Genomic DNA, 1,091,192 nt, shown 5'->3' with positions numbered 1-1,091,192 from the left:
CTAAACAAATTCATCACAGATCTCGCCACTATAGCTGAACCGTTGAGAGATCTGACGAAAAAGGCAGTGAAATTTGTTTGGAGCGACGAACATGACCGAGCTTTCCAGCAAATCAAAAATAAGCTAGCTGCAGCCACTAAACTTGGATTTTTTGACGTCAGAGATAAAACCACAGTCATGGCGGATGCTAGCCCCACCGGACTTGGTGCAGTGTTGATTCAAACTAACAGCTTGGATGTTTCTCGAGTGATTTGTTATGCATCAAAATCACTAACGGATACCGAGCGGCGCTATTGCCAAACGGAAAAGGAGGCTTTGGCACTAGTGTGGAGCGTGGAACGTTTTCACATGTATCTATATGGAAGACCATTTGAACTAATGACAGACTGCAAGGCTTTGGAATATCTGTTCACTCCTCGCTCAAAGCCTTGTGCCCGAATAGAACGCTGGGTATTACGGCTTCAATCGTTTGATTATCAAATAGTACATATTCCCGGAAGCCAGAATATAGCCGATAGTCTTTGTAGTAGGCGGTAGAAACATACTTATAATCGTAGGAACCTTGATTGTATAATAAAGACACTTTGATACAAACCATCAACCAGAACGGAAGTGTTTCAGTGGCGACGACAGGAGAAGCGAACCACCAGGAGAATACCAAAGGAAATCGGCCGGGACAAAATTTGAAAGAAAGAGGAAAGGAAAATCAAGATTGGAAGTAGGAAAACTCGAAGTGGCAAAGTACGGAGGGGAAATTCTCGACTGCGAAATTCTGCAATCAGAAGCCAGCAAGTCAAAAACAAATCTATCGCAAACTCTACAATGTCTAAGGTAAAAAGTGCAACAATATCTAATTTGGCAAAAATTGATTGGTGTTTGGCTGACTTTGAAGTTGTGTTAATGTGTGATTGGGGCTATTATGGATAGTTATGGGAATTTTAAGACGTAGACTAAAGCGAAGGAGACTACGTGTCTTAGACCGCTGAGAAATAAGACTTTCTCTTTGGAAAGTCAAGAATTTCCAAATACAGGAGATTTTATGTCTCAGCCTATTTGGAAAAAGAAAGGAATAGGAATGTAGGGAACACTACGAGTGATTCCAGACCACTTCCAATCCAAATACAGGGGATACAGAGATATCTTAGTCTATTTGGATGAAGAAATGTAGGAGACGCTACGGGTGGTCTCAGTCCATTTCATATTCAAATATAGGAAAACATTATTTCAGTCTATTTGGATGATTTAAACGATGAAGAAATGTAGGGATTTGCAAGGAAAAATCCAGTCCATTTCTGTACGTTGGGAAAAGATTGACGTAGAGGAAAATTTTCACTGTTTGTTACCATAGTAACCTAAAAGAAAGAAATCACCAGAGCCTTCAATTCAGCTGAATGACCAATCAATTGGAAAAACAGTTAAACTGAGAGAAACTAAATCAAGGAAAAATGATTTCATTTCTAGCTGAACTTCAATATTTCTCCATTTGTTGAGGCCGGTGATGGATCCGTGAGCTCTCGATGGGAAGAGTGGAAGGAGCAATTTGTGGCATATCTTTTGCTAAAAGAAGTTGATAACCACAATGAGATGTACAAGGCTCTCATGTGCTTCGGAGGTGCAGATGTACGGAAAATCGCGAAAACGGTTTCAGTGAAAGATGACAGCGTGATGGATAACCCATACCGGGCAGCGATTGATGCTCTCGATAATTATTATTCACCCCGCATGTCGCTACGGTATGAGCGATTTAAATTCCGGCAGCTGCAATTCAATCCAAAAGAGAAGCTCGACCAGTTCCTAATTCGGTTGCGGACGCAAGCGGAGCTTTGCAACTTTGGAGAGCAAACGGAGAATATGATCATGGATCAAATTGTGTGTGCTACGCAGCACGATGACAAGCTCAGGGCGAAGTACCTTGAAGCTGATACTTCTCTTGACGATATGCTAAAGATTGGTCGAACATACGAATCAGTCAACAAACAGGTAATACTTTGGAAAACAGATTAAATGTTATTCTAAATAAGCTAATAATAATAAAAAAAAAACAGGTGCAAGAATTCCGAAACACATCCAGCGAACCTTCAGAACTAAACATCATGAATCGTGCGTCCAGTGTATCAACCAAATCCTCAAGTCAGAACTGCTCAAGATGTCTCCGAAACCACCATTCAACCGATCCGTCCTGTCCTGCGAAAACATCGAGGTGCAACAAGTGCAACAGAATTGGACATTTCGCACGCTGTTGTAAAGGAACTTGGAAAAGCCGTGTTACCAAAGTGAAGACCGTCAACAACGATAGAGGCCTGGAGTTGGAGAGGAAGCCAAAGTTCATACGGGAGATCGACGATATCACGAAGGATGTAGAAATACGCGAATTGTTCCACTTGGAGGGTAAACGTACTGTAGCTGCTGTTGTTGGTGGCGTCAATCTCCGTTTCATCGTCGATACCGGAGCAGATGAAGATGTTCTGGGTATTCAGGATTGGAATACATTGAAACGAACGGGATTCAAGGCTTTCGCTATCAAGAAGGGCAGCGATAAAATCTTCCGAGCATATGGCACAAGGACTCCGTTGGTCGTACTTGGTGAAGTTGAAGCAGAAGTGGAAATCGGTGGAACATCGTGTATTACAAGTCTGAGATCCAGGGTATTACAAATAGCTCATGAAGGTCATCCAGGAGTAAGAATGATGAAGAGCCATCTGAGAACCAACGTGTGGTGGCCTCGAATGGATCAAGACGTCGAGAATTTCGTGAAACAGTGTAAAGGATGTACGTTGGTATCGGCTCCAAACCCACCAGAACCTATGATTCGACGGGAACTCCCAGATCAGCCATGGAAAGATATTGCAGCTGATTTCCTTGGTCCGTTACCGGAGGGGCAATATTTGTTGGTTGTAGTAGACTATTACAGCCGCTTTATAGAAGTTTGCGAGATGAATGTGATAACAGCTGCTGAGACCATCAAAGAACTTGCCATCATATTCAGTCGGTATGGGCTTCCTTCAACTTTGCGTGTTGACAATGGCCCACAATTCAGCTCAAAATGTGAAGAATTCAAGGATTTTTGTGAAAGTAACGGGATTGCCTTAGTAAATACAATACCGTTTTGGCCTGCCATGAACGGCGAAGTGGAACGCCAAAACAGGTCGTTGCTGAAAAGGATGCGAATTGCTCAAGAATTGGGAAAGGACTGGAGAGCAGAAATGCGGAAGTATCTGCTCACATATCATGCAACGAGTCATAGTACCACCGGAAAGTCTCCTGCTGAATTGATGTTTGGCAGAAAAAATTCGTAGCAAGCTACCCCAAGTTGAATCTGTCAACTTAAACGACGAAGAAGTACGTGATCGAGATGCAGTATCCAAGGAAAAAGGAAGAGTTTATGCAGATTCAAAACGGAGAGCAAAGGAAAGTGATATTAGCATAGGAGACCGCGTTGTAAGCAAAAGAATGAAGAAGAATAACAAGTTAGAAGCAGATTTTTCTGCAGAGGAATTTGAAGTTATTAAAAAGGTAGGAGGGGATGTAACAGTTAAGTCGTTGGAAACAGGAAAAGAATACAGACGAAATGTAGCTCATTTGAAAAGGATCGAAAATAACACAGGGCCACATGAGCGCGAAGGAATCCGTGAAAAACGTGTTAGGGTAGAACCTGCAAGATTCAAAGATTTCATCCCACATTAACGAAATAGAAGCTAAGGGGGGTTGTAGGGTCTACCCTATAGCATTAAGAGACAGCATCGAAGTAGGCACAGTTGGGAAGAGAGAGGATTGATGGTCAGCGACCGACAGAGTGTAGACGTGTGAAGTAGAGCTCGAAAGTAAAGTGGTGGAAAATATATTGAAGTATTATTCAAGAAGTTTGGACATTAATAAAGAATAAGTGTGATATCCGAATATCCTACAAGAATATCTCAAGAACCACTGGAGCAATTCTTAAGTTCTAAGTGGTTTGCGTCACCTCGCAATCTGGGAGGACATGGTGAACCTTCTTAGCTACAAATTCTAATATTGTTTAAGAATATCTCAAGAACCACTGGAGCAATTCTTAAGTTCTAAGTGGTTTGCGTCACCTCGCAACCTGAGAGGACATGGTGAACGTTTTGATCTGATCGAACGAAAGTACATTTTTTTCGCGACATAACTTTGTAGCTTAATATGGAATACGCTGGCACCACTTTGTATGTATTAAGACGTCTTGAATATCTTGTTCAGGAGCCCGACCAATTTTCGGATGGATTATAGAGACCATAGAAACACCCCACCCACCGCAGTATTTTATTAATATGTGAACAAATGTAAAAAGAAATATTACAAAGCATTGATTAGATCATATCGGTAAAGGATGCTCCAGCTAAGGGTTGCTAGTATTTCTAGTAATTGATTGACGTACATAGATTTGTTGACTAACCATGGTTGACGGGAATACCTAGAACAAGTTTAAAAATGAATAAACGGATGCTCAGTTAACAAATTTAGTTGTAACTAACTATTTATCACATCAAAGCTTGGATTTAATTTTCTAATCAATGCCAAATGGCCAAATATTTGACACTCTTGGCAAAGTGTACCGGGCATAGGCGCCAACTTAGGGGGGGGCAAGCATCGTTTTGCCCCCCCCCCCCAATAATTGACGATTTCTCGATATTCCCATACAAAAAATCAGAAAAACCAGGTTTCGCCCCCCCAATAATTTGACCAAGTTGGCGCGTCTGGTACCGGGCAAACATAAATATTTGTCACTCTCGAAAAACGAACAGAGCCCACACAAAGCCAAACAATAAACCAAAATTTATATGTCAATAGTGGTCAAATATTTGCCGTTCAGGCAAATCGTGTACTCGCACCTAAAGTTACATAAAGCTTTTTCAGCATTTGCAAAAGCATTCCACTGAAATTGAAAATAATCAGTTTCACCCTGAAAGCAGAATTGTGGTTGTTCATTTCAAATATTTATTGCCTTAAAACGACTTGCAGCAAGGCTTTCAACGTTGCTGACTGTTGACATGCGTACTTAGGGGTTATACACAAATTATGTCACGCAAAAATCGACCTTTTGAAACCCTCCTTTTTCACCTATGTCACACTTTTTGTATGGGACCTCACCATTTTTTGCATGGTTCGTTACGTTTTATAACCCCCCCCCTCCTATTAAAGGGTGACGTAATTTGTGAACGATCCCTTATAATGTAGTATTGAGTTCATTATTTAATATCAACTAAATACTATAGATAGTAGAGTAAACATAGATCCGCTAAGATGAATCCGTTGTATCCAAACGAACTGTCAAAATCTGTATCCAAACGAGCATGACGTCACGATTTGGACAACATCAATGGAACGCATGACGTCATATTCAATTATCTACTACTATTACTACTTACACGCTTGAAACATTTTAGTCAGCGGTGTCCACGGATCTATGTTTACTCTACTATCTATACTAAATACTATTCAAAAGTTTGACGCAAAAAAATCTTAGATACCTAAGTGATCAAATTTCACTTACGTTTTTTTAGAACTTTTGAAATACTTCGAAGTAGGGATTAAATCCAAATGATCATTACCTCCAACGAAAAGTTTTAGGTAGTTGGTGTTTAAGAAAAGATGACATAGTTTAAAGAAGGTCCACCAACAGCGGTTGATCCGGTTTCTGCTCCTGCTTGGTGAATCGTAAGCGAATATTGATTCACATTTGTTGGCTATTGACCGGCTGGGTAAGTCGTTCCTGCTCCTCCCTGGTAATGGCCCGTACCGGTACCGATGCCACCCGGGTGTTGTCCAAATCCATTGCTTGTAGGTCCACCAGGGAAATTACTTCCAATTCCTACACTACCACCTGGAAGTTTTCCTCCAGGGTAGTGTCCTGTTCCAACATCTAAATATTGATCTCTATCGGTACCTGCTCCTCCTGGATACTGTCCCGTTCCAGCACCAACGTCCGCGGTGGAATATTGAACTGTATCGGTGCGGTGTGCGGTGCCTACTCCTGGCTGGCAGCAGTACTAGCTCCAGAGGATATCGGCCTATACCCGTACCAACACCTGTTCCTGGGACATGTTATTGATCGATACCCGCACTAGCACCGCTTCCTGCTACAGGGTGTTGACCGACACCGGTTGCTGCTCCTGGATATTGACCCGCACTGGTACCAGCACCTGTTCCTGCTCTTGGCCTGCACCTGTTGTACCTGTTTCACCAGGATATTGTCCAACGCCCGTATCGATGCCACCACCTGGTTATTGTGCAATTTCAGTTCCCTAATCTCCATCTGGACATTGTCCTGCACTAGTTCCTGGATACTGACCTGCTCCTCCACTAGGGAAATGACCAGCACTAACCTTAACACCTGTTCCTGGGTAATGTCCTGTACCGATACTACCCGGACGTTGTCCAATTCCATTGATTGTAACTCTCCCGGGGGGAAATTACTTCAAATCCTACACTACTGTTGTTTTTCCTTGACCTGAAAAAAGGGTTCAATAAAAATTACAGTTACAAAACTTACAATTTCAAAAATTACCACCTGGAAGTTGACCAGCGCCTGCACCTCCTGGATATTTAATTGTTTCTATACCGGCACCTCCAGGGTACTGCCCTGTATCTGCACCGCCACCTCCGGGATACGGTACTTGCGCCAACTCCTGCCGGGTATTGCCCAGTTCCAGTACCTACATCTCCTGGTAGTTCTCCTGAGCCAACATCCAGTCCTGTGCCAACACTTCCTGAATATTGACAAGCACCTACACCGGATCCTCCTACAGGCTACTGATTACCAGGCCCGCCAGCCGCACCAGTTCCGCTTGGGTAATGTCCTACTCCAATGCCTGCTTCTCCAGTTGGAAACTGAGCACTGCTACTCATTCCCGTTTCATTTAGTTTTTGAAGTTTGATCCTGGAAGTTTGTTCCAACTGCTTCTCGCGGATATTGCCCACCAGCTGTGATACCTGGGTATTGTCCCCTACAGTCTGTTTATTGTCCCCCAGGGAAATGTCCGCTCCACTGGGATATGGGATACTGTCCTGCGCCCGTTGTTTACACGGATTGGTTTGGCCGAAAAGCAAAAAAAAAAAAACGATCAAAACATAACAACCGTCTGACAGTTCGCTAATCAGAAACTCACCACATCGTTGCTGCCGCGACATAGCGGAGAAAGGGGTACGACGGAAATCGGGGTGAAATAATATATAGGAGACGGTAGGGTTAAGTGCTACTTCGCAGGTTTTTCATTGTTTTTCAATAGTTAGAGCCTTCAAAACATATGGGTTCCTTGGAAAAGTTTGCTCAGTAAATTGTCGGAAAGCCGTAGAGCACATAAAAAAAAATCACGGGAATGGTCTATTGGTGTGCATTGTGCAAAAATCTGTATGGCATCACTAATTTTCACCCCTCTTTCATCTAACCAATCACGTGCGAGAGGGGAATTTGAACTTCTTTGCCATACAGCCGTCTAGTATGTAAGTTATTGTCTTCTTCTCATCTTCCATCATTCTTTCGTGATACCTTGAAAGGAACGCATCGGAGGACAGCTAGCTAGTTTCTCCGTTTGCTTTTCCCTTCAGTATGCTTTGGCAAGCCAAGCGCGGTGGTTGTCGGTTGGTGGTTGCGCTCTCGTGTGTTCACTTTCGCATCGTCGTCGTGCACGGTGCTACTGGAGCCACCACCAACCGGTTCACACTGGTGCACGGCAAAACTGACACGACACGACAACAGCGAGGGCTTGCTGCCCGACGTTTTACACAGCATCGTCACGCAAAATAAACGCTGCCGTTCTGGATTTGATTATCAAAACTACCGGATTTCGCCTCATGTACGCAATAATTGAATTATTATAATAACCATCAAGCCGTAAAAATGGCATTAAGTCGGCTCTATAGTCGAATGTAGAACCTGGCTAACAGAGCTTATTGGTTCTATATCCTCTTATAGAGCTGCTGAAAAGCCACTTTTGGCGAATTATTCGGCTGATATACGGCCAACTTTAAAATATCGTACCTAGTCTCTGGAGCGAAAGTTGTCAAAAGTGAGACAAAGAAAAAAGAAAAAATATTTTGTTTATCTCCTGTTCTTTTCTAACTTCCTTCGCTTCCATTGAAGTTGCTTTTTTGCTACTTCATCCAGATTCTAGCTGTTGTCCTCCGGGTTCCTGATCAAGTCCAAGTCCGTTGCCTTTCTCATCTGCTCCACCAATGCACCATGAGAATGGTGTGATCAAACTAGTATTTAAACCATGAAAAACAAAATAGTTTGGGCATTTCCAAGGTTGAAAATGATATGGGATGAGGATGATTCAGTGGTAAGCTTGGTGCTGATGAACGTAGGAATTGATGCAGGAGAAGAAATGTTTATATAAATTGTCGGGAAACGTTTCAGAAGAAGAGGGAAACGAGCTGGAGTTTGTCTTGATTAAAAAAAAAATGGAATAATCAACATAACCAGATTCCATTATCTATTTAACAACACCATTCCGATAAATATTCCAACAACAAAAATAATCCCGTTCCGCCAATCCCGTCCGACATGGATGTTTAAAATGTATTGATCATGACCGACTCGAGTCTGTTTTGGTCGAAATCTATTTTGATTGATATAAACGTCATGTGCTCCAAGCCCTGTGACAGCACTGACAAACTTCTTTACAGCTTGTAGGCTTTATATAGGCTTACAGGGCTTATTTTAGTTCTTACTGGTTATAGTGCCTATAAGCATTAGGAATGCTTATATAGAGCTATTTAGCATTGAAAAGCTGTTTAATGGCCGTTATAATGCTCAGAACAGTGCTTAGTGGTTACCTGGGTATTGTTCAGCATATAGATTTAAACAGCCCTTCTAAGGGCTTCGAAAATGTTTTCCACAAAAGAGAACCGAATAATTTTCCAAGAAAGACGCCGGGTCACACAAACTTCTAATCTTTCATCATTCTTTCACACCTCGAGGGGAACGCATCGGAAGACTTCTCCGTTTGCTTCTCCCTACAGTATGCTTTGGTTAGCCGGGCGCGGTGGTCGTTGGCTGTTGCTAGTCGTCTTCGCATCGCTGTACGCTGTACCAGTGGGGCTGCTAACCAGTTCACACCGGATCAGATCTCTGATGGTGCGGCAGGAGCGGAAACTTTCTTCATTCTGGCTTCATCGGGCGTCCTGTTGCCCGGGTAGCTTTGCAGAAGCCAACAAAATTACACCGCTGAATCGCGCTTGTAGTAAAACAGCCCTTGTAAGGGCTACGAAAATGTCCCACAGGAGTGAAAGAATAATTTTCTTAGGACGAAATCCCGGGACACAAGTGCCAATCACTGTGAGCGCTGTGTGAAAATTGAATAGCGCTCCGTCGCAACCATGAGATATTCAATACAAATTTGTTTAAACTGTGCTAGTTGATTGGTAATTTCGAAAACATTTTCTTCTTTTCAGATGATGAAGAAAATTTCATTTTGATGAAATGTATTACTTAGTGTTGCCATATTGTGCATCCTAGCTTAATCACTCAGATCCTGCTGATCTGAGTCAGCCGCCATAAGATTGCGCCCGTTTGATTTGTACACGGCGGCTGACAGCTCCACCCGGCGGCTGCAAAACAGTTTTAGCCAAGGTGCACACCGTGTACAAATCATACGTGCGCGGTCTGGCGCGATCTGAGGCTGCGCGTTTCGAACGCAGCTTGCTGAGAATCTAAGATAAGCGCGACAATATTTCAATGTGTGTAAGTTTTCGCAAAATTAGTAAGTCTTTACAATTTTGCCTAAACATTTGCATGATTTATCGAAATTATACAAATATTCAATGAGATAATTATTCGAAAGCATTTGGTGTTTTGTCGTATAGAAGCTCAATTTTCTGTAAAATTGGTTCGAACAGTTTTTTAGAGGGCCAACAATTTTGACGTAAACTACGTCTTACGGGAAGTACTGGGTGTAAAATGAAAATCTAAAATTTTGCGACCGTCACGAAAAATTGATAGGTTTTGAGCGCTAATAACTCAGCCGTTTCACGACCGATTTTCAAAATGTTTGCACCGATCGATCAGAAATTTATCTACGCGTTGAAATAATTATAGCTAACTATTGAATTTCAACAGCAAACTATTGAAAATTTGGGAAAAGTGAACCCATGTTTTATCCAGCCAATCACGTGCGAGCACAGGTTTGCGATTTTTCGTCGAGCATCACCCAGTATAAAAGATTACTGCTTCTTCCCATCTTCCTCCATTCTGCATCGACTCTTCGAGGGGAACGCATCGGAGGAGAACAGCCCAGTGCCTCCGTTTGCATTTTTGCTGCTCTCAGTTTACTTCCACATGCCGAGCACGGTGGTTGCCGACGGTCGTGCGTCGTCGTGCCTGACACGGTACGAGTGGAGCTGCTGACCAGTCCAGAGGGGAACGCATCGGAGGAGAGTCAAGTTTCTCCGTTTGCGCTCAGTATTCTTTGACATGCCGAGCGCGGTGGTAGCTGTCGGCGGTTGTGCCGCAACTTGTGTTGTGCGTGCGTCTTCGCGTCGGAGTGCGCGGTGGCACGAGTGGACCTGACGACCACATCAGAGTTGGACAAACAGAGCAGTTTCTCCGTTTGCATGTTCGCTCAGTATTCTGCGACATGCGGAGCGCGGTGGCTGTCGACGGTTGTGCGTCGTCGTGCGCGGCGTACGGTGGTAAAATTGGAGCGGCCAGCCGCATGAGGACCATCGTCGGATGGGAATGATGTAAATCAAAACAGCCCTTCTGAGGGCTATAAAACTGCCCCACCACAAGAGAGAACGGATAATTTTCCAGGTTACGGTTTCAAGTGAAATTACTATGAGATAGCTGTTATAAATGAAATGAACAAAATTTGTACGACTTGATTGAAAATTTGTTCAATTTCTTCAACCTAGAAAAATGGTTACTTTGATGAAGAAAATGAGCATTGTTAAACAGTGTTGCCAAATTTGATTGAATAAGTATTTTAATCGTTTAAAATGTGCAATACTTAACCATGATATTAAATTATTATCTATAAGTATTAAACTTTTAATAAATCTAGTCCACCAATTTGCAAAAGTATGATTTGCATATTAAAATGAATTTGATGAACATTAATCAAACCAATATTGCAAATAAATCCTATGGCATCACTGATTCTTACCCCTCTCTCATCGAACCAACCACGTTCGAGAGGGGAAACCGAACCGCCTTGCCGTATAAAAGCAAACTGCTTCTTCCCATTTTCTCTTATTCTTTGCCAACTCTTTGACGGGAACGCATCAGCGGAGCGCTCAGTTCACTTCCTTCAGTATGCTTTGGCAAGCCGATCGCGATGGTCGAAGGCGGTAGCGCGCGCGTGCGTCCGCTTTTGCATCGTCACGTATTGCACAGCATCGCCTCGCAAACCCACCATCGGAGTCAACGCCACCGTCGCCGTTCTGGATTTCATAACTACCGAATTTCACCTTTAGTAAGCAATTAAATTTAAACAGCCCTTATGAGGGCTACAATTCTATATTTTGTGCAAGAGTTGATTCCGAATTAAGTGAAGACATGCAAATGCCGACATTTTAAAACCATCTACTACGCGAGTGCCGTAAAATTGCATGAAATGGGGTGCTGGAAATCTAAAATTTTACGACGGTCACGAAATTATGTCAGACTTTGCACGCTAATAACTCAGCCATTAATAGTATTATTTCCAAATATTTCATATTAATCGATTGGAAATGTATGTACGTACCATTTATGACAAATAATCAAATTTATTGATTTTCAACAGCAAACTATTGAAAATTTGGGAAAAGTAAGCCGATGTTTTAACCAGCCGATTGCGTGCGAGCACATTTTTGCGTTTTGCCGTCCAGTTAAATTCTTCTCATCTTCCATCATTCGTTCATGACCTTTCTAGGAGATTGCATTGAAGAAAGGCTAGCCAAGCCAGTTTCTCCGTTTGCGTTTTCCAATGTTCCTCCACAAAAATAAACCGAATAATTTTCTAAGGAAGACGAAGCCCTGGGTCACAAATAATGTCAAAATCGGCACAGTCTCAAAGCCGGGGTAGCGGAGTAGTGGAAATATAATTGCTTCTTGTAGCATCCATGACACACTCCATATAAATTTACAAATGCGAGTTGATCGGAAATTTCCAATAATTTTCTTAAACTTAGAGAAATTGCAAGTTTAATGAAGAAATGAAGATTATTTCTCAACCAAATTTCAATTAGTATTATATGTATCTTTAAAATCACAACTATCTGTGCCCATTTTTGCCGAAAAATCTGGAAGAAAGCTACTACGATTAAAAGAAATTCTTTGATAAATAATAATATATAGGCAATTCCAGTCATCAAATTAGCAAAGGCTTAATGATTTGCATGTTTGATTGATCTGTTTGATTGCAAAGTAAGCTGTATGGCATTACTGATTCTTACCCCTTTCTCGTCAAACTAATTCTTCTTCTATCTATCATACCAATTCTTCTACTTCTTCTTCTTCTTTTTCTTCTTATGGACGTCCTAAGACAAAGCCTCGTCGCTGTTCTGACTTTTGCTGCCAAAACAATGAAATTGGTTGAACTCACGTGCAATAATTTGACTAAATTCTGGTTCGAACAGCCTTTTCAAGGGCTTTATCAATTTTCTGAAAGAGTAAATGGCAGATTTTCCGATAAAGTGACGCTGGTCACATAAGTGTCAAAACTGCCGAATTTTGAAACCTACTATGTATAGTATACTAAACAAAATGCAACAGCATTGTGCGGAAATTAAACCGTGTCTTTTCATCTGGTCGTGTCTTTGAATCTAGCGAGTGCGCTTTCTTCTTGCGCTACCATTGACGCAGTGTATAAGGGATTTCCGCTGGCTTCGCTTAGGCTTCAAACTGTGGATAACTGACACTGAGGAAGATTACAAGTGGTAGTCGATACGCGTATCTGTCAATGGATAAGCAAAATAGGGCGTAATTAAAAGGTACAAAACTTATTACACTCATTTGAAGAGGGTATTTCTACTTAGAGAGTTCGAAAAGTCGGTACAAGTTCAAACACTATTTTGTAATTATTTCCAATACCGGAATTCTCAAACTTGTAGAAGTTACCTTGTTTCTTATGATATGATTATTTTTATTGATTCAAACTATTGATTCAACCAATAACAAACTGCTTTACGTAGTTTACGTCATGCGGTTGTGTCTTGTACACGCCCCTCTAATTTTTTTGCATTTTATTACCGTGTGTCGTGTAGTTTCAGGTTAGCGTGTATCATAGCTGTCGGAGTATGCAATTTTATGGCGCGAGTTACTAGACTGCATAACTGCAGGGGATTTAAAATTTGAAATCAGTAACAAGTTTTGAAAACGACGTATAATCAATGCTACACCATTGATGATACGTCGTTTTCAAAATTTGTTACTGAAATGTCGGTTTGGCTGAGAAGATGGTGACATCGGTGACATGCGACCTTTACAGGAACCAAATCTAGCGAACAATTTTGCTAAGTGCTTCGCAGACGACGCAATTTCTGGTTCATTTAAAAATCCCAGCATGGCACTGATGTCAGCTGAGCGCATTTTACAGCCAGAAAAATAAAGAAACCTAAATATCAAAGTGCATTTTTGGACGCATTTCACAGTCGATGCCATCATAACGCTGCAGCAGGCAGGCAGCCACATCCTTGGTAATGGGACGTACAACAGTGCAGTTCGGTCGGTGCAGTGGCACTTTATCTTGGAAGTTGGAAGTCCAGCAGCCACACAGAGTGCAGATGCTGATGTTGCCATTCCATTGCTCTCTACATCATGCCCGCTCATACTTACATATCGAGATGAAATTATTCAAATTTATCTGGGTTATAAATTTTGATTCTCTATGCTCGGCTCGGAGACCTCCATTGATATAAGGAGAAGCTGCATGAGAACCGGAGTTCGTCTCCAACGGCTCTTGGCGACCAAAGTAAGAGATTCTACCCCATTATGAGACGATATTTGTATTAGGGTGTCTATGTGTGCGAGCAGAGCCCCAAGCCTTCCGAAGGATGATATAATGCGATTATTTATCCTTGCCCCTTTTGCCGCATTATGCAGATTGACTAGAAATCGGAAGCTGTTTCTTCCATCCGAGAGCGCTGGAACCGTCTTTATAACAATGCTATAATGCGTCCCAAAAATCATATCAGGACAGACAAAATATTTACAACATAACCGGACCATATTTTTATGATGTTTTCAGGAAATTTCAAGAGCTTTCCTGAATTTAGAAAATAACACGAGTTGAATTTACAAATTGAAATAATTTTGAAATTATGTGAACTCTTGTAGTATTATTACTATACTTGGTCGGCGTTAAGTCAGACCGGACCATCTGTTTTTCAATGATTTGGGAAAAATGTCCTGAAAGAACCCCAAGGAACAATTGAAAGTCATAAATAAGCATGCATGTCGAATTCTCAGCTGAACAAAACCAAATGCTGAATAATAAACTGAAATAAAGTTAATGCAACATTTGACACTTATGTGAACAACGATTTAATTTCAAGCTTAACAAACGTCAGCATTTTTTGTTTGTTCGATTTGTTCCTACTAAATACCTTTAATATAAGCTGAAGAAGAACTTTTTTCTACACGTTAAAAACTTATGTTCCAGAGTGTCCAGTAGCTGATTATTGTAGTTTAAATAAGTCGAACAAATGCTTTTGATTTTGAATACTTCAGCTATTGTGGATACGTTCAATAATGGTTAACAGTAAGCTATATAATAGTTATTTATGTAATGAGTTGCAAAAAGATGATTTTTTCAGCACGAGTTGTACATTTATCCAACGAGGCTTGCCGAGTTGGATAAATACTACGAGTGCTGAAAAAATCGAGTTTTGCAACGAGTCGCATACAAAATTTTATGCAATGTGTTTTTTTCATAATGCAACCCATTTGAGTTGGATAATGTTCATAATGCAACCCAAATGAGTTGCATTATGAACATTATGCAACTATTTTTCATTATGCAACTCATTTCAGTTGCATAATGAGCCTGTACGGAAAAGTAGGTCATTATTATACTGAAATGAGTCAGATAAAACTGAAATTATAATACTGAATTGCATAAAAGGATTTATGCAATTCAGTATCATAATTTCTATTTTATACTACTCATTTTAGTATCATAATGACCAACTTTTCCGTACCGGTTCATTATGCAACTGAAATGAGTTGCATAATGAAAAATAATTGCATAATGTTCATTATGCAACTCATTTGAGTTGCATTATGAACATTATTCAACTCAAATGAGTTGTATAATGAAAAAAATCATTGCATAAAATTTTGTATGGAACTCGTTGCAAAACTCGATTTTTTCAGCACTCTTCGTATTTATCCAACTCGGCAAGCCTCGTTGGATAAATGTACGACTCGTACTGGAAAAATCAACTTTTTGCAACTCGTTACATAAATAACTATTATGATTTGTTTGCTCGATTATGACTCTTCAATTCAACAACATATTCAAGTGATGATATGAGAGCAGTTCTTCAGTAGGTATTAAATGTGTATTGCTCCCAAGGAACAATCACTCATTTAACCAACATTGCATGCTGTGATGACTCTTCTCATGCTCATGCTAAATAGTGTAATTTTAGTAAGTTTTAGGAATGCACTTATTAAATACACTAAACTATAACAGAATTTGCACATCCTGACGCTAAATGTTCAGAAACAACTTCCTAGCTCCAAAAAAGGAAAACAAACAAAGGTCAAAGGCTGTTACTCTTGAATAAAACGAAAGTTTCATTTAAGACGAACAAATCTGCCCTAAGATCATCACTAGTAAAACAATCTTCAATGAAGGCTGTAGATTTCATGCAAGGCTACTTGGTTCCATCATTGCTTCGAGGTGGTTTGGATTAAAGGTAATAACAATTGATGGCGGCTGCATGAGTTTTGTTCGCTTGGAACGGCAGCCATGTTTAGAATGCATTGAAAAAGTGGCGTAGCCTTTTGTTTTTATAGGAATTTTTTCGTATATTCTTCGTATATTAATGATTGATATTACTTTTGAGACACTTTGTAATTTTCGTATGTTTTGGGTGGCATGTCAACGAAAAAGTAAGTATGGCACGAAAAATTTTGATTACCTGTCATCAATGATCTGTCAAGCAATTTAAATGTTTTAGCCATTTCAATTTGACGAAAATTAATTCGCAATTGGAGCGGACCTGGTGTGATGTTTAGAACACTTACTATCACGCCGTGGACCTGGGATCGAATCCCACTCCCGACAAACTCACAAAAATGTGAGTATACTTCCTTCGGAAGGGAAGTAAAGCGTGGGTCCCGAGACAAACTAGCCTAGGGCTAAAAATCACGTTAATACAGATAAAAAAAATCGCAATTCAATTAACATTTCATCCATGAAACAAAACTAGTTCGCATCTACATAAAGTTTAGGTAAAAGATTTCATTTATCATGCACTATTAGCACTTTTGAGAAAGACAGCTAAAAGATCAACATGCCTCAAGCTATTCTTGATAAAGCTTTATACACGGACAGAAATATCGTCTGATTGATATAACTTTTTTGATAGTTCGCCTAAGCTTCGTTGATATTCTTGGTATAATTAGGCTGACACAAATTTCGATTATCTCTTATGTCACCCCCCCTCGGAATTTTTTTGTTGGAATTCGACATATTGAGGGGGGAAACAAATAAATTATTTAAGCAATTAAAAAAATTTCAAGTGAAATTAGTGTCGTCGAGAAAATTTCTTAACAAATCCAAAGAGTTTGACGATTTTGCCTAATTGTTTAGGTAATTTTCCAACAAATACATTTATTATTTATCATCCCCCCTCGATGAGTCAACGAGGAAAGTGACAAAAGAAGAAAATGAGATTTGTTCCGGCCTTATTTCAAATGGTTGTTTCACAACGATTTGATGATTATAGTCAGGGCCGGATCTAAGGGGGGGCCGAGGGGGCCCGGGCTCCGGGCCCCCACATTTTAGGGGCCCCCACAAAAACCTTTTTTGGTTGCTAACATTAGCTTTATTTTGCATATTGCTCAAGTACTGTTCGAAAATAAGGAAAAACATTTTTGGTCATCTCTCCGAGGGGCCTCCACATCCGCTCGGGCCCCGGCCCCCCACAATCCTTAATCCGGGCCTGATTATAGTAAGCATATTTTTCGTTTGAAGCAACAATTGTGAATACCAACCATAATAAAATTAAACCAAGCATATACAGGGGATGGCCAAAATGTTTGGGATAGGCAACTTTTTTTCTCCCTCAAAAAAATTCAACATGCTGTAACTTTTCATAGAGTGCATCAAAAAATCTCTAATTTTGACTGTTCGTCAACCTATTATGTGTGTATCATTGGTACAAATTTGGGCTCGATTGATGAATTTTTCGCGAAGTTAGAACCGTTCGCGTAAAACACTTTTTTTTAGACAACTATTTTTTGAACTGTCATATCTCGGAAACCAGTGAACCGAATTGAATGATTTTTTTAACGTTTATCAACAATATATTGATACTTAATACGACGTTATAAAATGTAATATTTTCTCACGGCGAATTAAGTTATATCGGGTTGAAATTTTTACCCATATAGAGGAAAATAAGTCAAATTTACAATACCACACAAAAATTATTAAATGTGTTCTTCCTTCAATCTAAATAGGCTCTAATATATCTGATTAGAGATAATTTGAGAACATAAGTGGAAAATCTTTGGATATCAATACTAAAATTTATTGACATTGATGTAAAAAAATTACATTTTTTCGAGAAAAGTCCAAAAAGTGTCAATCCATGATAACTTTTTTCAACGTTCAAAAAGTACCTATGTTTAAATAGTTTGTGAAGCATTAACATATTGTTAGCATTCGTTCAAAATTTCATTCAATTCGGTTCACTGGTTTCCGAGATATGACAGCTCAAAAATGAGTTGTCTAAAAAAAAGGTGTTTTGCCCAAACGGTTCTAATTTTGCGAAATATTAATCAATCGAGCCCAAATTTGTACCAAGGAAGCACATATAATAGGTTGACAAACGGTCAAAATTTGAGATTTTTTGATGCGCTCTATAAAAAGTTATAGCATGTTGAACTTTTTTGTCAGAGAAAAAAAGGTTGCCTATCCCAAACATTTTGGCCATCCCCTGTATGTCATTACTTTGGCTGCTATCTACTCAGCCACAAGCAGGCTTGTCATTTGCTCCCGTAATGTGCCTCAAATGCATGTTTTTGTTCTCTTGATCTTTGTACGCTCCCATCGCTTTCATTTGTGCGGGAGCGTAGCGCGAGGAGGAAGCATGCGAAAACAAAGAGAAACGTCGAACTACAAAAATCAGCATAAAGAGAAACATTTTTGTGCATCATTTTTGAGGCTCCCACAAGGTTGTTCGACTATTTCCCCGGCGTTTGGCGCGGTATGATCGTTCCGTTCGCATTGAATGACACAATTGCATACATAAATACTTGTACGCTTGTTAATTATTGATTTTATGAGCATAAGCATATTTATGTTAACTCCCGGAGCACAAAGTGCCTCAATTTTGAGCAAACGCACTTTTTTGTGCAAACAAATCCGCACTTGTTTCGGTGTCACAAGCTGCAAGCAGGAAGGTGAAAGAAACCGAGAGAAGCCGCTCTGGCATTGGATGCGGGAGCGTGGTGCAGATTTTTTGTTCTCTTGTTTTGCTCTGAGGAGGATTCCATCTCTGGCCACAAGGATTAATCATGGCGGAGTTAATTAAAAGTATCGACAACGATGTTCTCCAAGGCTTGCTCCAAGGAAAAAAATGTGCTAATTGTGTAAACGTTTCTCTAATATGGAATTTTAATGCAATATGATTATTTTATTATGTGAATTAGGATACGCCTGCATTGTAAAAAAGGGTAGGTACCCAAAATCGAATTTTAATTTTTCATTCCTAAAATGAATTCCAGTTTTGCTCCAATTTGTTTTCAAGTACCTATCGGATCCAAGCACATCTAGAAGAAATTTTACTTTTCTCTCAAGTAATGGATTGTTTGATCCTCTGAGGTGCATATTTCGACAAGAAAAGTGAGAAAAGGGGTCTTTGCAACGGAGAAAGGAAATTTTTGTCGAAGTCATTCTTTGAACAAGATTCTCCCATTTTCCTGCTACCAGTTGTTGAATTGAGCGTAGGCTTTCGTTAAATACTGAAACTCTTTGGTTAAATAGAGTTATTAGAACATATTGCACACACATACTACTATTATTGAAACGTTTTTGCAAAAAATTGAAGATTTCCATTATTGTTTAAATGAAATAACAGCGATTTTTTATGTATGCTTGAAACACCTTCAGTCAATCATCCGGTATAGTTAGTTCAAGCCTCAAGTTAAGGGTCAAGTTAAACATAAACATGCTTGAATTAACCATGAAAATAAATGAACTGTCAAATCATCAACCATAAATATTGTTGATGTAAGCATATTATGATTGATTCAACCATACTTCATGTTCTAAAGAGATCATCAATTCTGCTTAATTCAAGCTTCCATTATTCTTCGACCTATTATATTATGCGCAATACAATCTCGAAATAGGATTATATAAAAGTCAGTGCACAAATATGCTTGTTTGGGACCGAAATATGATTGACTTGACTTTATTTTTTTCTCCGTGTAAAGTTCTTATAATCAATCATCAGTGTAAGTACATAAATACAACTAGTTTCAAAGCAGTCTTCAAAAGCAGCCTTGAAGATCTCCTGAAGTGTGGGCCAGATTAGTCTTATAGATATTTTATGCCTATTTTATCTCGGATTTGCAGAACAAAGAGCTTCATTGCTAAGCTTTATTATTCTATCTTAGAAATTACTTCAGGATTGCCATAAAAGTACTTGGGCAGCGAAACCAAGCAGCTGAACGAACTTCGTGAAAATCGTTCCACTCGTGTTTATCTCCGCTCTCCTAATTACACCCTCTGAAGCAATGTTGAACAGCAAGCACGAAAGACCATCACCTTGCCGTAACCCTCTGCGAGATTCGAAGGGACTCGAGAGTGTCCCTGATACTCGAACTACGCACATCACTCGATCCACCGTCGCCTTGATCAACCGTGTCAGTTTATCCGGGAATCCGTATTCGTGCATAATCTGCCATAGCAGTTCTCGATCGATTGTATCATACGCCGATTTGAAATCGATCATGAAATCGATGAAGTGATATGTGGGCACGTTGTATTCCCGGCATTTCTGCAACACCTGGCGGATGGCGAACATCTTGTCCGTTGTAGCGCGTTCACCCATAAATCCAGCCTGATATTGCCCCAAGAACTGTCTTGCAATCGGTGATAGACGGCGGCATAAAATTTGAGAGAGTATCTTGTAGGCAGCGCTCAGTAGTGTGATCGCGCGGTAGTTCCCGCAATCCAACTTGTCGCCTTTTTTGTAGATGGGACATACGATACCTTCCATCCATTCCTCCGGTAATACTTCCTCCTCCCAAATCTTGGTAATGACCCAGTGTAGGGCTCTCATCAGTGCTTCTCCACCGTATTTTAGAAGCTCACTTGGTAGTTGATCTGCTCCAGCGGCTTTGTTGTTTTTCAACCGGCCAACCTCCTCCTCAATCTCTTGGAGGTCAGGGGCCGGAAGTCTTTCGTCCTGTGCACATACTCCTAGATCTGTTACCACGCCACCTTCAGTGCTTGCATCGGTGCCATTGAGGAGCTCATCGTAATGCTGTCGTTACCTCTCGCCCACCTCACGCTCACTCGTGAGAATATTCCCGTGATTATCTCAGCACATGTCGGCTTGTGACACAAAGCCTTCGCGAGCGGTTCAGCTTCTCGTAGAACTTTCATGTGTCCTTAGCACGACACAGCTCTTCCATCGCTCCGCAATCTCGTTCTTCCTGCTGGTACTTCTTCCTCCGGTAGGCTGAGTTCTGTCTGTTCCGCGCCTGTCTATAACGTGCCTCATTTGCTCTCGTAAGGTGTTGCAGCATTCTCGCCTATGCTGCATTCTTCTCGACTTTCAACTGTTCACATTCGCTGTCGTTCCAGTCGTTTCTGTGATTCGGAGTCGCGAAGTCTAGTGCTGTAGCCGAGGTACTACCTATAGCGGATCGGATGTCCCCCCAGCCATCTTCAAGTGTAGCTGCGCCAAGCTGCCCTTCCTTTGGTTGGGCCACTGCAAGCTGCTGCGCGTAGTCTTGAACCACTTCTACGTTGCGCAGCTGCTCGATGTTGAGCCGCGGCGTTCGACTTCGACGCGTGGTGATAACTGTCGAAAGTTCTGAGCGCATGCATACAGCGACTAAGTAGTGATCCGAATCCAGAGTGTAAAAAAATCGAAGATTGAATGTGAAGATTGACATTCTCATTTTTTCATTCGTGTTTGTTCACATTCATTGTCAGCTGAATGCCTCTCTTTTTTCATTCAATTCGCTGTCACGAATATTTTTTCGCACGTCGTAAAATGTCCAATTTCTGGTAACAGACGCATAATCCGACTTGATGGACAAATAGAGCAGATAGTTAGCATTCTAATTAACTACTATACACAAGTTTTAAGGTGATTGGAAGTATAATCGGGAGTTACGGTCTAGTTAAATTCCTCAGTGAAAATTGTCAGTGACAGAAAAATGAATAAATAAGTGAGAAAATTCATTCATCAAAATGAATTTTATTTGGATCCCTCAGTTGAGAATTTTCAAAACTCACGTGGAATTTCATTCATTGAAAATGAAAATTTTAAACTGTCACACTGCGGTAAGTGTGGACATTGGTTATATCCGAGAAGAATTTACCGTCGATTAGAACGTGGTCGGTCGATTTGGTTTTCTGTTTTTTTTTTGTCTGTATTAACGAGATTTTTAACCCTAGGCTAGTTCATCTCGGGACCCACGCTTTACTTCCCTTCCGAAGGAAGAACCCACATTTTGTGAGTATGTCGGGAGTGGGATTCGATCCCAGGTCCTCGGCGTGATAGTCTTGTGTTCTAACCACCACACCAGGTCCGCTCCACACATTTTTTTCTGTTTGATGGTCGGGTGATCTCCAGGTGGCTTTGTGGATATCTCTGCGGGGGAAGAAGGTGCTTCGGACTACCATACCACGGGAGGCTGCAAAGTTTACGCATCGCTGGCCGTTATCATTCGATACGGCGTGCAGGCTGTTTCGCCCGATTACCGGTCTGTACATTTCCTCCCTTCCTACCTGCGCGTTCATGTTGCCGACAACGATTTTCACGTCACGCGGCAAGCAACCATCGTATGTTTGCTCTAACTGCGCGTAGAACGCTTCTTTCTCGTCATCAGGTCTCCCTTCGTGTGGGGTCGGTTCACGTGTGGGCAGTGGACGTTGATGATGCTGTAGTTGAAGAAACGGCCCTTAACTCTTAACATGCACATCCTTGCGTTGATCGGTTGCCACCCGATCACACGTTGCCAACACTATAAATCCGGTTCCCAGTTCATTGGTGGTGCCACAGCTTTGGTAGAAGGAAGCCGCTCGATGCCCGCTTTTCCACACTTTCTGTCCAGTCCAACAAATTTCCTGCAACGCCACGATGTCGAAGTTGCTGGGATGTAGTTCCTCGTCCTGTGACATCCTGCGAAACCTAGTGACTTGCAATTCCATGTTTCAAGTTTCCAATCGTAGTCCTTATTTCGTCGCGTGGGTCATTGCCGATTGTATCTAGTCGTATTTTCTCCTATGTTATTCGAAATGGGGATTTTTACGGGTGGCTTATTGGGCCCACGCCAACACTCCTGTCTCGCCGGAGGGCCATCGTGCCAGTTCTGTTTAACGTCCCAACAAACACTAGGACGACCACGCTGATGGAGCTACCACCTTGGATCTAGCTGGGCGTGGTGCAGCGTTTCTTACTCAGCCGCTGGATGCCAGAACAGACGCTGTTTGAGCCGCACCTCCTTGATGAACAGACGCTTGGGTCATACCTCTTCAATCTAGCTGAAGTCAGAAGGACAACAATGTCCAGGCTGCACTACCAGCTAAGCACACAACTCTTAGCTGGCGGTCTTTGTCATCGCTTGACCCGTGGAAGCATGAGGTAGGAACTTGTGAGGACCAGAGACCGTTTTGCAGCCCAAGTCTTTAATGTTGTAGTGCAATAAATGAGCCTAATTATTAACAGCCTTCATAAATAAATCGCGTACCAGAACAAAATCATTTGAACTACAACAATTGGTAGAAACGTGACAAACAAAAAGTAAACTGTAAGCCAACTAGGGTGCGTGTACCAATTATCGCACTACCTAAGGAAAACAATTTCTATAAAAGTAAGAAGAAGGCCGACGAATGTCGTCGACATTTCAAATGATAGATTAGTTTTCATACTTTACAGGAAAAATATAGAAACGGAGCCAAAACTACTGTTAGTATTTATTACAGCGTGTGCCAATGATAGGAACCCTGTCCCAGTTATGGATACATTTTTCAACTTCGGTTCCTTTTCGCACTTTTTGCATGCATTCCTTATGCGATTAGCCAAAACTGGTACACTATGGCGAAAAAGGGTGCAAGGAAGCCGAAATTTTAAGGAAAATGATTTATTTCTACCATAATTTGAGCAAAATATGGATTTTAAATGAATGCAACCATCTTTTGTGTACGTGATCTGTTGTTCATATTTTTTTTTCATGTTGATTTACATCGTTTTGGGGTGAAAATCAACTATGACGAATAATTGGTACTATAGCCATAATTGATACACTTACCCTACATCACAGAGAACAGACATCCAGGCTAGAACAAATTTCATTCGGAAAGTTGTGTAAGGATTTGAATCTTTACTTGAGTAAGGTTGCAAGCCAATACACGATGACAACACAACGCCACCAAACACCATATTGCCACAGTCAGTGGTGAATTGAAACATTTCAAGTGGTGAATTCAATTAGTATAGGAAATTAACCGATTGCAGCGCCACGCTATTGCCACTTGTGTTGCCGATTTCAAATGGCCGTTAAATTCCTTACACAGTTTCAGAACTGGACTTGGATGTCTGTTCTCTGTGCCTACATCTACTTACTTACAACTTCTTACAACTGACAGAGCACCCTGAAGTGGTTCACAAGAAATAAGAAACAAAACCCATCCAGCACTGCATTATTTGTTTGCAACATCACCCTCACTTTGTTCAACATACAATAGAGGTAATGACAGCACAGCAGAGCGATGCGCCAGGTGAGCAGCAGATACCTCTGCCATGAAAAGAAAACCCCAAGACAAAGCATGAAAAGTTAATGATGCAGAATTTAAGACATTTTTCTTTTCCCTGCAATATCCCTCAACGAGCACGACGCAGCAGCGTCATCCAGTCAGGCAGGATGCCTACCTACAGTGAAAACTCATCCGCTTTTCTCACTTCATTATTCTAAATCAGCTGTCTGCACGTTTCGGAGGAAACCCAGCCAAGCCAGCCCCGCCGTTAAACACCTTCGTCGGACGACGGGTTTCCTGGATGCGACTGCGGCTGGTGGCGCGTGGAGCCCTGAAATTTATGGGTTACCGTGCAAGATAGCCGTTCCTACAAACAACCTATTGTTCGTTCGTTCCTACAACAATCCCCGTGTTTGCTGTGGTGGAAAATACTACGCGGGAAAAGCGGGCAGGTACGGTACGATACTGAACTTGAGTGTCGGGAAGTCGTAAAAAGCTTAAAAGCTTAGCCGAACTCAGTCCCGGTGTCGGTTGTGTTTGGTATTTAGGTGTAGGTTCGCTCTGCGGAGTGCGGCGATAATTATCAATAGACTGCAGGAAGTGTAATGATGGCATAAAATTTCTCCAAAAGAATACAGTTGCCACTTTTCTTGCTATCTGGAGGTGTTCGTTCATTGACGCAAGAAACTGTAATGGTTTCTGGAGAAAATTGAATAGGTATTCGCGATTGATGGATGATAGCATCTGATGGTCTTGGGTACAAGTTATAGCGTTCGCATAATGGAGAAAATACTCATGAAGCAAATAGAATGACATTGTAAATATAAGCAGCGTAGTTTTTCTAGCGTAAATTGTAAGCTTATTAAACTGAAATTGCTGTGAATACGCGTTAGGAATGCTTTTCTGGTGAAGGCGGAATATTTGCATCGTGTTTTTATCCTTGGAATCTTCCTTAGCTTAGTCATTAGCAGAGTATTGTGCCTTGCAAGATAAATCCGCAAAACGCGTTAGTCTTCTTCTTTTCCATCAAGTTGCAAAAATATGACCGCACCACTATGAGCGACCTGATGGTCAGAAAATCTGCATGCGGCGCTTATATCAAATCCACATGAGGCTGCGGCGATATAGCCGCGAGGAGATGCACGCGATACAGACGCAATGTGGAAATGCAAAAGATGCAGCCGCATCCCCCTGCAGCATCACTAAATAACATCCCGATTATTAAACACAAAGCCGACGAGGTGATGCGTATGCGTATATTGAATCAATGTTGCGATAAATATTTATTATTAAATACGATTTCTGGCCACCTGAGTTGCCATTGTGTTAACTTTTGTTTTGATATGAACGGCCTGAAGGCTGCTGCGATGCTGCTGGGTGGGTGACAGTATCTGTTCGATTTTGACATTGCGTCTGTATCGCGGGAATCTCCTCGCGGGCATATCGCCGCCGCCCAATGTGGATTTATTATGAGCGCCGCAATATTGCTTCTCCTGCATCTCTTCTTGCAATCGCCCCCACCAAGGTTAGATTAGAATGGAAGCATGTATGTTGTTTTAACTATTTTGCTTTGCATGGTATAAATACTAGTTTGATCACACTTAGGGGCCGTTTATAAACCACGTAGACTTCTTGGGGGGAGGGGGGTTTGGCCAAAGTCTACGCTCCATACAAATGTCAAAATTTGTTTATGGACAAAAGTCTACATGGGCTAGGGGAAGTCTGAGATGGCCAAATTTTGGTCTACGTGGTTTATGAACAGCCCCTTAGTTAGAAAAAGAAACAGGAGATACGGTAAACAACGTAAACACCTTTTTTTTTTCTTTTTCTCACTGTTGACAATTCTCGCTCCAGAGACTCGGTACAAAATTTTGAAGCCAAAAGTGGCATTTGAGCAGCTCTGTTAGAGGATATAGAACCAATTAGCTCTGTTAACCAGGTTCTATATTCGACTATAGAGTTGACATAATGCCATGTTTACGGCTTAATGATTACTTTGGTAACTTTTATTGTCTGAAGAATTGGGGGGTGGGGTGTGTCGTTTTACCCTAAGCACGCATACTCCCATTTTACACAGTGTAAACTAACAGACGTTGCTTCAGATTTACTGTTATACCGTTTTAACAAAGTTCTTTCAAAGTTGGTTTGTTCATTTCTTCGGCACGGTAAAGGCTGTGTATGCTGCCCAATACAGATATTATTGTGATCCACTAGCCTCTGCCCAGCAACTCCTATCCCTACCTCCTCGTGGTACCGGAAGGAAACTACGAGCACCCTTAGGGAAGATCGGGTAACCAACCAAGGTTAGAACTTTGGTCGTTGGAAACTTTGGTCGTAGGCTGACAGGGAAGGGGGGAGTTGCTTCTGCATACCTGAGCGTCTGATCTCCAGGAGGAGCGGTTCACAACAGCATCTGATCCTCATGTTAGGGGTGCCTGATCAACGTCCGAGTGCCAAGGAAGGACTCTAAGCTCAACTGTGCACTATGGTCCTCCGGAAAGTAGGGGGTTGGTGTCAGGCCCTACGAGCCAGCCGTAACGGAAAATCAGACACAGAATAATACGAACCAAAACCAACGGCAACGACTCCAGCGAACAAAAACGACTTGCGATTGGAAACTCGGTACGTGGAGCTGCCGATCTCTTAACTTCATCGAGAACACTCGTATACTCGCCAATCTGCTTAAGGACCGCGGGTTCGGTATCGTAGCGCTGCAGGAGGTGTGTTGGACAGGATCCATGGTACGAACGTTAAGAGGTAATCTTACCATCTATTACCAGTGTTGCGACAACACACGCGAGCTGGGAACAGCTTTTATCGTGATGGGGGATATGCAGAGGCGCGTGATCGGTTGGTGGCCGATCGACGAACGAATGTGCAGGTTGAGGATCAAGGGCCGATTCTTCAACATCAGCATAATAAACGTGCACAGCCCATACTCCGGAAGCGCTGATGATGACAAGGTCGCATTTTACGCGCAGCTCGAACGCGAGTACAACCGCTGCCCAAGCCATGACGTCAAGATCATCATAGGAGAGTTAAACGCTCAGGTAGGCCAGGAGGAGGAATTCAGACCGACGATTGGAAAGCTCAGCCACTCAGCGCCCACGAGCAGACGAACGAAAACGGCCTACGACTCATTGATTTCGCTGCCTCCAAAAACATGGCCATACGTAGCACCTTTTTCCAACACAGCCTCCCTTATCGTTACACCTGGAGATCACCACAGCAGTCTAAATTTCAAATCGTCCACGTTCTGATTGACTTCTTCTGCTGCTTCTTCTTTTTTCTGGCCAACTAGCACCGTTCGGCGCCAGTTGTGTTTAACGTCGGCAGGGTCTAGGAGCTAAGCCTTAAATTCCGACGCCCCAGGGAGACAGCCACCACACCTGTTGGCGTTGGCACCGGGGCGCAATCTTCCAATTTGCAGCACGATCGGGGTGTGGTGTTCCTCTTGCGGTGGGACTAGACCAGATACTTACTGAATCCAGCAGAACTCTTGTCCACAGCTATCGCGATGATGAATCGACGATGATCAGGATGACAAAACCCACAATCGTTTCACGGTACCGTTGCGAAGGGATACGGTATTACATTCCGTGCGTGCCAACCAACAGACTAGACGGAACGCGTTACTTTCGAACACCGATACTACTCACTCAGGGTAGGAGGTTCAAGAAGGAAAATAGTTAAAATCGAACGTCCAAATCGTGTGTGATAGGATTTAGGCCTTTCTAGACTCATGCCAACGTTACTCGCATTCGGAACCTTGGCGTACCAGAGTGAGAAATAAATGCCTTCACACTTGAATCTAAATCGAACTGGCCTTTTCTAGACTCATGCTAACGTTCTCGCATTCGGAACCCTAGCTTACCAGAGTGAGAAAAAGTTCGATAGATTCAATGATTTGGGACTCGTCTAAAATCGTGTGTAGAGCACTTAGGCCTTTCTAGACTCATGCCAACGTTACTCGCATTCGGAACCTTGGCGTACCAGAGTGAGAAATAAGTGCCTCTACACTTGGATCAAAATCAAACTGGCCTTTTCTAGACTCATGCCAACGTTTCTCGCATTCGGAACCTTGGCTTACCAGAGTGAGAAAAAGTTTGACCGATCCAATGACTTAGACTTCCGCGATTCTAAATATCAACACTTTAGAAGGATTGAATTATCCAATCAAGTGATCAGAATAATTTAAGCTTCGCAAGTGCAAGTTCAGGATCAAAGGAATTTGAGTAGCAAAATACTTATCCGGGAGGTATCCAGTGTGGAGTCCAAAAACAAAACTGACTGTCGTCTTTATTGATCTTCCTCTTTTATAGCCGCAGGGCCTACCAAAAATTACACATGATCTTTCCTGAAAGGATGATGAAATAGCGGCTCTCGTTACGATCTATACATTTGCACTTTCAGTACGTGTTTTAACATGAATATATGAGCGGCCAGATTTCTAGAATGATCTTTCGCGGGTACATGGTTTTCCGTGTTTTCACAGGAAAAATATTTTCTTCTCCGAAGAGAGAATTTTCCTGAATTTGAGCAATCTCTCTAGCTACATGATTTGATTGTATTTGTACAGAATTAGATCTACCATTCATATTTTGCACGATCCCGATGCTCAGCTGGCCTAATTTTCAAGATCAAGTTCAATGATGGATTTTGATTACATTTAGAATGCTGCCGATCTGCTAGGCTATTGGTATGGTTTCCATCGGGTGTCGCTTCAGATTGTTTATTTTATCATGCTGCTCAAAGTCAGTCGAGTCCCTCAGCCGCATAGCTTTTGCCTCGTTATGCTGATAAACATTGCCGCTCTGCTCTACGTTTATAATCGCGGGCCCTATTATATTGTGGTAGGTCATGATTGTTCGAATTTGATTGGGGTTTTATGATGCGGCTCGCTTGGTTAGTTGTAGGAAATGGTTGGAAAGGAATTCGTTCCGAATTGTGTGGATTCAAATGTACTTCACGCTTCACGTTCGTAACAACACCTGAGGACCCTACATATCGAACCCATCAACACATGGGCCGGGACCTACGGCTTTACTTCTTATCCGAGGGAAGGCGTGATTACGGATTTTATGTCTCAGAAAATCCCATGAGAGGCAACCACGCTTACCACTACACCACCGACGCCGACGTTCTGATTGACAGACGGCACTTCTCCGACATTAACGGCGTAAGGACCTATCGTGGATCGAACATCGACTCCGACCAATATCTGGTGATGGTCAAACTGCGCTCAAAACTCTCCGTCATCAATAATGTACGGTACCGGCGACTGCCACGGTACAACCTACAGTATGCGGCAGGAAAAAATGCGAAAGTGTTTTTCAACTTCAAACCTCATTTTCGTCCATTTGACGTTAACCAATCTATGTTTCAACGTTCCATGATCTCTAATAGGCTAGTTTTCTGAAAAGTAAATTAAAAAAAATCCATTTTGGTCACTAACCTTTACAGGGCGGCGCCTGAAGCTGAAGACAATCAAAATTTTCAAACCGCAGAAAAGTATACAGGTTGCTAAATTCCGTATCTGGTAAAACAAAATTTTTAATTTGCTCTACAATATCATCAAACATATGTACTTATTTCATCTAGTATGTGAAACTACATGGCTCTGGTTCAGTTTGGTCTGGTTGTTTATCGAATTTAAGCAAATTTTATTACTGTTATAGTCATTTTGTAGAACTGCTGTGCCTTTCCCTAGAAACACGGAAGTTCTACCAGAAGCTCAACGCATCCTGCAACGGCTTCGAGCCGCGAGCCGATATGTGCAGGGATAAGGACGGAGGCCTCTTGACGGCCGAACGTGAAGTGGTCGAAAGGTGGAAGCAGCACTTCGAACAGCACTTGAATGGCACGGGAGACCACGGCAAAGGAGGAAACGACGACACCAGTGCAGCGGAGGACGGCAACCAACTCCCACGCTGAGGGAAGTTAAGGATGCCATTCATCAGCTCAAAACCAACAAAGCAGCTGGTAAGGATGGTATCGCAGCTGAACTCATCAAGATGGGCCCAGAAAAGTTGGCCACCTGTCTGCATCGGCTGATAGTCAGGATCTGGGAAACCGAACAGCTAGCGAAGGAGTGGAAGGAAGGGGTAATCTGCCTCATTCACAAGAAAGGCGACCATTAGGAATGTGAGAACTTAAGAGCGATCACTATGTATTTTGAATACTGCCTACGAAGTGCTATCCCAGAACATCTTCCGTCGTCTGTCACCTAACACGAATGAGTTCGTTGGAAGTTATCAAGCTGGCTTCATCGACAGCCGGTCGACAACGGACCAGATCTTCACCGTACGGCAAATCCTCCAGAAATGCCGTGAATACCAGGTCCCAATGCATCACCTGTTCATCGACTTCAAAGCGGCATACGACAGTATCGACCGCGCAGAGCTATGGAGAATCATGGACGAAAACGGCTTTCCTGGGAAGCTGACTAGACTGATTTAGGGTTACCATATTGTTCACACATGAAAAGAGTACATTCAAGAATTCTCATAAAAGAGTACAAAAGAGTACAGTAATCGAAAAAAATGGATTTTTTTTAATTTTCTTTCGATTAAATACGGTTTGACACTCTTGAAGTTTTTGATATTCAAATTCTAGGTAAATTTTCTAACGAAGTGAAAAACTAAAGTTGTGGCTACTTAATACATCACTGGATAGTTATTACAGCAGTTTCTACTCTCACATTTTTTTTTCAGTATTCATGCCAACTATTGACCAATCGAAAGACTTTTTTATTTATTTTTTTTTTGTGAAACAAACTCGCAAAATGTGAGTTCTTTTTCCGAAAGGGCTAAAGTCTCGTTAATACAGATTACAAACTTCTTTTAAGAACTCAATGGAATATGTAATTCACTGCTTTGTTCAAGACAGTTTAAAAAATTGAGCCTGCTTTCAAAAGCTAACATATTACAAAAACGAAATACTTTCGTTATTTCTTACCCTTCCGATTATTATGTTGGGAGGTATGGCGTTCAGTCTTTGGAGGAATAACTCAAAAATGGATTCTTAAGCTTCTCATTATTGCACGTCGAAGTGATGCCATTTTTGCAAAACAAATTAATAAACGACAGTTTTAACAACATTTTTCAGCAAGGAGCAAATCATAATCTGAATGAATTTGTGTGATTTCGATGAAAGAAAGAGAAAATAAAGATGGCCTTTACTCAGCAGATAAGACCTATCGTTAAGTGATTCTAATTTGTAGCATACTGATTTTTCACTACTTGGAAGGTTATTTTTATTGATTTGCATATTTTATCAGAAAAATTTATTTTTGCAAAAAAGAGTACAATTGGGCTCATTTTATCAAAAAGAATAGTACGCCCAATTTTTTGCTGAAAAAGAGTACATGTACTCTAAAAAGAGTACGTCTGGTAACCCTAGACTGATTAAAGCAAAGATGGACGATGTGCAAAACTGCGTAGGGGTTTCGGGGGAACTATCCAGTTCATTCGAATCTCGCCGGGGACTGCGACAAGGTGACGGACTCTTATGCCTACTCTTCAACATCGCTCTGGAAGGTGTGATGCGACGAGCCGGTCTCAACAGCCGGGGTACGATTTTCACAAAATCTGGTCAATTTGTGTGCTTTGCGGACGACATGGACATTATCGCCAGAACATTTGGAACGGCGCAGAGCTGTACATCCGCCTGAAACGCGAAGCAGCAAAGGTCAGACTGGTGGTGAATGCTTCAAAAACAAAGTACATGCTGGTAGGTGGAACCGAATACGACCTGATCCGTCTGGGTTGTAATGTTACGATAGACGGCGATACCTTCGAGGTGGTGGAGGAATTCGTCTACCTCGGATCCTTACTGACGGCTAACAACAACGTGAGTCGTGAAATTCGAAAGCGCATCGTCAGAAGCTGCGGTCTAAGAAGGTTCACCAAATGCACCATGTACAAAACGCTAATAAGACCGGTGGTCCTCCATGGACACGAGACGAGGAGGACTTGCAAGCACTCAGAGTTTTCGAGCGACGCGTGCTAAGGACGAAACCGAGTATTGTGGCGTACTATTGTTATATATGTCTTGTCTTGAAGGTGGTGTTGAGCAAATAAATGTGTGTATGTATGTTGCTCAAATTTGAAGGTTTCAGGAAAATTACCTCCTTCTCGTCCGTTACCAAAGCATAGAGATTTGGGCCTAACCGCTGCCTCTAAGATAAGATTGACGCAATCTTCCAACGGTCCAAAGTTTCCAACTAACAATCATTCATTTAAATGTTATTTAACAAGCAACTTTGTGACGAATTAATTCAGCATGATGCTTGAATAATTTTCAGATACACCCTTTGTTCGGGTTTTGTTCACACAAATTTAGAGAAATTATAAAGCATAGTGTTGTGTACCAACTGAACTGATTGTTGTTAAAATCGTTACACAAATATATAGTAAAGCTGTTATCCAGCTTTAGCAAAACTGTTTAAAAATAAAATAAATGCAATTTTTTTTTTTCAATTCCCATGAGGGTTTAAATTGGTACTGAAATACTAACTACACATAAATATACCTAAATCAAGAATCGGACTCGAGACCCGTCGATTGCCAGCCGCATGCCTTCGTATCTGCGCTATCCTAGAGATGATGAATTGAAGCACTTAAACCAAAACGTAATCTTCCCGTGGTTTAATAATGATCACACTTCGACTCCTATTAAGCAGTTGTGAATTAGCACAGAACATTATAGTTAACAACTGATCAACGCATTATTCAGCTGCTGTTCAGTTAAAAACACGTCTTTTTATCCTGAAGTATGATGAAAGCGCTTATACATGCTTGTTTGGATTTGGGCATGTTAGTGCTTGTTTGGATTTGGGCCTGTTAGTTGTTAGTTGAGGTTTTTTTTTTGATTTGTTTATCAAAGTTTATCACTATATATGTATATGGTTTCGCGTTAAGCGTTTAACACAGTACATTTTGTGCATTTTCGCCTCTTGCGTTCCTCAGTTAAGGAGAAACTTCAGAGAATACAAATATGTCTGCCACAATGGCCGACTTGGACCCCTACTCACGTTTTCAAGAGCACCAATCTTAAAAAATTGTAAACAAACGCGCTCGATTTGGAAAAGCTTCCTCTTTTTGCAAGTGAGCAAAGCCAGGATAAACAAGTGCGGCTTGATTCGATGCTTCGTTCTTCAGATTGGTGCCTCTAAAGTTTGAATGCAAAATTGCAATGGGATTTCTTGATGTTTCACCTTAATACCGATTTGGTTTTATAGCTGATGTTTTTGAACTGTGATTGCAAAGAGTCCAGTCCAGTTTGAGAAGTGGATGGATAACATAGTTCAATATTCAGCATAAATAAACAGCAACTATCAATTATGCAGACTTGCTACTATCACTAAAAAACATAATGGCAAACTCGCGTGCCATACCTCGAGCAAGTGTGCTTGTCAACAACGCAATCGAAGTGTAGAATTAGCATAATGTTAAAATACATGTTAATAAAAACAAAACAAAAAAACGCAATCGTCGTAATACTCGCCTCTGGGTTGTTGGAAAGCTCAACAGGAAATACATAGTCCTCGAGCCGTTATCATTGATAGCGCAGACCCTAGTAATAGAACTAGTTGAATAGCAGTTTTATAAGCTAAAGTTGCTTAAGAGCGGTTTGTTCTACTCATATCATTGGCGTATCTAGGATTTTTTCCTAGGGGGTGCCCAGGGGGTGCCAGATTTAGTGGCTTTTCAGCCACTCAAACCGATTGATCTAATTTGCAAAATTGTGGAACTCAGCCTTCTAGATAAATGTGAAGTGTTTAAAATGTCTACTAGACAAATGCTGTATTATTGTGAACTAAAACCGCAGAAACTAAAAAATCTTAAAAAAATAAGGTTAATATAGGAAATTTGTATTTTCATTCTAAATTTAACGTTTACTACGGCAAGCTCTGCGTTTTATCGCATGTAAGCAATCATTTGAATATAAACATAACTTTCCAGAGCAACTGTAATACTTAACATCAAAAAATAGGATACTTATTTGCATTTTCGGTTTGAACTCAACATAAATAGTGACTGTCTTTATCTTTTATAAGTTGAAAACTACTACGTGAGTATGAACTTATTTTTGAAGAACAATTGATAGTATGATTCATAAAAACTACCATTTTTTTAAAAAAAGAAGTACGTTAAAATACAAGAAGTTTGTATTTTCGGAAATATTACTTCAGCATTCCTCAGAAATTTGTCCGACAATTTATTAGAAAATTGTTTTGCGATTTGTTGCACAATTCAAATTTCTTTTGGTAATCCCTCAGTTATTTCTTTGGCATTGACAAATTCCTTCGGCAACTGCTTTGTATCCTCTTCGATAATTTCTTTGAGAATTTCTTTGGGAATAAGTTTGGAATTTGTTACACAAAAAAAACTTTTCAGCATATCCTTTAATAATTTCATTTGTAAGTCCATGGAGTTTAAGTGGCTTATTGTTAAATATCATTTCAAATCGTTCGGAATTTTGGGCGTTCGTTTTACAATCGTTTTAGAAGTTTCTCAAGTATTTTTCTTTAATTATGTCACCAACCCATTTGATATTTTATTCAATTTCTCCAGCAACTCTCGGTATCTCGGTATCAACATCGTTCGGTAAAGTCTTTCAACTCCCACTGTTTTTTTCGGGATTTTCTTCGGTACGTTTTACTTTGAAAACTTTTTCGGTAATTCTTTTATAATTCACGTCTATAATTCCAGTGAATGTTATCAGACAAATAATTCATCGAGATTTCTTCATTAATAAATTGAGGAATTCCTGCAACAGTTTCTTTCGGGATACTTCGGTAATTCCAATGAAACTTGCTTTGAAAATGTTATCAGGCAAATCAGGAATCGTCTTTCGTTATTCCTTTGGAAAGTTATACAGTATTTCTTTTGAAAATTCCTCTGACAAATTTCTTAGAGATTTCCTTCGGTTTTTTTTTTTGAAAAAATCTTCGCCAATCAATCATTGAAACCAACTTTTCCGCCACTCATCGCATCAAAACAAAAGCGCCACCGTATATGAACTGTAACACGGTGACAGCAGTCGACTTACGTCAAATCTACTATGGTGCTATCTGTTCATTTCATAGCGGCCGATTTAGTTATTCTAGTGATCCATTCTTTTGAACACTTCTTCACAATTTCGTTCAGAAATTCCTTCGATGGTTTTTTTTTCAACAAGTCATTTGAAAATTTCGCGAGCATGGTTTTTGGAAAAGATTTCCTCTGAAACTCCTTTTGCATAATATTGAAAATTCCTTCGTAAATTGCTTCGGCAACTCCTATGGAATATTTTTCACCAATATATTTGGGGTAGGATTTGGCCAATTGTTTTCATAATTTCATCTTTCATCTTTCATAATTTATTCATAAATTCTTTTGGCTATTATTATAGGAATTACTTTGGAAACACCATTGGAAACGTAATTTTTATAGTAAATGATCTGGGATTTTTTTCTGAAATTCCTCAGCAAGTTTTGAGGGTATTTCTTCGAATTTTCTTTTGAGATTTTCATCGAAAACTCCTTTGCGATTAAGCATTTATTTCAATATTCTTTTGAAAATCGAACTTCCTTTTTAAAACTCCTTCAATTTATTCGAGAATTTCTGAGTTTCCGAAGGAATTATGTGAGAAACTGCCAAAAGAATGCCCCACGAAATTCACACGGGTGAACCACAAAAGAATATGCCAAAGCAATTGTGAAAATAATTCCTAAAGAAACCGTCCGAGGAATTTCCCAAATTAATGGCTTAAGGAATTACTAGAGAAATGATCGAAAAAGCTACCAATGAAATTTACTAATAATATTTAAAGGGTGTTTTCCAAACAAATTACCGGAGGAACTTCCAAAGGAAGTGCTGAACACCGAAGTAGCTCACAAAAGAATCGCCGAAGAAATTCTCGATTAAATAGCCAAAACAATTCTCAAAGAAATTTTGGAATATTTTTTTAAGAGAAATACCGACAAAATTTTCAAGTAAATTTTCGAGGCAGTTTACGAGTAATGAAAATAAATATAAAGAATTCATGAGTAATGACAGAACAAATCACAATAAAACTGCCAAGGAAATTTACAAAACAATTGCAAAAAGAAATGACAAAGGAATCATCGTTGTTTCAAAACAAATTATTTCAAATTTCAAAACGAATTTTCATTTAAATTGCTCATCAAATTTCAATGGAACTACCGCAGATATTCTTAAAAAAACTATGAAAAAGGTCGAAGGGATCCCCAAAGAATTTGCAATATAAATAAAAAAATTTACGCAGAACTTTTCAAAAAATAAAAAATAAAAAACAACGAAGAAGTTAAAAAGGAGTTTCCAAAAACATTTCCTTATATATTAGCATTAGCATTAGCATTAGCATTAAGCGAGTCGCACAAATTCGTAGGTGGTACAGTCCTAGACCGCTGTTATGAGGGTTGCCTCCTTCCCGTCTGAACCAAAGCACAAAGATTTGGGACTAATCTCTGACTCTTAGACAAGACTGGCGCAATCCTCCAATGGTCGAGCACTGTCCTGGCCACGTCCTTGCGACTGCTGAGGAATGGGAAAGGATGGTTAGTTTTGGACACCTATGAAAAATGTAGACAACTCTACGATCTCTCAGGCCTAGGTGTCACGGGAATTTGGGTGTTGTTAGTGGAAGGGTAAACTCCAAAGAATACGCTTGGTTAACGTTCAGGCACACCATTGTTAGACTGCTTCGAATCAGTTGTCTGCCTAATTCATCCTGTTTTCCTCGTCATCTTGTTGGCATTTGGTTGAATTACTAGATTCTTCGGTTGATAATCTGAAATATAAAATAATATTAACATCGTACGTCAAATAAGTTACATATTAGTGATACGCTCGCCACAGTTACATATTTTTAAAATATTAATTATATCGTACGATACATTTACCTGAATCCTGCTGAAATAAAATGTTAATTAGCAGTACATTGAAACACAAATACTACAAAACACAAGGAAAAGAGCATCAAACTTTGATCTTGGAATATTTAAAAATACGGTAAATATCAAGATCAAAATTTGATTTGGTAGATCTTACACCGCAACGCACCATTCTAAGGTGATCTACCCACGTAACGGGACTCCAAAAACATTTCCTTATATATTTTCGCAAAATATCCCAAAGAAATTGAACAACAATTTTCAAAAACATTACTTCAGAAATTCACAAAGCAATACAGGAATAACCGAATCCCAAATGAATTGTCGACAAAATTTATAAATTTGTTACTGATGGAAATACCGAATGAATTGTTAAAGAAGTTAACAATGGTTGCAATAATTGCCCATCCTGTGTCTAAAGAAATGCTTAGTTCCATTTAATTAATAAAATGTTGATATAAATGTTCATCTCCATCATTGATGGTCCACCAAAACACCAACTTCCTGTATTATACGTATCTCCATAAAATTACTTGTTACACAAGAAATTGGTTCAAAATTACAAAATAACAGCGTTGATTCAATGAATATTGAGTTGGAACTGTACATATGAGTTTGCTGTATTGTGTGTAATTTTATGAATTTTGCAATTTTCAGAGTTCAAACTTCTAACAATTATTCTGGTAAATTATTCACATGATTGTTTTCAAGCTAAAAATCAAACGGGTTGTCACGATAAATATTTAAATTTCTTGTATTATGCGTGATTTTTTGAAGATTTCATAGTTTTTGAATAGAGCATCTGCAAGTATTTCGGTGTAACATTTCTGCCCTAAAAATAATAAATTTGAAGGAATGACATGTAACTTCAATAATAAACCCCAAAAAAGACTATGTTACCTCAAAAATTGGAAAAGCATTGTGGGAGTATTAAATGAGGCGTATTGAATGATAAATAATGAGTTTCAGTTTGCTATATTTGAACAAGGCTCTGCAATGCAGCTTATGGAGCTAGACAATTTATAATAAGCCAACTGGAAGGAAATCATATAGAAATTTGGTTTGAGAAAGTGTCTATTGTCTATTAAATTAGTCAACTGTGAGAGGTCCATATGTAACCAAGCAAATTTTAAGCAAATGGCTGACACCAGGGAACTCTACCCAGAGCAGTCACAAAAATCATTCTGGATCTACCGTGAATTGAACCTAAATAGCACCAGATCGATCCAAATTAACTGTACATTTACCAGATTAGCCCAAATTGCTAATCTGGTAATAATTTTCTGTTGCCTGCCTTGATCAATTTGCGTAACTGTTAAGAGATGAACCAGCCTAGGGCTGAAAACCTCTTTGATAAAGAAAAATAAAATAAAAAATTGTGTAGCACACGTAACGCATTAGTGTTAATTAACCCGTAATCATTACTGTATTGTTTGATTGTTCAAAATTAAAATGTTATTTTTGGTCATACACCACACTTCATTTTCCCAAAAGATAATGTTTAACTTATCGTTGTTCTAAACAAAATAATAAGCTATTATTAAACTAGCTTCACTTTGGTGCTTAATTTGAAGAATATGAGTCTGTTGATTGTTCTCACAGTATCCACAGTAATCCCGGGTATAGCTTGAGTTTTTTTCAAAGCGCCATTAACACAAAGTTGATTTATCGTGCGAAGTTTGTAATTTTAGGTCATTGTTAACGGAAAAAATCTAGGGGGTGCCAAATTTATTCTAGGGGGTGCCAGGCACCCCTGGAACCCCCCCTAGCTACGCCAATGTCATATACAGCAAAAATGTTGGTTGGCGGTTCTTTAGGGGTATCCAGATTATTTCACAATCGGATTCTCCGTCCAAAAATTAGTCGAAATCCAAAATAATTTTTGGTGGCCGGGAACTATTTTTGAAATGCATTTAAAGTTTGTATGGGGAAATGTTTTTGTTCGGGGTGAACTGTCATTTTATCGAATGAACTGTCATTCTCACCACAGAAATTAAATTTGATTTGTTTATTCAAACATCAAAACAGAGGGATTGGATCGCAATAAAATCACGTTATACTCAGAAAAATGAGCTCTTTCGATTAGTATATAGAAAATAGCAATATTTTATTTATTAAACAACTCAATTGGTAAAAAAAATATAACATCATAACATTTATTATCAGAAGATATTACGGTGGGTCGTTTTACCTCAAGCATGCATATTGCCTAATATGTGACACATATCCATTAGAAATAGGATATGCCACAAGCATAAGATTTTCACCATGAAACCTCCCCGAAGCGCAAACCATTATCACACCCCAATCTCCATCAAACAATTTTCATCTTCGGTTAACAGGAATATTTCATACCCGACCAGGTTTCCGCTCAGTTCGCAGTTGGAATTTTCAGATCGAAAATGCATCAACATCCGAGCAGCAACGAATAACTGACACATAAATGCAGCATACCAAAGCCAGGTATCATAACAAGACAGGGAATTGATCGGTTACCCAGGTATTGAAAATAACTTATTTTGTTATTGTGTAGGTATTGATAAAATACCTCAACGAGTAATTGGTTTGGTGTTGAGGACTGCTTGAGGTATTATTCAATTAATAACTTAGAACAAAGTGCGATTAAAATTAGGGGCTGTTCATAAACCACGTAGACCAAAATTTGGCAATCTCAAACCCCCCCCCCCCCCCCTCGTAGACTTTCGTCCATACAAAATTTTTGAAATTTGTATGGAGCGTAGACTTTGGCCAGACCCCCCCCTCCCCCCAAAAAGTCTACGTGGTTTATGAACGGCCCCTTACCGTTACAAAAGTATAACCGCCAATGCTAATTACGCTGTGTTTCGCAAATCCACTGAGTAGATGGCGGTAGCGAGCAAACGTCAAACAGGAGTAAAAACGTTGCGAGCGCCAAGAGCGAGAGATTTGCGAACTACAGAATATTTGAATTGTCCGCTGAAAACGGAAACGATGGGAGGTGAGTAGAGTGAGACGTCTGCTTGTCTGTGGTATTACCATACCTGAGAGTTATTATTTTAGGTATTTTAATTCATATGCAGGGTTTATTAATACCTCATTCAGGTTGTAGGCATTCGGTTTTCCATACCTGAGCTTGGTATTCTTCAGCTATTTTCTCCTGCTCGGGCACCACACCACACTGTGAGTGCCTTGTGTTGTCGATTGACGCGCCACAGTCGTCACAACGTGATACGAATTCGAGCAAAGCTGGCATTTACTTTTCCAGAGTTTTTCTCCTATTCATCGGTATGGCGGCGTGGCGGGAAATTTCCATTTCCTCCATTGAATGCACATGTACCGTGAAGGGGAACGAGCTGAATTTATGATACACACAGGTCCTTGATTTTGCTCAGACGTAAGCGCATAACGTCATAGATGAAGACGTTGAATGGTTCTATTGATGATGGGTACTGGCAAATGCAATTTGAAACAGTTTGTTACGAATCTTACTCTTGCTAAAAGGATTCATGAATCATGATGCGCGCGTAGCGGAAACTTAGACACATTTGAAAGAACGAGGTCTCGTCTGGGAAAATAGAGAAGATGTATTTGGAAAACTATAAAGTGTGCTCAGGAAAAAGTGTTTCACTACCTGCCTAAACATGCATAGGTTATTGATTTTTACTATAACTGTATTGACAGATTCGATTTAATATTATTATCTTGCTTAATCATCTGCTTCTGTGATATAAGTTAATATAGAAATATGTAAATGTAAGCTACCATATAATTTTGACAATGTTCCGAAAAACTATCTAAAACTTACAAGTCGATTTAATTTGGAAAAAAACTGCTCTCCCATAAACATAAAACATACCTTCATGGACTAACAAAAAGTAAATTTCAATAACCGCATCTGGCAGTGAGCCAGTCAGTATGTAACACAATAAAAAGCTGAGCACTGACTCAATCGCGCTCGCGCTCGTCTAGTTTGAAACTTTTCTTATAAATTAGTTCAATTCCCTCTTGGCTATGGAGGAACATTTCCTCTATAACAATGCACCAAGCACCCATCCATCCTACGATCGCGAAAGCCTGAAGTCTCCTTTTTCATGGAGACTTCATTTTTCTCTATAGCGAGAAAAATCTGCGCTCAGCTCAGCAAGAAAAAAAAAACGATTTCGAATATGCCCTGTAGGGCGAAAAGTCATGCAAAGAACAATTTTGCATCCTCCCTCAGCTCACCCTGTCTGTGCACAACTCATCAGTCCTATACCTACTGTGAACATAACTACCTTCGTAGAACGCTGAAAGAGCATCCGGATGTGTGATGGGGAGATGGAAAAGTCGAACAATATGTTTAATTGATTAGATTAAAAGTTTTGCGCCAGATTTAAGATGTACTTAACGTAATCTATTTGAACTTTTCATGATGGTGTTTGTTCCTACCACAGAAGTCTGATGGGGAGCAAAGTTTTTGTTCCTGTTTTTCTCGATGAGTGATTCATAGTGCAACAATAGAGCATTTCTAACCCAAAATGAGAAAAAAAGTAAAAAAAAAACTCTAACGGTAATATTCATCGCGGATCTATGTTAGATGCCAAATTTTATTTTGCAAAATCCTCACCCAATTTTTCAGAAACAAGCTGGCTTTCAGCCTCAAAGCTTAGGAGGTCCTTTTGAGATTTCTCCAGGAGTTTCTTGCAGAATTCATCCACGAATTCTTTCAGGGATGCTTTCCGAAAATGCTTCAGGAATGCTTTCGTAGATTACCGCAAAAGCTTTTTCCGGGAATCTTTAAGGAACTTCCTCCACAGATATTTCCCAGAATTTGTTCTAGGATTCCTCCAGAAGTTCCGGGATTCCTCCAGGAATACGTCATGAGATTCATTCAAGAATTCTTGCTAGGATTCCTCGACGGATTTATTTAGAAATCTTTCAGAAGTTCTGTGACTCGTCTAGATGTTTCACCTGAGATACTTTCCAGGATTCCTCCAGGAACTCTTTTCGGGATTCCTCCATGAATTTCTTCTGGGATCCCTCAAGGCATTCGTTCCGAGATTTCTCCAGGTTCTGAGGGACTTTCTCCCGAGATTCCTCCAGGAGTTCATTTTGAGATTCTTCCAAGAATTCTTTCTGAGATTCATGCAAGATTTCGTCCCAAGATTCTTCCAGAAGTTCCTTCCGGGATTACTTATGAACATGAACATGAGCATAAGCATAGATAACTTTCTGGGATTGCTTATGGAGTCATTACTAACATTCCCAAGTAACAATGAATGCTGAATAGTGATAGTATTTGCTGAACATTGGCTGGTTAATGGTGGCAGTGGCTGAATACAATGACAGACGAATATTGGTCTGAAGTATTGCTTGTTCAAACTCTTTAATCAGCAATACATAGATAGATGAATATCAAGTCGAATAGAATATTATTTATCTTTGTAACCAGCGTTGAAACGTACACCAATATGCAGAATTAATCATTCAAATGTTTTTTGACAGCTGATCCAAGCAGTGTTTTTATGGAGTCCACATAGCTTTTTCAGCCTCAATACAGCTAAAGTTCAACTTAAGTTCTTGATTATTCAGATACAACAAGCATAGCTCTCGTTTTCGAGGATATGTATGCGTTTGTGTGTGGTGTAGGTGATAAGGTGAATGACTAAAAATCCGGAGTTTCGAGTTAAACTCCCAGTTTTCCCATTAAATTAAACATTTCGATGCACCTCTTCTGGAAATAAACAGCCGCATAGGGGTAGGCGGGGCATTATGGACACCCGGGGCAGAATGGACACCCTCAATATTTTGCAATATGCGAACTTTTTTGAACTTTTAATGAATGGAGAATATAGTCCATTTGTCTAAAACGTAGTTTCAGGAAATAAACATTCGAAATTAAAATTATGCTTGATTTTACACGAAAAAGTTGCGTCCTCCGTTTTTTGAGCATGGAAATTATAATTTTCACACCATCTAAAATAAGATTTAGCGATTAATTTATTGCAGGTCGATTAAAACCTGATATTTCTAGAACACATGCAAGTAGTTTTGCTGTATCTGCATGCTTAACATGTTGAAATTTTCTTCTTTATTATATCAAAAAATCAAGTTTGCAAATATCTTCTGCTGCCGGGGCAAAATGGACACTCACCTTTTTGAAAGAAGTGGCAAGGGAAAAATATAACCTAAATCACAAACCAACCAAATTCTTCGATTTCAGTATATTTCCGGTTAAATGTTCACTATAGTAGACACAGGGTGAAACAAATTGGTCAAAAAACGACAGAAGTGGAAAATAGTTGTTCTAGGCATAGCTGTACATGCTGACAAAAACGAAGCTTTATCCAAAACAGCCTGAATTTAAATTAACTGAACAAAAATTAACTACTTCGGCGTATTATTCATCCATAATAGTTGTTTTGTAATGAAATGACTTCATAGGTGTAGATAATGTACGAAATTCGTAAAAGTCTCATGGTGTCCATATTGCCCCATGGGGGTGTCCATTCTGCCCCGTATGCTTGAAGACGGTCATGAAAAACTAACATTTTTCAAAACATTTTTTGAAGTGGATAAATCATTTTTCTTCGTGAGAATTCTTATGCAATAGATGCTAATTAGACTTAAAAAGGATACATGTATAAAAAAACTAAACTTTTTTGACATCTTGCCAGGTAAAGTTGGCAAAAACCTTAGGGTGTCCATATTGCCCCGCCTACCCCTATGGTGGAAATAAGTTTAAAAATTGATTGATTTGTCTTTATTTAAGAGACTTTCAGCCCTTAGCTAGTTCGTCTCTTCGTTTAAAAATGTTTTTGCCTTTCTCGTACACCAAGGTGTACCGAAAGGCTATATGTTCACTCCAAAAACCGAAGGGGTCAAGTCTTATATACCAATCGACTCAGCTCGACGAATTGAGGTGATGTCTGTGTGTGTGTGTGTGTGTGTGTATGTGTGTGTACAAAAAAACTCACATCACTTTTTGGCAGTAAACCTCATCCGATTTCAATGACCGACGGTTCATTCGACGCGGAATCTGGTCCCATTGTTTCCTATTGAAAATGGTTCGGATCGGTTCAGCCGTTCCGGAGATATGGCCATTTAGGTGTTCCGGAACGGTACCCCAGCCCCAGGAAGGGACCAGATATGAAAATGCATCAAACCTATGCATGCGACACATCAAACCACGGCATTTTCGATAACCTGATGAGCGGTAAGCAGAAAAATAGTCTAAGACCATATCTGAACCGGTAGTGTTCCGGAACCGGTTCCGGGTGACCCGCCGGAAGTGGCAAATATCAAAGTGAACCAAACCCATGCATGCGACACATTAAACCACGACATTTTCGATAACCTGATGAGCGGTAAGCAGGAAAATAGTCTCAGACCATATCTGAACCGGTAGTGCTCCCGAACCGGTTCTGGGCGTCCCGTTGTAAGTGGCCAAATATACAATTGTACCAAACCCATGCAAGTGACACATCAATCCACGGCATTTTAGATGACCTGATGGACAATGAGCAGGAAAATCATCTCAGACCATATCTGAACCGGTAGTGTTCCGGAACCGGTTCTAGTCGTCCCGCTGGAAGTGGCCAAATATACAAGTGAACCAAACCCATGCATGCGACACATCAAACCACGGCATTTTCGATAACCTGATGAGCGGTAAGCAGAAAAATAGTCTCAGATCATATCTGAACCGGTAGTGTTCCGAAACCGGTTCTAGGCGTCCCGCTGGAAGTGGCCAAATATACAATTGAACCAAACCCATGCATGCGGCACATCAAACCACGGCATTTTCGATGACCTGATGGATAATGAGCAGGAAAATTATCTCAGACCATACCTGAACCGGTAGTGTTCCGGAACCGATTCTAGGCGTCCCGCTGGAAGTGGCCAAATATACAAGTGAACCAAACCCATACATGCGACACATCAAACCACGGCATTTTCGATGACCTGATGGACAATGAGCAGGAAAACCATCTCAGATCATATCTGAACCAGTAGTGTTCCGGAACCCGTTCCGGGGTTCCCGCCGAAGTGGTTAAATCTGAAAGAGAAACAAACCCGTACATGCGTCACATCAAATAGCGGCTTTTTAGATTACCTAATGAACGGTCAGCAAGTGTTTCGGAATCGGTTTTGAGTGGCCAGAAGAGGCCAAATGTAAAAGTGAACCAAATCCAGGCATGTGACACATCAAATCGTGGCTTTTGCGATAACCTGATGAAGAGTTAGCTAGAAAATAGCCTTACGTCACTGGTAGTGGTCCGGAATTGGTTCAGAGAGTCCCGTCGAAATTGTCAAACCCTGCATGTGACACCTTCAATTTGCAGCGTTTTTGGTTAACCGATGAGCAGTTAACAAGACAATAATGTTAGACCATATTTGGTTTAGCCGGTGGTTACCCGGAATCAGATCCGGGTAGTAAAATGTAAAATTTAACCAAACCCATGGTTGCGGTACATCAAATCACGACCAGCCTTGTAAACATTCGACACTTTTTACTACCTTCATTTCGTTGCCGCAGTCGGGTGTCAATCGGCTTTGTTACATTCGTGCGCTATCGTTACCTCTTACCTACACACAACACGAGCAGTAGAACGAAGACTGATCACGACTTATCGACAACCTGATAGAAAAGTGGTTAGAAGTAAAACAGAAGCAAACCCATTCATGCGATATATCAAATCGCGGTGATTAGGTAAAGGTGAATAAATAGCAATAAAATATTCTCAGACCATAATTGGGACAACCGGTAGTGTCATGGTCCATGACTCATGGAATCAGATCTGGCTATCCCACCGGAAATTACCAAGTATAAAAATGAACCAAACCCATACATACGACACATCAGATCGCAGATTTTTTGATAATCTAATGAACGGTTAGCAAAAAAATAGCCTTAGATCACATTAGAGACTAGCTGTTGTGTAGCAGAACCAACGTTCATGTGAAAAATTAAATCGTGGCTTTGTTTAATGGCCTGATAAACATTAGGTATGAACAACAGTGACGAATAGGTCTAAGTTCGCATATATGTATGAGAACAAAATATTGACAAAACTAAAGCGATCTCATCAAATCGTACCATTTCAGATTCCAAAGGTGTAAAGTTATAGCAGGATTGGTCAACGTTGAATGGAAAAATAAGAATTTGATCGCGTAAACAGAAGATGGTGGCTGTTTTAATGAATTTTGAGCTCTAAAACTATGTAAAATAAGTGTATTTGGTATGGGAAATTTGTTTGGAGTCCACCAGAGTATCCAAAATAGGTCCAAAGTCCAAGATAATGGCCCAGTATTCAAGTTAGTGCCTATTTTATAGGATTTATAATTCTTGCATTATGGGCATATTTTGTATGAAAATATGTCCAGAATTCAAAATTTGTAATCAGAAAACCCAAGCTGTGCGCTGTTTCACAAGGTCTGCAATATGACTATAGTTTGAATGGGGAAGCAGGAACTTTGTTGGACTGGACAGAAAGTGTGGAAAAGCGGGCATCGAGCGGCTACCTTCTACCAAAGCTGTGGCACCACCAATGAACTGGGAACAGGATTTATAGTGTTGGGCAAGATGCGACAACGTGTGATCGGGTGGCAGCCGATCAACGCAAGGATGTGCATGTTGAGAGTTAAGGGCCGTTTCTTCAACTACAGCATCATCAACGTCCACTGCCCACACGAAGGGAGACCCGATGACGAGAAAGAAGCGTTCTACGCGCAGTTAGAGCAAACATACGATGGTTGCTCGCCGCGTGACGTGAAAATCGTTGTCGGCGACATGAACGCGCAGGTAGGAAGGGAGGAAATGTACAGACCGGTAATCGGGCGAAACAGCCTGCACGCCGTATCGAATGATAACGGCCAGCGATGCGTAAACTTTGCAGCCTCCCGTGGAATGGTAGTCCGAAGCACCTTCTTCCCCCGCAAAGATATCCACAAAGCCACCTGGAGATCACCCGACCATCAAACAGAAAACCAAATCGACCACGTTCTAATCGACGGTAAATTCTTCTCAGATATAACCAACGTCCGCACATACCGCAGTGCGAATATAGATTCGGATCACTACTTAGTCGCTGTATGCATGCGCTCAAAACTTTCGACAGTTATCACCACGCGTCGAAGTCGAACGCCGCGGCTCAACATCGAGCAACTTCGTAACGTAGAAGTGGCTCAAGACTACGCGCAGCAGTTAGCAGTGGCCCTACCAACGGAAGAGCAGCTTGGCGCAGCTACACTTGAAGATGGCTGGAGGGACATCCGATCCGCCATAGGTAGTACCTCGGCTGCAGCTCTAGGCTTCGCGACTCCGAATCACAGAAACGACTGGTACGACGGCGAATGTGAACAGTTGAAAAACGAGAAGAATGCAGCATGGGCGAGAATGCTGCAACACCGTACGAGAGCGAATGAGGCACGTTACAAACAGGCGCGGAACAGGCAGAACTCAGTCTTCCGGATGAAGAAGCGCCAGCAGGAAGAACGAGATCGCGAAGCGATGGAAGAGCTGTACCGCGCTAAGGATACACGAAAGTTCTACGAGAAGCTGAATCGCTCGCGCAGAGGCTTTGTGCCACAAGCCGACATGTGCCGAGATAATCACGGGAATATTCTCACGAGCGAGCGTGAGGTGGTCGAGAGGTGGCGGCAGCATTACGATGAGCACCTCAATGGCGACGTTGCAAGTACCGAAGGTGGCGTGGTAACAGATCTAGGAGTATGTGCACAGGACGAAAGACTTCCGGCCCCTGACCTTCAAGAGATTGAGGAGGAGGTTGGCCGGTTGAAAAACAACAAAGCCGCTGGAGCAGATCAACTACCAAGCGAGCTTCTAAAATACGGTGGAGAAGCACTGGTGAGAGCACTACACTGGGTCATTACCAAGATTTGGGAGGAGGAAGTATTACCGTAGGAATGGATGGAAGGTATCGTTTGTCCCATCTACAAAAAGGGCGACAAGTTGGATTGCACGAACTACCGCGCGATCACACTACTGAGCGCTGCCTACAAGATACTCTCTCAAATTTTATGCCGCCGTCTATCACCGATTGCAAGAGAGTTCGTGGGGCAATATCAGGCTGGATTCATGGGTGAACGCGCTACAACGGACCAGATGTTCGCCATCCGCCAGGTGTTGCAGAAATGCCGCGAATACAACGTGCCCACACATCACTTGTTCATCGATTTCAAATCGGCGTATGATACAATCGATCGAGAACAGCTATGGCAGATTATGCACGAATACGGATTCCCGGATAAACTGATACGGTTGATCAAGGCGACGATGGATCGAGTGATGTGCGTAGTTCGAGTATCAGGGACACTCTCGAGTCCCTTCGAATCTTGCAAAGGGTTACGGCCAGAGATGGCATGCTCCTCAGTGCGAAACGTGAGAAGAGAAAACATACACTCTACACACGACTTTCAACGAGAGCGAGGGTGAACTACGCAACTTTTTTCACACACAAACCAGCCGCTCACTCTCTGACATCGATCAGCGGCACACTCAACATGAGTGCTCAAACAAATGATAGAACAAGCATGTTTTTCAGTTTCTGCGTGCACATTTTGTGCGCACAGAAAATGTGTACACAAAAATTCGTTGAGTGCGCACTCAGTCGTGCTTCCAGTGCAATACTGTGTGTACCACAGGGAGTATGAAAGTACTATTACGCCGTCTAGTAGCAAATGCATCTGCTTGTCTAAGATATCACATAAATCACAGACAAATAGATACACGCTAAAACTGCTCAGCACTAAAATGTGTAAGACCTACTCATAAGTGCATAATTTCCAGACCACACAAAAATGTGTAGCAGTTACACATTCTCAAAAAACAGCTCGTACGCTCTCCTAGATGCGAAATGTTGATTTTTTTTTTGTTTTCCAAGGTCACTAGTAATCCTACCTAGATTGGCGTACAACAATTTTTGCGATTTTAACAATTTTGCGGATACTGGAGCTGATTTTGTAAATGTGCAAGGGTTACACATTTTTGGTGTACACGCTAACGCCACTCAGCACTAAAGTGCATAATTTCCAGACTACACCAAAAATGTGTAACCCTTGCACATTTACAAAATCAGCTCCAGTGTCCGCAAAATTGTTAAAATCGCAAAAATTGTTGTACGCCAATCTAGGTAGGATTACTAGTGACCTTGGAAAACAAAAAAAAAATCAACATTTCGCATCTAGAAGAGCGTACGAGCTGTTTTTTGAGAATGTGTAACTGCTACACATTTTTGTGTGGTCTGGAAATTATGCACTTATGAGTAGGTCTTACACATTTTAGTGCTGAGCAGTTTTAGCGTGTAGTCTGGAAATTATGCACTTTAGTGCTGAGTGGCGTTAGCGTGTATGTGACACTAACGAAATTTCAATCTCATATATCTCATGATCCTGATTACTTAGAGAGTTGGTGTCTTCGGCAAAGTTGTTTGGCTGTTCAAGGACTAACCGATAATAAAATTTAAGATTCAAAATTCCACCGCTAGGCGGTGCTAGTGAGTTAACAAATTTTATTTTTCATATATATCAGGAAAATTTGCAAAAAACTGCAACTAGCGCCGCCTAGCTGCAGAAACTTGAACCAAACGGTAATTATTCTGAAAGCCCATGATCTACTAAACAATATTGCCGAAGACACCATCTTTCTACAAAATCAGGATGCTGAGATATGCGAAATTTAAAATTTGTTTGCTCTCTAGCGCCGCCTAGCGGTAGAGTTTTGAATCTCAAGCCTTATTATCGGTTAGTCCTTGACCAGCCAAACAACTTTGCCGAAGACACCAACTCTCTAAGTAATCAGGATCATGAGATATATGAGATTGAAATTTCGTTAGTGTCACATATCCATTTGTCTGTGATTTATGTGATATCTTAGACAAGCAGATGCAACACTGACAAAATTTCCATCCAATATATCTCAGGATCCTGATTACTTAGAGAGTTGGTTTCTTCGGCAAAATAGTTCAGCTGGTCATGGGCTTTCACAATATGGGCCGTATGATTCGTGATTTCACCGCTAGGTGGCGCAAGAGAGCGTACAAATTTTACATTTCACATATCTCAGAATTCTGATTCTTTAGAAAGATGGTGTCTTCGGCAAAATTGTTTGGTAGATCAAGGGCTTTCAGAATAATTACCGTTTGGTTCAAGTTTCTGCAGCTAGGCGGCGCTAGTTGCATTTTTTTGCAAATTTTCTTGATATATATGAAAAACAAAATTTGCTAACTCACTAGCACCGCCTAGCGGTGGAATTTTGAATATTAAGTTTTATTATCGGTTAGCCCTTGACCAGCCAAACAACTTTGCCAAAGACACCAACTCTCTAAGTAATCAGGATCATGAGATATATGAGATTGAAATTTCGTTGCAATATTTGCAAATTTCCCTGACATATTTGAAAAACAAAATTTGTTAGCTTGCTAGCACAGCCTTTTGGTGGAATTTGGAACCAAAATGTCCATCAACTGTAAGTTCTTCACCAGCTTAAGACGTCTGCTTGTCTCTGATATCACAGGATTTGAGACCCCTTAGCGGGTTTTGGACTCACTGGCATGCTTTTGGTTAACCAAATGCTCAAACAATACTGACCCCTTTGAACACACTGAGTGTGCACTGAGTTCTGTTTTTTTCTGCGTGCGCGCAGAAATTGCGCACTGGGATTATGATCTGCGGGCTTCCATTGCTCTCACGCAGCACTCTAATCACCCGCACAAAAACTCTGCGTGAGAGAAATTATGTACATTTTATTGTGCGTTTTTTCTCTTTCTCTTTTGGAAGAAAAATGAAACTGAGAAGTTCAGTGAAAGATGAGCGTAAATGGGCACAGTTTCTGCGTGACATGCCATCCCTGGTTACGGCAAGGTGATGGTCTTTCGTGCTTGCTGTTCAACATTGCTTTGGAGGGTGTAATACGAAGAGCGGGGATAAACACGAGTGGGACGATTTTCACGAAGTCCGTTCAGCTGCTTGGTTTCGCCGATGATATTGATATTATTGCTCGTAAATTTGAGACGATGGCGGAAACGTACATCCGACTAAAGAGTGAAGCCAGGCGAATCGGATTAGTCATTAATGTGTCGAAGACAAAGTACATGATGGCAAAGGGCTCCAGGGAGGAATCACCGCGCCCGCCACCCCGAATTCATATCGACGGTGATGAAATCGAGGCGGTTGAAGAATTCGTGTACTTGGGCTCACTGGTGACCGACGACAACGACACCAGCAGAGACATTCAGAGGCGCATTGTGGCAGGAAATCGTGCCTACTTTGGACTCCGCAGAACTCTACGATCGAATAAAGTTCGCCGTAACACGAAGTTAACCATCTACAAAACGTTGATTAGACCGGTCGTCCTCTATGGGCACGAAACATGGACCCTACGTGCAGAGGACCAACGCGCCCTTGGAGTTTTCGAACGGAAGGTGTTGCGTACCATCTACGGCGAAGTGCAGATGGAAGACGGGACGTGGAGAAGGCGAATGAACCACGAGCTGCATAAGCTGCTGGGAGAACCAACCATCGTCCATACCGCGAAAATCGGGAGGCTACGGTGGGCGGGTCACGTCATCAGGATGTCGGATAGAAACCCGACTAAAATGGTTCTCGAGAGTCATCCGACCGGTACAAGAAGACGTGGAGCGCAGCGAGCTAGGTGGGTCGACCAAGTAGAGGACGATCTGCGGACCCTACGCAGAGTGCGGAACTGGAGACAAACAGCCATGGACCGAGTGGAATGGAGGCGGCTACTATGTACAGCAGAGGCCACCCCGGCCTTAGCCTGACCGGTAAGGTAAGTTGAATGGGGAAGAATGCCGGTCTTCGTCCAAAACTGGTAACCAGAAAATCATAAACGACATGCCAAAATTCAATACGGCGACTATTTTATGTAATTTTAGGTGCAGAGTCCAAAAATGAATACCAGAACATCCAAGATGGTGTCTCAATATTCAAGATGGCGGTTAGTTTAGTTGAGGTAGATATCCGGAGTCATAAAATGATGACTGGAAAATCTGAAATGACGTTTCAAAATTTTGCGGCTTCATGACACTTGTTTGGTTTGAGTTTTGGATCGTTGTCTTATATTTCCTGAATATTGGATATCATGCTAATATAAAATGTATCCATATTGAGTAGATTTAGCCAGCAGTTTTCATTTTGTATTTATGTCAATGCCATCAACATGTCGCTCGAGTTTTGTTGAAAGGATATTTTAAAGCACGAGAAAGGCACCATCACCGCTAGGTGGATTAATTAGGGTTTTTTTTTACTTTTTAAACCAAATTCAATAAATTTAATTGATTGCTGACTAAGTATATGTATATTAAGCTTTTAGTCAGCCTTTTAATAAACCTGACACCAGTTTAAGGTTGGATAAAATCACCAAAATTAGATGTTTAGGGGCTGAATAAAGAATTGTACATCTTGTGCTCAGCTTTTGTTCAAATGAAGGCTGCTTTAAAATGGTTGTTGAAACGAACTTTTGTTTGGATTATGTTTAAACACCTGACCTGGAAGATTCTCAGAAGGAGCTCCTGCTGCAATCCCATTATGCCCGGGAGAATCTCAATAGAACCTTCTTCTCAGAAGAATCTCAAGACAAATTCCTGGAGGGATATCGGAAGAAATTCCTGGTGAAAACACGGAACCCGGACACGAGGGTGGCTGTGGGGAGGAAGACGTCTAGTTCCTCGTCTCTTCCTAATCGGTACATATCTCGCTGATCAAAATCTACTACTGTTTGGACGAAAAGACAAGAAAGAGAAGTCGACAACGAAAAAAGGAGAATGAGGAAGGAGGAAAAAAGAAGAAGGAAGAAGGAGGAAAGAAGGAAAAAGATTTGGAACGGAAGACATAAGAGTAAAGAACGAACAAAGAACAAAGAAAGTGGTGAAAGAAAGTGTAACGAGTGCTAAAGTAAAGACAAAGAAAACAACGGACCGTGCTTGAAGCAGAAGGAAATAGTGGCCAATAAAAGGAAGAAGCAAGTGCAAAGAATGGCGAATATCGAAGAATGTAGCCATACAATAAAGAGCCAGAAACGATTTACAGATAAGTAACTTTAGAACCCCTGGCCGACATAGTTTTTTCTTTGATTTGAGCCTACTCAAGATTATCAGAGTACCAGAAAAATTAGCTCAAAACAGGAACTATTTTATTCTAGATTTTATTAATTTAGGATTATATCAATAATTATTAAATCAAAATTTCTGAATTTTCTCCTGAATTTTTGAATTACTCTTCACGGACGTTTGTGGGGTTCCGTGATTGTTTCAGAGCTTGTTCCAAAAAAAATGTTCATGAATTTCTTTTTGCTGCATTTTATTCAGCAATTTTTACTAATCCTTCTGCAGGAATACATCGAAGAATTCCTCCAGGAAATTTCCCATTGCTTCGTTCAGCGATTCCTTCGAAAATTACTCTCTAGATATTCCTCCGGGAATTTCTCATGGGATATTTTTAGAGGTTCCTCTAGTGATTGTTCCGGTGCTTTCTTCGACGATGCTTTATAAATTTCTTCAAGGATTCCCATAGGAATTTGGCCAAAGATTCTTTAAAATATTTTCACAGGTAGGTAGGGTGGGGCGGGGCAAGATGGGTCACTGCCATTTTCGGGCGCATTAGATTGTTAGATGACCAGCATGAATACACAAAAGTTTGGGGCATTGATTGAAAAATTATTCACTCTCATTGGAAATGAAAAATAAAATGGTTTGTAGCCATTTTTCTTATGCGATACATTCCATATAATCTCCATATAAATGGCCGCGGGGCAAGATGGGTCACCTTTAATTTTGAACGTATTTTTGGAGCGTTCAAAAGTTATTTATTTTTTATTTACAAGACTATTTCATAAATGACTTCAATCAAGCGGAATGAACGCTCAAAATTATAACATAAAATTATGATAATTTTTTAGTGAAAACACCGATTTTCAAGTCGCTTTAGGACCACTCAAATCGTTAAGTTTTTTATATTCCAAATAAATTTATAAAATGTTTACTAGTAGCTCTTGTTTACTCAGTATGGATATGGAGCATATACACTCCCGTTCAAAAGTTTGGGGTCACCCCCTCAAAAACATGTCATTTTTTTAGGCCCATATCTTCGCCAATTTGTGTCCGATTTCAAAACCCTAGGTTTCATTCAAAAGATAATAAGTCAAAGAAACTTTGAACATGATTTAAAAGAAACTTTTTCAAAAAATTTTGTATGTAAACTTAACCCAAAGTTGCCAAATTTTCTAAAAAATGAATATAAACTTACGGCAGTGTCGCTGGAAATGGGGTCGACCAAATTTTAATATGAGAGCGGTAATATAACCCATTTTCTATTAGCTTTCAACTGCTTTTTACAGAAATTAGCTAAAAAATCTAGAAAAAAAAGTTATTAAGTAAATTAACTTTTCATGTCATCGACCAAAAGTTTGGGGTCACTATCGTAAAACATGGAAAAGTGATTTGTTGATATCTTTGTCATCTTTCATTCAATTTTAATTCTTCTTGGCTTATTTGAAACAAAATGAATGATACTTACTTCATAGACATTGAACCACACATATTTGTTGAAATTTACATACTAAAACTTTACGTAAAGTTGCCTCATTTTTTGAAGCGTGGTGAAATGTGCTAACTTTACATAACATTTTTATATACAAAAATCGTTAAATACGTTAAGTTGAAGACATCAAACGTAAATTTAGTTAATTATGTTTGAAATGAGCCAAAAATAATTAAAATTGAACTATAGATGACGAAGATATCACCAAATCACTTTTCCATGTTTTACGAAAGTGACCCCAAACTTTTGGCCGATACATCATATTGAGGGGTGACCCCAAACTTTTGGTCGATGACATCAAGGATTAATTTACTTAATAACTTTTTTTCTAGATTGTTTAGCTAAGTTCTGTAAAAAGCAGTTGAAAGCTAATAGAAAATGGGTCATATTACCGCTCTCATCTTAAAATTTGGTCGACCCAACTTCCAGCGACACTGCCGTAAGTATATATTCATTTTTTAGAAAATTTGGCAACTTTGGGTTAAGTTTACATACAAATTTTTTGAAAAAGTTTCTTTTAAATCATGTTCAAAGTTTCTTTGACTTATTATCTTTTGAATGAAACCTAGGGTTTCGAAATCGGACGCAAATTGGCGGAGATATGGGCCTAAAAAAATGACATGTTTTTGAGGGGGTGACCCCAAACTTTTGAACGGGAGTGTATGAATGCGGAACAAATCTTATATTTTGGCGTTTTTCGTTGAGAAAATGTGAATTACTTACATCTTGCCCCGCACTTTTTTCACGGCACAAATTCGATCACTTTTTAAAACTGCTTATTTAACATCATATTTCGTATTTAATGAACTTTTTATCGACTTTTAGCATAGCTAACTAGTGTATTAAAGAATAGCGGACGAATACAAACCAATACGATTTGTATTTACAAAGTTATGGTGATCCATCCTAAGGTGACCCATCTTGCCCCGCCCCACCTTATTCTTTCAGAGATTTCTTCAGAAATTTTTCCGTATAATTCTTCAAAAAATCTTCTAGAGATTGTTCCAATAATTTCATCTGGAATCCCTTTAATTTCTGTAGGATTTTTTTTAAGAGTTCTTTCAGGAATTTTACTAGAGATTATTTTAAAATTGTTCCAAGAATTCCTTAAATTTTATACCGTGAGGTCGCCATTTACCGCTCATGCAATTTGAATTCAAATCGTATGACACGAGCGGTGAATGGCAACTTTACGGTACTAAAAATTCTGTAGGAGTCCATCCAAGGATTATTTCAATATTTCGTCCAAAAATTACTGCAGACATGGATTCTTTCAGACTTTTTCTAGGGGTCCCTACAGAAACTATTCCAGGAGTTGGTTAAAATAGCTCTCCTGGGATTTCACTGAGGAATCCCTCATGGGATTGTTTCCTTGACTCCTCTTAGGGGTTTCTTGAGGAATTCCTCCAGGTATTCCTACAAGAATTCTTTCGGTGAGACTTTCAGAAACAACTCCAGAGGTAATTCTAAAAAATCCTCCAATGATTCCTTCGTCAACTCTTCTTGCGCGATTTTTTCAGGAATTCCTCCAGTTAGTCTATCAAAAACTTTTCCAAAAATTAATCAAGGGCTTCCTTCAGGAACTGTTTAGGGATTGCCTTGGGAATTCTTCTTGGAATTGCTTCCCGGATTCTTCCTGAGGATTCTCCAGAGATAACAACAGGGATTTGTCCAGGTGTTCCTCCACGAACTCGTTTTTAGATTCCTTCAGGATTTCCGCAAGAACTCTTTCTGCAATTTCTCCAGTACTTCCTCCTGGGATTTCTTCAGACATTTTTCCTAGGGATTCCTCGTCTAAGGATTCCTTTAGGAATTCATCAAAGGAATCCTCCAGAGATTCCTTCGGGAATTATTTCGAGGATTTCTCAGGGAATACCTGCAGGGATTCCTTTATGATACTCCCAGGAATTTCTGCAGGGGTTCCTTCAGAAATTCCTCTAGAGATTCCTCTAGGAATTCCAATAAAGATTCCTCCAGGAGATCCTCTAGAGATTCATCTGGCTTCAAGGAATTTCTCCTAAAATACTTTCAGAATTTCCTTCAGGGATTTCTCCAAAAATTCCTCTGGATATTCCTCCAGAGATTCCTCCAGGGTTCCCTCCAGAGATTTCTCCAGGAATTCCTCCAGGGATTCCTTCAGGATTTCTCTCAAGGATTCCTCCAGGAATTCCTCCAGAAATTATTCTCTGGATTCCACCAGCAATTTCTCCAGAAATTCCTCTAATAGCTCCTCCAGGAATTTCTTTAGCAATTTCTTCCGAAATTTTTCCTGGGATTCCTTCCATAACTCTTTTAGGGATTCCTCCAAGAATTCCTCCCAGAATTCTTCCAGGAATTGCATCAGGAATTTTAACAGGGATTCCACCAGGAATGTGTCCAGAAGTTCTTCCAGCCATTCCTCCAGGATTTCCTCCAAAGATTCCTCCAGGAATTCCTTTAGAGATTTCTCCATTATATTCTCCAGAGATTTCTCAAAGAAGTCCCCCAGGGATCCCTCCAGAAATTCCTCCAGGAAGTCGATCAGAAATTCCTCTAGGAATTCTTCAAGGAATTTCCCATGAAATTCAACCGATAATTCTCCGGGGATTCCTTCCACAATTCTCCTAGGGATTCCTCCAGTAATTTCTTCAGGACTTCCTGTAGCGGCCGATCATGCCCCATTCGCCGCTCGTTTCACATGCTTTGAATTCAAATCGTATGAAACAAGCGGTGTATGGCCACCTTACGGTACTAACAATTCTGTAGGAATCCATCCAAGGATTATTTCAATAATTCGTCCAGAAATTAATGCAGACATGGACTTTTTTCAGACTTTTTATAGGGATCCCTACAGAAACTTTCCCAGAAGTTCGTTAAAATAGCTCTCATTGGATTTCCTAAGGAATTCCTCATGGGATTGTTTCCATGATTCCTCATAGGTATTTCTTCAGGAATTCCTCCAGGTATTCCTCCAAGAATTCCTTCTGTTAGACTTTCAGGAACAACTCCAGAGGTAATTAAAAAAAAATCCTCCAATGATTCCTTCAGCAACTCTTCTTGGGGTTTCTTCAGGAATTCCTCCTGTAATTCTATCAAAAAATTCTCCGAAAATTAATCCAGGGGTTCCTCCATGAATCGTTTAGGGATTACCTCCGGAATTCTTCTTGGAATTGCTTCCCGGATTCTTGCTGAGGTTTCTCCAGAGATTCCTTCAGGAATTGCTACAGGGATTCCTTCAGGCATTCCTCCGCGAACTCGTTTTAAGAATTCTTCAGGATTTCCCCAAGAATTCTTTCTGCGATTTCTCCAGTACTTCCTCCTGGGATTTCTTCAGACATTTTTTCGTTCCTCGTCTAGGGATTCCTTTAGGAATTCATCAAAGGAATTCTGCAGAGATTCTTTCGGGAGTTATTCCAAGGATTTTTCAGGGAATTCCCGCAGGGATTCCTTGATGATTCTCCCAGGAATTTCTGCAAGGGGTTCCTCTAGGAATTCCAATAAAGATTCCTCCAGGAGATCCTCTAGAGATTCCTCTGGCTTCAAGGAATTCCTCCTGAAATACCTCCAGATATTCCTCCAGGGGTTCCTCCAGAAATTCCTCCAGGGATTCCTCCAGAGATTCCTCCAGAAATTTCTCCAAAAAATCCTCCAGATATTCCTCCAGAGATTTCTCCAGGGATTTCTCCAGGAATTTCTCCAGAGATTCCTCCAGGAATTCCTCCAGGTATCTCTTCAGGATTTCTCCAAAGGATTCCTTCAGGAATTCCTCCTAAAATTTCTCTAAGAATATCTCCAAAAATTTCTTTAGCAATTATTTCCAGAACTCTTCTAGCGATTCCTTCAAGAATTCCTCCCAGAATTCCTCCTGAAATTGATCCAGGGATTCCTCCAGGAATTCTTCCAGGAGTTGCACCAGGAATTTGTCCAGAAGTTCCTCCGGCCATTCTTCTAGAACTTCTTCCAAAGATTCCTCCAGGAATTGCTTTTAGGGTTCCTCCATTATATTCTCTAGGAATTACTCCAGAAATTCCTCCAGGAAGTCGTTCAGAAATTCCTCTAGGAATTCTTCGAGGAATTCCTCACGAGATTTCTACCCTAATATCTCCAGGGATTCCTTCCACAATTATCCTAGGGATTATTCCAGTTATTCCTTCAGAACTTCCTGTAGGGATTGCTCCAAGAATTTATCCAGGAATTTCTCACGGGATTCCTTCAGGAATTCCTTTAGGTATACTTTCAGATATTCCTCCAGAGATCCTTCCAGGAATTCATCCGAAAATTCCTCCAGAATTGTTTCCTCCAGGCATTTCTGCAGGAATTCCTACAGTAATTTCTTCAGGAAGTCCTCCACAGGTTCATCCAGGAATTCAAAAATTTATTCAGGGGTTCCATTAGAAATTTCAGAAATCCTACCATTATCTTTTCCAGAGATGCACCCAAGAATTTCTCCAGGGTTACCAGAAGCTTTTTCTAAATTACTTCAAAGATTTCTAGATGTATTCCACCAGTGATTTGTATTGGAAATCCTTAAGATAATTTTAGTGGGATGCATATGGAAGCCAGGCACTTCTCCAAAAAGTCATCCAGGATTTTTTTTTTCACAATTATCATGGAGATATATTTTAGGAGTTCATCTACGGATTTGTTCAGGCAGGAATGAATTTCTCCGCGAATACCCTCTGCAGCTCCTGTCCTCTGCAGCTCCTGCAAAGGAATTCCTTCTGAAATTTGTCCGGCGATTGTTTCAGGTATAGGTATATGCTGATCTGTTTTCTCCAAGAATTGCTTCAAGAAGTTATCCATTGATTTTTTCAAGAATCCCTGCAGAAATTCCTCTCGGAATTTGTTCAGGGATGTTTTGAGAGTTTACCTCTAAAAAGTCCTTCAGGGATTCTTCCAAAAGTTTGTCAAGGGACTGTTTCAGAATTTCACTCAAGAATACCTGAAGGGTTTCCTCCAACGGTTGTTGTAGGACTTATCCTAGGATTTCTTCAAGAACTCCACCAAGGGTCTCCTTCCAAGTTTTGTGTAGAAATTTCTACAGAAATTTCTCTTGGAATTTCTCAAACAAGTTTCCTATAAAATTTCCAGTCATGGAAAACTTTTTCGCAGTTCTCCTGCTGCTCCCTCCCTTCTCTAGCAAATGCACCAGGAACTTTTCTAGAAATTGCTTCAAAAATTCCTCCTGACATTTCTTTTTGGATTCGTCAAAAAATTCCTTCAGGTGAATTCCAGGATTTTAACAAGAATTCCATTATTTGTGAATTATTTTCTTTACTTCAATGAGTTGAAGTGTTAAAGTGTGTCTTCGTTACCTTGCATTGAATCTCTGAAAATATGCTAGAAATCGCCTAATCCGGAAACTGCCAAAACTGAACGATTGCGAGCACAGCCTTGCCATAGAATTGCCGTGAATGCAGCAACTCGCTCTCCTCGCAGTTGAGCTACCTACCAGTCTCGTCTTCATACCCCCAAAGAACACAAATTTTCATTCTAATACTTTTTGACTGTCAGCGCGTTCAGACTTTTATGCAGCAGATAAACGAAATCAGAGCAAATAGGTATATAATCTCATCCTTCACATCTGGAATAGGGTCGGGCAATAAAAGGATTTCGCACTGCTGCTGGCTGGCTGCAGCAGTCCTAATGTATAGAAAGTTCAACGGCAGATACTGTGTCCGTGTGGCGCAGGGAAACGCAGGGATCCGCTCGGCTGAGGCTGTGAGCCATCATGATGGAAACCAAGAAAAGCGACCCGCCGGGGGAGCTTAACTTTTAGCACCCAAAATTGAATTAGAGAGCAATGAGGTACTGATCTAGATGCGGAACGAAAGATTTATGGGGGGCACTTGGGGACGGGGCGGAAGGGTGCTATGCTATTGAATGAATTTTATGGCCGAAGTTCTGTTCGAGCATTTTTGTGTGGTAGTAGGTTTTGTCGAAAGGAGGATTGCCAGCTTTCGCACATCTAGAATGTAGGACGACGTGGTGGGATCAGTAGGATTTCGTTTATTCGTGGTGATGAATATATATCGGAGTGGGGAAGCTTCTGCCGGATTTATTGATATTTGTATTTGGGTTAGCAGCACAATTGCTTTGCATTGGAATAAAGTAATCAATTTTCTTTTCGTTTCGAATGCAAAATTGTTCGATAATGTGATAATTGAGAATATATTCCTAGACGAATTGGTATAATAAAAACGATTATGTCAGTAAATTGTGTTGAAATATTGATACATTTTTTCACGTGAGAAGGTATTATAATTACAATAACACGATCTGAATACTGGTGGATTAATACTTACGTAGGGGGATTAGGGGCATAATGGACACCCTAAGCAAATGAGTATGTTAGGCCTGTATAACAGACAAAAACTTAACATATTATCAGTTGGCTTACAAGTTTAACTTGTTTCCTACGTATTTCAATAATTTGCAGCAGGTAGAATGTCATTATTGTGAAGAAATAGTGAATTGTAAACCGTGTGTTTTTGGGGCTGGCAGGAAAGGTACGGGGCGAAATGGACACCTGTAATGTAATACTTCATCCATTGCTAAATCTGCGTATACATGTAGATAAGCTAACAATTCACTTGTTTTTATGGTGGACACACTAAAACACTCACAATACCTTATTTGCTGCTGCTTCGAAATTATAAGAAATCCACCATATGAAAAGCATACTTCAATTTCAATGATATTTTGGTTATTTTGAAGGAATATAAATGGTACTTTTGAAAAATAGAACAATGACTTATTCCTTTAGACTTATGCATTAAAAGTTTTACATAAAAGTCAACGGTTTCGGCAAAAACAGGGGTGTCCATTTCGCCCCGGGTGTCCATTATGCCCCTAATCCCCCTATCTTGATATAGCTACATCGTAGCTACAGAATCACTTATCCAGCATTGCATGTGGCAGCCTCATTAGTTTCACCGGAAAACCATGTTCTAACATTATCTGCCAAAACTCATTCTGTACACTGAATCGTATGCAGTTTTATAATCAATGAACAGATAAGTTGTTTTTGGTTCCCCTGCTCAACCGTCATCAAGTATGCTAATCTTGTTCAGGGCACACCTTCGTTGTTACCATTCAACAAATTTTCGAAGTGACCATTTCAACTGACTGCCACCATTATTGATTGTTAGACTGCGTGCAAATGTAGGCAAGGGTGCGGTATTGTGCCACGCATTATTGATAGCTGCATGAAACCTCCGCATATCATTCTGATCCATGCTTCTCAGTCCTTTTGCGATCACACATTTTCTATTGACCTAGGAGCAAGTTTCACCGCTTGGGTGTAGGGATTAGCACTTACATAATAACATATGAAACATCCGGTCTTGAATACATCTATACAATATACTTTTATTGGGCATATTTTCTACAGGTAAAAGAAATCAATAAATTACAGTACTGATAGTCTTAACCTCAAGACACAGAAGAAAAGAGTATTTAATTTTGAGTATTTTGGAAGAAGAAACTGAAATTTGGCAGTGTTACTTATTACTCCTCTTCATCTTCCAGTTTCGGTCGCTTGGAAGGTCGGCGACGTGACACCTTCGATGGCCCCTTCGAGGCGGGAGCCTTAGTCGTTGGTGGGTTTTCCAGCTCATCCAGCTGGGCGTCCGTCAGTCTATCCTTATACCAATCAGCACTAATGGAAAAGAAAACACCCTTTTAAGAAAACAATGTTTTTCAGAATTAAAAAAAAAAGAATTACCATTCCGGAACCTTGCGAGCCCATTCGCAGTGTTTGGCAGCATCATCGAAAGCCTGCCCCAATTTGCAACCATTGCGACGGGGTGTTTCCCCATTGATGCACACGTAGAAGAATTGGCAATCGTCGGGATCGGCATACCTGGGGTGGGTCACGGCAACGGTTTCGTTCACTTTCGGGCAGGTGAATTTGAACACATCCTCCGATGAGCATCCGCTCTTGCCAGCCTCATCGGGCCACGTGCAGATGCCGGTCTTTGGGTTGAACACTAGCCCGGCCGGGCAGGTAATCATGTTGAACTTACCATCCACACAGTAGAAAAATTTGTCGCATGCTCCCGTTTCGCTGGCAAAGTATCCATTCAACCGGGGACAGTGCAGGGATGGGATGGGCGTTTCTGAAATTGACGAGCAATTATTTCAACCATATGGTCAACTAATTAGCGGCTGGACGACTTACGCAATTTCGGTCGTTTGCTACAATCGATATTGAACGGCAGATCACACTTCTCCTGGTCGATGTCGTAATCGTTGAACACCATGCCATCGGGGCACAGCTTTTCGGTGATTTGCCCGTCACGACAAGCGTAGTATTTGTCGCACTGCTCGGCATCGGCAAAGTATCCATTGGGCTCCGGACAATTTTCCGACAGTTCCGGATCAATTTCTTCCGATGCTACTGGGGCGGCTCGAACTGGTTCCCGTGGCGGGAGAACCCTCTGGGGGCCTTCCCTGTCACGAGTGGCTACTACCGAGGTGCGACGGTTGGTCTCATACTGGCGTCTGAGCTGGCTTTGTGCCGCGGAAAACCCTATGGAGAGCAATGAGAAGCGCCAATGTTAGAAATCATAATTAATAATAAAAAACGATTACAGAAAACGATATTGATAAACTTTCTTGTTTTCATCATATTCTTTACAACCTTTGGAACTTATTACAGGTGAAATGTTTTTGAATATTATTTGCCTACCAACTTCTGGATTTACTCTAATTACTTTACTTATTGAAAGGTAGAAGCTGTACTTTGGTAACCACCTCAGTTTTACTATGCTGGTGAATGATGGAAATCAACCACTGTCGAATATTGAGGATCTTTACTGCTTAAGATCAACAAGACAGCAGCTAGGATCATATTCTACGATAAAAACTAAATCGAAAATGGATATTGGAAAGTTGATTTCTTTTACTATTTTAAATTGGTAGATGTACTACCAATACGGTAGATGATCAGCCTCATTGAAGCACAGTATAAGGCATTTTCGTGCAGAGTACTGCTCAACGGTGTCTTGTCCGATCCCATCCGTATTGCTGGAGTGAGGCAATGAAGTATATTATCACCAATACTGTCCTGATCCTGATTCTGATAGGTGCGAACCATCGTGGATTGTTGTGGCAGCCCATTACCATCGAGCACCTAAATGACTTCTCTCAGCTCAACGGCGCTCTGATGTGCAGAGTAAGCTCGATGGTTTTGCCGATCGCTCCTCGGTGACATGTCTTACCATCTACGTCGTCAACAAGAACAAATCCTTGGATGGAAACATGGTCAACGCTTCCAGCTTCACAGTAGCTGGGCAAGCAGTAAAGAATGTTGAAAGCTTCCAATATCTTGGTAGTCAAATAGCGGCCGATGGCGGCACCAAGATCGAGAAAGGTGTACGGAACAAGAAGGCGAGGGCTGCTTTAGCAGGTTTGAGAAATGTATAGAAAACCAAGCAGATTAGTCGACGCATCAAAATCAAAATTTTGAACTCGCACATGAAATCTGTGCTTCAGCGCCCACCAGCTGACAAACAATAATAGTCTACACCTTATCGATTTCGCCGCCTTCAAGAACATGGCTATTCGTAGCACCTTCTTCCAGCACTGCCTCCCGTATCGTTACACCTGGAGTTCACCACAACACGGAATCGCAAATCGACCACGTTCTGATTGATGGACGACCCTTCTCCGACATTATTAACGTCAGGACATCTGGTGATGGTCAAACTGCGCCCAAAACATTCCGTCATTAATAATGTACGGTACCGGCGACCACCACGGTACAACATAGAGTGGCTAAAGCAACCGAATGCCGCCTCAGCATACGCGCAGAATCTCGAGACAGCGTTGCCAGACGAGGATGAGCTCGATGTGGCCCCTCTAAACTCTAGCTAGAGGACTGCTGGAGTACAGTCAAAGCAGCCATCAACAACGCAACCGAGAGCACCATCGGGTACGTAGAAAGTAGTCGACGGAACGATTGGTTCGACGAGGAGTGCAGAGCGGTTCTGGTGGAGAAGGACGCAGCGCGGGAGGTAATGCTGCTGCATGGAACCCGACAGAATGTGGAGCGATAAAAACAGAAGCGGAAGCAGCAGACCCGTCTCTTCCGGGGGAAAAAGCGCCGCCTGGAAGAAGCGGAGTGCGAGGAAATGGAACTGCTGTGCCGTTCTGGTGCCGGCCGCAAGCCGAAATCTGCAGGAATAAGGACGGGAGCTTCCTGACGGATAAACGTGAGGTGATCAAAAGGTGGAAGCAGCACTTCGAAGAAAAGGTAGGAACGGGGAATCAAGGCAGCGGAAGAAATGACTATGTTGGAGCAGCAGAGGACGGGAACGAACCAACTCCCATGCTGAGAGAAGTTGAGGATGCCATCCACCAGCTCAAAAACAAAAAAGCGGCTGGTAAGGACGGTATCGCAGCAGAGCTCATCAAGATGGACCCGGAAAAGTTGGCCACCTGTCCGCACCGGTTAGTAGTCAAGATCTGGGAAACCGAACAGCTGCCGGAGGAGTGGAAGGAAGGGATAATCTGTCCCATCCACAAGAAGAGCGACAAATTAATGTGTGAGAACTTTCGAGCGATCACAATTTGGAATGCCGCTTACGAAGTGCTATCTAATATCATCTTCCGTCGTCTTTCACCTAAAGTAAATGAGTTCGTGGGAAGTTAGCAAGCCGGTTTCATCGACGGCTGGTCGACAACGGACCAGATCTTCACCGTACGTTAAATCCTCCAGAAATGCCGTGAAAACCAGGTCCCCACGCACCACCTGTTCAGTTCATCGGCTTTAAGGCGGCATACGACAGTATCGACCGCACAGAGCTATGGAAAATCATGGACGAGAGCAGCTTTACCGGGAAGCTTACCAGAATGATAAGAGCATCAAAGGACGGCATGCAGCACAGCGTAAGGATTTGGGGTGAACTATCCAGTTCATTCGAATCTCGGTGGGGAGTACGACAGGGGAATGGACTTTCCTGCCTACTATTCAGCATCGCCCTGGAAGGCGTTATGCGACAAGCCGAGCTCAACAGCCGGGATGCGATCTTCACGAAATCCTGTCAATTTGTCTGTTTTGCGGATGATATGGATATTATTGCTAGAACATTTGGAATGGTGGCAGAACTGTACACCCACCTGATACGTGAAGCAGCAAAGGTCGGACTGGTGGTTAATGCGGCTAAGATAAAGTACATGCTGCTAGATGGGACTGAGCTTTGGCAGCGATGTTACGATAGACGGGGATATTTCCCAGGTGCTAGAAGAATTCGTCTACCTCGGTTCCTTGCTAACGGCTGACAATAACGTGAGCCGTGAAATACGAAGGCGCATCATCAGTGTAAGTCGTGCCTACTACGAGCTCCAGAAGAAATTGCGATCAAAAAAGGTTCACCCCCGCACCAAATGCACCATGTACAAGACGCTAATAAGACCGGTGGTTCCCTACGGACACGAGACATGGACGATGCTCGAGGAGGACCTGCAAGCACTTTCACTTTTCGAGCGACGCGTGCTAAGGAAGATCTTCGGCGGCGTGCAGTAAAACGGTGTGTGGCGGAGAAGGATGAACTACGAGCTCGCTGCACTCTACGGTGAACCAAACATTCTGGAAGTGGTTAAAGCTCGACGGATGGACTGTGCATGTTGCAAGAATGCCGGACAACAACCCTGCAAAGTTGGCGTTTGCTAACCATCTGGTTGGTACAAGAAAGCACGGAGCGCAGAGAGCACGATGAGCGGACCATGTGGAGTGTGCAGCTGCAAATCGAGTATTATGGCGACAAACTGTTGATTCAGTGTTATGTACATATTATGAATTTGATGTTGAACTAAATAAATGAATGAACGAAACCTGTGCTGTTGTACGCCATTGAAACTTGGTGTGTATCAGTGGAGAACACTCAACGACTGCAGGTCGTCTGCAATAGATGCCTGCGGTAAATAATTCATGAATGGCGGCATCGCAATTGAATCTCCAACGTGTAGTTCCATCGTCGATGTCATCAAACGCCGATAGCAACAGACATTCGGGAGCGAAAGTGGAGGTGGGTCGGCCACACTCTACGCAGGGGCGGGAACGAAATCTGCAAGCAAGCGTTAGATTGGAACCCAGCAGGACATCGTAGCAGACAAATACCATAAGCTCATGGCTACGCTACCCCAACAAAGAAATAGAGGTAGTCGAGAGAAATTTGACCTGGCCACAGGTCAAGGCAATGGCTGGTAATCGCCCAGGATTAAGATCTTTTAATTCGGCCCTCTGCACCACCATGGGTGCTCAAGATTAAAAGTAAAAAAGTATATGTAATGCCTGAAGTAGTATGGAATGAAAAATAATACTATAACTTGTAACACTTTATCATCCTAAGCAAAGCTATTCAAGTTCAAGGATATGTAATTCATATTTATCAGTAAACATTCCTGAATGAAAACTCTAGTGTTGACAACGAATAAATATTTACGCTGCATTATAAAGTCTAACAAAAACAACGCAAAACGACGAATCAAATGTGCAAATAGCAATGAAAAAATTTGAAGTGTGATGTATTGTGACACATTCACTGAATCCGGACTGAGCGCAAATATACTACATTCAAGCCCTTCAGTTGCTCCTAAAATGTATAATAAGCACCATTCATGCAAGTGCACGTATGAACTTTTCCACTGCCATATTTCCCTAGCTCAAATCCGACCCAAACGATTTGCGGAAAACCCCTCCTCATCGCATCGGTATCCCGCACTATTGTTTGCAATGAATTACACAATGTACAAAAGGCTCTCTACAACGACACCGCAACAAACCAGCAGACGACTGACATGGGAACGTGCACTATCAAAGCATAAAAAGCATCCCGCTTGACAGCACTTTCCACGAACATGTGACATCCATGCATACTACTAGTGTTGAGGAGCTTATGACTGAAAAGAACGCCCATAAATCACTCATCATGCTCTGGTTTATGTTCTAGCCCATAAATCTATACCGCTAACGCGAGGACGAGACGCATTCAAGCTCAAGCATCATTCTGCGGTTTGGGGATTCCTGCGGCAGGAATGCTCTATATAATGTGTCTCAAATCACGAGCCGGAACTTATATTTCCCATTGGGAGCGATGAGGACCGGCAGAACTGTACGCGTACAAGCTGCCTCCTGCCTTGGCTTTGTACGTGTGCTAGAAGTTGCTTAACATTTGGATTATCTAGTACAGACAACTCTTCTCGGTGTATGATGCTGCTCTTCCACTCTCGCTTCGTCGCGTCGTCAAACAGTCGTCAAAGGCGTTGCATATTTTGACAATTTCACAAATAAATACATAAACCGTCGTCACTTCGCGTCTGAAGGGAATCCAGATGAATCTCATTCCAAAATGTTCTGTTGCATCAGTCGGTAGGAAGAACGCTTTGCACCACGTGGAAAAGGATGCTAATGTACATACCAACTAACAAAGTTAGGCAGTCATCTGTGGAGCAATAAGTAGGAAAACCGCTATCACTGAATTGCTACAAATAGCGTACGAGATTATAAGGGCCCATATAGCCGATTCCGAGCAGGAGAAAATAGCTGAAGAATAACAAACTCAGGTAAGGAAAACCGAATACCTACAACCTGAATAAGGTATTAAGAAGCCCTGAGGTAAAATACCAAAAATAATAACTGGTGTGTATTCTGTGCATAACACACAAATATCGATTTTTCCATAATTGAATAATACCTCAAGCATTCCTCAACACCAAACCAATCACTCGTTGAGCTATTTTATCAATACCTACAAAATACTAAATTAAGTTATTTTCAGTACTTGAATAACCAACCAATAACTATACTTGGTATGTACCTGACTTTGGTATGCTGCAGTTATGTGTCAGTTATTCGTTTCTGCTCAGGATGCGGCAAGCGTCCGGGCATTCAGCATGATCATGCTGAGAATGACGGGTTCGATGCTCGGTTGGTTCAGTTTTCAATGGTATGCATAATAATACTCACAAAAAACACCCTAATATACTATGTTATTTTTTTTCACGATGATCTAAATCATCCAAACTATCCTGGAGTTATAATACTGGAAGATTCAAATAAATACATGAATTCTCAACGTTTCTCTTAGCAGGACATGTAGTAAGACTCAATAAATTACAAAAAAACTAACTTTTATCGATTCAGAAGTGTTTCAGGTATTGAGGACACTCCAAATTGTTCCGAAATGAAATAACATGATCTACCAGAACAACAAACATTTGAAAGATGTTCTGTCGTACCAATATATTCAATTGCTACTGCATCAACGTATTACATATATTCAAAGACTTCCAAAAATACGTTAATTTGGACTATTCATTCTTCCAAATCAACAAAGACTTCAAATGCGTCTATTTGTTCTAAAATATATCCAAATAGATCCTTTAAACTAAAATATTATCCTCAGTTACTGTATCAATGCCTTAGAAGTATACTAGGTCCCCTAAAATGTACGTGAATATGGAAGATTCTTTCTACTAAATCATCGTTTCCCAAACATGGCTTTCGTGACCCTCCAGTCTGTCGTCACTCCGTTTTTCGTTGACAATCGATGCGTGCCTTCATGCAGTTGAGGGGTCACGAAGTAAAGTTTAGGAAGTTATGTAATAAATCTACCAAGGCAACAAAATCCATCGATTTATATCCTCCTGAAGTAAAAATACTCACTTTTGATAATTAATGAACATGTAAAGGCGTTTTTAGGTTCTCGCAAATATATATAACTTTTGAGTTTTTAGAATAATTATTTAAGATTTTCGGATTCACTTTAAACTTTAAAAGATTCGTCTTTACTTGCGAACAGTCTACAATCGACAGAGCTCCAGTCTCAGCTTTATTTCGGTTTCACCTCATTACATTTGGCTTTGCTATAAAAACGTCAGTGTGTGTGTATCTCACAGATCGGGGTTCTGATCACTTGTTCGAACAGTACAATTCTTCCCCCTAAAGTATTTACTATACATAACAGAAATCAGACATCTTAGTTAAGACAACTGTTTAATCGAACTCATGCTTTATATGAAACAATTCAGAAATGTTTTAAGAACAATAACTTTTAGTTTGTGCTTTGATTTCGATAATTCAATTGAACTTCATAAACACTTGTAACCTTATTACTTATCAACCTTAACTTTAACAAATCATTCAAATTTATCTTTCATTTCGACACTTTTAAGACGTTTTTTCTTTTTCGGGCGGTTTACAGGACTCAGTGAACATACTGAATGTACTGCACTGCTACTGAAAACACTGTCTGTTCGTCGTTGACTAGACATGGTCACGTTTTGATCGGGTCGAGCTGCGAGTAGCGATAGGACTGCGTCTTGTATACTTGACTCGTTTACCCAAATTTTCCGTCTGAGCATCGTGTGGTACAACTGGTACATCCGGGATGTCTGGTTCGTCTGGGAATCCGTAAAATTCTTCTTCTGAGTCACTCTCACTGCGGCGTCGTTTGTCTCTCTGGATAGGTATGCGTATCGTAGTACTTGTTGGTCGAGGTGGAATTATCCGTAATTGATTCCGATGAGCTTTGCATGTATTCCTGCCAAAAGAGATTTCAAAAACGTTTAGCGATACTCTTTTGACAAATTGGGCTTCTATCCATTTCTCAATTGCATGTTTCTCATGATTCTTATATAGTACTTTGTCCCCTAAAGCCAGCTTGAGAAATGGATCTGTGTTAGGCATGCTGTTATCATCTACCAAAGCATCTCCCCTTTCAGGACGAGTTTCAAGATGTTCCTTATACTGATTTTTTGGATGCAGAAGATCAATTAAAATTTTAGGTTTAAAACTAAACATTCTTTCCGACGGGAATCGTTCGTCAGAGGAACAAGTATTTCTATAATTAGCTAAAAATAAAGTTAATCGATCTTCAATATCAAGGGATCTCGTCATCGGGTCTAACATAAATTTTTTTAAAACTTCCTTAACTACCCTCACCATTCTCTCCGCCTGCCCATTACTACTGGGATTGTATGGCGGGCTTTTCATGACCTTTATTCCTTGACGTTCCATGAATGAACAGAAATGCGTAGAGTTGAATGGCGGCCCCCCATCAGTTACTAAAACGTCTGGAAGTCCGAATCTGGCAAAAATCGCCGTAAATTTCTTTATCACTTTATGAGCATCCGTTCCGTACTTCATAATCTCTACTTCTAACCATTTAGTGTAACTATCCACCACTAGCAAATAAGTTTTGGATTCCAGGAAAAAGAAATCGGCATGAATACGACTGAATGGACGCGTTGTTGGTATCCATGAACTATTGCAAACCGGCTTTGGCACCACAGCAGTTTTCATGCAAGTTTGACATTGTTTTACAAAGTTCTCTATATCGTTATTTAAGCCAAGCCAAAATAAACAACGTCGTGCCGTCTGTTTCATCTTGACTATGCCAATATGGTTTGAATGGAGTAATTTCAAAACTGCTGCACGAAGCGATAATGGAATAAAAACTCTATCATTGTATAGAATACAATTTTCTGTTATTTCTAAGTCGAAACGTAAGGAATATATAGCTTGCCAGGCTTCTTCTATTTTTCTTGGCCATCCATCCATTATGAAACTTAAAAGTTTTTGAAGAAAAGGGTCAGATTTTGTTTCTTTTGCTATTAATGAATAATCCAAAGGAAAATCAGACAAAAAATTTATGGTTTTAATGCCCCCACTATCTAATTTCCTTGGTACTTCTTGTTCCAAAGGAAATCTGGAACAAAAATCCGCGTTGGCCATTTGAGATGATGGTCGATAACATATGTCAAATTCATAAATTGACAATTCCATAGCATATCTTTGTAATCTTGTCACACATATTTGATTTTTACCATCCTTTCCAAATATCCCTAAAAGTGGTTTGTGGTCCGTATATATAGTAAACTTCTGCCCAAATAAATATTTATGGAATTTCTTTACAGTACATATTAAAGCTAAAGCTTCTAGGTGCAAGATTGGGTACGATTTCTGTGCGGAGTTGAGTGAGAATGAAACAAAACTTACAGGTTTCTCTTGGCCATTAACTACGTGAGCTAAAACTCCACCGAGTCCGTAGCTGCAAGCATCAGATATAACTACGATGGGTTTATTTGGGTCGTAAAATTCAAGAATGTTGGCATTCAGCAATTCAGTTTTGCTTTCTTCAAAAGTTTTGTGACATTTTTCATCCCAAATGAATTTTGTATCCTTTCTCAGCAAATTGTATAAACATCTCAACTTCGAGGACAAATTTGGAACAAACTTCCCATAATAGTTAATTAGCCCTAAAAAGGCTTTTAACTCCGTGACATCTCTTGGTACTTTAGCTTCCTTTATGGTCAGTAGCTTATCTGGCGATGGGAGAAGTCCATCCTCTGTTACTAAATGGCTCAAATAGATCAGCGATTAAACGAAAAATTTACATTTTTTTAAATTCACCTTGATATTAGCTTTTTGAAGTCTAGATAGAACCAGGTAAAGATTTTTCTCACACTCCTCTTTTGTTTTACCTGCAATAAGTACGTCGTCTAAATAACATCGCACATGTTTTATGCCAACCAGTACCTGATCCATGACCTTCTGAAATATAGAAGCACTGGAAGTCGCTCCTTGGGGCAAACGGTTGTATGAGTAAAGGCCTTTCACTGTGTTTACAACTACAAATTTCCTTGATCTTTTCGACAATTGAAGCTGCGTGTATGCTCCTGCTAAATCCAGACAACAAAACCATTTGCAACCGGACAGAGAGGCAAAAATATCCTGGGCTGTTGGGAGGGGATACGTATCGGGAATGATAGCTTTGTTAATGGACACACGACAATCAATAACCATTCTAATATCCTTATCCTTCTTCATCACCACGATTATCGGAGATGCCCATTCACTAACCTTAATCGGAGTTATAACGTTCTGCTTCTCCAATGAATCCAAATGTTCAATGACCTTGTCCTTCAGTTTGAAGGGCACCTCATACGCCTTCCGAAATACCGGTCTTTCCTCTTTAAGTACGAGATCCGCTTCATACCCTATTATAGGATGTGAAAAGTCGCCATCAAAAATTTTCGGAAACCGTGTTTTTAAATCTGATTCAATATTACCCAATGCTGGTATCTGCTGGTTCTCATTCAAATTGTTGACCTTGAGGTTACTTCCAAAATTGTCTCTCCAGTTAGGATAGAAAATGTCTAACCAGTTTCTACCTAACAGAGGAACAAAATTGATTTGACCGTCTAAAATAATTAGGGAGACACGGTGTTGAATGCTATTTGCAGTTACGTCAACTTCAATTTTTCCATATATACTCAGTTGTTGCCCGTTCACGACGACTAAACGACTGCTGCAATTATGTGCCCTGATATGAACAAAATGCTTTTTGTATGTCGTTAAACTGATCACCGATACTGCCGCACCACAATCGATTTCCATCTTTAGGTGGACTTTTTCTACAAAAGCGCTAACTAGACAAGGTTCGCTGAATCTTTGTTTAGCCGATATCATCATACACGGGTATTCCATTTCTTCATCTTCCGAATCCCTAACACTCAATCTCTTGAAATCATAGCTCTCTATTTGTTGTTCTCCTACAAAATTCACAGTTTTTCTATTCTTGAGCTTAAAGCAATTTCGTTTCACGTGTCCTCGCTTTTTGCAATAGTTGCATATGACATTAGCATGTGGATTGTCGTCTCCGTAGCTGCGGCGTTCTGGAAACCTTTTAGGCTCTACGTCACGATAATATCTGCGTTCATATCTGTTGTTATTGTTTGTCTGATCTCGCTCTCTACTCTTGCTTCTACTACGACTACGATACCGATTACTAAACGAGCGCGGCGGCCTACCATCCCTACTCATATCATCATATTCGTTTCTATTGCCCAACCGATACTTTACCGAATTCACACTTCTAACGATATCATCTCTTTCTTTGCACTCCTTTGCCCTTAGCTTTGCCAATTCAGTACGTACTACAAGCTCTTCAACCTCCTCCAGCTTCATATTATCTTTCATTAACAGTGTGTGCTTCAATTCTTCATCCCGTAAACCGAAAATAATCTTGTCCTTAACCGCCTCATCTTTGTATGCACCAAAACCACACTGACTCGCTAACAATTTCAATGCCAACACATAGTTTTCAGCCGGTTCATCAACACCTTGTGTGCGAGCATTGAATTTGTGTCTGTATAGCATGTTAGGCTTTACCTTATCCAACCGTTCTTTCAATTTAAGTATCATTTGTTGATATTCAATGGATGCAATGGGAGAACCCGGAAATATTAACTTCACTTCTTCGAAAATTACAGGACCACTCAAAGTAATAAAAAGGTTTTTCTTACTAGCTTCTGGAATGTTGTTTAAAGAATATAAGATTTCCATCCGCTCCATATAATCATTAAAACTGGAGCCACGTACGTAATGGTCCACAGTGCCGATCAAAGACGACATGATTGCAACACTATAGCTTTTCTGTGTGTTGGTACGTGCCCTTGAAACAGAACGTAATAGAGAAAATAAATAGAGAGACTTACTTCAATTCCAAAATGCTTACTGGTCGTAGTAGTTACCCGGCTGACAGCGTGAACAGTGCCTTATCCAACGACGCACTAGTGTTGATAAGCCAGCTCCAATACAGCTACGTCTCCAGACCTGCTTACCGGCGTCCGCTCTCCTCTAACAGACCTTGAAATTCACCGCCGTTACTAACACGATTATTCCGCGCTCACCGTACTCACACCTTCGGATATATTCTTCACTCGCTGATATACTCTCATTTACCAAGCTTCGCTCTCTGACAGTTACACGGTTACACTTTCCGCTTACTGGCACTCAATCTCTTCGCTTCCTGATGCTCAATACCTTTGTTCACTGATCTGTACTTTCTTCGCTCACAACCTTTCCGCTTTTGATGCTCACTGATCGCTCACCGATGGATTATCTTTGCCCACTGATGCTTAACTCGCAGATGCTCCTCTTTTTCGCTAACTGATCCTCGCTTTCGGATATCTTCTCTCACTTGTCACACTTTTACTTTTCGGCGGCTCACTCCAACGAATCGCACGTCTCACTCTCGTGCCGTCTGTGCCTCACTGTACCACCTTCCTCACACTTCGCTCGCTGACTCCCCAACCGCTACTGAAACTGCTCTCGATGTTGAACCTATTCACTCCACACAAAAGCCAATTGTTGCTTTTAAAAGAAATAATGCCGCTTTGTTAAAACTTCATCGGCGGATTGAATTGCACAATTTAATAAAACGGACGCCAAAATGGCATTCTATGGAGCTTATCAGTAGCTGAATATTCACTAACTTACAGCAAAAAAAACGTATCAGTTTTACCAAATTCTGGTGTTATGCATCCACGCATCAGATGCTAGACCTTAGCTCACTGACCACGCTATGCAAATCGCACCAAGCACTAAAATTCTGGATGATCTCTCACAGGGCTACTAATGTTGCACGCTTCCTTGCACCGCTGCTGAGATAAAATATAAAAAAAAACACTTTTTGAAGCTACAATAGTTTTTTAAATCCTTTTCCTTGCGTCGCCACTTTTGAGTTTTTAGAATAATTATTTAAGATTTTCGGATTCACTTTAAACTTTAAAAGATTCGTCTTTACTTGCGAACAGTCTACAATCGACAGAGCTCCAGTCTCAGCTTTATTTCGGTTTCACCTCATTACATTTGGCTTTGCTATAAAAACGTCAGTGTGTGTGTATCTCACAGATCGGGGTTCTGATCACTTGTTCGAACAGTACAATAACTAATATGCAATCAATCCATCTACATGACTATCAAGGCATCAAATTACATCACTCTGAAAGCGATAAGTGATTTATGAAAAAAAAAAATAATAAAGAGCAAGAACTCCATGAGGAATACTAGAAGAATCTCGAGGAGAAACCCTAGAAAAAATAATGAGCGATTCAGAGGAATCGCAAAAGAAATTTCTGGAAAGATTTTTGAAGAAATTTCTGAGACACTATGCTCAGTGCTTTTCTGGGGATCCTTCTGGAGCTCCTCAAGTGGTTCTTTGTGCATTTTTCAGGAATTGCTTCTGGTATTCCTTCAGATATTTATCCTGGGATTCTTCAAGAATCTTCTTCTGAGATTTTCCGAAACTTTTCCTATGCTATTCCTTCTTGGTTTTGTTCTTGGAGATTTTCAGGAATTTGTCCTGTAATTCTGGGATTCATGGAATTCTTTTGGAATCCTCGAGAAGTTCCTCCTCAGATTATTTAACGAATTCCTTCGATCCTTCAAAAAGTTCCTTTGCAAATTTTCAACGGAAGATCCTTCTGAAATCCCTTCAGTAGTGCCTTTTTATATTTCTCAAGAAGTTACTTTTGGAATCTTGGAAGGACCTACAATAAGAACACCGGAAGGATCTACTGGAGGAATCCCAAAATATAGTTCAATAATTTCTGAAATTCCAGAAGAAAATCCAGTAGAATCCTTGAAAAAAAAATCAGAATCAAGATCAGGGCGTGTACCACAAGACACTACTGGAAAATTCCAGTCGGACCAGAAGCTCTCTGAATAAACTTCTTGAAGGATTCCAGAAAAAAACGCTTTAAAGATTCGGAGGAAGATTTTTTGCAGAGATCACTAAATAAATATCTGGAGGTAGGGTATGAGTGCCATCAGTAATCTCACGCTCCCATATTCATCCTATTCGAAAACAAGCGATTACGGCACCGATTGATTCCGTTCTTTTTGTTTTCATGGGTGCTCACTTCTAACAAAAAATACAAAAATAAGAAACAAAACAAACAGCGGATCAATCCTTTGTTTTTGTAGCACGAAAATGAGACCCACATGCTTAATAAGGGAACCAATACACTAGTTCGAGCTGAGACGTTCCATGGTGGAATAAAACTTTTGAGAAGCTTAGGAAAACTGCGCGTAGGGAATTCAACCGCGCCATTCGAACCGGCGATTGGAGCCTATACAGAAAGGCCTTGACGAACTATAACAAAGAAATAAGGTCAGCCAAACGGAAATCGTGGATTCTAATGTGTGAAAACACAGAGAATACACCCGTTGTGGCCAGACTCCAAAAAAAATCTGTTAAAAGACCATTCTAATGGTGTGGGTAGTCTCCGAAAAACGGAAGGTTCACTCACTGTAGAGCCTACCTAGTGATACATTGAGCGAATTGTTAAAGATCCACTTCCCTGATTAAATGCCTGAGTCGAGCATCGTCAACCATGACACTATAATTGTTGTCTCAGATTCAAAAGAGATCCAATCATGGGTTTCAGGATCTAAAAAAGACGCAACAAAGGTTGCACAGGAAACTTTCACTCGGACCAGGGTTCAGAGGGCTGTGAGATCTATCGAGCCATTTAAGTTTCCTGGCATGGATGGACTATTCCCAGCGTTGATCCAATTAGAGGAGAAAACACTGGTTCCACCCTTGGTAGAGATTATTAGAGAGAGTCTGATTTTGGGGCATATACCTAACGATTGACGTCAAATCCAGGCTGTCTTCATTGCGAAGGCAGGGAAGAGAGACAAAACTAGTCCCAAAGCATTCAGGCCGAGTACATGATGTGCTAGCGAATCGAAAAATCTCTTCTGAGCTTAACGGTTCATACATCACTGTTAAAGCAACAAGGGGGTGTCCGCAAGACGGAGGGCTTTCTCCTTAGTTGTGGTCATTGGTGATGGATGACCTTCAAGACAGATGAGAGAGAAGATCTCCTCGAGGCTTCAAAGAGGTTGGATATGCTGCAGACGTTGTCATTATTGTACAAGGCAAATTCGAAAGTATTATCGTGGAAACACTGCAATCTGCCCTAAATCACACTTTTTCCTGGTGTCAAAAGGAACAACTAGGCATAAATCTTACAAAATCTCCATTACTCCTTACACCAAACGGAGGAAGGTCCTACTAAAACCCCTTTTCTTGAACCAAACACAATTATTTCATGTAAGTAAAATAAAATAACTATGTATCATACTCGACACAAAATTGAAGTGGAACTCTTATCTCCAATCAGTTGTGCAGAAAGGTCTCAATACACTTTGGGTTTGCTCAAAAACCCTTGGTAAAATATGAGGCCTAAAACCAAGTATGATCATGTGGATATATAAAACCATTGTTCGTCCCAGGACTACTTACGCTTCCTTTGGCTGGTGGCCCAAAACTAATGAGGCTGCTGCAAGGCCTAAGCTCAACAAAATTTAACGCACCGCTTGCACAGCCATCACTGGTGCAGTTCTTAATACACCCACTTTAGCCCTTGACGCAATGCTTCACCTGCCCCGGTTAGATCAATTCATAAGGCTGGAAGCGGATGAAAGTGCTCTAAGCTAGCAGTATACTAAATCAGTTTGCCGTAAATCCCGCAATAGGAATTTGTAGTGTCGGGATGAAAATGGTAGTCAATTATGACTTACCTTACGGTGTGCTCCTACCTTCCCGCCAGGAGTGGGAAGAAGGTGAACCCAGCGTTGCAACACACATTTCTTCACAGATGGTTCGAAAATGAATAATCTGACAGGCTCCGGAATCTATGGCCCTAGAACAAAAATCTCTGTTCACTTAGGACAGTGGCCCACAGCATTTCAGGAGGAAGTATATGCAATATTAGAATACGTGTTATTATGCCTGAGAAGAAAGTATAGTTTTGTAAAAATATGTATTTTTTCTGACAGCCATGCGGCACTTAAGTCGCTTAATTACTACACTTGAAACTCAAAGTTAGTGTGGGAATTAATTCTGGCTTTGAAAAATTTATTCATATGCAATCGAGTCTAAATTATATATTGGATCCCAGGACATAAAAGTCTAGACGGAAACGAGATTGCTGATGAGCTAGCCCTGAGCCCTTCTGCGGGATTTCAGACTGCTCTGTAAAAATGGAACTGAACAAATATATGGTCAGTCAAATCACATTAAACTGGAATGCTTTTCCCCATACGAGTCAATCCAAACGGCTCGTAAGGATAAACCCCAAGAAAATCCATCAATTATTAGGTCTCAACCCAAGCAACACACATGTTACATAAAAGTTATGACAGCGCAAGATTTGGTTGTATAGAAGTTAATTTTACGTAATTTCAACATTGAATTGGAATAACGTCAAATAAACTTCTATACAACCAAAACTTGCGCTGTCGTAGCTAATATATAACATGTGGTTGCTTGGGAACGAAAGGGATCTCAAAATCTACACCGGTACAATAACTGGACACTGCTCCTGCAGATACCATCTACAAAACATCGGAGCAAGCCAAACCTCAAATTGTCGCTTATGTGACGAGAAGAGAGAAACATCAGAACACATCCTCTGTTATTGCAGTACAATCACCCAACGTAGGTTCAAAGTTCTCAGTATGCCCTTCTTAGGGCTTGCTGACATATGGATCCTATCCCTCAAGGACGTAGCTGGCTTTATACTGCTAGTCTCGCCAGAATGGGGGAGTCACATACTGTAACTCAGAATCTCTATTCATCAATAGGTGGTCTTGAGTACAGTCGATACCGAGGTATCTCAGTGACAAACATTTTACTGAGATAACTTGCGTATCTCACAACGAAAGGGTATATCACAATAGTTCTAAAATCTGGACACAATGATCTTCACCCGACAAACGAGAGAAAGATAGTCCATGTGTTCACGTGGACCAAAGAATTAGATTTTCATCCTCGAGGATAAGTTTAGGGATTGGTATTGATAATGTTGCAGGCAGACATGGCTGGATATCAAATTGATGCTGATCAGTAATCCTCAACTTGAACATTAGTTCACTGATCGTTTAATAACTTTAAACGTTATTTCCAGCTTTAACGTGTTGCCCATAAATCTCGTAAACGTTCGCACCATTAGTCAGCTTGTGTAAATTTGAAGATTATTAATTAATCCTACAATCAGCAACATCAGCAACAATAAATACACCAAACGGACTTGATGTGATGCGTGAAGGAGAATTGTGAATCGAAGCCCACAAACTGTGGATTCTTGTTTCAATAGTTAGTTCGGTAGTTAGCACAGCCGTTCCAAGAAGCCAGGCAAAATCATGCGTTGGACGGTTAGTTCATTCAACGCGCTACAGGAAAGATTGCTGTAGTTGGTTATCAGTTTCAAAGGTCAGTTCTTCCCTCAGAGATGCGATCAACCCGATGCGAGCGAACCGGTTAACCTTTGGGGGGATAATATGCCGGAGCATCGCAACCTATCTCTGTGGAAATTGATACGCTTGCTTAAGGACAAACGTCTTGAAATCCCGCTTCAACAATGCATCAGAACTTCCGATGCACAAATCTCAAGATGCAAGCTGCAAACAACAGTGCATTTTATTATTCTGTTCTTGCTCACTTGTAATTAGCTTCAAATAAAAAGATCAGGTGCGCTGGTTTTGTTTACGATGAGATTTGTGCGCTCGAAATCGTGAGTAGGTGCCAAAGTCGGCCATTGTGGCGGCCATTTTGGGACTCTAACAAGTCTGTCCTTAAAAGAGGGACCATTCCCTGTCAGATGCTGCCCATTGATTGTGTGCGGCACGATCATTATGGGTCGTTCATCGCTTGTCATAATGCTTGTTGACGAACTGGTTTCGAACACCTAGTCTTGTAGATCGCCACGTTCCGGTCTGTGGGTTTGTTCCCCGTCACTGACTGGAAGACGATGGAGCTGGGGAGGTTCTACTCGTTCGCATTATCATATTTTTTTTTCAACTGATGAGAGGTAGTCTCTTCGATTACGTCCGTGAACTCGACTCAGCAGCCCTAAGTCAGTGGCAAGGAAGCAAAACCGGGTAAACTGGCTTCGTCGGTTTTGACTTTGCTGCCGGAGTGGCGTGGATAATAAAAGCGAAAGTGAACGGCGATTGAACGTACCAGGCGACGCCAGCCAGCACGAGTGTCGGGTGGTTGCGCCTTTTTACGATATTGATCTTACCATCTATGGCACACACTAATCCGATCGGTGCATGCCGGCGGAATGCCATGAAAATATGCGACCATTGTATCATTTTTGCGCATTGTATTATCGTGACGGAAATAATTACCAGCCATATGGACAATTATGGAGCGGAACATGTCGAGAAATTTTCCCGTTTGTCAGTAGAACAATGTCAAGCGATTCAGATTAGTTCGTCAAAACCAACACGAAGGTTGTCTAGCAAGTCCGGATTGCATTAATATAGCTATCCAGTTCAACCGCAACAGTTGTTGGATAACATTCTCATTAGTTTTCCCGCACTTAGAAACCATTATTCCTAACCGCATGTTTACTCAAACATATCCTTCCCGAACATCTTCCATAATGCACAAGCGCTCAAGAACTGGCAGCCGTGCCCCAGCACCAAAGTACAAAGATGGAATGGATGCAGCTTGTTATCCAAATATTAACTTCCGCCCTTTGCCATGTGCATAGTTTATGACACGTTTCCGGCATTGGGTTCCCCGTGGTTCCCCGTTATCCTGTTAGTGGAAAGTGTCACGGAGAATCCTTTCACACTCTGTGCACATTTCGCTCCACATATCCACCGCACCAACAACGCTGAACGCTAGCTATTCATCAGATTAAGTACCTAGCTAGAGTAACATATTTCGGTATACGGGCGACGACGGCGACAATGACACACCAAATAGCTCCATTCGTCCAAGGAAATGCTTGTTATACATCGTGCTACCTTTGGAGTATGATGGTACCTGAGCTGAGACGAAACCTTGCGTCTGACGGCGACTGTGGCGGTAGCGTATCAGTGAAGCGTTCAAGATTTTGCGAAAGCTTCGTGACTTTGAATTCATTTATAGATCAATCGATTGAAAGCTTCTTATTAACAAGGCTTGAAGTTAGTGGAAAAGTATAGTACATAAAACAGAATGATGCTGTAGCTGTAAGGCCAAGTTGGCTAAGAACGATTCAAGTCCAGAAGATACAAAGATACTACAGCATCCGCTCGATAACTGACTGTTGTTTAACTGGATAGCTTTTTTACTGAGCGCTCGATAACTAGGCCGAGGTCCAGTTAAAAGCAGTTGTCAGTCAAAACTAAACGAAACTTACCTCAGATTTTGCAAATCAATAAACAAAACACAATATCTATAATAATAGGCTCCGGCTCCGCAATCTTAGTCCAGTTATCGGGCGTCAAAACCCAGTTATCACTGGATACTTACTGATCTGCAAAATAAAACGCAGATTCGGTATTGCTGTGTGCGTTCAAGATGCAAAAGGTGCCCAAATGCGCTCCAAACGCGGTAACACATGTTACCAAAGGCAACGTAGCAACCATAGCCAATATCACCGCCAACCTAGGATTCGAAAGCTCCCACTGACATCGGGTTACTTATTAGAAAATCTTACCGCATTTGGTGCTCCCGCGTTTGATATTTGCATTTTGAATGCACACAGCAATATCACCCATGCCCCGACGTCATAAAAAGACGCTACACCGTTTTCATTTTCAACCAGAGGTTACACGGACTGAAAGATCACTAACATTAGACAACACACGAAACACCCAGTGGTCCAGTGGAGAATTTTCCGTTTGACGAAAAGTTTTCACATACTGGAGCGGAAATCGAACCCACACTCCGAGGTTTGTGGAACGTCCAGACGCCTGATGCCCCTAACCGCACGGCCACGCAGTCCACGAATCAAGATCGTCTTAAGAGACCTTAACGGTCAGGAGATTTAATATTTTTTAAGCTAATATGTTTAAGTCGCATAAGATGTTTTTTTTTATCTGTATTAACGAGATTTTTAGCTCTTGGCTAGTTCATCTCGGGACCCACGCTTTACTTCCCTTCCGAAGGAAGAACTCACATTTTGCGAGTTTGTCGGGAGTGGGATTCGATCCCAGGTCCTCGGCGTGATAGTCAGGTGCTTTAACCATCACACCAGGTCCGCTCCCGCATAAGATGTTATATTACATCGCAATAAAGCACACCGTGAATCGCATAAGATATCGCTGCAAGTCATAAAGCGTTATTATTGTCCGGCCAATACACGTATATCGCCTCCACTTTTGTACGCATAAAGCACTACTGCTGTATCTTTATATAACTTTACCGCATAAGAGTACGTATATCACGGTAATAAACCTCATTATTCCTGCAAACTGATACAAATGATTAGCAGGAGCCAGATTTACAAGGAAAGGCGCATTTAGCGGCTTAAAATGATTTCTTATATGGTTTAAAAAAAATCCAGACTAGACAACGGACAATACACAGAACACCCAGTGGCCCAGTGATGAATTTTTCGTTTGACGAAAAGTTTTCACCAACTGGAGTGGGAATCGAACCCACATCTCGAGGCTTACGATACGCCTAGACGACTGACGCCGCTAACCGCACGGCCACGAAGCCCATCTTAGACAAAGTTGTTCATAATAAGGTCCTCTTTCCAATGTACATGGAAATTAGGGTAGTCCGTATTTTCAAAGAAATTGAAAAACATTTTTTTTTTATTTGCAGTCGTTTACAGTTTGTACGGGAGCGATTTGTCGAATTACCCCTCGTCGCATTTTGTACTGGGCGGAGCTGTCAGGCAGTTGCCCAGCTGTCAAAAACTGATTTCAAAAAATCTCTTTGAAATTGATTTAAAGTACCACAATAAAGTTCTAAAAATCTGAAAAGTGGCTCAGAAATAGGTGCTCTTTCGTATGAAATTAAAAAAATCAATACATTTTTCAAAATTTTAAAACCCAATTCGCCTCGCGTTTTTTTAGATAAACATTTCTATATCTATTGTACAGAAGAGGCTGAAAAACGAACATCATAAGCACTGCAAGTGCAAAATTATATGTTATAGTTCCATCTGAGATAACCATATTAATATCTACAGTGAAAACCCGGATATTTCCGTTATATCTTCATTGAAATAGGATGAATCATTTAAAGGATTGATAAGGATACTTTTAACCTATAAAATATGATTAAGAGCCATGTAAAATTTAAATGCAATCTTGATGTTGACAAACAAAAAAACGACGCAAATGAAAGTATAAATAAATGACTTCAAAAATTAAAAAATTGAGGAAATCATTTACTTTCGAAGGATGGAAAGAATGCATCGTATCAACTACATTCATTTTAGAAGCTAAACTACTTATTTAATACCCTGAACGTTTGATGTTACAACTACCCCTGTAGCCAGTGCTTGATTTAGGGGAAGGGGGGTGCAGAGATCCCCAAAAAATTTCACTTCACAAAAAAATGTGAAACAAGAAAAAATAAGTAGTGTGAGAAACATCTCTTGATTTGAGTTTTGTCATAAGAACTTCAAATTACTGTCTACTGGCAAGACGTATGTGATAAAGCCTGTATCCGCAATAATCGGGACACAAAAGTACGGCAGTAACTCTGTACTGAATCAATAAAAATTGGCCAAAAATTAACTGAGAATTCTTTGATGTATGTTTATTATTTGTGCAAAATTTCATAGAAATCGATGCATTACTTTTAACTGTGGATGAGACACAAACAGGCGTGGTTTTTAAGATTTTGTACAATCAACACCATTTTTCATTCGCATACTAGATGGCTCTTTTCCGCTACAATTCAAAGTTCTGTGAAGATAATTATGAAACTTCGTGAGCAGTTATGATACTTTCTTGCAAAATTTCATCAACTTTTATCAATTGGATTGACAGTTACTGGTGTTGATAGGAGATAGTGTTAGTGAAAATGTTTCATGATTTTTCTGTGCGATGTTTGCCCATTCATAACTTTTGAATGTTTTTGACAATTTTCATGAAATTTTCACAGAAGGTAGTTGATTATGTTTATATTATGACTGCAAAATTTGATGATTATTGGTGTAGTACTTTCAACAATACAATCAAAACAATAAGAGGTACTCACTAATTGTTGTCTGAGGGGCTAAAATCACGGTCAGCCCCAATATATGTTTCGACTATAAAATTGTTGATAGTGCATCGATTTTTTTGAAATTTTGCCTATGCAAGTAAAGTAGATTGAGAGGTTTGTGTTCAAAATTTCAGTCATTTTCTTTATCAAATTCAAAAGTTACAGCGCTGACAAGCTAAACCAGGGGCTGTAAAAAATTCAATTGCTCGCGTTCTACTGTTGCATTGCTACAACAAAAGGTACTTCACCGATTCACATGAAATTTTGCAGGTGAAATGAACACATCTTGAGATATTATCAGGCAAAATTTGAGCAATTTTAATGTATCTATTGCAGAGTTGCAGCCATATTTCTGTGTCCCGATTATTGCGGATACAGGCTTTATATTGTGGTTCTTTTGAGAAAGACTACAACTATTTGTCTATCTGTTCATTAAATTTTAAATTTTATCTCTAAAACATTTTAATATTATTTTTTTCGTGCAATTTCTCGAGAAAACTTAACAGAAATCGACTGAAGTTTATGAAGTTCCTGAAGAATTTGTTTGTTTTTTTCTGTCTAGTTTTTGAAAACATTATGAAGAATTTTTGACAGAACTTAAATCAAAGTATCAAAGGATTTTTTTTTCGAAATTTTGGCATTTTTGGATCTCTTGAATTTGATTTTACTCAGACAGCTTACGATGAGGGCCCATATAGTCGAGGCGGTAAACGCACGGGTATTCAGCATGACCATGCTGAGGGTGACGGGTTCGATTCCCGGTCGGTCCAGGATCTTTTCGTAAGGGAAATTTCCTTGACTTCCTTGAGCATAGAGTATCTTCGTGCCTGCCACACGATATACACATGCAAAATGGTCATTGGCAGAGGAAGCTCTCAGTTAATAACTGTGGAAGTGCTCATAGAACACTAAGCTGAGAAGCAGGCTTTGTCCCAGTTAGGACGTTACGCCAAGAAGAGGAGAGAGGAGAGGAGAGAGGAGCTTACGACTAACTCAAATCGAAGGACACCAAAACTGTTGAATTCTAGCATGAATTTCAAGAAGATTATTTTGATGAGTTTGAGCCCGTTTTTTTAGTTGAGATATTTGCTTAGGGTTTGTCCATAAACTACATAGACTCTTAGACAGACTCGTATAGACAAAGGTCGACGAGAGGAGACGGAGGAGGGGGGGGGGGGGGTCTGAGATGGCCTTAAACGGACAACGCCTTACTAAAATAAAGAAGTATCATTGGCGAGCTTTTGATAAACTCAATAGAATCTTTGAGAAAATTTCAAAAGAAATGAAGGCTAAAAACAAGCTAAAAATGTGTTTCCCACAAAAGATTTTCAAGAAATTTAATAAGGAATTGTATTGTAACTTAAGTCAGAAATTCCATCAAAAACTTATCATGGATTCCCTCTAAAAAAATCAGCATTTTCCATCAGAATTTCCTCTTTGATGCCCCGTAAAATGCAATAAATGAAGATCTGCTATACTTTTCATTATGTGCCTAATATATGAAATTCAAATACTTTGAAACAGTTTTAATGTAAGGTCATATGCAGAAATACACCAAAAACGTCTTTTTGATCCATTGGAATTATTTTTGGCATGACAAAACCAAATTTGCACTTTTTTAGGTCCCACTTGCCCCGAGGTACCTTATGTGGAAAAATAAATCCTCTGTGTCTATATAAAGGGCCACCACAACACTGTGGCCCCGGGCCCCCACATTTGTAAATCCGGCCCTGCCTGTAGCTCAAATCTTTTTCCAAGTATTGTGAAACCGTATCGACTAGGGTGAAATATTTCGAGTTAACTAACAGTTCGGTATATAAGTAAATACCGTCAAACGGGGTTACTTGCAACAGCGGTGTAACTTGCAACACGATGACATACACTAAATGTGAAGCATTTTCTAATAATAATAAAAAACTAGTATGCCCTACTATTTCGGTTATAGAGATTATGTGTATCAAAGATCGATTTAGTATAAAAATTAGATTTGTTTCTTTGTTTATGGTTTAGCTACACTGTTAAAACGGATTGCTCATTTTATGCCATAAAAACAAGTATGAAAATCGTGCTTGACCTCTCCCTTATGGTAAGTGCGATAAGTCTGATGACCTTGCTTGCAGTTAGGGTACCTAATAGTAAGCTTAGCTAAACGATAAAAGTTTGATAAACTTATCGACTAAGTAATGCAAAAAAACATTATTATATTCGACAACCACTATGGGGTAACTTGCAACAGTTGAATTTGACGAAACCTTTTATTATTTATCTTCATTTCACGATATACTTGACAGAAATAACCGAAATGGATCATTTATTGATTACGTAACGCGTTCATTTTCAAATGACAATTCATTTTTTACATTTTTTTGCACGTGACCTTCAAACATTGTTAGGAAATACCATATTTTGAAGTTTCATTCATGTTTCATCATGTTAAAAGTTCATTTTTTGTTTATGAACGCTGTGAAGCAATCACCAATATCAATTCTGAAGCTAGATGTAGTAAACTATTTCAGTTTAATACCCAAATTAGCGGGTTTGACATTTACAAAGTAGAATAGGTGTGTTTCAATCATGTTAATTTAGCTGAAATTGCCAAACACCACTTCAAACTGAAAACTACTTGAAAATGATTCACTCTACCTTTTCAAGAAATGACAATAAGCATTGTTGACATTTTGTAATGAGTGCTAAGTCACGAGAATCATATTTGTTTTGTGTTTGACGGACGTGAGACCTGTTGCTAAACGATATGCTCTCGCTTGCAATAACTATCAATCCTTTCATGAAAAATTATATGTCAATTGGTTAGTGTACATCTTTTCATGGTATGTTTCATGCATAACATCAAAAATTTACAATACGACTAAATACTAGAATGTTAGTGCTGTTTAATGATAGCTAACTTAGCTTCATGTTCTATGTTGCAAGTTACCCCACAGATGGGGAAACTTGCAACAAGCATGTATTTCGCACCTCCTGATTAGGTGGCAACGTATTTTAGTAAACCAAGTGCTGCATAGTATTCTACTCGGGGTAATTAGCGTACACGATGCTTCACAGGATGTTTGAAATGTTTAGATTTTCAATGATATTGCTTCAAAATCTAAAAGTGTTGCAAGTTACCCCATTTGACGGTAATCATCTTGTTTAACACGTACCTTTTATGTTTTTGGCAAACTTGTAGACGCATTTTGTGATAAAAACACCATAAATTTTAAAATATGAAGAAGTTTGTAGAATTCTCTAGCATTTAATTTTCGAAAATTTTTGGGAAACTAAATTTCCTAACGATTGAACAATTTTCCTCAAGGCTCAACTTTGTGTATTTAGAGAAGTTGTAAATGTCATTGGAAAACAACTTACCGAACAAACTGTTATTGTGTTTGCTCAACTTTTAGAGATGAACGTCATTTTTAGTAAACGAACTCTGAACTTAAGTTTTACCTGTCAAGCCTTTTCGATATTTTCAAAATAAGTACATAAATTCAAACCTCTTCTATGTTCAATTTAAGGAATCATGCGATATTTGGCCTCTGTAAATGTTACTAAGATGGGAAAATGTTTTTGTATTCAATTTGATCCTATATATGTATCTCGAAATATATTTAAACTACTATGTGCCAGTTTTGAAAAGAAACATATATTTTGACAGAACAACTTAAAAATTCTTAAAAAATGTCTAAAAAATGAAACAAACTTACTCATTTTTAGGAACCACTACAACTTTGTTATATCCCAACTTAGGGGATAGTTCACATTAGGACTTCTTTGAAAAAAAAAACTGCTCAAGTTCATCAAACAACTTCTTTGAAGACAGTATCTCTCTGAAAGCCCCAAATATCTTTGATCACACATTTGAGTCTTTAGGAAAAAAATATATAGATTGTAAGAAAGTATGCCAATGAAAGTTTTTCACGATTTCATATTTGATATTTTTGAATTGAAAAATTGAGTAAAATGTATCTAAATTCGTTGTATGTAGATATTGATGCGCTGTGACATTTTTGAAAATTTTACATTTGAAAATGTGTGATTTTATGACTGTGGATTCTACAGTTGATAGGAATTTCTCGGCTCTGGCAGTCTGAGTGGGTAGCAAAAGGCTGTTTTGCTCCTACATCCGACGTTTCGGTTATATTTATTTAACCTTCTTCAGGGAGCTAACTCCTATTCCCTGAAGAAGGTTAAATAAATATAACCGTAACGTCGGATGTAGGAGCAAAACAGCCTTTTGCTACCCACTCAGACTGCCAGAGCCGAGAAATTCCTATCAACATTTAAAATATGACAGCAAAAAAAATGGGAACGCTTCGTGAAGAATTATCATTTAAGTTCAAATTCACGAATAAGAAGCATTTTAAAAATGGAAACCTGTGCTTTAAGCTCAAGCCGTAATAAAACTAACTGAAGTAACCATCATTTACCGGACAAAACCATATGTAGTCACGTGTACTTGTTTAATAAACATTCCAGAAAACTGAAAAGCATTACTGTATAGTCGTCCTTTGGATCGAATGTTTGATTCTTTTGTCGAGAATCGATAATTAAAATTTTCCACCAAGAACCACCTTCATGCCTTTTTATTCATCATTACCATATTTTAAAACCGTAAGCGATCTCTCACCGAGTTTATAAAGGCCATCAAAACGCAAGAAGAAAAAGGAAACGATAAATAAAAGAAACCGCCACCGTTTCAAACCATGTCAATGTGAAATGTTAAGCAATCGATTATCTAAACACCGGCAAACGTAAAGCAAGTCCGTCAGATAAGAAAACGGGTTTCGATGAATTCACTATCATCTGTATTTTTGGATTTCGGTTCAGTGTTCTAGGGATGTACAAAAAATAAACTTGAATCAATCGTCATAAGTCCAACACACCATTGTACCCTATTTCATCACTTGTTCATTTTCATCTTCATAATGTACTTTCTACATTACACTGACGGCAGCCAGTACCGTAAAAGCATCGCTGTAACTGCTCCCCTACGTGGATGCGGTTTGTTATGCTTGCAACCGTGCAAACCAATCATTCGAGTTGCCGTGCACCATCTGCATCCACCTCTCGCTCTCACTGACCATCTACAACGTAGATACTCGATTGTTTTCAACTGTATCTGATCTGCATAGAGTGGGTCTGCGTTGAAGTAGTAAAAGTTTCAAGTTCATCCACTCCATCCATGCATCGTTGCCAGCCAGCCAGACAACAGAAGCCACGATGCAGAAAACACTTCACAGATGAAATGCAGCGCACATTGATTTCCTGTACACGTACTCACAACCGTCGCGAAATCAGATGGGGCCACTTTGTCACACCCGTATGTGCCTCAATAACGGCTGTTCTCCCCCTTTTTCGATGCAAATGTGTCCGCACCCGACGACCAGCAAAGGTTGCCAATTGCTCAATTAGGTCAAAGCGCCAGCCGACTTTGGCGCAGAGTTTATGAACACTATGAACTAGAGAAGACACACACAAACTCACCACACACGACACTGAAGAGCACTAGGAAACTGAGACCGAACTTGGCAGCTGCTTTCATCTTGACGACCGTCTCACGACTGAACATTTAAACAATTTGTTTAAAATATCAACGACTCCGAAGAACCCGATCGGGCTGAGAGCGTGGCAGATCGTAGCCACCAACAACCACCAGAGGTTCGTCGCCTGGTGTCGTTCGGGAACAAGAAGTCGCGCGCACGCTTGTATAGCACCCTTCCTTGCGCAGTCAGCACCGCACCGATCACCGCAGCAACAGCAACACAGTTTTAGTCGTCGATCACATTCACGATAGCTAGCACACTTCAAAGCTGCTTGGTCGATTCCTCCTACACACCGTTCCACTCAAGTTCAGCAGGCAGTGAGGATTTTACAGCCAGCCCTGCTCGCAGCCAACAAGTTTGCTAGACCTGAAGCTTTCGCTTCGCTCGGAAATAAAACGACCGTCACCTATACCCAGTCAATGCTCACAGCATGCTGGCAAAAATTTCGTTTTTATCGATTGGCGAAAGTGCAGCACAGCAGCCACTTGTCATCCAAATACTACCCCACAGTAAAAAAGCGAGCCAACATCTCTGACCCCCATTGTGCGTTGAACCCCATTTTGACAGCAAAATTTGTAAACAGTAATCTTTTCTGGACCAACACTTGAAAAGCGCGTAATATTTTCCTCAACAAAAAAGAAAATTTTCGAAAATACTAGAAGAATTATGAAAAAATCTAATTCTCTTAGCTGAAATATGTTACAATAAATTAAAACGTGTTCAAATTAGGCCGCAATTGGGGATGTAAAGAGCTTTTTTTTTGTTAAAGAAAAAATATCACTCGTAAACTACGCCTAAATCAAATGTTTGACCTGAAACAGATGATGACTTCAAAAACATGGCCGCATCGCAGCCGGTTGGTGCAGCATGAGTCAAAAGAAAAGCGGAAAATTATATATAAATATAATAGATCAATTGTTTCTTCGCTTAAAGTCATCTAGGGACGTTTGCATTGCAACTTGGCTTGCCTCTCTTCAACTTAGTGTTCTTAGAGCACTTCCACAATTATTAATTGAAGGGCTTTCTTTGCCTGCCATTGGATGAATTAGTACATTCTGTGGCAAGTACAATGATACTCTATTGGCCATGGGCGACTACCGTTCTTCTTCATGGCTCGACGTTCGCATTGGAACTTGGCCTGCCTCTCTTCAACTTAGTGTTCCTAGACTGCCGTGAATCATAAGTCAATCCCATATGTAAAAAGTAGGCATTGAGAAAATGGCCTCTGAAGTTTTCAAATTCGATTTCTATGGGAAACTCTTAAAAATCGCCATGAATTGAAAACTCCTGCAATTATCATGAAATTTTCACACATTGTTTCAAACGTGATAACGTAACAGTGAAAAATATAAAACTGGCTTAATATAGTGTCAGGTTTTGCACTGGAGGGTGCACAAGTTCGTAATGGGACTGATATGCGATTACATTTCATTATGGGACAATCTGACTTGGTGTTGTTTTTCAATTTTACTGAACAAACTATGTATTATTTTGCACGCAGCTGAAAGATCATCCGAAGAAAGCTCGAAAACGGTCATTAACTCATTTTTGCACAAAATGCAGATGGGACTGACTTGCGATTCACGGCAGTAGAGCACTTCCACAGTTATTGATTGAAGGGCTTCCTTTGCTTCCATTGCATGAATACAATACAGTACATTGTGTGGCAAGTACAATGATACACTATGCCCAGGGAGTCGAGAAAAATTTCCCGACTGGAACGGAATCGAACCCGCCGTCTCCGGATTGGCTATCCATAGCCTTAACCACAAGGCTAACTAAAGACCCCAGGCCCTGCAGGGAGTCGAGAAAATTTTTTCGACCGGAACGGGAATCGAACCCGCCGTCTTCGGATTGGTGATTCATAGCCTTAACCACTAGGCTATTTAGTGACCCTAGTTTCGTAGGCTACAATTGTTATATTCTTCTTGAACAGTATACGCCTAGCATCCTAGATAGTTCTTTCGTGGTGAATATTTTGAAAACGGGTCCGTTCAAAAAAAAAAAAGGCGACAAGGATGAAGTTTCTCCTAATTTTGACAAAGGGCGGAGGGGCGCCTTCGGAAATGGGAGAGATCACCACCCCCCCCTTAAATACGGCATTTGTTGACTATCATTCATGTGATATTGAACTATTTTACTTGGTCCACTGTGACGGAACAGAAAAATTGAAAAATGTAATCTTCAGTATCTACAGGGGATGGCCAAAATGTTTGAGATAGGCAACTTTTTTTCTCCAACAAAAAAATTCAACATGCTGTAACTTTTCATAGAGTGCTTCAAAAAATCTCAAATTTTGACTGTTTGTCAACCTATTATGTGTGCATCTTTGGTACAAATTTGGGCTCGATTGAATAATTTTTCGCGAAGTAAGAACCGTTTGGGTAAAAAACTACTATTGAGACAACTAATTTTTCAACTGTCATATCTCGGAAACCAGTGAACCAAATTGAATCAACAATATATTGATACTTAATACGACGTTATAAAATGTAATATTTTCTTACGGCGAAATTACATTTTTTTCGAAAAAAAAATCCAAAAATTGTCAATCTATGATAACTTTTTTCAACGTTCAAAAAGTACCTATGTTTTAATAGTTCGTGAAGCATTCACATAGTGTTAGTGTACGTTCAAAATTTCATTCAATTCGGTTCACTGGTTTCCGAGATATGACAGCTCAAAAGTGAGTTGTCTAAAAAATTGTGTTTTACCCAACGGTTCTAACTTTGCGAAACATTAATCAATCGAGCCCAAATTTGTACCAATGATGCACATATAATAGATTGACAAACAGTCAAAATTTGAGATTTTTTGATGCACTCTATGAAAAGTTAAAGCATGTTGTACTTTTTTGTGAGAGAAAAAAAAGTTGCCTATCCCAAAAAATTTGGCCACCTTCTGTATGTATATAAAACTCATTCCGTTCCAAAACTCCAAGGGCGTGTTGGTCCTCTGCACGTGGTAGGGTCCATGTTTCGTGCCCATGAAGAACTACCTGTCTAATCAGTGTTTTGTAGATAGTTAACTTCGTTTAACGGCGAACTTTATTCGATCGTAGAGTTCTGCGGAGTCCAAAGTAAGCACGATTTCCTGCCACAATGCGCCTCTGAATTCCTCTGGTGGTGTCGATATAAATTCGGGGTGACGGGCGTGGTGATTCCTCCCTGGAGCCCTTTGCCATCATGTACTTTGTCTTCGACACATTATTGACTAATTCGATTCCCCTGGCTTCACTCTTTAGTCGGATGTACGTTTCCGCCATCGTCTCAAATTTACCAGCAATAATATCAATATCATCAGCGAAAGCAAGCAGCTGAACGGACTTCGTGAAAATCGTTCCTCTCGTGTTTATCTCCGCTCTCCTAATTACACCCTCTAAAACTATGTTGAACAGCAAGCACGAAGGACCATAGCCCTCTGCGAGATTCGAAGGGACTCGAGAGTGTCCCTGATACTCGAACTACGCACATCACTCGATCCATCGTCGCCTTGATCAACCGTATCAGTTTATCCTGAAATCTGTATTCGTGCATAATCTGCCATAGCTGTTCTTGATCTATTGTATCATACGCCGATTTGAAATCGATGAACAAGTGATGTGTGGGCACGTTGTATTTGCGGAATTTCTGCAACACCTGGAGGATGGCGAACATCTGGTCCGTTGCAGCGCGTTCACTCATCATAAATCCAGCTTGATATTGCCCCACGAACTCTCTTGCAATCGGTGATAGACGGCGGCATAAAATTTGAGAGAGTATCTTGTAGGCAGCGCTCAGTAGTGTGATCGCGCGGTAGTTCCCACAATCCAACTTGTCGCCCTTTTTGTAGATGGGACACACGATACCTTCCATCCATTCCTCCGGTAATGCTTCCTCCTCCCAAATATTGGTAATGATCCAGTGTAGTGCTCTCACCAGTGCTTCTCCACCGTATTTTAGAAGCTCGCTTGGTAGTTGATCTGCTCCAGCGGCTTTGTTGTTTTCAACCGGCCAACCTCCTCCTTAATCTTTTGGAGGTCAGGACCTGGAAGTCTTTCGTCCTGTGCACATACTCCAAGATCTGTTACAACGCCACCTTCCAGCTCTTCCATCGCTTCGCGATCTCGTTCTTCCTGCTGGCGCTTCTTCGGAAGACTGAGTTCTGTCTGTTCCGCGCCTGTCTATAACGTGCCTCATTTGCTCTCGTACGGTGTTGCAGCATTCTGGCCCATGCTGCATTCTTCTCGTTTTTCAACTGTTCATATTCGCCGTCGTACCAGTCGTTTCTATGATTTGGAGTCGCTGCAGCCGAGGTACTACCTATGGCGGATCGGATGTCCCTCCAGCCATCTTCAAGTGTAGCTGCGCCAAGTTGCTCTTCCGTTGGTAGGGCCACTGCTAGCTGCTGCGAGTAATCCTGAGCCGCGGCGTTCGACTTCGACGCGTGGTAATAACCGTCGAAAGTTTTGAGCGCATGCATACAGCTTCTAAATAGTGATCCGAATCTGTATTCGCACTGCGGTATGTGCGGGCATTGGTTATATCCGAGAAGAATTTACCGTCGATTAGAACGTGGTCGATTTGGTTTTCTGTTTGATGGTCGGGTGATCTCCAGGTGGCATTGTGGATATCTTTGCGGGGGAAGAAGGTGCTTTGGACTACCATACTACGGAAGGCTGCAAAGTTTACGCATCGCAGGCCGTTATCATTCGATACGGCGTGCAGGCTGTTTTGCACGATTACCAGTCTGTACATTTCCTGCCTTCCTACCTGTGCGTTCGTGTCGCCGACAACGATTTTCATGTCACGCGGCGAGCAACCATCGTATGTTTGCTCCAACTGAAGCGTAGAACGCTACTTTCTCGTCATCAGGTCTTCCTTCGTGTGGGCAGTGGACGTTGATGATGCTGTAGTTTTAGAAACGACCTTTAACTCTCAACATGCACATCCTTGCGTTGATCGGTTGCCACCCGATCACACGTTGTCGCATCTTGCTCAATACACCTTGTCCTTTTTTACGTCCATGCTTGGCTGAGCGACAAAAAATTCTACCGCTAAGACAATGAGCAAACTCAACAGTTTTATATTTTTTAAAACATCTTCGTGATTAGGAGAAGTGTACAAAAATATAAAAATGTGTATTTTGATCATTATTTGGTCGGTAGAATTTTTTTTCGCTAAGCCAATAGTGGACGTAAATCAAGGTTTAGGTGTACTATAAATCCTGTTCCCAGTTCATTGGTGGTGCCACAGCTTTGGTAGAAGGTAGCCGCTCGATGCCCGCTTTTCCACACTTTCTGTCCAGTTCAACAAAGTTCCTACAACGCCACGATATCGAAGTTGCGGGGATGTAGTTCATCGTAGATTATCCTGTCACATCCTGCAAAACCGAGTGACTTGCAATTCCATGTTCCAAGTTTCCAATCATAGTCCTTATTGCGTTGCGTGGGTCTTTGTCGATTGTATCGAGTCGTATTTTCTCCTATGTTAATCGCAATGAGGGTTTTTACGGGTGGCTTTTTGCGCCTACGCCAACACCCCTGTCTCGCCGCGGGGGGCATCGTGCCAGTTCTGTTTAACGTCCCAACCAACACTGGGACGATTAGGCTGATGGGGCTAGCACCATGGATCTAGCTGGGCGTGATGCAGCATTTCTTACTCAGCCGCTGGATGCCAGCACAGACGCTGTTTGAGCCGCATCTCCTTGTTGGACAGACGCTCGGGTCGTACCTTCTCAATCTAGCTGAAATCAGAAGGACAACAGTGCCCAGGCTGCACTACCAGCTAAGCACACAACTCTTAGCTGGCGGTCTTTGTCATCGCTTGACCCGTGGAAGCATGAGGTAGGAACTTATGAGGACCAGAGCTATGTTGGACGCCCTCCTTATCGTTTTGCAGCGTTGGTCCTTAGTAAGCTCAATTTCCTGCCACAATGTGTCTCTGAATTTCTCTGCTGTTGTCGTTGTCGGCGGTCACCAGTGAGTCCAAGTGCTCGAATTCTTCAACCGCCTCGATTTCATCACCGTCGTTCTTCCGTCATTCCTCCTTAGAGCCCTTTGCCATCGTGTACTTTATCTTCGACACATTATTGACTAACTCCCGAGAATCCTGTGGGGATTTCTGTTGAAAATTTCTGCCAGAATTCCACTCAAGATTCTTTTTGAGATACCTTTAAGTATTTTTTTTTCAAAGAATTAACCCCCCCCCCCACACGGGATTCCTTCAGAATTTTTTTTCCAGAAATTTCTTTTAAATTGTCTCCTTAGTTTCCGTCAAATATTCCTCCCGGAATTCGTTCAGAAATACTTCCCGGAATTCTTTTCGGTATTCCTCCATTGATCCATCATGGGTTTCGTTTTGGGATTTCTTCTGGGGTTGCTTTATAGATTCCTCCTAGAATTTTTGCATTAATTCGTCCTGATTCGATCCGAAATCATGGTTTATTTCAGATATTCTACCAAAGATTCCTTCTAGATTTTGGGCTTCCTTCGAAAATTTCTCCCAGGAAAATGAAATTATTCCTGGTTTCTTTAAGGGATTCCTCCCAAGATTCATTTAGGGATTATTTCAATGATTTTATCAGGGATGCCATAAAAAAAGTTATGAGTACCGTCTTCATCCATTGGCTGTAAAGACTAAATGAAAATCAATACAAGAAAAAACACACAGAGCATACAACAGTGGACACGGGAAAACCATGTTTTTTGTCAGATATGTAAGAAAATTGTTTTCCGAATCATGTTGTTGGAACTTTATTAAATTTGAGGCATTTGAAAATATTTGAAAAAAAAAAACACAAACGTTCGACATACTTTGTAATACAACTGCTCGTTGCGAATTTGTTAGAATTCTGTGGATCGTCCGCTTTGAAAATTGTGATTTCGATTGAAATGCCATGAAACCACATATATTTTATTATCGAAATTCACTGTTATCTCGTACCCCAAAATGCAGCTCAGATTATCATTTTACTTTTAATGACTTTCAATGGAAATAATAGCAATTACTCACAATAATCTGAACCAATTTACCTGTTATAGCACCATCGCCACTTAGTGTCTGCAAAAAATGGTTTCCAACGAACCACCAAATGACCGCCAAATCAATTACAGGCACTATTGTTTCCACCAGCAATGCATTTAATTACGCCCTAACTTTGTTAAACTAACCCACCAACTGCGGTGGTGTGGATACCATTGATACCATGCTTGACTCTATTTGATAGTCAAATGATTATAATATTGTAGTTGGTAGTAATTTCACATGACTCTTACTCTCTCTCTCTCTCATGAACAACTCCGAACTTATGCACCAGTTGCAGGCAGGCACTCGTTCGTTCACTAACTCCAAATTTTATGTCCTCAAACAATCACGGTTATGATAACATCAATTATCATAACGCCGCCACTCAACAAACATCGAATTGCATCCTCTCTACTGCCTGCATGCACCCAAGTTGGGATCAGCCAGCGCCAGCGCAGCGTCGTGCGTGCGGATGAAAATCTATCTGCTGCAGCATGCAAACGAACAACACGAATGGCGTGGCGTGGCGTGGAAAACCAACAAACAAGCGTCACGACAGGATATCATGTTTCTGGTGCTCGCTCGGCAAGGTTGATTCGAGTGCTGTTGGTGAGTGTCTGGTGAGTCACATTCTGGGCTATGATTGAGATTCTGTTGCATTATGGAATGCTTCCAATTAATGATAATTTATCAATGTTGTTTCCATTCGCTGATGTTAGGTATCTGAAAAAAAGTCAAGCATTCATCCAGTGCTGAAAATGTCATTTGGACATATCCAATTTCAAACCCACCCACCCTTGTTCTTTTAACATAGTTTTTCAATACTTTGTCAATGAACATGAGCTGGAGAATAGATGACCGCACAATATGTACTTGCTACTCCGTGATTGACCAGAGTAGGGGAACGAAACCCAAAATGCCAAGATGGGGTGAAATGGCCCAACTCATAAAATCATTCCTCGGTGTGATTTGACCATTACTATAGGTGAATGGTGTCAAGAAATGTTTACATAAAACTAGGCCGCCACACCCGTGGAAAATCTTACGATTTCCCAATGAAAACTGGCAACTTCCGATTTTTCGTACTTACAATTAGGGTTTTATGGTGATTTTATTACCAGCCAAGTGTTTCCAGATTGAGACCACATGGAGGCGCATGGTTGTTGATGTCCACGCTTTTCATGTTAGGGGTCATTGAAATATGACGACCATCGTTTAGTATGCTCCATGTATTGAGCATACGAAAAAAGCGGAACAGAGGAGCAAAGGGAGAGAAATTCAGGCCAAACATTTCAATAGGTCCTATCTGCATTTGAGAGGCTCTCTTTGCTCGCTTACTCTTTCAATTATTGCAATGTAATGGAACACTTTTCAACTACTTTTGCAGTACAAATCATAAGAAGATTGTTTTGACCATCGTTCTATACAAGGAGATAATCATAATTCAAATAAACAGCTGAGATATGAACGAAAGAGAGAGAAACCAAAGAGAGCCTCTCTTCTTCAGATAGGACCTTTAGATATGTTCGGCCTGAAATTCCCGAAAAATGATGGACGTAATTTTTGAACGTTTTCATGAAGTGGCATCTTACCTCATGGCAGATGGCCTTTTTGCACCACTTCCGTTTTACGAACCAGTTTTTGAAATCGATGGAAATACATTGGTTTACACAGCTATTCCTGATTACCGACTTCGGTAATTTTTTACTGGGTTTCTAGTAAATGAAGCTATTTATCATTGAAAACGATGAAAGTTTGAAAAATGGCATCGTACCCCACTTTCCCCAATAATATAAATTTTACAGAGAACCAATGGATATGACTTGGGGGGACTAGCTAAGTGTAACCATGGCCAGGTTAATAACAGCGCTGATCACATCACCACAAGTCATCGAGAAAGGGAAGGAATGTTTTTCCAAAGAATCCCCTAGCATTTATTCCAGGTATTTCTTCACGGATTATTTCAAAAACTCAAATTCGGAAATTTTCTTCGAGGATTGCTTAAGAAATTCATCTAGTAATTGTTTTCTAAAATTTAACCTGAAATATCTTTAAAACCATCCTCTTAATATTCTACGGAGTATGACTGGGTTTACGTAAAACTTGCTATTTTTCGGCTTTCAGTCACAGAAAAGCGTTGATTAAGGACTGTATCGGAAATTAACTATAAACGTTCACAGTTGCCTGGAAAATAATCTGTTCGAAATAAACATAACTTTATTTTTGGAGATACTATATAAATCTCTTAAATAAAGAATGGCAGTTCTGATTTTCGAAAAATAATCATTTAACTTGGACTTTTATCTCAAAGATTGTACATATGTTTTTAAAATTTTGGACACCTCCTAAAAATTTAAAATTGCGAAAACTGTGGGAAAATATTCAATTTTTTCTCTCATTTTTGCACAAATATATTCTTTTCCACAATGCTCATGATATAGGAAAATTATTTTTATCAAGACAAAATACCTCCGCAGTTTAGGGCAATTCTTAAAAATGAAAAAAGGCCATTTTTCGAGGAACTCTTTGTTTGTGCGTCTTCAAAGAACGATTACGCAAATAAAAAAATACATAAAGTTGGAAATTTGCATTTTTTTTCGATTGGGTATGTATTTAAATCTATTGAAGAGGTAGTTTTACTAGAGAACGGAATTTTATAACCTCTGAAGATATTTAAAACAGAGCGTCAAAGTTCGACCAAAAAGTAGGTGTTTTTTGGGATAGACCGTATTCTTAATGTTGGAGGTTTTTCTATCCAAAATAAGAATTTTTAAAGCCGGTTTTAAGTGATATGTTATGTGTACATAACTGCCAGTAATAATCATTATTTTCCGGATTTTTCCCCGTACAATTTTTTTTCGCTACAAATGATTGACATGTTACAAATATTTCAAAAAAATGCAGTTTGTACAGATTGTTATTTTGTGTGGCATACTTATAAAACCATATTTTCAACCAGGCTTGTCCGCACTGAACGCATGAAAATTCTGCTCTTTTGATTTACACCACCAAAACCATCGTAGTTATGTAATCTTCCTATTTTGCCTGATAGAAGGATGTTTGAATATCCTAAATGTCATTTCGAACTGTCAAAAAACCACACCGCAGTGCCACACTGTGCGCGCAAAGAGAATTTCACCCGGGTGAATTCACCCCAGTGAATTTCTCTTTGCACGCTCAGTGCGGCACTGCGGTGCGATATTTTGACAGTTCAAAGTGACATTTAGGATATTCAAACATCCTTCTATCAGGTAAAATAGGAAGATTACATAAATACAATGGTTTTGATGATGTAAATCAAAAGAGTAGAATTTTCATGCGCTCAGTGCGGACAAGCCTGTTTTCAACAATACTAAATATTTTCCAAATTTCTTCAAGCTGTTCTAAACTTAACTATATTCTGAGGATTTCATAGAAGAACCGGAATAAAAAGACCAACCGTGCTTCGAGATACAGCATTTTGAATGTTTATAGTTAATTTCCGATACAGTCCTTATTTTAGATCATTGCCAACGTTTCGATCCTTTGGTTGGGATCTTCATCAGGGCTCGATGTGAATCAACTTGTTTTCGATTCGTGTTGATCACACGGCGGAATGTTGTTTTCTTCTCTGCACCGCACTTGTTTCATTGGACCCTAGCACCTCGATTGAAATGGTGGGTGGGTTCACAGTTCGAGTCATAACACTTGGCACTTTGGGAACACTTCTGTTCGTGCTGGCCGGGATGGAATTACTCTTAATATTTATTCAGAATTTTCTCCACGGGATTACTCAAAGATTGCTTAAGAAATTCCTCCGATGGGGTTCCAGAAAATCTTTGAAATATTCCTCCGGGGATTTCTTCGAAAATTTTAACAAGATTTCTGAAAGAATTCTTTCTCGTTTTATTTAATCTCCTAAGAATGCATTCGTAAAATTTCACCAGGGATTCCTTCAGAAATTCGCCTAGGGATTCTTCCAAAAATTTCCAAAATATGTTTTTTTTTTAAATTCTTTAGAGATCCTTTTATAAAATTTCTCCAGAAATACCCTTATAAATTCCTTTACGGATGCATTCGGAAATATTCTCTAAGTAGTGTCTTTAGGAATGCCTCCAGTGGTTGATTTCAATACTTTCAAAAAAGCATTCGTATAGATAGGAAATTTTGCACTGATTGTTCCAGAAATTCCTCCATGGGTTCTTTTAGAAATTGGGCAGAAACATTGCTCTAGATATTTATTTGGAAATTTCTTCAGAGATTTCTCTTTAAAGTCAATATTGTTTCCTCCAGAAATGTCGGGAAAGATTCTTTATGAAAGTGTTGCATGGATTGCTTCAGAAATTTCTCCATGAATTTCTACAGAAATTTCTCCAAGGATTTCCTCAAAATTCCTCCAGAAGGTTCTTCCAGGATTCCTTTTGAAAACCTTGCATGGATGTTTTCCAGCAATTCTTTCATAGAAAACCGAACAGGAATTTCATCAGAAATTCTTGTAGGGTGGCTTTTTGTAAGTTTTCAGTGATTAGCCTAAATCAGTCAAACTAATCGAAAAATTGTTCTGGATATTTTTCAAAGAAATTTAAAAAAATCTTTCATGAATTCGTTTAAACACTCTTTTAGTAGTTATTGAGGGGTTTCTTTAGGCATTTTGAAGGGGTTTTTTTTTCGAAAATCTTTCATGGGTTACCTCAGAAATTTCTCTATAGATATTTCTAGAAATACCGCTATAGATATCTCTTGATAATCATTTAAAGATTTTACCAGAAGTAAACTTCCAAAGATTCCTCATTTTTTTTTTTGAGAGATTCCAAAGAGGGTTTTCTCCAAAGTTTATTTCAAAATATTCTAGGGAGTTCTTTAGAGTTTTTTAGAAACTAGAGCTTAATAACTCCAGAGATTCCTCACAAAAATCTTTCCCTGCAAAACTTTTCTAGAATGAAAATGTATCTGCAGAAATTTTTCCAGAGTTTTCTTCTGAAATTCTTCAAAAGATTTTTCTAGAAATTACTACAAATATTCCTCTAGAATACATAATATAGACTTCATTAGAAATTTCAATATACATTCTCCCAGAAATTCCTCCGGTAGTTCTATAAAATCTTCCACAGATTCCTTCAGAAATTCCTCCAACAATTTCTCCAAGAAAATCAGAAACTTCTTCCAAAATTTCTTAATGGATCCTTAACAGATTTCTTTAAAACTTTTTCCAGGAATTCTTCCATAAAACCTTCCAACATTTATTTAAGAAAATGTTCTAGAAATTTCTTTAGAAAATCCTTCGAAAATTGCTTCAGAATTTTTTCCAGAGATCTTTGAATTTTATTTCAGAAATTCTTACATGGATTGTAATTTAATTCGCTTTCTTTCAGTGATTCATATAGGGTTGTTTCCAGGAATTTGTCCAGGAATTCATGCACAGATTTCATCAGGAATTCCTTCGGATGCTCTTCTATGTATTTTCTCAGATTCGTTCAGCATTTTTTCCTTAGAATCCATTTAAAAGTTTCTCTTTGAACTGATTGATTTTGAGATTGCTGAACAAGACTGAAGACTTCTTTTAAAATTGATTAGGAGGTTCTTCTAGAAGCATTTACAAATTTTCTCCAAATATTCCTCCGTCCGGGAATCAGATTATAGGAATTCTGAATGAATTCTTAAAAAAAATATCTCAAGAAAAATTGAAATTCCACCAGGGGTTACGCAGGGTTTTTTTTTATATATATCGTCAATAAATTTCTCCGCAAATCATCCTTTGGTATCGTCGAGACTTCTGGATTCCTTCCTGGATTCCTTCAGATATTCTTACATGGATTAATCTATTCTTCTAGAGATTTTTACAGGAATTTGACTAGAGATGTATTCGTAAATTCCTTCAGAAATTTATATAAAATTTCTCCACGAATTCTATCTGTAATTTAATCAAGGATTCTTTCTAAATTTTTATCAGAGGTTTGTTTTGTTTTGAAACCAGTTGTCGCATTAATTTGCTTTTTGCTCTTGAAATCGAGTATTACCTTGTCAGCCTTATGCACTCAGTATTTAAAAAAAAAAACAGTGCAAAAATTGACTGGCAAGCTATAATGATAATGAATGCAAATTGGTAATATGTAACACAAATTCATTATGTATGAAAATAATGGTATTTTACTCATATTTTATTTTCAACCACCCATATTATGCTCCCATGTGCATGTGAGAGTAATTTTAGAGTTAACTTTTCGAGACACTATTGCAAAAAAATCGTAAGCTTACGATTGAATTACAGTTGCAATTGCGCGCTTTTTCTTAAAAAAACAAAGATTCAATTGGGAGAAAAAAGTTTTGCGGGAAATTTCCTAGGTTGCACAAATTACGTAATGCTCTAGGGGAAGGGACGGCCGAGCGTTACGGACCATACACAAATTTTAGGGTTTTTATACAAGATAGCGATACGGAGGGTGGAGGAAGTGGTCGAAAAATGTCGATTTTAGCGTTACGTAATAAATAGATGCTGCATTATACCAAAGATGGTTAGAATGAAATTCTAACCATCTTTGATTATACTAAAAATATTATTGAGGGTAGTACTTTAATTTAGGATAATTAAATTTGACTAAAGTGATAATACAACATATGTACAAAAGTTGTTTTGTCAATCAATCAGAGGCGTCCCAGATGTGCTCCAGATGGTTTTATGCGATTTCGGGGGCGTTCCAGGGGTACTCAAAGGAAATGTATAGGGTTTCAAGGGCATTCAAACGTTGTTTCGGGGGAGCTTCAGGGGGATTCCGGAGGGTTTCACTCTTACAAGTATTTTCAGGTTCTTGCGTTAGCGCAGTTCTAATTTATTGAATGGTTTCAAAGTGTTGTTCATGGGGTGTTCAGGAGATCCAGAGGGTTTCAAAAGCGATTCAAAGTGTTTGAGGAAAGCTCTCTGAATCCCTTTGTAACGCTCCTAGAGGTCCCATATTGCACATGTTGGAGGATGTGAAACAGATATTCCAGATACAGCATTTCTAGGGCACTAACACAACACTGGCTAGCATTTTTATCACTAAACCCTCACAACGTTTCGAGACCAGTATACGACTCACCATATCACCCGCAAAACATTTCCCGAGTGACGCAATCCGTATTCAATGCCTTGTTGGCAAATAAAATATAACATGCTATTATGAATAAATTACAATTTAAACATCGAGAATGCAATATTAATGGCAGAGAATTGTACTGTTGCACAATTATCGAACTAATTTTCACGCAACCACTTGAAACTGGCATCCGGATCGTGTCCATATGATATGGGAATGGGTTCGCATTAAATGGCAATTTCTGAGGTTTTTAATTGTATTGTTTGCATTCGGTCGAAGCAGATGTATTGAAAATTTTGATAAAATATATACCTAGTCATTCTACGATGGGAGGAAAAATGGAAACTAAAAAAACAAACAATCAACCGAGTGTAATCAGAACAATTTTACGCCCAGTTGAAATCTTCTTCGATGTATTTTTCTCCCACGGAGCATTGCACGGTATAACGTATCTAGGGAAATCTCTGCTTCATTTGTTCGAAAAGTTAGCTGTAAAATATAACAAGTGGAACGTAAAAAATTCTTTAAAACGTTAATTTTTATTTTTCAGGATATTATGGATGGTTCTAATCGTTATATCGTTGTACTTTTGCGTAACTTTGAGTTTGCAGTCCTGGGAAAGATTTCTCACCAAGAGTACGGTAGTGGCAATCGAGAAAGATCACTACTATTGGAATATTTCTCTGCCGAGTTTAACTATTTGCCCAATGGATCGGATTGATCGGGACCTGTTCGACCAGTTTGCTACGTAAGTATATTCGTGTTTGGACTTTTATGTCTAAAGCTACCTTCCGGTTAAATTGACCAGGAGAGGTTTTGCACTCTGTAGCAATAAAACTGTTTTAAAGTATGCATAGAAGCAAGCAAAAGACCACTACCGCAGAAAAAGTTGCAGTTATAATGCAATAGTGAAAAAGTTTACGACATTAATTCAACTGCGTTCTGATGTATTTCCGCCATCTACGTAGCCACCAATAAAAATATGGGTCACTAACTGACCCATCCAACCGACAACGGACGGTGGCGGTCTGGACTCTGGAATGGAGGCTACTTAAGCTATGTACACTCCCGTTTCCTCCCTGGCTGGGGAGATTTGTGAAAGATTTACGACATTGCTCTGCTGAAGTTATGAACCAACCGTTCGGCCAAATGAGCGGAAAATCGGGCAATAACCATCCAGAAGTGGCTCGAAGTAGAGAAAAAAACAATTGAAACAACATTATGGTTGCTTCTGTTGGTTTTCCGTTTAGGGTGGGGCGGGGCAAGATGGGTCGCCTAAGGTTGAATCGTTATAACTTTGTAAATACAAATCGTATTGGTTCGTATTCGTCCGCTACTCTTTAATACACTAGTTAGCTATGCTAAAATGCTAAAGTTGTTCATTAAAAAGTGATCAATTTTGCGCCGTGAAAAAAGATCGGGGCAATATGGGTCACTTTTTAAGTAATTCACATTTTCTCAACGAAAAACGTCAAAATATAAGATTTGCTCCGCATTCATATATGCTCCATATTCATACTGAGTAAACAAGAGCTACTAGTAAAAGTTTTATAGATTTATTTGGAATATGAAAAACTTTACGATTTGAGTGGTCCTAAGGCGATTTGAAAATCGATGTTTTCACTAAAAATTTATCATAATTTTATGTTATAATTTTGAGTGTTCATTCCGATTAAAGTCAATTATGAGATAGTCTTGAGATAAAAAATAAATAACTTTAAATGCTATAAAAATACGTTCAAAATTGAAGGTGACCCATCTTGCCCCGCGGCCGTTTATATGGAGATTATATGGAATGTATCGCATAAGAAAAATGGCTAAAAACCATTTTATTTTTCATTTCCAATTAGAGTGAATAATTTTTCAATCAATGCCCCAAACTTTTGTATATTTATGCTGATCATCTAACAACATTATTAGCATAAACAAAACATAAGTAATGTGGCCAAAAATGGCACTGACCCATCTTGCCCCGCCCCACCCTATATATAAACGTATACTTTAGAGGGGATGAGCTTCTAATTTATTCTACCTGGTTGAAAATCAGGAGAGATAATTCGATTTGAGGTTACACAATAAATTAAAAACAGTCAGAAAAGCTAAAGAATCATTCGTATTTGCAAAGTTAATGCAAATTGAATGATTAATTGAACCTTGCCTCTAGTTAAATATAAGCAGAAATATATCATGTGTAGTCAGCAAAACAAGTATCGCTCACATTAGCCATGTTGTGAATGTTAAGGTAATTGAGGTATTTGAACAAAACCCTAATAAATTAAATTGGAGAACAGGATAATTTTACAGGCCATTAAACATTTTTTGGTCTCAAAAGCGAACTTATGTATCTCTGACATATTTTGGGTCGCTGAATCCGAGTCCGGGCTTAGATTTGCTCCAGCACATCACAATTTTAAGTTATGCCTCAACTTATAGGGTAAAATTTTGGACTTTTTTTAACTGCAAACCATGAAGCATAGAAATATTTTTTAAAGCAATCAAAGTGTTAATTGGTTAGTTAACATCTAAAGTAATGAATTATGCCAAATATTTCGTTTTACCAAAACAAATTTGATCATTTTTAGCATTTTATGGTGAGTACAATATTTGCCGTACAATTAAGTTTCCAAAACTTGCATACATGTTTACTGTTCAGTACCTAACTTGAAATGCTTAAAACTATAAAATTTGATTTGGTAAAATGAAATATTTGACTTAAACCGTTAATTTACATAGGTGTTGATTGGTCAATTCATACTTTGATTGCTTTAAAAAATAATTGCTTGCAGTAAAAAAGCAGAAAATCACACATTTTACCCTATAAATTGAGGTACAGCCCAAGTAACAATGGTAGCTGAATAACAGCTAAAAATTTTAAAACCAAGCTTAAGAGCGGTTTATTCATTAATTGTACAGCAATAATGTTTGTTGGGAGGTCGGACTCGATTATCCGGAGCCGGGCCCTGGTGCTTCCTAAAATAATATGATCCGAAACAAGTCGGCGAAAACCGTAAAATAAATTTCGAAGAAGAATACAAAGCGGGCGATAATGCTGCAGCATGGAACCAAACAGAGTGTTTAACAATACAAACAGAAGCCAAAACTGCATGAAAAAAGCGGAGTACAGGTATACCATGATTTAGTGGACATTTCAATTTTCAAAATATTTTTTTAATGTCTTTATTTATGAGATTTACAGCCCGGTTCATCTCAGTTTTTAAAATATCCATAAAATCGAATTTTACATTAAATTGAAGCTTTTTTTTTAATGTTGTCCTTATTTAAATTGTACACCAAAACATATAAAAACTGCATGAAATCTGAGTTTTCGATAAAAGGAGTTTTTAGCATATATAAGTAATTCCCGCTAAATAACGAATAAACCACTATCTCGCTAGCTTGTTACGATCGAAATAAAATATTTTGTCTCCAAAAATATGTATGGTTGGTCCAAAAGACAATATTTTTAGCAATGGACGGACATACACAATAACGTAAATTGTACAGGGGGTGGCCAAAATGTTTGAGAATGGCAACTTTTTTTTTTCTCTCACAAAAAAAATCAACATGCTGTAATTTCTCATAAAGTGCATAAAAAAATCTCAAATTTTGACTGTTTGTCAACGTATTATATGTGCATCATTGGTACAACTTTAAGCTCTTTTAGTTAATCTTTCGCAAAGCTAGAATCGTTCTCGTAAAACATTATTTTTAAACAACTAATGTTTGAACTGTCATATCTTAGAAACCAGTGAACCGAATTGAATGAAATTTTGAACGTTTATCAACAATATATTAATGTTTTAAAAGTTATTAAAACATGGGTACTTCTTGAAGGTTGAAAAAGTTATCATCAATAGACACTTTTTGGATATTTCTCGAAAAAATATTACATTTTATAACGTCGTATCAAATATCAATAATTATTGATGAATGTTAATAATTTCATTCAATTTGGTTCACTGGTTTCCGAGATATGACGGTTCAAAATTAGTTGTCAAAAAATAGTGTTTTACCAGAACGTTTCTAACTTCGCGAAAGGTTAACCAATCGAGCTCAAATTTGTACCATTATTGATGCACATATAATAGGTTGACAAACAGTAAAAATTCAAAAATGTTTGATGCAATCTATAAAAAGTTACAGCATGTTGAATTTTTTTGTGAGAGAAAAAAAAAGCTGCCTATCCCAAACATTTTGGCCACCCCCTGTATAATGCACCAAAACATTAAAAAAGTTCAGAAATTCATTCAGGGATTCCTTTGAAAATGTCTCCGAGGATTTATTTACCCTGCAATTTCTTTACGAATTGCTCCGGAAATTCTTCCAGGGTTCCTTCTGAAATTCCTCAAGGAGTTCCTTCGGGAATTAAGAGATGACAAGCTGATCTTTCTGTACGAGTATAGTAGGTAATAACCACTATTTGCTCGGACGCCTTTTGTTGCAATTATGCGGTGTTAAATAAATGTAAGTGAACTCAGGTCTCCGAAGAAAACTTCTCAAATCAAAGAATAATGTTTCAGATTATTTCAGAAAATCTTCCTTGTGTTCCTCTAGAAGTGTCACAAAGAATTCTTTTAGTGAATCTGACATGAATTGCTTCACCAGATTCTCCAGAACTTTTCACAAATCATTTCTTTTTTAATTCATATATTTCGTCAACCGTTCGTAGACTACATACAATTATGTATATACATAATTATTACTATATTCTATTGTATCGTACAGAGTTGAAATATTGTTTTAACTTCACGAGAGAGTTGAAATATTGTTTTAACTTCAAATTTCAGAGATTGTTTGACAAATTTGCCAAGGGATTACTACAGAAATTCTTCTGGATGTTTATTCAGAAATTTCACCAGGCATTCGATTGGAGAATTATTTAGAGATTCTTTTAGAACATCTACCAAAAATTTCTTAAGATTTTTTTTTTAAATCTTTCTAACAATATTTTTATTGAAATGTTTCATATATTCATTCGCAAATTTTCTTGTTTAGAAATTCATTTTATTCTACAAATTCCACAAAGAATTCTTTCAAAGCATCTTGCATGATTTACTTCTAAAATTCCTCCATTTTGTTTCCAAACCCTATCCATGAATTTGAGAAAAAAATCCACCAGGAATTCAAACATTCATTTAGAGATTCAATCAGAATTTTTTTAGACATTCGTTCAGAAACTCTCCAGAGATTCCTTAAAAAAAAACTTTCAACGATGCCTTCAGAAACTATTTCAGAATTTTCAGAAAATATTTCAAAAATTCCTTCAAAAATTTATACTGGGATTACTTTGAAAATTCTTTAAAAGATTTCACCAGAAATTCCCACAGCAACTTCCAATTGCTCCAGAAATTTTACTAGGTATGCTTCCCCAGAAGTTTTACAAAGAGTTGTGTGAGAATGTCGTGCATGCGTTTCTGCAGAAAATCCTCCCGGGATTTCTTTAGAAAATCCTTTACAAATGTTCCCTATTTTTCTATTTTTTCGGGACTTTTCTAGATTTTTTTCCCCGAAAAATACTTCGGAATATCCTTCAAGAATACTCTCAAACGATCTTCCAAGGATTTATTCCGAAACTTTCTCCGAGATTTGCTTTGGAAATTGCTCCAGGGATTTATTGTTTTGAAACGCTGAATGTATGCCAGATAATCTTTCTGGGATTTCTTTGGAAAAAAATGTGTGAAATTCATTCGAGAATTTTCTGCAGAGATTCCTATAGAAACTGCACTAACGGTTCTATCACAATTTTTTTGAGGAATTCTTTCAGAAAATCTCCCTTGGCTCGACTAATATTTTTTTCACAAACATCTCCAGATTTTCCTCCAGTGTTTTGTTTACAAATTTCTCCAAGGATTACTTAATAAACTTCCACTGATTTTTCGATTAGTCTTTCATGGTCCCTGGCTGAAATCCATCCTAAATAAATTTCTCCAATAATTGCTTTAGAAATTCTACAAGAGATTATTAAAGACATTTTGGGAGCATCCATTTAGTACGTCACGCTAAAAATAGGAATTTTTAAACCCCCCTCCCCCCTCGTACGGGGTTTTCCTATACTTAATACATTGCTTGTCACACTTTTCAGAACCCCCCTCCCCCCTCTAAGCGTGACGTACTTTATGGATGTCCCCTTTCAAGCTTTCTTCAGATTTTTTTAAAAAAAATCTTGGAAAATCCTCCCTCCTTCTTAAGAAATTCTTAGAAAATCCTCCAAGGATTCCTTCAGAAATTTTTATACAGATTCTGTCAGATATTCTTAAAAGGATTCTTAAAAAAAGGCTGGAATACATTCTTACAGAGATTCCTGCAGAAATTCACACAGAGATTTCATCAGAAATTCTGCAGGATATTCCTCTACGTATTCTCTCAGAAATTCTTCAAGGATTTCCTCCAAACGTATCTCTAGAAATTTCTCTACGGATTCCTCCAGGAGTTCATTTAAAAAATTGTTTAGGATTTTTATTAGGGAATTTCTCCAGAACTTTTTTCCCAAAAATATCTCAAGAGGTTTTGTTATGTTATTCCACCAGGGGTTTCCAGGTGTTTCTTCGGGTATTCCTTCTGGATTTTTTTTTTATCAGGAAATCCATTTATGGATTCTTAAAATATTCCTGTTTTTTTTCAGAAATTCTTTTTGAATTTTCTTCAGATTTTTCCAATTCCTTTTAAACTTTCTTCAGTGATACTTTCGGAAATACAGGTCAGACTCTATTATCCGGAGTCGTGTTCTGGTGCTTCTTAAATATATATTTCGGAAACGCAATGCTCTAGAAAGCTGAAATTTTGACATGTTGTCAAGCTAACTTTAATTAAACATCACTCAAAATTTCGGATGTTGACGTTTCCAAGATATTATTTTTGGAAGCGTAAGAACCCGACTCCGGCCTATATCTTTCAAGATTTTTTTCAAAATTCCTGGAATTACTTCAGAAATTTCAGCAGAGACATCTTCAGAAATTGGTTCTTAAAGTATCCATTTACAGAAGTTCCTTCTGGAATTGCTCAAGCGGTTCACTCACTCACTTTTCGCGCAAATAGTGCATTCACTTTATCCGAATTCATTTAAATATAAAACAATTGATTACTTTATTGATAATAACATTATAATTTTATCAAATTTATAATTGATTCATTATACTATTTCTCTATTTTAATTCCAGTCGATCTTTATTGAATGATGAAGAAAAAGTGGAAATGTTTGAGTTTATCGAATCATTGGCAAACTCAACCTATATAAACTTTGAAGACATCAAAGGTTCCGACAACGTGGATGTAAGTAAAAATAATTAAACATGCATATTGATTCGAAATCCCATGCCGCAGCCCAAAAAAAATGGGCTAAGGAATTATTATTGAAATAGTGAAAAGAAACATGCTTTTTCGGCATGCTAGATATGCAGTTTCCGCTGCTTGGTTTTACTTGGAAGAGTGCTGCATCCAACGCTATTCATCTTTTTTGTTTCATTCATTACAATTTTCATTTTGAACACAAAATAACTGATCCATAACACAATCCATCCGGTTTTCCTGCAGCGCATCCTTCAAATGCTTCGAATAACGCCAAAGGATTACATGCTACTTATCGCCAACCTAACACAGGACCTTACCCGGCGGGATGATCACGAGCTGCGGGTACGAAGCCAGAACAATCTCGAGTACATCCGCTCGGATCAGACGCTAACCGAGTACGGCATTTGCTACACGACCAATAGCTTCATTGCACGCAATTTAACGACGAGGTAATTTGTTTGCGCTTTATAACCCGGCGCGGTCGGTGTACTGTATACTATCCACTTCATCAACATCCAACTACAGTAGGTGCGGTGAAGCTCCTCCATGAGCTCCATGGAGGCGGGCAATCTATCCGACAACGATGAAAGCTCACCACAACACCGAGGCGAGGTGGTACAATATAGATGGAATACCATTTCTCTTCAGCTTTGCACCTCATAAAGTTAAATTAGCGCCAAACATCACAAGTAACAAGTAAATTTTTGTTATTGGAAGCAAAAATTTCTTGAATACCAAACTTGTCCAATTGTAGGTTGAACTAGGATTTATCATATTTTCCGTAGTTTAAACGAAGGTTTGTTTGAATTTTCATTCAAGCATTTTATCATGTGACAAAAGCTCGAAACAATTTTTAGAACAATCACTGGAATAACTGGCCCAATTCTCCACCCCTAAAGGAGCTGGGTATTCTCTAGAGTCTAGAATTCTATTGGCCATTCCTAAAAATTTCCCACAATATACATTCCGACGCGTAGGGCCGACCTGCCATACAAAACAAAAAAATTTACATTTATTTCCGACATAACCTGTCAGAAATGACTAAAAGATGCATGTTTATTTGAAACATGGATTGCATTTTGAAGCAGACGTTGGATTTGTAGAAAAAGTTTTATTTTTGTGGCCTGAACAAATTGACAATATGTTTGAATTTACCTCAAATATTTTTGATTTTACCATATTTTTTTCAAGGTGAAGATTGTAATTTTGTTCAATGATTATTTCCAACATTGTGAATTCTTGTGATTTTTTTTTCGGAATATTCTTTTCGTTCCTTTGATAATTTATTTACACATTTTTTGTTTACGAATTGCTTCGGTTATTTCAGTAAAAAAAATCCCTTAATAATTCCTTTCGAGATTTCTTCGGCAATTTGTAAAAGATTTTTTTAAAAAGAAATTAACAAACTTTTTCGAAAATGACAATTTTTCGGTAGTTTTTATTTGAATTTGTTCAGTAACTAGCAAATAAATTAAATTTTACAAAAAGAAAGAAATTTTCAACGGCAACTTCTTTGACAATATTTTTAGTTACTCCATTGCAAAATCATGTGGAAGTTGTTTTGGGAATTATTTTTGCAACGCCATTGAGATTTTTCTTGGCAATTTTATTGAGATTCCTTGTGTAATGCCATTGAATTTTATTATTTTTATGTTCATTGCTCCGAAAACTTCAGTAATTCATTGAGGGATTTTTTTTTAACTGTTTGGAAACTTCTTCAAATATTTGATGGTTAATTGTTTCCGATATATTTTTTTTTAATTCCTCCGGTAATTCCTTTATTTTTTTAAATTCCATAGGGGTCATTCCATATGAAGTGACCGAGAAAATGTGAAAACTTGCAACCGACCATCACGGATTTGAACCAAATTTGGCTGAAACATTTGTTTAGATGGAAAAAGAAAGAATCCAAATTTTGGTGCCGATCGGATCACCCCTCGGCCCGTGGCAGCACCCCTCGTTTTGGCCGATATGAAAATTATCCTCTCTTTCTTTTAATTTTATCATTGAAACGATTGCACCTACATATTTTTGACCTTCGGCTTTTTTAAAGGAAATCGTTCAGGAAATCCAGAAAAAATATTATTTTTTTGGTACAGTGTTGCCAGATATAATATTTTTCAATTTTAAAACTAAAAATCGATTTTTCTCAAAATACGTATATTTTGATTTTAAAAATTTTGATTCCATCGTGTTTATCAGACATTTTTCTATCGAAAAAGCTTAACTCCCCAAAGTGCGTCGTTCCTGAGATATAGCGTTTTTAAGAAAAAATATTCATTTTTTTCATATAGAGTATCATATTAAATCAGGTGCAGTTTATGAATTTCGCAAAAAAAAATGTTCGATGCCATACAAAGACGTTTTGTGTTGATTTGAAAAATATCAAGTATAAAAAGGATTAAAAAATGTTACAGTGTTGCCAGTTCATCAATTATGAGTCTATCGTAATGGACCAGCATAACCTGTTGAACTAAAAAAATATATCTGAGATTGAGATCATCAATTCTAAACAAATTTCATATATTTTAACATTATCTGAACAGAAGTGCTGCCAAATTTGTAATATTTATTGTAGAAATCTTAATTTTACTAGAACATTAGTATAAAATCTAGTTAACAAGCTGTGGTAGCCGCGTCTGGCAAGCGCGAGTGTGTATATTAGACTGACTAATCTTCTGTTGTGCTGCGCACAGTCGGTCGGCTGATGTGTATCCACGAAGGAGCATGAATGCGCGCGAGTGCATTGTATTAAGGTGAACGAGTGAAGACACTCGTCACCACATCCCCCTTTCTATAATCTGAATTTGCGCATTGGCTTAGAGTTCTCTAAAGTCCGAATGAACCTTGAAACGTCGAGTGTCAGAATCGTCTTAACGCCATATGGGATAATCATGAATTTAATGTAGTGATTCGATGCCACACTCCATGAATAAAGTACACCTACTAGTACTCCATGAATTTCCTATGATTCCCTTGATCCGCACGCCACCATCCTTCAGGTAATCATGACGCTGCTGCCAGACCAATGCTTTCAAGTTTCTGCAGACCGGCTCCGTCTCTCCCCCCATATAATGAAGTGTGTCCCCTAATCAAGGACACAATCGGCCGGCCTTGTACGACTTATCAAAATGTGGCACCGTGGCACTCTCCTGTCTAAACACCAATCAGCATCTGACCAATGATTACGCAAATAACCATGACCACATAGTGTTAAACTACTCTAAAGGTATTTTACCATGGCAGAGCAGTTGCTCCCCTTACTCATCATAGGTTCACTATACTTTAACACACGCATATTATCTATAAGTTCGACTTCCTCGAAAGTCTTCTCCTTTCAACGAACAATTACTTATTATTAGTTATCTTTGAATTGTGAGTCTGTTCTTCATTTGTCCTAGTCAAACGCTTTCAGTTGCACTGAATGTTCTCTTGTATATGCAAAAACATCAACACGTAAATCGAACCCAACCGTACGACCATGATACTTCGAATATTCTTTGCAATCGCAAAAATCTTTCATGTGAGCAGCCTGGCATGAAAATAACGTCATATTTTGCTTTCCCATTGAACACCTCTTCCGATAGTCACTCTTCTAATATGTGACCACTGCAGTGCAGCTCTCATGTTGATCACCCAAAGTATGCTGCTAGATCTCATTTCAGCACAACTCTGCAGCACCACCATGCACTTTGTAACCCGACCTTCCGAAACACACCTTCTCGCAGTAGAACCAATCCAATTATCTCGCTTTACTGTATTTCTTCCTCAAGACATCCTTAGGTAGAACGGATGTTCATCCCTGTAAATTTAATTACCACATTTACCATCCTCCATAATGGATTCTTGTAATCGAATCCACTGCTTCTTGAACACCCTCAGTGAATTTAATCACAACAGCACGCTTCCAGTGAATTTAATCACAAGTCCTCACCATGTTGCACCGACCTACACCTGAACGTCTCAAATCCTCCTCAAGGCGCAACGCACCAACTAGGACATCGTCTGCTTCTCAGTCAAGTAAGTGCTCGACCACCTTTACACCACCTGAGATCTCCCTAAAATGACAAACTTGCAACTGAATGCGGAGACACTCCACACTTAAGAAGTCCAAGGAAACTACGATTAAGTCTTGCCGAACACTCGCTCATCCACTGCTTCGATCATAGGACCGGTACAACTAATCACATTCCTAACAGAGTCCTGGACACTGTTTGGTACAACAACTCCAAACAACGCGGCTTCAAGCAAAAACTCACTCCACTTAATCAAATCACTCCTTGCATTCAAACTTGGAACACTTGTCTAATATGTAACAATATTGCGCATCAAACCTAACAGACCCATTGAATACCTTAGGCTACAAACGGACATCTCCCAGGGGCAGAGCTCACTTTGTGTGAACACATCCTTGATCAGACCGCTGTCAAATTCGTTTCAACTGCAGAACAATATCACTTAACTCCATCAGCTCTCACTCTGACTGAAGCAATTGTCAAGCAGAGTACTTCATCAATAAAGATGTGAGCCTGTACCATCATATTGAGTTGTTCAGAAAAGTCTCACGAAACCTAATGCAAGAAATCTATATATGGGAGAACAAAACAAAATGTTTTGAAAGTACTCATAAATTCTTAACACATGGAATATGGAAACAAGTCACTACAACACATGCATTTGGATTGAGCAATATCCTAGGATCCTATATCAACACTCATAGAAGATCACAAGACATGCAGTACTATGTACACACAAATTCCCGACGTAAACATGTCGTCGTTCTTATCGTCCTTTTACGTTGATCAAATTGATGTATTAGATCATTTTGTTCACGTCTTTCAACGATTTGATTTATGTCATCAAGAAGTGTCAGCCTTTCGGAATTTTTTTTCACCTTCTAAATGTTGTACACCGTGGTACCAGTCTGGAACAAAATACGCGTTCTTGGACTTGACACTAATTTCACATTTGAAGCAATCATATATCCAGTTTGATCCATGGAACTGTTTAATCCTTTTCTCGTTAAACCGTCGAAACGAAGCAACTACCAGGACAATACATGGGAGAAACAATGTATACCCAAAACTCTGTCCGGCTACCTACGTAGCAAAGGAACAAACTACGCTAATTTCATTACAAGTGGCCCCTTAATGGTATGGTTATCCTGATAACATCCTCTATCAAAAAAGCACCACCTAAAATTCAAACCAAGATATGATATGAAAAACAATTCTGCCCTTTTCCTGATGCCAGCCTGTGAAATCACTATCTTCCATGTTTATTTCTCCCTTTGACGCTGGCCACCTCAGTGTTTCGCTTTACCATTTACACTCGCGTAGCAGATATCAAGAAATAATGCATGTCTCAGGTGAGCGAAAAAATAAAAAGATCTTCCATGGGACCAAAACTTGAACCAAGACTCTCTCGGCAGGATCTCGCTGAACAGCCCCTCTCCCAGCCTCATAGCTTATATGTGTTCCCTCATCCTCCGTGAACTCAAATATCTCTGTTGTACTCTTTATTCAATACACTTCTTTCTCCTTCTGCATGTAAGTGAATTTAATCACAATTCTTTATGTACTCAGGCGGTCAGTCAGTGAATTTAATCACAGTTGGTCCCATGAGCTCTCTCAGTGACTCAATTAGCCGATTTCACCACATTGTTAGTGAATTTAATCACATGACTGTTACCTATCCGTGGTTTTCAAGTGAGCTTAATCACAACATCGTCTTGCTCTTAGTGAATTTAATCACAGTCCTCTCAATGTGTCACGTTCTTCTCATTATCTTAATCACAAATACCTTCCATATGTGTTCAGTGAATCCAATCACAATATCCTTCACGCACTTCTCGTGAATCTACTCACAAACCAACTATGTACTTACGATAAACTCCATCAAAATGTTTAAATACATGACATGGACAACATTCGGAAGGTGAGGAAAATTCATCAGAAATATCGCGATTACTTGGTGAGGTCTATTGAAATCCGTTGATGCAATCAACCTCTACATACAACCTCTAGCTTTGAACAAACTGCATAAAAAAACCGCTGGTCACTTGAACTAAATTATGGACTTTATGGAGTATTTGTTGAATTAAGTTCAACATCAAAATAGTGTCATGAAACGTTGAAAGTTTATTAAACTGGGTACGATTGTCTTAAAGTCTGGGCCTTTTTTATATTTGTGGATGGCATGATAATTTTCAACCGTATGTGTGCATTGGTAGCTAGAATGCACCATCCGCAACAAACCGAAAGCGTCAAACCCAACGGCAGATATCGAAATTAGTTGTTTTTTTTTCTACCATCAGTGGAATTTATGCATTCTATGGATTGTAAAATAAACTGCGGCTTATAAGAAACTCATTCTACATCAAATGTACTACGCACATGCTTATCCAATTGGTGTTTTCAATAAACAAGCGACTAAATCCCTGCGAGTTAGAAGAAAAAGAAAAAGAAACGTTGTGTACATTTCGTTATTCTTGAACTATACAGAGAACAACACGGTTCAATAGGTGCTGGAAACTTGAAGAATGGCATTTTTTTTATATTAACATAGCAGCACTCAATAAAAAGATTTTATAATACCAGAAGTGAATTTAATCACAATATTTCAAAGTACTATCTTTTATCAGTAGTGAATTTAATCACGATGTCTTCAAAGATTTTGGTGCAATAATGGGCGTTCACAAAATTAGATTGTTTTCCATTGCACCTTTCTATCACTTTAGATACGAGATCAACCAAATTGATAATACCTACATACCTCTCAGTAACAAAAACAGCACACATCCTTCATCGCGCCAGTGCATCTGGAGCAACGCCGATGCTACAATGCATATACTCACTGTGTTCTTCCACGGCATCACCGTACCACAACATCACCGCATTTTGCAGTAATTCCAATTTCCACCTTCATCCAGCAGAAACAGACACACATTTGCACGATCTGTGTTACATTGATCCCCCGTGGTTGCTCACTAGCACATTCACTGTAAAACACTCCTCCATGCCGCGCGCATCGAACAATGACTCAAGGTCAACACTTTTTTCCTGCACAAAGCACCCACGCTACAAGCGGCGTCACATCGTTGCTTTCATTTTTCGCCTGCTGGAAAATCAAAACTCTTCACACTATTAGCCTTCTTTCTTCACTTTTCACGATTGATTTTTTTTTAAATTATTATATTTTTTTCATTTCTTTCCGATCTATTTGCATTTTTCACCAATAAATACCATTTTTTTTCTCGATTGTATTCCAATCACATGTTTTTTTTTCGCTCCAATGCAACAAAATTGCTCAGTCACTTTGCGATATACTAACACAAAATATAAGCACATATCATATCAATCAAAAACGAATAAAAAACGCGAACCTTACGCGGTAGAACTTGATTTTACTTTTCATCCTCGTCGCCACTTGTGGTAGCCGCGTCTGGCAAGCGCGAGTGTGTATATTAGACTGACTAATCTTCTGTTGTGCTGCGCACAGTCGGTCGGCTGATGTGTATCCACGAAGGAGCATGAATGCGCGCGAGTGCATTGTATTAAGGTGAACGAGTGAAGACACTCGTCACCACACAAGCCAAAAGTATTTTTTTATTTAGGTTTAGTACATTTGGCAACATCGACGTAAAATATATTCAGGAAACATTTGATGAGTATATTTATAAGCAACAGTGCTGAAAATGTAATTTCGATATAACTACATTCAATGACCCACAGCTAATTTCAGAAGCTGAACCTGATAATATGGAATATGATAAAATATAAAGTATGATATCCTTTGGAATTAGATAATATTAGAAACTACGCATCGTCGCGCAACTGGTAGCTCAGACTTCAGTATTTTTAGTTTATATTCGAAGGTCCAACTCCTTATAAAAATCCCTGTAAAAATATCTTTTGATTGATTTTTACGGCAGTGTTGCCAAGTATGCTAGTATTTAGCGGAAACGCAAACAATAGGTGCGGGTATTGCGTTTACTCTTACTGGATTGCCGAATAATAGATCATGTCTTTTATTGTCCCAGGCAGAGAAGTGAAGAACAGTGTTGGGTATTGTGTTGTCTATTGATGTGATTGCATATGGTATGAGTTTTTGTTTGTTCTTCGTGGCGAAGAATGAACAAAAATTTCTGAGTGAAATGGATTAGTGGCGTTTGCTCCCTAGAGCCTACTTTTCTTAGGCTTTTTTTGCATGGAAAAGAGATTGGTTGTACGCGAATGTTAATTCCGATAAATCAAATCGATTGTTCGATCAATTATAGATGACTCCCAGATCGACAATGTATAGTATCATATTAAGGATCGGTATATTCGCCTCACTCCATTCATATTCACTCCTTTTTGCTGGATCGAATCGAGAAAGATGCAGCAAACGGATTGTCGTGATCAAGCACGTAACTCCATCACCAGTGGAAAGCCATGCGCAAGTTGCTTGACATGGATATTCGTTGCCGTTCGTCGCAGTTTTGATCGCAAGCGAATGAATGAATGGCGAATGGTGAAGAATGCTGGTGAGTGATCGAAGTGGCTGCTGTCGTCGCTGATAAGCAAACACACAAACTAAAGCGACAATCGTTCGCTGCGATTAACCATGGAGTAGCAATTATGAATTGTGTTGCCATCTATGCTCATACTCATGCAGTGTTGCCAAATGTGCTCGTTATGCATAAAAACAGAAATCATTTGTTTTTATTTGGTGTTATCTATTTACGAAAGCTTTCGTGTAAATTAGATGTTTACAATAAAAATGACATGTGTGGCAACACTTCCATTTACAACATCGTGGAAATGAATAAAATGACAATTGAAATGAATTTCACAATAGATACATTTTATATTTTAACAATTTATCCTCATCTTTTCCAATAAACCATTTTTTTTATTGCTAACTATCAAACTAACAATGACTGTCAATTATCGGGTCATTTTGTCAGATAGGACCATAAACAAGAAAACACAGACAAACAGACGTAACATTGGAAAAAAATCCAACGACCACGGTTTTAACGATCTTTTAAAACCTTTATAGTTGTAGCTTTCACAACCAGAGGTGCGCACATCATTTTTCTAAGCGTTAGACGTTTCACCTAGTGTGAACTAGGCGATGGATTTTCGCGAAAATTTTTCTAGGTGTTACGTCTGTTTATCTGTGAAGAAAAGGTCAACAGCAGGGTCGTTAGAGAAGATGTGTATTGTTTTTATCCTGTTCACACATCTCTCAACACACATGGTGCGCATTTTCAGAATAACCTGTACATTGTCAAACACTTGAAGGTTAGGTTTCATGGTATAATAAAAAAGGTAAACTGGCAACACTGTCACAATTTTTTTAATCTTTTTTATACTCGATATTGTTCAAATCAGCACAAAACGTGATTATATGGCATCGAACAATGTTTTTTTTTACGGAATTTATAAACTGCATCTGATTTTATATGATACCTTATATGAAAAAAATGAATATGTTTTCTTAAAAACGCTATATCTCAGGAACGACGCAAATTACTTTGGGGAGTTAAGCTTTTTCGATAGAAAAACGTCTGATAAACACGATGGAATCAAAATTTTTAAAATCAAAATATACGTATTTTGAGAAAAATCGATTTTAAGTTTTAAAATTGAAAAATATTATATCTGGCAACACTGTACAAAAAAAAATTTTTTTCTGGATTCCCTGAACGATTTCCTTTAAAAATGCCAAACGTCGAAAATGTGTAGGTGCAATCGTTTCAATGATAAAAATAAAAGAAAGAGAGGATAATTTTCATATCGGCCAAAACGAGGGGTGCTGCCACGGGCCGAGGGGTGATCCGATCGGCACCAAAATTTGGATTTTTTCTTTTTCCATCTAAACAAATGTTTCAGCCAAATTTGGTTCAAATCCGTGATGGTCGATTGCAAGCGGTCGGTCACTTGGCGTGGAATGACCCATAGGCAACTTTTACGACAATTTAACTTAACTTTAAGAAAGATTTTTTCTTCCAAGCAGAAAGGAATCTGAAAATGGAATTGCCAGAATAATTTTCCATGGATTTTTGCTTTTCTCGTAAACGAAAGTGTACTGAAAGTCTATACCTACATATGTTTTGTTTACTCAAGAATGAATTGACAGAAGGCTCAGAGGATCAAGTTGCATATTCCAATCAACTCAGTTCCACGAATTGAGGTATGTATGTCTGGGTACAAAAAAGGTCAATCACTCTCAAGGCATTTCCTATTGGCCGATTTCACCTCGAATAGAACCGGAATTTTACCGCATTGTTTGCCATTGTAAATGATCCGCATCGTTCAAGGCGGCCAAGTTGATGGCCAAAAATCTAAAATGACGGCTGAAAATTCAAGATGGCAGCTGGTTTGAGGAGTTTAAGCCTTTAAAACCATACAATTTATTGGTAAGGGAAAATTGTCTTGAGTCCAAAAATTGAGACTAGAATAAATACTCAATATAGCGATCCAACCAGTCTTGCGAATAATCGCGACCATCACGAGACAATCACTTGAACCGCTTTCTGAAGTCACCCTTCCCAAGGTGATATGAACCAGCTAGCATGTTATGCCTGGAATGACAAACATGTTGTTGGTTCCACCCTTCGCAGCTTTGCAGCGATAGCAGTTGCTGAGTATGCTTCAGGCGGGTTGCTAGAGAATCAATCTCTCTGAGCAACGATGCATAACGGGCGAAGTGAGAGCGTTTGCCGTAGCCAGGGCGAACTGCGTGGTGCGCTCAATGTGTGCGTTTAAACTGAGCTATGCAGAACGAATAGGATTTATGACGTAGTACCGTGCATGTGATAATACACATGCATAGTTTTACATACTGTTGCGCGTGCATCTGCTTGAGGCGACGGAGAGAGTCATGACACTCACATGAGCCGTATCCAAGTCAGGATGATTGTAGCAAAACAAGGGTGACCGGGTGACTATGATGGGATTCTGTCTTTTCTGGTGTTAGTGACTGTAGAGAGAGCGAATCAGAAACCGCAGAGACAGGGTGACACAAGTTTGGTGTTTATCAGCTTTTTTGTGACTTGTACGCTGATGCCTCGCGACACTGGATCCAACATTCAAGATGGCGATAGTTTTAAGCGGTTTCAGATCCTAAAGCAATGAAATATGAGTATTTGCTAAGGAGAAAATGTCCAGAGTCCAAATATGGAAAAATACGGAGACCAAAATATCTAAGATGGCGGCTCAAAACACAAGATGGCTGCTGTGGTAAAGAAATTTGACCTCTAAAACCATTCGGAGTCCAAAAATGGTGACCAGAATATTCAAGATGACGGTCCATAATCCAGGATGGCGGCCAACAATTCGTAATAAAGAGTTTTGAGCCCTTAAATCATTAATTATGGGTATATTTGGTATGGGGGTGATGTCCGAAGTCCAATATCGTACACATTGGTACGAAGGTTCTCAGAATTTAATGTATTTTTTTACACAGGTAGGGTTCACATAAGGTCTGGGACCATTTGGGTAGGGGGACCTATTTTGGGCACTTGCTGCTATAACTCAGTCAATTCCAAACCGATTGACATTAATTTTTGAACATTGCTAGATACTGTACGTATCTGATCGTGTCCCAAACATTAAGTCAATCGGTGTGAAATTGACTGAGTTATAGCAGCAAGTACCCAAAATAGGTCCCGCTGCCCAAGTGGTCCCAGAACCTATGAACAAATACTAAATTGAAAAAATTAGGGTCGCCTAATTTTCCGGTAAACTCCAGTGGAAATCAAACATTTTTCACAGACACAATCTACTTTGAAAAATCATAACACAAGAACGAAGCATCGTAGACACATTTTTTTATGAATTCATAAGCAAATTTTCTCAGCAATTGAAAAAAAAAAATATAAAATGTAAATTGTTTTCCACAGATGAGAAAAATCGGTTGGAAAAGTCGAAAAACTATTTAGAAAGTCCGGAAAATTAAAAAAAAAAATTGAAAAGGAAATTGTTCAGATGTGCTATATGAGCCGTTTTCTTTGAAAAATCATAACTCAAGAACGAAGCATCGTGGACGCATTTTTTTTTTGTGAAATCGTTAGCAAAAAAATACAAAATGAAAATTATTTTTCCACACAATTTTCCACCGTTGAGGAAAATTGGTTGGAAGTCGGAAAAATTATTTAGGAAGTCCGAAAAAATTCTCAAAACAAATATTTTTGAAGGGAGTTAAAAAAGCTTTATTCAGTGAAATTTTCAAGATGTGTTTTTTTTTTTTCGTTCCTAAGTAATAAACAATGTTGTGGAAATTGTCAAGATGTTGATTTTTGACCGTCTTGATTAATATTAATTTGCGCAAAAATGATCATTACTCGGAAACGAAAAAAAAACACATCTTGAAAATTTCACAGAATATAGCTTATCAAAAATTCCTTCCAAAAATATTTTTTGGGAATTTTTCCGGACTTCCTAAATATTTTTTCCGAGTTTTCCAAACGATTTTCCTTAACTGTGGAAAATTTTGTGGAAAACAATTTTCATTTTGTATTTTTTCTTGATAGCTGAGAAAATTTGCTCACGATTTCACAAAAAAAACATTGTGTCTACGTTGCTTCATTCTTAAGTTATGATTTTTGAAACAAACGGCTCATTTGGACAATTTCCACAAAATTGGTCATAACTCAGGAACAGAGAAAAACCCAATCTTGAAAATTTCACAGAATATAGCTTATTCAATTTACTTCCAAAAATATGTTTTTGAGAATTTTTGCGGATTTCCTAAATAGTTTTTCCGACTTTTCCAACCAATTGCCTCAACTGTGGAAAACAATTTTTATTTTGTATTTTTTCCATTGCTGAGAAAATTTGCTTATGATTTCACAAAAAAAATGTGTCTACGATGCTTCGTTCTTGAATTATGATTTTTCAAAGTACGTGGTGTCTGTGGAAAATGTTTGTTTCCACTGGAGTTTTCCGGAAAAAAATTAGGCGACCCTGATTTTTTTCATTTTAGTTTTTGGTGATATATATGTAAACACTACCAACCTGTGAAAAAAATTTCTTTAAATTCTGAGAACCTTCGTACCAATTTGTACGATATTGAAAAAAAAAATCCTCAGCTCTAAAAGTATTGAAAACGTATAAATTCCCAGAATGACTGGCAAAAAACTCCCAAAAAGAATTTCCGAAAGGTCTGCTCATGGAATTGTGCAAGCAACTTCGAAATGAACTACCGAAGAACTTTTTAACGGATGTGCTGAAAGATTCTTTAAGGAAGAAAGACATTTCATAAGGGGATCCAAAGAAAATGCCAAAGAAATGTCCAAAGTCATCGCCATTGAAATTTCTAAAGGCGCTACTGAGGGAACTCCTCAACGAATTGCCAGAGAAATTCCTAAACAAATTGTATAACTAATTGCAAAACAATTAGTAGAAAACAGGAATTTCCGAAGAAATGCACGGAACATTTTTGAAGAGATTCTCTAAATTGTTCAAAATAATTGAATCGAATAATAAATATTGTTTACTACAGAAAATTTTACGAATATTTCATTGTCCTTTGAATTAATTATAAATTGTTACAAATGGATGGCTTTAGTAAAAGTAGTGTTCAAAATATGTGTTAAGATTGATTTGAAAAACCAGATTTTCAGTTTTGTATATCTGTTACGTGAAGTTCAAACCGAAAGTACAAATTTCCTGTATTATACGTAATTTTATGAAGACTTTGTAGTTTTAAGACTCATACATCTCATAATAGCTTTGGAAAGGTATGCTTATTACTCTTGTTCATTTTCAAGCAATAAAACACAGAGGTTGTCGCGATGTGGACAACTTTGATCAAATCGATATTTCAAACATGTTGTGTTCATGTAGAAGGCTGGGAAAATTTATTAGTTCAAAAATGTTGCAAATTGGATGAAAATGGTTGAGTTATAGTAAGTTAAAATTACCGTTCCCAGTGTTTGGGAGACATGGCAGTGAAAGTGGAGTAGTTTCCGAACAAATTCCTGATAACACCCTTGAGAAGTTTATGAATCCCTGGCAAAATTTCATAAGGGGTAACATACCTTGAGAGTGATAAAAAGTCATACTTTTCTATTGTATAATCTGAAAGTAGGGTCTTGTACCATTTGGGCAGGTGTACCTATTTTGGGCACTTGCCGCTATAACTAAGTTAATTTCAAACCGATTGATTTGAATTTTTGTGCAGAGTTAGATATTGTACGTGCCTAACTCTACAAAAATTCAAATCAATCGGTTTGAAATTGACTCAGTAATAGCGGCAAGTGCCCAAAAAAGGTACAGCTGCCCAAATGGTACAAGACCCTATATGTACTAGGTAGACAATACACGGATTGAAGCACTAGAACCAAAGTTACACCCTATTGTAGCGCACACTCTCCATAAGGATAAGATAAAGTACGACACTTTAAGGTAAAACTGGAAGCATTTCCTCATTTTTTTGGTTTTTGGTTTTTTTTTATTAAATAACGAAACAATATTTTCAAAATCGGTTTTCGTACACATGTTGAGTATAGATCAAGGTGCCGCTAGAGCCGACCTACTGATAGATCAAGGTATCTTCTGAGTTTTTTGAGGTGGAAAATGTTTTCCATTTTTGCAGAAATTATTTTTTGTGAAATTTTGTTCAAAAATGGTTTCTGCAAAAACGAAAAGTTTGTTCCACTGCGAAAAAAAAATCAGAAACCCTGATGACTCTATATGTGCACGAAAACCAATTTTGAAAATATTGCTTCGTTATTTTATAATAAATAAAAAAAATAGGAAATGAATCCAGTTTCGCCTTGAACGCGATTATCTCAAAATTGTGTTTTTAAAAGTGCCGTTGCGATGATCTTAAAAACTAGTTGACCGATTCAAAAGCTTTCAGTACCCTGAGAATTGAAATAGAGCAATTCAAAAAAGTATAAGGAGAGCTGAAATTTGGAAAGCATGAGTAAACAGCTTTGATTTTACTATGAAAACACTGCTTCAATCCTTCGTTTTGAGTAGGATGAAAATGGGAGCTCTATGCATAAATAAGTGAACCATATCCCTAAAGTGCCCCACACAATGCATACGTTTGCGTGTGCGTGACAGTAGTTTGACACATTTCCCATGGGAAAACTGTAAAAAAACGCAACGCAAACCTCGACGGAACGGACGCTATGTGCTCCAGGCTTAACTATTAAACTCTGAATAATTGTCTCGTTCACCATCAAATGACCACACTTCAATGTTTCACTTTCAACAATCCTTTCTTCCTGTTCATAATGGGCCAATCAAAACACATCCACTCATCGATGTTGACCGCTGCATTGTGTCCAATCGCACCACCAACAACGGCAACGTTCATTATCACCGGGTTACCGGGCATTTGATGTGTTCCCGAATGGTCATTTGGCTGGCTGCCGCCCACTGGACGCTTGGGCGACCTGACCCCGGCCCTCAGTCAGCTGCTAAAAGGACACCCACCGGATGAAAATGATTTCTACCGAAATCAAAAACTGCACGACGTACGCTATGGCAACCTTTTCGATGGCGACGTAACCTACAGTTTCATCGGCTTCAACGGGGCCATTTCGGTAATTAATTAATTGAACAGTGTTTGCACGATTGATGATTCGGGTTTCGCACAAGTAACAACGTTTCGTGGTACCTAGTGTTACGCCATCAAAGCACCTTCACAAAATCAAAATATGCTTTTAAATTTAATTCTTAAATAACTCAAAAAAATATTTAAGATACAATGTTACCATCGTGTTTAGAAAACAAAAACAAGTATTTTGTCAAGTAAAACCACTTTGCAAAACAAAAACAAGTATTTTGTCTAGTTAGTAAAACTACTTTGAATGATGATCTGGTCGAATATGTGTACATTGCCATAAACATATTTCAAATGTTTGATACAGCCAACTTTCGCTCGTTGCACTAAGCTCTTAGCCCAGTTAGTGAAAGACTTTTACTAGGTGGGCTGAGTTTTAAGCTGTCAAATAATCTTTAACAATAGAGATTCAGGGCTACCAACCTTGACAAATCGTGCTTCACGTCAAAAAGTGACGTTTGACTTCGTTTTAACTGGGCTATAGCCCACATAACGGGCGCCCAGTTAAAACGTAGCCCACCTAAACGTAGCCCAACGACCGAAAGTTGACTGTATTTTTATCTGTGCTGAAAGTGTTCTGTTCAACTGCACTGAGACAAAAATTTGATATCACTAAAAATAAGCGATACTACAGACAAACAAACGTAACACTTCGGCCATTCCTCTATTCAAATCATAGTCACGGAAGCATGTTCGCCCCTTGCTAAAACTACTGTATTTAGTCAACCATCAACTAGGTGGCAGTAGTGGGCAAACGTCAAACTTGAACAAAAACGGGGCAGTTGACGAACTATCAAATTTTAAAATGTTACATCTGTTTGACTGTGGCTGTACGTTTTCAACTCTGTATGTGTATATAATAGCAATGTTTTCCTCTCAAAAACCTACGTTCTGTCGACCAGCAGCAAACTCGTTAATTAATTTAATTCTCCCATTACCTACTACCTACTCATTTAATTTCTCAACCAGGCTTTCTACCACAGCCCGTACGATACAATCAACATTGCCCGGTACCTGCCGTACAGCATGGAAGCGTACGAGTTTGAAGCGTACTCGATCGAAAGTGTTACCAGCGAGGACTTCCGAGAGTAAGTGCAAAGTGAATCTGGAAAATCGTTTGTGCCAATTAATTACCCTGTTGCATTATATACACATTGGGGCACAAGAGATGCAGCAATATAGTCATTTTTCCATACAAAATGGTCAGCTTTCAAAGGGTACATATAATTGAATTAACTTGGATGAAACTTACACAAGAGAGCAGATAGGGGAAAAGTAAATTAGGAATTAGACCATTTACATCTGAAGCCAAAATAATCTGATAACAATAATGTTTTCTGTGATTCCTATGCAGATTCGACCTATTCAAACCTAACGCCAGATTATTTTTGATTCCCAGCATCTATTATAATTCCAGACGTGCACATATTTAGCCACAGCTTTAATGTTGTTTAATTGCATTTGACTTACACAAACAGAGCGTAACTCCAAATATACTTTGGCGAACCTAGAAAACACACTCAACTCAAACATATGGACTGCACTTTACTCGAGCAACCGCCACATCAACAATGCAGCAAATATTTGCCGAATTCATTACTGCACTTTCCACCAACCACCTACCTATGTATGCTATATGTACTTACGCCAAATTTCAACACACATTTCGAAACCGGAGAGTCAAGTACCAATTGTTTATCCCCGCACATGAACTTTTGTAGTCATATTAAATTAAACCGCCCATAATTCAGTCTACCAGTTCTAGCGTCCCCTCCCTGTGCTAAAACGTGAATCCCAATGAAACACAGCCAGTGCGAAAGAGGTTCACAATCTATATATTCTCATGGAACAAATCCTTTTAAATACGAGATTATCGTAAAATACTGAACCGAAGGATGACAATATTGCTAGGTTTGTAAAAAAAAATCGGGTTAAGTACTGTTCTATGCGAAGGATCTACCCTGCAACATCCCGTTGCTGCGTAGAAGTGAAATTCTTGAATTCCTCCAAGAGTTCCTCAAGAATTACTCCAGGAACCTTCAAATAATCCTGCAGGAGTTCCTCGGGAATTCCTCCGGAAGTTTTTCGGGAATTCCTCCGGGATTTCCACGAGAGATCCCCGAGGATTCCTTGGAAGTCCCTCAAGGATTTCTCCAGTAGTTCCCTGAACACTCCTCCAGATAATTTTACCAAGAGTTCCTCCACAAATTTCTCCTGAGATTCCTCCAGGAAGTTTTCCTGGGATTACTCCGAAGATCCCTTCAGCGATTCCACCAGAAGTTCCCCGAGATTTCCTCGGGAGTCCTCCAAAGACTTCTCCAGGAGTTCCCCGAAAACTCCTTCAAGTAATTTTCCCAGAAGTTTCTCCAGAAATTTCTCCTGGGATTATTCCAGGAAGTTTTCCAGGGATTCGCTTAAGAATGCCTCCAGGAAATTTCTCCAGATTTCTCAAAAAAAAAATCCTCCAGGAATATCTCCAGGTCTTCTCCAGGAATAACTGCTAATTCGCCTAAGAATTCATTAAAAGATTCCTTTAGAAATTCCTCCACGGTGTCCTTCAGGAATTCCTCCACAAATTCATCCCGGAATTCTTCCAGCAATTCCTACAGGGGTCCTTCCAGGAATTCTTCACAGGGATGCTTCCTGAAATTCCTTAAGGGATTCCTTTTGGAATTTCTCCAGGAATTGTCCAAGAGATTCCACCACGAACCCTTACCAGGGAGGACTCCAGAGATTCCTTTAGGATTCAATCAACAATTCATCCAAGGATTCCTCCTGGAATTTCTCCAGGGATTTCTCTATGAAATCTTGCAGGGATTCATCCCGGAATTCCGCCAGGAAATCCTACAGGGATTCCACCAAGAATTCCTCCTAGGATTCCAGCAGCAATTCCTGCAAGGGTTAAAAAAAGACACGGACACGTTTAATGCTTCCAGAGAGCTACTCGCTCTTTGAAGGAAGCACGACACTAGACAACGGACTAACATGCAACACTCAGTGGAATAGCCGAAAACTTCTCCTGACAGCTTCGGCGGGAATCAAACCTATGCTCCTCAGCACGATGCGACTAAGTGCTTGGTGACACTAGCCGCATGACCACGAAGCCACACAAGAGGGTACCTCCCTGAATTTCTAAGTTTCCTAAAGGGATTCTTCCGGGGAATCCTCCAGTGATTCCCCTAGAAATTCCTCCAGGAGTTCCGCACCAGATACAACCAGAAATTTCTCTAGGAATTACATAACAAATTCATTCAGAAATTCTTTCAGGGACTTCTCAAGAAATATATCAAGGGATTCTTCCATGGTTTCCGATAGGAATTCTTCATGGAATACCTTCAGGAATTCCTCAACTAATTCCTCCAAATATTCCTCCATAAATTCTTCTCGTAACAGCTCCAAGAAATTCTCTAGAGATTCCTCCAAAGATTCCTCCTGAACTCCTTAATGAAATCCTTTACGCAATCTTCCAGGATATACTCTAGGAATTATTCCGGGAAATACTCCAGGAATTTTTAAAGAAATATTCCAGAAATTCCTTCAGGAATTATTCCAGGAATAACTGCAGAAATTCCTACTGGAATTGTTATAGGAATTACTACAGGATTTCCTCTAGAAACTTCACCAGGAATTGCTTCAGGAATTGCTCCATGAATTATTTCAGGAAATCCTCCAGGAATTACTCTAGGAAATCCTACAGGAATTCCTCTAGAAATTGTTTCGGGAAATACTTTGGGAATTCCTCCCGCAAATATTCCAGAAATTATTTCAGAAATTTCACCAGATATTATGTTTAGAATTCTTGGAGATATTCCAAAACCAATTCTTCAAGGAAATCCTGGAGAAATTCCTAGTGAGATTCTTGGTGGAATTCTTGAAAGAAATTCTTGAAAGGGTATTCTGGAGAGGATTGTTGGTGGAATTCTTGGAGAATGAAGGAATTTCTGGAGGATATTTTTGGATGCATCTCTTGAAAAAAAAAAAACACTGGAGTATTTTTGGCAAAATTCCTGAACGTTGGAGGAATTCGTGGCAGAAGTCTTAGAGGGACCCCTGGTGAAATTCTTGGGGAAATTTCTGTAGAAATTTTTGGAGTGATTCTTGGAGCAATGCTAGGCAGATGTCTTGGGGGGAAGTTTTGGAACAAGTCCTTGAGGAATTTTGGTGGAATTTCTGGAAGAATGCTTGGTGGAATTCCTGGAGAAATTGCTGGTGGAACTCGTGGAGAAATTATTGGTGGAATTCCTGGTGATATAACAAAAGAAATTCCTGAAATATTTTTTGCAGGACTTCCTGAAGGTATTTCCAGAGTAATTTCTGGGGGAATTTGTAGAGGATTTCCGGGTGGAATTCCAAGAAGCATTTTTATTAAGTACCTCAATCCTGGAGAAATTCCTAAAGAAGTCCTTGGAGGAATTCCTGGAGTAATTTCGGGAGAAATTTTTGGCGTAATTACTTAAGAAATTTTTGGAGGAATTTCTGAGGAAATCCCTGAAAGAATTCTTGGACGTTTGCTTAGAGTAATCCTAGGTGTATTTTCTTGCAGAAGAACGTTTCCTGAAGGATCCTGGAGGTTTTCATGAAGAAATTTCTGGAGGAATTCTTGAAAAAAAAAATCTTTGAAAATCCCTGGGAGAATTCCTGGAACAATTCATCGAGGACTACCTGAAGCAGTTTCTGCAGAAATTTCTAAAGTAATTTCTAAAGTAATTTCTGAAGTAATTTCTGTGAGAAATCCTTGAAAAATTTCTTGACGAAGTCATGGACGAACTTCAGGAGAAATGCCGAGAGAATTCTCGGAGGAATCGCTGGAGTAACTTTTAGAAGATTTCCTGCAGGTTTTTGGAAGAATTGCTCGTGGAATTTCTGGAGAAATTCCTAGAGGGATTCTTGGAGATTCTTAGGGCAACTCTTGGAGGAATTCCTGAAGAAATTCTTGGAGAAATATCTAGAGGGATTCTTAGAGGAATTCTTGACAGAAGTTTTAGAGGTATATCTAGACGTCGGGCGTAAGAAAGATACTTTCGTTTCAATCGCTTGATATACTGAAAGCCGAAAAAATCCCCTGTGTATCTGGAGAAATTCTTGGAGAAATTCCATGAGAAATCTTGAAAGAATTTTTAGAGAAATTCCTGGAGGAGTTCTTGAAAGAATTTCTGGAGAAATTCCTGGAGGGATTCTTGTAGGATTTTTTGGCAGAATTCTTGGAGGAATACCTGGAGGGATTCTCTGAGAAATTCTCGACAAAAAACGTGGAGGAATTCTTGAAGGATTTTTTGGCATCACTTTTAGATGAATTCTTGGATAACTACTTGGTGTAATTCCTGGGGGAATTCCTGGAAGATTTTTTGAAGGAATACTTGTAGCAATACCTGAAGGAATTCTTTATGGAATTCCAGGAGGGACTCCTGTAGGCATTTCTGGAGGATTTCCTGGCGAATTTTCTTCAAAAAAAATCCGAAAAAATCCCCGGATGAATTCTCGGAGCAATCCCGAGATAAATTCCCTGGTGTAATTGCTGAAGTATTTCTTGAGGGTTTTTTTTGTATATATTTAGGTATAAAGGAATTCCTGGTGGAACTTTTAAAGAATTCCCGCAGGAATGTTTTGGAATAATGCCAGGAATAATTTGTAGAGGGTTTCCGGATGGATCCCGGAGAAATTCATGGAGGAATTTTTGGAGGTATTCCTGAAGAAATTACTGGAGGGATTCTTGGAAAAAATTCTTGGCAGAAGTCTTGAAGGAGTTCCTGACTCTATTCGTGTTTTTTCACGAATAAGTGTCTTGTAGCTCATAATATTATGAATTCCTTTTTGTATACTCTTTGGCCATCCAACATACATGACATCCAATGCGCCCGTTTAGCGAATTGGGAGTTGTGAGTTCGAGTCTCACCGGAGTACTTGGTTTTTTTTTCATAATTCAAATCTCAATTTGTTCATCGAGCTTTTGTTTCTGTTGTGCACATGGATGTCAAAGCATTTTCAACAGTGTAATTTCCACTTTGCTTGATCAGCCAAAGCTAAATAATAAAAAAAAATATTACATTATCCGAAAAATTGAGAACTCCTGAACCGGAGTAAGTGTGTACACTAGGGTGGCCCACACTTATATGAAAAACAAAAATTTCGAAAAATACCAAGTCTTACCTCCTAAATCAGTTGTTTTGGACTCCCAGAAGCTACGTTCAAAATTTGAGCAAAATCGGTTGAGCCTAAGGGGGCGCTCAAAACGCTTGAAGTTTGTATGGGAAAACTTGGCCAAATATATGCAGAAATTTTAAGTTTTCGAATTTTGCCGCTAGGTGGCGCAGTAAGCGTTCAATGATCAAACCCTTTGGTATTGTTGTAGGTGACTATATGCCAGAGAATTTTGTCGAAGACCGCGAAGTGATCCGACGGCTGTGAAAAAAGTTATACCCTAGGCAAAGTGAGGCAAAGTATTGAGATTTCATTATTGATATTCTTCCTTTACATGTATTGGAAAAATAACAATAAAGTTTGTCCTCACTTTTCCTAGGGTATAACTTTTTTCACAGACGTTGGATCACTTTGCGGTCTTCGACAAAATTGTTTGGCATATAGTCACCTACAATAATACCAAAGGGTTTGATCATTGAACGCTTACAGCGCCACCTAGCGGCAAAATTCGAAAACTTAAAATTTCTGCATACATTTGGCCAAGTTTTCCCTTACAAACTTCAAGCGTTTTGAGCGCCCCCTTAGGATCAACCGATTTCGCTCAAATTTTAAACGTAGCTTCTGGGAGTCCAAAACAACTGATTGAGGAGGTAAGACTTGGTATTTTTTGAAATTTTTGTTTTTCATATAAGTGTGGGCCACCTTAGTGTACACCCTTAAACACCGACAGCGTAAACGAAACCAGGCGAGAGTGCAGTGTTATGCCACTACTTTGAGGTTTTAACCTGCTTTGCAAAATGTGTTTGTGCAAAACGCACAAAGCAAAAAGCGTTTGCCTTTATGCCCTTTGGCTCCTGCACGTCTGTCTGTGCGCGGAGCTTTCTCGCGAAACCTTTTCACATCAAAAAATCCTGCTCTCTGTCGCCTCTGTAACCTCTCTGCCCCTAATCTTTCCATCCATCCTACCAACGGAAAACCCGTGGAGTGCAATTAGCGCGCGTATTGTGCATTCTGAACGCGAGAACTCAAAAATGAAGCTTCATTTTAAGAGCGCTGCCACAATCCACCGCGACGAAATCGGGCACTTCATGGAGCCAAAGTGGCAGCCGTGGAAAATGAAAAAGCTGGATTATAATTCACCGCCGAGCACCAACCGGAGAGATGCAGTAATAAGCCATTAGTCCCTCCTGTCAGAGTCTATCATCATGCTTAATGTAATTTGGAAATATGAAAGCTAGAGTTGGAAATGAAGTAATTGGAGCTCGTTGGCGAGCAGTGCAATAAATATTCAAGCGAAATACTTGTAAAGTTGCAAATCAATCATACTGCTGCTGAATTCATCATCTTCCTTGGTTTGCTTTTGCAGGCACACGACGGTTTCACAACGCGGTTGTCGGTTCTTCTCCGAATCGAACCTCACCCACTTCAATATCTACACGAAGGGAATCTGCCTTCAGGAGTGCCGATTGAAGATTGCCATGGACAAATGTAAATGCATACCGCACTTCTACCCCAACAACGGTAGGTTGATAATTGGATGAATCAGAAACCATGCGTCTCCATTACAACTTTAGAATGTGTATAGGAATGCATTCGAATTGAGATTCCAAGATGTTTCCTCTAAATCACCGTTAAGCAACGGAACAATTGATTTAGTTTTGTCGTCCACCTAGTTGGTTTTGGTTATTTCTTTGCTCTATCTTTCAAACCTTTGAGTTCTGTATCTATATGAATCTATCTGTGATTTTAGCAAATTATTTCATACTAGCTGACCCGGCAAACTTTTTCTTGCCATGATGTGGTGGTTTGACAACTGCTGAAGTCATCGCTGCACCGCCATCTATATTGGCTCATTTTTGATCGCATTGATTTTCTTCCCAGCATATTAGAAATCAGCATTTTATCAATTTTCTTACTTGTTTAGTTGTTTTTTTTTATAACTTTTTTACATATAAACACAGCCACCACGAATACGAATCAAACCCAGCAAGATTCATCCCGATCGGTTCAGCCGTTCGTGAGTTTTGTTGCCTCAAAGGGACTTCAAACTCATTTATATATATATATAGATATAGATAGATTCCTTAATTTTTTATTGTTCGAAAATCGAGAAGTATAAAAACCTACAATAGAAAAAAAAAATATATGAAGTTCAAAGAAAATGTGTTCTAAATACGCCGTCAATAAACTTTGGCGTGGTACACGAATTAAGTAACGCTAAAATGGACCATTTTAGGCCCCTACCCTTTTGTAAAGCTTTTTGTATGAAAACCTGAAAATGCTTATATTGGTCGTAACGCTTCACTGGACTCCCTCCTTCCCCTATAGCGTTACAAAATTTGTGTGCAATGCCTTCCAGATTCCGAAAACACTGGACACTGAAAAAATTTCCGAACCGTACTATTGAATTCCAATTTTTATTTTCAGTGAGACCACCAAAAACCGTGTGCAGCTATAAGCAACTTAAGGAGTGCTTTCCGCCATTAAAAGAACTGTTTCTAGAATTTCGAGGCGGCCCTGAACACGACTCGATCAACTGCTACTGTGAACAAAACTGCGTTGACTCAAAGGTCATTATCGAGAGAACGCAGGTGAGAAGATGTGGTTGATGACATAAAGAGTCTCGTAAGCTCGTTATTTAATTAACGAACAAAGAATTCAACCAAAATCAATAAGGGATTGTCCATAAACAACGCAGATTCTTAGGGGGTTGGGGGTGTCTGGCCAAAGTCTACGCTCTATACAAAATCCGAAATTTTTGTATGGTCAAAAGTTTACGAGGGAGGAGGGGGTGGTATCAGTAGGTCGGCTCAAGAGGCACGTTCTCCTCCATTTGGGAAATTTGTGCCATCGCCATGAATACGAGCCTATTCATCATTTACCTGAGGGAGAGCGAAGGGAGGAATAAGGGATGGGATAGGGAAAGGGAAGGTAAGGGAATAGGGTCAATATAATCGCATAAGCGTACCACAATGGGTTCAAACAGCGCCCTGAAAAGGGCACTGTAGAAAACGCATAAAGCGTAAAGTAAGCCTATAGCTACTTGCCACAACGGGTTCAGAACAACAGAACATCCTGAAGATTCAGGCTTGTTAGGTCAGTTTCACTTAATCAAGTGTTTACCGAGTACTCGGAAACGCAGTTGCGTAAAAACTGGGTAGTTACATATCAAATGATTCAAAGTTCCACAATCGGATTCTCAGCTAAGATATACAAATGAAGCAGCCTGTTGAGGCTTGTGATGGACAAAATCATAAGTAGGAAAACCACATTGAGTTATCTCAATTGCGTTTCTGCTACGAGATTCCTCAAAAGTCATGGCAAGACTCCCGCATAGGGGCATCCACAAACACTCAATTTCCTAATCGCTGCTTGACGTAATGCCGAGAAGAGATGTTGGTTGTTGAGCATTTCCAATTGGAAATCATTGAAAGATAAATAGGACAATCCATGCGGCTTCCAATATGGAATCGAAAGGTTCGTGTTCAAAAGTATCCTGGAAATTCGAGAAAACACCTAAACAAAATTATTTTTGAATGAATGCGTTGCCGATATCGTAAACAACATTGTGTAAACAAATCACAGTGGACTTTCCATTTTGGTAAGCATGTTGGTTCCCATGGAGAGGCATGTTTGCTAGAAAAACATCACGGGTGTGATGCTCGACAAAGCGTGCTAATCATTTCAAAAGAAAGAGGTCAAATTGATAGATTTGATCTTCATACGAAGACATTATCCACTTACGGAATAAACTTGTCAGTATAATCCTACCAAGATTTGGGAATGGCAAGGCTGCAAACAAGTAGTTTTATCAAAACATTTTGGGGCTCGAGGCATGACACTCAAGACTGTCATTTCAATTTTACTGAAAGTAGCAAACATCGGGTCAAACGCAAAATGCGAAACCATATTGGTGTTAATTAAAACATTACATCTACATAGAAATCCTCCCTACAAAAGTAAGGTTCTTGGACCAAAGCTGTTCCTTTATGCTGAAGATTGATCTGAGCTGTCATAACCATAGCCACTACCCAAACTAGGCACGATCAAACTCTTACAATCACAACACAAGAAAAAAAGAGCAGCGATAAAAACCAATTCGGTATCGATTGAAGAGCGCCAAAGACGAACATACACAGACGACACTGTGAAGAACGCATAATGCGAAGAGCCATATAGGTTATAATTAAAACTAATAAACAACATACTAATAATCCCACCCTTATTGAGCCTCGCGGTTGAGGCTTAAGAAGGATAGCAGATTATCTCGGAGAAACACAAGGTCAACTGCACCATTGCTCCGGTTAGCGCAGTAAGGGCAGAATACTGTGGAGGGCGCCCTAGTACTCCACAGGCTCCGTTTGTAGTTAGGTTTTTATTAGACCCCCCTAACCATGCATTCTTTGGCACGGTAAGCATGAAGCCGCATAACACCATGAATTAGGGGTCACCTGTTTAGTGGACTCTTACCACTGGATCAGGCGATCCGTAGTGTTATTCTTAGCCAATTGAGAAAACCGCTACCGACACTACACAGCTATCTAGGCTGATCGGGAAAAGAAGTTAACATTGATGATCAACTTCCAAACGAGCCCGAACAGCCCAGCGATTCGAGGCGGCCCTGAACACGACTCGATCAACTGCTACTGTGAACAAAACTGCGTTGACTCAAAGGTCATTATCGAGAGAACGCAGGTGAGAAGATGTGGTTGATGACATAAAGAGTCTCGTAAGCTCGTTATTTAATTAACGAACAAAGAATTCAACCAAAATCAATAAGGGATTGTCCATAAACAACGCAGATTCTTAGGGGGTTGGGGGTGTCTGGCCAAAGTCTACGCTCTATACAAAATCCGAAATTTTTGTATGGTCAAAAGTTTACGAGGGAGGAGGGGGTGGGGTCTGAGATTGCCAAAAATGAGTCTACGTAGTTTATGGACAGCGCCTAACTAAATGTTTGATGTTTCTCAAATTTCAGGTCCTCGTTGGCACTCGAAAACTTCTTGGCAGTAATGGCGGTCTTGTTCTGATGAAGAAATATCCACTGATTCGCTTCAGTCGACAAGTGCTGTTCACCTTCACTGATCTGTTGGGTATGATGGCATAGGAAAGCAAACGCGATTGATATGTTGCTGTAATTTTGATTGCTACGGTCTACATATCATTTGCGTTTGAAGTCTGCACACCAAAAAAAGAACATAAACGAAAGCAACCCATAATGGTTGCCTCATATTGTCATCCTCATTATTACGCATCAACCTTAAACTCATTATTTCCGTTTCGTACGGTAACAATAATGAACACACGATATTTTCTTCCATTTCAACAACAGTGTCCATCGGTGGAACGGCCGGCCTATTCCTTGGATTCAGCGTTCTGGGAGTTGTGGAAATTGTCTACTTTTTTACGCTTCGACTTGTGTGGTATTGCTTGGGCCATCGCTAATGGGGACGTTACCCCAGATATCTGCTCCATTATTTGAATGTGTCCCGCGTATTGTTGTGCATATCGGCATTGATGGTCAGTCAGAAAGATAACGAACGCTGACATACAACGCAACATGCTCATTATATTGTATCCTTGTGGCATCGAAGCACAGCCAGCCCATCACGTTCGCATCGCATCGACGACGCGAATAAGGTCATCCCATTTGGATGTGATCCCAAAATAATCACTTGGACATTGCACTCAGCGAATAATGCGGAATTAATGATATTGAGCAGCATCCTAGACATAGGATTACTATGAAATGCAATAACATGTTACATATCTACTTATTATCAAATACCCATATTCAATAGAGTGATTAAAACATAGCATATAGAACTTCTTTACATTAGATAGGTTGATGGTCTAATTGCTATCACTTTCCAAGTAACATTTTTACGTTGAACAGACTAGAAGAGGTTCTAATTCTGTTTGCCTCCAGTTCGTCGAAAATCGATGGTGCATTAGAGCAACCATGGTAAGTAGGGGAACAAAGCCCAAAATGCCAAGATGGGGTAAAATGGCCCAACTGATAAAATCATTCCTGAAAGGGACTTGATCATTACTATAGGTGAATAGTGTCAAGATATGTTTGCATCGAACACTCCTCTAGAAGCTAGGCCACCAAACTCACGAAAAATCTTTTGATTTCCCGATGAAAATTGGCAACTTCCTGTTTTTCGTGCTTGCAATTAAGGATTTCTGGTGATTTTATTACCAGCCAAGTGTTTCCAACGAGATTGAGGCACACATGGAGACGCATGGTTGTTGATGTCTGCGCTTTCTATGTTAGGGGTCACTCAAATATTACGATCATCGTTTTGCGGGGAGAGGGGTAACACTCCATTTATTGAGTATACCAAACAAGCGGGACAGAGGGGGGAAAAGGAGTCGGAAATGCTCGAAAACTGATGGACGTAATTTTTGAATGTTTTCATGAAGTGGCATCTTACCCCATGGCAGATGGTCGTTTTGCACCACTTCCGTTTTACGAATCAGTTTTTGAAACCGCTAAAAATCGATGAAAATGCAATAGTTCAGTGAATAGTTTTGACGAAGTATCATTTTCATTTTCATTTTGCAGCATTTGGTGGGGCAATGAGAGCGCAAATCAGTCCAAAGCCGATGATAAGGAGGGGTAATGGCTGAATAGTCTTTGCTGACCACATAAACGCCATGGGATAGGAAAAGGGTATTTTGGTGTGGGATTAGGGTGTTGGTACAGACTTGACAATATCAATGCTATTCAGGTGCAAAATAATTTTAAGGCTCAATAGTGAATCGCATACCGTGTGCGCATCTAACTTTGCGCAGGTCCAAACTTTGCGCATTCTTGTAAAATAACGAAACAAATAACTAAATGTCAACATATTTACCAGTTTAATCATTGCACTAGCATTGTGTAAACATAAACATTATTTGACAAATATTTAATTGCCATAAAATCATTGTTTATGTTGAATAATAAACAAAAAATACACAAAAATGTCAAAATTTGCCTCGCCTTAACACGGTTGCCAAGAAGTAACTCTACTAAAAATCAACATTTTCCTCGATAAAACTGTGCAACGATGATTAATTTTGCAGTTAATTGACAAAAAAGGTGATATTCTAGTAATATTAATCACAGTTCGTAATAAATTTTTCAATTTAATTAGTAAATAGTGGTGCGCAATGTTTGGAACCATTATTTGCCCTGTGTTCCTAATTTTTGCGCATTTTCAGTAAATGCATGTTGAACGTTAATACATGACATATGAACCATTCAAATATTATGTATCACCAGTACTGATAATTTCAGGCCTGTCTCTCCACCATGTAGCAGATTTTGTATAGAAATTAGTAGAAAATTGTATGAACCGTAGCACTACGGCACTCTCCATCTGTCTACAATGAGACGTGATTTGTGAACAGTCCTTCATTTGAATTTTCCGGCGGTCAATGTTAGGGACGATTCAAATATGACGTCGACCATTTTTTTAGATTTTAAGAACCCCCTCTTCCCCTGGGCCACCCCGTCACGCTTCATAGTATACCTAATACATGGCATGTCACACTTTTTCAGACAAGTCCAGCCCCCTCCCCCAAAGATGGACGTCATATTTAAATAACCCCTTATTGTTCCTATCCGTAACGGTCACTTCATTTAGCAGGAAGTTTTTACCTTTGATCTTTAGCCACAGGAAACAACCCCTCATGAAGTTTGGATTGTTCACACGGTAGGTGCCTAGTTCGAACAGCAGACGAAATTAAGAACTCCAGAGGCCTCCGTTCCCCCTCTCTCGTAGGACAAAGTTTTTCAACAAAGATCAATTAAGGGCACACTACCTGATCTGAATTACTTTAGTTTCATGGGCAAATATTAAATAATAGCATTTTTGATTACTTTTTTTAACAATTCATAGCATGCGCAAAGTTAGGCACACTATGCGCAAAGTTAGGAACAATCGAAGATTTTGTGCGCAAAGTTAGGAACAAGGCAATGAAATATTTTTTCTATTTTAAGTATTTTTTGGTTATTATTATATTTTTTTAATATTTCAGACTCAAAGAAGGATCATTAGTCTATCGTATAAGCATGTTGTTCATGATATATTTTGTTTGTTTGTATTTTTTATAACGACTAGAAATTTGATTTTTCTTAACTGCGCAAAGTTTGGTACATAAACGGTACCTTCCAAAACCAAAAAACAATAATCCACAAAATACCAAGCAAGTCATAGAAAGAAAAGCGCCCGATTGTTTATTTTGTCAATTATAACAAACGGAAACTTCTACCCTCTCCGACTCGCCAGTCACCCCGGAAAAAATGTCCCTTCAGTTCTGGAAAATATATTATCCCCAATTAAGCCTTTAATCGAATTGTCCGCGTGGTCTTGTAGTACCCCTGCTAGGTAAGAATCAGTCATTGCCATACATATTAAATGCTAGACATGACCCCATGGATAGCATTTGCATATGTAAATAAGCTTCGCTGATGTGACTTTCCTATTAGGCAATTCTCTCATCTCATGTTTGACTTCAAAACCTTATCAAGCTTAGAAAATTGAAGTTGATAAACAATACATTACAAGGTTCGAATTCCCATAGAATGAGATCATTCATTCGCACTACAACACCATAGGAGATAATACCACATTGGCTGATTACAGTACAAATGTGAAAAATCTCCCTTTTCCCCCTATCCGCAACCCGGGGACGCGCCCTGTTGGATTTCGAAAGCCTCGGAGAATATTACAAACCTTCAATGGCATTCCCATAAACTAACCCACATTACCCATTCAGGGGTCTGACTGGGCCTATTACCCTCCCTCAGTTTGTAATATTCTCTCCAACTTGGAATTATATTTTCCCGGCACATAAATGACTTCGACAAACGTTCGATATACTATGCAGCGTCATGATCAGTATAACTATTTCAGATGACTTGGAGATCTGATTCTTACAGAATTGTTTGCCATTGATTATACATTCAGCTATTCTAATCATTACTGCAAAGGCCATCGACCACATGCCTGAAATCAAAGCTTCCTGGAAGATATAATCCAAGCCCAGGGAAATCAACGAAAAAATTGTAAATCAATATTGTTTTGATTGTTTAGCTATATGTAGTTTCACTATTAAAACAAGAAGTTGAGTTATTCTAATGAGATTACAATCATATTCTAAAAACTTTTGCATTATATTCATCTAATTCTGCTTGCCTAGAGTTCGTCGAAAATCGATGATGCTCTAGAGCAATCATGGTAAGTAGAGGATTAAACTAGCGTCAAGGGAAGCATATCGATTATGATTATCACCCGCACTGCGGATGCAAACGACCATGAATGAGTAGTTGACGTAAGTTTGTGAGCTTTGGCAGCAATGTTGCGATCAACGGAGATACCTTCGAGATGGTGCAGGAATTCGTCAACCACGGTTTCTTGCTAATAACCTTTTCAATTATTTGTAGCGCAAGAAAAAAAAAACTAGGGATGTGATAATCACCTACGGAGTCCTCAAATCCTCATGCACAGCACGACTCATATTCAGGTTTTTTGTTCAATGTCTATACACATTTTTTATTTATTTTCCGCATCATCGATGAAGATGCTTGCACAAAGAAGTTTCAAAACTCATCTTTTTTGTCTACTCAATTAAATATGTTCATTGCAACTTCTGTTTATCAGTACAGGGATGATTTTGAGCCTACTTCAGCAAAATAGTCATCCTGGATCAAATTGTTTCTTTTTTTTCGTCAAACTAGAAAGCAGGATGGAATAATTCTTGAATCGTTTGTTGCATTTTTTTAATAAGTTTGTACGGTACCCCTTGTAATATGTGATGAAAAATAATACCCATCTAAAAATGCCAAACGACGCATGGATCGATATTTCTGAAAAATGTTGCGAGGGTGTCTCGCTAATTATGTTCAGTAATTTGAGAAGTCGATCACGGTTAAGGGGATTCACATTTTTTGCAGTTCTCATTTATTTTAGTTAGTTTCTATTTGTAGATTCTTTCATGTTTGCCTAATGCATGGATATCTGCTGCAGTAGAGGACTCTACAACCTTAAAAAGCAGAAAATGATACTTCAGCCGTAATTCCCCATCTACTTGAAGTTGCATCGGGACCTTCAAAATTATTCAATAACCACCCAAATAATTGTAGAACTTAATTACAATTTGAATATGTGTTCTAATTTATTCACTCAATTTGTTGCAACTATTAAAACAAATTAAAATAAATTATAAATACAATAATAGTGTGGCTGTGTCTAGTGGATGTCAATATAACCAGTTATAGATGTTTGTTGCTGTATTATCATTTCACCTAGTGTGCCATTTTTTAATGTTTGTATCATTGTTAGCATATTTAACTTATCTGTTTATCTGCGATATCAGGTTCTGTTGGGATGATGCTGAATTTTACGATCCTTCTACCTCCTCATGGTCCAACATTTCGAAATCTTTCCCAGTGGATGACCGTTGTGAACTCTCCGATTCACTCTCCGAAGGTGTGCTGCAAAGTTTTTTGTTCGACAAAGCGTTAGTGTTTGTGGTAGCTTTATTTGTCTGTCCAAGATGAATATTTATATAAAAAAATGTTCTGCTTCTCGATCGTTTAAAAAGCAAAATCCGTACCATGCCCTAATATGGTGTACCTCTTGATGTACCGCCTACTATCGTATGTTTGGACAAACAACTCAAATATTAATTATTCTAGCTGTTCCTGACCTATCATCATTCCGACGCTATCCAGATCAATTCAAAAAGCAAAATCGAAACTTTGATGCCGATGTTCACAATTTCATTGTTTCTCCCGATACGGGACAAACTTTCAACGGCCCTTTAGCAATGTTGGAATTACATTTCGCTCTAACCAAAGCCAAGGGAAAATCAGCTGGGCCAAATGATATCGGATATCCTTCACTAAAGAATCTGGAAAACAAAAGCTGTTGGATTTTATAAATAAGGAAAGGATATCCGGCTGCCTAACCAATAGTTGGAAGCAAAATGACGTCAAAAAGCGCCGGAGCATACCAGAAGGTAACAAACTACAGACGTATAGCTTTAACAAGTTGCTTGGTAAAGATGATGGAGAGACTTGCAAAACGTAGACTGGCGTTCTCGTTAACCGTTATGTGGCCGGCAAACTTTTTGTTTTTTTCTACATCGCGTATTTTAAATGGGTGCTGGGTACCCGAGTACCCTGCCGGCCACATAAGGGTTAACATACAACGTGGGCGAGCACGATAATACTAATGGGGGAATAATAATATCTCAGTGAATAGTTTTAGGCATAGCGTAAAAAAATGACGTTTGGAACTCGTTACAAAAATCGATTTTTACAGCACTCGTAATAATTATCCAACTCGGCAAGCCTCGCTGGATAAACGTACGACTCGTGCATTAAAAATCTTCATTTTGCGACTTGTTGTACAAATAACTATTATGCAATGATTTTTTTTTTTTTCATTATAAAACTCTCAAAACGCCTTGAAATTTTAGAAATTATTCCGAAACTTCATAAAAGCCCTCTAAACTCTTGAAATACCCTGAAACCCTCTGATATCCCCTTTCTGAAATTCCCATGAATACCCCGAAAAGCTACTGAAAGCTCCTGAAACATCTTGAAATACCCCTCAAACCCATTGAAACACCCTAAAACTTCTGAATGGCCAAAAATAAGCACTCGAAACTCCGTATAAGCCTTATAACGTCTATGAAACAACTAAACCCTTGAAACAACTCCCTGAAACCAGGCTTGGCATTGATCACCGTAGGCAATAACTGTCACGTAACAGAAAACATTCATTCGCATTCATATTCGCATAATCGCAATAGGTTCATCAAATCGTCTACGCCGTTGCTCAGGAGCTTTTCGGGTTGCGAACGTCCATCCGACGAAAGGTTCGAGTAACCATAAAAAAAATCCACCAAATATTTATTTACATAGACATATTTTAGTTCAATATTGTTCACTTCATTATGTCCGCTAGGATACTGTCAAATTTTCCCGACAGTATCTGAAACGATGTGAGCCGAGGGATGGGGATGACCATGCAGTAAAAAAACCAATCAAATTTGTTATTCTCCCGAACTAAGGTCCTGGAGAGAACTCATCAGTTGAAATCCTGTGGTCTGGAGGGAACTTGGCAAACTAATCTCGCAAGCTTACGTTCCGGCGATATCCAGGAACGTTTGGTTGATCGATATGAACAGGGAAACGTCATCAGTCCTCATGTATCCAGGGGTTCTTTCGCTAGAATAAAACGGCAAATGTGACCTTCCATTGACAAAAAACTCTGCAAATAATTTAACAAACCTGTACCAACTGCAGCTGTACGCCAAGCGATGTGCGGATGATGACGGAGTCGGTAACATGATTCGAAGTGCACGGACGATTGACTTGCCACAAGAGTATGACAATAATAGGTCTAGGGCTATTGATCAGCTAAGAAGATGCTATTGATGCATTTACGTACTCAATTTTTTTCTGGTACCTAGTTAATTTGCAGTTTGTATGAGTACGCGAATGAACCGTGAGTGACGGTTAGCTAACTGAAGGTCGGATTCTGTGATGGTCAAGCTAACAAACAAATCGTAACGGTCAAGAATGGTTTCTTGGTTACGATTTTTCCACCAGCGTATGCGATCTATGGTTGCTAACATCGCAGTTGCTCACGAAGGTCGATGCGAGCAAAACCGTAGCATACTTGTGAACTTCGCGACTCAAGCCTGCCTGAAACTACCTAGAACGCTCCTAAACTCTCTGAAGTGCTCCCGGAATCCCTGAATGTAAACTGAATTCCTCTAAAGCCTAAATCGCTTCTAAAAATCTGCTTTGCGGAAGCGCTCCAGAAACCCATTAAATCACCACTGAAACTGTTTGAAATTATCCTGAATCTGTCTACAACGTTTCTTAAAACGCTCTTCAAACCCTCTGACACGCTCCCGAAAAAAAATCCGTGAAGGACCTAAAAAGGATGTTAAAACGCCCCTGATATCGTTTTAAATTCTCCGAAAATCTCACACAAGCCCCCAAAACCCAAAGGTGAAATGGATTGTGTAGTGATTCAAATATTGCTGAATACTTTTCGTAGTTGAAGCGAAAGAGCTAATTTTTTAAAGTACCGTGCATACCTAATTTCATACACTTTTTTCGGTTCTTATATTCACGCCTTTTGTTTTGCATGGTGTGAACGAAATTAGGAACCGAAAAAAGGGATTGAAATTAGGTGATGCTACGGTATAACAAAATTTTATTATGATCTAATGCTTTTGTTTTGATAGGTAGTCAAATAAAACAGCATAAATGGTCGTGGTCAGAGTGAAATAGGCGTTTTTTTGAACAGATAATTATAAGCGAAAAAAAAGCAACTTGTGATACAAATGTTCGATTATATTAGAATTACAGAAAATGATGCAGTTGATTTGATATTTGGAAGTGTTTGCAGGATATTTTCCAAAAACTATCGAAAAACAGATGGTCTGGTCTGACATAACGCCGACCAAATGACAGTCCAGTAGATTCTGTCATTCAATCGATTGTGCAAAAACTTTTTTCCATACAAATGAATAAAAATAATGGATTTCGAATAATTTTGGGATTGGGATTCAGATTATGCGATCATCTAGATACCATTGAAGAACTTAATTACAAGTTATGGCAAGACATCGCATCATTTGCATACAGTGCATTTTCTGGTTTTAAGTAACAAACTATGTTTTATTTCCAACAAAACTACAAGTACTCACTGTTTATCATCGGCACCGTTTTCCTCGTCATCCTCATGGCCATCGCTGGCATTTGTAGTGTCTTCCACCTTTTCAGAGGTCTCGACGACTGCCTTAGCCTTTCCCCGATGTCGTAATTTTGTTTCTTCGGATCCTTGCTTCTTCTGTTCAGCATCCGGTTCCTTGGTTTCTTCTATCTTTTGCGGAACATTAACCGCAGTTGTGCCTTCATCTTCGGCATCGCTGTCCTTGTCTCGCTTTCGTTTCTTGTTCTTCTTGTTTTTGTCCTTTTCTGAGCTTCCGTCTTTGTACTCATGCTGGAAAAGGAAAAGAAAAATTATGAAAATCATATGAAAAATACCCATGAAGTATTTTTTTTTTGCTATCCTTACATCATAGAGAGGCCAGAATGAAGCGAAGAATCCAACGTCCTCGGTCAAGTTCGGCAGAAGCCAGAAATGATGTTTTCCGCCGGTCAGGATCCATACGATACAGAAAAGGACAAAACGCAACACGGCCAATCCAAGAATAAACACCAAAAAGCCGGCGGCTGCTATACTGAGATAATAGACACCCTTCCGTAACATGGGCGGCCAAAGCGGGAACAGACATATAACGATGGCTCCGACCACCAGAAGGGCACCGAAGATCCAGTAGTGCATCGGAATCGGATCGTACAACCAGACGTACGCTTCGTGGCCATCGACGAACAACTGTTCCGGATGCATCTCCAAGCGGATCTTGCGCTTACGTTTCTCCTTATCCGCAGCGGCTTTGTCTGCTTTGCCGCCTTCGGCATGGCTACTCTCGCCTCCATCGGTTACCTTTTCATCCTTCTTAGATTTCTCCTTCTCGGGTTCCTTATCGGAGGATTTCTTGCTCTTGCCGCGTAGTTCCTGCTCGCTGACCGGAACCTTCTTGGCCCGATGGAAAAACTTGTGATGAAGCATTTCGTCCATGAAGTCCAGCACCGCCTGCCGGTGGGGAAACAGACAGTTGTCACCCTGGGCGAACTTTGATCCCATCAGGGCGTCGACGGCTCGCACCGCCGAAAAGTATTCCACGTTGTGGTTCAAAAATTTGGTCTTCTTGGTGGACACGTTCGATTTGAGCCATTTGGCCACCTTATACTCTTCTTTGGTGGCTTTGTCGAGTTCCTGGTCGGCACCGCCGGGGCCAGTGTATTCCTGGAATTTGGGGGAAAAGGTGAAAATGTTGTTTAAATAACCGGCCCCTCTATAAAATAAAGTGAACAAGTTATAGATTGATTTATTTTTTCATGTTGAAGAAGCTAAAATAAGGTCATTTTTGATACAAGACGTCGTGCGGGGTGACTTGCAACACTCAATGTAAATCCCTTTTCAAACACGCAGATATTTATTTTTAGTTTCAAACATAGGGTAAATGTTCCAATAGTGGTGCTATTAGTAGCTCCTTGTAGAAAAATAAATGAATAAAATTGATAATACCACAAAATAAAAAGTCTGAAAACGTTAATCGGTAGTTTTTCACTTAAATTTGCTAGGAAAAATGTAACAAACATTTTTTATTTAAGTTTTTGCTAATAAATCACTTGCACCAACTATAGGTACACGGTTCCTATTATGGAGGTAAAATTTAACATTGGTTCCTATAGTGGCGCATCCCATTGAATTCTTATGGGACCCACCACTATAGGAACACTACCACCACTATAGGTGCAAAGGAGCAAAAAATTTAAGGAAAATAATTGTTTAAAATAGGTTTTTCGGCAAATCCTGAACACAAAACTGAATTAATGTTATTAATTAGTTATGATACATCTATTAAAAATGTCATTTGCAAGCTTTTTGTTCAAAATAGTGCTAAATTGGCACTACCACCACTATTAGTACTACCTCCACTAAGGGAGCTTTTACCCTATTTGATTTCTTGCTGCTATTGTGAATCGTTTGGGTTGACATTCATATTCATATTCTTGTTTTTACATAGGAAACTGAATTGTGATTTTTTTATATGGAAATATTGGGCTCAAAAACACCAAGTTACTAATTGGTAATTTAGCATAATTTTAATGTATTTTTTTAGTTCTTATGATGATCCTCTAGACTGTTGCTGGTTAGTTAAACAACAATATTTCGTTTATCTGGACTTTGAATTGTTAATAAAATGAGTGTTGCAAGTCACCCCGTCTAGGTACCATATTTTAAAACATATAATTATAACAAAGATATTTATATAGTTATAGAAATTTATATAGTTCATTATATGAAGATTCCGCATATGGAATGTTATTTTTGGGAAATTACCGTCAGTGTACCAGTAGCCGCTCATGACCCAATAGCCGCTCACTGTTGCAAAAATCAAGTTTTCACGCATAAATACCTCCTTTTCGTCGCTGATATTCTTGGACAATATAAATTATATGAGAGCAAAGCTATTTTATGCAATATTTACCAAATAACATAAATTTTAAAAACAAAACAGTAGAATTTTTTGAGCGGCTATTGGACCCAAAAAAGTTGTAGGAAATTTTATGTGTTCCAATAACCGCTCACGCCAAGGGCTGAAAGTCTCGTTAATAAAGACAATAATAATAATAATAACCGCTCACGCAAAAAAATACGTGAAAATCGTAAGAACTGTCGATTTTAGTACACAGTGTATTTAATCACTATTATACACTCCCGCTGAACAGGAAAAAATAATTGTAAAAACATAGAGTTGCAAAAATAATTCATTTTTCCGCAAAAGTCTATTTAAAAGATGGCATACATTTATCCGTGAGCGGAATTAGGACCACTTTGGTCTCACACAAATTGTTATAAAATCATACTTTTATGAAAAGTTCTACATAAGTCTTGTTTTGTATCTGATTGTACTTAGATTAAACTAACATAAAATGCAAAAACATTACAAATTAGCTTACCAGTCATTTAACAGATGATGTTTTTCTGCAAAACTGGCCTTAGATGAGCGGAATCTGGTACCCTGATGGTATGTTTTCATTCTTTTGCAGGCAACGATTAACCCTCTACTTCCCATGGTTGCTCTAGAGCACCATCGATTATCGACGAATTCCAGACAAACGGAATTAGATGAATATGATGCAATAATTTTTAGAATATGGTTATAACCTCATAAGGTTAATCCAACTACTTACTACTTGTTTCAATAGTTGAACTATTGATAAACAATCAAAAACCTATTGATTTACAACAAATTTTTTTTCATTGATTTCGAAAAATTTAGCCAATTTGCAATAACTTTTGTTCTACCACTTTTTTCGGAAACGCTTTTTTGACATAGATATAGTCGTTCAAAGTCGTGGCGGGAAGGAAAGGGTTAAGGGCTCACATGTTTGTTACTTTTTCATACTAATGTTAAATTTATGAATATTTTGTTGAAACTATTTAAATAAAAGTAAAAATCGTGGCTACTACTACGATAGTATGTAAACTTTTTAGTTCAACTGAGTTTTGGTAGGTAAACGCCCGTTATTTATGTTTTTTTAAAGATATAGACAGAAGACATCAAGTGTTGCAAGTCATCCACATCCTGCCGTTGCAAGTCACCCCGTTTGATGATAATAAACATTATTTTTAAATACAAAAAGAAGTCAAGGGCGGGATAGGGTTAAATTTTTTTTGCAACACTTTCCGGTGTTCCTCCCGGGATTTTTCCCAGAAGTTCTGCAGCAGTAATTCCTGGGATTTCTACTAAAGTTCTTCCTAGGATTTTTAAGAAGTTTATCAGGAGATTACCCTGCAATTTCGTCTTGAGGTTTTGCGGTATTACAATCAATTTCTCTCACAGAATTTCTCCCAAAGTCCTGCAATTTATTTATCGGCAACTTTCGTCTAATGTTTCTTAAAGGTTCTCGCGGGATTTCTCTCCAAAATTTCCTTAGATTGCCTCTGGAGTTTTCGCCGGATTTTAGGGAATTTCAAGTGTGGGGTTCAAAAAGCTCTTTCAGATGCGTTTTAAAAGCTTTAAGGGCGTTTCACGCCCCATGCAAGCTCCATAAGCCCCTGAATTTCCCTGGAGCTAAAACATCTATGACACCCCTTAAAATCCTCCAAAGCCCCTTTGAGTTCTGCTGAAACGCCTTTGAGCCTCCCCTAAGACACTTCTGATATCCTCTAAAACTTCCAGAAACGCCCCTGAAACACCCTTGAAAACCTTCTGAATCCTTCTGACACTCCCGGAAATGCCCCTGAGCCCATTTGAAACCACCATGTCCGAGACACCTTGAGACCACCTGAAATGCTCTCGATCTTTTCTGAAACCACCACGAAACCTATGCAATAGCCTCTTTCCGACCCTGATTGCTTCTCCGCAAAACCCCCTATATCGCCATTTTACTCCTACCTGCTTAGATCTTCCGAGAACTTCTTTTGCTCTTTTCTGATTGATTGATTGATTGATTTGTCTTTATTAAAGAGACTTTCAGCTCTTGGCTGGTTCGTCTCTATCCTAAACACTGCTCTTTTCTTTAAACGCACCCCGTCAGCCTAGAACTCCTAGACGTACTATTGGATAAATAATGAGAGGCACTTCGGAAAAAAATCTGGCGAGAAACTTCGAAATAAACCCGCAAAATTATTTCAAGAAATCCTTGGAAGAAGTTCAACAAAAGTATCACAAAAATCCCAGAGGAAATTGTTGGAGTTTTCCCGAAAAACCATAAAGAAAAATCCCCGAATGAACTTTGGGAGGATTTTGTTAGGGTCTCCGGGAAGAATTTTCCGAGATCCTCTGGAAGAAGTCCCGGAAGTGCTCTTGCAGAAACTTGGCAAAAAACTCATGCATAAATCCTAGAAAAAACTCTGGTAGAAATCCTAGGACTAACTCTCAGAAGATATAAACATCAAATTGATTTTTAATAGATTTCCAGGCACCGAAATTCACAAAAAAAAAATAGATTTCGGCTCAATTTGGCGTCCAGAATCAGAATATTTAATTATCTCAGCATTGATAAAGAATATTACAAGTTTTGTTTCTGTATTAAATGTGCTATTTTAACTTGTAAATATTCTCCTAGAATTAATGCACATTTATAGGGCTCTGGCAGAATAGAGGCCTGCAATCCTATTTCGATTGCCAACATTCAGGCCATTTCGGGCCGTGATTAAGTACTAAAGGTATAAACCTTTCCCTGGCACAGACTTCAAGTTATAGAACTCTAGTGATGAAACCAGAATCGGGGTGCCCCCTTAGGATTAGAAATTCCTAGACAAAACTCAAGCTATGAAAGCAACTAATGCTGCGAACAAAAGGCAACCTGCCATATAAAAAACGATTACAGGATTGACTGATGGACCAACAACATTAATGAAACCTCGTCATCCTGTCATCGGGAATTGTTATTTGTCCAATTGTGATGTCCTAATTTATTACGCATTTGTAAGGTTCCACTACATAATGTCATCTTCTAATGTGCATTTGTAATGCTTCATTATTTTTCGTAATAAGAAGCCAATTGAGGGATCCAGATTTAAAGGGGTGTAAGTGACCATTTTGTCGATTTTAAGAGCATATGAAAAAAAAAACTTCAAATTTTAAGCTTTTAGCACTGTTGTATTTGGCACAACACGTTGAAAAAAATCTCGGTTTTTGTACTCAGCATTGGCATGGTGCTGCTGAAGGTTAAGATTATTTATATGATTAGAAACATTATACCCCATTGCTTTTAATTGAGGCCTTACACAGGGTTAAATATTTAACAAGAAAAGAACTCCAGAAATAACATCTGTTTGACACTAACGAAAAATCGATCGAGTCAAACAAGATGTTTGAACATTGGTTTCTTTTTGGTCAAATATTGGACCATTGTACTGGAATCTTAAGAACCTCAATTTTAAGTTAGGTCGAATATTGAAAAACGCTTACTATATACGTATAAGTCATGGACGCTACAAATTTCATTTCAATCGGTACATCTAATTCGGAGGTACATATAACACTTTGGAGTTGGCTATCGGATAATTATTCCTTTTACTATTTCCTTGACCAAATGCCAAGCCAAATGTGTCCTAAAATTAGCTTTTCGGGGGCAATCACGCTTTGGCGCGCAGAAAGTTGAATCACGTCAGCACTGATATTGATGGCCAACACGCTTGTTTGTTGACACCCGCGATAGAAGGTAGCCAAGGCAAACTACAAAGAAGCTAAGCTAGTAGCTAGTTAGTAGAAAGCTAATATTAGGGACACATTTGGCTTTCAAGAATTCAAATAATTTTTGCTTAACTCCGTATGCCGTTTTAAATATCTAATGTATTTATACGTATATTAGGGTGTTCCAGAACAAATTCTTTCGAAAATTAAATTTTCAAGGTTCTTCTGATTACAAATATAATAATAACATTTGTTTCCTTTTATTATGTTGGCATACGTTGTTTGGAGAACTTGTAGCAAACAAGTATGTCTTTCACTTTTTGCCGTAATAATTATTTTTTGACAAGCTGTAGTGTAGTTCTAATTGTTTAAAGTTCGAAAATAGTCGAAAAACACAAAATTGATTTGATATTGATGCACCTCTTAATTTCAATGGATTTGGCTGAAATTTTGACCAGTTTCTTTTAGGATGCCAATCAAAATATGGGGGTGGACTTGAGAATCAGAGAACATTTTTGAAAAAGTAGACAGGCCTATTGACCATTTTTTGAAAAATGAAAATAATTTTACCTTTCCCTTGTAATCTACATCTATGTAGCAACACTGCACATTAACACTCATCGACCCTCCTTGACTGATGAGAGCGCGTAGAACGCGAGAACGAGCACCGACGATGGTGTTTTTCTCTGCCTGCTGTTCCGTTATGTCTCTGCGTTGATTTTGATCACCCGTAGGGAAAAACTCCACCCATTCGCTGAGGGGGGTTGGGTGGAAAAATCTCATAACAAAATAACAATCACAATCAATGGTCGGTAAATTTCCAAATCAAACTTCACGCAACAATGCAGAATGTTTGAATAATGACAGCATTAGTCACACCTCCGCAAAGCGCACCAGACATAGAAGAAAATCAGCAAAACTTTCACCTCCGTAACTAACGCAAAAGCAGGTTTGAGAGCTTCAGCTCTTCCTGTTGATTGACGTGTTTTCGGAATCCATGTTATCAACCACTCGAGTTTGCTGCAGGCAAAATCGAAAACCCAGCATGAATATCGGAGGAATGTACTTACATCTTTGCGCTTCTTGGGTCGCCGCTTATCAGCCATCGGGACAGATCTTTCTAATTGCTTATTTTTTCCAGCTGGGGCTAATCGTTTTAACTTTCCTTTTGCACTCTCTTGGTCTCCTCCGCTCCAGAAAATACTACGCGTGAAGTCGTCGTGTAGGAAAATGCGACGACAGCAAAACCGAAAACTACAAGGGGGTGGTGGTTGAGCGGTGCGTTTGCGGTTGGTTGCCCTTCCCCACCAACCCCTGATGAACCCACAAACGTTTGACGTTTCTACTTCTGGTTTGTTGATTTCAAACCGGTTGCAGATGAGGGGAAAGACAAATAAATCCGGAGCGATTTGCAATTAGGACGTCACTAATCGTCACTAATGCAACAGGCTCCTAAAGGCCTATCTCGATTTCTGCATAAATCGATCAAGCATTGATTATTGCCCGTTGCGAAGATTTATAGATTCCGACGCAAATACATTATTAGGCTCATTTTCAGCGTAGGTGCATTATAAATGTTTGTTTAGAATGCAAAACTATAATCAAATGTGTATTTAACAACGCAGCGTAAAATATTCACCAGGACGCGGTCTGTTTTTAAATCTGTGGGCCCACGCAAGAAAAATTCACGCAACTAATTTTCGCGCAGGAGTCTAAACAGGTGGAATCTCCGCAATAAACCAGTGAAGAAATTTATCAGGCAAGAGAGGCACTAAATATTATGGATTCGGTTGGGAATCGAAAAACTTTTTTTTAGAACAATTGAAATAACATCTGGCGTTCTATTTGAATAAGTCGAATCTGTTCAGAAATTACAAAAAAACTTACCACCTTTTTAAATCGAGCGCCAGAACTGTTTCCATGAGCAAACCATTTTTAATTGGTCTCCCGAGATGAACTAGCCTAGGGCTAAAAATCTCGTTAATACGGATAAAAAAAAATTAATTGATTGATTGATTTATCTTTATAGGGCACTGCACAAAGTTCTTTCCTTCTCTTTCACTCTTACAGAAATTTTGTAAACAACAAGGCCAAGAAACGTCAAAATCCCATACAAATTCAAAACAATGCAGTGCCCTATTTAAAAGCCCTTGGTTGGTTCGTCTCTACTACATATTTTTAAAGCTAATATAGAAAATTAACACCTTGAATTTTCAAAAGCACAAATCTGAAGAACCAAATGTCGCAAAGCGCTGAAAATTTGATCGATTCGTCAGCCACTGGTGGTGACCAATCGATCAACTTTTCAGTGCAATCCGTCATTTGATTCTTCAGATTTGTGCTCTTGAGAATTCGAGGTATGGCTTCGTCATATCTTCACCGAGTTAAATACTCAAGCTGGCTAGGCTAAATGAATATTTCAGGCCAATAGTAATGTAATAGTACACTTTTCAACTATTTTTGCAGTACAAATCAAAAGACGATTGTTTTGATCATCGTTCAATGCAAGGAGACAATTATAATACAAATAAACAGCTGAGATATCAACGAAAGAGAAGGAAACCAAAGAGAGCCTCTCTTCTGCAGATAGGACCTTTAGACATGTTTGGCCTGATTTGCAGTTTTTGCAGTGTAGAATACTTCTGGCGTTTGATTTGTATAGGTCGAATCTGTTCAGAAATCACAGGAAACTTACGACCTTTTCAAATCGAGCACCAGACTTTCACATGAACGTGTACAATAAAGACACATATGCAAAGACACGAAATGTTCCAAATGGAATTCCAAATTTGCTGTCAATGTCATTCCAATAGAGAAGGAAACCTGTCAAACGCGCTTTAAAAGCATTGCTCGACAGCATCATCGTCATGACGCGATAATCATCATCAACAGCAACAATCATCAGATTTCGTGTCAAATTTATCTAAATTTCAGGCCAAACATTTCAATAGGGCACTGCATGGAATTCTCTCTTCTCTTTCACTCTTACAGAAATTTTGTAAAGATCAAGGCCAAGAAACGTCAAAATCCCATACAAAATCAAAACAATGCAGTGCCCTATAGGTCCTATCTGCATTTGAGAGCTCTCTTTGTTCACTTTCTCTTCCAATTATTGCAATGTAATAGTACACTTTTCAACTATTTTTGCAGTACAAATCAAAAGACGATTGTTTCGATCATCGTTCAATGCAAGGAGACAATCATAATACAAATAAACAGCTGAGACACAGACAAACAGACGTAACAGCTTCAACGATTTTCATGGAAATCCATCGCTCAGTTCACACTACCATCATCTGGTGGAAAAGTTGCACGAATCACTGTGTTGTGCCATATCGTCAACAGAAGGCGCTAGTGTGAAACGTCAAACGCATAGAAAAACGATGCGCGCGCCTCTGGTCGTGAAATCCACAACTATAAAAAATTAAAATGATCGTTAAAAGCGTGGTCGATGGAAATTTCGCAAGTGTTACGTCTGTTTGTCTGTGGCTGAGATATAGCGCATTTAGTTCACCACTGGACTATCGCACTAGTTTTCACGAGTGCGAAAACGCTAATAAAAGTGCGCGATTGCATCAAATCAACTTGGTGTCTTCAGAGCACTTGTTCACCATAGATTGAAGAAATAGTGCGCCGAAGACATCAACCTGATTTTATGCAATCGCGCACTTTTATTAACGTTTTCGCACTTATGAAGTCGCAGTTCGCAGTCCAGTGGTGAACTAAATGCGGTATATTATTAACAAAAGAGAGGGAAACCAAAGAGAGCCTCTCTTCTGCAGATAGGACCTTTAGACATGTTTGACCTGATTTAGCACAGTGTCTTTAGTGTACACCAGTAACCTTCCTTCCCCTCGATAACCGGTTCACAAACGTCAAATTTGACATCCTTCTCGTGGTTTGCTTGCGTCAGGCCAGACAAAACGTCAACATCAGTCAACACCGCCGCAGCCGCTCGCTCGTTCATCATCGCAGAAAAAAGTGCCGTGTGTGGACGTTCCGCATTTTTTTTCGATGTTGTTGCTTTTAGTCTGGTGAAAATCCTGAGCAAATTTGATCCTATTATCCTTGTGAAGTGCTGTTCGAGTTTACCGATTCGTAATGCCTCCGAAGAAAGCGCCAGCCGGCGGTGCCTCAAAGAAGGCTGAGACCAAGAAAAAGGAGAAAATCATTGAGGTACGTCTGCCCTTCTCTTTTGCAACTCGAAGGAATACAACGTCCTTTAATGCTAGAAAAAGTGAAATTTCTAAATACCTTTAATTATTCTTTAAAACAGGACAAAACTTTTGGTCTGAAAAACAAGAAAGGAGCCAAACAGCAAAAGTTTATCACTCAAGTGGAGAAACAAGTCAAAAGCGGAGGTCAACATAACCTGCTGAATAATCCGAATGCCAAGAAGGAGGAGAAGGAAAAGAAGCTGAAGGAGCAGAAGGAATTGGCTCAGCTGTTCAAGCCGGTTCCAACGCAAAAGATCGAGAAGGGCGCTGACCCCAAATCGATCCTGTGTGCGTTCTTCAAGCAGGGAACCTGTACCAAGGGTGACAAGTGTAAATTTTCCCATGATCTGGCCATTGAGCGGAAGGCCGAGAAGCGGTCCATTCATGTGGATATGCGCGATGCCGAGAACGATACGATTGAAAATTGGACCGAGGAAAAACTGGCCGAAGTCGTTGCCAAGAAGCACGGCAAGGAGAAAACTATGCCCACCACCACGATTGTAAGTAAAATTTGGAGGTGTTTGGTTGTTGTGAATAGTATTTAGTAGCTATTATGATATGTCAGTAAGAAAAGCAGATCAATGTCCAGTCCAAGTGGCTTTAGGACAAAGTTCTAGAGTACAATAATCTTACTTTCAATTGGGAATTTTCTAGATAGCGTTGTGAATTCATAGCTACTTTCAGTAAAAAAGAAATGGCAAACTCGCGTGTCATGCCTCGAGCATGTGTGCTTGTCAACAACGCAATTGTTGCCACACTCGTCTTCGTACAAACTACCAGAAATCTGTGCTGTGACAGTAAATGAATCCGTTGGACACTTCAACGGAAAATATAGGTATTTATTGTACAGTTAACGAATCATTTACGGATGCCTTCAAAAAAGTCATCGCATACTGCATTTCAAAAGGTCTTCCATTAATAATCGTTGATTGATTGATTTGTCTTTATTAAAGAGACTCTCAGCCCTTGGCTGGTTCGTCTCTCGCATTAATAATCGTTGTCAACTCAACACATCGACATCTTGACGGCAGCTCAGACATTAACTTTAGCCCCCAAGTGGCCTTAGTCCAAGAATCTTATTTTTGCAAGGGGAATTTCTATCTAGGAAACCTTGTGAACCCGGTATTGGCTACTTTGAGTAAAAATGAAATGGTAAACTCTCGTGTCACACTCGTTTCTCGTAAACTCTCGTGCTACACTCGTCTCTGAGTTAACCACCAGATATGTATGTGCTGTCACAATTGATTTATCTGTTGGAAACTTCAACGTTTATTTTTCGGCTTATTTACCGCATGATGAATAATCCTCTACGGATGCTTTCAAATAAACTACTCATTCGAGTGACAATTTATTCAATTGACAAGGATTCGCTTCTCATTTGATAGGTGCTCTGATTAAATGAAATCGTTTTGAACATGACTAGAAGGAAAAATGACCGAAAAGAATTCAGGCCAAACATTTCAATAGGTCCTATCTGCATTTGAGAGGCTCTCTTTGTCGACTTTCTCTTTCAATTATTGCAATGTAATGGTACTCTTTTCAACTACTTTTGCAGTACAAATCAAAAGATGATTGTTTTGACCATCGTTCAATGCCAGGAGGCAATCATAATTCAAATAAACAGCTGAGATATTAACGAAAGAGAGGGAAACCAAAGAGAGCCTTTCTTCTGCAGATAGGACCTTTAGATATGTTTGGCTTGAATTGTTAGTTAGTGTTCAAATGAATGAGATGATGTTTTGCAACACTGGCTATTACTCACCATCAGTGCTGAAAATTACATTTCGTTATATCTAAATTTAACCACCTACAGCTCATTTTAGAAGCTGAACCTGACAATATGGTATATGAAAAACTTGTGCGGCTAGACCAGTTCTGCAAGAAAGTCATGGAAAAACTACTATTTTTCGAATATTTAAGGTAAATGTTACGGACTATTTTTAAAAAATGCCAAATGATATTCACCGTGAATATCATTGGCATTTTTTGAACGTTGTCCGTGACATTTACCTTAAGTATTCGAAAAATAGCGGTTTTTCTGTGACTTTCTTGCAGAACTGGCCTAGCCGTACAAGTTTTTCATATATCATATTCTCGGGTTCAGCTTCTAAAATGAGCTGTAAGTGATTGAATTTAGATACGACGAAATTAATTTTTCAGCACTGCTCACCATATCATCAGGGGCAGCTAAGAGGCTCTGGTTTGATGGAGTAAATAGTACAGACTACCTACTTAACATAGGCAATCGCCCAACCTCCATGGTATCTACCTGCTGAAGTGTTAAACATAACGCTTTGCTCTAGTAGAATTGGTCACGAGCTGACCAATTAGCATGTGTCAGATGAAGAATCTTTATCTGACCATCGCAACATCTTTCTTGAACATGTGAATGTTACTTCTCTCTCGTTTGTCGGGTGAAGATCACTGCGTCCAGATTTTAGAACTATTGTGATATACCCTATTGCTGTGAGGTACGCAAGTTATCTCAGTAGCATATTTGTCACTGATGTCGTTTTCGTTTTTGCGGCGGTGCTACACCGCTTCGTGCTACACTTTTCGCTGAATAAACGAACATTGTTAGTGCTGTTGCATTGGTGTGTGTGTATAAACACCAAAATATTGACAACTTTGCAAACGCTGATTGGTGGACACGGTGTGCACCAGCTACACTCCCGATTTTTTGAGTGCTACACTATCATGCGCGGTGCAGAAAAAGTGCTGCACCGGTGTAGCACGAAAATCAAAAACGAACATTTTCGGTGCAAAAGTGCTACACCGGTGTAGCTCCACCGCAAAAACGAAAACGACATGAGATACCTTGGTATCGCCTGAACTCAAGACCATCTACATATGTTACTTCGCAAACTTTGCGTTTCCGGAATCCCCGGTCAACCAACTGGGATTTCTTCACCGATTTGATTGCAGCTAAATTTCATGGATACTCGTCATCCTTTGACACTCTAAGTGATTTAGATGAAGCCGTTGATATGTAGTATCATCCTTCATCATGGAAGGACGTGAGAAGGAGCTTGCTCTATATGGTCTGTGAAAATCAAAAGGAGGAACCCCTTGGTAGAACTCTGATGTGACCAAGCTCAGGAAACAATGTAGAAAGAGCTGGAACAGACAACGTTCGGTTGGATCAGAGACTTTCAGGTCGGCTCGCAAGGCCTAGCAAAAAGCTCTACCGTTTGCTGAACGATCCGGCTGGAAAAACCTTTGTACAAATGTTTTCAGTTTGAGTGAAGTCAGTCGGTTAAACAAAATCCTTGCGAAATCTAAGGATTTCCGAGTGAACGAACTTCGTTTGTCAAATGGCGATCTGACTTCCTCTGGTGATAAAGTTCTGGAATGCTTATTCAGCACACACTTCCCTGGATGTGTGGATATTACCTCGGATATTACATCTTCGGAAGAACCTGATGTCTTTTCTTGTAGTTATGATTCCCTGGTCTCGGCTCGGAGTATTGTAAATACAGAATTGATTGAGTGGGCTAAATAGCTTTGCTCCTTTCAAAACTCCTGGGGCAGATGGGGTTTATCATAATCTGCTTCAGAAGGGATCTGATTATTTCAAACATGTTTTGAAAAAAAAAATACTTGTTTGCAGTTTTGCTACAGGGTATTCCCAAATCTTGGCGGGATATTACTGTGAAGTTCATTCCAAAACTGGGTCGTGCGTCGTATGAAGAAGCAAAGAGTTTCAGACCTATCAGTTTGACCTCTTTTCTTCTGAAATGCCTAGAACGCATTGTGGATCAACACATCCGTGATGTTCATCTGGCCAACGTGCCTCTTCATGTGAACCAACAAGCCTACCAATCTGGTAAGTCAACTGTGACTCTTTTACGCAAGGTTGTTTTTTAGGATATCGAGAAAGCATCCGCTTAAAAACAATCCTGCTTGGGTGTTTTCTTATATATCTAGGATACTTTGGCAACGTGCCTTACGATGCCATATTGGAAGCCGCACGGGGTCATGGTATATCTTCAATGATTTCCAATTGGATTCACCAAATGCTCAAAAACCGACATCTCTTCTCGACATAAGGCATTTTATGAGACGTTTCAAATCAGCTGCTTTTTGAATGTTTACCAGTTTTGAAGTCCAACCGGTGGGCCCATTTATTTACGTTTTCGCTAGCATAACATGTGGTACAGGCCCATCCAATAAATGGGATTCATATATCTGCAAAAATGCGTCAATCCGCCCACTATAATTAATATCCGTAGACTGTGGTGATGTTTTTTTCATCTGCTAGTGACATCATGCAGCTCGGGGGATTGGTTCATGTCACATTAGAAACCGAAACATCTCTGCCAGCAAAAATCTGATTGGCGCTCACCACACGTTATGCTACTTTTCGCGAAAACAAAAACATCAAATGTAAACAATAACAATGAGCAGCCCACCGGTAGAACGTCTCGTAAAATAGCTTATTGCGTTAAACGGCGATTAGGAAATTGAGTGTTTGTGGATGCCCCCAAGGGGGAGTCTTATCACCACTTTTGTGGAATCTCGTAGCAGATACGCTATTGAGGCTAGTTTCCTACTTATGGTTTTGCCGACAACTATCTAACATTGCTAGTCGGTATGTGCATCAGCACCCTTTTCGACCTGATGCAAAGCGCCCTTCAGGTAGTTGAGGGTTGGGGTGCTATTACACTCTTTGCCCAGACGCCAAATATTTGACCACTTTTGACAGATAAATTTTGGCAGGCTGTTTGGCTCTGTTTGTCCCTATTCGTTTTTCGAGAGTGACAAATATTTTTATTTTCCAGGTACACCTTGGTCAAAATTTAACTGTCAAAAGTGGTCAAATATTTGGCATTGGTCAAAGAGTGTCATACTAGCTTTGGTGTCGCCAATATGGCCTTTCGGTTAATCCGAGTAAAACATCTATTGTTCTTTTTACGGAAAGGCGAAACCGTAATGGCGTTCGACCTTTGCGTCTCTTTGATTCTGAAATTGATGAGACTGAACAGGTAAAGTACGTTGGAGGTATTCTTGATTCCAAGCTTTCCTGGACACCTCACATTGAGTTCAGAATCAAGTAAGCTTGTATGGCCTTCGGGCAATGGCGGCGAACCTTTGGTACAACTTGGGGTGCCAGATATCGCTTGTCGAACTCAAATCGAGGAGCTGAATTCAGCTAATCCTGTTCACTTTGTATGGATACCTGGCCATTCTTCCGTCGCTGGAAATGAAATGGCTGATGAGTTAGCTCGCACTGGAGCATCACATGACTTCATTATACCTGAGGTATTTTATTCCGGTATCGAAATTTTGAGTAAAGCTTCAGATTATTTAACATCTGGACTGCAACTCAGCACAAACAATATTGGAATAGTTTGGGGTCATGTCCAAAGACTTTGGTCATATCGTCAAACAAAATTGTATTGTATTGAGCCATCTCTAGGGGTGATGAAGTAACTAACTAATCTGCCTTAGCAGAATTGTAGCAAGCTGGTCAAAGCATTGACTGACTACTGCCGACTCAGCTACCACATGGCAAATATAAAGCAAGCTGATTCATTTGTATATGTGATGATAGCAGTAAATCCGATTATGGAACTCCGTATCATTTGCGTAACTGGGTTTCCGAGTACTCGGTAAACACTTATTAATTGAACTTCAGAAACCTGATTCTCCGGTATATTCTATTGTTCTTAACCCACTGTGATAAGGGGGTCTGGTACGTTTGGCGTAAAGGGGAAAGTATTCTAAAGAAGGATGAAGCATTATAATGCATTAATATATGTAATATGCAGACAAGGATGATTTGCTTGAAAGAACCATTACCGGAATACAAAAGAGGGAACATTCTCCTTCCGAAACAAAAAAAAAAACAAATTCATGGAAGCAAAAGGTTATTTTGAAAACAAGAGATCCAATAATGCACCACTAACAAGTTTGCCTTCTTTCTATTGAAGGCTGTTCTTTAATTTTTCCTACGAGGTTGATTCACGAATATGTGCAATGCCAGTAATGTTGCTAGCAAAAATAAACTCATTACTTCTTCATCACTTTCAGATTTGCAAGTACTTCCTGGATGCTGTGGAAAAGTCCCTCTACGGTTGGTTCTGGGAATGTCCGAACGGTGAAAAGTGTATCTACCGGCACGCTCTTCCGCCGGGCTATGTGCTCAAGAAGGACAAGAAGAAAATGGACGCCCAAAAGGAGGAAATTTCGCTGGTAGATTTGATCGAACGGGAACGCGCTGCACTGGGATCGAACCAAACGCGCGTCACGCTGGAGACCTTCCTCGCGTGGAAGAAACGCAAAATACAGGAGAAGAAGAAGCGCGAACAGGAGGAAGAGGACCGCAAGCGCAAGGACTTCAAGGCCGGTCGCCAGAATGGACTGTCCGGAAGGGAAATGTTCAGCTTTAACCCCGACATGGTCGACTTCGGAATGGATGACGGCGAGGAAGCTATCGAATCTTATGGACGGAATGAAGACGATGATGACGCTACTGAATATAAGGAACTGGATTTGAATATGCTGTCGCTTTCCATCAAGGAGGTGAGTTATTAAGTATTTTTTATAAAGATTTGTTATAAAACTAATCTCCTTCACAGGTGGATAATACTGGTACCGTGGCCGAGGAGGACCGATGGCAGAAAATGAAAGCAAACCTACCGGATGAGCCCGCCGAGAATGGAGAAGTGGAGGGTGCCGCAGCGGTACCTGCCAGCTCCTCGGATGCCGCACCTATCAACGAGAACCTATTCCTCGACGAAGACCTGGAAGGAATCGACGACGAGCTGAGCGATGACGACGATGATGATGATGACGGCGACGATGGAGAAGCAAATGAAAACAGCGAAAAGTCGTGATAAGGAATGATCCAGTGTAGGTGGAAGAAAGTTTTAAGGAATGCTCTTTTGTTAGCGAAACCATTTAGATTGCTATCGTGCAAATGGTTCACACTTGAATGTTCGATATGGCTACAATTAAACACGTACAGTCAAATTATCATAGTTTGTGTATTCCAGCATTTATTTATCCGAAATTGCATTTCAAGAAACGTTTACCTACAATAACTTAGGGCTTGAAACGGAAAGAGCATCATCTAGTTTCAGCCCTAGTAGGATGTGACGGTCAATATAACCTAGACAGGCACGCTAAACGTGTACTACACCATCGTGGTGCGAAAAAACTATCATCCTAGAAAAAGCATAGGTGCTTCATACTGCACGGGTCCGTCGACGACATTGCGCCAGCTAAGCCTTCCGTATTAAGTTAGCTAGACACGGCTGTCTTTCTGAAAGTCCAGATTGAGGGAGCGTCCCGACCATCATGATTTTTTTTACGAACTATTCCCAAGATTTTCTATCAGGAGTTCCTCCAGGATTCTTTCTGGATTTTTCTCGGGATACCTACAGATATACTTCTTCCGGAATCTCTTCAGGATTTTCTTTAGGATTGATAGGATTGGACAGGATTGATTCTTCCTGGAATTCCTTCTGGGGTATTTCTCCCAATATTACTTTATTATTTTCCCTTGGAAATCTTCAGGGATAGAATAGAGACGAACAAGCTCTTTAATAAAGACAAATCAAAATTCAGGGATATTTAATTTCCTCCGAGATTTCGCTAGGATTTTTTTCGGGGATTTCTTTATGCATCGCCCCTGGGATTCATTCAGGGAAATCTTCAGGGTTTTTAAGCATTCAAAACAGAACTCCTCCCTGGAGATGAACCAGCCTCGGGCTGAAAATCTCCCTAATAAAGCTAATAATAAGAACTCCTCTCGGGATTCCATAAGGGAATTCTTCCGAGATATTTCCTGGTATTTTCGGGATTCCTTCAGGAAATTCTTCCGAAATTTTTTCAAGGTATTCCATCGGAGATTCCCCACGGGACCATTTTATCGATTCCTCCCAGGATTCCCCCTCATCTATCCCGTCTGAGATTCTTCCCGCGATTTTTTCAAGGAATTCTCCCTTGATTCTTTTAGGGGTTTACCCGAGATCTTTCCGGGCTTCCTTCAGAAATTCTTTCCGTGATTTCTTTACGGTTTAGTCCTGGCATTCCATCAGGAATTCTTCCAGGCATTTCTCCATTGTTTTATCCAAGTTTCCTTTAGAGATTCCTACCAAAATTCATGCAGGGATTTTTTGAAGGATTCATCCCGGGATTCCTTTAAGGTTTTCTTCCGGGATTCCCTCATTTTTTTTCTCCATTCCTTCCGAAATTCCTTCAGAATTTTTTTTCCGAAATTTCATTAGGGATACCCACAGAGAAACAGACGTAAAACTTGGAATTCAATAAAAAACCTCGTCACGAAAACGTAATCGCCCAATGCTAAATTAATTTTGTTTGGTCGGGCCATCACTAGGTAGCCCAATCGACCTACTACCGAATATTTGAATCAGCCGTTAAAAAGGTGATCGATGGAAGGCGAGCAGAGTGAGACGTCTGTTTCTCTGTGCTATGGGTATTCTTTTCAAACCCGTTCAATGTTTCTTTCGGAAATTTCTTTCGTGTTTCGTTCTTATTTTAATATGTACTTCAAATGTGTTAAAGGCGAATAAGTCTGTTCGCTATAAAAAAAAACATTATAGCGAACGGTATACTTCCGAGACTATTTAATGAGCCGGAAGTTGTTGGCCTCTTTCAACTCGAACTGTCTTGCGATTCAGACTGATTCATCAAACAGATCCGAAAATTTAACAGCGTGGTAATTGGATAATTCTAGTCGGTTCTCCGGTACCTTTGAGTCCACCTAAGTTAAACCCTACACTGAGGATACTACCGTTATGATATTCATAGTTTTCGTCTTATGAATCAGTTATTTTTATTTTTTATTGGTTTAATGGTTCTCGTATGCTTTTCATAAACGGGGCAACAAAATCCATAATACTTGTTGTATGAAAAACCTCATAAAAAGATTATTATGAAAATCATAAGATACATTATGAAACGCCATTGCTAAAAACAATAAAACCTTTTATTGGCTTCTAACCACTTTAACTTTCGAAGCGTAGATGAGCGCATGAGTAAAGCACGCAGTCGTTAATCTAATCGTCCCTGGTTCGATTCCAGGTTGCGATTTTTTGGAATTTTGCCCAAAATATTTTATAAACGTATGGCTGATAATCACAAGACATATTTTCTACTTTCGTACGTTACTGGTATGATTTTCATACGAGAGTGTTATGAAATTTATGCAGTGACTGTATGAAAATAATAGTTGGTGATTTAAATCCAAAATCATAGTATGTAACTACATATGATTTCCGCGAGAAATGCTTATGGTAAAAATCATAGTATATTCGTATACGTATATCATATATGATTTGCAGTATCCTCAGTGTATTCACGGATATTAAAGATTAAACCCAGTATTCCTTCGGGATTCTTTCTACAATTCTTTTAATTCTTCCTTCGGGAATCCCTACAGCGATTTCTACCAGAACGTTTGTAGTTCCCTTGTGATTTCTTCCGAGACTCCTTCAGGTGTTCCTCACGGAAATTCCTTCGGCATTACTCCTGTTATTTCTTCAGATATTGCTCCCGAGCTCTCTACAAGGATTTCTTCCTGGATGCCTTCAGAGATTGTTTGTGAGATTCATCTAGCAATTTCTTTCGGGTTATTTATATTAAATCCTCTCAGGCTTAAGCGGCTCCCTCCTTCAATGATTCCTTCCGGGATTTCTCCAGGATATTCAAGGGGATATCTTATAAGATTCTTCCGAAGATTACTACAACATTTACATTTTTAAAGAATTCATTCAGTGACTTCTCCCAGGCTTCCTCCATGGATTTATTCCAGGATTCCTCCCAAGATTTCTTCATTGAGTCCTTGAGTCCGGAATTCATTCATTGGTTCTTTGCGATTTCGATTTCGTTTGGGAATTTTACTCAGGATTTTTCTGGCATTATTACAGGTATTCCTACTAAGTTTCATTCAGTGATTCCTTCGGGAATTCATCCTGCATTCCTTTTGGGATTCCTTCAGAAGTTTCTTCGGTGATTCCTTTCAATGGTTTCTCCACTGAAACCTCTTGGGATTTCTTCAGTGCTTCCTTAATGGATTCCTCTCGGGATTCCTTCCGGGATTCTTTTAGGCATTCCTCTCGGATGCTCTTGAAGAGTTTTTTTTAATTTTTTAGGAATTACTGCAGGATTCCTTCATAGATTGGTTCTGGGATTCTCGCAAGGCTCTTTGCAAGAATTCCTTCTGAGTTCTACAAGGAATTTTGCAAGGGATACCTCCCGGAGTTTCATCCGGGATTCCTCCACGGATTTCTTCTGAGATTCCATCTAGGATTTTTCTCGGGATTTTTCCTGAAACTGGATTTCTACAGACCTTGCTCCAGACAATATTTCCAAGGGGAAAAGGATTTTTTTCGATTGTGTAACAAGTGTGACTGTATTAAAAGTTTGAATTTGATCAAATAAAAATGGGAGCGTAATATGAATATGAGAAAAAAAAATTGCGACATTTTTGTAGTTACCTAATGGGCTGTTTGCAGTCCAGAAGGAATTTCTAAGCCTATCTTGATACATGGGAAATTCCTTCTCCGAATCCCTCAAGAAACCGTTCTTTTCTTCGATCGTAGTACATACGCAGTTGCGAAGAAATGACAGCTCAAATGCAGGAATCGCTCCAGAAGTTTCTTGAGCGATTCCTTCCGAACACGGAACTGAGCTTAAGCCGTAATTAAATCTGAAAGTCCTTTTTCTATTATTTGTCCCTGGCCAAGTTCGCAGGGGTTGACGGTATTAAAGTGAAGGAGTTTCATTTTGATTATTGTAATGTAGTGTTCTTTAGTGAAACATATCACCTTTTTAACACTTTAATGCGCCTCCAACGGTTCATCACGAACCGGCTGCTGCAGATGGAGTATATGCATCAGACATGCTCGATAAACATGGAGGATCCGCCAGGGCTCATTAGAGTCTATTCCCAAGCAATAGTTCCAAGTCGGTTGGATTTAAGAAGGTTTTGATGATCGTTACAAATCCTAATAAAAGTAGTGTAGGATTTGTGACAGGTTTTGGAACCTTTTACAGCCAGCTGACTTCAGCTTGAATGTTGTTTGGGCTCTATTTCCCACGTTTCTCGGTTGATTTTGATTAGTAATTTATTAATGTCATAGTCGCTTTTTAGAATTTTTAGAATGTTAGTTGGTCATATTTTCTTTAAATAAAGCAATAGGACAGATCGGTGAAGTACTAGATTTGTAGTAATGAGCTGAATTTTAGTATGGTGAGAAGGTTAACTCTCCGTTTCTGCAATGAAATGGTGCGAAAAGCGTGGGTATTATGATTCCTTGCCTAATTTGATGCTGTTGGAGCAAAACTTTGGATAACTATGTTGTTTATGTTGCAAGAAATGGAGAAAACAACAACTCTGTTGTCCAAAGTTTTGCTCAAACAGCATCAAATTAGACAAGGAATCATAATACCCACGCTTTTTGCACCATTTCATTGCAGAAACGGAGAATTGACCTTCTCACCATACAAAAATTCAGCTCATTACTACAAATCTAGTACTACACCGAACATGCCCCATTAAAATCGACCGAAGAATTAATGGGAAGGAGATTTGCGGCACTTAATTGTGCTGATAGATTCGAAGCTAACGTGCGAACACTCAAACGCATTGTTGACGTCAATGCGTTCGACGTGACATTTTGGACAAAAACTGACTGCTTTTTATTAACTGAACAACGTTACTTGTGTATGACTAGGTTGACATTTCTAGGCTACGCTTGAGAAAATGACATGGTTTATCTAGGTAGGACCGATAGGACAATTGAACGAATTTGAATATTTTTCATAGTATTTGTAGGGAGATAAATACATAATAGTTGGCAAGCAATCTTTATTATTATTTTTTTTAAATTATATTGCAATCATCTGACTGGCGTATTTTTGTTTATCTCTTTGGTGGTATTATGACACCAACAGAAATTCAGTTACATGTTTCTGTGGGTTTTGGACCGATGACAATTTAAGGACACAAGAGATGAACACAGAGAAGTAGAAAACGATTAGCGAAATCAAGAAATCAATTTGACACAGGGTCGACTATATTTTAGCATACGGGGTTCGATTGATTCGATGAAAAAAAAAACAAACATACTACAACTGACTTAACGAGGAGAAATACATATTGAACGGAACCATACCACAAACACAAATCACTACATAGGCAAATTCTGACTGACTGACCAATTGAAAACTTTCCAATCTTCTACCGTAACTTTTTGAGTCAGTTTGCAACAGTGTCTTAATGGATATCATTTTCCGCGTACGGCTGGCAAACTGCTTCTGGAAGATTACGTACTCTTTTCTATCTTCGGGTCTAGTGTAGAGGTTTCAACTCTATTCAGAGTGCAGCTAGAAACCTAGCAAAAAAAAAAAGTCCTTTTTCTATTATTTGTGAGTAGATATCTTCACTGTCACTCGCTTAGAGCTGTATTGTATCTGTAAGGATCAGAATGTACTCACCTGCTAGATGCGATTTTGATCGAGCAAAACAGTTTAATCCTACCATCAATGTACCCGTATCCGGTAGGGCATAATGAATTTTCGGACCAATAACTACAACGTAACCTACCCGAAGGCGCGCGTTAATTTTTCATTGTTTAAATTTATTCTCTTATACTTTTCATTCTCGCAATAGCTTAAGTTACATATAAATTGGTACGATATTCCATTCATCTCTCAATAATCCTTTAATCCTGCTTGTTCAGCTCTTTTGCTTGTTGCACACCAATTTCCTTCTTCACGTTATAACACATACCTACAGTTCCGGGTTCGTTCCTCGTCTTTTACTTCACCCAACTTCATTTTTTTTTTTTCAATTTTATTTCCATGCTCGTTTCATGATTTTTGATTCGACTAAAAGACATAAAAGATGGAAAATACACATGACTTGTCTGCTCTTTCGGGTTCGCTTACGTTCCTATCGTCCTACGACCTATTGATTAGAGTTTATGCTTCTGTTATTTTCTTGTTAAGGATCTTTTTAATTTCATGTTTTGGAAACGACGTGTGTCAAATGTTGGTAAACTAAACGGGGGCAAAAATACAAAGCAGACTTATGATTCGTGGCTCTTAAATTCTAACGAAAAATGAATGAAACTACACATGACTTGGTTTGTTGGTTCCTAATTGTAAGTTTTTCCTCCTAGGTTAGTACTTTACACGACTTATTTTTCCTGGTACTCTCTAACGTTAAGTCGATCCGATTCCTTAACATATCTAGATGATTTCTGTTTTGCGTTTCTAATTACGGGGTTTCTAGATGGTATGCGACGCCTTCTACCACATGAGTCTTTAATATGATCATTTTGTTTTACTTTATCTGCATTCTATGTTATATACCGCTTGATCGGTTTAAAAGTTTCGTTACGGTGCTAGATTTAGCTAGTGACGGCATTGTAATTACTTTCGGTTTGCTGATGCTAGGCGCAGCTTTCGAATTCTATCAAATAGTGCAATTTGCTTTGTGTGATTAATAGTTTCTTTTGTGTAGCAAAGGTTTGTCTCCTGGTAGTAGGGTGAAACATTTACGGGGAGGGAATACTGGTTACGATATGAGCGGTGCCAAAAATGGTTGTTTAGAGGCTGGAAAATAATATCATGGGATAAGTACTACATGGGTTATAATCCAGAGCGACTACACTAATGGAAGCATATGATATTTTAATAAAAGAGAAATATAGAGCGTAGAAATTAAAGCAAATAGTAATTCTCTTCAGGTTCGCTGCAACAAAAACAGAGCAGCTCATATCGCTGTTCCAGATCTAATTTTGATTTCATTTAGATTTCATTTAGATGACATTTTACCTAATACTTCGTCTAATACGAATTGACACATGGTTTTCCGGTGTTTAGCCATCCTCGTGCTAAACCTTTGGGATGGTGGTTTATTTTGAATCTCGAGGGCCCGAAGCGTATGCTTGATAGCGACGAAGTTTGATAGGAAGCTCTGAACAAAAAAACTGGTTAAAGATCAAGTTAAAAAAAAAACAATATCATTTCATACAAATAATGATCATTAAGAAATTTTCCAGAAAAAAATAAACATCAATTCAACAATTATAAAGTATAGATGCTCCTGAATAAACCTATTGCATCATTACTCACTGGAAGAATCCCTGAATGTATAACGGAAAGAAATCATACAGAGGGTTTTTTTCTTATTATTGGCGTAACGTCCTAATTGGGACAAAGCCTGCTTTTCAGTTTAGTGTTCGTTCTATTTTTGATGAAAACTCAATGATAAATAATTTGAAACTAGCTACTCAACGTGCATATGTACAGATGGGTAAATTATTGGTAAAATTGGGGAAAAATCCACAGCTCAGGTGAGATTTGAACTCACGACCCTTATTCGCTAGACAAGTGCTTTACCAACTAAGCTACCGAGCCAATTAATGACCCGGCAACCTAGTTGTCATAAGGTTCAATTCTAATCTCATCGATCTATATCATCTTCCCCTAAACCGCAAATATAACCATCTCTGTTGTACATATGTACGAAGAGCGAAAGCGATTTGTTTATTGTTTGAAACTGTTTGCCTATCGTACAGGCAACGCTTCCTCAACCACTTGTAGAGGAAGAACAATGCTACCTGGAAGGCGATCAAACGCGTCGTTCGCATTCTGTTTGATACGACGGGTAACTACGTAGAGGTAGATGCTCGAAAACGACTCACTCAAAGTGCAAATTTTCGGTAATACCAAGCCGTGTGGTCAATTATGAATTTCAAATAACCCAACGTACATATGTACAGATGGGGAAATTATTGGTTAAATTGGGAAAAAAATCCACAGCTCAGGTACATATGTACGTTGAGTAATTTGAAATTCATAATTGACCACACGGATTGGTATTACCGAAAATTTGCACTTTGAGTGAGTCGTTTTCGAGCATCTACCTCTACGTAGTTACCCGTCGTATCAAACAGAATGCGAACGACGCGTTTGATCGCCTTCCAGGTAGCATTGTTCTTCCTCTACAAGTGGTTGAGGAAGCGTTGCCTGTACGATAGGCAAACAGTTTCAAACAATAAACAAACGCTTTCGCTCTTCGTACATATGTACAACAGAGATGGTTATATTTGCGGTTTAGGGGAAGATGATATACACGGAACTACAAATGAACCCAAATTTAAGTTATTTTGACGCAATCCCGGTCTTCCGTGGAATTACTCAAATTTGCGTCAAACAGCGATAGTGGCGAGTGAGTAGTTCTCGTTTGAGAGCGGCAAAAAAATTAACCCAGTGGTAAGTTATTTTCACCCAACGGAGGCCTCAATTGACGCAAATTTGGGTTAACTCAAGAAAACCCAAATTTGGCTTCTTCCACGGAAGAGCAGCGGATGCGTCGGTGCTTCTCTCTTTGTTTTCGAAAACATTGCGGTGGGGCGAGAGAGAAAACAACCCAACTTTGAGTTAAAACTTTAAGCAGTTTAGTCAAATTTGAGTTTTTAAAACTTATTCTTTGGGTTATAATATTTTTCCGTGTAGATCGATGAGATTAGAATTGAACCTTATGACAACTAGGTTGCCGGGTCATTAATTGGCTCGGTAGCTTAGTTGGTAAAGCACTTGTCTAGCGAATAAGGGTCGTGAGTTCAAATCTCACCTGAGCTGTGGATTTTTTTTCCCAATTTAACCAATAATTTACCCATCTGTACATATGTACGTTGAGTTATTTGAAATTCATAATTGACCACACGGATTGCTATTACCGAAAATTTGCACTTTGAGTGAGTTGAAACTAGCTGCAAATAAATATTTATTTCCGCAATTGTTGCGTTGATTATAACAAAGTATTAACAATCAATGAACTGCTAAAAATGACCTGTTATCCACAGTCATTGATTGGGGCTCTACTCTGACCAAGTAAACAATCAGATTTTCGCATTATATAATGTTTCAGATAGTTTCAGATGAACAAATATTCCTATCAAACCTTCTCGCTATTAATCTTTTTGGTGACGGCTCAAACATATGGTAAGAAATAATGGTTTAAAAAGTATTTCTTTAAAATGGAACATCTAGGGAGTTTCATACAAACATGTATGAACTACATACAAGATTTCATCTCCAATGCAATTTCACTGCCACTACGAATCATTTTTGTCATTACTCTCCAGAATACTAAAAAAATCTCACACAAAGTTGCACTCATGCCAACGGAACTTCCGTTTCTCAAACATTTATTGGTTCAATCCTAACACAAACACGTTTCCCACTCGTTGCAGCTGAGGTTGGCCGAACATAGAGCTATAAATAGTGAACATTACACCAAAAACGCGCAAGCACCACCGTTGGTCATCAGCTTCCCCCAGTGGAATCACGACAGAATGGCAACGCTCCGCCTCACGTTACCCTGCTGGTGGATGTTGTCGATGGAGGACCACTTCTTCATGCCGTTCTTCAGCGCTTCGGCCGTTGCCTTGTCCTGCATCACCCGGGACATGGCCTCCAGCTTTTGGGCCCGCTCCTTGGACAGCGGTTCCGTCGGGAATGATAGATCGTTGGCCTCGGCCAGCGTTCGCAGATCGAAGTAATACTTGGCGTACACGGACGACGGCACGTTGATGTTGAATTGGAGCAGTTCGAGGAATTGCCTTTCGAGTTCGTTCATATCTTCGACGGTGATGTCCTTCAGGATCTGGCAGTAGTCCACGTTCCAGACCGCTTGGTCATCCCACACTTTGGACGCGAGTAGGATTGCACCGAGGACTATTCGCTTCCAGTTGTACGGTCCGATGTCCAGCTCGGCGTACGTTAGTAACCGTTCCAGGTAGATTAGGGTAATGATGGCACATTCCGCCGTCAGCTGAGCGGCATTGAACAGCGTCCGGACAAACTTGTAGATCTGTCGATGCTCCGGGTTGTGCAGATCGTAATCATCCGGCACTGGATCTCGTGTCAGCGGGTGCAGTTTTTCATCGAATATGTCTATCCTTCGTTCACTGGTTCGAGTTTTGATGTGGTAATAGATTGCTAACGAGACACATTTGACCGTATTCTTCAGGTTTGGTTGAGATACAGTCGAATCGTCCAAATAGATGGTCGAGCATGAACTGCTCTTTTTTAGTACTGCTCCACCTTGGGGTGCTATTTGATGTTGGGATTTTTTCCTGGTCATTCCATTTTCTAAGCTTTGCTTCGATCGCTCAAGGAACATTGTGCCCGCCGAGGGATCCACCGACGGATCGTGTTCTCCATCGTCACCTTCCCGCTCGGAGATGTGCTGCAGGTTGTTCGTCGAAAGTTCACCTTCCGGCAGATGTTCCTCGAACACTGGAACATCCTTGGCTTTACGCGTCGGAGGAGGGCTCGAGTACGAGCAGCATGAGTTTTTATTACCCATTTCGGTCTAGTCGGGGGACGTTTGAGTTCACGCACACTTACCACCTTAGTCTGAATGGGACTGCAGCATGGTTTGGAGATAATCACCCCAGAAGCAAACCCATTCGGAGTCAACCCTACTGAAAGTGTTATCGCACTCGTTACTGATTCATGCAAACAATTTTGCCCGAAAACAGAAGCTTATCTCCGTCTCTCGTTTTATCTCTATGTGGCTTCCTCTGTGCTGAACGCCGATAAAAAATGCCAAAATCTAAGCTGCACTAGCCGTTTGGTAGTCGTGACTAATATCAATATGAATTGGGAACTTTTCTTACGCCGAGATTGCCGTTCTTCGAATTTCTATATGACTAGTACCTTGTGTTGATGTGACTTACTTGATTCTAAAATTTGCTTGCTAGTTTCACTTTTGTTTTGTATATTTTTTCTGATTTATTCCTTAGCGATAAAATTTGGCACTGGATCCGTTATGGCCTAGACAGCGGATTTACTTAAATTTTTGTTTCCCTAGTAGATGTGAGTATATTACGAAGCTTAATGCCGTTGTGCGTGTCGGAACAAATAGATAGAGAGAAAAAGAATACCGGGAAAGCTGGTTGATCCGTCTACCTTGTTATCGGAAATTACAAGTTGTTTCGTTGAAGGCAGATCTACTGTGCTGGATTTTTATTTCGTTGACTCTTGCCTAAGCAATAACTATTGTGGACGATTATAATCCGGAGGAAAGCCTGGAAGGAAGAGAAATAAAAAAAAATAATTAATCCAATAAAAAAATGTAAGCAATTCAAAAAAATCGTACGTGTTGGGCCCACTAAAAGCAAAATTAAAAAAAAATTAACCATACATTATTTTTTTAAATCTTGTTCATTATTCGTTGTTTTTTTTTTTAAGTTTTAATGTTGTCGGCAATGTAGGAATAAACAATGTCACACAACTGTTTTGATCATAAAAATATTTTTTTTTTTCAGTTGCAGTTTTATTATTTGGAATATTCATAAAAAGTGTACTACCTTTTCCAATGCAGTTCTTTTACGTTTCGGCAGATTATTGTTTCCGAAATGTGAATTAACTGGTACGTGGATGTTATTTTATTATTTTATAAAGAAGCGCGGCACAGTTCATTTGATTGTATAACTCGTAGGCGTTATCTGATAGAGTTGGAAGGATAGAAAACGGATTTTTCAACCCGTTTCTGCTCTAGCGATGGGTATGAACATTTAAATATACATTAGTTGTAGGGTAGAAGCTTCAGTTTTGGCCAGCCCGGAGTTTTGGCCATAGTGCGGTATTCAGCCTGTTACGAGCTAATTCGGCATAAATCTATTTTTCACTAGTAGATTCTAATATAATATGATGATTACAGCTGTGAAAACCATACATTTTGATTAAAAACTGGAAGAAAAAAATAATTTTCCTTAAAAAATCATATATCTATTTTGGCCAGGGTGCTTCTAATTTGGCCACTTCACATTGGTCGGGCTCCATACTAAGGGGCGGCCAAAACTCTCAAAAAACGGAATTGATATTTTTAAACTTTTTTCGCCTTATAACAAAGATAATGTATTGTAGTTTTATGATTCTTAATTAAAAGCATACCAGTTTTTGTATTTGAATGACATTTTCACTGCCAAAGTGGCCTAAGTCATAAAATTGAAAAATGAATTATTCGAAAAAAGTAAAACAATAATATTTTGAGAATGGAATATATGTTTTATGTTATCCAGCATATGAAAGCTTGTTATTGAACTGTTTGAATGCACGTATGGAGCAAAATTAATATGTCACAAAACTTTTCAAGTTTTCATATTTTGTACCTTAGGAATTTTGGTAATTTTTAAGTTAAAAAACGGTTCGTGTCGTCACGTGTCGCCGCAATTTCGAACAGTACATCTTAAACATCATGCTTAGGGCTGCATAAAAACGTTTAAACTTTTTGCAGAAATTTGCAGTTTTTCAAATTAGAGCTATTTAAAAAAGTCATGTTTTTTCATATGTTTTACGTTATTTTTCCATTTTTGACTGAAATAAAATTTATCTTCCCACATTTTTCACACGTTTTGAACAACCTTGATTGGGTTTGATCGAAAGATGACCATTTAATTAAATTCAAATTGATTTTCTAACAAAAAAACGAAAAATGTGGGGTTTGCCGATTTTTACCGTTTTTTGAAATTATTGAAGTTACGTAATTTTTGAATACCCCTTTTTAAACACTAAAAATGCTACACAACATATCTAGACAACCTATAACTTCGATTAAACACATAAAAAGAGTTTTGGCCGAACTTTATCTTTTTCCGACCATTGTGCACTCCCATAAGAAATACACGTGATTGGCCAAAATAGAAACCAAAGCTGAGAATATGGCCAAAACTGCGGCAATGCTTCTATTATGGCCAGTGGCACTTTTAATACAAAAATCAAGTATAAGCTTGATTTCTGCATTGTTCTAATAAAGTATAGATCGAAATCTTTCATTTAACACATTGGTAGTTTTCATTTGATTATTGGTTATTTTTATAAAAATGATTTCCTTTAGACTGGCCAAAACCGGTGCCCGCACCGTATATCAAGAGAGGAGGGAGAAATAATACTATAGCCACTTCACCACTAAGCTTAAATCCTTACAAAAGTCCTCCTTTAAATTCAATTCCAGTTTCTCGCTGTGTTTTTATGTTTTCTCCAGTTTTCCCAAGAATATCCAGAAGTTCTTACGTATTTGCTTCCATAAAGGGCTCATTCTGAGATTTTTCACGATTCCATGTTTTTTTGAGATTTCTCTCTCGAGGTTCTCTGCTACATGTACTTCCGGACTTTTTTCCAGAGTTTTTCGCTGGATTCCTTCCGGAGATCTTCCAAATTTCTTCCAGGACTTTCTCTTAGTGGTTTCGGGATAGTTTTCCAAGAGTTCCTCTAGGGATTTTTGCAGAAGTTCTTCCAGGGATTTCTTCTAGAGACAGTTTACAGATATTTTTTGTGAATTTCCTTGCGGAATTTCACACGTAGTTTCTGCCGGGATTACTTTTAGAGGTATTCAGAGTTCCTCCCTAAATTTTCTTAATATTTCCTCCTGGGATTAGCCCCAGTACTTTTTTTCCGAGATGTCCCAGTTTCTCTCAGGATTTCTTTCGTAGTTCCTATCGAGATTTCTCTAATAAGTCTTTGCGGAGATTTTCGCAAAATTGACCTGGTTTCCTTCAGATATTTCCCCGGGCAGTTATCACAAGAAATCTCGTAAGTTATCCCAGGAGAAAAACTATCTGAAAAAATCCTGCAAGAACTCAGGGAGAAATTTTTAAAGAAATCCGAAAGAGGAACATTCAGATTCTCGGGATAAATTCTGGTAGAGTTTCCGGGAAGAGCTCTGGGAATAATCCCGAAAAAATCTGCAAGAAAATAGTCTCAGGTGGATCACTGCAACAATAGACAATCAACTATAAGGAATAGCCTTGAAAAATATAAAAAAATACGGAACTAACTCCATAAGAAATACCAGCAGTAGTTCCTGCAGAAATTCCGGAAGACTCTCTAAAACATCTTAGGAGAAAGTCCAGGATAAATTTTGAAAAACTCTTAGACATTTCAGGATTAACACCGGGAAGGAATCTTTCTCTCAGAAGCTCCGAGAGAAATCTCAAAATATATCCCATGAGCACCTTTGGACAAATATATCAGCTGAAACTTCTGAAGAAATACAAGGAGAAACTCTAGAAGAAACCTAAGTTTCTTGTAGAAATCACAGAAAATACTTCGGAAGAAGCCCTAGAAGGAATTTATGCAGAAAAGTAATGAAAAACTCCTTAAAACCGTTGGAGGAGCTTTAGTAGAAATCCCAGGAATAACACCTTCAGAGGAATCCCGAGAGAAACACAAACAGGAATTCCGTAACAACATCTGCGGTAGGTATATTCTGAGAGAAACTCTACCAGAGATAAATCCTGGTAGAAATTCTGTATGATCTGTATGATATGAAATACTGTATGTGAAAATTCCAGAAGAAATCCATCGGAATTCCGGAATCAAGAAACCCGGAAAAATGTTCGAATCTTGGAAAAATGCTGGTAGGAATCCACAAGAATCACCGGAAAGAATGCAAAAAGGAATACCAAGACAAATGGCGGGAAAACTACGGAAGGAATCGTGTGAAAAACCCTGGGTGGAATTTCAAGAAGTATTTCCAAATAAATTCCAGAAAGAAACCCTGACAGAGTTTCTGGAAAAATCGTTGTAGCCAATTTTCTAGATGGATACACTTTTTTTTATTCTGACCCATGGAATAGTAAACTCTGTGGACTATATTTTTGAGTAGATCTACAAGTAATGAAATTTGTTGTTTTTTGTTCATACGACCAAATGTTTTATTGTTTTTTCATCGGAATCGATACTCCCTGAGTAATCCAGATTTTTCCCTATTGAATAAAATTCCCTGAGGTTTCCCGGGTTTCCAGGTTTTTTTTTCAGGTAGTAGACACCCTGCGGAAGGAAACACGAGTGAAATCCCTGCAAAATCCCGGGAAGAATGAATCAAATAATACTAGTAGGAAATCCGGAACGTAAACTAAGAATAATTCCACTAGGATTCTCTAAAAGATATCTCGGCAGAAATCTTTGAAATAATACCAGGAGGAATTTGTGAAGTATTACCAGCAAGAATCCCTGAAGGAATGCCAGCTAGAATACCTGGAAGAATCCTTTCCGGATTTTCTAAAGCAACAGAAATCCTTGTACCGTCTACCCCCGTTGATTTGACCTCATCTAATCTGAACACTTTTTAATTTGACCCCCTCTAATCTGCACATCGTTCAAACTAAAAACGGTTCAAACGTCAGTCTGCTCATGGAACGGGGTGAAACGGAACGCAGAATCAAAACAAAACAACAAAAAGAGTTACCATCAGTGTGTTTTTCGACGTCCACAGGGTTACTAGAAGTTCAAATTAAAAAATGAACCCCGTTGGTTTGCATGAGGTGTCGTTCAAACCAACGGGGGTAGACGGTAGTAATTCCTGAAGGAATCCCCTTAGCGAATACCTGATGGAATTTTTGGTGAACTAACAAATAGAATCCCGGCTGGAAACTGAGTAGGAATCCTTGAAAGCATCGTAGAAGAATTCCCCGAAAAAGCTGAAAAACATTTTTTTAATAAATCCCATGAGGAATTCCAGCAAACAATCTCTTTGGGATTGTCTAGAGAAACCTCGGCAGAAATCTATATTCTTTCATATTGCTTTTCTGATGAAATCCCAGCAGGAATCTCTGAAGGGATTCTTCACGAAATCCCAAAAAGAATCTTTGGAGGAATCCCAGCAGACATCCCTAGAGGAATGCCGACAAGAATACCAAAAAGAATCATTTTAGGATTTTCCAAAGCAATCCCTGCAAAAATCCCAAGAGGGATCCTAGGAGGACTCCCTACGGGAAATCCGTAAGGAATATCTGGCTGGAGGAATGCTGGGAAGAGTCTCGAGGAATGCCTGAAGATATTCCAGAAAAATACTGAATGCATTCGAACCCTCTACCATACCTCATACCCTAATCCTGTACTTGAATTCTCTATTGAAGACAAAAACAACATACCATTAAGGAGAAACTTCAGAGAATTCAAATATGGCTGCCACAATGGCCGACTTGGTCCCCTACTCACGTTTACAAAAGTACCAATCTTGACAATTCGTAAACAAATGCGCTCGATTTGGAAAAGCTGCCTCTATTTGCAAGTGAGCAAAGCCAGGATAAACAAGTGCGGCTTGGTTCGATGCTCCGTTCGTCAGATTTGTGCCTCTAAAGTTTGTATGCAAAATTGCGAAGGGATTACTTGATGTTTCACCTTAACCATTATTGTTAAGATTTCATGGAAATACATTTACTTCACATTTGAAATAAGGCTAATAAATTGTGAATGTAATATTTGCAGCAATATTTGCGCCACCTAATGAACAGTCGGAACCATAAAATCCCACCATTCTACATTTTACTGGTGTGGGTGAGTTCGGGATGGAAGCAAGTGCTTTCTGTCACGGGATAAAATGAAATAATACCCCATAATCCAGTGAAGTTGTTGTTGATGTTGTTGACACTACTGGTCTGGCTCGTCCTCCCTGATGGTTAATCCTGGAACTCGGTGAGTGGAACAGCCAGTGGTAGAACAACCCAAATGCAAAGTGATAATTTTACCATTCGCCCAGTCACGCTCTTTGGCGCCGCGCCGCTTCAGGTTACTGGCGAGACGATGAACGGAAGTCGGTGGTAACGTGGTTGATACCTACCAGTCAGTGTCCTATTTTTGTTTCATTGCGACTCAATGTAGGTATACAACGAAACTGGAGAACTTTAAATGTCGTCTCAAATGACCTATTTGGCACGAGTGTTGCATAATTTTCAACTTGATCACCATTGTTTAAGAATACCAGTGCCAGAATAGTAATGAAGACGTGATTTTTTTATGCATTGGACCGTTTCTTAGAATGTTCTGCACGAAATATCCAATGAATGCAACTTAATTGACACTCGACTTATTTATATCTATTATCGATTTAGCAGTCGGTTCATATATTAGCTTGTCTGTAGACATGAAACCTAGAACAATTTACGATTTGAATTATCGTCACGAAAACAAAATCACCCTAATACATGTAAGGAGACTGTCCATCTGTTAATCAGGCTGCTCCTAATTTTATCATACTCAAAACAAAGTATTGAAGCGCTGTTAGTATTGTCCCTTATTTATGTATTTTTGTCAGGAGTGAATACGTATGATAACAAAAGTGGAATCAATCGGTGCCGTAATCTTTTAGTTTTCGAATAGGATGAATTTGAGAGCATAGGATTACTAAGGGAACGTCCATAAATTACGTCACGCTTTGAGGGGGGAGTGGGGGTTCAGAAAAGTGTGACAACCCATACAAAAATTTTAGAGGTCCCATACAAAAAGTGTGACATAGGGGGGAGGGGGGGTTGAAAATGGTCGATTTTTGCGTGACGTAATTTATGGACGTTCCCTAATAGCACTATGACCCTATTTCTCTATACTTAGACCATGATTACATTTACATGGCATTGCATATGAATCTAATGATATTTCATGGACACTTTCATTATGTATCAGAGTGACGTATTTTTATCCTTGCTTTTTTTTTATTTATATTAACGTGTATTTTAACATGAGCTAATACTACACTCATTTATTCTTGCTTTCCCTTCCCATCCATAGTGTTCAAATAGTTGAAGCACTAGACAATATTATTTCCGTCATTATGCTTCGAATATAAAAAAAAAACTTCCATTTGTTGTCATAAATGTTTTCAACTTTATAGTTTACAAAGATTGCTCAAAATGGATAATAAGAACCGGAGCCGGTTGAAAAAGTATGGTATCTGCTCCCGTGGGGCGCCAATGGGTCCGGAAGATAAGGACGATTTTCGGATCGCTATCTTCATCCACCAGATAGATACCTAGTTTGCATATATTGATTGTTGATTATGCTTGGAAAAGTGTGCCACATGCAGCAGGCTGCGGCACAGTTTTGCGGATGTCCGTTTTTATTTGGATGAAGCTGCAGTAGCACATCTTGCTACAATCAATATAAACACATCGTAACTGACAACAGCAAAGGGGTTCTCTTCATCTCGCTAATGCCTGCTATTTTGCGGCATCTGTATTTGATGGTTGATGTCATGCGGAAGACAACACGATATTTCATTCAATGCAATTAAATGCAACAGAAAAAATAATGAATCTTTTACTTTCCGAAGCACACATTTCTCTCGTTAAGATCAATTCCGAGCTATATTTGTATTGTTTAATAAATGCAAAGTAATGGGTCTTGAATGAAAGACTGTAATCCTGAAAACATCCCAGAGTGTGTATGTTATTCGTACTAATTTTCTGTATTTTACTAGGGTAAACGCAAGCTGAAACAAAATAGTAAAGGGTAGATAAAAAAGCTTCGATGCTCTGTGAAAAAAGTGGCGGATTCAGAGCTCGAATAGGAAAACTGTGTCGGTAAATGCAAATAATCGAATCCAATATCTACAGTTCACACCATTCTGCGCTAAACAAACTCCGAACGTATTCATCTGTTGTCTCTAGTGAGTGCTTAGCCTCTGTTAGGCCTTGGTTTCTGCAAACAGTGAAGTTAATTACAAGATGGAATTTGCGGTGGTAATGAAAAGGTTTTTTATGATTTACACATTATAAAGATTTAGCTTAGTATTTTGAATCAGAGCTGTTTTTGCTGGAGTGTTCGTTCTTGCTACATAAAATGACAGTAGCATAGCGACGAATTGATTGTAAAATAGGTTCAACTGAAACATTTTTATAAATAAAAAACCTTATTCGTTAACCTTAATACACTATCACATATTCCACCGTGACGTTACACTTTTTTTATTTATGACATTTACACTAAGTGACGTTACAGTGTTTTGACGCCTTTTCGGTCAGATTCTCAATTATAACTCATAAATGCGACTGTAAACCCAAAATATTTTTCCATATTCAGATTCTTTGTAAAATTTGCAATAAATATGGTCTGTTGAACATTTAAAAACTAGTTTAAAAATGGTAATTAGTAGCGTGACGTTACAGCGTTGTACAGACGTTTCACTCTACCTACTTATCACCGTTTCCTTTTTTAACGGACTATTCAAATATTCTGTAGGTCACAAATCTCTCACGTTTGTTCAGTGTTGTATTCATTATACTTTTGTGCCGATGATTTTAATCGCACTTTGATCCAAGTGATACGTCTGTTTGTCTGTGGTTGTATGTTGAGCTTACGGTATCAGGTATCAGAAGGCCGACTCCAGAGGCACGTTATCCTCCATTTGGGACATTTGTGCCATCGCCATACTGCCGTAATTCTGCAAAGTGACGTAAGCGCCATTCAAAATTTCGAAATTTTTTGGTATATTATATATAACATCTAGTGTAAAAATAACAATGTGCAATGCCTGCTGTATTTGAATGCAAGATCTAGCCGTAATCTATCATCTATGGAAAGAAACTTAGAGGATGACCAAGACTTTTATGGATAATAACTGAAAAATGGGCCAAAACTATCAATGTCGCTTACGTCACTTTGCAGAATTACGGCAGCATACATATAAGCCTATTTCATCATTTACCTGAGGGAGAAAGGGACAAGGGATAGGAATTAGGATAGGGAAAGGTGATGAAATAGAAAGGGGTACCCTAGAAGAGGGAATGAACGCATAAGCGCAACGAGAGCTCATAGCCCATACCATAACGGGTTTAATCAGTGCCCTGAAAAGGACACTGTAAACCGCATAAGCGTAAAGAGAGCCTATAGCTCATTGGAGGTAGCTTGTGACTTTCAATATGACATTGAAAGGCACGTCATCGAAAGCATCATTAATATTCAAGAAATCACCCAAGCAAAAACTACGTTTGAGCGAGTACTTTCTTGAAAAAGTATTGTATGTTGCTTTCAAAACAAAACGCGCTGCCAACTTCCAGTCGGTATGTCTGAATCATCGCAACAAATCAAGCTCCACCTCTGCTGCACGGTGTCAAAATTTCGATTATTATCGAACTTTCATGTACCTCGGATTTTTCTTCATAGAATGTTAGAATTTCGGCTATAATGTATGAATGCAAAATTTGAAAATATTCTATCGGGGAAAATTTGAGTTAGATGAGTTTTTGGGTATTTTCCATACTAAAAATCAATAATTACTCATTTAGCCCAAAAAACGTCCCATACAAAATGTATGGAAAAATTTTCGCCGATGAAATATTTTCTAGTTTTCCGATTATGAATATATAACCGAAATACTATTCATTTTCGAAGAAAAATCCGAGGTACATGAATGTTCGATAATAATCGAAATTTTGACACCGTGTGCTGCTGTTTGTGTTAGTGAGATCGGAGACTCCCGCCTGCTGATTGGCTGCGACGACTCTGGCGACGGTTTCATCCGCGACGGATTCAAATCGTCGCGTTCGATAAGGGGGAAACCGTCAATATATAAGTATTTTATGTAAAAGAGTCACTGTGGACATACCAGATTGGGAGGCATGTGAGTTCACATGAATAGGCATGTTAGCCAGACGAACATCACAGATGTGATAATCGACAATGCGTTTCAAGCATTTCAGAGAAAAAACGACGTAACCAGATAAATCTGGTACTCATTTTTTCTTTATACACACAACGCACTGACCCTTTCGGGATAAAACTATGGAGTAATTTCACGCCAAGAAAATACGCAATAGAAAAGTACAAGAGATCAAAACATGTTTGAAATACTCAAATTCCTCTGGAGGAAAATAGGACAAACCCCCATTTGCTCCTGGAGATTTGAAGTAAGCAGAGCTTTTTCGGGCCCACTAAGTCGATTATATAGCAACAATTCTCGGGACGAAAGCTAGAGATTCGTAATTATACAAAATAATGGTTTATCCGGAGACATTTTGAACTTGAACAGATCAGAGTTCCATTCAGGAATACCTCTTGCGGTCCGCACAGAACGCAGAGGACAAGCTTCTTTCAAAGCAATAGTTATGGTATACCACAATGCGAAGGAACACTCAAAAGTGCAAAGAAGATCAAATGGAGACTCCTCATCTGACACATGCCAATCAGTCAACTCATGACAAATTCTGCTCATGAGAGTTGGGTTAGGTGCAATTCTAAGTTAAGGTAACCATGAACTGTACTACCTAAGTAATCCATCAAACTAAAGCATTTCAAATTAATGTTTGAGCTACTTCAGATGATGTAATCATCGTAGCAATACTGCCAAATATCAGCGAAAAGATGCTGAATACAAGAGCTTGCTTGAAGGCATCCATAAAGAAAGGTTAAAACATACTGTTAAAGTTAGTATAAGATATAGCATGCTCGAGGCACGACACTTCATTTATAATGAAAGAAGCAAAAATGGGTTCACAAGGCAACCTATACAGAAGTTATCCTACGGAAGTAGAGCCACTTGGGCTATGCACGCTTTTTAGGCTGAAAATTGATCTGAGGTTTCCTAGCCGTATTTTATTATACAAAGTTGTGAATTGTATGCCATCTGCTTCCTATTGCATTAAGTCGAGAACAGTTCGCTGACGTAGTGTACGGTTTGGGTAAAAAAGGAAAAATGCAAAAGGATGGTCGATGGTCCCAAACAGTACCTACTAATAAAAAGATAAAACAAAGGCCCTACATGACACTGAGTTGATTTTCGCTAAAGAATATCTTTGTGCCTGAAAAATGGTCATTGACAGAGAAGGCTTTCACTCAAAAGCTGAAGATGTGCTCATTGAACACTAGGTTAAGAAGGTCAATTGTGATGTTGAGCAGATCTATATATATATATATAAATGCAGTGGCATACGTGGGACCGCGCATAACTTGCGAACGGATGATCCGATTTGGGTCGTCTAAGTTTTGTTCTGTTAGTTTTCACCCAAGGAAGGTTTATGAGGCTTAAAACATGGGAAAATTGAGAGTTTTTGAAAATCGGGTTTTCATACATTTTGAACGGGGACTTGGGCGTTTGGCTAGGGACTTGAAACGTCAAAAAATGCAGTAGGCAAGACAAAGTTTGCCGGGGACAGCTAGTTTTGTATATATTTTTTTTATCTCTTCTGTTTTTGTTTATACGGTGTGAACTAGTTTTATAACTAAATCATTACTTATATTTACATGAGTGTTTGCATTGCATATGAGAGTTACAACAGGTTTAAAAAAAAATGAGGCGCCCAAATGTAATGAAGTGTAAGTGACTACATATTTGATTTAACGTGTGTTGAGCCTACCCAAAAATTGGTCAGACTTCACGCTTTGCATAACTTTTTTAAGATTATTTTTACGTTAACTACAATAGTTCGAAGAAAGTCTGTTTGATTTTGATGCTCGATGCATGTTGATTGAAAAATTATTGAAAAACTTTGAGCTCAATTTACTAGAAAATAGGGTTTAACACCTTTTACACCACTTGAAATAAACAAAAATCATGGCAGGTAAAAAGATTGATTTTTGTTTTTCATTTATTGAGAGAGACAAAGCTCCAAATCGAGAGATGATGCTGAAAAAAGTGTTACTTTAATAAACTTGTTAAATATTCTAGAGAGTCAAAATTAAGCAATTTCTCAAGAGATACTCCATTTTTAAGCTCCCTCTCGAAAGGCGCTCTCCATAAACTACAAAGATTTATTTCTGGTCATCTCAGACCCCCTTCCCCCTCGTAGACTTTTTTTTCATACAAAATTTTTGAAATTTGTATGGAGCATAGACTTTGGGCACAAACCACCCCCTACCTCCTTCCTATTAGTCTACGTCTACGTCTCTCTCTCTCGTTTGTCGGGTGAAGATCACTGCGTCCAGATTTTAGAACTATTGTGATATACCCTTTTGCTGTGAGGTACGCAAGTTATCTCAGTAACATATTTGTCACTGAGATACCTTGGTATCGACTGAACTCAAGACCATCTATTATTGATGAATAGAGATCCTGAGTTACAGTGTGTGACTCCCCCATTCTGGCGAGACTAGCTTTATGAAGCCAACCACGTCCTTGGGAGATAAGACCCATATGTCAGCAGGCCCTAAAAAGGGCTTGCTGAGAACTTTGAACCTACGTTGAGTGAGTGCACTGCAATAGCAGAGGATGTGTTCTGATGTTTCCCTCTCCTCGTCACAGAAGCGGCAATTTGAGGTTTGGATTGCTCCGATCTTTTGTAGATGGTATCTGCAGGGGCAGTGTTCAGTTATTAGACCGGTGTAGATGTTGAGATCCCTTTTGTTGAGACCTAATAGTTGTTGGGCTTTCTTGGGGTTTATCGTTACGAGCCTTTTGGATTGGCTCGTATGGGGAAGTGCATTCCAGATTGATGTGATTTGACTGACCATATATTTGTTCAGTTCCATTTTTACAGAGCAGTCTGAGATCCCGCAGAAGGGCTCAGGGCCAATGAACCTTTCATTAGATCCATTCCTGGCTAGCTCATCAGCAATCTCGTTTCCCTCTAGACCCGTATGTCCTGGGATCCAATATAGGTAGACTCGATTGCGTATGGATAAGTTTTTCAAAGCCAGAATGCATTCCCACACTAGCTTTGAGTGTAGTTATTAAGCGACTTAAGTGCCGCTTGGCTGTCAGAGAAAATACATATTTTTGCAAACCTATACTTTCTCCTCAGGCATAATAACACGCATTCTAATATTGCATATATTTCCGCCTGAAATACTGTGGGCCACTGTCCTAAGTGGACAGAGATTCTTGTTCTAGGGCCATAGATTCCGGAGCCTGTCAGATTATTCATTTTCGAACCATCTGTGAAGAAATTTATAGAGCCTGTTGGAACGCTGGGTCCACCTCCTTCCCACTCCTGGCGGGAAGGAATGAACACATCGTAAGGTAAGTCATAATTGACTACCGTTTCCATCCAGTCACTACAAATTCCTATTGCGGAATTTATGGCAAATTCATTTAATATGCTGAGGTGACCCGTAAGTCTCCCGACAGCAGTGTTTTTGTTCTCTTTAACCTTAGAGCACTTTTTTCCGCTTCCAGCTTTATGAATTGATCTAACCGGGCCGGGGCAGGTGAAGCATTGCGTCTAGGGCCAAAGTGGGTGTACTACGAACTGCACCAGTGATCGCTATGCAAGCGGTGCGTTGGATACGTCTACGTAGTTTATGAACAGGTACAAAGGGATGAATAGCACTCGTAGTCGAATGCTACATAATCTATGATTTCTGTTGCTCTATTTCGCATCAAAGAAATTCCTTACGGGCTTGGTGGTCTAGTGGCTACCGCTTCTGATTCGTATGCAGAAGGTCATGGGTTCAATCCCTGGCCCGTCCCTGTCATCCTACTTTGCATCTTTCTATCCACTTTCTCTCTCTCTCTCTCTCTCTCTCTCTCTCTCATCTCTCTCTCTCTCTCTCTCTCTCTCTCTCTCTCTCTCTCTCTCTCTCTCTCTCTCTCTCTCTCTCTCTCTCTCTCTCTCTCTCTCTCTCTCTCTCTCTCTCTCTCTCTCTCTCTTCTCTACATATACAACTCATGTATATTCATATGTTCATAGCCATCGCTAGAACCAGAAACGAATTGAAAAAAGTCGTTTCCCTCCCTTCCAACTTCCACTCACAGCACAGTGTCTATAACGCCTACAAGTTATGCAACCAAAGCATGCTGTGCCGCTTGACCTTATTCACCTTATTCACCACACAATGTATCACCTTACGAACACTATAAATAACCCCCTACCCATGGATCGCATCACCGACCCAACGGTGACTACCAGATCTCCCATCCTTTCCGTCTAACAAACACCCCAGTCCGTGCTGATTGTGGGGATGCAGAGGTGATCTCGATCTTTAGTAGCAACAACCAGCACACTCTAACATTCCTTTCCCTTCCCAACGGACTATAAGGACGTGGCCGGCGCCGTCATTGATCCAAAATGTATGAGCTGCTAAAATTGCACTTTGAGAATAAGTGGAGTGTCCCAGCCCTTATTCATTTGGATCTCAGTGCAATTGGTACCAGCTCAGATCAATCACGGAGTAGCAACCATTGACATGTATAGTCAGATTTGATCGTTTTGATCGATTTCGCATCAAAGGAATTATTCCAAAAGTTTTGAACGTAAATTGCTTTTCAAAAAGCATCAACAAAAAGAAACAAAACATAAAACTTGGGTTTTTAGTTAGCCTAGTGGATAACGCTTTGGATCGTCAATCCAGCGGGTTCGATTCCCGTATCGGTCGGGAATTGATTGATTGATTGATTTGTCTTTATTAGAGAGACTTTCAGCCCTTGGTCGGTCGGGAATATTTTCTCAACTCCCTGGGCATAGTGAATTATTGTGCTTGCCTCACGATATCGGAATTAAAAGACACGGACACGTTCAATGCTTCCAGTGAGCTTTTCGCTCTTTGAAGGAAGCACGACACTAGACAACGGACTAGCATGCAACGCCCAGTGGCACAGCCGAAAACTTTTCCTGGCAGCTGCGGCGGGAATCGAACCCGCGCTCCTCAGCACGATGCGACTAAGAGCTTGGTGACCCTAGCCGCACGACCACGGAGCCACTGCAATGGCAGTCGAAGAAAGTCTATCAATTAATAACTGCGGAAGCGCTCAATGAACACTAAGTTGAAGAGAGGCATGCCAAGTTCCAGCGGGAACCCAGAGCCATTGGAAAGAAGAAAAAATACAAAAGATTAGTTTTGATAAGCAGTTAAAAAAGGAAAAAGCGATATTTAAATTTACTAGTACCATAGTTTGGCGATTCTTAGAATTCTTTTTTTTTTTTTTCATAGTGATTACGGCGGTAGCACACTGTGCTTATGTTCTAACACCGCACCCTTTCCCTACGTTTGCTTCTATGAGCCTCTATTTTTGTTTCAACACACAGAAGTACGTAGGCATATCGTGGCCCAAGTCGACACTGTTTTGGCCTGCGTTGAACAAAAATAGTTTTAATAAAAGTTTCCCCTTTTTTCTTTTTGTCAATTGTTTTTTTTTTGTAGTATGGTCCATGTATTTAGTTAGGTTCTTGTCAATTTGTCAGTTATTCGAAGTAGATCTCCAAATGTAGTCAATAAGTCAATTAAGTCATTCTGATCTGTTCTATCATAGCAGCTTTAGTCTTTGCTTTATTGAAGTGTAGTTTTATTGGAAATATGCTGAATATCGTTATTAAAAAGAGACATCTGGAACTGTATCCTGCTAGTTGTTCCGTCATGCACATACGTCATGTCTTAATAATGCCTAGGAGATTAACGAAAACACGTGTGTTCGGTCAGATGTCCATTGCGTAGAAAGTCAAGGAAAATAGGTTTCTTTATTGTCAGTTGTTATGTAAGCCTCGCTTGAAGCAGAGCGTTAATGATTAATCATAAATTTAATCATGATTAATGCTTAATGATTAAGATTAATCAAAAATCATTAATCATAATCACAAAAAAATCTCATTCAATCATTAATCATTAATCTTAATCACACTGATTTCACAATTTAATCATTAATCAGTAATCATAATCATAAGAAAAAACATTAATCAATCATTAATCATTCATCACCATAAATGATTCACCATATAAAATACATGATCCAATTTGAATTGGTTCAAATGCTGTTCCAAATAATATATTATATGATTCTTTTCATAAAAATCTCTCAGACAGAGTTACCTTTTACTTTTGGAACTTCAAAATTATTTTAAACAACAAATATATTTTAATCATTTCCAGTTTTTTGTGATTGATTAATCATGATTAATCATGATTTTTAATCAATGAGCCATTTTTAATCATTAATCATAATCAATAATCACAGTTAAAATTAGTTTTAATCATTAATCATAATCATTAATCATCCCAAAAATCAAATTAATCATTAATCATAATCAATAATCACCGAAATTGGAATTTTAATCATCAATGATTAATCATGATTAAAATTTTTATTAATCATGAACGCTCTGGCTTGAAGCACTTCCCGTGAGAACCCTGTCATCTGTACACCAACTAATCCGTATCTTCGTACACAGCTAAATACTATACTGCCAACCGGCGAAAAGCCTATGGGTAAATATTAAAAAAAATGAATAATAATGCTGTCTAGCGCGTTGTTTTCTATCGGCCACTATTTTAGTCTAGTTCCCAACTGCAAGCTTTTTTCCAATCTTATCGTCAATTGTCTTCTAGATACCCCACGGAATTGATGAGTAGTGAGTTCAATGCAGAGACCCCCCCCCCCCCTCACACTCCCAAATTGTGGTAGGCCCCCGCTAAACCTGCAAACCAGACCCACCCCCAGCCAAAAGCTCTAGCAGATGTGGACAAACCGGTGCTCAACGTGCTCTCCCATAGTGGCAACATCAAATATGTGGACTGTACAACAATAGTAGTTTTAATGAAATGAATACTAAGAATTTAGGCCGACACTCGAAGTGACGAACTTTGCAGTGCTAGTTGAGTAAATACACGAAAGATGGGTAACAACAAATGTGCACAAACAGATGCATAACAATATGCATGTAAAAAAAGGCCGCAACTATCCATGGTGAATTTAAAATAATGACAGCGTAAATATAATGGAACAGACTCACCGAATTTAGCTCCAAAATCACTTCTAGACGATGGTATTGTTCACTCTTTGTAGCCACGCGTTGTAGAAAATGAACCTGAAATGACAAGAAGACAGTGGGCCGCCAAACTCCACAAAATGGCGGCCCGGAAATTTTAGTATTCTGTTTATAGCATTGTTGAGCATCATAGAGAGCATAATTTATATTCAGTTTTAAATATAGTTTCATGTTACTATGCTAAGAAATAGAGAGATTCAAAAGTTTTTTTTTTCTACCTGCACCAGTGAACTTCTTGAGTGAATAGCATTCAACATCTAAAATTTAGATTCTAAATTGTTCAGTCACTAATGCGATTTTCTTATCACCCTGCCCTGTCTTAATTAGAAGATATAAGTAATGCAGAGACATCCCATATGCACTCTTGCATTACATAATAAGGTTGGACCCTGCTGCAATCAATGTCGTTATGCTATCCACTCCTGAGTTTATAGTTGCTATAAAAATAATTTCGAAGAAGTGAAAAAGAATAGTACGAATCAACTTGTTAATAAAACGCTGCTACTATTACTATTACTACTACTCTTACTACTACTACTAACTACTACTACTAATACTACTATCAAAAGTGCAATGAGTGATCGTTGGCTTCCCAGTCTTGTTAGTAGTTAGAGGGTTAGTATAGACTGGTAATAAGCCCTGTCGGTCCCCCCAGCACTGCGCGTAATCAACTGTTGTTAGATCATGCGACAGCGATTAAGCGTATGCTGGAGGCATGACAAATCAAGCGTTTAAATTAAAGTCAATAAAGCAATGGTATGATTATTCAGATTCTATTTTAGTTTAATTTTGTAAAGAAATGCTTTAATTCAAAACCTAGTTACTTTCAAATACTATTCCATTTACTATTTCACTAATTTTCGTTACTATATTTAATTTAACTAATCTATAATTATAAAAGACTAAAATTGAAATTATTTTAACACATTTTCACTATATGACGACGCTTGATAAGCCATCGTCAAACCCATCACTCTTGGACAGGGATTCCATAGAATATTTCTCGAATCCCTTGCTCAAAGATTCTACAAATTGTTTGTCAATCGTTTAAAATGTTGGCGCCTCGCTCAAGCGTGATGTCCTTACAAAAAAATCTAGGATTCTTTCATCTATTGATCATCCTACGTGGATATAAGAGATCGCGCTTTGAAATACACAGTTACCTAATAATACACAAAAAAAACAGTTACCTAATACATAACCTAAAATTGCATAACAAAAAAAAACCGAAGGCATCTCTGGCCACGCTGTAAGAAACCGCACCTGTGACTCTATAAGTGTTAGGCGCCAAATCAAGCCGATAAAAAGATTAGACACCACTTGAGCATTGTTTCGATGTTGAAGCAATATAACGAAAGGAAGCCTTACCAGCTATTCCAGCTTTATGGCCACCGCCGCAATGATTCACTTTAAGGATGTATGAATTAAGGCTTCTCGAGACGTCATAGGAATCATTCGACATTGCCCAGCCATTTCTGTAAAACGAATCGACTCAAGTACGAGACACTGAAGGCGACCTTACAGTTGAGGTCGAAATACGTATCTGTCATAGGATGCAAATACTTAGCTGAAATTAAAAGAAACAGATCTTAACCCGAATTCCTTTGACTTGTTTTTACAGTTCGAATTAGTGCTGCAAAATTACATGAATTTCATGTGGGTTTGACATTGGTACAAATTTTCCAAACAGATGAGAACGTGCCTCTGGAGCCGACCTACTGTTGCTTTAAAGTGAACAACTTAGGACTGATATAGGCTAAATGATTACATATTGAACTTTGGGATAGTTTAACTTGCACTCTGAAGCATTACATTGTAATACACAGGCTCGATTTTTTTTAATATTTGATGTTACTGCTGAATGTGCTTTAGTGTAGTTAATTTTTACTATAAAAGCTTTACTACCTTACTACAAGTATCATTTGCTTCCGAAGCACAACCTGTACCAACTGGTAATGCCATGGGAGAAACTGCCATGTGATGGCATAAATTTGCGATTTTATTGCCCATGCTCGACGTATCTTTACAATGGGCCACAATAGTAAAAGGTAGGAACTGCACACAATACGACTACGATAACTGGAACGACGAATGGAATGTTTGTTCGGGGCTTGCTTTACACCATTTGTATTACTAACCAACAGTCATTGCGAAGATATGTCTTTCTAGCTATCGATCGATTGGATATCGGGGTGGCGCTGGAGACCCTCGATGACACTACTGCGGGAAGCAAAGGTGGTCCGAGCAAGCAGGTGCACAGCACAGACACAGAGTGATATCTTGTTTCACCGCTATCTCACGTGGTTCGGCGATAAAGTTATCGTGTGGTCGTTCGGCCGGGCGTCGACCTGGCTCTGAGTAGGGCAGCGTTATTTTTGCGCACGGAATGCATGTATTACAACATCTTGATCAGGCACATTGATGGAATGTCATGTCACGGGGAAGAAAATGCTACCAATACTGATTAAATTTTTGAGGTCACCCCTTTTCAGCACACAATCACAGTAACGAACGAACGGTGATATGAGAGCGATTCTTATCAAAACCGGTGGCAATGAATGTCCCGCCAAAACAAAATGCATTACAATTGTGCCAATTTAAACGCATCGCGAAGTTTAAATTTGTTTTCCTTTTCATTGCATTTTAAATGCGTTTGCATTTGTGACTGCTATTGTTGTCGAGTGGAGGCAACATTTGTGGAACTTTTTGGGGCCACCTGTTGTCGATTTAATTGCGTCAGTCACCGTCATAAAATTATATGGAACCGGTTGACGTGTTGAACACTCACAATAATGCTGTCTGCTTCTATTTTTAAGCGGTGTTCTTTAACAACTCACTGTTTGGTAAGTTATATTTATGTTACATTATTGCTTGGCTCAGCGATAAACTTAGCTTAGCTTAAACGCTTTTACCCTCTACCCCCAATAATTTGTACACAACATATAAAGCAAAGGAGTTCATTTTTAATATGCACTTCTAGTTACATTAGAAGTGAACGTAATTTCCCTCTCTCTTCTTGGCGTAACGTTCTCACTGGGACAAAGCCTGCTTCTCAGCTTAGTGTTCTATGAGCACTTCCACAGTTAGAGTAAGGTGGGGCAAATGTTCGACCTTAGTTGAAAATTAATGTTTTTCCAAAAAATCGAAGCAGATAAAAATAAATGAATACCGTGTGGTGATTCTACCATCCATGAGCTAAAATTTTGCTGAACAAAGCTACGCCAAATGTCTTTTCAATTTTGAGTTACAACACTTTTTGTATGTGTGAGTTTTATTCGAACTCTTGACCCACCATTGGGGCAAAAGTTCGAATCTACACACTTATTTCTGAATTGCCTGTTCGGTACTTTTTTGACGAGATTATAACAGCAGTACGATCTCGGTAGTTTCGGTAATCGATTTTACTGAGGTTCATTAAAACAACTGTCAAAATCGTATGGAAAAGGTAAACAATGCATTTTTGCTGAACGAGCTCGGTGCTCAGCAGTTTTAATCTCGTCAAAAAGTTACCGAACTCGGTAATACAAATTAAGTGTGTAGTGTTTGGGGAATTTCGCTAATCGTAGCACACTATTTTGACACTTTGGTAATACGAATATCTGAAACCCATTAATATTTGATGTTGGAACTGGAATACACTTTAAAGTGCGATCTGGATTTTACCCAAATCAGGGTTAAATTTATTACACCAAAACTTAGTAGTTTTCCGCCAAATTCAGATAAAACAACTTTTTTTTTTCAAACTTTGATCGAATTTTCTCACTAATTCCATCATTTTTAGAGATAATATGCACATTTTGCAGAATTTTAGGTTTTTACCTAAAGTTGCCACATGACTCGAACTCTTGCCCCACAATTCGAACTTTTGCCCCAGTATGTGTAAAATATGATTTCTAAATCTTTTTTGCAAAAAGTTATACATGCTAAAGCATCTTCAAAATGTACCTAGTTACGCCACAAAATAAAAAACCGAATTCGATTTCATTACAATTCCAATCCATGCGTTGGATGGACCAATGCATATTACATTTTTTTAATCAAAAACCAATATTTTGTCATAACTTTTCGAAATATTGATCAATTTTCATAATTTTTGGAGTGAAGGTCTCTTATTCAAAAAGGCTTCGAACAACTTTGACACCCGAAAGAAATAATTTAAGTTGTGCTCAAAAACTTCAAAAGAAACTCTTGCCCCACTCGAACTTTTGCCCCACTTTACTCTATTAACTGAGAGCTTCCTCTGCCAATGACCATTTTGCATGTGTATATCGTGTGGCAGGCACGAAGATACTCTATGCCCAAGGAAGTCAAGGAAATTTCCTTTACGAAAAGAACCTGGACCGACCGGGAATCGAACACGTCACCCTCAGCATGGTCATGCTGAATACCCGTGCGTTTACCGCTTCGGCTATATGGGCCCGTGAACGTAATTTGTGATACCTCATTTGTTGTTTTGTTTTGATTTTGCCTTCCGCTGCTCAGAATTCAATAACAAATTTTGAAAACGACGTATAATCAATGCTACACCATTGATTAAAGGGTGTACCGAATCAAATTGCGCCACGGAAAATAGTGTACAACTTTTGATTACATGCACCAAAATGGCTGATTTTTTAACCACTAACAGTATATTATGTGCAGATGATATCATAAAATTTTCAGAGGAATCGGTGAAGTATTGGCGGAGATATCTCCGACGTTGGAAAATTAGACTTTGGGATTCTTGCGCAAACAAAGAATTAAAATAAAATTTATATTTTATAGATCTATTTCAAGGAACAGAAATAATAAGCCGATTGCAATGATTTTTTTCTGTAAGTGGAATATGTATGTAGGAATATTGTTTGAAAATTTCATTTGATTTGGTCTAGCCATTAAAAAGTTGTGGTCGTATATGTGTTCATAAATCACAATACGCAAATCGATTGAACTGTTTTGAGACATTCAAAGTTGTCTAACTTCCAAAGTTTTCAGTCAAAATGGCTCAAAATTTTACTGTAAATATGTTATTATGATAGTTTAGGACTGTCAAATTTTATTTAGAATCGGAGAAATATAGACTGTTCTACAGTCAAAATGGTGCACACGGACCTTAAAATTTTTATGAAGGACTTAAAATTCACTCTGAAGCGGTTTGTGTTTTGAATTCTAGAAAATTCAGTACTAAACCAATCTTGATGAAATTTTCACCACTTCATTTTTATTATGATGTTAATTTATAGTCAAATTTTCAAATGTTTTGAAAAAGTAACAATAAAGTTATAGCCTAAACCATTTTCACAATGAGTGTACAAGAATTCCAAAACCTCGCTCTCTCGTGTGGAAGATATCTCCGCCAATCATTTACCGATTCCGATGAAAATTTTACAGTATCGTCTGCGCACTATTAGCTATCATTGGTGAAAAAATCAGCCAGTTTGATGCATGCAATCAAAAGTTATACACTATTTTCAGTGGCGAAATTTGATTCCGTACACCCTTTATACGTCGTTTTCAAAACGTGTTACTGAATTAGTCAGTATTAGGTACATATTACTCACTATTGTGTGAGCAACCGCACCATTTCAGGAATGATTTATTACATTTTGATGAAATCATGGCAAAGATCAGTATTTCAAAAAATAATAGTTCTAACGCGACGACGAGTAACACCACCGTTGGTCAGAATTATTTCGCTCGGTCACGATTTGGTAATTTATACACGACGTTGTTTCGCTCATAAACATTCATATGATTGGAAACTTCTGTCTGTTTCGAAATGAAATCTTGGACCAACTGGCTACCACTTTCAAGTCATGTCAGTTCTGTATCTGTATTGCAGTATGGTGGTAGAATCTACCACCAAAACGATACGAATTGGATTGATGGCTGGATGTTGCGTGATGTGGAGCCACTAAACTAACTACGCTAAGGAAAGACATCGAACCGAACGGAGTTAGCTTTCGCAGCCGTTCAGCTGGAACGAACGCTAGTTGATAAAGTTGTTTACGGATTTCACTTGTTGTACCACATCATTTTTCGTGATTCATGATGTCCGCTTGGGAGCTATTTATTTTGTACCAAGAGACGGCGCTAAACCGTGCTTACTGAATTGGATAGAGAGTTCAAATTGAGATAATTCGTCGACGAACAACCTTTCATACGATGTCGAGTATAGAAATCGAACCACATAAAGGAACATATGGTTTCTCACTTCCAAATGCGGAATTTGTGGTAGGACAGACGAATAATACAAGGCTGGTAGCAAGCACTTATGGTTGACCAGGGCAGAAAAATTCATTTCGTCATATCTAAATTCAATCACTAACAGCTCATTTAAGAAGCTGAACCTGAGAATATGGTATATGAAAAACTTGGGCGGCTAGACCAGTTCTGCAAGAAAGTCACGGAAAAACCGCTATTTTTAGAAAATTTAAGGTAAATGTCACGGACTACCTTAGAAAAATGCCAATGATATTCACGGTGAATATCATTTGGCATTTTTCAAAGGTAGTCCGTGACATTTACCTTAAATATTCGAAAAATGGCGGTTTTTCCGTGACTTTCTTGCAGAATTGGTCTAGCCGCACAAGTTTTTTATATACCATATTCTCAGGTTCAGCTTCTAAAATAAGCTGTAGGTTTTTGAATTTAGATATGACGAAATGAAATTTTCAGCACTGTGGTTGACATAGTTATTTTAGTGATCAATTTTACGAGAATGTGACTTAATACAGATTGTAAAAAAATGACTAAACAGTGGCTTTTAACACAAACAAATATGCTTAGTGGAAAAAAAATGTGTGTCAAATTTGATTCAGAGAGCCTTAGGCTACCGCATAACGAACATTTTCAGGAACGCGTTATACACGTCATGCCAAAATTAGATTTATCTACAATTGTTAGCAGATATAGTGCAGAAAAAAATGGACATTAAGTCAATGAACGAAAATGGACGTGAACGCCTACGATTACTCTTTTGTTTGTTCCGGTAGAATCTCATAGAAGGCACATCAATGGAAGTTTTTGGTAAACTATTGACGAAGTTTGTAGAAAAAGTTAAAACGGATGTCCTAAAAGCAGAAAAATAAATTGTAAACACAATAAAATTATAGTTCAAATCAACTTTTTTCAGTTTACTATTAGCTACAATCTGTTTTCTAGTTTTGTCTGTATCTGTTTTATTGCTTGACAATACAAATATTTTCATTTGACGAATTTTTTGATAGTTTGTTAGAACAAACAGATATTTGGTAGTTTCGACATAAAATAACGGATTATTTCAAACGACTGCACTTTTTCCACTAACAAAGCCGGAATGTGATTGTGTTGGTGACGGCAACTCCATCGGCAGCTCGGAAATCTATTTTTAGACACTCGGCAAGCGGATGGAAAGGAGAACAAACCAAAAAAAGACAAAAAAGGCGAAACCGACCAACTTTTTGTGGATGCTGTCTAGAGTAACTGTGCGTTATCCATCACGGCCAAAGCTGCACTTGGAAGTGAGGGTAATGGATTCGATACACTATGGATTTCTACTAAAATTATTGCAAATGTTCCTTACGAAACTCGTAGGAAGTTGTTTGCTAGAATTGCTGGAGAAAGTTTTGTAAGAAATATAAAAAAACAATTACAGTTTCCTGATAGTACGATGATGATTACGACGCACTTAATACTTAATCACTGGTGAAATTCCTGAAGAATTTACTGGATGATTTTTTTTAAATTCACGTAGAAAGCATAGGTAGACAAGTAGACAAATGTGTGGGTAAATTTAATAAGGAATTTCTCACATTTCTTCGACATTTTTCGAATAGAATCCCTTCAAAACTAATAACAAACGTAATAACAGCAATAAATTAGACAAATATCACATAACTCTTATAATATTTGTTTGGCATATCCGCTTCGAAAATTTATGAAGGTTTACATACAACGCTCATTTGGAATATTTAATGACGAAAAATTTAAATGAAATTCTAACAGAATTTCTCATTTATTTGAAAACTCTCATGTTTAATCACTTTTTGAGGAGATTCCTTACATATTTTCAGGCATGATCTCTTATTTCTTTTCGAGCTTTTTCTCCATGAAACTCCAGAAGAAGTTGTTAGAAAGTGCAAAGTTTCTGTTTCAGCAGTGTCAGCTGGGGTATAGACTGTTTTCGATGAAATTTGGACATAATATAACTAAGTTATATTAACTTTTGTTGGCGTTCACAAAAATGACTAATTTTTTGATCACGAACAATATATTATGCTAAGCTAATACCATATAATTTTCATCAAAATCGGTTGAGTATTGGCGAAGATACAAGAAACTTGCCATTTGAGAATCTTGGGCAAACAAAAATTTTGAAAAATTTCATTATTGTGCCGTTTTGACCCAAAAATACTGAACCGATTTCAATGAAAATTAATCTGTATGTAAAGTATACATGTAGAAATATTGTGTGAAAATTTCATTCGATGCAATCTAGCCGTATAAAAGTTATAGCCGTATACTGCCCATGATCGCATATCAGTCCCATCTTGGCTGGGTTTCCTATTCATATGGGACAATTATGCGATCATAGGCAGTATATGTGGCACAAAGTCGTAATTAGCAAAAATGTTATTTTCGTACTGTGACATTCAAACAGTTTTAACTTCGGAAGTTTTCAAGCGATATGGCTCAAAAATTGGCTAAAATCAGTATTTATAAAGGTTTTACAGTAACACATTTTGATAAGAATCCCGACAGTCATGCCAGTTGTACAGTCAAAATAGTGTACACGGAACTAAAAATTGTTAAACCTACCTGTATCTAAAATTTATCTTGAAGCGATTTGAGCTTTAAATATTCACTAGAAACAGTACTGAACCGATTTTGATCAATTTTTACCACTTAATTGATACTTAAGAATATTGAGTGAAATTTTCAAACGTTTTGACAAAGTAACAAAAAAGCTATAGCCTAAGATATTTTTTTCAAATGGGTGCCCACATTTTGTAATATCTTATTTTATGATATCGACAATATCTGCGCCAATACTGAACCGATTTTAATGAACATTTTATGGTATTAGCTACACGTAATATACTGTTCTTGGTAAAAAAATAAGCTACTTTTGCGAACGTAATCGAATCGAAAGTCAAAACAGTAGTCCTCTTCAACAACGTACAGTATCGGACAATAAAAATGCACCAAAGCCGTTTTCCCATACAAAATAGTCAACTTTAGATTGCCATATCTCAGTTATCTCTCAACCGATTGTTTTCATTTTTCTGTGACGAATTCTCAAAAACTATCCAAAAAGTTCGGTGATAACTATTGATACAAAAGTTACAGATAGGTTGAATTTTGACACTAAAAATGCACCAAGTCAAAAAGTTTTATAGCCAAAAATATTTACGTCATATCATTATGGTATCTTCGACAAATATGTTTATTGTGTAATGACGAATACATTTGCTGAAAAGACGAACATGATATGACTTCAGCATTTTTTGCTATACAACTTTTTGTCTTGGTGCATTTTTATTTTCAAAATTCAACCTATCTGTAACTTTTGTATCAATAATTTTCACTGAACTTTTTCAATTGTTTTTGAGAATTGAAATGTTTTGTAGTTCGTCATAGAAGAATGAAAACAATCGGTTGAGAGATAACTGAGATATGGCAATCTAAAGTTGACTATTTTGTATGGGGAAACGGCTTTGGTGCATTTTTATTGTCCGATACTGTAGGTTGACCTTCCTTGAAGTTGTTGCATCCTGTTCTTACCCATTTATCATCAAACGGTAAGAGCAGGATGCAGCAAGTTCAAACAAGTCGATGAACAGGACTAGTATTTTGAGATATTCCTAAACAATTCTTGTCAATAGTGCACTTTTTTTAAGAGTACTGTTAGATATCATCTCGAAAATATCTCAAGCAGTTTTCTTATAAATTGTTCTGAAATGCTTTTAGAAAATTCTGCAGAATTTTCACCAACAAATGTTCTTTAAATGCGAAGAATTATTTATTCAAGAACTTTGAGAAGTACTGTCAGAAATTATCCCAGACATTCAAAAGAGTTTCAACCGCAAGTTTTCCAGAATTACGTTTGCCAGATATTCGACAAAAAATTTGTTACAACATACCTAACCCATCAGAAATCAACCAAAAGCTTTTGCTAGTCGGTTAAATTCCACAAGTTATTTATACATTTATTATCCAGGAAGCTATACAGGAGAATATCCCGAGGTATTGATGTCCGACAAAAATTGAGCTTTAGCTTGATTGACCGCCCGTGGATGCTATTCCAGTATCCTTGATGTCCACAAAAAAAATCTAACATTAACTCCACCGAAATTTTCCTCAAAAGCTCTGCAAATATGATCCACAATAAGTTTACCAGCAATTTTGCCGAAAACCTTTTAGTTGCTACTTATAATAGGTCAAAGATACTACTTTTCATTTCCTAGAATACCATTACAAATTCCTTCAAGTTATTCACAAATATGTATGTAGGTATCATTAGGAATAATAAATACAAGATTTGTTGAATATGTTCCTTTTCAAGAAACTACATGAACACATAAATTAAGGAGTAGGTAGATACACTGTGGTGCATAATTGATCGGACAAACGCCGATTTTCATACAAAATGGCCAAGTTTAAGATGCTGTAACTATGGTTTGCTTTGATGGATTGAGCTCAATTTTTGACACGGAACTACAAATATGCTGAATTTTGTGTATACAAAGTATAAAATGTTTTCGTTCACAGGTCTGGGCGTGGCAAGGCGTTGAAAAAATTGCAAAAGTGATCGGACAGCGACACGCGTGTAAATCAAAGGGGTACCGCTGTCCGATCACTTTTGCAATATTTTCAACGCCTTGCCACGCCCAGACCTGTGAACGAAAACATTTTATACTTTGTATACACAAAATTCAGCATATTTGTAGGAGAGATCGAAGTAGGCTTCGCCGCGACCGCACGCGTCTTGCTTTACTTTTGAGGTTTTTTTTTTCGCGTCCTCGTTTTATGTGATTTGCAAGAAAAAATTTGACTGGTACTACGCCATCCGGAAGCAGAACGCGAGTGATTCACGGAGTTCGCTGGATGTAACCTTCGCAATTTATCGTCACTAACATTACAATTATAATTTGCGTTTTCGTGTTCCTCGTTTCCGCGGATTCGATGGTGATTTTGCTTGCGCTACGCCACCCAGATTACATGTTTTTCACGGATGGCAAACGTAAAAAGTGAAATAGCAAAAACTGAATGTGTAAACCGACCGAAAAATAAGTGTCACCGCAGCGAAACCAAGTGAAATTAACAAGGAAAAAGTTGAATCCGCGCCGGGAAGCGCATTTTTCGCTTGCGCAATCATCGGCTGTGCGGGAGTGATCAGTGGCGGTGGGTGGTAGCAGTTTCATCGATTCTTCGTAGTGCACAGTTTTCCGTCGAATGTTTTCATATGTTGTGAGGCGCGTCTCTCGTGAATTGCCTTCCCCTTCCGCTTCTTGCTGTAGAGTTCGTTAGAGGTCAAGAACACGGCGACGATTCACGAGTGAGTGATGAAGCGGCGTATTGTTCCAATGATGACTGACTGCGTGCGTGACGGTGGTGAAACGAGGAGAAAACCTGACTACGCTGTAATGACGTCCCCCTTAACACCGAGCAACAGCAGTTTCCAGATAAATCGGTGAGACCGTTTCAAACTACATCTTCTTTTTTCCTTTAAGGGGGCATTCATAAACTTCGAAAACTAATTTTTAATTACGCAACGTTTCCCTCGCATCCAGTTTCTTTCATTTCAGAGAGCGAGTAAAGGCGCTTAAGCCTAGGCATAAGGGCCAGGACACGGACCAAATACCTGTGTTCCATCCCAGGAAGCGAAGGACCAAGGGGTGACATTAACCTTCTTAGCATCGTCACCCCCATCGATTTTCACTTATTTTGCTTTCTCAAAGCTGAGTGGTTGGTACGAGATGTCCCCACTTAATGGCTTTATTGTAAAAACAATAACGCTGCACAGTAGGCCTGGCCGCTTTAATGCTTGTAATGCATTTCCAATGTACTGCAAACATTAATAATGACAAGAAAAATGGTAGAATTAGTCAACTCTACCATTTTCCAGGATTCTTTCAATGAATGGCTGTGTATGTGTAGACTAGACTAGACTAGACAAAATTCAGCATATTTGTAGTTCCGTGTCAAAAATTGAGCTCAATCCAACAAAGCAAACTATAGTTACAGCATCTTAAACTTGGCCATTTTGTATTAAAATCGGCGTTTGTCAGATCAATTATGCACCACAGTGTATGTGAATGGCACAGCACGCCGGTTTAGGAAAAATTCAACCATAGTAGGCGTTCAGTCGAGATTTAAAATGTTAACGTCAGTTTGTTGAAAAATGAAAAGAAAATGGAAAATAATGGCTTTGTATATTTATATCTTACTGTTAAGTCTATGGTGTGTCCTTTGAGATGGTAGCTGTAACAAAGCGAGTCCCCTGAGGAGGTATGCGAAAACAATGAGTCCCCTGAGAGAATAGCTGTAACAAAGCGAGTTCCCCGAGGGGGCAAGCAAAACAGTGAGTCCCCTGAGAGGGTAGCTGTAAAAGAGCGAGTCCCCCGAGAAAGTAAGCGAAAACAGTAAGTCTTCTGAGAGAGTAGCTGTAACAATGCGAGTTCCCTATGAGGGTAAGCGAAAACAATGAGTCCCCTGAGAGGGTAACTGTAAAAAAGCGAGTTCCCCGAGAGGGTAAGCGAAAACAATAATCCCCTGAGAGGGAAGTTTTAATCAATGTAGTTAAAAGAGTCCCATGAGAGAGTTAGCGAAAACATTGAATCTGAAAGATCTTAGAACCACGCATACAACAGAAGGTTTTAGATCGCTTATGTTTCCTTCGATTTTCTGAGTCTGGAAAACTCAATTAAAAGGAGTATTTTGAGAACAGATAAGTAACTGTTCAAAATACACCCACCATCTTCTGTTGTTTTTGTGTATATGTGATTGATTTTAAATCGCATTATGAAAACTAGGGTGAAAATGTGATGTTTTTCATCGGTTTGCGTGTTTAGCCCCGAACGGATGGAAAAGCTGTTAAGGACAAACGTCTTGAAATCCCGCTTCAACAGCGCATCAGAACTTCAAACACACAAAACTCAAGAAGCAAGCTTCACACAACAGTACATTTTATTATTCTGTTCTTGCTCACGTAGTTAGAATGTTAAATTAAGATCAGGTGCGCTGGTTTTGTTTACGAAGGGATATGTGCCCTCGAAATCGTGAGTAGGCCATTGTGGCGGCCATTTTTGAGATTCTTACAAGTCTGTCGTAAATGGCATGCCAGATATCCAAGGGAGTATCAGAGTGCTGCTGGCAGAGTTTCAAAAAGTTGCATCCAAAACATGAATTATTGAGTAAGAACTGCTAAATTTAAGATTAGAGAATCACGAACGTGTAAAATAAGCGTGATGTTAACACTTTTCTTCTTCTTTTTTATGGCTCTACGTTCCCGCTGGGACTTGCCCTGCCTCTCTTCAACTTAGAGTTCTTTTTTGAACATTTTCAAAGTTATTAATTGAAGGGCTTCTGTTGCCTGCCATTGCATGAATTTGTCTCTCTCTCTTCTTGGCGTAACATCCTCACTGGGACAAAGCCTGCTTCTCAGCTTAGTGTTCTATGAGCACTTCCACAGTTATTAACTGAGAGCTTCCTCTGCCAATGACCATTTTGCATGTGTATATCGTGTGGCAGGCACGAAGATACTCTATGCCCAAGGAAGTCAAGGAAATTTCCTTTACGAAAAGATCCAGGACCGACCGGAAATCGAACCCGTCACCCTCAGCATGGTCATGCTGAATACCCGTGCGTTTACCGCCTCGGCTATATGGGCCCTTTGCATGAATTTGTATACAGTCCGGATTCGCTGGTTGGGTCACTACTGCGCCCCGATTAACGAATCGTGTTCGTTTGTTGGGGCAACTGACAACTAATCCAGATGCTGTAGACTCACGCAACTGACGCGAAATTCGTCACGAAACACTCGCATACTTACACAAACGTTTTGTATATAGTAGCTGCGATGAATCAATCGGTTTGAAATTGACTTAGTTATAGCGGCAAGTGCCCAAAATAGGTACACCTGCCCAAATGGTACAAGACCCTATGTATGACTTTTATGAATTGCTGTTAATCTAATACTCGTTTACTGAGCAACGAACATTGAATTCAATCGAAGTGAAGATGGGCAAAAGGGAAACTAATGACGTCAATTGTCAATTCTCTCAGCACTCGAAGAAACTGAAAGTAAAGTGTGATTTTCCAAGTAGGTATAACAACCTTCGATAGCACTATCAAGCCAAATGTAATACATACGAGCCGTAAGGGCGTACTTTATGATGATATAAAGGTGGTAAGCGGGAGCGCTCAGCTATGTAAGATAATTAAATATTAAAATTTACATCTAAGCAAAAACCGTACAGCTTCGCTCTTCCGATGTCGTTGAAAATGTAAGAGATGAAAATAGGGGATGATGGTAGAATAAAGTTATTACGAAGTGTTTTGCTTGTATTGTAGTTTATAATTCTACCCTGTTTGTACGTAGTTTTGATAGCCCCCTAAATTGTTAGTTTCATTGCGACTACCAAATGAGCTACAAGCTAAAAGTTTTAGGAATGAGAAGACACTGCACTGGCTAAAATTTATGAATATGAATTGAATAATAAAAACAAAAAGATTGGGATTGCTGGTGGTTTACACGACAAAGGGAAAAGATAAATATGTAATCGATGTACAAACGCTGTTTGTTCCACTCTGACTCACCTTCCCCTACAAACATACATCATCGAAAGGTTTTCATTCATAAGCCACCCACGACGGTATCAATTTCCACTTACATCGAGTTTTTCTCCCATCATCGCAGCCGCGCAGTGGGCTAGACACTCCATCATCATGTGCTCGTGTGCAATATGAAGTGCTTTTTTGGCACTCGCGTGTGCTGGTGGTGAGTTGATGCTGGGGATCGAGTCGGTATGAAATTGGCACGCGTCACCGATACGCTTCAACAGCAATAGCCGGCCCAGGGCCCTTCTTCATGTGAGCGTCGTCCAACTGCACTGGCTGCCTGCCTGCTTGCCTCTACTATCAATCCAATGTATTGCACACACTGACTTAAGTAGGGTATTTGCATGTTGATTACAAGCGGCGAGGCGAGCTTAAGTCCACTCAGATGGTGTGTGGCTAAAAAGTAGCGCATCAACAGCGGGGAAGGCTAGCGTTGTGAGCATTTAAACCAGCTTGCGTAGCATCAAAGGCAACGAAACCGGCTTCCGATAAGGAGGGAATGTACACCGGTGTGCAAATGTTTGGGGGCTATATATCTGTAAGAGATGTGGTAATGTTGAACATATTGGAAAATTTAAACTTTTATTCATTATTCATCAAACTTTAAGAGAAATTTTCTTTCAACCCAAGCTAAGGATGTGATCAATCAATAAAACATGTTTATAGAAAAATTAAAAAAAGCAATACGTTTCCAAAACAAATCGCACTACACTAACTCTGTTCAAAATTGCAAGAATTGACTTGCTAATTTCTTTTCTCATTGTTGACCAAAACTACTGCACGACACTGTATGTCTGCATATAGGCAGCTGGTTAAACATGTTTATGGAAACACACGCTCGCTAAAAGCGGCGCGATTTTAATGTGGGGATTTAAATAACCTTGTCGATGGCAAGATAAGTTACAGTAAGCTTTTATTAACTAGCAGTAGAATTAACAATAAAATATCCCAATTTTTTTTAGATCTTTTTCAACTTTCTAAAATTAATTTCAGGTACAAAACATTAAAACACACAGCAACCATTTCCTATAGAACATTAGTTACATATGTCTAGCAGTCTCTTAGATTCAATAGATTGTAAAACAAAGGGCCATAGCGTCAAAGTGGCTGACAATGGGTCTGAGGGGTGAGCTTGGGTCAAAACTATCTCATCATAATCGTGAATTATAATTGAAAACTTTAAATAATTTTCAAAAGGGCATATTTTTACATGTCATGGAATGGAACAGTATAAGATTTTTAGCAATAACAGTTTTTTTTTGTTAAATACATAACTAAACTTAGTTGAGGAAACTATAGGTGAATTAGTCTAGTTTAGCCTAGTCTACACTGACACAGCCATCTCTTGGAAGAATCCTGGACAAAGATAAAATTAACTACTTTTATATTTTTTCTTGTCAGTGTTAATACTTGCAAGATATCAGATATGCATTACAAGTATTGAAGCGGCCAGGCCTACTGTGCAGCATCATTGAATACAATTGAACAAAATCATAGGACGGCTATATCTCGTCAACCGCACCTTATATGATAAAGATATGAATCAAAAACGTTGGGAGTGTCACTACATTGAAGCTCTTTTTCCTGGGATGGTACATAGCCATTTTCGCCTAATACCCTGGTTCAAAAGCCTATGTTTAAGCGCTCTCTGAAAAGAGAAAGTTGCCGCCGTCCTCTTGTACGCTTACGAATTGAGTGATAACTTGCAAAGACTTACATGGAAGATAAATAAGAAACATCCTCACCAAATCTATTGGTACTTGGTAGATTCAGCGCATCTCGAATACTGTCATGGGCACCTGGAAATTCTTCCAGGTTATTGTTAGCCGAAGAGTGGCGGTACCTCCCAGCTGTTTCTTCACATTTTTTTTCGCCGAAATGAAATGAAGGGGGTTAGAAGCAAATGGGTATAAGTGACAAAAACACACTTTCGAGTAAATGAGGTTTAAAGTTTTTCACCAACTTTTTATCCCATACAAAATATATAGAGCTTCAAAATGGACCTAATTTTCTCTCATTTATTGTAATTTTTCTATTCATCGTAAAAACAATCTTAAAAAAGTTCCTTAAAGCTTGAAATCTGAAGAATTTTTTGATATGCTCAGCTCCAAATCGACAAGATGGTCACTTAAACCCCTTTGAATCTGGGTCCCTCAAATACACTTTTACCTTTGCACACACTCCAGTTGAAAATTAGAGAAAGGCATGTGCCGTGAATTCAGCTAGCAGCACTGTGATAGTCCCTTGAATATCTGACAGGGCATTACCAGTTTTCCATCCGTTCGGGGCCTAATATGCACGGTTTCCACCGTAGTTTTCACAATTCGGATTACAATCAATCACCCATTTACAACATCAAGTATCGGCAGTTTATCACACTCCGGAAATCGGCCGAAGCAGTGAATCTCGAGGAAACTACAAATACAGTGGTACAAATTCGTTTAAACGCACCTACTTCTCAAAACATTTTCTTTATGTTGCTGTATATTAAAATTTATGATAATAGCGCTCTGAGTATCACTAGTGATAGTACTTGTAGAAATGCATATTGATATTAAAAATTGTGAAATAGTTTGTCAATAACAATTATGTAAAAAACGAAAAAAGTGCGTTTAAACGAATTTTCCATCAAAAACGAGACAGTTATACCCTGATAAAAATAAAACAAATCAAAAACAATACTTCGTTACTCTTGCAGATACTGTATTGCGTGATTGTCTATCAAAATATATACCAATAAAATACGGATGACCTTTAAGCAAAATTTACCGTTCAAAAATCTAGTGCGTTTAAACGAATTTGTACCACTGTATCTTACTATAAATTTTCTTGTAAATAGGAAACTAAATGATGATTATGGAATTCTGGAGATACGCTTGTTCAGAATCAACTAGAATCATTGTTGCAAATTCTAAGCCCGGGTAAAGAAGGAAGATGTGTGGAGATGACTGTAGCCACACGAATGCTTAACGGTCTAACCCCGAATCTACTGTGAGATGCGACCCGTGCCTATGGATTCATGGCTGGGGGATGAAACAAAAACCCAGTCGCCAAAACGGAACCTGTTGGGCACCATGAAGAACCCCACAGTATTCTATCATTGCTGCGTTAATGCAAGGCTCTGACTCATTCGACCTTTACTTCTCGGGCTCTCAAGTGCTACAGTAACAAATTCCTGGGCCAAGTCCGGTGAATATTTAAATTCTCGTAAGACTGAATCCTAATACAGAACTTCTAAAGCGAACCCTAAAAACGATAGCAACCGTGATGAGAACGACGTAGTTCACTGAGAATGCAAAAGAAGATACCAATAGAATCCACCACGAAACGCACAGAAAGCTGAAAGTTGAAACATTTTTCGCGATTAATTCCAGTGTTTCTCTTGGGATCATCAAAGTGTCTACTGAAGTTCTTTCTTAGAGATCCTCCAATGATTTCTTCAGCATTTTTTCCTGAATTTTCTGCAGCAGTTCCTCTAGGGAATTCTCTCAAAGGTTTTCCTTGTATTGCTGCCAGAGTCCCTCACGAGATTTCTTCCGGAGTCTTTCCTGTAATTTCTTTCGTGAGCTTTCTTCTAGCAATTCCCCTGGGATTACTACATTGTTTTCTCTCGGAACTTCTCTTAGAAGATTCTCCTGGTGCTGCTCCCAGAAGCCTTCTGCTGCTCGCAGAGTTTTTCGCGATTCAATCTGATCTTTCTCTCAAGTTTATTTCCAGGGTTGGCTTCGGAGTTTCTTTTGGGATTTCTACAGGAGCTATTCTCCCAGGAAGACCTATTGGATAAATGTGAAGAGGAAATTCGGAAGAAATCCAGAGAAAAACTCACACGTCTGGATAACAATCTGGAAGTAATTATTCTTCTTCTTCTTTATGGCTCTACGTCCCCACTGGGACTTGGCCTGCCTCGCTTCAACTTAGTGTTCTTTGAGCATTTCCACAGTTATTAATTGAAAGATTTCCTTTGCCTGCCATTGCATGAATTTGTATATTGTGAGGCAAGTACAATGATACACTATGCCCAGGGAGTCGAAAAAAATTTCAGAGCCATAAAGAAGAAGAAGAAGGCAATATCGCAACCTGCATTTGTTGTCTCAACTTGAACATAATATGATAAAGATCGTACACCACAAGTTTAGAGTTTTTTGAGCCCTGCATTGCGTTTCTCGAGAAATTATTTCGAGTTGGTAAACATGGCATCACTCTTGAAGAACCACCATCAAAGTTTGATGATCAAACAGTTTTGATTTTGGGATTAAATTGATTATTCACTAGTTCAAAAGCAAGCAACAAATTTGGCATCTGTTTTGTCGCCAACAAACATTTTTGAGAACAAGTCATTATCTTTAAAAATTGAGACAAATAGGATAAACTCCGTACCTTCCTTGTCGTTTATTTTGAGTCTCTTTTTTATCCGACAATTCTCTTCTCTGATTCAAAGTAATCGTAGATGATCTACACACTTAAAACTGATTCTCGAGCTCGGCAGAAATATTTGCTGGTTCATAACGGCAATTCAAAATTTTGCTGACATTTCGGCAAACAAAATGTTTTTGCCGAGATTGTTCAAAATATTTTACCGAAATAACAGCAAACTGCTTGAATAATTGTAAAAGTGACAGCATTTTTGCCTGAATCTGGCAGTGATCACGGATTTTGCCGAAATCAGTAAACGAGATTACCGAGATATCAGCAATCAAGTCATCCTTTGCTGAGTTTCAGTAATACAACTGTCATTTTTGCAGCCGCCATGTTTTGGCAAAAAAAAACAAATCAGTGGTGGTGTGTGGTCTGTGTGGTGCTGAAGGCACATGAAGTGCATTTTTTTAAAACGAAGTCCAAATGTGTAAGAATTAAAGACACTCTGTAAGTAAACTATTGCTAATTTGCTTCATATTCAATTTATTCTAGAATCGCAGTAACGCCTATGTGTAGCTGTTCGTCAAGGAGCCGTCTTTGAGGAGTAACCAATCTCGAAATGAAAGGAGGAATCCTGAGATGAATGATTGTTTGCGGCAACAAATTCTATATTTCTAATAATTTTATGGACCAATAAATGTTCGAGAATACGATTTCTTTATTGTGTTTTCATACGGAATAAGACTTGGGCTAAGAACTCAGAATTTTATTTTTATTTTTTTATTTATTTCAAAAGAAAACAAAAAAATAAGCCGAGATTCAGCAAATCCATTTATGCTGGCAAATGATTTTGCCGAGCTTCAGCAAATGTATTTGCTGAGAATCTCGGTAAAATATCACTAGCTGTCAATTTTGTGATTGCCGAAGTCCCGGCAAATCCAATTTTTGCCGAGCTGTTTGCCGAGCAGTCGGCGGTGCCAATCTCGGCAATTGGTTTGCCGAGATTCGGCAAAAAAAACTTAGTGTGTAGGCGTCAGCAGCAATAATAACAATGAGTTCATAATACATACATAATTTTCGAATAGGATGAATTTGGGGATGTGAGATTACTTATGGTACACATTACCCTAATTTGTTTAGACTGTACTTGTGTCAGTAGTAATGTTTGAAGCATTCGTCATCAGTTTCCAAAAATTGTATAGCAATTTTGCTAATCAGAACAATGATCATGATTGCATGTACTCACTGTGTTCCATTTTCCATTGAGAATACAGTGCATTTCTATTGAACAATTTAAAGGTCAAAACAACTGAACTGTTTTTGAGTAGTTGATGATGACGATGATTTAATGGCGAATCGTTCAACGTTGTCATACAACCATATTTATTGTACTACACCATCTAACTACTAATAATTCAGAACGCACAGACTTCAAGTGCCCTCTTGCTCAATCTGTTCAATCATTTATTGAGTAGTTGTTGACTCATATTCAATTCATAATAACTCAGTAAGAAGAGTACACTCCAAACCGTGTTGAGCTTCAGCTCAGAAACATTGTTTGCTGAATCAGACAGAATTGTGGTTTCATATCACCTACCTAGGGTAAACAGGTATAATATGCCCCCCTAAGCAGAAATGGCAATATATCTAAAACCGGCGCCTTATTCCATCTATTGTCCACTGCAAATCGTTGTTCCTAAAGTCAGTGAAGTGTTGCATGCAAACTTTGCCTTTGGAGTTGCGGCTATGGAAGCTTTGAAACGTTTTTCGAAAACGTTCCAAAATTGGCCTTATCAAAACAAACGGGGCAATACGCCCCATCAAAAAAAAAAACGTCCAGCCCCGTTCCACTACATGCTTATCCTAGGAGGATCTTTTAACAAGTGTTTAACTGCGTAAAAGTTGCAAAATAACACAAGCGAACAGAGCTAGCTTCGTTTACAATGAAGTCAGTTTACAAGAGGTAAAATATTACGCCAAAAACCTCGATTTCAGACTTTTTGTTATTTTTGTTGCTTTTCTGTACTAATTAACTAACGGATCAGCTTGATGGCAATTATTCTTCAATATTCAAGATTTCTAATCGATCACGCATGCGAAAAGCGCTTGAATGGCTAGAAAATGAAGGGGGGCGTTTTGCCCCGGTGGGGCGCATTATACCCTATTACCCTACCTACGTAGAAGTGGTACATCACCGTCGAAAAGCGGACGACAATTTATTGAACCACCACTAAGTCAGTCAGTCGCACGCACGTCACACAATTTAATTGCAAACGAAACCATTGATCGGTATCGCCGTGAAGGTGAATCTAGCTATTCATTCGCGGTAGGTACCCGGATAAAAACTAACCATAGGGTGTATGGTGAAAACCATTCCTGCACCATACAGTGTACCAGCTACAATAAAGTGTATTGTAATGATATGGTTCGCTATACTATACATTTACATTGGATTTTTATGTAACAATATATTATACTGTTTTTCTTACGTTTGAACCATTCACTTTTCCGAAACATTATTTTTCCGTGAATTTTTAATTATATCTGGGGCCTGTAGCATAATGAAAATTTTACTAATAATATTAGTCTTGTAGCTTGTAACTTGTTTTTTCCTGTTGCATAAAAAACCTACAAGTACAAGTTACAAGTCCAAAACTACAAGTCGGTTGGACTAATATTATTAGTAGAAATTACAAGTGTCTGTTGCATAAACAAACTACAAGTATAAAATATTAGCTATGACTTGTACTTTTTACTACAAGTCTCGAACGTCTTGTAAAATAATTTACAAGTTAATTTAAATTCTTTCCGAAGTCATATTTAGCTTAAAATATGTATATGTATCGATTTTCCATTTTCATGAACTCAAGAAATAATATTTATCAAACATTTCAACCTTCATTCCAGTTTTTGACGATTAAGTTTAGCAATATGTATCCATCGGTTTTGTATTTAAAACTTATTGAGAGATGATTGTGTTGATGTACACGTCATTTTGTACACAAAAATCATTTCTGCCGAGTTTCTCAAGTCCTCCAAGGTTTCTACAATGCCCATCTTGAACTAGTGGTTCTTGGGAAAGTTATTATGGTTACTGCACCAAAACGAAGTCGCGACTTAAAACACACGTGAAGTTGCAGATACGAAATAAATTTGAATCAATAGTGTATATGGCGCATCATTAAGCTAATTAAGATCTGCAATATGCACTAATCCGAATCGAGTTGCGATATATAACAATAAGTAAAAACTCATTTTTTGCATCCCAGATCACTTCGGATTTAACTAAATACTACCTGTTACTATTTTTTTTCAATTGTTTGTCTACCAGTTCCATTGAATCTTTGGGACATTTTAATAACAATCTAGGTACTTGGTTTAACATATTGACCGATGTTGATCTATGTTTTGTGTGTGTATATTTGTCATTTGTGTGTTTATCGTCTTTGACGCTTCGGTCGTCTATTTGTCTATGAAAATGACATAAGAAAACCACTCACCAAAAGAATAAAAGTACAACATAAAAATGTGTTTTTAATTAATGTTTAATAAATTACTTTATTTTGGTAATTGGAATATCATAGTTTTTAATAACTTTATTTTGTTAGAGTGGTCAAAAATGATCCGAATAGCACATGCTTTTCTTCATGTATCATATCAAGAATGGAAAACTTCGGATTCTATGAAGTTATTTTTAACGAACATCCTTTTTTAATTTTTTTTGGATGTTACTCGAAAAATACAGAAAGTAAAAAACAGCAACTGCCATTTCAAATTAATAGTGAACTGTCGGATGAACTTTGACAGGTAAATGAACCAAAACAACTTGTATTTTCATGGTCTCTAATATTACAAGTGCTAATAATATTAGTGGAAAATCGAGCCTTTATGCAACACAAATTATTAGCACTTGTAATATTAGTACTAGTAACTTGTAACTTGTAGCTAATATTATTAGCCCGATTATGCTACAGGCCCCTGGTGTTCGATTTGAACAGGGGCCTGTAGCATAATGAAAATTTTACTAATTATATTAGTCTTGTAGCTTGTAGTTTGTAATTTCCTGTTGCATAAAAATCCTACAAGTACAAATTACAAGTCTAATATTACAAGTCGGACTAATATTGGACTAATATTATTAGTAGAATTTACAAGTCTAGCGTAACATTTGAAAAGGGCCTATCTGCAAAATGTAAACAAACCCGATTTTTCACTATTCCTATCAATTTCTAGCTAAGCTATCCCATAACACCTTAAACAATGAGAAAAGAGCTATTTTACCCGTATTTTGAATAAATTTTAAAAGGGCCTATCTGAAATTGAATAATCTTTTAGGGCCTAACTGCATTCAAAAGGGCCTAACTGAAAATTACCTTTTGAATCAGATAGGCCCTCTTGTAAATTTTGATTATTTTTCATATTTTCCAATAATTTTAAGTATTTCTCTAACTTTTCTGGAATTACAGATTAAAATAAATCCAAAATATTTCAAATTAGCTAAAATTAAGAAAAAATAAAAGGGCCTAACTGAAATTTTTTCTTCAAATCAGATAGTCCCTTTTGTAAATTTGGGTTATTTTTCATGTTTTCCAATAATTTTGAGTAGCTCTTTAACTTTCCTTGAATTATCGATAATAATAATCCAGAATAACTAAAATTAGCTAAAAATAAGGAAAACATAAAAGGGCCTAACTGAAATTACCGACGATAAAAGGGCCTAACTGATAGGGCCTAACTGATTTTTAGATTGTAAAAAGGGCCTATCTGCCGTTCATGTTCAAAATACATTATTTATGGAATTTTTGCTATAGTATGATGCAAATAATGCACATAAACCATAAAGTAGATTCCCATACAGGGGTTACCCAAAATAACTAGGACAGGTAAAATTTTTATTTTTCGAAAAATGTTCAACTCGCTGTAACTTTTCGAAAAGTGCATCAAATATTCTCAAATTTTTACTGTAAGTTCATCAACTAGATGTGTATCAGTGAACAAAATTTGGAAATGATCGAGCCATTTTACACGAAGTTATAAAGGTTCTAGAAAAAGGCATAATTATCCGATAGCCAAGTTTGAGCTGTTATATCTCCGGATTCAATGAACCGAATGCAATGAAATTTTGATCATTTATGACTTATATAATGAGCTATTAAAAACTTTTGACTAAACTTAAAATTCTTTACACGAAAGAAAATTATAACGATTGGATTATTTTTCTAATATAACACCAATTATTTCAAAACTTCATCATTGTTTTAAAATTCGAGATATTAATTATAGTTCATTAAAATTCCCTCTAATTGACTTGAATATATTTATGTTTTAAAGGAAAGCAACCAAATAGCCGGCATTAAATTGAAAAAGTAATGGGATGCATATGAAAAATAGATAAATTTACTAAAAAAAACATAGAATAAATTAAATCGCCTTAACTTTTTTTCTTACTAATAATTTCAAATTATGTAAACTGTTTTTCAAAGTTCATTATATTAGTCATAAATTATCAAAATTTCATTGCATTCGGTTCATTGAATCCGGAGATATAACAGCTCAAACTTGGCTGTCGGATAATTATACCTTTTTCTGGAACCTTTATAACTTCGTGTAGAATATCTCGTTCTTTTCCAAATTTTGTTCACTGATACACAAATAGTTGATGAACTTACAGTAAAAATTTGAGAATATTTGATGCCCTTTTCGAAAAGTTACAGCCAGTTGAACATTTTTCGAAAAATGAAAATTTTACCTGTCCCAGTTATTTTGAGTATCCCCTGTATGTGTCAATAGATGGAATAAAACACCTAAAAAAGTCTTTCGTTTTTAAATAGGAATAACTAATCTGGGAGGTAATCTTCTCATGCGATTTTCTCAATGTTTACGTTTTACAGATAGGCCCTTTTCAAATGTTACGCTAGAAGTGTATGTTGCATAAACAAACTATAAGAATAAAATATTAGCTATGACTTGTACTTTTGATTACAAGTCTCAAAGGTCTTGTAAAATAATTTACAAGTTAATTTTAATTACTGTAGAAGTTATATTTAGTTTGAAATGCATTAATTTATCATTTTGATGAGCTCAAAAGATATTATTTATCTAACATTTCAACCTTAATTCCAGTTTTCGACGATTAAGTTTAGCAATATGTATTAGACATTTATTGATAGTAAATTGCGTTGATGTGCACGTCATTTTTTAAACAAAATATTTCTGCTGAGGATTCTCCAAAGTTTCTACAATACCAATCTTTGATTGGTGGTCCTTGGTAAAGTTATGTATTATGGTCACTGCATCAAATCGAAAGCGCGAATATACACTAACCCGAATCGAGTTGTGACATATAAATAAGAGTAGGTAAAACCTTAATTTTGCATCCCAGATAACTTCGGATTTTAACAAGAATCATAATACCTGTTGCTAAATCTTTATCCATTGCTTTTCAACAAGTACTATTGAATCTTTGGGACATTTTACTAAAAATCTAGGTACTTGCATCATATTCACTAATTGTTGTTTGTGTGTGTATATTTGTAATTTGCATGTTTATTGTCGTTGACGCTTTGGTCGTCCATTAGTCTATGAAAATACCATTATAAAAAAAAACTCATGATAAACAATAATAGTAAAATTTTCAAAATGTGTCACTTAATTTTGGTAATTGGAATTGTTCCATACATTGTAAAAAAAAAATATTTCGTTAGAGCGGCCGAAAATGATACAAACAGCACATGTTTTTCTTCATGTATCGTATAGAGAATGCAAAACTTCGGAATCAATAAAGTTATTTTTTACCGAAAATTCTGTTAACTTTTTTTTATTTTTTTCACGATGTTACTCGGAAAATGCAGAAAATAATCAAACAACAACTGCCATTTTAAATTAATAGTGAACTGTTGGATGATTTTTGACAGGTAAATGAACCAAAACAACTTGTATTTTCATGGACACTAATATTACAAGTGCTAATAATATTAGTTGAAAATGGAGCCTTTATGCAACACAAATTATTAGCACTTGTAATATTAGTACTTGTAGCTTGTAACTTGTAGCTAATATTATAAGCCCGATTATGCTACAGGGCCCAGGTTGTATGTTCGCTGTGATTCCTATATGCAGATTCAACCTATTCAAATCGAACACCAGGGCCCTGTAGCATAATCGGGCTAATAATATTAGCTACAAGTTACAAGTTACAGGGTGCGGCAGGAAAAAATGCGAAAAGTTCAAGGCACTGTTACACGCTAAATATGGGATATATATGACTATTTTTTCATGACAGTGTATCAGTCAATGTCTATATTCTAGCACTGCAAAATAAAAATGAACATATTTGATGTTTAACATGTGATAGTGTAAGCCTAAAAAGCGGGTATCAATAAACTGCGCGCCCAGTGGTCATTAAACAAAATGACAATAACAGTAAAAAAATAGCTTTAATTCGATGAACAACTAGACCACACTGATCCAGAGCCATAAAGTTTCACATACTAGATGAAATAAGTACATATATTTGATGATATTGTAGAGAAAATTAGAAATATTGTTTTATCAGATACTAAATTTAGCGAGCTGTGTACTTTTCTGCGGTTTGAAAATTCTGATTGTCTTCAGCTTCAGGCATCGCCCTGTAAAGGTTAGTGACCAAAATGGGAAAATGTTTGATTAACTTTTCAGAAAACTAGCCTATTAGAGATCATGGAACGTTGAAACATAGATTGGTTAACGTCAAATGGACGAAAACGAGGTTCGAAGTTGAAAAACACTTTCGCATTTTTTCCTGCCGCATACTGTACAAGTACTAATATTATAAGTGCTAATAATTTGTGTTGCATAAAGGCTCAATTTTCCACTAATATTATTAGCACTTGTAATATTAGTGACCATGAAAATACAAGTTGTTTTGGTTCATTTACCTGTCAAAATTCATCCGACAGTTCACTATTAATTTGAAATGGCAGTTGATGTTTGTTTATATTTTGCATTTTCCGCGTAACATCCGGAAATAACTTTATTTATTCCGAAGTTTTGCATCCTCTATACAATAGATGAAGAAAAGCATGTGCTGTTTGGATAATTTTCGGCCGCTCTGACGAAATATTTTTTTACAAAGTATGGCACTGCAAGTACCTAGATTTTTAGTAAAATGTCCCAAAGATTTAATAGTACTGGTTGAAAAACAATGTATAAAGATTTAGCATAATACATGTTATGCTTCTTGTTAAAATCCGAATTGATCTGGGATGCAAAAAATGAGCTTTTACCTACTTTTATATGTCGCAACTCGATTCGAGTTAGTGTATGTATATTGTAGCTCTTGATTAGCTTAATGATGCGCAATACAAGCAATTGAATCAAATTTATTTCGCATCTGCAACTTTACCTGTGCTTATGCAGTGTCCATAACATATAACTTTACCAAGAACCTCCAATCAAAGACGGGTATTGTAGAAACTTTGGAGAACTTGAGAGACTCAGCAGAAATTATATTTTGGATACAAAGTGTACATCAACGCAATTTTCTCTTCAATGAGTTTCGAATACATACTGCCAAATTTAATCGTCGAAAACTGGAATTAAGGTTGACATATTAGATAAATAACATCTTTTGAGTTCATCAAAATGGTAAACCGATATATTCAAAACTAAATATGACTTCTGCAATACTTTAAATCTAACTTGTAAATTATTTTACAAGACCTTTGAGACTTGTAATCAAAAGTACAAGTCATAGCTAATATGTTATACTTGTAGTTTGTTTATGCAACATACACTTGTAAATTCTACTAATAATATTAGTCCAAGCGACTTGTAGTATTGGACTTGTACTTGTAGTATTTTTATGCAACAGAAAATTATAAGTTACAAGCTACAAGACTAATATTATTAGTGAAATTTTCATTATGCTACAGGCCCCAGATTTATTCAGTTTAAGATTTTTTCCGTGCTTTGTTTTGTTGATGTTTGTGACTTTTTTGATGCAAAGGAAAGGAAAGAGAAAAAAGTGAATAAGTTGAAACATCAATTTAAAGTCAATAACATATTCAAATCAGTGGGAAACCAGATGTCCTAAGAACTGCAGGTCCAAGCAGGGGTCCAAGAGATATGGCAGGCTAGGTGTGTAGAGTGCGATGAGAGAAATACGAATGTAGGCCAACCCGGAAAGATGCAGGTCAGATTACCGTAAATCAGTGGATGAGTTCAACACTATTCTTGCTGTATTTGCATTTAGGGGAGTTTTCTCTTCTCTCATGTGAACTTGCCTTGGACCACAATCGAATCAAATGCGATTGACAAACTTTATCTTTGACGTAGAGCCATCTTTAACATATGGACTGGACTGAACACTGAAATGACTTTTATTCTCCGTGCAGTTGAAACCAGGAGTTTTCGACTAGCGAAGTTGAATTTTTCTCCAAATCCGTGCGTCGGACCTAACTTCGGAAGTGGTGCGCTGTATAGCGGACCAGGTTTACTATACAGCGCACCACTTCCGAAGTTAGGTCCGACGCACGGATTTGGAGAAAAAATCAACTTCGCTAGTCGAAAACTCCGATTTTCAACTAATTTGATAATAATAAAGGTTCGTCTGCGGGTTCGCTTTTTAACCTAACTCCTAACTTATATTTGAATCGAACTTGACAGTTATCTCATGAGTTGTTATGTATTTCAAACTTTAGTCAAACTAGTGCCTCAATATTGCAATAACAGTTAAGCACGCTGTAATGATACTCGTGTACCTCGTCACCCACTTCATGCAACTACATTAGTGGTCTAATAACACTTAGCGCGCTCGGCATAGTTCCATCATGCCGCTCAAAGTGTTGCCACAAATAATGCTAAGTTTGCAAAACCCAGTTATCTGGCTGGTGGGTAAGGTGGCCCACACTTATATGAAAAACAAAAATTTCGAAAAATGCCCAGTCTTACCTCCTAAATTAGTTGTTTTCGACTCCCAGAAGCTACGTTCAAAATTTAAGCAAAATCGGTTGAGCCTAAGGGGGCGCTCAAAACGCTTGAAGTTTGTATGGGAAAATTTGGCCAAATGTATGCAGAAATTTTAAGTTTTCGAATTTTGCCACTAGGTGGCGCTGTAAACGTTCAATAATCAAACCCCTTGGTATTATTGTAGGTGACTATATGCCAAACAACTTTGTCGAAGACCGCAAAGTGATCCAACGTTTGCGAAAAAAGTTACACCCTAGGTAAAGTGAGGATAAACTTTTTTGTTGTTTTTCCAATACATGTAAAGGAATAATATCAATAATGAAATCTCAATATTTTGCCTCACTTTGCCTAGGGTATATCTTTTTTCACAGCCGTCGGATCACTTCGCGGTCTTCGACAATGTTCTTTGGCATACAGTCACCTACAATAATGCCAAAGGGTTTATTTATTGAACGCTTACAGCGCCACCTAGCGGCAAAATTCGAAAACTTAAAATTTCTGCATACATTTGGCCAAGTTTTCCCATACAAACTTCAAGCGTTTTGAGCGCCCCCTTAGGCTCAACCGATTTTGCTTAAATTTTGAATGTAGCTTCTGGGAGTCGAAAACAACTAATTTAGGAGGTAAGACTTGGCATTTTTCGAAATTTTTGTTTTTCATATAAGTGTGGGCCACCCCATGGTGGGGCATGGAGCCTAAGCTTCAACTGTTAATGCAATCAGAGACTACTCAGACTTAGACGTGGGCAATCCTATATATGAAGGGTTATTCAAAACGCTCTGGAGAATTCCCAAAGCGCATTCTAATAAATCTAATAAGCCTAAGATGCCATTAACAGGAGGAAAATGGCAAGATAATATAACAATATATGGTTTATGTAATGTAAAACAATACAACATAACAAAAGAAAACCATTCCAAAACCATTTGATTAAATGTATAACCAGTAGTGAAATTACAATTAAAAACAATTTATTTACGGTACATTTTATTGTTTGAAACCATTCATGTACCATACAATGTACGGTATATTTAAACCCACGTATCAGTATTTTGAACAATTCATTAACAATAAAATGTATGGTTTTGCAAAAAAATATATATGGAGAAAAATATTTTTTTATATTGTTACGATACTTAACAACCTGTATAATATATTGTAAAAATCTTATTTACAATTCACGGTATGGTGTTTACATTACATCTAATTGTTTTTGTATTTTTTATTTTTACAGTGGTGTCTATTGTAAAAATATGGTTTTAAATAGTACTGTTACAATACAACGTTCGGTTTTTCTACTGTATTTTTTATTCGGGTAGGTATGTCGATAATCCAATCGACTTTGCCGGTTCGCTAGAGATAGCTCGCACGGGTTTGACGATGTCGCGAGAAGTGTATCTCGGATTGGAAGTTGATTTAGAAAAATCATAGGCTTGGCTCTGTTTTTAATGTTTTGACAATTTGAACTTGGTCGTATACCCCCCATGACGAAGAGAACAAAACGACCAAAAATACGTAAGTTCTCTAGGTAATTTGGTTACTATTTTTACATTAGTAGTATGTCGTTAGTTGTGGCAAGATTGGCTAACAAACCCTTAGTTATTTTTTTATGATGTTACTCACCAAATAGTTCTGTTAGTTATCATTCCTTTGTATTATCTGCGTCTCAGGATCTCCTCCAAAGCAATAATTATCCAAGTATCGGTCTGCAGCAACAGCTACTGTGGAATTTCTCTCCAAACAGGCTATCTTTATTATTTGAACGCTGCAACGCCCAACACTGCCCCACTAATTCGTCGCACTTGCAGCAAAAGCAATCTTATCTTCCATCATCATTATTCGCATTCCAGCATCATGATCATTTTTCCCTTTCAGCTTAGCCACTCTCAATCTACACTATGGACGTGCCCACTAGCTGGAGACTTTCTTCGCTCATTTAATGGAACTATTTCTCTGCTTCACCACCGTAAGGGTAGGTAGTAAGATAGAGTTGCTTATCCACACAAACTCCTTTCTCCTTTTTCACTGATTCCACAAACCTATCCACCATTTAACCTGGATTAATTGCTCCGCTGGCAAACGCAATCTGTGCACAACACACTACTTTCTGCAATGATGATGACGGACGACAACACGGTTGCAGCAGCGGCGGCGAGTCCTATACGAGATGAGATGAGGTGTTACACGAAATGATGCATTTGCACTGCCCTTCAAACGCGCCAACTGCATTTAGGTTGCCGCGCCGTCCAACAGCGGATGAAATAGGCATGGGGAGGTTTGACCAGTTGTTGGGCAGTTTATGCGACGAGCAGAAGAAACTGGAAATTGGGTGAATCTATCTGTAGGCTGAAGCGCGTACTTTTGGAACTTTTGGTATGTTTTTGTAGGAAGAGGTTTTTTTTTGAAACAATGATTTAGTCTATTAGTAATGATTGAATCGTTTGATCAAAGACAATCCATGAGGAAGGGCTTCGTTCTTATTTGTTATTCTAATTTTTCATAGGATTTCAAAAGCAATTATTAGACAACGTGGCAACAATGAAAAGTTATACACATCCCTCGCAACGTGGTGCTGAACCCACTAGCCAGTTTTGAAACACCACTATCACGTCGGTGCTGATTTTTTTTGAAGAAATCACTGTTGTGATTTCTGGAGTTATTCACGGAGAAATTTCTGGAAAAGTGCTTTTTTTTTTTTTGAAAGGTTCCTAGCGGCACGCCGACGGACGTAGAAACCTCTCCCATCAATGTGCGCACAATCGTCTCGCGTTTGCGCGGGCAACGACAGTTCACTAGGCCTTTGGATAGGACAGAGAACGTAATCCTTCAGAAGCAGTTCACCAGCCGTGCACAGAACATGTCGTCCAGTAAGACACTGTTGCGTACTGACTCAGAAGGTTGCGGTAGAAGGTGTGAAAGTTTCGGTTTTGTCATATGGTCGATTTCGTATTTGTTTTTTTTTTGTCATGTCAAGGCTTAAAGAATGTTATTGTTCAAATTTATGATGTGCCCTATATTTAATTCAGTAATCTTTGGTGTGCCTATGATCTGTTAGATGGTCGATGTGTTCGTTATGTCCATTTTTGTTGATCCTCATTTTAGTACTGTTTTTATTATCTTTGAAGTTGTTTTTCGTCCACATCCCAAGCACTATCAGCATCTCTCCAAATAAGTCCAAATAAAAAAAAACCTTTAATATGCTCAGTTGAAAAATGTAAACATATCTAATTTGTCATAAATAGTATGCGTTAGTCAAAGTCGAAGTAGTCAGTTTTTGTCGATTTCGTCTTGATCACACGTTAGCTTCGAATCTATAAGCATGCACTATTAAATGCTGCACTTCCCACTATTAGTTTCTTAGTTATTTTTAATAAATATTGCAAGAAAATATGATTAAGCATTAGGCATTCGAAACATATTAGGGTTTACTCACAAAACTATTAGATATAAAAATAATGATAGAGAAAATTAAATCACGAAAGCACATCAAATGTTGAGAACTATGTCGCACAGCAAATGGATACTACTAATTATTTCATATTTGAATTGAATTTGTATTTGTTAAAATTAACCGAATAGTGGGAAGCCCAGGCAACAGTTTAAAGTCTGCCGACTCAAAAAAGATTCCGAGACTCGTCACAAAACACAAATATTTTCATTATGATTCTCAACGACTCTCGAAACCTTCCCAGACTCAATCGACCGGAACTGTTTCCTGGGTATAGAAACTACTGGGCCCTAGCAGGTTCGTCCTGTTTATCGAGCATTTCTGATAAATCAGCCATACTCCATCTGTAGCAGCCGGTTCGCAATGAACCGGTGGAGGCGCATTAAAGTGTTAAAGGTGATATTTTCAATACAAGAATTACAATTAACATCCTTCACTTTAATACCGTCGAACCCTGTGATCTTGGCCAGGGAATTTCTGGAAAAGTGCTGGGCTAATATTTGGAGCAATTCCTGGAGGAATCCCAGCAGAATTGGCTCGAGAAATTCTAGCATGAATCTCGGGAGAATTCCAAGCAATAAATTCTAGATGAATCTAAAGGAATTCCGAAAAAAAAACAAGAGAATTTTATAAAGCAATACCTAGCGATATTCCTGTATAAATTTAGCAACAAAATCCTGGATGATCCCTCAGAGAAACACACAGGAAATTAATAGAGAAAACCAGAAGAAATTCTCTGAGAGATTCCTGGATTTGCCGAAAAAATTCTGAAGAAATGACTGCAGGTATCCATGTTTTTTTTTTTCTCACGAAATCCCTAGAAGGATCCCTGATCAAATATGTGGAAGAATCAAAGCAGGAATTCCTGAAGGAATCATTGAAGAAAATTCTGAAATACCTAGAGGAGCTCTTGCAGAAATTCCTTGGAAAAGTCCTGCATGAATGCCAGCAAGAATATCCAAGAAAAACTTCTGAAAGTACCGCAGAAGGGATAGGGGAACAAAGCCCAATATGCCAAGATGGGGTAAAATGGCCCAACTCATAAAATCATTCCTAAATGGGACTTGATCATTACTATAGGTGAATGGTGTCAAGATATGTTTGCATCGAACATTCTTCTAGAAGCTAGGCCACCAAACCCACGAAAAATCTTTTGATTTCCCAATGAAAATTGGCAACTTCCGGTTGTTCGTGCTTGCAATTAAGGTTTTCTGGTGATGTTATTACCAGCCAAGTGTTTCCAACGAGATTGAGGCACACATGGAGACGCATGGTTGTTGATGTCTACGCTTTTCATGTTAGGGGTCATTCAAATATTACGATCATCGTTTTGCGGGGAGGGGGGTAACACTCCATTTATTGAGTATACGAAAAAAGCGGACAGAGGGGGGAAAGGGAGTCGGAAATGCCCAAAAAATGTTGGACGTAATTTTTGAATGTTTTCATGATGTGGCATCTTACCCCATGGCAGATGGTCGTTTTGCACCACTTCCGTTTTACGAATCAGTTTTTAAAATCGCTAAAAATCGATAAAAATGCAATAGTTTAGAGAAAAGTTTGCTGAAGTATCGAGCAAATATTGTCTAGTTGCTGTTATCACTTTGAAAGCCTAACAAATGAGGCTAATTATCATTGAAAACGATGAAAGTTTGAAAAATGGCATTTTACCCCACTTGACCCTACTTGGAAAAAATCTTAGGAACACATCTGAAGACATTCTTCTAGAAATTCACGGAAGAACACCAGCTGAAATTCCTGAAAGAAGACCAGTAAAAATTCCTTGGGATATTGCAGCAAAAACTTCACGAATTCCTGAAGGATTTCCGAAGATAATTCTGGAAGAAACCATAAGAATTTATTGCAAAATTTCCGAGAAAAAAAATCCAGCGAGAAGTTTTTGATGGAAATTTTAAATAAATCCCTGGAAGAATGCCGACATCAATTCCTAAAGCAATCGCAGCAGGAAATCTACCTACAGCTTAAACTTTATCATGAACTCCTTTAACGATCCTAGCAAAAGACATAAACCACGTGAAACAAATTTCATTCGAAAGGGTATTAGCATGCGCGTAAGTGTAACTACAGCAAATTTGGTCCCTCAGCTCCAATGTGGCGCTCGCTTGTTATGCACTACAGCCAGCGTATATAAAATCGCAGCTGAGGGGCCAAATGCGCTATAGTTACGCGCAAGGGTATTAGAACAGGCTTGCTGCTCGTGTATGAATAAAAGTTTCATAAATACTCCAGGTTCTTCCCGGATTTTTGAAAATAATTTCAGGTAATGATTAGAAAAACTCATTTTAATGCAATTCATAAAAAAACACGAGAAGTATTCGTCGCGATAATTCCAGTACAATTGAGAGGCCCGGCCCAAATACAAAGGGGTGTAAGTGACCTTTCTGTCGAATTTGAATTGAGCATATCAGACAAATTTTCAGACCTCAAGCTTTTCAGGACTTTTTAAAGGTTATTTTTATCTTGTTTAGAAAAAATACAATAAATTTGAGAAAAGTGAGTTGGTTTTGAAACTTTATACATTTTGTATGGGATGTAAAATTGGTGGAAAATTGTGAGCCTTATTTACTCGAAAGTGGGTATTTCTCACTTACACACCCCCTCAATTCGGAAGAAAATATGAATATGGTTTTCATAAAAGTTATGCAAAGTGGACACAGTAAAACCGCTCAGCACTAAAATGTTTAAGTCTTACTCATAAGTGCATAATTTCCAGACCACACAAAAATGTGTTACAGTTACACATTCTCAAAAACAGCTCGTACACTCGTCTAGATGCGAAATGTCGATATTTTCTTTTGTTTTCCAAGGTCACTAGTAAACCTAGCTAGATAGCTGTACAAATTTTTTTTGCGAATTTAACGATTTTGCGGACACATGAGCTGATTTTGTGAATGTGCAAGGGTTACACATTTTTGGTGTAGTCTGGAAATTATGCACTTTAGTGCTGAGCGGCGTTAGCGTAGATACTTAGCTAAATTTGTGAATTAGGGAAGTGGAACCATCTCGACAGGGGTCCTATTTTGGGCACTTTTCTGCTATAACTCAGCCAATTTTGAACCAATTGACTTTGAAACGCGATGAGATACGAATGTATCTAGCCGTGTACAAAATTTCAAGTCAATTGGTTTGGAATTGACTGAGTTATAGCGAAGAGTGCCCAAACTACCGGCCGCTGCCCAAGAGGTTCGCTACCCAATTCAATTTGAACTCCCATCCAGAAATATTGATTAATTGACACTTTTGAGAAAACTCTCCATTGAATGCAATGCAAAATTGCAATTTTTCAGTAGATTTCAAAAAATCTTATAAGTAATGATTTCTTCATAAAACCATTTTTTATTATTTAACGGGATGAATGACCCATAAAATGTTAAAATCTCCGAAAATAAACAAACAAAAATAAAACATTATTCTTTATCGAAGAAATTGTCATTAAAATAAGTTTTTACCAAAGCTGCCTTTAGATTAATGCCGAAGTGCTACAAATATTTTTCCTGGAAAACCTCTGCAGGATTTGATTAAATGAAGAAAAACTAGAGGAATATTTGGAAAATTTTCAGAAAATCGATGGAGTATTCTTTTGAGGAATTCTTGGAAAACTATCCTTAGGAATCCCTAGGAAAATATCCCTAGAGAAATACCTTGATAATTCCCTGGATAGAATTTCTGGAAGAATCTTTGCCTACAAAAATTCCTAGATAAATCCTTAATGGAAGTCCTAAAGGAATCCTCCAGAGAAATTTCTGGAAGAATTCCAGCAGACATTCTTGAAAAGTCATCGAGAAATTTCTGAGAAGAATTCCTGGTGGAAACTCTTATGAAATATCTAGAGAAATTGTTGGAAAAATCACAAGAAAAATGACTGTAAGAATCACGGTATGAGTACAAACAGGAACTCATATTTCAATTCTAGCAGGAATAACTGGAAGAATAGAGGAATCATAGGAAACATCCTTGGGCTGCATGAATCGACAAAGAGGGAAATTTCAAGAGTATATAATTAAAAAAAAAATAAACTTTATAAAATTTAAACTTTCAAGAAATTATACTGAAATATCCTTAAAATTTCAAGAGTTCTTTTGGACCAATTGCAATAAAATGCTTTGGTAATTCCACCGAAAAGTTCTTTTAAAAAGAATTGATATCCACATCCTCCAAAAAATCAGGAAAAAAATATTCAGGAGTCAAATAAGTAATTCCACTAACCATATTCTACTGACAGATGATATCTGGAGGAAGATAGAGGAGCGAAGGAACGCCAAAGCCGCGATAGAGCGAGCGAAAACACGAAGAGCCAAAGCCGTAGCCCGTCAGCGCTATTCGGCTCTCGAGAAGGAAGTGAAACGCTCATGTAGACGGGACAAAAGGGCGTGGGCGGACTCCCTATCCGACGAAGGCAAGAAAGCCGCAAACACCGGCGACATCCGTCTCCTCTACGATGTTTCACGTCGCCTTAGTGGGACTAAGATGAATGATACGATGCCCGTGAAAGACATGCCTGGATAGTTACTGATCGACCCGGCTGACCAGTTGAAACACTGGTTCGAGCACTTTGGGAACCTTTTTCAAGTGTCGGTCACTCCATCAACACCTCAGCATAATCCGCCAAGAGTTCGACGCATTACCCGTGTCAACACCGAAGCTCCATCAGTGCTGGAGATAGAAACAGCCATCCGTAGCATGAACTCGAACAGAGCCCCAGGGGTCGATCGCATATCAGCTGAGATTCTCAAAGCTGACCCCGTAGTATCCACACAACTACTGCATCAATTATTCCGCAACATATGGGAAACCGCGACATTTCCGGCCGACTGGATGCAATGCGTCTTAGTAAAGATACCCAAAAGGGGTGACCTAACTGTATGCGATAATTGGCGGGGCACCATGTTACTGTATATCGTTCTCAAAGTCCTCTGCAAAGTGATCCTAAACCGGATAGAAGAGTAGATTGATTGACGCAACTCTCCGACGGCAGCAAGCAGGATTCCGTGCCGGACGATCCTGTGTGGACCATATTGTCCCGCTCCGTATCATTCTGGAGCAAATTAATGAATTCTAAGAGTTCTCTACCTGGTGTTCATTGATTACGGAAAAGCTTTCGACCGTCTCAATCATAGAAACATGTGGCCATGTGGGAAGCCCTCAGGCGCAAGGGTCTCCCTGAGAAAATCATCGGCCTCATTGAAGCACAACGATGTTTTGTCCGATCCCATCCGGGTCGTTGCTGAAGTGAGGCAAGGATGTATACTAGGTGCGATTTCCCGTGAACCAAGTCGTATATTGCTGTGGCAGCCCATTATCATGGAGCACCTAAATGACTTCGAATTGGCTGATGACGTTGTTCTCCTAGCTCAACGGCGCTCTGATAATATCAGAGCATAATGCAGAACAAGCTCGATGATCTTGCCAATCGCCTCTCAGCGGCAGGTCTTACCATCAACGTCAACAAGACCAAATCGTTGGATGTAAACACGTTCAACTTTTTCAGCTTTACGGTAGCTGGGCAATCAGTGGATAATGTTGAAAGCTTTTAATATCTTGGTAGCCAAATAACGGCCGATGGCGACACCAAGATCGACATAAGTGCACGGATCAAGGAGGCGAGGGCTGCTTTTGCGAGTTTAAGAAACGTATGGAAAAACAACTAGATTAGTCGACGCACCAAAATACGAATTTTCAACTCGAACGTGAAATCTGTGCTGCTTTACGCCAGTGAAACCTGGTGTGTATCAGTGGAGAATACGCAACGGCTGCAGGTCTTCATCAATAGATGCCTACGGTATATAATTCGTCCATGGTGGCCTCACAATTGGATCTGGAGCTCCATCGTCGATGTCATCAAGAGCCGATAGCGACAGAAATTCGGGAGCAAAAGTGGAGGTGGGTCGGCCACACTCTACGCAGGGGCGGAAACGAAATCTGCAAAAAAGCGTTAGACTGGAACCCAGCAGGACATCGCAGCAGAGGCAGACCCAGAGGCTCATGGCGGCGCAGCCTCAATAACGAAATCAAGCAAGTCGACAGAAATTTGACCTGGCCACAGGTCAAGGCGATGGTCGGCAATCGCCCAGGACGGAGATCTTTCAATTCGGCCCTCTGCACCACAGTGTGTGCCCAGGACTGAAAGTAAGTAACTGTTATCTCTTGAAATACGAGAGTTTTTCGAAAACAATGTTTCTTACCCCTTGCATTTCTTCACGAGTTCCTTCTCGGATTATCCAGGATCTCGCATTTAAAATTCTTTTTGAAGTTTCTTCAAGGATTCTTCCTCCAGGAATGGGAATTGTTGAAGAAAATCTTTTTGGGTTTTAACCAGGACATCATCTTGAAATTCAAAAGAGTTGCTTTTGAGATTTCCTTTCCGAAATTCCTACAGGAGTTCCTGCGAATTTTTAAGAATTTCCTTCCTGATATTCATTCAAGAGTTCAAAGAGTTTTGTCTGCTATTTTACTAGGCAATCATTCTCAGACTCATCCTTCATTTTTTTGTAGAAATCCTGCAGGATTTTTTTTGGCATTTGTTCAGCAAGAATTTCTCCTGGAAATTTGTTTTTAAATATGTACTACACCTCGTCCTCTTTTCACGTCCATGCTTGGCTGAGCGACAAAAAATTCTACCGCTAAGACAATGAGCAAACTCAACAGTTTTATATTTTTTAAAACATCTTCGTGATTAGGAGAAGTGTACAAAAATATAAAAATGTGTATTTTGATCATTATTTTGTCGGCAGAAATTTTTTTCGCAAAGCCAATAGGGGTAGGCGGGGCAATATGGACACCCTAAGGTTTTTGCCAACTTTACCTGGCAAGATGTCAAAAAAGTTTAGTTTTTTGATACATGTATCCTTTTAAAGTCTATTTAGCATCTATTGCATAAGAATGCTCACGAAGAAAAATGATTTATCCACTTCAAAAAATGTTTAAAAAACCCGATTCAATCCACCTATGGTGAACAGAACCCTTCTTACACTTATTAAAACTATAGTTGTATTATTTGTATTTAACATATTTATTTTGTGTGATGGACCAAAAGTTCTAGAAAATATTGTGTATTTGGCATTTAGTGGATTGGTTTCCAAAATAGCATCATGGACCATGGACTAAACTAGCAGAAATGCCAGACACCTCCTAGAAACTTGTATGCAATGTTTAAAAATAGCTTACATATTCTGGAATATTGTATCTTTTTTTAACTGCTAAAAGATCTTGAATCGATTAACAATAGGGTAAGAAAATCAGCGGGATACACTTTGTCTAATATCTCTTAATCAGTCGATTAAATTAGCTCCGAAGTACTTGGTATTCGTGGTCGTAATGTAAAAAGGACAAAAATGATATAGGGTCTGGGACCATTTGGGCAGGAGCACCTATTTTGGGCACTTGCTGCTACAACTCAGTCAATTTTCAACCGATTGACTTGATTTTTGAGACACGATCAGCTAGGCACAGTATCTAGACATGTACAAAAATTCAAGTCAATCGGTTTGAAATTGACTGAGTTGTAGCAGCAAGTGCCCAAAATAGGTGCTCCTGCCCAAATGGTCACAGACCCTATCTATTAAGTTAAACAGTTTTCGCATTAGCTAGTTATTTTGGCTGTCCGGTTCTTGCTTTTTTCCCACAATATATAAATTCAAAGCTTTCATTTAACATATTGTTAGTTTTCATAAAATTCCTGTGTATTTGTTATTTGTTATTTAAAACTTTGTTGAAAACAATTACCTGCTACACTTTGTATGAGGACAGCATTATTTATTGAAAAATAATTTCCCATAGACTGGTCAAAAACTAATGCAAAATAACAAGTGAATATAATAATAAAAAAATAATTTATTGAAATACTCTTCGTAAGATATCTCAGTAATCAAATGTCGAATCGAAATAAAATTTCAGGGCCTTATACAAGGATATTGTAGGTTTCATTTGGTGCTTAGAGAACGCAAATCAGATGACAGACGGCTGAGATATTTATTATGGTACCCTTGGTCAAAAATCTCTCAAAAAATTAACCTGTATTACTCCCAAGTACTCTTTGAAAGATATCTCGGTAACCAAATGTCCAATCCTAATGAAATTGTATAGGGTTCTACTAGAATGTTGTAGCTTTCATTTGGTGTCAGGATAACCAAAATCGGTTGACAGACGGCTAAGATATTTATTATGATACACTTGGTCAAAAATCTCAAAAAGTTTAGTTGTATAAATCCTAAGTACTCTTCGAAAGATATCTCTGTAACCAAATGTCCAATCGAAATAAAATTTCTGGGCGACCTACTAGGATGCTGTAGCTTTCATTTGGTGCCGAAAGAACTCAAATCGATTGACAAACGGCCGAAATATTCATTATGATACACTTGGTCAAAAATCTTAAAAAGTTTAGATGTATGACTCAAAAGTACTCTTCGAAAGATATCTCGGTAACCAAACATCCAATCGAAAAAAAATTCAATAGCGTTCTACTAGGATGTAGTAGCTTTCATTTGCTTCCAAGAGAACTCAAATCGGTTGACAGACGGCTGAGAAACGTGCGTGACTTTTTTTTGTAACGCACATACACACACACACATACACACACACACATACACACATACACACACACACACACACACACACACACACACACACACACACATACAGACATTTGCTCAGTTCGTCGAGCTGAGTTCATTGGTATATGAGACTCGGCCCTCCGGGCCTCGGATCGAAAGTCGGTTTTTCGAGCGATATTTATACCCTTCTTATGGGTGTAAAAAGGGTAAAAAGGCTTTTCCTACATACATTCCGTGATATTTTTGCTACTGTTTATTAAGCTCAAATATTACAAAGAGATAGTAGCTTTTATATATTTGATGCAATTGCATTTTCATGCAGAGCTCCTTGAGAAACCAAATTTGATCATAAAAAAAGGCTTTCCCTACATACATTCCGTGATATTTTTGCTACTGTTTATTAAGCTCAAATATTACAAAGAGATAGTAGCTTTTATGTATTTGATGCAATTGCATTTTCAAGTATAACTAATTTGTGTAACCAAATATGATCATAAAAAATCTGTTGACAAACGGCTGAGAAATGTATTATGATACATTTTATCAAAAATCTCTCAAAAGCGTAAATTTCATTACTCCTTAGTACTCGTGGAAAGATATCTCGGAAACAAAATGTCCAAACGGCATGAAATTTAATAGCATACTACTTGGATGCTGTAGCTTTCATTTGATGCTGAGAGAACTCAAATCGATTGACACACGGCTGATTCATTTATTATGAAGCATTTTGTCAAAGACCTCTTAAAAAGTTAAGTTGTATTACTCCAAAGTACTCCCCGAAAGATATCTCGGTTACAAAATGTCCAATCGGAATGAAATTCAAAAGCGTTCTTCTAGGGTGCAGTAGCTTTCGTTTCGGGCCTTAAGAACCCGAATCGGTTGATAGACGGCTGAGAAATTTATGGTGATACACTTTGTCAAAAATATCTAAAATAATTAAGTTGTACTACTCCCTAGCACTCTTTGAAAGATATCTCGGTAACCGAACGTCCAATCAAAAAAAAAAATCAATAGCGTTCTACTAGGATGTAGTAGCTTTCGTTTGGGGCCTTAAGAACCCAAATCGGTTGATAGACGGCTGAGAAATTTATGGTGATACACTTTGTCAAAAATATCTAAAATAATTAAGTTGTACTACTCCCTAGCACTCTTTGAAAGATATCTCGGTAACCGAACGTCCAATCAAAAAAAAATTCAATAGCGTTCTACTAGGATGTAGTAGCTTTCATTTGCTTCCAAGAGAACTCAAATCGGTCAACAGACGGCTGAGAACCGTGAGTGACATTTTTTTGTAACATACATACACACACACACACACACACACACACATACACACACACGCACATACAGACATTTGCTCAATTCGTCGAGCTGAGTTGATTGGTATATGTGACTCGGCCCTGCGGGCCTCGGATCGAAAGTCGGTTTTCCAAGCGGTATTTATACCCTTCTTATGGGCGTAAGAAGGGTAAAAAGGCTTTTCCTACATACATTCCGTGATATTTTTGCTACTGTTTATTAAGCTCAAATATTACAAAGAGATAGTAGCTTTTATGTATTTGATGCAATTGCATTTCCATGCAGAGCTCCTTGAGAAACCAAATTTGATCATAAAAAAAGGCTTTTCCTACATACATTCCGTGATATTTTTGCTACTGTTTATTAAGCTCAAATATTACAAAGAGATAGTAGCTTTTATGTATTTGATGCAGTTGCATTTTCATGCAGAGCTCCTTGAGAAACCAAATATGATCATAAAAAATCTGTTGACAAACGTCTGAGAAATGTATTATGATACATTTTATCAAAAATCTCTCAAAAGCGTAAATTTCATTACTCCTTAGTACTCGTGGAAAGATATCTCGGAAACAAAATGTCCAAACGGCATGAAATTTAATAGCATACTACTTGGATGCTGTAGCTTTCATTTGATGCTGAGAGAACTCAAATCGATTGCACACGGCTGATTCATTTATTATGAAGCATTTTGTCAAAGACCTCTTAAAAAGTTAAGTTGTATTACTCCAAAGTACTCCCCGAAAGATATCTCGATTACAAAATGTCCAATCGGAATGAAATTCAAAAGCGTTCTTCTAGGGTGCAGTAGCTTTCGTTTCGGGCCTTAAGAACCCGAATCGGTTGATAGACGGCTGAGAAATTTATGGTGATACACTTTGTCAAAAATATCTAAAATAATTAAGTTGTACTACTCCCTAGCACTCTTTGAAAGATATCTCGGTAACCGAACGTCCAATCAAAAAAAAAAATCAATAGCGTTCTACTAGAATGTAGTAGCTTTCGTTTGGGGCCTTAAGAACCCAAATCGGTTGATAGACGGCTGAGAAATTTATGGTGATACACTTTGTCAAAAATATCTAAAATAATTAAGTTGTACTACTCCCTAGCACTCTTTGAAAGATATCTCGGTAACCGAACGTCCAATCAAAAAAAAAAATCAATAGCGTTCTACTAGGATGTAGTAGCTTTCATTTGCTTCCAAGAGAACTCAAATCGGTCAACAGACGGCTGAGAACCGTGAGTGACATTTTTTTGTAACATACATACACACACACACACACACACATACACACACACGCACATACAGACATTTGCTCAATTCGTCGAGCTGAGTTGATTGGTATATGTGACTCGGCCCTGCGGGCCTCGGATCGAAAGTCGGTTTTCCAAGCGGTATTTATACCCTTCTTATGGGTGTAAGAAGGGTAAAAAGGCTTTTCCTACATACATTCCGTGATATTTTTGCTACTGTTTATTAAGCTCAAATATTACAAAGAGATAGTAGCTTTTATGTATTTGATGCAATTGCATTTCCATGCAGAGCTCCTTGAGAAACCAAATTTGATCATAAAAAAAGGCTTTTCCTACATACATTCCGTGATATTTTTGCTACTGTTTATTAAGCTCAAATATTACAAAGAGATAGTAGCTTTTATGTATTTGATGCAATTGCATTTTCATGTAGAGCTAACTTGGGAAACCAGATTTGGTCATAAAATAGGCTTTTCCTACATACATTCCGTGATATTTTTGCTACTGTTTATTAAGCTCAAATATTACAAAGAGATAATAGCTTTTATGTATTTGATGCAGTTGCATTTTCATGTAGAGCTAGCTTGAGAAACCAAATTTGATCATAAATAAAAAAGGCTTTTCCTACATACATTCCGTGATATTTTTGCTACTGTTTATTAAGCTCAAATATTACAAAGAGATAGTAGCTTTTATACATTTGATGCAATTGCATTTTCATGCAGAGCTCCTTGAGAAACCAAATTTGATCATAAAAAAAGGCTTTTCCTACATACATTCCGTGATATTTTTGCTACTGTTTATTAAGCTCAAATATTACAAAGAGATAGTAGCTTTTATGTATTTGATGCAATTGCATTTTCATGCAGAGCTCCTTGAGAAACCAAATATGATCATAAAAAATCTGTTGACAAACGTCTGAGAAATGTATTATGATACATTTTATCAAAAATCTCTCAAAAGCGTAAATTTCATTACTCCTTAGTACTCGTGGAAAGATATCTCGGAAACAAAATGTCCAAACGGCATGAAATTTAATAGCATACTACTTGGATGCTGTAGCTTTCATTTGATGCTGAGAGAACTCAAATCGATTGCACACGGCTGATTCATTTATTATGAAGCATTTTGTCAAAGACCTCTTAAAAAGTTAAGTTGTATTACTCCAAAGTACTCCCCGAAAGATATCTCGATTACAAAATGTCCAATCGGAATGAAATTCAAAAGCGTTCTTCTAGGGTGCAGTAGCTTTCGTTTCGGGCCTTAAGAACCCGAATCGGTTGATAGACGGCTGAGAAATTTATGGTGATACACTTTGTCAAAAATATCTAAAATAATTAAGTTGTACTACTCCCTAGCACTCTTTGAAAGATATCTCGGTAACCGAACGTCCAATCAAAAAAAAAATCAATAGCGTTCTACTAGAATGTAGTAGCTTTCGTTTGGGGCCTTAAGAACCCAAATCGGTTGATAGACGGCTGAGAAATTTATGGTGATACACTTTGTCAAAAATATCTAAAATAATTAAGTTGTACTACTCCCTAGCACTCTTTGAAAGATATCTCGGTAACCGAACGTCCAATCAAAATAAAATTCAATAGCGTTCTACTAGGATGTAGTAGCTTTCATTTGCTTCCAAGAGAACTCAAATCGGTCAACAGATGGCTGAGAACCGTGAGTGACATTTTTTTGTAACATACATACACACACACATACACACACACACACACATACACACACACGCACATACAGACATTTGCTCAATTCGTCGAGCTGAGTTGATTGGTATATGTGACTCGGCCCTGCGGGCCTCGGATCGAAAGTCGGTTTTCCAAGCGGTATTTATACCCTTCTTATGGGTGTAAGAAGGGTAAAAAAATGTTAGTTTTTCATGACCGGCTTCAAGCATACGGGGCAGAATGGACACCCCCATGGGGCAATATGGACACCATGAGACTTTTACGAATTTCGTACATTATTTACACCCATAAAGTCATTTCATTACAAAACAACTATTCTGGATGAATAATACGCCGAAGTAGATCATTTTGTTCAGTTAATTTAAATTCAGGCTGTTTTGGATAAAGCTTCGTTTTTATCGGCATGTACAGCTGTGCCTAGAACAACTGTTTTCCACTGCTGTCGTTTTTTGACCAATTTGTTTCACCCTATGTCTACTATAGTGAACATTTAACCGAAAATATACTGAAATCGAAGAATTTGGTTTGTGTTTTAGGTTATATTTTTCCCTTGCTGCTTCTTTCAAAAAGGTGAGTGTCCATTTTGCCCCGGCAGCAGAAGATATTTCCAAACTTGATTTGTGATATAATAAAGAAGAAAATATAAACATGTTAAGCATGTAGATACAGCAAAACTACTTGCATGTGTTCTAGAAATATCAGGTTTTAATCAACCTGCAATAAATTAATCACTAAATCTTATTTGTGATGGTGTGAAAATTATAATTCCCATGCACAAAAAACGGAGGACGCAACTTTTTCGTGTAAAATCAAGTATAATTTTAATTTCGAATGTTTATTTCCTGAAACTACGTTTTAGACAAATGGACTATATTCTCAATTCATTAAAAGTTCAAAAAAGTTCGCATATTTCAAAATACTGAGGGTGTCCATTCTGCCCCGGGTGTCCATAATGCCCCGCCTACCCCTAGTGGACGTAAACTAAGGTTGAGGTGTACTAAGAGATTTTGCTGGAATCTATAATTATTTATCTTTGTAATTTCTACAGAATTTCTTACTAAGTTTTCTTGAAGAGTTCTTTCTGGGAGTCCTCCAGGAGTTTCTTCTGTAAATCCTCCAGAAGTTCCGTAACTTCCTTAACCCCTTCTGGTGTTTCTTATAAAAATCTTCCAATGCTATTTCTGTGAACTTTCTTAAAATTCTCCAGGAGATCCTTATGGAATCCTTAAGAAATGCCATCTAGAAATCCTGCAGGAGTTCCTCCAAGGAATCGTCCAAGAGTTCCTAGAGGAAAACCTTCAAGATTGATGAGATTCTTTTAAGATTTTTTTTCTGGAAATCCTTTAGAGTTACTGGAAAAACCCATAGATCGAATTCCTGGATTCCAGAAAAAATTCATGTTCTCTCAAGAAACTGATTTTCAACAGACTAAACCCCTAAATTCCTCGACGGAACATCTGAAGTATTTCATGAGGAAATTATCAGATAATATCTATTAAGGAATCTTCAGGAATTCTCAGAAGACAAACACGGTGGAATCCTTAGCAGAAGTTACTGCAAGAATCCAGGATTGCATTTTTTGAAGTAATCGGAAGAAGAAACGCCTTGATGGAATAAAATATAAATTCTCTCGTTAAGTACTGTTCCTTTGAATTCCACTAAGAATTTGCATCCTTTGACAGATACGTATTTCGACCTCAACTGTAAGGTCGCCGTCAGTGTCTTGTACTTGACTCGACTTGACAAGACACTGAAGACGACCTTACAGTTGAGGTCGAAATACGTATCTGTCAAAGGATGCAAATTCTTAGTGGAATTCAAAGGAACAGTACTTAACGCGATTTTCTTTTATTTACAGATATTCCCCTAACAAGCCCAGGTTAATCATCATAAATTCTCTAAAAATCTCCAGAAGGAAGTTTTTGGAAGAATGTCTATCTTTCTCTAGGAAGCACAAAACCTCTTTATCTTATCGAAAACAACGTTAGGTACAATAACTTAAAACTAAAGGCTCAAACAGCAACACTATTTTGATTGATTAAAGTGTTTATAATGCAATATAGGGGAAATTGTGTATTTTCGGCCTTTTTGTGAAACATATAAAGTAGGTACTCATTTTACGTATGGAGATTAGGGCAGCTTCTGACTAAAAGCCTTCATACAAAGAATAGTGATAAATTCTCATAGCCTTGTCAGAGTTACAACCAAATTGACCGATGCAATTACAAGTAGATTTTATGGCGCAAACAATCTGACCTCCAATTGAATCTTGATGACTAGCGATGACAGCGAAAATAGCAAACAAAGTAAATTAATACAAATTACTTACTTTACCTACTAAATTAGTATACACAAGGAAATACTGCATCAATCAGCTATACAGGAAACAAAAAATGGGCAATCGGAAACACACTGTCGAATAAAGGGGTGGGGAGGACAGCATCACCGCGACACGGCACAGCAAAAGTGCAACTTCGAGGATTTGGATAGGAAATTTTCATTTGGAACCATCAAGCAGCAAACCATCTTCATCCAGAAACCCACGAGCCGGTTTTCTAGTTACGCACCATTTACTGGCACCTGATGTCACCACACATTAGAATGCACTGCATCCATCCGTCCGTCAGTCAGATAGATCTTGCAAATTTCCAGTCTCTTCTGCTTCCCACCGCTCCACACAGAAAGATAAAAAAATCACTGCCAATCCAATCTGAATTTTTCACCTTCAGCTTCAACCAATCCACACGATAGACACCAATTGCATGCACTGATTTTAATCCCCCGGAGGTTTGAATTATTGCACTATCGAGTTTTCACTATTGTCTATCGTAACCGGACGACAGGAGCATCGAATCTATTATATTTTTCTCGTCACAAACGGTGTGCAGCGGCCGATGATGATGCTTTGTTGTTCCAAAGGCAAGACATTTTGCTCAAACACGACACTGCTGCTCAAAGCTGATGGCTACACGACTGATGTTGCCTGATGGCTGACGAACCGCCGCGATTTGCGAAGGAGCAGAAGAGAAAAAAGATTTTGCTGATGGCGCCGCACCAGTGTGTGCGTGTGTTGATCTGTCAACAAACGACGACAGATTTTGCCAGGAGGTGATTACATGCGATTACAATAGGGTGGCACTCAATCGTTTGTTAAAAAAAATTAGAGGGGCGTGTACAAGACACAACCGCATGACGTAAACTACGTAAGGGGCTGTTCATTAATTACGTTTCGCGATTTTCTGACACCCCCTCCCCCCCTTGTAAGATTTTTTGTATGAGAACCCAAAAATTTGTGTATGGCGCGTAAGATTTCTCAAACCCCCCCTCCCCCCATAAACCCTTACGTAATTAATGGACAACCCCTAAAGCAGTTTGTTATTGGTTGAATCAATAGTTTGAATCAATAAAAATAATCATATCATAAGAAACAAGGTAAATTCTGCAAGTTTGAGAATTCCGGTATTGGAAATAATTACAAAATAGTTTGAACTTGTACTGACTTTTCGAACTCTCTAAGCAGAATACCCTCTTCAAATGAGTGTAATAAGTTTTGTACCTTTTAATTCCGCCCTATTTTGCTTATCCTTTGACAGATACGCGTATCGACTACCACTTGTAATCTTCCTCGTGTCAGTTATCCACACTGAGACGATTTTCCGTATACCTTTTATAAGTGAAACTACATAGATTTTTGCAATTTGTATTCACAAATAAATATTATATAAGAGAGAAATAAAAATTATACCGTATATCACTTATGACAGTTATGTTTCAAATCTAATAGAAACTATCAATGACGATTCATGAAATTTATGTGTGAGGTTTATGATTTATATTAGCCATGTGAACATAATATTTATACGTTTTGTTCAGATAAAAGTTATAAATAGTTATTTAATAATGTTTCTTCAATCTTGTTTTGATTCAAACAATCTGATGTAAATTAAAAACTTTATTTATATTTTATTAGGCAAACGATATACAGTTTGAAGACCGTGACGGACGCAACACCCGAGGCAACACCTTGTTGAAAACAGCTTCTTACAGGGATCGGTCGCGGCAGGTCGTGTCGTGGTGAAGATGCTGACGTTGGTTTCGTTGGCGATCAAACATCCCGTCCATATCTTCGCCGTCCCGTTGCTCATGCTGGTGCTTGGGTTGGCGGAGACGGAATTGATGGCTTTCACTGGATATCCGTAGGTCCAAACATTCCAGTTATTTAGCCGCTAATTTCGGACTGTGGTCCGGAAACCGATTGAGGTTGGATCGCCAGAAGCATGAAGCACGAAAATATCGGTGTCGAAGGGGTTTGGCGCAGTCTCAAACGGTGGCACTAACGTTTTTGATGGCTTTTCCTGCTGGCTTTTGTGACCGCTCCTGTTTCCCACAGTCCTTACGATGCTTTCCTGTAAATAAAGCAAAACTATGATTGCAAATTATGCACTTTTATTGCAGTTACTTACCGACAGCCTCCGAAGCTTCTTGAATGAGGCGTTTGTCTTCCTACTGCAAATCAACATGGAGAGCTGTTGCCAACCATTGCAAATCTGTTTCAATTCGTGTCTGGAAACCAAACATTATAATTATAAGTGAACCTCTATAATTTTTAACTATAACAGAGAACCTTATAACTTTAATGTTTGCTCAAACATAAAGATCAAAACGACCGTATACACTTCTTATTGATCGTCTGATGAAATGTAAAAAGCTTGACATAGCGTTTATATTCGCACACATAAAAATAATTCTCGAGGAGTCTTATGAACTGTAAAGGTGCTGACTTTATAAATTTTAAGTTTGGATTTTTTTCAGTGTAGAAGAAGAATTAGTTTGACGAGAGAGGGGTAACAATCAGTAATGCCATACAGCTTACTTTGCAATCAAACAGATCAATCAAAAATGCAAATCATTAAGCTTTTGCTAATTGGGTTGTTTAGTGAATAAAAAATGCTATTTTCTGTAGCCTAATCGATAGATCTCATTTTTCTGAGTATAACATGATTTTATTGGATTCCAATAGCTTTGTTCTGATGGTTAAAAGATCAAAACAGTTTTTATTTTCGTGGATAGAATGACAGTTCAATCGATAAAATGACAGTTCGACCCGAACAAAAAAAAATCCCATACAAACTTTAAATGCATTTTAAAAATAGTTCGCGCACTCCAAAAATTATGAAATTTTGGATTTAAATCGTAGCAGCTTTCTTCCAGATTTTGCGGCAAAAATGGGCACAGAGAATTTTGATTTTTGCAGACATAATCCAGCTTTTTACGCTGTGGTGAGGGGTGATTCATTTTTGACAATTCTTGCCGACAGCCCTTGCAGCATCACAGTTGCCGAAAATTTCAGTTCACTGCTCCAGATCTGTCAAAAATTTTCACCTGTTGTTACCATTGCTACCACCACAACAAACATTATAAATACATCAAAGAGATTGCCTCGTAAACATCTCCGGAAGTGATCGCCAGCAGATTTTTGGATGGATCTGATAGAAGATTGACCAAAAGATACTGCTTAAGGAGAAATTGCTCGAGGATTCCCCAGAAGCAATTTCTGGCGGATACTCCAGTAAGAAAGATTCTCCGAAATGACTTGTTATATGATTTTTGGTTCATTCGTAGTGGGTGAAATTTTCGGAAGAAACTACTGTAGAATTCAGTGAGAATTTTTCCTCCAGGAGTTCCCTTTGGAGATTACTCCAGGAATTCCTAAAGGAATTCCAACTCGGGATTCCTCTAAGTTTTTTTCACCGGAGATTCCACCGGGAATTCCCAGCGGGGAATTCTCCAGGAATTCCTACCGATGATTTAATCAGGGAGTCAAACCAACGATTACTGCAGGAATTTCTACCGATGATTACTCCGGGAATTCCCACCGGATTCCCCCGGTGGAAGTTCCCAGAACAACGTCGGAAATTCTTGGATCATTACTAAAATTACTAAAGAAATCTTATACGGACGGCGAGGTTAAACACTTCTGAGTTGAGTTCGGAGACTCAGACTACACACCCACAACCTCAGACGGAAACTGAAGCAAAAATGTCCCGTATCCGTACACTGCAAAAACTGCAAACATTTATTTTATGTGAAAATACACATCGATCCAATTGGTCTTTCCACACATAAATTTTATTACCTAAAATATAACTAAGATATTTGTTGTTTATTGTCTAGATTAGTTTCACACATACTTGGTATGTGTTAACACCCATAGCAAAAAAATATGTGAGTTCACACATAATACCAATGCTTAGCGTCTGTGTCAGCCGCCGAAGATGCGCAAAGTGAAAAAATGGCGACTCAGTGTAAACATGTGCTGCAGGAGTTGTTCAGATATTTTACTTAAATCTTCGCAGCTACCTTCCTTGGAGTACGGAAAAATCATAACCAGTTGCTTTACATCGATAAACACTTAGAAACTCGGGTGAAGAGCGCAGTTTTGATCATTATTCGGAGCTGCAAAGTTGATCAATTAGTAACTCACTGGTCGAAAATAATCAACCAACCTTCCAGCGCAATATAGTGTTTGGCTCTTTCTACATGAGCTTTCGACTTGTTAATTTGTTAATAAATCATATCAACTGCATCCATAAATGTTTCATCATTGGTAAAACTTTTTTTTTCAAAAAAAAAAACATTAAGCGCATATATTGATTTTATTTGTCATTCGGTATTGTTTTTATGTGTAATCACACATCAAAACGATAAATACCAAAAATAATTGGTTATGTGTGATTACACATAAACATCATTTGTCCAGACAAATTGCAAAAATATATGTGTACAAAACATAAAATAAATATTTGCAGTTTTTGCAGTGTATGTGAGCCCGGTGGACAAATCGTGCCAGGAAAGCCACGTCGACAGCCGAGAGCCTCTCGTTCAACTCCGGTCGGTGAAACCACTCCACGAGGGCTCAACGGAAGTTTGGACGACCGGGCGGAAGGGCACCAGGCATTATCATCAGGGCTCCACATTGATACCATACACGAATTACCCGTAATTAAAGGTGTAATAGCGCGGACATGGGCCCGTAGCGACGATAGAATTCTCCCAATATAAGCCATCAATCGTCATTCATTGTTTTTCTTCTTCTCGCGAAGCCTCGGTGGAATGTTTGCGCCTGGGAGTTCATGGGACTGAGCGGGCGTATCAAAGAATAATTGCAGTTCCTCGGTATCAACTGGTTCTACGATTGAATGTGGTAGATAACGATCACAATCCTAAAAAGAAATATGTTTTTATTCATTACAAACGTTATTATTATCCCTAGCTGAAATAGTTCATAGTGAAAATTTTTGACAATTCGGGAGCAGTGAACTGAAATTTTTGGCTATTGTGTTGCTGCATGGGCTGTCGGCAACATCCGTCAAAAAATAATCACCCCTCATCAAGCGTAAAAAGCTGCCCAAGTAACCACTAAGCACTAGCGTAAGCGGTCTAAAGGTCATACAGCAGCTTCTTCGTGTCAATAGGCTCAGTAGGAAATTTTCAAATGCTCTCAGGCATTATAAATAGTAAGCACTGAAATGAGCCGTATATTAGTATATGACGCTATGCTATAGTGCTTGTAAACCCAGTGTCTATCAGCCGAATAAGAAGCCTGACAGTGCTGTTAAAAGGCTTGGCGTGCATGACGTTTACATCAATCAAAGCTGATTTCAAGCAAAACAAAACTGAACCGAAGCAAAACAATAAAATCTCCTCGGAAATTTCGTACGATCGATAGGGCGGTGGAAGCTTGTCGTCGGACACTTCAAGCATTAAATGGAAACAGAAAATGTATAGCTGCTTCCTCGATTATGATATAAATGCATCGGATGTCTCGTCGGATGTTTACCTGTGGAGTTTCAATCGTTTTTCCTACAGACGAACACCAACACTAATCGATGGGCCCCATTTTTATTCCTCTTGTTACGGAACCTCGTCAACCTCCCAAACTTCCCTATAGCTGCATCTCCTGCAGATCTCTCCACCCTCCATAAAACCATTTTATACATTTCCAATGCGGCCACATTGTGCCCGATTTCAGATCCGAACATCGGATCATTCGGAACATTCGGATCGAAACATCATGATGTTGCAATGCTGTCCCAACTTGTTGCCTTCTTTTCCTTAAATACGGTGCTGAGCAAACCGATCTCTTGGTGCATCGATGGAGCAGATGAGAAACGTGACGACATCCACTTAAGACTAACAACCCCGAGGACATCAGATCGAATCTGGATCAGGCCGTAAAAATCGAAGAAAAGTAGACTTCGATGGAAAACATTCGGAGAAAAAAATAAAGAAAGTAAACAACTTTTTTTTCTTTTTTATTGACCCATTTTTGACAACTCTTTCACCAGAGACTCGGTACGCAGATTGAAGCTGGCCGTATATCAGCCGAATATTTCGCCAAAATTGGCTTTTAAGCAGATCTATTATAGGATGTAGTTCTAATGAGCTCTGTTAACATTGCTCTTCATGTGGATATAGAACCAACTTGGTGCCAATTTTTACGGCTTAGTGGTTACTTGGGTGGATACTAATTGAAATTTGGTTGAGAAATACCCAACTAACAATCGCCAGCCGCAAACAAGCATGCATGCTGAATTGTTGCTTTATAATAGTAATTATAGCTGAACTAAAAATATGCTGTACATATTACTGTACAAATGCTTTTTCAATTGAAAAAGTAGCCAATGTTCAACTTTTCGTATTGGTATTAATAATGATAATTTAAAACACTTTTCAAGCGTTTAATAAGATTTTTATTCGACTCGCAGTAATTCCTTTACAACATAGTTTAACAAGACTTTTTTCTGCTTCTTGTTAAGTTCGTGTAAAAATTAGGACATGTATCTGAATAATGTGTTTTTCACAAGTCAAATAAGCGCTTTCGTTTCATCATACTTCGACTCAGAGTACATGATGAAAAACACGTGTTTTTTACCGAACAACAGCTGAATAATTCTGTTGTTCAGTCGTTAACCATAATGTTGTGCTAATTCACCACTGCTGTATAGAAGTCAGAGTCTGATCATTATAAAACCACGGGAAGTTTATGTTTTGATTTGAGCGCTGCAATTCATCATCTCTAGGATGGCGCAGATAGGAAGGCATGCGGCTGGCAATCGACGGGTCTCGAGTTCGATCCTGGATTTAGGTAAATTTATGTGTAGTTATTATTTCACAATATTTGTTCACAGCATTAAGCTCCAATCATAAACTCTCGTGGAAATTGAAAAATTTTGCATTTTTTTATTTTTAATCATTTTTGCTGAAGCTGAATAACAGCTTTACTATATATTTGTAAAACGATTTAACAACAAACATTTCAGTTGGTACACAACACTATGCTTTACAGTTTCTCCAAATTTGTGTGAACAAAACCCGAACAAAGGTTGAAAATTGTCCAAATGTTATTCAGCATCATGCTGAATCAATTCGTCGTAAAGGTGCTTGTAAAATGAGTGATTGTTAGTTGGAATCTTCATTTCTTCATTAAACTTGCAATTAAGTTAAGAAAAGTTAAGAAAATTATTGAAAATTTTCGATCAACTCGCTTTTGTAAATTTATATGGAGTGTATCATGGATGCTACAAGAAGCTTGTTGTTAAAAATCAATAATTTTGATTATTTGTCATAAATGGTACGTACACAGACAAACAGACGTAACACTTCGAACATTTTTCGATTCACATCATAGTCACGGCAACATGTTCGCCCAATGCTAAAAGGACTGAGTTTGGCCGACCATCAAATAGATGGCGGTAGTGGGCAAACGTCAAACTCGAGCAAAAATGATGCGAGCGCCACGGATGGTCAGTTGGCCAACTATCAAATTTTTAAATAGACCGTTAAATTGATGTACGATGGGAATCATCAGAGTGTTACGTCTGTTTGTCTGTGGTACGTACATACATTTCCAATCGGTTAATATGAACTATTTGGAAATAATACTATTAATGGCTGAGTTATTATCGTGCAAAATCTGACAGAATTTCGTGACCGTCGTAAAATTTTAGATTTCCAGTGCCATGGTAGCGTAAGTACCTGATTTCATGCAATTTTATCGCACTCGCATAGTAGATGGTTTTAAAATGTCGGCATTTGCATGTCTTCACTTAATTCGGAATCATCTCTTGCAGAAAATATAGAATTGTAGCCCTCATTAGGGCTGTTTAAATTTAATTGCTTATTAAAGGTGAAATTCGGTAGTTATGATTGCGAAATCCCGAACGGCGACGGTGGCGTTGACTCCGATGGTGGGTTTGCGAGGCGATGCTGTGCAAAACGTGACGATGCGAAAGCGGACGCACTCGCGCGCAACCGCCGTCGACCATCGCGATCGGCTTGCCAAAGCATACTGAAGGAAGTGAAGTGAGCGCTCCGCTGAAGCGTTCCCGTCAAAGAGTTGGCAAAGAATAAGAGAAAATGGGAAGAAGCAGTTTGCTTTTATACGGCAAGGCGGTTCGTTTTCCCCTCTCGAACGTGGTTGGTTCGATGAGAGAGGGGTAAGAATCAGTGATGCCATAGGATTTATTTGCAATATTGGTTTGATTAATATTCATCAAATTCATTTTAATATGCAAATCATACTTTTGCAAATTGGTAGACTAGATTTATTAAAAGTTTAATACTTATAAATAATAATTTAATATCATGGTTAAGTATTGCACATTTTAAACGGTTAAAGTACTTATTCAATTAAATTTGGCAACACTGTTTAACAATGCTCATTTTCTTCATCAAAGTAACCATTTTTCTAAGTTGAAGAAATTGAACAAATTTTCAATCAAATCGTACAAATTTTGCTGATTTTGTTCCTTCCATTTATAACAGCCATCTCATAGTAATTTCACTTGAAACCGTAACCTGGAAAATTATCCGTTCTCTCTTGTGCGACAGTTTTATAGCCCTCAGAAGGGCTGTTTTAATTTACATCATTTCCATCCGACGATGAAAAGTCCTCATCCGGCTGGCTACTCCAATTTTACCACCGCATGTTGAAAAATGTGAGTTAGTTAGTGGATGCCCGGACCGTCCGACCTAAACTTCTTGTAATTATTACTGTGGAAATCTCCACCAGACGTAATCATTACAAGTGCCTTTCTAGGCAACCAAGGCGGACGTCAACGATACAAGAATGGAACAAATAATGTGGAAATCTCAGCCGGAAATATTTGTCCCAGGACCCTTTCAGAGAAGACGAGAGTTCTTTCAGAGAGGAAACTCTCAATACAAAAAGTGTTCTTTCAGAACGTTTATTATAACTTACCAAAGTAAGCTGGTATATCAGCGTGAGCGCCTGAATGAATTTTTCCAGTCAATCGATCTGAAAGCTACATGAGCCATGCCCTGCCACTAAATGCATGGCGACCTAACTACTCTATCGATGCATAAGCCTGGTCGCACATCAGTGCATTTGTGTGCGTGAGTACTCCCAACACTCCCGCCACCTCTCTGACAGTTGGCTCTTTAACTCCTGTAAACAACTTGGGCCACGTGGTCACTGCCAGCATGGCACTGACAGCCTCGCTGACAGCATTTTCCTACACTGAGAATAAAACGGTTTTGAAATTAAGAAATGCTAATTTCAACACCGCACGCCGCGCATGACGACGCACAACCGTTGACATCCACCGCGCTCCGCATGTCACAGAAACTGCTCTGTGTGGTCGTCAGATCCACTCGTGCTGCCACGCACTCCGACGCGAAGACGCACGCACAACCGCCGACAGCTACCACCGCGCTCGGAATGACTATGGCTGTTCTCCTCCGGTGCGTTCCCCTCTGGTCTGGTCAGCAGCTCCACTTGTACCGCATCAGGCCAGGCACGACGACGCGACGACGCGCGACCGTCGGCAGCCACCGTGCTCGGCATGTGGAAGTATACTGAGCAGTGAAAATGCAAACGGAGGTCGTACTGGACTGTTCTCCGATGCGTTCCCCTCGAGGAGTCGATGCAGAATGGAGGAAGATGGGAAGAAGCAGTAATCTTTTATACTGGGTGGTGCTCGACGAAAAATCGCAAACTTGTGCTCGCACGTGATTGGCTGGATAAAACATGGGTCAACTTTTCCCAGATTTTCAATAGTTTGCTGTTGAAAATCAAAAGTAAGCTATAATTATTTCAACGCGTAGATAAATTTGTGATCTATCGGTGCAAAAATTTTGAAAATCGGTCGTGAAACGGCTGAGTTATTAGCGCTCAAAACCTATCAATTTTTCGTGACGGTCGCAAAATTTTAGATTTTCATTTGACACCCAGTACTTCCCGTAAGACGTAGTTTACGTCAAAAAATGGATTTACTCCTCGAAAAGCTGCATGAAATTCTCTCCTTCTCGTTCACCCTCACAGAAATTTTGTAAACAACAAGGCCAAGAAACGTCAAAATCACATACAAAATCAAAGCAATGCAGTGCCCTCACTACCCAAGTAACCACTAAGCACTAGCGTAAGCGGTCTAAAGGTCATACAGCAGCTTCTTCGTGTCAATAGGCTCAGTAGGAAATTTTCAAATGCTCTCAGGCATTATAAATAGTAAGCACTGAAATGAGCCGTATATTAGTATATGACGCTATGCTATAGTGCTTGTAAACCCAGTGTCTATCAGCCGAATAAGAAGCCTGACAGTGCTGTTAAAAGGCTTGGCGTGCATGACGTTTACATCAATCAAAGCTGATTTCAAGCAAAACAAAACTGAACCGAAGCAAAACAATAAAATCTCCTCGGAAATTTCGTACGATCGATAGGGCGGTGGAAGCTTGTCGTCGGACACTTCAAGCATTAAATGGAAACAGAAAATGTATAGCTGCTTCCTCGATTATGATATAAATGCATCGGATGTCTCGTCGGATGTTTACCTGTGGAGTTTCAATCGTTTTTCCTACAGACGAACACCAACACTAATCGATGGGCCCCATTTTTATTCCTCTTGTTACGGAACCTCGTCAACCTCCCAAACTTCCCTATAGCTGCATCTCCTGCAGATCTCTCCACCCTCCATAAAACCATTTTATACATTTCCAATGCGGCCACATTGTGCCCGATTTCAGATCCGAACATCGGATCATTCGGAACATTCGGATCGAAACATCATGATGTTGCAATGCTGTCCCAACTTGTTGCCTTCTTTTCCTTAAATACGGTGCTGAGCAAACCGATCTCTTGGTGCATCGATGGAGCAGATGAGAAACGTGACGACATCCACTTAAGACTAACAACCCCGAGGACATCAGATCGAATCTGGATCAGGCCGTAAAAATCGAAGAAAAGTAGACTTCGATGGAAAACATTCGGAGAAAAAAATAAAGAAAGTAAACAACTTTTTTTTCTTTTTTATTGACCCATTTTTGACAACTCTTTCACCAGAGACTCGGTACGCAGATTGAAGCTGGCCGTATATCAGCCGAATATTTCGCCAAAATTGGCTTTTAAGCAGATCTATTATAGGATGTAGTTCTAATGAGCTCTGTTAACATTGCTCTTCATGTGGATATAGAACCAACTTGGTGCCAATTTTTACGGCTTAGTGGTTACTTGGGTACACGAATTTATGCTGGCCTGCTTACGCGACCTCTTGTTTTATTTTCATTAATGAAATCTGCGATCAGCTGATCCAAAACGTCTCGTAAAATGGATCATCCAATGATTAATAAAAACACATTTTTTCAAAAAATTGGTTCGTCTGTGGCTCGACCTGAGCCAAAACCTGAGCAAAAAAATTTCCCCATGTAAATTTAAAATGCATTTCAAAAATAGTTCTCCGGGCATCAACAATGATGAAATTTAGGATTTAGACTATGTTTTGGACGGACATTCCGATTCCTTGCCCTGAGCAAAAGTTTTGTTAGTAGCAAGGCCATTGTTCTTACACAAATTACAATTACAATAAAAAATACAATTTAATACTATAATGAAGTAGTCTGGATACCTCTCATTGGTCATTTTTTAGGGTAAAAAGCCATTCGGGTAAATGGCATTCGGAGAAATCCAGCTCAACGTTTGTCGTGCAATGTAATCAAAACGCATTGCTCGACCCCCCGGCGGTCAATCGTTTGACGTTTTGCGAACAACGCGAAAACGCAACTCATCGCTTTCCGACAGGGAGTCAATCAGTAGTGTTTATATTTCGTATCGCGATTGTGTTTAGATATTTTTCTTCTGGTGATTTTTGGAAAGAAAAACTAATAAAATTAATAATTATTTGCAGTGTTCACTTTCTTTCGCGTAAAAAGATCATCGAGAAGTTAACTAGTGCTGCCGGTTCTATGAAAATCGTGTATTTATCGATGTTTGAGATCGTTTTGTTGGGTCAGTTTTAGGGGCAATAAAAGTGGTGTACGTGATTGCTGCCGTTCGCAGCCAGGAAAAAGTGCAAAAGCAAACAAAATCTCTCGACGAAGAAACAAAATAAATCAACATCGATTACATCCATCGGAGGACGCCGTTGATGCCGGCAATCGTGAGTAGTTTATCGCTGAATTCGATCGCCGCAACCGGCAAAACTAAACAATGTTTTATTCTTGATTTTAGGGAGGCGTCCGGAAGAAGTATCGATTTTGCCCATACCCACACCAATATCCAAGAGAAAGGTTAGTAAAGTGGCTAGGGATTCTTCATCTGGATACTTTACTCATGCATGGCTACAAACCGTACTGTCTACACTCCGATCAATGAGTTATTTCACTTTGCGCACTGCGTTCAGGGTCTCCCTAATCTCAGCATCTAAGAATTCCTTTAATGCTTTCTTAAGAAGCTTATTCCAGAATTCACAAGAAGCTCTAGGAGATTCTAGGAGGATTCTCGGAAGGAACTTTTGGATGGTCACTGGTCAGAAGGTATTTGTGTTGGTGATGAAAAAAAAATGCCAGAGAAATCTCGCATCCTACGGAATCTCCTAAAGGAGTTCCTGGTGGAATATCCAGAAGGAGTTCCTGGCAAAATCCCAAGAAGCAACTCCCAGCGAAATTCTATGAATGAAATCTCGATGGAATCCCCAAAATAAATCCTCAGCAGAATTGCCAAATGGAATTCCTGGCCCAGAGAGAACTTCGGCGGAATCTCAAGAGGAAATCCCTGATGGAACCTCCAGACAGAATTCCCGGCAAAACCTGCAGTTAGAATGCCAGGCGGAATCCCAAGAGAGTATTTTCGGTAGAATCTTCAAAGGGAACTACCGAATGAATCCCAATATGAAATTCCTGTCGGAATCCCCGGAGGAAACTCCTAGCAAAATCTCCAGATGTATATATGAACAAAAACTGCATTAAAAAATCAGGGTCGTCTAATTTTCCGGAGAAATTCAGTGGAAAACGACATCCACAGACATCACCTATTTTAAAAACTTTATAATGCAAAAACGAAGCATCGTAGACACTTTTTTTTGTAAATTTTCTCTGCAAATAAAAAAAAATACAAAATGAAAAATGTTTTCCAAAAAATTGTTAACTGATGAGCAAAATCGGTTGGAAATGTCGGATAAACAAATTAGGAAGTCCGAAAAACCATTTTTTTTGGAAAGGAATTACATAAGCTAAAGTGTGTGATATTTTCAAGATGTGGGTTTTCTCCGTTCCTGAGTTATGATTTTTTTTCCTCCCCTGTTGGGGAAATTAAGCCACTGCGTCCAATAAGTTGAACTTTTGTGGCATGTTCCGTTTTGATATCCGCATCTAGCTAGCTAATTACCATGTGTCAGTAATCAGCTTCTGCCACGACGCGTCGTCTTCCAGTCAGGTGCATTGGTATTTATAAACTCCAAGACCTTCTCAGGTTCTGCAGACCACATCTCACTGGGTTGCAAGCAACCGCTATTTAGAAATATTTGCCTGCGCGTGTATAAAGCACCAAAACTGCAAAGCAGATGTTCCGAGGTTTCACGTTACGTAATACAGAAACGACAGATATCACTCTGAATCTGGCCAATATTTTTCAAGTGATACCTGCTCGGGCAGTGTCCAGTTACTAGGCCAGTGTATGTACATAGGGTTCTCTTGTTGAGTTCTAAGAGCTTCTTGGTTTTATAAGCATTTGGTGTTATAAATCGTTTTGACTGATTGCAATTTTTGACATCTTGGACAATTGGATATCACCCTCTGCTCAGCCCAGCATTCCAGGTCTATTTTTATTGTACAGTTTGATATACCACAGAATGGTTCTGGGCCAGCAAACTGTAAATTGGAACCACTTTTAGCAAGCTCGTCTCCCATATCATTCCCTTCAATGCCACAGTGACTTGGAACCTAGTATAAGTTTACTGAGTTCCCTTGGCACAACCTGTTCCGTGAAAGAATGCATTCCCAGACAAGCTTTGAAGTACATTTGTAAGCGCACAATGCTTTTAGTGCAGCTGACTATTTGAGAAAATACAAATATTTGCATAATACAAATATCTGTATTTTCTTTCAAGGCAGATATTTGCGCATTCCAAAATAGCAAGAATCTGTGCTTGAAACACCGTAGGATATTGTCCCATCGCCACTGAAATTTGTATTCCAGGGCCGTAGATTCCTGCTCCCGTTTTAATTCCAACTTTTGAGCCATCTGTATAGAATTTGATTGATCCTTGACGAACAGTGGGACCTCCGACTTCCCAATCTGCGCGAGTAGTTTCATGCAACTTGTAGGGAACATCATGGTTTTCCACAGGTTTCATGCAGTCTTTAATCATTTTCATTACTGGCCTATTTTGGAAGTATTGTGAAATGCTCAGATGATCAACAAGATCACCTGGCATAAACTTTTGAACTCGTTTAAGTCTCAGCAATTATTTTTCTTCTTCTAATTGCACATACTAGTGCAAAGGTAGCAGATTGAGAATCGCAAAGCTTTTGATGGTGAGCTGCGCATAGCTCCTGAAACAGCAAGACAGGATGCCAAACGTTGAATTTTCGCAAGCTTTGATTGCGTGGTAGCCTCTTTTGTTTTTCGCCACCAAACAAACGAACATATGTCACTTTTGGGCAGATTATGGCAGTATAAATCCACATTATCATTTTTGGTTTCAAGCCCCACTTTTGCCAATAGTTTTAGAGCATAACCAAAGCGCACTTGTTGCCTTACCGATCACAGACTCAGTTTGAGCATTCCAGCTCAGTTTAGCATCCAGAATCAAACCTAAGTATTTGACTCGATCACTAGGATGAATTTGTATCCCTCCAAGCCGAAAAGCTGTTAGGTTGATCTTCCTTCTCCTAATGAAAGGGACAATTACGACTTTTGACGGGTTGATGCTAAGGCCCTCCTTAATACAACTTGAATGTGTATAATTTAAGGCCCTCTGCATTCTCTCCGAAACAGTTTCGTCATACTTTCCTCTCATTATTACGACTATATCGTCTGTAAATCCCACAACTTCAAAACCTCTTTCCTTCAAGCTTCTCAGAATATCGTCTACAACTAAGGACCACTAAGAGAGGACTCCTCCTTGAGGGCAACCCTTTGTTGCCCTTAGGGCCGATTTCTTTGCCTTGGCTTAACCGGTAAGCCAGGCTTACCTATATAGTTAAACCTTGTTTAACGCTTAAGCCAGGGTGAAGAAATCGGCCCTTACTGTTATAGAACAACTTCCTAGCTCAGAGGTGATTTCTCTTTTTGCAAGCACTGTATAAATTCAATGTATGATACACAGGTCGAAGTTTTTATTCTCCATGGCACGTTTGATAGATGAATAGGGGGTATTATCAAATGCTAAAAAAGGCTATAAAAGGCGCATACAGCTATTTCTTTTGCTAAACACGTTTTTTCCACCTTTGTTACTAGCGAATGAAGTGCCGTAACCGTTGACTTACCAGATTGACAAGCAAACTGGAAGTCAGATAGGGGATGCTCTTTTATGTAAGAAGAATAGATAAAATCCCTCAAAACCTTTTCCATAGTCTTCAACAAAACTGCAGAAAGACTAATTGGTAAGCTTTCGGATGCGTCTTGTCTCGCTTCCCCTTTTTTGGTATAAAAATAACTTTTACAAGTCTCCATTTTGATGGAACGTAATTCAAATAAATGATCAATTTTGTGGAAATTGTCGGCCACACTAGAGTTAATACTAATAACCTAATAACTAGAAAGAATATCAGATACATTTTTGATCACATTGGCAGTTAGAATGCCAAAAAGTTCCATTTGGACCCCAGCCAACTTTAGAGTAGTGGCAAACAGGTTTGGTATAATATATTAACTTTGTTTTAACCTTCCAACCTTTCAAACCTTCAATGTAGACCAAAATCTATTATTTAAGCAATACTAGATAATTTTGTATACCAGGTTCCATGTGGACGCTGGTCCCCAAATTAAATTCGCTATAACTTCTGCATTTCATGTTTTGGAATATTCATGTCTTTGGCAAATTTATTAAGTAAAACGCAGTCTAGCTGTGTATTGGTAAACTTTTGCCTTAAAGCGAAATAATCTTTTAAGTTGCTCAGTAACTCAAGCGCTTACATATAATCAACTGTTTGATTTAAATTTCAACGCCAGGTGGTGCTATTGTGCATCTGAATTTTGTATCTCATACATCGCACGATCATGATTACTTAACCCTCTAATTCCCAAATTTTTGATTTTCATCTAAACATCATTTTTCGTCGTCTAAAATCGATTTAAACATGTTTTGGAAGATGATTCTTTTTTATTCTCGATTTTGTGATTTTCGGTTTTTTATTTTTCTAATTTTTATTTTTGAACATCCCCACACTTTTATATTTTTCCTAGAAGCCTCTTTGGGATACAGTCTTTTTGAGACGTTAACATTTCGAGATTTTAGGATTATTGTTGAAATATTTTTATTTTAAATTTTTTTCACAGAAAATTTTATGTTTCGTGTAATTTTTAGGAAAATAATTTTAGAGTGTATTCGACTCCCTTAAACTATTCTACTATGATAGAATGATTTGGAAAAAATCTAAAATATGTTAATTTAAGCGATTCAATACAAAATAATCAATGATTTCTTAAAGGTGACTAAAATATCAATTTTTCAATGATTTAAAAAAAATGTAAATACGCTTTAAAAGACACCAAAAACCATTTATGATATTCAAAACAGTCCTAAATATTACCCAAAAATATAAAAATTTTGATTGTCCACGAAACAAAAATTACAAAAATGTTCAAACTATTCCCCGTCTAAAGGCGGGGTTGGGTATTAGAGAGTTAAAAACATGGCACCTTCGAGAACGTTGTTGTGTAGGTCAAGTACTTACAAATGGTAGGATGTTTGATAGTAACTCCACATAATATATTATATTTCAGAATCCTTATCACATAGAAAGATGTTGTTTTCGGCAAAGTTGTTTGATAGATCAAGGACTTACAGATGATGTAAAATTAGATTCCGAACTCTACACATATTTAGAGGCGCTACTGAGTATGCAAATTTTATATTTAATATATCTCAAGATTCTGGTTATTTAGGGACGGTGTCTTCAGCAAAGTTGTTTTGGTATATCAAGAATTTACTAATGATGGATCGTTTGATTCGGACCTCTGTCGCTACTGACATTTATTGATATACGAATTTTACATTATTTGTACATGCCTCAGGATTCTGTTTATTCAGAAACATTGAATGTTCTGCGAAGTTGTTTGGTAGGTCAAAACGTTATAAGTGATGCATTGTTTTATTTTGTTTTGTTTATAGGTGACGTCAGTGAGCAAGAAAATTATTTATCTCATATACTGCCGTGTGTAGCATTAGTTGTCCCATGTGTTTAGGAATTCCTATAGAACATGGGGCCACCATGCTGCACACGAATATTTATCATGATTATTATGATAATTTGGAAATATGGTGCCTTCGACAAACCTGTTCGGTACACCAAGAACTTACAAATGATAGACCATTCATTTATTTAGTATTACATCAAATTGAAGATAAAACTAAATCAACAATATAAGGTATTGGTTTCCTTATTAAGCATGTGGCTCCCATTTTCATCCCATGAAAAACAAAGGATTGAAGCGCTGTTTGTTTTGTTACTTATTTTTGTATTTTTTTTTATTAGAAGTGAGCACCCATGCAAATAAAAAGAAGGGAGCCAATCGGTGCCATAATCGCTTGTTTTCGAATAGGATGAAATTGGGAGCATGAGATTACTGATGGCACACATACCCTATCTCCATAATACACGGTTCGTGGCTTCCGTTCTCCATCCTCGGTCACGCCCGATGCTCGCCAAGTCACGCTTCACCTGAACCGCCCATCGTGTTCTCTGCGCTCCATGCCTTCTTGTGCCAACCCGGCTCTGTCGCGAACACCAACTTTGCATAGTTGTTGTCCGGCATTCTAGTAACATGCCCTGCCCATCGTATCCTTCCGGTTTTGGTCACCTTCTGCATACTGGGTTCGCTGTAAAGTGTAGCGAGCTCGTAGTGCTCCTGCACACCGCCGAAGATCGTCCTTAGCACGCGTCGCTCGAAAACTTCGAGTGCTTGCAGGTTCTCCTCGAGCATGGTCCATGTCTCGTATCCGTAGAGGACCACTGGTCTTACTACCGTTTTGTACATAGTGCATTTGGTGCGTGGGTGAATCTTTTTAGACCGCAGCTTCTTCTGGAGCCCGTAGTAGGCCGGACTTCCACTGATGATGCGCCTTCGAAGTTCACGATAACATTGTTGTCAGTCGTCAGAAAGGATCCGAGGTAGACAAATTCATCCACCACCTCAAAGCCATTCCCGTCTATTGTAACATTACTACCCAGACGGATCCGGTCGTGTTCGGTTACGCCTACCAGCAGGTACAGGGGATAGGCAAAATTATCGGGACAGGCAAAACATTCCCTTCTCAAAAAAAAAAAATTCAAATAGCTGTAACTTTTCGAAAAGTGCATCACATAATCTCAAATTTTCTCTGTAAGTTGATCAACTAGTTGTGGGCAAAATTTGGAAAAGATCGGACTATTCTGTACGAAGTTATAAAGATTCTAGAAAAAGGTATAATTATCCTATAGCCAAATTTGAGCTCTTATATCTCCGGATTCAATGAACCGAATGCAATGAAATTTTGACCATTTATGACTTACATAATGAGCTTTAAAAAACTTTTGACTTAACTTAAAATTTTTAACATGGAAGAAAATTCAAACGATTAGATTATTCTTCTAATAAAACACCAAATTTTCTTAAATTTCAACATCGTTTCAAAATTCAAGATGCTAATAATAGTTTATTTAAATTCCTTCTAATTGTTGTGAATACAGATATGTTTTGAAAGCAAGTAACAACATAGGCGGCAATTCATTGAAAAAGTAGTAAGATGCATATTAAATATAGACCAATTTACTAAAAAATCATAAAATTAATGAAATCGCTATAACTTTTCCTCTTGTTAATAATTTCAAGTTAAGCCAAACGTTTTTTAGAGCTCATTATATAAGTCATAAATGGACAAAATTTCATTGCATTTGGTTCATTGAATCCGGAGAGATAACAGCTCATATTTGGCTATCGCATAATTCCACCTTTTTCTAAAATGCTTATAACTTCGTGCAGATTAGCCCGATATTTTCCAAATTTTGTCCACTGATACACAACTAGTTGATCAACTTACAGTGAAAATTTGAGAATATTTGATGCACTTTTCGAAAAGTTACATCTAATTGGACATTTTTAGAAAAGTGAAAATTTTGCCTGTCCCGATCATTTTGTCTATCCTCTGTACTTTGTTTTTGAGGCATTCACCACCAGTCCGACCTTTGCTGCTTCGCGTTACAAATGTTCTGGCGATAATGTCCATGTCGTCCACAAAGCACACAAATTGGCCGAATTTTTTGAAGATCGTTCCCCGGCTTTTGAGCCCGGCTCGTCGCACCACACCTTCCAGAGCGATGTTGGAGAGTAGGCATGAAAGTCCATCACCTTGTTGCAGCCCCCGGCGAGATTCGAATGAACTGGATAGTTCACCCGAAACCCTTACGCGGTTTTGTACACCGTCCATCGTTGCCTAATCAGTCTAGTCAGCTTCCCAGGAAAGCCGTTTTCGTCCATGATTTGCCATAGCTCTGCGCGGTCGATACTGTCGTATGTCGCCCAAACAAATGATAGACCGTGAGATTCAAAACTCCACACATTTCATATATTTCATATATCCATGGATCTTGAACCAGAACATTAACTTCAAAACTAATTCATTGATTAACCGAAAATTACATGTCTAAATGATCAGAATTCAGATATATGGGATACATAATTTGCATACTCACTACTATAGTGGAGTTCCGAATTTAAAAGTAAATCATTTGTAAGTCACAACCATGGGATATATGGCAGTATTCCGAATTAAATGCCTTCATTTATAAATACTAGGCCTACCATATTTCTAGGTGATCAGGAACTATAATCGTGAGATTTATGAAGCATAAAATTTTCACACTCAGTTGCACCATCTATGGGCGAAATTTCCAATCTGATATATACAATAAATGATATGACTTTCCAACCAACTGAATTTCTAGCAAATCAGGATCATGAAATGCACTTCTTTTTTTAAGACTCGCACACTTTCATTGCTTCCTGTGAGTTCTATTCGCTCTTTGAAGAAATCAGACATTTAGATATCCAAGGTATCCGAAATGGATCATCATTAAAGGTTGCCTGTAGAGCAGTGATTCTCAGCCAAACTGTCATTTGTGGGCCAACATTGATTTTTAGCAAGAGACTGCGAGCCGCAAGTATTTTATTCATAACAATTTTCAGGATTCAAGGCTGCATTTCTAGAATTAATTTTGGGAAATTTTTGAAAAGATTTTTTTACCGCACCTTTGAAAATTTCCCTTTTTTTGTGGTGAATCTATCAAATTTCATGAGAAATCTCTGTTTCGCTAAACCAACTTTCATATAATTTTCTGTAAGTGAGTACTCAAAGAGGAGTTTATTGTCCAAAATCTGGAATTTTTGGCTAGGTTCCGAAAGTAATTTTTGGCAACACATCCTCTTAAGAGTATGGTAGGTGGAAATTGAAAGGGTTAGAAGCAAAGGGATATAAGTGACAAAAACCCACTTCAGAGTACCTAAATGAATTTTAAAGTTTTTCACCATTTTTTCCCATACAAAATGTATGGAGTTTAAAAATCGACCCAATTTTCTACGATTTATTATTAGCAATTGTAAAAACAATCTTGAAAAAGTTCCTAAAAGCTTGACATTTAAAGAATTTTTTGATGTACATACTCAACTCTGAATCGACAAAATGGTCACTTACAGCTCTTTGCATATGGACCCCTCAACTGTTGAAAAAATCCTACTAGATTTTCTGAATATATCCTTGCGTTTTATGAAAAAACTTCGGAGAAAAATAACAAACATATGTTTGATTAGGAGCGGGACATTTGGCATAAAATCATTTGGCATAAGGTAATTTGGCATAAGGTCACTTGGCATAAAGACAGTTGGCATAATGGGCATTTGGCATAATCGAAATGCACCCTTCTTTATTATGCCAAATGGCCATTATGCCAAATGATCGTTTTGCCAGATGTCTTTATGCCAAATGACATAGACCCTGTTTTATTTAAGAGTATATCGAGTGCAAATAATTTCTCCAAAAATGCCGATAGAAATGAAATAAAAATTCGTTTGATTATTTTTCAAACAACTTTTCTGTAAATTAAGCCTACATTCGTTATTTTTGGGAAAATGCCAACTTTGAAAAAAATATCAACAAGTAGTAAATTTGTAATACTTGGATTCTTGAAGTTTTCTACAATTTAAAGAACTTTCAAAATTGTGGACCTCTGAGAGAATTCATAAGCATATGAAAATAAACAAAATTCGTTATTCATATGATATCAAGCATTTCAAGGCTTGACGTGTGTTGTGCAAAGTTTCGTGAACAAATAAACAGTGGTCCACGAACCAGATTTACGAGGAAAGATACATTCAGCGCCTTCAAATGATTTTTTAGACAAACATGGTCTTCTAAAAAGTTGTTCCTAATAACGAGGCCCTCTTTCCAATGTACATGGAAATGAGGATGGCCCATATTTTCAAAGAAATTCGAAGGGAAACTTTTTTATTTGCAAGAATAGTTATATACATTCTTCGGAAAAGTTGTAGATCTTGCGGGGTCAAATTGATCAACGGGGTGAAATTGATCATTCAGGTACTACATTGTAATTCCATATTAGGAACTCTTAAGCGCCGTAATGATCTTAAACTATTTACGTCATCTGATTCGTAGATGTCTAGAGATGAGTGTAGACTTTTATTTTTTTTTAGAAAAAAGTTAGTTTTGCCTTATTTTTTGTTCGAATTTGCAATGTATTTCTCATTTAGCTGAAATCATTGCTAATGGAACTTCCCGTAAATTCTCTGTTTTAACATTTTTGTGGAGCCTTGGTTGGGAAGTTATGTAGCTATTCTGAACTTGAAATAGTTAAAAAAAAGTTCATTTTATGATGAAATAGTCATTATTATTATTATTATTATTATTATTATTATTATTATTATTATTATTATTATTATTATTATTATTATTATTATTTTTATTATTATTATTCTTATTCTTATTATTATTATTATTATTATTATTATTATTATTATTATTATCATTTTTATTATTATTATTATTATTATTATTATTATTATTAAAGAAATCACTTATTTCAAACGAAATTGCCTACCTTTAGGCGTTTGAAGGGAAATTTTAAAATTTTATTTTGCATTTCAAGTATTAAATTCACTAGTTATAAGATTTTAAACGCTTTATTCGGTTTTAGAAGAGAAAAAAAATTAAGCGGAGAAGGAAATTTTCCTTTCCAACCGATGCTTGATTGTATACTGATCAATTTCGCCCCAAAGTGGTGATTTTTTTTATTTTTGGAGTTATTTAACTTAAAGTTTAAATTTGTTGAACAAAATTCTAATACATGGTTCCATGGAGATCCACTGGGTACTGGTTTTACAGAAATTCTTTTGGCAATACATATTTGAATTGCCATTGATGTTATGCGCAAAAGTTGTTTTAAAGTGATCAATTTGACCCCGGATTACGGTATATCAAGCAAGTCGACAGAAATATGACCTGGCCACAGGTCAAGGCGTAAGCTGGCCAGGCAATCGCCCAGGATGGAAATCTTCCAATTCGGCCCTCTGCACCACCGTGGGTGCCCAGGACTTAAAATAAGTAGTAAGTAATATTAAGTTATAATTTACGCAGAAAATTGGAAGTCTTTTAAAACTTGGTCCGGGTTTTTTTTTAATCTTATACATTAGGCACAGTTTACAAATTAACGCTCTTCTAGGGGGAGGGGGAGAGTACGGTCGAGTGTTCCATACACAAAATTCAAAGATTTTCATACAAAAAAAGCCTTACGGAGGGAGACAGGGGGGGGGGGGGGGCGGAGGTTAAAAAATCCGTGCCCCTTGTGCCGCTCTGCTGAAACGTCAAATTTTCTTATGAGGTTGAGCAGGCCAGAATAAATTTGTTTCATAAGAAGTTAACGCTGCCTTAGGGGGGTCCCACAAAAACCTAAAACATAAAAAAAGCAAAGTGTTATCCTCGAATCAGTTGTTTTGTATTCCCAGAAGCTACGATCAACACTTGAGCGAAATCGATGAAGTCTACGGGGGCGCTCAACTAGCTTTAAGTTAGTATGAGAAAACTTGACCACATGTATGCAGCAATAATATGTTTCTGGTTTTTACTTCTAGGTGGCACTGTAAACGACATCTAGAGACAAATATCGAAAACTGATTTAAGCATACATTTGACCAAGTTTCTTCTTACTAACTTCGCGCTTGTTAGGCGCCTCCTTAGACTCAATCTATTTCACTCAAATAAAGCCTGCGCACTTAAGAATCGGTACACTTTCAACCGGCTGCCGCTCAAAAACGGTGTCACTTGGAAAAAAGTGTTGTTAGAAGCAATTGAAGCTTATCTATTGTAGTTTGTAGGAAAAATATAAAATTTGCTGTTTTTATATTTTTAGATGAACTATTGATCTGAATTCGTAAATAGTGCCAGTTTTTTCTGCACACATTGAGCAAAAACCAATCATTGTCAGATTCAAGATTTGTGTAGGAATAAATAATTACCAAACCCACCAATTACGCAGTATAGATTAGTTGTTGGTATTATAATTGTTGATTAAGGGAGGGAAAAATATTCCATGAGTGTTTTAAAATTTCCAATAGAGCTATGGTAAGCCTGTGAAGGGTTTTATGGAAAATGAAAGGCTTGCATAGATATTTAAGGTCAAAAAAGTTGTTTTCGCATAAACTTTAGTTCGGCAAATACGCATACGGGAAGGATACTATACGAATAGTATTGGTATACAAGAAACCAATGATTTGATGCAGAACAATATGAATAATCGTGGCTCGAAAGCTGTATGGACTATTGCTGACGAAATTCATAGGATGTGTTTTGATGGCGTGAAATATCTAACGATTTTTTAAATAAAACTGAATCTACTCAAATGTTTTTATTTGTGATCATAGAATCACACTATAGTTCCATAACCTATATGGTTTTAAGTGTTTTATCTATGAAAACTATCTTATTTTAGGCTTATTATGAGGAGATCGCCTTATGACTGTTAATTTCCGACTACTGTGAGGAAAAACTGCTAATAATTCCAAAAATAATCCGATATGAATTAAGTTGGGCCACTTGAATTGGGGAATTGTAGATCCGAAAAACGATGCCAGGAAATATTTTTTCCTAAAAAATTACTTTGGAGTAAAATAATGTTTTGAATATAGCGTGAATGGACAATAAGGCTATAAGTTTGTTATGGTCTTGTGAACCATATTTGTCAGGAGTTTAATGTCGTAACTTGTTTTGAGCATATATTTGATGAATATAATTTTGTTTCTTGTGGAAATATCAGCCCGTCAGCTGTAAAATTTGCAAATGTTGACGATCATTGGTTTGTGCAGAATAAAATGGCATGAATTTCACAATCAGGTCAAAATTTTATCTCGAAGAAATAAAAACTGAATTTTTCATATTTTTCCTACAAAATACAATAAATAAGCTTCATTTGCTTCTTACAACATTTTTTTCTGGCACGGTAAAGGCTGGGTATGCTGCGCAATTCAGATCCCATTGTGATCCACTAGCCTCTGCCCAGCAACTCCTATCCCTACCTCCACGCGGTACCGGCCGGAAACTATGAGCAACCTTAGGGAAGATCGGGTAACCAACCCCGGTGGGAACTTTGGTCGTAGGCTGACAGGGAAGGGGGGGGTTTGCTTCGGCAAACCTGAGCGTCTGTTCTCCAGGAGGAGCGGCTCACAACAGCGTCTGATCCCCATGTTAGGGGCGGCTGATCTACGTCCGAGTGCCAGGGAAGGACCTAAGCTCAACTGTGCACTATGGTCCTCCGGAAAGTAGGGGGTTGGTGTCAGGCCCTACGAGCCAGCCGTAAAAAACCATTGTAACGGAAAATCAGCAACAGAATAATACGAACCGAGACCAACGGCAACGACCCCAGCGAACAAAAAGGACTTGCGATTGGAAACTCGGTACGTGGAACTGCCGATCTCTCAACTTCATTGGGAGCACCCGCATACTCGCCGATCTACTGAAGGACCGCGGGTTCGGCATCGTAGCGCTGCAGGAGGTGTGTTGGACAGGATCCATGGTGCGAACGTTTAGAGGTAATCATACCATCTACCAGAGCTGCGGCAACACACGCGAGCTGGGAACAGCTTTCATCGTGATGGGTGATATGCAGAGGCGCGTGATCGGTTGGTGGCCGATCGACGAAAGAATGTGCAGGTTGAGGATTAAGGGCCGATTCTTCAACTTCAGCATAATAAACGTGCACAGCCCACACTCCGGAAGTACTGATGATGACAAGGACGCATTTTACGCGCAGCTCGAACGCGAGTACGATCGCTGCCCAAGCCACGACGTCAAAATCATCATAGGAGATTTGAACGCTCAGGTAGGCCAGGAGGAGGAATTCAGACCGACGATTGGTAAGTTCAGCGCCCACCAGCAAACGAACGAAAACGGCCTACGACTCATTGATTTCGCCGCCTCCAAAAATATGGCCATACGTAGCACCTTTTTTCAACACAGCCTCCCTTATCGTTACATCTGGAGATCACCACAGCAGATGGAATCTCAAATCGACCAGGTTCTGATTGACGGACGGCACTTCTCCGACATTATCGACGTCAGGACCTATCGTGGCGCCAACATCGACTCCGACCACTATCTGGTGATGGTCAAACTGCGCCCAAAACTCTCCGTCATCAACAATGTACGGCATGTACCGGCGACCGCCACGGAACAATCTAGAGCGACTGAAGCAACCGGATGTCGCCTCAGCATACGCGCAGAACCTCGAAGCCGCGTTGCCAGACGAGGGCGAGCTCGATGAGGCCCCTCTAGAGGACTGCTGGAGTACAGTGAAAGCAGCCATCAACGACGCAGCCGAGAGCACCATCGGGTACGTGGAACGGAATCGACGGAACGAATGGTTCGACGAAGAGTGCAGAACGGTTTTGGAGGAGAAGAACGCAGCGAGGGCGGTAATGCTGCAGCAAGGGACTCGACAGAACGTGGAACGTTACAAACAGAAGCGGAAACAGCAGACCCGCCTCTTTCGGGAGAAAAAGCGCCGCCTGGAAGAAGCGGAGTGTGAAGAAATGGAACTGCTGTGCCGTTCCCAAGAAACACGGAAGTTCTATCAGAAGCTCAACGCATCCCGCAACGGCTTCGTGCCGCGAGCCGAAATATGCAGGGATAAAGACGGAGGCCTCTTGACGGACGGACGTGAGGTGATCGAAAGGTGGAAGCAGCACTTCGATCAGCACCTGAACGGCGTGGAGAACGTAGGCACGGGAGCCCACGGCAACGGAAGGAACGACGACGTCAGTGCAGCGGAGGACGGAAATGAACCAACTCCCACGCTGAGAGAAGTTAAGGATGCCATTTACCAGCTCAAAACTAACAAAGCAGCTGGTATGGATGGTATCGCAGCTGAACTCATCAAGATGGGCCCAGAAAAGTTGGCCACCTGTCTGCATCGGCTGATAGTCAGGATCTGGGAAACCGAACAGCTACCGGAGGAGTGGATGGAAGGGGTAATCTGCCCCATTCACAAGAAAGGCGACCATTTGGAATGTGAGAACTTCAGGGCGATCACTATTTTGAATGCTGCCTACAAAGTGCTATCCCAGATCATCTTCCGTCGTCTGTCACCTAAAACAAATGAGTTCGTGGGAAGTTATCAAGCCGGCTTCATCGACGGCCGGTCGACAACGGACCAGATCTTTACCGTACGGCAAATCCTCCAGAAATGCCGTGAATACCAGGTCCCAACGCACCACCTGTTCATCGACTTCCAAGCGGCATACGATAGTATCGACCGCGCAGAGCTATGGAGAATCATGGACGAAAACGGCTTTCCTGGGAAGCTGACTAGACTGATTAAAGCAACGATGGACGGTGTGCAAAACTGCGTAAGGGTTTCGGGTGAACTATCCAGTTCATTCGTATCTCGCCGGGGACTGCGACAAGGTGACGGACTCTCATGTCTACTCTTCAACATCGCGCTGGAAGGTGTGATGCGACGAGCCGGGCTCAACAGCCGGGGAACGATTTTCACAAAATCCGGTCAATTTGTGTGCTCTGCGGACGACATGGACATTATCGCCAGAACATTTGGAACGGTGGCAGAACTGTACACCCGCCTGAAACGCGAAGCAGCAAAGGTCGGACTGGTGGTGAATGCCTCAAAAACAAAGTACATGCTGGTAGGCGGAACCGAAAACGACCGGATCCTTGCAATGTTACGATAGACGGGGATACTTTCGAGGTGGTGGAGGAATTCGTCTACATCGGATCCTTACTGACGGCTGACAACAACGTGAGCCGTGAAATTCGGAGGCGCATCATCAGCGGAAGTCGGGCCTACTACGGGCTTCAGAAAAAACTGCGGTCGAAAAAGATTCACCCACGCACCAAATGCACCATGTACAAAACGCTAATAAGACCGGTGATCCTCTACGGGCACGAGACATGGACCATGCTCGAGGAGGACCTACAAGCACTCGGAGTTTTCGAGCGACGCGTGCTAAGAAAGATCTTCGGCGGTGTGCAGGAGAACGGTGTGTGGCGGAGAAGGATGAACCACGAGCTCGCTGCACTTTACGGCGAACCCAGCATCCAGAAGATGGCCAAAGCCGGAAGGATACGTTGGGCAGGGCATGTTGCAAGAATGCCGGACAACAACCCTGCAAAGCTGGTGTTTGCAACGGATCCGGTTGGCACAAGAAGGCGTGGAGCGCAGAGAGCACGATGGGCGGACCAGGTGGAGCGTGGCTTGGCGAGCATTGGGCGCGATCGAGGATGGAGAGCGGCAGCCACGAACCGAGTATTGTGGCGTACTATTGTTGATTATGTCTTGTCTTAATGATGTTGAACAAATAAATGTATGTATGTATGTACAGTATCGGACAATAAAAATGCACCAAAGCTGATTTTCCATACAAACTAGTCATCTTTGGATTGCCATATCTCAGTTATGTCTCAACCGATTGTTTTCATTTTTCTGTGACGAACTACAAATCATTTCAATTTTCAAAAACTATTGAAAAAAATCAGTGATAACTATTGATACAAAAGTTACAGATAGGTTGAATTTTGACAATAAAAATGCTCCAAGACAAAAAATTATGTAGCCAAAAATGCTTAAGTCAAATCACTATGGTGTCTTCGGCAAATATGTTTCTTGTGTGATGACCAATAAATTTGCTGAAGACATCATAGCTATCTGACTGCAGCATTTAAGGCTACACAATTTTTTGTCTTGGTGCATTTTTATTGTCAAAATTCAACCTATCTGTAACTTTTGTATCAATAGTTATCATCGAACTTTTTCAATAGTTTTTGAAAATTGAAATGTTTTGTAGTTCGTCACAGAAAAATGAAAACAATCGGTTGAGACATAACTGAGATATGGCAATCCAAAGTTGACTAGTTTGTATGGGAAAACGGCTTTGGTGCATTTTTATTGTCCGATACTGTATGTATGTAACATTTTTTTCTAGGTTAAACCGTTTTTGACCTGCAGCCGGTTGAAAGTGTACCGATTCTAAAGTGCGCAGGCTTTATTGACCGTAGCTTCTAGGAATCCAAAACATCTGATTCAGGGATAAGATTTTGCATTTTTTTTTAAATTATAGGATATTTATATAAGTGTGGGCCACTCTATTATACATTGATGGCCCAAAATCATAATTATAAAACCATAAGATGAAAAATAGATGTATGGTAGGCACCATGCGGCAATCGGATTTATGCGCTTCATTGAATTAAACGGTATATTTGACTTTAATATCCTGGTCCCGATTGCTCCTGCCAATTGATTTCGCTGGACGTTCTTTGATATCATTGAAACTGCCACTGCAATCTGATTGAAATAGAAGTTTTATTCATCATCTTTCCTTTATCAAATATACAGAAGAGTGAGTGTTCATTGCAGTTGACGAAACAGCGTAAATATAGGTACATAGTTGGAAAAATATATAAAGATAAAAGAGCGGTAGTAGATTACGGATACCATAACGGAGGACCGTCTTGTTTGCTACTGTTTTTTTTGCTTGTGTTTTTTTTTTCTTTGTCTGACTTGTTTTCACTTCATTACGATTTATTATTTATTCTGAAGAGTTGTACAAACCTTTTTCATGCTTCTGTCGATTCAATTGGTTGTCCTGTCTTCTCGCTAGTTGTTTTTCTCATCTTATTAGTTGTAGCTTGCGGATGCATAAAACTAGTTATGATTTTCTTTTTCCTGCGGGATGGTGCGATGATCAGAGTGAGCTTGAATGATGAAAGGGTTTTATATTTCTTCACTTTCAGCACAAAGGAATGGCAGTAGGGTCACTGTAGGAAGGAGATACCCTTGGCCCGTGCACACGCAGTTCTGCTACAGTGTTACATTTAAGGTGAGTCTTTTAGTTGGTTTTAGTTCATTTTTGTTTGCTGTTTGTCACTTGATCCATCTCATTCGTATATGAACAGGTTACCATTTCTATAAAAGTACCTTGTGCTTTCAAATCTCAAATTTCAATCCGGTGCATATTTGGTGTACTGTTTGCTTCAATCTCGTAATGGTCCTACTGACTTCCTATGACATTGTCCAACTTCAATAGTTCAGCTAAATTTATTATTTCTTTTTTAGACATGCTCATCCCTACCAGAGGGTGAAACTTCTTTTACATTATTATTATTAACTAGTAATATGTACACATTCTACTGACATCGCTTGTTCACTACTTCTAGCACAATAGCCTCCGCTCGTTTCTTACCGGAGCAGCTGCATTATTTCGATACTACTGTAGGAATATCCAAAGCTAAACACGGTCACGATCTCCTCTTGTCTTACGTCTAATTCTGAAACTGTTATTTATAGGTAGTTCCCTTAATTTGTATTTTTCATTTTTTGCGCAAACACCGAATTTATCCGGTCGTATTGCATCTACCTCAATTCAACTTCAGTAGTAGTGTTCGTTAAACCTATCTTAATAAAGCTATGATCCCAAATTCAGCTGATAATGGCACCTTACTGCTAAGCTACGCCGCCATTGCTCGTTTTTTCCGGATTTCTATATTACCAGTAGGTGGTGGGGCATCGAAAATTTTGCATCGTATGTTTGGGTGGGGCAAATGGTTTGCTATGTAGGCTCTATTCAGTAGAGTTCAACTTCGTTTGTTTTTTGGTTTGAGCAATGGCGAAACTTAAAAGACTGGTCCCTTAATCAGACATGTTTGAAAAATGGTGGTAGAGGAGTGATTTTATCTACGTCAATATTTGGGTGACCATAATTGTGCACTGTTTTGCAACTAAACTAATTCTTTGCTCTTATCACACACAGTTCGAAAAAAACCTGTAAAATTATGACGGATCGAATGTAACAAAAGGACCCCGTCATATATGATGGAAATTTTTGTGCGATCTTAAAATTACATTGCAGATATCTGTTAGAAAATATATAGAAAAATTGAGATCCGAGTGAGAATTGAACTCAGATCCTTGGGGTGTGAGTAGCACGCCCGAGCTCTCTCGGCTGTCTCAGCTTGTTGAATAGCAGCAAGTCAAAGTTAAACTGCTTCTACCATAATGCACGCATTCCCGACATGCTCCGACTGCTGCAAAGAGTACTGAGAGAGACAACGGAGAAACCGCCACAGCTGCGAGCAGCCGTTCTTTAGCTGACGACGGAGAGTGGCTGGCATGGTTTATAGCAGATGCATGTAAATTTAAAGCGAATATGCTTTAAAATCTGTAAACAAGCCGCCTGACCAGCAGCGGACTGCTCGGCTGACGTTGAATGTTAGCGATTTACATTTTTCTGTCGCAAATTTCAGTTGATCTTCAATTTACGTGCTGTTTAACTTTCATATTTTTTTGCTGTGCAATGAAAAATCACTTATGCTTCAATTCTCAATGTGATTTGGAACATTAAGAAGTTTCGTGACAAAAGAGTTCATTTTTGGTCACCCAAGTTCATATTTGTATTGACGGTTGCACTTTAGATAGGTTATGTAAGAAAATGAAGGCAACACGTTGTTCAAACATAAGAAAAGTGTTAGACACATTTAGGTTCAGACACACTCGCATGGAGAATCTTTGATTCACTTTTCATGCATGTTTAGTAGGTAGTAACGATGCTGGTATCCCGATTGATTGTAGCATTGTGTTTTGTTTTATTCTGTTCGGTATTTCATTCGTATGCTAATTATTTTGGGGGTATTTTTAATGGGATAGACGAGTTCACATTGAAGAACTGAAGAAACAAAATCGAGGAATGATCGACACGGATTAAAAAGAAATCGAAAATTACCTTGCAAAGCAAAACGTGACAGAAGCCCGTCGAGTCACCCAAGATGGTAATGTGGAGAACATTGGAATTATAATACTGACATGCAAAGGGACCGTTCCCCCGAAGCACAACAAACTTGGTCTGCAACGCATCCCGAAGAGGCCTTTCTACACTTCAACTGTCTTGAAAATGCTTTGAAGTGAAATGCAGAAAAGGAGTGGCCTCTGGTCACCGTATATAAAAGAGAAGTGGAAATCATTGGAATCATAGTAGATGAAGGACTATCGTATCCGGAAGCCAGAGAAGCGTATCAAAAAAGGGTGGCAGCATCTAAGGGCACATGTACCGAGACAATCACGGGAATCTGGTCGAGGGGTGGCGGCAGCATTACGATGAGCACTTCAATGGCGACGTTGCAACGCGTTGTAAGCGCCGAAGGTGATATGGTTACAGATCTAGGAGTTCTTGCGCAGAACGAAAGACTTCCGGCTCCCAACCTCTAAATGATAAGAAGGAGGTTGGCAAGTTAAAGAATAACAAAGCCGCTGCAGCAGATCTACCAAGCGAGCTTCTAAAATACGGTGGAAAAGCACTGGTGAGAGCACTACACTGGGTCATTACCAAGATATGGGAAGATGAAGTATTACCGGAGAAATGGATAAAGGTATCGTGTGTCCCATCTACAAAAGCGGCGACAATCTGGATTGTGGGGACTATTGCGTGATCACACTACTGAGCGCTGCCTACAAGAGACTCTCTCAAATTTTATGCCGCCGTCTATGACCAATTGCAAGAGAGTTCGTGGTGCTATATCAGGCTGGATTCGTGGATGAACGCGTTACAACGGACCAGATGTTCGCCATCCGCCAGGTGTTGCAGAAATGCCGCGAATGCAACGTGCCCACACATCACTTGTTCATTGATTTTAAATCGGCGTATGATACAATCGATCGAGACGTCAGTAGGAGCAGATAACATCGGCTATCAAATGCTACGACGACGATTATCGTATTGTATCAAGTTGCAAGTACTAGACGCCATTACCGAAATATGGAGCTCCGGTTCAATAGAATAGAATAGAATTCCGGGGCAACCGTCACTATATGGAAACCTTTTTTTTCGTCTTTTAGTTTCTTTTTAAGCTGTCTTTGTGTAGTCCATAACCATACTCTGTTAACGATACTCTGTTCGAATAACGTCATATGAAGTAGTTTTAAGAATCACCTCTGTAGCTTTCCCAGGCGAACCCCTCTGGCTCGTCCTGTTTTTCACGACCCGGGATGAACCTGCCTACGGCAGAAAATCCCAGAAAAAAAAAAGAAAAAAAAAGAATCTCCGGGGAAAATCTTTAAATTTAAATTTACTCTATGCCCAAGGAAGCCACGGAAATTTATTTTAGGAAAAGTTCCTGAACCGACCGAAAATCGAACCTGTCACCCTCGGCATGGTCACGCTGAATACCCACGCTTTTACAGCAGTGTTTATATGGGCCCTTCTGTCATGAACATGTGGAGTTTCAATGACGATCCAACACATCCCCCTTAAATTGCAGACAATTAGAGGATCAATGTAATAAGTGTGAGTCAACATTTGTTCTCAAAATTATCAACAACAATACTTACAAGCTTTGGATCTTTGGAATGACATATGTATGACCAAAAGTAAATGACATATGTATGACCAAAAGTAAAACTAGAGTATTGTTTTTTAAAACAGTTTTAAAAGCACTCACATGATTGACTGGACACATGTCATCAGAATGGGTATATGCTATCATATACTTATAGTCCTTTAAGAGAGTATCACTCGTCTCACAACTTTTTAGCCACTTCTAATGGGTTCCACAAATATACTTGTCGGGTCGAGCCTAACTCCGACCCTGTATAAAAGGAATTGTAGAAGTGGCACAGTTGGATACCCTTATATACGAGACGACGAGTGGATGGGTTTCCATTTAGCGAGACAGAAGAGTGTTGATCGCCGGACACCGAGGTTGTACGAATTAACGTGGCAATAAATATCTTTGAAATCGAGTGCGGAATTCTTGTTTAATCTAGTGCTATTTTCCTTTCGAGATCCGACAATACTTACCCAATCTATCGTAATACACCAGCATTTTATCATTAGGATTTATTTATCATATATAGTTCGTTTGAAATCTTAGTCCATCTATGAATGAATCATGTGATAAAATACTAAAAAACAAAAATTCAACAATGCGTGAAATTCGAATTTCGATTCAGGTCTACTTCTTCTCTGTGCGTGAAACTAGCCCACATCTTTCTCGATCAAATATGAGGTTGGGGTGTGATGTGTACTACAGATTTAAGTTTTCAATCATTTAAAATATGCTTAATCTTAAAACCTGGCCGATTTTATCCAATTATGTTTCGAATAGAGCTATCGAATACTGTGAGAGAACGAGAACTGCTTCGATTAGCGTTAGTTTAGAACGCTGATAAGAATAGTTTTCTTGGTAACCGAAACTTTATAACAATAACTATCTGAAAAGGCTGGATGGGTTTAACATCTTCGAGATTTGGGACTAGATTCATGAGATGAAGGCCATTTAGGTTAATGTCATGTTTGTGTGTGATTTTTACGGATCATGCGAATCCCTTTTTTACAAAATTAAAATCTGCAGGAAAGTATCGAATCATTTCGTTGCCTACTTTTTAAAATTTCTTCGCTTAAGTCGTGCATTCAATGCAGTGAAAAGGCTTATTAATTATACTTATTTCACTTTCAAGTAAAAGATCCTTGCAATGTCGAATGTTTTTGACTATTGTTTTCGTATGGGGTATACTTCGCGAGTATGGATGCATTCAGTTCCGTCAGTTGAGTTCAATGGTTCGGTCGGTAGCGCGTTGGAAATGTGTTTATTCCATCTGAAATTAAAACCATAGGGAGCCTTCGTTTCGTTAATATGAATGCTTGTTCAATGGCTGACAGTATCCAATGAATAATCGTAAATTGATCCGTCAATAAGGGATAGTTTATGAATGAATTCTCTGGATGCAATAATATCCGAATACATCATTCTGTATGCAATATAGACAATGGTCTATAATGATGACTCTTTGCTTCAAGCTTTTAACAATTCCTGAATAAATTAAAGATATTAAACATTTAGTTATTTTTGCCTGCTTCTCAGCTAAGTAATCTGTTAGCGCTTCCAAAGTTATTAAGTGAGGTCTTCCTCTGCAAAGAACCATTTTACATTTGTATATCTTGTGGCAGGTGGCAGGTAGCAACAACAAACATACATAACTTCTTCTAACTTTCTTCTAAGATGAAAATTATAAAGAATTTCGTGATGAAATTTCAATTCAATTCATTTATTGTTATCTATGTTACAGTTCAGAATATTTTGCCCAAATCTCTTGCGGGAAATTTTGCAGAAAATTTTTGGTAACATCGCAGAAAATTCGGAACTAATGTTTGATTGAAAATTGGAAACCATTTTTGGGCTGTTGTTTTATTTTATACACTCAGCGAAGTAAACTACCGAAATTTATCAAAATCCCTTATGAAATTTAGCCATTACTGTAAAGTATGGATGCCATAAGAATGCCTTATGAAAATTGAACATGCTTATTATGACCTAATTACATAAGATAAACTTATGAAAAGAGCAGAAAAATTGTAAAATGATGCAGACTGGAATCGATCCATGAACGTCGAGATCACTGAGCTCGTGCCCAACCCACGCGGCTATCGAAGCTTGAAAATTTCGTGTTGCTAAATGTGTATAAAAGCCAAACTGTGAGTCGATTATGCGCCATAAACCGACATTATGAAATTTATTCTAGCCGTTATGAATTGTTTAAAGGCCGTTTCATAAGTTAGACCTTATGATAATCTTAGGTTTATTTGCCTGAGTGTACAATTTAATCAATTTTCAAATCCTTTACCTGGGGATATTTCTAAGAACATTGATAAAATATGTAAAAATCAGAGTAGCCTTATCGGAAGATTCAAATTGTGAGATAAATTGAGCGTTAACAGATTAAGATGACAAGTTTATGAACTTGTCCACGATGACGTCACACGCCAACAAACAGCCAAGATGTGAAGCCGTAACTGCAGGTCGTGTTGACAAAAATCACTGCTCGCATCCTGCATCCGGTGAACATCCAGTGAACTTTCGGTCGCTGGATGATCATGAATGTGTCATTTTGTGTAAACAATGCCAACATTTGCAGATGAAAAGATTGATTGATTTAGCCCTTGGCTGGTTCGTCTCAGAAGAAAAGAAGAACAAAGTCGGGAAAAAAGAAGATCGTGGATAAGCAGGCCCGGATTTAAGGGGGGGCAAAGGGGGCAAGTGCCCCGGGCCCCCCAATTAGGGGGTCCCCCAAGAATCCATAAGCACTATATATTATGTTTAACGAATTCATAAAAATGCACATAAAAGGCGATTGTATTTATTGTATGTCCTAGAGTTGTTATAATTGGGTTCTTTAAGGGTATCCAGATTATTTCATAATCTGAAATCGAAATACAATATTTCATAATTTAGAAGCCTTGGAACTATTTGCAGATTGGATTCAAAGTTTTTTGTGGGATTTTTTTATTTTTCGATATGAGCTGCAATTCTGTTTGTCTGTTTTGTCAATTTATGTTTTGAAACAATAATTTTTATCTTTCGATTAAGCTGAAAAAAAATATTTTAATTACTTAACAATTCAAATGTTTAGAGTTTCAGTGTGTTTTCCAGAATTATGATTTTGAGGGATTGATTTAAATGCTTGATTGCAGCAAATTCAGCTCTAGAGAGATATGACAGTATTCAACAATTAAGAAATACGAAGTTTTTGTTTTATTTTGCTATACGCGAGTTTTTGTAAAACTTCTAGAAAGTTTTTATTAAGTTTAGAAGAAAAACTTATTTATGTGAAAATTACTGCACAAAAGCGTCTCTAAACAGAGTGCGTTGAAAGATTAAGTTTTTCGGCGTAATGTAAACAAAACTTATTGATCGGTCTGTTGATTACGATCATATTCTGAAAACAACTTTTTAATATACATCAGCACAAGCTCATTGAGGACAGATGTTATCATGGGAAATAGAAGATAATGATTCCTGATAAATTTGGGTTAGTTTTGAAAATCTAGTTTCCTGAAACATCTCAGAACAGTGGATTCACACATCTGTTTCACTGTCATTTTTTTATTAATTTATTGCCAAAGTTGCTCCCTGGGATACTAACTTTGTTCAACCTGAATCTTCAAATACACGAAGAATATTGCAATTGTAATGAAAATTTCTCCACATTCCTATGTGTTAAAATGAACGCTTAGTCCTAAAATGTGCAAAAAATGAATGAATTCGAATAAATGTTTAATGTTAAATGCCTATCTCAATAAGATGACATTTATGCTGCAAATTTGAATGCAGCATCTTGATGTTTTTTGGAAAAATATTAAAATAAGTGTTTGTAACTTGTTTCTTTATTTGAATAATATGTCGACATATTTGAGAACTGCATTGTTAGAAGTACACTTTTTATAGGACAACAACAAAACTATATCGTTGAAAACAATGCAAAATACATAATACAATAATAGTTTGAATGAACAAAATAGTTGTGTGGCTTAGTTTTTTTCCTGAATCTCAAAAAAAAAACATTAAAAATATAAAAATACGAATAATACACAACATTGAAAAAAAAAACGTTTTAAATCTTCAAAATCTTGCTCTTGGGGGCCCACTTTATAGGGTTTGCCCCGGGCCCCCCGAAGCCTAAATCTGGCACTGTGGATAAGTCCATTGTTAGTATGAATAGGAATGTAATGGATTTATCCACAGTCTTCGTTTTTCGCCGAAATGATTATTCTTTTCTTTTCCAAATGCGGACACTGTTTACATAAAAAGATACATTCATGAACATCTAGTGACCGAAAGTTTACTGGATGTTCACATGATTTCGCCTGATGCAAGATGTGAGAGGGTATTTTAGTAAACATGGACCGCAGTTACCGTTTCGCATCTTGCTGTTAATTAGCGTGTGCCGCCATCGTGAACAAGGTCATGCTGAAGGTTCTTCAGGAAAGCTAGTGGTTCCGTGAAAAAGTCGAAGATTCCTTTGGATGGTTATTCGAAGAGCAACTCAATCCAGAAGTAATCTGGATAATCGTGCTACAATAACAAAAGCAGGGCTCCTAGATCAAGCAGTTTTTTCTTGGGAGTCCTAAAGAATTTCGTTCAAGAGTTTCTTACATAGGGTATCGCGCCACTTGGGCGGTGGCTTCTATATTCGTCTGTTTTCCACAATAACTCAGTCATTTTTGAACCAATTGACTTGAAATGTTGTACACGGGTAGATACTATACCTATCTTACCGCATTCCAAAAGTTGTGTCAATTGGTTCAAATTTGACTGAGTTATAGTGGAAAACAGACGAATACAGAAGCCACCGCCCAAGTGGCGCGATTCCCTAGGTTTTCCCGATATTGAACCCAGAGGTCTACGCAAGATTTTCACGTACGTTTTACACAAAGTCATTTTCGTGGGATTATTCCCAGGATTTATTCCGGGATCTCCACAGGATTTTATCTCAGGATTCCTCAGTTGTTGTCGCGTAATTTCTCCTAGACTTTCTCTTGGGATTCCTCTTGAATGATTTTCCGCGATTCCTTCCGGCGTTCATCTTGAAATTTAACCTGGAATCTTCCCGAATTTTTTCCCAGTTTTTCTACAACAGTTATTCCTTGGATTTCTACTTGAACTTTTCCAAGAATTTCTTTCGGGGTTTTTCATGAATTTTCTGCTGGAGTTCTTTCCGGGATTTGTTCCGAAGTTGCTTCTGCAATTTCTTCCAGACATTTCTGTGAGATTTCTCCTACAGTTTCTCCCGGGATTTCTACAGGAGCTTGTATAGGGATATTTTTTAAAGGTTCTCGTGGCATTTCTTTTAAAGTTCCTTGTTGATGTTTCTTCCGGAGTTCCTTTTGGATTCGGACAGTTTTCCAGGATTTGTCTTGGTTGTTTTCCTACGATATCTTTTACAGATTTTCCAGTCTTTTCTTCGTAGTTGCTTACAGGATTTCTTGTAGTGGTCCTTTTGAGATTACATTTAAAAGGTTATCCCTAGATTACTCCCAGAGCTCTTCCCCAAACCCAACCTGGAAATTGTCCCGATATTATGAGTATTCCTTTTGGGATTTCTTAAAATAATTACTCCCAGATTTCTTGCAGGGATTTTCCATTAGTTTTTTTTCGGAATATATCCTGCCATATCCTATAAACGTCTTTGCAAGAAATTCTCGGAGAAATATCAAAATGTGAAATGTTGCGAGAAACTCCGCAAAGACCTATTGGAGAAATCTCTAGAAGAACATCGGGAGAAAGCCTGAAAAAAAAAACTGATCATCTCGCACAAAAATCTAGGAGTTATTTTGCTATGGAATATGTATTAGGAAAATTCAAGAAGAAACTCTTAAAACCTTAAAGAGAAATACCAAGAAAAAACCAAGATAAATCCCGCAAAATTCTCTGAAACTTTGGACAAGAGTGTAAAAAAAATCGAAGCTTGAAAGTGAAGATTGACATTTTCATTTTTTTATTCGTGTTTGCCCACATTCATTGACAGCTGAATGCCTCTCTTTTTTCATTCAATTCTCTGTCACGAATATTTTTTCGCGCGTCGTAAAATGTCCAATTTCTGTTAACAGATGCATAATCCGACTTAATGGACAAATAGAGCAGATAATTAGTACATATTCTAATTAACTGCTATACACAAGTTTTGAGGTGATTGGAAGTATAATCGGGAGTTACGGTCTAGTTATATTCCTCAGTGAAAATTGTCACTGTCAGAAAAATGAATGAATAAGTGAGAAAATTCATTCACCAAAATGAATTTTATTTTGATCCCTCGGTTGAGAGTTTTCAAAATTCACGTCGAATTTCACTAATTGAAAATGAAAATTTAAAACACTGTTTGGATAAATTTAGCTGAGAAGAGCTATTGCTGTTATTTATCATGGAGTTCTTCTCACGATTTCTTTTAGGGCTTTTTCCAGGCTTCAACCTCATAGTGGTTTCCACAATTTCTTGCAATTATCATCCTGAGATTATATTCTATAGATTTTCCTGGGAGTTCTTCACACTGCTGGAAATTGTTCTGAGATTCTGGGTGTTCCTTTTGGGATTTCATCAAAAAACCTATTGAATAAATCTCGAAATTCAAGAAGAAACTCTGAAAACCTCTACGAGAAATCCCGAGGAAAAATCCAAAATCAATTCCAAAAAACTCTCTGGAAGCAATGCTTGAAGAAACTAAATAAATTTTGCAAGGATCTCCGGAAGAAACACAAAGAAAAACGCTGGAAACATATCGGGAAAACCTCTGGATGAAATCCCGGGAGACATTCCTGCTGAGACCCCGTGAAAATATCCTGCTTCGGAGGAGCTACTGTTGATATTTATCGTGGAGTTCTTCTCGCGATTTCTTTTTACAGGCTACTCCTCGTAGTTGTTTACAGGATTTCTTGCAGTGATGCTGCTGAGATTGTATTTAAGAGATTTTTCCAAAACTACTCCTAGAGTTTTTACCTAAATCTTTCTCGGAAATTGTCCCGAGATTCTAGGTGTTTCTTTAGGGATTCTTTAAGTGGTTGCTCCCGAAGTTTTGCAGGGATTTTCAGGAGTTTTTTCTCGGAATACTCAAGAGAAACTTAGGAAGGAATCCTGAGGAAAACTGGGATATCTCGGAAAAAGAATCTGGGAGTAATCCTGGAATGGAAATACTAGGGGGATTTAACCCTTAGGGGGATTAAACCCTTAAAACGTCTATGGCAGAAATTCCTTAGGAAATTTTGGATAAATTTTGCAAGGATCTCCGGAAGGAATCCAGTGAAAAATACAGGAGGTGTATCGGCAAAACCTCTGGAACAATTCCCGGGAATTACTCCTGCTTAGACTCCGTGAAAATCTTCTGCAGAAATCCTGGAATAAGCTATTGCTGATATTTGGTGATAGAGTTCTTCCTGTGATTTCTTTCAGAAGGATTCCAGGCTTTTCCTCGTAGTTGTTTACATGATTTCTCGCAGTGATCCTCCTGAGATTATATTTTAGAGATTTTCATTGATTAACTTCCAGATTCGTCCCCAAGTCCTTACCGGAAATTGTCCCGAAATTCTGGGTGTTCCTTTAGGGATTTCTTCAATTGCTGCTCCAGGATTTCTTGAATGAATTTTTCAGGAGGTTTAGTTTTTAGCTTCGAAAGATGTGCTGGAGCGAAACAAACACTTCGAAAACATTTCAAGGAAATAACATCGCAGAAAGAAATGAGTCAAAATAAATTTCCACAAGTAAGTTGGTCCAAATGTTGTACAAGATCTTATGTTGAATGCCAAGAGAATGCTTCATGCATTTGGGTATGGCACACACTTCGAAAAACTCTTGTAATTTTGTGTCATTTTACTCCGACATATAGCAGCGAGTTAAATGACACAAAATTATGTTTGATTTTACTTTTACAAGAGGCGGTTTCTAAATAGCTTGTTTGTAATTTTACTGCATTGGTCTTTTTGGCAGTAACATAACCTCAATTCCCCCATTCTTTTATCTGAACTCCAACCCCAGGTTTTTCTGCTTATAAAACACAATAAAGACCAGGTATCTTATTTCAGTATATTTTATTAAATTATCGTTACTTTGGGCATAAAATTTTAATTACAACATGCTGTTTTGCACTCTCCCAGACCAAAATCTCGAGCCGAAAGTTCTCTTCCTGTTTTTGGAGACAGCACACTTCCTATCGTTGCCCGCTGGAACAGTACACACCGTATATCCACGCATGTACACTGCATGCCGCTCCTTCTGCATGTTTATTCACTTAAACCACTGCACAAATCTAGGTACAAATAGATAGTAAATTTGTTTATTATATTTAAAAAACGTAGCGCGGAAAATAAAATCGAGAATCACAGCCAGCCACGACGTCGGTTGATGTTTTATTGTAAACAAACATTGGCGGGTTGGTTTGCGGTATGGATCATGTAAAATTTTGGCACAGGAAACTTAAAAATAAGTGTAATGTTCCAATGCTGCTGGCACACGCTTAAAATTATGTCAATCAAATCCTAAACGAATTTGACGATGATAGTTTTTGTGTTCACGTGTTCAAAGACGTAAAAATAAATCATATGTTTGTGTCATGATCGATTACGTCAATTTCCTCCATTACGTCTCCATCAAAATTGAGAATTTTTAAGTGTGCAGTAAATATGGGAATAGCAACATATTTTTGCTTTTTCCCAGGAAGTTTGAAGATGATAAGATGGTTTAGTAGAAAATCTTCGTGCGAATCTACTTTTGGAATGCAATTTGATTCCATACACCTTTTACTGTAAATAGAGCTTTGAAGCTACTGTACTACTATAATTTCAATTGTAGCGCAACTGTAGCATTTGGTGACAATTTTCTTTGAATTATACCACGCTCTTCAAGCTTACCATAGCTTCGTGCTACTGACCGCTCTAGAACGACCAAACACCGTAATCGGCCGGTAGGTAAAATGATATAGTTCTCAGTACACTTAACCACAAGCTGCATTTAATGAGTGTATAATTGAAAGTTTTATTTGCATTTTTAAATTGAGATGAAATGCTGTTTTTGAAATGACGCTCTTAAGGATCATTGGCGTGAAACATTATAACGGTCAGATAGTCATACTCCATAAATTTAGTTCATTTGTAATAAATTTCACTCCTTGAGTACAATTTAAGAGCATATCCTCAACTTCTCCAGTGAAACATTCTCCATGGAACAAACAAATTCCCTAAAAATAAACTAATTCCAGTTCCAGCTCCCAAAGACCCTCCTGATCAATTTCCCTCCCGGTTTACCCAGACCTTCCGAGAACCCTTTTGCATACAGAAAATTCATTCATTTCCCGCTTTTTTATTTTCGGACGGACTGACACCATTCGAACCATCCGAAATGCCGGAGAGCGTGTGATGATGATGATGATGGACAAAGGATAATAAAAAACACAATTGTGAGCCATTAAAAGGAGAATTCCATTTGCAGTAGTACATGTGTGCGGCTTGAAGTTTGCTTTTATTCAACTAATCTGCTTATCTTTTATCATTCTTCATGTAGGTTGTATAGTATTAAGTGGGATTTGTTTTCCCTTTGCTGCAGCTGCTACTGTCACGGAAAACTAGGGTGGAAAATAATATTTCATTCCTGGTGTCATGCCTTCTTTGAGAATTGAGAAAAGAGAGGTTCAGTTATCGTGGTTTTTCAGTGCACATGGAGTAAAATATTTGCTAACGTTTGTCGTACAAAAAGTTTGCTGGTTTTAGGTTGAAAATAGACGGCATGCACTTTCAAAGTTGCCATTTTCTTGTCTTCTTTCCTATAATTTATATGAATATGTGTTATGACGTGTGTTTTTGTGTTGGTGGATTTGAGTTAGTGTTATTTTTCGAGTGTAAGCTGTATGGATAGAGATTGTAAATACTTTGTCATTTCTTTCATCTTTGCTCTATTCTTTGTATTATGCTATTAGACTCTTTGTTTAGATTGTTCTCTCCTAATAACATTTATCGAAATATGAGTGTTTTTTTTCTTTTTTTTTAGTATTTCTTCTTTCTTGTTTTGTAATAAGTTTTGCCTACTATTTAGCTGGTTTTAGACTACTGGTTTCCTTGTGAAAGAGTTCGACAACGGCGGCCCCGGCTGGCGGACGACACCGTTGGCTTGATTTTCATACGCGCACAAAAATACCATCAAAAGACGACTACTTGTTTGTGTGGGTGGTTTACTGATCTATCTGCGGTTGCGGTTTATTTGATCCAGGGGTTCTTACAGGGCTTGTTTTTTTTTTTGTTTTGCAATAGAAAAGTGTCTCTGGCTATGTGGGTTCGTGTTCAGTACTAACACTCTAGTAGTTGCTGTAGTAGTAGTTGTTACAGTAGTTAGATGTAGTTGTCCTCTCGTATCGTGACTTAGGATGCTGTAGAAAACAATTTATTCTTTGCCGGCTTCTTGTGACTCCAGGTCATCAGTCTCCGGGGCACCCTCGGCAGCCTGCTCTGTTTCTTCGGCGTTTGCAGCGGCTTCCGCTGCAGCAGCAGCTGCAGCACGAGCTTCCGCATCTGAAAAAAAAAAGGAAGAATAGAAATTGTTATGTATATCACAGTAAGAAAACACTGAAATTTGTTGCGCACTGCACTCAGAACTCACCTCTTTGGGCCTGTTCCTTCCAAATCTTCTTGTTTTCCGCCAGACAGGTGATCCACGGTTTCTTAATTTCGAACCGGTTCGGTTTTGCGCCATTCTTAACGTCAGGCTTCGGTTTATCTCCGGTTCCCGCTTCTCCGCTACCACCCCCGCTGCCGCCACCTGCAGTGCCTCCGTTATTGGTTATTGCTTCATTGCTTGTATTATTGTGGCTGCTACTGTTGTTGTTGTTGTTGTTCGGTACACTTAGAGTATTGTTTCCTTTAATGCTAGTATTATTGTTATTGTTATTCTTGCTATTACTACTATTCATTGCGATTGGTGCTATCGGTGCTAAGACTATCTCTAACATATCGGCACACACAGCCATACTGGGCTCGACGATAAATTCGATAAAACCGATCTGAGACTCCGCCACAAGCGTATTGTTTCGATCGCACAGCGGACTAAAGGGGAGCCCGAGTTCCTGCTCGAGATCGCCCTGCCGGAAGAACTCCTCGAGCAGTAGCATTGTCCACTTGTGATGGATGTCCCAGCGTTTGGCCGGATGAGAAATATCACAACAATGCAGCACCAGCGAGAGCGCCTTGGACTTGTCCACCTGCGGCTCGGCCAGCGTTAGCAGGTTGCGCATGTTCTTCAGTTGCTGAAAGTGGAACGACATATCGGTCGCTAGTACCATATCAATGATCAGTGAGCGCAGCTCGCGGTATTCCTCCTTCGAGAGATTCTGCAGCACATTGCAGTCGTCCTCTTTCAGCACCCGAAACGCTGCACTGATGTGATGGTTCTCTAACACGGCACGATCGTTGTACAGCATCGCTGTATCCGATCCGGACATCACGTGGAAATTGTTGGTCGTCCCCGTGTGCTCGTAGTCGTGAATTAAGGCCGCTAGCAGCGTGGCGAAGATCTCGAGATCGGTCAGCCAGTGCATCATCCCCGTCTGGCAGAGGATGTGGTGTACGGTTTGTGCGACATCGGCGGCATGCAGGTTGTTGTGGTACGGATTGCGGAAGCGACAGTAGCCCTCCTCGATGCGCGATAGGAACGTTTCCAGCGTGGCCGGCGGAATCTTGAACTTGTGGATGCTGCCGTAGCGGTTGAGCAGGTCGTAGCCCAAGTACTTGACCGGTTGGCAGTTGCCGGCGTCGGCCAGGGCGAACACGTCGAACGACCAGTCGTCCAGACACTGTTGGAGAAAAATACAAGGGGAAAGAAAAGTATTGTTAGTGAAAGTCTTAACAATAAGCTAATGATCTGAATCGTTTCGTCTTGACATGACAGGTTTGCTGATCTAACGGCACCCACAATGTAAGTGCAATCTTTTACATTACAGTCCGCGTATTAATGTGGTCGTCTGTCGATTGCCTCACCAGTTCCTGTCCCTTCCCCATATTATCACCTAAAAGGAAAAGATCATCAACATTCACACACTGGAGATGCTTGTAAGGCATGAGCAGGCATCTCACTAGTTCCTTGTATAAGTGTTGTTGATATGGCAATTCAGGAGTAGGTGGCAACTTCGGGCGGTCAACCAAGCTCTAGCTCAAGCTGATACACTTGAAGGCCGTATAGAACCTCGACAAACTGCAACAGCTTATTAGTGTATTCATCTGCGGTGGATGCCGTCAAGACGGCGTTGAGGTTATGGACGCACACGCAAAGAGACGGTTCATCGTCTCACACTCCCGTAAACTCCAAAATATAAAAAAAAAAACGCTTAGATGCAAAATTTGAAGAACCAAATGTTCATATCGTGGATCAATATTGGTAAGTTTCAGTTAACACAGTACGTGTAGAGGAATCGACCCACAAGGCTAGTTAGTCATTTGCAGCTTGCCTATCTCCGAAATTTTGAATTGTCATAAAAATCTGTCCGATTCCCATTTTTACGTTTCAAAATGGTTTTAGAGGGGTTCCCGCAGGTTCCTGGGAGATTTCAAGGGGTTCAAGGCTTTATAGAAGAGTTTCAAGTCGTACCAATATGTTTCAGGAGGTTTCAGAATTCAGGAGGTTTTAGGAGACTTTCAAGAAATTTTCAGGGGGTTTCAAAGGGGCACCAAGATGTTCAAGAGTTTCAGGTTATATCAGGAGGTTTAAGAGTAGTTTCCGGAGGTTTTAGGATGCTTTCAAGGAGGTTTCAGGGTTGTATCAGAGAAATTTCAAAGCTTTTTTTGATGATTTATAGAAGGTTTTAGAGGGATTTGGAAGATGTTTACGGAGGGCGCTCCCAAGGAGGTTTCTGAGATGTTTCAAAGGAGTTGAAAAGCGTTTCAAGACGTATCAGCCCTTTTAACAGGGTTTAAAGAAGCTGTCAAAAGAATTTGAAGTGGTTTTCATTGGAGTATATCCCTTTCGAGGAGCTTTAGAGGATTCCATGTAGTTTCAGGATATTTAGAAGTGATTTTCGGAGTTTTCAGGGATGTTTCGGAGAAGTTGCAAAGCGTTTCTGAGGTGGAATTGGTGATTTCAGGAGGCTTGTGATAAATTTTCTGGGTTTCAGTCTGCTTTCAAGGCATTTGAGAGTTTGTATTAAGGCTTGTTAAAACGTTTCAGGTAGTTTCCGAGTAGTTTTTCGGGGTTCAGATGATTATTGAGAGGTTCTTCGGGAATTTCATGAGGTTTCCAAAATAATTTTAAGGGGTTTAAGAAGGAGTACATATCAAGACGTTTCTTGGTGTTTCATATGGTTTAAATGATTTGGAGGTTGTTTCCGGACAGGTTGTCTACCAGCTGGAAAAAACTGGAAAACCGGGAATCCTCAGGTATCTTTGTTTCAACTGGGAAAAACCTGGAATACTCAGAAAATATCTGACATACTCAGGGAAATTCAGCTGATAAAAAATAAAACATTGGGTCGCAGGGATAAAAGGTGACGAACTTTACTATTTGTAGATATACTCAGATTGCAAAGAGTTAGTTTACTACATTGTATGAATAAAAACGTTTTAGAATATGTAGTATTTACTGCATAAGCTTTTACTACATTGTGGAATCTAGAAGTTTGAATCCATCTAGAAACTCCGCTACAAGGATTTTTCCTGAAATTCCGTCAGGGTTTCTCTGTGGAACTTCTCTAGAAATACCTCTGGAATGTCTCCCAGGATTTCTCGCAAGATTCTGTATTTTTTCACGTAATTTTGCGTGGCATTCCACATTTCTACCAACCGTTTTCCAAGATTTGAACAGTTCTTTCCGAGATTCTTCCGTGTAAGTCTTCCATGATTCTTGAATTCCGACCGCTATCTCCTATATAAAGTTTTCACGGAATACTACTCTTCCAGAATCCCTTCCAGAGAATTTTCCGGTATTGCCACCAGAGGCCCTCTCAACAAGAGTTTCGCGATTCCTTTCGACGTTCTTCTTGGGACTTCCCCAGGGGACATTCCCGGAATTACTCCCAGAGTTGCTACGGTGATCCTTATTCCTGGAATTTCTAATAGGGCTCCTTCCAGAGTTTCTTAAAGAGTTTTTCACGAATCTACTGCAGAACTTCACCCCGGGATTTCTTCCGAAGTTTCCCCTGTATTTCTTTTTCAAGAGATTTCCGTGAGTTTTCTTCCAGAGTTTGTCCCTGGATTTCTACTGGAGTTTCATCTGGGATATATCCAAAAGTTTCTTGCGAGAATTGTTTCGAAGTGTCACAAGCGATTTCTCTCGGAGTTTCTCCTGGGACTTCTCTCAGAAGATTTCTTCCGGTGTTGGTCAAGGGATATCTCTTGGAGATTTTCTGAATTCGTCCATGATGCTTTTTGCCACATACTGTCTCTTCTTTTTCTCTTCTTGATTTACCCAGAGTTGCTTCTGAGATTCCTGCAGGAGTTATTGCTGATGTTTCTCAAGGAGTTCTTCTGTGTTTTCTTGCAGAGCTTTTCCCAGGCTTTTCCTCGTAGTTGTTTACCGGATTTCTTGCCTGAGATTTTTTAACAGATTTTATCGGGATTGCTTACTTTTACTCTCAGAGCTCTTCCGTGAACCCCCAGAAATTTTTCCGAGATTTGGGATGATTCTTTTGGTATTTATTGATAGTTGCTCCCGGAGTTCTTACAGGGATTTTTCTTCCGAATGTCTTATAGGATAGCTGAAGGAATCCAGGTTAGTGTAGCGAGAAACTTCGCAAAGACTTATTGAAGAAATTTTAGGAAAAACTGCGGAAAAAATCATTTTAGAAACAAGTTCTGGGAGTTATTACGGGAGGAAATGTTAAGGAAATTGAAGAAGGGATCTCTAAGAAAAATCCCGGGAAGAACTACGGGCGAAATTCCGCGATGAAATCTAAGGAAAACATCAGAAAACGCTAGTAGAAATCCCTGGAAGAGCTTCTACAAAAATCACTACAAAAACTGTTGGATAGATTCCACTAAGAGAAATTCTTGAAGGAACTTTGGATAAAATTTGGAAGGATCTCCAACAGAAAACCGCTGGATGAAATCCCAGGATGTACTCCAACAGAGACCCCGAGAAAAACATCTGCTGAAATCCTGTGAAGATCTCTGGTAGAAATCCCTGGAACAACTCTCGAAATCCCAAATCATTTCTTTTCAAAAGAAGCAATTTCTTGGAATTGATCAAAAAAACCTCTGCTAGAAATCTAGAAATATTATTTGACCTAGGTTTGTTTTATTTTCGAGAGAGTTTTGAAGAATTCAGTAATAATTTTGTAAAATTAGGACTAATTCAGGGAATTTTGCTTTGACTAATGAGTAGATAGAAGGACACCCTGCTGGAAGTTTCAGGATGCTTTCAAGGCGGTTTCTGGAATGTGACAGAGGGACTTCCAGCCGTTACGAGATGTTTCAGCGAGTTTCTGAGGGCTTTTAGTGTTTTATTAGGCTTCCAAGAGAGTTTCAAGGAGCATTCAAAAGGAATATAGAGCGTTTTGAGATGAAATTTTCGGAAGTTTCAGGATGCTTCAGAGATGTTTACGATGTGTTAAGGCTTTACATGACGTGTTAGGGGGTTTCTGAATGATGTTTTGGGAATTTCAGGGGCTTTCCAAGATACTTTCAAGGGTTCAAGGTTTAAGAAGGGTATCAAGGCGTTTTAGTGTGTCTTGAAGGGTTTCAAATGCTTCCAGGAAACTTCAGGAGACCATCAGTGTGTTTCAGATGAAATTTCCCTGACGTTTTAGAGAGAAATTGGAGCCGATTCCATTAACTCATGGGAAATATTGGATACCCTTAGACAGTTTAATAAAAACCCAAATAGCCACAACAGTGAAAGCGTTGGTATTCAGCATGACCATGATGAGTGGTTCTGGAACTTTTCGTAACGGCAAATATCCTTGACTTCCTCGGGCATAGAGTATCTTCGTTTCTTTTACACTATAGAAAGCTCTCAGTTAATAACTGTGGAAGTGCTCATAGAACACTAAGCTGAGAAACAGGCTTTGTCTCAGTGGGGATGTTCCGCCAAGAAGAAAAAGAAGTGTTTTCTTTCGATCGTATCACCACGATTATTCAATAGCCTTCAGTTCATAGCATTGAAATATATCATCCACCTAAGATAACCTAAGCTCATCATTACCAATCTCGTATCATCGGAAACTATGTTTCTTTTCCCATATTACAGAACCTCATTGTTAACAACGATGCCTAGTGAAGAAGTACAACAACAGCAATCTCAACAGCAGCAACCTCAGACGACCCAGGCGGACCAAGCGATACTGTCGAGGGCACCACCGCCCGACGAGGAGGAAGATGACGACGACGAGGACGATGACGAAGCGGGAACCGGCGGCGACCCCACGGACGGAGCCCGTAGCTATTCCAGCACACAGGTGGCTTCGGCCGGCGGAGGGTTCTACGAGGAGGACGAAGAGGAGGAAGAGGACGAGGGCGAGGAGATGCCGGGGTTGAGGCAACTTTTTGCGCCAATTGGTAAGATGGTGTTCTCGCACTTCTAGCTACTGACTGGCTGGAAGTCTCGATAATAAAGCTAATAATAAAAACTTGGCTCGCACAATTCTTCCCCAGCGGACACACAAGCCCAGAGCGAAGACGAAGAGGACGGGGACTACATTCCGGACGAGGAAGTCAAAAAGACCATCATGGTGGGTAGCGACTTCCAAGCGGTGATACCGGAGGGTCTCTGCCGGTACGATGACGCGCTGCCTTACGAGAACGAAGACAAACTGCTGTGGAATCCGACGGTGCTCGGCGAGGACCTCATCGAGGAGTATCTGAAAAAGATTGCCTCCGGAGCGAGTAGCAATACAGGGACCCCGCACACGAATAGTGTTTTCTCGATACCACTGGGGAGGCACCTACGAGATGACGAACAGGGGCTGTATCTGTTGCAGCAGTGTGGGCATAATATTGATGAAGCGCTACGGCGGAAACGGATAAATGCGGTCCCGGTTGCGGAACAGCAGATGAGCATCTGGTCCGAGGAGGAGTGTAGGAATTTTGAAAATGGTTTGCGGATACACGGGAAGGACTTTCATATGATACAGCAATCGAAGGTGAGTAGTGAGATGGGTAAAACATTTGATATAAGTGGGCTTTTTGGGAAGCTTAAACGTTCATTTTTATCATTCTGTCGTTGTGTCTTTCTCTTTATTATGATGATCATGATGAATTTATAAAAAAAAACTACTAAAGTTCAATAATTTGTGTTGCTTTTAAAGAGAAACTATTGATCCCCTAAGCAAACATGGCCGCCTCAATTACTCACTCGAACCGCTACTTAAGTACAAACGTATTGAAATCCCGCTTTAACAGTGCATCAGAACTTCAGACGCACAAATCTCAAGAAGCAAACTTCAAACAACAGTGCATTTTATTATTCTGTTCTTGCTCACTTGTAATAAGCTTAAAACAAGAAGATCAGGTGCGCTGCTTTTTTTTTACGAAGAGATTTGTGCGCTCGATATCGTGAGTAGGTGCCTAAGTCGGCCATTGTGGCGGCCATTTTGGGATTCTAACAAGTCTTTTGTGTGATCTTTAAACACATCTCAGAAAGCCGTAGACAAACGAAGTAGATTTTGTGAATCGGAATTCTTTTGCAAGTATCCAAAGCCAGATAGTTGAGAAGCAGACTCTGTTCCTATTGGGAAGCAATGCCAGAAAGAGGAGAGGCACAGCGGAAAGATTGCAAATCATTTCGTCTACTATCTGGAAGTTTTTGCTTTCTTGTGAAACTTTTCCGAAGGCAGTATGGTTTCAAATGATTTAAACCTTGAGATGTCTTGCGTTATCTCACCACTGGAGACTTCAACGATGCAGAAGGATGTAGAAGACGAACCTTACTGATCGTTAAGGCGTACACATAATGTTCACATTGCTCGTAGTTCTGGCCTGTGTTATCAAAGGTTTGATAACGGCACCAGGACACGGTAAAGACTTGGTAATTCGCGCTATACAGATCCTATTGAGATCACTAGCCTCTACCTAGCAACTGACATCCCTATCTCCGCGTGGCACCGGCAGGGCTGCGAGCAACCTTAGGGAAGATCGGGTAACCAACTTCGGTGGGATCTTTGGTCGTAAAAAGATAGGTAAGGGGAGTTTACTTCTGCAAAACTGAGTGTCTGTTTCCCAAGAGGGGCGGCTCACAACAGCGTCTAATTCCCATGTTAAGGACTGTTCATTTTATAAAGAGGACACCTTATTTGTGTGATATCTTTTTTATTTTTCAATAAAATCATTATCAGTTTTTTTTCATAAATTTCCATAAATTTCCATAGCTATTCTACAGTGTAGGAAAAATATAACATTATACAAATTGTCCTTAGTTATGGAACAGAAGCGGTTTTCGTTAAAACTCAATAAAACCCCATTTCTCAAAATTCTACACAACTTTCCACATACATAACATTAAAATTTTCATGAACTTTTCAATGTGTTGGGATCTAATACTATTCTTCTAAAGGTAGAGTGTAATAGTTGGTCAGTAATAATGCGCCAAGCATTATACATCTTGATATAGTGAGTTGCCTTGTTATCAACGAAATTGATAGAAAATACTTATTTAAGTCCAGTGATGCAATAACACTACGGAATCAGTTCAAAATTTGTCCAGTATAGAAGAGAATCGCATTCTAAATGATACCGAAGAAAAATATGCTTTTAGGTACATTCTTCATCATAAATTTAATACTTAATGATGGCCATAATGAAAAATTGCATACTTTTTGCTCCATAAATGCAAGCTTTTGATTCTAGAGAAGCTTATTATTATTTATTTTCAGCAAGGTCTGACCCTATGTGATTATATACCTTATTTGAAAATAACTACATGTTAATTTTTATTTTCGACATCATAGTTAAGTTGTATTTGCAATAGAGTACATCGTTATTCAGAAGAACCTTCAAAGAACGAAGCGGTTTTATCTCCGGTAACTGCCATAAAGCACAGTAACCAAGCCAACAATGCTATCAAAAAGCGGTTTTCTGCATTTGAAATTGCATTATTAGTACTTTCGACTAGATCCATTGAAAAAATTCAAAATTTATTATTTTTATACATTTTTGTTCAATAAATAAATTTTATTCTGAAAATCGAGTCCTTCTTGTAACTTTAATATCTCAACAACCATTATTCCGATCAGGTTTATATTTTGCCAGAATATGTATCACTCAAACTTCTGCAGCATGGCAAACACTTTTATGCAATTAAAAACGATACACCGATGTTTTACAGAAATTTTGTGTTTATCTTTAGTTTTTGGGAATTGAAAAATTGATCTCTCGAAACACTTTGTTACATTTCTATGAAGTTCAATAATTTTAACCCAATTTATTTATGGTTATTATCTGCTAATATAATGTACTGAACAACTAACCAAGGCTGCTCAAATTTGAACTACGCGTTTTCTTTTTATAGCCTTGCAAAGTTGTCCTCTTTATAAAATGAACAGTCCTTAAAGGTGGCTGATCAACGACAGGAAAAGATTCTAAGCTCAACTGTGCACTGTGGTTCTCCAGAAAGTAGGGGGTTTGTGTCAGGTCGTAAAAGAAAAACATTGTAACGGAAAATCAGCAACAGAATAATACGAACCAAGACCAACGGCAACGACCCCAGCGAACAAAAAATGACTTGCGATTGGAAACTCAGCGCGTGGAACTGCCATTCTCTCAACTTCATTGGGAGCAGCCGCATATTCGTCGATCTACTGTAGGACCGCGGGTTCGGCATCGTAGCGCTGTAGGAGGTATGTTTGACAGGGTCCATGGTACGAACGTTTAGAGGTATCCATACCATCTACCAGAGTTACGGCAACACACGCGAACTGGCAACAGCTTTTATCGTGATATGCGACATGTAGAGGCGCGTGATCGATTGGTGATCAATCGATGAAAGGATGTGCAGGTTGAAGATCAAAAGCCGATTCTTCAACTTTAGCATAATCATTGTGCACAGCCCTTACTCCGCAAGCATTCATGATGACAAGGGGGGGACAAACGGGCAGCTCGAACGCGAGTACGAGTACGAAGCTACGGCGTCAATATCACCATAGGAGACATAAACTCTCAGGTAGCCCAGGAGGAGGAATTCCGACCGACGATTGGATAGTTCAGCGGCCACAAGCTGACGAACGAAAACGGCCTACGACTCATCGATTCCGTCGCCTCCAAGAACTTGGCCATTCGTAAAACTTTTTCCAATACAGTCTTATCGTTATACCTGGAGGTCACCACAGCAGACGGAATCGCAAATCGATCACGTTCTGATTGATGGACTGTACTTCTCCGACATTATCGACGTCAGGACCTTTCGTGGCGCTAACATCGACGAGACGGCGCTAACATGCTGAGACGATATACGCGCAGAATCTCGAGGCTGCGTTGCCAGGCGAGGGTGAGCTCGATGTGGCCCCTCTAGAGGACTGCTGGAGAACAATAGAAGTAGCCATCAACAACGCAGCCGAGAGCACTATCGGGTACATGGAAACAAGTGGTTCGACGAGTGCAGAGCGATTTTGGAGGAGAAGAACGCAGTACTTACGGTAATGCTGCAGCAATGAACCCAGCAGAACGTGGAACGATATAAACAGACCCGCCTCTTTCGGAAAAAAAGCGCCGCATGGAAGAAGCGGAGTGCGAAGAAATGGAACTGCTGTGCCGTTCCAATGCATCACGGTAGTTCTACCAGAAGCTCAACGCATCCTGCAACGGCTTTGTGCCGCGAGCCGAAATATGCATGGATAAGTATGGAGGCCTCTTGACGGACGGATGTAAGGTGATCGAAAGGTGGAAGCAGCACTTCGATGAGCACCTGAATGGCGTGAAGATCTTAGGAACGGAAGACCACGATAACGGAGGGAACAACTACGCCAGTGTAGCAGAGAACAGAAATGAGCCAACTCCCACGCTGAGTGAAGTTAAGGATGCCATTCATCAGCTCAAAGCCAACAAAGCAGCTGGAAAGGATGGTATCGCAACTGAACTCATTAAAATGGGCACAAAAAAGTTGGCCACATGTCTGCACCGGTTGGTACCTAGTCAGGATCTGGCAAACTGAACAGAACAGATGCCGGTTAATCTACCCTATCCACAAGAAAGGCGATCATTTTGAATGTGAGAAGTTCATAGCGATCGTCATTTTCAATGCCGCCTACAAAGTGCTATCCCAGATCTTCCGTCGTCAGACACGAACCAACCTAGGGCTGAAAGTCTTAAAAAATCTTCCGTCGTCTATCTCCTTAAAGGGACGAGTTCGTGGAATGTTATCAAGCCGGCTTCATCGACGGCCGGTCGACAACGGACCAGATCTTAACCGTACGGAAAATCCTTCAGAAATGCCGTAAATACCAGGTCCCAACGTATCACCTGTTCATCGACTTCAAAGCGGCATACGACAGTATCGATCGCGCATAGCTATGGAAAATCATATTCGAAAACGGCTTTCCTGGGAAGCTGACTAGACTGAATAAAGCAACGGTGGACGGTGTGCAAAACTGCTATAGGGTTTTGGTTGAACTATCTTATCCAGTTCATTCGAATCTCGCCAGGGACTGCGGCAAGGAAAAAGACTTTCATGCTTGCTCTTCAACACCATTTTGGAAGGTGAAATGCGGCGAGCCGAACTGAAAGCCGTAGTGCGATTTTCACGTAATCCGGCCAATTAGTGTGCTCTGCAGACAACAAGGACATTATAATCGGAATGAAAAGCAAGATCTTAAATATTCTTAAAATATTCACATCATCAGTGAAGCTTTTGTGGGCTTTCTAGAAATAAGATGATATTTGCATATTTTTAAATACTCTAATCTCCTAATCTCCTATAGTAATGGGTCCATGGGTCGTATAGGGCACTTGCTGGCTTTGTTTAGTGTGCCCAACAGACCCATTTGATTTTGCTGTGAAACGTTTCGTAACGCGATTCTCATTACAAAGCGTTATCAGAAAAATCAAAGGGTCTGTTGGGCACACTAAACAAAGCCAGCAAGTGCCCTATTGTTTCTTCCTGCAAGTGGTTATTTTAGGTTTAATGTCTTGACTTAAAATTTACTGTCACAAACTCGATATTTCCCAGGTCCGCACCCGCTCCGTCGGCGAGCTGGTCCAGTTCTACTACCTGTGGAAGAAAACCGAACGGCATGACCTGTTCGCCAACAAGGCCCGACTCGAGAAGAAGAAGTACAACCTCCACCCGGGACTAACCGATCACATGGACCGGTTCCTGGAGGAGCAGGAAAATAGCACCGGCTTCGGCGACCGGAGTTCGTCACCGGGGTTCGCCAGTTTGTACGGTGGCAATCCGGAAGCCAAGCGACAACGTCTGATGGACTCGAAAGGTGAGTTTGATAGCGGGAGTTTTTAATCGTGTGTCCTGTGTCAACAGCGTACTGTTATTGTTGCTGAGCATGGATACGGACAAGGATATCATCATTTTATCATTATCATCGCTGCACCGTGAATCCACTTGCGTCTCAAGTGTGTTTCCTGAAGGTACGGGAAAGCACGCTCCATTATGGCCATGAACATCCTCATACACTTTGGAAGCACTACATTACCGCTTATTTACCGGCGAAGGCTGGTCCCTACCCACAAGGATAAGTAATTGGCAAACAAGGTGATAGAATTATGTAAACTTCTTACTGTTTAGTTTTATGTGAAATTAAGACAAGACTTGAAAAATGGGACCATCCTGACCCCAATTGCACAGTTGCTAATACTTATTTTTTTTCGATTACTGAAAAATATGGGCTGTAGAGTTTTCGAATTGTTTTTTCTTCAATGCTTAGAATCATGAATTGAAACTTTTTTCTTATTAAAACGGGAGTTTAAAAAAATAGTGCACTGCAAATAAAGTTTCTCCGAGAAATCCACAATCTGAAATTCATAACAAATTTAATCAAGTTGATCACAAAAACATCAAGAACATATTTTTATTGAACTCGGAAACTTTTCAGCCCATTTTGTCCAAATAAAAAAAAAGTCTCCATAATACACATGTATATATCATCCTGTGTGTTCTGTGCTGTCCTCTCAAGATTCCGTCCATTTGAAAAATATTCCTTTCTTTCCAATCCGCGATTACGCAAACCGACAAAAAATAAACTATGCAACCCCCTACAACTAACTGCAGACCATTCAACCAGCACAGGATCTTCGAAAAGGTCTTCGTCAGCGCTGTGACTTGGTCCGACGGTGTTTCCCTCCGGGAGGGCACCACTAGCTAAGTAAACATATACCGCAGCATTCACACGGGGGCAGAGACAGCTACAGAGTGGTGTACAGCAAAGGCAAAAGGCAAGCACTAGCAAGGGAGTATGTTGAGGTGGCTGGAAGAAAGCCATCGCATCGCACGGGTCGGAAGTATAAGAAAAACGAAAAAGAAAAGGAAAACCTAGCGCATGCAGCACCGCGTATATTGCACTCTTAAAGCTGAGGAAGACTTGGCACTAGAAGCGAGAGGGCCCTTTGGGGCGATGAAAAAAAAGTGGAGAAAAGGACAACCGAACTTCTAAGAAAGTATAGGTATAGGAAGGCGCATCCTACGTTGCAAAAACTGACGGACAGCTCTTTGTTCTGGGATAGATTTTCGTTTTCTTCGTCGCTTGGGCACAAACACACAAACACCGGAGAGACGCATTGTGTGAAAAGATTGCTATTTAACTGTATTAAGTTGTAAAAGTGATTCAGTTTTATTGACACATTTTTGAAATGGAAAGTATTTGTTGACAGAGTCGTCGAACGAATTCGTTGAGGGTTGAGCAATCACTACGGTATAAGCACAACGTAGAAGATTATATAAGATTCTATTTGGACACAGATATTACCTCTATCTATCTCTCTCTTTCGTAAATTATTACTCAGATCTTTAGGAATCGAATCGAAATTGGATACATATTCGGTCTTCGGAATAGTGAACGAAATAAAAACTACTTGATATGAATGTAACAAATTGTGCAGAAAAATCTATCAAAATTACACTAAACATGCAGCAACAGCTGCATGGAAAATATAGTCCAAAATCAAAAGGTAATCTTTGTTGTAACTTATTAATCAATGTCCGAAACATCCTTTGCCTACACTTAACACTTGTAGTGATATTAACACATTTTAGGTTTAGCATTGAATTAAATACAACTCAAGCGATTAATGGATTTTAAGCAAGAGCCTGGCACAAATCTTACACGGTCCGCTAGAGTATCCTTTTGTGTAACCATCCTCAACGTGCGCATTTACCCAACTTCTACACCGCAAGCGGATGGTGATAGTGGTAGATTTTTTAGAACTTGGAAGTCTTAGATTCCAGGATATTTGGAAAACTTTACAATATCGAACAACCGTTAAAAGGCAGTTGGGTTGGGGAGCATCATAGATATCAGAGGACAATAGCAGCAAACGTAGATTGAATAGCGATTGTGATAGATTTAGTAGAATTAGTAAGTCCTGAATTTCAGGATGTTTGGAAAATTTTACAATATCGAACAACCGTAAAAAGGCTGTTGGGTTGTGGAGCATCATGGATATCAGAAGACAACAACTGCAAACGTAGATTAAATGGCAATTTAGATAAAACTTCAAAGTTCTGATTTCCCTACTATGTTGTTATTATTATTAGCTTTATTAATGAGGCTTTCAGCCCTTGGTTGGTTCACCTCAGAGATCTTACAATGTCTTACAATTTCAAAAAGATTTTTTTTCTCGTAGCATTGTGGAGTATCATGGATAACTATGACCGTAAGCCATAAGCGCAGTTTGAACGTTGATTGCGGTAGATTTTGAACGACTTAAAAATCCTGAACTTTGGGACATTCTGTAAACCTTAAAATCGTAAAAATAACTTCTCGTTCAATTACAAAGCAACTCGGATTGTAACGGTCAAAAGCAGCAAAGTTATATTGAATTGCAATTACGATAGATCCTGCTGATCAAGTAAGTCTGAACTGCATGATAATTTGGATATCCTAGAACATCCAAACAAAACGAATACAGCTGCCTGTCACAATTGTCCCATGAATTTATTTCATTGATTACATTCAGACGCGTACAGAGCATATTTATGACTTGAATTCCATAACGTATTGAAGCTCTTAAGCAAGGTGTTCGAGGTTATTTGGTCATGTTCACCGAAATAAATTGGACATCAAGGATCTCTGAAACCTATTTTTCAATGACGAAAGTCTTGATCGCAATACGCAGTTGCGTAGAAATTACAGTTAAATAGTCACTGTAGAAAGTTTCTGCCAGGAATCGCTCAAGAAATTTCTTAAGTGATTTCTTTCGAACTCGAAACTGGGCTTAAGAGTTAAAGGCTGTCAGTCACAACATACCATTCGTCAAACGTAGGCATTGGAGAAAATGAAACCCAAAGTTGCAACTTTCAATAGTATGGGAATAAAGTGATATTTTAAAAATTTCCCATAAATTCGTAACCAATCAAAGAAGCTCTGCCTTTGCAGCTCTCTCACGACTTCGGTATGCGTGTGCGACCCCTACTCTATTCGGCAAAGTTTTAGACAAAACCACAAGGCAAAAGTCGTCCATACATCATTTGACTGCACGCTTCTGAGCCGAGTAAATAGCAAGTGAGTGTAACTCTTTGCAAGTGAGTGTTCTCATCCTTGCTGCGCGGTTGTCACCTTAGACGTGAAGAACGCGTTCAACAGCGTCAGCTGCGCCGTCATCGAGAGCGCCATAATCCCTGATAGCGTATGCCCAATACTGGAAAGCTATTTCCAGAACAGGATACGCCCTTGAGGAAGGAGACAGGAGTTACAACATCAACGCGGGGGTACCTCAGGGGTTAATCCTGGGCATGGTACTTTGGTACACGGCGTATGACGGCTTATTGAAGCTTGCACTACCATCCGGCGTAAAGATAGAAAAAAAGAGAAAAATGCTTAAAATCAACATGGGACAGATATGCTTAGAACGGCAGTACAGTACGGACCCGATTTTGTCAGCCCCATTTTGCGACGAACTTTTTGCTCTCATTATCTAACGGTCAAACTTTGACCAAATCATTTAAGATCATCATCAAACTACTGCTGAAAGGCAGACCATAGAGGGATAAAAAGTGTGAATATCTGTTTAGATTTTTGAGGGGAGCAAAAAATGTGTTCCGGATAGGGGCTGACAAAAACGGGTCACTTATGTATTTGCACATATTCAGGCATGTCGATGTCCGGCCTGCACAAACTGCGACGAAACCGCCGAGAACGTGTTCTTCGAGCTCCCGCCCAGACTTTGTGGAACAAAGGTCAAGTATGCGCAAGAGATATGCGGTAGAGATATAACTCCGGACACTACAATTGGAAGATTATGTACGGGGGTGGACATGTGGGATTCCGTAACTACATAGAAAACGTCGGGCTGACTAACAGCAAGTCCTTCCTTCCCTTCCAAGAGCTTGGTTCCAACAGGGAGTCTATAGTACAGAACCAAGACTTAATCCTTCAAGGGGCTGTTCATAAACCACGTAGACCACAATTTGGCAATCTCAGACCACCAAAACCCATGATGAAACCCGTTTTGAGCAACTTCAGAGGGCCAAACATCGACTCTGCGCACTACCTCATTTTCAGTAAGATTCGAGCACGATTGTTAACTGGAGCGAACTCAAAAACACAGCGACCGCTGCGTTTCAAAATCCTATTCCCAGCAGAAGCTGTGGTAACTAGGCGCTAGACTAGACTAGACGTAGACTTTTTTGGGCCATCTCAACCCTCCCCCCCTCGTAGACTTTTGTACATACAAAATTTTCGAAATTTGTATGGAGCGTAGACTTGCGCCAGAGCCCCCTCCCCCTAAGAGTCTACGTTCAGTGTATCAAACAATTGTCCGTACAGCCATTTTCTGGTCAAAATAATTTTTCATTCAAATGTTCATAACTTTTTTATACGTCAATCAAAAACGCTGAAATTTTGAGTAATCATGAATAATATATACCGTCAAGGCACCATTCACCGTGGATCTCAGAGGGTTCAGGGCGAATAAGGGCTGTAATTTGACACCAGTCTTATAAACATGCTTGGTGCCGCTTTTAATTGCCTTCAATATAGGTTAAAATTAAAGTAATATCCACAGAAGTAGAACAATTTTCACAAAATTTGGTGATGCAGTACAATTAGTAGAGTAGTAGTAGTAAGGTCGCCTGATTCCGTGGTAGGTCACCATTCACCGTGGTAGTAGGGACCCATTCACCGAGTATTAGAAATTTAATTCTATTTTGTTTAGAAATGATCAAAACAACCCAACCAAGTGAATTTTCTTCGTTATTATTCATTTCAATTAATAATTTGCCAGATTTAATTATGAAAACGAATGTTCAAATTTTCAATTTTTTATAGGTATATGGGACAATATGGGGCACGGTGAATGGAGACCATTGATTTTTAGGGTATCTATTTACCGTGCCCTTTTATTTCAATTAAAAAGTACGAGTGATCGTATTTTCTTACTAAACTTGCTTCGGTAATGCAAAATACATACCTGATATGTGAATTTAATTGCTTCTTAGTGGAATTAAAATGTTACTACATTTAGTTTATCGCTTAAATCACCTTAGCGCAGTTTTCGTTTTTTTCACTATGAATGCAATGAACGAGCAAAAACCCGCCTCATGTAAACACACTGTAGTGAAAAAGATACTTTTAAAAGTTTCTTATGAGCGTTTTGACATGGTAACAATACATTAGTGTTGTATTGGCGAAATTGAAGGGAACTTGTCATACCATTCAATCGTAATATGGAAATAAGGAAAAAATATTCGAAGGCACACGGTGAATGGAGTCCCCACGGTGACTGGCGCCTTGACGGTATAAATGAATAATAATGTATACAGATTTTTCATATTTTTTGTAGTGAATATAAAACCTCAAACGAAGCTGCATATGAAAGCCTTAGGTATAAGCTGTATCACAAAAAAATGGAAAAGTTTCATCGAGTACATATTGAGATATAATGTTTTAAAAATGTGTACAAAAATCGTATAAGTTTTACTAAAAGTTCTATAACTTTCAGAAAACTTATTCGATCTCGCTTAAAATTTTACCAATGGAGCTTTAAAGCCTGTATCCGGAATAATCTGGACACAGAAATACAGGTGTAACTGTGCAATAGATACATCAAAATTGCTCAAATTCGGCATAATAACATCTTAAGATGTGTTCATTTCGCCCACAAAATTTCATGTGAATCGGTGCAATACTTTCTGTTGTAGCAATGAAAGAGTAGAATGTGCGCCATTGAATTTTGTACAGCACCTAGTTTTGCTTGTCAGCGCTGGAACTTTTGAATTTGGCGAAGAAAATGGCTAAAATTTAATTCAATCTACATTTGTTGCATAGGCAAAATTTCAAAAAAAAATCGATGCAGAATCAACATTTTATAGTCGGAACATGTATTGGGACTGAACGTGATTTTAGCCCCTCAGACAGCAATTAGTCAGCACCCTTTATTGTTTCGATTGTACTATTGAAAGTACAAAAATCACCAAATTTTGTAGGCATAATATACCCATAATTAACCCTTCCGTTACCAACCCCCCCCTAACGAGAGTGCGAAAAAATACTCTTTTCGTTATAACTTTTTTGTTTTTCAATATTTTTCGACCAAATTGTGACACAATAAGCGGATATCCTTCTATTTTAAGGATTTGCTAGGGATTGTTGGAATGGCCACCTGGTCCCGGAGTTATTCCGGAATCAAAATGGGTCATTCGATTTGGCCATTTTGGAAAAAGTAAATTTTCGATATGAGAGCCGTTCAGTTTTCAGACCTAAGTGCACTAGAATGATAGAAAACATTGTCTAGAAGTCCATCCCGGTCACTACGTGCCTTGGAACCCGTTTTACGGATGTTCCGGGGAACCGGTTCCGGGGTCATTTTTTGAATATGATTCAATCCCATCATGCGACACCTCAAACTTCATGATTTTTCAAGATGCATCATTCTGTGCTGTTTTGGCGTTGTCTGAAATACTGTTGGCCATTTTGGAACCGGTATTCGGATTTCCCGGGAATCGGTTCCGGTGGTTCCGGGGTCCAACTTTCGAAGATGAACAAACACCATCATGCGACATATCAAACTTCATGATTTTGAAAATTATGGCACTTTATCATAATGGTTGGCCACTTGGGATACATTTGGCCATTATGGAATCGGTATACGGATTTTCCGGAATCCAGTTCCGGGGCCAAGTTTTGAAAATGGTTCAATACCGTCATGCGGCATCTCAAACATCGTGATTTTCAAAATACATCATTCTGGGCTAATATTGCGTTATCTGAAATACTGTTGGCCATTGTAGAACTGGAATTCAGATTTCCCGAGAATCGGTTCCGGTGGTTCCGGGGTCAATTTTTCGAAGATAAATACCAGGAATTCCTTCGAAAGTTCCTACAGGAATTCCTCTGAAAATTCTTCTAGGAATTCCTATGGAAATTCCTCCAGGAATTCCTCCGGAAATTCCTCCAGGAATTCCTCCGGAAATTCCTCCAGGAATTCCTCCGGAAATTCCTCCAGGAATTCCTCCGGAAATTCCTCCAGCAATTCCTCCGGAAATTCCTCCAGGAATTCCTCCGGAAATTCCTCCAGGAATTCCTCCGGAAATTCCTCCAGGAATTCCTCCGGAAATTCCTCCAGGAATTCCTCCGGAAATTCCTCCAGGAATTCCTCCGGAAATTCCTCCAGGAATTCCTCCGGAAATTCCTCCAGGAATTCCTCCGGAAATTCCTCCAGGAATTCCTCCGAAAATTCCTCCACGAATTTTCTCCGGAAATTCATCCAGGAATTTTCTCCGGAAGTTCCTCCAGGAATTCCTCCAGGAATTCCTCCGGAAATTCCTCTAGGAATTCCTCCGGAAATTCCTCTAGGAATTCCTCCGGAAATTCCTCTAGGAATTCCTCCGGAAATTCCTCTAGGAATTCCTCCGGAAATTCCTCTAGGAATTCCTCCGGAAATTCCTCTAGGAATTCCTCCGGAAATTCCTCTAGGAATTCCTCCGGAAATTCCTCTAGGAATTCCTCCGGAAATTCCTCTAGGAATTCCTCCGGAAATTCCTCCACGAAATTTCTCCGGAAATTCCTCCAGGAATTTTCTCCGGAAATTCCTCCAGGAATTTTCTCCGGAAATTCCTCCAGGAATTTTCTCCGGAAATTCCTCCAGGAATTTTCTCCGGAAATTCCTCCAGGAATTTTCTCCGGAAATTCCTCCAGGAATTTTCTCCGGAAATTCCTCCAGGAATTTTCTCCGGAAATTCCTCCAGGAATTTTCTCCGGAAATTCCTCCAGGAATTCCTCCGGAAATTCCTCCAGGAATTTTCTCCGGAAATTTCTCCAGGAATTTTCTCCGGAAATTCCTCCGGATATTTCTCCAGGAATTTTCTCCGGAAATTCCTCCAGGAATTTTCTCCGGAAATTCCTCCAGGAATTCCTCCGGAAATTCCTCCAGGAATTCCTCCGGAAATTCCTCCAGGAATTCCTCCGGAAATTCCTCCAGGAATTCCTCCGGAAATTCCTCCAGGAATTCCTCCGGAAATTCCTCCAGGAATTCCTCCGGAAATTCCTCCAGGAATTCCTCCGGAAATTCCTCCAGGAATTCCTCCGGAAATTCCTCCAGGAATTCCTCCGGAAATTCCTCCAGGAATTCCTCCGGAAATTCCTCCAGGAATTCCTCCGGAAATTCCACCAGGAATTCCTCCGGAAATTCCTCCAGGAATTTTCTCCGGAAATTCCTCCAGGAATTTTCTCCGGAAATTCCTCCAGGAATTTTCTCCGGAAATTCCTCCAGGAATTTTCTCCGGAAATTCCTCCAGGAATTTTCTCCGGAAATTCCTCCAGGAATTTTCTCCGGAAATTCCTCCAGGAATTTTCTCCGGAAATTCCTCCAGGAATTTTCTCCGGAAATTCCTCCAGGAATTTTCTCCGGAAATTCCTCCAGGAATTTTTCTCCGGAAATTCCTCCAGGAATTTTCTCCGGAAATTCCTCCAGGAATTTTCTCCGGAAATTCCTCCAGGAATTTTCTTCGGAAATTCCTCCAGGAATTTTCTCCGGAAATTCCTCCAGGAATTCCTCCGGAAATTCCTCCAGGAATTCCTCCGGAAATTCCTCCAGGAATTCCTCCGGAAATTCCTCCAGGAATTCCTCCGGAAATTCCTCCAGGAATTCCTCCGGAAATTCCTCCAGGAATTCCTCCGGAAATTTCTCCAGGAATTCCTCCGGAAATTCCTTCAAAAAATATTCTGGGAATTCCTCCAACATTTCCTCCAGGAGTGTCTTCGAAAATTCCTCCGAGAATCCCTCCAGGAATTGTCCCTGTAAATTCTTGCGGGAGTTTCTCCTGGAATTGCCTCAAGAGCTCCTCCAGAAGTTCTTCAAGGAATACTTGTAGGAGTCCCTCCGGGTGTTCCCCCAAGAATCCTTCCAGGGAGTTCCACCAATATTTTCCGGGAGAAAAGCCTGGAGGAACTTTCAGAGGAATTCCTGGAGGAATTCCTGGAGGAATTTCCGGAGGAATTCCTGGAAGAACTTCCGTAGGAATTCCTGGAAGAACTTCCGTAGGAATTCCTGGAAGAACTTCCGTAGGAATTCTTGGAAGAACTTCCGTTGGAATCCCTGGAAGAACTTTCGTAGGAATTCCTGGAAGAACTTCCGTAGGAATTCCTGGAAGAACTTCCGTAGGAATTCCTGGAAGAACTTCCGTAGGAATTGCTGGAAGAATTTCCGTAGGAATTCCTGGTGGAATTCCTGGAGGAATTTCCGGAGGAATTCCTGGAGGAGTTTCCGGAGGAATTCCTGGAGGAATTTCCGGAGGAATTCTTAGAAGAATTTTCAGAGGAATTCCTGTAGGAACTTCCGTAGGAATTCCTGGTGTTTATCTTCAAAAAATTGACCCCGGAACCACCGGAACCGATTCCCGGGAAATCTGAATACCGGTTCTACAATGGCCAACAGTATTTCAGATAATGCAATATTAGTCCAGAATGACGTATTTTGAAAATCACGATGTTTGAGATGCCGCATGACGGTATTGAACCATTTTAAAAACTTGGCCCCGGAACTGGATTCCGGAAAATCCGTATACCGATTCCATAATGGCCAAATGTATCCTAAGTGGCCAACCATTATGATAAAGTGTCATAATTTTCAAAACCATGAAGTTTGATATGTCGCATGATGGTGTTTGTTTATTTTCGAAAATTGCACCCCGGAACCATCGGAACCGATTCCCGGGAAATCCGAATACCGGTTCCAAAATGGCCAACAGTATTTCAGACAACGCCAAATCAGCACAGAATGATGCATCTTCAAAAATCATGAAGTTTGAGGTGTCGCATGATGGGATTGAATCATATTCAAAAATTGACCCCGGAACCGGTTCCCCGGAACATCCGTAAAACGGGTTCCAAGGCACGTAGTGACCGGGATGGACTTCTAGACATTTTTTTCTATCATTCTAGTGCACTTAGGTCTGAAAACTGAACGGCTCTCATATCGAAAATTTACTTTTTCCAAAATGGCCAAATCGAATGACCCATTTTGATTCCGGAATAACTCCGGGACCAGATGGCCATTCCAACAATCCTTAGCAAATCCTAAAAATAGAAGGATCTTCTGTGAAAATTTCATGAAAATTGGCAGAGAAATTCAAAAGTTATGAATAGACAAACATCGCACATGAAAAATACGAAAAAATTTCACTAACACTCATCCCTATCAACACCACACGGTGTGCTGAAACACGATTATTATCGAAGTTGCATGAACCTAAAATATTTTTTCGTTATAAGTTAGCCTTAAGCGTGTAAAAAAAGTCTCTGGGGGGTAGAAAATCTTTCATCGGGGAAAATTGAAATAAAATCGATTTTAGTATTTTACCATTTTCTTCATATAAAGCTAGTGTTACGCAAAAAACAGGTAAATCAAACTCCTCTTTTAAAGCCACCTTTCCAATCATAAAATTGAACATTCATAGAGTAAAATAAATGTAAAACATTTTACAACGAATTACACGTTCGTTCTATGTGACCAGCCCACTAGAGTCTGCCAAAATCCATATATCAGAGATATGAATAGCGCATAAATTCATTGCCATGAATAGCGCATAAATTCATTGCATTGTGAAGATTCTGCCTGTTATCTTTTATTGAATTTCACTTACAACAAGCTGTTAATGCATCATCCTTAAGTATATACGTGATATATTCAATGCAAGTTCGATAATAATCGTGTTTTAGCACAAAAATTTCAAAATAACAAATATTGAACAAACAAGAAATACCACGAATCGGCTCATGTAGGCTGTAATTCATGCTGTAGTTGGTGTTTGCTGATGGAATTATTATTATTATTATTACTTTATTATAGAGATTTTCAGCCCTAGGCTGGTTCATCTCTTCAATGATGGAAGATTTAGGAACGGATGAGATTTAAGACTACGTCGACGGGTGTTGATGTGCAACATACCTAAAAAAGCGGGGCAATCAATGTTGCCTTGAAGAAGATCTCTAACAAAATAAACTTTGACCACATTGCGTCTCGCACTGAAAGGTCCAAATCAATAAGCTAACAGTGGCTTTTATAGCTTATCAATGTTAGCGGATTCCTCCACCTGAGATGACGAAGCGAAAAACGAATATATTTACGCTGTACTCTTTCAATGCGGGGAATTTCATTGTTGTAATAAGAAGTCCAGACAACAACCGAGTATTCCAAGATGGGGCGCACTATTGAACAATATAGCGACTTCAAGCTATAGATGTCCTTAAACTTCTTGGCGAGGGCGAGGCGAAAGAGGAAGCCATGTTGCGACGATGTCTTGACCATGACATAAGTGACACGGTCTTTGAATGACAGTTTTGTGTCAAACAGAACTCCGAGATCTTTGCTGCCGTAATTCTGCAAAGTGACGTAAGCGACATTGATAGTTTTGGCCCATTTTTTATAACAAAAAAATGTCAAACTTTTGAATGGCGCTTACGGCACTTTGCAGAATTACGGCAGTTTGACTGTCATAGCATTTCGGTATATTTAGTGATATCCGCTTTGACGAGCACCATGTAGCAAAGGTTTTAAGCTGTTGCTGCAGAAAAGCTGCATCGGGACGCTGCTTAATCATGAAATACAACTGCAGGTCGTGAGCATATGAAAGTTGCAGGCATTTAAGGATAATTTTAACGTCATTTATGTACAGCTGGGGAAGAAACGATCCAAGATGACTGCCTTTCAGAACGTTGGACCATACTGTGAACGGTGAAGATACGTATTTTCACAGACATACTGCGTCTGGTTGAATGGGATTGAGGCCAAATGAGGAGCTCCTTTTTCATACCTAGTTTATCGAATTTGACCAGTGTGATTTACTGATTCATTTTATCGAAGGTGGCAGAAATTTATGCTTTCAACAATTGTAAGATAACATAAATTTAATAATTTAAATTTAAACACAATTACAGAAAACCATTTCATGTTTTGAAATTGTCATAAAAAAATAAATAAAAATAAAATAATTTGCGCGTCATGGCATGGATGATTACAGGCAATTTCAGGGTACACAAAAATTTTATTTTATTACTAAAATTTTATGTTCTCTTTTTGGGGCTACCACACAAAACCAGGTATATATATTAATATTATTCACATCACAACACATAAAGAACATTGATGCTGTCCTGGCGTCGCGTTTAGAAGTCAGACTTTTGGTATCGTTGACTCAGAATCAAATATTATTAGAAGTTGCATCAGAAAAAAACTAACGTTGCCATTTAGAAGGGAAGTTGGGCCGTTGGCATCGACAGGAACTACGGGTAATGCCTGTAAATTCACAAGCAGACATGTCCAAACACTGCACTGCACGAGGAGTCGTTGCTCAAACACACCACCGTGGGTGCCAAGCCACCACCTAGCTCTCCGTGTTTCAGAACGAACACGCACCGTGTCTGGCTCAACACCGGTGTCGGTGGCGGTGCTCAGGCACTGGGCACGGTGTTTGACACTTCGGGTAACACGGAGCCCGAGTGTTTCCGATTATCCAAAACACTCGTGCGAGTCCAAGCGCTCGGTGCCGTTCGTTCTCCAGCACCAGTTGCAAGTGCTGTTGGTCGACGACGAGAGTGAAGTACTTGGCGGCTCCTTTTGTGTCTTTCTCGTCCCTTCTGACTCAGTGCCTCTGATGCAGCCAAGCTACCACGCACTGTGGCCGAGCTCACTGTTTTGGTGTTTCATACAATCGGAAACACTCGGCCTCCGTGCCCAACCAAAACTGGAACACAGAGCCGAAATTGAGGCTCGAGTTATAACACCGACACGAGTGTTTCGCCAGTCGCACTGCGTGTTCATCAGTAGAAGCTGAACGAAGGTGGTGATATGGACACACACGGTGGTGTGTTAACGGGCAAACACGCCACCAGTGCGGCACGGTTTGGTGTTTTGCCCATGTCTGCTTTAGGACGATGTTTTGTCACTGTCAGAGTTTGTTATGAGTAAAATTTAACAAGAGATAAGAGGCAGAACCTTCACATACATATAGGGCATTGAATTTATGTGCTATTCTGATATATGAAATTTGGCAGACTCTAGTGGGCTGGTCACATAGAACGAACGTCTCAAATAATTTGTAATTCGTTGTAAAATGTTTTACATTTATTTTACTCTATGAATGTTTAATTTTATGATTGGAAAGGTGGCTTTAAAAGAGGAGTTTGACTTACCTGTTTTTGCATAACACTAGCTTTATATGAATAAAATGGTAAAATACTAAAATCGATTTTATTTCAATTTTCCCCGATGAAACATTTTCTACCCCCCAGGATCTTTTTCTACACGCTTAAGGCTAACTTATAACGAAAAAATATTTTAGGTTCATGCAACTTCGATAATAATCATGTTTCAGCACACCGTGCACCAGTAGCTTTCAAACCAATTGATAAAAGTTGATGAAATTTTGCAGGAAAGCGTCACTATAAGTACCATAACTGCTAACGAAATTTCATAATTATCATCACAGAATTGGAGCGCAAAAGAACCATCTACTATGCGAATGAAACTTGGTCAAAATGCTTAAAACCACGTCTGTTTGTTTTTCATCCACAGTTAGTTAGAAGTAATGCTTCGATTTTTATAAAATTTTTCGCAAATAATAAACATATACCAAAGAGCTCTCAGCCAATTATTTGGCCAATTTTACCGATTCATTACAGAGCTATAGCCGTACTTCTGTGTCCCGATTATTGTGGATACTGGCTTTAATATATGGTTCATGGTTGACAAAAACTTCAGCGTATTTGATTGATGTATAAAAAAGTTATGATCATTTGAATGAAAAATTATTTTGACACCAAAAAATTGCTGTACGGGCAATTATTTGATACACTGTTGTTTACGGACAGGCCCCTTGGGCCTAAAGTATCTGGGATATCTTAGAGTCGCCTACATCTTTCTTAAGAGTCCAACTAACCATCCCTTCCCTCAACAGTCGTAAGGACGTGGCCAATACAGTTCTCGACCATTGGAGGATTGTGTCAGTCTTGTTTAAGAGTCAGAGATTGGTCCCAAATCTTTGTGCTATGGTTCGGACGGGAAGGAGGAACCCTCATAACAGCGGCTAAAGCCTAATGTCATTTGGCATAACGACACTTAGCATTAAGAAGGAGGGTGCACTATTCCAAATGCCCCGTTACTCTCCAAAATTACCTCGAGTGGATGGAAGACAACTGAGAAGTAACGAAGCTAATTTTTCTAATAAAGTAAAGAAAGCTTAAAGTGAATGGCCCTGTGTTAGAGTAAGGTGGGGCAAAAGTTCGACCTTAGTTGAAAATTCAACTTTTTTCAAGAAATCGAGGCAGATAAAAATAAATGAATACCGTGTGGTGATTCTACCATCCATGAGCTAAAAGTTTGCTGAACAAAGTTACACCAAATGTCTTTTCAATTTTGAGTTACAACACTTTTTGTATGTGTGTGTCTAATTCGAACTCTTGCCCCACCACTGGGGCAAAAGTTCGAATCTAGTGTTTGAGGAATTTCACTAACCGTAGCACACTATTTTGACACTTTGATAATCTGAATACCTAAAACGAATTGATATTTGATGTGGGAATTGAAATACACTCTAAAGTTCGATCTGGATTTTATCCAAATCAGGGTTAAATTTACTACACCAAAAATTAGTAGTTTTCCGCCAAATTCAGATAAAACAACATGTTTTTCAACTTTGATCGAATTTTCTCACTAATTTCATCATTTTTAGAGATAATATGTACATTTTGCAGGATTTTAGGTTTTTTCCTAAAGTTGCTACATGACTCGAACTCTTGCCCCACAATTCGAACTTTTGCCCCGCTATGTGTAAAATATGATTTCCAAATCTTTTTTGCAAAAAGTTATAGAGTAAGGTGGGGCAAAAGTTCGACCTTAGTTGAAAAATCAATTTTTCTCGAAACATTGAAGCAGATAAAAATAAATGAAAACCGTGTGGTGATTCTACCATCAATGAGCTAAAATTTTGCTAACTCTATTACGCCTAATGTCTTTTCAATTTTGAGTTACAACACCTTTTGTATGTGTGCGTCTTGCCCCACCACTGGGGCAAAAGTTCGAATCTAGTGTTTGTGGAATTTCGCTAATCGTAGCACACTATGTTGACACTTTGGTAATAGAAATACCTGAAACCAATTAATATTTGATGTTGGAACTGGAATACACTTTAAAGTTCGATCAGGATTTTACCCAAATCAGGGTTAAATTTACTACACCAAAAATTAGTAGTTTTCCACCAAATTCAGATGAAACAACAAATTTTTTCAACTTTGATCGCATTTTCTCACTAATTCCATTATTTTTAGAGATAATATGTACATTTTACCCAATTTTAGGTTTTTACCTGAAGTTGCCACATGACTCGAACTTTTGCCCCACAATTCGAACTTTTGCCCCACTATGTGTTAAATATGATTTCCAAATCTTTTTTGCAAAAAGTTATACATGCTAAAGCATCTTCAAAATATACCTAGTTACGCCCCAAAATAAAATATCGAATTCTATTTCATTACATATCCATTCCATGCGTTGGAAGGACCTTCGCATATTACAATTTTTTGATCAAAAACCAACATTTAGTCATAACTTTTCGAAATATTGATCAATTTTCATAATTTTTGGAGTGAAAGACTATTTTTCAAAAAGGCTTCGAACAACCTTGACACCCGAAAGAAATAATTTGAATTGAGCTCAAAAACTTCAAAAGAAACTCTTGCCCCACTCGAACTTTTGCCCCACTATACTCTACTCTATGCCCAAATTGACCAGGGGAGCTCAGAGGATTTCCTACCCGAAAAAATACATGATTGAAAACCATTATAAAGGACTCCCAATGCATTATCTACGAATTTGGAAACGCAATGCGTTCAACTTACCTTCAACACCTTGACCACCTCGGGCGGAAACTGCATGAGCGCCGTGCTGGAGATGCGCCGGTAGATCCGATCGACGAAGATTCCCGCCCGGATGGCGTGCGCCACCGAGCGGAACTTGGGCTTCTCGTCCGACCGTTTCCGGGTGGTTGCGAGCTGGCGGGTGAATGTCGACGCCAACCACTCCCGCACCTCCGGCGGTACGGCATCCGGTTGCACCTCCGATAGTTCATCGTCCTCGTCAGCTAGGCGCCTGTCGGTTGGTTGGCGGCGGTGATGATGATGGGTTGTGGCCCCAGGGTAGCGATGGATAACCGCCGTACGTAAACCATCGAAGAGATGGAGGGAAAAGAGAAGAGAGATGGAAGAAAAGTTTCAATTAGTAAACGTGGGCGGCTCGGCGAGGGGCGGCTACGAAAGGATGCAGGAATAAGGATTCAAACTAAAATTAATTGTAACGGTTGTGGTAATAACTTGGAGGTACAAAACAAAAGTTAGAGTGAGGTTGATAACTTCTTGTGTTGTTTTAATTTGAGATTTTCCAGGATTGAAATAAAACTTGCATTCAAACTACTCGCTACTCGCAGAACGCAGAGGTCAGTAACATTGCGCGTTTGTGTTAGTTCGTCCACGAATGGACAAAGTTTTAGTTGTGGCACAGTCAGTTGAATTAGATTGACTGGGTGCTAGCACGGAAGAAGTTGCAGTAGCACTTAATCTAAGGAAAAGCGTTTTTATTTATCGTTTGCGGTTAATTCACTAAGTGATATCGTAAAAGAAGTGAGTGGAAGAGTGTTTATCGGAGTAAGGTTGGGAAGTCAGAGGAAGGTGATAGAGTGGTTTAAAACATAGCGATGGTAACGAGCAATAAAAAGAATAGATAAATGTGACAAAGTAGGGGGTATTGCCTAGCGTGCCAAAGTGCAATTTGTTTGATTCGTACTCTACAAAAGCATCGGTGTTTTTTCGTTCTACAAATTACAAGCTCTACGTTTGCTCTCTTCTACAGTTTGTGATGGTACTTATCGTATAGCTTGATAGCCGCTTTGGGGCTGTATCTGGTATCCAGGATACATGTTTTGACGCTTTTGTACAATAAGGTATACTGAAAGGCTATAGAATCATACCTAAATGAATTTTGGACAGAAGTGTACGGATAACTGAAATAATACAGTGATGTTGAACCAATTTCGATTCAGCAATATATTAAACAAATTAATATTGTAACAATCTTGTGCTGATGAGTAAACTCTTTGAAGTCGCACGCTTTATTCTGCATCTGTTGATAACGACGAACTTGCAGTTCAACCATCCCCCTTCTATTGAAACTTTTTGTCATCAAAACTCAAATATTGCTGCATCTGGCTAACCGCCGAGGAAATGTACTTCGAACTAATTGTGTGGATTTTGCCACTAAGTTCATCTCCGGCCACACCATCCCCTTGTAAGAAGTTCAATAGAGTTTATAGTTGTTTGATGTTTGTTTTAGTGTTGGTACTGGGTACCACTTTGGGTGTCTTTCATAGGGGATGTGTCGCGTGCGTAATTATTTACTACTAGCGATTTGTACATGGTGTCACCTACTACGCTAACATATGCTTCCCATTGGATAAAGTTTTTGTTACTTTACCATTTAGCATTCCGGCAATAAAATAAAACTTTTGCTCAATAAAATCACGCCGGTATGCTGGGCAATAGCTTTGCCAAACTTCTAACTTGGTGTCGAAGATAAGAGTTGCACGTACCATAGCGGTAAAAAAAGATTGCGTTTTATCTATGTAGTACCGGAAACCGCGCGATGGTATGGAATATTTTAGGTAGGCAAAATCAGGGAAACACTAAGGGATAATTTGATTAAAACTAGTCATAAAATATGCAACAATCTCTGACATATGAAATCTCCATAAATGTTTTCCTACAATTGAAAACCGTGAATCAAATATCGTTGTTGAAGCTGAGTAATAATGTTTGAAAAATATTGGAAAAATAGAAACACGGTTACTACTGCTCAGCAGAGTGCTCCTATTATCATCCTCGTGCCACTCAAAGTGTTTGGAAGGTTTTGAACTGAGGTAGAGAGGTCGTTTTAACCCATCGTTACATAATAAAGCCTGTATCCACAATAATCGGGACACAGAAGTACGGCTGTAGCTCTGTAATGAATCGGTAAAATTGGCCAAATAATTGACTGAGAACTCTTTGGTGTATGTTTATTATTCGTGCCAAATTTCATAAAAATCGATGCATTACTTTTAAATGTGGATGAAAAACAAACAGACGTGGTTTTAAGCATTTTGTACAATCATGGCCAATTTTCATTCGCATAGTAGATGGTTCTTTTACGCTACAGTTCAAAGTTCTTTGATGATAATTATGAAATTTCGTTAGCAGTTATAATACTTATAGAGACACCTTCCTGCAAATTTTCATCAACTTTCATCGATTGGTTTGAAAGCTACTGGCGTTGATAGGGATGAGTGTTAGTGCAAATTTTTCGTTTTTTCCATGTACGATGTTTTCCTATTCACAACTTTTGAATTTCTCTGCCAATTTTCATGAAATTTTCAAAGATGGTAGTTGATTATGTGTATATTATGTCTGCAAAATTTGATGATTATTGGTATAGTACTTTCAATAATACAATCGAAACAATAAAGAGTGCTTACTAATTGCTGTCTGAGGGGTTAAAATCACGTTCAGTTCCAATACATGTTTCGACTATAAAATGTTGATAGTGCATCGATTTTTTTTAAATTTTGCCTATGCAACAAATGTAGATTGAGAGGTTTGTGTTCAAAATTTTAGCCATTTCTTTTGCCAAATTCAAAAGTTACAGCACTGGCAAGCAAAACAAGGGGCTGTACAAAATTCAATGGCACACATTCTACTCTTTCATTACTACAACAAAAAGTATTGCACCGATTCACATAAAATTTTATGTGTGAAATTAACACATCTTAAGACGTTATTATGCCAAATTAGAGCAATATTTGATGTATCTATTGCAGAGTTACACCAGTAGTTCTGTGTCCCGATTATTGCGGATACAGGTTTTAAACCGATTTTCCTTACTTACAGTATTTGTAGTTGGAATACTAGCTTTATATCTCGATTTTTTGGAATAACGAGACTGCGAGGGAACACAGGAGCCATAAAAATAAATAGTTTTCCATCGACCAATCTGCGGTACAATTTTTTTTTTTATCTGCGGTACAATTTAGGAAAATGTGAACCACAAGCTTGATAAGGGAACCACTACCCTACTAAGCATGGGGAAACTAGTGCTACCCAAAGTGTCTTAAGTATACCAAACTAACGAATCTTTGTCGGTTTGACATGTATCCTTCTCCATTGGAACTCTCCCTGCGAGAGGAAAGAACTGCAACGAATAGGAATCAAATCAAACCACCGGAAAACGTCAACATTCTTGTGAGAATGTCTAAACCACTATTACTTTTCATAGAAGTTCTATGAAAAGAAAAAGTGGATTTGACGTTTAGTTCATCCTAGATGAACCACTTCCCTTGGCCTAGAAGAACTAACGAACAAAAATGAACCGAACGTTCATTTGTGAAGTCACCTTGCCAATTTATTTATTTATTTATTTCTACGTCTTCGGCAAAACTGCCGTACAGACTGATAAAACAGAAAAACAAAATTAACTTATATTTCTAATACACGTTTTGAATTGTGTTCTACTAATATTAAAATCAAACCAAGGCAAATCGTTGACGAGGGCGAGGCATCTTTCCAGGGGATGATTATGGCCAAATACTGTCGTGTGCCTAGTAGCGTGGAACAGTTGACGCTGGCGGAGACGGCGAACAGGAACATAAAAATTGACGCATTGCAGGAGCGGTGCACAGTCTAGATGTCCACTCACTATGTCGAAAGCAAACATTCTTTAATGATACTCACGACGCTGGCGTAGAGATTCTAATCTAATTAGCTGGCGGCGGTGGTCGTATGGTGGCAATCTGTGCGGATCATTCCATGGCAGCCTCCTCAACGCAAAACGAACAAAACTACGCTGAAATCTTTCGATCCGCGCCATATGAAGTTCTTGGTACGGAGCCCAGACTGGAACGACGTATTCTAATATGCTTCGCACAAGACAACTGTATAACGTTTTCAAGACGTAGACGTCGTCAAAGTCCGCAGCGTTGCGGCGAATGTTATGGGAATGGCAGCATATACCTGCTGTTCTAAATTTTGCCGTTTCTCCTCTTAGTTTTTCGAGCCTCATTAGTGCTACCAAGCATGAGAAAACTCACATCACAGCAGCCTCAAATACCGAATGCCATTGAGCTGAATGAATAAGAATTCATTCGTTCAAGCATTCATTATTTCAATTCGCAGCAAACGGCTCCGCTCTAGTGTCAACATTCTCGGATCGAGTGAATTCGGTTCATCGGTGGATTAGTCCATGGACATGTGCGCGAACTCATTGGTTTGACGTTATAGCAATGCCGTGTTTACTAAAAATGAACTCATTTCCATGGCCAGCTAGCATGGCACCGCTCAAAGACCAAACGAGTGAAGTCGTACATCGGGCCATTCAGAATGTAAACACGCGTTTATATTTGCTTGATTAATCTTTAGTACACACATTGTGGTAGTAATTCATTCAGTTCAGTCAGGCGAATAAACAGAATAGGCAAGTGGAACTGGTTCATCTAGCGTGAATGAGTATGAAGCATCTGCCACTTATGCATTTTTTTGTATGATCTACTTTTTCTCTTCGGTCGATTCATCCACATTCATCCAATTCCTCTAGCCTATGAACTTACCCATTGATGACCTGTATTCACTCGTTGCGAGCATTTTTACACTAGAGCAGGCAATGAGAAGCGCTTTAGTGTAAAATTTCTCGGGCCGAGTGAATTGAGTTCATCAGTTTTCACGATGACATCACGAATAAGCGTTCGGTTCATTATCGTTTTTCCCGTCCTCTTCGCTCTCACTGATTTTTTTTGTTCTCATTGTCACTCTCAAGGTAGAGGTTTTTCTATCTTCCGTTGCTTTCATCATCATTACTTTTGAAACTTTGACTATGCAAATCTCTCGTTCCAGTGGACTGATCTAATTGAAAACTTAGGCAATCGATCATCACTTGTAAGCAAGCATGGGAAAACTCATTCGCTCACCCGAATGCCGGCGATGCAAACTAGCAAAAAGAACGCCAACAACCCAATACTGAGTGAGAGCACGGCGCACTAAGAACGAACGCAGCACGAACGGCTCGCCACCGACGCCAACGAAACGAATCAGGAGAGAAACAAATAGAGAGCGAATTGAATCAGCTTGCATCGGTGTATACGAAAAGAACGTTCGCTCTCTCAACTACCGAGTGGCATTCAGCTGATTGAATCAAAATGCACTCACTGATTCAATTCCCAGTACTGAATGCTTCCACTGAACGCTGAATGAACGTTCCAAAACTAATGCTCTCGCACCCGACTCAGAACGCAAACATTCGTTCAATATTGGTTCGTTCGCCTTCGGCACTCAGATTCGGTAGCGATTCATTCGGCCGCCGTTGCTTGCGTCGCCCGGTGCTCGGCGATTAGAAAGAATGGACAATGAAAGTGGAAAGATTCTGCTTGGCTGGGGGAGAAGCACACTCGCATCAGATTGTGCGTGGATGTGAGTGAAGGATACGCAATAAATTAATGATTTTTTCCCATCCTTGCTTGTAAGTATACAAACGATCAATTTTTCAGCCCATTTCGTGCAATAAAACTCGAGATTTGCATCTTCAATGTTTGAAAGCGATGATTGATGATTCTGATGATGCCCCGTAAAGCCCTAAATTTCTAGGCAAAACTCAATAGGCAATGAAAGTCGAAAGAATATTTTCACTTGGCTTGGAACAAACACAGTCACTGCTTGGTCACTTCGAATTGTGCATGGTAGTGAACAGAGATGAAAATGTTGTCATCTTGAAGCAACTCGCAAGTGGAAAACCAACAAATCAAAACACCATGGCTCCGTGAGTAAGACACGTGCAAAGAAGTGGTTCCAGTTGTTCACGAGTAGGTTTGGTTTGCGTATGCGTCTGCGTCTGCTTAACTTCAAAGTTCACTATTTCCCATCTCTGGTACATCCCTGGTAGCTTTAAAAAATGTGATAACAACGCGCGTAATTTCTGGTGATGAATCCAATTTTGGACGTAATTGCACTTACAGTGTATCAAACAATTGTCCGTACAGTAATTTTTTGGTGAAAATAATTTTTCATTTAAATGTTTATAACTTTTTTATACGTCAATCAAAAACGCTGAAATTTTGACCAATTATAACCCATATATTGAAGTTCTATTGGTAAAATTTTGAGCGAGATCGAATAAGTTTTCTGAAAGTTATAGAACTTTCAGAAAAACTTATAAGATTTTTGAACACATTTTCATAACATTATATCTCAATATGTACTTGATGAAACTTTTTCATTTTTTTTTGTGTTACAGCTTATACCTAAGGCTTTCATATGCAGCTTCGTTTGAGGTTTTATATTCACTACAAAACATATGAAAAATCTGTATATGTTCAGAGTGTCATTTGGAAATTTATCATATTTTAATCAATAAAAGTGCCAAGTGTTTTCAACTTTTTTAAACTCTCTTAATGTAATATTGTTATACAGGACCTACTAAACTACATATGAAGAGTAGGTCCTATGGATTTTTCGTTCAGTCAATGCACTTTTATTGGTGGAAAACGTTTGGCAGATTATATGTGCAAAATATAGTAATTTTTTTAACATCGTCAGCTACATAAGCACATTTTTCATATTTTTTGTAGTGAATATAAAACCTCAAACATAGCTGCATGTGAAAGCCTTAGGTATAAGATGTAACACATAAAAAATTGAAAAAATTTCATCGAGTACATATTGAGATATAATGTTTTAAAAAGGTGTTCAAAAATCTTTTGAGTTTTACTAAAAGTTCTAAAACTTTCAGAAAACTTATTGGATCTCGCTCAAAATTTTACCAATGGAGCTTTAATATTTGGGTCATGATTGGTCAAAATTTCAGCGTTTTTGATTGACGCATAAAAAGTTATAACCATTTGAATGAAAAATTATTTTGACAAAAAATTTGCTGTACGGACAATTGTTTGATACACTGTAGTTACAGCGTTTTCAAACAATTTAAAACTCACCACGTATACCCTGATTGGTGCTTGAAGGTGACAACAAACCCATTCCATCGGAGATTATCCGGCCGGCTTCATCGATGGCAGGTCCATAATCGTCCAGATCGTTAGCGTATGGCAAATTCTCCAAAAATGCCGTGAGTACCAGAAGGTCCCAATGTATCATATGTTCATCGATCTGTTCTGTGAAGAACTCCGTAAGGGTTTTGGTTGAACAATCCAGTGCATTTGGGTCTCGGCAGTGCAAGGTGGTGGACTCTCATATCTACTCTTCAATATCGGCCTCCAGAGTATGATGCAACGACCCAGCACGTTACAAACTGAAGTGGAAATACAACAGCTTCCACACATCTAGGGGAATTGGGGGTAAGACGCCCACGTTAAGGAAGAGTCCAATTTTAACCGCGAAACACTTCATAATACACACTTTTTTGGTGTTTCATGTAAGTGAAGGTCCCAGACATGAAGCACCAACATGTTTCCTTCCAAATGGAAGAGAACATAAACCAGTTCTATGTTTGACTACTGAAAAATTCAAATTTGAAAAAAGCTTGATTTTTAGAATTTCAGTTTTAATGCGGGGTAAATCGCGCCACTAGCCACAGCTAACGCCAGGATGCCAAGTTGTGTACATAAACTTGCGCGCCTGGTTTATTGTCAACTGTTATTGCTCGTGAATGCTATACAGTCATTAAATAATTATGAATCACTTGTAATTATGGGTCAATTCCATTTAAACGGCATAGTGAGCTGTTTTATCAATAATTACTGCAAAATGACGCACGGCTGTGTGATTAGTGTACGTATTTATAGTAAAAATATGCTTTTGCTTTGTTCCAACTTGTGTTCTACATAATTTATGCAAGACTTCGGATCTAAATGGCTATTTGAATGTAATTACTAGGGGTGGGCATTTTACCCAATACATGCCTCAGAAGTTTGAACCCTTGTAGAAAGTTATAAGGATCAAATTCGATACTTTTGCCGTTTGGTAGGTACACAAATAATGGGAGTGTTTAAAACAGTTTGTGGGGATAGCGAGAAAAAAAAATCTTTTAAATGATGTAAAAAAGTGCAAAAATTTGACATGAAAAGTAACAAAAATCTTATTTTGGAGTTTTTGTACATTTTTTTTTAGTAAAAAATATGTAAAATAAAATGGAAAGAAGCATTTTTATCATTATTTTAACGATTGCAGTTGAAAAAAGTACTGAAAAAACAAGGGTGGCGCAACTTTCCCTCTTATGGGCGTTATGGCCGCAGTTCCCCTTGATATAGATTAACTTGGAAGATATTGGCCTGAATTGCATCAAATCTATTTTATTATACTATGTTTGCTTCGTTGCGATGATTCTCTAGTTATTTTCAACATATCTTTGGAAAAACATCAAGGGGAACGTCCATAAATTACGTCACGCAAAAAATGACCATTTTCTACCCCCCCTACCCCTGTCACACTTTTTGTATTGGACCTCCAAAATATTTGTATGGGTTGTCACACTTTGCTGTACCCCCCCTCCCCCCTCAAAGCGTGACGTAATTTATGGACGTTCCCAAGTTAGATTTCCAATGAGTTAGTTCTTATTTGATTTATTTTCATTTATTTTTCGTCAAGATTTAATTTCCTGTACTTTCTAGTAAAGTGGCCCATTGTGCTGTTTGTGTATATTTTAGAGTACAGGTGTCTTCGAGAGAAATGTCAAACATGGCATGATGAACAACATTGCAGAAGAAAATGTTCATGATAGACGCTTCGAGGAAATGATAGAACTGATGCTTATCAGTTGCAACTTATTAGCATTAGCATCAAGTAAGTCCGCTGTTAAGGGGATTGCCACCATCTCATCTGTTACCACAGACATTTGGGGCTAATCACCGAATCTAAGACGTGATTGACGCAATCCTGATTGACGAGCGCTGTCCTGGCCACGTCCTTGCGACAGCTGAGGGATAGGGAAAGAATATTCGTTGAACACCTGAGAAATGCATAGAGACCTCTGAGGCTTTCCACGGACCAGCACGAATCCATTTTAATCGATGTTTTTAATTTACTTGATATTTTTGTATACTATTCCTTTTCATGTGAGAAACCATTTTTTCATATCAAAAGTTCATATTTTGTCTCGACTAACTTTCAAATAGGGCCTATGAAAAAATGGAACACAAGCAAATAAAAAATTATAACACGGAAACGGCTTGTTTGATCGGAAAGGTGTCTTCAGCAAAGTTGTAGAATAATATATGGCGGCTCACAGAAAAATACACATTGAAAAATTTATTTAGTTTTTCTTCTGAAAAAACTGAATTTTGTTACTAAAAATTGAATATCTCAAAAAGTTATTTTTTTACCTTCGTGTTTTTTTGTGAGAATAAAGTTCATTCTGTTAGCTATCATCTATAAAATTTTTATAGTGGTAAAAAAATGTACAAAAAAGTTACGGCACTTTGAACATTTTTGGTTGCATGTTTTTTTGGAGTGCATGACGAATTTCCCGCAAACTAGATTTTGGGGTTGGCAGCACCCTCTCAGATTTCAATGGAATTGTGTAGGTATGAAGACTATGTACTTTAAAGCAACGTTGCATACTTGTTGTTTTTTTTAAATTTATCTACACTAATATTTGAAAAGGGCTTAAGTTTTTGAGCCACCATTTATTAATCTACAACTTTGCCGAAGACAGTTTTCCGATCAAACAAGCAGTTTCAGAGATATGATTTTTCATTTGCATGTGTTCCATTTTTTCATAGGCCCTATTTGAAAGTTAGTCGAGACTCAATAAAAAATTTTAATATGAAAAAATAGTTATTTATATTGATAAGAACAGCTGTGCAAAATTTTATGCAAATCAAAAATGCAAAATTAAAAAAAAAAATGGATTTTTTTCGTGCTGCTTCGTGGAAAGCCTCCTCTACGTCCTCTCAGGCCTAGGTGGCACGGGAATAAAGATGTTGATAATACGTTGGGTCAACGTTTAGACACTACAGTTTAAAAAACGAAATGTACTAACTGCAGTAACAAGCTCACCAAATTATACGAATTCCTGTACTTTCGAGACGAAATTGAAGACTTCCATTTGTGTCTCCTGGACATCCAGCGCCAATATCACCAAAAACCACACAACACATTCATGCCATCAACCATTGTTCACACCACGAAAATCGGGAGGCTACGGTGGGCGGGTCACGTCCTCAGGATGTCAGATAAAAACCCGATTAAAATGATTTTTTAGCGCAATCTGACCAGATTTTTGTCCATATTTTTGTCCGCCTGATATCCTATAGTGCGTCCTGATCGTGTAACTCTAATAGTGCTTGTAATTTTATTACGGCTCTTGTGAAATTAACAATATGAGATATCCCGAAATAATGCAAATCTTCATTTTCAATTCATTATCAATTCATATCTGTATTGTTGTGAATATTTGATTAATATATGCATAGATATTTAAATGAAAAAAAATAAATAAATAAAATAAAACAAGCTTGTTTTAATAGGATTTGAACCCATGACTCCGTATCGCTAGTCTAGCGCCTCAACCAACTAAGCCACAACATAAGTTACAATTCTGCGGAATAGAAAGTCAAACCGAATTATACCTCAAAAACAATTGGTATTTTTCAAAATATTCATCTCTTAATTTGTCACAGTCTGTGTTTACACTGTGTCTTCGAATTTTGAGTTTTCTCGTCTTTTTAGACATACCACACGATTTGTATAGCCGGTAAAAGGCAACAACATGGTCTTTTTTACATCTAATGATGAATAAAACTCAAAAATCCATAAAATAAATGCGTTTGCAGAATTCCGACCAGTAAGTTGTATTTATTTAAATAGTGAAAAAGCAGAAAACTCCGGAATGGCTTAACGAATGTATACAACTGTAGAACAAAGGATGCTGCGGATGTGAGGCTCTAATTCTATCTGCTGATTTTCTCTTGACCTTACTCTATTCGTAACGCCAAAATTAAGTTTGGCCTAAGGATGCATACGTGTTAGCATTCGACTACTATTTCGGTTGCCTTCGGCCATGACCTGTCCCACACACGATAGATGATACACATTGAAGTCCCTAAGCGCACTTTCCTACTCTGAAGCTTATAAACTTGACCACTGACTTCTTTCACCCACTGCACCCGGACAATGTTCCGTTCTGCATATTCTTCAGAATCCTTACACACTTGTATGGCTTTCGTTTGTTTATCACAAACGAACGAAACCCTTTCAGAATGCTACTCCTTTGTTAGCACTAGTTTATTGTTTCAATTTACTGCAAACCATGCTGGGGGCGAAATAAATGGCCAACAGTGAGAACGACTTTCGAAGACAACAGTGGCACTTTCAGACCCAGTTCCAGTTCCACTGACTGCAAGCATCTCGCCGCATCTGACAGAATAATCGAAACAATTGGTTTACTTATTTCTCCAATGTTGAATTTAGCACCCCGTAGCCAAGCGAAGGAAAACTGTCACATATCTTCTCGTTTCGAGAATGATTTTAGCCAATAAAAATACACAAAAATATGCTCAGCTCGGTACCGACCGACCGACCGACAACTGCCAAGGACGACAAGCACAATGTACTTATAAGCCTTACTGGTCCCCCGTTGGCCGTTGCACATTCTTACGAGGACATCCGAGGTTGAAAGAGCACATAATATATTGTGAAGAGCATGGTATCCTCCTTGAATCCAATTTAGCGTAGTCGTTCGTTACGGGTGGCCGTTCGAGGCGTCTCGTTGGAAAAATAGCCGGCGAATCACATCCGACTCGATTGGACCCAAAAGTGGCCCGTTTGCTATACGGAACGGATGGCATTTTGCCGTTTAACCACACCGCACCACCGGGGCAACAACGATGACGTCGTCGTTCGTTACTGCGATGTCCATAAGCTGTTCGCAATATAAATACCGTACCTTCGTAAATGGTACGTTATTGAAATACCAAGCGCCTCCATTGTGGTGACGGTATGGTGGTTTGCTACGGAAGCAGCCGCGCTGTTGTTGGCTGCCGAGCAGATTGTCTCATCAATGATACACGCGCAAGTTGTTTCCATCCACCATAAATGGCAAAGATTATGAAATGTGGCGTCATAAAAACGCATACAAACGGTCTGAACGAACACGTTACGATGAGGCTATGTTATGGAACTATCAATTATGAGGGAAAACGACCTATTAGGATGGAAACGAACATAACCGTCATGCTTGGATTGAAAAAAGTATGTTGTTTCATTCCAAAATGACACAATGACGATCAAATTTCTAGAAGTGATTCACTAAAAGAACTAAAAAAAAGAGTTTTCGTATTATATTAATTTTCAAAACTGGACATTAGCCCGATTTTGATAGCCCCGGATATTGTCCACCCACAATTTTGTCAGCAGTTTGACCTGATTCTATCAGCCTTTTGTTATCAAGACAATTTGTTTTTCACTCACCATTGATTATTGTTTTTTCAGTTTGTTTTTGACACACACACCGTAATTCATTTGAAAAGGTTTAACAATGATTGTAAACTGAAATATTTCTGTTGTTCTAGCGACTAACCCTATTCAACATTTTGAACCAAATTCGTACCAGATTGCTGCAGAATTCTTCTTCTTTTTTGTAACTTTTGGGATAGGTCCCAATTCAACTTTTATTCTTTCAAGGCATTCTTCCAAAATTTTATTCTAGAAATTCCAACAGGGATCCCTCTGCTGATTCACCCAAAAATTCTACCATGGGATATATCCATCAGTTTTTCTATAAGTTTTTATCCAAGGATGCCACCATGGATTTCTAAAGGAATTTACCCAGGTATTCATCTATAGCCACGGTTCCCAACCTTGGCTCTCGCGACCCCCCAGTCTCTCGTCACCGCGATTTTTGTAAAACAATCGAAGCGTGCATGCAAGCGGTTGGGGGGTCGCGAAATGAAGGTTGGAAAGCTATGATCTACAGGAATTCACCATGAATCTCATCAGCACTCAAAATTACACCAGGGTTAGGGCTTTTACCAGCGATTACACTAGGGATTTTACCAGAGATTCCTGTGAGGATTTAGCCATAAATTCTTCGAGAATTTCACCAGGAGTTCTTTCGGAAATTCCACCAGGAATTTGTTTGTTCTCCAGGAACTAATCTAAAGATTTCTCTATATATTTCTCTAGGAATTTCTCCAAGAATATCTCAAGGTTTTTTTTTCAGCAATTCATCCAAGGATTTTTTGAGGAAGCTATGCTTTAGGGATTTATTTGTGAATTGTTTCATAAGTTCATCTAGCGAATTATCCGGGAATTTTTATAAAGATTTCTCCATAGTATCCATTAGCGACTTTTTTAGAAATCCCAAGTTTTTTTTGTTTATACTTCTTTTTAAGTTATTTTTTGTATTCTCTCTCATTAGCTCTCTTTAACATTGCACAATGGTCCACGAACCGGATTTACGAGGAAAGATGCATGCAGCGCCTTCAAATGATTTTTTAGACAAATATGGTCTTCTACAAAGTTGTTGCTAATAATAAGGCCCTCTTTCCAATGTACATGAATATTAGGGTGGTCCATATTTTCATAGAAATTGGAAATCAAACTTTTTTATTTGCAAGAATAACTATATACATTCTTCGGAAAAGTTGGAGATCTATCAATTTTGAGCAAGTTTGCTGAAGACACTTTTCATGTAGCTTCAAAATTGACCGATCTAGAGATATATTTCTGAATTAGCTTAGGGTGATTCAAGAAAAACAGGTTTTCTGGCTTTAACTATTTCAGTTTCAATTTCTCATCAAAGTCGCCCAAGAAACACTTGTAGAGCATTTGAAAACGCGTCGTTTCGTGCGCTGAAACGATCGTTATCTCTTTTGGTTCTAAAGTTATGAGTGTTTTTCTTACGGGTTGGGGCAAAGATAAAAAATATCTTTTTCCAGTATTCAAAAGAAGAAATATTGTTATAAACAAGTGTATTTTGGCTAATATTACGTGTTTATGTCTTCAGCAAAGTTTTAACGAATGTCATTACAAGAAAACTTGTCCAACAAACGTTGGTGAACGATTTCTTAAAACTAGTTTATTTGTTGTATTTTTAGTATTTTTTTTTAAGAATTTTCTATTCTAAGTAATACGTACTTTGTCATAAAGTACGTATTACTTCTAAAGAAGACAACGTTGCAACTTCAATATTTTTTGGAAATCCAAAAAAAAAGGGTAAAAAAGCCTGTTTCAAGCCTGCATAAACTGTACAATTTGTACTTTCTACTACATGATTGATCAGAACAATCGAAATTGCACACAGAACCAACCGATGTAGATTGGGAGTAGATCACCGTCCTAAATGTACACCGTGTCCAATAAGTTCTCATACAAAATCAAATTCGATACATTTCGCATCTGTAATTAGGATTTTCAAAGCAAATTTATTTATTGAAAGGCCAAGTAACACACACCAAATACAGCATATGTTTTGGAACTGTCCTTCTCTTCTCTTCTCTTCTATCTTTCTCTGCTAATTGCTTATGTGTCGTAAGTCCATTTAAGCTGGCACGCACGCCATTTTGTTGGCATTTCGTCGTATTTTAACGAGTAGATGTTTTAAGTTGAAACAAATTAGGTTCCTGTCCTCCCCATTGCTAGTAGCAACTATGTCCAGAAGAAAAAAAAATGAGATCCTGTAAAAGTAGAAAGCCGTTTTATTTTGTACAAAATAAAACATAAATTAAACAAAAATGTCCATTCACCTCTTTTAATGTGATTTGTTGTGTTAAAGAAGAATGTGTGCATCTTATCTGGTTGATTCACATCATTCTCACTTTTAAAACATGCTTGTATTTCTATTGTGGTAAATTTTGTCCAAAATTAAGGTTTTATGATGTTTATCTTTGATATAACGATTATTTTCATGAAAATCAGCCCAAGTTGAGCTTACTTGCTAATTTCATACCATATTATCGTTAAAACTGTATTGTTTAGGCCTTAGTTTATTCATTTGATACATAACTTGAGATACAAACTCAAAATGTATCCTTATGGACTCTATTTCACTACCGTAGAATGAAAAACTTTTCGTACATTTTTCACGCGTGCCGGAGAAAACGGAAGTGTAATGCTAGGCTTATAAAAACAAATAGAAAATAAAGTTATTCTAAACCGCATGCTTTATTTAATCAGTATTATGTGGCCTTTCAATACATGTATTCACTTTGAAAATATGTATCACATATGTGAAATAAAATGATATTTTCTAAATTTGTATTTTGTATGAGAACTTATTGAACACGGTGTACATATAGATTTTTTTTTTTAGAAATTACTTATGACTATGACCTATGATTTTTTGAAATTTTTTTTTCAGTTTTTGAAAATTGATCACCATAATGACGAAATGAAAAAAATACGGGTCTAATTATTTTCAATGAACTACAAACCGACCAAGTTTCAAGACAATCTGAGCTGCGCTATATCGTTTTTCTATGGGCGGATGGATGTATACCCAACTAACATTTATTGTGAATGTAGACGTCAACAAAGCGTCCTCAATATGGCTTGATGCTGAGTTACTGTGTTGTACATATTGTAACGTTTTGACGTTTTTTTATCTTTTTAAGTAAAATAAAATTTGAATTCAGTTCGATAAATTTGGATAAATATGTTTTTTTTTCAATATTTAAGATTTCTAATTCAAAATTCGTTTCTTTAAATTATTACTATTTTAGTTAATTTGTAGCTTTTGACGTTTTTATCTTTTTTAAGTAAAATCTCATTTAAATTAGATTCGTTGAATTTGTCTTTGAGTTTGAACCGTTTCCTATGATAGAGATTATCCGTTTCATGTAAGGTTTGTGTCTAGGCTAAGCTAATGACGATTCATGTTACATATCTTATAGGACTTTTTCGATGGCGCAAAATAGTTTTTGCAGCCATGTGCGATTTGAATTTGGCGCACTTGTAAATAATTGTTTGTAGATTGAATAGACGACTGCTTCAATAGCAAGAAATTTACTTGACTAGCGAAATTGACTTGACTCCATCACTTTAAGTTAGAGTCGGCTGGTGAACAGAAGTGAGCTCCGGCGATCTTCTGCCAGTTTTTAGTTTGCTAAGGTGTGTAGTGTTCTGTAATAATGTAGTGCAGTAAAATAATGTTGTTTGAAGTGAATTTAATGTTAATTGTCTTCGCTTTTCGTTTCTTAGTTAACTAAATATTGGATTTAGTCGCCAGGGGCAGACACTCTGTTCCCTGTGCGTTGATTTGTTGTAAAAAAGGTAATTGTAAATGAATTCGTGTTTAGTGTATATTGTTTGAATTATGTGCCTCGTCTTTGGACCCCAGCGTCCAAAAAGACGCTTTTTATTTCGGGCTTCAAGCCATTTTTTTGGTGCTCCACGACGCTCATCCTCGCCCGCCAAATTACTGGCAGTCAAACGGAGAGTTGGGTTTTCTTCCGGCCTACCTGCGTGCGGCCAACGTACGATCAGGCAGAGTACCGGACCGCCGACGCCCCCTCCGCACCGTTAATCCGGCGAAAGGATGGAAGAGCTTCGACGTCGACGATTGGCCAGGAGAAAGCACCGTTGAAACAAAACCTGCGCAGGTATGTCACTCATGGCCATGATTACACGTACAACACACACACATACACAATACATTTTGACGAACATTTGTGAAAATAATATATCCTAAAATGAATTCAATTGTTTTGTTGGTCTCGTTTTATTGTTTTTTGCCTTTCTTGCATTCTCACAAATAAATTCACTTCCAATACGTCATTTCGTTTGTTTATTCAGTTTTCTTGGTTCCGTTCTTTGTGTAAGTTTCCGTTATTGTTTTAGTTTGTACGTTTTGTATATTAGCTTAGTTCATTTTGAGTTTTTAGTCGGCCGTTCGAGAAAGCCCTTAAGATAGGAGTCGAGTAAATAGTCAGGCAAATCGAAAATGAACCGGTGGTCTCTCTTACGCGAGAGTGGCGCAAAAGCCACCGCGTTTTAGAACATCTCGAGCAAATTCGGCGAACGGTTACAATATGGGCGGAAACTTCTATGCAAACCGTATACCAATGAACCTGGTGAACTTAATCCACAAGTATGTAGGTATATGTTGTTTGAGCAGCTTCTATGCCACCAAGTCATAGCTCTTTTTTCGGCTCCTATGTAACCACTAACTAAATAACATATTGAGAAGGCGCTTTTTCAGCCTTTTCACAGTTGTTTAATAATAGTTATATGGCATCCCCAAATTAATCGATTAAATATAATTAGGTTATGGATACCGTGACGGAGTATATGTGGAACTGGAAATATCGCTTTTAACCTTCCGTAACTCGCGCGCTTGGCTACCTGCGTCTGCACCACGCTAATGCTGAGTACAAAAAGCGAGATTTTTTCTACGTGTTGTACAAAATACAACAGCGCGATCGTTCGAGGGTTAAAATAGAATCATTGAAGTACTTGCCGCTACTTGGAATCGAACTCCCGATCTCCGTATCCACTGGTTTATGTTGAACAAGCTGGGTGGTTGCGCCAACTGGTTCTTCATCACAGCTTCTAGCTGAAAGAATGTTCTTTAAACATCTACGAAGTGCTGCAGTTTTGTGGACATTACAAAACGTACTGTATAAAAGCAACTGGTTTATTGGTTGGGACTCTTATTCAATTTGCACATCCTCCGGTAAATCTTCCGGAGTTTGATTAAAGTGCAATAAAAGCAACCCAAATAATTTCACAGCACAGAGATGGATAGCTGCAAAGTATTTGTGTAGTACCGTCGATGGGGGTGACAATGGGTCTGGGGGGAGATTGGGTCAAAACGGAGAAACATAAAATTTTAAATAGCTCATCAACTATGGCTAATTTATATTGAAAACTTTATATTATTTTGAAGAGGAGATGTTTTTACACGTCATGATGCAGAAAAAGATGTTCAGCAATAATCGTTTTTTGTTCAAATTGTGGCTAAACTTATATGATGAAACTACTAGTAAATCACTGTGAAAAAAATTCTCCTTCGCAATTTTCCACACAAGCACCTAACCATAAATTTTCTTATAAGTGATTAGCTGTAGGTATTACCTGGTTGATGCAACGAAAAAAGTGGGCTGTCAATGAACTTTTTATATAAAAATTCAATATTTTCGACCCTATGTCTAAATATTAAAAATAGGGGTGAGATTGGGTCAAGCAATTTATCGAGTGCACATAACCTTAACTAAAATTTCAACTTGTTATCCAGTCCCCATTTGATGTTAGAGTGGTGCCATATCTACCGTATCTTCATAAAAGTACGTTTTTTTTTCGAAAATATGTCGCAGAAGTGTCAAGCGAGTGTGTTCATACGTTTAGTGCCTAAAATCATTTATTACAATAAACATGGACATGGACAGCCCCTTTAATCATCATTTAACGTTTAGTGTACTGCAATATCGTAAGCTCGCAAAATAGACTTAAAAACGCTCTTCTTCTCCACTCATTTTTGAAATTTTAAGGAAATATCCTGAAACTACTAGACAGTAGTTTGAATTAGGAAATACAGGGGCTATAAAACCGGTGACATAGTACAATGTCGGAAAATGAATGAACGTCGAATTTTGGTTTGGTTAAACATTTCTCATGCAATCTTTCAATGCGTCCCTCTCTCATTGTAATCCCCCCTCCTTTCATGGAGGTTGAAACTTTAAATGAGGATGATTATGGTGGCTAAAAATAGCGATACAACCAGGGTTCCTGATTCCCACTTTTTATCTTCTTCCACATTCGAAGACAGTCAGCAGCGAACGGTTGTCGCTTTAGTTCGTGTGTATGCTCGGCAGCGACGACAGCAAACTCCGGCGAACGGTGGGAAGCCACACTTGGAAATTACTCATTCGTCAACATTCGCATCGCAAGCGAATGCGATTCGTGAGTGATGCGATTGATATTTCGCATACGAATTTTTGATGTTTTCGAATTATTTTCTTTGCTAATCTAGCATTTCAACAACAATACAGTAAAAATGTATGCATTACATGCAGAAATTCTCTTCTACTTATGATAATAGCCGCTTCGATCGCTCACCAGCATTCTTCACCATTCGCCATTCATTCATTCGCTTGCGATCCAAACTGCGACGAATGGCAACGAATATTCATGTCAAGCAGCAGGCTTATCGCTTCCCACTGGTGATGGGGTTGCGTGTTTGATCACGACGATCCGTTTGCTGCATCTTTCTCGATTCGCTTCAGCAAAGAGGAGTGAATATGAATGGAGTGAGGCGAATATACCGATCCTTGGATACAACATACAAACGTGATTTCATCAAATTTCAACAATTTTTTCGGTTGTAGGGCTAATACAACCGAAAAAATGGTTGAAATTTGATTAGGTGGGTTAATCATCTTTTAAAATTACCAAAGTTTTTTTTAGTCATGGTTATATTGTTTTTTAAGTAGGCTTACTAGATATGATCAATAAAATTAACTTATATTCAAAGATAGGCGATTTCGAATGCTTTGACCCATTCTCACCCCCTCTAAGGGGTAAGATTGGATCAATTTTCAATCATTTGTAGTTTAGTAAGAAATTCATATAATGTAATCCTTTCTTGCTAAACTATCAATATCACATAGAAGAGTATACATACCAAATAAAAAGTTATTCTGACTTCAGTTGTATTTGTTATTTAACAAACAATCTTCGAGTATCCTTTTTTGACCCATTCTCACCCCCAACGACGGTAGCTATAAAGTTTGTTTTGACAATAATGTTTACTTCTGACCAAGGATGGGAACACTCACTTGCAAAGAGTTACACTCACTTGCTATTTCCTCAGCTCAGAAGCGTGCATTCAAAAAATGATGTATGGACGACTTTTGCTTTGTGGTTTTGTCTAAAACTTTGCCGAATAGAGTAGGGGTCGCACACGCATACCGAAGTCGTGAGGGAGCTGCAAAGGCAACTCTCTACGAGGTGAATGTAAATTACACTCACCTCGTGGAGAATCGCTTTCACTGCTCTGTCACGACTTTGGGAATCGTGTGCGACCTCTACTATATTCGGCAAAATATTAGACAAAACTACAAGGCAAAAGTTGTCCATACATCGTTTCTTGATTGCGCGCTTCTGAGCTGAGAAAATAGCAAGTTAGTGTAACTCTTTGAAAGTGAGTGTTCCCATCCCTGCTTCTGACAAGCCGAGTTGGTATACCAACAGATTCTTTATAACAGCTTCTAGCTGTAATGATATCGCGTAACGGCCTTCAAAGCGCTGCTGGTTTCTGGATTTGTTAGTATTACGAATTGTACTGTATAGTAGCAGCTGTTTTGTTAGTGGGGACTCCTATTTGATTTGTTCAAGTTTTCACATCTGCCGGGAAATCTCCCGCAGTTGGAATAGAGTGCAGTAAAGGCAAACTCAGTGACAAGTGATTGATTCGTGAAAACAGAGTTTGGTAGCTGTATGGGGCTTGTTTTGCAGTTGTGTTTTGCTTATGGTTTATATTTGACATGCTTCACTTTTATTCAGCGTTGACTGCTTCAATTCGATGGTTACACAACAGAAAGCAAATGACTAATGCTAATAGCGCTGGAAATGTTAGTTGGGTAGTTGAAAAATGTTTTTCAAGTGTTGTGTTATAGTTCCAGAACAGAAGAACCACATTCTCGATAGCTCTTTCTTATATTGCACTGACTAGCACATCTAAAGCTGTGTGCGTGAATGAAGCTTCGACTGAAAAGTCATCCCACGCAAAACAGCGAACAATTTTTACTGCCAGAAATAATATTTTCGCAGCGGTTACCTCCCACCACGTAGGAAATTGAATTATTCCAACGTAGGTACAATTTTGTCGTTTTATGTGCGACGACGACGGCGCATAAAACGCCCAAAGGGACTGACTGCTGCATGGCATGGCAAGCCGACGCACGAGCTGCATGCCGACAGCCAACTCACGGATGTCACGTCGTGGAATGATTTTCATAATTTTCTTACAGCCAGCGATCTATCGGGTGTAGATGTGTTACAAAGCTGACTGAAATTGTGGAACAAGTTATGAGCATAAAAAGTGCGTGTTTATCTCGGCTTCTATAATGATGATATTGGACCAAAGTCTACAAAAAAAGTTTTTTATTACAAGTTTTATGAAACAAGATTTGATCTCAGTTAAAACCTTCAAGATTTTCCGCTTCAATGAATTAACTGAATATTACCTCCATTTTGTACGATTGAGAGGAAATGTTTTGTGAAATTTGAATATTGTGCATTATCATTTTCTAACATCAAAAGGTATCCTCGATTTTGTTCTCAAGTTTTCATATTTTTCGAGAAGTTGTTTGTTTAATGTCAGAATTAAAGTATAATTGGTATATGTTCTAGTTTTATAATAGGGGGATTCACTAAATAGCGTAAACTGATTAAACTGATTAAACGTCGCGATCACCAAGGCAATCTTTGATTATTTCATTCGCAATATCATGAAACATTTCAAATAAGCAGAAAATCATGGCTTACGCAGCAATTTAATCTGTTTAGTGAATACCCCTAATGATAATTTCATATTCGGAATACAACCCCAGGAAAGGTTGCAGCCACAAAACTCATTTTTCTAACAGCATGGTTTTATAGCTGGGAGCTTTACGCTAAGACAATCACGTGCATTGTATCAGGTCGTAGGCTATTACAATATAGGAATTGTGATTCCCTTCAGCGACGAAAATTATGTCTGTCTTCTGTCGTCTTTAGACAGTGCTGATTTGAACGGTGCAAGAGTGAATTTTTTGGTTTAGCTGTTTTCCGTTCCGGCACAGAATGTGAATGGTTACGTTTCCGGGTGCTGAGTGAAATTTGCATGAAGTGGAATTAATCGGTGACATTCGTGCAATCTGGCGTCCTTTTGTCTTTCACCCTTTGCTATGCTTGCATATTCCATCCAATGCTGCATGCGGTAAATATAGAACTACCTTTATTTCTTTTCATATTCAAATGTACTGAGTTGAACTTCGTTCCAGCTATAAATGGTAAACTTTACTGGGTTAGTTTGGTACACAAAAGGACATATTTTAATCATTTTGTTTTACGTTTAATTCTATAAAACAACTATTTGGGTACCACAATCAAAACTATTTCGTAGTAATGCGATAAATCATTTTTTGTTTTGTTTTGTTCCCGAGCAGAAGATAATAACAACAGCATAACAAAATGCATTATTTTGGCAAAATAACTGCATAATGGAATTAGTGATTTTCATGTTATTAACATAACATATTGAGTTATAAACTTGTCTGTCATAAGCGGCAAAATAACAAGTCACATAACAAAAATTTGTTCCTGAAAAATCAGTTTAATAACATGTTTTGTTAGTGGCAATAACAACTTAATAACAGTGAATTTGGGAAATATTTCAATAACAAATTTTGATATTAAAGAGTTATTGATAACATTCCGAAAGCAAAATTAGGGTAAAAACTAACTTTTTTTACTCATTTTTGGGTAATTATTTTAAGTGTGTTATTCTATATTTAGAAAAAAATGGGGCACATAAAAAAAAATTTCGAATACATTATAAAACTTACAAACATGGACGGGATTTGAACCTCCAATCCTGCTATCGTAAATTTTCAGTCGCCCTTACCAATGAGGCTATCACAGCACTTGCAGTGAGGGACGATAGAAGCTTTACTGCTTCTATGTATTGCCAGTTTCCCCATTCCCCCATTTCATGTTTGCCAGTCGCAGGACAAAAATAGACAGAGATTTGAATGCAAGATCAAACAATGAACCTCTCTCTCTTACCAACAGCGCTATCGCGGTGCGCTGACATGTGCACTGTAACACTAATAACAGTGGTGGCGTTCGTATGTCCCGTCGTCGGCCGTTTCGGAACAAAGAGAACGACGAAAAAGTTGCTAGTCGACTATTTATGATTGAGCTTTGTCATGGGGAGCATTTTGGCGGCGACAAAGATTCTTTCCAGACGGAGATGATTTTTTTTTATTTTTTTTTGTTCGCGTTGTGAGAACGGCGATTATACACGTACCTACGTGAGCGAAGGTAAAAGGTAATTATATCATATGCCGATATGATTACTTCTGCAGATGCTGTTTAGTTTTATTCTGTTTTAGATTATTTTTAGTAATGAAAAAAGATATTTATGACATAATGTCAAACAATATATGATCGAATGATAATAGATCGAAAGAAAAAAGTTATAATAGACAAATGCAATCATCAATTGAGCAGAATTGTCTGTATAGTTGACATTTTTATTGATTAGAATTATTTAGTAGGTACCATATTTGCTATCTCCACTCTCACTTACATTCATTTCTTCGTATTACATAGTCTGTTCGGTACTTTTTGACGTTATAATTAGAGGTTAGAATAGCAGTACTGTTAAGATGACATATAAATTCAACTAAGTTTACTCAATTTTGAGATAAAAAAAAAACTCATTTGCAGATGTATCACTTTTTGAAGCTAAAATTTTACTTAACCTATAAGAATTAGGAATCGTAGAAAAGTGATAGGAATTTGGCACCGTAACGGGACTGGGATATTGAAAGAAGGAAATTAATACAAAGATAAACATATCAATAGCTATGATGCTATATTTACCCAAAACTCAAATTATAGCAATGAATAAAATAAAAAATACGAAAGAGTCCGATGAAATTTCTAGAAGTTGCAATGCCTTTATTTTTTACTTCATAATATGAAACAGCAGACAATAAAATAAAGAAGGTAAACTATGTAATGGTTCTATCTGCGATTAATTTTCTCCGATTTTGACAATATTGATCTCATTTGATTCAGATTAATTTTATCCATCAAAAACAAATCCGACTGAACCGATCTGGTCATCGTGAATTAAGAAAAAACCCGAATTGCCATACACGTGGAATTTTCCATAGACCAGCTGCAATTGGCTTCTTTAGTGGTGTTGAGATAATTCCATATTCACAATCTACATGCCAAACTGAGCCGAAATCCAAATTTTCATGAACTTTGGTGCCCGGGAACCTATTTAAAAATCGATTTAAAGTTTGTATGGGAGCGATTTGTCGAATCACCCCTCGTCGCATTTCGTACTGGGCGGAGCTGTCAAGCAGTTGCCCAGCTGTCAAAAGGTGATTTCAAAAAATCTTTTTGTAATTGAATTTAGGTATCAAAATAAAGTTTTAAAAATCTGAAAAAAATCATACTGGCTTTAAAAAAAAGGTGCTCTTTCGAATAAAATAAAAAAATCAATATATTATTCTTAATTTAAAAACCCAATTGGTGATTGGTACAAATTAAGTACCTTACCTACGGGGATGAACCAGGCTCGGGCTGAATTTCCCCATAATAAAAAGTCAATAATAATAATAGTACCTTACCAAGAAAAAAAATGTTAAATTTAAATTTATACGTTCAATATGTAGTCCGTCCAAATTCTTACACCGTACATCAAACCGTTTTTAATTAGATTTTGTTTTAGATTTTATAGAGGCATTTTAAAATCTTCTCCTGTGTGGTAGGGATAGGATTTTTCAAAACACCATCGTTCTTTTTCTTCTTCATGCATCATCAAATCACCAATAGCATATCTGCCCAGCCTTGGCCCAAAGTATTGACTTCAAAGGAATCATTACGAAGCATAAATGTCAATTTCTTGATTTTGCTTTGGCTGACCAAGCCAAGGTTGACCGTAGCATTTCCATAATTTAAATCTCAATTTGTTCATCGAGCACATGTTCTGTTGTGCTGCACGTGGATGTCAAAGCGTTTTCAACAGTGTAATTACGAAGCATGTTTCACGAGAGACCATATCTTTTCAATACGCTAACTCCAACAACGCCGATATTAGAATAGAGGAGCTTAGAAGCAAAGGGGTGTAGGTTACAAAAACCCACTTTCGAGTAAATGAGCTTTGAAGTTTTTCACCAGTTTTTCATCCCATTCAAAATGTATGGAGTTTCAATATCAACCCAATTTTCTCTGATTTACTGTAATTTTTCTAATCATAAAAATAATCTTTAAAAAGTTCTTGTGAGCTTGAAATCTGAAGATTTTTTGATATGTTCAGCTCAAACTCGACAAAACGGCCACTTACACCTCTTTGCATCTGGGCCCCTCAATAGCATAAGGATATGTTCCAGAAAATTTGGACTTTTGGGAATACCGCGTAGCCCAATCGTTCTATTCGCATAACCAATCAATAAAAAAAAGATTTCTTATTCAAACGAGTCGAAGTTCACTTAAATCGGTTCAAAGTTGAAAAAATATGAGTACTTATCAGTTTTGAGGCTAGCCGGATACGCTTCCGGCATTCTACGCAATGAAAAACAAGCAAAACTGCAGCCCCTCAACAGTAATTGATTTTTTTTTAATTTTTCAATTACATAGAATAAAGCTGTTTCCTTATAAGCATTTTCTGATCTTTTACCTGCTATCCATCGACCTTTTGCTCTACAAGCAATGAAAAAAAAACGAATACTTAATATAATTATGTTATTTTTGCAACTGATTATTTTGTTTTAACAGAGTTTGTTCTGATTTATTTGTAACAAAACTAGTTACAAAAGATTATAATATATTTTGTTATAATTTAGTTTGAAAAAGTTTGAAACAGTCCATGTCATAACAAAATTATGACATAATTTGTTAGTTATATCACATTAAGATATAATTATGATATATTCTTGTTATGTTCATCTAGTCGGGTATGGCCTCCACTTTAGCATCCTATTCTACATCATATATGACTTCGTGATGGCTGAGAATTCTATATATTTAGACCAACATGTGAGAATGCGAACTTCAGTTTCTCTCTTCCCTAATAGGTAGGTAGATCCGACTTCATCCTCTGGAACGATAGGGAAAACATGTGAAATACAAAATATTTCTGAAAAATCCCATTAAAACCATCTACAATTTTGGATTCAGCTGTCTGTATTAGCTTCGTTCAAACAAGTTTACTCCATAAGTTTGACATTTTTATCATTGAAATTCACATGTCAAAGGCGGAATCTGGAACGTCCCTTTGAAAACCTTAAAAACCTTCAATATCGTCTGCTATGTTCTCGTTTAGATGTATGCAGGGTACTGCGCCACTTGGGCAGTGGCTGGTATTTTGGGTACTTTTCAGCTACAACTCAGTCAATTTCAGAAATTTAGCAAAACCTCGCGCCGCCCAGCAGGGACTTTGTTTTGTACACATTACAGCACCTCCATGTCACGTAATATACCACACCTCTTATCAAATGTGATACCGTAAGCGTACCATACTTTGCGCACCTAGGGCCTAACTTTGCGCATTTTTCAAAAAATCTTTAAACAGTTTTTTCTGGTGCATTATGCAAACTTTTTCCCACGGAATACTAGCTAGTGATATGGGGCATGCACTTTGTCTCAGTTTGGATGTAATGATAAATGGAAGAGGAAGACAAATTGATGAGTGAATATGCAGTTGCTTTCCCTCAAATGCTGTAAATAACGTTGTAGAATGATGTAGGTTTTAATTCAAAATTTGTTTTAGTTTAGATAGGAATACCATAAAGTATGTGTGCACTCTCAATAATACAATAATAACCAATCTTGTTCCACAACAGAATGTAATATTGAAATGTTATTAATGGGCTGCATACTAGTTGCTTGGTCATAACAAAATAAGATTGTCCAACAAAACATGTTATGGAAACGTAATGCCTTGATAATTCAATAATAACAAAACAAGATATAAAAACAGGTTTTGTGATTTCGTAGTTATTAATTTGATATTCCACTCTGCTCGGGTTTAGAAAGACTTTACCTCTAGAGCAAATTAAATTAACATGCAGTGCTGAAAATGAACTGTAGATATATCGAAGATATGTCGAAATGACATTTTCAGCACTGCTAACAACAGATTTGCTTATAACTTTACATAGCCGTACCAGTAAAGCATGTCAAGGTTAAGGATAACTCGATTTGCATTTCATTATCTTTATTTTTCCAAAATATACAAAAGACGTATGTAATTAATTTTCCACTGCTAATATATTCGGCGAGAGTCATCCGAATCAAGAGCATTTTTAGAGTTGTCCTCATTTGAAATTCAAATGTTGCACAGTGGTATCACCCATCAAGATGTACCACCACAATCCCCCGAAAATGAAGAAATTCAAACATATTCATCGTGTGGCGGGCCAGACTTCGAGCCCCCATAGGCGCGGGGTGAAAATCTTCATCCGCAATAATAACATTAAGCTGATGATGTTATACACCGCATACCATTTAACGATCCTGGCCAACATTCTGCTTGAGACTGAATTCCCTACGCGTTCGCCCACCCACTTATTTAAAATGCCAACATCGAAGTTCAACCGGAGCATCCCAATGCAATGTTCTCTGCCGGCGGTGGTGGTATTTAGCACATCCCTTGTTCACATGTAACGTTCGGTGAACATGACACCGAACACGACCCAAGCTACTATGCTTCGACGATGAAGCCAGCTTGTACATATCTCTAGCTCTTTGGAAGGCGTATACAAACTCGGTATTTAAATACACGGTGGTTTATGTATTGGCGTAAGCTTTTCCGCCTCAATCCCCAGTGCGGATTGACTAACGCAGAATATACTGATAAACTAAATCTGGTCGACAGTTTCCTGGATCCTGTTTCGCCGTCAATGACGGGTTTTACATCCTCAGTAACCTAACCGGCTTTGAAGTAGAAACTCCATTCATTATTTTAGTTGTAAGCTACAATTAAGAGAGGGTGGGGTAAGATGAGCAGATCATTTCGAACTCAGTTTTGACCCTTAAGGTAAAGTGCCTCACCACTCCTATTTTAGTAATACTTTTTTCCTTCTTATTGTTAGTTGTCATGCACTACAGCAGTTGAACTTGTCACACAAAGCATGGTCATTGGTCATGCTGAATACCCTTGAGCTATGTGGGTTCCCAAGTAACGTTTTTTAGTCAAATAGACTCCAAGAGGTTCAAAGAACCATGATAAAACCAAAATAAAAGGTACACGATTTTATGACGTTTCTCAAAACCTCTACTAGACTAATTGGTCATCAAAATATTACTGGGGCTCTGACGCACCAGAAAGTTCGTTTTTTTTTTTAACGAATATAACTCTGAAATAGTGAAAAGTTTGGTATTACACATCGCACCGTGGAGCATATGTGCAGTTTGAATACAGGATTTTGTACATGTCTTAGGGGTTGTTCATTTATTATGAAGGGGGATTTCTACAATTCTTCAACACTCTTTCAAATGATCCTGATGACCTAGAAAGTTTGGGTGTTCATCAAGGTTGTTTAAAAGGTGTATGGCTCTAAATGGGCAGAAAATCTAGCTCAAAAGTGGCAGAAAGTATTAAAAGTATCAGGTTTTTGAGATATGTAGAATTATAAATTTGAATGCGCTATAGGATTGCCTAGCACTGGAATTTAGAATTATACGTCCCATCATTTGTTAGTCCTAAACGAGCCAAACAATAGGATACAATCGGTGTAGTACTAGAGTTGAAGTAATGAACTGAATTTTTGTATGGTGAGAACACAGGCAAACAGACGTAACATTTAACGATCAATTCGAATTTCATTTCATTTCCGCGATCGTTCCACCAGAGGCGCTAGTATTCGATCGCTTTGACGTTTGCAAGTGTACACGTTGCTGAATGATGCAAACGAAAATTACAGCCGATTTGTGTAGTCGTTTGCGTGTTGAACAAACGTCAAATCGAAATTCATCATGGTGGACAGTGCCTCGCGCGGTTGTACCAACAGGTGGCAGTGTGCTCATGAAAAAGTCACGGGGCAGAAATCGACGAATTTCCTCTAAGAGTTACGTCTGTTTGTCTGAGGTGAGAAGGTCAATTCTCCGTTTCTGTAATATAATAGTGAAAAAAGTGTGGGCATTATGATTTTTTGTCTAACAAAACTTTGGGTAACTGTGTTGTTTAAGTTGCAAGAAATGGAGAAAACTACAACAGGGTTACTCAAAGTTTTACTCAAACAGCATCAAATTAGGCAAGGAATCATAATACCCACTCCTTTCCCACTATTGCATTGCAGAAACGGAGAATTGACCTTCTCACCATACATAGATTCAGCTCATTACTTCAATTCTAGTACTACACCGATTCTGCCCTTTTATGTCAAAGACACGAACTTTCCAAAACCAGGGTGCCGAGATATATGAGATTGCAGTTTGGTTAGTGTAACATCTGCTTGTCTGTGATTATATTTCAGGATCCTCATTACTTAGAGAGTTGGTGTCTTTGGCAAAAGTGTTCGGCTGGTTAACTTTCAGATGATGGGCCGTATGATTTGAAACTCTACTACTAGGTGGCACTAGAGGGCATTTAAAGTTTCAATTTCATTTACCTCAGGAACCTATTTATTTAGGAAGATGAATGTTTTGGCAAAGTTGTTTAATAGATCAAGAGCTTTCAGTTGAATTCCTGTTTGGTTCGAGTTACTGCCACTAGCTGGAGCTAGTTACTAATTTGCAAAAACATACCAATTTAAATTATTAGCCAGACAATGTTCAACAAACTGTAACTTTTTGTTAAGCGCACCAAAAATTCTCAAATTTCAACTACTAGTTCCTCAACTAGTTAGGGGTGTTCATAAACCACGTAGACCAAATTTTGACCATCTTAGACTCCCCTCCCCCCTCGTAGACTTTTATCCATACAAAACTTTGAAAATTTGTGTGGAGCATAGACTTTGATCAGACCACCCCCCTTGAACGGATCCTTAGCAATGAGTGATGCTATTTTGGGCTTGATTGATTAACTCTACACGAAGTTGGAGTGTTTCTAGTAAAATTCTCCTAATTTAACAACCGTTAGTTAAACTATTAAGGCTATTTTATGGGTCTTTGATTGCCAGTTGACTCGACTAAAATATGTCCAAAGGAAAAACAAGTTACAGCTAATTGAACACATTTTAAGAGATTTCAATCATTTGCAAGCTAGTTATTGTAATTTTTCGACTAGCGCTACCTAGTGACGGAATTTCGCATCAAATGTTGAACAAACTGTAGGACCATAATTCAGAAACTAGCTCTTTAAGTAACCAGGTTCCTTAGACATTTGAAAATAAAAAATTGTGTACCGTAAACCGGTGTGAAATTGATCATTTGGGTACTACATTGTAATTGCATTCCAGGAACTTTTGAGCGTCGCAATGATCTCAAGCTTCTTACCTAATCTAATTCATAGATGTCTAGAGATGAGTTAAGACTTTTAGTTTTTTTTTGGAAAAAAGTTTGTTTGGCCTTATTTTTTTTAGGAATTTGCAATGTATTTCTCACTTAGCTGAAGTTATTGCTTCTAAACAATCGATAGCCAATAGGACTTTCCGTATTTATTTTGTTTTAACATTTTTGTGGAGCTTTGGCTGGAAAGTTATGAAGCTATTCTAAATACAAATAAGTTAAAAAAAGTTATTTTTTTTGATGAAAAAGTCATTTATTGTAACCGAAATTACTTATTTCAAAGGTAATTGCCTACCTTTAGGCGTTAAAGGGGAAATTTCAAAATTGAATGTTGCATTTTAAGTGTCAAATTCACTAGTTGTACCTAAGAGTTTTGACGCGTTATTCGGGTTTAGAAGAGCAAAATTAAGTGTATAAGGATTTTTTTCTTTTTAATCGATGCCTTATTCTATACTGATCAATTTCGCCCCAAAGCGGCATCTTCAATTTTTTAGTTTTTAAAATAATTTAACTAAAAAAATAGATTTTTTGAACAAAATTGTGTCACATGGTTTCATGGAGATCTACTGAGTACTGATTTTCCAGAAATTCTTTTGGCAATATTTGCACTGCCACTAATGTTATCCGCAAAAGTTGTTTTAAAGTGATCAATTTGACCCCGGATTACGGTACTATTCAGCGCCACCTATTGGTGGAATTTTGAATCAATCGATTCATCAACTGTAATTACTAGACCTGCTTAAAAACTCTAACATATGGGGATTGGAAAAATTTGGTCATTTTTATGTCTGTTCGTCTCTGACATCACAGGAAGTGATGCTCCATAGCGGTTTTTGGGTTACACTGGTAAGCCTTTGGCCCCTCTAAACACTTTGCGTGTTCACTTAGTGGTGCACGTGGTGTGCACAGTGATTATGAATTGCGAGCTCTCACTGCTCTTACGCAGCAAAAGTCAGGATCATGAGATATAAAAGTTCAAATTTGGGGTCCAAATGGACCACTGGTATCCGAAATGGATTATTTGAGGGTTGCCTGTACAGGGTTAACTGTAAGTCTACCTAACAACTCTGTCGAAGACTCCATCTTTCTAAGTGATCCGATTCCTGCGATATATTAGATATAAAATTTGCATGCTCAGTAATGCCACGTATGCGTGGAGTTCCGAATCAAATGGCACATCATCTGTAAGTCCTTGACCTACTCAACAACTTTGCTGAAGATAGATACTGGGTGATCAGGATCCTGAGATATATAAAATATTTGTGAAATATAAAATTTGCACTTTCAGTGGCGCCATCTATGTGTGAAATTTTTAAACAACCAGTCCATCATTAGTAAACAATTGAATCATTAAGAAACTTTGCCGAAGACCCCAAATTTTTAAGTGGTCAGGATCTTGACATATATGTGATCAAATACTTAAAATTGATATACGCTCACTAGTGCCACCTTTGTGTGAAATTTAAAACTAAACAGTCCAGCATCTGTAAGTCTTTGGCCTACCCAACAACATTGCTGAAGACACCGATCGTCTAATTAAACAGGATCATGAGCTATAGAAAAACAAATTTGGGGTCCAAATGGACCCCAGGTTTCCGAAACGGACCATCATTTAAGATTTCCAGTAGAGAGTTAAATGGTTGAAAATGTGGCACGCAATTTCACCTCTACGTGGCGCCATTATATCGTTAAAATGAATGACAAGTATTATTGCATTTTCCATTCCACCAAGAATAAAGTTCGTATCTTCAGAAAGCTTGTTAATATTGCATCAAACTGTTATAATTATAACATGGATTGGTAAATTTTTGTTATACCGCTTAGGTGTCAAAAGCGGTTATAATTTTGTTTTGCCATTCTGATATTTAAGAAGGGTAGCTTATTATCTCACAGAAACGCAGGGTTAGTTGCATAATTTCTTCGGTTATTGCAGTGAGGGTAGGGCTACTTTTGGAAACGTTAAAAGCTCCACATTAGAAAATGATTGTTTTAGATTAAAAAAGATCCTGTAACAATTTGAAGTCCGTATCTCAAGGCGAAGTGGTCCCTCAAGGGGCTTTAGGTGATTCGTACTTCTCAGCAAATTCCAGGGATCCCTTCTGGGGTTCCTTTATAGAGTTTATGCTAAAAGCTTCTGAAATGAACTCCTTCTGTACCTCGTTCCTTATGTGCAGGCATTCCTCCTAGAAGCTCTTCGTAGGATTCCTGCTAAAGTTGCTCCATGAAATTCCTATTGGTATTCCGATTAGTATTCCAGAATCAACATCAAGTAGCCAGAATGGCCATACCCGACCCAAGTAGCACCTGCAACTAAAATAGAAATGATCATCGTTGCAAACATGTTGCAACTGAGTTTTCATGAAACAACGGATGTTAAAATCCTGTTTTTAAAGCCAAACTGTGTTATAACATATTTATAACAACTAGCGCAATGTAAATAAACGTCATCGTTAGTTGAAACTTGCGAAACCAATTTGTAACTGAGGTATAATCTGATTGTTTCAACGAATCTTAGTTACGACCGTTTACAAACCAAAACAATCAAAACATTGATACTGATTGTTATAAACATGTTTACTTGGAACTAATTTAGAACACAATGAAAAAAATTGACAGAAGGGATGGAAGCTGCAAAATGTGTGACAAAAGGTTTTTGAAATCATAAAAATAATAAAATGCACCATAAAAACTTAAATGTTTCCCAAAAAACGAAATCATGTACAAATAAAATGTATCATTTTCTACATAAATTTTTCTACAAATTTTATTAAATTAAAGTGGTTAAAAAATAAATTGGAGATAAACAAAGTTGATTTTCATATTTAAACAATTGATTTATTATTATACCATAGTTGCTTCATATTTAATTGAAATATCATCATAAATATCAGTAAATTGCTTAATAAAGAATTCATACATTATACAATTCCTTCTTCAAACCAAGAAGAATATACAAGCACTGGTAAATGCTTCATTTGTTGTTAAATTTTGCACTATTTACGTAGTACTGAACGACTGGTACCACTGGAAGGGTTTACATACATGTTACAGTCGGACTAGATAGTAGTGTTCTGAAGCTTCCTAAAAATATCTGGCAGCAATCCGTTAGCTTCAATTTTGACATTTTTTCAAACCAACTTTCCCAGTCAACACATATCACATGATCGCATATAATGTTGAATAGGATGCAAAAGTGGAGGCGATATACGCACCTTTACACGCGTTTAAATGGAAGCATGTACGCATATGGCCTCCACTTTGGCATCTTATTCAACATCATATAAGACTTTGTGTTGATTCCTAATCAAGCAAAATGTCAAACACAGCATTCCCTTTTTAAATATATGGTACAGAAATTTTATCATCTTCTTTTGATCATTACAACGAAACAGGAATTCTACAAGCACGTCCACAGTTGCTAGCAGAATACTTAGATAAATTTAGAAATAGTCATAAGGTATTTGGGGGCTATCCATAAATTACGTAATAGTATGAGGTGAGAGGGTGTTTGAGAAATCTAAATATTTGGGGTTTCCTATAAAAAAAATAAATAAAATAGGGGAGGGGAGGTTCAAAAAATGATGAAATTCCTTTACGTTATAAATGGATATCCCCTTGAATGTTTGTTTGTTTATGTCCTACCGTGTGAAACAATGTTGTCCCAGACATGATTTAGTAAATAAAAATTCTAAACTTATTTTCAGAATTTTACGGGTGCATTAAATAAGCTGCTGAAATGAACTCAGTCAAAGCAATATGGCGCGTACAATTTTACTACAAATGTCTAAATTTTCTCCCGCAAAATGATTAGTATACTGAGGCGCCGTGGAAATACTGAGCCAGAATGCATGATTTACCAATAAATCAGGAGCGGCACAAAAATTGACGTTCTCGTTCAGCCTTTTTTGCGATAAATAACACAATTATTAATCACATTGATGAAACTGTTGACACATAGTCACTGGCAGTGACGAATGTGATGACTAGCTGACTAGTTGTCGAATCGGCCACAATTTGTAAGTCAACCATGAGTTGTATCTCGGTTGTAAATCGATTGCGAATTTAAACCGTTTATAACACGAATGGATGTTTTATATTGGCTCCACCTCTTGCGCTTTTTTCGTTGCAATTTAGTCGTTAATAAGACGATTGGTACAAAGGGCACAACATTCAATGTTGTTGCAATTAAATTATAGGAACTTATTAACGTCCAAGTGTGTTGCTTGGGGACTAAAAAATATATCAAGTTTATAACACATTGTGTTATGATGATATGAAATTTTTCTATAGCTTGTTTTGTTACTAACTAGATGCAGGATGATGTTAAAATAACTAAAACTGTTACAAAAAGTATACCGGTCTAATTAAAATAATAACCTATTTTGTTATAATCAGAACAAAATTGAAACACAATATGATATAAATTTTAACTTCAAGAAAACTAGATTCTATCATAGTTTGATACAATTGAGTAAAATGATGTTCTGGATGTCAAAGAATCAGAACTAAATTATTTCACAATGAGTTATTGAACAACATTTATAACAAAATATGATACAATTGAGTTATAATATTTTTTTAATACCAATGATGTTTAACATGATTATATCACAATGAGTTAAACATATTATGGTTTGCTATAATTATGTTATATTTTTGTTAGAATCTTCTTATCGGGTAATCAACAATTTCAAATATCTGTTATCTCCAGAATACCAAAATAACTTCAGAATCATTTCACCAATTCTAATTCATTTACATAGTGCATTTAGTAACATGAATACTTTTCAGTTTATGTAAGATCCAAAATTGATGGAAGGTAATACTATTTAAAAACGTGAAAGATGGAAGAAGCAGAGAATAAAAAAGTAAATATAGGACTAATTGCATATTTTTAGCAGTTTTGTTCTCTTCGACAGGGTTTTTTTTGAAAGCTGCTGAACATAGAGTTGGACTCAAATCCTTCCCAATCAAGCTGAATTTTACATCACCTCTCCTCTTCTTGGCGTAACGTCCTCACTGGGACAAAGCCTGCTTCTCAGCTTAGTGTTCTATGAGCACTTCCACAGTTATTAACTGAGAGCTTCCTCTGTCAATGACCATTTTGCATGTGTATATCGTGTGGCAGGCACGAAGATACTCTATGCCCAAGGAAGTCAAGGGAATTTCCTTTACGAAAAGATCCTGGACCGACCGGGAATCGAACCCGTCACCCTCAGCATGGTCATGCTGAATACTTGAATTTTACATCAATGTTTCAGTAATTTTGGCCTATAAAAACCCCTCATGACGAAGAAAACAAACCTGCCGATAATACACATCTTTGCCATAGTTGATGATTCAATCACAAATGTTATGCGTTATTGTATGAGAAAAAAGATGAGTTTCCATTATGCTCTACCTTGTCAAATATACACTTTCATTCAGCAATAATTATTGCTGCACAGAAACCGAAAACCTCCGATTCACATTTCGAATGCCAAAAAAGTATTCCGCCGCATATTGGTACAACGTGAGTGCATTTAAATGCATCGTCACAGCGGTACATTCATTTATGTCTGTGCACGCTGAAAGTCCTCCAGATCAGTGGAAAGAAAATAAAATGCTACAAACTTTTCTCTGTTGTTTTACAAACTGCAGTTGTTCTTAGATTGCACGAGGTAGTACATCAGATAAACAAATATTGAAAATTTTGAAATATCATCACGTTCTCCTGAGGTGCCTATTCTTCTCAAAAAGATCGTGCTGTATTCATGATAATTTCTGGAGTATCATTTGAATAGGGCATATCAAAATTCGTTATCAATTACAGGCCGGGTTCCAGATTATACAAAGTCGCGTTCTGAAGCTTTTCGCAGATCCATAGATTCCCAAGCATAGGTATTCCCATGCATGTATCTATAGATATGTGTCGTAAAAAACTAAATTTTTGACATTTTGTAATACCAAATACAGTAATCAGTCAAAATTTCAACTCTATATAGCATTCCGTTCACCAGATCTCGCTAACTGCAATAATTTTGTAGTTACCGCACCGCTTTCCGTCAAAATGAAATGTCAACATCGATGCGATGTTTTCCGAATGCATATTGGTTGCATTGTGCAGCAACTGGCAGTTCTTTGACGCCTGTCAGTTGTGGCAGTTATCGAGTTTCATTCATTAAGCGAAACATAAATATGTTGCAGTTATCGAACGTCTACTGTACTATTATCAGAAAAATCATACATCAATGTTTCGGTGATTTGCGTAGGCGACTTGCTGTTAAGACCTACAGAGCATTTTCAAATTATCTAAGGTCTCTAGGCCCTCTTCAAATGCTTATCCAGATTTTTTTTTAATTCGTAAACCCGTACTATCCGAGGGACTACTTTAACTGGTACTTAAAGTAGAAATACCAATTGAGCAGTGGCACTGTGTTTGTTTCGTGAGAAAATCCTATTGCGGTGTGCCAGACTCCTGCTCCCCTTACCGAACGAGCGTGGTAGTTTTCCAACCAGCCACTGAAAGTGCGGTGAACCGTAGTGTAGAAGCTTTTTTCCGTGCATCGCTACTGGTATAGGGAATACTGCGTACCAGTAGTGTCTTCTCAACCAGAACTAGAAACGACTCTCTATTGTTATGCATATCACGACATGACAACAACGTAAGGGTGAAGGGTATGTGAATGTGATGTGCAGTATACACGCGCACTATAAACTGGCGACGCGACGGGCGCCTTTGGTCGTTGGTGACCTTTTGCTTTCGTGCTTTTCTAAAGCACTTTGGATACTAAATGTGGGAAAATCTTTAATGCCAAATGGACGTGCTTCAATTTTCCCGGTGTCGTCATATCACCTTGGGCGAATTTGGTATGGAGCAAAACAGAGGGGTGAGATTCTCAAATTTTATGGTTTGGCTATCAGTGTGGAATATGAGGCGTCTCCATTGACTTGGTTAGTCGTAATATCGCTGGAAAACGGTTTATAAAGATTTTTTGTGTGTATTATCTGTCTCTGTGAATACACACCTATTGGTAAAAAAAGTTGCCGCCGGAGTGGAGTGGTGCAAATTATTCAGCGTGTTTCTCTCTCTCTCACTTGTGTTTTAGGTGCTCTTGTTCTACTATCTTACTGTTTAACCGGGCGAGCAGCCGCCGAACGAAGTTGAGCAATGTTCGATGAGGAAAGTTCATAGTTTTGCTGGGCCTTTTCTGTGGGGTTCCTGTCAATGAAAGATAGCGTATTGAAAGTTAAGCTGTAAACCTATGCATCACTACTGGGAGCAGAGAACACACAAACTATAGAGAAGTGTTTCCTGAAGGTCATTATTCATCTAGTTATATTTTTGTTATCTGAGCTTGTATAATAAAATTGATATTCACAATTAATTTTTCGCCGAAATATTTTTGATACCGTAAAACTGGGTATCATTAATCAGCGCGGATAACGGCTAGCATCTGGAACAAAAAAAAAAGCTGAAAACGAATAAACGGCCAAATTTTTAACGCAAGAGAAAATTGACCACTTCAGTTCAAGCTATTTGGGTTTGATATGCTTTGATTGCAGGCCTGTTTTACTTCATTTTCAAGTACAATAATGTTCCGGTTTATCACCCCCTAGTGTGTTTTGGAGTGATAAAACAGCAACAGATTCTGGAAATCTTTTTATTTTCAATATTTGAACTTTATCATTAAATGTTAAATTTTTAATATTAAGGAGTTTTAAGGTCAACTTTCAAAGTCCTAGTATGCGTATATGTGTAACTGACGGTTCTAACATGGGAACGATCATTAAATACATCAATAAATTAAATGTTACCTCGTACTCATTTTAACGATCAAAAACGATCAAATCTGACTATACGTATCAATGGTTGCTCTTCCGTATTGATCTGAGCTGGTACCAATTGCACTGAGATCCAAATGAATAAGGGCTGGGACACTCCACTTATTCTCAAAGTGCAATTTTAGCAGCTCATACATTTTTGATCAATAACGGCGCCGCGGCCACATCCTTATAGTCAGTTGGGAAGGGAAAGGAATGTTAAAGTGTGCTGGTTGTTGCTACTAAAGACCGAGATCACCCTTTGCATCCCCACAACCAGCTAGGGTATTTGTTAGACGGAAAGGATGGGAGACATGGGAGTCACCGTTGGGCCGGTGATGCGATCCATGGATAGGGGATATTTATAGTGTTCGTAAGGTGACAGAATGTGTGGTGATTACTATGAAGGACCATCGGCACAGTTCGCTTTGGTTGCATAACTTGTAGGCGTTATATACACTGTGCTGTGGAAGTTGTAGGGAAGGGAAACGAATTTTTGTTTCTGGTTCTAGCGGTGGCTATGAACATATGAATATACCAGAGTTGTATATGTAGAGAAGATAAAGAGAGAGAAAGTGGATAGAAATATACAAAGTAGGATGAAAGGGACGGGCCAGGGATTGAACCCATGACCTTCTGCATACGAATCAGAAGTGGTGGCCACTAGACCACCAAGCCCGTCTCAAATGTTACCTCCTACCCGTTTTAAATGTATACATTCTTTACAGGTATTAATGAAAATACTTTGAATTAAAATACTGAAACATATATATAAAAAAGTTGTTGTTAAGAAAATCATTGTATTCTTGCTATACACAATTTTGCCCATACTCTCTGGAACACCCTATATTGTTTGTCTTTCGGATGCAAACGGCATTCTAAAAAATCTTTACTGAATACTAGAACTTTCTACCTCATCCGGATAGCGTTTATAACTAGTTAAGAATGTTTATTTTTACATGCTCACTAGCATCGCATTGCGGCAGAATCGCGAACTAAACTGCTGGGCTTCCAGATGTCATTGACTTTGCTGAAGTATGTGCCTTTGCAGATTATCAGGGACGAGCGGCTGCGTTTTCAAAACTGTCACGCGTTTTCTTTGCTCCGTGTTGTTTTGATAACGACCAGCCGAGTTGAGAAACGGCAGGCGTTGCAAATTTTGCCTAGGAAAGTGCTTGTTAACTGATCGAAATGAAACAACATACGCAAATTGAACCAATCCTCAAGATCTAGTAACTAGACATCACTGAAGCAGAGAAAATCAACCCCACCATCCCCAAGGGGATCCAACGATGCATTATTCAAATTTGGTGAGAATGTTTCATGATACTTGTTTACCTTTTTATTTTCATTATTATATACAAACAACAACAACATAATTTCTAGGTAATACGTCGGAGCGTTTGGTACGGTTATGTCCACGCATCCTTCCTCCCCTAAAGATTCATGAAGTGATTCGAAGTTAAAGAAAAATACGATGAACTCGAAACATTTCAAAGAATCATCTTTGCGGTAAACGCTACGCAGTAGGCCTGGCCGCTTTGACGCTTGTGTCATTTCTCTGATATGCTGCAAGCATCAATACTGACAAGAAAAATAATCGGGCGTAATCTAACCCGTTTATTTTCCAGGATGCTTTCTTGTACTGGCTGCGTATGTGTTAGATTAGATTAGATTAGATTAGTATGTGCCTTTGCAGATTATCAGGATCCAAAAAAAAAAAAAATAGCGGCATGGATTTTGTTATTTGTTTTAGTTATGCTTAACTTTTTTTAGAGGCGATGCAGTATTCAACTGAATAGTACAATACTTTTTCAAGCAAGTCCGTACTTGTGATAGATAGTGTACCTAGGAAGAAACTTACATGTATGATTGCATTCTTAGCTACTGTGCGAGTGAATATTGCACAATGGGTCTAGAACTGTATTTTTTCATACTCCGCTGTTGGGGTAAATAAGCCACTGCGTCCAATTAACTCACGGGTTCCCAACCGGTGGTCCGCGGCCCCCTGGGGGGCCGTGAAGCCAGTCCAGAGGGGCCGCGATGTTACCAAAAAAACTTTTTATTCTATTTTGTGCAAATAATACCAATTTTTAATTTTGTATACCGCCACCCCCAAAAGCCACAATTTGAGGAACAAATTTTTAGTATAAAACGCCCTCAGAAGAAAAAAATTTCGGCTGCGCCGCTATTATTCAACTATGACTCAAATTAAATGTACATGACATCATTGTTTACGAAATGTGAGTGCCGAATAAAAAAAACTTAGCATTGATCGTTGAAAATCCCTCCCACAGTCAATTTCTGTCTAGGTCACTGTACCCAAAGAACTCGGTTTCGTTCATTAAATTCATATTTTTTTCTAAAAAAAATCATTGGACCCCAGATATTTTGACATTTTTTAAAGGGGGTCGCCACCTCAAAAAGGTTGGGAACCCCTGAATTAACTGAACTTTTCATGGTCAGGTCCAATGGAATTGATAAACCCTAAAACCTTTCTGCATCTGCAGACCAGATTTCACAGCAAGCAACAACTAGTATGAAATCTTTGCTTGCGCGTGTATAAAGCACCACAACTGTAATGCAGACGTTCCAAGACTGCGCGTTCCGTATTCAGAACCGTGTTTGAAAATAACTTACGAAAAAACCTTGGGACGAGATCAGCATAATTATCATAATAATTTAGGTTTAGGCATAAGTTCTAATCGTTAAAACCTGTTGAAAACCAATAAAAATCATAAAACTGTACGCTTGCCATTTTACCCCGCCTGTCCACTTTACCCCCACTTCCCCTACTCATAGTTTTTTAATCATGCTTAGATCGTAGTACGATCTTTTCAATGCATGCAGCCAAGAAATTGTAAATATTTAGTCGGCAGTTCGAGTCCGTATGAAGTTGATCATCAATATTAACTTCTTTTCTCGATCAGCCTAGATAGCTGTGTAGTGTCGGTAGCGATTGTCTCAATTGGCTAAGAATAACCGCTAACCGCTAACGGAGCCTGTGGAGTACCAGGGCACCCTCCACAGTATTTTGCCCTTACTGCGCTAACCGAAGCAATAGTGCGGTGGACCTTGTGTTACTCCGAGACAATCAGCTGCCCATCTTCAATCTCATACTTGAGGCTGAATAAGGGCGGGATTATTTTTTGTTAATTAGTTTAAATTGTTGGTGTAACCAGCCACAGGGCGCTGACGCACTGGATCATACCAGCCCCCAGACACAGGGCCATCTGAATAATTAAGTAGTTTCCAATTGACTTTTTCCTTAAGTGTATTTTAGTATTAAACCGACCTATCAATGTAAACACACGAGTCAGAAACAGTTCTCCGGTTATTCCGTGTTTTTAATCCGATTCCCACGTAGATTCGAGGTGCCACTCTGCTTAGTCCATTCCCTGGTTCCTATAGGTTATGGTCCCAGAGGTGGATCGGTGAAAAACGGGTAGTTTTTTCGCGGAAAAAGTGAAAGTGTGTTGTCGGTCGTCGCGGTGCTTTGCGGCGGTGGCGTTTTTATTGTTGGCGTGTATTGTTCGTCGGGAAGTGTGTTTTGGTGGAGCGGAATGGCGGATGTGGGAAAGTTTACCCTTGCCAAGCTCAACAATAACAATTATGCGACGTGGAAGTTCGAAATCGAGATGCTTCTGACGAGGGAAGACATCTGGCACGTTATAGAGGATCCGAAACCCGATCCTGAGACGGCTGCTTGGAAGAAAGATGACAGGAGGGCGCGAGCAACAATTGCTCTGTGTGTTGAACCTAGTCAGTACACACTGATCCAGAATCACGGTTCGGCTCGTGATGTCTGGGCATCGTTACGGGAGTATCACGAGAAGTCAACAGTTACTTCCCAGCTGTCGCTTTTGAGCAGGGTGCTGGATGCCAAGCTCCAGGAGGGCGGAGATGCGGAAAAACATCTGCTCGATATGGATACGCTGTTCGGGCGGTTGCAGAGTGCGGGTTTACCTATGGAAGAGAAGATGAAGGTTGCCGTGGTGCTGCGCAGTATGCCTCAGTCGTATCACCATTTGGCATCGGCGCTGGAAGCACGCCCGGATGCCGACATAACGATGCAGCTCGTCAAAACGAAACTTTTGGATGAATTCCATAAGCGGCGAGAGAGGGACGGTAATGGACTGGGTGGCGAGCAGGTGCTTAAGGCACAGTCGAGCAAAACGTGTTTCTTCTGCAGACAGCCTGGCCACTTTAAAAAGGATTGCCGGAAGTGGCAGGCAGTGAAGGCATCGCATGACGAAGCAGGATCTTCCAGAGGCGGCGGTAAGTCAAGTGGCGGTGGTCAAAGCACCGAACGGGAGCCCGTGAGCTTTCTCGTGCAGGAGGAGAGCTGCATCAGCCGTGCCCCAACGGCGAAAAAGCATATGTGGACTGTGGATAGTGGTGCGACGTGCCACATGACAAGTAGTGGTGCATTTTTCGACACTCTCGATGAGTCGAATAGTGTTCAGGTTGTGATGGCAGACGGGAACCAAACGAAATCGGGTGGTCACGGAAGTGGATTTGTGAAGTGTATCGACGGCGCTGGACAGTCAGTGGATGTTCGGCTGGATAATGTACTGTACGTGCCGGATCTCGATAGTGGACTCATTTCGGTCAGCAAGATCGCGGATAAGGGCTATGACGTGCTGTTCAAGCAAAACAGTGTTGAAGTTTTTGACAAATCGAAGAATGTTGTGGCGATGGGAGTACGAAACGGCGGGTTGTATGTGTTGAAGGACCAGGAGCATGCAGCGGTGTCAAATGTGTGCCATTCAGTGAACTGTCAGCACACTTGGCACAGACGGTTCGGTCATCGTGATCCAGCAGTTCTGGATCGGATTCTTCGGGAACAATTGGCAACAGGAATGAAGTTGGTGGACTGTGGTCAGAAGATAGTTTGCGAGTGCTGTTTGGAGGGGAAGTTTTCTCGTCCTCCGTTCCCCCAGCAAGCCGACCGGAAAACCACTCAGCCTCTTCAGCTCATTCACACGGATTTGTGTGGGCCAATGGCAAATGTCACCCCAGGAGGAAACCGGTACTTTATGGTACTGATTGACGACTTCAGTCGGTATCTGGTGCTGTATCTTCTGAAGGACAAGGGTGAGGCGAAGGAATGCATCAAGAGCTTTGTGAAGTGCGTCGAAAATCAATTTGGCCGGAAACCGCAGACTATTCGGTCGGATCGAGGAGCCGAGTTTGTGAACAAGGAGCTGAGGCAGTTCTATCGTGACGAAGGCATTCAGATGGAGCTTACGGCCGAATACGCCCCTCAGCAAAACGGTGTTGCTGAGCGTCGGAATAGGTACCTGCAGGAGATGGCGGTGTGCATGCTGCTGGACGCCGGACTTGAGAAGCGGTACTGGGGAGAAGCGATTGCTGCAGCGGGCTATATTCAGAACCGGTTGCCATCGAGATCGGTAGGCAAGACTCCAATGGAACTGTGGAGCGGACAGAAACCGTGTCTGAGTGGACTCAAAGTGTTTGGATGTGACGCCTATGTTTACATTCCGGACGTGAAGCGTAGGAAGATGGACAAGCGGGCTGAAAAACTGACATTTGTCGGTTACGCCTGCGGATCGAAGGCCTACAGGTTCCTGAATAAGAAAACCGGCAAGATCATCGTCAGTCGCGACGCGAAATTCCTGGAACTCGGTACAGAAGCTGAGGAGGAGTTACAGCCGAAGGTGCAAGTATCGGGCAGCGCACCAAACGAGGTGCAGATATTCAGCAGCGGCAAGGAAGAAGATGAAGAAAAGGAAGAACAATCAGTGCCGGAAAGTGATGAAGAATTTCTCGGATTTTCGGATGAAGAAGAGCCTGATGGCGAAGAAAGTGGCGAAGAAGTGAGTGTTAGAAGATCGAAGCGAAGTACCGCGGGTGTTTTGCCAAAGAAACTGGACAATTTTGTGGTGGGCGTGGCAAAATTAGAGGAGCGTGATCCAAAGAACTACAAAGAAGCAGTAGCAAGTGTTAACAAGGACGAATGGCAAAAGGCTATGGACAGTGAATACGAATCGCTACTTTCGAATGATACTTGGAAGCTCGTTCCTCTGCCCAAGGGGTGCCACGCAATCGGGTCGAAGTGGGTTTTTAAACAGAAAAAAGACTCAAACGGACAAACAGTGAGGTTCAAAGCGCGCCTGGTTGCACAGGGTTACGCGCAGCGGTACGGCGAAGACTTCGACGAAGTGCACGCACCAGTGGCATTGCAGCAAACGTTCAGAGTGTTGTTGACGGTGGCGGGCCATAAGAAGCTTCAAGTGCGGCATGTAGATGTGAAGAACCCTTATTTGAACGGAGTGCTACACGAACAGATTTTTATGCGCCAACCGCCAGGCTATTCGGTGTCCGGCAAGGAGGAGCTCGTCTGTAAACTGAATCGCAGCCTCTACGGACTCAAGCAAGCCGCAAGAGTGTGGAATGCGACTATCAAGGAGGTGCTCATCGGTCTTGGATTTAGGCAGTCGGAAGCGGATGCCTGTCTCTTCAGTAAGAAGCTAGCAAACGGTGAGTGGATTTATATTTTGATCTATGTGGACGACATGGTCCTGGTGTGCCGGGACGGACGTCAAATCGAAGAAGTCGACACTGCGCTGCGGAAGAATTTTGAGATTTCCTCGTTAGGGGAGATAAAGCAGTTTCTCGGCATTAAAGTGACGAAAGATGCCAACGGAATGTTTATGCTGTGCCAGAGAAGTATGATTCGAGAAGTAGCGGATCGATTTGGATTAGCGGACGCATAACCATCGAAGTATCCAGTGGATCCTGGCTATTTCCGCCTGGATTGCGGGGAAAAACTTCCGGATAATACACAGTACCACAAGTTAGTCGGTGCTCTACTCTACATCTCTACTAATACAAGACCGGACATATCAGCGGCGGTTTCCGTTTTGAGCCGAAAAACGAACTGTCCAACGCAGCTGGACTGGCTGGAGCTAAAGCGTACGGTGCGGTATTTGATTGGTACTCAGGACTACCAGCTGAAACTATTCAGCGATCGAACGAAGGACTTGGAAGTAGTCGGCTACAGCGATGCCGATTGGGCCGGCGACACCACCGATCGGAAGTCTACCAGTGGTTTCGTATTCCAGATCGGAGAAGCGAGTGTGAGTTGGGCTAGCCGGAAGCAAGCGTTTGTCGCAACATCGACTATGGAAGCCGAGTACATCGCGCTATCCGAGGCAGCTCAGGAAGCAACCTGGCTCCGAAGGTTGTTGGGAGAGTTAGGTCACGTTCAACACCAACCGACCATTCTGAATGAGGATAACCGAGGTTGCATCGACTTCGTGTCACTGGAGCGACAGAACAGAAGAAGCAAACACATCGATACCAAGGTTCATCATGCCCGGGATCTCTGTAACCGTGATGTCATTCAGCTACATTACTGCCCTACTGACAGAATGATTGCGGACGTGTTCACCAAACCTCTGGGCGCAACCAAAATGCAGTGTTTTGTGGAGAAGCTGGGTCTACGCCCGGAACGGAAGTCGGACGCGAAACTCCAGTGATCAGCGAGGAGGAGTGTTGGTGTAACCAGCCACAGGGCGCTGACGCACTGGATCATACCAGCCCCCAGACACAGGGCCATTTGAATAATTAAGTAGTTTCCAATTGACTTTTTCCTTAAGTGTATTTTAGTATTAAACCGACCTATCAATGTAAACACACGAGTCAGAAACAGTTCTCCGGTTATTCCGTGTTTTTAATCCGATTCCCACGTAGATTCGAGGTGCCACTCTGCTTAGTCCATTCCCTGGTTCCTATATAAATTTTCACCTAGGGTAAAAGGGTATAATGCGCCCCACCGGGGCAAAACGCCCCTCTTCGTTTTCTAGCGATTCAAGCGCTTTTCGCATGCGTGATCGATTATCAATCAAAAATATTGAAGAATTATTGCCATTAAGCTGGTCCGTTAGTGGATTGGTACAGAAAAGCAATAAAAATATCAAAAAGTCTGAAATCGAGGCTTTTGGTGTAATATTTTACCTCTTGTGAGCTGACTTCATTATAAGCGAAGCTAGCTCTGTTCGCTTGTGTTACTTTGCAACTTTTATGCAATTAAACACTTGTTGGAAGACCCTCCTAGGATAAGCATGTGGTGGAATTATCCCCTGGGACAGTTTTATCACGGGGCTGGACGTTTTTCTTTTGATGGGGCGTATTGCCCCGTTTGTTTTGAAAAGGCAAATTTTGGAACGTTTTCGAAAAACGTTTCAAAGCTTCCATAGCCACCTCTCCAAAGGCAAAGTTCGCATGCAACACTTCACTGACTTTAGTAACAACGATTTGCAGTGAACAATAGATGGAATAAGGCGCCAGTTTCAGATATATTGCCATTTCTGCTTAGGGGGGGCATATTATACCTGTTTACCCTATATGTTTCGCATTCTGTGTATCCTCGCCTTTGGCGTTTTCCAATCGATACCGATTTGGTTTTATTGTTGCTGTTCTTTGCTGTGCCGTTGTTGCGAAGAGTTTAATCTTACCTAGTTTGGGTAGTGGCTACGGTTAGGATAGCTCAGATCAATCTTCAGCATAAAAGAACAGCAACGACCAATCTTTGCAGATTTATGCAAAATGGTACATCCCAAGTGACCTTGGTAAGAGAACCTTACTTTCGTAAGGGAAATTTCTATCTAGGAAACTATGTGAACCCGGTGTTTGCCACTTTCAGTAAACATGAAATGGCAAACTCGCGTGTCATGTCTCGAGCCTGTGTGCTTGTCAACAACGCAATAGTTGCTACACTCATCTCTAAACTAACTACCAGAGATGTATGTGCTTTCACAATTGATGTATATGTTGGAAACCTCTACAGGAAATACGTCTATTGTTCGGTGTATTTACCGTATGATGAACCATCCCCTACGGATGCTTTCAAACAAGTCATCGCATACTGCACTTCAAAAGGCTTTCCGCTAATTGTTGGCAGTGATGCTAATGCTCACCATATCATCTGGGCAGCTCAGACATTAACTTGAGAGGTTCCAGATTGATGGAGTACTTAAGTAGTACAGATCTTGCATTACTTAACATAGGCAACCGCCCAATCTTCATGGTATCTGCTAGAGAGGAAGTGTTAGACATAACGCTTTGCTCTAGTAGAATTGGTCACGAGCTGACCAATTGCCATGTGTCAGATGAAGAATCTTTATCTGACCATCGCTACATTTTTTTTGAACATTTAAATGTTACTTCGCAAACATTGCGTTTCAGGAATCCCCGATCAATAAACTGGGATCTCTTTACTGATTTGGTTGCGTCCAAATTTCATGGATACTCACCATCCATTGACACTCCAAGTGATTTGATGATGCCGTTGATACTACAACGGCCTTCATCATGGAAGCTTTTGAAGAAGCTTGCCCTCTGCGGTCAGTGAAGATCACAAGAGGAACCCCTTGGTGGAACTCTGATCTGGCGAAACTCAGGAAACAATGTAGAAAGAGTTGGAACAGACGACGTTCGGCTGGTTCGGAGGCTTTCAGATCGGCTCGCAAAGCCTACAGGAAAGCTCTCCGGTCTGCTGAACGATCCGGATCGAAAAACCTTACAAATGTTTCCAGCTTGAGTGAAGTCAGTCGGTTAAACAAAATCCTTGCGAAATCTAAGGATTTCCGGGTGAACGAACTTCGTTTGCTAAATGGCGATCTGACTTCCTCTGATGAGGAAGTTCTGGAATGCTTATTCAGCACACACTTCCCTGGATGTGTGGATATTACATCTTCAGATGAAGCTGATGTCTTTTCTTGTAGTTATGATTCTTTAGCTTCGGCTCGGAGTATTGTAACTATAGAATCGATTGAGTGGGCTCTTTATAGCTTTGCTCGTTTCAAATCTCCTGGGGCAGATTGGATTTATCCTATTTTGCTTCAGAAGTGATTTGATTATTTCAAACATGTTTTGAAAAAAAATACTTGTTTGCAGTTTTGCTACAGGGTATACTCCCAAATCCTGGCGGGATATTACTGTGAAGTTTATTCCGAAAGTGGGTCGTGCGTCGTATGAAGCAAAGAGTTTCAGACCTATCAGTTTGACCTCTTTTCTTCTGAAATGCTTAGAACGCATTGTGGATCATCACATCCGTGATGTTCATCTGGCCAACGTGCCAACATGCCTACCAATCTGGTAAGTCCACTGTGACTCTTTTACACAAGGTTGTTTACGATATCGAGAAAGTATTCACTCAAAAGCAATCCTGCTTGGGTGTTTTCTTAGATATCGAGGGTGCCTTTGGCAACGTGCCTTTCGATGCCATATTGGAAGCCGCACGGAGTCATGGTATATCTCCAATGATTTCCAATTGGATTCACCAAATGCTCAAAAACCGATATCTCTTCTCGACATTGCGTCTAGCAGGGATTAGGAAATTGAGTGTTTGTGGATGCCCCCAAGGGGGAGTCTTATCACCGCTTTTGTGGAATCTCGTAGCAGATACGCTATTGAGGCAACTCAATAATAGCGGTTTTCCTACTTATGGTTTTGCCGACGACTACCTAACAGTGTTAGTTGGTATGTGCATCAGCACCCTTTTCGACCTGATGCAAAACGCCCTTCAGGTAGTTTAGGGTTGGTGTCGCCAATATGGCCTTTCGGTTAATCCGAGTAAAACATCTATTGTTCTTTTCACGGAAAGGCGAAACCGTAATGGCGTTCGACCTTTGCGTCTCTTTGATTCTGAAATCGATGTGACTGAACAGGTAAAGTACGTTGGAGTCATTCTTGATTCCAAGCTTTCCTGGACACCTCACATTGAGTTCAGAATCAAGAAAGCTTGTATGGCCTTCGGGCAATGCCGGCGAACCTTTGGTACAACTTGGGGTCAAAAACCCAAGTATATCAAATGGATTTACACAACTGTGGTTCGGCCAATATTGGCTTACGGATGTCTTGTGTGGTGGCAAAAGGGTGAAGTGAGAACGGTCCAATCAAAATTAGGCCATCTCCGAAGGATGTGCTTAATGGCGATGTCTGGAGCGTTCTCTTCAACTCCTACGGCAGCGCTAGAAGTTCTCTTTGGCGTTGCCCCACTACACATTCATCTCAAACAAGAAGCCCTTTCTTGCACTTACCGGTTACGGATACTCGGTCTACTAGAGGAAACTCCTGTGAACCGCACATCAACACACATCTCGTTGTTTCCACTTTTAGTGAATTGGGTCAAAATTGTCCTTGCTCCAAGTGATCTTACAATTGCTTGTAATTTTCCATATAGGATATTTTCCACAAAATTCCCTTCCCGGGAAGAGTTGACATCTGGTTATCTGGAAAGAAGTATTTCAGACGGCATCGTATGTTACACTGATGGCTCCCTTCTCGAAGGTCGAGCAGGTGCTGGTGTTTATTCTCGTGAGCTAAGGCTGTATCAGTCTTACTGACACTGTACCGTTTTTCAGGCCGAAATCTTTGCTCTTATGTGCGGAGTGCAATCAGCACTTCAGCAGCAAGTAATGGGCAAAGTAATATACTTCTGTTCAGATAGCCAGGCTGCTATTAAAGCCTTGCTTCGGCCAACTCCAGGTCGAAGATAGTTATCGCTTGTCAAACTCAAATCGAGGAGCTGAATTCAGTAAACGCTGTTCACCTTCTATGGGTACCTGGTCATTCTTCCATCGCTGGAAATGAATTGGCTGATGAGTTAGCTCGCTCTGGAGCATCACATGACTTCATTGGCCCTGAGCCAGCTATTCCGATATCGAAGTGTTGGATTAAGCTTCAGATTCACACCTGGGCTGTCACTCAACACAGACAATATTGGAATAAACCAAATTGTATAGTGCTGAGCCATCTCTACGGGTGGCGAAGTATCTAACTAATCTGTCTAAGCAGTATTGCAGCATGCTGGTCAAAGCATTGACTGGCCACTGCCGACTCAGCTATCACATGGCGAATATTCAGCAAGCTGATTCATTTGCCTGTGATAGCTGTGAATCCGATTATGGAACTTCGTATCATTTGATATGTAACTGTCCAGTTTTCGCGCAACTGCGTTTCCGAGTATTCGGTAAACACTTATTAAGTGAAATTGACTTCAGAAACCTGAATTTTCAGGATATTCTGTTGTTCTTAACCCGCTGTGGTAAAGAGCTATAGGCTCTCTTTCGCTTTATGCGTTATTACAGTGCCCTTTTCAGGGCGCTGTTTGAACCCATTGTGGTACGCTTGTGCGTTAGTACCCTCTTCCAGGGTATTTTTCCTATTTCCCTACCTGTCCCTATCCCCATCCCAATCCTTTTTCCTTCCTTTTCCCTCAGGTAGATGATGAAATAGGCTGTTATTTTGGCGATGGCACAAATGTCCCAAATGGAGGATAACGGAGCCGGCCTTCTGATACCTGATAGGGTCGAAAATATTGATTTTTTGAATAAAAAGTGCATTGACAGCCCGCTTTTTTCGTTGCATCAATCAGGTAATACCTACAGCTAACCCCTTTTAAGATAATTTATAGTTGGGTATTTGTGTAAAACATTACGTAGGAGATTTTTTTTTCAGAATGATTTACTAGTAGTTTCATCATATAAGTTTAGCCGCAAATTTAACAAAAAAAAACGATTATTGCAAAACATCTTATTCTGCATCATGACGTGTAAAACATCTTCTCTTTGAAATAATATAAAGTTATCAATATAAATTAGCGATAGTTGATGAGCTATTTCCAATTTTATGTTTCTCCGTTTTGACCCGATCTCACCCCCAGACCCATTATCACCCCCATCGACGGTAGTGAATATTATCATCTTGGAATAAAATAAATAAATTTGTTGATTTAGTAAAACTATCTCGAATCACAAGAAAACTCAGCAGAGAGAGTTTATGTGAGCATGTTATGGAAATGGTGGCAAATTATCAATTCATTGCAAAATAAACTATTTTCCATTCACGTTAGCTAATTCTTCAATATGGCGACAACCATAATCAGCGAAAATAAAACGAAAGTTTACTTACTCTTAAAATCTGGCTTTATGGATATCTTCAACTATACTATAAAACATTTTATCAATGGTTTTCATAAAAGCAGTAAAAAAACTGCGAGTAATAAAACCCTAATAAAAATCAAACAAATCCAATCAGCAATGAAATTGTTACTTGGGATGTTTCATTGTACAAACTTTTTTTTTCGCATTTCGTAAATACGGTTCTGGGCCCATTGTGCATTGTAAACCACACTGAGATGCTATCGCTTTATCGTTATTGTTATGATGAAATATGTGAAATATCCTGTCTACCCTTTGAAGTGTAGTTGATAGCAAAACCTACGAACAGACAACATCTCCTAGGCGGCATGGGTCTGTCATGCAGCGTAGGTATACATTGCTCATATTCAACGATGATATGGTAGTCGGATGGGATGTATAACCCGACAAAATGGTTTGAGTATTTTCTGCTTCCGATTGGTGATGAAAATGAAATTGTTATGACTTGACATAGGCGGCTTCAAAGCATTATGTACACTGTACAGTGTGCCACACATAGCATCCCAAGTAATAATCAGATCTTCCTGAAGATATATTAGACTTGTTTTGTTCCAGTTTCAAGGAAGAGATAAATATTGTATAAGGAAACTTCACAACTAATTGTGAATTACACATCTCATTAGAGGGAGTTCAATATCTCATAATCACAAATCAATCTCTCCTTTTTACGTTTCATTGATACTGCATGGAAATTTACTAAATACCTACGAAATTCACAAATTAGCAAAGTAGCTAGTTCAAACAAACTCCATCCAATTCCATACCGGGAACCTTTCCTATGAACAAAGGAAACAACCCCAAAAGCCAATACCCGGTACCCACTACCTTCCGTTACTTCTGCAGAAAAAATACCGATACTCAATAGGTATTTGATCTGGTTGGAAGATCCGTGCCGGCGATGCAAACAATGAGAACCTCAAGATGGAGCTTAGCTATCGTAAAAGGAAATTGAGTCCAAATTCCCATGGTGAAATTTTGTCCGAGCATTCTTCCAGATTTTTTTTTATCTTAACCACCAGTGTGCGGTGTTGGTTCGCTACCAAGAGTATGTTTCTGGTGAATCAGAGTAAAATGCCAACGGGGGAGCTCTCCGGAGAAGGGTTCGTTGAAGAATTCTAATACCGAACGAACAGTTTCGAAATTGTTTCATTGATGTGAACATTGCAAAATTTGATTATTCAGTCAGCCCTCCAGGTTCGTCGGAATGAGCGTATCCACTCGGAAAAGACAATAACGGTAATGAAGTGAATTAAGCTCTTTCATCCTCATTTAGCCATTCTCTTTTGATCATTTAAGGGGGGAAACCATTAGTACACCAGTTCCCGGTAGTATTCCGACAATGCTTCATTATTACAAAGTGATGACGGATTCCCTATATGTATGCTAAATTATGTATTCAATGAACATTCCCCTTTGGAAGCCGGTGTTAGCAATGAATTACTTTCCGTACTTGTTCAGCATAGCAAAGTCAAGAGCTTTCCTTCCCACGGGCGGGATAGGCAAAAACGATGGGCATGGGCACGATATCTCATCATCATCATCAACAACATGTGCTACATCCTCTGCTATAGGTGTAGGTTTACCAGGCGCTACAGTGCTACTCGAAGGGGAAAGTGTTCTAGAATTGAGTCGTTGAGATTTCCTGGATTGTTTTGTTGTTTCACTCTTCCTTTCAGAACAGCTTTTCGATTGGTTCGCAACCAGCTTCTCAGCTTAGTGTTCTGTGAGCACTTTTACAGTTTTTCACCGAGAGCTTCCTCTGCCAATGACCGTTTTGCATGTGTATCGTATGGCAGGCACGAAGATACTCTATGTCCATGGAAGCCAAGGAAATTTCCTTTACGAAAAGTTCCTGGACCGACCTGAAATCTAACCCGTCACTCTTAACATAGTCTTGCTGAATACAAGCAGTGCGTTTACCGCTTCGGATGCATATCTGGGTTCCATCTTTTTAATTACTTATATGTTTATTAGTTTGTACTAAGATGAACAACCTTGCGTCTCCATTGGTTTCCGCTAGATACAGAGACACATTGTTGTTTTAAAATCTATTTTGAAATCCTAAACTGGAATCGAATCATATGAATTTGGCTTAAGCTTTGCAATAAGTTCATGTGATATCAAAAGGGGTTTGTGTGCGAATACCGATAAATTCTAACTCGTTAAAGATGCCAGCAATTGCTATATATTCAACCATGATTGGTTCGTTCTGCATGATTCATCCCTCCCGGCACTCGCACAATTGATGGTCTTCCTAGAGTAGAACAGCTTTCGAAGCTGGAGTCTGGAGTAAACGGATCCCAATCCTTCCGATTTCGTGCTTCCTCAACATACACACCTAGTACATGTATCCAATGATTAATGATGACTTATCCAAGCAAACGGTAATCCTGCCAACATCCCATGCGTCTTGAACTTCTTCGAGTCATGTACCGGCTCATCTTGCTTCCTCGCTCCAGGCGAATAAGCTACAACAAGCGGTAACAACACAGAAGATTCAAACCCATCCCAATACCTGAAGTCCCCAACTGACTTGAGCCAGCCAGCGACACAAACCGTAAAGCATGCGAAAGAAAAGACTTGTTACACGTGCGGGAAGGTGGAAATTGGGATGATTGAGCAAGCTGCTGGGAACAAGATGATCGGCGGCGCATAATCCGGTGTCAAGTATTTAATAATACACGCTCGAGTGGGCACAGAGCAATACAGCTTTCAATACGGGACAATGAATGGAGATGGTTATTGTTGATGGTAGAGCTTGTAGGTGTCGGTGTAGTGACATCGGGAGTTCAATATTGTGATGGGAAAATCTTTGTCGAATGACAGATGGCTTAGCAGCGTGATGGAATTTGTCATGACGGAAAATATGTTCTGCAAGGTCCTGTAAGGTGGGGTTTATTACAAGGTAGGGGAGAGTAACATGTTGAAACATTAGGTGATTTTTACTTTTCAATCTTTTATGAGAAAATAATGACTGAATCATGTTTATTTTTTTCTCATTTCTTTTTTGAATGAGACCTAAACCTTACTTGAGCTCCTACTAGCACTGCAAATGTATATGAATTGAGTTTATATAGGGGGATTAGGGGCATAATGGACACCCGGGGCGAAATGGACACCCCTGTTTTTGCCGAAACCGTTGACTTTTATGTTAAATTTTTAATGCATAAGTGTAAAGAAACAAGTCATGGTTCTATTTTTCAAAAGTACCATTTATATTGCTCCAAAATAACCAAAATATCATTGAAATTGAAATATGTTCTTCATATGGTGAAATTCTTATAATTTCGGAGCAGCAGCAAATAAGATATTACGAGTGTTGGAGTGTGTCCACCATAAAAACAAATGAATTGTTACCTTATCTACATGTATACGGAGATTTAGCAATGGATGAAGTATTTTATTTTTGATCAGAATTTACTTAAAATAGCAATTTCAATGTTGTAGTCCAGTGCTTCCCAAACTGTGCGCCGCGGCGCCCTGGTGCGCCGTGAACATCTCTCAGGTGCGCCGCAGGATCTTGGGCCAAAACACAAAGAACAAACTCTTATTATTGAAGGCAGAATATATTTTTAGCTGTTTTTGTATTGTTTTGTTAAACAAGTGTCACCTTAAACCCCTTTTTTTGTATTCGATACCAATGTTTTGGCTTTTTTGTGGAAGACTTCAAAAGAAACTCATTCAAAGGGGTTTTCTCTCTTCTATATTTCCAATTAAATAGTAAATATTCCAAAGTCTACAAATGTTTCCGGAACTTATAATATCCTCATGAAATATTTAATTTTTACAAAATTTTTATATTTCCGGAATTATAAAAATTTTCGTAAGACTCTCAAATTGTTGGACTTTTTATGATTCGGCTTAGTTTTCGTTTTTATCAATAGCTTGCAAATCAAAGTAGATATTTCAAGAAAATGTTTTTAAGTTCTTTCCATAATACTGTCATCTATAATTACTGTCAATCTCCTGGTCTTCGTGTTGTCTCAAACGGTTCGGGACGACGTTTTTACTTACATCACTATCATAAATTGATAGTTTGTCTCTAAGATTGAGATTTCCTCCTATAGTCTGGTTTAGCTCTTTATCGTAAAAAAATCTGCAACAATTTTTGTGTCGATTTCATGCATGAAACCGCCTTTTTTGAGTTGTTGAGTTGAGTTGAACTGAGTTTTTTGAGTTCCGAATACAAAAACATGACCCCTCACCGTCACTTTCAGCCGTTCTGACAGCTTCTGAACAATTCATTTTTATATCTATTTTTCCTTGGATTTGGTAATCTACGTACCTTATTTAAAAATAATAATAAAAGTTTTGCAATGCAATCCTTCAGAAATCTAAAGTTTGTGTTAAGTTCTGCGAATCTTTGAGCAAATTCATTGATATTTTGAACTGAAGGTGTTGAAGTTATTAAAATTCTTTGAAAAAAGTTGTTGGTGCGCCGCGAAAATTTTGAAAATTTCAAAAGGCGCCGCGGTAGCAAAAAGTTTGGGAACCTCTGTTGTAGTCGATTCGGGGCGAAATGAACACCGGCAATTACAAATGGATGTACGCGCATTGCATACTGTTAGGCGTTTTAGATAGTTTGGAAAAAATCAATCCGATTATTTTAGCCTAAAGTTTACTTAATTAACTTTGATGTTATGTAAACTCATCTAAGATGGAGTATTACATCTGTGGCATTGATCTCCGTAGGCAGATTACTTAACTGACCGATGTAACCAAAGAATTAGCATTAAATATGCAGGGGTGTCCATTATGCCCGATGGGTGTTCATTTCGCCCCGTACCTTTCCTGCCAGTCCTAAAAAACACACGATTTAAAATTCGTTATTTATTCACAATAAAGACATTCTACCTGCTGTAAATGATTGAAATACGGAGGAAACAAGTTAAAGTTGTAAGTCAACTGATAATATGTTAAGTTTTTCTTCGTTATACAGGTCTAATGTACTCATTTGCTTAGGGTGTCCATTATGCCCCTAATTCCCCTAATAAATGAAAATGAGACTCGACCATGGTCATATGGTGCATATAAGTTCTTTTTTTTTGTATTCTTCAACCACCTCACCTAATTTACAGTTCTTTTGTCCACTAGGGCACTGCGTGAGCGATTCCAATTGGCGGCTGCACTTACACTTTGTACGGCGCCTAAATGTATTCTTTTCTAATTCTAATTCGAATTGGTAGAGCCTTTGCTGCGCTGCTGTCACTTTTCTTCCCTGTCCAAGGTAGAATGATGAGGACGATGTTGCTGTGTGGCTCTTGTTCCATTTCCAGTCCGATTGGGGGTCCATTATGAGTTGCCGTTATCCGATATCCAAGTTTCCGGGTCCGTTAGAGCATATGCTCCAAAGAGGGTCAGGTGTCAGCCGCTCTCGGGGGGAAGGGCAACTGACGAAAAATTGCAAATGCCGGTGCTGGGATCGAACCCATGACCATCCACTTATGAAGTGAACGTGTAGCCACTACGCTACGGGCCCCGGCATATAAGTTCTTTATATGGTTATTTATCGGGTGTGCCGCTGAATTTGTATACTGGACAATGAGTTACTTTAATTTTGTATGCGATTTTGACATTCATTGACCCTCTGTTGCTTTCAAATTCCCAAGAGTGAAATAGAAAAAGAGGAAAAGAATTTCGTGAGCACTGTCCATATTTTGTTAAAACTGCGATGCTATCGAATTGATTCAAATTTGGCCAGCAGCATCGATTCACCGATGCTTTGAATCGAATTATAAATTGAGGGTACGTAAATTTAAGGAAAACAATGAAGGAAGCGTTTGAAAATTAAAACCACAGAGAAACAGACGTCTCCATCTCCATCTCTCTCGCCATCGATTACATTTTTAACAGTAGATTCATATATTTAGTAGTTGGTCGATTGAACACACCCGGCGCTGACATCGTTTTTGCTCCTGTTTGACATTTGCTCACTACCGCGACTGGGCGACAACGATTTCGTGCCGATGATTTTTAAAATGATTTATTATTATTATTTATTTTTTGTGCTACGTCTGTTTCTCTGTGTTTACACCAAGACGCAATAGTGTATAACTTTAGATTTTCTTAAATAAACAATTCTAACATTTAAATTTAAACATTGAAGATTTTAAAATTATTGAAAAAGATTCAAACAATGAAGCAGCACAAAACCAAAATTCAAAGAAAACGTACATTTCTGAATCAAAAAAAAATATCGAATAAAAATAATCGATTCGATGAATTTTGTGAGCATCAAACATTTTGTTAAAAATTGATTGATCGAAGCAGAAACTATCAAATGTCAAAACGACTAGTGCCCCTAGTGGAGGAATCGCGGAAATTATATGAAATTCAAATTCAACGTTAAATCCATATGCCAAGCGCTATTGAAGAGTGTTGCGTCTGTTTGTCTGTGATGCTACGCTACACGATAAGTTATTCATCTGCAACAACCAAACAGCTCATCTGATTCTTATGGCATTAGTCTAGTGAACCATTCGAGTGGATCATTCGGTATAAGTAATGGTTTATTCAGGGTAATGGACTATTCGGTGTAATGGGTCATTCGGGGTAAAGTCCTAAAATCACTCATCTACCCTTCGTAATATGGACCATGTTCAGCTGTTGGGGTAGGAAGGAGAGTGTAAAAAAAGAAGCACATATTTGACAGCTGACATGTGTCAGCTGTCCTTGTCTAGCTGGTGTTAATAATCTTACCTCGAGAATCTTCACGATAAACTGATGAAAATTTTTGAAGAGTACTGTTGTCAGTTTTTTGCGTTCGAGCATGGTACTAGACGTGTACGCCGAAGCACATTTCACCCAATTTTCTCAGAGTTATTATAACTATTCTATCCATCGTATAAATAATCCTAAAAAGCCCCAAAAAGCTCGAAACCTGAAGAATTTTTCGATGTGCTCAACACAAATTCGACAAAAAGGTCACTTACACCCCTTTGAATCTAGGCCCCTCAAATATAATTTTGTAAATTTCATTGTATATGAAGGAAAATATTAATCCAAGTACCTGAGACCTAGGCGTTGCTTGAAAATTGCTTATCAATTTCCTCTAATAACTTAAGTATACTGTACGCAAGTTATGCGGATGCCTCTCCTGGGTGTAATATTTTTATATATTTTTCTGGAATTATTGCAGGAACTTCATTTATGAGTTCAGTAAGAATTTCTCCAAAGATACTTTCAGGAAATTTTTAAGAATTTCCTTCGAGATTTTTCCAGAATTCATCTAAAAAATTTTCTGGAAACTCTAGAAGATTTTCCGTAAAAAACATAAATCGTCCAGAGATTCCTGAGCAGATTAAAAAGGAGTTCCTATAGCGATTACTTCAGGTGTTCCATGAAAGATTGCTCCAGTTATTATTTATGTAATTCCTCAAGAAATTCTTAGGAAATTCTCCAAAAGTTTCTCTGTAAATTCCTCCAGGCTATTACCAGGAATTTCTCCTGGATTCTTCCAGGCATTTCTTCAGGAATTCCTCTAGAAAATTCTTAGGGAATTCTTTTAGAAGCTTCTCCCGGAAGGTTTCCCAGGCGATTATCGGATATTGCTTCTGGGGTTACATCATAAACTTCTTTTGGGATTTATTGAAACCTTTCTACCGGGATTTTTCAAGAAATTATATCAAGGATCTTTCAGGAATTTTTCAAAGATTCTTCCATCAGTTCTTTCAAACATTTTTTTTGGATTTATTTTTTGGTGTTTCTCCAGGAAAATCTCAAGAAATTTGAAATAACTTCAAAGAATTGTTCAACTTTCCAGGCATTCCTTCAGAGATTCCATGAAAAAAATAATCAATTTCTTCAGAAATTTATATTGGTAATTCCTTCAAGAACTCTTCCATAATAGCTTTAAATTTCTGCGGCTTAATTTTCCCCCGATGATTCCTTTAGGCTTAAGAAATTGATTCATAGATTCCAATTTTACCTCTCAGTCATTTTACAAGAAATTCTTTTAGGAAATCCTCCAGAAGGATCTCCAGGAGTTCTTCCAGTGTTTGTTTCAGAATATCCTCCAGGAATCCCTCTAGAAATTTAATGAGAGATTTATTCAAGAGTTCCTCAAGTACCTTTCACAGCAATTTCTGCACGAATTCAGAAAATCCAATTCTCTCCTGGGTATCCTGTGGAAATCCCTTCAGGGAACTTTGGAAGAATTTTTCAACTTTATAAATTACTTCTGTAAAAATCTGAAAGAATTTGTAGTGGCATCTCCGAAGGAATATCAGAAGATCTTTCTGAATAAACCGCAAGAGAAATCCCCAAAAGCAAACTTCTATTTTTTTCTCAGTTACCACCGACGTAATTTGCGTAAGAGTAGCTCTTGGAAGACTTTCCGAAAGAAACGCTGAAATTAAAAAAAATGTAGATGAAACATAACTACTTAAAAAGTCTCAGCAAAAAGCATGAATCAATTTTGGTAGATTTTTTTTTCATAAAACTTCTGTCTGATTCCGGTTGTAATCCCTGTAGATATTCTTTTAAAAAATCCTGAAGAAATATTTGAATGAATTTCAGGAGAATTCCCGAAGGAATTCTAGAAGGATTCCCTGGAAGAATGCCTGAAGAAACACTTAAACTCCTTTCAAGATTCCTGGAAAAAAAATAATGGGAAATTTTCAAAGGTTTTTCTGTAGAAGTTTCCAGGAATTATATTTCCCTGAAAAAATCAGAATTGCTTTACAAATCCGAGTAAAAAATCCTAAAGGTATATTTGGTCTAACCCTCGAGCGATCGCGCTGTTGTATTTGGTTAAACACGTTGAAAAAATCTCGCTTTTGTACTCAGCATTAGCGTGGTGCTGGTGGTGGTGTCCAACCGCGCGAGTGCCGGAAGGTTGAATCCTGGAAGAAATGTAGGGGAAAACCTGAAGGAATACCTGGAGGAATTTCTGAAGGAATCTTTTCATGAATTTCTGTAGGAATCTCTGAAGAAATATCTATTGGAATCACTGAAAAAACATGAATCAACTTCTGAAGGAACTCCTGGAGACATTCTTGCTGGATTTTCAATAAAATCCTTGGAAAAATTCCCGAAGAAATCTCTGGAGCAGTTCGTGAATAAAACATCTGTACGTATTTCTGAACGAATCCCTGGGAGATTTTATGAAGAAACCACTGGAGGAGTTTCTAGAGATATATCTGAAGACATCCTGTAGAATTGATTGAAGTTACCCCTGAGGAGTTACGCGAGAAGAGGGGGAGGGGTTCAGCAAAGTTTGACAACCCCATATACAAATTTCAGAGGTCCCATGCACTTTCTAATGAATCAATGGAGCCATTTAGGAAGGAATCCATGGAAGGTTTGCTTTAGAGTTTTTTTTTTTAGAAAATTGAAGGAGGAAATTAAGGCATAAATTAGAAATATTTATTTTTGAGGCAACACTCGGAAGGTTTTTTGATGAAATTTCTTAAATATTTCTACAGTTTTGATTTTCTCATAAAAAATCGTTTAGAGAATGTCTCTTAAATAGTTTTCTGGATGAATCTTTGGAGCAATTTCTTAAGCATGGAAGGTTTTCTTGAAGATTCGGTGAAATTTGTGGTTTCTCTAGAGGAATTTCTGAAAAAAATATGCCGAAATTTCCCAAAAAAAAAATCATGGAAATTTTTTTTAAGGAATCTTTGGAAGAAGCTTCAGAATAATTCTTGAAAAAATCGCGGCATTATATTGAACATTCAGTAGGATCAGGAATCGAATCACTCGTCAGTGGATAAGTGATTCACAACCTCAACGCTTAGTAGGCTAACTGGAAATTGCAAAGAAGTCATCAAGAACAATCACGGAAATTCTTCTAGAATTTCGTACGTTAATTGCCGTAGAAATCTCCCAAGAGATATGCCAAAAATATGTAGAGGAATGTGCTTGTGGATCTCATGAGAACACTGCCAAAAAAGATGATAAACGTTAAGAATTACTGAAAAAAGCTCTGTATTCATATGGAAAACAAAATAAGCGAAGATCTACAAAGCATTTCAGTGGTTCAGCTGCTCTCAGGGGGAAAGAGCAACTGACGAAAGTGCCGGGGCTAGGATCGAACCCATGACCATCTGCTTATAAAGCAAACGTGTGACCAATTGCGCCACGGGCCTCGGCATTTTAGAAGAAATTGTCGGAGAAGTAAGGATAGCTGAGGATTTCTGAAAAAAAGTTGCTGGAAGATTCTCCTACATAAACTGTAGCCAATTGTAGCCAATTCCGCATACTCTTGGATGATACTGCTGGAGGATTTTCTGGTGGATTGCTAGAGCATGCTGGTGGATTCCCCAGTTAGGAATGCTGGAAGATTCCATAGAATGAAAAGTTGGAAGTTTTCAGAGGGGTTCCTGAAAGAATAAATTGTAGATACCCGAGGCATCTCGGATGGTACTGCTCGAGGATTTCCTTGAAGAAATTGGTGGAGATTTGCCTACAAGGAATTTGCTCCAAGAGTTCATCCGCTCTAGGAGAAGTTCCTTTTAGATTTCTCATAGAATTCCATCTATAGTGGAGCGGATCTGGTTGGATGGTTAGAACACTTGACTATCACGCCGAGGACCTGGGATCGAATCCCACTCCCGACAAACGCGCAAAATGTGAGTTCTTCCTTCGGAAGGGAAGTAAAACGTGGGTCCCGAGATGAAACTAGCCCAGGGCTAAAAATCTCGTTAATACAGATAAAAAAAAAAAAAATTCCATCTATCTCGAGATAGTTCTATAGTTCTTCCTTTAGGCGATTTCTAAACAACTTTCTGCTGGGGATTTTCTCAGAAGTTTCTTTTTGTAGTTTCAATGAAAGTTTTATCAAGGAATTCATGCAAGAGTTCCTTCCAGGAATTCCTCCAAGAGTAACTCATGAGAACTCCTTCAGGAGTTCCATCAGGAGATTTCACAATGAGTTTCCTCTGTGAATTTCTCCAAAAATTTCTTCCAGGGTTTGCTCGAGGAATATGAAGACTCCACCAATTCCGTCTGACAAAGCCTGCTTTTCAGCTGCGTGTTCTTAGAAGCACTTCCACAGTTATTGATTGAGAGTTTCCACTGCAAATGACCATTTTGCATGTGTCTATTGTGTGGCAGACACAAAGATACCATATGCCCAAGTAAATCAAGGAAATTTCCTTCACGAAAAGTTCTTGGACCTACCGGGAGTCGAACCCGTCGCACTCAACATGGTCATGTTGAATACCTACGATTTTACAGCAGTGGCTATATAGGGGCTACAGGAATCGCGCGAGGAAATTCCTAGAGAAATCGCTAGACTCCAAAAGGAATCTATGAGTAATCTGTAAGGAGAATTCCCAAAATGAAATCCTAAAGAAATCCTCAAAAAATACTTTTGGAAGAGTTCCAAGGAGAATCTAAGAGGGAGTTCTCAAAAAGCACCTCTTTGTGAAGTCTTCAGAAGGGCATCTGGATGGTTTCCCAGAAGTTACTTCTGGAGGAACCTACAGAAGGAAGCTTTGGAGAGATTCTCAAACAAATCTCATCAAAATGAATTATCAAAAGGTTCCTTTCCGGAGAAACCATCTTTTGTCCATAGCACCTACTGAAGTAGTGGTCAACGTTCATAAACTACATAAAAGTCTCTGGTTTAAGAAAAGTCTACAAATTTTGAAAATAATATATGAAGAACAGGATACGAGTACGAAAACGGTTTCAAATGGCCAAGTGATACCTTTCTAAAAGGACTTACGAAAGTACTAGGTGTTGTCAGTTTTGATATTAGGGATTAATACATTGAGGGAATAATATTCAGACGATATTGAATCTGCTATTTTAACTTCAATTTTGCCACTTAAGTAGTATGTAAGATGTTGAATAGAATGACTAAGTGGAGGCCATATGCGTACATTCGTGTTTTTTTACAATGGATATTGTTCTCACTTTGTCAATTTATTCAACATGCGTTCATGTGTTATTCTAATATATCGAATGTGATTTTTACGAAAAACATGGAAATATTGCTTTAGTCCAATTCACAGTCCCTACCTGTTCTCATACTGGTACCGGATCATGAAGTTAACCAAATCAATCGCCACCGATCGGCAATGCTCGTGGCAATAGGTTTCCATGATCGTGCCGTTTTGCTGCGATTGCTGACGTTGGCGGCTCAAATCATTCCTATCCTTTTTGTCCTTTTTGTCTTTTTTGCCACTCTTAATTCCGCAACCACAGATTCGCTTATGCATGATGGAAGCACAAATCCAGGAACTTTCACAAACTACACCACTCAAGACTTCGCGCTAACGTAAACCCGTCAAAAACGATCCATCGCGCCCGAAGAATACTTCACAACTGCCGTCTGTGGGCGAGTTCTGGATTTCTATCGTTTGACCATGAACTTCCCCGATAGGAAAGCAATCATCGACGGCTTCGTGTCCCCAAATTGGACCCTCATTCGAGTTTCCTTCCTTCCGATGATTACCTACTAACCCTTTAGCAGAAGTAGCTAAATGGTCTTTTTTCCTCTTTTTCTCTACGGGCAATGTTGCGCCATCAATTATTGAACTGATGATGGGCAGTGACCGTCTACGATGGACGGGTGCAGCACTGTGCCAGGATAGCCGAACCACTCATCACTCATCATTTTCCTACGAAAGAGGTGTAAGAGCATTCTCGCCCCTTAGGTACCGTATGCGTGATAATGTTTGCACCATCGTACAAATAAGGCACCCATATCACCTGTACACACAATGTCTTGGTTTTTATTGCATGCACGTAAGCTCTAACTCATATCACAGTAGGTAGCAAGTAAAAAAAATCCAATTCCTTAAGTTGAAAATTTGCACCATGAAGGGGTAGCAGCGGTAGTCGGTACTTGCCCACGTGCAAATGTTAAAAAAGACTTTTCAGGAGTGTTCAGGAGAACCGCAAAACAGTCTTAGACCGAAAAAAAGCAAGGGCAACTATCCCCGAAGGTGTCCACTGGTCGTCCAAGGTTAACATGGATTAAAAAAGCTATCGCTGCCACCAAAAAATAAGATTTGGGTGAATTATGGGCGCTCAATGAGAAAAATGGCAAATAAATGCGAAATCAGCGACTTAACGGCATGGCATATCGAAATGGAAAATTACGGTGGCCTTTATGATCCTTCGACCATAGAAAAAAAACTTACATTATTACCAATGGCATCCAGGAGCTACGAGTAGCGCCATATAAGAAAGTCTTGAATTTGCCCGAACGCAACCTCCGTTTTTTTCGATTTCCGAAAAACTATCGATCCATACCAAATTCCAGAATCAATAGTTATTATAACTTTTGTTTGTGTGTCAATGTCTACACCATTAGGCAATGTCAAAATAAAAAAATAAATTCAAAAATTGTTAATCTTGACTTTGACACTACCACGGATACTTTTCGACATTTGCGCGTGGACAAATCACGAGCTAGGTTGCCACTTAGTCATTATGCAAATGTTAAACTAAGAAAATCAACACTTTTTATTCACAGCCTACTATGATATGAGTTATAGCTTAAATGCCTGCAAATAAAACCAATACATTGTCTTCACAAGTAAAACTGGAATTTTATTTAACGATGGTGCAAACATTATCACGCATACGGTAGGTACCGGTAAGTATCGGACACGCGAAATTGAACTGGAGAGAGACTCTATCATTACTGTTAGGAAGAAAGGAAGGAAGGAAGGATGACAGGAAGGGGTTTCTTTGATAACTATTGGGACCGGTGGTGCTCTGACGCCATGAATGATTATTTACACTGTCGGCACGCTGGCGTTGGATGGCTGGAGTGCAACGTTTCCTCATCGCCAATCTTCGGAATAAAGCGAGAACCGATATTGTGGATGACAACAGCAAACAGTGACGAGTGAAAAAAACGGTGTACTTGTACATTTCGGCGGTTATTCCTTAGTCATGTAACGGTTAAAGATTTTTTTTAGTTGAATTTCCAATATGTCAATTTGAGAGTTTGGTGTAGTATAAACAACATGTTTTTCAATGTTTAATTGTCTTGACATCCATACACAACAGAAACGCGTGTTAGATGAACAAATTGAGACTTAAACTTGCAAAAAAAAAAAATCATGCGCTCCGGTAGGAATCGAACCCATGCATGACTACCAATTCGCTAGCTGGTACTTCTTTCTTCCAAGCTACTGTACTTGATTCCACTAACGCACATGATTTGATTCTTTTTACAATCCAAATCTCCCTAGGATGGAATGACGAACATTCAGACACATCTCTGTTGTGTTTTCGTGAGCTTCCGGCCTTGTATACCGATAATTTATCAGTATGACCGGACTCTCGATAGGTCGCCGACCCATATGTTTGATTGTTTTAGATTTTGTACTCATGATAGAAACTTTTTAACATTTTGTAGAGTCTGGAAAATAGTTAATTTACGGTTAATGATGTAAAATAGATGTTCAAACAGATTTCGTTAAGGAAAATGCGCAGATCGGGAAGTAAAGTTTGTTTCGATCTGTCATGGGTACGAAAGGTACTCATTCCGTTATCAATAATAATGATCTGCTAGCAGATCCTACTTCGTACGTAAGATTATCCAAAAATATACCAGATAGATCATGTACTTGAAGATTGGTGACTTTTTCCGGACGTCATAGTCCAAAAAATGGGTCGTAGGAATAACAAATAGAAAATTGACGTTTACTAAATTACTTCCAGGATTTCCGGTGCTTATCCCATGATTTTTTAGAGTTATGCCTGGATTTTCTACAAGAGTTCCTCCCACGAGTTCTATTATCACGTTTCGAAGAATTTTCTGTTATTTCATTTGGAATAGGCTATGTTTTTTTGGAAAATCGTGGTAGTAACTTTTATAGAAAACCCAAAATGCACACCGAAATGAATCTCGGTAGTAGTTATTAAGAATTCGGTAGAAATTCTGGGAAGAACATTGTGAGTATCTTGGTGGAATCTCTACAAGAAATCTCAGAAGAATCATAGCCAATCTCGGAAACAACTTTGACGAAACAATAACTCTTGTAGAAATCCCAGATGAACTCGGAATAAAACCTAAGATGAAGTTTTGGGAGAAAATCCACGATGAATCCCGAAAATATTTGAGAGTGGTACCGGAAGCAACATCGTAAGGAATCTTCAAGAAATATTCCGGGAGAAATCTTAGGTAAAACTTCAGGAGAAGTCCCGCTATAACCTTTAAAAAAATATAGGAGGAACCCCAGGAGGAATCTTGTGAGCTACTCCTGGAGCAATATCGAGGAAACCCATGGACATAGTTCTTGCAGGATCCACTGCAGAAAATTTATGAAATTCTAGGATGAACTTCAGTAGAAGTTTCAGAAATATCTCTTGTAGAAACTCTGGAAAAAATCGCTCGAAAATCTGTGGGCAAAATGGGGAGAGCTCCCAGAGATATTCCGGGAGGATCGCTGGAAGGCATTGCGGAAAGTAATTCAAGAAGAACCCCGGGAGAACTACAAAATAACATCAGGAAAACATTCTGGCAGAAACCCTCATAGACGGAGATACTTGGAAAAAATGCCATGAATATTTCTTGGGGGAATTCTCTGGGAGCAACATCTCTGGATGAATCGCGGAATGAATTGCAGGAATCCCAATACCAATAGGAATCTGGAAGAATCTCTGGCAGGAATGTTTAGAAAATGCCGCAAAAATAACGGAAAGGCTCTTGCGAGATACCCTGGAAAGCATTCTAAGGGGGATCTCTAGAAGAGTTCCAAAAAGAATACCGGACGGAATTTTTGAAGAAACCCTTTCTTACTGTGTATTATTAAATTCGTCGGTTTCCCGGAAATATCTACTTGATTTAAGAACTCTCCTCTTGTGCCTCTAGCCCCGTTATCTAAATTTTTTGTAGATTTTACTCGCTTGTAGGAATCTTCAGTTTATTTTGAAAGTTCTACACTACACGAATGCAGTAAGAGCACATGTTGGAATGAAGTAAACGCTACACCCACCTATTCGAAAAAAAGTATATACATACTAAAATTGTAGTAAAATCTATCGACTTTACCATCATATCGCTACTTTTGGTTCTTACGACGACCCCACGACCCGGATCATTTTCTTGCAATCCTCAACATTTTGACGTGACTATCCAGCATCAGGAGTTGAAAAGACCGAAGCCACAATATCCCACGCTTGTCAGACGATGGCGTTGCTCTGTGCATTAAGACAGAAACGACTCAACACATTTGCTTCTTCTTTGGATTGTTATTTGCTGTGTTTACATCGGGTGGAAGCTCGATGTTTCTGACCGGTGGCCTCTAAAACACAGGGTGTTTAGTGTATTAACCATCGGACTTGAAATCGCTGCTCACAACTTACGGGTATTTAACCCGGGATTCCTTCAGAAATTCCTCCAGGAATTCCTGCTGAGAATGAGATTCCTTTCGGATTCCTCCAAGTCTTCCTGCCGGGTTTCCTCCAGGTATTCTTCCAGAGATTTTTCCAAGAATTCTTCTCGGAATCACACCAGGAGTTTTGTGCGGGATTCCTCATAAAGTTTCTTCTGGAGTGCTTCCAAGATTCCTTCAGGAGCCCCTTCCGAGGTGCCTAGAATGCTCTTGCTAGATTCCCCCAGGAGTTTCTTCCGAGATTCCACCAGAAGTGCCTTACACGATTCCACAAGTAGTACTTTCCGAGATTCCTCACAAATTTTCTTTCCAGATTCTTTCGGGAGTTCCTTCCGGAATTGCTGCAGTGGTTTCAAACGAGGTTCCTCTAGAAGTCCTTTTTCGAAATCCAGTAAGATGTACATGCGGAATTCTTTCTGGATTTCCTCGAGAGATTCATTCAGAAGTTTTCTCTGGATCTTCCTCAGGGAATACTCCTTCCATTCAGGTATGCTTAACCCGTAAACACCCGGGACGATCTTCTCTTGGTAGAAATGAAATATCTTCTTTATTTTAGAACATTTAACCCCGGATTTTTATAGTCAAGGGGAATAGTTGAGCTAAGAAATGCATGGTACCTCCCCCCTTTGCCCCCTTCCTCCTTTTTCTGGGAGCCGAAAATACGTGGCTTTTTTGTATTTTTTTATAAATTGTACATGTTTTTGCTCAAACTTTATCGTTTTGCTAATCTTCAATAGCTTTCACTGATCCTTCACATGTAATGTATTACTACCCATCATAGTCTGTTGAAGTTTTGATCCCAGAGCTATTCTAAGGCCTCCAAAGTACTCCGAAGTTTGTGACACAAATCCAACATTCTCAACCAAATTTTATACACGATGAATGAACACAGAACATAGTCTACGGTACTCAAAAAGCCTCAAAGCACCCCTAGAAAATTCATGGTACATGAATATCCAGGTCATACAAACTACTCTGAAATTCATTTTTTTTTCTTAAGATCTACAGCATCTACCATCGTTTGGATTCACTTTGTTCAAGAAATTTAGTCACGTTGATGTCCATTAGGCCTGGCAATGCTGTGAGAAACTTGATATTGTGGTAGTTGGACATTCCGTGAAATACAAATGGCCTCCAATACCCTTTGAAGTTTGGGTTACAATATCTAAATACTGTGTCGTTGATTGATTGATTTGTCTTTATTAGAGAGACTTAATACTGTGTCGTATGTATCATGCTCTAGTTGTAAAAATAACCCGTGGAATGTAGTCTATACTGCTGATTTAACCTCAGTATACAGCTATAATGCTTTTGGTACATTCATGGGATATTCCAGGCTTTCCAAACTATTTTGGAAATAGGACCTTCAAGGTCTACAGGCTCTACTCTTGGTTTACTTCACCCTATCGGCATAATTCTTTCACGATTGTGTCTGTTGCACCTCATTGTATTACGAGTATCTCTATTTGTTGCTATTTGGGTATCCACTGGCTTACAAATGGATCCTTTGTATTTTGAAGTATGGGTCGCAATATCTGTAAATCTTAGGATATTTTTATTGTAGCGAATGCTCGCGGAATATTATCTACGCTCCTCTTAGAGCCTCAGAGTGCAATTATGATAACTTAGCAACATTCATTTGATGATCTAGGTCATCCAAACTATTCTGGAATTAAAACCTTCAAGCTCTACAAGCTCTACTCTTGTATCTCTTTATTTTATCGATGTAATTCTTTCACGATTACCTCTGTTGTATCTCATAATATTTTGAGTATTTATTTGTGATACTTACGCATCCACTGACATGCAAATGATCTTTATGGTATTTAGAAGTGTCGGAAGTTACCCAAGAATTCCTCCAGGCGTTCCTCGGAAATTTCTCCAGAAGTCCCTCAGAAATTCATCGTGATGTTCTCCGAGAATACATCTCCGAATTCCTAGGGAATGCCTCAGGACTTCCCGTGAAATTCTTCAGGAGTTTCTCAGCATTTTCTTGAAAATTTCCTCAGGAGCTATGCAGGAATTCCTTCAGGAGTTCATCAGGAATTCAAGAACTTTTCGAAAGATCCTGCAGGAGTTCCTCGGGAATTCTCCGGAAGTTCCTGAGGAATCGCTCCGGAAATTCCCCGAGGATTCCACGGGAGTCCCCAAAGATTTCTCCAGGAGTTCCCTGAAAACTCCTCAAGAAAGTTTTCCCAAGAGTTCCTCCCGGAATTTCTCCTGGGATTCCTCCAGGAAATTTTCCAGGGATTCCTCCAGAAATTGTTCAAGGAATTTCTCCAGGGATTCCTCCAGCGGTTTATCTAGACCTTCTTCTAGGGATTCCTCCACGGATTCCTTCAGAAATACCACCAGGGTTTCCTTCGCGAATTACTCAATGGATTTCTCCATCCATGGAGTCATCAGGAATTCATTCAGGTATTCCTCCAGAGCTCCTTCAGGAATTTATCTAAGATTTCCTGCAACAAATAATCCAGAAATTCCTCCAGGGATTCCTCAGGAGTTTCCTCCAGGGATTCTTCCAGGGATTACTCCAGAAATCCCTTCAGGGAATTTATCCAGGTAATTTCTTCAGAAATTCCTGCAGGTATTCCTCCAGGAATTTATCCATGCATACTTAATGTTAATATATCTATGAATTTATCAAGGGATTCTTTCAGAAACTCCTCCACAGTGTCCTCCAGAAATTCTTCCAGGAATTCCTTTTAAATATACTTCAGCATATATTCTAGAAATTGCCGGGGCCCGTGGCGTAGTGGCTACACGTTTGCTTCATAAGCAGATGATCATAGGTTCGATCCCAGCCCCGGCACTTTCGGCAGTTGCTCTTTCCCCCTGAGAGCAGCTGACACTGACCCTCTTCTGAGCCCAATAATGGCTCAAATGTACCCGAATACTTGGACAACGGCGAACGGCAACTGATAATGGACCCCCAATCGGACTGGAAACAGGAACAATCAACAGCCATACATCAGCTTCCTCGTGCTCATCATTTTATCATGATAGGGTAGAAAGTGAAAGCAGCGCAACGGCAACCAGTTGGATAACAGAATACATTTAGGCGCTGTACAAATTGTAAGTACAGCTTCCAATTGGAATCGCTCACGCAGTGCCCTAGTGGACAAAGCTGTAAATTAGGTTAAGTGATTGAAGAATAAAAAAAAATCTTTAGAAATTCCTCCAGTAAATATTCCAGGAGTTTCTTCGGGTTATACTCCAGGAAATTCTCAAGAACTTATTCTACGAATTCCTTCCGGAATTACTACAGGAAATCGTCTAGGAATTGTTCCGGGAAATACCCCAGGAATTTCTATAAGAAATATTCCAGGAACTCCTCCAGGAATAACTGCAGGAATTCCTACAATAAATCCTGTAGGAATTACTACAGGAATTTCTTCAGAAATTCCTTCAATTGTTCCGGGAAATACCCCAGGAATTTCTACAAGAAATATTCCAGAAATTCCTCCAGGAATAACTGCAGAAATTCCTACAAGAATTGCTGTAAGAATTCCTACAAGAATTGCTGTAGGAATTCTTCAGAAATTCCTTCAATTACAGTTATTGCCGGAAATATTTTAGAAATTCCTCGTATGAATTACTCCATGAATTCTTACAGAAAATACTCCAGAAAATCCACCAGCAATTCCACCTAAAAATAAAAATTGAAAAAAAAAACTTCAAAAACTCCTCCAGCAGTTCAAGGAAATCCTTCGGGAATTCCTCTAAGGTCTAAGAATTTTCCTGAGAAATTCTTTGAAAATTCCTTCTCAAATTAATACATGAACTCTTGCAGAAAGTAGCCAGGAATTCCTCTAGGGTTTTCTCCGTATATTTCTTCAAGAGATTCCTGGAAGTATTCTTGTAGAAATTCTTGGGGGCATTCCTGGAAAAATTCTCAGAGAGATTCTTGGAGGAATTCTTGAAAGATTTCTTGGAGGTATTCCTCGAGCAATTCATGGAAGGGGGAATTCTGGGAGGGATTGTTGGAGGAGTTCTTGGCGGATGTCTTGGAGGAGTTCCTGGACGAATAATTTGAGACTTTTCTGAAGGAATTCTTGGAGGAATTCCTGGAGATATTCCTGTAGGCATTTCTGGAGGAATTTCTAAAATATTTCTTAAGGTTTCTAGTGAAAATCTCTAGAGGTATTCCTTGACAAATTTATAAAGGAATCCCTGGCCAAATTTGTGGAGGGAGTCTTGGAGGAATTTTTGACAGAAGCCTCGTATCAGCTCTAGAAGTCTTTTGGAAGAAGTCTCGTAGCAGTTCCTGGAGAAATCCTTGAAGGATTACTCGGAGGAATCCATGGAGTTGTCCCAGAAGTATTTTCTTGAAGAATTTTTGGAGGTTTCCTGAAGAAACTAGGAGGTATTCATAAAGGAATTTCTGGAGGATTTTTTGAATGAATTCTTGAAGGAATACCTGGAGGTATTCCAGGTGAAATTCATGAAGGGATTCTTGGCAGAAATATTAGAAGGTTCTCTGGTTAAATTCTTGAGGAATGTCCAGTAGGAGTTTTGGAATTCCTGGAGGGATTCTTGGAAGAATTCTAAGCAGATGTCTTAGAGGAATTCCTTGAGGAACTCTTGGAAGAGTTCCTGGAGGAATTCCTGTATGAATTCCTGGATGAGTCCATTGAGGAATTCGCGAAGGAATCTCTGAGGGTATTTCTGAAGGAATCCCTGACGGAATCCCTGGAAGAATTTCTAGAGAAATCGCTGGAGGAATCCCTGGAGAAATTCCTAGGAAAATTCATGGAGGAATCCCTGTAATTGAAATACTTCCTGGAGTTATCCCAGAAGAAATTTCGGGAGGAACTATTGGTAAAACTTTCTTGAGGATCTTTCTAAAGGTTCTTGAAGAAATTTTCTGAGGAACTCCTGGAGGAATTCCCGCATAGCTCCTGAAGAAATTTTCAAGAAAATGCTAGGAAACTCCTGAAGAATTTCACGGGAAGTCCTGAGGCATTCCCTAGGAACTCGTAGATGTATTCTCGGAGAACATCACGATGAATTTCTGAGGGACTTCTCCAAATTAGTTTGGATGACCTAGATTACCAAGTGAATGTTTTAATGCGATCATAATTGCTCTCCGAGGTTCTAAGTGTAGCGTAGAGATTATATCCCGCGACCCAGATAACACAAAGTCTTATATGATGTTGAATAGAATGCTAAAGTGGCCATATCCGTACCTGCTTCCATTTATCACCGTGTAAAGTGTGCGTACAGGGGATGGCCAAAATGTTTGGGATAGGCAACTTTTTTTCCCCCACAAAAAAATCAACATGCTGTAACTTTTCATAGAGTGCATCAAAAAATCTCAAATTTTGACTGTTTTTCAACCTATTATATGTGTTATTGGTACAAATTTGGGATCGATTGATTAATTTTCTGCAAAGTTAGAACCGTTCGGGTAAAACACTATTATTTAGACAACTCATTTTTGAACTGTCATATCTTGGAAACCAGTGAACCGAATTGAATGAATTTTTTTACGTTTATCAACAATATATTGATACTTAATACGACGTTATTAAATGTAATATTTTCTCACGGCGAATTAAGTTATTATACCGAGTTGAAATTTTTACCCATATAGAAAAAAATAAGTCAAATTTACAATACCACACAAAAAATACTAAATGTGTTCTTCCATCAATCTAAATAGGCTCTAATATATCTGATTGAAGATAACTTGAGAACAGAAGTGGAAAATCTTTGGATATCAACACTAAAATTTATTGACATTGATGTAAAAAAATATATTTTTTCGAGAAAAATGCAAAAAGTGTCAATTTATGATAACTTTTTACAACGTTTAAAAAGTACCTATGTTTTAATACTTTGTGAAGCATTTACATATTGTTAGTGTACGTTCGAAATTTCATTCAATTCGGTGCACTCATTTCCGAGATATGACAGCTCAAAAATGAGTTGTCCAAAAAATAGTGTTTTACCCAAACGGTTCTAACTTTGCGAAAAATTATTCAATCGAGTCCAAATTTGTACCAATGATGCACATACAGGGGGTGGCCAAAATGTTTGGGATAGGCAACTTTTTTTTCTCTCACAAAAAAGTTCAACATGCTATAACTTTTCATAGAGTGCATCAAATATGTATTCTCAAATTTTGACGGTTTGTCAACCTAGTATATTTGCATCATTGGTACAAATTTGAGCTCGATTGGTTAATCTTTCGCGAAGTTATAACCGTTTTGGTAAAACACTATTTTTAGACTACTAATTTTTTAGCTGTCATATCTCGGAGACCAGTGAACCGAGTTGAATGTAGTTTTGAACTTTTATCCACCATATATTAATGCTTGAAAATCATTTAAAACATGGGTACTTTTTAAACGTTGAAAAAAATTATGATGGATTGATACTTTTTGGATCTTTTTCGAAAAAATGCATTTTTTTTACATCAATGTCATAAAATTTTATTTTTGATATCCAAAGATTTTCTACTTTGTTTCATAAGATATCTATAGAACTTGAGCATATTTGGATTGAATGAAGAACAAATGTAGTAATTTTTGTGCAGTATAGTAAATTTGACTCATTTTCTTCTAAACTTTTTTCAACGTTTCAAAAGTATCTATGTTCTGATGAATTTTCAAGCATTATTATAATATTGATAATCGCTCAAAATTTCATTCAATTCGGTTCACTGGTCTCCGAGATATGACAGTGCAAAAATTGATAGTCTTAAAAATAGTGTTTTACCAGATCAGTTATAACTTCGCGAAAGATTAACATATAACATATAATAGGTTAATAAACAGTCAAAATTTGAGAATATTTGATGCACTCGTTGAAAAGTTACACCATGTTGAACTTTTTTGTGAGAGAAAAAAAGTTGCTTATCCCAAACATTTTGGCCATCCCCTCTATATCGCCTCCAATTTTGCATCCTATCCAACATCAAATGCGATCGTGTATTGACTGGGGAGCTTTCACTTCAATAAAAATGTGCCAAGATATACGGATATTGCGACCAATACTTCATGATATATTGGAAACCATTTGTCTGCCAGTGGACACCCAGATAACACCCTATACAAATACTCAAGCAAATACTCGTACTATCATGAGATACAATAGACACAATCGTTAAATAATTACGCTGATAGAGTGGAGGCAGACAAGAATAAAGCCCGTAGACCTTGAAGTTCCTGATTCCAGAATAGTATAGATAGCCTAGAATATCTCATGAAGCACTATGATTGTGCACTGAGGTTCCGTAGACTGCATAGACTAAATTCCACAAACAAACGTTACAATTGAAACATGATACAGAATGTGTACATTGTAGGCAATATTCCAAAGTATTTTGGGAGGCATTTGTATTTTCTGGAAGGCCAACTAGAACAGTATCGAGTTGTTCGTAATATTGTGAGTTCTAACAACCATCAACATGAATGAATTTCTCCGATAGAGTGAGTAGAAATGATGGGAGATCCTCTAAATATTAGAACAATAAATTCCAGAGTAGTTTGTATGACCTAGATTTCCCAAGAACTTTGTAGCGGTGCTATGAGGAGTATTAAGTATCGTAGACTATGTTTCGCGACCATTCATACTGGATTTGTGACAAAATCATCGGGCTCGGAGTACTTTGAAAACCATAGAATAGTTCTGGGATGAAAGCTTAACAGATTATGATAGGTAGCGATGTGATCAAGTAGTATTTAATAATCACTATACGCTCGGCACTGGAATAAAACGAAAGGTAAGATTAGGATTAAATTTTGAAATAGTACCCTTGCTTTTTCAACGGACAGCCTAGGCTGCCAAGCACTGTATTCTAGGGAGTATCACCAAAGTGGGGTGTGGGGGCGAAAGCTTCTAACGGGCCAGGGTATAGGTAATTAGATTTTCAATTAAGTCCCTCTGCTCTGTCGCTGAAGTGGGCGCCCGAAGGGCATGATTAAATGTAATTATAGCTCAGTCAGATGACTGTCCCCGCTGGCGTTATTCTACAACACACAGGAAAAAAAAAACAAGATGTACAGCTATCGGACGTTCAACGCTACTGTTGATGTTGGTGAAGGCATATTTTCGGTGGAAAATACCAAAGTTGAAACGATTGACGTTGCGTTGGTTTGAAAAATGGCAGCGTACGTAATTTCATTTCGTGATACTGTCAGTCATCGCCACGGAAACCTACAATATTTGAAAAGTTCTATGTTTTTTTTTGCCTTAGGTGTACTGTGGTTGTGGGGTCTCCAGTTAGGCTGGTGATTAAGACTACAGATCGCCAATCAGGAGACGGCGGGTTCGATTCCCGTTTGGGTCGGGAAAATTTTCTTGACTCCCTGGGCATAGTGTATCATTGTTCTTGCCTCACAATATGCAAATTCATACAATGGCAGGCAAAGAAAGACCTTCAATTAAAAACTGCGGAAGTGCTCAAAGAAAACTAAGTCGAAGAGAGGCAGGCCAAGTTCCAGTGGGAATGTAGAGCCATAAAGAAGAAGAAGAATAATTGTGGTTTTGACGGGAATGAAGTTTGGTTTCATTAACTTCTGTGTTCTACCAAGAGAAAATAAAAACAATTTATGTGTTGTATATTGTACACTGAATTCACTTCTAAGCCTAAGGATATTTTTCTCGTGAAAACTTTGAAAGTCGCCAGCAGTTTGCTTCTCCATTACTGCCAGAACTGTGCATGTATAAGTGTTGGAAGTTCTTTTGTAGCAATGATATTTGCCACTACAAAAAGCTGGTCAATGGAAGAAGGAATAGCGATTGATGATGCATTCGCTCGCCCATTGCAGACATTTGTGCACCGCTGCGCCAGTACTAGTTGAGCCTGATTTTGGTTAAAAGTGAATGAAAGGCTTTGAATAAAATCCAGATTTATGATCACTTTCTGTGACATTTCTGTGTCTATGATTTTCTTCCACTTTGAGGTTACTCACATGTTTAATCTCGTTAGAATTAACAAACCCATGATTTACTTTTCCGTTACCAATCAAAAGTAGATCCAGCAAGTTAATCCTAGCGTGCAGCAAGGATATCCAACACACCGGTCCCATTTATTCCAATTATACAAATACTACCACTGAGTGGTACGGCTCAGCCGGGGCGCTTGCGGTGGCTTTTCATCGGCTTCCGCTTCTGCTTCATTGCTTTTGTGTGCTGATTTTCCCCCTCCTGCTGCGGCATGTGTCACAGTACATTAACATGTGCTTTCCGCTGGAGTAGCTTCCAACCAGCAGCTGTAGAAGCAGCGGGTCTACTACGATCCTTCCTGCGACCTTCCCCGGGAGCTCCCTGCCTCTCCACGGAGCCCCTGCCTGGTGCCCGTTTTGTATCGAATCCGCCAAGTCACGGCGAAGCTAGCATTCCATCCCTCCTGGAGTTGTGTTTTGCTTACATTACGAATGAAAAATGTATATTTTATGCTTTCAACGTTGGTGCCCTGCCAGGTCTAGCTGCGTCGTCGGTAAGGGCATCCGATCCCGTTTCAAGCTATACGTAGGTTTACCTTCTCCCAATGGAGCAGTCATTTTTTGGAGTCTTCGCAGCGGCGGCGATGGGAAGAAATTTGTACTCACAAACGAACGGCGGCAAAGGAAGCACAAAGAACAGCAGGAGAACTATGTGTATTTCCTGTGAATTTGAATTCCGAGGATTCGGTTCCGAGCAGACTGCAGCGACATTATGCTGATGGGAGGTAGCATCAGCAGAAGCGGGTGAAGTATGTTAGCTATATGTTTTAGCTAAGTAACTGCTGGCTGGCTGTGTCTCCCAATGAAATGTAATTTATTAATTTTCTTTTTATTTCGCTTAACGGTTCTCTGGAGACGGGCACTCAGAAGTAGGAATCCTAAATTCATCAAAATCTCAACGAGATAAAGATTTTTTTTCGTTTGAGTGGATGATAGATGAAGTTTTTTTGAAATGTGCTTTGATGCGGAGAATGTTAATCAGAAAGCATTTTCCGGAGAGCTTTCTCTATTATATTCTGTGTAAGACTCTATTCAAAGCTAGCAGAGTTCTGAATTACGCCGAACTGAATGCCGATTATCAACGGCTGATTAAATTGAATTTGGATTGTTTTCTTGTCTTCTTGTCTTCTTGTCTTCTTGTCTTCTTGTCTTCTTGTCTTCTTGTCTTTTTGTCTTCTTGTCTTCTTGTCTTCTTGTCTTCTTGTCTTCTTGTCTTCTTGTCTTCTTGTCTTCTTGTCTTCTTGTCTTCTTGTCTTCTTGTCTTCTTGTCTTCTTGTCTTCTTGTCTTCTTGTCTTCTTGTCTTCTTGAATTCTTGTCTTCTTGTCTTGCTTTTTTTGTGGTTTCTTCATGAACATGCGTATGCATTTTCGACGGTTTACAATTCACTAGAATTTGAAAGCTACAGCACTGAAGCATCAACTTTATTTATGTCTTATTTCTGCTGTTTGTATGACGTTCATAAAACTGTATTTCCATACCCACCGAGGCTCAGCCGACATGAGTCACATAGTCAGTTTTCCAACTCCCTGGATTTAAACTTATTCCATATGAGTTATAACAAGCATCCCCAATGAATTATACGCACGCTTACAACTTTGACAGAACGCAATGACGACCGAAATCGAGCATGAGATACTAATTGATTTACTGTAACAACTTTTATCCCTGGCTAAACTTCGCTCACTCCGGAACCGGAGTTCCGCGCCATTCAATAAATTCTGTCTTCTTTATGGGCAGCAGCATTTCCTGGGTCTTTACAACTTCCAAAAACAATTTGAAATGGATGTCGTGAAAAATACCCCTCCTCGGTGTATCGATTTTCCTTGAGGACGTCTTCGTCGTCGTTACACAAGTGAACACGGCGCTATAAATGTCAAACGAAAAAAAAAAATCCAATTCTTCTGCACATTTTTATTCTATCATGATCTCGATAAACTGTTTTCTTTAACGGATGGTGGTACCCGTTGTACTTATTCAGTGCAAGATGGTATCAATGTGTTCTTTGGGTACTACTCCGGGGGAGACAACACTTCTGGTGAATGGCACGTGGTCGGTTAACTGAAACTAGAGCAGTTTTGAGTGTAATGTAAGGAAAAATGGTTCAAAATGGTACGCAAAATTTATCTATATTTTTTTTCATTTTTCTAGAATGAGGCTCAGGCAATATTTGATATCGTTTGCCACAAAACATAGCTTTAAAACCATTTATTTCAGTATCCATATGACCCGGTAGTGCACTTTAATCTATTTTCTCTTTTTTATTCCATTATAGTGCGATTCGTTAGTCTCGAAAGCTTGGAAACGTGATTAAACGATAGTTGGGTGAATTAACGATGGCACGGTATCTATTGTCTGGTTCGTTGGATAATATCAGGAATAAGGCCAAATTAATTGTGTCATTCACTTATCCCATATCCCTTTCGTGATGAACCAGCACAATGGACTTATCCACCGATGAACCGAATTCATCGCGGTCCGAGAATTTTGACACTAGAGCGGGGTCTGTTCCAATCAGAATCGTCCAATTCTGATTGGAACGGCCCCGCTCTAGTGTCAAAATTCTCGGACCGCGATGAATTCGGTTCATCGGTGGATAAGTCCATTGTGCTGTTGAGAAATAACGGTTTGCATATTTCTTTCGTCTGTTTAGTCTTTGTTTCAATAATTGAGCCATTATACTTATACTTGTAAGGGCCCATATAGCCGAGGCGGTAAACGCACGGGTATTCAGCATGACCATGCTGAGGGTGACGGGTTCGAATCCCGGTCGGTCCAGGATCTTTTCGTAAAGGAAATTTCCTTGACTTCCTTGGGCATAGAGTATCCCCAAGCAACACACATGTTATATATTGGTTACGACAGCGCAAGTTTTGGTTATATAAAAGTTTATTTGACGTTTTTCCAACATAACGTCAGAATTACGTAAAATTAACATCTATACAACTAAAACCTGCGCTGTCGAAACTCTTATATAACATGTGTGTTGCTTGGGTCTTCGTGCCTGCCACACGATATACACATGCAAAATGGTCATTGGCAGAGGAAGCTCTCAGTTAAAAACTGTGGAAGTGCTCATTGAACACTAAGCTGAGAAGCAGGCTTTGTCCCAGTGAGGACGTTACGCCAAGAAGAGGAGGACTTATACTTGTACTGGTTTGTGTGCAAATATGCTTTTGTGCAAGTTGCAAGTGAGATTCACCACAATAAGTTACACAAAAAGAGGACAAAAGCCGTAAAACATGAACAAGTTTTATTTGTCGAATATTTTATATTTCCGATTTATCTAGCTAGTCAAAGCCAGAAATCGAAAGATGAAGAGTAGTTCTTCCAAATGAGGAACAAAATTTGTTGTTTGGTGGGGAAATCTAAGATTTTAGGAGAGCCAAAGTTGAGCCATTTGTATGTAAATTTCACTTTTTTGCGCTCTTTCCCGAAAGGGATATAGCTGAATCTGGTTTTCTAATATCTTTGATTGATTGAAAAAAAAAATATTTCCATGTTTAATGGCTGGCAGCCAAAAAACCCCGAAATCGAATATTTTACCCTATAAATTTAGGAAAAGCTCGAAATTGTGACGTGCTGGAGCAAATCTGAGTCCGGATTCGGATTCTGCGGCCCAAAATCTGTCAGAGACACATAAGTTTGTACTTGAGACAAAAAAATGTTGCGCTGTGTATTTGATAATGAGCGGACCTGGTGTGATAATTAGAACACTTGAGTATCACGCCGAGGACCTGGGATCGAATCCCACTCCCGACAAACTCGCAAAATGTGAGTTCTTCCTTCGGAAGGGAAGTAAAGTGTAGGTCCCGAGATGAACTAGCCTGGGGCTCGTTTATACAGATAAAAAAAATGAGACAAAATGACTTGGTATTTATTTCACATTTTGTAGATTGTAGAACATACTCGTAAAGTTCGTTTGGTGTGGATGAAAATACAGATGATTTGGAGATGATCCTCGGTATTATCTAAATATTGACGAAAAATGCAAATGTTACAAATATGCAGTTATGCGCAGTGCTGCCTATTGAAACTCAAATCAATGCATGTAGCTATTAAATCTGATCATATAAAAGACCTTTATATATCTATCTAGAAAACCCCAAAAACGCTTGAAAACGCCTTGAAATTCTCTGAAATCTTATGGGGTTCTCCTGAAATTCCCTGAAGATCACTGATACCCCAAGTAACACACTTGTCACAGAAGAGTCACGGCGGCGCAGGTTTTTGTTGTGCAGAAGTTACTATGACTTACTTCTCTGGAAAGTAAGTATTTATTTGCTAGAAGTAAGTCACAGTGACTTCTGCGCAACAAAAACCTGCGCCGCCGGTACTCTTCTATGACAAGTGTGTTACTTGGGACTCATGAGAACCCATTTGACACCCCCGGAGACGCAATGGAAATCCCTTAAACTCCTCTGATCCTTCGCATGGCACCACCTTGAATGTTCATTATCATTCACCCTCTTTAAAATGCCTTGCAACCTTGAAATACATTGAGGTCATAAACTGATTCAATTCAGGTACATTCAATTCATTTACTTCAAATCTGCAGTTGTATAATTTGCACGAAATGTTGAACGGTTCATTCCTCTGACGTCTGACCGCAGAAAAGAGAGCGATACCTTGCAGCAGTCCACCTTTTATAGCTAAGATGAGGTGGAAGAAGGTACGATATTTCCCATACAAGTCATCCTCCAAAAGTTGCATGCAAGTTTACTTACTAACATAAAATGCTTAAATCTATCAAATTTGATTTGGTAAAACAAAATGTTTACATGAGTCGTTAATTTAGAGGTTAATTGACCAATGTACCTTTTGATTGCTTAAAAAAATATTGCCATGCTTAATGGCTGGCAGTCAAAAAAGCCCAAAATCGCATATTTTGCCCTATAAATTGGGGTATAGCTCAAAATTGTGACGTGTTGGAACAAGTCCGAGCCCGGATTCGGATTCAGCGGCCCAAAATCTTTCACAGACACATAAGTTTGCTCTTGAGACAGACCAAAAGTTAATTTTTGTTACGCTGTGTAACCTATTCAGCCTAATGCCCTGATCGGCTTAGTTACCTATTCGGCCGAATGACCTGTTTGGCTTAACGACCTTTGCTGCTTAATGACATATGGCCTAATGTTCTGTTCGGCCTTTTGACATGTTCGGTTTAATGACCTATTCGGCCTAATGACCTTTTCGAAGAACAGATGTTTTCTAAGTCGCACGTTTGTTTTGCTGCAAATTCAGCCAATTTCCATTTAAGTTACTTATGGAGGGACTTTAATGGAGTTTACTTGAATGGATTTTACTTTAATGGAGGTTTTAGTGTATACGATTTTTTGGTTTATAGAGGACATTAAGTAGAATAATCGAACATCACAGGCTTTTAAAATTTAACGAATATATTGATTATAAACACAAATTGCTGAAATTAGAGAAAAATGACCAATTGGGACCGATACTTGATTAGCAGCTGCCCATGGAAGCTCATATCAATGTTACTTTTTATAGAAATTTCCTTTTGTAGTTTTGTCTTGTATAAACACAGATTTATTGTTTTCTAATTTACAGCTCTTTCGTCCACTAGGGCAATGCGTGAGCGATTCCAATTGGCAGCTGCATTTACATTTCGTACAGCGCCTAAATGTATTATATCCTAATTTTACTATATCGAACTGTTTGCCTTTGCGCTGCTGTTATTTTTCTACCTTGTCCATGGTAAAATGATGAGCACGAAGATGTTGATTTGTGGCTTTTGTTCCTTTTCCAGTCCGATTGGGGGTCCATTATGAGTTGCCGTTAGCCGATATCCAAGTTTCTGGGTCCGTTTGAGCAAGAAAGTCAGGTGTCAGACGCTCTCGGGAGAAAGAGTAACTAACAAAAAATTGCAAGTGCCGGGGCTGAGATAGAACTCATGACCATTATTAAGTGAACGAAGTGGTCACACGCAACGGGTCTCGGCCTTTAAACACAGGTTTTAATCAGCAGAAATTTTAAGGCTAAGTTATATTCAGGAGTCATTGTACGTCTTTTTATGCAGATTAGTTTTATGCACTTTCAATTTATGAATCTTTTTTATGCTCTACATAAGAAAATGTAATAGTGTACCTGTATGCTATATCTAAGAAAAAATAATTATGGTAGCAATGACAACGGCTGCCATGAGGCGTATATAGGTGAGAGCAAAGGGAAGTTGTAGGGGCAATCTGAGAGGTCCCAGAAGATTTCAGAGGTTACCAAGAGGTCTCAACACGCAAAACAAGAGAAGCTACCAAAAATTGAGATATGCCTTTTCTACCAATTTATGTATTAAAAACGTACAGAAAATGTGATAAATCATAATCCATTCGTTGTATTACGATGCGCTACACGGTTCCATAGCTTCCATACCACTACACACAAACACCTCCATTCAAACCCGAGAAGTTGAACCGGGTTGCGTCTAAAAATAACTTTCGCTTCGCTGCTGAGCTTCGCGTCCTATTGTCTACATGGAATTTTCCACTTGCAAACAGCAACCTGCTGGATGCGGGCTTTTCAGTGCACAATGGGTCCAGAGTCGTATTTACGAAGACAAAAATGTTTCTGCCAAGTTCTGTCATTTCTTTTTTTTTCATTATTGTGAAATGATTACGGTCAATCAAGTGTGGCTTATCCAAAAATCTGCTGATTAATTATTCTCTATACAATATCAGAATGTTTTACAAAGTTATAGCAAATTTACAAAAATAAAACATTCGATTGATTTGATTGATTTGTCTTTATTCAAGAGACTTTCAGCCCTTGGATAAAACATTCGAATCATTAGAACTTTTCGAAAAGTTTTCAATAAATTGCAACTTTTTTGCCTTTGGTCATATTTTAGTCGAGTCCAACGATAGATGAAGATCAATACATTAGTCACAAGCTTTCAAAATTTAATTTAATTCGGTTCGCTTAGTCCTAAGGTACAGTAATGTGATAAACGGAAGTCAAAAACTAGATATAGATAGAAGGGCTCTAATTTCGTGTAAAGTTGAATAATCAATCAAGCCCAAATTTGCACTAATTAAATCAAACTCGTTGAGGAACAAGTAATCAAAATTTTTCCTGCCAGTTGCACAACTAGTAAGCTATAAACGGTACAAATTTGGGCTCGATTGGATAACTTAACATAAAATTGGAGCAACTCTAATAAAGTAGTTTAATTGCTATATCTCTGGATCAAGTGAACCGAATGAAATGCGACATTGCACAATTATGACTAATACATAGCTTTTCGAAAAACCTTTGACTTGACTTAGACACGTTCAAAGAAAACAAACTTACAGCTTCTTGATTACTTCACGAAAAAATATCAATCATTTGAATGATTTTGCAAATGTGTAACTAGCGCCGCCTAGTGGACCATTAACTGTAAGCCCTTGACTCACTTAACAACGTTGTCGAAGACACCAACTTTCTAAGTGGTGAGAGTCCTGAGATATATGAAATTTAGAATTTGCCGTTTATTGGTGAAATTTCTAATTAAACGATCCATCACCATCCATCATGGCATCGCAAATAAAATTGTTAGAAAGCAGATTTTTGAATCAGTTTAACCAGACGAACCACCCTAACATAACAATAATAGGGAATAGGGTCAACAATTGAAAATAAACTTTCTCAAACACAATATGTGTCTAAAAACTTAAGGCTGAAGCATAAACAGTTTTGTCTTCGCAAATATGGCTCTGGACCCATTGTGCAGTGTGGCGGCTGTATCACTTCCATCACCAAGCCACGTTTGTGTTGATCATGATGGCTTTCAGCCTCTTGTCTATTCATGTGCAGATATAGCCGTGCTGGTTAGAGCGCAGGATACTGTGTATCACCATGATAGTGTCTCGGTTCGATTCCCGCCGCCGCCCGTATTTCTTTTTAAACATGTATTGGTATTTGATGCCGCCGCTGCTGCCATGATCAGTCTAAAAATAGAACAAATAATGAGAAACCAGTGCGACAGAGCACACGCACACATGCGAAATTTTCCTTTTCCAGATTCTAGGAAGCCAATACAATTTTTGGTATACTGCCACCTACCAATTTTTGTATTTGCAAGGCCCTAATACAATATTTGTATATGTTTCATACCCAATTGTATTAGAATCAGCCAATCTCAGGTTGCGTGAAGGAGTATCAGGAGGTCTCAGGGGCGTTTCAAAGAATCTTAGTGATGTTTAAAGGATCCCAGGGTATTTCACACACCTAATTTGAAATGCCGGGATCTCAGCATTTTCTCAAACTTTCGCCGAGATGCGCACAGCCGAGCGCTCGGCAAACAACAACATAACCGAGATCTCAGCATCTTTGACAATTCATTACTGAGGTTCGGCAACTGTTTTGCTGAGAATCAGCTAACAGATGCAGTTTTAACTGAGATATCAGTTTTTGAGTTTGCTGAGTAGTCGGCTGTGCGCGGAAAGCCGAGCCCGCGAATATTTTTTAAGTGTGTAGGAGGGTACCTGGAGGTCTTTGAAGCATTTAAGGGGAGCTCAGCGGGCTTCTTTGAGGGGCGCGTCAGGGCCCTCTGAGCACCTCAAACTATTGAAACGCTTCTGAATTTTCCGTGATTCCTTTGAAATACCTCTGAATGCCCTTAAACTGCTGAGACCCTTCCAGAAAAATACTTGCATTCCCTTGAAACGCTCCTGGATTTTTTTGAAACATTCCTGATATTATCATTCCACTAAATTGCCCTTTAAATCCCCGTAATCACTTTGAAATTACTTGGAAACCCCTTGAAGAGCCCTAAAAAGGCTCCAGAAACGACAAAAGATTACTGCTATGATAACAAATTGTACCATTGAAAAATAAATAATATTCAATAAGTATGATCAAACTGCACCATATAATCTATGATTTGTTTTATATAAAATTGAAAATTCTCCATAACATCGAACATCTGCATCACTTAAACAGTGCATTGTAAAGTAATTTAGCATTGCCAATATGATAACTATGAGGAATTTACAATTTTTCATGGAGCAATTCATATTTTATATGGTGCACTTCGATAATTCTTATGGAGCATTTATGTATTTTCTTTGGTGAAATTTAATGTTTCTATGCAGCAATATTCAAATTACTATTAGTACAATTTTAACTTTACTATTACTTTAGAGCTTTTAGTAGAACTTGTTACTTTAGACCCAAATTCTTGTAATTTTCATGGGAAATTTTGGAATTCCCACAGGAATCCCGCGAATGTTGACTGAAATCCTGAATAATTACATGAGTTTTTGGACTCACGGACATAAATTACTGAAATGCTGATGGGACTGTCTGTAATTCCAGTTGGGATGCTTAGCATGCCGACAGCAGTCCGAGCAATCCCAGGGGGAATCCGTGACTTCCCGACACTTGTACTTTGAATTCTGACAGAAATCTCTGTAGATCTAGCGGAAATTCCTGAAATTCTAACGGCAATATTTCCGTAACAACCCCTGGAATCCCAACGGAAATCCCTGGTATCCTGTCTCCTGACAGGAACTTTTATAGAATCCTAACAGGAATCTCTAGTATGTCTGCAAAAATTACAGAAACGCTGTGGCCATCCCTGGAACTCTGCCATGAATCTTTGAAATCATAGAGAGAATACCTGGAATCCTGGCGAGATCTTTTTTCATCCTAATGAGAACACTGGAATACGGACAGCTGGAGTCCCTGAAACAGTCTTGTTAAACATCATAGTCATTGACACCTTTTCGTTGATATTCGGTTGCCTTTGTCTTCGACATTCGCAACACTAGCAATCAAACTACCATACGAAACAAAAAAGTTAAACGAATGCACTTGACCATGATTGTGCCTTCGGGAGACGGTTCAGCTTTTGTTATTTCTGTCTTTTTCCACAATGAGAGCTGTGATGGCCATAAGTGTCGTATTCATCTCAACAACGAAGAATAAACTAATATTAACATTCATAATCGGAATTGGCTGAAATCCATGCGGAAAGCTAGAATTAGACAAATGCCATCGTGTCAGACGACATTGATTTGACCCTTTGATCACGTGATCACCTGTTTTCCCTGCGAGAATCTTTAAAGAAATAACTGTTTTCGGGTGGATTTTCAGTCTACCGTAAAATCAAGACAAGTGCTACTGATATTAAACAAGTCCAATATCCCTGAGAAAGGCCGAGTCCAATGGCCGAAACGTCGGAATTAAACAACTAGCACTTGTCTTGATTTTACGCTAAACTGAAAAGCCACCCGAAAACAGTTCATTCTACAATCGAACCTAATTCATAAAGAAGTAAAAGTAAATCAGGCGTGCGTCCCTGAATACTCAGCGAACATACTTATGATCCTTGGGAAGCACAGGAATACTGACAGAAATTTCTGACATCAATGTAGGTATTCCTGAAATACTAGCGGCAAACCCTGGAGTTCCGATGAAAAGAATCTTGAAAGCAATCCTACGGTATCTAGAAACAATAAGAAACCAGTCGTAAACTATAAGAAGCCCTAGAATGAATACTGGGGGGAATTGGACAGTTATCATGATCTTTAACAAAAACGAAGACACACAATATGGAACATTGATAATTCCGATTAATTGCATCAGTCGCAAGGAGAAAGAAAAAGGTAAATCGAAATTTTTCTTTGTTTCTGAAATTGGATGCACGTCGTGGATCAGGAACTGGGAAACCTGTAGAAACATGTACCAACACTGACAGAAATGGAACTCTATCGTAACCAGAAGTAGTGGTAGAAGTAGAAGTTCTGTTAAAAACTGCATCCCAACAGAGAAAATCCTTTCCGCTGAAATCACATTGGCAAAACACCTTCCCAAGGTGCGTTACATTCTCCAGCAAACGTCGTAGGCATCAGTTCGCGTAGGAGGATACAGTTCCCTTATTGAACTAGGTCCATCGCATCGGGTGTCCACAATAATCCAGGTTATTGTTCCGGTCGTAATTCCAATCAAATTGTCCTCTGCAGGCAGTCCTTGTTCCACTTTTCAACACCCCGAAACAATAGATGGCATTTGCGGAAAGCATATTTCCAGCAGTAGCATTTCGTGCTTTTCTCTTCGAATTCGCAATCGATTGCTGTTGGCATAATTGTCCCATTTGGGAAAAGTAGGCATTGTGGAAGATTCTGCCTCGTAATTGTGAATATTAACATTCCGAATGGCTGTTCCCATAATATCTTTACTTGTGTAATGTAATTAACCACTCGGGGCTATATAGTTCAAAATTAAGCATGAAGAAATACATTTGTCTTATAAATTAGCTTAATAACTTTGTGGGGAACTATTACACAGGTCCCAAGTAACATGTTTTAGTCAAAAATGCTAAAATAGGTTGTTAAAACCATCATAAAACCAAATTAAAAGGTATAAGGTTTTATGACGGTGACGAAAACCTCTACAAGACAAATTGGTCATCAAAATGTTACGTATCATATCAATAAAAACAGGAAAATTCAACTTTTGCTTCTTCGAAAATATCGGACACTTTTGCTTTCAAGACCCGTTGTACAAACGACTAACGTTAGTCGTCTGAAATTGTGTTTCCATTTTCCCGCTGCATATTGCGAGCAAAGCTTTTCCCCACCTTGGGATGAAAGATATTTTCCGCTCTCATTCGCTAGCGCACCGGGGCCAGCCAACAGTCAGTTCAATGCAAACAGTCTTCGCATTTCGTTTTTTTTTTCTTTCTTGTTCCTACCTTTAGGTTTCCGTTTTCCTCTGCATGGCTGGCTTCTTGTCATCGTCCATGGGCGGCAGTGTACAGCAGTACACTATAGGTTTCCTGCTTGAAAGTTAAATTTATGTCGTCGTGGCCCTCTACACAGCAGCTATCGGCATTCTGTACTGTACTGCGCTACTTATACCTACATAAAACTACGCTGAGAAATGGAACTCTAAATATGGGATCGTAAATACAATTTTGGTGAGGGTCTAACTGCGTGAGAGGACAACACTGTTCTATCGTTTTTCTATTACGGAAGCCAAGGTGAAACAGCGGCGCATCTATGTGGGTCAACACAATAGAAACTACTCTGCTGCAGTGCAGTCTGATCCTGTTAAACAATTTTAGTTGCTGCTAAATTGCTAAAATGCTTGACCATTTTTATCAATTTTGGCAGTGCAATTTATGAGGCCATTTGGAACAAAGGTGAAAACAATTTGCGTGTCTGCTATTGCTAATGAAGCAGTTATGTATGTTAAGCTTTTTCTGTATAATACATGGAGTTCTACTGCAGATGAGCAAATCAATTTGTATGAATATATCATTGAACTCAGTTTTACTATAATATGTAGGCTAGAGAACTCCAGCAACATTTTAATGAAGAATTAGGCTCGTAGAGGTTTTGAGAACCGTCCTAAAACCTAATACCTTTCATTTTGGTTTTATAATGGATTTAAGAACCTCTTCTAGTCTGTTTGACTTAACCTTCATTTTTGACCCAAACCGTACACAATGTCAGCGAGCTGCTGCCAACGTGATGCAAAAGGAAGGTTAAAATGTTACTTCAAAATGATCATCATCAGATTTCCTTAACATCTTTGGGCATACAGTATCTTCATGCCTGCCACACGATATAAACATGTAAAAGGGTCATTGGCAGAGGAAGCTCTCAGTTAATAACTGAGGAAGTGTTCATAGAACACTGAGAAGCTGAGAAGCAGGCGTTGTCCCAGTGGGGACGTTACGCCAATAGAAAGAAGAAGAAGTGCATGGTTAAGTTACCCGTGCAAAGGCGGATAACTAAGTGATATAACTTTGATAATAAACTATGTTATCGGTATTATCATATTGTTATTTTTGTTATCATCTTTTCCAATTGATGATAATCAGATGATAACAAATTTAGTTATCAATAATTTTGGTCTATCACGATAACATAAAAATACTAAATAATAACAAAATATGTTATCAGTTTCAAACGCACATTTCAAAGCTTTCCCAGAACTGAGGGTCTGGCGGACCTCGAATCTAAAAATAGATTCCGCTTTCCATTCTCAATGTGACTGCAGTACGAAAGCGTAGCCTTCAACCACTCTCCCTCTCACTGAGTCCCGTTGGTATAGTGGCTATCGGCTGCGACCGATAATCACTCGATCAGGGTTCGAGACCCACTGGGCGCAATAGTTGAAAACATGGGTAATAGTTATGAGAAACTTTTTTCAACTGCTAAACTTGTCGGTAAAGTAGAATTTTACTATTTTCGTCGATAAAATAGCTCGGAATGATAACTCACTGATAACAAAACCTGTTATCAATCAGCTGTATTTTTTCATGTTGATAACTAAATGTAATATCGAATAAAATATTGTATAACACAATTAGTTATCAACCTGAACTCAATGATAACTTAACTTCTTATCATTTTAGTATTCGTGGACTAAATTTGAGTTATCGTTTTTGTTATGTTGGCTCTTAATTCAACCTAAATAATAACAAACTCAATTATCAAACGAATTATAACCAGGTAACAGAACTTGTTATCATTTTGTTATCCGCCTTTGCTCGGGTATCAATTCCAACATATTCAGTATAATAACGAAAAAGTAATAGTTAGAGTAGTTCCATTATAATCGCTTCATGGTTTTCATCACACACAATAAAAGCTGAATAATGGCTTATTCAGCTAACATTTTCAAAATCGAGCTAAGGAATGGTTTATTTAACCTTTGTTCAGCAATAATGTTTGTTGGGTAGCTATGCTACACTGGTACATAAAAATACACGAAACTTTTTCTTCTTACAACGTACTACGGTTCCCTGCACCAAATCCATCTAATCAATATTGAGCCCCTTCGAAATAAGCTCCATGCCCTCCAGCTAACGACTCTAGTTTAGCACTACTGACAGATACGTAGAGAGCGGTAACACCCAACAGTCAGTGCAGCTGGCGACTACCAACAATAGCGCAATTCTAGTTGGGACCATCCAGCATCATCGTAGATGTCACGACTTGGTATCCAGCGTAGCGGTGCAGATTCGGAATTACTGTACATACAACTAAAGCGTTTGAGGACAATCAAGTGAAACACAGAAGAAGAAGAAGAAGGGGACGATCACAGACCTAGTGACGGACGCATGCACAACGTGCGATGTTGGTGGTTTCAGGTCTTGTGCAAACGGAATCGCATCGTACTTGGGACGATGAATCGGGCTAGAAAAGATAAAGATATGGGAAGAAAAACAGTAAAGAAAGAAAGTAAGAACGTAAATCTTGGTCAATAGGAACGCAACGGAAAGTAATCGATGGCCGAGAGGATAATTCTGAAAAGCACAAAAAAAAAAAAAACGGGCAGCAGCAGAACGTGATTGGGGATAATGGAATTGATTATTATTGCATTTGCGAGTTTGTTGAGCCAATTTGATTGATTTCACCATTTTGGATTTCGAATTTGGGTGGCGGTGGCAGCATTTATCGATGTTCTTTTGTTTGATCGGTTGGAAAAAAGAGTCGAGTGGAATCGAAAATTTAGCCGGTTATTGATGACGGAGTAAGGACCGAGAACGATGTATTTGTTTTGTGGGGGTTCACACGGTAGAATTATTATTTGCAAACTCTATTATAGAAAAATAACTTCTTTTAGCTTTTTGGATGCCATTTAGGTCCTTTATCAGTTATGCAAAGTTTTAGCTGGATCGGAGAAACTACATTTTAGCACCTGCCGTTCAAAGTTGTCAAACGATTTACTATGGGAAACATTTCTTTTCCATTGAAAAATCGCCATATGCCACCCCTTAATCTCTAAAAAAATTATTTCTTCACGAGGAATCAGACCTACGACTCTTTTATGGCACAAATGTCCCAAATGAAGGATAACGTGCTTCTAGAGCCGGCATCTGCCGGCGTTGCCTTGCAATTCGGATTTAAGTCGATTACTTATTTCACATGCGTCTTTGCGTTCTCACAGGGTTGGTTTTTCGTAAAATTTCTAATAGAAACCATTCATCTACTTATTTTGACGCTAATGATCATTCGCCCATGATTTTGTTTCACTGACAAATTTCAATTTAACATTTTTTTCCATATGTTCCGGAAACCTGAAGAGGTATAAAAATTTAGACGTGAAATTCGCCTTTGTGGGTTCTGAAAATATGAGGTTTAAAAGTTGACCCTCATGATAGCTCTAAATTTCAACCAAAATCGCTCACTACAGCTTGTATATGTTTTGTTATTAGACGATTATTTTTCCTTCGGGGAATCATTTCCTGGATGGATTTCGGTAAATTAACCACACCATATTCTCACCGTTTTTTTGAACAGTAAACTAATCATCTGAATAAGATACTCTCAAACTTCTCGAAGTTGCCAAACTAAGCTGACGAAAAACGTTTTTTGACTTTTCCATAGATCTTTGGTAAGCCCAGAACACCCCATTTTTTATATTTTAACCTTATTCATACACTCTGAAATTTGTTTCGGGAAATCATGCCTTGCGATTCTCTTGAAATTATAAAAATGCTAAAGGTATTTGGTAGTTCCACCTTATTTTTTTTTCAAATTTTTGTTATATTTGTTTCCGAATATTGAAAAAAAAAAATACGATAAATTTGTTTTTATATTTCCAACAGTGGATACCTATTCAACAATAAAACTGTAATTAATTCATTCTTTTTTTTATGAATCAGGACAAGTTTTAATCAGAATTATTTTTTATTTTTTTTACCATTTTTTTTTACTAGGGGCATTTGAAAAATTTACAAAAAATTAACAGATAGCCATTTTATTAAATAAATAGATACATAGTTTGGGTCGATGGAAATAAGTTATTTTATTTAAAAGGATAAAAATCAAGCCGATGCAAATATGATGTTTTGTTTATGTCCTACAGGAGGGACGGGGTTAAATAACGAACAAAAACATATAAAGAAAAAAAAACATGTTTGAAAAATGATAAAAAATTAAAGTAATTTTGAATAATATTTGTCAACTATTGAACAAATCTACGTTCATTGCTATTTTACGATTGACAACGTTTTTCTCTAAAATGTTTTTGAATAAACACTACTGGAAAAAAAGATTTCCCTATTGAAAATCAATTGTCAACGTGATCGACAACGTGGATAGAAAAATAGTTTATTTTGATTTTTGACACCTTCTTCTTTCCCCGTGGACAAGCGTATACTTGTTTTTGACCACTTGCCCCCTCTCCTCGTTTCTATACAGCTGTGTTCATAAAAGTAGCAGTTAAAGCCATTTTCCATACTAAATGGCCAACTTTGACATACTGTAACTTCATTCTCATATGAGCGATTGAGCTAAAAATTTGACAGCGAACCATAAATATGGTTGAAACACGTCAAAAAAGTTAAACGCTATGTGAAATTGATCGAAATAATGGCAGTGTAAAAAAAACTGAAATGTAGCTTTACCTTGAAGAAGCAAGAAATATTTTCGCTCGCTATTCGATCAGTTTCCGCCTTGGTTACAAGTTAATGTATAAAGTTAAAAATTTAAAAAAAGTTTGCTAAATAAAAAAAAAAAAACAAAACAAACACTGCCATTATTTTGATCAATTTCACATAGTATTTAACTTTTTTGCACGTGCTTTGAAAGTTCTCAGATTTTGCTATAACAATATTCGCCATATTTGTAGTTCGCTGTCAAATTTTCAGCTCAATCGCTCATATGAGAATAAAGTTATAGTGTGTCAAAGATGGCCATTTTGTATGAAAAACGGCTTTGACTATTATTTTTATGAACACAGTGGATTTCTGAAAAAAAAAGTTTCATTTTTTTTTTAAATCGGTAAAGAGTAATCATTCTTGAATTGTTTTTTTTTCTTCAGAAAATGATTATTTTTTGTGAACAATGTAATAAATACAATTGGCTTCTTTAGCGGTGTTAAGATAGTTCCATATTCTGAATCTGCATGCGAAACTGAGCCGAAATCCAAATTTTCATGAATTTTGGTGCCCGGGAACCTATTCAAAAATCAATTTGAAGTTTGTATGAGAGCGATTTGTCGAATCACCCCTCGTCGCATTTTGTACTGGGTGGAGCTGTCAAACAGTTACCCAGCTGTCAAAAGGTGATTTCAAAAAATCTCTTTGAAATTGATTTGAGGTATCAAAATAAAGTTCTAAAAATCTGAAAAAAATCACTGTGGCTCAGAAAAAGGTGCTCTTTCGTATAAAATCAAAAAATCGAAACATTTTTCTTAATTTAAAAACCCAATTGGTATTTTTATTCCACAGATTTGCAGTAAAGTTTTGCCCAACTCATGGTCTTTTGATGTTTTGTTATGATAGTTTTTATGGAGTATAATTTTGAAAACTAGCAATGATTTTCATTTCAGAAGACTTTTGCGAAAACTAGAATTGTATTGTATTGTGTTGTTTCTATTCAATATTATATGTAGTACTCAAAAGGATTTAGACATCAAAAATATCTTGAGATAAACCTGAACATTTTAGAAAATGCTATGTTTCAAAAAAAAAAAAAAAATAGCCTGCGAAATTTCAAAAGAATGATTTTTTTCCTCAGAGATGGCTTAGAGAAGTTTTTTCCCAATTTAAAACAATTCATATAACATGAAGTCCGATAGAGAAGGGTTATGAAGAAAAGTCATATCGATAAAACATGACATGTTTTGATTATTTTTTTATGTTTTTAACCCTTCGGGACGCGCGCTGTTGTAAAAAGTACAACACCACCAAAAACCTCGCTCGTCGTATACAGCGCGAGTGCGGTTCAGTTTCCGTTGCTTGATGGCGCGCGTCCTGGAAGGTTAAATTTTTATCCAAATATTATTAAGGCGAAACTGGAAGCATTTTCTCATTTTTTTGGTATTAGATTTTTTATTAAATAACGGAGCAATATTTTTAAAATCGGTTTCCGTACACATGTAGAGTATGGATCTTCTGATTTTTTTTGTGGTGGAAAATGTTTTACATTTTTGCAGAAACCATTTTTTTGGTGAAATTTTGTTCAAAAATGGTTTCTGCAAAAACGAAAAATATTTTCCATCACAAAAAAAAAAATCAGAAGATACTTTGATCCATACTCTACATGTGTACGGAAACCGATTTTGAAAATATTGCTTCGTTTTTTAATAAAATATCAAAACCAAAAAGTGAGGAAATGCTTCCAGTTTCGCCTTAATAACATCTATTAAAATATGTTCAATACAGCATTTTTTGCATTCCTGGATTTTTGAAATTAATATTCAATTTTTTTGTATTTAATTTTGAGCTTCGCTCCCCTCCCATATTTTTCCATGTAACCTACTTTTTGTGATGGTTTATTTAAGATATTTTTTCCTTTTCATTCGTTAATTTTAAGTTATGTTTATTCCTCACATATGGTTTTTTTTATTACCGTGCGAGTTTGGGCCGAAGAGTCTTAGATTTTCATGAATTTTTTTCCGCAGGCAAGGCTCATAGATGTATGAACAAAAAAAAATTGAGAAAAATTCAGGGTCGCCTATTTTCCCAGAAAACTCAGGTGGAAATTTTTTGTTTTCCCTTGATACTACTTACTTTGAAAAATCATAACTCAAGAACGAAGCATCGTAGAAACAAAGTGTTTTTCAAGAAATAAAAGCAAATTTTCTCAGAAATTAAAAAAAAATATTAACTGAACAAAGTTTTCCACAAAATTTTTCACAGTTGAGAAAATTCATAAAGAAAAGCCAGAAAAACTATGTCCGAACTCGCGGAAAATTTTGGAAAAAATATTTTTGAGAAGGTAATTTCATAAGCTTTGATTGCTGAAATTTTTGGAATGTACTTTTTTTCGTTCCTGAGTTGTTGCCAATTTTGTGAAAAATGAACATATAATATAGGCTTACATAGTCATTTTTCACATAATTGGTTATAACTCAGGAAAGAAAAAAAAAGTGCATTCCAAAAATTTCAGCGATCAAAGCTTATAAAATCACCTTCTCAAAAATATATTTTTGAATATTTTCCACGAATTCGGGCATAGTTTTTCCGGATTTTCTTTATAAATTTTCTCAATGGTGGAAAATATTGTGGAAAACTTTTCCCACATCATATTTTTTTGGATTCCTGAGAAAATTGGCTTTCATTTTCATTAAAAAACTTTGTTTCTACGATGCTTCGTTCTTGAGTTATGATTTAAAAAAAAAAGGCTCAAATGGCACATTTGGACATTTTTAAACAAAATTGGCCACAACTCAAAAACGAAAAAAAGTGCATTCCAAAAATTCAGCAATTAAAGCTTATGGAATAACCTTCTCAAAAATATTTTTTTCGGCTTATCTTTATGAATTTTCTCAACTGCGAAAAATTTTGTGGAAAACTGTCCGGTTCGTATTTTTTTTTGATTTCTGAGAAAATTTGCTTTAATTTCCTAAAAAAAAAAACTTTGTTTCTAAGATGCTTCATTCTTGAGTTATGATTTTTCAAAGCAAGTAGTCGAGAGACGAACCAGCCAAGGGCTGAAAATCTCTTAAATAACGACAAATCAATCAATTAATCAAAGTAAGTAGTGTCAGGGAAAAACAAGAAATTTCCACCTTAGTTTTCCGGGAAAATAGGCGAGCCTGAATTTTTCTCATTTTTTCTTTATTCATATATTCAATTCTAGCAAATTTTATTTGATACAGGTTATTGAAACGCTAAAAAAATAAACCTTTTGTGCAGATTGCTTTTTTGTGTAGTGTGTTCATTCAAACAGGTTTTCAATAATACTAAACATTTTCCAAATTTTTGTAGGCTGTTCTAAACTTGAATTTATTATGGAGATTTTATAGAAGAACCGAGATAAAAAGGTAATATATGCTTGAAGATAGAGCACCCAGAACATTTTCAACTAATTCCCGATACACGCCTTATAAAACTTTCGCACATCTTTTCAAAAAAAGAAACAAAGCAATATCTGCAAGAACAAAAAAAAACATCGACCGTCAAGTAGCTTAGAATCCAATAAAATGGAGAAAACACAGCCTTTAGATCCAGAGAGTATTCGTTGGTCTTGAAAGAATGTTGCACTGCTGTTTTTCTCATCTGTTAATTAATGAAAAAATATAATCATGGAGAGTGAATAGAAAAAAAAGCCATTTTTTAATTTTCCTAGCTTTTGCTAAGAATTGAACATTGAACATCTTGGAAATGATAAGTGTTAAGGACTACACACTGCCGGTTCAGAAAGTACCTATCTTTAATAATAAAACATTCCTAAATAGCGATAATCTCACAAGAGTTCACAGGATTTGTCGTCGTTATCAGTAATAGCATTACAACAAATCACGACGGAATTGATCCGTCATTTCCACGTAATAAACTTATCGCCACATTATTAGTCATAACACAGGTGGATGGAGTCCTAGTCACCGCCCGAACGGCTCCCCACATTTTCGGATGATGAAAAGCGCCTAACCACAGCGAAGAATAAACTTGATTATCTCTGATACCCAGCTCCTCCCTCCCAGTAGCTTCCATCCTTTTGTCTCTCACCAGTATCGACTACATAAGAAGCAGCAGCCAGAAATCATCTCTTCTCAAAATAACTCGAGGACAATCAGATTATTACCAAAGCTGATTGCGTCTCATCGTTTCCAGGAAAGTTTTCGATCCACCTACTGACATACTCCAGTATATGTGCTCACTGAGAGCTCTTTCATGGATTTTCATGGAGCTTTCTGCCAAAGTTTTACTTGCGTCTTTCTAAAACTAAAAAAAAATATATTTTTCTAGATTTTTCTGATGTCAAAGATAAAACATAAGGCAGACTGCAGCACCCTTCACTTGAAACTTTGGTGGTACCATTAGGAAGTTGATAATCAAGGATCAACAAGCCAAACGTCTCACCTCCATCCCGCGAAATTTGCCCATCTCATTAGCGATAATAGGTGCTTAACTCTATATCCACCTGTTAAACTGCGGTCGATGAAAGGTAAGACTTTAATCATCGCAAAGACTGTCTATTTCAGTTTCGTTTCGAATTTAAATTGAAGCACCCGAAAAAAAAACAGAAGCCTCTGACCTTTCGAAACAGCTTCTCCTTAGGAGTTGCTGGAATTTTATTTTAGCTTTCCTTGAAAACGACGACCTGTCGTCGTCAGTCGTTTTTTTTTTTGTAATCGTGGCGGTGAGGGTGGAAGAGCAGATTAAACGAAACCCGGAGAAAGCACGCTTCGGCACCCAGAAGGTAACATTGTTATCCGAGATTAATTAAAAGTTGTCCGAGTGAACAATTTCGACATCCAAAGCAAGACTTGGATCGGAATGGTGAGCAAGCAGACAATGCAGTGTAATGTCTCATTGAGGAAATGTCGAGTGCTAGACTGGCAGTGATATGCTGGAACATTGGATGAAAATGTGGTTTCTGGAGGAATTTTCGGTGGAGTTCTGAGATGGTGTTCCATTGAAATTGCTACGGATGTCTTTTGGTGAAATCCTTGAGATATATTTGGAGGAATTACTAATTGACTGAAAATACTGTTATGACAGTTTTATATTTTTGTCAAAAAATAATTGGAATAAAAAAAAAATGAAAAGCTGCATCGGTTACTTTGTGATTTCTGCAGAGTTTTTCAAAAGATTTCTTCTATGCATTTTTCCAGTAGTCTCTCCAGAAGTTACTCGAGCATTTTTTTGAAATAACTTGCATATTTCTGACATAAGTCTCTCATGATTTTTTTTCTGAGAATAAAGGGGGTATTTCAAGGTGTTTTTCAAATATTCTCCTAGGTCCAAGGCATTCATCCAGGAATTGCACAATAGATAACTTCAAAACTTGCTTCAGCAATTTTTGTTCAGGTATTCTTACAAAAAAAATCAAGAGTTTCCAAAGAAATCAGGAGTGTTTAAGGGATTTCTTGAGATGATCCTCCAAGGATTTCTTAGAAATTTCTTGGAGAGCTCTTTAAAAAAATTTAGGCAAGTTCTGGAAGTATATCTGAAAATTCTCTGGAAGAATATTTGAAAAGAATCTGCAGTGATCTCTGAAGACATCCAAGGAGATATTTTTGATTAAGTCACTAGAGTAATTTCTAAAATAAACATGTTTGATTTTTTGCAGAAATCATAGAAGTAAAAAGCTCACATAAGAACTCCAATTAGCGTAGTGGTTTAGGCTATGGATCACCAATCCGGAGACAGCGGGTTCGATTCTCGTTCCGGTCGGGAACATTTTTTCGACTCCCTGGGCATAGTGTATCATTGTACTTGCCTCACAAAATACAAATTCATGCAATGGCAGGCAAAGAAAGTGCTTCAATTAATAACTGTGGAAGTGCTCAAAGAACACTAAGTTGAAGCGAGGCAAACCAAGACCCAGTGAGGACGTAGATCCACATAGAAGAAGAAGAAGAACATCTGATTAGCCCCATGGAAAAAGTTTAGAAGGAAATTTAGCAATTCCTGAAAAAATCCCTAAAATTTTGAGAAAGCTAAACATTTTCTCAAAGAAATATCAAAAGAAATTCCGGCAGGAATTTTTGAAGGAATTTCTGAAGAAATCTTAGGTAGAATTTTTTTAGAAATCTTAGCACTCTTGAATAAATTTAAATAAATTTTCGAAGAAATCCCAGGGAATATTTTGAAGAAATCTCAGGCGGAATCTTAAAAGAACTTCCTGAAGCAATACCTGGAGCAACTTTTCGGGATGTTCCTAGAAAAAAAATGATTGAAGAATATATGGAAATTTCCATAAAAAATCTTACGATTATTCCTGAAGAACCAGCGGAAAAATTATAGGAAATCATTGAAGGATTTGCCGGATAAATTTCTGGGGTAATATATGGAGGAATATCTGGAGGAAATCCTGAAGGAATCTGTGGAGGAGTTCCTGCCTGAACCACTGAATGTAATAATGCAATAATCTCTGGAGGAATTCATGCAAGGGTTTCTGAACGAAAGAAATTTATGGCCACATTTTCCAAAAAACATTGTTTTTTTTTAGAAATGTGAAGAGAGAAATGTTTGAGACACACCCTGAAAAAAAAACTTTGGTGGACTCTGAAAAAAATACGTGATCGATTTTCTGAAGGAATATCTGCAAAATTTTCTGATGAAACCACGGATAGAATGTATTGAAAAATCTTTGAAATATTTTTTAAGATCCCAGTAGAATATTTTGAAGGCATTCCTGGAGAGATATCCGAAGATTTTTTTTTAAACGAATCCCTAGAAGATTTTCTGAAGCAATTTTTGGTGGAGTTTCAGAAGGAACCCATATAAATCTACCCAACAGAATTCTTGGAGAAATATTTGCAGAAACTATAAACGGAATATCTAAAACTCTGAAGGAATTCATAGACTAATCTAGGAAGGAAGCCACAGCAGATTTTCTTGGAGTTGAAATTCTTGGTCAAATGTATGGACAAATCTTATGAGGAATTTCTGAAGCATTTTCTAGGGAAATTTCTTAAAGTATCCCTGGACGAATTCCTGAAACAATCTTTGTAAGATTTTTTCAAGGAGTCTGTGGAAGATTTTCTTAAGAAATCCGTGGAAAATTTCTGAAGCAATGATCCCTTGAAAGAATTCCTGAAAAAAAAAAAATCTGTGGAGGACAAAAGCTTTTCTTGCGGAATTTTTGAAAAAAAAAACTCGGAATCCTCTAAAAATCGGAAGAAAATAGCAATGTAGATTCAGAAACGATTCATAGAATTTGTTCTAAAGAACTTTCAAAAGCAATCCGTAAAAGATTTTCCGGAAGGAATCCCTGGAGGATTTTCTAAAGGAATCCATGAAGCAATATTCAGAAGGAGCCCATGGAAGATTAAAAAAAAGTTGCTCAATTAATTTCTGCGATAATCACTTGATGAGTTTGAAGAAAATTCATTACGAAAATACGAGGCGTTTAAGCTTGGAATATTCGCAAGGGAAATTTTCTTGAACTCGTGAGTGTGCAAATATATGAAATACCACTTAGGAAATTCCCCTGTTTTTGGCAAAGCGGAAGAAAAATATCTAATACCACAGTATTGTTTACATATATGAGGGAGCACAAACTTGGAAATGATCATATAGGCGATTCAGATACAGTTAGTATGCAAAGGAGTACATTAAAAAAATGAAACTTTTTTACATGACTATAAAGAGTTCAGAATGCTCTATCTCGAAGCGTGGTTGGTTTTTTCATGTCGGTTCTTCTATCAAATCTTCGCAATATAGTTACATTTTTTAACTTTTCAATACCTTGAAGCGAAAAAAACGGTAAAAATATGGAAAACAATATTAATTACAAGCAGATATGTAAAATAAACATATTTTCGATAGAAAACCGCCGACATTTACAATATGGTCTATCCCAAAAACATCAACTTTTCGGTCGACTTTGTTCGAAATATCTTCAGAAGTTATAAAACTCTGCTCTCAATTGAAAAGAAAACGAATTTTCATTTTTTTTATTTGCGTAATAGTTCTTTGAAGACGCATAAAAAGAGGTTTCTCAAAAAATGTGTTTTCTATAGCGTGAGCATTCTGGGAAAGAATATTTTTTCTGGAAAATAAGAAAAAAAATAAATATTTTCCCACAGTTTTCGTAATTTCAAATTTTTAGGAGGTTTCCAAAATTTTAAAAACATATGTGTTATATTTGAGATGAAAGTCCATGATTAATGAAGTTATTTCGAATAGATCTGGAAAACTATAAATTCGAAGATTGGTAGTTGGAATTCGATCCAGAAAATGTGCAGAGAATAACGAAAAGATGGCTCTATTCCGACTAACAATAGAGACGAACCAGCCAAGGGCTGAAAGTCTCTCAAATAAAGATAAATCAATCAATCGACTAACAATCCGCATAGTTGTGGTTTCCCAAAAAAAAAAAACGGATGGAGTTCTAAAAGACCAAATCACGGGCAAAAGATCTGATCATCCGTTTGACGAAAAAAAATTGGATTCCTTGATAAAGATTTTTTTTGAACCCCCGAAAAATGGGCAGCAAGGCTCGAAACGAGTTACAAGTTACGAGTAGCATGTATCGCCAATAAAGATCCCAACCTGTAAATAAACTAAGCGTCAATTGAGAGAAGCTCTGAAAATGTTTTCATCTCTAGTTATTCTACAGATTTTGTTTTGTATTCTCCAGGTATTTCACCAGAAGTTTTTTTTATGGAATTCCTAAAAAGATTATTCATCATCCCTCCAAAACCGTAATCAATAACTTCTTTTTTCCCTTAATAATACTATATTGTAATTGGATCCCAGAACATTGAAAATAAACTATTAAGCTATTAAAACTACTTCTTCTGGAACGTCTATGGGAATTCCTTAGATAGCTGCTGTAGGAGCTCATCATTGCTTTTGCTATAGTTCTTACATAAATTCGTCAATTAAAAAAAAATCGAAGCTCCTCAAGAGGTCATAAATAAAACAGAGGGTGTCCAAAATGTTTGGAATAGGCAACTTTTTTTTCTCTCACAAAAAAGTTCAACTTTTCATAGAGTGCATCAAAAATTCTCAAATTTTGACTGTATGTCAACCTATTATATTTGCATAATTGGTACAAATTTGGGCTCGATTGGATAATCATTCGCGAAGCTATAAAAACGTTCTCGTAAAACACTATTTTTTTAGACAACCATTTTTCGAACTGTCATATTTCCGAAACCAGGGAACCAAATTGAATGAAATCATGAACGTTTCTCATCAATATAGTGGTACATGATGCAACATTATAAAATGTAATATTTTCTTACGATGAATGAAATTCTACCGGTTTGACATTTTCACCCATATAAATAGAGGACAATAAGTCAAATTTACAATACCACACAAAATATACTAAATGTGTTCTCCTTTCAATCCAAATAGGCTCCAATATATCTTATTAGAGATATCTTGAAAACAGAAGAAGAAAATCTTTGGATATCAAAATTAAAATTTAATGAAATTGATGTAAATTTTTAACGTTTTTCCGAGAAAGATTCAAAAAGTGTCAATCCATGATAAGTTTTTTAAACGTTCAAAAAGTAGACGTAAAAACTTGAAGTATTTTAGGCAAAGTACGTTTAATTGGCAAATTGAGAGATAAATTTGTGAAAAAATTACCACTTGTTTTGGTGGGATTCGAACCCACGACTCCGTTATCGCTAGTCCGGCGCTTTAACCAACTAAGCTACAGAACAAGTTACAACTCTGCAGAATAGAAAGTCAAACTGGATTCGAAGCACCACCCTAGCGCCGGACTAGCGATAACGGAGTCGTGGGTTCGAATCCCACCAAAACAAGTGGTAATTTTTTCACAAATTTATCTCTCAATTTGCCAATTAAACGTACTTTGCCTAAAATACTTCAAGTTTTTACGTCTATTTCAGACATACTAGCCGACTGGTATAGCCGGAAAAGGGCAATAAAATCATTGTCATACATGAGTTGCGTTCTCTCTAGCGCAGTTGGACGGCCGTGCGTCCGTCCGCGTTGAGCGCTCAACGCATACTGAGTTTGCACCGATCATATGGTTGGTGACGAAGTATGTGTCAGTCGAGCTTCAATATCAACATTCTAAAAACAATACGCGCACACTTGTTGTTGGTAGGCCGCGAGAGTGCGGGAGATTGGCATCTAAGAGCCGAAAGAGAGATAAAGTTGTGAAAGACGGACCCGGTTTAGGGTGGTGCTTCGAATCCAGTTTGACTTTCTATTCTGCAGAGTTGTAACTTGTTCTGTAGCTTAGTTGGTTAAAGCGCCGGACTAGCGATAACGGAGTCGTGGGTTCGAATCCCACCAAAACAAGTGGTAATTTTTTCACAAATTTATCTCTCAATTTGCCAATTAAACGTACTTTGCCTAAAATATTTCAAGTTTTTACGTCTATTTCAGACATACTAGCCGACTGGTATAGCCGGAAAAGGGCAATAAAATCATTGTCATTCAAAAAGTACCTATGTTTTTATTTCACCCAGTGCTGAAAATTTCATTTCGCCATATCTAAATTCAACCGCCTACAGATCATTCTAGAAGCTGAACCTGAGAATATGGTATTTATTTATTTATTTATTATTACTATGTCTTCGATAAAATCGTACAGACTGGTTCTTAATCTAATTTATTAACCTATTCCTAAAGCTCTCCTTCGTCATGCCAAAATCGAACATGTTGCTAACTTCATTGAACACTCGTATGCAGGAACTCAAAGGATTGTTGTGGCCGTAGTTTGTTCTATGCCCAGGAACAATAAGGAAGTCGTTTTGTCGAAGTTGACGCGTCGGTACATTCAATGACAGCTGCCGTAGGAGATCCGGACTGTCAATATTGTTCTGCAGTAAATCGAACACGACTAGCTGCTGAGACTTTTTACGCCTATCAGAGAGCAGTTCCAGATCGATTAGGCGGCAGCGTGCAGGGTAGTCCGGGAGATGCTCAGGGTCGTTCCATGGTAGATTGCGAAGCGCAAAACGTATGAAGCGCCTCTGGACGCGTTCAATGCGGATTATCTGCGAAGCGTGATACGGATTCCAAATCGGAGTTGCATATTCCAAGATGCTACGCACTAGGGCACAGAACAATGACTTAAGCGTGTTACGGGTCGGTGAAGTGCGTTGCGTTGCGGCGGATAAATCCAAGAACGGAGAATGCTTTCGCAGTTGTTACGGACACGTGCTCGTTGAAACGAAGTTGGCTGTCAATGGTCACACCCAGATCGCGAATTGACTGCACACGTTCTAACTGGATGGAACCCATCTGGTACTGGTGGATTACCGAGTTGCATTTGCGACTAAACGTTATAACCTTACATTTACTGATATTCACGTTCATTCCATTTTCGTGGCACCAGCACAACAGCTCGTTAATATCCGTCTGAAGTGCAAGGCAGTCTAGAACCGTGGCAATGACTCTGAACATTTTCATATCGTCAGCGAACAACAGCTTTCCTGAGGAAATCCGAGGGCACAAATCGTTGATGTACAGCACGAAGATTAGGGGGCCTAGGACACTACCTTGCGGAACGCCAGATGGTATGTCAAAGGAATTCGAGCACGCAGAATTCACTTTTACAAATGCTTTACGATCAGAAAGATACGACATCAGCCATTCAGTAAACCAATCAGGAAAACCAACATGTTTGAATTTTTCAACGGCGTACCTGTGAGGAACAGTATCGAACGCCTTCGAAAAGTCTATGTAGATCGCGTCAACTTGCATTCGGCGTTCCATTTCTTTGAATAGTACGGAAGTGTAGCATAACAAATTTGTCGTGGTAGAGCGATGAGGTAGAAAGCCATGTTGGTACTCCGAGATTAGCGGTTTAGCAGCGTTGATCACAATCTCGTGTACTAGAGTTTCGAAACCTTACCCAGACAACAAAGAATCGAGATACCACGGTAGTTTTCCACATGACTCAATGTTCCGGTTTTATGAATGGGTATCATGAAGGCGATTTTCCATAAACTTGAGAAAGTTTTTTCCTCTAAGGAACGGTTGAACAGCAGCATTACAGGCACCACCAATGATCTGGCACAGTTTTTCAATAGTAACGGCGGCAGATCGTCGACGCCAGCACCCTTTGAAGCATCCAACATTGTCAGTGCTCGTAATACATCGTCGTAGGAGAAATTGCAAGGCGGTAGATCAACGTTATAGGAAGGCACTTGACTAAAACACCCTGGCCGAAGTTGCGGGGCCGTCGCCCTGTACACGCTTTGGAAAAAACTGGAAAACAGATTTGCGGCTTCCTCGGGTGTGTTAGCCGTAACATCGCCGTATGTCACGTTTAACGGAACTCGATTACCTGATCGTTGGGACTTGACGTACTTCCAAAACATCGTAGGGTTCCGCTTAAGGTTGGATTCTAATCTACTTACGTATCCTTGGTAGGTCGATGTGAGCAGTTCGTTGTACGCCGACTCAACCGAGCGGAGCATCTCTATATTTTCGTTAGATTTATCAGAAAAGAAGCGATGACGCACCTTTCTGAGTCTGTTTCGCAGATTACGCAGTTCAGTCGTCCACCAAGGATGTTTTTTTAATGCATCCAAAGACCGTCGACGAGGCACATGCGAAGCTAGAATCTCAGTAAGCTTGTCGTAAAACATGAACACATTTGCGTCGACTGAACAACCATTTAGGTAGTGCTCCCAGTCAACAGATGCCAGTATGGTGTTGAGATGCTCATAATTACAGCGCTTGAAGTCAAGTTCGGGAGTGCTGGATTCCGAAACAACCTGGGCAAGCACAGAGCTGCGAGTGTCTAGCTGCAGTACGAGTGGCGGATGATAATCGTCTGAAGTTAAAATCGGATGCGGAGACTGCAGTACTTCGAAATCATTAGGGGAATTCGAGAAAACCAGATCAAGCACGTTTCCGCTAGAGTTGACAAAGGGATTTAGTTGCACCAGACCACACGACGACAAGGAATCTACAAGAATCAGTTCCGGCTCACTGGAAGCGTTCAAGGACAGGTATCCATTGATGTCATCATCGAAGCACCACTTCAGGCGGGGAAGATTGTAGTCTCCCAGTATCAATATAACGTCGATATCTGCAGCTTGATCGGCAATCCTCTGTGCAGCCATAGCATGCGCTGAATAAAGTGCTGCTTCAGAACAGGGGCGCAAATAAACGTTGCAAACGTATAAGGATCGATTGGGCAATCTCACACGAACAGCAACTTGCTCTAGGTGCTCACAATCGACCAGAGACACAGCCGAGCATTGTAGTCCACATTTGACCGCGACGAGAACTCCCCCACCTCTCGACAGGTCGCTTGTAGCTGCACTACGATCACAGCGAAAAATCGAGTAGTCAGACGTGAGTTCCGAATCGTTAATGTCAGGTCGGAGCCATGTTTCCGTGAAAATGATAACGTCGTAATCGGAGGAAGACAAGCGCAGCTTCAAATCTGTTGTCTTGGTGCGTAATCCACGAACGTTTTGATAGTAGATGGAAAGGAAAGCGTTGTCATGTTGGGAGGAATCGTTGTCCATACGTTCGACCAGCGGAAAGTTCGAGGTTGCAATAGAACTGGCGTCGTAGCATTCAGGTACCTCGCTGCGTGGCGGTTGAAATCCGCAGAAATATCCGCTGAAACCGGAAGGTGGATCAGATGCTGGACTGTTCGTTGCTACATTGTACTTGCCGTGAGTAGATGGTTGGAAGACCCCTCTTCCATTCCCACACACAGGACCAGGACGGCTGTTGAACGCTGGCGGGATAGGCTCGACTGTGGCAGGGGGAGTTGGGGCTTTCATGGAGCTATCATCGTTGCGTCCCGGTGTTCGACAGGAGAGAGGTTGAAGGTCACGTAGATTGCCACTGAAACCGGAAGGTGGATCAGGTGCTGGACTGTTCGCTATTACATCATACTTGCCGTGAGTGGATGGTTGGAAGACCCCTCCTCCATTCCCACACACAGGACCAGGACGGCTGTTGAACGCTGGCGGGATAGGCTCGACTGTGGCAGGGGGAGTTGGGGCTTCCATGGAGCTGTCATTGTTGCGTCCCGGTTTCCAATCGTTGTCAAGATTACGTTGATTCGTGGTTAAATTGAAGATTGCGAAGGAGTTGGTGCTAGCGGTGTTGGGCTTGGAATTGCAGGGGAAAGTCTCCGAAATTTTTGAGAACTGTAGTCCTCAAACTGACGGAAAAGAATTCCCTCAGGCCAGCTAGAGGGGTCTAGAGCCTTATTTTTCAAAGAAGTATCAAGCCCGACTTTGAAGGAAACAAATGACATGTTGCTTGTGTCAGCTCCTCTGGCCACCAATTTAACGACATGTGGATCGATGTCTGTCTCAAGATTGGCTTTAACCATATCCGAAATTGCTTCGTTCGTCACATCGGGTCTAATGCGAGACAAATAGAGCCAAAACTTGTTGGACGGTTTTTCGCTGACTGGCACAGAGACTATGTCCCTGTCAATCGGTTTGGATCCATGTAGACATTCCGTTGTTCGTACCACTGGATCAAGCTCGCGGGGACGTTTTGAACCACGTGTGGAATCGCTGACCGAAGGCCAGCGGTTGAGTTTTGGAGATTGTATCGATGGTACAGGCCTAGACACAAGTTTTTTGATCTCCGTTTGCAGATTAGTGATTGCATCAGTTAGCATTACCAGTGGAGAATTGTCATCTGCTTGGCTCGTAATGGCTCGAAGATGTGAATTTTCGAATGAATCAGCGCATTTGTCACACACCCAATAGAGGTTTTTTCGATGAGTTGGAAAATAACCTAGTAGAGCACGTGACACACCGACGCAGTTCATATGGAAAAATTGACCACAGCTGCGACAAGTGACTAAGTCGATACCAGTAACAGGTTGCATGCATTTACCGCAGTTGTTTTCCATGATCGTTGGTATTAGTCGTTAACGCCTTCCGGTAGACTAAACAGCAACACGTTGATGATGCAAAAAGTACGCGGACACCAGAACTTGATGTCGATGAAAGCTTGATCTTCGATGAGAGATTGCGTGCAAGTTTGGTTTCCAAAAAGTGCCGCAAGATGTCGCTTTTCCCGAAAAAAATTTGCGTAGGGGGGGTGAGAGGGGTTTATTATTGTCACCACTGCACCAAAAATCACTACACGATAATGAAGTATATTCGCCGAGTAAAAGCACAGTTATAGTCACAAATTAAAAAGAATATCACAGAGGACACATAAACTAACGGTTTAAAAATTTATACGGTCAAATACACGTTAAAATATAAACAAAAATCGCACCCTTTGTTCAACACGATTGAAAGCAAGCAGTGTTGCCGTTTTGGTATATAAAGAACTTGTGCGGTTGTCAATTATTCCAATCATTATTGCATAACGATATTCATGAATTCAGTCTGATACTTCACACATATCATTTATGCAGTCGCGGGACGTTGCTAATGAATCTTTGATTGATATTAATAAAGGGGGGGCCAAAATGTTTGGGATAGGCAACTTTTTTTTTTCTTTCACAAAAAAGTTCAACATGCTGTAACTTTTCATAAAGTGCATCAAAAATTCTCAAATTTTGACTGGTTGATATTACATGTGCATTACTGATACAAATTTGAGCTCGATTGTTTAATCTTTCGCGAAAGCCTATTTTTGAACTGTCATATCAAAGAAACCAGTGAACCGAATTGAATGGAATTTTGAAAGTTTATCAACAATATATTATTGCTTCACAAGCAGTGCTGAAAATTTCATTTCGTCATATCTAAATTCAACCGCCTACAGATCATTCTAGAAGCTGAACCTGAGAATATGGTATATAAAGAACTTGTGCGGCTAGACCAGTTCTGCAAGAAAGTCACGGAAAACTCGCAATTTTTCGAATATTTAAGGTAAATGTCACGGACTTCCTTCGAAAAATGCCAATGATATTCACGGTGAATATCATTTGGCATTTTTCAAGGGTAGTCTGTGACATTTACCTTGAATATTCGAAAAATTGCGGTTTTTCCATGACTTTCTTGCAGAACTGGTCTAGCCGCACAAGTGCTTCATATACCATATTCTCAGGTTCAGCTTCTCAAATGAGCCTTAGGTGGTTGAATTTAGATATGACGAAATGAAATTTTCAGCACTGCTTGTGAAGCAATAATATATTGTTGATAAACTTTCAAAATTCCATTCAATTCGGTTCACTGGTTTCTTTGATATGACAGTTCAAAAATAGGCTTTCGCGAAAGATTAAACAATCGAGCTCAAATTTGTATCAGTAATGCACATGTAATATCAACCAGTCAAAATTTGAGAATTTTTTATGCACTTTATGAAAAGTTACAGCATGTTGAACTTTTTTGTGAAAGAAAAAAAAAGTTGCCTATCCCAAACATTTTGGCCACCCCCTGTATTAATATCAATCAAAGATTCATTAGCAACGTCCCGCGACTGCATAAATAATATGTGTGAAGTATCAGACTGAATTCATGAATATCGTTATGCAATAATGATTGGAATAATTGACTGGTTCAGTCAATACTTGATATAATGCAAAACATAAGAATAATACGAAAGATGCAGTAGCCGTAGAAAATGTGTATCTACCAATTAACCTGGAAAACTGAAGTTGAGAGCAAAAGTAGACTCGAGGAATGAGAAGTTTCGCCTTTCTTTCACATCAGTTACTTTTCCTCGAACGGGTATTATAATTAGTGATAATTAATGCTGTTCGGAAAACTTTGCTCGTCTTTTCAGTTATCTTATGCTTAACAGAGAGGGGTAACTTTGTTCGATGCAAACGTGTTTAAGAATGTGTTTTTTTTTGTTATATTGCGCTAGGTCATTCACAATCACAAGGAAGGTGGGAGGACAGAAAACGTTGGAAATGTGTAATTATTGAGGATCATTTCAGTGTGGAAAATCGAGAAAGTTGAGTGCTGTTAGTCATCTGTTGTTGTGGCGATAAGAAAATTAAGCAAAATTCGAAAGGATGTTGGAAAAAGGGGTTCCGTAAAAAGTTCATTCGGTGTAAGTAGTAATCGAGGAGTGAGTTAGTAAAAAAAGGTGAAAAGAAAGAAAACTGGGAAATCGCTTCGATAACGAGCGCATTTTCCCTCATATGAATTGAGTAACAACAGAGACCTGGCCCAAACCGGTGCGCGTAGTTTTCGCCTCTGTATGACGGTTTTTCCGATCGGTGGACCCGTGGGCCCACTGTGGGTGGGCGGGGCCGAAGTCGTGACACCCCGCCGGGGCTCCTTACTGGTCGGATTGCTGACGTTGCTACTGTCTCCTACGGTACCGACGTTGTTAGTTTTAGCACCACCACCACCTGTCCCCCTGTTGGCTGAGTTCGCGCCGCCACTGCCACTGCACTCGTCCTGACTGTGGCGGTTTATCGGTTGCAATTTTTAAAATGGAACCATTTGTCATCACATCATGGCAGCGAGATTAAAAATTGCAATTAGCGCGGCGCAACAGCGTGTGTGGTTAGTGTGGGTTGATTGAGTTTGTACGGTATTTTGGGCGGGGGGTTTTCGATTTCAAACATACGCGCAAGATTGATTACACGACACATTCGGTCAGGTTTGAACGAAAAGAAAAGAAAAAGTTTTCATGTAGCTATATGGGTTTTTTGGCGCATTACTTTTTATATAAGCTTATAACTATTATGAACATGAGGGTGAAATGTGGAAAGGGAAAATGATTGAATATGGGAATCGTTCCGCTCGGTGTTCCAATGTTTTAATATTTAATGTTGTTTTTAAATACTGGTATATCTTCCCTAATTGTGATTTTTATTTTATTAACAAAAAACTCTTAATGGAAAAGCCGTTTGCTCAAAGCCTACGATGCCTGTAGTCATACAAATATTCACAATCCTGCGTCGTTAAATTGTAATGCACAATACTGATGCTTGCCATCGGCCATAGCACGCTCTACAACTTAAAATTTATTGTTCCGACACTTGCAAACATATGTCGATTCACGCACAGCATTCTGATTCAATGCTACCGTAAAAGGATGTGCTCCATAAAACCCAGCTTCAGATGACTGTCAAAACAGTCACCATAACTCGAATGTGCAAAGAAGCTTCCAACCATAAAGTTATTGCTTTTCTCATTATCTTCATGGAAAACGAACTTTTCCACTCATGCCCATTTCCACACAAAATATGTAAAATGAAATACACACACGCCACTCAATGATACGAGTACAAACCACTTTCCCCGGAAGCCGTCACCGAAGACTGGCTATTAACTTATTTTAATACCATCACTAAATGAAAATTGGTCCAACCGGTCTGCCGCAGACATTCTCTCTCTAAGTCCATTTCCAATTCCATTTGCGCACCATTATTGCAACGATATATGGATGGACTTGACCATGGAAAAGCTTACTCGGAATTGTGGCTTTCCGAAAGTTCCTCCCTTGCGTTAGCTGTACAGTATGTCCGTTCAGTTTGATTTTCAAATGGACTGTGCCGGCGGCCGTTGGGCTTGTGTTGTGGTTGTATCAATGAACCAGCTGGCTAGCACCGTCGACCGTTCCAATGAAACGTTCTAAAATATCGATGTTTTTGAAATTTTAATGAACTCAGCCTCAGCACTGTTACAGCTACGGTTTTTGCATAGTAGTGTGCCGCCACCATATGTTCGAAGGGGTGGCTTAAAATGCACCGTTACGGCAGAGCAGTTCATTGAATTATTCCTTGTGGTGTGGTGGATGCGTTAGAGTAACATAATGGGAGCTTACGATTACATACCATCAAAAAGACCACGGATTCAAATTGTCATTTCGGAACTGGAATGTCCATATGCATAATATGTGGAATAGGAGGCTTTTGAGAAAGTAAATCTTGGCATCATGGTAAATGAAGTGCGGCTCTAACAACGCATTCAGCGGCTATATCTCATCAACAACGCTTAAGGAGGCACCACAAAAGCATTGAAGGTTGCGTGGCCCCGGTAAAGTGGCCTGCTAAAGCCCATCAACTACCAAGTACCAGTGAAAGGAACGTACTAATTGAAGGAACATCAGGTGTCTATCGTCACGAGTTCAAAAACGAACCAGAACGAGAGAAGCACAAAGAATGCGCAATTGCTGAAGTGTAGGAAAGTATAGATCGGAACGACATGCGGAGGTTTCATGCAACTAGTCTAATGATGCGCGCCAGTGCGATAACCGGGATTGAGTAAGTAATGGTGGAGCGGCATTTAGAAGAATTGCCGAATGATAACTTAGATGACGACGGCGAAGCAGTGGAACCACTAACACTAACTCGATGAGAATAAGAAAATCCTCCAAGACCTAAGCGAGTAGTTGTTTTAATCAATCAACCAGATCCTTCCAAAAATACTTGGCTGCCTCGGCATATGTTGTATTGCCTGCTCCAGTTGTGATGTCTCAACAACTGTTGTTTTCATTGCATCATCACACTCTAAATTGATTTCATTGTGATCGTGGTAAATTTCTTCCCAGCGCATAAAAAATAAATACTTTCACTATCCTTCTACTTTTTCGGTTGATTCAGTTCAGTACGAAGTACAGGGTTAAGCAGACCCAAACAACCGAGAATTCCGGCAAAATTGTTGACCTGATACCTTTTTTAACGTTCGTGAACGCTGGTCATTTGAACGACTCGCAGGTAGTACGAACTTCTTTAAACCCGCGTTAAAGCGATTTAAAGCTGGTTTTCAAACTGAAAAATGATCTGCGATGTCAGCTAAGTTGGTGGTATCGTGAAGCTGGAGAAGATAATCACACAATGGTCCAATTTTGAGAAAAGCTGGGAGAAACTCAATTTTTGAACATCTCTTAAATGGGTTTCAATACATCGATCATTCATCTACAATAACAGAAGCATTGACTGTCTTTTAAATAAATTGGTATCATTATTTTGTATCTTTTTACAGCGCTAAATAGCTGCTGATGGAAAAATTTCTGGTTTTTGATAAAGAATACAAATACAAAATACCATTACAAAAGTCCAACAATATAAGTAATATAATGGCTTTCAGAAGTTTATTCGTAAGTTCTCGTGTATATTAGGCACCTGCAATGGAAAAAGAGATCAAAATAACACTTTTGGCTCCAAAATTAACATCACATTTTATTAGTATGAGAAATTCTTATAACTCAACTCCAAAGTGTCTTACAAATCGCTCCCAGCTACGTATTTTCAAATCTGAACCACTGTGAGTCATCGAGGAAATAGGAGGATGCGCATTCCGCAATATGAAGTCTTTCAACTTTAGTTAGTTGGATGTTAACGAAGTAATACATCTACGAAGGGTAGCAGGGGAAGATAACTAAGAGTTGCACGATGAGGTTCAGCAAATTGTCAACAGAATCGAAGATCGATTGTCCGAATCCAGGTTTTCACATTCTTCCAACCACTTTTCCACTAGACAGAAATGTCTTGCCAGTTTGCTGCCAGAAAGAGCAAACAAATCAGAAATGATAAATACCGCTGTTTTGTTTGCAAAGAATATTTCTGTTTTGACACCTCTGTATGGAAAATCACAAAACATTGTACTGTCTAGTGGAGACTTGGTGTTTCCCCTCCTCCTGGTACTTGGATCAATGAAACTTCCAGTATCAACTAGGTTTCCTTTCCACCTCCTTCCTCTCCACCAATCCTGGTGAACAGAAGTATGGCAGTTAAAGCTGGGTAATTCGTGCAAAACAGATCAACAGATGCCATTGAGATCACTAGCCTCTACCCTGCAATTCCTATCCCTAACTCCGCGTGGCACCGGCCGGACTGCGAGTAACCTTAGGGAAGATCGGGTAACCAACCTTGGTGGGAACTTTGGTCGTAGGCTGATAGGGAAGGGGGGAGCTTCTGCAAACCTGTTCTCCAGGAGAAGCGGTTCACAACAGCGTCTGATCCCCATGTTAGGGCCAACTGATCAACGTCCGAGTGCCAAGGACGGACTCTAAGCTTAACTGTGCACTGTGGTCCTACGGAAAGTAGGGAATTGAGGTCATGCAGAGGCGCGTGATCGGTTGGTGGCCGATCGACGAATGAATGTGCAGGTTGAGGATTCAAATGCGAGTACGATCGCTTCCCAAGCCACGACTTCAAGATCATCATAGGTGATCTGAATGCTCAGGTAGGCCAGGAGGAGGAATTCAGACCAACGATTGGAAAGTTCAGAGCCCATCAGCTGACGAACGAAAGTGGCCTACGACTCATTGATTTCGCTACCTCCAAAAACATGGCTATACGTAGCACCTTTTTCAACACAGCCTCCCTTATCGTTACACCTGGAGAACATCAAAGCAAATCGACCACGTTATGATTGACGGACGGCTCTTCTCCGACATTATTGACTGCAGGACCTATCCTGGCGCTAACATCGACTCCGACCACTATCTGGCGAGCTATCTGGTGATGGTCAAACTGCGCCCAAAATTTTCCGTCATCAATAATGTACGGTACCGGCAACCGCCACGGTACAACCTTGAGCGACCGAAGCAACCGGATGTCGCCTCAGAATAGGCGCAGAACCTCGAGGCAGTGTGACCAGAAGAAGACGAGCTCGATGTGGCCTCTCTAGAGGACTACTGGAGAACTGTTAAAGTACATCCATTCGGCGAAACGGAAACGTTGAAGGAGGAGTGTAGAGCGATTTTGGAGGAGAAGAACGCAGCACGGGCGATAATGCTGCAGCAAGGACCCCGGCAGAACGTGGAACGTTACTAACATAAGCGGAAGCAGCAGACCCGCCGCTTTCGGGGGGGAAAAAGCGCCGCCTGGAAGAAGCGGAGCGCGAGGAAATGGAACTGCTGTACCGTTCCCATGGATCACGGAAGTTCTACGAGAAGCTCAACGCATTCTGCAACGGCTTCGTGCCGCGAGCCGAAATATGCAGGGATAAGAACGGAGGTGTCTAGATGGACGGACGTGAGGTGTTCGAAAAATGGAAGCAGCACTTTGACGAGCACCTGAATGGCGTGGAGGACGTAGGCACGGGAGACTACGACAACGGAGTGAATGACTACGCAGGAGAGGACGGAAATGATCCAACTCTCACGTTGAGGGAAGTCATGGATGCCATACATCAGCTCAAAACTAACAAAGCAGCTGGAAAGGATGGTATCGCAGCTGAACTCATCAAGATGGGCCCAGAAAAGTTGGCCACGTGTCTGCACCGGCTGATAGTCAGGATCTGGGAAACCGAACAGCTAGCGGAGGAGTGGAAGGAAGGGGTAATCTGCCCCATTCGCAAAAAAGGCGACCATTTGGAATGTGAGAACTTCAGGGCGATCTCTATTTTGAATGATGCCTACAAAGTGCTATCTCAGATCATCTTCCATTGTCTGTCACCTAAAACGAATGAGTTCGTGGGAAGTTATCAAGCCGGTATCATCGACGGCCGGTCGACAACGGACCTGATCTTCACCGTACGGCAAATCCTCCAGAAATACCGTGAACGCATTAACGCGGCATATTACAGTATCGACCGCGCAGAGCTATGGAGAATGTTACCGATGAACTCGGTAACAAAGAAGGTCATTTTGTTATAGTTTTGTTAATTAGTGTATTTCTTTAAATTTTGCCTATTATCAAATATTTTGCTTCACAATATTGTTTAAAAAATTATATTAAATTAAATGTTATTGTTAGTAAATAAAATAAATAAAACGAATATTAAAACCTATATGTATCCTATCAAATAAATAATGTAAAAATTCAAATGATAAAATTTGCTATAAAAAACACATGTACATCCCTTGATGGAAGATAAATTATAAAGGGGATCAAAGTGAAGACAGGGCAACACCGGATCCAGCTAAACGCATTGACTGCTGATGGAGGGGAGAGGAACTGTAGGAGGAGAGAAGAGGAGAGGACTTTTGGAAAGAGGAGGTGGGAGTTGATTGGACTTGGGAACGGTCGGTCACTTAAGTTCGGGATAGGAAGCGAAACAGACGTATTTTGAAAAAGTTCCTCACAGTTAAAAAAAAAAGGTGGATGTGATAGTGCATTACAATCAAAAAAGTTGAGCGCGTAGTGTTCCTGAGGTTTAACCTTTAGGCCGAGTGACGTTTATCTCGAAGGTGAGGTCTGGATTACACTCCGTCAATCGGTGTAACTCCGTCATCCTACGCGATAGCTCAACGGGACGCTCCGGTACGCGCGACGTTGCTTCCTAGCGTGACCCCCGGATTTCGAATACCCGACGGCACCGATTCCGAAACCTACCGCCAACGGTTTCTAGAATCGCGCTCCACCTGTGCTCCAGTGTTAAACCACCTCTGGGCGAGTTCCAAGTTTTTGGCCCATTCGGTCGCCTGAAGATTGTGCCCGCCGGTACGCGGCGGCGTGTTCCCAGCCGACCAAAGTTTCTGCCCGCCGGCCCGCGGCGGCTGCCTGTGAACCAAGTCCACCACCCACCCAGAAGCCCGATCGGAGACAGTCGGCCCCGAAGGACCAGCCGAAGGTGTCCAAACCGGCGTCGCGGCGCCGACGTCGCACCCCTGGTCCCATGACCGCGTGCTCAGCAAGGTAGGCAGCTCAACTCTCTCTCTCCCCTCCCAACGTGTACGTTACGACAAGGGCCCCAACGAACAGCCGAAGCAGTGTTTTTCCCCACGATCCCCTACCGTAGAATAAATCTATTTTTCTTACTCAACTTTATACTTTTACATTCCACAAAAGCAAGAGAGCAATCCAAATCCCATTACTCTAGTGGCCTTCCATTGTTCGCTCGATACGCAGAGGTAAGTGTAGGGTTGCTCAGTTCTCCCGGGTCTAAAGCCGACCCTGAGATAACTTGGAAGGTGAGCTGGCCGAGGCGTACGGACGTCGACACCCCAGGGCGACTGGACGTCCATGGTGATTTCAAGAATCATAGACGAAAACGTCTTTCCTGGGAAGCTGACTAGACTGATTAAAGCAACGATGGACGGTGTGCAAAACTGCGTAAGGGTTTCGGGTGAACTATCCCGTTCATTCGAATCTCGCCGGGGACTGCGCCAAGGTGACGGACTCTCATGCCTACTCTTCAACATCGCTCTGGAAGGTGTGATGCGACGAGCCGGGCTCAACAGCCGGGGAACGATTTTCACAAAATCCGGACAATTTGTGTGCTTTGCGGACGACATGGACATTATTGCCAGAACACTTGGAACGGTGGCAGAGCTGTACACCCGCCAGAAACGCGAAGCAGCAAAGGTCGGACTGGTGGTGAATGCCAAAAAAAAAGTACATGCTGGTAGGCGGAACCGAACACGACCGGATCCGTCTGGGTAGTAATGTTACGATAGACGGGAAAACTTTCGAGGTGGTGGCGGAATTCGTCTACCTCGGATCCTGACGGCTGACAATAACGTGAGTCGTGACATACGAAGGCGCATCATCAGTGAATGTCGTGCCTACTACGGGATCCAGAAGAAGCTGCGGTCTTAAAAGGTCCACCCACGCACCAAGTGCACCATGTACAAAACGCTAAAAAGACCAGTGGCCTCTATGGACACGAGAGGGCGACCTGCAAGCACTCGGAGTTTTCGAGCAACGCATGTTAAGGCGAAACTGGAAGCATTTTCTCATTTTTTCGGGTTTTGATTTTTTATTAAATAACGAAGCAATATTTTCGAAATCGGTTTTCGTGCACATGTAGAGTATGGATCAAGGTATATTCGGAATTTTTTTGAGGTGGAAAATGTTTTTCATTTTTGCAGAAACCATTTTTATGTGAAATTTTGTTCAAAAATGGTTTCTGCAACAACGAAAAACATTTTCCACTACAAAAAAAAATCAGAAGATACCTTGATCCATACTCTACATGTGCACGAAAACCGATTTTGAAAATATTGCTTCGTTATTTAATAAAAAATCAAAAACCCAAAAGTGAGGAAATGCTTCCAGTTTCGCCTTAAGGACGATCTTTGGCGGTGTGCAGGAGAACGGTGTGTGGCGGAGAAGAATGATCCACGAGCTCGCTACACTCTACGGCGAACCCAGTATCCAGAAATTGGCAAAGCCGGAACGATACGGTAGTCAGGGCATGTTGCAAGACTGCCGGATAACAAATCCTGCAATGTTGGTGTCTGCTACTGATCCGGTGGGCACAAAAAGGCGTGGAGCGCATAGTGCACGATTGGCGGAGCAGGTGAAGCGTGACTTGGCAAGCATTGAGCGTGACCGAGGATAGAGAGCGACAGCCATAAACCGAGTAATGTGGCGTTCTATTGATGATTACGTCTTAACTTAAATGTGTTTTTGAGCAAATATTTGTATGTACATTTGAGTTAGAGTCAGGGATGCCATAAACACAGATTTATCTGAATTATACAATTTTTGAGCACCCTTACAGATTTCATTTTATATGAAATACAGATTTTTGAGCTAGAAGGGCTATTTTATTTTCGTCACAGTTTTTTCAAAAAATCATCTGGCATCCCTGGCACGATTTTTCTTGTTTTGTGTAATACGCACAAAAGCAGCAGCTAGCCGAATTGTTCATCATTACCGTTTATTTTTAACTTTGGCACATTCACACACTCCACAAAAGCTCTGTGACACTTCAAAGTTGTATTTCACTACTACATCAATCGCCTTTTCCCGTCGGTAAAGTATTTATTTACTGTTTTCTTCTCCTAGGGAGGATGCAATCAAATGTGTGCGTGGGTTATCTGCATACAAAAATTCAAAATTAAATTTGTATCAGCCTCATTTTAAAATACATGATGTGAAAGCTAATTTATAAATTAGTAGTAATTGATATTAAATTGGTCATCAGGAGTTAGGCGACATGCAGGAGTAAATTCATTCATTATTGTTTGGTGCTTAGATAGACGGGAATTAGATAAAAACTCCTTTATGTTGAAATTTAATAATCATCAAGTGCTCATATGCAGTGCCATTTACACTACTTCTCCCTACACACCACGCGTAAATTGTGCAGCGGCGAGACTAGCTTTCGTCAATTCATGTAAACAACCATTCGATGGGTTCGTATTAATTTATCGAATCGTAAAGACCCGCTTTTATGCTGTTTCATCGCCCTGTCATGTGCCGTATGGATTGCGTGCAATCCCACCGACACACGCCAACCAAGTTTGTTCTTGTATAAATACTTCCGTGGTGCGTACCACAAAAAAAAAAATCGAATAAATTTTCACTCGCTTTGTTTTGATAAGTCGATTTCAACAGAATCGAAGCATCCGTTTGTTTACCACGTAAGCGTGTGCAACATTCTGCGATAGAAGGCGATAGAAGCTCTTGTCAATTTTTAAATCACTTTACATTTGATCACCATATATTTCGTTTTGAGCAAATTTATTTAATAATAACACAATATTCTGAACGCTGCTTGCAAATTTCACTTTTAACTGCGAACAAGTATTGACAATGGAGCGGACCTGGTGTGATGGCTAAAGCACGTGACTATCACGCCGAAGACCTGGGATCGAATCCCACTCCCGACAAACTCACAAAATGTGGGGACTTCGGAAGGGAAGTAAAGCGTGGATCCCGAGATGAACTAGCCTAGGGCTAAAAATCTCGTTAATTCAGATGAAAAAAGTATTGACAATGTCATGTGTTATGGCAGATGATCAAAAGACATTTGATCGAATGTAAGTTAATCGAAGGTCAAATGGTCGAAGGAACAGAAGGCTAAATCGCCAGATGGTCAAAAGGACAAATTACTGAATGAATATTCTTCAGCCTATGTTTATGCTATGGAAACGGCTTAGTAGTCTCGAGGTCTTTTCATCGTTTTTTGTCAAATGCTCTACATAACTCCAATGTTTCAAAACAGAAAGGTAAACAGTGCCGAGAATAAGTGGAAGAAATAGTGACAAATATTAAGAAAACAGCAACGTTAATTACTTATACACCACCTTGATTTACCAACTAATTGACCAGACACTCACAGTTTTATGTAGACCACATGACAAACAATGATAAAACCGATTAACCCCCTTGAGAAAATCAAAGAAGTGGTCGAAACGTTGGGCAAAATCAAATAATAATGTTTCTTTTCCTTAGCCGTTTTCGTAGTATAATTGTCCCATTTAATCGAACTCTCCCAACCCATTATTAAGCCCATGTTTGAATTAAAGAATAGTTTAATAGATATGTATTCACCCATTAGTTCTTTCGATCATCTGTCCATTCGAACATTTGTATTATCGAACATTTGTCATTCGGAAATATTTAATTGGGTTGTTTAGTGAATAAAATATTGCTATTTTCTATAGCCTAATCGAAAAAGCTCATTTTTCTGAGTATAACGTGTTTTTATTGGATTCCAATACCTTTGTTTTGATGGTTAAATCAACAAAACAGTTTTAATTTTCGTGGATAGAATGACAGTTCAATCGATAAAGTGACAGTTCGACCCGAACAAAAAAGTTTCCCCATACAAACTTTAAATGAATTTTAAAAATAGTTCCCGGACTCCAAAAATTATGAAATTTTGGATTTCGACTAATTTTTGGGCGGAGAATCCGATTATGAAATAATCCTGATACCCCTAAAGAACCCAATTCTGTAAACTGTCCAGAGAAAATTTGGAGTTGTCACATTTTCCGGAATTCCATTTCTTGTAACGTCATTTGTATTTGTACGAATTATTTGTATTTTTAACCCTAAACCCCTCCCCATGTCTACGCCACTGCGTTGCGGGAATCGGTTATTCTGGTAAGTGTGTCAAGCCAGGAAACGATAATCCGATAAATGCGACTTAATTGGAATTTTAAATAAAATTTAGCTCCTTTATCCCCCCGCAGTGTACACTACTGTCCATAACTGGAGCAAGTGATTCATTGTTGGTTTTCTTCATTGGTACTGAATGGATAAGAGTAGCAGCAGATTGGAACACCGAACAAAAAAAAACGGACACGCAACGGAACGATTTCCATATTGACCGATTGGAAAATGATGTCATTCTGTGGGCGGTCGATGGTGAATGAGGATATGAAATGAGCGACAGATACTGATGAATGAGAACCCGTCTTCATCGATTTTCCTTTCCTTGATGCGTCGTCGTCCGTTGTCCGATACTCGCCCCATCATCATCGACATCGACACGACGATGGCGACGACGGCCGCTGCCATTATCGTCGTTATCCACGTCCTCATCGTCGTCGTCGTCGGCGCTGTTGATTTAATGGGGGGAGGGGCCAACAACGGAGATCTATCGGAATGAAAAATGAAGATGACTTGCGGTAATGTGATTGCTCCAGCAGCGTCAGCACTCAGCAGGATCTATTCATATAATTTTTCTTATCCTACTCTACGCTGACACTGAAATTGACCGAATTTATGTGTGATAGTGGCGCGCAAAAAAGTAAGCAGTAATATTTATATCTATGTAGGTTGGTACAGAGAAACGAATGCTCGATGACGATTGGTTTCCTGAGAGGCGGCTGCCCCTAGGAAGGCGAAACGCTCGAACGTCGGCTGTGATGATAGATTGTAGGTTCGGATGGGAACCTACCGGAGCAATACTTACTTTGTCTCGTCGATGAAAACTGCTTCAAGTACGCGTGCAGCGTAATGAAGGTTTTTCTGCAGCAGCTCGGCGGATATTTCTCCGCGCTGCAGTTGCCGCAAAAGACAGCGAAGTCTGGAACGAGATGGAGAAAAAAGGGAAATGATTCAGTACCATGAGCTTTTAATAGGATTTGGGTGGATGCATTAAAATCATCAATCAGTTTGCATTTCCAGTAATACTATGTATACATCCCGTGATGAGAAATGGCAAGGTTCAAGTATTGAACCTTTCGTCAGGATGATTTTTTTCTAATTTGTTAATGCGCAGAACTCACAATCAGATGTAATTGATTTCATCCAGCGGTAATGATAATTGTCCTACATTTGTGAGCTGTCTACGAGAACCCTTCTCAAATTACTTAATTATCTGCAGTTCACACGACAAGTTGGCTATTGCCATAACTTCAATCGTGACAGACTAACTCTCTCACTCTTTAATAATCGATAGCTAATAGCGAATAAGTTACCATATTCGGAATAAACAGATGATACACTTATTTGAAAATAGAGCCTCGGTGACCAAGTTCATGTCACATAAACCACATGGCGACCGTGACAGCCTGATGGCAATCAGTTGGTGAAATCAAAGTATCAGCGAATAAAATGGGTAAGAAAACTTGAACTAGAGGCTACCCAAGTAACCACGAAGCTGTATATAAGTGCATCAATTTACTGCTGCATTACTTTAAACATCTTATTGAAGCAATATTAAAGCCGAAAATGGCCCAACTAAAATCAAATTAGTGCCACATATTGCAACACGTTGACAGCCATAGCTAAAGTAACATAAGTGCATGTGCTGTACATTTGCATTTGCACATGCTTAATACGTGCAACACGAAAAACCCAAACAAAAATCTATTTTAGCACCGTTTCATTATCGACGGTACTAATGCCCACATGAATGTTTTTAACCATTTTTTTTTTGTTGCTGGGTCTGAAGTAGAACCAGAAGTGTTCAAGACCCCTAGATGAGTTTCATACGCGCTGGCGCCGTGGACCGCTTCTGCTGCAGCAATAACAACAGGTATTTCATTAACTGAAAGGAAACTGTTCTTCAGTCTCAATCATTGCAGTAGAGGGCAAAACGACTATGTCATATGTAGTAAAATCTCTGTAATCACATTCTGATAAATCACTGATACATACATAATGTATTTAAAAAAAAAATAATCAATATAAGAAAATTAAAACACCCTTCGCACACTGCTAATATACTAATTGTGGTTTCCGTAATTATTGGCAAGTGATAGCAGCCAACAGAAAGAGAAATGATCATCTCTAAAAAGGTTTAACTGAAGAAAGTCGTCGATTGGTGGTTCAAACGGGATTAAGTGGGTTGGGAGTCGAACCAGAAGTTTTGAAGACCGCTAGAGTTGATCGTGAAGGTGATAACTCTTCTTGATTTCATTTGTTTACCATTAGAGTCAAGCTCTTATTTTTGTATTGTTAGAACAACCTTTGCTAGTTTGTACATTGCATTTTTTCAGTTTTTGCAGTGTTGAATTATTGAATTATCGTATATCACCTTTTATTACACCCTAATGTAAAGAAAAATGTAATGTATAATTACATCGATAATGCCAATCTAAAGGATTATTGCATGATAAGTGTGGAATAACTACATTTTGCATTGCAATGGTTGATATTCAGTCCAATTCGTCCAATGATATAATGCTTGTGGTGACTTGGGTATGCAGTACTCAGGCAATAACGAAGTATTCACAACCCACATGAGATAAGTCTTAACATAATTCTGATGTCAGTTACTTTACAAATAATAATCATCCATTTGGCCCAAATTAATTTTTTATCACAGTCGAATTTTGCACACGACCTAACGTACACAAGTTTGCTTGAGTTCATGACGCGGTTGTCTGTTGCACAACAAGTCAACGGAATAAGTTTGACTACCGTAGCTGGGAAATGATAATTCAGTGGATTTTTAAATTATCGTTCACTCTTCGAAACAAGGGTTAAAAGGTATGAAACTGATTACACTCATTCGAAGAGGGTAAAATTGTCGCTATTTTGTAGTGAAATACACTGCCATTGGCTGCTATTGGAAGTGCATAAATTTAAAATGTGCATAAATTAAAAAGGGCCTAAAAAGTAATCCGTAACGTGGGTACATCACCTTTTAGAGCAGTGCGTTGCGGTGTAAGATCTACCAAATACAATTTTGATCTTGATATTTATATTATTTCTAAATATTCCAAGCTTGATATACTTGTTTGTGTTTGTGTAGTGTTAATTAACATTTTTTCAAAAGGATTCAGGTAAATCTATCGTATACAACTTAATACATATAATATTATAATAGTTATTTATGTAATCAGTTGCAAAAAGTTATTTTTTTCAGCACGAGTCGTACATTCATCCAATGAGGTTTGCCGAGTTTGATAAATAGCGAAGAGTGCTGAAAAAATCGAGTTTTGCAACGAGTTCCATACAAAATTTTATGCAATGATTTTTTATTATACAACTCATTTGAGGTATGATGTTATTAATACTTTATATTGCAGATTTTCAACCGAAGAATCTAGTAATTCAACCAAAATGCCATCAAGATGACGAGGAAACCAGTATGAATTGGGAAGATAACTGATTTGAAGCAGTTTAACAATGGTGTGCTGGAACGTTAATCAAACGTATCCTTTGGAGTTTACCCTTCCACTAACAACACCTAAATTCCCGTGACACCTAGGCGTGAGAGATCATAGAGCTGTCTACATTCTTTCATAAGTGTCCACAACTAATCATCCTTTCCCATCCCTCAGCAATCGCAAGGACGTGGCCAGGACAGTTCTCGACCATTATTGGAGGATTGCGTCAGTCTTGTCTAAGAGTCAGAAATTAGCTCCAAATCTTTGTGCTTTGCTTCGGAGGGGAAGGCGGTAACCCTCATAACAGCGGTCTAGGACTGTACCTACCACCTACACGCTAAAACTGTTCAGCACTAAAATGTGTAAGACCTACTCATAAATGCATAATTTCCAGACCACACAAAAATGAGTAGCAGTTACACATTCTCAAAAAACAGCTCGTACACTCTTCTAGATGCGAAATGTTGATATTTTTTTGTTTTCCAAGGTCACTAGTAATCCTACCTAGATTGGCGTACAAAAATTTTTGCGATTTTAACAATTTTGCGGACACTGGAGCTGATTTTGTAAATGTGCAAGGGTTACACATTTTTGGTGTAGTCTGGAAATTATGCACTTTAGTGCTGAGCGGCGTTAGCGTGTACGAATTTGTGTGACTCGCTTAATGCTAATGCTAAAAGGGCATAGAAAGTGGGAAATTTGTGCATACATTAAGTTGGAGTTTCAATGAGAGAATCTGGTTCGCGAGAACAGATCTTGTTCCTGAGCATTTAAGATGGGGCCAAGAGGTCTTCCAAGAAGTTCCCAGAGAGCCCAAAAATTGTGGTTCCAAGGGGCTTTAGGGGCGTTTCAGAGGTGTTTCAGGGGGTTGTTCCAGGGGATTTCAGGATCATTTTATGGGCATTCCGTCAGGTTTCGTTTTAATGAGATTTTGTGAAATTCAGGGGCATTTCAATATTATTGAGAAGATTTCAGGGACGTTTCATGGGCTTGAAGAGCAATGCAGGGGGTCTTAGGAGTTTTTGAAGTGCGTTACAAAGTCATTTCAGAGAGTATCAGGGCGTTTCAAGAACGTGCGTTGCTTGTGGTTTTAGTAGCGTTTGATAGCATTTCAGGGGTTTTCTGGAGCCTATTAAATTCGTTCCCAGACGTTTCAGGAGCATTTTATATTGATTATGACGATTTCAAGGGTGTTTCAATGGGATTACGAAGGATTCAGGGTCATTTCGGGGAATTTCAGGTCAGGGTCGTATCAAAGGGTTTCAAATCCTCTGAAGCTTCCTGGAGTACCTCCGGAATCTCTCTTTTACCCCCACGGACCCCATGTAACGCACCTGAGAGCCTCCGGAACCCCCTAAAACGCCTGCATGATGCTTTGGAAACCCGCCGAAAATGCTCTGAAACTCTCTTAAATGCTTGCGAAATCGCCCTTATTCCTCTCGGACCCCATGAAATGCATCTCAAACAGGGTTGTGAAATGTCACGGAAATGTTATGATAAAAATGTCATTTAATGTTTTTAATTTAATTTGATTTCACTTCCAGTGAAAATTTCCATCCGCAAACACAAACCTTCAATAATGCTGGCTGACCAAGCCATGTGGAAATTAACAGCGGAACGCGTGTAAATCAAAGGGGTACTGCTGTCCGATCAGTTTTGCGCATTTTGAACGCCTTGTCACGCCCAGACCCGTGAACGAAAACATGTTACACTTTGTATACGTAAAATTCAGCATATAAGTAGTTCCGTGACAGAAAATTGACTCCATCCATCAACACGAACCGTAGTTACAGCATCTCAAACATTGCCATTTTGTATGAAAACCGGCGTTTGTCCGATCAATTATGCACCACAGTGTACACCAAGGGTTCGTTCAAATATTACGTAACTTTAAGGGAGAGGAAGGGTGTCTAGCGCTGTGTTACGATTCATACGAATCTTGAAAATTTTCCATACAAAGTTTGTTACGTGGGGGAGAGAGGGGGTCCAAAGTTGTCAAATTTTGCGTTACGTAATATTTGAATGAATCCCAAGGTGTACCGAAAGGCTATACGTTCACTCCAAAAACGAAAGTTTGATAGAGCCCTCGTAGGGGTCAAGTCTTATATATATATATATAATCGACTCAGCTCGACGAGTTGAGATGATGTCCATGTGTGTATGTGTGTGTATGTATGTGTGTGTATGTGCGTGTGTGTGTACAAAAAAGGTCACCTCATTTTTAGATAGTAAATATCAACCAATTTCAGCAACCGATAGTTCATTCGACGGGGCATTTTGTCCTATTGTTTCCTATTGAAAATGGTAGATCGGTCCAGCCTTTCCAGAGTTATGGCCATTTAGGTGTTCCGGATCGGTCCCCAGGAAGGGGCCAGATATGAAAACGCTACAAACCCATGCATGTAACACACCAAACCGCGGCATTTTCGATAACCTGATGAACGGTATGCAAAAAAATAGTCTCAGACCATATCTGAACCGGTAGTGTTCCAGAACCAGTTCCGGGTGTCTCGCCGGAAGTGGCCAAATATGAAAGTGAATCAAACTTGTACATGCGACACATCAAACAGCGGCTTTTTCGATAACCTGATGAACAGTAGGAAGGAAAACATTCACAGACCCTATCGGAACCGGTTCCAGATGTCCCGCCAGAAGCAGCCAAGTATAAAAGTTAACCAAACCCATACATGCGACGCGATAAGTGTAGAAATAGCATAAGTTAAGATACACAGAAATAAAAATTATATTATACGGATAGCAAGAAAATAGTTTCAGACCATATATGGAATAACCGAGTGGTCGGAAGTGGCCAAATATGAAAGTGAATCTAACCCGTACATGCGATTTATCAATCAGCGGCTTTTCCGATAACCTGATGAACAGTAGCCAGGAAAATATTCACAGACCATATCGTAACCAGTAGTGTTCCAGAACCGGTTCCAGATGTCCCGCCGGAAGTAGCCGGCCAAGTTTAAAAGATAATCAAACCCAAACATGCATCAAATCGCGGCTCTTTAGGCAACCTGATAAACGGCAAGAAAATACTTTTAGACTATATTTAGAATAACCGATAGTGTTCCGGAATCGGTTTCGGGTATCCCGCCGGAAATGGTCAAATGTAGAAGAGATCCAAACCCATACCTGCGGCACAATTTACAGCGACTTTTCGATAAAGTGGTGAACGATTAGCAAGTGAATAGGCTCAGACCGCATCTAAGATCTTTTTAAAAGATACCGATGGTATTGCGCAACCAATCTAGGTGTCCCGCCAAAAGGAACCAAACCCATGCATACGACACATCAGCTAGCGGCTTTTCCGATAATTCAATGAACGGTTAGCAAGAAAATAGGCTCAGACCACATTAGACAATATCGATATTCTTCCAGAACCGTTTTCGGGTTTTCCGACGGGTTTTACATGAATCTTGTAACCTATGGTATTATGGGCGCTGTATTGTACACCTGGTACTCTAAACAGCGTGCCACTTCCAACATTGTGTTTAAGCAAGGCAAAAACAGTGGAAATTACAAAAAAAAATCGCTAATTCGGTTTTGAACTGAAAACATAATAATAAAATATAGCCTTCAGTGTTAGGAAAAAAACTTTGTCGAAGACCGTAAAGTTATCTGTGATTGTGAAAGAAGTTATATCCTAGCTTGTAATTACCGTCTTGATATTGATCGGCCTCCATTAATAGTGAAGGTGCTCAAGCAGTCAACTGAAAATTCTGATATTTTTCAGCTCTGTCTATACGTTAAACAAAACGTCGGAATATGTGCCATTAATAAGTTTTCTAATTATATTAAAATTCTTGCTTTTCTAAATAAAGTAGGGGAGACTGGGGAGACTTGATCCCTTTTTCTTAATTTGCCTGTAACTTTAAGAAAAAACACAAAACTAGATCCATTTTCCGTACAGAATGGCTGGTAAACATCTATTGCAAGTTTATACACAACTGAAGGACTGTGAATCATTGTTAAAGTTTTCAAAACTGTGTTTTTATGGAGGCATGTCTTATGATGTATTTTTCAAAAATGGGTCACAATTGATCCCCTTTTGAGCACATGGTTAATTTAAAGGGAAAATAACTCCAGAAGCTTGATATTCATTTTCTTTTCAAGTTTTCTTGCATTTTTGATAAAAACGGTGTATTTGAAATTATAAGATTTCCTTAAATTTTTAAGGATATGCCATACTTTGAAAATGGGGAGACTTGATCCCCCTTTTAATGGTGTGTAATAAAACAATAATTATCTGACACGTTTTATCGTTGAATATTCTAGAATTCCGAGTAAATAGAGGCTTCCAAATAGAATTTTATTTTTCACATGTATAATGTGTGTGTAATCCTCGAGGGATCAAGTCTCCCCATGTCCTTGTTGTATACACTAAGCTACATTAATTGAAATATTCATAGAACAGCCTCATCTGGATAAATACGTTTGATAGTATTCTATTTATACTATGTGCTGTGAAATTTTGACATGATTTGGTTTAATTTTCACAAAGTTATTGAGATTTTTCGGAATCCCTTAAAAGATTTCTGAAGGACTGAAAACAAACCATCAGCCATTAAAAAATAATGCAATACACAATTAAAATCAATTGTAGCCAAAACAGTGTCGTCTGTCCAGATGTTGTTTTGGGAAAAATATGCTAGAAGAAAATTGTTTTTGATTCCGAGAAAATATGGGGGGAACAAGTCTCCCCAGGGATCAAGTCTCCTCAGTCTCCCCTATTCTAAGGATTAAGGAACAGTTCGGCTTACGTCGACGGCTAGATCATGCTCCGGAGTATGGGCTTTACAATCTCTTGGGGGAATCAAAAACACTAGTTTATGTTTTTTCCCACGTTTCGGTCCGTATGGGCCTTTTTCAAGGGTTCAATCGGTCAAGGTTTCCTAGTCCAGATGGCTTTGCTAAACTTGCTAAACAAAGCAATGATGGAAGATTCCAGAAACAAGGACCAAATTCTAGACCGCCCGATAGGTAGGAGATTGTCCGCATAACGACGGTTTGAACCGAACAGACTCAATGGTGCAGCTGATAGGGCCTGAAGGGTAGTGATACCCTTGTCTTCAGCAGGTCAGATCGGGTTGCAAGTGGGCATCAGTTCTTGATGTCTGCAAAGCAGTTGGGCGCGGGCGGGGTTGACCTTGCCCGCCTTCCGAGGACAAAGGGAGTGGCGAGGACCACTCGTGAAACTGGCTAAGCGCCAGCATGTTACCGTGATGGACTCATCAGAGCGAGTCATCGATGTTCGTTGCTGCTAGGCTACGCAGCCAACCTTGAGGGTGCGATGTGCACTAGCCCCTCTCTGAAGCAATACCTTCTTGGTGGTTCCGGAGAGACGTAGGATTTGGCGACCATAGGAAGAGTTTAGTGGGTACGAGGAGAGAGTAGTCCTGGCTTTTACTTTTGTTGTAGAAGACGGCCTCAGACCTACACTACCCTAACCTTCTGTTAGGATGTCTGTTGAGCAGATTATCCCCCTATGGTTTAGAAGAAAAAAAAAAAGACTCAATGTATATGACGTTTTTGAGTCGAGCAAAGCCATCTTGGTATCCCAACGAAGGAAAGATCATGAGTACATGTTCGACGAGAAAAGCACTATCATCACTAGGATTCATCTGGGTTTTTGTTATTATTTTCACAAAAAAAATTTGGAAATTCATTAAAATACGTTTTAGGGTTTTCCTTCATTCGTCCATGAAGTTAGCAGAAGTCCCTTCGCTCAGCCTCAGAAATCTGTTTAACTCAAGTAAGGATCATTTTAATAACACTTCCATAAAATGTCTAAACATTCTTCAGACCTCTTTGTTTTAGTTTTTGTTTTTTTAATATATACTTAGAGTAAAGTGGGGCGAAAGTTCGAGTGGGGCACGAGTTTCTTTTGAAGTTTTTGAGCTCAATTCAAATTATTTATTTCGGGTGTCAAGGTTGTTTGAACCCTTTTTGAAAAAGAGTCTTTCACTCCAAAAATTATGAAAATTGATCAGTACTTCGAAAAGTTATGACAAAATGTTGGTTTTTGATCAAAAAATTGTAACATACGATGGTCCTTCCAACCCATGGAATGGAATTGTAATGAAATCGAATTCGATTTTTTATTTCGGGGCGTAACTAGGTATATTTTGAAGATGCTTTAGCATGTATAACTTTTTGCAAAAATGATTTGGAAATCATATTTTACACATAGTGGGGCAAAAGTTCGAATTGTGGGGCAAAAGTTCGAGTTATGTGGCAACTTTAGGTATAAACCTAAAATTCTGCAAAATGTACATTTTATCTCTAAGAGTGATGGAATTAGTGAGAAAATACGATTAAAGTTGAAAAAAAAAAAATGTGGTTTCATCTGAATTTGGCGGAAAACTACTAATTTTTGGTGTAGTAAATTTAACCCTGATTTGGGTAAAATCCAGATCGAATTTTAAAGTGTATTCCAGTTCTTACATCAAATATTAAGTGGTTTCAGGTATTCATATTACCAAAGTGTCAAAATAGTGTGCTACGGTTAGCGAAATTCCACAATCACTAGATTCGAACTTTTGCCCCAGTGGTGGGGCAAGAGTTCGAATAAAACACACACATACAAAAAGTGTTGTAACTCAAAATTGAAAAGACATTTGGCGTAACTTTGTTCAGCAAAATTTTAGCTCATGGATGGTAGAATCACACCACGGTATTTATTTATTTTTATCTGCTGCGATTTTTTGAAATAGGTTGATTTTTCAACTAGGGTCGAACTTTTGCCCCACCTTACTCTAGTTACATGCAATTTTTTGAATTACACATCTTCAGCATGGTGTTGCTTCCCTTCCTTTTTTACCATTGATATTTTCAGATTTTATCAAAAATGCTCCATAGAATTCCATGAGAATTTATCGCGTTTAAATTTCCAACCAGAACGATAGCCGTTAATTGTCCTGGAGAAATTAGGTCATGAATGAATTAAACAACAGATATGTACTGAATGATAAAACAATTAGTTCTATTTCCTGAGAGCACACAGCCAAGTGTGATTGAACCATCAATTTTGCATTTTCAATTGCCGTGTCAATACGCAGTTTGTCACATTGAACACAGTATTCCACAAACTCCCATGCACTTTTGGCAAATAAGTACCCACTCCTCCCTATTCCCTCACCCTCTTACCTTAGTGCGGCTTTATCACATGCATCTGGTGTATCGACCGCTGGTAGATTGTCTGTGGCCAAGTCAACATTTTCCAGCTCATCCCCGGTGAGCGTATCGGCACGGTGCACGACGGCGCTGGACGGCGGCGACCCGGACCCGGACCCGGCTGTTGGCTGCATACTTTCGAGCTCCCGACTGAGCTGACTGTTGACGAACGCGAGTTCACTCTCCGATAGAGGTTGCTGCTGGGAATAGTCCCCCTCTTGCAGTTGCTGCTGCTGGTCAGAATCAGACTCCAGTAGCTCTTGCTGGTGCTGAAGTGCCTGCTGCTGCAGGATGTGCGTGTTTTTTCGACTGTTGGTGCGTCTCACGATCGTCAGACTGCCTTGTTCTGGAAAGGAACGAGAAAATGGGGAGCTGTTAGAGTATGGAGGAGTTTGAGTGAAGTAGTCTGCTGAGAAAAGAAGGTCTGTTTAAGCACTGCGACAACGATGGATAGCAATGTGCTGCTAAATAGGACTCAGCTTGGGGAAACAGGATAACGTTCGAGCTATCACATTTTCCGCCCTCTTGTTGATGAGTGACGTGCCTTAGCCGGGCCTAGTTCTGTGTTCTTTCCATCTCAACAGTGGAAACTTTTCATCTCACCGGAGGCCCACATTATGGTCAGTTTGCTTCATTGGCAGAAAGCTGTTCGTTCCTAGTGCCTTCTACTAACTATAACCGTGAAACTCTTGAAGGCAGTTAGCGTCAAAGCAGATAGACAAGTCTATGTTTACTCTTCGGCTTTGGCAGAAACGGTCGGAGCCTGGAGCCTCGACTGCGAAGAGTATCTACGACCTACCTCTTGATGTTTGAGCGAAGAGAAGTGGATTTGCAAGTTAATTGGAATTATTCATGCGTAGTTGCATTCAATTAGTGCCCTCGCCATTATTATCGTTTATGTAGGTGCTTGGTGTAAAGATGGAAATTTCAGAATCAAAGCACTCGGAGTGTTTGTAATTATCAGGAAACCTAAATAACTCCATTATTAATTATTCATTACCTACACTTATCTTGAATAGAAAATGTATATCTTAAGGTTGAATGGTTAAGGGTATAGCTAAAATATGTCAAACTAACCCCGAAAATTCTTTGAAACAAAGACTGTACATGTACTAGACTAGATTCTGATACCTTTAAGCCCTTTTCATTGGATTCTACTAGAAATTTATCCTGCGAGGATTTATATTAAGATGTTTTCCTAGGATTCCTCTTGAATTCTCTCTGAAAAAAATCGAATTGGATTACTCCAGCTTCTTCATAGCGTAACGTTCCAACTGGGACAAACTTGATACTCAGCTTAGTGTTCTATGAACATTCACGAAGTTATTAATTGATAGTTTCCTCTGCCAATTTTGCATGGGTTTATAGTGTGACAGGCACAAAAATACTCTAACTCAAGGAAGGCAAGGAAATTTCCTTCCGAAAACGTCCTGAACTGACCGGGAATCGCACCCGTCGCCCTCAGCATGGTCATATGCTTATCGGCGTCGGCTATACGGGTCCGCAGAGTCCTCCAGCTATTCCCCCTAGAATTTCTCCAGAAATTAAAGCTGGGGCTCCTCCTGGGATTCCAACAGAAATTCCTCATGTGGTTCCTCTAGGAATTCCTCCAGTTAATGCATAAGGTTTTTTTCTTTGGATATTTCACCAGAAAATCTCCCGGAGATTGCTCCAGGAAGTCCTTCTAATAATTCCATGGGGATTTTCCAGGGATTCCAGCTCAGACTTCTCTACGGATTCCTGTCAAGATTCTTTCAGGAATTCCTCTTGAGATTCTTTCAGTAATTATATTGGGAATTTCATCAGGGATTCCTCCAGCGATTCATCAAGGAATTTCTCTTGGATTTCTCCAAGGAATTCATCAACTCCTTTTCCTTCCATCAATGAAATTTTATTCAGGAATTTTTGAGGGATTTATCCAGTGGTTCTTGAAGGGATACCTCCATTGATTTACCCAAGAATACATCTAGAAATTTCATCAGAGATTCTCCAGTACATTTTTTCAGGGATTCTTCTATGAAATCCCCAGGCATCTATCCAGGGATTCCCCTATGGATTCCTCTAGGAAATTTAGCTAGGAATTATCTTGGAATTCCTCTTCCCTGTGTTATTCTAGGGATGGCTCTAGAATTTTGTAGGGGATGCTGGGGATAGAGGTCCTTTATATAGGTCACTTTAGATGACAATTGGGGAACAATTGGACATTGCTACTTCGGTACGCCATTCACGGAAAACTTCGATCGAATTGAGCTTCATGCATTTGTACGAGCAAAACATTCGACTATAGTTTGGAACCATGGAGTCAGAGTTGTGCAATTTCAGAATGGTTCCTACCTAACAACACTTACTCAGACCCTCACTTCAAATGACTATCGCAAAAACAGAATTCAATTACGTCAAACAAACTCAAGGGAACCCTTTTTCAAGGCATTATCAAAAACATCCAACAGCAGAGATCACTATGTTGCAGCACATGTTTGTTGTCCATCCACGCAAAATTTCTAGTACAGCTTGCAGACAATCCTCCAGGGATTTGTTTAGAAATTCTTTCAAAAATTATTTTTTATTCTTCCAGTATTTTTTGTGCAATTTCTGGAAGAACTTCTGAAAAGTCCCTGGAGGAATATCTGAGGAAGCAATTCCTGAAGAAAATCCGAGGAAATATTGTAGAATAATTCGACTAGAATTGTTTACAGCTGTGGAGTTTTTCGGCATCAGTCACGGGAAAAGCGTTCATAATTTTATATCATTCCCAACGTTTCGATCCTTGGGCTAGATCTTCCTCAGGGATCCAACCCAAGGATCGAAACGTTGGCAATAATATAAAAATTATCAACTCTTATGCCGTGACTGAAAGCCGAAAAACTCCATGGCTATTGTAGAATAAATTCTTTAAAGAATCTGTTGGGAGAAAGTGCCAGAGAAATTTCAAGAAGAAATGCTGAAGGAATCTCTGTATGGCTCTGGATTTTCTGGATGAATCCCAGAAAACATTCCTGGACCTGGACACATTTATTCGGGAATTTTTTATGGCTTTCAATACCTAGGTGAAGCAATTCCTCAACAAATCTCTAGCGAGCTTCCTGAAGAAAGATCTGAAGGATTTTTTGAAAGAACCTCCGGAAAATTTTCGAAAGAAGCAACTGGAAGAATTTATTAAAAACTCTTCGAATGAATTTCTAAAGTAATCCCTGTAGAAAATCTAGAGTATTTTCTAAACGAATCCCTAAAAGAATTTTTAAAACTGTTTCAAAAAAAATCTATGGAAATCTTCCAAAATAATTTTTTGGAGAATATCTTGAATCCCTGGAAGAAGGATCTATTAAAATGCACCGGAAAAATTTTTGAAGGAAATTCTCGTAGTGGCGACCAAATGGAACATTTTTGGAAGGAATTTATCGAATATTTCTTAAAGTTTTCCCTGAGTTTATGGAGGAATAGCATGAAATATTTCTGAAAGTATCCTCATGGATATTTATGCCGGACGGGACTTCTGGCTGTCCAGGCAGGCCCCTAGCCGAACGGAAAACGTTGTTCGGACCTCCTAGATGGCGGACGGGATGCCTTACAGGGGTGCACGGGCCTCACTTGGCCACTAATAGGCTGAATGGGCCTATGATAATGGGTCCTGATTAAATGATTCACGATTCACGAACTTACTTTCGTTTCCAACGTTAACTTCTGATTAATTTAATCAACGGGTAAATTGACTTTGGCAGTTTGGATTTCTTCGATAACGCACTAGTTTTATTTATTTTTTTATTTTTATCTGTATTAACGAGATTTTTAGCCCTAGGCTAGTTCATCTCGGGACCCACGCTTTACTTCCCTTCCGAAGGAAGAACTCGCATTTTGTGAGTATGTCGGGAGTGGGATTCGATCCCAGGTCCTCGGCGTGATAGTTAAGTGTTCTAGCAATCACACCAGGTCCGCTCCACAACGCACTAGTTGCCTCGACAGGTCAGAATCAAAAGCTTTTGCTCTAGGCTATCTTCGACCCAGTAGCCTGTCCCCTTAACCTTTTCCCAATTTTCCTTTTTCTTTCTCTTTCTGATGTGGATGTGTCATGGCGTCCACTTCTCCCCTTTTTGGCTCATTTTGTGTATGTGTTGTCTTCGATCTGTTCAGTGTTGGGTGCATGTGTGTTAACAAATTTTGGTTCTGATTTTTATTAATTACACTCTTAAAAAATTAGGAATTTACACGTGACGTAAACCATCAACGTACGTAAACATTTCATGACTGAACGGCAAATTTGACTCAAATTTACATCCATCAGTTGGCTGCACAAGATGTCAACAAACTTATCTGACCAGGTAGGTAGAAACAGTTTAACATTTATCGTTCTTCTCACAACTTGCTGATATGGCCAAGAGGTAAAGACTGTGCTTCTCAATCAGCGGACCAGTGTTCGAATCCAGTTCAATATTTTACATTCATATGTTTTATCTGTCGATTCGGCTCTAGCGATTGCTAGCTCGACATTATTTGTGATAAAAGATGTAAACTTGTGTCAAACGGGCCGCTCCTTTTATGTGCATCCAAGGGAACTTAAATTTACATGATTTTTTCTAAGAGTGTATCTCTAACAATTTACTATAAATAACAAAACAACAATTAACAAATAATTCTCAAAAATTGCGAATGACGGGCCCGGTTAGGGTTGCGCTTCGGATCCAGTTTGACTTTCTATTCCACAGAAGCATAACTTGTTCTGTGGCTTAGTTGGGTAAAGCGAAGGACTATTGATAAGGAGTCGTGGGTTCAAATCCCACCAAAACACGTGGTAATTTTTCCAAGAATTTATCTCTCAATTAGTCAATTCACACAGTTTGCCTTTTCTTGCTTCAAGTTTTTACGTCTATGCTGAAGCTCTGATTTGATTATGTCATTGTTAGATTCCTAAAGTTTGCAAGCTGACTCCACCCCTATCGGCAGAGAACTGGTTAACATCAATGGAGGCACACACTTTGTGAACGCAAAAAAGTCCGGGAAAGATTTTTTTTTCGGTAAACTCAATTTGTGACAGCAAACTGGTATAATACTGCAACTCAGTGATATTGTAGCTGGAGATGCCACACTAGTTCTATGGGGAGAATAAAGGAGAGTTATTCATAACGGTACCTACATGAAAAGTTCGTTTTTAGTTTTTTTTTGCTGAATTATGAAATGGGTATAATTTGTTTACAAAAAAAAAACATCAACAGTTGTTTTTGTGAAATAATCCGTTTTTAACTTCTTTTGAAACTATAGTATACATGTAAACATTTGTTCAATTTGTATGTTTTTTTATTGTGTTGTAATAATATGTCGTAAATTTTATGTATGAATTCGGGGTGGAAATCAAACGAGCGGCAGATCACTGCAATAGTGCAACTTGAACCTTCCTCCCCTACCCACGGTATATAGCTTCAGTTTTCCATTTTAAACTGGATGAAGAAGTAGGGCTTTTTTGTTTGATATCACCGATCCTCCGCTGTTGGTGTTCTTTCTCCACTTTTATGCAGCAGGTTCATATAGTAGCTACTGTTGTACCGACCGAGCACTACTGATGTGCTAAACTTTTCCGGCTCCTGTCATAGTTAAAGTGAAAAATGAGAACCATGATGAAAATGAACGATGCTTCGGTAGGACTAGCTACCGGAGCGGGAGGCAAAGCAGATGAATACAATATGCATGCTGCCAACGACGACGACGACGAGCGCCAAGGATAGCCTGATGACAGGCGCTTGAAGTTAACTCATTTAGTTATTCAATGATTCTTGGGAACAAAAAAAAAATATATAAAAAGCGATTTGAGGCAGCATAGGACACAATGTCTTTAATCGGGAATTTTAACATTCTAACAGAACGTGATCCTGAAAATTTACCAGATTTTATGTGAGAAGTTACATTAAAACAGATTCAGTAAGCTATTGATTTCATTCGTGAATTTGGTAAAAAAAGCTATCAGTAACTGAGGACGTGCTCATATAACACTAAGCCGAAAACGTGACTATGTCATAGCAAAGACTTCACGTTCAGGATGAAATAGAAAGAAAAAAAGAGGAATAAGAAAAAGAAGAGTAACTATAAGAATAAAGATACCAAGTACAAAAAAAAGGAAAAGAAATGTAATAGAAACCTCAATAATAATAGATTGACTAGATTGACTAATATTCAAATGTTCAAACTAAACGACTATGTTCGGACCGTCCGTCAATAATCAATAAGATAATCGCTAGACTGATGTGTACATATTTCAAAATGAGAGCAAATATTAGATTGAACGGCCTCGTCCCAACATGTGGGTTCGATCATCATTTGTCCTGTGCGTGATTCCCAGTGGTCAGTGACCATCATCTCTTTTCAAGTACCCACATAAATATGCGCCAGCCCGTCGATGGCATTTCGTACTGAATAGTAGTGCCTCCGCCCCTAGCTTTGTTTATGGGACAGGTAACGGAAGCAATGTTGATGTAAATTGTGGTCTCTAGAAACCTGACAGTGAATGGGCTTGGTTGGTGGTGTGCATACCCATTCCTCTCATATAGATATGACCCGGCACAAGCTAGGATAACAGTAAGCCAACCTCTCCATAAAAGCACCCTTTCCTCGTTATTCGAAGCGGATATTAGGTACAGGCCCCGTATTGATTTTTGCACCGCTAGCGGTTTTGACGTTGCGGAAGCTTCATTAGTTGAAGCCTGAATTTGAGGCAATGATGCTTCCACGGATAGGAGCTGCAGCATCCCGCAGTTTGTTCAAAATGTTTGTACTTATCGGATAGCCATCAGGGCCGCCGAGTATTGAAAACTGATAAAAACAAAGTTATTTACATTAACTAGCGCAGCGCAACGCCACATTGTTCAATCTATTGGAGGTTCTTCGGTCATTTGATAAGCCGAGGTGAACAACGTTTGTGTTTCGCGTGAAATTGTGCTATTTGTGAAACAACAGCGCACTAGCACACCAACCTACCCGCTGTGTTTATGCATTCTATGGGAACAATAGCGGCTGGGTAGATGGCTGGACACTACTGGCATCATCGCTTTCTGCTGCTTTTATTACGTTCCATCCCACTTGCCATTAGAGGATCTATTGAAAAACTGACCACGGACACCCACTTGTATCATCAAATGCACCTCTCGGCTGGCATTTGGAGCTATAATGTGCCATATGTCTACTTGTGTAGGATATAAATGAAACCAGTGAATATTTATGTTATAGTTTTTGAAATGCTATTTTATAGAAGGTTCAGGTCGCACTTAATTATCTATGAACCCTTTTTACAGGGGGTTGATGTATTTGGTGAAGCTAAGTATAGCCTATAGAGGATGCTATGGAGGGTTCGTCCGAGAGTTTTTCATCTTCTTTTTTTATTTATTTTAAAAGTTCAAAAACCTTGATTATGATGAAAATCGATTTTTTATTGCTGTTTCTGAAACTATACTAGCTAGACAATACACATTCCAATTTTTACAAGAAACTGGAGCACCAGAATAAAAATTATAGCTCATTGAAACACGTAAACTCAACAGGTACAAAAACTCTTGTAAACTTTAAACGCGCCCATTTTTTTTTTTTTAATTTTTCGTATTTCAAATTTCGAGGTATTGAACAGTTCACTTCTTATAAATAATTGAATTGACATCTGGGAATCGACTTTTTTGTGCAACATGGATTTGTACCCACCTGGGGTGTAGTTGATCAGTGGGGTGAACCTGATCACTCAATTATCCGCGGATATAGACTTTCAAGGAAGCAACAATTATATTTTTACTATTCGTATGCCAATGACGTTACATTAAAATGGAATGGTAACTTCCTACCCGAGCAAAGGCGGATAACAAAATGATTACAAGTTCTGTTACCTGGTTATCATTGGTTTGATAATTGAGTTTGTTATCATTTAGGTTGAATTAAGAGCCAACATAACAAAACTGATAACTCAAATTTACTCCACGGATACCAAAATGATAAGAAGTTAAGTTATCATTGAGTTCAAGTTGATAACTAATTGTGTTATACAATATTTTATTCAATAGTACATTTAGTTATCAACATGAAAAAATACAGCTGATTGATAACAGGTTTTGTTATCATTTAGTTATCATTCCGAGCTATTTTATCGACGAAAATAGTAAAATTCTACTTTACCGACATGGTTATCAGTTGAAAAAAGTTTCTTATAACTATAACCCATGTTTTCAACTATTGCGCCCAGTGGGTCTCGAACCCTGATCGAGTGTTTATCGGTCGCAGCCGATAGCCCCTATACCAACGGGACTCAGTGAGAGGGAGAGTGGTTGAAGGCCACGCTTTCGTACTGCAGTGACATTGAAGATGGAAAGCGGAATCTATTTTTAGATTCGAGGTCCGCCAGACCCTCAGTTCTGGGAAAGCTTTGAAATGTGCGTTTGAAACTGATAACATATTTTTTTATTATTTAGTATTTTTATGCTATCGTGATAGACCAAAATTATTGATAACTAAATTTGTTATCATCTGATTATCATCAATTGGAAAACATGATAACAAAAATAATAAGATGATAATAACGATAACATAGTTTATTATCAAAGTGATATCACTTAGTTATCCGCCTTTGCCCGGGTAGAAAGTCCTATCCGTGGGTAATTGAGTGATCAGGTTCACCCCACTGATCAACTACACCCCAGTTTACGGTAAATGTTTTCCGTTAAGCATCACTATAAAATACATTTTTCTAAAAAAACCATTCAAATGTTTCGTGAGACGAATTGTAACTAAACCGGAGAAATACCCGCAACGGCTTCAGAGAGATTCAACCGAACTGGTTCTGTAGCATGTTTCGTTCCAGTTCATTTAAAGCACCGAAAAACTGTGATTCTATCAATATAAATATTTTTCAAAATTTCAGCAATATTAGAAAAAAAATCGCAACGATAGCACATTTCAACAATAGCAAATTTCATGCTTTTTGTTTTGTCATACCCAATTTCAATTGAGGAAGATCAAATTTTGCGCCAACTCATCCAGTGGTAGGAAAAACCATCTCAGAATCTAACGAAACCTTGTGGGTATGAAGATTTTGTATTTTGAAGCTGCTTTGCATATTTTTTTCATAATCTATCTAGACTAACATTTGATCGATTTTTTTTAAATCAATGTAACTCAAAAATTACAACACCTACAAAAAAGTGATGGGGTGTCTTTAAGCATATCGTCTGAATTGATATAGACAATAATATTGACTTTTTTTCAGAAAAAAATCGTTAATTTTCAAAATGGGCACTTTTGCAAATGGATTTTAAATAAAAAAAATGTTTTAATGTGTTGGGATTAATTTTCCTTTTTTTATTTTTTTTTTGGATGAAAGTTTGGACAATTTGCTAAAAGTTACCCATACATCACTTTTTCTCTCAGTCTTACCATTTATGAGTTTCACTGATTTCACTGATTTAAAAAAAATCGTGCAGAACACTTAAGCCTTTATCAAATGTTAGCATATATAAATTTTGAAAAAAAAATACAAAGTATGCAAAGTTGCTCCAAAATACAAAGTCTTCATACCCACAAATTTTCATTGGATTGATGGTACTGACAACTCCATAGACGAGTTGGCGTAAAATTCGTCAAAGTCAGCCAATAAAAGTTGCTTAATGTATTCTTGCTAAATTGGCCGATATTTTCCATACGAATGGCGAATCTTTCAAGATTTTTTCGTGAACCTCAATCAAATTCCTTCTGATTTTTTGTACGGATATCCTTCAGAGATTTCTGCAACATACATCTAAGCAAAAATGCCATTCATGTTTCATTTTAGAATTTTGTATTGTATTCTTTCACTAACAAATTGACAACTTCTTCTGAGATTTTTCGTCGGGGTTTCTCTACAAAGACCCTAAAAAGTTCGTTTTTGGGACTTTTTCTTCGGTCTTTCTATAGCCTTTCATGACGTAAATCAGGAATTGTTCAATTGAATTGCTCCAAGAATGTTTGCAGAGGTTCTTGAACATGAGTTCCAAGTTTCTTATTGCAAACTCTGAAGAATTGTATTCAATTCAATAGTATTCTGGAAAAATATTCAAAAACTCATTAAATTCCTGAAGGAAATTTAGAAGAGTTAAATATGCATCGATTTTTGAATAAAAATCTGAATAATATTCTAGAGAAATTACTAAAAAGTTATTAGAAATCAGAAGAAACTTACTGAGGGAGATGAAGAAACTCTTGGAGCGATTTTAGATGATATTCTTAGGAAAATCTTTGCGGAAATCTTGATTCGCGAATGATTTAGGCCGTTACAAATATTTATTCCAAAAAAAATCTTTCATCACTAATTCCGTATTTCTCAATTCTTCATGAAATAAAAACAGGGAATCCTTCCGAAATTCCTTTAAAGGCTTTTTTCAGAAATTCCATCAGAGATTCAACCATTTTTCGGAGATTCCTCCAAAAATTTCTTCAGCGATTCATCCAGGAATTGCATTAGACATTTTTATAGGAAGTCATTCAGGGATTACTATAGGAGTTCCTTTAGGGTTCCCTTCAGAAACTCCATCGTTCAGAAATTCCTTAGGGCGCGATTTCTTTAGGGGATTACCCCACAATTTGCTTCAGCGTGTCCCACAGGAACTTCCTCATGGATATCTCAACAAATTCCAACTAGAATCACATCAAGCAATCCTTCATAGACTTCTCCAGAATTGTCTTTAAAGAGTCCTTCAGGTTTTCTCAAAGGGATTCATCCATTGATTATTTAAAAATGCCTCTATTAATTTCGTCCAGTTTTTTTTTCAGGAAATTTATATAGCAACAAGGAATTATTTCAGAAACTCCAAGGGATTTTTTCAGAAGATTCTTCTGCGATTGTTCCAAGTTCTTATGGGATGTTTCGAGTAGCTCCTTCAGGGATTCCTCCCGAAATATTCCCAGTGATTGCATAAAGAAATATGTAGTGACTCATTGAGGAATTCTTCCTTAATTTCAACGAGAGATCGTTAAAGGGATTCATCCAGAAGTTCCTTCGGGAATTCTTTCAATGAACTCCTTAAAAGATTCCTTCAGGAATTTCCTCGGACTTCCTCCATTATTTTCGATTTAAATTTCTTCCAGTCAATTGTTCAGTAATCCATATTGTAACTTTTGAATGATTATTTCAGGAAGTCCTTCAAGCATTGTAACTCCAAGCGTTCCTTCAGGAAGGAAATCTTTGAATGAATTTCTGGAAGTCTTAATTTTTACGAGGAGTTCTTTTTGAATTTCAACCAAGATTTTGTTGTTATTTTTAGGTGTTGACCATTTTCAACTGTTGAATTTTTACTTTAATAGGATGACTTTTTAGGTATATATTCTGTCAGAGAAATATCAAACAATTCTTTTAGAAATTGATTCAACGATCTGTTAAAAATCATTTACAAATTATTCCGAAATTTCTTCAAATAATCTGGTTGAGATCTCTTCAGGAATTCGTTTAGGATTGTTTTTTTCCTAAGCATCTGCAGAATTTTACCCAGAACTTCTTTCCTCGAGCATATCTTAAGAGGAACTCCGGTGGGAAACTCATTAAAAAATCCACTAGAAATTCCTTCAGCAATATCTCCAATAATTCCTTTGGAGATTCCTCCTTGAATTGCATCAGGGGTACCCTTCAGACATTTTTTCAGGGATTCTTTCAAATATTCTGCCAAGAATTAATCTAACAAATTCTTTAACGATTATTTTCGAATGTGATTCATAGATTCCTATAGTAACCACTCCTGATTTTTTTCCAAGTGCTCTTTCAGAGATTCCTCCCGGAGTTTCTGCATAAGATTACTCCTGGGATTTCTTCTGGAATTCCTTTTCTTTTGAGACTCCTTTGTGAATCCCTTCTGGTGCCTCCATGAATTCTGGCACGGTTTCCTTCAAAGATTTCTGAAGGACATCCTTCAGCAACTTCATCAGTAATTTGTTACAGGGATTCCTACAGAAATTCCTTCCGGAAATACTGCAGAAATTCTGAGAATTTCTGAAGGAATCCGAGAAGAAATTCCTAGAGGTATTCTAGACGTAATTTAGAAAAGAATACCTGAAGAAGTCTCTGTATAGTCGATATGGACCAGTAGGTTTGTGTCATTAAAAAGGGAGTTAAAAAAAGTCTCTGTAGAAATTCTTGACATAATTTAAGGTGCCTCCATTGAAACACTCCTTGGGAACCCTCTGAAGATGTTACTAAAGCAAGCTCTGAAGGAATTCCTTACGTAATCCCTGAGGGAACTCCTAAAGGAATCCCTAATGGGATTTCCTGTAGAATTACCTGTCGGACCTATATGGGCACAGCTGTAAAGGCGGGAGTATTAAGCATCGCCATGCTGGGAGGACGTTACGCCAACAAAAAGTAAAAGATTCCTGGAGGAAGCGTTGAATAAAAGTTTTGCATTTAGTCAGTGAATGAATTTCTGTATGATTTAGTACGGAGATCCCTGTGAAATATCTTATAGGAATTTTTGAAGGAATTTTTGAAGGAATTTTTGGAGGAATTCTTAGAAAATACCTGTCTATCCTAAACAGAACTTCATAAAAATATCTCTGAGGGAACCTTTGAAGGCGTTTATAGGGAAATCTCTGGAGGAATCATTGAACTTAATTCTGGGAGAAATTCCTGAAGGAATCTCTGTGGAATTCCAAGAATCTCTCTACCTGGTGTTCATTAATTACGAAAAAGCTTTCGACCTTCTAAATCATCGAAACATGTGGGGAGCCCTTGGGCGCAAGAGTGTCCATGAGAAAATCATCGGCCTTATTGAAGCACAGTACAGGAAATTTTCGTGCAGAATACTGCACAACGGTGCGGGGGTTAGAGATGTTGGCTCACTTTTTTTTTACTGTGGGGTAGTATTCAGATGACAGCCACATGGGTTAACCCTCCTAGCTTAACAGTAGCTGGGTAAGCAGTGTATAAGTAGAAAGCTTACAATATCTTGGTAGCCAAATGGCAGCCGATGATGGCACCAAGATCGACATACAGGGGATGGCCAAAATGTTTGGGATAGGCAACTTTTTTTCTCCCACAAAAAAATTCAACATGCTGTAACTTTTCATAGAGTGCATCAAAAAATCTCAAATTTTGACTGTTTGTCAACCTATTATGTGTGCATCATTGGTACAAATTTGGGCTCGATTGATTAATTTTTCACGAAGTTAGAACCGTTCGGGTAAAACACTATTATTTAGACAACTAGTTTTTGACGTGTCATATCTCGGAAACCAGTTAACCGAATTGAATGATTTTTTTAACGTTTATCAACAATATAATGATACTTAATACTTACGACGTTGTAAAGTGTAATATTTTCTCACGGCGAATTAAGCTATACCGGATTGAAAATTTTACCCATATAGAGGAAAATAGGTCAAATTTACAATACCACACAAAAATTACTAATAATGTTCTTCCTTCAATCTAGATAGGCTCTAATATAGAGTAGTGTGCGGTAGTTCGGCAGCAGCAAAGCTTCACGCGCTCGCTTTGCTAGATTTTTGCGATTTTTTTTCTCTGCGAGGCTCCGACGACGGGACGGGGGTGCCGGTGTCGCGCGCTTTTGCTTCGGTCATTCGATTTTTCTTTTTCCCTATTCGGAAATGAGCATTTCGTTGTGTCGCGTCTTTTGTAGCAACACTGAACGATCACCTGACGTGGGTGATCAGTTGTTTGCTTCTCATATGAAGTGAACAATAGTGCGTCAGCTTGCATGTTCGGTCGTGTCATTTGCAGTTTAATATTTGGCGACTAGCTACCGCGGTTCGATTCGAAATATGAAGTGAGCACCTGACGTGGGTGATCGATTGTTTGCTTTCCGAGTGAAGCGAATAATAGCGTGTTAGATTGCATATAAAGCGACCACCTGATGCGGGTGGTCGATTGTTTGCTTTCCGCGTAAAGCAAACAATAGCGCGGCAACCAGCATGACACGAAGGTCATATTACTTATCAAAGTGAATCCAGACCCAACGATACCTTTCCTACTAACAAACACTCCTTCCTGCAGCCTTTGGTGGAGTCGCAGCGGTAAACGCGGGCCTTCACTTAACAAAGGTTGTTACTAATATTCCTTCCCTCTTCCAACCTGACTGCAAGGACGTGGCCGGCGCCGTTATTGTACCGTTAAAGAGAGTCTCTGAAGCGTGCACAGTGAGAATATTGACCACTCCCAGCCAATTATTCAGTTGATTCATTGTGCAACTGTCATTGATTCGGGTCAATCACGGAATAGCAACCATAGATGTGTGCAGTCAGTCTAAGCTAAGCTAAGCTAAGCTAAGCAATCTAGATAGGCTCTAATATATCTGATTAGAGATAACTTGAGAACAGAAGTGGGAAATCTGTGGATATCAACACTAAAATTTATTGACATTGATGTAAAAAAAAATCATTTTTTCGAGAAAAATCCATAAAGTGTCAATCCATGATAACTTTTTGCAACGTTTAAAAAGTACATATGTTTTACATATTGTTAGTGTACGTTCAAAATTTCATTCAATTCGGTTCACTGGTTTCCGAGATATGACACGTCAAAAATGAGTTGTCTGAAAAATAGTGTTTTACTTGAATGGTTCTAACTTTGCGAAATATTAATCAATCGAGCCCAAATTTGTACCAATGATGCACACATATTAGGTTGACAAACAGTCAAAATTTGAGATTTTTTGATGCGCTCTATGAAAAGTTATAGCTTGTTGAACTTTTTTGTGAGAGAAAAAAAAGTTGCCTATCCCAAACATTTTGGCCATCCCCTGTAGGTGCACGGATCAAGAATGCGAAGGCCGCCTTTCCGAGTTTAAGAAAAGTATGGAAAAACAATCAGATTAGTCGACGCACCAAAATCCAAATTTACAGCCCGAACATGAAATCTGTGCTGCTGTGCGCTAATGAAACTTGGTGTGTATCAGTGGAGAACACTTAACGCCTGCAGGTCTTTATCAATAGATGCCTGCGGTATATAATTCGTGCATGGTGGCCTCACAACTGGATCTCCAACGTGGGGCTCCATCGTCGATATCATCAAAAGCCGATAGCGAAAGTGGAGCTGGGTCGGCCACACTCTACGCAGGGGCGGAAACGAAAACTGCAAAGAAGCGTTAGATTGGAACCCAGCAAGACATCGCAGCAGAGGAAGACCTAGAGGTTCATGGCGGCGCAGCCTCAACAACGAAATGAAGCAAGTCGACAGAAATTTGACCTGGTCACAGGTCAAGGCAATGGCTGGCAATCGCCCAGGATGGAGATCTTTCATTTCTGCACCATCATGGGTGCTCAGGACTGAAACTAAAGTTAGTAGTAATCTCTGTGGATGTTCTTGGAGGCATTTCTGGAGGAATTATTGGAGGAGTCCATGCAGCAAATCTTGAAGAAACTCCTAGCATGTATCCCAGAAAGTTTTACTGAAGGAACTTCTGTGGCAGTCCTTAATAAACTATCATACTATTTTCACGATCAGAGAAAACATCAGTTCCACTATTGTTTGATACACCCTGCCAAGACGTTTGAGAAACACAGTAATTCGCATCGCTGGTTTGGACACTGACCACCACCACACCGTTGTGCATAAACTGACTGACTAACGATGGAGGGAAAGGCCACGCGACGGGAGTTCATCAACTGAAGGTTAACGATCAATTATGACCATGAGAGATGGGAACCAGACCGCGCGCGCTGGCTGCTATGCTGGCTTGATTGCTTCCTTGCTGCTCGACCACACACCGGATTGGCCCGATAACTCTACTGACTGTAGTGGGTACATAATGGACGGGTGGGTGTCCTAGTTTACGTCCCGCCGGTGCATGGCGGACTGGACCCTGCCGAGCGTCAAGTCGTCCTGGAGGACATTTCGCTAATTAATTGGCGATAAAGTTTTATTCCCAGATGCGGCGCAGTTTTCCATTGCAGTCCCAGTTTCCGCAGGCGGCTCTGTAATGGTTATGGTTATAGATACGCGTCCGATGCATTGTGGGGTGCACGTGATGAAGAGAGAATGTAAATGGCATTTCTAGTTTGCCGGAACCGAAGAAGGCATAGATGACGGCTTTTTGATCCGGCATGCAGTTTCCCATTTGGAATGAAGGGGATTATTTTCATGCGGATAAATGGGAGCTGGAAAGCTGTCGGGACATTAGTTACAAAATCCAGCTGCATTACTGTATCACATGCAGTTGAAATAATCCCATAGAAGTATTTTTTTTGTTGAGGCATATGGTACATTGTTCAACTTCAACAAATGGAACCGGTTGAATAGTTTGAATTCAGTTATGGGAATTATTGTGACAGATGGTTTAATGGGGGATTACATTTATGCCCATTTAGTTGCTAGACATGGTTCATGAAAACACAGCTTATTACCTAAAAGGTATTTCAAACCCATTTCCTGGTTATGATTGCATCTATTTTCCACATGCCACTGCACCTTATTATCTAGCCATCTTGTTACCTTCCACACAAAAGGATCTGAAGAAACCGAAGTGCAACCAAGAGCATAATCTCGTGGGATCACTTTTCTCCTACAACATCATAAAATTGCTTGTTTATGATGTTGTAATTTTCAAACCATTCACTAAGCACCGTTGCTCACTGCCTCTGTTGCACTGTCTGCTGCGGTGAGACTCTGTAAACTCCTGTCAGTACCAGCAGCTATATCAGCCAGAGCAGTCAGTATCACTCAATAATGGCTTGGCTTTATCCCGCCCACATCTCTTTTCTAATTATGAGCTGGATGATTCTTGGTGCTTTTCTTGTGTGGCTGGGTATTGTGCCAACGCTAAGGACTTCCACGGAATAATAAAATAGACGTATAATTTCCTCTACGGGGCGCATTGTTTTAAGTCCCAAGGAAATGAACACTTACTCAAGGAAAATACTCAGCACAGCAAGATATAAATACTTGAATGAACTTGGAAGCATTGTGTTGCCACCTTTCGAATGGTTTTTTTTTTAATAAATATTTAAACCACGGCATTGGAAACTTTTTTGTTTTTGGGAGTCTAGAATAGACGATATTTCCAGAACATCTTGAGGAATTTCTTCATGAAACGCTCCTGGAATCGCGGTTATCTAGTGTCATAAGTTCAAAAACAAGAACTATACATTTCAATATCCAGCGCTTGGCTGTGTAAGGGTTCGCTGCACAGGACCATTAGAGGATAGGAGAGACCGACGAATCTAGGGAGACCAACAGTTTATGGGAGTTTATTCATAAAACAGTGCCAGTGGCATCAACAGCGCAAGAGGTGATAGGTACCGCTAAGCAATTCTAAAGCAATGGAGCCAACCGATGAGGAGAGCCAGCAAGTGACGAACGAGAAGAATTCCGCTAGAAGTCAAATGCTAGTGGCCGCCCAGCCAACCACATATCGTAAATCATTGTGTGGAAAAAATCGTATATTTTCATACATTGAATCATAATTGTATAACAATATGTATATTTGTTGACAATGAGTGCGTAAAATCGCATTTAATGCCAAATTAAATTTAAATTGCGATTTTGTGCCATATATTCGTATCCGATCATAAAAGGTGCGAGATCCTATCGGTAGGATCGCACAGAATCGGATAGAATCGTGAAAAAAACATACATTCTTAGTGTCAAGCTGCAAGTTCGCTAGCATCGTATATATGATTTCTTTGAATCGTGGAAATCGTCGCTTCACATCGTATATGAATCTGCTAAATCGAGCTTGCTACCTAAAGGTATGATGAAAATCGGTGAAATCGTATACAACTATAACAATGTTGTATATTGATCGTTTGCGTCACACTTGCGTCGTATACCAAGTGAATGAAATCTTAGAAATCGTATATTCATTTTTACAGTCGCATATGATTGTTACTGCACTTTTAGTCGAATCTTAATTTCGGAAATCGTAAATGGTTTTGTTTACATATTTGTATGATGGAGAAGAAGAAAAAATGGTATTCATCACAAATTTGTATTTTTGTTGTTGTTGACACATTCCAACCATGGTAGCAATAATTTCAACCAAATATATAGGTTTTCATACTAGCAGATGACTTACAATAAGTGATGTATAGATTCCAACAACGATGTGAATTCGGGACCTCTTGCACGGCACCACTTTTTGTACCACTCAATGCACAACAACAACGCTCCCACCACAAGTCTCGCACCGTATCATGCTAAGGGGGCGTCCATAAATGACGTAGCTTTTTTTAAGCGATTTTTAATACCCCCCTCCCCCCTCGTAGCATTTCGTCACAAATTCAGACACCCCCCTATATAAATGACGTAGCATGTTGAACACCCCCCCCCCTTCAAAAAATTTTTCATGTAAAAAAACTGGAACTTAGCTCCGATTTCAATTTTAACTTGTATGTTAATAGAATATTATGAAAAAACAACAATAGGAAGAAAACATTGCCGACTGCCAGGTTCAGATAGGTGCAACCAGTAGTGAAGATTATCACCAAAGCTAATGACTCAATAAACCACCCATCGTTCTGCTTGATGCCGAAGAACTGATGCTCCCAATACCATATTAGCCTGGAAGTTCTTCCGAAGATATTAGTTTGCTCACTAATAAATCTATTAAGAATATGAAATTGGTTTCATTTGAATAAAATTCACCACGACATTCGAAGGACCCTGCAGGAGTTTTTTCTAAAATTCTTACAGCAGTTCATTTTGGAATTCATCCAGAAGTTTCTTTTGGGATTCTCATTTTTGAGAATGTCTCCCTTTTTAGTTCCTCCAGCTCTTCCTTCTGGGATTTTTCCATGAATTTTGTTTGGGATTCCATTAGAGAATTCCTCCTTATTCTTCTTCTTCTTGTTCGATTTTAATTGGTGTTTCTCGGTGATGATATTAAATTAAAATCGTAATTTGGTTTTACGTTTCAACCTACTTTTATTTTTCGGTCATCCTCAGAACTGTCATATAAAAGGAACAATAAACAATTTTTCACATTAATTACAATCACATAATTACAAACATTTACAATTTTCAAATTTCTAGACTAAACACTTACAATTTCCGCCGCGCCTGCGTTCTTTGGGGCGGCACACTTAATTCTAATTATCTATGTCATGTTCCGTCTCGGTGTCGTCTTGTTCGTCGTTGGTCGTCTTTCAGTTTGTGTATCAAGTTATTGTATGTGTTTGAGAACCCGTCTACGTCACGCTGTAAATTAACCATCGTTTCTCTGTCCTCCTTATTGTATTCCTTCAGGGGTTCCTTCAAAGATCCCTTTCATAATTCATTCCGGAGTTCCTTCTTAGATTCCTCCGAAAGCTCCTTCTGAGATTTCGCCATAGTTTTTTTTTCTAAGACTTTTCTAAAAGTTTATCCATGGTTTCCTTCAGGAGTTCTTTCAAGGCTTCCTTCTCCTCTCTTCCACCAGCAGTTTTTTTTGGACATCTCTACAGGGATTTTAACCGGAATTTATTTTGAGATTCCATCAGAACTTCTTTCTGTGTTTCCTGAAGAAGTTCTTTTCGGGATTCCTCCAGGAGTTCTTTCTTGGTTTCCTTCAGGAATTCACTCAGATATTCATTCCAAAATCTCGGCAGGTAAATTCTCCGGCATTCTTTCAAAACCCTCCCAGGAGTTGCTTCTGGGATTCCTCCAGGTGTTCTTTTTGGGATTCCTTCAGGAATTCCTTCCTGGATTCTTCTGGTATTCCTCGAGGACTTCCTTCTAGAATTTATCCAGGATTTTTTTTACCGGAACTCCTTCAGTAACTTTTTTCTGGCATCCCTAAATTCACTCCATCCAAGATTCCTCCAGGATATCTTAGAATTCTGCGAGGAATCCCTTTACGGATTCCTCTCATTGTTGCTTCTGGAATTCCTCCAGAATTTTCTTTCTTAGATTTCACCAGGAGTTATATCCAGATAATCTTCCGTGCTTCCCAAATGTTATTTTCGGGATTCCTTCATAAATTCCTTACCGGATTCTTTCAATTATTTCTTCCGTGCTTTCTTCAGAAATTAAACCAACAGTTTCTTCTGACGGAATTTCTTTTGAAAATTCTCTATTTCATTTCAAGGTTGTTCCAGGAGTTCCTTTTCAAATTCTTTTGGAAGTTCCTTCAGAGATTACTCCAGATCCTTTTGGAATGTTTTCAGAAGTTTTTTTTCTGATATTCCCAGTAGGAATTCATGTGGAAATGTTATCCTTCTCCTGTTGGAGAAACCTATAAAGAGCACAATGAGAATTTCCTATCAAAGTTGCAAGAGGAGCTCCTTAAGAAATTGTTGGATGAATTCTTCGAGGAAGTCCTGTAGAAACTATATAAGGAACTCCTGGAATAATGCCGCCAAAAACTTAGAAAAACTTTCCTTTGCCACCTTAGCGGCGTGCAGTGCCCATTAGCAAGCAGCAAACTATTGGTCTTAAGAAGCATTTGAGCGAAATTGATTTTCGTCAGCAAGCACAATACATTATTCTTTACGCAGGATTTCAAAAACAATTTCTCAGATACAGTTGATGCGTCCGATAGTTGCATTTCTTATGAAATGAAGCCGTTTGTTTGTTATTTACATTAATGTGAATGGAAAAAAAAATCATGTAATATTTTTTTTTTTGATCTACTGGATAATTATACTTAAGCAAGTGAAAATTTTACTGATTATGAAAATATGTTTTTTCAGTAGGTCTTGTAGTAAGCTACGTAGTATATCATAAACCCCTACCCCCCCTATCGTCACACTTCGTCACAAAATCACAAACACCCCCCTCCCCCCCAAAAAGCTACGTCATTTATGGACGACCCCTAATTTTTATTCGTTTCATGCCATTCACTTTGAACTCCCTATTTTCAACTTGGCAATATAGCCAATAGAGATAACGCGCAGTACTCAATCAAAGGACCTAAGTTCGATTCCCACCGAACACCAATTGTTTTTTTTTATTTGAAAATCTTGAGTCGTATATTGGTACTCTCAATCGTAATAAGATCATGCATAATCGTATATTTAGACGGATAAAATCAGTGAAATCGTAGAAATTTTTCGAGAAATCGTAAATTATGTTGGATGGAATCGCAGTAATCGTATATATGTTTCGATATGGCCTCCATTTTAGTATGTATATGCCTGTTTCGTGCGATGAATACGATTTCTTTGGTGCTATATATGTGTGACTATTTCAGTTGCAATTTCGATATAGCAACCAAATTGCTGGCTGGGCGGTACCGGACCCAACAGGGAGCGGTACAGGGTGACAAGAGCAGGAGAGAAACGAATCCACCGCAGAAACAAACGGCAGCATGAAGAGAGTACATGGGCAGGAACGATATGCGGAGGCTTTATACAACTGTCAATGGCACGCGGTACAAGACTGCACCAGTGCCCACCACCAGAAGGCCGGCTACAGAGTCACGTTACCACTATTGTGGCAACCAGGTTTAAAGGAACAATTCGAAGCTTTGTTGAATGGTAGAATTAGAGGTGTACCCGGAGACAGGATAGTTGATGACGGTCAAGCAGTTGAATCACAAACAGTGGATAAAGTTAACAAAGCCCTTAAAGAGCTAAAAAATAGTAATGCTGCTGGAAAGGACGAGATCCCAGAGGACCTTCTGGGACCAAATGTTTAATCTGCGAATGATCCTAGGCAAGTTTTGGCACTACTTACCATTAGTTCATTGATTCATGAAAAGCATGTTCCGTTTTTGTCACTATTTGTTGTTATCACTATCCGTTTTTGTAACTATCCGATTTCGTCAACATTTCATTCCGTTTTTGTCAACACTAAAGTTTTTGTTAAATTTGTTCCCAAGAACACTCGTGTTATTTATAGTTTAACATTATTCTTGAGGCAATGCACCCATGAATGAAATTGAAACAATAACCTTTCTTCTTCTTCTTCTTTACGGCTTAACGTACCAACTGGAACTTGGCCTGTCTCTTCAAGTGTTATTCGAGAAATTTAACAGTTTAAGGCTTTTTTGCCTGTCATTGCCTGAATTTTTACACTATAGAATCTTTTTACAATACTTTTTTTTAAGTGAAATATATTTTAAGCGACTTTTTATACGACTTTCTTGAATTAACGCGATGTGCTGAATTCTTCTCCCCTGTTCGCTATTTCTTTCCGACGGGGCTCAATTTTTTACCAGAGATCTCTCTGTTATCCTTGGTTTTCTTCAGTAATACCTACTGGCGATTCTAGCTTGTATTCCTCCAGATTCTTTAATGGATTTCTTCTAAGAAATCGTCAGGAACTCAGAAGTTCCATTAGGCGGATTAGTCTTTCAGTTCCTTTAGGTGAATTAGTGTTTTAGAAATAAGTTTCTCTATGAAAGAGGAGTCCAGGAAATTGAAAACAATCTGGGGATTTTTCCAGCAACTCCTGCAAGATTCCCAGAATAAACTAACGATTACCAAAAAATCCTAAAGAAATCCCATCAGTTCTGAAAGTATCCCTCGAGGAATACTTGGATTATTTCTTGAAAGAACTTATACAGGATTCCTATAAGAATTTCTCAAGGATTCCCACAAGGAACTTCTAGAGGATTCTCAGGAATAACTCCCCGAAAATTTCTATACAGAACATCAGGAAGACTCCATGAAGAAACTTCTGGAGGATTTGAGGAAAGATATCCAGGAAGATTACTAGACTTCCCAGTAAACGCAGTAAGAAATCGGGGAGAATTCTTATTATTGATTATCTTTATAACCGAGATTTTCAGCCCAAGGCTAATTTATCTAGTAAGCATGCGGAAATAACAAGAATGAAGAATAGAATAATCTTGGAAAATATCTTGGAAGTACTCATAATAAAAGTTCCAGTAAGTGCAGGTGTTTCTACTGCGCTAAATATCAAAACAAAGTCCTGATCGAATCCCACTTCCGAAAAACTCGCAAAATGTGAGTTCTTCCTTCGGAAGGGGAGTAAAGCGTGGGTCCCGAGATGAACTAGCCTAGGGCTAAAAATATCATTAATACAGATAAGAAAAACGAAGTCCTGTAGGAATCATTTAAAGAAATGTTTGGATGGAGGACATTCCAGGAAAAAAGATTTAATAAAAAACTCTTTAAAGAATCCAAGAAAGAACTTCTGGAGAAATTCTAGAAAAACTGATGAAGGAATCGCAGAAAGAAATTCTGGAGGAACCCCAGAAAGAACCCCTGGAGAAATATCAGAATAAAATTCTGAAAGGACTTCAGAAAGTAATCTTGAAAAAAAAAATCCCGTTGGAAATTCTAAAGTAACGGAGAAACTCCCAGGAGTCGGGATCTGATGCTTTTCAAACACATATCTAGGAAACAGACCGCTTTAAAAAGCTGAAATTTGGACATTTTTTTTTCAAGCCAATCAATTGTCAAGCCAATATTGATAAGCAACCAGTTAAAATTTCAGCTTCTTACAGCATTCCTTTTGCGAGATATATTCTTGGGAAGCGCCAAAACCCGACTCCGGATAATCGAGTCCGGCCTGTATTTTGTTGTCCTTCTGACTTCAGCGCTCACTATGAATGAGAGGAAAATTGTAGCCAGATTCAGAACACGGGTTCGAAACCTTACTATGATCCAATGTTACGCGCCAACCGATGCTGCCGAATTCCCAAGCAACACGACTTGTTTCAAAGCCAGTACCAGCAACATCAGTGCAATTTATTCACTGTTCAAATTAAGGACAACATGCTTCTTCTTTGAAACGCAAAAAGCGCAAATTTTAAATTATTGTGCAACTTGAGCTAGGGGGAATGATAAAAAAATGAAAAAAATATATTCAGACTCGAACCATGGACACCAGGAGTATTAACTACTCACCTTACAAACTACACCAGAAGCTCTGTGAAAGATTTGCTGCTCAATGCACCATAAAAGCTACTGAAGTTACGCGTTACTTCATTGTACCGTCTTTGCCACAAGTTAGAAAGCTGTCAAAATGAAAAGACGCGCAAGTTTTCCGCAACACATTTGGAACCTAATCTGAACAAACAAACCAGAGACAGATGTTTCATGTGTGTTACATAGCACATTTAAGGTGAAACGGGACGCCGTGTTATTTTTCCTATCTTGCCTCCCTTTCTAACAATTTGCCTCGCGATTTTGAAGATGGTAATCTCGAGTTCTATCGCACTGAAGATGCTGAAAAACAATCAGCATATGCACTGCAAGTGAGCATACACAGTGATAGGTTTTTGTTGCAAAATATTAAGTAGAATCTGAGATTACCATCTTAGTAGTAACAGAGCAATGGCGGATATTTCCCCGACCGTCCCGTCCGCCCTTAATGCAAGCTGACTGTATTGCCACTTGTAAGGAATATGTAAGCTCCGCCTCCATAAATCGATGTTAAATACGATGTTATTTGTAATTCCTATAAAACAAAGCTGCAACTTAACGATATTCGGAGTTTAAATGCAACTCAACTGACAAGATGGAAGTTGCGTGCGCTTTTATTGCAACTCTTTTAGATCAAAGCATAGAAAACCACATTTTGGATGATGTTGCAGGTGCTGCTTGGGTTGCAAGACAAAGAGAACTTTTACAGTCAACTTAATGCTGTCGTGGACAAGATTCCGAAGGTGCTATCAAGGTTCTCATGGGCGACTTCAACGCGAAGGTTGGTTCCGACAACTCGGACTATGAGCTCGGAACATGGGACGCCATGGTCTTGCAGAAATGAGCGAAAACGGAGAGCTGTTTGCAGAGTTTTGTGGCAACAATGACATGGTGATTGGGGGATCGCTCTTTCCTCATCGACCAGTGCACAAAGTGACATGGGTTTCTCGTGATGGTATCACGGAAAATCAAATCGACCACGTCGGCATTAGCCGAAAATGGAGACGGCGCCCTCTTGATGTGCGGAGCAAATGTAGCACCGACATTGCGTCGGACCATCATCTCCTAATCTGCGAGATCCGACTGTGCATTGCTAGGATCCATCGACAGGAAGATAAAATCGGGCGGCGGTTCAACACACGCCGACTGGAAGACGCTACGGTGAAAACGTCCTTCGTCGAGGAGTTAGAGAACCGTGCTGCGAATATTTCAGATGGTGGAAGCGTAGAAGATTAATGGAGCACCGTCAAGAACGTCTTCATCACCACCGGCGAGAATAATTTAGGTGATCTACGCACCCGAAGAAAGCAGTGTATCACAGAGGGGCAAAGGAACGCCAAAACCGCGATAGAGCGAGTTATAAAGCGAGGAGCCAAAGCCGTAGCCTGTCAGCGCTATTCGGCTCTCGGGAAGGAAGTAAAACGCTCATGTAGACGGGACAAAAGAGCGTGGCGGACTCCCTAGCTGACGAAGGCGAGGACGATGGATACGATGTCTCACGTCGTCTTAGTTGGGACCAGGATCAATGCTACGATGCCCGTGAAAGACACGTCTGGACAGTTACTGACCGACCCGGCTGACCACTTGAAACGCTGGTTCGAGCACTTTGGGAATCTTTTTCAAGTGTCGCTCACGCCATCAACACCTCAGCATGATCCGCCAAGGGTTCGACAAATTGCCCGTGTCAACACCGAAGCTCCATCAGTGCAGGAGATAGAAACAGCCATCCGTAGCATGAAATCGAACCTGGGGCCTCAAGGGTCGATCGCATATCAGCTGAGATGCTCAAAGCTGACCTTGTAGTATCCGCACAACTACTGCATCAATTATTCTGCAACATATTATGGGAAACCGCGACATTTTCGACCGATTGGATGCAAGGCGTCTTAGTAAAGGTACCCACAAAGGGAGACCTGACTGTATGCGATAATTGGCGAGGCATCATGTTACTGTGTATCGTTCTCAAAGTCCTCTGCAAAGCGATCCTTAACAGGATACAGGAGAAGATTGACGCAGCTCTCCGACGGCAGCAAGCAGGACTCCGTGCCGGACGATCCTGTGTGAACCACATTGCCACACGCTTCGTATCATTCTGGAGCAAATCAATGAATTCCGAGAGTTTCTCTAGTTGGTGTTCATTGATTACGAAAAAGTTTTCGACCGTCTCAATCACGAAAACATATGGGGAGCCCTCAGGCGGTCCCTGAGAACATCATCGGCCTCATTGAAGCACAGTACAGGGCATTTTCGTGCAGAGTACTGCACAACGATGTTTTGTCCGATCCCATCCGTGTCGATGCTTGAGTAAGGCAATGATGTATCACCGCTACTATTCCTCATCATGATTGATGAGATCCTGATAGGAGCGATTGGTTGTGAGCCAAATCGTACATTGCTGTGGCAGCCCATTACCATGAAGCACCTAAATGACTTCGAATTGGCTGATGACGGCTAACTCAACGGTGCTCTGATAAACAGAGCAAGCTCGGCGATCTTTCCAATCACTCCTCGGCGGCAAGCAAGCGTTAGGCTGGAACCCAGCGGTGGCAGACCCAGAGGCTCATGGCGGCGCAGCCTCAACAACGAAATTAAGCAAGTCGATAGAAATTTGACCTGGCCACAGGTCCAGGCGATGGCGGGCAATGAAGATCTTTTGGGCAATGGAGAGTTAGAGACCTTTCAATTCGGCCTTCTGCACCACCGTGGATGCCCAGAACTGATAGTTATGTTAAAGCAATATAGCAATTATCTAGAGGCATTCCCGAATGAATCCCTTAACTTCTATTTATAACTCAAAGCCATTGCTCACTCTTATATGAAATCAAAGGCGAGTTATTGATGTAAGTGTTCAGCGTTCAGCCTTCTTCTTCTTCTTCTTCTTCTTCTTCTTCTTCTTCTTCCTGGCGTTCGTCCCAACTATGACAAAGCCTGCTTCTCTGGTTAGCGTTCTATTAGCACTTCCACAGATATCAACTGAAAGTTTTTTTTTTCAATTATTATTTTGCTTTCGTACATCGTGTGGCAAGCAAGCAGAAACTTTATGCTCAAAAAATTTCATTATGAAAAGTTCGACCAGAAATCGAACCCGTGTAAAGAATTATTGATCTGCGTTTCGAATGGGAGGGAATCTCCAATTCAATTGAACAATAATCTTCACCGCTGTTATCGCACTACATCTAAGCCACCAGCATCAACAGAATTTCGACTAAAATACCTTTGATTCGAAATAATCGCATCAACATTCTCCTCCTCCGACAAGCAACAAGTGGAGTTCGTGTGGCTGTCGATGTGTGGTGGATATAGATTGATGGATGCCTTTAATTAAGAACTTTCCTAATGAAGCAATATTTATGCCACTCGAAACATCTGCTGTTGTTCAAGGGGGATCGGGTGGATTCGATCCATTGGACACGCATGTGGTTGGTTCACCTGTTCTGCCAACCCCGCCATACGTGGTGGAATGTTGGAGCTCTATCTGTGGTCCAGTAGGACCTACATAGGTATCTTCGGGAAACATTAGCCACGTTGTTGGATCGTTTGGCAATAAAGGGATGTAGGTCAGTGTTGCAAAGGATACAGAGAGATGTTATCCCGGTTCGCCATAACCCGGATACACTTTAGCATGCCCGATGTGGTTGTTGTAATGTGATTTTGGGTAATGGACGGAACTAATTTGATTAATGTAGGATTCCGATGGATGCTGCTGAACGAAGCCCATGCGGAGGAAATGTGGCCAGATTGTGTGGTCGGAGCACAAGGTGATTATGGTAATTGAATGGTGAGGTGATTGTTTGTTATGGGGTAGATACAGCAGCGTTGTTGTGGGATTGGTTGTGATATTCTACATCTGAACGTTATTAAAGGGGAAGCGAAAGTCATGAACTTCAACAAAACGATTGAGGTTGGTTAATGTTTGGATTAATACTCACAATTGAAGCACAAAATGCTTGAAAACGATCATCAAAAACGATCACCAATACAAATTTCGTATGCGACAGAAACCAGTTAATTTGCATCACTCAATTAACCAATTTATTTTCACCCGGTGTAATTTGCATAATCCGTATTCAAATGCATCACCGCAATCACTGAATGGGAAAGCATCCCAACAGTATCAAACCGCACAAATTAGGTTGGCCGACCCCATTCTAAAAGCAATCGTCATCCCAATTAGGGAGCCCAACCGCGGGAGAAACTTTTTCCATCATTCATCCATTTAGAAAATGTATTTTCTGTAGCAATAGCCGCTTCGAGGAGAATGGATTGTCCCCGAAAGCATTGGCGGGCCGGACAGTCTAGATGGAATCTGATTGAAAATGTGTTTCTTCAAAGTGTTCATTCACCAAAGATTAGCCCGCCGAATCAAGAAATAGATCAAAGCTGATGTGCGTGGCCGTTTTCATTTTAATGAAGTTTTCCAGACAAATCTGATCAGTGACGTTGATTAGATTCTGTACACATTAGGGTAACTAACTTCATCAGCTTGCCGTATACTTCCTAAGATTTATCATGATTAGGCACGATTTCCATTCTGTATCATGAACGTGAAAACTCAATGCCAAGATTGCAATTTGAAGAATAGACTAAATCGGAGTAATATAATAAAACAAGTTTAAAATGGAATACCTATGACAGTTTTCCAGCACGTTATCTCAATATTATTTCTTATTGTTTGAAGCAAGTACTGGGATCTCAGATATCAATTGCAGTAAAAAAAACTTTCAAATTGGAATTATATGCGAATATTGCCTCAGCATACGCTTAGAATCTCTAGGTAGCGTTACCAGACGAGGGAGAAGTCGTCGATGATGACCCTTTAAAAGATTGCTGGAGTACATTGAAAGTAGCCATCATACACGCAGCCGAGAACATCTACACAATCGACGAAGAAATGTTTCGTCAAGGAGTAGACAGCGGTTTTGGAGCAGAAGAACGCATCGAGGCCGGTAATGCTGCAGCGTTGAACCAGACAGAACTTGCAACGAGATACTGTTGTGAAAGACGGCCCCGGTTAGGGTGGAACCCTGAAGAAGTGATTACCGTAAACCGGGGTCAAATTGATAAGCGGGATGAAATTGATCATTTGGGTACTACATTGTAATTGCATACCAGGAACTTCTAAGCGTGATCTCAAACTTCAGTTGATAGATGTCTACCCAGGTAACCAATAAGCAGTTAAAATGGCATTAATTCGGCACTATATGCGCCTTTACAGCAGGTCATTAAATGCTGATTTGCCGTATATGCGCCATAAGTGCTAATTAAATGCAGGTTTTGGCCAAGGGGCTAGACATGTATTAGCATAATGAGTGTATTAGAAGTATATTAGTATATTTGCGGTATATTAATACATTAATGTATACTATTGTAAATTAATGTATTACCATCAAAGTCATCGTACTGGCTGAAATCAAGGCTGTGACAGATGAATCAAAAATCAAACATTGTTTATCGAAAAAATCGGCTGCAGAGTTTGCTACGATGCACTAATCTATTGCAGTATACTATAATATACTAAGCCACGAATTGTACGTGTCTGGTCCCTTGGTTTTGGCCCAATATACGGCTGATTAAATGCTTAAATTTCCTATCCCCCAGATTGTCAAAAACAAAAACAAAAACATTTTCCCCTGCCCATTTTACGACTTCCCTCTCTTCTATTTTTATCCTCTCTCCTGTGCATCTTTTGAGGCTTGGGGTACGTTTTGAAATGTTGTTGTTTTTTGCTGATTTCGGCGAAATTGGGATTCGATTCCTCGATCCTTGAGTTTACGATGGTGCAGAACCGCGCTACAGGGTAAGCTAAAGATGATTTGATAATGTGCGTTGGTTTTTTGATCAATTTGAGGCTTGAATATTACACCGGCAGTTGCTTCGTTAGATATGCAATAGGCTCGGCATATGCTGATAACTAACTCTCTTAAGATGTTCAGCGTGTCCGTCTGGCGGATGTTGACCTCAACATCCTACTAGGAAATTAACCATGAAATTTATTTGCCAAAGCGTGTTGTTTTCCTTTGTTTTTTTTTTCGTGGCTACAAATGACCGAATGATAATGGCATCTACAGCAGGGGCCCGTAAATTAGAAAGTGGAAATGTGTTGTGGGTTTAGCATCACTTATCTCACTTAGCAGTTTTATGGCAATAAAGTAGCAATTATGCTGCTTGTTATCCAAAACATACCGTGCATTTGAAATGCTACATAACTGCTATCAGATTTGAGGTAGCTTTTCAATTGCTAATATAGGGCAGTCTAGCAGTCCCGCTGCTATCATATGGCAGTAAGCAGGTCGAATGCAGATTTAAAACAAAAATACGGCTTATTCAAATGCTTATTGGTTACCTGGGTAGAGATGAGTTTAGACTTTTATTTGTTTAGAAAAAAGTTAGTTTTGCCTTATTTTTTTTAGAAATTTGCAATGCATTTCTCACTTAGCTGAAATCATTGCTTCTAAACAATCGACTTCCCGTAAATTTTATGTTTTAACATTTTTGTGCAGCCTTGTTTGGAAAGTTATAAAGCTATTCTGAGTATGAATAAGTAACATAAGTTTTTTTTTGACGAAAAAGTCATTTATTGTAACAGAAATCACTTTTTCAAAGGAAATTGCCTACCTTTAGGCGTTAAGGGGGAAATTTCAAAATTTGATTTTGCATTTTGAGTATCAAATGCAGAAAGAAGAAAGTAAGTTTTGACGCGTTATTCGTGTTTAGAAGAGCAAAATTACGTGGATAAGGAAATTTTTCTTTTCAACCGATGTTTAATTGTATACTGATCAAGTATACCAAAGTGGCATCTTCAATTTATTGATTTTTGAAGTAATTTAACTAATAGTTTAAATTTGTTGAACAAAATTCCGTCACATAGTTTCATGGAGATCCACTGGGTACTGATTTTACAGAACTTCTTTTGGCAATATTTAAGTTGGCACTAATGTTATCCGCAAAAGTTGTTTTAAAGTGATCAATTTGACCCCGGATTACGGTACTTCAGAAATTCTTTGAGAAGAAATTTATCAAGGGATGCATTTGGAAAACAGTTCATGGATATCTTCAGACATTTAAAATTTTATCCAAAGTTGTTTTTAATGATTACCCCATAAACTAATAAAAAACTGTTTTATAAACCTTTCTTGGATTCTTCCCGCAATTGCTCTAAGGATTACTGTAAAAATCTTCAAGTAAATCCTTAGTAGACTTCGTACGGACTCCTTTCGAAAGATTATTTTGAACATCTGCATTGGATTTCTTCAGAAATTGTTCTAGAATTTCTTTAAGCATTACATCTAGAGGATCCTCCAAAAATTTCACCAAGAACTCCTCTAGAAAATCTTCCATGGGTTCCATAAGAGATTCTTCCATAAATTCTTCAAAACTTCATACGAGAATTTTTACAGGAAATCATTCTCATCCGGATTTCTTCAGAAATGCTTTCAGCGATTCCTTTAGAAAATCAATAGTTTAGAATTCCATCAGAAATTTCTCCATGGATTTCTTTGGAAAAACTTCCGTAGACTTCTTGAGAAATTATTCTAATTTTTTTTTTCAGAAATCCTTTATCAGATACCTTTATATATTTGTCCAAGGATTCCATCAAGAAATCTTCTATGGATTGCTTTCAAAACTGCTGCATGGGTTTTTCCAGAAGGTTTCCTTCAGAAATTCCCTTGAGAAAGTCACCAGAAATTGATCCATGAATTCTTTTATGTTGATTTCCATGAGTTCTGCCTGAAACACTGCCAGGGATTATTTCAGAAATTCTTCTATGGGTTCGTTTGGGAAACCCATCGAAGATTTTTCCAGGGATTACTTCACAAATTTCTACAGGGATTGAGAAACTGTTTCAAAGATTTTTTTTATAAACTATTCCAGTGGCTTCTTCGGAAATCTTCCAGTGCAATGATTTATTCAGAAATTCGTACAGGTTTGTCTTCTGTGAGTCGACCAGCAATTTGTTCAGAAATTACTCTAAGAACTCAATTGAAAATTCCTACCAGAATGTGTAGAGAAACTTCTACAGGGATTGATTCACAAAATCCTGCAGGAATTCATCCACAAATTCCTCAAGTAATTCATAAAAAGGTTCCTTCAGGATTTCCTCTAGATGTTTCTAATGCTTTTCCCCATAAATACCTCCAGCATTTTCTTCAAGGGTAACCCTAAAAATTTCTCTGCGGTTTTTTGAGAATTCAGAAGTATTCAGAAAAGCTTCCTAGGAATTTCTACAGGACAGAAATATCTTAAAAATGTTTTCAAGTGATCTTTAGAGAAGCTTATCCAATTATTTTTCTACAAATATATCCAAAGATTGCTTCAGAAATGCTATCAGCGATTCTTTCAAAAAATCAAAAGCTCAAAATTCCTTCGGAAATTTATTTGCGGATTTCTTTAGAAAATCTTCCTTATTTTCTAATTTTATTAAAAGATTTCTTTATGAATTTTATTAAAGATTGCTTTATGAAATTTTCTAGAAATTCCGCCCTAGGGTGTTCCCAGGCTTTTGTTCAGGTATTTTTTTTGGAAATTTTTTAAAACTTTCTACTGAAATTTCTGCAAGAATTTCCCAGGATATTCCTCTCGAGATTTATTCGAAAGTACTTCCTGAAATTTTTGATAAATTTTACTGGAGATTTCATTTACAACAATCCTTCAGAGGTTCTTTTAGAAATTCCCGCTCGGATTTCTTTTGATAATCTGTCCGGAATTCCTCAGGAAGTTCTTCAAGAAGCCCTTAGAGACTTCAGGAATTTCTTTGACAATTCTTTTATTGAGTTTTACAGAAATTCATCGAAAAATTTCTTTGAAAAAGTCCTGCAGAGATTGTTTTAGAAATTCATGTGTGGGTTCCTCCAAGAATTCTATGAGAAATTTCTGCTGGGATTCTTACAAAAATTCCTACACGACTTTTATTCATAAATTGCTCTTGTGGCGCCGTCAGATATATCTGCTGAGGTTCTTTCAAAGATTCATGTAGGAACTGCTTCAGTTATTCCTTCAGGGATTTTTAAATCCAGAAGTCCTTCCAGAAATTGCACAAAAATGCCTGGAAGAATTCTTGAAAGAATCTCAGAAGGAAATTCTGAATGTATCTCTGGATAATTGTTCTGAAGGAATCCCTCCTTGAAAAACTCCTTGTTATAACTTATAACCTTGTTATAATTTCAAGAAGAAATTCTTGAATTTTCTCTGGAGAGCTTCCTGGATAAAAATTTCTGGAAAAATACCTGAAGAAACTCCTTAAGATACCTTTTTAATTCCTTGACAATATCATGAGAGACTTCTTGAGGAACTCTTAACGCAGTTTCAAGAAAAAAAAGCTAGACATGTTTCTGAAAGGATTATTGCAGATATCCGTAGAGAAATTTCTGAAGGAATTTCTTAAAAACTTCTAAAGAAACTGCAGACAAAGGTGCTGTTGATATCAATAAATTTCTGAGGGATCCTTGAAGGCATTTCTGAAGGAATCCTTAGAAGAAATGCTGGGAATATCTTTGAAGGAGTACATTGAATAGCATTACGGTCAGGTCTCCTTTTAGATGCTGCCACCAACTTTACGCCTACCACGTTTTCCAGGCTGTCCGACTGTACTGTAATTATGCTACAAAAAAATCTCTGAAAAAAATCCTGAAGAAATTTTTGAAGAAAATCCTGCAGAAACAGAAAAAAAAACAACCTGGAAGCAAATATAAAAAAAAAAAAATACTAAAAAATTCTGAGAAATAAAATTCCGAAAGCATCTTCGAAAGAATATCTGGAAGAACAGGAGAACCTTCAGCAGGTATTCATTCATTGATTTTTTGATACTTTTTTTTTAATAAATGTCAAGCAGTAGATTCTTGAAATTTTTGAATTTTCACCGGAAAAAAATATGAAAGAATTCCTGAAGTTAAGACTAAATAAACTCTTAGCAACTCCTGGAGGAATACCTGGAAGTATTTCTGGAGAAAACTGTGGCGGATCTTTCAACATCTATTGAGAAAATCACTTTAAATAAAAAAATCTCTTTAGAATTTTCTAGAGAAATTTATACATAAATGCCTGAGGGATTAAGACCTTAAGGGAACTCTGGAGAAATTCCAATAATAATCCCTGAAAGAGCTTCTGGAAAAATATCTGTATTTCTAAAGGAAAGCCCTAGAGGAATTTTCGAATGGTTCTCTGAAGTAATCTCCGAGTCTTTGCATTTTTTCCTGTAATTGTTTGCATTTGTTTCGAAGTAATTGTACATATTGTTTTTTTTTTAAGAAATATGAAATAGATTTTTTTTTCGATTATCAGCAAAATTTAAGAAACCAATAACTCATTAGCTCGCCCCTCGGAACTACAGATTGGTTGTCATTTTCAGTTTGACATTCAATTATGACATCCAGGTGCTTTTTAGTTGGCTAACAGCTCAACTAACGGAGCCCCAACTAAAAAGCCACCCAACTATTAAGCCCCCAACCAGCGGGTCATGACTGTACCTGGCAACAAATCCATACTCATGTTCTTTCGTCTCCTCTTTACGCTACCCAGAGAGCTCATCGCGAGAGAGCGCACGAGCCTACGGATAGAGACCGTTCTTTGCGTGTCTCTATATTCTAAGCCCTGCTACGAACCGTACGTAAACTTTTCGCTTTCGAGCCCTAGTTAGCAGCGACCGGTGCGGTTCGCTTCTTTGTTCGGGGCTCTACTTAACGTTAAAACGCTTGATGGAGCCTATGAGTGGGCTTGGTCTAAAGGAATCCCAGCAGGAATTTCTGAAGAAACTCGTGGACTAGTTTCAAGATAAATCTTTTGAGAACTTTCTTGAGATACTTGTGTCTTCACCCAAGTAAAATGGCATAGTTTTTTTTTATCTGTATTAACGAGATTTTCAGCCCTAGGCTAGTTCATGTCGGGACCCACGTTTTACTTCCCTTCCGAAGAAAGAACTCGCATTTTGTGAGTATGTCGGGAGTGGGATTCGGCGTGATAGTCACGTGCTTTAACCATCACACCAGGTCCGCTCCAGATGGCAAAGTTGGTTAAAGTGCCGGATTATCAATGCGGAGTTTTGGGTTCGCATCCCACCAAAACAGTGTTTTTTTACAAGTATATCTCTCTATTTGTCATCTTTGTCTATAAATGCTTCATGTTTTTACGTTTATCAAGCCGGCTTCATCGACAACTGACCAAATACGAGTTTTGAAAAAGGATTCACAGTCGCACCAAATGTTCCATGTACAAATCACTTAGAAGACCGGTGCACCTCTACGGACACGAGATTCGGACATGGACCATGCTCGAGTAGGACGCACGCAAGAAGTTTTCGAGCGACGCGTACTAAGGACGATCTCTGGCAGTGTGCAGCGGAACGATGTAATGGTAAACAAATCAAGAATTCAGAAGGTGGTCAAAGCCTGAAGGATACGATGGGCAGAGCTTGTTGCAAGAATGTCGGACAACAACCTTGTACAATTTGGTATTCACTACTGATTCGATTCACACAAAAAGGCGTGGAGCGCAGAGAGTACTATGAGCGAACCAGGTGGAGCGTGATTTGGCGAGCATTGAGCGTGGATAAAGAGTAGCAGCCACAAACCGAGTATTGTTGAATATGGATTCACAGACAAACAGATGTATCACTCTGTTAATTCTCATCGTACACCGATTTAACAGTCTGTTTAAAAATTTGTTAATTGGACAACTGCACACCCGTGACGCTCGTATCGTTTTTGTTCGAGCTTCACGTTTTCCCACTACCCGGGTAGAGCTTAATGGCAAAAAAACGGCGGCAAATTTTACCATTAAAACAGAATGTTTGAATGGCAAAATGTGTTATTTGTTTGTTTGAAATAAGAGTTAAAATAAAAAAAAATAAAAACAAAATTTTGGTAGAAGAAAAACTTAAAAATAACTTATTTTGCCATTGTAATAACAAAGTAATGGTAAAGCATGCGGATTAAATTGAAGAACAAAATAAGTTATTATTGAGATATTGATAACAAAATAAGACCCAAATTAACTGTTATCGGTGAATAACAAAATATGACATTCTTGAGTTATTGATAACAGAATAAGAACAAATTTAGCTGTTTATGTGGCGATCAAAATAATGGTAGGTTTAATAATTCAAATTCAATTTTAAAACAATAAGGGGATTCACTAAACAGTGTAATGATGACGGGCTTGGTGGTCTAGTGGCTACCGCTTCTGATTCGTATGCAGAAGGTCCTGGGTTCAATCCCTGGCCCGTCCCTTTTCATCCTACTTTGTATCTTTCTATCCACTTCCTCTTACTCTCTCTCTCTCTCTCTCTCTTCTCTACATATACAACTCATGTATATTCATATGTTCATAGCCATCGCTAGAACCAGTAACGAATTGGAAAAAAGTCGTTTCCCTCCCTTCCAATTTCCACTCACAGCACAGTGTATATAACGCCTACAAGTTATGCAACCAAAGCGTGCTGTGCCGCTTGACCTTATTCACCTCATTCACCACACAATCTATACACTATAAAAATAATCCCTATCCATGGATCGCATCACCGACCCAACGGTGACTCCCAGATCTCCCATCCTTTCCGACTAACAAATACCCCAGTCCGTGCTGGATGTGGGGATGCAGAGGTGATCTCGGTCTTTAGTAGCAACAACCAGCACACTCTAACATTCCTTTCCCTTCCCAACTGACTATATAAGGACGTGGCCGGCGCCGGTATTGATCCAAAATGTATGAGCTGCTAGAATTGCACTTTGAGAATAAGTGGAGTGTCCCAGCCCTTATTCATTTGGATCTCAGTGCAATTGGTACCAGCTCAGATCAATAACGGAGTAGCAACCATTAACATGTATAGTCAGATTTGATCGTTTGATGATCGATAAGGGGATTCACTAAACAGTGTAAACTGATTAAACTGATTAAACGTCGCGATCACCAAGGCAATTTTTGATTATTTCATTCGCAAAATCTTGAAACATTTCAAATAAGCAGAAAATCATGGCTTACGCAGCAATTTAATCTGTTTAGTGAATCCCCCTAATGGTAGATTCAGTTATTATTTCAAAGTAGCAGAAGAAAGTCATTTTATCTTTCTATTTCTTTTTTTTCTTCAATAAAATTTAAGTTCATCAATCAATGTAAAAACAGTTTTTTTTTATGGAAATTAAAAACTCAAAACGAAAGAATCCGGATTTGTTTACTTTTGCGAGATACGTCGAATTGGAAAGTAATGCTTGAAATATACAATATAATAGTTAATGGTATATTAAGTTTCAGATCACTTCATTTACTTTTCTTTGATCAACCTATACTACATGCTATCGAAACTTTGTCAATTTTCTTGATGCAGTTCTCTACCGAACACTGGAACTAAAAGCATTTCCTAAATATAACTACTTTTGCCCACATAAGATAATTAAACCAACCGCAAGCCATGCCATTTCGGCGCAAAGAACGCTTTGGCGCTGTCCATAAACTACGTAGACTCATTTTGGGCCATCTCAGAACCCCACCCCCCCTTCCCCTCCCCCTCCGTAGACTTTTGTTCATACAAAATTTTCGAAATTTGTATGGAGCCTAGACTTTGGCCAGAACCCCCCGTCCCCCCCCTAAGAGTCTACGTAGTTTATGGACAGGCCCTTTTGAACTTTCAACTGCAGTTTGACAACTAGGTTACACGGTTACACTACTTACTTGCAAGTTGTCCATTACGTGAACTGCAGTCTGCGAAAGATGCCCCCGGTCCCGGCGGTGGCGGCGGTGTCTGATGACAGTGATGATGGTGGTGATGGTGATGATGATGATGATGCGGTAGACAACTGGACGACGACGACGAAGCCGATGTCGCTGCTGATGGGGGCCTCGGCTGTTGTTGCAGTTGCTGTAGCTGCAGGGGAGATTGTGGCTCCACCGCCGCCGATTGCTGCTGTTGTTGTGGCCCGGAGGACGACGAACAAGCACCACCGTAACTGGAAGTCGCGGCGGAACCTTGACACGTGGCGTCGTAGCAGGGCGACTGTTCACGGGGCGCTACCGCGGCTAGATCATCTTTGGTAAATTTGTTCTCGGGCGAACTTGCCACTGCAAAAAAGCGGAAAAATAGAAATGAGGAAAACAAACGATGAAAACAATGTTACCGATGCGTGACAATGTGCGCGATGGGTGGGGGAGGATGGAGTGTACGGGGCGAAGGCCTTCCAATGATGTGGTCACTGGATGAGAAAAACGGTTCTTTTTTCTGTTGTTTTGGATCGTTCCAGAGAAAGATGGTGGCGGTAAATGGCGATTAAATTTAATGGACTGTACTGACTGACGACAATATTGAGTTTTATTTTTAGAGGGAAGTAATTGCAATGGAGCATGAGGTACAACTGGGGCTCGGAAAACTTCAGCGTAGTATCTCTTTTCCAGATAATAATGAAGGTCACCAGGTGAAATTTTCCAATGTCTTCACGAGGCCCGCTACAATGTCTTTACATGTCTTCACGCTCCATATTGTGCCTGTCGGGGTAGGAAATTTTACATTTTAACGTTGTCTTTTTCTCCAAAATTACTATACAATTTTCAGTAAATTTAAACATTCTTCTAAAAACTGTATCGGAAATTAACAATAAACGTTCACAATTGCTTAAAAAATAATCTGTTCGAAATAGACATAACTTTATTTTTGGAGATACTTTAAAAATCTTTTAAATAAAGAATGGCAGTTTCGATTTTCCAAAAATAATCATTTAACTTGGACTTTTATCTCAAAGATTGCACATATGTTTTAAAATTTTTGGACACCTCCTAAAAATTTGAAATTGCGTAAACTGTGGAAAAATATTCTATTTTTCTCTTATTTTTGCGCAAATATATTCTTTTCCAGAGTGCTCATGATATAGAACAATAATTTTATCAAGAAAAAATCCCTCTGCAGTTTAGGGCAATTCTTAAAATTTAAAAAAGGCCATTTTTCGAGGAATCGATTACGAACGATTACGCAAATAAAAAATACATATAGTTGAAAATTTGCATTTTTTTCAATTGGGTATGTATTTCAACCTATTGAAGAGGTAGTTAACAAAAGAACGGAATTTTATAACCTTCGAAGATATTTAAAACAGAGCGTCAAAGTTCGACCAAAAAGTAGGTGTTTTTTTTGGGATAGACCATAATCTAAATGTTGGAGGTTTTTCTATCCAAAATAATAATTTTAAAAGTCGGTATTGAGTGATATGTTATGTGTACATAACTGCTAGTAATAATCTTTGTTTTCCAGATTTTTCCCCTACAATTTTTTTTCGCTACAAATTATTGAAACGTTAAAAAAAATTAAAAAAAATGCAGTTTGTACAGATTGTTATTTTATGTGGTATACTCATATACCACCAATATATTTTCCAAATTTCTTCAAGCTGTTCTAAACTTAACTATATTGTGAAGATTTCATAGAAGAACCGGAATGAAAAGACCAACCGTGCTTCGAGATAGAGCATTTTGAACGTTTATAGTTAATTTCCGATACAGTCCTTATTTTTGTGAAAATTTTGCCTGTCCTGATCAATTTCAGCACAACCTCAAAACATCAATACAAGAATTGATTGCAATGGCAGAAGGGGTTGCGGTTCTCGTGAACTGGCTCTTAATTATTTCCGGAATATTGTTATGAAACTGCACGAATCTCTGTTTTTTTTTCGAGTTCAGATTATTTATGATTTAGAAACCAACTTATCAACTTCGCCGTGACATGCATCTTAGCTTTTACTAAGTATGCTTTCAGTATAGTCTATAAATGGATTCTCATATTCCATCATCAAAATTAAGAGCACTTACAGGGGAAGATTGCAGGAAATATCATCGGAAGAATCTTCGGAGGAGCTCGTAATAGGGCACTGCAAGCCGCAGTTGCTAAAGAAAAGTCTTTGACGTTTCGTGCCCTAGTCGTTTTTTTTTCAGGAGTTTCTCCTGGGATTCTCAAGCAAATCCTTCTGGGATTCACCAAAGAATTTCTTCTTGAATTCCTATTTATGAGAATTCCTTTTGGGATTTCTCGTGGAGTTTCTTCTGGGATCCCTTTAAGATTTCCTTCTGGAATTCTTCCAGAATTTCCTTCACAAATTTCCTAGGGAGATCCTTCTGCGATTCCACCGAGAGTTTCTTCAGTTATCTCAATAGGAATTTCAACGGGCATTTCTCCCGTTATTCCTCTAGAAGTTTCTTCCGGGACTCCTTCATAAGTTTCTTTCGGAACTCATTCCAGGGTTCCTTTTGAGATTCACTAAGATATTCAATCCAAGATTTCCCAACGATTCACTTCCGGGATTTCTGATATAGATTCAGGAATTCTTTTTGGGATTTCAGCAGATATTCCTAATTAGTAGTGTCTTATGAGATTTCTCAAAAATTCTCTCTTTCTTCTAAGATTTCGTCAGGAACTTTTTCCTCGATTGATATCTCCCAAGATTCCTTTTAAAAAATTATTCTAAGATTCTTCCTGGAGTTCCTTTACGGGTCTCCCGCATCTGCTACATGAATTTCGTCTGATTTGTTCAGGAATTTCTACAGATCCTTCTGGAATTCCTTCGAAAATTCAACCATGAATTTTCTCAGATGTGTTTAATGGGAATCCTCCAGAAATGTTACGGAATTCCTCAAGGAGTTGTTTTTTTATTATTTTGCAATTGTTTCAAGAGTTCCAGAAGAAATTATATCATGAGTTTTTCATAAAATTTCCAAAGGAAATACTTGAGGAATTCCTCTATCAGCTCTGTGAGAAATTTCTCCTGAAGTTCTTTCTGAGTTTCGTCCAATAGTTCCTACTAGGATAATTTTTCTACAGAAATTCTATCTAGGATTCTCAGAAAATAAACGTCGGAAGACATTTCAAATGCAATTTGAGAATTCTCAAAAGAACTCATAAGGAATGTTTAGAGCAGCTTCAGAAGGAACATACAGGGGAATCTTGGAATAAATACCTGAGCGAAACCCGGAACTCCTGGATGATGCTCGGAAGGAATGCCTAAGAAAATCTCGATAGAATTCTGAAGCAACACCTCAGGAGTTCTTGGAGTAATCCTGGAGAGAACTCTCAAAAACTCGCAGATAGGAACTTGAATAAAAAAGAAGAAATCCTGGAGGAATCCTTAAAAACTTCTCGAATAATCTCAGAAGAAGTTTTTAAAAGGGAAATTTTTTACAACTGCGCGCGTCCTGAAGGGTTCAGGGAACTCGTTGAGAAAACCCAGAATGAACTGGGTACTTTTTGAACTGACTTCGATACAGTAAATTTGTCTTAGTTTAAATCGCAAACAAAAAGGCCACGAAATGACAATGACTGAGATAATTTTTACTTAACAACCGCGGCATGCAGTACCCTACAACATTATTGGAGGTATTTTCAAAAACTTGCTAAAGAAATTCCCAGAATAGTTTTCAGGTAAATTCATAAAGCAATCCTCGCATAGGAGTTTCTAAAAAATGCCTGTATGGGAGAGCTCAAAATAATTTCCAGAAACAGTGAAGAAATTTTTGATGAACTAGGAACTCTAAAACATCTTTCAGCAAACCATCGCAGAAATTTCTGAAGGAAATTTAAACATAACTTTTGTTAGAATCTCTGGAATAATCATTAGAAAACTTTATAAAATTGCGTTAACATTTCGAGCTCAAATAAATAAGATGGCTGCAGTATTCGGGATAAGTAAGATATTGCCAAGTAAAACATAGGGTAAGTGAACCAATTATGGCTATAGTACCAATTATTCGCCATAGTTAATTTTCTCCCTTTAACGATGTAAATCAACAAGAAAAAATTTGTGAACAACAGTTCACGTTCACAAAAGATAGTAGCACTCATTTAAACTCCACATTTTCCTCAAATCATGATAGAAATAAATCATTTTCCTTAAAATTTCGGCTTCCTTACACCCTTTTTCGCCATAGTGGAATATATGGAATGCATGTAAATAGTGCGAAAAGTAACCGAAGTTAAAAAATGTAACCATAACTGGTACAGGATTCCTATCATTGGCACACGCTGTAATCAATACTGAAAGTAGTTTTGGCTCCGTTTCTTAATTTTTCCTGTAAAGTATGGAAACTAAGCTATCTTTTAACTTATTGATGACATTCGTTGGTCTTCTCGTTATTTTTGTATAAATAGCTTTCCTTAGGTTGTGTCATAATTGGTACACGCACCCTACTAGGCAATTTTGTGATTGATCGTAGATTAGAATTTAGTGGTTGATTGTGATGAATGAAAATACTACTTTAAAGTATATTGGATCACCCGAAACCCCGCTGAAACTGTTTTGAAATATCCATGAAACCCCCAGAAGCTTCCTGAGCTCCATGGAAACAGTTGAAACTTTATGAAGCCTCCTAAAGTCTATGAATCCTCCTGAAACCATGTAGAAATCCTTTGAAACCCTGTCAATTCAATTTACTTAGGTCCCTAAAACCTCCGTAAAGCTTATGAAACTCTTCTGAAATTCGTTGAAACTTCTTTTAGAACCTCAGAGAAACGCTCAACACTCTGCAACAGCCTGAAATCACAGCAATATCTTTCTAGAACGCATATGAAACCTCCCTGAAACTTTCTGAAATCCCTCTGAAGCATACTACAACCTACCTGACCGGCATTTGAAGCTCCTTTAACCTTCCTGATTTTCTGAGTGCGCCACACAAGTACTCCGATGTTTGGCGATTGATGTAAAAACAAGTTCGCATCAGAAGAAAACGTACAGAAATTGAACTCGGGTCGAGTTTGTGGGAAATCTGCTCAGAAACACTCAAAAATAAAAAATTAACAAACTCTTAAGTCCTGTAAACTCCCCCGGAAACCTCCTGAAACCCCCTTAAATCCAATGAAATCCTGCTGAAGTATACCTGAAAATCCTGTGAAACTGTGTTCCCGAATATACCTGAAACTTCTCTCAAACTTTCTTGGTAAATTTACCAAATACATTTTCAAGTTTCATCCACTATAGAGTAGAGTGGGGCAAAAGTTCGAGTGGGGCAAGAGTTTTTTTTTAAGTTTTTGAGCTCATTTTAAATTGTTTCTTTCGGGTGTCAAAGTTTTTCGAAGCCGTTTTGAAAAAGAGTAATTCACTCCAAAAATTATGAAAATTGAACAATATTTCGAAAAGTTATGACAAAATGTTGGTTTTTGATAAAAAAAAAATGTAATATGCGATGCTCCTTCCAATGCATGGAATGGAATTGTAATGAAATCTAATTCGATATTTTATTTGGGGGCGTAACTAGGTATATTTTGAAGATGCTTTTGGTTGTATAACTTTGTGCAAAAATCATTTGAAATTCATATTTTACACATAATGGGGCAAAAGTTTGAATTGAGGGGCAAGAGTTCGAGTCATGTGGCAACTTTATGTGAAAACCTAAAATTCGGTGGAATGTACATATTATCTCTATAAATGACGGAATTAGTGAGAAAATTCGAACAAAGTTGAAAAAAAAGTTTTTTATCTGAATTTGGTGAAAACTACTAATTTTTGGTGTAGTAAATTTAACCCTGATTTGGTTAAAATCCAGATCGAACTTTAAAGGGTATTCCAGTTCCAACATCAAATTTTAATTAGTTTCAGGGATTCCTATTACCAAAGTGTCAAAATAGTGTACTACGGTTAGCGAAATATCACAACCACTAAATTTTTCCCACCTGCCCCAGTGGGGCAAGAGTTCGAATAAGACACAAACAAACAAAAAGTGTTGTAACTCAAAATTGAAAAGATATTTGGCGTTACTTTGTTCAGCAAAGTTTTAGCTTATGGGTGGTAGAATCACCACACGGTATTTATTTATTTTTATCTGCTTCGATTTTTTGGAAAACATTGAACTTTCAACTAGGGTCAAACTTTTGCCCCATCTTACTCTACATTAATGACTTGTCAATGAGATAGGCAACAGTCACGACGCTCAAAAAACTAACTTAAAAAAGTAACAAAACTACGTAGATTTTTTTTTTGCAAACTTTTCGTTTAATTTCGATATTTTGTTTACTTGTGAATTTGGCTAGTCATCCGAAAAACAACAACATTTATGTTGTTTCAACTACTGATCTACAGATCTTCAAAACGGAAGTTCGTTTTGTGCATTATTGGGATATGATGATGTAACTTTTTCATACATGCTTCTTTCAGGAAATACCACTACATAATATGCATAAAAATATTATCAGGCTACATCTACAAAGCGAATTATTATTAAGAAAAAAAAAAGTTTATCTACGTACCTAAATCTCAGAAAGCTGATCATTCATAATTGTTCTGACGCACATGTTTCTAGATTTTATTTTCTACTTTAAAGCTCTAACAAAGTTCCGTTTTACTTACGCTCCAACGTACGCTGATTTGAATTTTATGCACACGTAGTGTAGTAAAGCTCATCCGGTTGTAAAAATGGTAGGTTCAAATGACGAGGAAACTCTTCTGGCTCTATAAGGATTCGTTCTAGAGACGTGCTCAGCCATGACTCATTAGAGGTAAACCTAATTTGCATTGTAAATTACTAAAAAGAAAGCAGCGGTAAAAAGAAGGCGATCTTTATGATTCGTGTTCGTGAAGAGAACACCATATCTGTGCGATAAATTCGCATTTGAAGCAGAAGTTGTGTGGAATGTTCTGTCTGCGTAGAGCCTGGAAAAGATTTGCCACTTCTACTCCAAAACGTAACCAGCCAAAATTCTATAATAGATAGCCCAAGGCTACCAAAATTAATTATTATATTATATAAGTTATTGAAGAATAATAATTCGAGTAACATCAAATGCAACATTATTATATGAATATTGATTATGAATACGTTGCCGACTGCTAGAGCAGTATATAACCAGCACGTGGTAACCGGAAAGCTTAGTTGCCAGATGAAATATTTCCCTAAATGCATGCAAGTATGGGAGTCCAAATCCTTCTTTTTGTATAATTTTAAATAATGCGACACTACAACAGCTTTGTTTTTCCGTATATTTAATAGCGGAGCAACAAAAACCTGTCCACATCAATCATATATGTAATGCTTAGCTTTCCGTTGACATTTGCTATTATAAGCTTCATAAATAAAATGCTCAAAATGATGCAATGTTCATATAGAAAAAAAATACAGTCATTTCCATGATAGCGAACTGGGGACAAATGTTTTCCATCCATTCCGAATATTGTATTTGTCGTGCGCTTTGCTCTGGCTGTGTTTGGTTTAGCAATAAATATAAGCTGCATCACATTCAACGATGTGGAAAAGCAAATCAGCACGTGGACTCACATCTCGACGTGGAAGGACGAAATTGTTGGTCGTAAAATCGAGTGGAAAAATAGATACCATATGATTGAAATGATTTAGTTTGCATTAGGTGGGACTATTGCTCATAAATAATATGAGTAAAAAAAATCGAAGAGATTTTTTTTATGTAATACTGGGCAGAATGATGTACGCAATAGTTGTTTTGAAATATGATCAAGCTTCAAAGTTTCTTAGGCTTTAGTGCACCACATATAACATTTGAACTAGAATAACATACAAAATAAACCAGCAATCGTGGTCGTAGTTTTGAAGATGGATAAACCGATGGATAAATTTCTAAAAAATATTAAAAAAAAACTCTTGATAACGTTTTAAAGAAACTCCTGTACAAATGTCAAGTAAATATTTTTGTAGAAATATTTGAATCTTTAAAAGTCTTCAAAAATTTCTAGAAATATCTTCTTGGATGAAGGAATATTTGTACGACTTCCTTAATTTCTAAAGAACCGACGAACGAATAGTGGTTCTAAAGGACCACTGGAATTGTTTTCGAAGGAATTCCTGGACAAATTTCTTTAGAAATCTTTGGATGATTTTATAAAGGAACCTCTGAAAGATTTTCCGAAATATTTTGGAATAATTAAGAAAAAATAAGGAAATTTTCTAAAAGTATCTATCTCTCGTCTGTAGGGTGAAGATCACTGCGTCCAGATTTTAAAACTATTGTGATATACCCTTTTGCTGTTAGGTACGCAAGTTATCTCAGTAACATGCTTGTCACTGAGATACCTTAGTATCGTCTAAACTCGAGACCATCTATATTATTGATGAATAGAGATCCTGAGTTACGGTATGTTACTCCCCCATTCTGGCGAGACTAGTTTTATAAAGCCAACCACGTCCTTGGGGGATAAGATCCATTGTCAGCAGGCCCTAAAAAGGGCTTTCTGAGAACTTTGAACCTACGTTGAGTGAGTGCACTGCAATAGCAGAGGATGTGTTCTGATGTTTTTCTCTCCTCGTCACAGAAACGGCAATTTGAGGTTTGTATTGCTCCGATCTTTTGTAGATGGTTTCGGCAGGGACAGTGTCCAGTTATTAGACCGGTGTAGATGTTGAGATCTCTTTTGTTGAGACCTAATAGTTGTTGGGTTTTCTTGGGGTTAATCGTTGCGAGCCTTTTGGATTGGCTCGTTGGGGAAGTGCATTCCAGTTTGATGTGATTTGTTAGACCAAATATTTTTTCAGTTCCATTTTTACAGAGCAGTCTGAGGTCCCGCAGAAGGGGTCAGGGCCAATGAACCTTTCATTATATCCATTCCTGGCTAGCTCATCAGCAATCTCGTTTCCCTCTAGACCCGTATGTCCTGGAATTCAATATAGGTAGACTGGATTGCGTATGGATAAGTTTTTCAAAGCCAGAATGCATTCCCACACTAGCTTTGAGTTACAAGTGTAGTTAGTAAGCGACTTAAGCGCCGCTTGGCTGTCAGACAAAATACATATTTTTGCAAACCTATCCTTTTTCCTCAGGCATAATAACATGCATTCTAATATTGCATATATTTCCGCCTGAAATACTGTGCGCCACTGTCCTAAGTGGACAGAGATTTTTGTTCTAGGGCCATAGATTCCGGAGCCTGTCAGATTATTCATTTTCGAACCATCTGTGAAGAAATTTATAGAGCCTGTTGGAACGCTGGGTCCACCTCCTTCCCACTCCTGGCGGGAAGGAATGAACACATCGTAAGGTAAGTCATAATTGACTACCGTTTTCATCCAGTCACTACAAATTCCTATTGCGCGATTTATGGCAAACTCGTTTAAGGCGAAACTGGAAGCATTTCCTCACTTTTTGGTTTTTGATTTTTTTATTAAATAACGAAGCAATATTTTCTAAATCGGTTTTCGTACACATGTAGAGGATGGATCAAGGTATTTTCTGAATTTTTTTGTGGTGGAAAATGTTTTTCGTTTTTGCAGAAACCATTTTGAAACAAAATTTTAGGGGGTCGCATGTAAGCTTCGAGCTTTTCCTTTAGAGACGGACAGACTAGTCTTTATGGTGCTTGTGGGGTGAGATTTACTAACCTCGCCCGAACCGGAGGCTTCCTCAGATTTCTCTTGGGTCGGCCTTACAGTTAGCCGAACCTTGCCCGAACAGGAGGCCTCCTCAGATTGCTCTTGGGTCGGCCTACCAGTCGGATTGGCGGTATCGACAGTCGGTTGATCTGTAATCTTCTTTAGTGGATTTCATCAAATCGGTAGTTGAGGGTGTATTTGAACTTCTTCAACTTTTCCATCGACGCACCCTCTACTGTGAAGATCCATTCGACATGAATGTCTTTCAGAATGGACCGTTTCACAATACAGCAATTAGTTTGTGATGTCATTTTGGCTTTCTATGAGAGCCTTGATTCGGTCGTCGGAGCTTTGTGGGAAGAATGCTCGGAACAGTGGAATCGCCACTTCGGCCATTGCCATTAGCTCTGCACCTTCCTAGGGTTTCATGTATATTCTCTTTAACCACTCAGCAGTCTCTTGATCCTTACAGATTAGAACCATGAACCGGACTTGTAGATGAGGTTGTTGAATGTAGGTTTTATTGGCTCGTTTTGCTGTTGAACTACTCTGACCAGGAGTGCTTCTTGTAGAAGGTCTAGCTGGGCTGTAGTGAGTTGGACGGTGGCCTTTTAGCCATATCACTGTAGCTGATACGAGCTGTTTCCCTCATGGGTGGGTTTTGTTGTCCAGACACGTTTTTCTGAGGCGCGCGGTTTGAGGACTGTTGGGCGCGCTCTCTCGGATCCAGATGGTGCTTCACCCTTGTTTGATTGGGGTCCACTGTGGCGGATTTGTCTAGGTCGTTTCTCGAGTGTTTTGAGGAAGTGGGCTCGCTCTCTTTATTCAGAATTATGGACAAGACCTCATTCCGGTCTTTTCCCTTCTTACGGAGAGTTCTAAGCGGCTTCCTCTGCAAGCGTGTGAGTGTGGGGATTTTCTTGCTCGGAGCCCCCTTAGCTTCCGTAGAACCCTTGTTATCTTCGGATCCTTTGCTACATGCTAAAGATTCTTGGGGGTTGATGATGATCCTTATACCATCATCTTCGTTATCTTCCATGTCCAGCAGGTTGGAGTCGGTCGATGAGGGGGATCGTAGATATGGATAAGCTTTGTCGAAACATGTGCTGCTCCGGGAGATAGGCGTTGAGGGGCAGGAAATTTCCATCTTCTCCTGCGAACTACTGAATAGCTGGTCTTCGTAAGGCCAGGCTGACTCAGAGTATTCTCCACTTCGCTCTCACACGACTGAGAGAGGCAGTCGGTACCTTGAAGGTTGTTTGTAGAATTTGTGCTCATTTTTGGTCCCACGAGTAGCTAGGAAAATAAATGTCCGCTGCACCAGTGCCCCACCGTAGTGCAGTAAGAACTGCCTACTGGGTTGTTTGCCCTGGTGCACCCTAGGCTCCGTTTGCAGTTGAGCATGTTTAGAATCCCTCAACCATTCAGCCCTCGGCACGTGTCGCATGACACCTTGGCATTGGGGTTTATCCATTTTTGCTTTACACGATGGCCATGAATAACAGCCATCGCATCCTTCCCTTTTTACCAGGGACCTGTAGCTCAAGTTCTCAATAGTTTCACAATCTTTCAGACATGCAACTATGGAGGACCATCATTGCTAGCGGAGTAATTTCTGAACAAATTTTTGGATTATCTGAAGAAATCCTCTCAATGTATTTTGGAGGAATTTTTCAATTAATCTCTGAAGGATTTGGTAAGGGAATGAAGGAATTTTCGTGTTTTTGATTATTTGAAGAAACTGCTGGAACAACTTCTAAGGGAATCCATGAAAATTTCTTAGGTTGTTCATGGAATATTTTTACAGGAATCCTTGAAGAAATTCCTAGATGAGTCTCTAGAGGAATTTCTATAGGATCACCGAAGAAACTAATGCTTTTATGTCTTCGTCATTGAGATTTTTGAGAAATTTCCAAAGCATTTGGCGCAAAATTTTCTTGGAGCGTTTTTTTTGTGAAGGAACCCGTGGAAGATATTGCGATAGAAATTGCTGGAGGATTATCTAAATGAATTCTTGCGGCAATTTTGGAAGCAATTAACGGATGATTTTTCAAAAGATTTGTTGGCGAAATTTCAGGAGGAATCTCAAGAGGATTTTGTGAAGGAATTCCTGAAAGTTTTTTAAGGCATCTAAGAAAACTTTTGAGACATTCCCAAATAAATTTCATAAAATAATCCTTGAAAGAAATGGATGGAAATCTAAGACCAAAGGGAGTTGTGAGAGAAATTATTAATCTTGAAGCACTTGATAAACTTCTCGAACAATTTCCAGAAAGACTTCAGAGTTTTCGGAAGGAATCCTTGGAATATTTTTTTGAAGAAATCTGTGGAAGCTTTTTGAAAAATATTGTTCCACAAATTTCTGGGTAAATTTCTCAAAGAATTTTCTTTGAAATTTATGAAGGATTAATGAGAAATTTTTGGAGTCATCCCTAACAGAATTCTTGAAGACAATTTGGTAAAGAATTTTCAAATGAATCCGTGGAAGAATCCATGAAGAAATCCTGCGAAAAATTTCCGAAATAATCCCTAGAGAAATTTCTGAACACATTTTTGTAAGATTTTTTGAAAAAATCCCGGAAGAGCTTTTTAAAGAAAATAAATAATTTGTGAAGAAATCTCTGAATAAAAATCTTTAGAAGGCAAATCCCTGGAGAATTAAGGAATTAATGGAGGAATTTCTAAGAAACTATTTACATTTTTGAAGAAATGATAACATTTTTGAAGAAACCCATTTTCAACAGAGTTCTTTGTGAAATTACTGGAGGATTGCAAAATCTAATTTCTAAAAAAAATAATGCGTCACGGAATTTTTGTGGAAACTTCTTAACCCTCTTCGTGTGTTAGGGTCATTATGACCCCTAAACGTGCACTAGGTCAGCGAGGTGCGCGCAAGCTAATGCACGAAGAAGGTTAAAGAGCTTTAGGGGAAATTTCAGAAGGAATTTGAAAGATTTCCTGAAAATCCTCAAAAAAAAAAAAAACTAAATGCATCTCTGAAGGATTTTTTTAAGGAATTTCTGAAGAAATGTCTGAATAAATATCTAGAAGTACAGCAGCAGCAGCAGCGAAACACGCTGGCTCCAAAAGGTTAACGAATTCTCAGATGGATTTCTGAAAAATCTCATGGACGAATTTCGGAAGTTAGCTTAAGGGTTGTCTTTATTAATAAGATTTTCAACCCGCAGTTAGTTCATCTTCAGTTGTCAGAGAATTTAATGCTACATTTTCTTGCAGCATTTTTGAAAAAAATTTTGAAGGTAGTCGTGGAAGATTTTTTGTTAGAAATTCGTGGAGGATGATCTAAAAGAATACTCACAGCATTTTCGGAAGCAATTCAAGGATGCTTTTCTAAAGAAGTTCTTGTCGAAATTTCAGAGAAGTCTCTAGAGAAATTTGTAAAGAGATTTCTAATTAAATTTCTGTAGGATTCCCAAAGAGGAAGAAATCTGGTGGATTTTTAAAGGCGTCTCAGAGAATATTAGAAGAATGCCCAATTGAATCCTTGGACGACCCTTAAACAGAGTTTAAAATTTTCATTTTCAGTGAGTGAAATTCAACGTGAATTTGGAAGATTCTCAACTGAGGGATCAAAAGAAAATTCATTTTGGTGAATGAATTTTCTCACTTATTCGTTCATTTTTCTGTCACTGACAATTTTCACTGAGAAATATAAGTAAACCGTAACTCCCGATTATTCTTCCAATCACCTCAAAACTTGTGTATAGTGGTTAATTACAATACTAATTAACTGCTCTGTTGTCCATTAAGTCAAAATGTGCGTCTTTTAACAGAAATTGCACATTTTACGGAGTGCGAAAAAATATTCGTGACAGAGAATTGAATGAAAAAAGACAGGCATTCAGCTGACAATGAATATGGCCAAACACGAATGAAAAAATGAGAATGTCAATCTTCACTTTCAACCTTCGAATTTTTTACACACTGCCCTTAAATAAGTTTTTGCAAAATTCTAAAAATAGAGGAATTTTTAAAAAAGGTGAAACAATTTCATAAGGAAACGCTAGTAAAAATTTTGAAATAAATTCATGCGAGATTTTTTAAAGAATTGCTGGAGGATATTCATAAGGAATTCATGCAAGATTTCCCAATGGCATTCCGGGAGATATTTTTGGAGGAACAGTTAGACTTGTTTCTGTTGAAACACTAGAAAACTTCCTGGAACCCACTTTGGATGAATTTCTGCAGGTTTTTCCAAACGAATCCTTGGATGATTTTCGGGAGAAATCGACGGAAGGTTTTCTAATGAAATCGTTTGAAAACTTTTAGTTGGAATCTCTTAAAAAAATCTGAAGAAATTCATATAAGATTTTTGAAGCAATTCAAACTAGGTTTTCGTAAAAAAATAAAATAATTTTTTGATGTTTTCCTCTGTAGAAGAATTCGTGAGAAATTCTTAAAGAAATTCATACATGAGTTTTGCGGAAAATTTAAAAAGGAATCCCTAGAAGAATTTCTGAGGATATTTCCAGAAGATTTTCTTAAAAAATCCCAGGAAGAGTTTCTGAAAGAATCTTTGAAGGATTCCAAAACTATCTCTGTAATTCTTGAGGTGAGAATTCATTGCATTCATTGAAATTCTTGAGGTGAGAAGAAATCTATGGAGGAATCTCTGAAGAAATTAATGAAGAAAGTTTTGAAGCAATTCATGCAGAATTTTGAGTTCTTCGTGGAATTTCTGGAGGAGTCCGTAGTCGAATTTCTAAAGGAACCCCTGTAGCAATTTCTAAGGTAATCTCCAAAAAAAATTCAAATGAATCCTTGGAAGATTTCTTCTAAAAAAACCCACCCCGAAGAAAATTTCCGAATGAATCCTTGGAAGGTAATTTGTAAAAATCCGTGAAGCAATCACTGCTGGATTATCTGAAGGAAGTTTGTGCAGCAATTTCGAAAGATTTTCAAAAAAAAAAAATCCGGAATACTGTCTGAAGATTTTTTTCGAGAAGTCACTTTTGAAATACTTCTGTATGTGTAAAGGTCCCTGAGAAAATTTCTAAAGCAATTCCTAGAAAAAAAACCGATGGATTCTTGGAAGATCTTCAAAATACGAATCCGTTTAAGAATTCCCGGGGAAATTTCTCCTTGGTGTATTTGTCTATGTCTAAGGAATCCCTAGAGGAGGTCATTCAAACTACTGAACAATTTCTGAAAGAATCTCTTAAGAATTTCTCAAGGAATCTTAGATCTCTTGGATTTCCCTAATATTAGAAAAAGGTTGTCCAGGAAATATGAAGAAATCTTTTCCAAGACATCATACAACTAAAACTCATAGTTCAGACATTCACATTAGTACCTTCTAGATACGGCAATGTGACATTGAAATTGGATAAGGTCATCTGGTTCAATTAGTAATAATTTGCTTCATATTTGTACAACTTATGGAATCCATATGTAAGAAAATAAATATAAAACTTGAATAGCTCTATCAAGCCTTTCGAAACAAAGTTCGATATTTTCATTTCATAAAGCTTCAGCAACACACCTCACACAGCTGTTTATATTTCATCACATCGCAACAACAGTCGAGCAGTATCAGTTCACCCCCAAAACCAGAGAAAACCTATCCAACAAAACCATTTTAAGTTTGCTCATCCATTTTCTCTCATCAATCCTTCTGTTGCTGCTGCTGCTGCTGCTGCAGCTCATCCAAAAAGCTGCCCGGATGCTGCCGAGGCACGCGTTCAACCCCAAAAATCCCATTAAAATCACGTCGAATCGCGTAAAACTATAAAATCCAGCTTCCTCGGATCAAATTTAACGTTCGCCACCGTTGTCTTCGTCGTCATCGTCGGTAAATGGTAGTCCCTCCCGTGGGAAATGAATAACACACCGGATCCTCGAGACGTGGCTCCTTTTCAGGGGGCTACATTGATAGTGCTCCTGCCTTCCTTCCTTCCTTCCTTCAGATTCTGTCCTTTAAAGACCGAACGGGGCTAGTTTCCAACGGTGACGGTCGTCGTAAAGTTTGCTTCGTAATGTTTTCGGGTTGGTCGGGAGAAAATGGGATGAAGATGCGAGACAGATGCCATAACGACTTGTAAACGAGTTTTGCTATTGTTCAAGTATTTGCGTCGCGCCATCTCACCGCACCGTTGTTGAGGGGCTGTCTGCAAACTACGTTGGCCAAGTTTTGGAAATCTAAGATATGGTTCGCATGATTTACATAAATCGTGGTTTTTGAACAAGTCCCATCCTGTCCGAAAAGGCTACTTTGTTTATGAACAACCCCCAACTTGGGATTCTCAGTAAACTTGGCTTTACCGAAAAGAGGTCCCAAGTAAACAAGGGAGCTATGTTTGACGATGCGGTTATATCGCTACTGGGATACTACTTTGGTTCCGTGCCAGTGGCTTGGAATTAGCGAGTGGTTGGCGGGAAACTTTGATGGGTGGTGGAAATTAAATGATTCAGTTTTGAAGTAACAACGCTAACAATCTTAACAGGAATTAAATTGTTTTAAGTTTTGACATGTTTAAAAAAATAACAAACATGACATAAAAGAAACAAAAAGAACAGAAACAGAACAGAAACAGAACAGAAACAGAACAGAAACAGAACAGAAACAGAACAGAAACAGAACAGAAACAGAACAGAAACATAACAGAAACAGAACAGAAACAGAACAGAAACAGAACAGAAACAGAACAGAAACAGAACAGAAACAGAACAGAAACAGAACAGAAACAGAACAGAAACAGAACAGAAACAGAACAGAAACAGAACAGAAACAGAACAGAAACAGAACAGAAACAGAACAGAAACAGAACAGAAACAGAACAGAAACAGAACAGAAACAGAACAGAAACAGAACAGAAACAGAACAGAAACAGAACAGAAACAGAACAGAAACAGAACAGAAACAGAACAGAAACAGAACAGAAACAGAACAGAAACAGAACAGAAACAGAACAGAAACAGAACAGAAACAGAACAGAAACAGAACAGAAACAGAACAGAAACAGAACAGAAACAGAACAGAAACAGAACAGAAACAGAACAGAAACAGAACAGAAACAGAACAGAAACAGAACAGAAACAGAACAGAAACATAACAGAAACAGAACAGAAACATAACAGAAACAGAACAGAAACAGAACAGAAACAGAACAGAAACAGAACAGAAACAGAACAGAAACAGAACAGAAACAGAACAGAAACAGAACAGAAACAGAACAGAAACAGAACAGAAACAGAACAGAAACAGAACAGAAACAGAACAGAAACAGAACAGAAACAGAACAGAAACAGAACAGAAACAGAACAGAAACAGAACAGAAACAGAACAGAAACAGAACAGAAACAGAACAGAAACAGAACAGAAACAGAACAGAAACAGAACAGAAACAGAACAGAAACAGAACAGAAACAGAACAGAAACAGAACAGAAACAGAACAGAAACAGAACAGAAACAGAACAGAAACAGAACAGAAACAGAACAGAAACAGAACAGAAACAGAACAGAAACAGAACAGAAACAGAACAGAAACAGAACAGAAACAGAACAGAAACAGAACAGAAACAGAACAGAAACAGAACAGAAACAGATCAGAAACGTTTCTCAATTTGCTCATGAACTGTTTGCAGAAAAACAATCATGTTGAAAGAGTTTACTCCAAGGTCATTCGTCGCTGTGCAATCCAATGTTTGATGACAAATACATAATGTCTTTGTTGAAAGCTGACAAGGTCGCCATGTCCCCAGTGTATTTTAACCGTCTACCAACGTCTCAGATTTCGAACGGATTCCACCAATCCAGTCAACCAAATTGCATATTTCAAAAAATGGAAAAATCCGACCCCATCTGCCCCGTAGTCCATGGGTGCAGCTCAATCTATGGTGGTAAGTTGGTTGGTGAGATGTAATTTTATTCGCCGGCTTCATTTTTATTCTCGATAAGAAGCTTACAATCTGCGTCAACGCTCGGCTATACCGAGCGAGCATCTCCAAAACGGCTGCTGCTGTCTGCTGGCTGAATCTTGCAAATTGGATCTGCCGCGACCGCGTCGCTCTACCTACCCCTCAGCTGTCACGAAGCGGAGGGAACGTCGTCAAATTACACACATGCTATGCATGTTCAAGCAGCACTCAAAGATACAGGAAAACACTGGAAACTTGGAACAGGCAGGGGAAGCAGAAATTCGCGTCATGTTTACAACCAGATTGTCGATCAGTGCGCGGCTTCCGATAACGAGAAAACGTGATTTTTCCTAGATCCTCCCATGCTGTGAACGCATCACAGCGCTTGTTTTTTATTTTCTCTCGAAAAACCTCAATGTTGCGATTTTTGACGCTGATGTTTCCGTTCGATGCTTTTCGATGTGCGGCGCAAGTATATGCTTGGCTGAGCGATGATGCTGAAGCATCAGCAATATTTTCCAGTTTTACTTTATGTAAATTTAATCTGGTTTTGCTAATGGACGGAGCAGCAGTTTCGCAGAGTTGCAATGTGTTGGGAGATATCCCCGAGGAGACATATCAGCTCACAGGTGGAAAGTGAATGTTTCACTTATATGCTCGCAATGGTTTTGGTTGGGGTTACCAAATTTATCGCTTGATTCTTTCACTCATGAAGTTTTCTTCCGGTGATGAGTTGAATACTCAAACTCATTCTATGATACAATGATACTTATTGTAAAGGGCAATACCAGATTTGCTGGTAAGTAGAAGGCACAGGGAGTTGATAACTGACAAATTAGAAGATGAAATTTGTGAAAATTTAAATCTCGTTCTAATGGTATTCGAAGCCACGACTTTGTATTCGTAAGACCGGCGCTTTAACCAACTAAGCCACAGAATAACGATTCTGCGGAATAGAAAACCAAACTGATTCCGAAGCCACACCATGAACACTCTTTTTTCACAACCCCATATCTCTTACGGCTTGGATGCCTATCCAAAACACACTCGCGTTTGTGCCCACTAACTATAAGTGAGAACGAATTGTTTTTTTTAAGCCGAAACTTCCTCTCGCACTCCGCATACCTCTTCCAGAGGATACCAGGAGATCTCGGGGGCTTTTAAAGGTTGTCTTAAAGAACAGAGAGCTTTATGGCGTCTCATGGACGCTTCAGGAGGTTCGGAGGATTTCAGTGGGGCTCCAGGGGATCTCAGGAGTGCTTTAAGGGGTCTTTAGGGGCCCCATGGCGTTTCAGGGAGTCCAATGGGGTCTTATTGCTATTCAGGGGGCTCTGGGCCGTTTCAAGAGGGTCCAGGGGGTTCCAGGGAGTTCCACGGAATATCAAAGACGTTTCGGGAGATCTCACGGGGTTTCAGGTGGTTCCAGGGAGTCTCTGGGGTGTTTCATAGTATTGGAACGCTCCAGAAATGCCGTTTCGTGGACTCTGAAACCTCCATAATTCCATTGAATCGCTTCGTTGACATCCCCATAATTAATTTGAAATGCCTCAGAAACCCCTTGGAACGTCTTCAAAAGCTCTAGATTCTCCAAATCTTTGAAATGCCCCTGAAATGCTATCAAACACCTCCAAAACCTCTCGGAACACCCTGAAACTATCTGGAATGTGTTGAAAAACCTCTACAACCTTTTGTAACATCATTAAAGGGCTCGTGAGACACTTCCTTGTCCCCTGAATTGCCCATAAAGCCACTTGATACATCCCTGAAATCGAGGCGTTTATGATTAACGAAAAGTTAAATCAAGATTGATCATTGATGATTAAAATTTCAATTTCTGTGATTAATGATTATTATGATTAATGATTAGATTTGCTTTTATCTTAGATTAGTGATTATGAATAATGATTGTAAATGGCTAATTGATTAAAAATCATGGTTAGTCATGATTAATCAATCACAAAAAACTGTAAAATGATTAATGAAAAATTAAATCTGGATTATTTAAAACATATTTCAAATTTCAAATAGTTTCCTGTTCCCAAGTAGAGCGCTCAAGTAGAATTCCTCCTTTTTCCGCAAGTGTGACGACCCCTTGGCCGACGCGTCTCACTGAGACAATACGATGCGAGTAGAAACCCGTCGTTGTTTTATAAGATGACGTTGTCATCCGAGATGTCGAAGAAACGTCATCAGAGGCTAGATGACTAGCAATTATTCAGATAGACAGAAACGATTCATGTTAAGTTGTGCGTGACATTGAAATATTATTGCTAAATGCTAAATTTGAATTAAAATTCCATCTTCTATCTAATTGAAACCTTGTACGTTGAACTCATAAATAATTTCTTGAAATAGCCGAAGAACAATTAGTAGATGCTAGTTTCCGACGTGACAAAGAAGAATCAGAAGAAGTTGTAGATCTACGAGAAAAGAACTAAATATAAGATACGGTAACCTAAAGGAAAAACCTGAAAAAACTAAACATTTTGTTAGTTTTAGGAAGATTTTATCGGGCTATTAAAACTTGGAAACCGCTTCTTTTCTTTTGTTGATTGAACATCAACAGCAAGTATTTTTGACAACAGAAGCATTACTTTTCCTTACGGAATAATATACTATTTTCCACTATGGTGCATAAATTAAAACGTGCATAATAAAGAGGTTATTTGTGCATAACTTAAGTCAGCGCTTCAATGAGCGAATGTAGTTCGCCATAACAGATCTTGCTCCTGGATGGGGCCAAGGGGATTCCCAGGAAATTCCAAGGGTCTTCAGGGGGTGTTTCATTAGGTTATTTTAGGCGATTTCAGGAGCATTTTAAGGGCGTTTATGGGCATTTCAATAGTATTTCAGGGAGTTTCAGAGGCGTTCAAAGGGGTTTAAGGGTTTATTCAAATTGATTATGATGACTTCAAGTGTGTTTCAATGGGATTACGGAGGTTTCAAAGGCGTTTCGAAGCATTTGAGATAGGGTCATATCAAGGGAGTTTCAGGAACATTTTGGGGTTTCAAAGGCATTTGAAACGGAATTAAGGGAATTTCAAGGGCGTTCCAATGAGATTAAGGAAGTTACAAGGGTGTTTCTAGGGTTTTCGTTAAGAGGTCTCTGAAAATTTCATGAAACGCCTCTCAAATCCGCCTGAAACACCCCCACGGACCCCACGTAATTTACCTGAGACCGTCCGGAAGCACCGAAAACGCCTACGTAACGACTCTAAGACTCGTCAAAATAATCAGAAATCCCATAAAATACCCTCGGACTCCATGTAACCCACCTGAGACCCGCATCGAAAACACCTCCGTGACGCCTCCAAAAGTTAAAAAAAAAAAAAATCTGTAATTTTCTGAAACGCCCCCGAAATTTCCTAAAAACCCCGTCGGCCTAATGTTACGCATCTGAGACATTCCGAAACCCCCGATAGCGCCTGCGTAATGCCTTTGAAACCCACCGCAAAACCTCTGAAATGCCTCCGGAATCCCCTTGAAACCACCTCTGAACCCCGGAGAAAATCCTCTAATATTTCCTGAAATGACCCCGGAAACACCCCTAAGACCTGCTCCAAATATCAATGACTCCAGCGTGACCTCCAGGTACTCCTCTAAAACCCCTTTGGATCTCCTGAAACGCCTATAGGATCTCTTAAAACGCCCCTGAGACTCCCTGAAAGCCCCTAGAACCCCATAAAATGACCTTCATCTCAAGATACCCGCAGAAACCCCAATGAGACCCCTTCAAACCCCATGAGTCCCCCTTAAAATGCCTCTAAGATCTTCTGATGTGCCCTGGTTCCCCATGGAATGCCCCAAAAACGGCCCTGAAACCCCTTAGAACTTCCCTAGATCCCTGGGCCACCTGAAGCACTTCTGAGACCTCCTAGAATCCCTAAAGCCCCCCTGAGGGGACCCTAAACTCTGCTTAAACGCTCCTGAGATCTCCTGGTACCTCATTGAAACACTCTTGCTATCTCCTGGTACTTCGCTGAAACCCCTTTCAAAAAAAAAAAAAACCTTTGCTCGTCCCTATAAACGCCCCCTAGCCGCCGTTGCCATACCCGATCAGAAAGGCATAACAAAATTATAACCGATTGAGTTATTTATTTCAAAGATTTTTCATAACAGAATGAGTTATAAAAATCGCCGGTTAGGTGTTAAAATAACAAAAATTATAACTGAAATTGCTCTAGCCATAACATAATTATAACAGGTGTTGATACAATTTTAACAAATTTATAACAAAGTGAGATATAAAAAATATTGGAATGATCAATAAATTATAACACATTTTGTTATAAATTAGATATAAATATATTGGGTAAAAATTAAGTTGGGTAAAATTTAACTCATTTTTTGGGTAATTTTTATTAAGAGTGTTATTTATTTTAAGCGCAAAGTTTTTTGTATAAAAAAACATGCTCCACGTAGAATATAAAAAACCCACACCCAGACGGGAATCGAACCAAGGACGCCAACCTTCACCTGCAATCCGGCGCCTTTATCAATGAGGCCATTGCAGCACTTGAAGTGAAGGGCGGTATATGATCAAGTGGTTCTTCGTTTTGGCGGCTGGTCTATAAATAGACTTATTTGTCCAACGTACAGGGGAGAGAAAATATGACGTCACATAAAAGTGTTCTTGATACATTTTATCGCAATTACGTCATCTTAGGATATAATAACAAAAGTGGATATAATTTAGTTATAATTGTAACTCAAGAATTTGCTCTGCATTTTGGCATGCTTTACCTCGTGATTCAGACCAGAAATAAATGTCGTATCTTCATCAAAGTTGTAGAGATAGTTAATGGCTCTTAAACAGTGGAAAGAGTGGCAAGGCATACAATTTCACCTTCTCTTGGTGCTTGCGAGCAAATAAATTAGAACATTTTTACATATGTTATTAAATAATTATCTAATGTTCCTCACCATCAAGGAACTTCTTGCCTATGGCAAAGTTATGCAGTAGTCTGGTGGTTAGAAATTTCACTGCTTTGTGGCGTTAGTGTGCATTTCTGTGAGATTGTCAGATTTAGATGGCTTGTGAATTAAAAAATAAAGTATTTAATGCACAATTTTAACATTACATGGTACAAGAATTGACATACTGATGCAATTCTGTGGCGTTTGCTTTGCCTCGTGACCTCATATAATGTTTTCATTTTCAGCAAAAAAGAGTTTAAACAAGAAATTCTTCCACTAGTTGAAAACACCTGTTCGGCATTTGCTTCGGCATTTGCTCAAGATGCATGACGATGTCCATATCGGTAAAAAAGAAATAGCCTTCTGCTATTGGTTGGTTTTCCAAAAGCTTCTAATAGAGTTTCTTATTTTGAACTACTGCACAGGTTATCACATCTATTTGATTTCAGTTGAGATTCTGTTTTATTGAGTAAATCCTATTTGAATAACCGCTTTCAAATTGTGGAAGTTAAAGGAAATCATTGAAGCCTGATCGGCACTCTATCGGGAGAGCTACAAGGATCGGTTTCAGGACCATTGATGTTAGCCTTATTTATCAACAGCCTTCTTTCATCTTTGAAAGTATGTAATACCCACACCACATGTTTGCAGATCATAGGAAGCTGTATTTCTTCTGAATTAATATGGACGTTAATTGCATGGCAATGAAACGTGTCTCAACTAGAAATAAATTTCAAAGCTCCACAAATAATTTGTAATCAATCAATTCTTCAAAAACTAGGGTGATTTTCATTTGCAGACGACTAATTGATCCAGTTGTATCATGTTAATTCAATAACAATAATAAAACTTCTAATTTCAGAATAAAAACTTTCATAGAGTACAGTGAATATATTTTCATAGCAAAGACTTTTGTTTTGATCGAAAAAACTGCTTTCAAATATTTGATGATGACGATGATTTCAATCACGATTTTTTTGTTGTTTTTACTAATGTGTATTTTAACACTAAGCTAATTCTACACTTTAATGACGAATTGTTCAACGTTAACCAGCCGCAGTTTATCGCGGAAACATTGCGCCCGTTTGATTTGTACAAGGCGGCTGATTATACGTGACAGCTCCCACCCGGCGGCTGCAAAAACAGTTTTAGACAAGGTGCACACCGTGTACAAACCATAGGTGCGCGGTCTAGCGCGATCTAATACCACAGAGAACAGACATCCAAGTCCAGTTCCGAAACTGTGTAAGGAATTTAACGTTGAACTTTTCGTCATTGAAATCATCGTCATCATCAAACATTTGAAAGCAGTTTTTTCGCTCAAAACAAAAGTTTTTGCTGTGAAAATATATTCACTGTACTCCACATGATAAATATAATGCAGTGAATATATTTTCATGATCCTTGTTTTGATTTGTAGCGAGAAAACTGCTTTTTATTTTCCGAAAAATGATGACGGATGCTTGAGCCTTAACGGCCATTTGAAATCGGCAACACAAGTGGCAATGGCGTGGCGCTGCAATCGGTTAATTTCCCATACTAATTTAATTCACCACTTGAAATGTTTCAATTCACCACTGACTGTGGCAATATTTTGTTTGGTGGCGTTATTGTTGTCATCGTGTAATGGTTTGCAACCTTACTCAAGTAAAGATTCAAATCCTTACACAACTTTCCGAATGAAATTTGTGCTAGCCTGGATGTCTGTTCTCTGTGCTAATACTGCGCGTTTCGAACGCAGCTGGCTGAGAATCCAAGATTAACGCGGCAATATCTACCTGGGCTTTCTTAAAGGTTTAGATCATGATTCAAACATGTCAAAAATACTACATTAGTTTATTTAAGGTTTGAATTTCAATTTGTGTTAGTGAATTTGAACCTAGATAATCAAGAAATCGATTTTGAACTTCCAATAAGGGATAATCCTCAATCTACAAGTATGTCAATAAATAAATTTAATGAGTTACCTGAATTTTCTTAAAGGGCTGGATCATGATTCAAACTTGTCAAAAATCCTGTATTTTACAAGCACAGTAGCACCACACAGCGGCGTAACTGCGTACCAAACACCACTTGTAAAATGTTCATTTGATATAAACTGCATTTTCAAAATTATAACTGAGTTTGTTATAATGTTCATATAAAGATGATCGAAATGAATTTATTTGTATTATAACTGACTTTGTTATAGTTCTGATATAATTAAATCTGGGTTTCAAATCCTTTTTGTCAAATATATCTAAATATAACAAACGTTGATGTATCTATCAACCGCTGATATAAATTTGTTACATTTTTGTTATGCCTTTCTGATCGGGTAGTTACCGTCATTGTTACATTTTTTTTATACACAATATTGCAGGGCATAAAAAGATGCATAAACTGAAATTGCATAGAAATAACCTGCATAAAAGAGATTGTAGTATTTAGAACAGCATTTGAACTAATTCTAATTGGAACATATATATTATATGGTCGGGGTTCTGCTAAACCGAACCAAAGGCCATTTTTTGAAAAAATGATTTTTCGTAACCATTGGATGAAGAATATGATGATCTACCTTCACTGTAAAAATCCAGTAATTCTTACAGCTCTTCGTGGAGTAAATTCACAATTTCTGTTTGGCAGAGCACACAAAAAATGAAATTGCACCCAGCCAGAGCGAACTGTAAACCATTTCACAGAATCAGCGAAATATTTTAGTATTGATCTAGATGATGAACATTTCAAGTTTTCCTCATCGCCGTCAGATTTCTAACTTCTAATTCTAACCGATTCATAGTAACAATCTGTGAGAGAATTGAACACGTAATTAGAAATACGGGTGTTGGAGGACCTAATTATATGTCGATGAACCTGATCGCCGTTTTTACAAATCACATTCAGCCAGACTGAACCAAATCCACTGCATTTAAAAATCAATTCATTCTCAACAATTCAAAAATCAACTGGTTTTGAATACCTGCATTATGTCGATACACCTTATACTGATACTTTAACACAGGAGCCGTCATTGAACAACAAGGATAATAAGAATAATAAAGATTGAAAAAAATATCAAACACTTGGTTCGCTTTGGCTGATCGAAAAATGGCGTTTTCACGAAAACCATCTTTTAGAAGAATGTTCAGAACTTGATTGAGACTTAACGACTGACCTTCAGCTAGGTAAAATGACCTAGAGGCAACGCGCTTGGTTATCACTCTAATGATCCAAGTTCGAATCTCTTTCATATTTTTGAAATTTGTTTTGTCTTGGTTCACTTTGGCAGAACATTTTCATGGTTTTCTTCGACTAGCATCAATTTGAAGTACACAAATTGCTCCACTTTCTCATCTCAGGACGTCAGGACATGCAAGGACATCATTTGACATAATTACTCTTGCTCTGTGCCTGCACAATGCATGGCCTATGAAAAAAAAACATGGGTGGCAATTGCTGAGCTGGGCGGGCTTCCGCCGTTCATATTTCAAACTATTTTGAGACCTCTGTGCTACTGTACTATACGCGTTCTCTCTGATTCATATTAAGGATTGTGAGTGATATTTACTTCAACTTCAGACGATGAAAAATTGAGATTTTTTTCACAATCCGACTGATTTTCTCTGAAACAAAGAAACACAGTCAGCCACACTGAACTATATACCATATTCCAATATTTTTGTTCAGCCAGAGTGAACTGAGTGCAAAGTACTGAGAAATCAAATGTAATTATATCAATGATTTCAAATATTTTACATGTATTCTTCATCTCTGATGGTAAATAAAGGCTTGTAAGTTACATGTGTGCGAAAAAGTTTCAAATTATCTTAGCTGTTGTTTATTTGTGAGTTGTTGAACTTTAAACTTAATTATCTCGGAATAAACTTTTTAACGCTTAGTTCGGTTTAGCAGAACCCCGGCCATATGGTGAATAATTTTTTTATGATGAATGATTAATGATTGATTAAAAATTTTTCTCATGATTACTTATGATTACTGATTAATGATTGAATTGCGAGAGCAATGTGATTAAGATAAATAATTAATGATTAAACAATATTTTTTTGTGATTATGATTGATGATTATTGATTAATCTTAATCATTAATCATGATTAAATTTATGATTAATCATTAACGCTCTGCCTGAAACCCCGTTACCCTTTCGAATCGCCAACGAAACCTGTCAGAACACCCTTGAAAAACTTCTAAAATCCCCTTGAAACACTCAATTTTTTAGGCTCAAATGTCCACAAGCAAGACTTGTTCTTGTGAACTATGTTTCCTCATTAACCTTCCGTTAGTCGCGCGGTTTGCCACCATCGTCAGCACCCCGCTAACACTGAGTACAAAAAGCGAGATTTTTTAACCGTGTTTTACAAAATACAACAGCGTGATCACTCGTGGGCTCAAGCCGTAACATATTTTTTTGCTTTTTATTTTTCTTTATGTACATTTTTAATTGATGCATCTCCAGCCCACGACATAAAAAGAGGTCCCAGTGTATCACATTTCAAAACTTATACCGTTTACCCCCGTTGGTTTGACCACATGTAATCTGAACACTTTTAAATTTGACCCCCGGTAATCTGCACATCATTCAAACTAAAAATGGTTTGTACGTGATTCTGCTAATGGAACGGGGTGAAACGAAACGCAGAATCAGAACAAAACAGCAAAAAAGGTTGCCAGAAGTGTGTTTTTCCGACGCCTGCCGTGTTGCTAGGAGTTCAAATTAAAAATAATCCCCGTCGGTTTGCATGAGGTGTCGTTCAAACCAACGGGGGTAGACGGTATTATAACTTATGGGAATTGAAGTAAAAATTACAGTCGTGGTGTAAAGCCAGTTTTTTTTCAATTATTTTTAACATTTTTGTCAACAACCCGAATATTTCAAATACTATCTAGTGAAGTTTCTCGAATATATGCTTTGAAAGAATTAACTTCCTGAAATATTCCTTCAGAGAATTCCTATCCAAATTTCTAGTGAAATCCTAAAAAATATATGAAAATTATGTACGAAATTTAGGGAAAAAAAAAACAGTAATTTATTTATTTTTTCTTAAAATTAATCCTCAAAATTTCTCGAAGAATTCCCATGCCGAGCAGATCAAGTTGGATGGTTAGAACACATGCCTATCACGCCGAGGACCTGGGATTGACTCCCACCCCTGATGAACTTACAAAATGTGCGTTCTGTCTTTCGAAGGCGAGTAAAATCGTGGGTCCCGAAATGAATCTCGCTTAATAAGATTCAGAGGTAAACAGATTTTACGAGAATTAACTAGAACATTTGGTACTTCCTCTGAAAATTTCGAAGAAGTCATAACTGGGCATTTTTTTATTATCGTACAAATTGGGCCGAAGGGTCTCAGATTTTCATGTAACTTTTTTCACAGGCAGGGCTCATAGATATATGAAAAAAAATCAGGGTTGAATATTTCCCCGGAAAACTCAGGTGTTTTTTTTTGTTTTCCCCTGATACTACTTACTTTGAAAAATCATAACTCAAGAACGAAGCATCGTAGGAAAAAAATATTTATTAAATGAAAACAAACTTTCTCAGAAATCCAAAAAAAAATATGAACTGCACAGAAAAAAATATTCATGTAAAATTCAGCGAGAAATCATGCACATAAAGGGAATGCTAGAGTTAGTGCATATTTACATGAGATATCATGTAAAATTACGTTACAATCGTGTAAATTTCCGCTAATAGTCACGTAACCGGTTGGAGTCCATGATGGTTTACGCGATGGTTGTCGGAAATTTACACGATGGTAATGTAATTTTACATTATATCTCATGTAAAATAGCGATAACTCTAGCATTCCCTTTATGTGCATGATTTCTCGCTGAATTTTAATTACATATTTTTTTCTGTGTGGACAAACTTTACCATGCCGGGGCCCGTAGCGTAGTGGCTACACGTTCACTTCATTAGTGGATGGTCATGGGTTCGATCCCAGCCCCAGCACTTGCAATTTTTCATCAGTTGCTCTTCCCCCCCCCGAGAGCGGCTGACACCTGACCCTCTTCTGAGCATATGCTCTAACGGACCCGGAAACTTGGGTATCGGCTAACGGCAACTCATAATGGACCCCCAATCGGCCTGGAAATGGAACAAGAACCACACAACAGCATCGTGCTCATCATTCTACCATGGACAGGGTAGATAAGTGATAGCAGCGCAAAGGTTACCAATTCAAATTAGAATTAGAATTAGAATAGAATACATTTAGGCGCTGGACAAAGTGTAAGTGCAGCCGCCAATTGGAATCGCTCACGCAGTGCCCTAGTGGACAAAACAGCTGTCAATTAGGTTAAGTGGTTGAAGAATAAAAAATATTACCACAAAATTTTCCACAGTTGTGAAAATTCATAAAGAAAAGTTGGAAAAACTATGCCCGAACTCATGGAAAATATTCAAAATAATATCTTTGAGAATGTTATTTCATAAGCTTCAATAGCTGAAATTTTTGGAATGCACTTTTTCTTCGTTTCTGAATTAAGGTGAATATATGACGAAGCCACACCTCGATTTTTCAAAAGCACAAATCTCAACAACCGAATGTCGGTTTGAGCTGAAAAGTTGATCGATTGGTTACCCGCTGGTGGTGACCAATCGATCAACTTTTCAGCTCAAACCGACATTCGGTTCTTCAGATTTGTGCTTTTGAATATTCGAGGTGTGGCTTCGTTATATATTCACCTTAAGGCCAATTTTGTTCAAAAATGTCCAAATGTGCCATATAAGCCTTTTTTTGGACTATAAAATCTCAAGAACGAAGCATCGTAGAAGCAAAGTTTTTTCAGGAATCCAAAAAATGTGAAGTGAAAAAATTTTCCTCCGTTGAGAAAATTAATAAATAAAAGCCGGAAAAATATGCCCCAACTCGCGGAAAATTAAAAAAAAAAAAATATTTTTGAGAAGGTAATTTCATAAGCTTTAATCGCTGAAATTTTGAATTTTTTTTTGTTCCTGAGTTATGAGCAATTTTGTGAAAAATGGCCATATCATATATGTGTACATGGTCATTTTTTACAAAATTGGCCATAGCCCAGGAAAGAAAAAAGTGCATTCCAAAAATTTCAGCGACCAAAACTTATGAAATTACCTTCTCAAAAATATTCTTTCGAAAATTTTCCGTGAGGTCAGGCATAGTTTCCCCGGCTTTTATTTATTAAATTTCTCAACGGAGGAAAATTTTGTAGAAAACTTTTTTCACTTCATATTTTTTTTTTTGATTCCTGAGAAAAGTTGCTTTCATTTTCAAAAAACTTTGTTTCTACGATGTTTCGTTCTCAAGTTATGATTTGTCAATGAAAAGGCTTATATGGCACATTTGGAAATTTTTCAACAAAATTGACCAGAACTCAAAAATGAAAAAAAAAAATGCATTCCAAAAATTTCAGCAATTAAAGCTTATGAAATAAAGTTTTCAAAAATATATTTTGAAAAATTTCCTAGATGAAAATCCCGAAAAAATGCAGAAGGAATTGTTGAAGACATTTTCAAAAAAAAAAAAAAAATGCAGGTTAATTCCCAGTCATTGACGAATGCGTACCGAAGGAATTCTCAAAGAAATTGACGGAAGAGTTTTTGTTTTCAAGCTTTAGTCACGGACCACGTGAATATATCAAGAACTGGAAGTGTGCCTTTGAATCAACTTACTTGAATATAGCCCAGTAGTTCCCAATATGACGTCACGTGTTAACATGTAGCATCTTCAATATAGATGTGTTACAAATATCAGTAGTTTTCAATTTAAGGTCACGGACCACGCGAATTTATCAAGAACCGAAAGTGTGAACACAACATGAAATTATTTTCCAGGACTTTACGGAGGTCTCGCGTGGTTTCAGGGGTTCTCAGGGGGTCCCAAGAGGCCTCAGAGGCGTTTCAGGGGGCCTCAGAGGTTCTCAAGGGGTTCCAGTAGAAGTTACAGGAGATTTCCGAAGTGTTTCAGGAGGTCTCAATGTCATTTAAGGGGTTCTCAGGGAGTTCAAGAGAGTCGCAGGGTCATTTAAGGAAGTTTCAAGGGATCTCTGGGGCGTTTGAGGAATTCTCAAGGGATTTATGAGAGATCTCAAGAGGCCACATGGACACCTCAGGGGCATCTGAATGACCAAATTTTGGCCCAAGTGGTGTATGAACAGAACCATACAAGATTACTATACGACAAATAGATCGTAGATTGAGAATCACTGATTCCATAATCTGAATAATAAAATCACTTTATCTTCGCACTTTAAATTCTTGAAAAATTTACATGTCCCGTGACCCCAGATTAAAAATCTTTGTATTTTACAACACCAACATACGTAAAAAGTACTATTTGAAACGCACTCCTCAAATGAAACCTTCTCGTCAAATTTTCGGTTATTGCAAAATCAGCATGGTCAGTGACTCCTGCTTGAGAACCACTGAGTTTTGCAATGCCAATTTATTGTTATAAATAGTGTATTAAGAAACCTGCAAAAGAGATAAAATAATAACTGGAATATATTCTTTGAAAACCACGCGAATAATGACATCAAGCATTGCTATACCTGAATCCGTCGAATTTTCCATACAAATAGTGATTTTTCCATAACTAATTAATATCCCAAGCAGTTCTCAACACCAACCCAATAACTCGAATTCATTTCCGTCGGTGACTCAAAACCTACATAATGCCTAAATAAGCTACTTTGAAAACCAGGATAATCAACCAATACGTTGTCTTGGTATGATACCTGATTTTGGTATGCTGCAGTTGTGTTTCAGTTATACGTTTCTGCTCGGGATATGGTGACCCTAGACACGGACGGTGTACGCTAAATGCGAGAATAATTGCTGTTAAAAGCTTTTTGTGTATAATTGGGTTTGAAACAACATGGCAAAATACATTAGAAATTTAAGGGCCCTCTGGTTTGTTCCCATAAGCATAAATCAACTCGAATATCATATTACTTGCACGAAACATGTTTCATAATTTGAGCAATTGGATTTACGTAGAGTGTGTGGTACCTAGCATATTTCTGTGACTGAAAGATTTTCTCCCAGCAGAGGGAACAACGTACAGTGAATCTGGACTGTGGATGAACCCAAAAGCCGAAGTTCACATTCACCGCTCATGCGCATCTTCAATCTGCATTCCACCGACAGCAATTTCATCGTCCCATGCTGTGAATCTCGCTCGTTCCGTAGCTATAGGTCAAAAAAGTCGCAACGCTTCGAACGAACGAACGAACCAGCAGCTAGACTCAAACACGCCGAGATTAGGTCAGTTGTTTACGTCGCCTTGCACTGTGCATCGGATTGTGCCGAGTAATTTCCTCGCACCTGAGTAGTAGGTACCTAGGTACCTACTCAAAGTAACACAATACCGGTCCTTCCGAGAAGCCAGCGGAATTGTAAATCATTTCTGCTGCCCGGGATAAAGCCTTCAGTCAGTGAGTAGCTAGCTTGGTTTCCATTTTATCAGCCGCCTTATCGTAGCTACAGTAGTGGGCACAAGTTGTGGATTAGACGACCGACCGGCGACGGCGAGGAAGACGCAATCCTCGACTGCTCGATAGAGAGTCTTTTAATCCCCGAGGTGAGTGATGAACGTAGATTACGAGCAGTGGTGGGATGGGGAGAAGTGAAATGAAGGTGAAGTGAAATGAATTGGTAGCTCAAAATAGCAGCCGTGCAGCGCATCAGCTGTGTACAATTAGGGTTGCATCTCCTACACACGGAGCTTGCTGGTGCGAAACGACTTGGTGCGATGTTGTAGAGGATTGTGTCTGTTAGGGTAGAGCTTATGCTTTCCAGGTACGAAGGTTGGAAGCTTAGGGGCTTAAACCTTTCTTACTTTGAAATTAATTCATCTGGCTGCGGGTCTGATGTTTCAGGTGAGTTGGAAATTGAAAAGTTGTATCTGCTGATAGAGAAAAGAACAAGTCGTAAGAATCTTCCCCGATGCACAAGGTTCGTAAAATTTATTTACGTTTGGTTGAACATGGGATTATGAATTAAACACAAAACAAAAAGCAAGCGGAAGATAACGTTATAAGGTTCTAAAAAAGATTGAAATGTTCGGTAGCGTATAAGTCGTTTAGTAATAAACTTTTATGTAATCTAATTTCGTCAAGAATAAACTAATACTAAATACTAATAGAGACGAATGCCCCTTGTGGGTAAAGGCTTTTTTGAAATTCAACATACACACAACTAAATCGCCATTCATTTATCTAGTTAACATCAAATTCATGATAATACTGAATCAACAATTTGCCGCCATAAAACTCGATTTGCAGCTGCAGCTCTCCAACGTCGGTCACGCCCAACACTCGCCAGATCACGCTCCACCTGGTCCGCCCATCGTTCTATCTGCGCTCCACGCCTTCTTGTACCAACCGGATGGTTAGCAAACACCAACTTTGCAGGGTTGTTGTCCGGCATTCTTGCAACATGCCCTGCCCACCGTATCCGTTCAGCCTTAGCCACTTTCAGGATGTTGGGTTCACCGTAGAGTGCAGCGAGCTTGTGCTTCATCCTTCTCCGCCACACACCGTTCTCCTGCACGCCGCCAAAGATCGTCCTTAGCACGCGTCGCTCGAAAACTCCGAGTGCTTGAAGGTTCTCCTCGAGCATGGTCCATGTCTCGTGCCCGTAGAGGACCACCGGTCTTATTAGCGTTTTGTACATGGTGCATTGGGTGCGTGGGTGAATCTTTTTTGATCGCAGTTTCTTCTGCTGATGATGCGCCTCCCAATTTCACGGCTCACGTTGTTGTCAGCCGTCAGTAGAATCCGAGGTAGACGAATTCCTCCACCACCTTGAAAGTATCCCCGTTTATCGTAACCTTACTACCCAGACGGATCCGGTCGTGTTCGGTTCCGCCTACCAGCATGTACTTTGTTTTTGAGTCATTCACCACCAGTCCGACCTTTGCTGCTTCACGTTTCAGGTGAGTGTACAGCTCTGCCACCATTCCAAATGTTCTTGCAATAATGTCCATGTTATCCGCAAAACAGATAAATTGGCCGGATTTTGTGAAGATCGTACCCCAGATGTTGAGCCCGGCTCGTCGCATAACACTTTCCAGGGCGATGTTGAATAGTAGGCAGGAAAGTCCATCACCTTGTCATAGTCCCCATCGAGATTCGAATGAACTGGATAGTTCACCCGAAATCCTTACACTGTTCTGTACACCGTCCATCGTTGCTCTTATCAGTCTGGTAAGCTTCCCGGGAAAGCTGTTCTCGTCCATGATTTTCCATAGCTCTGCGCGGTCGATACTGTTGTATGCCGCTTTGAAGTCGATGAACAGGGACCTGGTATTCACGGCATTTCTGGAGGATTTGCCGTACGGTGAAGATCTGGTCCGTTGTCGACCGGCCGTCGATGAAGCCGGCTTGGTAACTTCCCACGAATTCCTTTACTTTAGGCGAAAGACGACGGAAGATGATCTAGGATAGCACTTTGTAGGCGGCATTAAAAATGGTAATCGCTCGAAAGTTCTCACACATTAACTTATCGCCTTTCTTGTGAATGGGACAGATTGTCCCTTTATTTCACTCTTCCGGTAGCTGTTCGGTTTCCTAGATCTTGACTACTAACTGGTGCAGACAGGTGGCCAACTTTTCCGGGCCCATCTTGATGAGTTCCATTTCCTCGCACTCCACTTCTTCCAGGCGGCGCTTTTTCTCCCGGAAGAGACGGGTCTGCTGCTTCCGCTTCTGTCTGTATCCCTCCACATTCTGTCGGGTTCCATGCTGTAGCATTACCGCCCTAGCTGCATTCTTCTCCTCCAAAACCGTTCTGCACTCTTCGTCGAACCATTCGTTCCGTCGATTTCGTTCCACGTACCCGATGGTGCTCTCGGCTGCGTCGTTGATGGCTGCTTTCACTGTACTGCAGCAGTCCTCTAGAGGGGCCTCATCGAGCTCGCCCTCGTCTGGCAACGTGGCCTCGAGATTCTGCGCGTATGCTGAGGCGACATCCGGTTGCTTCAGTCGCTCTAGGTTGTACCGTGGCGGTCGCCGGTACCGTACATTGTTGATAATGGAGAGTTTTGGGCGCAGTTTGGCCAACACCAGATAGTGGTCGGAGTCGACGTTGGCGCCACGATAGGTCCTGACGTCGATAATGTCAGAGAAGTGCCGTCCGTCAATCAGAACGTGGTCGATTTGAGATTCCGTCTGCTGTGGTGATCTCCAGGTGTAACGATAAGGGAGGCTGTGTTGGAAAAAGGTGCTACGTATGGCCATGTTTTTGGAGGCGGCGGAATCAATGAGTCGTAGGCCGTTTTCGTTCGTCTGCTGGTGGGCGCTGAACTTTCCAATCGTCGGTCTGAATTCCTCCTCCTGGCCTACCTGAGCGTTCAAATCACATATGATGATCTTGACGTCGTGGCTTGGGCAGCGATCGTACTCGCGTTCGAGCTGCGCGTAAAATGCGTCCTTGTCATCATCAGTACTTCCGGAGTGTGGGCTGTACACGTTTATTATGCTGAAGTTGAAGAATCGGCCCTTGATCCTCAACCTGCACATTCTTTCATCGATCGGCCACCAACCGATCACGCGCCTCTGCATATCACTCATCACGATGAAAGCTGTTTCCAGCTCGCGTGTTCCACGTACCGAGTTTCCAATCGCAAGTCCTTTTTGTTCGCTGGAGTCGTTGCCGTTGGCCTCGGTTCGTATTATTCTGTTGCTGATTTTCCGTTACAATGGTTTTTTACGGCTGGCTCGTAGGGCCTGACACCCTACTTTCCGGAGGACCATAGTGCACAGTTGGCTTAGAGTCCTTCCCTGGCACTCGGACGTAGATCAGCCGCCCCTAACATGGGGATCAGACGCTGTTGTGAGCCGCTTCTCCTGGAGAACATACGCTCAGGTTTGCCGAAGCAAACCCCCCCTTCCCTGTCAGTCTACGACCAAAGTTCCCACCGGGGTTGGTTACCCGATCTTCCCTAAGGTTGCTCATAGTTTCCGGCCGATACCATGAGGAGGTAGGGATAGGAATTGCTGGGCAGAGGCTAGTGGATCACAATGGGATCTGAATTGCGCAGCATACCCAGCCTTTACCGTGCCGAATCTCTCAGTTAATAACTGTGGAAGTGTTCATAGAAAATTAGAAGGAAACTTTGACCTAGTTGGGACATTACGCCAAGAAAAAGAAGAAGATGTGAAATTTACTGTAAAGTAGCGGATATTGCTTCAAATAGAACCCTCGGCTTACTCTGTTAGCTTTTTTGTTCTATGAAAATAAAAAATGTCAGTTCAAAGGTGAACTCATCAAATCCTGGAGTAATGCTCCCATCACTTCTGTCCCGGGTAGACGTGAATATCATAATCATATCTTGAAACGATCAGATTTTGATGTCATATCTTAATATGATATTGATGAGATATTCAAAAAGTTGCCAAATATCTGCTCAATATCTCATCGTGATATGATTTCAAAATTAGTACTTAACTTGATCTTTGAAAAGCCTAGTGCAACCCGCTGTATAAATGTCGAAATTTCCCAACATTGCGCATAAAACTATTTTAAGTTTTCAACTCTCATTATGCGCCGTCCCCAAATAACGTAACGCTTCAGGAGATAGGGGTTCATTAAATTCCGTAACGCTCCAGGGGAATAGGGAATACAGCCTAGCATTACGACCCATACAAAAAATTAGAGTTATCATACAAAAGCACATTATGGATTCCACCAGATCCTAATGAACCAACCACCGAATTTAAAGATATCGAATTTAGCGTTACGTAATAAACAGATGTTTCCTTATGTACACCACAAATTTTACAAACGAGCACTGGAACAAAAAGGAAGTAGAAGTGGCCTTCATTTTCAATAAGTGGGTTTATGGATGCGGCAATTGAACAAAAAAAAACAGAGTTAGCGGCACAAAAAATGCATATACCTGATCGATATTTGCTTTTCTTTAAAAAAAGACTTAAAAATATATACTGATTTTATCTGATAGATTTCTTAATCCCAGTTTATAATTATTTTATTTCACTGTGAGTAAACCAGCAGAGGCTTTCCAATTGAGTCCGATGACAACATGAGCTGGACCTCGATGTCGAGCTTGCACTTGTGGTTCGAATCTAATAAATGAATCACCGGACAATTTGGGAACTTTATCGGCCCGCTAAGCAAAATACGTCCATTTCGAAAAACGGACCGTTTGATTCTAGATTCAACAAAACATACCGCTGCAGACGACAAGCTTTTTGAGTTTCAACCAACGAATTGCGTTGCGATTCTGCATGGGGTATACGAACAGACGACAGTCGTGACGACTACGATCTTCTAAATGTTTCCAAAGCTTTTCTGGGCGACAGTTCACAATAGAGCACGTTCAGTGAAGTAAATACATACTAGATTTACCTTCTCACCATACTAAAATTCAGCTCATTACTACAATCTAGTACTTCACTGATTGCGTCCTATTGGTGGAAATTCGTCCTGTTTTAGGCGCAAAATAAACCAAACATGTTTCTACACATATCGTTTTTAAAGTTTGGATCACTAGCTTTGTTAACAATTCAGAGAAAGAGCATGAAATGTGAAATCATCTAGAGAAAAGTGCTCTCTTAGTTTAGAAAAATATGCAAAATAGCCTTAATTCATTTTTATTTTCCATACCATCACGTCAGTTTACAAATTTTGGGTGGAAACTGTATTCTGCAATAAAACATTTATCATTGAGAAATCTGAAAAATACTTCTCAACATCAAAACTAGCTCTTCACATTTCTATCTGCAACATCCAGAGTTCGAAAGATCTGAAAATTACTGCTCAAGATCAAAATCAGTTCTTTGACACATTCATCTATAACATCCGAAAATTGTAAGATCTGAAAACTACTATTCAAGATCATAATTAGTTCTTTCACACACTCATCTACAACATGGCGGGAGCAAACCAACACAACTACCATGACTCGCAAACACCTTGGAAAACGTAGAACTTGATGCTCTTGTTACCTTCTATTTTCAGATATGAGTCGTAGTACAGTGGTAATGTCACTGCTCATTAATCACAAGGTCATAAGTTCGATTCTGGTCGCGGCCATTTTTCTTTTTTTTTTACTCTAATCCATCTGTCAGATCATTTTATGATATTGGTTAGATGTGCTACAGCCCAGATCTCCCCAGATATTAGTCTGATCTTATAACATCAAAATGAGATATTATTATGTTCTTCCCCATACTAATTTTTGATCTTATTTTTGATATTTTATCTCTTATGTCAAACAAACCAATAGCTAATTATGATCTTGAGTACTTCATTGAGGAATATCAAATGATGATATTGTTCTGATTTTTACTTCTACTCGGGGTATTTGATTTCATTTTCCAACAAACTTTCCCATACACGTCCAACACACAGCGCTCCAAGTAAATCCCCACACTTCAGTTGTTCGGTTAAGCTGCTAGGTAGGTAGGCACCTACCTACGATGTGTAATACCCCGGCTGGACGGATGGCAGTAAAGAAAATATTCATTAGCATGACTTTGAACCTCACAAGAGTTAAGCTAATTTCTCCAACCAAGTTTTTCTCCAAGCCTCGAGGGCCCTAGTCACCGCACCGGAGTTGTGTGTGTATACGACAGGCAAAAACGATCCAATTTAATTCCATTTTCCAGGAGCTTTTGCTTGCTTTGGATGGGTCTGGCGTTCCGCAGTCACCCCCTCCCTTCCTAGTCAGGCGAAGGAGACGAGGACCACAGTTTTATGGAGCACACTACCCACTGAAATCGAGTTGGCCGGAGAAAAAAGGTTTCAATTTCACTTTTGCTGCCGCAACATTTTGCGGGGGTGAGAGGGGGTCTATCTGGAACGGAATAGTTGTGATGTGTTGATTTTCAGATTCATTGCAGTCAGTAGTGATAGGATAGGGGCTGTCCATAAACCACGTGGTCATGAGGGGGGGGGAGGGGGGGTTCGGCCAATGACCATTTTGTATGGACGAATAAAAAAAATTGTATGGACAAATGACCACGGAGGGGGGGGGGGGGGGGTTGAGAAGTCCCAAAAAAATGACCACGTGGTTTATGGACAGCCCCATACCATCGACCTGCTTAATACAAACTCGGATAAATCCAACTAGGGTGCGTGTACCAGTTATCGCACTACCTAAGAAAAACTACTTCTACAAAAATAAGAAGAAGACCGACGATTGTTTCCAATATGTCAAATGATTGTGTAGCTTCCATACTTTACAGGAAAAATAAACAAACTGAGCTAAAACTACTTTTAGTATGTATTACGGCGTGTGCCAATGATAGGAACTCTGTACCAGTTATGGACACATTTTCTTATTTCGGTTCCACTACGCACTATTTGCATGCATTCCTTATGGGATTAGCCATAACTGGTACAGTATGGCGAAATAGGGTGCAAGGAAGCCGAAATTATTAGGAAAATGATTTATTTCTATACCAATTTTAGCAAATTGTGAAGTTTGAATGATTGCAATCATCTTTATTGAGTGTGACCTTGTATTCACACAATATTTCATGTTGTTTTTCATCGTTAAAGGTTGAAAATCAACTATAGCCAATTTGAGGTACTATAGCCATAACTGGTACACTGAGCCTAGTAGTTACAGTTCTTCATTGGATTCGTACCGATAAAATTCTATCAACTCAGAACACATTGAAGTACATTGAAAAAAGTACAATGATTTTTACTGCCCAGCAACTCCTATCCCTACCTCCTCGTGGTACCGATCGGAAACTACGAGCAACCTTAGGGAAGATCGGGTAACCAACCCCGGTGGGAACTTTGATCGTAGGCTGACAGGGAAGGGGGGTTTGCTTCGCAAACCTGAGCGTCTGTTCTCCAGGAGGAGCGGCTCACAACAGCGTCTGATCCCCATGTTAGGGGCAGATGATCAACGCCCGAGTGCCAGAGAAGGACTCTAAGCTCAACTGTGCACTATGGTCCTCCAGAAAGTAGGGGGTTGGTGTCAGGCCCTACGAGCCATTGTATCGGAAAATCAGCAACAGAATAATACGAACCGAGACCAACGGGAACGACCCCAGCGGACAAATAGGACTTGCGATTGGAAACTCGGTACGTGGAACTGCCGATCTCTCAACTTCATTGGGAGCACCCGCATACTCGTCGATCTACTGAAGGACCGCAGGTTCGGCATCGTAGCGCTGCAGGAGGTGTGTTGGACAGGATCCGTGGTGTGAACGTTTAGAGGTAATCATACCATCTACCAGAGCTGCGGCAACACACGCGAGCTGGGAACAGCTTTCATCGTGATGTGTCATATGCAGAGGCGCGTGATTGGTTGGTGGCCGATCGATGAAAGAATGTGCAGGTTGAGGATCAAGGGCCGATGCTTCAACTTCAGCATAATAAACGTGCACAGCCCACACTCCGGAAGTACTGATGATGACAAGGACGCATTTTACGCGCAGCTCGAACGCGAGTACGATCGCTGCCCAAGCCACGACGTCAAGATCATCATAGGTGATTTGAACGCTCAGGTAGGCCAGGAGGAGGAATTCAGACCGACGATTGGAAAGCTCAGCGCCCACCAGCAGACGAACGAAAACGGCCTACGACTTATTGATTTCGCCGCCTCCAAAAACATGGCCATACGTAGAACCTTTTTCCAACACAGCCTCCCTTACACCTGGAGATCACCACAGCAAACAGAATCTCAAATCGACCACGTTCTGATTGACGGACGGCACTTCTCCGACATTATCGACCTCAGGACCAATCGTGGTACCAACATCGACTCCGACCACTATCTGGTGATGGTTAAACTGCGCCCAAAACTCTTCGTCATCAACAATGTACGGTACCGGCGACCTCCACGGTACAACCTAGAGCGACTAAAAAACCGGATGTCGCCTCAGCATACGCGAAGAATCTCGAGGCCGCGTTGCCAGACGAGGGCGAGCTCGATGAGGCCTCTCCAAAGGATTGCTGGAGTATAGGGAGTATAGTGAAAGCAGCCATCAGCGACGCAGCCGAGAGCACCATCGGGTACGGGGAACGGAATCGACGGAACGAATGGTTCGACGAAGAGTGCAGAACGGTTTTGGAGGAGAAGAACGCAGCGAAGGCGGTAATGCTGCAGCAAGGGACTCGACAGAACGTGGAACGTTACAAACAGAAGCGGAAATAGCAGACCCGCCTCTTTCGGGAGAAAAAGCGCCGCCTGGAAGAAGCGGAGTGCGAAGAAATGGAACTGCTGTGCCGTTCCCAAGAAACACGGAAGTTCTATCAGAAGCTCAACGCATCCCGCAACGGCTTCGTGCCGCGAGCCGAAATATGCAGGGATAAAGACGGAGGCCTCTTGACGGACGGACGTAATGTGATCGAAAGGTGGAAGCAGCACTTCGATCAGCACCTGAACGGCGTGGAGAACGTAAGCACGGGAGCCCACGGCAACGGAAGAAACGACGACGCCAGTGCAGCGGAGGACGGAAATGAACCAACTCCCACGCTGAGGGAAGTTAAGGATGCCATTCATCAGCTCAAAACCAACAAAGCAGCTGGTAAGGATGGTATCGTAGCTAAACTCATCAAGATGGATCCAGAAAAGTTGGTCACCTGTATCCACTGGTTGATAGTCAGGATCTGGGAAAGCGAACAGCTACCAGAGGAGTGGAAGGAAGGGGTAATCTGTCCCATTCACAAGAAAGGCGACCATTTGGAATGTGAGAACTTCAGAGCGATCAATATTTTGAATGCTGCCTACACAGTGCTATCCCAGATCATCTTCCGTCGTCTGTCACCAAAAACTAATGAGTTCGTGGGCAGTCATCAAGCTGGCTTCATCGACGGCCGGTCGACAATGGACCAGATCTTCTCCGTACGGTAAATCCCCCAGAAATGCCGAGGATACCAGGTCCCAACGCATCACCTGTTCATCGACTTCAAAGCGGCATATTACAGTATCGACCGCGCAGAGCTGTGGAAAATCATGGACGAAAACGGCTTTCCAGGGAAGCTGACTAGACTGATTAAAGCAACAATGGAATGGAAGGTGTGCGAAACTGCGTAAGGGTTTCGGGTGAACTGCGACAAGGTGATGGACTCTCATCTTTTCAACATTGCTCTGGAAGGTGTGATGCGACGAGCCGGGCTTAACAGCCGGGGAATGATTTTCACAAAATCCGGTCATTTTGTGTGCGATGCGGAGAACATGGATTTTATCGCCAGAACATTTGGAACGGTGGCAGAGCTACCCGCCTGAAACGCGAAGCAGCAAAGGTCGAACTGGTGGTGAGTGCGTCCAAACCAACCTACATGCTGGCAGACGGAACCGGACACGAACGGATCCGTCTAGATAGTAATGTGACGATAGACAGGTATCCCCTTCGAAGTTGGTTCCCCCGTATCCCCTTCGAAGTGGTGGAATTCGTCTATCTCGGATCCTTGCTGACGGCTGACAACAACGTGAGTCGTGAAATTCGAAGGCGCATCATCAGCGGAAGTCGAGCCTACTACGAAGAAGCTGCGGTCCAGAAAGATTCACTCACGCACCAAATGCACCATGTTCAAAACGCTAATAAGACCGGTGGTCCTCTACGGACACGAGACATGAACCATGCTCGAGGAGGACCTGCAAGCATTCGGAGTTTTCGAGCGACGATCTTCGGGGGTGTGCAGGAGAATGGTGTGTGGCGGAGAAGGATGAACCACAGCTCGCAACACTTTACGGCGAATCCAGAAATAAGCCGGAAGGATACAGTGGGCTGGGTATGTGATAAATGGGTCAGCAACGATTAGCTCTTTATATGATTAGTTAGTTTTTGGTAGAGCTTTGTATTATGTTACTGATTATTTTGTTCTAGTTCTGAGATAATCAATGGCAAAATATGTAGGAAGGGTGGGGGTAAGACGGACATGTTTAGGAAACACTCTATTTTGACAGTGTAAACAATGCGATAATTAAAATTTTATCTCCCTACTATTTACTTCAACTAAGGTACTTTACAGTCTGCAAGCCGATTTTGCAATAAAATTTGATTTTCCATGAATTTTTCGATAATTAAAAAGTGATCTCCAAATGTATGATTTTTAACGGTGTGGGTAAGACGGACCGGTAGGGTGGGTAAGATGGACACGTTTGGAAAATTAGCTAATAAGCCATTAATTGTGGTAAATGATGATTTTGGCCGCTTATATTCGGTAGATCAATCATTGTAGAATCTAAATTTGGCATTGAATCTCTTAGCGAAACGTGTTTTTGCAAATTAAAGTCTATTTTGTAAGTTGGAAACCTCCATACACTATTAAACGCCTAACAGTATGCAATGCTCTGATAATTTTACGAAGTTCAAACTATTCCAACAACAAAACATCTAATAAAATGAATTTTTAAACAAAAAATCAATATGAAATGCTTTACACATCTTCCACAATCATTTTTCTACTCCATAGATTTGAATCTGTGAACAATGTGTGGGTTTTAATGTGTTTCTCATGGCATTATCAAAGTAACCCCAACACTGTCCGTCTTACCCACCCTCAAGGCGGACCGTCTTACCCCCACACAACCCAAAATATTAATTCCACCACCGTTATTCATAATCTAGGAAACTTACCTGAATTTCGTTGTGTATAGCACGGAACAGTTTAAAACAGCTGGGAAACTCAAAATAAAATGCGAAAACTTAGCAATTTCATGTTCAAAAAGCTTATTTATTGCCGCCAAAAAATTAGATCCCATCACAAAAGCGTGTAGCCAGGTAAACAATTGTTTATGTTTTGCACTTTTGACATATGTATTCCCTCATGGAATGGTTCAATAATCGTTAACTGGTAATAAGAAACAGTTAATCGTAAAAGAAAGCCAAATTTCAGCTCTTAAGTGACAGAACTAGTCGGTGGTCCGTCTTACCCACCCGGTCCGTCTTACCCCCACCCCCCCTACCTTCTCGTCACAATAATTCCTGCAACAGCTGAGCTGAGATAATTCGACTATGTAAATGTAAAGAATTCCACTACACCTTCGCAATAGCACAAAACCAATCCACAAAATGTAAAATACTTTAGCACATTCATCTACTCTATTCACAGATCTCCATCACGGGCGCACTGAACCGAGTCGTTCCGAAAGACGAGACACCATTCCACCTGTATGTGTGTCCTCCCTCAGGCACAAAGCTTCCAACCATTTTTCGTTCCATTCAAATCAAAGTCTCCGTGCAGCGTGGCAGCAGCTTCTCCATAATCAATTGAAACGACAGAATGAATAATCACCTGTTGCTGCACTGGCGGCGACGGAGATTATACCGAATAATCCTGCTGTTAGCAATATCATCTACGGTTCACTGCACCGGCAGCACCACCAGCAGCAGCGAGTCCCGTGACTGGTGGCAGGATACGGTGTTCTATCAGATCTATCCACGGTCGTTCATGGACAGCGACGGCGACGGGGTGGGGGACCTTCGGGGCATAACTTCAAAGCTGCAGCACCTGGCCGATGCGGGAATCGGTGCCACCTGGTTGTCGCCCATTTTTCGCTCACCGATGGTTGACTTTGGGTACGATATCGCCGACTACCGGGCCATCCAGCCCGAGTACGGCACCATGGAGGACTTTGACGCGATGATGCAGGAAGCGACTCGATTGGGGATTAGGATAGTGCTGGATTTTGTGCCAAATCACAGCAGTGATCAGTGTGAGTGGTTCGAGCGAAGCGTGACACGGGAGGCCGGATATGAGGACTTTTACGTGTGGCACGATGGGCGTGAGAATCCGGACGGGGGTGATCAGTTGCCGCCTAATAATTGGGTAGGTTTTATTGGGGATGGGGATATTCTCCGTTAGATGATGTGAATAGTTTAACGCTGTGTATGTTCTACTTTTCTTTCGACATTTACTAAATTTGTTCTAGAGGGGAATAGAACAATTGGATGCAAAAAAACACATACATTCAAATACTTATAACCTACTTTCGAAAAACAAGTCGCACCTTTACGTCCATTTTCGTGCCCGAGAAGCACTCTCCAACTCACCAGAAGCTATTTGCTCCAATTACAGCAATCGGTTTTCTACGGCTCGGCATGGACCTTCCACCCACGGCGCGGTCAGTTCTATCTGCACCAGTTTACGAAAGAGCAACCGGATTTGAACTTTCGGAATCCGGCGGTCACCGAGCAGATGGATGAGGTAATGCGGTTTTGGCTCCGAAAAGGTGTAGCCGGGTTTCGAATTGATGCGGTCAACCATCTGTTCGAGGCGGAGGATTTTCCAGATGAGCCGCTGACGGGAACGGACGCGGATCCGATGTCGTACGGCTATACGCACCATTACTACACGAAGGATTTGGTGAGTTGATTTGGGTGCATGGTTTTTGCATCAAATGGTAACCTATGACCTATTTACATCAACTGCCATCTTCTTCTTCTTTATGGCTCTACGTCCGCACTGGGACTTGGCCTGCCACGCTTCAACTTAGTGTTCTTTGAGCACTTCCACAGATATTAAGGTGAAGATATGAGGAAGCCACACCTCCAATTTTCAAGAGCATAAATCTGAAGAACCGAATATCGGTTTGCGATGAAAAGTTGATCGATTGGTCACCACCAGCGGGTAACCAATCGATCGACTTTTCGGCTCAAACCGACATTCGGTTTTTCAGATTTGTGCTCTGGTAAATTCGACGTGTGGCTTCGTCACCTTTATTGAAGGGCTTTCTTTGCCTGCCTTTGCATGAATTTGTATATTGTGAGGCAAGTACAATGTTACACTTTGCCCAAAGAGTCGAGAAAATTTTCCCGACCGGAACAGGAATCGAACCCGCCGTCTAAAGATTGGCGATCAATAGCCTTAATCACTAGACTAACTGGAGACCCCTGCCATATTGAGGTTGAAGCTCTATGCGGTTTCTTTTGGAAGTTATTAAAATGTCTAAGCTAGTTATCTATCAATGACCAATTCACACTCTTATAGAATGACAGATTTTTTAACTTTAACCCACACATGAAAGCAATGTTATTCGCGATTATCTCACTACGTTACGTAGCGCTACTGATCTTAGCAGCTTCCAGTTTAGTGTAAGCGTCATGTTTCTCGCGTACTGGATTATTTGGAATAATAGTGTCTCCGGGGTTTCGGGATCTCCAGTTAGCCTAGTGGTTAAGGCTATATATCGCCAATCCGGAGACGGCGGGTTCGATTCCCGTTCCAGTCGGGAAAATTTCTCGATTCCCTGGGCACAGAGTATCATTGTCCTTGCCTCACAATATACAAATTCATGCAATGGCAGGCAAAGAAAGCCCTTCAATTAATAACTGTGGAAGTACTCAAAGAACACTAAGTTGAAGCGTGGCAGGCCAAGTTCCAGTGCGGACGTAGAGCTATAAAGAAGAAGAAGAAGTGTCTCTGGGAAAGTAGTTGCTTAGAAGAATGAAAGCATTTAACTAGAAATCAATTAAATTCTAAATTCGTTCACTATGTGGTGTTAGGGCTATGACGAGAGCTACCAGTTTGCGCTAATCGTCGTACTTTATATCTCACGTTTGGGACCATTTCAAAGGATTCCAGCTCTAGCAGAGTTGTTCAGAAGAATGGAAGCTTAAAAACACTACAACGTCTTCAACCAGAGGTTACACAGACTAAACTATCACTAACATGAGACAACGGACAACACACGAAACACCCAGTGGAGCATTTTCCGTTAGATGAAAAAATTTCAACGACTGCAGCGGGAATCGAACCCACACTCCGAGGCTTACGAACAGCCTAGGCGACCGCCGCCGCTAATCGCACGGTCACAATGCTTTAAAAATTAGTTCTTTTGAGTTTATTTTTTTTTTGAAATTTGTTTATAAATTCCTATGAAAATTTCTCAGACATTTCATTTTAAAAAATCTAGAAGTACCTTTGGATTTTTTGTCAATTCTATAGATTCAGCACTATTTCTTAAAAACCTTTCCGCATTTCATTTGAGACCTCAGTCAGAAATTTCTGGTCCTTGGCTATTTTTTTTAGAAATTATCAATAAAATATTTAAGGAAATTCCTCAGAAACTTCTTTGAAAATTTCTTTGGCAATTTTTAAGACAAATTTCTTAGAATTTCTTAGAAAATTTCTTCCAGAATCCCATTGATTATTTTTTTTGGAAATTCATTCAGAACCGCTCTCAAGGACGCCTTGATCATTTTTTTTTCCTATTTATTTTAGCAATTGGTTTGGAATTTCCTTCGGTAGCAGTGATCATTTTTTTTTTTTAATTTCTTCGGCAATTCCATCAATAATTCTCTCTGAAAATATTTGCTTTTGCAATGTTGTTGCCATTTCATGAATATTTTTGTTTTTGTACTTTGTTTTTTCTTCATTAGAAATTTCTTTGAGAATTTGGAATTTGTTGCGGCAATTTCTTGTTGATTCGGCAGTTCCTATTTCTTGAAAATTTCATACGACAAGTTTTTTGGAAGTCTTTCGGTACAAGTTTTTTGCTTTGGATACTTATTCGATTTAAAGAAAACCTCTAGCAACTCTTTTGAATAGGCGGTGGATGCGTCGCGGGTTGAGTCGGTTCCGAATTTTTGCTTCCCATCGCGCTGCAGTGTGAACGAGAAAGAATAAAATCGATGCGGTCGAATTCAGTGTGCGGTGGATGCGTCGCGGGTCGAGTCGGTTCCGGATTTTCATTTTTTGCATTCACACAAAAGAGTGAAAAGTGTTAGTTCGGGCTTGCCGGTCGAGAAAAAATCCGGGCGCCGACAAGTGAGTCGCGTTCAGTGTATTTCTGTGTGGAATAGACTAAAGGTTTCTGCTCCCTAGTGGAGTGGAGTCGCGCGATAGAATTCTCTTTTTGGCTAGTTTTTGCGTCGAAAAGTGGTCGGTTGTTAACGGCGGTTTATGTATATTGATCCATTGTCAAATCATATCACCAACCATAGGTGACTCCCGGACTGACAATGTACCTTACCCTACTAACAAAAAAATCCTTCCTGAGACAAACGTGGAGATGCAGCGATTCGTGGTCTTTTTAACAACGTTTGTCTTACTAACATTCCCTCCCTTCCTCGATGACCGTAAGGACGTGGCCGGCGCCGTTATTGACCTTAATAAAGTTGAGAGCTCTCGACCTTTGTACATTGAGAATAGTAAGCTAGTCCCAAGCCCTATTCATTGGTTCCCTGTGCAATTTCGATTGCTATGGTCAATCACGGAGTAGCAACTACGAATTGTGCGGTCATCTATGCTCATGCTCATGCTCATGCTCATTAAAGAAAACCTCTAGCAACTCTTTTGAATATTTCTTTAAAAATTAATTAAGAATCTTCTTTGGCATATCCTCCAGGAAACCCTTTGGCAGGTTTTGTGGTCCTTCGGTATGCGAAAGCTTTTGGAAATTTTGTGGAATTTTTCGGCAAATTCTTTAGGAACTTCTCTGGCAATTGTCTTGGTTTTTGAAAATTCCTGTTCATTGTAATCTCTAAGATTTTTTTCGCAAAAGAATATCTAATGGAAATTCAGAAGTAAAAACAGACGAACCTTCGAAAGGAATTGTCAAAGCAATTTTTAATGGAACTATTGGAGAAATTTCTAAAAATTGCCAGAAAAAAATACGGACGATTGAACAAGAGGTTTCCAAAGTACCTGTCAAATACATTTCAAAAGGCACTTAAAAATATCTTAGTAATATTCAAATAAACTACCAATGGCGAAGCAGGAAATTAATTGTTGAAGAAATTGTGAAGAATTTCTAAAGAAAACGCCGATGGTGTTTCAATTTTCAAAATAACACTAGTTTGTCAAATAAAATTAAACTCATTAGCTTCTTTCAACTATTAAAGCTTCGCATATTCAACTGCTTTAGAAACCATGTTCCAAAGTTTGTTTTAGCTGGAACTCGAGTTTTTAAGTTTTTAAAAATATAGAATTTATTAAAAAAATAATTATCTTTTTTTTTATTATCCAACCCTTTCAGATTGGTGGAAGTCGATGTATTGGCGAGTTTATGAGACAATATCCTTAAATTTTAGCAAAATTTTCGAAAAATAATGAAGTTATATAATTTTTTCAAAAGAGAAACATTCTTTCTTAAGATACATTCGAAATCGAAGATGCTAATGAATAACAGTAAAAAACAGCTTAACACAAATCAATTTCAAGTCACTAGCCTTGTATGAAAAGTCGAAAAATTGTCTGCTGTACTGTACATTGTTTTCTTTCTGATTTTCAAACTCGGGACATGATTCTACACTAAAAATGGTCATCAGTTTACCGATTTTAAAAATGCTGTATATTAGTGTAATTGTCGAATTGTGAAGAATTAGCTATACTTAAAATTTACGAATAAATGAAGTTTTTGCCATAGATATTTTCAAAAGAATTGCCAAACTAGATTCCAAAGCATACTATAGTATACTTTACTAATAGTAGTTTTCAAAAAAAAAATGCCAAAGAAAATCCCATATGCGTTTTTGGATCAAAATTTAATCCAATGAAAACTCTTGGCAAAATCCAAAAAAAGAATCTTAAAAATTTGTCAAAATAATTGATGAATGAGTTTTCTAAGGGAGTTGCTGATAAAAAATCTTGAAATTTCGCCAAGGGTGTCGTGATACTTAGTTTCAAAACTGGGACTGTTTGCAAAGGATTCATCAAAGAAAAATTCCAACAATAACGCTTACAGAAAGCAGAAATAAATTATTTAGCGCATTCTCAAAGAAGTTGACGATGGAATTTTCAGAATGATTGCCACAGGGATTCTTAAAGAAGTTTCCAAAGATATTCCCAATGGGATGGACGATTTATTCCATCGACGAATATGCCGCTTAGATGAAAGTCATAGCTCTAAAGAATCACTTTGTGAGCGAATTTAGAATTGAAATTTTGCACAAATCTGGAAATATACAGAACAGCAGCTACACCAGAGGGGCTGTCCATTAATTACGTAAGGGTTTTCGGGGGGAGGGGGGGGTTGAGAAATCTTACGCGCCATACAAAAATATTTGGGTTCTCATACAAAAAATCTTACAAGGAGGGGTGGGGGTGTCGAAAAATCGTGAAAATCCCCTTACGTAATAAATGGACAGCCCCAGACGAAGTCTTGCCGAAATTCATCAAAGAGTTTCTAACTGAACTCTTTAAGGAGTTCGATTCGATATTTTTCCAGAAGTACCTTTTCAGAGGTTCCTTCCAATATTCATCCTGGAGTTGCCTCCGGGATTAATCGTAGAGTCATCCAATAGCTCCCAATGGAATTTCTCGATTTTTTTTGGGATTTCTTCAGGAGAATTTTCAAAGAGTTTCTTATAGGACTCATTGAGGAATTCCTTCCTGGAAACATCCAGAAATTTGTTCCAGGTTCAATCCAAAATTTTCTTCCGGTATCTCTCTAAGATTGTTTTCATTATGAACCCCCAGGAATTTTCAGGAAACCTACTCGAAATTTCTTTCACGGATTCCACAAAGGGGTTCTTTCCGGAGGTGGCTCCAAAAGATCCTTCCAGAATTCCTTCAGGTATACCTCAAGAAACTCCGCCCAGGGATTCCTCCACGAGTTTTTTTTTCCGAGAATACCTTGAAGAATTCTTTCTGAAGATTGCTTCAAAGGTTTCTTCCTAGACTCCGGGCTTATTCGGTAAGACATAAAAAAAAATCACAACTAATACCACTCGGGGTTCCTCAAGGTGTTCTTTCCAATGGTTACTTCAGAAGTTTCCTCTGGAACCCTTCTGGACTTTCATTTGGGATGAATACATGAGTTCCTTCCAGGATTCCTCCACACGCAAAAAAAAAATCCGTTCCGATATACGTGCACTCTCAGTCATGGCAAACACGTTTATCAGAACGGATTTTTTTTTCGCGTGCACGAGTTCATTCCGGGATCCCTCCAGGAATCCCTTCTGGTACTCTTTCAAGATCTTCTGGGGATCCCTCCAGAAGTTTTTTTTTTCGTGGATCATCAAGAAATATATTCCAGGACTTATCCAGGTATTCTTTCCGGGATTATTCCGAAAATTCCACCCGAGATTTCATCATGAGCTCTTCACGGGACTCCCTGAAAAATTGCTTCTGGTATTCCTCCAGAACCTCCTTCCGGAATTCCAGAATTTTTTTCTGCGGTTCTTCCAGATATTCTTTCCTGGATTTTACCAGAAATTCTTTCCCGGATTCCTCCAGGAATCCCTTCCCCTAAAGAAATCCCGGAAGGAAGTCTTGAAAAAATGTCGATAGGAATTCATCGAAGATGTTTTCGAAGAGTTCTCTTCGAAAACATCTTCGATGAATTTCTATCGACATTTTTCCAAGACTTCCTTCCGGGATTTCTTTAGGGGCTGTTCATAAACTACGTAGACCAAAATTTGGCCATCTTAGAACCTCCTCCTACCCTCTCGTAGACTTTTGTCCATACGAAAATTTTGAAATTTGTATGAAGCGTAGACTTTAGTCAGACCCCTCCCCCTCCTCCCAAAAGTCTACGTGGTTTATGAACGGCCCCTTAGTAATTTCTTCCGGCATTATACCCGAAGTTTCCTTCAGGATTCCATCAGATACCTTTAGGGATTCCAATCAGCAATTCTTTCCATAATTTTTCCAATAGTTCCTCCTGAAAGTCTTCCAGAAGTTTTGTTCGAAATTTCTCCAGAAATCCAGCAATCCCCTCCAGGAATTATTTATGGGATTAGTTCTGGATTCCTCCAGAAATTTCTCCAGAGGTTCCATAATTTCTTTCCGTGATTCGTCCAGAATCCTTCCGCTATTCTTCCTGGATTTTCTTCTAAGATTACTACAGAAACTCCATATTCGAACAAGAGCTTCTGTCTGAATTCTCCTAAAAGCTCCATCCGAGATTCCTCACGAAGTTCTTCCCGAAGATTGCTCCAAAAGTTCCTTCAAGGATTCCTCCAAGAGGAGTTTCTCCCGAAATTCCTCCAGAAATTTCTTACAGAATTCTAACAGGAGTTCTTTCGAAAGTTACTAAAAAATCTTGCCATGATTCCTCCAGGAGCATAACCAGATAATTCTGCTTAAGTTCGTCAACAAGAGGTTCTCTGGAGTTGTCCTAAGGAGTCATCCTTGGATTCATATATGTAGGTATCTAGGATCAAACTCCTGGATGAATCCCGGAGAGAATTCCTAGCGGAATCACGGAAGGTATTCCTGGGAGAATCTCGGAAGGACTGCCTGAAGGAATCCCGGAAAGAATTCCTGGAGGAATTGCGGAAGGATTTCAGAAGTAGAAATCTACAGAATAGTACATCATCTGATGGAGAAATCACAGAAGGAACTCCTCGAGGAATTCCAGTGGAAACTCAAAAAGAACTGAAGGAGGAGCCCGAGAACAAACTTCTGTAGGGAAACCAGAATTATTTCCAGGAAAAAAACATATGACAGAATCCGAGAAGGAATTTCAGACGGATTTTGGTTTGTAAACCTTAGATAATGTATACTCAACATTGATATAACAAATTACGAAGTAACTTGAATTTCACTCATGAGTTTCAAATATTTTATTACAGCCAGAAGCCTACGATATGGTCTATCATTGGCGATCGCTTCTGGACCAATGGACTCTGGAACACGGTGGTCCAACTCGCATTATGATGACCGAAGCGTACGCGAACATAACCTTTACTATGAAGTACTACCGGTCTGCGGATGGCGCTCGGGCCGGATCACACATGCCCTTCAACTTCCTCCTCATCACAGATTTGAACCAAGCGTCCAGTGCTCCGGATTTTGTGTTTACCGTCAACAAATGGCTGACCTACATGCCTCGTGACCAGAACGCCAACTGGGTCGTAGGGAACCATGACCAACCCAGAGTCGGATCCCGCTTCGGAAAGGAACGAATCGACCTCATAAACGTTCTGCTCATGACGCTTCCGGGAATTGCCGTTACATACTACGGGGAAGAAATTGGCATGGTAGACTTCAAGGATATTCCATGGGAAGATACGAAAGATCCTACGGCGAGGAATACCAACAAGCAAGTCTACATGGACTTCTCTCGGGACCCGGAGAGAACACCCTTCCAATGGGATGGCAGCAGCAATGCCGGGTTTTCCACTGCAACCAAGACTTGGCTCCCCGTCAATCCAAACTACATAGAACTGAATCTGAACAACCAAAAACAAGCAGAAAGAAGCCACTACAAGACCTACCAACAGCTAGTCAAACTCAGACAGCACGAAACGCTCCGGAAAGGGACAATCCAACTCATTCCATACAACGGCGATATTGTCACCTATGTGAGGTATTTTTCATCAATTAATTGGCTTCTTTCAACCCAATCAACTGTAAATTCCATCACATTCCAGAGAACTGTCGAACCGGGACAGCTTCGTCGTAGTGTTGAACTTGGCCCCCCGAGAGCAACCTGTTGATTTATCAATTTTCGCTCGCCTTTCCGAACATTTGACGGTGGCGGTGGCATCCTCCAGCTCGAGCTTTTCGACCGGGTGAGTACTGAGTAGCAAGCGAGCAGCGTGTCCGCACAGAGAAATGTCTCTAATTTGCGAGGCTTCACCTGTCCAATAAAACTGTCGGGAATTGTTTCCATTTGGAGAGGTGGCAGCATGTTGGAATAAACGGTGTTCGTTTGAACGACGATGGTTGGAGGTAGCTTGTTTTCTATTTGACCCCTAGTTGAATTATTCAGGGGATTCCATGTCATTTTTCGTAGCAAATTTTCTAGCTGATTTTTCGAACACAGTATATGTGTGATCATCGAAAATCAGTTGAGGTATTTAATTGATTTTCCTCATGTTTTTTTTAACAGGGACCTGGTTCAACGTGATGGGTTGCTCATCGGACCGTATGATGCACTAGTTCTGCAGGATAGGTGAGTGGTTACTTATTGTTATTGTCAATCCAAAATATGACATTTCCAGTTAATGTTTGGATGTTTTAATCATCCGAACAGTCCTGAATTGTTGGTAAATATTTGAAAAGACAGTCCATTTCAAGTATAACATGTATTAACAAAAACTGCCGTAAAGTGCTACGAAGTTTAGCATATCAAATCTCGACAAACTGTATCAGCTGCCGAGCTTTCTCAGCATATCCCTGATGAGCTATCCCCTTGCGTAGCTTTCGTTTATTTTTTATTATATTGCTGTCGAGGTACTTAGCAGACTTCTAGGATTCTGCAGTTCAATTAAACCTGAAATTTCCAATCAATCCAGCAACGAGCCCAGCGACAAAAAAGGCTTGGTACGTAGCAGATCTCTCAACAACTTCGGGAGTAACCGAATACTCGTCGATGTAGCGGAAAGTAGGGTAAGATGCTATTTTTCAAAACTTGCATCGCCTCATTTCTCTGCATCGCCTTTCCGAGGGGTAACAGCAACTAGACAATATGTGCTTGATACTTCAGCAAAAATATACATTAAACTATTTAATTTTCATTGATTTTTAGCGATTTTAAAAACTAGTTCGTACAACGGAAATGGTGCAAAAAGGCCATCTGCCATGGGGTAAGATGCCACTTCATGAAAACATTAAAAAATTACGTCCATCGTTTTTCGGGCATTTTCGACTCTTTTTCACCCCTCTGTCCCGCTTTTTCCGTATACTCAATTAATGGAGGGTCACACCCCTCCGCAAAACGGTGTTCGTCATATTTGAATGACTCCTAACATTAATACCGTAGACATCAACAACCATGCACCTCCATTTGTGTTTCTAAACCCCTTGGGAACACTTGGCTGGTAATAAAATCAGCAAAAACATCAATTGCAAGCACGAAAAACCGGAAGTTGCCAATTTTCATTGGGAAATCAAAAGATTTTCAGCGGCCTGGCTTCTAGAAGAATGTTTAATGCAAGCATATATGCTATATATCTTGACACCATTCACCTATAGTAATGATCAAATCACACTCAGGAACGGTTTCATGAGTTGGGGTATTTTACCCCATCTTGGTATTTTGGGCTTTGTTCCCCTCCTGAAGAACCACGGTTTCTCTTCGCATTTCTTAAGATGATATTTTTATTATTAGGGTATGAGAACCTTGCCTCAGTCTATGCTATTATGTTCACCGGATGTTTACGTTCTGTTTGTTATCTCGCATACTCTCTCCTAACAAGAAATACAAGAAAAAAAAACAAATAGTGCTTATAAGGTTTGTTTTTGATAGGATGAAAATTGGAGCATTTTTTTTCTTGTTATCAATATATATAACTAGTGTATTTCAAATTCCGATTTTTTGTTGTTATTCTTAAATTATGTTAATCCATAGTAAGTGTGTCTCCAACAACATTTCAATGACCTATTAATTACAAAAAATGGAGCAAATCGAACGGAAAAGAAACCTGACATTGTTTTATTTTGTTTGGCGAGACCAAATCTATCAAACTGATAGACGAAGAGCATTTTTAACGGTGGTTCATTAAAGGGGAGGGACACTTCGAAACAATATGGTATTGTTTTTTGTTAATATAAACAACAATGGATAGATTAAAACGAAGTATGGGAGCAGTGCAATTCAATTTCGAAGATAAGTTTCCGACTCAACAACAGTATAGTGTGTAGAAAAATTGGCTCCTAACCTAAGAATCTACGATAGTACTCTCTTTTTTATCCGTCCATTTTATTTACGGGTTTGCATGTACAATTAAATTTGGGGAAAAATTAGCTAGACATTCACGACATACGATATAATCTCTAACAGTGGCAATAAGTTTGTTAAATATCTATATGTTATACTCTCAACTGCCCACATACTCAAAATCCCTATGACAAATAAAGGTTGAAAATTAATCTAATACAAAATTTGCATTTTATGTAGCTCCCTCGTACTGGATGACCATTACATATTTTAATTGATGATGCTTTTGATTTGCATTAGCTTGTTTAACTTTAACTTGTTTCCTACGCATTTCAATCATTTACAGCAGGTAGAATGTCTTTATTGTGAAGAAATAACAAATTTTAAATCGTGTGTTTTTTGGGCTTAGCAGGAAAGGTACGGGCGAAACGGACACCCATCGGGTTATAATGGACACCTCTGCATATTTTATGCTGTATCTTTGATAATATCGACCAGTTAAGTAATTTGCCTACGGAGATCAATACCACAGACAAAATACTCCATTTTAGACGAGTTCACATAACATCAAAGTTAATTAAATTATGATTTTATAAATTTTTCGTCATGTTTTGGGTTCTGGATTTTTACCCGTGCACATATTTTTTTCCCAAAACTGCATCTGTACGAAAGTGGGTTTTTGCCACCTTGCATCTATCCTCTATCCTCTACCCTTCCGTCTACCCTACCCACTGCCCTGCCGTGTATTCTAATCCTCTACCCTATCCTCTATCCTACCTTTAATCCCATCCATCATCCTACCCTTCACCCTACCTTCTACACTATTATCCATTCTACCGTCTATCCTAACCCTCTACCCTACCATCTACCCAGCTTCTACCGTAACCCTAACTCTCAATCTTACCCTTCATTTTTGTTACAAAAGAGTAACGGCAGCACAGGTGTTGGTTACGTAGAATTCACTGTCACTTACTTCTAGCAAGTTTGTTTTCATTTGTTCGGATTTGTGACACAGTGACTTTTGCGCAAGAAAAACGTGCGCTGCCACGATCCTTCTATGACAAGTGTATTACTTGGGCCTCCACCCTACCATCTACCCTAGCCTCTACTCTGGCATCTACCCTACTCTCCATCCTGCCCTCTTCCCTACCGTCTACCCTAACCATCTTCTACACTATCCTACTTTTGGTGGTCATGTCTATCTCACACTTGATCTGTAAGAACTTGTATGAAAATTTCAACGACTTGCATGCAAGCATTACAGGCCAAACATGTCTAAAGGTCCAATCTGCAGAAGAGAGGCTCTCTTTGGTTTCCCTCTTTTTCGTTAATTTGTCAGCTGTTTATTTGTATTATGATTGTCTCCTTGCATTGAACGATGGTCAAAGCAATCGTCTTTTGATTTGTACTGCAAAAAAAGTTGAAAAGTTCACCATTACATTGCAATAATTGAAAGAGAAGGTGAACAAAGAGAGCCTCTCAAATGCAGATAGGACCTATTGAAATGTTTGGCCTGATTACAGATTGACAGATATTAGGACAGATCAAGGCTATTACAAAAAGTAATGATTGCTACGTACTTAGTGGTGTCCAGCTATTTGTCCGAATGTGGTTTGGCTGAATGCCATTTGGCCGAATGTCATTTGGCTGAAAGCCAATTGGCCGAAAGGGTCGTTTGGCCGAATGCCGTTTGAGCGAATTCTCATCAACAGAATTTGTAAGCCTGGGAAAACTCTGAATAACATTCCACATAGCTGCCATATTGACCATCAGAAATATTTCCTTCTTTTAATTATAGGTTATTCTTTGTAGTTTTATCATTACGGGATTAGTTAGTGTTCGATAGCATAGAAAATTCAATGGACCTTTTTAAATTTCGTTGCACTTCAGCCTTTCTTCTGTTGTGGGTTTTCGGCTTCTTCAGAACTTAGTTCACTTAGAACACAAATGTACTACTTAGACTATGTATATTCACGAAACACGATTAAGGTTCTTCTTACAACTATCTTTAGCACTTAATTTATTGATTTTCAACACACAAAAACTTCCTCGATTAAATATTACGACAAATGTCAACAACACAATTGTGGACGAACACAACGAATCAGTTGGGCACGTATTATGTCTAGACCGCACGACCGGTTGTGATAGAGGATCGAGATGAACTTAATCTCCTAAGTGGTGTGTTGTTTGTCCAATCCAGCGCTATGAGATGTTATAGCTCCGACGTATTGACTATTGCCTTAGGTGTATCCGTTGAGGGGAAGCGATGCTCGTTAATATAGATGTACGGTGGATGTGTTGGTTGAGCGATCGCTGCTTGACCAGTGATATAAGCGGTTATGATGTCGATGCAGCATGCACCGGCCACAGATGGAAGGACAGACGTAAAACTGGTATTGAACAGTTAGCATTGATGTTATCCCAAGTAACACAACTTGTTAAAATAATGTATATAATACATGCTTCATACAAATGACTATGTTTTGTTCTCACTATGGAAAACTTATTTTCGTACACTTATATCACCGAAAAAGCGCAAAAATGGCGGCTTATAAAACATCTTTATGATGTTACAAAAGATGTTTTTCAATACATTATTATAACATAACATTAAGTATCGAATATGTTCTCAGCAACATCGTAAGAACTTAGTTGCTGGTAGCAGAAACATCACGATTTATTAAATGAACACTGCAAATAATTGTGACACCTATTATGTGATATTAGTAATGGCTGAAAATAATGTTCAAGCCATACATTTCATTTGTAATTTACCATCTCGATGTTCGGCCACTATGACTTAATTTCATGTGCCATTCAAGATTTATGGTGAAATAAGCACATTCACCTCCTCTCCTCTTCTTGGCGTAACGTCCTCACTGGGACAAAGCCTGCTTCTCAGCTTAGTGTTCTATGAGCACTTCCGCAGTTTTTAACTGAGAGCTTCCTCTGCCAATGACCATTTTGCATGTGTATATCGTGTGGCAGGCACGAAGATACTCTATGCCCAAGGAAGTCAAGGAAATTTCCTTTACGAAAAGATCCTGGACCGACCGGGAATCGAACCCGTCACCCTCAGCATGGTCATGCTGAATACCCGTGCGTTTACCGCCTCGGCTATATGGGCCCGTTCACCTTTCATGCATTCGTTCGCTTTCCATCAGATAGATAACAAGAAGGGAGGTTTTGGTCATCTCTCTGGTTTTTGTGAGATTTTTCAACAAATTTTCAGACATGCAACATTGTGGCTACTTGACACAGCACCGTCTGGAAGTTTTGAAATGCTACTTTTAATCATTGTACTAAAGATGTGCTTGTATTCGTTACATATAAATAAGGTAATTAAATCACTTCATTGAATATTTGAACTGCCCTAGATAAATATTTTTTGGATAGGAATCTGTACATGACCAAACGGCTATATATACAAATATTAGTGTGAAACATTTTAGCAGGCACCGTAATAAATCAGTCCTGATAGAAAAGAATCCAGAATATTAGAATTACGTTTTAATAACATCGGGTGTATATCACAACAACATGTTTGCCGAATACAACTTGAATCGAAATAACATCATAATAACGTTATTGCAACATTTTTTTCCAAATAGCATACAACGATGTGATTGTTGTTTTTGAATACCTGTTTTGAACATAGGTATAACTTGTTATGTTGGTTCGACTGTGATTGGAGATCAGAGATAGTTTCGGCTTTGCAGTCTTGTTTGTTCCACTAAAACAAGACTACAAAGCCGAAACTATCTCTGATCATAGGTACAACAATAACAAAGTTTTAGTGCAATTTCTTACTCCAATCTAAATATTTTGAAATTTTAAAGTATCGCAGAGTCAAAATTAGTGTTTTCAAGTGAGATTTAGCTGTCACGTAAGTACCCGAAGTGATTTTAGATAACATATAAGGCTTGACACTGAGGTGAAGTTCAATGGTGACTTTCCTCTGCTGACCCATTAGGACTAAAGCGACTTCCGCAATCGCCAAGAATTTTAGAAAATATTCTTATACCCTTTAAGCAAATTTGGTGCCTGGATGACAACGAAATATTAACTCCAGGCAATCAACAATCGCAAAACAGTAAATATTAGTGTTGGATTAAATGGAAAGCTTCAAGTGCAAATGATTTTTCATAAAACAATGTTCAAATGAGTGAAGAGATATAGCGAATTGATGAACTTATCGTTGGTGTATAAGTTCATCAATTCGCTATATCTCTTCATTTGATACGTAAACTCAACGTATTCTTAACATACTTCAGCCCAAAGGATATAACTATGTACTGTTGATGTTTTTCATATCATCTTGAACTGTAGGAAGACAATGATACAAAACCCTAGTGCAATTAACGTTCAACTTACGTTACTCTAACTTGTGGTTGGGTTGATAAGATTATTCAGTGACTTGTTATTACCAAACATAGTTAAAACATGATTTTAACAAAGGATGTGTTCAGATTCGATTATAGTACTATACTACAACATCTTTTTCAAATTTAACTTTCAAAGATGTTTTCTGTGTTACTTGGGATGAATATTATTGACAGATTTTTTTTCCTTCTTCGAATCTTTCAACTTACACTGATATAGACAACAGTGACTAATCTCTTAAAATCATCATTACTTTTTCGGTCAAACGGCATTCGGCCAAATGGCGTTCGGCCTAATGATCCGGAACATATTTAGCTTTCCCAGATAAAGACAGTTGCAGAAAACACCCAAAATGCATCGCTTTTGTTGAGCTGAGATTTTACAACAGCACCATTTTATGAGGAAATTGCCAACTAGAGATCAACTGAATAGAAATGTATAATATGTGTATTATTAATTATTATCAAAATTTTAAGAAAATATATTTTACATACAGAGGATAGTTAAAATGATTGGGATAGGTAAAATTTTCACATTTCAAAAAGCGTTCAACTAGCTGAAACTTTTCGAAAAGGTCATCAAATATTCTCAAATTTTTACTGTAAGTTTATCAACTAGTTTTGTATCGGTGGTCCAAATTTGAAAAAGATCGGGCTTTTCTACACGGTATAATAATCCTTTAGTTAATTTTGAGCTGTTATATCTCCGGACTCAACAAACCGAATGCAATGAAATTTTGATCATTTAGAACTAATATAAAAAGCTATTGAAAACCTTTGGACACATTCTACCGTGACGTTACAACGTTTCTACGCATTCGTAGTCAAATTTTTCACTATAATTCATAAAAACGAGCGTAAACCTCAAAATATTTTGTCATATTCAGATTCCTTGTAAAACTTCCTATATGTTTGACCTGTTTAACATTTAGTTTTCATTAGAAAAACTTGTTTGAAATGCGTATTTGTAGCGTGACGCTACAACGCGCTAGAATTTGACCCGCTCTACCGCGCAACCAACATCTAGAAAAATTTGCTCGGATTTTTATTTTAAACTGAAAATTTCTCCCACCATTGAAACTTGATGGTTTGTTCTTCAATTCAATGGAATAAAACATTTAAATTTCGGATTTGTTTTTGGATAATCGACTTTTTCATTTCGTGACGTTACAACGCAAGTTCAGTTTCAAACAGGGTTCTGCTCGCGTTGTAACGTCACGAAAATGCACATCATTTTAGAATCAGAATAATCAGCCAAAATTGCTCGAATTGGTGAATATATTATTGAATTATATTCACTGCTCCAAGAGCAACTTTATTCTATTGAAAATCCGTTTTTTGATAAGAGGCTCGGAGGGCCAAGTTATTGCTATCAACAGTATAAAAACTCTTTCATGAAGGTTAACGGTACCCCTAGTACCACCCATATTCATCTAATATTGTTCCAAAGACTAAACCATTAATATTCATAACTTCGCACCGCCAGATATTTAGATTTTGCAGCATAAAACTAATCACGTCGTCGAATTAAACATTTTTTCAATAATTTATGCAATGTCATTGATTCAATTAAAAACGCTGTACGATGTGCGAGCAGTTATTGAACCAAAGACATACCTGAGGATCTGCATACCACTTAGAGGCATCAATTTCTGTGATTCCAGAGACAAATAGACCTAATTCTGACAAGAAAATCCATCCTATATGTCAGAGTCATAATTACATGTAACTCTTGTGTTGGTAAAGTTGTTTGATAAGTCAAAAACTTACAGCTGATTTACTATTGGATGTGAGATTCAGACACACTGGGCGACGCTAATTGAAAGTTTTCAATAGTTTAGAATTTCTCAAAAAGTTTTCAACAAATTTTGACTAGTTAAGAAACTAATTTTTGGCAAAATCTTTGGGCACTTTATGTTGAACATGTTGAATATTTTTTAAATAAATATAAAGGGCATGATTTTTCAAAATTTCAACTACCACTAGTCAGTTAGAAACTTGAACCAAACGGCTTTTAAACTGCAATTTTTTGTTAAACAACTTTTCCAGAGACATCAACATTCTAAAAGTCTAAACTCTAAGTTATTAGAGTCCTGAGATATATGTGTTTCAATTTCGTAGGTGTTACGTCTGTTTGTCGGTGATTCTTGTTATATTATAAATAGATGTAACACTGACGTAATATCCATTCCATATATTTCAAGATCCTAACTATTTAGATAGTTGGTGTCCTCGACAAAATTGTTTGACTGGTCAAGAACTTTCAATTGATGGGCCGTATGCTTTTAAATCCTTCCACTAGGAGGCGGTAGAGGGCATACACATTTTTAGTTTTACTTATCTCAGGATCGCGATTAATTGGAAAGACGGTTGCTTAATTAAAGTTGTTTGGAAGATCAAGGACTTTAAGTTTAATAGCCGTATGGTATTATTTTCTGCCACACAGTGGTGGTAGTTGTAAATTTTCAAAAACATGTCATTAATTACCGCGGTAACTTTTTATAAAATGTATCAAAAATTCTGAAATGTTGACTGATAGTTCCTCATCTTGTTATCTGTTCTACAATTTTGGACTTGATGGTTAGCTCTACACAAAGATGGAGCGCTTTAAGCAGAATAATATTTTTGACTGTTGTTCTATTAACTCTTATATCTACGGAATAAGTGAATCAAATCCAACTAAATTTTGAAAGAAAAAAATTATATATTGATCTTTGATTACAATTTGATTTAAATACAATATGTCTAAAGTGAAAAAAGTTTCAGCTTGTAGAATACTTTTCAAGAAATTCTAATCCCTTGCCTGCTTTAACAAAAAGGAAACTAAAGTCTTCTAGTGGCAAAATCTCGCATCTATTGGTAAATTAACTGCAAGTCCTTTACTTACCAAACAACTTTGCCGAAGAAATCGTATTTCTATGTAATAGGGATCCTGAGATGTATGAAATTCAAAATTTGTAAGTTCTCTAACGCCGCCTGTTGGTTGAACTTTAAATCAAACTATCCATCAACTGTTAGTTTTTGACCAACTTAATAACTTTGTAATTTCGTCAGTGTTTTGTATGTTGGCCACTGATATCACAGAAATTTTCGGTTTGAGTGGTATTTGATTACGATTAAAAAAAAAACTTATTTGGTGGTACAATAACATCGTAGATTTTGGCCAAACACCATCTCCCCCGTCCTTCAAAAGTCTACGTAGTTTATGAACGGGCAATGGTACGCAATTTATAAACGATATCCTGAAAAAGAGCTAATACACAACGAGAACAAAACTGTTTTGAATATAGAACTGCGTTTGTCCAATTCAGAAGCCGTCCAAGCCAGAAAGATTTGGTCTTTTCCACAGAACTTTTTTTTCGTGACGTTACAACGCAAACTTCAACCAGGTGAAACTCAGGCTTCCGTGAACCGATTTTCTTTCTTTTAGTCTCATTTGAAAGATCTTTTTGAGTACAAAGAGCATACAAAATTTCATATTTGTAAAGTTTTCCGTATTTGAATAAAATTTGAAAATGTTGATTTTTCGTGACGTTACAACGCAATAAAAACCCATACTATGATCAGCCATATTTCAGAGTTGTAAAGTCTTCCGATTAAAAATCTTTTTATGCAGAAATATCCTCATACATTTATCTACAAATGATGGAAGACTTTTGAAAAATCAGTGTGTTGGTGTTTAAAATACGACAGTTTGGATGCGCCTAAAAGACTTAAAATCACGATTTTAATGTTAATCTTAACCGTCGTTCAATTTATATTTATTGTCACACTAATATCATGTCGAATACACTTTTGGATGACAAAAGTAATGTAGAATGTGATAAAAATGTCAAAAATACCATAACTCACCTTCTATAAATTGGCATTGATGATACGGGGTCCATAGAATGTGTCTTTGACTAAACTGAAAATTCTCGAAAGAAAATTATAACAATTAAATTATTTTTCTAATAAAAAACCAATTTATCCAAAACTTCATCAAGCCGACACGAATGCCTACTAAGGTGAAGTGTCGTAAATATATAAAAATAATAGTAACAAAACTTCATCATCATTTCAAAATTCGAGATGGTTAGTTTAGTTTATTTAATTTCCTCTAATTGACTTGAATTTATTTATGCTTCGAAGGAAAGCAACTATATGGCCGGCATTAAATTGAAAAAGTAATGGGATGCATATGTGAACAGTAAAACTTTGCAGCCATTCCATAGAAAAACGATATAGTGCATCTTTGATTGTCGTGAAACTTGGTAGGCTTGTAGTTCTTCGGAAATAATTAGACCCGCATTTTTTTTATTTCGTCATTAGGGTGACCAATTTTCATATAGGGTGGTCTAAAAAATCAAGGTTTTTCAAAACTAAAAATTTTCAAAAAATCGTAACTTTTGAACCATTTGACCAATTTATAACGGTTTATTACGCTTCAGCAGCCATCAGATGCCTTAAATAAACATTTATTGAACGTTTTCACATTTTTCATACAAAAAAAGACAATTACAATTTACATTTCTAGACTAACATTTGAAAAGGGCATAACAACCATTGTGAATTCTTGCTTCTCCAGGCCCTCCTGAGCAATGCTTCCCAATATTCATTACATACTCTGACCAGTGCCAGGTATGAGTAGGTCCACTCCAGAGGCACGTTCTCCTCCATTTGGGGAATTTGTGCCAGGTTTCTGAAGTCAAGTCAATTCAGTTGCAAAAACTGGACAGTTACATATCAAATGGTACGAAATTCCAGAATCGGATTCACAGCTATCATATGGTCGGGGTTCTGCTAAACCGAACTAAAGACCATTTTTTGAAAAATTGAGTTTTCTTAACCATTAGGTGAAGAAAATGATGATCTTCCTTCCATGTTAAAATCCTGTAATTCTGACAGCTCTTCGTGGAGTAAATTCAAAATTTCTGTTTGGCGGAACATACAAAACATTATTTTGCGTCCAACCAGAGTGAACTGTAAACCATTCGATAGAATCAGCGAAATATCTTAGTTTTGATCCAGGTGATGAACGTTTCAAGTTCTCCTCATCACCGTCAGATTTCTAGCTTCTAACCGACTCATAGATACAATATGTGAGAGAAATGAACACGTTATTAGAAATATGGGTGTTGGAGGAACCAATTATGTTTCGATGGCACTGATTGCCATTTTTCCAAATCACATTCAGCCAGACCGAACCAAGTCCACAGCATTTTAGAATCAATTTATTCTCAATATTACAAAAACCAACTAGTTTTTAATACCAGCGTTATGTCGATACACCTCATACTGGTAATTTAACGCAGGAGCCGTCATTGAACAACGAGCCTTTAGAATAATAAAGCTTAAAAAACTCAAATACTTGGTTCGCTTTGGCTGATCGAAAAATGGTGTTTTCACGAAAACCATCCTTGAGAAGAATGTTTAGAACTTGATTCAGGCTTAACGACCGACCTTCAGCAAGGTAATATAACCTAGAGGTAACGCGCTTGGTTATCACTCAGATGATCCAAGTTCGAATCTCTTTCATATTTTTGAAAACTTTTTTGTGCTTAGTGCACTTTGGCAGAACATTCTCATGGTTTTCTTCGACCAGCATACATTTGAAGTGCACAAATTGCTCCACTTTCACATCTCACGGTGAACCTAGTGTCCTGAAGGTGCCCAAAACTGACAAATTAGAAGCAGCATGATCAAGAATGATTTATCAAAGTTGATTTTTAGTGTATAAATATTTTGTATCTCCTGGATAAATGCTGTGGTTTTCACAATCCTTGTCGTAATTTGGAAATATCCACTAAAATAAAAAAAAAGGCGATCCTTGTTGATTAAGGTTGAACAAGGCTTTATAACTCACTATTATTAACCCTAAAAGGGATATCTGGGGTCCATTGGACCCCAGGCGCCTTTCAGAGCTCGTCTTTGATGGAACACACTCAGCGAGGTGACGAAACTGAGGCCATGAAGGTATCCCTTTTAGGGTTAAAATAGATGACTTGCTAATCTCATGTCTATATTTTATCAATAGATTAACCCCAGTAGGATGGTGGGGTTAATATGATCCAGACAGGCTCGCTGAACAAACATTGCGTTATCGTAGTGCGCCCAGTCTAACATCTTAGGAGAATAAATCGTGAAAATCTAATTTAATATTTGGTCTGAAACTTCTAGATACAAGCGTCAGAAAGATGTTTGTTCTAACAATTTTGCCTATGTTAGCTCTCTTACAAAATGAAAACGAGGTTTTTACTCACGTATTGGACTGCAAAAAGTATTAAGGGCGCCTCAAGGAAACATTTATGTGCAATAACTCTCAGTCATACTTGATGGGACATACCTGAAACAAAATGGAAAAGAAGTATGTATTCATTAGAAATTATTGTTATATTGGGACAATAAATTACAGTACTGGACTAACATTGAAAAAGGGTGTAACAATCATTGCAAGTTTCTGCTTCTCCAGTTCTCCACTAGCGTATTTCCCATTTTCATGTACAATTTCTCACCAGTATCAGGTAGAGCAGACTCTCCTCTGTCTGATGACTGAATAAGTTTCATATAGGGTATCGGGATGCTTCGTTGGCATAGTCCCCTCGTTCGGCCTATCTTAATGTAAACAAAAAATTCCAACAAACACCCATAACTGGATATAGGAAAAGCTATGCGCCAAAAAACTCTGGAGCTCGATTTGAATAGGTCGTATGTAAATTTGTCGATATAAAATTCGATCAGTTTATTTTAGTTATTGTAGCAATAGGGAAGATATTTTGGAGACTTTTAATGATGGAACGGAAAGCCTGTTTTGTGATGATTCTGCTGTATGTATCAACTTTGTTCAATTTCAACGGTTTATGCTATAATAAGCGAATCCAACTGATCGAACTTTTAATCGACAAAAGCACATACGACCTTTTCAAATCAAGCTCTAGAACTGTAACATTTCGTTTCAATTTTAGCTCTTTGGAGCATTAAAATTGAATGAAAATGTCACTTTGTTTAGCTTTTTTAGACGCCACGCTTCTTCGGCTTAGTGGGTAGTCCATACACATGATCATAAATGGCATGATTCTGGAACATTTCGAATTGACTTTTCAATAAGTGAACATTTGATGCGACGGTCAAAGACGCTATTTTGAACTTGTATATTTGTTTTCAATGAATAATAGCTATTTTACAAATTGAATGTGGGCCGAATATTGAGGACATTTTTTTCACTATGTACCCAAATCTTGGCCTATCAGTAAAGTGACGTCAACAACACCGATAAAGTGACGTCAACAACATTGCTTGCGTAAGAACTAGAAAGTACGAACAAGAGGAAAGATTTTGTGTGCGGTGACTGTAAAAATAAAACACAATAATAAGGTTGCGTTGCTTTCGTTACTAAATTAAGAAAGAACTTTAGTTCAAGTGATTTATTTAAAGTTTTTTGAAAATTCGGCTCCAAAAATGTAATTTAAAAGTAGGATTGGTGAACGAACACAGATAATACCTCAGCAGAAATATTAAAAAAAAATGAGTTAGTAAGTGGTTCTAGTTAATGGAAAGCAATAGGCCAACGTTGTATCCACTAATAGGCCAATTTTTGTACCATAGACCAACGTTGCATACCATCGCATCGAATCTTTTCAACTTAATTAAGTAAATTCTTGAATATTTACGTTAGTTTACTTCCAATTGGTGAAACATGCATTGCCTAGAGTGTATAAAAGGGTCAACATATTTTTCCTAATGCTATTAATTCATGAGTTATGGTCAAAATTGAAATGCGTCTAGGAGGGACGGAAGAGACTGAGGCGTGCAATAGTTGTTGCTTCTTATTGACATGGTGACCTTAAATATTAATCCTTAAATTTATTATAGTTGAAGATGAATGCGCTTCAAAGATGAGCCTTAGGTTGAATGCTGCAGATTTGTGTTTTCTATTTTGCCACAAAAAATAACGGTACTAGACCCAAAGCATAATTACCATTCCAACAATTACCTAAACGCACTCTCATCACGCCCTTCACAGGATTTACCGCTAGGTACAACAATTGCACTCCCATCGACAACCGACCGACGACTCCATCTCTCGTGCAAGGAAGTGATTTTTCATGTCATTTTTTTTCCCTTTCTTTCTACATCTGTTTTTCCATTTCCATGTCGCAAACAGTGGCCACACCCAACGCCAACTACCGCCCTTCGGCATCCGCCTTCCGGTTACGCTGCCAAGCACGGCAAAGGACATCACCGTAATTGCGTCAATATTAATTGCACTGGGATCCTGTTTGTACCACTTGTACCGTCATCGGGGCGGTGTTGGTGGTACCGTTTGGGGCCGACAGGCACTCCTCGATTGGTGTAACAACAGCGGTTACGATGAATACAACAATAGTGGTAACGTGATGGCAGCAGCAGCAATAGCAGCGAAGAAAAAATGTGACCTGGGAGTAGCACGGCCATTGCCGTTGATGTAGATTACCTTGCAGTGCAGTACAGTGGGAGGATATTATACATCTAAGTGCTGTGCAAGATAATGAGTTCACCTGAAAGAGATGAATTGTCGACATTATAATGAGGTGTGCAAGGTTCTTTGTTATTTTGTATCAGCGAATTGTTGAGGTAACTTGATCCATAATTTCCATTTAAAAAAACTATAAAGCTGTTTCTGTATTTTCTGTACATACCGAATTTTCCTAAATTATCCTACTTCAAATGTCGGGGCCCGTGGCACACGTTCGCTTCATAAACGGATGGTGATGGGTTCGATTTCAGCCCCGGCTGGAATGAGGCACGTTCGGTGTAGTACTAGATTTGTAGTAATGAGCTGAATTTTAGAATGGTGAGAAGCTCAATTCTCCATTTCTGTAATGGAATGGTGCAAAAAGCGTGGGTATTATGATCCCTTGCCTAATTTAATGCTGTTTGAGCAAAACTTGGGATAACTATGTTGTTTGTGTTGTAAGAAATGGAGAAAACAACAACACTGTTGCCCAAAGTTTTGCTCAAATAGCATAAAATTAGGCAAGGAATCATAATACCCACGCTTTTTGCGCCATTTCATTGCAGAAACGGAGAATTGACCTTCTTACCATACTAAAAAATTCAGCTCATTACTACAAATCTAGTACTTCACCGATTTGTCCTATTGATTGATTTTGCTTTTAACATGCTCCTTTTTATGTCAAAATCGGATCCCTTATCGAGAACGTTTAAAAATGATACTGATAATGACTATGCATCGGAACTCTAGTCCTTTCTGTTGCAAACCGGTGAACACCGAATAAAAGATTAGGAATACTAATCCATTTTTTCTTGTTTCAAGATCCGGTTCGACCACACCTAAAACCGAGACCTCGAAATATAATAAGGACCAAATTATTTTCCTTTGATAACTAAAATATGCTGTTCCACTAGTTGGAAGCAATTAGGACTAGGGTTCGGTTTGGTAGATCTTTCGCCGCAACACAACTCAAAAAGGTGATCTACCCGGCAGCCCGTTTGCGCCGTTAAACCTATAAAACGATCCATGAAAAATTGCCAAATGATCGTTTGATAACTTTACAATATTCCAAAGAAGCATACCAGAAAACCATAAAGCAGTCATTCGGATCCATGAAACATTGTCGAATGCTCCCTTCTTTTCGTAAGATTTGGCAATACAAAACTTCAGAATTTCATAAAGTACTCCTTGAAATGGTTGAAACGATTCATAGAATGATCCATAAAAATAGGAAGCAATCCTTGAAAACATAGAAGATGATTCATGAGATGATCCATAGAAAATAGGAAAACGATCCATAAAATATGAAAAATGATCCATAGAAAATTGGAGAACGATTTATAAAACATAGAAAATGATCGATCAACAAGATACTCATTCTCGAGTTTTTAAAACATTTCATGGCTTACGCAGTTACCCGAGCTGAAGAGAACAACTACAGCATAACAAAATGCGTTATTATGGCATAATTATTATTAATGGAATCTGTTATTTCAATGTCAATAACAAAACACATTATGTAATAAACTTGTCTGTCATAAAGATCCCATTAGACGTGACAAATATTTGGCCAAGCAAGCCCAACAAATGACCAACCACAACGTGAATCATTGCAATCTTGGATAAATGTCGAACTTCAATGCCAAATATGTGGCATAATGACAAACAGTCTAATGACACCTTAAGCCGCAAAATTGCAAATAGCATAACAAAAATAAAATGTTCTTGGAAGATCAACTTTATAACATGTTTCAATAACAATCTTATAATAAAGAATTTGGCAAATATTTCAGTAACAAATTTTGGTATTGTAATTGAATGAAATCAGATTAAAAATATGCTGTTACTCTGTTATCTCAACGCATCCTCTGGCCCCTTTGCCTATCTGCGCTTTCCTCTCCGCTGAGCGATACGTCTACTGGATGGCATATGAAGATGTTATTTTACGTGGATTTGCTAACTGAACACGACGAATCGCAACCGTCGTTTTTGGAATCGCTGTTTGAATCGTCGTTCGATTGAAAAGCGAGACAGCAGCCAAACTGACACATCGCTTTGACATATTTAACGTAGGAACATAGGAACGTAGCAACATGTGCGTGAGAATCTCTCTCTCTGTTGGTGTGGTTTGTTTTGATCCAATCTGACATTTTTTTTATGCTGCCCATGCTACGGATGCTGCCAGCTGATGGAGGAGCATAGTCGAAGGTGCATTTTGCAATGCATTTTTGGAAGAGTTTGTCGAGATAAAAAAAAGTTTCAATACATACAAACTTTTCAATGCGTGTTTCATATGTTATATTACAAAGAATTGTTGTAAAGGTCGTTTAACGTAACAAGCGCATAAACTTAGCAGTCTATAATTTTACAAGAACGCATGGAAACGTTCCTTGAATCGAACGGCGATTCCCAAATAGCTTAAGGAAATTCCCTTTGAAATCATCTTTGAAGTAAATTCACAATACATACTCTGGACTTCATAAGAGGTTTTCATTCGGATCGTCCGTCGTCGTCGTCGTCGTCGTCTATTTGACTGTGCTCATCTTCGTGATTTTGGAGGCAAAGTGAAGAGGCCATTTTTTTCATTTGGGCCTGCCGCGTCGTCGTCGTCGCAGATTTGGCTGTGCTCATCTTCGTACGGGGCGGCTTAGAGTGATTTTTGAGGCAAAGTGAAAAAGCCGCTTTTTTATTCGGACCGGCTGCGTCGTCGTCGTCGTCGTCAATTTGAATGTCCACATCGTCGTACCCGTGTGTAGTTGTAGCGGTTCAGTGTGATTTCGGAGAAGAGGCCAGTTAGTGGAAGATGCTGTAGCACATACGCGCTGGACACTTCGAAGGATGTTTATTGGTGAGCTCTTTCCATTTTATCATAATAATAATAATAATAATAATAATAATTAATGCTAAAGGATTTATACAATTCTGCTCTGGTTTTTGTGTATTTATCTAACAAATATTGAAGAGTTCGTCACGTCATGTGTCGGCGTTAGTAGGGTAAAAGCTCCCTTAGTGGTGGTAGTACCAATAGTGGTGGTAGTGGCAATTTAGCACTATTTCGACCAAAAAGCTTGCAAATGACACTTTTAATAGATGCATCACACCTAATTAATAACATTAATTCAGTTTTGTGTTCAGGATTTGCCGAAAAACCTATTTTAAACAATTATTTTCCTTAATTTTTTTGCTCCTTTGCACCTATAGTGGTGGTAGTGTTCCTATAGTGGTGGGTCCCATAAGAATTCAATGGCATGCGCCACTATAGGGACCAATGTTAAATTTTACCTCCATAATAGGAACCGTGTACATATAGTTGGTGCAAGTGATTTATTGATTAAAACTGAAATAAACAATGGTTTTTACATTTTTCCTAGCAAATTTATGTGAAAAACTACCGATTAACGCTTTCAGACTTTTTATTTAGTGGTATTATCAATTTTATTCAATTATTTTACTACAAGGAGCTACTAATAGCACCACTATTGGTACATTTACCCTACCCAATGCAAAATCAGTTGATAATAAATATGTTTCTTTCATTTTTTGCATTTACACAAAAATTTGAATGGTTTGTCATCTTCGGTGTCGACATTTGTAATGTTTTAGTCAAAATGAATAAATGTTTTGACTCAATAGTAAAGGTTGCAGGAGAGTCCGTCTTGGTTCGTCGTTGCATCGCGTCGTCGTCCTGTGTGCGTACTCATCTTCGTACGAGGCGGTTTAGTGTGTTTTTGGAGGCAAAGGAAGTGTCGCTTTTTTCATTCGGATCGGGCGTGTTGTCGTCGACAATTTGATGTGCACATCGTCGTACCCGTGTGTTGTTGTAGCAGTTCAGTGTAATTTCGAGGCCAGTTAGTGGAAGATGCTGCAGCTCTGGTTTTTGTGTATTTATCTAACAAATATTGAAAAGTTCGTCACGTCATGTGTCGGCGCTAGTTCCAAATGCACATTTAGTTGATAATAAATATGTTTCTTTCATTTTTTGCATTTACACAAAAATTTGAATGGTTCGTCATCTTCGGTGTCGACATTTGTAATATTTTAGTCCAAATGAATAAATGTTTTGACTCAAATAAAGGTTGCATGAATTTCTGGAAAAAGAGAGGGTCGGTAAAAGATAGACGGCGAACCATGCGTGTTATTTGGTTAATACTTGTGAATTGATCGCGTTCAGCATTGTCTCGCGCGGAAACGCAAACTACAGATGCGTCGGTGTTTAGCATTGTGTTCTCCTTAGTTGCGAATGAATAACTTATGTAGGGTGAGTTTTGAGGCACAAAAGATCGCGTTCGTCGTCCAAGGTTTAGAAGGATATTTCTTCGCGAGCGCATTATTCATCGCGAATCAAAACATTACACTCATTTTCCACGACAAAATCCTCAACACATCTCCATTTCCCCTGTCCAAACTCCTAGTGATTTCTCGTAGTAACACAGAGAATTCCTCGGTTATTGGCCTGAGCGAGAATCATGTCATCACTTCCTTCCCTATCCTCAATTGACCTGCATTCGGACGCGGCCGGCGCTGGTATTGCTTATTGAAAAGTATTGGGATTTCAGCATTTACACAATGAAGAGAAAGCTAATCCCAAGCATCATCTGTTGGTTCTTTGTGTAAATGCAGTTGTCCTTGCAATAACAGAGGAGCAACCGCGGGCGGTCAATCATGCTCATGCTCATGCTCAATACATACTCTGGACTTCATAAGCTTCTGATGCCGTTGGTCTAGCCGACTCGACCTTCAGCTACGGCACAAGTATCCGATATTTAAGAGGCGCTGTATGTGCCATGTAGATGTAAACAATTGACGCACTGCTGTTTCCAGATCAATGGCGTTCGACAAAGTTACCGATATTAAAGATTATAATAGTTATAACTTCTTCTAAGAACCTAGTTATTTATATGCCGAGCAAACTGAAATAATGTCAAAGCATTTCCATAAGAGAAAATCGAAATTTGTGTCAGCCTAAGGGAGCGTTCATAAATGGCATAGCTTTTAGAGGGGAGGAAGGTCTGGGATTGTGTGATGAGCCATGTACATATTAGGTATGGGAAAATATGCTACGAGGGGGGAGGGGAGTAAAGAATCTGTCAGAAAATGCTGTCGATTGTTTCTAATGTGATCTGAGGCTATTTTCTTGCAAATCGTTCGACAGGTTTTTGAAAAACCTCGATTTGATGTGTCGAATGCATGAGTTAGGTGCACTTTTCGATTTGATCACTTTCTGAGAATATTTTCTTGCTCATCGGACTATCTAAAACGCAGTTATTCAATGTGCCGCATTTTATAATTCGCTTCTACATTTTACCACATGTGACGGGACACCATAACCGGTTCCGGAACACTACCAGATCTCCCAAATATGGTCTGAAGCTATTTTCTGACTAATTGTTCAACAGGTTACTTATGCATGGGTTTGTTGTACTTTTATATTGGATTACTTCCATCAGGATCATTGGAACCGGTTTGAGGACACAACCGGTAGTTTCTAATGGGATCTGAGCATATTTTCTTGATAACTGGTCATTAGGTTGTCAAAAACCCTTGATTTAATGTGTCACATGCATGGGTTTGGTTCAGATTTTATTTTCCCACTTCCGGCGGGTTACCCTGAATCGGTTCCGGAACACAACCTGTTATCCCAAATATGGTATGAGATTATTTTTTGGTAACTGTTCTTCGCGTTACTTGGTAAAACCGTGATTTGGAGTGTCCCATGCATGGGTTAAAATCAATTTTAGTTTTGACCACTTCCGTGAGGACACCTAAAACCGGTTCCGGAAAACGGCCGCTAGTTTCAAATGTGGTCTGATCCAATTTTCTTGCTAACCGTTCATCAGGTTATCGAAAATGCCGCAATTTGATGTGCCGTGTGCATGGGTTTGGTTCACTTTTATATTTGGCCACTTCCGACTGGACACCCGAAATCATTTCCAGAACATCCAAGGTTCAGATTTGGTCTGAGACTATTTTCCTGTCTATCGTTCATCAGGTTATCGAAAAGCCCACAATTTGATGTGTCGCATGCATCGGTTTGTTTCACTTTTATAATTGGCCACTTCCGGCGGGACACCGGAACCGGCTCCGGAACACTATCGGTTCAGAAATAGACGGATACTATTTTCCTCCTTACCGTTTATCAGGTTATCAAAAATGCCGCGTTTTAATGTGTCGCTTGCTTGGGTTTGGCACACTTTCATATGTATTTGGCCACTTTCAACGGGACACCCGGAACCGGTTCTAGAACGTCACCGGTTCAGATATGGCCTGAGACTATTTTCCTGCTTACCTCTCATCAGGTTACCGAAAAAGTCGCAATTTGAGGAGTCGCATATACGGGTTTGGTACACTTTTATATTTGACCACGTGGAATCCCCAGCATCCCCACAGTTGTCTTGGGAAGGAGTATTTGTTAGTAGGGAAGGGTAAGGCGTGGATTTTGGAGCCTCCTTTGGTAGGTGTTATGATCCACTAGTTATATGAAAATACACGACACGGCATCATCCCGACTATGATTTGTTTGGTCGCGATAGTAAGGGTAATGCACATACGTCAACGATTGTTCAATATTAAACGTGCACCACATAGATCGATTACTTAACCGTGAAAACCGACTTTCCCACGAAAGTTATCGAACACGGCCATTCGTAGCACCTTTTTCCAGCACAGCCTCCCGTATCGTTACAGCTGGAGATCACCACAGCAGACGGAATCTCAAATCGACCACGTTCTGATTGATGGACGGGACTTCTCCGACATTATCGACGTCAGGACCTATCGTGGCGCTAATATCGACTCTGATCACTACCTGGTGATGGTTAAACTGCGCCCAAAATTCTCCGTTATTAACAATGTACAGTACCGACGGCCGATCTAGAGCGACTGAAGCAACCGGATGTCGCCACCGCATACGCGCAGAGTCTCGAGGCAGCGTTGCCGGACGAGGGTGTGCTCGATGTGGCCCTTCTAGAGGACTGCTGGAGTACAGTCAAAGCAGCCATCAATAATGCAGCCGAGAGCACTATCGGGTACGTAGAACGGAGTCGACGAAACGATTGGTTCTACGAGGAGTGCAGAGCGGTTCTGGAGGAGAAAGATGCAGCGCGGGCGGTAATGCTGCAGCATGGAACCCGACAGAATGTAGAGCGATACAGACAGAAGCGGAAGCAGCAGACCCGTCTCTTCCGGGAGAAAAAGCGCCGCCTGGAAGAAGCAGAGTGCGAGGAAATGGAACTGCTGTGCCGTCCACAAGAACACGGAAGTTCTACCAGAAGCTCAACGCATCCCGCAAAGGCTACGTGCCGCAAGCCGAAATCTGCAGGGATAAGGACGGGAGCCTCCTGACGGACAAACGTGAGGTGATCGAAAGGTGGAAGCAGCACTTCGACGAGCACTTGAATGGCGAAGAGAATGTAGGCACGGAGGACTAAGGCAGCGGAGGAAATGACTATGTTGGTGCAGCAGAGGACGGGAACGGATCAACTCCCACGCTGAGGGAAGTTAAGGATGCCATCCACCAGCTCAAAAACAACAAAGCGGCTGGTAAGGACGGTATCGCAGCAGAACTCATCAAGATGGGCCCGGAAAAGTTGGCCACCTGTCTGCACCAGTTAGTAGTCAAGATCTGGAAAACCGAACAGCTACCGGAGGAGTGGAAGGAAGGGATAATCTGTCCCATCCACAAGAAAGGCGACAAGTTAATGTGTGAGAACTTTCGAGCGATCACCATTTTGAATGCCGCCTACAAAGTGCTATCCCAGATCATCTTCTGTCGTCTTTCACCTAAAGTATATGAGTTCGTGGGAAGTTACCAAGCCGGTTTCATCGACGGCCGGTCGACAACGGACCAGATATTCACCGTACGGCAAATCCTCCAGAAATGCCGTGAATACCAGGTCCCAACGCACCACCTGTTCATCGACTTCAAAGCGGCATACGACAGTATCGACCGCACTGAGCTATGGAAAATCATGGACGAGAACAGCTTTCCCGGGAAGCTTACCAGACTGATAAAAGCAACGATAGACGGTGTGCAGAACAGCTTAAGGATTTCGGATGAACTATCCAGTTCATTCGAATCTCGACGGGGACTACGACAAGATGATGGACTTTCCTGCCTACTATTCAACATCGCTCTGGAAGGTGTTATGCGACGAGCCGGGCTTAACAGTCGGGGTACGATCTTCACGAAATCCGGCCAATTTGTCTGTTTTGCGGATGACATGGATATTATTGCTAGAACATTTGGAACGGTGGCAGAACTGTACACCCGCCTGAAACGCGAAGCAGAAAAGGTCGGACTGGTGGTGAATTCGGCTAAGACAAAGTACAGGGGGTGGCCAAAATGTTTGGGATAGGCAACTTTTTTTCTCCCATAAAAAAATCAACATGCTTTAACTTTTCATAGAGTGCTTCAAAAAATCTCAAATTTTGACTGTTTATCAACCTGTTATATGTGCATCATTGGTACAAATTTGGGCTCGATTGAATAATTTTTCTCGGAGTTAGAAAGAACCCTTCGGGTAAAACACTATTTTTTAGACAACTCATTTTTGAGCTGTCATATCTCGGAAACCAGACAATCGAATTGAATGAATTTTTTAACGTTTATCAACAATATATTGATACTTAATACAACGTTATAAAATATAACATATTCTCACGGTGAATTAAGTTATACCGGGTTGAAATTTTTACCCATATAGAGGAAAATAAGTCAAATTTACAACACCACACAAAAATTACTAAATGTGTTCAGCCTTTAATCTAAATAGGCACTAATATATCTGATTAAAGATAACTTGAGAACAGAAGTGGAAAATCTTTGGATATCAACACTAAAATTTATTGACATTGACGTGAAAAAATTACATTTTTTCGAGAAAAATCCAAAAGTGTCAACCTATGATAACTTTTTTCAACGTTCAAAAAGTATCTATGTTTTATTAGTTTGTGAAGCATTTGTATATTGTTAGTGTACGTTCAAAATTTCATTTAATTCGGTTCACTGGTTTCCGAGATACTAGGCTTCGCGACCCCGAATCACAGAAACGACTGGTACGACGGCGAATGTGAACAGTTGAAAAACGAGAAGAATGCAACATGGGCGAGAATGCTGCAACACCGTACGAGAGCGAATGAGGCACGTTACAAACAGGCGCGGAACAGGCAGAACTCAGTCTTCCGGATGAAGAAGCGCCAGCAGGAAGAACGAGATCGCGAAGCGATGGAAGAGCTGTACCGCGCTAAGGACACACGAAAGTTCTACGAGAAGCTGAACCGCTCGCGCAGAGGCTTTGTGCCACAAGCCGACATGTGCCGAGATAATCACGGGAATATTCTCACGAGCGAGCGTGAGGTGGTCGAGAGGTGGCGGCAGCATTACGATGAGCACCTCAATGGCGACATTGCAAGTACCGGAGGTGGCGTGGTAACAGATCTAGGAGTATGTGCACAGGACGAAAGACTTCCGGCCCCTGACCTTCAAGAGATTGAGGAGGAGGTTGGCCGGTTGAAAAACAACAAAGCCGCTGGAGCAGATCAACTACCAAGCGAGCTTCTAAAATACGGTGGAGAAGCACTGGTGAGAGCACTACACTGGGTCATTACCAAGATTTGGGAGGAGGAAGTATTACCGGAGGAATGGATGGAAGGTATCGTGTGTCCCATCTACAAAAAGGGCGACAAGTTGGATTGCGGGAACTACCGCGCGATCACACTACTGAGCGCTGCCTACAAGATACTCTCTCAAATTTTATGCCGCCGTCTATCACCGATTGCAAGAGAGTTCGTGGGGCAATATCAGGCTGGATTTATGGGTGAACGCGCTACAACGGACCAGATGTTCGCCATCCGCCAGGTGTTGCAGAAATGCCGCGAATACAACGTGCCCACACATCACTTGTTCATCGATTTCAAATCGGCGTATGATACAATCGATCGAGAACAGCTATGGCAGTTTATGCACGTATACGGATTCCCGGATAAACTGATACGGTTGATCAAGGCGACGATGGATCGAGTGATGTGCGTAGTTCGAGTATCAGGGACACTCTCGAGTCCCTTCGAATCTCGCAGAGGGTTACGGCAAGGTGATGGTCTTTCGTGCTTGCTGTTCAACATTGCTTTGGAGGGTGTAATAAGAGAGCGGGGATAAACACGAGTGGGACGATTTTCACGAAGTCCGTTCAGCTGCTTGGTTTCGCCGATGATATTGATATTATTGCTCGTAAATTTGAGACGATGGCGGAAACGTACATCCGACTAAAGAGTGAAGCCAGGCGAATCGGATTAGTCATTAATGTGTCGAAGACAAAGTACATGATGGCAAAGGGCTCCAGGGAGGAATCACCGCGTCCGCCACCCCGAATTCATATCGACGGTGATGAAATCGAGGCGGTTGAAGAATTCGTGTACTTGGGCTCACTGGTGACCGACGACAACGACACCAGCAGAGAAATTCAGAGGCGCATTGTGGCAGGAAATCGTGCCTACTTTGGACTCCGCAGAACTCTACGATCGAATAAAGTTCGCCGTAACACGAAGTTAACCATCTACAAAACGTTGATTAGACCGGTCGTCCTCTATGGGCACGAAACATGGACCCTACGTGCAGAGGACCAACGCGCCCTTGGAGTTTTCGAACGGAAGGTGTTGCGTACCATCTACGGCGGAGTGCAGATGGAAGACGGGACTTGGAGAAGGCGAATGAACCACGAGCTGCATCAGCTGCTGAGAGAACCAACCATCGTCCATACCGCGAAAATCGGGAGGCTACGGTGGGCGGGTCACGTCATCAGGATGTCGGATAGTAACCCGACTAAAATGGTTCTCGAGAGTCATCCGACCGGTACAAGAAGACGTGGAGCGCAGCGAGCTAGGTGGGTCGACCAAGTGGAGGACGATCTGCGGACCCTACGCAGAGTGCGGAACTGGAGACAAACAGCCATGGACCGAGTGGAATGGAGGCGGCTACTATGTACAGCAGAGGCCACCCCGGCCTTAGCCTGACCGGTAAGGTAAGTAAGGTTTCCGAGATATGACAGCTCAAAAATGAGTTGTCTAAAAAATAGTGTATTACCCGAACGGTTCTAACTATGCGAAAGATTAATCAATCTAGCCCAAATTTGTACCAATGATGCACATATAATAGGTTAACAAACAGTCAAAATTTGAGATTTTTTGATGCACTCTATGAAAAGTTATAGCATGTTGAACTTTTTTGTGAGAGAGAAAAAGTTACCTATCCCAAACATTTTGGCCATCCCCTGTACATGCTGGTAGGTGGGACTGAGCGTGACAGCACAAGCCTTGGCAGCAATGTTACGATAGACGGGGATACTTTCGAGGTGGTAGAAGAATTCGTCTACCTCGGTTCCTTGCTAACGGCTGACAATAACGTTAGCCGTGAAATACGAAGGCGCATCACCAGTGGAAGTCGTGCCTACTATGGGCTCCAGAAGAAACTGCAGTCAAAAAAAAAGTTCACCCCCGCACCAAATGTACCATGTACAAGACGTTAATAAGACCGGTGGTTCTCTACGGACACGAGACATGGACGTTGCTCGAGGAGGACCTGCAAGCACTCTGAGTTTTCGAGCGAAGGGTGCTAAGGGCGATCTTCGGCGGCGTGCAGGAGAACGGTGTGTGGCGGAGAAGGATGAATCACGAGCTCGCTGCACTTTACGGCCAACTCAGCATCCAGAAAGTGGCCAAAGCCGGAAGGATACGATGGGCAGGGCATGTTGCAAGAATGCCGGACAACAACCCTGCAAAGTTGGTGTATGCTAACCATCCGGTTGCTACAAGAAGGCGTAGAGGGCAGAGAGCACGATGGGCGGACCAGGTGGAGCGTGATCTGGCGAGTGTTGGGCGCAGTCTTCTCACAAACTCAACACATGTTCAACATCTGTACGTTTTATCGCACTTGTGTTGAACATCAAACGCCAATCATCGGAGTACCCGTGTTTGTAGCGTACTCCGTACCGAAGTGTACTCAAGTACAAAACTTGTGTACGTACAGAAGTACAAAACGAAAATCGGACCGAGCACAAACCGAGAATAAAACCCGAAGCTGCTTTCGGATTGTTAAACGAGTGGTGCCGAAGTGTCAATCGTCGTTCGAGAAAGTTCTTTTTTGCACGATTGCTTCATATTTCGTTCCGCGCGGTACACGTGTACTGTACATATGTTCGTACTTGTGTTTAAAACGAACTTTGAACAGAAGTACACGTTTGGGTACAGATTTGTGTGTTGTGGTTTAAACACCAAGTCGGAGTACAGACGCAGTTCAAATACAGCAGTACTTAGCGTGTTCGGTGTTCGTTCGCCGAACGTTCGCCCAACTTGGGCGTGACCGACGTTGGAGAGCTGCAGCTGCAAATCGAGTATTATGACGGCAAATTGTTGATTCAGTATTATCATGAATTTGATGTTAACTAAATAAACGATGAATGAACGAAAGTTATCGCGCGCTTCTGATTCCGCATTCAATACCCGCGTCCCCATCTCAGTACCGATAAAACCGACCGACTCCCGAAAATAGTCGCGCGTTTGGGGATCGAGATCCCCATCGGAACTGCCCCAAACACGTGTTCTTCTTCATTTTTTCCTTCGAACAATGCAACGCGACCGAGATCCCCATCGCAACTCAATGTTATGTCTATAATGAAGCGTATCAAAATCTCATTCGATAACTTTGAGAACGTTTCGCTTAAAAATATTCTATAAAGAATTAAAAGAATTTGAAAATCGCATAGCGCAATTCTCTCAGAGAGCCACCGTCAAGGCGAATTGGGCACAGTTTGACTAACCCCATATGACGAAAAAGCCGAATGTCAGAGAAGTGCCGTCCATCAATCAGAATGTGGTTGATTTACGATTCCATCTGCTGTGATGATCTCCAGATGTAACAATGTCTTGGAAAGAGGTGCTACGTTGCCATGATTTTTGGAAGGGGCGAAATCAATGAGTATATACCGTTTTTGTTCATCAGCTGGTGGGCGTTTAACTTTCCAATCGTCAGTCTGGACTTCTCCTCCAGGCCGGCATACCTGTTCGTTTAGGTATCCTCCTTTGGGAACTTAGGTCGTTGATTGTCAGGGAATGTGGGGTTGCTTCTGTGCCTGTTATCTATGTTAGGGGCTGTTGATAAACTGCCGTGTGCCACTGAAGGGCTCTGAGCTCAGCTAGGGGCTGTTCATAAACCACGCAGATGAAATTTTGGTCCCCCCTTATAGACTTCCATCCATGCAAAAAAAAATAAATTTGAACCAACCCAAATGCCAACGATCTCATCGAATAAATAGAGCTTGTGATCATCGGCTGATCTCTTAACTTCATCTGGAGCACCCGCATACACGCTGTATGTTTTGTGTTGGACAGATTCCAAGCAGAGATAGCATACACATCAGAGCGCGAAACACAGCAGCGCACATTTAATTGGAAATGTGTTCGCAGAGCTGTTTATCGGTGTATCTATGTCATATCTGGTTCCAAGAAGCAAACGGGTGGAGGTAATCATACCATCCATCAGGGAACAACTTTCTTTGTGATGTATCGTGATTCACCATGGGTGATATGCAACTTTTGGACAGTTGTGTTTATATGCTAAAATGAATCAATAAAGCTCTGTTCCAATGCAGTTTGTTGACGCGTATATCTATATACTTGGCTATCTGTTTATGATGGCAGCAGCCAGACAATATGATGAAGTCACTGAAGCTATCTTTAATATGTTTAACCCCATCATTTATCGGTCATCCCCATTCCCCAATTTTAAATATTTCCCGTGAATATCACTTGTCATAAGTCATAACATTACTCACTGGAATCACCGTGCTGCGCAAGCAAAATACAATATGTTTACTTGTACTCCAAGATTCAGTTGTTTTCGTCAAAGCACTGTCAGAAACATTTCATTCTTTAGTATTGCTGTTACCCATAGCTCTCCAGTAAATGATTCAAATTACACATTGAGATAGTACTTCGTGCAAACAACCTCTCAAATAATCAGTCAGTGTTGTACAACCTATCAGATGTGGTATTGTGCACCGAACAATTTAGATAAGATTAGCAGAGCCCAACCGATTGCCCAAAATATCGATTGTTGTTCTCTCCGGGAGATGTTCGAATCTTTCATGATGTGAATGGATGGGTGCACGTACTTTCCATGACTCATTGAGTGATTACACAAAGATATTTTTGGCAATAAAACATCATCAGATGGTGTTTAACACGTATTTTGTAATAAAAGTGATTCCGGAACAGCTGAATTCTGGTACAAATGGAACCGTATCGCAACAGATGAGGAGATATGAAAATGCTTCAGATTGGAAAGTAATCACAATGTTATTGATAGAATGGGATTCTTTGGTATCTGTTGTTGGATTTGAACTCTAAAGTGTAATAAAATGCTCATTCTGTGTATGATGCAGATCGTCATTTGGATTGTTTCCTGTTGTGCAATTTGTAAAAGATTATCATTTACGTGATATAGAGCAATAATGTGCAATGAGTATATTTTAGCAAGTGATATTCTTGGCAACGCTTGCTTTCATTTAGATTTTCATTAAGGGACTCACGTAGCTGCAGCGGTAAATGCGTGGATATTCACCCAAGTTAAAAATGTTTTTAAGACAAATAGACGCACAGAGGTTAAGAGATCATTGGTCCAAAATAAAATACTTTTGATTTTGCCATGGCTTTCAGAATCTCTTCAAAACTAAGTGATCTTCTGCCATACGGACATGCACAATTACATTGGCAAAGTTATACCAAGAAGAAGTGAAAAGGAGAAAGAGAAGGAAAACGTCAATTCCAATGGTTTCGTCTCAAATGTTGTTTGTTGTTTTCAACGCTCAACGCTCACCAAGTCGCCACCACGAATTCTAACTAGTTTTTAAGAGGTACTGAAAACCGTCATAAAACCCTAATTCCATCAATTTGATCGCCTGATGGCTTAAAGGACTTTCTCAATTATATTTTGCTTGACGTGTTATGTCAACGATCATACCATAATCATGCTCATGCTCATATTTTGCTTGACGTGTTATTAGGGCCTAACTACATTTCCACTTATGATTTTGATTCCTTTTAGCTTGTCCAATTTTCTCGGTTCATGTGACATTTAGCGATACCTCATAACCCCGATTGTTCGATGAATAATGGATTCGTTTCTAATTTACAGCTCCGATAACAGCAAAAAATGCATGAAACCATCAAACCACAATTGCCAAACCATTATCGATTTTCAAGAGCAATCGGAACCCAAATAGTCGAAAAATCATTCGTATGGCGCTCGCACAACTTATCTGACAGCTATCTGCCATAGCCTTTTTGTGTCCCCGTGAGATAAGGCAATTGGCGCGAGGGTCACTATAAGGGTTCATTCAAATATTACGTAACGCTAAAGGGGGAGGGAGGGGGTGTAGCGCTGTGTTATGCTTCATACAAAATATCAAAATTTCCCATACAAATGTTGTTACGTGGGGGAGGGAGGGGGTCCAAAATGGTCAAATTTCGAGTTACGTAATATTTGAACGATCCCTAAAAAGCACAAACCATGGCCGATTCAGACGACGTTTGTCTCGCGTAGGTGTTAATCCGTACCGCCCGGTGGTTCGTCGGAGTTGGTTTGTTGGTTCGGGGATGAAGAAGTGTTCAGTGCTGTGCTTGCTGGGCCTGTTGGCTCTGGCGGGTGCAAAGTCGGCCGTGAAGCAGGATGATCACGACCATGATGTGCCGGAGTTGGACTGGTGGGAGGGTGGAGTGTTCTACCAGATCTATCCACGGTCGTTCAAGGACACCAACAACGACGGGGTAGGAGATATTGCTGGCATCATGGAGAAGTTGGATCACTTGGTGGATCTGGGTGTGACGGGAGTGTGGTTCAGTCCGCTGTTCAAGTCACCGATGAAGGACTTCGGGTACGATATTTCCGACTTTAAGGATGTGGATCCGACGTTCGGCTCGCTGGATGATTTGAAGGCACTGATCAAGAAGGCTAAGGAGTTGGGAATCAAGGTGACGAACATGAGTGGTTCAAGAAGGCTTTGGCTGATGATCCGGAGTACGTTGATTACTACGTGTGGCAGGACGGAAAGGCCGATGGAAGCCCACCGAATAACTGGGTAAGTTTGGGAAAATTGTGAAAAAAAAACGGAACAGTGGATTTGTGTTACTTTAAGTCGTGATGGAAGTTGATAGAAACAAGAAGATATGAAATCAGGCCAAACATTTCAATAGGTCCTATCTGCATTTGAGAGGCTCTCTTTGTTCACTTTCTCTTTCAATTATTCCAGTGTAATGGTACACTTTTCAACTATTTTTGCAGTACAAACCTAAAGACGATTGTTTTGACTATCGTTCAATGCAAGGAGACAATCACAATACAAATAAACAGCTGAGATATTAACCAAAGAGAGGGAAACAAAAGAGAGCCTCTATTCTGCAGATAGGACCTTTAGACATGTTTGGCCTGAAATGGTCTAGTGAACTCATAGGATTTATGTTTCAGTTCTAATTCCCGTCTTTGTAAGCACCGATCAATAATGATCGATTTTATTCTTGCACCTCGTCTAACGCCTCATGGACATTTTGGTAACAATTACTTATTTTTAAATTAGCTCCATACATACATACATACATACATACATTCATACATACATACATACATACATTTTTAAATTTGCTCCATACCATGTGAAAAATGTTGGAAAAGAACAACAATTACCTAAAAACAATAAGATTGAATAATTGTCCCTCGAATTTTGTTTCCGTCAAGTCCACGGCAAACCTCCCACGTGAATTTTACCAATTTGACCAAAAAATCGAAATCGAATTCGTAATCCATATCAAATCAATCAAAGTACGAATTAGCAGAAACCATATAAATTGAGATGAATGTAGCAGAATATTGACCAAAATATTTCAATTAATAATTTTGCCCACCAGATCATAATACGCCATCACAGTGCAACGAAGAAATCTGCGGTTGTGAAATACGATTTTTCGTATTCAAAAAATTGACGCACTCAATTACTTGCATCCTCTTTAAACGAAGACAACTGTCAACAAACATTTTACCGAAGGGTGATTCATTTCGTTGATCAGCTTTTGCATTATGCAGCAATGAAAACAAACTTTGAAGGTCCAAAGAGCTTTTGTGAGGTATGAATTCAAAGTCAATTCAATAAGTGAATCTGGCAAAGTGGAAATTGAACGGTGATGAAAAACAATTCCTTTAGCTGCTGTTCCAGCGCAGTTGCTTTCGGCAAACGAAATACGAGAGAAATTGTGAAGTCGTAAGTGGAGTGAAATTGAAACGTGAAATTTAGCGTTATATGCGATTTCCAGTGCTATGCTGGGGTGGTTATTGATAGTCTACATCTTTTTACTTCCATCTAATGAGCCATTAGCAAACGTAAGTTGGAATATATGTAATTATCGACTTTATTTCATCTGATATGACGGAAATCAACGCATATGACGAAGTAGATTTCTTCCCTAATACCTCAAACTTAAAAGAGTTTTGAAACATTTTCTGGTGCTATGTGTTGCTTCTGTCTCATCGCGAGAGAGCGAACGAATCCCGATCAGAGAGGTAATGAAAACCGAGCAAGGAAGAAGGAATCCGAAAAACAGTTGACAGAATATTTGTTTTGATTTCCAAGTTTTATTTTTAATTCTCAGAAAATCACTGAACTTGGCTCTGCAAGGTCAATGGGTTAAGGAGTATTGCATAACGCAACAAACACAAATCTATCACGTCATATAAATATGAATGTGATACGTAATTAGAACAAAAAATCAAGTATTCAGAACTTCGTCTTTCTTTGAGTGTTTCAAGAAAAATAAAACAGACATTTAAGCTCGAACAAAAATACGTTGGCAACATGTATAAAGGGTTTAAGGAGAAACTTCTGAGAATACAAACATGGCTGCCACAATGGCCGACTTGGTCCCCTACTCACGTTTTCAAGAGCAATCATGAAAATTCGTAAACAAATGCTCTCGATTTGTAAAAGCTGTCTCTTTTTGCAAGTGGGCAAAGCCAGGAAAAACAAGTGCGGCTTGGCTCGATGCTTTGTTCGTCAGATTTGTGCCTCTAAAGTTTGTATGAAAAATTGCAATGGGATTTCTTAAGTGTACCTCAACCCCGCCAACGAAGACTGCCCGACATATAAATTCGATTCGACCACTAAAATGCCAAATACGTCGAACACAAGAAACAAAAATGACAACATGACAATGTAAGTGATGGTATGCTAGCGCTACGCAACGGGAGCATATCGACATATTTTGATACGACCGTTACAAAGTTTTAAACAAGACAGAAAGAGATAAACGTCTGTTCTCTGTGATGATACTGCCTTGAACAACGGTTTGCTTGAATTGTTTTTTCGAACGAAGTGAGCTTCGTTAGATTTCAACCACCCCAAAATTGCACAACACTGCTTAACGGGTTTGAATATACTTATAGTTTACTAGCACATATGTTTAGTTTGTAAAAGTGAAAAGAGAACATCGGAACAGGAACTTGGGTTCCTGGGCTTATTTAGGTGAGTCACTGGGTCAGATTTTAATTAAAAGGGCTCTTTTGGTACATATCGTGTATTCCTTTATCATTCGCAATATAAGTCACTTTATTTCTGTCAAGCGTCAAACGTTATCTGTTGATATGATTATAAGTAGGATATCTCCCCAGAAGGTGTCTCTAAAGTAAACATCATTTCATTTACTGCAGCGGTAAATGCTAAATTTTAAAATGGTGATACATCCAGAAATTCCTCTTAAAGTTTCTACTGAATTAACCCTTGAATTCACCCAGAAGTTGCTAATGGAGTTTCTCATTGAATACCTTGATCCTGAAATTCTTTAGGAGTACTTCCAGAGATATTTCCAAGGATCTTTCTATCTTTCTACTAAAGTTGCTCCAGAAGATCTTGGAATAATTCCCACAAGAATTTCCCCTGGTGTTTCTCTAGGGTTTTCTAAGAAATTTCGGAGATTTTCATAATCTAAGAATTCTATTATTACCTTAAAAAGTTCTGCTGAGATTATAAGTACCACTCATTCCCATCCCTCCAAAATTCTCCAACAAGTCAACTATTCCTGCTCAGGGAGTATTCGTTAATTTTGCCAGAACATTTTAATGGTATTTTCTCTTAAGATTCCACCAGAACCTTCTTTTGTGGGCTTCGTGGCCGTGCGGTAACCGGCGCCAGTCGTTTAGGCGTATTGTAAGCCATGGAGTGTGGGTTCGATTCCCACTCCAGTCGGAGAAAACTTTTCGTCGAACGGAAAATTCTTCATTGGGGCACTGGGTACCATGGACTTATCCACCGATGAATCGAATTCATCGCGGCCCGAGAATTTTGACACTAGAGCGGGGTCTTTCCAATTAGAATTGGACGATTCTGATTGGAACAGACCCCGCTCTAGTGTCAAAATTCTCGGACCGCGATGAATTCGATTCATCGGTGGATAAGTCCATGGTACCCAGTGCCCCAATGAAGAATTTTCCGTTCGACGAAAAGTTTCGGTTCATCGGTGGATAAGTCCATATGTGTTCTCCGTTGTCTAGTGTTAATCTCTTCAATTTTTGGCTGAAGACGGTGATTTTTCCAGTGATTCATTCAGGTACGTCACCGGCAATTCTTCTTGAAATTCGTGCTAGGTTTTCTTCAGGAATATCTGATAAGACTACTTGCCGGCGCCCGTGGCACAATTGGCCACACTTTTGCTTCATAAGCAGATGGTCAAGGGTTGGATCGCAGCCCCGGCACTTTTGTCAGTTGCTCTTTCCCCCTGAGAGCAGCTGACTCTGACCATCTTCTGAGCCCATGGCTCAAACGGACCCGGATACTGTGATTTCGGGTGAAATTGATCAGTGGGGTGAAATTGATCGACGGGGTTAATGAACGATGAGTTTACAATATGTTTTACAGCTAGTATGTCACATATTTCTGAATAAAATTCAATATTTTCTGAAAATGCGAGTAATGCGAACTTCAAAGACACTTTCAAATTTTTGTTACCGTGGCTTTATTGCACATGTAATGATCATTTGAATGAATGCTTTTAGCTGCCAAGTATTCGGTAAACACGATTTCGTCATCAAAAATTCAATAAATATTCACATATATATGCATAAAATCGAACTTTTCCGGAAGTAATCACATACAGTCTAGACTCCTACTACACGGTCGGTTCGTGGGTGCAGTAGGAATCCGTGTTGTGGGAATCACAGAGCTTATGGGATTTCGCCTAATTGGGGGTGTGAGCGAATATCTCAGGCGTATTACAAGATAGCACCATACTTTCTTCGGCAAAGCTGTAGTACTAGAATAGATCTACCACACAATGCCAACTATCATCCAATTAGTTGGCAATTTAGCCGATAGAGGCGCTATGTAGAAGTGGTTGCTATGTACACTCGCCAGTAGAAGTACTCATAAGTTATCACATGCGATATCTCAAGATCTACTTTATTTGGAACAATGCTGTCTTCGGCAAAGTTGTTCAGTAGGTGAAAAGCAATCTGGTGATTCAACAATTAGTTTGTGATTTCGCCGCTAGGTGGCGCTAGTCGTCAAGTAAAGCTTCAAACTTCTCTATCTGGAGATCCAGAGCAGATAGAAAAGTGTCGTCTTCGGCAAAGTTCTTCAGGAAGTCAAGAGCAATCTGGTGATTCAACAATTAGTTGGTGATTTCGCCGCTAGGTGGCGCTAGTCGTCGAGTAAAGTTTCAAATTTCTTTATCTGGAAATCCAGAGCAGATAGAAAAGTGTCGTCTTCGGCAAAGTTCTTCAGGAAGTCAAGAGCAACCTGGTGATTCAACAATTAGTTGGTGATTTCGCCGCTAGGTGGCGCTAGTTGTCAACTAAAATTTCAAACTCCGCTATCTCGAGATCCATAGCAGATAGAAAAGTGCTGTCTTCGACAAAGTTCTTCAGGAAGTTGAGAGCAATCTGGTGATTCAACAATTAGTTGGTGATTTCGCCGCTAGGTGGCGCTAGTCGTCAAGTAAAGCTTCAAACTTCTCTATCTGGAGATCCAGAGCAGATAGAAAAGTGTCGTCTTCGGCAAAGTTCTTCAGGAAGTTGAGAGCAATCTGGTGATTCAACAATTAGTTGGTGATTTCGCCGCTAGGTGGCGCTAGTCGTCAAGTAAAGTTTCAAACTTCTCTATTTGGAGATCCAGAGCAGATAGAAAAGTGTCGTCTTCGGCAAAGTTCTTCAGCAAGTCAAGAGCTGTCTGGTGATTCAATAATTAGTTGATGATTTCGCCGCTAGGTGGCGCTAGTTGTCAAGTCAAATTTCAGACTTCTTTACCTCGGGATCCAGAGCAGATAGAAAAGTGTTGTCTTCGGCAAAGTTCTTTAGAAAGTCAAGAGCAAACTCCAGATTTTCAACAATTAGTTGGTACTTTCACCGCTAGGTGGTGAAAGTTGGCTAGTATAGTTTAAGAATTCGCTATCTCGGACCCAGGGCAGATAGAAGAGTGTCTTTAATGTATACTAAAGAATTCCAACGTACGCAGAGTTTTCAGACAAAGGAAATCTTTTAATTTGTAAAAACGAAGTAGATTTGAACCAAATGCGTATAATTCATTGCAAAACTAGACAAACTAAATCAGTCATGTACCAGCAACAACCTGGCAAGACAGTTACAGTTAGACGAAACATTAGACCACAAGCGAAAAATTGGTTACCCCTGGAGATGACAAAAAAACCCAGTGTTGAAACGTCGGGCACATAAACCTCGTTTCCCTAAATCAAAAGACTGCGTAGCCGTGAATCGTAGATTAATCCGCCAGTCGATTCGCCAAAGATATAAAGAGAAAAAAAAAGAAATTTGTCTCAACTGGCAGTGTAGACTTTTTTAATTAAAATCATATTTTTTTTTGTTTGTATTAACGTGTATTTTAATTTAAATGCTAATTCTACACTTGTATTTTTATCTAACTTTATCTAGCTTATACATATGTTATTCTAGCTTATATATTTATCTAGCTTCATCTAGCTTATACAGTCAAACCTCAATGAATCGATATCGAAGGGACCATCGACTCATGGGAATATCGACTCATGGAACATTTTTCAAAAACTCATTTATTTATTTAGTTAACATCAAATTCATGATAATACTATAACTATTTTGTAATAATAGGAAATATGATTGCCTGTTGATCACAGAATTTTAATCAGGGATAATTCCGTGGTATAGGGTGCGACAATATTCAAAATTCTACGAAGTTGCATAACAAACCAAACTCATACTCCAGAAGAGCTAGCACACTGGATATTATGACGTCCGGAATTGAAATTTGGCTGTTTTCTGGTTCGATTGCATGTAATCACATAGTGGAACTTACGTATTTTCAGCAGTTTTGTTCTCTTCGTCATGGTTTTTTTTTCTAAACTTGTTGAACTCAGAATTGGCCTCAAATCATTTCCAACCAAGCTGAGTTATATGCCCAAATTTTGGGCAATTTGGCGACAACAGGGGATCTTTGTTGTTTGGGATCCTGAGAATCTCTGACTGACCAAAACAACGCCGTAAGATGTACCGTGATACGTGGGTTACCGTTGATTCCGACTATCTTAATCAATGTACCTGTGCTAGCATTTCCGGTTGAGCAAGTCATCCGGTTTTCATCGCCCTCAGCATCGAGCAATGAATTGATTCCTTTTAATGTAATTTTTGTACCATACAAAAACTTTTCTAGCATTTTCAGCCTGAGAACTCCGATTCTGCCTTTGTCCAGACCAGGAACTTGGGGACAAGACTGGTTCTCTCCAGGATCACACATTACTCCCGGGGTCGACCAGTTTCTCTTTGAATCAGTTATTTTCCGGAATGGTCAGTAAACTTCAGAATTTAATTGAACCCAATGCGAAAATATTCACCGGAAATCAAAACTTCACGCACCGTACTTCAATCAGTTGTGGTCTTGAAAGTGTCATTGAGCAAAGTAATCATGGAAAATATCGACTCATGGAACATCGACTCATGGAGGTTCGACTGTATCTTCGCACTTAAGCGAATATTGTAATTTTTTACATTTCATTACCAATTTTAGGGGATTTTTCAATTATCCTAGCGAAATCACCAATTACCTGTTGAATCATCAGGTGTTGACTTCCTGAAATTTTTTCCGAAGATGACCTACTTCTATCTGCTCTGAATCCTGAGTTAGAGAAGTTTTAAACATTACTTGACAACTTGCGCCACCTAGCGGCAAAATTGTCAACTTAATTTTGAATCACCAGATAGCTCTTGACTTCCTGAAGAACTTTGCCCAAGACAACACTTTTCTATCTGCTCTGGATTTCGTGATAGCAGAGTTTGAAGCTTTACTTGACAACTAGCGCCACCTAGCGAAATCACAAACTAATTGTTGAATCACCAGATTGCTCTTGAATTTATTTATTTATTTATTTATTCACTTCTTACAACTTATAACAGCACAAATGATCTTCTAATGATTTTCAAAGTATGTATGTTACAACTAATGCCAATGAACAGTTACATATTAGATTTAAAGAAAGTGCTGGTTCTTTGCCTAGAGTAAAGACACACTTGAGGATCGAGAATATTAGAAAAAACACTCTAAATAAGGTGGAGGATTGTTTAACAACTTATAGGTTTGAATGCATAATCTAATAAAAATCGAATAAGAAGAATTGTTTAGTTTTAAGTAATTGTAAATTAGTATTAAGTAGTTCAGTCTGTACGATTTTTTTTCAAGACAGTGAATAATAATAATAATATTAAATTTAAAGTGGTCCGTTAAGCTACATCCAAGTATTGCATTTTTGTAATTCGAAATATGGTCATACTTTTTCAAATTGCATACATATCTGGTGACAAAATTGAATGCTAGATTTAATTTAATTAAACCATCAAAAGACCAAGGTTTTTAACTACTTTTGTGTATTTAATCAACTCATTCGTTCTTGACTTTCTGTAGAACTTTGCCGAAGACGGCACTTTTCTATTGTCTCTCGAGATAGCGAAGTTTGAAGCTTTACTTGACACCTAGCGCCACCTACCGGCGAAATCATCAACTTATTGTTGAATCACCAGATAGCTCTTGACTTCCTGGAGAACTTTGCCGAAGACGACGCTTTTCTATCTGCTCTGGGTTTCCAGATAGAGAAGTTTGAAGCTTTATTTGACAACTAGCGCCACCTAGTGGCGAAATAACAAACTAGTTGTTGAATCACCAGATAGCTCGTGACTTCCTGAAGAACTTTGTCGAAGACGACACTTTTCTATCTGCTGTGGATCTCCAGATAGAGAAGTTTGAAACTTTACTTGACGACTAGCGCCACCTAGCGGCGAAATCACCAACTAATTGTTGAATCACAAGATAGCTCTTGACTTCCTGAAGAGCTTTGCCGAAGACGACATTTTTCTATCTGCTCTGGATCTCCAGATAGAGAAGTTTGAAACTTTACTTGACGACTAGCGCCACCTAGCGGCGAAATCACCAACTATTGTTGAATCACCAGATAGCTCGTGACTTCCTGAAGAACTTTGCCGAAGACGACACTTGTCTATCTGCTCTGGATCTCCAGATAGAGAAGTTTGAAGCTTTACTTGACAACTAGCGCCACCTAGCGGCGAAATCATCAACTAATGGATGAATCACCAGATAGCTCTTGACTTCCTGAAGAACTTTGCCGAAGACGACACTTGTCTATCTGCTCTGGATCTCCAGATAGAGAAGTTTGAAGCTTTACTTGACAACTAGCGCCACCTACCGGCGAAATCATCAACTAATTGTTGAATCACCAGATAGCTCTTGACTTCCTGAAGAACTTTGTCGAAGACGGCACTTTTCTATCTGTTATGGATCTCGAGATAGCGGAGTTTGAAATTTTAGTTGACAACTAGCGCCACCTAGCGGCGAAATCACCAACTAATTGTTGAATCACCAGATTGCTCTTGACTTCCTGAAGAACTTTGCCGAAGACGACACTTTTCTATCTGCTCTGGATCTCCAGATAAAGAAATTTGAAACTATACTCGACGACTAGCGCCACCTAGCGGCGAAATCACCAACTAATTGTTGAATCACGAGATTGCTCTTGACTTCCTGAAGAACTTTGTCGAAGACGGCACTTTTCTATCTGCTATGGATCTCGAGATAGCGGAGTTTGAAATTTTAGTTAACAACTAGCGCCACCTAGCGGCGAAATCACATACTAATTGTTGAATCACCAGATAGCTCTTGACTTGCTGAAGAACTTTGCCGAAGACGACAGTTTTCTATCTGCTCTGGATCTCCAGATAGAGAAGTTTGAAACTTTACTTGACGACTAGCGCCACCTAGCGGCGAAATCACCAACTTATTGTTGAATCACCAGATAGCTCTTGACTTCCTGAAGAACTTTGCCGAAGACGACATTTTTCTATCTGCTCTGGATCTCCAGATAGAGAAGTTTGAAACTTTACTTGACGACTAGCGCCACCTAGTGGCGAAATCACATACTAATTGTTGAATCAGCAGATTGTTTTTAACCTACTGAACAACTTTGCCGAAGACAGCATTGTTCCAAATAAAGTAGATCTTGAGATATCGCATGTGATAACTTATGAGTACTTCTACTGGCGAGTGTACATAGCAACCACTTCTACATAGCGCCTCTATCGGCCAAATTGCCAAATAATTGGATGATAGTTCGCATTGTGTGGTAGATCTATTCTAGTACTACAACTTTGCCGAAGAAAGTATGGTTCTATCTTGTAATACGCCTGAGATATTCGCTCACACCCCCAATTAGGTGAAATCCCATAAGCTCTGTGATTCCCACAACACGGTCTGCCGTGTAATAGGAATCCGTGTAATAGGTGACCGTGTAGACGGAAGCCGTGTAGTAGGAGTCTAGACTGTATTTATTGAGGAAATTGCATACTTTCAGGCGGTTTCCATGGATTTAAATAAACCTTATGAACTTTAAACTTAAATAATAAAAAAAGAAAACTTGTAGAAATTATGCGTAGCTTTTCACTTTCTGGGATGGTTAATTTAGATGGATTTTCAGCACTTACAAAGGCATTTCATTTACTGATCAATTTTAACCCGAAAACAAAATTATTGATTTTTGATTTCTAATAATATTTATTGCAACAAAATGGTTTGCAGTAAAAGTTTCAACCTCGTTGACTGATGAGAACCGTGGTCGTACTTGTTTTATAGCATTGAGTTTGGCCATATCGATAACTATTCAAAAATAAGACGCCAAAAACTGTGAAAAGTGATCAATTTCACCCGAAACCACGGTACTTGGACATTGGCAAACGGCAACTCATAATGAATTCCCAATCGGGCTGGAAAAAGGAACATCAACACCAACATCCTTGTGCTCATCATTCTACTATGATAGGGTAGAAAGAGAAAGCAGCGCAACGGCAACCAGTTCGATATAGTAGAATTAGAATAGGCGCTGTACAATAAAGTGTACAGCCAATTGGAATCGCCCACGCAGTGCCCTAGTGGACAAAACAGCTGTAAATTAGGTTAAGTGATTGAAGAATAAAACTGATCCCACTACATTTTTTTTCTGAGACTGCTGCTGAGATTCTTGTTTGGATTTATCCAGGAATCATTGCTTGATTTTTTTCTGGAATACTTCCTGGGATGCCTCTAGGAATGTTTTCAATGGATTTTTAATGATTCCTTCACGAATTCCCCTGAGATTTTTCCACGAATTCTCGATGTGATTGCTCTAAAAATTCAACTAGAATTTCTCCAGTTATTTGTGCTAGAATTCTTCCAGAAATTCCTACTGGGATTTCATCAGGGATTTCATCAGAAACTCCTTATGTGATTATTTCATTAATTCCTTAAGAAATTTTACTAGGAATACATTTACATATTTCGGTAGAAATTTCTACGTGGATATATCACTGGATATTCTTAATTTGTCGCCAGAAAGATCACCAAAAACTTAATAAGGAATTAATTTAGGGATTCCGTCAAGAGATCTTCTGGGGATTTCTCCAGGTGTTCGTCCAGTAATTTCTCAAGAAAATCCTCCAGGGATTTTAATAGTTTTCTGAAGCGATTTTTTACAGGATTTCCTCTAAGACTAGCAGACTGGCGTTATCACCCAGACTACCAGGAGTGGTATACACGCTGTACATCGTATATGTAAATCAGTATTTTAAGTCACTATCACATACAGGGGATAGACAAAATGATCGGGACAGGCAAAATTTTCACTTTACAAAAAATGTTCAACTAGCTGTAACTTTTCGAAAAGTTCATCGAATATTCTCAAATTTTTACTGTAAGTTCTTCAACTAGTTGTGTATCAGTGGACAAAATTTGGAAAATATCGGGCAATTCTTCACGAAGTTATAAAGATTTTTGTAAAAGATAAAATTATCCGATAGCCAGCTTTGAGCTGTTATACCTCCGGATTCAATGAACCGATTGCAATGAAATTTTGACCATTCATGACTTATATAATGAACTGTGGAAAACATTTGACTTAACTTGCAATTTTTAACAAGCGAAAAAGTTATAGCGATTTAATTTTTTTCACGATTTTTTACTGAATTGGTCTATTTTTATTATGCATCCCATTACTTTTTCAATTTATTGGCGGCTATGTTGTTACTTTCCTCAATTAGAGGGAAACTAAATGAACTATAATTTGCATGTTGAATTTTGAAACGATGTTGATGTTTTGGATAATTTGGTGTTTTATTAGAAAAATAATCTAATCGTTATAATTTTCTTCCGTGTTAAGAATAATAAGTTAAGGCAATGGTTTTTCATAGCTCATTATATAAGTCATTAATGGTCAAAATTTCATTACATTCGGTTAATTGAATCCGGAGATATAACAGCTCAAAGTTGGCTATCGGATAATTTTACCATTTTCAAAAATCTTTATAACTTCGTGAAGAATTGTTCGATTTTTTCCAAATTTTGTCCACTGATACACAACTAGTTGAAGAACTTACAGTAAAAATTTGAAATATTTGAAGCACTTTTCGAATAGTTACAGTTAATTAAACATTTTTTGAAAAGTGAAAATTTTGCCTGTCCCGATCATTTTGTCTATCCCCTGTATGTGTACGGCGGAGAAGCGATTTTCATCGCATATGATCAGCGTTGAAATAGTTATTTATGCAACAAGTTGCAAAATGATGATTTTTTCAGCACGAGTCGTACATTTATCCAACGAGGCTTGCCGAGTTGGATAAATACGACAAGTGCTGAAAAAATCGAGTTTTGCAACGCGTTGCATACAACATTTTTTGCAATTATGAAAAATACCCTTAGTACGATCATTTCTAACTGCTCAAGTGCTCAGACAGGTCTCAGCTAAAACCACGTGCAGGCATCCATGCGCGCAAGTCCATTTTTCTCAATCAGGTAGGCTATGTTAATAAGTGTCACAACTACTCGGAGTCACGTCGTCAACGTCGCGTTTTTTGTGCTGCTGCTTCTAACTCTACGTCTGTTTGGCTGATCAAATCAGAATTAGAATCGCTTCTATTCATGTTCGATCTGCCGAACAGACATAGGAGCAGCCATTAAATAGACAAATTTACACGGAAGAACATTAGTGCTTGAGGAAACTTGGAAAAGTGTACCATTGTAAAGGTGCGGAAAAGTAGTACTTTTCGGCACTCTTAAAAGTGCCGAAAAGTACTACTTTTCGGCACTCTTGAGCTAGTCACAAAAAGTAGGCCATTTCTGCACAGTTCCGGCAATTGAAAAGTGCAATCTTATGACACGTAATTGCAAAAATGTTATTTCGACATACCTAAATTCAACCACCTGCAGCTCATTTCAGAAGCTGAACCTGAGAATACGGCATATGAAGAACTTTTGCGGCTAGACCAGTTCTACAAGATAGTCACGGAAAACAGCTCTTTTCAGAATATTTAAGGTAAATGTCACGCACTTCCTTCGAAAAATGACAATGATATTCATGGTGAATATCAATCGGCATTTTTCGAAGGTTTCCGTGACATTTACTTTAAATATTCGAAAATGAGCTGTTTTTCCGTGAATTTCTCGTAAAACTGGTCTAGCGGCACAAGTATTTCATATACCAAATTCTCAGGTTCAACTTTTAAAATGAGCTGTAGGTGATTGAGTTTAGGTATGTCGAAATGAAATTTTCAGGACTGCATATGATGTTATTAGTTGAGCTTATTTGCGATGTATCTGATACAGTCATATAAGAATGCAAATAAACTTTTATAAGGTATAGCTACATCTTAGTAAACGGTATTCTAATGTTTTATTGTAATGAACTTTCCTTATCCGAAAACGCGTGCGAGTGAACTCGTAAAGTGTCAATTGAATTCGCGTATTGCGATGATACTCCGCTTGGTAGTGGTGAGTTCAATGTCTATTTGCGAATCTACTGAATAAAATCTACAATTCCTTGAATTTTTTTCAACGGGTATGAGGATAATTATTCTGGATCGTCTTGAAACCCTTCTGATCCGAATGATCACGATCACGATAATAATAGGAGAGAATAATTACTTGAGGCATCTCTGAAGAAGTTCAAGCAAGAATTTAATCAGATTTCCTGGAATAGTCATTGAAGGAATTGCTAGAGAAATTTCTACAGGTATGCTTAGAGGAATTAATGATGAAACTATTGGATAGTCAATCGTTTGGGAAATCACAGGAAGAGTTTTAATTGGAAACCTAGAATACCTTCAAGAATTCTTTTTTTATCCATTTATTTATTTTGTAGGCACTCACTGCGCTTGGGCCTCTACCGTGCCGATTACCATAGTTTATCTATATCTTTCCTAAGCTCCTACACTTTGATTCAGAGTCTATTTTTAGTTCTACTGACAATTGCTTGTTTCTCTATCTACCGCCTCGCAGTAGGTAGGAGAGAGATTTCGTGCTGTACTTGCGCTACTGTTGTGCTACAGCAGCGTGTGGTTCCAATACATTTCCATCCAGTCCATTGTGTGCGCCGCAGGTTCGTCTTGCCGTGAATCGTGTATCAGGCTTGTTGCCGTCGAAGAGGGTCAGTTGTCTCAGTCACCATCCAATGCTGAAGGAGGATGGATGTGCCCTCCGTGCGGCGTCTTTTGGTGGCTGGACGAAGTGTTTTTTTTTTTTTAAGGGGTTGGGAATTTCACCCATGACGATCCGCTTTACTAAGCGAAACTGCCCAGTAAACCACATATCGTATTAGGATGTGCATACAAAATTGTATTTTATTTCGTTCTAAATCAGAATCGCACAAATTGGTTTATTTTGTAAGTTGGAATGGCACGACTAATTGTATTAACATCATAACTGCGATTCGAAAACGACAATTCAATTTGGAAATAGAACGCGATGTAAATACCGTGATACAAAATCACTTCAAGTGGTAAAAATTGATAGCTCCTATATCAGAACGTAATCGTTACAGCCGAAATCGCAGTCACTTAGCGAAAATAATAACCCAATCGTACGGCGGCGATCAGCACCAAAGAAAATTTTGCGAGTTTCCCCACTGACTGGTGAGTAAGTTTGGGCCTGTTATAGCCAAAATTCAGCCTCCTACATACCTTTGGAAAAGATGTGCGATGCAGCGCAGCACACACGGTAGTCGGGCTGAAGAACATGATCCGGGTAGAAGTTAATTTCACATTCATCCAATTTAAACACCCGGTCTGCTGACGACGAATTCGTGTGTGGGAATCCCAAGCCTACCTTACCAGTCAATAGTGCGACCTCAACAAAACGTTGCTCTAGGATGTCCGATACACCTTGTGGGTTTTCCTTTTAGTTAATGGCCACTTAAATGATGCACTGGACCGGCACTGGACAACAACGGACGAGTAGTAAAATTATTTTCGCGACGACGGCGGCGGCTGCGGCGACGACGATGGCAAATGTGTACCGGCGATGTTGTGTTGACAACAGGACTTGCCGTAAATACCGCAATTCAAAATCATTGCATGTTGTATAACTGACAGATCATGATTGTTTGTATAATGCAAGTATGAAAGGCATCTGAGTGAATCGCAAAAACTTAGACAAATTGGCCACCCAGTATTTGTGAGCAAATACTAAGATAAGTGTCATGGGCAAGAAAGCTTTAATTTATATTGGTCTGAACTAGCACTCCACTCACGAGTGATTCGTTGGGGCAGTGGTATGGTATTAGACTATGGAGCACAAGGTTCTGTGTTCGAGTCCGGATTCTAATTTTATATTTTTTATTTACTTACGTATAATTGATATCGTATGTTAATTATTTGATGTCGTTTTGTGTCATCAATTTTGCAAATCGTTATAGTTATCAGAGGGAATCTAAAAGAGTCGTTGGGAGTACGTATATGGCCTCCACTTTGGTCCGTATATGGCGGTTTTGTGCACCATATACGATTGAATTGGATCTTATATTGTGATGTATAACACAAATTATACAGACCAAAATGTTTACTGGGTGTACCTCAATGCTACAGGTCCCGACCAAGAATTCTTCATGGGATTCCTAAATACAATTACAGCTCACATTCCTTCACAAATGTCTGCTGTGATTTCTCCAGAGTTTTTAACAGAAATAACTGTTGTGGTTCCAGCTGAAAAACAGTGACCTGGGTTAGAGACGATTTTCGTCAAAAATAGGGAAAACTATTGGGCAATGGAATAGGAGAAAACACATTCTAAGGGTCTGCTTACTAGAGAGCAGAGCACCTCTTTATTATGTATTTCATAGGTGAGGATTTTTTTTTTAATTTTTCATTGTTGAATTTATTGGCAGATTTTAGATGTGACATTTCTGACAGGTTTACTGAACCAGGTTTCCTATTCCACAAAAGTAAGATTATTTTTCATTTATCCATGTTCCTCCAACAGCAATCCGTTTTCCACACCGACGCGTGGACCAAACCGACCGGCAAGACCAAGTTCTATCTGCACCAGTTCGACAAGGGTCAACCAGACTTGAACTACGAAAACCCGAAGGTCAAGGCGGAGATGGAAGATATGCTCAACTTTTGGTTCGAATTAGAGGTGGATGGATTCCGCATCGATGCCATCAACCACGCGTACGAAGGCGAACGGTTCTTGGACGAGCCGATCATCGACCAGAACAAAGGCCTGTTCTACGAAAACATGGAACACATCTACACGATGAATCAGGTTCGTGTCTTTGAACAAATTTCAGGCAATCGATAACTTACTTAACTCTTTATCTCCCCAGGACAAATCATACCAACTGATCTACGATTGGCGCAAGGTGTTCGATCAGTGGTCGGAAAAGTCGGGCCACACCAAACTGATGATGACGGAGGCATACGCCGATCTGGAGCAGACCATGCGCTGGTACGGCGATGGCGAGCGTAACGGATCGCACTTCCCGTTCAACTTTGCCATGATCAACCAAATTTCGAGCAGTTCTAACGCTGCCGACTTCAAAGCAGTCGTCGATGGCTGGCTAGACAGCATGCCCAAGGGAGGCAACGCCAACTGGGTCCTAGGAAACCACGATCGTCCTCGCATTGCGTCCCGTTTCGGTAGCGACCGTGCTGCCAGCTTTGCCATCATGGAGATGACTCTGCCTGGTATTGCCGTAATCTACTACGGAGAGGAAATCGGTATGGAAGACTATCGTGACATCAGCTTCGAGGACACCCAGGATCCTCAGGCTGCCAATACCAATCCGGAAATTTACCAGCTGTACACTCGCGATCCGGTCCGCACCCCTATGCAGTGGGACAATTCCTCGTACGCAGGCTTCACATCCAGTGTTGCCGAGAAGACCTGGTTGCCAGTTCATCCCAACTATCTGGAGTTGAATCTGGAAGCACAAAAGGAAAACCCGAAGAGTCTTTACAAGCTGTATCAGAAGCTGATTCAGCTCCGCAAAGATCACACTTTCAAGTACGGCAGCTTTGAGTCCAAGGCTCTGGTCAACAACGTTTTCGGTTTCACGAGAAAACTGGATGACCACAAGACGTACGCCGTCGTGGTCAACATGAACTCGATGGAGGCTCAACTTAACATGAAGCACCTGGATGAAAAGGTCCAGAGACTGAAGGTGGTTCTCAGCACTCCCGAGTCCAAGTACGCTGTGGACGAAGAGATTACCAACGTTGAGTATCTGACACTGGACCGATACGACGCGGTGGTGTTTGAGATGAGTGGCAGTGCTGCCATCACTGGATCGTTGACGTTGCTGTTGGCGGCGGTGCTGAGGTTTCTGTTCTAGGTTGATCTCAGAGGATTGAGGTGTTTATTTTTAGTTTGCGTCGGTGATTTTTAGCTATTATTTTGAAAAATATATTTTTTTGTTCGGTACTTGGGCTTGAATTTTATTGTCAATGAGTTGAAAGATACGCGTTAAGACAGGGCTCTGGCGTAATAGACCTTTTTTCCTGTGCTACTCGTGGGATTCAAACATGAGTAAGTAGTAATAAATCAAATCAAACTGAAGCGGGTTGGCTATGTCTCCGTTGAGGAAAGCAAATGTAGGAGTAGGGAGCCTGTGCACGTAGTGCCAGCGTTGGCAGTCCAATTCCCTCCCCGGGTAGTTTGTTGGGTGAGGTATTGGACGGAGCGTGGTTAACGAGGACCAAAAACAAGAATCGAGATGGGCTCTCTGCGACGGAGGTGACTTTTCATCCACGAAGTCTAAAATTCGAAAGAACCTCATGCAGGTCCTTATAAAAATTCGAAGATCAATGATGGTGACCAGGCAGAACCCATGAAGAGAAAAATTACGATGTCTACCCAGACGAAGGCCTTCGCTTTCGCGTGAAGCCAAAAATGTGTAGCGGTGTAATGCAGCCATCAGGTGAGGAGCTACCAGGAGGCGCTCACGAGACTAGGCGGCTGTTAACCTCGAAGGTCCGTAGTAAAGCCGATTTGTCGAATCCCAGCCAGGCGTCTCGGAAAGATGGAAAGGGTGAACCTGAAGAGGCTGGCCCGTCCCGGATCGAAGAGAAAAGGGGTTGCGACCACTGATTGGAACTCAAGAATCATAAGATAGGGCTGGTCAATAGGACGACGCCCCTTGAGTTAGAGCGGAAGAAGAAAAGAAAGAAACCGTAAGCATGAGCGTTAGAGCACCAAGCCTACAGAACGTAGGAGAGGACCCAGGCGAAATGATCCTTGAGCTCAAGCGTGAGGAACGCAAGGGCGCCATCTACAAATGTGGTGGAAGACGAAGAGCTCCTTGGTGAGGGCGTTGGGGTGAGGGCTCCTACAGCGGAGGCGAATCTGAATGTTAAAAACCTAGACGAGATCACTAACGCAGAAGAGCTCGCCATGGCACTGTGGCAATAGTGCGAGATGCAGGTGGACACCGCAGTCGTTAGGCTACGGTAAGGCCGTACGGCGGATCCACGGCGGCCAGAGAAAAAAAAGGCAGTGCCTGTTTCAGTCTGGCAAAATTTACGTGTGTGGAGATTAAGTTAGATATTGTTATTGTAATAATTTTGTAATACATTTTAGTTCTAAGTATTGCATCAAAAACCCTGAGCCGCTCTAAAAGTTTTGGTTTCCTTTCGACTCTCTCTCTTTTCTTGGCGTAACGTCCTCATTGGGACAAAGCCTGCTTCTCAGCTTAGTGTTCTATGAGCACTTCCACAGTTATTAACTGAGAGCTTCCTCTGCCAATGACCATTTTGCATGCGTATATCGTGTGGCAGGCACGAAGATACTCTATGCCCAAGGAAGTCAAGGAAATTTCCTTTACGAAAAGATCCTGGACCGACCGGGAATCGAACCCGTCACCCTCAGCATGGTCATGCTGAATACCCGTGCGTTTACCGCCTCGGCTATATGGACCCTCCTTTTCCTTTCGGCAACATTCTTAAAAAAGTGTCGCTGTGAGAAGTTCATCCTATCCGCAAAATGACTTCTGATTCCGAATCCGTGAAGGACAAAACCGTACAAAATCTTACGGAAACTTCATGTGGAATATGTAGTGCCTCGACATGTGGCGTAGTGATGGTTGGATGTGATGGATGCACAGGGTGCTTTCACATCCAATGCATGGGTATCCAGGCAAGTAAACTACCCAAAAATTGGTACTGCCACAGCAAGGCCAGGAATACCAACAGCAGAAGAAACAGACTTGTAGCCGGAGGCAAACCGAAGAATCTGGAAAAGTTAGCTTCAACTCTCGCTCGGGGGTGTGTATCTAGCGTTAAAGTCAGAGTCAGAGCTGGAAGCCGAAATGCAGTTGCGGAAGAAGGAGCAGGAGATGCAGCGGCCGATCGAAATGACGAAAATAGAGATGAAACTGCAAATGGGGGCTGTCCATAAACCACGTGGTCATGAGGGGGGGGGGGGTTCGGCCAATGACCATTTTGTATGGACAAATAAAAAAAATTGTATGGACTAATGACCACGCGGGGGGGGGGGGGGGGGGGGGTTGAAAAGTCCCAAAAAAATGACCACGTGGTTTATGGACAGCCCCATGAGCGCTGAGAAGGAAGAAGATAAAAGTTCTTGGCAGGCGAAGATGCTTCAGAAGAATACAGGTCAAATCCAGCGGATGAAAGCAAACCGGAAGTCATTCGAGAAGCAGATGGCGGACTTGGATATGGAGTTAGCGAGGCTCTCGGGCGTCAAGGTGCCTAAGCCGACGTCAAAAAAACTTTGCGGACGTAATGTAATGTATGTAATGTATGTGAGTCCTTCCGGCAAATCCAACCAAAACGCACTGAATCTAATAAGGGCGAACATCAAGAAGTTCGTGGAAGGTGACGAAGCTACCGAGAATGAGAGCGAGGACGACGAATACTGCGAAAAATACGGATCGGTACAGCCAGAGTTCCGATTCGTCTCTGGAGGAAAAGGCCACGAGGAGTATATCGTTGAAAAGTTGAATGCAGGTTGACAGTGGAAGCCAAAACGGGTTGGGCCAACAGCAGCCCTGACTGACATAGGCATAGCTGGCTGCCAGGCAGTTACCCAGTTACCGCACAAGTTACCCAAATTTTCTGGCAAAGCAACACAGTGGCCACTGTTCTACGATGCCTACAAAGCTTTCAACGCAACATGTGGCTATGAATCACGAAATTCTGATGCGGCTGCAAAAAGCGCTCGAAGGTTAGGCTCTAGAGTTGGTGAAGTGGTCAGCTTCTTCTTCACGATACCATTTCAAGGGTCATCGAGAAGTTGCGTCGCCATTACGCCCGTCCGGAACAGCTGCTTGAAAGTCTGTTGGACGAAATCAATCGAGTAGACCCTCCTCAACTGGACAGCCTGAAGAGTTTCATCACATTCGGGAACACGGTGGAGCAACTCTGCGATCATATGGAGGCTGCGGATATGCGGCATCTACCGGGTCGTCGCAAAGCTACCGGGGGCGAGTGGGTTCACTATCGTAGTATAGGAAGTGGCGAAGTAACGCTGCGAACATTTACGGACTTCCTTATGGATATAGTAGCAGATGCTTGCGAAGCCAACGTCGACATGGAGTTTGAGCAGCTACACCAATCCATAACAATTTCCCAACCAGAGGAAAACGAAGAGCACGTCGGACTCTACGGTCACAGAATGGATACCAGTTCAGCAGCAAAGGTTAACGAGGAGAACACTCACGGCAGAAAATTCCACAACCCTTTATTGCATTCGGTCGAAAATACGGTCGGATTAAGTGCACGCGAACTGTACGGTTCTGTTCCAGAACGTTCCGGTTCAGTTGCCCTGTCAGGGAAAACCCCATAACGGTATTGGCGATCCTGGATGAAGGTGCTCCTGTTACACTGATGGAGCAAAAGCTCGCCGACCGTGTGGGCGCGGAGTACAAGAGCAATCGACCATCCGGTGGACAGGAAACGTTTTGAGAGTAGGGGGCGGATCAGTCTATGAGCGTCAAGTTCGAGTGCCAACATCGGTAACAAGACGTTGCTGCACACTGTCCACACCGTCGACAAATTGATGCTACCGTACCGATAGAGTCGTACGAAGGTCAACCGAACAATATTTAACCGTTTGCTCCGATGGAACCAAGGGTGGGGAACCCGATGGAGCCGATCACCGTTCGGACAAATCTCGGGTGGACAGTCTGCTGACCAAGATATTCGACGCAACCAGTAACTATCTGGGCTACCATCAGCGAATCATCAGTGAAAACCATGAGCATCCCAAAAACTGTTACGCGATGGAAGATACAGTCAGTGGTAGCAATCTTTCCGGAAGCAAAGTCGCGTAGAAGACCGATGATACTATCAGAGTGCCAATGCAACTCCGTGGGGTGCTGGGTGATCAACGAGAGGATTTTCCCTTGTCATGATCCCAGTTCTTGGCCTCCTTTTTAAGTACCGCTGGGGACATGGGCTGGCGATGAAGGGGAGAGTCACTGATGAGGAACCTGCGGAGACTGGCGTAGATAAGGTTCCAGGTCCCGACGGAGTTCCTAACCAGGTTAATGCTCTCGAGCTCCCGAGGTGTTCAGATCTGCTATTCAGAAATATCTTGGCGAGCATGTCTTCCCAGAGCAGAAGATAGGAAGGGGAACAGCCTTCTTCTATTGTCAAAGACGGGGAAACCACCCAGTGGCCCATCAGCATATCGACCAATATGCTTGCAGGACATGGCGCGCGGGGAAGGTGTTCGAGAGGATCATCCGCAACAGACTGTTGAAGTACACTGGAGTGTAGATGGCCTCTCCTCGAGGAATCAGTTCAGCTTCTGGAAAGGGAAAAACGTTATTTACGGTGTCTATTGAGCAGGTTAAGTACACAACTCCTCTCTAATTTTTTTAGCCGATAAAAATTAGTAAAGGGATTCTTAAAAGCTACTTGTGGCAAACCACCATACGAAAGAGTTCACGTATAATCTACAATACAAGTCCAATAAAGAGATGTGTATTACCAACAAAATGAGCTCCCTATATGGTGACATTAAAGCTATTTACGCCGTCGCCACCATCATCGAATGAAATATTGCCCATAACAGCTTCCCGTGGAGACCACTCCAGAAAATTAGATTGATTGTCACGCGGCCAGGTAAACCACGCACAATATGAAGAGGGAATATTTGAGGCCGGGTCATAAATCTCTCATTTGCTTCTTCCGTTTTCGAACGTGTCACAAACTCGGTATCACCCTCGGCAGTATGTATTAGGTCCTAGGAGAGCATATATTATCGCCACGAATTTATCGTCTTGCAACTGGCTGGCTGGAGGTGTCACAAGATAAGATTAATGCCTAATCAATGATTTTTTTATTCGATTGGCCGTTGCGGTGGCTGTAGGTAATTTTCTTTTTCGAATTACAACCTCTTGATCACATGGCCGAATGCGACTTGTAGTGTTATCTAATTGATAAGTTGAAGCGATGCTGCTGATAGTAGACGATTTGGTAATTGTTAGCCAACTTGTGGAAATGGCGCCGTGAATGAAGATCAGATAATCATGAGTCTTAAATTCGATTTATTTAAAACGTTCACAAGAACAGATACTTAACTATGGCTGCCACGAGTAATGCCAACGACAAATGAACACTGACCGCTGCACTAGTGCCAATTACGATGGCTTCGTACGGACCCAGAGTAACCGCTGTGGTGTTGACAGTTTGACCAACCTCATGTTGGGAATCGGTACCAACCAGCTGGACAGTGGCGGACTTCCCTGCGAATTTATACAGATCCGTGACATCCACAGTGAAGGAATTTCCGTGGAAGTTAACCAGCGTCACATAGTATGGATCCAATTCACGGTCTTCGTTTTCACGAAGGAACCGCACGAAGGCAAAGACATCGTCGTTGAAGGCACGGGAGCGGAATTCGCCATGAGTCAAAATGCGCTCCTTACGGAGCTTCATGCAATCCACGTAGAATTGGTAGGTGCTGTAATCGGCTTCCTTTTGTTTTAGTAAGTTCCTTTGCCTGTACAGCGGATGCATCGGAAGCCACGTTTTGTCTGACTTGGAGAATCCAGCGTTGAAGGTATCATCCCACTGGAATGGAGTTCGCTGAGGATCTCTCGAAGCCCATTTGTAGTTTTCAGGGCCCAAATTGCACCCCTGTGGATCCTTGCTATCTTCGTAGGACATATCTCGGTAGTCCTCCATACCGATTTCCTCTCCGTTGTACACAACCGCTACGCCTGGCAAAGTCATTAAGATCAACGCCATTCCATCAACGCGTTCCCGCCCATAACGGCTAGCCATGCGAGGCTTATCGTGGTTACCCAACACCCAGTTGGTGACCTTTCCGCGAGGCATGTTGTCAAGCCAACGATCAATGATGTACTTGAAATCCGATGCCTTGGAGTTGTCGTTCAGGTCTTCAATCATCGCAAAGTTGAAAGGGAAGTGTGCTCTTGGCTGGGATCCATCATCAGACTCGTAGAACTTCATGGTCATGGTCAGGTTTGCATAGGCCTCAGTCATCATGATGCTGAAAAAACAAAAGTTATTGATCATTCATCCCATGAGAAATATCGCGCATTTAACTCACATCGTATCCGAACCGCTTTCCTTCACATAATCGTCGATGACCTTACGCCAGCGAGCAATCACATCGTACGTTTCCGGCAGATCCTTGGTGTAGATGTGATGCGTGTAACCGTAACTCTTGGGGTCCGACGGATCGTTGATTGGCTCGTTACGCAAATCCTCCACCTCGAACATATGGTTAATTGCATCAATGCGGAAACCCGAGGCACCTTTGCGCATCCAATAGCGCAAAATTTCATCAAACTCCTTAATTACAGCCTCATTGCGGTAGTTCAAATCTGGTTGACCCACAGCGAACTGGTGCAGGTAGTACTGCTGACGTTTCTCGCTCCACTCCCAAGCGGATCCGTAGAATACGGATTGCTGTTGGATGAACACGTGTCAAACAATTCCCCAAATTCACCTCAATCGATCACTTACCCAATTATTCGGAGGCAAAGGTCTTCCACCCTCGGGATTCGGTATTCCATTGTGCCACATGTAGTAATCCGTATAGGGTTCCTCACTGTTTTCAGATTTAACAAACCACTCATGCTCTTTACTCGAATGGTTCGGCACGAAATCCAGAACAATCTTGATACCGAGCTTCTCGGCTTCAGCAAACAGCTCCTCCAGATCGCTGTTCGAGCCGAACAGTGGATCCACCGACACAAAATCACTCACATCGTACCCGAAGTCTTCCTGGGGTGACTTGAAAATCGGACTAAGCCATGTCGCCTCAAATCCGGTATCCTTGAGATGCTGCAGTTTGGCCGTAACTCCCTTGACGTCACCGGTTCCATCATCGTTCGAATCGAAGAACGACCGCGGATAAATCTGGTAGAAGACCGTCGTTTCCCACCATTCCTTTTGGTCCAGATCTTGTGCCGTCACCAGTAGGACGGCCGTCGCCACTAGCAGTGACAAGGACACCTTAAGACTAATCATGGCAACTGTCTTCGTGGACTGATAATTGACACGGTGTTGTAAGCTTTATTTATAGACAATCGGTGCTCTCTCCCCAGCTGGAGAGCTTGCGAAAACAATCAATGAGATATGAGCGCCTAGGTAGGTGGTGTTGGTCATACTCGACCGCACAGATAGATCTGGAGGATGCTGTCGTTTGCGCTACGTTGATAAAAGGTATTTTGTGCACCACATATCTCAGATGTGAGATGGCATTGTTTGTTGATCGAAATATTATTCATTATCTGCATCGGCCTCTGGAGCGCATTAGCATTACTCACAAATTTTTCCATGGAGTAGTTCCAAATGCGTATTTCTTTTTTTTAGGGAGTCCAAAAATTTGGCAACATCGAAGGCTTATCAGGTCGGGCCTAATCTAGTGTGACACTAGATCGTTTGAATTACGGTAATCGAATCAAACTGGACAAACAAGCTCAACCGATAAGATTAGAACGGGTCACGTTTAGGGTCGTTTCATAATTCAATATAAGATAAAAGAAATGTATGGTACGTTAATTTTCTTTCAATCGTTTGATCGTTTCATCGCCGGGGTCATATTGAGCCCTCCAGCTCCAAAGGGTTAAGGTGGCACACGACAGTAGGGGTAGTCGTGTAACCGTTCGTTCGAACGTGCTTTCCGGTAAAGTTAGCAGATGGCTTATGCGCCACTCCGGAAGGAGACCATCTACCTGTTTTCAGGGTTGCCCGGCCTGAGACCTCTCGAGGGAAAGGATTTTTGGGTCCAATTACTGGACAGAAAGCACGAAGCACGTCTGGCTACGCCGTTGCAAACAAAGACCCTCCCTTGGATTATACTCCAGACTGCTAAACTGAATAAAGAGAACCTAGCCGATAGTCTAGACCACATTTACGCCTGTTCTCATCACTGGCTGGCTGTACACGTAAACCCCTCACTGTTTCATGGAAGATTAGGGAGAAGTCCTTGGTTGGATTCGGAGCCAACCTCCCCAGTACAATAAAATAAAGAAACAAACTAGAAAACGACACCGAGTAACATGAAAACCTCCCCTACATTACCTCTTCTCGCTCAAATAACTCAAACACAGGTCGGTTTGTCTGTGGTACCCTAGCTGTTTATTGAAAGACACTCATCTCCACTTCAACAAATTCATTTCTATATTTAATTCAGTAGGCCTACTTTACCGACTCTCCTTCTCTCTCTTACTCTATATATACATTCTCCAATTCGTTATTCTACCTTCCTATTTCTCTCCTAACACGTGCTCTTGTGCGGTGTGGGCATTCACTTTAACTCCGGCTATGGTCAAGCCAAAAATAGCCGCCGCCGCGCGTCTCGAACCAACAATCGGGAGCGGGCAAAAAAACTACACCATGCGCATGGGACTTTCACTGATTTGCATGCATCTACTCACGGTACCATATCAGCACGACGGGGACGGATGATCGTCAGGCGATGACTCTGCTCGGCTCACCGACGCTGTGGACGCTATCGTCGGGGCGCGCGTCGGGGGACGCTGCGGCTCTACAGCGCTTCTGATCGACGCTGCGAAACGGTGGGTGGGTCGTACGGTGCTGAGGTACGGCGCGTCGGAGGACGCTGCTGACTTACGACACTGGCGGGTTGATTCGGTCGACGCTTACCTGCAGCACATTTCTGGCACGCGTGCGCGCTTTCCTGTAGGACAACGGACGTCTACGCTTCACGCATTACTCAGGCGCCGTCGGCGCCTCACACACGATTTGTGGGCTTCTACTTGTACTTACGGTCGTCACCGAAAGCGGGAAAAACTGTTGCTGTTCGCTGCTGCCTTCTGCCCTGTCTGGGGCGCGGAATTGACGGGCGCGGCCCCCTTCGGCCACGTGTTGCACTGACCGGGATCTTCGAAGCTGCAGAGTGGGGTCAGGAATAGTCTCAACGGAAATTGTGAGGTGGCGGGCTTGGCACGCTTGCCACAAATCTGTCAAAAAAACCACCCACGCACAATCCATTACCACTTAGCATATTTCGCACAACTTGAGCACGTGATTTACCTGGTTGGTTTTCCACACTCGCACACTTCCTAGCACTAGCACGCTTTTCTTGCAATAGCTTAGCACGATTTACTAGCCTCAATGGTTTGAGCTTTGGCTATCTAAGAGAGATTTGAACTAAAATTAGTAATTTCAAAAAGGCTTCCATGTCACTATAATTCACCTGGACTAACACCTCACGACGCGAAACACAAGCTAAACTACTCCTGCCTCTTCCACAATGCAGATCGAAGTGAACGAGTCACAGCCAGAAACCCTCAGATAAAGCGCGAATATTTTCCACGATCTTCGCTACCGGATTTGACTTGACGAAGTCTCTAAATTCCCTTTACTCAGTCTAACAGTCTATTGTGTCCAAGAGAAATTAGATACTTCGTATTGCAACGATTTCACCAGCCGAGCGCATCAGAATATCGGAGAGAATTCTCATTAACGAATTCCCGGGGTCAACAAATCCTGAAAAGGTTTCCCACAGGTCGATGGCCACCAACCAACGCTGTGATGTGATCACATGCGCTTGCATTTGCGGTCACATGTTACAACTTTCTTTAGCACTCATCTAATCCATGTGAGACACTGCTTGAGTGCTTGAGCGCAGAGAGAAAAAGCTTGAATTCGCGGTACAAGTAATGGTGGAACTTTAGGATATTTCAAATTATTTTTAAAGAATTCATTTTACTTAAGCTAACTTTATATTTAAATATTTACAAAAATGCAACGAACTGAAAGTTCGTTACAGTCGGAGAAATTTGGCCAGTAATGGGGCAATATGATCACCTTAGCGAAAATCGTGCTAGTTCACTGTACCGTACAGTCACAAAGATCTATTAAGATGAGTGGTGCCGTGGAACGGTATCTCCAGTTAGCCTAGTAGTTAAAGCTATGGATCTCCAATCCGGAGACGGCGGGTTCGACTCCCGTTCCGGTCGGGAAAATTTTCTCGACTCCCTGGGCATAGTGTATCATTGTACTTGCCTCACAATATTCAAATTCATGCAATGGCGGGCAAAGAAAACCTTCAATTAATAACTGTGGAAATGCTCAAAAAACACTGAATAAAGGCAGGCCAAGTTCCAATGCGATCGTCGAAGAAGAAGGTGCTAAGGAACCTTCGAGGTGGGAGTCGGGTTAATTTATCATGGATTCTTGCTAATAATCATCATTAATTCTTCTTGAATCAACATCTTTTAGGATTATGCTTGTCAAGCTTTGATGTACTAAAGTTTCTCTACGGGGACAGTAAATCCATCCAGGATATAAATAGAACCCCTGTTGTGATTACCTTCATTTATATCGTATTACTTTACGCAGTAAGATATCCTCCCTTATCAAATGTAATTTCCCAGTTCAAAGCATATGCCATTATTTTACAGATCCATTACAGCTCCCAAGAATCCATTCCTGATTGCGACTGCTAATAAGTTTACCTCGTCAAGTGACGTCATATCCCGTTTCCTCGTGGTTCACAAAAGACCAACAACGGTAAATAGCACAGCACCACAATCAATACGACGACAATGACCATCATGGCAAACATCGCATCGTTGCTGGCAGACGACGTTGATGGTAATGCTTATTAATGATTGATTTATTACTCTATCCACTTCCGATGAACGAGAACACCGCTGTAAAAAGTACGAATTGTGTCGTCTGTTTGTAAGTATGCATTTTTCTGTAGGTATGTGTTTGACGGAAAAAGGGCAACTTTAATCTCACCGGGGGAGAATGGTGTTTTATGCCTCGATATGTCAGAAAACACGGTGATACTTAGACATCAAAGTTTCTTCCTCAAAGCTGCAGGAATATCTAAGCGAGAATTCCTTCATAAGCACCTCCTGGAATTCTTCCAGATTTTCCTACGCGTATTCATCCAAAATTTTCCCCAGGATACCTCAAAGTTTCCTCGGAAATTCTTCAAGAAGTGAATCCGGGAATCAAAAGTTGCTCTAGGATTTTTGAGAAGATGGGCCCTGATAACTTTTTTTTTTGAGCTGGCAGGGATTTCTTTCAGAAGTTCTAGATGAAATTTTTTCACTGGAGTTTTTTCTTGAAGGCCGTTTGGAATTTTTTCCAGAAGGTTTTTCTTTAATTAATTCAAGTGTTCTTCTAAAAATTACTCTTAGAGTTGCACCAGGAATCCGTCTAGGTGATATCGTAGACATAATTTCAAAACTGTTTTTATCTGTATTAACGACATTTTTAGCCCTAGGCTGGTTCATCTCGGGACCCACGCTTTACTTCCCTTCCGGAGGAAGAACCCACATTTTGTGAGTTTGTTGGGACTGGGGTTCGACCCCAGATCCTCGGGGAATTTCAAAACTTGTTCCGATAGTTTACCAAAGAGATGCATTTTTTGCAGAAGTTACATTGATAACTCTTATAGGAGTTTGCTGTAATATTTGCTAAAAGGTTAAAAAAAGATACTGAACCATGGTTAACTAGCGGTTGTACAGACTGAACAAAAACTTACATTAGACAACGGACAACACTCATAACACTCAGTGGAGCAGTGGAGAATTTTTCGTTTCAGGAAAAGTTTTCCCCGACTGGAGCGTGAATCTAACCCTCACTCCGAGGAATACGAATCGCCTAGATTACTGTAGCCTCTAGACGCACGGCCACGAATTCACAAAACAGGACCTCTATTAGTTTGCTCGAAGATCAGCCGGTTACTTTTCCACTATTTTTTCAAAGGATTGTTCCATTAATGTTTCAGAGAATCCTTCCAGAAGTTCTTCTGATTTTTTTAAAGAAAATTTTCTATGGCAGTTCATTCAGGAGGTGCTCTGGAAATTGTCATAAAATATCTTCAGAACTTCTTCTGGAAATTATTGTTTTCAAAAGTTTATCCACGATTTTTCCAGAAGTAGATCCATATAGCCACAGCTGTGAAGACGTGGATATCAGCATGAGCATGCTCAGAGTGATGGGTTTGATTCCCGGTCAGTCTTGGAACTTTTCGTGATGGAAATTTCCTTGACTTTTATTTGAGCATAGAGTATCCTCGTGCAACGTAAACATGCAAAATAATAATTGGCAGATAATGCTCTTAGTTAATGACTGTGCAAGTGCCCATAGAACACTATAATATGTATAAGCTGTGAAGCCGGCATGGTCCCAGTTTCACCAAGAAGATACTCAGGATTCCTCTAAATCTTAGATATACTTTGTTCCGAGAATTCTTCAAAAAATCGTCCAGTATATTTCTTTTTTTTTCGAGTTCTAGGATGTATTCTGAGGATCCTTCTAGAACAGTTCCAGAACCATTTATTGTAGATCAGAGTTTCCCAACCTTCGTTTCCCGACCCCCCAACTGCTTGCAGCTTGCGCTTCGATTGTTCTACGAAATGCGGGGTTGACAACAGAAAGGGGAGGGGGGGGGGGGGGGGGTTCAAGTGCGAGAGTAAGTTTCGGTACTATTAAAACAATTCGTTCTCGCTTGTATAATTAGAAGGCACAACCGCAACTGCGAGCGCGTGTTGAGAGTTTGGCATCTATGCCGAACGAAAAATGAAATTGTGAAAATAGAAGTGTTCATGGTGTGACTTCGGAATCAGACCATTTTAACTTTCTATTCCGTAGAGTTGTTATCTGTTCTGTGGCTTTTTTTCACAATTTCCAGTTTTTCCTAGTATTCTTAGATACTTTAGGGATTTTATTCCTGGGTTTCTCATGTATTGTCTTCTAATATTCTTCCTGGAGCTCATTCTGCATGCAATCGGTCTGGAATAACTAATGCGGCTCAATCTGGGATTTCAACGGAAACTTTTTTCGATATTCTTCCTGAAACAGTTTTTGACATAACTTTTACGAATTATTTCTAGAATACTTCCAGCAAAATGCCCGCTCCGAATCTTCAAAGCATTCCTTATGAGGTCTCTCAAGAAGTTTATCCAGGGAGATTCCGCTACATTCGGGAATTCATCTTACAGTACTATCTTTCGGCATTCTTGCTGATCTTGCTGAGTTTTTTTTTCAGGAGTTCATGCCTATATCTCTGGGATATCTCAATAATTTTGCCATTTTTCCACATATTAAATCCAAAAATATTGATCTCTAGAGAACTTTATTTTTCAAGGATATCGTTTTGGCTTTTTTCCTGATTTTTTTTTAAATTTCCGAAATAACTAATTTATTTTTTAAAATTTCTCCAATAGATCCTTCGTGCGTTCTTTCTGTGGGCTGCAAAACGGTGAGTCGATAAGGAGAGTGTCCAATATAGCTCTGGTCCTCACAAGTTCCTACCTCATGCTTCCACGGGTCAAGCGATGAAAAAGACCGCCAGCTAAGAGTTGTGTGCTTAGCTGGTAGTGCAGCCTGGGCACTGTTGTCCTTCTGACTTTAGCTAGATTGAGGAGGTACGATCCGAGTGTCTGTTCACCAAGGAGGTGCGGCTCAAACAGCGTCTGTTCTGGCATCCAGCGGCTGAGTAAGAAACGCTGCACCACGTCCAGCTAGATCCAAGGTGTTAGCCCCATCAGCGTGGTCGTCCTAGTGTTGGTTGGGACGTTAAACAGAACTGGCACGATGGCCCTCCGGCGAGACAGGAGTGTTGGCGTAGGCCCAATAAGCCACCCATAAAAATCCCCTTTGCGAATAACACAGGTGAAAATACGACTAGATACAATCGGCAAAGACCCACGCGACGAAATAAGGACTACGATTGGAAACTTGGAAAATGGAATTGCAAGTCACTAGGTTTCGCAGGATGTGACAGTCTAATTTACGACGAACTACATCTCCGCAACTTCAACATCGTGGCGTTGCAGGAACTTTGTTGGACTGGGCAGAAAGTGTGGAAAAGCGGGCATCGAGCGGCTACCTTCTACCAAAGCTGTGGCACCACCAATGAACTGGGAACAGGATTTATAGTGTTGGGCAAGATGCGACAACGTGTGATCGGGTGGCAGCCGATCAACGCAAGGATGTGCAAGTTGAGAGTTAAGGGCCGTTTCTTCAACTGCAGCATCATCAACGTCCACTGCCCACACGAAGGGAGACCCGATGACGAGAAAGAAGCATTCTACGCGCATATAGAGCAAACATACGATGGTTGATCGCCGCGTAACCTGAAAATCGTTGTCGGCGACATGAACGCGCAGGTAGGAAGGGAGGAAATGTACAGACCGGTAATCGGGCGAAACAGCCTGCACGCCGTATCGAATGATAACGGCCAGCGATGCGTAAACTTTGCAGCCTCCCGTGGTATGGTAGTCCGAAGCACCTTCTTCCCCCGCAAAGATATCCACAAAGCCACCTGGAGATCACCCGACCATCAAACAGAAAACCAAATCGACCACGTTCTAATCGACGGTAAATTCTTCTCAGATATAACCTACGTCCGCACATACCGCAGTGCGAATATAGATTCGGATCACTACTTAGTCGCTGTATGCAAGCGCTCAAAACTTTCGACAGTTATCCCCACGCGTCGAAGTCGAACGCCGCGGCTCAACATCGAGCAACTTCGTAACGTAGAAGTGGCTTAAGACTACGCGCAGCAGTTAGGGGCTTTCCATAAACCACGTGGTCATTATTTTCTGAATTTTAGACCCCCCCCCTCCCCCACCGTGGTCTTGCGTGGTTTCCGGCCGAACCCCCCCACCTCCGGCGACCACGTGGTTTTTTTATATGTGATTTTTTTTTTTCAAGAAAAACATTCGAAATAATTACAACACAGTAACACCATTGTGTTTCAGGCAAGCAAAGATTGCAATGCTCTTCAATTAATAACAGTGGAAGTTTTCAAAAACACTAGTTTGAAGAGACACAAGACTAATTTCTGCGGGAACATAGAACCAGACCAAAGAAGAAAAGGCGTTTTAAATTTCACTGCAAGAAAGTAGCTTGAATTTTTACAAAAATGACAGCCTCAGAATAAATAGGCAGCTTTGAAAAATGAATACGGGGGATCTGCAAAGGGAAAGACATTTACAAATGCATGTAAATTCATTCTATCGCTAGCAGAACTTGTAAAAATAAATTATCTGTAAAGGTTTAGTCTGATTTGGTGATCAGTTGCGTTAGCTGGAGATGTTCAGTGGTATGTATCATAATAGTTTTGTATGTAGTGTTTATCATCAATAAAATCACCCGAATAATTCCTTTCCTGAATACATTAAAAATATTATGATTCTCCAAGAAGGTAAATTTGTGACATGGAGTTTTAGGCAAACTGGTCCAAAACACTACATAAATGATCAGATTGTAGAACAAACATGTACAGTATCGGACAATAAAAATGCACCAAAGCCGTTTTCCCATACAAAATAGTCAACTTTAGATTGCCATATCTCAGTTATTTCTCAACCGATTGTTTTCATTTTTCTGTGACGAACTACAAAACATTTCAATTCTCAAAAACTATTGAAAAAGTTCGGTGATAACTATTGATACAAAAGTTACAGATAGGTTGAATTTTGACAATAAAAATGCACCAAGTCAAAATGTTTCATAGCAAAAAATGGTTACGTCATATAATTTAGGTGTCTTCGGCAAATATGTTTCTTGTGTGATGACGAATACATTTGCTGAAGAGACGAACTTGATTTGACTTTAATATTTTTTGCTATACAACTTTTTGTCTTGGTGCATTTTTATTGTCAAAATTCAACCTATCTGTAACTTTTGTATCAATAGTTATCACCGAACTTTTTCAATAGTTTTTGAGAATTGAAATGTTTTGTAGTTCGTCACAGAAAAATGAAAACAATCAGTTGAGAAATAACTGAGATATGGCAATCTAAAGTTCACTATTTTGAATGGGAAAACGGCTTTGGTGCATTTTTATTGTCCGATACTGTATTTAAATTAGCTGGGATTATGAATGCTTGAATAATGAGAAATAGCGGAAAGGTTTTGCCTTTCTCGTACACCAAGGTGTACCGAAAGGCAATATGTTCACTCCAAAAACGAAAATTGGATAGAGCCCCCGGAGGGGTCAAGTGTTATATACCGATCGACTCAGCTCGACGAGTTGAGATGATGTCTGTGTGTATGTATGTGTGTGTGTGTATGTATGTGTGTGCGTGTGTATGTGTGTATGTGTACAAAAAGGTCACCTCATTTTTAGATAGTAAATATGAACCGATTTCAACGACCGATGGTTCATTCGACGGGGTACATTGTCCCATTGTTTCCTATTGAAAATGGTTCAGATCGGTCCAGCCGTTCCGGAGTTATGACCATTTAGGTGTTCCGGACCGGTACCCCAGGAAGGGGCCAGATATGAAAATGCAACAAACCCATGCATGCGACCCATCAAACCACGGCATTTTCGATTATCTGATGAACGAGATGAAGGGAAATAGTCTCTGACTATATCTGAACCGGTAGTGTTCCGGAACCGGTTCCGGGTGTCCCGCCGGAAGTGGCCAAATAAGAAAGTGAACATAACCCATGCATGCGACACGTCAAATAACGGATTTTTCGACAACCAGTTGAATGGTAAGCAGGAAAATAGTTTCAGACCATGTTTGAACCGGTAGTATTCCGGAACCGGTTCCGGATGTCCTGCCGGAAGCGGCCAATTAAAAATGTGTACCAAACCCAGGCATACGACACATCAAAGAGCGGCTTTTTCGATAACCAGATGAACGGTAAGCAGGAAAATAGTTTCAAACCTCGTTTGAACCGGTAGTATTGCGGAACCGGTTCCGGATGTCCTGCCGGAATTGGGCAATTAAAAAAGTGAACCAAACCCAGGCATGTGACACATCAAACAGCGGCTTTTTCGATAACCAGATGAACGGTAAGCAGAAACATAGTTTCAAACCTAGTTTGAACCGGTAGTGTTCCGGAACCGGTTCCGGATGTCCTGCCGGAAGTGGCCAATTAAAAAAGTGAACCAAACCCAGGCATGCGACGCATCAAACAGCGGCTTTTTCGATAACCAGATGAACGGTAAGCAGGAAAATAGTTTCAGACTATATCTGAAACGGTTGTGTTCCGGAACCGGTTCCGGATGTCCCGCTGGAAGTTGTCAATTAAAAAAGTGAACCAAGCCCATGCATGTGACACATGGAAGAGCGGGGTTTTTCGATAACCAGATGAACGGTAAGCAAGAAAACAGTTTCATACCGTATCTAAACCGGTTGTGTTCCGGAACCGGTTCCAGGTGTCCCGTCGGAAGTGACCAATTAAAAAACAAAACCAAACCCATGCATGCGAAACATCAAATCATCAAAAATGTTCGTTAACCATTTACACGGGCAGCAAGAAAATAGTCTCTGACCACACTTAAGATTACCGGCAGTGTTGCAGAATCAGGGTTGGATCCATTGCTGAAATTACGCAGGTGAACAAAATCGATGCAAGCGATTAATATGTGTAAAAGAACAAAATCTTGATAAAAATTTAAGCGATCTTGTCAAATTACATCATTTTTGATTCCTGAGGCGTCATTTTACAGTAGGATGGATCAACGTTGTATGGAAAAATTTTAATTTTATAGCACCAATCCCCTTCTGCGTCTAAAATAACTGCGAACAATTTTGATGCAACTGGTTGAGTCCTCGCGCTCTGTAACACGGTAGAAATTTGAATGGGCTTTAATAGGGGAAATTTCGCTTGCTTGCACTTTTTTTTGTCAAATTTTACATGAATCTTATAACTAATGATAATAAAATATAGGCTAAAGTGCGCAGAAAAAAAAAATTGCCGAAATGTCTTGATAATGATTGGCATCCAGTGCTAGTGAAGGTGGTCAAGCAGTCAACTAAGAGATTTGATATTTTTCAGCTCGACCTATACGTTTAACATAGCGTCGGAATATGAGCCATCAATAAGTTTCCAAATTCAATTATGGATTTGATAAAATTCTTGCTTTTCTGAATAAGGCTGACACAAATTTGGATTTTCTCTTAAGTCCAGTGGGGTCCCCCTTGGAAATTTTGGTCGGAATTCAACATCTTGAAGAAGTGCACAAATAAATAAACCAATAGATTTATCAATTTTAAAGTGAAATTAGAAACTTCCAGAAGTTTTTTTTATCAAAACCGATGAGTTAAGGCGAAACTGGAAGCCTTTCCTCATTTTTTGGTTTTTGATGTACTATTAAATAACGAAGCAATATTTTCAAAATCGGTTTTCGTGCACATGTAGAGTGTGGATCAGGGTATCTTCTGATTTAAAAAAATAGGAAATGCTTCCAGTTTCGCCTTAAGCGGTTTTGCTTATTTTTTTTTAAGAATTTTTTCATCAAATACATTTATTATTTATCAACTCCACCCCTCATTGACGAGTCAACGAGCACTGTGACAAAAGAAGAAAATGAGATTTATTCCGTTCTAGAGTATTCTCAGGATTCAGGAACACTTCGGCTTATGGCCGGAAAAAATGTTGAGTACATATTCGACGAGAAAGGCACTATCACCACTAGGTGGATTAACCTGGTTTTTTTTTAACTTTTTTATTAATCTGTATTTTATGCACCCGTTAAAAAAATCTCGTTTTTTGTACTCCGCATTGGCGTGGCGCTGGCGTGGTGGCCAACAGCGCGACTGACGGAAGGCTCAGGTGCACTAAATGTTTTTGTTCTCAATGCTTGACCTTTCCCTATGTTATTTGTTTTCTAAGATACAGGTGGTTTGTTTGTACGGCTCTAAATGGACAACGCAATGTTTCGTGCGGTGGAAAGAAAAAATCAACTCAGTCAGTTAAATAAAAATTGATTCTATGCTTTTTGAACAGACAGGAAAAATAAAATACCAAATAAAAAAACCACGTGGTTTGGTCGCAAACCCCCCACCCCCCTCCGTGGCTTTTCGTGGTCTTTTGGCAGACCCCCCCCCCCTCCCCCCCCTAGTGACCACGTGGTTTATGGATGGCCCCTTAGCAGTGGCCCTACCAACGGAAGAGCAGCTTGGCGCAGCTACACTAGAAGATGGCTGGAGGGACATCCGATCCGCCATAGGTAGTACCTCGGCTACAGCACTAGGCTTCGCGACTCTGAATCACAGAAACGATTGGTACGACGGCGAATGTGAACAGTTGGAAAACGAGAAGAATGCAGCATGGGCGAGAATGCTGCAACACCGTATGAGAGCGAATGAGGCACGTTACAAACAGGCGCGGAACAGGCAGAACTCAGTCTTCCGGATGAAGAAGCGCCAGCAGGAAGAACGAGATCGCGAAGCGATGGAAGAGCTGTACCGCGCTAAGGACACACGAAAGTTCTATGAGAAGCTGAACCGCTCGCGCAGAGGCTTTGTACCAGAAGCCGACATGTGCCGAGATAATCACGGGAATATTCTCACGAGCGAGCGTGAGGTGGTCGACAGGTGGTGGCAGCATTACGAAGAGCACCTCAATGGCGACGTTGCAAGTACCAAGCGAGCTTCTAAAATACGGTGGAGAAGCAGTGGTGAGAGCACTACACTGGGTCATTACCAAGATTTGGGAGGAGGAAGTATTACCGGAGGAATGGATGGAAGGTATCGTGTATCCCATCTACAAAAAGGGCGACAAGTTGGATTGCGGGAACTACCGCGCGATCACACTACTGAGCGCTGCCTACAAGATACTCTCTCCAATTTTATGCTGCCGACTATCACCGATTGCAAGAGAGTTCGTGGGGCAATATCAGGCTGGATTTATGGGTGAACGCGCTACAACGGACCAGATGTTCGCCATCCGCCAGGTGCTGCAGAAATGCCGCGAATACAACGTGCCCACACATCACTTGTTCATCGATTTCAAATCGGCGTATGATACAATCGATCAAGAACAGCTATGGCAGATTATGCACGAATACGGATTCCCGGATAAACTGACGCGGTTGATCAAGGCGACGATGGATCGAGTGATGTGCGTAGTTCGAGTATCAGGGACACTCTCGAGTCCCTTTGAATCTAGCAGAGGGTTACGGCAAGGTGATGGTCTCTCGTGCTTGCTGTTCAACATTGCTTTAGAGGGTGTAATAAGGAGAGCGGGGATAAACACGAGTGGGACGATCTTCACGAAGTCCGTTCAGCTGCTTGGTTTCGCCGATGATATTGATATTATTGCTCGTAAATTTGAGACGATGGCGGAAACGTACATCCGACTAAAGAGTGAAGCCAGGCGAATCGGATTAGTCATTAATGTGTCGAAGATAAAGTACATGATGGCAAAGGGCTCCAGGGAGGAATCACCGCGCCCGCCACCCCGAATTCATATCGACGGTGATGAAATCGAGGCGGTTGAAGAATTCGTGTACTTGGGCTCACTGGTGACCGACGACAACGACACCAGCAGAGAAATTCAGAGGCGCATTGTGGCAGGAAATCGTGCCTACTTCGACTCCGCAGAACTCTACGATCGAATAAAGTTCGCCGTAACACGAAGTTAACCATCTACAAAACGTTGATTAGACCGGTCGTCCTCTATGGACACGAAACATGGACCCTACGTGCAGAGGACCAACGCGCCCTTGGAGTTTTCGAACGGAAGGTGTTGCGTACCATCTATGGCGGAGTGCAGATGGAAGACGGGACTTGGAGAAGGCGAATGAACCACGAGCTGCATCAGCTGCTGGGAGAACCAACCATCGTCCATACCGCGAAAATCGGGAGGCTACGGTGGGCAGGTCACGTCATCAGGATGTCGGATAGCAACCCGACTAAAATGGTTCTCGAGAGTCATCCGACCGGTACAAGAAGACGTGGAGCGCAGCGAGCTAGGTGGGTCGATCAAGTGAAGGACGATTTGCGGACCCTTCGCAGAGTGCGGAAACACACAACCATGGATGCAATTCTACGTACAGCAGAGGCCACTCAGACCTTAGTAATTATAACCATTACTTAACATTCATAGTTTTGGAAGAAACATTTTGCATATCTCCCTGCTTCCGCATGTAGCCCATTTACGTCTTCTGGAGCCAGTCAGAGCTTTCAGAGACCAAAAAAAAATGATATAAACAGAGAAAAATCAATACCTGCGATACAAAAGTTCGACATCCATCCACAAATCATCAGTCAGTGATGCGATGAAACAGATGATAACTAACCAGCCGGTAGGGGAGCATTCCCTCTGTGCCAGCATGGAAAGATACGGTTTATTGTTTCGCCCTTATCTTGGTTGACCTCGCCCGAGTGCAACTTCCATCCATATGTATGGATTCCATCGGATGAGGGTGAAGATGGTGGCCTTCTAGCACCGGCTTTCGCTCCGATGCTTCTCACGGTTGGATGTGCAAGGCAAGTAAACGTAACGTAGGAGAAACCCATCATACAAACCAGATTCGAAGATGCTCAACTCGGAGTACCGAACGTGTAGCCTTAAGCAGACGGAACGAAAGTGTCGTTTTTGATTGGGCTTATGGTGGTGCGGTGCGATCCGGTGCGGTGTGGTGGTAACGCTGATGTGGAGCAAATATTGATCTTCCTCAAAGCATACATCCCGGTTCTTCCGATGCCACGGTGGGCTGAATCGAAGCCAAAACCAAGAATTAAAAATTTAGGAATTTCCTTTTCCTCACGAGAAAACGATATTTCGCAATACGGAGAAGTTCATTTCCTCTTCATAATTCTCGTTTTTTCGTCAGTTTGTTTTTTTCTATGATGTAACGTCCCAATGGATAAAACCCGTTCAGCATTTTGTTCCATAAGTACTTCCACAGTTATTAACTGAGATATATTATTGACATCTGACCATGTTGCATTCGTTTATCGCATGGGATTATACTCTAAGGCCAAGGCAGTCAAGAAAGTTTACATAAGGACCGACCCCGTCAAACTTTTCTTTCTTTATACCCACGCGTTAATCGCTTAGGCTATGGAATCATAAAGGTGCAACTACGAATTGTACGGTCATGCTCATATGTTCATGAGAACGATGCCATTGAATATGAAACTTTTTTGCAGTCCAAATTTAACTCACTGTGCCACAGTCAGTGTGAGCGAAAGCTAACCTGTACAGTTACGTTCGATAATCTGTCGCATCATCGCTTGGCTTGAAGTGCCATACGTATGCTCAGAACGCAGTACTATCAATCATATTTACAAATTGGCAACGCCATAACGCCGCCGCCGCCGCCCCAGGGGGAGAACTGTGTGGATTTCGTCTGGATAGCGAACGAGCGACACGTGTGCAAAGGGGATTATCAAGCAAGGTGGGATTTCCTATTGAATGTTAAATTGATTTTTGATCGTGGGATTTCCCGAGGGCGGCCGGCATCGAAAGGGCTAGGTATGCGATGCGGATGAAGTAAATACACTGAAGCACTTAGTTTTGAAAGTAGGATTATACGGAATGATGTATTGGGCGGTAAGGGTTTGATCTAGCGCGAAGGCGATGGAAATTTGTTTGGTAAACTTCATCAAGTCTTTGTGAATGGGGGCTCTTGGGGGATATGAAAGGTTGAGTCTTTTAGATTAAGATTACATACGATATTTGTAGGGTCTTTCATGATTTAGTCCTCTGAGTTTAGCTCGTCTTACCTGCAATAGAACAAATGAAATTGAAGATATTAGAATGGTTGCATAACTTTTGCGCTACATTCCAGCAGTCTTGCATAAACTTGTAGAATGAAAATATCAGATTCACTTAATGACAGACTTCTTTGAATCCCAAAATGGCCGCCACAATGGCCGACTTTGGCACCTACTCACGATTTCGAAAGCACAAATCTCTTCGTAAACAAAACCAGTGCACCAGAGCTTCTTATTTTAAGCTTATTACAAGTGAGCAAGAACAGAATAATAAAATGCACTGTTGTTTGAAACTTGCTTTTTGAGATTTGTGCGTCTGAAGTAGGAATTAGGACAGGGAAAGGTGATGAAATAGGATGAGGTACCCTAGAAGAGGGAATTAACGCATAAGCGCAACGAGAGCTCATAGCCCATACTACAATGGGTTTAATCAGTGCCATTAAAAGGACACTGAAACGCATAGAGGCGTAAAGATAGCCTATAGCTCATTGGAGGTAGCTTGTAACGTCATGCGACTTTCAATATGATATTGAAAGGCACGTCATCGAAAGCATCCTCAATCTTCAAGAAATCTCCCAAGCAAAAACTACGCTTGGGAACTTGTGTACGCTAGCCGCTGCGAAGTCGTGTGCGAAATTCGACTGTGATAATAATGAATTTTGCCGAGTCTAAATGGGTGCAAATGTCGCAGTAAATTTGAAACTCATTCCTTCATTATACAACGCACTCACCCTTTCGGGATAAAACTATGGAGTAATTTCACGCCATGAAAATACCCAAAAGAAAATTACAAGAGTTCAAAACATTGATATATGTTGCCCTTTACTGGCATTTACCAGATTAGCTGCATATGTCACAAACATACAGAAAAACTTGTAGTTATAAGACACAGAATGTTGCTAATTGACAAATTGAGGGATGAATTTTTGAAAAAAATCGCGTTCTGGTGGGATTCGAACCCACGACCCCGTATTCGCTAGACCGGTGCTTTAACCAACTAAGCCACAGAACAGGTGATAATTCTGCGGAATAGAAAGCGAAACTGAACCCGAGCCCTGACCATGAACATTCACTTTTTCAAGAACCATCTCTCTTTCGGCTTAGATGTCAATCCACAACACAGCCTCGTTTGTGCCCAACAACTACAAATACAGTAATGTTCCGATTTTATCACGGCCTCCGCCTTTATTTTTCATTCATTTGACATTACATTTGAGAGCAAGTATGTTCCCTCTTCTTTAAGATGAATGTTGAAGGCGTGTTTTGCAACGTTAAAAATATTGAAAATGCGTATACATTTTGTAGAATATTTAAAAGAATTTTTAAAAATAGGCGTGATAAAATCGGAACAATACTGTAATACGCTCTCACTTGTAGTTGTTGGGCACAAACGAGGCTGTGTTGTGGATTGACATCTAAGCCGAAAGAGAGATGGTTCTTGGAAAAGTGAATGTTCATGGTGAGGGCTCGGGTTCAGTTTGGCTTTCTATTCCGCAGAATTATCACCTGTTCTGTGGCTTAGTTGGTTAAAGCACCGGTCTAGCGAATACGGGGTCGTGGGTTCGAATCCCACCAGAACGCGATTTTTTCCAAAAATTCATCCCTCAATATGTCAATTAGCAACATTTTTTTTTTTTTTATTCTTAATCACTTAACCTAATTTACAGCTCTATTGTCCACTAGGGCACTACGTGAGCGAATTCAATTGACAGCTGCACATACATTTTGTACAGCGCCTAGATGTTATTCTGTTCTACTTTATCGAACTGGTGTCTTTCTGCTGCTTTCACTTTTCTACTCAATACGTGGTAGAATGATGAGCACAAGGAAGATGATGGATGGCCGTTGTTCCTTTCCAGTCCGATTGGGGGTCCATTACGAGTAGCAGTTTGCCGATGTCCAGGTATCCAGGTCCGTTTGAGCCATGGGGCTCAGAAGAGGGTCAGTGTCAGCCGCTCTCGGGAGAAGAGCAACTGACGAAAATTTGCAAGTGCCGGGGCTGGGAATCAAACCCACGACCATCCGCATATGAAGCGAACGTGTGACCAACTACGCCACGGGCCCCGACTATTAGCAACATTCTGTGTCTTATAACTACAAGTTTTTCTGTAAGTTCAAAACATATTTGAAATATTCAAATCCCTCTGGAGAAAAATAAGACAAAACCTGGAGATTTGAAGTAAGCAGAGCTTTTTAGTACCCACTAAGTCGATTCTGTAGCTACAATTCTCGGGTGGAAGCCAGAGATTCGTAACTATACAAAAGAATGGTTTGTCCGAAGATATTTTGAACTTGAACAGATCAGAGTTCCATTCATGAATATCTCTTGCGGTTCGCACAGACCGCAGAGGACAAGCTTCTTTCAAAGCAATAATTATGGTATACCACAATGGAGGGCGTTGTAGTAAATGAAACTCTCTTGGAGTAGCAATGGAAGCAAGTTATCCATAAAATGTGGTCGCAACCAGTTAGCACAAGTTCCCCAATTTGTTGAGCAGGAACGCCTGAATACGGAAAGTTTGCAAAGGAACACTCAAAAGTGCAAAGAAGGTCAAATAGAAACTCCTCATCTAACACATGGCAAATTCTGCTCATGCAGAGTTAGGTTAGGTGCAATTCTATGTAAAGTTACTGTACTATCTAAGTAATCCATTAAACTGAAGCATCTCAAATTAATGATTGAGCTACTTCAGATGATGTAATCATCGTAGCAAATGTCAGCGAAAAGGTGCTGAATACAAGAGCTTGCTTGAAGGCATCCATAAGGAAAGGTTGAAACATACTGTTAACGTTATTCTAATATATAGCATGCTCGAGGCACGACACTTCATTAATAATGAAAGAAGCAAACCTGGGTTAACAAGGTAACCTATACAGAAGCTACCTTACGAAGATAAACTTTTTGAAGTAGAGCCACTTAGGCTACACACGCTTTTTACGCTGAAAATTAATCTGAGGTTTCCTAGCTGTAGCCACTACCCAAACTAGACAGGATTACACTCTTCACAATGACAACACAAAAAGGAAACATCAACGACAAACCAAATCGGTGTCAATTGGAAAACGTCAATGGCGAAAACGCATCATGCGAACCCATATAGATAGTGATATAAGCTAACTTACAACATTTGTATAATCCCGCCCTTGTTTAGGCTCAAATTTGAGACTTTAGAAGGGCAACTGATAATCTCGGAGAAACGCTAGGTCCACTGCACCATTGCTCCGGTTGGCGTAGTAAGGGCGTAATACTGTGGAGGACGCCCCAATTCTCCACAGGCTCTGTTTGTGGTTAGGTTTTAATTAGACCACCCTAACTATTCATTCCTTGGCACGGTAAGCATAAAGCCGCATCACACCATGAATTAGGGGTCACATGTTTAGTGGACTTTTACCACTGGATCAGGCGGTCCGTAGTAAGTAAAAAGAAAATCACGTTAGGTACTGTTCCTTTGAATTCCACTAAGAATTTGCATCCTTTGACAGATACGTATTTCGACCTCAAGTGTAAGGTCGTCTTCAGTGTCTTGTACCAATGAGTCGAGTCAAGTACAAGACACTGAAGACGACCTTACAGTTGAGGTCGAAATACGTATCTGTCAAAGGATGCAAACTCTTAGTGGAATTCAAAGGAACAGTACTTACGCGATTTTCTTTTTACTTACAGATATTCCCCTAACAAGCCCAGGTTAATCATCATCGGTACGTAGTGTTCTTCTTAGCCAATTGAGACAACCGCTACCGACACTACACAGATATCTAGGCTGATAGGGACAAGAAGTTAACATTGATGGTCAACTGCCAAACGAGCCCGAATAGCCCACTTAATCAGTAAGGAGTGAGAAATGAACAGTGAGCAATAACAGTGAGGAATTATAAATAAAAAATGATGAATGGTGAATGAAAAGTGTGATGAGGAATGTTAAGTTAGCAATGCTCAGGGAGAAGTTGAGAGTGACCAGTGAAAAGAGAGAAGTGAGAAGATAGGAATAAGAAGTGAATAGTGTATAGTATGGCAGTGAAGAGTGAGAAATGAAAAGTGATTACTGAAGAATGAGGACTGAGCAGTAGCGAGTGACCAATGATGAACAAGCAATAAAAAAATGTGAAGCAATAAGGAGTGAGAGGTATGAGAGATTTGAAGCAGTGCGTCGTGAAGAGTTAGAAATGAAAAGTTAGAGAAGAACAATGAAGACTGAGAGTTGAGGAGTGAGCAAAAATTTAGTAGAGTTGGTATTTGAAGGTTGAAAGCGAGAGGTGTGAATCAATGAGGAGTGAGAATTGACAAATAAGCAGTGAATAGTTGCTGATAGCCAACGTGAGACAGCTAATGACGAGAAAATTCCAAATATCAATTGATTAAAAGGCAATAAAGTCCCATCAGATTTTTTCTTTAAAAAGTGAAAGTAAATTTAATGTATGCGATTTTTGCTCTTGTTTACAAATTCTCATGTTCTCTTTATAAATTGACCTTATCTTTTAAACACTTGTCCATAGAGAAGGAAACATCATTGTAAACTAAATCGCTTTGGAACATGGGAAAACTTCGACACACACGACAGTTCAAATGGATTCAAGAGGATTTGCGACTTCAGGGAATTTCAGGTGCGTTTTAGGGGCCTTCAGAGTTGTTTTAAAGGATTACAGGGATATTCAAAGGGTTTCTATGAGTGTTATAGATGTGTTTCGGATAAGTTTAAAGGCCTCTACAGGGACGTTTCAAATGGGGTTTGAAGGCAATCTACAGATTTTCAGGGAGATATCAGAAAGGTTGTTTTAAGGGCGTTCATGCTAGGTTCCATGGGCTTGCTGGCCCGAACAGCGGATGTTCCGGAAGGTGGCAGCGTAGAGAGCAGTGAACGTCCATAATAAAAACCTTAATTGAAGTCAGCGAGAACAATCTGCTTGAGTTACGCACTCTGCGAAAAGAGTGGATCACTATTGATATCTGGCGTAGGATTTACAGCCGCCCGTTCTATCGTGGCAAAGGCCGCGATAGAGCGGGCAAGAACCAGAGCAGCCAAAAACGAGTCCCGTCAACGGTCTTCGGCTCTAGAAAAGGGATTGGCTGATGAAGGGGAGGAAGCCGCCACAATCTGTCAAATTCGTCTCCTCTCTACGGTATCTCACAACGACGCTTTACTGGAGTAATGATGAATCCGAGACCAACAAGGCTCCCGGTGTCGATCGCATATCAGCAGAGATGCTCAAAGATGACCCAATTCTGTAATATCTGGCACACCGCGACTTTTCCGGCCGACTGGATGCAGGGCGTCTTAGTGAAGATTCCCAGGAAGGGGGATCTGATTGTATTTTCTGTGGAAAGTTATCCTAAATCGGATTCAGCAGAAGTTAATTGTGAGGGTCAATGAACGTGCACCGAATTGTAGGCTACTTTGGCAGCCCATCGCTATAGACCGTCTGGACGACTTCAACTTGGCCGGTGATGTTGTCCTACTAGTTCAACAGCACTCTGACATGCAGAGTAAGCTCAACGACCTGGCCGAACGCTCCTCTACGGTGGGTCTAACCATCAAAGTCAGATCAAGACAGTATATGGGAAATTAGTGGAGAAGGTCGAACACATTCAAAATCAACAAAACAAGATCGCGTCAGATGGCGGTACCAAGATCGACAGGAGCACAGATCAAGAGGACAAGGCGGAGATTCCAATTCGAATTTTTAATTCCAACGTGAAATCTGTGCCGAAACATGGTGCGTGTCAGTAGAAACCACATAGAAGCTTAAAGCGCGGAGACGATATCTGTAAGCAAGCGCTGGTTTGAAATCCGGCAGGACTTTGCAGTAGAGGAAAACTCAGAGGCTCGTGGCGACGAAGCTTCAACAAGGAAATCAAAGTACGTATTCGGAATCTGACCTGGTCTCAGGCTAAGACTAAAACGAGCAGCCGCACAGGATAGGGATCTTTAACATTGGACCCCAGGGGTGCTCGGGATACATACGTGAGAGAGTGAAAATTGGCTAACGGTGGACCGGCCTAATGGAAAATACCTAGTGATTGAAGCGCGAATACTACAGTAAGCAGTAATAGCTATCAGGCAGGATTATGGCGTTGCAAAGGGGTTTCATGGGTTTTAAATGGGACCCAAGGGAGTTCCAGAGATTTTCAGGAGCTTTTTAAGAGTTTTTCAAGAGTTTCCGGAGGGTTTTAGAAGCTTTCATGAAAATTAGCTTTTTTCGTAAATAAAAATTCGTCATTGAAGTGTTAGGATATATCAGAGGGACCGAAACTGTTCAAAGCAGATTTAGGAGATTTCAGAAGCCCTTGAGGGGTTTTCAGGGGGAATTTCAGATGGGATTTGGAAGCTTCAACAGGTTGTAGAGATCTTGATTCCGCTGAAAGAGTTTAAGAGCCACTAGAACTACACACCCTAGAACTGTTTCAAACTTGTGAGATTTGACGATCTAGACATGAAAGTCCCGTAATAGCCTCCTAATATCTTCTGAACTACTCTGAATTCCTGTGTAGGTCTTATGAAGCCCATTTGCAACCACCCTGTAACCTCCCTGAATACTTTTCAAAACCCCTATAGGTACCCTTCACACCCTCTAAAAACCACTGCGTTTCTTTGAAACCCTTTCGAAACTCTACGAAACCTACTGAAATCCACAGAAAACCTTCTGAAACTCCTTTAGGAACTACATTGAATTCTTCGAAAGCACCTGAAATCCCTTGAAACCTCAAAACCTACCCTCTGAAATTCTCCTGCAGCCCCTCCAAATCCTGTAAAAAAAAAACAGAAACCACTATGTGTGCCCCTGAAACAACCTTGAACTCCCGAAGCACTTCTGAAAGGTTTCCCAGAAACTCCACTGAAACTTCCTGAGACCCCTTCGCCTTTCTCAATCACTTGAAATCCCCTCAGACTCTTTTGAAACTGCTTGGGACCCTTATTGATTCCATGTTAAACTCTCAAGATCAAAGCCTGTTATTATGAACAAAAATCCCTTTAAACACACCCCAATTAAAGCACCGATTCAATTGATGCACTACATTTCCTCTTTCATGTAATTTATGCACCCTCAGCTCAGTGCATAAAGAGAATTTCCAATGTGCAATAGAAAAGTCAGTTACTTCGAGGATCATATAAAAATTCATAAATTCAAACAAAAGTCAGGTTCCATACTCACCGATTACGTACGAGTACCCGTCCAGGGTTAGAACACACTTCCGAGTGGCCGGCCCGGGCGCATACCTGAGCGACCGGGTCAGCAAGTTCTTCCCCGTCAGCATCCGGCCGCCGGCACTCAGCGGATCCGAGTGGCACTTGTGCACCGTATCCTTGCAGCAGACAACTGCTCCCCCACCGCCGCCGCAATCCAGGCAGTCTCCGTAGCACTCATGGCACCGGGCGGGTCCACGTTCCCTGCTGGCGGCTGCTATTGTTGCCGCCACCACCGATGGTCTAGGTTCGGATGGGTCGCTTCCCACTTCTCGGTTGGAAGCAGTGGCAGCAGCCTGAGCTAGCTCTTCATCGCTGCTGCTGCTGGTACTGCCACTGGATTCGGCCATATTTTTTTTTTTGAGAAGATGGAGAGTTGGTAACAAAAATCTTCAACGGCTTATATCGATCGGTTGGTTTAGTATTCGCAAAGACCGCAAATCGCGTGGTTGTTATTTTCTTCTTTGTTAGTATTTACCCACTAGAAAGCGCTTATCGGCACGTTATTCTTATCCTCGTAAAATGCTTTCTCGATGGACTCTTCACACTCTGAACGCAATTACCAAGTCAGCTTCCACCCGAATAACACATTTTTGTCACATACTTTTGGCATCGTAAAAGCTTCTTCAACGACTTTGAATATACCTTCAAGAACCTTAGGACCGTAATTTCATTTTAGCACAAGAGTCGCACCGAAACTCGACTAATAAATAAGATCAACTTTTACTTTAATTGACTTTCCTCGGAACTACCTTTGTATAGCAAACACTCGGCACACGGGCGAACGAATCTCCCGTAGTCCTCTAACGTGTGGGAGTCACGTTTCTTCTGGAGCTACTGGAGAACTCGAAGGACGTTATTCTTAATGCAATTTCACTTGGCTGCTGTAGTTTCTTCCCGGCGCGTTTCACCAGCAAATTGCATACCTTCAGGCTGTTGTTGTTTTTCCCGGCTGGATGCCGTTGATTATGGCCACTTGTTTTTCCATGCTTCATTGGCGGTGGGTGGCTTGGTGGTGGTGGCGCTCGGCGTCTGTCAGCACACGGGCTTGTCCCCACACGACACTACACTACACTAGGCCGGGGAAAAGCGAGGGTGTGACCAATGCACACGGTCCGATGGTTTCACATTGCGAGCTGCGATGCGCTCCTCTGGAGCAGCTCCAGTAAAGTGGCCCCGGAGAAACGAGTTGGAAATTTAAACATCCAATATAATTATGGTAAATAAATTAGCAGCTTAATTGAAATCTCACTTCACGCGCTCCTTCGGCTAGGATCAGGAGGACGATGACGAGGACGGCGACGGGGACTACATGTTGCGGTCGATTTTACCTCTCGGAATCGAGGTGTGGTGGAATTTTGTCAAGCAGCTACGACGGCATTCCGTGATTAATAGCGGCAAACAAGTTTTCCGAACTGGACGGGTTAATTACCGATGATTACTCCGAAAATTGGACGTTCGACGCGCGGGTTGATACGGACACGGACGCGGACGCGAACGCGGGATTTCGTTTTTATTTTCGCACTTTGGAGAGAGATGGTGTCGTTGAACAGTTGGTTGACTTGGCCTCTAGCTGATGACGACGTTGGGTCGATACACCTGATGACGATGCTGTTGGCAGGTATCCTCACACACTTTTACGAACAATTCAAGCGATGATAATTTGCGATCACATTTCACTGCACTAACGAAATCAAGAAACTTAATTGGTTGTAATTGGTCATTTTTCAATGGAGCGAGATGTTGGAATTACTTTTATTTCTACTTTTGAAGTGTCGTTATATAGAAAGGACGTAACCAGCGTGCGAGGACATGGATGTTTCAAACAATTTTCTCAGAATTATTTGATTAGCCTGACTGATTGGATAGTGTATTTTATATCAAAATGATACAGAACAAATTAGGAGATGTTGAACTTTTTTTTTATTTGATTACTTGCTTTTCATGAAGTCAAGAGGATAAGCTGGAAAGCAGTGTGTTTAAAACTAAAGATTCATTGAGAAGTAGATAACTCTTATTTTTCGAGGCGGTGTTATATGCCTTTACCGAGCAAATCCGAGCCGGAAAAGCATTAAGTACGTGCATTTCAAGCTGGGCCACTGGTCAGCTTATATGAAAAATAAAAAATTTGAAAAATGCCAAGTCTTACCTCCCGAATCAGTTGTATTGGACTCCCAAAAGCTACGTTCAAAATTTGAGCAAACCCGGTTAAGCCTAAGGGTGCGCTCAAAGTGCTTGAAATTTGTATGGGAAAACGGGGCCAAATATATGCAGAAATCTTAAGTTTTAGATTTTATGACGCTAAGTGGCGCTGTAAGCGTTTAATGATAAAACCCTTTGATATTATTGTAGGTGACTATATGCCAAACAACTTTGTCGAAGACCGCAAAGTGATACGACGCCTATTAAAAAAAGTTAAAGTGGTAAAGTGGGGCGAGACATTATGATTGTTTTTACAGTGCATGTAAAGGAATAACATCAATAATAATATCTCAATACTTCACCTCACTTTGCTTAGAATATAACTTTTCTCACAGGCGTCGGACCACTTTGCGGTCTTCGACAAAGTTGTTTGGCATATAGTCAACCAACTACAATTATACCAAAGGGTTTTATCATTAAACGCTTACAGCGCCACCTAGCGGCAAAAAATCGAAAACCTAAGATTTCTGCATATATTTGGCCCCGTTTTCCCTTACAAACTTCAAGAACTTTGAGCGCCCCCTTAGGCTTAACCGGTTTTGCTCAAATTTTGAACGTAGCTTCTGGGAGTCCAATACAACCGATTCAGGAGGTAAGACTTGGCATTTAAAAAAAATGTTTTTCATATAAGTGTGGGCCACAACCAAACATTGAAAAAAATCGCGGACATTGTCTTCAGCCAGAGGCTGTACAGACTGAATGAAACTTAACACTAAACAAGGGACACACGGAGCATGTACCAGTCGATACCGAGACGCATGGCGCGATTAGAAGCTTGGTGACCCTAACCGCATGGCTACGAGGTTCCACTAGCATTGGGATACCAATTGACTGATCTCTGATCATTCATTTTACACCAACCCCAGCACCAGTCAACGCTCTCCGACGACTGTTTCATCGTGGTTTCATCGATTCAAAGCTTTATATATTATTGATGACATCAAACCCGACATCAAGTTATATTTTCAGCCAGATACGTCTGACGGTTCTCTGGAGTTGTGCTCGAGAAAATTTTAACTACCGTCTACCCCCGTTGGTTTGAACGACACCTCATGCAAACCAACGGGGTTCATTTTTTAATTTGAACTTCTAGTAACCCTGTGGGCATCGAAAAACACACTGATGGTAACCCCTTTTGCTGTTTTGTTTTGATTTTGCGTTCCGTTTCATCCCGTTCCATGAGCAGAATAGCGTTTGAACCATTTTTAGTTTGAACGATGTGCAGATTAGAGGGGGTCAAGTGTTCAGATGAGATGAGGTCAAACCAACGGGGGTAGACGGTATGTATGTACTCCAAATACCTTGTCCTTGAGAAGATTTCATCGGGTCTCTTGGGATCTCAGGTGCGTTTCAGGGGATCGCAGGTGGTATCAAGAGGATCAAGGGGGTCTCCCCAACAAACAAGAATTGAACAAACGGCTCTTAAGCTTACTGTAGCTTAAGAAACTGTAATTCATCTACTTCTGTTTCTTTGGAGGGGTGTTTCAGGGGATCCCAGGGTTTAGGGTATTTAGGGCGTTTCAAAGGGTCTCAAGGAATTTTAGACTTGTCCCAGGAATCTCATGGCGAGTTCCAGAAGTACTCAGGTGTGTTCATAAGGGTCTTAGTGGCCTTTAAGGGAGCCTCAGGGAAGGACTTCAAAGGATTTCAGGGAGGTGCTTAGAAGTCTCAGGGGAGCGCTTAATGGTTCTTAGGGGCTACTCAGATGCGTTTCAGGGGGTCACATGAGGTTAACGGGGTTTCGAATGGTTCCAGGGGGTCTCTGGGCACTTCATACCATTGAAATGCTCCTGGTAACCCATAATCGTTTTGCAATAACATCGAACGTTATTAAACTTTTGAGATCCCTTGGAAAAAAAAACCATTCAAACTCTTACGATCACTCCTGAAATACCTCAAAACGTCCCTCAATTATCCTATTGAAACGCATTTAAAACCCCCGTAATCCATTTGAAATGCCCCTGAACTCCTTGGAACACCCTTGAAAGGTTCCTTAAATCCCCCTGAAACTAAACTGAATACCCCTTGAAGCTTCTCTTCGAAACACCTTTGAAATGCCTCGAAACACTTCTGAAACCCCTAATGAGGGCTCCTGAGATAACTTACAGCATTCCTCGGGGCCGTTCATAAACCACGTAGACTTTTTGGGGGGAGGGGGGTCAAGCCAAAGTCTACGCTCCAGACAAATTTTAAATTTTTTGTTTGGACAAAAGTCTACGAGGGGGGAGGGGGGATCTGAGATGGTCAAATTTTGGTGTACGTGGTTTATGAACAGTTCCCTCCAATAAAGTTGAATCGTTCTTAAAGCCCCTTGAAACGTCCCTGAAATCCCTGTACCACTTTTGAAACGCCACTGAAATCCCTGTAATCCCTCTAAAACGCTAACGAAACCTGTCGAAACGCCTTTCAAAGGCCCCCTGAAATCTCCTGAAACAACACCCTAAAACGCTCCTGAAGCCCTTTGGATCCCCATTTTTGGGCTCTCTGAGGACTTCCTGGAAACCCCATTGGCTTCACCTCAAATAACCAGCAGCAAGACCTGCTCCTGCGACCTAAGTTCCTTCTTAAAGCATTTACTTGTGCGTACAGCACACAATTCCCTCTTTTCATGCCTTTTTTAATTTTTGCAGTACCCCAGTCATGGCATAAAAAGAGGTTCCAGTGTGGTTGGATATGTGACGCTACATTCGATCTGAGGTCCTGGCGTGCACAATAGGCAAGTGATCTAATAATTCCACCAGGTCTGCTCCATCTGTGACGTTACAAACACAGCGCAACATTTTTTTTTTGTCTCAAGAGCAAACTTATGTGTCTCTGACAGATTTTGGGCCGCTGAATCCGAATCTGGGCTCAGATTTGCACCACCACGTCGCAATTTTGAGCTATACCTCAATTTATAGGGAAAAATATGCGATTTTGGGCTTTTTTGACTGCAAACCATTAAGCATGAAAATATTTTTTTTTGAGCAATCGAAGGATAAATTGGTCAATTAACATCTAAATTAACGACTCATGCAAAATATTTCATTTTACCAAATCAAATTTGATAGATTTAAGCATTTTATGTCAGTAAATAAACTTGCTTGCAACTTTTGGAGGATGACTTGTATGGGAAATATCGTACCTAACATAAATCGCTTAAAACTTTAAAATTCGATTTGGTAAAACGAAATATTTTGCATGAGTCGTTAATTTGGATGTTAATTGGCCAATTTTTCCTTTGATTCGTTAAAAAAATATTTCCATGTTTAATGGTTTGCAGTCAAAAAAGCCCAAAATCGCATATTGTGCCCTATAAATTGAGGTATAGCTCAAAATTGTGACGTGCTTGAGCAAATCTGAGCCCAGATTCGGATTCAGCGACCCAAAATCTGTCAGAGACACATAAGTTTGCTCTTGAGACAGACCAAAAGTTAATTTTTGTTACGTTGTGAAATCAATACTGTAGCGGTAGTATCTTATCTTGATTATAGTTTGGGCAGCTCTCTCTCTCTCTTCTTGGCGTAACGTCCTCATTGGGACAAAGCCTGCTTCTCAGCTTAGTGTTCTATGAGCACTTCCACAGTTATTAACTGAGAGCTTCCTCTGCCAATGACCATTTTGCATGTGTATATCGTGTGGCAGGCACGAAGATACTCTATGCCCAAGGAAGTCAAGGAAATTTCCTTTACGAAAAGATCCTGGACCGACCGGGAATCGAACCCGTCACCCTCAGCATGGTCATGCTGAATACCCGTGCGTTTACCGCCTCGGCTATATGGGCAGCTCTGAATATCCAATATCCATCCGTATCTAAATACGTCCCGAAATCAAAGCTGATTAGGCAGTTGCCTCTCTGGAATAGCACTAATGAGTTGCATCAAATTTACAATATCGAAACATTGGAATAGATGTCAACGAAAATCATTACAAATTTTCGTCAAAAATCGTTGCTACGATAAGTTCTTTGTATAATTAGATTAAGTTAGGATAGAATCTTTGGCAGAAATGTCCCTGTTCCGACAGGATCCCACTTCGAACGGATTTCGGAATAGGAACTGAACTCGACCCGCGGTATATAATGAAAACACTTTATTGTGCGGAAACGAACTGGTATGATACAACCGTAATGACTTTATTGCGTTCTTCAAACACGGTCGCAGTGAACGATAAGTACGCGCGCACGGTCGAATGCGAGATAACTGACTATCTTGCATTACAATGTATAGCTTGAACCTACATCTAATGAGATGTAGGTTGATCGGAAGACAAGAGATACTGAGAGAAATTCTCTTATGTGGAACCTATGCTAATTTGGTATTAGGGTGCGACAGAATTCAACTACGTATAAACATACCGCCCACCTTGGAATCTAAGCGATTTCAAATAGTATTGCTTAAACTAAATCTTATGCTACACTGACTGCTGCTACTGTGCTACACGATGACGCCGGCGGTACGAAACCGACGACTGTCGCTCGATGACGATGACTTCGGGAGTCCGACGACTGCTCTACTGCTGAACACTGCTGCGCTTCTTCTACGGTTCTGCCAACACGGATGCACTTGAGGGACGGGATGACTGACTACCACGGTTGTGGTTGGTTGACACGGATGACCGAACACGAATCCGCTGGACGGTTGTCCCACAGACGGATCGCCGGCAATCCCACGGACGGAAATTCGATTGTCCCACGGCCGGATGCCGCGGATCTACGATGGGAAGGCTATCCTGAAAGATGAGAGGGTGCTTTTTCATCTATATAACCCAAACCAAAATAGACTTCCCTGGAGCGGAGGCCTCCTGGCCTCCGCGGGCGCCGAAGCACCAACGATGTCCCGGATCCCTGATCGAACGTCGATATATCGAGCGGTGTCCAGGTTGACGGAATAACGGATGATGGAGTCCACGGTCCACAGGCAAGCAAACGGAAAAACTATCTGGAAAATGACAGGGTGCTTTTTCACCAATATAACCCAAGCATAAAATGACTTGCCTGGAGCGGAGGCCTCCTGGCCTCCGCGGGTGCCAAAGCACCGACGATGTCCCGGTCGCACAATGGTGGAGCTTCAGTAGGGCGGACGATGCAGACGCATTCTACGATGACGAGCCGATGATGCGGTCGCCGGCGGATCGAGAGGTGCCATGGATGCTCCTTCACCACGAACGCATGGATGCAACGCCTCTGCTACCTTGGCAAATGGAAATGGCGACATAATCGGGAACGCTTCAAAATGACGGACAGGACGGCACCGTGGACTTCACACATGCAGAATGATACGATTATTGCTGGCCACTGAATGACCAACAGCTGACAGGATACTAATATTGTAGACCTCAAGCGGTTCCGGTAGGCAGGAAGTTGGAACGAGTTGGCAGTTCAAAAAAGCAGTAGAATTGCAAACAGAATGCAGATTAGATCTGCTCAGACTCCAGGTTGTCGCGGATCGGAAGGACGCAAATTTTCGAAATGGCCCTCTGATACTCGCCGTCCTGGGCCTTCACAGTAACAACGCGTATGTTGCCATCTGATCCGGGGTGGATCTGAATGACGCGGCCCAATTTCCACCTTAGTGGCGGAAGCTTGTCTTCCTTGAGTAGGACTAGAGTCCCAACGGAGATGTTGTCCCGTTTCCGGGTCCATTTGGTCCGGTTGTGGAGATCGGACAGATACTGAGTGGACCACTTGGTCCAGATTTGCTGAACGTAGTCTTGCGCTTGCTGCCACATTGACAGACGATTCCGCTGCAGATCTTCTAGAGATGGCTCTGGAACTGCTGTCAACGGTCGCTGAACCAAGAAGTGACCTGGCGTCAACGCTTCGAAGTCCGACGGATCGTTACTGACCGGCGTGAGGGGCCGGGAGTTGAGGATCGCTTCAACTTGAGGCAACACGGTGATCATCTCGTCGTACTGCAGCACACGGTCGCCGATGGTACGCTTGAAATGACCCTTGAAGGACTTCACGGCGGCCTCCCAAAGACCACCGAAGTTGGGAGATCTTGCTGGAATGAAGCGGAATTCTATGCCGTCCTCGATCGCTCCACGGACGATGGCCTCCTGGAACGTTTGGTCGATGAACAGCTGTCGTAATTCATCCAGTTGGCGCTTGGCTCCCACGAAGTTTGTGGCGTTGTCGCACATGACCAGGATCGGTTTTCCTCTGCGAGCCACGAACCTTTTGAAGGCGGCAAGGAAGGCTTCGCTGGTAAGATCGCTAGCCAACTCGAGATGGACTGCCTTCGTAACGAGGCAGATGAAAATGGCAACGTAATGTTTCGTGGGAGTCGCGCGGCGAACAGGGTATTTGATCAGGAATGGTCCGCAATAATCCACGCCTACTCTAAGGAATGGAGGTGCCGGAGAGACTCGTTCCGACGGAAGATCGGCCATAAGCTGGTCTAGCACCTTCGGCCTGGTTCGGAAGCAACGAACGCATTCGTGTATCACAGAGTTGGCAAGACTCCTGATGCGCGTGATCCAGAAACGCTCACGAACGGTAGACACGAGAAGCTGCAATCCGGAATGGAAGTGCTTGCAGTGGTAGTAGTGCAGGACCAACCTTGCCAGTGGATGATGGTGACTCAAAATCATCGGATGTTTCCGACTCGCTGACACTGGCGCCTTGGCTAGTCGGCCTCCCACACAGAGGATTCCACTGACAAGAACTGGATTCAACCTGCTTATCGCAGACGATGGACTGACTGGATTGTTCTTGTTCAACGCTGCAATCTCAGCGGGAAAGGCTTCTTGTTGCGCCAGCTGAACCAGGAATGTCAAGGCCTGCTCGTGTTCGGGGAACGTCAGAAACCCTGTGCGTCTGTCCTGTCTGTGCTGTGTGTTGTGCACGAACCGGCGGATGCCAGCGACCAACCTGACTAAACTGAACAGCGATGAACGGAGACTGAATATTTCGCTGACGGACTCAGCCGTCGCTGGGAGCGCAACGACCTTCTTCTCTTCCAGTATGGCAGGATCGATTTCCTCTTCTGGAGCCTTGGACGGCCAGATGCTCGCGTCCTGACGAAGCCACAGCGGTCCCTCGAACCACAGCCTTTCGTACTGCAGCTGAGCCGGTGTCATTCCCCGAGAGATGATATCGGCGGGATTTTCTTCACCGGCTACGTGGTTCCACGGGCATCCTTTCGTGGCGTGTTGGATTTCCGACACACGATTCGCAACAAACATCTGCCACCGTGACGGCAGCGACGAGAGCCAGTACATCACGATCGTCGAATCGGTCCAAAAGAAGGCGGTGTGCTGAATTGCTGTGCTGGCGACGAACTTTTCGTATAGGTGACTGAGCAGCAATGCTCCGGAGAGTTCCAGCCGGGGAGTGGTCTGAACCCTTTTCTTCCGCTTCAGATCTTCGAGTGGTGCGACTTTGGACTTGGCTGTGATGAGGCGCACTTCTACGGAACCGCCGAAGGTAGTACTGCGGAGGTAGAGGCATGCTCCATACGCCTTGTTTGAAGCATCGCAGAAGCCATGAACCTGAACGGAAGCCAGATCCGTACTGAACGCCACCCACCGAGGAATCGATAACGACGAAAGGGCGGAGAGATTTCTCCTATACTCGATCCAAAAATTCTGGAATGCTTCGGGTAACGGTTCGTCCCAGTCGCACTTCTGCTTCCACAGGTCTTGAACGAATATCTTCGCTGCGACGATGACAGGTCCCACCAGGCCGATGGGATCGAATAAACGAGCTGTGTCCGCAAGCACAATTCGCTTGGTGATGGGTGCCTCTGAGTTCCACACAGGTGAACGGAAGAGAAAACTGTCTGAAGCGGTGTCCCAGAGCAGCCCGAGTGTCTTCACTGGAGTGTTCGCAGTATCCAGCTCAAGCTCCGGCCGGCGGTCGACGAGATTCTCTGTTCAGTTTAGTCAGGTTGGTCGCTGGCATCCGCCGGTTCGTGCACAACACACAGCACAGACAGGACAGACGCACGCTTCTGGGAGTTGGAGTCCTGCAAGTCCAGTAGCATCCAGTCGGTAGAAGAATCAACGTGCGAGACCATCTTCGACGAGACAACAACTCGAGATAGCAGTGGCAGATTCATGGTGTCGTTGCCGAAGAAGGAGTTCGTCATGCAGCAGCTTGGCGAGTGTGAAACGATTGCCACTAAACGTTTCTTAGCCTTGGAACGACGACTAGAAGCCAACCCCGAGCTGAAGACTCAGTACCATCAGTTCATCCGAGAATATGAGCAGCTTGGCCATATGAAGCAGGTGGACAGCGAAGATCCAGACTTTCCCATCTACTTCCTTCCGCATCACGCAGTGTTGAAGCCAGACAGTACCACGACGAAACTGCGGGTAGTATTCGACGCATCCTGCAAAACGTCCACAGGAGTCTCGTTAAACGATGCCCTGATGGTCGGACCCGTCGTTCAGGATGACCTGCTGGCGATTCAACTGCGTTTCCGTCTCCACCGAATAGCCGTCGTCGCAGACGTGGAGAAAATGTATCGGATGATCCTCGTCTATCCGTCAGATCAACGGCTCCAGTGCATTCTGTGGAGAGATACTCCGAACGAACCTATCCGCACGTATCAGTTAGCCACAGTAACGTATGGGACAGCATGTGCTCCGTACTTGGCGACCAAGTGTCTGCAACGGCTGGCAGAACTTGAGGCCGAGAGATATCCTGTAGCGGCGAAGGCAATGAAGGAGGATTACTATGTCGACGATATGCTGAGTGGAGCCGATAACTTTGAAGCCGCTACGCAGCTAGCCAGCGAAATGCTCGAGCTTGCTTCCTCCGGTGGTTTCACTTTGCGAAAATGGAACTCCAATTCCAGCGCACTCCTGGATCAGTTACCAGAGGATCTCGCATTCGACCGTGCGCGCGTACTTATCGTTCACTGCGACCGTGTTTGAAGAACGCAATAAAGTCATTACGGTTGTATCATACCAGTTCGTTTCCGCACAATAAAGTGTTTTCATTATATACCGCGGGTCGAGTTCAGTTCCTATTCCGAAATCCGTTCGAAGTGGGATCCTGTCGGAACATTTTTTGGTCCTTCGAACCTCAAGTTCTGCCAGCCGTTGCAGACACTTGGTCGCCAAGTACGGAGCACATGCTGTCCCATACGTTACTGTGGCTAACTGATACGTGCGGATAGGTTCGTTCGGAGTATCTCTCCACAGAATGCACTGGAGCCGTTGATCTGACGGATAGACGAGGATCATCCGATACATTTTCTCCACGTCTGCGACGACGGCTATTCGGTGGAGACGGAAACGCAGTTGAATCGCCAGCAGGTCATCCTGAACGACGGGTCCGACCATCAGGGCATCGTTTAACGAGACTCCTGTGGACGTTTTGCAGGATGCGTCGAATACTACCCGCAGTTTCGTCGTGGTACTGTCTGGCTTCAACACTGCGTGATGCGGAAGGAAGTAGATGGGAAAGTCTGGATCTTCGCTGTCCACCTGCTTCATATGGCCAAGCTGCTCATATTCTCGGATGAACTGATGGTACTGAGTCTTCAGCTCGGGGTTGGCTTCTAGTCGTCGTTCCAAGGCTAAGAAACGTTTAGTGGCAATCGTTTCACACTCGCCAAGCTGCTGCATGACGAACTCCTTCTTCGGCAACGACACCATGAATCTGCCACTGCTATCTCGAGTTGTTGTCTCGTCGAAGATGGTCTCGCACGTTGATTCTTCTACCGACTGGATGCTACTGGACTTGCAGGACTCCAACTCCCAGAAGCGTGCTAGCTGGTCCTGGATGTCCGCTAGCGTGCACGAAAACGAAACTGCTTGCGTTGGACTCACTGGTTGATCAGGAATGCGTCCTGAAACAATCCAACCGAAGACAGTATTCTGCAGAGTTGGTCCCTCCTCGCTAATCTTGCTTCGTCCTTCGGTGAGAAGATCGTAGAAATACTCGGCACCGATGATGATGTCGATCTGCTCGGGCTCACAGAACTGTGGATCGGCCAACACGATGCTGGATGGCGGCTTCCATTGACCGACGCTGACCCTTTGGACTGGCAGGGTGGCTGTCAACTCCGGTAAAATGTAGAACGACATGTCCTCGTTGTAGGACGAAATATCACCGGACCGGGGAAGGATCCGAGCGTTTACTCGTCTTCGGGATACTGAATTGGAACCTCCGATTCCTTGAACAGTCAAGTGATCGGGAAATCCGCGAAGTTTCAGTTTTTGACTGAAATTGGTGGTCATAAAACAGAACTTCGAGCACGAGTCTAGCAAAGCTCTGGCTAGTCGTGTCGCACCGTACTGGTCCTTGACAGAGACCACGGCAGTGGAGAGAAGGACATCTCCGGTACGGTTGCTCACTGAGAGGGAAACGGAGTTCTGGCTTGTGCATGTCTGATTTGTGGTGTGCAGTGGTTGAGTGTTTGGCAAGTGAGTAACAGGGAGAGCGCTTGTGGACGGTGTAATGGTCTGGGTTGGTGTGGAATGGCTACTGGTGTGTGGTTGTGTTTGGTGTTGCTGCTGGTTTGACGATGGAGGTTTCTTCTGCGACGGGACGGAGGATTTGACAGGTGGGGGTGACTGCTGGTTTGAATCAGTGTGCAACAGGGAATGATGTTTCTGCTGGCAGTGATGACAGCAGCCCTTCGTACACGACTTCGCATAATGTCCAGCAGTTAGACAGTTCAAGCAAACTTTACTCCGCCGAGCCACGTCGAGACGTTCTGGAACCTTCATCTTCAGGAACTTGAAGCAACGGAATGCAGAATGGAACGATTCTCCACAGAAGAGGCACTTGTTCCACGACTGAACTGCTGCATTGCTCACGCCAACCTTCGACCGCTTTTCTTGGACAGGAATGGAATTACTCGGCGCAATTGACTGGAGTACAGAACAGTGCTCACGAAGGAACTGGATCAAATTCGCGTACGTCGGAACCGCATTTGATTTGTGGTGTGCCTCCCATTGTCTGAGAGTGACCGGATCTAATCGCGAGCAGATCATGTACACCAGGATGGTGCTCCAATTCGCCGTGTTCTCTCCTATCTTGTCCAGCATCAACAGGTTCTTCTCAAAGTCGCCGATCAGCTTGCTCAGCGACTCATAGCTCTCCTTCTTCATCACCTCGGCCGAGAACAGCGAATCCAAATGGGCCTTGACGATCAGCTTCTTGTTCTCGTACCTGCGCTCCAATGCTACCCAGGCTACGTCGTAGTTCGCTTCGGTCATCTCCACAGAGTTGATTTCCTGGAGAGCCTCTCCGGTTAACGACGATCGCAGATACGTAAACTTGTCCATAGCTGACAACTGTTGGTTGTTGTGAATCAAGCTACGGAACGAGTCACGGAAGGTGACCCACTCTCTCAGCTGTCCACCGAAGCTCGGCAGTCGAATTTCTGGGAGCTTCACTCTCGAAACAGCTGGAGCGGCTGCTGGTATGGGTTGACCACCGGACACCGCAGCAACGGAGGTCGGTTTGGGTAGCAATCGGGTGAGGGCAGCCTTGATTTTGTAGTAGACGTTCTCGATCTTCATCATGATCTTAACGTTCGCTTCTTCCCTCGCTTGGATTACGCCGGCAATACGAGCCTTTCGCTGTTCCTTGGTTTCCTTCTGGTCCACCTCTTCTTCGTCTTCGGAGAACACATCTTCTGTTAACAGCTCTATCTTTCGACGAACCGCATGGAACTCCTGAAAAACTTCCTCCAATCGCTGAAGACGAATCGCCACTTGATCGACTAGGTCAGGACTGTAATGCTCGACGAAATACTGCATCCCTTCCAACGTCTTCCGGATGTTGCGATCCTGCTTCTCCAGCTCACGAAGATCGTTCGTCATGGTCACTGATCACAGATTCACCACCGCACTCAATGAAAAAGTAATCAAACACTGCACTGCCACTGATACTGAATCACTTCCACTGTGCACTGATTTTTCAAAAAAACATCCACAATCGACTCGACGTCCCGCGCGACCTCGCGAAATAGCAGACAGACGACCGTTATTGACAGCAAGAGAGGACAAACCAAAGCAGACAACAACCAACTGACGAAATTGCCAACAATTCCAAGACCAACCGAACCGACCCACCCGGGGGATAATTGCATTGATGCAGGGGCTCGATCCCACTCAAAAACAAACTCGCATAGGCTCTAATCGACTTTATTGCCTTTCAATCACCACATGCAATATTCGGTAGCGTATCATGCAAGCCACCACAATGAGACAGAACATGCAAAAATCTACTTCCCCGGTTTCAGTTTCAGCAGCCTCGGCGTTATTGTCGTCGTCGTCGTCGTCGTCCTCTCGATCGAACTGCCGCTGATGCAGGTGCCCCGCAGCCGGCGTCGTCGCAGCCAAACGGGAACAATTGCTCGGCTGGGTAAAACTGCTATCACCGTCACACTAATAAACTGGATCGCTTGGGTTCACTGCTCTTCGCATGCAGGTCACTGAACCTCGTTCACACGCACTGGACCTTCTTCACCAGGTCAAAGTTCAGTCCATGTGTGCTTTTCACTGACTGTTCACAGTCCATAGGTCACTGGGTTTCGGTCACTTTTGCACGTCACTAAGTCCCCGAAATCCGGTTCGAAGGACCAAAAAATGTTCCGACAGGATCCCACTTCGAACGGATTTCGGAATAGGAACTGAACTCGACCCGCGGTATATAATGAAAACACTTTATTGTGCGGAAACGAACTGGTATGATACAACCGTAATGACTTTATTGCGTTCTTCAAACACGGTCGCAGTGAACGATAAGTACGCGCGCACGGTCGAATGCGAGATAACTGACTATCTTGCATTACAATGTATAGCTTGAACCTACATCTAATGAGATGTAGGTTGATCGGAAGACAAGAGATACTGAGAGAAATTCTCTTATGTGGAACCTATGCTAATTTGGTATTAGGGTGCGACAGAATTCAACTACGTATAAACAGTCCCAAATGAAGCATAACGTACCTCTGGAGCCGTCCTTCTGATAGGTTTGAGTTAGGATAACTTAAAAAAAATGTATTTCTGAAACGCAGCTGAAAAATAAAGCCAGCAAAAAATCTAAACTGCTACATCATATTAAACGTAATATGTTTTACATTAAAAAAAATAGCTGATTATGCAACGTAACTCTGTATAACGTTATGGCCTACTCTCACGAGTGTAGATTTGAAGTTTTGCTCTTCTGAGTAATTTGGTTGGTATGAAACATCCCAAAGCAGTAAATTATGTAAAGCTTTTAAAAATAACAAACTCATAATAGCTTGTTCAGTTAACCCTCTAATACCCAAATTTTTGATTTTGATCTAAATATCATTTTTCGTCATCTAGAATCGATTTAAACATGTTTTGGAAGATGATTCTTTTTAAATCTCGATTTCGTGAATTTCAGTTTTTGATTTTTCTAATTTTTATTTTTGAACATCCACACAGTTTTATATTTTTCCTGGAAGCCTATTTGGGGTACGGATTTTTTGAGATGAAAACATTTTGAGATTTTATGATTATTGTTGAAATATTTTTATTTTAAATTTTTTTCATAGGAAATTTTATTTTCCGTGTAATTTTAAGGAAAATAATTTAAGAGTGTATTCGATCCCTTTAAACTATAAAACTAGGATAGAATGATTTGGGAAAAATTTAAAATATGTTAATTGTAGCGATTCAATATAAAATAAACAATGACTTCTAGAAGGTGACTAAAACATCAATTTTTAAATGATTTTTAAAAAATATAAATACGTTTTAAAATACACCAAAAACCATTTTGAGATATACAAAACAGTCCTAAATATCAGCCAAAAATATAAAAATTTTGACTTCTCACTAAACAAAAATTACAAAAATGCTCAAACTATACCCCGTCTAAAGGCGGGGTTGGGTATTAGAAGGTTAATAACGCTGCCGCATTACATACTTGATAAATATATATCATCCCTTCCCCTTTATTTCTTCCCATCTTCGTAGTGGAGAAAATCAGTGCTGGGTAATCAAGGTTTCCAAATTCCAGCGCCCAGTAGGTATGTCTTCAAGGAAATTAATTCACTATTATGCTTAATTTAGAATTCCGGGAAAACCCATGCATTATAATTTCACAAAATTTTCCTGTAATTATCGCGGAAGGGACACTCTTGAATTCCAGAAGTTCAGCAAGAACTAAAAATTTATAGAAAATTCTTTAGAATTGGGTTTTTAAATTAAGAAAAATGTATCGATTTTTTGATTTTATACGAAAGAGCACCTTTTTCTGAGCCACTCTAATTTTTTTCCAGATTTTTAGAACTTTATTTTATTTTAGGTACCTTAAATCGATTTCAAAAAAATTTTTTGAAATCACCTTTTAACAGCTGGGTAACTGTTTGACAGCTCCAACCAGTACAAAATGCGACGAGGGGTGATTCGACAAATCGCTACCATACAAACTTCGAATTGATTTTTAAATAGGTTCCCGGGCACCAAAAATAATGAAAATGTGAATTTCGGCTCAGTTTCGCATGCAGATTCAGAATATGGAATTAGCTCAACACCGCTAAAGAAGCCAATTACCTACAGAGACACCGCCAGAAATTCTTATGGGTTTTTTTTCAAAATTTACTAAAAATTTAGTGAAATGCGTAACATTTCCGACTGGAAGTTCAATGTTTTGGAGATTTTGGTTTTCTCAGTCTAGGGAATCCAAACGATTAAATTAGCATTGCCCGACATTTCGGTCTAATTTATTTGACCTTTTTTAAGGGTAAAGCTGTCTATCGTTTTTTGTTATGTTTTATAACTAGTGCCACAATTTTTTTGGAGCTTCTTGTAGCATTTCTACACATATGCATTTTAGGCGAATTTTTGCAATAATTTTGGAAGGGACGTAGACACTGCTTATGCACATTTATCAGCTCACTTGGAACTGGAATGTTTACAGAAAGAAGATTCTCGCAAGATTTCTTGGAATGATTCCAGCAAGAACTCCTTTCAAGATGCCTCTCCCAACTAACAATCACTTATTTAACAAGCACCTTTATGACGAATTAATTCAGCATGATGCTGAATATTACATGGGTTAATTTTCAGGTACAACCTTTCTTCGGGTTTTGTTCACACAAATTTGGGGAAATTATAAACCATAGTGTTGTGTACCAACTGAACTGTTTGTTGTTGAAAGTGTCTAACAATTATATAGTAAAGCTGTTATTCAGCTTCGGCAAAAATGATTAAAGATAAATAAAATGCAAAATTCTTCGATTTCCGCTAGAGTTTATGACTGGCACTAAGGCTATGAACAACTATTATGAAATAACCCAGTAAACATTTTGGGCCATATAATTTACCATATACATCGCAATATAAAAACCAATTCACTCGTATAAGATGCATGAAACTGCTATATGCGCACCAAAGTGGAGGCCATATAGATACTTTTGGCGATTTCTTTCGACTTTCTATGATCAATACTACGATCCACCATTATAGATGAAAATAAAAAAAAATGTGCTGCCAGGCTCGGACATAAAACCTCGTGATTAAGAATCAGGTCCCATACCGCTGAACTAACTACACTTTCTTGTAAAGTGCTGAAATTTCGATCGTTTTGTTTTTCACTGGGACCGATCCTCGTAACGCTACACAGTAATTGGTAAATGCAATTTTTACTAAGTCGGTGCGATTTTGTTCATCACTTGTCTGTCCAGATATCAGATCTGTCAAATGCAATTAATTTGCTTGCGCCCGTTCGTCAGTCAAAACAAATACTAAAACGCGATCGGTTCGGAATCGAAGTAGTAAAGCGAAAACCCCGGCTGAATCGACCTCGCGGGACGATCGTCATCAAATTAGTAGCCAGTACTTAAGTGTACCGTGTTCCATGCAATTTTTTAACCGAGGGACATTGCCAAACTGTTAGGTGCCAAGCCAGTGAATCGGGAAGCCGCTGTCGAAGCAAATTATGAAGATTGTTGTGCTGTCGTCCTGCTGCATGATGAATCGATTGACCAGCCGGTTTATGATAGTTTTCCGACACCGCATAAGTTAATTCTCAACAAGAAAGGTGGTGTGCATAGTCCGGCCAAGTTGGTTCTGCTGTCTAGGACCTAGGCTGTAGGTAACAGGCGGTGTTTGAGTGGCGAAATATAGCGGAAAAATGTTAACATGTTGATAGCATTGTGTAGAATTCGGGGCAGTTTTAGCATTTTCTTGGTGCAAAAACTGAAAAGGAACCGAAGAATATCCTGATTGCGTCACGGACAAGGTGACCACTTATTGGGAATGATTCCGTGAGATTATCAGTGTGCGGTGCAAATACGAAACGCAACGCTGTGGAAATTGGATGGCAAGGAGGGATTCCAGAAGTACGTCAAGAGATTACGTGATCCGTTTCGGATTCTGGAAGCGCATTGAACATGTAAGTTTTGTCGAATTGTTGATTTATTTTTCTTGGTTTTTCAAATGCAAAGTTGTAGCGAGTTCAAATAAACAGCATCGCTAGTGATTTATTTTGACTAAACAAACAAAGTCGTTCGAAAATCGCATTGCTGATTTAGATACAAGTTTTTTCGTCACTGTTGCAGCGTGATTTAGACATCATATCTAGACGAACATTTGAAAAGGGCCTATCTGATTTTTGTAAACAAACATGTTTCTGTCTCTGTAGGGCCCAACTGCATCCACCCACGCACATCAACACCCTTAACAGATAGCTTGAAGAACACTCTTTCTGATAAGGGTGTTGATGTGCGTGGGTGGATGCAGATAGGCCCTACAGAGACAAAAACATGTTTGTTTACGCAAAGCAGATAGGCCCTTTTCAAATGTTCGTCTAGATATATGAATTTGAGATTTGATGTATTCAATTGTGATTTTGCCTATACATTCATATACGATAGTGTGGTTTACTGGGAATTGTAATTGTAATTGTAATTTATTAGCAATACGATAACATATTAGCTTTAGCTTTACATCGGGTCAAGGAAAAAAAAACAATTAAAAACACGTTGGAATAATAACTACACATAAATTCTCATAAATCAAGATTCGAACTCGAGACCCGTTGATTGCCAGCCGCATGCATTCCTATCTGCGCCATCCTAGAGATGATCAATTAAAACACTCAAATCAAAACATAAACTTCCCGTGGTTTAATAATATCTACACTTCGACTCCTGTTCAGCAGTGGTGAATTAGCACAACATTATGGATAACAACTGAGCCACACATTAATACAGCTGATGTTCAGTAAAAACACGTGTTTTTCATTCTGTATTCTGAGTCAAAGTATGATGGAACGAAAGCGCTTATATGACTTGTGACAAACACATTATACAGTAACATGTGTTAATTTGTACCAGAACTGAACAAGAAGCAGAAAAATTGATTGTCAAACTATTTTGTAAAGGAATGACTGTAAGTCGAACACAAAACTTGTTAAACTCTTGAAAAGTGTTTTAAATGATCATTGTTAATACCGATACTGAAGGTTGTGTGTGGTACTGAATCTGCATTGTTATTCGACTACACTTCCAATGCACGTTCTAAGCTCCACAGGTTGAACATTGGCTACTTTTGCAGTTGAAAAAAGCATTTGTACTGTAATATATGCAGCATAATTTTAGTTCAGCTATCATAACTATTATAAAGCAATAATTCAGCATGCATGCTTGTTTGAGGATTGCGATTGTTAGTTGGGCTTAATATCCCTTCAGAATGCATCTCTGTCCATGCATTTCTTAGGAAAATTTCTTAAAATATTCTATCAAAAATTCGCTTCAGAAATTTTTCTAGGCACGTGCTCAAGAGTTTCCCAAGAAATTTCTCAAAAGTTGTATCTTGTTTGTAACTCATTATCGAGTTTCCTCAGAAATCCCTCCTGAGATTCGTTAAGGGTTTCTATGTCAAATTCCTTCAATATTTGCTACATAAAATCATGCTTGTATTCTTACACGTATTTCTTCGAACATTAGTAATATTGCACGAATTTTTCCAGATGATTTTCTTTGCAATTTCCCCAAAAACTCTCTTACATTGTTTTAAAGAAATTCCTTAGAAATAACTTAGAGAAACTTTTGAAGAAATCCCTTGATAAAATCCTGAAAAATGATTCACAGCGGGAATTTCTGGAAGAGTCTCTGAAGGAAGCTTTGACAATCCCTGTAGAAATTTTAAGAATAACTTTCGAAGGAATCACTGGAGAAATATCTGCAGAAATTCTCGAAGGAATCTCTAGAGAAATTTCTCGAGAAACCCTTGGTGAAATTCCGAGAAAAAAATATTGAGGAATTCATAGGGAACCATTAGTAGAATTATTGGAGTAATCCTGGAGTAATCTGTAAATGAATTTCTAAAAAAATAACCCCGTAGGAATACCTGTCAGAACGCATAGATAATTGTATTCGAAATGTTGGAATATGGTCGAAATGGAGGAATATCTGTAAGAAATTTTGAAGAAATCTCAATATAAGCTTCTGAAGCTTCCTGGAAGCTTCGAAGGAATTTCTGCAGGATTTTCTGGATAAATCTGAAGAAAATCCTAAACGCAATCATATGGGAATTTTCAATGGAACCCCTAGTGTGGTTTCTGAACAAACCTCCGGTGAACTTTCTGAAGAAATACCAGCACGAATTTCTGGTAAACTTTCTGAAGAAACCGCTGGAAGAATTTATACAAGAACCATTGAAAGCATTTCCAAAGGAATACCTGTAGCAAATTGAAAAGGAATTCCAGGAGCAATTTCCGATTCATTTTTCACACGAATCCCTGGAAGAATTCCTGGTATAAAAAAAGTAATTTCTGGTGAGATTTTAAAAGGAACTAATCGAAATCAACCTAAAAAGAATTCTTCGTACATTTTTTTGAGAAATTCATAAGTGGATATCTGAAGGAAACCTTGGCGAAATTTCATAAAGATTCTCTGAAAGTCTACGATTTAAACGGCTACGCAGTCTTTTAATATGGGAAAACGAGGTTTATTATTTGCCCGACGTTTTGACACTGGGGTGTTGTGTTATCTTCAGGGGTGACACAACCCCCAGTAGTGAAACGTCGGACAAATAATTAACCTCGTTTTCCCATATTAAAAGACTGGGTAGCCGTTTCAATCGTAGAATAAAATCCTCATTAGATCCTCCAGAATATTCTCTGGAAAAATTGCAGTAAAAACAACGGACAAGTTTCCAAAAAAAAAACATGGTAGATTTTTAAATCAAATTTCTGTAATAGGTTCTGAAGAAAACTTTGGATTAATTAAGAAGAAATCCATAGCAGAAGTTTTTATTTGAATTTGAGGGAAGTTTCCAAATGAATCACTGGAAGAATTTCTGAAGAAATCTTTGTAAAAAATTCTGAATTAGCCTGTGGAAAGTTTTCTATAGAAAACCTTGGACCTATTTCTGGGGCAACCTTTGATTTTGTTGTAGAACCGCTGAATGAATTTCTAAAGGAATCCGTGGATGATTTCCAGAAAGAAATCTCGTACGGATTTCTTGAAAAATAAATCTACGGAGAAAAGGAAACTCATGGAAGAGAAATGTTGGCTGAGACTTCTGGAGGACTTTGTAACGAAAATTCCAAACGTTATTCCAGAGCAAATCACAGCGCGGGCAGTAATGCTGCAGCAAGGGATCCGACAGAACGTGGAACGTTACAAATAGATACTTTCGATGTGGTAGAAGAATTCTTCTACCTCAGTTCCTTGCAAACAGCTGACAATAACGTGAGCTGTGAAATACGTAAAAAATCACTCAATTTAATACCGATTGATTGGTGTTTTTGTATATGAGTCCAGTATCCAGCCGTGTACAAAATTTAAAGTCAAATGGAATAAAATCGACTAAGTTACATGTGAAAACTGACGTGGTCCAGTACTCTAACCCCACGCTACCCGTGTTTTAGTGTGTTCTTGACAGCAGCAGTGGTGCCCGCAATCGAAACCGTCCATTTAGATTTCTCGCACGTCGTCGTCAGTCGTCTGCCTGTTCGTCAAACTGCGGGCAATGGTTGTGGCTTTCTCGTGCCCGGTGGGTAAACCAAACCGAACCACTTTTATACTGTTTCCGGTTGTTGTGTCTTCTGTGCCATGTCGTACAACATACGAATGAAACTTTTCCTAAATGGGACACTCTGCCAGAAGTGGACCATATACTTCAGTTGTAATTTTTTAAGCGATCCTTTACCCGTTACAGAGATACAGCAATATGTACGCCCTCTAGCAATGATGGTTACGACCCACCCACAATAAGCGATACCAGGGTCATCACCAATGTTGGTCGACATGCTTGGGTCGTTCCACTTCTGATAACGTCATGAAACACGTACACGGCAAATCGATTGTAGCGAGCTGGTACCCATCACCCATGTGAACATTTCACGCAAGAAAAAAAAGGAAAATCTAGAACCCAGATACGATGACACTTTTGTGCTTTTCCACAATTTTCCGTTACGGTCTTCTGAGAGTTTCTTTCGCATTTGTTTGGCGTACCGCTGCTCTGTGGTAGAGCGGATTCCCTCATCTCATATAGTCTCCGCTTCGTCAGAGCACGCCGGAGGCAATTTGTAGGTAGAAACGTGGCCTGCTGTAACGAGAAGGTACCAGACGAAACCAACCGGATTTGCGGCAATTTATTCAATCGGAAAGATACCATTTTTGTGCCGTCCAGGTTCATCAGGGTTTACGGTTCTGTTCTTTTCTTCGTGTTCCTCTGTTTCTTTTTCTGTACTCAAGACTTTACAGTAAAGTCTGCATTATGAGATATCATCTCTGTCATTCAAAAAGGCAAGCATGTAAGTAAAAACCAAGGGGTGCTCAATTATAAACTTTTCATGATATTTCCTACGAGTATTTCCTATTATTTTAAGTATGTTTTCTTTTATATTTTAGCAACCTTGGCAGTAATAGACAATTTGGCAAATTTTGATTTTTTTTCATGGCAAATTTTCCCTGAACTATTTATCTATACCAACCGAACACTAGGGGTCTCCAGATAGCCTTGTGGTTAAGGCTATGGATTGCCTATCCGGAGACGGCGGGTTCAATTCCCGTTCCGGTCGGGAACATTTTCTCGACTCCCTGGGCATAGAGTATCATTGAACTTGCCACACAATGTACAAATTCATGCAATGGCAGGCAAAGAAAGCCCTTCAATTAATAACTGTGGAAGTGCTCAAACAACACTAAGTTGAAGAGAGGCAGTGAAGAAGAAGAAGAAGTTTCATGATTATGTTTTGTAACTGTGAATTTGCACCTATAGAACTTTGCAGTTCAAATAATCATGATCGAATAATGTAGGTGTATGATAAGTTTCCATCGGTAAGAAATAATGTGGTTATGGTAGTGGATTCAACTTGAACACTTACTAGTTCAAGCAAAATACAAACTTCAATATGACATTCCAAAAGCCAAAGCATAACTCAATTGAAGATTGGTCGAACTGCAAAGAAAAGTCGAAAAGAAAATTTTTCCAAATCTTCCTCAACTTCCAACGAATTATGGGATCCAAAAGATGACCTACCCCGCCCACCCCATCCGAGTCCCGTTATACACGACTGAAAGAACAACTTTTTGCTTTCTGAAGTCATTAGGGATTCATTGCGCAGTGCTGTGAAATGGCCCGACCAACCGTCGTCGTCCTCACAAGAAAAAAAAAAATGTCAAATCGTTTTCCATTATGCTCGCTTTATTGGTTCGATGTCTGCTGTGCCACCGCACCACCACATCAAATCACGCAAGCTATGGGCGGGGAGTCTATCGAAAGCGAATCCGGTGTCACTCTGTGCGGCAGATGGAGTTAAAATTTCGTGGAAATCGTATCATGTCAGAACGTTTTTATTATCGAAATGTATATAGCGATAGCTGGAAAAGAATCGAATGGAATGGTGTTTCACCTCCGCATCTTATATATAAACAAACGCAGTGTCAATAACAATAATTCAATGTCCATGACTTTTTTTTGTCTTTCAACACCAAATATTCGAGAGACGATGCTAACCAACTATATCGAGTGGTTTATTCGACTGCTTTACTGCTTTCTACTGCTGGCTTACATTATCGATTTTATCGTGTAAATATCTTAAAAGATAAATCCTGCTTCAATTGGACAACTCGAGCAAGCAGTTGTTATGGTGCGGTTGCTATCAAGAGAATTAGGAAAAGCTACGATCCAATCAGGCGTGGAATGGGATTAGGAGTTTATTGGCGTCTTGCTGTGCTTTTAAGATGACATCTGCCAATTTTTTTTTCACATGGGAACAAGAATTGCAAAACCCTGACGAAGTTCAAAATCCCTATGTTCTTCCAATTCGACAGCTCTGAATAATGACTCAATTTCGTTTGGGTTATCAAGAAATAAGTTAGCTTGCTTTCAAGTAAAATAATGGAAGAACAGAAAACAAATTGAGATTGAAAGATTAAAGTTCAAACAAATAACAGTGGTTCTATAATAAGATAGGTTATCCTTGAATACTGTCCAATGTCATAGATATCATCGACATCATTAAACACTTAACCCAGCGTTTCTCAAACCATGTGACGCGATCCACTGGTGGGTCGCGGGCTAATTTTTGGTGCATTTTCAGGATATTGTAATGAATATCTTTCTTAGCTTGTGACGAATTATGTTGTGAGCCATTTTCAAAATTTACTAATACGTAGGTACCTACTGTCTTGGAGAACATCGCACTACTATTTGCGTTCTTTAATCGATTGGTTCCAGAACCAGAGTTTAAAATTTTCTTTTTTAATGAGTACAAACGTCGTGAATTTTGAGAATTCCAAACTGAGGCATGAAATAAATTTCATTTTTCCTCTCTTATTCATTCATTATTTTGACATTGACAATTTTCACTGATGAATATAACTAGACCATAAATCTCGATTATATCAGGTATCAGAAGGCCGGCTCCAGAGGCACGTTATCCTCCATTTGGGACATTTGTGCCATCGCCAAACTAATAGCCTATTTCATCATCTACCTGAGGGAAAAGGAAGGAAATAAGGATAAGTATGGGGATAAGGACAGGTAGGGAAATAGGAAAAGTACCCTGGAAGAGGATACTAACGCATAAGCGTACCACAATGGATTCAAACTGCGCCCTGAAAAGGGCACTTTAATAACGCATAAAGCAAAAGAGAGCCTAGAGCTCTTTACCACAGCGGGTTAAGAACAACAGAATATCCTGAATATTCAGGTCTCTGAAGTCAGTTTCACTTAATTAGTGTTTACCGAATACTCGGAAACGCAATTGCGCAAAAACTGGACAGTTACATATCAAATGATACGAAGTTCCAAAATAGGATTCACAGCTATCACATGCAAATGAATCAGCTTGCTGAATATTCGCCATGTGATAGCTGAGTCGACAGTGGCCTGTCAATGCCTTGACCAGAATGTTGCAATTCTGCTTTGACAGATTTGTAAGATACTTCGCCATCCTTGGAGATGACTCAGTACAATACAATTTGGTTTGACGATATGACTCCAAATTATTCCAGTACTGTCTGTGTTGAGTAGCAGCCCAGGTGTGAATCTGAAGCTCTACCCGACACTTGGATATCGGAATAGCTGGCTTAGGGCCAGTGAAGTCATGTGATGCTCCAGTGCGAGCTAACTCATCAGCCAATTCATTTCTAGCGATGGAAGAATGGCCAGGTACCCGAGCAAAGTCCAACAACAAAACTACAGCAAATCGAAAACATGATTTGTATTCAGCAACAAATTGATATCACATTTTGATATCATTTTATCATTACTTAATTTGATTTAAAATTTTGCTTTCAGTTTGCTGTCATTTTAAAATAATGTAAATATACAGTGTTACAATAATTTTTAAATCTTTTAGTAAACTATGTGAAGTAATTCTAGGGATATATCATTAGTGCAATTGTATTATTGTATTTAGGATTTGATATCAACCGAAAAACTCTACATTTAACGATTTTTCATTTTTCTTGCGCTGATAACAAAAATAGTTATCAATTTGCTATCATCGATAGCAGGAATGGTTTTCAACCTGCTGTCACAGGAACATTTTTCTGCTCTCATTTTTGATGTTTTAACCGTTAAAACGACCAAAACGACAACAACCTGAGTTATCAAAATTTGCAATATCACAACATCAAAATTAGTTTTCAATTTGCTATCAGACTTTGCTCGGGTACCCATACAAGGTGAACAGCGTTTACTGAATTCAGCTCCTCGATTTGAGTTCGACAAGCGATAACTATCTTCTTCGACCTGGAGTTGGCCGAAGCAAGTGCTTTAATAGCAGCCTGGCTATCTAAACAGAAGTATATTACTTTGCCCATTACGTGCTGCTAAAATGCTGATTGCACTCCTCACATAAGAGCAAAGATTTCGGCCTGAAAAACGGTGCAGTGTCTACCAAGTGAGTAAGACTGATACAGCATCAGCTCACGAGAATAAACACCAGCACCTGCTTGACCGTCGAGAAGGGAGCCATCAGTGTAACATACGATGCCGTCTGAAATACTTCTTTCCAGATAACCAGATATCCACTCTTCCCGGGAAGGAAATTTCGTGGAAAATGTCCTATATGGAAAATTACAAGCAATTGTAGAATCACTAGGAGCAAGTACAATTTTGTCCCAATTCACCAAAAGTGGAAACAACGAGGTGTGTGTTGATCTGCGGTTCACAGGAGTTTCCTCAAGTAGACCGAGTACCCGTAGTGCAAGAAAGTGCTTCTTGTTTGAGATGAATGTGTAGTGGGGCAACTTCAAAGAGAACTTCGAGCGCTGCCGTGGGAGTTGAAGAGAACGCTCCAGACATCGCCATTAAGCACATCCTTTGGAGATGGCCAAATTTTGATTGGACCGTTCTCACTTCGCCTTTTTGCCACCACACAATACATCTATGGGCCAATATTGGCCGAATAACAGTTGTGTAGATCCATTTGATATACTTGGGTTTTAGACCCAAAGTTGTACCAAAGGTTCGCCGGCATTGCCCGAAGGCCATACAAGCTTTCTTGATACTGAACTCAATGTGAGGTGTCCAGGAAAGCATGGAATCAAGAATAATTCCAACGTACTTTACCTGTTCAGTCACTTCGATTTCAGAATCAAAGAGACGCAAAGGTCGAACGCCATTACGGTTTCGCCTTTCCGTGAAAAGAACAATAGATGTTTTACTCGGATTAAACGAAAGGCCATATTGGCGACACCAACCCTCAACTACCTGAAGGACGCTTTGCATCAGGTCAAAAAGGGTGGTGATACACATACTAACTAACAATGCTAGGTAGTCGTCGGCAAAACCATAAGTAGGAAAACCGCTATTATTGAGTTGCCTCAATAGCGTATCTGCTACGAAATTCCACAAAAGCGGTGATAAGATTCCACCTTGGGGGTATCCACAAACACTCCATTTCCTTATTCCTGCTAGACACAATGTCGAGAAGAAATATCGGTTTTTGAGCATTTGGTGAATCCAATTGGAAATCATTGGAGATATACCATGACTCCGTGCGGCTTCCAATATGGCATCGAAAGGCACGTTGTCAAAGGCACCCTCGATATCTAAGAAAACACCCAGTGTTCTGGCAGCACTGCATGAGTGCCGGTTGCCACAAGATATGCGTTCGGTCGATGAGGCATTTGGTAAGTGTCGGTTGACAGACGTCAAAATGACAGGAGCATAAATGTCAGGAGTGAGTAAGAAGGAAAGACGTCAACCTAAAACTGTAAATAATAACATAAGAAGTAGCGTAATAAAATGAAATCCTTGTAAATAGAAGTTTGATAAGAGTGAAGACGAAAGTGCGCGAGTTTCTATTAGTTGAATTTGGTTGGAGATTAGCTCCATTTCGAATTAGTTCCGTGAGTGTTAGAATCACACAAGGTGGTAGACCCGTTTCAACACCAGGAGATTGTAAGTGAGACAAAATTGTGTGGTTCAAAGGACCACTATTTACATGTTATCCCAATCCGTAGTAATTGCTGAGCTGCGGTGAATCGAAGCGAATTCCAAGGCACAGACAGGCAGGACAGAAAAACATCGGTAGGACAGAGACTCCGCTCGGATAAGGTAACAAAGTGAACGATAGTGATGTGGATAGAAATATAATTGATTGATCTGGTAGATTAGGAAGACGCACACGACGGGACAGATCCAACGGCACAGTGTAGAAAATTGCGCTTACTGTGGCCAAAATTTGTAAGTTGAGATATTTACTAAAGTTTAAATGAAATAAGACATAGGTAAATAATTTAATAGGTGGTTGCGTTGCCCCTTCGGAAAGTAGGAAGGAAAGCCAGGAAGGAGGAAAATCAAACTAAAATTGTGAGTTTTACATGAACTTTTCATAATTTTACCCATTTAAACTGTATGATTACTGACGCGAATAATTGTTTATTGAATTACAGTTTGATCTGCCATAACGTAAAACGGCTGATTTTCAAAAACGGTTTGTTGATCCGAAATTCCGACCCGAACACCCAGACAAGACTGCTTTTGAGCGAATGCTTTCTCGATATCGTAAACAACCTTGTGTAAAAGAGTCACAGTGTACTAACCAGATTGGTAGGCATGTTGGTTCACATGAAGAGGCACGTTGGCCAGATGAACATCGCGGATGTGATGATCCACAATGCGTTCTAAGCATTTCAGAAGAAAAGAGGTCAAACTGATAGGTCTGAAACTCTTTGCTTCTTCATACGACGCACGACCCACTTTCGGAATAAACGTGACAGTAATATCGCGCCAGGATTTGGGAATATACCCTGTGGCAAAACTGCAAACAAGTATTTTTTTCAAAACATGTTTGAAATGATCAGATCCGTTCTGAAGCAAAATAGAATAAATCCCATCTGCCCAGGAGATTTGAAAGGAGCAAAGCTATTAAGAGCCCACTCAATTGATTCTATAGTTACAATACTCTGAGCCGAAGCCAGGGAATCGTAACTACAAGAAAAGACATCATGTTTATCCGAAGATGTAATCTCCATACATCCAGGGAAGTGTGTGCTGAATAAGCATTCCAGAACTTCCTCATCAGAAGATGTCAGATCGCCATTTGGCAAACGAAGTTCGTTCACTCGGAAATCCTCAGATTTCGCAAGGATTTTATTTAACCGACTGACTTCACTCAAACTGGAAACATTTGTACAAAGGTTTTTCCAGCCGGATCGTTCAGCAGATCGGAGAGCTTTCCTGTAGGCCTTGCGGGCCGACCTGAAAGTCTCCGATCCAGCCGAACGTCGTTTGTTCCAACTCTTTCTGCATTGTTTCCTGAGTTTCGCCAGATCAGAGTTCCACCAAGGGGTTCCTCTTGTGATCTTCACAGACCGTAGAGGGCATGCTTCTTCAATAGCTTCCATGATGAAGGTCGTTGTAGTATCAACGGCATCATATAAATCACTTGGAGTGTCAATAGATGGTGAGTATCCATGAAATTTGGCAGCAACCAAATCAGTAAACAGATCCCAGTTTGTAAACCGGGGATTCCTGAAACGCAATGTTTGCGAAGAAACATTTAAATGTTCAAAAAAGATGAAACGATGGTCAGATGAAGATTCTTCATCTGACACATGCCAATTGGTCAGCTCGTGACTAATTCTACTAGAGCAAAGCGTTATGTCTAACACTTCTTCTCTAGCAGATACCATGAAGGTAGGGCGTTTGCCTATGTTAAATAATGCAAGATCTGTACTACTTAAATACTCTATCAAACTGGAGCCTCTCAAATTAATTTCTGAGCTGCCCCAGATGATATGGTGAGCATTAGCATCACTGTCAGCAATTAGCGGAAGGCCTTTTAAAAAGACACTACACCGTCTTCAGCCAGAGGCTGTACAGACTGAACATTACACTAACACGAGACAACGGACAACATAACACCCAGTGGCCCAATGGAGAATTTTCCGTTTGACGAAAAGTTTTCCCCGACTGGAGCGGGAATCGAACCCGCACTCCGAGGCTTACGAAACGCCTAGACGACTGACGCCGCTAACCGCACGGCCACGAAGTGCAGTATGCGATGACTTGTTTGAAAGCATTCGTAGGGGATGGTTCATAAACCGAACATATTTCTTGTTGAGGTTTCCAACAGATAAATACATCAATTGTGATAGCACATACATCTCTGGTGGTTAGTTCAGAGATGAGTGTAGCAACTATTGCGTTGTTGACTAGCACACAGGCTCGAGGCATGACACGCGAGTTTGCCATTTCATGTTTACTGAAAATAGCAAACACCGGGTTCACAAGGTTTCCTAGATAAAAATTTCCCTTACAGAAGTAAAGTTCTTGGACCAAAGCCACTAGGGCTGAACCATTTTGCATAAGTCTGCAAATATTGTTTGTTGCTGTTCTTTCATGCTGAAGATGGATCTGAGCTATCCTAACCGTAGCCACTACCCAAACTAGACAAGAATAAGCTCTCCGCAACAACAGCACAACAAAGAACAGCACCAACAAAACCAGATCGGTATCGATAGGAAAACGCCAAAGGTGAGGATACATAGAATATACTGTGTAAATCGCATAATGCGAAACCATATAGGTGAAAATTTAAACTAATTAACAACATCTTCATAATCCCGCCCTTATTTAGCCTCAAGTGAGACTAAAGAAGGGCAGCCGATTGTCTCTGAGAAACACAAGGTCCACTGCACCATTGCTCCGGTTAGCGCAGTAAGGGCAACATACTGTGGAGGGCGCCCTGGTACTCCACAGGCTCCGTTTGCGATTAGGTTTTTATTAGATCCCCCTAGCCATTCATTCCTAGGCACGGTAAGCATGAAGCCGCATCACACCATGAATTAGGGGTCACCTGTTGGTGGACTCTTACCACCGGAACAGGCGGTCCGTAGTGTTATTCTTAGCCAATTGAGACAATCGCTACCGACACTACACAGCTATCTAGGCTGATCAAGAAAAGAAGTTCTACGGGGTATGACTGGGTTTACGTAAAACTTGGTATTTTTCGGCTTTCAGTCACAGAAAAGCGTTGATTATTTTAGATCATTGCCAACGTTTCGATCCTGTGGTTGGGATCTTCATCAGGGCCTATTTATTTTGAAAAGGAGGGGGGGGGGGGGGGAGTTGTACAATTATGCTGTTTTTTTTTTTTTTTTTTTTTACCACCAAGTTTCAAGAAAAGAAGTTAATATTGAAGATCAACTTCATGCGGGCCCGAACAGCCGTGAACAGATGAGAGGTTTTCGATTTCATTGGCGTTGTCATTTGATATCAACTGCGACCAAAAGTTATTAACAGCATTTTGCGATTTATTTTAAATATTGTGTCATTTTTGATTGGTGAACGAAAATCGCCGCCAGGAAACTGACAATAATTTGCAACTGATGTAAATAAAATTAAACTCAATATCTGAGACCGAGCCAGTTTTCCATAGGCCTTGTCAAACTGCCACAGACAATCAATAATGATGTGATTGATCGGGGTTATAATTGACGTTATGCCACAAAGAAGAATTCGCTCCCTAGAGAGATCAACAAAGACATCAAACATCCCGCGAATCTCCCTTTTTTACTACCATCATAAGAATCACCCCTAAGCATCCGTAGTGTCACTTTGCCGGATGGGACCCTTAACCGATGCAATTTCGCCCCATCTTCCAAATAACCCAATTAAGTTCGAGTATCCATTTGCGCCCCCGAAAAATAACCATCGCATCGTATCGTAACCATTATTGGTTGCGGCGGAATATAACACCATCACGCGCAAAGGAAACCTCCCCAGAGGCAGGCAGACAGACGACATCCTGAGGAAAATCCAATCACAGTTCCAATAAAAGGCCCATCCACCGATAATCGTGACTGAGTGCAATAAATAGACGCACCACAATTACCCGGAGGGTGTCTTGTCGGTGGAGGGAAAAGAATATGTAGGGTGCAGGATTGTTTCTCGCTATGGTAATGATGGTGTTGGCATAAGGGGAACAACGTAATTTCGTGTGGTTTGGGGCTATGATAAGGATGCTTAGTGGATAGATAAGGTATCAATAATGTGGTTTATAAGGAGGATTCCTTACTAATCGCAATCCTGTTTTTTTTTTTTTTTGTATAAGTTATTTAAAAGCCCTGCTCTGTTCTCTCACCGTAATTTCTCAGCTTGTATTCAATTTAGGTTTGAAATCTGTTTAGGACATACCTTATGCTAGCTTTATGTAAAATGAATGTGGAAACGACCGACGGATTGGCAGAGTTATCCCTCTATGGTTGGCTTTTCGGTCCGGATAAATTATAAGCGGGGTGATACTATTTCATCCGACGTTTCAAACCTTGGAAGACCCAAACCAAGGGTCGAAACGTCGGATGAAATAGTATCACCTCGCTTTTAATTTACCCGGACTGAAAAGTCAACCATAGAAGGATAACTCTTTATGTAAAATATCACTTAAATTGGTTGGAATCTAACTGAGAAGGTCTCCAGTTAGCCTAGTGGTTAATGCTATGGATCGCCAATCCGGAGACGGCGTGTTCGATTCCCATTCTGGTCGGGAAAATTTTCTCGACTCCCTGGGCATAGTGTTTCATTGTACTTTCCACACCATGTACAAATTCATGCAATGGCAGGCAAAGAAAGCCCTTCAATTAATAACTGTGGAACTGCTTAAAGAACACTATGTTGAAGAGAGGTAGGCCAAGTTCCAGTGGGGACGTAGAGCCATAAAGAAGAAGAAGATAACTGAGAAATTAGGCTGGGCGTAGAGCAGATGACAGGGCATTATAAAACACTTAACCGTAGGTAGACTTCTACCTACGGTCATGCATATATTTTATGAACCGCATGGAAACTTTACTATCGAGAAATTGAGTTTTAATACAAAAAAAACCCGGATTGATCCACCTAGTGGTGATAGTGCCTTTCTCGTCGAATATGTACTCATGACGTTTCCGTTGACGTGAGCTGAAATATTCCTGAATCATGAGAATACTTTACTTAGAATTTTATCAGAGCCATCATTGCATCATTGAATTGACTTTAAACTTATTGATGGCACATATTCCGACGTTATGTTCAACGTATAGGCAGAGCTGGAAAATATCAGACCTCTCAGTTGACAGCTTGACCTCCTTCACTATCACTGGAGGCCAATCAACACCAAGACGATACAACTTTTCACAAACACAGATACCTTAACGATTTTCGACAAAGAATTTTCTACACACTTCTACACACGCTATATTTTATTATCATGCATGTAAAATTTGACAAAAACATGCAAGTAACTGAAATTTTTCATACTGAATCCCATTCAACTTTCAACCACATTACAGTGCGTGAGGAAGCAATCAGTCGCACAAAAATTTTATGCAGTCATTTTAGACGCGAAAGAGAATTGAAAAAGTTTGTTCGGAGTTATTACGATTAAATTTTAATTTTCCCATATAACGTTGACCCATGTAATAATGCACATCTCAGGAATCTGAAATGGTGTGATTGGATGAGATCGTCTTAGTTTTGTCAAGATATCTATCGCTTGCTTTAATTTTTCTCACTTTTGAATTCCGACGAAGCACCCAACGCTAGTTTTGGAATACTACCGGTAGTTTCTTATGTGGTCTGAGACTATTTTCTTGCTAACCGTTCATCAGGTTACCTAAGGAGCCGCGATTTGATGTGTCGCATGCATGTGTTTGGTTCACTTAAATATTTGGCGGTGGAGCGGGCCTGGTTTGATGGTTAGAACACAAGACTATCATGCCAAGGGCCTGGGATCGAATCCCACTCCCGACATATTCACAAAATGTAGGTTCTTCCTTCGGAAGGGAAGGGTCCCAAAATGAACTAGCTTCGAGTAAAAAATCTCGTTAATAAAGACAAAAAAAATAAAATTTGGTCTTTTCCGGAGGGAACCCGGAACCGGTTCCGGAACACCACCGGTTCTCTCAAATATGGTCTAAAACTATTTTTACTAACCATTCATCAAGTCGCCTAAGGAGCCGCGATTTAAAGTGTCGCATGCATGGGTTCGGTTCACTTTTATATTTGGCCACATCTGGCGGGACATACGGAACCGATTCCTGAACACTACCGATAAAATCTTAGGTTGTCTAAGACTGTTTTCTTGTTTATCATTCATCAAGTTATTGAAAAAGCCGCGATTTGATGTGTCGCATGCCTGGGTTTGATTCACTGTTATATTTGGCCACTTCCGGCGCGACCTCCGGAACCGGTTTTGGAACACCGGTAGTTTCTTATGTGATCTGAGACCATTTTCTTGCTAACCGTTCATCAGGTTATCGCAAAAGGCGCGATTTGATGTGTCGCTTGCATGGGTTTGTTTCATTTTTATATTTGTCCACTTCCGGCGGGACGCCCGGAACCGGTTCAGGAACACTACCGATTCAGATATGATCTGAGACTATTTTCATGTTACCCGTTCATCAGTTTATTGAAAAAGCTGCGATTTGATGAGTCGCATGTATGGGTTTGGTTCACTTTTATATTTGGCCACTTCTGGTGGGACCTTCGGAACCGGTTCCGGAACATTACCGGTTCAGGTATGGTCTGAGACTATTTTCTTGCTAACCGTTCACCATATTATCGAAAATGCCGTGGTTTGATGTGTCGCATGCGTGGGTTTGTTGCATTTTCATATCTAGCCCCTTCCTGGGGTACCGATCCGGAACGCCTAAATGGCCATAATTCCGGAACGGCTGAACCGATCCAAACCATTTTCAATACCAAACAATGGGACCAGATTCCGCGTCGAATGAACCGTCGGTCATTAAAATCGGTTGAGATTTACTGCCGAAAAGTGACGTGAGTTCGTTTGTACACATACACACACACATACACACACACATACACACACACAGACATCACCTCAATTCGTCGAGCTGAGTTGATTGGTATATGTGACTCGAATCTCCGGGCCTCCTATCAAAAAGTCATTTTTGGAGTGAACATATAGCCTTTCCAGTACACTTAGTGTACGAGAAAGGCAAAAAACATCTCACTAAATACCCTCAAATCCTTTTGATTATTTTTCGAATTCACCGGCAAAATTCGATGAAACTGATAAATAGAAGAACGACATTTTCATATCATGCTTAAAAAAAAACCCATCAAACCCCTCAAAAAAAGTATCAAGTAAATTAAGATATAAAAGGATTACGTGTATTGTCCATCAGACTTGAATGGCAAGCTGTATTGACTACAAGGGACACACGGACATCTTCCGGTGGTGGTGGGCGGGTGCCTGTCTATTGATGAAACCCATGCAAAAAAGTCCGATAGACAAAATTTTACCGCTTTAATGGCGTGTGGGGACCCGAAAAAGCGGACGGGTTACCGCATTCATTCAGTCGAATGCCTCGATCCCTTCCGGAAATGTGATCCGATTTCGGAGGGGATTTGGTTTTGGGCGTCATTTTCCTGTATTTTATTTTTTATTCTCTATGAAAAGGTGAGTCTGCCGAGATAAAGAGGTGTTTTTTGCCGGCGCTGGCTGCTGCGGGAAAACTTTTGGTGGCGGAGTTGTTTTCTAGGATGTGTTTTCCTCATTTAAACTTGTAAATTAGATGATGAACGGGGTTCGCTGGTGCAGGATAACGATTTGCGACGGCTAACGACTTGAGAAGGCATTAAAGAGCAACAAATGGTGGGTTACTTTTATGTTTACTAATTATGACTTTTCTCGTTAAAACGAAATACGTTATTATGAATTCTAGAATGGACGCATTGGCAAAGATTGAGTTTTATGATTACAACCAGGATTTAATTTGAGGTTGAATTGCTTATTTTTTTTAAATTATGGTTCTTTTTTTATTATTTGTGGCATGACGTCGTTATTAGCCAAAGGCCTGCTTCTCTGATTTCAGTGTTCTATGAGCGTCTTCACAGATACTGACTAAAGGCTTTCTTTGCATAAATTTCTTCATGCAAAAAATGTTCCTTGAAATTGAGTAAATTTCAGTTTTTCGTCAAGACCATGCGAACCCAGTTTGAATTTCTATTCCACAGAATCGTAACTTGTTCTGTGGCTTAGTTGGTTAAAGCGCTAGACTAGCGATACGGAGCCGTGGGTTCAAATCCCACCAAAGTAAGTGGTAAGTTGTAAGTGGTTTTTCACAAATTTGTCTCTTAACTCGCCAATTGAACACGCACTGTCAAATTTAGGATTTTTTTTCGTCTATATCAGACAAGCCAGTCGACTGGTATAGCCCGTAAAAGGCAATGCAGTTATCCGCACATGCTGAGGATAACGGGCTTGATTCCCGAACCAACCTAGAGTTTTTCCTTGACTGGCTTGGGTGCCTGCCCCACGATTTACACATGTATTTAAAATGGTGATTTGGTAGAAAATGTTCTCAGTTAGTAACTGTAAAAGTGCTCAAAGAACACTAACCTGAGAGGTTGACTTTGTCCCAGATGAAACGTTACGCCATTAAGAAGAGGAAGAAGAAGAAGAAGAAGAAGAAGAAGAAGAAGAAGAAGAAGAAGAAGAAGAAGAAGAAGAAGAAGAATCTAAAAAAACTACTTTATTTTATAAAAGATATTGTTTGACGGCTCAAAATATTACTCGGTGAAATTTCGAAGCAGAATTTTAAACCACAGAATACTTACTGCCTTACTGAAGAATCTCACGTAGTCATCACGAAAGCATACCTTACGTAGGATTTTTTTTTGTCAGTGGATAAAATTTTGAAAAAAAAATATCTATCAGAAGTTTCTAAAAACTTCAAAGTCTTATCAACAGAATTTTGAGGCATTTAGAAAGATAATTTTTGAGACTAAGTTTTTATTGAAATTTTATGTTGTGCTCGGGACTATCGTAGCTCAAGTGAAGATTTTGCAACATTTTCTTTTGCACATTTGCACGAAGATTACGGAGGATTTTTGTTTTGCTTCTGATTTGACGTAAACATGTACATAATTATTTCCACTAATGAGTAATCAATAAAGTACGTAAAGGATTCCCAGCTGTTTTCAAAATCTCAACTACAATTTCTTTTTTAGGAATAAGGTTTTCAAAAAAAAAAACAAATGTTTTGTAAAGCGAAGAAATTGCCAGACCTCTCCTCCCTTTATAACACTTGCGTACTTATTCGATGGCCTCTGATTACATCAAAAGTAGGAACTCTGGCAAAAATTAATCCAGGAATTACGGAAAATTACAAATAATAGAAAATATGAACGTATGAAGTTGACGTCTAAAAAACAGAAATCCAGCTCAGGAAAAATAGAATAAAAGAGCTTCGAAATTTGAAAATTAGAAGTTCATAATATCCTCTAAAGCATCTGGGATTTTTTTTTATTATCGGACCAATTTGTTCCGAAGGGTCTCAGATTTTCATGAGACTTTTTCCACAGGCAGGGCTCATGAACATATGAACAAAAAAAATTAGAAAAAATCAGAGTCGCCTATTTTCTCGGAAAATTAAAAAAAAACATTTTCCCCTGACACTCCTTTTTATGAAAAATCATAACTCAAGAACGAAGCATCGTAGAAATAAAGTTTTTTTTTAGAAAATAATAGCAAATTTTCTCAGAAATCCAAAAAAATATGAATTGGAATAAGCTTCATTCAAAATATTCCACGGTTGAGAAAATTCACGAAGGAAATCCAGAAAAAATATGCCCGAATTAGCGGAAAAATTTCAAAAAAAAAATTTTTTTTGAGAAGGTGATTTTATAAGCTTTGATCGCTGGAAATTTTGAATGTACTTTTTTCCTGCACCATGGCCAGTTTTGTGAAAAATAAACTTTTTTCACAAAATTGGCCATATTTCAGGAACGAAAAAAAATGCATTCCAAAAATGTTAGCGATCAAAGATTATACCTAATAAAATTACCTTCTCAAAAATATTTTTTTGGAAATTTTCCGCGAGTTTGGCCATAGTTTTTCCGGCTTTCTTTTATGAATTTTCTCAACGGTGGACAATTTTGTGGGAAACTTTTTCCACTTCAATTTTTTTTTTATTTCTGAGATTTTTTTTTACTTTTCCGTTTATTTAGAAGGCTCGGGCGCCACATGGGCATAACTGAGCCGAAATCTTTTGTTTTTACATTGATTTTACATTTTACAATTTATTACTGCCTTAACCCTTTGGAGCCGGAGGGGTCATATATGACCCCGGCGATGAAACCGAGCATAACAAACGTGTTCGACACCAGCGAGGTTGCATCGACAGCGGCGAAAAAAATCGGCTCCAAAAGGTTAATACTATGTTAGATTGGGAAGCCGAAGTACTCGCGGCTGTTTCTAGGTTAAGGATTGACAATGAGATAATTTGTTTTTTTTTGTTTTCATTGAAATAAAAACTTTGTTTCTATGATGCTTCGTTCATGAGTAATGATTTTTCAAAAAAGGCTTATATGGCACATTTTGACATTTTTTAACAAATTTGGCCATAACTCAAAAACTAAAAATAAGTGCATTCCAAAAGTTTCAGCGATTAAAGCTTATAAAAAACCTTCTCAAACATATTCTTTGAGGTTTTTCGGCTTTTCTTTACGACATTTTTCAACTGTGGAAAACCTTTTCCAGTTAATTTTTTATTTTCGATTTCTTAGAAAATTTGCTTTCATTTAAAAACAAAAACTTTGTTTCTACAGTGCTTTGTTCTTGAGTTATGATTTTTCAGAGTAATTAGTGTCAGTGGAAAACAAAAATGTCCACCCGAGTTTTCCAGGAAAATAGGCGTTCTTAATTTTGTTTTTTTTTTTTTATATATCCATGAGCCCAGCCTGTGGAAAAAATTACATGATAATCCGAGACCATACGGCCCAAATTCGTACGGTCATAAAAAATCCCCTTCTGTCAGAGATTACATAAAATACTCCTCCATGAGCAACTCTGGAGAATGTTCATGAATGTTCTTCAAAGTCATTCCTTACCAATTTTGCAAGTTTTCTGTAAAATTACCTCAATCATGGCACTTAAAATATTGATAGGAATTTCTACGAAATTTTCAATATTATTTTCGTTTTGTGGAATATCTACGTGCTTTAAAAAACCAATCCATGAAAAATTCCTGAATAGATTGAATAGGAGTTCCTCTAGCGATTATTTCAGAAATTTCATCAAATATTGCTCTAGTTATTATTTCTCAAGTAACTCTTTAAGAAATTATTTCAGGAAATTTTCCAGAGGTTCCTCCAGGTACCCCAAAATTCCTCTATCGATTCCTTCGGAAATTTCAGAAGCTCCTCCCGTGGGGTTTCCCTGAAAATCATCGAATGTTCCTGCTGGGGTTAGATCATAAACTTCTTTTGGGATTTTTTAAAATTTTTGTTCAGGTAGAGAGATTTTCAGGATTTTTCATTATTCTTCATATTTTTTTTTCAGAAATCCCTATAGGATTTATTTCTTGGTGTTTCACCAAAAATAGTTCAAAACATTTTTCTTGAAATCGCGACAATACACTATCTAGTTTTCCTAGCATTCCTTCAGAGATTTCATCAATTCAATTTCTCTAGACATTTTTTTTGTACCGTAAGCAGGGGAAATTACCTATTCTCGGCCGTTTTGTTCTCTTCGTCTTTGGGGGTTTTTTGAAACTTATTGAACTCAGAGTTGGTCTCAAATCCTTCTCAACTAAGCTGAATTATATGGCCAAGCTGAATTATATGGTCAGGCAATTTGGGTGACAAAAACCCCCCATGACGAAGAGAACAAACCTGCCGATAATACCCATTGTCACCCTATCTGATTTAGTATCCGTTTAGTATAAAATTCTTATAGCACGATACATCGAAGGAACATATTTAGTGCTTTTTCTAACAGAAAAACGTCTGATCAATTCCCCCAGTCTACTGTAATTCATTATTCTTCCAGAAAAAAATCCTCCTTTCTCCACGGATTGCTTCGGAAATTTCATCAGGGATTTTTGTCCACTAATACCATTTAGTCATTTTGCAAGAAATTCTTGCAAGAACTCTTCCAGGGGAATCTCCAAGAGTTCTTCCAGGGTTTGCTTCGAAACTTCTTCAAGGAATCCCTGCAGAAAAATAACGAGATATTTAAGGATATTTAAGAATTCCTTCGGTACTTTTGACTGCAATATCTACAAGAATTGCTGTAGAAAACTTTTCAATGATTCCTTCAGGAAATGAAATTTTCTGCATGGAATTATTTAGAAATTCCTCTAGGGAACTCTTGAAGCTTTCACCAGTATTCTTTATTTAATTTCATAAAACATTTATGGAAAAAAACAAAAGGATTTCTAGCGGCATCTCCGAAGCAATCTAAGCAGATATTCAGGAAGCGCAAGAGAAATAAAAAAAACATGAGATTTCTTCAGTTATCCCTGACGAAACATCCATTGGATTTCCGGAATTCCGGAAAAAATCGCTGACACATAAAAAAAAAACTAGATGAATTTCTTAAAAAAAATCCATGGACAAATTTCTGAAAAAAACCCCTTACAGACATTCATGAAGAGATGGTGAAACTACTGAGCAGTCTCAGGAGGTATTTCTGTAGAAATTCCTGGAGCAGTTTTAGAAGGAAACCGTGGAGGAATTTCCAATGGAATCTTTGTAAGATTTTTTAAATGAAATTTTCTGTCTAATTTCTATAAAAATACTTGGAGATATGCTGCAGGAATATTAGAAAGAGTTTCAGAAAAATCCTCGAAAGAATTCTAGAAAGGGTTACTGAAGAAATTCTTAAAAAATACTTTGTTAAATTCCTATAAGAATGTATAATAAATATTTAAAAAATTCTGAAGAAATTCCTTACTAAAATTCTCGGAGGAAATTCTGAAATAATTCCTGGAAGAATTCGTGAATGAACGCAATTCAAAAGGAATCCATGGAAGAATGTCTGGAAAAGCACTTGAACTTCTGTAAAGCTTCTCAGAAAATTCTTATGCGAAGTTTCCAAAGAAATTTCTGCAGAAGTTTCTAGGCATTATTTCTGAAGAAGTTTTAAATTTTTAAACAAATCCGAGTAAAAATTCCTCAATGTATATTTGGTTTAAATCCTGGAGAAATTACTGCGAGAATATTCAGTAAAATCCTGGAAGAAATTCGTGAAGAAATCTCTGGAAGAATTCGTAAAAAAAACCTGTTCGTGATAGTTTTTGATAGTTTCCATCGAAGAAGAAATGGAAGGAAGCCTTGAAGAAATCTATTGAAGAATCGCTGTTTGAATTTATGAAGGGGGAATTCCTAAATTACTTCCTTAATTCCATGGACTACTTTAGAGGGGAATTCCTGGAGCTATTTCTGGAGGGGAATCGTCCATAAATTACCTGATGCTTTGAGAAGAGAAGGGGGTTCAACAAAGTGTGACAAATTTCAGCGGTCTTGAAGTGTGTCATTGGAAGAGTGAGGTTGAAAATTAACAACTTTTGCGTGACGTAGTTGATGGACTTTCTAATAAATCGTAAGAGCCATTTAGGAAAGAATCCATAGAAGATTTGCCAAAAAAAATCTTGAGAAAGTTTTAGAAGTAACTTAAGGCATTTCTAAAAACTATTTCTGAAGCAACATTTAGAAGCTTTTTTGAAGAAATACCTGGGGAAGTTTTTTTAAATAATTTCACAGTTTTGATAAAAAAAATTACTGTAAGAAAATCTGAAATCCTTGGATGGTTTTCTGAAAAAAAAAAAAAAAAAAACCCGTTGAAATTTCTGAAGTAATCCTTGGAGGAATTTCTCGAGCTTGGAAGGTTTTTTTTGAAGGATTCCAAATGAAATTTGTGGAGGTTCCGCATGAGGAATTTATTGAAGAAAGTTCTGGTGAAATTACCTTGCATTTTATTGCAAATAATGTGCTTGCAATAAAAACAATCATTGTCGTTTTCTCTTCGGCGTGGGAAATATTGTTCGGTGGCATGGAAAAATACGAACAGCGGCGCACCGGGTTAACTTAACTGGCAGCGGCGGTGGCGTGGAAAAATCGTCGGTGACGGCGCACACGTCTATTCTGAAGGAATCCCTGGAGGAATATTCAATAGTTACTCAGAAGAAATTTCCGAAGGAATCCTATCTTAAAGTCCTGAAGGATTCCCATAAGGAGCTCCTACGGGATTTCTTGAAAGAACTTCTGCAAGATACCCAGAAGAAATATCTGAAGGATTCCCACATTTTCGGAAGATTTCCATACGGAGCACCAGGAGGGCTGCGATAAGAAACTTCGGGGGATTTTCAGATAAATTCTGTTGAGTGATTTTCAATAGGTACTGTAGGAAGATTTCAGGAAGGAACTTCTGGAAGTTCTCCATTGATAAAAACCAAAAAAAAAAAGAAAATCCTGAAAAATTCCCAAAAGAAACCCTAGCAGCATTCCCAAAAAAAAAAGGCACGGGAAAATTGCCTGGAGGAGATCCCGAAGCATTTTCAAAAAGAACTCTGGGATTTTTTTCAGAAGGAGCTCCAGAAGGATTCCCAGAAGTAAATCCAGAAGGAGTCCTAGAGCAATAAGGAACTCTAGGGACATTCCAAAGACGACTTTGAAGAAAAACCAGCAAAAGTTCTTGGAACTCTTCAGGATTACTGTTCTCGAAGGAACTCCTGGAGGAATACTTGGACGTGTCTCAGAAGATTTTCTTAGAAGAAGAAGGAACTCCTCATGAAATCCCAGAATTTGTTTGAGAGTAAATCGAAGAAAACTTTTTGGAGGCACCCCAGAAGAAACTATTGGAGGGAAATCATGAATACTTGTAGAAGGGATTGAGGAAAATGATGTTGGAATAGCTTCTGCAGGAACTTCCGCAGAAAACTTCTGAAGAACTTCTAGAGGAATTTCAGAGGAAACATCTGCGTGAATCTGGGAAAGGAACTTTTGGAGAAATTTTAAGATGGCCTCGTGGCTAAAATTTAGAATGTGTTCCTTAATGAATAAGAAAATCCCAGAAAAAATCTTGGAAAAGTTCAGAAGGAAAAAGTAGTTCTGAAAGAGTTTGCATACGAAAATCTTACGCCTTGCGAGACTATGCCTTACAGGAATCATTCTTTTGTCTTTCTTGTACACCAAGGTGTACTTAGAGGCTACATGTTCACACATATATGTAAGGTACCCCGGGGCAAGTGGGACCTAAAAAAATGCTAATTTGGTTTTGTCATGCCAAAAGTTTCAGAACACAAATTCTTCAATAATGCCAATGGACCCAAAAGACGTTGTTGGTATATTTGTATTTATTAACGTGCATTAAAACTGTTTCAAAATTTTTACATTCCATATATTATGCATATAAAGAAAAGTGTAGCAGATCTTCATTTACTGCGTTTCACGGGGCAAGTGGGACCTATTCAGAGTTTTTGTTCAAAGGGCTTAATATAAGTTGCAACAAATAAGGTAACATAAATCATAAATCTCTTATATGAATGACTATGTTTAGAGATTGAAATAAGAAGAGATTTATGGTATCATGCATAAATTACGTAACACATAACAAATCGCTGGGGGAAATTGAATCAACTCTAGCAGCTCATGCAAAATAAATTGATTTTTTATAAAAAAGCGCCGTAAAGTGAAGAGACAAAAGATGTCGAAACTTGGTCTCTATATTATATAGTTGCTGATTCTCACCAATAGTAAATCTGGGGTTTCGAGATTTTCAGTGATATCTTCTCCCTTACATAATCTTACGATCATTAAATAATTTTTTTTTATCATAAATTTTGAAAAGGCCATTTCCCTATTTTAATTTTTTATGGACGGTTCTCGAATGCTCAGAAAAATGCATTATGTAGCGTTTCGTGAAAAAATGTAAGATATTTAGAGAAAAATATAAAAAAATACGCATTTGTTTTTTTTTTGTTTTACCCAAGGTTTTACCATTTTTAACAAGAATTTCATCATCTTAATAGAGGTAATACAGTATAATTCAACAGTAGATTACTTACCGCGTCAATTTTGATTAACTTTCGTGCTAATTTCATTTTAGGCTGGACAAGGCGAGATGAACCCATAAAATTGTGTTTGATTATTCTCATAGGTCCCACTTGCCCCAAATAGCGAAATGCACTGGGGCAAGTGAGAGCAGTAAACTAAAGGTAATAAATAAAAATAAAATACTGCTTTTTCGCTTGAAATCATTTGCATGAACTCAAAATACTATCCTGAAACCAAAAAAAAATATTTGTAGAATAACAAATCTATTTTTAAACGACGAATGTAGTAGAGCACGTCAATCTTAACTAGTGAATTGAAAATTACATATGAACAACAATAACGTATATGGTCTCTTTATGGTTGAAACAATAACATTTTTTGTATTCAAAGTATCCGTTGGTGTGATACCTATGTTTTCTATGAAGAATGTAAGTCTTAAAAAAAATAATAAAAAAAAATACTAGCTATAGGTCTCACTTGCCCCCGATTCTCACTTGCCCCGGGGTACCTTACCATTCAAATCAGTTCAACGAATTCAGGTAATTTATGTATGTATGTATGTGAGTGTGTATGTTCGTATGTATGTATGTGTCACTCATTTAACGGATTTTAGCATGAATCGAACCGGAGCTTTGCCGCATTGCTTGCTATTAAAAATGGTGCGGATTGGTCAAGGTGTTCCGAAGTTGTAGCCATTTTAGTGATCTGCTCCATCTATTCTATACGTTTCAATACAATACTCTATTTACTTGTTAGAAGGGTCATTGGTCTGTGGTTTACAGAATAATTATTCATAGAACACTAGTTTCACTTGTACTTTGGTACTTTGTACCATGAAGTTTTGGGACAACTTAGAACATCCGTGAAACTCAAAATAGTGAAACTGTTGTGGGAATCTTCAAAACATATGCCTTAATAAAAAAATATAACATCAATAGATCACTTTAAACAACTGAATTCCCAGAAGTATGGAGACGTTAGAAGTATTCATGGCGCGTTTTTCGTATATTTAAAGCCTAACCCTACGATTGGGGGTGCAAGACATTATGCAATTGACGCAAGCATATTTTGGCCACCTATTTGTATGGAGCTGCCCCATAGTGCACTGAAGCTATGTGCTCATTCCAAAGCGGCCGCTTTAGTTGTTTTACATAAGTGGCCACAAAGAACACCTTTTCCTGGAAATCATTTCACGGATATCCCATATTCCGAAAACAAAGCGTTTTTTGTGCAAAAACACCATTTCTAGGAAATCTAATTCCCGAAACGAAACATTTCCCGGAAAGGCAGCTTCAGAAATACCCGTGAACTCAGAAGGATTGCTAGCCATTGTTTGTGCAGAATTGGAATAGGCGATCTAGCTATGCACAAAAAACAGCTACTTGCTGCATTTTCCGACATGATAAAGTCTTAGGCCCTTAGGGCATAGAGCAGGGGTTCTCAAACTTTTTCACCTTGCGACCCACTTTAGATTTTAATAGAATTTGGCGACCCACCAGCACGTAATTTCATAATATAAGTCATTTTTGAAAATTTGAACTGATATTTTTATTACTTCCATTGTGATATTAGTTTATATGTATCAAGCACGTTCAATCAAATAGTGTGATAAACTTACGTTACGCAACAATTACTCTTATAGATTTTGAAGTTGTTTTGTTATCCGAAAATGGTTAAAATAATATTGACATGCCAAAGCAATTTGTTTCAGTGAACTCGCTATCTCAAGATCTTTAGAAAAGCTGGCGAAATTCTGAAACAAATTTTACCATTCCTGCTTCATGCATTACTACAATACTCCACAGATTGGAGGAATCCTTTCACATATTTTCAAAAAAGGCTTTGGAGGTATAGTGGCAACTTTATGCTTATGTAAAACTTTAAGAATTTTCTGCCGAATGAACGCGCACTGCGTTGTCATTCAATACCTTGGGGCAAGACACTGTGCTGGATAGTACATTTTCCTTCACAGAGTTGCTCAGAATTTCTCCGGATTGCTCCCGTTTTGCTTGAGTATCGCCTGATACTATCACAAAAACAAAACAATATTACCCGGTCTCCCGCTTTTCTTGCAGTTTCAGCGGTGTTTTTTTTTTCAACAATTTTCGTCGATCAGAATTTCACAGAGTTACTCTCGTTTGCACAGTGTCTTGCCCCTAGTTCAAAACCGTACATTTTGTATGTAACGACGTGCAAAAATTTCAAGATTCATCAAACAGTTACTGTTTAAAATGTTACTCAATGTTTACGCCAGTAGGCAAACATTAAGTAAGTTTTTTAGAATTATTATAATTATAATGGTGCTGCTAGATTATCAGATATGGTAAATGTTCAAAATACCGAAATTCAGGGAAAATTTTCCGAAGCTCTGCTGATATATACTGATGATTGGTGGTGGTTCACTGATTCTTCCAGAGAGTGTTTTTAAATTTCGAAACATGATTCGACATAAGTGAAGGGTGACCTTTATTAGAACATCACACAAACCTTCGCGACCCACCAAAAATCATCCCGCGACCCATCAGTGGATCGCGACCCATAGATTGAGAAACGCTGGCATAGAGGATAAATAATAGAGGGTTGAAGATATTATAAATTCAAACTGCAGGTATTGTGAAAATATTCAGTTAACAATAAATTTGAAGCAGTTTTTAAAACAGAAGGTAGTATTAAAATAACTATACATATTTCGAAATCCTGTGAAGAATAAGCGAGAAGTTGAAAATCAATACGTCCAACTTTATAACTGCCTAAATGATATATGTACGGCGTTCGGAAATCGAACTAGGTAATTTATGACAGTCCATCCTCAAAGCTCTAATGAGTCCAACACTGCGTTGTCTTATCGGCAGCAATTCATTCTACGAGATAGCTCTCTCAAATACCCAGCAAATCCCAATGATTGAACAGTTTTGTTCGATCGGCTAGGCTAGGCGGTCGAGATGCGTCTACTCATTGCCTTGCTCTTGGTGGGCCTGGCTGTCTTCGGCACTGCGAGCTTTGATATACGAGAACCGGACCAAAAGGATTGGTATCAACATGCGACCTTTTACCAGATCTATCCCCGCTCGTTCAAGGACAGTGACGGTGACGGGATCGGTGATCTGCCGGGGATCACCTCGAAAATGAGCTATTTGGCCGATATTGGGATTGATGCTACATGGTTGAGTCCACCGTTCAAATCGCCTCTGAGGGATTTCGGTTATGACGTGTCTGATTTCTATGATATTCAGCCGGAGTACGGAACTCTGGAGAATTTCGACGAGTTGGTGGAGGAGGCACACAAAAATGGAATCAAGCTTATGTTGGATTTCATTCCGAATCATTCAAGTGACGAGCATGAGTGGTTTGTGAAATCTGCACAGAAGGATGAGACATACAAGGATTTCTACGTTTGGCATCCCGGTAAGCAGAACATCGAAACGGGGAATCTTGATCCCCCGAACAACTGGATATCTGTGTTTGGTGGACCAGCGTGGTCGTATCATGAAGGCCGTAAGGAGTTCTACTTGCATCAGTTTACGGATAAGCAACCGGATCTGAACTATCGGAATCCGGCGGTGCTGGCTGAGATGACAGATATGTTGTTCTTCTGGTTGGATCGTGGAGTCGACGGGTTCCGTCTGGATGCCATAAACCATATGTTTGAGGATCCGGAGCTGCGGGATGAACCTCCATCGGGATGGGGTGATGCTGGGAGCTATGACTCCCTTGATCACATCTACACGAAGGACGTCGCGGATGTTTACAATGTTGTGTACGGTTGGCGAGATTTGATGGATGCTTACTCGAAGGAACATGGCCGAACCATCATCCTGATGACCGAAGCGTATTCCAGCATCGAAGGTACAATGCTGTATTATGAAAGTGCCGACCGTACACGGAAGGGGGCGCATATGCCGTTCAACTTCCAGTTGATCTACGACTTCAAGGAGGAACAGAATTCCGTAGGATTGAAGCAATCGATCGATTGGTGGATGAACCACATGCCCGCTAGACATACTCCTAGCTGGGTTAGCGGATCCCATGACCATTCACGGTTCGCTTCTAGGGTTGGCGAAAACCGTGTGGAGCAAATGATGACTCTACTGCATACCTTGCCGGGTACTAGTATCACGTATTACGTAAGTAGTTTACTTTAGGTATCACAAGTGAACATAACCTAACAAAGTTCAACCAACAGGGTGAAGAAATTGGTATGCTGGATTACAAGGAAGCCCAAACGTACGATGGCCGTGATCCGAACCGTACTCCGATGCAGTGGGATGCAACAACTAGTGCAGGGTTCAGTACCAATTCAACCACGTGGTTAAAGGTACACCCGAGGTACGCCAGCCTTAACGTAGATTTGCAGCAGAAGGCCGAGAAAAGCAACTACCACCATTTCCATGCTTTAACCACTTTGCGACGACACAAAACCATGAAGAACGGTGACTTCCTGCACCGAACTATCGGAAGTAATGTTTACGCTCTGCTAAGGGAACTTCGAGGTGAGGATTCCTTCCTAACTGTTCTAAATATGGGGGACAAACAATATGAGGCGGATCTAGGAGATTTCGTGAATCTCCCAGAGAAGCTGACTGTTGAAGTGGCGCAATCAAGCTCTAAACTCAAAGCTGGGTAAGTTGATGTAACTTTGAAGTGAACTAGACACTAATTTCTAAATATTTTCGTAGAGATGTAGTGGAAATCAGCAAAGTCTCTCTGGGACCTTACGACTCCGTTGTGTTGAGAGCCTCATCAGCGACGACGATTCAGCTTTCAATAGCTGCAGTTATGGCTCTTATCGTTAAGTACCTCTTGGTTTAGGAATAGATAGCACGTATCTAAATTCCACTAAAATGTTTGATTGCTGATGGTACATGACGCCTATCGTTATCGATCAATTGAAATAAATTGATTTACTGTTGGCTTCCAACGGTTGACAAATGTACGACATCATTCTTTATACATGTACCAACACGAAAAAAAATCTCTTCCAAAGCAGCGGGATCAATTTCCTTAACCGGCAGAATCCAATCGGTAAAAAATGAGCTTTCTTTCAACTAACCTTCGTCTTCCCCGGCATTGAATCATTAATCATATTTATCCTCACGCCTCGCTTTCGCTTATAGGCCTTTATGGCCCTTTTCACCAGACGACGCGGCCTGCCTCGCCAACCCAGACGACACATGTCGATCACAGTCAGTGTGGACCCCGATCAATCAATGGGGATTTATTCACAGCCTCGTACGCACCAAATGAAGCCACACAGACCTCCATTAGCATAAAGATGTACGCCGTAGTAGTAGTACACATCGCATCGTCCTCGTCGGCCATGAAATATTTATTGACGTTCTTGGCCCTTAGCCCTATAAGTTGACACCGAACAACACGTACCTACAGTGTCGGACAAAACAATAAGACCACCGGTCCTATTTCATACAAAATGGCCAAGTTTGACGATTTGGTACTCGGTTTCTAGTAAACCGATTTGCCTGAAATTTTGACAGCTGACATGAAATTACGGGAATTTTGATTTGTATTAAATTGATTGAGTTCTGTTCACTACTTTCAAAGTTACAGATATACGGCGCGACAAAATTCTAACACCAAATTTTTATGATGGTTATTTGTGGTTAAATAAATTGAAATGTCCCAAAGTTTAAATGGCATCCTTAATTTTAGAACTTGTTTATCAATCATCAAGTATCAGATACTCACATATATCCTTTGGTAATGGCAATCTGAAAGTGGTCCTATTATTTTGTCGTTTCGTATATCCATAACTTTTGATGTAGTGAACAGAACCTAATCAATTAAATACAAATCAAAATTCACGTAATTCCGTGGCGACTGTCAAAATTTCAGCCAAATCGGCTCACTAGAAAACGCGTATCACATCGTCAAACTTGGCCATTTTGTATGAAAAACGGGTGGTGGTCTTATTATTTTGTCCGACACTGTATATCTATGGGAAGGAAGCTCAATCGCTTCACCACCGTGGTAGGTATCAGATGTGGGTCACTGACGACACGGGGGAATCCTCTTTCTCCCGTCACACAAGCTCTCAGATCAACGGTCGGTGTTCTCGTATTTAGTTCCCATGGAATGTCAACCAGAAAATCTCGTGGCTGGCGTCAAGCTTTTTTTCTATTCTGTCTCTCTCGCGCTCGTTTAGATATTTATGATGGAATGTTTGCCAGCGATTTTTTTTGTTCATGTCAACGTCCTTCATGCGGATACATACTGATGACGTCTAGAGAATGGGAAAACGGAACGCCGCCGAAAGCTTTGCGTACGCCCAGAATCGTTTGCGATGATGTGTGTTACGACGGCGGTAGATGAGCTACAGAAGAATTCATTTTGATTTCTTTTTTTTTTTTGACGACATACGCAACTTACTTATTTTTATCAGTCTTTGGTTTTAGCGTTGATAATTTGTTATCTTCGCCTACGTTTCGGTTCTCAGATTGGACCTTTTTCAGGGCCAATTTTTATTAAATATATGTATTAAACTATTAGTATGAATGTTAAATTCAAACATTTACTCGATTTAAAACTTTTGGAGCCTGAGATTGAGCTTGAGCTTTATTGACCGCTCGTATATGCTACTCCAGTATCGCCAGACCAGCGACACCTTTACAGGGAACCAATGAGATATCTACCGGGGACTAGCAGGCATCTTCAGTGTGTGAGGGATGGTGATCTTCTATTTTAGGCGACAAAATGGCGCCTGCCACGTCAGGTTGCAGGTCAATGTGGGGAAGGGGGAGGAAGTGATGCTTGCATTATTTTGTTTTCACATCAGACCCAAAATACCTCTGCGTTTGCACTAATTCATGTTGGTGGGATATGATTGGCAGAGAGTTCACGCATTGGTGCGTGAATGCCAGGTGTAAGGTGATAGATAAGTGTGATTAGGCGGATACAAATTTAATTTTGACTTTTTGTCCCCCCCCCCCCCCTTCAAAACATTTTGGCAGGATTTGTCATTTTGAGGGGGCAGATTAAAGAATATCTATCAAAATATCGAGTTTTGACCACCAAGCCCGTCTGAAATAGATAAGTTTCTCTACATAGAATGAATCAACTTTGTGAGTTTTTCATTTTTTATGTGCCTCCTTACGCGTAAAAAACTCTCTGAATTTCTTGAGAAATCTTATACTGATTTCTTTAGAATTATTTGAGAAATTATTTAAGAAATTTATCAAAGGATTCATTTAGAACTAGAATTTGTCCAGGGAATTCTTCAGGGATTCATCCAGTGAAGAATCTGTGATTCAGGTGATTCAATGATTCAAGCAGGAATACCTACGGATACCCTTGTAGAAGTTCATACAGGAACTCTTACAGGACTACCTCCAGATATTTCTCCATGTATTAACCCATACATTTCTAAGGATAAACCTACGAATTTCTTCCTAAATTCTTTTAGTTTTTTTTTCGAAAAAAATTTCCTACGAATTTCTGCAGGAATTAATTTAGAAATATCTCAAAAACTCTTCTAGGAATCTTTACAGACGCTTATTTAGGGGTTTTGTTTCAGGAATTGTTCCAGGAATACTTCTAGAATATCGCCCAAGAACTTTGTTAAAGGAAATCTCCAAACATTTAAATAAAAAAATCTCAAAAAACGTTCCTAGGAATTCCACCAAGGGTTTGTGAGGAGGCTCTTCTCGTATTTATCACGAACGTTCTTCAGAAATTGGGATTCCTCTCAATGATGGGAAATGTCACGGACTTTCATAAAAAATGTCATGACCTTTTTAAATTTCCAAACGCTCAATCCATAATAATGATTAGCCATGACAAATAAATGAAGTCGTCGATAAATATTTCCTACTAGGGAATGACAAATTGGTAGATATCCAAATAAAATTTCCAATCCTTGATTTCTTCAACAGTTTCTCTGGGATTTCTTCTCCCTGAGATTCAAACTGGATATTCAAAAACGGTCCTCAGCGATTCCTTCAGAAATTCCCACTCAAATTCCTTCTCTAATTCCTTCAAAAATATCTCTGGAGAGTTCTACAGAATTTAAGGGATATTTTTAGAAATCTCAGTGAGGGATTTCTTCAAATATTCTTTCATTAAGTTGTTACAGAAGTTCTTCTAAAAAATCTTCAATAATCCTACAGAGATTTCTTTGGAAATTCTTCCAAAGCTTCCTCAAAGAATTTCTTGAGAAATTCAGAGATTTCTACACAAATCCCAGAAATTCCTGGAAAACCAACTGCAGGTACGCCTGGAGGAATATTTAGAAAAAAAAAAACAATTGAATGCATTAGAGGACACACATGCTTGAAGTACTACTTGTAGAAATTTGTAAAGAAAATCCTACATAATATAAAAAGTCACAAAGGAATTCTTTAGAGAAACACGGAATAAGTTTCTTAAAAAGTCAATTTTGTTTCAATAACAACACCTAGAGAACCTTAGAATCCTCTTCAAGTTTTCAGAGGAGAATTACGATAAGAAAATTCTTGAAAAATGCCAAGGAATTGATTCTGGAGTGATTATTGCAGAAACAGATGAGATAATATATGGAGATTTCCTGGAAAAAAATCCTAATTTCCAAAGTGAAATTAAAGGGAAAATCTTAAAGGAATTTCTGGAAAAAAATATCCCCAAATTTCTTTAAAAAATGTCCTCTCGAATTCCATCATTTGAAGCAATCAAGAAAATCCTTAGAGAATTGAGAAGTATCTAGAAGAACTCCATGAAAAATCCCAAAGAAAAACTCCTAGAAAAATTCCTTCAAAAATGTTTGAAGACATATATGAGGAAGTACACTTCTAAATCTACCCTTGAAAGAACTTCCTAAAGTATCCCCGAAAGAATCCCAGAATTAATTTTTAATTGAATTACTTAAGAAACTCCTGAAGGAACACAAGAAAAAATCCCGGAGCAATTCCTGAAATAATCTCTGGAAGGATTTCTGGAAAATGTTCAAAGAAATATATGTATTCCATTCTAAAAAGGTATCTGGAGAAATCTTTGGAAAAAATAATGCTGAAATCATTCTGAAAAATGTTCTTGTTAATAAAGTTATCGATAAACCCTGAAAGATTCCCGAAAAGATTTTCTGGCGGGGTCCTTTGAGGTAATCGTGGAGAAATTTCTAAATAAGTACATGGGATGAAATACATTCTTAAATATTTAATTTCGCCAGGGATTTCACCAGAGATTACTCTATAGGGTTCTCTATCGATTTCATCAAAACATTCATTTGATGGTTTCTCAGGAATTCCTCTAAGGATTTCTCTATACATTTTTCTAAAAATCAATATTGTTTTCGACTTGATCAGTTAATTCAACTTTCTACAATAATACACTAGGGTAAATGGGGGAAAATACCATTTTTCAAACTTTCATCGTTTTTAATGGTAAATAGCCTTGTTTGTTGGGCCTTCAAGGTGGTAACAGCAACTAGACAATATTTGCTCGATACTTCAGCAAAAATATCCACTAAACTATTGCATTTCCATCTGCCATCTGCCGCGGGATAAGATGCCACTTCATGAAAACATTCAAAAATTACGTCCTACTTTTTTTGGGCATTTCCGATTCCCTTTCCCGCTCTGACCCGCTTTTTCGTATACTCAATACAAGGAGTGTCACCCTTCCTCCCCTCAAAACGATGGTCGTCATATTTGAATGACCCCTAACATTGATAGCGTAGACATAAACAACCATGCGCCTCCATGTGTGTCTCAATCTCTTTGGAAACACATGGCTGATAATAAAATCACCCGAAGACCTTAATTGCAAGCACAAAAAACCGGAGGTTGTCAATTTTCATTGGGAAATCAAAAGATTTTCCGTGGGTTTGACGGTCTAGCTTCTAGAAGAATGTTTAATGCAAACATATCTTGACATGTTCCCCTACTGATGAACGCTCTTGGAAATTCTGAACGTATTTTGATGTGTGGAACACGGGCAATGCCTCCTTGGCGATTCTGGAGAGACGAATGATTTGTCGGTAGTGGGAAAGTGGTTTAGTGGGAAAAATGGTAGTATGGTAATCCTTCTGGCTTTTTCTTTGGTTGTGGAGGAAGGTCCCTACCTCCACACTAGCTGGACTTTCCTGTTCAGGTGTCTGTTGCGCAGTGTATCGTCCTATTTCTTAGGTGAAAAAAAAAACACAGTAATCGGTGGTAAAATCACCGAAACTGGTCTGTAAACAAGCAAATTACAGTATAACGGTGAAATTGATGAAATTACAGGAGAAAATCTGTAAAATCTAAGAAATCACAGAAGAATCAATGAAATCAGAAAACTTTACAGGATATCGTGAATATGTTACCGAACACATCAGTGTTGGGACTGTTCTACCGTACTACTGTAAAATGCATTTGACTGCCAAGTGTGTAGTGAGCATCAGTTCTTTTAGAATTTATGCATCACTTCCACACGAGGCTATCTAGTACAGTGGTTACGAGTGTGCTACGACCAGAACGTTGTGAGTTCTATCTTACGATCGATCTTTTTGTAAGAATAGATTTTTTGTGTGCGCCTTAACCCTCTAATCCCAAATTTTTGATTTTTATCTAAAAATCATTTTTCGTCATCTAAAATCGATTTAAACATGTTTTGGAAGATGATTCTTTTTAATTCTCGATTTCGTGAATTGCAGTTTTTGATTTTTCTAATTTTTATTTTTGAACATCCCCACACTTTTATATTTTTCCTTGAAGCCATTTTGGAGAACGGATTTTTTGAGATGAAAACATTTTGAGATTTTATGATTATTGTTGAAATATTATTATATAAAAAAAATTTCACAGAAATTTTTATTTTCCGTGTAATTTTAAGGAAAATTATTTTAGAGTGTGTTTGATTCCTTTGAACTATTAAACAAGGATAGAATGATTTGGGAAAAATTTAAAATATGTTAATTGTAGCGATTCAATACAAAATAAACAATGACTTTTAAAAGGTGACTAAAACATCAATTTTTCAAAGATTTTTAAAAAATGTAAATACGCTTTAAAATACACCAGAACCCATTTTGAGATATACAGAATAGTCCTAAATATCAGCCAAAAATAAAAAAAATGATTTTCCACGAAACAAAAATTACAAAAATGCTCAAACTATACCCCGTCTAAAGGCGGGATTGGGTATTAGAGGGTTAAATCATTGTACATTTGTAAAGAAAAAAAAACTAGTGTACGTTACGTAGTTTTTACGGTTTATTTGTAAAATTCATCATTCATTCAATAATACTAACAGTTCATTCGAAAAACAAAATACCGAACGATCTATGATTTTACGGTATATTTGTAAAAAACTACAGATGCATTTTTATGAGATTCATAGTACGTTCAGTTATTTATGCATTCATCGAACTTTTTATCGTACGTCCATCTATTGAGATGATGGTAAAACTTTACCGTAATCCGTTCACTCAAAAAACTTTCGATAACGGGCTCAGAGGGTCAACTCACATACATATATCAATCAACTCAGTTCAACGAGTTGAGATGATGTCTGTATGTGTGTATGTATGTGTGGATGCATGTATGTCTGTGCGCAAAAAGAGTTCACTCACTTTTAAGGTACTTCCCATTGACCGATTTTTCGGATTTCAGCACGAATCGAACCGGAATTTTACCGCATTGTTGCTATTTAAAAATGGTTCGAATCGGTCAAGGCGTTCCGAAGTTATGGCCATTTCAGTGATCCGAACCAGCATCGGTAGAGCAGGCCGTATATAAAACTGAATCAAGCCCCACCATGCGACACATCAAACTGCGCCGATTTTTGTAACATTAAGCATGGTTGACGATTTTGTGCGGATATAAACACTGGAGACCAGTAAATTCCACGAGACTCAAAATTCAAGATGGCGACGTAATCTGCCATCTGGCATGGATTTTTACGCAGATCCGCCAATTGTGAGACATATCTCTTACCTCTCGGCTACTTCACCGAGTTAGAAGATGGGTGATAAATATGATACTGCTTCTAGGTATCTGCTGGAATGGGTTTGTTGACAGTTTCCGGTGCCAACCAGGGTGTACATGGTGAGTGCGATATTGATTGGAGAACGATGTAGCCGAATGAAATTACGTTCAAATATGGATACATCGCCAGAAACTACGCGCCTGGATATTACAAAATTATTTGCTGTGTATGGGGAAAATGTCCGGAGTCCATCAGATAACCACAAAAAATGATGACCAGAATATCCAAGATGGCGGTCCAAAATCCAATATGGTGGCACCATATTCAAGTTGGCGGCTACTTAATGGACTTCTAGGCTCTGAAAGCATGCAATATGGGTATATTTGGATTGGGAAGATGTCGAGAGTACAAAAATGGCAACCAGAAAATCCAATATGGCGGAAATAAATCCAAAATGGCGACTCAAAACTCAAGATAGCGGCTTTTTTAAGTTTAAGGCTAAAACATCAAAAGTCAGATAATGGATATGATTTCGCGCCATGGAATGGATTTTCGTTAAACGTAAGAAAGTGCGATATTTATAAACATGTCACTTGAGTTTTGTACATTTTGGACTGTGATCCTCTACTTAAAAGTTTATACATATTTTGAATATTTTCGTAGATTCATCCTGAAGACATACAAGTTCGTGCTAAAAATATCAAATTTAAATTATCAGCAAAAAAGTAACTGTGTTCTAAAATAAAGGGCAACCAAAAAGAAACACTCTAAACAAATGTTCAATCATCTTTCTACGCTCTACTTATCCACCCATAAGCTATAAACCTCAACAATCCCTATACGAATACAAATCATCCGACAAAGAACTGCCAAACGATCAATTTCCCAATCAAAGCATTGAAGTTTTCCATATCACGTCCCGACCATTACATTGCGAATTCTTCACAACAGCTACTTAATCCTGTTTTGCTTTGCTCTTCTTTATGAACATCACACCACCAACCAAACAACCACCCACCCGTAAGTTTTCCTCCCCATCAGAAGTTCGCGCAAACCTCACTTGGATTTTCAGGCGTCGAACGAACCACCGCTGGGCTGAGACCAGGGAACTTTTTGCCTTCTGCTTTCGTGGAAAAATATGGCGTAAAACGGAGCCACTTTTCTTTAGGAGGTACACACCCTGCTTTTTTTTCTTTTTGCTCCGATGATGCAAGCAAAACTCTTGATCAATTGGTTTACCAAATTTCGTTATTATCGTCATCGTTGGCTGCGTTCAAAGCTTGGAAAATATTGTCTTCTCTTCGGAGCCTCTTGGTGATTCGAGTTCTTCTTGTTGGCTTTACGTCTCAACTGGAATAGAGCATGTTTCAACGAGATAGTACGCCCTCAATATTGCAATTTTCTTATTTTCTCAAATGAGGACATACTATCTAAATAAATGGACAGAAAGATTCGTATTCCGTCTCAACATCCTTGAAAGCTACTCCTGTGTTTACAGCTTTATTATGGAAGGCCTTTCCGGCACCTTATTTTGCAAATATGATGCCAAATCTAACGGCAAATTCGTCCTCAAGACAAACCTACTTTACATGCAAAAATGATTATTTTTTGTTCCTTTCCATTTGCAACGGCCTTGCTCAAAAAAGCTGTCAACAAGATACCCAACTGTTTTCTTTCTCAACTCAAAGAAAACCCGAAAATTTATTCAATCCGATTGCTGATTTGTGTCGCAACGTTTTCGCAGAAAACAATCAACATAAAAACAGAACAATTTTTCAGCACTCTCACTGTAAGAGTGATGTTATATGGGTTTCGTCTGTTGTCGCGACGACTTGATCTCAATAATCAGCTTCGTTTTGCAACGGCAAAAGGTTATTGCAACCATAACAAATTGCAAATGCTCCATAGAAAATCAAAAAGCGCTCCATAAAGAATGAGCATATGTTCCATGAAAATGTTCAATCTAACCCATAAATAATTGAAAACGTTCCATATTTTATAAAACATGTACTGGTAAAACATAAAATTTTCTCATTAAAAGTGAAATTTCGCACCAATAAATAATACTGAAATGCTCCATTATAAAATGCAAATGCTCCATAGAAAAAGGCAAACGCTCCATAAAAAATTGAAATTGTACCCATAGAAAATTGAATATTGCTCCATAAAAAATAGACAAATGCTCCATAAGTATTATCAAACTGCACCACATAAAATACAATTTGCTCCATAAAAAATTGAAAATTCTCCTTAACTGTAAATATTTGCACCACTTAAGCAGTGCAATGTGAAGCAATTGAGCCCTGTCGAATTAAATTCAAAGAATATGCTATCTATGCAGGATTTTCAATTTTTCATGGAGCAATTCATGTGTTCTATGGCGCAGTTTGACAATACTTACGGAGCATTTGACTATTTTCTATGGTGCAATTTCAATTTTTTATGGTGCAACTTGATTTTTCTACGGAGCCATATCAATTTTCTATGGGTACAATTTTAATTTTTTATGGAGCATTTGCATTTTTCTATGGAGCATTTGTATTTTATTATGGAGCATTTCAGTAGTATTTATTGGTGCGAAATTTCACTTTTAATGAGAAAATTTTATGTTTTACCGGTACATTTTTTATAAAATATGGAACGTTTTCAATTACTTATGGGTTACATTGTATATTTTCATGGAACATATGTTCATTCTTTATGGAGCGCTTTTTGATTTTCTATGGTGCGTTTCTATTTGTTTGTAGGTGCAATAAATAGGCTGCCTCAAACTAGGACTACAAAAGAAAAAGCTTGTTCCGGTTGGACGGAGAGATGGGCTTAGCTGGCTAAGTAGCTGACTCAGCACGGAGCCCCATGATTAGGTATGGGATGATGATGGTGATTTCGGGCCAAACAAACTATCACTCGAATTTGATTCACAAGGCCGGACTATTTGTCTGGTTGGAAGGACAAATTGATGAAACCCCCAGCGTAATGGACTCCGGTGCAAATTTATACAAATGAGCAGACGATGAAGATTCTAATGTGCCTAGTCTGAACTCATTGTTTGTGCCAATTTGCAAACAATTTCCAAAACAACGACCGTGGCATCCAATTTTCGGAAATCATCTCCTGACAAATGGTCCCCACTTGCTCGTTTTCTTGTAGCACATTTGTCATTTCCACTCACGCTTGAATCACGGCTGAATGGTACATGTCATCAATTTTCCACTCCAGCACGCATTTCGGAGTCTATGTAGTCGCAGTGTAGATATATAGAGGCGCATTGCTATTCGTGCTCGTTGCTCGTTGAACCCAGCTCAGACACGGTATTCACAGGTGTGAAGTGAATGAGAAATAGGCTTTCGACAGCAAGTGGCGCACTCTGACATGTTTCGCTATTTTGAATTTCAATATGTCACCTAACTTTCGGCTGAAATGCGTATATATGGTAACAATGTTGGCGTTGAAGAGAAAGGTATGCGGCACATTCATACAGTACAAGATTTAGTGTGACTGTACGACGCGTAGTAAAGAAAGGAAAAGGTGGAAGATTGATAACTGGTCTGATGATTTGAAAAATGTTGCGTTCTTGTCAAACGTTGTGTGAATGGAAAAATCCATGAATAGATTTTTTAAAAGCATGTGTAGAAAGTTCGACCACTTGGGCATAATAATAACTCCATGGATACCTCTAGGGATTGCTTTACTTATTATTCCAAGGATTCCTTCCGTAAATCCTCCGGGAATTCTGTCAGAGATTCCTCCAAAAACTGCTCCAGAGATTTCTGCAAAAAATCTTCCATGGATTCAAAAAGGAAATCCTCCAGAAATTTCATCAGAGATTCTTTCAGGGGTTCTCCCAAGAATCCCTCCGCTAATTCCTCCAGGAATTCCTGCAGAGATAACTCTAGGAATGCCTCCAGAGATTCCTGCAGGAATTTATCTAGGAATCCCTCCAGGGATTCCTAAAAGAATTCTTCCAAGACTTCCCTCAAGTCACTCTTCTGGGCATTCCTCCAGGGATTCTTCCAGAAATTCCGACAGTCATTCTTTCAGAAATTTCTCCAGCGATTCCTCTAGTCATTCCTCCAGAGATCCCTCCAGAAATTCCTCCAGGAACTAGAATTCCCCCCAGAAATTTCTCAAGACATTCCATCAGCAATTTCCATGAGAATCCCTTCTGGGATTCCTCCAGGATTTAATCCAAAAATTCTCCAGATATTTCTGGAAGAATCCCTATTGAAATCTCTGAAGGATTTTTTAAAGGAATCCCTGGAAAAATTCCTGGAGGAATATCTGGAGCAAATCCTTGATAAATTTCTGGAGAGTTCAGGATGTATCGCTGGATGAATTTCTGGAAGAACCCTTGGACGAAATCCTGCAAAAAAATCTGGATGAATTCTATGAGGAATTCCTGGACAAATCTCTGGGCAATTCTTGGAAGAATCCGTAGTGGAATCCCTGGAGGAATTCTTGTAGGAGTACCTGGGGAAACTTTTGGAGGAAACTAAGGAGGAATTCCTGGAGAAATTCCGGGAGGAATCTCTGGAAGAATTCCTGGATGAATTTCAGGCAAACTCCTAACGAAATCATTGTAGTGTTTCCGGTATGAATGGAAGGATCTCTGTGAAAAAAAATGGGGGAATCCCTGACGGAGTAACTGGAATAATTCCTGGGTCAATCCATGATAGAAATCCTAGAAGAATTCCTGAGTCAATCCATCGTGGAATTCCAGGAGGAGTTCCTGAAGGAATATTTGGAAGAATTTCTGGAGGAAACCCTGAAAAAAATTCTGTAGAGATTCGGTGAAATACGTGGAGAAACCCCTGTAAAAAATTCCGGAGAAATTCCTGGGAGCTGAAGAAATCTCTGTTGGACTTCCTGGAGGAACCTCTGGTGAAATTGCTGGAGGAATCCCTGTATAACACTCTGGAGGAATCCCTGGATGGAATCCTGGTGGAGTTCCTGGAGGAATCTGACGAAAAATTCTTGGAAGAATCTCTGGAATTTTTTTTTTTTGAAGAAATCTCTGGAGAATTCCCTGGAGCAATTTCTGGCGAATTGCTGCAGAAGTTTCTGGAGGAATTTCTAGGCAAACCCCTGGTAGAATTCCTGGAGGAATCACTTGTGGAATCCCTAATTAAATCAATGGAGGAATTCCTGATAAAATTTTTGGAAGATTCTCTGGAGGACTTCTTGAAAGAATTAGTGAAGGAATCACTGTAGGAATTCCTAGTGAAATCCCTAAACAACCCACATGAGTCGCAGGAAAAATTCCAGGATGAATCCCAGAAGTAATTCCTGGAAGAATAACTAGAGTAATCCCTTGTGTAATCCCAGGGGTAATCTCTGGGGCAATTTGTGGAAAAATCTCTGAAGGATTCTCTGGAGGAATCCCTAAAAAAATCTGAAGAAATCCTTGGTGAAATTCGTGGAGGAATCGTTGGTGGAACTCCGAGATGAATCCCTAGAGGAATTCTAGAAGGAATTCCTGGAGTAATAACTGGAAGATGCCCTGGAAGAGTTCCTGTTTGAATCACTGAAGGAATTCCTGGTGGAGTTCCTGGAGAAATAGCTTTAGGAATCCCCGAAAGAATCAGTGGAGGAGTTTCGGGAGAAAACGGCTAAAGGAATTCCTGAATTTTCTGGCGTTATCCTTGGAACACTAAGTGAATGAATCCTTATTGACATTCAAGGAGAAGTTATGGAGGGAGTCTTTCAGGGATCTCTGGGGAAATTTCTGGAATCTTTGCAGTAACCCTTGTCTTAAGGATTTTTGGAAAATCCCTTGAAGAATACGTCTCCGAAGAAACTACTCAAAGAATTTCCGAAATAATTATTGAAAGAATTTTCGGAGGAATTTCCATAGATATTGACGAAGGATTCCTTGAGAATTCCGAGGATAATTTGCAGGAATTTCGAATATCTTAAGATATGCCGGGAGGAATTCAAAGAGAATTTGTCGCAGAAGCGCCGGAACGTACTGTTGTACAATTTCTAAAATAATTGCTGAATAATTCATTAAAAAAGCTTCCTCAAGAAATTTCATAGCAAATCTTAAGAAAATTTAGTAAAGAAATTATCGGAGGAAATCATAAAAGTGTCAAAAGCAGTATTCAATCAATAGCGGATAAATAAAGAAAGAATACATTTTTGAAGGGTTTGCCTGACAAACTCCCGAAGAATCCGTAGGAAAAAACTGAGTATATAGCTAATATAAAACTTTAAACGTCTGTAGAGTAAATTTCCCAAGGAATTCTTAAACAAATTGCGGGGATGAACCAGCCTCGGGCTGAATTTCCCCATAATAAAAAGTAAATAATAATTAAACAAATTGCCGGAGCAATCCACAAAGAAACTTTTAAAGGGGAGTTTCAAAAGAAATTGGCGAAAAAGTACCTTGCCAGAAAAATCTTTCGATAAGAATTCCTATATAAATTGACGGAGACATCTGTAGAATAATCGCAGAAGATACTTCAAAACAATTTTCGAAATATATTTCAAACAAAAATGACGGAAGAATTCCTAAAGATATTCTGATGAATTTCTCAAAGTAACTCTTCAAGAGATTGCTGAAAGAGTCCCTTGAAGTAACATTCGGAGGAATTCATGATCAGTTGGATTTCTAAAATTATTCCTTAAATAAATTCCTAATAACAAATTCCTAAAATAATTAGGAAAATTCTGTGGGATGGGAGAATGTTTGGCGGAAATTCCGAGAATCTATGAATAATACGTACATTTTTTTTAATTTCACCAGTAATAGGCAATAAAACGCAGCAATGCTTAAAAGCGTACATGCCGCTCTTCCTAATAGTTACCACCTTAAACCCTAAGCACAATTTTTAATGACACAAATCGAAGAAATGTGCAATTGATGCCCATTATGGTGACTTTCTTCCAAAGTTTAAAATCTTTCATAATCTCTGGCGCCAGCAATTCCTTCTAAATTTTACCAACATGTTTCTAGAACCAATAGGGTAAACGCTCCCTTAGTGGTGGTGGTGACAATATAGCATTTTTTAAAATACACAGAACACCGTCTTCAGCCGGAAATAAACGACGGTTTTCATATTTTTCCTAGCAAATTTAAATAAAAAAAAACTACCGATTATGCTATTATATTAGTAGGTCGCCTCCAGAGGCACATTCTCCTCCATTTTAGAAATTTGTGCCATCGCCATGAATACGAGCCTATTCATCATATACCTGAGGGAGAGGGAAGGAAAGAACAAGGGATTGAATAGGGAAAGGGAAGGTAAGGGAATAGGGTCGACATAATCGCATAAGCGAACCACAACGGGTTCAAACAGCACCCTGAAAAGGGCACTGTAAAAAACGCATAATGCATAAAAGCGCATAAAGCCACCACCGGTTTCAGAACAACAGAACATCCTGAAGATTCAGGCTTCTTAGGTCAGTTTCACTTAATCAAGTGTTTACCGAGTACTCGGAAACGCAGTTGTGTAAAAACTGGGTAGTTACATATCAAATGATTCAAAGCTCCACAGTCGGATTCTCAGCTAAGATATAAAAATGAAGCAGCCTGTTGAGGCTTGTGATGGACAAAATCATAAGTATGAAAACCACATTGAATTATCTCAATTGCGTTTCTGCTACGAGATTCCTCAAAAGTGATGGCAAGACTCCCGCATGGGGGCATCCACGAACACTCAATTTCCTAATCGCTGCTTGACGTAATGCCGAGAAGAGATGTTGGTTTTTGAGAATTTGGTAAATCCAATTGGAAATGATTGAAAGATAAATAGGACAATCAATGCGGCTTCCAATATGGAATCGAAAGGTACTTGCTCAAAAGTATCCTGGAAATCCAAAAAAAAAAAACACTCAAACAAAATTGTTTTGGAATGAATGCTTTCCCGATATCGTAAATAACATTGTATGAAGAAAGCACAGTGGACTTTCCATTTTGGTAAGCATGTTGGTGCCCATGGAGAGGCATATTTGCCAGAAAAACATCACGGGTATGATGCTCGACAAAGCGCGCTTATCATTTCAGCAGAAAGAGCTCAAATTGATTGGTCTGATCTTCATACGATGCATTATCGACTTGCGGAATAAACTTGACAGCATATTTAATCCCACCAAGATTTGGGAATAGCAAGGCTGCAAACAAGTAGTTTTATCAAAACATTTTAGGGCTCGAGGCATGACACGCGAGATTGCCATTTCAATTTTACTGAAAGTAGCAAACATCAGGTCAAACGCAAAATGCGGAACAATATACAGTACTTTTTTGATTATATCACGAATGAAAAATTTTTTCGCGTGATATATTGGAGCGTGATATAATTGAAACATCTTTTTTCTAACGTATTTTTTGATCAGCAAACACTTACATACCAAAAAACGCTTACAAAAATCAAACAAAACATCACACATAGTAATGAAAGTCTTATGCTTATATGCTTATTATGATTATTATAATTATTATTATCCTTGTAATGATTTTTTTCAACTCGAAACATTTTATGCTTGCCACCCAACGCTCTCCTTTGACGCATAAGGGGCCGTTCATAAACCACGTAGACTTTTTGGGGGGACAGGGGGGTCTGGCCAAAGTCTACGCTCCATACAAATTTCAAAATTTTTGTATGGACGAAAGTCTACGAAGGGGGAGGGGGGGGGGGGTTCTGAGATGGCCAAATTTTGGTCTACATGGTTTATGAACAGCCCCTAATAACAATCAAGTGCATATTTGTTCATAATGCAACTCATTTCGGTTCATAATGAATCAAATGCAATTGTTTGATCCACAGCCGGCGTTTCCACGGTAAGATTTTAGGAAACGATGACGGTTTGGTTTGCTTGATTTAACATTTAAACGTATGTATCGTTAAAAATGTTATATGTATGCAACTCGTATCAACACTCGATTTTCACAGCTCTCATCATATTCATTCAACTCGGAAAGCACCGATGCATAATTTTACTACTGGTGCTTTAAAAAGCATCATTTTTCAACTCGTTAACAATTCATGTTATATCTCTTGGCAGCATATCAAGAAAATACGCGTAATATATAAATTTGAACAACCGTTGAATCTGCATTATATAGTGGTGTTCCGCTATCCTAAGCTAGCCTAGATAGGACCGTAACAGTTTTGCCAAAAATAACTAAATTCAGACCGAGTTCGATCCGGAAACGAGATCTGAAACTTCCCATACACATATATCTGGCAAGCTTTATGCAGCGTGAAGCTGAAATTTTAATTCAGTTAAAATTTCAGCTTGTACTACATTCTGTTTATTTGGTGGATATTTTGAAAGCGTTAAAACGCGGCATCCGATAACTGAGCTTCATCCTGCTCAAAATAAGAAATAAAGAATGCTCTAACAAACACAACCATATGAAAAGTTCGCACAGGATTTCTGAATCTAGATCATCAATGTAATTACACAATTTTGAAGCAATTTTTTGATAAGTTTGCAGTTTTATATCATCAACATACTACATACAATAAATTTGCAGGATATTTGAATTTTTTTATGCGTTTTGTTCAAGATGTATTTCTTTTGATAACTTTAATGACCCTGGACAGAAAAGTTCTTAATTTAGAGGTGAGGAAACATTTATGAAACAAGCGAAAAAAGAAAAAAACGATATTATCTACTTTTCGTTCAATAGTTATGTTGTGGAGACTATTAGGTGCGAACTTTTGACCCGCATTACTTTACTAATGTGAAAGTATCATACTCCATGATGATTCATTTGTCTTGCCTTGTTTGGAATATGTGCTTTCTCTCGATTATCATAACGTGATATAATCGAAAAAAAATACCGTGCTAAAATCGAGAGTGATATAATGGAGCGTGATTAAATAGAACCGTGACAATATCAAAAAACTACTGTATTAATTAAAGCATTACATCTACATAGAAACCCCTGCTACAAAAGTAAGGTTCTTGGACCAAAGCTGTACTTTTATGCTGAAGATTGATCTGAGCTGTCATAACCATAGCCACTAAGCTAATAAACAACATACTAATAATCCCACCCTTATTGAGCCTCGCAGTTGAGGCTTAAGAAGGATAGCAGATTATCTCGGAGAAACACAAGGTCAACTGCACCATTGCTCCGGTTAGCGCAGTAAGGGCAGAATACTGTGAAGGGCGCCCTAATACTCCACAGGCTCCGTTTGTAGTTAGGTTTTAATTAGACCCCCCCTGACCATTCATACCTAGGCACGGTAAGCATATAGCCGCATCACACCATGAATTAGGGGTCACCTGTTTAATGGACTCTTACCACCAGAACAGGCGGTCCGTAGTGTTATCTTTAGCCAATTGAGACAACCGCTACCGACACTACACAGCTATCTAGGCTGATCGAGAAAATAAGTTAATTTTGATGATCAACTTCATATGGACCCGAACAGCCGATAAAATGAGTACCTACCGTAAACTGGGGTGTAGTTGATCAGTGGGGTGAACCTGATCACTCATTTACCCGCGGATATCGACTTTCAAGGAACCAACCATTCTATTTTAACCATGTATATGGCATCTCTGCACAACAGTAGTGGAGCAGGGTCATATTTTGTAGAAAATAAGAAACATTTTTGTATACGAGTATTGTAACATTTGTAATTGTTCCCCTGGTATTCTACACTCACTTATTATTGCAAGTGCTTTTTTTTATTCCTGTTCGGGTTTGTCACTGCGACCAGTTTTTAGATCTATTGTGACATTACCCGTATCCTTATTGTAGTGCATGTCGCCATACTCAATTGCCATTGAGGGGCAATAAAGTATCGATTTTGATACAGTTTTTGTTTTGTTTTCTTAGAAAACGAAACAAGAGTACTGCTATTGGCCATGCATCGGAAACCTAGCATCACCCTTTTTTTACTGCTAAATTCTCCCCAGTAGGAAGTTTAGGACCCGGGTTTTAACATTAGCAGCAATATCATTCCAATAATGGAACATGTGTTCAGTAATAAGGATTTTAGTATGTTCCTTGCGTACTAGCACTTTCCAGTCTTCGAAGAGTTAGTACATACATGGATCCCTAACCCAATTGGGTTCTTAAATTAAGAAAAATGTATCGATTTTTTGATTTTATGCGAAAGAGCACCTTTTTCTGAGCCACTATGATTTTTTGCAGATTTTTAGAACGTTATTTTGGTACCTAAAATCAATTTCAAAGAGATTTTTCAAAATCGCCTTTTGACAGCTGGGTAACTGTTTGACAGCTCCACCCAGTACAAAATGCGACGAGGGGTGATTCGACAAATCGCTTCCATACAAACTACAAATTGATTTTTAAACAGGTTCCCGGGCACCAAAATTCATGAAAATTTGGATTTCGGCTCAGTTTGGCATGCAGATTAAGAATATGGAATTATCTCAACAACGCTAAAGAAGCCAATTTATTTTTCCTTTGCATTGAGTTTAGCCTCAGATGGTGAGGTTTTTAACTATATGCAAAGTAAAGTTGGTAAACTCAGTTTTATTCAAAAACTGGAAGTCACCAAAACACCAGTAGTAAGGACTAAATACTATAATTCCTTGAATTACCAGAACACATATTCCAAAATTGAAAAATAGGACAATTGCAAGTGCTTACACACGTTCAAAGTATTAAGTTTATAATCGTTGTTTTGCACCCTTCCCGACTAAAAGATTCTAACAAAAATATAATATAATTATAACAAACCATGATATATATAACTCATTGTGATATAATCATGTTTAACATCATTGGTGTTTAAAAATATCGTAACTCAATTGTATCATATTATGTTATAAATGTTGATCAATAACTCATAGTGAAATAATTTAGTTCTGATTATTTGACATTCAGCACATTATTTTACACAATTGTATCAACATATGATAGAAACTAGTTTTCTTGAAGCTTAGTTTATATCATATTGTGTTATAATTTTGATCTGATTTTAACAAAATATGTTATTATTTTGAATAGACCGGTGTACTTCTTGTTACAGTTTTAGTTATTTTAACATCATCCTGCATCTAATTTATAACAAATTAAGTTATAGAAAAATTTCATAACATCATAACACAATGTGTAATAAACTTGATATATTTTCCTAGTCGGGTTTCTTCTGGTAGATGTACACTTCTGAGATTACACTGAATTTTTGTAACGTACTTCCATTGAAAAATTGAACACAGATTTTCCGTTCTTGAAATCGTATGCTTTTCCCATTCGGTTTCCAGTGCTCTTCTATCGTTACTCACATACGTCAACCACAGGCAAAACTCGGAATTCACCTCAAGGTCCGAGAGCGCCCTCTGTCCGCAACAGTCATTTCCGGACTGAGGATGGTGTTAAAAATTGTTTCATCCCGAGCAGGTGAAGTAGGTCGTCTGACTCGCATGTAACAATCGCCCCAGCCAGCAGCCAGCAGTCACGCAGTCGGTACCAGTAGTCTCCAGGACGACCCATGGGTCGTGACCGCAGAAACACATTAAATTGTTTGTGGTTAACTTTCCGCACAACCAGCAGGAGCTTTTGGCTGGCGGTTGCACCATATTCCACCATAGCCGCCATTCCGCATTTCAATTACGTAGGCGGGGCGGGGGAGGAAGCGGACTTACCTGCCAACATTGGCGCTGAAAGGTGTACGTAATTCCATCCGTTCGGCGGAGAGTTTCCGGCTTTTCGAAAGAGGTGATTCATATTACTGAATCTGATCATTTTTGGAACTTTCAATCCAGGTTGGAATCCGTTTTCGAATGGGGATGAAAATGCGTTCGTATAATACTCTCATCGTCACCTTCTTTTCGGTACAAAAATCCAGGCTTTCGCCATCCCCGGCTCGATTCGCAAAGTACCTATTTTTATCCAGCTAGCCATTAATTTTCGGCGGGTCAATAAACATAGCTCCACCACGCGCCTTCGCATGTGGACAGCAGCAGCAGTAACCACAGCAGCGGTGCGGCAGCAGTAGACAGTAGCAACCGTGCGATATTGATTGTTCCGATTATTGGGGGTGGAGCGAAATCGAAAGTTTGTTGTTTTCCTCCGCTGCTGCGAATCATCGTTCTTGATTCACGGGCGCCACTAACTTTGAGGGTTGTCGACACGCGCCGCAAGTGGTGAGGAAGTGTTTATTTACCTGACCAGCAGTCCGGCCGGTAGGATTTAGACGCCACGATTTGTTGGCGTTAAAAAGTGGTGCTAAACTCGTCGTATCCATATGGCGTTGTCTGAGCAAGTGGCGATTCCGCTGAATTGGATTAGCAGAACGATGCAAACTGTCTATTACGCGATGGACTTTCGAAGCTGTATTTCACAAGTGGTGATGTACGACAATCGCTGGCGAAGGTTAATTTTCGCGAAAATATGGTAATATGCGAACGAACTGTCTGTCAGTGCTCTGCACAACTATGTACGGGTTTGCGTAGATTTTCGGCATTCCTTTAAAAAAAAATCATGTTCAGAGGTTTAAATGCATATGGTGTTCGCTCTTTCAAATAAAAGAAGCGTTATTTTAAAATTAAACAGAATTTATTTCCCCGCTGGACACAGTCATGATTTCATCCTGGAAAATCAACTTCCCAGTCAACTTTTCTACCCAAATTCCGAAACCCGGGGGTTGCCACCTGGGACATGCAGTTCTCGCTGCATGGGGTGGCTGTTACCGTAGCCCGGGAGCTCTTCATTCCGGAAACAATTAATTAGTCCCGACAAATGGCATTTGCGCCAGAAATGCAGCACCGCGCCAACGTCAATACATTCGTTCGAACTCGAACACACCAACGACTGGTGGTGGTGGTGGTGGCGTTGAATGCCACGCGATCTGTGTAATTTAAAATTGCTTTTTTCGTTCAATCTACCAAGCGCTGAAGCAGCGAGCAGTGGTCCCACATCTGCAACCAACGAGTTCAACCATAAGGTGTTAAATTAACCCGCACCGGGTTTCGTAGTAATTTCAGTATCGCGTGTGCTCGTCATGTTTCATTTAAGCTGAGTTCCATCGGAGGAACCAGTCCGAAGGCAATGGAGAGCGTTGACGACCGTCATGCAATTTCTCTGCTAGAATGTGACGAAACAATTAGTAGCTACTGGAGGTGAGGAGGTGAAATGATCCCAACAGATGGACAAAACTAGTCTGGATTTTAGTTTTCTAAATATCAAACATGATTTAAAACATGTAAAAATTGTCTGACTTTTAGCAACAGTCTTTGACGTGAGAAGTGGTTCAAGAAGTTGGTTCCATGACCCCACTCCCCACTCTTTCCACAGAGTTGGGTTTTATGAAATTTTGCAGAGTTCATTTTTCATGCTACATGAAGGACATTTTTTTTTTTTGGAAATTTTCACTTTGATGATAGGTAGAGTTTGAATTTTGATCTCGATCAACCACATGGGCGTTGATAGCACCTTATTTATAAAATGATGTATGAGCTGTAAACTACTTCATTTCTCGAAGGGAACATTGTTTGCTCGTTGGTTGATATGGTTGCCATCTATTTATTGATGACAGAATAACGTTGCTAGAAATTCTAAATACAGAGTTACGAGTATGATTAACGTTCATCTGCCGGGCACGTGATGCAACAACTTTTTTACGGGTCTGCGTCTGCAATTCCAAAATTCTAAACTTTCTGGTATGTTCTTTCGTTGAACAATCGTCTTTAACGTGAAAATACCACCACAAATCATGTGGTTATCATCAATGCAATGTGATAATGTCTCTTTCTGTGTTCCCACCCCTCCCGAACAGAAAAAAAAACAGCAATATTATCGTGGTAAAATTCCTATGAAAACAGGGATTCAAACCTAGGACACCATCAACCTGCTATTGGGAGTCCCCGTTACTATCAATGAGGCTATTCCCACACTTGAAGTGAAGGATGATGTAAGCTCAAATAGTTTCCTCCGTATTTCCTCCGTATTTCTTCGTATTTCCACACAAATAGACTTGTTGATTCAACGCACAGGAAAAGAAAAGTATCACGTCATATATAACTGTCCTGGATACAATCAATCGCAACTATATCATCTTCACTTAAAATAACAAATGATCATGCTGAAGGTGACGGGTTTGATTTCCGATCGGTCCAGGGACTTTTCATGAAAATTTCCTTGATTTCCACATGCAAATATGGACATTGGCACTGCCGATTTGGCAGAAGAAGCTCACAGTTAATAACTGTGAATGTGCTAATAGAACACTGAAGCTGAGAAGCAGGGACGAACGCCAAGAAGAAGAAGATAATAACAAATGTAGATACACTGGAACACCATTTTATGCCATTTTCTGGGGGTGCATAAAAAAGGCAAAAAAAGGAAATTTTGTGGATAAATTAAGGTCTTCAATAAGGAAACTCAGCATGGCTGCAGCGATCGATACGTTTGGTTTTGTTTGCGCAGAAAGTAAACTGCACCTACTGGACTGGAACATAAACGAAAAAATATCTGGCAAATTAGGGTCGATTCAATTATGACGTCCATCATTTTTTAGGATTTTTGGACACCCCTTCCCCTGTCACGCTTTTTCGTATACCTAATACAAGTGACACCCCACTTTCTAAGATTCCCTTCCCCCTAAACGATGGATGTTCTTATTGAACGATTCCTTGGCGCTATATCGCTGCGTCATTTTTTGCTCCTTTGTCCAACAGAGTACCCAGAAGTAGAATCATTTAATGAGGAAACTTAGTTCACATGAACAGGTCTTGGGCATTTCAGATGGAGCCAAAGGGGTTCCCAAGAAGTTCCCAGAGAGCCAAAAAAAGGGGGGTTCAAAGCAACTACAGAGGTGTTTCAGGGAATTTCAGGAGTCTCTGGGGGCGTTTCGACAGGTTTTGTTGGCGTTTTAATGGAATTACGGTGATTTAAGGAGTGTTTTAGGGACGTTTCAGGGGGTTTCAGAAACGTTTCAATAACGATCCGAGAGCTTTTGGAAGTGATTGATAGTATTTCAGGAACGCTTAAACTGGTTTTCAGATGCGTTTCAGGTGGTACTGAAGCCTTTTAAAAGCGTTCCAAGGAATTTAAGTGGTACTTCAAATTATTTCCGGGGTATTTCGGGGGCAATTCAATAAGGTTATGTAGTTTTTATGGGAGTTTCGAGGCATTTCAGGAGCGCTTCGAGGGGTTTTCAGAGTCGTTGAAGGGGAATCATTTAAGATTGTTCCGATTTTTTCAGCGACATTTCCAATGGATTACGGGGGTTTCAAGGGTGGTTTTATTGGGATAATGTAGGTTTCAGTGGCATTTCAGGGAGTTCTTTGAATGGAATTCAGGAGTTCCAAAGGCATTACGGGAATTTCAGGAGTGTTTTAATAGTATGAAGCGCCCTGGAGACCCTCTGGATGCCCCTGTGATCCACTAAAACGCCCCTGAGAACCCCTAGAAAATGCATAAGTTTTCCCGAAACTCCCTTGAGACGCTCCTGACACCCCTTGAAATGCCCTTGAGACCCCCTAAAGCGCCCACAGACCTCATGGAACCCCCTGCGATCGCTTGAGATCTCCTGAAACCTGCAAGTACCCCTCTGAAACACCCTGGGACTCCTCAAAACGCCCCTGAGACCCTCCTCTGAAAACCCCGAAGATCCCCAGAAGCACCCCTGAGGACTCCTGATACCTGCTGGTAACCCTCTGAAACGACCCTAATGTCATACCAAGAAAGTTTGCGTCTTCAGTAATGTTGTACTGATAGTCAATGGCTTTCAATTAGTGAAACGCAGTTTCAACACTACTCTGCACTACCATTTTTTTTAAGTGAGTGCATTTTGACATGTATTATTTTAAGTGTAGATTTAGCATAAGTTAAAATACACAAAAATAAAAAAAATAAAAAACAAGTATTATTTTATAATACTCAAATGGTAGATATTTTGGTAGGTAAATCCAGCATAACAATTTTACTGCTCCGTTGCAAAGTGGCTGAGAAAGTTTGCAGTAATAAAAAGCTGCAAAGAAATCTTTGGATAAATTCCTGAAGCAACTATTAGATGAAATCTGGAACTCAGAAGAAATCCTCGAAGAAATGCCTTAAGGAGTCTTTGGATCAATTTTAGATGGACAAGTTGGATACAATCCATGAAGAGATACATTAAAATATTAGAAAAAAATAACTGAGTTGGTCCCTAGAGGAATTTTCAAAAAAAAATCGTTGTGGGAGGTCTAAGAGAAATTTTGGCAAAAAAATCTGGGGCAAACTAAAAAAAAATTGAAAAAAAATGAGTTTTTGAATATACGCTTGAAGGAATTTCTAAAGAAAAAAATTGCATAATCAAGGATTTCCAACGGAATCTTTGAATGATTTTTTGAAAGATTTTTTGAGGGACTCCCTAGAGGAGTTCCTGCAAAAGCTTCCTGGGGAATTCTTACGAGAAGCCTTTGATGGAGTTTCCAAATGAAAAGTTGAATAATCATTGTTGAAATCCTGCTGAAAGAATTTTTAAAGAAATACTTGGAGGACGAATTACGTAGGAAATCTTTGGAGTTATTTTTGTAAGATTTCCTGAGGATTTTCCTGTAGACATAATGAAAGAAGTTTCAAAAAGGAATGTTTCAAAATTGTTTGATGAAAACAACGAAGGAGTTCTTGGAAGAATCCTTGGAAAAATTTCTGACGGATTTCATGGAAGAATTCCTGAGAAAATCTTTTGATGAATTTCTGAAAAAAATCCTTGGAAAAGCTACCTAAGCATTCACGTGAGCATTTTCCAAAGAAATCTTTTGAAAAAAGTACCCTAAGGAGAGTTTTTTTTAAGGAAATAATAAGAGCGATTTCTTTCGCGATTTTATCAAAGAATTCAAGAGGATAGTCTTCTCAAAGAGTCATTGAGTTCTGGAAGAATCATTGGCAACAATTTTGTAGGGCTCTATAGGAATTTTTTTTATTACCGTGCGTACGGGTTTGGGCCGAAGGGACTCAGATTTTCATTTTTAAATCGTAACTCAAGAACGAAGCATCGTACAAACAAAGTTTTTTATTATGAAAATGAAAGCAAATTTTCTCAGGAACCCAAAAAATATGAAGTAGGAAAAGTTTTCCACAAAATTTCCACCATTGAGAAAATTTATAAACGAACTCGCGGAAAATTTTCAAAAACATATTTTTGGGAAGGTAATTTCATAAGCTTCGATCGCTGAAATTTTTGGAATGCACTTTTTTTGTTCCTTAGTTATGACCAATTTTGTGAAAAATCACCCTATAATATAGTGATTTTCCACAAAATTAGTCATAACTCAGGAAAGAAAAAAAAAATGCATTCCCAAAATTTCAGCGATTATAGCTTATGAAATCACCTTCTTAAAAATATTTTTTTTCGAAAATTCAACAATTTGTTTCAACTTTTTTGGATTTCTGAGAAAATTTGCTTTCATTTTCTAAAACCAACTTTGTTTCTACGATGCTTCGGTCTTGAGTGATGATTTTCAAAAGAGAAGTCTTATATGGCACTTTGCACATTTTTTAACACCATTGCCCATAACCCATCCTTTCTCGTTTGAATTTCAATGTTCCTGCAAGAACTTTAAGAAATACTAACTTTCTGCGGCTTGACTATCACCGTACGGATTACGGACAGAATGAGTCGATAAGGGCCATGTGCATGTTGTTCAACGAAAGTTACCATTTGTTTGATTTTAATCTTTCGACCACTACTTTTAAGAACAGACTAATTCGTGATGGCCCTATTTGATAATGTTAAATGTAGCTTTAGATAGTTGGCGTTTCATGTAGACTCAATGGAGTCCGATGGAAGTTAGGTTCAAATACAAATACAAATACAAATACAAACTCAAAAACGAAAAAAAAGTGCATTCCAAAAATTTCAGCGATTAAAGCTTATAAAATAACCTTCTCAAAAATATTTTCTTGAAATTTTTCCACGAGTGAGGGCATAGCTTTTCCGGCTTTTCTTTACGAATTCTCTCAACTGTGTAGAATTTTGGGGAATACTTTTTCCAGTTCATATTTTTTTTTGGATGTCTGAGAAAATTTGCTTTCATTTAAATAAAAAAAACTTTGTTTCTACGATGCTTCGTTCTTGAGTTATGATTTTTCAAAGTAAGAAGTGTCAGTGTATCACCATGTGTATTACCTCTCTCACTTTGGAAACGCCTATGGTAAATTTAATTTGCTACAAAATCATGTATTCATACATGTTCTGCCTTTTTCTTCTACAATATATTTTGAAAATTGCATATTGATGACGTTAGAGCGATTTCAAAAATATTGTGTTTGGTCAAATTCACTCCTTTGGAGACCTCCCTGACTACACCACTGGCTCATCACCCGAAAGGCTTTGTATTTAATAATATTGCAACATGTAGAATGTAACAAAAATAGTCCGGTTGAAATCCCCGGGGAACACCATCGTAGCCTCCAGTTAGCCTAGTGGTTAAGGCTATGGATCGCCAATCTGGAGACGGCGGGTTCAATTCGCGTTCCAGTCGGGAAAATTTTCTCGACTCCCTGGGCATAGTGTATCATTGTACTTGCACAACAATATACGAATTCATGCAATGGCAGGCATAGGAAGTCCTTCAATAAATAACTGTGGAAATGCTCAAAGAACACTAAATTGAAGCGAGGCAAGCCAAGCCCCAGTGGGGTCGTAGAGCCATAACGAAGAAAGAAAAAGAAGACCATCATAATCTTCCCTTGTAAGAAATAACCCAGTGATTGAAGGAGCGTTTCAGGACTTTTCAGGGAGATCAGGGGCGTTTCTGGGGCATTTATGGGGTTTTCAAAATGGTGTCAGGGGAATTTAGAGGTGTTTCAGGGTTCCATGTTTTTTTAAAGGGTTTCAAGGGCTTTCCAGGAGATTTCAGGAGCGTTCGAGGGAGCTTTCAAGGAATTGGCTTCTTTAACGGTGTTGAGATAATTCGATATTCGGAATCTGCATGTCAAACTAAGCCGAAATCCAAATTTTCATGAATTTTGGAGCCCGGGAACCTATTTGAAAATCAATTTGAAGTTTGTATGGGAGCAATTTGTCGAATCACCCCTCGTCGCAGTTTGTACTAGACGGAGCTGTCAAACAGTTCACCACCTGTCAAAAGGTGATTTAAAAAATCTCTTTGAAATTGATTTTAGGTATGAAAACAAAGTTCTAAAAATCTGAAAAAAATCATAGTGACTCAGAAAAAGGTGCTCTTTCGTATAATATCAAAAAATCAATACATTTTTCAAAATTTAAAAACCCAATTTTGGGCGTCTCTGAGAGTGTTTCAGGGCGTTGCAGAAATGTTCCAGGGGTTCTCAGAGAGTTTCAGAAGGGTCAAGGACGTTTAAATGGGTTTTGAGTGCTTTTAGTAGAGTTCCTAATGCGTTCCTGAGGGTTCTCGGAGGTTACAGTGGCTTTTCAGAGATGATCTAGGATTCTCACTGGGCTCGTTTCTGGGGGTTTCAAAGGAGTTTGCAGGTGGAAATCCATACGGAATTTAAAGCAGTGATCATCAAACAGCGGCGAGAATCTCTGGATTCTCCTCTCCCAGACTTACAACATGTTGCTAAAAGAAAATCAACAGTTACTCGCAAATTTAGCGTAGAAAAATATTGTGTTTGGTGTATTTAGCACTGAAAAGCCTTTTTTTTGGTTCAATCATAATGTCATGCCATATGACTTCCTTCAAAAGCGAAAGGTTCGAAAAAAAAATTACTCACTATTCTACTTCTTTGCTCATTTCACCTATCTTTCCCCTTCTACCTAGGGGGTCTCAACCATGCACTGTTCTACTTTAAACCGTTCAAAGTTTTATTGGTGCTAAAATAAATTAGGTCGGTTCGCTATAATTAATGGAACTGACGCGAAAGAAAAGTTCTAATCATAGGAAAAAATCAAAGACAGCCCTCTAATTGCCTTTCGCTTTCCAGCTGATGTTGATCAAAATGGCGCAGTTACGTCGCTCTTGCTCTGCCTAGGAAGCTAAAAGAACCATCATTTGGTTAATTGCCACTTCGGAGGCATTTATTGTCCTCGATGTTGTTGTCAGCACAGTCAGAAAAGGATCATCAGTGATGATGCTTTGCTTCACCGTATCCGATTCATTGAACACGACGCAACGCAATGACGCAGACTGCGGGGAGGACCAGGATGATAACAGAGCAAGAGCACCTTCTCTTCAAAGGTATGGTGGCGGCGTGCGGACTGGTTTCAATTGGCGCGCAGCTCAGTCTTTGGAAGTCTGATTGATGTATCCCGACCCCCAAGTGGGACGATCCGAGGGCAACGGCGCGGTGATGATGGCGGAGCGGTGTTAAATGGTGTCATGACGTGAAGCTGCCAACGTACGTGAAAAGAAAACAAGATAATTACACTCAAGTGGTGACATGGTTGGGTTTTTTTTTCGTTCGCTTCGTGCTGCTGCAAGTGCGACTAGTTTGGCCGGTGGGCTGGACAAGTTGCAGGTCGTTAAAGGTAGGTGTGTTTTGACATTTTTCGCATTTTTGCAGATAAGAAAGTCGAACAGCTGGGACTTTCTATTCATTGCTCGTGATACCAGATATCCTAATGCTGGTCAAGCCAGGTTCGATGACGGCTGGTAGACAGTAGACCAGATCTACACGATCCGTAAGCCCTCCAGAAAGATCGTGAATATCTGGTCCCAACGCATCACCTGTTAATCAACTTAAAGGTTGCATTTTATTTTTCTTAGAAATGTCTTCAGAACTTCTTCAAGATATTCCTCTCAAGTGTTATCCCGAATATTTATCCAGTTTTACTTCAAAAAGTTACTTAACGGACTGTAAACGAGTTTCTCTAGCGAATCCTTCAGACATTTCATCTAAGATTACTCCTGTGATTGTCTTAGTAATTTCTAAGAATATTCTTCTGGAAATTTCCGCAGAGGTTCCTCCGGGTATTCATCCCGAAATTTCTCTAATGATTCCTTCAGAAATACATTTTGTTTTTTACAGGAATGCTTTCTGTAATTTTTGTTGGAGGTAATTGAGAGCTTCCTTTCGGAATTTTTCCGCGGATTCTCTCAGATAGTGACTCAGAAATTCCTTTAGAAAATGCTTAATAGATTCTTCTGGAAGTGCCTTCAGGGGGTTTCCCCGAGATTGCATCGCAAATTTGACTTGAGATTTATTGATGCCTTTTTTCAGGGATTTTTTTTAGATTTTTCCACGAACTTTTCAGAAATCCCTTCAGAGATTCTTCTGGATAACACTTCCTGATTTATTTAATAGCGTTTTCCCAGGAATATCTCAAGAAATATCTCTTAATCCTCTGAACCCCAAATTTTTGATTTTGATCTAAATATCATTATTCGTCATATAAAATCAATTAAAACATGTTTTGGAAGATGATTCTTTTCAATTCTCGATTTCGTGAATTTCAGCTTTTGGTTTTTCTAATTTTTATTTTTGAACATCCCCACACTTTTATATTTTTCCTGGAAGCCTATTTGGGGTACGGATTTTTTGAGAAGAAAACATATTGAGATTAAAATATTACAATTTTATTTTTTTCTGGGAAATTTTTATTTTCCGTGTAATTTCAAGGAAAATATTTTTGGAGTGTGTTCGACTCCCTTAAACTATTAAACTAGGATAGAATTATCTGGGAAAATTTCAAAATATGTTCATTGTAGCGATCCAATACAAAACAATGATTAAAAGAAATTTTCTAGAAGGTGATCAAAATATCAATTTTTGAATGATTTAAAAAAATTTTAATACGCTTTAAAATACAAAAAACATTTTGAGGTACACAGAATAGTCCTAAATATCATCCAAAAATATAAAAAAAATGATTTTCCGCCAAACAAAAATTACAAAAATGCTCAAACTATACCCCGTCTAAAGGCGGGGTTGGGTATTAAAGGGTTAAAATTACTGCGGAGCATTTTCCATTTTTTTTTTAGATTCACTCGATTAATTATTTTTTTTAGATTTATCTTTTAGCGATTTTTTAAAGAACCTTCCTGATTTTTTTTTAATATTCTGTTGGGTTTCCTCTAAAAATATCTCTAGGGATTACTTCAGTTCTCAATTTCTAGGATTTTTGCCTATTTTTGGCTATCCATAGCCTTAACGCTGGGCTAACTGGAGATTCCTTTCCCGAAGTGTACTTCATAAATTTCTCAAGGACTTCAGAGATTTTTTAGAAACTCCCTCAAGGATTTTTTCCTTGTATTCCTCTGGACGTTTCTTATTGAACTTTTCTAAGCATTCCTCCAGGGCCATCTCAAGGAGTTTCTCCAGATATTCCCCAAACATTTTTTTCAAAACCACCGCCAAAGATTACTTCAGCGATTGTTTCATAGAGTTTTGTTCAGGAATCTCTTGAGGGAGTTAAAAAATGTCTTGAAATCTCCAAGGATTCCCTTAGACTTTCCTTCAGGAAACCTTTACACAATTCTTCAATATGTTTGTATAAATTCATAAATTTATTCTGCAAAACCCATGATGGTGTATCTGAAAGAGTTCCAGGATGGATCTCTGAAGAAATCCTAGGAGATATTTTTGAAAGAACCGTAAGAGCAGCTCTAAAATTTCTTCTTATTCTAGAACTTTCTTCCAAAATTTCAGAAATTTTTCAGTTATTCCTGACAAAATTTTCAAGGGATTCCTGGAGAAGATAAAAAAAAACATAAGTTTTGAAGACACAGTGTTTTGTCTACTTCAGACATACTAGCCAACTCGGCTATACCAGCAAAGGGATTTTCTTAGAAACACTTTCAAGGATTTTTTCCTTGAATTTCCTAGGAATTCTTTCATAGCCATCTGAAGGAGTTCCTCCTGATATTCCCAAGAATTCTTTTAAAAACTCCTCTACAGATTGCTTCAGAAATTGCTGCCGAGAATTTGGTTCAGGAATCTCTTCAGGGGTAACTATAGGAATTTCTTTAGAAAATCCTTCAGGAAATCCTTGAAGAATTTCTTCAGTATTTTTGTATAATTTCATTAAGTATTCTGTATAGTGAAGGAATATTTGAGAGAATCCCCGGAGATATTTTTGAAGGAACCGCAGGAGCAGTTCTGAAATTTATTCTTATTCTTGAAATTTCATCTAAAATTCCAGATATTTCCTCAATAATTCCTGACGAAATTCAAAAAAGTTCCTGAAGAAGACAAAAAAAACATAAACTTCGAGAGCACCGTGTGTGTTTATTGATCTAATTGTGAAATAAATTTGTGAAAAAACTACCCCTGTTTTTGGTGGGATTAGAACCCACGAGTTAGCTTCAGAGCTTCCTCCAGAAATCCTTTCAGAAACTTATCTAGTATTTTGTTCGCGAACTCCTCCAGCTTCTTTATTTGTCATTTTTGCACAGATTCCAGTAAGAGGTACTTTAAAAATACGTCCACAATTTCTCAAAGATGACGTTTTTTCCACACTTTAGGAAATTTATATGAAACTCCCTCAAGGATTTTTTTCCTTGAATTCCTCCGAAAGTTTCTCATTGAATTCTTCTAAAAATTCCTCCTGAGCCTCCAGGTAACTCCCAGAGATTCCTTCAAAATTCCCTCCAAAGATTACTTCATAAATTGCAGCCAAGAATTTTGTTCAAAAATCTCTTCAGGAAGTTTAAAAAAGTGTCTTATCAAATATCTAAAGGATTCATCCCAGGGAATATTTTTGAATGAACCGAATGTCTTATTCTAGACATTCCTCCTAAAATTCTAGAAATTTCTAAAGTGATTCCTGACAAAACTTTCTAGGGATTCCTGGAAAAAGACAAAAATACATAAATTTTGAATACACAATGTGAATTTAATTGAAAAAAGACAAAAGTTTGTGAAAAAATACCACTTGTTTTGATGGGATCCGAACCCACGACTCCGCATCGCTAGTCCAGCGCTTTAACCAAATTAGCCATAGAACAAGTTACGATTCTGTGGAACAAAAAGTCAAACTGTGCTCCAAGCACCACCCTGAGGCTAAGTTGATTAAAGCGCCGGAATAGCGATACGGAGTCGTGGGTTCGAATCCCATCAAAACAAATGATATGTTTCAACAAATTTATCTCTAAATTTGTCAATGAAACATACATTGTGTCTTCAAAATTTGAGTTTTTTTCGTCTATTTCAGACACACCAGCCCGCTGGTATAGCTGATAAAGGGCAATAAAAAATCAGCCTCCTGGAAGAGTCCTTGAGAGAATTCCCACAAACATCGTTGAAGAATTTTTGAAAACATCTCTAGGTGAATCAAGCAAAATTCATGGAACAACGTCTGTTGAAATAACTTGATGACATTCATGAAAAAGTCCTTAAATTACTGAAGCAGTTGCCAAGGGAGTTCTCGAAGAAGTTTTTATTTCCATTCCCGTTGAGAAATTTCTGGAATAAAATCCTTGAAGTTATTTTTGAATAAATCTTCTGTCAAATTCCTGTAGAAATCCCTGGAGATATTATTCAAAGAATCTCTTGACGAATCTCTGAAGGAATCCCAGGAGATATTTCTGAAAGAATCACAGGAGCGGCTGTAAAACGAAATCTTCGCAGAAATACTTATGAAAAAAATCTAGATAGTAAACCAATCTATGGAAGAATTTCCGATGAAATCCTTTGCTGAGATTCATGAAAAATAACACACACTACCGAAAGCGTCGCTGGAAAAATATCAGATAAAAATCCTGAAAAAGTTTGAGAAAACATCCGTAGAGGAATTTACGAAAAAAAAACCCGTGAAGGAGTTTTGGATTACTCGGCGGTTTAATTCCCGTAGAAACCCCTGGTTGCATTCTTAAAACAGTTCCTGAAGGAAAAAAAACTGTTGCAGGAATTCCTGAAAAAAATGGAAAACCTTTCTTTGATGAATCTTTTGATGAATTTCCTACAACAATATTTCGAGAAATTCCAGAAATTTTGAGAAAGTTGCTTTTGTTGTCTAAAATATTACCTAAAAAATCGAGATTCATTTTAGGAAACCCTGAAATATTGTCTAAAGAAACACTAAACTTTTGTAAAGTTTAATCCCGTGAATTACTACCAAAAAAATTTCCAAAGATTTTTCTAGGGATATATTCAAAAGATATTTCTGTTCTTTTTTAAAAACATATTTAAGTAAAAAATCCTATCCGTATCCTTAAAAGTAATCATGGAGGAGTTTCCAAAAAAATACATGAAGGAATACCCGGAGGAACTCCTGATGGAATCTTTGTATGGATTCTTGCAGAAATCTCGGGAGGAATACCTGCTGAATCACCGAAACAACAAATCGTGAACGGAATTCCTGGAGTCATTTTTAAAATTTTCAATAGAATTCTTGGAGAAAATATTTAAAAAAATCTTTGAAGAAAATCGTTAAAAACAATACCTGTGCGCTATTTTTTGGAAGAAATTGTGATGGAATCCCTAGGGGTGTATCCGACGATATCCATGGAGAGATTTTTGGCGGAACCCCTGCCTGTGAAGTTTTCTAAAAACATTCTAAAACATTCTTTAGGTCGAGTTTCTGAAGGATTGAATTCATGGATTTCTGAATGAATTCATGAAAAAAAAATCCTGGAGATGTGTTTGAAGAAACCTTGGAGAAATTTATTAAATAATCCCCGAATAAGTTTTTGAAGAAACCGATGAAGGAATTCCAAAGAGAACCTTTTGATTGCTTCATGAAGGAATTCCTGAAGTTATTTCTGAAAGGAGAGCGTCCATCATTTACGTCACGCTTTGCGTAGGGAGGAGAGTTCACCAAAGTTCGACGACCCATACACAAATTTCAGAGGTTCCATACAAAAAGGTATCCATAGCGAAGGGCTTTGGAAATTATCAATGTTTGCGTGCCTTCATTTATGAACTTTCTAATCAATCGAGCAACTCAGAAGGAATCCAAAAAAGATTTCATATAGAAATTCTTAAGAAAATTTATGGAGGAATCTTTGCAGAAGTTTTCTTTTAAAGAATCTGGAAGTGTTTGTAAAGGGAACTTGGCAGCAATTCATTAATAAATTCCTGGATAATTATCTGAGAGTGTCTCTAACAAATGTTTCTACAGAAATTTTGGAAAGATTTTTTTAAATCCCTGGAGAAAATCCGGTAAAAAATTAAAAAAAATCGCCTTTAAAATTTTAAGCGGTTTTCTGGAAATATGCCTGGAAAAGTTTCTGTGATAATTCACGGAAAAATTTCTTAAGTATGACAGGTTTTCTAAAAAAACTTGGTGATATTTCTGAACGCACTCTTTTAGAAGAATTTTTGAAGAATATTTCAGAGGAATTCCTGAAAAATTCATGTGAAAATTACTGAAGGAATCCATGAAAATTTTATCGAAGGAATCTCTACATAGATTCTTGAAAAAACCTGCATTATATTGAATATTCTGAATAATGTTTCTAGGTTCACAAAATACACTCGCCAAGAATTAAAAAAAAGCGAGGATCTTCAAGGTATGGAATAAGAAATCATAGAAAAAATTGCAAGCAAGTCCCATGAAAAATGCTTCAAAAATTGAAAAAAAAGTAGCATCTTGGACATTTGGGCAGGAGGATCTATTTTGGGCACTTGCTGCTATAACTCAGTCATTTCCAATTTTTTTTAACCAATTGAGTAGATTTTTGGAACATGGTTAAATACCTACAGTATCATATACTGACACTATAATTGTTATCAGGTCCAAGCAGGTGGTTTGTAAAATTCTGGCGAGAAAAAAATCTCTTTGTTGTTTTCGCATAGTCCCAAACCGTGTTGTCTTCTTGCTCAGATGGTTTTGGAATAGTAATTCTGGCAATCAGAGACTTCTAGAATGCTGGAAGGATTTCTTTTGATGTTCCTTGAGGAATTTCTCCTGGAATTCCTAGAGGGATTCCTCCAAGGAATACTCCTTGAATTCCTTGATGGATTTCTTCTGTAATTCCCTGTGGGGTATCTCCAGGAAATTCTTCAGATATTTCTCCAGGGATTCCTGCAGGAATTCGTTCAGGGATTCATTCTAGAACAGGGTTGGGAAATGTCGCTGATTTTGATTTCATACAAAAAAAATGTCGTAACATTTTTTAATTTCCACTATTACCTGTATAAATTTCCATTCCCGAGTACCACTAACCTACAGTGCTGATTCGTAATGAAAATTCAAGAATATGTTCAATATTTTTCTTACTAGGGACATTTAAATTGGCAGATGATCAAATGACACGTTTATGACATTTACCATCGCTTGGCTCAATCCTCGTTCACTATTAGTACCTACAGTTGTCGTTTTACGATTCAGATCAACCAACAACGTGATCAATTCCACAGGAGATCAAAATCTTTCGTCGGATAACATGACCGAAATAAAAAAAAATACAATCAAAACACGATGCTGAGAAATGTCTTCGAGCGAATAATAAAACGCAAACAAATTAGTGTCAGTAGCTTGTCGAACTGGTAAGCAAGCCTGCCACGCTGCCGCTCCGCCAGTCGGCTTGTGGTGCGTGCTCGTTACAAGCTCACCTGCCAAAAGTAGATTCAGTTATAAGCGAGCCGGGCGGGCGGTGCGATTCTTTTAAGTTTTGTTTTTATTTATCTTTCCGAACTACCAAACTATACCTTCTAGGCAAAACCCGAAATATTTTAATTGCCCTTTAACAATCGACGTGTTTGTGATACTTTGAGTCAAGGATCTCGTATTTTGGTTTGTTCACTCCTTCTGGCGTTGACACCAACCAGATCGAATCGGTCGGACCCACCTCTGCTCGCTGTCATTATCTTGATCCACCATCGATCATGTCATCGGAAATCGTCGTCGACGACGGGTTGCGTTGCGTTGTCTTATGCCAGGGTTACATCACACCGGCCGGCGCTGCGCGGCGGTAACAGTCTTCAAAAGTGCTTCAAGGGGCTGTTCAAGGTTACCTCTGAATGGAGATGAAATTTCGGTCCAAAATCAACCGTAACGAGTGTTAATGACTACATTTACGGAATTGATTGATCAGATCACACGGATTGCAAGAGGACCAAAAAAGGAATGCACCATCATCGATGAGACTGAAGCTTGGTGTGATAAAGGTAGCAGCTATTTCGGTGGGAGGCAGTGCACTTAATAAGCAGTTTTATCGGTTCGTGAAACGTTGCTTTGCGTCTCAATAAACTCAATTTTGACGACCACAGCTGAGAAGCACTTTATGGATTCAATAAAAAAGTAATATATTTTTGAATGTCTTTTTTATTATAAATTATATTTTAGGCCCTGAACTAGTTCATTTTCACGACCAGGGACTCACATCTACTAGTTCAAGAAATATCAAGAAAATATGACATGACATTTTCCAATTTCTAATATTTCTCGTGATAAATTCCATCCCTGAGTAAATCTCAACTTTATTACCAATTAGTAACGGAAAATTAATGATAACTTCGATTAAGGATTCTTATAAGGTACCGTGCAATTGTGACATTTCCCATCTCTGTAAAGCCGTGGTTACTTCTCCTTCAAAAGAAGAACTCACATTTTGGAAATTTGTCGGAGGAGATTCGATACCAGATCCCCAGCATGGATGTCACATCCATTTACAACTGATAGGTCCACAGTAATGCACAAAGATTTATTTATTTAAGAAGTTCAAGGGGGTTGCAGGCAGGGATGGGAACACTTACATGCAAAGAGTTATACTCACTTGCTATTTTCTCAGCTCAGAAGCGTGCAATCATAAAACGATGTATGGACGACTTTTATCTTGTAGTTTTGTCTAAAAGTTTGCCGAACAGTGTAGGGGTCGCACATACAAACCGAAGTCGTGAGGGAGCTCCGAAGGCAACTCTCCACGAGATGAATGTGAATTACACTCACCTCGTGGAGAGCCGCTTTCACAGCTCTGTCCCGACTTTGTTATGCGTATGCGACCTCTACTCTCTTCGGCAAACTTTTAGACAAAACCACAATGCAAAAGTCGTCCATACATCGTTTTATGATTGCACGCTTCTGAGCTGAGAAAATAGCAGGTGAGTGTAACTCTTTGAAAGTGAGTGTTCCCATCCTTGGCTGTATGGAGGTTTCCGAGAGTGTCGGGGGAATTCGGTGACTTCCAATGACTTCAGAGAACTTCAAAGCTTTCAGAGAGGTTTCAAGGGATTTTGTAGGTGTTAAGTAAGTTGATTTCAGGGGTTCCGTGGGACTTCATTACGGTTTCAGAGGGGTTCCCAGGGGGTTTACAAGTGAAGTTTCTTGACATCATCGAAGGTTTTATATGGGTTTTGAAGGCGTTTCAAGAGGTACCTCAGAAGGATTTAGGGCATTTTAAAGCATTTTTGGAGCTTTTGGGTTTCTGGAGTTTAATGAACAGTTCCTGTGAGTCTCAGGGGTGTTAGAGACGTTCCAAGGACGTTTCAGACGGTTTCTAAAGCTCCAGTTTCACAGGAGTTACCGGAGCATTCAGGAGGGTTTCAAAGAAGAAACTGCGGGCCTCCGGAAGGTTTTAGAGGGATGCCAAAGCAATATAGAGGTTTCATTTGGGTTTTATGGGGACTCTGGGGGATTAAAGAGAGGTCAAAAAGCTCTCGGAAGGAGAGAGGAGAGCTGAAGCGGGGGAATATTTCAACTGAATTTTGAGGCATTTCAGTGGGATTCATGAATTTATGAGGCTTTTCTGGAGGTTTCTGGTAGTTTTGGTGGGCTTCAAGAGAATTTGAAAGAAGTTTGCGGAGGTATTCATTTGTTATGGAATATTTGTATGGTATTATTCATCATGTATGTATTATTTCCTCTTCTTGGCGTAACGTCCTCACTGAGACAAAGCCTGCTTCTCAGCTTAGTGTTCTATGAGCACTCCCACAGTTATTAACTGAGAGCTTCCTCTGCCAATGACCATTTTGCATGTGTATTGGCAGGCACGAAGATACTCTATGCCCAAGGAAGTCAAGGAAATTTCCTTTACGAAAAGATCCTGGACCGACCGGGAATCGAGCCCGTCACCCTCAGCATGGTCATGCTGAATACCCTTGCGTTTACCGCCTCGGCTATATGGGTCCTCCTGTATGTATTATTTATTAATGCCAAATTTCATTTTTAATCATAAAGCTCCTGTTTTATCGGATTATGTTGTTTACCATCCATAAAATCCTCTTAAGATTTCATCAAAATTTGTTTTGAGGGTACTTTTTAGAAAATCTTTCCGAAATTCTACCAGGATTTCCTTCAATAAATTCTCCAATGATTTTCCTAGAAATTCTCCTAGGAGTTTTCAGAGATTCCTAAAAAAATGCCCTAGAATTTTCTCTTTTGTTTTTCAAAGTTTTCTTCTTCTGGAATTTTTCTTAGATGATCTCCAGGAATTTCTTCGAAAATGTCTCTAAGGATTCCTCCTAAAATAATTCCAGGAATTCCTTCACCTCTTCTTTTAAAAAACTTTTCCAAGTATTTCTTTGGGTTCTTTTTTGTAGGGATTTATTTAGATACTTCACTAGGGATTCCCACCATTTTTTTTTCAATATAATTTCTTCAAAAAAAAAATCCTCCACGAGTTTGTACCAAACTTCGTCGGTTATCCCCTCACAAATTTTTCTGCAAGTTTTTCAAACATATTTTTTTTTTTCTAGGAGTTTTTCAGAAAATCTTCCAAAAGTCAGAAATGCCAAAAATAATTCTTTGAGAAAATTTTGCATTATTAACCTGAAAAATCCTCCAGTGAACCCTTCAGAAATTTTTCTACATAGTTATCGAAAATTTCTCCAGGTTACCTTTCGAAAATGCTTCGGGTGTTCCTTCAGATGTTTTGCCAGAGGATTTCCATAAAATCTTCAAAGCATCCTCAAAAATAAACTAAGAAATTCCTCGAGTTTTTTTTTTTCATTTTTTTTTTAATTTTCCTAGGACAGGGCTGACAATCGTCATTCTCGTCACTGCAACGTGAATAGAAAAGATAAATCATCTTATTCCGCAAAAAAAAACAACGGAGACAACTACCATTTTCGTCATTGTCAAAGGTTTCACGACGTTCATAGCTCTATTATAAACAGTCAACCACCAACTATTTCGTCGGCCTCTTTGTTCCATGTAAACATAAGACGACGAGTCAAGCGACAAACGTCAGGGAATAGCTTTTATTTGTGCGCATGATACTATGGCACTGCGCAAGCTCTGTTGGTAAGAGTAATTGATTGACGATACAAAGGTTGGTTGTTTGATCCCGGATGCTATTTTTTTTGTCTTCCAAGGATTTCCCTTGAATTAAAAGAAATATTTCAGGGATTTCTTCAGAAAGTAATTGGAGCATTGCCTATAAATTTTCCTAGAAATTTATCAATGGGTTCTTACCAATTTATATAAAAAATTTTCCATGAATTTATTTTCAAAAAAAATATTTTGGAAAATTTACAAGAATTTCTTCAAGAAATCCATAAAGTCTTCAGAAAATCTAAGGTTCTGAATTTCTTAAGATATTACTTCAAGAATTCATTTGGAAAATAAGTTACTACATTAAAGATCTCTTCACACATTCTTTATGAGATGCTTCAAAAAAATCGTCGAGGACTCCTTTGAGACATCTTCCATGCTTGTTTTTTTTTTCCAAAAATTGCTCCATGGATTCCTTGAGAAGTTACTCTAGGATTTCGTTCCTGAAATCCACCAAGTTTTCTTTCAGTAAATCTTTCAGTGGTTTCTTCAGAAATTCTTCCAGAAATCTCTTAAGAAACTTCTCCAGCGCTTTCTTGAAATTAAAATTTACGAATTTCCAAAAAAAAAATCTTTTTAGAACTCTTTTGGAAATATTTTCATGGGTTAAAACTAAAATTCTACCAGGGATTACTTTTAAAATTTTTCTTGGGGTTCGTTTATAAAATCTTGGGGAATTCCTCCAGAATTCCTTCATTAATTCTTTAAAGAAAATCTGCCAGAGACTTCTATAGAAATTCGTTTAGGTATTCCATCAAGAAGTCCACCACAGATTTGTTCAACAATATCTGAACATATTCTAATGAAACTTTAAGTAGGAATGTGTACAGAAATTTCCTCAGGTAATCATCCATGAAATACTACAGTAATTCCTCCAAAGATTCTTGCATTGTTACTTTCAGTGATATAAGCAGAAATGTCTACAGGATTTCCTTTCAGATATTTCTCCATGAAATATCTCTGATATTTCCTGTAAAGATAACTCTATGCATTCCTTTACGAAATCATTAAGGAGTTTATTTTGAAATATTTCCTTCGAATTTTGTCAGGAATTCTCACAAAAATGTTTTTGAGGGATCTTTGCAGAAGCTAATCTAGGTATTTTTCCAGAAATTTCTGCAAGAACTTTTCTAGCAAAACGTACTCAGATTTCTCCAGAAAAAAAATCAGGAAATCCTCCTAAAATGTTATCAAAAGATTTTTTCAGGAATTATATGTTTAACTCCAATTAACTTTTTTAAGGATTCCACCAGCGGTATCTCGTGAAGTTTTACCATGATGTTCCTCCCGGGATCTCGTCAAGAATTTCCCTGTGAATTCTTCAAATATTTCTCCAGAGATTCAGAATACTCGCTAGGATATCTTCGTGCATCCTACATAGCAATTTCCTTTCAGAAATTCCTTCAGATATTTTTTTTTAAATTCATGTTTGGACTCCATTAAAAATATTTCCAAAGACTTGTTTTTAGATATTTAGGAATTTTTTCAAACTTTTGAAATGTTTTCTCGTGATTTTTTTTAAATATCTATAAATTTGAAAAATGCGGAGGTTCCTTCATAAATTCTTCCAAAAGTTCCAAGGATTTTTTTTAGAAATTGCTTCTGCGGTTCCGTCAGAAATATCTCCAGTTTTTTTTCGTAAATTTTCTAAAAATTGCACAAAAGCCTCAGAAACAATACTCCATACAACCCCTGAAGGAATCCATTATAAGCTATGCCTTTGGAGATTCCCAGAAACAGTTATTGAAAACTTTCAGAAAAAAATGTCTGAGAGAATACTTGTAGAAACTTTTAAGGATTCCTTTATAATTTCAAGGAAAAAATATTAGCGAAATTTCTTCCTGGAATACCTTTAACAATTTTCTGGGATTTCTTTGAATACTTCTCCAGAGATTCATTCAAAAGTTCTTCCTGAGATATCTACGAGTATTCTATTGGAGATTTCATCAAAAATTCCTTCAGAGACTTTATAAATTTAGGAATTATTTCGGACTTCTTCAAAAATTTTCCCGAGGAATATTTTGTTTTGGAAACATAGGTCAGAAGTTCCTACAAGAACTGTTTCAGACTTTCTTCCAACATATTCTGTTGAAATTTTACAAAAATTGCACAAAAAATGCTTCTTTGTCAGCATGCTAGAAAAAATTCTGAAGAGCTCCCTAAGTGGTTCTTGAAGATATCCGTAGATGAATTTATGTATATAGACAGAAATTACAGCCAAAGATACTTGCGGGATTGCTAAACAAATTCCTCAATAAATTTCTGAGGATGTTTTGATCTCCGTGGAGATTCTTCTGGGAGGATTTTTTAATGAGAATTTCTAATACAATTTCTGGAGGGATTGGTACAGACAAACCTTCAAATAAATACCTGGAGAAATTTCTGTAGGTCCAGCAGAAAAAAAAAATCCTGGAGAATTCCTGTAAAAAAAAATGAACTGTTGAAGGAATATTCCAAAGAATACAACGAACAGCTGGAAAACCCTCGGCAAATACCCATAAAAAAAAGCTTGGCAATTTTCTTTTGAAAAATGCCAAGGAATGCATTCTTATTTCTGCAGGAACTGCGAAACAAAATATTCTGAATGAATCCCTGAAGAAACACCTGAATGGAGCCTACGCAATTCCTGCTGGAGGAATAACTGAAAGAACTTCTGCGGAAACCCTTGAATGTCTTTTAGGAGAATCTATTGAGAATTTTCTTTGGGAATTGTTGAATAAATGTTTAAGAGAATCTCTGATTATATATGGTAATACGCGAACGATTCTCTGAAACAAAAAATCAACAGTAATTTCTGAAAGAGTTCTTTAGAAAGGTTCTGAATATTTCTGATGGTAAACTAATATTAGAGGAGTTTTTCAAAAAAAAAAAATCCTCACACAAAATTTCTCCTAGAATTGCATTGTATGAAGAAATCTGTTTGGAGAAATTTCTAGAAGAGCTTCAAGGAATTTCAGATTATATTTCTGGAAGACTGCCCTCAAAAATGTTTGAAAAAATACATGCACGAAATTTTAAAGCAATCCTTGAAGTAATTCCCTAACGGATCACTTAAGAAACCCAAGAAAATTTCTTTTTGGTAAATCCGTGAACTAGTTCCAGAATGAATGTCTTGAGATATACATTCAAAAACTCCTGAAGAATACCCAATAAATATTTCAGGAGGAATTCCTTCAAGAATATCTCGAGAAATTCCAGGTGATATTTTCAAATACATGGAGGAGAATGCATTCTGAAGGAATACCTTGAGGAATTTTTGAAGCAATTCTCGATGAAATAATTCTAAGAAATCCTCCAAGAGTTTTCTTTGTATAAACACTAAAAAAAGGTTAAACCCTGAAAGAGTTCCTTAAGGAATCTCTAGCTGTTTCCCTGGAGATCGTTGAGAAAAAAATATGAATAAGTACGTGGGAAGAGATACACACTGAAAGAATTCTCAGGGTAATCCTTACTCAGGGAATTCTTACTGAACTCATAAAAGGAATTTCAGGAGTTTTCCAGAAATAATTCTCTATTAGGCGCAATGCTGAAGTCTGCAGGAGCTGAAATTTGGAAACCTTGAGGCATCGGAACGCCAATGTGATCCCCTAAATCCCATGGAACTGACCTGAGGGCCTCTGTAGCTCCATGAAACACCTCTGAAACCAGCTATGATTTTGCATTGGCAGTACTGTTTCAGAGGCTCTCAGAACAGTTCCATTTAGGTTTAGGGTTTTATAAGGGATTCAATGCGTTTGAAGGCGCTTCAGAGGGGTTTTAGGGGGTCATACGGGCTCTTAACTCAGTTCCCTGTGGTTTTAGAATGCATTTTAGAAGGTTTCAGAGGTGTTTCATGGAGCTACAGAGGCCCTCAGGTCAGTTCCATGGGATTTAGGGGATCACATTGGCGTTCCGATGCCTTTCATGGTATCTCGCGGTATTTCAGATACGTTTTAGGGGGTGTACACAGTCTCCCATTTGCAGATAGTTCTCGAATCATTTCGAGGCGTTTCAGGGCGTTTCACAAGATTCCACTGCGTTTATGAGTGTTTCAGGACGGTTCAGAAAGTTTCAGAAGAGTTTTAGTTGGCTAAGTAGGCTCTGGGGTCAGTTCCATTAGGGTTCAGAAGTGTATCAGAAAGCTTCAGACAAAAATTTCCAGACAAATTGCGCCTATAAATTTGATGACTTTAACTCAAGAGAGTTCTCGGAGATTCCCGACAGACATTTTACTCACCACTTGACAGCACATAGTTGCATGAGGCTTCGTAAACACGAGTTTCTTTCAACACACAAACTATGCATTGGGTAGATTCGATGAGTTCTGCTCAAGAAAGTTGTTAGAGAACCTTAAACTGCTCCAAACCTCTTCTATTTCTCACCCTTGAATACACCCTGGAATACTCCATTCGCTGCCTCTTTCCCGGGAACTATACTAAATATAGGTTCCAGTGTATAATGTTTTGAACGTCAGTAGGTACTTCATATCCCGCCACCCCGAATTTATATCGACGGTGATGAAATCGAGGCGGTTGAAGAATTCGTGTATTTGGGCTCACTGGTGACTGCCGACAACGACACCAGCAGAGAAATTAAGAGGCGCATTGTGGCAGGAAATCGTGCTTACTTTGGACTCTGCAGAACTCTACGATCGAATAAAGTTCGCCGAAACACAAAGTTAAGGGGCTGTCCATAAACCACGTGGTCATTTTTTAGGGACTTCTCAACCCCCCCGCGTGGTCATTAGTCCATACAATTTTTTTTTTCTTCCATACGAAATGGTCATTGGCCGAACCCCCCCCCCCTTCATGACCACGTGGTTTATGGACAGCCCCTAACTATCTACAAAACGCTGATTAGACCGGTCGTTCTCTATGGACACGAAACATGGACCCTACGTGCAGAGGACCAACGCGCCCTTGGAGTTTTCGAACGGAAGGTGTTGCGTACCATCTACGGCGGAGTGCAGATGGAAGACGGGACTTGGAGAAGGCGAATGAACCACGAGCTGCATCAGCTGCTCAGAGAACCAACCATCGTCCACACCGCGCAAATCGGAAGGCTACGGTGGGCGGGTCACGTCATCAGGATGTCGGAGAGCAACCCGACTGAAATGGTTCTCGAGAGTCATCCGACCGGTACAAGAAGACGTGGTGCGCAGCAAACTAGGGGCTGTCCATGAACCACGTGATCATTTTTTTGGGACTTTTCACCCCCCCCCCCCCCCGCGTGGTCATTGGTCCATACAAATTTTTTTATTTGTTCATACAAAATGGTCATTGGCCCAACCCCCCCCCCCCCCCCCCCCCCTCATGACCACGTGGTTTATGGACAGCCCCCTATAGGTGGGTCGAACAAGTGGAGGACGATCTGCGGACCCTACGCAGAGTGCGGAACTGGAGACAAACAGCCATGGACCGAGTGGAATAAAGACGGCTACTATGTACAGCAGAGGCCACTCCGGCATTAGCCTGTAAGGTAAGGTACTTCATATTCATCCGGTCTCAACAGTATTTTATTATTATTATTTTCTGTATCAAATCTGCATTGTTTTCTTCTGTAATTATTCAATCGTATTTTATATGTTTGGCGTTTTAAAAAAATGCTATCGTTCTTTGTAAATGTGCATGTTTTAGTAGGATATTCAATGATTGCTAGTCTAGTGATAAACGACTGGAAATGTTGAACTGAAATGTTCTACATCAACAGTAGATAAATCATTGGATTTGTGCATATATTGCAACACACTAATCAAGAAAATTGAAGTTATCCGCTACATTTATCTTTTTAATACTCCCCGTACCACCTGAAATTAAAAATTAATCAAGCCCCCATTCAGCGAATCGATTCGAAATGGTTCGTGACACAGCATAGGTTTCGACACGACCTGCACTAACGTCACACCTCTCCCTGGCCGTACCCTCTGCCTGCACCCCACACAAATCTATACGAATTCCGATCAATTTACGCGATGAACTCGGTCGAACCGCGCGCGAGTGACCAAACAGCAGCTGCCGTTGCCTATCGTAAGCACGAGTTCCTCACGGCGGACGGCGTCAACCGTCTGCCAATCGATCCTACCCATCCTACCATTGCTATTTAGTTCTTCCTTTCGATTACGATTCAGGAGGGAAACGAAAATTGCCATTGAATCTAGTAGGTAGTTGTTGTTGGTTGATTTCGTTGCTACAACCGGGGTGGTAGGTTGGCTTGGTCCTAAGAAAGCTGCCTCTCACAATGGTCGTCTTGGGACCAAGCCAATTTTCACGAAATTGACGACAACCTATTCTATAGAGATGGAATGAAAAGAAAAACCTATGATTAATTCCACTGATAGGGGATGGGACTTTCCTCGCCGGTGATTGACTTAATTGGCGAAGAAACTGCACCATAGTTCACTAGGTTAAATAATGCATCTATTTTTTTGAAAAGGTTACTTTTCAATAAAATCGTAGAAATGAGAAAGGTACCACTCCACTGTGAGACGAAAGATAAATCAAACTGAACAAACAGAACCGATGACGACGTTGCTGTTGGATTTGCGGATGGTTGCGGCCAAATGTCGTGACTACAGACATCCCCATATTGAGGTGACGACGTCCGTTCAGCGGTTTTCCTTCAGTGACGCTGCCTGAGCCAAACTAGCAGCAGCGTGATAGTTGTGATGGCGCTAGGAGAACTGCTCAGCGACCGACGACGGTATGGTGGCTCACGTGAGCCGCTGACATCCGCAAGCGAGCATGCTGCTGCTATCGCGCACTATATTGGGACCGGTAGGTAATTAGACGACGACGACTGTCAAGTGACGTTAGAGTTTAAATTGTTGCAAATTGGTGTCCGCGACAACCTGCGGGTGGTGCTGCTGGTGGTGGTGGATGTCGAAAGCGAGAACTGTGTTGAATTTATAATTGGGCATCTGAATTCAATTTCGACGCTTCCAAAGGGACAGATGTTAATTGATGTTGAATGCGATTTGTGACTAGCAGTAAAGTGATTTTGTGGTAAAAGAGAGGGAAATGTACAGGGTAAAGAATGATAGATAAAACATTACATGTCACAATATAACAATCATTATTGCGTCTAATGTTCATGAATTTCCCAATTTTTCAAAAGTGATTTATATATTTAGTTTATAGAATAGTTTTCGAAATAGAAATTTTCTCGATCCACCATACCATAAGTGATATTGACATTTGCAGGGTATACTCTAAGGTAATAACTGTCTAAGTACTCATGGAGCTACGAAGCAGGCTTTATCCTAGTTGAGACGTTTCGCCAAGAAAACGCGATAGAGGTTCAAAATGTAAGCTTTTGTGTCGATGTTTTTCAAACTTTGCATGAGCATTCTTCATACAATTCGCATCATACATAAATTTGCCATTCTTGAGAAAAGTATTAGCGAAAATGCCTTCAAAAACTACAAAATAAATACGTTAGCCATGAATGCACAAAATTTCATTTTATTTGGTTTACTTAACACTGAGATATAGCAGTTTTAAAAATGGAAGTTAAATAAAACACATTTTACTAGAAGTGCTCTAACTTCTATTTGACATGGCCGATTAAGGCCAAAATTGTACTGATTATAGTCAACTAGTTGAGAAACTTGCAGTCAAAATTTGAGATAGTTCACTGCCTTGTATTTAAAATACAGCTTGTTGAAAATGTTCTACCCAATTACTTTAGATTGTCATGCAAATTTTTGGTTAGCATGCTAGATGCACCGCCTAGTGGCAGAAACTCGAAGTGAACGACAATACATCTGGAATCCCCTCGTATTACTAAACAACTTCGCTGAAGATACCAGATAAATCAGGATCTTGAAATATGTGAAATTCAGGACTTGTTTGCCTTCTAGCGATGGAATTTCGAATCAAACATCTCATCATCTGTAAGTCTTTGGCCAACCGAACAACTTTGCTGTAGATACCAATACTACAAGTAATCAGGTCCTGTAATGTCGTTAGTGTTACATCTGTTTGTACGTGGTTGATCAAGCCCAAAATTGTTCAAATTATAGCTAACTAGATGAGAAACTAGCAGTTAAAATTTGAACATTCACCACCCAATTATTTTAAACTTGCATGCTTTTGTAAATTTTCATCTACTTAGCACCGCCTAGTGACAGAAACTCGAGGCAATCGGCAACTCATCTGAAAACCCTTTGATGTACTAAACAACTAAGCGATGGAATTTCGAATCAAACGTACCACCATATGTAAGTTTTTGCCCAGCCGAACTCTGAGCCGAATTCAGAGATCCAATGCCGTTAGTATTACATCTGTTTGTACGTAATTTCTATGATATCAAAAAGAAGCAGACGTAGTACTGATAACTTAACGATTTGATGCCATCCGCATTTTTTTTTTCGGTTGGCCCAGAACTGACAGATAATGAGCCATGTGATTCAAAATTCCACTACTAGGAGGCGCAAGAGGCCATACACATATTTAATTTCATTTATCTGAGGAACCTGATCATTTAGAAAGATGATTGTTTCGGCAAAGTTGTTTGGTAGGTCAAGCGCTAGCTGCATATTTGCAAAAGAAGATTGCAGAAAACAGCTACCCTCCAAGATGCGTGACCAAAACTTTTAAGAATTATATATAGCAACGTAAGAAACAGGTCTAGATCAGTTGAAATATATCTAGATCAAAACCGAAGATGTACCTACTTTTTCGAAGCACTTTGCTGAAGACTGCCACTCTTCAAAATGCATATCTAGAGCTCTGGAACGTTTTTAGAAAATTGAAAAAAATGAAAATTGGTTGACCGCCCGTAGTTGCTACTCCAGTGTTGCCAGACCAGCTACACTATGGTTGGGAAATGTTGATGTTTGACATATATCTAGATATATATCTAGATCAAAACCGAAGATGTACCTACTTTTTCGAAGCACTTTGCTGAAGACTGCCACTCTTCAAAATGCATATCTAGAGCTCTGGAACGTTTTTAGAAAATTGAAAAAAATGAAAATTGGTTGACCGCCCGTAGTTGCTACTCCAGTGTTGCCAGACCAGCTACACTATGGTTGGGAAATGTTGATGTTTGACATAGGGGTTTACGCATTGGTGCGTGGATGCCAGGCGTAAAGTGATAAATTGTGTGAAGATCACTGTGAAGCGGCACAGCTCGCTTGGTTGTACAGCTTGCAGGCGTTATATGATAGATTCACACTGTCCTGTGAAAGCAGGAAGGAGAGAAACGGCTTTTTAATTTTCATCCATTTCTAGCTCTAGCGATGACTAAGATTACACACTTTTACATGAGATGCATCTGTAGAGGAGAGAGTACAAAGAGAGTAGATAGAAAGATACAAAGTAGGAGAAAGGAACGAGCCAGGGATTTAACTCAGGATTTTCTGCATATGAATCAGCAGCTGTAGCCACTAGACCACCAAGCCCGTCCTAAAGTGTTTGAACGTTATATAAAAAAATACTGATCTAGGTCAGTTACAGCAAATCCACATCAGAAAATCTTCGTCAAAATGTAGTACCTATCAATCTACAGCACCTTGCCGGAGACTGCAAACCTCTAGAATCCATACACAGAACACTACACACACAAGAAAAGAAAATAAAAGGCCAGAGCAGTTACAGTCAATCTAGATCAAATTCGAAGGCTTACAAATGTGGTACCAATCAACATAAGGCATTTCTTCGAAGACTTACTTCAGGATGCATATTGCATATCGAGGACTCTAGATAATAAAAAATGGCTGATTTTAGCGTAACGTAATAAATGAACGCTGCCTAAGCATAGGACAACTACCCCATTTCAAGGTGACCCGTTACCCATTTTTTTCCTTCTAAACCATAGGGGGATAAATCTGCTCATCAGACACCCTAACAGGAAGGTTAGGGTAGTGTGGGGTTAAGGCCGTCTTCTACAATGCCGGTAGAAGCCAGGACTACTCTCTCCTCGACCCACTAAAACACATTCCTATGGTCGCCAAACCCTACGTCTCTCCGGAACCACCAAAAAGGTATTGCTTCAGAGAGGGGCTAGTGCATATCGCACCCTCAAGGTTAGCTGCCGTAGCCTAGCAGCAACGAACATCGATGACTCGCTCTGGAGATTCCATCACGATAGCATGCTGGCGCTTAGCCAGTTTCCCGAGTGGTCCTCGCCACTCCCTTTGTCCTCGGAAGGCGGGAAGGGTCAACCCCGCCCGCGCCCTACTGCTGAGCGGACATCAAGAACTGATGCCCACGTGCAACCCGATCTGACCTGCCCGTAAGGAAGGGTATCACTACCCTTCAGGCCCTATCAGATGCACCCGTAGGTTGCAGACAGCAGGGTCTCACCTACTCCGACCCTTGCCGGGGACCCCTTTCCAACCGCGGGCTCAGATCCAACCCAGTAGACTGACGCCACGACAGCACCGCTACCGGGACTTCCTCTCCGTCTCCGCGGCCACTTAATCGCTGTAAGGGTCGATCTCGACCGCAGGGCACCGGTATGACCTACGAAGCCGACTTCGAACCCCTGGACCACCTCTTGTACTGCATCTGGACTAGCCATTCTCCGAGTCCACGCGCCACCTCCTCTGTAGCTCCCAGACGATATGGGTAATAGCCGTTGAAACGGCATTCCAGCTAATCTCATCCCTACACATTCTCTGGACCAAGTTGTCCGGAGTTGTGTCCTCCCCGCATGTGGCAAGCATGCGGTCACGCATTGTGCGAAAACGCGGGCACACGAACAAAACGTGTTCCGCCGTTTCCTCTAAACCATTGCACACTGGGCATTCGGGAGAATCCGCATGCCCGAAACGGTGTAGATACTGTCGGAAGCAACCATGACCTGTAAGGACCTGTGTCAGGTGGAATGTAACTTCCCCATGGCGCCTATTAATCCAACTATCTACCCTCGGTATCAACCTATGGGTCCACCTTCCTTTGGTGGAACTGTCCCACGCGCGCTGCCATTTGACCATAGAGGCCATCCTGGCAGTCTTGCGTATGCCTCTTGTGCCGCGCATTTCGAAGCACTCCATGTCCTCACTGATAAGAATGCTGATAGGCACCATACCAGTTGTTAAGAATAGTATGTATAACAGTTAGCAGATATCGCAATATTTTTTGTTTTTTGAACCACTCTTCACCGCTTATCTGCTCAACAGATGATCGAGAGAGAACATGAGTAAAACTCTCGCTGCACTATAGGTAGAAACTCTGTACTATATAGAATTTACATTTGAACAACCGAGTTAGTAGAAAATATATCGTTACCGGGATCAGTCGCGTTGGTTATTGAAAAGCACACGTTTTCTTATTATAAGGAAGAAATGTGACCTGTGACTCACGACGGCGCGGACAGAAAGTGATTATCGCAAGAATAACCACCACTGTGAATTTATCACCAGAAACGATTCCGGTGATCGCTATCGAAGAAGTTTTTTACATCTGGTCCTTCGAACCGGATGCGTCACGAGAACAAAGACGCGGTCGGTAGTGCACGTGAAATTGTGTGAAACAATAGAGCAGATCTAATGACGCCGTTTGAAGTGGAGCCTGTTCAACGTTGCTGATGAGTCGTGTTGGGGATTACCGTTGGTGCTGCTGTTGCTGTTGTCCATGGAATCAGGTTGCTGCCGCTGCTGAGGGCCGTATATCGGCTGTCATTGGTTATCGCTGCTAGTCATCGTTTAGAAAAGCCGAAATCCAAGATAAGTACACAGAAAGCAGGTTTGTCAGAGGTGTGTTCTGGAAGCATGTGGCAGAGCCGCCGATGGTGCATGTAATACAAAGAGTGCCATTGCACTCCATTGTGTACTCTATTGAAACGATCAAATAAAAATTCTAAATGCATGGCGTGCGTTTTTATTTCGATGGAAATGAAGGTTATTAGTCCGCTGAGTTGAGTTGTTTCTATATGGTTGATTGGTCAAAATACTGGTGCGATTCTGTCTCTGTCAATCGGTGGGTTCGTTACGATATTCGGTAAATCGGTCGCGCGGTTCGTTATATGCTGGGGTTGAAGATCAAGTGCAGTGCAAGTGAGTGAAAATGCCGAGCCTTCGAGAGCTGAGTAAGCAGGAGCGGCAGCTGCGTCAAATGTTGGGAGTTCTGAAGGATTTTGCACGGAAGCATGACGGACCACGAGACAGCGGATCAGTTCAAGCTAGAATGCAGAAGTTAGATGAAGTTTATGAAGAGTTCCGGCAAGTCCGCATGAAAACGGAGATCCTGATGGAAGATGCAGTTGAAGAGGAAGATTTCGCCGACACGGATGAAACCGAAGCAGCGCGTTTGAAGAGGTTGAGTGAGCAAGAGAAACAACGAGATCAAGAAAACGAGCGAATCATGAAAGATTTCATCGATGACTACTTTTCCATTAAGCAGTCTCTCCAAGGGTTCCTTTCCATGTCACAAGCAAGTTCATCGATGATTCCAACAGTTCCTGTCCACACTCAACAGCCTGCCTTAATTGGCATGCGTGTTAAGCTACCCGAGTTGAAGTTGCCTTCCTTCAGTGGCGATCTGAGGGATTGGATTACGTTCCGTGATTCGTTCAAGAACTTGATTTCCGACAACACTCAATTGACTGATATCGACAAGTTTACATACTTGCGTTCGTCGGTGTCGGGTGATGCATTGCAAGAGATTGCATCCATTGATTTAACTGCTGCGAATTACTCCATTGCCTGGAAGTCGTTAGAATCCAGATATGAAAATCGAAAGCTGCTTGTTAAGTCCCATTTGGACGCCCTAATGGCCGTTAGCCCCATGAAAAAGGAGAGCTTTGAAGCTCTGAATTCCGTCATAAGTGAATTTGACAAGCACCTGCAAATGCTTGACAAAATAGGGCAGCAAACTGCAAATTGGAGCACCATCTTGGCTCACATTTTGCTGAACAAGCTAGATCCAACCACAATACGATTATGGGAAACGGAGCACCGATCCAAGGAGGTTCCGGAATATAAACAACTGATGGAATTCTTGAAGAACCATTGCATGGTGTTGCAATCAGTGTCCAACAAAGTCCTTCCTTGCATTCACGAGACCAAGAAAGCCTCAAAGTCCTTTGCTAGTCACGCTGGCATCCAGGGTAGCGCCAACAGCTGCCCTTTTTGTGGGGAACCTCAACATCCAGTTTTCCAGTGCAAGAAGTTCAGGGCCATGAAAGTAGACGAGCGGAGGAGCGCTGTAACAGCCAAGCGGTTGTGTTTCAATTGTCTATCACGGGGGCACATGTCCAAATTCTGCACACGGAGTTCCTGTAAAATTTGCGGTCAACGGCATCATTCCTTATTGCACGTAAGTCCAACTAAATCCCCTACCAATCAATCCGAGCCGCAATCGAACAAACGACCGCAGAACCCACCGAACACACATACAACACAGACACCACCTCCACAACCACTAGTTGAAACTACAACCTCTCCTGCTCCTCAGCAACCCTTCAACCATCCCACCAGTCAATCTTTCCCATCAATCGCTTCTACAAGTGCCCATAGCATGCCACCTCGTACAGACAACCTAGCTAGTCAAAATGTTGTACTTTCTGCTAATGATAGCAACACGTCACGATGTATTCTGTTAGCAACGGCCATTGTGATTCTTGAAGATACATGTGGAAATTTCACATACGCGCGAGCCTTGCTCGACAGCGGCTCACAGTTGTGTTTTATTACTGAGAATCTTTCTCAGAAACTCAAGTTCAAAAGATCTCGTGAGATGCTGTCAATAAGCGGAATCGGTCAGACAACCCGGAAATGTAAACAGTCTGTTGTAGCCCGAATTCGTTCCCGTGTCTCGCACTACGTTCAGGAAGAAACCTTCTACGTTCTGCCGCAAGTGACGTTAAATCTACCAGCATCAAGGATCAACACCAGGAACCTACATCTGCCAACTGATGCTGTACTTGCGGATCCAGCGTTCAACGAGCCTGCCGCCGTCGATATGATCATCGGTGCCAGCCTCTTTTTCGACATATTATCGACGGAAAGCCTGCAGCTCGGTGACAGCGGACCAACAATGCGAAACACAACATTTGGATGGGTCATTTGTGGAAGAATTTCAGAAGAAATTGATGTTCTTCGACCAGCTGTAGCCAACATTTCAATGGAGCGTATCGATCAGCTGCTTACAAGGTTCTGGGATTTGGAGGAGTGCCACACGAGCAGTGTGCTTTCACTCGAAGAGTCGACTTGTGAAAGCATCTTCGACCGTACAACCATTCGTGATAGTGCAGGAAGCTTTATTGTAACCTTGCCCAAGAAAGAACTCCTGATCAGTAAATTAGGAGATTCCCGCTCAACAGCCACCCGAAGATTCTTCGCATTAGAGAGACGTCTAGACGCGAATCCAGCACTTAAACAAATGTTTAATATGTTCGACTGGGGCATATGAAAGAAGTGGACAATTTAGAAGCTATTCCTCATGATCGTCATTACTACATCCCTCATCATTGTATCATCAAGCCTGAAAGTACAACTACTAAACTGCGCGTAGTTTTTGACGCATCCTGTCAAACGAGTACTGGGATCTCTCTCAATGAAGCATTAATGGTCGGGCCTACGGTGCAAGACGACCTCATTTCCATAGTTCTTCGGTTTAGACTACATAGGTACGCGATCGTTGCAGACATAGAAAAAATGTATCGCATGCACGCTAACGCCGCTCAGCACTAAAGTGCATAATTTCCAGACTACACCAAAAATGTGTAACCCTTGCACATTTACAAAATCAGCTCCAGTGTCCGCAAAATCGTTAAATTCGCAAAAATTTGTGTACGCCAATCTAGCTAGGTTTACTAGTGACCTTGGAAAACAAAAAAAAAAATCAACATTTCGCATCTAGACGAGTGTACGAGCTGTTTTTTGAGAATGTGTAACTGTCACACATTTTTGTGTGGTCTGGAAATTATGCACTTATGAGTAGGTCTTACACATTTTAGTGCTGAGCAGTTTTAGCGTGTGGTGTTGGTACGGCCCGAAGATCAAAATCTGCAGCTGATAATTTGGAGAGATCGCCGTGATAGCCCACTACGGGTATTCAAACTCTGTACTGTAACCTACGGGACAGCATCCGCTCCGTACCTTGCTACTAAAACCCTGAAAAGGCTTGCTGAGCTAGACGGAGCCAATTTTCCATCTGCTGCCAAAGTACTCAGCAAAGACTTCTACGTAGACGATATGATGTCAGGAGTAGAAACCGTCGAGGAAGGCATCCAGCTCTGCGAGAGTATGCAGCAACTATTGCGAGGAGGTGGATTCACTCTTCGTAAATGGAGTTCCAATTCTTCAGAAATTCTGCAACATGTGCCTGCAGAGTACAGAGACGACCGTACAGCATTTGAGCTGGATGATTCAAGCGCCACTATCAAGACCCTTGGGCTCATCTGGGAGCCAAAGTCGGATAACTTCAAATTCAAGGTTCCCACGTGGAATCTCTCCGATATTTGTAAGCGATCTGTGATCTCCGACTTGGCCCGTATCTTCGATCCAATTGGGTTGATTGGACCTATTATTATTTCTGCCCGAGTCTTCGTCCAGAGCCTCTGGAAGCAGAAGGTTTCCTGGGACGAACCGCTTTCCGAAAGGGATCAATCCCAGTGGCGAGATTTCCAGCAAGGTTTGGCACAGCTAGACGAGCTAACAATACCTCGATGGGTCGGATTTCGATCCGACTGTGTTGCAGTTCAATTGCATGGGTTTTGCGATGCATCAAAAGTGGCCTACGGTGCTTGTATCTACGTGCGCGTAACTCACGTCGACGGCAGTATTTCCGCTCATCTGCTAACATCCAAGGCGAGAGTTGCCCCTCTCGAACAACAAAGGAAGAAGCGGAAGCTGATGACTATCCCGCGTTTGGAATTGTCCTCCGCATTACTCTTAGCCCATCTCTATGACAAGGTTGCCATGGCCGTGAAACTACCTTTTGTGAAGCCATATTTTTGGACGGATTCGGAAATTGTCCAATACTGGTTAGCATCATCACCATCTCGCTGGCAAATGTTTGTGGCTAACAGGGTCTCAGAGATCCAACATTTGACTAGAGTTGGTTGCTGGAATCACATTGCGGGTAGTGAAAATCCAGCAGATGTTCTCTCCCGTGGAACAACTTCCCTTCAGCTACAAAGCCATGACGTCTGGTGGCATGGGCCTAAGTGGCTGACTCAGCATGAACAAGTTTGGCCTGTGTCCCTCCACAACCAGCTGGATCCAACGTTACTAGAAGAAAATTCGTCTACGGCCGCTGTCGTCAATGTCCTACCTCCCAACGACCTGTTTCGACTGAAATCTTCGTTGGACAATCTGGTGACCGTTACAGCGTGGATGCTCAGATTCAAACACAACTGCTTACAGAAAGAACAAGCAAGGAGACGCACTGGTGTACAAATATATGAAGAGAGACAGGAGGCTCTTCTGCAGCTGGTGAAACTGGCACAATCTGAGTGCTTCAGGCAGGAAATCAACGACCTTCGACGAAGTCATCAAGTCAAGTCTACGTCACGTCTCAATGCCCTGCACCCACGGTTAATAGAAGGAATACTCCGAGTTGGCGGCCGGTTACAAAATGCCAGTATCTCTTCTAGCAGAAAGCATCCAATAATTTTGGACAAGAATCATCCATTCACCACGTTGGTTATGCTCCATTATCATCACAAACTACTCCATGCTGGTCCCCAACTACTGGTCTCTGCAGTTCGCGAACGTTTTTGGCCACTCTCTGCTCGGAGCTTGGCCCGCAGAATCGTGCATAGTTGTGTGAGATGTTTCCGATGTCGTCCATCGAACCAAGAGCAGCTCATGGCTGATTTACCACCAGAGCGCGTAACGCCCGCTCCACCGTTTCTACGAGTTGGCGTAGATTTTTGCGGTCCCTTTATGGTTAACTACCCACAACGTAAGAAGCCCCCCGTTAAATACTTCGCCGCCATCTTTGTGTGTTTAGTCACAAAGGCGGTGCATATTGAAGCAGTAGCTGATTTGACAACGGATGCATTTCTTGCCGCCCTCCGACGATTTGTTGCCCGAAGGGGGAAACCTGAGGTCATTATGAGCGACAATGCTACCAATTTTGTTGGCGCTAGGAGGCAACTTGATGAAATGCGACGTATGCTTCTATCACGAGAGGTCCAAAATAAGGTGATCACAGAAATTTCCAAGGATGATGTCAGGTTTCAGTTCATTCCGGCGAAATCTCCTAATTTTGGCGGCCTCTGGGAGGCCGCTGTCAAATCAATGAAACACCATTTGAAACGGTCGATCGGAGTGAGAACCTTGTATCCAGATGAACTTCAAACTGTATTTGCTCAAATCGAAGCTTGTTTAAATTCACGCCCTCTAACCCCATTGAGCAATGACGTAGACGACCTAGAGGCCTTAACTCCGGGACACTTTATCATCCACCGTCCGATGAACGCTCTGCCGGAGTCAGAAGTATCAGCCGATGTTCCCGAACATCAATTGTCCAGATGGCAGCGTGCTCAACGGTTCATACAGAGTATTTGGTCGAGATGGTCCACACAATATTTGTCAACGTTGCACAATCGTACCAAGTGGACGCGGCAACACGGTAACCTGGCAGTCGGTACCCTGGTGCTCATAAAGGAAGATCATCTTCCTCCATTGAAATGGTTACTCGGGCGAGTCATCCAAACTCATGTTGGAGTCGATGGTAATGTGCGAGTAGTATCGGTACGCACGATTAATGGTATCTTCACCAGAGCCATCTCGAAAATTTGCCCTTTGCCTGTTCGAAGCGATGACTAACTAGCCATCGGAGGTGGTGCGGTCGCCTGCGGGAGCCAACCGGCTCCCGCGTGCCAGTTAAGTTTATGTTTTTAAATGTTAGATCAAAAAGTCAAGGAATGTTTTGTTATCATAGCTACTCCAACATGGGCGCTGCGGACCGCGCGCTTCCAGCGGTTATCGTCACTAGAGGTCGAGGATCCACGCTACCACGTCGTACTTCCTGTCTCGGCAATCCAGCATTCGTCGCAGAGGACATCTACATCGGCGCAGGAGCGCCCGCGGAGGCGCGCAAGCCTCCGCGCCAGGGAAGTGTTCGTAACATTGTTTTATACTGGTAAAAAATCGCCTCTCATATTTTCCAGCTGGACTTAGAGGCCGTAGCGTCAGCCGAGGTCGAGACAAAGGTATCCCAATCGAACATCGGTCTGGAAAATGAGGACAAGCCCTGGCAAAGGCCAAAAGTCGTTGGTTCATGGATCATGTTCAAGCGAGAGCCCACGGCCTGCAAGCAGTTCGGGGAAGCAACTGATGACTATTTTGTGCATGTTTCTGTGATAGTTATCTTTACGATTTTGTTGTGTTTTTTCATTATTAGTTAGTAAGCAAATAGTTAAACTATTCGTTGAAATTTGATATTTCAAGGCGGCCAGTGATGTTAAGAATAGTATGTATAACAGTTAGCAGATATCGCAATATTTTTTGTTTTTTGAACCACTCTTCACCGCTTATCTGCTCAACAGATGATCGAGAGAGAACATGAGTAAAACTCTCGCTGCACTATAGGTAGAAACTCTGTACTATATAGAATTTACATTTGAACAACCGAGTTAGTAGAAAATATATCGTTACCGGGATCAGTCGCGTTGGTTATTGAAAAGCACACGTTTTCTTATTATAAGGAAGAAATGTGACCTGTGACTCACGACGGCGCGGACAGAAAGTGATTATCGCAAGAATAACCACCACTGTGAATTTATCACCAGAAACGATTCCGGTGATCGCTATCGAAGAAGTTTTTTACACCAGTAATGACACAGAGAGCGTCGTGTGACACGGTACGGTACGCGCTTGCAACCCTCAGACACATGAGCCTGTAAGTACTTTCCAGCTTCCGTCGGTAGCATTCAGTACTTAGCGCGGTACCCCACGCCGGGCCGCCATACCTAAGTATGGACGTAGCAACACTAACCAGAAGCTTGCGCTTACTGGCGTACACCGCTGAGCTATTGGACATCATCCGGGACAGTGCCGCAATAGCTGTGGAGGCTCTTTTACAGGCATAATCGACGTGGCTACCGAAGGTAAGCTTATCGTCGATCATCACGTCCAAGTGCTTGACAGAGCGCTTCGACAGGATAGTGCACTCTCCTACACTGATCTCCGTCTGCTGCGCCGATTGCATGTTGTTAACAACCGTCACCTCTGTCTTGTGGTGAGCCAGCTCCAGTTTTCTGGACATCCACGCCTCCACAACCTTGATCGAGTGGTCGGTAGCACTAGTTTACAGCATTTTTGAACTTGGTAAGCTGATGATCATTTTTGGTGTAGAATCATGCCCTGAGTTCTAAAACGCGAAGGAAAAAAATTACAGTAGAGCGGAAAATTTTTCGACTTTCCATACAAGGTTGACGATTTGAAATTGATTTTTGTTCTATTTTTAAGCAAAGTCGCTCACTTCAAACATCTCATTCTTCGTAATCATTGCTCCGATTGAGCTGAAATTTTTACTGTAACTCGCCTACATATGATATGTCAAATAAACGTCGAGAAAGAATTTTCAAATTGTTTTTTTCTTATTGAAAAAAATACAATTCTTCAAAAAAATTTGGGAATTTTGCTAAAATTTAAGGAGATCGTCCCTAAAACTCGTCAATATCTTGAATTTCATCAACCTGACGCAAAACCTGTCTTCAGATGATCGAATGGTATTGTATTCAGCTTTTAATTTATGGAAAAAGATTTGAAATTGGTTGAACAAAACGCAGTATATTTGAATTTAAGTGAATTGCATATTTTTAAAAGTTGTAAAGTTCGATATTGAGCTAAAACTCAAAAACTGTTCTACTTAAAAATTTTTGAAGGTCGGATTCGAAATCAGCGCTGAATTGTGCTTCAAAAATTTTGGTCGTTGATAGAAGTTCACGACTTTCGTTTTATTTTGTAAACTTGTGTAGTCAACTTCACCTCCTCGATCGTTTCACCGTAGACTTCAAGCGTAATATCGTCGGCAAATCCAACAATCACCATTCCCACTGGGTACTCTAACCTCAACACCTCGTCGTACATGACATTCCATAACACCGGACCCAGGATGGAACCTTGCGGGACTCCTGAGGTTATGTGAACGCACTTCCGACCCACCTCCGTGTCGTAAACTAGTACGCGATTCTGGAAGTAGCTTCCGAGAATCTTGTACAAGTACTCCGGTATCCCCAGACGCAAGAGCGCATCGGCAATAGCAGCCCAACTGGCGCTATTAAATGCATTCCTTACATCCAGAGTCACTACCCCGCAGAAGCGAATTCCCCTCCTCTTAGGCTCGAGTGCTTTCTCGGCGGTTTTTGTAACCGACAAGATAGCGTCTACGGTGGACCTCCCCTTCCGCAAGCCATACTGGTTACTCGAGAGACCATTTACGCCCTCAGTGAACTTCAACATTCTATTGAGGATGATCTTTTCGAGCACCTTCCCCGCCGTGTCAATCAAGTATATTGGTCTATATGCCGACGGGTCTCCGGGTGGTTTCCCCGCCTTTGGCAATAGTACCAGGCTCTGCCTCTTCCATGCTTCTGGGAAAACTCCCTCGTCCAGGCATTTCTGCATAGCAGACCTGAACATCTCGGGAGCTTCTGCAATAGCTACTTTTAAGGCCAGGTTCGGAACTCCGTCCGGACCTGGGGCCTTACCTACGCTAAGGGACTTAGCTATCCCCGCAAGTTCAACATCGGTGACCCTTTCCTCATCGCCAGCCCCAGTCCCCGGCTGTCCTACGAAAGGAGGCCAAGGACTAGGATCATGACGCGGAAAAAGTCCTCCAATGATCCCCTCCAACATCTCTGGAGATTGCTCTGTAGGAGCCATCACACCTCTCGACTTGGCCATAACGATCCTGTAGGTGTCACCCCACGGGTTCGTATTGGCACTCTGACAGAGACCCTCAAAGCAGGCCTTTTTGCTTGCTCTTATCTCGGTCTTGAGCGCGGCTTTTGCAGCGGCGAACACCACCCGCCGTTCGTTTCGCTCTTCCTCTGATCGTGCTCGCTGCATCCGCCGCCTAGCCCGTAGGCAGGCGCGGCGCAGGTCCGCAATCGCGTCGGTCCACCAGTAAGCCGGTGGCCTCCCATTTCTAGGGTGGACTCGCCTAGGCATGGTCGCATCACACGCACGTGAGAGCACCGCTACCAGCTCGTCGCCGTCTAAACCGATTAAGTTTCGCTCACGGCGGAGCGCTTCCCTAAATACCTCTTCGTCGAAGTATGATGTCTTCCACCTACGAGGGCTTGGCCTTGGCCGACCCGTTACCCATGCCGAGAAATGAGTGATCGAGGGGGTGAAAAAGATGCTCGAACGTTAACGGAGCCAATGGGGTACCTGGGCACTCCCAACAGTATTTCGTCCCTTACCGCATTAATGCAGGGCTCTGGCGTGGTGGACCTTCTTTCCCGCGCAGCTCGTGGGATTAAACATGAAATGAAGTCAAATACAAACAAGTACAAGTGGTAGTGGTACCGGCGAGGCTAACCCCTTCGAAAGAAGTGAGTTGGATAGGTTTCCGTTAAGGAGGAGTAAGGAGTCAGGAGCAGGAAGCTGCGCACGCAGCTCCAGCGTGGGAGCTCTCATTTATTCCCCAGCTAGTCTGCCGGGGGATATTGGACGGAGCCTGGGGAAAAGGCTGTTAAAGGTGGGCCTGAAAAAGCTGACCCGTCGAGGATGGAAGGGAACAGGGAGTTGCGATCGTTGTTAGGCTCTCAGCAGCCACAGAGTAGGGCGAATCAAAGGGAGGACCCCTTTGGAAAAAAGTGAAGCGGAAGAGAAAGAAGACAAAGCCGCAGGTAGAAGAAGCTAGGGACACCAAACCAAGGCGTAAAAGAGAAGGTGCCAAGCGCGAGAAAGGCGACGCGCACGCCATCAAGACCGAATAGTCGAAGTACTCGGATGTGCTGGTGCGTATGTCATCTGATGTTTCACGAGCCACCGGGGGTTTGTTTCAGCTATCTGGAACCAGGACACAAGTCATGGGATTGAGAGGTGAACCAGCGTCTGGCTGAAAGCCTCTTTAATAAAGAAGAAAAAAAGTCATGGGACTGCATACATTTATCATTAATTTGACCCTTTGGAGCCGGAGGGAACAATATGACCCCGGCGATGGGCTTTAGGACAGAAGGTCGAAGGACAAATGGTCGAAGGACAAAAGGTCGAAGGACAAAAGGTCGAATGGACAAAAGGTCGAATGGACAAAAGGTCGAATGGACAAAAGGTCGAATGGACAAAAGGTCGAATGGACAAAAGGTCGAATGGACAAAAGGTCGAATGGACAAAAGGTCGAATGGGACAAAAGGTCGAATGGGACAAAAGGTCGAATGGGACAAAAGGTCGAATGGTTCATGTTCTTGCTCATTGAGAGAAACATTATGGTGCTTTTATAGTAATCATATGTATTTCAGCCACTGACATTTCTATAGGAAATTTTTCCTTCTTTTGTTTATAGGCTATTCTTTCAAGTTGTGTTGGTGTAGTAAAGCATTGTCCAGTTAGAATCCGGACGCAAAGGAAAATTTATTGTGACGCTCTCAATGATCATAATCATATTTTTTTACAGCAGTCTTATCATAAACAAGTCCTCTATTGATAATGAAAATTTCATCGATGTTCTTGCTAAGAGTGAAAAGTTATTTCAGATTGAAGACAAGTGAAGGAAAAAAATCTTGCACAAACACGCTGAAAATAAGGCGTGGTCAGGTACGACAGTTGCGAAAAATGTTAATTTCTCCATAAACATTATGTGTGATGTGCACAGATGTTGTTAACCATGCCATGAGGAAGTGCCCAAGGAAGATTGAAGTTTATGTTCATGAATAAATCTGCTTGGAATTTCAAGATTTGCCAGGAAGCTCGAACTCTGGACATCGTTTTCTCACATCACGAATTTGACACCAAATGTGTACAAAGATGATAACCTCAAGAATCGCGTGCTGCTTTTCAAAAATGCACACAAGGGATCTGTAGAGGTTTGAGCCAATTTGGTGAGTTATCACGACAGTCTGAGATGTGTAGTGGTGTCATCACCGTTGGATAGTGTTTATTAACGAAAAAACACTCAAATTTCGCTTCTTTGGAATTCACTGAATAGCCCTTAATTTCGCAAGAAGAGAAATATTTGCAAAGTTTCTTTGGAATCCTAATCAGATTGGTAGAGGGTCTCAGGACACTACAGAGATGACCTGATTGTTAAACAAATTCGCCGAAGGGGTTGTTGTTAAAATTTACTACCATTGTGCAGATTATTAAGGAAGTAATCACGGAAAAAATGAGAAAATGTATTAAAAATTAAATGAAATAGTTTTAATGATATTTTTCCATGAAACTACAGTAAATTATCTTTGTTTTGAGGGCTTCACCTTTTCTGTTTGTTATTCCACCTCTGAGATATAAGTGATTATCTGCGTCCGGATTCTAACTGGACAATGCTTTATTTAATGGCAATTTAGTTTGATGTTTTGTTCAGTAATTTTTCCTTCTTAAATTTATAGGCTGTTCTTTTAAGTTTTGTTACTGAATAATTTATCGACTATTTAGGTACTTATAATTTATTCAGAAATTTTGCCTTCTTTAATTCAATAACTGTTCTATCTCTACTGCCGAAAAAATTACTACTTGTGATTAGTGATCATCCGGGATGATTCATCCCCTCTTGGATTTATAGGTAGTTCCGACGAATTACACTGTATAAGTATAAATAATTTCTTCGAATTTCGACTGCTGATGATTATGTTGGGAGGTATGGCGTTCAGTCTTTGCAAGAATAACTCTAAAACGGATTCTTAAGCTTTCATAAGTTATTCCTCCAAAGATTGAAAGCCATACCTCCCAGCCCGTGAACCGTATAGTACATTTTTTTCATTATAGGATTTTGGAGGCATTCCAAAGAGCTTCAGAGCATTTTTCGGCGGATTTCACAAACGTTACGGAGGCGTTATATGGCGTTTTTGGGGGTTTCGGAGGGCCTGAGGTGCGTTACATGAGGTTTCTGGGGGTTTAAGGGGGATTTTGGAGGCATTCCAAAGAGCTTCAGAGCATTTTTCGGTGGATTTCAGAAACGTTACGAAGGCGTTACATGCCGTTTTCTGGGGTATCGGAGGGTCTGAGGTGCGTTACATTGGGTTTCTGGGGGTATTAGGGGGATTTCGGAGGCATTCCAAAGAGCTTCCGAGCATTTTTCGGCGGATTTCAGAAACGTTACGAAGGCGTTACATGCCATTTTCTGGGGTATCGGAGGGTCTGAGGTGCGTTACATGGGGTTTCCGGGGGTTTAAGGGGGATTTTGGAGGCATTCCAAAGAGCTTCAGAGAATTTTCGGCGGATTTCACAAACGTTACGGAAGCGTTACATAGCGTTTTCAGGGGTTTCGGAAGGTCTGAGGTGCGTTACATGGGGTTTCTGGGGGTTTAAGGGGGATTTTGGAGGCATTCCAAAGAGCTTCAGAGCATTTTCGGCGGATTCCAGAAACGTTACGAAGGCGTTACATGCCGTTTTCTGGGGTTTTGGAGGGTCTGAGGTGCGTTACATGGGGTTTCTGGGGGTATTAGGGGGATTTTGGAGGCATTCCAAAGAGCTTCAGAGCATTTTTCGGCGGATTTCAGAAACGTTACGAAGGCGTTACATGCCGTTTTCTGGGGTATCGGAGGGTCTGAGGTGCGTTACATGGGGTTTCCGGGGGTTTAAGGGGGATTTTGGAGGCATTCCAAAGAGCTTCAGAGAATTTTTGGCGGATTTCACAAACGTTACGGAAGCGTTACATAGCGTTTTCAGGGGTTTCGGAAGGTCTGAGGTGCGTTACATGGGGTTTCTGGGGGTTTAAGGGGGATTTTGGAGGCATTCCAAAGAGCTTCAGAGCATTTTCGGCGGATTCCAGAAACGTTACGAAGGCGTTACATGCCGTTTTCTGGGGTTTTGGAGGGTCTGAGGTGCGTTACATGGGGTTTCTGGGGGTTTAAGGGGGATTTTGGAGGCATTCCAAAGAGCTTCAGAGCATTTTCGGCGGATTCCAGAAACGTTACGAAGGCGTTACATGCCGTTTTCTGGGGTTTCGGAGGGTCTGAGGTGCGTTACATGGGGTTTCCGGGGATTTAAGGGGGATTTTGGAGGCATCCCAAAGAGCTTCAGAGAATTTTCGGCGGATTTCACAAACGTTACGGAAGCGTTACATAGCGTTTTCAGGGGTTTCGGAAGGTCTGAGGTGCGTTACATGGGGTTTCTGGGGGTTTCTACTTTCTATCATCCTAGGCATCTATTTCGAATTGCAATGCGGTAGTAAATAGCTGCATATAAGCTAATTGTCGTTTTACTGACCACTTTACCATGTCTTCCAAATTGTCTACTGTCAATTATACCTTTTGTTCTATTCGACCTTTTGTCCATTCGACCTTTTGTCCATTCGACCTTATGTCCATTCGACCTTCTGTCCCATTCGACCTTTTGTCCATTCGACCTTTTGTCCATTCGACCTTTTGTCCATTCGACCTTTTGTCCATTCGACCTTTTGTCCATTCGACCTTTTGTCCATTCGACCTTTTGTCCATTCGACCTTTTGTCCATTCGACCTTTTGTCCATTCGACCTTTTGTCCATTCGACCTTTTGTCCATTCGACCTTTTGTCCTTCGACCTTTTGTCCTTCGACCTTTTGTCCTTCGACCTTATGTCTTTCGACCTTTTGTCATAGATTCCGGCGATGACACCGAGTATATGAAACGTGTTCGAGACCAGCGAGGTTGTGGCAGCGAACGCAAAATAATCCGGCTCCAAAGGGTTAAAGCAGTTTTCAGCGCAATAGTCAAAGTAGTATGCTTCGGACATGTCTGACAGGGGGAAGTCCATTAATTATACAAATTGTTACACTTTTTTATAGGACCTCCAAAATATTTGCATGGATCGTCACACTTTTATGAACGCACCCATCATCTTCTCGTAATTTACGGGCATTCTCCATATTGTTTATTCTGCAGAGGCTCCACCAGGTATTTCTCTTAGCATTTATGAAGGGATTTTCTCAGTGATTTGTCCATGGATTGCTTCTGGGATTCTTCAGGATGTTATTTTTCTTCTTCTTCTTGGCGTAACATACTAACTTGTACAAATCCTGATCTTCGCTTAGTGTTTTATAAGCACTTCCACAATATTAAATCGAGAGGATTTTTCCAGGGAACCGCGATTTTTCATATTTTTTTCATAATTTCTAAGGGTATTCATCCATGATTGCACTTGAGTTTATTTTAAATATTATTTTATACATTCCTTCCGAGAATTCATCAATAATTATTTTAGGGATCTTTTGGAATTACCCTAGGAAGTCTCTCTAGAATGTTTCTCTACGGTTTTCTACCCAGGATTCTTCATGAGATTAATTTAGAATCTTCCCTTGATGTTCTCGATTGGATCTTGATTTTTTTTATTTCAAGGATTGCTCGGGTAATCATCCAGAGATTGTTTCCAAAATTATTTCATTGATTACTCCTGGGATAGCATGGTATATTTCCAGAGCATTATCTAGAACTCTTTCAGCATTTTTGCAGGGGATTCTTCCTGGAATTTATTTAATTATTCTTCCCGGAAATCATCCAATAGTTCAGGATAGATTTTTGTTGAGATTCCTCCATGGATTATTTCATGGATTCCTCAATTGAGAATAATTTTCTTGGGAATCCACCAGGAGTGTTTTCCAGGGTTCGTCCATTGATTTCTTCTTTTGTGCCTCCAACGGATTCCCGTGATTTAAGCAGAAATCTATTTCCAAGGATTATTTCCGAAATGTCTCCAAAGATTCATCCCAAACACTTTCCGGGGGTTATTGTCAGGATTCCTGCAAAGGTTATTAGGGATTTTTTATTTTTCTTCTAGGGATTCTTCAGAGTCCTGATTCTTTCGAATATTTTTCCTGAATTCTGGAACCATCCGGTAAACCTTTAGGTATTCTTCCATCATGATTGTTTTGCTAATTTGTCCACCAGTCGTTCGCCTCGGCATTCCTTCAGGGGCTTTCAGGAATATTTCCGAGACGCCTCTCTGTTTTCTCCTGGGGAATCTTGGATTCCCTCCACAGATGATCTAATAATACCTGCCAGCAATAATATAATCTGTATGACGAGTGTTGCCAGCAATAAAATATGTTTTGTGTACAAACGTAAAACAACATACTGCTCTTGGGGTGCACTATAACATTGTCGAGCATTCGAATTGCCTATCTCACACCATATCAGAGATTTTAAGCTATATTTGAATTGGTTTGATCAGTGTTGCCAGCAATAACATTAATAGCAATAACCAATGTATTGCACTTGAGTGTACTATACACTGACGAACATTAGCATGGCCTATCTCACATCGGATCTGTGATATTGAGCTATATTTTAATTTACATGACCAGTGGTGCCAGCTACTATAAAAAGATATATGTAATTAAATGACGTCAAAGATTTCTGTATTTTGAACTGACGCCAAAATGCTACTTGTTAATCTTAACTGAACAATCGAGTTCGATATATTATCTCAAAATCGTGTTGATCGATGTTTAACATGCAGTGTTACCAGTTGCAGAGATAATTTTGAAGAACCAAATTTTCCAAAGACAAGTACTCAAGGTAAATCTAGATGACTTGCTGATATGGGGCTGTCCATAAACCACGTGGTCAATTTTTTGGGACTTCTCAAGCAAACAAACCCCCCCCCCCCCCCGTGGTCATTAGTCCATACAATTTTTTTCATACAAAATGGTCATTGGCCGAACCCCCCCCCCCCCCCCATGCCCACGTAGTTTATGGACAGCCCCTACAGTGTTACGTCAGTTCAAACTACAATGATCATGAAGATCATTCAATTGTTGTGAATTGTATATTCAGATTTTTATTTACAGTCAGCGTTGCTAGATTGGAAAATACTTCGTTGTGTTCTATGGAATGTGAAACAACTTTTGACGTCTAGTTAATAAATTATGTTGAAGATTCTTTCATATTGCATACATTCATATGTATATATTAAGCAATATGTGATTCTATTTAAACAGTGTTGCCATCTAACATAAGTAATATTGATATCAAGAGCTATCACTGGTTGGCCTTACAATTTTTTTTTCTTTCATACAAAATGGTCATTGGCCGAACCCCCCCCCCCCCCCCCATGACCACGTAGTTTATGGACAGCCCCTATAGTGTTACGTCAGTTCAAACTACAATGATCATGAAGATCATTCAATTGTTGTGAATTACATATTCAGATTTTTATTTACAGTCAGCGTTGCTAGATTGGAAAATACTTCGTTGTGTTCTATGGAATGTGAAACAACTTTTGACGTCTAGTTAATAAATTATGTTGAAGATTCTTTCATATTGCATACATTCATATGTATATATTAAGCAATATGTGATTCTATTTAAACAGTGTTGCCATCTAACATAAGTAATATTGATATCAAGAGCTATCACTGGTTGGCCTTTGTTGCCCTTTCGAACTTTACTGAACTTCACATGTGTATATTTAGAAAACTATTAAAGGTTTAGAGCATTGATTGAAATGATCTTAGTTTTGGACGTTAAAAAGTGGACGTAAATCAAACCGGTGTAAATATATACCATTTTGAAAGCCTTCATCATTCACTCATCACGCTATTGATATTAGTAGCATAACCATTCTACGAATTAACATTAACGATAGCAAGAATTTTAATAATCTATCTGGGCGGTGCTTTTGATGTTTTCTGTATGTTGTATATAATCTACATCTCATCCGTACTCTACATAGTATTCCAGCCATTCAATAGCGACCCCCGTCACTGCCACATCCAATAAAAGAAATTTTTCTGCTGCTCATTAGTAGTGACAAAACAGAAAAATACCGTCAATTAGTTCGCATGTAAATTCAAGTTACTGACAGAAAAAAGATACATTCAATCAATACCGAACGAACCGCCAGAGCGCCGCCCAGAGTAATACCAGCAGAATACGAAAAGACAACATGCATTCGAAGGTTACACTTGACATGAAGCAAAAAAAAAAGTTGATCAATTCGTCTGGCACTGCTGGCTGCCGTTGGTTATATGACCCCTCAAAAAAAAACCCGACGACAACAGCACAGCACCCCTGACTGATCCAAACAAAATCTCGTTTCACCACGCACCGCGGCGCGGTAGATTCAATGTTTATGCTTCGGATTTACTGCTTCGAGAGGCACATTACACTGTATACAAACACCGTCACCGTGGTGTGGTCCATGGCGTCCGTCCTCTCCTGAAGGGTCTCCTCCTCGCACGCGGTTCAATCACTGGTGACGGACGACCCCCGGTCGACAGATCGATCTCAGCTGGACCTCTCTCTCGCTCGTGGTAATTCTTATGCTACACCATCAAACTCGTGTAGCTCTTTTAAAGATCACTCCATTTTCTCGCTCCATTGATTGGTGGGACCCACTCTCTTTGGTAAATCAAGCAGGCAAAACAAAAAAAAAAACGGCACTAATAACATCAACACTGACTGAACCAGCAATATCCCACACGCTTCAGGCGACGAATGACGAGGACGAAGTTGACGATCGACCGCTGCTCACCTTCATCAATATTTACGCGATTTTTATTTTATAATTTGATTATATTCGGATCCGTTAGCAGACGACGCACTCTCACAGACGATCGATTTGTGCACTTCAGCGCGATACGCGAATGTGTCGCTTCCCCACAGCCCCGGCTGTATCGGGACTTGATCTGCTCTTTTTCAGAACACTTTGCACTTCACGCTTTGCGCTTCGGGAGGCTGCGATCACGTTTGCAACACTTCAACCGCGCGCGACACCAGACACACTTCGGCCAGAATGATCAATGGATCGTCGATAGTTGGTGCCGATAGCGGGTCGCGCACATACACGTTACGTCGCCTGGGTAGACGCCACAGATCTACGTCGGTACGACACGCGGGATTGGCGGGGAACCTCTCGGCATCACTTTAAATTAATGGGAGCTAATTTTTCGAAATTGCTTTTTCATTGGCTTCGGGCGGATTTCAGCAGCTCTCCTCCCCAAAATCGGTTCACTCACTCACATGGGTGTGTTACCCGAGGCTGCTAGATCTCTAATCACTCACGAACCACTACTGTGCGAAGTCTTCGACGCTGTTTGAACACTTTTCAGCCCTGTTTACAAACACCTTCGGTAGGTCATTCAGCGCTGTGAGAGCATATTGCGGACAGACGCCCTCCGATTTTCCTTCAGGTCGCGAACTGGTTCACATAATTACGAGCCGTCCCCTTTCCCGGCGAACAGTTGATAAAATGCGTACCATCGTCATCAATTTCGCGGTGACGTTAATATCGCGGCGGACGACACGGACGATGGCCTTATCTTGTTTTTCCCGGACCAGATCAAACACCACACAAATCACACGATAAGATCTGATGATGGGCACGGGGGATGGGTTCGACTTTCACCAGATTGCCCGGTATCGATTCGGGCGCTCCAAATGCAACATTCCACGCTTTCCACACACAGGTCGAATTTCAGGCTCCCGCCAAAAATAATCACCCTTCTGCTTCACTAAACTTAGCTTGTCGCATTTCCCCCTCACTCAACCGGAAACACCGAAGACCTTACCTCGCGATACCTCAAGGGGTTCAAATAGCGGACGCGCGCGAACTCAGTGCCCTCTATGAGCAAACTGGCAACCACCCAGACAGAATGTTACCAGTAGACCTCCGACGACGACGACGACGGCGACAGACTGAGACTGCGATTTTTGTGTTGTTGCCGATTGAAATGAATTATCGAATTCAGTCCGGTTAGCTGGCTGACTGGCTGGCTGGTGGCAGTTCGGGCCCAGTGCTGCCTGGCCCGGTCGGTCGGTCCTTCGGTCCGTCGGTCAGGCTGTCAGCTTCTGCATTGGATCTTAGTGAACCAGTTCAAGCGCCATCCGCAGCCAGCAGCTCCGAGAGGCAGTGAGTTTGCAGTCGGCGTTTTCGCAATAGAGTCGTCAGCTTGTGCCGGGCCGGGCGGCGCGGCAGTGGCATCGACGACGGTTAGTCGGTCGGTGGGTCGATGTCTTGTCTTGTGGCAGTGGTTGACAATGTTCTGGGGCGCGCGGTGCACTTCTCAGGAAAAAAACCCAGTTTCAAAAATTAGTAACTAATTCACGATTATGTAATTTCCGCGAGTTTTATTATTAGTGTGGAAGAACCAGTTTTGAGCAGACCTCTATTTTGGTCATAGTAAGTTGTACAGTAGAGTGGGTCAACGTTGTATGGAGAAACTTTAAATTTGATCGTATCAACCCGGAACAAAGGTTTTTCAATCTATATTAGCGCCCAAAACAACTGTGCAAAATTTGGGAGCGATTGGTTGCGTCCCCGTATTCCGCATTGCGATTGAAGTTTGTATGAAAGTTAGTATGGGAAACGGTACTTTTTGCATTTTACTTATAAGTTGTATTCTTTTATCTAATACCATATAGCTAATGACGTTAAAGTATAGCCTAGGATATGCCAAAAAACTTTGCTGAAGACCGCGAAGTGATCCGATGCTTGTGAAAAAAGTTATTCGCCTGGTAACTTAGGCCGAAAATTGAGATTTTATTATTGATGTTATTCCTTTACATGTTAAACGTTAAGCACCACCGGGTAATCTGCACGTTATAACTTTTTTAACAAGTGTCGGATCACTTTGCAGTCTTCGGCAAAGTTGTTCGGCATATCCTAGGCTCTACTTCAACGTCATTAGTTAGATTATTTTAGACGAAAAATTTTAATTTATGAGAAAAATGCAAAAAAGCAGGTTTTCCCATAGTAAATTCCATACAAATTTCAATCGCAATGCGGAATACGGGGAAGCAACCAATCGCTCCCAAATTTTGCACAGTTGTTTTGGTCGCTAAAAGGAATCGAAGAAGCTCTGTTCCAAAAAATCGACTTTGTTGACCCAGTCTATTGTACAGCCAAATGCAATGTCTTGGCTTTGGAGATGATTTTCATCATAACCGCAGGCAATTATAGCCGCGAGTATATCATCTTCTCAATAAGTTTTGGATCCATATATTGGAGCACTTTGGTCGATGAAACGTGTGATGTATCTATCTATTTTTTTTTACAAAAATAAGCAAGCAGATTAGTGCACTGGTCGATAGTTCATACAAGATTACCTTTGTATGAGCTCTCTCACAGTGCCGAATTTATTGCAATAAGAAGGCGGACTCAATCTTGATAAGTTGGGTGCACAGAAAGGCTACTTACATCCGCGATAGAAGAATTCCGACGATGGCCATTATGAACTACCGATTGCATGAAAGTTCGTGGGGCAATATCAGGCTGGATTCATGGGTGAACGCGCTACAACGGACCAGATGTTCGCCATCCGCCAGGTGTTGCAGAAATGCCGTGAATACTACGTGCCCACACATCACTTGTTCATCGATTTCAAATCGGCGTATGATACAATCGATCGAGAAAGGCTATGGCAGAGTATGCACGAATACGGATTCCCGGATAAACCGTAGTTCGAGTATCAGGGACACTCTCGAGTCCCTTCGAATCTCGCAGAGGGCTTCGGCAAGGTGATGGTCTTTCGTACTTGCAGTTCAACATTGCTTTATAGGGTGTAATAAGGAGAGCGGGGATAAACACGAGTGGAACGATTTTCACGAAGTCCGTTCAGCTGCTTGGTTTCGTTGATGATATTGATATTATAGCTCGTAAATTTGAGACGATGACTGAAACGTACATTCGACTAAAGAGTAAAGCCAGGCGAATCGGATAGTGTCATTTACCCGGGAGCGGTCACGTCGTATACTGAGTATACACGTATACACACACCGTGAAAAATGCACGCTTGCGGTACACAGCGTGAGCGTGGCGTCGTTGCAGGTAGTCAAAGACGCGACTGCCCGAGGGTTAATGTGTCGAAGACAAAGTACATGATGGCAAAGGGCTCCAGGGAGGAATCACCGCGCCCGTCAACCCGAATTTATATCGACGGTGATGAAATCGAGGCGGTTAAAGAATTCGTGTCCTTGGGCTCACTGGTGACCACCGACAACGACACCAGCAGAGAATTTCAGAGACGCATTGTGGCAAAAAATCGAGCTTACTTTCGACTCCGCGGAACTCTACGATCGTACAAATTTCGCCGACACACGAAGTTAACTACAGAACGCTGATTAGACTCTGGTGGACCCTACGTGCAGAGGACCAACGCGCCCTTGGAGTTTTTGAACGGAAGGTGTTTTCGGACCATCTACGGTGGAGTGCAGATGGAAGACGGGACTTGGAGAAGGCGAATAAACCACGAGCTGCATCAGCTGCTGAGAGAACCAACCATCGTCCACACCGCGAAAATCAGGAGGCTGCGGTGCACGGGTCACGCCATCAGGATGTCGGATAGCAACCCGACTAAATGATTCTCGAGAGTCATCCGACCAATACAAGAAGACATGTTGCGCAGCGAGCTAGGTGGGTCGACCAAGTGGAGGACGATCTGCGGACCCTACGCAGAGTGCGGAACTGGAGACAATCAGACATGGATCGAGTAGAATGGAGACTGCTACTACGTACAGCAGAGGCCACCCAGGCCTTAGTCTGATCGATCGATCGATCATGATGAACTACTCAGCCTTAAGTTTCCTCCTCGGGTCCTTGTGAGAGTCCTCAATGATTGATTTTTAGGATTTTTCTTACGGTATACCTACTGCAGCTACATTTTTTTCAGAAATTGTTCAGATATTTGTACAGAAGTTCCTTCCTAATTTTCCCAAGTATTTTCTTCAAAAATTTTTCCTGGAGATCTTTTTGGACTTTCCCAGTAGTTTTCTCGGAGATTTTTTAAGGAATTCTTTCTAGGACTCATGCAGTTATTACTTTTGGGATTCCTCAAGATGTTATTTCTGAAAAGCCTTAAGGTTTCTGGGATTTTTGAAGTCCTTATTCTGGTGTTCCTTCTGAAGTTTCATTTTTTTTTTCTTAGAATTACTCCAAAATTTTTGCTGGAATTCCTCCAGAAGTTCCCTTTTTTTCCTTCACTTAAGAAGTTCCTTCTGGAAATTCTCCTGAAGATCCTTCTGAAATTCATCCAGGCGCTTATCCTGGTATTCTTCCAAGAGCTTCTTCTGGAATTCCTGAAAGAGTAACGTATGAGATATCTACTGGAGCTCCTTGTACGGTTCCTTTAAAAGATCATCCTTCTGAGATAATTTCAAGAATTCATTCGGGGATTCCTCCAGATATTTCTCTGTGATTCCTTCTAGAATCACAAAAAGATACCATAGCGGAAATTCAAAATCAATTTGGAATGGACCATACCAGTAATACCTGGAAAAACGTAGAAAAAAGTACGAGAGGATTTTCATGCAGAGCTTCATTAAAAATATCAGAAGGATTTTCTAGAAGGAATTACAGAAACATATTGTGATGAAGGCTGAAGGAGTTTTCTGAAATAACCTCTGACAGGTCTCTGGAGGAAACCACACAAGGAGCTCAGGGAAAAATGCCATGAGGAACTCCTATGAGAAATCAAAAAATAAATCCCTTGAGAAATTTGATCAAGAACTTTGGAGAAATTTCAAAAGAAATATCTGAAGAATCCCAGAGAAAAATTCTGAAAAAAAAATCTCAGTAGAACTACTTGAACAATCTCAGAATGATGTTTAGCAGAATTCGTGAAGAAATTTATCAAGGGATCCCAGCAGAATTTCGAGGAAATTTATTAGAAGAAACTAATGATAATAATAAATCATAAATAGTAAATGCATAAATAATCTCAGAAGAACATTCTTGAGGGATATACGAAAGAAATGTATGAGGAAGCTTAGAAAGAACTTTTAAGAAGAATCCTTGAAGCAATATCAGGGGGATCCCAGAAGGGGTTCCTTAGATCCATGGGGGAACTACAGAAGCAATATCAACAAAAAGTGCAAAAGAAATCTCAGAAGAATTCGTAGGTAAAGTAACGGAATAAATTCTAAAAATGAAGAAATCGAAAAAAACTCATTGGAAATCATTGGAAGGGTATACCATTTGTTTTTTCGACTCAAATTCGAAACATGAAATGTACTAAGCAAGATGCGATTAGAAAAGAAGTTCCTCATTGTAATAACTTTATGGCCATAATAAAAATGTGATTTGCCAGCGTTCAGTTTGCTGATTTGTCGGATATTAATCATTGTATCCGTACCAACTTGAGAAAAATGTAGAAACTTTTACAAAGGTGCAATGGAAATTTGTCTCCTGTTGGAAGACTAAAGACCAAAGGACACATCAGGTCAACGTTCAGGTACACGAAACATGGATTACACAGCCTGCATAAATCGTTTAGTTTTTCGTTTGGGTTTCTGAAAAGCATGATGTTTGCTGAATAGTTTGGCTGAAAGAGTGAAGGCTGAGGTTCGTGAAAGAGCTTGCAATGTTATCCTATGAACAACATAGTTTATCAAACTTCAGCTAATAGTCAATAGGTAATTCGCATGTTGTGTCTCGAGTATATGTGGTTGTAGACAATTCAACTCAGATATTTTCTCTCTCGCTTGTTGTTACTTACCGCTATTCGTGAAAATTGCTCAATGAAAAACTCACCTGAAATATAAAAAAAGAGAAAAATAGCCATTTGTAATCATGTCATTACGATAATTATAAAAAAGTTTGCAAATAAATTAACTGTTAGCTTTTGTACTTATTTTGAGAACGTTTTATGTTTATCAGGTGACTGGTAACAAGTTCTTCTTCATTATGGCTGATAACTACCCAAGTAACCATGAAGCTGCATATAGCGCATTAATTTTGCTTTATAGTGTATTATATGACATGCGATGTAAAGTTGTTTTGTCGTTTAGGTACCATTAAAGTAGGTTTAAAGTCGAAAGTGGCGCCACTATTGTTGATGTAAAGCAACCTTTACTGTGGCGATTGCTAAAGTATATAAATTGCTTGTGCCATATAGCTAGTGCAATGAAATAGTATGGAATGCATACTTAAGGCATCATGTCAACAAAAGAAAAAATAGTATTTTTTCATTTTTCTGTCTATTTTTATCTACTCATACCTGTTCCGATACTCTCACTCTGATGTTTTTTGGTCTGTTTCGGGAATTGAACCTAGACTGCTGAAACTGGACCGCGATGAAACTCGGACGCGCTAACGCTGTACTACAACAACCATGTATTTTGCACCTGAAAAAATGTGCAACATAAAGTAACGTATACTCAGTTCGTGCTTTATTGAGTTGTGTTTTCAGCAGCTCTAAAAAGTTGTGCTAGGGTCTGAATGCCATCAGTTACCCTCCCAAATCCATTCGAAAACAAGCGATTACAGAATCGATTGATTCCACAAACGAAGATAATATAAAGATATAAATTAGTCTGTGTTGATTATGTTATTATTGTTTTCATACGTGCTCACTTCTATCATTTCTTTTATTAAATCGGGGCACTATGTTAAATAAGGAAACCAATATCTCAACCCCACATAATTTTTGTTCCCTCAGCATCTGATTGTATTCATGTCCCAAGCAGAAACCAAAAAAAAAACATACAAAAATTTGAATTTTCAAACAGCAACATCTGAGCATAATAATCCAAGTTCTACGCAGAAATTCATGAAAATTTGGGTTTGTTTTTCTTTTCTTTTGAATGGTTGTGTTTCTAAAAATGTTTTACAGATTATTTTTTCGAACGGTCTGTTTACAACGATGAAAGCATTAATAAAGGCATATATAAAGTAATAAATCCTTGCATTATTGATTGCCATAAAGCTTTTAACATGGCAATGCAATGAAGCATTAAACAACGTCCCTATAGAACTATACCGAACTGCCAAAATCCCATAATGCTTCAATGCTTTCATAATGTAGAGTAAACGCTTTATTACTTGACAGGTGTAGAATAAAAGATATCTCGCATTAGCTAAACTATAATACGATTGAATTAATGTTATGATATAATGCTTGTGGTTACTTGGGTACTGTATACTGAAAACATTGCATTTTTAGAATAGAAAGATTCCATCGAACTGTTTAGGAAGTGGTTTTAGAAAATGCCTTTGTAAAGAAATGAGCAGAAGGTGCTGGAAACAAAAACATCCTTTATATTTTTTTATAAAGTCGTAGAAAATGGTGGCGCACCAAGATCTGCAGACCACCACAAGTTAGGTTCGATTAATTGCTCAGAACTCACATAGGTCGAAAATACAAATCTTGTTTGCATGTGTATGATACATTGTTTGTATATTGAATGGGGAAAACAAAAGTATCTTAAACTTACTCTGTATTGTTTAAATTAAAAGCGGCTCGTCTATAGTTTCCTCCCAATAAATGGTCCACAGTGAGCAAAAATTTTCAAATGTAAAAGTTATTCGAGGTCCCTCGGTGGATTTTTTTGATCAACCCGTTAAATGAAAGCTGAAAACCTATATATTCGAATAACGAAGAAATTGGCGATGCCTATTTTTTTTTTGCGATAATATTGTTCTACCAGACACACCGTGATATGTATACTCCTCGCGGACGCTATCGTCATCATTAGAATCGACCGTCAGGCCGTGGAAAAGGAGTTCCTACCTTTCAAAAGGGAGACTGTGAGGATTAAACTTGCGATATTTATATGATTGCTGGTGAGCAACGTCGGTTCGGCCATGCCCGTGTGGTGACGGAGCGATGCTAAAGGAGGTGAAAAGTTTGATGTTATGATAAAATTTGTTTATCTTGATACTCTAGTGACGAGCGATAATGATGTTACACGCGAGGTGAGAAGACGACTGTGAATCTGGTCTTTTCCAGTATGCGAAACAAGCTGAAGTTCCGTAAACAAAACTAGCCTTGTACAAGATAATGATTCATCCGGTTGCTTTATACAGTCCTGACCGTGGACGTTGAGATAAGTAGATCGGAGAGCCTTCGGAGTTTTCGATCGTGCTGCAAACGATACACGGCGGTAAACTGGAGAACGGCATGAACTACGAATTGTACCAAGTATATTTATCTTTATAAAGAGATGGATATCGTGAAGCGAATAAATCACGGCAGGCTGCGGTGGGCTGCTCATATGGCTCGTATGACGGCAGAACGTCAAGCTAAAACCATAATCAGAAGTGGTTGTCGGTAATAGTGCAGTTGAGGAACACATACGGACTGTAAACGTTCAGGACGTTCCAGAATGATTGGCCTTGGACCGAAACCAGAGGAGGAGATTGCCTCATTTGGCATTGACTTCCCGCTACGCATTGTAGCCCATCAAGTACAAGTAAGTAAGAGCATACTTCACCATATTTATGCATTCGTATATCAAACGTACACGGAAAATCTAAACTACCTAATAGTTGGGTTGATTTTACTCAAAATTGAGTATATTGAATAAACTCGTTACCCAAAATTAGGTTGTTTTCCCTCTCTGACTCACCGATGTTGTCAAAAACAAACAGAGATGCATCTACCCAAAGGGGGTCCTTGACCCCAATAAACCAATTTTGGGTAAATGTCGGTTTACTCAAAATTGAGTAAAATGAGGGGGGGGGGTCTTAGGTTGAATTTACTTACTCTTGAGTATATTTTTTAGCTGGGGGTAAAGGCAATCTACCTAGCGTGAGTTTAATCGATTTACTCAATTTTTGGCTTACTGGGCCGAACTATGGAATTGCGTCAAAAGAACTCAATTTTGGGTGGTTTGGCGGTTCCGTATACATACACGTGGATAGGGTGTGGTCCACTTGGGCTTGAGGTATTTTGGGCACCTTTCCCTTAGGGAGCGTCCATAAATGACGTAGCTTTTTTTGGCCGATTTTTACTAACTCCCCACCCCTCTCGTAGCATATTTTCTCATACCTAATACATAGCTCGTCAGACAATCCCAGACTCTCCCCTCCCCCCTTAAAAGCTACGTCATTTATGGACGCTTCCTTATAACCTTGTCAATTTTAAACCAAGTGATACATGAATTTATACTGTTGAGATACGTACAGTATGTACCTGTGCACTCAAATTTATGTTAATTGAAAACAAATTCGCTTTGGCTCAATAATATCAATAAACCAATCTTTTAGGTTTTTAGGCTTTCAATTGAGAACCTCTGCTCTTGTCGGGTCGGTCGATAAAAGAAAATCTCAGCTGAGCGAGCGTGCCGAACAGCCGGAGAGCAAGAGAAAGGAACTGCCAGCAGCAGACGCCGCCACCGCACCACCCAACGCAACGGCACCAGCCAGCATCAGCAGGCGGACCGACACAGGCACAGCTGCTCTGAGGAAAAGTTGTTTATTTTTTCTCATGCTTTTCCACATTTTCGCTAACGCTAGTTGACTGTGCTGTGCTAAGCATTTTTTCCTCCTCGGAGCAGCTACGGTTGTTTTGGGCGCCGCCACCACTTCGCCATGTGGAGGCGATGAACCAACCAACCGACCACCGACAAGAGCGCGAGAATCAAAGAAGGGGAAAACATGTGGAGCAATTTCCGCTCGTGCGCTCTCACTGCGCGCGCAGGCTGGCTGGCTGGCCGTTTGTCGGAGTCAGGTTGATGGTTTGGGCGGACGGGTCGTGAAACAGGTTATGTTCATTCGGTTACTGACTGACTGATCTTTGGATAAATGTGCAAGATGACATCGAAGATAAACGGGGGGCGATTTGCAATCAATTTGGTGCAGTAGGTAGCAGATTTTATGATATGGTGTGCTTGCAACTAGTTTAGTGTTATTTTGCTGCTGACTTACCTTACCTTACCGATCAGGTTAAGGCCGGGGTGGCCTCTGCTGTACATAGTAGCCGCCTCCATTCCACTCGGTCCATGGCTGTTTGTCTCCAGTTCCGCACTCTGCGTAGGGTCCGCAGATCGTCCTCCACTTGGTCGACCCACCTAGCTCGCTGCGCTCCACGTCTTCTTGTACCGGTCGGATGACTCTCGAGAACCCTTTTAGTCGGGTTGCTATCCGACATCCTGATGACGTGACCCGCCCACCGTAGCCTCCCGATTTTCGCGGTGTGGACGATGGTTGGTTCTCTCAGCAGCTGATGCAGCTCGTGGTTCATTCGCCTTCTCCAAGTCCCGTCTTCCATCTGCACTCCGCCGTAATTGGTACGCAACACCTTCCGTTCGAAAACTCCAAGGGCGCGTTGGTCCTCTGCACGTAGGGTCCATGTTCCGTGCCCATAGAGGACGACCGGTCTAATCAGCGTTTTGTAGATGGTTTGCTGCTGACATTACATGCCAACTAGCGTAGAGTCTGTGTCTCGGCTCTACGAGCACTTCCTCGTTATTAACTTATATACTTTTGCATATACATGTATATTCTGTGTAGCAAAAACAAATATTAGAGTATCAGCCCAATTCAGAAGAAAATGAAAATTTTCATTTCGACTATTCTTAGAATTGTTCAACTAAACTTATCTACTATCTACAGTCCTGAGACCCATGGTGGTGCAGAAGGTCAAATTGAAACATATCCATTCTGGCTGATTCAAGGGCTGATTAGTGATTACCCGCCAACTCCTTGACCTATAGCCAGGTCAAATGTCTGTCGACTTCGTTTATTTTCCTTATGGCTGCACCCCCGAGCAGGAGAAAATAGCTGAACTAACTCAGGTATGGAAAACCGAATACCTACAACCTCAATGAGGTATTAAATAGCCCTGCATAAGAGGTAAAATACCTAAAATAATAACTAGTGTGTATTCTGTGCATAACGCGTAAATAATGACATCAGGTATGGCAATACCTAAATAATAATCGGCGATTTTTCCATACAAATAGCGATTTTTAAATAATTGAATAATACCTCAAGCAGTCCTCAACACCAAACCAATAACTCATTGAGGTATTGTATCAATACCTACAAAAAACCAAAATAATTTATTTTCAATACCTGGATAACCGACCAATACCTTGTCTTGGTATGATACCTGACTCTGATATTCTCCAGTTATGTGTCAGTTATTCATTCCTGCTCGGGCCGCCATTAGACTCTCCCATCTCCCCTTTTGCTCCCAAGTTTCTGTCGCTTTCAAACCGGCAAACGTTCGATATTTAGTTAAGTGTAGAGAATAAAGCAGATTTATTCAGAAGCAATGGTTTTCCTATTTTGTTCCTCCTTTTCCCAACCACTTGGAGTTGAGATGCTGGCAGCCGACCGAGGTTGCTCCAGTCCATCAGTACTGCCGAGGTGAAGTCACAGGGACTTCACAGCCTGCGGCATCCCTGGAAAGGAGCCCCTACTGCTCCTGCTCCTAATTGGCTTCATCTCTGTGGGGTCGCGAGCATACCCTGGTACCAATCTGATGCTGTACAAACGTTCTTTCAACTATTTTAAAGCAGCCTACTTTTGAACAATAGCTGAGCACAAGATATGCAATCTTTCATTCAGCTCCAAAACATCTAATTTTTGGTGATTTCATTCAACCTTCAGCTGACTTGCGGTTCATTGAAAGGCTGATTTAAGGCTTAATATGTCCTTAAACAGTAATTAATGGGTTTTTTTTATTGTGGTTAAGAATACTTTTGAATGTTTTTTCGTCATTTGCGGTTTTCTATTTCTAGAAGAGATGTTCCGGAATGTATAAATTATACTATGGGAGCCTGGGAATTAAACTCGGACCTATTGATATGCAACCAATCACCTAAGTACTTACACCACACACAATTGTACACACATCCTCGAGAACAAGAGCTTTACTCATTTTGTCTGAATTATCAAGCACTTAAGTTGAACTAAAAATGCATTAAGACTGAAGAAGCTTTGTGAACTCTACATTGCTTCGGTCAGCTGTCAAAAATATTTGATTAAAGGTTGAATAATAGATGATTAATTCTGGTGTATGATTTGAAACTGATTAAACAGATGAATTCAACTTGTTAATCAGCCATCTATGTGCTGCTGATTAAAGAGGTTGAACAAGCTATACTTCAGACCAATACTCAGCTATCTCTATCTTCAGCCACTGACACCATTAATCAGTCAATGTTCAGCATTCATTGTTACTTTGGTATCCACTTGCGAGGTGAAGTCTTTGGGACGTCACAGCCTGAGGGCATCCTGAAAAGGTCCCAGTCAACACACGATTGCATATAATGTTGGATAGGATGCAACAGTGGAGGCGATATACGCCCACTTTACACGCGGTCAAATGGAAGCAGGTACGCATATGGCCTCCACTTTAGCATCCTATTCAAAATCATATAAGACTTTGTGTTAGCTGGATGTTCCTTATACTCCTGCACCCACCTGGCTGCGTCTCTGCGGGGACGTGAGCACATCCGATGAGGTTAAACCGGCCAATATCCAGCCCCATACTCAACATACAGTCCACTGTGGTAAGTATCCTACAATGACCATACGTATAGCACCTTTTTCAATTCAGCCTCCCTTATTGTTACACCTAGAGATCACCACAGCAGACGAAGTTGCAAATCAAACAAGTTCTGATTGTCGATCGGCACTTCTCCGCCATTATCGACGTCAGGACTTATCGCGGCGCCAATATCGACTCCGACCGCTACCTATGTAGTGATGGTCAAACAGTGCCCAAAACTCTCCGTCATCAACAATTTACGGTACCGGCGACCACCACGGTACAACATATGGCGACTAAAACAACTGGATATCGCCTCAGCATACGCGTTGCCAGACGAAGGCGAGCACGATGTGGTGCCTCTAGAGGACTGCTGGAGTAGCCATCAACGACGCAGCGGATAGCACCATCGGATACGTGGAGCGGAGTGCATGGAACGAATGGTTCGACGAAGAGTGCAGAACGGTTTTGGAGGAGAAGAACGCAGCGCGGGCGGTAATGCTGCAGCAAAGGACCCGACAGAAAGTGGAACGTTTGAAACAGAAGCGCAAACAGCAGAACCTTTCGGGGTAAAAAAAAAACGTCACCTGGAAGAAATGGAACTGCTGTGAAGTTCCGAAAAAAAAAACACGTAAGTTCTACCAGAACCTGAAGGCATTCCACAGGCTTCATGTCGCGAGCCGAAATATGCAGGAATAAGGACGGAGGCCTCTTGAAGACGGACGTGAGATGAATGAATGGGGGAAGCAGCTCTTCGATCAGCACCTGAATGGCATGGGGAACGTAGGTATGGGAGACCACGGCAATGGAAGAAACGACAACGCCAGTGCAGCGGAGGACGGAAATGAACCAACTCCCACGCTGAGGGAAGTTAGGGATGCCATTCATCAGCGCAAAACCACCAAAGCAGCTGGTAAGGATTGTATCACAGCTGAACTCATCAAGATGGGCTCAGAAAAGTTAGGCACCTGTCTGCACCGGTTGATAGTCAGGATCTAGAAAACCGAACAGCTACCGGAGGAGTGGAAGGAAGGGGTAATCTGCCCCATTCACAAGAAAGGCGACCATTTGAAATGTGAGAACTTTAGAGCGATCACTATTTTGAATGCTACCTACAAAGCGCTTTCTTAGATCATCTTCCGTCGTCTGTCACTTAGAATGAATTAGTTCGGGAAAAGTTATCAAACCAGCTTCATTGACGGCCAGTCGACAACAGACCAGATCTTCAACGTAGGCAAATCGTCCAGAAATGCCGTGAATACCAGATCGCAACGCATCACCTGTTCATCGATTTCAAAGCGACTTACGACAGTGTCGACTGCACAGAGCTATGGAGAATTTTTGGCGAAAACGGCTTCCCTGCCCGAGTAGAGGAAAAGAGCTCAATGATAGCATATTTTGATATGGAGATCAAAATGTGATATGGGTTTGATTGACATAAGAGATAAAAGATCTAAACATAAAATCAAAAATTTACTCCTGGAACATTATCATCAAATCATATTTAGATTTTGTAAGATCTAACCAATAGCAGCGAGCTATTCGTGTGATCTTGAAATATCAAATTTTGATATTGTTTAGATGTTCCAGGACCATTTTCCAGATATTATTTTCAGATCTTTTATCTCTTATATCAATCAAACCAATATCATGTTTTGATCGTCAGTATTTTACCTCTACCCGGGTGGGAAGCTAACTAGACTGATCAAATCAACGATGGACGGTGTGCAACTGCGTAAGGGTTTTGGGTGAACTACCAAGTTCATTCAAACCTCTCCGGGGACTGCGACAAGATAACGGACTCTCATGCCTACTCTTCGACATCGCTCTTTTTTTTTTTTTTTCTTCTAAACCATAGGGGGATAATCTGCTCAACAGACACCCTAACAGAAGGTTAGGGTAGTGTAGGTCTGACAGGCCGTCTTCTACAACAAAAGTAAAATCCAGGACTACTCTCTCCTCGTACCCACTAAACCATTCCTATGGTCGCCAAACCCTACGTCTCTCCGGAACCACCAAGAAGGTATTGCTTCAGAGAGGGGCTAGTGCACATCGCACCCACAAGGTTAGCTGCGTAGCCTGCAGCAACGAACATCGATGACTCGCTTTGGAGAGTCCATCACGGTAGCATGCTGGCGCTTAGCCAGTTTCCCGAGTGGTCCTCGCCACTCCCTTTGTCCTCGGAAGGCGGGCAGGGTCAACCCCGCCCGCGCCCTACTGCTGAGCGGACATCAAGAACTGATGCCCACGTGCAACCCGATGTGACCTGCCCGCAAAGGAAGGGTATAACTACCCTTCAGGCCCTATCAGATGCACCCGTAGGTTGCAGACAGCAGGATCTCACCTACCCCGACCCTTGCCGGGGACCCCTTTCCAACCGCGGGCTCGGATCCAACCCAGTAGACCGACGCCACGACAGCACCGCTACCGGGACTTCCTCTCCGCGGCCACTTAATCGTTGTAAGGGTCGATCTCGACCGCAGGGCACCGGTATGACCTACGAAGCCGACTCCGAACCCCTGGACCACCTCTTGTACTGCATCTGGACTAGCCATTCTCCGAGTCCACGCGCCACCTCCTCTGTAGCTCCCAGACGATGTGGGTAATAGCCGTTGAAACGGCGTTCCAGCCAAACTCATCCCTACACATCCTCTGGACCAAGTTGTCCGGAGTTGTGTCCTCCCCGCATGTGGCAAGCATGCGGTCACGCATTGTGCGAAAACGCGGGCACACGAACAAAACGTGTTCCGCCGTTTCCTCTAAACCATTGCACACTGGGCATTCGGGAGAATCCGCATGCCCGAAACGGTGTAGATACTGTCGGAAGCAACCATGACCTGTAAGGACCTGTGTCAGGTGGAATGTGACTTCCCCATGGCGCCTATTAATCCAACTATCTACCCTCGGTATCAACCTATAGGTCCACCTTCCTTTGGTGGAACTGTCCCACGCGCGCTGCCATTTGACCATAGAGGCCATCCTGACAGTCCTGCGTATGCCTCTTGTGCCGCGCATTTCGAAGCACTCCATGTCCTCACTGATAAGAATGCTGATAGGCACCATACCAGTAATGACGCAGAGAGCGTCGTGTGACACGGTACGGTACGCGCTCGCAACCCTCAGGCACATAAGCCTGTAAGTACTTTCCAGCTTCCGTCGGTAGCATTTAGTACTTAGCGCGGTGCCCCACGCCGGGCCGCCATACCTAAGTATGGATGTAGCAACACTAGCCAGAAGCTTGCGCTTACTGGCGTACACCGCAGAGCTATTGGACATCATCCGGGACAGTGCCGCAATAGCTGTGGAGGCTCTTTTACAGGCATAATCGACGTGGCTACCGAAGGTAAGCTTATCGTCGATCATCACGCCCAAGTGTTTGACGGAGCGCTTTGACAGGATAGTACAGTCTCCTACACTGATCTCCGTCTGCTGCTCCGACTTCAGGTTGTTAACAACCGTCACCTCTGTCTTGTGGTGAGCCAGCTCCAGTTTCCTGGACCGCATCCACGCCTCCACAACTTTGATCGAGTGGTTGGTAGTCAACTTTACCTCCTCGATCGTTTCACCGTAGACTTCGAGCGTAATGTCGTCGGCAAATCCGACAATCACCACTCCCACTGGATACTCTAACCTCAACACCTCGTCGTACATGACATTCCATAACACCGGACCCAGGATGGAACCTTGCGGGACTCCTGAGGTTATGTGAAAGCACTTCCGACCCACCTCCGTGTCGTAGACTAGTACACGATTCTGAAAGTAACTTCCGAGAATCTTGTACAGGTACTCCGGTATCCCCAGACGCAAGAGCGCATCGGCAATAGCAGACCAGCTGGCGCTATTAAACGCATTCCTTACATCCAGAGTCACTACCGCGCAAAAGCGAATTCCCCTCCTCTTAGGCTCGAGTGCTTTCTCGGCGGTTTTTGTAACCGACAAGATAGCGTCTACGGTGGACCTCCCCTTCCGGAAGCCATACTGGTTGCTCGAAAGACCATTTACGCCCTCAGTGAACCTCAACATTCTATTGAGGATGATCTTTTCGAGCACCTTCCCCGCCGTGTCAATCAAGCATATTGGTCTATATGCCGACGGGTCTCCGGGTGGTTTCCCCGCCTTTGGCAATAATACCAGGCTCTGCCTCTTCCAAGCTTCTGGGAAAACTCCCTCGTCCAGGCATTTCTGCATAGCAGACCTGAACATCTCGGGAGCCTCTGCAATAGCTACTTTTAAGGCCAGGTTCGGAACTCCGTCCGGACCTGGGGCCTTACCTACGCTAAGGGACTTAGCTATCCCCGCAAGTTCCACATCGGTGACCCTCTCCTCATCGCCAGCCCCAGTCCCCGGCTGTCCTACGAAAGGAGGCCAAGGACTAGGATCATGACGCGGAAAAAGTCCTCCAATGATCCCCTCCAACATCTCTGGAGATTGCTCTGTAGGAGCCATCACACCTCTCGTCTTGGCCATAACGATCCTGTAGGCGTCACCCCACGGGTTCGTATTGGCACTCTGACAGAGACCCTCAAAGCAGGCCTTTTTGCTTGCTCTTATCTCGGTCTTAAGCGCGGCTTTTGCAGCGGCGAACACCACCCGCCGTTCGTTTCGCTCTTCCTCTGATCGTGCTCGCTGCATCCGCCGCCTAGCCCGTAGGCAGGCGCGGCGCAGGTCCGCAATCGCGTCGGTCCACCAGTAAGCCGGTGGCCTCCCATTTCTAGGGTGGACTCGCCTAGGCATGGTCGCATCACACGCACGTGAGAGCACCGCTACCAGCTCGTCGCCGTCTAAACCGATTAAGTTTCGCTCACGGCGGAGCGCCTCCCTAAATACCCCTTCGTCGAAGTATGATGTCTTCCACCTGCGAGGGCTTGGCCTTGGCCTAGCCGCCTCTTCTTCTATCCGCTGTCTGCTGTTATTGTAGTCGATACTGTAGCGAACCGCCAGGTGGTCGCTGTGAGTGTAGCCATCATCTACTCTCCAGTTCGAACTACTTGTTAGGCCAGGACTACAAAAGGTCACGTCAATAATTGACTCCGCTCCGTTTCGACTAAAGGTACTCTTGGTACCGACATTAGCCAAGTCGACATCTAAGATGGCCAGTGTTTCTAGCAGGATCTGACCCCGCTGGTTCGTGAAACGGCTTCCCCATTCCACAGCCCAGGCATTAAAGTCGCCCGCTATTACCACCGGCCTTCGCCCTGTTAGCACGGTCGTTAAGCGGTCCAGCATTTGCGTGAACTGCTCGATCGGCCACCGCGGAGGCGCATAACAGCTACAGAAGAAGACCCCGTTTACTTTGGCGACCACGAAGCCCTCATAGGTAGTAGACACCAACTCCTGAACGGGGTATTTACCCGTCGTCCATATCGCCGCCATTTTTCTGGTCCCATCCGCGACCCAGTTGCCGTTGCCGGCGGGTACTCGGTATGGGTCCGATATGATGGCGATATCCGTCTCCCACTCAGAAACTGCCTGACAAAGCAGTTGCTGAGCCGCATCACAGTGGTTCAGGTTCAGCTGCGTTACCTGCACTGTGATTTGTTGTTCACTGCGGCTTTCTTGAAGGCCGGGCACCTTGGACCGCCCATCGGATGTCTGTTGTTCGAGGATTTCCCGGTACAGATCATGCAGATGGGCGGACTCGTGCAGCTTTGGGCCTTATGACCTTCAGCGCCGCATCGCCTGCACAGTTTGCGCCTGTCGGGGCCTTTGCAGTCCCACGACTTGTGTCCTGGTTCCAGACACCTGAAGCAAACCTCTGGTGGCTCGTGGAATGTCAGGTGACATACACACCAACCCACCTTTATGCTCCCTACTTTAACGGACTTTTTGACGTCCGCCACAGGTAGCTGAACCAAGGCTATCTGTGTCCCTGCTGGCCCTTTCCGTAGCTTAACGGCTGCGGCGGCCACCTGCACATCGCACTGTTGCCGCAGTGCCGTGACGAGCTCTTCCACTTCGGTGATCTCATCGATGTCTTTGACCTTCAGAGTCGCCTCATGTGTCAGAGCCCTCACCTGCACACCCTCACCAAGGACCTCTTCTGCCAGCCTCTTATAGGCGGCGCCCTTGTGCTCCTTCTGGCGCTTCAGCTCCAGGATCATCTCGCCCGTACGAGTACGTCTAATACTGCGTACGTCGGCTCCAAGACCCTCAAGCTTGGCGTCGCTTCGCATCATCTTCAAGACGTCCGAGTACTTGGACTGTTCCGTCTTGATGACGATAGCGTCGCCTTTCTCGCGCTTGGCACCTGCCCTCCTACGCCTTGGCTTGGCGTCCTGCGCTACTACCTGCGGATTCGCCTTCTTCTTCCTCTTCCGCTCTACCTTCGTCCAAGGGGGGTCCACCCCTTGGATCGCCCTACTCTGTGGCTGTTGAGGGCCCACTAGCGGTCGCAACCCCTTGTTCCCATCGTTCCGGGACGGGCCAGCCTTTTCAGGCCCACCCTTCCCAGCTTTCCGGGAACCCTGGCTGGGGTCCGACCTTCCGGCATTATTACCGACTTTCGGGGTAATGATTCGCCTGGCCTTGCGGGCACCGCCAGACAGCTCCTCGCCTGACGGTTGCCTCGCCCGCTTCTGCGATTGCTTGCCCCGTTTGTCGCGAGCAGTCGCTTCCGCCTTATTCGGACTTCCTGCGAAGGAGAAGGCCTCCGTTTGGGTAAACTTCGGCACTTTCTCATTTGCAGGCTCCGCTGCTGCAGCAGTCAGCAACGCGAGTGCCGCGTGCTCCTGCTTGGCATTGTCGATCGACGCCCTAAGTCGAAGCAAGGCCGTTTTCAGGTCCTTGCTTATATTCGACTTAGTGGACGCAAAGTCGATGATTTTGCCAAGCTGCTGCTCAGCCACCTCTATTGCGGACCGTCCTTTGGATCCTCGGTTGACGGCCCTCAACAACCACGCTCCGTCCATAACCTCCACCGGCTGGCTTGCCGGGAAGTGGACTGGAGCACCCACGCTTGAGCTGCGTACGCAACTCCCAGCGCCTATCTCCTCACTTCTCCTTGTCGGAGATCTCATCAACCCGCTTCTTGCGAAGGGGTTGATCCCACCACTACTACCTGCTACACTTGATTTCTGTATTGGTTTGTTACTCATATTTTATTCCCACGAGTCGCACGAGAAAGAATGTCCACCACGCCAGAGCTCTGCATTAACGCGGTAAGGGACAGCTTACTGTGGGGGGTGCCCAGGTGCCCCACAGGCTCCGTTAAAGATCGAGCATCTATTTCACCCCCTCGATCACTCATTCCTCGGCACGGGTCGCTTGACACCTTGAATTGGGGTTAGTAGTCCTATTCTTAGCCGGCAACTACGCGGCTGACTCGCAAGCGGGGGGGTGCGTCAGGCCCCAGGACATCCGTCCCTGCTGCCCCAAACACATCGCTCTGGAAGGTGTGATGTGACGAGCCGGGCTCAACAGTTCGGCCTGGTGGTGAATGCCCCAAAAACAAAGTACATGCTGCTAGGCGGAGCCGAACACGACTGGATCCGTCTGGGTAGTAATGTTATGGTAAACAGGTATACATTCGAGGTGGTGGAGGAATTAGTCTACCTTGGATCCTTACTGACGGCTGACAACAATGAGTCGTGAAATTCGAAGGCCCATCGTCAGCGGTAGTCGGGCCTATTACTGGCTCCAGAAGAAGCTGCGATCTAAATAAATTCACCCACGCACCAAATGCACCATGTACAAAACGCTAATAAGACCGGTGGTCCTCTACGAACACTAGAAATAGTCTATGCTCGAGGAGGACCTACAAGCACTCGGAGTTTTCGAGCGACGGGTGCTAAGGACGATCTTCAGCGGCGTGCAGGAGAACGGTGTGTGGCGGAGAAGGATGAACCACGAGCTCGCTGCACTTTACGGCGAACCCAGCATCTTCAAAGTGGCCAAAGCCGGAAGGATACGATGAGCAGGGCATGTTGCAAAAATGCCGGACAATAACCCTGCAAAGTTGGTGTTTGCTAACCATCCGGTTGGTACAAGAAGGCGTGGAGCGCAGAGAGCACGATGGGCGGACCAGGTGGAGCGTGATCTGGCGAGCATTGGGCGTGACCGAGGATGGACAGCGGAAGCCACAAATCGGGTGTTGTGGCGTACTATTGTTGCCATATGTCATATCTTAAATGTGGTGTTGAGCAAATTAATAAGTGTATGTATGTAGTAGGAGATAAAAAGTCAAAATGAAATTTGTGTCGGCCTATCAGTGCAAGTGCCAATAGAATAGCACTCAAATGTGAGCAGGCGTTGTCGGAGTGATACAAACATTATCTATTTCAATCTATGAAACATCAGTCTTTCTATAATAATCAAATCCAAGTTTCAAGGGCAACATCAAACTTCGACCTTGATGTGCTAGACTAGAGAGCCACCGAACGAATCTATTTTCGTACGGCTTCTTGTACCGCAACCACACAGGTAGTTTGTACATACATAGCTAGATGGGCGGGAAGGTAAACAATCACCCTGATTAAACAAACAAACGAACCAACCCATCTATCTATTGCAGCATACCTACCAACATACATATATTGAACGAACTAGAGTGAATCGATCGCACTCCGCGATGGTAAACTAATGGTGAACGCTCGGCTGATAACAGAGACTATAGTCAGTCAGTCAGTCGAGCAGTTCCCTACTACAGCTGTAAAAAGCAACACGTTGTTGCTCACTATACGCACATGCGGAGATTCCGAATGGAAGAGATTTGGTCTAAAGTGTGGTTGTTGAATCAGTTCTCTCAATGTTCATTTACACGCTCAAATTAAACAACATTGCGTTGGACTTCTGTGTGGATTTCGAAGATGGTTTCCTAAAACTGACTTTGTTTCATTAAGCTTCTTTAGTGGTATTCAGACAGTTTCATCTTCTGAATCTGCACGTCTAACTGGGCCGAAGTTCAAATTTTCATGAACTTTGGTAGCCGGGATATTATTTAGTGGGTATTCAGCATGACCATGGTGAGAACTACAAGTTCAATATCCGGTCCTAAAGGACATTTTCTTGACTTCCTTGGGAATGAAGTGTCTTCGTGCCTGCCAAACGATATATACATGCAAAATGGTCATGTCATGGCAGAGGAAACTCTCAGTTAATAACTGTGGAAGTGCTCATGGAAGTTGAGAAGCAGGCTTTGTCGCAGTGTGGACGTTACACCTAGAAAAAGATGAAGATGGCCCGGATAAAAAAAATACCATTCACCACATGGGAAATATTATTAATATATGACTGGTTTTGCTGTTCACAATAAAACACATAGTAGATATATTGTTACTTTTTATAATAGAAATCAAGCCCATATAGTTCGTACAATAAGTGAACATTAGCTTTATTAGTGACTAATTGATTCGATTGTTTTTCAATAGTTCTATAATAATTTAAAGTTACTATCAGTAAAAATTAATTTATGTTGTTTTTAAATAGTTGCAAAAGTGCCTGCAAAGTTCTCATGGACTTTTTATTAAAAAAGAGTTTATTTCTCAATTACACTTAAAAACAATTCGTAACAAATAAATAACAATAAATAATATTGTTGCTTGGATCATGTTTGTATAATCAAATACAAAATCACTTGACATTTTTTTTTTATAGTTTTCGATTTAAATTTGAGTACAGTAGATGTTTCGGCTATCGAATGTTATTCGCTAAAACTTCAACGACTGACAGACGTCAAGCCGTGTTGGCAGAGGAAGCTCTCAATGAATAACTGAGGAAGTACTTATAGAAAACTAGCTGAAGAGCAGGTTTAGCCAAGGAAAGATGTTACGACAAGAAAAAGATGAACAATGATTTTTCTAATGTTTTCCAATAAATTAAGGAATCTAGTAAATAGTAATCTACCATTGATAACAATACAAATACAATTAGTTTAATGGGGCCAATTGAAACGATGTTAAACAAACATGCAATAATATTTGTTGTTATGTTAACAGATTTCGCCTTTGAAAAACCAAAGAATTCATATTTCTCGGTAACATTATTCTCCAGCATTTACAGATACTAATGGCCACATGAGTTGTGAGCGATTTATGGTATGGATCATACGACCTGAGGTCTGACTTGTGATATTTGGCAATTATTTGAAAAAAATGAAGATAGAACTTATCAACAGCTGCCAAGCAATACATACCAGACAGACATCAGAGTGTATGATTCTTATCATAAAATGTGCATATCATTCTGGCAGCCGTTAGTGCTCGTAAATGCTGGATATAAGTGTTAGCGAGAAATAGAAATTCTATGAACTTTCAAAAGCGAAAACTGATTATAAATAACAACAAATATTATTGTATTTTTATTGTTTCAACGATTCATTTGACGCCATTCAATTAGTTGTATTTGTATTGTAAGAACAATGAAAAACATTAAGTTATATTGTTTTCTTTTGAAAATTGCCATAAAAATGTCTCATAAAACACAATACATTCTATTGTTTTTCGCGAAAAAGTGTATGAAAATCTTCTCAAAATTTTATGGTTAAGATACATAACGACCACCATTTTTTATTGTAAAAGTGCCATTTACCATTCGCCGAATGGTATAGAACAATAGGGGTGATGGTGAGTGTGCCGTGTAAATTACAATACGTTTAATGGGGAATATTTTTCGAAAAAATGGTGTTGTAACAATAAAATTTATCGCATTTTTATGATATTTTTTATCAGGGGGGTGCGATTAGTTGAATCGTGCCAAATATCATAGTAAGACACTACATTTTAATAAAAAAAAACCTTTCTACTTTTAAGGAGAAACATCAGAGAACACAACAAGAGCACCGATCTTAAAAATTTGTAACCAAATGTGCTTGATTGGGAAAAGCTGCCTCTTTTTGCAAGTGAGCATAGCCAGGATAAACAAGTGCGGCTTGGTTCGATGCTTCGTTTGTCAGATCTGTGCCTCTAAAGTTTGTATGCAAAATCACAATGGGATCTCTTGATGTTTCACCTTAATGCACGTTTCAAGTTTTGAGAGTTACCAGAATATCATCGTTGTGCTACTTTATTTTAGCGTGCAATCAAGTATTGCTCAATTCTCAAATCACAGGAAAATTCATTCGGAGGGGAAGCTTCGCATGCTTTTTACAGCATTTATTTATCATCATGGTGCCTCCGTAGCGCGCAACAAAGTTGCCACGACCTACTCCCGAAATGACCTATCTGCCAGGCTACACAACAATCTCTCATTTGGTACAGTTTCAGGGTTAAGGGCGATGTAGGATGGCTGGGACTCTGCTGCGAGAAGAACGGAGGGATCAAAAATCGATATTACAGCATCCAGTTTTCTCTGCTTTCATACAGTCAGTAGTCGCACTGCATTTTGGTTACACAGATGTGATGGGCACGTCAGTTTTCACGCCCTCAGAATACAATGCATGAAGAACACCGAGGCATAGCTAAATATTCATTCGCTTCATGGGTGAATGGATGGACATGTGCTTCATTCACAAGCTTTCGTTTAAAGCTAGTTATTTATAGAGTATTGACAAAGAAAGATCTTAATTAATTCCTGTGAGAGCATTCAAAGAATACTAAGTTGGGAATCAGACTCCCTCTCCCAGCTTGGACGCCACGACCTTTCCAACAAACATTGTTACTGTAAAACAGCTGAATAAACCACTCTTAAGCTTAATGATAAAAACAGTGGCTGATTCAGCTGTTATTCAGCTATCATTGTTAGTTGGATTGTTCTTTAGGTCTCCGGTAGGTATATTGTCACCTCGTACATAGAAGAAGTTAAGAAAGGCGCAGTTCAGATTCAGAATGCTCCCACCGGGATAGCAGCAGCCGGTCAGTTGATGGGAAGAAAAAGTTTTTTCTCTCGTCGGTGGTGCAAAAGTAAAATTCATTGGTGCTCCCCGGATGTTCCACCACTTACTTGTGTTTACTGGGTTGCATTTCGTGTTTGCACTCACTATGGATGCAACTTTTCAATCAAGTTCACCGGTAAACTGTGGTAGTATCTAGACTAGATACTTTTTCCATGCCAGCAATACACGCGAACGAGTATTGACTGACTGTGTGGTAAAGTTTGAAAGTTGAGAAATGTTTTTGTAGTGCATCCATGAATTTGATGCACCTGACTGTGCGGTGGAATAGTAGTCAATAGAAAGAGGACACTGCATAAAGTGATCTCAGTTAGACTGCATTAACAATGGGTTTCACTGCAATTTTCACCATCAAGTGTCAGGCTTTCAGCATGTGTTGATATAATAAAGTTCATTATTTATGTGGTTATTATTATAGTACTATACTAGATAGAGCTTTATTTACAATGCTATGGAATACTGAGATAACAAAGAAAATCTTAAAGCAATAAATCGTAATTTGATTCAAGCTCTATGAATGTCAGGGTATTCTTAGGTTGGGAATTGAAATAAGTCTAGAAGTTCCCGAAATTTCTCCAGAAGATTACATGTTTCCGAAAAATTTCACCAGAAGTTCTTCCTGGTATTTTCCCTGGGAATTTCGCGGAAATTCTCCCAGAGTTTCTATAGGATTACTTACTGAAAAACGAGACGACAAATGGAAGATGACGATCAAAACAAAACAGATAGATGAGAGAATCTACTCAGGGTTAGATAGTTAAGACACATGCTAAACGAAACAGAGAGTAAGTGACTCACACAAACAAAAAGAATATCATGCGAAAAGCAATGGTGGAAGATGCCAAAAACAGGGACTGAATTCTAGACCGCCCGATAGGTAGGAGATTGTCCGCATCACGACGGTTGAAAACCGAACGGACCGTGAGTACAGTTCAGGACAACAAATATGTATAAAATGAAAATTGACCATTGAATCTTCCATTTATACCAAAACTTCCGCATGACATTTTTGAGTTTATCAAAGCCATCTTGACTAGGAAACCTTGACCGATTGATTTTGGCGGCTGTTCGAGTCCGTATGAAGTTGATCATCAATATTAACTTCTTTTCTCGATCAGCCTCGATAGCTGTGTACACACTAAGATTCAGATGTTCCAGCTCAGTAATTTTTTCACTGAGTTCATTATTTTTTTTCCATCTTTTTACTGAGTTTTCAACAGCAGATTTATTTCGGTATACTCAGTAATCGTATTTACCGTTCACCAGTAACGATATTTACCGTACTTTAGTAACTTTTGACAGTTTGTGAGCTGAGCTCGGTAACTCATTTACAGAATATCCGCAAAATAAATAACCGAGCGTACCGAGTTAAATCTGCTGTTGAGAACTCAGTAAAAAGATGGGAAAAATACCGAGCTGATCTTAGTGTGTAGTGTCGGTAGCGATTGTCTCAATTAGCTAAGAATAACACTACGGACCGCCTGCTCCGGTGGTAAGAATCCACTAACAGGTGACCCCTAATTCATGGTGTGATGCGGCTTTATGCTTACCGTGCCTAGGAATGAATGGCTAGGGGGGTCTAATAAAAACCTAACCGCTAACGGAGCCTAAGGAGTACCAGGGCGCCCTCCACAGTATGTAGCCCTTACTGCGCTAACCGGAGCAATGGTGCAGTTGACCTTGTGTTTCTCCGTGACAAACAGGTGCCCTTCTTTAGTCTCACTTGAGGCTAAATAAGGGCGGGATTATGAAGATGTTGTCAATTAGTTTAAATTTTCACCTATATGGTTTCGCATTATGTGTATTCTATGTATCCTCGCCTTTGGCGTCTTCCAATCGATACTGATTTGGTTTTATTGTTGCTGTTCTTTGTTGTGCTGTTGTTGCGAAGAGTTTAATCTTACCTAGTTTGGGTAGTGGCTACGGTTAGGATAGCTCAGATCAATCTTCAGCATAAAAGAACAGCAACGATCAATCTTTGCAGACTTATGCAAAATGGTACAGCCCAAGTGGCCTTGGTACAAGAACCTTACTTTCGTAAGGGAAATTTCTATCTAGAAAACCTTGTGAACCCGGTTTTTGCTACTTTCAGTAAACATGAAATGGCAAACTCGCGTGTCATGCCTCGAGCCTGTGTGCTTGTCAACAACGCAATAGTTGCTACACTCATCTCTGAACTAACCACCAGAGATGTATGTGCTATCACAATTGATGTATCTGTTGGAAACCTCAACAGGAAATACGTCTATTGTTCGGTTTATTTACCGCATGATGAACCATCCCCTACGGATGCTTTCAAACAACTCATCGTATACTGTACTTCAAAAGGCCTTCCGCTAATTGTTGGCAGTGATGCTAATGCTCACCATATCATCTGGGGCAGCTCAGACATTGTTACTAATACCTTTCTAATAATCCGCCGACTGTAGGGTCGTTTCAAAATGGTCTCTAGGAGGACTCTATCATTCCGAACTTACCTTGAATACTGAACAAACACTTAACAATAGAATTTTCAAAATGGAGGACAGGACAACTCGGTTCAACAAAGCAAATCAAAATTTATACAATGCAACATTTAACTAAACAAAATTAAACTGATTTATTGAAAAGACGATTTATTAAACAAAAATTGAACACTTAACTTTCGTTGTGGCCATGATGATCGGTGGTCGACATGCGGCATGCAGGAAGCGGGAAACAGGACTTGGCAATGGCGGGCGACGGTGGCGGGCGGCGGCGACGATGGACTTGAGGCAGGGTAGGTATAGCACTGATGAAAACTGGGAAATACGCCAAAGAACGAGGCTACTCCCAACACGTGACACTAGGCCTATTGTAACGGACGGCCAACGTACGTTCCGCGGATCCGGGGAGTGGTACCGAGCGCGCACTATTCTCTTGGGTCAGGAATCCAAGCGAGTCAAGACACTATTCACTGGCAGGTCACAGTCTTTACATATCGTCTCAAGGTCTTCCGAACACGGGAGGACCTTTACCTGCCACTTCTGACCGATCTTCCATACACTGCAGTCTTTTGCACCACACTCGCTTGGTTCTAATTTGGCACGATTTGAACTCAGACGACCTAACGCAGCTAGCACTAACTTTTCACGCGTGTCTTTCGCTAACCGTTGTGGTGCGGTCATACGGAGTTCCGTACCTTTAAAACTTATGTCCGGTGTTACTTTGAGACGATATAGCTGTTACACCATAGGGACTTCGACAAAGGGCGGTTATTCACTGAAACCGACGCGGAACTACCGGTACGCATGTAGACGGGCGTAAACGGCACGGTCACTGATCTTCACTCCTCCGGATCAAACTTCTAGCCAAAAAAAGCTCCCTCCAAGAATCCGCCAGGCCCTTTTATACCTCATTTCGCCATCATCGTCATACCATCTTAGTCCTTCTAACCCGCCATTCTGGATTCAAGATGTCGGTTGATATCTCTTCAAAGTTGGCAACTCGCGAAACATTTCGAATTCGAACATAATATGCATATGGCTGACGAGACGAACATTTAAATTCAAAACTTGACGAAGGTTACTTAAAGACAAGATATATATATTTATTAAACTATTTCTTTGGCAAATCCTACAAAACTAAACTTTCGATCTACGTCAACCAAAGGCTATTAAACATATAATAAACGTTCACTCAAACATGATGGCACGGAGCAAGAACATTTATTACATATTTAGACATTTACTAACAATATTTAATAAAAAAAACATAACATACAGAATTACGAACCGAATTGGTCCAGCATTCAAGATATTTATTGTAACCTACCAAGCGACTGGTTACAACATTAACTTGAGAGGCTCCAGCTTGATGGAGTACTTAAGTATTACAGATCTTGCATTACTTAACATAGGCAACCGCCCAACCTTCATGGTATCTGCTAGAGAGGAACTGTTAGATATAACGCTTTGCTCTAGTAGAATTAGTCACGAGCTGACCAATTGGCATGTGTCAGATGAAGAATCTTTATCTGACCATCGCTATATCTTTTTTTAACATTTAAATGCTACTTCGCAAACATTGCGTTTCAGGAATCCTCGGTCAACAAACTGGGATCATTTTACTGATTTGGTTGCGGCCAAATTTCATGGATACTCACCATTCATCATGGAAGCTTTTGAAGAAGCATGCCCTCTACGGTCTGTGAAGATCACAAAAGGAACCCCTTGGTGGAACTCTGATCTGGCGAAACTCAGGAAACAATGTAGAAAGAGTTGGAACAGACGACGTTCGGCTGGTTCGGAGGCTTTCAGGTCGGCTCGCAAGGCCTACAGGAAAGCTTGTTACAGTTTCTTTTTTAAGTCATCTCCCGCTCATCATGCGTCGCGTACCGCCGGCCGGCCGCGTGATCGCCGAACGTCTGCAGCTTCCCTCCTCTCGACGTAAAGGTGTATATGTCCGCTCGTTGAATCGCCAAACCATGTGTTACGAATAGCACAATGGCCCGGAACCAGTGTACGCAGAATATGGCACCGCAAGCGAAAAATAGGCAACAAAGAAGGCACGGCAACAACGCTTTGTTTTTTCGTTAGCAAATAATGACAAAATCGCTCCCGAGTTTGTTCACAACAAAAACGGTAGCAATATTTGTCTCGTTCTCTTCATATCGTGATTTTCGCATTGTTTTACAACTGCAACTCGACTCTGAGGATGGCAAGAGTCTTAATTCGTCCAAATGCTCATGAATTCGATGATGTGGGTCGAAAATTTCAACAGAAAAGCCGAAATATCGGCACACGCACGGCAAGCGACATTTGTTTTATTGCTCTCATCGCTTGACATGCGTTTGTTGCGGAGCGCCTTTGTTACCGACACGCGCCGCTTAGGACAAAGCGTTTGTTTTTCGGCGTGATCCGTTTTTCGTACCCTGCCCGGAACAAAAGGCCCTGTCGAATGGTGATTTATTATTTAGCTACAGTTCTCATTCGGTTTTCTATATAGCCTACCCTTTTTTGGGGCCCTTTCCAAAGCTCGTTTGGCGTAACTTTGAAGTCCGGTGTTGGTTATTGCGCCGCTGGACACTTCACGACGCGAGAAACGTTCTTTATGGCCCGTTTGCATATTTGCTAATTCTACGCGACAGTTCATTTTCGAGCAGTATTGGCGTCAATTTAGCGCAATGTAAACGCTTTCTAGCAGACAATAAAATTAGCATGACGAAATCAGAAGCTTCTGAATTCGGTGCTAAAACTAGTGGACAATAATGAGGATATTAGATTGTCCGACACAATTAGCATCGTGTAAACGGTCTGCTAGACGAATTGTCAGCTAATTATGCCATCACGCCAATTTTATTGGCAGATAGAGAGTGTTTACATTACGATAGTTTGGTACCAACACAGTCGGACAATTTATTGTCCCAGATTTAGCAGCTAAATTTTTGGCGGCAATGTAAACGATACTAGCGTGGAATAAATTGTCCGACAGAATATTGTCACGCATTATTATCACATATGTAAACGGGCCATTACGGACGAACTACAAAATAGCGCCTGATCTTCCTCGGCGATTAGCGTGCACTGAGGCAAGAGGCTGCACGCGCCAATTGATCCCTCGTCCAAATTGTTGGTTTCGTTCGATATACTTCGGGTGAGTGTCATACTTGAAGCCTCCGTGTAACTCACTCTCTTGGCGATTGCACAGCGTCCGGTGATCTGTTGTCGAGACTTACTCCCATGCGCTTTGCAAAAGTTGAACCTTCGTGGCACTGTCTAGACGATCGCTGTTCGTGTGATGATCGTTTGTCGAGGTTTGCCTCTACGCACTTCGCGAGGGTCGGTTCTTCGTGGTCCGTCTCTGTCATGTGCGACTCATCGACGGCGGTATTACAACACGTGTTGAACGTATAATGGCTTTGTCGGTGTTGATTGAGCAAGCTAGCGGAACATTTTAAAGCAGTCTAATCTAGTTGGATCTTATTTTTAATAAACGATTGACTAATTTTATAAATTTACCAAATATTTTATGCAAACGTTACAAGATCTCCGGTCTGCTGAACGATCCGGCTGGAAAAACCTTTGCACAAATGTTTCCAGCTTGAGTGAAGTCAGTCGGTTAAACAAAATCCTTGCGAAATCTAAGGATTTCCGGGTGAACGAACTTCGTTTGCCAAATGGCGATCTGACTTCCTCTGATGAGGAAGTTCTGGAATGCTTATTCAGCACACACTTCCCTGGATGTGTGGATATTACATCTTCGGATGATCCTGATGTCTTTTCTTGTAGTTATGATTCTTTAGCTTCGGCTCGGAGTATTGTAACTATAGAATCGATTGAGTGGGCTCTTAATAGCTTTGCTCCTTTCAAATCTCCCGGGGCAGATGGGATTTATCCTATTTTGCTTCAGAAGGGATTTGATTATTTCAAACATGTTTTGAAAAAACTACTTGTTTGCAGTTTTGCTACAGGGTATATTCCCAAATCCTGGAGGGATATTACTGTAAAGTTTATTCCGAAAGTGGGTCGTGCGTCGTATGAAGAAGCAACGGGTTTCAGACCTATCAGTTTGACCTCTTTTCTTCTGAAATGCTTAGAACGCATTGTGGATCATCACATCCGTGATGTTCATCTGGCCAACGTGCCTCTTCATGTGAACCAACATGCCTACCAATCTGGTAAGTCCACTGTGACTCTTTTACACAAGGTTGTTTACGATATCGAGAAAGTATTCGCTCAAAAGCAATCTTGTTTGGGTGTTTTCATAGATATCGAGGGTGCCTTTGACAATGTGCCTTTCGATACCATATTGGAAGCCGCACGGAGTCATGGTATATCTCCAATGATTTCCAATTGGATTCACCAAATGCTCAAAAACCGATATCTCTTCTCGACATTGCGTCTAGCAGGGATTAGGCAATTGAGTGTTTGTGGATGCCCCCAGGGGGGAGTCTTGTCACCGCTTTTGTAGAATCTCGTACCAGATACGCTTTTGAGGCAACTCAATAAAAGCGGTTTTCCTACTTATGGTTTTGCCAACGACTACCTAGCGTTGTTAGTTGGTATGTGTATCACCACCCCTTTCGACCTGATGCAAAGCGCCCTTCAGGTACTTGAGGGTTGGTGTCGCCAATATGGCCTTTCGGTTAATGCGAGTAAAACATCTATTGTTCTTTTCACGGAAAGGCGAAACCGTAATGGCGTTCGACCTTTGCGTCTCTTTGATTCTGAAATCCATGTGACTGAACAGGTAAAGTACGTTGGAGTCATTCTTGATTCCAAGCTTTCCTGGACACCTCACATTGAGTTCAGAATGAAGAAAGCTTGTATGGTCTTCGGGCTATGCCGGCGTACTTTTGGTACAACTTGGGGTCTAAAACCCAAGTATATCAAATGGATCTACACAACTGTTATTCGGCCAATATTGGCCCATAGATGTATTGTGTGGTGGCAAAAAGGCGAAGTGAGAACGGTCCAATCAAAGTTAGGCCATCTCCAAAGGATGTGCTTAATGGCGATGTTTGGAGCGTTCTCTTCAACTCCCACGGCAGCGCTCGAAGTTCTCTTTGACGTTGCCCCACTACACATTCATCTCAAACAAGAAGCTGTTTCTTGCACTTACCGTCTACGGGTACTCGGTCTACTAGAGGAAACTCCTGTGAACCGCACATCAACACACACCTCGTTGTTTTCACTTTTGGTGAATTGGGACAAAATTGTTCTTGCTCCAAGTGATCTTACAATTGCTTGTAATTTTCCGTATAGGACATTTTCCACGAAATTCCCTTCCCGGGAAGAGTGGACATCTGGATATTTGGAAAGAAGTATTTCAGATGGCATCGTATGTTACACTGATGGCTCCCTTCTCGAAGGTCGAGCAGGTGCTGGTGTTTATTCTCGTGAGCTAAGGCTGTATCAGTCTTACTCACTTGGTAGACACTGCACCGTTTTTCAGGCCGAAATCTTTGCTCTTATGTGCGGAGTGCAATCAGCACTTCAGCAGCACGTAATGGGCAAAGTAATATACTTCTGTTCAGATAGCCAGGCTGGTATTAAAGCACTTGCTTCGGCCAACTCCAGGTCGAAGATAGTTATCACTTGTCGAACTCAAATCGAGGAGCTGAATTCAGCAAACGCTGTTCAGCTTCTATGGGTACCTGGTCATTCTTCCATCGCTGGAAATGAATTGGCTGATGAGTTAGCTCGCTCTTGAGCATCGCATGACTTCATTGGCCCTGAGCCAGCTATTCCGATATCGAAGTGTTGGATTAAGCTTCAGATTCACACCTGGGCTGTCACTCAACACAGACAATATTGGAATAGTTTGGAGTCATGTCGTCAAACCAAATTGTATAGTGCTGAGCCATCTCTACGGGTGGCGAAGTATCTAACTAATCTGTCTAAGCAGAATTGCAGCATGATGGTCAAAGCATTGACTGGCCACTGCCGACTCAGCTATCACATGGCGAATATTCAGCAAGCTGATTCATTTGCCTGTGATAGCTGTGAATCCGATTATGGAACTTCGTATCATTTGATATGTAACTGTCCAGTTTTTGCGCAACTGCGTTTCCGAGTATTCGGTAAACACTTATTAAGTGAAACTGACTTCAGAGACCTGAATATTCAGGATATTCTGTTGTTCTTAACCCGCTGTGGTAAAGAGCTATAGGCTCTCTTTCGCTTTATGCGTTATTACAGTGCCCTTTTCAGGGCGCTGTTTGAACCCATTGTGGTACGCTTGTGCGTTAGTACCCTCTTCCAGGGTATTTTTCCTATTTCCCTACCTGTCCCTATCCCCATCCAAAACCTTTTTCCTTCCTTTTCCCTCAGGTAGATGATGAAATAGGCTGTTATTTTTGCGATGGCACAAATGTCCCAAATGGAGGATAACGTGCCTCTGGAGCCGGCCTTCTGATACCTGATACCAGAGGAACGAACTCTGGATAGATTACCAAGCAAAGTTGTGGAGGTCAAAGGTTTTTCTTTTGAATTCACTACTATTCATCGGAATATCCAGGATTATATGTATCTGCATCGTCTATTTTTATTTGAAATTCATAAAACTCCATCGTAGTGTCATTGAGTTTCAGGAGTTTCATCAAATAAGTTGTTGTGTGATAAATTACCCGTTGCACAAGTAGTGCATATTATCAATATTATGAAGCTACTCACCGAAATTTATTGATCATACCCAATTAGAAACTCACCTGAAAAAAAGAAAAAGCAAACAATTAGCTAAAAGTGTCATGGAGAGAAAACAATTATCATAAATAACAAAACGCATTGAAATTCAATGCGAAAAACCTCAATAATCTATACTTTCAGCTCGTTGGAAGTGTTCCTACCTCGAAAACCACTCATATTAAATATCTCCCCAAAAGTTTATGACAGCCAAAAATCCCGAACAGTGAACCACCAAGCGTCAAAAAAGCTGAATGAGTTTGGGACAGTTGCCAGATTTCGACCCGGGAGCAGCCAGCGTTACGAATTACTCATTCGCGAAATTTCTCTCGAGGTCAACTGCTGTTCCCTGGTAGCAGGGAAAGTTTCGTCGCTCGTGTATGGCTTTGGGTGGTATGGTAAGTTACCATTTGTTTCTATACATTTACAGTACATCCTCGGAATCGATTAAGGTCGGTGGCCTTCGCGAATGGATAGGACAATCAGCAGTGTGAGATATTTTTATGGGATGTCGTGAGCACCGTTTGAACTTCAAACTGGGATTGGATCCAACCACCAGTAGTGGCCTAGTTTCAAAGGATCCATGCTTTTTCGGAAACGGTTGCTTTACGCATCTGTAGTTACAAACGACTATGGATGGGGTTGGTTCTGCATTCGCTGGATGATAGTCGTAGTCATAGAATGGAAAAGTGGAAAACGTTAATAGGGAGCTGTAAATCATACAATGTTTTCCGGTGTTTTGCTTTGGAGTGATGCCAATGTTTATGACAACGTTTTTGGTAGTTGAGATCTGTCCTTAACCCTATATAACTGTTTGTGACATGTCAAAAAAAAAAAAAAAATGCGTAAAGATGCTCTATTGAACGTTGCAGAAGCTTTTAGTTAACAAATGTGGAGAACCGGATATAACACTACCTTTGGAACTCTTTCCCAGTTGGGACTTCATATCAAAACAGGGAAAGAAGATAAAGAAGTAAATTTATAACTGTATCGCTTCTATACACAATTTTCACTAAAGTAAATCATTGGCGAAGCTAGGATTTTTTTCTGGAGGGGGCCCAGGGGGGGGGGGGGGGGGGGGGCTGACTTGAGATGACTTTTAAGCGGCATGAGTGCCCGATATGTGAATATGCAAATCGGCATTACAGTTTTGAAGAATAACAATTACTGTTTTAGATTTGTTTCTAGTTTCGTAAACTATGTGAATTTGAACAATTCCTCAAAGCATTTTTCCATAGCAGAGATTCCTTCAAGAATTCATCTACAGATTTCACCAGACATTTCTTCGGGGGTTTGCCCTGGGATATCTTTAGAGGTTCCTTCAGTGATTGTTCAAGCGCTATTTTCTTGGTTTCAATCAGGAATTTCTCCAGATATCCTTTTATAAGGTATGTCTGCAGGCATGCCTTCAGAGATTTCATGAGAGATTTCTTCATACATTCCTTCCAGAATTCCGTTAGAGACTGCTTCAATAACTCTATCTGGAATTATTCGAAGTATTTCTACAAAAATGTTTTCCAGAAATTATTTCAGAAAATTTCACTAGATTGTTTTCAAAATATAATTCAAGAATTTCTTTAAAAAAATGTACAATAGTCCGTTAGGAGTCCTTCCAAGAATTCCTTCAACAATTCGTCCAAAAATTACTGCAGATATGGATTTCTTACAATTTTCAATGCAGGTATTCATACAGAAATTATTCCAGGAATTAGCTGAAAAAGCTCTCCTGAGATACCCTAAGGAATTCCTCATTGGAATACTTCCGGGAATCATCATGGGGTTTCTTCACAAATTCCTCCAAGAATTCCTCCAGGGGTTCACCCGGGAATTGCTTCTGTGATTCTTTCTTCCAGGATTATTTTCAAAATGCCGCCAAAAACTCTTCTTGGGATCCCTTCAGGAATTCTCCCTGTAATTCTTATTCCAAGACTTCTCCCAGGAACTGTTTAGAGAATCCCTTAGAAATTTCTCTTGGGGTTGCTTCCTGGATTCCTCCAAGATTTCCTTTACGTACTGCTTTTAGGATTCCTTCAGGATTTCTTCAGGAATTTCAGCAAATTCTTCAGTACTTCCTCCTATGATTTCTTCAGAAACTCCTCCTTAAATTCCCTTAGAAATTGATGCTTGGATTTCTGCAGGAATTCTTTCTGGGATACCTCAAAGAATTCTTCAAGGGAGTCCTCCAAATTTTCCTCCAGTTATTCTAGGAATTCTAATCTAGGAATTCTGCCAGGACTCCTCTAGGAATTCTTGCATGAATTCCTCTAAAAAACCCTACAGGGATTCGTCTGGGAATACCTCCATGATTTTTTCCAGGAATTCATTAAGGGATTCCTCCTGAAAGTGCTCCAGTGGATCTTCAAAGAAATTCTCCAGGAACACTTGCAGGGGCTTCTCTAGAGATTCCTCCAGGGATATCTCATGGAATTTATGCCAGAATTCCTCTAGGACTTCCTCTAGAGATTTCTCAAGGAGCTCTTCTAGAGATTTCTCCAGAAATTCCTACAGGCATATCTCCAGGAATTTCTGCAGGGGTTCCTACAGGCATTCCTTGAGGGATTCTTCTAGAGATTGCTCTAGGAATATCTCCGGGAATTCCATTAGGAATTTCACTAGGTATTCGTCCATGCGATGCTCCAGAGATTTTTAATGAGATTCCTCCAGGATTTCATTCAGGAACTCCTCCATGAATACCTACACTACCCGTCATAAGTACGGACTCACAAAAAGTATTGCAACAATATTGCATCACCCTGGCTCACCTCGGTATCTCCAAAACCTGAGGACTTACAAAGATGCTGTCTTCAGCAAAGTTATTCGGGAGCCCAAAAGCAACAATTTTTCTGAAGGCGGTATTTTTGTAGGTGATCTGGTTTTAGAGATATCGAGGTGAGTCGGGGTGATGCAATATTGTTGCAATACTTTTTGTGAGTCCGTACTTATGACGGGTAGTGTATACGAATTCCACCAGGAATTACCATGGGAATCCCTTCAGAAATCCCCCAATGCCTTCAGAAATTACTACAGCAATTTCTCTAGAAATTTCTCCAGGAAATCCTCTAGGGATTCCTTCAGACATATTCCTAAAAATGTCTCCCGGAGTTTATCTAGCAATTATTCCAAGAATTCCTCAAGAGACTCCTGTATGAAATCCTCTCGAGATTCCTGTAGGAACTCCATCAAGAGTTTCTTCAGGAATCCTCCAGGGATTCCTTCAGATATTGTCCCAGGAATTCTTGCCGGAATTTGTCCAGGAATTAAGACATTCCTCCAGGATTTCATCTATGCATTTCTCCAGGACTCCTCCACGAATTTTACCAAGAATTCCTCTAGGAAATACCCCAGGTATTTCTTCAGGAACTCTTCCAGGAATCATCCAGGAATCCTACCGGAATTCCTCTGGAAATTGATACGGCAATTTCTCCTGGAAATCCTCCATGGGTTCCTTCAGAAATTCTTTCAGGAATTTATTCAGGGATTCCTCCAGGAATTTTTCCAGAGATTCAGGAATTTTTCCTCCAGAAATTCCTTCAGGAATTGCTCTGAGAATTCCTTTACGAATTTCTTCAGAAATTTCTCCAGGGATTCTTCCAGAGATTCCAAAGTCCCCCAGGAATTCTACCAAGAATTTCTCCAGACATTTCTCTAAGGATTGCTCCACGTATTCCGCAAAAGGTTTCTTCAGAAATTTATCCAGGGATTCCTCCCAGATTTTCTCTAGAGAATCCTCCAGGAATTCATCCAGGGATTCCTCCAGGGTTTGTGGAAGGAATTCCTTTAGGAATTTCTCAACAAATGGAAAGGGGGATAGCTTTCTTCGTCTTTGAATCAAGACGATTTTTATCTACATTCCCGACGTTTCGGCCTAGGGATTTGGCCTTTTTCAAATCCCTAGGCCGAAATGTCGGCAATGTAGATAATCGTTCTTGATTCAAAGACTGAGAAAGCCATCCCCCTTTCCATCAAGTTCCCAGCCGTAAAATCCCATACTTTCTCCACAAATTCATCCAGGAACTCTTCCTGAGATATCCAAAGGTATTCATTTAGAGATCGTTTCGAAAATTTTACCAGAGTTCCCTCCCAGAATTACTCTAGAGATTCCACCAGGAATTCATTTAGGAATTTACCCAGGGATTGGTCCAGGCATTCGTCCAGGAATTTCTTCAAGGAATCCTAGAATTATTGCTTCAGAAATTCATCCAGGGATTCCTCCAAGAATTCCTTTTGCAATTTCTCCTGAAATTCCTCCAGGTATACTTTCAGAAATTGTTCCAGGAATTTCTTCAGAGATTCCGCTAAGAATTTATCCAAAGTTTTTCCAGCATTTCCTTCAGCAATTCCTCTAGGAGTTGTTTCACGGATTCCTCCAGGGTTTGTTGAAGGAATTCCTTTAGGAATTTCTCCACGGATTCATCCAGGAATTATTCCTGAGATTTCTCTAGGAATTCCTCTAGGAATTGCTCCGGAAATGCTTCCAGAGGTCTCTCTCAGAATTTCTCAAGAGATTCCACCAGGAATTCATCTAGGAATTTATCCAGGGATTGATCCAGGCATTCATCCAGAAATATCTCCAAAGATGCCTCCAGGAAATCCTCAAATTATTCCTTCAGAGCTTCCTCCAGGATCTGCAAGATTTCTCTAGCGGTTTCTCTAGAAATTCCTCCAGGGATTACGCCAATAATTTGTACGCCAATAATTCCTCCAGGATTTCCTCCAGTGATTCCTCTTGGATTTGCTTCAGGGGTTTCTCCAAGAATTTCTCTAGGAGTTCTTTCAGGAATTCGTCCAGAAACTCATCCAACGATTCCAAGAAATTTGCCTGGGACATTTTTCAGGAATTCCTCAAGCAATTTCTTCAGAAATTTTTCCAGTGGCTACTCACATAATTGCTCTAAAATTCCTTATTTCAGAAATTCCTCCAAGGATTCCCACAAGATTTGCTTCAGGCATACCTGCAGGAATTTCTCCAGGGATTGCTGCGGGAGTTCTTTCAGAGATTGCTCCATGAATTTATATAGTGATTCCTTCAGAAATTCCTCTCGGGATCTTAAAAAAAAAAATATTCGGGGGTTCAGTAAGAAATTTTAATTTCTTGAAAGATTTCTATAGGAATTCCTCCAGAGATTTGTATTGAAATTCTTTAAGATAATTTTAGAGAGATACTGGAGCCAGGGAATTTCCCAAGAAGTCATCCAAGAATTCCTTCACAATTATCTGGGAGCAATCTTTAAGGAGTTCATCCACAGATTTCTTTTTGAAATCCATCCATGAATCCCTTCAAGAATACCCCTATAGGTACTGCAAAGTAGTTTCTTCAGAAATTCATACTGCGATTCTTTCAGAAACATATTCTGTGATTCTTTCACAGTCACTGTGACTTATTTAAAACATTTAAGTATTTACATGCTAGAAACGCTTTTAGACATTTCTCCAGGAAATCTTTCGGGAATTCACACAGAGCAGACATTTTCGGAATTCTACCAGAGTTTCCTCCCGGAATATCTCTGGAAAATTCATCATGGATTCCTCTGGGAATTTCTTCTAAAGCTCCTACAGACATTTTTTTTGGATACATTCTAGCTGTTCGTCCAAGAATTCCTTCAGGTAAAATCCAAGAATTTTCCAAGATTTCCGTGAAGCGGATTGGGTGTGATGGTTAAAGCACGTGACTATCACGCCGAGGACCTGGGATCGAATCCCACTTCCGACAAACTCAATGTGTTGTGTGAGTTCTTCCTTCGGAAGGGAAGTAAAGCGTGGGTCCCGAGATGAAATTTCATTTAGCCTAGGGCTAAAAATCTCGTTAATAGAGAAAGAAAAAGAAAAAAGAAAGAAAGAAAAAAAATAATTCCGTCAATTGAGAGTTTTCCAGAAATCCTCCAAGAAATTCGTCAAGACTGTTTCCAGGGGTTCCCTTCAGAAATCCCTGTAAGAATTCTAGAGGGTTTCCTTCAGTGACAGTTTCAACGATTTTACGGGAATACCTTCAAAAATTCTTCCAATGATTCTTTTGGTTATACGTCAACTGACATGTCTATAAGATTATGTTCTGAAATGAGTATAAGCAGTATATGAATATATAAAACTATCATTAGGGAAATTACGGCAAGGATCTACTCGCTCGGAATAAAACAAATGAAGGTTTATTTCTAGAGGTCCAGGATATTCCAAGATTGTTTATAAGAACAGACGAGTTGGATGATTAATTACTGAAAGAACTCCAGCAGGTACAAAGCATTGCTACTTATATAATTCCGGTTATTTCACATTTCCAAACATAAGTAACAGTCCAGACAGACCTTTTTAACAATATGAAGCAGATCTTGTAATTCTTTTACCTTATATTCGATTACTCGGAATGATAAAAATCTACCTATCAATGATGCTTCAAATCTGGACATGCCCTTTGCGTCCAAACTGCCCAACACGACCATGTTACATTGTTAACATCCGTACACGTACTTACACAGGGAAAAAAAAGAGATAAAATAAAATCATAATTACAAACAAAAACCAACTCACCGTAAATGTGATAGATGGGGTCGTCGCTGCTGCTCGGAGCGAGTACAATTTTTTGTGACCTCTGTCGGACAACAACGTGCTGCTTCCTGGCGACCGCCACAGCCTTCGCGACCGGCGGACTTGCCATCGTGGCCGTGCTGCTACCATCTGGGTTTCTGGCAGCAGAGGGGCCCGTCTCGCCAGCAGCAGTTGATGACGCCCGCTGTGTGCTGCCCAGAGGACCACTTTTACGACCACCACGCCGACCGCCGGGTCCAGTGACATTTCGCTCATTTCCGCTGTTGCCACCACCACCACCACCTGCAGCAGCGCGACTGCCGGTTGACCGTTTCGGTTTTTTATCCATTTTTATGAGTTTATAATATTATTTGCGGGGGTTGTGTAACAACACTGCACTGCCTTCCTTCGCTCCTTCTGTCGGTTATTCTTTTATTGTTCTGCACACACAATGACTGGACACTGCACTACTGGCTTCACGGGACGAGCACATGTGCTGTGCGAAAAAAAAATGGTTTCATTTTATTGTTGGGCAATTTTCAATCATAAATCGTTGCGTTGGGTTGCAGTATGTACCGGAATTCAAACTGATTCGCATGCTTACTTTCTGGACGCGGATTTGTTTGTTGCCTTTCTCGTGAGATCAAGCTGCATTGAATGGCTATCAATTCACATATTTTTTTTCAATCTCTGTTTGATTTCCAAGATAGAAAGAGAGTATTTATTCTGGCTCGGCGTTCTCAGCCTTGATAAATTTTGGGTTATTTAAAATTGAAATTAAAAAAAAAACAGCGTATTTCTCATCTATAGTGGCAAATTTGGATTTTTTTTCAACTACAGGATGCGTGAGATATTTTTGCACTACCACGCCAAACATTATTCGACAATAGATTTATATTAAAATAATGTTATATTTTCAAGAAATTTTTTCTGCGTAAACCTTCATTAATTTTTTCTCTATTTTCTGTCAAGAGACTTTTTCAAAAACTGCTATGAAATTATCACATGTCCCAAAAGCTCAAGAAGAGTTGTGAATTTATTTTGACCGTAAATTCCAAGATTTTTTATTCAGAAAATTAAAATAAATCGCAGAAAATTGGGTTGATTTTGATATACGTTTGTATGAGACAAAAAATTGGTGCAAAAATTTGAGCTCAATTCATTTAAAAGTGTGATTTTGTTACTTGCATCCACTTTCTTTAACCCCCTCAATTAACAGCTGCACTGAAATTTCTGTGGGAATAGCCCAAAAGATATTTTGAAGAGTTTTTTTTTGAAGAAAATAAATTCAGCTTCCATAGTTCTTTTATTCTAGAAAGCATTTAAAAGCAGTATTTTTATTTATAGAACTATCCTGAAATATACTTTGTTTAGGGGTTACATACATTGCGGGGATAACAAAAAACTGAACTTTTCTGAAGGTATACTAGCCGGACAATACACATTCCAAATTTCATATAATCATTGGATCCTTAGAACCAAAGTTACAGCCCATAGAAACGCGCACCCTCAATAGAGACAAGGCAAAGCGCGAAGCGCGAGCAGTGGATAACTGACACTGAGGAAGATTACAAGTGGTAGTCGAAATACGCGTATCTGTCAAAGGATAAGCAACATAGGGCGGAATTAAAAGGTACGAAACTGATTACACTCATTCGAAAAGCGCGAAACTTTAAACGCGATTGTCTTGGAATCGTCTTTTAAAAAAGTGCCGTTACGATGATCACGATATCTTAAAAACTAGTGGTCCGATTTTTTTTAATTGTTCGTACTTCAAATCTCAAGGTATTGAACGGTTCACTTTTTATGAATAAATGCTAAGTTGACTTAAAAAAATGGCAGCCTATACATTGCACCCATATGAACCTTTAAACGGTCCATAGAAAATTAAAACGCGTTCCATAAAGAATGCAATATTACCCATAAACATTTGAAAACGTTTCATAGTTCATAGGAAACGTACCAGTTAAAATTTTTCTCATTAGAAGTGCAACTTTGCATCCATAAAGAAATCAGAAATGCACCATAATAAAGAACAAATGCTCCATAGTGAATATGAAATGCTCCATTAGAAATAAAGAAATAAAAAATAGTACCCATAAAAAATTGAATATTGCTCCATAGAAAAATCAAATTGCAAAATTAAAAATAAAATTTAACCATAGCTCCATAAATATTATCAAACTGCACCATATAAGATATGAATTGCTCCATAAAAAATTGAAAATTGTCCACAGTGTCCATATTGTCATAATTTAAATTTGGTTATTCAATACTTCTTCACATTGCACTACTTCAGTGATGCAGAAGTTCAAAGTTATGGAGAATTTTCAATTGTTTATGGTGCAATTCATATTTTTTATGGGGCAGTTTGATAATTTTATAGTGCATTAATCTTTTTTCTATGGTACAATTTTATTTTTTTATGGTGAATTTTACTTTATCTATGAAACAATATTCAATTTTTCATGGGTAAAATTTTTTTGGAACATTTCTAATTTATAATGGAACATTTGTATTTTATTGTGGATTATATCAGTATTATTTATTGGTGCAAATTTTAACTTTCAATGAGAAAATTTCATGTCTAACTGGTACATTTTCTAAAAGGTATTTTATACGGAACCCCCATTCATTTTCTATGGAGCATTAGCAAATTGATATGGATGCAATAACCTTTTGCCGTTTCAAACTTCCCTATCTCGGGATCCTGAGCAGATAGAAAAGTGTCGTCTTCGGCAAAGTTCTTCAGGAAATCAAGGGCTTGTCTGGTGATTTAATATATAAATGGTGATGTTGCCGCTAGTTGTTTAAAATTTTACTAGCAGCACCTAGAGCCGAAATCACCAACTAAGGGAGCGTCCTTAAATAACGTAACATTTTAGGGGGGAGCTCCCGGGAGGGGTAGTTTGGGATTGTGTGAAGAACTATGTATTAGGTACGGAAAATATGGTACGAAGTGGAAGGGAGGAGTAAAAACTTGGCCAAAACATGCGACGTAATTTATGGACGCTGCCTAAATGATGAATCATCAGATTTCTTTTGACTTCCTGAAGAACTTCCGAAGATGACCCTCTTCTATCTGCTCTGGATCGCGAACAAAAGAAGTTCAAAATTAAACTAGACAACAAGTGCCACCTAGCGGCGAAATCATTAACTAATTGTTGGATCACCAGATTGTTGACTTTCCGAAGAACTTTGCCGAAGACGATCCTGTTCTATCTACTCTGGATCGCGAGCTGGGGAAGTTTGAAATTTTACTTGACAACTAGCGGTAAAATCACCAACTACATAAATGTTGAATCACCAGATAGCTTTTTACTTCCTGAAGAACTTTGCCGAAGATGACACTTTTATATCTGCTCTGGATCCCGAGATACAGAAGTTTGAAACAACTAGCACCATCTAGCGGCGAAATCACTAACTAATTGTTAAATCACCAGATTGCTCGTGTTTTCCCGAAGAACTTTGCTGAAGACGACACCTTTCTATCTGCTCCGGATCCAGAGATAAAGAAGTTTGAAACTTTACTTGACGACTAGCGCCACCTAGTGGTGAAATCACAAACTAATTGTTGAATCACCAGATAGCTCTTGACTTCCTAACGAGCTTTACCGAATACGACTCTTTTCTATGGGAGCATCCATCAGGTACGTCACGCTTAAAATGGGAATTTTCAACCCTCCTCCCCCCTTCGTACGGGGTTTTCCTATACATAATACTTTGTTTGTCACACTTGCACAACACCCCACCCCCCCCCCCCCGCTCCAAGCGTGACGCACTTAATGGATGACCCCTATCTGCTCTGGATTCCGAGGTAGAGAAGTCTGAAACTTTTCTTGACGACAAGCGCCATTTAGCGGCGACATCATCAACTAATTGTTGAATCACTAGATTGCTCTTGACTTCATGAAGAACTTTGCCGAAGACGACACTTTTCTATCTGCTCTGAATCCCGAGATAGCGGAGTTTTAAGCTTTACTTAACGACTAGCGCCACCTAGTGGCGAAATCACAAATTAACTGTTGAATCACCAGATTGTTCTTGACTTCCCGAAGAACTTTGCCGAATACCACACTTTTAAATCTGCTCTGAATCCCGAGATAGAGAAGTTTGAAACTTTACTTAACTTGCGCCATCTAGCGGCGAAATCACTAACTAATTGTTGAATCACAAGATTGCTCTTGACTTCCTGACGAACTTTGCCGAAGGCCACACTTTTCTATCTGCCCTGGATCCCGAGATAAGGGAGTTTGAAACTTTACTTGACGACTAGCGCCACCTAGTGGCGAAATCACAAACTAATTGGTAAACCATCAGATTGTTCTTGACCTACTGAACAACTTTGCCGAAGACAGCATTGTTCCAAATAAAGTAGATTTTGAGATATCGCATGTGATAACTTGTGCTTCTAATGGCGAGTGAACATAAGCAACCACTTCTACATAGCGTCTCTATCGGCCAAATTGTCAACTAATTAGATGTTAGTTGGGATTGTGTGACAGATCTATTCTAGTACTACAACTTTGCCGAAGAAAGTATAGCGCAATTTTGGATTACGCCTGAGATATTCGCTCACACCCCCAATTGAGCGAAATTCCATAAGCTCTGGGATTCCTACAATACGGACTGCCGTGTAATAGGAATCCATGTACAGTCGGGTCTCATATAAGACACTGTCACCCACTTTACGCCCACTGCAATTTCTCAGCTGTCTTGCATCCGATCTAGCTGATTTTTTGCCTTATAGGAGACCCGACTAAAATGGGTGACCGTGTAGACGGAAGCCGTGTAGTAGGAGTGTAGACTGTATCTCGGAATTATGTTTGTCCAAAAACGTCGATGCGGTAACTACGATTGCGGACACAGTTTTTAACCGATTTCAACCAATTTTTTTTGATTGTTCGCTATTCATGGGTCGTGTCCTTGAACGATCAACATTAAAAAAAAATCATATCATTGATATGATTTTTTTCATAAATTTTTTGCATTACAAAGTTATTTTTTTGGAAAAAATCGTCCTGTTTGAAAACTAAAATCATTTTTAATATTCTGATCGTTCAAGGACACCACAGGGTCCTTTAGTAACGGTTTTCTTTTGGGTTTGTGCTTTCAGTTGAGCCGTTAGACTGTAATCATAGTCACGGCAAACCTTTTTAGAGATATTTTTTTTTTGTTTATTAAAGAGGTTTCAAACCATCAACGGGTTTAGAGATAACATGTTTTACAGAAAATGTAATATTATTGGTAATTAGTAGTGTTTTTCATGTTTTCAAGCTGATTATATACATTAAATATTGTACCGTCCGTTTCGCAACCATCAATTGATGGATAGGATACCCAACTAACAATCACTCATTTAACAGGCACCATTATGACGAATTAATTCAGCATAATGTTGAATAACATTTGAATTATTTTCACGTACAACCTATGTTCGGGTTTTGTTCACACAAATTTGGAGAAGTTATAAAGCATCATGTTGTGCACCAACTTAATTTTTTGTTGTTCAAAGCGTTTTACAAATGTACAAGAAAGTTGTTATTCAGCTTTGGCAAAAATGACTGAAAATAAATAAAATGCAAAAATGTTGAACTCTCACGAGAGTAATTATTTGCACTCATGTTGAGAACACCTATTATGAAATAAGAATTACATATAAAATTACCTAAATCCGGATTAGAACTCGAGACCTGTCGATTGCCAGCCGCATGCCTTCCTATCTGCGCCATCCTAGAGATGGTGAGATGCAGCACCCAAAGCAAAACATAATCTTCCCATGACTCAACAATGATCACTCCTGAACTTGTGTTCAGCAGTGGTGAATTAGCACAGCACGTGGTAATCAACTGAACAACGCCTCAACTTCAACAGCTGTTCAGCCCAAAACATGTGTTTTCCATTCTGATTTCGCAGTCAGTATTTTTATCGCACGGTGAGAAAACTTGTATCGAATGCGGCCAAAAAGTGTTGGTCTTTATTGAAGATATTGTTTCCAGACGTACTAATTGCGATATGAATATGTTTTTATTTTTATTTTTAAAAATCGATCTTTAAAAATGTATGACAATATGTGGTGCGGTATGGCCTTGGACGTGGTGCATTCACAGCATCTGTTCAGGTAATCTACTCATGCTCAGTCAAAGATCCGTCATTTTTTTATTTATGCTTTTGTCATGGAATCTTGCTATTATGTTCAATAAATAGTGCATAAGGATGTTTATTTTTTTTTTAATTTTTATTAATGTGAAAAGGATGTTTAGGGATACTTGAAATTTGTCGGTTTCTGAATGCTGTTCGATTATCTAGGTGAGTGTGGGAACAATATTCAGTAAATACGACAGCACTGAAATGTCAAATGCATCGATCCAAGCGTCCCGTACAATCGAACTGCTGCGGAAGATAAAACAATATAATAACCATTTTACAAGATATCTTGTTACATACTAATAATAATAAATAAATGCCTCATTTTTACGTTGATTACGTCTCTTGGCACTCAATGTTGAACTACATAATTCTATTCTGTTTTATTTTATGTGATTCGTTTAAAATTGTGGTTCTTTAATAACTTGGTTGTCTAAACAGTTTTAGCCATGATTTATCCCATAATCCGAACAAAGTTCCGAGTCAAACTATGACGGGATGAAGGCGTTTATTTGACAAGTGAAAAGCACATTGTTCAGGAGCATATGCTTATCGATACATCAGCTTAATAAGATGCAGACAAATGTTTTGTTAAACTCTTTTGTTAAAGAATCAATGCTTGTCGAATAAATTTCTTGTTAAACCTTTGAAAAGTGTTTTAATTTATCATTGTTGATACCGATGAGGAAAGTCGAACATTGACTATTTTCTCAATTGAAAAATCATTTAAACAGTTACGTGTTGAGCATAATTTTAGTTCAGCTATCATTACCATTATTAAGCCACAATTCAGCAAGCTTGCTTGTTTGTGACTTGCAATTGTTAGTTGGGTAGTCTATGCCAGTTAAAGCACTATTTACCTAGGGAAAACTATGTATTGCTTTTGAGGTAGACTAAAAGCAAATTTTGTGAACCTACCCAAGCAACACACTTGGACATTAATAAGTTCCTGTAATTTGTATGCAACTATATTGAAAGTGATGCCATTTGAACCAATCATATTATTAACGACTAAATTGCAAAAAAAAACGCAAGAGGTGGAGCCAATATAAAACATCCATTCGTGATATAAACGGTTTTATACGCAATCGAATTATAACCAAGATACAACTTATAGTCGACTTACAAATTGTGACCGATTCGACAACTAGTCAGCTAGTCACCACATTCGTCACTGCCAGTAATTATGGATTAATCAACAGTTTCGTTCATGTGATAAATAAATTATGTGCACAAATACACCGCAAATAAGGCTGACCGAGAACGTCAATTTGTGTGCCGTTCCAGATTTATCGGTAAGTCACGCATTTTAGCTCCGTATTCTCAACGCGCCTCAGTCTACCTTTAACTTTGCGAGTGAAAATTTAAGCATTTATGGTAAAAATTAACTCGCCATATTGCTTTAACGGAGTGCATTTCAGCAGCTTAATTAATGCACCCGTAAAATGCTGAAAATTTATTTTAGAATTTAGAAAGATACTATTTGCTAAATCATGTTTATGAGAGTCCGTATAGAAAAAGTACAACAATGCTGCACGCGGTACACGGAACCGCCAAACTTCCCAAAATTGAATTCTTTTGACGCAATCCCATAGTTCGGCCCAATAAGTCAACATTTGAGTGAATCGATTTAACTCACGCAAGGTAAATTGCCTTTACCTCCAGCTACAAATATACTCAAGAGTAGATAAATTCAACCCAAGACCCCCTGCATTCAACCCAAATTTGGGTAAGTCTACATTTACCCAAAATTGGCTTATTGGCCTCAAGGACCCCCGCTGGATAGACGCATCTCTGTTTATTTACGACAACATATGTAGGGCAGATAGGAGAAACAACCTAATTTTGGGCAACTAATCAATTTGATATACTCATTTTAGGGTAAAATCGACCCAAAATAAGGTGTTTGAATTTTCCGTGTAGGACATAAATAACCAAAAAAGCAGACACTTGGACGTGTACTTCTCATTTACGTCGACAAGAGGCTGTCCATTTGTTACGTTACGTAAATTTCACGTTTTTTTGTAAAAAATGTAAACCAATTGTAAAATTTTTCGTGGGAAACTCCTAATATTTTGTACGCTACGTTAGATTTCTCAAAATCCCATATTTTCAAATCTTCCCAGTGGTAGATACCAGTCGTTCTGTACTGCGAAAATAAGGCAGTTTTTTCTTTCATTGGGTCAATATTATACTTCCAATCAGATTTTTTTCTATTTTACCACTTTAGTTTTATAAAATTTGGAATATGCAGATAAATTTATGAAGAGACGGTTACATTTTATTTGTACATGATTTCGTCATTTTTGAAAATTTTTGTTGTTTTTATAGTGCAATTTATATTTTTCATGATCACAAAAACATTTTGCCGCAAATTTTAGGAACTTCTACCTCTCCTGTCAAAATTGTTCGGTATGTTCTAAATAAGTTCCAGGTGCAACATGTTTATAACAATCAGAATCAATGTTTTGGCTGATTTGGTTTGTAAACAATTATAACAAAGATTCGTTAAAACAATCAAATCATACTTCAGTTACAAATTGGTTTCGCAAGTTTCGACTAATGATGACGTTTGTTTTCATTTTGCTAGTTGTTATGAAACTGTTACACCTCAGTTTGGCATTAACAGCAGGATTTTATTAGGTTTTAATTTTGTTTGTTTCATGAAAACTCAGTTGCAACATGTTTGCAATGATGATCATTTCCATTTTAGTTGCAGGTGCTACTTGGGTAACAATTTCATCAATATAACAAATGTTAGCTTATTTTCCAGGGTTGATCGCCGCATTACTCTATATAATTAACTTTTATGGCTTTTCTGTTGATAGAATTGCAAGCGAACAACGTGTAAAATGGATCAAACATTCGAAATATCAGAGAGCCATTTTTAAACAGTACAAACACATAGACAATTTTCTTGTCTAACATCCTGGTCTTGAACAGCTAGGAACTAGTAGTTCGTTGATGACTACATACTGATAAATATATCGTAGTTGTGATCTGTTATACATTGTTCGGCTTGTGGCACTTGTTCAGAGATTCAGATCGGTAGAAAGTCGGAATTTATGGATGAAGGAAGTACTACGGTACTATCTACTGGTAAATTAAAAGACACAAACTAAAGCACAAATCGCAGAGCGGTTTTGGAGGAGAAGGTTACAGTGCGGGCGGTAATGCTTAAACCAGAGATGGCATTTCACCGTAGCGATTCACTGCGGCGTCAGTTTATCGACCACACTGGGGATAGGAACATTTTTCACCGCACCAAGAAGCCAGTTTCTCTTGTTTTGGGTGGTATAGGTAGACCAAGCGCTAGTGCGTGCTCTTGCTCGTCCGCCTTGGATCGAGTGTGTCTCACTCTTTCGCGCGCATCGCTCTCCGGCGCTCTCCCGTGTTTTCACCCAGCAGTCACCGAATTATCACCATGGTGTCGCCGGGGCGAGAACTCTCCGGCGTTTCACCGCAGCGCGCACTCTGGCGCAAAAACCTCACTGGAGCGCGCACCCGGGTGATTTTTTACACTTTCACCGAAGAGAATTTGAAATCGCTCTCGCCGTACTGTTGTGTGGCCTAGTGCTCAGGGAGCTAAGAGATTTATTTCTACCCACCAAGCTTGAGCGCATCCGAATCGCAGTGGTGGATCCACATATAAGAGAAGGGCTCCTGTTCAGATGCACAGCGTGAGTGGTGTATTTTCTATTTCTCTTTCCCACACTGAGGATATGGACATCTCTGGCTTAAACATGGAACCCGACAGAATGTGGAGCGATGCAGACTGAAGCGAAAGCAGCAGACCTGCCTTTTCTGTGGGAAAAAGTTCCACCTGGAAGAAGCGGAGTGCGAGGAAATGGAACTGCTGTGCCGTTCACAAGAAACACGTAAGTTCTACCAGAAGCTCAACGCATCCCGCAAAGGCTTTGTGCGGTAAGCTTCGTGCGGGAGCCTCCTGACGGACAAACGTGAGGTGATCTAAGGGACTGTCCATAAACCACGTGGTCATTTTTTTTGGGTCTTTGGCCGAACCCCCCCCCCCCTTCATGACCACGTGGTTTATGGACCGCCCCTAAAGGTGGAAGCAGCACTTCGACGAGCACTTGAATGGCGAAGAGAATGTAGACACTGGAGATCAAGGCAGCGGAGGAAATGACTATGTTGGTGCAGCAGAGGACGGAAATGAACCAACTCCCACATTAAGGGAAGTTAAGGATATCATCCACAACAATGCGGCTGGTAAGGACCGGTTAGTAGTCAAGATCTGGGAAACCGAACAGCTGGAAGGCCGAAGGAGTGGAAGGAAGGGATAATCTGTCCTATCCACAAGAAAGGCGGCAGGTTAATGTGTGAGAACTTTCGAGCGATCGCCATTTTGATTGCCGCCTTCAAAGTTATATCCCTGATCATCTTCCATCATCTTCCACCTAAAAAAAATGAGTTCGCGGGGAACTACCAAGTCGATTTCATTGACGGCCGGTCGACAATGGACCAGGTCCTCACCGTTCGGCAAATCCTCCCGAAATACCGCGAATATCTGGTCCCAACGCACCACCTGTTCATCGACTTGAAAACAGCATACGACAGTATGGGGCTATCCATTAATTACGTAAGGGTTTATGGGGGGAGGGGGGGTTTGAAAAATCTTACGCACCATACAAAAATATTTGGGCTCTCATACAAAAAATCTTACAAGGGGGGGTGGGGGTGTCGAAAAACCACAAAAAATCCCTTACGTAATAAATGGACAGCCCCTATCGACCGCACAGAGCTATGGGAAAACATGGACGAGAACAGCTTTCCCAGGAAGCTTACCAGACTGATAAGAGCAACGATGGACGGTGTGCAGAACAGCGTAAGGATTTCGGGTGAACTAATTCAGTTCATTCGAATCTCGACGGGGACTACGACAAGGTGATGGACTTTCTACTATTCAACATCGCCCTGGAAGGTGTTATGCGACGAGCCGGGCTCAACAGCCGGGGTACGATCTTCACGAAATCCGGCCATTTTGTCTGTTTTGCGGATGATATGGATATTATTGCAAGAACATTTGTAACGGTGGCAAAACTGTAAACCTGCCTGAAACGTGAAGCAGCAAAGGTCGGACTGGTTGTGAATGCGGCTAAGACATGCTGGTAGGTGGGACTGAGCGAGACAGGACAAACCTTGGCAGCGATATTACGATAGACGGGGATATTTTCGAGGTGGTAGAAGAATTCATCTACCTCGGTTCCTTGCTAACGGCTGACAAAAACGTGAGCCGTGAAATACGAAGGCACATCATCAGTGGAAGTCGTGCCTACTACGGACTCCAGAAGAAACTGCGGTCAAAAGAGATTCACTCCTGCACCAAATGTATCATGTACAAAACGCTAATAAGACCAGTGGTTCTCTACGGACACGAGCCATGGATGATGCTCGAGGAGGACCTGCAAGCACTCGGAGTTTTCGAGCGTCGAGTGCTAAGGATGATCTTCGGCGGCGTGCAGGTGAACGGTGTGTGGTGGAAAAGGATGAACCACGAGCTCGCTGCACTCTATGGTGAACCCAACATCCTGGCTATGGATCGCCAATCCGGAGACGGCGGGTTCGATTCCCGTTCCGGTCGGGAAAATTTTCTCGACTCCCTGGGCATAGAGTATCATTGTACTTGCCTCACAATATACAAATTCATGCAATGGCAGGCAAAAAAGCCCTTCAATTAATAACTGTGGAAGTGCTCAAAGAACACTAAATTGAAGCGAGGCAGGCCAAGTCCCAGTGGGGACGTCGAGCCAAAAAGAAGAAGAAGAACATCCTGAAAGTGGCTTAAGCTGGACGGATACATTGGACAGAGCGTGGAGCGCAGAGTGCGCAATGGGCGGACCAGGTGGAGCGTGATCTGGCGAGCGTAGGACGTGGCCGACGTTGGACAGCTGCAGCTGCAAATCGAGTATTATGGCGGTAAATAGTTGATTCAGTGTTATCATATATTTGAGGCTGAACTAAGTAAATGAAATTTCAATCTAAAGATCGAACCGCTGCTAAGTGAATTATTCGAGTCTTTTTTTGCAACCATTTGAATCACAGAAAGCAATTATACGCTAAATAAACGCAACGGTAAATAAACGAGATCGTGTTTCCGAGAAGCTGGAAATAATTGCCACAGATGGAACATTTCAATTAATTGTTCGCAGGAAGTACAAAAATATGAATCGAATCGAAGCGATTTTCAGGAACATTTCTCGTTTCTGTTGAGTTGAACAGGAAGTCGGATGTTTAACAGGAGCGGAAATCGCTGCTGTTTCTGCGGTCAACATTATTGTACTGGAATGTGTGGGCATAGTGCTTACTCAGTCCATAATTTTGATGTTCGCCAAAAGGCATTTTTAACGAGTTGAATCCTCTTACTCCTAATTATGAGGTGGCACCATCGTGACACTAAATATCCGCCGGTGGAAATAATGTCGTTGCCAACAAGAGCGCAATGTCACCCAGTTCATTTCATTTGTCGAGCAAAAGTCCGGCAGTCCCCTTCTCATTTCAGCAGACAAATGGACATTTTTGCTGATTTCGCTCGTCCAAACTGAGCTGAGCTACATCTGTATGTAGGTGCCCATCGCCGCCAACCAGCCATCAGCTTAAACCGGGGTGGACCTTTTTTGCAGTCAGCTTCATTGGAGAACACAGCAAGATGAGGAGGGGACCAAATCAAACTAAATAATTAAGTGGTTCGTTGCTACCGAAAAGGGAAACAACATATAACATGAAAATTGCAACAGTGCACTCATTAGTGCATTTCGTTCGCCGAACGATGCGATGCGATGTGGGACCACTTGAGGCACAGTCGCTCATACATCCGACTGACCGAACGGCTGCGACTGGTCGGCACCAGTGGCACGTGGCATGGATCGAATGACTGATGAATGTGTATTACAGCAACAACAGCAAATACTTGGTCCATGTAACTAGCATAGTGGTCAGTTCGCGAAATTGTTCCATGTTGGTTGATTGGGCGAACACGATGTTAAGCATTCTTTTGGACTTGTTGAATGCATTTGTGCATTTTCAAGCTCAAGCGTTGTAGCATGCTTGCTAAATAAAGTCATAATGGGAGGCCAACTTAACCCTTTCATTCCTTTAGGAGTATCTCCTGAAGAGATTTCTCTACCAAAAATATTGTTCTACAAATTTTCCCAGGAAGTTATTCAGAAATCAGTTTAAATCTATAGTTAATTCGTCAAGTTATTTCTATATGAATTTCTACTGTGATTTTTCTAAGAATTTTCGAAAAGATGCTCTATGAATTGCCACCCGGAGTCATTTAGATTATTTAAGAGAATTTCATAAGATATTCCCGGATTCTTTCTAAGGAGTTTAAGGAGTAAGAAACTCCGCTAAAAACTTCAGAAACTACTCAATCAATTGCTCCAGAATTTTCCTCAGGAATAAGGAAAGATGAAAAGGACTTTCTAAACATTCATTTAGAAATTGTTTGAAACTGACGGGCTTGGTGGTCTAGTGGCTACCGCTTCTGATTCGTATGCAGAAGGTCATGGGTTCAATCCCTGGCCCGTCCCTTTTCATCCTACTTTGTATCTTTCTATCCACTTCCTCTCTCTCTCTCTTCTCTACATATACAACTCATGTATATTCATATGTTCATAGCCATCGCTAGAACCAGAAACGAATTGGGAAAAAGTCGTTTCCCTCCCTTCCAATTTCCACTCACAGCACAGTGTATATATAACGCCTACAAGTTATGCAACCAAAGCGTGCTGTGCCGCTTGACCTTATTCACCTCATTCACCACACAATCTATCACCTTACGAACACTATAAATAACCCCCTATCCATGGATCGCATCACCGACCCAACGGTGACTCCCAGATCTCCCATCCTTTCCGTCTAACAAATACCCCAGTCCGTGCTGGATGTGGGGATGCAGAGGTGATCTCGGTCTTTAGTAGCAACAACCAGCACACTCTAACATTCCTTTCCCTTCCCAACTGACTATAGGGACGTGGCCGGCGCCGGTATTGATTCAAAATGTATGAGCTACTAAAATTGCACTTTGAGAATAAGTGGAGTGTCCCAGCCCTTATTCATTTGGATCTCAGTGCAATTGGTACCAGCTCAAATCAATAACGGAGTAGCAACCATTGACATGTAGTCAGATTTGATAAAATTGATAAATTCATTTAGAAATTGTTTGAAACAGTCTCGAAGGATTTTAATATTCATTTCCCTCAGGTATTACGCATTTTCCCGTGGATACTATCCGGAGAGAATAAAAATTCGAAAGAGTAACTTATACTTCACCGGTTTATTTCAAGCTGTATAATTACACTTCATTGAGTCCTATTTATATGGTTTACAGTGCTCTGTAATTGTATTGTTGTACAAAAATGTTGAATAGAAAATTGTTCATAAACTGTTATACAATAGCTCAATATGGAATCTTCAAAGTAAAGAAAAACAATGCTGAGAAACATAAACAATAACAATATTGACCTGAAAATCTATAACGATAATAGAGGCAAGTAAGGTTAAACGTGAGTGTTTTTTTAACGGAGCTGTAGTGTAGCCTGGCAGCATGAGGCATGCTTCACCCCAGTGGCTAGCTATTGACCTCGACAACGCAAGAGCTCCCAAATAGTTTACCAATAATTTAATATTTTTTTTTATTAAATTTTGTATGAAAAATATACATAATAAATTTCAAAGCCGTTTCTCAATGAATCGTGGATTTCTCTAGGAAATTTTCGGATAGTTCTTCTGTGAATCCATCGAGAAATTTTCTCTTAGATTTTCTTGGATATTTTTTACAGATATTTCTCGATGGGTTTTCTCACAAACTTTCCTGCATGGGAGTGACATATTTCAGTAGTTCTTTCAAAAATGTCCCTACAACATCTTTGCGAGTTTCTTTTGGAAATTCTCGGGAGAGTTTTCGCTGAAGGTTCGTCATAAAATCTCTGTGGGAATCTTAAAGGTATCTTTTTCTTAGAATTCATAAAATAACTACTTAACCCTCTAATACCCAAATTTTTGATTTTGATCTAAATATCATTTTTCGTCATCTAAAATCGATTTAAACATGTTTTGGAAGATGAGTCTTTTTAATTCTCGATTTCGTGAATTTCAGTTTTTGATTTTTCTAATTTTTATTTTTGTACATCCCCACACTTTTATATTTTTCCTGGAAACCAATTCGGGGAACGGATTTTTTGAGATGAAAACATTTTGAGATATACAGAACAGTCCTAAATATCAGCCATAAATATAAAAAATTTGATTTTCCACGAAACAAAAATTACAAAAATGCTCAAACTATACCCCGTCTAAAGGCGGGATTGGATATTAGAGGGTTAAGGTGTTCCCTTCTTGAAAATGCATATAACATTCTTCTAAGAGTTTTTGACGTTATCCACAAGATTTCACAAAAAAAAATCATGAAACCTTTTGAACTCAAAGATGTTTAAAGAAATTTACTGTAAGATTCCTTGCAAAATTAATTCTAAAAAATGCAATAAAATTTTCTCAAAAACTTGCACAGGAATTCATTATAAGTTTCAGAGGGACAGTTCCTCAACTCCTCAAAAGAAATCATCGAGCACTCATTTAGCATCTTTTCAAAGTATTCCTCTGGCCTGAACTATATAGAAATTCCACAAGAAAGTTGGCAAGAAATACTTTGAGAAGTTCCACAAGGAACACCTAAAGGAAATCTTTCTATACTATATGTAAATCTTCACTGAGTGATTCAAAGATTTCCGTGATGGATTCCTCGATAATGCGTCTAGCTATTTTTGATAAATAATTATGAAAACTTCTTAGATTTTTGAAATTTCATTTGTGGTTTTTATTTCTGTGTATTTTAACTAAAGCTAATTCTACATTTTTGTGGATTATTTTGAAAGTTTTCAATTTTTTTTCGATTTTTCTCTAGAGTATCCTTTATGATTTTTGCCCTAGATATAATTCCATAACTTTCGAAGGGGTTTCCCCAGAAAATCGTTCTGTGACATTTTTGGAAATCTCACAAAGATATTACAATGAATAACCTAAGGACCTGTTTTCAATTTCTCCCAATGATCTTTGTTGAATACTATCAGAAACTCCTCCATGAATTCCTCAGAGATTCCAACACGAATTCTCGTATCCCCCAGTGTTTTCTAAAGAAAATTTTCCCAGGGACTCCTCTTAAAAAACCCGGAGATTTCTTCAGGAATTCCTTTACGAATTCTGCCAGAAAATAGTATCTGGTATATTTTCCAATGATTTATTCAAGAATTTCTTCACGAGATCCCTCCATATTTTTTCCGCGGGATTCCTTTGTAAAACTCGTCAAGGATTTCTTCTGAAGTTGTCTTGGGAATTTTTCAGTTTTTCAGATAAATCTGAGGATTTTATCCAAGAGTTCTATTAGAAATTCTCCCATGTATTTTATGAAAATTTCCTTTAGATTTCCTCTAAATTTCAGAAAGGAGTTCTTTGAATTCCCAACGGAATTTTATAATAAAAATCTTCAAGAAATTCATTTGGGAACTTTTTTGAAGGTATCAGAAATTCTCGCAAGGGAAATTTCTTGACCCTTCAAGACGCGCGCCGTTATAAAAAGTACAATGCTACCAAAAATCTCGCTCGTCGTGTACAGCACGAGCGCGGTGCAGTTTCAGCTGATGGCGCGCATCCTGAAAGGTTCGGGGTACTTGTGGTCGCTTCAGAAATTCCTTGTGGATTTCCTTTCAGGAACTCATACAGAGTTTTGTTTGTAAGTTTCTGTAGAGATTGCTTCAGTAACTTCTTCAAAAATTTCTTGATTAGTAATTCCTTCGTAAATTTAGAAAATCGTCCAAGCATTCCTTTTGAAATCATATCAGGGATACTCTTGGAACTTTTTTAACAGATTCCTTCAGGGTTTCCTTTGTGAATTCTGGACGAATGGTAGCTGAATAACAGGTTATTAAACCAAAACTTTGAAAATCAAGTTTGGGAGCGGTTTATTTAGCCATCGTACAGCAATAATGTTTGTTGGGGAGCGAGATTTTTTTGGTGGTTTTGCACTTTTTATATCGGCGTGCGTCCTGAATCCAGAAGTGTCTTCAAGGATTTCTTTTCGTAATTCCTCCAATTATAATCGCTTCAAATCTTCTCCGGGTTACTTTAAAAATTCTGACAATTTTTTTTTTGTGTATTTTAACTAATGCTAATTCTACACTTGAAATTATGGCAGAGATTATTTTAACAAATAAGAAATTCAGCATTGTTGCTGATTATTCCTTTAGAAACTCCGTTCAGAAATTATTCCAGGGTTCAAGAGAATCTCAAGAGACTGATTCAGAAATCTGGCTTAAGAGATCCTTAGAAAATCCAGGAATTTCCTTGGAAATTTCTTTCGGAAAATCTTCCAATTATTCCTGTAGAAATTCCTTCAAGTAATTCCTTCAGAAATTCCTCTAAAAGAAATTCCTACATGTTCTTGCAAGGATTGTTTTTTCGAAAATCGCCCATGTATTACTGAACAAGTTTCTTCCGAAAATCTTAAAGTATTTTTTACTTTACTCCAAAGGATCATCCAGAAATTCCTCCAAATACTTCATAAGAAAACCTTTTATAGGTTTACTAAGAAAGTCCTTCGTAGATCGCAGAGAATCTTCTACAGATTAGAAATTTAGGAATTCCACGAACTATTTTTTTTAAAGAAAATGCTTAACTCAGATATTTCTACAAAGTTTCATCTAGAATTTTTTTATAATTTTTAAAGAATATTATCTTTAGATTAATTAAAAAAATCTTCTTATGTTTTCTTGCGATATTCCAGGAATTTCTTCAGATACTCCTTCAATGATTCGTTCTGAAGACCTTCTAGGTATTCTTCAAGAATTTTTTTATAGGGATTCGTTCATAGAATTTTTTAAAGATTCCGAAATTCATTTCGATATTCTTTTTAAGAATTCTTTCCGAAATTTTTCTAGCGATTGCTTCATAAGTTCAACCAGGGATTCTTCCATAAATTCAATCGGAAATTTCACTAGAAATATTTCTACAGAAATCTTGGCAGGAATTAATTTTTAAATTCCAAAGAGATTTTAAGAAATATTTTATCATCCAGGTATTTGTCCAGATACCTCTTTCAAAATGCATGGACTCATCTTGTAATTCAGTCAGGAAATCCTCCAGGAGATTTATTAGGGGATTTCACCAGGAATTCTTTTGAAATTCCTCGAGATATTTTTCCAAGATATCCATGAGGAATTTTCCAGGGATAACTTTAACATTTTCATCAGAAATTAAAATGGTGCAACCTTCTGAGGAGCGAACTGGCAAACTGATGGAGTGAAAAGCTCAGTACCCTATGTACTATCTGTATCAAAGCTAGGCGACGTGTTCGAAGAGTTAGATCAGAGTCAACTATTCTTTTTTTCTTTATTTGGGATATTTTCGAATAATTTTTGGTGTTTCAGTCTACTAACTAACTGTTTTCGTCTTTCAACGTTTAGTTGTTTTTGACCCCGAAAAGACTGAAGCGCCAAAAACTATTCGAAAGTATTCAAAGCAGTCGTCGTCAATATAGTTTATTAGGGATATTTACAGCCCGAGGCTGATTCATCTCTTTGAGTCAACTAGGTAGGAACGTATAAAGATTTTTTGCGCGGCCAGGACCACTTTCAAACAGGAGACCGAACTTAATATGAGCAATAGTTACAGTGTGCTGCGTCTACTAGCACGTGCCAACCCTGGGAGCCGAGTTGTGATAGCGTAGATCAAAGTCCCAACAAAGCCAACTTAAATTTGCCCTACCTAATAAGTTGAGGGTGATTGTGGAAGGTCCCTTTTCCAAAATAAGGCATGATCTAACCACAAGTGACCACCACCTTACCATACATCGATTTAGTGGAAGCAGTCGCTGAAAAAATCAAGTGTCTAATGGTGATTTGGATTTCCGTATGGTGGCAAACGGACTAAAGTAGAGAAAGTCCATGGTCCGAATGATTTTCCCTATGTGGTATTGAAGACTCCTATCCCGGCAGACTACGTAGTTCGAGCTCCGGAAAGGAAGTCAGCAGTAAATGCGATCCATACGGTAATTTCAAATGTGGGGACAGCGTCAAAGTAGAACAAAAGGGTACTGCGTCGTAGTAGCCACAGATGTGAAGAACGCGTTGAAAACTTTTCAGAAAAGCGCCAGCTAGGAAACCATTGCCACAGCATTGCACATCATAAGGGGTTCCGTGCAAGGATTTGAAGAGATATTTCCTGAACTGAGTCCTGATCTCCGAGACAAATTAGGGTCAGATATCGATCATGACACGGTAGCACCTCTGCAGGAGGTCCTTGTGTGATTCCCCAGAAATTCCATCGTGGATTTCTCCAAGAGATCCTTCGCGGTTTCTCTACAAATTTGTTCCAGGAGATTCCCAGAGGCTCTTCATAAGATTCTTCCGGAGGTTTCTATAGGATTCCTTCAAAAGTTCGCTCTGGGGTTTTCCAGGAGTATCTTCGGAGATTCCGATCAAAATATATTCAGGAATTCTTTCAGGAATCCTCGAAGAAGTTACTGAAAGAAGTCCGGAAGGAGTTTCTAGAGAGATCCCGGAAAAGATTTTGAAGGATTTTCGGAACTCATTGAGAAATCTTGGTAAAAATATTGAAGTCCCAGAAGGAAACTTTGAAGAATCCTGGAAGGAGTTTCTGGAGTAATCTCAAATGGAACCTTTTAAGATTCTCAGAAGTGATCCTACAAGGAATTTCTAAAGGAACCCCTAAAAGAACCTCAGATGAAGCTCCCTGGGTAATTGCAGAAGGAAATCCTGCAGCGATTCTGGACAAAAATTGTGAAGAAACTACTGATGAATTTCCTGGAGGAATCTCAGGGAAAATTGTTGGGGTAATACTAGAAAGAATTCCTGAAGGAATCTATAAATTTATTTGTAGATAATTTTTTGAATGAATTTTGAAGGAATCTAGGAACTCCTGTACTGCCCCCATTGACGCAACAGTCCCATGTGAATAGGAAACCCTGCAAACAAGGGACTGTTATGCGAATAGGGGCAGTGTAGTAAACTAAAAATGTATTACTTGAGAAATCCCAGAAAGGATCTCAGGAAGAATTCCGGAAAAACTTCCTCGAGGAATCCAAGCAAGAGCTCTTGAAGGAATCCCAGACGGAACCTCTTTAAGAATCTCAGAAGAAACTCCTGGAAAACCGTCAAAGGTAACTTCTGAAGGCAAGGGCGTAGCCAGCTTTTCGGCCAGAGGGGGGCGAGCACCCTTAAACTGAAAACCACTTTGCAGTAACAAGGAGTTCAAATACTTCATCTTTTTAAAAAAAAATAATAATAGTGTAGTATGAAATATGGGAGATTAACAGGAATGGTTCAATGGAAGAATCATATATGATTATAATCCTGAGGAATTCCTCAAGATATTGCTTCAGGAATTTCTTAACAAATGCCATCATGAATTTGAATTTATCCAGCAGTTTCTCCAGAAATTTCTTTAATATTTTTCCAGGTTATTTTAATGTAGATATTCCAGAAGAAATTACCTTCGGAAAACTTGCAGTAATTCCGTTGGGAATACTTTCAGAAATTTCTTCAATAATTCCTCCAGAAGTTTTATTACAAATTTCACCATGCATTCTTTTGAGATTTCCCCAGTAATTCTTTACAAATATTATTCTTAATTCCACCAGAAATCCGTTTGAGAAGCTCCAGAAAATACTTTAAGAAATTCTCCGGGAATTCTTTCAAAAATTCCAATCAAACTAAGATTCCTTTCCTTGAGGAATACCCTAGGAAATTTTTGGAGAAATTTCTTCGAAAAATCCTTCAATGAATTCCTTCGGAATTACGGGAAAAATTCTTTTAAAAATTCTAAAGGAATTCCTTCGGAAATTCCTGGAGAAATATCTTTGCAAGTTGCTAGAGGAATGCATTCGGAAATTTTTAAAGGAATCAATTAAAAATAATTTCAGGAATTTATTTCGAAAATCCATGAGGAATTCCACCTGAAATTCCTTGACAAATTCTTCATAAATTTCATGAGGAATTCCTTCATTTCTAAAGCTCCTTGAGAAATTCCATAAGACATTCGAGAGTTCTTCTACGATTCAATTTAGAAGATTCTTCGGGAATTCCTTGAGGAATTTCTTTGAAATAGATTTAGAATATTCCTTGAGGAGCTCCTTCGGAGTTTTCGTGAGGAATTCTTCCGAAAATTCCTTGAGGAATGCCTTCAAAAATTCTTGGAGGAATTCATCCGGAAATTTCTGTGAGAATTCCTTCCCAAATTCTTGAAGCAATTCTTTCGAAAATATTGAAAAAAAATTACTTAAAGTCTCTTGAGATATCCCTTCTGAAATTCCATAAGGAATTTCTTTAAAAATCTTTCAAAACTTCCTTGAAAAAATATTTCGAAAATTCCTGAAGAAATGCTTTTTGTGTTTTTATTTCCTAGAGGAACTCATTCGGAAATTCTTTGAAGAGTTCCTTTAAAAATGCCTTGATAAGGAAAATTCGGAAATTGTTAAAGGAGTTCGTTTGGATTTTTTTTTTGACATATGTCTGAAATGTCTTATGGAATACCTTCGGAAATTTTGTGAGAAATTAATTGATAAGTTCGTTGAGGATTTTTTTCGGTTTTTTATAAATCTTTACGAAATTCCTCAAGGAATTACAGCGAAAGATCCTTGAGAAGTTTCTTCGGAAATTCCTCAAGAAATTCCTTCAAAAATGTACTGCGAAACTCCTATGAAAACTTGAGAAACTTCTTCAAACATTCCTTCAGACACACGTTTAGGGATTATGTAAGAAAATCCTAAGGAAATTTTTTGAGGACAACCGTCAACAATTTTTGGAGGAATTCATTCGGAAATTTTTGCAGGTATTTCAAAGCAAATCCATTAGAAATTTCTTTGGAAATTCCGGGAGGGATTTCTTTGGAAATTCGTAGAGGAATTCCTTCGGAAATTCAGGAGAAAATCCTTTGAAAATTCCAGGAGAAATTCCTTTGAAAATTCCTTGAGGATTTCCTACGGAAATTCCTGGACAAGCTGCTCCGGAAACTCATGGAGGAATTCTTCGGGAAAATCCTAGAGGAATTCCCTCGGAAATTCTTGGAGGAATTCCTTCGAGGATTTCCTTCGGGAATTCCTGGAGGAATTTCTTCGGAAATTCCTGGAGTAATTCCTTCGGAAATACCTGGAGAAATTCCTTCCTGAAATTTCTGGAGGAATTCTTTTGGAAATTCATGGAGGAATTCCTTCAGAAAATCCTCGAGCGATTCCTTCGCAAAAGTCCTGAAGGAATTCCTTCTGAAATTTATGGAGGAACTCCTTCGGAAATTCGTGAAGGAATTCTTGGAGAAATTCTTTCGAAAATTCCTGGTGAATTCCTTCGGACATTCACGAAAGAATTCCTTCGGAAATTCCGGCAGGAACTTCTTTGAAAATTCCAGGTGAAATTCCTTTGAAAACTCCTGGAGGAATTCCACCGGAAATTACTGCAGGAATTCCCTCGGAAATTCCAGGAGGAATTCCTTCGGAAATTGCTGGAAGATTTCCTTCGGAAATTCCTAAAGGAATGCCTTCGGAAATTTATGAAGGAAATCCTTCGGAAATTCCAGGAGGAATTCCTTCGCAAATTGCAGAAGGAATTTCTATAAAAATTCCTGGAGGATCTCCTTCAGAAATTCCTGGAAAGTTCTGAAGTAATTCATCCGGAAATTCATGGAGGAATTTCTCAGGAAATTCCTGAAGGAATTCCTTTGAAAATTCGTGGAGGAATTTCTTCAGAAATTCGTGAATGAATTCTTTCGGAAAATTTCTGGAGCAATTCCTTCGGAAATTCATGGAGGAACTCTTTCGGAAAATGCTTTAGGATTTCCTTCGCAAAATTCCTGGAGGAATTCCCTCGGAAATTCATGGAGGAACTCCTTCGGTATTTCCTGGAGGAATTCCTCCGGAAATTCCTCAAGGAATTTCTTCGGAAATTCGTGGAGGGATTCCGTCGGAAAATTTCTGGAGGAGTTCCTTTGAAAATTCATGTAAGAATTCCTTCGGAAAATTCTTTAGAAATTCCTTCGCAAAATTCCTGGAGGAATTCATTCGGAAATTCATAGCTGAATTCCTTCGGACATTCATGGAGCAATTCCTTCGGAAATTCCAGGAGGACATCCTTTAAAAATTCCAAGAGGAATTCCTTTGAAAATTCCTAGAAGAATTTCTTCGGAAATTCGTAGAGGAATCCCGTCGGAAAATTTCTGGAGGAATTCCTTCGGAAATTCATGGAGGGATTTCATCGGACATTCATGAAGGAATTCCTTCGGAAATTTCAGGAGGAAATCCTTTGAAAATTCCAAGAGGAATTCCCTTGAAAATTCCTGGAAGAATTCCTTTGGAAATTCCTGGAGGAATTCCTCCGGAAATTCCTAGAGTAATTCCTCCAGAAATTTGTGGAGGAATTTTTCCGAAATTTCCTGGAGGAAATTCTCCGGAAGTTCCTGGAGGATTTCCCTCCGAAATTCCTGGAGGAATTGCCACGGAAATTCCTGGAAGAATTCTCTCGGAAACACATGGAGGAATTCATTCGGAAAATCATGAAGGAATTTCTTTTGCAAAATTCCTGGTGGAATTACATCGGAAATTCATGGAGAAATTCCTTTGGAAATTTCCAAAGGAATTTCTCCAGGAATTTCCGACAGAATTTCTCCTGGAATTTCTGAAGGAATTCTTCCTGGAATTTCCAAAAAAATCCTTCAGGAATTTCCAAAAGAGTTTCTCCAGGAATTTCCGTAGGAATTTCCAAAGGAATTCCTCCAGGAATTTCAAATGGAATTCCTCCGGGAATTTTTAAGAAATTTCTCCAAGAATCTCTGAAGCAATCCCTCCAGGAATTTCCGAAATAATTGCTCCACGAATTTCAGAAGGAATGCATCCAAGAGATTCCGGAGGGATTTCTTCAGGAATTTCCGAAGAAATTCCGAAAGAATTCCTGCAGGAATTTCCATGAATCTTCAAACGAATTCGTCCAGCAATTTCCAAAGGAATTCCTCCCGGAATTTCCGAAAGAATTCCTCCAGGAATTTTTGAAGGAATTCCTAACGGAATTTGTAAAGAAATTCCTCCAAGAATTTTCGAGGGAATTCCTCTTGGAATTTCCAAAAATAAAATCCAAAAAGACTTTCCGAAAAAAAATTCCGAAGGAATTCTTCCAGTAATTTCCGAAGAAATTATTCCAGCATTTTCCGAAGCAATTCCTCCTGCAATTTCCAAAGGAATTCGTCCAGTAGTTTCCGAAGGAATTCCTCCAGGAATCATAAAAAGCATTCCTCTAAGAAATTTGGAATGATTTTTTCTCCAGGAATGTCCTAAGGAATTCATCCTAGGATTTTCTCAGGAGTTTCTCTATAGATTTCTGAAAGAATTCCTCCTGAAATTTCCGGAGGTATTCATCCAAGACTTTTCGAGGGAACTCCCGAAATAATTTCCAAAGGAATTCCTCCAGAACTTTTCGAAGGAATTCGTTCAGGAATTTCCGAACGAATTCCTTCAGGAATTTCCGAAGGAATTCCTTCAGGAATTTCCGAAGGAATTCTTCCAGGAATTTGCGAAGGGATTCCTCCAAGAATTCTGAATTTTTTTAAGGAATTCTTCCAGGAATCTCCGATGCAATTCCTCCCGGAATTTCCGAAAGAATTCTTCCAGGAATTCTTGAAGAAATTCATTCTGGAATTTCCGAATGAATTCCTCCAGGAATCTCCAAAGGAATTCGTCCAGCAATTCCTCCAGAAATTTCCAATGGAATTCCTCCAGCAATTTCCGATGGAATTCCTTCAGAAATTTCCGAAAGAATTCCTCCAGGAATTCCTAAAGGAATTTCTCCTGAAATTTCCGAATGAATTCCTCCGGGAATCTCCAAAGGAATTCGTCCAGCAATTTCCGAAAGAATTCCTCCCGAAATTTCTGAAAGAATTCCTCGAGGAATTTTTAAAGGATTTCCTAATGGAATTTCCGAAGGAATTCCTCCCGGATTTTCCGAAAGAATTCCTTCAGGATTTTCCGAAGGAATTCTGCTAGGAATTTCCGACGGTAATTCTCCAGGAATTTCCAAAAAAAAATCTGAAAAGGATTTCCGAAAAAAATCCTCCAGGAATTTCTGAAGGAATTCCTCCAGGAATTTCCGAAGGAATTCCTCCAGGAATTTCCAGAAGAATTGGTCCAGCAATTTCCGAAGGGATTCTTCCAGTAATTGACGAAGAAATTATTGCAGGAATTTCTGAAGGAATTCCTCCTGGAATTTCCAATGAAATTCGCCCAGCAATTTCCGAAGGGATTTCGCCCGGAATTTCCGAAAGAATTCCTCCAGGAATTCCTAAAGGAATTCCTCCTGGAATTCCTAAGGAATTCGTCCAGCAATTTCCGAAGGAATTCCTCCCGAAATTTCTGAAAGAATTCCTCCAGGAATTTCCGATGGAAATCTTCCTGGAATTTCCGAAGGAATTCCTCCAGGAATTCCGCTAGGAATTTCTGAAGGAATTCCTGCAAGAATTTCCTAAAAAATTCCAAAAAGTATTTCCGAAAAAAAATCCTCTACGACTTTCCGAAGGAATTCCTCCAGGACTTTCGGAAGGAATTCCTCCAGGAATTTTCAATGACATTCGTTCAGCAATTTCCGAAGGAATTACTCCAGGAATTTCCAAAAGCATTCCTCCAGGAAGTTTGGAATTATTTTGTCCAGGAATTTCGTAAGGAATTCACCTAAGGATTTCCTCACGAATTTCTCTATGGATTTCTGAAAGAATTCTTCCACTAATCTCCGAAGGTATTCATCCAAGATTTTCCTAAGGAACTGCCCAAGGAATTTCCGAAAGAATTGCTCCAGGAATTTCCGAAGGAATTCCTTCAGGAATTTCCGATGGCATTCTTTCAGGAATTTGCGAAGGGACTCCTCCAGGAATTTTGAATGGAATTCCTTCAGGAATTTCTAAAGGAATCCCTCCAGGTATTTCCGAAGGAATACCCTCAGGAATTTTCGAAGGTATTCCTCCAAGAATTTCCGAAGGAATTCCTGCATACATTAAAAAAACACGAGGATGCATGAGAATTTTATTTTTACTAGTGAATAACAGCTCTGATCATCTAAGTTTTTCAGTTAAGTTAGAATAAAATTGATCGGTCAGGGGGGGGCCACGGCCCCCCCCTGCCCCCCCCCCTGGCTACGCCCTTGTCTGAAGGAATCCTTAATAAATTCCTGGAAGAATTTGATCAATCACTCTTTGGGAATCCCAGAAGAATCTCCAGTAAAAGTCCTGGGACAAATTTGTGAAGAAATCACGAAGGATTTTTTGGAGGTATCTCGGATAGAATTGCCACCGTGCCGTCATCAAGTCATAAATCAGCACAGCCTCCCATACTAAAAGATTTGAGCGTTATAGTTGACGATCGGTTGAACCTCAATAGCCACGTTGACTATGCTTGTAAAACTCAGCGAAGGAAGTCAACACACGATATCCAGGATCATGCCTGTGTATTATGTTAGGCAAAAGGTTATTGCGACCATAACAAAATGCAAATGCTTCATAGAAAATGAAAAAGGCCCCCCTAAAGAATAAACATATGTTCCATGAAAATGTTCAATGTTTCCCATAAATAATTGAAACGTTTCATACTTTATAGAAAATGTACCGGTAAAACATGAAATTTTCTCAATAGAAGTGCAATTTTGTACCAATAAATAATACTAAAATATTCCATAATAAACTACAAATGTTCCATAATAAAATGCAAATGCTCCATACAAAAATAAAATTGTACCCATAGTAAATTGAATATTACTCCATAGAAAACCTGAATAACACCATTAAATATTAGAACACACCATATAAAATAGATAAATGCTCCATAAGTATTATCAAACTGCACCATAAAAAGCATTATTTGCTCCATGAAAACATGAAAATGCTCCATAACGTTAAACATCTGCACCACTAATGTGGTGCAATGAGAAGCAATTCAGCACTGCTGAATTTATTTAAAACAATATGCTATCCATGGAGGATTTTTAATTTTTCATGGAACAATTCATATTTTATATGGTGCAGTTTGATAATACTTATGAAGCGTTCATCTATTTTCTATGATGCAATTTCATTTTTTATGGTGCAATTTAGTTTTTCTTTGGAGCAATATTTAATTTACTATAGGTACAATTATATTTTTTATGGAGCACAAGCTGTACCCGGCAAACTTTGTCTTGCCTACTGCGTTTTTTGACGTTTCAAGTTTCTAGCCAAGACCAAGTCCCCGGTCAAAATGTATGGGAGATCGATTTTCAAAAACTCTCATTGTTTCCATGTTTTTGCCACATAAACCTTGCTTGGGGAAAAACTAACAGAACAAAACTTACACGACCCAAATCGGACCATCTGTTTGCAAGTTTTGCGCGGTCCCACGTATGCCATTACATTTTTATATATATAGATTTGAATTTTATTATGGAACATTTTAGTATTATTTATTGGCACAAAATTGCACTTTTATTAAGAAAATTTAGTGTTTTACCGGTACATTTTCTATAAAGTATGGAAAGTTTACAATTATTTATGGGTAAGATTGCACATTTTCGTGGAACATATGTTCATTCTTAATGGAGCGTTTTTTGATTATCTATGGAGCGTTTCTAGTTGTTTATGGGTGCAATAAATAGGCTGCCGTTATGTTATGCTTAATGAGCAACTTGTATTTAGCGTGTTCGTGATTTGCTACTCAACCTGGTAACGGACCTAAGTAACACACTTGTCACAGAAGAGTCACGGCGGCGCAGGTTTTTGTTACGCAGAGTCATTGTGACTTAATTCTAACAAATAAATACTAACTTGCTAGAAGTAAGTCACAATGACTTCTGTGCAACAAATACCTGTAACAAGTGTGTTACTTGGGGGACTGTATGCAACACCTCCTAAGTAAAGCCTAACGCGCAACTGTTAGTGCAAGACCAGCCAGCGCAAGGATGGTCATGACTCATCCTGATCCTCATTCCTCGGTTGGCTGTTTGGACGCATCAGAAGTGATGCGCGGAGCTCAGTAATTCCACTTGCGAGCCGGATTTGGACCTCAATAATGCCGAACATGAGGTGCAAGAAGTAGCCAGAGGCCTCTTCTGGCGGGTGTATTGTCTGCATTATTTAGGTACAGAGTTCCAGCCTGGGCCGGTGAAGAAGACTTTCTTTAAAAGCTACTTGTATCGATTCGGACATGCAGAGTTTCCTCCTTGCTCAACCCATCTGGGCAACGAGGGGTCTCCGGAGCATATGGTGTTCATTTGTCCACGGTTCAGGAAAGCAAGTAGCGAGATGCTAACGAGTGATACTGGTAATTTTGATCAATATAACATGTTGAGACATATGGCAAGTAAAACATTTATAAGAACCAGCACTCTTAACCCTCTTTCCAACCTTCGCCGAGGATTGATTTCGCTGTTTTGAGTATTATATTTACGCCCCAAAACAATTCTCTCAACTTCACCTCAACACTGGCTTGTACCGGTATGCGGCAAGCGATCGAACGGACTCGTTCACCCAGTTTTCGGCCGGTAAAACGAAGAAATTTAATAGTTATGACCTTTAATACCCGCTCAAACGCCCACATATCCACCACCACCGACCGGTAGGAGGTAGGTACAGTCTAGACTCCTACTACACGGCTTCCGTCTACACGGTCACCTATTACACGGATTCCTATTACACGGCCGTCCGTGTTGTGGGAATCACAGAGCTTATGGGATTTCGCCTAATTGGGGGTGTGAGCGAATATCTCAGGCGTATTACAAGATAGCACCATACTTTCTTTGGCAAAGTTGTAAGGACTGTTCATTTTATAAAGAGGACAACTTTGCAAGGCTATAAAAAGAAAACGCGTAGTTCAAATTTGAGCAGCCTTGGTTAGTTGTTCAGTACATTTTATTAGCAGATAATAACCATAAATAAATTGGGTTGAAATTATTGAACTTCATAAAAATGTGGCAAAGTGTTTTGAGAGATTAAGGACAAGGTATTTGGAGTACATTGCTCAAAATTTCTAGAGCACCGTTTTTTAGAACCGTTGAACGGATTTGGATTAAAATGCATCACGCTATTGACAACCACTGAACAATGAGCGTGATGCATTTTCATCCAAATCCGTTCAACGGTTCTAAAAAACGGTGCTCTAGAAATTTTGAGCAATGTACTCCAAATACCTTGTCCTTAATTTTTCAATTCCCAAAAACTAAAGATAAACACAAAATTTCTGTAAAACATCGGTGTATCGTTTTTAATTGCATAAAAGTGTTTGCCATGCTGCAGCAGTTTGAGTGATACATATTCTGGCAAAATATAAACCTAATCGGAATAATGGTTGTTGAGATATTAAAGTTACAAGTTGGACTCGATTTTCAGTATAAAATTTATTTGTTAAACAAAAATGTATAAAAATATTAAATTTTGAATGTTTTCAATGGATCTAGTCGAAAGTACTAATAATGCAATTTCAAATGCAGAAAACCGCTTCTTGATAGCATTGTTGGCTTGGTTACTGTGCTTAATGACAGTTACCGGAGATAAAACCGCTCCGTTCTTTGAAGGTTCTTCTAATTAACGATGTACTCTATTGCAAATACAACTTAACAATGATGTCGAAAATAAAAATTAACATGTAGTTATTTTTAAATAAGGTATATAAACACATAGGGTCAGACCTTGCTGAAAATAAATAATAATAAGCTTCTCTAGAATCAAAAACTTGCATTTGTGGAGCAAAAAGTATGCAATTTTTCATTATGGCCATCATTAAGTATTAAATTTATGATGAAGAATGTACTTTAAAGCATATTTTTCTTCGATATCATTTAGAATGCGATTCTTTTCTATACTGGACAAATTTTGAACTGATTGCGTAGTGTTATTGCATCACTGGACCTTAATAAGTATTTTTTATCAATTTCATTGATAACAAGACAACTTACTATATCAAGCTGTATAATGCTTGGTGCATTATTACTGACCAACTATTACACTCTACCTTTAGAAGAATAGTATTAGATCCCAACACATTGAAAAGCTCATGAAAATTTTAAAGTTATGTATGTGGAAAGTTGTGTAGAATTTTGAGAAATGGGGTTTTATTGAGTTTTAACGAAAACCGCTTCAGTTCCATAATCAAGGACAATTTGTATAATGTTATATTTTTCCTACACTGTAGAATAGCTATGGAAATTTATGCAAAAAAACGATAATGATTTAATTGAAAAATAAAAAAGATATCACACAAATAAGGTGTCCTCTTTATAAAATGAACAGTCCTTAGTACTAGAATAGATCTACCACACAATGCCAACTATCATCCAATTAGTTGGCAATTTGGCCAATAGAGGCGCTATGTAGATGTGGTTGCTATGTACACTCGCCAGTAGAAGCACTCATAAGTTATCACATGCGATATCTCTAGATCTACTTTATTTGGAATAATGCTGTCTTCGGCAAAGTTGTACAGTAGGTCAACAACTATCTGGCGATTGAATAATTAGTTGGTGATTTCGCCGCTAGGTGGCGCTAGTTGTCAAGCAAAGCTTCAAACTCCGCTATCTCGAGATCCAGAGCAGATAGAAAAGTGCCGTCTTCGGCAAAGTTCTTCGGGAATTTGACTGACTGCTAACGACTGTATTGACGAGTATTTCGCTTGTTTTACGGCTCTTTCAGTCTATATTAAGCAGCTAAAACGCCTTTCGCATCTACTGTCCTACGTTTCGGTGTGAAGGTGAAATACACACCGAAACGTAGGACAGTAGATGCGAAAGGCGTTTTAGCTGCTTAATATAGACTGAAAGAGCCGTAAAACAAGCGAAATGTTCTTCGGGAAGTCAAGAGCAATCTGGTGGTTCAACAATAAGTTGGTGATTTCGCCGCTAGGTGGTGCTAGTTGTCAAGTAAAGCTTCAAACTCCGCTATCTCGAGATCCAGAGCAGATAGAAAAGAGCCGTCTTCGGCAAAGTTCTTCAGGAAGTTAAGAGCAATCTGGTGGTTCAACAATAAGTTGATGATTTCGCCGCTTGATGACGCTAGTTGTAAAGTAAAGCTTCAAACTCCGCTATTTCGAGATCCAGAGCAGATAGAAAAGTGCCGCCTTCGGCAAATTTCTTCAGGAAGTCAAGAGCAATCTGGTGGTTCAACAATTAGTTGGTGATTTCGCCGCTAGGTGGCGCTAGTTGTCAAGCAAAGCTTCAAACTCCGCTATCTCGAGATCCAGAGCAGATAGAAAAGTGCCGTCTTCAGCAAAGTTCTTCAGGAAGTCAAGAGCAATCTGGTGGCTCAACAATTAGTTACTGATTTCGCCACTAGGTGGCGCTAGTTGTTAAGCAAAGCTTCAAACTCCGCTATCTCGAGATCCAGAGCAGATAGAAAAGTGCCGTCTTCGGCAAAGTTCTTCAGGAAGTCAAGAGCAATCTGGTGGCTCAACAATTAGTTACTGATTTCGCCACTAGGTGGCGCTAGTTGTAAAATAAAGCTTCAAACTCCGCTATCTCGGGTTCCAGAGCAGATAGAAAAGTGCCGTCTTCGGTAAAATTCTTCAGGAAGTCAAGAGCAATCTGGTGGTTCAACAATTAGTTGGTGATTTCGCCGCTTGGTGGCGCTAGTTGTAAAGTAAAGCTTCAAACTCCGCTATTTCGAGATCCAGAGCGGATAGGAAAGTGCCGCCTTCGGCAAATTTCTTCAGGAAGTCAAGAGCAATCTGGTGGTTCAACAATTAGTTGGTGATTTTGCCTCTAGGTGGCTCTAGTTGTCAAGTAAAGCTTCAAACTCAGCTATCTCGAGATCCAGACCAGCTAGAAAAGTGCCGTCTTCGCCAAAGTTCTTCAGGAAGTCAAGAGCAATCTGGTGGTTCAACAATTAGTTGGCGATTTCACCGCTAGGTGGCTCTAGTTGTAAAATAAAGCTTCAAACTCCGCTATCTCGAGATCCAGAGCAAATAGAAAAGTGCCGTCTTCGGCAAAATTCTTCAGGAAGTCAAGAGCAATCTGGTGGTTCAACAATTAGTTGGTGATTTCGCCGCTTGATGACGCTAGTTGTCAAGCAAAGCTTCAAACTCCGCTATCTCGAGATCCAGAGCAGATAGAAAAGTGCCGTCTTCAGCAAAGTTCTTCAGGAAGTCAAGAGCAATCTGGTGGCTCAACAATTAGTTGGTGATTTCGCCGCTAGGTGGCACTAGTTGTCAAGTAAAGCTTCAAACTCCGCTATCTCGACATCCAGGGCAGATAGAAAAGTGCCGCCTTCGGCAAAGTTCTTTAGGAAGTCAAAAGCAATCTGGTGGTTCAATAATTAGTTGGTGATTTCGCCGCTAGGTGGCTCTAGTTGTCAAGCAAAGCTTCAAACTCCGCTATCTCGAGATCCAGAGCAGATATAAAAGTGCCGTCTTCGGTAAAGTTCTTCAGGAAGTCAAGAGCAATCAGGTGATTTAATAATTAGTTGGTGATTTCGCCGCTAGGTGGCGCTAGTCGTGAAGTAAAATGTTAAACTTCTCTAGCTCGCTAGAGGTTTATAGGAACCTTCCTTCGTGGATTCTTTATATTTTATTCCGGTGACCCTAAAAATCCATCCAAAGATTATTTCAGGAGTTCCTATAGAAATCCCTTAAAGAATTGTTTTTTGACATTTCTCCAGGAATATCTTAAGAATATCTCTTCTTGGAACTACTGCACAACATTCTCCAGTTTTCCAGAATATTTCCGATTTCCGATGAATTGTTTTAAAGGAATCCTTCAGAAACTTCATAATGATTTTATTCAGAAATTCCTCAAGGATGTTCTTTAAAAATGCCTTCAGCGAATTTCTCAGAAACTAATCCACGATTTTTTTCCTTATTTTTTTCCAAATATATTTCTTATGAAATTCTTCTAGAAATTCCTCCTGGAATTCCCCCGAGGAATTTGTCAGAAGCTCCACCAACGATTGTTTCTGAAATTGTTTCAATGAAATTAAATTTCATCAGGGAATTTTTGGACATTTCTTTAGAAATTCTTTCAGATAGCCCTCCAAGAATAACTCCTACATGTTTATGTAATTTTATGGACTGCTTCTGTAAATATCTGTGGAGTAATATCTCAAAAAATTCCCGGAAGAATCTCCAAAGAAATCCCAGGACATATTTCTGAAAGAACCGCAGGAGGCATCCCAAAGAAAAACCTTCTAGGCATTTCTTTGGTAACCCCTGACGATATTTTCTTAGGGACTCCTTGGAAGAAAGTCAAGGAAAAATGTTTGAGGTAACCTCTTACTGATATTAATGAAAAAATCCTTTAACTACTGAAGGAGTCTTAAGTGATATTTCAGATGAAATTCTTTAGTAGGCTTTAGATGAAATCCATAGAGGAATTTGTGAAAAAATCCTTGGAGGAATTTTTGAATAAATTGTTTATCTAATTCCTGAGAATTATGTGAAAGAATCAGGCGTGGCGCAAATTTATCGCACAGAACGTAAGCAATTTAATGACGTAAATTTAAAGATCTGAAGACTTATTAATACATCATTCTTGTAAAATTGAACTCAATGTGACGTAAACAATTTGAGAATCGTGCATCATTACGTTACATATGACGAAAAATTCAGTTAAATGTAAAAGAAAATAACGTCTCTTGAGCAATTACGGAAAATTTATGGAAAAACTTAAAACACTAAAAAAATATTCGAATATTTTTTTAAGAATCCTTGGAGAATTTTTTGCAAGAATGCTGGACTTTTTATTTTCTAAAAATAAAACACTGTTAGAATGTCAGGAATCCATGGATGGTTTTCTGAAAAAAATCCTGGAGAAATTTCTTTAATAATCCATGAGCTTCTCAAGCATGGAGTTGTTTTAGAAGAATTTATGACGAAATTTTTGGAGGGTATTGTATAGAAATTTCTGAAGATTGCATGGAATATATGCCTTGAAAAATGTCATTCGTAAATTGCCATAAAAATCTTCCAAGAGATAAACAAAGGGTACGTAGGAGGATGTGTTTGTTAACCAATTTAGATGACCGCTAAGATTTTTTTTGATACACCAAAACCTCCATTTAGGTAATGAGTCGGGACTGCCAAAATAGAATTTTTACCTAAATGGATTCATTACCTAAATGGATTAAGTCTATTACCTAAATGGAGTACAAGGTTGAAAAGAAGTTCAAGAAGGGAGAGTGACTAGGAGATTTAAAGGGGGTCATGCGGAGTTTCAGAGGACTTTCAAGGGAGTCTCAGGAAAGGAGGGGCTTTAGGGGCATTTTCGGGGGTTTTGGAGGGTCTCAGGTCAAACTTGTCATTCAAACAACTAGATGGGCACGAAAAACGAAAAACCCTGCAAAATTCCGCCAGACTGAAAAATTATTCAATGTCGGGTCAAAGTCGGGTCAATTTTTATCGTATGTTGGGTCACTGTTGGACCAACATCGAACAACTGGTGGGTCTATATTGGGTTTGCCGGCCAAAATGAAAACAGGTCAATGATAGGTTGATGTCGGGTTTGTAAATGGAGGGACCTAAATAGATTTTACCTAAACGGATCCTACGTAATCAACAGATTTGACTTCCTGAAGAAGTTTGCCGAAGGCGGCACTTTTCTATCTGCTCTGGATCTCGAAATGGCGGAGTTTGAAGCTTTACTTGACAACTAGCGCCACCTAGCGGCGAAATCACCAACTTATTGTTGAACCACCAGATTGCTCTTGACTTCCTGAAGAACTTTGCCGAAGACGGCACTTTTCTATCTGCTCTGGATCTCGAGATAGCGTTTGAGGAGTTTGAAGCTTTGCTTGACAACCAGCGCCATTTAGCGGTGAAATAACCAACTAATCATTGAACCGCCAGATTGCTCTAGACTACCTGAAGAACTTTGCCCACGACGGCCCTCTTCTATCTGCTCTGGATCCCGAGCTAGAGATGTTTAAAATTTTACTTCACGACTAGCGCCACCTAGCGGCGAAATCACCAACTAATTGTTGAATCACCAGATTGCTTTTGACTTCCTAAAGAACTTTGTCGAAGATGGCACTTTTCTATCTGCTCTGGATCTCGAGATAGCGGAGTTTGAAGTTTTACTTGACAAATAGCGCCACCTAGCGGCAAAATCACCAACTTATTGTTGAATCACCAGATTGCTCTTGACTTCCTGAAGAACTTTGCCGAAGACGGCACTTTTCTATCTGCTCTGGATCTCGAGATAGCGGAGCTTGAAGCTTTGCTTGACAACTAGCGCCACCTAGCGGCGAAATCACCAACTAATTTTTAAATCTCCAGATAGTTGTTGACCTACTGTACAACTTTGCCGAAGACAGCATTATTCCAAATAAAGTAGATCTAGAGATATCGCATGTGATAACTTATGAGTGCTTCTACTGGCGAGTGTACATAGCAACCACATCTACATAGCGCCTCTATTGGCCAAATTGCCAACTAATTGGATGATAGTTGGCATTGTGTGGTAGATCTATTCTAGTACTACAACTTTGCCAAAGAAAGTATGGTGCTATCTTGTAATACGCCTTAGATATTCGCTCACACCCCCAATTAGGCGAAATCCCATAAGCTCTGTGATTCCCACAACACGGATTCCTACTGCACCCCCGAACCAACCGTGTAGTAGGAGTCTAGACTGTACAACATTACGAAGTCTCGTTTATGCTGCCAATCGTCACGTCGTCGGGTGCTGCAACCACTACTGCATGATCATTTTTATGATTATTATTCCGGTGTCGAGTTGGTGAATGTATCTACCGAACCGAAAAGCTCTTCTGACGGAGAGCTTGAATAAATATACGCCCCTCCGACCGGCGAACGTTCTTTCTGTGGGTGATGGAAACTAATTAATGAGCTATTTAAATACTGAGGTGCGTGTGGGCAACTGTATATGGTGGAGTTTTCACACTGAGAAACAAACAGATTCTCTTGAAATGTTGCACTTCACAAGCAAAAGGCCATTCAACTTAATGTTAAAAATGGTCGGACAATAGTTTTGCACATCAATAACTTTCATACTTTTTGGGACACTCTACAAATGATTAACAAGGTAATTCTTGCTTAGGTTTACTTCAAAAATTAGTGGGAAAGCTCTTGGAACATAGTGTAGTGGCATCCTTAAGCTTTCAGGTATACCTCTATCTACAAATGAAAGGCAACAAGTTCTTCCATACATCCAACTAAACTATTCAAATCCTGAGAGAGAGGAGACAGCTCACTGACAGCCACGATGTTTACATGTCTTCTTCTTACTACTTTTTACAACTTTTAGCGTCGCACAATGGTTTGAAAAAATATCATTGGTCAAAAATGAATTGCATATTGAGTTCGTTGTGACAGAGCATGGAAAATAAATGGATTCGTTGCGCTGGTCGTGGGAAACTTATCATTATTATTTTATCTCTTTTAAATACAACAAACGGAGCAAAATTTTGATAAGATCTTTTGGATATTTGGCCACTCCACACCATCAATGTGCGATTTTCAGCTCGGTTCGCGGTGACAGTTTGTGACAGGTCTTCCTTGACAATAAGTAGCACGCAATCGAAGCCAGCTGTCTCCTCTCTCTCAGTTCAAATCTATTGAAGCCAGCCATGCCAAACACAATTTGAATCCCTGCAGCGCAGCGTGACGAATGTAACAACACCTTCCACTCTCAGGTCGATAATCGTAGAACCATCTAAACTCCCACCGACCTACTTCGTCGCATTAATTGCCTGCTTCAAGCAGCCGACGACGATGATGCATCAAGTACAAAACAGCCAACCCCACTCAAACACAAATCACTTCACTTGGCACATCGATCGATTCTTCTCAGACGACACACAGACCGCTCAAAGCAGTGCACATTTTCTATAATTTTTCATATTTATTCTTTCTCGCGGTGCCGCACTATCAACCCCGGGCCAAGATCAGCAACACCCTGAAGAGCGGCATTCGTCGTTCTAGCCGTTTGGCCGTTTGGTATTTTCCGACAATTTACGATTCAATATTTCACCGGGTGGGTCACCGGAGCCCCTCCTACGACGACTCAGCAATATGTAGAGACCCTGTCTGGCAGTTTGCCGTTGGATCTATGCGGGTTGGGTAAGGCCCAGGCTTTTCTGTATCTCTATCACTCCGAATGGTGGAGTCACGGGTTATGCGAGATTAGCTTGGAGGCCTTCTCAGCAGCGGCGGCGTCACACTTTATTCTGCGATATTTTATGAATTCTTCTTTGCCCGCGGCACACGCACTATGACACTTCTTTCGGCCGGGTGTCGAAAACACTTTATGCTTGGTAATCTTATTTTCTAGCTACACTCGGCTGGATCGAAATTTACATAGGGAAAGTATTTTAGTTGTGAGCATAGGGTAGGTGTACCAGGTGTGATCGTAACTAATTGGTGTTTGGTTGAACTTGAGATACTGAAGCTTTGATACGATTTCGTTGTTTATGCTTTAGGCTGTTACGTGTGGATTATTGAAAATAAAAGTTTCAAACGTCATCAGATATTTAGGATATTATGCTCGAATCACGAAGCGGCCTTGTGGTCGCGAGGATCACTCATGCAACTATATGCTGTCAAGTGGTGAGTCAATGATAACAATGGATCACAAGTGTAATCAGACAGGAACGTCTTGAAACCCACTAAAAGTCTTCTGAATATTTCTGAAATGCCTCCGAAAACCCCCTTTTTTTTTTTCCTTCTAAACCATAGGGGGATAAATCTGCTCATCAGACACCCTAACAGGAAGGTTAGGGTAGTGTGGGGATGAGGCCGTCTTCTACAATGCCGGTAGAAGCCAGGACTACTCTCTCCTCGACCCACTAAAACACATTCCTATGGTCGCCAAACCCTACGTCTCTCCGGAACCACCAAGAAGGTATTGCTTCAGAGAGGGGCTAGTGCATATCGCACCCTCAAGGTTAGCTGCCGTAGCCTAGCAGCAACGAACATCGATGACTCGCTCTGGAGAGTCCATCACGATAGCCTGCTGGCGCTTAGCCAGTCTCCCGAGTGGTCCTCGCCACTCCCTTTGTCCTCGGAAGGCGGGCAGGGTCAACCCCGCCCGCGCCCTAATGCTGAGCGGACATCAAGAACTGATGCCTACATGCAACCCGATCTGACCTGCTGAAGGCCTTGTTTGCCTGTAATGCACCTGTGCCCAAAACAACCGAAAATACCTCTGTAGCGCCTCTGAAACCCGCTGAACATCATATGACTCTTTTCTAAAAAGCCTTCGAGAACCCCTGAGAACCCTGAGAAATCTACAAAATCACCTGTAACACCTCTGAAATTGGATGAAAATCATCTGAAACTTTCTGAAATGCCTTCGAAAATCACCCTTGCTCTCCCTGTAACGCACCTGTGACCCTACGAAAAGCCCGAAAACACCTCGGTAACGGCTCCGAAACTCGCTGAAAGCCATACGTATCTTCCTAAACTGCCTTCAGGAACCCCTGAGACGCCTTGGAAATCCACAAAAATCCCTGTAATGCCTTTGAAATTCGATGTAAATCACCTGAATTTTTCTAAAATGCTTCCGAAAACCCCATGAAACCCTCGGGTTCCTGTACCAAACCTGAGACCTGCCCCATTTAACGCCTCCATAACCCCCAAAAACGCCTCTGTAGCCATCTGAATCTGGCTGAAATGCTTCAGAAAACCCGCTGAAACCCCTTCAAACATGAGACCTCCCGAAAATTTTCAAAACGTTCCCGAAACCCCCTGTAAAGCCTCTGCAACCTCCAGAAACGTATTGAAACGCCTGGTAACGCTTCTGCCCCATCTCTGTCTAAAATACCATTGGAAGCCCTTGGAAACCTCGCATGATCTCCTCTGTAAATGTGCTAGCAATTCGCGCTTTTGAAACTTGTTTTCAATCTTGAAATCAATTTAGGTTCACTGAATTGATTTTGGTAAAAATTCGATTTAGGTAGTCTCGACTCATTACCTAAATGAAGGCCATATCACTTGAGCATTAAGCTGAATCCTTTTATGTGAAATATTTATAGGTTCTTCCATTTAAGTATCGTTACCTATTGGAATTTGATGGTATTCAAAACAGTTGCAGTACTTTAGCTTAGGGTTATGGTTGGTTTACGTGAATGAAGCAATGTGTGGAGTTAAGGGGAGTTAAGGGTGTGTCCAGGGTAGAGAGAAAGAATGGGGGAGAGGTGAGTTGGTATTATGATCAGCTCTTTAAAACCTTTTTTAAGTATAAGTCATCAGATCTACAAACATAATTTGTATGCTTGAATGAAATTCTTTCTTGTACAGGCTCATGCAACTAAGTGCAGTCCAGTGGAGAGTTAAATTTTTGTATGAGAATCTCCAAGAACTTTCTTGGGTGTAGGTCATCGAATCTACTAGCAAAATCAGTCTGAAACGTGTTAAATCGTCTGTAAAACCGCATGGAACGTTAATGAAACGCTTTTGAAGTCCCCCTGAAGTTTATTTTTCCATACTTTTCCGGAAATTCTCCTGAAGGTTCCTAAAACAATTTCTTGAGAAACTCCTTCGAAGATTCCTGCGGTCGGGGTCTCCAGTTAGTCTGGTGGTTAGTCTATAAAATGCCAATCCGGAGACGGCGGATTCGATTCCCGTTCCGGATAGGAAAATTTTGTCGACTCTCTGGGCAGAGTGCATCATTGTACTTGTCTCACAATATACAAATCCATGCAATGGTAGGCAAAGAAAGCCCTTCAATTAATAACTGTGGAAGTGTTCGAAGAACACTAAGTTGAAGCGAGGCAGACCAAGTCCCATTGGGACGACAAGCCATAAAGAGGACGAAGAAGATTACTACAAGGATTTTTTTTTTAATTGTGATTCCGTCAGAAATATCGCCTGGAATTCCTTGAGAGATTCTAGGATTTTTTTTTTCAAATTTACGTTAAAAAATTGCAGAATTGCAGAATTTTCGAGACAATTCAGGAAGGAATTTCCAAAGAAATTCCCTGGAGGATTGTCTGAAGAAATAAAATTACAGTTAAGTCCTTTGGAGATTCCCAGAAAAATCTTGAAATTTTTCTAAAGAGATTCCTGGACGTAAATTTTACTTCTGAAGTTATCCCTGGAGAATTTCTTGGATAAATACCTACAAAAATACTTGAAAAAACTTCTTAAGATATCTTATTGTTTCCATAGAAAATATCCAGAGAAACTTCTTGACTGGAGGAACTCTGGAAGAAAAAAATGCTTGAGATATTTCTAGAGGGATGCTTGAAAAGTCTGTAGAAAAGTTTCAGGAGGAATCTATTAAAAATGTTTGCAGACATCCTTGCAAAAACGGTAGACGAAGGTGTTGGTGGACCACTTGAAGAAAACATTCAATAAGTTTCTGTGGCATCCCTGTAAGATTTTCTGAAAGAAGGATGTTAAGGCGAAACTGGAAGCATTTTCTCATTTTTTTGGTTTTTGATTTTTTATTAAATAACAAAGCAATATTTTCAAAATCGGTTTTCGTACACATGTAGAGTATGGATCAAGGTATCTCCTGAATTTTTTTGAGGTGGAAAATGTTTTCCATTTTTGTAGAAACCATTTTTATGTGAAATTTTGTTCAAAAATGGTTTCTGCAAAAACGAAAAACATTTACCCCCAAAAAAAAATATCAGAAGATACCTCGATCCATACTCTACATGTGCACGAAAACCGATTTTGAAAATATTGTTTCGTTATTTAATAAAAAATCAACAACCAAAAAGTGAGGAAATGCTTCCAGTTTCGCCTTAAAGGAAGAAGAGATACCTCTGGAAAAATTCTTACAAAAAATCTTTTGAATGCCCTAAAGTACCACCTGGAGAAATTTCTGTACGAAATTCTCCAGTTTGATTGATTTTCTTGGAAAAATTTCTGAAATTAAAAAAAAATGTTTTTGGAGGGAGTTTTTGAAAGCATACCATGAAAAACTGAAGAAGGATCAATTTTTTGAAAAATGCGAAGACGTATATTCTGGAGTATTTTTCACAAAAATGGCTGACATATTGTTTTGTAGATATTTCTGGAACATCACCGAAAAAAAACTCATAGCTTTGAATAAATCCAACGTTATCTATGGAGGGGAGGGACTTTTGAGAAATCCCAGAAATAACTGATAGATGTTTTTTTTTTGATAATTTGCACTGAAGAATTTATAAATAAATGTCAGAGGATCCCGAAATATGTGGATAAATACTTGAAAGACTCTCTGAATGCAATTTCTGGATGATAATTTCTAAAAGATTTTCTTGAAAAATGGAGTTCCTAAAGGAAAATCTTACAGAGTTTCTAAAAGAATCGCCGCATCTTTGTGAAAAACAAAAACTCTCTGAAGCGCATCTTTTGAAGAAATTACTGGAAAAGTCTCTTGAGGCAAAAAAATACTTGAGAAATATTTGGAAGAAATTTTGGAGAAACCCCAAAGAAAGTACTCTTGAAAAATACTCTGATAATATTCCTGAAGGAATTCCTTGGGTGGTAAAAGAGATACACGTACAATCTTCTGCAACAATCTTGGAAAGAATTCAGAAGAAACCCATCTTTTAAGAAATTTCTGGTAAAAATCCTGAAGAAGACCGAAGTAAAAATCCTGAAGAAACTCCTGATAGAATTACTGGAGGTAATCCCGAAAAAAAATCCGAAGAAATACATTAACATGCATTATGAAAGGATATCTGGAAGTATTTGTTAAGGAATTCTCGGTGAAATCATTCCAGGAAGTCTTGCAAAAATCTTCTCCCTTTACACATTTCGTATAAAATTTGATAAATCCTGAAATAATTCTTGAGCGAATTTCTGGCGGTATCCGTGGAGGAAACCATGAATGTAATCCCAAAGGGTACATGATTGGTTTAGGGAGAACTACCACTTTTCCTTGGGAAATAACCAAAACTGACAGCATTGTTGAACTCAGTTGGCTGATGATTATTTTTGGTGTAGAATCATGCCCTGAGTTCGAAAACGCATGGGAAACCCTTGCCCTTAAACTCGTCAAGATCTCGACTTCCTACAATTTGACGCAAAAACTGAATTGAGATGATCGAAAAACATAATATTCAGCGTTCTATTCACGAAAAAAAAAGAAATTTGCAACTGAAAATTCAAGATATTTGTTTTTATGAAATTTTACATTAAAAAAAAAGTTAAATTCAATTTTCAGCTAGATCCCAAAATCAGTTCTAGTTTAAATTTCTTGAAGTACGCTTTCGAAATCAGTACTCAAGGCAAAATTTCATGCTTAGTATCATTTTTTTGGTTTTCGATTTAACGGAGCAATATTTTCTTTAAAATCGGTAACTATACGCAATTTGAGGAAGAATCAAAGTATTTTTTTTTGAAAATGTTCCTGTCTAGATATGTTCATTTCTTCTCCAAAAACCGTTTTGCAAAATAATTCTTGTAAAACTGAAACCTAGAAACAAAATCAGAAGATCCTTGATCCTTTCTCCAACTGTGTAGCAAAACCGATTTTGAGAATATTACACCCTTATTTTATGAAAAAAATAAAATAAAAATAAGATGAATAAAAAGAAATTCTCCCAGTTTTGCCTTAATTATGCATGAAATATTTTGGTCGTTGACAGAAGTTCACGACTTTCGTTTTATTTTGTAAATTATTGAAATTCAATGGAACTTTTTTTCGCAAGGAAAAGTGATAGCTCCATTTGATTCGCCCTGTAGGTGTTACGAACCATTACAAAATTTCGTTTCTTTTATGTGGCATACTGCTCCAGATTTCTTAGCAGAGAAGTCATTTCTTGATCGTTTATCGACTTATCTTTTTCCACAGTTCTTATCAGGTGCATACTGTCCATAAAGGCCCATCTTTTTTGAGTGATTCGAATGATATTTTCACGATATCATACACTTTTTCGAGGAGTCGCTCTAATCAGACTGACAAATCAGATAGGGATTTTTTTTTTCTGAAAACCCCTCGACAAATTATTGTTGGAATTCCTTCATGGAATTCCTCTTCACGTCTTGACACATGGAGCTTCTGTTGACGCTCATCCAGTGATTTCTCACAAACTGGCATTCCAGAAACCATTTTTTACAGTTATTTTGCAGGATTACATTTAGGAATACTTGCAGGAGTTCTTCCATAGATTTCAGCAGAAGTTCCATCGCAAATTTTTCAGGAGATTCTTGCAAGAATTCCTCTATGGTTTTTCTCAGATTTTTTCGTTTAGAATTCGTTTATATAAATTCTTGATGCGATTCATCCAGAGGCTCTTTCTGGTATTTCTCCAAATTTTCTGCTGGAAAACCATTATGAATTACTCCAGAGAATCCCTCAGGCATTTCTTCCAAAAATCCTCAACTAATTATTTTTTGAGACTTAAAAAAAATTAGAATAATTCTTAAGAGATTCTTCTAAAAATTCCTCCAAGAATATTCCCAAAACTTCTTTCGGGTATAACTATAAATTTATTGAGGATTTGTCCAGACCTTTCTTCAGGAATTTTTTCATGCATTCTTTTCTGTATTCCCAGATTTTTTAAATGTATTTCTTCTAGGAATCTCCACAGATATCTTCTGGAGTTTTTCCATAAAACCATTCCTTCGGAAACTGAAAATTTGCTCCAAGTTTTTTTGGAATTTTTGAAGGAATCCTTAAAGATATTTATGATGAAATTGCAGATTCATTTTAAAAGAACAATCGCAAGAACTTTTGCAGGAGTCCCTGAAGGAATTTGCCAAAGAATTCCATAAGAAAATCCTAAAGGAATTTCTGATTTCAGAAGGTAAATTTTATGAAGGAAAATATCATGGAACAAGTCCTTTGCTGAAATTCCCAAGGAATCCTTTATATACTGAAAGAGTCCTTGGAGATATTTCTGAAAAGAATTGTAAAGAAAGTTAAGAAGGCATCTATGAAAGAATTCCTAAAAGAATTTACGAAAGAATTTTTGAAAAATCTTTGGTTTTATTTCTTTAAAAATCTCGAGTGATATTTTTGAAGAATCCCATGGAAATCCCTGATGGAATGTCAGGAAAATTTTCTGTGTTATTCCTGGTCGAATAATAGGGAGATTTCTTGGAAAATGCTTTTATTTTATTATTATTTTCATTATTCTCTTAATTTATTTTTTGAGAAACGCTGGAGTTTCTAAAGATTTTCTTCAATAGCGTACCTGGAAGATTTTCTTGAAAAAATTCCTGGGCAATCTGACAAATCTTCTGAAAAATTTTCAATGGAATTGCTGAAGAAATTCCCATGAAAGATTTTTGGAGAAATTTTGAACTTGTGGTAAAATTTCAACAGCTCTCGTTGGAAGCAATGCTGGATGATTTTTTGGGGAAATATACAGAAGAATACTTCTAGATCTCTTGAAAGAATATCTCTTTAAATTTCTGCAGAAATCTCTCGAGAAATTCCTGCTTAAATCACTGAAAGTATTAATGCAAGAATCTCTGGATTATTTGGTTGAATCCTTGAAGTAATTCCTGGAGACATTCCTGTAGATATTTCTAATGGAATGGTTTGAAGGATTACCGAGAAAATCTCTGAAGGAGTTCGGAAAGAAATTCCTGTACTAATTCTTCAAGGAATCACTGGCATATTTTCTAAAAAAGAAAGTCACTAATTGAAAGAATTTCTGAATCAATCTATGAAAGAAACTTCTGGATGCGGATGTGAACCAGCCTAGAGCTAAAAACAATCAAGAAATATAAAACTGGAGGTTCTGATTCTTTCAGAAGGAATTTTTGAAGGACACCTCTAATTCTTCTAGAAATTTTTGAAGAAATTCTGAAGGGCATATCTTAAGCATACCCTGAAGAAATTTCTTCAAGATCCTCTGGAAGAAGTGTTGAAAGTTTCTTTGAAAGATTTTATGAAATAATTCCGAGAGTAATTTCCGAATATATCCATATTGCGATTTTGGAATGAATCAATCTTAAAGGATTCTCCGATTAAATTTTCAAAGGAATCCTTGGAAGATTTTCTAAAGGAAAATTCGGCGATTTTTTTATGAATTCAAGGAACATTATCATCGAGAATGCTTAACCTTTCAGAACGCGCGCCATCAAGTAACCGAAACTGCACCGCGCTCGCGCTGTATACGACAAGCGAGGTTTTTTGTTAGTGTTGTACTTTTTACAACAACGCGCGTCCTGAAGGGTTAAGAATCATCTTCAAGGTCCCCATATGGATTCTATTAAGGTTTACCTCAAGGATTATCTTGAGGATTCCCTGATACAATTTTATGAAGGAAACTTTGAAAGATGTTCCTTTGAGAAATTTTTGAAAAAAATCTAAACTCTTAATTTTTTGAAAAAAAAAATCGGTGGATGATTTTTTTAGGAAAACCATGGATGATTTTCTGAAAGAACCTCAGGATAAATTTCTGAAAGAGTTTATGAAGCAACTTGTGATGTAACATATGAAACTCTGGATGGATTTCCGTTGCAATCCACGGATTATTTTATGAAAGAATCCCTTCAGAATTTTCTGAGGCAATTCGTGGTAGATTTCCTGAATGATATCCCTGGAGGATTTCCCAAAGAAATCCATGGATAAAATGTGCTGGTTTTTTTTTTTTAAGTTCTTAGTTTCCGGATGAATCTTTGAGGAACTTCAGAAGAATTTATGAATGAATCAATAGATTTTCCAAAGATGTCCCTGGAAGAATTCTTCAAGGAAATTTCAGAGAATTTCCAGAATGATTCCCAGTATTCTAGAAAACTTTGAAAAAAAGTCACTGGAGCATTTCCTAAATTAATCAATGCAAGAGTTTGTGTGATTTTCGGAATAAACGTTCCGTGAAATTAGGATAAATCACTCGATGAAGTTCTAAAGGAAGTCCTTAAGGATTTATGATTAAATTTATGGAGACCTTGCTTGCAATCCTACAAGATTTTCTATAATAAACTTTTAGGATTTTTTTGCAGGAATATCCATCGGCATTCCTGAAGAAAATTGCCGAATTATTCCTTGATACATTCTATAAATGAAAACGTCTCGGAGGAATCCTTAAAGAAATTTCCAAAGGAGTCTCTGGAAGTATCCTTAACAAATATCTAGAAGAATTTATGAAGACATCGCTGGACGAATTTCTGAAAAAAAAAATCCTTGGAAAATTTATATTATTCGTAAAGTTTGTGATGGAGTCCCAATATAACAAACATTTATGTTTGCACGTTTGATAACTAAATCATTTCGTTATGATAAGTTGATGGAGTAATTTTCAATATCATAAAGAATCTTTTTTCAACATCTGGAGGCACAAACATTTTTAATTATTGCTCAATGTTTGTAAGGTGGTGCAATAGTTTAAAAAATCATTTCATTATATTCACGAAGACGAAAAAAAAACATTTTCTTAGGAATCTGAAATAATAAACACATTCCCGAGCAGAGGAGAATAGCAAAATGATGACAACAATATCACATAGCCTGTTTTATATCATAATCTGTAATTGTTAACTTATCAAAATATATCTGTTTAATAACATGTTTTGTTGGGCAATCTTATTTTGTTATGTTCAAGTTATTGGGATATATCCAAAAGATAACATTTTAATAAGATATTTTGTTATATAACAAGTTTAGTTATTATTCTACTATAGAAAATGTACAAATAATGTGATGAACAATAACATAACAATAACAAGTTCTCAAATTTCCTGTTATTAAGTTGTAATTAGGATGTCAAGAACATTTTTTTGTTATGATATTTGTTTGTTTTGTTAGTTTCAATAACAGCTTAATAACTGTTAATTTGGAAAATATTTAAAAAACAAATTTTGAACTTCAAAAGTTATTGATAATAATCCAACGGCAAATTTAGTTATAATATCAAACTCATAACAAAGTAAGTAAAAAAGTAATAAGTTTATAACATATATTATAACATAAAAAGTGAGGTAAGATCGAGTGCTTGAAGTACCCTATATTAGTCACTCAATATGAGGGACAGAAAATCTGGTCATAATTGTCCAAGTACTAAAACTCCCAAGCTGAGAAGTTGGCTTTGTATCAGCTAAAATGTAACGCCAGAAAGAAGAGAAAGAGGTGCTGATGAGAAAATACGCACACGCTCCTCCTCACGCAATGTTCTAAACAACGGAATTATCGATGTGAATTTCAAAATTTGTTATTGTTGTGCTATTGTTGATAAAATATTCGTACACTCTCAATAACACAATAATAACTAAGCTGAGCCTGTAATAAAACATATTATTAGAATGTCATTTAACGGATGCATACCAATAGCTTGATCATAACAAAATAAGATTGTCAAACAAAATATGTTATGGAAAGGTAATGTGTTGATAAGAAAATAATAACAAATCAAGATATAAAAACAAGTTGTGAGATTCCGTAGTTATTGATTTGATATTCTCCTCTGCTCAGGACCCTCCTAATATGTTAGGATTTTCGCACCAGTATGGCGTACTACACGTTCAGCGTTCCTATTTGGGTCATATTGACCCCAACATCCTACTAGGGTTAAAGATTTACACGCAAACTTTTGCCCAACTTTTGCACATCAAAACAGTGAATAACTATGCTCACAACTGGTACACCTACCCAGTACGTCAACACAAGGGCTTCGGGACACCTCATAAACGGCCGATGGTGGGCCGTTTTCGAAGTTGACATATAATTACGAACTGCAGCAGCTAGGGTGCAATTAAGTACGGTTTCATAAACACTGCACGTATGATAATTTCGGGTGACTGTTTCACTTCGGTATGCTATGGCTATGCTGCTCTTCGATGACACTTTTTATTGCCCTTTCCACGGTTGGGGGAACCGAACACATTTTTTTTCTGACTTGAAAACTAGTTTCTACTCAAGTGCAATATAACTCGTAACAAAAAAAAAACCGCAACACGTAGGCAAATCGGACCGAGTGCCCTTAGTTCACATACCGAAAAACAATCAATCAAACAAAGGCAGCAATTATGGGACCTGCAGTCGCGTGGGACCCACGTTTTGGACCCGAGGCCCTTTGGCTGGAAGTTCACTACTGAAGCTCAGGCTGGCTGACTGGCTAGATATCAGCGACAGCGGCGGCGGCGACGGCGATTAGAAGAGACTGGCAAATAAATGTAGGCGATCGCGGGCGCGCGCTTGCAAACTTTGGGGCCAACGCAACGCAACCAACAACGACAACGGTCGTGCACCACGGCGAGAGGTAAAGATCGAAACTGAAGAAAAAATAGCATCGGTTTAATCATATTCTCGTGGTGCGGGCCAACAAATGAATTTGCTGGTTGGTACGAGAGTTCCCTCGATCACGTGCGGGTGGAAAGCTAAGCGGTGCATGGAGGTTCAGTGTATGAAGTGTTAGGCATTTTACTATTGAGGGTGCAGTGAAAATTAGCGTATGATAACTAATGTAATGGAGGGCAGCTGAAATTCAGTCTAGTCAAAAACACAAGTGATATGCTGATATGTTTGCCATTTAGAATGATTTTTTATTGTCTTCCTTGCGTGCTATGCTATAAAAAAAATACAAATATTGTTTTATTTCCACGTCATATATTGATTTGAAATATTGTTCAAAATACATTCAGTTGGGAGGCCTTTTGATCCATGTAAGATTTGTTGTATGAAAAGCCAAACAGATTTTTCGAAACCCCCCTTTCCCTCATAAGCCCTTGCGTAATTAATGTACCTACCCAAAAACTTTTTCGAAAACACTATCCTTCTAAGCTATCAGGGTCTTAAGCTGTTGCATATCTTAACAATTGCTTGACAATTAGATATGGTTCCTGTAGTTTAGTGCAATTTGCTTCTAGCAGCCAAGATCCCAACTAAGCATATGAACTGAAGATATAAATGATAGATCTTTTTAAGCCCTACAACTTTACAGAAGAAAGTATTGTACTATTTATTAGCATATATGAAACTACCCCCTCTTCCATCCTTCTCTTTCTCATGCTTGATTAAAATAGTAAGATTTCACCAAAATTCCTGCTTTGATTTTTCCCAGCAAATCCCAGCAAGAATTCCTGGAGAAATCTTAGTAGAAAAATCTGCGGATATTCCAAGAGAAACTCACAAAATAATCCTTGCAATTTATGACAGAATTCCAGGAAAATAGAAAATCCTTCAAGAAATCTCTGCAGCAATTTGTGGAGTAATCACAGAGACGATATAAGAGGAAGGAAGGGAATAATACTTGAAAGAACATCTGAAGCTATCCCAATAAGAATTCTTAGAGGAATCACATCAAGAATTTGTGGAGGAATTCCAACAGAATTTTCCAACAGAATTACTCCACAGATTTCACTAGGAATGCCTGATGGGATTCACTAGAATTTCTTCTGAAATTGCTGACAAAATACTAATGTACGTGATTCGCTGCTAGTTTGTCTGCACGAGGATGGAGACGGACATGTCCGGTAGATACGGGATGCTGCTTCGCTTTGCGAACCAGCTTGACACAAGCTGAACACACGGCAGTGAGCAATTATGTCTTATAATATCCCCACAGCTGCAGATGTGGAGATGTGCGATTGCATCAAGCTGGAATCGCAGAAGGAATTGGGAGAGAAGAGGACAAGATTGAGCGATACATCGAGAAGCAGTTCTGATGGGCTGGATGCCTCCAACTCAAGTGAGAGACGTGATTCGATTGCACCCACTTCTCCAGGACCAACAGCGGCTATACAACAACAACAACAACTACGAGATGATCTAGCGCTCCACATGGCCACAGCAGTCATGCAGTAAACAGACCCCATGTCCCGACACCTAATACTAAAGCTGCGGAATTCCTATCCGTTAACAAGTGCAGTAAGCATCCAGGATATTTTGCACAGTACTTGGAAGCAGTACATAACCTCGAGGATCTGCAGTTTACGGTATATTCAGCTGCGGTGGCTGTCAGGGTTGTGCAGTTTCAGGATGGTCAATGTCGAATGACACCCGCTCTAACCATCACTTCATACGACAAACACAGTCCATCAAAACATAATCGATTCACGCAAAAGCCACTCAAGCCAATCCTCGTTCAATGCAGAGTCAACCACATCCAACAGCAGCGATCGTCTCTTGTTTTCGAACCACACGATGAAACACCGAAGCGAGTTTTTGTTCTACGCTTTGCATTTTATTCATAGGGCGTGCTATGTTTGTGTTTGCTGCGCCATGCAATACTACTTAACAAATTGACCCTCATCCTGGCATTTTCAGACGAGAGTCACCCAGCAGTGAGTGACATAGCTCTGCGTCGGAACGACGGTTAAGAAGCGTTCGGCTACTCAAGAGAATTGCAGAGAAAGAGCGTGGCGGCGGCAGCCACCGTATCAATGCGTTCGTCTCGAATGTGTTCGATAGCAACATAGGGACGGTCGGCTGTAGCGTTGATGGAGGAAGAAGGGCAATGTTGATGTTGCGGCTTTTTTGTGTTATGAGGGTGATAATTCACAAGACTGGTGGCTGTTGTCAAGACACTGGGATTACGGACGCGCCCACAAGGATACGGTGAAGGTCGCACACGCCCCAGCACACAAAAACTCGCGTGGATGCGACGTTTGGAGAACCGGATCGCTACATTGCGGACCAAGATAGGTCGATTACCACAGTACAAGCAGGGAAATCGATCAACGAGGCTAGTTCGTTATGTTGCTGAAAATGTGAAGCCCGCGAAACTCCGAGATCTCACAAAAGACAACATTACGGAGATCCTCGACACTCATGTTCAGCGGTTAAGCGCTCTTGCGAAACGATTGCGGCGTTATGGAGAATGTTCGAAGCGGAAAAATCAAAACCGGAATGTTCAACATCAACGAAAGGGAATTCTACAACTGTATCCGACACGACAAGCCTTACTATGTCACTCTCCACGCAGCTACCACAGTTCATTATCAGGGGTATCACTTATCTTCTGCCGGAGGACCAAAACACAGCTGACCCAGCAAAGTACAGATCAATAACGTGCCTTTCAAGTCTGTACAAAAAGCTGTCGTCGGTTATAGCGAGGAGGATACAAGCCCACTGCGATGCCAACAACGTGATGACCGAAGAACAAAAAGGGTGTCTCAAAAACACGCAAGGCTGCAAAGATCAGGTCATCATAGATGCAGTCATTGTGAGTCATGCCACCGAAAAGCAGAGGAACCTCAGCATGGCGTACATCGACTACAAGAAGGCGTACGACTCAGTACCGCACTCGTACCTTCTTAAGGTACTGCAGTTGTACAAGGTAGCCGTGAACTTCATCAGGCTGATGCAACACGCTATGGGAATGTGGAACACGTCCCTACAAATTATCGACGGAACAGCTGTGTTGCGGTCCAGAACTCTCAGCATCAGGAGGGGGATATTTCAAGGCGATACCTTTAGTCCGCTCCATAGCGTCTTGCGATGAAAACCCTCAGCAGAGCACTCAACCAATGCAACTATGACTACCAACTGAAAAGTGGGTGAAGGAGTATAAGAATAACCCACAACTTCTTTATGAACGATCTGAAGCTGTTTACGGAATCAGTACAGAGGCTGCATCAACTGTTGCAGCTTGTGACGGTGTTCAGCAACGACCTCCGGATGGAGTTTGGAATTGACAAATGTCGGTCAGTCTATCTTCGCCGGGGTCAAGTAGTGGGCGCAAGCTGTTTCCGTGTCAACGAACAGGAGGAGATTCGGAATATGGTTGAAGGCGAAGCGTGAAAATACGTCGGCTTCCTGCAACTTAGAGGTATTCGTCACACTGCGATTAAGAAGGAACTGCAGGACAAGTTCAAGCATCGTGTTAACTGTGTATAAGGAGCCTTCTGTCAGCCAGCCACAAGGTAAAGGCGATCAACATGTTTGCTTTACCCCTGTTGACCCTACAGATTTGGGGTAGTACAGTGGACCAAGACTGACCTCGAGGCGTTAGAACGAGCAGTACGAGTGACGGTCACCAAAGTCGTCCATCGTGAGAGTCACCCTGCCACGCACAGTAGGAGGAAGAGGCGTCACCAATATTCAGGCACTATGTGTCTCCCAGATCTAGCAGTTGCGGACATATTTCAAAGAAAGTCAGAACCGTCATGAAATGTATCGCACTGTATATGAAGCTGACCATGGCTACAGCGCCCTGCATCTGGCGCAAGAGGATTACCAGCTGAACTGCGACATCAAGACCGTTGACGAGATGATCGTAGCGTGGAAGCAGAAGGAGTTGCATGCGACGCACCCCCATCAACTGGAGCTCGAGCACATCGATAAGGCGGCGTCGAACGCATGGTTGGTGCGGGGTGGCCTCTTCTAGGAAACAGATGGTAGCCATCCAGGACCGGGATCAGCCTACCTCGATCGTCACAACGAAGATGCCAAGATTGCGCACCAACAGCTTGCTTCAAAGCTTTAAAGCATAATTTGGTCGACAGATTTGTACCCTACTACAAGTACCAGCCGGACCCGGTTCTGAAAAATAGTTGCATAAAGCTGTACTAGAATCGTGAGATCATTACGGACGTTCTTATTCGTGCCAAGCAGCTTGACATTGTGGTTTACGACAAAAGGATGAAGCGGGTAACCCTCATCGACATCGCTGTACCGTTAGACCATACAATGTCCAATCAACGTTCTCCGGCAAGATAGCCAAGTACCACGAGCTAACGGAGGAGTTGAAGCAGATGTTGTACCTGGAGGTTGTCCGTATTGTTCCAGTTGTCCTCTCGGCTACCGGAGTTGTCCCTAAATCTCTCCTATGGTCGAGCTGGAATTGAAGAAGGACTTGAACATCATCCTGAAAGCGGTGATTCTTGGAACCTGTAGTACAGTTAGGCGGTTCCTGAATCATCACAACTGACATCCGAAGCATACTCATTAGGATATAAGCAAACCGGCTAATGAGATCCACATTCCGATTGCCCGCGGCCATGAGACTATGGAAATACCGCTAGGGACACAGGTGGCCGGATTTGGCTACCTTTGGCGGTTGCTTGTTCAGTTGTTCCAAATCGTAACACAAGTCGTTGGACTGCAAAGACCCCGACAGAAGCAAGCGTTGCAAGCAATGTGAAGGAAAATACCACATGGCACAAGACTGCACGAAACCTTCCAAGTATCTGATCTGTTCCGGGAAATCCGAGAGCAGGAAACGCCCGACAGGAGACCCAAAATGTCCGCAAAGCTTCAGGTAAAGCAGTTGATCCTGAACCACTGCAACGTAGCCGGGTCCGGAAAAATAGTCGCGATATGGACAACGGGTAAATATCCCGTCCAATAGTTGGTACTGCTACTTACGAGGGCTTCGCGGTGGTTTACCGAGAAGTTCACCCAGATGCTGAACTGTATGTTGACCGTGCTGGCAGGACGAAGGCCGATGATAATTGTGGGTGACTTCAATGACTAGGCCGTGGAATGCTGTTTATAACAGGGTTGTATACGGAGCAAAAATTAGCAACTCTTCGTTTATTTTTAGATTGGCAATGGGGTGCCAACTTTTTTCGAGTACGAAATATAGCTTATTTGGTAGATGCTAAGTGGCCGCGTGGAGAACATCCTGGTAGCGTTGCTGTCATGGTGTCGATTTACTGGGTTGGATCCCTGGGTTGAGCATATCATCCCTCATTATTTAGAGAAGAAAATATATTTCCTTCCCAGGACGTAAAATAAGGTCGGAGTGCATCTAGAAACATTTTGTAAGAAAACATGAGACAACTACTTGTTCTTCTCATAATTTTAATCTTTCTACGGGTCATGTAATTACCCGACACTACAACACCCCTTTGGATGCTGCTGCCCCCAGCACAACGGTCGCAATCAGCTGCGGGTCGACAACATACGTTCGGTTAAAGCAGCAGAATGGTGCTACGATTTTCTATAAGTATGTACTGTCTGCTGCATTGCATCTACTAAGCTAAAGGAGCACCAGTAGAGGTATCTAGCATTAGTCTACCAGTACAGTGTGTGCTGCAAGTAGAACTGTGTGTGCAGAACATGTGACCAAAGTCGGGCGGGCAATGGAAATGAGTTTTTATGGTTATTAAACGAGTTGTTCGTGGACAATCATTATAATTGGGTGCGTGCGAGTGGGTATAAGTCTGCACTGTAGGTTTGGGCGACGTGTGATTTATGTGCGAACGAATAGTGATAAAAATGCTGAGGTTTTGCATGCTGCTCGGTGGCTGGGCGGGGCATTGCGTTTATGATCGGCTAAGAACGTAATCGATCAAGCAAGTGCTGCATACAATGTTGCAGCAATCTGTCATTGTTGCAGTGGAATTCTCCACTGGTTGTTTTGCCTTTATATACGTGGGAATTTGAATAAAATTCTTATATTTATTCTACTAGGTCAAAGGCAGAACATTAAATTAGGAACGCATAAAGCTAGGAAAACTACCAACGATTCACACTGCGCTGTGAATCACCTAACCCAACCACCTGTCAAGTTCATAAACTTCATCGGTCGACCCCGAAGATCAAACAAAACTAATCGCAAAGGTGCGTGATCCTATTCGATTGGATTGCTGCGAGACTTCAAACTTTCCTGCACCAACACCACCAATAACGGCTGCCCCTTAGAGTGGCCCACAATAAAATAAACCCAAGACAAATCTATAAACTCTAATCTCCATATTGACCTTTGGAACCTTATTTGAAAGTTATGAGGTCAGTAAAGCAACTAGAACTTCCAAATTTGTAGGAGAATACCGAATGTATGGAGAAAGGTGAATTGTGGAAGTGAATCAATATGGCATGGACTTACTTGCAGCCAGTCATAAGACGGATTGTTCTTTGCATTTCTCAGAAGTAATCTCAGACATAAACGATATATGTCATAGGCATAGCATACGCATAGCATACGCATAGCCTCCATTTCATTAGACAGGGTTTGCTAAGTATATCATAACATCAACCTGGGTCACCCTACTGCTCCCCAACGTTCACTAGTTCAGTGTGCCAGCACCAGCAGCAAAGCCGGGCCCTCAACAACCGGTCGAAATTGCGTGCATTTTACCGCTTCATCGCCGCGCCGTCTCTTGTGTCTCGACGACGATGCTGCCGACTGGTGTCATGGCAGCAGCCAACCAGCATCACCAACGCCAGCGCCAGCAGCGCGGTCGAAAGATGAGGTGCAGCGATACGAGAAGGCACGGACGGCGGACACCCTCATGGGCCGCGAAATGGTGCAAATCGTTAAGACGAGAAGCGAAGTACCTACCTACCTGCAATGCAATACGTTCGAAGATTGAAACGAAAGGGAAAGTGGAGGTCGTCGTGGGGTCCATTGGGAGTGCACAGCCGACGACGCGGGACAAACACCGAAAAGGCTGGCAGTGTACCAATATTGGCAGCTCACATGACACGCACTTTAGAGTACAGAGTTCTTGTAGCATGGAGACATTGGCTGGGCGCTTTTGAGGATGTCTACTGTCTACCGTTGTCGTTGTTTGAGTGTTTGGTGATTGATTTCTGTGCACGGGTGGACTCAGGTGTGGCTGGGAGACTAACTTGGGGACATTGAGAGCCGCTGCGGCGGTGGCTGCCAAGACTAATGATTCAATCTTTTAAATCTGTGTCTTTGATGAATTTGTAGACAGGGTTTTACCCTGTGAGTATTGTTGGAGCATATGAAACAGAGATCATAAACTTTAGTTGACTGACATATAAGTTTTACTATCGACATCGTGATGACATGGTATGAATAAAAGAAGTATTTAGTACAATTATTGATAAGTCCGAAAGTTTGCTATTGGTGGTAAGATTTCGAACCCGTGTTCAGAATCTGGCTACACTTATCCTCTCATTATTGGTTCCCACTTCATGAGCGCAGAGTGGACGCGAGCGCTAAACTGGAAACCAACTTCACGGTGGCGAGGAGTGTGTTCTCCTCATAGGCCAGAGTATAGCAGAATTTGACCCCACGTTAATCTGTGTTCTCCAAAGTTCGGACAACGGACTTCGCTCAGTCCTAGGATTTCAAGCTTCCATAAGTATCATCTTGTGACGTAGTTGGGGGGAGGGGGCGAAACTCTTTAAAATGGGACAACATTCAACTTTTTTCAGCTCAATGCACTAGTTTTCACGTAAACATGCGTAAACTAGATGAACTGACGAAGAAGATTGATTTTGAGAGGCCTAGCCCCTCAACTACGTCACAAGTTGGCGCGCATGCAAGCTTCATACGGCATACCTTATTGGCTAGTTGTGCCAGTTAGTATACCCTGCTGGGCTAGGGGTAATACATTCCAAGATCCAATTCTTGTCCGTTGTTTTGCGCTAAAAGCCGTTTATGTTGAATCAGTTCGTAGCCTTTCAATTTCGGTTTCTGTAATGGTTTTTGGGTTTCAAGAACAAGAGCAAAACTTAAGCATCCTATTCAATAGCATATGCAATCGTGTGTTGACTGAGTTTGCTTGTGATTACGGCATAACTCAAGATTTGTTTTGGGATTTGTTCAGGATTCCTTCCAAAGGTTTCACTGGAATTCTTTCAGGAGTTCTTTCCAAGGTTTCTCCAGAAACTTCTTACTGGATTTCTTTCCGAGAATCCTTGAAGTATTTCTTTATTCCTTACGGGATTCTTCCAGGAGTTCCTGGAATCCTCCAGGAAGTCTTTCCGAGGTTCTTCCACCCAAGCAAGACACAGTGATTAACTTCTAGCAAGTCAGTCCTTATTTGTTAGAAGTAAGTCACAGTGACTTCTGCACAACTAAAACCTGCGCCGCCGTGACACTCCTCACGAATGTTACTTGGGCAAGTTTCTTCTGAGATTCCTAGAAATTCAAGGATTCCTCCAGAGGTTTTTGTTTTTGGATTCCCAGAATGCATTTCCAGATGGACATATTGGCACGAATATTTGTGATACATCCAAAAACGAATCTCTACGAGGAATTCCTTAAAAAAAAAAAATAAAGGGTGAATTTTTTAAGAAATTGTTGAAGTTTTTCTGTTACATTTTTGGCAATATGAAAATTTGATGAAACAAAAATTTAGAAGTTTCCTTGCGAAACACCTGGAGTAATTTCATAAGGAATTTCATAATAAAAAACACCTGAAGAAATTCATTGATAAATTCCGGGAGAGTTTACATAATAAACATCTGAGAGAATTTCCGGGGGAATTCAAGAGGAATATGCAGAAATTGTAGAAGGAGCTCATGAAGAAATCGAAGAAGACTTCATTCAGAATTCCTCCAGGAGTTGCTACTGGGATTTCTCCATGAATTCTTCGTTATATTCATACAAAAAATCTTCATTCCAGAAGTTCCTTCAGGAATTTCTCAAGTAGTTGTGATGGGGATTCCTCAAGGAGTTCCTCCTGAGATGCTTCTTTTGAGGATTCTTCTGACAGTCTGAGGGTTCCTCAAGTACTTCTTTCACGAGTTCCTCCCTGATTTCCATCAGGGATTCCTACAGCAGTTTCTTCTAAAATAAGCCAGCAGTTTCTTCTGGGAATCCTCCAAGAGTCCTTTTTTAAATTCCTGAAAACGATTCTGTTGTGATTCCTTTTGAGTACTCCTTCTTCTAAGATTTACCCAGATTTATTTTTAATGGTTTCTTCAGGAGTGTCTTGACCGATTCTCCCTGGAGTTCTTTCTGGGTTTCTCCAGGAGGAACTTCTTTCTGAAATTAACCTGGAATTCCATCTAGCATCCCAAGGATTCCTCCAGGAGTTATTACAACAGATCCTTCCGGAGCTCATCCTGAAATTTCTCCAGGAACTTTTTCGTCCAGTATTTTTTTCTGGGATTCCTCTAGGAATTCTTTTTGGGATTGCTTCCTAGTCTATGCGTTCCTTTTGAAATTCCTCTAGAAGTTCCCCGCTGATCTAACAAGTTCTTTCTGGGGTATCTGCAGGAAATCATTTCGGGGTTACAGCCGGAAATTCTTCCGGGGTAAATAAGAAATTGTTTCCGCCCTACTGAATATAACAGAATCGGTTATTTTTTCGATACTTTTGCGCCCTCCACAAAAAGAAAGAAATATTCTGGGAATTCTTTCAGAAATTGTTTCGGGGAATCCCTCAGGAATTTATTCAAGAATTACTTCACAAATGATTCTTGAAGTTCCTCCACGGGCTGTTTAAAAAAATCTATCAAAAACTTATTTTCAAAAGTTTTTTCAGGGATTTCTTTAGTTCCTAAAGGGTATTAATCCAAACATTTTTGAGAAATTCCTTCAGTGATTCCTACAAGTTTTTTTTCATTAGAAATTGCTCCTGCGGTTCCATCAGATACATCTCCTACGATTTCTTCAGAGGTCTCAGCAGGTTTTTTTTTTATTTCAAATATTTCTCGAGGGATTTATCAGAAGTTCTTCCAGAAATTGCACAAAAAATATTGAAGAATTCTTTAAGAAATAATTGAAAAAAATCCATCAGAAATATCTCATCAAGCAATTCCTGGAGGAACTTTTAAAGAAACCCTTTGAAGAACTTCAAGAAAAATCGTTCGAGAATTCTCTAGCGGAATTTTCAAATCAGTGTCCAAGAAATACCGTGAATTAATAAATTAATACCTGAGAGAACCTCAGGAAAAAAACAAGCAAAAATTTCTTCAAAAGTTTCAAGAAAAAAAATCTGAAAATGTAAAAGGAAATCCCAAAGAAATTTCTGAAAGAACTTCCGAATCCTTGTGAAAAATTCTCTTAAAATTGCATCTTTTGAATAAACTATTGAAGGAACTCCAGGATAAAACCCTGGAAGAATTTATTTATTTTCAAAAGAAATTTCAAAGAAATACTTCTGGAAAAAAAATTACAATATTTCTGGAGGAAAAGCTTCAGAATGGTTTGAAGAAATACATGAAGGTGTACACAAGCATGAACTCATGTAGTTATCCTGGAAGGAATTTTCAATAGATCCGTTGAAGAAATCCTAGGAAGAAAAGCGGAAGTAATTTCTGAAGAAATTCGTGGACCAGTTTCAAAAGGATTCTTGTGAGAAATTCTTGAGAAAAAGCTGTCCCAAAGAAAGACCCGGAGAAAATTTCTGAAAGAATATTTGGAGAATAGAATCTCAGGAGAAATGTTCAAAAAACAGACAGGAACAAGGATGCGTTGTAAAGGGATACTTAGAGAAATCTGTATGGCGTTATGACTAAAATCATTCTGCAAAATCCGGCAAGAATTATTACAAACTCCGGCAAGAATCTTCTTTCTATGAACATTCCAGATAGAGTAAAAAGAAATCGGGTTAAGTGCTATTCCTTTTAATTCCACTAAGAATTTGCATCCTTTGACAGATACGTATTTCGACTTCAACTGTAAGGTCGTCTTCAGTGTCTTGTACTTGACCCGACTTGTACAAGACACTGAAGACGATCTTATAGTTCAGGTCGAAATACGTATCTGTCAAAGGATGCAAATTCATAGTTGAATTTAAAGGAATAGTACTTAACCCGATTTTCTTTTTACTTACAGGTATTCCACGAACATGCCCAGGTTCATCATTACTTTCCAGATTGTTTTTTTGATAAATCCTGAAAGAATCCCTGAAGGAATTTCTGACGGTGTCCCTGGAGGTCCCAGTAAACCACATATCGTATACGGTTGTGCATACGAAATCGCATTTTTTGTTATTAAAAATCAGAATCGCAAAAACATGCAGACTGTTTCTGCACGAATGATGAAACTAATAGTATATGAATCGTCATTGCGACTCATCAACGACCATCTGTGTTGGAAATTAAATTAGCCATAAATAACACGATTTGAAATCACTTCGAGTGGTTTTACTTGACAGATCATATTTTAGCTCATAAAGTATTGAACGAAATCGCATGGACTCGATGCAAATTGTTTCCCAAATGTAGTACCGTGATGATCAGCACCAATGGAAAAATCTTTCCATTAATGCTCTTGTTTTGAAATGTAGCATAAAATTAAGACATACCTACATACCGAATTCAGACTCAAAAACTGAATATTCACTTCAATTTTAGCACATTTCATGGGTAGTCCGACAGCAATCCTTCTCGTGCCTGGCGTTGGACGTCGACCACTTTTGGGTGTAATTCGATTTTTATACAAAACGAGCCTCACCACCGTCCCCCGCCGGTGGACTGTTATCCAGACCTACGGCATTACTTCAGTAGGTCGACATGACTTACTTTTTATGTTGAAGTGGAGGAACCACGAAATACTGAGTTTCACTGAAATCCACCGGCAGTCTGCAGCACTATTTTATTGGTCTTCAGTAAACACTAAACTAATTAGCAATCACATCCAATTTGTACTCAAACCAGCAAAAAAACCGCTCCAAATATGCACAATCAACCGGATTATTGGGGGATGCCTTCTCCGGTTCCGGATAACCACCTTCAGTGTTCCAATTCTAATCATTCCTGCACCTACTGAATGAATAATCTTGGTCAGAAAAGAACATTCGATCAAGGATTTTTGTTCACTAAAATGCACCTTGCGAGCGCGAGACGGTCCAACGATAGGGTGAGCTTCCAGCAGCTGATCGTTATATTGACGGAAGCACTGGTTTCGGGAGAAAACTTTCACGGGATACCGCGATAAGACCGGATTAACTAATTAATTTGAGGGACCAAAATTGAATGCGCTCTCGTTTGCGACAACGACGACGACGACGACGTGTACTCGGCACTAATGATGTAAACAAGAATAGTCATAAGAATCGCAATTCAAACTCGCCGCAAGTTGTATAAACTGGCAGGTCAAAATATTATGTAACATGTCAGAGAAGTTTTAAACGAAATCGCAATGACTTAGCGAGCATTGTCACATACCCTCGATATCAACACTTTATAAAAGAAGCAGTGATAGTGGTAGGAAGCTTTAGTTTATATTGATCATATTTTGCTTCCCGTTCAAGAAAGCTTGGTTAGTACAGTGGTATGGCGTCAGACTTGGAATCTCGAGATTCCGTGTTCGAGACTAGACTACACTAAATATATTTTTTTTTAATTCGTCGATAATTTGAAATCGTATTACTAATCATAGAAAATCGTTGTTTATGTCATTCCATCGATAATTTTGGACATCGTAATACTAATCATAGAAAATCAAAAACAGTCGTCGGAAGTACGAATATCGCCTCCACTTTGGTACGCATAAAGCAGTTTTGTGCACTTTATACGATTGAATAGGTTCTTATATGGTGATGCATAACAATTGCTATATACACCAAAATGTTTACTGGGGTAAACCTCCAGAAGAATTCTTGGAGGCATACAAGTAAGTATAGGTATGGCACAGAAATTTAGAAACCTTGAGTAAGTTTTATATTTACTGGGAAATATATGCGGTATGAATATAGCAGAATAACAAACAAATATCATTGGCTTATTTAGAAGAAATTAAAATTCACGTACCTTTTGGAGGACTCAGTATGCACTGCTAATAATATTAGTGTCATTAAGGAGATTTTTAGCTCGTGGCTGGTTTATGTCCGACAAAAATGCATTGATAAAGTAACTGAAGGAAAACATTTGGTTTGGTGGATCTACTTGAATATATTTTGGAACAAGTAGACACACCAAGACTTTAACTTGTTAATATTTTGATATGGAGAATCTTTTTTTTCCTCCGTCGCTGTTGGGAAATTAGTTCACTGCGTCGTTGGAGGGTCTACTAGGATATGTTTCGGTACGACAGAACATCTTTATTGATTTGCTAGATCATATAATTTCCGAACAATTTAGAGTGTCCTCAATGTCGCATCAGTCTCACTTCTATGGCCTACTTTCAGGGCATTTCGGGTGAAAAACAACCATCAGATATGGGAATCGTTCCCTAACAGTGACATCAAGATGTAAACGTCTCTTATTGAAACCTGAATCAGGATGCCCCCTTAGGATTAGAGATTCCTTGGCAAAACCTAAGCTATGAAAGCAACTAAAACTGTGAACAAAAAGGCAATCTACCACGATTACAGGATTGACTGATGAACCAACAACTATTATGAAATCTCGTCAGCCTGTCATCGGAAATTGTTATCCACTAGGCACTAGGGTAACAGGGCAAAATATGTTATCTGTGTTGTATATGTCCATATGTGTTGTCTACAAGATGCTATTTTATTATGCATTTGTAGTACTTTATTACATTTTTCGTTATAGGGGCCACACGGACCGTTAGGGGTTTTCATCAGCGGTCTCAGGGGCATTCCAGAAGTATTCCAAGGGATTTCAGGAGCATTTCAGGGGTGTTCCAGTGATCTTCAAGGAGTTTCGGGGGCGTTCCAATGGTCTTCAATGGGGTTTCAGAAGCGTTACAAGGGAGTTCTAGGGAGTTTCAGGGGTTCTAAGAAACTTCAAGAGGCGTTCCAGGAAAATTCATTATATTCCCATGGTGATCCACGGGTTTTAGGAGCGTTCCAGGGATTTTCAAAAGATTTAAGAGGCGTTGCAAGGAGTTTTAGTGAGTCCCAGAGGAGGTCCGGGGGTTTCAGGGGTGTTCATGGGATTTTCAAGGAGTTGCATGGGCGTTTCAGGAAGTTTGAGAGCTGTTCTAAGGAGTTACAGGGGAGCCCAGGGTAGTTCCAAGAGTTTCAGGGGATGTCAGGAGCGTCCCATGAAGTTTCAGCACCGTTCCAGGGTGTCCCAAAGAGTTCAGTGGGGCCCAGAAACATTCCAAAAGTGTTGCACGGGGTATCAAGGGTGTTCCATGGGTTTTCAGGGATGTTCTAGGGTGCTGCTCCGGTGGGTTTCAGAAGTTTCCGTAGCGTTCTAGCAGCGGTGTTCGAAGAGTTCCAGGGATGTGTCAGGAAGGTTCAGGGGTATTCTAGAGAGGCTTTCATGGATCTCAGGGGCGCTCCAGATTAGTTACATTGGGTTTCAAAGTGTTCCAGTAAGTTTTAGGGGGCTCCAGGACGTTACAGAGGTTTATTTCTGATATCTCCTGACACTCTAAAACGCATCGAAACCTCTTTGAAACCCCTAGAAACTTCCTCGAAAGCCCTATAAATTCTCCATGAAAACCCCAGAAATCCCTCCTGAATCCCCTGACAATCCTTAAAACTTCTCTGAAACATCCTAAGAAACCCCAGAGACCCTCAAGTCCAAGAGCCTCTTAGAAAGAGTTCTAAAACTCCCGTAGAACTTGAAAAATAATATAGATAAACTATTGATTACCTTACTAGAGTGAACAATTGAAGAATCGATCAACGTTTGGATGAGCCAGCTTAAGGATGCGTTCAACATTTGGGTTCCAGACATTCGATACAAATGTTAATGGGAATTTAAGAGAAATCAATGGAAAGCTTAAGTGGCCGGAGTTAAGTCAGGCTGGACTATCTGTTTTTTAATGATTTTGGGGAAATGTCCTGCAAAGGCTTAACATATCAAATCAAGCGCATTATTTTCTGAAAAACTATTATTCTTTTATGCAATGAACCAGCTACATCAAAATAACATTGAAAATTTCAGAGTTATTGAATTCCTTCGCTTATGTTTACCTTAGCAATGACTGCCCTAATAAAAATATATTATCTACTAACGATTAGGTAACAGAGAGCCACAGTTGAATACTAATCTTCTCTGCTTGTGAATCCTAAGGTCTTAGGTTTGATGCTTGATGTTGCCATTTCTTTAATTGGAAAGCAAGAATAAGTTATTTACACAGTAATTTAACACCTTCAGAATGTTTATGAAATTTTTGGATATCATAGTATTTAAACTTAAATTTTGATCTGCCTGTTTCTAGAAAGAAATATTTGATCATAGCAGGCTCAATATTTGATATAATTTGCTCTATTGTTGCGCTTTGTTTTATTGTTTACTACTTATAAACGTTTTATTTCAGGAGGATTCAGGTAAATCTACCATTTCATATAGAAGGATTCAGGTAAATGTAACACCCAAAAAGGATCAAATTGGAAAAGGAACCAGACATCAACCAAAAATATGTTGTGCACCTGAACGTTGACCAAACGTTTCCTTTGAAACTTTTCCACTAACACCAAAATTCCTAAAACGCATAGGCCTGAAAGAATGTAGAGGTATGTACATTAGGTGTCCAACTAATCTTCCTTTCGCATCCCTCAGCTGTCGCAAGGACGTGGCCAGGATAGCACTCGACCGTTGGAGGATCTTGTCTAAGAGTCAGAGATTAGTCATAAATCTTTGTGCTTTGGTAACGTACAGGAAGGATGCAACCCTCATAACAGCGATCCAGGGTTGTACCACCTACGAATTTGTGCGACTTGATTAAAGCTAATGCTAATTTAGAGAGTCCTCAATGTCTGAAGTCTAAATCGGTAAAAATTGTTTTCTTGAAAGTAAGACTCATTGTATGTTATGTTATACAACATAAGAGGAACGTTGAGAATTCGTTTGTTCATTTTAATATCCCAGTAGTTCAACTTCAGGACAGTCTGAAAGACCTAGAACATCCAGAAAAAAATATTGGCATTGTATATTAGTTTTTCCTTTAGTATTTTTATGTATACCATTGAAAAAAAAAGAAATAAATTTTCTCCCTTAATACGTATGTGTAAAAAAGTCGCTTCGATTTCAACCCTGCTCATGCCAACCGGTTGCAGTAGCTGTCCCGTCGTCATTAAATGCGTATGTTTGGAGTACATATCAACAACGTCAGCACACACCCAAGTTCGGTAACTTGAAGTAACGCCATTACCAAACAACACAACACAGCACCATTGATCTTGCATCCCCAACAACCAACCAGAAGTCTGCGGCTCCTGCAGCTGACAGCCGAGTGTTTGACATTGGTTCGGTTTCTTCGGAGATGGCGATTAGATATGCCTCTTTGAAATTACACGACCAGTTTACCTATGTACATATGTATACGCATGGAAGGCTATCTTCCCGAAAGATCTCCCACTGACTGCAACAGCTCCCTACTTGGGTACGCATTTTTCCACGTGTTAACAAGCGTTTGGCATATTGCCAAATTGGTCCCACCGCAAATTGCGGTGCCGTGTGACAAGTCAAGCGCGGGACGACGGGAAAAGCGGCCAGGCCAGGGAGTAGCGTCAGCCTGAGAGATAAATTAGCCAAGATTGTGCTATGTTTTCGGGTGCCACATGATTAATGGTCGCAGTCTCGACAATTGCCAGCATCGGGGCGGCGGGGTCGAGTAATATTTTGACAGCAAACTGGCGATTAGCTGGAACCTCGTTGGATTGGCGCCAAGATTGGTCGTACGATTGCGGGACAGGTGTGACTCGTTTTTCAGAGGACGTGTTTGGGTGAAATAGATATCTTTAAGAGGATGAGAAGAATTGTGTCAGACCCTCATTTTGTCGACAGCAGAGTGAGGTTAATACTTAAAAAGCTGAAATTTCAAGAATTTAAGATGCTAGATCACCAGGTTTTGATGGTTTGATGAATCCAACAACAAAATAGAACGTCTTGGAGTAACCATAGGCACAACCCCTGAAAGAGCTTGGTCTTGCTTGAGCTTGATTGACCGCCCGTGGATGCTACTCCAGTACCGCCAGATCCAGTACACTCACACTAGGAATCAAAGAGATATCTGCCGGGAACTTAGCAGGAATCTTCAGAGTGTTGGTGATCTTCTATTTTTAGGCGACAATGGCGCCTGCCAAGTCAGGTTGCAGGTCAATGAAGGGAAGAGGAGGGTAGTGACGATTGCAATCGTTCGTAGCAATATAGCAGATCGAATATACCTCTGCATCTGCACTAATTCATGCGGATGTCGGAGTATTGGTGGGATATGGTTGGCAATGGGTTCACACATTGGTGCGTTTATGCCAGGAGTTAGGTGATAGATTAGTGTATTTATTACTCTGTAGATAATGCGGCACTGTTCGCTTGATTGCATAACTCCTAGGCGTTATACGATAGATTGACACTGTGCTAGCTAGGAAAGTCGTAAGGAAGGAAATCGGCTTTTTCAACCCGTTTTTGTTCTATCGGGCTATGAACATATAAATATACATGAGTTGTATATGTAGAGAGGGGAAGAAAGTGTATAGAAAGATACAAAGTAGAAAGAAAGGGACGGGCCAGAGATTGAACCCAGAACCTTTTGCATACAAATCAGAAGCGGTAGCCTCTAGTTCATCAAGCTCGTCTCATAGGCAGGTATGGTCTTGCTGTGTGTTAACTCTTTCGACCATAGCGGTCCCACGTTTTGAAACTACCTTACCCAAATATGCAAGCGTTCGGTTCAATATCCAACCTCAAATTACAGTTTTCACCAACCTTCCTTAAACAGATACATCAACCCGCACAAAATGTAAGGATCACACGCAATATGCACAATTACACTCTCGATTACAAGATTAAACGGATGAATCCCCGCAAGCAATAACCGTCGCCGCACTGCCATCACGCAGCAACTGGTTTGTACAGAGGGCTCAATTTTCGAAATCCATTCACAATCCAATTTGTCTTAATTCAAGAGTCCACCATATCGGGTGCCGCATTTACATTATCGTCGAAACGAGATGAGATGCTGCTGCAGCTTGCTAGCTTGTAATCGGCAAGCTGCCAGCTACCGGTTTGTTAAGCCCCTTGCACATTGCACAGTCAGTGCCGAATCAGTTGGATGGAGCGCCCGCGGTTAATTCAGTGTTTCCTTTTCGATTCATGTCAACGCTCGTCCCTCGCACCGCGGGCCTCCACAATCGGAGTTGCCCATCCAAACACATTGGTAGGTAGGTAGGTGCCTACTTATGCAGAGATGCTACCCATTGCGTGCATTTCAATTACGCGCTTTTATGCATGCGATGAGATAAATCGAATTTGTATTTTAATGAATAATGGTACAAGTGGCGCATGACATATGCAAATGATTATTTTTATCAGAAGGAGGTCGCTGGTGAATACATATGAAGCAGTCACTTTAATATGTGTACTTTAATTAGTAGGATTGAATGCTGTGATACAGGTTAACACCTGTTTCATTTATAATCCAACCATTTGATGAATAATGGATACTGATTGATTTATTATGAATTTGGAAATTTTCTCTAAGAACGTGTTCTGAAAATCTAGATGTTAGTTCCGACTTTTCATCAAAAAAGGAGTAAATGGCATCGAAACATGTTATAACCGGTAGCACTTACTAAAAGAACCAATTGGATAACAGCTTGAGATTAACAATTATCTACAATGTGTGAGCGCTATATGACTTCTGAAAGATAACTAAATCATTTTTAATAATTTAAAATAAATGTAAATAACGTTTTATAAGACACCAAAAACGATTTTGATATATACAGTAAGGACCCGATTTTCTCAGCCCCTGGTAGCATTTTGGGCTGACAAAATCGGGACATTTTTAAAAATCATTTTTTTTATTCATGAAAAATTATTCTGCGCACGTCAGTGACGGTGATAGGTGTGGAGGGTCTGATTTGGGTTCATTCAAATATTACGTAACGCCAGGGGGAGTCCAGCGCTGTGTTACGATTCATTTTAAATTTCAAAATTTCTCTTACAAAAATAGTTCCTTGGGGGAGGGATAGCGGATAGAGTCTAAAATTGCTAAATTTTCGTTACGTAATATTTGAACGGACCTTTTGTGGTAAAACAATCTAATGGGTGTTATGGGCACACAAAAATATGGTATTTGGTAAAGTTCACATTCAGTGCTTCTTACAGCAGAACTATTAAATCTTTTTTTCTTCTTGTCATAACATCCCTACTGGAACACAGCCTTCTCATGGCTTTTAGCAATTGTGGTCAACAGAAAACAGTTGACACTGGTTAGCGTAGCTTAAATCATAACATCTAACTTTAGCTGTCAACGAATGAAAATGAAACAACATCAGATTGACAAGATACTGCCCGAATTGGCTACGTTTCCGCTATCTTTCCACTTTACTTTTCTGAGCCTAATCTCTAAAAATCTCTGGAGATATCTTTGAAAATTGTTCGATGAAATTTTTGGAGAAATTACCCGAAGAATAACGGAACGTAACCCTCAAGACATTCCCGAAAGAAACCCGTAAGTTGTTTGTGCAAAAACCTTTACAGGAGCACCGAATAAATCTCCTGTTTAATTTCTGAAAGAATCTTTACTGCAATCTCCGTGGAAATCCCTAGAGGTATCCCTGGAGGAATTCCTCGAACATTCTCTGTAAAATCGTTGAAGGAAGCCCCACTGCAATCTTTGAAAAATCTCTTTGAGAAATCCATGGAAGAATTCCTGAAAAAAGTACTGGGTAAATATCTGGAGCAGTTTTAGGAGAAATCACAACAGAAATGGGTTGATAAATTCTAGCAGGAATTCCAGGAGAATTTTCAACAAGATTTTCTAAAGTACTTTCAGAAGAAATACCAAGAGATTTTCATATAGGAACCCGAGCAGAAGGGTATACCTTACAAATACCATGCGAAGAGCAACATATGCTCTAATACCTAATATTGTTATTGCTGCGATATTCTACGAAATGTTATGAGAACATCTCAATAACAGTTGGAGGTATATGAGCAGAGTTTGGTATTGATGTAGTATTTGTTGGATTAGCAGTGAAAATAACCGAAGAACAAGATTTGCTATTACATCAGGAAATCGTCGAACGAATGAAACATTTAATAACAAGACAGTTTGTTATTCAATAACATTGGGATAACAAATACAGCACTTGAAATTTTAGGTATGCATTCATTCTAGGTGTTATTTATACAAAATTTTGGTATTCGATTTTGTTATTTTGCCTCTTATTACCACCTAATGAAGCGCATGTCAAGGTATGGTAGTATTGAAGATAAATACCTTGATATGTTATTATCTTGTTATTTTCTTCTGCTCGGGAATACTGAGAGGTAACCCTGGAAAAATCTCAAGAGGGATTCCCGGGGAATACATAGAGGATGCCCAATTGGGAAATCTAACAGAGGAATCATAGTAAAATCTCTATGGGAATATGAGTATACAACTGAAGGCATTAATACAGGAACTTTTTAAAAATTCCTAGAAAGATCCCTGAAGGAATCGCTAGATTTATTCATCAGTAGGTTTGCTCCAGGCGTACATTCTCCTCCATTTGGGAAAATTGTGCCTTCCGTAGATTTATTCATGGGCTTATACACGGAGTAGTTAATATAGGAATTATTGCAGAAATATCTACACACAGAATTCTCTGAATACATCACTAGAGGAGTTCCTGTAGAAATTACTGGATAAAGTCCTACAGGAAAACCAGCAAAAATTTCTAGAGAAATCTCAGCAGGAGTTCCTGAAGGAATCCCTGGGGTATCATAATAAGAATGCATGAACAATTCTTAGGGAAATATTTGAAAGGGTTCTTATAGAAATTTCCATAAAAATATCTAGGAGGAACTCCAGCAGAAGTTCCTGGACTATCAAAGCAGATATGTATGGAAAAATCTCAGCAGAATGTCTTGAAAGAATTGCTAGGAAAATCCCTGGATAAATCCACGTAGCAATTGTTGGAGGAATCCTTGGAGAAACTCCTGGGAGTTCATGTAGATTTTTATTGGAAAAAGTCCTGCAGGAATACCAGATTTTTTTTTTAGGAATTCTAGCAAGAGTTCTTGAACGAATCTCAAGAAAAGCTTACAGATAAATCACAGGAGGAATGCCTGGAAAAATTTAAGAGACACATCTGAATGAATCGTTATAAAGTCCCCGAATTCTTTTAAAAACTTCAGGCAGATTTCTTAGAGAAACATCAGCAAAAATATTTACAAGAAACCAAGCAAAAATCCTTGAAGGAACCGCAACAAGTATTTCTAGGGAATCCCACTTCGAATTCCTTAAGGGTTTCTAATGGATGAATCCCTTTATGAATTCCGACAGCATTTTTTAAAGCAATCCAACCAGGAAATCTACAACACTAATCTCATAGTAAATATCTGGAACAATCCTAACAAGCAAACCGGGAGGAATCCCAGAGATGCCTGAAAGAAGATGTAAATTGGTTGACTTTGGTTGACAACAACAGGCAGCGATTATTCTTTGTTCTGTTCCAGGGCATGTTAAGCCCATATGGCTGATGTGGTAGGCACACGTGCAATCAGCAAAACCATGCTGAGGGTGGTGAGTTTGATTCCCGGTTAGCCCAGAGTCCGTTTCATAATCGACATTACCTTAACTGCCTTGTGCATAAAATATCTTCATGACTACCACACAACATACACATGCAAAATAAACATTGGCTGTGGGGGATCTCAGTTAAAAATTGTGAAACTTTTCATAAAAACTAAGCTGAGGAGCAGGCTGTGTCTCAGTTGGAACGTTACGCCAAGAAGAGATAGAGCAGAAATCTTTGAGCAATTTAAAACAATATTGGTTTAAAACATTGGCGCCAAAGTGGCATAAATGTGTTAGTTTGCAAAAACAGTTTGGCCGTTTTCAAAAGTTACACGAGCTTTGTTCATTGCGTAATTTTTCTATGACGCCTAAAGACATCAACTGTATAAATATTGAGTATAAAATTGAAAAGCTCAATGAAAAACACATTTATTTTTCTACTTCAAAAAAGGCTGACAAAATCGGGGGCTGACAAAATCGGGTTCCTACTGTATACGGATAAATATCAGCCAAAAATATTAAAGTTTTGGTATCTCAGAAAAGAAAAATACAAAAATGCTAAAACTATACCCCGTCTAAAGGCGGGGTTGGGTATTAGAGGGTTAAGGCAAAACTGGAAGCATTTTCTTATTTTTTCGGTTTTCGATTTTTTATTAAATAACGAAGCAATATTTTCAAAATCGGTTTTCGTGCACATGTAGAGTATGGATCAAGGTATCTACTGAATTTTTTTCATGCAAAATGTTTGAAGCAAAAAATCCATTGTTAAAAAAGACAAATATATTTAGCAAAAAACCTGATTTTGAAAAAAAAATTGTCCAAGGATACATTTTTCTAAAAACAATGAACATTGCTACAAACTTTTCAGAAATTAAAAAATAACAAGGAAATTTATGCTGCAGTTCTATCAGATTTTGTTTCAGAACACTTATCAAAACTTTCCAAAAATATTGTTTTAGATCTCTTAGAAAAATACACCGTACAATCTACAAAGTAACTGAAAAACTATCTTTATCCAGCAGAAAAGATATCCATCCAAAAATTCCAATCTGGATACCAATGCATTCCTGGAAAATTCATCGGAAACAACACAAATAATTTGTTTATTTGACTTTTTATTGGATATTATTTTTTCTAAGGACTTACCTCTTGGCATATTGCCAGCAATCCGAATATCAATTAATCCAGGAAAAAATCTATATTGCAGTGGATATACCATAAAGTTTGTGAAATACTTCTGGCATTCATAATTATGTACCGTTAGTTACCAACAAAATACAGCGTTAAATATTTTAATATTTTCATGTGTAAAGATATGCAACGCCAATAATTTCATATAACTGTTGTTTTTTTTTTTTTTAAACTCAAATGTTTATAACAACTGATATTCATCATTCTCTCTGATATGTAAAACTGTGAGTCGAGTCTTTAAGTATGTTTAACACGTTAATGCCATCCCTGCCTATAAACAAGGTATAAATTTAACATTTTTGTATTTGTTTTTTTCTTTTCGGTGCAATCAAAACTTTCACATTTTAGGTAGATATTTTGGACTGTTCTGTACATCTCAAAATGATGTTTGGTGTCTTTTGAAGCGTATTTACATTTACTTTTTGCAAATCATTGAATGAATAAGGGTTCATTCAAATATTACGTAACGCAAAATTTGACAATTTTAGACCCCCTCCCTTCCCCACGTAACAACTTTTGTATGGGAAATTCTGAAATTTTGTATGGAGCGTAACACATCGCTTAGCGTTACGTAATATTTGAACGAACCCTAATGTTTTGGTTACCTTTCAGATGATATGGTTTCTTTTGTAACAAATCGCAACAATTAACATATTTTAAATACTACCCCAATCATTCTATTATAGTTAAATAGTTTTAGGGAGTTAAATACGCTCTATAATGATTTTCCTCAAAAAAGTACACAATTCATAATTTTGAATTTATTATAAAAATATTTCAACAATTATGATATGATCTCAAAATATTTTCGCCCTAATTCTCTTTCAGTGTTGCCGCCTTTAGACGGAGTGTAGTTTGAGTTTTTTTTTAATTGTTTCTTGCCTGGGCAATAACAACTTTTATATTTTAGCTGATATTTAGGTCTGTTATGTGTACCTATCTCAAAAAGGTTTTTGGTGTTTATAACGTTATAACATTTTTGAAAAATCATTAAAATATTGATTTTTGATTATTTTTCAGATGTCATTCTTACTTTTGTATTTAATCGCAACAATTAAAGTATTACATATTCAATCAATATATTACGTGGATTCACTCAACCGCGTAAACCGCTAATTAAAGTTTATTCTGACCAGGGCGATCTTTGATTATTTCATTCGCAATTTCATGAAACATTCATTTCAAACAAACAGAAAATCATGGCTTACGCAGCAATTTAAACTGTTTAGTGAGGGCCTTTACTATGGTGAAAAAGCTTAGAGTAGTTGAATACACACTAAAATGATTTCCCTAAAAGTTACACGGGAAACAAAATTTTCCATGTAAATAAAAATATAAATACATAACAATATTTTAACGATAATCATAAAATCTACAAATGTTTTCGTTTTAAAAAATCGGTATACAAAATAGCCTTCCCGGAAAAAATAAAATTGTGGGGATGTTTAAAAATAAAAATACACTAAACCTAAAATTAAAAAGAATCATCTTCCAAAACACGTTTGAATCGATTTTAGACGGCAAAAAATGATATTTGGATCAAAATAAAAATTTTGAGCATTAGAGGGTTAATTTCATAAATAAAATACATATATCATTTAACAAAATATTGCAAAATGTTTAAATAAAAACCGGCTTAATGTGAGTTGCACGGTAAAAAAGTCAGCACCCCTTTTTTTAAATCCGATAAGTTTTATGGTCGGTCTCGATTATCCGGAGTCAGGCTCTGAGCCGTCCCAAAATTATATCTGAGGAACAGAACGCCGAAATTTTGACTGATTACTAATCAAGATTAGCTTGATAAAATGTTCGAATTTCAGCTTTATACAACATTCAGTTCCCCAGATCTATGCTTGGGTCTTGACTCCGGATAATCGAGTCCGACCTGTATTCATTATTACTCCCCCCTGAACGAGTCAACAGCGACAAAAGATAAAAAAAAATTATAAATTAAAACCAATTTTACTGTATCACGCTGCTAAAAGTAAAATAATGAAGTTTTTAAGAAGTTTATTTCAAAGCTATTTGTCAAGACTTTTGACATAATTTTTAATTCAGAAAAAATATATCATCTAAAAATCATTACATACCATAAATTGCATTTGCGATAATGTGTAATTTGTACATTGCTGGCACCCATGCTTACCTATAAGTAAAAAAGAATAATAATAAATCCATTAGTAGACTAGATAGAGCAAGTTATCACAATCAATATATCGATTACTTTGCCTCTGGTGGAGGATAGTATAAACACAGCTTTTCATCCAAAGCTCCCACTAGATATCTATTTTTACGTGAAAGCTTTTTGCTCAAACGCACTTGACTTCAAAAGCTCCAACCAATGGAGCTTTCTTCGTATAGCTAAAAAGCTCCTGGATTGTCTCTTTTTTTTCTCCCCATCTCTCAGTACTATACCTCTCTTCAATTAGGATCAAATTCAAACTGCTTTGATGAAAAGCCCCCACTTGAGCACGTTGGTCGTACACGATGAAAGAGAGTAATAAACTTTGTAAGGATGCATCATCGCATCGCATCGCGTGTCTGTTGGATGCATATAAATAAAAGTCAAAATCTCGTAAAAAGTGTAAATGTTTGAAGACTGCGCTTTATGGATGACGATTGCCTGGCAACAAAGTGCAGCGAATTCGTTTTATGATGTGTGCGGATGAATTTTAGGGGCGCACATGGCCGAAACGGTAAACACAAGGCTATTCAGCTGGGTCATGCTGAGGATGGCTGTGTTTGAATCCAGATCCTTTCAATAGGTTTGATTGAAAATTGCTGGGTTAGTCAGGGTAAAGAACTGATATTTATAATTAACCCTTATGTGGCCGACAGGGTACTCGGGTACCCAGCGCCCATTTGAAAATCACGGTGTAGAAAAAAGCAAAAAAAAAATCGGACACATAACGGTTAAACGTGTAATGTGTGCAACACGAGAAACTTTCATCCTGAGTTAGAAAATACAGATTTTTTACTATTGACCTACCCGGATGGATAAAATGCATGAAAAGATGAAATAAATTTTGATCTCTGCGTGAACGTTCAATATAGTGAGATTATCTGTCTGAGCGTGCACGTGAATTTAAGGCTTCTATATTGCTCTACCATCCAAATTTAAAGCCCATCGAATTTTCTCGGTTGGGAATCAACAAATGTCGATGATATATGGCAGGACCTTATGTCCTAATTACACATCCGAAACAACCAGCTAAATTGAATAGACAAATATGCAGGTGGAAATTCTACGAACTAATCTGTTCAATTACGTTGAATTTCACCTAACAAGTACACGATAATTAGAGTACATCAAACATTTCATTACGTATGATCCCGGTTCATAACAGAAATGTATGACAGCAGCAGTACAAATTTAACGTGAAGTTTATATCGCAAAAAAAACTTTCAACTTTCCGCACTGAATATGGTTGCACCATCGAGGATAAAACTTTTTCCAACCTATTCACGGAGGAAATGGTCTCCGACAGGTCGGAAAACTATGCGTTCCGTTTCGTCCGTTGTTGGTTGGTGGCAAGGAAAAGCAGGTAAATGGTGCATTGTTGTAAAGCCGGACGTAAAGTGGAATACGACGACGACGACGACGCGACGCGACGGCATGTAAGTGTCGACAGGAGTGTAAAATTATGTCGGAAACATGCTTCCTGGATGCCCCACACGCACGCCAGAACTTCTTGCCCCTGCCCATCATAAATGCCAACTGAATTCATTGTGTGTAGTGTATTGTGTGGAAACTTCGCTTCGAATTGTTCTGTTTTTGTTCCCACAGAGTGGCGGTGAAAGTTCTATGAGGCGAATGGGGTGAAATTCACATCATAAAGAAAGGATGGATCGTGAAATGATTAGCTATCAAAATATTTTAGTGTTCTCATCCTTTTTCTTCTTCTTCTTCTTCTTCTTCTTCTTCTTCTTCTTCTTCTTCTTCTTCTTCTTCCTCCTCTTCTTCTTCTTTTGCTTCTTCTCCTTATTTTTCTTCTTCTAGGTGTGGCGTCTCAACTAGGACAAATTCGGCTTCTTAGTCAAGTCTACATAGCCTTGTATAGTCTACACATACATCAGCAATTTCAATCCTGGAAAATGATAGAATCGACTACTTCCATCATTTTTCTTGTCATTATGAATGATTGCAGTAAATCGGAGATGCATTACAAGCATTAAAACGGCCAGGTCACTGGGACAAAGCCGGCTTCTTAATTTGAAAACACATGATTCCTTCCACAGTTATTAAGGGCCGTACACAAATTAGGTCACGCTTTAAGGGGGAGGGGGGTTTTGAGAGCGTGACAACCCTTAAAAAAAATAATGAGGTCCCGTACAAAAAGTGTGACTTAGGGGGGGGGGGGGGCGGTGTTTGAATAAGGTCGATTTTTGCGTGACATAATTTGTGTATCGGATCTATGACAAAAGGTCGAAGGTCAAAAGGTCGAAGGTCATAAGGTCGAAAGTCGAAAGGTCGAAAGGACAAAAGGTCGAAGGGTGAAAAGGTCGAAAGGTCGAAATAAAAAAAACCACTAGGACAAAAGGTCGAAAGGTCGAAATGACAAGCGGTCAAAAGGTCGAAAGGTCAAAATAAAAAAAATAACAAGGCAAAATGTCGATAGGGAGGAAGGTTGGAAGGTCAAAGGCTCGAAGGCTGTAGTTAGTACAGTCATTGCACAATTATGGGTCACACACAATTATTAGTCACTTTTCACTTTAATAGATAATTACTAATTAATTGCAAGCTTTTGTTAGCCATTATCATTTTTCGTTCATAAGTTGATTTGTTTTGTGTCATTATACGTATCACACACGGGCTTATATGTCAAAACATACATATTTTCGATAATTTTTTGTTCGGCACAAAACCATATGCTAAAGTAACGCTTCGATTGTGAATATCGTAAAGTGCGTGCGCTGCTTTCGTATAAGCTCTGTAACAGCGTGCTTCAGTGATTTTCAAGTGCAAAATGGTATCGTCACCAGAACAAAGGTATAATTAACGTTCTAAATGTAGAAATTCATGTGACTGCAGCTAATTAAAGCTTATTTCTGGCAAAATTTAAGTGACTCATTATTGTGCCATGGAACACCGAAAATCACACAATTATGGGTCACTTTATGTGCAGCATAATATTGACAGTTCTGCGTACATGGGCATTGCATATTTTTAGGCGTTTATCGGTGGTTGTGTTAAAGGTTTTGTCCCAATTTTGAAAAATTGATTCCAAATCGTGAAAACACGCTTCGTTAAGAGGTTTGAGACCAGTTTTAGATTTTACTTTAGTTGATCTATCGAGAATAAGTGATCAATCAGTGAAAAAATAGACAAAACATTATTGTTGAGCCGATTCCTCTTGAGTGACCCATAATAGGCAACAAATTGACCCATAATTGTTACACAGCCAATTTTGACCCATGATTGTGGTTTTCATTATTCATCAACATTTTAGTAATTTCCACCGTCTAAAGTCAATTTTACAAGCAAATTTTTATATAAAACAATATAAAGGAGTTTCAGTGAAGAGAATACAAAATAAAAATAATGAAAGTGTTATTTTGGTATGTAAACCGATTCATATTATGAAATGATTGTTCCTGGAGTGACCCATAATTGTGCAATGAGTGTAATAAAACTGAAAGACCAGGGTTCGTTAGGTACGAAAAGCGGATTTCAAATTTATTCACGTACCTGCAGCGCGATGATAAATATTTTTCGCATTGCGTCTTGCGTCACTCATAATCAATTTGAGTTTTTGGATGGAATAAAAAGAAATGGTCAAAACTAATAGAAAAATTACGTATAAATTATCAAAAATGCAATGTCTAATAACTACATTGAACTAGACGTTATTAAAAAAATAAAACGTAACGTTGATCTTCACATCTTTTGATATTTAAGTAGATCTTTGTAGGAGATCTCTTTGGACATATTTAAAATCAAATTTAAAATAATCGCTGTGATAGTATAGCTAGAAAGAACAACCTTTTTTTAAAAGAAGGAAAAATATACACAATTATATTATTAGTAAGTACACCAAAAATTACCAAAAAGTACTACTAAAAAGAACAGCCTATGTTTAAAAGAAGGCAAAATTTTATTGGAAAAAATATAGTAATAATGTCAACAACTGCCAAAAAGCATTACTAGAAAGAACAGCTTATGTTTGAAAAATGGTTTAATTCTATAAAATAAATTAATGGTGGTAACGCCAATAATAGTTCAAATGAATCATGCATTCTACAACAAACTAGTACTAGGAAAACGCCAACTAATATTAAAACCCACTGTAATTAAAGGTTGGATTCCCGTTCCGGTCAGGAAATATTGTCGACTTCTTAGGAATAGTGTATGCTTGCCATCTATATACAGGGTGTTAGGTTCCTGAGTGCAAACTTTTTAAAGGGTGATAGAGGACCATCAATGGTGAAAAAAATTGTTCTACGCATATGGTCAAATCTCAACCGTTACGTAGTTATTGAACTCCCCATGTTTTTGACTCTTATTGCCTTAACTGGTTATAACTTTAAAATGGTCAAACTTATCGCACTTTTTTAACCCTTATTCGAAAGATTATTGAATTTTCTATCAAATGGCATCTTTGAACCGATCGGTTTAGTTAAATAACTAAGTTTTCTAGATCAAATAGCCTAAAAGTTGTGTGTTTTAATTTGTTTTTGTCAATTATCTTTGAGAAATGCGTAATAATTTAAAATTCTTTCTTTGGGAAAGTTGTGATCCTTGTTTCACTCTACAGTTCGTTCTTTGACATCAAACTTCTATCTCTTATCGTTTTCTTGCAATTTCGATTTAAACGTCGCATTTCAGATCAGAAATTTGCAATCGTCATGGTTAGCACTTTTTTGCGCACTGTGCTGCACATTTAAATCAAAATTGCAAGAAAACGATAAGAGTTAGAAGTTTGGCGTCTAAGAACAAATTGTAGAGTGGAACAGGGGCCACAACTTTCCCAAAGAAAGAATTTTAATTTATTACGCATGTTTTAAAGATAATGGACATAAACAAATAAAAACACACTATTTTTAGCTATTTTGCCCTAGAAAACTTAGTTATTTAGCTAAACCAATCGGTTCAAAGATGCCATTTGATAGAAAATTCAATAATCTTTCGAATAAGGGTAAAAAAACTGCGATAAGTTAAACCATTTTAAAGTTATAGCCAGTTAAGGTAATAAGAGTCAAAAACATGGGGAGTCCAATAACTACGTAACGGTTGAGATTTGACCATATGCGTAGAACAATTTTTTACACCATTTATGGTCCTCTATCACCCTTTAAAAAGTTTGCACTCATGAACCTAACACCCTGTATATAAAAATGCAGTGGCATACGTGGGACCGCGCATAACTTACGAACGGAGGGCCCGATTTTGGTCGTCTTAGTTTTGTTCTGTTTGTTTTCACCCAAGGAAGGTTTATGAGGCAAAAAATATGGTAAAATTAGGAGTTTTCGAAAACCGATTTTCTTTACATTTTGACCGGGGACTTGGTCTAGGCTAGAAACTTGAAACGTCAAAAAACTCAGTAGGCAAGACAAAGTTTGCGCGGGTACAGCTAGTATAATATAAAAATTCATACAATGACAGGCAAAGAAAGCCCTTTAATTAATAACTGCGAAAGTGCTAAAAGAACACTAAGTTGAAAAGATGCAGGCCTAGCTGCAGTGAGAATGTGAAGTAAGAAGGAAGAGGAAAGACAAAATTTATGGTTATTTTGATCTATTGTATCATCGTCATTGTCCCCCTTCATCCATTTTTCAGTTCGACTTTTCGACCTTTTGTCCTAGTTTATTGTTTTTTTTTTCAATTTCGACCTTTTGACCCTTCGACCTTTCGACCTTTCGACCTTTTGTCCTAGGTATTTTTATTTTATTTCGACCTTTCGACCTTTTGACCCTTCGACCTTTTGATCGTCGACCTTTTGACCTTCGACCTTTTGTCCTACAACCTGTGAGCTTCCTCTGCCAATTCTTCATTACCAATCAACCAAGCCTTGAAATTAGTTGACATTTCTCAGGTCGCAACAAGAAGAAAGAAGAAAAAAATATCTTCGACCTTACTGACCTTGTTGCCGTCCTCTTTTTACCCATGTTACATCTGTCAAGTGACTTGAGAACTGTCAAACATTTTTGAGGTTAGATTTTGTGATGTAATAAAGAATGACTATCTGAATATGTATACTGTGCTTAAGACATGAAAAGATTCTATGCTCAAGGACGTTAATGAAGTTTCCATTACGAAAAGTTCCTGGGAATCGAACCCGTTACCCTCCGCATGGTCGTACTGAATATCTGTGCGCTTATCCATATGTGTCCTTTTTCATTCTTATTGACTGTATTGCGTACAATTTATTGACCCAGTGATGTATGTCATTCACTTGTTAATGCTTCAATAACTTTGATGATAACTTTCTCCAATATAGACTATTCTATACACCAGGAAATCTATCCTCGAAAATTTTCGACAGTTCCCAGGTCACTTGACATATGTAATATGAATACAAAGAGGACGGCAACAAGGTCGGGAAAGTAAAAGACATTTTTTGTCTTCATCTTGCTTGTGTGGATCTATCATTTGACCTGAGAAATGCCAACCATTTTAAAGGCTAGGTTGATTGATGTAATGTAGAATTCCCGATCATAGCTTTAATGTGTTGCCATCAAGCTTTCTCTCAAACGGTGCATTGCTCCCCCGTTTCCCACTAGCTTCGACTGATGTGTGGCGCGTTCGTGTACGGCACTCTCGCTAGAAACCCGCCAAGGTGTAATAACAGGGGAAAAGTTTGAAATTTATTTATTTATTTACAAGGATTTGGATGGAGCGTTCTCTCGGAGCTAACTACGTTCGAATAAGTGGTAGACTTGTGTCACACTCAACGACGGAGGATGAATGTATCGTGTCGATCGATAGACACAGGAACGTCCTGGATTTTTATTCATGAGAGAATAAGCTTTTTTTTGTTTTTCGGGTTTCTTTTAGTGTATCCTTTGAAGTGTTGGAAATAACTACGTCCGCTTTGATGTGCAAGTTGCTTTAAGTTTTGAACCGTGCTGTTTTTTTCAACGTGTAACGGACAGAGAAACAGACCAACCTACTATAGAAAAGTTTTCATAATAATTTCACATTTGCGAAAAGATTGGATGAGCAGAAACGGGGAACTTGTTTACAGTCAAATATTTTCTATACAATCTTTAACTTGACAACTACAACTTAAATAATTTACTTAATTTTACCAGTTTGTTTTAAATTTGTGTTAAAAGTTGTTTCTTGTTTATTTTTATCCGTACCATTCCAATTCAAATCCTTTTCAATGCTATTATATTCCTAGTGCTGGGTTGCAAAACGGTGAGTCGATTAGGAGAGCGTCCAACACAGCTCTGGTCCTCACAAGTTCCTACTTCATGCTTCCACGGATCAAGCTATGATAAAGACCGCCAGCTTAAAATTGTGTGCTCAGTTGATACTGCAGCCTGGGCACTGTTGTCCTTCTGACTTCAGCTAGATTGAGGAGGTACGATTCGAGCGTTTGTTCACCAAGGAGGTGCGGCTCAAACAGCGTCTGTTCTGGCATCCAGCGGCTGAGTAAGAAACGCTGCACCACGCCCAGCTGGATCCAAGGTGGTAGCCCTATCAGCGTGATTATCCCAGTGTTGGTTGGGACGTTAAACAGAACTGGCACGATGGCCGTCCGGCGACCCAGGAGTGTTGGCGTAGGCCCAATAAGCCACCGTAAAAATCCCCATTGCGAATAACATAGGAGAAAATACGACTCGATACAATCGGCAAAGACCCACGCGACGAAATAAGGACTACGCTTGGAAACTTGGAACATGGAATTGCAAGTCACTAGGTTTCACAGGATGTGACAGGATAATTTACGACGAACTACATCCCCGCAACTTCGACATCGTGGCGTTGCAGGAGCTTTGTTGGACTGGACAGAAAGTGTGGAAAAGCGGGCATCGAGTGGCTACCTTCTACCAAAGCTGTGGCACCACCAATGAACTGGGAACAGGATTTATAGTGTTGGGCAAGATGCGGCAACGTGTGATCGGGTGGCAGCCGATCAACCCAAGGATGTGCATGTTGAGAGTTAAGGGCCGTTTCTTCAACTACAGTTTCATCAACGTTCACTGCCCACACGAAGGGAGACCTGATGACGAGAAAGAAGCGTTCTACGCGCAATTAGAGCAAACATCCCAAGTAACAAGTTAAATTCCATTTAGATTTGTTTATTTTTATGGAAGCTTTATCGTAGCATGACCAATTCATGGAACATTTGTGATTGTTATTATCAAGAGAAAAAAATCTTCGTTCGTTTGCGGTTTTTAGGTTTTCTTCAAGTTAATTTTGAAAATTGCGCATAAAACGACTGGATCTACTAGAATATTTCATCTTATCATCAGTTTTAAGTCGTATTTGAAGTTATTTTCAACACATAACACCAAAATATTTTAATAGAAGTTTATGCTTTGTTTATTGAAGTGCATTTCATCTGAGTTATCATTCTTTAAAAACTGCTCGAAACCTTCTATTCTTGAGCTAGAGCCACTACTCTGGAACAAGAACTAAGCGAAATCATAAAGAAATGAACTATCTTATCAACCCAAACGATAAATTATGCAACAAATTGGTCGTTAAACTGCGTTCTCATGCAAATGTAAACATTTAATCTTTTTGCTCACTGATAATTTATCCATTTTGATGCTCAAAAGTAATCATATCGACGAATTGATTATTTTATAGCCCATCAAAAATGCGAGTAGCTTGCTGCTGTCGCCCTACCTTTAGCTAGTTACTCATACAGGCCACAGCTATACGAACTGATAATTATATGGGTACTTACTGTGATTCTTCTTATGTTCATGCTAATTAAAGTAATTTTAGTAAGTTGCACTTCATTATTGCAAAAATACACGAAAATATCATCGAATTGGCACATCTTGACGCGAAATGTACAGAGACAATTTTCTAGCTCCAAAAACGTAAACAAACAACTGTCAAAAGCTGTTACTCTTGAATAAAGCGCACAAGTTTCATTTAAGACGAACAAATCTGCCTTAAGATCACTACTAGTAAAAACAATCTTCAATAAATGCTATAGCTTTCATGCAAGCCAACTTAGTTCCATCATGGCTTTGAAGTGGGTTGGATTGAAGGTAATAACAATTGATGGCGGCTGCACGAGTTTTTTTTTTCGCTTGGAACGGCAGCCATGTCTAGATGGAATTGAAAAAGTGGCGTAGCACTTTGTTTTTATATGAAATTTTTGTCTTCGTATATTAATGAATGATATTATTCTTGAGGCGCTATGTTATTTTCGTATGTTTTAGATGGCGTATTAACGAAGTAGTGGGCATGGCACGGAAAATGTTGATTCCCTGTCATCAACGATCTCTCAGGCAATTTAAATGCTTTAGCCATTTCAATTTCATGGAAATTAATTCGCAGTTCAATTAACATTTCATCCATGAAACAAAACTTGTTCGCATCTGCATAATGCTTAGGTAAAACATTTCATTTATTGTGCACTACTAGCACTTTTGGGAAAGACAGCTTAAAGATCAACATGCCTCAAGCTATTCTTGTTAAAGTTTTATGAAGTTCTTATAATCAATCATCAGTGCAAGTACATAAATACAATTAGTTTCAAAGCAGTCTTCAAAAGCAGCCTTGGAGATCTCCTGAAGAGTGGGCCAGATTCGTCTTATAGATATTTAATGCCTATTTTATCTCGGATTTGCAGAACAAAGAGCTTTATTGCTAAGTTTTATTATTCTATCTTAGAAACTACTTCAGGATTGTCACAAAAGTATAATTGTTACTTTGGATACGATGGTTGCTCACAGCGTGACGTGAAAATCGTTGTCAGCGACATGAAAGTGCAGGTAGGAAGGGAGGAAATGTACAGACCGATAATCGGGAGAAACAGCCTTCACGCCGTATCGACTGATAACGGCCAGCGATGCGTAAACTTTGCAGCCTCCCGTGGTATGGTAGTCCGAAGCACCTTCTTCCCCCCCACAAAGCCACCTGGAGATCACCCGACCATCAAACAGAAAACCAAATCGACCACGTTCTAGTCGACGATAAATTCTTCTCGGATATAACCAATGTCCGCACATACCGCAGTGCGAATATAGATTCGGATCACTGCGTAGTCGCTGTATACATGCGCTCAAAACTTTCGACAGTTATCACCACGTGTCGAAGTCGAACGCCGAGGCTCAACATCGAGCAGCTGCGAAACGTAGAAGTGGCTCAAGACTACGCGCAGCAGTTAGCAGTGGCCCTACCAACGGAAGAGCAGCTTGGTGCAGCTACACTTGAAGATGGCTGGAGGGACATCCGATCCACCATAGGTAGGGTCAAGTGGGGTAAAATGCCATTTTTCAAACTTTCATCGTTTTCAATGATAATTAGCCTCATTTGTTAGGCTTCCAAAGTGGCAACAGCAACTAGACAATATATTCTCGATACTACAGCAAAAATATTCACAAGACTATTGCATTTCCATTGATTTTCAGCGATTTTAAAAACTGATTCGTAAAACGGAAATGGTGCAAAACGACCATCTGCCATGGGGTAAGATGCCACTTCATGAAAACATTCAAAAATTACGTCCATCAGTTTTCGGACATTTCCGACTCCTTTTCCCCCTCTGTTCCGCTTTTTTCGTATACTCAATAAATGGAGTGTCACCCTCCTCCCCGCAAAACGATGATCGTAATATTTGAATGACCCCTAACATGGAAAGCTTAGACATCAACAACCATGCGTCTCCATGTGTGCCTCAATCTCGTTGGAAACACTTGGCTGGTAAAAAAAATCACCAGAAAACCTTAATTGCAAGCACGAAAAACCGGAAGTTGCCATTTTTCATTGGGAAATCAAAGGATGTTTCGTGGGTTTGGTGGCCTAGCTTCTAGAAGAATGTTTGATGCAAACATATCTTGACACCATTCACTTATAGCAATGATCAAGTCCCATTTAGGAATGATTTTATGAGTTGGGCCATTTTACCCCATCTTGGCATTTTGGGCTTTGTTCCCCTAGTACCTCGGCTACAGCACTAGGCTTCACGACTCCGAATCACAGAAACGACTGGTACGACGGCGAATGTGAACAGTTGAAAAACGAGAAGAATGCAGCATGGGCGAGAATGCAAAACTCAGTCTTCCGGATGAAGAAGCGCCAGCAGGAACAACGAAATTGCGAAGCGATGGAAGAGCTGTACCGCGCTAAGGACACACGAAAGTTCTACGAGAAGCTGAACCGCTCGCGCAGAGGCTTTGTGCCACAAGCCGACATGTGCCGAGATAATCACGGGAATATTCTCACGAGCGAGCGTGAGGTGGTCGAAAGGTGGCGGCAGCATTACGATGAGCACCTCAATGGCGACGTTGCAAGCACCGAAGGTGGCGCGGTAACAGATCTAGGAGTACGTGCGCAGGACAAAAGATTTCCAGCCCCTAGCCTCCAAGAGATTGAAGAGGAGGTTAGCGAGTTGAAAAACAACAAAGCCGCTGCAGCAGATCAACTACCAAGCGAGTTACTAAAACACGGTGGAGAAGCACTGCAGAGAGCACTACACTGGGTCAATACCAAGATTTGTGAGGAAGAGTGCTGTTTACAAGATATTCTCTCAAATTATATACCGTCATCTCTCACAAATTGCAAGAGAGTTCGTGGGGCAATATCAGGCTGGACTCATGGGTGAAAGCGCAACAACGCATGAGATGTTCGCCATCCACCAGGTGTTGCAGATATGCCGCGAATTCAACGTGCCCACACATCACTTGTTCATCAGTTTTAAATCGGTGTATGAAAAAATCGATCGAGACCAGCTAAAGCAGATTATGCACGTATACAGATTTCCAGATGAACTGATACGATTGGTCAAGGCGACGATGGATCGAGTGATGTGCGTAGTTCGAGTAAGGTACCCCGGGGCAAGTGGGACCTAAAAAAATGCTAGTTTAGTTTTGTCAAGCCAAAAAAATTAAAACATGAAAAATTTTATAATTCCAATGGTTCTAAAAGACATTGTAGGTATATTTCTTCTAATTAATGGGCATTAAAACTGTTTCAAAATGTTAACATTCTGTATATTCTGCATATAATGAAAAGTGGAGTAGATCTTCATTTACTCCGTATCATGGGGCAAGTGGGACCTATTCGGAATGTTTATACAAATGGCTATATATGGTTGCTGCCTATATGTAAGGTAGCATAAATTATAAATATCTTATGCGAATAACTATGTTTAGCGATTTATGTTATAAGAGTTTTGTGGTATCGTGCATAAATTACGTAACACATATGATGATGAATTACTGAGAAAAAATGATTTAACTCTAGCAGCTCGTGCAAAACAAATTGATTTTTTATACAAAAAGCGCCATAAAGTTAAATGCCGAAAAATTTCCAAACTTGCTTTTCATATTACGTAGTTGAGGAATCTTACCAAAAGATTTTTCAAGCTTTACATATGTTATGTTTTCGACTACATAATTTTACGATCATTAAATAAATATTTTTAAATCGTGAACTTTGCATAAGTCGTTTTCCATTTTTTTTTTGTACTTTATGGCCGGTTCCTTAACACTCAGAAAAACTCATTATGCAGCGAAAAATGAAAAAATTATAGAATCTGCTTAGATGAAAATATAAAAAAATAGATGGTTTCGAAAAAAATATGTTCTACCCAAGAATTAGCTATATCATCAGAATAAAAGTAATTAAGTATAATTAAACGATTGATTACTTAAGGCGCAGATCAAACTATGAAAATGTGTTTGTTTACTCTCATAGGTCTCACTTGCCCCAGATGCTAAAATGCACTGGGGCAAGTGAGAGCAGTTATCTAAAGGTAACAAATGAAAATAAATTACAGCTTTTTCGCTTAAAATAATTTGCAAGCACTCCAAATATTATCCTAAAACCAAAAAAGTTTTACTTTATTTGTTATTCTATTTTAAAACGACGAATGTAGTGGGGTACGATAATCTCACTTAGTGAATTGAAAATTACATATGAACAACAATAACATATATGGTCTCTTTATGGTGAGAACAATAACAATTTTTGAATTCAAAGTATCCGTCTATGTGATACCTATGTTTTCCATGAAGAATGTTTGCCTTGAAAATGAAAAATAAAAAAATATAGCTGTAGGTCTCACTTGCACCGGATTCTCACTTGCCCCGGGGTACCTTATCAGGGAAACGTACATCCGACTAACGAACATAGCCAAGCGAATCGGATTAGTCATTAATGTGTCGAAAGCAAAGTACACGATGTCAAAGGGCACTAGGGAGGAATTACCGCGCCCACCACCCCGAATTTCTATCGACGGTGATTAGATGGAGGCGGTTGAAGTATTCTTGTACTTGGCCTCACTGGTGACCATCGACAACGACATCAGCAGAGAAATCTGGAGACACATTGTGGCAGGAAACCGAGATTTTTTGGACTCCGCAGAACTCTACGATCGAACAAACTTCGCCGTCACACGATGTACTACTATCAACTGTCTACAAAGCACTGATCAGACCGGTAGCCCTCTATGGGCACACGAAGCATAAACTCTTCGTGCAAAGGACAAAAGCGGCCCTTGGAGTTTTCGAACGGAAGGTGTTGCGTACCATCTACGGCAGAGTGCAGATGGAGGCCGGGACTTGTAGAAGGCGAATGAACCACGAACTGCATCAGCTGCTGAGAGAACCAACCATCATCCACACCGCGAAAATCGGGAGGCTACGGTGGGCGGATCACGCCATCAGAATGTCGGATAGCAATCTGATTGAAATGGTTCTAGAGAATCATCCGACCGGTACAAGAAGACGTGGTGCGTAGCGAGCTAGGTGGGTTGACCAAGTGGAGGACTTTTTGCGGATCCTCCGCAGAGTATGGAACTGGAAACACACAGCCATGGACCGAGTCGAATGGAGACGACTCCTACGTACAGCAGAGGACACTCAGGCCTTAGTCTAACCGGTTACGTAAGTAATGTATGTATAGAGTGTGGGAATCACTTTTTTCACTTGATCAATACTGTTGGTACTGATATCGTCTATGCTGTTTCCTTTCTACTTTGTGAATTTAACCTATGATCATCCACATACAAAGCAAACTTGGGATCCCCGAGGCCGTACAAATATTGTTACATTTCCTTTATCCGATTATCAACTTCTGGCTAATGGTTTTGGACTATTGCTTTAGGATTGATCGATTTACGTTATGTTCAATTCCATTAGCTCAGCATAATAAAACATTTATAGACCTCAATAGAGGTCGATGAGCGCTTTATCAAACAGAGTGACTGTACCAGATATTGATCTAGGTATTTATTGGTTTAGTCGTTCCGTAATCATATTCACAACTATTTAACAAGGAAATAAGACAAGTTTAATCCTATTTTAAATTGGGATGAATGATTCTGGAAATTGAATTGAATTGAAATGTTTATGTATATGTTTTTGTACATGTGGAGAGTTACGCCTATATATTGACACACTCACCCTTTATCTCGAAAACTCATTACGCAATCACGCAATTAACTATCTCATCAATCGGTCCCTGTCGTCACCCGCACACCACCGCAAACCACAGCAAGAAACCACACTGACTGACTGGGACAGTAGGTACTGAAGCAGCACACCAGCTTCCAGCATCGCCATCGGTCGGTAATTGCATGGATTATGCAAATGCCGCCGGTCGTCGAGCCAACTGCCATCACCAGCACCAGACCGACCGACCGTAGGGAATTGTTTAATCTGTATCTGCTTGCAGTGGAGTCTTATCCTTCCGAGCCCTACGCAGAGTGTAACCCTTTAAGCCGGAAGACGGACGTATTGTTGGGGGCTGGATAATCCCCGCAGTTGCAATTTGAATTTCTCTGATCATGTAGTCGTGTCGGTAGCTTAGAGGTCGGCAAATTGATGGGAGCTTTAGGGTTGTGGGGCACAAGTTGGAGGAATGAAACTGATGATTCTTCCCGGGAAAACTGTACTTGTCTATAATTTTCTATGGTTCTGTTAGACGAACAGGCTTCAATAATCAGGAACTGGAGAACCAAAGAACTACAGGAAAATTAGAAAGAAAGGGTAATCTGCTACACCCACAAGAAAGGCGACTAATTGGGTCACTAATAGTGAAATAAAATGAAGCATCTTCTTCTTCTTCTTCCTCTTCTTTATGGCTCTACGTCCTCAATGGGACTTGGCCTGCCTCGCTTCAATTTAATGTTCTTTGAGCACTTTCACAGTTATCAACTGAAGGGCTTTCTTTGCCTGCTATTGCATGAATTTGTATATTGTGAGGCAAGTACAATGATACACTGTGCCCAGGGAGTAGAGAAAATTTTCCCGACCAGAAAGGGAATCGAACCCGCTTCTCCGGATTGACGATCCATAGCCTTAATCACTAGGCTAACTGGAGACTGGAACTGAAGTATTATAAAGTGAAAAAAAAAAAAAAATAAAACATTATAAAAACAAAGTAGTATGAAATAAAAAACAAATAAAATAGAATTAAATTTTAGGAGATTTTCGACCGGAATACTACTAGTATACAGATGTTGGCTTTCTCGGTCTAGGGTCAATCTCAATGGCAAGTTTTGAATTACCCGACGTTTCGGTCGGCTTTAGTTGGCCTTTATCAAGGGAAAAATCAGTCAACCGTTTTTTGTCATATGGTTTAATGCCGTCATAGGGGCATTAAACCATGAGACAAAAACGGTTGACTGATTTTTCCCTTGATAAAGGCCAAATAAAGCCGACCGAAACGTCGGGTAATCCAAAACTAGCCGTTTAGATTGATCCTAGACCGAGAAAGTCAACATCTGTATAATCTGTATAATCTGTCATAATAACAAAAAGAAATAAGATGAAATCAAATAACAATATGTAAAATACAGGTATACCTCGATTTAGTGAACGCTCGAAAGACCCGCGATTTTATATATACAGGTCGGACTCGATTATCTGGAGTATCTATTTTTATTTCACTCCGCATAATCGAATTTTCCGGATAACCGAATCACATACAAAAACAAAATAAAAATTCAAAAACGTATGAAAATATATGTTTTTGTTATTTTATATTAATGGAGCAGTGGCGTAGCCAGAAATTCGAATAATGGATCGTCCAGAAATTACGTCAAAAAACTTTTTTTGCTGCTTCCCCTAGTCACACTTTTTATACAAGTTTTCTGAAGTTTTAATGTGTCATCATAATTTTCTGCATCTCCTCGCCCCTCTCAAATGTGACGTAATTTATGGACATTCCCTTAGGGTCTGTGTCAATTTCCAAATTAAAATTAAATTTCACTTAAACTTGACAGTTCGATACTTATTTCCTTAGGAAAACTGTCAAGTTCAAGTGTTGAACTGTCAAATTTAAGTAAAAATTAATTTTAATTCGCCAATTGACACAGACCCTTAGTATGCTGCATTCAGTAAGATCCTAATAGTGTTTTAGGTTGATAAGATCGAGGCACTTTTCTGTCAATTTTGAACTAAATAAAAAGGTTATGGGTTCGTGAAACAAAATATAAACAGTAAGGGCCATCCAATTAGTACGTCACGGAAAAATCCGTATAAAAATTTCCAATTTTGGCGTAAACTTCTTAAAAGATGTTCCCTAAAAAAGGCATGGTTGAGGAAAAGTGGTGTGATCTGTGTAAACTGGAGAAAATGTTGATGGGTGAGAAAAAAAAACTTTTGAAGTGAATGGGACTGTTGTATGATGAATTCAGCGTTAATTTTCAGAGTGTTCTAATCTAGAAACAGCCTCTTCAGTGTATAGACACACGATACTGAGAGCAGTGATGCCAACCCAACAAACATTTTGATCAAACTCTTGAAGGAATATAGGTAGAATAGGCCTGTGTAATGTTACATTTTTTTCTCTGATTCTCAAGTCCACCCCCATATTTTGATTGGCATCCAAAAAGAAGTAACTGCTTCTGCTGGTTATAGACTGTTTCACAAATTATAAATACACTAACGATAACCTGCCATTTCAATTTGAGTACATTATTCGAAAAAGTTTCTTCTAGCTGTTATAGTAAACATGCTAACGAAGCAAATAATACCAATTTTGTTGATGTGTCTGGTAAAAGTTAAAAAATAGGACTCTGTAAACTAGATGATTGAAATTTGAAGTTGCACAAAGTGTTTAAAAAATGTAGCATAGTAGAAAAGAAAAAAAATCTCACAGATAAAATATTTAATTTCTTAACATAATAAAAATTGCTGTATCGATAATAAAAGATATTTTTCGATTGGTAAGAGTAATTGTTACTGGAATATTTGATCAAGAACCACCATTACGGGCCTTCTCAAAACAAAAATTTTTGTTTTAAATTTCTCAACAACACCAGTAGCAACAAACGTTAAGCAAACAAATGTCTTAATTACTGTTTACTGCATTCGTTTTTATGGTATGACATGCTTTGCCATCTGAAGGACCGAATGAGCTGAAAAAATAAGTTTGTTTAGATTAAATGCGTTCAGGAAAGCTAAAAAACTGTGTGGTATTTCTTATGTTCCGTAGAAAACCTTAAAAATGAGAAACTTGATCTCCGAAAAAATGTTGTGGAAATGCCCTTATCGATTTTTCCCAAATTATGACCAAGGCATTCTTTAGTCAACTTGTTGAGAAGATGAATGTGATAAAAATTTAGATAATTTTTGCTATTTAATGATAAATAATGTTGAAATCATTAAAAAACACGTTTGCGCAAATGCAAATTTGAACAATTAAGTTATTTGTTGGTGAACTAGACTGTTCTTTAAAATATCAAGACAATTGAAAGGAAATATAAAAATATGAGGTACAATATGCTATACTCTGAAAGAAGTTGGTAAAAATCATTAAAACAGTTCATTTAATTTGATAAACAAAGTGTATTTATAACACAGCGTAACAAAAATTTACTTTTTGTCTGTCTCAAGAGCAAACTTATGTGTCTCCGAAGGATTTTGGGCCGCTGAATCCGAATCCGGGCTCAGATTTGCTCTAACACGTCACAATTTTGAGCTATACCTCAGTTTATAGGGCAAAATATGCGATTTTGGGCTTTTTTGGCAGCAAGTCATTAAGCAAGGAAATATTTTTTTTAAGCAATCAAAAGGTTAATTGGTCAGTTAACATCTAAATTAACGACTCATGCAAAATATTTCGTTTTACCTAATCAAATTTGATGGTTTTAAGCGATTTATGTTAGGTACGATATTTTCCATACAAGTCACCCTCCAAAAGTTGCATGTAAGTTTTCATAATAACATAAAATGCTAAAATCTATGAAATTTGATTAAGTAAAACGAAATATTTTGCATGAGTCGTTAATTTAGATGTTAATTGACCAATTAACCTTTTGATTGCTTAAAAAATATATTTCCTAGCTTAATGGCTTGCTGTCAAAAAAGCCCAAAATCGCATATTTTGCTCTATAAATTGAGGTATAGCTCAAAATTGTGACGTGTTAGAGCAAATCTGAGCCCGGATTCGGACTCAGCGGCCCAAAATCCTTCGGAGACACATAAGTTTGCTCTTGAGACAAAAAAATGTTGCGCTGTGTAATTTCTGAAACAGTCTATAATTGCTTCTTCGGTATCAATGATGTAGAAGTTGAGCGAAAATCATTAAATTTCTTGAAAGCCTAATGTGTCCTAAAAACTAGATTTTCGGGGGCAATCATGCTTTGGATCTCTTAATTTCAATGGATTTGGATGAAGTTTTGACCAGTTATTGCTTTTTGGATGCCAATCAACATATGGGGGTGGACTTGAGAATCAGAGAACATTATTGAAAAAGTGGACATGCATAATTTCAAACTTTCTGGAGAAATCTCTAAAAGAATTCTGAGGAATATACGGAAGAATTTCTAAAGAAATCCATGTAAAAAATCCTGCAGAAAATAATGAAGAAAAATATCTGGAAAAATTCCTGAAAGAATCCTAGGAGACATTTCTGCATGAATACCTAAAGAAATCCACAAGGACTTCTGCTGAAATATCAACAGAAAATTCCAGAGGAAACTTTAAGAAATACTTGGATGAATTCCCATAAATAATTCCTGAAAAAACCGTAGAGCACCCAGTGGGTATTAAAAGTACAATTACAAAAATCCGTGGAAGAATTCCAGTATGAAATCCTGATGGAATCCCAACAAGAATTGATCGGATTTTTTTTTCGTAAAATCTCCTCGGGCAATATCTGGCGAAATTCCAGCAGGGATTGCTTGAGGAATCTCAGCAGAAATTCTCAACGGAGCCTCAGGAGGAATTCTTGGAGGAAGCAAAAGGAAATAAATCTCTAAAAGGTATCCCCTTGAATGAAAATTTGGAGAAATCCCGGAAACACTATCTGAAGAAATGCCAGCAATCATTCTTTAATAATTTCCTGGATGATTCACGGCATATTTTAAAAACAGATGCAACATTTAGCGTTTTCTCGCTGTGAAGAGATTTAAAATTGTTTGGCCCTTTTCAAAAATAACGCGAGATTTTTTTGTTACGTAATTTGTATATGACGCCAAAAATTATCAACTAAATTTGAGATACACTGTAAAATACTGGATAGGTATGTAAAATGTTAATGCTGAGTGTTAAACATTTTAATTTTCTCGTTAAAAGAGGCTAACATAATCGGGCCAAAAAGCCGACCAACATTGTTGGTCGAATTTATTAGAAAACCCCATGGAAGATTTTCTGAAAGAATCCCTCGAAAAATTCGTGGAGGAACCAATAGGGGGGTTTCTATAGGAATTCCTGCAGAAAATTCCTGAATGGATCTCACATTTTTTGTAAAAGAGTCCTCCAGGGACTAAAGAAATCCCAGAAATATTTTTGACAGAAATTCAGATTTTCAAAAAAAAAAAAAAAGAAACCATGGTGCCATTTTCAAAGCAAGACCCGGAGAAAGTGTTGGACTTAAGGCGAAACTGGATCCATTTCCTCACTTTTTGTTTTTTGATTTTTTGTTAAATAACGAAGCAATATTTTCAAAATCGGTTTTAGTGCACATGTAGAGTATGGATCAAGGTATTTTCTGATTTTTTTGCGGTGGAAAATGTTTTTCGTTTTTGCCGAAACCATTTTTGAACATAATTTCACAAAATAATGGTTTCTGCAAAAATGGAAAACTATTTCCACCTCAAAAACAAAATCAGAAGATACCTTGGTCCGTACTCTACATGTGCACGAAAACCGATTTTGAAAATATTGCTTCGTTATTTAATAAAAAAAATCAAAAAACCAAAAAACGAGGAAATGCTTCCAGTTTCGCCTTAATCCTAGGAAGACTTTTGAGAGTATTTTAAAAGAATTCCCAAAGGATTTATCGTAAGAAAAATCTAGAAAAGTCCCAGAAAATAAGGAAGAAAATCTGAAGGATTTTCTAAAGAACTCCCTGGAGAAATTTCTTCAGAAACTCATGCACAACTTTCTTACATTACTCTTCGAGAAACTTCTGGAGGAATCCCTAGTGGATTTTTTGGAGAAATTCAAAGTTGCTGTGGGAATTTCTGGTGAAATCCTTGGAAAAATTTCTAAAGAATAGTTTCTGAAGGAATCGCTGAATCTGTGGAGAAATTTCTAAAGACATGTCTGAAGAAACTTCTGAAAGAATTTTCGAACGAATTTTTAAAACGAATCCCTGGAGGAATTTCTGCTCAAATTAATGGATTTTTTTTTGGAAAAAAAATTGAAGGAATTTATATCATGCAATATGTTTTGAAAGAAAATTTTGTGAAATTTATAGACTAGTAGGAATTTGAAGAAAAAAATCCAATTGAATCCATGAAAGATTTTTTGAAAGAACCGTTAGTGAGCTTTTGGCCGAAAACTCAGTCCAATCTGTAAATGATTTTTTTTTAAAGATTTTTCAAAAGAGTTGCTGAAGAAATTTTTGGTAGTCTTTCTGAAGGAATCTACAGAAGATTCTTCGAACGAATGCCTGGAGAAATTTCCGAATAAATATCCAGAAGAATTCCTGAAGTAAACTCTAGACGAAGTTCTCAAGCAATCTCTGCAATGTTTTGTGTAAAATCATGGAGGAATTGGTGAAGCAATTCATGCCAGATTCTGTTGAAGAATTCATTCTGACACATCTGGAGTAGAACATGGACGATTTTCTAACATTTTCTGTAACATCATTTGATTTGGGAAGTTTTCTTCGGTGATTGTCGTAATAAAGTTGAAAATTCTGGGTCGACTCACCTTTATTCAATACTGCAGAATTGCAACAAAAAGTGATCGAGCAGATAGCTGTACAAACCTACACTACTACAGAAAAATTGTTTGATAAATACAGCAACAACCAGTAACCACGCTCTTTCAAGTACTTGTCGTCACGAATATCTAAATTTCCGGAGTAACCCTTTGAGGAATTTCAGAAGGGATCCCTGGAGGAATATCTTAAGCAATTCGTAAAGGAATTCTGAATAAATTTCTGAATTTTTAAATTTTTGGGAACATTAATGCATACATTTTGGGGGACAACAGAGATCGATCGTAAACAAGCTGGCGAGATAATGGTTTGTTCGTTATTTAGCGAAAATTACTAATGTATGCCAAAAACTCCGATCCTTTTATCGAAAACTTAGTTTTCATGCAGTTTCTATGTGTTCTGGTACATTTTGGTATGAAATTAAAATTAAAAAAAAAAATGCTTCGATTTTATAGACTGCGAAGATTTAATTGTCCACTATAAATCGAGGTTACCGGTATAAAATAAAGCAAAAAAATACAAAGTAAAAAAACACATACAAGAGAATCAAAATAAAATATAATAAAATACAAAAAAGAAAAAATAAAATGAAATGAAAAAAAACAAAATAAAGAAGAATGGTACAAAATAAGAAAATAATGTAATGAAATTAAAAATGGTAAATAATAATAAAAAAATGAATAAATGAGAAATCTATATAATATAATATCTATAATTATATAATCTTCATAATAACATTAAACAATATTCAACAAATTTAAATAAAATAGACCTTATATAAAATAGTATAAAATTAAATAATGTAAATAAAATGGGGAACTTATGTATTTTCGGCAGTTTTGTTCTCTTCGTCATGGGCTATTTTTTAAACCTGTTGGTTGATCTCAAAGTTGGCCTCAAATCCTTCCCAACCAAGCTGAGTTATATGCCCAAATTTCAGGCGATTCGGCCCACAAAAACCCCCCATGACGAAGAGAACAAACCTGCCGATAATACCCTTTGTCATCCTGTAACAAAATGCAAAATTAATAGGAATCAATATTTTTAATCATTTTTTCAGTGTTTCATATTTCAGCAAAACAAAACTCCGTGAAATAAGAGGTCGATGCTATCAGGACCCTCATTGAGGAGGGCATTACTTATCATACCTTCATTTATTCATATTGCTCGGCTTTCGTTTTTATTTCGTTCGACCGCGGTAAAGGTATAACCATATATATTTACTTAGAATGGCATCCCCGGAAGTGCTAGCATTCGACACTCGTGAAAGTCGTGAACATATATGTAGATATTTACTTGGAAATATACCATCTCGAACCGTTGCTGAGTGCTGCTGCAGGCGGGCGCGTCCTGTCTCTTGTCAGATAGTTGGATAGTCCCGTCAGTCGAAAAGAACGGAAAAAGCACAGGACAAATTTATTATTCATATTAAAACTGTGCACAAAATATTCAAGCGATGTCATGTCCGTTTTCATTTTGCCTCTCATCTTTCACGTCGTGTCAGCCCCGTGTTATCTTTGCCCAAAGTGGACTGCACGACGGCTGTGGAAGTTAAACATTGTAGCAGTGCATTCCAGTGACCAGACAGGTGAAAAATTTGGCGTTTTTAATCTTTCCAATTTGAGTGAAGTGAGGAACAGTTTTATTACTCTGTTTCAAACATATCAAATTCAAAACTTGCTTCAGTTATCAGTTGTCTTTTGGGGTCTCCAGTTAGCCTAGTAGTTAAGGCTATGTATCGCCAATTCGGAAACGGCGGTTTCGATTCCCGTTCCGGTCGGGAAAATTTTCTCGAGTCCCTGGACATAGCGTACTTGCCTCACAATGTACAAATTCATGAAATGGCAGGCAAAGAAAGCCCTTCAATTAATGCTCTAAGAACACTAAGTTGACTGAGCTTCAATGCGAACGTCGAGTCACAAAGAAGAAGAAGTTGTCTTTTCAAAAAGAAAAATCAGCATATTGATAATTGTGGGGTGTGAACAAATATTATTTGCATTCCCCTTGCGTGTCCTTCCCCTAGCAAGTATCGGTGACAGCAAGCATCATGACGAGGCGAGCAGTGTGATGCTGCCTCATTTAAGAGTGGAGTTTTAGCGGAGAAAGTCGCCTGCACCGAGAGATTCCGTATCATAACAAGTGATTCTGCTGTAGTTTGCTAAGATGGCTGGGATCAGATTCCAGTGAGTTACGCAATATTCACAATAATGTGTTCATTTTGAACTTTGGAATAATTTCTCTCATAAAGTGTATTGAAAAACGAGTGAAGCAATATGCATTCGTCTAATATATTCAAACGTTTGTTCATAATAAAATAACACTATTTTAAACATTATTTTGTCATAGGCGCAAGAAGTATTCGTTATTTTGATTCTAACACTCCATTTATCCATCCCAAATGACCCACAGCACAGTAAGGTTTCAGTACTAGTACAGCAATTCCAACAAGCTGTATCTACATCGAATCCCTGCCTTCTTCCGTTACGATCCAATTACTTTGACTCGGTTACTCAACATCCCATCCCATGGCAACTCCGTTTAGCACGCCGGTTCCATTTCCTTTCATCCTAATGGTATTCGAAAACGCACGGAGAGCAATCCGAGAAGACACATAAAATCCACTCCCTCGGTGGTGGTGCCGTGGTGGGATGTTACGGATTCAGCTCTCACCGCACCGTTGCTGCTCTTCAGTACGTCGTCTTCGGTAATCTGTACGACGGTACAAAAGGGATTTGCCCTGCCTCGATACAATACCATCAATTTAGAGAGCCACCGACAAATCCTCTGATTTAAGGTCATTACGGTAGTGTGTCAGCACTTGTGTTCCTCGGTTGTATCAGGTTGTTGCCAGCTTGCATTCGGTCCGTGGAAAAAGAGTACTCACACACCTTCCGTTGAAACTCGTTGACTGATCTTGGGCGCATACGGGAGTGAGCGTCGGGAATCACTCTCCCTCTAAACCACAATGGTATATGTGTTTGTGTGGAAATAAAAGCGAAATTAACCGGCAACCCACAACCCTCATCACAATAATGGATGGTGGATTCAGCGTTGGTGGGCTCTCGTTGTCTGCGACAATGTACTCAAACAGTTGCTAAGAAGGGATGTCTCACCTGCCAACAGAAATAGACAGAGCGCGGTTCTATCGCTTGAAGCTAAAAGGGATATGTTGATACCGTAATGTGGAGTGTATTTGGAAGGCAATATCGGACTTCTGGGAGTTTTGAGGAAGTTAAAACTTTCAGGAATCTTCATGGAACCCAACTGAAACACCCTTGACATGTACTTTGACATTTGCTTGAACTCTTTAATATCCCTTGAATCCCCATGAAATTTTCCCTGAGAGGCCACCCTAAAATTCCCTTGAAACCTCTGAAAACCCTCTCAAGCCATTCAGAAACACTTGAGAATCCTCCTGCCGCTCCTCCCTACAGAAACCCTTTCAATCACCCTGAAATCTCATTAAAATCCCATAAATCCACTTTGAAATATAACACCCTCCCCCCTCATCACTGAAGACCCTCTGAAACTCTGAGAAACCACTTGGAGCCCCCTGAGTATCCAGAAACTTTCCTGAACCCCTGGAGACCGCTGAAGATCGTAGAAATCCACTGGAGTTATCTTAAAACCTCTCTGAAGCTTCGTCGAAACCCCCTGAAACGGCTTCGAAGCTCAGAACTCAGTGAAATGTTTAAAACTTATAAGGGGCCGTCCATATACCACGTGGACAGACAAATCGTGGTTTTTGACCCCCTCCCCCCTCCCCATGGACAAGCGTGGACTTTTCACTGACCCCTACCCCCCTCCCCTAATGGCCACGTGGACTTCAGAGAAAAAAACTTTTTTTATTTTTATTTTTTTAAGTTTTTCCACTTCAGAGAATCATGCCCTACATTTAACATGTTCATATTTTTTTTGTATTACCAATGTTCCATAGCTTTCCAATTACAGAATTATCGATTGATGTTAACATGTCAACATAGGTTTCCATGTCCCTGATGTTTGTTTAATCCATGATTGTCTCATATTTTTAGATGACTTTTATCCTACGATATTTAGAACACTATGACAGTTTATTTTTTTATTTTTTTTTTTTAATTAAGAATTTGCCAAGGAAAAACAAGTATTCACTCTTAATTTGGAATACCGTGTTCGGTAAAATTTTGACGAAAATAGAACAGCTGAATACAGCTATGATGCATTGTTTACCTTTTGCATCCGGTTTTGGCAGTTGGTGTACTGAGCCTCAGTAAAATCGATTAACGAAGCTACCGAAATAGTTATTAAAAAAAGTATATTATTACATTAATGAGATTGCTAGGCGCGGGGAAGAAGTTAAAACGATTGCAAGAAAACCAATCTAGACTAAGTACTGAAATGATCACATAAAAATTGTCACGCAACCACAACCACTAAAATGGCAGTACAGTGCACTGCAGTGTCTCATAAAGTATCTCAAGTTTTAGAAGAAATTACAAGACAACATTTTGCTGTAAACTTGCAAAGTATGTTGACATGAATTTAAACGACTTGACTTAAGGGTAAAGTCTTCGGTATGTCAATCCGTGTGGTCAATTAATGATATTTAATGAAACTCAACTAATTTCACTAATAATTTATCCATCTTTTTCATGTATAGATATGTTGAGTTTCATAAAATATCATGAATTCAAAGTTCCTACAGATATAATAAACCTTCGAAGTACTTTTTAAAATTGGTATGAAGCTTCAAAGATTTCAATCAAAATATCAACAAAAACTCAAATAAAAACACAGTTAAGATTGTGGAGCGGACCTGGTGTGATGGTTAGAACACCTGACCATCACGCCAAGGACCTGGGATCGAATCCCACACCCGACAAATTCGCAAAAATAGGTGAGTTCTTCCTTCGGAAGGGAACTAAAGCGTGGGTCCCGAGATGAACTAGCCTAGGGCTAAAAATCACGTTAATACAGATAAACAAAAAACAGTTAAGATCTACATTTTTGAAACTCCAGAATTTCGCTGATTCGTAATTCTGATAGTTTTTGAAGAAATTTTGCTGCAGTAAATAAAAATTGGTATGTAAAGCTGTGACTTCATTTTTGAAATAGCCGTTGTCAACTAAAACAAGTAAAGTTTTTGAAAAAAATCAAATAGGGAACTGTTTTAAAGGAAAGTCAAGTCAATTATACGGCAAAATTTCTTTCGTTGATGAATCCTTTTTATTTCTTAAATGATTGCTGTCCACGTGGACATTTGGCAGACCCCTACCCCCCTCCCCATGGACAAGCATGGACATTTCTCAAACCCCCTCCCCCCTCTAAGTTGTCCACGTGGTATATGGACGGCCCCTAATACTTATTGTCTCAATTATTGCTTGGTGTACTCCTAGATGTTCACCTGCAATGCCTTCGACCTTCGTTTAATTCTACCTGTTCAACCCTTAAATTGCTCTTGCGCTCTGAAATTTTCCAGCTACTCTCCTCCATCATATGTGCAAACGTTCTTTTTCACCTAACCAAGGTAAATATAAAAATAACTTATTTAGATGTGCCATCCATACGCATGCCGAATCATTACTACCTAGAGATTGCCGAAAAATTGAATCAGCAGAAATGGCGTAGTGGTGCAGCTTCAGCAGCTTTTAAAGTTTTGAAATGGGAATTTTACCCAGAGGCCTCATTAGGGTGGCCCACACTTATATGAAATACACAAATTTTGAAAAATGCCAAGTCTTACCTCCTCATTTGGTTGTTTTGGACTCCCAGAAGCTACGTTCAAAGTTTGAGCAAAATCGATAAAGCCTAAGGGGGTGCTCAACAAGCTTGAAGTTTGTATGGGAAATCTTGAACAAATGTATGCAGAAATTTTAAGATTTCGAATTTTGCCGCTAGGTGGCGCTGTAAGCATAAAATATTCAAACCCTTTGGCATTTTTGTAGGTGACTATATACCAAACATCTTTGTCGAAGACCGCAAAGTGATCCAACGTCTGTGAAAGAAGGTATACCTTAGGCAAAGTGAGGCAAAGTATTGAGATTTCATTATTGATATTATTCTTTTACATGTAGTGGAAACATATCAGTAATGTTCCACCTCACTTTACCTAGGGTATAACTTTTATCACAGACGTTGGATCACTTTGCGGTCTTCAACAAAGTTGTTTGGCATATGGTCACCTACAAAAATGCCAAAGGGTTTGGGTATTTAACGCTTACAGCGCCACCTAGCGGCAAAATTCGAAAACTTAAGATTTCTGCATACATTTGGCCAAGATTTCCCTTACAAACTTCAAGATTGTTGTGCGCCCCCTTATGTTTTATCAATTTTGCTCAAATTTTGAACGTAGCTTCTGGGAGTTCCAAACAACTGATTTCGGAGGTAAAACTTGGCATTTTTCAACTTATTTGTTTTTCATATAAGTGTGGGCCATCTTAGGCCTCATGTGTTACAGACTGTTGGCAAGATTACTTCGCAGGATTTCAGAGGAGTTTCTTAGGGTACGGGTAGTACAGTTCTAGTCTAGATCATAAATCACTGGGATTATTGCATTATTTGGATGGTAGGCATTGGAACACAACCTCGTTGGTTGAAATCACCATACCCAAGCAACATACATGGTTACAAAACAGTGACGGCAGCATATGCAAGGGTTGCACAGAAGTCACTGTGACTTACAGCGCAACCTTTGTACGCTACCGTCACTGTTTTGTAACCATGTGTGCAGAGCCGTAGCGTGGTTCCATGGCGCCCTTGGCGAACATCCAGATTGGCACCCCACGGCGATTGAACATTGTTAATTTGCAAAAGTTTGTATTTATTCATATTTTTTTGTCAAAGTTTCTATGAAAGTTGAATTTTGGTGTTTCCAAGAAACTCGTTATTTTTTTCTAAGAGTGTGTTTGTCATTTCCATTTCTTTAGGAATTTTAATGGGAGTCGTTCAAAAATTTTACAAAATTTTTATTATACGAGAATAAGTACGAACACAATTCGCATTTAAAGAATCTCACTAAGACCAGCACAATAACTAGAAAGGACATTTTATTTTCCAAACATAGATTAAGGATATCTTCCTTCAAGAAAACATTTCCAAAGTTATTAATTGAAGGGCTTCCTTTGCCTGCCATTGCATGAATTTGTATTATTGTGAGGCAAGTACAATGATACTCTATGCCCAGGGAGTCGTGAAAATTTTCCCGACCGGAACGGGAATCGAAACCGCCGTCTCCGGATTGGCGATCCATAGCCTTAACCACTAGGCTAACTTGAGTCCTGAGACTAGAAATCCCTGATGTAGTTTCTTAATTATTTTTCCCAGGGTTTTCTAATACAATCCTTAGATGGTTATTAAGCAATCCGGGAAAAAAATTCTGAACGAATTCCAAATTTAAAGTTTTCAGGAGGAATTTATGGAGAAATCCATAAAGGATTTACTAGAGAAAATCTAGTAGAAATTTATAGCGAAATTTTTAGAAAACATGGTAGAATTTCGGTAGGAGTCAATTAAAGATTTTCTAAGCGAAGCGAGAGATCTTTTCTTTCAAATGAAATCTTTAGAAGACATCCTGAATGAAACTTTGGGCGAATTTCTTAAAACCCTGTAAGAATTTCTTGAAGAATTCTCCTAGGCATTTCTGAAGGAATCCCTGGAGGGATTACTGAAGCAATCCGTGCCGGATTTCAATGGCGGAATTACTTAGGAAATCTATTGAAGGGGATCTATATAATCCATACAAAATTGTTTGTAGGAATCTCTTTAAGAATTTCCGAACAAAACACTGTAAAATTTCTAAAGAATTTCATTGAAGATTTTCCAGAAGAAACACAGGAAAAAGTTGTGAAATAGTCGTATTGAGAAAGAAAAGTATCAACCCATAGAAGAACTTTTGAAGGAATCGGTCGAGGAATTTCTGAAGGTATCCTTGAAGAAAGTTTCCAAATTTATAACCGAAAGATTTTTTTTTTAATAAATGCATAAATTTCTTAAGGAAACTATGCATGATTATTTAATAGAATCCTTAGAGAAATATCGGAAGGAATCCTTAGACTTATTTCTGAACAAATTCCCTCCTGTAAGCCTTCTTGTAGGAAATTCTAAAGGAACCCTTCGAGAAATTTCGAGAAGAATCTAGAAGCAATTTTGATATGACTTTTTTATTTCAATAATCCCTGAAGGAGTTCTGTGAGAATTGCTGGAAGAAGATTTTGTAAATGTTTCACAGAAATCCCAAGGGGAATTTCTGAGAGAATTTTCTAAAGAAACCCAGCAATAAATTCTGAAGAAATAACTAATAAAATTTGTGACGGAATTCCTGGATGTGATATAAAGAATGAAAATTTAAAAAAACTCACTGATATTTTTTCTAGATGAATACGACTCAATGAGAATTAAGAGAGCATCATCAGAACATTTTTGGTTTAAAATATTTTTTTTGTCTAAACTTTAAAATACATGGTAAAATATTTCAATGAATGCGATGTAAATCCTCGGATGTAACCTCAAGAAATTCCCCAATGAGATTGTATTGGAATTTTCAGAAAAAAAAACTTTGACTAAAACATTGAAAGGATATTGATTTTGCTTTGCTTTAAAAAATACTAAAGTTGTTTCTCCAAATAAAAAGTAGATAATTTACCAGGTAACATCATGGTAAAATTTCAAAACATTAAAGATAAATGTGAATGTTTGAGAATACGGAAGAACGTAAAATACATGATCAATTATAGATACTGTTGTAGTATATGAGATTGACACTTGTAAAAAATATTTATGTATGTAACAATAAGTACAAATAAAATGTAAAGCATTAAAAAAAACTGTTGTGGAATTCACAGAATGTGTACCTATCACAAACTGTCTGAAAGAAAGCCATCGGAATAATGTCTGTTGTTTGTGCTCCGCCCATCGGTAAATGAAGTAAAAAAAAACTTCACCCTCTGCTGTTGCTTCCCACCCCGCCGGGCCGAGACTCACTTCGAGCGCCCACCCACTGTGTACTAGTCTGGACATTGGATTGAATAAAACGAACTGCGCGAAGTGCTTTTCATTCATTCCTCCATCGGACACGGAGCGTGCAACACACTGAGGTTTTTTCAGTAGTTTCACTCAAGACTTCTAGATGCTCTAATTAAAAATCTTTATGGAGTTTCATCTTGGAAGCTTCCAGAATATCCTCGAGAGTTCTCACTGGAACTATTCCAGTAGTTCAACCTGAAGTATCTGCAGGAATTACACTTAGAATTTCTAAGGGTTCTCAGGTTTCACCTGAGATTACTTTAGAAGTTTCATTTTGACTTTTTTAAAATTCCAACCGAGATATACCACCTCAGATTTCCGCAGCTGCTCCACGTGAAACTTCTCCAGGAGTTCCACTTACAATTCGTTCAGGATTTCCAGGTGGAGTTTCTCCATGAGTTTATCCTAGAATATCTCCAGAAGTACCATCTGGGATTTTTGCAGAGTTAGATCAGATATTTCTTTTCCATAAAGTTCCATTTGAGATTTTTCCGAAGGTTTCACGTTGGATTCATCCAAGAGCTTCTGGTGGAATTTGTTCTTGAGTTCCACCTCGATTTCCAACAGGATTTCTAAATCCATGAATTTTAACTGTGGATTTTCCAGAAGTTTACCTGTAGTTTTCTTATGAGTTCCACTTGGATTTTCTTTTTTCAAAAGTATTACCTGGAATTGCTCGAAAAGTTTCTTCAAGAATTTCTTCTCCAGTTCACCCGGGAATTCCTCCGTAAGTTTTTTTTTTTGTTTTTTATTAATGTGTCCAGGAGTTCCTCCAGGAGTTCTTTCGAATATTCTCCTATGATTTATTCTGAGGATAACTCAAGAATTTTCCCTGATAATTTCTCTAAGATTTCCTTCGAGATTTCCATCTGGGGTTTTTCTACGAATACATTGACAGATTCTTCTGAGTATTTTTTCGAGCGTTCCTGTGGAAATATCTTCATGTAAGGAAGTGGAACCATCTCGGTAGGGCTCCTATATTGGGCACTTTTCTGCTATAACTCAGCCAATTTCGACCCAATTGACACCACTTTTGGAACGCGGAGAGATACGTAGAGTATCTAGCCGTGTACAAAGTTTTAAGTCAGTTGGTTTGGAATTGACTGAGTTACAGTGAAGAGTGCCCAAAATACCGGCCACTGCGCAAGTGGCTCGCTACTCTACTACTTACGAAATTTCACTGGAATTTTCTTCGGTAAATTCTCAAAGAACTAAGCTTGAAGATTATCTGGGAATGGTTCCAGGAATATCTTTTAAAATTCATCTGGGAGTTTCTATAGAGTTTCTGTGGGTATTGATGCAGAAGTTCATCCAGAAGTTTTTCCAGGTCTTGCGTGGAGTTTTCCTAGAAAATCTCTTCTTCATTTTGAAAATATTCTTGCAAATAATATTAGGAAATGAATTCTAAACCTTGTGCAAAATTTCGTACACTTTTTTTTGTACCTACTGCAATAGTTTAGCAACTCCTAGAAAATAACTATAGTATCTATGAAATATGTCTCAAAACGATCCCCGAAGAAAATTCCACAGATATGTCAGTACATTTTTTCAACGGATTTCTTTGAATGAAATGCAAAGTAGAAGCTCTGAAGAAATCCGCAAGTAGCCTTATATAGATTTTTTTTTGGGAATTAGGAGTACCTTCAGAATTTTCTTCCTGAGTTCCATGACGGTTTTGAAGACCAGCGGAAATTCCTCATGCAGTACTTCCACTTAATCTTTTTATGGTGTAGGTTTCTTGCGTCGACTTTCCAAATCTGGAGATTCAACAAACGAAGCGGACTGAACATGTTTCATTGTTCTTTGCGAGTGAGCAAGCAGTAAGTAGCATTTTCAGTGTTATTAGCCTGCTCAAAAATTAGATTTGTGCTCTGGAAGTTTTGAACGAATTACAATGCGGCCTCTGTGGCACCCATCTTTGGTTTATAACAACCTTGTCCTTACATCATCGAGAATACTTCCCAAATAGCCACAGAGGCAAAGGCGTGAGTATTAAGCATATCCGTTGAAGGTTATGGGTTCGATTACAGGTCGGTCCAGGAGCTCCTTTTGGAATTTCTGTAAGCGTCGTTGGAGAAAGGACTACTGCAGGAAGTTTAAGAAAAAAATTTCGCTTGAGCTTCCGGAAAATTTTCTTGAAAAAATGAGGGAGGAATCAATGAAAAAATCCAAGGAAACTCCAGAGGGAGTTGTAAGTGACGGCTTTTCGGGCCCGTATGAAGTTGATCACCAATATTAACTTCTTTTCCCGATCAGCCTAGATAGCTGTGTAGTGTCGGTAGCGGTTAGTTCAACTGGCTAAGAATAGCACTACGGACCGCCTGTTCCAGTGGTAGGAATCCACTAATCAGGTGACCCCTAATTCATGGTGTTATGCGGCTTTACGCTAACCGTGCCTAGGAATGAATGGTTAGGGGGGTCTTATAAAAACCTAATCGCAAACGGAGCCTGTGGAGTACCAGGGCACCCTCCACAGTATTTGCCCTTACTGTGCTAACCGGAGCAATAGCGCGGTGGACCTTGTGTTTCTCCGAGACAATCAGCTGCCCTTCTTCAATCTCATACTTGAGGCTGAATAAGGGCGGGATTATGAAGATGTTATTAATTAGTTTAGATTTTCACCTATATGGTTTCGCATTATGCGTGTATTCAGTGTATTCTGTGCATCCTCGCCTTTGGCGCACTCAAATCGATACCGATCTGGCTTTATTGTTGCTGTTCTTTTTTGTGCTGTGATTGTTAAGAGTTTGATCTTGCCTAGTTTGGGTAGTGGCTACGGTTAGGATAGCTCAGATCAATCTTCAGCACAAAAGAACAGCAACGATCAATCTTTGTAGACTTATCCAAAATGGTACAGCCCAAGTGGCGTTAGTCCAAGAACCTTACTTTCGTAAGGGGAATTTCTATTTAGGAAACCTTGTGAATCCGGTGTTTGCTACTTTCAGTAAAAATGAAAAGGCAAACTCACGTGTCATGCCTCGAGCATGTGTGCTTGTCAACAACGCAATCGTTGCTACACTCATCTCTAAACTAACTACCAGAGATGTATGTGCTATCACAATAGATGTATCTGTCGGAAACCTCAACAGGAAATACGTTTATTGTTCGGTTTATTTACCGCATGATGAACCATCCCCTACGGATGCTTTCAAGCAAGTCATTGCATACTGCACTTCAAAAGGCCTTCCGCTAATTGTTGGTAGTGATGCTAAGTCTCACCATATAATCTGGGGCAGCTCAGATATCAATTTGAGAGGCTCCAGTTTGATGGAATACTTAAGTAGTACAGATCTTGGATTACTTAACATAGGCAACCGCCCAACCTTCATGGTATCTGGTAGAGAGGAAGTGTTAGACATAACGCTTTGCTCTAGCAGAATTAGTCATGAGCTGACCAATTGGCATGTGTCAGATGAAGAATCTTTATCTGACCATCGTTACATCTTGTTTGAACATGTGAATGTTACTTCGCAAACTTTGCGTTTCAGGAATCCCCGGTCAACCAACTGGATCTCTTTACCGATCTGGTTGCAGCCAAATTTCATGGATACTCAACATCAATTGACACTCCAAGTGATTTAGATGATGCCGTTGATACTACAACGGCCTTCATCATGGAAGCTTTTGAAGAAGCCTGCCCTCTGCGGTCTGTGAAGACCACAAGAGGAACCCCTTGGTGGAACTCCGATCTGGCGAAGCTCAGGAAACAATGTAGAAAGAGTTGGAACAGACGACGTTCGGCTGGATCGGAGGCTTTCAGGTCGGCTCGCAAGGCCTACCAGAAAGCTCTTCGGTCTGCTGAACGATCCGGCTGGAAAAACCTTTGTACAAATGTTTCCAGTCTGAGTGAAGCCAGTCGATTGAACAAAATCCTTGCAAAATCTAAGGATTTTCAAGTGAACGAACTTCGTTTGCCAAATGGTGATTTCACTTCCTCTGATGAGGAAGTTTTAGAATGTTTATTCAGTACACACTTCCCCGGATGTGTGGATATTACATCTTCGGATGAACCTGATGTTTTATCTTGTAGTTATGATTCTTTAGCTTCGGCTCGGAGTATCATAACTTTAGAATCGATTGAATGGGCACTTAATAGCTTTGCTCCTTTCAAATCTCCTGGGGCAGATGGGATTTATCCTATTTTGCTTCAGAAGGGATTTGATCATTTCAAACATGTTTTGAAACAACTACTTGTTTGCAGTTTTGCTACAGGGTATATTCCCAAAACCTGGCGGGATATTACTGTGAAGTTTATTCCGAAAGTGGGTCGCGCGTCGTATGAAGAAGCAAAGAGCTTCAGACCTATCAGTTTGACCTCTTTTCTTCTGAAATGCTTAGAACGCATAGTCGATCATCACATCCGTGATGTTCATCTGGCCAATGTGCCTCTTCATGTGAACCAACATGCTTACCAATCTGGAAAGTCCACTGCGACTCTTTTACACAAAGTTGTTTACGATATCGAGAAGGCATTCGCTCAAAAGCAATCCTGCTTGGGTGTTTTCTTAGATATCGAGGGTGCCTTTGACAACGTGCCTTTCGATGCCATATTGGAAGCCGCACGGGGTCATGGTATATCTCCAATGATTTCCAATTGGATTCACCAAATGCTCAAAAACCGACATCTTTTCTCGACATTGCGTCAAGCGGCGATTAGGAAATTGAGTGTTTGTGGATGCCCCCAAGGGGGAGTCTTATCACCACTTTTATGGAATCTCGTAGCAGATACGCTATTGAGGCAACTCAATAATAGCGGTTTTCCTACTTATGGTTTTGCCGACGACTACCTAACATTGTTAGTCGGTATGTGCATCAGCACCCTTTTCGACCTGATGTAAAACGCTCTTCAGGTGGTTGAGGGTTGGTGTCGCCAATATGGCCTTTCGGTAAATTCGAGTAAAACATCTATTGTTCTTTTCACGGAAAAGCGAAACCGTAATGGTGTTCGAACTTTACGTCTCTTTGATTCTGAAATCAATGTGACTGAACAGGTAAAGTACGTTGGAGTCATTCTTGTTTCCAAGCTTTCCTGGACACCTCATGTTGAGTTCAGAATCAAGAAAGCTTGTATGGCCTTCGGGCAATGCCGGCGAACCTTTGGTACAACTTGGGGTCTAAAACCCAAGTATATCAAATGGATCTACACAACTGTTGTTCGGCCAATATTGGCCTATGGATGTCTTGTGTGGTGGCAAAAGGGCGAAGTGAGAACGGTCCAATCAAAGTTAGGCCATCTCCAAAGGATGTGCTTAATGGCGATGTCTGGAGCGTTCTCTTCAACTCCCACGGCAGCGCTCGAAGTTCTCTTTGACGTTGCCCCACTACACATTCATCTCAAACAAGAAGCACTTTCTTGCACTTACCGCCTATGGGTACTCGGTTTACTAGAGGAAACTCCTGTGAACCGCAGTTCAACACACACCTCGTTGTTTCCACTTTTGGTGAATTGGGACAAAGTAGTCCTTGCTCCAAGTGATCTTACAATTGCTTGTAATTTTCCATATAGGACATTTTCCACGAAATTCCCTTCCCGGGAAGAGTGGACATCTGGTTATCTGGAGAGAAGTATTTCAGACGGCATCGTATGCTACACTGATGGCTCCCTTCTCGAAGGTCGAGCAGGTGCTGGTGTTTATTCTCGTGAGCTAAGGCTGTATCAGTCTTATTCACTTGGCAGACACTGCACCGTTTTTCAGGCCGAAATCTTTGCTCTTATGTGCGGAGTGCAATCAGCACTTCAGCAGCACGTAATGGGCAAAGTAATATACTTCTGTTCAGATAGCCAGACTGCTATTAAAGCACTTGCTTCGGCCAACTCCAGGTCGAAGATAGTTATCGCTTGTCGAACTCAAATCGAGGAGCTGAATTCAGCAAACGCTGTTCACCTTGTATGGGTACCTGGCCATTCTTCCATCACTGGAAATGAATTGGCTGATGAGTTAGCTCGCACTGGAGCATCACATGACTTTATTGGCCCTGAGCCAGCTATTCCGGTATCCAAGTGTTGGGTGAAGCTTCGGATTGACACGTGGGCTGCCACTCAGCACAAACAATACTGGAATAGTTTGGAGTCATGTCGTCAAACAAAATTGTATTGTACTGAGCCATCTCTAGGAGTGGCAAAGTATCTAACAAATCTGTCAAAGCAGAATTGCAGCATGCTGGTCAAAGCATTGACTGGCCACTGCCGACTCAATTATCACATGGCGAATATTCAGCAAGCTGATTCATTTGCATGTGATAGCTGTGAATCCGATTATGGAACTTCGTATCATTTAATATGTAACTGTCCAGTTTTTGCGCAATTGCGTTTCCGAGTACTCGGGAAACACTTAGTGAAACTGACTTCAGAAGCCTGAATCTTCAGGACGTTCTGTTGTTCTTGACCCGCTGTGGTAAAGAGCTATAGGCTCTCTTTACGCTTTATGCATTCTCACAGTGCCCTTCTCAGGGCGCTGTTCGAACCCATTGTGGCACGCTTATGCGTTATTACAGTGTCCTTTTCAGGACGCTATGTGAACCCATTGTGGTACGCTTTTGCGAGTATGACGATCCTATTCCCTTACCTGTCCTTTCCCATGTCCTATCCTTTTTCCTTCCCTTCTCCGTCAGCTAAATGATGAATAGGCTCGTGTTCATGGCGATGGCACAAATCTCCCGAATGGAGGAGAACGTGCCTCTAGAGCCGACCTACTGATACCTGAAGTAGCATTTTCAGTGTTGCTAGCCTGCTCAAAAATTAGATTTGTACTCTGGAAGTTTTGAACGAATACGGCCTTTGTGGCAGCCATCTTTGGTTTATAACAAACATGTCCTTACATCATCAAGAATACTTCCCAAATACCCACAAAGGCAAAGGCGTGAGTATTAAGCATATCCGTTGAAGGTTATGGGTTCGATTACAAGTCGGTCCAGGAGCTCCTTTTGGAATTTCTGTAAGCGTCGTTGGAGAAAGGACTACTGCAGGAAGTTTAAGAAAAAAATTTCGCTTGAGCTTCCGGAAAATTTTCTTGAAAAAATGAGGGAGGAATCAATGAAAAAATCCAAGGAAACTCCAGAGGGAGTTGTAAGTGTAATTTCTGATAAATTTCGCGGAGAAACTAAAAATCCCGGAAGCATCACTACAACCATTAGGCATTTTAAGAGGATTTCAGAGGCTCTTCAGTTTTTCTAAGAGGGTTTCAGGGGGTTTCATGGACTGTCAGTGTTTCAGGGAATCTCAAGGATTTCAGGGAATTGCAGTAGAGTTTAGGATGATATAGAGAGTTTCAGGAGTGTTTTAGCGTTTAAGGAGATTTTAGGTACGACGTTGGAGGTCCTGAATCACTCTGAATTACCCCTGAAACCTCCTTCTTTCAGGCTCCCTGAAAATTCAGAAAACCATCTTGGCGGAATCTCAAATACTAAGGGAAATCTTCTAAGATGAATTCCGAAAGAAACTCCGAATGAAATTTCAAAAAGAATGAGCTCACGAGATTTTTTTTAAAGAAATTGGAGGAGAAACTCCTGGAGTAATTCTGTGAGGGTTCCTAGGAACGATTCAATTAAAAAACCTCTGGAATGAACTGCTGCAGAAAATCCATGAAAAATTTGTGAAAAATCCTAGGAGGAACTTTAGTGGAGATGTTAGGAATAACTTCAGTAGATATTTTGAAAGAAGTCCGGGGAAGAACTTTCGAGGCAAGAATTGCAGAAAATAATTCAAGAAGAATTTCGGAAGAAACTCTAAGCGAAACCCTGTGACAAAACCTGAGAAATGTCCTGTGAAAATCTCCTGCAGAAAGTCTAGGAAAAATCCCAAGGAAATTTTATGGAGATAACGCTGGGAGAAATCCCGTGAGGGGCTATACCACTGAAGATAAATCACAAAAAGAAATCGTGCAAGATCTCTGCGAGAACCTTCAGAAAAAATCAGTCGGCATTCAGGAATCCTTAAAGGTTTTCACGGAGGAATTGCGAAAAGAATTGCTGAAATCTTTAGAATATGCCGGCAGAAATCTGGCTCAACCTCTGAGAGGACTTTAAGGTAAAATACTAAGGAAAATGTCGTGAAAGGAAGAACCCCTTTGAGAAATGATGGCGTTTCAAGTGGTATTTCTATAAGAATTCCAGAAAGAATCCCTGATGGAATTATTGGAGAAGTCCTTGTGGGAAATCAAACTCGCGGTTTGATCCATTTAAAATTTGCAGCCTCTTCTCGGAGTCGTAGACTTGCTGGAAATGTCTGATTGATTTGCACAAGCTTCCAGTAAGGAACTGCAGCACTACGCGTTAAAGATGTGTTTTGACAGTTCTGCACTACCCACATGCAGTAAACGCTCAGCTCGAAATGAAAAAATACTACATGTTCGAAAACTTTTTCATTCATATTAACAATGTTGTAAACTCGGCGGACTTTACTTCTGGGTAGATGCTTCGCTACCTTTTATTCATACGACCTATAGAATACAAACTTAAACTCTTTAGGGAGATTTTTGACTATCCATAAGATCCCGTTTGATGAATAGAATTCAACTTCGCCCTGATCGACAGTACCAATTCGTTGAATGACATTGCACTGCAGCATCGGCTGTGAGACCTTTGAAATGGAAATGGGATTACAGCTCAATTTGGGATTTTGAATGCGAAACTCTGCAATGGGAAATGCTTGTTTGCAGTTGTTGGAGAGCATCTACGTGGATCTCTTGTTTATATTTTGTTTTTACTCTTGTGACGCTTTCCGTTACTCTGTCACATATTTGAGTTAGCTTTTATTTAGAGAGTTTGAAAATATGCGGTCAGGCGCTATCTAAAAACTGCTTAGATTTATTTTTAGTCAACTCAAAGTTCCCGTACTTCGTTTCACGAGTACAGCGCTTTATCCAACTTACATTTATCGCCTCTTTTCTACATATTAAGATACTGTCCAACCAATAATTAAAAAGTTAATTGACAAAAAGGAAAACGAAATGTCAGGTCACATTGTCTGCGACCTAAATTAAAACTGCATCGGTACAGCGAATAACGATAAAGTTCAGAATGTCAATCGACACAACCAACTCCACAACCCGGTATCGATTTCACGGTACTGGTACTTGTTCGGTGAAACAAGTCCGAGTCCAAATGTGTCTCCACCGTTGCATTCACTGCATTGAACTTCTGAGTTCCAGTGAACTTGGCTCTACTCCGACGATACAGACTGACGCAAACCGGAGAATGGAAATCCGATATCCTGAATTGAAACTCTCCTAACTCATACTGGCCAATCGGCCAGAACGGAATGGAAATGCAGCCGGTTGCAGAATATATGCATGTGTGTCCGCTTTGGCTCCATTCAGCGACTAAATGAAACTTGATCGTAGCACTTTTCCGCTCGGCAACCGACGACGACGACGACGTTGTCGATTGGCTGGCACTAAATTGTTCGCTCCATAAACTGTCAACTCGTTTAGTGTTGAAGCAAACGCGAAAGCCCCGTCGAGAAGTAGCAGCGGTGGCATACCTACGTACATCCGTTTGCTGATTCGCTCATTCCCCTCTTGGCAAGCACGAGCCAAGAAGTATGAATGTACACTGCGGCAGGTCCCGGAAAAACTGCACATTCTAAATGGCAGAGTACATATTTGCATAAAACATACATTTAATGAAAAAGTAACCGATGCGAGTGAGTGGCGGACGTGCATTTTAGGTACCTACATGCACGGTGGGAGTGTCGGGAAAAGTTGGTTAGAATGGGGAGGATGGATCAATGCCATCGTTCAGCTTTCAAATTTTGGTATTTAATATACAAAAGCCTTCAAAAGTATGCAGCTTGCTTAGTAATATTATAATATGGATCAAGTTCAAGTTAAAAGTAAATAACTAAAATTACTTGAGTAGAAAATGAAATTATGGAAAATGAAAAAAAAAAAACCGAAATTAGGCAACAAACCAATGCAGAATAATAAAAAAATAACAATGAAAAGAAGACTAAAACTTCAGTACAAACAATAAACTGCATAATGTATTGAATAAAAAACGGGAAAGATACATTGCACAGTGGGAAAAATCGACCCAAAAAACGGATCTTTTAACGCCGCTGGTTTCGGTACATGAAGTTGACCATTTCTGACGTAAAAAATACGAGAAATCGATTGGTGCTAAATTCATTCACCGCACGGCACGGGAAGTGGTCAATTTTGTCCCATTTTGCCCCATTTTGCCCTTTTTTCATACAATAAGAGAATCAAAATGTACTTTCAAACAACAAGCACGACTGTATATCGTTGAAAATAGCTGCAGGTGTAACTAGAGGTTCATAGCAATCATTAAAATACATGGAAGATCCTTTAAATTGCTTATTTTGCCCCATATGCCCCAATAACTTCCGAAATATCGCACTTTTACCTAATAATGAATGGATTTTTAATGTTACTGATTTGTAGTTGATTTTTTTGGCATAAACAAAATGCACTGAATTTATTATTACCGGAATCATCTTCGGGAGTTGTCCAATTTGCCCATTTTGCCCTATTTTCAAAGAAAAAGGAGATTTAAAATGCACTTATAAGAAACAGATACTGCTAAGGAACGTTGAAATTAGTTTTAGGTCCAATTGGAAGCTAACAGCTATCACGCGCATCTCTCATATATATTTTCCCTATTTTACCCTACATGCCCCTAAAACTGCTGGATGATCACATTTGTTGTATTGTTTTGTAACATCACCCTACATCATGGTTGCAACATGAAGTCATTGATCATTTTTGATACATACAAATACAGTTTATCGATAAGCTTTAGAATCATTCACGAGAAGGTACAAACAGATGTCCATTTTACCCCAATTTGTCCTGATTTTTTGTCATCTCATGAATAAATTGATTTCTCGTGTTTGCTTATGTCCGAATTATTCGACTTCTGGTACTGAAGCCAATGTAATCAAAAGGACAGGTAAAATATTTTACTTTTTTTTCTAATTCTTGCTTTTGGTGGGGAATTGAGGGCATACTAAGCATTAATCTTAATCTTAATATGTGTCAAACATGCACAAAACTGATAAAATGTAGCATCTTTAATATATACATACATATTGGTACTTTAAGACGGATTATCAGTTTTGTTCATATTTGACACATGTTATCAAATGCTTATTTTACCCTTAATTCCCCATGAAAAGCTGAAGTTATAGAAAAAGTCATATATGTATATATGAGATATGACTGTATTTTCGATTACATTGGTTTCAGCACCAATGAAAATAAGGGATAATAATTTATTTAATTATAACTTCATTACATAACAAAAAAAATCAGAGCAAATTGGGGTAAAATGGACAGCTGTTTGTACCACTCACGGAATGATTCTAGTATTAAACGATAAACCGCACTTGTATATATAAAAAATTATCTCATTCATGTTTTGCAATCAGTGACATTACAAAACCATACAAAATATGTTATTATCCAGCAGGTTTTGGGGCATGTAGTGTGAATTTTCGGCAGTTGTTGGGGCATATGGGGCAAAATAAGCAATTTAAAGGATCTTCCATGTATTTTTATGATTGCTATGAACCTCTAATTACACCTGCAGCTATTTTCAACGATCTACAGTCGTGCTTGTTGTTTAAAATATATTTTGATTCTTTTATTGTATGAAAAAAGGGCAAAATGGGGCAAAATGGACCACTTCCCGTGCCGTGTGGTGAATTAATTTAGCACCAATCGATTTCTCGTATTTTTTACGTCAGAAATGGTCATCTTCACGTACCGAAACCAGCGGCGTTAAAAGATCCGTTTTTTGGGTCGATTTTTCCCACTGTGGCATTGTGAAAATAAATAAAAGAGATGAAAAACAAAAATGTTTAAGAAAATAATGGAACAGAAAAAATGTGTATATTTGCAAATGAATTAAATTTACAATACAGAAATCAGAGATTTCATGAAATCGGCTTGACAACTACAGCATTTTGTTCCCTTTTTCCCGCATGAACCGGAAGGACTAGTCCAACCATTGCCGCATCGTGCGCGAGGTTGATGTTTTATTCTAAACCATGCTACGCGATAGTTTCAGATGGAAATGGGCACCGGAATGGAGGAATACGTTACGTACATATGTGGAATGGATGCACAGGGCAAGCCAGCAAATTGTTTTTATTTGATTGTGGATGGACTGAACATGGGTTAGAGTATGAAAAGATTTTTCGATTTTGTAGACCAGTTAGCGGTGAAGAGCTAATGCTCCGCAGCAGATTGTTGCGGAATTAATTTTATGTTGTTTCTGGTGTGGTTCCTGCGCAAATATTTTTGTGGAAATGTATGCGAGAGAAAAATATGTTATCATTATTGATACTTCAGAGTGCACGTGAGCAATGTTTTGTTTTTTTTTTGTCTTTATTAAAGAGATTTTTTAACCCGAGGCTAGTTCATCTCGGAGAGCATGTTTTGCAATTACACTAAAACCTCTTTTTATGCATGTTATTTTTATGCACTTTTAATTTATGCACCTTTTTTATGCCCTGCATAAAAAGAGGGAAGCTACTCAGAACCAATATTGTGCATAAGAATATTTAATAATGACGGGAACTTTTGCAACGGCGGCCAAGGGCTGTTTATAGAGGAGAGCAAAGGAAGATTACAGGTTCGTTTTTGGGTGTTTCCGAAGGTCTCATGTGCCTTACATGGGTCCGAGTGGGTCTTAAGGGGGTTTCGGAGTCGTTTCAGGAAGTCTCAGAGCATTTTAGGCTGGTTTCGGAGGCATTTTTAGGGGTTTTGGTTTAGAAGGATTTTTTTAGGCATTTTAGGATGGTCTGAAACCATTTTCGGCGGAGGCGTTACGGAAGCGTTACAAGGAGTTTTCGTGGGGTTCGGAGCCTCTCAAATGCGTTACACGGGGTCCGAGGGGGTTTAACCCTTTGGAGCCGGAGGGATCAATATGACCTCAACGATGAAAACGAGCATAAGAAACGTGTTCGAGGCGAGGTTACGACAGTGAAACCAAAACAATCCGGCTCCAAAGGGTTAAGGGGGATTTTGAAAGCATTTCAGGACGTTTCAGAGCAGTGTCGAAAAAATTCAGCACAATGATGTTCAATTTGTGTGAAAACGAGCACAAATAAACAAACACAGTTACCCATAGACACGAGGCCGAGAATGAACATGACAAAGAGACAATGAAAGCGGCGTCTTGTGGTGTCATCCACTGTAATTGAAATTCAGTTCAGCTGAACTTCAGCTCGATGAATTCGAATATGAATTGAAATTGATTTATTATGGTTTAGGCATACAAATACCGATATGTTACCATAATTCAATGCATTATAGTTACTTTTGGTGAGTGATGCAAAACAACTTCATTTTTTGCTTCTGCATCGTGCTTAATTAAAAATAATCAGTTGAAATTGAAAATACTGACTTTGAGTATCAGTAGGTGATTGAAGTTCAGCAGACAGCGGTCAAAAGAATTTCGAAAGCATACATTTCCGAGAATGCCGCTCGGGTTGTCAAGACGACTATCAAAACAAAAACAAATCAACGACGCTGGCGCCGCTGGGCGTCGGTGGAGACGACCGTATTTTGACAATTGTCGTCACTGTTTCAGAGCATTTTCTGCGGAATTAAGAGGCGTTACGAAAGCGTTACGGAGGAGTATTAGTGGGGTTCGAAGCCTCTCAGGTGTGTTACATGGGGTCTGAGGGAGATTTTAGAGGCATTTCAGGACTTTTCAGAGCCTCTTCGGTGGGATTCAAAGGCGTTACGGAAGCGTTACGGAAGAGTTTTCGAGGGGTTCAGAGCGTCTCAAGCGCGTTACATGGGGTTCGAGGGCGTTTAAGGGGATTTTAGAGGTATTTCAAGACGTTTCAGAGCATTTTCGGGGGATTCAGTGGCGTTACGGAAGCGTTACGGAGGAGTTCTCAGGGGTTTCCGAGCATACCCTAAAAACACCCCGCAAACCTCTTTCAACGCCCTTTAAAGGCTCCTGAGATCCCTTGAATTGCCCCTGAAGCCCCTTGTAACGCCCCGGAAACCCACTTGTAATACTTTTGAAATATCCCAGAATTCCCCGTAATCCCATGAAAATACCAAAAAATCTTGACAGAACACCTTTAAAACGCTTCTTAAATCCCCAGAAACAACCCCTCAAAACGCCCCTGGAGCCCCTTGGAACCCCCTTTTTGGGCTCTCTGGGAACCTTCTGGAAACCCCATTAGCCCCACATCAACTGCTTAGGAGCAAGACATGTTCTTTCTGTAGAAACGTCTGCTCTGGTCTGAGGAACAACTTATAATGAATGTTTTATTCTGGTATTCTAGATGCAATATAAATCAAGGGTTGCTTAGATCCTACATTCCCTCCCAACGTTTAATAATATTTAAGTCTAGAACTAGATTCTCTAATTAAAGCCCAAACTTAATGTATGCATATAAAATATATGATAAATTTCCCTCTTTTTATGCCTTTTTTAATTTATGCAGTCCCAGCCATATGCATAAAAAGAGGTTCCAGTGAATCCACTTTTTTATTTCTTGTTCTAAACCATGGGGAGGAAATCGGCCCAACAGACACCTGAACGGCCCAGGTCCAGCCTGCAGTAATGAACATAACATTGATGACTCGCTTTAGGGAGACCATTAAGGCAGCATACTGGCACTTAAGCCTGAAACACATAGCGTCCGTTCCGTCGAGGTTTGCGTTTTTTTGACAGTTTTTCCATGGGAAATGTACCAAACTACTATCACGCACACGCAAACGTATGTATGCATTGTGTGGGGCACTTTAGCCAGTTTCCCGAGTGATCCTCACCACTTCCTTTGTCTACGAAAGGCGGGCATGTCCGCGCCCAGCTGTTTTGCTAGCACCAAGAACTGATACTTGCGTGCAATGCGATTTGAATTGCTGAAGGCTCAGGCCCTCAGTTAACATTCAACTCAATAGACCAATGCCACGACAGCAACGCTACCTGTATGTTCTCCCCGCGGCCACTTAATCGCTGTAAGGGTCGATTTCGACCGCAGGGCAACGGTATGACCTACGTAGCCAACTCAAATCCCCTGGACCACTACTTGTACTGCATCTGGACTAGCCATTCTTCGAGTCCACGCGCCACCTCCTCCTTAGCTTCAAGACGATGTGGGTGATACGATACCTATAAGAACTTCCCAGCTTGCCACGGTAGCTTTCAGTACTTAGCGCTGTGCCCCACGCTGGGCCGCCATATCTTAGTATGGATGTAGCGACACTAGCCAGAAGCTTGCGCTTCCTTGCATACACCGCAGAGCTATTCTGCCGTAATTCTGCAAAGTGACGTAAGGGGCCATGCACAAATTACGTCACGCTTCTAGGTGGGAGGTGGGGGTTTTGAATAACGTGACGACTCATACAAATAATTTTGAAGTTTCATACAAAAAGTGTGACATAGGGGGGGGGGGGGGGGGGGGTGAGGGGGGGTTAAAAATGGTCGATAACATCTGGGGTAAAAATAACACTGTGGTATTCCTGCTGTATTAGAATGCAAGATCTAGTCGTAATCTATCATCTTAGGAAAGAAACTTAGAGGATAAACAAGAGTCTTATGGATCAAAAAATGGGCCAAAACTATCAATGTCGCTTGCGTTACTTTGCAGAAATGCGGCAGTATTGGACATCATCGGGAACAGTGTCACTATAGCTGTGAAGGCTCTTTTGCAGGCGTAATCAACGTGGCTACCGAAGGTAAGCTTATCGTTGATCATCACACCCAAATGACGGAGCGCTTCGAAGTGATAGTGTTGTGGTGAGTCAATTCCAGTTTTTCTTGGATCACCACTTCTTCACAACTGCGATCGAGTGGGCAGCAGTCAATTTCATTTCTTTGATCATTTCACCATATCAGGTATCAGACATGAGTAGGTCAGTTGCGCAAAAAATGGACAGTTACATATCCAATGATACGAAGTTCCATAATAGAATTCACAGCTATCACGAACAAATGAATCAGTTTGTTGAATATTCGCCTTGTGAACGCTAAGTTGGTAGTGGCCAGTCAATGTTTTGATTGCTGCAATTCAGCTTAGATAGATTTGTAAGATACATCGCCACCCCTGGAGATGGTTCAGTACAATACAATTTTGTTTGAAAACATGACTCCAAGCTATTCCAGTGGTGAGTGGTAGCCCAGGTGTGAATCTGAAGATTTACTCAACACTTGGATATCGGAGTAGCTGGCTCAGGGCCAGTCATGTGATGCTCCAGAGCGAGCTAACTCATCAGCCAATTCATTTCCAGCGATGGAAGATTGGCCAGGTACCCAAAAGTTGAACAGCGTTTGCTGAATTCAGCTCCTCGATTTAAGTTTGACAAGCGATAACTATCTTCGACCTTAAGTTGGCCGAAGCAAGTGCTTAAATAGCAGCCTGGCTATCTGAACATGTTTATGTCAGGTGATCTTGTAGGTTACCTGAGCATTTCACAATACTTCCAAAAATAGGCCAGTAATGAAAATGATTAAAGACTGGATGAAACCTGTGGAGAATCATAATGTTCCCTACAAGTTGCAAGATACAACTCGCGCAGATTGGGAAATCAAAGGTTCCACTGTTCGTCAAGGGTCAATCAAATTCTTTACAGATGGCTCAAAAGTTGGAATAAAAACGGGAGCAGAAATCTTCGGCCCTGGATTACAAATTTCAGTGGCGATGGGACACTATTCTACGGTTCTTCAAGCGGAGATTCTTGCTTTTTTGAAATGCGCAATTATCTGCCTTGAAAGAAAATACAGATATGCAAATATTTGTATTTTCTCAGATAGTCAAGCTGCACTGAAAGCATTGTGCGCTTACAAATGTACTTCAATGCTTGTCTGGGAATGCATTCTTTCACTGCGCAGGCTGTGCCAAGGGAATTCAGTAAACTTATACTGGGTTCCAGGTCACTGTGGCATTGAAGGGAATGAAATTGCAGACGAGCTTGCTAAAAGTAGTTCCAATTTACAGTTTGCTGGCCCAGAACCATTCTGTGGTATATCAAACTGTACAATTAAAATGGACCTGATACGCTGGGCTGAGCAGAGGGTGATATCCAATTAGATTGATATCAAAAATTGCAATCAGTCAAAATGGTTTATAACACCAAATGATTATAAAACCAAAAAGCTCTTAGAGCTCAACAAGAGAGCTCTATGTACATACACTGGCCTAGTAAGTGGACACTGCCCGAGCAGGTATCACGGTTATCCTGTGAACCGGAGTTTCCTCTAGTAGACCGAGTACCCGTAGACGGTAAGTGCAAGAAAGTGCCTCTTGTTAGAGATGAATGTGTAATGGAGCAACGTCAAAGAGAACTTCTAGCGTTGCCGTGGGAGTTGAAGCGAATGCTCCAGACATCGCCATTAAGCACATCCTTTGGAGATGGCCTAACTTTGATTGGACCGTTCTCACTTCGCCCTTTCGCCACCACACAAGACATCCATAGGCCAATATTGGCCGAACAACAATTGTGTAGATACATTTGATATACTTGGGATTTAGACCCCAAGTTGTACCGAAGGTTCGCCGGCATTGCCCGAAGGCCATACAAGCTTTCTTGATTCTGCACTCAATGTGAGGTGTCCAGGAAAGCTTGGAATCAAGAATAACTCCAACGTACTTTACCTGTTCAGTCACGTTGTTACAGAATCAAAGAGACGTAAAGGTCGAACACCATTACGGTTTCGTTTTACGGAAAGGCCATATTGGCGTCACTAACCCTCAACTACCTGAAGAGCGTTTTGCATCAGGTCGAAAAGTGTGCTGATGCACATACCGACTAACAATGTTAGGTAGTCGTTGGCAAAACCATAAGTAGGAAAACCGCTTTCATTAGGTTGCCTTAATAGCGTATCTGCTACGAGAGTCCACAAGTGGTGATAACACTCCCCCTTGGGGGCATCCACTCAATTCTCTAATCGCCGCTTGACGCAATGTCGCGAAGAGATGTCGGTTTTTGAGCATTTGGTGAATCCAATTGGAAATCATTGCGGCTTCAAATATGGCATCGAAAGGCACGTTGTCAAAGGCACCCTCGATATCTAAGAAGAAACCCAAGCGAATGCTTTCTCGATCTCGTAAACAACTTTGTGTAAAAGAGACACGGTGGACTTACCAGATTGGTAGGAATGTTGGTTCACATGAAGAGGCACGTTGGCCAGATGAACGTTCTAAGCGTTCTAAGCATTTCAGAAGAAAAGAGGTCAAACTGATAGATCTGAAACTCTTTGCTTCTTCATACGACGCACGACCCTCTTTCGGAATAAACTTTACAGTTATATCACGCCAGGATTTGGGAATATACACTGTAGCAAAACTGCAAACAAGAAGTTTTTTTTTCAAAACATGTTTGAAATGATCAAATCCCTTCTGAAGCAAAATAGGATAAATCCCATCTGCCCCAGGAGATTAGAAAGGAGCAATGCTATTAAGTATTCATTCAATCGATTCTAAAGTAATGATACTCCAAGCCGAAGCTAAATAATCATAACTACAAGAAAAGACATCAGGTTAATCCGAAGATGTAATATCCACACATCCGGGGAAGTGTGTGCTGAATAAGCATTCCAGAACTTCCTCATCAGAGAAAGTGAAATCACCATTTGGCAAACGAAGTTCGTTCACTTGAAAATCCTTAGATTTTCCAAGGATTTTGTTCAATCGACTGACTTCACTCAGACTGGAAACATTTGTACAAAGGTTTTTCCAGCCGGATCGTTCAGCAGATCGAAGAGCACTCTGATAGGCCTTGCGAGTCGACCTGAAAGTCTCCGATCCAGCCGAACTTCGTCTGTTACAACTCTTTCAACATTGTTTCCTGAGCTTCGCCAGATCAGAGTTCCATCAAAGGGTTCCCCTTGTGGTCTTTACAAACCGTAGAGGGCAAGCATCTTCAAATGCTTCCATGATGAGGGCCATTGTAGTATCAATGGCATCATCTAAATCACTCGGAGTATCAATGGATGGTGAGCATCCATGAAATTTGGCAGCAATCAAATCAGTGAAGACATCTCAGTTGGTTGACCGGGGATTCCTGGAACGCAAAGCTTACGAAGTAACATCTAGATATTCAAAAAAGATGTAGCGATGATCAGATAAAGATTCTTCATCTGACACATGCCAATTGGTCAACTCGTGATTGATTCTGTTAGAGCAAAGAGTTATGTCTAACATTTCCTCTCTAGCAGATACCATGAAGGTTGGGTGGTTGCCTATGTTAAGTAATCCAATATCTGTACTACTTAAGGCCGGACGGGACGGTGGTTGAATCGTCCGCCATTGCTCTGTTGTTAGTAAGAAGCAAATCTTTACTTCTACTTTATATTGTTGACTAGAAGTTTGATCGTTCATTTGCTCACTTGCAGCGCACAATCGACTAAAGTTTCAGCTACGTCAGTGCAGTAGAAATTGATATTTGCATCTTCAAAATCGCGAGGCAAATTGTTAGAAAGAGATGGAAGATAGGAAAAATTACACGTCGTCCCGTGCGGCCTTAAGTATTGCATCAAACTGGGGCCTCTCAAGTTAATGTCTGAGCTGCCCCAGATGATATGGTGAGCTTTAGCTTTAGATGTATTTCCTGTTGAGATTTCCAACAGAAACATCAATTTTGATACATCTATGGTGATTAGTTCAGAGATGAGTGTAGCAACGATTGCGCTGTTGACAAGCACACAGTGAAACTTGGTATGTATCAGTGGAGAACATCAAATGTTGAAATATGACCTGATCACAGGTCACGGCAATGCCGAGCAATCGCCTATGATGAAGAGATCTTACAATTTTCCGGCATAATTTGAAGAAACTGTGAAATTATTCCACCCAATGCTTAAAAACCGTTTTCATCCATTTATTGTCCTGTTCTATCATCTATGTTATTGCCTTAGGTGATATCCACTTTTATCTTCAGCAGATCTTCAACTGTAACATCGAGATATTGTAAATATCGGAAAGTAACACAATGTGTCTCTTTTAAACATTGTATAACTTAAAGATTTTAACTTAACTTTCTTCGAAAAAGTTTTCCCTACTTCCCATGTAAATGAGAAGAAATGTGCTGACCCTGTCCCAAGAACATCGGTAAATGTAAACAGCTGATTCCAAGCACTTCTGTTCCACCACTTCGTCACTAATGCGCTGGCGTTGACCTGGTCTAATTTACATCCTTTCAATATTGAACATTCCATGCTTAGCATTTTGATGACACGAGAAAACTCGTTCGGTGAAAAGGAACGAATAAAAGATAAACGCTTCTCCGTACGACCGCCGCCGTCGCGTCCTTTCCCATCGTTGTCGGTCGTCGCCGATCATCATCAAGCGAAATTAAATTCAGAAATTCCAACCATCTTCCTGACTGCAGCATCTCACCATCCAGCCAAGTGGTGTGTCCTTGCATACATTGCCGGTTGTTGGTTGCTCCTTGCAGCCAGCAGCTGAAGCGCCAACAGCAAAGGATGCTATCACGTTTCATGTTCTTTTCCCAACAACCGCCGCACCCCCTGACATTTCCCACGTCCCACGCATGCAATTTATCGTGGGTGTACTCGACAAACGCTTTTCCTTCTTTTTCCCCTGCGAAGCGTGAGACTCTTACGAAAGTCAGTTTGTAGATTTGTGGTACTCGATAGTAGTAGTGTAGTTACTGGGTAAAGCTGATTTCAGTTGGCCCCGCAAGGGCCGGCAAGTCCAGTTGCAGCGTAGTCACATGGCAGCCTCACAGTCGGTGTGGAAACCGGGAATCGGATGGAGCATCAGCTTTTTCATGGACCATCTGGTGCAGTTCTGTAGCGCTATTTACTACTTTGTATTCGTTTTTTTTTGTAGGTATCTGTTGCTGCTGCTGCTGGACATGGTCTGGAACTATCTGCAGAGCAAACTGGTTCACTTGTCAGGGTACATCAATTCCATTTCTAGCGAACTTGAGCTTTGCTACGGGTGCTTTATTCGGTTTGATTAACAGAGGTGAAATCTTTGAAACAGGGCCAGGGCAAGTAAACGAGCAGATGGAGGTAAAAAGGCTGCAATCTTAGTTTCGAGTTTATGGAAAAAAGAAACAGTCAGAGGATGGGATGGAAAACGGGTTCAATCAGCTAAACAACTTTGATTGGAGCAGGGAACATTTTCTGTACATGATATTTCTCAGATTTAGTTCAGATTTGCTTGACTTTTGTTGTATAGTATTTCAGAGGTGGGGGGTTTCAGGGGTTTTCAGAGGCGTTTCATTGAATTTCAATGGGTATAAGGGCATTCCAGGTGTGTTCCAGAACGTTTCAGTAAGTTTCCGGATCGTTCTTGAGCTTTTAAAGAGGTTTCAGAGGTATTCCAAGGGGAACCATGGGGTTTCATTCGGTTTAAGGGGGTCTCAGGAGCGTTCCTGGGGTTTTAAAGAGACTTCAAAGGAGTTCCAGGGGTATCCCAGGGGATCTCAGGGGTTTCATAACAATTCGTAGGTGTTTCCGAAGCGTTCCAAGGGGTTCTAGGGCCGTTCCACCAGAAACTTCAGGGAGCTTCAGGGGGTTCCGGGCAGTGCTGCCATGAGAAAATCGGGGCTGGTTACTCGAGACTTCCAAATCTCAGAGCCCTCTACTCTGGTAAGCCCCCATAGGAATTACTACAATATTACAACTAGTTAAGAATTATGTCTGAAAAATCACCCCATGAAAAATATGTTCACGATTTTTGTCTGTAATTATTGTTGGTATTCCCCAAGTAACAATTTGATGATGATTAAGCACTTCTGTAGTTTGTGAAAGACAGCCTTTATTTGAACAAAAGCTTGCAAATGAACTGTAATCGTTTGTTCAGCTCTTAGACATCCAATTTTGGTGATTTAATTCAGCCATAAGTTGATTTAAGCTCTCCAGGTGGCTAAATTAAGGTTGAAGAAGCGCTTATATCCAGAATGGGAATAATTTGTTATTCTATTTATAGAACAGATAAGGATCAAGTGCCCTTCACGTGTACATTTCCAAGGATGAATTCCTGGAGGAATCTCTGAAGGAACCGCTTGAGCAATTCCTGAAGGAACTGCTGGAATAACTTCTGAAAGAATCCATGGAACAACTTTTGAAGAAATCCCTGCCGAAATTTCTGAAGTAATTCTAGTAATGTTCAAGAAGTCTCTAAAGTATCGCTAAAGAAATTTCAGAAGGAATTCAAAACAAATCTGAAGAAAATTCTATATAAATTTCTGAATAAATTTCTGAAAAAAGGAATTTTTTTAGAATCCATAAATGTATCCTTCAGAAATCCTTAGAGAAATTCTTAGAAGTATGCTCAAAGGAAATCCTGGAAGAAATTCTGAGAAAATACATAGAGGAATACCCGGCGGAATTTCTGATGAAATCTCTGTGTCAATTACTGCAGGAATCTCTGCAAGAATGTCCTCCAGCCTTTCCATAGCAATCCTCTGTAGAAGTCGGCAAAATCTATAGAAAATTGTCTGAAGTAATCTTGGAGGATTTCCAAAGACTTTCTTAAGAAATCTTTGGAGCAATTTCTGGAAGAAATTGGAATTTCCTTAATAATCTCTTGTAGAATTCCTAAATCAATCCTTGGAGACAATTCTTTGAAAAGCTTCTAAGAAAATTTTAAAAGAGTTTTGAGCTTCTGATTCTCAATGTATCCGTGAATCATATGCTTGCATATCACATTTTTGAAAAACTTCTAGATGAATGATTTGAAAAAAAAAAAACCTGGAAGAATCATCTCTTAAAGAAATCCGAAGAAATTCCTAGATAAATTTCTGGAACAATCTATGCCAAACTTTTTGAACTCATTTTTGGAAGCTATCCAAAAAGCAAGGCTTTTTTTTAGGTGTTCTTGGAAAAATTTCAAAATGACATTCTAAAGTCTAGAGGAATATCTAGAAGAATTTTTGAAAAAAAAATCTGACTGTATCTCGTTAGGATTTTCTGGATGATTTTTTGAAGTAAATCTACGAGCAATTTTCAAAGAAGTCACTGAAAGAATTTCTTTAAGAATCTTTGGAAGATTTTTTCAGGAACTCGTGAATGATTTTTAAACGAATCCTAGGATTGATCCTTGCTAAAAGAATAATCGAAATATCTGTACAAGTTTGTTCAAAGTCATCCTTGGAGAAATTTGTAATGAAATCCATGGAGGGAAATCTGGAGATATTTTTGAAGAAATTCTCGAAACGTCGAATTTATAATAAAAGTCACGGGAGATTATCTGAAAAAAAACCCTCGAAAAATTTGTGAAGGAACCCCCAGGGTAGTTTCTATAGGAATCCCTGGAGAAAATTCCCGAATGGTTCTCACATTTTTTAAAGAAACCCTAGAGGAATATCTAGAGAAATCCCAGGAAGTTTTTTTGACAGAACTTTAGGTTTAAAAAATCCTTGGAGCAATTTCTAAAGCAAACCCCGGAGAAAATTTTGAAATAAATCCTTGAGAGATCGTTTGAGTGAATGCTTAAAGGAATTTCGAAAAGATTTTTCGGAAAAAAATCTACACAGAAAAAAAATATGAGATTTAAACGTCATGTAAACTTCATTTCGGTCATGTATACTTAATGTTATGATCATTTACATGATATATCATGTAAATTTGTGTTACATGTCATGTAAAAACTCAGAGTCATGCTGAATTACTTAATATATAAAGGAAGTTTACATGATATTTTATTACTTTTACATGATATGTCATGTAAATTTCGATGATATCCCACGCTCCAATTATGTGCATCATCTATATATATAAAAATGTAGTGGCATACGTGGGACCGCACATAACTTGCGAACGGAAGGTCCGATTTTGATCGTCTTAGTTTTGTTCTGTTAGTTTTCACCCAAGGAAGGTTTATGAGGCAAAAAACATGGAAAAATTGAGAGTTTTTAAAAATCGATCTTCCATACATTTTGTGACCGGGAACTTGGTCTTGGATAGAAACGTCAAAAAACGCAGTAGGCAAGACAAAGTTTGCCGGGTACAGCTAGTAATATATAAAATAATATTATGTCACAGAATTTTACTTTCTTTTTTCGATCTGTGTAATAAAGTCTCGAATAAGGTAAAGTAGTTTTCTACAAAAAACATACACATCTCTTTCTGAAACTTCTGGAGAAATTCTTTGAAATTGGAAGTTGCTGTGGGATTTTTTGGTAAAATCATTGGAAGAATTTCCAAAGCACCTCAGTTAAAATTTTTGAAGGAACTTTTGAAACATTTTCTGAAAAATAGTTTTATTGAAGGAATCTGTGGAGAAATTTCTGAATAAATGTCTAAAGATATATCTGAAGGAATCTCTGAACGCACTTTCCTAAGAAACTCTGTAGGAATTCCTCTATAGAGGAATTTCTTCTCATATTCATGGATATTTTTTTTTGGAAAAAAGTGGAATAGTTTCAGAAGTAAATCATGAAAGATGCTTTGAAAGTTTTTTTTGTGCAATTTATAGAATAGAAGGAATTTCTAAACAAATCTATGAAGAAAATTTCCGAATGTTGTATTTTTTGGTAGATTTTCTAAAGAAATCTCCAAAACATTCTCGAAAGAATGCCTAGAGAAATTAATGAATAAAGAACTAGGGGAATTTCTGAAGCAATCCCTGTGTGAATTTCCCGAACAATCTCTGAAAGTAATCTCTGAAATAATTTGTAAAAAATCATGGAGGAATTGGTGCAGCAAATCTTGCCAATGGAGATGAACCAGCCTCGGGCTGAAAATCTCCCTAATAAAGCTAATAATAATAATAATCTTGCCAAATATCGAAAAATAACTCTTTGTGACTCTTCTGGAGGAACACATGGAAGATTTTCTGAAATATTCTGTACCATGATGATTTGATGCGGAAGTTTTATTCGGAGACCGTCGTAATAAAGTTGAAAATTCTGGGTTCACTTAATTTAATTTAACATCCCAGAATTGCAACAAAAGGCAACCGAGCAGATAGCGGTATAAACGTACAGAAAGATAGTTCAGCAAATACACCACAACCAGTAACCACGCTCTATCAAGCGCTTGTCACGAATCTCTAAATTTCCGAAGGAACCCCTTGAGGAAGTTCAGATGGGATCCCTGGAGCAATGTATGAACTTAATCATTTTTTTGGGACATTTATGCAAATAACGTTATTGTGTATGTTCATTTCTCAAAATATTGGCTTTTGAATCAACCATACATAGTTTTGCAGACAAAAGATATCGAACGTAACAAAAAAGCGAGATAGTGGTTTGTTCTTTATTTAGCGAGATTTACTAATATATGCCAAAAACTCCGAGCCTTCTATGAAAAACTCAATTTTCATGCAGTTTTTATATGTTTTGATACATTTTGGTATAAAATTTACATAAAAATAAAATTAAAAAAAAAATGGTTAGATTTTATGCAAAATTCGATTTTATAGACATTTTAATAATTGAAATGTCCACTAAATCGAAGTATACCTGTACACTCAGCAAACTACTATTCAACTTGATATTCAACTTCCAGCTTATTCAACTATTGACACCATTAATCAATCATTGTTCAGCTATGATTCTCACTGTTCAGCTACCATTGTTACTTGGGTCCTTATGAGTTCAGCAAGAATTCTTCTAAAGATTGCTCCAAAAAATCTTTTAGAATTAATTCCTTCTCCTGTACTGGTCAAGAACTTTCTCCATGATCATCTTCAGGGATACCACCAGAAACTCCTTTGGGACCATTCATAAACCACGTGTACTTTTTGGGGGGAGGAGGGGCCCAAGTAACAAACTTGTCACAGAGGAGTCATGGCGGCGCAGGTAAGTATTTATTTGTTAGAAGTAAGTCACAAAGACTTCTACGCAACAAAAATTTGTGCCGCCTTAACTCTTCTGTGACAAATGTGTTACTTTTTAAATTTTAAGTATGGATGAAAGTCTACGATGGGGGAGGAGGGGGTCTGAGATGACCAAAATTTGGTCTACGTAGCTTGTTAACAGCCCATTTAGTGATTCTTTTAAGATTTAATAAAAATTTTCCTAAATTTTTATAGAAAGAAGATTTGTGCAGGATGTCTTGGAAAGAATGCAGCAAGAATTTCTCCAAGTGTTGCTCCAGTGTCTTTATACAATACATTTCTTTAAAAATTTCTTCAGGAAATCTTTCAGAAATTATTTCTGGAACTCCTCCAGGAATTGTTCTTAGTTCTTCTTCAGAAGTTTCAAAAGAAAATTAACCAAGAGATTCATCTCCTAGCTAGTCCACGAGTTTCTTCAGAAATTCGTTCAGAAATTCCTCTTGGAATTCCTTCAGCGATTATTTAGCAATGTACTTCAAGGATTGCTATGGAAGCTCGTGTATATGTCCTTTATGAGTTTCTTTCAATATTTCTGTAGGAATTTTCCCCAGAAATATTATCAGAATTCTTCTAAACATTTCTGAAAGAGTTCCTCCGAAGGATTCTTTAGTAGATGTAATCCCAGAAGCAATTTTCGACAGAGATTTGGTGATTATTTAAGAGATTTAATCGAACATTGTTCTATTGAATGTCTTTAGAATGCAGATTTTTTTTTCCATGCATTATAACTGAAATTGCTCCAGAACTCTCTTCTGGTCTTAGTTCATATATTCAGAGCTTCGCTCAGACATTTATTTTTATTATTTTTTTTTTTTTTGAAAAAAAATCAATAGATTGTGAAAGTTCCTTCAGAAGTTTCTCCAGAGATTGCTCAGGGTTTATTCAGACCTTACTTCCAGGATTCTTTCAATTTTTTTCCGGTGATGCTTCAGAAACTTCTCCACAGATTCTCTCAGCAATTCTTGTAGAAGTTACCCCAGAATCTCTTCCATGGAATTTTTCGAATAATTTATCATTAACCCTGCATAGGGTTCTCATATCCTTCCAGGAATTCATTCATTTTTTTTTCGAAATTTTAGAAATTCATGTAGAAGTACTCTATATTTTTTCATAAACATAAAAAATATATTTTCCCCGCATTCAAAAGAAGAAATGTTGTTATAAAACATATCAAAAAATTAGGGGGGTGTTATTTTTGTAACTGAAGTGAAAAATACTTGAAAAGTGCCTATTTTTTCTAGAAAATCATCAATATCTTTTGAACGGCATGACGTAGCAACATTCTCAGCGCACGAAAATGCGCGTTTTTGGAAGCTCTAAAAGTGGTTTTTAGGGGACTTTGACGAGAAATTCGAAACAAAAAAGATAAAGCAATAAAACGCAATGAAAACTATGGGAAAATGCTCCAAATTTGGTCAAAACAGTTTAAACCCTTTATCTTTTTTGTTTCAAATTTCTCATCAAAATTGTCTAAGGACCAGTTTTAGAGCTTTAATAAACGCATATTTTCGTGCGTTGAGAATGTTGCTACGTTATTCCGTTCAAAAGATATTGATGATTTTCTAGAAAAAATAGGCACTTTTCAAGTATTTTTCACTTGAGTTACAAAAATAATACCCCTCAAACTTTTTGATATGTTTTATAACAACATTCCTTCTTTTGAATGCGGGCAAAAGATATTTTTTTTATGTTTGCCCCAACCCATCATAACACCTTTTTAGAAAACTATGATTTTTTTTTCAGAAAAATGCCTGTAACTTTTGAAATAAAAGAGATAACGACCTTCTCAGCGCACGAAACGACGTGTCTTCAATTGCTCTACAAGTGTTTCTTGGGCGACTTTGATGAAAAATCGAAATTGAAAAAGTTAACGACAGAAAACCGGTTTTTCTTGAACCACCCTAAGCTTATTCAGAAAAATACCTCTAGATCGGTCAATTTTAAAGCTACATAAAAAGTGTCTTCAGCAAGCTTACTCGAAATTGATAGGTCTACAACTATTCCGAAGAATGTATATTGTTATTCTTGCAAATAAAAAAGTTTTATTCCCCTTTTTTTTGAAAATATGGACCACCCTAATTTCCATGTATATTGAAAAGAGGGCCTTACTTTTAGGAACAACTTTGTAGAAGACCATATTTGTCTAAAAAATCATTTGAAGGCGCTGTATGCATCTTTCCTCGTAAATCTGGTTCGTGAACCATTGTGCAACGATTTCTTCCGAAATTTCTCAGGTATCTTTAGAATTTTATTGACGGATTTATACAAGATCTCCACCAGAACCTTTGTCTGCTATTTCTGCAGGAATTTTTACATACATTTTTAGACATTCTGCCGAAAATTTCTATACGGATTTTTGCACAATCTCTTCCATAAAGAGTTTTTTTAAGAAGGAAATCCAGAAATTTCTTCAAGATTCTTCCAAGGGCATTTTTCATGCCGTTTCTGACAGAATTTCTTTAAAAAAAATCCCTATTGGAATATCTGAAACTGTTTAATGCAGCGGTAGCAACAATCAGCGAGTCTACCCTAACACCAGTCACGACCGTCGAGAACCATCATCGTCCACGCAGTAACGAGCGAAACAGTGCCGACCGTCATCGTCATCATCGTCGTCGTCGTCGTACACGATCGAGCCGGCAGTAGCGAGAGAGCAAAGCGGAGAGTAAATAGCTTTATGTATACATAACCCATTATTCCCTTGTACATAGTAAAGATGTAAAAGTTGTGCGCACAAAGAGAAAATACATCAGTTTTGTCTATCCCATCGTTGAAACTAGACGCGCGTTTTGATTTCGTGTGACGAAAAAAGTGCTTCTAAATCCCTCATTTTGAAGAAAGGGCTACTGTGAATTGTCAATTGCGCCCAGTTGAATTTCGATACACGATTAGCTAATTAGTGTCGATGGTTGTTCCGACATTGTGAATTTGTCCCCGAGTGGGAAATTAAAGGACAGTAGAGTTGTGTCGTGTCGATAAGTGTTTCGAAGAATCGTTTGAGTGTTTCGAGGACTAATTTGAGAACTGTTTCGAAGAGACAATTAAGTGTCGCGTAGTGCTAGAAATCTGCCTCGCCAGAAGAACCACAAGCAGGCTCCGCCATCATTTCGAGGAGCCCGACGGTGTCGAAGTCGTGAACAGAAACAATTCCTACATTAATCTTTGAAGGAACTCCAGGAGATATTTCTGATGGAGCCACAGGATTATTTTCTAAAAAAAAATCGTGTAGAAAATTCTGCAACAATCCCAAGAGGTATCTTTTATAGAATTTCAGTTGGAACCTTCAGAAAAGTTTTGAAAAAATCTCTGTAGGATTTTTCTAAAGAAATATTTTGATAAGTTTCTGTAAAACTTCATGAAAGAACTGTTTAAGAAATTTTGCAGAGAAATTCGTTAAGAATCCCTTAATCTCTTAAACACTTTCTGAAGATATCTCTAGTAAATGTTCTGTGTTGTGTGCTTCGTGGCCGAGCGGTTACCAGCGTCAGTCGTTTAGGTGTCTCGTAAGCCTCGGAGTGTGGGTTCGATTCCCGCTCCAGCCGGGGAAAACTTTTCGTCAAACGGAAAGTTCTCCACTGGGTCATTGGGTGTAATATGTGTTGTCCGTTGTCAATTGTTTGTAATGTTCAGTCTGCAGAGGCCACAAATTCGAAGACGGTGTAATTGTCTTTTAAAAATTTCTGAAGAAATCTCAGGAATTACTTTTAAATGAATCTCTAAAGAAATCTGAGGAGAAATTTCTGGAAGAATTCTGATCTTTCGGATTCGCTGAAAGCATTTATGTAGAAATCCAAGGATGATTTCCTGAGATAATTATTGTACGGAATTTTGAAAGAATTAATGGAGACATTTCTGAGGAAACCGATGGAACTTTTTTTAAGGAGTTCTTAGAGAAACCGTTCTAGAATCCTCTAGAGGTAATTCTAAAGACAATTCTAGAGCGGTTTTTTAAGTAGAGCAGAGCAGAGCAGAGCAGAGCAGAGCAGAGCAGAGCAGAGCAGAGCAGAGCAGAGCAGAGCAGAGCAGAGCAGAGCAGAGCAGAGCAGAGCAGAGCAGAGCAGAGCAGAGCAGAGCAGAGCAGAGCAGAGCAGAGCAGAGCAGAGCAGAGCAGAGCAGAGCAGAGCAGAGCAGAGCAGAGCAGAGCAGAGCAGAGCAGAGCAGAGCAGAGCAGAGCAGAGCAGAGCAGAGCAGAGCAGAGCAGAGCAGAGCAGAGCAGAGCAGAGCAGAGCAGAGCAGAGCAGAGCAGAGCAAAGCAGAGCAGAGCAGAGCAGAGCAGAGCAGAGCAGAGCAGAGCAGAGCAGAGCAGAGCAGAGCAGAGCAGAGCAGAGCAGAGCAGAGCAGAGCAGAGCAGAGCAGAGCAGAGCAGAGCAGAGCAGAGCAGAGCAGAGCAGAGCAGAGCAGAGCAGAGCAGAGCAGAGCAGAGCAGAGCAGAGCAGAGCAGAGCAGAGCAGAGCAGAGCAGAGCAGAGCAGAGCAGAGCAGAGCTTGAAACTAAAGTTCAAAAGATTCGACCAAATATGATATTCAGTTATCAATATTTTTTATTTACCTTCCATGAAAGATATACAGAACTCATATTGCTAGATTTCGTGATAAAGTTCTCCTTATTCACGACTATCCATCATCATTCCGGGGGTGAATAAATTACATAAAAGACCACCCTGAAAAGAAACCGAAACTCTCAGGTAAAGAAACCGCTGGAGCAGGCCGTAATCGAATATGTCACTCACTCCAAGATTTTGGCCACTCGGAACCAGATGGCTGCTGCGGCTACCTCCTAACCCTTATCACACAGATTTGATTTCGCAATGCACTAGGTAGGCCCATCTCGGTTCCTAATCGAAACTGACAATGTCAAGTGGAATAACCCTGTGCTTTCTTCGTCCGACCGGTTAAAGTGGGTTACATATTATGCGGAATGGCTGAGAAGGGTTTTCAGGGGATTGATTTCGATGTAACGATATGAGATCAATATCAATTGGCCGAAGAAGTTTTCTGTGATTTGGGTGAGGCAGGTAAGATGATTGTAAAACTTTTACCTCTCATGTTTTTCGCCTAATAACGGTTGTGAATTTTTGAACATTATTATCAACAGCAAGAAAAGCAACACCAATAATATTTGATTTAAAGCCCTCATTCAAAGACATTCTTAAAAAAAATCATTCCTTTTTAATTCTTTTAAACTCATAATCCTCTATTTCTTACAGAATGGGATAAACTTATTCCGCCAAGTTGTGGGGGGTGTCGCCAAACCGCTCTGGAATGATGCGGTTCCGGTAATGTGACTCACATCCCCAACTCAAAACTGTAAAATAGTGCGGGAAAAAGTTGACTCCTCCCTGAGAAGGCAAACGCTGCTGCTTGCTACTGTTGCAGCTGATGATGATGATAATGATGATGACGGCAAGAGAAATGGGTAAAGTTCTACCACCGAACCGGCCACCGCGCCACGCTTCACCCATTCCATAATAACCTTGGCAAATAATGCGACTCAACAGTGTGTGGCGAGCGAGCAGGCGAAACGATATCAACAGCGCAGCAGCGGCTGACAGTGACAGTTCTTGCAGTCGACATCGGGAAAAAGGATAAAAATAATGCTGCTCCCCTGCGATATAATAGGATTAAAGCTCATTCATAGTTAATGAGTAGCTTTAAAGTGGAGAGCGATCTTTTCCGTTGCACACTTTGTTGCGGGAGAGGAGGACTTATTTATAAGGAATCTTATTAAATATCACAACCAATAATTTAATCTCTTTCGGGTGGGTGGCCGCCCCCCTTCTGGATAGAAATTTAATTGTCTCCTTTTACACTTTCGAGATTTTTCACATCGGGTTAAATGCTCGTTCAGGGGCCGCAGGTGAGATAAGCAGAGTAATTATGAAACGGTTTAAGGACAAGGCATTTGGAGTACATAGCTCAAAATTTCTAGAGCACCGTTTTTTAGAACCGTTGAACGGATTTGGATGAAAATCCATCACGCTAATTGTTCAGTGGTTGTCAACAGCGTGATGCATTTTAATCCAAATCCGTTCAACGGTTCTAAAAAACGGTGCTCTAGATATTTTTAGCAATGTACTCTAAATACCTTGTCCTTAAAGCAACAATTAGTACGGGTTTAGGATTCGGTATGCCTCTTCGGTATGACCATGCTGAGGGTGACGGGTTCGATTCCCGGTCGGTCCAGGATCTTTTCGTAAAGGAAATTTCCTTGACTTCCTTGGGCATAGAGTATCTTCGTGCCTGCCACACGATATACACATGCAAAATGCTCATTGGCAGAGGAAGCTCTCAGTTAATAACTGTGGAAGTGCTCATAGAACACTAAGCTGAGAAGCAGGCTTTGTCCCAGTGAGGACGTTACGCCAAGAAGAGGAGAGGAGGATGCCTCTTCGGTGGGGAAAATAATTGAAGATTACTGAACTCGGTAAGCCGGGAGTCCCGCTAATGAGGAATAGGATTTCAGGGAGTTAATTGAATAAAATAAATCAGATGGTGGGGGCTATGTTCCTCTTCAGCGGATGGAGGTTAAAGTAATATATATTTTATCTTATAGTTCAGGTGCCTATTCCTTTTCTGGTCTTCTTTCTCCTGATTGCGGTGTTTAATCCTTTGTTTTTATGTTATGTCTCTTATTTTCCGTTTTATGTCTTCTGTCTTCTGTCTTCTGTCTTCTGTCTTCAGTCTTCTGTCTTCTGTCTTCTGTCTTCTGTCTTCTGTCTTCTGTCTTCTGTCTTCTGTCTTCTGTCTTCTGTCTTCTGTCTTCTGTCTTCTGTCTTCTGTCTTCTGTCTTCTGTCTTCTGTCTTCTGTCTTCTGTCTTCTGTCTTCTGTCTTCTGTCTTCTGTCTTCTGTCTTCTGTCTTCTGTCTTCTGTCTTCTGTCTTCTGTCTTCTGTCTTCTGTCTTCTGTCTTCTGTCTTCTGTCTTCTGTCTTCTGTCTTCTGTCTTCTGTCTTCTGTCTTCTGTCTTCTGTCTTCTGTCTTCTGTCTTCTGTCTTCTGTCTTCTGTCTTCTGTCTTCTGTCTTCTGTCTTCTGTCTTCTGTCTTCTGTCTTCTGTCTTCTGTCTTCTGTCTTCTGTCTTCTGTCTTCTGTCTTCTGTCTTCTGTCTTCTGTCTTCTGTCTTCTGTCTTCTGTCTTCTGTCTTCTGTCTTCTGTCTTCTGTCTTCTGTCTTCTGTCTTCTATATTCTGTCTTCTGCATTATGTCTTCTGTCTGTGCTATTTTTCCACTATCAGTAAACAATTCAAGCAGCAAAAAAAAACGAAAATGAATGAACAATTTAAGCTTCTTACAAATACATCCATTTTGAATGCCTGTTCGAAGCATCAAGTTCATTTTTCTGGGAAAATTTCCCCAAAAGGAACCGAAACTGGAAGAAGGCATTGCTCCGTGCTATTCCCAATTCAGCATCCACAACGGTTGGGTGCTCACAGAGTCGAAACGAATCAGCTACCATAACCAGCGCCAGCGTAGCGTTCGTCGTCCGTCGGTTCGGTCGGTAGGAACGATTCTCTTGGGTTTCATTTTCTCCGATATCTGATTACCGGCCGGCCCGGCTGGCCCGGCTGGCTGGCTGGCCCAAACCAAACCAGTCGATTGTTGGCAAGATTCGTTTGGGATTCGGCTGCTCGCTCAATTCATGATGGGTGGGAAGGAAAAGCTTTCTACACTTTGTTTGACAGCAGCATAACAAAAGTGTGGGTGGGTGGGCCAGGAGGACTGTGTCTAAGTATGCGATCCTATATGCTACTACTGCCGCCGCCGGCCATGGCAATGGTCTGACGATTTGGAAGTTTAATCTCCGGTTCGTTGGGATTTTGTGTGGAGGTTTGCCGGTGGAGAGAGGGGGGATGAGGGAGATAACGGGGTCATTCGGTGATAATACAAAGTAGCCATGTTCATTAGGAGAGAAATCGATTTGGGATTCCGGATGGAACTGCTTGGGCCGTTAAAGTGCAAATGGTGTGGCTTTATTGCTATTCAAATGGTATTTTTACATTCGCTCGGATAGTTAAATGGTGACCTCAATTTGCAAGTCATTAGTGCAAGATTGGTTCAGTAAATTCATTAAGAAGCTAAATTTTCCAATCTGTTTGTGATTCTATTGGTGGCTATGTACATTGTACATATATGAGTTGTAGATGTAGAGGAGAGGGAGAAAGTAGATAGACAGATACAAATTTGTAGAAAAAGGACGGGCCAGGGATTGAATCTATGACATTCTGTACACGAATCAGAAATAGTAGCAACTCACTAGACTACCAGTCCATCAACATTTAGAATTTCAAGAGGAATCCTAAGAACTTCCTGAAGAAATCCCGAAAGGAATCCCAGAAGAAACATGGGAAGGTATTCTCCACGAAAGGTTTCTTAGAGAAATTATTAAAAGGTTTAAGTATCTGATTGGTTACTTACAGCCTAATAAACGTCACTTAGAGAAAGTACAAAACAAAATCGGTCCTCCAAGAAAACATGTTAACAATCTCAGTCAACACCATCTCACTTTTTGAATTGCATCACATCCAAGCGTGATAACACTCAGGGTGATTGCATCCCCTAAGCAAGCATGAATTACATTACCGCTTTCTAATAGCATTAGATCCAATCGGACAGGGGAAGCAGCACACCGGTTATCCTCAATGGGAACTTTCACACCAACCGGCCAGTAGTGGTACATGCTTACTAGCGAGTAAGTGCCCCATTTCCCACGGGCACTATCATCACCATATAATCTTCGTTTTACTACTTCTCGTATGTTTATAGTGGGTTTTGTGGTGCTGTAGAGATTCGTTCATCACACAGGGACTGGTTGCAGTTATGAAGTACTGGAATCAGTGTACCAAACAGTTTTTCCATACAAAATTGTTTAGCAAGATAATACTGAGGACGTCTGGTTTCGATTCCCGATCAGTTCAGGAAATTTTCGAAGTTCTCATAAAACAAAAAAGTTGACAAGCAGACTGTGTTCCAGTTGGGGACGTTACTAGAATCTGTTAACACACCTCTGTGCAGCTCGAATCTAATATACTGGCAGAAATTCTCGAGTGTATAATTTCCTAAATTTAATTAGTAGGTAAACGAAAACAGCTCTCTCAGTTTCAATCCGTATACTTCCAACATCAGTTCAACGCCAGACCGAGGCCCGTTTTGTTGTTTCTTCACTTCACTGTTCATTTAGGATTAAGATGTCGTGTCTTGTTTGGCATGAAAATCAAACTACACATCCAATTTCCACGTCCTCGTGTTTGAGACACTGCCGCCCGTTATTGAATTTTCCAGCTTGTGAGTCTAATAAATTTAATATTGTTTACTTGCTTCCTCGTGATGAATCAATTATCTTGCTAAATAAGCAATTATCTTAGCTGTAACGTATGTTTGAGATTCAAAGATCTTGTTAAATGGCAAGAGAGTGATGAACTGGCTACTGATTTCCTTTCTAACTTTTCACATGGTTTATCATACTTGTGTTTGCAACACAAATGCACAGATACTTTTTCTTTAAAACTAAACTACGGTGCCTTCATTTGGACAAACCTTGCCATAACATTGTGTATGCTAGATAATTTGTCAACTCTTTACTTTGCCCGAGAACATGTGTCCGATCAATATCGATTTGGTGGCAAATACGGTGCCAAGTCAAGCGGCTCAATGTCGCCGTCGACGGACGAACGATTCAAGCGATTTGATGTTGTTAGCTAACAACCGGTCATCGAAACGATACTGATTTATTAAGGGTAAACAAATTGATATGGGATAATATTTGCGTACGCTATCGAATTGAAATGCATACAGTAGTGTAATCAGATTGAAGTATGATGACTGTAAACCTAATCGTCAGCATAGAAAATTTGTTTAGTAAATTTATTAACCATTACAATCCACATGATGTTATTGTTGTTTTTGAAAAATGTCATGGTCGTACTTAACATTGTGTCCAGCAGCATACCTGTAAGCAGAGAAAATAAAAACTTTAGTAAAATTTAATATAAAATGCTTGAGTTTAAATAAGAACAGTTGAGACACTGAGGTAGTTGCACCACCTAACGTGGACTTGACAACTGTTGTTACGGCGCGCTTGAAGCAAAGTTGATGAAACTGGCAACATTTATTTAAAAGTAGCATTTCGCACAATGATTATATGTATATTGTAATAGGCATTAGGCAGTGTAAAAATTGATATCAGTTGGAGCGGATGTATCTGATACTGCTACACACGAAACTATCATGTAAGACTCTTATTTTATATTATTAGTATATTTTGCATTCAAACAGAAATATATTTGCAGCATTGAAGCTGACGTGAAGAAAACGCTGCTTTCGATATGTGTTTCGCTGAACTGGAGATGACAACCCCCAACAACTGTAAATTAATGAAACGTCTCCAAAAACATGGACATACGTAGGTCGTTTTCCAAAACAGTCTCCCACAGCATACGATCACGTTCTGACTGTCGGATGGCAATTTTATCGACGTCAGGACCTATCGTTGGCACAAATTTCCCAAACATAGAAGAACGTGCCTCTGGAGCCGACCTATTGATACCTAATCGTGGCGCTAACATGGACTCCGACCACTACTTGGTGATTATCAAACAGCGCCCAAACGCATTTCCGGTTCCGGTGACCGCTACCGCGGTGTTGCTTGAGCATAAATACGAGCAGAATCTCGAGGTAGCGTTGCCAGACGAGGATGAGATCGATGTGGCCCTCTAGAGGACTGCTGGAGTACAGCCATCAACGATGCAGCCAAGAGCACCATCGGGTATGTGGAACGGGGTCTATGGAACGTACGGTACGACTAGGAGTGCAGATTAATTTTGAAGGAGTATGTAGAATTGCGATACTTTTGCAGTCACGCTGTTTCATTTTGTACAATACGTTGGAAAAAGCTCGCTTGTTCTACACAGCGGTGGCCAATTTTTGGAAGATTCAGGATTTTTCTTTACTCGTGTTTTATGTTTTCTGGAGATCATAATATTTTTTACGAAACTTTCGAAAGGTGTTGTACCCTGAGCTGAGCTCTTTTGAATATTACGAACTCTAAACTACTAAACCCAGGACTTCTTCATGATTTCCTTCTACATTTTCTCCAACATTTTGGATACCCACCCGAAGAATTTCTTTCGGAAATGTCTTCCATGACTAATTTGAGTAGACGGGTTTGGTGGTCTTGTGGCTACCGCTTCTGATTCATATATACAGAAGGTCCTGTTATCAATCCCTGGGTTGTCCCTTTCTGTGGGAATTTAGCTGATGGTTCTCGATGAGAATCGCCCAGCATAGCGACCTGATACACTGTGCGTCTGACGTGGTCGGACGCTGGACGAAGAAAGAGGAAGGGTTGCGGCTTGCTATGATCTCGTCAGCAGCTGTCACTTGATAACGTAGGCGTTATCTCGGATGGTCAATATGCGTGCGTTGTCAATTGTCTGTTGACATATTGAGGGATATGACTCTTAACACATGTAACGATAATTGTTCCAAGCACTGTGCGCAAAATCTGCTTGCCTCTGATTGGTTATTAAACTATAAGTGTTCCCGCCAACCACAAACTTTTGCGTCTCAAAGTAGGTAGGAAAGCCTCCGCGCAAATGATATAAATAGAGGCCTCATAACGCAAACCGAGATCATTGTGTGCAAACCTGTGACGAAGAACAGTCCAGCCTCCAGAGCAGCTAGCAGAGCAGATCCTACCTGCAAGAGGAGCACAGTGGTTGTGTGTCCAGCAACCGTGCTGAAGCCGACGAGGGACCCAGTCCAGTCGAGCAGCAACCAGCCTACCTGCAACCCCAACGAAGCCGGCGGCACCGAGGTGGAGTTCAACTCGCTGAGGGCCTGGTTTCTCAAATTGTAATTTTTATTGCATGAAACCAGAAGAAGAGTTATATTCAGGTTATTTTTCCCAACTAGTCGCCACCCCACCGGTGTCCACCGATACGTGTGAGCTTTTGGTTGCATCGATTTTGTACAGCAAGCTGCAGATATCCTGAGCTATTTGCAAGTGAAGGAGAAGATTTGTGCACGTGACTACAAACCGACGTAAGTCATCCTGTGTGTGAACCAAAGCCGTTTAGTAATTGCGACCTTTTTGTGCAGTGCCCTGAAACGCAGTCGGTTTTTATTGTATCCTGGAAGCCCCGACTGACCGGCGGACCAGTGCAGATCGTTGTTGCTGTCTGTTCCTGCCTCGCGTGAATAGGTCGTCGCGGAAAACCAGATAAGTGGCATGCATGCATGAAAAATAGTGAAAAGCCAGTAATCGTGCACGAACTTTTAACTTTCTGGCAAATGGTTTGCGCGTAGTTAGAGTATCACCTAGAATTTTAAGCTCTAAATGTGAATTAGTTCTTTAAAAATTGGCCAATATACGCAGTAGTTTAATGTGGGTGAGAACACTTTGATTAATATAGTAGTTTTTTTTTCTGATTATTGATTTTGTTTTATTATTTTGTGCTACGGTGTTTTGAGCAGCTTCTCCATAGAATCCAGTGTGGTCGGACCTACGACTGGCCGACAGCTAGCGGGCAACCTAAATTGAGGTTCCGGCAATCCAACTTTTGGATTGGCGCTTAAGCTGGAATTTTTCCAACGAGATTTTGCTGCAATTCGGGCATTCGTTATTTTGCTGGAGGTTTCTGTGGTCCCACCGGGAAAAAACGTTACACACACTGAGAGATGCTCATTGTCAGATATATACCACACACTTTCCTCCTGCATTTACAATATGCGTATGTTAGTAACGGTCGCTAGAACCAGAAATGGGATAAAAAAGCCGTTTCCCTTCCGTCCAACTTTTATCACAGCATAGGGTCAATATCATACTACATATGCCTATAAGTTATGCAATTGAGTGAACTGTGCTGCATCACAGAAATCTTCATACAATCAATCACTTAACGTCCACGCACCAATGCATGAACCATGTGCCAAAAATAAATATTTCCCACCAACACACTGACATCCGCATGACCTTGTACGGGCGGAAGACTTAACGGTCTGTTGACAACAAGCGATTGCAATCATCAATGCCCTCCCCTTCCCCACATTCACACTGGTTTCAGCCCCATATAAGGGCGGTCATTAATATGATTTTCTCTAGTTTTATGATGAAACCGCTAAATTTGATGCATATTTGCATTCCAAATGTGTTTTTCTATTGTTTATTGAATGTGGGCTCAATCGAGTTTTTGGCTTTACGGAGCCGAAAATCATTGTTTTACAGTTTGGGTTACCAGCTCATTTAGACAAACTAAAATTAGTTTAGGTGGTCCACGGTAGTCAAAACTGCTCAAAAATAAGGAAACACGCATAATGTGATGGATAGAGATAGTAAAAGTTGGGAAAAAGTGATCCTTGCAAAGCAATATGGGAGGTATTTGATAGTTTCTGAGTATATTGAAGGTACGACACATAAGTGACTACCACCAATCTGGTCGCAAACGGTCGCAGCTAAATTTACCAGTAAATCATTGCTTATGATTATATGGAAGTTTTATGGAAGAACTTTCGAAGGGGTCGAAAGGGGAAACATTTTTTTCCAGATTGTTGAAAATGTTCAGTTTTTTGTACTTTGTGGAAAAAGCATCTAATTCAGTCACACTTATTCAAATAAAATAATAAAGAATGGCATCTTAATTTATGATAAACATCGATTTCAACTATGTAAGAATTGAACACAATCAACTAAATACATGTCGAATGGATGAGACTTTTTAATAGAGCGATGAATGCATAGGACTGAAATTAGAAAAAATCAAATAAAATTTCTACTCAAGAATATCCACTTTCATGAGCTCTGCGAAAAAGTTTCGGCATACAATTGATAAAAGTAATGATTGATCCTAGTTATTAAAGCATTAAACTTGATGTTACCGCAATGATATCACAGTTTCATTGAGGTCAATTTTTTGGATTAATGACCTATGGCGGAACCACTGTGCATTGACCGCCAACCTGACGCAGCAGGCGCAATTGGGTTGTTTAGGGGTATCCAGATTATTTCATAATGGGAATCTCCGTTCAAAAATTAGTCGAAATCCAAAATTTCATAATTTTTGGTAGCCGGGAACTATTTTTAAAATGCATTTGTTGTTTGTATGGGGATTTTTTTTGTTCGGGGCGAACTGTCATTTTATCGATTGAACTGTCATTCTATCCACGGAAGTTAAATTTGTTTTGTTTATTCAGCCATCAAAACAAAGGAATTGAATCGCAATAAAATCACGTAATACTCAGAAAAATGAGCTCTTTTGATTAGGCGACAGAAAATAGCAATATTTTATTCACTAAACAACCCAATTGTCGCCTATAGGGCACTGCACTGTTTTGATTTTGTATGGAATTTTGACGTTTCGTGGCCTTGTTGTTTACAAAATTTCTGTAAGAGTGAAAGAGAAGGAGATAATTTCATGCACTGCCCTATAGATACAAGGCCACCAACGCTCACACACTGAAGATGCCTGTTGGTCCCAAGCAGCTATCTCATTAGTTCTTTGTGTGAGTGTAGCTGATCTTGCGATACTGGAGTAGCAACGTCGGGCGGTCAATCAAGCTCAAGCAAGCTTAAGCTCAATGTCTTCCATGACTAATTATAGTTCTTTCAGTAATTCATCATCCAGTTTATCTATACTTATAAGCTATCATAGAATATGCTGGATCTGTATTCTTCTAAAACTAAACCTCTAAGCCTATTGTTCCGACTGCATCCTTGCTGTAGTTTCCCTAAAGATAGTTTTATTTACTCATATACTGCATGTACTCTTCTTAGACGTATTCCTCGAAAATTCTTGAAGGTATTTGCGTAAAAGCCTTGAAACTATCAATGGAGGAATCTCTTATGGTATCCCTGGATGCGAATCCCCAGATAATTCCGCAGGTATTTCCAATAGAACTCTCAGATAATGGAATTTTTGAAAAAAATCTTGAACTCACCTGAACGAATACCTGGACGAATTGCTGGAATATATTCAAAAAGTAATGTCTAAAAGAATTTTAAAAAAGAATTCCTGGTGCATTGAAAAAATTCGGAATAAAATCCCTGCGAAAATTTCGACAGAGTCTTCCCTGGGTGAATTCCTGAAGGATCCCCTGGACAAATGTCTGAAAAATCCTTAGAGAAATTATTGTAAGCATTTTTGATGAAATCACTGAGTAAACTAAAAAAAACCTACTGGATGGGTTTCCGAAAAAAAAAACCTTGCGAAATGTTTGGACAACTTCTTGGAGAAATTCCACGAGAAATTTCTGGAGAAATCTCCACACAAATTTTGGAAGTCGATCCCTGGTGAAATACTGGAAGAAATCCTAGAATAAGCCCTAGAACATTCGTAGCAGGAAACCTTTGAGGCACTCTAGAGAGATTTTTTAAAAGAATCCCTTGACAAATGTTTGGAAGAATCTCTCGGAAGGCCATTCTAAAGGAACATAACACCTTCAAGACATCCCTGAAAAGAAAAAAAAAACTCCAAGAGTTCAACAAGCAATCGAAGGATGAGTTTCAGAAGGAACTCTTTTGCAGGTGATGCAGAAGGTATTCTTAAAGGAATTCATGGACGGATTCCTGAACAAATCCGTGGATGAACTTCTAACGGATTGCTTGGTGAAAATTGTGGAAGAGTTCCTGGATGACTTCTTGCAGCATTTCCTGGATGCTGTAATTCAAAAGTCAAAATTTCAAAGTAATTCAAAAAAGTTTTCGAAGGTTCCTGGAGGATTCCCTGGAGAAATTCTTGTGTGTATCCCTGGAAAAAATGATGAAAAGTTTTCCGAAATTCCTGAAATCTCTGAATATTTTTTTAAAAAAAGATCCTAAGAGGATATTCTGAAGGAATCACTAGAGGAAGTCTCGAAGCAATCCGTGGGGGATTTCCTGGTAAAATCCCTGGAGAATTTTCTGGAAAATCACTGGAGGAATTCCAGGAACAATCCTTGGGGGAGCTTCTGGATGAAGATATTGAAGAATTACTGAAGGCATTCTTGGAGGGATTCCTGGAGAAATCCCTGGTGGAAATCCTAGATGAATTCCCGGAAAATCCTTGGAGGAATCCCTGGAGGAATGCCTGGAGAAATCCCTGGTAAAATATTTGGAAAAATCCCTGGAGCAATTCTTGGAGGAAAATGTGGATCAATTTTTGGAAGAACCCCAGGAGAAATTTCTGGAGGAATGCCTGGAGCAATATCTGAAAGATCTTCTGGAGGAATCTAGAAGAATTGCTTGAGCATCTCTGAAAGAATTTTTGGATTTTCCAGAGAAATGCCTGCACGAAGTCCCGAAGGCATTTCTGGAGGAATGGCTAGAGGAATTTCTGGAGGATTCCCTGGAGGAGTTCTAGGAGCAATTCATGGAAAGATGTAGACAAATTCCTAGAAAAATCTCTGAAGGAATGCCTGAAGGAAATCCTAAGCAAATATTGAAGGAATCCCTGGATAAATTCATGGAGATATGCCTGTATGAATTCCTGGAGGAATCTCTAAAGGAATTCCTGGAGAAATTCCTGGGGGAATCCCTGGAAAAATTCCCGAAGGAATCCCAGAAGAATTTTCAGAAATAATCCCAGGAGGAAAACATTTTTGAAAAAATCCTGAAGAAATCTTAAGAAGATCTTATCCTAAAGAAATCCCTGAAGCAGTTCCTCCAAGCAATCTCAAGCGGAGTTCCTTAAGGAATATCTTAACATCTTCTGTAAGAATTGTTGGATGAATTTCTGAAGGAGTTCCTGAAAGAATTCCAGGATGGACTCCTAAAGGAATTTTAGAAGAACATTTTGAAAGAATTTTCGGATTATTTTTTAATCATCTCTGGTAAAATTTTCTGAAGATTTTCTGGAAAGTTTTGCTGAAGAAGTTTCAGAAAGAATGAAGAAAACAAAACAAAATTCTTCATGAATTCCTGAAAGAATTTCTAAAAAAACAGAAGTGTTTTAAGTATCCATAGATAGATTTTCTTAAAAAAAAATCCGGGATGAATACCTGAAAAACACCTGAAAACGCCTGGCAGAATACTAAACAAAATATCATGGAATATTTTTGAAAAAAAAGCCCGGAAGAATCCCCTAATAAAAGCCTTAATATTTATTTATTAAATTCCTTGAGGAATCAATAGAGAAACTCTTAGAGGCACGCTTGGAGGAATTTCTCAGAAAATACATAGAAGAATACCCGGTGGATTTTCTGTAGATATTTTTGAGTGATTTTTTGCAGGAATCTCTGCATAAACGTCTTACAGCGTTTCCGCAAAAATCATTATAAAAATGTCCGAAAGACTCTGATGAAAAAAAATCAGAAGAAACCCTTGGAAAATCTCGAAGAAGAAAAATGTCTTGAAGAAATATCTAGAGCAATGTGAAGAAATCTTGGGAATTTCCTAAACCTTTCAGGACGCGCGCCGTTGTAAAAAGTACAACATTACTGAAAAATCTCACTCGTCGTATACAGCGCGAGTGCGGGCCAGTTTAAGCTGCTTGATGGCACGCACCCTGAGAGATAAATAATTAGTTGCAGAATTTCAAAATTCCTTGGAGAAAATTCTTTAAAAATTTTATGAGAAAATTTTGAAGGAGTTCTGAATTTCTGATTCGTTATTCCGTTAATCATTAAAAAAATCCATGGACTATTACTGAGAAAGTTCATTGGAAGATTTTCTAGATGATTGCTTTGAAAACATTCTGATTACTCCATAAAAAAATAATCTGAAGAAATTCGTAGATGAAGTTCTGGAACAATCTATCCAATATTTATCTAAAATAATCCATTCAACAGCTATCCGTGCAAGATTTTCTCAAGGAGTTCTTGAAGAAATGTCTGAAGCAAATTTTAAAGTCTAAAGGAAGCCCTAGAAGGTTTTGAGAAACCATTTTTGACTGAATTTCATTAGAATTTCCTGAATGAATCCCTGATGAGTTTCTTTCAGAACTTCTGTTACATTTTTTTCAAAGAATTTTTAAATAAATCCTAGGATGAATTTCAGCAAAGGTACATGAAAGAATGATCAAAAAATCTGTGGAAGTTTTTTCAAAGTAATCCGTAGAGAAATTTGTAAAGAATGGGAGATTTTCTGTCGTTTGTGTCGTTTGGTAGATTTTCTAAAAGAATCTTACATTCTCCAAACGAATTCCTAGAGAAATTTCTGAATAAATAACCAGAGGTATTTTTGAAATAACCCTGGGCGAATTTTTCAAACAATCTCTGAAATGTTTTGCGAAAAATCATAGAGTAATTGATAAAGCAATTCATGCCAGATTTCATAAAAGAGTTCTTTTTGACACTTCTGGAGGACCACATGGAATATTTTCTGAAAAAAATCTGTAACATGATGATTTGATTTGTGAAGTCTCTTTAGAGACCGTCGCAATAAAGTTAAAAATTCTAAGTTCACTTTTATTTAACTCCGCAAAACTGAAACAAAAGGTGACCGTTATTTGGTAAAATAATACGGTAAGATTGAAGAGATGCTCTAAGAGATGACTTAGTGACATTTCTTGTAGTTTTCAGGAAAAACAAGTTTGATAATTATGGAATTACTCCTAAATTATTAGAATAGTTTATTTCTTGAAAGATTTTCCGGAAATTCTGAATTATTGATAATGTTGAGTTGGCAAAAAATATGGTGACCAGGGAGGCACGGCTGTATGACGGAAATTGACGCATATGACGAAGTAAATTTCTACCCTATATTCTTCTATAATTAACAGGAAAGCTTTCCGTAACTTTCTTTTGGTCTAAACTAAAAAAATTAAGTAATCACACGTCTTACGTAGCTATGATGCTTCCATTACTGCAGTAGTCGGCTCTTTCATGTAGCGGCAAAGTCATATTCCTACAAATCCACCCGGAAGCTGAAGCCTACCTTGCACCAAGCACCTCCATCATAATCTTATTCAATTCCCGGTGGCCTTGCTTGTTTCACTCCCTCCCAAGTGGACGTGTTTTGCATACCATACATCGTCGCATCCTTCCGTCTGCTGGCGGATGGTAGCGAGCGACATCGCGGCATCGGTGATGTAATCATTATGCTGCACGTTCAACTCTGGAGTTGCATACCTAAGTGTTATGCTCGCTGCTCTCTGAGGTGGTAATGACTTCCAAGGAACTGTTGCATGAACTTGAAACCTCTGTTCTACTGTGGTGCTGGGGTTTTCTCATGTACATGAACCAAGATTTTCAAAGTGTAGGTAAACACCAAACCACCAGAACGAGCATACACTGTCAATCATAAATATGTCGCCGAATTTTATAAAACTCATACTGAGTACGGCAGCACTTCGGACGAAATGGCTTTACGAAAATGCGTGCTTATTTTGGGATCTAAGGATTCATTTATTGAAATTGCTTCATCACATAGTCAAGACTGACTTAAGTTCCGCATTCGGAAGTCGCAACAGATCTTACTTCAACTTATTCACACACACTGATACGCTATAAGCTCAATTTACGCTTACTCTATTTGCGCGAAACTCAATTCATGTTCAGGCAGGGTAGGTATGATTTACGTCTACTCTGTCATGCTTTACTACGTTGAAAAATAGGATTTAAAAAAAAACTTCTCAATAACATGCTAGGTCAAATTTTACATCATGTGACTCCGCTCCGCTGACAGGCCGATTGGCGACATCATTAATCTTGATTAGGCCAGCTCTCACTGTTGTGACATCTGTCCTGCCATGCCAATCACACAGTTGTTGAATTTTGACTCTTCTCGTTATACATGGCGAATCTGCGAGCTCCATTCTTCCATCTTTCATTCGATGGGATCCCAAACAAGTATAAACCACGAGAGAATACACATCATTCCTATGTATATCCAAAGCAGTCCCACCGGCATGGAAGCGAGACCTGAGGAATCCATCCAGCGAAACAAGCACAATCTAAACTCCGACTCATGCCTCAATCACCGGCTTGTAAAGCTAACGAACTTTGACAAACTTCATTATAAGTTACAGCGGTTTTGCTTTGCTCCTCCAAAGCACCCAGAACATCTTACGTGCATTTTGATAATGTCAAATTAATAAGCATATTCAATTCAAGGACTCAAGAACACTCCAGCCACCTTACAACACTTTTTTCTCATGTTGTGAAAAGTTAAATCAATTTAGTTGTCATCACGCGACTCAAATTTCATTAAACGTTTCCATCGAAAGCCTGAACTTGCTGCGGCTCTAGAGCACTTGCGGCAACAGATGTGTCCAATTATGCAAATAACCTACCGAAATAAAATCCCTTCGTTGCTTGCAAGTGCCCACCCTCGCGATGAAAAGAAGCAAAACCGAGCTCGGAGGAGTTCTTACTCAGATATCCACCCAATTGCCGAGAAAAAAAGGCGGCGGCAGTTTGGTGAAACATTTGCTAATTTGAACGTAATTTGCGCCGTTTACTTCGGAACTTTTGCTTTGGTCGGAGAATATTCTTACGCCAGAAGCGTAAAATGGGACGAAAGTATTGGGTTAACTGGGGATTTTGTTTTTCACGAATTTTTTTCTGTAGTTATCGCGGAAGAGACATTCTTGACGAAATTTGTATTTGTATTTGTTTATCAAGGTTTCTTCTCAAAATTTCTAGAAAATTCTTCAGGATTACCTCCAGGGTCACCGCCAGAAATTTATTTGGAGATTCTTTCAGTATTTATCCAAAAGTTTTCAAAAAGTTTACAGAAAGAAGATTCTCACAGAATTTCTTAGAATATTTTCAGCAAGAATTCCACTTAAGAATTCCTACAAGGATTCTTTCAAATTGTTTCCTAAAACACATGCAGGAATTACTACAGTACCCATTCCTTAGAACATTTCAAGTATTTTTTAAATATTTTTCTTCTATGAATACCTACAAAGAGTTCTCCAGTTCTCCCAACTACTATTTCAAAGATTCCTTCAAAACGCATCCTTTTCTATTTTCTTCAGTTCTTCAATTATCACGGTTGCAAACAAAGTCCTTCAGAAACTTCACAAGGGTTTAATAGGGGATTTTTGTGTACAAATTCCTACTGCAATTGCGTAGGGGTTTTTCCGAGAATTCCTTTCGAGTTATCTCAAGGAGTTTTCTTTTCAAGGATTCCTTAAAAAAATCCTTCATTAAAGGATTTTTTCAAGAATTCAACCAGTGCCTGTGTCTGCGGTTTGCGCAGACATTTTTTTAAGAGATTCCTTCAGAAATTCATTAACCCTCGAGCGATCGTGCTGTTGAATTTTGTACAATACGTTGAAAAAATCTCGCTTTCTGTACTCAGCAATAGCGTGTAAGGTTAATGGATTTTCGCAGGAATCGATAACTTTCTAAAACATGTTTTCCTTTAAATCACTTGCGGCGGTCCTCCAGAAGTTTCTCATGATCTTTTCTGATAATTAAAGGCATATCATAAAGCGTTTCTTCAAGTATTCTACTATTATCCTAGATAATTATTGGGGGATTGTTCGGCAGATAACTTCTGATAGTGGTTCAGGAATTTTTGTCCAGGAATTCCTCCCGAAAATTTCCAAAAGCTTCTCCAATAGGTTTCTAAAAGTATCTCCAGGAGTTTAAGGGTTTTCTTAAGTTAATCATCCAGGGATTTCTTTGAAATGTTTAACGAACTCTTCAGTAATGTTTATGCAATTTCTGAAAAAACTTCCCTGGGGAAATCTTTGACCAAATTTCGCAAAGGTCTCTAAATACATCCCAGGAGATATTTCTGATGAAACTGCATGAGCAATTTCTTAAAAAAAAGTTTTGTGGTAGTTTCTGCAGGAATCACTGAATAAATGTCTTAATGAACTCTTGGAGAAACAATGGGAAGAATTTCCGAAGAAATTCCTGTAATATTTATAAAAAAATAAGAATAATTTCTGGAGTATTCTTGAAGAAATTTTTGAAGAGATCTCTTGCTGAAATTCTTAACGAAATGCCAAAAGTTCTGAAGAAGTTTATGGAGATAAAAATATAATCAAATCCCCAGGAAATTCTTAAATGAATCTCAGAAAGAGTTTTTTTTTTAATTTTCTGTCCAAAGACCTGGATAAACTTATAATTTCTAGAAAAAATATGCAAGTGTATTAAATAAATCCTGGAGAAATCTTTATATATAATTCTTGATGTATTTTCTGAAATTTTTCTTGTAGAAATCTCTTAGCTAACACAAAGTCTTATATGATGTTGAATAGGATGCTAAATTGGAGGCCATATACGTACCTGCTTCCATTTGACCGCATGTAAAGTGTAAAGTGTGCGTATATCGCCTCCAATTTGGCATCCTATCGAACATCCTATGCGATCGTGTGTTGACTGGGCTGTGGGCAAATTCTCTGGAAAATTCTTGTAGGAATACATTTCTAAAACACCTAACTGGAGAAAGGAATAGATCGCATAAAAAAAATAAGATATTTCGAATAGAATTTTCGTAGAAATCTGTAAAAAACACTATTGAATAAATTGCTATTGTAATACATGGAGGAATATCTGGAGGAAATCCTGAAAAAAATCTCTGTTTGAATTCCTGCAGGAATCTCTGGAGAAATTCTTGCCTGAATCATTGAAAGAAATAATGCATGAATCTCTGGAGGAACTCCTGCAGGATTTTTTAGATAAATCCTGGATACATTCATACGGCTTCATAGCTTTCAATAGAATCCCTGCAGTAGTTGTTGAACAAATATCTGCTAGGGTTCCTGAGGCAATACAGGAAAAAAAAATCTGAAAAATCATTGGAAAATTTTCTGAAAGAACCACAGGAAGAATTAATGAAAGTATCGTTAAAAAATCTGAAGGAATACCTGGAGAAATCTCCATGATGTTTATAACAAATAACTATAAGAGTATCTTAAGTAGTTCTTGTTGTACATAGTTTCTTCGGTGTCAGACCATTTGGCCGAAATCCGTTTGAAGGAATAATGATCAAAGCAATTCAGAGGATGTTTTTGACATTCTTACTACTAATAAAATCATCAGAAATATTTCCTTCTTTCAATCATAGGCTATTATTTATAGTTTTGACATCCAAGGATGCCAATATCCAAGATGTTTCCTTTTTTTGAAACATAGGCTGTTCTCCATATTTTTTTTGTTTATATTAACGTGTATTTTAACTTAAATGCCAATTCAACACTCTTCTCCATAATAAATGTTTAGGCCAAACGGCATTCGACCAAATGGCATTCGACCAAATGACCCTTTCGGCCAAATGGCGGGTTTCTTCAGAATCTCAAAGAAATCTACCATAAAAACCGCCGGAGCAGTTTCTGAAGGAAATCTTTGTAGATTCTAAAACCAAATTCAAGTAGTAATTTCTGAAGCAATCCATTGAAGATTTCCCTGGACTAGTAATTCTTGAATTAGTTTATGGAGGAATCTCATTAGGATTTTTTAAAGGAATCTGCAGGGAAACGTGAAAAAAATCTAAATCTCGGTGGAAGATTTTGAAAGAAATGCTTGGTGAAACTTCTGATTTTCTCAAAGAATCGCTGAAAGCATTTCTGAAGGAATCTGTTGTTGATTTCCCAAATGATCTCTTGTTCGGATTTCTGCGAAAAATCTTCGGAAGATTATTTTCCAGGAAACTCATGGGAGCTTTTTGAGAAGAATGATGCTCTAACGAAATTCAAAAGGATAAGGGGTCGTCCATAAATTACGTAACATTTGAGGTGGGAGGAGGTTTCGGGCTATGCTACGAGCCATATATTAGGAATGGGAAAATAGGCTGCGAGGGGGAAGGGGGTGTCAAAAATCGTCAAAAAAATGCTACGTCATTTATGGACGACCTCTAATCGGAAGCAATCCATGGAAGATATTCTAAAGAACTTTCATATTAAATCCGTGAAAGACTTCCAGAAAGAAATTACTGGAAGATTTTCTAAAGAAATCTATGGAGCAATAACGAATTCAGCAAAGGTTAAAAAAAGAAACAAAAAAAAAGTTTCTAGGTTTGAAAACTAAAAAAAAAGGGAAAACCAAGAAACTCTGAAACAATGAATCTAAGAAGTCCTGAAGGATTTCTCACAGTATCTCCGCAGACATTTATGGCAGTATTTACTAAAAAAATCCTTGGAAGATTTTCTTAAGGAATCGGTAGGCGAATTTCTGCCGAAATACATGTAGAATTTATGATAAATTTCTGAAGACATTCATTCACGATTTTTCAATGGAACCTAAGATTATTTTCTGAAGCGAACTCTCAAATAACTTTTGAAGGAATCACCAAAGGATTTGTGTAAAAGAATCATAAAATTATTTCTGAAGCAATTCATGCAAAATTTTACAAAATATCCGTTTGAGACATTTGGGAAAAATAATGAGTGAAATACATAACTGAATGAATTCCTGTAAAACGAAATGCTTGAAGAAAACTTTAAATTTAATATTAGATAGATTTGACATGGGTTGTTTTTCATACATTTGCGAGGCCGCTCATACTAAGAGCTAAACATTTTTATTTCATTTTTTTAATCTCAAGAGCTGATTACTCAGTGAATACCTTGGAGTAACACCGATGATACCACTGCTCATGACACCACATTATCCACGGTAAAAGCTGGCTAATTCGCGCAATACAGACCATCATGGGTGACCTAAACGCTCAGGTAGGCCAGGAGGAGGAATTCAGACCGCCGATTGAAAAACCCACCATCTGAAAAACGAATACGGGCTATGACTCATTGATTTCGCTGCCTCAAAAAATATGGCCATATAAAGCAGCTTTTTCCAACGCAGCTTCCCTTATCGTTGACCTAGAGATCACCAAAGCAGATGGAAGCGCAAATCGATTTCTTTCTGATTGACGGATGGCATCATCGACGTAAGGACTATCGTGGCGAACTCTGCGCCCAAAACTTTCCGTCATCAACAATGTACGGTACCGGCGACCGCCACGGTACAACCTAGAGCGACTGAAGCAACCGGATGTCGCCTCAGCATACGCGCAGAATCTCGAGGCCGCGTTGCCAGACGAGGACGAGCTCGATGAGGCCCCTCTAGAGGACTGCTGGAGTACAGTGAAAGCAGCCATCAACGACGCAGCCGAGAGCACCATCGGGTACGTGGAACGGAATCGACGGAACGAATGGTTCGACGAAGAGTGCAGAACGGTTTTAAAGGAGAAGAACGCAGCTCGAGCGGTAATGCTGCAGCAAGGGAACCGACAGAACGTGGAACGTTACAAACAGAAGCGGAAACAACAGACCCGCCTGTTTCAGAAAAAAAGCTCCGTCTGGAAGAAGCGGAGTGCGAAAAATACGAAAGCTCTATCAGAAGCTCAGAAGGCTTCGTACCGCGAGCCGAAATATGCAGGGATAAGGATGGAAGCCTCTTGACGGACAAACGTGAAGTGATCGAAAGGCGGAAGCAGAACTTCGACGAGCACCTGAATGGCGTGGAGATCGTAGGCACGGAGACCATGGCACCGGAGGGAACGACTACGCCAATGCAGCAGAGGAAGAAAATGAATCAACTCCCACGCTGAGGGAGATCAAGGATGCCATTCATTAGCTCAAAACCAACAATGCAGCTGATAAGGATGGTATCGTAGCTGAACTCATCAAGATGGGCCCAGAAAAGTTGGCCACCTATCTGCACCGGCTGATAGTCGGGATCTGGGAAACCGTACAGCTACCGGAGGAGTGGAAGGAAGGGGTAATCTGCCCCATTCACAAGGAAGGTTTTGGAATGTGAGAACATCAGAGCGAACAGCATTTTGAATACTGCCTACAGAGTACTATCCCAGATTATGTTGCGGCACTTAAAATGAACCAGTTCGTGGGAAGTTATCAATCTGGCTTCATCGACGGCCGATCGACAACCAGATCTTCATCGTAAAGCAAATCCCCTTGAAATTTTGTGCATACCAGGTCCCAACCAACGCATCACCTCTGTTCATCAACTTCAAAGCGGCATACAACCGCATAGAGCTGTATCGTGGATGAAAACGGCTTTCCTGGGAAGCTGACTAGACTGATGAAAGCGGCGATGGATGGTGTGCAAATCTGCGTAAGGCCTTTGGATGCACTATCCAGTTGATTCGAATCTCGCCGAGTACTGCGACAAGGTGACGGACTCTCATGCCTACTCTTCAACATCGCTCTGGAAGGTGTGATGCGACGGGCCAGGCTCAACAGCCGGGGAACGATTTTCACAAAATTCGGTCCATTTGTGTGCTTTGCGGACGACATGCACATTATTGCCAGAACATTTGCAACGGTGGCAGAGCTATACACCCGCCTGAAACGCGAAGCAGCAAAGGTCGGACTGGTGGTGAATGCCTCAAAAACAAAGTACATGCGGAACCGAACACGACCGGATCCGACGTAGTAATGACCCCACAGACCGTTATTATAAAATAAAAATGTCCATCAAAACTAAGTTCAGGGATCGAAACCTGATACCATTCTGCACCTCTGGGCAAATTTTAAAATAATCCCTAGCAGGAATCTCGAGAAATCTCGATTTGATGTTTTGTACTAAGAAATTTCAAGGAAATCCATGATCAGATTGAACAATATCACTTAAATACCTACAAAAATGAGCATGAGCATGAGCATGAGCATGAGCATGAGCATGAGCATGAGCATGAGCATGATTGACCGCCCGCGGTTGCTCCTCTGTTATTGCAAGGACATCTGCATTTACACAAAGAACCAACAGATGATGCTTGGGACTAGCCTTATCCTCATTGTGTAAATGCTGACATCCCAATACTTTTCAATAAGCAATACCAGCGCCGGCCGCGTCCGAATGCAGGTCAATTGAGGATAGGGAAGGAAATGATGACGTGAATCTCGCTTAGGCCAATAACCGAGGAATTCTCTGCGTTACTACGAGAAATCACTAGGAGTTCGGAAATGGGAAGGGAAGATGTGTTAGGGATTTTTGTCTTGGTAAACAAATTGCTACAACCACCATACCGATTCTTGTTTTGCTATCAACAATGCACTCGCGAAAAATTTCCCTCGAAACCGCCCCCACACACGCGTCGCATTCAGGGAATACTTATTTACGTTACAATAATCAAGATTCACTATAACTAAATTTATAGGCCAATCAATCCACACGGTAGAGCTCTACAGTTGGAGAAACTAAAATTTACAAAAAAATGTCGTCGCGGTTGAAACCTGAAGTCCACACGCGAAAACCGATTCTTCTGCAAATCCGTATGTGAAACCCAATGCCGCGCGTAGTGCGCTGTACAGCGGATCTGGTGCTCTATCCAGCGCACCACATCCACCACAAATGTCCGACGCACAACGAAAAAACGAACGATTTTCGGCTCGAAACTCCGGATTTAAACTGTACGGCTATAACATTGAAAAAGCATGAAACGAGCTTACCGAACTTGAAGAAAATGGCGATCCTTCCCTGTTACTCTTATCCAAAGCAACTATTCCCGTACACCGTTTCCGCCGACACAAATTCTTGGGTTCGCTACAGACGATGGATAGCGCCGATATAGACGATATGGTTGTCCAAAGTAATTCAATAAAAGCACTTGAAAGTTCACATGAAAATTATTTTCCAAATTTCACTTGACGGATTGAAAAAAACGGAGCGTAAAATTTTCACATCTGTTTTTCGTCATGGCACACTAAGCACTTCATCGCTTAAATACCTACAAAAATGTCCCCAAAGTGTTCGAAGTTGTTTCAAACTCGTATATATTGAATAATGTTACTTCAATTATGCATATTTACTACTCACCCAACTCAATTAACTGATTAAACTGACTTACCAAACATTTGGCAGTGTACAAAAGTCAGAATAACAAAAAAACTGCAAAAAAAAACATGTATTGTTGTGTATGCTTTTGATTACCAACGTTAGGGTTAGAAAAACTGAAGCAGGCCTTAGAAGGCAGTTTTCTAAAAATGAACAACGTTTTCAGCCACAATAGTCGAAAACAAATTTATACTTTTTTTTCGATATTGTTTAGCATTTTAAACAGGGCGCTCAGTGATTAGTATTGTATTGTTCCTTGCTGTAAATGCATCGCTCCTATATGGGGCGGGTATTGCCACATTATCGATCCGATGACCGTAAGGACGTGGCCAGCGCCGTTATTGACTTTCAAATGTTGAACTCTCGAATTGTGCACATTAAGAATGGTTAGCTAGTCCCAAGCCTTACATTCATTGGTTCTCTGTGCAACTACGATGTGTACGATTATCTTTGATTTGCTGTGCCTAGAATTTTGAACATTTTCTGAATGAAAAGTGCTACAAATGAACACTAGAAAATCACTGACAAATTAGGCCAAACATGTCTAAAGGTCCTATCTGCAGAAGAGATGCTCTCTTTGGTTTCCCTTTCTTTCGTTAATATCTCAGCTGTTTATTTGTATTATGATTGTCTCCTTGCATTGAACGATGGTTAAAACAATCATCTTTTTATTTGTGCTGCAAAAATAGTTGAAAAGTGTACCATTTCATTGCAATAATTGAAAAAGAAAGTGAACAAAGAGAGCCTCTCAAATGCAGATAGGACCTATTGAAATGTTTGGCCTGAAATGTGTGTTAAATTAAAATCTAATAGTACACCAATTTTGGAAGAACAGGAAATTACGACGTATATGTAATAACTTGGGACACGGTTTATATGGGAAAATATATAAAATGCAAAAACTCTAGTTCTCGTATACGTTTTGAGTGCCATGTTGGTCCCATATCAACTGTGCAAAATTTCAGGTCGATCGAGAAAACTGTATGTTAGCGCCCGCCATTCTTAGTTTTTCATACGATTTACTATGGGGAAAATTTACTTCTTCAAAGAAAAATCGCTTGGGGTCACCCATTGGTCCCTAAAAGTAATTCGATGAGTGATTTGTGTAGAAAACTTCACGATTTAGACCACCGAAGACCGCAAAGCCATGCGAATTTCGTGGAAAAAAGATATTAAGCTATACCCGATCGATAAAATGATGAGATTTTATTGTTTATTGTTATTCCCATGTTATTCGGTTGTCAGTCAATAACTTTTTCCACATGTCTTAGATCGCTTTGTGGTCTTCGGAGGGTTGGTTCCTCGTAATATAGTTAACATGTTGTAGAATTAGGGATAATTTTAATGCATATCACTGGGATGTGTAATACGTTCATAAAACAATGCGGAAAAATCGCTTCTTTAATGCTTACGTTAAAACCGATGCATAGCTTAGAAAAACATACTTACGTCAGTTTAGTCAATTTAGTTGGGTTGGGTTTAGTTGGGTGAGTAGTAAATATGCATAAATAAAGTAGCGTTGATAAATATATACTGGTTTGAAACAACTTTGAATACTTTGAGGACATTTTTTGTAGGTACCTAAGCGATATTGTTCAATCTGAACAGGGATTTCTTTGAAATTTCTTAGTATAAAACATCAAATCGAGATTTCTCGAGATTCCTCTTAGGGATTATTTTAAAAATTTGCCCAGAGGTGCAGAAGGGTATCAGGATTCGATTCCTGAACTTAGTTTTGATGGACATTTTTATTTTATAATAACGGTCTGTGGGGGCACCGTGCCGATAGTAGGGGATACTTTCAATGTAGTGGAGAAATCCGTCTAAATCGGATCCTTACTGGAGATTGACAAAAATTGCAGTCGTGAAATTTGAAGGCGCGTCATCAGTGGAAATCGTGCCTACCTGCTACGGGCTCCAGAAGAAGCTGCGGTCTGAAAAGATTCACCTGCGCACCAAATGCACCATGTATAAAACGCTAATAAGACCGGTGGTCCTCTACGGACACGAAACATGCTCGAGGAGGATCTGCAAGCACCTGGAGTTTTCGAGCGACGCGTGCTAAGGCCGATCTTCGGCGGTGTGCAGGAGAACGGTGTGTGGCGGAGAAGGATGAACCAAAAGCTCGCTGCATTTTACGGCGAACCCAGCAACCCAGATAGAGTGGGCAGGGCATGTTGCAAGAATACTGGATAACAACTCTGGAAAGTTGGTGTTTACTTCTGATCCGGTTAGCACAAGAAGGCATGGAGCGAAGAGAGCATGATGGGCGGACCATTTGGAGCGTGACTTAGCGGGCATTGGCCGTGGCTGAGGTGGAGAGAGGCGGCCACAAACTCAGTAAATGTTGTGACGTACTATTGTTGATTATGTCGTATCCTTAATGTGATGTTAAGAAAATAAATGTATGTATGTAGGACGCATTCACCCCGGATGGCGATCTTTCAAAGCTCTTGGATCCAGTTTTGTACAGGATCAGAATTATAGCAGTCAATCTATGCTAAAACCAAGTTCATCCCCGTCTGTATGAACCGCATGGTGAGCCATAGAAAACCTGTACTGTATAACCATTTCCAACCACCGCAATAGCCAATATAACAGCACTTTTTTACACAAATTCAAAACCCCCCCGTATCAACTCACCTATAGTGTACGTGTGACCATCGATCTGGAACGTGGCACTTTTGCACTTCTTGAACACCCGCATACCGGCGAGCTGCGAGGGAAAACCTGCTCCGCCTACGCCAGCACCACCACCACCGGTTCCGGAGGCTGCACGCGTTGCACTCCTGGAGGTGCGTCCCAGCGGGGGTGGTCTCCCCGTTGTTGGTAGCGATGCGGGTCTTGCTGCAACCGATGTTGGCTTTGGGCCAGCTGTATCGCTGCCCGATACGCCGCCAATACCGTAACCACCACCCATGGGGCTGCTGGCGGTTGGAGTGATGGCGTAGCCCGTGCCAGCAGCAGGGATTAACGACGACGATGGCGAAGCCGTCGACGTTGCCGGTGATGGGTTATTACTTTTCAATGATTGATTGGTTTGGTTTGCCATTTTTTTGTGCTGCCGTTGATACCCTCTACAGTGCAAAGTAATTTCCCTGCAGTGCTGTGTGGGAAAAGTACGCGGAGAAAGTACTCCTGCAAATATTTGCTGCTGAACTTTTTTTCTCCGCTCAGCAGTGTCAGCAGCTCAGTGACTGGAACGAGGTTATCCCCACAAAGAACTCATATGGAACGCTGTAACTGATACACGAAAGCCGGTACTCGATATAATGGCGGTTGGCGAAAAAACTTTCCGCTTCGATTTGAATTTCTTCTGATAGGATCAGTTCTTCCTTTGCACTTGTTTCATCCCACACTACATGATGGCACTTGTTTCATCCCCGCACTCAAGGAATCACATTTATTTCAAGAGATAATTTTTCACTGTCATTGCTGAGTGAACCGTTGTTGTCTTGACACTACGTCGTTTATTAACTTTGTCACACAATTATGATACTGCCTGGCGAAACTTTTCTCATCATGGTCGGGTTACATCCTGTATGATGATCCTGAAAATAGGTTAAACGATTTTGTTTGTTTGCTTATTATGATGACTGGTTTTCATGCCCTCCGGTGATGGTTCTTTGGATATAAGTGGGCGCATTGAGAAAGTGAAATTATCTCGATATAAATCTTAGATTCTACTACCTCGTAGTTTCTCTGGTTCCTACAAAACACCATTTTTTTGATAAAAATTTCTTTAAAATGGGCGTTAAGATAAAAAAAAAGACATAGGTGAGAAATAGAGCATTCACAAAAAAAAAACAACTGCTACATAAAATGAGCCGTAAAATGTAATTTTAAATAATCAATCAGTATGACAATTATTCTTAAGTGGCTAAACCGTGATTGGCTAATAACACAAAGTGTATCTTAGAGCATTCCAAACTTTAATAAGTCAATAACGAAGCCGGTCATGCTTTAACGGTCCTCGAGGAATGGAAGGAATTGGAATATGATTATGACGTGTAATGACTAAGTATCACGGGAAGGACGTTTGCTAGTGAGTGAGGAAAAAACCACATAATCTGGATGAACTTTGATAAGTAATATATATCACAACTTATATTTCAATCAAAACACTTGTTTTCATTTTGACTAAAATATTACACAAATCGACTCCAAAGATGACGAACCATTCAAATCGTTTTGTAAAAGAAAAAATATTTATTTCTGACAAAAAGTGAGTCTGTAACTTGAGTCGAATCAAGTTACATACATGTCACAGAAGAGTCACGGCAGCCCAGGTTTTGGTTGTGCAGTAGTCATTGTGTCCTACATCTAGCAAGTAAGTATTTATTTGTTTGAAATAAGTTACAGTAACTTCAGCACAACCAAAAGCTGCGTTGTTGTGATTCTTCTGTGGCGTGTGAGTTACAGGGGGAACTTGACGTGACGAACCTTTCAATATTTCTTAGGTACAAGCACGAGAAATATAGATTGGTTGTTAATATCATGTACAACAAATTGTTTTGATAATATGGAACGAACTCATTAAAACTCATCCCTAATTCTAAACTATACCAGCTGAGGAAAGACGACGGGCACAAACCATGCATTAATTGGAAATGTACATGTATTTAAACACCGCATACAAAGAGGGACTTTTGTGCATGAATTAAGTAAGTGCTTCGAATAAAAGAGATTAGTTTTCCAGAACCTGTTTTGATTCTGGAAAATTTGAGCCTAGTTTAAAAGGGGTTCGAAGAATCTTATAGGAGATTAAAAGGACGAAGTTCGTTGTGATTTAAGGGATGTTTGTGTGGGTATTTGATGGGAGGTAAAATACCACAGGAAACCCTTCTAAGCCTCCTCCTGAGATCCCCTAAGGCTCTCTGAAATACCCCTGGAACACTCCAAGAAACCCCCTGCAACCACTTGTGAGTAACTGGGAAACCCCAAGAACTCCTTGCGAGCTCCTGAAACGCCCCTAAAAACCCCTGAAGCTTCATAAAACAAAATTAAACACTTTCTGAAAAACCATTGAGACTTTATGGAACGCACTTGAAACCACCAAAAAGACCAAAAAATCCCCTAAATCCCCTGTAACTCATGAGAAACTACCTGAAACCCCTTGAGACATTCCTGGAACAACCTTGAAATTCATTGTGGTCCACTAGAATGCCCCTGGAACGTCCCTGAAGCCCCCTGAGACCCTAAGACCACCTGCGATACTCTTGAAACCGATTGTGATCCAATAGATTTACCCTGCCGCCCTTGGATCGCCCTTAAAACCCTCTGAAACCCCTTGAAAACCCATTGTGCTCCCATCCCGGGTAGAGCTTAATGGCAAAAGAATGACAAATTTTACCATTAAAACAGAATGTTTCAATGGCAAAATGTGTTATTTGTTTGTTTGAAATAAGAGTTAAAATAACAAAAATAATAACAAAATTTTGGTAGCAGAAAAACTTAAAAATAACTTATTTTGCCATTGTAATAACAAAGTAATGGTAAAGCATGCGGATTAAATTGAAGAACAAAATAAGTTATTATTGAGATATTGATAACAAAATAAGACCCAAATTAACTGTTATCGGTGAATAACAAAATATGACATTCTTGAGTTATTGATAACAGAATAAGAACAAATTTAGCTGTTTATGTGGCGATCAAAATAATGGCAGGTAGGTTGAAATTATAATAGTCTATGGTTTAGTTGTTCAAATTCAATTTTAAAATAATGGTAGATTCAGTTATTATTTCAAAGTAGCAGAAGAAAGGTAAAATGAGCTATTTCTTTTTTTTTCTTCAATAAAATTTAAGTTCATCAATCAATGTAAAAAAAGTTTTATTTAATGGAAACTAAAAACTCAAAACGAAAAAATCTGGATTTGTTTACTTTTGCGAGATACGTCGAATTGAAAAGTTATGCTTGAAATATACAATATAATAGTTTAATGGTATATTAAGAGTAAAATATTTTATGGTGCCTAATGTTTATAAATAATTTCTTACAATATCAAAATAATGGCAAATTTAGCTAGGAATGTAAATTATGTTATTGTTTTGATATTTTATGCAATTCAGTATCATAATTTACATTTTATATAACTCATTTTGGTATCATAATGGTCAATTTTCCCGAACTGGCTCATTATGCAACTGAAATGAGTTGCATAATGAAAAATAGTTGTATAATGTTCATAATGCAACTCATTTGAGTTGCTTTATGAACATTATGCAACTCAAATGGGTTGCATTATGAAAAAATCATTGCATAAAATTTTGTATGGAACTCGTTGCAAAACTCGATTTTTTCAGCACTCTTCGTATTTATCCAACTCGGCAAGCCTCGTTGGATAAATGTACGACTCGTGCTGAAAAAATCAACTTTTTGCAACTCGTTACATAAATAACTATTATACAATTCATTATAAAAGGTGCTGAATTGCAAGTTTTACCATGATAGTAATTTTTGTTATTGATGTGTTATTTGGTATTATTCATGAATAACATATCAATGACAAGATTTGCTATGATTGTATATTTTGCTATTGATTTGCCATTTTAAGTTTTTCATAATAACAGAAGAATGGCAAAACGAGATATGATGTCAAAACCAGTTATTATTTTATCCTTTGTTTGCCATTAGCCTCTACCCGGGATTGAACACCCTTGGAACGTCCATGAAACCTCATGGAACGCCTTTTAAAAATAAAATTCTCAGAAACGCTCTAAAACCCCTGTAATGCCACTGGAAACACACTGAAATCCCAATCAGACCTCCTGAAATGCCCCTGAAAATCCCTGGATCATTCCTTAACCTCATAACATCTCCTGTGCCCCCCGGAGAAATATCCCTTGAAACAAACCCCTCCTCTACTGTGATTCTTGATTCTTCAAATCGCATTGAAAACCAACATTTGCTCTTTATGACCGTTATACAACTCAAAAATTTACACGGACTCTGAATTATACTCAGACCTCCTGTGACGTCCCAGAGACCCTTCTAATTCCCCTTTTAAGTCACTAGAATCCCCCTAAAGATTTTTGTGAGCCCCTGGAATGCTCCTGAATGATTTCGCAGCACAATTAAATACAAATATCAAATGGCACCCCCAAGGACGTCTCTTAAACCCCTTAAACGCTCGTGAAATCCTCTCAAATGCCCTCAAAGAGATAAACTAGAATGTCCTTGAAATGCCCTCGATTGCCCCTTAGACCACCTGAGATTTCCTGGAATACATCAAGAATGCTCCTGAAACCCTTGCAGCGTTTCTAAAACTTCATGGTACCTCATGATACCATGGAACACCCATTGAATACCCTTGGAAAGTCCTTAAAATCTCATAGAACGTCCCTGAAACATAAATGCTCTTGAATCCACCAAAACCCCCTCAAGACCTCTGGAACTGGAAACTGCTGTAACGCCGCAGAAAACATCCTGAAAACCCAATGAGACTTCCTAAGACCCTAAGAAACTCTTAGAATAACAAATCCGGGTTGCAGAATTTGTCCCAATTGAGACGTTACACTAAGAAGAGAAGGATCATCTTCCCTATATTGAATAAACAAGGTTGCATGGTTGCTGCAGAGTAGGGGGATTAGGGGCATAATGGACACCCGGGGCGAAATGGACACCCCTGTTTTTGCCGAAACCGTTGACTTTTATGTAAAACTTTCAATGCATAAGTGTAAAGGAACAAGTCATTGTTCTATTTTTCAAAAGTACCATTTATATTCCTTCAAAATAACCAAAATATCATTGAAATTGAAATATGTTCTTCATATGGTGGATTTCTTATAATTTCGAAGCAGCACCAAATAAAGCATTACGAGTGATTGAGTGTGTCCACCATACAAACAAGTGTATTGTAAGCTTATCCACATGTATACGTAGATTTAGCAATGGATGAAGTATTCTATTTTTGATCAGAACACACTGAAAATAGCAATTTCAATGTTGTAGTCTATTCGGGGCGAAATGAACACTGGCAATTTTAAATGGATGTACGCGCGTTGCATACTGTTAGGCGTTTTAGAGAGTTTGAAAAAATTTAATCCGATTATTTTAGCCTAAAATTTATTTAACTAACTTTGAAGTTATGTAAACTCGTCTAAGATAAAGTATTATATATGTGTTATTGATCTCCGTTTACAAATTACTTAACTGGTCGATATTCTCAAAGATGCAGCATAAAATATGCAGAGGTGTCCATTATGCCCCGATGGGTGTCCATTTCGCCCCGTACCTTTCCTGCCAGCCCCAAAAAACACACGGTTTTAAATTCATTATTTCTTCACAATAATGACATTCTACCAGCTTTAAATGATTGAAATACGTAGGAAACAAGTTAAAGTTGTAAGCCAACTGATAATATTTTGTCCATTTCGCCCCGTACCTTTCCTGCCAGCCCCAAAAAACACACGGTTTTAAATTCATTATTTCTTCACAATAATGACATTCTACCAGCTTTAAATGATTGAAATACGTAGGAAACAAGTTAAAGTTGTAAGCCAACTGATAATATGTTAAGTTTTTGTCTGTTATACAGGCCTAACATACTCATTTGCTTAGGGTGTCCATTATGCCCCTAATACCCCTATATAACTTCAATTGAGCAAAATCCTCTTCATCAAGACAGACGAGTCTATGAACTCAAAGGTCTTGAAGTTGAAGGTAAAGCGGAGCAATGTCAAGCTAACGGTCCTTGGAGCGGACGTTTATAACATTCGACGTAGGTTCAAGAGTGACGAGGACGTTGAGGTGAGGTCTCTCACCGCTGAAGCAGCTCTAAAGGTCAAAAACCTGGGCGATATTACGGATGCAGAAGAGCTCGTCGCGGCACTACAACAACGGTGCAAGATGCAGGTGGCCACCACAGCTGTTCGTCCAGCAGAGACACAACTAGTGGGCATTTTTTTTTATTACCCTACGGGATTGGGCCGAAGGGTCCTAGATTTTCATGAAACTTTTTCCACAGGCAGGGCTCATGGATATATGAACAAAAAAAATTGAGAAAAATTCAGGGTCGCCTATTTTCCCGGAAAATTCAGGTGAAAATTCCATTCCAAAAATTTCAGCGATCAAAGCTTATGAAACTACCTTCTCAAAAATATTTTTTTGAAAATTTTGAGCGAATTCGGGCATAGTTTTTCCGACTTTTCATTATGAATTTTCTCAACGGTAAACAATTTTGTGAAAACTTTTTCCGCTTCATATTTCTTTTGATTTCTGAGAAAATTTGATTTCATTTTCAAAAAAAATCTTTGTTTCTACATTGCTTCGTTTTTGAGTAATGATTTTTCAAAGAAAAGGCTTATATGGCACATTTGGACGTTTTCAACAAAATTGGCCATTACTCAAAAACAAAAAAAGTGCATTTCAAAAATTTCAGCAATTAAAGGTCATAAAATAATCTTCTTAAAAATATTTGTTGAGAAATTTTTGATTTTTTTTACGAGTTTGGGCATAATTTTCCCGGCTATTTATTACGTATTTTCTCAACTGTGGAAAATTTTGTGGAAAACTTTTTACAGTTCATATTTTTTTTTGTATTTCTGAGAAAAGTTGCTTTCATGTTCAAAAAAAAAACTTTGTTTCTATGATGCTTCGTTCTTGAGTTATGATTTTTCAAAGTAAGTAGTGTCAGGTCAGAAATAGACCCTTAAATAACCCAAATATAACTACTATAGGACATGTTTAAAGTATTGACGCTAATTGAAGTGCATTTTATATGGTTTCGTTGAAAAAATATATATTCTGTTTCGGGATTCTTGGGACCCCCCTAATCGAGGGGCTCGGAGCACTTGCCCCCTTTGTTCCCCTTATATCCGGGCCTTGTTCGACTACCGGTCGGTCCAGGAACTTTCAATAAAGGAAATTTCCTTGACTTCCTTGCTTATTGGATTTCGATTGTTATGATATAGAACTTTGGGAGATGGCTTAGCAGTCTTGGTGGGAATTACAAAGCAGCAGTTGTTCAAAAATATTCCTGATGCAAAATTGACAGGCATTACCATTGTGTTTTTATGGTTTTATTTTCTTGTCTCACAATCATCATATTGACAAATGGGAGACGTCCTTCCACCTCCAACTCTACTGTGAATTGGATTTCGTTGCTTATCGCGTGATAAAGATCCCAAACGGATCGAAACGTCGGGAAAGATTTAAACAACTCGTTGGTGGGAATTAACACCAAGACTGCTAAGCCATCTCTCAAAATTCTTGACTTCCTTGAGTAAGAGTTCGTGCCTGTTGTACGATGTACATATGCAAAATGGTCATTGCATTGCATTGAATCAGTCAGTGAATAGCTGAAAAAATGCTCATAGAATAATTAAGCTAGGTAGCAGGCTTTGTCCCAGTTGGGACGTTACGCAAAAAAGAGGAGGAGCATCTATCTCATTCCAAAAGAACACATTCGGTTGAATGGTTGCAGAGTCCATAGCTTCATAAGGGCGACACTCTCATCATCAAGACAGGTGAGTCTATGAACTCAAAGGACTTGAAGGCACCGAGGAGCGATGCCAAACTGACGGTCCTTAGAGACGATGTACATAGTATTCGACGTAGGTACTCGTATCGGTAGAATGAACCTAGAGCTCGAAAGGGTTTATCATCGCTGAAGCAACTCCAATGGTCAAAATCTTGGACGAGATCATGGACAAAGAAGACCTCGTCACGTCACTACGGCAACAGTACGATGTGCAGGTGGCCACCACAACCTGTCGCCTATGAAAAGGTCCAGCAGGGGTACAGATGGCCATGGTTCAGCCGTTGAAGTAGGTAAGCAAATTTATCGTAGGCTTGCTTCAGGTGTCTTGAATCAGAATACTCTGACAGGAGCTAGCTTTGTTGGCGATGTGTAGGTAAACTCCATAAGGTACAAGGCTGCACAAACCCTCCCAAGTGATTGTATTGTTCCAGCAAATCCATGATCAGTGAGTTCCCAATGGGAGGCCCATAACTGGTTGATCGAGGTGGTCGATCGAGCAGTTCACACAAGTACTGGACTATATGACGACCGATCCGACAGGACGAAGGCCGGTGGTAATGGCGGATGACTTCAACACCTGCGCTGTGGAATGAAAAAGCCGTTCCATGGATTAGCAGGATCAGATCCTGCTAGAGACACTGAAGGTCATGCTAGATTTTGATCTGGCTATAATGTCGGTACCAAAAGTACCTTTAGTTCAAACGGAGCGGAGTCGATCATATCGACGTTACTTTTTGTAGTTCTGGCCAAACAAGTAGTTCGAACTGAAAGGTAGACGATGGCTACACTCACACTGGTCACCTGGCTGTTCACTACAGTATCGACTAAAACAACAGCAGGCAGTGGAACACTAGAGGTCTACGGTGAATCGATCGAAGAAGTGGAATTGACTGCAGCCCTCTCGATCGCAGTTCTGGAGACGTGGATTAGATCCAGAAAACTAGAATTAGCTCACCACAAAACTGAGGTGGGGGTTAAGTAGGTGACTGCACCACTACCTGGAATCTCTCCGTCAAACACTTGGGAAGAATGATCATCGATAAGCATACCATCAATAGCCACGCGCAGACGCGCCAACTTGGCCAAATTATTGGGGGGGCAAAGCCTGATTTTTCTGATTTTTTGTATGGCAAAATCGAAAAATCGTCAATTATTGGGGGGGCAAAACCATGCTTGCCCCCCCTAAGTTGGCGCCTATGGCCACGCGGTCTACCGGATGGATCCGAGCCCGTGGATGGAAAGGGGTCACCGATAAGGGCAGGTCGAGACCTCATGTCGGCAAGTTCTGCTGCATGTTATTAGCTGATAAAGCCTAAGCCTTCCGAGGACAAAGGGAGTGGTAAAGCCGCCCGGAAAACTGACAAAGCACCAGCACGCTACCCTGCCGCGGCACCCCTTTACATCCCGCTCTTTCTCGTGTTTATCAAGGAGGATGAGTGGGAAAAAAGAAAAGCTAGATTCGCCAATGGCAGCTAACCTTGAGGGTGCGATGGGCACTAACCCCTCACCGATGCAATTTGGTCCCATAGAGGCGTAGGGTTTGGCGGCAATGAGAATGTGTTTAATGGGCCGGGGTGTAGTCCCCCCAGCTAACACAAAGTCGTATATGATGTGAAATAGGATGCTAAAGTGGAGGCCATATGCGTACATGCTCTCATTTAACCGTGTGTAAAGTGTACGCATATCGCCTCCATTTTTGCATCATATCAAACATCATTTATGATCGTGTGTTGGCTGGGCCGCTTCTTCCTTCGCCTGTAGAAGGCGGTTCCTACACTACCTGAACCTCGGTTGTTCAATTGCCTGTTGAACAGATTATCCAACCATTGCTCAGAGAAAACAAAGAACACCGTTTTATTGGCTATAGTCTACACCGTCTTAGAACTACAGAATAGGTGGTGCGTGGACTTGAGGAGTTCCTAAGTCACGCAGGTACGTAGGTTGTACCGTACAGTTGGACACGTGGAATAATCCCTGCTATATCGCCATCTTGGTGCCAGCTTATGTGGTTAGATTCAATTCCGTGGATGGAAGAAGACCCCGGGATGGAAAACCCTTCTGCGGTGTTAGTGGAGAGACCCTCTTTTAGGAAGAAGTTAAATTGCAATGCACGCATTGTCAGTCCTTAATAATGTAGCTGTAGCAGGAAGCAGACATGGTGTCGACCCTGACCTACCTGCCAAGGACACATGGAGCCATTTGGGAGCTGGCAATACGCCAACGCCATACCTTGGTTTCTTTCCAAAAAAGCGAGGCGTGAAGTTCTTAGCTGGAAAGCTAGGCAGCTAATCTCGAGGGTGCGAACTGCAATAGCCCTTCTCCGAAGCAACACCTTCTGGTGGTAACGGGAGAGACAGGCGATGGGATCTGCGGATATGGGATTGTTTTAGGGTTAAGTCAGGACAACAATCCCGTTTCCGTCGTTTCGTTTAGAGTTGGACCCATTCGACACTACTTGAGCTATCTACTCATGTTTCTATAGAGCCAACCAGAATAATAAGAAACATGTACACTTCGGATGGCACTTATGTCATATCGATTATACCACTCTACTTGATGTCCCACAACAGTCTTCCGTGACAGTTAATCATCCTCCACCATCCGACCGAATATTAACTGTCCGTTTAAATTTGTAAATTCATCGCTCCGTCGTCAAACTTGCTTTCTCCGTAATTAAATTAGACTGTTTTGGGTGCACTCTACTCACAGTAGCAATTCCAGACCGTGCTGTGTACTACTTCTATCACCGCCGGCGGCAAGTGGCCGACCGCCTCCACCGCGACGACCCACCGAGCGACCACCAAATATGGAAACGAGCGAAAAATAAAAATAAATTATGACAATAGCTCGGTGGAAGCTGGCTGCTGGCACAATTCGCAAGAAAAGCAAAAGAACAAAAAAAAAAAACAGAACAAGATGTGCCAGGCAAAAAGCGCAGAAATAAATTCAAATTACGTGGGATCGCTGATGGAAAACCACTCAGCAGCCAGCAGAGCGCCAGCGTCAGCGTGCTCTCTGTCGCTTATTTATTCTGGAATTAAGTCACCGCTGCCGTCGCCGCCGCTGCCATCGTTACCATTCTTTGCTGTTGGTTAGACAGATGGGTAGAATCCGTCGGCGAAACTCAAACATTTAGTGGATCTGCGGGATGGGGATGCGATCTTAGGCGCTTTTCAGTCAGAAGCGCGCGATTCCGTGCCGGAGATGCGACTTCCAGTGGGATGGCGCGAAATAGCACATTCCGGATCGGAAGCGTTGTCATCACCCATCCTGCAAGCAATTTGGCAACAATGGCACCGGTGCCTATTGTTTTATATTTGGCGCTGTCCATAAACTACGTAGACTTTTTTTCGGCCATCTCAGACAAAATTTTCGAAATTTGTATGGAGCGTAGACTTTGGCCAGACCCCCCGTCCCCCCCTAAGAGTCTACGTAGTTTATGGACAGGCCCTTTGGGGTTTGCTGAATGAAAATGGAAAATTGACACCAACTGATATTTGAAATACGTAAGAAGACTTTTCTTTACAATTTTCCGCAGGGTAAAATTTGTTTGAAGCATTGCTCAGTCTAAATTTCTTTCCACAGTGCGAGACAAGTTTGGATATAAAACCCGATTTAATCCACCCAGGCTTGACAGAAACTCACTCGCGAGAAAATGAGGAAGCGATTTTGGCGTTTTTCTGAGGAGTTAAAATAAAACTCAGAAATCACAACGCAAATCCTCAACAGCACCGAACGCGAGCTTGCCGCGCAGCGAGGAGTTCGTCCAACACTCATAATTGCTTGTTGTGTTTCTCATGTCCACTCCAACTCAAAAAGCTCTCGTGAGTTCCACTCCCATACACGCAGAACTCGATGTACACAGCGCAACGAGTAACTTTCACGCAGCGACCGAAAAGACAAAAGAATTTTCACGCAGATTTGTGTAACACCGGATCAACACAAAAAATGTGCTGATCCGGTGTTACACAAATTTGCGTGAAAATTCTTTTGTCTTTTTGCTCGCTGCGTGAAAGTTACTCGTGCGCTGTGTTATTTCATTTAAGGGTGTACAAAGAAAGACTCTCGAGGCGAAAATCGCACTCAAAAACCCGAAAAAATCATCGGCTCTTTTTTTGTTCCCCTCTCTTCTTCGCTCAGTTTTTATTACCTCTCTGTTTGGGGTTCGTTCGCTCCCTCGCGACGAGGCAAAAGCAAAACATCGCTCTAGAGCGATTCCAAGCAACAGCATTAAAATTAAGCAAATTTTTTAATTCATGATTTTCTATTGAACTGAAACTTTGCACAGTTTTTCAGTTCCATATAAATCGCCATTTTCCGATATCAAATTTTTATTTTGCATCACGACTAACTTTTCAAAAGGGTGTATGTGAAAATGGTTAAAAAATATTCAAAAATCTGCACAGCCAAAATGGTTCGTTCGATTGCTATGAATTTTTCAGCACAGTTAGATAACTACATGGTGATTCCTAAGAAAATATACACTGTGAAAAAAAATATTTTCTAACATTGAAAAATATCATTTTTGCCACAAAAACTCAAATATCTCAAAACCCTATCTTTTTACCAACGTAATTTTTCTAGGGACAACGGTCCATTGTATTAGCAATCTACCATAAAAATTTGGTGATGGTAAACTTACAAACAAAAAAGTTATAACATTTCAAACATTTCACAATTTTCACATTTGGTAAATATTTTTTTCTGTGTAAATTATTTCGGTCAGAAATCGCAGTTTGATGCTGATTTTATTGTTCAGCAAAGTTAGATAACTAAATAATGATTCCTAAGAAAATATACACTGTGAAAAAAAAAATATTTTTTAACACTAAAAAATATCATTTTTGTCACAAAAACTCAAATATCTCAAAACCCTATCTTTTTACCAACGTAATTTTTTAGGGAAAACGGTCCATTGTATTAGCAATCTACCATAAAAATTTGGTGATGATAAACTAATAAACAAAAAAGTTATGACAATTCAAACATTTCACAATTTTCACATTTAGTAATATTTTTTTTAGTGTAAATTATTTCGGCCGCAAATCGCAGTTTGATGCTGATTTTATTGTTAATGGCCTTGCGTGAGTAAAACGAGCTGTTTTTATTATGTATTATGTATATCATATGTACAGTAATGTTCCGATTTCATCACGCCCTCCGCGCATTAGTCGTTTATTCATTAATTTGCTGTTACATTTGAGGACAAGTGTTTTCCCTCTTCTTCAAGATGAATGTTGAAAGCGTGTTTTGCAACGTTAAACATATTGAAATGGGTATAGTTGTTGAAGTATATTTCAAAGCATTTTTGAAAAGGGGCGTGATTAAATTGTCTAAACAGATGTCGCTGATGGTACGGTGGCATGACTCTCTGCACTTAGCACTTCTGGCAATTTCCTAGTTGTTGTCGTTTTCGAATTTCCTGCGCCATGCTTTACCGATGATATACAGATGGCTCGTTTGTCAAAGTCTAGACGGCAGGACGTGCAAATGCGTAAATTTGTATTCAATTTGGGCATAACCAGTCTCTTTCAGTTCATCTATGGTGCTTTCGGTGAGATTTCGTAACTCTTTTGAACATTTTTTTTTTCATCAAACGGTCTACAAGAGAGCGTTGAGTTGAAGACCTTTGAGAGAGCGACTGTTCATGTTGTTCGTTAGGTTATAATAAACAAAATCACTTATTAGTTTTAACTGACTAGTTTGGTGTTGTTTGCTTGGCTGAAGAAAAAAATAACTATAAAATTTTTAATATCCATAGCGGTAGTATTTTTTTGCTTTTTCGTGAGCATTGTCATGGTATGTATACAGACAAACAAACGTAACACTGACGAAATTTTCATTGACCACGCCTTTAACGATCATTTTGAATCTTGGTTGTGGCTTTCATAACCAGAAGAGTGCCCATCGTTTTTCTTTGCGTTTGAAGTTTCACACTAGCGCCTTCTGATGACGATATTGCACAACGCAGTGTTTCGTGAAACATTTCCACCAGGTGGTGGTAGTGTGAACTGGGCGATGGATTTTCACGAAAATTGTTCTAGGCATTTCGTCTGTTTGTCTGTGGTATGTACCTCTCATGCATTTGTTGTTGTTGAAGTTACTCGCATTCTTCCGATCATAAAGTCTGTTCTCTAAGAGGTATTTTTTTTGCAGGTCAACTAGACGTATACGCGTATATATAAAAGTTTTATTATGCAGCTTTCGTCTTAAAAATAAGTTTAATTCCATTTTTCTTATGATCAATAGCTTTTCAACACTATCAAGGGATTTTTTCACCAGTCACGTACAATAAAAAGTATGACACTCTCAATATTTTTGATCACAACACTGAATCGCGTCTAAGTTTCAAATAGATACTATCGTAATTATGAATTATCAAACAAAAATATCATGAAACCAACTTGTTTAATTCAGGTGGTATACCGCATTTAGTTCACTACTGGACTGCGAACTGCGACATTATAAGTGCGAAAACGTAAATAAAAGTGCGCGATTGCATCAAATCAGGTTGATGTCTTCGGCGCACTATTTCTTCAATCTATAGAGAACAAGTGCTCTGAAGACACCGAGTTGATTTGATGCAATCGCGCACTTTTATTAGCGTTTTCGCACTCGTGAAAACTAGTGCGATAGTCCAGTGGTGAACTAAATGCGCTACCGTCGTTGGGGGTGAGAATGGGTCAAAAAAGGATACTCAAAGATTGTTTATTAAATAACTAATGCAATTGAAGTCGGAATAACTTTTAATTTGGTATGTATACTCTTCTATGTGGTAATGATAGTTTTGCAAGAAAGTATCACATTATATCAATTACTTACTAATCTACAAATGATTGAAAATTGACCCAATCTCACCCCTTAGAGGGGGTGAGAATGGGTCAAAGTATTTGAAGTCGCCTATTTAAGAATATAAGTTAATTTTATTGATCATATCCAGTAAATCTATTTAAAATACCATGTAACCATGACGAATAAAAACTTGATGATAAATCCACCTAAAAGGGCTAATACAACCGAAAAAAATGTTGAAATTTGATAAAATAACGTTTGTATGTTGTATCGCCATTTTTAGCCACCATAATCTTCCTCATTTAAAGTTTCAACCTCCAAGAGAGGAGGGGGAAAGATAACAATGAGGGAGGAACGCATTGAAAGATTGATTGAAAATAAAACATGATATTTTTAGTATACTGCATAAGAAATGTTTAACCAAACCCTCCGTTATAAACTCTTATGTACATGATCATTGGCCTTTCAAGATAGAGGGTCGTTCAAATATTATGTTACACAACATTTCACATTATAGGACCATCTCTCACAATAATATTTAAACAAATATGCAGTACACTAAAGACTAGATGATGATTAGAGGAGCTGTCCAAACGCATGGGTGTATTTTTATAAATGATTTTAGGCACTAAACGTATGAACACACTCGCTTGACACTTCTTCGACATATTTTCGAAAAAAGCGTGCTTTTATGAAGATACGGTAAACATGGCACCACATTAAAGTCAAATGGGGACTGGATAACAAGTTGAATTTTTAGTTAAGGTTATGTGCACTCGATAACTTGCTTGACCCAATCTCACCCCCATTCTTAATATTTAGACATAGGGTCAAAAATATTCAATTTTCAAATAAAAAGTGCATTTACAGCCCACTTTTTTCGTTGCATCAACCAGGTAATACCTATAGCTAACTCCTTATAAGAAAATTTATGGTTAGGTGCTTGTGTGGAACATTGCGAAGGAGAATTTTTTTCAGAGTGATTTACTAGTAGTTTCATCACATAAGTTTAGCCACAAATTTAACAAAAAATGATTATTGCTAATTATCTTATTCTGCATCATGACGTTTAAAAACATCTCCTCTTTGAAATAATATAAAGTTTTCAATATAAATAAGCGATAGTTGATGAGTTATTTCAAATTTTACGTTTCTCCGTTTTGACCCAATCTCACCCTCCAGACCCATTGTCACCCCCATCGACGGTATATAATTCTCGAAATAATTTACACAGAAAAAAAATATTTTTTTGTTACTAAATGTAAAAATTGTGAAATGTTTGAAATGTCATAACTTTTATGTTTATCAGTTTACCATCACCAAAATTTTATGGTAGATAGCTGATATAATGGGCCATTTTCCCTAAAAAATTGACGTTGGTAAAAAGATAGGGTTTTGAGATATTTGAGTTTTTGTGACAAAGATCATATTTTTTAAAGTAAAAAAAGAATTTTTTTACAGTGTATATTTTCTAAGGAATCATCATTTAGTTATCTAACTTTGCTGAAAAATTCATAACAATCGAACAATCCGTTTTTGCTGTACAGCTTTTAGAATATTTTTGAACTATTTTCGCATACACCCTTTTGAAAAGTTAGTCGTGAGTGAATATGAAGGTTTGATATCGAAAAATGGCGATTTAGATGAAATTGAAAAACTGTGCAAAGTTTCAGATATTTTTGAAATGGTCGCTCAGGATCGACTGACATGACTCCGTGGAATTCCTCTCTAGAGCATGTTGCAAAACTCTTTTGATTTCGAGGAGGATTATCAAGCCTGAATCCACCTATGGTGGACAGAATCCTTCTAACACTTATTAAATTTATTGTTATATTATTCGTATTTGACATATTTATTTTATGTGATTGTGCCTTTTGGTCATTCTGGACAATATTGTCCCAAAGCTGCACGAGTCCACCTATCTGTATGATCTGTACCGGGAAATCCGCACACAACAGACATCCGACGGGTGGTCCAAGGTGCCCGGCCTTCAAGAAAGTCGCAGTGAACAACAAATCACAGTGCAGGTAAACGCAGCAGAACTTGAACCACTGTGACGCGGCTCAGCGTGCTTTGTCAGGCGGTTTCTGAGTGTGAGACGGATATCGCCATCATAGCGGACCCATACCGAGTACCCGCCGGCAACGGCAACTGGGTCGGAGATGGGTCCAGAAAAGTGACGGCGATATGGACGACGAGTAAATACCCCGTCCAGGAGTTGGTGTCTACTACCTATGAGGGCTTCATGGTCGCCAAAGTAGACGGAGTCTTCTTCTGTAGCTGTTATGCGCCTCCGCGGTGGCCGATCGAGCAGTTCACGCAAATGCTGGGCCGCTTAACGACCGTGCTAACAGAGCGAAGGCCGGTGGTAATAGCGGGTGGTAATAGTGAGTGGGCTGCAAAACGGTGAGTGGATAAGGAGAGCGTCCAATATAGCTCTGGTCCTCACAAGTTCCTACCTCATGCTTCCACAGGTCAAGCGATGACAAAGACCGCCAGCTAAGAGTTGTGTGCTTAGCTGGTAGTGCAGCCTGGGCACTGTTGTCCTTCTGACTTCAGCTAGATTGAGGAGGTACGACTCGAGCGTCTGTTCACCAAGGAGGTGCGGCTCAAACAGCGTCTGTTCTGGCATCCAGCGGCTGAGTAAGAAACGCTGCACCACGCCCAGCTAGATCCAAGGTGGTAGCCCCATCAGCGTGGTCGTCCCAGTGTTGGTTGGGACGTTAAACAGAACTGGCACGATGGCCCTCCGGCGAGACAGGAGTGTTGGCGTAGGCCCAATAAGCCACCTGTAAAAATCCCCATTGCGAATAACATAGGAGAAAATACGACTCGATACAATCGGCAAAGACCTAGGTGCAAGTCACTAGGTTTCGCAGGATGTGACAGGATAATCTACGACGAACTACATCCCCGCAACTTCGACATCGTGGCGTTGCAGGAACTTTGTTGGACTGGACAGAAAGTGTGGAAAAGCGGGCATAGAGCGGCTACCTTCTACCAAAGCTGTGGCACCACCAATGAATTGGGAACAGGATTTACAGTGTTGGGCAAGATGCGACAACGTGTGATCGGGTGGCAGCCGATCAACGCAAGGATGTGCATGTTGAGAATTAAGGGCCGTTTCTTCAACTACAGGATCATCAACGTCCACTGCCCACACGAAGGGAGACCCGAAGACGAGAAAGAAGCGTTCTACGCGCAGTTAGAGCAAACATACGATGGTTGCTCGCCGCGTGACGTGAAAATCGTTGTCGGCGACATGAACGCGCAGGTAGGAAGGGAGGAAATGTACAGACCGGTAATCGGGCGAAACAGCCTGCACGCCGTATCGAATGATAACGGCCAGCGATGCGTAAACTTTGCAGCCTCCCGTGGTATGGTAGTCCGAAGCACCTTCTTCCCCCGCAAAGATATCCACAAAGCCACCTGGAGATCACCCGACCATCAAACAGAAAACCAAATCGACCACGTTCTAATCGACGGTAAATTCTTCTCAGATATAACCAACGTCCGCACATACCGCAGTGCGAATATAGATTCGGATCACTACTTAGTCGCTGTATGCATGCGCTCAAAACTTTCGACAGTTATCACCACGCGTCGAAGTCGAACGCCGCGGCTCAACATCGAGCAACTTCGTAACGTAGAAGTGGCTCAAGACTACGCGCAGCAGTTAGCAGTGGCCCTACCAACGGAAGAGCAGCTTGGCGCAGCTACACTTGAAGATGGCTGGAGGGACATCCGATCCGCCATAGGTAGTACCTCGGCTATAGCACTACGCTGCGCGACTCCGAATCACAGAAACGACTGGTACGATGGCGAATGTGAACAGTTGAAAAACAAGAAGAATGCAGCATGGGCGAGAATGCTGCAACACCGTACGAGAGCGAATGAGGCACGTTACAAACAGGCGCGGAACAGGCAGAACTCAGTCTACCGGATGAAGAAGCGCCAGCAGGAAGAACGAGATCGCGAAGCGATGGAAGAGCTGTACCGCGCTAAGGACACACGAAAGTTCTACGAGAAGCTGAACCACTAGCGCAGAGGCATTGTGCCACAAGCCGACATGTGCCGAGATAATCACGGGAATATTCTCACGAGCGAGCGTGAGGTGGTCGAGAGGTGGCGGCAGCATTACGATGAGCACCTCAATGGCGACGTTGCAAGTACCGAAGGTGGCGTGGTAACAGATCTAGGAGTATGTGCACAGGCCGAAAGACTTCCGGCCCCTGACCTCCAAGAGATTGGGAGGAGGATGTATTACCGGAGGAATGGATGGAAGGTATCGTGTGTCCCATCTACAAAAAGGGCGACAAGTTGGATTGCGGGAACTACCGCGCGATCACACTACTGAGCGCTGCCTACAAGATACTCTCACAAATTTTATGCCGCCGTCTATCACCGATTGCAAGAGAGTTCGTGGGGCAATATCAGGCTGGATTTATGGGTGAACGCGCTACAACGGACCAGATGTTCGCCATCCGCCAGGTGTTGCAGAAATGCCGCGAATACAACGTGCCCACACATCACTTGTTCATCGATTTCAAATCGGCGTATGATACAATCGATCGAGAACAGCTATGGCAGATTATGCACGAATACGGATTCCCGGATAAACTGATTCGGTTGATCAAGGCGACGATGGATCGAGTGATGTGCGTAGTTCGAGTATCAGGGACACTCTCGAGTCCCTTCGTATCTCGCAGAGGGTTACGGCAAGGTGATGGTCTTTCGTGCTTGCTGTTCAACATTGCTTTGGAGGGTGTAATAAGGAGAACGGGGATAAACACGAGTGGGACGATTTTCACGAAGTCCGTTCATTGCTTGGTTTCGCCGATGATATTGATATTATTGCTCGTAAATTTGAGACGATGGCGGAAACGTACATCCGACTTAAGAATGAAGCCAGGCGAATCGGATTAGTCATTAATGTGTCGAGGACAAAGTACATGATGGCAAAGGGCTCCAGTGAGGAATCACCGCGGCCGCCACTCCGAATTCATATCGACGGTGATGAAATCGAGGCGGTTGAAGAATTCATGTACTTGGGCTCACTGGTGACCGCCGACAACGACACCAGCAGAGAAATTCAGAGGCGCATTGTGGCAGGAAATCGTGCCTACTTTGGACTCCGCAGAACTCTACGATCGAATAAAGTTCGCCGTAACACGAAGTTAACCATCTACAAAACGTTGATTAGACCGGTCGTCCTCTATGCGCACGAAACATGGACCCTACGTGCAGAGGACCAACGCGCCCTTGGAGTTTTCGAACGGAAGGTGTTGCGTACCATCTACGGCGGAGCGCAGATGGAAGACGGGACTTGGAGAAGGCGAATGAACCACGAGCTGCATCAGCTGCTGGGAGAACCAACCATCGTACATACCGCGAAAATCGGGAGGCTACGGTGGGCGGGTCACGTCATCAGGATGTCAGACTCTACCCCGGGCTTAGCCTGATCGGTCGGTCTGAAACTTTAGCTGTTATTTCAGATTCTGACAGATGTTTTAATGCCGATTGAATGATGTATATCTGATTTTTCACTACCTAATGCCTAATAGAGCTATTCAAAAATTCGAGTTTTTTTCGACAGTTTTTTTTAAGTATTGAAAGAGAGGGGAAATATGATATTTTTTTACAATAAAAGGCATTGTTTGATAAATTTTTAAACTGTTTTTTTTTTCAATGAGACACAAAAATTTTAAACAAAAAATGCATTTTTTTTAGTTTTTTTTTTGTTTTGTCCACGTGGTCACTAGGGGAGAGGGGTGGGGGTTAGCAAAATGTCCACACTTGTCCACGGGGAGGGGGTCAAAAACCAAGGTTTTTCTGTCCACGTGGTATATGGACGGCCCCTAATAAAACCCATAACCCATTCTGCTGTCAGAACCGTTCATCCCGACGAGTTATCCTTTTGTCTGGCACCGCCAAAGCTTTGCAACCATGTACTACCACAACGGCACAAGCTAGGCTTTCTGACGCTGACTGCCCCAGACTAAGAGGTTTGATATTTCAATTTTCCCAGAAAACCGGAACATGACTCCCTGAGTGAGTGGGCTTCGTCCTCGGCGCATCGCCCTCCTTATTCTTTGGCCAGTGGCCAACGGAACCAGCCTAGACAGATATGTTTGCTGTTGTATACCGATGTGATGTGTGTTGTATAGCTTGTTGATGGTGAAATGGAAGCGCCAGTCACCCTGGTGACGTGGTTCGTTGATCAGATGAGTAAGCATCCCGGTGCGGAACAACAATTGTGGAAACCATTACGAAAACATAAGAGCTTTCGCAATAACGAAAGAGGCCATGTTCAGTAGGCAGGGCAGTGCTAGCGGCCTATAAATGGAACTTTGCTGAAGCTACTGTGTTCTGTGTAGACACCGGTCTACTGTTTAATTGCGAAGCGGAAGATAGCAATTTGTGGTTACTCAGTTTACGTGGTCTTGGTTGGCTGAAGAAAAGTGCACTGCCAGACTGGAGGATGAAGTTGAAAGAGATAGAAATCTTGTTACAGGAGATAAATGCTTAGTTAATTTTGAACATTGCCTGTGACATGTATGACTTTAAGCTCAACTTTTGAAATCCATTGTACTCCTTTGATAAATGACTCACGCAGCACCCCCTACTGTTCATCCCACAAGTTATGGGAAAAAGCAGCAGAAAGAAAGTTTAAATGCCTTCCATGAGGGCATATTCGATTTTCATCATTTTGTCATGCCTTGCAACTCAAACAGAAACTTGATAAGCCACGTACTGGCCGCCTCCATCCCATTCAAAATTATTCATCGAACCGCGACGAATCTTATCTTTGCCCTTTTCAAGAGCACCAGGAAACCAACAAATGGATGGAAAGTTGATGGCAAGAATTCGCAAAATCAGGGCAGGAGTATGCCTCTCGGTTAACACAATGGAAACCCAATGATAGAAGAATGTCGAGGCCATCTCCAATATCCGGAAAGCGCACGGTGACAACGAACAACGGAGGAAACCTTGGCCGACAAAATTGAAATAGAAAAATATGCGCCATCACCACCCCCACAACCACACAGCAAGAAGACGACGACATCTATCTGGAAATGATCAAGAGGCAAACCGGCAGACCGAAGATGTGAACAGGATGGAAAATCGGAAAATTATAGGAATCGATTCATCTCTGTGGAGCGGCGCGGTTGAGAAAAGTGGAGCGAGCCGACAGGACGGAGGTGTCAGTTGAGGGCCCTTTTCTGGTGGGAACGACAACGAGGACGACGACGACGATAATTTATGGCTGTTGTTCAGAGCGCGCCCCAGATGAGTCTGAGTCGACTCCTCAGCGGGTGGAGTGGGTGGATAAACGGATTTTAGCACCACCAGTCATATCGAGTTCCATCGAGTCTTCATCTTTCGGTTGGCGTTTGAAACGTTGTTGGTAAAAATGAATTATTATTTTACGAGTTGGGAATTGTCTGGTTTCTGACATAATAAGGGATTATTAACGACTCAGTCCGGTATTGAGCGATGTCTTTGAAAAGTGTTGATAAACGAAAAGATGTTATCAATGGAGAACGATCAGGTTGAAAGAGTAAAAAGTGAAGTAGTGGCATTTTTTTTTTCAAATAAGACAGGAATGTTAATAAAACAAATAAATGGGAGGTGGAGTTATAAAGACTTCAAAAAAGCAATAGTTATTGTGTTGTGCCTTTTCAATCTTTAAGAGTTGAAACAGCTAGTCTGACATTAGCATTACTGTCCTGTGTATTGGACTTTTTTTAAAGAGTAACAAAAAAACAATTGGCAATACTAGAACCAATAAAAGCACCTAACATACATTTACATACACAGTTACCCGTCTCTTTTTATGTTGTCGGTGGAGATGGAGCATCTTGTAATGCCCTATTAGTACAAAAAATATGCTATTAAAAATGCTAAAACATCAAACTGACTATCTATATAGCAACAATCAGTGCTGAAAATGTCATTTCGACATATTTTCTTGTAGAATTGGTCAAGCTGCATCAGTTTTGCACACGCCATATTTTCAGGTTCAGCTCCTGAAATGAACTGCAGGTGATTGAATACAGATATGTATGTCGTTTCAGCACTGGTAACAATAAATTTAGTTAACTGTGCCCACCACAGCCAAGTATTCAAGTCCGTAAGATGCAGATGCAGATCTCTTAACTTCATCGGGAGCACTCGCATACTCGCCGATATACTGAAGGAACGTGGGTTTGGAATCGTAACGCTGCAGGAGGTGTCTTGGACAGGTTCGAGAGACGCGTGCTAAGGACGGCTTTGAGTGGCGTGCAGAGTAAAGGTATGTTCTGGCGAAGGATGAACCATGAGTCACAGTACTCTACGGTGAACCCATCGTCCTGAAGGTAGCCAAATCTGGACGAATACAGTCGACAGGGCATGTTGCAAGACTTCCGGACAATGACCCTGTAAAATTGGGGTTTACTAATCATCCGGTTGGAACAAGAAACGAGAGCACGATGGGTGGGCCAGGTGGATCGTGATCTGGCGAACGTTGGGCGTAACCCCAAGTAACACAGAAAACATCTTTGAGAATAAACTTCAAAAAAGACGTTGTAGTATAGTACAATAATCGTATTTGTACACATATTATGTTGAAATCATGTTATAATTGTGTTTGGCAATAACAAGTTACTGAAAAACGTTATCATCCTCACTACAAGTTGCAATAACGTAAATTTAACGTTGGTTACACAAGATATTTGTGCCATCGTTTTGCTTCAATTGAAGATGATATGTATAACATCAGTAGTACATAGTTATAACCTTTGAGCTCAAACATGTTATTAAAATGTTGTTTTTACGTACTAAATACGTTAATGTACAACATTATCAGTTTGATAGCTCTTCTCACTGACTTGATCACTATTTAAGAAACATCTCTTTCACTTAAAAATTCAAGGCAATCCAAATACGATAGCAACTTTAATTTTATGCTTTGCGGTTTGATCCCGCTAGAAGTATGCACGGGGTTACAAATGGGTATGTAAATAGCCTCTAGAAAACTTGGCGCAGACCACCAAGCAGACCACATCAACCATGGCACGAAAGATGGGCGCCACCATTCAAATTTATTTGCATGGCAGGCCTCCCGTCACCTAAAAATCACTGGGGGTACTTACGTGGCGGCTAAACCTCACTTACCAGCACAGTTTTTACACTATTTTTGATCCCGCGAAACATACTAAAACAATTAATTGGTATTCATTCTAGGAAATGCACTCAAACTTTGTTATTGTTATACCTACACTCCCGTGCAAAAGTTTGGGGTCACCCCCTCGAAAACATGGAAATGTTTTTCGGTCATATCTCAGTCATCTTTCATTTAATCCACTCGTTCTTAGACTCTTTCGAAAGATAAAGAGTTAGATTTGATTCGTAGGTACTTTTCACAAATTTCATATGAAATTTTTAGTATGAAAAGTTTACCTAAACTTACATGTTTTTTCTAAATCTGTACGAAATATTGTTTTCCGTGTAGTTCAAAATTGGGTCGACCAAATTTCAAAATTAAACTTGCATTAGAACCCTATTTCTATCCTCTTTGAGAACCATTCATTAGATTTTAGCGAAAAAAAATCATAACATAATTTAAATGATCGAGTTAGGTGTACAAGTCACCGTGCAAAAGTTTGGGGTCACCTTCCAAATGAAGTCTGAGTCGGATTTTTATTCAAATCGTCATTGTTTTTGGTGCAACTCCAATTCCTTCTTTGATATTTGAATGGCAAGACACAAAAATGGTTATGAAATGTTCATAAACTAAGCTCTAGACTAATTTAAGGTAGAAAACGGTACATAAAATCCATACTAAACCAGCTAAGTTCGTTATATAAAGTGCGAAAGAGGATGGAAGTGAGATAAAAATGACTAATTCGTGAATTCTAACCTATATAACTGTAAGTGTTATAACCACAAACATACCATTACCCTAAAATCCATAAGTTTCAGCAATGTTACATATTTTATTTTAATAAATATGCCATATCAAAAAATTATCCCTTTGCTTTGCACCAAAACCCAAAATCTCGAATGTAATAGTACATTCCGAGAAATGTCATTCGTTTTTATGGATTTTGGGGTAATGGTATATTTGTGGTTTTAACACTTACTGTTATATAGGGTAGAGTTCACGAATTAGTCATTTTTATCTCACTTCTATCCTCTTTCGCACTTTATATAACGAACTTAGCTGATTTAGTATGGATTTCATATACCGTTTCTACCTTAAATTAGTCTAGAACTTAGTTTATGAACATTTCATAACCATTTTTGTGTCTTGCCATTCAAATATCAAAGAAGGAATTGGAGTTGCACCAAAAACGAGACGATTTGAATAAAAATCCGATTTAGACTTCATTTGGAAGGTGACCCCAAACTTTTGCACGATGCAGCATACTAAGGGGTGACCCCAAACTTTTGCACTGTGACTTGTACACCTTACTCGATCATTTAAATTATGTTATGAATTTTTCCGCTAAAATCTAATGAATGGCTCTCAAAGAGGATAGAAATAGGGTTCTAATGCAACTTTAATTTTGAAATTTGGTCGACCCAATTTTGAACTACATGGAAAACAATATTTCGTACAGATTTAGGAAAAACATGTAAGTTTAGGTAAACTTTTCATACTAAAAATTTCATATGAAATTTGTGAAAAGTACATACGAATCAAATCTAACTATTTATCTTTCGAAAGAGTCTTAGAACGAGTGGATTAAATGAAAGATGACTGAGATATGACCGAAAAACATTTCCATGTTTTTGAGGGGGTGACCCCAAACTTTTGCACGGGAGTGTATGTTCAAAACAGGTCATCCAAAACCAAAAATGACAACGTCGTATGCTATTGAGAAGTAGATGTTCAAAATACGTTGCTATGATGTTTTTTCAATGTATTTCATTCGATTCTAGTGGTATTCGACAAACATGTTATTGAGATGTAAAATAGTCGTAATTTGAACGTATTTCTAGAACATCGAGTTTTTCAGTATATCAGGCCAGACCAATTACAGTGCCTGCTCAAAAGTTTCACACTTCCATTTTTATATATAGCCGTTAATTCATCTACTGACATTTCTGCCAATAATTATCCATCTTAAACATTTTAAATATGTAATGAAATAATATAATTTCCTTATTGATAACGAAGACAAATTCTACAGTCTAAAAGAACATCATTTATACATCATAATTGAAAATAACATCCCAAAACATTCTGACGGTACTTTGACAAGAAGTTACCATGTTGCATGTCTGAAAATGTGTTTGAAAATTTCTTACAAACCACAGAGATGTCAAAAAACTTCCTACTTATTTCCAATCCGATGGAAATCGAATGAATTTATGACGAGGAAAAGTACTTATTTCACCATAAATTTTGAACGGCACATGAAATTAAGTCATAGTGCCCAAACATCGAGATGGTAAATTACAAACGAAATGTAAGGCCCGATAATTATTTTGAGCCGTCACTAAATACTGCATTTATTATAGATGCCATATTTATTTGCTGTGCGTGGCTAATAAATATTAATTTCGTGCCAGCAATAAGTAAGTTGTTATGATGTTGCTGAGAACATATTCGATACATAATTTTATGTTATAATAATGTATTGAAAAACATCTTCAGTAACATCAAAGATGTTTTATAAGCCGCCATTTTTTGCGCTTTTTCGGTTATATAAGTGTATGAAAATACGTTTCCCATATTTGAAACAAAACATGGACATTTGTATGAAACATGTATTATATACAGAATTATAACAAATTGTGTTACTTGGAACTGACGTAGCAGAGATGCAGCTGCAAACCGAGTACACTGCCCAAGTAACAATATTAATTTTATCAAAGTTTTTTAGCGATTCAAAAATCCTAAACATAAAACCATTGATGCCGACTTGAAAATGCTCTCGAGTTCTTGTATGCCTCAATAAGCCCACGTTCTGGCTAGTTGGTCCAGTCTTATTAGGGTCTACAGGACTTCGTATGCAAACCGGCTTAGGATTTCGGGTTGTATCATAGTTTTATCAATCTTCTAAATAAAACCATCTTCTGACTTGTCAAATAATTGTTTTGATTATTTTTCACTCTCAATGTTCGATCGTCAGAATAAATTATGCTTGGTTGTTTATCCAGCCATCAATTGGAAAGATGCAGATATGGAATTCAGATTTGTTTTCCTGTTTAATACGTGTCAGGAGACATGCCACGGAAAATTTGTGGTGAATGTGACTGTGATAATGACAAAAACTAAGTGCGCCACACAAACTATGCATAATTTGGAAGTTAAATACATTAAATTTACTCGGTGGAATTGGGTGCAAAAAAGTTTTTTTGAACACAGCGGAGTTTAAAAGACATTATGTAATTTATGTAACGTATTGTATGGTTTAATTTGATCTTAAGCTGTACGTGAAATCATAAAATTGAGTAATAATTTCTCTGTATTTACATGAATTATCCCGGCCAGGCGACATATTTTTCTGATAAAACTCTGTGTTCCTGATGATTCCTCCAATATGCCTAACCCTCCTGAGATAGTCATAACTGAGCTCATGATAGAACTAGAGGTTTTATCACAGCATTTTTTTTTTGGTTTATGTTACGGCCACGAAATCTTTTGTTGGTTTTATGCATTGCCTCACAGTTTTGTGTACTTGTTTACAAAAAAAATCTCTCCGACAACAATCGCAAATGCGAGTTTTATTGAAATGGTATATAATAAGTAAGTGATAAAACCAATTCATGTCTACTTGCAAGTCTTTAATTGAAGATGTTTATAGCAGAAGTTGTATGATAGTTTTATGGAACGCCAAAGGTTCAAAGTAAAAAACTACCACATAAAACGAATTTAGAACAACTAGCTTTTTGACATGCTCGTATAAGACCAGGATAAAACATGAATAAACCTTCAAGGCATGCTGATTGTTACTTGGGTGGAACCACTTATCATGCACATGGCTACGGATACGTTAATTAAAAAAGGCACAGAAGAGGATTTCCAGATAGCAAGAAAGCCCATAAAAGGGGGTTCCAAAGGGCTTCAGGGGCGTTTCAGGGGGTTTTGGGGGTTTGCGAGCCTTAGAAGGGCGTTCTGGCAGGTTTTTTTGGCGCTTTAATGAGATTACAGGGAGTTCAGGGGCATTTCAATATCAATAAGGGGTTTTCAGGGACCTTTCAATGGGCCTAAAGGGCTTCAGGGGATCTCAAGAGCCTTGAAAGGCATAAAAAGGGGTTCCAGAGGCATTTAAAATTGATTTTGCTGATTTTAAGGGCGTTGTAATAGGATTACGGAGGTTTCCGGGGCGTTTCGAGGTATTTCAGGTCAGGGCCGTATCAGGGTATTCAAAAACACCCTTAAATCAAATGGCATTTCAGAGGCGTTTCAAAAGAAATTGTGATGCCTCCTTAATTCCCCTTAAACCCACATGAAACCCATGTAACGCACCTAAAACACCAAAAACGCGTACATAACGCCTCCAAAACTCGCTGTACGTCCTCTGAAACTTCCTGAAATGCCTCAAAAATACCCCTAAAACCCCCTTGGACCTCACGCACCTCAGAGGCTCCGAAACTCCCGCAAACGCCTCCGTAACGCCTCTGAAAAATGCTCTGAAACTTCTTGAAATGACTTCAAAATCCCCCTTAAACCCTACAGACCCCATATAACGCATCTGAGACTCTCTGAAACCCCCGAAAACCCCTCCGTTACGTCTCTGAATCCCGCCGAAAATGCTCTGAAACTTCCTGCAATGCCTTCGATCCCCCCAAATCTCCTTCGGACCCTATGTAATGCACCTGAGACGCTCCGAAATTCCTCAAAAACTCCTCCCCAACGCTTTTGTAACGCCTCGGAATCGCATGTATCGCACCTGAGACCTTCCGAAATCCCCGAAAACGCCTCTAAAACCATCCTTAAAATGCTCTGAGACTTAAGACCCACATGGACCCCATGTAATGCACGTGAGACCCTCGGAAACCCCAAAAAACGTACCTGTAACGCCTGCAAAGCCAGTCAAAAATCCTCTGTGACTCTCAGTAATGCTTTCGAAAGCCCGAGAAAGCCGAGCAGAAGGGAATAGCAACAGCATAATAGAATGTGTTATTTTGGAAAAATAACTGAGTAACGGAAAGAGTTATTTTCATGTTATTTACATAACATATTCTGTTATAAACTTGTCTGTCATAAGCGGCAAAATAACATAAATTATAACAAAAAAATGTTCCTGGAAGACCTGTTTAATAACATGTTTTGTTAGTTTCAATAACAACTTAATAACAGCGAATTTTTAAAATATTTCAATAACAAATTTTGAAATGAATAAGTTATTGATAACAATCTGAAAACAAAATTTGCTTTTTTTCTGTTGCGGATAGGATATAGGAACTTCTCCAAAGTAACATATGAATTCAATGGGATACGCAACAATAGGATCAATTGTTAAATGTTTCATTCATAATTGCGACGCAATTGCTGCCCCAAGCGATTTATTATCGAAAACAGAGAGAAACATCAGTAGGTCGGCTCCAGAGCCACGTTGATCCAAAATGTGTCATAAAATGGCTAACACTCTATTACACTCTCTATATTCGTATTCATACCTAACTGAAACTGGGACAAAAAAAACAGGTAGATATACTTTTCAAAGTGCTTATAAAACAAAAGGCTGATAAGTTGGCTCTGTCACAGTTAAAACGTAATGTCAGAAAGAAGAGGAACTGATGACAAAATAATATTTTCTCTTACAGTTCCTCACGGAATGATGTGAACAACGAAAATCTTGAATGGTGTAGTTCTGATTGCAAAGCTAGTTATGTTGTAATATTAATGATCAAATGTTTGTACAGTCTCAATGACACAATAATAACTGAACTTGTGCTACAACAAAACATGTTATTGAAATGTAATTTAAAGAAAATATTCCAAGAGCACGATCATAACAAAATAAGATTGCCCAACAGAACATGTTATGGAACGGTGATGACTTAATAAGTTAATAATAACAAACCGAGATATAAAAACAGGTTTTGTGATTCCGTTGTTATTATTTTGATATTTTCCTCTGCTCGGGCACCTGTGATCTCCTGGTAACCCCCTAAATCCTTTTATACGCTCTGCAATGCCCCCGCATCCTCCCTTAGCCCTCCCCTATTTATACCCCCTGGCCACCGTTGTAATAGTCATTATTAAATTATCTTATGCACAATATTGGTTCTGAGTAGCTCTCCCTCTTTTCATGCATAAAAATAACTTACATAAAAAGATTATGATGGCAAATTTTTGATTAAGTGTGAATTCTATATTGAACTAAATATGTCAAAGGAAATGATGTTTTGGGCCGACAACATATGACGAGTGAAGGGTATTCATCCGTTGATTAGAGGCCTTTCAAGGAAGTTTCAGGAAGGGAGGTTCATAGAAGTTTTAGTAGAAGCGGGCTTAAGAGGTGTTTTTAGGATTTTTAGCATGTTTCGAGTGCGTTACAAGGGCGTTGCCGAGGGCTTCGGAGGGTCTCCGTTGCATTACATTAGGTCTGAGGGAGTTCTAAGAGGTTTCTGGAGGCATTTTAGGAAGTTTCAAACGAATTTCATCGGGGTTTGGAGTTATTATGGAAGCGTTTTTACGGATTTCGGGGGTCTCTGCTGTTTTGCAGGGAGCACGAGGGAGTTCCGGGGGGTTCCGAAGAAATTTCAGTAGATTTTCAGCAAGTTTCGAAGGCGTTACAGGGGTGTTGTCAAAGAGTTCGGAGGGTCTCAGGTTTGTTACATGGAGTCCAAAGGAGGTTTTCGTCAGGACTTTCTCGGAGATGTTTCAAGAAGGGATTTCAAAGGGGGATTCAAGAAGTTCCAAACTCATTAAGCTTGTGAGGGTACTTTATTAGCCAAGCAGCTTGTTCGAGGTTTCTCATTAGCCTTCTAAGCAGCTTCATTTTTAAGTAATTTTGGAACATAAAAGTTCACATAAGACAGCTTCTGACGGAGCTTTATAAAAACTCATGTAGAAACAAAAATGTATTTTTGAGATTTATCACAACCTTGTTGGTAGTTTAATTCATGTCTGTAATTGCTTCCGATAATCACATTTTCACACATGCCGCTCCTACAATGATAGACATTCGTTTAGCCGAGGCCAAAAAAATTTCAAAAAAGTGTCAGGAAACTCATACAAAAGATTTTATGATAAAACTTTTTTTATCGTAGTGATAGCATATCTAGTACTGTTTTATAAAAATGTGATACATCACACTTACATAAACACTGTAACAAAAACAAGGGTAAAAACCTTCAAATATCATTTTTTGCCTAGACATTCGTTTAGCCGAATTGTACAATTTTTTGAATTCCATAGTAAAAAACTAACAAATTTCGAAAAATATCCAACAAAATCATTTGCAGGTTGAAAATATACGAAAAACATTGTTTTTAACAGAAAAAAAAACGCAAACCATAAAAAAATCAAGTATTTAAGAATTGTTTTGATGAAATATGATGGTTTCACTTGCATAAATCCCAGCGTTTACTACTATTACGTCTTCTAATAGCTCCCAATATCTTCCAGACTGTATTCTGGCTGAAATAACATACATTGGACGGCTCACATTTCGAGAAATGGCACCGAAAGTATTCAAATTTCTAGCATGAACCCTTGTTTTATAATTTAGACGTTATTTTCAGATAAATCATGTTAAAAATGAATGTTGTTCAAGTCTAAAACTCATTTATAATATATTTCTTCAGATTGAATGAAATAAGCCAATGTTTTGACCATGTCATGTATTTTTGTATGAACATCTGCTTCTGAATAAACAGGGTACAAAAATTCTGACAGTTCTTGCAGTTCTTTCAATAAGCATTCTTCTAACTCATTTAGTAATGCTAGTATCAAACAGGTATACTCCACAGGCATTAGGGTACGTCATTATTTCAACGCAGAACTATTTATTATAGCTTTAATCAATCCCATTTTAAGGTTTAACCAACCAAAAACCAATATACTTAATTTTTTCATGGCATTTTTTGCAATAATTTGAACATTTCTAACAATTATTCTTTGCCATATTTTCAAAACTGCTAATCTAGCTTACGTTTGAGTGTTTACAGAAATCATTTTTCTTAAATAAATTTGTTTATCATCGCTTCTCCTTATCAGGACATTTTTTTATAATATTTTTCTAAATCTCGCAAATAAATAAAGTTTTAAGGTCAAGTACTTGTCACGTCATAAACTAAATGCCTTGGGGTATATCCTCGAAATATAGTCACGAAATTGCAAAAAAAATCTATTGAAAACCAACTTTATACCTCGGCTAAACGAATGTCTAGGCAAAAAATGACATTTGAAGGGTTTTTACCCTCGTTTTTTTTTCAGTGTACATGTAAGTGTGATGTATCACATTTTCATAAAACAGTACTAGATATACTATCACTTCGATAAAAAAGTTTTATCATAAAATCTTTTGAATGACTTTCCTGGCACTTTTTTGCGTGGTAGACTGCTGACTTACCGCTGCGCTGTTGAAGACACTTGACAAAGTCAAGCTAACTTCACTACTGTACAAAGGCGCAAAACTAGCTGACGACAGAAAAAAGATTCAAGTCACATTTCACCCGCTGTTCACTTCATCCTAATTGCACTAATGTGGTAGAGCGTAGGTCACGCTGCGGCTATCGGTTTAAACCCGTTTAAGCCTAATACTCATTGATTTGATACATTAAAATTTGTCTTCTATTCGAATATGCTCAAACAGTTTCTTTCTGCAGAAAACTACATTTTCTCTTTCTTGAAACACAATGCTACTGAACTGAACTTTTATGAACTTGAAAGTTCCAATAAAGTTCCGAGTAGCATCTGAAGCAGCTTTCAAGCTGCTTAAGAGGCGAACAATGAGCCTTGCCGGAACTTGTGCGCGCAGATTTAGCAAGACTCTTCGTTAGCCTCATAAGCAGCCAGAAAGTTCGGAACTTTCGGTTACTTGGGTTGTTATTTTCTGGGTTTTATTCATTTAAAATCATGGTTTTCATTTGTTGGCTTCCCGAGCAGAAGGGTACAACAACAGCATAACAAAATGCAATGTTTTGACATATTGGAATCGATTATTTTTACGTTATTAACATTTCATTTCATTTCTGTCAAAAGCGGCAAAACAACAAAAAAGCATAACAGAAAAAGTTCTTAAAAGGCCATTTCAATAACTTGTTTTGTTAGTTTCAATATCCTTAATATCAGATGAACTAGCCTAGGCCTAAAAATCTCTTTAATACATATAAAAAAAATTACAATTATCAGAGAAAATGAAATGAATTTTTTTTTCAATCTGTATTAACGAGATTTTTAGCCCTAGGCTAGTTCATCTCGGGACCCACGCTTTACTTCCCTTCCGAAGGAAGAACTCACATTTTGCGAGTTTGTCGGGAGTGGGATTCGATCCCAGGTCCTCGGCGTGATGGTCAAGAGTTCTAACCATCACACCAGATCCGCTCCCAAATGAAATGAAAGGATTAAACAAAGATTGTAGAATTCCTGGCTGTTTTTTTGCTCTTTTTATACAATCAGCGAAGTAAACTACCTGAATTCATCAAAATACCTTATGAAATTTAGCCATAACTGTAAAGTATGGATGCCATAAGAATACCTTATGCAAATTGATGATGCTTGTTATGATAAACTTATGAAAAAAGCAGAAAAATCGTAAATGGATGCAGACTGTAATCGATCCATGAACGTCGAGATCATTGAGCTCGTGCTCAACACACACGGCTATCGACACTTGAGTATATCGTGTTACTGAAAGCGTATAAAAGCCTAGGTGTGAGTCGATTCTGCGTCATAGAGCGACCTTACGAAATTCATTCTAGTCGTTATGAATTGTTTAAAGTTAGACCTTATGATTATCTTAGGTTAATTAGGCTGAATGTAAGCCTATTTTATGAAATTAGTCATAACAAGCAAGATAATTTTTCATAAGGTATTCTTATGGCCTCCATACTGATAAATTATTGCAAAAACTCATAAGGTATTTTGATGAATTTCGTTAATTATTCTCACTGAGTGTGTTGTGGATTTTATAAGATGACGGGAAGACCCAAAATCAATGTTCTATTTCTGGAACAAACAGAAATACATACAACTTCTGCATTTGCTACAAAATGCATTTCACCCAGTATAGCAATATTGTTCAGTTCCATTGGCTTTTATGGTAATGCTGTCTTTCGAATAGTTGTTATTCAGAATGGTCCTCTTGTTCAATCCTCTACTACTTGATTGTCCTTCCTTGAAAAATCAGCGCTTCCGAATGAACGTCGGACGAACCGTTAAGACCAGAAGAGATGCATCGACTTAGTTTGACCAGCTGCTGGATGGCACACGATATAGGCAGTTATTTCCATCTTCAACTTTCCGTCTAATTTTTCACACTCCCAACAAGGTCGTGTAGCTGGCTTCGTTCAATGATATACTGACACAAGGGGAAAATGAGGAAGGGAGGGGGTCTCACTATCCTAGTTGTGAGCTGTTTGCTTCTCGCACGATGCGATTACGTGACTATGATGAAATACTTTGCGCCCGTTCGCTTGGAATGCCTCCGCAAGAGGCGGTCGGTCCGGTCATGCTAACAGCGAGCCACATTGGAAAAAACAGAGAATTTTTAATGGCCAAAACAATCTAAATTATGGATCAAGGTTTCACTTATGAGCTGGAAAAAGGTTAGGTCTCATAGTTCAGATTAATCTTTCGAAAACATGAGGGACGACCTAATATTCCTTCCTCAGTTGATATATTTCCTCAAACGGTATTATTCAATTAGTCTTGCGCAAGTAATATTATTGGTTTGATCATAGTTTTAAATCAGTTTTAAAGCCCAAGTTGGCTCTAAATGACCGAAATCAAAGTTGAAATGTTACTAGAGATGAGTTTTAGGCAGAGATTTTGTCAAATTACTCCAATGTGCAGCACTACTAGTGCTATCATTTTCTGCAGCGATGCTCGGTTCACATGGTGGTGCTCCACGACAGGCACTATACCACCAGCGATTAAATCTTCTTAATAATGGTAAATCGTGCATCCCTAGCATGGACCATGGATCATCCGAATCCTTGCTTTGAACGGGCACCCACACACACATCCTCGTTCGCTCGCTTTTCAAGCAGAATGAGATGGAAAATTTATTTGATTGAAAAATGCCATTCATCGCAGCAGCGCCGGCGTAGCTCCAAGGCGAGTGTCTTTTGAAGCCAAGTCAGTCGAGTGTGTGCCTGTGTGTACACTGTACACTGTACACAGGGGAGAAGAGGAGAAGCTCCAACCAGTAACGCTTGGGCTCTTCTTGTCCTGGATGTCCCTGATGGAACATTATAAGGGATATGATGATGGTGCAAAAAATGGATCACACCCCCTCTCCGTAGTCGCGTATATGACAACGATATGCCTACAGAGAGCTGGGAAAAAAAGTTGAGCGTGTGCAACGACCGGGATAAAAGAGTTAACTGGGAGGAAAAATGTTTCTATGCACTGAAAGGAGAGTCTAACAATAATGTTGAATCAAAGAGAGCAATTCAAAATGAGGAAACGCAATCATAGTTTTAAGAGCCGCAAAGAACTTCAGGTTAGTTATATGTAAAATTATGAAAAGTATAAAATAAAACATAATTCCACAAATTAACAAAAAAAAAAACGAAATAAAAAACGTTTTACAACAATGAATCGAAAGCATCAAATTTATATGTTAACTCACGTTCATTCTAACTTCTTAGGAATGAATTTCATAGTGCTTGTTCAATACTTAAGTAGATTTTCGTTTAGTATACTTTCACCACCTCCCTTTTTTTATACAATATCTATAGATTTCAAGTTCTCTGCACTTTTCAATTCTTTTAGCTTATGTTTCCACAAGTTTGTAGGTTTTTTTTTTACTTATGAAATGCTGATAAAGATTTCACACTTTCTTGTAATCCGTCCAAATTAATGGTACAGATATTTTTTAACTGCTCGTCAATCAGGCTGCCGTAGCCTGAATTCATGTACACAGTGGCCAAGTACTGCTGACAGACGGAAAGGCACACGGGTACAAGATGTGGTGTGCCGGTGGCGAGTGGTTCTGGAATTGAATCATGTCGGTGTGCCAGTGGGTATTAATTTTTCACGCGTGAAAAATGAACTTTCAACGGTGCTTGGTTTCCAGTAAAGTGGCGGCTGTCATATCCTCTGGCAAAAAGTAGGACAGGAAGTTGTTAAAAATGCACTGTTTCATATGCAGTTCAGTCGAATGGGGTCCGCCCCGGAGCGATGGCGGGAAGAAATGAAGTAGTGACTTGGCAGCATTACATGAGACGGTGAATTTTACCAAATGAAATGCTTAACGTTGAGTGACATTGATGTTGGGTGGTCCTTCATTATTCATTTCAGTTTGGATGTGATCTTATAATACACTTCTATAATTTTTTAAAGAAATCAAACAAACTGAGATCCGTAACAATTGAATGAGAAATAAGGCTGTTAATTACTGTCATTAGACAAATTCACATTGGAACGAATGCCTAGAGAAATTATTACAGACATCCTTGAATTTTCCTCTTTAGATTATTAGTGAGGAATTTGAGTACTGGGCTGCAAAACGGTGAGTCGATAAGGAGAGCATCCAATATAGGTATGGTCCTCACAAGTTCCTACCTCATGCTTCCACGGGTCAAGCGATGACAAAGACTTTAGCTAAGAGTTGTGTGCTTAGCTGGTAGTGGTGGCTGCACTGTTGTCCTTCTGACTTCAGCTAGATTGAGGAGGTACGACCCGAGCGTCTGTTCACCAAGGAGGTGCGGCTCAAACAGCGTCTGTTCTGGCATCCAGCGGCTGAGTAAGAAACGCTGCACCACGTCCAGCTAGATCCAAGGTGGTAGCCCCATCAGCGTGGTCATCCCAGTGTTGGTTGGGACATTAAACAGAACTGGCACGATGGCCCTCCGGTGAGACAGGAGCGTTAGCGTAGGTCCAATAAGCCACCCGTAAAAATCCCCATTGCGAATAACATAGGAGAAAATACGACTCGATACAATCGGCAAAGATCCACGCGACGAAGTAAGGACTACGATTGGAAACTTGGAACATGGAATTGCAAGTCACTAGGTTTCGCAGGATGTGACAGGATAATCTACGACGAACTACATCCCCGCAACTTCGACATCGTGGCGTTTCAAGAACTTTGTTGGAATGGACAGAAAGTGCGGAAAAGCGGGCATCGAGCGGCTACCTTCTACCAAAGCTCTGGCACCATCAATGAGCTTGGAACAGGGTTTATAGTGTTGGGCAAGATGCGACAACGTGTGGTCGGGTGGCAGCCGATAAACGCAAGGATGTGCATGTTGAAAGTTCTTCAACTACAGCATCATCAACGTCCACTGCCCACATGAAGGGAGACCTGATGACGAGAAAGAAGCGTTCTACGCGCAGTTAGAGCAAACATACGATAGCTGCTCGCCGCGTGACATGAAAATCGTTGTCGGCGACATGAACGCGCAAGTAGGAAGGGAGGAAATGTACCGACCGGTAATCGGGTGAAACAGCCTGCACGCCGTATCGAATGATAACGGCCAGCGATGCGTAAACTTTGCAGCCTCCCGTGGTATGGTAGTCCGAAGCACCTTCTTCCCCCGCAAAGATATCCACAAAGCCACCTGGAGATCACCCGACCATCAAACAGAAAACCAAATCGACCACGTTCTAATCGATGGTAAATTCTTCTCAGATATAACCAACGTCCGCACATACCGCAGTGCGAATATAGATTCGGATCACTACTTAGTCGCTGTATGCATGCGCTCAAAACTTTCGACAGTTATCACCACGCGTCGAAGTCGAACGCCGCGACTCAACATCGAGCAACTTCGTAACGTAGAAGTGGCTCAAGACTACGCGCAGCAGTTAGCAGTGGCCCTACCAACGGAAGAGCAGCTTGGCGCAGCTACACTTGAAGATGGCTGGAAGGACATCCGATCCGCCATAGGTACACACCAAGAAAATATCATGTAATTTTAAGTGTCCTGAACCTGACATATACGAGCATCTTCAAAAACACAAATTTAGAGGTTGAAACATGTAAAATTACGTCCTTCAAGACACCCCATATTTTTTTCTTAGCGTCTAGCAATCGCTAGAATCGGTTTGACAGAAAAAAAACATAGAAAAGTAAAACAATGCCATACATGGATTCGAACACCGGATCTGCTGATCGTGAGCCACAACTCTTACCTCTCGGCTATTTCACCGAGTTAGAAGGTGGCTGATGAACGTGATACTGATTCTACGTTTCTGGTGAAACAAATTTGTTGACATCTAACGCAACCAATCAGCACTTACATGATGCACGTAAAATTGAGTCCAATTTGTGATTCAGTCTTGAAAACGTTTACGTTCTTTGGTGATTCCGTTTCGTGCAAATTTCAGAATTTCTGAGTGTGTAGTACTTCGGCTACAGCACTAGGCTTCGCGACTCCGAATCACAGAAACGACTGGTACGACGGCGAATGTGAACAGTTGAAAAACGAGAAGAATGCAGCATGGGCGAGAATGCTGCAACACCGTACGAGAGCGAATGAGGCACGTTCGTTACAGACAGGCGCGGAACAGGCAGAACCCAGTCTTCCGGATGAAGAAGCGCCAGCAGGAAGAACGAGATCGCAAAGCGATGGAAGAGCTGTACCACGCTAAGGACACACGAAAGTTCTAGGAGAAGCTGAACCGCTCGTGCAGAGGCTTTGTGCCACAAGCCGACATGTGCCGAGATAATCACGGGAATATTCTCACGAGCGAGCGTGAGGTGGTCGAGAGGTGGCGGCAGCATTACGATGAGCACTTCAATGGCGACGTTTCAAGTACCGAAGGTGGCGTGGTAACAGATCCAGGAGTATGTGCGCAGGGCGAAAGACTTCCGGCCCCTGACCTCCAAGAGATTGAGGAGGAGGTTGGTCGGTTGAAAAACAACAAAGCCGCTGGAGCAGATCAACTACCAAGCGAGCTTCTAAAATACGGTGGAGAAGCACTGGTGAGAGCACTACACTACACTACACATTAAAAAGATTTGGGAGGAAGAAGTATTACCGGAGGAATGAATGGAAGGTATCGTGTGTCCCATCTACAAAAAGGGCGACAAGTTGGATTGCGGGAACTACCGCGCGATCACACTACTGAGCGCTGCCTACAAGATACTCTCTCAAATTATATTTATGCCGCCGTCTATCACCAATTGCAAGCGAGTTCGTGGGGCAATATCAGGCTGGATTCATGGGTGAACGCGCTACAACGGACCAGATTGTCGCCATCCGCCAGGTGTTGCAGAAATGCCGCGAATACAACGTGTCCACACATCAGTTGTTCATCGATTTCAAATCGGCGTATGATACAATAGATCGAGAACAGCTATGGCAGATTATGCACGAATATGGATTCCCGGATAAACTGATACGATTGATCAAGGCGACGATAGATCGAGTGATGTGCGTAGTTCAAGTATCAGGGACACTCTCGAGTCCCTTCGACTCTCGCAGAGGGTCACGGCAAGGTGATGGTCTTTCGTGCTTGCTGTTCAACATTGCTTTGGAGGGTGTAATAAGGAGAGCGGGGATAAACACGAGTGGAACGATTTTCACAAAGTCCATTCAGCTGCTTGGTTTCGCTGATGATATTGATATTAGGCGCCGTCCACAAATTACGTAACGCTCTGAGGGGAGGGGGGGAGTACGGTCGAGCGTTACGGTCCATACAAAATTTTTAAAATTTTTATACAAAAAAGCGTTACGGAGGGGGGAGGGGGGGGGGGTCAAAAAATGCCAATTTTAGCGTTACGTAATAAATGGATGCTGCCTTATCGCTCGTAAATTTGAGACGATGGCGGAAACGTACATCCGACTAAAGAGTGAAGCCAGGCGAATCGGATTAGTCATTAATGTGTCGAAGACAAGGTACATGATGGTAAATGGCTCTAGGCAGAAATCACCGCGCCCGCCACCCCGAATTTATATCGACGGTGATGAAATCGAGGCGGTTGAGGAATTCGTGTACTTGGGCTCACTGGTGACCGCCGACAACAACACCAGCAGAGATATTCAGAGGCGCATTGTGGCAGGATATCGTGCTTACTTTGGACATCGCAGAACTCTACGATTCGCCGTAACACGAAGTTAACTATCTACAAAACGCTGATAAGACCGGTAGTCCTCAATGGGCACGAATCATGGACCCTACGTGCAGAGGACCAACGCGCCCTTGGAGTTTTCGAACGGAAGGTGTTGCGTACCATCTACGGCGGAGTGCAGATGGAAGACGGGACTTGGAGAAGGCGAATGAACCACGAGCTGCATCAGCTGCTGAGAGAACCACACAGATAAAAATAATGAGTTTTACACGTCATGTAAACTTCATTTTAGTCATGTAAACTTAATGTTATGATGGTTTACATGATATATCATGTAAATTTGTGCTATATGTCATGTAAACACTCAGAGTCATGCTGAATTACATGACATATAATGGAAGTTTACATGATATTCCATGAACTTTACATGATATGTCATGTAAACTTCTGTGATATCCCACGCTCCAATTATGTGCATCATATGTCACAGAATGTTACACTCTTTTTTCGATCTGTGCAACCATCGTCCATACCGAGAAAATCGGGAGGCTACGGTGGGCGGGTCACGTCATCAGGATGTCGGATGGCAACCCGACTAAAATGGTTCTCGAGAGTCATCCGACCGGTACAAGAAGACGTGGAGCACAGCGAGTTAGGTGGGTCGACCAAGTGGAGGACGGTCTGCGGACCCTACGCAGAGTGCGGAACTAGAGACAAACAGCCACGGATCGAGTGGAATGGAGACGGCTACTATATACAGCAGAGGCCACCCCGGCCTTAGCCTGATTTGGAGGCATTTCAAGACGTTTCAGATCATTTTCGGCGGGATGCAGAGGCGTTACTTAAGCGTTACGAGGAGTTTTCGTGGGGTTCGGCGCCCCTCAGTAGCGTTACATGGGGTCCGAGGAGGTGTAAGGGTGATTTTGATGGCATTTCAGGAGGTTTCAGAGCATTTTCTGCGCTATTCAGAGGCGTTACGAAAGCGTTACGGAGAAGTTTTCGGAGGGTTTGGAGCCTCTCAGGGTCCGAGGGGGTTTGAGGGGGATATTGGAGGCATTTCAGGATGTTTCAGACCATTTTCGGCGTGATTCAGAGGCGTTACGGAGGAGTTTTCGGGGGTTTTGGGGCTTTTCAGGTGCGTTTCATGGGGTCCAATAAGGTGTAAGGGGGATTTTGAAGGCATTTCAGGACGTTTCAGAGCATTTTCTTCTTAATTCAGAGGCGTTACGAAAGCGTTATGGAGGAGTTTTCGGGGGGTTTGGAGCCTCTTATGTGCGTTTAAGGGGGTTTAAGGGAGATTTTTGAGGCATTTCAGGACATTTCAGAGCCTCTTCGGTGGCGTTACGGAGGAGTTTTCAAGGGGTTTGGAGCTTCGCAGGTTCGTGTCATGGGTTCCGAGGGGGTCTAAGGGGGATTTTGGAGGCATTTCAAGACGATTCAGAGCATTTTCGGAGGATTCAGAGGCGTTACGGAAGCGTTACGGAGGAGTTCTCAGGGATTTCGAAGCCTCTCAGGTACGTTACATGGAGTCCCCGGGAGGATTAAGGGGGATTTTTTTAATCATTTCAGGAAGTTTCAGAGCAGACTTTGAATACTTTAAAACGCCCCTAATACCTCTTGCAACGCCCTTTAAAGGCTCCTAAGATCCCTTGAATTTCCCCTACAGCCCCTTAGAACGCCCCTGAAACCAGAGATGTATCAATACAGATTCATCTGTATCTCCGTATTTGAAGGTACAGCAGATACCGGGAATCCTAGATTTCAATAGAAAAAAATAAAAATTTATTACTTTTAACAGTTTTTATTTTTACTGGCATTTATTTTTCAAAAAGCTGTGTAAAAATGTATTTTTTTTTATAAATTCTGTGTGTATACTTTTAGCTGCAATTTACGAGGTTTTCATTAAATTTGTTGGAAATAACTTCAAATTTTATACTTTCTGGAGAAATCTGCATCACATTTTAAAAATCTGTATTTTTTGTACTCTGTATCTTGTCTGTGTAGAAGGCCAAAAATCTGTATAATACAGAAAAAATCTGTATATCTGCCATCTCTGCCTGAAACCCACTCAATACTATTGAAATACCCCAGAGTTCCTCGTAATCCTATAAAAACCAAAAAAAAAAATCATGACAGAACACCCTTAAAAGACTCCTCAAGTCCCCCGAAACAACCCCTTAAAACGCCCCTGAAGTCTCTTGGAACCCCCTTTTTGGGCTCTCTGGAAACTTTCTGGAAACCCCCTTAGCCCCACCTGAACTGCCCAGGAGCAAGAGCTGCTCTCGCGAACTAGATTCTCGAATTACAGCCCAAACTTAATTTATGCATAAATTTCCCTCTTTTTATGCCTTTTTTAATTTATGCAGTCCCAGCCATGTGCATAAAAAGAGGTTCCAGTGTACCGGAGAAGTGGCGAAGAATGAATCGCGAACCTAGCATCCACGGTCGCTAAAGCTGGTAAGATACGATCGCGGTCGCTAAAGCTGGTAAGATACGATGGGCAGGGCATGTTGTGAGAATGCCGGAAAACGACCCTGAAAAGTTGCTGTTCGTAAGAGATCCGGATGGTACAAGAAGATCTGGAGGGCGTGCAAGGCCTGTAGAAGCACGATGATACCCTCAAACTTGTGAACTGTATGAAAATATAATGATTTAATCAGTAAGTTTTAATTCTGCTCGTATTGTTGTGATACCGCAAATATTTCTTCATTTTTATTGCAATCACAATTATTCACCGTTCACCGCCAAGACTGAAAATGCTCCCGAAAACATTCCAACATACATAAAACCACTTCGAACCACATAACCTGCAACAACCTTTTTCCTCGTCTTCCACGAACTGAATCACGAGCCCATCCATAGGTAATGCCATCTGGCGAAAGTAACATGGATTCCAACTGCCGTGCCACCGACCGACAAGGACGACGATGCAGCTGGGTAGATATTTGTCGAGAAAAGTTCTGATCCCTCCCAGGAGAGTGCTTTTGAAGTTGAAGGGGGGCACCCTGGATTTGGACTGACAAAATGAAAACTCGGGTGCTGTGGTACCAAGGTTTGGGATGGTGGATTGAAACGCCCCTTCGTCGAAAAATCATTGGTGAAGGCTGTCATGAGAGGTTCATATTTGAACCTCAAGGACAAAGTATTTGGAGTACATAACTCAAGTTTTCTAGAGCACCGTTTTTGCAGAACTATTCAATGGATGTAGTTGAAAATGCATCACGCTGATTGTTCAGTAATTGTAAACACCGTGATGCATTTTCATCCAAATCCGTTTAACGGTTCTAAAAAACGGTACTCTAGAAAAGTCCTCTAGTCCTTGAATCATAGCGTTTATCATTCCCGTAAAACACAGTTCAGGGAGGTCATTAGAATCAGAATTGTTCTTGCTTTATCATAGCACTGAAACCTCTCCAAGACTAATTAGACCTCTAAACGATACTCGGGTTATTAGTTCGCACAGGAAATTTCCAATAGACTCAATTTAAACCACAGTCCCCTACGGCATTGCTCGTTTTGCGAAAGCCGGCAGCAAAAACAGAATAACACATGATCACGTAATAAATAATTCACATGCTTGTTTTGCAGCTACCATCGTCGTCAGTCTTTTGCACGTTCTTGTTCGAGTGTTACTGTGCCGCTGCAGAGAGATGGAACTACCATTGTTGTTGTCGTATACAAGTAACAACCTCAGCAATCCCAACGAAACGGAGGTGGTGCAAAGAAACTTTGTGCAAAGTATATGGTCTGAAAGGTGTTAGGCTTGGGTAATGAAGCACCATATGGTACTACCTTTGAGTGGTTTTAGGACATCTTTGTAATTATATGGAGAATGCCGGATTTCAGATCTTCGTTGTAAACTAATAGGTGCAATTCCATGTGCAGGCGAGAGTGGTGATGATGCAATCGATCGCCCACGATAGATCGTCTATTATTGTACGAGTACATGCGGAAGCGAAATTGCTGCGTGGCAGAGGTTTACAATAGATTGCCTATTGGTAGACGAAAGCTGAAAAGTTGTATACTACTGTAAATCAGTAAAGGTTGTTGTTATACAGCTTGCTAATTCCACCTCTGGGAATCCCACACGTTTCTCCTTATTTAGAGAAAAGTGAAAGTGCTTTTAGCTTATCCAAACACCACACTTAGCGTGGTGCGGGAATCGGATTTAGTTGCTATTATTAGCATGACGCAGTTCGTTAGAAAGGACCATTTTTTGTCTCTTTTATGTTTATCCTTTCGAGGCAGAATCACATAATAGCCCTTAAGGGGGAGCCACAATGATGATGACTACATTTTCCATCATTGTTGCTGCTGCAAAAACCCTGTAGACGACTGACTGTTGTCGGTTGTGTTTCATAATGTGAACATATGAACCAGTCAGCAGCGGTAGTTGGTGGTTTGTTTGTTGCAAACCAAATGCTACTCGACAGTGTGTGACGCGTTCATGCCGCAGCTGGTATCCTTTGGGTATGTGAATAAAAAAAAATAGAAATGAGTGCACTATTTTTTTTCGCTTTCATTTTTGCCTTTCTCGTACACTAAGTGTACTGGAAAGGCTATATGTTCACTCCAAAAATGACTTTTCGATAAAAGGCCCGGAGGGTCGAGTCACATATACCAATCAACTCAGCTCGACGAATTGAGGTGATGTCTGTGTGTATGTATGTGTGTGTGTATGTATGTGTGTGTGTATGTGTGTATGTGTGTGTACAAAAAAACTCACATCACTTTTTGGCAGTAAACCTCAACCGATTTTAATGACCGACGGTTCATTCGACGGGGAATCTGGTCCCATTGTTTCCTATTGAAAATGGTTTGGATCGTTCCAGCCGTTCCGGAGTTACGGCCATTTAGGTGTTCCGGACCGGTACCACAAGAAGGGGCCAGATATGAAAATGCATTTAACACATGCATGCGACACATCAAACCACGGGATTTTCGATAACCTGATGAACGGTAAGCAGGAAAATAGTCTCAGACCATATCTGAACCAGTAATGTCCCGGAACCGGTTCCGGGTGTCCAGCCGGAAGTGGCCAAACATAAAAGTGAACTAAACCCATGCATGCGACATATCAAACTGCGGCTTTTTCGATAACCTGATGAACAGTAAGCAGGAAAACATTCTCAGACCATATTGGAACCGGTAGTGTTCCGGAACCGGTTGCAGATGTCCCGCCGGAGGTGGTCAAGTATAAAAATTAACCAAACCCATGCACGCGACATATCAAAGAGTGGCTTTTTTGATATTCTGATGAACAGTAAGCAGGAAAATATTCTCAGACCATATCTCAACCGGTTGTGTTTCGGAACCGGTTCCGGGTGTCCGCCGGAAGTGGCCAAATATAAAATTGAACTAAAACCATGCATGCGACATATCAAACCGTGGCTTTTTAGATAATCTGATGAACAGTAAGCAGGAAAGAATTCTTTAATCATATCGGAACCGGTAGTGTTCCGGAACCGGTTCCAGATGTCCCGTCGGAGATGGCCAAGTATAACCCATGCATTCGACATATCAAATAGTCGATTTTTTGTTATTTTGATGAACAGTAAGCAGGAAAATATTTTCCGAACATATCTGAACCGGTAATGTCCGGAACCGGTTCTGGGTGTCCCGCTGGACATGGCCAAATATAAAAGTGAATCAAGCCCAGGCATGCAACACATCAAATCGCGGATTTTTAGGTATCTCGAGTTGCCTAAAAAAAGTTTCCGGCCATATTTGGGACAACCGATAGTGTTCCGCAACCGATTACGGGTGCGCCATGACTTTTTAGGTAACCTAATGAACGGTTAACATGAAAAAAAATCATAGGCCATACTTTGGAATACCAATAGTATACCGAAACCGGTTCCAGGTGCCCCAACGAAAGTGGTCAAATGTAGAACGGAACCACGAAATGTACTCACAGCATATTAAATAACGGCTTCTTCGATGACGCGAAGAACGGTCTGCAAGAAAATAGTCTCAGGCCACATTTAAGGCTAACGTTAGTGTTCCGGAATCAGTTTCGACTGTCTCGCAGGAACCGGCGATATGTACAAATGAACCACACCCATTCATGCAGTACATCAATTCGCGACTTTTTTAGGAAAACTGATTAACAATTTGCATGAAACTAGTCTAAGACCGCATCAGGGACAATCGGTAAGTGATGAAATGTGAACCGAAATTGCGTTGGAAAGTGGTAAAATGTGAAATTGAAGCAAACCCATGCGTGTGGTGCCATAAAACCACGCTAATTCGACAATGTTTGATGTCAGATTACCTGGGTGAACTTTTAATTCGATGAACTAACTATATTTTAGTTTTTGTTTAGATTGTAGGATTGGTTTTTGAATACAAATCCTACAGATATTGTGGTGGTACGAATTGATAGCTTGTTCGTTTTACGATTGTTGGCTTCCGAAGTTCACTGAAGTTGGTCACAAAACGGATCAGGTGTCGGAAAGCACCAAATTTGAACTTTCGGAAGTAGCAGCTGCACGAGCAGCCGCTACGGGTGTGAGTAACAGCACAATATTGAATCATTCGTATTTACAGTATATTACATTGTGACATTGTCGAATTAAAAAATGTCGTATTAAAGAGTGATGAATGCGTAGGGTTTGACAGTACATGAAATAGCAGCTTTTTTGATATCACAATGATCGATTTGTAAGAACTTAGCCTCAGATCATATTTTAGACAACCGGTAGTGTCCCGAAACCAGTTCTGGGTGTCCCACTGGAAGTGGTCAAATGTATTAGATAAAGCTAATCGTGTTTTTAGGTAACCTAATGCTCGTAAGCAATGAAATAGTCTCAGACTATTTTTGGGAGACCCGGTAGAGCGGGAACCTGTTCCAGTACCGCATCGAAAATAATCAAATGTACTATGCGATACATTACATCACGGCTTTTTTACACAACCAGCGTTTAGTACTTCGCCGGAACTACGAAAGTAAATAAATTCCATGCAAGCGATAAATTCTTTACAAACTAAACCCACATACAAACAGACGTCTCACTATAATCACAACCTATCGTTCTTGTTTTCATCGGTCAATAAAATATAGCCTAAAATATGCAGAAAAACTTTGTCGAAGACCGCAAAGTGATCTGTAATTGTGTAAAAACTTATATCTTAGCTTGTTAGTATCGTCTTGATATTGATCAGCCTCCAGTGTTGGTGAAGGTGCTCAAGCAGTCAACTGAGAAGTCTGATATTATTCAGCTCTGCATATACGTTGAACATAACGTCGGAGCATGTGCCATTAATAAGTTTTAAGTCAATTCAATGATGGCTTTGATAAAATGCTTGCTTTTCTTCAAAAAAATATCAGGATTTAGGAACACTTTCACTTACGTCGACGGAAAGATTGTGAGAAAATATTCGACGAGAAAGGCACTATCACCACTAGGTGGATTAATTTGGGTTTTTACCTTTTAATTTCACTTACATACCTATTTGCCCACTGATATCTAACCTCTTAGTAGGGTAAGGATTAGTAGTCTAATGTATATTGCTTTTCATTCTAATGTTTTATTTTAAGGTGAAATATCAAGAAATCCCATTGCAATTTTGCGTACCAGCATTAGAGGCACAAATCGGACGAACGAAGCATCGAACCAAGCCATACTTAACCCTAAAAGGGATACCTGGGGTCCATTGGACCCCAGGCGCCTTTCAGAGCTCGTCTCTGATGGAACACAATCAGCGAGGTGACGAAACTGAGGCCATGAAGGTATCCCTTTTAGGGTTAATTATCCTGGCTTTGCTCACTTGCAAAAAGAGCCAGCTTTTCCAAATCAAGAGTTTGTTAATGTTTGTTTACGAACTTTCAAGAAAGGTACTCTTGAAAATGTGAGTAGGGGACCAAGTCGGCCATTAAGGTAGCCATTTTTGTATTATCTGATGTTTCTCCTTAATACTGTCGAATGCATAACCTGTTCCTTCATCCTACTTTATATATTTCTACCTTCTTTCTGCCTGTTTCTCTGCATATGTATCTCCTGTGTTATCATCGATAGTATTAGGTTTTAATCCTCCTATGATGTTAGGATTTCCGCACCGCGATGGCCTGGTGTACGTTCACGTGCCTATCTGGGTCATATTGACCCCAACATCATACTAAGGTTAAAAATGATTTCCTACTTTTCAATAACAGATATCAGTAGGTCGGCTCCAAGGGCACGTCAGCTCTTCTTCTCAGTATAGTACACGAGTAGACGAAAAAATCAAAACAATATCAAAAATAGATGTTACTCAGTGAAGTACTTAAGATCATAATTAGGGATTTGTTTGACATAAGAGATTAAGCCAGTGGTTTATTTGACATAAGAGATTAAAGATCAAAAATAAGATCAAAAATTAGTATGGGGAAAACCATAATCAAATCACATTTAGATATTTTAAGATCAAACTAATATCTGGGTAGAAAAGAGCTGCAGAACATCAATCCAATATCAAACAATTATCTGACAGATGGCTAAGAGTTAAAAAGAAAAATGTCGACCAGAATCGAACCTATGACTTCATGAGCAGTGATTTTACCACTGCGCAACGAATCATTTCTGAAAATAAGAGGTAGCAAGAGCATCCAGTTTTACGTTTTCCAAGGTATTTGCGGTTCATGTTAGTTGTGTTAGTTTGATCGCGCCATGTTGTAGGTAAGTGTGTGGAAGATCTAAACTTGATCTTGAGCAGTAATTTTCAGATCATCCGATTTTCAAATGTTTTAGATGAATGTGTAATAGAACTGGTTTTGATCTTGACCTGTACTTTTCAAATTTATCGATGACAATAAATGTTAACCTTCGAGCAGTCGCGCCTTCGGCTTTCAAAAATTATTTTTTTATTGTCTTCAGTGGCTCTTCAAAGAATTCCTTCAGGTTTTTTTTTATTGTTTCTGTAGGATTTCTTCCTGAAATTTCTTCGGGTAGTATATAAGGATTTTTTTAACAAATCCCTTTAGAAGTTGTTTAAGAAATTATACTGAGAATTCCATTAGAGGTATTTCCAGGTAGATCTTCAGGAGTTCTTCCAAAGATTCTTTCAGAAAATCATTCAGACCCTCGGAAATGTATCGAAGGATTTCTTCATGGATTCCACCACTAACTTTGTCTTTGATTTGCGGGTATTTTTGAAAAAGACTCCTTCAGAATTTCCTCTACGGATTGATTTTTTTATTCAGGAATCCTTTCAGAGGTTTCTCAAGCATTTTTTCCTTGGAATTACTTGCAAAGTTCCTTCATAAGGTTCTACTTATTTTTTTAGAGAGTACACTTTAACAAAATTCCACATTTGAGTGCAACATTGTTTGGTAGTGCAAAATCTTTGTGAAAATCATAGAAATCTTAGCTGATTTTTTTTTTAAAGGAATTCAGGGAGGAATTTCTTAAGAACTTCTCGGTAAGTTTTGGTGGAATTCCTTAAAAAATACATAGGTATTAAGAAATTTATAGAAAAGTTTCTAGAAAAATCATTCATTAAAATTCCTGAAGGATTTTCTTAATGTATTCTTGCACGTTTTTCTGAAAAAAAAATCTTTGCCGTTGTTCATCTATGCGTTTGTCCAGGTATTCAGGACAAACGCATAGATGAACGATGGAAAGACCCCTAGAAAAAAAAATCCCTTGAGATGTTTGTTATGAAATTTCAATATCCCAGGGGTGGAGCGGACCTGGTGTGATGGTTAGAACACTTGACTATCACGCCGAGGACCTGGGATCGAATCTCACTCCCGACAAACTCACAAAATGTGAGTTCTTCCTTCGGAAGGGAAGTAAAGCGTGGGTCCCGAGATCAACTAGCCTAGGGCTGAAAATCTCGTTAACACAGATAAAAAAAAATATCCCAGGGAATATTTTTTTTTTAATTTCTTAAAGAATCAGCGGAGAAATTTTTGAAGCTATTCTTAGAGCAAATACCGGATAAATTTCACCGAGAAATATGTAGAGGGAATCGTGAACTCTTGCATGAATTTCTCAAGAAATTCCTGCCGGAGTATATTTCTGGACACATTCATGTGGAAATTTTCAATGGAATCCCTAGAACACTGAAAAAATACCTGAGCGGTTTTTTTTTTATAAAATTTCTTTTTTTTCGTGAATTTAGCTAATGCTCATTTGTCACACAGTTGAAGGAATTTCTGAAAAAAATATCCTGAAAATTTTCTTAAGAAAATTTTCTGAAGAATTTAAAATTCTTTACTTAGGAAGAACTTTTAACAAAAACCCTACATTAAATTCTTAATGAATCCCTGGAGCAATTGCCAATGATTTTTTATCAAATTCCTAGAAGAATTTCTATAATAATTCCTGGTGGAGTTTCAAAGGGAACCCATGGAAATCTACTTGAAAGAATTATTAAAAAGGGAATATCTGAAGGAAGCCCTGGAGGTTTTTTAGTGCCAAGTATTAGTGCTGACTAAAAAATACCACACTAGATTTTGGTATTGCCATAACGCTTTTCAATACTGGCTATATATAGATTAGATTGAAAAACTGACGAAAATTACTTCAAAGAAATCTTTATCTTTATGTTATGTAATGAATCATAGAGCTTTTAAAGGTGGGATAATGAATGTTCAATAGTGTTAAAAAATAAATCTATTGCTTATAAATTTTTTCGTGAATCTGGTTTTAGGGAACATTATTTTTCATATTGTAAAGCTGAAGCTTTGTTTACTAGAATTACAAAATTCGAAACAAGGAACTTTTTGAAAAATTTTGTTGAAGATCTTTATAAAGAGATTTCTTTGTCAACATTATGGTCTGTTGCAAGAAATTTAAGGAACTTTGATTTTTCTTCTACTACTGTTGTGAAGTACTCTGAAGATTGGATTCATAAATTTGCATCAAAAATATGTCCAGATTTTGTTCTCACTCTTACAAATTACAAAAATAGTTCTTTCAATCATTTTCCTGATCTTTGTATTCCTTTCTCTTTATCAGAAATGAATTTGGCCTTGTCACTTACTAAAAATACTGCTCCTGGTATTGACAACATAAAATTTATAGTTCTATAAAATTTACCGGATGATGGTAAAGAATATTTACTTTCAATGTATAACTCGTTTATTGTTCAGAATGTCGTTGAACAAGTTTATGATTATAAATATCTCGGTTTATGGTTTGATGCGAAATTAAATTGGGACAATCATATTTTGTATATTCAAAAAGTATGTTTGAAAAGAATTAATGTCTTTCGTACAATTACTGGCACTTGGTGGGGTTTTTTAATTACTCTCTATAAAACAACAATTCGTTCAGATCAAATATGGCTGTTTTACATCAAACTCATTTTTCAAAACATGAAAAAAAAAATCAATTTCGATGTTTGAGAACTTGCTTGAAATTAATGATTTCAACCCATACTCAATCAATTGAAGTTTTAGCTGGAATAGAACCTCTTAAAATTCGTTTTCAAAAATTGAATTGTAAATTTTTGTTACAATGTTTTTTATATAATCATCCGATAATTAATATCCTAAATTCTTTGTATGAAATTAACCCAACAAGTAAAAAACTAGATTCATTTATTTATTGCTCTGCTGAAAATGTAGAACTTGCTACTGCTAGTTTCCATAATTTCAATATTAACATTCATACATTTCAGCCTTTAGTTGATTTATCTTTACATGAAGAATTAAAGCAAATTCCAAAACAAGAACATTCTCGGTTTGCCAGTTTATTATTTGAACAAAAATTTGAGGGAGTCAATCGTAACCAAATTTATTTCACAGATGGATCTCTCTGTGAAAATATTACAGGTTTTGGGGTTTATATATTTCATGAATCCTTTCCAGAGCTTAATGAATATTGTTCGAAAAACTGGCAGAATGTTTGGATTCTAGTGCTAAAGGACGTTGGTGTCATTCCATTTGTCCTAAAGTACCTAAAAAAAATTGCATGGTTCAAAAATTTGTCTATTAGTAGAAATATAATATGCACTTTTTCGAGAATAATTTCAAATCATGACATCTGTAATAGTCATTTATACCGCATCCATATTAAGGATTCTAATTTTTGTGATTGCGGAGAATTTTATGAAGACATTGATCACATTGTATTTGTATGCCACAGGTTTGAATTACATTGGAAAGAGATTCTTTTGTAGTTCTTTTCAATCATTCCTCCTCCTTCATATACTCGGCAGAAAATGCAGAAAATGAAATTTCGTATGTTGTTTGAAATCTTTTGTTTCTTCTGTTTTTTTTTTGTTTTTTTTTCTGATATGATCCATTGATGACCCTTGATGACTCTTGAGCAAATGATGACCATAGATCCAATCGATGAAGCATCAAGACACTGGCTCTGCTATGGTTTTTTGCCGTTTGAGCCTTTGGATTTTAATTTTATTATTATAATGTTTTTGAAAAGATGAAGAGGTTTTTTGCCTTTTTGAGAAGTATTTCAAATGAAAATCACTCAAAGGGGATTTTTCCCTCTTTCAAATTTTTGGTTAAAAATAAATAAATAATCACTAGTGACTGGAGTTTTGGGAGAGCAATTTCTTGTTATTTTTAGACAGAGGAAACTATCTGATGCTTTAAAGCAGCCATGACGGATCCAACTAAAAATCTTCCGTGAATTTTCTCAGAAATGTCATTAGCGGGAGACCCAGCCGACGGAAAGATAAATAGAGGCACATAAATGGGTTAGCTCGTTTCATGCTATGTGTGTTTTATTGTGAAAACCTACGGCATGTTCATTGCGAAATATCATGAAGTATTAATATAATAAAATATTCCTATGATAATGACGGTTTTTAATTATTGGGTCGAAAGATCTGCGATTAAAACAAAACAGAGGTTAAAGCTTTGGATAAATGATCAAACCGTTTCAAAGTTAAAATGATCAATTGTTGAACGGTTTGCACAGGCATTTTTGATTTTATTTGCTTTTCTGTGCATATTTCCTCGGTAGCATAAAAATACGTCTAGATCCAGTCATTACTTAAACTTCTCATTGCATTTAATTTCCCTTAAATTCCATTTTCCAGAGAAAAACGAATATTCCTCATATTGACCGGTTCTCGATAATAGTTGAACGATTTTATACAGTAGTCCAAATTTAAAATTATCTGTTTTACAGATTTTCATTTTTATGTTTCATGGGAGTTTTAGAGGTAATTAAGAAGGGTTTCAGAGAGGTTCTCGAGAGTCCCGGAAGTTTCTTTAGGACTTCTAAGGGGGTTTTAGGGATGTGTCAATGATTTCCAGGGAATTTCAGGATGCTGGGGTTTTCAAGGGGTTTAGTGGGATAGAAAGCTTTCAAGGAAGTTCACAGGTTTTCAGAGGGGCTTTGAGGCTTTTCAGGGTTTGAGGTGAAATCGGGGATACACACTCGGAACTCCTTAAACATGCTGGAACGTCTTTGAAAACGCATGAAACACTTCTGAATTCCCCTAAAATCTTTTGGAACATTCCTGGAACGGCCATTAAGCCCCTTGAAAACTTTTGAAACACTCTTGAAACACCTTCAAACGTCCATGAAACCCCCTGGAACACTCCTGCAATGCCTCCGGTTCTACTGAAACCTCTTGGAACACCATGGAACACCAGCCCGGATGGCTGTGATATTCTAATCACATTACCATTCTCCTTGCCCAAACCTCCAGTGCCAACTGCGTCACCGACGTTTCTGCTCTGCTTTCACCAGGCCAGGGTTTGTGTTTATGAATTAAAACGTACACTTCCAATCAAAAGTTTGGGGTCACCCCCTCTAAAACATGTCATTTTTAGGCTCATATCTCCGCCAATTTGCGTCCGATTTTTAAACCCTCACAGAAAAAAATATTCATGTAAAATTCAGTGAGAAATCATGCACATAAAGGGAATGCTAGAGATAGTGCATATTTACATGAGATATCATGTAAAATTACGTTACAATCGTGTAAATTTCCGCTAATAGTCACGTAACCGGTTGGGGTCCATGATGGTTTACGCGAAGGTTGGCGGAAATTTACACTATGGTAATGCAATTTTACATTAAATCTCATGTAAAAGTGCACTAACTCCAGCATTCCCTTTATGTGCATGATTTCTCGCTGAATTTTAATTACATATTTTTTTCTGTGTAGGTCTCATTTAAAAGAAAATAAGTTAATATAACTGGGAACTTTTAGTGGCTACGCAGTCTTTATTCTTAAAACGGGTTTATTGTTTACCCAACGTTATGGCACTACTTTTTGCCGAACTTGGGTAGAAAATCTAGGAAAAAAAGTTATTAAGTAAATTAACAGTTGATGTAATCGAATAAAAGTTTGGGATCACCCCTCAAAATGATGTATCAGGCAAAAGATTGGGGTCACTTTCGTAAAACATGGAAACGTGATTTGGTGATATCTTTGTCATTTATAGTTCAATTTTAATTCTTTTTGGGTCATTTCGAAGATGATTAACTAAATATACGTTTTATGTCTTTAATTTATAGTATCTAACAATTTTTATATAAAAACATGTTATGTAAAGTTAACACATTCCACCATTTTTCCAAAAATGAAGCAATTTAATGTTTTAGTATGTATTTATTTTTTTTAGAAATATGTGTGATTCATTGTCTTTGCAGTAAGTACCATTTATAATGTTTCAAATAAGCCAAGAAGAATTAAATGAAAAATGACAAAACACTCAACAAATCACTTTTCCATGTCTCACGATAGTGATCCCAAATTTATGGCCGACACATCATTTTGAGGGGTGACCCCAAACTTTTGGTCGATGACATCAAGAGTTAAAGTACTTAATATTTTTTTCTAGATTTTTTAGCTAAATTCGATAAAACGCAAATGAAAGCTTATAGAAAATAGGTGATATTACCATTCTTATATTAAAATTTGATCAACCTCATTTCCAGCAACACTGCCGCATGTTTATATTCATTTTTTTTAGAAAGTTTGGCAACTTTAGCTTTAGTTTACATACTTCTAAGTTTCTTTTTAATCATGTTCAAAGTTCTTTGACTTATTATCTTTTGTATGGGATCTTGAGTTTTCAAATCGGACGCAAACTGGCGAAGATATGAGCCTAAAAAATACATGTTTTTGAAAGGGTGACTCAAAACTTGTTTTTGATGTTTTGTTGTTATTTAATGTAATGTTAATGATTCTCCGTTGAGAGTCCAGTATACATACATGGTCTATCTTGTTAGTTCCGACTATTCTGCCTCCGCTCAGCAGATGTTCTTCTTGTTGATCAGATAGGATTGCAGAGTACTTGCGACGAACGGACTTTCGATTAATCGAGTCATCAAGTGTTTTCTGTACGGTATTTTGCTTCTCCCGAAAAGAAAATGTCCTCTTTCAGAAGGAACCACTATTATGCACACAGTTTCTGTTTATAGTTCATAGTTTATAGCACTTTACTAGTCACGGTTTGCTGTTGCGTTTGGGTAAATGATTTTTCAACGAGTCAGAGATATTTACTAAGAGCTTCCTCTGCAAATAACCATGTTGTACGTGTATATCGTGTGGCAGGCACGAAGATACTCTATGCCCAAGGAAGTCAAGAAACTATAAATTACGAAAAGCTCCTGAACAGATCGGGAATCGAACCCGTTACCCTTATCATGGCCATGATGAATACCCACCCCTTTACATCGGTGGCTATAGAACCCTCAAGTGAAAATCCACTGTGTTTTTGTTGTGCGGGCCGCACCAACTTTTTACTTATTCGAGAAAATCTCGAAGTATTGACCACACTTTCGATTAAGGCGAAACTGGAAGCATTTTCTCATTTTTACGGTTTTCGATTTTTTATTAAATAACGAAGCAATAATTTCAAAATCGGTTTTCGTGCACATGTAGAGTATGGATCAAGCTATCTTCTGAATTTTTTTTTGAGGTGGAAATGTTTTTCATTTTTGCAGAAACCATATTTTTGTGAAATTTTGTTCAAAAATGGTTTCTGCAAAAACGAAAAACATGTCCCACTACAAAAAAATTCAGAAGATACCTTGATCCATACTCTACATGTGCACGAAAACCGATTTTGTAAATATTAATTCGTTATTTTATAAAAAAAAAACAAAAACCAAAAAGTGAGGAAATGCTTCCAGTTTCGCCTTAAGCATAAATTTACTACATATTGAATCAGTATGTTTTTAATGTACAATTCATTCAAATGATGTGTGAAAATGCACCGCTGGCTTAAAATAATTCAGAAAACCACTACCGGTACTACACTGCTTTATAAGCGGAACGAAAAAAGATGTTGATATTGATGGTTAACTCCACAGGTTCTAGCTCGATAACCATACAGAAGGTTGTAATTTTCCCAACAGTTTTCCAATCCATTAACTCGATTCGGTAAAATATATATATATATAATGAACATTGTCGCTGTAATTCAAATTGCGGTTCACCAGAAAAAAGCTTTCGTCACTAAACGGTTTTATTTCACGGTTCAACTTTTACCCCCCACCCAATCAGCCCAAATCAACAACCAAAACTATCCCTCAGGGTGCCAACCGGCAGCGCATGAAAATTGAATGCATATCCATCGTTCAAGGCTATTTCATCCGCTCCGATTCCGTATCCATCCATGGCACTTGAAAACTTTTCCTCCGGTGCTGTTCGGTGCGGTGGCGGCAGTTAAGCTGGCACGAAAAAAGTATTGCACGTTGGCACATTTTACGTTTGGCATATTTGCGTGCAGTGCCGCAAGCTGGTGCCATTGGGGAATCGGGATCGAGGCAAAAAGTGCCGAAATATCCTGGCGAAATTATTCAACAGCTGCACCGAGGCCGGTAGGAAAACTGAAAGTTAAAAGCTTTGCATAGTCAGTGCACAGTGGTTCAGTAATTTGGCAGGAGGTTTTGGAAGCATTTGTCAAATTTAAGACGGGTTTCGGAATATAATTTCGGAATATAATCGGAATATAATAAAATGAAGTTGAACAGTTGTTGAAAGACTTCTTGAGGATTTTTTAAGAAAACTAATAGAAGATTTTTTTGGAAAATTTTTGGGGAACCTCTGGATTCTTAAGAAAGGAAGAGTTTCATGGGATTTTTTAAAGAATCACTTAAATAATGTCTTGAAAAAAATCTAGAAAACTTCTTGCTATACATGAAGGAATTTCGAGCGATATTTTATAAAACTTTGATTAAACTCCTGGAGAGAATATCTGAAGAATAACATTACATGACCTTGAGGTGAATTCCTGGCAGAGTGCCCTAAGAAACCCATGCCGAAATTTCCATATCTTGACATATCTTGAAAAATCTCTGAAGAAATGCCCTCTAAAATACTTAAAAAATACCTGAAATATTTCTGAGTGAATTTCTGAAATTCTTCCAAAAAAAAATCAATGCAAAAATTCCCAGAAAGTATCTTGGATATATTCATGAAGGAGTTTTTGAATAGTTTCCGGTGGATTTTTCAAAGAATTCCTTGTGAAACTCACGCATCAATACCTGGGAGAACTACTAGAAAAAAAAAAATGTGGAGAAATTGCTTGACGAATTCTTGACGGAGTTCCCATAAGAATTCATGAGAAATGTACAGCCTTTTGAAGGAATTCCTGCATAAATGTCTAAGTACTAAATTCATAAACTGATTCCTGTAGGACTTTCTGGAGAAACTCTTGGTGAAAATTCTAGAGAAAATGCTGGATGAATTTCTAAGAAGAACCGTGTAATAATTACCCAACAAACATTATCGCTGTACAACAGATGAACAAGCTGCACTTAAGCTTGATTTTGAAAACTTTGGCTGAATAAGCTGTTATTCAGCTATTATTGTTACTTGGGTATACACAAATTTCTGCAGACATTTCTAAATAAATTTAAGAAGGAATTTCTGAAAAAATAGAGGTGAAATTCTAAAGAAACTTTTTGAAAAAAAAATCCTTACTTTTTTTCAAGAACTTCCATGGGAAATTTATGTTTAAAAATCATGGGAACTTTATTGAACAAATTACCACGAAAAACTCTTCTAGAAATCTTGGAAAATTCCTGACAAAGATCTGGGGGAAACTCCTGGTGTAATTTTCAGAGAAATTTTCAAATGAACCTCTGCAGGGATCTGAGAATAATCTAGTTCAAGAGAATTGCCAAAAATACACTGAATACATCTTCATGACATTCATTAGTTGTGAAAACTAGACCACTGTGCAAAACAGACACGTGCTTCTGCGGATGTTGGTAGTTCTTAGCTTTCGGGTGAAACCATCGAGGAAGAAGTTTTTCTTTGAGGCAGCCAGCCAGATCCAGATTCCCTTACGCACCCTGGACCAAGAATGGCCCCAAAGTGCAGTTTGAGCAAGTTTTCCGCTTAAATGACGATAATTGGATCGGGCGGTAGAGCTGGTGTTTCTCTCGTGGTGGTGGCAGTGCATGGCAATTGAGCGAGACTAGTTTGTGGGAAGTTCTCTGTCTGTCCCGTTTCGGGAAGTGTCGGAGAAGTTGTGCGGATAGAGATAAGCTATTGTTTTTAGGGGTTTCTGTTGAAACTGGGAGGAAAATGCATTTTGTGGTGGAACAGCTGCGCTGGGATAGATGTCATTTTAATTGCGATGAAACTCGGTCGAACTTTCTTCGAGTCGCTGAGCAGTAGATTGAAGAGTGTTAAGAAATTCCTAGAGTAAATAAGAGCAGGAAATGTAGTTTGGATGTGAAAAGCAGGTCAGTGACGAAAAGTTCTTTTGTGTAATTTAGTATTACTTGGTGTGTACTACACAGTCATTCACCAAGAATCACTTTTGTAGTTCTTACATGTGTATAATACAGCTTTGCATATGGTAATTCAAAATTCTGTTTACCATTTGTATTTAATGAATGTTCCCCAACAAATGTGCTCAGATGGCTTATTTGGCCACCAAATTTTCATGAATTTCGGCACCAACATTTCAAAAGGGCGTAACTGCATTTGGAAGTAATACCTTCTTTCAAAGCTGTAGGTCGTACTGCCTCCCTTACACTCAAACCACCGTAGTTGTCGGAAAGAGGAGAGTTTTTCACATCTGGTACTTGTTGTGAAAAACATGGAAATCATAAAACATGATCCACAGCTTTAAAAGAAGGTGATGATTGCAAAAGCAGTTACGCCCTTTTGAAATGTATGTGTCGATTTTATGTAACACAATTTGACCTATTCAACATATTCATCCTAAGAACTACAATTTATTATCTTGCAAACAAAGTAAAATAAATTTAAAACCGATAACCTGGTTAAAAAATTGTAACATTTCGAAAAAAAAATAGTTTTGAAAAACTTTGTTTTTTTTTCTGGGCCACTCTATTTTAAAATTGGTTACCCGAATAACGAAATAAACATTCAGTGTTCCACTGATTCGATTTTCTATTGAATGACTGTATAATTTTATCTATACTAAATTGTCTAGTGGAGATCAGAGCTCCAGAGCGATTGGCCAGGTGGCTATCGTCAACAGCGTCAAACAGGCTTTAGGCTAGTATGGGATAGCATGGTGTCATAGTACATTTGTGCGTTATCGTGAGTTAACTATTCACTGTTATTACCCGACTAGAAAATTGTAACAAAAATATAACATAATCCTAACAAACCATGATATTTATAACTCATTGTGATATAATCATGTTCAACATTCTTGGTGTTTTCAAATACTATAACTCAACTAGCTGGCCCGACGTGGCTAGCCACGTTGGCTAGAAAAAGATTGTTTTTAAAATTCCAGTTGCACTTCTTCAATGAAACTGTTTTCGAGAACATTCCAGAATGCTTCTCTCTTGAACGTTGAGTAATCTCCAGAAAGTTCCCAAAATTTAATGAATTCTGATTTTCCAGAACTTTTCAGAAGGTCCATTTGACATTTTTTTTTTCTTGAACGTTGACAAACTCCCCGAACATAATCGGCATTAAAAAATTTGTTCCAGAAAATTCCAGAAGGTTCGTTTTCTTATTCTTTCTGAAACATTCAGTAACTTCTGGAAAGGACCTGGAAAGTTTAATGTTCCAGAATATTCTAGAGATTTTTTCTGTTTTCATTTGGAATGTTCAATAGCTTCCAGAATTTTCTCAAACATTTTATGAATTTGGTTGTTCCAGAACCTTCTTAAAGGGTATTTTTCATTCTTTCTGGAACGTTCACAAACTCTCAGACACTTTTCGTAAATTTAAAAAAAGTTTGCAGAAGCTCTTTGTCTTGTTTTTGTCCAGTAACTTCTCGAAAGTTCTAAGAATTTTGATTATCTGGAACATTTTCGTAGATTATTATTCTTCTTTCTGAAACATTCAGAAATCTCTAGAAAGGTCTCGAAATTAAATGAATTTTGGTGTTCCAGAACATTTTAGAATGTCCTATACTTCTTTCTTGCACTTTCATTAACTTCCAGAAAGTTCTTGAAATTAAGAATGAAAAGTGTACAGAACATTCAGACGGTTCTTCTCTTTTCTCTGATTGAAACATTCAGTAACGTTTTCGATATTTGAGGAAGTGTGATATCCAGAATATCTCAGATGAATGTTTTACTTTTGTAACGTTCAGTATCTTTCACGAGGTTTCTGGAAATTTCATGGATTTTTATGTTCCAGAACATTCTAGAAGGTTCTTTTTTGGTTCCTTGCTCGTTCCCTAACGTCCATAACCTTTTCCCAATATAATAAAGTTTCATGCTCTAGAACATTCTAGAAGGTTCTTTTCCAAAACGTTTAACAACTTAGAAGTGATTATTAGAAGCCGAAGTTCTCAGTTAATACAAGCCCGTGCACAAGGGGGGGGGGGGGTTTTGGGTGTTAAACCCTCCCCATTACCGACGCTCCATACACTAGGCGCCCCTCCGCCTTTTGCCGAAATTGGCAAAAACCCCTCCCTTGGCGCCACTTCTGTGCACGGGCCTGAGTTAATAACTGAGCTCATAGCAGAGCGTTAATGATTAATTATAAATTTAATCATGATTAATGATTAATGATTAAGATTAATCAAAATCATTAATCATAATCACAAAAAAAATCTCAATAATCAATAATCATTAATCTTAATCACACTGTTTTTGCAATCTAATCATTAATCAGTAATCATAATCATAAGAAAAAAAATATAAATCAATCATTAATCATTCATCACCAAAAATGATTCATTGTATAAAATATATGATCCAATTTAAATTTGTTCAAATGCTGTTCTAAATAATATAATTTATGATTCTTTTTTGAAAAATCTCCTGGACAGAGTTACTTTTTACTTTTGAAACTTCAAAAACATGTTAAACAATAAATATACTTTAATCATTTCCTTTTTTGTGATTGATTAATCATGATTTTTAATCAATGAGTCATTTTTAATCATTAATCATAATCAATAATCACAGATAAAACCAATTTTAATCATTAATCATAATCTTTAATCATCCCAAAAATCGAATTAATCATTAATCATAATCAATAATCACCAAAATTTGATTTTTAATCATCAATGATTAATCATGATTAAATTTTTTGTTAATCATGAACGCTCTGGCTCATAGACACTAAGCTGAGAAGCAGGGTTTGTCCCAGTTGGGACGTTATGCCAAAAAAAGATGTTCCATAATGCTGCAGAAGGTTCTTCTTCTTCTTCTTTCTGAAGCGTCCAGAAACTTCAAGGGGTTTCTCGAAAATTTAAGAAGTTTTATATTTTAGAGCATTCCAGAACGTTATTTATTTTCTGGAACTTCCAGAAAGTTCTTAGAATTTTTAGAATATTGATGTTCCAGAACATTCCAGAAGGTTCTTATTATTTCTGGAAAGTCGAAAAACATTCAGAATGTTCTCGTACCGTTTAGAAATTTGATACAACTATGGTGGAACATTTCAACGAAACATTACAAAGCGTTACGGACAGACAGACAGACAACGCTGGGATTTTATATATATGATTATATCACATTATGCTGCAAATGTTGTTGATCAACTCATTGTATTATGATTTAGTTTTGAATCTTCGACATTTGCGAAATAATGTAACAAAATTAAAGCGTGTATCCGCAATATTTGGGACACAGAAACACAGCTGTAACTCTGCAATAGATACATTAAAATTGCTCAAATTTTGTCTAATAACATCTTAAGATGTGTTCATTTCACCTACAAAATTTCATGTAAATCGGTGCAGTACTTTTTGTTGTAGCAACGAAAAAGTAAAATGTGCGCCATTGAATTTTGTACAGCCCCAAGTTTTGCTTGTCAGCGCTGTAACTTTTGAATTTGGCAAAAAAATGGCTGAAATTTTGAACACAAATCTCTCAATCTACATTTGTTGCATGGGCAAAATTTCAAGAAAATCGATGCGCTATCAACAATTTTATAGTCGAAACATGTTTTGGGAGTGAACGTGATTTTAACCTCTCAGACAGCAATTAGTCAGCACCCTTTATTGTTTCGATTGTACTATTGAAAGTACTATACCAATAATCATCAAATTTTGCAGGCATAATATACACATAATAAACTAGCTTCCGTGAAAATTTCATGAAAATTGGCAGAGAAATTCAAAAGTTATGAATAGGCTAAAATCGCACATGGAAAACACGAAAAATTTTCACTAACACTCACCCCTATCAACAACAGTAGCTTTCAAACCAATTGGTCAAAGTTGATGAAATTTTGCAAGAAAGTGTCTCTATAAGTATCATAACTGCTAACGAAGTTTCATAGTTATCATCACAGAACTTTGAACTGTAGCGTTAAAGAACCATTTACTATGCGAATGAAAATTGGCCATGATTGTACAAAATGCTTAAAACCACGTCTGTTTGTTTTCCATCCACAGTTAAAAGTAATGCATCGATTTTTATGAAATTTAGCACAAATAATAAACATACAACAAAGAGTTCTCAGTCAATTATTTGGTCAATTTTACCGATTCATTACAGAGCTAATGACGTACTTCTGTGTCCCGATTATTGCGGATACAGGCTTTATATCAAATTATGATAGAAACCAGTAATCCAGAGGCAAAATTTCATATCACATTTTGTTATAATTTTGATATGATTATTACAAAATAGGATATAATCATGATTAGACTAGTGTACTTACATACATACACTTATTTGTTCAACATCATTAAGACAAGACATAATCAACAATAGTAGGGGTATTAGGGGCATAATGGACACCCTTAGCAAATGAGTACGTTAGGCCTGTATAACAAAGAAAAACTTAACATATATTCAATTGGCTTACAACTTTAACTTGTTTCCTACGTCTTTCAATCATTTACAGCTTGTAGAATGTCTTTATTGTGAAGAAATTATGAATTGTAATCCGTGTGTTTTTTGGGGCTGGCAGGAAAGGTACGGGGCGAAATGGACACCCATCGGGGCATAATGGACACCCCTGCATATGTTATGCTAATTCTTTGATAACATCAACCAGTTAGGTAATTTGCTTACGGAGATCAATACCACAGATATAATACTCCATCTTAGACGAGTTTACATAACATCAAAGTTAATTAATTAAACTTTAGGCTAAAATAATCGGATTGATTTTTTCCAAAATTTCTAAAACGTCTAACAGTATGCAATGCGCGCACATCCATTCATAATTGCCAGTGTTCATTTCACCCCGAATCAACTACAACATTAAAATTGCCTTTTAAAGTAAATTCTGATCATAAATAAAATACTTCATCCATTGCTAATTCTCCGTATACATGTAGAATAGGTAATAATTCAATTGTTTTTATGGTGGACACATTCCAGCACTCGTAATACCTTATTTGCTGCTGCTTCGAAATTATAAGAATTTCACCATATGAACAACATGTTTCAATTTCAATGATATTTTGGTTATTTTGGAGCGATATAAATGGTACTTTTGAAAAATAGAACAATGACTTGTTCCTTTACACTTATGCATTAAAAGTTTTACATGAAAGTCAACGGTTTCGGCAAAAATAGGGGTGTCCATTTCGCCCCGGATGTCCATTATGCCCCTAATCCCCCTACGCCACAATACTCGGTTCGTGGCTGCCGCTCTCCATCCTCGATCGCGCCCGATGCTCGCCAAGTCACGCTCCACCTGGTCCGCCCATCGTGCTCTCTGCGCTCCACGCCTTCTTGTACCTACCGGATCAGTAATGCAAACACCAGCTTTGCAGGGTTGTTGTCCGGCATTCTTGCAGCATGCCCTGCCCACCGTATCCTTCCGGCTTTGGCCACCTTCTGGATGCTGGGTTCGCCGTAAAGTGCAGCGAGCTCGTGGTTCATCCTTCTCCGCCACACACCGTTCTCCTGCACACCGCCGAAGATCGTTCTTAGCACACGTCGCTCGAAAACTCCGAGTGCTTGTAGGTCCTCCTCGAGCATGGTCCATGTCTCGTGCCCGTAGAGGATCACCGGCCTTATTAGCGTTTTGTACATGGTGCATTTGGTGCGTGGGTGAATCTTGTTTGACCGCAGTTTCTTCTGGAGCCCGTAGTAGGCCCGACTTCCGCTGATGATGCGCCTCCGAATTTCACGGCTCACGTTGTTGTCAGCCGTCAGTAAGGATCCGAGGTAGACGAATTCCTCCACCACCTCGAAAGTATCCCCGTATATCGTAACATTACTACCCAGACGGATCCGGCCGTTTTCGGTTCCGCCTACCAGCATGTACTTTGTTTTTGAGGCATTCACCACCAGTCCGACCTTTGCTGCTTCGCGTTTCAGGCGGGTGTACAGTTCTGCCACCGTTCCAAATGTTCTAGCTATAATGTCCATGTCGTCCGCAAAGCACACAAATTGACCGGATTTTGTGAAAATCGTTCCCCGGCTGTTGAGCCCGGCTCGTCGCATCACACCTTCCAGAGCGATGTTGAAGAGTACACGGTAAAAATTCTGCACGCTTAAGGGAAAAATCCCTTAACTATTCAATGTCGTAATCAACATGATCAGAAGTGCTTTTCCTTTGAGATCGCAATGCTGTCAGTGTTGATTTGAGGACCAAAACAAACCCACCCGAGGAATCAACAGAAAATCCCTTCGATTTGCACTACTGTAAAAAACAATACGATCCAAAGTGAAAAGTTGTTGATTTGGTAATGACTGTTTTGGGCATGAAAGTAAATATAGATGACAGGCGGTAGAAAGTGCTTCGTTTCGATTCGCACCTCTCTAACAGATGTGAAGCAGTGTAGTGGTAAAATAGTTGATCGTGACTCTAAAGGTCCTGGTATCGAATCTGAGTGCGGCTGTATACATTTTTTTTAAATTTTAGTTTTGAAATCAAAACATTGTCAACAACGAATTGATGTGAAGTTACATTAAAATTGAAGAGGCATTGGATGTTCTTTGTCAAATGATATGTAATTGATAACAAACTGATTGAACAGTAGTGCGATTTCAAGTGCCAATCAGTTTATATCACAGTGCAGATTTTTTACCGTGTAGACATGAGAGTCCGTCACCTTGTCGCAGTCCCCGGCGAGATTCGAATGAGCTGGATAGTTCACCCGAAACCCTTACGCAGTTTTGCACACCGTCCATGGTTGCTTTAATCAGTCTTTTTTTTTTTTTTTTTTTATTCCTTGTTGGGTATCTAAGTCACTGCGACCAGTTGATAGATCTATTGTGACATATGCCCCATTTTTGTTTAGCTTTGTCAAGTCGACGTATCACCATTGGTATTGGTAATAATCAGACTATGACCAGAAGCGGTATCCCAACACGGTGACACACTTCGAATGAATTGAACCACCGTAATTGGGTTTGTTCTCCAAACATCAAAGGGTTCTATTAGCCCTTTGTCGAAGAACCTAATTCTTTTAGTTACAATTGCCGGACAATGGCATAACAAATGTTCCGAGTCTTCTATATCTATGCCGCAAAAGCGACATACATCATCTTGAAGTTTTCCAATTAGCTTCAGATGATACCGGCTCGGACAATGACCTGTTAAGAGGCCGGTTAAAGTACTGAAATCTTTTTTGGAAAGTTCCAGAATTTTGCGAGTGTTTGCAACGTTTGGCTTTATAAAACGCTTAGACTGCCTCGCAATTGTGGTGTTTTCCCATATGGAATTTAATTTTTCCTGTTTCCAAGCTTTAAACTCCATTCTGAGAGAACACCCAGATATGCTACAAAATGGTTCAGGACCTATGAATTGATGAGACGACCCAAGTCTTGCTAGCATATCGGCTTGCTCGTTTCCTTCAATTCCACAATGTCCTGGAACCCAAAACAACTTCACCTCATTTCGGTAAGCTAATTGTTGAAGTGATTGGATACACTCCCAAACATGTTTTGAAGTGCATGATGCTGATTTCAAAGCATTTAGAGCTGCTTGACTATCAGACATTATGCAAATTTTTGAATGCCTGTAATTCCTACGTAAGCAGATATTACAACATTCTAAAATAGCTTGAATTTCAGCTTGAAAACGGTTGGCCACTTGCCCATAGGTATTGATACGTTAATCCCTGGGCCAGTGACTCCTGCACCAACTTGATGATTTAATTTAGAACCATCAGTGTAAAATACGATCGATCCTGGTTGTAGCTGTGGGCCACCATTTTCCCACATATTTCTCCCAGGATTGATCACTTGGAAAGAACGTTGAAAATTGTATCGTCTGCTCATCCAATCACCATTGCTTGTGACTAACGAGCTGATACTAATGGTTTTCTGAATACTGAGGTGTCCTCTTAGGTCACCTTCAAAGAAGTTTTTAGTTCTTTTTAGCTTCAAAAGACTCTTTGCAGCTTCTAATTGAACAAAGTGATGCAATGGAAGTAGGTATAGTAAAGTGTCTAGCGCTTTAGAAGGAGTACTTCGCATTGCACCAGTAATTGAAAGAGTAGCTATCCTTTGAAGTTTTTCCAACTTCTTTTGAGCTAACCTTTCATTAGTTTTCGGCCACCAGACCAGTGATGCATAAGTAACTCTGGGTCTCACAATCGCCGTGTAAATCCAATGGATCATTTTCGGTTTTAGTCCCCACTTTTTACCAAATGTTTTTTTAGTTATCCATAGAGCATTTATAGCTTTTACAACTACCTGCTCAAGATGTAGATTCCAGTTGAGTTTACTGTCAAGATATACACCGAGATACTTGACTGAATCTGAAAGTTCCAAAATAGATCCTTTCAATTTCAAATTGCTGATCGATATTTTTCTCTTACGCGTAAACGGTACGATCGTGGTTTTAGAAGGATTTACATTTAGTCCTTCATTTTCGCACCACGAAGAGACTAAATTCAAGGCAGTTTGCAATCTGTTAGCGATAACATAGTCATATTTACCACGAACTAATATGACTATATCATCTGCGAAGCCAATTGTTTCGAAGCCCTGTGCTTCTAATTTTTTTAAGGAGATCATCGACTATCAAAGACCACAAAAGAGGTGATAGCACGCCTCCTTGTGGGCACCCCTTCATTGCCTTAACTCTAATGGAAGAGCTGCCAAGGGTTGATGATATTTCTCTTTTTGATAACATTTCCCCAATCCAATCAACAATGCATCTGTCAAAACCACGTTTTGTCATAGCATTCTTCATTGAAATGTAAGACGTGTTATCAAATGCTCCTTCAATATCGAGGAACGCAGCAAGTGAAATCTCTTTTGCTTCAAAAGATTTTTCCAATTTTGTAACCAGGTTGTGAAGCGCTGTTACCGAAGATTTGCCTTCCTGATACGCAAACTGGTTTTTGCTTAAAGGCATTTTAACTAAATATGACGATTTAATATGCTCGTCAATATTTTTTTCCATTACTTTTAATATAATGGACGATAAACTTATCGGTCTGAAGGATTTTGGTGATGATTTATCCTTCTTATTTGCTTTGGGAATAAAAGTGACCCGCACTTCTCGCCAAGCGGTAGGAATGTAGCTTAACGATAAGCTTAATTGGAACAATTTAGTTAAAACGGGTGTTAAAATTTCTTTACCCTTCTGCAGTAGTACAGGAAAAATTCCATCCCTACCAGGCGCTTTGAAGGGTTCAAAGGAATCAATTGCCCATTCAACTTTTTGTTCCGTAAAAATTTCATTGGCCAAAAGACATGTATCACTCCTGGTGCTTTCTAACTCAGTTGAGTCATTATCATTATGACTATATCTCCTGGTTTCATTAGCAACAGTATGCGATGCAGATGAATTTTGGTCTTCGTTTGAAACAAGAATAGAACACGGAAAATGGATTTCCATCATTGTTTCCAAAATTTCATTGGCATTCTTAGTAAAAGAACCATCTTCTTTTTTAAGAGTTCCAAGGCCAATTGAATGGTCTTTAGCGAGGACTTTTTGCAGTCTAGCAGCAATTGGAGTACTTTCAATGTTTTCACATGTGTGCCTCCAATTTATCCTCTTCGACCTTCGAATTTCCTTGTTATATGTTGTGAGGGACTCTTTGTATTGTTCCCACTGTTGTGTTCTTTTAGCCCGGTTAAACAGCTTCCGGGTTTTTTGTCGCAGTTTTTGCAGATTACTATTCCACCAAGGAACATCTCTATTTGAAGAGCGTTTCTTCGGTGCACAACTGTCATTGAAGGCCTGTTTAATTATGCTCGAAAGTGTTGAAGCACTTTCTTCAAGCCTATGACGAGAATTTGGAATGTCATTTAAATTATCCATTCCAGATATAAGTTTTGAGGTGTATTGCTCCCAGTTTGTTTTTCTGGGATTTCTTGTAGTTTCTATGAGTTGTTGACCAGCCTCATATTTAAACAATATTTGCTTGTGATCAGACAAAGAAACTTCGTCTGACACATGCCAATTTGTGACTTTTTCCGAAAGTGTAGGGCTACACAAGGTTAATCAGTCTAGTCAGCTTCCCAGGAAAGCCGTTTTCGTCCATGATTCTCCATAGCTCTGCGCGGTCGATACTGTCGTATGCCGCTTTGAAGTCGATGAACAGGTGATGCGTTGGGACCTGGTATTCACGGCATTTCTGGAGGATTTGCCGTACGGTAAAGATCTGGTCCGTTGTCGACCGGCCGTCGATGAAGCCGGCTTGATAACTTCCCAAGAACTTATTCGTTGTAGGTGACAGATGACGGAAGATGATCTGGGATAGCACTTTGTAGGCAGCATTCAAAATAGTGGTCGCCCTGAAGTTCCCACATTCCAAATGGTCGCCTTTCTTGTGAATGGGGCAGATTACCCCTTCCTTCCACTCCTTCGGTAGCTGTTCGGTTTCCCAGATCCTGACTATCAGCCGATGCAGACAGGTGGCCAACTTTTCTGGGCCCATCTTGATGAGTTCCGCTGCGATACCATCCTTACCAGCTGCTTTGTTGGTTTTGAGCTGGTGAATGGCATCCTTAACTTCCCTCAGCGTGGGAGTTGGTTCATTTCCGTCCTCCGCTGCACTGGTGTCGTCGTTTCTTCCGTTGCCGTGGGCTCCCGTGCCTACGTTCTCCACGCCGTTCAGGTGCTGATCGAAGTGCTGCTTCCACCTTTCGATCACCTCACGTCCGTCCGTCAAGAAGCCTCCGTCTTTATCCCTGCATATTTCGGCTCGCGGCACGAAGCCGTTGCGGGATGCGTTGAGCTTCTGATAGAACTTCCGTGTTTCTTGGTAACGGCACAGCAGTTCCATTTCTTCACATTCCGCTTCTTCCAGGCGGCGCTTTTTCTCCCGAAAGAGGCGGATCTGCTGTTTCCGCTTCTGTTTGTAACGTTCCACGTTCTGTCGAGTCCCTTGCTGCAGCATTACCGCCCTCGCTGCGTTCTTCTCCTCCAAAGCCGTTCTGCACTCTTCGGAGTGAGTTTTTGGTGGCAAAGTGTACAGGCCGCGTTTTCATTCGGTCGTCGTCGTCGTCTATTTGACTGCTCATCTTCGTACGGGGCGATTTATGATACGATAAATGCAACAAACAACATTTTTTGCGATTTTAGTCAACAGACATTGAAATGTTCGTCACGTCAAGTGTCGGCCCAAGTTCCAAAGCCACGTTGGTTCAAATCACTTCATTTTCTCTTTCGTTAATTTTCGCACTTCGAAAACTATCTGAATGGTTCGTCATCTTCGATGTCGGCATGTGTTTTGTTTTAGTCTAAATGAAAATAAGTGGTTTGATATTAATAGGGTTGCATGAATCACTCCACTTACCAAAGTGAACTCATATCATGCGCCCTTTCCCCTCCCCACTAACAAAAAGTCCTTCCCATGACAGACGTGGAGACGCAGAGGTGATCTCGGTCTTTAGTAAGCAACGCACGTCATAATAACATTCCTTTCCTTCCTCGATGACCGTAAGGACGTGGCCGGCGCCGTTATTGACCTAATAAAGTTTGGAATTCTCGAAGATGCACATTGAGGACGGTAAGCTACTCCCAAGCTCCGTCTGTTGGTTCCTTGTGCAACTTCGATTGTTCTGGTCAATCACGGAGTAGCAACTACGAATAATTCGGTCATCTATGCTCACGCTCATGCTCATGCTCCAAAACCGTTCTGCACTCTTCGTCGAACCATTCGTTCCGTCGATTCCGTTCCACGTACCCGATGGTGCTCTCGGCTGCGTCGTTGATGGCTGCTTTCACTGTACTCCAGCAGTCCTCTAGAGGGGCCTCATCGAGCTCGCCCTCGTCTGGCAACGCGTCTTCGAGATTCTGCGCGTATGCTGAGGCGACATCCGGTTGCTTCAGTCGCTCTAGGTTGTACCGTGGCGGTCGCCGGTACCGTACATTGTTGATGACGGAGAGTTTTGGGCGCAGTTTTACCATAGTGGTCGGAGTCGTGTTGACGTCACGATTGGTCCTGACGTCGATAATGTCGGAGAAGTGCCGTCCTTCAATAAGCACGTGATCGATTTGAGAATCTGTCTGCTGTGGTGATCTCCAGGTGTAACGATAAGGGAGGCTGTGTTGGAAAAAGGTGCTACGTATGGCCATATTTTTGGAGGCGGCGAAATCAATGAGTCGTAGGCCGTTTTCGTTCGTCTGCTGGTGGGCGCTGAACTTACCAATCGTCGGTCTGAATTCCTCCTCCTGGCCTACCTGAGCGTTCAAATCTCCTATGATGATCTTGACGTCGTGGCTTGGGCAGCGATCGTACTCGCGTTCGAGCTGCGCGTAAAATGCGTCCTTGTCATCATCAGTACTTCCGGAGAGTGGGCTGTGCACGTTTATTATGCTGAAGTTGAAGAATCGGCCCTTGATCCTCAACCTGCACATTCTTTCGTCGATCGGCCACCAACCGATCACGCGCCTCTGCATATCACCCATCACGATGAAAGCTGTTCCCAGCTCGCGTGTGTTGCCGCAGCTCTGGTAGATGGTATGATTACCTCTAAACGTTCGCACCATGGATCCTGTCCAACACACCTCCTGCAGCGCTACGATGCCGAACCCGCGGTCCTTCAGTAGATCGGTGAGTATGCGGGTGCTCCCAATGAAGTTGAGAGATCGGCAGTTCCACGTGCCGAGTTTCCAATCGCAAGTCCTTTTTGTTCGCTGGGGTCGTTGCCGTTGGTCTCGGTTCGTATTATTCTGTTGCTGATTTTCCGTTACAATGGTTTTTTACGGCTGGCTCGTAGGGCCTGACACCAACCCCCTACTTTCCGGAGGACCATAGTGCACAGTTGAGCTTAGAGTCCTTCCCTGGCACTCGGACGTAAATCAGCCGCCCCTAACATGGGGATCAGACGCTGTTGTGAGCCGCTCCTCCTGGAGAACAGACGCTCAGGTTTGCCGAAGCAAACCCCCCCTTCCCTGTCAGCCTACGACCAAAGTTCCCACCGGGGTTGGTTACCCGATCTTCCCTAAGGTTGCTCATAGTTTCCGGCCGGTACCGCGTGGAGGTAGGGATAGGAGTTGCTGGGCAGAGGCTAGTGGATCACAATGGGATCTGAATTGCGCAGCATACCCAGCCTTTACCGTGCCAGACTAGTGTACTTATTGTTATAATTTTAGTTATTTTAACATCATCCTGCTGCTAGTTTAAAACATAATAAGTTAGAGAAAAATATTATAACATCATAACACAATGTGATACAAATTTGATATAATTTTCTAGTCGGGTAATTATTTTACTTCACATTTGTTTAGACGATTTCAATATATGCCATATCATGACCTGAAAATTAGCCACTTTTTTGTGTTTTTTTTTTGTTTATGACACTTTAAACTAAGAGTACATTCATGTCATATTTGTGTGTGTAACTACTCTATTTTTCATAAAGCCAAAAGATGAGATTTGTTATCGTTTTTGAAAAATTTCCGAATAATTTTTAAATTATCTTTCAACACAAAAAATGTAGATTATTTCCCATGAACTACACTCAGCAACTATTTTGAAGTGATTTTTTTTGAAATAATGGATATATTTTCTGAAAAATATTTTATAGCTGACAATTACAGAACCAGGAGTTCTATTTGAAATTGATCCTTTAAATTTAAATGATATCTACTTAAATTACCTCCAGCATTAAATTCAATGCTATCGAAATACTTGTTAATAAGTTGTTCCTTCAATGGCTCTTGTAAAACTAACAGAGCCGCAAAATATGACTGGCTCGGTAGGCCCTCCAATAAGGGCACCATAACAATACTATGTTTAAGACAGATTTGATGCGTTTATGTGAAATTAATTAAGCAACTTAAAAAAAGCTTTTCTGAACTTTTTCCTATATTGCACTGAAATCACCCAGGAATTCTTTTCGGGCAGTCTTCCACGGATTTTCTATGAAAGTTTTTTACAAAATTTTCCATATATTGCGTCAGAAATCCTTCTAGAAATTTTTAGGGAATGTTCATTGGAAGGCTCTCCTCCCAAGAATTCCTCTTCAAAAACTATCATAGGTTTCCTTTAAAATTCTTACATTAAATTCTATCCACGGATTCCTTCAGAAATGCTTTCAGCGATTTTTTGAGAAATCAAAGATTCCTCAGGAAATTTCTCCAATAATTTATATTGCATTCTTCTGCATCTTCCTTCAGAAACTCTTTTAAAGATTCTTACAAAAAATCATCCGGGGACTCTTTCAGAAATTTTCCTGGAGTTTCTTTCAAAAATTTCTAATGAGATCTTTCCATATTTCCAAAGATTCCGAGTCCAAGAAAATATTCTATGGATTTACACCGACAAAAAATCCAACGATTCCTACAGAAATTCATAATTTCTACAGAAATTCCTTTAAAAATATCTTAAGAGTATTTTTTTCTTGGAATCTTTGTAGACGCTGATCTATGCTTTTATCCAGGTATTCCTAGAGGGCCTTTTTTTTCAAAGATCATCCACAGATTTCGTCAGGAATACTTGCAGAAAATCCTTCAAGAATTTCATTAAAAGGTTTCTCTAAGAATTTTCTTAAAAATTCTTCAATTTTTTTTTTGGAATTTAACCAAAGGTTGAAAGTTTTCCCGTTAAGTTTCTCCGGGTATTTCTCCAGGAAGTTCTTCAATTTTAACAAATGAATAAATAAGTGTATTGCCTTCTGAGATTCGTTTCTACAAAAATTCTATTGAAGATTTATTTAAAAACTCCTTTAGGGTTCTCTCAGAAATTCATACTGGGATTGCTTCTGAAATGTCTTTGAAGAAATAATTTTATCTCCAGAATTTTCTTCAGAATTTTAGCGATTTCTTCAGTAATTTCAGCAAGGGATTTCTTCAAAATTTCTTCCATGGATTTTTTCAGATATTCTTCTAGAAAATTCTACAGGGATTTTCTCGGAAATTCTTCGATACATTTCTCCAGTGATTCTTGCTGAAATTCAGACAAATTTTTTTTTAGAAATTGCTTTTGCGGTCTTATCAGAAATATATCCTGAAATGTCTTTAGAAATCCCATCAGAATTTTGTACCGACTTTTCGTACTCTTTAAGCAGAATACCATTTTCGAATGAGTGTAATCAGTTTGTACCTTTTAATTTTGCTCTCTAGGTGGATTTCAAAGGTACCGATTACAGTTATTTGAATTTGTTCAGATTTTCTTCTGAAGATTTTTCAGAAACACCTTAAGTAACCCCTCATAATTTAAAGAGGGCCGCTGTAGGTGACGATGAGCGAAAATGCTTTCAAAATTTGTTGAGAGATATGTGGAAAATTTGGAGCAATTTTTGAAAGAATCTCTAAAAAAATATTTTCAAATTGCAAAAAAATGTATAGGTGGAAGAAATCCCTCAAACAATTTCTGAGGGATCCCTGCAGGGTTTTCTGAAGGAATCCTTGGAAGAGCTTCTGTATAATTGTTGAAAAAATCTTTGAAAAAAATCTGATCTGAATAAATACCTGAAGGATGGTCTAAATAAATCCAAATCCATGCCGGGAGGAATAACTGAAGAAACCATTAGAGAAACCCCTGGAGGAACTTCCAGAAGAACTACTTGAGAATTTTCTAAAGGAATTAAAAAACAAGAAAATCCCTGAATACAAGAGATAATACATGAAGGAACCTCCGATGAAATTCAAGCAATGGTTTTTGAAAAAGTTTCTGAAAAAAGTTCTCATATTTCTGAGAATTGCTAATTTTAAGAGGAATTTTCAGGGTAATCACAAAGAAAAACTTTAGGGAAAAAAATCGGATATAATCCGTGGAGGATATGTAAAATTTTCAAAGATATACATAAAGGAATACAATCATGAACTCACGTATCAAAAATTCCTACAGAATGTCTTAAAAAATCTCTGGATGCATTTCGAGTGGAATTTCTGATAAAGTCTATGGATCATTCTGATAAAATCAGATGAATCTTTGACAAATTTAAGAAACATTTCTGGGAGAATTCCTGGATTATCATCGGCATCGAGCACTCCCAGATGCTTACGACTTCGAAAGTGCGAGTAAAGTCGGATATCGCAAACTTCAGCAGCCTTCTGTTAGCTCAATTTCTCAGTCTTCTCCTGCAAGAATTCCTGAAAGCATCTTCTTCTTGGCGTAACGTCCTCACTGGGACAAAGCCTGCTTCTCAGCTTAGTGTTCTATGAGCACTTTCACAGTTATTAACTGAGAGCTTCCTCTGCCAATGACCATTTTGCATGTGTATATCGTGTGGCAGGCACGAAGATACTTTATGCCCAAGGAAGTCAAGGAAATTTCCTTTACGAAAAGATCCTGGACCGACCGGGAATCGAACCCGTCACCCTCAGCATAGTCATGCTGAATACCCGTGCGTTTACCGCCTCGGCTATATGGGCCCTCCTGAAAGCATCCTGTAAGCAATTTCTGTAGAAACCTCTAGAGGAGCTCCCGAATAAATCTCTTGAATTATTTCTGAAGGAATTCTATTGCAATCTTTAAAAAAAAGTGGTGGTCCGGGCAAAATTTGGAGTAATTTATAGAAAATCATTAAAGGAATTTGTATTAAAATTTTTGAAGAAATCCCTGTTTGTATTCCAAGTGAATTTTCTGAAGAAATTCACGGAGGAATTCCAGAAAAAAATCTTAAGGAATATCTAGTGTAATTCCTGGAGGAATCCAAGCAGAAATTGCTTGATAAATTCCAGCATGAATTCCAGTAGAATTACCCAGCAAGAAATTCAAGAAGAACCTTTGCAGGAATTCCAGAAGAAATTACAAGAGAAATTCATTAAACAATATCAAAAGATGCTATTACAGGAATATCCGAGATAATTTCAGGAGAAAAACAGATCTCACATTTTTTTTGGGAAATTTCTAGAGAATCCCGGAAAAATCCCGGTAGAATTTGTGGAAAAAAAGCCTCGGGAAATATACTTCCTTTTGAATGAATCCACGGAGGAATTCTGGTTCAAATTATTTGAGAAATTTCTGGATACATATCTAGAAGAGTTCTTGTAGAAATTCTTAGGAATGGTCAGAAAAGCAAGAATTTCAGGAGAAATCCCAGCAGGAGTTTATGAAGGAAACCCCATAAGAAACCCTCTAGAGCAGTGTTTCCAAACTTTTAGGAGGCATCGCCCCCTTGGAGCTTGAGAAAAACATTTTCGCCCCCCTAGAAAGATTTAGTTTTTCCATGATAAAAGGCTGAAAATATGCTTAGCGGAAGCCTTTAAAAGTCCACTATTTGAAACTATTGTTGCAAAACTGGTATTCAATGTAAATGTGTAAATAAGTATCGCGCGCATTGAGTTGTTATGCAAATGCATTGATTGCAAGCATTCAAAAATACTGCATTATTCGATGTAAAACAATACATTTTGATATAATGTTTGTGCTATACGTATTGTTGAACAAAAACGAGCAAAACAGAACGGACTGTGAACATTTACGAACACTTGCTATGCTCAACCAGATGTTTACTAGTATTCTAAAAGGGGGTTCTTCAGCATCCGAGATGTTTAGTCACAAAGTACTCAAAAAAGACTGGTGGTAAGTTGAAGAACAATTACAAAAATATCTTTTATGCAAAACGTACAACTCACGAATATATTGGTGTATTTTCAAATGCAGTCAGCTTTGCTCAGTGCGATGCAAATATTTAATTTGTTTTATGTCACCCCCCCCCCTTCAAACATCTCAAAATATTGAAGGGGTGAAAAAAAAGCATGGCTGCCCATGACTCAATTTTCAATAGAAAAAAGTTTGCAAACAACTATTTTTCAATAGCTGAAAAATATTTTTTCAATAGTTGGCATAATTTGTAATTTTTCAATAGTTTTTTTTTCGTTTGTTCCTTATTTATTTTTGTCCCCCCCCCCCCCCTCGTACCCGATGAGAGGTGTCGGACATAAAAGAAAAATAATATTTGCATCGGCCTAATTGAAAATTAAGAAAATCCAGTGATGCGAATCCACAACCTACCAATGAATTGGAAAACTTTTAATTGTCAAATAAGTAGATATGCAGACATAGTCATTACTCGGTTTTGAGGATTTTTTTAAATAGCTCCTGGTAATAAACAATGTTTGTAATTCCTCCGGGAAACTTTTCTGAAATATGTTCAAACAATGTGGGACTTTCATTCGAAAAGTGTTCTATGATTCATCTTAAACTTCATGATTTTGATTGAAATTCTAATGAAAAAACGCATATAAATTAAAAACAAAACTTTCTTATCGAATCAAAAACCTGTTCCTTTCATAATTTCATAATAATCATGAAATTTAGCCACAGAAGTTTCTTGTTTATTTGTTCTCCAGAATCATTATGAATTCTTTCAGAAATTCGTGCAGCAGTCTTATTTGTTTTCTTTTTCTTGGAACTTTGTCAAAAATTTCACAAATGGCAATCCTATTCCCACCTAATAGATCTGACAGGAGCCAACATACAAATGTTTTCATGTTAGATTCTCAAACATGGCGGCCTCGCACCCTAGTACATATAAAATTCGAAAATTCGGAAAAATTTAGTCGATCTAGGAACAGACATTTTTCAATAGTCCTAGAAGCAAAAAATCTTGAAATGTCAGGGAGTTTTAATGTTTCAGTTGGCATTCTGGACTTGTATTTCAATACTTTTGATATTTCTCAATTATTTAAAATTCGCCCCCTTTTTTAGTATTTTCGCCCCCTGGGGGACGATTTCGCCCACTTTGGGAATCACTGCTCTAGAGGTATCACAAAAGGAATGCCTGTAAACATTCAAAGGGGCACATTAACAGATATTCTCATAAAAATCCCCAAACAATTCCTGGAAGAATTACTGGAAGCGCTACTGGAGGAATTCCAGGTTTTCAATAGGAATGGTGGGAGAAAATCCAATAAGAATGTATGATGGAACCTCTACAAAACCTCAAATGATATTTCAGTTGAAGAAATTCAAAAATTATGCCACAAAAAAAAAGATATAGCAAAAATAATTTTTAAAAATTTATAATAAATTTTTTCGTCAAGAATTTGACATAGATTTTCTGAGGATTACACAGGGTAATTTTTTTTTAAATTAATATATGGGATTCATGCATGAAAAAAAACAAGTATGATTTAAGTGGGCACCAGTAGTCTTTTTAACTCGTTCTTGGAGTCCATTTGAACTTGAGAAATTCTAAATGAAGAAAAATGTTTTGTTCGTCTATTATTTTCCCGCAAAAAATCACATGCCCGAAGAAAACTCCCAGTCGCGACAAGAACGCGTCACACAATGTCGAGCAGCTTTTGGTTGAACAAACAAACAAACCATTCACTATAGTGCCTGACTGTTTCCCATTACGAAACACAACCGACAGCAGTCAGTCGTCTACAGGATTGTTGCAGCAGCAGCAGCAGCAACAACAACAACATTGATGGCAAATGTTGTCATTATCATCGTGACTCCCCCTTAAGGGCTATTATGCGATTCTTCCTCGTCGGAAGAATAAAACATTAAAAAGGGACAGAAATTGTTCTTTCCGACATACTACGACGCGCTAATTGTAGAAGCTAAATCCATTTTCCACACCGCACTAAGTATGGTGTTTGAACAAGCTAAAAGCCCTTTCTTTTTTGGCTAAATGGAAAAGAAGATTGCGCGGGATTCCGAAAAGTAGAAGTGTTTCCATCCTAAGATGTTAGCATGTTTTATATTTCAGAACGAAATTGAATTATTTTATTCAAGCAGTGACTCTGGTCGTTAACCATTCAATCATGTTTGACCGAAGAAAAAGCGATGGATGAATGAATAAGTTTAAATTGGTGAGCTCGGTTCATGCTATTATTTTATTTCGGAATAAAATAAGTTGAAACTAAACAAAAGCATCTAATGTATTTACCATGAATGGTTTAAATAATATTGCTATTATAAAACGGGTACATACATCCTGAATATTCTAAATGGTCTTGCTTCACAACTTCAATATAAAACATAAAATAGTAAATGTCAAAAAAAAAATCCATCACCGAAGAGCATCTGAGTTCTATTATGATTTAGATTGTTATACTTAAATACCTTCAATGTTCCACTTTCTAAGCCGCGTCACCCTTCCAATTTCTGATTATATTTCGAAGCACTGCATCACCCTTGTCACCACCGATTTTCGCTTTCTTCCGTCTCCCGACAACACGGTTCATCTGGGAATAAACTCACAATTAATTAAATGTCCTTAATATCGCTTTTCACTTTTCCCATCCCATCTTTTTCACTTTTGTACGTGCTTCATTTTCTCTGAACACTGACCTGAAAATGAAAAAAAAAAGCCATAATAACACTTCGATTCACTGCGCCATCCGGTTCGACCACCATTGCTGGTTGCAAGCTCCCGGTAAGCCTTCGTGTTTTCACTGCTGTCGCGTCGCCTCCCCCGTAGGTACACACACAATCTGACGCACCGATCTAGGCCCAAATCTATTTTTACCCGTTCACTATCGGACGACCACGTGCAACACCCACCCGTACCATCCAACCCAGCGAGTCCACCCGTTCCGATCCCACACATAGGTAGACGCAGCAGCAATCTCTCTCACACCATCACGGACCCCCATCGGGGGTGGGGCTCCTGCAGGTGCGACTTTTCATTCGACCATCGTCGATGATAACATATGCGCGCCGGATATCGGTCGCAACCGGGATCAAAAACGCAGCTTTCATTAAGAACTATCAACGTCCATTTGTGGTAAGTCGGCAGCACTAATGAATGCACCTCTGCACAGGTATCACTTGCACATTCCTTGAATTAACAATTACTGCGAAGTTTTATAAAATCAATCATTGCCGGAATAGTTTTTTACAGGTATCGTAAATTTGGGTGAAATTGACCAAGATCGTGCTGAGGGTGATGTGCTCGATGTCCATTGTCCAGTCGTCCCAGGCGATCTCCTTGAGTGTCTTGAACAAAGAATATGTTTGGTCCTGTGCATCGTGCAACAATACCCGGGTAGAGATCAAGTGCTGACAATCAAAACGCGTTATTGGTTTGTTTGAGATAAGAGGTAAAAGTTGTCGGGGTCCGTGGCGCAGTGATCCACACGTTCGCTTCATGGGTTCGATCCCGGCCCCGGCACTTTTTCGTCAGTTGCTCTTCCCACCGAGAGCAGCTGACACCTGATGACCCTCTTCGTATGATATAGCCCTAACGAACCCGGAATTAGGATATCGGCGAACCGAAACTCATAATGGAAGATCCCCAATTGGGTTTTAAAATTTTGAAAAATGTATTGATTTTTCGTTTTTTTTTCAGATTTTTAGAACTTGATTGTGATATCTAAAATCAATTTCAAATGTTTTTTTTTAAATCACCTTTTGGCAGCTGGGCAACTGCTTGACACCTCCGCCCAGTACAAAATGCGACGATGGGTGATTCGACAAATCGCTCCAATACAAACTATAAATTGATTTTTAAATAGGTTCCCGGGCTCCAAAATTTATGAAAATTTGGATTTCGGCTTAGTTTGGCATGTAGATTCAAATATGAGATTATCTCAACACCGCTAAAGAAGCCAATTGGACTGAAAAAGGAACAGCAGCCACTCATCAACATCATCGTGCTTATCATTCTACCGTGGACAGGGTAGAAAAGTGAAAGTAGCACAAAGGCACCAGTTGGATATAGTAGAATTAGAACAGAATACATTTAGGCGCTGTACAAAACATGTGTGCCAATCGCTCATTTAGTGCTCTAGTGGACAAAAGAGCTGTAAATTAGGTTAAGTGTTTAAGAACAAAACAAAAGAGGTAAAAGTACTGAAAATAATATCAAAACTTTGTTTTTGAACCATCTGTCTAAATTTGATATTTAAATATCAATCAAATATGTAGCTCACTGCTATTGGTCAGAACTTACCAAGAGCTAAATGTGCTATGACGACGATGTTCCGGGTGTAAATTTGAGATATTTATTTTAGTACTTTAGCCTCTTATCTCTAACGAAAAAAAATATCACGTTTTGATCTCCGCATCAAAATATGCTATTATTGAGCTTCTTCCCTCTACTCGGGTAGTAACAATATCACAATCTGTATTTTCCGGGTAAAGGCAAAGAACAAACCAAGGACAGAATAAACATTTTACCATCATTCTCATTTTATAATTCTTATGCATATCACTAAATAACTCGTTGAGAGCAAACATTGTTATCATTGTAAAATTTGTTATATCCGAGTTATTATTGAATAACAATAAACAACTGAATAATAACAAAAATATGCAATCATAGCAAAAAACAAATCTTCTGAGCATCCTAAGTAAAATAACATCCCAATGGCATATTTTGTAATCATAACTTTTTTTTTTGTTATTTATGAGTTATTTAGTATTTATTTTATTTTAAATAGAATATTGATGAAGAGCACACTTTGTTATGGGTTTGTTAGGAATAAGAGCGAGTAAAAAGTGTAAGTTCGAGCTCGCCGGTCGAGGGGAAAAATCGGCGCCGACCGACAAGTGAGGGGTTTTAGGTTAGCGCGAAAACGGCATTCTGGCTGGTGATGCTACGGCGCAGCATCACCTGTGAAAAGTGATAGTTCGGTCACGCCGGTTGGGGAAAGAAATCCGGGTGACGCGGTTTGTGCTTCGTTCGATGGAGAGAAACCCAGACAACCAGTGATGGAGGTACATGAACTGGTGAGCTCGTTTCATGCTATAGTTCACTGTAAAGATTAGTTATTATCTGCTTAATTTTATTTTTGATGCACACTCTGATAAGCCCGTCACTTCAAGTATCGGAATTCATTCCTCAAGATTTTTATGTAAAGTAGATTAAGTTCTGAGAGTAAACATTGAGTGACCATGAGACGCGAGTGGTGGATTGTTTGCTTCATGCGTGAAGCGAATAGGGTCGAATCAGCTTGAATAGCCTGTCGCGTAGGTTGTATTAAATATTAGGCCTTTACTTGATGATTGTCTACTTTCCACGTTAAGTGAAAAATGGCGCGGCGGTGTGTATGGCGTTTTACTAAATCGGAAATTTGTACCACTTGCCGGGGTAAATCTTGGCCCAACGATATAATCCCTACTAGCAAGCATTTTTATCTACACTCGATTCAAGCAATTCTGAGTAAGTCTAAGTGAAGCGTCGCGTTCAGTGTATTTCTGTGTGGAAAAGACTAAAGGGTTTCTGTTCCCTAGTGGAGTGGAGACGCGCGATAGAATTTTCTTTTTGGCTTGTTTTTGCGTCAAGAAGAGGTCAGTTGTTAACGGCGGTTTGTGTATATTGTGTGTATGTTTGTGTGTATTGATCCATTGTCAAATAATATCACCAACCATAAGTGAATTCCATACTACCCTACCCTACTAACAAAAATTCCTTCCTGAGACAAACGTGAAGATGCAGCGATTCGCAACAACGTTTGTCTCACTAACATTCCCGCCCATCCTCGACCGTAAGGACGTGGCCGGCGCCGTTATTGATCTTACTACAGTTTAGAGCTCTCGAACTGTGAACATTGAGAATAGTAAGCTAGTGGCACGGTAAAGGCTGGGTACGCTGCGCAATTCAGATCCCATTGTGATCCACTAGCCTCTGCCCAGCAACTCCTATCCCTACCTCCACGCGGTACCGGCCGGAAACTATGAGCAACCTTAGGGAAGATCGGGTAACCAACCCCGGTGGGAACTTTGGTCGTAGGCTGACAGGGAAGGGGGGGTTTGCTTCGGTAAACCTGAGCGTCTGTTCTCCAGGAGGAGCGGCTCACAACAGCGTCTGATCCCCATGTTAGGGGTGGCTGATCTACGTCCGAGTGCCAGGGAAGGACTCTAAGCTCAACTGTGCACTATGGTCCTCCGGAAAGTAGGGGGTTGGTGTCAGGGCTCGTAGCCGTAAAAAACCATTGTAACGGAAAATCAGCAACAGAATAATACGAACCGAAATTAGTAATACGAACCGAGACCAACGGCAACGACCCCAGTGAACAGAAAGGACTTGCGATTGGAAACTCGGTACGTGGAACTGCCGATCTCTCAACTTCATTGGGCACACCCGCATACTCGCCGATCTACTGAAGGACCGCGAGTTCGGCATCGTAGCGCTGCAGGAGGTGTGTTGGGCAGGATCCATGGTGCGAACGTTTAGAGGTAATCATACCATCTACCAGAGCTGCGGCAACACACGCGAGCTGGGAACAGCTTTCATCGCGATGGGTGATATGCAGAGGCGCGTGATCGGTTGGTGGCCGATCGACGAAAGAATGTGCAGGTTGAGGATCAAGGGCCGATTCTTGAACTTCAGCATAATAAACGTGCACAGCCCACACTCCGGAAGTACTGATGATGACAAGGATGCATTTTACGCGCAGCTCGAACGCGAGTACGACCGCTGCCCAAGCCACGACGTCAAGATCATCAGGAAATTTGAACGCTCAGGTAGGCCAGGAGGAGGAATTCAGACCGACGATTGGTAAGTTCAGCGCCCACCAGCAGACGAACGAAAACGGCCTACGACTCATTGATTTCGCCGCCTCCAAAAATATGGCCATACGTAGCACCTTTTTCCAACACAGCCTCCCTTATCGTTACACCTGGAGATCACCACAGCAGACGGAATCTCAAATCGACCACGTTCTGATTGACGGACGGCACTTCTCCGACATTATCGACGTCAGGACCTATCGTGGCGCCAACATTTTTTTTTTTTTTATATATAAAGATTTATTTGTCGATATGCTTAGTAAAATTATTTACAATAATTGATTAAACTTCGATTTCTAGTGTAAATCTTAATGCATCTACATCTATCCTATTATTGGAATCATCAATAAAGGCGATGTAATTAACTAAAGCTTTTAGTATTAACGATCGTGTTGCTCTTGATGTCCATTCAAGTGCGGGTCGCAGTAGCTCCTCATGAACAAAGGACCGCCGACCGGTTATTGTCGACAGCTTGCGTTGTAATACTCTCCATGCCCCATTTATTCTAGGGCACAAGAAGAATCTGTGTTGAAGAGTTTCGCTGGGCTCCGCACAGTGCAGGCATTGTTCCCCATCCGTCCTTCGCATTCTGAACAGCAGCCGTCGATGCGGTACTTTCTGATTAGTCCACATATATAGCGCCGACTTCTGCGGAGACAAAAGGCCACGCATCGAGATGTTTGTCCACACACGAGGCCAGTTGCAGTTCGGGTAGTCTGTTTCTACTTTGGGCCTGTCCGTTTGTTCCACGAAAAATCGATGGATGAGATCGGCGGATGGATAATGGCGAATTTGGAAGGGTAAATTTGCTAGATTTGTGAGGATTACCTTAAGGCAGGGAAGATCTGAAATTAGATTGGCTTGGGGGGGATTTGCTCGGTTGATATAGGAGTAGTAGAAGGGAAGGGACTCGATCTCGTTTAAGCACCGGTTTATCAGCAACGATTTGCACTTAAAAGCAGGGAGATGCAGTTTCAGTCCTCCGGCTTCCCTGGCACGCGCTAACTGTTGCATCGGGATGGTCGCAGGTACTCCCCGGAAAATGTACCGCCGCATAGTAGCAGTCAATTTCGCCACGTGTGCCGCAGTTGGAGTCAAATGTGCAGCCATGTACCACATCCTCGACGATAGGAATGTATTGAGCAGGGTAACTTTTTGGTGTAGCGTTAAGCTACGCATCGAGTGAAGCCACACCTGCCTTACAAAGTTTGTTACGATTGCGTTCCAGTTTGTCGTTACCATCTCCCGCACAGAGTTGGTGAAATGTATCCCCAGGATCTTGATTGAGTGTTCTGTGCGCAGCCATGGCACAGCCAGAGGATTATCAATCAGGCCGACGTCGATTGCCATCGTTTTATTTTGGTTTAACACCGCCCCGGACACACGACCGAAACACAGAAAGAGGTCACGCATCCCATCAAGCTTTTCGACGGTGGTTACTATTGCGCTGATATCGTCTGCGTAGGCAACGATCAAATCATCACCACATACTCGTTCGAGGCGACGCAGAAGAGGGTGCAAATATATCACAAACAAGTGCATCGATAGGGGATCCCCTTGCCGAACCGACCGCTCGATCGGGATACTTGCAGAGAGATGCCCATTGACCAGTATTCTGGACGACGACGCCGCTGCTATGTGCGACAGCAGGTCCACCATCATTCCGTTGAAGCCCAATCCTCGCATAGTGTTGAACAAAAACCGTTGGTCGACTCGATCGAACGCATGGTCCAGATCGAATCCAATTAATTTCGCCGTCTGCCGTCTTGATTTCAGTTGGGCAATTCGATCTTTTATTCCAAGTGTAGCTTGAAAAATATTTTTTTTGCCGTTAGAACATTTTTGAGATTCTGTTAAAATGTTGTGCGTGCGCATCACATTTTCTAGTCTCGCTTTGAGAATCCGTGCCAGCACTTTGTAATCGAAGTTGACCAAGCTGATCGGTCTGTACGAGTGCGCACTGTCCCCAGCATTACTTTTTTTTGACCAACACAATCACCCCATCGACAAACTGTGCTGGGAAGTTTGAGTTGATCGCTTCGTTTACGACGAGATTCAGTTCACGATGAATCACATCGAAGGCCCGTAGGTAAAACTCTTTTGGTAGCCCGTCGGGGCCTGGCGATTTTTTCGATGCGCTTGTGCGGATTGCGGAGAGGATTTCTACAGTCGTGATTTCGCTCATGCATGCTTCGTTGATGGGATCCTGTTCGGGAATTACTCTGTCGCATTGGAAGACTGTGCCATCTGCTTCCTCTAGATTTTCTCGCGCGTAAAGGTTCGAGAAGTATTGCACCAAATGATTCCTAATAGCACCGCTGTCATCGATGATTTCCCCTTCATCGTTTCGGAGCTGCTCGATAGTCGTTCGTCGTCTCGTTCTTTCGCCCAGTTGGTAGGTAGATATTGGTTCCCCCGCAACGTACGATTCGTTGATAATGGTAAGTTTGCAGTTCCCAAGTAGAGCGCTCAAGTAAAATTCCTCCTTTTTCCGTAAGTAATTTTGACATTTGTTTAACCGACAGCATTTTTACGAAACGATGCTGTAAGAAGGATGTGAAGAATAGGGCACTGCATACGGCGGTTGCTATAGCATATTATCTATAGATAAATTGTTCGTTGTTCGTGTGGCGTTTCGTGGCCTTGTTGTTTACGATTTGGACTTAGAGAAATTTCGCTCGTTTCCTCAGGAAGTGTGATTGAAATTTAAATTTAATTTTTTTGCGCGCGTATGGGGAAATTCCAGATAGTGAGATTTCAACGGAGTTCCAAGGGAAATGCTAATGAGAGACATTGCGCTGGGATTCTGAGGGAACTTTTAATGGTATTACAGCGAGAACTATGGTTGGATACTAATTATAAATTCTGCTATATTGGAGTTCAGACTACCGTGGGAGGAATTCTGCTGGGTTACCTTGTGGAGTTTGAGACGAAATACGAGGTAGGACAAAGCTTCACGGGGAATTTAATGAAGATCCATGAAAGATTCTTTGTGATGAATCTTTTGGCATTTCGTACGAAGGTTTTTCTTTGGGGTTTCGCAGAAAGTCCTCTTGAAATTCTTCCAGATGTTCCACCGAAAAATCCACCAGAAGTTCGCACGGGATTCTCATAAAATGTGTCTGAGATTTTCATTAGAAGTTCTATAAAAAATCCCTCCGTGAGTTTCTTCTAATTCAGGATTTATTTATTTGTTTTGTTTTGTTTTTATTCTGGGATCGTCTAGGAGTTCCTTCAGGGTTTTCTCCTGAGGTGTTTTCTAAGATTCTACCAGGAGTTTTTTCGAACTTTTCTACAATAATTTCATCCGGGATTTCTTAAGTATTTTTTATTCGGGGTCACTCAGATATTTATCCGGAGATTCCCGCAGGAATTCCATTAGGGATCATTTCAAGAGTTCCTTCTAGGATTTCCACAGGAATTAATTCTTAGATTCGTCCTGGAGTTCTTTCTAAGATACAACTTTTTGAGATTCCTCTAGGTTTTCTCTGGACGTTTCTTATGTGAATCCTCAAAGAATTCTTTTTGTAATTACTCTATCTTCTTCCGGGATTCCTCCAGGAACTCCTTCTAGATTTCCTCTAGGAGTAAATTTATGGGTTCCTCTCATAGTTTCTTCTGGTATTTCTCAAGGTTTTCTTCTAAGATTACACCAGGGGTGGCATCAGGGACCTCTCCAGAAATTTTACCCGGGGTATCTTCCGGGAATTTTTCAAAAGTTCTTTCCGGAATTTCTTCAGAACTTCCAGACTCCTGGAAAATAAGTCAAGGTTCTTCCAGGAGTTCCTTCCAAGATTTGTCCAATAATTCATCCAGGATATCCTTCCGGGATTCCTCCAAGAACTTCTACTGGCATTCCTTGCAGATTACATATTCTGGAATTCATTCTGGAAGTTTCTTAAACTTTGCTCATGAAAATACTCCAGAAGTTTTTTTTTATTCTTTATGGAAGTACTCCAAGACTTGCTCTTGAGTTCCTTATAAAATTCCTCCAACAGCTTCTTAAGGAATATGTCCAGCAGTTTTGTAGGGAATATCTACACGAGCGATTTCAGAGATTCTTTCAATAGTTTCTTCCCAGATAAAAATCTGAAGACATTCCAAAAGGTTCTGGAGAAATCCTAAAAAAAATTCGTGAAGGAATCCCTGAAATAACTTCTAGAATAATTTCATAGGAATCTTCTGGAGGAATCTCGGAAGGAATTTCTAGAGAATTCCATGAAGGAATCTCTGAAGGAATCCCGTATGGAGTTACAGGAGTAATCCTAGAGAGAACTCCTGGAAGTTCTGAACAAATCCTAAACAAATTGCTGGAAGAATCTCTAAGGGAACTCCCTTTGGTATCCCAGAAAGAACTCCAGGAGCAATCCTGAATTAATTTCTAGAGAGATCTAGGAAAGAATTTCTGGAGGAATCCCAAGCAGAAATTCTGAGGGAATCTCAGAGCAATTCTCGTAGGGATCTCGGAACGAATTCCTGGAATTCAGAAAGATTTCCTAATAAAATGGTTAATGACTAATTTTTTACCAGGAATAGTGTATTACGTAAAGCTAATACCATACAAATTTCATCAAAATCGGTTGAATATTGGTGGAGATATCGTTGAAACAAGAAATTTGCCATTTGAGAAGTTTGAGCAAACGATCGTTTTTAAAAATATCACTTCTTCACCGTTATAGCTCTAGAACCAAAAATACTGAACCGATTTCAATCAAAACTGTTCTGTATGTAAAGTATACATGTAGAAATATTGTGTAAAAATTTCATTCAATTTGATCTAGCCGTAATAAAGTTTTAGCCGCATATGTGGCACAAAGTGACAATAAGCAAAAATGTTTTTTTTTTGTATCATGACATTCAAACAGTTATAACTTGAAAAGCAATTTGGCTAAGAACAGTTTTAATAATGGTTTTACAGTTTCAAATGTTAATAAAAATCGGAACAGTCATGACAGTTATACAAACAAAATAGTACACACGGAATAAAATGATTAAAAAGTACCTAAAATATGCCTTGAAGCGATTTGAGTTTTGAATACTAGAAAAACGTATTGAACCGATTTTGAGATTTTTTTATCAGTTTATTGATACTCTGTTAAGAACTTCGAGGCAAATTTTCAGACGTCTTGACGAGTTACATCAAAATCATAACCTACACAATTTTTAAAACGGGTGAAAAAAATTGCTAAAATCTTATATTATGATATTAACAATATCTGCGCCAATATCAAACTAAATTTGTTGCCATTGTTATGGTATTAGCTACACATTATATATTATTCCTGGTAAAAAAAATATTTGATTTTGTGAACGCAATCAAAAGCTATACATTATTTTCTGTGTCCAAATTTCATCGAATACAGTCTTTACTTCCCAGGTTCTAGTGCACCATAGAACATTCAACAAACGAAATGAAATGATTATGATGCAACAGTTTTTAGAATCATTGTCTCCTTATCAGCTAAACTCAAATGCTATTTACTTTTTTTTCAACACTCGAACTATTTATAAACAATTCAGTTTTGGGGTGTCTTTATAAATTTTTAAACTACGTAACGGCAAATTATTCAACCTCAAGAAATTAAATTCCGTGTTCAGATGCAGCCATGCTGAGGGACGACAGAGTACACATTTTAGAGCGACACGGCTAAATACTAATGCACACTGTGAACGCGCAGGCGCGAAAGAAGAAACACCAAGAAAGAGAAATGTCCCTTTTACTCACGGAATAATACATCGACATATTATTCCGTACGGAAAAACAACAACATGACTGACAGCATCGCATGACAGTGCCATCTGTTGGCAAATAGCTTTCTGGCTGCGAATTACTTATCAACTGCGAACGCTTAAGTAATTTTGATTGCAAAAGTTTTACGTGAGCATTACTTGTCCTATCCTTTTACACAGTACTTATCAAGTGGAAACTAGCCATAAGCGTAAACATCTCGGTGAAGCGGCGTTGATGGAGGAGCATTTCGGCTTTCACCTGATTGATCCTGATGAGCATGGTGCGGTCATTGTGGTAGTCATCATACGCTTGCCGCAGTAGCTCGAAGAGGCGTTGTTGTTCACGATGAAAAGTGTCAAAAGCGGTTTTTGATTTCCATCGAAAGAAGGAGCTGATTTTACGTTTTGCGCATGATAACCACCATTCCATCCAAGATGCGTAGTATCGGCGTTGGCGGGTCCAATATTGCCATCGTGTTTGTAGCTCCTCAATATTTTCAGCTGTCAGGAGGTGAGGACGGAGTGACCAAAAGCCGCGGCCGGGTGCTCTGTCAGGGAGAGGAAGGCATAGTCTTGCTGTAACGGCTTTGTGGTCCGAGAAGCAAACGACATGAACAGCTATTGCTCTCAGATGTTCTCGTAAGCCGGCACTGACATAGAGTCGATCGAGCCTGGACGAAGAATTGTGCGATATAAATGTGTATCCCGATTCGTTAGGTCGGAGCTGCTGCCACACATCAAGCAAGTGGAGCTGCTGGACGGTGGATTGGAGAGCGGGGCTGGAATTGGATCCCGTAGCATCTCTCAGTCGGATGACTGAGTTAAAATCGCCGCCGACGACGATGTGATCGGTCCGATATCGCAGGTAGTAGGCTACCGTGCTGTTGAAAAAACTAGGGGTGGGTAATGTCTGAGACATAACCGCATTGTTGACGTAGGACAAAGGCTGGAATGAGGTTCCGACTTTTATATATTGAAATGGGCCCTTTAATTTGAAGTCTTAAATCAGCTGATTTTTCGTGTCATTGTTGTCCGACCTTCGTAAATAAATGCATAACGAATTTATCACATAACGTCGGTTTCCTGCAATAGGGGCACAACTCAAAATATGTCATTTTTGAGATTTTGATGGCAAATGATGAAAAACTATGTAAAATTTCATCTCACAAAGACCCGTTCCAAAATTCGATGAGAAACGCGAGATTTGGGCATTTTCACCAATTTTCCGCAGTAAGGGCACAACTCAAAATCAGTCAATTTTTTCAATAGTCGTTGAAAAATAGTTGTCAAAAATTCATGAAACAGATAGTCCTTCAGCCCCTTTCAATGATACAACAATCAAAATTTGTTTACTTTTGTCAAATGATGAGAGAAATAAGTGAATTTGCAGGAGGTGCTTCATGATTGCCAATTTTCAAACGCTTATTCTGAAAATTCACATTTTTTGAGTTGTGCCCCTATTGCAGGAAACCGACGATAAAAGGCCTACACAATGTATGCTGGCAAAATTCAAATCGGCGGAGTGATGTGTTGATTAAAGTTGTTACCTATGTGATCCATTTCACTGAACGCATTCATAAGATGTTAATTAGTTAAACCTTCCGTAACTCGCGCGGTTGACCATCACTTGAGGGTTGAGTATTATTTTATTTTGAAGATAAATGTTCAACCGTAGTTTGAAAGAATTTTCGTCGAAAGGAAAGAATGATTATAATATTGAAAGGCGTTAAGCCATAGCTTCCCAAACATCATATTGCGATCGCAAAAATCATTAAAATAACTAAAATTGCCGCTATGAAATTAACAGATGGAGCCACCGTAGCCATGTGTATTTGACACAACTCAATTGCTAGATTCAACAATACGTTGTATAGTTACGCGAACAACAATTAGAGGCCGGCTATGCTGTTGCTAAGTTTTCAGTCTGTCGCTTTTAATTATCCGATTCATAACTCTGGAGGAATAATTTTCACTGGTCCTGAAAAGAACCTTTTAAATAACAAGAGATTTCGGCAAGACAATTGAAAATTATCTGCACTGAATGCTGGAAGCCATCGAAAACTGCCATCGCTTACTGCCGTGGATGAGATTCCTGGTTCTTCTTCTTCTTCTTCTTGGCGTAACGTCCTCACTGGGACAAAGCCTGCTTCTCAGCTTAGTGTTCTATGAGCACTTCCAAAGTAATTAACTGAGAGCTTCCTCTGCCAATGACCATTTTGCATGTGCATATCGTATGGCAGGCACGAAGATACTCTATGCCCAAGGAAGTCAAGGAAATTTCCTTTACAAAAAGATCCTGGACCGACCGGGAATCGAACCCGTTACCCTCAGCATGGTCATGCTGAATACCCGTGTGTTTACCGCCTCGGCTATATGGGCCCTGTTCCATATAGCCTGAGATTCCTGGTTCCAGATTCTAGAGATTCCTGGTTCTATCAGCTAAATAGCCGAGAGTCATCGCAGGATTGGTGCGCAGCTGCGGAGGTGACATCCATTCCCTTTGACTGATTCAACGAAAATGACGGAAGAAAACAGAGGTCACTGCTTTTATTCCCCTTGATTAGTAGATTAGGCTCCTCCCATTTGGCTGGCTTTCCAGTTTATTTCGTTTGCATGACCCGCCCCGAATGCTCCAGACGCATCAAGCAACTAACCAACCGAGAAATGAGCAAACCACCAGCGGGTAACCAAACGATCAACTTTTAAGCGCAAACCGACATTCGGTTCTTCAGATTTGTGCTCTAGAAAATTCTAGGTGTGGCTTCGTCATATATTCACCTTCGAACATTTTCGAAAAATGTTTAAACTTAATTTTAATTAAACAATGTTTCACGCAAAATAGTTCGGATAGAATAATGCGTTGTTAAATTCCGGGTGGAACCATTAGGCCATTAGTGACCGGTTTCATCATTATTGCTGGGCCACCAAGTATTCAATCTTTCACTTCTCAATTGCACCACACTTTTCTCGTTCGATGGAATGAAATTAGCAGATTCACAAACTCTTAAGGAATAATTAACGGTGGTCCTGAACAAGACCGTTTGATTAATTGACGATTTTAGGAACGAAATGGCATGAATTCACCATGTCACGCAATGCGTGTTGGTTTTCTCCGTGCTGAATGATAAACGCCACCGAAAACTGGACCGCCGTGGATTACAATAATGACCAGTTTCACTATTGCTGGCAACGATGCTCTGTCTTTTGCTTTTTGGTTGCACTACATCTCGATCGATGTTGGAAATTATCCAATTAACTCTTGAGGAATCATTTTCGATGGTCCTGAAAAGGACCGGTTTGAATAATGGACGATTTTGATGCATTCACCATGCCATGCAATGCATGTTGGTTTTCGCTGCGGAGTGCGGAGAATGCTGGACGCCGTCGAAAATTGGCCCACCGCCGCTGCCATGGATGCGATTCCAAGTGCTATCATCAGCACGATATCCGAGAGTAGTCGCTGGGTTGTTGTGCTGCTGCCTTGCTGGAGGTGACATCCACCTCCAACCTCCTTGACTGATCCAACGAAAATGACGAAAGAAAACAGAGAACACTGCTTTTATACCCCTAGATTGGCAGATGAAGCTCCTCCCATTCGGCTGGCTTTTCAGTTAATTTCGTTTGCATAACCCGCCCCTTATGCTCCAGATGCATCAAACGATAAATCAACCGAGAAATGAGAAAATTTCCATTGAACGGATAATGTAACCAAAATATTAGATGATTTAGATCATTTTAATTTGGAAAATGTTAGAATTGAAACATTTTTCACGCAAAATGGTCCGGATATGATAATGCGTTGCCAAAGTCCGGGTGGAACAATTAGACGTCATAATTGTTGCTGACTGAGTCACCAAGCATTCAAAATCATTCACTTTTCGGTTGTACTACACTTTTCCCGTTCGTTGGAATGGAATTATCCGATTTACAGCTCTTGAAAAATCATTTTCGATGGTCCTTAAATTAGGAGGAAAATTAAATGAATTCACTATGCCACTATGCGTGTTTGTTTTCTCCGCACTAAATGCTGAACGCCACCGAAAACTGGCCCGCCGCTTGCTGCCGTGCATGCGATTAATGACCGGCTTTGCTTTTGCTGAGAAACGCCGCTCTGTCCTTGCTTTGCACTAGGTTCACCTTTCTCGATCGAGGGTGGAAATTCATCCAATTAACTCTTGAGAAATCTTTTTCGATAGTCCTGAAAAGAACCGTTTGAATAATGGACGATTTTGATGAATTTACAATGCCACGCAATTCGTGTTGATTTTCTCCGCGCTCAACGCTAGACGCAGTCGAAAACTGGCCCGCCGCTTGCTGTTGTGAATGAGATTCCTGGTGCTATCAGTACGATAGCCAAGTGTCGTCGCTGAGTCGATGTGCCGCTGCCCAGCTCGAGGTGTCACCTCGACGGTGGTCGAAATGGAACTGACGATCAGCTCTCGCATGATCGCATTCCTTCCTGCATCGTAGTTGCCCCCACGATGCGCACCAATCAGAGAGCGTTGGTATACTGAACGAGAAAATTTGTCCGCTACCCATATTTATAGATTTCAGCGATTTCAATGTCTAACTTTAAAACAACTTTTCAACTATTTATCAATGATTTTCAGGTTCACCGAATATTACAAATTGAACGCGGGAGTTTCATCTCTCGGATAACGGGATTTGTTTATCATTTCGTTCAGTGGGAAAGGTACTGTGAGCGTTTAAAATCTTTCACTCAAACGTAACGCTCTTGGTTTCATAAATTTTGAAATGACACCGGGTATAGAAAACAGAGACGTAGTCCTACGTCAAAACGTTCTCGCTCGGCACGAAGAGCGGATCCCGACGGGGCGTACACATTGCACAAGGTAGTATTGTGCACTCGTAAAGCAATCAATCTACCGTCCAGGCTCTTTTCGACATGCGAGAATTTTATGTGCTGTTTGAGAGCGATGGCCGTTCCTCTCCGGTTGTGGTCGACGTTGCAGATGACGTTAAACCCAGGTAGAGAAAGTTGTTCGTTTTCCACCTCCTGCAGGAAAACAATGTCCAGTTCGGTTGTCCGAATGAACGTTCGTAGAGCATTTATTTTTGTTGCGTTGGTTATCGTGTTGATGTTTACAGTGCCGATGTTCACGCTGGTGTGCTCCATCACTGTTGCATGTCATCACCTGAGCCTCGGCCGTGTTCGTTAGACTCGTTGCGTCGCATCTTTTTCCCAGGTGGTGATCGTTTGCTTCGTAGCCGTCGGCTGCTGCTAGAGCCGAGGGATGCTTGCGAAATGTCCGTCTCGTTTCCATCGGATTTTCGAGTGATAAAGCTGCCGACCGAGATCGGAAGCGGCGTGATTTGGAGGATAGGTTGTGCTCCAACACGCTTGTCCACAATGGCGGGAGGAGGCATTGCATTAGTCTGTTGTGTTGTCGTTGGTTGCAGCTCGTTCGTTTGCATCTCGTTCGGTTTGGCATATGGTTGCCGTGGGGCATTTGGTCTCGATGGGAGATTGTTCGGCTTTGCCGATTTTTGTAGCGGTGTCTGTTTTGTCACATTAGCGTACGATAGATCTGCTACGAGCTTTTGCGCTAGCAGTTTTTTGTTTTGTACACACGGTATCCCGACATGTACAAACTCTTGGCAGTGCATACACGTTTGCCGCTGCCCCTTGTAGCTCACCGCCGTGTCTTCACCTCGAATTGCTACGAGAGAAGGAATGTTTTTCTTTACTACCATTCGGGCGATGCGTACGCCAGTCTTGACGCCACCGAAAGCAGAGCGTTCGTCCCACAATAGATCACGGACATTGAGAACGTCGCCATACTCAGAGAGGAACTCGGCGATCTGTTCGTTGGTGATGTCGTTGGATAGATCAAACAAGCGTACCTCCACGGCTCCGTCCTCCATAATGATACGTAGCTTGTAGGTCTTCCCGTCGAATACAAAATCGTGTTTGCTGTCGTGTTGTTGGACGATCGACTCAGCGAGTTGGAGGTTGCTGACCTCCACGAATGTACATGCTAGCCGTCGGCTTGGCTGGAGAAGTAGAACATTTTCTCGCGTTAATCCCAGTTCTTTCGCGATGAACTTGTGAATTTCATCATGCGAAAGCTGCCTTGGAAACTGCGAGTAGTCGACGCGAAACGTATTTTCGCGGCGCGGCATCGCGAAACACGACGGCACGGTTACAGCGAACCACTTTATGTACTTGTAGGACCGACAAATCGACAAAATCGTATAGATTAGTCTGTGAACGACTCCCGAAATTCGCTCCTTCGAAAAATCGACTGATCAACTCGGAAGTTGAGCGCTAACTATCAACATCGACTCCGACCACTATCTGGTGATGGTCAAACTGCGCCCAAAACTCTCCGTCATCAACAATGTACGGTACCGGCGACCGCCACGGTACAACCTAGAGCGACTGAAGCAATCGGATGTCGCCTCAGCATACGCGCAGTATCTCGAAGCCGCGTTGCCAGACGAGGGCGAGCTCGATGAGGCCCCTCTAGAGGACTGCTGGAGTACAGTGAAAGCAGCCATCAACGATGCAGCCGAGAGCACCATCGGGTACGTGGAAAGGGATCGACGGAACGAATGGTTCGACGAAGAGTGCAGAACGGTTTTGGAGGAGAAGAATGTAGCGAGGGCGGTAATGCTGCAGCAAGGGACTCGACAGAACGTGGAACGTTATAAACAGAAGCGGAAACAGCAGACCCGCCTCTTTCGGGAGAAAAAGCGCCGCCTGGAAGAAGCGGAGTGTGAAGAAATGGAACTGCTGTGCCGTTCCCAAGAAACACGGAAGTTCTATCAGAAGCTCAACGCATCCCGCAACGACTTCGTGCCGCGAGACGAAATATGCAGGGATAAAGACGGAGGCCTCTCAACGGACGGACGTGAGGTGATCGAAAGGTGGAAGCAGCACTTCGATCAGTACCTGAACGGCGTGGAGAACGTAGGCACGGGAGCCCACGGCAACGGAGGAATCGACGACGCCAATGCAGCGGAGGACGGAAATGAACCAACTCTCACGCTGAGGGAAGTTAAGGATGCCATTCACCAGCTCAAAACCAACAAAGCAGCTGGTAAGAATGGTATCGCAGCTGAACTCATCAAGACGGGGTCAGAAAAGTTGGCCACCTGTCTGCACCGGCGGATAGTCAGGATCTGGGAAACCAAACAGTTACCGGAGGAGTGGAAGGAAGGGGTAATCTGCCCCATTCACAAGAAAGGCGACCATTTGGAATGTGAGAACTTCAGGGCGATCACTATTTTGAATGCTGCCTATAAAGTGCTATCCCAGATCATCTTCCGTCGTCTGTCACCTAAAACAAATGAGTTCGTGGGAAGTTATCAAGCTGGCTTCATTGACGGCTGGTCGATAACGGACCAGATCTTTACCGTACGGCAAATCCTCCAGAAATGCCCTGAATACCAGGACCCAACGCATCACCTGTTCATCGACTTCAACCGCGACCGCGCAGAGCTATGGAGAATCATGGACGGAAACGGCCTTCCTGGGAAGCTGACTAGACTGAATAAAGCAACGATGGACGGTGTGCAAAACTGCGTAAGGGTTTCGGGTGAACTATCTAGTTCATTTGAATCTCGCCGGGGACTGCGACAAGGTGTTGGCCTCTCGTGCCTACTCTTCAACATCGCTCTGGAAGGTGTGATGCGACGAGCCGGGCTCAACAGCCGGGGAACGATTTTCACCGGACAATTTGTGTGCTTTGCGGACGACATGGACATTATTGCCAGAACATTTGGACCGGTGGCAGAGCTGTACACCCGCCTGAAACGCGAAGCAGCAAAGGTCGGACTGGTGGTGAATGCCTCAAAAACAAAGTACATGCTGGTAGGCGGAACCAGTGAATCAAAATTCAACCATCGCGCAACAATAATGACAATGTCGCAACCGGTATTTGTTGCAACAAAACAACCCATGTGACATAAGTTTGTCCCAACTTAAAAATAATGGGATTAACATTGTACACCACGAGTTTAGAGATTTTTAAGCCTTGCATTTCGATTTTCGAACGGTAACTTCGAGTCGGTAAACACTGCAACTCTGGTGAAGCTCTATCATCAAACAGTTCCGACTTTGGGTTAGTAATAATTGATTATTCACGAGTTGAAAAGTACGCAACAAATTCAGCTTCCGTTTTGTCTGCAACAAAAAATTTCGAGATAATGTCAGTATCTGTCGCCAGTAGAGATAAAGACTAATCGTCGCACCTTCTTTGTTGCTTGTTTCGTGCCTCTTTTGTCTGACAATTCTCTTCACTGGGCGGAACAGAAAACGACCGGATCCGTCTGGGTAGTAATGTTACGATAGACGGGGATACTTTCGAGGTTGTGAAGGAATTCGTCTACCTCGGATCCTTACTAACGGCTGACAACAACGTGAGCCGTGAAATTCGGAGGCACATCATCAGCGGAAGTCGGGCCTACTACGGGCTCCAGAAGAAACTGCGGTTGAAAAAGATTCACCCACGCACCAAATGCACCATGTACAAAACGCTAATAAGACCGGTAATCCTCTACGGGCACGAGACATGGACCATGCTCGAGGAGGACCTGCAAGCACTCGGAGTTTTCGAGCAACGCGTGCTAAGGACGATCTTCGGCGGTGTGCAGGAGAACGGTGTGTGGCGGAGAAGAATGAATTTGGTCAAAAAAGGAGAATTTCCATCTGGTCAAACATGTGGGAGAGTTCCAAAAGAATTTCAGGAGTTCTAGATAGAACTACTGGAGGAAGCGAGAAAAGAATGACTATAGGAAGGAAAACCAATAAAAGAAGTTCCAGAGGCAGTTTTTTAAGGAATCTCGGAAGCAGTGCTCGGAAGAGTCCTGAAAGGATCCTCGAAGCAGTCCCAGAACGAACTTCAGAAGGAATCCCGGCAGAAGTTCTTGAAGGAATCCGTGATGGAGTTCCAAGAGAAATCTCGGAAGGAATTTTCAATGGACTCCCGGAAAAAATTCTTGAAAAATCCGAGAAGGAGTTCGTAAAGCAGTTCTGGAATCAGCTCCTGAAAGAATCTCGGAAGGAGTTCCCGGAGAAATGCCACAAGGAGTTCGCAAAGGAATCCGAGAAGTAGTTCCTGGAGGAATCTTGGAAGAGGCTTTTTATGGAATCCTGGAAGGAGCTTCCAGAAGAACTCCCGCAAGAATCCCGGAAGGAGTTCTTGAAGGAATCATAGAACTAATTCCTGAAATAATCCCGAAAGGATGGATATTATTACTAGAACATTTGGAACGGTGGCAGAACTGTACACCCGCCTGAAACGCGAAGCAGCAAAGGTCGGACTGGTGGTGAATGCGGCTAAGACAAAGTACATGCTGGTAGGTGGGACTGAGCGAGACAGGACAAGCCTTGGCAGTAATGTTACGGTAGACAGGGATACTTTCGAGGTGTTAGAAGAATTCGTCTACCTCGGTTCCTTGCTAACGGCTGACAATAACGTGAGCCTTGAAATACGAAGGCGCATCATTAGTGGAAGTCGTGCCTACTATGGGCTCCAGAAGAAATTACGGTCAAAAAAGATTCACCCCCGCACCAAATGTACCATGTACAAGACGTTAATAAGACCGGAGGTCCTCTACGGATACGAGACATGGACGATGCTCGAGGAGGACCTGCAAGCACTCGGAGTTTTCGAGAGACAGGTGCTAAGGACGATCTTCGGCGGCGTGCAGGAGAACGGTGTGTGGCGAAGAAGGATGAACCACGAGCTCGCTGCAATTTACGGCGAACCCAGCATCCAGAAAGTGGCCAAAGCCGGAAGGATACGGTGGGCAGGGCATGTTGCAAGAATGCCGGGCAACAACCTTGCAAAGTTGGTATTTGCTAACCATCCGGTTGGTACAAGAAGGCGTAGAACGCAAAGAGCACGATGGGCGGACCAGGTGGAGCGTGATCTGGCGAGTGTTGGGCGTGACCGACGTTGGAGAGCTGCAGCTGCAAATCGAGTATTATGGCGGCAAATTGTTGATTCAGTATTATCATGAATTTGATGTTAACTAAATAAATGAATGAATTCCGAAAGGAGTTCCTGGAACAGCTTTTTAAAGGAATACTGGAAGAAACTCTTGGTAGATCCCTGAAAAAAAACCTCCTAAAGGAATTTCTGAAGGCGCTCCTGATAGAAGAAATTTCTGAAGAAAATCCTGAAAGAACATTTGGAGGAACCATGAATGAAATTTATGACCTTCTCAAAAAACTCCCAAAAAAAGCTATTGAAAAATTTCCATTACAAACATCTTAAAGAATTCCAGAATGAACTGCCAGAGGAATTCAGAGTCTGCAGGAATTCCAAACGACACTTTTGGAGGAAACCAGAAAAATGTTCTAAGACGAATCCAGGAAAAGTTCCTGAAGAAATCCTGGTCGCAGTTTCTGAAAGAATTCCAGAAAAACTTCTCGAAATGAGTTCCAAAAGGATTCCCGGAAGAAGTTTCCGTAGAAATCCACTGAGGAGTTCCTGAAGAAATTCCAGAAGCAATTCCTGGCAGAAGACCAGAAAAATCCCTGATGCAGCTCTTGAAAGAATCCGAGAAGGAGTTGCCTAAAGAATCCTGGAAGTTTTTTCTTGAAGGAATCCGGGAAGAAGTTCCCGGTTGAATCACCGTAGGAATCCCGGAAGGAATTCTTGAAGCAATCCCAGAATTAGTTACTGAATGAATGCCAGAAGGAGCTCCAAGAAAAATCTCTAAGAAGTTTTTGGACAAATACTGAAAAAAGTTCTTGTAGGACTCCTGGAAAGATGTCAAAAAGAATTCCTGAAGAATCCCAGAAAGGACTCCGGAGGAATCTCACATACAATTCCTGCAACTGCAGGCTGCAAGCAATCCCTGACAGCGTTTTGGAAGGAGTTTCTGAAGGAATCTCGGGAGAAATACATGAAGCAATCTCCGAGAGAGCTCCTAAAGCAATCCCGGGTAAAATTACTGGAATTCCCAGGAATATATTCTGGAAGTAAGTAAAAAATTGGAGAAACTTTAACATTCATTCCAAAAATTGACATTAAAAAAACTTTAAGGATAATTTAGGATGGAATCCCTGGAGGATGAAGGAATCTAGGAATTCCTGAAGCAATTTCAGAAGGTGTTCCTTAAGAAATCCCAGAAAAAATCTCTGAAACAATTTCGGGAGTACTTTCTGGAGGATTCCTGGCAAGAGCTCTTGAAGGAACCATAAACAAAATCTCTTTAGGAATCTCAGAAGAAACTACTGGAGAACCCCAGAGAATCATCAAGGATTCCCTGGGAATCCCCCAAGAAACTCCTGAAGGAGTTTCACACAATTTACTTTACAGTTGCACTAACATAAGAACTACACGACACACACATTACGCGACGCGACACAAGACAACACTTATCGTTCTTACAATCGTTAAGAAAGGATTTAAAAAATTACCTTTTGTCAACCGGTTTCGGGCGAGATCTACACATATAAAATTAATGAGATTTACACGTCATGTAAATTTCATTTTAGTCATGTAAACATAGTGTTATGATGGTTTACATGATGTATCATGTAAATTTGTTTTATATGTCATGTAAACACTCAGAGTCATGCTGAATTACATGACATATAATCGAAGTTTACATGATATTTCATAACTTTTACATGGTATGTCATGTAAACTTCTATGATATACCACGCTCCAATTATGTGCATCGTATATCACAGAATTTTGCACTCTTTTTTCGATTTGTGTAGCCCATCTTCAGGACAATGTCCGACTGACTGCGTTGTGTTCATACATTGTTCGTATACGTCCAAAAGAAGAGAAGTTACTCTATCGTCAAGTCTGCTAGGTCGAAGAGACACGATGCGATGGGAGGGTCATCCTCATTCATCAATTGCTTTATCGACTCTGTGATGAACATGGACTCCCATGCATTCAAATGCGAAGATTTGTTGACACATTTGAGCAATTTCGCTTCTTCCCAGTTGATATTGTGATCACCGCTCGCTGTATGAACTGCCATTTATGTTCTGACGTTTTTTTTTTTACTTCAACGACTTGGATTGCAAGTAGTGCACAAAAGCGCCAATATGTTACGTGAACTACTATGCAATCTGAAGGATAAGGTTCACCCGGATGAGCAGTCAGGAATTTATGAAATTCCGTGCAGGGACTGTCCAGCTGTCTACATACATAGGTCAGACACGCCGGAAACTCAAAACCAGAATCAGGGAACATAAGAATGCCGTTGACACAAACAAACAGAACGAATCCAGCGTGACAGTTCATACAGCGAGCAGTAATCACAATATCAACTAGGAAGAAGCGAAACTGCTCAAATGTGTCAACAAATCTTCGCATTTGAATGCTTCCATGCATCACAGGGTCGAAAAAGCAATTGATGAACGAGGATGACCCTACCATCGCATCGTGTCTCTTCGACCTAGCTGACTTGACGATAGAGTAACTTCTCTCGTTTTGGACGTATACGAACAACAACGTATGAACACAACGCAGTCAGTCGGACGTTGTCCTGAAGATTATTAAGTATAAGCTTCCTCTACCAATGAGCATTTTGCATGTGTAAATCGTGTGGTAGGCGCGAAGATACTCTATGTCCAAGAAAGTCAAGAATATTGTCATTATGTAAAGATCATGGACCGACCGGGACTCGAACCCGCCACCCCCAACAAGGTCTTGTTGAGGAATACCCGAAAGTATACCGCTTTCACTAAATAGGCCCAACAAGCAGTAAGCTATACAACTGATTACTCATGGTTTCTTTTTTTATGCCGTTTTCACGAATTATGCGGTCTGTAATTGCACCAAAGGCAAAGGCTAGTTTTCAGTGGGTAATAGTGTACGGGTAGCACTGTTTTTAATCTTATTCCTTATGTACATTCTATTCTAAAATCAGACGATTTAGGCACCGATTGTTTCCACAATTCCAATGTTGGCTGGAAAATCTAGGATATCAATGTCACCCAAATTCACGGTACACTTGAAGCATTTTACACTATGTGCTGCACTTGAGATGCTTCTTCACGTCTTGCAAAATGTAAATCTCTACCACCTTCAACGGTTTCTGCTTTTCACCACAAAACACGCAAAACTGCACGAACCGAACCGTTCCATACTCAGCTTCTATTTGCACAGCTGTGCTGCTGCCAACAAAACTTTCGCCCCACTTGCACAACGAACAATCTCTAATCAACCGATGATAACGGCGACGACAACGACAACGACGACGACGGACAACCGTAACAAGTGCGGACAACTGTGGCGAAGGTTCGCCCTCGAAAATCCCATCTGTAGCACGTGTTTCCTCGAGCAGGACTAAACTTCGCAAGTGCCTCGACCAGTCGGGTAACCTTCTGCGCTCTCGAAAAAGTGCCACAACAAACCACTCTGGCCACCCGACGACGACGACCACGATGGCACTGATTGCCTCGTCCTTTTCCTCCTCTTCTAACACCACCCACAATATTCTGCAATCATATGCTGGAATGCGTGTCGTAACTCTCTTACTACGACCACTACTGCAGCAGCTGACGATGGACGCTTTCGACAGGAGCGTGTCCAGGACGAATGAGTGCAAGTTCGGGAAAAGGGTCAAGTGTACGCTGGGTCTCAGTGTTTCTCAAACTGTGACGTTCAACATCTTTTTAGCCGGGGCCAATTGGCGCAATTGGTCACGCGTTTGTCTCATAAGCAGATGATCATGGGTTCGATCCCAGCCCGGCACTTTCGCCAGTTGATCTTCCCCTGAGAGTAGCTGACACTGATCCTCTTCTGAGCCCATGGCTCAAACGGACCTGGATACATGGACATCGGCGAACGGCACCTCATAATGGACCCCCAATCGGACTGGAAAAAGGAACAATCAACAGCCACACAACAACATCATCGTGCTCATCATTCTACCATGATAGGGTAGAAAGTGAAAGCAGCGCAACGGCAACCAGTTCGATAGTAGAATTAGAATAGAATACATTTAGGCGCTGTACAAAGTGTAAATACAGCTTCCAATTGGAATCGTTCACGTAGTGCCCTAGTGGACAAAAGAGCTGTAACTAAGGTTAAGTGATTGAAGAATAAAAACATCTTTTTAATCTTTGGCTTTGTCAACTTTCAGGATGCTCCTGTAGAGTGCAACCTCACGACATCCGTCATCGTTGCTGCACAATTCGGCTCGCGACATGAAGCCTCTGGCGGGCGTATTTCTTATGGACGGCAAATACATTCCGATTCCTCACACCTAGATTCTTCCAGACGGAGTTTGTTCTCCAGCAGGAGGCTAGTCTACTGTTTCCGCTTCCATCTGTATTGTAATGGAACGTTCCATGTTCTGCCGGATGCCATGCTGCAGCATTACCTTCCGTGCTGCGTTCTTCAATACCTCTTTGCACTCCTTGACTGCATTGCATTCCCTACTAACAAAAGTAGCTGCGTAAGAGCTTATGTAGGAAACGCATTCGGAGGAAAGCTCTTTTTAGCTTTTATCCAGCAAATATGTTAGTTGGGTTCGTACCGTCAACTCCACTTCATGTTAGTAGAGCATTTACTATACTCCAGCAGTCCTCTAAAGAGGCCGCATCGACCTCACGCTCGTCTGGTCTGGTCAAACTGTCATCAGTAAGTGAACAGAGGCGACATTAATGCCACGATAGATTCTGAAGTCCTAAATATTCAGAAAATGCCGTCCATCAATCATAGCGCAGTCGATATAAGAAATCAATCCATGAATTAAAAAAACACCTCTGCGGTGTTGGGACTCCTTTCAAGGATTCTTTGAGAAAACCTTCCAAATATAAGAAATGCTTCAGGGATTCAGATAGAGAGTCGTCTCTCACTAGCTTATCCTACGAAATTTTTCAAAAGATAATTTAAGATTTTTTGGCATAGATTGCTTCAATAATTCCAATGATTTTCTTAGGATATCCTTTAGCGAGTCTTTTCGGAAAACTTCGAGAGATTCCTTCAGAAGTTTATCGAAGGGTTCTTTCAAAAACCAGTCATGGATTTCTTCATAAATTCCTTCATTTATTCCTGTAAAAAATCTACAAGTATTTCGTTCATTGTTCCAGGATTTTTTTTTTAATTTATTCTGCTAGGAATCTTTTCATGAATTTTCCTGCGAGTTCCTTCAAGAAATTTTACAGGGATTCCTTGAAAACCATAAAGTTTCCTTTCGAAAAATCTCAGACGTTTTCTCTTAATTACCCCAGAAGTTAAATTATGAGCCCCTTCATAAAGCACTCTTTGGATTCCTCCCAAACTTGCTCCATGGATTCCTTCTGAAAATCCTCCAGGAATTCACTTCAGAAAGCTTTCCACGCATTACTATTAAATCTATATATATAAAAATGAGTTTGAAGTCCCTTTGAGGCAACAAAACTCACGAACGGCTGAACCGATCAGGATCACTCTTGCATGGTTAGATTCGTATTCTTGGTGGCTGTGTTTATATGCAAAAAAAGTTACGAAAATGAACTTAAATGTAGAAAAATTGTGAAACTACCGCAATTTGCATGAACTGGGAAGAAAATCAACACGATCGCAATAAAACCGATCTAGAGTGCCGTGGTCTAATGAACCCAACAGTTGTCAAACCACCACATCCACAAATGGCAAAACAACGTTTGCCGGGACAGCTAGTATTATATAAAAACATCCCTTTTAGATTGCTTAAGATCTACTTTCCCTCCAAACAAAATCCTCACAAAAGTTCTGCATACTGAACGCAGTGGCTAAATTTTCCACAATAGCATAAATGAGATAATTTTGGAAATCTGTGCGAGCATTCTATCAGGAAATCACCCATGGACTCCTTCAGAAAATCAAAAATTATGAAATCTTCCAGAAATTAATCATAGAGTTTCTTAGAAAATTCTTCCAAAGTTTTTTTAGAAGTTCATCTGGTATTCCTGGATTTATTCTTTATAAAATTCGACTAAAAACTTTTTCAAGCATTTCAACAAAATAAACCTTCTATGAACTCCTTCTGAAATTACTCCAAGAATTCGTTCAGAAATTGGGTTTTTAAATTAAGAAAAATATATTGGTTTTTCGATTTTATACGAAAGAGCACCTTTTTCTTTTTTTTACTTATTCGTTTATTTGGAAGGCTCGGGCGCCACTTGGGCATAACAGAGCCGAAATCATCTTTACATTTTTTTTATGTTGATTTTACATGTTGTTTTTTAAATTTATACTGACTTAATACTAGGTTAGTTTTGGGAGCCGAAGTACTCGCGGCTGTTTCGAGGTTAGGGATAACAAATATATAAAGTTGGAAAGGAGGGAATTAAGGGACTTATACTAAATTACTTGCTATCTTATACTAAAAACCTTGATGGGACCGACTGTCCTAATCTGTAACGGGACTAAACAGAAAGGGCTTTACCGGAAGACAACGATAAGAAGAGGACAAACGGAAAGGGGGGCAACGAAAGACAGGGAGCGAACAACAAAACCAAATTTCGGGCAACGAAAACAAGGAACGTACGAGATCAAATTCTGACATCAACACGTTTCAAAAACTGGTAAATAAGATCCATGTACTCCAAATCAAGGCCTGCCAACACTTCTCTAACGGGTTTCTGTTGTTTTCCTCGGACCCGGAGAGTTTCATACAGCTCAGATCTGACTTCACGATGCTCATCGCATCCCCACACGACATGTTCGATATCCTGGTAAGCCACGCCGCAGACACAGAGATTACTTTCCGAGAGCCCAATACGGAAGGTATGTGCGTTTAACAAATAGTGGTTGGACATCAGCCGACACATTACACGAATGAAATCGCGGCCTAAATCCAACCCTTTGAACCATGGCTTCTTCGATACCTGCGGAATGATGGAGTGCAACCATCTACCCATCTCTCCATCTCTCCATTTGTGTTGCCAGCTGATCAAGGTCTCCTGACGGGCTAATGCAAAAAATTCGTCGAAGGCAATTTGACACCTTTTTCTGAGCCACTATGATTTTTTTCAGATTTTTAGAACCTTATTTTAGTACCTAAAATCAATTTCAAAGAAATTTTTTGAAATCACCTTTTGACAGCTGGGCAACTGTTTGACAGCTCCGCCCAGTACAAACTACGACAAGGGGTGATTCGACAAATCGCTGACATACAAACTTCAAATTGATTTTTAAATAGGTTCCCGAAAATTTGGATTTCGGCTCAGTTTGACATGCAGATTCAGAATATCGAATTATCTCAAAACCGTTAAAGAAGCCAATTATTGGATTTCGGTTTAAAATTTACGAAGGTTTTTTTTTCAGAAACTACTCTAGTGGTTGCTTCAGAAAATATTCTAGAGAATCTTCAGAAATCCATACAGGAATTTCTTCAAGAAGTCTACCAGAGATTAATCCAGAAATTGCACAGTGGTCTTTGTTGAAAATTCCCGCAGGAAAGTGTTCTGAAAACTCTGCAAGAATTCTCGCAGAGATGTTTGCAGTAATTAAGGCAGTAATTCCTCACCAGATTTTTGTAGAATTTCATACAGAGATTCTTTCAGAACTTCTTCCAGATATTACACCAGATACCAGAACCTTATCCAGCATTTTTGTCCAAGAAATTATCCACGGATTCTCCAAGGAAGTTTTTTAAAAATATTTCATAGGAATTTCCACCGGAATTCCTCTAGAAATATTTGATTTTTTTAGAGATCTTTAGTAAATATTATCTACGTATTTCTTCAGGTACTTCTTCAGGGATTTCTTCAGAAATACGTCAACAGAAATACCATCAGAAAATCTTCCAAGAATTTTATTAAAGGATTTCATCACGAGTAGTCCTAACAGAGCCCTTAGCAAACTTTACTAGGAATTCCACCGAGAGTTTCCCGAGTAGTTTCTTCAGGAAGTTCTTCTGAAAATTCTCCTGAGATTCCACCAAGAACAACTCTGGGATTTCTTCAGATATTACTCAAGTGATTTATTCAAGAAAACTTCCTTTAATTTAAAGATGGATCGAACTCAAGATTGTTTTCCGAAATTCAATCAGATTTTTTACATGGAAGGAATACATATTCCTGTTCGGTTTCCTTCTGAAATATTCAGTGAATATTCTTTCAAAAATATCTTCAGAGACTTCTTCAAAATTTTAGGAATTAATTCTAGAATTTAAGCAAGGCATTTATTCAAAACTTCTCCAGGGTGTTTTCAGAAATTTATCAAAAATATTCTATACAATCCTACGAAGCTTCGGAAATTCGGGATTCATTCAAGAATACTACCTGAGATTTATATATGGTTGAATTGAAGATTTCTTCCAAAATTCCTTCATATACTTTTCTCAGATTTTTTTTTTTCAAAAATCCTACTCGGTTTTCTTGTAAAACTTCTTAAGAAATTCTTTTAAATGTTGGTTCAGAGACTTTTTAGAATTTTAGAGATTTATTCAAAAAAATTGGGAAGGTATTTCTTCAAAAGTTATTCCAGAGTGTTTTTTTCAGAAATTTATCCAAAAATTCTTTGAAAATGCTGCAAAATTTCTTTCGGAAATACTTCTAAAACTTCTTGACAAATTCCCTCAGGGATTCCTGCAGCAATTTCCACAAGGAATTTTATAAACTACTCCTGCGGTTGAGCAGATATTCCTCCTGGAACTCCTTCTGAGATTCCTGCAGTATTTTTTTAATAAACCTCCATGGTTTTTAATTCAGAAATTGCACACAAAACTACTGGGAGTGTTGTTGGAAAAAATCCTTGATGGAGTTTCTGAAGAAATTCATAGAGGTTTGTCTAAAGTTATTCCTTAAAAACTCCCAGTGATATCTTTAGAGATTGCTATAAGAAATTCTTGAAAATGTTCTGGAGCCATTCCTGCACAAAAATTATTGGAGCAATTTCTGAAGTAATAATGTGAATCTCTGAAGGAATTACTTGATGAATGCCTGGGAGAATACCTGGAAATTACCTTAATTTAAGTTTTCAATTTGCTAGAAATAAAAAAAAAAACATGAGAAACTATGGAAATACATCGATAATTTGCCTGAGAAGATTTTAAGGGTTTCTAAACAAAATGTGTAGAGGAAATTCAGAAGGAATTCCTTGAAAAATGTCTGTGAAAATTGCAGTCTAAGGTACTGGAGGATTTCTTGAAAAAAAATCATCTAAATCGAGGGATCATTGAAGGATTTTCTGGAAGAATGCTTTGAAGGACTCTCGTTGATACCTTTGGGGAAAATCTTTGAAGACTTTTTTCTGATATTTTTGAAGTTTATGCCAGAAGTAGATTTGGAGACAGATATACCTGGAGAAATTTCTGAAGGAAATCCAACAGAACCAAAAAATAACAGGATTCTTATGGTTTGGTTCTGCAGGATTTATTTCAGAATTTTCTCCAGATTTCTTCGTTTCCAATTATTTTTCAGGGTTTTTTTTGTGAATTAATCCCTTCAGAAATAGTTAAAAAAATCTTCCTCTTGCAGAGGTATCCCAATGAGCCTTTCCATGGATTCTGTCAGAAAATCAGAGGAGTTCTTCAGAGAACCACCGAATATTTTTTTTAAGAAAAGTTTTTTCAGCTGAATAAACTGAAAACCCCTTTGCATGTATTCATGAAAGAGTTTCTTTGTAACTTGGTTAGAGTGTCTTATAAAAATCCTTAGAAAATGACAAGGGACTGATTCTGAAGTAATTGGTGTAGAAATTACTGAGAGAATCTTCAAGAAATTACTGAAGCATCACCGGGAAAAAGCGGAAAATGTTTCAAGAGAAAGGTCTACCTGAAACCCCTAGAGGAATTTCCTGAAAGAGCTGTTACTAGAGCTGTTATGAATTTTTCATGGTAATTTCCAATTAAATTCCTGTAAGAATCCAACAATACATAAAGTAATACCCGAAGGAATTTCTGAACAAATTAAAAAAAAAAACATATATAAGTTTTTGTACCTACTTTTCGGACCCTCTAAGCAGAATACGCTCTTCGAATGAATGTTATCACTCATCCTTTGACAAAGGATAAGCAAAATAGGGCGGAATTGAAAGTTACAAAACTGATTACATACATTCGAAAAATATATAATTTTCTAAAGAAAACTCTAAAGAAAATATCTCAGAAATAACCTTTGAATTTCCGTGAATTACATTTTTCGAAGAATTTTTTAAAGAAATTCCTGGAAAAATTACTAAAATTCCTTGAGAAAGTTTTAGGAGAATTCCTGTAGAAATGCGAAAACAGAAAATTCTGCTAGAATTCCTGGAGAAATTCCTTCAGGAACGTATGAAGGAATACAGAAGCAAATTTTCGTAGCAAATTTTTGAATGAATAACCTAAAAAGTCCCCAAAGAAGAATGAAATTTCTTGAAAAATTTCTAGAGAAGATCCAAGGGAAATCTCTGGAGGAGTCCCTTGAGAAATTTTCAAAAAAAAAATAAACAGCACTACTTTTAAAATGGATACCTGGAGGAATCTTTGGAGGAATTCTAACCCAAAACATAGTATTGAATCCTGCAGAAGTCTTCTTTCTTCAATTTTTTCGGAAATAATTTAATAAATTCTGAATAAATCCTTTAAGAAATTTCTTGCGTTGTCCCTGGAGGTAATCATATAGAAAATACGAATGAAGCACATGAAAAAGAATTCTAAAATTCTAAAATATTGCTTGGAGGTATCTTGAAGAATTATTGCTGAACATGTAAATGGAATTCTTACAAGAACGCCGAACAATTCTTGAAAAAAAATCTTTTTTTAGAGTTCCCCACACCAAAAACCATTTTTCCTCACCTTACATTTGATAAGGGCTTATGAAAAAAAAACCTAATTTTCTTCTACAAAAAAATATAACTCGAAAACAGCTTGTTGGATTGAAATGATGCCTTCGAAGCTTTTTGAGGGATTTGTAGAATAAAATGCACTGAGAGTAATATTCCTCGCGGATCTACGCTAGATGTCATATAAACAATCGATTTTTTCAAATTTTTCCGTACAAAGCTGACTTTCAGCCTTAAAATTTGTCAGGTTGTTCAGGATGATCAAATGCTTCTCATTGTATTATCTCGAATTTTTATTTTTCATCGATTGTTATCTGTTGTAGATTGCAGGAAAATCTGTTATAACAGTGAATATGGAACTCCACCCCCAAGTAACAATTCCATTGCTGATTGTTTTTGTTAATTTTTAATAAGGTTTTATTGCAGCAACAACCAAAACTCAGTTTTATGAAAAACCACTGATGAAATGTTTTATAGTATTCATGGAGATATCCATAAAGCCAGATTTTAAGAGGCATTCATTACTACCACAATAAAACTCTTCAAACTCTCAACAGATGGCGATCTGTTCGATTAGTAACAACAGCTGATGATGAAAAAGCAGAAACAATGTCACTGCTACGTTTATTGCGGTCGCATAAATTATCAGATAACGTGAATGGAAAATGGTTATTTTGCTCAAATTAGCAATGAATTGATAGTTTGGCGTCATTTCCATAGCAAGCTCACATAAATAAACTCTCTCAGCTGAGTTTTCTTGTAATTCGAGATAGTTTTACCAAATTAACAAATTGATTTATTTCATTCCAAGATGATAATATTCACCATTTTCGAAGCGCATTAATTGTATGTTTCAACAACCCTAACATTCACGCTAAAATTTAATACGGATATGCCTAGCAACATAATAACTACCAAAATATCACTTTAAAACCATTGCTTTCTACTTGCAAATGATATCTCCTCCTGAACTTTACGTGCCATTGAAGAAGCATCTCTGCATCTCGAGCTGTCATAGTTTTTGTTAAAAAAAAAAACAACATGAATTATTATAACCTCTTTTTGAGTATGGAAAATTGTTCAGCCATGTTTCAAAACAGTTTCACTACTACTGCTAAGACGGTTTGCAAAACCTCACCGAGAGTGGTCCATTTCTCCGGAAAGTGCTCTTAAAGAGGTTATCAAGACTTTCAATGTTTGAATCACTTTTATTGCAAGATTTATAAAATTGGTCATGAAAATCTCTTATAAAGCCGAACAAAACTTAAAATGTTACTTGGGCCACGGTACGTGCCGATAAGTGTTATCATTCGTAATAACGTTGGGAACCACTCCAAAACATCAACCATTCAACCACTACCCCGAATCAGCTGTCTTCTTCGTTGCAACACTAACACATCCACTCATCAAGCAAACCGTTCGTTGGTTCGGTTCGGTAACGTTTTGGCGCACATCCATCCCTTCGCAATCGTAAGAGCCATTGATTGTGGTGGTCGGCATAACGAGACCCCCTCCCTCCGACAGTCACCCGGATGGAGGAAAGCGAACGGCCCGGCGGGCGGAAGGAAATTGGAAGGGAAAACCCCATCGCCGCCGCCGTGCGTCTCGATTCGATTATTCTCAACACTTGCCATGACGACCGTGCGAGAGCTTCCGAACCTTCCGAAAGCTTTCAACAATTTTGGGTTGCTGGCTGCTTCTGCGAAATGTAACTCAGAGCGAGCGAGAGAGCTTTTGGAGAGCACGGAAATAGACTATTAGGCAATGCAATGCAATGGAAAACAGAGCTATCGGAAAACTGTTACAATGAGGTGGAGGGGACCGGCATTCGATGGCACGTGGGTGTGTGAGTGTTGTGATTTGCAAAAGAATGGGTTTGAAGGAAACAAATTTTAGATAAGAAACCATAGTATGTAAAACAGTTCAATAATAACAATGAAAATTCGTAGATAGTAAGACGTGCTACCAATGTTTTCTTTCTTAAACATGGCTCTTAAAATGTATTCGTTGGTTCCTCAACTTGTTTACACTTCTACTTTTGCTCCTTCTCATCCGTTATAGGGGAACAAAGCTCAAAATGCCAAGATGGGGTAAAATGGCCCAGCTCATGAAATCATTCCTGCATGGGACTTGATCATTACTATAGGTGAATGGTGTCAAGATATGTTTGTATTAGACATTATTCTAGAGGCTAGGCCGCCAAACCCACGGAAAATCTTTTGATTTACTAATGAAAATTGGTAACTTCCGGTTTTTCGTGCTTGCAATTAAGGTTTTCGGGTGATTTTATTACCAGCCATGTGTTTCCAAGCAGATTGAGGCACACATGGAGGCGCATGGTTGTTGTTGCCTACGCTATCCATGTTTTTTTTTCTTCTAAACCATAGGGGGATAATCTGCTTAACAGACACCCTAACAGAAGGTTAGGGTAGTGTAGGTCTGACAGGCCGTCTTCTACAACAAAAGTAAAATCCAGGACTACTCTCTCCTCGTACCCACTAAACCATTCCTATGGTCGCCAAACCCTACGTCTCTCCGGAACCACCAAGAAGGTATTGCTTCAAAGAGGGGCTAGTGCACATCGCACCCACAAGGTTAGCTGCGTAGCCTGCAGCAACGAACATCGATGACTCGCTTTGGAGAGTCCATCACGGTAGCATGCTGGCGCTTAGCCAGTTTCCCGAGTGGTCCTCGCCACTCCCTTTGTCCTCGGAAGGCGGGCAGAGTCAACCCCGCCCGCGCCCTACTGCTGAGCGGACATCAAGAACTGATGCCCACATGCAACCCGATCTGACCTGCCCGCAAAGGAAGGGTATCACTACCCTTCAGGCCCTATCAGATGCATCCGTAGGCTGCTGACGGCAGGGTCTCCACCTGCCCCGACCCTTGGCGGGCACCCCTTTCCAACCGCGGGCTCGGATCCAACCCAGTAGACCGACGCCACGACAGCACCGCTACCGGGACTTCCTCTCCGCGGCCACTTAATCGTTGTAAGGGTCGATCTCGACCGCAGGGCACCGGTATGACCTACGAAGCCGACTCCGACCCCTGGACCACCTCTTGTACTGCATCTGGACTAGCCACTCTCCGAGTCCACGCGCCACCTCCTCTGTAGTTCCCAGACGATATGGGTGATATCCGTTGAAACGGCGTTCCAGCCAAACTCATCCCTACACATCCTCTGGACCAAGTTGTCCGGGTTTGTGTCCTCCCCGCATGTGGCAAGCATGCGGTCACGCATTGTGCGAAAACGCGGGCACACGAACAAAACGTGTTCCGCCTTTTCCTCTAAACCATTGCACGCTGGGCATTCGGGAGAATCCGCATGCCCGAAACGGTGTAGATACTGTCGGAAGCAACCATGACCTGTAAGGACCTGTGTCAGGTGGAATGTAACTTCCCCATGGCGCCTATTAATCCAACTATCTACCCTCGGTATCAACCTATGGGCTCACCTTCCTTTGGTGGAGCTGTCCCACGCGCGCTGCCATTTGACCATAGAGGCCATCCTGACAGTCTTGCGTATGCCTCTTGTGCCGCGCATTTCGAAGCACTCCATGTCCTCACTGATAAGAATGCTGATAGGCACCATACCAGTAATGACGCAGAGAGCGTCGTGTGACACGGTACGGTATGCGCGCGCAACCCTCAGGCACATAAGCCTGTAAGTACTTTCCAGCTTCCGTCGGTAGCATTTAGTACTTAGCGCGGTGCCCCACGCCGGGCCGCCATACCTAAGTATGGACGTAGCAACACTAGCCAGAAGCTTGCGCTTACTGGCGTACACCGCAGAGCTATTGGACATCATCCGGGACAGTGCCGCAATAGCTGTGGAGGCTCTTTTACAGGCATAATCGACGTGGCTACCAAAGGTAAGCTTATCGTCGATCATCACGCCCAAGTGTTTGACGGAGCGCTTCGACAGGATAGTACAGTCTCCTACACTGATCTCCGTCTGCTGCTCCGACTTCAGGTTGTTAACAACCGTCACCTCTGTCTTGTGGTGAGCCAGCTCCAGTTTCCTGGACCGCATCCACGCCTCCACAACCTTGATCGAGTGGTTGGTAGTCAACTTTACCTCCTCGATCGTTTCACCGTAGACTTCGAGCGTAATGTCGTCGGCAAATCCGACAATCACCACTCCCACTGGATACTCTAACCTCAACACCTCGTCGTACATGACATTCCATAACACCGGACCCAGGATGGAACCTTGCGGGACTCCTGAGGTTATGTGAAAGCACTTCCGACCCACCTCCGTGTCGTAGACTAGTACACGATTCTGAAAGTAACTTCCGAGAATCTTGTACAGGTACTCCGGTATCCCCAGACGCAAGAGCGCATCGGCAATAGCAGACCAGCTGGCGCTATGAAACGCATTCCTTACGTCCACAGTCACTACCGCGCAAAAGCGAATTCCCCTCCTCTTAGGCTCGAGTGCTTTCTCGGCGGTTTTTGTAACCGACAAGATAGCGTCTACGGTGGACCTCCCCTTCCGGAAGCCATACTGGTTACTCGAAAGACCATTTTCGCCCTCGGTGAACCGCAACATTCTATTGAGGATGATCTTTTCGAGCACCTTCCCCGCCGTGTCAATCAAGCATATTGGTCTATATGCCGACGGGTCTCCGGGTGGTTTCCCCGCCTTTGGCAATAGTACCAGGCTCTGCCTCTTCCACCCAAGTAACACAGAAAACATCTTCAGCAATAAAAATTGCAGAAGATGTTTTATAGTAGTACTATAAGCGCACCTGACAACTTCTTATGTTATAATTAAGCTGAAATCAAGTTGGCCAAAAACAAACATCAATAAAAATAATTTTGACTCAGCAACGTATGAAATATGCTACATTTACTATTATATAGCACTACAAAAACAACAAAATCAGGTTAATGCAGGTATATTTTATAGTTTGCTGTCGCTGATAAGTAATCCGCATATATTAAATGATTTCGGTAAACAGACGACCAGCAGTTCTATAAAGAACAATGTATCCATCAAGATTACTTCTCGTACCGCCACATACCATATTCTAATCACTATGGTAAATCAGTGTAGCCACATCAACCTTTCTATAAACGATGCACCCTCTGCGGCCGTGATTGCGCCAGTTTCATTGACCAAACGCTGCTACTGCAATATTTGCAATCCAGATCCAACTTCCAACGTAACACCGCACAGTTTGTACTCCGGTCACCGTGAAAGTGTTTGCCGTAGTAATTATTCGAACATCACCGTAAATTCCGGAACTGCTGCTGGTGACCGATGGTTATCGGAAGGTAGGTCTTGCCGGGCCACTGTCTCAAAAATTTCACGAACTGCAAAACCATACATTCATAGCGCCGCAGGGTACTCCGAACACGGGATGGTCGGATACATCATCGACCAACAGGAATCCCGTGGAAACTGGAAAAACTCCGGCGGATCACCGACAAAACAAGCGCCGTAATTGCTAATAAAAATATTTTGACATTTGACAGGTACAGCTAAGCTGCGTTAAAAGATTTGCTGTATTAATGTTATTTTGGCGTCGTAAAATTCTTTCTATAACAAAATCGAAAATAAATGCACGAACACACTAGAAAGATGCTTTTTAAATGTATTATTACCGTCATAATAAGTTCTTTTACAAGCTATTGCAACATAGTTATTGAAAACTTATTATAGCGTAATTTTAGCTTATTTACAACCAAAACACTTGATTTGAATTGCGGTCTGTGTCCCACCAAAATAAAAAATATTCAGATCACAGTACCGCCTAAAAATAGAATTACACAAATTAAAAAGTGTTACGAATTGACATTCTTTTCTTTTCTATTTCGAATATCAAGGCTGAAAATTACTTCCTAAACATTATTACATTTGAATCGCAATTGAAGAACTATCAGTATATATAACTATAAGTTTGATTGAAAATTTTCACCATTCTCAATACTTTCAACCGATACTGTATTTCTCATGGAAAGCTGCCATATTGTTTTTCAGGAGAATTTTGGAGAAATATCTTAATTTTAATGTACAATTTTTAATTTGACTCAGTGGCGCTTGAATTCTGATGTAGTAAAATCAGAAGTTTCACCATGAATCCAGTAGCGCATGTAAAAACACTCCCTATATTGAATATTGCAATTTGACAAATTATATTGACAGCATAGTTTATTAATGATCATCATGCCTTCATCACCTGGAAGAAATATTATGTTGTTGCGGTCATCAATGCTATTAGTTTGTGTCCGTTGATACGACACGTATACGTATTGATGTACATAGCTCATATTCCTATTACTTAGTATTGTATTATGGGATGCTACAAGTAACTTAATTCCAACGAATGCTTATCCCAAGTAACAATTATACTTTTGTGGCAATCCTGAAGTGATTTCTAAGATAGAATAATAAAACTTAGCAATAAAGCTCTTTGTTCTGCGAATCTGAGATAAAATAGGCATAAAACATCCATAAGACTAATCTGGCCCACTCTTCAGGAGATCTTCAAAGCTGCTTTTGAAGACTGCTTTGAAACTAGTTGTATTTATGTACTTGCACTGATGATTGATTATAAGAACTTCATGAAACTTTAACAAGAATAGCTTGAGGCATGTTGATCTTTTAGCTGTCTTTCTCAAAAGTGTCAACAGTGCATAATAAATGAAATCTTTTACCTAAGCATTATGCAGATGCAAACAAGTTTTGTTTTATGGATGAAATGTTAATTGAACTGCAAATTAATTTTCATCAAATTGAAATGACTAAAGCACTAAAATTGCCTGACAGATCATTGATGACAGGGAATCCAAATTGTCCGTGCCATACCCACTTTTTCGTTGATATGCCGCCCAAAACATACGAAAATAACGAAGCGCCCCGAAAATAATATCAATTATTAATATACGAAGACATAAATTTCCTATAAAAACAAAAGGCTACGCCACTTTTTCAATTCTATCTAAACATGGCTGCCGTTCCATGCGAACAAAACTCATGCAGCCGCCATCAATTGTTATTACTTTTAATCCAAAGCCCCTCAAAACAATGATGGAACCAAGTCACCTTGCATGAAAGCTACAGCCTTTATTGAAGATTGTTTTTACTAGTTAATGATCTTAAGGCAGATTTGTTCGTCTTAAATGGAACTTATTCGTTTTAATCAAGAGTAACAGCCTTTGAAAATTGTTTGTTTACGTTTTCGATGCTAGAAAGTTGTCTCTGTACAATTCGCGGTATTTCGCGTCAATATTTGCCAATTCTATTTTGTTTCCCTGTATTTTTGCAATTAATAACGAAGTGCAACTTAGTAAAATTACGCTATTTGACATCAGCTTGAGCAGAGTCACAGTAAGTACCCAGTTCATTTTCGATTCGCACAGCTGTGGCCTGTGTGAGGAACTGGTTGAAGGCAGGACGACAGCAGCCAACTAATCGCATTTTTGATTGGCCGTAAAATCATTATTTCGTTGACAAGATTACTTTTTAGCACAAGAATGGCTAAATTATCAGTGAGCAAACATGTTTTTGTGTTTATATTTGCATGGAAACGCGGTTTTTCAACCAATTTGTTACATTCATTAATTGGATTGAAAAATAGTTCGTTGTCTTATTATTATTTCGCATAGTTCTTGTTCCAGAGTAATGGCTCTACCTCAAGAATAGAAGGCTTCAAGAAGTTTTTAAAGGAGGATTAGTCAGATGAAATGCACTTGAATAAACTTTTAATAAAATATGTTGATGTTATGTGTTGAAAATAACTTCAAATACGCCTTAAAACTTATTATAAGATTTAATGCTCTTGTAAATTCAGTTGTTTTATGCGCGAATTTCAAAATTAACTTGAAGACAACTTAAAAACCGCAAACGAACGAAGATTGTTTTCTCTTGATAAAAACAACTACAAATGTTCCATGAATTGGTCATGCTGTGATAAAGCTTCCATAAAAATAATCAAATCTAAAAGGAATTGAAATTGTTACTTGGGATGGTATGTCATAGTAAGGCATTCTATAAGCTGTTATACTTGAAAATAACCTTATTCCAACTAATGAAAGTGATTGTCATACATTGATATTTTGAAAGTTAGCAAATATGATAAATAGCTTATTTACAACCAAGGGCTTGGGTGGAAAGAAATTATTAGTACTAGAAGTGTATTGGCATACATCTTATATAACTTATAAGATGTTTTATAAGCCGCCATTTTTTGCGCTGTTTTGATTATATAAGTGTTCCATATTATGTTAATAATGCAAGAAAAATACATCACAGATAGTATTAAATGTGTAATTTGAACTGTTATATAACAAGTTGTGTTACTTGGGCAAGCTTCTGGGAAAACTCCCTCGTCCAGGCATTTCTGCATAGCAGACCTGAACATCTCGGGAGCCTCTGCAATGGCTACTTTTAAGACCAGGTTCGGAACTCCGTCCGGACCTGGGGTCTTACCTACGCTAAGGGACTTAGCTATCCCCACAAGTTCCACATCGGTGACCCTCTCCTCATCGCCAGCCCCAGTCCCCGGCTGCCCTACGAAAGGAGGCCAAGGATTAGGATCATGACGCGGAAAAAGTCCTCCAATGATCCCCTCCAACATCTCTGGAGATTGCTCTGTAGGAGCCATCACACCTCTCGTCTTGGCCATAACGATCCTGTAGGCGTCACCCCACGGGTTCGTATTGGCACTCTGACAGAGACCCTCAAAGCAGGCCTTTTTGCTTGCTCTTATCTCGGTCTTGAGCGCGGCTTTTGCAGCGGCGAGCACCACCCGCCGTTCGTTTCGCTCTTCCTCTGATCGTGCTCGCTGCATCCGCCGCCTAGCCCGTAGGCAGGCGCCGCGCAGGGCCGCAATCGCGTCGGTCCACCAGTAAGCCGGTGGCCTCCCATTTCTAGGGTGGACTCGCCTAGGCATGGTCGCATCACACGCACGTGAGAGCACCGCTACCAGCTCGTCGCCGTCTAAACCGATTAAGTTTCGCTCACAGCGGAGCGCCTCCCTAAATACCCCTTCGTCGAAGTATGATGTCTTCCACCTGCGAGGGCTTGGCCTTGGCCTAGCCGCCTCTTCTTCTATCCGCTGTCTGCTGTTATTGTAGTCGATACTGTAGCGAACCGCCAGGTGGTCGCTGTGAGTGTAGCCATCATCTACTCTCCAGTTCGAACTACTTGTTAGGCCAGGACTACAAAAGGTCACGTCAATAATTGACTCCGCTCCGTTTCGACTAAAGGTACTCTTGGTACCGACATTAGCCAAGTCGACATCTAAGATGGCCAGTGTTTCTGGCAGGATCTGACCCCGCTGGTTCGTGAAACGGTTTCCCCATTCCACGGCCCAGGCATTAAAGTCGCCCGCTATTACCACCGGCCTTCGCCCTGTTAGCACGGTCGTTAAGCGGTCCAGCATTTGCGTGAACTGCTCGATCGGGCACCGCGGAGGCGCGTAACAGCTACAGAAGAAGACCCCGTTTACTTTGGCGACCACGAAGCCCTCATAGGTAGTAGACGCCGCCATTTTTCTGGTCCCATCTGAGGCCCAGTTGCCGTTGCCGACGGGTACTCGGTATGGGTCCGAAATGATGGCGATATCCGTCTCCCACTCAGAAACCGCCTGACAAAGCAGTTGCTGAGCCGCATCACAGTGGTTCAGGTACAGCTGCGTTACCTGCACTGTGATTTGTTGTCCACTGCGGCTTTCTTAAAGGCCGGGCACCCTGGACCACCCATCGGATGTCTGTTTTTCGAGGTTTTCCCGGTACAGATCATGCAGATGGACGGACTCGTGCAGCTTTGGGCCTTATGACCTTCAGCGCCGCATCGCCTACACAGTTTGCGCCTGTCGGGGCCTTTACAGTCCCACGACTTGTGTCCTGGTTCCAGACACCTGAAGCAAACCTCTGGTGGCTCGTGGAATGTCAGGTGACATTTTTTTTATTCCTGTTCGGGTTTGTAACTGCGACCAGTTTTTAGATCTATTGTGACATTGTCTTTGACCTTCAGAGTCGCCTCATGTGTCAGAGCCCTCACCTGCACACCCTCACCAAGGACCTCTTCTGCCAGCCTCTTATAGGTGGCGCCCTTGTGTTCCTTCTGGCGCTTCAGCTCCAGGATCATCTCGCCCGTACGAGTACGTCTAATACTGCGCACGTCGGCTCCAAGACCCTCAAGCTTACGCTATCCATGTTAGGGTCATACAAATATGACGACCATCGTTTTGTGGGGAAGAGGGTGACACTCCATGTATTAAGTATACAAAAAAGCGGAACAGAGGGGGGAAGGGAGCCGGAAATGCCCGAAAATTGATGGACGTAATTTTTGAATGTTTTTACCCCATGGCAGATAGTCTTTTTGCACCACTTTCGTTTACGGTTTAGGTTCCCGAGCGGATTATTCTCAACAGATTGTTGGTGGATAAGACTAAGTTAGCAGCAATCTGTACAATTGTTCAATTTGAACTTGGAGTCCGGGTCTAAGCCTTCACAGAGACTGAAGGCTTGACGATAGGTACAGGCAATTCCGTACAAAGTCGCATGCGTATGAAAACGATCATAGCCGAGGGTCATCCATAGCCATCATGGATGGCTGACCTGACGCTTCGACAATCCGGCGTTTGAGGAGCGATTACTCTGCATGAAGGGTATCACCAACGACCCTTCTAGTGCCTAGTCGAAACCCACGAAGTCACACGTGCTATACCGCGATGCCAAGATCTCTACTCAGGAACAGGCGTCTACCAGTTCACTGCTGGTGCCCGGAAATCGCGAGGCTCCGTGCAAAAATTCTCGATGAGAAGGGTAGAATAGAATGAAGTTATGCCTACAAGGAGACAAAACTGGCACTGACAAAGGAGATTAAGGTGAGTAAGCGGACGTGATTCTATAACCTCTGCCTGTTATCCAACTGGAATCCCTGATGCCTACACGATAGTCCTGACACAAGCGAATGAGAATCGTTGCTTGGTCAAAGCCACGTTCCTCCGGTGACAAACGAGGAGCTGATGGTCTGTACTGAGCCGCCACATGATCACGAGCTCTCGGATAACCACTGGATGCTTTACGGTCAGTGACTAAAATGGCCGAAAAAGTTCTCTAATAGAAGCAGAAGAAATTCGCTGGTACCATGCATCGCAAAGTACACTGGTGTAATGAGGCTCACCCAACCAACGGGCGTAAAGATGGCTAGAGCGCTCCAAAATATGAGTATATCCGAGCTACGCCAGGAGCCCTACAAGGTTCCATCCAGGGTCCGATGCTGTGAACTGTCGTGTGCGACAATATGTTGAGGTTGAAGTTCCCAGTGGGCATGATCATCATCGGATACGCTGACGCTATTATCCTGGAGGTCTACAATGAATCGGTCGCGGCGTATGCATTATCAATTTGAAACGCTCTGCCAAATACTTTGGGGAATAGCTAATTTTTGGTAGTCATATTCCCAGTCCTAACTACTTCCATGATCCAGCTGCGCATTGCTAGAATCCAACGACAGGAGGAGAAAATCTGGCCCCGGTTCAACACACACCGATTGGAAGACGCTGTGGTGAAAATATCATTCGTCGAGGAACTGGAGAACCGTGCTGTGGACATTCCGGAAGGTGGAATCGTAGAAGATCAATGGAGCGCAAACAAGAACACCTTTATCGCCACACACCGGCGAGAATAATTTGAAAGCTACGCACCTGGAGAGAGTAGTGTATCACAGAAGATAAATACCTGGAGGAAGATATAGAAGAGCAAAGGAACGCCAAAGCCGCGATTGAGCAAGCAAAAACACGAGGAGCCAAAGATGTAGTCAGTCAGCGCTTTTTGGCTCTCGAAAAGGAAGTGATACTCTCATGTAGATGAGACAAAAGAGCGAGGGCGGATTCCCTAGCTGACGAAGGCGAGAAAGCCGCACAGACCGGTGACATCCGTCTTCTCTACGATGTTTCACGTCACTTTGGTGGGACTAAGATGAATGCCACGATGCCCGTGAAAGACACGACTAGACAGTTATTGACCGACTTGACTGACCAGTTGAAACGCTGGTTCGAGCACTTCGGAAACCTTTTCCAAGTATCGGATACGCCAACAACACCTCAGCATGATCCGCCAAGGTTAGGACGCATTACCCGTGTTAACACCGAAGCTCCTTCAGTGCGGGAGATAGAAAAGGCCATCCGTAACATGGAATCAAGCAGAGCCCCGGGAGTCGATCCCATATCAACCGAGATGCTCAAAGCTGACTCAATTGTTCGGTAACATATGGGAAACCGCGAAATTTCCGGCCGACTGGATGCAAGGCGTCTTAGTAAAGCATAGCATAGCATAGCATAGCATGAATACTTGCACAAATCTTGGATGGAGTTGCAAAGCTGAATATTTCCATTGACATTGCTGATGTCGCTAATATCTACAATGTCATAGATTCACTCAGCTCCACACACCTGGCCAAGTCCTTGCAAGCATTTATAAATCCCTTCATCAACTTAGAAAGAGCCCAGAACTGAAGCATCTTCCAATAGATGAAAGGATGTTGAAAATAGCGAATTTTCAACTTATATGCAGTTATAAAGTAAATATACTGAAGTAGAATTATTTATAAATAAATAATATTGGAAAGATCTCACCAATTGTTGTGGGGTTTTTGTGGTTCAATGCCGATCATCTAATTGTCTTGATTAATGTTCTTCTCTGTAAAGAACAACACAATACTCAGCAAAGAACAACACAATACTGAACACTAAACACCCGCGCATCTATTGTTTTGATTTTAACTGGAGACAATAGCGAACGCGATCGATTATGCTGCCATACTCACCCCTACAGGAGTGATGCATGCACAGCCAAGAACAACACAATACTGAATCTGGATGCGTCTTAAAAGGGTGATCTGACTGTATGCGATAATTGGCGGCGGGGTATCATGTTGCTGTGTATCGTTCTAAAAGTCCTCTGCAAAGTGATCCTTAACCGTTTACAGGAGAAGATTGACGCAACTCTCCGGCATCAGCAAGCAGGATTCCGTGCCGGACGATCTTGTGTGGACCATATTGTCACGCTTCATATCATCCCGGAGCAAATTTATCTACCTTGAGTTCATTGAATACGAAAAAAGTCTCAACCGTCTCAATCACGAAAACATGAAAGAAGCCCTCAGGCGCAAGGATGTCCCTGAGAAAAGTATCGGCCTCATTGAAGCACAGTTCAGGGCATTTTCGTGCAGAGACTGCACACCGGTGTCTTTTCCGATACCATATCGATACCAAGGATATTGTATACTATCACCGCTACTGTTCCTCATCGTTATCGATGAGATCCTGGTAAGTGCGATTCAGGAGCGAAAGTGGAGGTGAGTCGGCCACACTTTACGCAAGGGCGGGAACAAAATCTGCAAACAAGCGTTAGATTGGAGTTCAGCAAGGACCCGCAGCAGAGGCAGACCCAGAGGCTCATGGCGGCGAAGCCTCAACAACGAAATAAAACATGTCGATAGAAATGTCACAGGTCAAAGCGATGGCAGGAAATTGTCCAGGATGGAAATCTTTCAATTCGGCCCTCTGCACCACCGTAGGTGCTCAGGATTGAAAGTAAGTAGGTAGTTACTACTTCCAACTAGTGGAACAGAATATTAGTAATGAAAAGAAGTATTTTTATTCCATATTGCATTCCTTGTTATTAGTCCGAAGTGATAGGTTTCGGATATGTGTGAAGCAATAAAGACGAGATATTTTAAGCCCTAGGCTAGAGTATTCTGCACATTAGAGGATAAGGATTGGTTGTGCAATCAATTTTGGTCAATGAAATTTTCTATGAACTATGTAATGACATTTCTTCCGTCATGAAGCGTTCATCCTAAGCAAGATTGCAATTTACCAATATTTGTCCTGCCTCCAGCAGCAATCGAGCAAAAATCTTGTTTGAAATTTACGTGATAAATGAATTTCTGGAAGCGAAAGACGATTGATTGGTGTTCTGTCATCTTCTCGATAAGCCTTACATACAATCAAGCCAATATCAACAAAATCCTTCCCTCGTTCCGCCAGCCTGCCACTACTGACTGACTGGACGGAAACCAAAGTCAATCCCCCAAAAGGGTCACCAAAATTCGTTTGACGCCTGACACTCCAATCATGCTTCTTCGTCGTCTCGCCTGTCGCTATTACTCGGCTGCTTGGCAGGATTAGGTTTTGTGAACGTGATACACGAGCTCGGGAAACGTGTGACAGTCAACCGCCCAACGACTGTCAAAGCAATTACCGACGACCATGTTCAGGTCCAGTGATGGTGATTGGCGATATAGAATTGCCTGCGGGCCCATTTGGACGAAAATTGATGGATTTTGTGGCTGGCCTGAGTAATGGGAGTTCGTTCTTACCGAGCGGTGGCTATTTGATGACTCCCGTCGGGTCCGATGGAATAAGCTATTATTAGAGCTGGCCAATTGAGCCAAATATGCGGGATGGCGATGAGAATTTAATACTGTACTGCCCAGCTGAGCTGCACCAAGCTGAGCCTGGCCCAACAATAAATCTCGCTTTTGCATTCAACTCAACCGAGCGTTCCAGGAAATTCGAAATTGATTTAAATATCGATTGAAATTCAGTACCATTGCAAATCCCAAATCACGGTCGTAAATATTCAATTTACCAAACTTTGTTATCTCCACTGACACGCACACACACACACACACAGACAGACAACACACATGGTTTGGCTTCCGTCGAACTTGGAGAGATTCTCGCACATCGCACATCGGGTCGACCGTCAGCCAGGCTCTCTATGATTTCGCTGAATTTTACATATGCGATTGATAGCGACGACGGTATCCAACGTCGGTACTTTGAGGCAGATCCAGATTCAGGAAAAACCGCAATCCAAAATCTCAATTCTCCAAATCCTAAATTCGACCCTGTGCGCCAGACCCACATGCTGTCTCACACGTGTGCAACCAGTAGTGGGACCGCCCGACAGAACGTGACAAGAATATATCCTTCCATTATTTTCTTATCAGCCAACCGTTTCCATACGAGTGATATGGTGACGGCAACAGCGAGGGCCCTCTTCCTCCTCGGCGGGTGGTGGTGATAATGAAATCGGTGACGAATCGACATTGATATGGAAATTTAATAGAGACACAAATAGAACTGAATGCCACTGAAATCGAAGGGTTACGGGGATAGTTTTTCAGACAGCAGGAAAAACTGCGCATGATTCGGTTTCTTTTCGGGCGAACATTTGATTTCCGATTTATCTATGGTAAAGTACGTCCGTGCATTCAAATTATTTCCTTTCCACAAGTTAACTGACAAAGTTACTTTCAGTTTAATGGTATGCATCACATTTTGGCACGACAATTATCATCTACCGCAAGTCCATTGGATGCAAAACGATGACATTCATTTGCATTCGAATTTGTTGCACTTTCCATTCCAGAATTTCATTGCCGGTATCCCCACCACAATGTTTTGCCATTAAAACAATATAGGTACAATGCTAATGAAAAATTACAGAGATCGCAAAACAGTAGCAGTAGCATATGTAATTGGCGAAAATAAATATGATGACAGCTCCAGTAGTTTATAAGCTCTAATGGCATCACGACTATCATAATTAGCATATGTAATTGTGGCGACAAAATTTGTTTCAATTCAGTTGTGAGTTATTATTCATATTTTTGCTATTTACCTGTGTATAATATTGACGAACAATATCAGTCGTAATCACTTAGTTTTTCTTTTACTTCATAGGTTCAATGAATAATTCCATACCTGAAAGTAGAAAGAAGAAAAAAGTTCATTAATTTTCATCTGTTCGTGATAAGCAATTTCAGATTGTTTGATGATTTATCAAATAAGTGTACATAACAATAGTTTACAGCATTTTTGAACTCGGTAAGCTGATAATCGTTTTTGGTGTAGAATCATTCCCTAAGTTCGAAAACGCGAAGGAAAAAAATTGCAGTAGAGCGGAAATTTTTTCGACTTTTCATACAAGGTTGATGATTTGAAATCGATTTTTGTTCTATTTTTAAGCAAAGTCGCTCACTTCACATCAGATATACCAGATTATTTTCATCAAAAATGTGTATCAATACAGATTTTTCTGTATCGCCGCGTTTAAGAATATAGCAGACACCGGGAGTCCTAGATTTCAACGGAAATTAACAAAAACGTACTACTTTTTGACAATTTTAAATTTTTATTGGTATTTAGTTTTCTAAAACATGTGTAAAAATGTACAAATTTTCATAAATTTTTCAAAGTTTAAGCAGCAATTTACAAAGTTTTCATTGAATTCATTGCAAATTACTTTAAATTTTATGCTTTCTGTAGAAATCTGTTTAACTTTTCAAAAATCTGTATTTTTCTGTACTCTTTATCTTGTCTGTAAGAAAGGTCAAAAATCTGTATAATACAGAAAAATCTGTATATCTGGCATCTCTGCTTCACACCCCTCATTCTTCGTAATCAATGCCCCGATTGAGCTGATTTTTTCACTGTATGTCGCCTACATATGATGTGTCAAAAAAACGTTGAGAAAGAATTGTTTTTTCCTTATTAAAAAAATACATTTCTACATATATTTTTGAAAATTTTGCTAAAATTTAAGAAGATCGTTCTCAAAACTCGCCAATATCTTGAATTATATCAATCTGACGCAAAACCTGCATTCAGATGATCGAATGGTATTATATTCAGCTTTTAATTTATGGTAAAAGATTTAAAATTGGTTGACCAAAACACAATATATTTGAATTTAATTGAATTCCAAAAAGTTGTATAACTCGATATTGATCTAAAACCCAAAAACTGTTCTGCTTTAAATTTTTTGAAATCAACGTTCAAAATCAGCGCTAAATGCTAAATGCTAAATTTTGGAAGTTCACGACTTTCGTTTTATTTTGTAAACTAGTGTAATTGCTTACGGATCCTCCCTTGGTTCTTCCTGTTTCATGATCAACAAGGAGTGCTCCAATCAGCAAACTTTTTGAAAAAAGCAAGGGCGTAGTCAGCTTTTTGGTAAGTAGGGGCTAGCATCCCTAATAAATTTATATAGGTACTAGCTTTTATACTATAAAAACTTATAATTAGAAGACGACACGAAATGTTGCTAATTGACAAATTGAGAGAAAAAAATTGTGAAAATAATCGCGTTCTGGTGGGATTTGAATCCACAACTTCGTATTCGCTAGACCGGCGCTTTAACCAACTAAGCCACAGAACAAGTTATGATTCTGCGGAATAGAGAGCCAAACTGACTCCGAAGCCGCACCGCGAACACTCCTCTTTCACAAACCCATCACTCTTACAGAGGATAGACAAAATGATCGGGACAAGCAAAATTTTCACTTTTTAAAAAATGTCCATACAGCTGTAACTTTTCGAAAAGTGCATCAAATGTTCTTTTTCACTGTAAGTTGACCAACTAGTTGTCCCAAGTAACAATTATACTTTTGTGACAATCCTGAAGTAATTTCTAAGATAGAATAATAAAACTTAGCCATAAAGCTCTTTGTTCTGCAAATCTGAGATAAATTAGGCATAAAACATCCATAAGACTAATCTGGCCCACTCTTCAGGAGATTTTCAAAGCTGCTTTTGAAGACTGCTTTGAAACTAGTTGTATTTATGTACTTGCACTGATGATTGATTATAAGAACTTCATGAAACTTTAACAAGAATAGCTTGAGGCATGTTGATCTTTTAGCTGTCCTTCTCAAAAGTGTCAATAGTGCATAATAAATGAAATCTTTTACCTAAGCATTATGCAGATGCAAACAAGTTTTGTTTCATGGATGAAATGTTAATTGAACTGCGAATTAATTTTAATCAAATTGAAATGACTAAAGCATTAAAATTGCCTGACAGATCATTGATGACAGGGAATCAAAATTGTCCGTGCCATACCCACTTTTTCGTTGATATGCCGCCCAAAACATACGAAAATAACAAAGCGCCCCAAAAATAATATCAATCATTAATATACGAAGATATAAATCTATATATATAAAAATGAATTTCCGTCTGTCTGTCTGTCTGTCTGTCTGTCTGTCTGTCTGTCTGTCTGTCTGTCTGTCTGTCTGTCTGTCTGTCTGTCTGTCTGACCGCTATGGATTCAAAAACTACTGGACCGATCGGTGTGAAATTTTGTATGTGGGTATTTTTGGGGCCGGGGAAGGTTCTTAGCTTGGTGCGGGATCTTTCCGGTCTCTGGAACGGGGGGCTCCCATACAGATACCTTCGCCGGGGGCGTCCCTATGGAGCTGCATGTCAAAAAACACAGTAGGCAGGCAGAACGACGTTTGCCGGGACAGCTAGTTTCCTATAAAAACAAAAGGCTACGCCACTTTTTCAATTCTATCTAAACATGGTTGCCGTTCCATGCGAACAAAACTCATGCAGCCGCCATCAATTGTTATTACTTTTAATCCAAAGCCCCTCAAAGCAATGATGGAACCAAGTCACCTTGCATGAAAGCTACAGCCTTTATTGAAGATTGTTTTGACTAGTTATGATCTTAAGGCAGATTTGTTCGTCTTAAATGAGACTTTTTCGTTTTAATCAAGAGTAACAGCCTTTGAAAATTGTTTGTTTACGTTTTCGATGCTAGAAAGTTGTCTCTGTACAATTCGCGGTATTTCGCGTCAATATTTGCCAATTCTATTTTGTTTCCCTGTATTTTTGCAATTAATAACGAAGTGCAACTTAGTAAAATTACGCTATTTGACATCAGCTTGAGCAGAGTCACAGTAAGTACCCAGTTCATTTTCGATTCGCACAGCTGTGGCCTGTGTGAGGAACTGGTTGAAGGCAGGACGACAGCAGCCAACTAATCGCATTTTTGATTGGCCGTAAAATCATTATTTCGTTGACAAGATTACTTTTTAGCACAAGAATGGCTAAATTATCAGTGAGCAAACATGTTTTTGTGTTTATATTTGCATGGAAACGCGGTTTTTCAACCAATTTGTTACATTCATTAATTGGATTGAAAAATAGTTCGTTGTCTTATTATTATTTCGCATAGTTCTTGTTCCAGAGTAATGGCTCTACCTCAAGAATAGAAGGCTTCAAGAAGTTTTTAAAGGAGGATTAGTCAGATGAAATGCACTTGAATAAACTTTTAATAAAATATGTTGATGTTATGTGTTGAAAATAACTTCAAATACGCCTTAAAACTTATTATAAGATTTAATGCTCTTGTAAATTCAGTTGTTTTATGCGCGAATTTCAAAATTAACTTGAAGACAACTTAAAAACCGCAAACGAACGAAGATTGTTTTCTCTTGATAAAAACAACTACAAATGTTCCATGAATTGGTCATGCTGTGATAAAGCTTCCATAAAAATAATCAAATCTAAAAGGAATTGAAATTGTTACTTGGGGTATATCAGTAGACAAAATTTGGAAAAGATCGGACTATTATGCACGAAGTTATAGGCATTTTAGAAAATGGTAGAATTATCCGATAGCCTACTTTGAGCTGTTATATCTGCGAATTCAATGAACCGAATGACACGAAATTTAGACCATTTATGACTTACATAATGAGCTCTGAAAAACGTTTGACTCAACTTGAAATTTAACAAGAGAAAAAGTTATAGCTATTTCATTAATATTATGATTTTTTAGTAAATTGGTCTATTTTTAATATGCATCCCATTACTTTTCCAATGAATTGCAGCCTATGTTGTTACTTTCTTTCAAAACATATCTGTATTCAAGACAATCAGAGGGAATTTAAATGATTTATAATAAGCATCTTGACTTTTGAAACGATGTTAAAATTTAAGGAAATTGAATGTTTTATAAGAAACATAATCTAATCGTTATAATTTTCTTCCGTGTTGAGAATTTTAAGTTAAGTCAAAAGCTTTTCAAAGCTCATTATATCAGTCATAAATGGTCAAAATTTCATTGCATTCGGTTCATTGAATCCGGAGATATAACAGCTCAAAGTTGGCTATTGGATAATTATACCTTTTTAGAATCTTTATAACTTCATGAAGAATAGTCCGATCTTTTCCAAATTTTGATCACTGATACACAAATAGTTGATTAACTTACAGTAAAAATTTGAGAAAATTTGATGCACTTTTCGAAAAGTTACAGATATTTTAAAAATTTTTGAGAAGAGAAAATTTTACCTGTCCCGATCATTTTGTCTATCCCCTGTAGATGCCAAATCCACAGCACACTCCCGTTTATACCCACTAACTACAAGTGAGTGAACGAAACTTAACACTAGACAACAGATACGACACATAGTACGAGCACCAGGATACAAGGAAGAAAGATTTCTTGCGAAAAGCTTCATCACTCGGAGCGGGAATCGAACCCTCACCCCATGGCATGGTACGGTAATGCGCTTGGTGACGCTAACCGCACGGCCACGAGGCTCCACCAATTTATAAATTTGAACTGTTTAAAGTTATTTTGATTGACTGCTTTATCCTTGTTATAAAGCCTTTCAGTGGCTGAATAAGATATTTTCTTGATGACACCAATGCACTTTGTTACATTTTTAGTTTTTTTTAAACATCACCCTGCATCTAGTTGAAAACATAATAGGTTATTGATTTTTTAAATATCATAACAAAAAATGCTTGAAACTTGACATAATTTTGTAGTTGGGTACATAATGTCTTTCCTGAAATAATCCCTGAAAGGGAGTGCCTGGAGAAATTCTTGAAGAATTTTCTGGATGAATCGCGTGAATGTATTAAAAAAAAGGTCTGAATTAATTAAAGAAGGAATTTCTGCAGGAATTCCTGGTGAATTTCCTAGAGAAATTTTGAAAGAAAATCATAGGAGGATTCAGAAACAATTTTCCCTGGGTGAATTCCTGAATTTCCTGAATGTCTGAAAGTGTTTCTATCATGTAAGTACTTATTTGGTTAAAGTAAGTCACAGTGATTTCTGCCCAACCAAAACCTGCGCTACCGTGACTTTTGTGGGACCCCGATTGGAAAATTATATCAAGTTTATACCATATTATGTTATGATGTTCACAGTGCTCAACTTCCGAGCCGATCAGACGCGCTTTGCGTATCGTGCACATCGTCTGTGGAAGTCAGCCGTCGATTTCTATCGATTATTCGTTCGGTTTTCTGAAAAAGCGCCGTGAGTGAATCGATCGCCGAGTTTTGCCACGTTTTTCGTTGGCATCGTGTTCCGATGGCCGCGAAAACCCGTCGCGAAAACACATTCCGTATCGATTACGGAAATGTGCCGAAAAAACCGTCCTCCGAAGAGGTCCACCAATTTGTCGGTGGCACGCTTGGCCTGAGGCGAGACGAAGTGTTGCGAATCCAATATAGTCGCAACCTCGGTACCGCCTTCGTCAAAACTGCTTGCCTCGAAGCAGCACAAAAGGTTGTCGAAGGAAACGACAACAAACACGAGCTCACAGTGGATGGGAAGCAATACAAACTACGCATAGTGATGGAGGACGGAGCGGTGGAAGTCAAACTCTTCAACCTCTCTGAGGACGTGTCGAACAGCAAAATCGCAAGATTCCTCATGTCGTATGGAGAGTTGCTCTCAATTCGAGAGGAAGTCTGGGACGAAAAGCACCTCTTCGCTGGTCTCCCGACGGGCGTCCGAGTCGTACGAATGATAGTTCGCAAAAACATTCCATCCTACGTGACAATAGACTCTGAAACCACGCTTGTGTCCTACTATGGGCAGCAGCAAAGTTGCCGTCATTGCGGGGAGTCCATCCACAACGGTGTCTCGTGTATACAGAATAAAAAGTTGATGGTACAAAAACTGGCAACAGGCAGCGCCTCATACGCTGAGGCCGCCAAAAACCCACAACCCTCACGAGCAGCAGTCGAGACGAAACAACAGCGCACGAAGCTGGCTATCCCGAAGCCGGTACCTGCGAAAACGTCACCGTCAACGAACACGGCTTCATCGATCAGCACAACCATGCCCCCTCCAGCAAGAGTGATCCAAATCGATCTCGATCCTACCGACCACACGACACAACAGCCCGACCAACAAGATACCGATACCGAACCGTGGACCAGAGTAACGCGCCGATCGGCAAAGGCGTGTGATGGTAACGAAACCGACACCTCTACTTCCAGCCGATCCTCTCAAAAGCGCCCGCAGGGCAAAAAAATGCGTCATGATAACAACGAAACCTCTCACGTCTCAGACACCATCCCCTAGTCAACCTCTTCACCAGCTACAATTTTGCTACCATCAACATAAACACGATCACGAACAACAACAAAGTCAACGCGCTCAGATCATTCGTCCAAACAATGCAGCTGGACATCGTTTTCATGCAAGAAGTAGAAAACGAGCAACTCACTCTCCCTGGCTTCAACGTCATCGCAAACGTTGACCATTCCAGAAGAGGCACGGCAATAGTACTGAAGGATCACATCCAATTTTCACATGTTGAGCGAAGCTTGGATGGCCGTCTAATTACAGCTCGGGTCAATACGCCCCCTTAATGCTAGAACTAGGTAACTCGTTTTGGAAAATGCGGATAAAAATGGCTGGTAAAACTTATCCTGGTATAATTCAAACTCTTTGTTGGTCTTAAAAGTTGAATTAATATGTGTTTTCGGATTTTCAATTGACAAACTTGTGTTTATTGTGGTGTTCGTTCAGATGTAAACAAATTTCGTGCGATTTCGCAAAACCAGTTACCTAGTTCTAGCATTAAGGGGACGAATAATACGACTCTTTGCTGTATCTACGCTCCGTCCGGAACCGCATTCCGCGCCCAGCGAGAACGTTTCTTCAACGATACAATTGCTTACTATCTCCGACACCGTACTGAGCATATTGTACTAGCAGGGGACTTTAACTGCGTTCTGCGACCATGTGACGCCACCGGCTACAATGCTAGTCCCGCTCTACAAGCAACTGTACAGCAGTTGCAGCTGCACGATGTGTGGCTAAAACTACGCTCTAGGGACGCAGGGCACACATACGTAACGGCGACTTCTTCCTCTCGATTAGACCGTATCTATATCAGCGGCGGTTTGCGCGAGCAGCTGCGCACGGTAGAAACACACGTCTGCTCATTTAGCGATCATATGGCAGTTACCCTTCGAATGTGTCTACCTGATCTCGGTAAGCCTCAGGGCCGGGGGTTTTGGTCCCTTCGTCCTCACCTGCTCACCGAAGATAATATTGCAGAGCTCCAGCTACGCTGGCAATTTTGGACGCGGCAGCGACGACATTTCCGCAGCTGGATGGATTGGTGGTTGGAGTTTGCTAAAACAAAAATCACCAGCTTTTTCCGCTGGAAATCCAAACAAGCATATGATGAATACCGTTTTGCACATCAACATCTCTACAACCAGCTGAAGCGCGCATACGATGGGCACTATCAAAATCCGGGGATGCTGGCGACGATAAACCGGCTCAAGGGTGAGTTACTGGCACTGCAACGTCGTTTCACTCATACCTTCACTCGGATAAATGAGCCAATACTGGCGGGAGAGCCTCTCTCGATTTTTCAACTAGGCGACAGAAGAAGGAAGCGGACAACTATAGCACGAATCGACGATGACCAGGGTGGGATAATTAACGACTCGCAAGCCATTCAACGTCAAATGTTCGGATATTTTTCCGAGCTGTACAGAGAGCAAAACGTAGAAGCCGAACTCCTCAACGAATTCCAGTGCAACCGGATCATTCCAGAAAACGACCCAACAAACGAAGCTTGCATGGAAGAAATCACCACTGCTGATATTTGGAGCGCAATTAAATCCAGTGCATCGAAGAAATCACCCGGCCCGGATGGCTTACCCAAAGAATTTTATCTTCGGGCATTTGATGTCATCCATCGTGAAATCAACCTCATTTTGAATGAAGCACTACAGTCAAATTTTCCTGCCAAGTTTGTCGAAGGTGTCATCGTGCTCGTTAAAAAGAAGGGAACTGGCGACACTGTTGCTTCATACAGACCCATTTCCCTTCTAAACTTCGACTATAAACTACTCTCCCGCATACTGAAAACACGCTTGGATAGTCTGATGAAATCGCACCACATACTAAGTGATGCCCAGAAGTGTTCAAATGGGCATAACAATATCTTTCAAGCCAGCCTGGCTCTGAAGGATAGAATCGCACAGTTGTCGGCAACGAAACAAGTGGGAAAACTAGTGAGCTACGACCTGGACCATGCGTTCGATCGGGTGAGACACTCATTCCTGTTCGGAAACATGCGATCCCTCGGCATCCATCCCCAGCTCGTGGACCTACTCTCAAGAATCTCCTCTCTCTCTCATCATCCCGCCTGCTGATAAACGGCTACCTAACAACAGCGTTCCCCATCCAACGATCGGTGAGGCAGGGGGACCCTATCTCCATGCACCTGTTTGTACTATATTTACATCCTCTCGTGGCCTCGGGTATGTGGTACCGATCTGATCGTCGCGTATGCCGATGATATAAGTGTGATCACCACATCAGCGCAGAAAATCCATGCAATGCGGGACATATTCCATCGCTTCGGAAGAGTTTCGGGGGCTGTACTCAACCTTCGGAAGACAACATCCATTGATGTCGGCTTTATAAACAACGCTCCACTCAATATAGACTGGTTGCAAACCAACAACCAAATCAAGATTTTGGGAGTTGTGTTTGTAAATTCAATACGGCGAATGATTACCATTAATTGGGATGGAATAGTGGGAAAAATTGCACAACAAATTTGGCAAAATTCGCTGCGCACAATTACCTTGCATCAGAAGGTTCTTCTTGTCAACACCTTCGTTATGGCGAAGGCTTGGTATCTTGCGTCCATCCTACCGTTTCTTTCCGTGCACGCAGCCAAGATCACAGCAACCGTTGGAACATTCTTGTGGAGAGGACATCCTGCACGTGTACCAATAATCCAGCTAGCAAGACCTAGGGATGAAGGGGGGCTGAAGCTCCAGTTAATAGCCTTGAAAGGGAAATCCTTGCTTATCAACCGTCATCTTCGAGAGATCGGTTCCATTCCATTTTATCATTCCGTAATCTCCCAAGTTCATCCCAATGTCCCACCTGATGTTCCTTGCCTAAGAAATATCCTGCAGGCACGACAAAGCCTGCCTCCTCAAATCCTACAAAATCCTTCCTCCGATCAAATCCATCGGTTTTATATCGAGCAAACCGACCAGCCACGGATCGTGCTGCGATACCCTGCGGTGAACTGGAAGCGAGTTTGGCTGAACATCGGAAGCAGAAAACTTACTTCGGAGCAGCGCAGTCAGTGGTACCTGCTAGTCAACGAGAAAGTGGAGCACAGACAGCTGTGGTGTACAATTCGTCGAGCGAACAACGACCAGTGTGCTCACTGCAATACAGCGGTTGAAACCCTGAGACATAAGTTTCACGAGTGTCCTCGAGTGGCTGCGGCATGGGACCATTTGAGAAGCAAGCTGATGCGTATTGTAAATGGACGAAGACTCTCTTTTGAACAATTGATACACCCAGAGTTGTACAACACAAACAGAACACAAAGAACACTAATCATGAAACACTTTATCAATTACGTCACTTTTGTCAACAAGTGTGATAACAGAATAGACGTAGATGAACTAGAGTTTTACTTAAACGTTGAATTATAATTGATTGCATTGTAATTAATTTTTAAGAAAATCAGCTGAATAAACTATATTTTATAAAAAAAAAAAAATGTTCTAATATTCTTCTATAACTTATTATGTTATAAACTAGGTGCAGGATGATCTTAAAATAACTAAAATTGTTACAAAAAGTACACTGGTCTGATCAAGATTATACCCTATTTTGTTATAATCATATCAAAATTACAACAATATGTGATATGAGTTTAAGCCTCAAAATTACTTGTTTCTATCAAAACTTGATTGGAAAATTATATCAGGTTTATATCATATTGTGTTATGATGTGATAATATTCTTCGATAACTTATTATGTTATAAACTAGATGCAGGATGATGTTAAAATAACTAAAATTGTAACAAAAAGTACACTGGTCTGATCAAGATTATTACCTACTTTGTTATAATCATATCAAAACTTTAACAAAATGTAATATGAATTTTAGCCTCTACTTGTTTCTATCAAAATTTGATATAATTTGTAACTTAATTTTACTAGTCCCAAAGACTCAAAATTGAATTATAACACAATGAGTTCAAACAACATTTATAACATAATGTGATGTAATTGAGTTATAGTATTTTGAAAACACCAAGGATGTTGAACATGATTATATCAAAATGAGATATAAATATCATGTTTTGTTAGGATTATGTTATAATTTTGACACAATTTTCTAGTCGGGACGTGTCTGTTGCTTGCAAGAATGTTTGGAGGACTTATTGTAAGAATTTTTGATGGGGTCCCTGAAGAAGCTGCTGGACAGATTCCTGAAGGAATTCCTGGCAAAAATTTAGGCAACTTCCTGTAGAATTCCCAATTTCTATATAAAACTTGGAAGGAGATCCCTGGTGAAATTCCTGGACATAAGTCCTAAAATAATCGGTTGAGGAAATATCCCTAAGCACTCCCGGGCGGATTTCCGAAGGAGTCTTTTGACAAATTGTTTGAAAAATTCCTGAAAAACTTTCTAAAGGATCACCCTTAAGACATCCCTGAAAAAACTCATAAAGAGATAAATTTCAAAAACGATAAACAAAAAAAAACAGAATCTCCGGAGGAGTTTTTGAAACAAATCAATGGAAAACTTCTTAAAAGATTTCATGTAGATAAAAATAACTCAGGGTATATTCCTAAAACATTCGCAGTACGAATTAATGAAGAAATTACTTTGCAGTAGCTCTAGGGGGAATTCTTGAAGGAATTCATTGATGGATTCCTGAACAAATGCATGGATGCATTCCTACAAGATTTCTTGGAGATAATTGTGAAAGAATTCCTGGATGACTTCTTGGAGAATTTCTTGGCTCCTGTCTGCATCCCTCTAAAATTATCTTTAAGTATTCAATTACACATTGCTGGAGGAGTTCGTCTACAAATCCATGAAGCAAATAAAACATATATTCGAGTAATTATGGAAAAATTCTTGGATGCAACTCTGGAAAAGATGATGGAAGGATTTCCGAAATTTCTGAAGGAACCCTGAATAAATTTTTGAAGAGACCCCGAGACGAATTTCTAAAGAAGTTGCTTGGACTACTCCAAAAAAATATTGGCGCAATCTTTGGTGGAATTTCTGGAGGAATTCTTAGAGAAATATTTGAATTAAATTCTGGAGAAATCCCTGAAGAAATTCCGGGAGGAATCTCTGGAGGAAATCTTAAAGAAATGCTTGCAGGAGCTTGTGGACAAATTCCTGCCGGAATCCCTGCAGGAATGCCTAGATCCTGGATGAACTCCAGAGCAAAAATCCTGGAAGAATTTCTGAAAGTATACCAGGAGGAATTTCTGGAAGAATCTCTGGAAGAATTTCTGAAGTAATCTCTAGATGGCTTTTTGGAGAAATTCTTGCAGGCATCCTTAGAGGAATCTCTGGGGAAATTTCTGAAAAAAAAATCTTATGATATTCCAAGATGAACTTCTGGAGGAACCATCGGAATAATTTCTAGTAGAATCCCTGGAGGGATCTCTGAAGCTTTCAATGAAGGAATGCCTGGAAGAACTTCTGGACAATTTCCTGGAGAAGTCCCTGGAGGAAACTCTGGAGGAATTCCTGGAGAAGAAATTCCTAAAAAAAAAATCCTGGAGGATTCGCCGGCAAAAAGTCCTAGTAGAATTTCTAAATCCATGGACGATTTCTGGGTAAATCCTTGGAGGAATTCCTGAATCATTTTCTGGAATAATTCCTGGAGTAATTCATGTAGGAATTCCTGATGAAATTCCTGGGGAAGTAATTTCTGGATGAACTCTTGGAAGAATTCCTGGAGGAGCCTATTTAGAAACTCCTGGAGAAATGTTCGTTTATACCGTTTTTATATTTAATTATATACCATTAAATACCGGTGCGCATTATTTACTCACATGGAAACGAACGACCGGTGCGAAAATGGGTGGATAACGAAATTAAAAATCGTTAACGACGTGCTGTTGCATGTGTAGTATGTAGCCCACGGGTGGGCTTGGTCTTAAAAAAGAACTTTTGTGGACATTCTGCAGGAGTCCCTGATGGAATTTCTCACGAAATTCCTAGTGAAACTTTTGGAAGAATTTCCGCACAATTTTTTTAACGGAATTTATATTAAAACAAATTGAAAAAATAAAGAAATTCCTTGCTAACAATAAAAAAAATCCATTTAATATTGAAAGAGTTCCTAGAGATATTTCTGGAGAAATCCCGGAAGACATTCTAGAAGCAATCTATGGAGGAATTACTCAAATAATCCCTGAAGAATACCTGAAAGTATTTTAACAATTCCTATAGGAATCTCAGATGGAATTTCTGAAAAAGCTTCTGGAGGTATACCAGAGGAAACTTCGTGGAAAAGCTGGGTGGAACTTCAAAAGATTTTTTTGAGAAACTGTAGAAGAACTCATGGAGAAATTATCCAATGGAGTACCAGGTGGATACAATTTGAAAAAAAAAAATCCTTGAGGAGTCCGAACAATCTTCCAATGAAATTGCTGTAGGAATTGCTAGGAAATATTTCTGCAGAAGTTTCTGAATTCACGGAAATAATACAGAAGGTATCCTTAGAAGAAATATTACCTCAATTACTGAGGAAATATACGGAGGAATAGTACTGGAACTCCTGAAAAATTTACATATGAATTTTTGCAAGAATGTCTGGAAGAATTCCTGTTAGAATCATTTAAAGTAATAATGCAAGAATCCCTGGAGGAATTCTTGCTGGATTTTTTAGAAGAATCCCAGAAACTATTACTGGAGACATTCCTGCGGATATTTTCTACGCAATTTCTGTAAAACTTTTTAACAAATCTCTAGAATTGTTCGGGAACATATACCTTAGTACCACCGAAATATTTTCTTAAAAAAATCGCTGGCTGAAGAAGTTTCTGAAACAATCTTTAAAATAACTTTTGAATGCTAAGATAAACCAGCTTAGAACTGAAATTCTCAATTATAAATAAATGCAAAACTTCTTGATCCCATTAGAAAATTACGAAGGAATCCGTGGAGAAACTTCTGATTGATTCAGAAAGATTTTCTAGAGGATAACCTAGAAGAATCTCCGAAGTTATTCCAGGAGAAGTTTCAGAATGAATGCATGAAAAACTTCCTACGCGAATTATTGGTGAAATTTGTGAAGAAATTCGTAAAGACCGTAAAGACACATCTCAAAGAAGTCTTGGAGGATTTTTTAAATATTTCCTAGTATTTAGAATTTTTGAAAGAATCCTTTAATGATAATATTAATGAATTCCTAGAGCAATTTGTGAAGAAATTTGTAGAGTAATTTTGGAAAACATCCGTACAAGTTTTTCTAAAGAAATCTCTGGAGAAATTTCTGAAGGAATCCCTGGAAGGAAACTTGGTGAAATTGTTCATGAAATTTTTCAAAAAATATGTTAAGGAAAAATTTTGGAAGTAACTTTGGAAAATTTATTAAAGAAATCCTTTGCGAATTTAAAAATAAAATCAGAACTTTTGATTTTGCAAGAGAAGTCGTTGAAAGACTTTTCCAAAAACGTTGAAGCAATTTCTGAGGAACTGATTGAACTCTAAGGGAACTTCTGTAGCAATGCATAGATGATTTTAGGCAAGACTTGCTGGAAAACTTTCTGAAGGAATCAGTGTTTATATTTTCTAAAAAAAACCGTGAAGGATTTTCTAAAGGAATCAATGGAAGGATTGGTGTTGATGATTGTGTACCCACCATCAGCGCAAAGATTACCTATGGCTGCAGAGTCATACCGGAACGGAATGATCTACCTGATGGTTTGTTGTAGCAGGGTAAGCTAAATTCACTGGAGACCTTCGGAAAACAACATGATAATTGTTATCTTGTGACAAAGTCTGGCCACCCCACGAACATTTGCCCGGAAACCAGTTCATTTAGCTTCCTTAGGCTACCCCTCCGAAATCCCCATATATGTCATGTTCGAATATAAAAAGTAATAATAAGGAACGAACTCACCGGGTAATCCTGACCAGCTGGTTTTCTATGTTTGGCTTTGGTCTCAGCATGCAAACGGTCCAAACCATATAAAATGTGCACTCATTCACACCACTCGCTGATTCTCCGATCGTCCATCGAAGAATCCGAAAAAAAATACATAAGCGATAATACCCGACGCACTGAAAAACAATCTCTTGGATACTAGCATTTCTGAATTCGGAATAACGACGAACACGAGCACCATGATGCGGGCAATGTGGTATCTTGCCACCGAACCATCATCGATCGTTTACACAAAGTGCGAACAAAAAACACAAAAAAATACGAAAACGCGGGAACGACGAAATGCGGCATGTTTCAGCCTCCGCTCCCTGATTGTCACTGACGACCGTCGACCTTTCACTCTTCCATCAGCGTTCCACCCAAGTACGAACTAAAAACACAAGAAAAATGCAAAAACGCAGTAAAGACGAAATGCGGCATGTTTCAGCCTCCGCGCCCTGCTTGTCACTGAATCAATGGAAGGATTGGTGTTTGAGAAAAACTTGAAAATTAGGAGACACATAATGTTAATGAATTTGTTAATTTTGAGATGAAATTGCGAAAAAAAAATCACGTTCTGGTTGGATTCGGACCCACGACTCCGTATTCGTTAGACTGGCGATATAACCAACTAGGCCACAAAACAGGTTACGATTCTGCGGAACTTAAAGCTTAACTGACTCCGAGCCCACATCATGCACACTCCTATTTCGACAATTTGATCTCTTTTTCGGCTTAGATGAATACCTCAACATGTTCACGGTTGTGCCTTCTTGTTATACAAGCGAGACCGAATTGTTTTTATAGTACCGAGACTTACCTCATACCTAGGTACCGGTGTCTATTTGGTATGCGTCGAGAGCTCGGTTCGCAGAGTCGTTGCCTGTTATGTGGTTTAGTTGGTTAAAGCGCTGGTTTAGGGAATACGGAGCCCAGCAGAACTCCACAATTAAATCTCTCAATTTTCCAATTATTCAACATTCTGTGTCTTCTCAAGGTTTTCCCAGTACATTAAGTCGTACCAGTAAATTGGTACAAGCCTGTAAAGGGCAACAAAGACATCTGTTGTTAGTTTTTAGTTCATTGTTTTTGGATGAATCTTTAGGGAACTTCAGAAGATTTCATAACTGATTCTATTGAGCTTCTAAAAAGATATTTGTATGTTATATATTTGTATCCATGGCAGATTTTTCCAAAGCTTTTGTGGAAGACTTAAAGGAATCAGTGGAGAAATTTGTGAAATGAATGGTGAATAATTTTCCCAAGAAATTAATGGAGGAATTTTGAAGAAATCGATGAATGAAATATCGAAATCCTTAAAGAAATTTTAGAAGGAATCGCTGGGGGAATTTTTAAATAAATATCTATAAGGATTTTTGAAGACTACGCAGGACAAGATTCTGAAAGAATCCCTAGATAATATCTATTATTTGGAGGGATTTCTGATGAAATCCCAGGTAGGATAGCGAACCACTTGGGCAGCGGCCATTATTTTGGGCAGTTTTTGCTATAACTCAGTCAATTCCACACCTATTGACTTAAAATTTTGTACATGGCTAGATACTATACGTATCTCATCGCGTTCCAAAAATTGTGTCAATTGGTTCATAATTGGCTGAGTTACAGCAGAAAAGTGCCCAAAATAGGTCCCCTGCCGAGATGGTTCCACTTCCCTAGTAATCTCAAAATCACAGAGATTTTCTGCACGCATGGTGGTACAAAATTTCGTTATTGGATGTTTTATATTCAGGGGAGGAATTTAAAATGAAGGCACAAAAGTATTAGGAAATGTATTTTATTGGAATTGCCTTGCATTTCATTTGTACATTAATTACGCATGATGCGATTGACACTTTTTATTGTTTGCTATACATATATCTACGAAGCCTAGCCACACCATCTATCGACCACTAGTGATATTACGACAGGAAAAGCTCTATCAGCTGAGAAAGCTTATTTTCACTACCCCCTGTCTCCAATCAATAAAAACAGTGCGTGAGGCTGGAAAAACATGCATTTTGGCTATTCGACCAAACCGTCGATCCAGCTTGTCCATTCTTTGAACATTTTCTGTTCGACCAAATCCATGCTATGTCATGCAATGTATCCCGGAGCAAGATGAAGAGGTAGAATTCCGTGCTGACATAAATCTCAATAACAAATAATCGCTTAATATGGAATTAGAGAAATGTTTCGTCAGTGAATTGTTTTTAATAGTTTAGGTACCAATTTGCTCAGATCTATCAACTTCAAACGTTCTCCCTACGATGACTCCTTGAGCTGTTCTTCACCCTATCTCGCCTAACACCCATTCACCATGGTGGCGATAGTGATGGTGATTCTTAAGTGTTCTCAGCTGTCGTTTGCTGAATGAATGACTTCTGACACCCAGTCAGCAGTAGTGGTGGTCTGGTGGTCGATTGCTTCTTCTCTCTATGCTGGCTGCTGCTGCAAGTGTGTAGTCATAGTGCACAAATGTGGGTTGAACATCAATTTCTTTTATGCCAACGACGTCGATAAAAAAGAAGACCAAAAGAGTCATCATGATTGCCCACAAAAGCGCACTTCACCCACTTGCCCACAAAAGCGCACGCACTTGGCGAATGATGAGTCCATTATGTGCCGGAATTGGAATGCTCGTTCAGGGTTGGTTCTTTGTGTGTGGAATTGTTTGTCGGTGGAATGCCGAATGAAGTGTTCTATCTATTGGTGACGTAGTCTTGAGCGGAAATGTTATAAGTACATTGTTTGGATTTTTCAGTAAGCTTATAGGCACTGGATTGAAAAAAGCTGCTATTTAATGTGCTTCATGCATGGGTTTGGTTTACTTTATATTTGGCCACTTCCGGTGGGACACCCGGAACCAAGGATGTTTTCGATCACCTGGCACTCATTTGACTCATTTGTCTATAACTCAGTTCAGAAGTCTAATATTAAATTGTGGTGTTCAGCAAACTTGTAGATTAATGTTTTTCCTACAATTATCACCAAGAACGTCATATTCTAACTCTAATATTTACGGCGTAAGAGTGTTAGTACCACCTACTTATACTAAACGATCGGATTTTTCGATCGTTTAGTATGAGTAGGTTGCATTAGCGCTCTCACAGCGTATACATAAGCGTTGGAATATAGCGTCCTTGGTGGTAATTGTAGGAAAAATACTAATCTACAAGTTTGCTGAACACCACATTTTAATATTAGGCTTCCGAACTGAGTTATAGACAAATGAGTCAAATGAGTGCCAGGTGATCAAAAACATCCTTGCTCGGAACCGGTCCCGGAACACTACCGGCTCAGATAAGGTCCTAGACTATTTGCCTTCTTACTGTTCATCAGAAAATAGAAAATGCCATGATTTCATGTACCGCATGTTTGGGTTTGTAGCGGTTTCATATCTGGCCCAGGAAGGAACCGGTTCGGAACATCTAAATGTCCATAACTCCGGAACGAGTGGACCGACGAATCCTCAGTAGAGTTTTGAGTTTTGATTGTATTTATGGAGTAAATTTACTTTCACGTATATTATACAATCGAAACATCTATTCAACACGTTCGTAATGAGTTTATGGTCAATATAAATGTTTTCCCAATAAACGTTCAATATAACGCTCTCGTCACGCACCACCTCATTTTCATTAGCAACCCCGATTGTGCGGTTTTTGAATATTTTATTACCGTTGTCACTCCACTCACCGCGTAAGTTAATACAACCCCGCTGTGCTGGAATAAAACAATTTCCTCACCTGGCTCCCGAGAGAGAACGTTTGCGGGATTGCGTTGCGGCTTAACCCCAATCCCAATACATCCCAATATTCTGGCACAATACCAGCAACAGCAGCAGCACCGTCAACCGCATTAACATTTACCGAGCTGGCGGATTTCCCACCCCAATGATGATTTGTAACCATAAATCACCCACCCAGCAGCAGGTAGACTCCATTTTTGGCCGTAATTGTTTCGTTTCGTGTGTCCGGGAATCAACACGGACCGGGGGACAACAAATGTGCGTAAATGTAGATCGAGAAGTGCTTACCACGGAGTGTCTTCCACAAATGAAAATATTATTCCGACCGGTGCGTAGTAAAATTTCCACTCATATTCTGTCAAACTTTAAATTTGGGTCAGCCTAAATTAAGCTGTCACTCCTGAATAATTAATAGCGGTGCGCTTCCTATTCCGAAGAGGCCCCCGCCCGGGGACGACAAATGGTGACGGAAGCATACCGGTGCGGTGGCGCGGTGAGGTGGCATGTCTGGTGCCAGAAGAATCCGTTTTAATGGAAATTAATTTACCCACGCCGTTTCTCGCGTGCTTACCGCCGCGTCGGTCTTACGTTTGTACAGCTATTAAACTGTCGGTGCGACTGCTTTTTTTCTTTAAGTTCTATTGAGTAGAAACTATTGACAGATGTTGTCAGTTACAAGTAGGATGGACATTACATCTACATTGTAGACTTTGTGTGCTTGAGCTATTTTTAAAGAAGTGCTAGTTTTATATGTATATTGGCACTATCAAATTATATTTTTATAAACTGTAAGTCAGATCAAAATATATATGTTTAATGTTCGAGACCTCTTGCCGGATTGAATAAAAATAAATAAGGGATGAAAATAATACAATCATTCCATAGAAAATCGACATGGACGACGAACTTCGAATGTCGTAATACTTGGTGAGTTTGTAGTACATAGCATAGCATAGAATGAATACATGCAAAAATCTTGGATGGAGTTGCAAAGTTGAATATTTCCATTGACATTGCTGATGTCGCTACTATCTACAATGTCATAGATTCACTCAGCTCCACACACCTGGCCAAGTCCTTGCAAGCATTTATAAATCCCTTCATCAACTTAGAAAGAGCCCAGAACTGAAGCATCTTCCAATAGATGAAAGGATGTTGAAAATAGCGAATTTTCAACTTATATGCAGTTATAAAGTAAATATAATGAAGTAGAATTATTTTTAAATAAATAATATTGGAAAGATCTCACCAATTGTTGTGGGGTTTTTGTGGTTCAATGCCGATCATCTAATTGCCTTGATTAATGTTCTTCTATGTAAAGAACAACACAATACTCAGCAAAGAACAACACAATATTCCTACTTGGTGGGTTTGTAGTACATACGTCGAAAATAATTAAACCTGTTTTTTTTATTTCGTGTTTGGGTTGATCAATTTTCAAAAAAATAAGGCAAAATTAAAAGAAAACAAACACTCAAAAAAATAAATCATAACTTTTGAACCAGTCGGCCAATTTTGAATTTTTGTTCATTTGTTTGAAATTAATATGTTTGCAGTTCTCAGAAAAAAAACACGTGTTTTGCACTCCCGTTTCTCAGCCGTCTGTCAATCGATTTGGGCTCCCTTAGGACCAAATGAAAGCTACAACATCCTGGTAGAACTCTATTTTATTACGGTTGGACATTTGGTTACCGAGATATCTTTCGAAGAGTACTTGGGAGCAGGGATGAGAAATGTACCGGAAAAAACGGTTACCGGCTGTACATTTGACATTTTTCCACACGAACATCATAGGCCCAGCCAAACTCAAACTGTTCGAAAAATAAATGTCATAACATTTTTTTTTCCTGCAGCCTTCTTCCTCGAAACGGTTTCCAAGCGCGAGACCGACAGTACTCGAGCACAACGACGACAAAAATTTCTGTCTCTCCCGTTTTCGCATTTTTCTGCGTTTCAAACCGCTTCTAGACAAACTTCTTTACATGCATCACAAAGCTAGGAGTGTGCTATAGCTATTTGTGCAAATCGATTTAAATTATTTATTAAAACAAGCGAGTTATTAGCAGTTGAAAATATTTGACATTTTTCGCAATCACTCGCCTCAGCATGACTGCTCATAAATATTATCGTGGGGAAGCGAAAACCATCAAGCGTCTGCTTGACTGCCGCCGGCGCGGCGTCTGATAGTATTGGTGCTGCCGTTGTTTTGTTTTTATTTTACTGCCAGTATCGATGTACGGAAAAGAGAAAAAAGTATTTTTGCCATCCCTGCTTGGGAGTTATGCAACTAAACATTTTGAGATTTTTAACAAAATGTCTCATAATAAACATGTATATCAGCCGTCTGTCAACCGGTTTGGATTCTCTTAGCATTAAATGAAAGCCACAACATCCTAGTAGAACAATCTGAAATTTAATTTTGATTGGACAATTAGCTACTGAGATATCTTTTGAAAAGTACTTGGGAGTAACTTAAGTTTTTGAGAGATTTTTTGACCAAGTGTATCATAATTTATATCTCAGCCTTCTGTCAGCCGATTTGAGCTCTTCTACCATCAAATACAAGCTTTAACATCCTAGTAGAACCCTGTCAAATTTCATTACGATTGGACATTTGGTTACTGAGATATCTTTCGAAGAATACTTGCGAGTTTTACAACTAAACTTTTGAGTTTTTGGACAAAGTGTACCATACAAATATCTCAGCCGTCTGTCAACCGATTTGGGCTCTTCTACCATCAAATGAAAGCTACAACATCCTAGTAGCACACTCTTGGATCTTTTTTTGGATTGGACATTTGGTTACTGAGACAGCTTTCCAAGAGTACTTGCGAGTAATTTTAAAAATTATTTTTGTTTCATTATTATCAATCTACAAAATCCGCATTTTTTTCAAGAATGATCAAAAGAAACAATCACACAAAATAAATACGTTACATAAGAATAATACCACAATAATTTTAATAAGTCTAAAAAGGGTTCTGTTCACCATAGGTGGATTAAATCGGGTTTTCATGATTTCATCAGAAAATGCAGTAACTTTGGCGTACCGTATAAAAAAATCAGATATGTATGTTTTCTTCAAAGTTTTTGGATTCATTGAAAAGCATTGTTCTCCAAAAATTCTTCCAGAGATTCTTTTAGCAATTGCTCCTGAAGTTTTCCTTGGAAATTCTTCTGGAGTTTTTCAATACATTTTTCAAAAGTTGCATATTTAAACTTGTCCACGGATTTCCTCTGAAATTCCACCTGGGATTTCTCAAGGGATTCTTTTAATAAATCCTTCAAGTATTGCTACATAAGCTCATGCTTCTATTCTTTCGTATATGCCTTCAAACATATCCGAAATTGATTGCTCCTGAACCATTGTTTTTCTTTGCGATTTTTCCAAAATAGCCACTTGTAAACCATGTACCCGCAATAATCAGGACACATAAATACAGCTGTAACTCTGCAATAGCATTAGCATTAGCATTAGCATTAAGCAAGTCGCACAAATTCGTAGGTGGTACAGCCCTGGATCGCTGTTATGAGGGTTGCATCCTTCCTGTCCGTTACCAAAGTACAAAGATTTGGGACTAATCTCTTACTCTTAGACAAGATTGACGCAATCCTCCAACGGTCGAGTGCTGTCCTGGCCACGTCCTTGCGACAGCTGAGGGATGGGAAAGGAAGTTTAGTTGGACACCTATGAAAGTACATAGAGACCTCTACATTCTTTCAGGCCTAGGTGTCACGGGAATTTGGGTGGTAGTGGAAGGGTTAAATTCAAAGAAAACGTTTGGTCAACGCTTAGGTGCACGGCTGGTTCCTTTCTCAATTTGATCCTTGTCGGGTATACGATTTCAAATCTGAAATAGAAAAGGAAAATTATACATTTACCTGAATCCTCGTATATGAAATGGTAGATTTACCTGAATCCTCCTGAAACAAAACGTTCATAAGTAGTAAACAATAAGACAGAACACAAAAATAGAGCAAATATTTCTTTCTGGAAACAGCCAGATCATAATAAAGTATGGATGCTATGTTATCCATAAATTACAATAAACATTCTGAAGGTTTTTAAATTAATGGATAAATAACTTATTCTTGATATGCATTGCTTAAATAATAAATGTGTTTGATGAAAAATACTTATTTCGCCTTGAACTTTTAAAATTCCATGAATAGTTTATTTGTGTCCCCCCAAAAAGCTAAATTTTGTTGACCAACATTTTAAGTGGGGTTGGGGGGGGGGGTGTGGTCGGTGTGACATAAGAGAAAATCGAAATTTTTGTCAGTAATAAAATTTAAAAATCAAATCAATTCATACATGTTAGTTTGCATAATTTTTCCTTCATGTTTGTGATGATAACCCATTTAAGCTTTGTAATTATCAATTTTCCTCGAACTCGAGGCAAATGAAATTAGATGAATATGTTGCATTAACTTGAAAAACATGACTGTGACCTCATTAGGCAAACCAAGAGGCAAACCCAAATGAATTAGAATAACTAGCCACAGAAGTCCAATGTCGCGACTGTTCGTGTGACTAACATCTAGTTTGCCACGCCCTTACAGCGTCATTAGCGGTACTAGAAGTGTCAAATAAATTGTGTTTACCAAAACAAAAGATCCTCTACACGATGGACATTTAATAACAATGAATTATGGCAATTTAAGTTATTTATGAAATTAAATAGGAAAAGTGACTACAGCGCCATTGAAGTTCTTGTGTATTTCTATTCCAAATGATGACTATTGTTTAAAAAGTGGAAGCATTGATAATCAATCACATCTAAAATTTCGTTGATTTTGATTAAGAGGATCATGTTGACTAAATACAGTGCCGAATATGATCGATTGTGCTATCACCGATGCATACATATATAGAAAGAAACAACACAAACTGTTTTAGAGTGAAAAAGTGGAATATTAGAGTGTAATGGTTGGTAAAGTGAAAAATGGAATATTCTCACCGAGTTTCAATGATGAAATTTGACCGTCACTAAAAAAAAAAAACCAAGGGCAGCTCAGCATAATCAACGTCTTGATTTGGAAGCCTCATTTCTTGATGATCTGAAAGATTTGACCTTGGTTTCCAATTGGTGCGTTTTCCGCGCTCTTGAAACGCTTGAAACGATTCTCGATCAACCCACACTGACATCACTTTCGATCCCCCTAGTCCGCGCCCGGCCGATTAGCCACGAAGTAATTCTCGCACAAAAGTCACTCCAAATCCTCTACTGTTACTGAAATCTATGACGTGCGGTGGGAAGATGACAAGAGCTGGTTGGAATCGACCAACTGGAATTTGATGAATTTACGCGAAAGTCACTCCCGATTCCCTACTAGTACCGGAAACGTCGACGCGCGGTGAAAAAAACGACAACTCGGCATCTACCGAAGAGTGAAGGTTTTTCTTAAAAAATCCACAATCTTCTCACCTTCGTTCACGCATTAGCTAAATTAGCATTTCAAAGCACTCTATTATTCGCACAATTTTCTTGCCGAATCATCAACACCTTGAACAGCAAAAATCTTTTTATCGGCCGAATCCCCAGCGAGGTGAAAACGTCACGCGCACGAAAAATGCAACCGCCCGCCGCCACGGCCTACTACGATCATTCACAGCTGTAACTCTGCAATAGATACATTAAATATGCTCAAATTTGGCCTAATAACATCTTAAGATACAGTCAAACCTCCATGAGTCGATATTGAAGGGACCATCGACTCATGGAAATATCGAGAAGTGGAATAGAATCCTTTGGAAAGCATTTTGGAGGGACCATCATAGTAACCAAGAAATTATTTTTTACAATGGAAAAAATTACCTCCATGAGTCGATATCGAGTCAAGGGTCATCGACTCATGGAGGTTCGACTGTACGTTCATTTCACATACAAAATTACATATGATTCGATGCAATATTTTTTGTTGTAGCAATGAAAGAGTATAATGTGAGCCATTGAATTTTGTACAGCCCTTAGTTTTGCTTGTCAGCGCAGTAACTTTCGAATTTGGCAAAGGAAATGGCTTAAATTTTGAACACAAATCTCGTAATCTATATTAACAGGCAAAATTTCTAAAAATCGATGCAATAGGGGATTTCTTTACTATCGTACAAATTAGGCCGAAGGGTCTCAGATTTTCAAGATACTTTTTCCCAGGTAGGGCTCATGGATATATGAACAAAAAAAAAAATGAGAAAATTTCAAGGTCTTCTATTTCCCGGAAACTTTTTTTTTGTTTTTCCCTGACACTACTTACTTTAAAAAATCATAACTCAAGAACGAAGTATCGTTCAAAGTTATTTTTAGAAAATGAAAGCAAATTTTCTCAAAAATCCAAAAAAAGACATGAACTGAAAAAAGTTTTCCACAAAATTTTCAACCGTTGAGAAAATTCGCAAAGAAAAGCCGAAAAAACTATGCCAGAACTCGTGAAAAATATTTTTGAAAAGGTTATTTTGTAAGCTTTAATCGCAAAACATTTTGGAATACACTTTCTTTTCGTTTTTGAGAAATGACCAGTTTTGTTAAAAAATGTCCAAATGTGCCATGTAAGCCTTTTTTTAAATCATAACTCAAGAACAAAGCAACGTAGAAACAAAACTTTTTAATGAAAGTAAAAGCAAATTTTCTCAGGATTTCAAAAAAAAATATGAAGTGAAAAAAGTTTCCCACAAAATGTTTCACCGTTGAGAAAAATCATAAACAAAATCCGGAAAAACTATGCTCGAATTTACGGAAAATTTTCGAAAAAAAAATGTTTTGAGAAGGTGTTTTCATAAGTTTTGATCACTGAAATTTTTGGAATGCGCTGTTTTTCTTCCCTGAGTTATGGCCAATTTGTGAAAAATTGTAAGCCTATATTATATTGCAATTTTCCACAAAATTGGCCATAACTTAGGAACGAAAAAAAAGTGCATTCCAAGAATTGAAAACTTATAAAATTACCATCTCAAAAATATTTTTTTAAAATTTTTCGCTAGTTCGGGCATAGTTTTTCCGGCTTTTTTATAAATTTTCTCAACGGTGGAAAATTTTGTGAAAAGTTTTTTCCAGTTCATGTTTTTTTTATAAGAAAATTTGCTTTTATTTTCTAAAAAAAGTTCGTTTCTAAGATGCTTCGTTCTTGAGTTATGATTTTTCGAAATAGTGTCAGGAGAGAACAAAAAAATCCACCTGAGTTTTCCGGGAAAATAGGCGATCCTGAATTTTTCTCATTTTTTTGTTTCTATATACATGAGCCCTGCCTGTGGAAAAAGTTTCATGAAAATCTGAGACCCTTCGGCCCAAATCTGTATGGTAATAAAAAAAAAATTCTACTCAACAAGTTTACAGTCGAAACACGTATTGGGACTGAAAGTGTTTTTTAGCCCCTCAGACAGCAATTGGTCAGCCCCCTTTATTGTTTTGATTGTACTATTGAAAGTACTATACTAATAATCTTAAAATTTTGCAGGCATAATAATCAAATATCAAATAACTTTTGTGAAAATTTCATGAAAATTAGCAGAGATATTTAAGGTTTATGAATAGGCAAACATCGCACATTTCAATTTTTTCACAAAAAAAAATCACTAACACTCACACCAATCAACACCAGAAGCTTTCAAAACAATTGATCAAAGTTGATTAAATTTTGCAAGAAAGTGTCTCTATAAACATCATAACTGTTAACGAAATTTCATAACTATCTGTGCGATAGTAATTATGAAATGAACTTTGAGCTGTAGCGTAAAAGGACCATCTATTATGCGAATGAAAATTGGTCGTGATTGTACAAAATGCTTAATATCAGGTCTGTTTGTTTTTCATCTACAGTTAAAAATAATGCATCGATTTATATGAAATTTGGCACAAATATTAAACATACACCAAAGAGTTCTCAGTCAATTATTTGGCCAGTTTTACCGAATCATTGCAGAGCTACAGCCGTACTTCTGTTTCTCGATTATTGCGGATACAGGCTTTAATTCACCAAGGAAAAATTTCCCGGGAATTTCTTCAGCGATTTCTCCAGGAATTCCACGAAATTTCACTATACATATTTCAAGAGACTCATCGGCAAGATCCTTCAGAGGTATCTCCAATAGTATCTCCAGGAATAACCTAGGATTTATTTGGGTCTTCGTTCTTTCGATTCTTTCAGAAATTTCAAAGATATTCTCAATCCCTGCAAAAACTACTCCAGAATCGTTTTATATTATTTTTCAAGGAGTTATTCAAGATTAATATTTTACAATGAATATCTTCAAATGATTCCAGTGGTTCTCCAAGATTATTTTCTTTTGTTACTGCAGGATTTCCTCAGGAGTTTTTCCAGGTTTACTGGAAGAACTTGTAAGTAAAAGGCACGAAATGTTGCTAACTGACAAATTGAAAGATGAAATTTGTGAACAGGTAATCTTTCACACATACCAGCAAATCTGGTAAAATGCCAGAGAAGGGCAGCATATAGGGTATGGAAGCCATAAATAATCTTACGCTCGCTTATTCATACTATTCGAAAACAAGCGATCCCTTTTAAAAATGATATAAGAAATATTTCTAGAAATTGCTTCAGAAGTATCTCCAGAAGTTATTCCAAGGATTCTTTCAGGAAATCCTCCCTTAGAAGCTTATGGCGAAACTGGAAGGTTTTTTTCATTTTTTTTTGGTTTTTGATTTTTTATTAAATAACGAAGCAATATTTTCAAAGTCGGTTTTCGTGCACATGTAGAGTATGGATCAAGGTATCTTCTGATTTTTTTTGTGGTGGAAAATGTTTTCCATTTTTGCAGAAACCATTTTTTATGAAATTTTGTTCAAAAATGGTTTCCGCAAAAACGAAAAACATTTTCCATCCGGGAAAAAAATCAGGAGATACCTTGATCCCTACTCTACATGTGTACGAAAAACGATTTTGAAAATATTGCTTCGTTATTCTAGAAAAAATCAAAAACCAAAAAGTGAGGAAATGGATCCAGTTTCGCCTTATTAAGGGATTTCTTCAATAATTCCATCGATACCTTTGTTTGCCATTATTGCAGATATTTGTTGAAGAATCCTTCAGGAATTCTTCTATGGATTTCACCAGAAATACCTTATTATATTTTTGAAGTTTCTCCAGATGTGTCACTTGATTTTTTTTCTCCAGGTATCTTAGAGCTTTTCAGGTATTTTGCTGAGTATTCATCCAGGAATGGTTCCATAGATAACTTCAGAAACAGCTTCAGGATTTTTTTGTCAAGCAAGATCTCGAGAACTTTCTTAAGAATATTTTTTAGAAATTTCCATGGTGTATTGAAGGGATTTCTTAAGATAATCCTAAAGAGATTTGTGTAGGGGTTTGTTCTTCAGGGTTTCCTTAAAGGAGAAATTTCAGAAGAAATCTTCCGGGATCCTGTGAAAGTTAAAGTGAAGGAATATCTGAAGGAATCCCAGGATGAGTTTCTGAAGAACTACTTGAGGAAATATCTGGATGAACTTCACCTTTTGTGGTATTCCTAGTAAGGTTTATAGGGGAATTTTAAGAAACAAATTCTAAAGAAAGTATTCGTGGAGCAATCTGTGGGTGAATTTCTGAAAAAAAAATCTGTTAGAACACCTGAAGAAACGCCTAGAAACGTCTGTCTTTTCTTTAAAAACTTTTCTAGAAAAAACTTTTGAAATATTTTACATTCCTGAATTTTAATATTTTTGCTCAACTCCTACAGCATTGGTGTCAAAGAAGCAAATAACCAAAAAAACATGAGAGGATATGATGCCGTTTTAAAATATCAAACTCATTACGTATATTAGGGTGTTCCAGAACGAAATCTATCAAAAAATCAACTTTTTAAAGTTTTTCTGATCACAAATGTGATATTGCAAATGTTTCCTTAAATTTTATTGGCATACGTTGTTTGGAGAAGTTGTAGCAAACAAGTATAGCTTTCAATTTCTGCCGAAAGAATTAAGTTTTGACATGTATTAGTGTAGTTATGTTTTTTTTTGAAGTTCAAAAATAGTCGAAAAACGCAAAATTGATTTGATGCACCTCTTAATTTCAATGGATTTGGCTGAAATTTTGACCAGATACTTCTTTTAGGATGCCAAATATGGGGGTGGACTTGAGAATCACAGAACATTTTTGGGAATGTGGACAGGCCTACTGTAGATGGAATTATCAGAGAAATCTACAAAGGCATTTTTGGCGGAATTTCTATAAAAATGCCTGGAAGATTTTCTGAAGAATTCACAGAATGAATTTCTGAAGACATACCTGAAGGATTTTTGGATGAATTTCTGAAGATATCAAGAGCTGGTTACTCAGTATGTAACTTTGTGTAACCTCCATGACACCACTTGGTCATTAACAGAAGAAGCTCTCACTTAATAATTGTGGAAGTGCACATAGAACACTAAGCTGAGAAGTAGGCTCTGTGTAATACGGATATTGCACCAAGAAAAGGAGGGCTTCCAGCTTGTGCGCCGTTGTAAAAAGTACAACACCCAGAAAAAAACCTCGTTTATTGAATACAGCACGAAATTGATGGATTTTCCGACCCTAAATGACACGTGCATGTATATATTTTGTTGAAGGCTATTATGTAGCCATATTTTTTAAAATTATCTTTTTACGACATATATAGAACAGTAATGTATAAAATCAGCCTCAGGACATGAAAAAAAAAATGCCAATTACCAAAGTTATAACAATTTCTGTAAAACGGTTTTTCTTTAACCCTTATGTGGCCGACAGGGTAGGTACACGGGTACCCAGCGGTCCTTTGAAAAACACCGTGTAGAAAAAAAGCAAAGAATTTGTCGGACACCTGACGGTTAAAGAGGTTTACCATGACTATGATAACAGTCCAACGGCTTGAAGAAAACACAAACCCAAAACAAAACGTTACTAGAGTACCTCGTTGTGTCCTTGAACGATCTTTTTTTTTTTTCAAATGGAGCGAGGCGTAAAACGCTATGGGTAATTCTCGCTGAGACCGGCCCACTATTTACACCTTGTCTTCAAAAATGTTTAAGGAGCCGATTTTCTGAAAGCCCTCGCCTAAAAAGTAGGAAAAATGCATTTGGTTACTCAAATTGATGGACCCCCCGTTAGTTAGAGCCACAACAATTTTTGCAGACCCCTCGATTTTGGTCAAATGGTGGCTCACTTAAACCCTTATAACTCGAAAGTTTCTCCAACAACCACCTCAAAACAATTTGTTGTTGAAAAGAGGAAAGATAGAGCTAGTATTTACAATAATAAAAAGTTGGGTCGGCCATATTGATTTTGGCCGCCATCTTGGATTTTTATACCAAAACATTTTTTTCACCATGAGGGCAACCATCGATTTTCAAAATTTTTGCATCAATTGAAAGCTGGGACATTTATACATAACATATAAAAAAATTAGAGATGTCTTTTTCTTCTTTCAAAAGTTATCTGCCGTTTTGTAAATCATGCCACTTTTGCGCACTGGGCCCGTTGCCGGCCGTTTACATAAATGCAGAGTTATTTCGCAGTGTTTACGAACACGAATTCAAATTCTGAACCCACTAATGGAAAGCTGAAGGTTTAAGCTTTTCAAAACACTAAAAACGTTATAAAAACAGTGCCCGCATCATTGAGAAACAGTCAAAAACGGAAACGAACCTCCGATTTGGCTAAATTTTGCGGAACGCGCCTTTGTGTATACATGCAGGCGTTAACTCGGATGCTGTTGCATGTCGTTGCCGGTGCACATGGAAATGTATGGAGAAAACGTGGCTTAATTTACAAAACTGCAGATAACTTTCGAAAGAAGAAAAAGACATCTCTAATTTTTTTATATGTTATGTATAAATGTCCCAGCTTTCAATTGATGCAAAAATTTTGAAAATCGATGGTTGCCCTCATGGTGAAAAAAATGTTTTGGTATAAAAATCCAAGATGGCGGCCAAAATCGATATGGCCGACCCAACTTTTTATTATTGTAAATACTAGCTCTATCTTTCCTCTTTCCAACAACAAATTGTTTTGAGGTGGTTGTTGGAGAAACTTTCGAGTTATAACGGTTTAAGTGAGCCACCATTTGACCAAAATCGAGGGGTCTGCAAAAATTGTTGTGGCTCTAACTAACGGGGGGGGGGGGGGGGGGGTCTATCAATTTGAGTAACCAAATGCATTTTTCTTACTTTTTAGGCGAGGGCTTTCAGAAAATCGGCACCTTACACATTTTTGAAGACAAGGTGTAAATAGTGGGCCGGTCTCAGCGAGAATTATCCCTATATCTTTGCTCCTACTGTTTGGATCTCTATGTACATTTGACTCAGCATTTCTAAGAACTTATACTTTTAGATAAAAGAGGGAAAAGTTGATTTTTGCCCGACCTCAACATATAATCTCTTAAAGTATACTTTTTTATCACATTACATGGAAAAATCAAGACAATATGCCATATTTTATTGAGAGTCGATGAATATTCCCAATAATTGGCATGAGGATTAGACCATTCCACGTCAATGTAAGCGCAGATGCCATGTAATATAAACAATTTCCGAATAAATTCTTCGCCCGCAACGAAAACAGAATCGTTATTGATGCACCGCGCCGCGGCTACCACGCCAAACAGGAAGTGAATTCCATCCAACCTATTGCATGATCCATTGCACAGCTCAAAACGACACCCCAAATGACTGACTGCTCAAAGCCCTCGACGACTATAATAGTCCGTGCAGAGCAAGCAAAACAACAACGGGTTCAATTCGCATAATTTACGATCCCCCATCATCAAATCAATATTTACATTTATCTCGTAAATCACAATCGTTTGCCCATCGCATCGAACCAAATCGACGAGCTGCTGTCGAAACGTGTACTAGCGCAATAAACATCGTGCTAAATCAACCCAATACGGAGTGTTTGCCATGCGTTTGATACCTATATGTTCAATCAATATTACGCTACTATAATTTACGTAAACAATGATGTGATGACAATATGTATCATCGTTTAAATTGTGCATCTAGTTGAGCCAAATTTGTTGGCAATTAGAAAAAACTTGAAATTTTTGCTCACCATTGTGTGCTCAATTACAAATTGAAAATTCAAAATTTGATTGATCAATTTATTCATTCACTCAACGTAAAATTTAATATTAAGTATCATGTACTGAATGGTTCAGCAATAGTACTTAATATGATAATCATTAAAAACTTGTAGCAGCATTCTCTCCAGCAACGTGTAGTGACTCGACATTTCTGTCTCATTGTAGTTCGCACGAAATAATTTTCAAGAGAACACGTTCATTTATGAACCATTCAATCGTATTGCCAAAGGCTCATGAATAAATAAACCGGAAAATGGAGCTTTTGTCCCAGTTTCAAACTTGCCACAGGTGCCATTTAGCAGCATTCTCGTATTCATGAATTTGAGAAGAGTCGTTTTCTTCTCATCATCCACGCCGCAAATTGCTCACATGTATGGAGTTTCCCCGAAGCATTGTTTTAACTTTTTTTTCTCTGTTTCAAGTTCCGCCTTGAGCTCCGCTGGATATTTTCCCACACATCCTTCAATAGACCCACCCGCCAAAAGTTCGAGCAACAAGAGTCGTTATGGAAATTGGCTTCTTTCATAAATCTTGAGCAGAAAAAAAATCTTGAGCATGTATGCTATCAGTTATAGACGTAGGCTACTCAGTACCTATAGAATCGGCTACAAAAAGAGATTTTTTTTATCATACAATGTATGACATACATGCTTTCGGTCTAAGTAAATGTAAGTTTCTTCTTTGCGTAGGTTCAGTTTATAGCTGAGAGGAAATTTTGAAAGAAATCACAGCAAATTTTCACCGTAAGTGTGTTCTGAAAAAGATAGCTTTATGTCGTTTTAGACGATAACGGTCTACAGCTCGTGACATTTGTTGATACTAGGAGATGGAAGGGCATAACTATTTGGATAGACCATGCTTACGGAGACGGGTTCGATGCCTGATTAGTCCAGAATTATTTCATTAAAAAAAACAATGTCCCTGTTTTCGTTGGGCACAAAATACCTTTGTGCCTGCTACATGATGAAGACAATACATACAAAATAGTCATTGACTCAGTAATAAGCTGAGAAGCATGATTTGCATCCTTCGCACGTGTCCGAGTGCTTGTAGGTCCTACTCAAACATGGTCCATGTCCCACGCCTGTAGAGCACTACCGGTTTTCTTTATCTTCTTCTTCTTGCCCTAACGTCCTCACTGAAACAAAATTAGCTTTCCAAGCAACACACATATTAATGAAGTGTCACAGTAGCGCAAGTTTTGGTTACATAGAAGTCAACCTGCCCTGCCGTGACTCTTCTGTGACATGTGTGTTGCATGGGTCTCGGCCTAGTGCTCTATGAACACTTTCACAGTTATTATCCTTTCAGAACGCGCGCCCGTATGATCCCCAAACAGCACCATAAGCTGTATACGACGAGCAAGGTTTTTTTTGGTTGTGTTGTACTTTTTATAACAGCGTGCATCGTGAAGGGTTAACTGAAAGCTTCCTCTCTGCCAGGTAATAAGCATTTGAATAAGCCGCATTTCTATTTAATATCTGCATTCGACCTGCTATTATTATAGCAGTTTAACAGATAAACTGTCATATATTAAACATTTTAATGCTACTTAAAATCTGGCAGCAGTTGGATAACATTTCAAATACACGGTAAGTTTTGGTTATTGCTACTTTATTGCCATAAAACTGGTAGATGAGATGAGTGATAATCAAAAGAGGATCGGGGGATCGAATCCTAATTTGGCCGAAATCAGCAAAAAACAACAACAGCAGCTCAGAACAAGCCCTGAGGCTCCACAGGAGTGAAAAAAAGAAAAGAAGAGAAAGGAAAAGCCGTGAAATGGGCAGATGAAAATATTTGGTTTTATTTTTGACAATCTGGGGAATAGGAGGGCAGGGGTGGCGAATAATATTAATTACAATTAATTGATAAAGCGAAGCCAAACCTCGAATTGATTGGTTATTCGTTGGTGGTGACCAAACGATCATTTTTTCAGCGCAAATCGTCATTTGGTTCTTCAGATTTGTGCTCTTGAAAATAAAAGGTGTGGCTTTGTCATATCTTCACCTTAACTCACTGTTTCATCTTACTAAACCCGTTTGTTACCATATCGAAAATTTCTTATTTTGTTTTTAGAAGAAACAAGTAGCATGATTTTCTCTGAAAAAATTTCAAAAATTTTCTTTATACAAACACACACACACACATTTATTATGGTTGACTGCAATGTGCCGAAGGTAACTCTGAGAATTCTCAGAAAAAAATCAATAAATTTAGCAGATGAATTCAAATTGGCATTTTATGAAAATACTTAATCATCATTATTGATGATTAAGCGTATTCATAAAAAACTTCACATTTTCATGAAAAATCCAAAACGTATCTTTTGCGTGAGTCATAGAAATGTATTCTATGAGGTTTTTAAAACCGTTTTCCATCGTTCTTTCATATTTTCGGCAATTTTCTTTCGTAAATTTCTTTGAAGTGTTTTGGAAATCTCACAAAACAGCACTAGAGCTGATAGAATTCGTGCCAACTCGAACACACGTTGGAAGCACCAAGCATTTTCGTCCTAAATTGTCTGTTTTTGTACACACTTAAATTAAATCGCCGACTTCAGCAAACGGATTGCCGAGAATCCAACAGCCGAGAATCCGGTAATATTTTTTACTGAATATCGGTAAAAGTTTTACCGAGATGTCGTTAAAACTTTGCCGAGATCTCGGTAATCCAACTTTTTACCGAGATCTCGGTAAAGTTCACCGAAACTCGGTAATGGTTTACCGAAATCTCGGTAAAAATTTTACCGAGAATCAGTAAATATTTTACCGAGATAACAGCTGTTGGATTCTCGGTAAACCGTTTACCTAGATCAATTTCTGAATTTAAGTGTGTAGTTGTCGGTTGGTCATGATCTGGGCTTCTAAGGGTTGAATATAATTAGTGGTCAAAATTACTAAACTTTTAGCCTACTTTTGTGGTGATTTTGTGGTAACTTTTTCCATCAACTTTTCACAGTACTACTTAATCCTCTAACGACTGTTTCAAAATGGTGAAAATGAATTTTATAAATCGGCTTTGATTTTTTTTAATGTTTTTTTTTTTTGTATGCTCAATTTAGATTTTTTCTAAAACGTTACTTATTTTGTTATAATTACACGGAGAAAAATATTTAGTAAACACAAACGGATTTTAGTTAGATTCAACCGGAATTTAAGGTTGAATTAGGCACAACCGGAATATTAGTTGATTTTAACTACCCGCATTAGTTGAAACTAACTAATGTATCCAGTTGTTATTTTTTTCGGCTTCTCCAGTAATTTTAACAAACGTCAGTTGAAAATAACAGCTCGGGTGGTTGTTCTGCTTGTCAGCCCCAAAATAAACAAACGAAATCAGTTGTTTCTAACCAAATTCAATGGTTTGAAATTAATGTAATCTGGTTTGTTTGCAACAAACTGGCCGGTTGAATTTAACGATATTTTTTTTTCTTTTTTTCGTTTCTTTCTCGATTTCTTTATTATTGTTTTTCAAAACAGAATACTTTAATTATTGGAAAATGTGTAGAGAACACATATTTATTTTCTACATTTACAATTTGATGAGCCTCGGGATGAAAGGCTCACTGTTTAGGATAATTTTAATACCGGTCACCCTCGCGTTTCTTTTCTGATGCCAGTTGTAATTTCCTCCATCGTGTTTTAGCTCTCGGGAATTTTGCTGGATTCACCCAATTTTATTTAATGTTCATCCGGGAGCGGACCTGGTGTAATGGTTAGAACACTTGACTATCACGCCGAGGACCTGGGATCGAATCCCACTCCCGACAAACTCGCAAAATGTGAGTTCTTCCTTCGGAAGGGAAGTAAAGCGTGGGTCCCGAGATGAACTAGCCTAGGGCTAAAAATCTCGTTAATACAGTTAAAAAAAAATAATAATAATGTTCATCCAGGCTCATGATGAAGTAGATTTTTCAAAACTATTACTTCGTGCACCTCTCTTCAAAACATTTAAACATACCTGGAGCTCTGGAACGTGCTGCAGCACTTAACAAAATGCCAAACCTTCTGGCTGGATGATGCACGAAACGATTCTACGAAATGGTGGCCGTACAATTGAGTTGAGCTATGACGAGGCTTGCGGGAATACCCAAACGAAACAACCCGAGCAGAGTAAAAAAGCTCAATAATAGCATGTTTTGATACGGAGATCAAAAAGTGATATTTGTTTGTTTGAGATAAGAGGTAAAAGTACTGAAAATAATACCTCTATTTTACTCCTGGAATATCATAGCATATTTAGCTCTTGGTAAGGTCTAACCAATAGCAGTGAGCTTTTTGATTGATCTTCAAATATCAAATTTTGCTATTGGTTAGATGGTTCAAGAACAAATTTTTGCTATTATTTTCAGTACTTTTACCTCTTATCTCAAACAAACCAATATCACATTTTTATCGTCAGTACTTGAACTCTGCCCGGGAAATCCCTAATTTGGTTTGTTTCAAACTGAAGTTTCAATTAAATTTTCCGGAGTTGTTTGTTATTACAAACCAACAATGTGGTTTGTATTTCATAACAAACATGAGTACCAGTAAACCCAAACATTAGTAAAACAAACCGCGATTTTTGTAGCAATCAACAAACCTCTCAGTTTTTTCTACTGGAATCGATTAAAACCCATGGCCCGTATTAAAAACAACAAATAAAATGGTTTGTTTCAACCGTCGTTTTCCGTTTTGAAACAACAAATTTTTGATTTGAAACAACAAATAATCAAGTTGGAAAAACAACAAACAAGTTTGTTGTTTCAAATCTGCCTGGGTTTTCTCCGTGTACTCATACTTTTTTTTGTAGGAATAGCTTTTTTTATTAAAAGCATTTGAAAACAACAGTTTAAACAATTATATATGCTTAGTTAGATTGGCTATTTTCGGTGAAATGATCAACAAACAGCATTATTTGCGTAACGCGTTTCGGTCTACTACTCTTCGACCATCATCAGACGCATTCAGCTGATTTACTTCACAATTAGGGTATTGGTTCCCTTATTAAGCATGTGGCTCCCATTTTCATCCTACGAAAAACAAAGGATTGAAGCGCTGTTGGTTTTGTTTCTTATTTTTGTATTTTTTGTTAGAAGTGAGCACCCATGAAAACAAAAAGAACGGAAGCAATCGGTGCCGTAATCGCTTGTTTTCGAATAGGATGAATATGGGAGCGTGAGATTACTGATGACACACATACCCTACGTCACATAATCGTCTGACGTAATTGTGAAGAAAATCAGCTGAATGCGTCTGATGATGGTCGAAGAGTAGTAGACCGAAACGCGTTACGCAAATAATGCTGTTTGTTGATCATTTCACCGAAAATAGCCAATCTAACTAAGCATATAAAGTATCGCGGTGATCAAACCAAGTCAGTTTAAACAATTCCCTACTAACAAAAGTAGCTGCATAACAGCTAATGGAGCGAACGCCTTCGGAAGATAAGTCTGTTAAACTCTTATTCAGCAAAAAATGTTAGTTGGGAGCCCTTTTCAAAAGGCTGATCTTAATCGTAGTAATTCAGTAAGTAATCGCCGCGCAATATGTACTAATTTGATTGCATTGGCTTTTCTCGGTGACAGCTTGCCGAGCCAATGCAATCTAATTAGTACCTTTGAAAAAGAGTTTAGGGACAAAATGTCGAAAGACAAAACGTCGAATGCCAAAACGTCGAAAGGGACAAAACGTCAAAAGGACAAAACGTCGACAACGAGTAATCTAAGCAAATAGTGAGTTTTTTATTGTTTTAAAGAAAATCCATTCTTTCACTTGTAATTGTCGAAAAGATCGAAGGAGAGCCTTCCTGAGACTCCTGACCATGTTTCTTGACCAGGTCTTCGAGGGCAGGGAATATACGAAATGTCGTATATAAAAAAAAATATCATTATGTCACAACTTCCTTCAGGGTGACTAGGATGGCCGCATATAGCTATCGTCTGTCGGATTTCTGGCGATTATCGGGCTCATTGTTCCTTCAACGGCGTCTGGTTTGGTTTACGACGGGATTTTCCGGTACTTTCTTAAGTAAAGACCCCCCCCCCCCGGCTTATCATTCAGAACCAAAGTTCGGCCCAAAATAGCGCGGCTCTGCTGTCCTTCTTCGCAATTCATCCGGCATTCACGGAATATGGTACTAGTACAAATTAAGTATCCACACAATACTCTTTACTCGACTTTTTCAGTTGAATTTGAAGCATCATGGAGTGCAAAATTGATCAGTGGCCTGTGACCCGAGATAACGAGACAATGTTCGTGTGTCCCCGTTGATCAGCTCGTCATCCTTCCATCTTGGTGGATTTAACGTATCGCAATCCCTCTCAGGCTACCAACAGGATCATGCTTTCCCTCTGGTGGTGGGTTGTGGAACTTCATGTATGGTGGCACAGTATGGTAAACTATAGATACATATATCCTACTCTTGCCTGATAACTAACTGACAGAAAAACTGCACAGCACTTACGAACACTACCTGCACCTAGACCTGCACTTTTTCTTTTCGCAAAACACGATTCAAATTCACACAAAATCTCAAAAACACTCCTCACTGAACTGCGAACACTTATCTTAGATTGAACCATTTGTTATCTTGAAATGAAATAGTAAACGGGAGTGAGCTTCGAGCGTTGGCCAGCAGACTGCGCTAGTTGGTTCTTTGATTACTTTTGATGAAAATTTTTATTTGATTTAGTTGAGATTCCACTGCACAATGAAAAATATTTATAAGAATTAGCAGTTCCATGTAATGTTTAACTGTTTAACATGGAATTGGGTGTTTTGTCAGTATAAGCTGCTCAAGCTGCTAACGCCAGTAGTTCAAATAAAGATACGTACCCGAACCCCGACAACTCATTTTCAAAATGCTGGCATTTCGTCAATTTTTCCCATTTTTGTTTTTAAAGTCGTTCTCAAACGATCATTAATTGGCGCAAGTTTATTATATTGCAGTGGCTATGTAATACCATGTAAATAGTGGCTCTATCTTCCCTCTTTTTAGCAACATTTAATTTTGAGGTGTTTTTTGGAGAAACTTTCGAGTTATAACGGCTTGAATTAGCCACCATTTGTCCAAAATCGAGGGGTCTACAAAAATTGTTGTGACTCTAACTAACGGGGGGTCCATCAATTTGAGTAACCAAATGCAATTTCCTTACTTTTCTAGCGAGGACTTTCAGAAAATCGGCACCTTAAACATTTTTGAAGACAAGGTGTAAATGGTAAGCCGGTCTCAGCGAGAGTGACTCTATAACGAGATTTTTAGCCCCAGGCTAGCTCATCTCGGGACCCACGCTTTACTTCGCTTCTGAAGGAAGAACTCACAATTTGTGAGTTTTTCGGGAGCGGAATTCAATCCCAAATTCTTCCTCATGGTTTGAGAACTTATTATCTCTCTCTCGTTCAGAGTTACATTGTATCAGTGATGTGTTGTCGGCGTAGAAGTCTCATAACAAATCAAAAACTGGATTGTTTCTTTGTCCGACGTTTCTTTATAAGAGAATGGAATAAGTATTTCCCTGTATTTTAATAGAATAAATCGGAACAATAGACGTATTTCCTGTTGAGGTTTCCAATAGATACTTCAATTCTAGTCTAACATTTGAAACGGGCATAACAACCACTGGGAATTTTTGCTTATCCCGTTCCTCCTGAGCGTATGTATTGTCAAATATTCAAGTGTAGAATTAGCATTAGTTTAAAAACACAGTAATAAAAATAAATTAAAAAAAACATTCATGTAATCTCTGACCAGTAACAGATACACAGCACACTCCCCTCTCTCTGATAACGGGATAACATTCATGTAATCTCTGACCAGTAACAGATACACAGCACACTCCCCTCTCTCTGATAACGGGATAAGATTGCACTAAAAAATGAAATATGCCTAGGAAGCACGGAAGTACCTGAGGCGTGCAATGGTTGTTCCGTCCTTTTCACATGTTGGTCTACAGCGTTATGAGCTATTTTGCAAAGTATAGACAATGCTGATGATCATATTGTATGACACGGGTTAGGACGCTACCTCCTGTCGAAATTTCATTCATAAAATCGGCTCGTAAAATGGACTATAAAGAGATGTATAATTCTGGTGGTTAGTTCACAAATGAGTGTAGCAACGGTTGCGTCGTTGACAAGCACACAGGCTCGAGGCATAACACGCAAGTTTGCCATTTCATTTTTATTGAAAGTAGCAAACACCGGGTCTCCAGTTAATCTAATGGTTAAGGCTATGGATCGCCAATCCGGAGACGGCGGGATCGATTCTCGTTCTGGTCGGGAAAATTTTCTCGACTCCCTGGGCATTGTATCATTGTACTTGCCTCACAAATTCATGCAATGGCAGGCAAAGAAAGCCTTTCAATTAATAACTGTGGAAGTGCTCAAACAACACTTAGTTGAAGCGAGGCAAGCCAAATCCCAGTAGAGCCATAAAAAAGAAGGAGAAGAAGAAGACGAAGTAAACACTGGGTTTCCAAGGTTCCAAAGCCTCTTAGGATGTATCATTTTACATAAGTTTGCAAAGATTGATCGTTGCTGTTCTTTCATGCTGAAAATTGGCCTTAGCTAACCTAACCGTATCCACTACCCAAACTAGGCAAGAATTAACTCTTCACAATCACAGCAGCAATAAAACCAGATCGTTATCGATTGGAAAACGCCAAAAGCA

The 1,091,192-nt window shown here is 39.7% G+C and overlaps 12 protein-coding genes, 1 long non-coding RNA gene and 1 pseudogene across 31 annotated transcripts; 8 read left to right on the top strand and 6 right to left on the bottom strand.

Annotated features, from left to right (window-relative positions):
• The first annotated feature begins 610 nt into the window (after positions 1-610).
• LOC115271033 (uncharacterized) lies at positions 611-3,900 on the top strand. The gene is made up of 2 exons (XM_029880460.2): positions 611-1,980; positions 2,046-3,900. Exons 1-2 carry the CDS (start codon positions 1,585-1,587, stop codon positions 3,294-3,296), a joined length of 1,647 nt encoding a protein of 548 aa, XP_029736320.2. The 5' UTR covers positions 611-1,584; the 3' UTR covers positions 3,297-3,900.
• Positions 3,901-61,877: 57,977 nt separating this feature from the next.
• LOC109622834 (protein obstructor-E) lies at positions 61,878-90,117 on the bottom strand. The gene is made up of 4 exons (XM_020077279.3): positions 89,826-90,117; positions 62,714-63,064; positions 62,258-62,651; positions 61,878-62,191 (listed from the first exon to the last, which is right to left on the bottom strand). Exons 1-4 carry the CDS (start codon positions 89,908-89,910, stop codon positions 62,041-62,043), a joined length of 981 nt encoding a protein of 326 aa, XP_019932838.3. The 5' UTR covers positions 89,911-90,117; the 3' UTR covers positions 61,878-62,040.
• Positions 90,118-104,225: 14,108 nt separating this feature from the next.
• On the top strand, positions 104,226-142,741 carry LOC109418499 (sodium channel protein Nach). The gene is made up of 10 exons (XM_062850736.1): positions 104,226-104,424; positions 104,491-104,688; positions 111,098-111,209; positions 111,471-111,676; positions 126,645-126,777; positions 127,767-127,885; positions 134,302-134,456; positions 135,363-135,526; positions 137,914-138,028; positions 138,268-142,741. The coding sequence occupies exons 1-10, from the start codon at positions 104,267-104,269 to the stop codon at positions 138,378-138,380; spliced, it is 1,473 nt and encodes a 490-aa protein (XP_062706720.1). The 5' UTR covers positions 104,226-104,266; the 3' UTR covers positions 138,381-142,741.
• LOC109622835 (translocation protein SEC62) lies at positions 142,450-154,010 on the bottom strand. Its single transcript, XM_020077280.3, has 4 exons — positions 153,809-154,010; positions 147,035-147,829; positions 146,664-146,959; positions 142,450-143,424 (listed from the first exon to the last, which is right to left on the bottom strand). The coding sequence occupies exons 1-4, from the start codon at positions 153,842-153,844 to the stop codon at positions 143,331-143,333; spliced, it is 1,221 nt and encodes a 406-aa protein (XP_019932839.3). The 5' UTR covers positions 153,845-154,010; the 3' UTR covers positions 142,450-143,330.
• Positions 154,011-156,661: 2,651 nt separating this feature from the next.
• LOC109622837 (zinc finger CCCH domain-containing protein 15 homolog) lies at positions 156,662-163,938 on the top strand. Its single transcript, XM_020077282.3, has 4 exons — positions 156,662-156,914; positions 157,015-157,455; positions 162,989-163,480; positions 163,537-163,938. The coding sequence occupies exons 1-4, from the start codon at positions 156,840-156,842 to the stop codon at positions 163,792-163,794; spliced, it is 1,266 nt and encodes a 421-aa protein (XP_019932841.3). The 5' UTR covers positions 156,662-156,839; the 3' UTR covers positions 163,795-163,938.
• Positions 163,939-169,545: 5,607 nt separating this feature from the next.
• Positions 169,546-239,812, bottom strand: LOC109622838 (cyclin-Y-like protein 1). 2 transcript variants are annotated; one of them, XM_062850748.1, is made up of 3 exons: positions 239,357-239,812; positions 222,148-222,682; positions 169,546-175,035 (listed from the first exon to the last, which is right to left on the bottom strand). In XM_062850748.1, exon 3 carries the CDS (start codon positions 174,309-174,311, stop codon positions 173,286-173,288), a length of 1,026 nt encoding a protein of 341 aa, XP_062706732.1. In that variant the 5' UTR covers positions 174,312-175,035; positions 222,148-222,682; positions 239,357-239,812; the 3' UTR covers positions 169,546-173,285. The 2 variants fall into 2 exon arrangements, with proteins under 2 accessions (XP_062706732.1, XP_019932842.1); XM_020077283.3 differs by having other exon boundaries at positions 239,513-239,812.
• An 11,071-nt stretch (positions 239,813-250,883) lies between these two features.
• Positions 250,884-296,194, top strand: LOC109398617 (mesoderm induction early response protein 1). Its single transcript, XM_029859422.2, is given in 6 exon segments — positions 250,884-251,242; positions 251,314-251,372; positions 268,595-268,680; positions 288,332-289,223; positions 294,239-294,500; positions 295,295-296,194. Coding segments are annotated over 3 exon segments (1,185 nt in total). The 5' UTR covers positions 250,884-251,242; positions 251,314-251,372; positions 268,595-268,680; positions 288,332-288,350; the 3' UTR covers positions 295,345-296,194.
• LOC109418311 (dual specificity calcium/calmodulin-dependent 3',5'-cyclic nucleotide phosphodiesterase 1) lies at positions 268,145-1,028,611 on the bottom strand. 13 transcript variants are annotated; one of them, XM_029859413.2, is made up of 10 exons: positions 1,028,057-1,028,611; positions 1,004,909-1,005,136; positions 926,481-927,388; positions 478,877-479,263; positions 441,443-441,815; positions 431,641-431,754; positions 400,953-401,042; positions 310,572-310,821; positions 282,761-283,949; positions 268,145-282,672 (listed from the first exon to the last, which is right to left on the bottom strand). In XM_029859413.2, the coding sequence occupies exons 3-10, from the start codon at positions 926,887-926,889 to the stop codon at positions 282,545-282,547; spliced, it is 2,940 nt and encodes a 979-aa protein (XP_029715273.2). In that variant the 5' UTR covers positions 926,890-927,388; positions 1,004,909-1,005,136; positions 1,028,057-1,028,611; the 3' UTR covers positions 268,145-282,544. The 13 variants fall into 13 exon arrangements, with proteins under 13 accessions (XP_029715273.2, XP_029715269.2, XP_062706722.1 ...); XM_029859409.2 differs by lacking the exon at positions 400,953-401,042 and adding an exon at positions 420,308-420,550 and having other exon boundaries at positions 1,028,057-1,028,609; XM_062850738.1 differs by lacking the exon at positions 400,953-401,042 and adding an exon at positions 420,308-420,550 and having other exon boundaries at positions 1,028,106-1,028,609.
• On the bottom strand, positions 415,066-418,481 carry LOC134287803 (uncharacterized). 2 transcript variants are annotated; one of them, XM_062850745.1, is made up of 2 exons: positions 417,110-418,481; positions 415,066-417,058 (listed from the first exon to the last, which is right to left on the bottom strand). In XM_062850745.1, exons 1-2 carry the CDS (start codon positions 417,223-417,225, stop codon positions 415,081-415,083), a joined length of 2,094 nt encoding a protein of 697 aa, XP_062706729.1. In that variant the 5' UTR covers positions 417,226-418,481; the 3' UTR covers positions 415,066-415,080. The 2 variants fall into 2 exon arrangements, with proteins under 2 accessions (XP_062706729.1, XP_062706730.1); XM_062850746.1 differs by having other exon boundaries at positions 415,066-416,827; positions 416,879-418,478.
• Positions 510,481-546,816, top strand: LOC109418328 (maltase 2). 4 transcript variants are annotated; one of them, XM_019692523.3, is made up of 7 exons: positions 510,482-510,863; positions 522,326-523,042; positions 523,292-523,579; positions 530,734-531,470; positions 531,535-531,675; positions 531,996-532,058; positions 546,294-546,815. In XM_019692523.3, exons 2-7 carry the CDS (start codon positions 522,497-522,499, stop codon positions 546,595-546,597), a joined length of 2,079 nt encoding a protein of 692 aa, XP_019548068.3. In that variant the 5' UTR covers positions 510,482-510,863; positions 522,326-522,496; the 3' UTR covers positions 546,598-546,815. The 4 variants fall into 4 exon arrangements, with proteins under 4 accessions (XP_062706719.1, XP_019548068.3, XP_062706718.1 ...); XM_062850734.1 differs by having other exon boundaries at positions 522,302-523,042; XM_019692515.3 differs by lacking the exon at positions 510,482-510,863 and adding an exon at positions 510,886-511,161.
• LOC115258848 (maltase 2-like) lies at positions 562,185-579,922 on the top strand (annotated as a pseudogene).
• On the bottom strand, positions 584,995-587,059 carry LOC109418348 (maltase 1). Its single transcript, XM_019692540.3, has 3 exons — positions 586,459-587,059; positions 586,040-586,401; positions 584,995-585,979 (listed from the first exon to the last, which is right to left on the bottom strand). The coding sequence occupies exons 1-3, from the start codon at positions 586,963-586,965 to the stop codon at positions 585,025-585,027; spliced, it is 1,824 nt and encodes a 607-aa protein (XP_019548085.3). The 5' UTR covers positions 586,966-587,059; the 3' UTR covers positions 584,995-585,024.
• Positions 637,211-638,147, top strand: LOC134286016 (uncharacterized). Of its 2 annotated transcripts, XR_009996838.1 has the most exons (5): positions 637,211-637,582; positions 637,645-637,738; positions 637,794-637,867; positions 637,928-637,993; positions 638,077-638,147. It is a non-coding gene; the product is annotated as an uncharacterized LOC134286016 (long non-coding RNA). The 2 variants fall into 2 exon arrangements; XR_009996837.1 differs by having other exon boundaries at positions 637,211-637,738.
• Positions 656,361-658,403, top strand: LOC109398616 (alpha-glucosidase-like). Its single transcript, XM_019670999.3, has 3 exons — positions 656,361-657,594; positions 657,654-658,090; positions 658,147-658,403. Exons 1-3 carry the CDS (start codon positions 656,413-656,415, stop codon positions 658,277-658,279), a joined length of 1,752 nt encoding a protein of 583 aa, XP_019526544.3. The 5' UTR covers positions 656,361-656,412; the 3' UTR covers positions 658,280-658,403.
• Positions 1,028,612-1,091,192: the final 62,581 nt, after the last annotated feature.

Source organism: Aedes albopictus, chromosome 2 (assembly GCF_035046485.1).
Source record: "Aedes albopictus strain Foshan chromosome 2, AalbF5, whole genome shotgun sequence".
Lineage (NCBI taxonomy): Eukaryota > Metazoa > Arthropoda > Insecta > Diptera > Culicidae > Aedes > Aedes albopictus.
Note: the sequence above shows the minus strand (reverse complement) of the source record. Positions and strands in the feature narration are given on the sequence as shown.

Coding starts and splice junctions, on each gene's coding strand:
- LOC115271033 (XM_029880460.2), top strand. CDS start 1,585: ATGTACAAGGCTCTCATGTGCTTCGGAGGTGCAGATGTACGGAAAATC. Junction 1,981..2,045: donor ACGAATCAGTCAACAAACAG/GTAATACTTTGG, acceptor AAAAAAAAACAG/GTGCAAGAATTCCGAAACAC.
- LOC109418311 (XM_029859409.2), bottom strand. CDS start 926,889: ATGGCAAACCAAACCAATCAATCATTGAAAAGTAATAACCCATCACCG. Junction 441,816..478,876: donor ACGTAATGGACAACTTGCAA/GTAAGTAGTGTA, acceptor GTTCCTTTCCAG/AACAAGGCAGTCTGACGATC. Junction 420,551..431,640: donor GTTTTCATCGACGAGACAAA/GTAAGTATTGCT, acceptor AAACCGCCACAG/TCAGGACGAGTGCAGTGGCA.
- LOC134287803 (XM_062850745.1), bottom strand. CDS start 417,225: ATGGAAGCCCCAACTCCCCCTGCCACAGTCGAGCCTATCCCGCCAGCG. Junction 417,059..417,109: donor CAACCATCCACTCACGGCAA/GTATGATGTAAT, acceptor TTCCGGTTTCAG/TGGCAATCTACGTGACCTTC.
- LOC109622837 (XM_020077282.3), top strand. CDS start 156,840: ATGCCTCCGAAGAAAGCGCCAGCCGGCGGTGCCTCAAAGAAGGCTGAG. Junction 156,915..157,014: donor AAAAGGAGAAAATCATTGAG/GTACGTCTGCCC, acceptor TCTTTAAAACAG/GACAAAACTTTTGGTCTGAA. Junction 163,481..163,536: donor TGTCGCTTTCCATCAAGGAG/GTGAGTTATTAA, acceptor TCTCCTTCACAG/GTGGATAATACTGGTACCGT.
- LOC109418499 (XM_062850736.1), top strand. CDS start 104,267: ATGGGAGGAAAAATGGAAACTAAAAAAACAAACAATCAACCGAGTGTA. Junction 104,689..111,097: donor CTGTTCGACCAGTTTGCTAC/GTAAGTATATTC, acceptor TTTTAATTCCAG/TCGATCTTTATTGAATGATG. Junction 126,778..127,766: donor GCTTCAACGGGGCCATTTCG/GTAATTAATTAA, acceptor TTTCTCAACCAG/GCTTTCTACCACAGCCCGTA.
- LOC109622835 (XM_020077280.3), bottom strand. CDS start 153,844: ATGGCTGATAAGCGGCGACCCAAGAAGCGCAAAGAT. Junction 146,960..147,034: donor CATTCTGGCCTCTCTATGAT/GTAAGGATAGCA, acceptor TTCCTTTTCCAG/CATGAGTACAAAGACGGAAG. Junction 143,425..146,663: donor AACGGTGCCGATGATAAACA/GTGAGTACTTGT, acceptor AAAACTTTGCAG/CACACCTTCGGAGAGTGAAT.
- LOC109622838 (XM_062850748.1), bottom strand. CDS start 174,311: ATGGGTAATAAAAACTCATGCTGCTCGTACTCGAGCCCTCCTCCGACG.
- LOC109622834 (XM_020077279.3), bottom strand. CDS start 89,910: ATGTTCAGTCGTGAGACGGTCGTCAAGATGAAAGCAGCTGCCAAGTTC. Junction 62,652..62,713: donor TAGCAAACGACCGAAATTGC/GTAAGTCGTCCA, acceptor CGTCAATTTCAG/AAACGCCCATCCCATCCCTG. Junction 62,192..62,257: donor GCTCGCAAGGTTCCGGAATG/GTAATTCTTTTT, acceptor CTTTTCCATTAG/TGCTGATTGGTATAAGGATA.
- LOC109418348 (XM_019692540.3), bottom strand. CDS start 586,965: ATGATTAGTCTTAAGGTGTCCTTGTCACTGCTAGTGGCGACGGCCGTC. Junction 586,402..586,458: donor CTTTGCCTCCGAATAATTGG/GTAAGTGATCGA, acceptor TTCATCCAACAG/CAATCCGTATTCTACGGATC. Junction 585,980..586,039: donor GAAAGCGGTTCGGATACGAT/GTGAGTTAAATG, acceptor TTGTTTTTTCAG/CATCATGATGACTGAGGCCT.
- LOC109418328 (XM_019692523.3), top strand. CDS start 522,497: ATGAATAATCACCTGTTGCTGCACTGGCGGCGACGGAGATTATACCGA. Junction 531,471..531,534: donor GATATTGTCACCTATGTGAG/GTATTTTTCATC, acceptor ATCACATTCCAG/AGAACTGTCGAACCGGGACA. Junction 532,059..546,293: donor GCACTAGTTCTGCAGGATAG/GTGAGTGGTTAC, acceptor TGTCGCAAACAG/TGGCCACACCCAACGCCAAC.
- LOC109398616 (XM_019670999.3), top strand. CDS start 656,413: ATGCGTCTACTCATTGCCTTGCTCTTGGTGGGCCTGGCTGTCTTCGGC. Junction 657,595..657,653: donor GTACTAGTATCACGTATTAC/GTAAGTAGTTTA, acceptor TTCAACCAACAG/GGTGAAGAAATTGGTATGCT. Junction 658,091..658,146: donor AGCTCTAAACTCAAAGCTGG/GTAAGTTGATGT, acceptor ATATTTTCGTAG/AGATGTAGTGGAAATCAGCA.